At 56.2% G+C, this 981,978-nt stretch overlaps 330 protein-coding genes and 3 non-coding genes across 333 annotated transcripts; 163 read left to right on the top strand and 170 right to left on the bottom strand.

Moving 5' to 3' along the window:
* Positions 1 to 1,143: 1,143 nt before the first annotated feature.
* Positions 1,144 to 2,684, bottom strand: C8Q71DRAFT_797120 (mitogen activated protein kinase-like protein; the record flags this gene model as incomplete). The annotated part of the gene is made up of 8 exons (XM_047925724.1): positions 1,144 to 1,229; positions 1,287 to 1,347; positions 1,400 to 1,465; positions 1,522 to 1,782; positions 1,847 to 2,169; positions 2,225 to 2,285; positions 2,335 to 2,528; positions 2,582 to 2,684. The coding sequence occupies 8 exons, from the start codon at positions 2,682 to 2,684 to the stop codon at positions 1,144 to 1,146; spliced, it is 1,155 nt and encodes a 384-aa protein (XP_047778646.1).
* A 251-nt stretch (positions 2,685 to 2,935) lies between these two features.
* On the top strand, positions 2,936 to 3,590 carry C8Q71DRAFT_79729 (uncharacterized protein). The gene is made up of 2 exons (XM_047925735.1): positions 2,936 to 3,503; positions 3,553 to 3,590. The coding sequence occupies exon 1, from the start codon at positions 2,990 to 2,992 to the stop codon at positions 3,305 to 3,307; it is 318 nt and encodes a 105-aa protein (XP_047778645.1). The 5' UTR covers positions 2,936 to 2,989; the 3' UTR covers positions 3,308 to 3,503; positions 3,553 to 3,590.
* C8Q71DRAFT_762074 (uncharacterized protein) lies at positions 3,321 to 3,945 on the top strand. Its single transcript, XM_047923906.1, has 3 exons — positions 3,321 to 3,381; positions 3,439 to 3,503; positions 3,580 to 3,945. Exon 3 carries the CDS (start codon positions 3,710 to 3,712, stop codon positions 3,920 to 3,922), a length of 213 nt encoding a protein of 70 aa, XP_047778644.1. The 5' UTR covers positions 3,321 to 3,381; positions 3,439 to 3,503; positions 3,580 to 3,709; the 3' UTR covers positions 3,923 to 3,945.
* Positions 3,946 to 4,042: 97 nt separating this feature from the next.
* C8Q71DRAFT_79644 (uncharacterized protein) lies at positions 4,043 to 6,522 on the bottom strand. The gene is made up of 9 exons (XM_047925679.1): positions 6,021 to 6,522; positions 5,942 to 5,966; positions 5,740 to 5,828; positions 5,590 to 5,673; positions 5,432 to 5,452; positions 5,127 to 5,377; positions 4,883 to 5,071; positions 4,745 to 4,830; positions 4,043 to 4,683 (listed from the first exon to the last, which is right to left on the bottom strand). Exons 1-9 carry the CDS (start codon positions 6,334 to 6,336, stop codon positions 4,365 to 4,367), a joined length of 1,380 nt encoding a protein of 459 aa, XP_047778643.1. The 5' UTR covers positions 6,337 to 6,522; the 3' UTR covers positions 4,043 to 4,364.
* Positions 6,225 to 7,893, bottom strand: C8Q71DRAFT_79605 (uncharacterized protein). The gene is made up of 3 exons (XM_047925650.1): positions 7,839 to 7,893; positions 6,626 to 7,715; positions 6,225 to 6,576 (listed from the first exon to the last, which is right to left on the bottom strand). The coding sequence occupies exons 2-3, from the start codon at positions 7,414 to 7,416 to the stop codon at positions 6,357 to 6,359; spliced, it is 1,011 nt and encodes a 336-aa protein (XP_047778642.1). The 5' UTR covers positions 7,417 to 7,715; positions 7,839 to 7,893; the 3' UTR covers positions 6,225 to 6,356.
* Positions 7,894 to 8,515: 622 nt separating this feature from the next.
* C8Q71DRAFT_708708 (uncharacterized protein) lies at positions 8,516 to 10,513 on the bottom strand (the record flags this gene model as incomplete). Its single annotated transcript, XM_047920636.1, has 7 exons — positions 8,516 to 8,677; positions 8,754 to 8,784; positions 8,838 to 8,902; positions 8,965 to 9,329; positions 9,380 to 9,425; positions 9,483 to 9,995; positions 10,046 to 10,513. The coding sequence occupies 7 exons, from the start codon at positions 10,511 to 10,513 to the stop codon at positions 8,516 to 8,518; spliced, it is 1,650 nt and encodes a 549-aa protein (XP_047778641.1).
* Positions 10,514 to 10,848: 335 nt separating this feature from the next.
* Positions 10,849 to 13,621, top strand: C8Q71DRAFT_836052 (uncharacterized protein). Its single transcript, XM_047926437.1, has 8 exons — positions 10,849 to 11,017; positions 11,073 to 11,480; positions 11,533 to 11,563; positions 11,617 to 11,812; positions 11,870 to 11,992; positions 12,059 to 13,078; positions 13,135 to 13,244; positions 13,304 to 13,621. Exons 2-8 carry the CDS (start codon positions 11,168 to 11,170, stop codon positions 13,482 to 13,484), a joined length of 1,974 nt encoding a protein of 657 aa, XP_047778640.1. The 5' UTR covers positions 10,849 to 11,017; positions 11,073 to 11,167; the 3' UTR covers positions 13,485 to 13,621.
* Positions 13,622 to 14,254: 633 nt separating this feature from the next.
* On the top strand, positions 14,255 to 17,820 carry C8Q71DRAFT_762036 (uncharacterized protein). Its single transcript, XM_047923905.1, has 14 exons — positions 14,255 to 14,454; positions 14,604 to 15,451; positions 15,522 to 15,575; positions 15,626 to 15,698; positions 15,751 to 16,030; positions 16,089 to 16,113; positions 16,217 to 16,305; positions 16,365 to 16,448; positions 16,502 to 16,537; positions 16,597 to 16,617; positions 16,673 to 16,917; positions 16,968 to 17,156; positions 17,210 to 17,301; positions 17,356 to 17,820. Exons 2-14 carry the CDS (start codon positions 14,616 to 14,618, stop codon positions 17,648 to 17,650), a joined length of 2,319 nt encoding a protein of 772 aa, XP_047778639.1. The 5' UTR covers positions 14,255 to 14,454; positions 14,604 to 14,615; the 3' UTR covers positions 17,651 to 17,820.
* Positions 17,821 to 18,185: 365 nt separating this feature from the next.
* Positions 18,186 to 19,736, top strand: C8Q71DRAFT_762032 (uncharacterized protein). The gene is made up of 6 exons (XM_047923904.1): positions 18,186 to 18,298; positions 18,616 to 18,643; positions 18,700 to 18,735; positions 18,791 to 18,874; positions 18,937 to 18,989; positions 19,050 to 19,736. The coding sequence occupies exons 1-6, from the start codon at positions 18,257 to 18,259 to the stop codon at positions 19,371 to 19,373; spliced, it is 567 nt and encodes a 188-aa protein (XP_047778638.1). The 5' UTR covers positions 18,186 to 18,256; the 3' UTR covers positions 19,374 to 19,736.
* Positions 19,737 to 23,265, top strand: C8Q71DRAFT_762021 (uncharacterized protein). The gene is made up of 13 exons (XM_047923903.1): positions 19,737 to 20,823; positions 20,879 to 20,932; positions 20,985 to 21,057; positions 21,110 to 21,422; positions 21,480 to 21,504; positions 21,613 to 21,701; positions 21,762 to 21,845; positions 21,902 to 21,937; positions 21,992 to 22,012; positions 22,066 to 22,313; positions 22,364 to 22,552; positions 22,604 to 22,695; positions 22,760 to 23,265. The coding sequence occupies exons 1-13, from the start codon at positions 19,922 to 19,924 to the stop codon at positions 23,067 to 23,069; spliced, it is 2,436 nt and encodes an 811-aa protein (XP_047778637.1). The 5' UTR covers positions 19,737 to 19,921; the 3' UTR covers positions 23,070 to 23,265.
* On the bottom strand, positions 23,258 to 23,933 carry C8Q71DRAFT_907942 (uncharacterized protein; the record flags this gene model as incomplete). Its single annotated transcript, XM_047928974.1, has 1 exon — positions 23,258 to 23,933. Exon 1 carries the CDS (start codon positions 23,582 to 23,584, stop codon positions 23,258 to 23,260), a length of 327 nt encoding a protein of 108 aa, XP_047778636.1. The 5' UTR covers positions 23,585 to 23,933.
* Positions 23,934 to 25,495: 1,562 nt separating this feature from the next.
* C8Q71DRAFT_858338 (uncharacterized protein) lies at positions 25,496 to 27,314 on the top strand (the record flags this gene model as incomplete). The annotated part of the gene is made up of 7 exons (XM_047927509.1): positions 25,496 to 25,611; positions 25,666 to 25,725; positions 25,783 to 26,321; positions 26,370 to 26,426; positions 26,485 to 26,749; positions 26,807 to 26,951; positions 27,012 to 27,314. The coding sequence occupies 7 exons, from the start codon at positions 25,496 to 25,498 to the stop codon at positions 27,312 to 27,314; spliced, it is 1,485 nt and encodes a 494-aa protein (XP_047778635.1).
* A 1,108-nt stretch (positions 27,315 to 28,422) lies between these two features.
* On the top strand, positions 28,423 to 30,191 carry C8Q71DRAFT_858337 (caspase domain-containing protein; the record flags this gene model as incomplete). The annotated part of the gene is made up of 15 exons (XM_047927508.1): positions 28,423 to 28,552; positions 28,611 to 28,696; positions 28,748 to 28,808; positions 28,865 to 28,927; positions 28,984 to 29,051; positions 29,107 to 29,157; positions 29,208 to 29,244; positions 29,303 to 29,344; positions 29,406 to 29,494; positions 29,555 to 29,623; positions 29,681 to 29,699; positions 29,755 to 29,800; positions 29,861 to 30,011; positions 30,067 to 30,087; positions 30,144 to 30,191. 15 exons carry the CDS (start codon positions 28,423 to 28,425, stop codon positions 30,189 to 30,191), a joined length of 981 nt encoding a protein of 326 aa, XP_047778634.1.
* Positions 30,192 to 31,041: 850 nt separating this feature from the next.
* C8Q71DRAFT_724148 (uncharacterized protein) lies at positions 31,042 to 32,882 on the top strand (the record flags this gene model as incomplete). Its single annotated transcript, XM_047921623.1, has 14 exons — positions 31,042 to 31,174; positions 31,233 to 31,318; positions 31,386 to 31,413; positions 31,451 to 31,523; positions 31,593 to 31,683; positions 31,742 to 31,792; positions 31,853 to 31,889; positions 31,948 to 32,043; positions 32,096 to 32,122; positions 32,183 to 32,286; positions 32,466 to 32,581; positions 32,643 to 32,718; positions 32,774 to 32,794; positions 32,850 to 32,882. The coding sequence occupies 14 exons, from the start codon at positions 31,042 to 31,044 to the stop codon at positions 32,880 to 32,882; spliced, it is 972 nt and encodes a 323-aa protein (XP_047778633.1).
* Positions 32,883 to 33,901: 1,019 nt separating this feature from the next.
* On the top strand, positions 33,902 to 34,750 carry C8Q71DRAFT_78305 (uncharacterized protein). The gene is made up of 4 exons (XM_047924956.1): positions 33,902 to 34,051; positions 34,107 to 34,340; positions 34,407 to 34,436; positions 34,492 to 34,750. Exons 1-4 carry the CDS (start codon positions 34,035 to 34,037, stop codon positions 34,544 to 34,546), a joined length of 336 nt encoding a protein of 111 aa, XP_047778632.1. The 5' UTR covers positions 33,902 to 34,034; the 3' UTR covers positions 34,547 to 34,750.
* Positions 34,751 to 36,916: 2,166 nt separating this feature from the next.
* Positions 36,917 to 37,440, top strand: C8Q71DRAFT_858334 (uncharacterized protein; the record flags this gene model as incomplete). The annotated part of the gene is made up of 4 exons (XM_047927507.1): positions 36,917 to 36,933; positions 36,992 to 37,225; positions 37,299 to 37,328; positions 37,389 to 37,440. 4 exons carry the CDS (start codon positions 36,917 to 36,919, stop codon positions 37,438 to 37,440), a joined length of 333 nt encoding a protein of 110 aa, XP_047778631.1.
* A 248-nt stretch (positions 37,441 to 37,688) lies between these two features.
* On the bottom strand, positions 37,689 to 40,191 carry C8Q71DRAFT_848540 (PIN domain-like protein). The gene is made up of 5 exons (XM_047926681.1): positions 40,048 to 40,191; positions 39,932 to 39,994; positions 39,720 to 39,882; positions 38,434 to 39,669; positions 37,689 to 38,377 (listed from the first exon to the last, which is right to left on the bottom strand). The coding sequence occupies exons 1-5, from the start codon at positions 40,086 to 40,088 to the stop codon at positions 37,898 to 37,900; spliced, it is 1,983 nt and encodes a 660-aa protein (XP_047778630.1). The 5' UTR covers positions 40,089 to 40,191; the 3' UTR covers positions 37,689 to 37,897.
* Positions 40,192 to 40,711: 520 nt separating this feature from the next.
* C8Q71DRAFT_868775 (coatomer subunit alpha-2) lies at positions 40,712 to 45,493 on the bottom strand (the record flags this gene model as incomplete). Its single annotated transcript, XM_047928310.1, has 15 exons — positions 40,712 to 41,363; positions 41,416 to 41,688; positions 41,740 to 42,063; positions 42,115 to 42,650; positions 42,706 to 42,904; positions 42,959 to 43,114; positions 43,167 to 43,407; positions 43,462 to 43,600; positions 43,652 to 43,883; positions 43,941 to 44,317; positions 44,373 to 44,942; positions 44,995 to 45,093; positions 45,142 to 45,222; positions 45,276 to 45,395; positions 45,445 to 45,493. 15 exons carry the CDS (start codon positions 45,491 to 45,493, stop codon positions 41,118 to 41,120), a joined length of 3,642 nt encoding a protein of 1,213 aa, XP_047778629.1. The 3' UTR covers positions 40,712 to 41,117.
* Positions 45,494 to 46,202: 709 nt separating this feature from the next.
* Positions 46,203 to 49,175, top strand: C8Q71DRAFT_78139 (uncharacterized protein). The gene is made up of 13 exons (XM_047924876.1): positions 46,203 to 46,255; positions 46,323 to 46,639; positions 46,697 to 46,768; positions 46,825 to 46,897; positions 46,953 to 47,229; positions 47,419 to 47,514; positions 47,587 to 47,670; positions 47,726 to 47,758; positions 47,816 to 47,836; positions 47,888 to 48,135; positions 48,197 to 48,385; positions 48,444 to 48,535; positions 48,589 to 49,175. Exons 2-13 carry the CDS (start codon positions 46,410 to 46,412, stop codon positions 48,941 to 48,943), a joined length of 1,770 nt encoding a protein of 589 aa, XP_047778628.1. The 5' UTR covers positions 46,203 to 46,255; positions 46,323 to 46,409; the 3' UTR covers positions 48,944 to 49,175.
* Positions 49,176 to 50,319: 1,144 nt separating this feature from the next.
* On the top strand, positions 50,320 to 52,569 carry C8Q71DRAFT_761942 (uncharacterized protein). Its single transcript, XM_047923902.1, has 16 exons — positions 50,320 to 50,609; positions 50,669 to 50,721; positions 50,776 to 50,792; positions 50,844 to 50,909; positions 50,963 to 50,992; positions 51,048 to 51,077; positions 51,138 to 51,217; positions 51,274 to 51,303; positions 51,359 to 51,369; positions 51,441 to 51,565; positions 51,621 to 51,643; positions 51,707 to 51,812; positions 51,871 to 51,878; positions 51,933 to 51,999; positions 52,047 to 52,074; positions 52,131 to 52,569. Exons 1-16 carry the CDS (start codon positions 50,543 to 50,545, stop codon positions 52,413 to 52,415), a joined length of 1,026 nt encoding a protein of 341 aa, XP_047778627.1. The 5' UTR covers positions 50,320 to 50,542; the 3' UTR covers positions 52,416 to 52,569.
* Positions 52,570 to 52,657: 88 nt separating this feature from the next.
* On the bottom strand, positions 52,658 to 55,150 carry C8Q71DRAFT_836034 (Smarcc1 protein). The gene is made up of 2 exons (XM_047926436.1): positions 54,354 to 55,150; positions 52,658 to 54,302 (listed from the first exon to the last, which is right to left on the bottom strand). The coding sequence occupies exons 1-2, from the start codon at positions 55,023 to 55,025 to the stop codon at positions 52,785 to 52,787; spliced, it is 2,190 nt and encodes a 729-aa protein (XP_047778626.1). The 5' UTR covers positions 55,026 to 55,150; the 3' UTR covers positions 52,658 to 52,784.
* Positions 55,151 to 55,269: 119 nt separating this feature from the next.
* On the top strand, positions 55,270 to 57,850 carry C8Q71DRAFT_78017 (uncharacterized protein). Its single transcript, XM_047924836.1, has 2 exons — positions 55,270 to 55,413; positions 55,471 to 57,850. The coding sequence occupies exon 2, from the start codon at positions 55,474 to 55,476 to the stop codon at positions 57,796 to 57,798; it is 2,325 nt and encodes a 774-aa protein (XP_047778625.1). The 5' UTR covers positions 55,270 to 55,413; positions 55,471 to 55,473; the 3' UTR covers positions 57,799 to 57,850.
* Positions 57,851 to 57,957: 107 nt separating this feature from the next.
* On the bottom strand, positions 57,958 to 59,026 carry C8Q71DRAFT_78015 (uncharacterized protein). The gene has a single exon (XM_047924834.1). The coding sequence runs from the start codon at positions 58,725 to 58,727 to the stop codon at positions 58,116 to 58,118; it is 612 nt and encodes a 203-aa protein (XP_047778624.1). The 5' UTR covers positions 58,728 to 59,026; the 3' UTR covers positions 57,958 to 58,115.
* A 526-nt stretch (positions 59,027 to 59,552) lies between these two features.
* On the top strand, positions 59,553 to 62,264 carry C8Q71DRAFT_77986 (carboxylesterase from carbohydrate esterase). Its single transcript, XM_047924821.1, has 6 exons — positions 59,553 to 59,918; positions 59,977 to 60,337; positions 60,398 to 61,162; positions 61,219 to 61,351; positions 61,400 to 61,725; positions 61,782 to 62,264. The coding sequence occupies exons 1-6, from the start codon at positions 59,687 to 59,689 to the stop codon at positions 62,116 to 62,118; spliced, it is 2,154 nt and encodes a 717-aa protein (XP_047778623.1). The 5' UTR covers positions 59,553 to 59,686; the 3' UTR covers positions 62,119 to 62,264.
* Positions 62,265 to 62,449: 185 nt separating this feature from the next.
* Positions 62,450 to 65,492, bottom strand: C8Q71DRAFT_858327 (uncharacterized protein; the record flags this gene model as incomplete). Its single annotated transcript, XM_047927506.1, has 4 exons — positions 62,450 to 62,548; positions 62,612 to 62,820; positions 62,872 to 63,043; positions 63,120 to 65,492. 4 exons carry the CDS (start codon positions 65,490 to 65,492, stop codon positions 62,450 to 62,452), a joined length of 2,853 nt encoding a protein of 950 aa, XP_047778622.1.
* Positions 65,493 to 66,638: 1,146 nt separating this feature from the next.
* On the bottom strand, positions 66,639 to 68,444 carry C8Q71DRAFT_77913 (uncharacterized protein). The gene is made up of 13 exons (XM_047924806.1): positions 68,224 to 68,444; positions 68,109 to 68,161; positions 68,038 to 68,054; positions 67,920 to 67,985; positions 67,835 to 67,864; positions 67,754 to 67,783; positions 67,623 to 67,702; positions 67,542 to 67,571; positions 67,479 to 67,489; positions 67,297 to 67,421; positions 67,216 to 67,238; positions 67,066 to 67,152; positions 66,639 to 66,921 (listed from the first exon to the last, which is right to left on the bottom strand). Exons 1-13 carry the CDS (start codon positions 68,279 to 68,281, stop codon positions 66,830 to 66,832), a joined length of 702 nt encoding a protein of 233 aa, XP_047778621.1. The 5' UTR covers positions 68,282 to 68,444; the 3' UTR covers positions 66,639 to 66,829.
* A 1,508-nt stretch (positions 68,445 to 69,952) lies between these two features.
* On the bottom strand, positions 69,953 to 73,303 carry C8Q71DRAFT_810793 (Pkinase-domain-containing protein). The gene is made up of 3 exons (XM_047926050.1): positions 72,248 to 73,303; positions 70,893 to 72,198; positions 69,953 to 70,832 (listed from the first exon to the last, which is right to left on the bottom strand). The coding sequence occupies exons 1-3, from the start codon at positions 73,166 to 73,168 to the stop codon at positions 70,186 to 70,188; spliced, it is 2,874 nt and encodes a 957-aa protein (XP_047778620.1). The 5' UTR covers positions 73,169 to 73,303; the 3' UTR covers positions 69,953 to 70,185.
* Positions 73,304 to 73,428: 125 nt separating this feature from the next.
* On the bottom strand, positions 73,429 to 74,920 carry C8Q71DRAFT_761899 (syntaxin 6, N-terminal-domain-containing protein). The gene is made up of 7 exons (XM_047923901.1): positions 74,590 to 74,920; positions 74,472 to 74,530; positions 74,328 to 74,424; positions 74,100 to 74,255; positions 73,928 to 74,034; positions 73,775 to 73,869; positions 73,429 to 73,712 (listed from the first exon to the last, which is right to left on the bottom strand). Exons 1-7 carry the CDS (start codon positions 74,728 to 74,730, stop codon positions 73,636 to 73,638), a joined length of 732 nt encoding a protein of 243 aa, XP_047778619.1. The 5' UTR covers positions 74,731 to 74,920; the 3' UTR covers positions 73,429 to 73,635.
* Positions 74,921 to 75,128: 208 nt separating this feature from the next.
* Positions 75,129 to 76,175, top strand: C8Q71DRAFT_797111 (uncharacterized protein; the record flags this gene model as incomplete). Its single annotated transcript, XM_047925723.1, has 4 exons — positions 75,129 to 75,341; positions 75,439 to 75,592; positions 75,745 to 75,901; positions 75,971 to 76,175. 4 exons carry the CDS (start codon positions 75,129 to 75,131, stop codon positions 76,173 to 76,175), a joined length of 729 nt encoding a protein of 242 aa, XP_047778618.1.
* A 280-nt stretch (positions 76,176 to 76,455) lies between these two features.
* On the bottom strand, positions 76,456 to 77,127 carry C8Q71DRAFT_685112 (uncharacterized protein; the record flags this gene model as incomplete). The annotated part of the gene is made up of 5 exons (XM_047919798.1): positions 76,456 to 76,552; positions 76,641 to 76,761; positions 76,814 to 76,874; positions 76,930 to 77,047; positions 77,102 to 77,127. Coding segments are annotated over 5 exons (423 nt in total), but the record flags the coding sequence as incomplete, so codon positions are not given.
* An 878-nt stretch (positions 77,128 to 78,005) lies between these two features.
* On the bottom strand, positions 78,006 to 80,309 carry C8Q71DRAFT_761895 (uncharacterized protein). Its single transcript, XM_047923900.1, has 4 exons — positions 79,962 to 80,309; positions 79,751 to 79,856; positions 78,742 to 79,698; positions 78,006 to 78,687 (listed from the first exon to the last, which is right to left on the bottom strand). The coding sequence occupies exons 1-4, from the start codon at positions 80,301 to 80,303 to the stop codon at positions 78,146 to 78,148; spliced, it is 1,947 nt and encodes a 648-aa protein (XP_047778616.1). The 5' UTR covers positions 80,304 to 80,309; the 3' UTR covers positions 78,006 to 78,145.
* Positions 80,310 to 80,406: 97 nt separating this feature from the next.
* Positions 80,407 to 80,508, top strand: C8Q71DRAFT_t76. Its single transcript has one exon. It is a non-coding gene; the product is annotated as a tRNA-Thr (tRNA).
* Positions 80,509 to 85,890: 5,382 nt separating this feature from the next.
* Positions 85,891 to 87,123, top strand: C8Q71DRAFT_761879 (uncharacterized protein). Its single transcript, XM_047923899.1, has one exon. It carries the CDS (start codon positions 85,951 to 85,953, stop codon positions 86,746 to 86,748), a length of 798 nt encoding a protein of 265 aa, XP_047778615.1. The 5' UTR covers positions 85,891 to 85,950; the 3' UTR covers positions 86,749 to 87,123.
* A 133-nt stretch (positions 87,124 to 87,256) lies between these two features.
* Positions 87,257 to 90,125, top strand: C8Q71DRAFT_761877 (P-loop containing nucleoside triphosphate hydrolase protein). Its single transcript, XM_047923898.1, has 7 exons — positions 87,257 to 87,864; positions 88,236 to 88,408; positions 88,464 to 88,566; positions 88,631 to 88,744; positions 88,814 to 88,990; positions 89,072 to 89,152; positions 89,236 to 90,125. Exons 1-7 carry the CDS (start codon positions 87,696 to 87,698, stop codon positions 89,745 to 89,747), a joined length of 1,329 nt encoding a protein of 442 aa, XP_047778614.1. The 5' UTR covers positions 87,257 to 87,695; the 3' UTR covers positions 89,748 to 90,125.
* Positions 90,126 to 90,767: 642 nt separating this feature from the next.
* C8Q71DRAFT_761872 (DNA-directed RNA polymerase) lies at positions 90,768 to 91,919 on the bottom strand. The gene is made up of 4 exons (XM_047923897.1): positions 91,890 to 91,919; positions 91,533 to 91,726; positions 91,385 to 91,474; positions 90,768 to 91,328 (listed from the first exon to the last, which is right to left on the bottom strand). The coding sequence occupies exons 2-4, from the start codon at positions 91,583 to 91,585 to the stop codon at positions 91,037 to 91,039; spliced, it is 435 nt and encodes a 144-aa protein (XP_047778613.1). The 5' UTR covers positions 91,586 to 91,726; positions 91,890 to 91,919; the 3' UTR covers positions 90,768 to 91,036.
* A 297-nt stretch (positions 91,920 to 92,216) lies between these two features.
* C8Q71DRAFT_858318 (60S ribosomal protein L27a) lies at positions 92,217 to 92,773 on the top strand (the record flags this gene model as incomplete). The annotated part of the gene is made up of 3 exons (XM_047927505.1): positions 92,217 to 92,341; positions 92,403 to 92,621; positions 92,674 to 92,773. 3 exons carry the CDS (start codon positions 92,217 to 92,219, stop codon positions 92,771 to 92,773), a joined length of 444 nt encoding a protein of 147 aa, XP_047778612.1.
* Positions 92,774 to 93,001: 228 nt separating this feature from the next.
* C8Q71DRAFT_77548 (uncharacterized protein) lies at positions 93,002 to 95,569 on the bottom strand. Its single transcript, XM_047924605.1, has 5 exons — positions 95,438 to 95,569; positions 95,082 to 95,377; positions 94,284 to 95,033; positions 93,755 to 94,214; positions 93,002 to 93,699 (listed from the first exon to the last, which is right to left on the bottom strand). Exons 1-5 carry the CDS (start codon positions 95,457 to 95,459, stop codon positions 93,461 to 93,463), a joined length of 1,767 nt encoding a protein of 588 aa, XP_047778611.1. The 5' UTR covers positions 95,460 to 95,569; the 3' UTR covers positions 93,002 to 93,460.
* A 1,232-nt stretch (positions 95,570 to 96,801) lies between these two features.
* Positions 96,802 to 99,561, bottom strand: C8Q71DRAFT_77392 (MFS general substrate transporter). The gene is made up of 12 exons (XM_047924480.1): positions 98,832 to 99,561; positions 98,730 to 98,774; positions 98,616 to 98,675; positions 98,544 to 98,556; positions 98,308 to 98,490; positions 98,110 to 98,253; positions 97,917 to 98,057; positions 97,782 to 97,859; positions 97,679 to 97,722; positions 97,583 to 97,629; positions 97,290 to 97,535; positions 96,802 to 97,236 (listed from the first exon to the last, which is right to left on the bottom strand). The coding sequence occupies exons 1-12, from the start codon at positions 99,423 to 99,425 to the stop codon at positions 97,167 to 97,169; spliced, it is 1,665 nt and encodes a 554-aa protein (XP_047778610.1). The 5' UTR covers positions 99,426 to 99,561; the 3' UTR covers positions 96,802 to 97,166.
* A 556-nt stretch (positions 99,562 to 100,117) lies between these two features.
* Positions 100,118 to 102,149, top strand: C8Q71DRAFT_761856 (6-phosphofructo-2-kinase-domain-containing protein). The gene is made up of 10 exons (XM_047923896.1): positions 100,118 to 100,356; positions 100,405 to 100,590; positions 100,641 to 100,708; positions 100,755 to 100,871; positions 100,921 to 100,944; positions 100,999 to 101,019; positions 101,074 to 101,136; positions 101,192 to 101,347; positions 101,396 to 101,648; positions 101,698 to 102,149. The coding sequence occupies exons 1-10, from the start codon at positions 100,131 to 100,133 to the stop codon at positions 102,021 to 102,023; spliced, it is 1,440 nt and encodes a 479-aa protein (XP_047778609.1). The 5' UTR covers positions 100,118 to 100,130; the 3' UTR covers positions 102,024 to 102,149.
* C8Q71DRAFT_77272 (permease for cytosine/purines, uracil, thiamine, allantoin-domain-containing protein) lies at positions 102,031 to 104,662 on the bottom strand. The gene is made up of 13 exons (XM_047924421.1): positions 104,456 to 104,662; positions 104,331 to 104,395; positions 104,234 to 104,263; positions 103,964 to 104,176; positions 103,820 to 103,905; positions 103,469 to 103,766; positions 103,192 to 103,405; positions 103,099 to 103,134; positions 103,024 to 103,028; positions 102,711 to 102,969; positions 102,552 to 102,655; positions 102,442 to 102,500; positions 102,031 to 102,392 (listed from the first exon to the last, which is right to left on the bottom strand). The coding sequence occupies exons 1-13, from the start codon at positions 104,558 to 104,560 to the stop codon at positions 102,130 to 102,132; spliced, it is 1,737 nt and encodes a 578-aa protein (XP_047778608.1). The 5' UTR covers positions 104,561 to 104,662; the 3' UTR covers positions 102,031 to 102,129.
* A 487-nt stretch (positions 104,663 to 105,149) lies between these two features.
* On the bottom strand, positions 105,150 to 106,995 carry C8Q71DRAFT_77288 (CTLH/CRA C-terminal to lish motif domain-containing protein). The gene is made up of 8 exons (XM_047924433.1): positions 106,934 to 106,995; positions 106,740 to 106,881; positions 106,496 to 106,681; positions 106,229 to 106,444; positions 106,054 to 106,176; positions 105,815 to 106,000; positions 105,431 to 105,757; positions 105,150 to 105,377 (listed from the first exon to the last, which is right to left on the bottom strand). The coding sequence occupies exons 2-8, from the start codon at positions 106,797 to 106,799 to the stop codon at positions 105,276 to 105,278; spliced, it is 1,200 nt and encodes a 399-aa protein (XP_047778607.1). The 5' UTR covers positions 106,800 to 106,881; positions 106,934 to 106,995; the 3' UTR covers positions 105,150 to 105,275.
* A 6,237-nt stretch (positions 106,996 to 113,232) lies between these two features.
* On the top strand, positions 113,233 to 113,932 carry C8Q71DRAFT_797099 (uncharacterized protein; the record flags this gene model as incomplete). Its single annotated transcript, XM_047925722.1, has 3 exons — positions 113,233 to 113,588; positions 113,658 to 113,721; positions 113,774 to 113,932. 3 exons carry the CDS (start codon positions 113,233 to 113,235, stop codon positions 113,930 to 113,932), a joined length of 579 nt encoding a protein of 192 aa, XP_047778606.1.
* A 509-nt stretch (positions 113,933 to 114,441) lies between these two features.
* C8Q71DRAFT_708376 (nuclear protein 96-domain-containing protein) lies at positions 114,442 to 118,021 on the bottom strand (the record flags this gene model as incomplete). Its single annotated transcript, XM_047920616.1, has 7 exons — positions 114,442 to 114,546; positions 114,607 to 114,858; positions 114,921 to 115,121; positions 115,175 to 115,292; positions 115,353 to 116,609; positions 116,659 to 116,867; positions 117,527 to 118,021. 7 exons carry the CDS (start codon positions 118,019 to 118,021, stop codon positions 114,442 to 114,444), a joined length of 2,637 nt encoding a protein of 878 aa, XP_047778605.1.
* A 10,761-nt stretch (positions 118,022 to 128,782) lies between these two features.
* C8Q71DRAFT_858307 (cytochrome P450) lies at positions 128,783 to 130,860 on the top strand (the record flags this gene model as incomplete). The annotated part of the gene is made up of 11 exons (XM_047927504.1): positions 128,783 to 128,863; positions 128,920 to 129,030; positions 129,096 to 129,224; positions 129,283 to 129,442; positions 129,507 to 129,590; positions 129,649 to 129,745; positions 129,811 to 129,937; positions 129,994 to 130,107; positions 130,156 to 130,330; positions 130,388 to 130,631; positions 130,689 to 130,860. 11 exons carry the CDS (start codon positions 128,783 to 128,785, stop codon positions 130,858 to 130,860), a joined length of 1,494 nt encoding a protein of 497 aa, XP_047778604.1.
* Positions 130,861 to 131,770: 910 nt separating this feature from the next.
* Positions 131,771 to 132,785, top strand: C8Q71DRAFT_761807 (uncharacterized protein). Its single transcript, XM_047923895.1, has 4 exons — positions 131,771 to 131,793; positions 131,916 to 131,970; positions 132,030 to 132,410; positions 132,463 to 132,785. The coding sequence occupies exons 1-4, from the start codon at positions 131,786 to 131,788 to the stop codon at positions 132,538 to 132,540; spliced, it is 522 nt and encodes a 173-aa protein (XP_047778603.1). The 5' UTR covers positions 131,771 to 131,785; the 3' UTR covers positions 132,541 to 132,785.
* Positions 132,786 to 134,422: 1,637 nt separating this feature from the next.
* On the top strand, positions 134,423 to 135,458 carry C8Q71DRAFT_761806 (replication factor A protein 3). Its single transcript, XM_047923894.1, has 5 exons — positions 134,423 to 134,593; positions 134,651 to 134,716; positions 134,768 to 134,867; positions 134,924 to 135,282; positions 135,334 to 135,458. Exons 1-4 carry the CDS (start codon positions 134,504 to 134,506, stop codon positions 134,986 to 134,988), a joined length of 321 nt encoding a protein of 106 aa, XP_047778602.1. The 5' UTR covers positions 134,423 to 134,503; the 3' UTR covers positions 134,989 to 135,282; positions 135,334 to 135,458.
* A 1,704-nt stretch (positions 135,459 to 137,162) lies between these two features.
* C8Q71DRAFT_708978 (uncharacterized protein) lies at positions 137,163 to 137,890 on the bottom strand (the record flags this gene model as incomplete). The annotated part of the gene is made up of 2 exons (XM_047920655.1): positions 137,163 to 137,666; positions 137,744 to 137,890. The coding sequence occupies 2 exons, from the start codon at positions 137,888 to 137,890 to the stop codon at positions 137,163 to 137,165; spliced, it is 651 nt and encodes a 216-aa protein (XP_047778601.1).
* An 11,648-nt stretch (positions 137,891 to 149,538) lies between these two features.
* On the bottom strand, positions 149,539 to 150,903 carry C8Q71DRAFT_835979 (uncharacterized protein; the record flags this gene model as incomplete). Its single annotated transcript, XM_047926435.1, has 2 exons — positions 150,278 to 150,903; positions 149,539 to 150,215 (listed from the first exon to the last, which is right to left on the bottom strand). The coding sequence occupies exons 1-2, from the start codon at positions 150,735 to 150,737 to the stop codon at positions 149,539 to 149,541; spliced, it is 1,137 nt and encodes a 378-aa protein (XP_047778600.1). The 5' UTR covers positions 150,738 to 150,903.
* On the bottom strand, positions 150,850 to 152,831 carry C8Q71DRAFT_76946 (uncharacterized protein). The gene is made up of 3 exons (XM_047924287.1): positions 151,982 to 152,831; positions 151,354 to 151,924; positions 150,850 to 151,292 (listed from the first exon to the last, which is right to left on the bottom strand). The coding sequence occupies exons 1-3, from the start codon at positions 152,674 to 152,676 to the stop codon at positions 150,963 to 150,965; spliced, it is 1,596 nt and encodes a 531-aa protein (XP_047778599.1). The 5' UTR covers positions 152,677 to 152,831; the 3' UTR covers positions 150,850 to 150,962.
* An 843-nt stretch (positions 152,832 to 153,674) lies between these two features.
* Positions 153,675 to 154,529, bottom strand: C8Q71DRAFT_797096 (uncharacterized protein; the record flags this gene model as incomplete). Its single annotated transcript, XM_047925721.1, has 5 exons — positions 153,675 to 153,700; positions 153,749 to 153,800; positions 153,857 to 154,271; positions 154,334 to 154,499; positions 154,520 to 154,529. The coding sequence occupies 5 exons, from the start codon at positions 154,527 to 154,529 to the stop codon at positions 153,675 to 153,677; spliced, it is 669 nt and encodes a 222-aa protein (XP_047778598.1).
* A 681-nt stretch (positions 154,530 to 155,210) lies between these two features.
* C8Q71DRAFT_708718 (LmbE-like protein) lies at positions 155,211 to 157,682 on the top strand (the record flags this gene model as incomplete). Its single annotated transcript, XM_047920637.1, has 4 exons — positions 155,211 to 155,581; positions 156,972 to 157,062; positions 157,125 to 157,367; positions 157,494 to 157,682. The coding sequence occupies 4 exons, from the start codon at positions 155,211 to 155,213 to the stop codon at positions 157,680 to 157,682; spliced, it is 894 nt and encodes a 297-aa protein (XP_047778597.1).
* Positions 157,683 to 157,828: 146 nt separating this feature from the next.
* Positions 157,829 to 158,910, bottom strand: C8Q71DRAFT_761791 (uncharacterized protein). Its single transcript, XM_047923893.1, has 3 exons — positions 158,469 to 158,910; positions 158,157 to 158,410; positions 157,829 to 158,086 (listed from the first exon to the last, which is right to left on the bottom strand). The coding sequence occupies exons 1-2, from the start codon at positions 158,822 to 158,824 to the stop codon at positions 158,227 to 158,229; spliced, it is 540 nt and encodes a 179-aa protein (XP_047778596.1). The 5' UTR covers positions 158,825 to 158,910; the 3' UTR covers positions 157,829 to 158,086; positions 158,157 to 158,226.
* Positions 158,911 to 161,244: 2,334 nt separating this feature from the next.
* On the top strand, positions 161,245 to 163,311 carry C8Q71DRAFT_761786 (myo-inositol oxygenase). Its single transcript, XM_047923892.1, has 9 exons — positions 161,245 to 161,656; positions 161,726 to 161,863; positions 161,920 to 161,988; positions 162,048 to 162,103; positions 162,155 to 162,285; positions 162,352 to 162,373; positions 162,442 to 162,603; positions 162,658 to 162,737; positions 162,796 to 163,311. Exons 1-9 carry the CDS (start codon positions 161,602 to 161,604, stop codon positions 162,980 to 162,982), a joined length of 900 nt encoding a protein of 299 aa, XP_047778595.1. The 5' UTR covers positions 161,245 to 161,601; the 3' UTR covers positions 162,983 to 163,311.
* A 95-nt stretch (positions 163,312 to 163,406) lies between these two features.
* Positions 163,407 to 166,075, top strand: C8Q71DRAFT_761784 (arginyl-tRNA synthetase). Its single transcript, XM_047923891.1, has 5 exons — positions 163,407 to 163,996; positions 164,209 to 164,538; positions 164,596 to 165,007; positions 165,066 to 165,441; positions 165,493 to 166,075. The coding sequence occupies exons 1-5, from the start codon at positions 163,739 to 163,741 to the stop codon at positions 165,920 to 165,922; spliced, it is 1,806 nt and encodes a 601-aa protein (XP_047778594.1). The 5' UTR covers positions 163,407 to 163,738; the 3' UTR covers positions 165,923 to 166,075.
* A 486-nt stretch (positions 166,076 to 166,561) lies between these two features.
* Positions 166,562 to 168,417, bottom strand: C8Q71DRAFT_858296 (uncharacterized protein; the record flags this gene model as incomplete). Its single annotated transcript, XM_047927503.1, has 4 exons — positions 166,562 to 167,152; positions 167,204 to 167,919; positions 167,977 to 168,303; positions 168,357 to 168,417. 4 exons carry the CDS (start codon positions 168,415 to 168,417, stop codon positions 166,562 to 166,564), a joined length of 1,695 nt encoding a protein of 564 aa, XP_047778593.1.
* A 3,000-nt stretch (positions 168,418 to 171,417) lies between these two features.
* On the bottom strand, positions 171,418 to 172,894 carry C8Q71DRAFT_761776 (uncharacterized protein). Its single transcript, XM_047923890.1, has 3 exons — positions 172,426 to 172,894; positions 172,233 to 172,362; positions 171,418 to 172,173 (listed from the first exon to the last, which is right to left on the bottom strand). The coding sequence occupies exons 1-3, from the start codon at positions 172,728 to 172,730 to the stop codon at positions 171,700 to 171,702; spliced, it is 909 nt and encodes a 302-aa protein (XP_047778592.1). The 5' UTR covers positions 172,731 to 172,894; the 3' UTR covers positions 171,418 to 171,699.
* Positions 172,895 to 173,851: 957 nt separating this feature from the next.
* C8Q71DRAFT_708777 (uncharacterized protein) lies at positions 173,852 to 176,803 on the bottom strand (the record flags this gene model as incomplete). The annotated part of the gene is made up of 5 exons (XM_047920638.1): positions 173,852 to 174,646; positions 174,700 to 174,878; positions 174,935 to 175,841; positions 176,091 to 176,393; positions 176,450 to 176,803. The coding sequence occupies 5 exons, from the start codon at positions 176,801 to 176,803 to the stop codon at positions 173,852 to 173,854; spliced, it is 2,538 nt and encodes an 845-aa protein (XP_047778591.1).
* A 716-nt stretch (positions 176,804 to 177,519) lies between these two features.
* Positions 177,520 to 178,149, top strand: C8Q71DRAFT_761769 (uncharacterized protein). The gene is made up of 2 exons (XM_047923889.1): positions 177,520 to 177,708; positions 177,778 to 178,149. The coding sequence occupies exons 1-2, from the start codon at positions 177,531 to 177,533 to the stop codon at positions 177,915 to 177,917; spliced, it is 318 nt and encodes a 105-aa protein (XP_047778590.1). The 5' UTR covers positions 177,520 to 177,530; the 3' UTR covers positions 177,918 to 178,149.
* A 113-nt stretch (positions 178,150 to 178,262) lies between these two features.
* Positions 178,263 to 179,509, bottom strand: C8Q71DRAFT_858293 (uncharacterized protein; the record flags this gene model as incomplete). Its single annotated transcript, XM_047927502.1, has 9 exons — positions 178,263 to 178,303; positions 178,367 to 178,463; positions 178,524 to 178,582; positions 178,635 to 178,703; positions 178,763 to 178,828; positions 178,882 to 178,908; positions 178,970 to 179,083; positions 179,133 to 179,178; positions 179,237 to 179,509. 9 exons carry the CDS (start codon positions 179,507 to 179,509, stop codon positions 178,263 to 178,265), a joined length of 792 nt encoding a protein of 263 aa, XP_047778589.1.
* Positions 179,510 to 180,894: 1,385 nt separating this feature from the next.
* On the bottom strand, positions 180,895 to 182,342 carry C8Q71DRAFT_76575 (uncharacterized protein). Its single transcript, XM_047924148.1, has 3 exons — positions 181,811 to 182,342; positions 181,625 to 181,751; positions 180,895 to 181,565 (listed from the first exon to the last, which is right to left on the bottom strand). Exons 1-3 carry the CDS (start codon positions 182,119 to 182,121, stop codon positions 181,065 to 181,067), a joined length of 939 nt encoding a protein of 312 aa, XP_047778588.1. The 5' UTR covers positions 182,122 to 182,342; the 3' UTR covers positions 180,895 to 181,064.
* A 571-nt stretch (positions 182,343 to 182,913) lies between these two features.
* Positions 182,914 to 184,432, bottom strand: C8Q71DRAFT_761747 (40S ribosomal protein S6). Its single transcript, XM_047923888.1, has 6 exons — positions 184,145 to 184,432; positions 184,038 to 184,089; positions 183,526 to 183,981; positions 183,365 to 183,475; positions 183,245 to 183,313; positions 182,914 to 183,191 (listed from the first exon to the last, which is right to left on the bottom strand). The coding sequence occupies exons 1-6, from the start codon at positions 184,161 to 184,163 to the stop codon at positions 183,179 to 183,181; spliced, it is 720 nt and encodes a 239-aa protein (XP_047778587.1). The 5' UTR covers positions 184,164 to 184,432; the 3' UTR covers positions 182,914 to 183,178.
* Positions 184,421 to 185,328, top strand: C8Q71DRAFT_761744 (ribosomal S13/S15 N-terminal domain-containing protein). Its single transcript, XM_047923887.1, has 4 exons — positions 184,421 to 184,481; positions 184,532 to 184,572; positions 184,636 to 184,836; positions 184,893 to 185,328. Exons 2-4 carry the CDS (start codon positions 184,539 to 184,541, stop codon positions 185,111 to 185,113), a joined length of 456 nt encoding a protein of 151 aa, XP_047778586.1. The 5' UTR covers positions 184,421 to 184,481; positions 184,532 to 184,538; the 3' UTR covers positions 185,114 to 185,328.
* C8Q71DRAFT_761741 (HAD-like domain-containing protein) lies at positions 185,329 to 186,718 on the bottom strand. Its single transcript, XM_047923886.1, has 7 exons — positions 186,547 to 186,718; positions 186,403 to 186,437; positions 186,184 to 186,345; positions 186,056 to 186,134; positions 185,857 to 185,994; positions 185,709 to 185,800; positions 185,329 to 185,657 (listed from the first exon to the last, which is right to left on the bottom strand). The coding sequence occupies exons 1-7, from the start codon at positions 186,627 to 186,629 to the stop codon at positions 185,458 to 185,460; spliced, it is 789 nt and encodes a 262-aa protein (XP_047778585.1). The 5' UTR covers positions 186,630 to 186,718; the 3' UTR covers positions 185,329 to 185,457.
* A 42-nt stretch (positions 186,719 to 186,760) lies between these two features.
* Positions 186,761 to 187,860, bottom strand: C8Q71DRAFT_76397 (uncharacterized protein). Its single transcript, XM_047924042.1, has 2 exons — positions 187,547 to 187,860; positions 186,761 to 187,491 (listed from the first exon to the last, which is right to left on the bottom strand). Exons 1-2 carry the CDS (start codon positions 187,706 to 187,708, stop codon positions 186,934 to 186,936), a joined length of 720 nt encoding a protein of 239 aa, XP_047778584.1. The 5' UTR covers positions 187,709 to 187,860; the 3' UTR covers positions 186,761 to 186,933.
* A 2,537-nt stretch (positions 187,861 to 190,397) lies between these two features.
* C8Q71DRAFT_708473 (uncharacterized protein) lies at positions 190,398 to 191,178 on the top strand (the record flags this gene model as incomplete). Its single annotated transcript, XM_047920621.1, has 2 exons — positions 190,398 to 190,562; positions 190,621 to 191,178. The coding sequence occupies 2 exons, from the start codon at positions 190,398 to 190,400 to the stop codon at positions 191,176 to 191,178; spliced, it is 723 nt and encodes a 240-aa protein (XP_047778583.1).
* Positions 191,179 to 191,279: 101 nt separating this feature from the next.
* Positions 191,280 to 193,167, bottom strand: C8Q71DRAFT_761734 (Aldo/keto reductase). Its single transcript, XM_047923885.1, has 8 exons — positions 192,661 to 193,167; positions 192,523 to 192,610; positions 192,400 to 192,469; positions 192,110 to 192,344; positions 191,963 to 192,057; positions 191,719 to 191,902; positions 191,510 to 191,657; positions 191,280 to 191,455 (listed from the first exon to the last, which is right to left on the bottom strand). Exons 1-8 carry the CDS (start codon positions 192,716 to 192,718, stop codon positions 191,392 to 191,394), a joined length of 942 nt encoding a protein of 313 aa, XP_047778582.1. The 5' UTR covers positions 192,719 to 193,167; the 3' UTR covers positions 191,280 to 191,391.
* A 576-nt stretch (positions 193,168 to 193,743) lies between these two features.
* On the top strand, positions 193,744 to 199,953 carry C8Q71DRAFT_858285 (P-loop containing nucleoside triphosphate hydrolase protein; the record flags this gene model as incomplete). Its single annotated transcript, XM_047927501.1, has 16 exons — positions 193,744 to 193,933; positions 193,987 to 194,046; positions 194,103 to 194,201; positions 194,252 to 194,418; positions 194,475 to 194,639; positions 194,706 to 195,710; positions 195,757 to 196,462; positions 196,521 to 196,682; positions 196,742 to 196,883; positions 196,933 to 197,022; positions 197,085 to 197,706; positions 197,762 to 198,210; positions 198,265 to 198,305; positions 198,363 to 198,442; positions 198,500 to 198,521; positions 198,578 to 199,953. 16 exons carry the CDS (start codon positions 193,744 to 193,746, stop codon positions 199,951 to 199,953), a joined length of 5,376 nt encoding a protein of 1,791 aa, XP_047778581.1.
* A 44-nt stretch (positions 199,954 to 199,997) lies between these two features.
* C8Q71DRAFT_76043 (dehydrogenase E1 and transketolase domain-containing protein 1) lies at positions 199,998 to 204,721 on the bottom strand. Its single transcript, XM_047923829.1, has 24 exons — positions 204,686 to 204,721; positions 204,466 to 204,603; positions 204,316 to 204,401; positions 203,372 to 203,914; positions 203,156 to 203,317; positions 203,027 to 203,104; positions 202,795 to 202,977; positions 202,686 to 202,734; positions 202,468 to 202,580; positions 202,365 to 202,417; positions 202,275 to 202,309; positions 202,125 to 202,227; positions 201,821 to 202,069; positions 201,674 to 201,760; positions 201,538 to 201,623; positions 201,388 to 201,479; positions 201,301 to 201,329; positions 201,185 to 201,241; positions 201,109 to 201,135; positions 201,018 to 201,051; positions 200,913 to 200,958; positions 200,768 to 200,822; positions 200,542 to 200,715; positions 199,998 to 200,492 (listed from the first exon to the last, which is right to left on the bottom strand). The coding sequence occupies exons 2-24, from the start codon at positions 204,474 to 204,476 to the stop codon at positions 200,043 to 200,045; spliced, it is 2,802 nt and encodes a 933-aa protein (XP_047778580.1). The 5' UTR covers positions 204,477 to 204,603; positions 204,686 to 204,721; the 3' UTR covers positions 199,998 to 200,042.
* A 175-nt stretch (positions 204,722 to 204,896) lies between these two features.
* On the top strand, positions 204,897 to 205,872 carry C8Q71DRAFT_761724 (uncharacterized protein). Its single transcript, XM_047923884.1, has 3 exons — positions 204,897 to 204,993; positions 205,048 to 205,076; positions 205,173 to 205,872. The coding sequence occupies exon 3, from the start codon at positions 205,176 to 205,178 to the stop codon at positions 205,788 to 205,790; it is 615 nt and encodes a 204-aa protein (XP_047778579.1). The 5' UTR covers positions 204,897 to 204,993; positions 205,048 to 205,076; positions 205,173 to 205,175; the 3' UTR covers positions 205,791 to 205,872.
* C8Q71DRAFT_761713 (uncharacterized protein) lies at positions 205,873 to 208,743 on the top strand. Its single transcript, XM_047923883.1, has 16 exons — positions 205,873 to 206,180; positions 206,240 to 206,269; positions 206,322 to 206,475; positions 206,526 to 206,584; positions 206,643 to 206,666; positions 206,721 to 206,857; positions 206,917 to 206,985; positions 207,054 to 207,209; positions 207,262 to 207,309; positions 207,362 to 207,383; positions 207,437 to 207,477; positions 207,537 to 207,577; positions 207,633 to 207,791; positions 207,842 to 207,930; positions 207,984 to 208,067; positions 208,121 to 208,743. The coding sequence occupies exons 1-16, from the start codon at positions 205,917 to 205,919 to the stop codon at positions 208,445 to 208,447; spliced, it is 1,704 nt and encodes a 567-aa protein (XP_047778578.1). The 5' UTR covers positions 205,873 to 205,916; the 3' UTR covers positions 208,448 to 208,743.
* Positions 208,744 to 209,426: 683 nt separating this feature from the next.
* C8Q71DRAFT_708481 (uncharacterized protein) lies at positions 209,427 to 210,357 on the top strand (the record flags this gene model as incomplete). Its single annotated transcript, XM_047920623.1, has 2 exons — positions 209,427 to 209,818; positions 209,880 to 210,357. 2 exons carry the CDS (start codon positions 209,427 to 209,429, stop codon positions 210,355 to 210,357), a joined length of 870 nt encoding a protein of 289 aa, XP_047778577.1.
* A 1,828-nt stretch (positions 210,358 to 212,185) lies between these two features.
* On the top strand, positions 212,186 to 212,964 carry C8Q71DRAFT_708626 (uncharacterized protein; the record flags this gene model as incomplete). The annotated part of the gene is made up of 2 exons (XM_047920634.1): positions 212,186 to 212,353; positions 212,407 to 212,964. The coding sequence occupies 2 exons, from the start codon at positions 212,186 to 212,188 to the stop codon at positions 212,962 to 212,964; spliced, it is 726 nt and encodes a 241-aa protein (XP_047778576.1).
* Positions 212,965 to 213,312: 348 nt separating this feature from the next.
* C8Q71DRAFT_797080 (uncharacterized protein) lies at positions 213,313 to 214,866 on the top strand (the record flags this gene model as incomplete). Its single annotated transcript, XM_047925720.1, has 6 exons — positions 213,313 to 213,342; positions 213,414 to 213,688; positions 213,744 to 213,802; positions 213,996 to 214,259; positions 214,322 to 214,501; positions 214,571 to 214,866. The coding sequence occupies 6 exons, from the start codon at positions 213,313 to 213,315 to the stop codon at positions 214,864 to 214,866; spliced, it is 1,104 nt and encodes a 367-aa protein (XP_047778575.1).
* A 1,123-nt stretch (positions 214,867 to 215,989) lies between these two features.
* On the top strand, positions 215,990 to 220,001 carry C8Q71DRAFT_708870 (uncharacterized protein; the record flags this gene model as incomplete). The annotated part of the gene is made up of 13 exons (XM_047920643.1): positions 215,990 to 216,895; positions 216,949 to 217,002; positions 217,056 to 217,280; positions 217,347 to 217,462; positions 217,516 to 217,553; positions 217,643 to 217,820; positions 217,895 to 218,056; positions 218,114 to 218,275; positions 218,338 to 218,854; positions 218,919 to 219,194; positions 219,256 to 219,414; positions 219,481 to 219,729; positions 219,783 to 220,001. 13 exons carry the CDS (start codon positions 215,990 to 215,992, stop codon positions 219,999 to 220,001), a joined length of 3,261 nt encoding a protein of 1,086 aa, XP_047778574.1.
* A 3,424-nt stretch (positions 220,002 to 223,425) lies between these two features.
* C8Q71DRAFT_761656 (uncharacterized protein) lies at positions 223,426 to 225,777 on the top strand. Its single transcript, XM_047923882.1, has 3 exons — positions 223,426 to 223,801; positions 223,862 to 224,805; positions 224,855 to 225,777. The coding sequence occupies exons 1-3, from the start codon at positions 223,765 to 223,767 to the stop codon at positions 225,386 to 225,388; spliced, it is 1,515 nt and encodes a 504-aa protein (XP_047778573.1). The 5' UTR covers positions 223,426 to 223,764; the 3' UTR covers positions 225,389 to 225,777.
* Positions 225,778 to 227,562: 1,785 nt separating this feature from the next.
* Positions 227,563 to 228,814, bottom strand: C8Q71DRAFT_761610 (uncharacterized protein). Its single transcript, XM_047923881.1, has 4 exons — positions 228,273 to 228,814; positions 228,193 to 228,218; positions 227,821 to 228,142; positions 227,563 to 227,709 (listed from the first exon to the last, which is right to left on the bottom strand). The coding sequence occupies exons 1-3, from the start codon at positions 228,344 to 228,346 to the stop codon at positions 227,835 to 227,837; spliced, it is 408 nt and encodes a 135-aa protein (XP_047778572.1). The 5' UTR covers positions 228,347 to 228,814; the 3' UTR covers positions 227,563 to 227,709; positions 227,821 to 227,834.
* A 131-nt stretch (positions 228,815 to 228,945) lies between these two features.
* Positions 228,946 to 230,207, top strand: C8Q71DRAFT_75256 (ribosomal protein S5 domain 2-type protein). The gene is made up of 3 exons (XM_047923388.1): positions 228,946 to 229,129; positions 229,187 to 229,965; positions 230,019 to 230,207. Exons 1-2 carry the CDS (start codon positions 229,033 to 229,035, stop codon positions 229,939 to 229,941), a joined length of 852 nt encoding a protein of 283 aa, XP_047778571.1. The 5' UTR covers positions 228,946 to 229,032; the 3' UTR covers positions 229,942 to 229,965; positions 230,019 to 230,207.
* Positions 230,208 to 231,091: 884 nt separating this feature from the next.
* On the top strand, positions 231,092 to 231,892 carry C8Q71DRAFT_75691 (uncharacterized protein). The gene is made up of 3 exons (XM_047923639.1): positions 231,092 to 231,325; positions 231,388 to 231,415; positions 231,513 to 231,892. The coding sequence occupies exons 1-3, from the start codon at positions 231,228 to 231,230 to the stop codon at positions 231,855 to 231,857; spliced, it is 471 nt and encodes a 156-aa protein (XP_047778570.1). The 5' UTR covers positions 231,092 to 231,227; the 3' UTR covers positions 231,858 to 231,892.
* A 2,116-nt stretch (positions 231,893 to 234,008) lies between these two features.
* On the top strand, positions 234,009 to 235,755 carry C8Q71DRAFT_761601 (uncharacterized protein). The gene is made up of 2 exons (XM_047923880.1): positions 234,009 to 234,896; positions 235,142 to 235,755. The coding sequence occupies exons 1-2, from the start codon at positions 234,279 to 234,281 to the stop codon at positions 235,340 to 235,342; spliced, it is 819 nt and encodes a 272-aa protein (XP_047778569.1). The 5' UTR covers positions 234,009 to 234,278; the 3' UTR covers positions 235,343 to 235,755.
* Positions 235,756 to 236,647: 892 nt separating this feature from the next.
* C8Q71DRAFT_761595 (uncharacterized protein) lies at positions 236,648 to 237,867 on the bottom strand. Its single transcript, XM_047923879.1, has 3 exons — positions 237,634 to 237,867; positions 237,360 to 237,585; positions 236,648 to 237,279 (listed from the first exon to the last, which is right to left on the bottom strand). Exons 2-3 carry the CDS (start codon positions 237,550 to 237,552, stop codon positions 236,741 to 236,743), a joined length of 732 nt encoding a protein of 243 aa, XP_047778568.1. The 5' UTR covers positions 237,553 to 237,585; positions 237,634 to 237,867; the 3' UTR covers positions 236,648 to 236,740.
* A 117-nt stretch (positions 237,868 to 237,984) lies between these two features.
* C8Q71DRAFT_810681 (uncharacterized protein) lies at positions 237,985 to 242,197 on the top strand. The gene is made up of 6 exons (XM_047926049.1): positions 237,985 to 238,206; positions 238,256 to 238,370; positions 238,418 to 240,772; positions 240,826 to 240,996; positions 241,056 to 241,259; positions 241,313 to 242,197. Exons 1-6 carry the CDS (start codon positions 238,040 to 238,042, stop codon positions 242,021 to 242,023), a joined length of 3,723 nt encoding a protein of 1,240 aa, XP_047778567.1. The 5' UTR covers positions 237,985 to 238,039; the 3' UTR covers positions 242,024 to 242,197.
* A 1,238-nt stretch (positions 242,198 to 243,435) lies between these two features.
* C8Q71DRAFT_761590 (uncharacterized protein) lies at positions 243,436 to 244,573 on the bottom strand. The gene is made up of 3 exons (XM_047923878.1): positions 244,440 to 244,573; positions 244,135 to 244,392; positions 243,436 to 244,078 (listed from the first exon to the last, which is right to left on the bottom strand). The coding sequence occupies exons 1-3, from the start codon at positions 244,490 to 244,492 to the stop codon at positions 243,604 to 243,606; spliced, it is 786 nt and encodes a 261-aa protein (XP_047778566.1). The 5' UTR covers positions 244,493 to 244,573; the 3' UTR covers positions 243,436 to 243,603.
* On the top strand, positions 244,574 to 248,956 carry C8Q71DRAFT_761585 (uncharacterized protein). Its single transcript, XM_047923877.1, has 6 exons — positions 244,574 to 244,667; positions 244,732 to 245,269; positions 245,322 to 245,408; positions 245,462 to 245,503; positions 245,555 to 245,662; positions 245,720 to 248,956. Exons 2-6 carry the CDS (start codon positions 245,024 to 245,026, stop codon positions 248,882 to 248,884), a joined length of 3,648 nt encoding a protein of 1,215 aa, XP_047778565.1. The 5' UTR covers positions 244,574 to 244,667; positions 244,732 to 245,023; the 3' UTR covers positions 248,885 to 248,956.
* Positions 248,957 to 249,108: 152 nt separating this feature from the next.
* Positions 249,109 to 250,365, top strand: C8Q71DRAFT_761582 (EAP30/Vps36 family-domain-containing protein). Its single transcript, XM_047923876.1, has 4 exons — positions 249,109 to 249,167; positions 249,229 to 249,306; positions 249,363 to 250,211; positions 250,275 to 250,365. The coding sequence occupies exon 3, from the start codon at positions 249,452 to 249,454 to the stop codon at positions 250,205 to 250,207; it is 756 nt and encodes a 251-aa protein (XP_047778564.1). The 5' UTR covers positions 249,109 to 249,167; positions 249,229 to 249,306; positions 249,363 to 249,451; the 3' UTR covers positions 250,208 to 250,211; positions 250,275 to 250,365.
* A 1,050-nt stretch (positions 250,366 to 251,415) lies between these two features.
* C8Q71DRAFT_74922 (uncharacterized protein) lies at positions 251,416 to 252,990 on the bottom strand. The gene is made up of 2 exons (XM_047923192.1): positions 252,833 to 252,990; positions 251,416 to 252,783 (listed from the first exon to the last, which is right to left on the bottom strand). Exon 2 carries the CDS (start codon positions 252,772 to 252,774, stop codon positions 251,512 to 251,514), a length of 1,263 nt encoding a protein of 420 aa, XP_047778563.1. The 5' UTR covers positions 252,775 to 252,783; positions 252,833 to 252,990; the 3' UTR covers positions 251,416 to 251,511.
* Positions 252,991 to 253,102: 112 nt separating this feature from the next.
* C8Q71DRAFT_74876 (xylose isomerase-like protein) lies at positions 253,103 to 255,302 on the bottom strand. Its single transcript, XM_047923161.1, has 10 exons — positions 255,221 to 255,302; positions 254,974 to 255,107; positions 254,878 to 254,898; positions 254,501 to 254,735; positions 254,363 to 254,447; positions 254,181 to 254,311; positions 254,096 to 254,128; positions 253,951 to 254,036; positions 253,549 to 253,895; positions 253,103 to 253,495 (listed from the first exon to the last, which is right to left on the bottom strand). The coding sequence occupies exons 2-10, from the start codon at positions 254,978 to 254,980 to the stop codon at positions 253,379 to 253,381; spliced, it is 1,062 nt and encodes a 353-aa protein (XP_047778562.1). The 5' UTR covers positions 254,981 to 255,107; positions 255,221 to 255,302; the 3' UTR covers positions 253,103 to 253,378.
* Positions 255,303 to 259,694: 4,392 nt separating this feature from the next.
* On the top strand, positions 259,695 to 261,420 carry C8Q71DRAFT_797073 (uncharacterized protein; the record flags this gene model as incomplete). Its single annotated transcript, XM_047925719.1, has 2 exons — positions 259,695 to 261,089; positions 261,193 to 261,420. 2 exons carry the CDS (start codon positions 259,695 to 259,697, stop codon positions 261,418 to 261,420), a joined length of 1,623 nt encoding a protein of 540 aa, XP_047778561.1.
* A 510-nt stretch (positions 261,421 to 261,930) lies between these two features.
* On the bottom strand, positions 261,931 to 263,404 carry C8Q71DRAFT_761571 (uncharacterized protein). Its single transcript, XM_047923875.1, has 6 exons — positions 263,143 to 263,404; positions 263,015 to 263,089; positions 262,736 to 262,957; positions 262,596 to 262,686; positions 262,460 to 262,543; positions 261,931 to 262,410 (listed from the first exon to the last, which is right to left on the bottom strand). Exons 3-6 carry the CDS (start codon positions 262,930 to 262,932, stop codon positions 262,234 to 262,236), a joined length of 549 nt encoding a protein of 182 aa, XP_047778560.1. The 5' UTR covers positions 262,933 to 262,957; positions 263,015 to 263,089; positions 263,143 to 263,404; the 3' UTR covers positions 261,931 to 262,233.
* C8Q71DRAFT_907882 (uncharacterized protein) lies at positions 263,405 to 265,240 on the top strand. The gene is made up of 6 exons (XM_047928973.1): positions 263,405 to 264,133; positions 264,195 to 264,419; positions 264,474 to 264,585; positions 264,641 to 264,721; positions 264,777 to 264,938; positions 264,991 to 265,240. Exons 1-6 carry the CDS (start codon positions 263,837 to 263,839, stop codon positions 265,104 to 265,106), a joined length of 993 nt encoding a protein of 330 aa, XP_047778559.1. The 5' UTR covers positions 263,405 to 263,836; the 3' UTR covers positions 265,107 to 265,240.
* Positions 265,241 to 268,227: 2,987 nt separating this feature from the next.
* Positions 268,228 to 271,497, top strand: C8Q71DRAFT_868644 (galactose oxidase; the record flags this gene model as incomplete). The annotated part of the gene is made up of 16 exons (XM_047928309.1): positions 268,228 to 268,389; positions 268,454 to 268,606; positions 268,673 to 268,711; positions 268,778 to 268,877; positions 268,933 to 269,062; positions 269,119 to 269,180; positions 269,245 to 269,332; positions 269,386 to 269,438; positions 269,502 to 269,574; positions 269,632 to 269,850; positions 269,902 to 270,079; positions 270,130 to 270,269; positions 270,322 to 270,610; positions 270,657 to 270,780; positions 270,834 to 270,926; positions 270,978 to 271,497. The coding sequence occupies 16 exons, from the start codon at positions 268,228 to 268,230 to the stop codon at positions 271,106 to 271,108; spliced, it is 2,034 nt and encodes a 677-aa protein (XP_047778558.1). The 3' UTR covers positions 271,109 to 271,497.
* Positions 271,356 to 272,883, bottom strand: C8Q71DRAFT_74463 (uncharacterized protein). Its single transcript, XM_047922956.1, has one exon. It carries the CDS (start codon positions 272,535 to 272,537, stop codon positions 271,602 to 271,604), a length of 936 nt encoding a protein of 311 aa, XP_047778557.1. The 5' UTR covers positions 272,538 to 272,883; the 3' UTR covers positions 271,356 to 271,601.
* Positions 272,884 to 273,150: 267 nt separating this feature from the next.
* C8Q71DRAFT_74458 (uncharacterized protein) lies at positions 273,151 to 275,405 on the bottom strand. Its single transcript, XM_047922951.1, has 6 exons — positions 275,249 to 275,405; positions 275,074 to 275,195; positions 274,447 to 275,008; positions 274,355 to 274,383; positions 274,023 to 274,287; positions 273,151 to 273,963 (listed from the first exon to the last, which is right to left on the bottom strand). Exons 1-6 carry the CDS (start codon positions 275,256 to 275,258, stop codon positions 273,290 to 273,292), a joined length of 1,662 nt encoding a protein of 553 aa, XP_047778556.1. The 5' UTR covers positions 275,259 to 275,405; the 3' UTR covers positions 273,151 to 273,289.
* A 336-nt stretch (positions 275,406 to 275,741) lies between these two features.
* C8Q71DRAFT_708603 (glutathione S-transferase C-terminal-like protein) lies at positions 275,742 to 276,754 on the bottom strand (the record flags this gene model as incomplete). Its single annotated transcript, XM_047920632.1, has 4 exons — positions 275,742 to 275,939; positions 276,000 to 276,215; positions 276,294 to 276,644; positions 276,704 to 276,754. The coding sequence occupies 4 exons, from the start codon at positions 276,752 to 276,754 to the stop codon at positions 275,742 to 275,744; spliced, it is 816 nt and encodes a 271-aa protein (XP_047778555.1).
* Positions 276,755 to 277,043: 289 nt separating this feature from the next.
* On the bottom strand, positions 277,044 to 278,493 carry C8Q71DRAFT_74501 (C-8 sterol isomerase). Its single transcript, XM_047922979.1, has 3 exons — positions 278,223 to 278,493; positions 277,376 to 277,829; positions 277,044 to 277,322 (listed from the first exon to the last, which is right to left on the bottom strand). Exons 1-3 carry the CDS (start codon positions 278,361 to 278,363, stop codon positions 277,189 to 277,191), a joined length of 729 nt encoding a protein of 242 aa, XP_047778554.1. The 5' UTR covers positions 278,364 to 278,493; the 3' UTR covers positions 277,044 to 277,188.
* A 1-nt stretch (position 278,494) lies between these two features.
* C8Q71DRAFT_74559 (Protoporphyrinogen oxidase) lies at positions 278,495 to 280,599 on the top strand. The gene is made up of 3 exons (XM_047923012.1): positions 278,495 to 278,888; positions 279,093 to 279,728; positions 279,790 to 280,599. The coding sequence occupies exons 1-3, from the start codon at positions 278,634 to 278,636 to the stop codon at positions 280,456 to 280,458; spliced, it is 1,560 nt and encodes a 519-aa protein (XP_047778553.1). The 5' UTR covers positions 278,495 to 278,633; the 3' UTR covers positions 280,459 to 280,599.
* Positions 280,600 to 280,828: 229 nt separating this feature from the next.
* C8Q71DRAFT_708976 (cytochrome P450 monooxygenase) lies at positions 280,829 to 283,033 on the bottom strand (the record flags this gene model as incomplete). The annotated part of the gene is made up of 11 exons (XM_047920654.1): positions 280,829 to 280,916; positions 280,969 to 281,112; positions 281,163 to 281,291; positions 281,351 to 281,442; positions 281,562 to 281,728; positions 281,819 to 281,960; positions 282,017 to 282,138; positions 282,192 to 282,334; positions 282,382 to 282,573; positions 282,633 to 282,762; positions 282,823 to 283,033. The coding sequence occupies 11 exons, from the start codon at positions 283,031 to 283,033 to the stop codon at positions 280,829 to 280,831; spliced, it is 1,560 nt and encodes a 519-aa protein (XP_047778552.1).
* Positions 283,034 to 283,175: 142 nt separating this feature from the next.
* On the bottom strand, positions 283,176 to 284,168 carry C8Q71DRAFT_74410 (uncharacterized protein). Its single transcript, XM_047922917.1, has 3 exons — positions 283,933 to 284,168; positions 283,820 to 283,881; positions 283,176 to 283,769 (listed from the first exon to the last, which is right to left on the bottom strand). Exons 1-3 carry the CDS (start codon positions 283,989 to 283,991, stop codon positions 283,270 to 283,272), a joined length of 621 nt encoding a protein of 206 aa, XP_047778551.1. The 5' UTR covers positions 283,992 to 284,168; the 3' UTR covers positions 283,176 to 283,269.
* C8Q71DRAFT_74392 (uncharacterized protein) lies at positions 284,018 to 285,557 on the bottom strand. Its single transcript, XM_047922911.1, has 3 exons — positions 285,522 to 285,557; positions 284,770 to 285,465; positions 284,018 to 284,707 (listed from the first exon to the last, which is right to left on the bottom strand). The coding sequence occupies exons 2-3, from the start codon at positions 285,070 to 285,072 to the stop codon at positions 284,144 to 284,146; spliced, it is 867 nt and encodes a 288-aa protein (XP_047778550.1). The 5' UTR covers positions 285,073 to 285,465; positions 285,522 to 285,557; the 3' UTR covers positions 284,018 to 284,143.
* Positions 285,558 to 288,621: 3,064 nt separating this feature from the next.
* C8Q71DRAFT_708822 (SET domain-containing protein) lies at positions 288,622 to 289,726 on the bottom strand (the record flags this gene model as incomplete). Its single annotated transcript, XM_047920639.1, has 3 exons — positions 288,622 to 288,810; positions 288,870 to 288,959; positions 289,010 to 289,726. 3 exons carry the CDS (start codon positions 289,724 to 289,726, stop codon positions 288,622 to 288,624), a joined length of 996 nt encoding a protein of 331 aa, XP_047778549.1.
* A 1,429-nt stretch (positions 289,727 to 291,155) lies between these two features.
* On the top strand, positions 291,156 to 291,668 carry C8Q71DRAFT_683913 (PWI domain-containing protein; the record flags this gene model as incomplete). Its single annotated transcript, XM_047919789.1, has 3 exons — positions 291,156 to 291,257; positions 291,312 to 291,443; positions 291,498 to 291,668. Coding segments are annotated over 3 exons (405 nt in total), but the record flags the coding sequence as incomplete, so codon positions are not given.
* On the bottom strand, positions 291,482 to 292,662 carry C8Q71DRAFT_74273 (uncharacterized protein). Its single transcript, XM_047922864.1, has one exon. The coding sequence runs from the start codon at positions 292,535 to 292,537 to the stop codon at positions 291,875 to 291,877; it is 663 nt and encodes a 220-aa protein (XP_047778547.1). The 5' UTR covers positions 292,538 to 292,662; the 3' UTR covers positions 291,482 to 291,874.
* C8Q71DRAFT_858258 (uncharacterized protein) lies at positions 292,548 to 292,819 on the top strand (the record flags this gene model as incomplete). Its single annotated transcript, XM_047927500.1, has 2 exons — positions 292,548 to 292,637; positions 292,691 to 292,819. The coding sequence occupies 2 exons, from the start codon at positions 292,548 to 292,550 to the stop codon at positions 292,817 to 292,819; spliced, it is 219 nt and encodes a 72-aa protein (XP_047778546.1).
* Positions 292,820 to 293,531: 712 nt separating this feature from the next.
* On the top strand, positions 293,532 to 295,420 carry C8Q71DRAFT_74084 (enolase C-terminal domain-like protein). Its single transcript, XM_047922780.1, has 9 exons — positions 293,532 to 293,771; positions 293,828 to 294,046; positions 294,098 to 294,302; positions 294,359 to 294,532; positions 294,584 to 294,729; positions 294,790 to 294,931; positions 294,982 to 295,007; positions 295,067 to 295,157; positions 295,217 to 295,420. The coding sequence occupies exons 1-9, from the start codon at positions 293,745 to 293,747 to the stop codon at positions 295,339 to 295,341; spliced, it is 1,155 nt and encodes a 384-aa protein (XP_047778545.1). The 5' UTR covers positions 293,532 to 293,744; the 3' UTR covers positions 295,342 to 295,420.
* On the bottom strand, positions 295,326 to 296,954 carry C8Q71DRAFT_74291 (SET domain-containing protein). Its single transcript, XM_047922870.1, has 6 exons — positions 296,896 to 296,954; positions 296,560 to 296,844; positions 295,883 to 296,511; positions 295,732 to 295,822; positions 295,484 to 295,677; positions 295,326 to 295,434 (listed from the first exon to the last, which is right to left on the bottom strand). Exons 2-5 carry the CDS (start codon positions 296,567 to 296,569, stop codon positions 295,499 to 295,501), a joined length of 909 nt encoding a protein of 302 aa, XP_047778544.1. The 5' UTR covers positions 296,570 to 296,844; positions 296,896 to 296,954; the 3' UTR covers positions 295,326 to 295,434; positions 295,484 to 295,498.
* A 231-nt stretch (positions 296,955 to 297,185) lies between these two features.
* C8Q71DRAFT_74324 (emp24/gp25L/p24 family/GOLD-domain-containing protein) lies at positions 297,186 to 298,384 on the bottom strand. The gene is made up of 4 exons (XM_047922880.1): positions 297,913 to 298,384; positions 297,783 to 297,861; positions 297,600 to 297,730; positions 297,186 to 297,542 (listed from the first exon to the last, which is right to left on the bottom strand). Exons 1-4 carry the CDS (start codon positions 298,274 to 298,276, stop codon positions 297,421 to 297,423), a joined length of 696 nt encoding a protein of 231 aa, XP_047778543.1. The 5' UTR covers positions 298,277 to 298,384; the 3' UTR covers positions 297,186 to 297,420.
* Positions 298,385 to 300,633: 2,249 nt separating this feature from the next.
* C8Q71DRAFT_708830 (FMN-linked oxidoreductase) lies at positions 300,634 to 301,944 on the top strand (the record flags this gene model as incomplete). Its single annotated transcript, XM_047920640.1, has 5 exons — positions 300,634 to 300,929; positions 300,981 to 301,084; positions 301,150 to 301,471; positions 301,543 to 301,674; positions 301,737 to 301,944. 5 exons carry the CDS (start codon positions 300,634 to 300,636, stop codon positions 301,942 to 301,944), a joined length of 1,062 nt encoding a protein of 353 aa, XP_047778542.1.
* A 3,429-nt stretch (positions 301,945 to 305,373) lies between these two features.
* Positions 305,374 to 307,807, top strand: C8Q71DRAFT_761490 (uncharacterized protein). The gene is made up of 3 exons (XM_047923874.1): positions 305,374 to 305,609; positions 305,673 to 305,832; positions 306,896 to 307,807. Exons 1-3 carry the CDS (start codon positions 305,382 to 305,384, stop codon positions 307,435 to 307,437), a joined length of 930 nt encoding a protein of 309 aa, XP_047778541.1. The 5' UTR covers positions 305,374 to 305,381; the 3' UTR covers positions 307,438 to 307,807.
* A 1,040-nt stretch (positions 307,808 to 308,847) lies between these two features.
* C8Q71DRAFT_73956 (uncharacterized protein) lies at positions 308,848 to 310,323 on the bottom strand. Its single transcript, XM_047922714.1, has 2 exons — positions 309,988 to 310,323; positions 308,848 to 309,929 (listed from the first exon to the last, which is right to left on the bottom strand). Exons 1-2 carry the CDS (start codon positions 310,067 to 310,069, stop codon positions 308,992 to 308,994), a joined length of 1,020 nt encoding a protein of 339 aa, XP_047778540.1. The 5' UTR covers positions 310,070 to 310,323; the 3' UTR covers positions 308,848 to 308,991.
* A 316-nt stretch (positions 310,324 to 310,639) lies between these two features.
* Positions 310,640 to 311,995, top strand: C8Q71DRAFT_708949 (GroES-like protein; the record flags this gene model as incomplete). Its single annotated transcript, XM_047920650.1, has 4 exons — positions 310,640 to 310,784; positions 310,849 to 311,140; positions 311,237 to 311,645; positions 311,705 to 311,995. The coding sequence occupies 4 exons, from the start codon at positions 310,640 to 310,642 to the stop codon at positions 311,993 to 311,995; spliced, it is 1,137 nt and encodes a 378-aa protein (XP_047778539.1).
* Positions 311,996 to 313,036: 1,041 nt separating this feature from the next.
* Positions 313,037 to 313,840, bottom strand: C8Q71DRAFT_73979 (uncharacterized protein). Its single transcript, XM_047922733.1, has one exon. The coding sequence runs from the start codon at positions 313,807 to 313,809 to the stop codon at positions 313,159 to 313,161; it is 651 nt and encodes a 216-aa protein (XP_047778538.1). The 5' UTR covers positions 313,810 to 313,840; the 3' UTR covers positions 313,037 to 313,158.
* A 3,656-nt stretch (positions 313,841 to 317,496) lies between these two features.
* On the bottom strand, positions 317,497 to 319,985 carry C8Q71DRAFT_761471 (FAD/NAD-P-binding domain-containing protein). The gene is made up of 11 exons (XM_047923873.1): positions 319,935 to 319,985; positions 319,607 to 319,875; positions 319,451 to 319,555; positions 319,318 to 319,381; positions 319,099 to 319,263; positions 318,356 to 319,042; positions 318,292 to 318,297; positions 318,102 to 318,240; positions 317,911 to 318,046; positions 317,807 to 317,860; positions 317,497 to 317,751 (listed from the first exon to the last, which is right to left on the bottom strand). Exons 2-11 carry the CDS (start codon positions 319,802 to 319,804, stop codon positions 317,707 to 317,709), a joined length of 1,599 nt encoding a protein of 532 aa, XP_047778537.1. The 5' UTR covers positions 319,805 to 319,875; positions 319,935 to 319,985; the 3' UTR covers positions 317,497 to 317,706.
* Positions 319,986 to 320,380: 395 nt separating this feature from the next.
* Positions 320,381 to 322,164, bottom strand: C8Q71DRAFT_708929 (S-adenosyl-L-methionine-dependent methyltransferase; the record flags this gene model as incomplete). Its single annotated transcript, XM_047920649.1, has 8 exons — positions 320,381 to 320,518; positions 320,571 to 320,869; positions 320,922 to 320,976; positions 321,030 to 321,178; positions 321,237 to 321,469; positions 321,524 to 321,701; positions 321,757 to 321,895; positions 321,949 to 322,164. The coding sequence occupies 8 exons, from the start codon at positions 322,162 to 322,164 to the stop codon at positions 320,381 to 320,383; spliced, it is 1,407 nt and encodes a 468-aa protein (XP_047778536.1).
* A 773-nt stretch (positions 322,165 to 322,937) lies between these two features.
* C8Q71DRAFT_708845 (uncharacterized protein) lies at positions 322,938 to 325,989 on the bottom strand (the record flags this gene model as incomplete). Its single annotated transcript, XM_047920641.1, has 17 exons — positions 322,938 to 322,989; positions 323,085 to 323,133; positions 323,211 to 323,281; positions 323,352 to 323,377; positions 323,420 to 323,584; positions 323,638 to 323,665; positions 323,719 to 323,808; positions 323,862 to 324,103; positions 324,169 to 324,183; positions 324,246 to 324,265; positions 324,317 to 324,332; positions 324,388 to 324,846; positions 324,915 to 325,053; positions 325,107 to 325,216; positions 325,277 to 325,449; positions 325,516 to 325,738; positions 325,798 to 325,989. The coding sequence occupies 17 exons, from the start codon at positions 325,987 to 325,989 to the stop codon at positions 322,938 to 322,940; spliced, it is 2,070 nt and encodes a 689-aa protein (XP_047778535.1).
* A 1,281-nt stretch (positions 325,990 to 327,270) lies between these two features.
* On the top strand, positions 327,271 to 328,006 carry C8Q71DRAFT_858248 (uncharacterized protein; the record flags this gene model as incomplete). Its single annotated transcript, XM_047927499.1, has 3 exons — positions 327,271 to 327,455; positions 327,512 to 327,668; positions 327,740 to 328,006. 3 exons carry the CDS (start codon positions 327,271 to 327,273, stop codon positions 328,004 to 328,006), a joined length of 609 nt encoding a protein of 202 aa, XP_047778534.1.
* Positions 328,007 to 328,128: 122 nt separating this feature from the next.
* C8Q71DRAFT_858247 (uncharacterized protein) lies at positions 328,129 to 328,456 on the top strand (the record flags this gene model as incomplete). The annotated part of the gene is made up of 3 exons (XM_047927498.1): positions 328,129 to 328,144; positions 328,204 to 328,281; positions 328,335 to 328,456. 3 exons carry the CDS (start codon positions 328,129 to 328,131, stop codon positions 328,454 to 328,456), a joined length of 216 nt encoding a protein of 71 aa, XP_047778533.1.
* A 1,348-nt stretch (positions 328,457 to 329,804) lies between these two features.
* On the top strand, positions 329,805 to 331,285 carry C8Q71DRAFT_761428 (uncharacterized protein). The gene is made up of 3 exons (XM_047923872.1): positions 329,805 to 330,239; positions 330,306 to 330,692; positions 330,756 to 331,285. Exons 1-3 carry the CDS (start codon positions 330,177 to 330,179, stop codon positions 331,071 to 331,073), a joined length of 768 nt encoding a protein of 255 aa, XP_047778532.1. The 5' UTR covers positions 329,805 to 330,176; the 3' UTR covers positions 331,074 to 331,285.
* A 984-nt stretch (positions 331,286 to 332,269) lies between these two features.
* On the top strand, positions 332,270 to 335,292 carry C8Q71DRAFT_72696 (PX-domain-containing protein). The gene is made up of 9 exons (XM_047921811.1): positions 332,270 to 332,858; positions 332,923 to 333,771; positions 333,834 to 334,038; positions 334,101 to 334,301; positions 334,360 to 334,436; positions 334,493 to 334,561; positions 334,615 to 334,677; positions 334,745 to 334,888; positions 334,942 to 335,292. The coding sequence occupies exons 1-9, from the start codon at positions 332,424 to 332,426 to the stop codon at positions 335,212 to 335,214; spliced, it is 2,316 nt and encodes a 771-aa protein (XP_047778531.1). The 5' UTR covers positions 332,270 to 332,423; the 3' UTR covers positions 335,215 to 335,292.
* Positions 335,115 to 336,283, bottom strand: C8Q71DRAFT_72829 (uncharacterized protein). The gene is made up of 3 exons (XM_047921939.1): positions 335,896 to 336,283; positions 335,294 to 335,791; positions 335,115 to 335,218 (listed from the first exon to the last, which is right to left on the bottom strand). Exons 1-2 carry the CDS (start codon positions 336,181 to 336,183, stop codon positions 335,405 to 335,407), a joined length of 675 nt encoding a protein of 224 aa, XP_047778530.1. The 5' UTR covers positions 336,184 to 336,283; the 3' UTR covers positions 335,115 to 335,218; positions 335,294 to 335,404.
* Positions 336,284 to 337,749: 1,466 nt separating this feature from the next.
* C8Q71DRAFT_708911 (malic enzyme) lies at positions 337,750 to 339,586 on the top strand (the record flags this gene model as incomplete). The annotated part of the gene is made up of 5 exons (XM_047920646.1): positions 337,750 to 337,813; positions 337,866 to 338,044; positions 338,096 to 338,179; positions 338,233 to 338,932; positions 338,982 to 339,586. The coding sequence occupies 5 exons, from the start codon at positions 337,750 to 337,752 to the stop codon at positions 339,584 to 339,586; spliced, it is 1,632 nt and encodes a 543-aa protein (XP_047778529.1).
* Positions 339,587 to 341,982: 2,396 nt separating this feature from the next.
* C8Q71DRAFT_724074 (uncharacterized protein) lies at positions 341,983 to 342,925 on the top strand (the record flags this gene model as incomplete). The annotated part of the gene is made up of 3 exons (XM_047921622.1): positions 341,983 to 342,206; positions 342,258 to 342,396; positions 342,446 to 342,925. 3 exons carry the CDS (start codon positions 341,983 to 341,985, stop codon positions 342,923 to 342,925), a joined length of 843 nt encoding a protein of 280 aa, XP_047778528.1.
* A 3,129-nt stretch (positions 342,926 to 346,054) lies between these two features.
* Positions 346,055 to 348,158, top strand: C8Q71DRAFT_848476 (uncharacterized protein). The gene is made up of 3 exons (XM_047926680.1): positions 346,055 to 346,659; positions 346,720 to 348,081; positions 348,135 to 348,158. Exons 1-2 carry the CDS (start codon positions 346,187 to 346,189, stop codon positions 347,954 to 347,956), a joined length of 1,710 nt encoding a protein of 569 aa, XP_047778527.1. The 5' UTR covers positions 346,055 to 346,186; the 3' UTR covers positions 347,957 to 348,081; positions 348,135 to 348,158.
* A 1,529-nt stretch (positions 348,159 to 349,687) lies between these two features.
* On the bottom strand, positions 349,688 to 351,187 carry C8Q71DRAFT_72772 (Aldo/keto reductase). The gene is made up of 4 exons (XM_047921883.1): positions 350,946 to 351,187; positions 350,659 to 350,751; positions 350,052 to 350,609; positions 349,688 to 349,993 (listed from the first exon to the last, which is right to left on the bottom strand). Exons 1-4 carry the CDS (start codon positions 351,004 to 351,006, stop codon positions 349,821 to 349,823), a joined length of 885 nt encoding a protein of 294 aa, XP_047778526.1. The 5' UTR covers positions 351,007 to 351,187; the 3' UTR covers positions 349,688 to 349,820.
* A 397-nt stretch (positions 351,188 to 351,584) lies between these two features.
* Positions 351,585 to 352,614, top strand: C8Q71DRAFT_858240 (uncharacterized protein; the record flags this gene model as incomplete). Its single annotated transcript, XM_047927497.1, has 4 exons — positions 351,585 to 352,010; positions 352,060 to 352,270; positions 352,321 to 352,409; positions 352,462 to 352,614. The coding sequence occupies 4 exons, from the start codon at positions 351,585 to 351,587 to the stop codon at positions 352,612 to 352,614; spliced, it is 879 nt and encodes a 292-aa protein (XP_047778525.1).
* Positions 352,615 to 352,941: 327 nt separating this feature from the next.
* Positions 352,942 to 359,955, bottom strand: C8Q71DRAFT_761346 (multidrug resistance-associated ABC transporter). The gene is made up of 34 exons (XM_047923871.1): positions 359,363 to 359,955; positions 358,415 to 359,309; positions 358,068 to 358,364; positions 357,965 to 358,015; positions 357,778 to 357,911; positions 357,702 to 357,728; positions 357,559 to 357,648; positions 357,491 to 357,510; positions 357,341 to 357,434; positions 357,285 to 357,291; positions 357,166 to 357,227; positions 356,701 to 357,114; positions 356,622 to 356,652; positions 356,505 to 356,560; positions 356,352 to 356,451; positions 356,236 to 356,301; positions 355,644 to 356,178; positions 355,519 to 355,591; positions 355,420 to 355,468; positions 355,335 to 355,373; positions 355,050 to 355,286; positions 354,955 to 354,999; positions 354,780 to 354,901; positions 354,697 to 354,727; positions 354,502 to 354,644; positions 354,401 to 354,445; positions 354,213 to 354,344; positions 353,941 to 354,154; positions 353,808 to 353,881; positions 353,619 to 353,752; positions 353,499 to 353,565; positions 353,392 to 353,447; positions 353,268 to 353,334; positions 352,942 to 353,207 (listed from the first exon to the last, which is right to left on the bottom strand). The coding sequence occupies exons 1-34, from the start codon at positions 359,570 to 359,572 to the stop codon at positions 353,061 to 353,063; spliced, it is 4,764 nt and encodes a 1,587-aa protein (XP_047778524.1). The 5' UTR covers positions 359,573 to 359,955; the 3' UTR covers positions 352,942 to 353,060.
* A 506-nt stretch (positions 359,956 to 360,461) lies between these two features.
* C8Q71DRAFT_72640 (uncharacterized protein) lies at positions 360,462 to 361,431 on the top strand. Its single transcript, XM_047921760.1, has 6 exons — positions 360,462 to 360,649; positions 360,710 to 360,830; positions 360,887 to 360,912; positions 360,959 to 361,174; positions 361,292 to 361,327; positions 361,383 to 361,431. The coding sequence occupies exons 1-5, from the start codon at positions 360,533 to 360,535 to the stop codon at positions 361,319 to 361,321; spliced, it is 510 nt and encodes a 169-aa protein (XP_047778523.1). The 5' UTR covers positions 360,462 to 360,532; the 3' UTR covers positions 361,322 to 361,327; positions 361,383 to 361,431.
* On the bottom strand, positions 361,297 to 363,432 carry C8Q71DRAFT_72651 (uncharacterized protein). Its single transcript, XM_047921767.1, has 6 exons — positions 362,884 to 363,432; positions 362,741 to 362,820; positions 362,574 to 362,692; positions 362,328 to 362,525; positions 361,738 to 362,275; positions 361,297 to 361,682 (listed from the first exon to the last, which is right to left on the bottom strand). Exons 1-6 carry the CDS (start codon positions 362,950 to 362,952, stop codon positions 361,487 to 361,489), a joined length of 1,200 nt encoding a protein of 399 aa, XP_047778522.1. The 5' UTR covers positions 362,953 to 363,432; the 3' UTR covers positions 361,297 to 361,486.
* Positions 363,433 to 363,465: 33 nt separating this feature from the next.
* Positions 363,466 to 364,174, bottom strand: C8Q71DRAFT_858237 (uncharacterized protein; the record flags this gene model as incomplete). Its single annotated transcript, XM_047927496.1, has 5 exons — positions 363,466 to 363,474; positions 363,531 to 363,704; positions 363,757 to 363,864; positions 363,931 to 364,055; positions 364,135 to 364,174. The coding sequence occupies 5 exons, from the start codon at positions 364,172 to 364,174 to the stop codon at positions 363,466 to 363,468; spliced, it is 456 nt and encodes a 151-aa protein (XP_047778521.1).
* A 366-nt stretch (positions 364,175 to 364,540) lies between these two features.
* Positions 364,541 to 365,670, bottom strand: C8Q71DRAFT_761321 (uncharacterized protein). The gene has a single exon (XM_047923870.1). It carries the CDS (start codon positions 365,209 to 365,211, stop codon positions 364,684 to 364,686), a length of 528 nt encoding a protein of 175 aa, XP_047778520.1. The 5' UTR covers positions 365,212 to 365,670; the 3' UTR covers positions 364,541 to 364,683.
* Positions 365,671 to 366,331: 661 nt separating this feature from the next.
* On the top strand, positions 366,332 to 368,345 carry C8Q71DRAFT_761317 (prim-pol domain-containing protein). Its single transcript, XM_047923869.1, has 6 exons — positions 366,332 to 366,676; positions 366,731 to 367,116; positions 367,165 to 367,387; positions 367,441 to 367,702; positions 367,754 to 367,855; positions 367,905 to 368,345. The coding sequence occupies exons 1-6, from the start codon at positions 366,422 to 366,424 to the stop codon at positions 367,916 to 367,918; spliced, it is 1,242 nt and encodes a 413-aa protein (XP_047778519.1). The 5' UTR covers positions 366,332 to 366,421; the 3' UTR covers positions 367,919 to 368,345.
* Positions 368,346 to 369,177: 832 nt separating this feature from the next.
* Positions 369,178 to 371,245, top strand: C8Q71DRAFT_761316 (uncharacterized protein). Its single transcript, XM_047923868.1, has 2 exons — positions 369,178 to 369,854; positions 369,913 to 371,245. Exons 1-2 carry the CDS (start codon positions 369,340 to 369,342, stop codon positions 371,000 to 371,002), a joined length of 1,605 nt encoding a protein of 534 aa, XP_047778518.1. The 5' UTR covers positions 369,178 to 369,339; the 3' UTR covers positions 371,003 to 371,245.
* A 379-nt stretch (positions 371,246 to 371,624) lies between these two features.
* On the bottom strand, positions 371,625 to 373,530 carry C8Q71DRAFT_822701 (Phophatidylserine decarboxylase-domain-containing protein). The gene is made up of 2 exons (XM_047926224.1): positions 373,114 to 373,530; positions 371,625 to 373,057 (listed from the first exon to the last, which is right to left on the bottom strand). The coding sequence occupies exons 1-2, from the start codon at positions 373,176 to 373,178 to the stop codon at positions 371,749 to 371,751; spliced, it is 1,374 nt and encodes a 457-aa protein (XP_047778517.1). The 5' UTR covers positions 373,179 to 373,530; the 3' UTR covers positions 371,625 to 371,748.
* A 1,445-nt stretch (positions 373,531 to 374,975) lies between these two features.
* On the top strand, positions 374,976 to 376,788 carry C8Q71DRAFT_835835 (uncharacterized protein; the record flags this gene model as incomplete). Its single annotated transcript, XM_047926434.1, has 2 exons — positions 374,976 to 375,487; positions 375,550 to 376,788. The coding sequence occupies 2 exons, from the start codon at positions 374,976 to 374,978 to the stop codon at positions 376,676 to 376,678; spliced, it is 1,641 nt and encodes a 546-aa protein (XP_047778516.1). The 3' UTR covers positions 376,679 to 376,788.
* A 1,408-nt stretch (positions 376,789 to 378,196) lies between these two features.
* Positions 378,197 to 381,445, bottom strand: C8Q71DRAFT_72473 (uncharacterized protein). The gene is made up of 2 exons (XM_047921649.1): positions 381,165 to 381,445; positions 378,197 to 381,115 (listed from the first exon to the last, which is right to left on the bottom strand). The coding sequence occupies exons 1-2, from the start codon at positions 381,382 to 381,384 to the stop codon at positions 378,249 to 378,251; spliced, it is 3,087 nt and encodes a 1,028-aa protein (XP_047778515.1). The 5' UTR covers positions 381,385 to 381,445; the 3' UTR covers positions 378,197 to 378,248.
* A 397-nt stretch (positions 381,446 to 381,842) lies between these two features.
* C8Q71DRAFT_761302 (uncharacterized protein) lies at positions 381,843 to 382,439 on the bottom strand. The gene is made up of 5 exons (XM_047923867.1): positions 382,409 to 382,439; positions 382,336 to 382,357; positions 382,241 to 382,281; positions 382,104 to 382,184; positions 381,843 to 382,040 (listed from the first exon to the last, which is right to left on the bottom strand). Exons 1-5 carry the CDS (start codon positions 382,412 to 382,414, stop codon positions 381,888 to 381,890), a joined length of 303 nt encoding a protein of 100 aa, XP_047778514.1. The 5' UTR covers positions 382,415 to 382,439; the 3' UTR covers positions 381,843 to 381,887.
* C8Q71DRAFT_761301 (ubiquitin-domain-containing protein) lies at positions 382,440 to 383,866 on the top strand. The gene is made up of 4 exons (XM_047923866.1): positions 382,440 to 382,786; positions 382,846 to 382,897; positions 382,952 to 383,501; positions 383,556 to 383,866. Exons 1-4 carry the CDS (start codon positions 382,658 to 382,660, stop codon positions 383,689 to 383,691), a joined length of 867 nt encoding a protein of 288 aa, XP_047778513.1. The 5' UTR covers positions 382,440 to 382,657; the 3' UTR covers positions 383,692 to 383,866.
* Positions 383,867 to 384,584: 718 nt separating this feature from the next.
* On the top strand, positions 384,585 to 385,757 carry C8Q71DRAFT_797047 (glutathione S-transferase; the record flags this gene model as incomplete). The annotated part of the gene is made up of 5 exons (XM_047925718.1): positions 384,585 to 384,714; positions 384,769 to 384,801; positions 384,861 to 385,259; positions 385,309 to 385,646; positions 385,695 to 385,757. 5 exons carry the CDS (start codon positions 384,585 to 384,587, stop codon positions 385,755 to 385,757), a joined length of 963 nt encoding a protein of 320 aa, XP_047778512.1.
* Positions 385,758 to 386,156: 399 nt separating this feature from the next.
* On the bottom strand, positions 386,157 to 387,546 carry C8Q71DRAFT_72374 (uncharacterized protein). Its single transcript, XM_047921597.1, has 5 exons — positions 387,291 to 387,546; positions 386,905 to 387,239; positions 386,678 to 386,839; positions 386,392 to 386,625; positions 386,157 to 386,336 (listed from the first exon to the last, which is right to left on the bottom strand). Exons 1-5 carry the CDS (start codon positions 387,466 to 387,468, stop codon positions 386,172 to 386,174), a joined length of 1,074 nt encoding a protein of 357 aa, XP_047778511.1. The 5' UTR covers positions 387,469 to 387,546; the 3' UTR covers positions 386,157 to 386,171.
* A 103-nt stretch (positions 387,547 to 387,649) lies between these two features.
* On the top strand, positions 387,650 to 388,596 carry C8Q71DRAFT_72189 (uncharacterized protein). The gene is made up of 2 exons (XM_047921479.1): positions 387,650 to 388,066; positions 388,138 to 388,596. Exons 1-2 carry the CDS (start codon positions 387,668 to 387,670, stop codon positions 388,474 to 388,476), a joined length of 738 nt encoding a protein of 245 aa, XP_047778510.1. The 5' UTR covers positions 387,650 to 387,667; the 3' UTR covers positions 388,477 to 388,596.
* A 481-nt stretch (positions 388,597 to 389,077) lies between these two features.
* Positions 389,078 to 390,791, top strand: C8Q71DRAFT_72284 (uncharacterized protein). The gene is made up of 12 exons (XM_047921543.1): positions 389,078 to 389,256; positions 389,308 to 389,330; positions 389,390 to 389,430; positions 389,508 to 389,553; positions 389,603 to 389,624; positions 389,686 to 389,747; positions 389,809 to 389,906; positions 389,964 to 390,034; positions 390,093 to 390,100; positions 390,163 to 390,312; positions 390,367 to 390,382; positions 390,662 to 390,791. Exons 1-12 carry the CDS (start codon positions 389,231 to 389,233, stop codon positions 390,756 to 390,758), a joined length of 660 nt encoding a protein of 219 aa, XP_047778509.1. The 5' UTR covers positions 389,078 to 389,230; the 3' UTR covers positions 390,759 to 390,791.
* Positions 390,792 to 391,692: 901 nt separating this feature from the next.
* Positions 391,693 to 392,497, top strand: C8Q71DRAFT_848463 (uncharacterized protein; the record flags this gene model as incomplete). Its single annotated transcript, XM_047926679.1, has 5 exons — positions 391,693 to 391,979; positions 392,069 to 392,140; positions 392,224 to 392,265; positions 392,333 to 392,350; positions 392,391 to 392,497. The coding sequence occupies exons 1-5, from the start codon at positions 391,877 to 391,879 to the stop codon at positions 392,495 to 392,497; spliced, it is 342 nt and encodes a 113-aa protein (XP_047778508.1). The 5' UTR covers positions 391,693 to 391,876.
* A 583-nt stretch (positions 392,498 to 393,080) lies between these two features.
* C8Q71DRAFT_868567 (uncharacterized protein) lies at positions 393,081 to 394,591 on the bottom strand (the record flags this gene model as incomplete). The annotated part of the gene is made up of 2 exons (XM_047928308.1): positions 393,081 to 393,439; positions 393,532 to 394,591. Coding segments are annotated over 2 exons (1,419 nt in total), but the record flags the coding sequence as incomplete, so codon positions are not given.
* Positions 394,592 to 395,600: 1,009 nt separating this feature from the next.
* On the bottom strand, positions 395,601 to 398,832 carry C8Q71DRAFT_708478 (uncharacterized protein; the record flags this gene model as incomplete). Its single annotated transcript, XM_047920622.1, has 9 exons — positions 395,601 to 395,935; positions 395,987 to 396,717; positions 396,863 to 396,920; positions 396,974 to 397,153; positions 397,210 to 397,598; positions 397,649 to 397,966; positions 398,013 to 398,206; positions 398,262 to 398,633; positions 398,689 to 398,832. The coding sequence occupies 9 exons, from the start codon at positions 398,830 to 398,832 to the stop codon at positions 395,601 to 395,603; spliced, it is 2,721 nt and encodes a 906-aa protein (XP_047778506.1).
* A 3,324-nt stretch (positions 398,833 to 402,156) lies between these two features.
* On the bottom strand, positions 402,157 to 403,042 carry C8Q71DRAFT_724058 (uncharacterized protein; the record flags this gene model as incomplete). The annotated part of the gene is made up of 4 exons (XM_047921621.1): positions 402,157 to 402,331; positions 402,389 to 402,585; positions 402,661 to 402,803; positions 402,886 to 403,042. 4 exons carry the CDS (start codon positions 403,040 to 403,042, stop codon positions 402,157 to 402,159), a joined length of 672 nt encoding a protein of 223 aa, XP_047778505.1.
* A 388-nt stretch (positions 403,043 to 403,430) lies between these two features.
* Positions 403,431 to 405,782, top strand: C8Q71DRAFT_724057 (uncharacterized protein; the record flags this gene model as incomplete). The annotated part of the gene is made up of 5 exons (XM_047921620.1): positions 403,431 to 403,667; positions 403,720 to 404,087; positions 404,140 to 404,268; positions 404,332 to 404,438; positions 404,491 to 405,782. The coding sequence occupies 5 exons, from the start codon at positions 403,431 to 403,433 to the stop codon at positions 405,780 to 405,782; spliced, it is 2,133 nt and encodes a 710-aa protein (XP_047778504.1).
* Positions 405,783 to 406,610: 828 nt separating this feature from the next.
* C8Q71DRAFT_685987 (uncharacterized protein) lies at positions 406,611 to 407,907 on the bottom strand (the record flags this gene model as incomplete). The annotated part of the gene is made up of 3 exons (XM_047919803.1): positions 406,611 to 407,276; positions 407,332 to 407,622; positions 407,677 to 407,907. Coding segments are annotated over 3 exons (1,188 nt in total), but the record flags the coding sequence as incomplete, so codon positions are not given.
* A 1,268-nt stretch (positions 407,908 to 409,175) lies between these two features.
* On the top strand, positions 409,176 to 412,072 carry C8Q71DRAFT_858222 (uncharacterized protein; the record flags this gene model as incomplete). Its single annotated transcript, XM_047927495.1, has 12 exons — positions 409,176 to 409,299; positions 409,354 to 409,401; positions 409,476 to 409,568; positions 409,646 to 409,864; positions 409,921 to 410,195; positions 410,245 to 410,266; positions 410,320 to 410,741; positions 410,790 to 411,248; positions 411,301 to 411,465; positions 411,525 to 411,713; positions 411,768 to 411,934; positions 411,988 to 412,072. 12 exons carry the CDS (start codon positions 409,176 to 409,178, stop codon positions 412,070 to 412,072), a joined length of 2,268 nt encoding a protein of 755 aa, XP_047778502.1.
* Positions 412,073 to 414,969: 2,897 nt separating this feature from the next.
* Positions 414,970 to 417,648, top strand: C8Q71DRAFT_724053 (uncharacterized protein; the record flags this gene model as incomplete). The annotated part of the gene is made up of 1 exon (XM_047921619.1): positions 414,970 to 417,648. The coding sequence occupies one exon, from the start codon at positions 414,970 to 414,972 to the stop codon at positions 417,646 to 417,648; it is 2,679 nt and encodes an 892-aa protein (XP_047778501.1).
* A 4,316-nt stretch (positions 417,649 to 421,964) lies between these two features.
* C8Q71DRAFT_835823 (uncharacterized protein) lies at positions 421,965 to 424,493 on the bottom strand (the record flags this gene model as incomplete). The annotated part of the gene is made up of 1 exon (XM_047926433.1): positions 421,965 to 424,493. The coding sequence occupies exon 1, from the start codon at positions 424,431 to 424,433 to the stop codon at positions 421,965 to 421,967; it is 2,469 nt and encodes an 822-aa protein (XP_047778500.1). The 5' UTR covers positions 424,434 to 424,493.
* A 1,589-nt stretch (positions 424,494 to 426,082) lies between these two features.
* On the top strand, positions 426,083 to 426,892 carry C8Q71DRAFT_72136 (uncharacterized protein). The gene is made up of 4 exons (XM_047921439.1): positions 426,083 to 426,255; positions 426,315 to 426,359; positions 426,424 to 426,482; positions 426,558 to 426,892. Exons 1-4 carry the CDS (start codon positions 426,185 to 426,187, stop codon positions 426,707 to 426,709), a joined length of 327 nt encoding a protein of 108 aa, XP_047778499.1. The 5' UTR covers positions 426,083 to 426,184; the 3' UTR covers positions 426,710 to 426,892.
* Positions 426,893 to 427,922: 1,030 nt separating this feature from the next.
* C8Q71DRAFT_72127 (uncharacterized protein) lies at positions 427,923 to 428,605 on the top strand. The gene is made up of 4 exons (XM_047921430.1): positions 427,923 to 428,059; positions 428,117 to 428,161; positions 428,234 to 428,277; positions 428,334 to 428,605. Exons 1-4 carry the CDS (start codon positions 427,977 to 427,979, stop codon positions 428,432 to 428,434), a joined length of 273 nt encoding a protein of 90 aa, XP_047778498.1. The 5' UTR covers positions 427,923 to 427,976; the 3' UTR covers positions 428,435 to 428,605.
* On the bottom strand, positions 428,480 to 429,937 carry C8Q71DRAFT_761266 (microsomal signal peptidase 25 kDa subunit-domain-containing protein). The gene is made up of 5 exons (XM_047923865.1): positions 429,525 to 429,937; positions 429,260 to 429,420; positions 429,088 to 429,181; positions 428,673 to 429,027; positions 428,480 to 428,617 (listed from the first exon to the last, which is right to left on the bottom strand). Exons 1-4 carry the CDS (start codon positions 429,729 to 429,731, stop codon positions 428,776 to 428,778), a joined length of 714 nt encoding a protein of 237 aa, XP_047778497.1. The 5' UTR covers positions 429,732 to 429,937; the 3' UTR covers positions 428,480 to 428,617; positions 428,673 to 428,775.
* Positions 429,938 to 430,299: 362 nt separating this feature from the next.
* C8Q71DRAFT_761261 (glutathione S-transferase) lies at positions 430,300 to 432,224 on the top strand. Its single transcript, XM_047923864.1, has 7 exons — positions 430,300 to 430,387; positions 430,452 to 430,757; positions 430,819 to 430,851; positions 430,906 to 431,304; positions 431,360 to 431,523; positions 431,576 to 431,746; positions 431,801 to 432,224. Exons 2-7 carry the CDS (start codon positions 430,625 to 430,627, stop codon positions 431,861 to 431,863), a joined length of 963 nt encoding a protein of 320 aa, XP_047778496.1. The 5' UTR covers positions 430,300 to 430,387; positions 430,452 to 430,624; the 3' UTR covers positions 431,864 to 432,224.
* Positions 432,225 to 432,240: 16 nt separating this feature from the next.
* Positions 432,241 to 434,559, top strand: C8Q71DRAFT_761256 (CoA-transferase family III). Its single transcript, XM_047923863.1, has 7 exons — positions 432,241 to 432,805; positions 432,862 to 432,967; positions 433,024 to 433,144; positions 433,200 to 433,525; positions 433,577 to 433,872; positions 433,942 to 434,121; positions 434,176 to 434,559. Exons 1-7 carry the CDS (start codon positions 432,668 to 432,670, stop codon positions 434,497 to 434,499), a joined length of 1,491 nt encoding a protein of 496 aa, XP_047778495.1. The 5' UTR covers positions 432,241 to 432,667; the 3' UTR covers positions 434,500 to 434,559.
* Positions 434,560 to 435,352, bottom strand: C8Q71DRAFT_761253 (histone H2B). The gene is made up of 4 exons (XM_047923862.1): positions 435,052 to 435,352; positions 434,898 to 435,002; positions 434,724 to 434,848; positions 434,560 to 434,668 (listed from the first exon to the last, which is right to left on the bottom strand). Exons 1-4 carry the CDS (start codon positions 435,233 to 435,235, stop codon positions 434,645 to 434,647), a joined length of 438 nt encoding a protein of 145 aa, XP_047778494.1. The 5' UTR covers positions 435,236 to 435,352; the 3' UTR covers positions 434,560 to 434,644.
* Positions 435,353 to 435,497: 145 nt separating this feature from the next.
* Positions 435,498 to 436,333, top strand: C8Q71DRAFT_761249 (histone-fold-containing protein). Its single transcript, XM_047923861.1, has 4 exons — positions 435,498 to 435,744; positions 435,796 to 435,925; positions 435,974 to 436,040; positions 436,092 to 436,333. The coding sequence occupies exons 1-4, from the start codon at positions 435,576 to 435,578 to the stop codon at positions 436,140 to 436,142; spliced, it is 417 nt and encodes a 138-aa protein (XP_047778493.1). The 5' UTR covers positions 435,498 to 435,575; the 3' UTR covers positions 436,143 to 436,333.
* C8Q71DRAFT_761246 (HECT-like ubiquitin-conjugating enzyme-binding-domain-containing protein) lies at positions 436,330 to 440,564 on the bottom strand. Its single transcript, XM_047923860.1, has 7 exons — positions 439,980 to 440,564; positions 438,783 to 439,928; positions 438,268 to 438,733; positions 437,581 to 438,218; positions 437,060 to 437,199; positions 436,751 to 437,008; positions 436,330 to 436,690 (listed from the first exon to the last, which is right to left on the bottom strand). Exons 1-7 carry the CDS (start codon positions 440,316 to 440,318, stop codon positions 436,528 to 436,530), a joined length of 3,150 nt encoding a protein of 1,049 aa, XP_047778492.1. The 5' UTR covers positions 440,319 to 440,564; the 3' UTR covers positions 436,330 to 436,527.
* Positions 440,565 to 440,625: 61 nt separating this feature from the next.
* On the bottom strand, positions 440,626 to 442,643 carry C8Q71DRAFT_822691 (aspartate kinase homoserine dehydrogenase). Its single transcript, XM_047926223.1, has 5 exons — positions 442,470 to 442,643; positions 441,817 to 442,397; positions 441,630 to 441,755; positions 441,274 to 441,575; positions 440,626 to 441,215 (listed from the first exon to the last, which is right to left on the bottom strand). Exons 2-5 carry the CDS (start codon positions 442,339 to 442,341, stop codon positions 441,050 to 441,052), a joined length of 1,119 nt encoding a protein of 372 aa, XP_047778491.1. The 5' UTR covers positions 442,342 to 442,397; positions 442,470 to 442,643; the 3' UTR covers positions 440,626 to 441,049.
* A 52-nt stretch (positions 442,644 to 442,695) lies between these two features.
* C8Q71DRAFT_761242 (uncharacterized protein) lies at positions 442,696 to 444,674 on the bottom strand. Its single transcript, XM_047923859.1, has 5 exons — positions 444,283 to 444,674; positions 443,800 to 444,226; positions 443,550 to 443,753; positions 443,183 to 443,496; positions 442,696 to 443,127 (listed from the first exon to the last, which is right to left on the bottom strand). Exons 1-5 carry the CDS (start codon positions 444,550 to 444,552, stop codon positions 442,849 to 442,851), a joined length of 1,494 nt encoding a protein of 497 aa, XP_047778490.1. The 5' UTR covers positions 444,553 to 444,674; the 3' UTR covers positions 442,696 to 442,848.
* Positions 444,675 to 444,962: 288 nt separating this feature from the next.
* Positions 444,963 to 449,873, top strand: C8Q71DRAFT_835797 (WD40 repeat-like protein). The gene is made up of 22 exons (XM_047926432.1): positions 444,963 to 445,418; positions 445,471 to 445,611; positions 445,672 to 445,719; positions 445,778 to 445,835; positions 445,889 to 445,913; positions 445,966 to 446,352; positions 446,400 to 446,430; positions 446,484 to 446,591; positions 446,647 to 446,878; positions 446,931 to 447,060; positions 447,112 to 447,968; positions 448,025 to 448,058; positions 448,115 to 448,176; positions 448,228 to 448,288; positions 448,348 to 448,420; positions 448,478 to 448,515; positions 448,567 to 448,581; positions 448,635 to 448,782; positions 448,838 to 448,868; positions 448,922 to 449,003; positions 449,054 to 449,204; positions 449,257 to 449,873. The coding sequence occupies exons 1-22, from the start codon at positions 445,409 to 445,411 to the stop codon at positions 449,649 to 449,651; spliced, it is 3,117 nt and encodes a 1,038-aa protein (XP_047778489.1). The 5' UTR covers positions 444,963 to 445,408; the 3' UTR covers positions 449,652 to 449,873.
* Positions 449,874 to 450,053: 180 nt separating this feature from the next.
* On the bottom strand, positions 450,054 to 450,678 carry C8Q71DRAFT_858206 (uncharacterized protein; the record flags this gene model as incomplete). Its single annotated transcript, XM_047927494.1, has 3 exons — positions 450,054 to 450,131; positions 450,183 to 450,353; positions 450,421 to 450,678. The coding sequence occupies 3 exons, from the start codon at positions 450,676 to 450,678 to the stop codon at positions 450,054 to 450,056; spliced, it is 507 nt and encodes a 168-aa protein (XP_047778488.1).
* Positions 450,679 to 452,506: 1,828 nt separating this feature from the next.
* C8Q71DRAFT_708883 (histone-fold-containing protein) lies at positions 452,507 to 453,087 on the bottom strand (the record flags this gene model as incomplete). The annotated part of the gene is made up of 3 exons (XM_047920644.1): positions 452,507 to 452,670; positions 452,725 to 452,829; positions 452,895 to 453,087. The coding sequence occupies 3 exons, from the start codon at positions 453,085 to 453,087 to the stop codon at positions 452,507 to 452,509; spliced, it is 462 nt and encodes a 153-aa protein (XP_047778487.1).
* Positions 453,088 to 455,946: 2,859 nt separating this feature from the next.
* C8Q71DRAFT_71506 (NAD(P)-binding protein) lies at positions 455,947 to 457,887 on the bottom strand. Its single transcript, XM_047921015.1, has 9 exons — positions 457,447 to 457,887; positions 457,352 to 457,386; positions 457,125 to 457,291; positions 457,039 to 457,074; positions 456,906 to 456,979; positions 456,654 to 456,847; positions 456,398 to 456,586; positions 456,249 to 456,341; positions 455,947 to 456,196 (listed from the first exon to the last, which is right to left on the bottom strand). Exons 1-9 carry the CDS (start codon positions 457,568 to 457,570, stop codon positions 456,086 to 456,088), a joined length of 1,023 nt encoding a protein of 340 aa, XP_047778486.1. The 5' UTR covers positions 457,571 to 457,887; the 3' UTR covers positions 455,947 to 456,085.
* A 2,205-nt stretch (positions 457,888 to 460,092) lies between these two features.
* On the bottom strand, positions 460,093 to 461,820 carry C8Q71DRAFT_708974 (uncharacterized protein; the record flags this gene model as incomplete). Its single annotated transcript, XM_047920653.1, has 4 exons — positions 460,093 to 460,317; positions 460,601 to 460,658; positions 460,984 to 461,318; positions 461,755 to 461,820. 4 exons carry the CDS (start codon positions 461,818 to 461,820, stop codon positions 460,093 to 460,095), a joined length of 684 nt encoding a protein of 227 aa, XP_047778485.1.
* A 2,922-nt stretch (positions 461,821 to 464,742) lies between these two features.
* C8Q71DRAFT_71358 (carboxyesterase) lies at positions 464,743 to 467,323 on the top strand. Its single transcript, XM_047920922.1, has 9 exons — positions 464,743 to 465,402; positions 465,459 to 465,569; positions 465,623 to 465,747; positions 465,803 to 465,912; positions 465,963 to 465,989; positions 466,048 to 466,479; positions 466,531 to 466,666; positions 466,719 to 466,744; positions 466,807 to 467,323. The coding sequence occupies exons 1-9, from the start codon at positions 465,106 to 465,108 to the stop codon at positions 467,259 to 467,261; spliced, it is 1,719 nt and encodes a 572-aa protein (XP_047778484.1). The 5' UTR covers positions 464,743 to 465,105; the 3' UTR covers positions 467,262 to 467,323.
* A 1,573-nt stretch (positions 467,324 to 468,896) lies between these two features.
* On the top strand, positions 468,897 to 476,151 carry C8Q71DRAFT_761194 (uncharacterized protein). Its single transcript, XM_047923858.1, has 37 exons — positions 468,897 to 469,168; positions 469,223 to 469,529; positions 469,598 to 469,861; positions 469,912 to 470,085; positions 470,138 to 470,201; positions 470,258 to 470,333; positions 470,462 to 470,576; positions 470,632 to 470,998; positions 471,059 to 471,122; positions 471,177 to 471,273; positions 471,337 to 471,367; positions 471,431 to 471,566; positions 471,623 to 471,668; positions 471,719 to 471,757; positions 471,884 to 471,938; positions 471,989 to 472,029; positions 472,083 to 472,347; positions 472,405 to 472,514; positions 472,567 to 472,615; positions 472,666 to 472,753; positions 472,838 to 473,027; positions 473,078 to 473,333; positions 473,382 to 473,550; positions 473,606 to 473,749; positions 473,799 to 473,860; positions 473,910 to 474,149; positions 474,203 to 474,305; positions 474,354 to 474,472; positions 474,529 to 474,592; positions 474,704 to 474,833; positions 474,881 to 474,944; positions 474,999 to 475,021; positions 475,075 to 475,200; positions 475,256 to 475,502; positions 475,629 to 475,741; positions 475,800 to 475,823; positions 475,873 to 476,151. The coding sequence occupies exons 1-37, from the start codon at positions 469,113 to 469,115 to the stop codon at positions 476,002 to 476,004; spliced, it is 4,650 nt and encodes a 1,549-aa protein (XP_047778483.1). The 5' UTR covers positions 468,897 to 469,112; the 3' UTR covers positions 476,005 to 476,151.
* A 111-nt stretch (positions 476,152 to 476,262) lies between these two features.
* Positions 476,263 to 480,606, top strand: C8Q71DRAFT_761189 (uncharacterized protein). Its single transcript, XM_047923857.1, has 9 exons — positions 476,263 to 476,379; positions 476,445 to 477,146; positions 477,203 to 477,889; positions 477,941 to 478,855; positions 478,915 to 479,042; positions 479,096 to 479,217; positions 479,282 to 479,564; positions 479,618 to 480,185; positions 480,244 to 480,606. The coding sequence occupies exons 2-9, from the start codon at positions 476,445 to 476,447 to the stop codon at positions 480,271 to 480,273; spliced, it is 3,435 nt and encodes a 1,144-aa protein (XP_047778482.1). The 5' UTR covers positions 476,263 to 476,379; the 3' UTR covers positions 480,274 to 480,606.
* A 350-nt stretch (positions 480,607 to 480,956) lies between these two features.
* On the top strand, positions 480,957 to 482,471 carry C8Q71DRAFT_907822 (kinase-like domain-containing protein). Its single transcript, XM_047928972.1, has 2 exons — positions 480,957 to 481,856; positions 481,917 to 482,471. The coding sequence occupies exons 1-2, from the start codon at positions 481,289 to 481,291 to the stop codon at positions 482,444 to 482,446; spliced, it is 1,098 nt and encodes a 365-aa protein (XP_047778481.1). The 5' UTR covers positions 480,957 to 481,288; the 3' UTR covers positions 482,447 to 482,471.
* A 458-nt stretch (positions 482,472 to 482,929) lies between these two features.
* On the bottom strand, positions 482,930 to 484,990 carry C8Q71DRAFT_761175 (protein prenylyltransferase). Its single transcript, XM_047923856.1, has 7 exons — positions 484,896 to 484,990; positions 484,401 to 484,833; positions 484,204 to 484,318; positions 483,728 to 484,147; positions 483,402 to 483,675; positions 483,304 to 483,347; positions 482,930 to 483,248 (listed from the first exon to the last, which is right to left on the bottom strand). Exons 2-7 carry the CDS (start codon positions 484,519 to 484,521, stop codon positions 483,200 to 483,202), a joined length of 1,023 nt encoding a protein of 340 aa, XP_047778480.1. The 5' UTR covers positions 484,522 to 484,833; positions 484,896 to 484,990; the 3' UTR covers positions 482,930 to 483,199.
* C8Q71DRAFT_858196 (uncharacterized protein) lies at positions 484,801 to 485,258 on the bottom strand (the record flags this gene model as incomplete). The annotated part of the gene is made up of 3 exons (XM_047927493.1): positions 484,801 to 484,833; positions 484,896 to 485,016; positions 485,068 to 485,258. The coding sequence occupies 3 exons, from the start codon at positions 485,256 to 485,258 to the stop codon at positions 484,801 to 484,803; spliced, it is 345 nt and encodes a 114-aa protein (XP_047778479.1).
* Positions 485,259 to 485,980: 722 nt separating this feature from the next.
* Positions 485,981 to 486,534, bottom strand: C8Q71DRAFT_708576 (uncharacterized protein; the record flags this gene model as incomplete). Its single annotated transcript, XM_047920630.1, has 2 exons — positions 485,981 to 486,187; positions 486,244 to 486,534. 2 exons carry the CDS (start codon positions 486,532 to 486,534, stop codon positions 485,981 to 485,983), a joined length of 498 nt encoding a protein of 165 aa, XP_047778478.1.
* A 338-nt stretch (positions 486,535 to 486,872) lies between these two features.
* C8Q71DRAFT_692275 (DNA-directed RNA polymerase III, subunit Rpc31) lies at positions 486,873 to 487,655 on the top strand (the record flags this gene model as incomplete). Its single annotated transcript, XM_047919877.1, has 5 exons — positions 486,873 to 486,932; positions 486,985 to 487,114; positions 487,169 to 487,303; positions 487,363 to 487,427; positions 487,485 to 487,655. Coding segments are annotated over 5 exons (561 nt in total), but the record flags the coding sequence as incomplete, so codon positions are not given.
* Positions 487,656 to 488,149: 494 nt separating this feature from the next.
* On the top strand, positions 488,150 to 489,601 carry C8Q71DRAFT_708961 (uncharacterized protein; the record flags this gene model as incomplete). Its single annotated transcript, XM_047920652.1, has 3 exons — positions 488,150 to 488,293; positions 488,339 to 488,812; positions 489,446 to 489,601. The coding sequence occupies 3 exons, from the start codon at positions 488,150 to 488,152 to the stop codon at positions 489,599 to 489,601; spliced, it is 774 nt and encodes a 257-aa protein (XP_047778476.1).
* A 798-nt stretch (positions 489,602 to 490,399) lies between these two features.
* Positions 490,400 to 491,464, bottom strand: C8Q71DRAFT_70697 (uncharacterized protein). Its single transcript, XM_047920535.1, has 3 exons — positions 491,116 to 491,464; positions 490,836 to 490,901; positions 490,400 to 490,773 (listed from the first exon to the last, which is right to left on the bottom strand). Exons 1-3 carry the CDS (start codon positions 491,403 to 491,405, stop codon positions 490,536 to 490,538), a joined length of 594 nt encoding a protein of 197 aa, XP_047778475.1. The 5' UTR covers positions 491,406 to 491,464; the 3' UTR covers positions 490,400 to 490,535.
* A 622-nt stretch (positions 491,465 to 492,086) lies between these two features.
* Positions 492,087 to 493,785, bottom strand: C8Q71DRAFT_70690 (uncharacterized protein). The gene is made up of 3 exons (XM_047920532.1): positions 493,296 to 493,785; positions 492,253 to 493,237; positions 492,087 to 492,204 (listed from the first exon to the last, which is right to left on the bottom strand). The coding sequence occupies exons 1-2, from the start codon at positions 493,691 to 493,693 to the stop codon at positions 492,292 to 492,294; spliced, it is 1,344 nt and encodes a 447-aa protein (XP_047778474.1). The 5' UTR covers positions 493,694 to 493,785; the 3' UTR covers positions 492,087 to 492,204; positions 492,253 to 492,291.
* A 2,414-nt stretch (positions 493,786 to 496,199) lies between these two features.
* Positions 496,200 to 499,034, bottom strand: C8Q71DRAFT_70270 (dihydrolipoamide succinyltransferase). The gene is made up of 8 exons (XM_047920266.1): positions 498,598 to 499,034; positions 498,480 to 498,538; positions 498,299 to 498,423; positions 496,891 to 497,667; positions 496,787 to 496,839; positions 496,668 to 496,738; positions 496,455 to 496,580; positions 496,200 to 496,341 (listed from the first exon to the last, which is right to left on the bottom strand). The coding sequence occupies exons 1-8, from the start codon at positions 498,672 to 498,674 to the stop codon at positions 496,292 to 496,294; spliced, it is 1,338 nt and encodes a 445-aa protein (XP_047778473.1). The 5' UTR covers positions 498,675 to 499,034; the 3' UTR covers positions 496,200 to 496,291.
* Positions 499,035 to 499,570: 536 nt separating this feature from the next.
* Positions 499,571 to 500,269, bottom strand: C8Q71DRAFT_858192 (ubiquitin-conjugating enzyme E2; the record flags this gene model as incomplete). Its single annotated transcript, XM_047927492.1, has 4 exons — positions 499,571 to 499,583; positions 499,636 to 499,946; positions 500,029 to 500,124; positions 500,246 to 500,269. The coding sequence occupies 4 exons, from the start codon at positions 500,267 to 500,269 to the stop codon at positions 499,571 to 499,573; spliced, it is 444 nt and encodes a 147-aa protein (XP_047778472.1).
* A 974-nt stretch (positions 500,270 to 501,243) lies between these two features.
* Positions 501,244 to 502,672, bottom strand: C8Q71DRAFT_70266 (pre-mRNA-splicing factor ISY1). The gene is made up of 5 exons (XM_047920261.1): positions 502,497 to 502,672; positions 502,249 to 502,441; positions 502,024 to 502,195; positions 501,774 to 501,964; positions 501,244 to 501,722 (listed from the first exon to the last, which is right to left on the bottom strand). The coding sequence occupies exons 1-5, from the start codon at positions 502,497 to 502,499 to the stop codon at positions 501,295 to 501,297; spliced, it is 987 nt and encodes a 328-aa protein (XP_047778471.1). The 5' UTR covers positions 502,500 to 502,672; the 3' UTR covers positions 501,244 to 501,294.
* A 720-nt stretch (positions 502,673 to 503,392) lies between these two features.
* C8Q71DRAFT_858190 (uncharacterized protein) lies at positions 503,393 to 504,614 on the top strand (the record flags this gene model as incomplete). Its single annotated transcript, XM_047927491.1, has 3 exons — positions 503,393 to 504,215; positions 504,270 to 504,530; positions 504,583 to 504,614. 3 exons carry the CDS (start codon positions 503,393 to 503,395, stop codon positions 504,612 to 504,614), a joined length of 1,116 nt encoding a protein of 371 aa, XP_047778470.1.
* Positions 504,615 to 506,797: 2,183 nt separating this feature from the next.
* C8Q71DRAFT_70224 (acetyl-CoA synthetase-like protein) lies at positions 506,798 to 508,920 on the top strand. The gene is made up of 3 exons (XM_047920239.1): positions 506,798 to 507,167; positions 507,223 to 507,651; positions 507,707 to 508,920. The coding sequence occupies exons 1-3, from the start codon at positions 506,941 to 506,943 to the stop codon at positions 508,674 to 508,676; spliced, it is 1,626 nt and encodes a 541-aa protein (XP_047778469.1). The 5' UTR covers positions 506,798 to 506,940; the 3' UTR covers positions 508,677 to 508,920.
* Positions 508,921 to 508,922: 2 nt separating this feature from the next.
* On the bottom strand, positions 508,923 to 513,127 carry C8Q71DRAFT_810513 (uncharacterized protein). Its single transcript, XM_047926048.1, has 9 exons — positions 513,030 to 513,127; positions 512,275 to 512,967; positions 511,535 to 512,215; positions 510,563 to 511,483; positions 510,377 to 510,504; positions 510,206 to 510,327; positions 509,860 to 510,142; positions 509,255 to 509,798; positions 508,923 to 509,194 (listed from the first exon to the last, which is right to left on the bottom strand). Exons 2-9 carry the CDS (start codon positions 512,965 to 512,967, stop codon positions 509,165 to 509,167), a joined length of 3,402 nt encoding a protein of 1,133 aa, XP_047778468.1. The 5' UTR covers positions 513,030 to 513,127; the 3' UTR covers positions 508,923 to 509,164.
* Positions 513,128 to 513,576: 449 nt separating this feature from the next.
* Positions 513,577 to 514,951, bottom strand: C8Q71DRAFT_70211 (kinase-like domain-containing protein). Its single transcript, XM_047920226.1, has 2 exons — positions 514,228 to 514,951; positions 513,577 to 514,167 (listed from the first exon to the last, which is right to left on the bottom strand). Exons 1-2 carry the CDS (start codon positions 514,793 to 514,795, stop codon positions 513,638 to 513,640), a joined length of 1,098 nt encoding a protein of 365 aa, XP_047778467.1. The 5' UTR covers positions 514,796 to 514,951; the 3' UTR covers positions 513,577 to 513,637.
* An 847-nt stretch (positions 514,952 to 515,798) lies between these two features.
* Positions 515,799 to 517,481, bottom strand: C8Q71DRAFT_761094 (Pcmt1-prov protein). The gene is made up of 8 exons (XM_047923855.1): positions 517,190 to 517,481; positions 517,070 to 517,137; positions 516,975 to 517,014; positions 516,656 to 516,917; positions 516,580 to 516,594; positions 516,406 to 516,530; positions 516,296 to 516,349; positions 515,799 to 516,243 (listed from the first exon to the last, which is right to left on the bottom strand). The coding sequence occupies exons 1-8, from the start codon at positions 517,277 to 517,279 to the stop codon at positions 516,196 to 516,198; spliced, it is 702 nt and encodes a 233-aa protein (XP_047778466.1). The 5' UTR covers positions 517,280 to 517,481; the 3' UTR covers positions 515,799 to 516,195.
* Positions 517,482 to 519,715: 2,234 nt separating this feature from the next.
* Positions 519,716 to 523,495, bottom strand: C8Q71DRAFT_761086 (uncharacterized protein). The gene is made up of 9 exons (XM_047923854.1): positions 523,060 to 523,495; positions 522,484 to 523,001; positions 522,216 to 522,417; positions 521,900 to 522,128; positions 521,707 to 521,842; positions 521,473 to 521,645; positions 521,305 to 521,401; positions 520,516 to 521,236; positions 519,716 to 520,451 (listed from the first exon to the last, which is right to left on the bottom strand). Exons 1-9 carry the CDS (start codon positions 523,406 to 523,408, stop codon positions 519,802 to 519,804), a joined length of 3,075 nt encoding a protein of 1,024 aa, XP_047778465.1. The 5' UTR covers positions 523,409 to 523,495; the 3' UTR covers positions 519,716 to 519,801.
* On the bottom strand, positions 523,496 to 524,853 carry C8Q71DRAFT_761084 (uncharacterized protein). The gene is made up of 4 exons (XM_047923853.1): positions 524,702 to 524,853; positions 524,338 to 524,629; positions 524,230 to 524,268; positions 523,496 to 524,167 (listed from the first exon to the last, which is right to left on the bottom strand). Exons 2-4 carry the CDS (start codon positions 524,618 to 524,620, stop codon positions 523,968 to 523,970), a joined length of 522 nt encoding a protein of 173 aa, XP_047778464.1. The 5' UTR covers positions 524,621 to 524,629; positions 524,702 to 524,853; the 3' UTR covers positions 523,496 to 523,967.
* A 206-nt stretch (positions 524,854 to 525,059) lies between these two features.
* C8Q71DRAFT_708861 (uncharacterized protein) lies at positions 525,060 to 526,252 on the top strand (the record flags this gene model as incomplete). The annotated part of the gene is made up of 4 exons (XM_047920642.1): positions 525,060 to 525,368; positions 525,430 to 525,627; positions 525,707 to 525,829; positions 525,992 to 526,252. 4 exons carry the CDS (start codon positions 525,060 to 525,062, stop codon positions 526,250 to 526,252), a joined length of 891 nt encoding a protein of 296 aa, XP_047778463.1.
* Positions 526,253 to 530,811: 4,559 nt separating this feature from the next.
* On the bottom strand, positions 530,812 to 531,830 carry C8Q71DRAFT_69937 (uncharacterized protein). Its single transcript, XM_047920068.1, has 3 exons — positions 531,590 to 531,830; positions 531,419 to 531,536; positions 530,812 to 531,367 (listed from the first exon to the last, which is right to left on the bottom strand). Exons 1-3 carry the CDS (start codon positions 531,645 to 531,647, stop codon positions 530,890 to 530,892), a joined length of 654 nt encoding a protein of 217 aa, XP_047778462.1. The 5' UTR covers positions 531,648 to 531,830; the 3' UTR covers positions 530,812 to 530,889.
* A 3,879-nt stretch (positions 531,831 to 535,709) lies between these two features.
* On the bottom strand, positions 535,710 to 538,352 carry C8Q71DRAFT_69913 (uncharacterized protein). The gene is made up of 4 exons (XM_047920054.1): positions 538,167 to 538,352; positions 538,036 to 538,099; positions 536,794 to 537,974; positions 535,710 to 536,735 (listed from the first exon to the last, which is right to left on the bottom strand). The coding sequence occupies exons 2-4, from the start codon at positions 538,062 to 538,064 to the stop codon at positions 535,918 to 535,920; spliced, it is 2,028 nt and encodes a 675-aa protein (XP_047778461.1). The 5' UTR covers positions 538,065 to 538,099; positions 538,167 to 538,352; the 3' UTR covers positions 535,710 to 535,917.
* Positions 538,353 to 539,111: 759 nt separating this feature from the next.
* Positions 539,112 to 541,683, bottom strand: C8Q71DRAFT_761060 (cryptococcal mannosyltransferase 1-domain-containing protein). Its single transcript, XM_047923852.1, has 4 exons — positions 540,556 to 541,683; positions 540,051 to 540,486; positions 539,942 to 539,995; positions 539,112 to 539,887 (listed from the first exon to the last, which is right to left on the bottom strand). Exons 1-4 carry the CDS (start codon positions 541,196 to 541,198, stop codon positions 539,368 to 539,370), a joined length of 1,653 nt encoding a protein of 550 aa, XP_047778460.1. The 5' UTR covers positions 541,199 to 541,683; the 3' UTR covers positions 539,112 to 539,367.
* Positions 541,684 to 542,602: 919 nt separating this feature from the next.
* Positions 542,603 to 544,827, top strand: C8Q71DRAFT_761054 (uncharacterized protein). The gene is made up of 4 exons (XM_047923851.1): positions 542,603 to 542,625; positions 542,695 to 542,741; positions 542,957 to 543,968; positions 544,018 to 544,827. The coding sequence occupies exons 2-4, from the start codon at positions 542,709 to 542,711 to the stop codon at positions 544,605 to 544,607; spliced, it is 1,635 nt and encodes a 544-aa protein (XP_047778459.1). The 5' UTR covers positions 542,603 to 542,625; positions 542,695 to 542,708; the 3' UTR covers positions 544,608 to 544,827.
* A 2,004-nt stretch (positions 544,828 to 546,831) lies between these two features.
* On the top strand, positions 546,832 to 548,119 carry C8Q71DRAFT_858179 (uncharacterized protein; the record flags this gene model as incomplete). Its single annotated transcript, XM_047927490.1, has 3 exons — positions 546,832 to 546,864; positions 546,918 to 547,503; positions 547,623 to 548,119. The coding sequence occupies 3 exons, from the start codon at positions 546,832 to 546,834 to the stop codon at positions 548,117 to 548,119; spliced, it is 1,116 nt and encodes a 371-aa protein (XP_047778458.1).
* Positions 548,120 to 550,355: 2,236 nt separating this feature from the next.
* Positions 550,356 to 552,418, bottom strand: C8Q71DRAFT_708622 (Alpha/Beta hydrolase protein; the record flags this gene model as incomplete). Its single annotated transcript, XM_047920633.1, has 8 exons — positions 550,356 to 550,848; positions 550,903 to 551,038; positions 551,100 to 551,531; positions 551,584 to 551,610; positions 551,660 to 551,769; positions 551,820 to 551,944; positions 551,994 to 552,104; positions 552,158 to 552,418. 8 exons carry the CDS (start codon positions 552,416 to 552,418, stop codon positions 550,356 to 550,358), a joined length of 1,695 nt encoding a protein of 564 aa, XP_047778457.1.
* Positions 552,419 to 554,047: 1,629 nt separating this feature from the next.
* Positions 554,048 to 555,886, bottom strand: C8Q71DRAFT_708362 (P-loop containing nucleoside triphosphate hydrolase protein; the record flags this gene model as incomplete). Its single annotated transcript, XM_047920615.1, has 7 exons — positions 554,048 to 554,079; positions 554,136 to 554,263; positions 554,333 to 554,503; positions 554,559 to 555,105; positions 555,153 to 555,364; positions 555,420 to 555,730; positions 555,779 to 555,886. Coding segments are annotated over 7 exons (1,509 nt in total), but the record flags the coding sequence as incomplete, so codon positions are not given.
* A 150-nt stretch (positions 555,887 to 556,036) lies between these two features.
* Positions 556,037 to 556,198, top strand: C8Q71DRAFT_708888 (uncharacterized protein; the record flags this gene model as incomplete). Its single annotated transcript, XM_047920645.1, has 1 exon — positions 556,037 to 556,198. A coding segment is annotated over one exon (162 nt), but the record flags the coding sequence as incomplete, so codon positions are not given.
* A 1,464-nt stretch (positions 556,199 to 557,662) lies between these two features.
* Positions 557,663 to 559,430, bottom strand: C8Q71DRAFT_69681 (uncharacterized protein). The gene is made up of 3 exons (XM_047919936.1): positions 558,435 to 559,430; positions 557,910 to 558,378; positions 557,663 to 557,848 (listed from the first exon to the last, which is right to left on the bottom strand). Exons 1-3 carry the CDS (start codon positions 559,153 to 559,155, stop codon positions 557,671 to 557,673), a joined length of 1,368 nt encoding a protein of 455 aa, XP_047778454.1. The 5' UTR covers positions 559,156 to 559,430; the 3' UTR covers positions 557,663 to 557,670.
* Positions 559,431 to 564,284: 4,854 nt separating this feature from the next.
* On the top strand, positions 564,285 to 567,675 carry C8Q71DRAFT_69524 (uncharacterized protein). Its single transcript, XM_047919908.1, has 17 exons — positions 564,285 to 564,510; positions 564,565 to 564,598; positions 564,657 to 564,757; positions 564,823 to 564,986; positions 565,059 to 565,148; positions 565,232 to 565,316; positions 565,375 to 565,393; positions 565,451 to 565,529; positions 565,580 to 565,790; positions 565,847 to 566,153; positions 566,210 to 566,318; positions 566,365 to 566,395; positions 566,446 to 566,539; positions 566,588 to 566,668; positions 566,722 to 566,766; positions 566,825 to 567,538; positions 567,598 to 567,675. The coding sequence occupies exons 1-16, from the start codon at positions 564,413 to 564,415 to the stop codon at positions 567,371 to 567,373; spliced, it is 2,097 nt and encodes a 698-aa protein (XP_047778453.1). The 5' UTR covers positions 564,285 to 564,412; the 3' UTR covers positions 567,374 to 567,538; positions 567,598 to 567,675.
* A 2,865-nt stretch (positions 567,676 to 570,540) lies between these two features.
* On the top strand, positions 570,541 to 573,724 carry C8Q71DRAFT_69459 (uncharacterized protein). The gene is made up of 16 exons (XM_047919900.1): positions 570,541 to 570,775; positions 570,837 to 570,870; positions 570,923 to 571,023; positions 571,083 to 571,252; positions 571,336 to 571,479; positions 571,533 to 571,611; positions 571,664 to 571,682; positions 571,738 to 571,816; positions 571,868 to 572,078; positions 572,131 to 572,431; positions 572,490 to 572,592; positions 572,645 to 572,675; positions 572,726 to 572,819; positions 572,873 to 572,953; positions 573,007 to 573,051; positions 573,100 to 573,724. Exons 1-16 carry the CDS (start codon positions 570,705 to 570,707, stop codon positions 573,526 to 573,528), a joined length of 1,992 nt encoding a protein of 663 aa, XP_047778452.1. The 5' UTR covers positions 570,541 to 570,704; the 3' UTR covers positions 573,529 to 573,724.
* Positions 573,725 to 574,054: 330 nt separating this feature from the next.
* C8Q71DRAFT_69429 (uncharacterized protein) lies at positions 574,055 to 577,332 on the bottom strand. The gene is made up of 15 exons (XM_047919897.1): positions 577,006 to 577,332; positions 576,915 to 576,948; positions 576,765 to 576,865; positions 576,423 to 576,709; positions 576,294 to 576,369; positions 576,220 to 576,238; positions 576,084 to 576,162; positions 575,806 to 576,016; positions 575,445 to 575,751; positions 575,288 to 575,390; positions 575,196 to 575,232; positions 575,048 to 575,141; positions 574,918 to 574,998; positions 574,816 to 574,860; positions 574,055 to 574,759 (listed from the first exon to the last, which is right to left on the bottom strand). Exons 1-15 carry the CDS (start codon positions 577,071 to 577,073, stop codon positions 574,193 to 574,195), a joined length of 2,109 nt encoding a protein of 702 aa, XP_047778451.1. The 5' UTR covers positions 577,074 to 577,332; the 3' UTR covers positions 574,055 to 574,192.
* A 2,369-nt stretch (positions 577,333 to 579,701) lies between these two features.
* C8Q71DRAFT_858169 (uncharacterized protein) lies at positions 579,702 to 580,068 on the bottom strand (the record flags this gene model as incomplete). The annotated part of the gene is made up of 3 exons (XM_047927489.1): positions 579,702 to 579,802; positions 579,868 to 579,964; positions 580,039 to 580,068. The coding sequence occupies 3 exons, from the start codon at positions 580,066 to 580,068 to the stop codon at positions 579,702 to 579,704; spliced, it is 228 nt and encodes a 75-aa protein (XP_047778450.1).
* Positions 580,069 to 580,389: 321 nt separating this feature from the next.
* On the top strand, positions 580,390 to 581,284 carry C8Q71DRAFT_69366 (FKBP-like protein). The gene is made up of 5 exons (XM_047919890.1): positions 580,390 to 580,586; positions 580,646 to 580,741; positions 580,823 to 580,877; positions 580,939 to 580,979; positions 581,041 to 581,284. The coding sequence occupies exons 1-5, from the start codon at positions 580,485 to 580,487 to the stop codon at positions 581,158 to 581,160; spliced, it is 414 nt and encodes a 137-aa protein (XP_047778449.1). The 5' UTR covers positions 580,390 to 580,484; the 3' UTR covers positions 581,161 to 581,284.
* A 123-nt stretch (positions 581,285 to 581,407) lies between these two features.
* Positions 581,408 to 584,182, bottom strand: C8Q71DRAFT_708990 (uncharacterized protein; the record flags this gene model as incomplete). The annotated part of the gene is made up of 5 exons (XM_047920658.1): positions 581,408 to 581,783; positions 582,093 to 582,418; positions 582,473 to 582,543; positions 582,603 to 582,795; positions 582,854 to 584,182. 5 exons carry the CDS (start codon positions 584,180 to 584,182, stop codon positions 581,408 to 581,410), a joined length of 2,295 nt encoding a protein of 764 aa, XP_047778448.1.
* Positions 584,183 to 588,647: 4,465 nt separating this feature from the next.
* On the top strand, positions 588,648 to 590,815 carry C8Q71DRAFT_760971 (phosphatidylinositol-glycan biosynthesis class S protein-domain-containing protein). Its single transcript, XM_047923850.1, has 6 exons — positions 588,648 to 589,102; positions 589,156 to 589,439; positions 589,495 to 589,677; positions 589,739 to 589,828; positions 589,879 to 590,255; positions 590,317 to 590,815. Exons 1-6 carry the CDS (start codon positions 588,780 to 588,782, stop codon positions 590,590 to 590,592), a joined length of 1,533 nt encoding a protein of 510 aa, XP_047778447.1. The 5' UTR covers positions 588,648 to 588,779; the 3' UTR covers positions 590,593 to 590,815.
* Positions 590,816 to 591,106: 291 nt separating this feature from the next.
* On the top strand, positions 591,107 to 592,554 carry C8Q71DRAFT_760965 (uncharacterized protein). The gene has a single exon (XM_047923849.1). The coding sequence runs from the start codon at positions 591,281 to 591,283 to the stop codon at positions 592,448 to 592,450; it is 1,170 nt and encodes a 389-aa protein (XP_047778446.1). The 5' UTR covers positions 591,107 to 591,280; the 3' UTR covers positions 592,451 to 592,554.
* A 192-nt stretch (positions 592,555 to 592,746) lies between these two features.
* Positions 592,747 to 595,184, top strand: C8Q71DRAFT_69297 (uncharacterized protein). The gene is made up of 4 exons (XM_047919884.1): positions 592,747 to 593,242; positions 593,309 to 594,112; positions 594,169 to 594,640; positions 594,691 to 595,184. Exons 1-4 carry the CDS (start codon positions 593,146 to 593,148, stop codon positions 594,842 to 594,844), a joined length of 1,527 nt encoding a protein of 508 aa, XP_047778445.1. The 5' UTR covers positions 592,747 to 593,145; the 3' UTR covers positions 594,845 to 595,184.
* On the bottom strand, positions 595,160 to 596,561 carry C8Q71DRAFT_858163 (uncharacterized protein; the record flags this gene model as incomplete). The annotated part of the gene is made up of 5 exons (XM_047927488.1): positions 595,160 to 595,184; positions 595,244 to 595,434; positions 595,492 to 595,890; positions 595,946 to 596,357; positions 596,416 to 596,561. 5 exons carry the CDS (start codon positions 596,559 to 596,561, stop codon positions 595,160 to 595,162), a joined length of 1,173 nt encoding a protein of 390 aa, XP_047778444.1.
* Positions 596,562 to 596,811: 250 nt separating this feature from the next.
* Positions 596,812 to 598,746, top strand: C8Q71DRAFT_907789 (WD40 repeat-like protein; the record flags this gene model as incomplete). Its single annotated transcript, XM_047928971.1, has 8 exons — positions 596,812 to 596,944; positions 597,005 to 597,102; positions 597,586 to 597,716; positions 597,767 to 597,849; positions 597,903 to 598,154; positions 598,211 to 598,367; positions 598,428 to 598,665; positions 598,723 to 598,746. The coding sequence occupies exons 1-8, from the start codon at positions 596,938 to 596,940 to the stop codon at positions 598,744 to 598,746; spliced, it is 990 nt and encodes a 329-aa protein (XP_047778443.1). The 5' UTR covers positions 596,812 to 596,937.
* A 151-nt stretch (positions 598,747 to 598,897) lies between these two features.
* On the bottom strand, positions 598,898 to 601,739 carry C8Q71DRAFT_724006 (high affinity methionine permease; the record flags this gene model as incomplete). The annotated part of the gene is made up of 20 exons (XM_047921618.1): positions 598,898 to 598,921; positions 598,984 to 599,119; positions 599,175 to 599,241; positions 599,299 to 599,343; positions 599,372 to 599,450; positions 599,504 to 599,602; positions 599,654 to 599,763; positions 599,818 to 599,845; positions 599,898 to 599,912; positions 599,965 to 600,037; positions 600,103 to 600,216; positions 600,284 to 600,450; positions 600,515 to 600,606; positions 600,663 to 600,711; positions 600,763 to 600,824; positions 600,874 to 600,935; positions 600,998 to 601,011; positions 601,066 to 601,339; positions 601,398 to 601,452; positions 601,502 to 601,739. 20 exons carry the CDS (start codon positions 601,737 to 601,739, stop codon positions 598,898 to 598,900), a joined length of 1,803 nt encoding a protein of 600 aa, XP_047778442.1.
* A 767-nt stretch (positions 601,740 to 602,506) lies between these two features.
* C8Q71DRAFT_69197 (high affinity methionine permease) lies at positions 602,507 to 605,599 on the bottom strand. Its single transcript, XM_047919874.1, has 21 exons — positions 605,554 to 605,599; positions 605,172 to 605,455; positions 605,067 to 605,121; positions 604,740 to 605,013; positions 604,660 to 604,673; positions 604,541 to 604,602; positions 604,421 to 604,482; positions 604,317 to 604,365; positions 604,173 to 604,264; positions 603,938 to 604,104; positions 603,771 to 603,884; positions 603,710 to 603,718; positions 603,570 to 603,585; positions 603,485 to 603,512; positions 603,320 to 603,429; positions 603,170 to 603,268; positions 603,058 to 603,109; positions 602,956 to 603,000; positions 602,837 to 602,903; positions 602,646 to 602,781; positions 602,507 to 602,593 (listed from the first exon to the last, which is right to left on the bottom strand). Exons 2-21 carry the CDS (start codon positions 605,359 to 605,361, stop codon positions 602,570 to 602,572), a joined length of 1,665 nt encoding a protein of 554 aa, XP_047778441.1. The 5' UTR covers positions 605,362 to 605,455; positions 605,554 to 605,599; the 3' UTR covers positions 602,507 to 602,569.
* A 1,520-nt stretch (positions 605,600 to 607,119) lies between these two features.
* C8Q71DRAFT_708981 (uncharacterized protein) lies at positions 607,120 to 608,867 on the bottom strand (the record flags this gene model as incomplete). The annotated part of the gene is made up of 3 exons (XM_047920656.1): positions 607,120 to 607,728; positions 607,805 to 608,760; positions 608,831 to 608,867. 3 exons carry the CDS (start codon positions 608,865 to 608,867, stop codon positions 607,120 to 607,122), a joined length of 1,602 nt encoding a protein of 533 aa, XP_047778440.1.
* A 3,385-nt stretch (positions 608,868 to 612,252) lies between these two features.
* Positions 612,253 to 613,579, top strand: C8Q71DRAFT_68884 (DNA glycosylase). Its single transcript, XM_047919837.1, has 2 exons — positions 612,253 to 613,365; positions 613,420 to 613,579. Exon 1 carries the CDS (start codon positions 612,387 to 612,389, stop codon positions 613,338 to 613,340), a length of 954 nt encoding a protein of 317 aa, XP_047778439.1. The 5' UTR covers positions 612,253 to 612,386; the 3' UTR covers positions 613,341 to 613,365; positions 613,420 to 613,579.
* Positions 613,580 to 613,981: 402 nt separating this feature from the next.
* C8Q71DRAFT_724002 (uncharacterized protein) lies at positions 613,982 to 615,304 on the top strand (the record flags this gene model as incomplete). The annotated part of the gene is made up of 3 exons (XM_047921617.1): positions 613,982 to 614,282; positions 614,355 to 614,501; positions 614,568 to 615,304. 3 exons carry the CDS (start codon positions 613,982 to 613,984, stop codon positions 615,302 to 615,304), a joined length of 1,185 nt encoding a protein of 394 aa, XP_047778438.1.
* A 3,013-nt stretch (positions 615,305 to 618,317) lies between these two features.
* On the top strand, positions 618,318 to 620,335 carry C8Q71DRAFT_868298 (uncharacterized protein; the record flags this gene model as incomplete). The annotated part of the gene is made up of 4 exons (XM_047928307.1): positions 618,318 to 618,462; positions 618,533 to 618,856; positions 618,920 to 619,770; positions 619,835 to 620,335. The coding sequence occupies exons 1-4, from the start codon at positions 618,411 to 618,413 to the stop codon at positions 620,333 to 620,335; spliced, it is 1,728 nt and encodes a 575-aa protein (XP_047778437.1). The 5' UTR covers positions 618,318 to 618,410.
* A 4,834-nt stretch (positions 620,336 to 625,169) lies between these two features.
* C8Q71DRAFT_858155 (protein disulfide isomerase) lies at positions 625,170 to 627,105 on the top strand (the record flags this gene model as incomplete). The annotated part of the gene is made up of 11 exons (XM_047927487.1): positions 625,170 to 625,300; positions 625,380 to 625,407; positions 625,464 to 625,596; positions 625,651 to 625,729; positions 625,978 to 626,074; positions 626,132 to 626,213; positions 626,269 to 626,297; positions 626,351 to 626,459; positions 626,521 to 626,627; positions 626,683 to 626,873; positions 626,976 to 627,105. 11 exons carry the CDS (start codon positions 625,170 to 625,172, stop codon positions 627,103 to 627,105), a joined length of 1,116 nt encoding a protein of 371 aa, XP_047778436.1.
* Positions 627,106 to 627,623: 518 nt separating this feature from the next.
* On the top strand, positions 627,624 to 628,854 carry C8Q71DRAFT_810460 (general stress protein 39). The gene is made up of 3 exons (XM_047926047.1): positions 627,624 to 627,910; positions 627,964 to 628,456; positions 628,514 to 628,854. The coding sequence occupies exons 1-3, from the start codon at positions 627,729 to 627,731 to the stop codon at positions 628,721 to 628,723; spliced, it is 885 nt and encodes a 294-aa protein (XP_047778435.1). The 5' UTR covers positions 627,624 to 627,728; the 3' UTR covers positions 628,724 to 628,854.
* A 131-nt stretch (positions 628,855 to 628,985) lies between these two features.
* On the bottom strand, positions 628,986 to 630,096 carry C8Q71DRAFT_907780 (uncharacterized protein). The gene is made up of 2 exons (XM_047928970.1): positions 629,637 to 630,096; positions 628,986 to 629,592 (listed from the first exon to the last, which is right to left on the bottom strand). The coding sequence occupies exons 1-2, from the start codon at positions 629,867 to 629,869 to the stop codon at positions 629,229 to 629,231; spliced, it is 597 nt and encodes a 198-aa protein (XP_047778434.1). The 5' UTR covers positions 629,870 to 630,096; the 3' UTR covers positions 628,986 to 629,228.
* Positions 630,097 to 630,647: 551 nt separating this feature from the next.
* On the top strand, positions 630,648 to 633,187 carry C8Q71DRAFT_760870 (uncharacterized protein). Its single transcript, XM_047923848.1, has 6 exons — positions 630,648 to 630,973; positions 631,040 to 631,112; positions 631,163 to 631,525; positions 631,594 to 632,285; positions 632,348 to 632,795; positions 632,869 to 633,187. Exons 1-6 carry the CDS (start codon positions 630,884 to 630,886, stop codon positions 632,961 to 632,963), a joined length of 1,761 nt encoding a protein of 586 aa, XP_047778433.1. The 5' UTR covers positions 630,648 to 630,883; the 3' UTR covers positions 632,964 to 633,187.
* C8Q71DRAFT_760866 (uncharacterized protein) lies at positions 633,188 to 634,469 on the bottom strand. The gene is made up of 3 exons (XM_047923847.1): positions 634,133 to 634,469; positions 633,801 to 634,076; positions 633,188 to 633,739 (listed from the first exon to the last, which is right to left on the bottom strand). The coding sequence occupies exons 1-3, from the start codon at positions 634,244 to 634,246 to the stop codon at positions 633,578 to 633,580; spliced, it is 552 nt and encodes a 183-aa protein (XP_047778432.1). The 5' UTR covers positions 634,247 to 634,469; the 3' UTR covers positions 633,188 to 633,577.
* Positions 634,431 to 635,964, bottom strand: C8Q71DRAFT_68297 (uncharacterized protein). Its single transcript, XM_047919780.1, has 2 exons — positions 635,687 to 635,964; positions 634,431 to 635,629 (listed from the first exon to the last, which is right to left on the bottom strand). Exons 1-2 carry the CDS (start codon positions 635,732 to 635,734, stop codon positions 634,787 to 634,789), a joined length of 891 nt encoding a protein of 296 aa, XP_047778431.1. The 5' UTR covers positions 635,735 to 635,964; the 3' UTR covers positions 634,431 to 634,786.
* A 242-nt stretch (positions 635,965 to 636,206) lies between these two features.
* Positions 636,207 to 637,282, top strand: C8Q71DRAFT_68320 (uncharacterized protein). Its single transcript, XM_047919783.1, has 2 exons — positions 636,207 to 636,695; positions 636,753 to 637,282. The coding sequence occupies exons 1-2, from the start codon at positions 636,335 to 636,337 to the stop codon at positions 637,085 to 637,087; spliced, it is 696 nt and encodes a 231-aa protein (XP_047778430.1). The 5' UTR covers positions 636,207 to 636,334; the 3' UTR covers positions 637,088 to 637,282.
* A 782-nt stretch (positions 637,283 to 638,064) lies between these two features.
* Positions 638,065 to 640,170, bottom strand: C8Q71DRAFT_68456 (uncharacterized protein). The gene is made up of 2 exons (XM_047919793.1): positions 639,879 to 640,170; positions 638,065 to 639,789 (listed from the first exon to the last, which is right to left on the bottom strand). The coding sequence occupies exons 1-2, from the start codon at positions 640,060 to 640,062 to the stop codon at positions 638,516 to 638,518; spliced, it is 1,458 nt and encodes a 485-aa protein (XP_047778429.1). The 5' UTR covers positions 640,063 to 640,170; the 3' UTR covers positions 638,065 to 638,515.
* A 39-nt stretch (positions 640,171 to 640,209) lies between these two features.
* C8Q71DRAFT_810449 (uncharacterized protein) lies at positions 640,210 to 643,038 on the bottom strand. The gene is made up of 7 exons (XM_047926046.1): positions 642,719 to 643,038; positions 642,413 to 642,669; positions 642,280 to 642,352; positions 641,867 to 642,229; positions 641,121 to 641,812; positions 640,629 to 641,064; positions 640,210 to 640,567 (listed from the first exon to the last, which is right to left on the bottom strand). Exons 1-7 carry the CDS (start codon positions 642,858 to 642,860, stop codon positions 640,467 to 640,469), a joined length of 2,064 nt encoding a protein of 687 aa, XP_047778428.1. The 5' UTR covers positions 642,861 to 643,038; the 3' UTR covers positions 640,210 to 640,466.
* A 169-nt stretch (positions 643,039 to 643,207) lies between these two features.
* C8Q71DRAFT_68266 (uncharacterized protein) lies at positions 643,208 to 644,375 on the top strand. Its single transcript, XM_047919770.1, has 3 exons — positions 643,208 to 643,234; positions 643,312 to 643,945; positions 643,999 to 644,375. The coding sequence occupies exons 2-3, from the start codon at positions 643,340 to 643,342 to the stop codon at positions 644,278 to 644,280; spliced, it is 888 nt and encodes a 295-aa protein (XP_047778427.1). The 5' UTR covers positions 643,208 to 643,234; positions 643,312 to 643,339; the 3' UTR covers positions 644,281 to 644,375.
* A 157-nt stretch (positions 644,376 to 644,532) lies between these two features.
* On the bottom strand, positions 644,533 to 646,552 carry C8Q71DRAFT_68253 (peptidase C14, caspase domain-containing protein). Its single transcript, XM_047919767.1, has 13 exons — positions 646,493 to 646,552; positions 646,368 to 646,428; positions 646,252 to 646,314; positions 646,096 to 646,193; positions 645,990 to 646,040; positions 645,901 to 645,937; positions 645,287 to 645,831; positions 645,158 to 645,229; positions 645,083 to 645,101; positions 644,981 to 645,026; positions 644,802 to 644,919; positions 644,726 to 644,746; positions 644,533 to 644,661 (listed from the first exon to the last, which is right to left on the bottom strand). Exons 1-13 carry the CDS (start codon positions 646,514 to 646,516, stop codon positions 644,635 to 644,637), a joined length of 1,182 nt encoding a protein of 393 aa, XP_047778426.1. The 5' UTR covers positions 646,517 to 646,552; the 3' UTR covers positions 644,533 to 644,634.
* Positions 646,553 to 649,178: 2,626 nt separating this feature from the next.
* On the bottom strand, positions 649,179 to 651,718 carry C8Q71DRAFT_68166 (caspase domain-containing protein). The gene is made up of 15 exons (XM_047919754.1): positions 651,290 to 651,718; positions 651,138 to 651,226; positions 651,012 to 651,072; positions 650,895 to 650,957; positions 650,785 to 650,840; positions 650,674 to 650,724; positions 650,579 to 650,615; positions 650,440 to 650,526; positions 650,368 to 650,385; positions 649,884 to 650,317; positions 649,752 to 649,820; positions 649,633 to 649,697; positions 649,457 to 649,577; positions 649,370 to 649,390; positions 649,179 to 649,318 (listed from the first exon to the last, which is right to left on the bottom strand). The coding sequence occupies exons 1-15, from the start codon at positions 651,498 to 651,500 to the stop codon at positions 649,292 to 649,294; spliced, it is 1,410 nt and encodes a 469-aa protein (XP_047778425.1). The 5' UTR covers positions 651,501 to 651,718; the 3' UTR covers positions 649,179 to 649,291.
* Positions 651,719 to 653,844: 2,126 nt separating this feature from the next.
* Positions 653,845 to 654,447, top strand: C8Q71DRAFT_858145 (uncharacterized protein; the record flags this gene model as incomplete). The annotated part of the gene is made up of 1 exon (XM_047927486.1): positions 653,845 to 654,447. The coding sequence occupies one exon, from the start codon at positions 653,845 to 653,847 to the stop codon at positions 654,445 to 654,447; it is 603 nt and encodes a 200-aa protein (XP_047778424.1).
* Positions 654,448 to 655,282: 835 nt separating this feature from the next.
* On the top strand, positions 655,283 to 657,698 carry C8Q71DRAFT_723991 (uncharacterized protein; the record flags this gene model as incomplete). The annotated part of the gene is made up of 2 exons (XM_047921616.1): positions 655,283 to 655,733; positions 655,798 to 657,698. The coding sequence occupies 2 exons, from the start codon at positions 655,283 to 655,285 to the stop codon at positions 657,696 to 657,698; spliced, it is 2,352 nt and encodes a 783-aa protein (XP_047778423.1).
* A 3,834-nt stretch (positions 657,699 to 661,532) lies between these two features.
* C8Q71DRAFT_708925 (uncharacterized protein) lies at positions 661,533 to 662,327 on the top strand (the record flags this gene model as incomplete). Its single annotated transcript, XM_047920648.1, has 1 exon — positions 661,533 to 662,327. A coding segment is annotated over one exon (795 nt), but the record flags the coding sequence as incomplete, so codon positions are not given.
* A 718-nt stretch (positions 662,328 to 663,045) lies between these two features.
* On the top strand, positions 663,046 to 664,031 carry C8Q71DRAFT_760804 (uncharacterized protein). The gene is made up of 2 exons (XM_047923846.1): positions 663,046 to 663,342; positions 663,396 to 664,031. Exons 1-2 carry the CDS (start codon positions 663,262 to 663,264, stop codon positions 663,669 to 663,671), a joined length of 357 nt encoding a protein of 118 aa, XP_047778421.1. The 5' UTR covers positions 663,046 to 663,261; the 3' UTR covers positions 663,672 to 664,031.
* A 1,502-nt stretch (positions 664,032 to 665,533) lies between these two features.
* On the top strand, positions 665,534 to 666,499 carry C8Q71DRAFT_68123 (uncharacterized protein). The gene is made up of 3 exons (XM_047919749.1): positions 665,534 to 665,820; positions 665,888 to 665,988; positions 666,050 to 666,499. Exons 1-3 carry the CDS (start codon positions 665,780 to 665,782, stop codon positions 666,424 to 666,426), a joined length of 519 nt encoding a protein of 172 aa, XP_047778420.1. The 5' UTR covers positions 665,534 to 665,779; the 3' UTR covers positions 666,427 to 666,499.
* Positions 666,500 to 666,699: 200 nt separating this feature from the next.
* C8Q71DRAFT_760786 (caspase domain-containing protein) lies at positions 666,700 to 669,448 on the bottom strand. Its single transcript, XM_047923845.1, has 16 exons — positions 669,054 to 669,448; positions 668,901 to 668,989; positions 668,785 to 668,845; positions 668,664 to 668,726; positions 668,552 to 668,610; positions 668,421 to 668,471; positions 668,308 to 668,344; positions 668,150 to 668,236; positions 668,078 to 668,095; positions 667,705 to 668,024; positions 667,548 to 667,616; positions 667,467 to 667,485; positions 667,365 to 667,410; positions 667,189 to 667,312; positions 667,106 to 667,126; positions 666,700 to 667,046 (listed from the first exon to the last, which is right to left on the bottom strand). The coding sequence occupies exons 1-16, from the start codon at positions 669,235 to 669,237 to the stop codon at positions 667,020 to 667,022; spliced, it is 1,275 nt and encodes a 424-aa protein (XP_047778419.1). The 5' UTR covers positions 669,238 to 669,448; the 3' UTR covers positions 666,700 to 667,019.
* C8Q71DRAFT_68000 (uncharacterized protein) lies at positions 669,147 to 669,727 on the bottom strand. The gene is made up of 2 exons (XM_047919741.1): positions 669,222 to 669,727; positions 669,147 to 669,171 (listed from the first exon to the last, which is right to left on the bottom strand). The coding sequence occupies exon 1, from the start codon at positions 669,671 to 669,673 to the stop codon at positions 669,377 to 669,379; it is 297 nt and encodes a 98-aa protein (XP_047778418.1). The 5' UTR covers positions 669,674 to 669,727; the 3' UTR covers positions 669,147 to 669,171; positions 669,222 to 669,376.
* Positions 669,728 to 671,051: 1,324 nt separating this feature from the next.
* Positions 671,052 to 672,029, top strand: C8Q71DRAFT_723988 (NAD-P-binding protein; the record flags this gene model as incomplete). Its single annotated transcript, XM_047921615.1, has 2 exons — positions 671,052 to 671,660; positions 671,712 to 672,029. The coding sequence occupies 2 exons, from the start codon at positions 671,052 to 671,054 to the stop codon at positions 672,027 to 672,029; spliced, it is 927 nt and encodes a 308-aa protein (XP_047778417.1).
* Positions 672,030 to 672,665: 636 nt separating this feature from the next.
* C8Q71DRAFT_760776 (uncharacterized protein) lies at positions 672,666 to 674,097 on the top strand. The gene is made up of 2 exons (XM_047923844.1): positions 672,666 to 673,444; positions 673,496 to 674,097. The coding sequence occupies exons 1-2, from the start codon at positions 672,833 to 672,835 to the stop codon at positions 673,811 to 673,813; spliced, it is 930 nt and encodes a 309-aa protein (XP_047778416.1). The 5' UTR covers positions 672,666 to 672,832; the 3' UTR covers positions 673,814 to 674,097.
* A 293-nt stretch (positions 674,098 to 674,390) lies between these two features.
* On the bottom strand, positions 674,391 to 675,098 carry C8Q71DRAFT_708585 (uncharacterized protein; the record flags this gene model as incomplete). Its single annotated transcript, XM_047920631.1, has 1 exon — positions 674,391 to 675,098. One exon carries the CDS (start codon positions 675,096 to 675,098, stop codon positions 674,391 to 674,393), a length of 708 nt encoding a protein of 235 aa, XP_047778415.1.
* Positions 675,099 to 680,124: 5,026 nt separating this feature from the next.
* C8Q71DRAFT_760758 (uncharacterized protein) lies at positions 680,125 to 681,598 on the bottom strand. Its single transcript, XM_047923843.1, has one exon. The coding sequence runs from the start codon at positions 681,234 to 681,236 to the stop codon at positions 680,424 to 680,426; it is 813 nt and encodes a 270-aa protein (XP_047778414.1). The 5' UTR covers positions 681,237 to 681,598; the 3' UTR covers positions 680,125 to 680,423.
* A 5,137-nt stretch (positions 681,599 to 686,735) lies between these two features.
* On the bottom strand, positions 686,736 to 688,270 carry C8Q71DRAFT_760742 (uncharacterized protein). The gene is made up of 2 exons (XM_047923842.1): positions 688,119 to 688,270; positions 686,736 to 688,052 (listed from the first exon to the last, which is right to left on the bottom strand). The coding sequence occupies exon 2, from the start codon at positions 687,952 to 687,954 to the stop codon at positions 687,154 to 687,156; it is 801 nt and encodes a 266-aa protein (XP_047778413.1). The 5' UTR covers positions 687,955 to 688,052; positions 688,119 to 688,270; the 3' UTR covers positions 686,736 to 687,153.
* Positions 688,271 to 688,649: 379 nt separating this feature from the next.
* Positions 688,650 to 690,281, top strand: C8Q71DRAFT_67561 (uncharacterized protein). The gene is made up of 7 exons (XM_047919707.1): positions 688,650 to 688,783; positions 688,842 to 688,954; positions 689,017 to 689,026; positions 689,602 to 689,869; positions 689,921 to 689,975; positions 690,027 to 690,109; positions 690,163 to 690,281. The coding sequence occupies exons 2-6, from the start codon at positions 688,843 to 688,845 to the stop codon at positions 690,038 to 690,040; spliced, it is 459 nt and encodes a 152-aa protein (XP_047778412.1). The 5' UTR covers positions 688,650 to 688,783; position 688,842; the 3' UTR covers positions 690,041 to 690,109; positions 690,163 to 690,281.
* Positions 690,282 to 690,831: 550 nt separating this feature from the next.
* C8Q71DRAFT_67429 (caspase domain-containing protein) lies at positions 690,832 to 693,397 on the top strand. The gene is made up of 16 exons (XM_047919693.1): positions 690,832 to 691,277; positions 691,342 to 691,421; positions 691,479 to 691,539; positions 691,591 to 691,653; positions 691,710 to 691,768; positions 691,816 to 691,866; positions 691,918 to 691,954; positions 692,005 to 692,091; positions 692,144 to 692,158; positions 692,223 to 692,596; positions 692,657 to 692,725; positions 692,778 to 692,796; positions 692,850 to 692,895; positions 692,958 to 693,069; positions 693,131 to 693,151; positions 693,205 to 693,397. The coding sequence occupies exons 1-16, from the start codon at positions 691,100 to 691,102 to the stop codon at positions 693,232 to 693,234; spliced, it is 1,302 nt and encodes a 433-aa protein (XP_047778411.1). The 5' UTR covers positions 690,832 to 691,099; the 3' UTR covers positions 693,235 to 693,397.
* A 1,023-nt stretch (positions 693,398 to 694,420) lies between these two features.
* On the top strand, positions 694,421 to 695,916 carry C8Q71DRAFT_858136 (uncharacterized protein; the record flags this gene model as incomplete). The annotated part of the gene is made up of 3 exons (XM_047927485.1): positions 694,421 to 694,682; positions 694,738 to 694,821; positions 694,874 to 695,916. 3 exons carry the CDS (start codon positions 694,421 to 694,423, stop codon positions 695,914 to 695,916), a joined length of 1,389 nt encoding a protein of 462 aa, XP_047778410.1.
* A 3,027-nt stretch (positions 695,917 to 698,943) lies between these two features.
* C8Q71DRAFT_67139 (uncharacterized protein) lies at positions 698,944 to 700,651 on the bottom strand. The gene is made up of 6 exons (XM_047919669.1): positions 700,420 to 700,651; positions 700,127 to 700,366; positions 699,676 to 700,078; positions 699,230 to 699,613; positions 699,060 to 699,176; positions 698,944 to 698,999 (listed from the first exon to the last, which is right to left on the bottom strand). The coding sequence occupies exons 2-5, from the start codon at positions 700,276 to 700,278 to the stop codon at positions 699,087 to 699,089; spliced, it is 1,029 nt and encodes a 342-aa protein (XP_047778409.1). The 5' UTR covers positions 700,279 to 700,366; positions 700,420 to 700,651; the 3' UTR covers positions 698,944 to 698,999; positions 699,060 to 699,086.
* Positions 700,652 to 703,451, bottom strand: C8Q71DRAFT_67156 (uncharacterized protein). The gene is made up of 10 exons (XM_047919670.1): positions 703,176 to 703,451; positions 702,724 to 703,114; positions 702,274 to 702,660; positions 702,049 to 702,218; positions 701,832 to 701,993; positions 701,686 to 701,775; positions 701,471 to 701,617; positions 701,250 to 701,414; positions 701,070 to 701,192; positions 700,652 to 701,017 (listed from the first exon to the last, which is right to left on the bottom strand). Exons 1-10 carry the CDS (start codon positions 703,331 to 703,333, stop codon positions 700,972 to 700,974), a joined length of 1,839 nt encoding a protein of 612 aa, XP_047778408.1. The 5' UTR covers positions 703,334 to 703,451; the 3' UTR covers positions 700,652 to 700,971.
* Positions 703,452 to 704,338: 887 nt separating this feature from the next.
* C8Q71DRAFT_760683 (aspartic peptidase domain-containing protein) lies at positions 704,339 to 706,716 on the top strand. Its single transcript, XM_047923841.1, has 11 exons — positions 704,339 to 704,693; positions 704,757 to 704,946; positions 705,003 to 705,075; positions 705,135 to 705,213; positions 705,266 to 705,362; positions 705,416 to 705,551; positions 705,608 to 705,660; positions 705,725 to 705,839; positions 705,886 to 706,004; positions 706,066 to 706,172; positions 706,234 to 706,716. The coding sequence occupies exons 1-11, from the start codon at positions 704,469 to 704,471 to the stop codon at positions 706,612 to 706,614; spliced, it is 1,575 nt and encodes a 524-aa protein (XP_047778407.1). The 5' UTR covers positions 704,339 to 704,468; the 3' UTR covers positions 706,615 to 706,716.
* A 43-nt stretch (positions 706,717 to 706,759) lies between these two features.
* Positions 706,760 to 708,873, bottom strand: C8Q71DRAFT_708439 (glycoside hydrolase; the record flags this gene model as incomplete). The annotated part of the gene is made up of 6 exons (XM_047920619.1): positions 706,760 to 706,821; positions 706,882 to 707,106; positions 707,168 to 707,968; positions 708,027 to 708,174; positions 708,467 to 708,660; positions 708,723 to 708,873. The coding sequence occupies 6 exons, from the start codon at positions 708,871 to 708,873 to the stop codon at positions 706,760 to 706,762; spliced, it is 1,581 nt and encodes a 526-aa protein (XP_047778406.1).
* A 1,061-nt stretch (positions 708,874 to 709,934) lies between these two features.
* Positions 709,935 to 712,990, top strand: C8Q71DRAFT_760676 (uncharacterized protein). The gene is made up of 5 exons (XM_047923840.1): positions 709,935 to 710,223; positions 710,285 to 710,398; positions 710,472 to 710,551; positions 710,609 to 710,835; positions 710,902 to 712,990. Exon 5 carries the CDS (start codon positions 711,335 to 711,337, stop codon positions 711,701 to 711,703), a length of 369 nt encoding a protein of 122 aa, XP_047778405.1. The 5' UTR covers positions 709,935 to 710,223; positions 710,285 to 710,398; positions 710,472 to 710,551; positions 710,609 to 710,835; positions 710,902 to 711,334; the 3' UTR covers positions 711,704 to 712,990.
* Positions 712,991 to 714,167: 1,177 nt separating this feature from the next.
* C8Q71DRAFT_66938 (uncharacterized protein) lies at positions 714,168 to 715,790 on the top strand. The gene is made up of 3 exons (XM_047919667.1): positions 714,168 to 714,820; positions 714,883 to 715,095; positions 715,147 to 715,790. Exons 1-3 carry the CDS (start codon positions 714,499 to 714,501, stop codon positions 715,773 to 715,775), a joined length of 1,164 nt encoding a protein of 387 aa, XP_047778404.1. The 5' UTR covers positions 714,168 to 714,498; the 3' UTR covers positions 715,776 to 715,790.
* A 1,814-nt stretch (positions 715,791 to 717,604) lies between these two features.
* Positions 717,605 to 717,701, top strand: C8Q71DRAFT_t77. Its single transcript has one exon. It is a non-coding gene; the product is annotated as a tRNA-Thr (tRNA).
* A 579-nt stretch (positions 717,702 to 718,280) lies between these two features.
* On the bottom strand, positions 718,281 to 719,019 carry C8Q71DRAFT_858130 (uncharacterized protein; the record flags this gene model as incomplete). Its single annotated transcript, XM_047927484.1, has 2 exons — positions 718,281 to 718,756; positions 718,824 to 719,019. 2 exons carry the CDS (start codon positions 719,017 to 719,019, stop codon positions 718,281 to 718,283), a joined length of 672 nt encoding a protein of 223 aa, XP_047778403.1.
* Positions 719,020 to 719,834: 815 nt separating this feature from the next.
* On the bottom strand, positions 719,835 to 723,940 carry C8Q71DRAFT_796996 (gamma DNA-directed DNA polymerase; the record flags this gene model as incomplete). The annotated part of the gene is made up of 3 exons (XM_047925717.1): positions 719,835 to 722,252; positions 722,306 to 723,708; positions 723,757 to 723,940. 3 exons carry the CDS (start codon positions 723,938 to 723,940, stop codon positions 719,835 to 719,837), a joined length of 4,005 nt encoding a protein of 1,334 aa, XP_047778402.1.
* Positions 723,941 to 724,180: 240 nt separating this feature from the next.
* C8Q71DRAFT_66894 (histidine phosphatase superfamily) lies at positions 724,181 to 726,720 on the bottom strand. Its single transcript, XM_047919664.1, has 6 exons — positions 726,523 to 726,720; positions 726,086 to 726,466; positions 725,177 to 726,031; positions 724,914 to 725,126; positions 724,792 to 724,865; positions 724,181 to 724,738 (listed from the first exon to the last, which is right to left on the bottom strand). Exons 2-6 carry the CDS (start codon positions 726,261 to 726,263, stop codon positions 724,433 to 724,435), a joined length of 1,626 nt encoding a protein of 541 aa, XP_047778401.1. The 5' UTR covers positions 726,264 to 726,466; positions 726,523 to 726,720; the 3' UTR covers positions 724,181 to 724,432.
* A 473-nt stretch (positions 726,721 to 727,193) lies between these two features.
* C8Q71DRAFT_66904 (beta-lactamase-like protein) lies at positions 727,194 to 728,529 on the top strand. Its single transcript, XM_047919666.1, has 3 exons — positions 727,194 to 727,553; positions 727,613 to 727,743; positions 727,794 to 728,529. Exons 1-3 carry the CDS (start codon positions 727,338 to 727,340, stop codon positions 728,371 to 728,373), a joined length of 927 nt encoding a protein of 308 aa, XP_047778400.1. The 5' UTR covers positions 727,194 to 727,337; the 3' UTR covers positions 728,374 to 728,529.
* A 1-nt stretch (position 728,530) lies between these two features.
* C8Q71DRAFT_66900 (uncharacterized protein) lies at positions 728,531 to 729,850 on the top strand. The gene is made up of 2 exons (XM_047919665.1): positions 728,531 to 728,578; positions 728,634 to 729,850. The coding sequence occupies exon 2, from the start codon at positions 728,948 to 728,950 to the stop codon at positions 729,674 to 729,676; it is 729 nt and encodes a 242-aa protein (XP_047778399.1). The 5' UTR covers positions 728,531 to 728,578; positions 728,634 to 728,947; the 3' UTR covers positions 729,677 to 729,850.
* Positions 729,851 to 729,988: 138 nt separating this feature from the next.
* C8Q71DRAFT_760663 (NAD-P-binding protein) lies at positions 729,989 to 731,701 on the top strand. Its single transcript, XM_047923839.1, has 8 exons — positions 729,989 to 730,274; positions 730,334 to 730,419; positions 730,473 to 730,557; positions 730,621 to 730,694; positions 730,744 to 730,984; positions 731,052 to 731,175; positions 731,237 to 731,463; positions 731,517 to 731,701. The coding sequence occupies exons 1-8, from the start codon at positions 730,188 to 730,190 to the stop codon at positions 731,544 to 731,546; spliced, it is 954 nt and encodes a 317-aa protein (XP_047778398.1). The 5' UTR covers positions 729,989 to 730,187; the 3' UTR covers positions 731,547 to 731,701.
* Positions 731,702 to 733,802, bottom strand: C8Q71DRAFT_760660 (TFIIE alpha subunit-domain-containing protein). The gene is made up of 7 exons (XM_047923838.1): positions 733,493 to 733,802; positions 733,334 to 733,429; positions 733,145 to 733,286; positions 732,849 to 733,090; positions 732,359 to 732,801; positions 731,971 to 732,306; positions 731,702 to 731,917 (listed from the first exon to the last, which is right to left on the bottom strand). The coding sequence occupies exons 1-7, from the start codon at positions 733,615 to 733,617 to the stop codon at positions 731,811 to 731,813; spliced, it is 1,491 nt and encodes a 496-aa protein (XP_047778397.1). The 5' UTR covers positions 733,618 to 733,802; the 3' UTR covers positions 731,702 to 731,810.
* Positions 733,803 to 733,996: 194 nt separating this feature from the next.
* On the top strand, positions 733,997 to 735,472 carry C8Q71DRAFT_708918 (RNI-like protein; the record flags this gene model as incomplete). The annotated part of the gene is made up of 3 exons (XM_047920647.1): positions 733,997 to 734,072; positions 734,126 to 734,370; positions 734,420 to 735,472. 3 exons carry the CDS (start codon positions 733,997 to 733,999, stop codon positions 735,470 to 735,472), a joined length of 1,374 nt encoding a protein of 457 aa, XP_047778396.1.
* A 208-nt stretch (positions 735,473 to 735,680) lies between these two features.
* On the bottom strand, positions 735,681 to 737,055 carry C8Q71DRAFT_66826 (uncharacterized protein). The gene is made up of 4 exons (XM_047919663.1): positions 736,854 to 737,055; positions 736,638 to 736,799; positions 736,381 to 736,566; positions 735,681 to 736,324 (listed from the first exon to the last, which is right to left on the bottom strand). The coding sequence occupies exons 2-4, from the start codon at positions 736,759 to 736,761 to the stop codon at positions 735,867 to 735,869; spliced, it is 768 nt and encodes a 255-aa protein (XP_047778395.1). The 5' UTR covers positions 736,762 to 736,799; positions 736,854 to 737,055; the 3' UTR covers positions 735,681 to 735,866.
* A 1,553-nt stretch (positions 737,056 to 738,608) lies between these two features.
* Positions 738,609 to 740,940, top strand: C8Q71DRAFT_708330 (membrane transport protein-domain-containing protein; the record flags this gene model as incomplete). Its single annotated transcript, XM_047920613.1, has 7 exons — positions 738,609 to 738,653; positions 738,705 to 738,785; positions 738,841 to 738,916; positions 738,966 to 739,077; positions 739,562 to 739,736; positions 739,794 to 740,686; positions 740,745 to 740,940. 7 exons carry the CDS (start codon positions 738,609 to 738,611, stop codon positions 740,938 to 740,940), a joined length of 1,578 nt encoding a protein of 525 aa, XP_047778394.1.
* A 348-nt stretch (positions 740,941 to 741,288) lies between these two features.
* C8Q71DRAFT_760637 (uncharacterized protein) lies at positions 741,289 to 743,572 on the top strand. Its single transcript, XM_047923837.1, has 2 exons — positions 741,289 to 741,700; positions 741,761 to 743,572. The coding sequence occupies exons 1-2, from the start codon at positions 741,656 to 741,658 to the stop codon at positions 743,324 to 743,326; spliced, it is 1,611 nt and encodes a 536-aa protein (XP_047778393.1). The 5' UTR covers positions 741,289 to 741,655; the 3' UTR covers positions 743,327 to 743,572.
* Positions 743,573 to 743,688: 116 nt separating this feature from the next.
* C8Q71DRAFT_66688 (uncharacterized protein) lies at positions 743,689 to 745,733 on the top strand. The gene is made up of 3 exons (XM_047919661.1): positions 743,689 to 743,897; positions 743,967 to 745,531; positions 745,583 to 745,733. Exons 1-3 carry the CDS (start codon positions 743,895 to 743,897, stop codon positions 745,614 to 745,616), a joined length of 1,602 nt encoding a protein of 533 aa, XP_047778392.1. The 5' UTR covers positions 743,689 to 743,894; the 3' UTR covers positions 745,617 to 745,733.
* A 3,134-nt stretch (positions 745,734 to 748,867) lies between these two features.
* Positions 748,868 to 751,694, top strand: C8Q71DRAFT_66634 (auxin efflux carrier). Its single transcript, XM_047919660.1, has 7 exons — positions 748,868 to 749,165; positions 749,213 to 749,293; positions 749,351 to 749,426; positions 749,477 to 749,588; positions 749,961 to 750,135; positions 750,190 to 751,043; positions 751,095 to 751,694. The coding sequence occupies exons 1-7, from the start codon at positions 749,121 to 749,123 to the stop codon at positions 751,288 to 751,290; spliced, it is 1,539 nt and encodes a 512-aa protein (XP_047778391.1). The 5' UTR covers positions 748,868 to 749,120; the 3' UTR covers positions 751,291 to 751,694.
* A 5,282-nt stretch (positions 751,695 to 756,976) lies between these two features.
* Positions 756,977 to 758,157, top strand: C8Q71DRAFT_858118 (uncharacterized protein; the record flags this gene model as incomplete). Its single annotated transcript, XM_047927483.1, has 4 exons — positions 756,977 to 757,247; positions 757,302 to 757,378; positions 757,430 to 757,604; positions 757,670 to 758,157. The coding sequence occupies 4 exons, from the start codon at positions 756,977 to 756,979 to the stop codon at positions 758,155 to 758,157; spliced, it is 1,011 nt and encodes a 336-aa protein (XP_047778390.1).
* Positions 758,158 to 759,112: 955 nt separating this feature from the next.
* C8Q71DRAFT_760594 (uncharacterized protein) lies at positions 759,113 to 760,412 on the top strand. Its single transcript, XM_047923836.1, has 4 exons — positions 759,113 to 759,393; positions 759,503 to 759,604; positions 759,668 to 759,983; positions 760,107 to 760,412. Exons 1-4 carry the CDS (start codon positions 759,337 to 759,339, stop codon positions 760,241 to 760,243), a joined length of 612 nt encoding a protein of 203 aa, XP_047778389.1. The 5' UTR covers positions 759,113 to 759,336; the 3' UTR covers positions 760,244 to 760,412.
* A 65-nt stretch (positions 760,413 to 760,477) lies between these two features.
* C8Q71DRAFT_760587 (mitochondrial glycoprotein) lies at positions 760,478 to 761,910 on the top strand. Its single transcript, XM_047923835.1, has 6 exons — positions 760,478 to 760,862; positions 760,919 to 761,031; positions 761,085 to 761,143; positions 761,199 to 761,337; positions 761,392 to 761,661; positions 761,714 to 761,910. Exons 1-6 carry the CDS (start codon positions 760,688 to 760,690, stop codon positions 761,759 to 761,761), a joined length of 804 nt encoding a protein of 267 aa, XP_047778388.1. The 5' UTR covers positions 760,478 to 760,687; the 3' UTR covers positions 761,762 to 761,910.
* Positions 761,911 to 762,442: 532 nt separating this feature from the next.
* C8Q71DRAFT_723964 (uncharacterized protein) lies at positions 762,443 to 763,071 on the top strand (the record flags this gene model as incomplete). Its single annotated transcript, XM_047921614.1, has 2 exons — positions 762,443 to 762,617; positions 762,680 to 763,071. 2 exons carry the CDS (start codon positions 762,443 to 762,445, stop codon positions 763,069 to 763,071), a joined length of 567 nt encoding a protein of 188 aa, XP_047778387.1.
* A 1,487-nt stretch (positions 763,072 to 764,558) lies between these two features.
* On the top strand, positions 764,559 to 768,666 carry C8Q71DRAFT_66201 (trehalose 6-phosphate phosphatase). The gene is made up of 11 exons (XM_047919659.1): positions 764,559 to 765,301; positions 766,348 to 766,482; positions 766,547 to 766,734; positions 766,799 to 766,950; positions 767,010 to 767,121; positions 767,181 to 767,359; positions 767,427 to 767,640; positions 767,745 to 767,990; positions 768,053 to 768,343; positions 768,403 to 768,479; positions 768,531 to 768,666. Exons 1-11 carry the CDS (start codon positions 764,620 to 764,622, stop codon positions 768,604 to 768,606), a joined length of 2,352 nt encoding a protein of 783 aa, XP_047778386.1. The 5' UTR covers positions 764,559 to 764,619; the 3' UTR covers positions 768,607 to 768,666.
* A 760-nt stretch (positions 768,667 to 769,426) lies between these two features.
* Positions 769,427 to 771,954, bottom strand: C8Q71DRAFT_796987 (RNA-binding domain-containing protein; the record flags this gene model as incomplete). Its single annotated transcript, XM_047925716.1, has 12 exons — positions 769,427 to 769,518; positions 769,571 to 769,609; positions 769,662 to 769,812; positions 769,866 to 770,159; positions 770,210 to 770,259; positions 770,310 to 770,463; positions 770,519 to 770,683; positions 770,734 to 770,827; positions 770,875 to 770,935; positions 771,297 to 771,594; positions 771,653 to 771,705; positions 771,765 to 771,954. The coding sequence occupies 12 exons, from the start codon at positions 771,952 to 771,954 to the stop codon at positions 769,427 to 769,429; spliced, it is 1,641 nt and encodes a 546-aa protein (XP_047778385.1).
* A 1,462-nt stretch (positions 771,955 to 773,416) lies between these two features.
* C8Q71DRAFT_66152 (uncharacterized protein) lies at positions 773,417 to 774,584 on the top strand. The gene is made up of 2 exons (XM_047919658.1): positions 773,417 to 773,790; positions 773,840 to 774,584. Exons 1-2 carry the CDS (start codon positions 773,520 to 773,522, stop codon positions 774,289 to 774,291), a joined length of 723 nt encoding a protein of 240 aa, XP_047778384.1. The 5' UTR covers positions 773,417 to 773,519; the 3' UTR covers positions 774,292 to 774,584.
* A 156-nt stretch (positions 774,585 to 774,740) lies between these two features.
* On the bottom strand, positions 774,741 to 775,933 carry C8Q71DRAFT_66143 (uncharacterized protein). The gene is made up of 2 exons (XM_047919657.1): positions 775,821 to 775,933; positions 774,741 to 775,769 (listed from the first exon to the last, which is right to left on the bottom strand). The coding sequence occupies exon 2, from the start codon at positions 775,753 to 775,755 to the stop codon at positions 774,877 to 774,879; it is 879 nt and encodes a 292-aa protein (XP_047778383.1). The 5' UTR covers positions 775,756 to 775,769; positions 775,821 to 775,933; the 3' UTR covers positions 774,741 to 774,876.
* A 1,187-nt stretch (positions 775,934 to 777,120) lies between these two features.
* C8Q71DRAFT_858110 (uncharacterized protein) lies at positions 777,121 to 778,507 on the top strand (the record flags this gene model as incomplete). The annotated part of the gene is made up of 2 exons (XM_047927482.1): positions 777,121 to 777,814; positions 777,864 to 778,507. 2 exons carry the CDS (start codon positions 777,121 to 777,123, stop codon positions 778,505 to 778,507), a joined length of 1,338 nt encoding a protein of 445 aa, XP_047778382.1.
* Positions 778,508 to 778,933: 426 nt separating this feature from the next.
* On the bottom strand, positions 778,934 to 785,624 carry C8Q71DRAFT_66059 (glycosyltransferase family 24 protein). Its single transcript, XM_047919656.1, has 31 exons — positions 785,238 to 785,624; positions 784,798 to 785,187; positions 784,442 to 784,740; positions 784,254 to 784,394; positions 783,970 to 784,201; positions 783,701 to 783,913; positions 783,614 to 783,644; positions 783,362 to 783,545; positions 783,220 to 783,296; positions 782,900 to 783,169; positions 782,785 to 782,844; positions 782,535 to 782,730; positions 782,385 to 782,479; positions 781,988 to 782,335; positions 781,801 to 781,937; positions 781,611 to 781,751; positions 781,462 to 781,561; positions 781,345 to 781,407; positions 781,232 to 781,293; positions 780,587 to 781,177; positions 780,427 to 780,532; positions 780,278 to 780,373; positions 779,880 to 780,223; positions 779,794 to 779,830; positions 779,729 to 779,740; positions 779,609 to 779,675; positions 779,523 to 779,557; positions 779,445 to 779,471; positions 779,367 to 779,379; positions 779,251 to 779,309; positions 778,934 to 779,196 (listed from the first exon to the last, which is right to left on the bottom strand). Exons 1-31 carry the CDS (start codon positions 785,369 to 785,371, stop codon positions 778,960 to 778,962), a joined length of 4,797 nt encoding a protein of 1,598 aa, XP_047778381.1. The 5' UTR covers positions 785,372 to 785,624; the 3' UTR covers positions 778,934 to 778,959.
* Positions 785,625 to 786,065: 441 nt separating this feature from the next.
* On the top strand, positions 786,066 to 787,944 carry C8Q71DRAFT_66044 (uncharacterized protein). Its single transcript, XM_047919655.1, has 2 exons — positions 786,066 to 786,202; positions 786,273 to 787,944. Exon 2 carries the CDS (start codon positions 786,273 to 786,275, stop codon positions 787,848 to 787,850), a length of 1,578 nt encoding a protein of 525 aa, XP_047778380.1. The 5' UTR covers positions 786,066 to 786,202; the 3' UTR covers positions 787,851 to 787,944.
* A 1,032-nt stretch (positions 787,945 to 788,976) lies between these two features.
* On the top strand, positions 788,977 to 790,313 carry C8Q71DRAFT_66002 (uncharacterized protein). Its single transcript, XM_047919654.1, has 4 exons — positions 788,977 to 789,515; positions 789,576 to 789,657; positions 789,717 to 790,064; positions 790,115 to 790,313. Exons 1-4 carry the CDS (start codon positions 789,132 to 789,134, stop codon positions 790,201 to 790,203), a joined length of 903 nt encoding a protein of 300 aa, XP_047778379.1. The 5' UTR covers positions 788,977 to 789,131; the 3' UTR covers positions 790,204 to 790,313.
* A 485-nt stretch (positions 790,314 to 790,798) lies between these two features.
* On the bottom strand, positions 790,799 to 793,807 carry C8Q71DRAFT_65864 (FAD/NAD-P-binding domain-containing protein). The gene is made up of 15 exons (XM_047919653.1): positions 793,565 to 793,807; positions 793,418 to 793,515; positions 793,339 to 793,362; positions 793,015 to 793,071; positions 792,642 to 792,852; positions 792,479 to 792,565; positions 792,328 to 792,399; positions 792,039 to 792,195; positions 791,776 to 791,848; positions 791,690 to 791,720; positions 791,549 to 791,642; positions 791,376 to 791,497; positions 791,073 to 791,307; positions 790,990 to 791,010; positions 790,799 to 790,927 (listed from the first exon to the last, which is right to left on the bottom strand). Exons 1-15 carry the CDS (start codon positions 793,722 to 793,724, stop codon positions 790,885 to 790,887), a joined length of 1,485 nt encoding a protein of 494 aa, XP_047778378.1. The 5' UTR covers positions 793,725 to 793,807; the 3' UTR covers positions 790,799 to 790,884.
* Positions 793,808 to 794,119: 312 nt separating this feature from the next.
* Positions 794,120 to 795,657, bottom strand: C8Q71DRAFT_760527 (uncharacterized protein). The gene is made up of 3 exons (XM_047923834.1): positions 795,173 to 795,657; positions 794,843 to 795,116; positions 794,120 to 794,770 (listed from the first exon to the last, which is right to left on the bottom strand). The coding sequence occupies exons 1-3, from the start codon at positions 795,584 to 795,586 to the stop codon at positions 794,340 to 794,342; spliced, it is 1,119 nt and encodes a 372-aa protein (XP_047778377.1). The 5' UTR covers positions 795,587 to 795,657; the 3' UTR covers positions 794,120 to 794,339.
* Positions 795,658 to 797,057: 1,400 nt separating this feature from the next.
* Positions 797,058 to 798,666, bottom strand: C8Q71DRAFT_760520 (glycoside hydrolase family 43 protein). The gene is made up of 5 exons (XM_047923833.1): positions 798,390 to 798,666; positions 798,024 to 798,331; positions 797,914 to 797,973; positions 797,621 to 797,855; positions 797,058 to 797,566 (listed from the first exon to the last, which is right to left on the bottom strand). The coding sequence occupies exons 1-5, from the start codon at positions 798,484 to 798,486 to the stop codon at positions 797,190 to 797,192; spliced, it is 1,077 nt and encodes a 358-aa protein (XP_047778376.1). The 5' UTR covers positions 798,487 to 798,666; the 3' UTR covers positions 797,058 to 797,189.
* A 673-nt stretch (positions 798,667 to 799,339) lies between these two features.
* C8Q71DRAFT_t78 lies at positions 799,340 to 799,443 on the top strand. The gene has a single exon. It is a non-coding gene; the product is annotated as a tRNA-Met (tRNA).
* A 13-nt stretch (positions 799,444 to 799,456) lies between these two features.
* Positions 799,457 to 801,896, bottom strand: C8Q71DRAFT_65608 (uncharacterized protein). Its single transcript, XM_047919652.1, has 10 exons — positions 801,623 to 801,896; positions 801,507 to 801,568; positions 801,368 to 801,457; positions 801,174 to 801,312; positions 801,018 to 801,107; positions 800,658 to 800,956; positions 800,534 to 800,602; positions 800,388 to 800,484; positions 800,227 to 800,331; positions 799,457 to 800,179 (listed from the first exon to the last, which is right to left on the bottom strand). Exons 1-10 carry the CDS (start codon positions 801,750 to 801,752, stop codon positions 799,899 to 799,901), a joined length of 1,362 nt encoding a protein of 453 aa, XP_047778375.1. The 5' UTR covers positions 801,753 to 801,896; the 3' UTR covers positions 799,457 to 799,898.
* A 1-nt stretch (position 801,897) lies between these two features.
* On the bottom strand, positions 801,898 to 803,714 carry C8Q71DRAFT_65602 (uncharacterized protein). Its single transcript, XM_047919651.1, has 7 exons — positions 803,551 to 803,714; positions 803,455 to 803,499; positions 803,329 to 803,402; positions 803,171 to 803,273; positions 802,896 to 803,119; positions 802,552 to 802,846; positions 801,898 to 802,256 (listed from the first exon to the last, which is right to left on the bottom strand). The coding sequence occupies exons 1-7, from the start codon at positions 803,633 to 803,635 to the stop codon at positions 801,955 to 801,957; spliced, it is 1,128 nt and encodes a 375-aa protein (XP_047778374.1). The 5' UTR covers positions 803,636 to 803,714; the 3' UTR covers positions 801,898 to 801,954.
* Positions 803,715 to 804,164: 450 nt separating this feature from the next.
* C8Q71DRAFT_65498 (uncharacterized protein) lies at positions 804,165 to 807,125 on the top strand. Its single transcript, XM_047919650.1, has 10 exons — positions 804,165 to 804,445; positions 804,505 to 804,730; positions 804,939 to 805,132; positions 805,190 to 805,386; positions 805,458 to 805,602; positions 805,660 to 805,791; positions 805,844 to 805,940; positions 805,997 to 806,202; positions 806,255 to 806,608; positions 806,660 to 807,125. The coding sequence occupies exons 1-10, from the start codon at positions 804,251 to 804,253 to the stop codon at positions 807,035 to 807,037; spliced, it is 2,124 nt and encodes a 707-aa protein (XP_047778373.1). The 5' UTR covers positions 804,165 to 804,250; the 3' UTR covers positions 807,038 to 807,125.
* Positions 807,126 to 807,212: 87 nt separating this feature from the next.
* Positions 807,213 to 809,291, bottom strand: C8Q71DRAFT_708572 (PLP-dependent transferase; the record flags this gene model as incomplete). The annotated part of the gene is made up of 4 exons (XM_047920629.1): positions 807,213 to 807,789; positions 807,839 to 808,195; positions 808,246 to 809,042; positions 809,091 to 809,291. 4 exons carry the CDS (start codon positions 809,289 to 809,291, stop codon positions 807,213 to 807,215), a joined length of 1,932 nt encoding a protein of 643 aa, XP_047778372.1.
* Positions 809,292 to 809,720: 429 nt separating this feature from the next.
* C8Q71DRAFT_835588 (rab-GTPase-TBC domain-containing protein) lies at positions 809,721 to 812,247 on the top strand. The gene is made up of 7 exons (XM_047926431.1): positions 809,721 to 809,990; positions 810,043 to 810,242; positions 810,298 to 810,389; positions 810,442 to 810,578; positions 810,631 to 810,687; positions 810,744 to 810,885; positions 810,946 to 812,247. Exons 1-7 carry the CDS (start codon positions 809,872 to 809,874, stop codon positions 812,044 to 812,046), a joined length of 1,848 nt encoding a protein of 615 aa, XP_047778371.1. The 5' UTR covers positions 809,721 to 809,871; the 3' UTR covers positions 812,047 to 812,247.
* A 1,863-nt stretch (positions 812,248 to 814,110) lies between these two features.
* On the top strand, positions 814,111 to 816,574 carry C8Q71DRAFT_760484 (carboxylesterase). The gene is made up of 9 exons (XM_047923832.1): positions 814,111 to 814,409; positions 814,478 to 814,576; positions 814,640 to 814,675; positions 814,735 to 814,783; positions 814,836 to 814,913; positions 814,970 to 815,178; positions 815,231 to 815,369; positions 815,424 to 816,019; positions 816,081 to 816,574. Exons 1-9 carry the CDS (start codon positions 814,292 to 814,294, stop codon positions 816,359 to 816,361), a joined length of 1,605 nt encoding a protein of 534 aa, XP_047778370.1. The 5' UTR covers positions 814,111 to 814,291; the 3' UTR covers positions 816,362 to 816,574.
* Positions 816,575 to 817,948: 1,374 nt separating this feature from the next.
* On the top strand, positions 817,949 to 820,025 carry C8Q71DRAFT_858097 (carboxylesterase; the record flags this gene model as incomplete). Its single annotated transcript, XM_047927481.1, has 9 exons — positions 817,949 to 818,099; positions 818,159 to 818,257; positions 818,312 to 818,347; positions 818,403 to 818,451; positions 818,505 to 818,588; positions 818,641 to 818,849; positions 818,910 to 819,048; positions 819,106 to 819,707; positions 819,766 to 820,025. The coding sequence occupies 9 exons, from the start codon at positions 817,949 to 817,951 to the stop codon at positions 820,023 to 820,025; spliced, it is 1,629 nt and encodes a 542-aa protein (XP_047778369.1).
* Positions 820,026 to 820,618: 593 nt separating this feature from the next.
* C8Q71DRAFT_65189 (carboxylesterase) lies at positions 820,619 to 823,345 on the top strand. Its single transcript, XM_047919647.1, has 9 exons — positions 820,619 to 820,802; positions 820,854 to 821,185; positions 821,241 to 821,339; positions 821,390 to 821,477; positions 821,529 to 821,612; positions 821,671 to 821,879; positions 821,952 to 822,090; positions 822,162 to 822,745; positions 822,810 to 823,345. Exons 2-9 carry the CDS (start codon positions 820,858 to 820,860, stop codon positions 823,067 to 823,069), a joined length of 1,791 nt encoding a protein of 596 aa, XP_047778368.1. The 5' UTR covers positions 820,619 to 820,802; positions 820,854 to 820,857; the 3' UTR covers positions 823,070 to 823,345.
* On the bottom strand, positions 823,170 to 825,287 carry C8Q71DRAFT_760471 (uncharacterized protein). The gene is made up of 7 exons (XM_047923831.1): positions 825,035 to 825,287; positions 824,721 to 824,858; positions 824,584 to 824,668; positions 824,281 to 824,460; positions 824,110 to 824,135; positions 824,021 to 824,052; positions 823,170 to 823,963 (listed from the first exon to the last, which is right to left on the bottom strand). Exons 1-7 carry the CDS (start codon positions 825,191 to 825,193, stop codon positions 823,621 to 823,623), a joined length of 963 nt encoding a protein of 320 aa, XP_047778367.1. The 5' UTR covers positions 825,194 to 825,287; the 3' UTR covers positions 823,170 to 823,620.
* A 1,296-nt stretch (positions 825,288 to 826,583) lies between these two features.
* Positions 826,584 to 828,012, bottom strand: C8Q71DRAFT_65351 (uncharacterized protein). Its single transcript, XM_047919649.1, has 3 exons — positions 827,681 to 828,012; positions 827,145 to 827,618; positions 826,584 to 827,091 (listed from the first exon to the last, which is right to left on the bottom strand). The coding sequence occupies exons 1-3, from the start codon at positions 827,826 to 827,828 to the stop codon at positions 826,793 to 826,795; spliced, it is 921 nt and encodes a 306-aa protein (XP_047778366.1). The 5' UTR covers positions 827,829 to 828,012; the 3' UTR covers positions 826,584 to 826,792.
* A 1,259-nt stretch (positions 828,013 to 829,271) lies between these two features.
* C8Q71DRAFT_760455 (uncharacterized protein) lies at positions 829,272 to 830,387 on the bottom strand. The gene is made up of 3 exons (XM_047923830.1): positions 830,257 to 830,387; positions 830,079 to 830,194; positions 829,272 to 829,768 (listed from the first exon to the last, which is right to left on the bottom strand). Exons 2-3 carry the CDS (start codon positions 830,173 to 830,175, stop codon positions 829,377 to 829,379), a joined length of 489 nt encoding a protein of 162 aa, XP_047778365.1. The 5' UTR covers positions 830,176 to 830,194; positions 830,257 to 830,387; the 3' UTR covers positions 829,272 to 829,376.
* A 448-nt stretch (positions 830,388 to 830,835) lies between these two features.
* Positions 830,836 to 833,539, top strand: C8Q71DRAFT_708542 (uncharacterized protein; the record flags this gene model as incomplete). The annotated part of the gene is made up of 9 exons (XM_047920627.1): positions 830,836 to 830,869; positions 830,922 to 831,093; positions 831,147 to 831,444; positions 831,495 to 831,803; positions 831,852 to 832,010; positions 832,059 to 832,876; positions 832,927 to 833,194; positions 833,248 to 833,457; positions 833,516 to 833,539. The coding sequence occupies 9 exons, from the start codon at positions 830,836 to 830,838 to the stop codon at positions 833,537 to 833,539; spliced, it is 2,292 nt and encodes a 763-aa protein (XP_047778364.1).
* Positions 833,540 to 833,790: 251 nt separating this feature from the next.
* C8Q71DRAFT_64997 (uncharacterized protein) lies at positions 833,791 to 834,847 on the bottom strand. Its single transcript, XM_047919646.1, has 6 exons — positions 834,765 to 834,847; positions 834,502 to 834,707; positions 834,437 to 834,452; positions 834,311 to 834,365; positions 834,240 to 834,262; positions 833,791 to 834,181 (listed from the first exon to the last, which is right to left on the bottom strand). The coding sequence occupies exons 2-6, from the start codon at positions 834,590 to 834,592 to the stop codon at positions 833,857 to 833,859; spliced, it is 510 nt and encodes a 169-aa protein (XP_047778363.1). The 5' UTR covers positions 834,593 to 834,707; positions 834,765 to 834,847; the 3' UTR covers positions 833,791 to 833,856.
* Positions 834,501 to 836,042, bottom strand: C8Q71DRAFT_760428 (uncharacterized protein). Its single transcript, XM_047923828.1, is given in 8 exon segments — positions 834,501 to 834,707; positions 834,765 to 834,859; positions 834,909 to 835,012; positions 835,069 to 835,130; positions 835,221 to 835,222; positions 835,242 to 835,429; positions 835,494 to 835,519; positions 835,580 to 836,042. The coding sequence occupies 8 exon segments, from the start codon at positions 835,621 to 835,623 to the stop codon at positions 834,698 to 834,700; spliced, it is 531 nt and encodes a 176-aa protein (XP_047778362.1). The 5' UTR covers positions 835,624 to 836,042; the 3' UTR covers positions 834,501 to 834,697.
* Positions 836,021 to 838,194, bottom strand: C8Q71DRAFT_760424 (uncharacterized protein). Its single transcript, XM_047923827.1, has 5 exons — positions 837,655 to 838,194; positions 837,433 to 837,580; positions 836,922 to 837,370; positions 836,426 to 836,868; positions 836,021 to 836,369 (listed from the first exon to the last, which is right to left on the bottom strand). Exons 1-5 carry the CDS (start codon positions 837,842 to 837,844, stop codon positions 836,181 to 836,183), a joined length of 1,419 nt encoding a protein of 472 aa, XP_047778361.1. The 5' UTR covers positions 837,845 to 838,194; the 3' UTR covers positions 836,021 to 836,180.
* Positions 838,195 to 839,015: 821 nt separating this feature from the next.
* On the top strand, positions 839,016 to 843,268 carry C8Q71DRAFT_723944 (uncharacterized protein; the record flags this gene model as incomplete). Its single annotated transcript, XM_047921613.1, has 3 exons — positions 839,016 to 840,403; positions 840,538 to 842,786; positions 842,841 to 843,268. 3 exons carry the CDS (start codon positions 839,016 to 839,018, stop codon positions 843,266 to 843,268), a joined length of 4,065 nt encoding a protein of 1,354 aa, XP_047778360.1.
* A 149-nt stretch (positions 843,269 to 843,417) lies between these two features.
* On the bottom strand, positions 843,418 to 848,668 carry C8Q71DRAFT_760416 (cohesin complex subunit psm1). Its single transcript, XM_047923826.1, has 23 exons — positions 848,420 to 848,668; positions 848,062 to 848,367; positions 847,646 to 848,006; positions 847,353 to 847,586; positions 847,125 to 847,296; positions 847,003 to 847,072; positions 846,772 to 846,949; positions 846,623 to 846,711; positions 846,433 to 846,569; positions 846,248 to 846,381; positions 845,955 to 846,192; positions 845,804 to 845,905; positions 845,521 to 845,750; positions 845,252 to 845,460; positions 844,914 to 845,199; positions 844,745 to 844,861; positions 844,571 to 844,693; positions 844,422 to 844,519; positions 844,263 to 844,370; positions 844,078 to 844,204; positions 843,903 to 844,027; positions 843,632 to 843,848; positions 843,418 to 843,573 (listed from the first exon to the last, which is right to left on the bottom strand). The coding sequence occupies exons 1-23, from the start codon at positions 848,461 to 848,463 to the stop codon at positions 843,553 to 843,555; spliced, it is 3,726 nt and encodes a 1,241-aa protein (XP_047778359.1). The 5' UTR covers positions 848,464 to 848,668; the 3' UTR covers positions 843,418 to 843,552.
* A 561-nt stretch (positions 848,669 to 849,229) lies between these two features.
* Positions 849,230 to 850,601, bottom strand: C8Q71DRAFT_708512 (uncharacterized protein; the record flags this gene model as incomplete). The annotated part of the gene is made up of 3 exons (XM_047920625.1): positions 849,230 to 849,680; positions 849,733 to 850,303; positions 850,364 to 850,601. The coding sequence occupies 3 exons, from the start codon at positions 850,599 to 850,601 to the stop codon at positions 849,230 to 849,232; spliced, it is 1,260 nt and encodes a 419-aa protein (XP_047778358.1).
* Positions 850,602 to 853,377: 2,776 nt separating this feature from the next.
* C8Q71DRAFT_810333 (plasma membrane H+-transporting ATPase) lies at positions 853,378 to 857,060 on the bottom strand. Its single transcript, XM_047926045.1, has 5 exons — positions 856,796 to 857,060; positions 856,533 to 856,741; positions 856,068 to 856,480; positions 854,103 to 856,014; positions 853,378 to 854,045 (listed from the first exon to the last, which is right to left on the bottom strand). The coding sequence occupies exons 1-5, from the start codon at positions 856,932 to 856,934 to the stop codon at positions 853,713 to 853,715; spliced, it is 3,006 nt and encodes a 1,001-aa protein (XP_047778357.1). The 5' UTR covers positions 856,935 to 857,060; the 3' UTR covers positions 853,378 to 853,712.
* A 1,135-nt stretch (positions 857,061 to 858,195) lies between these two features.
* C8Q71DRAFT_64623 (uncharacterized protein) lies at positions 858,196 to 859,513 on the bottom strand. The gene has a single exon (XM_047919645.1). It carries the CDS (start codon positions 859,417 to 859,419, stop codon positions 858,451 to 858,453), a length of 969 nt encoding a protein of 322 aa, XP_047778356.1. The 5' UTR covers positions 859,420 to 859,513; the 3' UTR covers positions 858,196 to 858,450.
* Positions 859,514 to 863,684: 4,171 nt separating this feature from the next.
* On the bottom strand, positions 863,685 to 864,444 carry C8Q71DRAFT_858084 (uncharacterized protein; the record flags this gene model as incomplete). Its single annotated transcript, XM_047927480.1, has 5 exons — positions 863,685 to 863,836; positions 863,905 to 864,031; positions 864,091 to 864,196; positions 864,259 to 864,393; positions 864,428 to 864,444. The coding sequence occupies 5 exons, from the start codon at positions 864,442 to 864,444 to the stop codon at positions 863,685 to 863,687; spliced, it is 537 nt and encodes a 178-aa protein (XP_047778355.1).
* Positions 864,445 to 869,594: 5,150 nt separating this feature from the next.
* C8Q71DRAFT_868116 (uncharacterized protein) lies at positions 869,595 to 870,259 on the top strand (the record flags this gene model as incomplete). The annotated part of the gene is made up of 2 exons (XM_047928306.1): positions 869,595 to 870,168; positions 870,233 to 870,259. The coding sequence occupies exons 1-2, from the start codon at positions 869,659 to 869,661 to the stop codon at positions 870,257 to 870,259; spliced, it is 537 nt and encodes a 178-aa protein (XP_047778354.1). The 5' UTR covers positions 869,595 to 869,658.
* A 2,038-nt stretch (positions 870,260 to 872,297) lies between these two features.
* On the bottom strand, positions 872,298 to 873,616 carry C8Q71DRAFT_708957 (RmlC-like cupin domain-containing protein; the record flags this gene model as incomplete). Its single annotated transcript, XM_047920651.1, has 4 exons — positions 872,298 to 872,439; positions 872,498 to 872,670; positions 872,736 to 873,113; positions 873,176 to 873,616. The coding sequence occupies 4 exons, from the start codon at positions 873,614 to 873,616 to the stop codon at positions 872,298 to 872,300; spliced, it is 1,134 nt and encodes a 377-aa protein (XP_047778353.1).
* A 1,451-nt stretch (positions 873,617 to 875,067) lies between these two features.
* Positions 875,068 to 875,774, bottom strand: C8Q71DRAFT_760342 (8 kDa subunit-domain-containing protein). Its single transcript, XM_047923825.1, has 4 exons — positions 875,683 to 875,774; positions 875,537 to 875,628; positions 875,389 to 875,483; positions 875,068 to 875,328 (listed from the first exon to the last, which is right to left on the bottom strand). Exons 1-4 carry the CDS (start codon positions 875,683 to 875,685, stop codon positions 875,291 to 875,293), a joined length of 228 nt encoding a protein of 75 aa, XP_047778352.1. The 5' UTR covers positions 875,686 to 875,774; the 3' UTR covers positions 875,068 to 875,290.
* Positions 875,775 to 875,848: 74 nt separating this feature from the next.
* Positions 875,849 to 881,052, top strand: C8Q71DRAFT_64374 (non-SMC mitotic condensation complex subunit 1-domain-containing protein). Its single transcript, XM_047919644.1, has 16 exons — positions 875,849 to 876,506; positions 876,623 to 877,010; positions 877,060 to 877,604; positions 877,658 to 878,045; positions 878,103 to 878,287; positions 878,349 to 878,464; positions 878,521 to 878,657; positions 878,706 to 878,778; positions 878,832 to 879,305; positions 879,359 to 879,564; positions 879,617 to 880,037; positions 880,089 to 880,177; positions 880,234 to 880,446; positions 880,495 to 880,551; positions 880,606 to 880,705; positions 880,769 to 881,052. Exons 1-16 carry the CDS (start codon positions 875,893 to 875,895, stop codon positions 880,813 to 880,815), a joined length of 4,053 nt encoding a protein of 1,350 aa, XP_047778351.1. The 5' UTR covers positions 875,849 to 875,892; the 3' UTR covers positions 880,816 to 881,052.
* Positions 881,053 to 881,224: 172 nt separating this feature from the next.
* C8Q71DRAFT_858079 (SAICAR synthase-like protein) lies at positions 881,225 to 883,645 on the bottom strand (the record flags this gene model as incomplete). Its single annotated transcript, XM_047927479.1, has 4 exons — positions 881,225 to 881,347; positions 881,403 to 881,720; positions 881,772 to 882,456; positions 882,507 to 883,645. 4 exons carry the CDS (start codon positions 883,643 to 883,645, stop codon positions 881,225 to 881,227), a joined length of 2,265 nt encoding a protein of 754 aa, XP_047778350.1.
* A 607-nt stretch (positions 883,646 to 884,252) lies between these two features.
* C8Q71DRAFT_907712 (uncharacterized protein) lies at positions 884,253 to 886,407 on the bottom strand. The gene is made up of 3 exons (XM_047928969.1): positions 885,200 to 886,407; positions 884,747 to 885,140; positions 884,253 to 884,694 (listed from the first exon to the last, which is right to left on the bottom strand). Exons 1-3 carry the CDS (start codon positions 886,325 to 886,327, stop codon positions 884,669 to 884,671), a joined length of 1,548 nt encoding a protein of 515 aa, XP_047778349.1. The 5' UTR covers positions 886,328 to 886,407; the 3' UTR covers positions 884,253 to 884,668.
* A 2,261-nt stretch (positions 886,408 to 888,668) lies between these two features.
* On the top strand, positions 888,669 to 889,375 carry C8Q71DRAFT_723933 (uncharacterized protein; the record flags this gene model as incomplete). The annotated part of the gene is made up of 3 exons (XM_047921612.1): positions 888,669 to 888,731; positions 888,903 to 889,080; positions 889,107 to 889,375. The coding sequence occupies 3 exons, from the start codon at positions 888,669 to 888,671 to the stop codon at positions 889,373 to 889,375; spliced, it is 510 nt and encodes a 169-aa protein (XP_047778348.1).
* A 3,453-nt stretch (positions 889,376 to 892,828) lies between these two features.
* C8Q71DRAFT_723932 (uncharacterized protein) lies at positions 892,829 to 894,488 on the bottom strand (the record flags this gene model as incomplete). The annotated part of the gene is made up of 6 exons (XM_047921611.1): positions 892,829 to 892,975; positions 893,207 to 893,360; positions 893,699 to 893,841; positions 893,964 to 894,147; positions 894,246 to 894,331; positions 894,423 to 894,488. 6 exons carry the CDS (start codon positions 894,486 to 894,488, stop codon positions 892,829 to 892,831), a joined length of 780 nt encoding a protein of 259 aa, XP_047778347.1.
* A 342-nt stretch (positions 894,489 to 894,830) lies between these two features.
* Positions 894,831 to 895,821, top strand: C8Q71DRAFT_868103 (uncharacterized protein; the record flags this gene model as incomplete). Its single annotated transcript, XM_047928305.1, has 3 exons — positions 894,831 to 894,963; positions 894,997 to 895,143; positions 895,542 to 895,821. The coding sequence occupies 3 exons, from the start codon at positions 894,831 to 894,833 to the stop codon at positions 895,673 to 895,675; spliced, it is 414 nt and encodes a 137-aa protein (XP_047778346.1). The 3' UTR covers positions 895,676 to 895,821.
* Positions 895,822 to 900,383: 4,562 nt separating this feature from the next.
* On the bottom strand, positions 900,384 to 901,438 carry C8Q71DRAFT_835550 (uncharacterized protein; the record flags this gene model as incomplete). Its single annotated transcript, XM_047926430.1, has 1 exon — positions 900,384 to 901,438. The coding sequence occupies exon 1, from the start codon at positions 901,320 to 901,322 to the stop codon at positions 900,384 to 900,386; it is 939 nt and encodes a 312-aa protein (XP_047778345.1). The 5' UTR covers positions 901,323 to 901,438.
* A 294-nt stretch (positions 901,439 to 901,732) lies between these two features.
* C8Q71DRAFT_858074 (uncharacterized protein) lies at positions 901,733 to 903,263 on the bottom strand (the record flags this gene model as incomplete). The annotated part of the gene is made up of 3 exons (XM_047927478.1): positions 901,733 to 901,758; positions 901,820 to 902,162; positions 902,223 to 903,263. The coding sequence occupies 3 exons, from the start codon at positions 903,261 to 903,263 to the stop codon at positions 901,733 to 901,735; spliced, it is 1,410 nt and encodes a 469-aa protein (XP_047778344.1).
* Positions 903,264 to 904,721: 1,458 nt separating this feature from the next.
* C8Q71DRAFT_858073 (uncharacterized protein) lies at positions 904,722 to 906,264 on the bottom strand (the record flags this gene model as incomplete). The annotated part of the gene is made up of 3 exons (XM_047927477.1): positions 904,722 to 904,753; positions 904,808 to 905,129; positions 905,215 to 906,264. 3 exons carry the CDS (start codon positions 906,262 to 906,264, stop codon positions 904,722 to 904,724), a joined length of 1,404 nt encoding a protein of 467 aa, XP_047778343.1.
* A 3,250-nt stretch (positions 906,265 to 909,514) lies between these two features.
* C8Q71DRAFT_672403 (uncharacterized protein) lies at positions 909,515 to 910,201 on the bottom strand (the record flags this gene model as incomplete). The annotated part of the gene is made up of 2 exons (XM_047919678.1): positions 909,515 to 909,627; positions 909,682 to 910,201. Coding segments are annotated over 2 exons (633 nt in total), but the record flags the coding sequence as incomplete, so codon positions are not given.
* Positions 910,202 to 912,890: 2,689 nt separating this feature from the next.
* Positions 912,891 to 914,419, top strand: C8Q71DRAFT_64220 (uncharacterized protein). The gene is made up of 2 exons (XM_047919642.1): positions 912,891 to 913,675; positions 913,729 to 914,419. Exons 1-2 carry the CDS (start codon positions 913,006 to 913,008, stop codon positions 914,274 to 914,276), a joined length of 1,218 nt encoding a protein of 405 aa, XP_047778341.1. The 5' UTR covers positions 912,891 to 913,005; the 3' UTR covers positions 914,277 to 914,419.
* A 720-nt stretch (positions 914,420 to 915,139) lies between these two features.
* On the bottom strand, positions 915,140 to 916,178 carry C8Q71DRAFT_64249 (uncharacterized protein). The gene has a single exon (XM_047919643.1). The coding sequence runs from the start codon at positions 916,046 to 916,048 to the stop codon at positions 915,251 to 915,253; it is 798 nt and encodes a 265-aa protein (XP_047778340.1). The 5' UTR covers positions 916,049 to 916,178; the 3' UTR covers positions 915,140 to 915,250.
* A 393-nt stretch (positions 916,179 to 916,571) lies between these two features.
* Positions 916,572 to 922,989, bottom strand: C8Q71DRAFT_868083 (uncharacterized protein; the record flags this gene model as incomplete). Its single annotated transcript, XM_047928304.1, has 11 exons — positions 916,572 to 916,623; positions 916,704 to 916,749; positions 916,775 to 916,797; positions 917,020 to 917,159; positions 917,571 to 919,077; positions 919,132 to 919,664; positions 919,722 to 919,817; positions 919,871 to 920,620; positions 920,685 to 921,931; positions 921,983 to 922,533; positions 922,907 to 922,989. 11 exons carry the CDS (start codon positions 922,987 to 922,989, stop codon positions 916,572 to 916,574), a joined length of 5,028 nt encoding a protein of 1,675 aa, XP_047778339.1.
* Positions 922,990 to 924,096: 1,107 nt separating this feature from the next.
* Positions 924,097 to 927,162, top strand: C8Q71DRAFT_64177 (kinase-like domain-containing protein). The gene is made up of 5 exons (XM_047919641.1): positions 924,097 to 924,412; positions 924,682 to 924,786; positions 924,837 to 926,395; positions 926,448 to 926,706; positions 926,770 to 927,162. The coding sequence occupies exons 1-5, from the start codon at positions 924,146 to 924,148 to the stop codon at positions 927,124 to 927,126; spliced, it is 2,547 nt and encodes an 848-aa protein (XP_047778338.1). The 5' UTR covers positions 924,097 to 924,145; the 3' UTR covers positions 927,127 to 927,162.
* A 1,815-nt stretch (positions 927,163 to 928,977) lies between these two features.
* On the top strand, positions 928,978 to 930,204 carry C8Q71DRAFT_858069 (uncharacterized protein; the record flags this gene model as incomplete). The annotated part of the gene is made up of 2 exons (XM_047927476.1): positions 928,978 to 929,049; positions 929,101 to 930,204. The coding sequence occupies 2 exons, from the start codon at positions 928,978 to 928,980 to the stop codon at positions 930,202 to 930,204; spliced, it is 1,176 nt and encodes a 391-aa protein (XP_047778337.1).
* A 1,902-nt stretch (positions 930,205 to 932,106) lies between these two features.
* Positions 932,107 to 933,446, top strand: C8Q71DRAFT_64152 (uncharacterized protein). Its single transcript, XM_047919640.1, has 3 exons — positions 932,107 to 932,140; positions 932,198 to 933,234; positions 933,361 to 933,446. Exon 2 carries the CDS (start codon positions 932,407 to 932,409, stop codon positions 933,166 to 933,168), a length of 762 nt encoding a protein of 253 aa, XP_047778336.1. The 5' UTR covers positions 932,107 to 932,140; positions 932,198 to 932,406; the 3' UTR covers positions 933,169 to 933,234; positions 933,361 to 933,446.
* On the bottom strand, positions 933,346 to 936,554 carry C8Q71DRAFT_907703 (L-methionine transporter). The gene is made up of 14 exons (XM_047928968.1): positions 935,952 to 936,554; positions 935,855 to 935,897; positions 935,293 to 935,513; positions 935,036 to 935,241; positions 934,965 to 934,976; positions 934,629 to 934,895; positions 934,530 to 934,577; positions 934,354 to 934,471; positions 934,079 to 934,293; positions 933,972 to 934,018; positions 933,872 to 933,914; positions 933,753 to 933,816; positions 933,624 to 933,698; positions 933,346 to 933,560 (listed from the first exon to the last, which is right to left on the bottom strand). Exons 1-14 carry the CDS (start codon positions 936,274 to 936,276, stop codon positions 933,430 to 933,432), a joined length of 1,815 nt encoding a protein of 604 aa, XP_047778335.1. The 5' UTR covers positions 936,277 to 936,554; the 3' UTR covers positions 933,346 to 933,429.
* Positions 936,555 to 936,674: 120 nt separating this feature from the next.
* On the top strand, positions 936,675 to 937,964 carry C8Q71DRAFT_760270 (uncharacterized protein). The gene is made up of 5 exons (XM_047923824.1): positions 936,675 to 936,978; positions 937,161 to 937,203; positions 937,253 to 937,627; positions 937,686 to 937,786; positions 937,846 to 937,964. Exons 1-5 carry the CDS (start codon positions 936,703 to 936,705, stop codon positions 937,882 to 937,884), a joined length of 834 nt encoding a protein of 277 aa, XP_047778334.1. The 5' UTR covers positions 936,675 to 936,702; the 3' UTR covers positions 937,885 to 937,964.
* Positions 937,965 to 938,665: 701 nt separating this feature from the next.
* On the bottom strand, positions 938,666 to 942,501 carry C8Q71DRAFT_708566 (nuclear condensing complex subunit; the record flags this gene model as incomplete). Its single annotated transcript, XM_047920628.1, is given in 15 exon segments — positions 938,666 to 939,004; positions 939,066 to 939,175; positions 939,236 to 939,321; positions 939,379 to 939,509; positions 939,576 to 939,707; positions 939,764 to 939,886; positions 939,942 to 940,082; positions 940,140 to 940,268; positions 940,327 to 940,506; positions 940,546 to 940,709; positions 940,769 to 941,128; positions 941,194 to 941,654; positions 941,703 to 941,891; positions 941,955 to 942,165; positions 942,180 to 942,501. 15 exon segments carry the CDS (start codon positions 942,499 to 942,501, stop codon positions 938,666 to 938,668), a joined length of 3,078 nt encoding a protein of 1,025 aa, XP_047778333.1.
* A 467-nt stretch (positions 942,502 to 942,968) lies between these two features.
* On the bottom strand, positions 942,969 to 945,545 carry C8Q71DRAFT_835533 (cytochrome P450 monooxygenase; the record flags this gene model as incomplete). Its single annotated transcript, XM_047926429.1, has 12 exons — positions 942,969 to 943,279; positions 943,328 to 943,474; positions 943,544 to 943,808; positions 943,890 to 943,912; positions 943,969 to 944,135; positions 944,201 to 944,214; positions 944,272 to 944,392; positions 944,450 to 944,565; positions 944,621 to 944,769; positions 944,878 to 945,099; positions 945,168 to 945,300; positions 945,344 to 945,545. 12 exons carry the CDS (start codon positions 945,543 to 945,545, stop codon positions 943,189 to 943,191), a joined length of 1,650 nt encoding a protein of 549 aa, XP_047778332.1. The 3' UTR covers positions 942,969 to 943,188.
* A 1,192-nt stretch (positions 945,546 to 946,737) lies between these two features.
* C8Q71DRAFT_796959 (acid protease) lies at positions 946,738 to 948,405 on the bottom strand (the record flags this gene model as incomplete). The annotated part of the gene is made up of 9 exons (XM_047925715.1): positions 946,738 to 946,765; positions 946,818 to 946,858; positions 946,911 to 947,221; positions 947,275 to 947,419; positions 947,479 to 947,516; positions 947,566 to 947,762; positions 947,822 to 947,903; positions 947,957 to 948,051; positions 948,110 to 948,405. 9 exons carry the CDS (start codon positions 948,403 to 948,405, stop codon positions 946,738 to 946,740), a joined length of 1,233 nt encoding a protein of 410 aa, XP_047778331.1.
* Positions 948,406 to 951,880: 3,475 nt separating this feature from the next.
* Positions 951,881 to 952,671, bottom strand: C8Q71DRAFT_868047 (uncharacterized protein). Its single transcript, XM_047928303.1, has one exon. It carries the CDS (start codon positions 952,657 to 952,659, stop codon positions 951,940 to 951,942), a length of 720 nt encoding a protein of 239 aa, XP_047778330.1. The 5' UTR covers positions 952,660 to 952,671; the 3' UTR covers positions 951,881 to 951,939.
* Positions 952,672 to 954,426: 1,755 nt separating this feature from the next.
* On the bottom strand, positions 954,427 to 955,313 carry C8Q71DRAFT_858062 (NAD-P-binding protein; the record flags this gene model as incomplete). The annotated part of the gene is made up of 4 exons (XM_047927475.1): positions 954,427 to 954,627; positions 954,690 to 954,914; positions 954,979 to 955,222; positions 955,279 to 955,313. 4 exons carry the CDS (start codon positions 955,311 to 955,313, stop codon positions 954,427 to 954,429), a joined length of 705 nt encoding a protein of 234 aa, XP_047778329.1.
* Positions 955,314 to 956,130: 817 nt separating this feature from the next.
* C8Q71DRAFT_63623 (NAD-P-binding protein) lies at positions 956,131 to 957,279 on the bottom strand. The gene is made up of 4 exons (XM_047919639.1): positions 957,140 to 957,279; positions 956,831 to 957,080; positions 956,543 to 956,767; positions 956,131 to 956,491 (listed from the first exon to the last, which is right to left on the bottom strand). The coding sequence occupies exons 1-4, from the start codon at positions 957,169 to 957,171 to the stop codon at positions 956,291 to 956,293; spliced, it is 708 nt and encodes a 235-aa protein (XP_047778328.1). The 5' UTR covers positions 957,172 to 957,279; the 3' UTR covers positions 956,131 to 956,290.
* Positions 957,280 to 957,772: 493 nt separating this feature from the next.
* C8Q71DRAFT_907696 (uncharacterized protein) lies at positions 957,773 to 959,280 on the bottom strand (the record flags this gene model as incomplete). The annotated part of the gene is made up of 2 exons (XM_047928967.1): positions 957,773 to 959,160; positions 959,233 to 959,280. 2 exons carry the CDS (start codon positions 959,278 to 959,280, stop codon positions 958,024 to 958,026), a joined length of 1,185 nt encoding a protein of 394 aa, XP_047778327.1. The 3' UTR covers positions 957,773 to 958,023.
* Positions 959,281 to 961,686: 2,406 nt separating this feature from the next.
* Positions 961,687 to 962,415, bottom strand: C8Q71DRAFT_858059 (uncharacterized protein; the record flags this gene model as incomplete). Its single annotated transcript, XM_047927474.1, has 2 exons — positions 961,687 to 962,183; positions 962,241 to 962,415. The coding sequence occupies 2 exons, from the start codon at positions 962,413 to 962,415 to the stop codon at positions 961,687 to 961,689; spliced, it is 672 nt and encodes a 223-aa protein (XP_047778326.1).
* Positions 962,416 to 964,185: 1,770 nt separating this feature from the next.
* C8Q71DRAFT_858058 (uncharacterized protein) lies at positions 964,186 to 965,261 on the bottom strand (the record flags this gene model as incomplete). The annotated part of the gene is made up of 5 exons (XM_047927473.1): positions 964,186 to 964,574; positions 964,639 to 964,702; positions 964,777 to 964,893; positions 964,948 to 965,085; positions 965,145 to 965,261. 5 exons carry the CDS (start codon positions 965,259 to 965,261, stop codon positions 964,186 to 964,188), a joined length of 825 nt encoding a protein of 274 aa, XP_047778325.1.
* A 4,112-nt stretch (positions 965,262 to 969,373) lies between these two features.
* C8Q71DRAFT_835522 (NMD3-domain-containing protein) lies at positions 969,374 to 971,395 on the top strand. Its single transcript, XM_047926428.1, has 2 exons — positions 969,374 to 969,489; positions 969,583 to 971,395. The coding sequence occupies exon 2, from the start codon at positions 969,584 to 969,586 to the stop codon at positions 971,246 to 971,248; it is 1,665 nt and encodes a 554-aa protein (XP_047778324.1). The 5' UTR covers positions 969,374 to 969,489; position 969,583; the 3' UTR covers positions 971,249 to 971,395.
* An 11-nt stretch (positions 971,396 to 971,406) lies between these two features.
* C8Q71DRAFT_760228 (uncharacterized protein) lies at positions 971,407 to 972,882 on the bottom strand. Its single transcript, XM_047923823.1, has one exon. The coding sequence runs from the start codon at positions 972,842 to 972,844 to the stop codon at positions 971,543 to 971,545; it is 1,302 nt and encodes a 433-aa protein (XP_047778323.1). The 5' UTR covers positions 972,845 to 972,882; the 3' UTR covers positions 971,407 to 971,542.
* Positions 972,883 to 973,588: 706 nt separating this feature from the next.
* C8Q71DRAFT_63321 (uncharacterized protein) lies at positions 973,589 to 974,437 on the top strand. The gene has a single exon (XM_047919637.1). The coding sequence runs from the start codon at positions 973,656 to 973,658 to the stop codon at positions 974,256 to 974,258; it is 603 nt and encodes a 200-aa protein (XP_047778322.1). The 5' UTR covers positions 973,589 to 973,655; the 3' UTR covers positions 974,259 to 974,437.
* On the top strand, positions 974,345 to 975,270 carry C8Q71DRAFT_858055 (C-factor; the record flags this gene model as incomplete). The annotated part of the gene is made up of 5 exons (XM_047927472.1): positions 974,345 to 974,376; positions 974,442 to 974,691; positions 974,742 to 974,969; positions 975,023 to 975,092; positions 975,140 to 975,270. 5 exons carry the CDS (start codon positions 974,345 to 974,347, stop codon positions 975,268 to 975,270), a joined length of 711 nt encoding a protein of 236 aa, XP_047778321.1.
* Positions 975,271 to 975,407: 137 nt separating this feature from the next.
* C8Q71DRAFT_858054 (C-factor) lies at positions 975,408 to 976,224 on the top strand (the record flags this gene model as incomplete). Its single annotated transcript, XM_047927471.1, has 3 exons — positions 975,408 to 975,689; positions 975,741 to 975,968; positions 976,024 to 976,224. 3 exons carry the CDS (start codon positions 975,408 to 975,410, stop codon positions 976,222 to 976,224), a joined length of 711 nt encoding a protein of 236 aa, XP_047778320.1.
* A 1,330-nt stretch (positions 976,225 to 977,554) lies between these two features.
* C8Q71DRAFT_63384 (NAD-P-binding protein) lies at positions 977,555 to 978,832 on the top strand. Its single transcript, XM_047919638.1, has 6 exons — positions 977,555 to 977,655; positions 977,703 to 977,758; positions 977,819 to 978,068; positions 978,131 to 978,355; positions 978,410 to 978,627; positions 978,691 to 978,832. Exons 2-5 carry the CDS (start codon positions 977,727 to 977,729, stop codon positions 978,614 to 978,616), a joined length of 714 nt encoding a protein of 237 aa, XP_047778319.1. The 5' UTR covers positions 977,555 to 977,655; positions 977,703 to 977,726; the 3' UTR covers positions 978,617 to 978,627; positions 978,691 to 978,832.
* Positions 978,833 to 979,490: 658 nt separating this feature from the next.
* C8Q71DRAFT_674417 (uncharacterized protein) lies at positions 979,491 to 979,670 on the top strand (the record flags this gene model as incomplete). Its single annotated transcript, XM_047919696.1, has 1 exon — positions 979,491 to 979,670. A coding segment is annotated over one exon (180 nt), but the record flags the coding sequence as incomplete, so codon positions are not given.
* A 165-nt stretch (positions 979,671 to 979,835) lies between these two features.
* Positions 979,836 to 981,978, top strand: C8Q71DRAFT_760195 (uncharacterized protein). Its single transcript, XM_047923822.1, has 2 exons — positions 979,836 to 980,098; positions 980,407 to 981,978. The coding sequence occupies exons 1-2, from the start codon at positions 979,864 to 979,866 to the stop codon at positions 981,741 to 981,743; spliced, it is 1,572 nt and encodes a 523-aa protein (XP_047778317.1). The 5' UTR covers positions 979,836 to 979,863; the 3' UTR covers positions 981,744 to 981,978.

The following is a 981,978-nucleotide window of genomic DNA, read 5'->3' as shown; positions in this document are numbered from 1 at the left end:
ACAGGGGCAGCCTGAGACGTCCTGGTAGCCTTCACCAGAAGGGAGAGCAACGGTCTTCATCGAGCGAATGCCCGCTCGATCTCGTCACTTACTACTTCCCTTCTTTGGCAGTACGCTTGCCTTTCCTGTCGCAAGTTCTCTGTCGTTCGTCATTTGCGTTTTCATTCATCATAAGCTTCCAAAAAGACGCTACACCGTTGACCGCGCTCTAGATGCATATAATGGGGGCGTGCCCCGCGCGTTGAGATCAATTCCGACTCCCACTCGATCCTCCCTTCTCCGAGAGCGTCGACGTGGAACTGAGCCACTCGCAGCGAGAGAACTATGCGCGCCGAGCAAACAGATCAATTATCATCGTTCAGATGGGACTTGTGGGCCAAGAGAGAACAAAATCGACCTTGTACCACGGGGTTTGCCGGTCATCTTCGCAGTGTGCAGGTACATCTTCATGCAGCCTTCCCGTTCGCCCGCTCGCGCAGAGTGTACTTGGCATGCCGATGCTCAGTCCGACCCCAGGGACAAAGTTCGACATCGGATGTATCGGCCAACGGAACCAAATACGTCGCAGCGCGTTCTCAGGAATCGTCCAAAGCGCACAGCTGACAGCGGCGTCCGATACTCAAAATCGGGTGATCTACCGCGGCTCAACATAACGTAACGAGCGATGCGCCCGCTCCTCAGGGCCCAGGCTTCACCTGTCGAACAGAGGACTCCATATCGGCGAGGCGAGGCGAAGGCGATGCACATCCGCGCATCACTCATTCTGTCCTCGTCACACCAGAGCAGTCTATGACTGGAGGTAGCGACTACGCGGAAGACAACGACCAACGACATGCAAGTGAATGGTGTAGATGTTTGCCAACATAATCCAGGTATAGAGTACATTGATGGCGTAGAGCACAACCCAAGCACAACCTACACGGAGGCTAACCCGCCCAACCCAAGCACATCAGCCCGCCGCCTGCAGCGTGACACAGCATTGATCCGACGTACGTATACAATTGAGAGATGGACAGCAGCGACGCAGTTGACGAGATGGTGTATATGTCTGTAAGATGAAGACGAATGAAGAGTGAGAAGGGACCAGGGGAGCGGGGCGGGTTGTCCTTTATGCGACGTGCGGTGCGCGTTGTTCCGTGCGCGCTATACGATGGGCGGGGCGCGGAAGGACACGATCTCGTCGTACAGGAGCTCCTTGAGCTGTTCGCGACTGATGTCGTCCTTGTGCACTTGAATGAGGTTAGGGGTCAGGTAAGATGGTGGACACGGATACGGAGGTTACTGACAATCGAACTCGAAGAACTCGGGGTCAAGTGGCGGTGCAACGGGTTCGTCTTCTGGATCATGCTGAGGGCATGAACCATGAGCGAGCGTAACGTGCGAAGAGAACAAGACGTACGTATGCTTCAAGGTATGGGTGAGCCAGCGCCTCCTCGACAGTGATGCGCTTTTTAGGGTCAAAAGTCTGCGCGAAATAAAAGCATGAACACCTGGAAGTCCTGCGACGGATACGGTACGTACCAAGCTTTTCGTCAGGAAGTCTACCGCCAGCGCGTTGGCATTCGGGAAGAGCTGCGCAAACGGCTTGCGCTTGCGGAAGGGCAGCGCGCGGATGTAGTCGCGCGACCTGCGCGTCGTGATTGCGTAGAACTCGTCGAGCGTCGGTGTGCCGAGCACGTCGAGGATGAGTGTCAGCTGGTGGTGGTAGTCGCGCCCCGGGAAGAGCGGCTTGCCGGAGAGCATCTCCGCGAGGATGCACCCGACTGACCAGATGTCGATCGCCTGGAGAGACCCTCGGTGAGTCCCCATTACAAACACACAGCTCGTGCACAGAAGGCAAACGCACCTTGGTATATTGCTTGAATGTAAGCATGATCTCCGGCGCGCGGTACCACCGCGTCGCGACGTATTCGGTCATAAAGCCCGTCTCGGTGCCGGATGGTTCGGCGGTCTTGACTGAGCGCGCGAGACCAAAGTCGCAGACCTTAAGATCACAGTTCGCGTTCAGGAGTAGGTTGGAAGGTTTGAGGTCACGGTGGATGACGTCGGCGGAGTGCAGCGCCTTGAGCGCGCGGAGGGTCTGGTAGATGAAGTATTGGGCGTGGTCGTCAGAAAGATCTTGTGTCCGGATGACACGGTGCATGTCGGTTTCCATGAGTTCTTGGATGACTGCGACGCGCGCAATGAAGGCCTGGAGGCACGAAAGCACTGAGATGGGACATACGGTATACTTCTTTGAATTGCTCTATGGATGGTGGCTTGATTATATCGAGGATGGAGATGATCTGGCGTACAGTTCTAGTGGCGTACGGGACGACGGACTCGGCGACTCACGTTTTCGCTAACCCCTGCCTCACTGAGGAATTTCAAGAGCTTCAACTCGCGCAGGGTACGGAGACAGAACATGGAGTGGTCGAAGGGTGCGATTTTCTTGATGGCGACCTTGCGCCCGCTCGGTCTGTGAACGGCAGAGCATACGATGCCGTAGGCACCTTCTCCGACAACATCTAGGACCTGGTACTGCGAGCCTGCGGAGAACGGATGAGGGAGGAAACCCGGCTTGCGGGCTGATGGGGCTCACCGACGTTGAAGCGCACTTTGCGCGGAGCCGGCTGGGCCTGCGAGGCAGCATGGCCGTGCTTGGACTTGGAGGGTGCGGCTGCAGTTTGGGCCTGCTCGGGCATGATGGGCGTGGAGGACAAGGAGGGAGAGGCGGGAGGAGGCTTGTGGCAGTTGGTGGCTATATAGTGTTTGTTGTCTGGATACCGAGTCTCGGGCAGCGATAGCAACAGACCGCGGCTCTTTGTCTTTCCGCATGGCGCCTCCCCGCATTTTATTATATGTGCCCGCCCGCGGATCTGCACATCTGCTCACGTCCTGCTCCGGCCTGAAACCGTTTCTGCGACAACTCTGCACAGGAAGGACGGCTGCCTCAGCCCAGGTGCGACGGCGTCAATCGCGCGCTGCTTGATCATCAGCCACCCGCGCCATGCGAGCCCCTTTCGCTGCTCTTTGGTGGACCTTCTCGCCAGCGGTCTTCAACGGGAATAAGGACTGTCAGAGCATCTTGAAACAACAGAAGCAGAGAGGAGAACACTGCGAAGACAATTGCGCGTGGGCGTCCTCTCACAAGACGTGCCTGGCTTCCCTCCGACCAAAGGAAGTGCCATTTCCGTCTGGTGGGAAGTCATCGATTCATCACTCATTCTGGACAGCAAGCGACGTGTGGGCTGCCCCCTGTCAGCGTCCGCCTCTATTGTCTGACGAGTTGAGTCTCGTTGAGCACGCAGGCGGCCGCCACACGTAGCAATTACAGGGGCCGTATTCAACGACATCAACATCGTGCGTAGATCATCATCTCCCGCAGACCATTCGCAAGAGGTGGTTGCTATGCAACATGCAGTACTTAGAGCAGGTTTCATGTCAATTGATTACTAGGATGACTAGCTCGAGGATGACGGTCGAATCGTTCGGATTTCGTCAAATTGGGCATCGCGTCACCGGTATGTCTTGATATACTGCCTCCATCCATAGCAACTGACCGACACTCAGATACTGGACGCCTCGTGGGCCGCTTAGTGCGTTTGTAGGCATCCCCTTGAGCTTGAACAGCACTTCATCGCAATACAGGTATCTGCAACTCAGTGGGAACGATATCCCACCCAGCCTTCCGCTCTCCCATCGTCATGTCACCCCTCAACCGTAACGTATGATAACATGGGTCAGAACGGGGCTATGTCATCCCCTTGTTGGCACTAGTTGGTTGGCTGTGAGAGCCAATGGCCAGTCGCCTTTGTGGCGTACGTCCTGCTTGCGACGCGTCATGTACGCATCTCCGTGTAGTAGTAGGACACTGGCTCTTATCTTCCGTTCTCACAATGTCGCCGCTGATCAACGTAGCCGGCCATCTCAGCGGGATTGAGATAGTAACATTGACAAGGATCAGTCTCATGAGCTGTGTCTTGCTGACACAATGGACGTTCGTGGGCGACCGGTGAACGTTTGAACACTCATATGGGCTCCCTGTACGAGTCCCATATGATACCAATATAATGAGCTCGATTGCACAATACGGCTAAGTTATACCACGTCGCCCTGACATGGAAGAGGATCTTTGTGCTAAACAGTAACTCTCGAAAGTACTACGCATAATGGGTATATGATTAACAGTCGCCAATGTCCGCATTGAGGGAAGGAAAGCACAACTCAACGGGGTTTCAATCCCCCATGACCGTCAGCGGGGTATCTGGAGACGGCTTTGCTGGCTGCCAGACCCAGCGTCCTACGGACGCAACGCTCCACCACTAAAGAAAGAAAGGAAGGAAGGAAAGCACACCGGTCTAAATCGACAACAACCCACACCATCATACACCTTGCATCTCTATTCCTCCTGGCACAGCAATATTGCTGGATACCGACGGCACCGAGTGCGAGTCTGAATTCGCAAGCTGCTTCAACTTCTGCGCGAAGCGACGCCTCCAGAGCTGGACGTTGTTGTTTGCCCGCTGGTACAATGCGCCTATTTCCTTTCGCAGTGAGAACCCGCCGCCCTCCCAGATGGTATGCAGACACAGGACCAGCAGGATAGCTGCGAGGGCCCATGACGTCGTCGCCACGGCGATGGTGGGGATGTCCAGGACGCGGAAGTTCTCGAAGGCGAATGCAAGCATGAAAGAGACGACGCTGTTTCGTGTTGATCAGCATATGTCGAGCAAAGACGGTGACCATATATACTGACGCCCACATAAGCAACGCGTACGGCAGGCTGTGCACGAGTGCCAGCACTTCCAACCCAAGCTGTGGATGCTTTCTACTTGTCAGGTATGTCACCTGCCAGCACGGTCAATATTCATCAGTCCCAGAACGCTTCAACGTCACTCACAACGTCGGTCGCCGTTTCCTTGGGCTTAACGCGATGCTGGCGGATGACCAGCATGCCTATGACAATCGCGGCAATGCTAGCGATCGTGGATACATAGCTTGCCAGTTGTGCCGATGACCGCGGCCCAGGGCCAGTATCAACGTCGTTGATCGTCAGAAACGATATATTGGCGTTCAGTAGCACGGTTGCCTGCATGACATGTCAAGTCCATGTCTTGAGTCCGCACACTGGGCTAGGCACGCACCGTAAGTACCGCCTCTTCCCAGTCCTTCTGGAGTCTGGCGATACACTTGGTCCAGAATAGTTCGTTTATGGACTCGTCCGTCCACGCGTGTTCCAGAGTCTCCAGGTGCACATTGGGCGCGTTGAACAGGACTAAAGAGAGGAAGGAAAATAGTTTTGACGGCCCTCCATTCGCATTGTCATCGAAAATGCTCTTGAACCGGTCCAATTTTGCTACGTTTTGTCCGAAGGAGAAGTGGTATCTATTGTGGACTGGAATACTTTAGCATCCGAGCGTCTCACGGCAGACGCTTATAGTCTCCGCACCGAAGAGATACATGAGGCGTCCTTAAGTCATTGTCAATCAATATTTGCCGTCTGCAGCGACTCTGATCTTACCTATGACACAAACCACATGATCATTACTACCGAGTTCTACACCATATGTGAGTTGCCAGATGGCCCTGAATGTCCCATTCACTGACCTTGCAATGTTTTGACCATTTCGGTCAAATTGAGCATGTCATCGGGCTTCATCGAGACAGTCGACGACGCTGATGTGACCTGGTCTAGACGACAAGGAGGTCAACAAAGCTCTGACTTTGAACAGTATAAGATATGTGTTGTTGACTCACCTACGTTAGCATGCACGAGGGTACTCAGAGCCTCTTTCCTGAGGTCTTCGCTAATGGTATGTCCGGCCGGGAAAGATTCGATGTGTTTCCTGTCAGCTGCATGATCAGCCTGAGTACATGGAGGCTGAGCCAACTAGGTCAACTTGAGGATCAGGAGCGGGGACACAGATGGCACGCACAACAGTATGGCTTCGTTCTGTACCAGTAGTACGACTCGATCAGATGTTCTAGATGGTGTCTGAGAGCAATTCGATGAACGAAGTCATAGCAATTGGACCCACTGATATGAGAATCCGATTGGATGTATCTAACACGATCTACATCCTTTTCTTCCAGAATATCGATTGGGTGTAGCCAGAAAAGGATTCTCTCTGCGGGATTGATGAAGTAGTATGTCCAATAGTGTATGCACTGTTCACCCGTGACGAGATCGGTTCGGACTGGCGCATGGTCTGGAATGACCTCCAGGTCGAGGACGAGTTCGGCATCTGATGGCAAGGCGAAACCATTCTTCTGTATTTCTTCACAGAGCCGATGAGCGAAGTCTTCGATCTCCTTTAAGATAAGTGGATCATAGATCCATGCTTCCGTATACATCCTCTGCACAGAACAGTGGGTCAGGGGCACGCTTTCGCAAGGAAAAAACGCACCCGAGCTCGACTGAAGAAGTATCGAGTGCCTTCTGGGTGAGTGTGTACTTCCCACCCGACTGGAAGACCTGGCCTGTAGACGCCATACATTCTATAGGGGTTACATTGCATCTTTCGGGAAACGTTGACGTACATCTCATAGGACATCTTCATCGGTTTCACTTCAAATGCATGCTCCATTTCTTTCCTGGATATGATGTCAGCACTGGAAATAAGAGTACTTTGTATACACCTACGAATACTTAGGCCTATCATATCTGGCTGTTTGGACGACAGGATACATCTTCTGACACCGTCTCGGACGCATCGATTCGCCAGCAGGTAGGGCTACATTATGCTGGTCAACGGACGAGGCATTGCTCTGTAGCGTCAGAGACGCAGTTGAGTGGGAGGGAGATGCCGCCGGAGTCTGCCTCGGTGAGCGGCTCTTCTCTCTAGCTCTCGAAGGCTGCCGACGAGAATCGGAGGGTGTAATATGGCGAGAAAGCCGGTCGTGCCTGGTGCGCATCGACACACGGGACGACGGACGAGACATGGTAATGGATAGATGATCGCCGTCAGCGCTGGTTCGTTGACACGACACGACGCTTTCTTGCGACGCAGTTTCCACCGTGAACGAATAAGGCCCGCTTCCCCTGTCGCTCCCCAACGACTCCGCGTCCGGGTCCCAGTGGGGCGTCCGGGGCAATCTGGATATGGCGTTATGGGAAGGTGGATGGCTCGAGGACAGAGCGTGCTCGTTCCGTAGCGAGGGGTACGTAGCAGGCTCACTGCTAGCATGTACCACCATTGACGGGCTATTGGTGGACATGCATCCACCGTCGCTTGCTAGAGCGCCCTGTTCGCTAGAGCCATCGCCCCTCTTCCTACGAGACTGCAGTACTTCTGCATTATCCCTGGCATAGCTTCGCCATATGAATCGGAGAAAGGCAAGAGGCCGTGCCAGATGTCGAAGAGGCCTGCAGGAGAGGATATACCGCCATACAGCATATAGCCGGCGAAGCAGTGAGTGAGTCGTCGCAGGCATCTAGATCAGTGGGCGTAAGAGTCAAGGAGGTCGTGCACAGCCGCAGGGGGCAGCAATGGCGGTCTACGATGCCGATATAGGGAGTAACCCTATTCCAAGCTCACGAGGCTCGGAACGTTCCATAGAACTCATTATCTGTGGTCTACAGACGCCGGAGACGCAGGACGCTCACGCATATGAATGTAGTCTTCACCACGCTCGATATGCGGGGTCGGTCTTCGACGTTGTTCTAGGGCCACAGTCGCGCAGCAAGGACACACATCATGGAAGAGGTTCAAGGTGTGACATGCGCGTAATGCCTGAATGTAGAAACATTTCATTAGACTGTATAAGCGCTAGGACCACACACGCGCGAAGTGGACCGCGGACCGCAAGGCCACAGCGCTCGAACCGCGGTGTGCAGTATTGGCATAAGTACTTACCATGGTCGCAGGCCTGCTCATCTGGGACGGGCTGTCCTTTCATGTCCGGAGCTTTTACTTTGCGTTACCAGTTGCATGAGGCCACATAGAAAGCAGATCATCGCTGTGCAGTCTGTGTCCGAGTCATGTTGAGGGACCTGAAAACAGAATTCCGTTAGTCTGGCAGGTAGACGCGATTGGGTGTGCTGCGAAAGCGGACCTACAATATGAGGATGCGCATCATCACCATTCGCAAGTGCAAGGTACTATCTTACGAATGAGATTCCATACCCTGTGCCAAGCAAGGCATGGCTACCTGGAGGCGCGCCATGCTTATACAGGGACGAGCGTACGGCAGGGAGGGCAACGCGCGCAACGTCATAAACGGGGTCATCAAGGCCTTAGCTGCTTGCGCAACTTAGCGTCTAGTCATCAGTCATCAATGGTGTGCCGATACAGTCTCATTCATAGGATGTGGATGATGACACGCACCGTACTGTACAGACAGCCAACTTGTGCCCGAGCTCTCCGCAACACCATGATGCGAAAATGGCTTGTATAGAGCGATTACTTGACAATTGCCTCATTAAACATGGTATACGCTAGCTATCCTACAGTCCTGATCAATGATGAGAACACCGCGGAAATACGACGTATGTTCAGTATGTAATAAATGCAGACACGCACCGAGGACATGATTACATCGAACCTCCGTTTGCTATGCGCTGCAGAATGACCAAAGCCTCCTCTTTTGATAGGGTGTTCAGCGCGGCAACGGCGTTTGTACATGTTGCCGAGGCAGCAGTTGCTTCCGCGCCACCCATCGTCGCGTGGACAACAAGTCTTGCGATGACTTCACCCTGCGAGACAAGTCAGCATTCCGAAGGATTGCGACGGGACGCCGTATTTCGCGATGACATCTGGTGGCGCACTTACACTTTCGACGAGACAGGCGACCACAATGAGCCTAAGAAGACGTTATGAATACGTGATCCAGCCATGTACTGCACAGGGACATACCAAATGATGATCCACGTTATACGCTCCATGGCATTGTTGTTCAAGTGGTCATGTATCGCGCCTAGCTGAACGGCAAAGGCAAGACCAGTCAGTCCTGGCGAAACTTCTTTAGGCAAGGAGCACAAACCAAATCCTCTGCTACCGCTAGCTTCTCGTTCAACACCTTGACACGTCCATCGATCTCCATGTACTCCCTCACGGCGTCATACAATGCCTTCAGGCTCGCTTCGCTCCAGAACAGCTCCGGCACGTCCAGTACGTTGCTTACGAGATTCACATCGCGGCGCAGCGTGAATAACCGGCCTGTCAGGCGGAGCGCCTCTTTCCGCGGGAGCGCGAGCACGCCAGTCGATGCGAGCTGTTGGGGGATGGATACGGTACGCGGCGAAGACAAAATGCGTGTTGCATGCGTTTCATAGTGCGCTAGGAGAGTGGACTGTGCAAGCGCGTGGGCGACGGAGAGCTTGAGGAGGTGCGAGTGAGACTTGAAGGCTATATTGATTCGTCATAAGGTCCAGACGGCTTCGTGCAAGGGAACTTACTAAAGAAGTCATTGTATATCCTTGGATACGCGATATTTGGATCATGCTGACGAGTCGATAAGCCCCCTCAGTTTACACAAGACAGGATGACGCATAAACCCACCGCATAGTGACATTCCTCAACCTCCCAATCGTTCTCTACGAGCTTCTTCCGCATGATGGCTGCACCCTCCACGTCTTCCAATATACCCCGTTCTTGCTGCTCCGACAAGCCGAAGAACACCACAACGCCGTATGCGAAGAATATGACCTCGGCGTAATCCTCGTCGTTCATCCCATGTTCAGCCTGATCATCGTTCCTGTTGTCTCTCTTCCGCCTCTGCTTTCTCGGCGGGACTGGGTTCGTTTCTGCGGGTGGCTCTCCAGGAGGGAGTAAAGATGTAGGAGATACCACGCTGCCACCTATAACAGGAGGCGAGGACGACATCCAGCCATCGTGGTGCGAAGGTACGCCATCGGCCTCTGGCGCAGAGTCGAAATACGTGCCTTGATAACCCTCTTCTTCGGCCTCCGATAACCACGAAGAAGGATCGTCCGAGCCCGAAGAGATGGGTGCAGCCGAAGAGCGAATATTTGAGTGCCGGCCGTACCCAGGAAGCAGTGGTAGGTGGTATATCTGGGACGCTGTAGCAGGAGCGCAAGTAGCAATTACACGACATCACTCACCACGTACATCGCCTCGTCGAAAACTCTCGGTTGCACGTTGTGTTCGCGCTTCAGAAAACTCGCGAGCAGCTTCATCTTGAATTCGTCCGCAACACAATACGCAGTGATGCGCTTAAACCCAGCCTTCTCCCGCTGCGCCTTGGTCATGCGTTCACCAGCACTCTTGTAGTCTCGGACCCCTCGATCGGTCTCGTATCCATGTAAGTCGTCTTCCTCTTCTTCCGGTGGAGGCAGTGGCTTTGTCTGTGGCTCAGAGGGAAGTACGACAAGTTTCTGGGTCGTCTTGGAGGATCTCTGGGCTTTCGGCAGGCCAGATACTGGGTTGAGGTTCCCGGTAAGCGCAAGACCTGACACAGATGCTCGACGTCCAATGCTTTTCGGCACACCCCCAGACATTGAGCGCGCCGGAGCGGGACGTCGGGTTATAGGTCTGGTGGCCGCCGTCGCTCGAGGGTCAGGCTTCGACATCGGGCTACCAGTGAGTGGGTAGGAAGTATGATACGTTCTTGGTGAAACCAGCGCTGGGCATGCAGATACGGCGTCAGACAATACTGAGATATGTCAAACAGGTCATGAACCAGAAGCAACGAGGTGAATATCGTGTCGACAATGGCGACAGCGACGACAGCAAGCAGGACGACGACAAGTGCAAGTCTGAGGATAGACTGGGTGACGCCTAGTGACGCGCACCTGCCAATTGCAGAAGTGGTCACACGTCCACGCGTTTTCAACCACGTGACGTGGCCACACGCGAAGTCCGCGACCCTCCGCGACGCGTTTCGGCGCTTCCAAGCAGTTCCAACGTCTTGTTTCTTGCCGCCACTCTTGCATTCAGGTTCTTCGTGGTTTCGTAGTAACCTCAACAATCCCGTATAAGTGGGCGCCTTCTGACATTGAACCAACAAACTACTGCCGTTGTCGCTCAGGCAGCATATATGCGCTGAAGAACACCACAGGCGCGATTTCTGCTAGGTGCGTTAGGTCGTTCATACTGGGAGTGAAACGGCTGACCCCTGGTTATCGCAAGTTATCTGACGTGTCCTTCAAGGCAACAGCGTTAAGCTGTATCTGAGCGCGTCTGTCAGAGCGTAGAGCACATCAGTTGGCCCGCATACTGGTTGAATGGCGGGGGCGTTCAGCGCACATTTACTTGAGGCTCACGGAACAGCTCAGCGATCATTAAAGGGTCCCTTCGGACAACCCCTTCCTATAAATTCCAACATCTCTGTAAACGGTCCGATGTCGTTTGCTCCGCAAATGCACGGTCTCCCCGGGCAATCCTCGTTCTTCCAAGACTCTACATTGGTCGACCTCAGCGACGAGACCGCCAAGCGAATCGCTACGCTTCAAGCCAAACTCAACAAGAAACTCGGTCCGGAATACGTATCACAGAGACCTGGACCAAGCGGGGGTCCGAAACTCACGTATGCTGAGGGTACGCTCGTCGATGCCCGTCTAATGGCAGATTGACTGTAGCTCTGTTTCAGGGTGGAAGATCATCAATCTTGCTAACGAAGTGTAAGAACCCGCTCGATTTTAACGCACGGATGCTCATCTGACGCGTCTGATAGCTTCGGATTCAATGGGTGGAGCTCAAATATAGTTAGCTTAACGACCGACTTCATCGATCTCAACGATCAATCCCAGAGGTATTCGGTAGGAGTCACCGCCGTTGTCAGAGTAACGTTGCGCGATGGCGTCTTCCACGAGGACGTTGGGTACGGGTTGCTCGAGAATTCGAAGAGCAAGGGTGCAGCCCTCGACAAGGCAAGTGTTCACACATCCACTTTCAACTGTGTTGGTTACAAATATTGGTTCGTGTAGTGCAAGAAGGAAGCGGTGACGGATGCCATCAAGCGATCTCTGCGCAACTTCGGTAACCTCCTCGGCAACTGTCTCTACGATAAATCATACACGCAGGAAGTCGTGAAGATGAAAGTCCCGCCAGTGCGTTCGGTCTCTGTCTTACAATGTAACTCTCTGACAAACGGAAACCTGGTCCGTTCATCGCAGCCAAAGTTTAACAAGGATGATCTCCACCGTCGGCCCGAGTTTGAAGATTCGAAAGGCACTGCGGGGCCCAGTTCGACCACCTACATGACTGCGCCGAGCAAGCCAGCCACATCCATCAATAGCCCAGCTTCCCCCGTTGTGAAGAGCGAAACAACATCTCGTATGGAAGCCATTCTCAACGCATGTAACACGGCCGCCCAGCAAGGACAAACTGTGGCTCCCGCTGTGCCTTCACATATGCGCTCTGGATCTGGCCAAACGGACCCTGTCGCGACGTCTACGCCCAACATCAAAGCGAGGTCGTCCGCTGGTCCGAATGCTGGTGGTCCGAATGCATCATCAAGCGCCGCCGCACCTCGAACAGGGCCGACTGTACTCAGCAATCCACCTCAACGCCCGCCAAACGAACCCGTCAGGGGGAACTCGCCCGCGCAGCCTCAAGATCGCCAGTCGAATCAAAGTTATCCGGCGCCGCAGCCACAAGGCGAACGTCGGGTTTCGTTCGCGCCGCAACCCGCCGCGAGTACCTCTGGCTCCGTCATTCCCTCTGCCGTTACTGCTCCCCCGCAAGCTGTCGTGAGCAACGATGTGGACATTCCTGATGACACGTCGGAGTTTCATTTCAACTCGGACGATGACGCTTTCCTGGCGGAGGTTGATCTGGGCGAGGATGGCATAGGTGGACCGCTCGACTTCGATGAAGGGGCTGGTGGCGTCGAAGCGGACGATGACACGAGGAACGAAGCCCACGATCCACGACAACCAGGACGACCTCCACTGCAGGAAAGGCCACTCCCGCCACAACCCCAAGGGCATCCTCAACGCTCTGCGGATCCTCGAGCGGCGAACCCTGCGCAACCGCCGCATGCTATGTCTAGATCTGGCCCCACAAGCTCCAGACACGAGATAGCAAACCAGAACAATTCTACTGTCCATCAGACCTCAAAGGACGCCTCGTCCACATTTATCGCACAGTCACCGCCTACTATGGGCGGGTTTCACTTTTCAACCACAACCTCGGTATGCCTACCCGTCCATCTTTCCTAATACGTGATCGTTCGACTGACGTACCGCAGACGTCAAATTCCCATAACCAACAACGTCCAGGGCACGCCGCCCGACCCAACTACACCTCGTCCACCGGTGGGAGTGAAATCGGTATGAAGCGCAGCGCCGATGTCATGCAGTGCGTTCTCCAGGTATCACGGCGACTATCCGGATGTTAGGCTTATTGTGATTATTCAGGGGAAATGCCAGTGCTGGCGCGGCGTCGCGAAGACCGATGCAGGGGATGGGCCTTGCACCGCCTCCTGGTACAGGTGGCCGACCGGGTCCGCAAGGCGCCGGCGCGCAGGGGCATAGGAGACAACCTTTCTCAGCGTTGGACGTTGGCGAAGGCGGGGACTTCAAACGGATGAAACGTTAGACGGTGGGCTCGTTTTGTGGTTCTGTACAATTCAGGATGCCATGCGCACAGCGCATGTTCTCGGACATGAGGTACGAAGAGAATGCATGGCATGTATATTACGACAATGTTTTCTTGCATGCAACGGGATCTTTGACAAGAGTCCGCGGTTTGATCCACGGCTGGAAGTTCTATTCTGCATTACTTGATGTTTGTTTTCTCTGGCCTCCATCTCGACCGCCACTTGGTCCGTCACGCAACTTATCCTTTCGAACCGCAAGATATGCATACCAGGGGGGGTGATCAGGTACGTGTGGGCGACCAATTGCAAGATCCCGGCCGCGCGACCGGATCAGCGGTACAGTCCCTGCCTTCATGGTGGCAGCAGTGCGTTGAGAGTACGTCACGGTTCCCGTGAACCTAGATCTGTATGGCAAATCCAGCGGCGAGTCGAGCCTTCAGACTGTAAACCTGATATGCCAGCAACCTAATATGCTTGCGATCACCATGCAGACATCCCACACGTTCCGAGAACAATTTGAATGCGTATCCAATTTGCGTCTTCAAGCAGTGGCATAAACGTGGAGTACTGACTGAGGATGACCGCCTACTATATCTGTCACAGTTGTTGCATTGCTTTCGGTACTCCAAGCAACGGGAATGGAATCCGACTCTGCGGATGACGTGAAATACGCTTCTGTGTCGGAGCCTCACCGCAGCTGAAAATTGGTTCCCCGGGGCCAACATGGTATGAGCGCTTGAGCGCTTAGTAGCGGCATCCCCAAGGCATCCCTCAGGCTGCTACTTGCAAATACGCTATACGTGACTTGCCATCGTGGAACACTATGCCCACATGGATCACGGCATTCAGTCGACCACCACCAAACCCTAATAGAGGCTATATACTATGCACTCATATCTCATCCATCTTCGAATCGCCGCCCGGCGTGCCAGCACTGGTCGAACTTGCGTAACAGCGCTGCGACCATAGGTATAGCCTCTCAGCCTCGCGTGCATGATAGATAAAGTCGCTGAATAGTTCACATTCCCCATGCTCACACTGTCGAAGGTGCCGCTCTCTACACTCTACATAAGCGTCTTTTGGAGCTCACATTTTGTCTCTCAATCGCGACTCTATAGATCTAGGGCAACATGATAACTCTTGTGCGGCAACTGTTCGCGTTGCTGCGTCTCCTCTTCTTCCGAGGATATTGTCGACTGTCCCCCAAGGCACTGCTTGTACGGTTCCTGAACGCAGTCGAACGTTGTTGGAAAGACAAGGAGAAGCTGAAACAAATCTTTCTCGGACAAGAGTCGCCATGTCGTCGAGAACTTCGAGTCCAACCTGGACTGAAGTTGGCGACACGCACGGGGACTTCCGATGTCTCTCCTACGTTTATCTACGCAAGCAAGGAGCCCGCATGCTACCCTACGATAGGCTCGGAACAAATTATCGCAGCAGTTGTTGAGGTCCAGCGACAAAGACGCCCAAATCGAGTTACGCCCATCGAGCACCATCCTGCGCCAACAAGCAATAGCCTGTTCCACAAGGACGCGATCGAGATACAGATCACATCCCAAGCTGTGCCTCCGAGGCCTTATGAATGCGCACCTAGCGACCGTGATGCGTCTTCTTTAGGCACCTACAACGGTGGCGGTCTGACTCCTGTTCAAAAACCGCTTTGTCCACCGACCCGTGCCTCTATAAGAACCACAACTTCGCACTTTCCCAGCGTCATCCCTGCAAGTTATTTACCCTCGCTCCCGATGGCGCCACTTGAACAACTGTCACAGACCACCTCGTCGACAGCCTCCATCATGTCTGTAGACTCGGCGAAGGACGCTAGTAGCGTCTCCGATACACTCTTCTCTGATCATGCCACAGTCTTTGCTCTCGTCGACACTTCCGAGTCTTTGATACGGCCGAGGCGGAGGCAGAGAATGTTCCCTGCCCTAAAGACACATCGATACGACAGAGGAACCAAACTGTGAGTAGCGGGCAGCACCTTTGTTCTTCTATGTGGCGGATGTGGCGCTGATAGAAGTTGTCGTTCACAGAGAAGAAAGCAGCTTTGAGTACACGGTACGCCCCGTGCAGACGAAGTATTCACTGTATGTATATGCCTCATCGCTGCGATAGCGCAAACTGATATCACCGTCAGGGAGGGAGTCCCCGATGGTTGGGAAGCCGTCACGCATCCCGAAGGGTGCCTGTACTTCTACAACCGAGCTCGGGTGCGTATGACTACAATGCTAATCTCCATCCGTCTAACCTTATATTCCAAAGAAAATCTACACCGAAGCTTGGCTCTGCGATCCCGAGACATTGGACGAGATCGAGGACTTCGCCGCCCTTCTCGAGGAGGTGGCGCGTGACGACAAGAAAGACATTCCACCGGACTCGGAGCTTGTCCTCGAGCTCGAGGTGAACCCGACAAAGGAGACCAAGCACTATTGGGCGTATTACTACGTCGATCATGCCGAACGAGTCCTCTTCTGGCTCCACGAGTACGTCGTCTCTCAAGAGCTAGAGGCGTTGAGAGGAATGCAGTCCGCGTCACAAATCAGTAAGCTCTCGTCACACTGTATCGAACGAACATCAGTCTGACATGCGCTGCTATACAGAGTACGGGATCGAGACGTACTACTGGTGAGGCATCTTGTGAATGGTGCGTAGCGAGGTTGCTGTGTTTGATTTGTTTCTCACCCCTCTATTTCTAGCAATGCCACTGAGACTCAAAAAACCATTCCAGGGGTCACTGGGAGTTCTTCCCGATCGGCCAGACCGTCACTGAAGAGCTCCGGAACGAGGTTCTTCGTAATCTCATTCACGACGGCGTTGGTGAGCAGCAATTCATGATATACGCTGTAATGAGTAAAACTGATATGACTTGAACGTAGACCAGTTGACGTCAGCATCGTCCACCGCTGGGCTGACCCCAGACGTTACAGAGAAACTGATCTCAATGATCAAGACGTCAAGAGGTCAGTGTATGAGCGCCATGTGTCAGCCCTCTCTCATTGAACTCATGTTTCAGATCTTGGAAGTAACCAGCACACTGCTCGCACCCTAGGTAGGTTGCGATCCATTTACACACCAACAACGTGATATATGTATTGACAAATTGGATAGGACGCTTGATGAGCCTCTTCGGTATGAGAATCGACATCTTTGCCGATGAGAGGGTCTGACGGTTCACCACACCCAGCTCACAGCAAATACCACAACTACTACGGCCAGCAAGCTGCGCGGCTCGATTGTAACACGAGTCTCTTCAACAACGAGCGCAACCGATCGCTCTGGATAATTTCGTTTGCCGCACTCTTGTTCAAGTATCCCCTAGTGCATCTGCACGCTATAGAGAAAGTATGGATCGATGGTGTTATTCACGAAATTACCTGGACTCGATTCGTCACCGACCTTCGGAAGGAATGGCGAGAAGCCATCATTGCCGTGCGTGCTTATGAATCAAACCATTGTATACGTGCTAAATCAACAGACAGTCTGCTGTACTACTCCTCGCGAATTTGTCGTTCCTGCGGATCGCGGTCGATACTGAAGCTTCTCAACATAGGACACCTGCGCAGACTACGAGTTTGGTGTCCATGATAGCTTGCGTCTCGTCTGTCGTCCTGGGCATGCAGCTAATCCGCCAGTACCGCGTGAAGCCCAGGAAGACAGCTTTGGATGCTGTACGTGGCAACCTCGTGGCCCGAAACGTGCGGTTGATAACTCTGACTTGTAGGTCACATACCTGCAAAGCCAGGAGCATCCTCGCCTCGGTATGGAAACCCTCGCCATCGTGTATAGTCTTCCGTATGCCTTGTGCATGTGGGCGTAAGTGCCCAATAGCTCCCTCCTTTCACCTAGAGACGCTGACATCGGCTTCAGAATCGTGACGTTCATGACAGCGTTGGCACTTGAGTGCTTCTATGTGCAGGATGAGGCTACCATCATCACGACTGCGGTTGCATGGTGTCTGGTAGCGATCTGTGCCACGCTGTGTTCCCTCTCATTCTGGCAAGGTGGCGACTCAAACAGTCTTTTCCTGCGTGACTGGGCACACCGGCTATGGAACAAGGCGCACAACGCATCGAGGAGCCTTGGCGGTTCGTCGCAGCGAGAGGACACTGCATTGACGCCGAACTCCTCGAGCGGCTCGACCACTGAGCTGTTCGAAGTGTAGCTTGTTCGTTTGAGAGGGGTGCTCTGACAGGTCGAAACGATATGCGGGACGTGGACTTTTCTTGGACTGGTTCAGTGAGTCACATTTCTGTTGTTGTATCCTTCTTCCAGAACGTCGTAAATAGAGTAATAGGCAGGCTTCCCTAATCACAAATGCAGGTTATGTAAGAAGTTTTCCCTCGTGCGACATGCATATAAAACTTGTCGCAAGTAGCGCGCGAGTGCAATTGCTGGTAAGCACCATGGCCGAAAGGACTCATCACTGCCGTAGTCAAGCGAGGCAAAAGGCTATCCATATGTCACATGTCAAGTCTCAGCGCTCGATTACACAAACGTCCGCGGTTGCCAATATTCACGCTAATAGCTCGCCATGAAGCCATATACGATAGCAGTGTCAGCAGAGTGCCAGCAGCCGCAGATTGCGGGCAGCGTCGAACTTGGATACTTGCCTAAACTGATTGCTGGTCGCATCAGATCTGAGATTCAATCGCAAATGTTGGCCACGGGCCGCTGCGGGCGTCAAGGACGCTGCTACGTACGAGTGTGGCTTTTTTACCTTCTACCATCATGTTACTCCGCCTGCAAGATTGAAACCCGCGAACAGACGATGTCATTCCTACGCCGACTATTTGATAGGCTTAGGAGGCCTGTGAGTACCCACAACATTACTGTCATCTGCGGCTGTGACAGTCAAGGTATCGGACTCGGTCGGGACGGGTTGCTGCAGACATTCCGTTCGTCCATGGTCTGATTACTGTCTGTGTTCCACGCTCAGCTCATTGACACCACGTTGATCGCCATCCAGGCATGATGGACCCCATCATATCGCGTTTGTGTCGCGCTGAACATATCTCATGCTCTGCGTACAGTCGGGTCTGCCCGTAATATGTGTCTGCGTCTTCCCCAATAACCTTGAGAATGTACAACGTTGGTGTTATGTAGAGATTCGCTGACTCAGCTTCGCAGACGTATCTCATAGGCAGAGACCTCGAAGGTAAGAAAAATTCTCTCCACTGCCCTGTCCGTTTCGGCAGCTGAGTCTTCACACAGGGAACAAGTACTACGAGTATCCGAGCGTCTCCGATGGTATATATCCGTTATGTACGCGTGTCTTTGCCCCGAATGGCTTACGCGTATCTAGAAATGAGACGAACGAAACGTGTGGTGAAGTACAGGGAAGGAGCGGACATGCTGACCTACGTGGCCGGGAAGAGACGTCTTCCAGGTAAGGTGTCGCGCATACTTCATGTGTTCTCTGTATCACCCTCATGACCGCTCGCTATTTAGTTCAATGGACAGCGTGGCTCACGCACACGAGGCTCCATCCACCAGCACTCGAGGTGATTCGTCCTGTCATTGTCACAATACGTAACCTTCGTAATACAATGCTTTCATTTCAGGAGCTCCATGCTGACCTGGAGCGGCAGAGACGTGTCCAGTACAACGCGGCTTTGATTGAAGCGCGCGACCGCGAGGAACGCGTCCAGCAGCTCAGAATGGCCTCTGCAAGTCAAGGTGTTATGGATGGGGCTACAAACTCCCCAGCTCTGGAGGCTACAAAGCAGGAGGATGCGGCGAGCCTGGTACAGCCTGCAGGTCATCCGCCCTCCGCCTCCGACGTCTCTGTCACAAAGAAAGCACCCCAGCAAGCTCCGCCCGATTACCCTGCTCCGGTGTCAGACGAGCCTCAGGAGTGGAGTCCTCGTACAGTTCGGAGGGGCTAATACCTGCGCAGTTCTCGTCCTGTAACGAGCCTAGAGTCTACTACTATCACTCATATCACGTTGGCACCATGCCTGTCGAGGCGTGGAGTAAGCAACTCTGTGCCGTTATTCACTTGGCCAATTCGAATGTGATGTGCGCGGCATCGCTGGCGCGCTGGCCTCGGCCCCGTGTCGATGCTTGACGCAAGTACTGCCGTGTCCATGCTACTTCGTTCATGGTAGCCGCCTTGCTGATTCAATCGGGAGGACCAATCGATCAGGGTTGAGAATACGGTCAAGCTTGTGTTAGTGGAGTTCCTCGCCCTGTGCGCAAATCTCATACTGTACCGCAGATTGAGACAGTAATGTCGTATTGGCTAACATCAGTGGCCGTCTGCAGTACCTAGTCTGAGCAGGCTACATGAGTAACTTATAGAGAATGCCAAGCCACGGAATCGGTATCGGAAAGTATGTCGGCGCTTGCCATATTCTGATAACATAACGCATTCGAAGCCCCAAGCATCATGTTCTACTTTACATCTTCTCGAGAATAGCTGCAATAGCTGCTTATGTACCACTACCATGCATTGCCTCTGAGTCGCTGCATCGCTCTACGACGCTTGCTATTGAGTTCTGATCCATCACGAAGTTCACGAAGGGCTATGTCAACTGTACTGCAATGGATCCGTGGCCTCTTGCGGCAACTCTTGTCTTCAAAGCTAGTACGACTTTCTCTGCACGGCCTCATGCGGCTCTGGTTCTTTCTGAAGGGTTGCTATGCACGGGTATATCGTGATATGCCGCCAGGGAGAGACGGAGAGGGAGGAGGAGGGCAGCGGCTGTCGTTCGACACCAGGTCCGGTGAGAGTGTTGTCTATGCAAGCAGGGAGCCTACCACGTACCCTGCTGGCTATCTGGAGCAGGCACGGCACTCGATGTACCTCAGCGCAGACGGTAGTCGCCCCAACAGTCGGCCAGGGAGCCGACCAACGTCCGCCGTATACCCGCACTCGCAGAGAGATAGTGAAGAGGACAACCAATACCCCATCTCTGTTCAAACAGCCTCTCAGCAATCGCTCAATGGGTCTCAGGTATCGTTCACCTCTCAGCCTCATCGCCCACGGGCGAGTATATACGGCGACCATCTTGCAGCACCCACGTCTCGTCCATCTTCTCGCGCCTCTGTGCGCGCCACAGACCATCGTCTCTCCCGGATGGTCACAGCAGCGGACGCGCACCATCGGCGAGGCAGATCCAGGTCACGAGCACCGGAACAGAAACGCACTCCTGCGAGTTCGCGAGCGCGCCCCGACTCTGTGGTCTCCGTGCACGGAGACAGGGCTTCCGTGTACAGCAGGTCAAATCGGGCGTCTCCGGTCAGGCCGCCTCAGCTGCCCGGTACGCGCCTTCGGAGGTCCCAGAAAATGTATCCCGCACTCGCGACACACAGATATGACAAAGGAATCAAACTGTGGGTTTTGACACGTCGTACCTGTTTCCCCTGCTCAAGCCTTTCATGTTTGTAGTCAGGAACGCCCCTTCGAGTATGTTGTGCAGCCTATGCAGACATCCTACCCCTTGTGCGTATAATATCGAGCACGCGCCTGAATGATTGAGTTCACGTCCGAATAGAGAAGATGTACCTGTCGAATGGGTAGCTCATACACACCCTGAAGGCTGTTTATACTTTTATAACAGAGCCCGAGTACGTACAGCCTCCCAGCTTCCGTTCAACTAACCTGAATTGCATCTACCAGAGAACATACACTGAAGCGTGGCTATGCGATCCCGAAATCCTGGAAGAGATCGAGGACTTCGCAGTGAGGCTTGAGGAGCTAGTGCGGAGCTTGGAGTTCACACTGCCCCCGGACGCAGAACTCGTCCTCGAACTGGAACGGATACCAGCCCATGCGCCATCGCACGATGATCTGGAGTCAGGCAAGCCTAGCAAGCATTACTGGACATACTACTACGTCGACCACGCCGAGCGGGTGCTGTTCTGGATCCACCCATATTCAGTCTCGGACGAGCTCGAACAACTCAGAGGGTTCCACTCTCCGTCACATATCAGTGGGTTTTGTTGTTATGTGTCTCCGTACCAAGTTGACCTGACAGCGACCACATAAGAACACGGAATAGAAGAATACTACTGGTAATTTACGAGAGCAGTGTGTGTGGTGACTTCTTCTGCATGGGTAGGCTGATCCTTATGGAACACTTTGTCTAGTATCGCAAGCGCAGCTGACTCGACAGTACACAGGAAACACTGGGAGTACTTCCCCGTCTATCAAACAGTCACCGATACGCTGAGAGAAGAAGTACTAAGTATACTCGTGTACAGGAACGTCGGTAAGGCGGTTATTTCTTATATGACAGCAGCGGTGCTGAAGTCACGCCGTTCCCATTGAGACCAGTTAACGTCGGCGGCATCTACGGTGGGTATGAAACCCGATGATCTTCAAAAGTTGGCATCTGTGATCAAATCGGCCAAAGGTTGGTGGTACCTATATGCTCTGCCCCTTGTTCTTCGGTGGCTCAAAACCTTGTAGGACTCTCCGCAAATCAGTACATTGCGTGTGCTATTGGTGGGCTCCTTCTACACCTCAACACCTACGTGTTCACTGATACGAGCATACCAGGACGTCTCATGTGCCTTTTCGGTGAGAAATCTTGCGTACTTGTATAACTGATCGGGTGACTCAGACACTTGCAGCGCATGACCGATATCATTACTATTACGGACAAAAGGTTGCTCGTCTCGATCGGTACGAGAGTTTATTCGACGACAGCCGGGGAAAGCGAACAGCTCTTGCTGCTTTACTGTCACCGGTCCTGTTCAACGCACCCGAGGTCCACTTGCGGTCGCTGGAGAGAATATGGATCGATCAGATCATCAACGAGATACCTTGGACGCAATTTATCCACAAGCTCCAGACGGACTGGCAGGAAGCCGTACTCACGGTCGGTCCCTTATGGCAAGTCTATGTCAGACGTACTCAATCTGGAAACAGGCGACGGTGTTGCTCAACGCCAACATATCATTCATGACAATCAATGACGTCGACAGTGGCAATGGGCCTAGGACTCCGGCGCAGATTGCAAGTTTCGTGTCCACCATTGCTAGTATCGCTGCCACAGTGATCGGAATGTTGTTGGTCCGCCAGTACCGAGTCAAGCCCAAGGAGACAGCGACGGATGCCGTGAGTTGACGTCTTCGCCGCGAGAGCGTTCCGAGCTAATCGGCGGCGTAGGTGACATATCTGACCAGCCGGAGACATCCTAAGCTCGGATTGGAGACACTGGCCATCATGTATAGCTTGCCTTATGCGCTTCTCATGTGGGCGTAAGTACCGGGATCGACGTACCACACTGTGTCTTGGCGATGCTGATCTATACCCTCATACTAGGGTGGTCACGTTCCTGGTTGCCTTCGCGCTAGAATGTTTCCACGTCCGCGACATACCAACTATCACCGTGACTGCGACGACGTGGGGCCTTGCAGCGATGCTGCTCGTCCTGTGCCTCTACACGATCTGGGAGGGCGGCGACATCTCCATACATCAATGGCTGCGCGACGCCTGGAAGACCGCGTGTGAGCGCGTGCGGAGCGTCTTTCGCGTTACACGGGAAAAGGAGGACGAAGAGGAAAGGGCCAACCCTACATCGGGACCTTCGAGCGATACTGCTGCGCTAGAGATGATGATGGAAGAATGCTGATGCCATGATGCGCGGGCGTACTCGGACACTGCTTGCCTGAGGTCGGGCGGCGATCGTGACCACTGACATCGCCTTCGCCTTCGGAAGCTACGATGCGTCCTATGGCTACGGATTATTTAGAGCACCTTGCTTTATGTTGGTGTTGGAACATGAGGAGTTTGGATCTATGAATGGAATCACGACCATTATCACACACTCGTGTACTGCACCTTGGTTCGCACCAGGTATGTGTCCATGGCGACGTCTACATTGCCCTCCCAGACCTTGTTGAGAGGGTGGTCGTTGACACGACGCAACTCTCTGGGCTGGATGTGTGCCTCCATACCCGTCGGTATAACCCAGATGTCGTGGTTAGAACGAACGACGAAGATGGGCTGAGAGGGAAGACCGTGGTATCTGTGCTCGGCTTCCTCTGCGGAAGGAACGAAGGGGGCATTTGGAAGAGGGTCCGGGACGGTGTAGGTGAACGGGAAGGAGAGGTGAAGAGGGGGCAGACGGTCCTCGTCGGCAGCCATATTGAAAAAAAGTCTTAGTCGACGTGGTTAGTGAAGACACTCAGGCATGTAAGTACACGATGCTATCACATTGATGACGCACAGCTGAGTACGCAAGATCGAATGCCATGCACTATGTCTCGCACAAGGACTGTGCATAACCCTCTGTGGTCATCATGACGCGAAGGAGTCGATTTCATATCCTGAATTGAGTTCGTGAAAGTATGTGCAGAATGCTGATGACCGGTCCACGCTGTGGTGTCTGGTATGCATCGATCGTCATCTGGACATGCATGTCGCGCCCTTAAATATCGTGTACTTGTTGAGTAGCCCCACACGGAGTGGCTCGAGGTGTCGAGGGTGTCGAGGGATCATGATGACTAGCCACCAGGCCCCTAAGCCCAGGACCTACGCGGATGCCCTCGAACCCACTGCAGAGCTCCGGATCGTTCCTGCATGTTACTTTATGTGACAGGCGTAGGTACTTGCAATTTGTACTTAGTATGCGCCGCAGCCTGGTCATTGTCCAAACCTTCACCGCTAATAGGATCATGCTCGGTGGACTCATTTTCGAATAGCTATGCAGAGAATTGGCCATCGAAATGGAGCCCCGCCCAGCAAATCAGTTCGAAATGACATTTGATTCTATGAAATGCGCTCATGACATTCGCATGAACAGTACAGTGCATGTCTCGGTCCACTGTCCTCGGCCCCCTAGAATGTCTTCCCGCGGGCAGAGGTATGGGTCGTCAAATACTCGTCCTTAACGCCTTACATTTGTGCCTTTGGTGCTATTAACATTTTGCTTGACAGGTCCGCGGGGTTTCCACTCATCGTAGTCCTCGGTCGCGGTCGGGCTGCAGCATTGGGGTGTAGTCAGTCAAGCATGAGACACCGGACGAGACAGAACGTCAACATACGCAGTGCTCGGCGGTTCGGTGTTTTCGGTACTATATAACAAATGGCATCTCAGCTGGAATTTTTGGATCCGAGCCAAACGGACCCACGTACCCCCGGGTTACATGCGACGTCGGCGTACTGTCTTCCGGCGGTGTCGGCTCGACGCGCGGAGACGTCGCCTCGCCCACGTCCGACTGGGGCTGAGTAACACTAGGCAGAGCTCTCGAATTACGAGACATGTGTGACTGTGAGAACGCTACCACGCACCTTTGGTGGGCTGCCATCTAGTAGATCGGGATAGCGAAGCTCGTGTGTGGTGTACTGTGCAAGTACTGTGCGCACGAATGGTGCGTAGGCAGGATGACCTTGTCGAGGTCGACGACACAAGATTTCTGATATCTGACCGGAATCTAACCTCGCCTTCGATGGTTATCTGCCTTCGAGCACCTGAGTGGCGCGCTTCATGGCCAGGCGCGCCCAAGTCGCGCCTCAGCATCAGGCCGCCGAGTGGCGCCCCCGAAACAATGTTGCCGACGAAGATGGAAGTGAGAAGAGAACTACAGTAAAGATTCTTAGGACCGCCTCGAAGAGGCCTTGAACCAGTGCTAATATAGGTTCGTGAATGGTACACGCACGACGGGTAGAGGGCGCGGGCAGGGGCAGTGGCACTGCAGGTAGGCAGTGTCACCCTGTGACAGAAGGCTTAACCGCTTGCTCGAAGGCTGGGCCAGTGCCTGCGACACTGCCCAATCGCGGCGCATTTGCCCGTGTGGTGGAAGTTATGTAGAACCGCCGCACGCTCGGGTGTCTGGCGTTGCTGTGACGTTACTAGGAATCTAATTGCAAATAATTGGTGGCCGTCACGTCCCGTGGCACGTTAGACGCCCGTTGCGACTTGGCTGTGTCGTCGGCTTCTGCAGGTTGCACCTTTGTTGCCCCTTGTACCGATTCCGAAACAGTCACGTATATATAGCTGTCGCTGTCTCTACTCCCTAGTTCCATACTTGAAGCTCGAAGCCTCGGCCACTCATCATGCAGACCTCGCAAGTCATCGTCTCGAGTCACTCTCCGAAGAATATCACCCCCACACGTGGCGCTCTCGAGCCAACTACGGTCCTGCGGAGTCGTCGGTACACAAAGAAGGCTAGGTACGACATTCGGCTGGTCGTCGGGAGTGACTCATCTAACAATTCCTGTCCTAGGGTATCCCCAGGGCATACGAACATCCGGGCTGGCTTCTGCTCCTCGGGGAGGGAACCCGAGTGAGTATTGTGCCTCCGCTTTCGACCACTGTGAGCTCAGCGTTTGTTTTCTTCTAGACCGCAGTATCTGCCGCCCGGGTGGTCTGCTTACACGCATCCCGAAGGGCAACGCTACTTCGCCCGAGAATCGAAACCTAGGATCATCACGGAGGCCAATCTCCATTCACTTGCCACCCAAGACCTTGTGGCCGGCTATATCGAGGCGTTCGAACAGCAATGCATCGAGCAGAAGATGCTCGTACCTGATGACGCGGAGCTTTTCTTGGAGCCAGATGTAGCTTCAACTTCGTGTGGTTACTATCTGGTGGATTGCTCGAGTCGGGTCGTCTTCTGGCTTGAGGAGGTGGCTAGCGACATGCTGGACCTACCAGCAACCGTCACCGACTCGCATCTTCGAATTGCTCTGGAGGAGCACTACTGGACACACGTTGAATACTTCGCTATGCACCGTTGCCGCGAAGTGGACTTGTCGCTGGCACAGCTCAAGACCACTCTGCTACACGCACGAGTAGATCAGATGACATCTGCGACTTCCACCTTCCCCTATAACGCCAAGGAATGTTCCGAATTCTTGGAGGTCGTCAAGGCAGCCCAAGGTGTGTACGGCGTCCAGGATGAGCGGCTTTAGCTGAACACCAGCTCAGAATGCGTGCTTGATGGTCACATCGTGGCAACCATCGCTCGTCTGTGGAATGTCATACGTGAGTCGACTGTTCGCAACGTTCATCGTCTAGGATGCTAACAAAAAGGCAACTACAGTGCACCACAGATTTACGATACACTACGGCGAGGAGCACGCCCGTCTCTCACGGGACCAGTCAATATTGGATTGTCCCGCGACAACTCCGTCGCCATTCTTCTGCATCCTCTCGCGGCTCTTCTTCAGAATACCAGAAGCCAATGTACACCAGTTCGACCAGCTGTACGTCGACAACCTGGTCTACGCTGAGCCGTGGCGCGAGGCCATGAAGGCGCACAGAGGCGACTGGCTCCTGCACGCCTCCTGGGCCCTCGCCCTTCTTATGTGCGCATCTATCTCTTGACAGCCAATCACCGCCCGCTGACTCGGCGGCCTCCCCAGCGTTGATGTACTGTCGCTGATCGTTCCGCATGCTTCGCGCCATCTGGCGCTGGCGTCGACGTTGTTCTGCAACATGTCCCTTCTTTCAGCGGTGATCTTGTCCATGAGACATCATTGGGCCACGACCTCCGACGCCTCCGACGCCGTAAGCTTCACTCATTCCATAAGATCCCAGCCGTTCCTGACCAGAGCAATGAACCCGCAGGCGACGTACCTCTCCGAGGCCCGCCGGGAATCGTCTGGCTTCTGCTGGACCGCGTTCGCATTCAGCCTCCCCAAGGCGCTCTTCCTCTGGGCGCTCGTCCTGTCCTCCATGCAGGGCTTCGTGTGGCTCGCGGCTGTCGCCGATCTGTATGCGCTCATTGCAGTACCGTTCCTCCTTGTCGCCATCGCTCTTTGCAGCGGTGCGCTCCCCGGAACGTGGGAGCTGCCCGGTGCACATTTCATCGCCCGTCTTCGCGCCGCCTGCAGGCGACGCCGAGCGAAGGCGGACGAGTGCACGGTGTAGATACACACATAAAATCCCGAAACTTTGGACACACGCCTCCGTTGGAAAATACCCGATTGTGCTTTCTCTGATTCACTCGACCTCGGACCCACCCACACAGACACGCGTGGATACCCTTGCATTTTGTAGTTTACTTTGGCGTGACAAGGTTAGCAGTACTATACACAGATGTATCACTATAGCCCTCCTCCTGTTGCTTCTCCCGGGCGATCGAATAGATGCGGTGGCTTATCCTGTCAGGTGTGCAAGGTCCGGCTCGAAGCGCAGAGGAACTGCGGCAACATTCCCAAGACCCGAGCGGGATCCTCACCTTTTTTGTCGACTCAGGACTCGGCCTCTTCCTGCGAACTTGCTTGCTTCGTGCGCTCATCTGGTGAGTGGTTCGATGCTGTGAACAAGGATTTGGTTGATGACAAGAGGCGGTGATGCATGTTGCGAAATGGCCTAGCACACACTGTCCGGGACCTGACCCTTGTTCCGACTTTAGTCGCGCGCCCGCGAGTGCTAGTGGTTGACAGCCTGGGTTCGAACGTTCATATCCATGCCTCCATTGGGTTTCCTAGGCTCAGTCCCTGCGGGTAGGCATCGTTTGCAATACACATTGGAAATCGCCACTATGATCGGAGTGCTCAATCACCCAAGACAGTGGGCCGCACACTCGCCCCCAGCCACTGGTATGTGCTGTGACTCACCGAAGGCGCGAAGCTCGACCACACTGACAGAAGTCTAACATGTGGCACGTTCTCCTTTCATCTTATCAAGCTAGACATTCATATCCGACTCTCTCACAGTGTTTCACCCCTTGCTTCCCTCCTCATCCGGTAGGTTCCTGCGCGGCGAAGCCCGCGCAGGCTCACGTTCCTCGCAGCATCATCATGGGCACATGGCTCCTGTGGCAGGATCGTTGTGGGAGTCCCGCGGCGCTGTCGTCCTGTACGTCCGTTCGCATCACGTCATGACATTGTAGAGCGATCTCTTCCTGAAACGGGTGGCGATCCGGCGGTGAGTGGCTTCTGAAGGGATGGTGGCTGTTACCTGTGGCGCGGGGCCGACGGGGAGAGGCACATATAACAGAGGGACGACGGCCTGAGTTCCTCGTAGCACCACAATGCCTGGCCTTACCCGCCCACCGATCCGACGAGCTCTCAGCGTTGCGGTGCAGTACACCCACCTCGGGGACCCACATGTCCTTCGCGGTACCCACCACGATCCGGAGGTGCTCACCAAGATATTGACAGGTGGGTTCTCGTACTGCACTGCGGATGTGTCCGGAGGGATGTTGACAGCTCTGAATAGAATTCATGCATTTCAAGCATGAGGATATCGTCATTCTTATGGACGACGAACATGGGAGGTACCAAAAACCGACGCGGGATAATATTGTGAGTGGCGTTTGCGAGGATGTTGCGAGGTCTCTGATCCGCGTGCTACAGCTTGACTCTATGCGCGCCCTCCTGCGAGAAGCCCAGACCGGGGATCATTTCGTGTTCCACTGTGAGTACTCATTCAGTATCCTTTGAGGACATGAGTTCAATTGTATGGATGTGTAGTTTCTGGACACGGGGATCAGATACCTAACGAGAATGGTACTGAAGAGGACGGCCTCGACGAGAGTAAGCGGTGGAGCTTGTGATACTCTCGTCCTAGGTAACTGAATAGCTGGCTGTAGTTATATTGCCGGTCGACGTGGAGCTGTCTCCTGATGGTTCTGCGCTCAAGAACTTCATCATGGACGATGTACGTTATCATGTATTCGTATGCTCAATGCTCGCACTGAATAGATGCGACGCAGACGATCCATGATATTCTCGTAGATCATACTCCGCCGGGGGCCCACTTCATGGTAGGTCTCACCTCGGCTTGTGGATGGTCGGTAACTTAAACCAAGAAAAGATGATTTTTGACTGCTGCCACTCGGGAACAGCTGCGGGTACGTTCATTACCGTTCGCTCGAGAAGTAATTGCCTTCAACGGCGCATTACCTCTAGATCTACCAAATAGCAGCAGCAAGCAGCCACCCCCGAAGAGCGGTGAGTTGGCCTGACCATGGAGAAGTTGGGGAGTTCACTCATGTCCCATTGTGTCTATTAGTCCGAATGCGAGCAACCGCGCACGATGAACCTGGTTCGGAGAAACATGAAAGGCCACACGTCAAGCATAAGATTGATGGGCCTGATGTGGTGAGTCGTGCTAAATGGTCGGTCATCTCGTTGTCTTCATTCTGATCTCGATCATCTCAGACGTCGTGGTCCGCCTGCGCAGATAATGAGAACACTCCAGACAGTCGTACGGGAGGTATCTTCCTGAGGGTCAGTAATGCGCGCGGTCCTATATTTTCAGCTGCTGACATTGTCTGCAATGATCAGAGTTTTTATGAAGCTCTGAGTGAGTGGCTGACCAACCGCGAAATCTGCGCCAATTTTGAAACGAGGATCTGCAGAAATGCACAAGGACGCCACGCGGGGAGAACTCTTGAATGACATTACGTGCGTCGATGTCTTGAGCATTGTGCTTCCGGCCTGGTGGCTCATCCTCAGACACCGTAGTAAACGCATAAAGCGCAAAGTCAACATACATAATCGACATCTGTCAGAGCAGCACAATGCCGACGGAGAGACAAATGGCTTGGTCTCCCGACGTGGTGACGAACAGAATGACGAGCCGGACGAGGTGCCGACCCCGTTGCCGACCCCTGAGGTAAGGCATCCGTAACTACCGTACGTCGACGTCTGTCTGATAGATGTTCGTCTAGCTCGCATCCAGTAATCGTCTGGTATGTTCAATGCTATCAGCCCTCGGGACTGCCAGCTGATGTTGGACATTTCGTAGGAGGACACCTACGAAAGTCACGTCCTCGACGAGGATTATCCGGACTAAACCCTTGCCAAGCGCCATACAAAACGTGCTCGCTTGTAGCACATGCCATTTTCTGGGAGGACAAGGACGGAAAGCTCGCGGCAAAGCATCACGAACTATGGGTTGCTTGTGCGGCCTGGATGAGAGGTCGAGAGCTCAGGGTGTACCACGCGGACATGCAGATACGTGATAGATCTCTCAGTGTTGCATATTGTTATCGCTTTATATTTAGTTCATTCTGGATGATCATGAGTGTCAACTTGGAGAACATGCTTGACTATGCTTCGACTGCCCTCGGCTTCCATTGGATTCCAGCGCGGCGCAATGGCATTCGCCTGGCCATTCGTTGTTCAGTCCACGGCTGATGTCGACCTGCATCATCCACCGCGGTGCATCTGCATATGCAATTCGGCGACAGTGGCATTGCAAGGTCCGCCGGTCAAGCAGTAGAGTTCTAGATATAACATGTATGTGTACGGCATAGAAGTATACCTCAGGTCACCGGGACTTGCAGTGTGGTGGCCCTGCAAGGGTCGGACACTGCCCGTCGTTGAGTGCGTTGAGTAGTCTCAGGCCCAAATTTAACACTGAGCGCTGAGCGCTCGAGCGGTTCTCCGGAGCGCCCATGTAACTGCAAGTGGCATATCGTGCGTGGGTGTCGAGTCTAACGCATCCACTCATCGCTCTTCCATGTTCCATGACCTGCGGGTGCCATGGGCGTATCTTTAGACATCACGGAGAAGCCCGCAGTCAGAGCGCGGCGTGTTTCACCTGGCTGAGTAGCTAGAAAGACGGGGTTAAAGGCTCACAGCCTGAGGTACGTACTACGTACCCCCCACAGCCACTGGCCTACCTCGGAGGCCCTTGTACCATGCCTGTTCCAACGAGACCACCGCTCAGAAAAGCTCTTAGTATCGGGGTTCAATACTCTACTTTGAGGCAGTACGATCTAGAGCTTCCTGGAGCATGCAATGACCCGAAGATACTGTCAGACCTGTTAGTTGGTGAGCTGCACAGGTTGCCCTTGCATATTGTCGTATCTCAATTACACCGCTTCCACAGACATTTACGGATACGAGCGAGAACACATCATCATTTTGATGGATGACCATCCGAGTGTTGATCGAAAACCTACTAAGGAGAACATTGTAAGTCGATTTCGAAGGGAGTACACGGCTGTACACACGCTGACTTGTATTCGTATGATGTGCTCAGGAGCGTGCAATGAATGAGTTGGTCGCCGGTGCACAGCCCGGCGATCACTTCGTCTTTCATTATAGGTCGTGCACGTTACTGGGCTTCCTCAGAGACTAAGCGCCTCTACATCGACCAGTCTCTGGGCATGGCGCTCAAGTACCAAACGAGGACGGGACCGAAATGAGCGGATTCGACGATGGTAGGTCTAGTCGGACGCTCTGTCAGAAATGATGGGTCTTATGTCATTCAAGTCATCTGGCCCGCCGACGTGCAATACGATCCTGACGGCGACTTCGAGAACTACATCAAGGACGATGTGAGGTCGCGGTATCAATGACTTGCGAATAGATTGCTCACCATTCTACGACTGACAGGAAATTCACGATGTCTTGGTAGAGAAAGTCCCAGTCGGCGCACACTTCATGGTCAGTATGCCTGTGATCATTCTACTATGCCAGTGTCTGAGCTGAACCCTGCTGGTGCAGATGGTCTTCGACTGCTGCCACTCGGGCACGATGGCCGGTAAGGTGTAATCATTGCAATACGAACGCAAGCGGACTGACTAGTACTTTTCGCATAGATTTGCCATACGACAGCGAAGACTGTCCTCCACCAACGCCTTTGTCTGCGACGTCCAGCACCAGCACAACGTCGACGTACCCAAACATTCAGAATAGTATGTCAGCGTGACTATACACGTGATTGACTGTCTGATCCTTCATCTCTAGTCCGTCTGCGAGGATCGCAAGACGTCCGTGAGTGCTATGTGTTCTCGCAGATACTAGGACGTCGCCTAATGATCTCGTTCAACTCAGATACCGAGGAGGGTCTCCAACGCACCACAGCGCAGGAGGAATTCCACCCCGCCGTTCCTGTCACTCACAACCTGGACGACGATGCGCCAGCCTTCGCTGATATAGTGAGTGTACACCCTTCTCGCGATGGGTAGTTACCTACTACAAGTCTTTCCAGACCGCCTTGTCTGCTTGTGCAGATTCACAGAGCACACTGGGATCGTCCAAAGGGGGCCTCTTTATCAACGTGAGATTCCGCTAGTAGCGACGTGGTTCTGCGAGTGCTGACTCACCGTCGTCTCAGGCTCTAGCGAATGCTTTGCGTGAGTGCCAGCCGTTACAGATATGGAAAAGTGGTGCTGACGCCCTCCAAGGGCACAACCCGAAGGCGAGTCATGCAGAGCTGCTGAGTAGTGTATCGTACGTCAAACCAAAACTAGGTACACACCGTGTACGTGTGCTGACTCTTTGTGATCACCAGGCATGAGATCGCGAAGATCACTGCCAAGATCAACTCGCATCTCACCAGCGGTGAGCATTTTGAGATTACGCCGGAGGTGTGTTCTCCATATGTCTTCTGACTGGGTGTAACCTGACTCAACTTCCACCCAGATGGAGAGTTTACAGTCCATGGTACGTCCTCTGAGTATGTTCGACCAGACATGTCATTGACCACATGTGCCGTTAGCGGGACGTGATGCAGACGCCGCTCGATATCTGAGGCATTTGTTCTATCCTTTTTTGTACCCTCATAGCTCTCTTCCGGTGCCTCCGCAGTTGTATCTTCAACTTTCGATCATCTCGTACTTTGTGCCTGTCTGCCACGCAGCTTATAATAGACCTCGTTCTGTAAGTGGTTCTCGCTCAGCCTCCGCCGTATGATCGTCGACCTGCGCTGACAAGGCCCATCATCAGAATAATTAGTTGTACTCTATGAGCAGCTGCTCTTTGATTCCTCCTATTAATTGTCAATCCTTTGATGTTCGCGAGGCCCCCCTAGTCAGAGGGATTGAAGACAAGCGACCGTCAAATGGTCGACGTCCGCGCTCGCTCTATAGATTCCTCAAATATACTACAATCAATTGTAAGGCATCGCGGCCTCAATTGACCGTATTGTTTGGCAGGGATGGACCGAAGCCGGGCAGAAGCACCAGGGTCCTCAACCTCGTCTACCCCTCTGCGGTGCACATGTCCGTCGTGAAGGCATGCGTCAACTTCGAAGTATCAAAACGAGTGACCATCTCTTTGCGCAGGTCAGCTCGTTCTACACGTCTCGCCCGCTCGCCAGATCTTGATGCCTTCTGGAACAGTGGACACGCCCTGCACGGAGCGGGACGTCCGAACAACCCACGGACTTTGAAGAGTGGATCGCTTGCTGACCTTTTACTGCGAGCAACGGCCCTCGTGGCCCACACAGTATCTACAGCCTGAGAGCAAGCGCATCTTGTATGTTACCCTTGCCTCACCCGCCGCTACATTCCATGAAGACCTGAATAACCGCAGTCTCGTCCGCCTACCGCGATTGAGTGCCAGTGCCAGTGCCGTATCTCATTCAATGAGTAGCGAGACCGTCGCGGAGAATACTCTCGTCCCGGTCTCACTCAGTTTTTGCGATGACCTCTCGGTCTCAGGCGGTCTCTCTCATCTGCACGCTGCTATGGGGAGTGGCAGTATTCCGGTACGAGGGCTCAGTTCACCGTCTCTGACCCTGAGCGCTCATTCGGCTGATCTTGACGTCCTCAGGCTGGCACCTTTTCCGGAAGTCGTGTGTCATGTAGAGCCCCGCCGTGCGCGTATATAACCAAGGGCCCGGTAGGACGCCGGGCAATAACAGTTCCCCTACCACTTCAAGCTTTCTCTTCCAGTGTGCATCATGAAACTCATCTTCAGGTACGCGACGTTCTGTGAGCCTGAGGCTTGCGTTGCTCATGCTTAGCCCATATAGCTCGCTTTTCGTGCTCCTAGTATCGGCTGCGAACGCCCTGGTACTCGACGCGCCCCCGGCTTCCGGCTGGAAAGCGAAGGAGACCGTCACCGAAGGCTGGCAGTCGAGTGCCGCGGATCCTCCGTCGTTCACCTTGATGCTCTACACGGGCACGGCGGGGGAGACCTTCTTCCTCGGTAACCATCAGACTGCCGACGACACGGCGACCTTCACTCTTCCTGGAGTCTCCCCTGGGTGAGCTCTGCTTCCATTGCATCGGCCGATGTGTTGATTGATAACCGGCATGTCACGGTACGGTAGCTCTTACCATCTCGGCGCGGTTAACACGACGTGAGTATGTTCGATCTGCTCTGATACTCACTGGTTGACAGGCCTTCTACTACAGAAACCTTAACCAGGTCTGGGCTGTTACCGGGCAGTTCAACATTACGGCTGCGTGATGTGCGCGACACCAGCTGGCTAGCTGCAGTGTTGAGAGAGGTGTAACGGACGCGTCGCCGGTGTAAAGTGTCTCCTCGGAGACATGTGGCGCGGTACTTTTGTGCTTTCTCGATAATTGGCATCATTATTGGTGCTTCGTGCTATGATGCTTGCTTCGACATCGGTCTATGGCTCCTACCCGTGCTTCTGAGCATAAGAAATGCAGGTACTAGTACAGTGTGGTGAGCGAGACCTGGTTAGCAAAGTCTGGGCCTCCATCATTGCACGGAATGCTCGAGCGCAGATGCTGTATTTTTTGTTATCCAGGGTGCAGTGACAGCTCGCCAGCAGGCCTTCAACGAACATGAGTTATGTACATGCATCAGTAAGTGGGTTGCTACATCAACGCTATGACGTCACACGGTCCGATGAGCGTTCGCTCAAGATGCGATCTGTATTAGGCGCCCAAACCGGGCTTGGTAACCTTTGGTAACTTAGTCTCGGTTCAAGTTGTGTTTGTCTAGTACAGTCCCCAATACGCGACAATACCTAAACCTCTCGCAAAGCTTGCGCTTGCGCACGGCCTGAAGGTGCACGTACAAATCGCGAAGTAAGCTCGCAGAGCCTTGACAACGTCTATTAGAGATCATTACCAAACAAACATGTCTTCAAACGGGGCGACAACTTCATGAACTGCGTGGTCGCGAAGACTTCTCAGCGATCATGCGTGCAGAGGAGGATGCTCAAGCTCACGTATGATGCTACCTCCCCAGCAAAGGCTGCAAACGGGCACTGTCGTACGTCTCTTTCTCTTCCCTCTTCTACCACCCCTGTGCAGCGACTGTACAACCCGACACGCAAACTCTCTCGTGCAACCGGACGGCGGCTCGCGGTTGTCACTGCCCGGACCGTCGTTCCTACCACCGCCGCACGTCGTCGACCACTCACGGCCCCTACGCCAGGGCCACTTCTCATACAGACTGCGTACCATGTAACAACGTTGGCACACTCGAGTTCGCCGTGGCCTGCAGTCGGGGCTCGACTCGCGTCTTGCAGCAGTTTGCGTGCGAGACACCGCAGACGTCGCGCCGGTGGGATGACGTCATCATGCGAGTCGACAGTGACACTGCAGCCTTCCAAATGCGGGCTATTCGCGTACGGATCCGTACGCGAAACCGCGTCACGTCCTCTCAGTCACTGCAACTGACCTCGCGTCTCCCAGCGCGTCCTACTCCCTTCGCCATGCCCGCTACGGCAGTCCCCCATCCACCGCTCTGTCGAGGCGGGAGAGCTCTTCAACCAGGCAGCCAGTCAGGCTCTGCTACGGTGCTACTCCGCACATCCTCGTCCGTCTGCTCCGTACCGCACCTGCCCTCAGTATCTCGTCACCGGCCTCCTATCTCAGTACGGCCCCCGTGGATGCTGACTTTTGCTACAGGACGCCGCCAGTGACTCAAGGCGCCAGACGCGCAGCAGTGTACATTCGGCGAGGCACAGGTCCAACTTCATCTCATCCAGACTACAGATCCCCTCGCTCTAAGTAGCGTCGTATCACCGTTTGGTCTGTCAGGAAGGCCCCGAAGCTCTGAAGAAGAGCCAATATCAGCCTCCGAGTCCTTTCGATCTCGGTTATATGTCCGCCGTGGAAGTAAGTACGCATTCGTTATGATCTGCGCGTCGTGGAAGCGCTAACAAGAGCTCATTATCACATCTCGTGGTACCAGTGCGTGAGTGTTCACAGGCATCGCTGTGGTCCTTTAAGATCTGTTCGCGATATTCATGGGTGCTGGAGACAGTACGGGCAGGGCAGTCCGTCGGCACGTTCCGCAGTGAGTCGAAAGCGGATCGTTGGCCCTGTACACTCTGATCATGAGCGAGTCGCCGTACAGCGTCTTCAGAGCGTTGTTGTCTTGCAAGTCGTTCTTTCGCTTGGTGAGCGGCCATTAGTACTTACAGGACGTAATGTGCTTGGCGAGGGCACTTTGGCTCATCTATGGGCGCACATGTAGGCTCTTCGCGGTGAACGCACGGAACACCACATCCTAGGCTGCCATTGAACCCCCGTGTATGCAGAGGCGAGAAGCACCGGTAATTGCTGTTTGGCAGGGACGTCACCATGCACGGGGGTATCATACCCCAGCGCAGGCCACTCTCCCCTGGACAGAAGCTCCTTGGCTGAGTGCGGCATTTCGAGGCGAGTCGAGACTGCTACGGTCTCAGGCGGTCTCTCTCACGACCGACAAGCGCTGTCTACAAATGATTGTATTGCGGCATAAGGGCTAAATTCTCCGTCTGAGCGACATACACCGTGTTGCCTCCTGATCTCGGGCGCATATAAGCAGTCAGACCTAAGTGGTACGGATGCTAGACAAGTCTTGCATTCGCACGCGATGAAACTCATTCTGAGGTACGTATCATACCATTCTCGCCGCGAGGGTCGACACACTCATACCCAGTCTCTACAGCTCGCTGTTCTTAGTCCTCTCTGCAGCCAATGCGCTCATACTGGATAACCCCCCGGCTGCCGGTTGGGCATCTGGGGAGACAGTCACGGAGCACTGGCAGACTCGACCCGCAGACCCCGCCCACTTCACTCTGACTCTCGAATCATACGCGTCGAGGGGAAACCACGCCCTCATCGCCATCGTCGAAACCGCGCCGGGCTCCGTGACCTTCACCGTGCCGGATGTCAGTGCGGGGTGAGTCTTCGATCCGAGTCGTGAATGGCGTCGAGCAGGATGTCCGAGTCCGCTGACGATCGTGATATGGAAGGGACTACGTTTTGAACGCAGTGAATATGACGTCGGTACCGCTCAGTCGACTGTCCACGTACGCTGTGCATTGACGTCTCTTCTCCTATAGGGATGACAATGACATCTACGCTCAGACCGCACCATTCGCCATCTCGCAGTAGAATGTACCTTTATCTGGGAGGTCTCTCGGGAAGGGATGGACCTCATGTATGACCACGCAAGGTCACTTGTGTGGACTGGCTACTACGGGAAAATGTGGTGTTCGATGGATGACCTTCGCCGTTCGGATATGATACACGCGACTGGCGTGCTCTCCCCCTGTTTGTCGCAGCATTTTTTTTAATAGAAGATTGAGTTCTCGTTTTTGCGACCCAACTTGATGACTGGCAGCGACTCGAAGTCAGTGCTATGCCCGGTTAGGACCAAGTCGCGTAGATTTCGAACATATGTCAAGATCATACCCCTGGTACATGTCTACAACATCATACGGTTTGCTCAGAATGCTATCTCGATTGGGCGCTGCAAGCGGGTTCGAAGGATCAAGCGCGCTGGTACGTGCTACTAGTAAGCTATTAGTATACAGTCTATATCACAGCAGTGCATCGTCATGGTCCAGGGTCATGTCGCAGAAGGATCATCGCTGAAGAAATTGCCAGACAATGCGGAGGTATGATCGAATTCCTGCATCGCCTCACGGTGGAGTCCGTAATTGCCCAACACTCGCATCACTTCCTCCTCGTCGTACTCTCTCGGCTGAAGCAGGTCCGCATCCGGCGTCGGCGGTAACGTCTGGAAGACCGCCCTCGCCAGACTGACCTGGCTGAGATACGTCGTAAGATCTACCCGCGGCGGGTAGCGCGGCTCGCACTCCAGCATGCGCTCGATGGAGCCGTGCGCGCGTATGAACCGCAGTGCGCGCGCGGGGCCGACGTTCTTGATCCGTTGGGAGAAGTCGGTCCCAAGAAGCAGCGCGAAGTCGATGAAGCCGGCGCGGTCGAGCTGCAGCGTTGCGCGTACATCCGTACCCGATATCACGAGTAAAGGCCCGCTCCGGTTGGCGATATTCCGGATGAGAGGTGCCTCGTAGACGAGGACATCCTACGAAAATTGCGTGTCAGCTCTCACTCGGTAACACAAGAGCGAAGGTGCCATACAGTGTCTTCGCTTGCGACGTAGTCTGCGTACCCGTGCAGGACGAGGGAAGAAGCGAGCGCCTCAGCCTCGAATGGTCCTGTTGATTCGATGCACGGGACACCCATAGCACGCAGAATCTCCTTGCTCTCCACATACGTCTCCGCCGTAGGTGGGTGTGTGCGCCGCTCGTAGGACTGGGAGATGATATTACTCCTCTCCGCTAGCCCCGCAAGCTCGTGCTCAACGGTGTCCGCGCCTAGCTGGCTCGGCTGAGCGTCGGATAGGTGGTCCCAGAACACGCCCTCTTCCATCGTCAGCTCGTGCTGCCGCTTGGACATCGCGTGTTCTGTTTGCGCTTCCTCTTTGAGAGCGGCTTTCTCCTGCTCCGATACAGTCTCGACCGCACTCGTCGCGGGAGCAGTGGCGGGAAGGGCAGCCAGCTTGGGAAGGCTTTGTCGGTACTGGTAGTATAGTGAGGCCAGCGCCGACGGGATCTCCTTCGGGTCCGGAAGGGGCATGCTGTAGTTAGCCTCGAAGCGGAACGCCTTTGGAGCTGCCTCCTGGTGACCCTCGTCTGCCGCATCCTGGGTTTCGTCAGGGATATTTGTTTCCCTCGGGGCCTCGGTACCGAGTGACAGGCTTTCGCTGAGTTGTGCAGAGATCTCCCGCATCCCAGCATCGTCGTCTGTGAGGGTAACTCCGGGGTCCTCGGAGACATCTTCGCTAGGACCTTCCCGGTCGGGCTCCACGGGGAGCGCATCGTGAACATTCTCGTGATCCTCCTCGATGTCAGTCTCGTCCACATCGTGATCCTCCTCAATATCAGTCTCGTCCACATCGTCCTCGAGACCAGTGTCGTCCACAACATTGGCATCTGTATCGGCGCTGGAGACGTGCTGACTTACGAGTGCGGCAGTAGGCTCTAGCTTGAGTAACTCCGAGATGTCAGAGTTATCGAGCTGTCCGAAGGTTTCGTAGGGTGTTATGAAATTTCGGATGATATGCTTCGGTAGCTCCGGTTCATTGACGGTCCTCCACGGTTCAACGGCAGGGAGCCACGATGGTACCGGAGGTGGCTGAGCGTTCGGCTGGCTCGTTAATTCCTGCAAAATGGCCGCGACCTGCTCCTGCGCTGGACTGCCTAGCGTCCGCAACATCCGCAACAGGCCGGCCAACTTTCGCAAACGCTCCAGCCGTTCAAGCTCGAGGGCCCCACGTGCAGCAGTCATCCTGCGGATATGCCGTCTGCGTTCCATCTTTCCAAAAGTCAGGTGGCAGGCCTGTTAACAGGTGCAGGGGGACTCACCTCCAACTCCTTGGCCAGACTGCGCTCCTTCCCATCAAAGACACAAATGGCACGCACATTGCAGTCTATCAGTTCCTTCATGATGCGATACCAGCCCAGGACATGCCGATGCCGATGAGGCATGGGCGCAAAATGCAGGCGCTGAGTGATGAGGGTGCCATCGCTGCAAACAGGTTGGTCCTGACGCCAAGACACAACGAAGGGGCACTCACATAACAACGGTCCTCCCGCTCAAGTCCCGTAACCTGTTATGGAGCGTCCTGATAGCTTCGGGGCTGCAACACGTATGAGTTGACCATGACGTCCCAGTACGAATTTCACAGCTCACCAGGTCTTCTGAATGAACGGCGTCAAGCCCAAAACTCCCATGCGAATTACAGCTCACTAACCAAGGCACGCTATCCAACAGTACTGTCCATGAAATGAAGGGTAACAGGTCTGGTAAAAAGCACAAGTCAAGGTCGATGTCAAGGACTCGCAGGCAGTCGCAGGCCTGAGTTCGCGCCACAACCTGTGCCACATTTGGCAAGTGGGACAAAACTGTAGTTCCGATTCGCAAGGGCCCGGGATCCGAGCGTTACACTGGCATGGTACGCGTTTCTCTCCAAGTGCTCTCCAAGTAGGGTGCACATAATAGTCCACCTGGAAACACCAGCCAAAGGATACTACCTCGGATGAACAAACGCTGGTCACAACATGCTACGTACGCCGTAATCATAGCAGAACCAGCGCGCTCATTGGTAAGATGACTGCTGGCTAACTTCTTGAAGGGCTTGAAGTTGTGTCAACTGTTCAAAACACTCCAAGTTCAATTGGAGTCGCCTGAGAGGAAGGTCTCCAGACTGTGGCAATTGTTGGACGATTTTGCGCGCTTGACTTGGACACATTGGCATGCCAGCCTAGGCTCCTGCCAACTACAAGTACGCCCTATCTTGGTCGACGCTGGACAGGGAGGACCGAAGCGGGACGAGAACGTTGAGTGCGAACAGGACAGAACCCTCGGCTGGAGCGTTTAATCGCATAATGAGCCCGCAGGTTCATACACCCAACGGTGGCATTGTCAGACTGTAACACATCGCAGTGAGGCTGACATCACTTGGATTGCACGAAGAACGTGCATACGAACCCGATGACGGTGTGTGATAGTATGGACTCACGGATGCTCACCGAAGTACAGCTACGGTCGTTCCGATGTCGCCGGCTCCATGACAGCAGCCACTGCAGTCGACGAGCCGGATACAATGATATTAGAGGATGGACCTTCCTGTACATTTTCAGACGTGATAGCGCGGGTTCCCTGCCTGAGTAGAACATAAATTCTTTATCCAGCTGTACACGTCCAAGTATGGCGCAAGTCAACCGACCGCAAGGCGTATGAATGCAGAGGAGTGGGCGGAACTATGGTCGGGGAGGAGGAAGTCCGGAAGACGCGGCACCGATCTCCGTGAGCCCCGCGAGGGGGTCGAGCTTGCCGTTGAACACAGGAAGGTACGCGGCATTGGTATAAGGACACCGCACGGACGATGAGCCCTTGTAGATGGGCGTGTAGCTCGCGGCGCAGATCTCGAATTCAGTGAATTCGTCGTAAGAGATCTCTACGGCATCGCGTGGGTTACGGTCACCAGCGGCGATGCGTTGCCGAGCCTTATAGCCGACAGCGTCAGCCAGTGTCAAGAGAGAAGAGAGCCATACACACCTGCGCGACAATTTTGGGATCCGGGTTGAGCTCCAGGAGCCGTCGAGCGAATCTTGCTGCAGTGACGTGGTTGTTCGCTTTCGCAAACACGCCAATGGCACTACGCAGCGCGATCTGCAGATGCGGTGGCGCAAGCTTGCAGTGGGTGAAATATGCTGCGAGTTCCAAGCTTCGCCGTACGTTGTCAGGCTCGTCCTTGGTGACTCGTCTGCGCTCGATTTCCAAGCTTACGCCGAGAAGGTACTCTTTGGACATGGTCACCATATCCCGCCACTAGTGATGCATGAGCACTAACATAGGATCAGTCTGAGATGCGGTACGCACAAGCTTAGCATCCTCGTCGGACGCGATCGGGACGAGCAGCAACTCGCGCAGTACGGAGCGGAAGGCATCCTGCGATTCTGGGAGCTTTGCGCCGGAAAGCAACCTGCATCCCTCAGTGATCTCTGCGCGCGATGCGGCGAGCGTCTTGACGACAACAGGGAGCACTCTGCTGGAGGACGCTTCTTGAGGGTCACGTCTCAAGTGCAGCTGTAGAGGGGGCAATGACGCGAGAGGCGAGAGGTAGACGTGCGCCGAGCGATAGGTTGAGAGGAAGAGTGGTTTGAGGTGCACGAAGTTGACGACTCCGAACTGCCTGTTCAACAACTGCAACCGGCGTTAGTGCTCCGAGCCAACCGACTCGTCCAGGGGACTCACCTGCATCGCGGTGTCGAAGGATCCAGCAGCCACATGATCACCAGCGAATGGCGAGTTGCGTGTCCAGAGTTCTGTCTCGCTGATGCCGGGTGCAGCACCCGCTCCGAGCTCGACTTCTTCCTCTGGTAACTCTTCCTCCTTCTCTTCTTCGGGCTGAAGCTCGTCGGTATCGGGAGCAAGGTCCCACGCATCCTCCTCCACTTCCACGTCCTCCACTTCCTCCTCCTCCTTAGCCCATTCATCAAGAGCTGAAGATGCAGCTGCACCTGTCGTGTCATAGCCATTCACGTACGGAGCAGCCGCATCATCTTCCAGATGTCCATTGGCAAGAGCACGGTCCCAGAAGCTGTCACCGGTCGAGAGCGAGGGCCAGGTCAAGTTCTCTGTGGGCGTGATTACTGGCGGAGGTCGCAATGTCGACGGACCGAACGACGGGACGTCATCAACGTCTGCTTCCGTGAGGCCAGCAGCCTCGAGGATTTGCAGAGCGATGTCGTCGAGCCCGTTCGTCTTGGCGGTGAGGTAGGCAAGAGGATCTGACAGCATGTTCAGTCGGATATGCACAGGAGGCCACGGAACAAAGAGACGCACGGAGGCCGACATCACGCAACACCGCAATGCGCCCCAGAATATCGCCCGAATACAGCGCATTGTGGAAGCGGGACATGGGGTCACCTCTCGAATCGGCGATCTTCTGCATCTTCAGCAGCTTATCGGCGCTCCCGGAAGCAAGGTACAAGAACGACAAGCGGTCGAAGTTCTTCGTTTGCTGATAGGCCTTCTCGACGATCTAGGGTAGTCGGGTCAGACTCCGGGACAGCATGATCGGTAGCCGAACAGGTACCTTGTGGTTACCCTGCTTGAGGGCTTGTTGTGCCAGTCGCTCCCAACATTCAGGACGATCGAGTGTACGGGCCATTTCCAAGGCAACATCGATATTTCCACATTCGATAGCGAGATCGAATCGCGTGTTCTTGTCTTGTACGAAGTGCAATGCGATCTACAACGTATGGTTGAGGTACAAATGCAATGACGTGGTGACGCGTGCATACCTCCGGGAAACCCTTCTGCTGCAGGTACGCGATGATGCTCTGGCCCAAGAGGGTGGAGGTGCGGATGATATGCAGCATCTCCTCGTGATTGTTGCGGAGCAAGGCCAGCTTGAACCGGTACTCCGTCGGGTCAATGGTGATGGTCCTTGGGCGTGCGGATCGGTCAAGGCAGTGTACAATCTTACCCTTGACGCGGGTCAAGTATACGGGGTTGTCGAGAGTGCAGATGACACCGTGATCACTACGGCAAGTAGAATAAGCATGCCGGGTCGTGAATCGAACTGACGGTACATACCCCTGCGCGAGGCAGTACTTGATGTGATTGAGAGTCGAATAGATGAACACGCCAGAGTCGTCCCAAGCACCAGACTTGATCCGGATCGTCTCATGGATAAGCGTATGTTGCGAGAAATTCTTGTTCGCAATGGTGATCGCTGACAACGAGAATCAGTGTGATCCTGACACACCGCAGGATAATCGCGTACTGTGCTTGCTGAGAAGGGCGACCAGAGTACCGTCCGTGCTCCACACAACATACTTGACGGGCGGGGTAGTGATCTCTGCGAGCTTCTTCTGCTGCTGGATATCGTAGAGCAGCACAGACGTCGCTGAACTGAGAATGAGGCTGGCAGTACCACCGTAGAAGATCTCGCTTGTCTGAACCGGCGGCTTGATGGACTTGACGATCGAGTTTTGCAAATCACGTACTTCGATCAGCTGGGCATATAAGAGCAGGTCATGACGCATGTTCTAGTTTGTCGGAGAGGAACGAACCTGAGCGGTCTTGTTCAGGATCGCGAACCTGTTCCTGGCGACAAAAATGGCGGCGTGCCCAATGCCTCGCTTACCATCGGTCGACGAGTCCTTCACCTCCCCAACAGCATCCTTCGGCAGAGGTGTGAGCTCGAACAGACCGTTGTCCGACGAGATCGTCAATACGACGGCACGCTCAGCAGGGTTGTAGCTCAGTGTCCGCGGGGGCATGTACGGGCTCCCGAACTTGCGGACGCTGAGTAGACCAATATCCGAGCCCGTATTGATGTCGTAGGAGCGCACATACTTGTCCCGAACGTAGAAGACAGAGTCGCCGTGTACTGCGAAGGCAGGCCGTTCACGCTCAAGCTTGAAGACGATCAGACCGTTGTCGTGACCTATACGTCTCTCTATTAGCAAAGGGAGGGGGTCGGTAGTCAAAGACGAGCGCACCAGCCGCAAAGAGGTTCAACTCCGGATGGGCAGCAAGGGTCCAGAAGCGGTCGTTCTCCCGCCGGAACGTCTGCACAGCAGATCGTTTCGTCAGGTCCCACACGCGTACAGTCTTGTCCTCGCCGCACGACACGATGAGCTCATGCTTGGGATGGAACAACGCGGTTGATACGTTGTTGAAGTGCCCCCTGCACGCGTCCACCTCCCAAGCCTTCGTGTCGCTCATGCGCCAGATCTTGATTTGCCGGTCATCCGCAGCAGAGACGATGAGGGGAAGGGTAGGATGGAACGTCGCGTAGTTGACACCGCGGTCATGGCCCTCGAGCACGTACTTGACAGTTGAGAACGTGTCGAAAGTATCGAAAGTGCCTCCTGGTGCGGAGTTGGGGGTGCTCTTCCTCAGCCCGGAGATGTCCCAGACGCGCACTGTCTGGTCTTGCGACGCAGAGACGACGAGGTCTTCTTTCGGATGGAACTGCGCGGACATGACATAGTGCGAATGGCCGGTAAGGATCGCAATGCAGTTTCGCGACGTGCTATTCCAGATGCGGATCGTCTGATCGTCCGAGGCTGAGATCTGAGAGCAGATTCAGAAGAGCATCAACGACAATGGAGCAACTACTTGCAATCCAGGGCATCTCATGATGGAACTGCACAGTTCGAACGTAGTCCAGGTGACCGTGTAGCGTGAAGAGACAGCGGCGGTTCTGAGGCCGGATGTCTGAAGTGCGTCAGGAAGCGCATACACGGCGACACGACCAAAACGCACCCCAAACTTTGATTTTGTAATCATCTCCTCCCGTTACAAGCAGCGCACGACTTGGATGGATGTGTACGCCGCGCACAGGTCCTTCAATTTCCGTCAAGCACGCCGTCAGAGCAATGAGGGGGAGAGCCGCGTACCTTCGTGCTCCTCAAATCTGTCCACCAACACACCCATTCGGTAGTTCCATAGTTGCACGCTCCCGTTATGCAGAGATGCTGCGAGGAGAGGCTGAGTTGGATGGAATGCCAGACCTCGTACTGACTTAGTTTCAGCGTGTTCGCTACCTGCCAGGAGATGGTCGCAAACCTTTCACCCTATTGCTCTTTGACTCAAACTTTGTGAGCATAACAGACATGACGGGCGAACAGAGTAAGAGAGCGATTGATAGAGGTCTAGAATAATGAGGATGCCAGAGCAAGCCGCTGGCGACGGCGGCGACGTGGTGTTTGCTGTGCGCGTAAGTTACAGCAGCGTACGGTGTAATAGCGCCACGTGGCTCGTGTCCAATTGTGGAAATCGTCAGTATCTCAGAATACTTACTCCAGCTGCACAACAACTGCGATTGAGTGAAGAATCATCCGTCCCACCGCACAGGATTCCACACATTCAACACAAAAACCGGCGTGCGCACCGCATGAAATAGACGAAGACGGCAAGTGGTCACGGTAGTGGTGTGCGGTACCAGCGCATACTATATATCATGGGTAGTACTATGACAGCTAGGCTCGCTATCAGTACAGCTACTAGCCTGAGTATCATACATGTTTTCGTTTGGCCAATTCCCCCGTGGCATCCACAGTTCAGCGAACGCCGTGATCGCTAACAAATACCCTCTTCGAGTTCATCGTAAATGTACATTTCTTGAGTCGCCCGATATGGCAATTGCTCTGACCGTCTTTGCTCGTGGCTGTGCTGCACTGTGACTGTGCTATACACCGATTCACCGAACCGCCGCGTCCGCAGACTGACAGTGGCAGACATCCGTGGGGCAATACACAGTGCAGAACTTGTATACATAGTACATCTGCTCTTTCCTCTACCCTCTGTCATGTTCTTCCTGCGGAAGTGACTTACATCTGAGACCGCCGTCTAACTTGTTGAACATGCCCTCCCTCAGGCTCGTCCCTTTGTCAACGGCACAACCTTCGAGTACGCCTCAAACCGGAGGCTATGCAACCTCCCAGGACAACCCCAGCAGGATACTACGATCCATATCCGCCTCCCCTTCCTTCATTCGGCGCGGTTGCGATCATCAATCCTTGGCCGGTGAAATGGATTGGAATGTCTTCCAGACATCCAGCACAGGATCCGCAGTAGAGCACCAGAGCTCCGACCCAGATGAGAACGCCGCCGTACCAGTCGGTGTGATAGCTGAGCCGACCGAAGGCGACAATGCTAATGTACACGAGTATGCGCAAGAGGGAACCTCGGGGTCCAATAAGTTGCAGCCTACCTCGCCCGACTCTGTTTTGATGGCAAGATATAAACATAGACATTGCTTGTAAGCGTCGAACCTATGCCAGGCATCTTCTTCGACTTGTGTACTGATTACCTTCAGGGGGAGAGATCCCCTCAGTTCTGACATAGACAAGATACCTCCGATGACATCATCATGCCAACCCTTTCAACCGTGAGCAGGACGCCTGAAACATCCGTGGTAATGTTATCTGAGCCACGTTCGCGTAGTCCTGTCTCGATTTCCCCATGGGCACCTCAAGGACATCCTGAAGGTCAACGATACTTTACAAAGTTGATAAACGTGCGTGTTTATCGCGGCTTATGATGAACACTGATGACGGCAGCTCCTTCAACAGGATATTCGCTATCACACCGACCACTATTTTGAAGATGAAGCATCTCTGAACGTGATCAATGAACTCGCTGCCGCTCTACACTCTGACTTGCGCAAGCACCCAAACCTACCGGCAGACATCGAGGTAGTCTTGCACGTGTTCAAGAACGAGCAAAATGAGATGGAGTGTTCGTATTACCTCGCTAGCGAGGCAGAGCGCTCCGTCTTCTGGTTAGAAGAGGTGGACACAACTCTCATCACAGAGAACTTCCGGCCAGTACGAAATGCATCCTATCTGAGTGAGTTGTCATGACGCGCACACGCCTACTGTACACTGGTACTAAACGTCAGAGGTGAGTAGGCAATATACTTGAATATCAATATTGGTCGGCTTATCCTAGGTACGTGTCTAACGACGTCCGCGACATGGATGCTCACATATTATTTGAACAGCACTTCCCGCTCGATGCATTGACTGATACTGATAGAATACAGGGAACACGTTGATCTCTACCCGCATGGGCGTATTGTAACGGCAGAGTTGCTCAGTGACGTGAATGAGACACTGAATACATTCGCCTTTGGTGAGCATTGCATTATGGTAGACATCCTGTAATAGAGGTAATCTGACGCCATCTTCACGCTTGCGCTTATAGACACTATAACATCCATCACTTCGACATCCCCTTGGGACTACAGCGAACTTCAAAAGATTCTATCTGTCTCGCGCAACATCGCAGGTGACAAAGCCCTGAGGGTCATCTCGTCGCACATCTGATTTGTGGGTCATTGCAGTTGGAGCTGGAGCTCAGTCAATATGGGTATTAGGTGAATTAGTTCTATGCTACTCGCTCATTCCTTTGAAATCTGATGTATTTCTTTCAGCGAGAATCAAGACTATCATCTGTAGATCCAGCAGTACATTCAATGGTGTTCAATCACTGACCCGATCTACAGTGTGGGAGCGCTTCGTCAATATGCACGGTCTACGGGAGGCACGCTTAGAGCGGCACAGAAGCGTTTTTGACCAGTCCCCTGCCGAGCCCTCTTGTCTCTTACGACTGATATCTCCCATGTTCTTCAACCTGCCGCTCCAGTATCTCCGAGAACTGGAGAAAATATACGTAGATCGAACGGTGAACTACAAATCATGGTCGATGTTCGTCACGAACCTCCAAAGTGATTGGGGGAACTCTATCACACCCGTGAGTGTTATTTACACATACAAGGACACTGTTTCGCTCACATCTTACATCAATGTTGTAGGCAACAGTACTCTTAACAGCCAACGTTGGTCTACTTGCAATACAGAGTGTTGATACCGGTAACCCGGACCGCAGCGTGGCTCAAATCGCGAGCTATGTTTCGACTTTCCTCAGCCTCGGAAATATCATGCTATGCACCATCCTCGCCCAGCGACATCGCTTAAACGCAAACATGACTGCAGATCTTGCGGTATGTCCAAGGACTCTTTGCGGGTTCTGGTGTCTTACAATTTTTGTCACGCTTCCAGGGCACCTATGTAGACGGGAGAGCAAACTTCCCATACGGGCTTGAACTCGTGGCCGTCTCCTTCAGTCTTCCCAGCGTGATGTTCCTCTGGGGGTATGTCTCATAAGACAGCCAATGAGTAGTGCGTCCGCTCACACGTCCCGCAGATTGGCGGCCTTCTATGTCGCGGTCGCTTGGGTCTGCTTAGAGGGGACAAGCCTTTGGACCCGTCTGCTGAGCGGGTTCATTTTCGCGATGATCACTGTCTGCATTGGCCTCATCGTCGTATTCGACTTCTGGGCCACGAAACGCTTGCGCGTTGAACCGGCTCCGCGAAAGCTCGATCGTGTAGCTTATCCTCGCCAGCTCATGAGAGACGCCTGGGCTTCCGTCCTTGGCGCGTCATCCGTCGTTCGGAAAACGCGCTGTAAAGTACTCCCCCACATATCGAAGCGGAAGAAACGAGCGACCGAAGACCAGGTAACCCGGAGATACCCAAACAGCCAAGCGTTGCCTTTGTGAATGCAGCAAATAACGCTGGATCGTAACAGACTTTCAGCGTCGCATCTGGGTAATCAATGTATTCTTTTGATAGTGACTGGATTATTACCAGAAGTGTATTTGCACCGACCGTGTCCCATTGACATATGCTCTTCCGGATCCATGTCAATAACCTCAATCAAGGTATGTCTGGGTTACACCTTGACCCCCCACCAATCTGTACAGCGTCGCATGAATGCGACGGTGTATTGCGGTGAGTTGGAGTCGATTCCACTATGCCGCTAGATGCTGCCGCTCAACTATTATTCTTGTATCTCGACAGGAACCGGTCCCTGATAGCGAAGTCGGAGTTCAACCGAGGTCACTCTGTGGTCCTTTCCAATGGTGCGTACTGTTATGGCTTGTCACTGCCGATGACATCGAACCCTCGTTCGATTGCTGGTCATAATCGTTGAACCAATTCGCACTTTTGTTCCCTGGCTGGACGCTATGTTTGACTGCTGAATGAATCCTCGTGTGAAGACACGCCCATGGCCAGTAGCCTTGTTGTTGCCACAGCGCTCATAGAGCGCCCTCTCGCAGGTCACAAACGTTCAATACCAGCCGCAAGTCTGCTAATCCGAAGGTCAACGGCTACTACTAGGCTTCTAAGCAACCTGCAAGCAACTATCCATCACATGAGCCCGGGAGGGCGTTTCTACAGTTCTTCTCGCATCATCCCGGCGAGACTTACAATCACCTTCGACGGACCTCCGACTTCCGGACATCCAACCTATCGACGGGTACATGGGTCGCCTACCGGGAGCAAGGCTCGTCGGTGTCATGAACGGTGTATCGTTCAGCCCCTACGAAGGTTCCAGTCTGCATGTGCGCCCGTCGGGCGACTCGGGCGTGGGATATGCATGCAATAGCTTGGGACTCGACTCTCGCGCTGTCCCGGAAATATCGGTCCCCATATGTGCATTAACCTTGTTTTGGCGAGCACGTCAATCACCTCCGGAGGGCCCTGAGTACAGCGGCATCGTTATAAACAACCGACGAGCGGTAGCAGTACCACTCTGACTTTCCTTGGACTTTCCTGTCAAACCTTGTCTGAACAATCCGTCGTTGATAGATTCGCTCCTCCACCAAAGGCTGCTCACGGCCCGGGCGCGTGTCCCATGATTACTGAGTTCTTGTTGTTGCGTTCAAGGATATCAAGTAGCCGCCGACATTTTCGCCTCCGCTCCATTAAGCGGCTACTCAGCGGCCCCAGCCTCGGTACCGGGTAAGCACTATCATCATGTACGGCATACCGTTCCGGAGAAAGCTAGCCTCGCTGAGCGGCAGCCACTGCCACCAGTCATATTCAAATTGGGCGCTCAGGACCTAGTAAGGACGACTTCGGTTACGTCCTTCAAGATATCTGATCTCGGGAAAACAACTACGCATGGTGCTAGCCACCGCACTGCTATCCTGTCATTTAACATGTCAGCGGCGGTATTTGCGTCCGCGGGCATGGTTCTGTTCTCTTGTTAGCCACGACGACTCTCTCCCGGGACTCGATGCTTGCCGCCGCGGGCCTTGCTTCACAGTCTTCGTAGTCATTGCGACGAGTGGCCGCCTCCTGCTTATGCGCATATGACCACCGTAGGGTATAACGTGGTAGTGCTTGCTGACCTCGCACAGGATCGGGGACTTCACGCAAGTACGTCGATGACTTCGCTCAGGTCTCTTCCGACGATCATAGACTGACCTCCACTTCAGCTGCGGCATTGGCGTGGCTGGTTTATGACTACATGTTATCATTTGAGAACGAGGTTCGTGCGCTGCCGCGATTGTGCGCGAAGCTGTTCTAAGCGTCGCATTCTCAGGTGGATCTGATCTGGAGGTAGGGGGTGAACTCACTGTGCACAGGGCTTCATTAACTCCGTATTTGAAGTTCTGAGGATACAGTCCCTAAGCTTCTTTACTTTGTTTCGCGATACTTCGGACTTATCGTGCAATGGTGAGGTCGTTCTTTTGACTGCGCGCGCTCGCACTGATAAAAGCACTTCGCAGCATGGCCTGCGCTGACATGCCACGACTTTAGTACGGGTCTCTGGTTAGCCCCTTAACATTCTCGCTGATTCATGAAGAACCTCAGCTGTCGCAATGCGCTGATATGGACTAGCATGTAAGTCATAGATCTGCAGGGTTAACCCCTACGCTCGACTATGCTTATGTCGGAAACCAGATCGTTGTTCACCCTTGTGTTTTGCGTCGAGTTCAGCCTGATGCTCAGGATATACGCGCTGTATGCACGAAGTCGTTTAAGTAAGATGTCATGACTCCGCATCCCGAGGAGCGAAGACACTCATTGCCAATGCCAGTCTTGCTTATTCTCAGCATCGCATTCGTTGGTAAGCGTTGTTGATATCTGAGTAGAGCTTGCATTCATTCCTACCGGTCCAACAGTGGAGACATTGGTTAGTCCTTAACAGACACTGGTCGCTCTCTTTGTTATTTGTTTTCTTTGCTCACATCTCTGCGTCCGTAGTGTGTCATCCTCATAAGTAGCATCGGCTACAATGAGTTTGCCCATGCGATCGTACCCTATCCTTCGGACTGGCCAATCGAGGGATGCTACTACCCACCGACCCCTTCATGGTTCCACGGCACCTGGTGAGTCCCAACCGGAGCTCAGCTGCATACGCTTGACGAACACATGCACTCCAAGGCTACCCTTAGCATCATTTGAGAGTACGTCCGTTACTACTTTGCATTCTGGCCTGATTTTTATGGACGGTGTTGGGCAACGCGCAGCTCTTCTGTTCGTTCTAATGGCCGTCAAGGTGTATTTGTATCGACCATTAGGGGAGCTTCCCATTTTGCAGCGAGTACTTCGGGACGGCACCATATATTACTTTGTGTAAGCCATTCAATTGATGTATGCACGTGTATGAACCACTGAGTTCGCTATATCCTAGCATACTCGGCAAGTATTGTAAAGCAGTCTACTTGGAAGCATTCTAATGGCAAGACCCCGCAGTCGCCTTTCTCCTTTGTACTATTGGATCCTATACGTCCAATACATTCCTCGGAGTTATGATCACGGTGTACGTCTGCCTTTCTCGTCACCAAACCTGAACTGACCGTTGGGTAGTTGGATATCTGCAATATTGTCATTCTCGGTAAAGATAATTGCTACCCACCCTGTATTCATTCACCTCTGACACCGCGTCTCCAGGGTGCCCACCTCCTTCTCAGCATTCGCACTCTTGCCGCGAAGCGTCAACGACAGGAGGTCGCGACGCCAGACATCTCGGCAGACGTGCCGGTCATCAGCCAAGGCCTGAGCAGACCTGACACGGACGCTCAGCGGTCTCCATTGGAGTTCCATGAGCTCGTACCCCGTTCGCCTCAACGCGCGCCTTCCCTCCCGAGGCCTGTGATAGATCGTCAAGCCCCAGACTCCGAATGCCTACCATGTGGTAGAAACCCGACCTGGCTACAACGTTGGGAATGTACGTGAATAAATGTATGAGTACTTGACGCATTTTCTTGGACATTAGGACTATAGTACACGTATCATCGACGTCGTAATGCTATCTTGACGCAACTGCTTTCTCTGTCGCTCGACCGCTTTCGCGTGTACACCTTACCATCGTTGTTCTCGTATCTCAGACTACTTGCCTACCATGCCGTCGAACGGCTGCTAGACGAGACATGCTAGAGGGGCCACTACATGGGCAATTGAAATGGGTTGCCCAGCATCCAGAGAAGGTAATAAAATTTACTGACAATTTATGAGAGCGTATGTACACACGTATATACTATAGACAGTGGCAGGGACGAAAGCATATTTACGACATGACAGACACAACGGAAGCGAATGAGCCCATCAACTAAGCTGGGCAACGTTCCCTCCGGGGACAGGGCCGGAGCTACCATCCATAGGCGTAGTAGCAGGCACCTCGTTGACTCGGGTGCCCTGGCCGCTCGAGGCCAACGCCGCCTGTGCCTGCTGGGCGGCTCCGACGACGCCAGCGGGAGAGCCACCGTTTGCGTTCTTGGCGAGCTCAGAGCGCACGTTCTCGAGCATCTTCCGGAGGCCGACGCGTTCACCGACGAGCGCCATCCGCGCGCTCTCGAGGCTCCGGCGCTCGTCTTCGAGGAGCTCCTCGAGCTCCTCGAACTGCGCCATCTTGAGCTCGAGCTTCGTCAGCGTGAGCTTGATGAGAGTCGCGATCGTGGACTTGATCTGGTTGTCCTCGGCGTCTGCGAGTGCGTTCGCGGCCTTCGCAGAGGACTTCAGCGCCAAAGCTGCTGCGCGCTGTACCTTCGAGTGCGGGAAGGTGGCCGTGGGGTTTGCCGAGACGGACTCAGAATCAACAATCATCGAGTCTCCCGACGCGTCTTGGGCTGCTGAGCTCTCGCCAATGGCGGACTCAGCAGGCGGCACGGCGGCACTGTCTTTTGGCGCGTCCTCGTCCATCCGGTCCTCCCCGAATTTCTCGGCACTCGCCTCCTTAGCCTCGCCCTCGCCACCTTCCGTAGGCTTCTCTTCATCTTTGCCCTCCGTCTCCTCCTTCTTGTCTACGTCGGTGAGTGCGTGCAGAGCGGTTTTAGCGGCCTCCGCAGCAACACCAGGGTTGATCACACCCGCCAAGAACGCGACAACGCTCATGACTGGATTGTCAGCTTGCTCGAAGGGAAGCCGTGCGTATCGGAGCGGGCCCATGTTGCCCTCCGTCTGGACGTACGGGTCCTCAATCGGAAGCTGCAAGAACTTGCGGATGCACTGCTGAGCGGATCTCGAGCCAACATGCTCCTCAATCGCCGACCAGTCGTCATCGTACATCTCCACGCCCTCTAGCAGGAGTAGGATTTCCTGGTCCGTCCAGTCATCATCCGCGCCGCTAGCGCTCCCGTGGTGGAGGCCGCTCGCTGTCGAGACCGCTGTGAGTTTCACGAAGTCGCCGCTGAACATCGTCGAGGGGAAGCGCCCATCTAGGTAGCACGGCGGGCAGAGCTCGAAGTTCTTCTGCTTGAGCGAGTGGTACCGTTCTGCAGTGCAGTCGACTCCGCATGTGTCACACTGGTACTTGACCGCCGCCTGCCGCTCCGTGCCGTTGGGGCCGTTGGCGGCACTGGCGAGGGCGCTCGCTTCGCCTGCACTGACTTCGCGTGAGGATTTCGAGGTTGTTTGGTAGATAGAGGAGCGAAGTTCGAGGGAGGCGGGAGTGGGAGTGGATCCTGGCTTGGCCGCACCGTTAACGGTGGGCGCACCGGCTTGGGGCTGAGCTGGTGGCTTAGTCCCCGGATGCAGGGATTGGAGGCCTCGGGGGGTGTCGAGAATGACGCGGAAGTGGCCCGTGAACGGGGGTGCCAGAGCAGCCGGCCGTTGGTCGGGGTCAATCTAGTAACAGCTGTTTGCCTGAAGCACACTGAGATGGCCACGGAGACGTACCTGATAATTGATGAGACCCCATTGCTCGAGGAACGCATGCACTCGCATAATGGCGCATACATCGCCGGCGAGGTTTCTGCGGCATGCAGTGACCGTTAGATATTCTGAGGGCCGCAAGCGGTACGTGTTGACCATGAAGTCGCGGTAGTCTTTGTAAATCGAGGGTGTCTTCGAGCGGTGCCGTGAGTTGAAGAATTCAGGGAGGGCGCGCCGCTCGATTGGGTGTATCTTGGACATGTCAAACCAAGCGGAGTAGGACGGTATAATGACTTCGTGCGTCTGAGCAGCGAGATACTTTCGTGCTTGGTCCTCCAGTCGTAGCCTGGTCGCTTCGATCTGCGCGGGGTCTTCCTCGTCGTTCTCGTCCGCAGACTCCCCATCATCGTCGCCTGCGTCGCCAACCTCTGCCATTGACACGTCTCCGCCATCCTCTTCTCCCTCTCCCTTGAGCAGGCGCGTAGGCACCGCTGAAGCTGGCTCGCTTGTGCTTGCAGGTGTGTCTGCCGGGGGCAAGTTTGCGACGTCACCACCCTGGATAGGCTCGAGTTCGCTTCTTTTTCCAGCAGCATTGTCCGGGTCAACTGGTGTTGCCCCTTGGTTTACAGTCAACCGGATCCGCTTCGCGTCGGAATTGCCTGGTTGTGGCGACGCCGTACGTTTCGGTGAAGACATCTCGAGTAATGGTACGAGGGTTGGCTATATCAGCACACTCGCAGGCCCAGAGAACAGCACGAATGAACCAGCTAGACCGCGGAGGAAAGGGAGCTAAGCTAAGGATTGAACGAAATTCAACGAATGAGCTCGAGCGCTGAGCGAACGCGACGGCTCGTGACAAGCGCGTCGTGACCTTGTGACGCGTGACGTACGTACCCAAGTGAGTCGAAGAATAAACGACCTCCTCATCTGCTCTGTTGTAGTCGACCTCATCCTCCAGCTGCCCGGCCTCATTCCCCTTGGTAGCGGCCTATCCCGCCGCAATTCACCGAATGTTACGGCGGCATAGCATCGATTAGGTCAAATTCCGAGTCGATACTCAATTTTGTGAGGGGTCAGCGACGTGGTAAGTAGGCATACTTCACATACATTTCGGAGTTCGTTGCCTCACTTGCCACGGCAGCGTATGGCCACATATGTGCTTAGAAGCGCATCATGGCGTTCACTCTACAGCGCACGAACGACCTTGGAGACCTTGGCCGCGTCGTTGCACCCCGCTACCTGGTCACTCGCCGCATCGTCGAAGCAATACTTCAGTCTTTCCGGAGAACCACCGACGATGCAGGCCATGAAGCAGATGCAGTATCCAGACGTTCACGCGGACTCGTCTATCTTTGAGGAGGACGAGGAAGACTACCAGGCTGTGCTGGGCGCAACTCGCGGAAAGGTCACACTGGCCAGAACGGCCGACATGCCAGCTCGGCTACTTGCTCGAGGAAAATATGAGGAAGCGGAGCGCCTCCTTGACGAAATGCGAGACATGCGACTACAACCCGCTTCCTCGCCGGTGTTCGTGGATGCAGCGATACACGTACTCCGTACCCGGTGGACAACCCTGCATGCGCGGCGCGCTGCCTTTCAGAGGTTCTACTCGTACATACCTTTCGCCACGTCCAATCACCCGTCATTTGACCAGGCCGCGCGTGTCTTGGAACTCTTGCTTCAGAACATCATCGACCTTCCCCTCATGAAGCTATGTATCTTGACAAACGTCGCCAGGGGCTATTTCCTGATGCGACACGTCGCCATTGTACGCGACTACGTTCGGCTCTCGGACCCGCACTCCAGCGTCCGCTTACTCGACGCGTTGTATGACAAATCCGTTGAAGGCTTAAAGACCATGGCTCGCTTTGGGAACCTGCGCGTCTCGTCCAATCGACCTATCCATCCGCTCATACAAGACGCCGAGCCGAGGGTCAACGTAATGCTGCAGGCGACCTACAGCACCGCAATCCTTGAATTTTGCAAACAAAATCGGGCCGATCTGGCGGTCGCCGTGCTGCAGAAGGCATGGCAGAGGGACATTCCGGTGCATGCACTAGTCTACTCCCGGGTTATCAACAAGCTGGAGAGCGCCTTGGACACAGAGAACCTGTCCCTTGTGAAGCAACTCATCGGGGATCGCCCAGCTGATAGCACATTCACGCCTTATCTTCCGTCAGCCGACTTTCTCAAGCCCCCGCCTCCCGCTCATTTGCCCGACGATCGCCCGCTCAACACACGGTCACGCCTAGCGGACGCCCTACGCATCCTTCGTCGGCACATATCTGCATACACTTGCCCGGAGCCGAGCGTTCTCGCGAACGTCTTCGCGGCCTGCGCCCATTTCCAGTGCCCCCGTATCTTAACGATTTTGCGCGAACGGGCGTACCGGAAGACGGATACTGCCATGGTGTGGGCGCTCGCCGAGATGCTCTACCATCACAAGCGGCGCGACGTGCACGCGATCAGCCTCGTCTTCCGCAACAATTTCCGAATGATTGGTGTCCCCCCCCAGGCGTACTTCTACGCGTCGTTCTATCGCCGTGGCCCGCGCTGGGACGATTCTTCGCTGTCGACATCCAAACTCTACACGCATGCTACTCTCCCCTCTGACGGGTACAAGATGTGGCCGTCGACTCATCATACAGTTCTCGTGTGGCGTGCCTGCGCTGAAAAGGTTGTGCATGCGGCGTCGTTGACAAAGCTGTATAAGGAGTTGTTGGCTCAGGTGAAGGCCTCGCGACAGGTGCATAGTTTGGTGCATAGTCCGTCTCCGCCCAATATCGCGCAGGAACGACACGACACAGCTCAGGATGTCCGTCTCGGTAGCGTCGAGTCTGCAGGCGCGGAGTCGCCCTATCCAACGCCGACGCCCCCGCCATACATGTACGACGACGCCCACTTCAACGTCTTCGTACGCGAGTTCGGGAAGACGGACACCGCTGCTGCGGCGCGGGTCATTTCCGACATGTATCAGCTGGGCGTTCAACCTGGCGTGGAGACCTTGTCGCTGCTCCTCTGTTGTTTCTCCGAGCAGGAGGAAGAAAGCAAGATGATCCAGCTCTTGGAGCGGATGGAGGCGACTCTCGATGCGGAAGCCGCACATGGCGACAGCGCCACCTCGGCGTCGAACGACCTGGTCCTCCCGCCCCCCAATGTCGCCGCGTACGTCACCGTCATCGAGCATCTCATGGTGCATCAGCAACCCGTAGTCGCGTCGGGCATCGCCTTACGTATGTTCAACAAGCTGCAGTACCAGTTCGGTACGAAAACCCAGATGGATCGCCTCCTCCTCACACTCGTACATGCCCTCGCTGCTCTCAAGCGCGAGCGGAAGATGCAGAACACGCAGATGGAGCAGAGCGAGCATGACACAGTGACTGCGTTCGTGGCTGCTCTCCGTCAAGCCCAGAAGCGCCAGCACCAGCGCCCGCGGATCAATGTCTCGGAACCTTCCACGCAACCATAGCGAGCTGCCATGTATGGGAGGCGTCGTTGATGCTCGCTGGATGCTCAGGACCACAGCAACATCGGGGCATCAGACGCTCATGGTCTCGCTTACCGGACGACGGCTATATGGGAGGCCCTTCGCAATATGTGCCGCTGTGGCCTGATCGTCGCTCACGTACGTGCGCCCGGCGGCGGTGACCACGCAAGGGTGACGGGGAGATTGGGGACAACGGGTCGAACGTGTACACCGGTTTGCGCATCAGAGTTAACCCGCGTGTCCCCGCTATGGGTACGTAGAGGTGCTCGTTGATGCCAATAAGCCTACTGCGGTACATGTCAACTGGCAACAAGTGCCAGTACGAGGCGATGGCGTTCTGATGGTACTTCCTGCTTGATGTAGTTGTGTGTATGGGCGAGGATCTCTCGGGGAACACTCCGGTGAGCGGCCCGTGCCAGTGCTCTGACTGCCTTTCTTACCAGTTGTGAGCGTGCTATCAACATGTACGTATGGTCTCGTACGCGTCTATTCGACTCCGAGAGGAAGTCCAAGGGCACTCCTTGTATCAGAAGCCAAATTCTCGTCCTCCTCGGTGTTCCTCGAGGAATGTCCAGTCTCCCGAAGTATCGTATCCATAATCTCCGATGTCGGTTCATGCACCCCGGATCATAAAAGAATGGGAGGTCGGGGTCAATGTGGCGCGAAAAAGCCACGAGAAAGCCACATGGAGCGCACGTTGGCCGCGTGGCAAACCATGTGCGCCCAATCCTTACCACTCTAACGGGCCCGGCGCCTTCCGCTTCCCCGGCGCTTGCGCCATCCCTGCCCGACGCGTCCCCGACGCGCGCGAAAGGAGTGGCGGGACCTTGAACGGGAAACCCCTTCGGCAAGTCAGGACATTTCAGTGGGTTTCCCGAGGCGTCGCGGTGTGTGTGATGGGCAACGGGCATGATAACGGGAGGTAATATTGACAGGAAAGCTGCTCTCGGGCACCCTCCGCTCACCAGTGTATCCTCGCCCGAGGTGTCCCCGGGAAATTTGAGAAACCCATTGGGAAATTTCTTGAGGTGTTCCCGAGGCGTCGTGGCGGGTGCGAGGAACAGCGGGTGTGGTCAGTACATAACGGGAACCAATATACACACCGGGATATGCCCTCGGGCGCCCTCCGCACTGCAGTTCAAAGGAGTAACATGTAGCATTGAATATTGAGTACCGGGTACGCCGCCAGAGCATCTATTCCAGCAGGTACACAAAGCATTGAGTAACGGGTATGCTGCCAGCCTGTGGCGAAGCCACAGGCTGGCATGCTAAAGCATTTATTATGGTAGGTACATGAAGCATTGAATTTCAAAATTGCCTGCAAGACCCGTGGCTTCGCCACGGGTCAGCAATGCCCAAGAATATAACCTTCATAGTGACACAAAGCACAGAATGAAAGAACTGCCGCCAGACCTGAGGCGAAGCCCAGGTCTGGCATTGCATAAGTATGAAATCTTAAAAGTTACATGAAGCATAGAATGAAAAAAATCGCCCCGTAAACCCGTGGCGAAGCCACGGGTTTGCGATGCTCGTATAACTGGCTTGTATCGCTGGAGCCACATGGGCCATGGGTACCATCGAGAGGGATCTTTTGAGTCAGGTGGGTGTTGGGTGGGTGTATGACAATCTCGTCTGCTTGGTTTGCATGGTCGGAGGAGTGGGGGTGTTTACTCGGAGAAATGGTGGTCACGAGAGCGTAGATGAGTCTACCCACGCTGCTCTATTTCTCAAGGAGACGCGGTCATCCCAGGGGTGGCATCATGACTTCCCCCGACGCTACTCAGGCTCCGGCATATGGGAGTAGACCCGTTCATGACTGGTCACGAACTTGCGCATTTCCCACATTCCCGATCAGCAGGAATAGGTCAACATGGCGAAATTCCTGGTCGACGTATATAATACTGCAGTCTACGGGGGAATTGGTGGTTGTCTGTCCTTCTGGGAAGAGCTGTGCCCTTGGACACAGGAGCAAGACAAAATGGTATTCCTCGCACTGACGCTCGGATGCCTAGCTGCCGTCCCAGTAGCAACTTCGTTCTCAATTCCTACTCCAACGTCCGTCGGAAGCGACATAACTCTGTTATATTACAACGATGTAGATGGTATGTGGTGCCAGAAGCTGTCGGCAATCCGTGGCTGACAGAACGGCGTGATTTGTAGTTCATACTGCGTCAGAGCACCAAAGTGTCCTGCTTTTGTCCCCGCTCCCGAACCCGGAGGCAGCATCAGCGTGTGATGGCCTTGGAGAGACACTTCTACCAGTCAATGACACCTTCTTCCACACGGAACTTGTACCGTCGCTCCAATACCAGGTATATCAGGGTCACTACTCCGAGGCTCAGCTCTACTGGGTCCAGTCTACCAGCGGTTCCTGCCAAGCAGTCGACGCTCTCGGCTTCGTCGTACCTGCTTCATGTGCGCTCGAACTCCCGGTACTTTGCAGCCAAAGTGCGCAATACGGCGCTCTTCCGGAATCAACGAACTCTCTCACCGTCCACGCGAATGACTTGACTATAATTGGGTACGCACGACTCTCCGGGCAATCTTCGTCGTTCTGTGGTCTCACACATTAATGCTCTAGTTATCGTGATCAGCTCTCATTCCGCTTCGAAGGCATTCCGTACGCCGATCCTCCTGAGCGATTCACATACCCCACAGCGTGGACAGGGAGTAGGACCCTGAACGCGACTGAATTCGGGTCAGAATGCATCCAGTCCGGTGTTCCCAACGGGAGCGAAGACTGTCTCTTCCTCAACATCTGGACGCCGTACATCCCAGAGGACCCGTCCGCCGTTTCGTCTTCGAAGCTCAAGCCCGTCTTCTTCTGGATCCATGGCGGTGCCTTCACGGGCGGCACGGGGTCCGACCCGACATTCGCCGGCGGCAACATGGCGTCGCGCGGGGACGTTGTTGTCGTCACAATCAACTACCGCCTGTCCACGCTTGGCTTCCTCGCCCTCGAAGACGGGAAGACCAACGGCAACTTCGGCCTCGCGGACCAGGTTGCGGCGCTGGATTGGGTCAGGGAATACATCTCTGCGTTCGGTGGCGACCTGGAACGCATCACGATATTCGGGCAGTCAGCTGGTGCAGGCTCTGTGCGCGCCCTGCTGGGCTCGCCCCAGGCGATCGGCAAATTTGCTGCGGCGGTTCCTATGAGCAACCTGGCGGGATCCGACTACGCGACGACATACTCGCTGTACTATACTATCCCCGAAGAGGTGACTACAGTGGTAGAGCCGATCCTAGAAGAGATCCAATGCAATGCCACGGATGCGGCTGGCGCCCTTGCATGTCTCAAAGCCTACGATGCCTACGAGCTTGTCACTTTGACGAACGTTGCCAGGTTCGTCGAATGTACCTCCGCTAGCCTTTTCGGTCGTAACGCTCGTCGGCATGTAGATTCGTTGTTGTCGATGGAACGTACGTGACAAGGACAAGTCTCATCGTCAACGGCACGGCGAGTCCAATAGCGAACGTACACACCATCATGGGATACATGCGGGACGATGGTGCAGCGTTCATCGGCTATCCAGTGAGGTCATTCCGTTCACTAAGCGACATCCTCTCACCATCGCGTAAGAACACGACAAATTTGACTGCAGCACTCATAGATCAGTCGCTTCCCACCAGCGTAGTCAACAACACATTGTTCTCCATGCAGACGGGACCAAACAAGACCTACGACGTCTTCAACGTCACAGCCAGAGTGGCCACGGACGTGGAGTTCCGTTGCCTTGACCAGGCGACGGCATACTACGCAGTTGAGCATGACCTCTTCCAGAGTGTCTGGTTCTATGAGTTCAATAGGAGCTACCAAACGGCGGGATGGGACCCGAATTCCCCAGTCTGCGACGCGCCCGTCAGCGACGAGTACCCGTACGGTGACCCCTCTCAGGAATACTTCAAGTGAGTTTGGTCTCAGGTTGCACAGGTTAGACCACTAAGGCTACATTTTCATCCAGGTGTCACTCCGGAGAACTCTACTATGTCTTCGGGAGCTTGCCCAGCACGTCTCCATACCGTGACGACCTCGATCTGCCCTTCATGCAACGCATGATCGACGTGTGGACGTCCTTCGCACGCACATACAATCCGAACCCGGATCCAACATACTTAGCCGTCCGATGGTACAACAACACGCTTGCTGCCATATACGAACAGGAGCCCTGGAAGCAGGTCACCCCAGCGAATGTGAAGGCGGCGCCACTACGGACGCTGCAGTGGACAAGCTTCATGGGACCGTTCGCAGAGCAAGCGCAGTGTGATTACCTAGGTTATCCTCTGACGTATTACGGGTGATCTGTAGTCCTCAGCATTCTGCGTTCGGGTATATGGAAACATGCATGCCATGGGCGAAAGCAAATGCGTTGACTGATCTTCATGTGTCGCGATGCGAAGGATGTCATGGTGTATATGCTTGCGTCGTGACTACTACAACAAAGACCGACGGAGAATCGTACCAATAGCTATCGTCATACATCATTGGGTCGTTTACCTCGTCAAGGGACAAGACGTTCTATATACATGCACAAGAAAGCAAATCAGCTGGAGCAAGTGCACAGCATTAGCAATAAATAACTGAGTAGCGGTCATGAACGGCATAAATAGCAAAGTTGACAGTCCGGGGTCGTCACATCTCGTTCTTGATTATTATACTGAAACAGCGTTCACAGAACGGCTTGCCGTCCCTTTGGAAGAAAGATGGGTTCTCAAATGGCTGGTCACAGCCCTGGAGATAGCACAACCGAGCGTTCAGTATACATGAGATCAGTACGGACAGGGGACAACGCACCGCACACGTGAAGCACTCCCAGCAGTACTTCCCACCCAGCGCCTCCACCGCCCTCATCCCATCCCGGATGGGCTTCTTGCACTTCTTGCATTTAGGGTAGCGCAGGCGCACATGGCAATTCTCGCAGTACGGATGTCCGCCGTACACGGTGAACCTCACATCGCCATCTCCGCCACTGAATTCACCGTCTCCGGAGAATGTTTGCCCGCCTAGCCAGAATGAGGTAGGGAGCGGACAAGACTACAGTAAATCGCACATACCTCCGGACGATCGGAACGAAGCCCCTTTGGGGTCCATGAACGGGTCGCCGCACTCCGCACAGAAGAAGTGCTGCTCGTGGTACGTGCGCTTGCCAAGCTCGGGATCGTCCAGCGTGATGAAACGCTCGTCGATGATCGACGTCTTGCAATGGTAACACTTGGGCGCGAACAGCTACACAGCGCGTCAGAAATAAATACGCACACGGACAGGCCGCGGACTCAGCGCGCAGCTCCGCGGCCGCACGCACCTCGTGGTAGTCCAGGTTGCAGTACGCGCGCCCCTCGTGTTCGTAGCTGCTCAGGTTCTCCAACAGCTCGTTGCACACGCAGCACCGGAAGCACCCCGGGTGCCACTTTGCCCCCATCGCATATACTGTCCTCCCAACGATCGCACCGCCACACCCTCCGCACGTCAGCCCGGGGCCCTTTCTGATAACTCGTTCGAGCGGGCTCCTCGTGTTCGCCTTCTTGTGCCCACCAGACGACCCACCTACGCTGATCTGCGGCACCGACGAGTCCTCGTCCGCACCCGCGATCGAGATGCTCGGAACACTGGGAGTGTCATCGTCCGCGCCCAAGATGTTGATCACAGGTCCACCCACATCGTCGTCACTCGAGCCCGACACGCTGATCGAGATCGCAGGCACGCCGGGGGCCGCGCCCTCGCTGTCCGAGCCCGAATCTGAGTCCGCATTCGCAGGGAAAGACACCTTCGGGATCGGCTGTCGTGCTCCCGTCCTACTTGTGTCCCGCCCGAAGGTCCCGTTCACAGCCGGCACGGGCGTCCTGTTGTTCTGCGTGCGGCTGAGTGAGTCCTTACGTGGCGGGGGCTGGACCACGACCGGGGGCGGCTGCGGAAACGCCGAAAGCGTGAAGACTGAACGGGAGGAGTCCGCCGAGCGCGGCCGTGCAGGAGACGATGAGGCGGCCGCGGGTGTAGGCGAGACGATGGGCGGATGTGGCGGCGCGAACGACGGTGGGCGCGGGAAGGACGAGAGCGTGAAGACGGAGCTGTCTGACATACCTGACAGCGGAGGTGTCGCAGAAGCAGGCGATTCGTACGGCGTGCGTGGGGCAGAAGGAGAGGGTGCCGGCCGGGGCCGTGTCAGTTCGTTGGTGCGAATTGATGGCCGTCTCGCGCCACGTAGGGGGCTTGTGGGTGGCCGCGAGGGTGACGGGGAACGTCTCAAAGACGGTGGCGGCGCATCGTCGAGGCTCTCTAGTGCAGCTGGTGCACGCGGCAGGGGTGGCAAGCCTGCAGGCCAGCGTCTCGCGATAGGTGGTGCAGCCTGCTGGGTCGGGACGATCGGTACGGACTGAGAATGCCCGTGGCGCGAGGGTGAGCGGGAACCCGCGTCGCTGTCGTCTCTCGAGTCATACAGAGACAGTTCTGCCAGCCGCGAGGTTGCGCTCCGTTGCGATGCGGCCGAGTCCCTGCTTGTGCTCGATCGAATCTGGCCGGGTAGGTCCCGAGTGCCGTACTGCGGACTCGAGTGACCCGGCCAGTCCTGTGGACGCGAAAGCAGTGCGCTCCCAGCGATGTCATCATCGTCGGAGCTTTCTGGAGAGCCTTGCCGTCCAGCGGGTGTTGGACTCGGCGAGCGCACTAGCGGCCGTCCGTTCGGCTGGGGTAGCTTCCGAGGCGGCGAGTTCGTCTGGCCCGCAAACGATTGTGGCAGGGGATACCCAGACTGACTCCGGGCATGATTACCTGGCGACTGGGGCAGCGGGCGCACTGTTGGTGGAGGGGTCGGGCCGGGACCGGACACGGTGCTTCGCCTCTCGACCTGCCCCTGCTGGCCTGGGGTAGGCAGCGCACGCTTCCAGTGTGGTACGAACTTCTGACCAGGCGGAATGGCGTGTGGAGGCACGGATTCGACGATACCTCGTCTCGGCGCGGGTGCAGGGATCGATTGAGAAGCCTGGACATCTGGCTGAGGAAGGGCAATCTGCGCCTCGGCGAACGCGCGCTTCGTCGGGCTGGGACTGCGCGCGAGATTGGATTGCCCGATGGACCGCGGCAGAGCGGGCTGAGGAAGGGGGCGAGGAGGACTTACTGCGGTGGTCGTCTTCGGTTGGGGTACCCGAGGGGAGGTGGGTCGTGCAGGGGGCGTAGGAATCGAGGAGACCGAGAGGGCTGACCGGTGGCTAGGGGCGCGTGGCCCCGGCGACGGCGGAGGTTGAGGCGAAGGGTGGGCAGATACAGAGTTGCTCCGTGCAGTGTGTCCCGGGTCGGGCAGCGGTCGTCGTGTGGGCCCGGGAGAGGGCGTGGTACGTTGCGGAAGCGTAGCGCGTTGATCAAAGGATGATGGAGCATAGGTACTCTGCGGAGAATAAGCAGGTCGCGCGGTGTACTGAGGTTGTGGAGGATGGCCGTAGGCGATGGGCTGTGGTGGCGCAGGCAGAGGCGATCGTGTAGCAGGTGCCGCCATCCCAGCGTGAACATGCGCCTGGTACGTTGACGGAGCATAGGGGTATGCAGTAGCAGCGTTCGCTTGGTTGTAGACCTGCTGCTGAGGCTGCTGCTGCCTGGGGTAAGCCTGGTACGGGTAGGGCTGAGTTCTAGGATCATACTGGGCCGCCATGCCAGGCTGGGGGTAGGTGTATACGTTCTGCGCCATGGCTATAGCACACGGCAGGGTATTGCGCTCCCCGTAGACATCGAGTACAAGTTCTAAGAGCGACCGCAACGACGACGAGAGCGAGGACGCACGCTTGGTAAGGGATTCGGATTGGATTCAGACTACATAACGGAACTTAACTAGTGAAGTAAGTAACTACTTATGAATGGTATCAAATATAGACGCCGCACTAGTAACCCAACTACCCGCCGCAGCGCCCGCGCCACCCTGCGCCACCTTCAAACCTCTTCAAACCAAGTACCATAGTGCCTGGGATGCCGCCGGTACCGGTCTCGTCTCCTTCTGCAGAGTCGGCCGCGGCACCGTAGGTAGCGCTTGGACTGCAGAGAGTTGGAAGTTAGAAGGCAGACGAGACGGGCCAGGTGACGAAGCCGGAGGCGTCCACCGCTTGGCAGGTGGTCCGGGCTGGTCCCTGCCAGCCGATTGAACCTGGCAGTTGAATTCATGAACTGGTTCTCCAGGTAAGTTATACGCGTTCCTAGCTTCCTGGTAACTTAGTATTGGAGCAGAAGCACGAGGTCTGTATGTCAGAAATAGCGTCTCGTTGAGGGGCAGCAATGTCTCCGCTAACGCAGCACACGTTGTCTCTGCATCTGCCTGCGCTCGTCAATATACGACTAGCCTCTAGTACGACGTACAAGGCAACTCAGGACTGAATGTTTGAATCTGCTCACGGCTCGCCCTGAGGTGTTATATACGGCAACATACGCCTCGCCTAGCAACCCCTCCTGACGGTAGGGCCAGCCAGTCTGGGGAACGCGAGGACAACAATGGAATCATCATGAGCCTAGCGTATGCTCGGAGCCCCAGAGTCAGGAGAACAAGCAGTTTCGTGAAGGCGGCATTGCGACAATCTTGGGTGTGTAAGCCAAAATCCCAACGCGAGCGTCCCAGAAAAACTTGATAATGGTAGTTGCGCATGATTCTATGTACATTCCCAGTCTTGTAACCAGGCTGTGTTTCCGCTGAGTCGTTGGTACACGGATTCTTGCGTCTGGCGGCCTACTACAGGCCGTGGCAGAGAAGACACGTGTTGTAATGAGCGAGAGCTGTGTTCGTTCAGTCCCAGTGGGGATTGCAAAGGTTCAGCGGCGGGTATGCCCAGGCCTCGGCTGATGGCTGGCACATTTTCTGAGATGTCCGGCGTTGCGACTTCCTGTCGTCTGCGCTCTGCTGCGAGAGCGCGGATGCTGAGAAGGAGGTGCGCACCCTGGATGTATCATGTCGTTAGTCAATGTCTATAGTGTGCTTGAGCATGAACTCTACCGAGAACGACAATATTGCGGTTATCCAACTGCTCGACGCTCAGTCAATATTCAGTGATGAGGAAAGCACACGCACACTGTGGTCGTGACACCCAGGAATGGATTGGACATGTTGGCCGCGACAGTGCAAAGAAGGAAGGCCACTAGGATGATGTTATAACATTGAGAGCGGCTCGATCACGAAGAGTGACCGGCGACTTGCCAAGTATGCTAAGTGATATCTCCGTTAGGAATTTTCATACGACATTTCAACAGGTGGGTGGCTCACACAAGATAGTATATGGTACCATCACGAAGCACGCGCAGAAGAATCGGGACCTCCCCGAATGGTCGATACGAATAGACCTTGATGGCCATGAGGGCGAATAGGAAAGCTACCCATTCCGAGCCAAAATCCTGACGTGAGTGCATATCACGGCATGGGATAACAGACTCACTCTCGAATCCTGCCAAGGGTAGCCTCACGATGCATACATTGAGTCAAAGGTGTTTATACTGAGCCCAAGCGTGTAACTCACCAGGTATCGCGGAACCATACAGGGGTCGATGAGTAGAAACACCCCTTCATCTGCCAGCCCGCAGGATAGGGCGTGACTACCCGGAGCATATCGGCATAGCCGATGCTGCTTAAGACCACGACCCACTGTGAACGTTTGCGCTTGAGAAATGGAACGTGTAGCATGGCTCTTGATTTCCTCACCACTGTCTCTGCTGTTATAAGACTGAGATTAGGCTTTATCGAAACGGTACCGATGAAGCTTACCGGCGAATGCAGTGCTAAGTATAACGAAGACTATAGCGCAGATAATGAGCGTTTGAATGCCTGGCATGACGGATGACTTACTTGATCGACTTCGCGCGTATAGCGCGTATACCCTGAGCATCAAGCTAAACTCGACGCAAAATGCAAGTATGTACAAAGATCTAATTTTGTTAATGAGGAATCAACACGCGCTGTGCTACTTCCTGTCTCACATGAAGGTCCAGATCAGTCCAGCACGACAACTACGTTCTTATGTCAGTGAATGGTCAATGGGAAAAAGAAGAGATCAGTACAATAGCCCTGGTAGGTTAGCGCAGGTGGTACTGCGAGTACATCCGTCAGCGTCGACACACAAGTCGTCCAGGAGACCAAGCTCACCACTGCACGACGAGGCCAAAATACCGTGAAATAAAATATAGAAGCTTCGGTACCGTGTCTTCCGAACTTCCAAACCATATTGAGCCGAGTTCTGTGCACGTTTAGGTTCGCACCCTACCTCCAGATCAGATCCACCTGCGGACGTGATTGTCAGAAGAGATCCGCGCACAATCGCTGCAGCGAACGAACCTCCTCTTCGAACGATAACGCATAGTCGTAGACTAGCCATGCCAATGCCGCAGCTACAAGAGGTGTCGGTCTTTTCGTCGGAACTAATGTGAGCGAGTCAATAAGTTCGACCTACCCGAGTGTATACCCCGAGCTTGTGAGATTCCAGCAAACACCGACACGATGGAATCCATGACAGTCACAGGCGCATGTGCAAAGGAAGTGCAGGCTAGTAGAGGTCGATCGCTATGAAGGCCCTTAAGCCAAGTCAGCAACGGTGAGCATGGAGTTCTGAGAGAGGGTCGTGGTCCTTGACAAGAGACAGGAACATGAGCTGCGGGCCAAATTAGATACTAATACAATGGCTAGCAGCATGCGTACCCGTTTTCCCGAGATTTGGTATGTGAGACGTAACCGAAGTCGTCCCTAGGTTTCAATCCCCTGAGCGTCTGAATTTGACTGGCTGGGAGCAACTCGGCGAAAAGTTGATAGCTTCCCTAGATGGCCATGCCGTACACCGCGACGGTATTCAGACAGGTGAGAATGCCGGCGGCTGCAATCGGACATCAGCGTTATACGATTCCGTAGCAGTGGTAGAGGCTACCGGCGCGGCGCACCCCTGACCGTCGGAGCTCCCAAAGCCCATCCAAAGCAACCGCAGGCTATGTCTACGAATAATTCACCATTCCAGGTCCTTCCTGAATCGATCGACGACGCATCGCCTAGACGAGGCTTGATAGAGCAGTAACGGCGGCGGTTTCACCGCTTATCGGATGTCCAGAATGGCGGAGCCGTGCTCAGAACTCCTGGAGCTGGTATATGAGTTCGCCATATTTGGACAGATGAGCGTATAGGAACCGTTACATTTGGGACAGACGCGAGAAATGAAGCGAGGCTCATGTGCGCGGATGCCACGCCCTTGCCCGACGGAGGCGCATGGAATGTCCGGCGATTTCAGAATCTATATTGCGACTGTGAACGCTGAGTGAGCAATACATTGTTATCGACAATGACGAACCTTTGACGTTACCCCGCGTGACCATTTAGATCGTCCTGATATTCGACTCGGACGGGCAGACTGTGTCGGCATGCTAGCTAGCAGGCCAACAAACTTCAAGTCTCGTGCGTCCGCAGTTGACTACTACAGTCGGCCATCCGAGCTCCAATATATTGGACAGCTGCACCGAAGCCCAATAGCCGCGGGACCCTGGTCTAGTGAACGTGCATCTGTAAATGAACGGCTATGCATGACACTGTATGCTGGCGCCCGCCGCCGATTATCAAGTCAGTAACGGCCACTGTCATGTAAGCTATAGTGGCATATTCCAAGCCTATTGTATCAGGTACCGGCAAGGAATCCGAGACGGAGGAAGAGGACTAAAAGAGGACCAACCTGGTTCATAGTGCGAGGATCAAGCAGCTTTGCCGTCGGCATTGATTGCCAGTGTGCGTCACTCCCATTAATGCACCCGTGCACCGGCGTCGACTACTCGCCTGAGCGACTCAATGCAACCATCGACGGCGAGATCCCGGCCCATGGCCAGAGGTTGCTATGAGAATGTAGACGTTGAACGTTTGAACAAGCAAGTAAACCGCATTCAATGATTGAAACTTACCAGTATTAGCGCACGGGTAACGCCGAACCCCCATCTACCAGTTTCCTTAGTGGGAAGGCCTCGAAGTTCGTAGTCAGGGATTCGTAGTCAAAAGAAAGAACCTAGCTTGGTCAGAGCTGGTCAGTTCTGGAGCCATTCGACGCCCACGAGGGACACCATTGCATAGGGTGTTCACCTTCGTTGCATAACTACAAAGTTCAATCCCCAACAGTATGCGTCGCACGCTTCGCAGAGCCTCCAAGATCCCATGGACGTGCAGAATGCTTGCTACATATTCGTGCAGTAGTAACTACATATAATATATAATACAACGCGCAGTGTGTATGTGACGCGCACGCCGCAGTCATGTACGGTGTGTAGTAGGGTGAGAGAGTATCGTATGAAGTGAGCGTGTTTGGTAGGATGTAGGCTAAAGTTCTGTGTGAAACCATATCCGCGAACCAGTACTCCATCTTGAATTGCAGACGCGCCACGACTCCACCTCACGCAGAGAACCGCTGCTCGATACTAGGGGTGTAGCCAATCGCGCTACCCGTGCCCCTGGGAGACTGCATCGCGTCCAGCCTCCACTCCGCCCGGACACGCTGGCAGATCGACTTGAACGTCGAGACGGAGCCCTTCTCCAGTACCAAAGCGACGCCAGTCTCGTAGCCAAAGAACTTGTCCATCCGCAGCCTCGAGCCTGCGAACGAGCTCGACGGCGCAGGCAGAGCGCCCTGAGAAAGGCGTGGGGTAGCGCCAATGGGCGAAGCGTACTGGTTGACGGCAGAAGCAGAGGCGAAGTCGACGCGGAAGCGAACCTGCTTGTAGGCACCACTCGGACCGTCTTGGGTGTCAGCCGTGCTGCACTTGAGCGTGTACCAGCTGTGGTGGTCCTCGATCATCGAGAGCACGCCGCTCTGTTCGAGCAGGCGCGCAATCTCGGCGCGCGTGGCGAAGAGGTCCGCGGTCGAATAGAGCGTGTAGGACTGCACCTTCCAATGGAACAGATTAGAAAACCAGCCCTTGAACTCGCCTGCCGGGGAGCCGACCATGGACGACTGAGGAGACATGAGGCCAGGAGACCCGATCATGGAGAACGTTGATCGCTTGTGCAGGACAGGCGTACCCTGCAGATCCAAAGCGGGCGCTGCGAATATGATACATTTTATCAGTAGTTAGCCAACATGACGCAGAAGATATGACTTACGCCGGCTCCTCCTGTCCTTCTTCGGAACTTTGGCGGCCTGGGGCTCGTTGAAGAACACGATGTTCCCCATCTCCCTCGCCATGGGCACCGACTGTCCGAACCCAAGACCGCCGGCGTTCGCATGCGAGTGGGAGCGTGCATGAGGCGCACCGCCGTCCCAGTTCTCCTTGTCGTCGACGACCATCCCGCACTGCGTCTCGTTGCTCTCGTTGCGCTGCTGCGTGTCACCCAGGGGCTGCTCGGTGTCCATCGAGACGTCGGTCACGTCCTTGGGCTCCGGGGTGTTCACCTCCGTGGGTGGCGGCGCTGACGGGCGTGCCGCATTCCAGGAAACAGCCTTCGTATTCACTATGTCTGCGTATTGATCCAGGTTCCTCTGCAGATCCGCATTTTGAACTCGAGGCGCACTGATCATTGGCAGAATGGGCGTGGCAGCGGCGCGCACAGGAACGGGCGAGTGGATTACACCATGAGACGGCGCCGCCACGGATGCGCGGTAGCTAAGAGTAGGATCGTTGATGCTAAGAGACCTAGGTGGTGCCCTGGGGATCGGGATGGGCGCAGAGCCACGCCGCATCGGCGCCGAGGTGCCACGGGGCTGGTGCGGAAGGAACAGACTCTGCGTGTGCGCTTGCGTTGACGAGTTCGGCCCGCCCATGTCTGCTTGAAACGACTGGCGAGGAGGAGCAACGAAGCTAGACTGAGGCCGTGCAATAGGCGGTGAGAACGCAGAGGCAGGACGAGCCTTCTGAGGGCGAGGACCAACAGGAGATGGCGGGTGGGCTCTGGAAGGAGACCGCTCCATGGGCACATCGGTCGAGACAGCCAGCGCAGCAGGCTTCGGCGACGGAGTACGAGGGGGCGGCGCAGGCGCAGCACGAGTAGACCGCAAGTACTGATGCTGAGGTATGACTTGCCGGTTGAGGTCTTGAGGCTCCAAGTGAGTCGACCGTCGCGAGCCAGGTGTTGAGTACTGCTTCGTGACCACCTTGCAAGTCCCAGTCAAGACTTCGTCGATGTCCATGAGGATGCCGTGCTCTTCCATAGTCCTCTCGCGGTGCTTCTGGAGCAGGAAGTAGAAAGCTTTTGCCAGAGTGCCTTGTCCAGGAGGACTCAGCAGATCAGCGCGAATTCCGTCTACGTCGGCGTGACGTCCCCAGATGACACAAAGAGACTCAAACAAATCACGGTCGATATGCAGAGCAGAGGGCAGCGGTTTAGCGAGCTCCGAGACAGGCGGAGCAGGAACATAGGTAATGCCAGGCGTCGGGCCTTCGAGCCAGGGATGAGCAAGAATCTCAGCCATCTAGCATATACCCCGTTAATATAGATCAAGGAGTATAATGAAGACATACAGTGATCCGCTTGTTGACGTCGACCACAAGCATGCGTGACAGAAGATCCTTGGCCATTGAATCGACGTAGCTGGGCATCTCGTACTTGCCCACCTTGACCTTGCTCAAGAGTGTCCTGACGTTCTTGTCGTCGAAAGGCAGACGGCCAGTCAAAAGCGCATAGAGGATGACACCACAGCTCCAGATATCGGTTGCCGTTCCAGTGTATTTGTGCCCGTTGACGATCTCAGGACTCGCGTAGTGCGGGCTCCCACAGCTAGTCTCGAGTTGCAGAGAGGGAGGGGCGAAGGCAGCCATGCCCCAGTCAGCGATTTTGATGAGCGGAGGATTGAGCGAGTGAATGAGAATGTTCTCCGGCTTCAGGTCGCGGTGTATGATAGAGAACGTGTGCGCGTAGTTGAGACCGTAGACGATTTGTTTGAAGTAGGCAAGAGCCTCCAGAGGCGGGAGCTTGCCGCGGTTGACGAGGAAGTCGAACAGCTCACCGCCTTCCACGTATTCAAGAATGAGATAGAGCTCCTTGTCGCCCTCGTAGACATCGTATATGCGCATGATGTTCGGGTGGTTCATGAGCTTCATCATGGTGATCTCCCTGTCGATACCGAGGCGCTGCTTGTCTAGCTTCGCCTGCGCCGCAGCGTCCGCGCGGTTCTTGACAAACGGCTGCAGCGGGAGGATCTTCACCGCGGCAAGCTGGCCAGTCCGGCGATGCTTGGCAATCTTGACATGTCCGCTCGCGCCTTTGCCGACACACTCGCCAATGACCCAGGGTCCAACGTACTTCGCGTCGTCCGGGAAGTCAAAAGCACCGCTTCCCGCCGCCGCTTTCTCCTTCTGCCATCGAGTTCCCAGAGGGGTGTGGTATTTGACCGGAGGCGCGCGAGGAGGGCTGTCCGGAGCCGTTGTGGTCGTGGTCGCCATAAGGTAACTAGAAGCGGTTCGTAGAGTGGAAAATTATAGAGATGGTATGGTAGATTGTGCGTCAGGCTGCTGCCGTCGTCGTCTTCGCGGTACCCAGACGGCGAACAGACCTAGAGGAAGATGAGTGAGGCTGGCAGTGGCACGTCCGCCCGGCGCGAACCTCAACGGGAAGTAGGCGCCGGAGGCGAACGGCCAAACAACGCGCAAACAACTCTGCACGTGCTCGCGCGCGGTACTCACTGAACACCAGCAAAGCGAAAGCCAGGCGAAAGCCTCAGTGGCGCTGATTTCGAGTATGGAGAGGGAGTCCATGACAGGGAACATCGAAGGCGACCACTCTCCTTCGAGCTTCATTGGTCACACTTTGTTCTCGATTAAGTGAATAATACAACATCCCTCCATCATAAGCAAGTATAATGTACTCCAGTCCGTGAGACACAAATGAAAGACGAGGGCGCCAACCAGAACTACAAAAGGATCACCAACAGGAGGAGAATCATAAGTACGATGATCAGAATAATGATGCACCAGCCGGACTTCGTCTCTGTCAAACGTTGACGGCGTCAGCGTATTCCACAAATCTCATAGAATCGTTGCGCAGCCCACCTTCCGTCTGCCGTATGAATCGCTTCATTCGCGTCATGGCGGAGTCCAATTTAGAACCTGAGCGGTCGACGCCCTGCTCCAGGTCGTCGAGCATCCTTCACGTAAGGTGCATTCTATCAGTCGGTGGCGTGAGCAGAAGGCGGATGTACGTACTCATTGTGTTCCAGGATCTCACGGCCCATGAGGCCCGCTTGTTCTGCCAGGGTCGACAGCGTGCCGCCAATGGAGTCCAGTGTCTGGTCTTGTTGGTGCATAATCATCTGACATGAGCCGTCATACAGTCAATCCCGAATTTGAAGATCTGGCATGATGATAACACACGGACCTCCTGCTCTTGCCTCGCCCATTCCGCCTGGTCGTCGCCAGGGGCAGGCGACGTTGCGCGGCTACTGACGCGAGATGAGGGCGCAGGCAGGCCAATCTGAGAATGCGGTCTTGAGCGCTTTCCCGAAGCATCCGACTCGACTTCTGCTCTCATGGTCTATCACGGTGCTGCGTGTCAGCAGCCAGTCAATGGAGCGCAAGGGCGGTGATAGTCATGGCTGTGGCATACCTCAATCTCGCGTCGAATATGAGCGACGTATCTCTGCCTCTCCATGAGTTCCGACTCATCCAGACCGAACATCCGCGCGCCGGTCTGTTCTACCACTCTGGACTGACATCAACGGAAAGCTTCGCACGACGTCGAGATACTCACCTCACGCTCTCTTCCAAGTCTTCGAGGTCAGCTTCCAGGGCCGCGAGAGTGGCCTTCAGCTGAAGCACCGTTCGTTCAGTGAAGCATCACTAAATATGCCCCGGAAATGACCACGCACCTCATTCCTCGCCCAGACAAGCTCTTCACTGTCTTCCCTCGCGGTACTCCGTATACGCAGGTACGAAGCGCGAAGGGTAGATGCAGCTTGCATGGACGTCTGTATCTCCTGCTGCACAGCATGATATGGGTCCGTAGACATCTCGCCGTGGTGTAAGGGCGGGCCTTGTGCGCGTGCGCACGGCAAAGTATAGTCGAAATGAGTGTGGGCTTGGGTATAGACAACTTGCTATGCAAAGAAAAAGAGTGCGCGCTTCTTAGGCTTTCGTCGGGACGAAACAGACACGGAGGACGCGGGGTGCAGTCGGTATAAGATAAGTAGTAGTCTTGAGCATAGGTGGCGGCGGCAAGCCGGTGACAGTGACACTGGTGTCGCGCGTCGCACGTGCCGGCGCTCCTTGTACTAAGCGCTTGTGCCACCGCCGCTCCTCCCGACTGTCCACCACACAATTGAATCGTCCTCAAATCCATCCTCCTCATTATCATCCCTTTCACCGCCGCCGTTCCATCTTTCCCTCCTCTCCCCACCTTGCACTTGATATGCAAGCACATCCAGCGCATGCGCGCCTACACACCTACCACAGCTCGAAGAAGCAGCTGCTCGGCAACCAAACACACGCCCCGCCCGCATGGCGCACCGCGCCCGGCGCGACGCCCAACGGCAAGAAGGCGGGGCATATGGCGGCGGCGGCGAAGGGAAGCAAGATTCTACTAAGCCAGCTCCCAGTAGACGTGGCGGAGAACGAGGTCGAGGTGCGCTCTCAGTCTTGCTCCGAGTCGCGCGTGCCACTGGGGATGGTAGCGAGATGGTGGTGAGGATGTTAGCTGACGGGCGGCGGACTGAACGCAGGCGCTTTTTGCGAAGACAGTCGGTCCAGTGAAGGACTCGTTCATCGTGTACAACTCGCAAGGGAAGAGCAAGGGCATGGCGGTCGTCGCCTTTGCGCGACCAGGGGACGCGGCGATGGCTAGGAAAAAGTATAACGGGAAGATCGTCGATGGCAGTGAGTGTCGTTACTCTGGGTCCTTCGCCTCATTTCAAAACTGCTCGTGCATTCCTCAATTTCGTCTTTATCTAAGTATATACCCCATGCGGCATCATGCACGCGAGGCTTCACTCCTTTCGCCTGTTTCACTGACACAGATACTCGTTCAGGGCGACCAATCAAGATCGAGATCATCAAAGACGATGATGAGACAACCACAGCGGCGCCCGAGCCGAAGTCGCTCTCGCTGCTCGACCGCTTAGGTCAAACATTCAAATCCGCACCCACACCGCCCGCAGCCCAACGCGCCGCAGCAATGGCACCAACGTGAGTGTCGTGCCTGACCTTCCTCCACTACCACTTTCTCGAAAGCGTCGACTCACGTCATGCCCGTAGACAACCCAAGGCAGCGAAGGCTGGTCAGAAAGCCCCGAAACCCGCAGCAACACAACGGCCAATACTCGTGGGGAACCCCAAAGCCAAACTGCGTACAAAGAAGGGTCCGAAGCGGATTCAGAAGCAGCAGCAGCGGAAGGTGGTCACGGCCGAGGAGCTGGATCAGGAGATGGAGGACTATCGCGCGAGCGCGGACGCCGCATGACCCTCGATGATGGTGTTCTCAGTTCCGATTGTCCGTTGTATGATTACCCCTACTATACCACACCTGCGCTCTTTCTGCTCGGTCTACATTTTCACGCTGAAGTCTGCGTATGCTGTGCTTTTTTCTGGTTCGTCATTGGAAGTCATCTGTGACAGTGTACGGTACCCGTGTGATATGCAAACAACCTGGTTCTTCACCCATCGCTTTAAATACACACAACATTGTGTTCGACAGGGGGTCAATGCAACATATAGCGTCACTGCGTCTTCGGCCGGGCGGCAGCCGCCATACCGACGGTAGCTTGCCACCAAATGGCAAGCGTGAGGCCGACAACACCGTGTAGAGTCCCCCAGACGACTTCTGGCGTTGCGCGACGGCTGGACAATTTAATACGTGGAGAGCGGACGGAAAACGAGAATACGCCGGTGAGAGGGAGGCGAAGTAACAAAAGAGCGGACGACGTACGACTCAGCAAAAGCACCGAACGTATGGGGAATGAAGCGCGGAGCGTTGAAGAGGATGGTCGAGCAGGTGACATGGTAGAAGCACAATCCCATGCCGAGGGCACGCTTCCCGGGAAGGAACTCTGTGAAGCTGGTTCAAGAGAAGTAGATCCAATGAAAGGAGGAGTAACGCACCAGGAAGAGAGAACACGAGCAGCGCTGCCAGACAAAATCCAGCCACCATTGCCGAGTACATCTACGACGCCACGGTCGGATACCCGGTGAACGTCAGGAGCAGCGGAGAAGCCCACCTTCAGGAGCACCAACGCCGTGTTGGTCAACTGGATGAACGGCAAGCTGATCGGGCTCCAGAGGCCCATGACAGCGATGGGTGCCTCCAGCGCGATGTGCAGGAGGAACACCACCGACCTGGTCGCCCGACTCAGCACTTTGTCCAGTATCCCTACACGAAGTGAGACTCACAGAGGGTGGTTCATCTGTACTGCTTGCGGCTGCGACATATTCGTGCAAATCGGTCGTGGACGAGATGAAGCAAGGAACACAGACACAGAGGAGGCCAAGTGCGCGCACGAAGACGCTCGCGCCTTATCTCGGTCCGTACACGTCGGGCGGTGGGGAGCCGCGTGGCAGCGGCGGTTATGGGCGTCTGGATCACGTTCCTGCCAGGCACGCCGCCGGTATGTCAGATTCGAGATCGCGATCACTTTCCGCAATCGAGATCCCTGTGCGATCCTCCCGCCGCGCTGTATGTCATTTTCCGGTGAGCGTAGTTCGTCGTCGCCACAGGGGCAACCCGTTCGTGTGGTTTACCAGGCGTCCATGCGATAAAATATATTAAAATGTATCTGCATGACATTGAGTAAGACGCCGCTTGTGCCCTTCTAGAGGTTCCGCCACAAGTTTGTCCAAAATGTATTCATCTCACGTCATCCGGGCGCGCCATGCTACAACCGATACCATAATTGATCCAGCGGCAGTCACGGAGGTGGAGAAATATCAATTTTGCGGTGAATGCATGTACATGTATGCAGGCGATAGTAACGACGTAGCGCTGAAAAGGAAAACACCCGTTCCGCTCCAAATGGCTGGCGTCGTTTGATCGAGTGAGTGTTGTTGGTGCGTAAATACAAGCCAAGTCGTAGGATATCGAGTGACAAATGAGACGGGCCGCTTCCTTGCTGTCTCTAGCGACGTCGCAATGAGTCACAATGATACTCGCAGTAAATTCAGAGATTCAGGAAGCGCCAGGCTTTCTCCGACGATGGGATGTTCATTGTTCTTCGGTTGGGATGGGCGGGGCTGTCGCACCTATTTCACCGGACCGTACATTCGGCAGGCGTCGTGTCACTTGTGGGCCGCCACCATGTCAGCTGAAAGACTCAAATACCCATCTAATGTTATACTTTACAACATACATGCCTTATTTCTACGTCTGTATCTGGTATATCTACCAACATCCTGCCAACCGAAGCCCGAGAATAAATTGTAACAACAAATTGCATATCGTCATGACTCCCCCTCCTCATCCGCCTCTTCGACCTCCCCCAGAGAACCCTCGCGGCCACCAGGAAACGAGCGGCCAATGAGGAGAGCTCCAACCCCACCGCCCGCCGTCTCCTCCGCGTCCAAATCTCTCTCCAGATCAATTTCCTCTCCCCCGTCATCTGCCGCCGGGCCCGCAACGAGCCTGAGGCGCGCCACCTCCTGGCGGAGCCGGTCGATCTCCTGGTCGCGCCGGTCCGTGCGGGCCTTGAGGACCTTGATGTACTCGTTGCCGCAGCGGAGCAGCTGTAGCTTGCTCACCGCGCGATTCGGGCCCTCCGCGTTGCCCTTCGGCGGGCCGCGTGGGGGCATCGCGCCGGGGAGGATGGGTTCGTCCTCGGAGGGCAGCGGGATGGGCGGGAGCAAGACCCGGAGGTCGTCGAAGGTCGTCTTGAGCGAGTCGCGCCGCTTCTGCTCAGCGGCCTTGTGCGAAGACTTGCGAAATTGGACGATCGGCTGGGTCGTGGACGGCGCAGGGCTCGTAGGCGCGACGGGCCCATTGCCCGCTGGCAGTAGAATTTCAGTGCCTGTGGATGGATTCTCAGCGCGAGGATACTGACCTGGGCGTATAGGCTTAAGGCTTGGGCTGATGAGCGGGACGCTTGCAGCCTTGTCGGCCGACCTGGTCGCCCGTGCTGGCTCTGCGAAGGCGGAGGACTTGCTAGCCGCCTTGGTGCGGCCAGTGCTGTCCTTCCTCTTTGAAGTCCCTTGTTCTTGCGCCCCACCCGGCGGGCCAAAACCGGAGTTGATGCCCAGTCTGCCTAGGTTCATGATACTTGCCGGGGTCACCGGCGTCATTGCCGGGTTCGACGCAGCAGCATTGGACGGTACGCTCATGACAGAGGCATTCACGGAGGTGAACTCGCGCTCGAGTGGCGACGTCGGCTGAGGCGGGTGAGCCGGAGGCGGCATCGGCGGCAGCTCGATGGGCGATGGCGAGTCGCCGGGGAGGTCATTCATGTCGGAGACGTCCAAGCTCATACCAGGTCGCGCCATCCCGTTGAACAAGGGCGTCGAGTTCGCTGAGCGGGACCCCCGCATGGACGTGCGCTTCTGCTGAGCGCCGGCGTTGGGTCGGATGGCTGCCCTGATAGAGGACTGCCGCTTGCGCGAAGGCTTCGGCATGGACGTATCCTCGTCCCCGCTAGATGTCGCCCCGCGCCGCTTGATGCCAGCCGCACTTCCGCTCGCGCTCGGCATGGCTTGTGTGTTGTTGTTGAAGGGCCCGAGCCAGGGGCTGGTCAGCGGTGAGATGTCGCTGAAGTCGTGGTCTGCGCCGGAGGAGCCGGAAGGCATCGAGAGCGGCGGGCCGATCTCGAAGGCGATGTTCGCGGGTGCGGAGTGCGGCGCAGACGGGATCATCTGGTGCGATTGAGAGAGGAAGCCAGGCAGGTTGCAGACGTCCGGTGGGAGGGAAGGCTGGTGCTGCGGCATGGTTGACATGCCGGCGCCGGAGTGTAAGAGCAGAGGAGAGACATAGTCGGGGCTGGGTTGCGCACGCAGTTCACCGGACTGCACTGAAGGATAGATGGTTCGCGCTGAGACTAGATGATATAGCAAGTGACGCACTTGGGGTAGGAAGACCATAATGCTGCTGCTCCCGCTGCCTGTCTCCCATGCCTTGACCCGCTAGCGACTGTCCTCCGAACGCATTTTGACCACTCAAAAGTTCCAGCTAATAAGGGCCAGTATTAGCTGTATAGGCGAGAAAATTCCGAAATGAAAGGCAATGCGGCACGAAGCCAAGGTAATTGTGGAGAGCAAAGACTATGCGGCTCACCTGCTGCTGGAAGATCTGATTTTGGAGCTGCTGGAGTTGCTGCAACTGGTTGAGGCGGAACTGGTGTTCAAGGAGAGCCTGAGGTGTCGACTGAGATGGCTGTGAGATCCCCTGCTGTTGCGACGGATCCATCGAGGGTATCATATGCTGGAGGGCATCCGAGCCGAAGTGCATGTTTGGCATCGGAGCCAGAGGCGGCTGAGATGAGAAGTTCCCAGGCGTTTGAGGGCCGGACGAGCGATTGTAGAAGCGCTCTGCGGCATCCCGGGATGCGTCGAACTGGAAAAAGGACTGGACGATGTCCTTCTGCTGCTGGTGCGGGATCCCAGAGTCCGCACTCATGGTGGCCAGGAGCGCACCATCAAACCTGCCAGGCTCTAGGGGCATCACCCAGGGCGCTTAACAACAACGGTACATATTGCAAATACCACTTGCCCCCCTGAACTCCCACATAGCTCAGTTGGTAGAGCGCGTCACTAGTATTGATAGGGCATTCGAACCGTCAAACCGAATGACGAGGTCAGTCGTTCAAATCGGCTTGTGGGAAGATCTTTTTGGTTTTTTTTCTACCCAGTCGACCGAGGAAGTTGAGGCTGAGGTTAGATCCTCTCAAGAGAATTTTTTGCGGCTGCAGAATGGCGTTCTATGTTCCTGCGGTGCCGGTGTTCGGGCGTGAGAAAGTTGGGTTTGTTGTGGTTTGTTTGGCGCCTTCCGAAAACATAAGCCTTCATGCGCACGATTGAGGGAACTTGCGCACAAGATCAAAAACTTACCGGAAGTTGCAAGTTTGCTCGGTGTCGTCAGTCGCAAAGTTCGCAGCTGGCGCCTGGCAATTGATCCTTTAGTTTCACCGTGACTCTGCATACTTGACCGTTCACCCATATTCAGGAATCACTGCCAGTGGGTAGTTGACTTTAGCCTGAGATATACATTCTCGGGACACTCAGTACTCAATTCCACCTAGACCCGTCATCCGACGAGAGTGGCGGCAATGGGCAAAGGCGAAGCGAACGCTGACAGAGTTTGATAGCTTCAGCGGTAACTAATTTAATGTTCCGTCTCCAAATGACTACTTCTGATCTGACACGATCCAGTTAACAATGGATTAGCTACCGTGTCGATGGTGCTGGACGGTAGCCATGATCGCAAGACAGTACGTCGATGTTCAAAATCCTAGCTCGAGTCGGAAGTTTGTCCACTTGAGGCCGGAGCAGGCCGCATATTGGCGTCATAAACGAACGGCAACTATCTTCACGGTTGAGCGCGAGCGTTGCGTCTGTGATTGGTGCCCCGTGGGGGAACGCCACGCGAACTATGATCGTGCTGGTGGTGTCGACTGAAGGCGGGGACGTTTTTCGCGGAGAAGTATGACCGAATACTGTCAAATTGGCATCTTTCGCAGCCGTACGATGGCAGTACGTGAGACAATACTCAGAACAGAGCAGTGCGCTGCTGTGCGCATGATACGATGTCTGGAGTCTAGGACATCCGCGACGTGTCTATCGTCATTTCGCGGCCTATCGTACGGCGTGCGAGCGCAGAGCGCAGAGTATAAACATCGCGCACGGCGGTAGCATTGATGCTGAGATGACTTACCGTGGAACAGCTCTTCGTCCCCCTTTTCAAATCCAGTATCCGGGACCGTCCGAGAGCCGAGGCCTTCCGAGTCGGCGCAACGAGATGGGCGAGGACCATCAGGACGAGGTAACAAGAGGCATAGCTTTGTGTGCGCCGGGAGTAAGCTTCGAGAACACGTCGTTGGCATGGGAACAAGGCGGTATATCTTTTGCCTGCGATATACCAACGGGATTGATCTGGCATGCTCACAGACATTATATGCGGTGATAGAATGTAAGCTTATGATTTCCCTATCTGCGTATATGGCTGTTCCTGACCTGTGAGGCAATGTACCAATAGCGGACTGGATAACGAACTCGTGGAGTGCGATACAGCAACAACATACTCTATTTCCCATGCCAAATGGTAGGGTTCTGTACGCTGATTGTGGCGACATGGGCCACCAGAGTCGTCAGACAGCCGTGGTGGCTATCCACTGCCAGTGTTGCTTTACACCTGAATAAAGACCCGGACCAGTCTATAGGGCCCCCCTGCGTAGCCTCGGTTGCCGACGATTTATGACAACCAGTGTCTTCACGCAGCCACCGGCTTGTCAGGCCGATTAGAGCGCCGGGCGGCCGCCGTTTCCAACAAATCGAGATAGGAGAACAGAGCGGAAGGGATCGAAGCGCCAACATCCAGCTCCTGTATGCGATATCCTGTCAGCCCACAGCGCCACCACAACTCCATAACCTTTTGACAACCGCGGGTACAGTTAGCGGAGGGCCTGCTACCTTTCCGTAACGGCGACCACCTGCGGATATTTGGGCCTCTACCCTGTGAAGGCCGCTGGTCATTGGGTTGACTGCAGGGACATAGACATGAATGTCATACATGACAGCGCGCGGTGTCCAGCCGCGAATCTACTGATGCGGGCGCGAGGTGTGTGGCCGCGTGCCCATAGAGCGCCCATAACCCCGTGTGGCGGATAGCCGACGCGGTATGGCTTCATGTCCGTCGGGTGGAGAGTAGCTCGCAGGCTGCTGCCTTGCCCTCGTATCAAATACACGAGTTGTGGGCGAGGAGCCAGCCTGAAGACCACGTTTCAGTGTAGCATGCGTACGCTGCGGTATCACATTGGTAGGCACTTGCCTGTTTCTGTGGGCAGGGCGCCGGCTGAACAGCGTCGCACATGTGCTTGCCGTCGCAGTGGTGTCGTGGTGGGAGCTGGGAGTCTGCAGCTGCTAGCTAGGTATGATTGTGCAGAGTACAGATGGACTGCTGCCTTGAGTGAAGGCCGAAGCGACACACTGCTTTCCGCCACAATAACAAATTGAACGGGATTAACACGTGGGTCCGTGACAAAAGTCGATAATACATACCTATTGCAATTATCTATGTTCGAGAAGGTGGACGATTAGCCTGTGGTGGTCGGCCTACCCACCTAGGATATATGAAGTGTGGACACGAGCGAGGATAACAACGCCGCGTGACGAGCCCGGAGGCGGCTCGTGGAAAAAGAACGGTCGTAGAAGGAGCGGATACCTCTGCTCTGTAGACGTGCTCCGTAAGCTTGCGGCGAAAACAGGTTCACGGTAGCATGCGGCTGGCCGCTGTGGGAACAATACTCTTGTTTGTCTTGCTAGATAGAGTCCGTGGCACATAGCCGGTACTATCCACGTAGGGTGGTAGACCGATTCCACCGTCCGCATAGACGGCAGGGAGGGGAGGACCTGCCGTTGAGCGATGTGGTAGGCCCCGACCGAGATAGGCCGGAGCTACAGGCTTTCTCTCGCTCTTCTGAGCTTCGGCGATTTTAGTTCTGCGCCTATCCATTTCAGCCTTCTGGAGGTAACGTTGCCAAGAATTATATACATAGCGCGCCGTCCGCACAAGCTGACGTTCGATCAAGCGTCAATCTATTCGCCTTGTGACCTCGCTGTGAACCAGTGGGTACACGCACATGTCGCTGGCCACATATACTCGAGAGCCGCTCGAACTGGGAGGATGGTGGCCCAGTTCAAGCTCCGCTATCTGGGCACGAGCGCCGGGCCGCAACCCAAAAAGTTCTGCTGATTCTGGACGAGGACGCTGCTGCCAGAATGCAGAATAGTGGTGATGGTTGCGGGCGGTCGACCATCCAGCACGCTGGACTGACAGGCGTTGATATCACATCTCTCTGGGCGCGTAGATGTGGCGAGCGGCAGTCGAGCGTGACGTTAGGGTGGCAAGACGCCTCGTAGGCTCGTGTATTTCTTCCTCCTAGCTTCGTCATCGGTACGGCTACGCTGCGCACTGTCCAACCACCCAACCGCAGCACAGATCGAACAGGATGATAGCTCACCGAAGATTGCGGAGGACCGCGCGGCCGAACGCTGCGCGTGTGGGAGCACACGAATGCTTGCGGGACCGACGGGCTGGCCTCTCGCGGTAGGCTGGGAAATCCGAATGCCTCGAGCTGGCTATAATTTTTGTATCATTGCAGGGTCCAGGTTCTGGGCAGGGCGTTTAGTGGAGCCGTCTGGTCCAATACCTGCCCGGCACGGTTACTATCTGAGGGTCAGGTTGGTATATCAGCGACTAGTCGAAAATCCTCTGGATGGGGTTGCGACGCTACACACTAACCTGAAAGCCACAATTGGCCGGTGTAGGAGGAGGATTGGGGGTGTCGCAGATCGGTACGAAAGCGGCGCTTGCAATTACTCCATTTAGCAATCTGAACGGTTGTGCCGCGTTCCCCGAGCCAACGCAGCCCAATAGTCTCTTGCATTGTCCTGGAGGTGGGCTCGCGTCGATTGGACGAGGCGGTTCGCTTCAGGCATGCATGCGGCGCGTACCCACCTCGCGGGCCAATGGCCTGGCTGGCCTAAGCGTCCATTGTGTTCCTGTCGATCGCCGCCATCAGCTAAGCGGAGCGCATTGTTCTCGCGCACCACAATGGCGGACGGGCAGGAGGGAGAGATACTCGATAGCACGATCTGGGAGGCGGTACACGCCATGGGTATGGGATGAGCCAGATAGAAGGTCTGCAGGCCAGCAGGGCGGAGAAGAATGAGGATGCCGTACACGCACCGCCTTGACTTACCGGATCCGGCCGAGCGCAGGGCACGGGCAGGGGTTCCATAGTGTCCTGGGAGGGCTTCGGTGGACCTGCGGCCGCGAGAGCGTGCTGTACACGAGGGATAGACTTCGTGATGAAGACGTATAGTAGGACTACGCAGCCCTGAGTCAGACTGGAGCACTAAAGCCACCAGGGCCTACTGATTGATGGGATCGCTCCTGTGCAGGGACAGCGGTGGGATGCAGAATAATTGGGTGGCCGCGAAGGACCGTCATGTGCTGTCAAAAGCGGGGCGCGCCATAGGACCGCTGATATTGGGGATGCTCGTCGCTTGACAGGGACATGTCAAACCGCTGGGACCGCGGAATACAGTTTGATTCTGTTGTTGCGATGCCTTTTTGTGATTATCGCGAACGGATCCTGCATTCCCAGTGGGAATGGAGGAGTGGTTCCATGATTACATCTCAGGGGCGAGAAGACGGAGTCGCGAGGGGTGACGAAGGTGGCATTGTCTGCGGGGACGGGTGTCGCAAGCGGCCGATGGAGGGACCGAAGGAAGGATGTGCAGCTTCGCCGGGTGGAGGCGGCGAGGGCACCAAAATAAGGAGCATAAGGTTGGGACGCCGTCGGATTCTCAGGCGTGTTCCGACGCGCCGTTCCGAGGCCATCGCCGCGACGGGGGGCAGCTGCTCGATGCGGGCGGCGACGATCGCGCACACATGCCCCGTCAGCACAGAAGCACGCACAGGGCGACCGAAAGGGCATGTGCGACATGAAATGCGCGGGACGGGGACGTGTCGGTGCCACTGCGATGGCCACGAAAGGCAGGTGCGAGTTCCGGGGCCCCTGCGAGTTGCCGCGTGCGGAAAGGCGTGAAACTCAAGAAGCACGCTAGGATCAGATGTCGGGGAAACCTGCCATTGGCTGGTGCAGGGGTTTGAAATGAACTGAATATAATGGTGGCGCTCACGCCCAGAAGGAGGCTAGGCGGAGGACACGCCACGGCGACGGAGGGGGCCGTTTGGGGGCCCGCCCGGTTGGGCCCCAGCCGGGGGGCGGGACGGCGGGGCGCGGTGTCCCTGTACCCCGCCGCCCACAACTGGCCGGGGCCGCCGGCGGAGACCAGGGCGACCACGGCGGCGGGTGGCCCCAGCGCAGAGGGCCAGCTGGAGAGTGCTGAGATTGGAATCAGATTGTGGTCGGGCAGCTTCTGGCAAGCGATAGAACGGCGGGCGGAACGTTCTTATATTACGTAAACTGTTTATCCAATTGGGGCCGCAAGCTGCCGTAACAGAATACAACAACCTATAAGTGCTTCTTACCACGCTCCACCGCGCGACCTGCCCTCTCCCCTCATCTCGCCACTCGCGCATGGCCGTGCTCATGTCCTACCACTCTATGCTGCCCCCCACCAAAAGACGTCGTACCGCCACCGGTGTCCTTGCCGGTGACTTTGACCCGCGTCCGCATCGCGACGTCCTCACCAGCGTCCTGAACGGCGTGCCTATCAATAAAGAGGTCGAGAGGAACGAGGAGCTCCGGCGCGAGCGGCGAAGGAAGGAGAAGGAGCGAGAGCGAGAGAAGGATAAGGAACGCGAGAAGGACAAGGAGAAGGAGCGCGAGAGGGAGAGGAAACGCGCCAAGTCGGACGCGAGGCCATCGGTGACGGTGTCCGTGCCCCCCGTCGCGTCGACATCGGTCGCTGGCGCGTCAGGCTCCACCGCGCCCAAGATATCCGCCCCCGTGGCGCGTCCCACCGTGTCCTCCTTCTGGCAGGCGCGTCCAGCCATCCATATCACGAACATGCAACGTTCCGTTTCTGTTACCCCTCCCCCCATGGCTTCGTCGCCGCCAACCACCCCGGGCCCATCCATATCATCGACCACTTCCGCCACATCGTCCAAGCGGCCGCACACACCGTACGATGACGACGACGATATGCATAGCCAGAACGGCAGTGAGGCTTCGCAGACACCGCCTCTCATGCACTCGCGGCCACGCAAGAAGCGCACCGCCGTTCGCAAGGGCTGGAAGGGCTGGGTGGAGGGCTCGCCGCCACCGTCACAGAAGCTCATTAACCTGGACGCGGTCGCGATCCTTCCGCAGAGGAAGACGAGGAGTGGAAAGAGCTTCGATGCTATCGGGGTCGGCGAGGACAGTTGGATTTGAACTAGGTGAGTTTTATCGCGCGATGCAACGGTTCGATTGTGCTGATCACACTACAGACGTCGCACGTATGGCCATGGAACGTCCAGGCGTATAGAATAGGTACTCTCACTGTCGGGTTGGTGCTCTGGCTTCTACTGTCCTCATGCTCTCCCATCTCTGGTGGCCCTGGTTGAAAACTGTCATTTACTGTTTGTCGCGCTGTGATTTCCTTTCATATCCTACCGGTTCACGGAGTCTCGCTGGTGTTACCTCTTTTCTTTCCGTCGTCGTTATCGGGCATCCACTCATTATCGTTAGGGTTCTGTTGTGCATATGTCCATCTTGTACGCATATCTAGTTGACACAAAGGCAATGCAAATATGTAGTTATGCGAAAGACACCATCTGCAACTATCAGACGATATCGCACGCGCGTAGACGCGTCCGTCGGCTCGCTGCGTCGCGACGGTCCACGGTTGCCAGCGGGGCGAACAAGGGAAAGCGTCAGCGCGGGCGCTGCGCCGGCGAAGCCTCCCAGCGCCAGGCCAGCGTGGGAATCCCGACGCGCGCCTTTCCCCGTCCTGAGCGTGATCGCTGGCCGCTGCGCCGAGCGCCCTGCAGCCGCCTCGATCTTGCTTTCTGATCTCACCACCCCGGCCAACACGGATTTGTTTCCGCGAACGTTTTGCGCCTCGCCTCGCTGCTGGCCACGACAACGACGAGCTCGCCATCCCATTCAGACGCAAGCATAGGCGGCACGGCGCATCCAGGGTCAGCACAGCTCCGACGGACGCCGTTTCCTCCCCGCTTTAGCTCAGTCGCTACCGTCAGGCCGATAGACGAGTGTCACCGACAACGCCGAGACTAGGAGGGCACAGGGAAGAGACACCGACGAGGGCGGGTCAGACGACGGAGACCGGAGCTTGAAGGAGCCTAGCAGACACTGCTCGGCCGCGCGCCACTATCGCCATGTTAACCCACATCCCATTCCCCATTCTGCCGGCGCCGCCGTCATGGTTCCCGGGTCATATGCTGCAGTTCCAGCGCAACCTGCCGCAGCTGCTCACGCGTACGGACGTCGTGCTCGAGCTGCGCGACGCGCGCTTACCGCTCACGAGCATCAACCGCAAGTTTGAAGGTACGTCCGAGTTTTCTTTGGTGCGGTGTATGCGCAGTCGTGTGGGATAAGAGCCTGCGGTGTAAGGGGCAGAGTCTGGGACATGATGGTGCATTGGTCGTCATTATCTGCCACCCTGCCTATGTGACGTGCGCGTGGGGCTCAGTCGCTGCTGCGCGCTCGTTTGCTGTGCTCGGTGTGGCTGTATGTCCGCTGTGTGACTCGCATGTAAAGCGAGCAACAAGACATGCCGACGAAAGCGTGTGTATGCACTCATACGCAATTTTCAGGGCTAATAATAGCCCTTACATTGCGTATCTCGTCATATGCACTTTCCACGCTTCTCTCGGATGGTGTTCCGAATACATCCATACTCACGAACACACCGACAGGAGTTTTGCAGACCTGGCGGCGTGAACGTGGTGCAATCCCCACGCCACCGCCCACGGGCGAAGCCGGACCTTCCGCTCTACCAGCGACTCCCCGCCCTACCGGCAGCGGTCTCCTATGCGAGCGCATAGTCGTCTTCAATAAACGCGACTTGGTTCCCGAATGGGGCATCGAGGTTAGTCCCTGGTGACATCCGCGCCACATGGACTCAGACAGAAAAAATCTAGTAGCCATTCAAAAGGGCCATGGCCGCGAAATATCCTGACCAGAGGGTCTTCTTCGCATCATGGAATAAGACGCGCGACATCAAGGCGCTGAATGAGCTGCTCGTCGGTGCGGCGATTTTCTGCGCGTGCTTGGCGCCCATATCTGATAAGTGATCGCCGTCTCTGCCCAGGTATCGCGAAACACACTCCGCATGCGCCCGAAATGAATGTCCTCGTCGTTGGCATGCCTAACGTCGGGAAGTCAACGCTGCTGAATGCCCTTCGGAATATCGGGATCGCGGGTCGTGAGTAATTTTTTCTGTCCACAGAGGCCTGTCCCCTCGGCCGCTAACTCCGTCAATGGGTTGTGGTAGCTACGCCGAAGGCACTGCGCACTGGGGCACATCCTGGAATCACTCGCTCGCTTTCTACACGCTTGAAGCTCTCGATTGACCCTCTCGTCTATGCATGGGACAGCCCCGGCGTGATGCTGCCGTTCCTTGGTAAGGGCGAGAGTGGTGCGGAACGCGGGGTCAAGCTTGCGCTCATAGGTCCGTATGACAGTTCATTCCGACGCTTCACGGTCGACCGATGCGCTGACGCCCTCATTTTTGTTTCACGCATCGCCACAGCTGGCATCAAGGAGGGCTTATATGACATTGATGCGCTAGCTTCCTACCTACTCTACCGACTCAATGTCCTCGACCCTATCTGTGAGTTTGCCCGTCTTAATAGCTGAACTCGCGCTGACGCGCGACCCCCTTGCGCCTGTCGACTTGTCCCTTCGCTACCGCAGCCCCTGCCTACTTGAAGATCCTTCCGCCAGGAACCCAGCCGCTAACCGACGTGTACGAATTCCTCGATATTCTCGCAAAACGACTGGGCATGCTCCGGAGGGGTGGCATCCGCGACACCGCCCGCGCCGCCGTCTGGTTCGTACAATGGTGGCGCAACGAGGGCGGGTTTGTTGCCGCAGCCACGGAGCATGCAGCCGTGAGAGGCTGGGGCTTTGATTTTCAGTGGGACCTCGCCAATCCATCCGACTCCGACAAGTCCGCCGGTGCGGTGGCGCCCTCCGACGCGACTGCGGTCGGGTCGGACAAGAGCCAGGAACGGCCCGACGAGGCGGTGATCCAGGCGCGAATGGAGGCCTGTATAGAGCGGTTTGAGCGGGGGGTAGACGGGGAGGAGGATGACGGGTCCAACGTCAGCAAGACGCAGGAAAAGAAGCAGGCCCGCACGGAGTTACTCGCAAAAAGGAAGGCGAAGGCGGAGAGAAGGTGGGCGAAAAAGGTGGGCGGTGTATAGGTATGCACCGACTGGTGATACATTACTACGTTGGTTATTTCGATATGCTGCTGATCAAGTGCTCTATCATCTGGATATTCGGAAAACTGTCTGCGGATGTATCCGCAAAAATCTCGAGTCGAACGGCCTTCGATTAAAGGACCCTTCTTACCTCGTCATTGTGCGCGCAGAACCTTCGTTACCACAACGGAGAAAATGCCAACGGATTTTGTAGCTCACTTGAATGGCCCGACCTACCTCGTTCACTAGCATGGCTACCTAGCAGCCCGAGCAATCGCGGCACCCGTGCTGATTTGTTTTGCGGCGACACTATAGTTTGCACATCCTCAACAAATTTTTAATCGGAAGCACCGCAAGCAAAACTCAGTGTTCAGTTCGATTGCAATCTGTCGAATTATGCATAGCGCTCGGTCGCGCTGACTCACTGCTAGGCCGAATTTGTCTCCTGATATCTCAGACCATAAAGGCATAACATCCACCGTTCCCGCCCGTCCCCTGGTCGCGCCCAGCAATAAGGCATATTTTTCAGACTGCGCGCGCCCATCAACAATGGCACAAGGCCAACTCCATAACTAGCAATGCGAGATCTCGCTCCCCTCGCGCCACAGGCATGTTCGAACCGTCACAGCGGCGTGTGTGACAGGCTATAGATATATCCAACATTCGTCGATTAATGTCTGCGGTCAGCAGCTCGAGCGGAGTCCTCAAACGTGTCCAATGTGCCCACCGGCTTTCATTAGCGCGGGACCTGAACAGCGCGTTCACCTCACTGCACGTATCTCAGGCTGTTGGATCCTACTGAGGTATCACATCTCTGATGCCCTAAGCAGCTCTAGGCAGAGCCTGAGGAAGGGACTGTCATTGCGGTAACCGCTGTGGCCAGAGATACTTCCGGGGGACACGGCGGATGAGTCAGGCGGTATGGATGGCTTCTGGCTTCCCCTGCGGACGTGTCGACGGCGACTCCATCCTGGGAGACATGCGGCTTCCCAGCGGCTAAATGTCAGCATTCTTCCACTTCTACTTCCACCCCCTTCTGCCTCCATCTCCTGAGATGCATGCGGCGAGGGCCCGCCGCCCGTATCATGTTCTAGCTTGATCACTGCGTCCGTCGACACCAGCCATTGGCCATTGCCATAAGGCCGTGCAGTCATGAGATATTTGCGCCGCGAAGCTGATTGGCTACCTCTTGCACGAAGGAATACAAAGCGTCCTCTGCCACAGACGCCGTAGAAATACACCCGGATCATCCGCTATAGTACACTACGAAAGAACGTCCAATGGTCCACTCAAAAGTCCAGGTAATCTCTGTCGCCCCCTCCGGGCCAGCGACTCGAGGGAGGGACGGCTGTACCGTACGCGTCTTCTTGTACGCCACTCTCCGCGTCCTTGAAGGAGAACTCGCGTTTGAATTTACTCTCGAGGCCGGTGACCAAGACGATGAGCTTGTTGCAAGCCGCCTCGAGTGCGGCGGTTGGCGTCATCGAGCCGTCAGTTTGGATCTTGATCAGGAAATACGGCTGTAGAGGATGTGGGACTTTGTAACCCGCGAAGAGCACCTGAGGCATGTTCAGCAGCTCCCTGTCATGCGATGTGAGTGTCTCATATGTTCGTCTGTCAACGACCGAGATACTGACGCGCGGATCAGGTTTCCCAGCGTGTGGTCCTGCTTAACCACTTTGATGGTGGCGGCATTAGGGATTTTTGTGTCCTCTATGACTTCGACTCTAGCAAGGAGAATACGTACGTGAGTTCACGACAGCGCTCAAGTGGGAGTTCACGCACGGCTTCTCGCCCTCGTCCAAGACGAATGCTTCGAACCGATTAGGCGCATTCATTGTAAACTAGAACTAAGGACAAGTGCAAGCCGAGACTGTTCCTCGGAGATAGAGAAAAGTCGTCAAGCAGGTCGACGGATGGCACGCGTAGTGTAGATGATGACGAAGACTAGCACTATTGACCGCTTTTAACGAGACGACCTGGGGAAGAACGAGTCAGCATATGTTCTTGCACGAGTCGAAGGTGCAAGCGAAGCTCAGGACACATTTTGTGATCACTACGCACGATCCGTGCGGTCATTGACAATAAATAAAGCCATATGGCTGACATCATCGGCCAATAATCCGAGAATGCGAGACTTACCTGCAGAGCAAGGTTGACGTGAAGCAACAAGGTGAAGATTGCGCGACAAGAGACGCCCAGATAGACGGTGGCCACAAGACAAGCAATACACAACATCCCGCCACAGCCTGTTTTGGGATCCTGTAAGGGCCCTGGTCTGTGTACCGACACTCAACGCCTCCTCAAGGTACGTATGCTGCCCAAACTCATGCCCAACGGAGTACTGGCGGACTGCAGACGACGAGGGCTTCCGATTGAATATGCTCTCTTGTCGGAAATCCGCCGTTACGACGTTGGATGCATGGCGCTACGTTTGGATGATGCTCACGCTGCGCCCTGCGACAGAAAATGCCTACACGGTTCACGAAGACTCGCAAGCACCGCGGCCACGTCTCTGCCGGCCATGGACGTGTAGGCAAGCACCGCAAGCATCCCGGAGGTCGTGGTCTCGCTGGTGGTCAGCACCACCACCGGTACGTCTGTTCCTCCTGAGGCCCGTACGATCAGCAAACCAACCCTCCGTCCTGCTGTCAGAACCAACTTCGATAAGTACCATCCTGGTTACTTTGGTAAGGTTGGTATGCGCCGATTCCACCTTACGCGCAACCTTCAATGGTGCCCGATTATCAACGTCGACAAACTCTGGGCACTTGTGCCCGCGGAGGAGAAGGAGGGTCTGACGGAGAGCTCGGATGTCGTCCCTGTGATCGACGTTCTCCACCACGGCTACGGCAAGGTGTTGGGCAACGGACAGTGCGTCAAACATTCTTCGGATTCAGGCCGGGTACACTGACATTGCATGCAGGCTGCCCAAGCTCCCGTTCATCGTGAAGGCACGCTACGTCTCGAAGAAGGCCGAGGCAAAAATCAAGGAGGCCGGTGGTGTTGTTACATTGGTTGCATGATTTCTCATTCCCTCCGTCGCGCTTTCTCCTCTTCTGGCACTGTACCGCTCCCACGACATGCATATGCTCAATACTGCGAGGCCTCCTATGCAACCATGCTGTACTATCTGCCCCCGCGAGCATCCACCGATATATGCGTCACAAACGCCGCTCTACAAGATGATAATGAAGCTTGAGATCGTTCACTCCTGAGTGCTGCCGAAGGCCGCTACTGTTCATACGGGGTGTGATATCGACGGCAAATACTCTTGGGTGGGTGACCCTCGTACGCTATAGGACAAGAACGATTGCACGGCTTTTTGTAAGTACGGTGGATCTGAACTTCGCGTATCACTGCACCAAACCAACAAAGTCATAACGGCGTGGTCGCGCAACTTACAAGACTGCACTTGACGAATGTATGGAGCACTAATCCACATCTATACACGATATCATACAACAGAACGTACAGCAAAGCAGTACCATAGATAGTCCACGCTCCGTCCGTGTTATGTGCGAAGATATGGAGCACTGAGGATACATTTGGGCTGAGCCAGAACTTGAGCGGGAACTAATGGTGACAACAAACCAAGAGATACAGCATTACTTCTCGTGTGGCGAGGCGAAAGCGAGATACGCAGGGTTAGATCGTGTCCGAGCGTCGAGGGTCATGAAATCACGGGAGGCAACAGGCGACGACAGAGGCCTTCAGACTGCTTGCACCTGACCTCTTTCGACGTCGGGCTGCGGGGCACCAGAGCGGAAGGCTCGCAGGAAGCCAGGTCGAGCGAGGGAGGCGAGACTGCCGCGTACGGTCGGCGCAGCGACGGCAGCCGGGAGGGCGGGAAGCACGTCCACCTGCGCCTCCGTAGACATCGAGTCGCGGTTCTTCTCGTCATCGTCCTTCGAAGGAGGCGTCGTGGTGATCCGCAGCAGTGAGGTGTAAGCTGCATATCCAGTCGTGAGCGAGGGCCGGAATCGCACAGCAGAGAATGAACTCACGTTGACGGCAGACAGGGCAGAACCAGCCCTTCGCCTTGCGCTTGCGCCTGGGGGTGGGCTGCGGCGCGTTTGCCTCAGAACCGGGCACCGCGCCATCCGCTGTGGGCTGCGGGGCGGCCGCAGTCTCACCCGCAGTCGCTTCGGTGGCCGTGGTACCGTTTGTCTCGCTCTCTTGGTGCACAATCGTCCCGCCTGCGCCGAACTCGATCATGTTCACCGCGCACTCCCTGCACGCCACCAGGTGGCGGCAGGGAAGCAGGACGACTTCGCGCGGGGACGACAAGCAGAGCAGACACTCGGAGGACGGCTCTTCCTCGTGGGTGTTCGCGGGGGCAGAGACCGGCGGGTAGACGTGCTGGTCCACGCTCGCCGTCGGCGCCGCAGGCTCCGCGTGGGTAGCCGTCGTCGAGTTTGCAGACAGCCCGTAGATCTCGTGCAGGTGGAACGTGTGCGGGCCAATCTGGCATGGACGTCAGTATGCGATGCGCGTGTGGGAGACAGGGGCAGGGCCGGCAGCCGGCGCACTCACGATAGCCTCGCGCTTGACGACCTTGACGACCCATGGCCGCTTGTCCTCCACGGACTGGCCGTCCACCTCGGGCGGCGCCGCGCCGAAGCGCACGACGTGCAGGTACGTGACCTGCTCGTTCGCGGTCGGCAGCTCCTTGCCCTCCTCGTCGAGCGCCGCGAGGCGGATCACGACCTTCACGCCGACGTCGGGCTCCTCGTCCTTCGCGCCCTCGCCCTCGTCGCCCTCCGCCGCGGGCGCAGGCGCCTCCGCGTCGACGACCGCGAGCGCAGGCCCCGCGGCAGCCCGGCCGTGGTTGCGCTTGCGGAAATTGAAGTGTGTGAAGCGCTTCCGGCCCTTGGCGTGGGCGTCCTCGCCGGCGTGCTGCTCAGCGTCAGCGGGGGCCTCGCCGGGGCTGTCCTTGTCGACGGCGTCCGTGCGCGGCTCGAAGCGGTCGAGCTCGAGCGCGACGCCGTCCTCGAGCCTGAGCACCTTGCCGAAGCCGCCGTCGACGACGGACTCGAAGATGCGGAACTTGGAGAGCCCGCTGGAGTCGGGCTTGCCTGCGAGGGGGTGCTTGGTGTTCAGGAGGACGTGGACGCTGATCCCGCACTTGGGTGCGTCGCAGTCGTACTCGAATTCGAGGCCGTGGTGGTGCTGGGAGTCGGCGTGGTCTGGATCGTCAGCGGGAGCGACCTCGAGCGGGGTGAGGCGGAGAGTGGGTCGCTTGAGGTTCACGAGTGCTTGCAGGGTCGTGGTGGTTGCATAGGTCTAGTGCGGAATGAGACGAGCGGGGGCGGCGAATAGCGGGCGACGCACCTCCTTGCTCCTCGAAACCCAGCTCTTGATAACCTCCGGGGTGAGCTCGTCCGCACTCTTCTCATGCCTCTCCGTCCATGCAGGTCCTCCGCTCACGATCCCGATGTTGGGGCCAAAGAGGGTGTCGGACTTCTTGTCCTTGCTGGCTTCGGGGTTGCTAGGCTCGCCCATGTTGACGACGACTGCTTGGTGAGCCATCTCCGTCGCCCTGCGAGAGGTGTTGGTGTCCGTGCGAGCGATGTAGGGCTGTGCGTGGAGGCGGCGGGTCCTGTTCCAAGTCGAGTACTGGCTGTTATCTGTATGTGGTTACAGACCGCAGGTCAGAGGCGCAACCGCTGCTGCAGATGGTTGCTTACACCACGTCGCAAGCCCTGCCATAAGTCAGCGAGCACGAGGTGGGCAGAACAGAAGCGAGATGCACATCCCTCGGGGCGGAGTATACTCACGCTAAATGTAGCCCCTAGACGCCCACGAATGACTAGACAACACCGACAGTCCCGCAGGGCAGCGGGCACGCAACCGCAGCTGCTTGGCAACAAATTCTGGCCCTGCGCTGACTCGTCTCGTACAGGAGCGGATGGCGAAGTGTCAGCGCATGTCAGCGTGCAGAGCAGTTGCTGGGCCAGCACACCCGAGATAGCACTTCGGCCCCGGCAAGCGCTCGCTTCAGCCAGATGCGCTCCCATTGCGGTTCTGCGGTGGTCTGCCCAGGCCCCAGACTTATACAGGCAACATCGCTCGGTTCTTGTATTGTTGTCCTATTTGTGAGCATTGACCGCTGAGCTCCAGAACGACCCCACCAGGATCATTGTGAGCGAGCGAAAGTTGCAAAACCGCGGTCAGTTGGTACAAGCGCCCTCACTGCGTCCACTCGTCAAGCAACCGTCGAGTCAGCAGTGCGTCAAGGTGAGTACTGTGGTAAATAGCTGATGCATCATTGGCTGCTTTGCTGAATCAAGATAATTAGTGCACCTCAATTATTGGCCTGCAAAGCCGGAGTGCACTTGTATATGTGTGAGCGGTGGTCGCATCGGCTCCCATATCCAGAGTTACTAAGATATCACGCAGCTTGAAGGACGGTGATCATAGCATTTACTAGACGGAACCAGTGGTAGTATTAAGGCGTCTACATAGTTTCCGGTAAAAATTGCCCTACCACGGCGATTAAACGCATTCCTCAGCTAGGGCGCGTACCGTCCGCTATGAGGATTATGCGGCCGTCTGGACACCAGCAGAAGGTGAGTACTTGTTTCATGACTATAAGACATAGTAATTGAACCTGTGGCCGGACTGGTTGGCCCAAGCAACCGTTGGAAATACAGGGACGCTATCGCTTCTACTCTTCGACCCCGACTCGCCAGGGCCGGCTTGTTGACTTGTGCTTCACACATTGAAGTATTGAGTAGCGCCGTCAATTCAATCACCGGATGCTACTTACTCCTAGCAAATTGACAATGAAAGGGGTATGGGCCTCCATGATGCAGAACAAACTGTTATAATATCCCACACATGCGCATACACAGCTACATCGGGTCGTCCTTGTGAGCAGTCGGTGCTTCGCCGAGGTCCAAGGCATGAGAACCTAAAGGCTGAAGCCTCTGAGTCATGGAGACGGTGAGGGAAAGATTTCAGCACGCGTCAAGCTAGATTCCTCTTCTGGTGTCCTGGTGCTTCGGTTTCTTTGTAATAGACTCAAAAGACATATTCAATGAATTTGTAAGACTGCTCGAGTGCTCGCCCTGAGACTCGTTGGTATGTACGTAGACGTGCACACTGCTAGTGCAGGTCGCGTCAGACTCGCAAAAACACGATCACGTGGTCGCGTCAAGACTCAATGCGCCGTGCGGCCTACATGAGACGGGGACTCGGGACATGCGGATCTAGACTCTACATACATGCCAGTGGTCGTAACACGGGTTTTACAAAGCGGTCTATCTACAACAGTACAAGTATGCTGCCAAACACAACACGGCGACGACGACGCACGAGAATGGGAACAAAATGGCGCACGAAACAGGTATCAACATGTACAGCAGAGGGGGAAACACGTTTTGAGGGTATATTACACACCGGTCGCAGAGACATCTACTCGATACGCCTCGCCTTGGGCACGATTGCCCAGATGATAATCATCGTCGACATCATCGACACAATGCTACCGAGCGATTATCAACATCCATCACTACACATTCAGCGGAAACGACGTACAAAGGCTGCAAGCTCGCGATGCCGAACTTGCTTGAGATGAGGCCAGTGATGAACGGCAGGACCGCACTGCCGGCCTGGCCAATGCCGCCGATGTAGCCCAGGCAACCGGTGAGCAGCCACTTGGGCAGGATGCCGGTGGACTGGTTCATGAGGACGGGATAGATGGGGCCCATGAGAAGGCCGACCACGGATACGGCGATAGCGTTCTCGATGAGCGAGGGAACCACCCAGATGGTCACCTCAAGGCTGTGGAACGATCAGAGTGGGTAGACAAAGAGAGTCGGGGAGCATACATTATGATCACGATGGAGTAGTAAACGATCACCCAACGTTCGCCGAGCTGATTGCATTTCGTGAATGACAACATACGCACGAATGATCCAACATACCTTGCGATTGAGCTGCATGAGAGTAATGCGTCCGAGCATAAGCCCTGTGACCAACAATCAACGAGTCAGTCGCCCGATCGTACTCGGAGGCTGAGAAACATACCGCCGAAGAAGCCGGAGGAGATGTACCCAGCACTGGCACTCCCGCCACGCCTATCTTCAATGAAGGTGACGATCCAGCCTAACAGACACCGTGAGTACCTGCCCCATGAAGCCCACTGAAGATCAACCAGCGTACCTCCGATGGACACCTCCACGCCAACATAGATGAGTGAGAACATTGCCAAGTAATGGACCTCTCTCAGTCGCATAATCTGGCCGTACAGATTCTCATTGGCTCCAGGTTCTGAGACAGCCTGTCCTGCCTCGGTCATAACCTCTGCACACGCACTGAGGACTACTATAACGCTGTAATTCACGGATATGCTCACCATCTAGGTTTTTGGTCCTGAAGACAAATGCGAGCAGCAGGACGTTGCTGACGGCAATTCCAGTGGACACGAGGTAGTGGTATGACCAGTGGTCAGCAGTCGAGAACTGCGTTGCCACGAGAGGCGATATGAGCGCCCCGAGACCTATTCGGCAGAGGTTACTCTTGGCTGCTACCCGCACTGACGCGCGAAAGTTACCGTAAGAGGCGTGCAGGAACCCAAAGCCATTGCGTGCGCCGTCCTTGAGATTGCCCACGTAGCCGTTCCCCTGCGCGTTCTGCAGCGAGATGCCAAAGCCGGCGAATACAAACGCGATACACATGACCCAGAAGGGCCCGCCGGGCGCCATCATGGCGTACCCTATGAGCTGGATTACGGCGCCTGCGGGACAAATGAGTCCAGGTTGTCTCCGCCGATCAGAAATGCTGCGGTACCTAGTATGAGAACCTGCGCGCACGACCGATCGTTATTACGTGCGCGCTCGCCATGCGCAATCGCGTACGCACCTTGCCCATCCCGAGCTTCTGGTTCAACCACACATTCATCACTGCACCGCTCAAGAACCCCTTCAGAGTCATGTGAGCGTGCAGAACCAGCCCGCGCAATAGCTTTCAGCGTACCACGCAGTTCGTGACGAACAGCATTGATACGATCGCAAAGCCGATCTGCCACGCACAATTCATTTCAGCTACTCCACCCTAGCAATCGGAAGTTGAACTCACCTGGTAGTTGCGCTCTATCCTCGGCAAGAGTGGTCCGGTCGATCCATCATTCCAGCCCTCCAAGAAGAACGAATAGCAGAGCGCGAGAAACTGGATCCTGGCATTCCGCCGGAACGCAGCGCGTTGTGCAGGCGTGACGGTCGGGGTCTCCGCAGTGTAGCTGAGCGAGGCGGCGTACGGCGTAGGGGCGATCTCGACGTCCGTAATCTTGCTGAGAGTGTGCTGGCTGGGGCCACTAGCGATGGCACTGGACTGGGCATTGCTGCGTTCTTCAATGGGAGACAGGACAGGCAACTCGATCGCCTCGCCCAACTGGGGCGTCCGGACCCGGGGGAGCTCAGAACGTCTGCGGATCCTATCAATAGCAGGGGGAACAATCGTCGAAAGATCGAGCGAAGAAGCTGATGCAGTCGCCTCAACCTCGAGAGCGGAGTCAAGGCCATGGCCGTACGGCGAGGGGTTGAAAGTCGTGTTATCAGCCCGCAGAGCCCGGAGAATCTCCGCACGCTTGTCGGCGGCACTGCTCGTCGATCCCGTGGAGACTCTGCGGGCTGCAGCGGCTGCGGACGACGACTCCATGACAGGGAGGGACATGGTTGGGAGAGAGAGAGCTAGGGGTGGGGAGCACTAATATCACTGCAGCGTTGCGGGTCTTTTATCCGGTGCAAATTGTGTAGCGTCGCACCGAATTCCAGACTCAGGCCTCTGGTCCGTGCGGTCCCGCCGGCAGGTTCGAATACATAATGATGACGATGGATCTCGGGCGGGGAGAATCAGCCAGGGGCTGCCAGGGGTCGTGTAGGGTCGTGTATGTATGACTTGGATGGTGCCAGTGACCGGTGACTACGGTTATCGGTCCGCCGGCTAAGGGATAGCATACGAATTAGCCCGTCCATGTACTCAATCCAGCCTGGAGACTATTTGCTCACCATTCATGTCCATCCTATACAAGTCCGGGTTTCTTCATAAACATCCCCATCCACATCCTTCATTTCCAATGCCATTTGCGTACTGTACCTTGCCACAGTATGATCACGCGAGTACGGGGAGCCTGGTCAACGAATTTGCATAGCTCGCAACGGCGTAGCTTTCGGTAGGAGACCCCGAAGGCACTACTAGTTCGAAGGCGACAATATACTTCGCGTCTTTGACCTGGGAAGAGCTATGAAGATCTGAGGAGCTGTGGAGGAGCGTGAGCTCTTCAACCACGATGCCCGGCGTCACCCGTGGGAAATCACTGTATTGGGTCTCCTTCCTGATTAGATCAACAAGTTCCTCCCTTGTTTCCGATACGCCACCATGGTTGCCCCGCTATACACGACAGCCTCTGGGCTGTTGTTCCATGCTGGTAAGATCCTGGTGCTGACTGTTGGTCTCCCCGCAAGAGGAAAGACCCATATATCGCGTGCTCTCGAGCGTTACCTACGCTGGACGGGTATCAAGACCCAGGTCATCTCGTTGGGCGATTACCGTCGCAAAGTAATCGGCGGAACGCAGAAGTTGCCTCCGGATTACTTCAAGTTAGGTAAATACGACATACCGCGTGCCCACTCTCTCTGAATTCTCGTGATAGGCGAGAAGAGTCCTGAGACCATCGCGCTCCGTCAACGGATCTCCGACGGATGCGAGCAGCTCATCTGGGACTTCTTCAACGCCCAAGGACAAGTTGTAATATACGATGCTAACAATGGGACCCGGGAACGTCGTCAGAAGATAGCAGAGAAGTTTGTCTCTGCTGGAATTCATGTCATCATGCTAGGTTTGGCGATAGCAGAGTGTCCTACATGAATGTCGCTGATAGACATATAGAATCGCTCTGCGACGACGAGCAAATGATCCTAGCAAACATCCGCAGTGTCAAGATTTCGTCCCCAGACGTGCGTGCTGCAGGCATTGCATGTCACTGTGACTGAGGCGCTCCAGTATCGAGGATGGGACCCAGATAAAGCGGTCCGGGATTATTTCAAGCGGATCAGCGATCATGAAGTTCACTACGAACCAGTTGAAGAGACGACGTATCCTTCGATCCGTATCAAGAATGCGAGTAATCCCTGCGCTCATCGGTGCGTGTTTACTAATCCTGACGCAGGTTGGCGACAATATCATGGTCAACGTGCGTGAATAAATCGAGAGGCTTGCCTTCTTGTTCTCACTGATTGGCCCATAGGACATTCGTGGTTACCTTCAGGTGATCCGGACCTTGCGATGAACATCCGACTCTATTGCTGACTAGGAGCTCTAGTCTAGGATTGTCTTCTTCTTGATGAACATCCACAACCGATTCCGTACAATTTACTTCGCCAGGGTACGTCACTTCATGGGTTATACCAAACCGATCATTCAGGCAGGACCTCCCACAGTCTGGTCAATCGCTCATTGAGCATTCCTACAAAGCGGACTCCGACCTCTCACCGGCGGGTTGGGAGTACGCTGAAAAGTTGAAAGAGTTCGTCTACGAGCGACGCACTAAAATGTTGGAATCGCGAGGCGTGGACCCCGCAGAAAGGCGTTTGGTGGTATGTCCCCAATGCTTCTCTGGATGAGGCATCTCACCGTGATTACAGATCTGGACGTCCGCTCGCCGACGGTCACACCACACCGCCTGGCCCTTCTTGACCACGAGCCCGAACGACTCCTCACCGCCTCCGTCCGTGAAGATTATGGAACGGCCGCAGATGGCGGAAATCAACCCTGGCGTCTGGGACGGCCTAACCCCCGACGAAGTCAGGCAATACTACCCCGACGAGTGGGAGCGCTTCGTCAAGGATCCCTACGCGTACCGTGCGCCCAGGGCGGAGAGCTATCACGATCTTTGCGGTACGGTACTCTCTGTCACTCCGTACATGGTGCTTATACTCCGTGGTAGTCCGCCTGGAGCCGACCCTCATCGAGCTAGAGCGACAGAAGGAAGACCTCCTCATCATCGGGCACGCCTCTGTCATCCGGTGCATCCTCGCCTACCTCATCGGCCTGCCCGCGTCCGAGATTCCCGCCATCGAGGTCGCACGCGGGGACCTCATCGAGGTCATCCCGACTTCATATGGCGTCTACAGCCAGGCGTACCACTTCTGGGACGGCCCTGGACGGAGCAACACCAATAGCGGCAGTCCCGACGAAAAGAATTTTTACGAGAACTATGCGGAGGATACTAAGGGAAAGCGCAGGCCGGAGATCGAGAATGTAGAGGCATGATACTCTGCGAGCTATCGGCGTGTCACTCAGGGAAGGGGAAGCTAGAATTGGTGCAATTGTATTCGTATCGATTCCCGTTGTCATCACCATACAAGACATTCCATTCCTACACTACTACTGATCGCACACTTGCGGTGCCGTCTGCTTTTTCGTCGCTCTTGCGATCGAGATCATCCTCCTTTGCAAATTCCTCGTCGGATGGGGTCGCGTCGGTCATACCAGAGTGGTCGATCTCCTGGAACGTCTTCGACGCACCCACAGCCGGGAAAACTTGGTTGAGACTCCAGTAGATGACTGCAGACACGCCGAAGCCTGTGAAGAAGGACATGTCGTAGATGTGGGTGGCTGCCTCGGGAACAGGGCGGCCAGCTGAGAGAACTTTAGCACCTTTCTTAACGGTTGTTACGAGCCCACTTACTGGCACCAGCAAAGCCGACGACATTGATGAGGATACCTGCGATGTACGCCGCATACGCTCTGTGACCATGAGCACACGGTTCGTTCGCGCCAGGCAGAATTCAATGTTACCTGAAGTTGATGCCTAGCGTGTACGCGTACCACCCGTCCTTCCTTGCGTGGTAGAGGTCGCTTACCCGGTAGTGGCCCTTGCGGATTATATAGTAATCAGTGATCTGAGGAAGACTTAGTATGAAGCGGGCACAACAAATCGACGGTCATTGAGCGCACCATTACGCCGGCGATAGAGCTCAAGAAGACGGAGTAAGCCGAAAGGTACGTCGTGAAGTTGTTGCTACTCTTGAGCAGATTCCAGGGGAGCATGCACAGTCCGACGATGGCAGCTATGTATCCGCCGCGTCTGATGTTCTGCACAAGAATCCGTAGGCTCAGTGTTTCGAGGTCAAAGTCATCGTGACCTACAATGAATCGCGGGCATAGAGCCGTGAGGTCACATCCTGCACTGATGGAGTTGGCCGAGATGTTGGTTCTACGATGGGTGGTGAGTGATGACATTCAGGGTTCAGGACATTGGCCAACGTACCCGAGCTAGATCATTATCCAAATGAGTACAAATCGTCCACGTCATACTTGAAACCGAGGTCATGCACTGTCTTACCTGTGCGATAATAAACGCGGCCGCGATGAACCAAACCTGAGGTATCCGCTGGTCAGTAACCACTACTCCTCGAAAGCAATTAAATGACCTCACCCCGAATCTAGTTGCATGGGACGGGCTGTCGTCCAGGAACATGCCCAATAGGGTGATGGGCGACCAAACAGGCTGGCCGTAGATCGCCTGCGAGGAGGAGCTAACTATGATGCCCAGGAAACTGACGATACTGAAGCCAAGCGGGACAGAAATCAGCTGTGGCCAGAGTGCAACTCTTGGTTTCTGAGCGCGTGACGCAAAGTCTGGCGCATTCCTATACGTCGGAGTGATAGTTGAGCTGCGCAGCTCATTGAACGCTCAAAGACATCGCGCTTACGTTACGAGCGTCGCCATGTTGCTCACGCATGACATGAGGTTGGCTACCATAGCCCAGCCCAAGGACGAGCCATGGATTGTCGACGGCTGCCGTACAACCGGACCGACACCGTGCGCCTTGACGATGCACCAGATGAAGAACGTGATGCCGGCGATGGGCACAACAACTGCCTTGACGGTGAAGAGGTGTCGTACTTTGTGGATAGGCAACCAGATAGCTGGAAGCGAGATAAGCCAAAAGAGGAAGAAGGACATGAAATCTCGTGTAGTCGTCCCGGATGAGGCGGGCATGGAGTTGGCTAGACAAGCTGTAAGCGCGTTGTACACTCAAGCATCTGATGAGGCAACGCACGGATATTCTCCACGCTTGGCCACATGGCTCTGAGCAAGACGAGGACACATGTTCCTCCTATACTGGCTTGCACGCCGTACCACACGCTATTGTGGTGAAATAAATCAGCATATCAGAAGGCATCGTCAATGAGATCGCTCCTACCATGCCATAGCCGCCCTGTTGAACACGCACCAAAGGCTGCCCCAGATACCGAAGCTCGCCCGTGCGACAACAGGGAACGTGATGTGGAACTTTGCGCCTGGCCGGGCATTGAGCACGATGAAGGGGGCGACCACTCCATACCCTATCCAGACGCATATCCATGCCTGCCACCACGAGAGACCAGCGTCAACCATGGAAGAGGCAATCTCCCATCTGAGTAAGTGAAGTCAATATGCATTGCGGCCATGAGGTGGATGCCCCAATACTTACGTGTTAATATTGAAGCTGTCCGCTACCCAGCTGTGAAGGTAATAATATTGCTGCTTAACTTTGTCTGGACTCCGGACAGAAGGAATTGCTCACGCACAAGGCAATGAAGTTCCACATTCCCCATGTCCGCTTCTCAGAGGGTACGGGGTAGAGATCTTCATTCTGTGACGAACGGCTTTAGCATTGAAATCTCAGCGCCAATCAGACTGAGGAGGATCCTACCGTTAGAAAACCTTCAGCATACGACAGGTCCCTTCGCGAATCGTCTTGATCGACTTCCAGGCTACGAACAAGCCGCTTCAAGGAGTCCTTTGCGCGCACGCCCATGGTCGTAGATCAGGTCAAAGTCCACGAATCCCCCCTGCACCCGCCTCCCCGCCGAAGATATATAGTCCACTCCTCCGCTGATCCCCTCCAATTGCAATTGATAACTCCGCCCGGGGAAAACTTGGACGACAGATAGAAGCATGCTGTTGAGGCGTCGAGCCTGCGTGCTCAGAGATAAGTGGGCGCTACATCGTTGACGCCCGTGTTAGCGACGTTGTCCAGCGTGAGGTCTGTGGTCAAGCTCGCTAGATTGAGATACCGGTCCCTGCTGGGTCCCTGAACCGCTTGGCATTGTATACACAATTCGTGTACAGCAGACCAATTCATGGGTAACCAAGGGGTGGACAACGGAGCATTCCTGCAAACTAGCTGAGAAAGGCCTGCTGCCAGAGGACAACGTTACAGATGCATTGATGAATGTAACTTACGTGAGTCGGACACAGTGTTTGATTAGCTTGATCCATCGAACATCGATATCGGCCACATGAGTAGGGCGCTCAGAGAAGTGTTCACGAACCAGTGGTACGAGCTAACTCTGAATAATTGTCATCCACGAGCCGCCTCGACCTGGACGGTCCCTCAAAATGAGGGACACGTTAATAGCTGGTCACGTTTGAGAGTTGAGACTATTGTACACAATCCGTACTGTACATGATCCTATCAAAGCACACACCTATCATGGGAGGAAAAATATAAAAACACATACTGGCAAAATCTACGAGATGAAAAGTCTGCGTAGCGCCGAAAATTCGCAGGTCTCCCCTGTCTGGGGATCCTTCACGATACCGTCGTTCCTGGTGGCCATATCCTCTAATGCCTGCAACATTCTCGTCGTCAGCCGAAGTCCTACGTAATGCATGGAGGACGTACCTCTCTCGAGTAGACCTGGCCGCTGTTGGGGAACGCCATCGGCTTGTTATCCTCATCCATGATCCTACCCGTCAATCGACAGACAATAGTCGAGTTCACGTGGTGACTGAAGGGCACTTCTTCCGCGAGCTTCCCGAGGCTGGGATCGCATACGGGACAGTCGACGTTCTTCGTCTGTGGATCGTAGCATGCTGGGAGCTTGAGCGACGCTAGACCGGCGTACATAGCAAGATGAAGCAGCGGCTCGCTGGGGAGAGTGCTGAGATTGTAGAAGGCCAGTCGGAAGGACTGAATGAGGCTGTGCCAGCGCGATAGATCATATAACCGCTGAGGAGTGCATCAGGTCCTGGTTTCATGGCAGCCTCGGAGTTGAGAGTGGCGCACCTTGTAAGGACTACAAGTCGTAGTCGATGGGAAGCACAAGAGAGCAGAGGCCTGACGAATCTGAGGTAGATGGGTTTCTTGCCAGGGTAACAGATGTCTCTTCGAATACGCAATGGCTTCGATGTTCTTCCCGGCTCTCGCCAACTCGATGTATTCTTGGAGTCGAAGATCAAATTCTAGTGTATTCTGATCATATGAGACTATGAGACTCATGTTCGGCAACTTCGTAGGATGCCTACCTTGACTTTACGGAGAGCACTCTTGTTCTCGCTACACCACACCAAGGCTTCGGCACAACTCCGCTGTTTGAGAGCGTCTTCTATCCGCCGAATGTCAGAGAAAAGGTCGATATCTACCAGGCGCTGTTACGGGGCTCGAATGTGGCAGTGAGGCGAGCAATGCAGATGTGCTTACCTCGACTCCGCGATCATCCGCTATCATCTTAGCAGTCTTCTCCTTCCCGTTTCGCAAAGACCAATCGACTAACCACCGGTCCAGACGTGTGTCTGCCCAGCGCGGGAATTCCGGATCGTTGGTAGTCTGCATAGTTTCTACGCTCATCAGATGCTGGAATCGTTCACGCATGACGCCCAGGGTGGGTGCGCCGGAAGAACTCTGCAAGTCTGCGAGCTGCGTTGTAGTCAGAGCAAGTAAAACATGGTCGAGTGTTACAATGCCAACCTTGCGCTTGAGGTTCTCCACTCGTGTGATCATGCCGTCCACAGCCTTGATGGCATCTTCTGCGTCACTACTCTCCGGCTTTGCGCGCTTGGCAATGTCACTTGCAGCCGTCTGTACCGCACCCAGTTCTTTCTCAATATTCTTCTGAGAAGTGCGGAAAACTTTGCGGTAGTTCTCATACGGTACCTGAAGAGATGCACGGTCATGATCGCGATGTCCTCGGGAATTTCTGAGTCGCGCTCACTCTCGCGAATGGCTGTTCGAAGAGCATGATGCCCTCGGTGTTCAGCTTGTTTGCGCTCATGCTCGTCGAGATCGAGGCTACTGCCGAGGGAGGTACCTATTGCGACCAACACAGTACAGGACAGCAGACAGTTGTCGAATGCCTGCCGCTTTCTTCAGATCGTCTTAGACGAGAACGAACCGGTGGCCACTCACACCGCGAAACAGGTGGTATGACCGGATCCCGACACCAAACTTCGGGCTTCGTCGGTGTGGTCACGACGAGGTGTTTCGTTTGTTCTTGTTCTGTATATGGCGTTCTTCAGAGCCTGGTGATGTTTACCGTAAGAGGGCGGTTGAAGCTACCTGGATGCAGCGAGCCCCTCAAAGGCTTGGGCCACGCGCAGTCCGTGCCGGTGGCGGTTACAGCTGAAGAGCACGCGCGCTAATAGTAACACACACCGGTGGCAACTGTGGCACGAAATACACGTGACTGGGGACGCGTCCCAGAAAGGCGTTAACGTTGTCCCTAGTCCAGATTCTGAGAGCTCGCGCCGTGTCCATCGTCACAGTCACCTCAAAATGAGCTACCCACCATCCTTCTAGTGTACTTCACGCAGCCCAGCGGGTACAGCCGCCGGCTGCGACACATCACCCAAGTTGTCTGACGCACTGGCACCTCTGTGCCCAGTGACAGCATGGTGCAGACTTCGTGACGATCGTCAAGATCGTCGTGGCCGTGGTGGGTGTGGTTGCTCGCAATGCGGCGCCAGTGCCAGTGGTTTTCGAGGGTTGTAGACCTTCGATCACTCATCGATGTCTGTGTTGTCTCTCCAGTCGTTCTGCGCGCCCTGCGCACCGCCGCTCACTACCCTGTCCTCCCAACACTACGCTTTGGCTTACTGTCGCTCGCATTGTACTACATCCACCATTCTGTGTCTCGCATATGCCTGTCTTCCTGTCTTGTTTCACTCTCGTCGCGTTGTGTCAAGCTGTGCGGACCTGTCGCTGTGCTATCTCTATCGTTGCATACGCTTCAAGCTACCTTTGCCCATTGCTAAATATACATTGCCACTTTTGAATGAGGACTTTTCCGCGATCTCGGCCGCCCTGGGGGTTTTTCGATATCCCCGATCCCAAAACGACGCAAAAGCTCTGTCCAAAGTGCCAGCCCATGCTAGAACATCTCAGACATACAGCCATCAAGTCAGGATGTTAGGTACATATATGTGATCGTGAAGGGTACAAAAAGACCCTCCACACCGCGCCAGCATGTGGAGGTTCTGGTCGCAAGGTCCAAGGTTCCGAAGGTGTCTGCAGGGTGGCGGATCGATATACTTAGTACAAGTCTACACATCGCCGCGCGACTCGGACATGGTTACCTGCATGCCGCAAGATCCTCAACTCCAAACCCGTCAACAGGATCCGCGTGATCTTTCAGGCCATAATGGACAACAGCTGGCACCCTTGTAATGAGTTCCGGGGACCGGCTCGCATGTTACACAAGGACGGACGAAGAGATTGCGAAATAAGCCGGCGGGAGCACATCGCTCGCACCGACGGGAAGTCCACGAGCAATGCAGCGATGCTGACCTCCACTCCGGAATCATCTGTATTAATCTTGGCGGTCTTCTCCTTTCTATTCCGCGAAGACTAAATCGACTTACCAGCGGTCTAGATGTGTCTGCCCAGAGCGCGAACTCCGGGTCGTTGGCTTAGGCTACCTGCGTGCTCTCAACGATCTCAATGCTCGTCAGATGTTGCAACCGCTCGCGCATGCCGGCCAGGGTCGATGTATGGAAGTCTGTGAGCCACTTTGTAGTCAGGGCCAACGAACGTCACGGAACGCTATATCGCCAACCTTGCGCTTCGAGTTCTCCGCTCGAGTAATACACTGTCCGCAGCCTTGATGGCATCCTCCGCTACTCTCCGGCTTTTCACGCTTGGCTGTGTCACTTGCAGCGATCTGTACCGCACCCAATTCCTTCACGATGTCCCTCTGAGAAGTACGAGAGACCTTGCGGTAGTACATGTACGGCACCTGTAAGGATGTATAGTCATGGTCGCGATGACTCCTCTCGAAAGGCCAGGAGGACATCGAAATGGATGTTCAAAGAGCATGATACCCCCGGTAAGTATCCCAGCTTGTTTGCGCTCATGATCATACGGGTCGAAGCTATTGCACGTGGTCGGGCTAGTACTGCTTAGTGAGTATCGGAAGAATTGCCGCGACCAGCGGAATCTAGCGCAATAGGCAGCTGTTGAGTAGCACTATCGTCGGAACATTTAGGCAGGGGGTTCACCGGAGCGCAAGCCTGAATTGATGCGCTACTACACACGATGCGAAACAGGTGGTATGACCGATTCCCAACACCAAACTTCGGGCTTCGTCGGTGTGGTCAACGTTACGATGGGGTGTTTCGTTTATTCCCGTCCTATGGACAAGGCGTCCTTCAGCACCTGACGCTACCAACCATACTTGGACAGCTAAATTGAAGCAAGGTTCTGAGTACGTGAGGACACGCGCAGCCCCGACGCCCGTACGTAGCGGTGGCGGTTACTGGGAAAGACGCGCGCGCTACTGTACAACTCCGGTGGCAACTGTGGCAAAGATTAGGCGCTGGATGGTTGGCAGTGACCGTGACTTGGCACTCATAGTACTTACGTACTACAGTCCGAGTCTACATACCGTCGAGTCTATGCCTGGGCGGGCGCGCTGCAAGTCTTGTGTACGATCGTGGGATGATTCAAGTGCGCATTCACATACATTCATGCATACACGAAGCAAACTGACTACCATGTGATGCGAGTCACGCGGTGACGACATGGACACTGCCAGTGGCTCTAAGCTCTCCCCAGCCTGAGGGACATTGACCATCCTTTTCGGACTGTCTCAGGCCATTCTGTCATATACGTTTCTTGATTCTACAAGTGGCTGGAGGCTCATGACGCATTCTTTCTGTGCAGGTGGACCGTGATTATGCGTAGCGACACCGTGAAGGGATGACCAGTTTACGGGTGCCTGCCAGTTGAGGCCTGAAACCTCGTACGGTACGATATCATCCTCCGTGAGTAGAGTTTACAGTACGGTCTATACCTGGTTGCGCATCGAGGCATGTTGCATGTTCGTTTGTCCTCAATCGACCCTTGTCATCATGCCTTCAAGGTGAGTACATCGTTGATTGGACAGTGTATATGTAATCATCCTTCTGATGATGAGGCTACAAAGAAGCGTCATGCATTCACCATTCCCGAATGCCTTATCCATTTCCTGCGCATCATGCTGTTAAGATGCAGAAGATGCAAGCATTACAGCATCCCAAACTCGTGCGTGCGGAGTTTATCTCTAGCATTGCCAACTACCTACCATTCACATTACATGAGGCACATTACTGACAACCATAATCAAGCGTTGAGTGCTGTGAACCTGCACAGGACCTGCATCCAGAATCGGTGTTTACATTTTGATAGCAACTGCACCGCCCGTAGTGACGCCAACCACCGATTTCCGACCCGCCGCCTTCTCGGGTTCGGGGATGGCGGTGGCGTCACCAATAGTCTTGCAAGAGCTGGCCGCCGGGCTCGATGCGCCTTGTGAGTCAGTACACTTTCGGCCGGACGAGACCTGACGGGCCCCGGACAGATACATCGTCTGCGCCGTGGACTTCGTCGTCTAAGCAAGCGCGGCGCGGCGCAGGATCAGATGGTGACCAGGGCTTGCGTTCAGCCCTGAAGTCCTGTGTAGTGTCGACAGCCGGAGGAGTGTTCAATCACAATCAAGCAGGGCCCACTGGCACCCACGCCTGACCCGCCGCGCCTGAACCGCCGTTGGGGGCGGAGGCTCCGCGGACATGCATGCCGTTCGAGGAATTCAATGAGCTGCCATCGTAGCGACCCCGTCACTCCAGAAGTTGCGTAGACCAAGCGGGCATGTACGAGGGCCCCTTGAGATCTCGCTTGCGACTACGTAAGTTGCATTCAAACGAATTTCCGTTGTAAGACCGTAGGGTCATGTCATCTGAGCTCGAGTGCTAAGCCCTTTTGACTGTTAGATTGGCCACATCTGGCTCGTATTTGCGGTAGCCGGACGTCGCAATGTCATTCTTTGAGGTGCGTCGCTGACATCTGTGAAATATCTCCTGTGCTCCTTCGTCATCGTGGTTCACTACAGATCGATGGCTGTGCACCCGGTCAGCTTACGATCTGGTCGGTCGGGAAACCTCTGCTTGTGCCTCGGGCTACATCGCTGCAGCCGTCATCTCTCCTTCCATTTCATCGGTGTCGGCGTCGATCCTGGATCTAAGTAGCTGATGTGCGTGACTTTGCGGAAACCTATTTCCGTAGACTACTCACTTGCGGCAAGTTGTAGATATTTACAACGTCTCCTGTATCACATCTACCCAACGACGCTGGAGTTCGTGACGCATCCTGTCATTGTCAACCCCACTTCCATAACAGTCATCTTCGTAAAGAAACGCCGCATGATACCGCGGAAGTTTGGTACGCCGGCGACCTTTCAAGCCATCTTACCTCACGCTCCTCAGTGCCACCAGAGCCAGAGTCTCCAGCGGTTGCCGAATAAATTGTCTCGGTGAGCTCGGTCGATGGTGTCTCCAAGACCGCAGGCCAGTCGGTCATGCTCGTCAACGGAGCCGAGATTAGTTCACGCTTGTAGAGAGAGGCATTCCATAATTGAAACACCAGTACCACTTGTCATTGCGCAGCCATGGTGCCTAACGTTCGCACCATAGAAGCGACCAAGGGTATGAAATGTTCCACCCACGCGACAGTCATCCACAATGCGTACATGCTGACACCCACTGAACTTTTGGGCAACTCCTAGGACCGATCTCTCTCTTCCGGGCAAGCTTGATACACTGCGCACCTTCCCTGAGCCGGAACGTTGCCATCTTACGAGCAAATGCAGTCGTCGGCATCTCGAATGCTTCGTTCGTCAAAATTTGTGGTACGCAGCATCAAAGGGCAGACTGAGAGAGTATCTTTCCATGCATGGTCAGTGGTACCCTGTCGCATCCGAGCTTAGGTTATTATTCAATAGAAAGCCCATGCAGATGATCATGAGAAGCTTTCGTGCCCGGGATACTCGTGCTAAATATGCATAAACCTCCGGTTCCATACAGCAATGCGGCCGCGACACTAATTGATGGTTACACATCGAGATCAACCACATACTTAGCGGACTTATAAATGTTCCAGCCTCGTGACGATCGGCCGGCGCGGAAAGGTGATCTGGCAATAATCTTCTTTACGTGATTAACCGCCGTCATACGTTGCGTCGCGGGTAGTCACACTTCTGTTGTACTAAGTACAAGAACCGGTGCGTGCGGTGCATTAGGTGTTGCCTCCTTAGCTTCCGGAGCGCTGATTTGTGTTCCGTTTCGTCTATTGGACTCGGCGCTCTGCTCCAGGGTTAGTATACGGTCGACAAGGTACCGCGGCCTACAGTGCTATATGTTGCTCCTATCCCTTCGCGCTCGATCAAATTTTATGTCCGCCATTGAGGTCGAGCATGTGTATGTCGGAGCAGTGTGCGCCCAACCCAATGGAAGCATTGGCCGGTATAAGTGACGGCGGCTCCGCATGTGCACAGCTCTGTTTCACTCGCTGTTTCCGGGGAAGGGAATGCGGGATTTCAGCGTTGTCTACACTGTGACATCATTTTGAATAGCAACCTTATGTCCGTGAGGTCTCGGAGCCGCAAGTTCAGCCACTCGCCGGGGTGCAGAACAAGTAACAATCGACATAGGTTCAAAGAGCGACACCATATCTTCAACTCTTGCGCGACCGGACTCTTTGCCGACATACATCGTACACCGTGCACAAATGATGGGCTGTATGTACTGCAGTCGGCCAGACAGAAGACATGAAGACCTGCTTTTGACCCCGACTTCTCCGTCAGAGCTATCCTGAGCTGAAGCCTAAAGTTGTAACGGTCTCGTCTCAGGAATCGTCCGCATGAAGTGGATTCTGTTTCACGAGTTACCCAGGTAGTTCGAGTTCTGAAATGCGGCAGCAATACCGAAATTTTGCTGTCTATTCCCTCGTTATACTATTTGTGTGAGTAGTGAACTGTCGCAACCGAGACGGCCTCTCAGAAGCCCGGAGTGTCGAGACCATTTCAGATCGCCGGTTGTCCCTTGCACGTGAAGCGGAGCGTCTGCACACTGATCTGAGATCCAGATTTATGTGGAAACACTCTTCCTCGGCGATCCTGGGGAAGCTAATTGTGCCCTTTCTCGCCTCAGTTTTGGGCATCATCAGTTGGCTTGCTATGTTTGTCGTCGACCTCGGCGTGCGGCAAGGCTTCAGCGCCCTGGCATTTTCTACTTTCAACCACCATGACCGCGACCAAACTCTTGCTCACCGCCTTAGATACTCCAACATGGAGGCATATAATAGACCACCCTCCGGTCAAGCAGGAGCCCATCGATACAGACACCTGCAAGAGGTGTAGCAGCAGCTCAAGAAGTCCAAGCTCGTTTCCAAACTCCGGGATGAACCCATTCGCAGCTGGTGGTTGGGGCTATGGCTCCGGCATGGCACCCTCCATCTTCGGTGCTCTCCCTACGGTCACGATCTCGAACGCGAAGACTGTGCAGCCAGACAGCACACTTTACAAGTTCACCGAATGTAACACCACCATATTGAACTGTAGCATCGCCGGGCCGCAGGGGCGCGTCGTATATCGCGTTGCCACCGACTCCGGAGCTCTGTCGTCCACGATGTTGAAAGACAACGACAATCGCAACGTAGCCATGGTCAACTGGCAGCCCAACGCCAATGTGGAGATACGTGGAGTTGCGTCCAGACAGCGAGTGCGCGATTGGCTTCATCTCTCAGCTGACCAAAGGTTAGATCAGTTTGTTTACGTCTGCTAGTGTTTGTGCTTGGCATGCTTACCGTGGACGTACTTTTCCAGCAAGCGGGTGATGAATGTCGCCGGTGTTCCATACGCATGGTCCCCTGCTGAAGGCTACATATGTGTATGTTATCTCTCAGTGCTAAGTCGAGGCAATCCGCTCACCGTCTATGCAGCTGTATAAACTCCAGTCGACCGCTCCACGAGTCCTGGCGAGAATCGGGAGAGCTCAAGATGTCACGCTTGAGATGACTCAAGAAGGGATGCAGCTGGGTCTCCTGGAAGCATGCCTTGTTGCTACCGTCCTCCTGACCTGCGGTCACAACATTGACTGACGGATCATAGGATCTCCGAGTCAGCAAACGAGAGGACATATTTATTTATACCCAACTGGATATTTGTAATGCACTTCACTAGTCCTCCAACCTATTGCAGCATGGTGGTTCGCGCACTGTACTAGATAGCGGACAAGAGGAAGCTTGTAATGGATGGTGTTTGCTGAGTAGTGCTGCACAACGTAGCGTCACATCCTCATAACAGAGTACAGTGTTATCATGAGCAGCGCCTGGTGCGGAGAACCACGGACGTACTGACGAAGCTATACAAATAGCTGACTTGGTTAAGGTTCAGTACTTCAGTCCTAAGTTAGACCTCAGCGACGCCTGTCACAATCGCTGAGTGTGACTTAGATACTTGCAAGTGAAGCACTTACTCTTTCGCCACATGGTTGATTGACGTGACTACTGAATGAGAATATATATCCTTAGACCGAGATGCCTGTGTAGGGCGGCAAGGGAAATGACGAGGAATGTATCCATATGTCCCATAATACAGATCAATATCGTTATGCAGCTTCGATAGTCCTCAAAAAGCGTTCATATGCAGCCGTACGGATATTGTGTAGCCGCAGACCGTCGTTCAACGCGGTATTGCGCACGGGAGACTGGTGCTGCGTAGGAGATGAAGGTCACCGTTTGCCACACTGTCGCGAAGCAATGAAACCACGTACTATAGCAAGAGGCCTTACTCGATCAAGACGCGTGGTGAGCTGTGTGGTCATCTCTGCCACGGCTGCTTTATGCCGGACGTCTGATTGATCGTGTAGTACGTCGGGGAGGATGCTTATGAGTTTTGGAACAAATCGCGCAAGGTGGTCGAGTTCTGCTGCCTCTGCTGCATCGGGAACAGCGGTGTTCAATTCTTCGAGGTAGTCTCGGAGTTCTTCTAAGCGTGTCATGGCTTGGACATAGTCCAGGAAGACCTGGACGTGATCGTGGTGCGTAAGAAACCAGCTGAGAATCCTAGTGCATCATCTTGACTGACCTTGCCTCTGACGTGCCAGTCATCTACAGGATGATCGAGGAATTTTCCGAACAAGCTCCTCAACAGCTCGAGATCATCACGGATCACAGCGTCGGGCGCTAGTTGAAGCACAGCCAGATCGTGGGCGGCGTTGTACAAGCTGGCGGAAAGATAAAGCTCGTATGCGCCGTAAACATCGCCGCAGTCCAACGCGTACATAGCCTGAATTGACGACACCGTGAGCGCGGAATGGAGACAGAGGCTTAGTGTGTTACCTTGGCTTCGTTGATCCAGGCCAGCGGTAACTTCAGACTGCCTACAAGCCCGCGAGTCATCCAATCATCCAGTAGAGCGGCGGAGCGACCCAGAAGCTCCTTGATAGCCTTGACGCGTCTAGCCATGATCCGCGAATGTGAGCCTGCGACTCAGGACATCATCGATCATGAAACATACCCCGCGGAGCCCTCGATATGTAACAACACAAAGGCCGCCTCTTGAATCAGGCCTTGTTGTTCTAGTTGCAACGCATAGCTATTCGCCAAGAGGTCTGCGCTCGGGCTATGGCCCTCCACCGATGGCTCATCGTCCTCACTTGCGTCAACTGCATCTTCGCCCATTGCGATGCCAGTATTCCCCCGATCGGCGAAGTCGCGGACGCGCAGACATCGCGACATTATGACGTATAGATGCCATGGAAGGCGATAGTCCGCGGGGGAGGCGTTGAACGACAGCGGCGTCAGAACCGTAGACAGCGAACACGCAGGGTCGGCGTATAGTCTGATGAGAGAGTACAGCGCGTCCGGAGGGTTGGCGGACGAAGCTTGTTTCCACGGGACGAGTCCTGTGTCGCGGTCGGGCTGCTCCACGTACCAAGGAACAGGTGAGGCAACTTCTCCGTGCGTGTTCCTCCAGTGTTGTTCGTACGCCTGGAAAACGTCTGCCACGGTAGACTCCAATGGCTCGCCGTACCACAAGTGAAGACCAAATGCTCGCTTCCAGTTCAGGCCTTTCGGGACGGAAAGGTCGGGGCACTGTTCAAGTCCAACGCCCTTGGATCCTTCTAGATTATCCACAATACCTCCGAGCAGCGCGTATATCCTGCGCGTGCTTTCACTGATATGGGCGTCGATGTTCCAGTCGCGCCACACATTTAGCTGTGTCCGCACATCGTCTCGGAATACGTCATCGCCAGGGTACTGCGAGATGAGAGTAGCGAGTTTGACATTTCCGCTATCCATGGCGATCTCGCACGCCTTCTCAGCTTGATTCCCGGAGAGCAGCGTAAAGGCAGTAAACGCCCAGTCTGCGCCAGGGTTTTCGCGCAGGTCCGCGTCCACCGACGCCGCCACTGCGGTTTGTAACCAACTCGAGAGCGCGGCCTTGCGGCGTAATGCGTACACCCGGTTGCGGATGTCGACCCCAATAGGCTCCGCCAGGCGCAGATCTATCGGGTCGAACAGCGCTCGACCTAAGCGGAACAAGCATGCCTCGAATGAGCGGTCGGTGATAGGGAACAGGGCGGCGAACGAGGAGAAAGTGAGCCCTCGAGACGGGTTTGCAAAAGGCACACCATCTTCGTCCGCCTCGATCGGTGAGGAGCTTAAGTGATGTGAGAGCAGCTTTGATGCATGTTCGCCCGCTTGCGCCGGAAGTCCTGCCACAAGAGGGACGACAGTCTTGCGCAGGATTGAGGAATTTGCCGAGTTTCCCCTGGAAGTACGTTATGCTGAGTGACATGGACAGATATAAGAACACTCACGGTGTGCTGTGCGGACTACAAAGGGTACCCAGGTGAACAAGAGTGCCTCCAGGGCCCCAACCAACGCGGAACGAACGCCCAAAGGCGAGTCCTGCGTCTACGAATGCGCCCTCGGTGCCAGTCACTGCAGACGCAGAACTTTCTACGCGTGCGTACTTTCGAGTTGGTCGGTAGGGCGTTGGTTCAAGGTCTTGTGCAAATGAGGCGCGCTATGGAGCGAAGGTCAGGCAATGAACAAAAGCACGAGACAACTTTTCAAGTAAATTAGTCGTCGACACAGTGGGTACTTTTGGCACGACTGTGGCGTGATGCCGCTCTTAACCGTGTGCGATAGGCTGTGGGCTCGTGTCACATGTATATGATGCTGGTTGCCGGGTTGTGCGCCCGATTGGCATTCCCAGTACATGGTAAAGTGGTACACTGGCCCGCACCCTGGTTATCGCATGCGCGAACGAAGGCAACATAATATGGCCCCCTTTCGAGGACTCCAATACATTACCAGAGCTGTCCTGTGCTACTGTCTGCGCGGTGTATAGATTCGATCGATGTTCTCTGTAGGTTTCGTGGGTGTATACCGCGTCCACTTTGTTTACGCCTTTGTGCCACCCTAGCGTTTCGGACAAGCGCTTAGGTGTTGTTGCAGCCCTGCCAGCCCAGGCCGTGGCGGACGTGGCGCAGGCCGCCCCAGACGCTCGCGGCGTTGCAAATACGAATACGACAACCAAGGCAGACACGAGCTCAACGAACGGGTTGAGTGACCCGCCATATGAGACACCACATACGAAGGATAGGATCGCGCCGCCTAGCATCGTATAGGCCCACTTGTGGACGAAGACAACAGACAAGATGTGCGAGCATGTTGACTCACCTGACGTAGCTCCGTCCGCAATCCCTCTCCTTCCGAATCCCTGCTATGCTTTCGGCTCAAGCCCGCGAACACGGAGGCCTTTCGACGCGGCTGTGGCGCCTGCGACGCGGCCTTCATCGCAGCCTCCTCCTCCGGTTGCCGAAACAACGCGGCCTGCATGACGTGCATCTTCTGCGGCTCGATCCCTCGGTCCCTCGCCCATGATGTGATCGTCAGGTTCACGGGAGCGCGCTGGGTAAGCGGCGGAGACTTGACTGCTGGGTCGAACTGCACCACGGGCCGTCTTCGAGGTACCGGTTCCTCTTCAGACTCCTCTGGCTCTGGCTCTGTTGGCTCAGAGATGGGCGAGTCGTCGCGCCTTCGTGGTCGAGTTGCAGGGCGATGTTCGTCCTCCGACGCGTCGGACGCGGTCCCCACCTCGTCGTCTACGCGCTTCGCATCGTCGTCAGAGGAGAGCTCCCCCTCGCTGTCTGTAGAGTACGCCCTGAAGCGCATTGTAGCGATGAGTGGTGGCGGTTCGAAGAGAAGTGGCGTCGACCACACAATGGACAATGCGCATAAACCCGCCAGCACGTGATCACAGCGTCTGTATACCCGCGAGCGTGACGGAGCCGCGTCGACCTTGTTCTCAGCTTTCCGCCAACTGAGAGACAGAATTTTGAACAGCATGCAATCATGATACAGTATTCTGAGTCGGGACACTCCTCTTTTTCCGGCTCCCTCACTTTGGACGAATGTATGCGCGAAGAAACTCGCGCCCAACTCAAGAGCAACTATTTTGTGGCTGCATGTCTTCGTTTGGACAAGTAACCGCAACTCGCTCACCGATGGACTCACGAGAATATTGTACGTGATCCTACGCTACCACGAAGGTGAATTCTGATTTCATATCACGCAAGCCCTCCCCGAGAAACGGAGTGTCCCCTAGGCAGGCCCTTAGGAAGACCTCTTGTGTCTTGACGAGGGAGGGCTGCGGTCTTCAAGAGACCAAATCCAACGTGTATGTACTGGCGGAGGGTGTCGGAGGGCCTTTCTTTGAGGCCATCTGCGCACTCCGCTTGTCAATCTTGGTCATGAACCTCGGTCTGGTTCATCGTTGGCATTCTCATCATGCCAAGTCGTCGATGTTACGCGAAGCGTGACACCTAGAGCACTAGCTCTCAACCTAACCCTAAACGTAGGGACCTTAGGTTCTAATCGTCCTTGGATGGGGAGGATGGTCTGAGACGCTGCTAAGTCCGTCTAGCAGGTCGAGCGGGGAGTTTCTGATATCCAAGGAGCTGGTGAAGCTTCAATAGATAACCAGGTCGAACTGAGGTTCGACCGCTACTGTACACAGGTCTTATATACATGGGGAGTTCAGGGCAGGTCCTGAACGAGTCACAACTACCTAGCCAATAGGAGCGCAGGGGAGTGAGTCACGACGAGTCAGGGATCGAGTCATAAATGATGAGTCAGGTATGAGTAAGGGACGAGTCATACTGAGTCAGAGATCACGTGAACTGCTCCGGGTTGGACCGGAGCAAACAGCGAAGGAGTCCGAAGACTGGAACCGTAGCGTCATGGGGTTGGGCCCATACTAGGATAGTACAATGCTCAAGTGAAAATAAGGGAAAACAAACGTTGACGTAACATAAGCCCCTTCCTAGGGTCGACGACCTCGTCGATCTTCTAAGAATAAGGCGGCGGCGGCGGAGCATTCTGAATGGTGGTGGACCCGTCACGATGACGGTGGATGACGGCGTCGACTTCTCCAGTATCGGTATGCTGGAGCTCAAACGTGCCCGATACCGGTGAGGCGATCGTGGGTGAGGGTTGGAAGGATGACGTAGGAGTGGTAGCGAGTTGGCGGAGAGGGACCTGTTCCAGGTCCTGAGTGAAGTCCGCCAGGGGTTGACGTACCGGCTCGGGGCGAATTAGGTGAGGGGGGCGAGGCGGGGCTTCGCGCGTCGGGATCGACCGGACAGGCACATTCTCGTCGTTTTCCTCCAAAAGGCCAAAGGAGGGCTCCAACGTCTGGATGACGAGGTTTCTTCTGCCGTCATCGTCGACCGGGGAATCCAGGTCCACGTCCGTGAGTCCAGGCGAGGTAAGGATTCCGCCGAGGTATGGTCGAGGATGAGGGGTCGGGGGTCGGACTCCGGTATTTGCACGTCGTTCGCTACGAGGAGGACGGGCGCCGATCAGGTAGGTTTCGTCGAGGAAAGGATGGTCCTCGTCGTGCATAGAGTCGCCGGCTCGACGGGCTTCTTCGCGGGATTCGTATACAGAGATCATTGCTGCCTCAACGTGCATGGCCAGGACCGTGGCACGGGTAAGGCTGACAAAGATGCCGTCGATGCGACCATTCCGGACCACATACCACCTATTGGCCTGCTCGAATCCGATCCGTTTGCCGCGTAGGGTAGGAGGAAGGAATTCGGTTGGTCGGGAGGTGATGAGACCACTGAGCGCGGAGTAGATATGGTTGGCCTCCATCAGCCAGCGGTGGGCGACGGACTGCGTGAAGATACCTCCACGCATCAGGTCGTTCAGGGATCGCAGGTCCGGCGGGAATGTGGGTGCTTCAGCTTCGGAAGCTGAACAGAGGGCCTCGGTATGTCCCGGCTGGCGACGATTGCATTGGGGGCAGCGGTAGTGAGAGCAGTCGATGGTTCGGTGGTAATCAGCATCGGTGCCCTGGCAGACGATGCACGGGGAGTAGTTGGTGATCATGCGAGCAAGGTCGCGTGCGTCGACATTCGGGAAAGTGGGGGCTACGATGAAGTCGCGAGAGTAGGTGATATCGTTGATGGGGATCAGGTGGCGAGCGGCTTGTTTGACCGCGGAGTAGTCTTCGAGCTCCTTGAAACGTCGGAGGAGTCGTCGTGCGGAGGCATCTCGTCGGGATATGAAGAGATGGATGGCGTCCTCGAGGAGGTCCTGCTGGACCCAAACGTCCGCCGCTGCCTCATAGAGGTCAGTCAGTGTGTCCATTGCATCGAGAACGACGTTGGGGTCGTCGTTGATGAAACCATCACGCTCAAGTTGCGTGAGGAGGGCCCCGGGTGCGCAGAGGACCTGGGAGGCGAGGGGCCAGTTGAGTGTCCCTGGTGGAAGTGGTTTCGTACGAAGGATGGTTTCGAAGAGGGAGGTCGAGTCGCGGGTCGGAAGGAGGGGGTTGCCTTGCGTGGAGGCCGAGGAGTGGGGCGGCATCGTAGTTCGTGTCCTTCGGTGCGCACTCGGAATCGGCATTTGTCACAGAGGTGGTAACGGGGGTCAAGTGGGAGACGTTGCTTGCGGTTCAGGCCGAGATAGGAGAGCTGGGTGATGACCCACGCGTCGTAGTAAGCCTTGAGAGAAAGGTCGTCGTAGGCAGCGGTGGAGGGCATAGAGCTCGACTCAGAAGTCGCAAGCGTTGTCGTCTTGGGGTCCGAGTCTCACCACTCCAAGACGGCTCTTCTCTTTATACTCGTAGAGGAGTCGGAGATGGTGCGCGCGCTTGTACTCATCAAGGGTCTCTTCCCCTGTGCCCAGGAAGACGTCTTCGGGTTCCCACGAGTTCTCACTGGGAGAGTACCCTTTCCACTTCACGAGGTACCGGCGTCGGCTTGCCGTTCCCTTGTGACCAAGGATAGCTTCGAATTCCCAGGAGTTTTCTCCGTCTACTTCGTCCGGGGGAGGTTCTGTATAGGTCGGGCCGTGTTCCTTGGTTTCATTGTACGGGGATAGGAGACCGGCGTGGAATACAGGGTGGATTCGCCATTGCGGAGGCAGTTGGAGGCGATACGTTGCTCTTCCCATGACCTCGGTGATCTTGAAAGGACCTTCCTTCTTAGGAGCTAGTTTCCTCGTGGCGTAGGGGAGGCGGAGGTGCCGCGTGTCGAGCCATACCTGCTGATCTTTCTTGAAGGCAGGCGTGCGGTCCTTGATTCTCTTCTCGATGACTCGTTGCGCAGCTTCTAGTGCAAAAGCGGCTTCTTCTCGGGCTTTCTGCAGCCGCTTGAGTCGTTCTTCCGTGGTTGGGGAGTCAGCAACTTCGGTGATGTGGGGGATTCCTCGGGGTTCATATCCCATCATTGCGTAGAATGGCGACATCTTGATGGCGGAATGAGGTCGGGAGTTGTGCGCAAACTCGGCGTCAGGGAGCATCTCGTCCCATGTTTCAGGATTGTTCGCACAGAAGATTCGGAGGAATATCTCGAGTTCCTGGTTGGCTCGTTCCGTCTGGCCATCAGTCTGGGGGTGGTACGCCGTGGAGAGTGCGCGTTCAATTCCGGTCAGGCGGCAGAGTTCTCCCATGACCTTGGATGCAAACTGAGGGCCGCGATCGGAGATGAACTTGCGTGCGAGTCCGAAGCGTCGGTACACGTGGTCGTGGTTCATCTTGGCGGTTGTTTCGGCGTCCACCTGGTCCGTGCATGGGATGAAAATTACCCCCTTCGTAGAGTCGTGGTCCACCACGACATAAATAGCATTATGTCCGCGGGGAGTCTCGGGGAGTGCAGTGATGAAGTCCATTGTTTGGCATGAGAACGGTGTGGCGGGGTGTTGTGGCGGGATTGGGATGAGAGGAGTCACTGTGGGATGCGTGTTCGGTTTCATCTGCTGACAGATTCCACATCCCTTGACGTATCGTGCGATGAATTGTCCCATTCCAGGCCACCAGAAGTCGCGTTGCACGAGGGTGGTCGTCTTGTGGATGCCCGGATGTCCTGCGGAGGGGAGCTCGTGGTACAAGCGTACCACGTTCCGTCGGAGTCCCGCATCCGGAGGAACATACACTCGTGATTGATACCATACCAGGTCTCCGTCCGTCTGCCAATCCGTAAGCGAGGTCTTCGCAGGTGCAGGTCCTTTGCCAAGGAGAGCATCGAAGGCCTCCTTTACCATGGGTTCCTTTTCATGGCAGTCTCGTAGGCGATCGAGGAGGTCCGCGTTGATGGCTCGCACGAAGAGCTGGGGGGCTAACATCACGATGTCGTCGCTGTCATCAGCCCCGGTATCATGGTCACTGCGTCGGGATAGAAGGTCGGCGATGGTCATTTGCGTTCCAGGGACGTGTGCCAGTTCATAGTCGAATTCGCTGAGGAACAGCGACCATCGTGCTTGTCGTCGATTGAGCTTCTGCGCGGTGCGCCAGTAGGTCAAGTTACGGTGGTCCGAGCGGATTTGGAGCTTGTGCGGGCTACCTAGGAAATAGTGTTTCCAGGTCTCCAGACCGCGTATGATGCTGAGGAGTTCGCGGTCGTAGATCTCGTAGTTCCGTTCGGCGGGGTTCAAGGACTGGGAGATGAAGCCACAGGGGTGCAAGTCTCCGTTTGCATCACTCTGTAGCAGGACACCGCCGGTAGCAAACTTCGAGGCGTCGCATTCGAGAGCAAATGGCCTGGTTTCATCTGGCATGACCAAGGTGGGAGCACGCGTAAACTCGTGCTTCAGATCCTCAAAGGCGAGTTGTTGCTCCTCGTCCCAATGCCATCGTACGTCCTTCTTTGTGAGGTCCACTAGGGGTCGTGCACGCTCAGAAAAGTGGAGGATGAACCGTCGGTAGAAATTTGCAAATCCGACAAAGGAGCGGACTTGCTTGACTGATTCGGGTACGGGCCAGTCAGCGATTCCGCTCACTTTCACAGGGTCCATGGCAATGGTGTCCGGTCGGATTATCATTCCCAGGAATTCCACTTCAGTGACGTCAAAGTGGCATTTCTCGGGTTTGAGATAGAGGTTGTGGTCCTTGAGGCGCTGGAGGACTCGTCGAGTCCGTTCGTGGTGTGTCGTGGTGTCCGCGGAGTAGATCAGGATGTCGTCCATGTAGATGACTAGCCAGCCTTCAGCTAGCATATCTTCGAAGATGGAGTTCATCATCCGTTGGAACGTCGAGGGCGAGTTGCATAGACCGAAAAACATGACCGTGGGTTCGTATAGTCGTGGCGGACCCTGGTTGGATCCGGGAACCGCGAAAGCTGCCTTCCACTCATCGCCCTCCTTGATTCGGACATTGTTATAGCCGGCGCGCAGATCCATCTTGGTGAAGATCTTTGCGCCTTTAAACTTGTCCATGAGGTCTGAGATCAGGGGGAGGGGGTAGCGGTCTTTGACCGTATTCTCGTTAAGCTTTCGGTAGTCCTGACAGGGTCTCCACGTTCCATCTTTCTTTCCAACGAAGAAGAAAGGGCTGGCGATCGGAGAGTTTGAGGGTCGTATGTAACCTTTCGACTCGTTCTCTTTCAAGAACTTGTCAAGTTCCTCGCGTTGAGCATGACTGAGAGGGTAAACCTGGGTCTTCATCTCCGAAAACCCCGGTTTCAGGTTGATCTCGTGGTCGTACTCGGTGTGCTCTGGGAGTCGAGATGCCGTTACTTTGTCGAATACCGGGAGAAAGTCATGCAGATAGGGAGGAACGATTTCCTCAACCGTCTTCTGCTTCTTTCCAGCCCACTCAGAGAGCGCTAGCTCAGTGGCCGTGGTGGTTCGTCCGATCGAAAATGCCGTGGGGATTAGTGCGCCGGTGCCGGTTCGTATCATCCGATTGATAGCATGCCTGGACGGCAGGGGCTCTGGGGTGTCTTCGTGTTCCTGCGTCAATGGTGTTTCAACGAAAGCGAGTGTTGCCAAGTAGTTTGCACCAGGGGCATACGATGCCAGGAATTCGTCAGGGTCCAGATCTTCGGTCATGGACCGGAGTCGTGCTTCATAATCTTCCTCGCTCTCGAGCGGTTCAGGGTGTGGGTTCATAGGGGGGAAGTTGGGGAGTTCCTCAATTGGCTCGTCCAAGAGAGAAGTCTCCGCTACAACTTCCTTCTGAGGAGCATCAACAGCTCGCTTGTGTTCTTCTTTGGGAACATCCTCGACGGTCACTCGTCGAGGTGGGGTTGGTTCACGGGGTTCTTCGGGGCTGCAGGCCCGATCAGGTGGTTCCTCAACTTGTCGGCGGATCCGGTAGACGGGAGCGGGAGGTAGCTCCACTTTGATAGTTCGTAGGATTTCCGCCTTGCTAAGCTGTTCGTTCTGCTCGCGTTTGGCCCAGTACGTCTGGTCTTCAAACTCGAGCTCGCCTGTCTTCCAGTCGATGATGGGGTTCTCCTTCTGGAGCCATTCATGGCCTAGAATGAGATCCTGTCTTCCGATCTCGGCAACGTACGCCTTAACAAGCTTGGTTGTTCCCTTCCATCGATAGCGAAGGGCGACGGCGTGCGATATGGTTCCCTTCTTGTTGGGAGTATCGTCTACGTTGAAGACCGGGATGGGTCGGACAAGGGGTACCGAGGGTAGGCGTAGTTTGATGACAAGACGAGGGTGGATGTACGTGGCCATTGCGCCACTGTCGATGAGAGCTTCCGTTTCGATGTCTTGATGCACTCCGATCACCATGAGAGGAAAGTAAAGGGCTTTGAATTGCGTGATTCCTGTTACTACATGGGATATGTGGAGTGCATAGGTGGGGTCTGGGCGCATCGATGACTCAGACCCACTCAAAAGTCCTTCGACATTTGCTCAAAGAGCGGAGCGCGTTCTTCGAGCGGGAGTTCCTGGAAGACTTCTCGTACATAGGCGGGAGTAACTTCTCGCACGTGGGTAGAGGAGGCGGGCACACGGCGTGGGGAAGTTCGGTTGCGCTGGGTGAACTTCGGGTTCTGTCTCTTCTCGGGACAGTTCCGGAGGAGATGTCCGGGTTTGTGGCATCCGAAGCAGAGGCCCAGTTCCTGGTGACGTTGCCGTTCCCTCTGATCCATAGCATCGATCTCCATAGGCTCGTCCAATCGTCCGCTGCCTCGTCCAGAGGGGTAGGAGGAGCGGTGGTTGTTACCTCCGCTGTTCCCTCCCTCGTAGTAATTGGTATTGTAGATCTGGCGGGAGTCAAGTCGGAGGACAAGGTCAAACCACCCTTGCAGGGTCGTGGGTGGTTCCATATTCATTGCCTTGTCAAGGAGATCACGGCGGATTGCCCTCTTGAAGAACCCGGAGAGGGTCTTATCAGAGAGGTCGGTCCTGGACGCGATGGATCGGAATTTGGGGATGAAGGCAGGGGTGGGAGTCTTTCCTTGCTTTAGAGTCGTAAGCATTATCGAGTCTCTGTCTCCTTCGGCATAAACGGGGAACGCCTTCAAGAAGGCTTCCTTGAAGTCTTTCCAAGACTCAAACGCATGCTTGCCTTCTTCTTGGGCATCAGCTTCTCCGTCCATGTGCAACTTCTTCCAGTAGAAAGCATCACTGTTGTCGTCGATGAGGAGGAGAGCGTAAGTGATTTTCCGTTGATCGTTGGCATCGGCGTTGCCAGTCGCGCTGTAGTACATCTCGAGACGTCGGATAAACGGTTTTGCATCGGTAGCTTGTCCCTTGAACTTGTCAGGTGCGGGGACCTCAAGCTTGGTAGCCGTGTTCGTGCAGGTGGTAGACATTGCGTCGTCTGATTCGGGTTCGGGTTCGGATTCGGATTCGGGTTCGGGTTCGGGTTCGTTCGACTGCGTCTCGAGTTCCGGTTCGAGAGGCTTCTTCTCGACACCTGTAGCGAGGTTCGAGGAATACTGGGTGAGGCTAGATGTGCCTACTTCGGGTACAACGTGTACCAGGGGGCTAGTTCCTACTGCGGGGGAAGTAGCTTCGTGCTTCGAGAGTTCTCGTCGGATAGCCGCTGGAGTCGCCGGCTTCGGTCGTTCGTCTTGGATCTTCCTGATCCGTTCGGCAGCCTTTCCTTTGGTGTCTAGGTAGGCGCGGGTCTGTTTCTGTTGCTCTTCGAGGGGAACAGTGTCGTGGAAGAAGGCCCAAATGCGCTTCTCTCCTTCTCGTTCTGGTTCTTGCACAAGCACAGGTCTGTGCTCACCGGTGTCGTTCTGATACTCGAAGAGGCGAAGGTCGTCGTTCCACCAGAGGTTCGGTAGGGTTGGGAGCCCGTAGGTAACGGGTTCGATCTCAACTCGGTAGTCCGTGGTGGATGGGGAGTCCCCTAAACGGAGGGGCACTCCGGAAGCGTGTGTGAAGATGTGTGGGCTCTGCGCCTGAGCAGGCGGAGCGTAAAGATCAGTTCGACCTTATGTTACGCGAAGCGTGACACCTAGAGCACTAGCTCTCAACCTAACCCTAAACGTAGGGACCTTAGGTTCTAATCGTCCTTGGATGGGGAGGATGGTCTGAGACGCTGCTAAGTCCGTCTAGCAGGTCGAGCGGGGAGTTTCTGATATCCAAGGAGCTGGTGAAGCTTCAATAGATAACCAGGTCGAACTGAGGTTCGACCGCTACTGTACACAGGTCTTATATACATGGGGAGTTCAGGGCAGGTCCTGAACGAGTCACAACTACCTAGCCAATAGGAGCGCAGGGGAGTGAGTCACGACGAGTCAGGGATCGAGTCATAAATGATGAGTCAGGTATGAGTAAGGGACGAGTCATACTGAGTCAGAGATCACGTGAACTGCTCCGGGTTGGACCGGAGCAAACAGCGAAGGAGTCCGAAGACTGGAACCGTAGCGTCATGGGGTTGGGCCCATACTAGGATAGTACAATGCTCAAGTGAAAATAAGGGAAAACAAACGTTGACGTAACAGTCGATGGGAACACCAACGCGATGGCAAGACCGATGTACTCCGAGAGACTTCGGATGCGTGTGCAGTGGAGAAGTGGTCTAACTGAAGGGGAGACAAAATCCACACCCTCGGACCTCGGCTTCCCTACATACTTTAGTGGATCCATGCTGCCCGCTTATCATTACGACGGCCGTGTCCAACCACAGTCGCCGCCGCCACCAATTTGCTTCTTGCAATTTATTGGATAGGCTAGAGCATTGGTCGGCGTTGATCTTCCATGTCCCACATCTTCCTTCGGAGCCGCTCTCTGACAAAAGCCATGTGCCTGATGTCCTGATTCTGGACATCTCTGTCCACGACCTTATCTTCGAGGAGCATCTGAACAAGTCTGTGTGCTGTATTTCTGAGTGGTACGTCACATTTCGTCTTGCGCATGGATTCAGTCACTGAATATGTACTCAAGGCTTCATAGTGGATCGGGTTGTCCGTGCATGTTCGTATGCAATGCCATGTTATCCCGAGAGCCGAGAGCGTTGGGTAAGTGCATCCTCCTTCCTTTCACCGCTTTTTGGTAATGGGGACAGCTTGTCAACCGTTGGCGCTCGGACGCAGGCGAGTTCAAGTGCAGCCTGACAACGTGAAATCGCATTTGTTTTTCCAATCCATGGCGTCGCCGCGCCCTCTCAACCTCGCACACATTCCAGCCGGATTGATGTCTACCCTGCACATTGACAAGTAGCTGTGAGCTCGTCTGTGAGACTCCCAGTCGCCGGGCTATCCTAGTCATCATAACTCCAACCCGCATGCCGACATTTTCTTTCCATCAGGCTGTTGTCTGGATGTGCCTCCTCCAGGTTATACGCTAGTTGAACAACTCCGACGACCTCTCACTCTTGTCTCATATCTCCTGAACGGGACGCATACATGCCGCAGAGCCCGCCTATACTCAGGAGTGCATTCAACCCGTCAACCGGTGGGGCCCCTTGGGGCCCGCAAACGATAACCTAACCTGAAGATTCAGTCACATAACGTACATTTACAGTCAGTATTCCCACGGTCAGAATCCCGAGAAGCCGCACCGCTTTAACTGCGAGCCCCGCAAATTCCCACTGTCACGCAGACTTAGGATTTAGCTCTTTAGGCTTTTGTCTCGCCGTCAAACATGGATACACTGTGTCATTTAAGCGTTAAGCTTACCGATGTCCTCTAGATCACAAGCAATGCACCAGGAAGACGACCTCGAGAGGACTCAAGCCTTCGGACGGAGGTACATACGGGCGTCTACGGTGCGAGGCATTGCGTCGAGGGTGTGACAAGAACCCTCGCCGGGTGCGAATGCCACGCCACTTGGGCCTGTCTACCTGCGCGACCCTTCGCAGCCCGCAGGCCAATCGAATAACGCTCTGGATGCTGGCTGATCAGACCATGTACCAAAAACTTGAAAAAGCCATGCTCCAGGCCATTCCCACCTCCAATCGCCGTCGCGCGTCATATCTCGATTCCATGCCTGTGCTCCTCATCGCATCCTTAACCCCACTGCGGCCTGTCGCGACCTCGCAGACCGCTCCATCCGTGCCTTCATACGGGTGCTTTTAATCAATGGAACCCTCACATCCAGCCGTGGCGCCGAGGCCGTTACGATATCGAGGCACTGAGTATGTAACTGCCTGATGCCCAATTGCCGCCTATCCAATGACGTATAAATACCCTCGTCGGCCATAACGCGCACGCCTTTCCCCTCCGCTCGCCAGCCATGGACCCCTACTTGGTGACCGCGCTACTCGCCCTGCCGATCCTGTATTCGGTATGGAGGAACTTCCTGACGATCAGGACTGTGAGTTGCTATCTCATGCGGGGTACTGTCCGGCTCACAGGTGTATTCCCGATCAGTTGTCGCGCATACCGACGGTTGGGGGACCCTCCATTCCCATCCTGGACTTCATAGGCGCCATTCGCTATCTTATGCATAGCGACGTGATACTTTGGGAGGGTTATCAAAAGGTTCGTTCGGTCTATCAGTCACTGGTGCCTTTTTCTCTTAACCACTGTATCCTGCTGTTGCGCAGTACCGAAATGGCGCGTTCAAGCATCGTGATGTAGACGGGTGGCACGTTCTGGTCAGCGGGCCGAAGCTGGTGGAGGAGATGTGCCGTGCTCCGGAGAACGTGTTGTCCCTCATCGAGGCAAGCAAAGACGTGTGTGCCATTCACATTGTTGCTTGGTAAAATGTCACTCATGCAATGCGAATCACAGGCAGTCCAGACGGAGTGGACGCTCGGACCGAGTCTTGACCGGGTTGCATACCACATCCCAATCATCCGTAATCAATTCACGCGTGCATTGACTCCGTTATTCGGCGACATGCACGATGAGATCGTGCGCGCGTTCGACGATAATATCCCGAAGGCAAAAGGTATGTGTCGATCCTTCATGCACGGCCGCCTTTGATTAGTGACGCTCTCGATGAACATATCCAGACTGGATTAAGGTTCCGATGCTACCTACGATGATGGAGGTCGTCTGCCGAACGAGCAACCGACTCTTCGTTGGGCTCCCTCTCTGTAAGTCTCGTGATCGCCGGCGGACATTCCCACGTCATACTGAGTTCGCCCCTTGCAGGCCGGGATCGTGACTATGTCGAGCTCAATAAACGTTTCACGATTGACGTGTTCGTCGGTGGCCAAATCATCCGTCTCTTCCCGGATGTCCTGAAGCCGTATGTGGATCCGGCCATTCTTCCGTTCAACTTCCCAGACTGATCCACGTGGGCGTCGAACCTAGAACGGCTGTCCGGCTTCTCACCAAGGTACACAGTGGGATCCAGAGGGGCACGAGGCATCTCCAGCCGCTCATCGAGGAACGCCTGCGAATGATGAAGGAGCATGGCAAGGACTGGCCAGACAAGCCTGTGAGCACCGTCCTCGCACGTCTACTGAAGAATGGTAGTTGATGTTCGGCGTCTAGAACGACATGCTGCAATGGGTCATGGATGAAGCGGAGGGCGAGGAGCTCCAGGTAGACCGTCTTGTTATCCGAATCATGACTATCAACATCACGGCGATCAATACGTCCAGCATGGTGCGTCTCAGTGAACGTCGTGTTACTCGGATACTCAGCGGCAAGTAGACATTCACAAACGCGATGTTCTACCTGGCTGCACATCCGGAATGGCTCAAGCCACTGCGCGACGAGGTCGAGGAGGTCACCAAAGCAGAAGGCTGGACGAAAGACTCGGTGAACAGATTCGCCAAGATCGACAGCTTCTTGCGGGAGTCCCAACGCTACTGCGCCCTCGGAACTAGTGAGCTTATCAGACCCATCGCCCATAATGCTCATACTCACAGGCTGATCATCGCAGAGTCGCTCCGGCGCACCGCCATGCAGGACTACACCTTCTCTGACGGAACATTTATCCCGAAGGGAACGAAGGTCGCGATCCCGATGCACGCGATCCACCATGACGAGGACATCTACCCGCACGCGGACGTCTTCGACCCGTGGCGCTGGTCCGAGATCCGCAAGGACGACACCGAGGCGACAAAGTTCCAGATGGTCAGCACAGGTCCCGAGCATGTCGCTTTCGGACACGGGCGGCATGGATGGTGCGTTAGGCTCGACCTCTCGGCGGCGGGAAGCTGATTTCTCTGTGCTTGTGGCAGCCCCGGCCGGTTCTTCGTCGCGAGCGAGCTGAAGGCGATGCTCGCGCACCTGGTGCTGAACTACGACATCAAGATGGAGAAGGAGGGCCAAGTCCCGCCCGTGCGCTGGTTCGGCACTCGCCTGTACGTCAGTCGATCGGCGGAGGTTATGTTCCGCAAGAGACAGACGTGAACTGCCTATAGCTCCTCCGTTGCGTAGTCGAACGCTAACTATTCGCTGTGTTTTCTTGCCTGCTGTTCTCACTTGCATTGTTGTATTGCTTCTGTCTATTTGGCTGGACAGTCTCGTTACTGTGATATATTATGGCGTAACCGCAATTGACGGGGCCTTTGGGATACGTGATTGCAACAAGATTCGGTAGAGGGTATCTGTGGTGGTGAAGTCCACGGCCATCCCAAGACAGTAAACATACTTTTTCCGTGAAAAGGGGCTCGCTACAATCCGAGGGCGCAGTACAGTACGTCAGATTCATAGCGAGCCCCGTGTGGACACGTAAGTCTCCTGTGGGCAGAGTATCCAATTCATTCAACCTCCTAGAGGGACGCGACGCGGTGGCCGCTGCTGGTCGGTGAGCGCTTACTCGAACATCGCGCGCGCCACCTTTCTCAAGAGCACGACTGCGACATACTGCACGCGGAACCACAAAGGAAGGAAATTTTAGAGGGGCGTTCATGTGGATTGCTATACGCACTAGCCTGCACATGAAAAGCGAAAGGAATGGAGAGACACGACACGGTGGCCGCTGCTGGTCGATGAGCGCTTACTAAGTTGAACATCCATTTTCGAGAGCACGACTGCGAAGCATTGCCCGCAGAGCCACAAAGGAGGACACTTCTAAGGGTAGTACTGCATTGCGCAAATTATGGGCATTTTTTCGAGAATGCTAGGGCATGTTTGAATGCGCGGGACGGCAGTCTTTGCAGCATCGCAGGAAATAATGATCTGGGTTACGTGAAATTTGTAGTTGTTTGGCTCCGGGCTGCACCCCCTAGGCAATGTACTAACAGTCACTGCGTTCAAGAGCCGTATCTTTCGAGCTTGGGGTAGATAGGTGTAGCAGCGGTACGGTTGAGTAGACATATGTAGACAGACGTGAATGCTACAGTGAGTAGGTTGCATGTGTGTGCGTGTTCATTGTCTGAAGAAAAAAATATACACTGACGGCGGACATATCATGTAATCCCACATTGTATTAGGTCCCAGTGCGTGCATCTAACCGCATGTAGCCGCAGCGTAGCTAGGCGATGTACTTGGTGCTGTGTAGAGCCCTGCCGTCGCAATGTACACTCATGTATGCCATATTTTCGATCGTACTGCTGTACTTATGTATGTCATGTTAGGCTACCTCAGCTTACGGTGGTCTACGCTTGCAAAACACAGCTGAGATAATCGTGTCATTTAAATTACACCGAAACGGGTACACAGTTACGATCACGTGGGACGACGCGCGCCGCGTGCGGTTCCGCCCTGCATACACGCTCCTCCTGGTCCGGCCGTCCATTTCTTGCCACCTTCGCCATGTTGTCTTGGGATCCCTCCTCCTCCGGTTGGTCAAGCTGCACAGCGAGGTCGAGAAGCTCAAGGCCGACTTAGCTGAGCTCCGAGTCAAACATGCTCGGGAGGAAGAGAAGGACTGTGGCGATGGTGAAGCAGGGATGAAGGCGGGGATGATGGGAACGACGAAGGAGACGTCAGAGCACCCGCTTGGAAGCGACACAAGGCTAACAACCAGAGTCAGATGCTGAGTGTCGTAAGATATATGAAGGCACTCACTCTAGACCAACTAACTGTCACTGGGACCGAGCTCTGGGCATGCTCCCATCAATGTATGCGGATGATATCTGGCGCTGAGGGTGTCATCAGAAATCCGTGGTGACCGCAATGCAGAATCTTACTGGCTTAGGGCCAAATCCATCCCCCATTGGTGGTCCACCTGCAGCCGAGAATGATGATGACCTCGCAAATGAAGAAACGGCGGGGCGGCCATGGCACCAGTCAACTCGTCAATGACCGCTTGCGGCGTCGAAAGTAGCCTGTATGGGTATCTTTAATCATCTAGAGACGTGCTCTTACCTGTGTGTTCTTGTTCTTGGGCGGCATTTTGCCGAGGTTGACGACGTGATGGACGTTCAGGACAACGTACAGAAGGCAAGAAAATGAAGATTTTATGGTCCCATGCAACAGTGTTAGTCTACGTACGACTACTTAGCATAAGAGGGATGCGTATAGCCAAGTATACCAGAAGGCGATGAAGGTAGACCATGCGGTGACGGGGCGATGTTCGCCCACGTAGGGCTAGACGCCTAGGCTTATGTAACCTCATGTAACCAAAGTCGGATTACGTACTGTCTACGGATGCGTGCCTACATGCGTTTCCTCGGTCTACACAGGCATAATCTACGCTACATCCACCCTGTGTGGCACTGCGCTTGGTCGACGTTGGGCTACACGACCGAGCACATCCTTGGAGGATACGCGCCTTGAACGCAGTGAGTGGCCCAGTAATGCAATTTTCGGACATTTACTTAACTATCTCTTCCCCTTCTCCTCGGATTGTCTCGGAGTTTGCACCATTGGATTCCTGAGGTTCAGAGCAATCCATTCTGATTTTACTACGCGTCCACGGGAGGAGTGAGAGAAGACCGAGAGCAAAAAGCAAGTGGTATAGTAATGCAACTATTCTCCGAGGCTCGTCACGGCGAAGGTCACGATGCCGACGCTGCCGGTAATCAAGATCCGCTCGCCGAGAGCTGCCGTCGGTGGCGAATGTGGCTGGAGAGACCAACTGGAGACATCGCTGCAACGCAGACGCTGAGACAGTAATGCAACTGGGCGCTTGGCCGAGTCGCCGACAGCTCACTCGCCCAATCTCACTGAGATGTTTGATCCAGTCAACGAAGGCCTGTTCTTGAGCTGGCCTGAGCAATTTCTGGGTTGCATGTGCAGCTGAGCGAGGCTTTGTCTCCCCGTGTAGTCGGCGGAGGACAGTAGAGTAAGGAGCACGTGAGCACCATGACGTACGAGGAGCAGTAGATTTAACATTGACGTTACCTACCACTGTACCAGACTGAGCATTCTTGATAGCGGGTTCGACCTCGGCTTCATGTGCGCGAGACCGAGGAAGTCTGGGCATCCACTGGTGTAATGAATATCTGCGTCGCCACACTGCTTCGCCCACTGGACACCGTCAGACACGGAGCGCTTCAGTGGCCGATGACGGCAAGGGCGGAGTTGAGATCTGTCGATCGTGGGTGGCTGCTTGTCACGCCTCAACTGCAACATTCTCATTGACCTGCTTGTAGGTTGGCGGATTGTCTCGGAAAATTGTAGGAGAGCTCGTTGAATGATATAGAATCATGCTATGAACTTTTCAGACATATCGGTTATAGGATGAGGTCACCCGAGATAGTCCCCGCGTCATGATTGAGCAAAAACAGTGTTTATTGATTTATGCAGAGCAGGTACTATACTTTCTCCCTCTCGAAAAATAGATAGGGACGTAGGCAGTCATTCAAAGTATGCTACACAAAAATCCCAGAATATCCGGAGGGACGAGCGAGGGCAGAGTTCAATAATTGCATTACTGTACCAGTTGCATTGCAGGGCCACTGATAGTATGTATGCTCGCTCCGCTCGCAACCAAGTGCAGTCGGTCTGAGTGAGCGCAGCGTGACAAAGAACGCGACTTGTCACACGTGTCAAACTCTGTGACCGTACGCGATTCTCTTCGCCCCAACGCGCGCCAGACTAGCGCCAGACGCGTGTCCCCTTTCCGCTCGACCCAATTCGACCCACTGCTGCCTTCCCCCCAAACATGGCCGAACACATCTCACCGCGGGTCAATGCAGCTCGGCTTGGAGAATTCATTGGGCGCACCGTCCGCCTCACATGCAAGGTGGTCAGGGTACGCAGAGTCGCTCGACAATATGCGCGGGTGGCCAAGTCCTGACGAGCCACGCAGTCACAAGGCGAAACAGCTATTGTCCAAGCGCCGGATGGCGGAGAGCTCTCTGTGCGAGTAGCAAGGGTATGCTTATGCTCCTGAAACGGTAGAATAGCGGATGACGGTTGCTCGTAGGACGTCAGCCTCGCCGTTCCGTACATCGAAATCATCGGCACAGTCGTCGATGCGGCGACGGTCAAAATGCTTGCCTGTATCGACCTCGGCGACGAACTAGGTGCGTGGCTGCTTCTTATAGTTGAATATCATGACTGACGCAGGCGACTTCACTAGATATGGACCTCGTGAATGATGCTGTAGAGCTGTGGCACGATCCACGGTTTGCGAACATCATTTGAGAAAAGGGTGGCTGTACGGATGCTTGCTTGTATTTTTATGTATCATCATTCGTCTCGACGTCTGTTCTCTGGGGACCCAGACATCGACAACGATCCGTTGACGCCACGGAGGACCGAGGTCCATGACAATGTCCCAGGGCAAACTGAACGAGATCTCCCGGACAGTGGCCACGTTCAACTTGTTCACATCAGTGCATCGCCTTCGACACGCTCCTCGACGACTGAAGCCGTGATAACCCGTATGTGATGCCTACGCTGTGTAACAAACGCGGCTGGCTCATATGGGCGCTCTCGGTAAGCTCTCCATGTTGTCCGCCACTTCCTATATCAGCTTATATACACAAGGCATATCTAAGTGTCAGCTTCGATCGCGAGTAGGTATTGGATGTACGACCTGTGCCAATCAGTCGAACTACTTGCACAGTCAGCCTAGCTATAGGGCTGGGGCTGGCATCAGCCGAAGAATCTTCACGAGCGACAAGCCGTGTCGGTTGGCATAGGTTGGCATCTTGTTAGCCGTCAAAGCCCGAGTACTTCCATCGTCAATCACAGTCGGGAGTTCCAATCGTAACAACCACGCCGGGATTGCCAGCCTTTCCGCGAATCCGACAGCTGTCTAGCTTCCCATTGTCGGGCGGCCTGGATCTACTACTTCGGCCAGCCAACCGCGGAAAGGCTGACAACGCCACCAACCTCAGCCTATCGCATGAACAGGTCGTTAGTTGTCTACGTGACGGCCTCCAGCAGGTCATGTCAATTCGAATTCGAACTGTAGATAGGCTCCGAGTCCTGAAATGACGTGCTGCCAGCCGTCGAAATGGGGCTGCCACCGCGCCAGTCGCGATGTCACTGGCCCGGGTCTGTTACCGATGTAGCAGGCCCCGTCAGCACCGTCAGGCTCTACAGGAGCGGGGCACATGTTTAAGTGAGCTCTCACCCATCCGGTTACAATCTGGATTCCTGCCGTCTTCGTGCCCCATTCTTGGGGTCAGCCGTCCTCATTGGATGGGCTCAGGTAATCGCAAAATTACCCGACATCGACCAGCCTCATGCAATGGACGTCGGAGACTAACATCGACCCACCCGGACGCTCTTCAAGAGGCGGGCGCAAACAAAATATCAGACATCGTCCTCCCAAATCCCTGAGACCCCGGAAACTGGGTAGGGGGGGTACCCCTTTCCTTTCTTGGCAGTCTAACGCCCAAGAACCCGTCCCAAAAAGGAAGCGGGTTCACGCCGGGTGACGCGTCTTGACGCGTCGTCCGAGACGCGCTCGCTGGACGCGTCGAAGCTCTCCAGCGCGCCGACAAGGCAGAATCTGGGCAGAACGCCTCCTCTCGAGCCTCATACAGCCCGCCACCTCCCTCAACCAGCAGCGCGCACCCACAGACGCGACCGCTTCACCCTCCACCGTCCATACCACCCCTTCCAATGGCCAGCCCCAGCTGCTCGCCGAGTCCGCCGTCAAGGCCATCCTCGACGCCGAGGCACGCGTCGAACACGTCTGCGCGTCATCCAGGATGCCTGGACACAGCTCGACCATGACCTCAACACTATCAAAGTCTGTGGTGGTCGTCCAGGCTGCCGGAACGTGGCCTCACGCAACTGGTAGCATTAGGGAGAGGACGAGGGGGAAGAGAGGGAAAGGGCGGGCGGCGGGCGGTGGTGGGATGGACGGGAGGACGTAAGACTAGACCAGAGGCCTCTGAGGACGAGCTGGCCACCGCCGTCCGCAGCTATGCAGGAAAAGGACATGCGCGCGTCGGCGGCATGGTACACTGGTCCTGGATGCCTTGCTCATCCAACGCAATTCTGCTGTCCGCTCGCGTGTATCGGTGAGTCCGCCTCGCGTCTTCTTGTCGGCCGTCGCCTGACAAGTTCGTCCAGCCCTCTGCCTCTCCCCGGTATGGCTACATCAACGGCCGTCATGACCGCAGCCTCGTCCCTTTGTAGCACTGTGTTAGTGCAAACGATGATGACCATCATCGACAGGGCATGCCGTTAGGCTGCCCGTACTCTCAGTCGCTCACCTACCACTCCTCGCAGCAAGTATCCATGCTGGTGCGTACGCCACCGCTCTCAATCGCCCATATTACCTTGCCGTTCCTCAGAGGCTCGAAAGACACATTGTATTGATGTAGCGTACTTGAGAAACCAAAAAAAAATACAAAAGTCTATGGCTGCTTGCGCAGGCGTCGTCTCTTTGCTGGCGGCGGCGCACCTGGCCCAGTGGGCTCGGGATTCACAAGCTCGGGCAATGGAGGTTTGTACGGTATGTGTGCATCAGGGATTTTGAGAGCACGCTCTTCACTGTCCGAAATATGCATGTCATGTTGCATGGCCGGTGGGAGAGGGATCAGCCCGTCAAGGCCTGTGCTCTCGACACTGAAGCTAGGGTGAAACCGACGAATGTGCTCGTGAAGGTTATACTTCCACACGGCGGTCCAGTTTCCATCTTTCTCCGCCTTGCATTCGGGTATCTTGCAGACGAAAGGTACGTTGGTGCAGGGTGTTGCCGCGGAGGACTTGAGGCTAGGCTGGTAGAAGAAGAGCCGGTAGTATGAACACTCGCTCCGTGCTTGAGGTGTACTTGCGCTACTCCCTTTAGTCATTGTCGGCGCACAACAGAGTCGTTCGGGACGTCCGCAGAAGCCGCAAGGGAACTCGGATGGATCGACCTAGCGGCGTACGAAGCCGGCGAGCGATCATAGGTTCAACATGATTATTCCCGCTCGCAATGTGGAATACTACGCACCTGCTGCCCTCGTAAGTCCTCCTTAACGCCGCGCATCGCTTTTAATACATGCTCCCCAACATGATTTCGCATACGGGCTGGATCTACCTCTGCCAGGCACTGGTAGCAGCGACGCTTCGTGTTGTCCGCAATCTTCTGTGCCTCCATCTCGTGTGCGGCCTCCTCCGACAGGAACATGGGTGCACCTTAAAGAACACAATGCATGTTAAGTATGAAGACGGCTAATTGATTAATAGGTGGCTCACCACTGTGTGTCTTGTACGGGAACTGCTGGTTTGCGGTAGGGAGCAGCGGCAGTAACGCCGCTGAACCTTTCTCACGGATTGTTCGCCACAGGACGTCCACGATGTCCTTGAGCTCGGACTCAGAGAACTGCCATGTCAACCCAGCGCTATTGAGGTGAGGTCGTTGATCTTCGCTCAGTACAGCTCGACCATCCGCGATCCTTGGGTTCAGTATATGACACAGGTGACTGCAGATCTTCACCGCAAGCATCTTGTGTGAGACTTTGACCGCCGTCGGTGTTGGTGCCGGCACTGCCGCAGTACCACTATCAGGACCGGAGGTGAGCTTCACGAATGTGCCTGTCCACAGCCACGATGCTGAACGCAGGTCTGGACTGCCAGCAGCTGGCTCAGACGTCAAATCCGACTCGGATGCTGGCTCTTGATGGGTCACCTGGGTCTGTGCACCGACATAGGAGCCCGGCACCGCTACACCAGCCCGGGACGTATCATGGGGCGGCGCTGATGCTTCGGTTGGCAGTGAGTCAGAGCATAGCTCGAGTACTTGCCCGGTGAGTTTGATTCCTGACGATGCGTGCGAGAGACTCGCAATCGAAACACTTGACACCGACTCTCCTTTCTCGTGAATTGCAATGCATTTCAACACCGCGAGAGCTGCCTGGCCATCACAGCGAATGAGCGTGGCGAAGAGGTCACCGAGGATGAAGAGGTTATGTTATGGTTCTGTTTTTGTTTATAGAAAGCTAGTTACCGAGTTTATTGCCGAGTCAATAGGAATAGTAACCTCGGTGATAGAGATTTGTATTGCCTATACAAAGCGGTAACAAACGGTAAAATCCTCGGTAATCTTCGGCAATGCAATTACCGAGACGGCGCAAAGTTGAGCTGTAATGAGGATACCAGATCTACAACAAATACAAAAGAGGGTGGGACTTTAGTCAGTGCTGCTATACAAGTATGCAGTACTGCTCTTCAACTGGGAAGAGTAAGCTATGAATGGATTTGAGTCGGCAATGAATGGGGATTATTGCCGAGGTTTAGAGCTTTTCAGAATAGAGGATGAAGTCTGAATACAGAGGATTAGTATCCAGAGGTTGATTCCGAAGGAATGGGCTTTTTTGGTTTTGAAGTCACACAACAGAAGTTGAATGGAAGTCTGTACAGCTAGCTTTGACTGCACAGTGACGATGGCAAGTTACAAAACCCTAATGTAGCAGCGCGAGGCCGTGCTTCAAGAGGGACTCACTAAGGCAATTAATCCTCAACCAGCTAATGGCTATAAGGCTTGCTTTAGTGTCAAGTGAGTTGCTGGTTAGGCTAACCACTTTAATTATAGTAATGCCACTGAGACGTGCTAGTATGGAACTAGTTGATACAGAGATCTATTGATGTTGGTAACAAGTTTACAGAAGTAGATGATGACTAAGCACCTTCTCTTACTGAACTCAACTTGTGAAGTCAGTCAATGGGTTACTTAAACCTTACTAGTAGCGCGAGGACTGTACTAAGTAAGGTTTCACTGTCGCAGGTCTTAGAGCGCGTCGGTAAGAACTCGGCGAGAGTGGTTGAGTGGCTAGTATGGCTAACTTAGCACTCGGGACAAAGTAAGACTTTGAGTGGCACACAGGGTGTGTTTCGGTGAAGAGTAGATGGTGGATTGGATGATAGATTTCCTTGACCGTGCTCGGGAATGCCCTTTTATGCCATTACCGAGGACACAGCCAATGGAGCTACATGGAAGTATATAGAAAGTCAAGGAGTGTCGTAGAAGTGTATAGTACATGTCCTTGACTCATTTACACCGCTCCAGAGGCCATTCTAGGAGAACAATAGGATCATAGCCTTACACTTCATTGTTTCCAACAAGGCAAGCTATGTTACCGAGTCATCCTAGTACAGCCACAGTACAGCCACAGTTTCAGGACTGTGATTCCCGAGGCATTACCGAGGCATGCAAGAGTCCGCATTTTCGGTGTACAGCCTAAGGATAGCACAGCCATTCAACATAGCTTCAGGAATGGCTCGGTAATTGTTGCACAGCCATTCCTTTCTATGCCGATACAAAACTATTATAACTCGGTAATTGATCGGTAATAACCATCATTTACCGAGCATACAATAGCTCTTGTATCAGTACTGAAAGCATCTGGTCATAATAAGTAAGAACACACACTAGAAACTCAGTAATAGTCCGTTTAGTAGATACAGTAACAAGCGCTTCTAAAGCATTAAAACGTCGGTAATCAATACCTCGGTAATAAAACAATGAAAGCGCTACATTGATGTCCATTGAGAGGAATAAAGGAAAGATAAGGAGAGTAAGATAAGCACATAACAAACCTTCACTGATGCAGCCACTCGGTAAGTAAACACTTCTAACGAGTTTCTGTGCACTCTGAGGCTATCAAGCCTCTATCCCTAACAGGTTAGGGTTCAGGGTACTAGCAGAGCTCAGGTCGCGTGGCTTGACATCAGAGCTGTAACAGCGGACACGCCAGATGCGTTCATGGGATTTGCGGATCCAGTCAGGCGTGATGACTTGAACGCAGACGGACGTCTTATGAATCTTGTGCCCTTGTTCGGTCAACAACCACGGTGATGCATTCGCTGCGCCGGCGCAAGTGGTTGGTAATCGCTGATCTGGTTCGTCAGGCTCGTCAAGACGGTCTTCAAGTTGGACGCAAGCACCGGACACGATGCCTGCGTCACTCCGTTCGGAATCGGAGTCTCCCGATGCGGCAAAAGCTTGTATGAGAGCACCTGTCACTGTCTCTTCCTCCACAACGAGCATATCCGAGCCTGAGGCAGCCTGACCGGAGGCAGTGACGTCCGATTGGGCACCGTGATTGGCATCTGAGCCAGCCTGAGCATGACTTGGACAACTCGGTTCGGAGCCAACGGCGGTCAATGGTACACACGGTTCTGAGGACGCTCCCTCCGAGTCACTGGAAGCAACCGGCGTACAGGGTCCTGGGACTGGGGGGACCGCAGCGGGAAGTGGTGAAGGCGGGGTAACAGGTTCCTGTGATCGATCTTGCTCTGACGAGACTCCAGGGTACTTGCCATGCCGAATAGGTTGGAGCATATCGATGGAACACGTGGAACTGAACAGGACATCGAACCCAGGCTTGATGTGCAGTTCTGAGAGCGAGTATGTCGCTGCTGAGCGTCCTTCTGCCCATGCAGAGCGGAGGTCCACGTGGTCTGCAACTGTGTCTCCAGTCCACGACGCATGATTTAGGTGATCAGCGTGTTCGGTCCGAGTGACCTTGCGGCGGCGTGAACCCTGATGAAGCTCCGGGTGTGCCGTAAAGTGTTACGCGAAGCGTGACACTTAGAGCACTAGCTCTCAACCTAACCCTAAACGTAGGGACCTTAGGTTCTAATCGTCCTTGGATGGGGAGGATGGTCGAAGACGCTGCTAAGTCCGTCTAGCAGGTCGAGCGGGGAGTTTCTGATATCCAAGGAGCTGGTGAAGCTTCAATAGATAACCAGGTCGAACTGAGGTTCGACCGCTACTGTACACTGGTCTTATATACATGGGGAGTTCAGGGCAGGTCCTGGACGAGTCACATCTACCTAGCCAATAGGAGCGCGGGGGAGTGAGTCATGACGAGTCAGGGACCGAGTCATAAACGATGAGTCAGGTATGAGTAAGAGACGAGTCACGACGAGTCATACTGAGTCAGAGATCACGTGAACTGCCCCGGGTTGGACCGGAGCGCACAGCGAAGTAGTCCGAAGACTAGAAGCGTAGCGTCATGGGGTTGGGCCCATGCTAAGGTAGTACAACGGTCAAGCGCAAAATAAAGGAAAACAAACGTCGACGTAACATAAGCCCCTTCCTAGAGTCGACGTCCTCGTCGACTTTTCTAAGCTTGATCAGGTGGGGGCAAGAATGTCGTACTCCCGTCACGATGCCTGCGCAGTTGAGCAACCGCGATCCCCGAGTCGGTAGAGACGAGGTCCAATACCGCGGACTCCGGCGAAGGTTGGAAGGATGACGTGGGCGAAGTGGTCAGTTGGCGGAGAGGAATGCGGTCCATTCCTTCGACCGGTTCGTAGGCGGGGAGCGGGAGTGGGTCGGCATCGTGGGGAGGCTCGTTCTCATCAACCTCCGAGGGGTTCGGGGTCTCGAGGTTCGATCGAGTAGAGACGGGAGAGGTAGGTACCGTCCCCAGGACAGGGTGTGGATGCGGGGTATCAGGGCGCCGACTCTCGTTATTCTCCCGGCGTTCACTAGGTGGAGGGCGGGCCCCATAGAGCTGAGTCTGGTCAATGTAGGGTTCCTCCTCGTAGTGGAGCTCGGTGAGGGCGTTACGAGCTTCGAGGCGACTCTCGTAGACACGGACGAGGGCGGTGGATATGTGCGAGGTCATGCCATGGGCCCTTGCCGGGTCGGCAAAGGCGCCATTGATACGGCCGTGGAGGACGACGTACCACTGATGCGCGTTCTCGAGGGTGATTCGTTTTGCTCGGAGGTACGGGGGAAGGAAGTCCGTTGGTCGGGATGCGATGAGGGATCGGTTTCCGGCATAGAGTCTGTCCGCGCACATCGTCCACATGGCTGCCACTGGTTGTGCGAACACTCCTCCTCTCAGGAGGTCGGTCAGAGAGCGGAGGTCCGGCGGGAAGGTGGGGGCCTCAGCTTCGTTGGCCGAGCAGAGGGACTCGACGTGTCCCGGCTGACGACGATTGCAGCGGGGGCAACGGTAGTGGGGGCAGTCGACGGTGCGGTGGTAGGAGATGTTGGTTCCATGACAAACGGTGCAGGGGGAGTAGTTGGTTACGATACGGGCGAAGTCTCGGGCATTGATGTCGGTGAAGGTAGGGGAGACCACGAAGTCGCGTGTGTACTGGATGTCGTTGACAGGGACAAGCGACCTGGCGACGGACTTCATCGCAGGGTGGTCCTCGAGATCCTTGAACCTGCGCATCAACCTCCGTGCCGATGCATTCCTCCTCTCGGCATAGAGGTGGACGGCGTCCTCCATGAGGTCCTGCTGGACCCAGACGTCTGCTGCGGCGTCGTAGAGGTCGGCGAGGGAGTCCAGTGCATCGAGAGCGACACTGGGGTCGTTGGAGAGTGGACCGTTACGCTCGAGTGCGGCGACGAAGGCGTTCGGCGCCGAGAGCACCTGTGAGGCGAGGGGCCAATTGAGGTGGCCTCCCGGGAGTGGGCGGCAGCGAAGGAGGGAGTCGAAGAGGGAGGCTGGTGCTGCGGGGGTTGTCTGGTCGAAGAGGCCGGCCTCGGTGGAGGCCGAGATGTAGGTTTGCACCGGCCTTCGTGGCCTTCGGTCCTGACTAGGAAGTGGCATTGGTGGCACTTGTGGTAACGGGGGTCGAGTGGGAGACGTTGCTTGCGGTTCAGGCCGAGATAGGGGAGCTGGTTGATGGTCCACGCGTCGTAGTAAGCCTGGAGGGAGAGGTCGTCGTAGGCAGCGGTGGAGGGCATAGGGCTCAACTCAGCAGTCGCAAGCGTTGTCGTCTTGGGGTCCGAGTCTCACCACTCCAAGACGGCTCTTCTCTTTATACTCGTAGAGGAGTCGGAGATGGTGCGCGCGCTTGTACTCATCAAGGGTCTCTTCCCCTGTGCCCAGGAAGACGTCTTCGGGTTCCCACGAGTTCTCACTGGGAGGGTACCCTTTCCACTTCACGAGGTACCGGCGTCGGCTTGCCGTTCCCTTGTGACCAAGGATAGCTTCGAATTCCCAGGAGTTTTCTCCGTCTACTTCATCCGGGGGAGGTTCTGTATAGGTCGGGCCGTGTTCCTCGGTCTCATTGTACGGGGATAGGAGACCGGCGTGGAATACAGGGTGGATTCGCCATTGCGGAGGCAGTTGGAGGCGATACGTCGCTCTTCCCATGACCTCGGTGATCTTGAAAGGACCTTCCTTCTTAGGAGCTAGTTTCCTCGTGGCGTAGGGGAGGCGGAGGTGTCGCGTGTCGAGCCATACCTGCTGATCTTTCTTGAAGGCAGGCGTGCGGTCCTTGATTCTCTTCTCGATGACTCGTTGCGCAGCTTCTAGTGCAAAAGCGGCTTCTTCTCGGGCTTTCTGTAGCCGCTTGAGTCGTTCTTCCGTGGTCGGGGAGTCAGCAACTTCGGTGATGTGGGGGATTCCTCGGGGTTCATATCCCATCATTGCGTAGAATGGCGACATCTTGATGGCGGAATGGGGTCGGGAGTTGTGTGCGAACTCGGCATCAGGGAGCATCTCGTCCCATGTTTCAGGGTTGTTCGCGCAGAAGATTCGGAGGAATATCTCTAGTTCCTGGTTGGCTCGTTCCGTCTGGCCATCAGTCTGAGGGTGGTACGCCGTGGAGAGTGCGCGTTCAATTCCGGTCAGGCGGCAGAGTTCTCCCATGACCTTGGATGCAAACTGAGGGCCGCGATCGGAGATGAACTTGCGTGCGAGTCCGAAGCGTCGGTACACGTGGTCGTGGTTCATCTTGGCGGTTGTTTCGGCGTCCACCTGGTCCGTGCATGGGATGAAAATTACCCCCTTCGTAGAGTCGTGGTCCACCACGACATAAATAGCATTATGTCCGCGGGGAGTCTCGGGGAGTGCGGTGATGAAGTCCATTGTTTGGCATGAGAACGGTGTGGCGGGGTGTTGTGGCGGGATTGGGATGAGAGGAGTCACTGTGGGATGCGTGTTCGGTTTCATCTGCTGACAGATTCCACATCCCTTGACGTATCGTGCGATGAATTGTCCCATTCCAGGCCACCAGAAGTCGCGTTGCACGAGGGTGGTCGTCTTGTGGATGCCCGGATGACCTGCGGAGGGGAGCTCGTGGTACAAGCGTACCACGTTCCGTCGGAGTCCCGCATCCGGAGGAACATACACTCGTGATTGATACCATACCAGGTCTCCGTCCGTCTGCCAATCCGTAAGCGAGGTCTTCGCAGGTGCAGGTCCTTTGCCAAGGAGAGCATCGAAGGCCTCCTTTACCATGGGTTCCTTTTCATGGCAGTCTCGTAGGCGATCAAGGAGGTCCGCGTTGATGGCTCGCACGAAGAGCTGGGGGGCTAACATTACGATGTCGTCGTTGTCATCAGCCCCGGTATCATGGTCACTGCGTCGGGATAGAAGGTCGGCGATGGTCATTTGCGTTCCAGGGACGTGTGCCAGTTCATAGTCGAATTCGCTGAGGAACAGCGACCATCGTGCTTGTCGTCGATTGAGCTTCTGCGCGGTGCGCCAGTAGGTCAAGTTACGGTGGTCCGAGCGGATTTGGAGCTTGTGCGGGCTACCTAGGAAATAGTGTTTCCAGGTCTCCAGACCGCGTATGATGCTGAGGAGTTCGCGGTCGTAGATCTCGTAGTTCCGCTCGGCGGGGTTCAAGGACTGGGAGATGAAGCCACAGGGGTGCAAGTCCCCGTTTGCATCACTCTGTAGCAGGACACCGCCGGTAGCAAACTTCGAGGCGTCGCATTCGAGAGCAAATGGCCTGGTTTCATCTGGCATGACCAAGGTGGGAGCACGCGTAAACTCGTGCTTCAGATCCTCAAAGGCGAGTTGTTGCTCCTCGTCCCAATGCCATCGTACGTCCTTCTTTGTGAGGTCCACTAGGGGTCGTGCACGCTCAGAAAAGTGGAGGATGAACCGTCGGTAGAAATTTGCAAATCCGACAAAGGAGCGGACTTGCTTGACTGATTCGGGTACGGGCCAGTCAGCGATTCCGCTCACTTTCACAGGGTCCATGGCAATGGTGTCCGGTCGGATTATCATTCCCAGGAATTCCACTTCAGTGACGTCGAAGTGGCATTTCTCGGGTTTGAGATAGAGGTTGTGGTCCTTGAGGCGCTGGAGGACTCGTCGAGTCCGTTCGTGGTGTGTCGTGGTGTCCGCGGAGTAGATCAGGATGTCGTCCATGTAGATGACTAGCCAGCCTTCAGCTAGCATATCTTCGAAGATGGAGTTCATCATCCGTTGGAACGTCGAGGGCGAGTTGCATAGACCGAAAAACATGACCGTGGGTTCGTATAGTCGTGGCGGACCCTGGTTGGATCCGGGAACCGCGAAAGCTGCCTTCCACTCATCGCCCTCCTTGATTCGGACATTGTTATAGCCGGCGCGCAGATCCATCTTGGTGAAGATCTTTGCGCCTTTAAACTTGTCCATGAGGTCTGAGATCAGGGGGAGGGGGTAGCGGTCTTTGACCGTATTCTCGTTAAGCTTTCGGTAGTCCTGACAGGGTCTCCACGTTCCATCTTTCTTTCCAACGAAGAAGAAAGGGCTGGCGATCGGAGAGTTTGAGGGTCGTATGTAACCTTTCGACTCGTTCTCTTTCAAGAACTTGTCAAGTTCCTCGCGTTGAGCATGACTGAGAGGGTAGACCTGGGTCTTCATCTCCGAAAACCCCGGTTTCAGGTTGATCTCGTGGTCGTACTCGGTGTGCTCTGGGAGTCGAGATGCCGTTACTTTATCGAATACCGGGAGGAAGTCATGCAGATAGGGAGGGACGATTTCCTCAACCGTCTTCTGCTTCTTTCCGACCCACTCAGAGAGCGCTAGCTCAGTGGCTGTGGTGGTTCGTCCGATCGAAAATGCCGTGGGGATTAGTGCGCCGGTGCCGGTTCGTATCATCCGATTGATAGCATGCCTGGACGGCAGGGGCTCTGGGGTGTCTTCGTGTTCCTGCGTCAGTGGTGTTTCAACGAAAGCGAGTGTTGCCAAGTAGTTTGCACCAGGGGCATACGATGCCAGGAATTCGTCAGGGTCCAGATCTTCGGTCATGGACCGGAGTCGTGCTTCATAATCTTCCTCGCTCTCGAGCGGTTCAGGGTGTGGGTTCATAGGGGGGAAGTTGGGGAGTTCCTCAATTGGCTCGTCCAAGAGAGAGGTCTCCGCTACAACTTCCTTCTGAGGAGCATCAACAGCTCGCTCGTGTTCTTCTTCGGGAACATCCTCGACGGTCACTCGTCGAGGTGGGGTTGGTTTGCGGGGTTCTTCGGGGCTGCAGGCCCGATCGGGTGGTTCCTCAACTTGTCGGCGGATCCGATAGACGGGAGCGGGGGGTAGCTCCACTTTGACAGTTCGTAGGATTTCCGCCTTGCTAAGCTGTTCGTTCTGCTCGCGTTTGGCCCAGTACGTCTGGTCTTCAAACTCGAGCTCGCCTGTCTTCCAGTCGATGATGGGGTTCTCCTTCTGGAGCCATTCATGGCCTAGAATGAGATCCTGTCTTCCGATCTCGGCAACGTACGCCTTAACAAGCTTGGTTGTTCCCTTCCATCGGTAGCGAAGGGCGACGGCGTGCGATATGGTTCCCTTCTTGTTGGGAGTATCGTCTACGTTGAAGACCGGGATGGGTCGGACAAGGGGTACCGAGGGTAGGCGTAGTTTGATGACAAGACGAGGGTGGATGTACGTGGCCATTGCACCGCTGTCGATGAGAGCTTCCGTTTCGATGTCTTGATGCACTCCGATCACCATGAGAGGAAAGTAAAGGGCTTTGAATTGCGTGATTCCTGTTACTACATGGGATATGTGGAGTGCATAGGTGGGGTCTGGGCGCATCGATGACTCAGACCCACTCAAAAATCCTTCGACATTTGCTCAAAGAGCGGAGCGCGTTCTTCGAGCGGGAGTTCCTGGAAGACTTCTCGTACATAGGCGGGAGTAACTTCTCGCACGTGGGTAGAGGAGGCGGGCACACGGCGTGGGGAAGTTCGGTTGCGCTGGGTGAACTTCGGGTTCAGTCTCTTCTCGGGACAGTTCCTGAGGAGATGTCCGGGTTTGTGGCATCCGAAGCAAAGGCCCAGTTCCTGGTGACGTTGCCGTTCCCTCTGATCCATGGCATCGATCTCCATAGGTTCGTCCAATCGTCCGCTGCCTCGTCCAGAGGGGTAGGAGGAGCGGTGGTTGTTACCCCCGCTGTTCCCTCCCTCGTAGTAATTGGTATTGTAGATCTGGCGGGAGTCGAGTCGGAGGACAAGGTCAAACCACCCTTGCAGGGTCGTGGGTGGTTCCATATTCATTGCCTTGTCGAGGAGATCACGGCGGATTGCCCTCTTGAAGAACCCGGAGAGGGTCTTGTCAGAGAGGTCGGTCCTGGACGCGATGGATCGGAATTTGGGGATGAAGGCAGGGGTGGGAGTCTTTCCTTGCTTTAGAGTCGTAAGCATTATCGAGTCTCTGTCTCCTTCGGCATAAACGGGGAACGCCTTCAAGAAGGCCTCCTTGAAGTCTTTCCAAGACTCAAACGCATGCTTGCCCTCTTCTTGGGCATCGGCTTCTCCGTCCATGTGCAACTTCTTCCAGTAGAAAGCATCGCTGTTGTCGTCGATGAGGAGGAGAGCGTAAGTGATTTTCCGTTGATCGTTGGCATCGGCGTTGCCTGTTGCGCTGTAGTACATCTCGAGACGTCGGATAAACGGTTTCGCATCGGTAGCTTGTCCCTTGAACTTGTCAGGTGCGGGGACCTCAAGCTTGGTAGCCGTGCTCGTGCGGGTGGTAGACATTGCGTCGTCTGATTCGGGTTCGGGTTCGGGTTCGGATTCGGGTTCGTTCGACTGCGTCTCGAGTTCCGGTTCGAGAGGCTTCTTCTCGACACCTGTAGCGAGGTTCGAGGAGTACTGGGTAAGGCTGGATGTGCCTACTTCGGGTACAACGTGTACCAGGGGGCTAGTTCCTACTGCAGGGGAAGTAGCTTCGTGCTTTGAGAGTTCTCGTCGGATAGCCGCTGGAGTCGCCGGCTTCGGTCGTTCGTCTTGGATCTTCCTGATCCGTTCGGCAGCCTTTCCTTTGGTGTCTAGGTAGGCGCGGGTCTGTTTCTGTTGCTCTTCGAGGGGGACAGTGTCGTGGAAGAAGGCCCAAATGCGCTTCTCTCCTTCTCGTTCTGGTTCTTGCACAAGCACAGGTCTGTGCTCACCGGTGTCGTTCTGATACTCGAAGAGGCGAAGGTCGTCGTTCCACCAGAGGTTCGGTAGGGTTGGGAGCCCGTAGGTAACGGGTTCGATCTCAACTCGGTAGTCCGTGGTGGATGGGGAGTCCCCTAGACGGAGGGGCACTCCGGAAGCGGGTGTGAAGATGTGTGGGCTCTGCGCCTGAGCAGGCGGAGCGTAAAGATCAGTTCGACCTTATGTTACGCGAAGCGTGACACTTAGAGCACTAGCTCTCAACCTAACCCTAAACGTAGGGACCTTAGGTTCTAATCGTCCTTGGATGGGGAGGATGGTCGAAGACGCTGCTAAGTCCGTCTAGCAGGTCGAGCGGGGAGTTTCTGATATCCAAGGAGCTGGTGAAGCTTCAATAGATAACCAGGTCGAACTGAGGTTCGACCGCTACTGTACACTGGTCTTATATACATGGGGAGTTCAGGGCAGGTCCTGGACGAGTCACATCTACCTAGCCAATAGGAGCGCGGGGGAGTGAGTCATGACGAGTCAGGGACCGAGTCATAAACGATGAGTCAGGTATGAGTAAGAGACGAGTCACGACGAGTCATACTGAGTCAGAGATCACGTGAACTGCCCCGGGTTGGACCGGAGCGCACAGCGAAGTAGTCCGAAGACTAGAAGCGTAGCGTCATGGGGTTGGGCCCATGCTAAGGTAGTACAACGGTCAAGCGCAAAATAAAGGAAAACAAACGTCGACGTAACATAAAGACAGCATCAATATCAACCGCGGCACCAAGGCGGTCGATGAGCTGCTTGAAAGAGAAGTTCGGGTTATGCCCACCCTGCATGCGCACGGAGCCGAAGAGCTCCTCGAGTTTATCATCGCCTGTGTCATAGAGATAGAAACACTGCGTCCCGTCAAGCAGCTGCTGCTTCGCGATGCAAAAGATAGCATTCTTGACTGTCGTCTGCGTGTCACCGTAAAGTTGATTGGGCATGAAGCTCGTCTGATGTTGTCGGTACAGCGCAAAGATCATGTGAGCATACTTGCTCAACGAGATGACCTGCTGCGTCAGGGACCACTCAGGACGGATGAACGCATCCACGAATGCCGAGAGCATTTCCCCAACGACTGTGATTGCCCGATGTTCTTGAAGTTCCGTGGGAGAGTACTGGTCCAAGGAGAGATCTGAGAGCGATGATATGGCACGGAGTAAGTCGATTGCGCGGGGTACGTCCTGAGAATCTGATGGATTCATGAGGCGATCAACAGCAGCCTCCGACATTCCTGGGATGCGCCGCAGATGACTGGAAATGGTATGGCGGTTGACGATAGTGTCGCCAACAACAATTCCCTCCTGAGTACGCATGAGGCGGCCAAGACCTAGACACTTCACGTCAGCATTGGGGACTCACCGAGTACATCAGGGAGTCGTGAATACTCACGTTTGATCTCATGTTTCCAGTCAAAATCCGCAGTGATGTTGTCATCGCCGACGTTGAGGTTTAAACCAGGTAGTTGTCCAACAATCTTGTGCAGGGGATCTGATGACCCGATCGTTCTTGACATGAACATGCTATAGACCATTGCGCGGCGACCTGCATCTCCGTCTGATGCAAATGACCACAGCGGACCAAGGTACTTCTCCAAGTCCGGGTTGCTTTTCCACGCCGCAAAGATGGTCCGTAGAATCTCAGCACCTTCCTCTGGGGTCTCCGACTTGCATGTCGGTGATACAGCAATGGGGAGTGCACCACGGAAAACATCACCAAACGAGGTGAGCCCAAGAACGGACACCTCCTTCCCAAAGTGTACGTAGCCTTTGTCGAGGCTCTCCGCAATGTTGGTGGCACTCTGGAAAGTACGAAGCCGTAGATCCACCCCACCGCAGTGTGTTCCCGGCATAAGCCACCAACCGAATCAGCATGCGGGAAGTAGCACGCAACCTCTTCCTGCGCGATCTCGTCCCAGCAGACCGACACGCCAGTGCGGCCGTACGGCTGCCATCCCGGACTCGCGTCGGATGAATCGCGCGCCATAGCACGTAGAGCTTCCTTCAGCTGCTTGATCGTTGGCCCGAGCACCTCCCCGAAGTTCCACTGCACCTCCGAGAGTGTTGGACGACCGAAACTAGGTGAAACGGCGTGCACGACGCAGAGCGCGGATCGAGGGTATGGCAAGGCAATGATTCATAGCATACAGTAGTTTGCGTCCACCAAGACGAAGAATGAGGAGCGCAAGATCGAAATCAAATGCCGAATAACCGCGGGCATGGTAAACACCCTCGGTACTCTCGTCGACACGCTTGAGTAGCTCGGATGTGCTGACCCTGTCCTTCAGTCCCTGCGTGATGAGATGTTTGATTCCGCGTGGATCTCCGTTTGCAATCGCCATGAGAAAGCGTCGGTGGTCATCGAGTTTCTTGAGTACGGAAGCCACCCGCCGACCAAGGTTGAGAGTCTGATGATAGTACAGGAATCAGCCATTCACATATGTTAGAGACGCAAATGCAGGACATTACCATACAGCGCAAGCGAGACACTTCGCCTCTCAAAAACTCCGTGACTTGATTCAGCTGCTTATGTGACCGATACTTGTAGTTCGTGTGCGGTCGAGCATTGCCGGACATCTCCGCGAGGTGCTTGACGGTACCAGTGAGGCTCAGGCATTCGACACATGCCTCGTCACCAGCTACAAGGAGCGAGCCTGTACACCTATATGACTGTATGCGAAACGACTGGCCATCGTCACCAACCGCGCAAAGCTTATATCCAAGTGAGCCGGGAGCACTAAGATCATGACGCTGGAACGGGTAGGTCTCAAAGAAATCTGCATGAGGCCAGACGAGAGCAATGCCGCAACACGATGGAGTTGGAGAGAAGTCGGTGGGCACTGTCGTACTCGAAGACATCTGTGAAGTATCCTGTGGCTCTGAAGCGTCGAAAGCGTTGTGGGACGGAGTGTGATGCCGCGATGTTCGCTTCCGTTTGTGAGAGGCTCGTGGCTGACTCGAGTATGAATTGAGCCCATATGGGACCGAACTTGACGACGGAACACCAGAACCGTCGATGTCGAGCTCGTCACTGGAGGTACTGCAAGTTGATTAGTTGAGACATGCCAATCCATGAAAGATGATAGCGGACACTCACGGCGCGTAGTATTCATCAAAAGTGAATTGAAAGCCGGACACAGTAGCTGGCCGCGGCGCGCTCTGCACATGCGCCGCAGGGCCATAGAATGGTGTCGGAGGAAGCACTGCCATCTCCTGAGGCGTCGGGACGGCGTATGGCCCTGCGTCGAACCCTCGGAAGGCCGGGGAGTTGCTCGGAGGTAGGTGAACTTCGCGGGCTGCCCTCGCCTCCATGCGCACACGGCCGTCAGACGCAGCGGAAGGTCTGCACTTACAGCCCTGCATGTGCGTCTCGAGAGTGGTCAAAGTGTACCCCGTCTTCGAGCCCGTGCCGACCCATGAACCACACCGGGGACACAGGATACACAAGTACCCTCTGTCGTCCCGTTTCCACGAGTGGGAGGCTTGCTCGGCGTTGAGCTCAGTCTCCTGCAGAGGCGGCGCTGGCGGAGCGGCAAGTGGAGGCTGCGCGGGCAGATTGCTCTGCATCCAGAACGCGGGGCTGATATTGACGGGGGCTGCAGGGAGTGGCAAATGATCTGGGAGTGGGTTTTGCACGCGATCAGAGGAGTAGTGCGCGCCATCTGAAGGACCTGTGACAGATAGATCCTCGGAGAGAAGCTGAGATGTACCATATTCAAGGTCGTCGAGCGAGGGACCAGCGTAACTCCCGCTGTCGTCCATAACCCTCCAGGTGTCGTCGGGATCGAACATCGACAGCGCAGTCTTGCACGCGGTTGCTCATGGCAGCGCAGCATTATATGAGACTTTAGTGGGATTTCAAAGACGACGACGACGACCAGCCCGTCTGACAACCAGCTAGGGATAGTCGCGACGCGGGAGCAACGCAGAGGCCTCGTACATCGCGCCGTTAGCGCGAGCGCCACTCGTGGGAGCAAGCGCGGGAAACAGCGCATTCAACGGCTCTGCTCACATGACCGCGCTCGGCACGTGCAATCCATCCGACGCTCCGTATTCGACTCCCTCTTGCAAATTCAATATGTGGCACTCGGGAAACTGCATAGCACTTAAGCTACGCATAAAGAGGCGGAATAAATAAATTTGTGCCGGATACTTGGTGAGTTAGACTGCCCAAGGAAAATCTAGGCCAAATGGGCTGAACTTCGCGCGAGTGGCTGAAAATGAGACCCCGGAAACCACCCCCCCACCCCCTTCAAAGGGAGGACGAGGTCCCCGATTCAGATCGCGCCCACCTCTTGACGCTCTTCGCCGTAATGCTGCTCGTCGATAGAAGGTTCTGATTTCATTGTCAAGGTGAGTGGCCTCGCTTTCGTGGCAACGCTGTTCGAGCCAATCGAGTGAGGACTGGGACTTTGGTTACCGGATCTCGGGTCCTCGGAGACAAAGAGCAACACTGATGTATATTGACTCGCTGTACAGCGCACCTCGTGGAAGGACACCAGCATGTGTTACCGCTTCAACAGCTCAATTCTTGCCAGTGGCGACTGCCTTAGAAGGTTCAGCGTCTTCAGAGTCAAGTTATATTGGACCTTCACCAGGAGGAACCCATCTTCCGATAATGATAACATAACAAAATACGCCGTGGATCATGGAAATGAAGAATCTGTGGACACTAATCGCACGACGTGTCCCCAAAAGCCCAGATATAAATACTATGTGTCAAGGAATGACGTGCATCGTAAGTGCGTATGCTCAACAAATCAGGTCGTGTTCAACCGAATTTTCGGCGACTAATTCAAGTCACCCCCATAGAAGACTGAACGCTCGGGTCAGCATTGCGCTATGCCAGGTGGTGGAGACTCACCGTATTTCCCCACATAGTTCACCGAGATGTCAGGGTCCTTGCCGAATGTGCACTGGTAACAAGATCAGTCTTAACAAGCCAGACATGCAACTGAGTTCGAGAACTCACAGATGACGGCGGCTGCCCACCAACGGTGTCGAACCGGAACAACTCAGCCGCCACCTTGCCCTGTACATTGAGGACCTCGAGCCACGCAACGTCCTTCTTGGGGTCGTCCGGGCTGGGCAGCGTGCCGTTGCCCTTCGCGACGATAAACGCGTCCGAGTTGCCCTGGAACTTGCCGCTTGAGGTGAAGTCCCACTTCGGCGAAAGGCCCTGTTGCGTGACAGGGTTGGGCACGAAGTAGTGCTGCGCGAGGCTCGCAGGCGGGTTCAGAAAGTGCACGAAGTCGAGGACCTGCTGGATGGACATCGACTGCGAGAGCTCATCCCATGCGGGGAGGAGCGTGTCCTGGAGCGTGTCGAACCACGGGGCATGCACGTAGCAGGAGACGTCGATGAGCTCGGCGATCGCGCCCACATTCCTGAAGCACGTTAGGTCAGTACGCGCATCAAGAGAATGCTGCATGTGGTGTCGATTGCTTACGTGAAGTTGTTGCTAGACGTGCATGTGTAGTTCTGCACACCGAAGGCAAGCCCGATGAACTGCGGGTCGAGGTTGGCCGGGATTGTGAGCTGGGTCTGGTTCGACGGGAACGAGGGCACGAAGCCAGAGAGGCTGCAGTCAGCCACTTTTCCATAACCACTGAAGTCTGTCGCGTTTGCGTCGGACGTCCACCCATACTGGAGCGCACTGGCAATGAGCGAGCTGGTGAAGGTCTGAAGGATGGAGGACGTGTCGATATACATGGCGAGCGGTAAGGAAAGGAAAAAAAGTGTTGGGGAACAGAAAGGGAAACGGGCGGGATAGGACATCGATATGTGCGCGCGGTGTGCACCTTATACGATGCTGCTAAGGTCGCTGCCAAGTCGTTGTCATTGCCCCGGCTAGTGAGATGGGCGGCTCCTCAAGACATTTAATTCGCCCCGCGGAATCTCGATGGTTGACTGTACGATCCCGGGGGATGACAGCGGGAGCATCAGATGCGGTGCAAACTAGTTCATCAGGGCACCAACACGGTTCCTGATGAGGTAAGTCGTGGACAGCCATTACGGGAGTGTCTTCGGTACGAGCACAGGCAGCGCACCGCAAGTGGTTTGAAGACGTGCAAAAGCTGTATGACCAGGTTCACAGCGCATCGGGAGCTCGGAAGTCGCGTGCCAGTACTACTAGTATGAGGTTTGTACGAGGTGTTTCATTTCCGTCCCGACTATCGACAGGCCAATCAGAGCGTAGATCGCCCAGCGCCATCAACCGCGCCCAGTCAGGCACTGTGACTGTTGCATGATCGCGCCTCGCCCACGTGGCGTCTGTCGCGCGCGGTCTGTCGCCAACCGGTCTTGCGCTTGTGTCCACGGCGTCCATGCCCACCGCGCCGACACTCTCGTTCGTCGTTCTAGTTCTCTCGTTGCCCTTCACGCTCATCTCGCGACCATCATGGCATGCTGTTGACGCTCTCACAAAGCCGGTCTCCAGCACTGGGGAAGACGGCTCTCGGGTACTGCTCCTTACCGCGCATCCCGACGATGAGTGCATGTTTTTTGCACCGACACTACTAGGCCTTTTCGCGCATGGTTCCGCCTCTGTGGAAGATAGGAACTCCCCCGAGATCTTCTCGCTCTGCCTGTCAGTCGGAAATGCGGATGGGCTTGGGAACGTCCGTCGAGACGAGCTCGGTCAAAGTCTGGACGTACTCGGTGTTCCCCCCAGCCGTCGATGGGTCGAGGATAGGAGGTGAGCCCACATGTGCCTTTTACGCTTCTTCAGTACGTATGGCAGATCCAGCCCTGCTACTCCTCGGGCACAGCTCGGCCATGTTGGCGTGCTCTTAGCTCATACACCGTGCATGCAATGCGCATCCCATTGCTATCGGATGTCTTTTCACAGAGGTTCAAAGCGTGGTAATACTCACTACGCGCTGATCTGCGCTGTACATCTCTGCCTCACTCTCGTCCATATTTGGAGGGGGTCGTACACATATGGTCAATGTTCAAGTTCTAGCCCTCTCATTGGCTTGCACACCGTTGCCACCTCCGACGATGTCTTTTGCACTTGCAGCGCGGTTTGCAAGCGGCTGCTCTACTTTATGAACGCTCGCTATCCCGGGCACACTCGCCGCGTTCTGCATTCGCTCTAGCATTATCTGCGGCCCATAATCCTGGGGGAAGGCGTCCATGCGTATGACCGGTGCCTATCGACTTTCCAATCCTGGAAAACGACTACTCTCAATCATGACCCTTGCTTTGTCGCCCCTGGTCACCAGGGGACCAGTTTGGTGCCACGGCACGACTATTCATAGGGTCACACCGGTCCACGGACGCAGTAGCAAGATCCAGGATGTGTATTGACTTGCGCGTTTATCTTCTGATTCACGAGGTTGGAGGTGGCGCGCCTCGGACACATATGCTGCTTCGTCAAGGATCCACGATTCCATAGCTGAATACGCTCCATGCCAAGGCAGGCCGTTCATTGCGTGCTGCTCTTGCATCCGATTATCTGCTCGGAGGCGAGCTTTCGGACCAAGTACCTGCCGGCATTGTGGAGTATTCACATACATCCAGAGTATCTTGCAGTCCATGTATATAAAAGACCTGCGTCGTACTCGCCCCCCAAGTCCATCAGAGCTCATTCATATCTCTGCTCGTCGAGTGCACGCAAATGTCAAGGAACATGCGTTCGATGATTTTTCGTATCGGGCGCTAGAGCGATGTATGTCGGAGCGCCCACTTCTGCAGTGCGATGGCGGAGCAGCTCGCGTCGGCCTCCTTTGCGCACCATTTTCGCTATATTTCAGATGCTGCCTCGGTTCACGTAGGCTGGCAGTATGTAGGATCCTTGCTGCCGAAGTGGGATGTACTTGACACTTTTTCAGATAGATGCTTGAGACGTACTTCTCGGTGTCTTTCGTCCGAAAAGTTTGTCCTGTCTACGACGTCCTCGTCCCGCTCGGCAGTGACGGTAGAGTGACGTGGTGGTACTCCCTGAAGTGTATGCAAAGTGCGCTGTGAACGAGGTCATCTACGAAGCGCACAGTTGGCGATTGTGCAGGAACTTTCTCCACTGCTTATCTGGTTATCCCGGGCTGCTTTCACCGTAGAACAGAACTCACGATGTATCATAACAGTGACCTGCAAGACAACTTCACCGCGCAATGGGACCATGACACCATCGCAGACGTCGTCCGGCCATACGTCCTCGAGAACCGTATCACGACAGTGCGTCACCGCACACCGGCGTCACCCGTCGTCATCCTACTGACGACTTTGTCGACCCGCAGATCCTGACATTCGACAAGTACGGCATCTCCGGGCACCCGAACCATGTCTCGCTGCCGCACGGTGCCGCACGCATGCTTTCGACCTTCCCGTTGCACTCAGACATCGGCAGCCCAGAATCGTCCGCGACCGCATCTACACTCGCCCGGCCACGGCTGTTCACACTCGTCTCCGTCCCCCTTGCGCACAAGTACACCGGCCCATGGGCCGCACTCCTATTGAAAGCGAGCTTCACTGTATCCGACGTCCTGCGGACCTTGCGCGCGCGCCTAATCCCCGCAGAGGCGCCTATCTCGTTCGCGCGATCCTCCGGGGCAGAAGAGACACAGTCGAGTGCGGGGAAGGGAAGCAGCGCTGTGGACAGTATGGAGGTTCGGACCGGACCAGCGTTCGTGGCAGGCGTAAACGAGTATGCAACGGCGCTGCGCGCGATGATGCAGCACCGGTCGCAGTTAGTGTGGTTTAGGTGGTTGTATGTCGCGTTTTCGCGCTATATGTGGGTCAATGAGTGGGTAGAGGTCGTGCCTCCGAGCAGTCCCGAAAGCGCTGCGCCCGTGTAACAGCGGGATTAGCCTAGAATGAAGAAACTCATTCCTTTCGAATGACGACGTCCTCGCGCGCTTGCCAAAGACCTCATTTGAGATGGACCACTAGAGCTGTTTGTTGAGCACATTTCAATCGCCTTGTAACGCGGGGTGCTACGCACGGATCTTGCGAAGGTGGAACTCGATAAATAGGGTGAGACTTCTTTAGGCAAACCGCCCACGACGGACGGAGATGAGGGTAACCGGAGTGCTTCGACTGCCAACGATCTTTACGGATGTGGAAGTCGTGGTGGCGCTCGACGTTTAACATCAACTCGATCGCAGGAGTATCTTCGTACGTCAGCGGCAGTGCACGAGCGCGTGCATGAAGAACAGCGTGATGATTCTGTAGATGCCGTTGAACCCGCGGCAGTCCCCCTCTTGCCGTAACATCAGCGGTTCCTATTAGCTCAGTTTAGCTGTGGAGCCAAAAACAGACGAACAGACTACCTCGCGTCGCCCTCGAGATCAACCATCTAGATGTGCCGCTGCAGAATAGGCACAGACACTGTCGCTTGTGTCATGACATACGGGCAGTCGGACCGCCCGCGACTGTCAAGCTACCGATCCAGTTGCGTAACCAGCCGACACCGTGGCCCTCCTGCGCGGGTCTGTCGAGACGGTATGCGCCCTTCGCCCACCATGCACGGAACTTCGCTCCAGCGTCAAAGAGCAGTGGGGTGAGGAACACGCCCGCAAGGCCTCTGCACCACCATACGCCAGTTGAGACCAATATGACTGGCATGAGAGGGAGTAACATACCTCAACGCGCCTTGCAGAAGCGGACTGATGATTTGATCTCTCGTAGTGATCCAAGTGACTCTTCCCCATTGAACGGTGATGACCTCCGTCGTGACCTCGGACCCATCGCCCTCGCCCGGCAACTCAGCCGCCTTTCCCTTGCCCTTCTCGTCTACCACAGGTTGTTCTACGACAGAGCGCTCAATGTGCACGTAAGGCTTGATGCTCGCAAGGTAGCTCTGTTCGAAGCGCAGGTCGGGCACGGCGGGCATGCGGCGCGGCGGGAGCGCTGCTTCGCGGTGACCTGATTTCTCTAGGTACTGCTGCCGATACTGCAGGAAGCGTGCCGTGGATGCTAGCTGTTCGCGCTGAGCCATGTGAGACGAGGTTGCAGCAGTATTCGCGAAAGGCAGCGAGTGACGAACGTCGTGGTCGTGGTTGTGGTCGTCGAGGGAGAGCTGCTTGCCGCTGCGGCGGAAATGCTGACGTCTGGCGGCCTGGCGGCGTTTAGGGCACGTGATCGACGCGTTGTTGGTCCAGCATCACCGGGCCGGGATGCCGGGTCCGACGCTTCCGACTCGGACCTCCTTCGTGGCTGCCCACGATGACGACCTCGTCGGAGTCGTCACGGCCCTCTGCGAAATATCCTTCTTCAAGTCCTTGGATTGTTGTCGGAACACAGAGATCTACAGCCTTTTACAGCGCTCTGTTGGCCATGGGCTCTTGTTATTCGCAGTCTGGTACGAGCCATCATGATTACTATGGCGTTTGGTCCCGGCGTGCATAATGGTTGAACGGCTTCAGCGAACACATAGGACGCAATTCACTCAGGCTGGGTAGAAGCTGGCGAGTTCTACGCTCAGAAAATATGCGGTTTATTTGGGAGTTTGTGCGGTACTATGTCCCTGGGAGGCTATCAACTGGGATGAATACTATGAACATATCGTTGTCCGTTGGTGAGGAACCACTTCCTCGCCTGTTCAACAGAAAATACGGGGGAACAATGTCGTTGGTCTCCTTTGGCTTGCGCGGCTTGTGATTCACAACGCTATTTTTATCTAGGCTCCGAGGGTGGCCCAAGAGCAGTCAAAATCGCACTGTTGACAGTAGCAGCACCCGGCTCGCGACGATCAGCGCGCGGATGCCCCGTTCTCGCCTCCACACGGTCAGTAGTCCTCAATTACATGTCTACCACATCTCAGAGGGATGCTTTGCCATCGGACCCGAACATCCTATTTCTCTCTCCGACTGGTGGTGCGCCGTGACCTCCGGTGCTACAACATATATGGCTGCAGCTGTCCCACTCTGAGTGGGTCTGGGCCGTCTTGTGGTTCGTGATAACCAGCTGATACCACAGAGAATTCACTGATTGGATGTCATATGAGCCGTCTTGTGAGCCGTTTTTCTCCTTGTGTAGATTTTCGACACCTTGCTCATGATTTGACATTCCATAGATATATCTCTGCGGTGCGGCGGGAAGCAGAAACATCGTCGCCGGCACAGGTATAGCTAGCAGCACGAAAACGTCCGACGATCTCACCTCCGTGGTTCCCCACTGCTTCCCTATTTCCCCGCAGCGGTGTGCCTGCGGGGTGAGAACGCTAAAACATCATACATTGCTGCTGAAACAGCGCCGGCTTTGGTCATCGTCCCTCCGGTGACCGTTTACAGGTGAGTGATCATATAGCCACCTCGGGACCGTGCAGCTGACAGTGTTCGACCATCCTGACGTCTAAAGGCTGCCCAACACCCTATCGTAACTCTGGGGCGAATGATCGGACAGCCATGCTCTAGAATCCAAGGAAGACACTTGCGGCGGGTACATCATCTGGCGTCGTATACTGGTACTTTAGCTCTGACGGCACTTAGTCCAGGTGCATGGCACACCTCGTTAACGGGACGGAAGCCACTCTCTTGAGGAACTTGCGCTTGCCGCGCACCTTATGACTATCGTTCTTTCGCGTCAGCGGTGTTTGTCGATCTCTGCTCGCCGAGGATGCACTGGCAGCCTCACGTACTTTCGCGAGGTCAATATTCACCTCGTCAGCTGTCGTTGCGCTGCACGCGTTTCGTGCGCTGTAGCTTTACCATAGGATCACTAGGAACGTGCGGACCCTTTAATTAAGTATCTCCATCGCGCCAGAGGATTGTTTGCAGCCTGATCTGCGTCCTTATGCTGACCACTGGCTCCTTACTGCGGGAGCCCGAATATCACGACTCTCGAGTGTACACCGTTTGACGTATGGTACCCACACATACAATATTCATTGACTACGTTGAACCGTCCGAACTCACACTTCGAGTTTTCACTCTGTGTTTCCGCTGCACGCAGTATACTGATCTACTCATTGATGTTCGAATTAGTGCTCCATACAGGCACCCTGCCGTGATTTACGGGTCGTCGCCCATCGGTCCGAATGACCGCAGTGGTCTTGGCTGTTGAACTGCAAAACATATGTTCCTTTGGGGTAAGAGCAGGACGCGCGGTCACCGAAGGTCATCACCCCGCTCCTCCCCAGGTGCGAAGCATTTGGCAACGAGGGCGAGAACCGCCGGCAAGAGGTATCCTGGCGCGTCGGACCGGATCCCCGTGTTGCTGGCGACCTTAGTCAATTGATGCGTGACCCTGCGGGGTGCATCTGAGAGAGTGCAGCTGCCCCGCAGGCGGTTCGTTTGCGGGGGCTGCATCCTGGACGGCTGCCATAGTGGGAAGGCTGGGATCAACCGCGGGCCTCGGACCGGGCGCCAGCGGGGTCGCCACTGGATCCCCGTGACCGGCTTATCAGAGCGCGTTTCGCAGCGTGCAACGAGGCCCGCCGTTCGGATTGTCCGACTGGTCGAACGGCCTGCGCTGTAACTCTCCTGCCATGGAAGGTATAAGAAGTATCGTAGGGCGGTACTCCTCCCCAAGCCAGCGCCATCCGAGTCGTCTGCCCGGCATCTGTCCAGCGCTTCGATCATTGCTCGTTAAGGACAATCTTGCCCCGCCGATCAATCTGGCGGTTTGACAATTCTAGTGCCGTGCTTGCCTTCGCCACTCAGCCACACGTATATAACCTCGCGCGTCGTTCATCTGTCTCAGCATCACCGCCCTCAGGTCTCAAGTTCTCAAGTTTCACTCCAACTCTTCTCTACTACTCATCGTTCAAACGCCATGCACGTCGTCGACGGTCGCGCTCTCGATGTCATCTCCGATGCTGTCGATGAAGGTCCGTATGCACTGCACGCGTTGCACCGCAGCGCACTCTTTATCTCACCTTTGCGCCTACCCCCTCCAGTGAACAAGATGAAGGGTGCTCAAGACGTCCCCGAGTGGGACGAGGAGTCCTACTTCGATGCCGAAAAGGACAAGACACAGTTCCGCCAGTACGAGGAGGCATGCGAGCGAGTAAAGAACTTTTACCGCGAGCAGCATGGTGGGTATAGCCACTCTGTCCCATCTCTCTCCGCTGAGCTTTGGGACCCTGGATAGAGAAGCAGACCGTGGAATACAACATCAGGGTCCGCCAGGAATTCAAGAAGACTGTGCGTGCACGGATGGGTACGGCCGAGCCTTCCACCGGGTTCCTCAGTGATTGACGGTGCTTCGTCCCTGAACAGGCATCTGGGAAGCCATGGAGATGCTCGACAAGCTCGTCGACGACTCAGACCCCGATGTACGTGCCTTTATTTCTTGTCACTACCGCCTAACTCACGTATCGTGGTAGACGAGCGTTACTCAGATCGAGCACCTCCTTCAGACCGCCGAGGCCATCCGGCGGGACGGCAAGCCCGAATGGATGCAACTTGCGGGCCTGGTGCACGATCTCGGAAAGCTCCTCTACTTCTTTGGCGCCGAGTGCGTGCTTCTATCGGCGCTGTGCGAGTACTAATGGGGCTGATTGAGTTTCATTTCTATCCGCAGAGGTCAATGGGACGTCGTCGGGGTGAGTGGTCCAGCCCCGTATCTCACGCACCTTGACAAATGCTGACGGACCTCGCCTCTCGTGTGCAGGATACCTTCGTCGTGGGCTGCAAATTCTCCGATAAGAACATCTACCCCGACACCTTCGCCGGCAACCCCGACTCCAAGGACCCTGTCTACTCAACCGAATACGGCGTGTACCAGCCACACTGTGGCCTGGAGAACGTCATGCTCTCATGGGGACATGACGAGGTAGGTTCTGTCATACCCACGGTCCTCAGTCCCTGTCCTGACCACGCCATGCAGTACCTTTACAATGTGCTGAAGAAGCAGAGCAGCCTGCCGGAGGAGGCCCTGTACATGATCCGCTACCACAGCTTCTACCCGTACGTAACATCGCGCCACCCGGACACGATGCATCTTCCTGACGCCTGCCGGATGCAGATGGCACAGGGAGGGCGCGTACTCATACCTGACTAACGCCTCGGACGAGCGCGCTCTGGCCGCTGTGAAGGCGTTCAACCCGTATGACCTCTACAGCAAGAGCGATGACCCGGTTGTCCCGGAGAAGGTCAAGCCGTACTACGACGCCCTCATTGCCAAGTACTTCCCCGAGGTCATCGAGTGGTGAGCCGCTAGCGCGCTCTGGATGCGGCGACGCGCTTGCTCAGGAGCTTGAGTGGCGCGTGGGCCCGACTTGCTGCATACGGGCTATCTGGGCTTGTAGCTTCGGCCTGCGTCTGTGCGCTACGGGATGCGGTGTACTTTATTACCTATCGTAGTCGAGGGCTGTCGTTGATACCTCTCGACCTCTACTCGCCGTTAACTCGTCTCTGCTATACCTCTTACCTATGTACAATATCTGACATCTGAACTCTTCCGCTATACAGATCACACCTGCTCTCCTGTAACCTAATATATAGAGTTTGTCGCATGCCTCCCGCAGTGTTTGAAATTGTCTTACAAATTGAATGAGGTCAAAATTCTGCACGAGGGCATTCATATGCGATTCTTGTATGATGTCCGGATAGCAGCATTGCGCCGGCCGCCACATCAACTCGTTTTAGTACACCTTCCATATTCGGCGAGGAGTGTAGAGCGCGCGATCTCCTTCGACGACTTGTGACTCATTTCACCCTACTCCTTTTCCCAGCCTTTTCCTCGCCAAAATTTCCATCGATCGCATGCTGTACTCAGATTCAGCATCATAGAGATCTGTACAGTCGTGCAGTCCTTCCAACGAATCCGCTTTCGAATTGTATCATTAGTTGTACAACATCGCTCATCAACCCGACTCCTGCCCTCCTGGTCGCCGTCTTCCTACCTCTTTCACCGCAAATCCTCTGGTCTCGGCTCCCCTCGCGCCTCCCCAAAACCAACGCTAGACATGAGCACGGGCTTCAAGATCCCCTCACACTACAGGGAGCTGCCCCAGTTGCCGGGCGTAGAGTTCGAGCGATGTGTCATGGACGCGTTCCGGACAGCGATCGCACAACTCGTCGCGGAGGCTCTACCGGCCTTGACCATTGAAAAGGTCCTGGAAGGAGTGGACTATGGGAAGAAGGACGACGACTTCACCGTACACCTTGGTCGGTTCAGGCTGCCTGGCAAGCTGGATGAGAATAGCCAAAAGGTCGTGGACAAGGTGAGTTGCCGAGTTCTCTGTGGTCTCATTGGGTGTAGGACGTGGCCGGAGGTTAGATAGGGTACAGACTGTGGGTCTGTATCGTCCGCGGTTTCTCGTCCTCGCTCAGATGCGTCCTCGCTGAGTGATTGTGCGAGCCGTCCATTGCGCACAGTAAAACACCCTGTGGTATCACTCCTGGGTATCTAGTATGCTGACAGTTAGTCGAGTAGCTCCAACCAGGCGACGATTGGGTAGAAAAAGTCTTTGTTGACAAGGGCTTCATCCGTTTCACCGTCAACACCACAACTATGAACCGCCTAGTCCTCGATCAAGTGTACACTCTCACGCATGCCACACCGTCAGGCCTGTCCGAGTACGGCTCAAACACGTTGGGAAAAGGGAAGCGCGTCATCATTGAATACTCTTCACCAAATATTGCAAAGCAGTTCCACGTCGGACATTTGCGAAGTACCATCATCGGCGCCTTCCTTCGCAACCTGTATGAGGCGTGCGGATGGGAGGTCATCTCCATGAACTATCTGGGTGATTGGGGGACACAAGTGCGTTCGTTTCTACGCACTGTGCGCAACGGATGTAGTTGATGCCTGCATCCTCAGTTCGGCCTGATCGCCGTCGGTTTCGAAAAGTACGGCTCACGAGAAGAGCTCGAGAAAGACGCCATCAAGCACCTCTTCGACGTCTACGTAAAGATCAACGCCGACGCCGACAAGGATCCATCCGTCAAGGCCGACGCAGCTGCGTTCTTCAAGCGCATGGAGGATGGCGACGAGACCGCGCTCGCGGACTGGCGAATGTGGCGTGAATTGTCGGTAAAGAAGTACGAGGAAGATTACAAGCGGCTGAATGTACACTTCGACGTGTACACAGGTGAGAGCCAGGTCGGGAAGGAGAGTCAGGCCCAGGCGCTTTCCCAGCTAGAGCAGCTGGGCCTCATCGAGGAAAGTGAGGGCGCGAAGCTTGTGAATCTGGAGGAGTACAAGCTCGCCAAGGCCGTTGTTCGGAAAAAGGGTTCGTCTCTGTACCTCATGCTACTGCTGGTGACTGACCATGGTCCCCGCGCGCGCAGATGGGACATCCATCTACCTCACGCGCGACATAGGCGGTGCCATGGAGCGCTACGAGAAGTACAAGTTCGACAAGATGTTATACGTCATCTCGTCTCAGCAGGACTTGCACGTCGCGCAGTTCATCAAGGTGCTCAAGCTGATGGGCTTCCCGTGGGCGGACAACATCGAGCATATCAACTACGGGCTTGTGCAAGGCATGAGCACGCGCAAGGGCACGGTTGTGTTCCTTGACGATATCATCCGTGAGGCAGGCAATGTCATGCTCGAGCACATGCGCACGAATGAGGCCAAGATGAATCGTATCGATGATCCAGAGGCGGTCGCCCAGGAGGTCGGCATTTCTGGGATCAAGATCCAGGACCAGACGTCGAAACGGTGCGTCGGCCACTAGACATCGTGATCGTGCGTGCTGATTTACTCGCGTAGGATTAACAACTACGTATTCAACTGGGACCGTATGCTCTCCTCTGACGGCGACACCGGACCGTACCTGCAGTACGCGCACGTCCGCATCTTGTCGATAACGCGGAACAATCCAGAGCTACTGCCCTTGCCGCCAATGTCCGAGATCAAGACGGAGCTGCTCACAGAGCCTGTCTGTCGAGAGCTCATCCTCAACCTCGGGCAGTGGCCGTTCGTCGTGAAGATGTCGATGAAGAAGCACGAGCCGAGCGAAATCGCAAACTATGCGTTCCGCCTCGCACATTTGATCTCGCAGGCTTGGACGCCCCTCAAAATCAAAGGCGAGCCGGACATCGAGAAGGCGCGCGCACGAATGTGGCTGTTCCTCCGGGCCAAAGACGTGCTAGCATCGGCGATGCGGCTTCTGACGTTGAGGCCTGTGGAGTATATGTAGAACGTTGGGTGTGTAATGCAGTCATAATTCTTGTACATCTTGCCAGCATAGATTCGACAATCGTCGTCCTGACATCCTGCAAGGCACTCACGAATGAGTCGGGACATCGACCAGTTCTCGGTGGCCTTCGTGCTTCAATCCATGCATGCGCGCACGCACGCCGATTCGATGATAACCTCGAGATGCATTAAAGCCAGGTACGAGTATCCCAAGAAACGAGATCGCCAAAGTGTATATACAACGCGAAGCCAAGTGCAATACGAGCTGCTGGAAAAAGCAATGCGACGACAATTAGAACAAATGATGAGTGCACCGTGTAGTAGGCTACCTCCCTCGGGGAGGTGGCGGCACGTAGGTATCAATAAAGCTACACTGGATGTGAGGGGTGCGGGTATTAGGTAGATCAGCAGGCGTACAGGTACAGGAGACAGAATCGGAGACGACGAGACGTAGTGCTACAGAAGGGGAGTGCATAAGTGTTATGATACAGGTGGTATATCCTCGATGCGCGGGTCAGTGCGCTCTTGTAGTGTGCGTGTAATGTCAAGAATCCAGTCCGATCGATGCGAGCGCGATGCGTGATCATTTTTGTTCTTGCCGTATGGTGGTGTGTGCGTGCGCGAGAAGAGCCCGATCCGTCTAGAAGCCAGCCATGTCCATGTTGATGCCCATGCCCATGTCGTCGTACGCGGGGAACGCGTCGCCCGGCGCCGCAACGGCGGCGTAGCCCTGTGCGGCGAACATGTCGTATCCGTCCGCAGCGTGCACCTGCGGGTCGGCCTCCAAGGACGAGACGATCTCCTCGAACGACTGCGCCGTCTGCTGGTCAATCGCCTCCTGGGCCTGGGCCGCCTCCATCTGGGACCACTCCTGCATCTCCAGCTGGACGTGCTGGCTCGGGTGCAGCGGCTGGGGCGCGACGACGCCGTCCGCGAGCGAGTGGTCCGTGAGCGCCGGAGAGCCCGAGAACGTGGAGCTCGACCCGCTCGGCGGCCATGGCGCTTGGTCGAGCGGGTCGACGCCCGCGCTGACGTACGAGTCCTGAGAGTAGTCTCCGCAGGGGTAGGCGGAGACGGGCGAAGGCGCAGTGGAGTAGGTCGTCGCGGAGTACAGCTCGCCCGCGGTCGACGCAGAGTACGACATCGCAGACTGGGAGAAGTCGGTCGAGATCGGCGGAATGCCCTCGAGGGGGGAGACTTCGGCGTGGTGGCTGTGGTTGAGGGCGTAGTTCTGCGGGACAGGTGAGCTGCGCGAAGTCGGGGGAAGCAGACGGCTACGTACCGAGAAGTCCTTCTGGGCAGCCTGGCCAGAGAGAACGTTCGAACCCTGCGTCAGGTACTCGCTCTGGAAGAGCGAGTGATCGGGCTCAGGGAGCGGCGACGGGACCTGATGCAGCGAGTACGACTGGAGCTGCTGGGGTTGGTCCCACACAGCGTCGGAGAAGGCCCACGATTGTGATGCGACTGGCTGGACGCTGGACGAGCGACGCTGGCCAAGGAAGCCGCGGGAAATGCCCGAGATGTGGCCAACGGGGGAGGGCGCGCGGGAGCCGCCGGCGTACGAGTTGACGAGGAACGGGATGGACGGGACGGCAATCTGGGTGTACGGAGGGAGTGGCACAGACGACGAGCGACGGTGACCAGCGTAGAGAGGCATTGGGTTGAACAGGGGAATCCCAGCCGGGTCGGCGTGGCCGAAAGAAATGTCTGGCGCATTAGTATTCCGCGCCTCCCACGCGCGCACAGCGCTGGCGAGCTCCTCGCCCTTCTTCCCGCCAAGCATCATCTGCGCAACGGCGCCAGCACGGCGGTCGATGTCCTCGGACACCGGGGTGGGCACAGGCGGTTTCTTGGCGTCGCGTGCTTTCTTCTTGTCCTTGTTGTGGATGGGCCTGAACTTGTAGTTCGGGTACTGCAGCTTGTGCTCGGCCTTCGCCCTCTTGGCCTCTAGAACCCAGTATTGCTTGTCCTCATAAGGAAGTTCTCGCCAGACGTTACCTGAAACGCGATACACGCGTCAGATGAATGAGAGTGAGCGATGAGGCGACTACTGACCGATGATTTTCGAGAGCGAGATGTGGCTTGTCTCGATTGAACCCGGGATATGCTTCTTACGCACGAAGTCGGCTCGGAAGAGCATGAACGCATTCGGCGGTCGGGGGATATGGCCCAACGAGCGGCGCTTGCCAGATGTGCGCTTGCTTTCAGGGGGTGGCGATTGGCTGGGAGGGAACAGCGTTGAGGGCGATACAGGCGGCAAGATCCCGTCGAAGAGGTCGTCTTCGATGTTGTAGGTGATTGGGGTGACATTGGGCGCGAAGGTCACGTTCGGCGAGGACAACTCCGGAGACGCGTTCCGTCCAGGCTTAAAGTACGGGATACCTAGCACGAGGGCGTGAGCTAGCTACGGCGATCCGATCGACAATGGGACGCACCTGCAGCCAGAGATGACCGTCTTCGAGCACCGTCGCGGAGATTGACGCGTGATACAGGCATGTTTGCCTATGCTACAAAAGGTATGATGGAAGATAGAGACTGGGCGGGGAGCGTCAGTGGCGCGGGTAGGGATACAATAAGAGAGAAGGAGGCGGGGGGAAGGGCGGGCTCGGCGAAGAGGCCGTTATTGTTCTCGCGCTTTATACGGCTGGCCCGTCCAGGGCCTATCACGTCCATCCGGCGCGTCTCGCGGAAGACGTTCCCAGGGCCAGTCCCACGCGACCGACGCCACGCGATCTCCCATCTCATCGGGCGCCTCATCGCGTGGTCCCGCCACCCTCCGAACGCGATCTATCCGCCCTCCTCGCTCCAAAGCACATCGCTGGACAGCAGAGGCCGGGCACATCCCACCACAACTTCACGGGCGACAAGGAACAGAGCTCACCAATATCTGCATCCGCTGCGACACCCCCGCTGGCAAAGCGGCTTCCGGGGTCCTACGCCTCTAGATCTTCGAAATCGAAGGGACGCCCAAATGCATCCGCTGCATTGTACCCAAACGGGACGTTCGTTTGTGAGCTGGCCATACACGGCTAGCCCGCGCGCATGTGGGCGAGGAACGCTCGCATCCCCCAAATTCATGCCAGGTACTCGTCATGCCGCCATCGGTCTCTTCAGCAAGTCTGATCCCAACTGGACTCCGAGTCGTAGCGGGATCGTGCGCCCGAGCTGTCAGGCTGAAGCGCAGCGAGGCATGCAAATCAGCAGAACAGGTATCAGGAATGATGAGTTCATACCTCCTCCGCCACTGTAGCTTGCTGACAAGCCGCCGGCTTACAGGGATGTTCCGTCTGCCACCTTCCCAGCGCAGAGCACTGCGATGATCTGAGTCTGCCTCGGGCGACGCGGCGCCGCCCGCCGTGTCATCCACCGCAGCCTATCACTACGAGGGCTTGCACAGTGAACCCTCACTGGCTGCGATGTGCCTTGCGCAAGCCAATGGCACCGCTCTTGGTCCCATCTCTGCATCCCAACATCCGGCAGGCTCCGATTTTCGCTGCGATTTCGCCCTTGTGGGCTGCATTGGGGCTGCACCAAGGCTGCACCGAGCGCACGCGGCCAGCCAATCGCTGCCCCGCCCGCGCCGGAACGAAAGAAATCAATGAAAGAAGCGACCCCTCCACGTGGCCGGCCCGAGGCCGTGGGCGTGGGCCCGCGCCGTCGCCTCGCAACCGAAAGCCTTGGTTGTCCAGGAAAGGCGACTCTTGTTGAACGGGCCTGGGACTAGCTCGTGCGCCGAGCTCGAAGCAACTCCTCCGCGGGACAGAATTCGACTGGGAATCGGGGTCGCCACAACGGAGGACGTCTCTAAGGCCGACGTGAAACCCGTTTCATGGACTGCGCCCTGGCCTACCGACTACGCCGCACTTTGTGGCGGGATATTTGGGTGCTAGAATGTCCCACCCGCCTAAGGGTATCCTTTGCCTCTGTCTTCGCTCGCGTTATCAGACCGAGCTGCGGTAACATTCCGAACCTAAATGCCAACTGAGGTTGCCCTCCATGCTATGTTCACCATGCTCGGAGCCCGTGGACTTGCCTTGCTGCTATAGGCTCATTGCGGCTGCTTTCGGCACGCCCTCCAAAAGACTGCAGGCCTTCCGGACGTCCCCCGAATCTTCGACGAGTAGCTGACGCGCCACGATAAGGCGAAGCCCCCGGAGGATGTTATCCCGTCATCAGATGGAATATCCCCCGAACAGACGTTGCGCAGGCGTATCCGCAGAAGGTCAGGCGTATCCGCAGAAGGTCCAAAGTACAAAGTGGCTGTGTTGCAGGTCTTCTTCCGGGAGCGACGGGGCTGACCTTCCGCATCCGTTATCTTGCCTGCCTCTTTAGGTCTATAGGGTTCTTCGCGGCTAAAGCACCGCTACTAGACGGCACGGCCGCTGGCTAGAAGCAGGCGGATACCTAGACCGCACCGGGATTCAGTCACAAGATGGTCTGCCTCTTGTTTGCTGTCGCCGGATGCGAGCGACTTTCGTTCAGCTGGTGTGCTTCGTGGCTGGCTCCGCGATTTGTCATAGATCATACTCTCCTCGCAGTGGACTGTGCTGATTCGTCTTGCTCGCCGTCACATTAATAGGAACTCGCCCCGCTCGACAACGAGGCTTCCCTTCGGATCCATCGCGGTCCGGGCCGGATGTACTGCTGCGATATTCGGCCTAGAGCACCCTCACCACCCATCCTTCCCATCGAGTTGGTCGTGTCCTGAGTCGTCGAATGCCCTTCCGAAGACCACCGTGACCTTCTATGTCCGACGCCCAACGGCCGTTGTCGTCAAGTTCCACCGACGTGCCATTGCGCGCGGAAACCATCAAGCAGCATTGCGTAGAAACCGTTGAAACAGAGTCAACACGCACCGTCGTGTTGTTCGAATCTCGCATCGTCCGCGCAGCCGCGGCGGATATGCGCTGTCCAAGTTCTGGTTGGCCGGTCTGGTGCCGACGGTCGGAAGGCCTTCACTTCAGAGGCAACATGCTCCGACACGCGAAGGCTGTGGCGACCTTCGAGTCCACGGGATGTATGCGCGTGCGGCGCGACGTCAGGCCATGATCATGACGGAGAGAGGAGAGAGGCGGGGGTCGACACCGACGTGGAACGCTGCTCTTTTATACGGCACACCGCCGCCGCGATCAAGCTGGCTGATGGCAAAGAGCCGGGGCGGGCCGACAGACGAGGTGGGCGATCGGTGGCTAACGATGACAGGTGTCGAGCGACGATCCGCTTCTCGAAGCGGCAAGCCTCCTGCCGGACGTGGAAGGCGTGTTCGTGGCTGACGATCTCGCGGGCGGGAGTCTCTCTGTTTCTGTACAGACTGTTCTGCCTCTCGTGCTGTCACCCTGAATGAATGGAGGGTGGAGCCTTCGACGTTGTCCATCGCTCGGCGGCTGTCCGTCTCGGAGCCGCTACCAACAGGTACCTAGTGGTCTAGAATCAAGTCCTCGAAACGGAAGCCCTCTTGCCAAAATGGAAGGAGCATCGGCCGCGCGACGACGAGGTGCGTCGGTGGCTGACTGTGACTCGGCGGCAGACCACCGTCCAACAGAACTTGCGCAAAACCCTTCTTGTTCAATTACTGTACTGAAGGAACACGCCGTGTGTTCTGATCGCGCGTTGCACATTACTAGTATGTCATCAGCATATTGGAACATACGGGCCGCCGGCCCTACATAAAATGGGTATCTTCCTCAATAGTGGTATCCTGAACTGCCCCTCAACCCGTCTGCGGAATAAAGTCCATCGTCATTAGCGTCTGTAGTAGCATTTCGAAGCCAATAGCCCTCAGATCCTGAAAAGCCGCCATATGACGAACACCAGTGCGACCAGTCCTCCAAAGTTGGGCGCATATAGCCGGCCCTGCGCACCGGAGAACAACGGCGCCGCCTGCGCGATCGTGTCGTTCAAACAGTTGAGGAGGGTCATGTCCACCCAGCTCGGGAGCGGCACCGCGGTGGCGTTCGTGTCGTTCCCGAGGGCCACGGTGTTGTTGTAGCCGTCCAGGAGGAGCGCCACCGAGCTCGCGCGATAGTACTGGACCGCCTGCTCTGGCTTCGGCTCGGAACTCGTCGCGTTATACGGCGATGGCGTTGTCGACGAGTTGCTGGCGAGCGTGCAGTTGCCGGAGATGGAGTCGATAAGGGAGGCGACGGTGCTGTTGTCGCCGACGATGAAGAAGGTGCTGTTCGTGCTGTTCGAGGAGAAGGTCGCGTCCACGAGTGCGCCGCCTGGACGACTCGTGTTGTCAGGCCGACCATACTACGGGACGGTAGAGTGATGAGCAAACTCCCAGCTGCGTTGAGTAGGCTGAGTCTCACCTCGCCGCTGTGCAAGTAATGTGCACCGAATCCCGGATAGGCTCCCCAGACGACTGGCCAAAAGAGGAATGGGAACCCTCGTCCTGCCACGGAGCCTGCCCCGAGCCCAGGATATCCGCTTCCGTATACCCTAAAAGATATCAGGTATTCCGTAAGCTCGGGTGAAGCTTCTATAAACGTAACGACTGCTTACCGTGACCCAAATACTTGATTCCGGGTGCCTCCACCCAACGATCGTCCAGCGAATAGCTGACCCGAAGGTATCGTTGACGCAGCGATGCCACCAGAGCCATACGCCTGAGCGTTTGTGCGCCCGCCGGTCGACCCGGATATGGGCACGCTTTTCGTGGTGCCTGTGCTGCTACTGCCGCCCCCGCCTTCTCCGGACTTGCCTCCGGACTTGCCCCCGCCGCTGCTATGGCCGCCACTCCCCTTGCGAGGATAGAGCGTCTGCAGGCTGCGTTTCTGCGAGGGCACGTGTGGTGAAACAGGGGACATTGATTCAAGAGCAAGTAGGACCTCTGAGGAAGATGCGAAAACGAAGAGGGAGGGGCCCGCCTCTCAGCTTGAAATACGTAGGAAAGGAGTCAGTGAAGGCGATGCACGCCATCGGCTGGCTGTGGCCCGATAATTGGGCGTGCGAGTTTCCTTGGCGATCGAGGGCAGGCCAGCCGCCATCGTGCGCTTTCCCCGATCGATCGGGGCAGGGCACGAGGCTCGCGGCCGAGGTTCTTGCGCATCACCGCCCCCGGTCCACTGCCACACAACATTGTTCCTCATACTGTCAACGTACCGTAGGAAATACATACGCTTACAAGCTGCACGAGTCTGAGAAATACGACAAGTCAGACACGCACTAACGCGATGTGATCCTTGAGACGTTCCCCTGAATTTTAGCTCGCCGTGAGGCGGCGCCGTTTCAGTTACTTACATAAAGTTTTGCGACCTTCAAGTGCTCGCCAGTGCACACCGTCACCGCAGTCTGTCATGTAGCTGCATGGCATATGCTGTGCAACCGTCCCGGCTGACACTCGGCGCTACTAGTAGTGACCGCGAGGAGCCTTCCCTTTCTCGCATTACCGTGACGTAGGCTCAGCGCACCGGCCACCGCTGTTGAGTATACCAGGGGTCCACTGAGCGAGTCGCTCAAGCTAAGTAGTACCGACACTAGTTTCCCCTAGGTAGACTCTAAACATACCTTTTTTGTGGGGGAGGAGGGCGGCCGTATATGATACCGACACACTGCTCATCCGCGGGGGCACGACGAGCGGCGTCGGGCTCGCCTGCGCCGCTCTTCGCGCCCAACATTAAGCCGACCGAGGCTCGTGGGGCACAACAAAGTAACGATGAAGCCCCTGCGGGTCACGGCGTGGATGGACGCTAGTTTCCCGACTCTCCGTTGCAGATGATGATAGCCGGCAAGTGGTGGACGCATGCTGCACGAGCGATCCTGTCCCACTAAGTAGTACGCGCGTTTTGCAGCCACGCGGCCCAATTGCAGCCATACGGACTTGCTGGAATAGGCTGGTTGGAAAGGATGATACATAGACAAAAACTAGGTGACAATGATACATAGTGAAAACCACAGCACACAGTGGCAGAACACCGACATCAACTTATCACTCCTCATGAGCGGCGCCAGCCTCTTCAAGTTCTTCCTCCAGCGACTGGAGTCCCGCAGTCGAGCTCCGAAGGCGCTTCGATGAGCCAGGCCTCGCCAAGTCCGCCGATTCTCCTTCCAACGATCGTTTGGAGTTCGATGACCTCCGGCTCGACTGTTCAGCGCTGTACTGGTACACGGGAGACTTCTTGAACTCAGGTAGCTGGAACCGGTCCGTCGTTCGTTTGACATCATCCCACAGCTCCGAAGGCGCAGCGAGCACACACGCAAAAGCGCCGTACATCTCTTGGTGGTCTTTGAGAGTTTCGGCTCCCGTTTCCACAGGTGCTTGCTGGCTTCCGCTGACGTTGGCCAACCTGTGCGCCGCCGCAATGCGTTGATACTTCTCGGACCGTGCATCACGGCTCGCTACATCCACTGCAAGAGCGCCGCGAGGCTTAGATTTGAGGGCAGGCCCGTCCACCGCCAGGTAGTGTTTGCGACATATCGAAGCGAGGTCCTTGAGAAGCTCGCTTAGTGGAGTGTCCGGGTCGACTTCGATAGGCGGCTCGCCACTACGTATTTGCTTCCTCTTGTGCGTGCCACCTATCTCTTCGTCGTTTTCGACACCTTGCTCCTCATACAGGGCCAGTATGCACGTCTTGAGGATATCGGGTTTCTCCGACAAGTCGTGCAGGCAAAACCGGAAACACATCCAATTGAGGACATGTACGAATGATTCTAGGTCGTCCGCGACCTCGTGTCTCTTCCCGGGATTGCGGAGGAGCCGAGCAGACATGAACTGCCACGTACCCTGTGATCAGCGGTCAGCGAGCAGCTTGTGCCACATGATGAACTCCAACATACCGATCGCGCAGGACGCGACACCGTCTCCAAGTAGCATTGGAACTTGCATAAGTCCCAGTCGATTAGGAGGCCGATTACACACAGCTTCCCGTTGATGTCGGTGAAACGGTATATGAGGATATTGCCGGCGCTGATGTCTCGGTGGAGGAGTTTGGTCAACTCCCATGCTTGCTTGTGTGCTGAATGTAGAGCATAGATGTCAGCATCATCCACATAACGAATGAGCTAATCTTACCGCTTAATGCATCGAACATCACTTCAACGAGTTCCTTCGTAGACTCGTGTTCGTCAAGCCTCTGACCTATCTCTTTCACGACGAGACGATAGTGTTCTTGGGTCGGCGAGGGACACTTCGTCCTCTGATCCGGCGGTAACTGTGCCTGTGTGCGCGTCTGTTGCTTCACGCCTGCGTCATCCTGCACAACGCCAGCAGCTATGGGCGTCGGAACATTCCGCACACCCTCGCTCCTCATCAATCGCAACACCTCTCCTTCGGGCGTCGAACTCTTGATATGGGCCCGCCAGTAGTCCTTGAGAAAGACCAGACGTTTACGAGAGACATCATAGGCGATGTATCCTCTCGTACCTCTCCCAGTTGGGAAGTCAGTGGCGAAGTGTCGCCTGCCCACAATGAAGTACTCTCCGTCTGTCGGCCTCTCTGTGTCGTCGAGCGCATTCGAATCATCACATTCGGAGAAGAACTCGGAGAGCTGCTGTATGCCCTGTTGGTCTATGAGATCGTTGGTCCGCATCTTGATCTTGTAGACCGGCCATCCTGGTTGGCCAAGAGCATTGTCGCGAGCTTCATTGACCCACGCAGCCGGCCCTTCACAGCGCCGCATGGCTGCGATCTCGTTGTCCGTTGCCCTGACCACGGTCGGGTCGAATCCGCGCGCCACTTGGTCCATGGATGCGTACCGCCAGATGACCTGATGCAGCAGCGACGGCTCCTTCTTGAAGTCGATCGGCGTCGAGACGATGGCGCCGGCTCGGTCCCAGCGGATGACGCGAGCCTGGCCCTGAAAGACAAAGAGCGTGAACAGGTGCAGCCGATGCTGCCTCCTGAACAGCTTCGCGGCGTACTGCGCCATCTGCGCAAGCGCCTTAGTCGCCCCTTTACCAGGTCGGATGAATGGCTTTGGCTTCGCGTCGCCCTTATTGCGTTGCTTGATGTCGTCGGCCTGATTGATGGGATCCTCAGGGTTGGCAGAGACGTCGGTCGCCTTGCCCTTGCCCTTTCTCCTGCTCTCGCCCCTTGCCTTCCCTCCGTCCCCGCCCCGTCCTCGTCCTCGTCCTCGTCCTCGTCCCCGCCCTCGTCCTCGACCCCGACCCCGACCCTTTCCCCTTGCCCCATCGCTCGCGCCGTTGTCCTCGGTCGCTGACTCCTTGACGTCATCAGCCTTGCTCTTCTCGAACTCGAAAGCGCACTGGTCGTGGACCGTCTTGATCTCCGCTAGCAACGAGATCCAAGCCCAGCGGGTCGAAGCCCGGAACTGAGAGGCTTGTTCCGAGCTCTCATGCGGAAGCGCGTAGTCGGCCGTAGCATCGCCATGAGTCGGATAGAAAGAGACATCAACTCTGAGCTGCTCTGCGTAGTCGTGATAATCACTGGAATCTGGGTGGTCTCGCGTGTTCTTTGCAACAAGTTTCTCCTCCCCGGGACAGCCATCTAGGATGGCCTGCGCAATTCGGCACTGTTTACACATGCCCATCAGCAGAGACCTTGTCTTCAGACAAGCATCACACGTACCAATTCAATGCAGACATTGTTCTCCGACGTCATGAGTTTATTTTCATCGAAGTCAGGAATCTCGAGCACGGACTCTGGCGGAAGGCCAGGGCCCGGCATATACAGCGACATGAACTGATCGAAGTCCATTTCAACCATCTTCGATCTCATCTCTTTAGCAAGTCGTTGGAGTACTCCTTCGTCCTTGAAGTTTGTGGCAACAGATTGAGTATGGACGGATGATGCCTTCGCGTGTACAGGAGTGCTGTTTATGTCCGTGGGTGGCTTGGTACCGGTTGGGGTGGAACCGCGAGCGGTCGCTTGGTGTGAAGAGCTTGCCGCTCTAATCTCGCCAGTCTGAGTGAAGGCCTCCATCGTTCAGCGGAGACAAGACTTACGATGTTTCGGCACTCGCGCCTACTGTGCTTGACAGAGCCGAGTCTTCACTGTGTACACCGTGAGCACAATAACCTTAGTCGACATGACGGGATGGCATGACTTACGTTAGCCCTGTCGCAAGCCCTGCAAGTACGGTGCTGGAAGGACTCGACGGTGCCCTAGCACGATCATCAGTCCGATGTTCCGTGACAAGAGCCACTTGCAACTTACGATGGTTGAGTAGCGGGAGGTGAGGTGCCGCGCCAGTCTTCAGAGGGACTGGTAACTGTCTCAGGAGGCGAATCCATGGCTGGAAGATGAGGGGGACTCACCAAGAGCGCGCGGACGTGTGCGCTTTAAATGTACTTCAGAGAGGCGTGACGTTCGTTGGCCACGGGAAATGCCTGCGTCGATACTCCCTAGGTTAGCATTGTCGTTGCTAGCCGAAGCATATCCCCGATCGGTAGGTTACCTTGCGTCTATCGCACAAATCTAGACCTAAAACTGCGTTACCGCACTCAAGCCTACCTAATGTGGCGGTGGTTCGAGTCAAGGCGTGCGACGTTGGCCCGCGAACAATGCAGGTTCCTCAGATCTCCGATTGATGCCGCCACAGGCGCGGAGGAGCCACACTCGCGAGCCACAGGTGCCATACGGGTCCCGCGTCACGTGGACGCCAGCTTGTTCATGGCATCAACCTTTTTGTTACTTGACAAGAACCCTCATGAACTTGGTTCGCACTTCCAGATTCGTCTACATTCGTCTTCTGTCTGGTATATCGCTATCAAGCCTGGGCTTACTCGACTTGGAAAGGTCTCAAGCGCAATTGAGGGTGGGTAGTGTGACTACAGGACTGCCGCGGCGTTCAAAACCATTCAACGATGTGACGTCGATGTCACCTGGTGAGTTTCCGCAAAGTGATACACTCTCTTGATAAATGCAGTGTAGTCTGGATTCACGCGTGGACATAGGTCTATCAACTTGCCGTGTGGACCGAAGTCCTATGCCCTGTGTTTGCTCAAGCTCATCACCCAGTACAAATTTACGAAGCGGGCTTCACGGTTCATACAAATTGAATGCCACGTTGCGTCCAATAAGTAGGCCTCAATAAGTACTGGCGGTTGATTTTCAATGACAAACTACCTTCCGTTTGAATGCCGGACATACTATTCGTATGTGGTCTTTGGCCGTCATTCCACACGCCATCTCGGTGTCTGGAGGCACTTATGACATACCGATCGCCATGTAGATAGCATTCACGTATCGATCGTCGTTCTCTCTCTCAATATATACAGATACAACCGCAGGCCAATTCGGTCGGGACCGGCGGTTATGATAATGTACTACGTGAAATAGACGCATCAGTATGCCATGCGTAGTCAAGTCAGAAAAGTATCGTCCACGCTCCAGCTATAAACTCATGTATAAAGAAGTCACAGGAGGATACACTAAATGCTTAGCTGAACTCGACACCGCCATCAACATTGTAGGATTGACCTGTCAACCATAACGAAGTGTCAAAAAAGCCGATGTGCTTGGTCGCGAGAGTCGCAAACTCACCCGTGATGAAGTACGCCTCTGACTTAACCAGATACGACACGAGGCTAGCCACGACCTCCGGGGGAGCATCTGGGCCATCCGGCGGGAGCCCACACACCTTGACACACGCGCGTGTCATGAACTCTCGTGGCTGGGAAGAGTCATCCTTATCACTCACCCACTTCGTGGCAGCACCGTGACCGCCACCCTTAGCTTCGTCCAGAGCGCCCATACCAGCTGATCATGCCGTTAGAAGCTTACCACTGAACGCGGATTTGTCTTTACATACTCATGGGGGTAAGGATTACGCCGGGAGCGTACGTGTTGACCGTGATGTGGTGAGACTTGAGTTCGGTCGCTAGAGAGAAGTCCGTAAGGGCTGCGATCAGAACAGATCGAGAGTCATTCCGGGCTCACCGAGAGACTGCGTAAGACCTCTGATTGCGAACTTCGGTGCGGAGTATGCGGCAGCTGCATTTCCACCTGCCCCGTGGTCTGTGAGGAATGACATGATTGCTGTTGTATGAAGGGCATACCGCGCTTCCCGAGGATCGACCCCGCTCCTAAGGGATACGATGATACCCTTCAGCAAGCGATACACGGACTGGGTCGTCGTAGACGTACCAAGAATTCGTCCACCGTTGCCTTGTTTGATCATCTGCCTTGCCGCATACTTGTAGCAAAGCATGACCCCTCTGACGTTCACGGCCAGTGCGCGGTCGAACCTCTCTACATCCACTACCAGCAGGATTAGATGAGAAAAAAGCTCATGAACGGGGCGACTGACTGTCAACAATCGCGCTGATGTACGCTACGCCAGCATTGGCAATCATCTGGTTTCGCGCCTGTGTTCAGTTTCCTTCCTCTAGCCAAGAGGATGGTAGTACCCACGACGTCTAGTCGGCCGAGAACCTCTACCGTCTTCTCGATCATGCTTTGGACAGCTGCCTCTTCGGAGACATCGCCGAAAACGGCAAGGGCCTTGCGTCCCTTGGCTTCAACCTCCTTCGCCACGGAGTGCAAAGCATCTGCATTGCTTAGGATATCATTGATGGCTGTATGAAAGCCGTCGTCCGCGAGCCTGAGGGAAATCTCCCGACCTATTCCCTGCGCAGCTCCGGTAATGAGCGCGACTGTGAAGGGTGTTGTTTGTCCTGTGGCCATTGCGGGTTTAGATTGGAGGACAGATAGAAAAGAGCGGGGACGGAGAAGTCCTGAAGTTCAAGTTGACCTACTCCAGCCTGATTCGCAGCGCCCCTTATATATCGTGGATTATATCGCTGATTTATGTTGAGACCCTTGCCGGGTCTGAAATCCCGGTATCTGTGTGGTGGCCATTCCTGGTTAGTGGTTTTTTTTGCGCAGCGAGCAATCAAGGGTAGGGCACGGTGGATTGAATTGGCCGCGCTACAGCGCAAACGATCTTGTTCAAACCGTCCATTACAGTGCAAGCACCTGCGACAGCTACATGCGCTACATGCTCGTCGAAGTGAAAAATGGCGAACTTCCGTCCAAGGCAGTGCGCATATTTTTTCTGCAGGTGGCAATTGTTAGTTGTGCTTGATGAAGAGCCTAGTAGAAGAGCGACCCACTTCACCCGCAAAAACGGTATTCCTTCAAATCTAGTCGCCTCGCCAGCTGCGCAAGTCCATAGAACAGATGGCACATTTGTGACCCGGGGGCGGCGCTGAACGCCGAACAATCACCTGAAAAAGGCGTCGCGCGGCACCAGTGAACTCCATTCAGGAAGATCTTCGAACGCACAACATTGACAGAAGGGTGATAGTGACCTTGCACGACGGTTGCTATTGAGCTACAATCCGATGGCTACTTCGCCGAGTCAACCCCGTCGGTCAGGGTTCTCTGGTTCCAGTGGCGCAACACAGACACCGTCTTGTTCAGCTTCGCGCGTTTGATAAGAGGTGGATATATGCGCACCTCTCGTCGTTTGACACCTCGTAGAACACAGCACCGTCAAGCCCGAGGCGACCGCCACCATACTCGGCAACGTTTTCATGTTGGATACATAACGGCATGCTTGCTGCAGACTCGGAGCTATCAGCCCTGCACTGGTAACGCCTATCTACGATGGAGAGCATGGATCCACCGGCCAAATCTGGACAGCGGTCCGCGCAATCTGAATCGAGTCCGAAGAAATCTCACCTGTCGTTGGGTCCCATGGATGTCTGGTAGCACTCTGCCCCGTACTCCGCGGCTAGTATGGACGGGCCCGGACGAGGTAGCGAAGCTGTCGATACTCCCGGGTCGCGCTGTACATATGGGGTGTGTCAACATGTCCGTTGTGCATTTTGTCAGTGACATGCCAGTGGTCAGGGCCGATGGATGGCAGTCCGTGGCAGCTGGATCCAGGTCCGAATCATCGCGGACAATCCGAGGCTTCAAGCTTCATGGGGGTACATGCATCGTCACTGCATCTCACCATGTTTCAAAGTCACTACGCATAGTACACGTGACTATCAGTTGCGTTTACGCTCGTGTGGCGGAAACATACGGTGGCAAGTGCACTCGGGTCTTAGTAAGTGATACCTGCGCAGTGAGTGATTAATATCGCGGATGGTGTGGGGGCGCAAGATATCTGAACAATCACGTAGCATGCGAGAGGTTTCGTGATGTACATTGCCGCCTACTGGGAAAATAAGTACGTTGCATGGGTATCAGCTGTGAAGACGACGGCCATCAAAAGACAATCCCAAGTCTGCTAGACATCACGGCAAAATTTCCACATGAACCACCCCATAACAAGTATCGGAACAAAATTGGTCACATGGACCCGTGCCAGTGTGGGTGCGCCTCCACTGAACAGGGGAGCCGCCTCACCAATCGTGTCGTTCAAGCACTCAAGCAGACTGCTGTCGACCCAACCGGGCAGCGGCACCGCGGTCGCACTCGCATTGCCGCTGCCCGGCGCGAGTGCATCCGTGTTGTTGTACCCGTCCAGCAGCAGAGTGACGCTGCTCGCGCGGTAGTACTGTACCGCTTGTTCGGGCTGTGGCTCGGACGCGGTGGCGTTGAACGGCGTAGGTACCGTCGAGGACGCGCCACCAATTGACGAAGAGCAGTTCTTCGAGATGGAGGTGATGAGCGAGGTGACGGTGCTGTTATCCGCGATCACGTAGAACGTGCTGTTCGCCGTGTTGGATGTGAAGGTCGCCTCGGCGAGCGGCCCGCCGGGTCGGCTTGTGTTCCACGGCGTACCGTACTAGGATGCCTTGTGAGTAAGCACCGTTCAGCAGGGCGCCGCGGCACGAACAAGCGTACCTCTGGATCATACAGATACGGCGCTCCATATCCCGGGCTCCGCCACACGACTGGCCAGAACACGAAGGGGAAGTCTCTTCCGGACACGCTACCCGCAGACAAATCAGGATAACCACTGCCGTATTCACTGAAAGTCAACCATCAGCCATACGAACGTCCCCCGCACCGAACGACGGCACGACTTACGATGTTCTATACACCTCCCCGCGCGTCCCGCCACCACTCGTGCGTCCAGCGAATGGCTGGCCCTGGGGGATCGTCACGGATTTGCCTCCGCCCGCATCGTACGCGACTGCGTCGGACTCCCCGTCTGTCGAGCCGGAGACGGGGACGTCCTCGCCTTTCGAGTCGCCACCTTTGTCGCCACTGTCGCCTGTATCGCCACCACCGTCGCCGCCACTGTCGCCGCCACTGTCGCCGCCGTCTGCGTCACCATGTCCGCCGCCGCCGCCTTTCCGACGGTATATCCGCTGTTTCAGTGGAGCAACTGGGGACATCTTGTAGTCCGCGGGCTCGAGATGGAGGCGCGGGATAAACCTACACGCCTTTTGTAGGTCCCAGATACTCTAGGACTCGGAGGCACTGACAACACTCCTACTAGGTATCAGGACAGCGGTACCCGGTACCACACACACACCGACAGGCGACAGTGTCCAGAGCCAAAGCGTATTGTGCGTACGGAACTGGCAAATGCACGTTGGCCACTGCAGCCTGACAGTGAGGTGGAGACCCTCGAGGCTTCTCAAGCTCCTTGACGCCCGCATGTGCCCCTGTAGAAGCACTTGTCAAACCATATACACAGCCGCCAGGAGCAGAGGGTACCACACAAAAGCCAATGAAAGCACGAAACTTGCTGTATCTGTCCAGGCTGTGACGCCGACTCCTCAGATCACATCGGACGGCACTGACAGGCGCGGCGACATTGTATGCACTGCGAGCACACCGCGAACGGAGTGTGCGATGCTACTCGGGCCCGGTGCGCGTGCACCGCTCACCGCACGACATGCAGCATAGCCAGCCACATTCGCTCGCGTTTGTCAAGAACGGTGCAGAAGAAACACGAGGTATACATGCTACACCGCCTGGGCTGTTGCGAAAGACAGCCAACTACTGCATGCAGCTGGAAAGCTTAGTCCGTTGGTGCTGTGACTTGGAAAAGTGAATACCACTCACGTATGAGACGCAAGGAGGATGCATTGTCGTGAGCGCGACGCATAGACACACAAACGGCGAAAACGAGAACATACGGGGATACGACCGCGAGATAACCCACTCGACAAGTCTACCAAGAAAGGTCAGAACTCTATCCTTCATTGCAGGGTCCTCTATAGTACAAGGTCACAATACAACAATGTACCATCAGTACCGGCAACCCCAGCAGAGCCTACCTTCGTACAAGCGCGACATGTTGAATAGACGAGCCGACGCAACTGCGGTAGCATTCACCATAAATCATATGGATGCATTGCGTGCGAGATGGCGTAGAGAACATGACAACGTAGGTGGACCATACAGATATCGACCGCATAGAGGAGGTGCCCAGCAATAGGCGTTTTATGCGGTAGCCCTGCAGACATAAGGTCAATCAAGTGACGACGGCAGAAATGGAGACTAGCATACTTCTTGTGCGCCGCCTTGACTGCAGCAGCCTTCTCCTTCTTCTCGGCGAGACGCTTCTGCATAATGACACTACATACCAATCAGTCACGTAACCCTGAACATAACATAGTCAACACGCACTCGTATTCCGTCTTCTGCTCCTTCTGGCGCTCGAGCCGGCGGCGCTTGAGGGAATGCAGGTGACGGCGGCGCTGGAGACGGATGGGAGTGACCAATCGCTGGATCTTGGGACTGGAAGGGCTTTCAGTCTAGTCAACTACCGGCATGTCTGAGGGACTCACGCCTTGGTGTAAGGCTTCGCGTTCTCCTTCTTCTGGCTCTTCACCTCCCTCCTGACAACGTACTTCCTGACGTCGTCCTCCTTGGACAAGTTGAAGAACTTGCGGATCTTGGTCGCACGCTTGGGACCAAGACGCTTGGGGAGGACAGTGTCGGTCAGGCCGGGGATCTCGTTATCACCCTGCTTGACGATGACAAGGGAGAGGACAGCGATGTCAGGGCCGACGATGCAGCCACGCACGGACTTGCGCTTGCGCTCGCCGGTGCGGCGGGGGCGGTAGCAAGAATGGCCGTCAGAGAGCAGGAGGCGCACACGGTGCGGGAGGAGGACACCCTGCTTCATGGGGAAACCCTGCTTGTCGTTGCCTCCGGTGATGCGGAAGATGTAGCCCTTCCACTCATCGCCGAGCGGGTCAGCGGCGACTTCGGCAGAAATCCGCCTGTCGTAGAAAATACGGCTGCGTAACCACAGATCAGAATTGCGAACCCAGAACCAACGGCATAGCATGCTCACTATTTCCTCTCATCGTCGAAGTCGATGGTCTTTTGCTCCCCAGTTGCGGGGTCTGTGAACACAAGTCAGACCTCGTCCCACTTCCGTGCCGTCACAATCATACTCACTGGCGATGTTGAGCTTCATGCTGTGGATGATGACACGAAATGAGTAAGGACAGCGAGTAGCAGGACGAGCAGGACGCACCTTGCGGCGTGAGGGCGTGATCTCCGTCGACGAGAACGACGGCGATAGTCTTGCGCGCGATGTCGTTTCGGTGTGCAGCACGCGCGGACAAACAGCGCCACTACCCTGTGGCGGGTGGCAACAAGGTTTGCAGCTGTACAGTTGATCGAAGCCACCAGCCACCGCGCACCGGCACGTGCCGAATCCTCTCCAGCGACCGCACGACGAGCCCAACGGCACACACGACGACCAAGCCTCAAGACCACCCCCGCAAAACCTGTAAGTGCTGCTCTGCCGCAGAAGCTGTTCCCGCTCACGTTTTGCCCTAGAATCGCCATGGGTCGTATGCACGCTCCCGGAAAGGGCATTTGTATGTCTTTGCGTTTAGCAGCAGATTGGCAGTGAAGTCTGAATGTATGACGGCCACACACAGCGTCCTCCGCCCTCCCCTACCGCCGCGCTCCTCCTTCCTGGTTGAAGACGACTCCGGATGACGTCGTCGAGCACATCGCCAAGCTCGCCCGCAAGGGTCTGACGCCCTCGCAGATCGGTGTTACCCTCCGTGACTCGCACGGTATCCCCCAAGTGCGCTTCGTCACCGGTAACAAGATCCTTCGTGTCCTCAAGTCCAATGGTGCGCATATTATTCTTTTCAAGTGCGTGCAAGTGCTCATGCGCTCTTGTCTACAGGTCTGGCACCACAGATCCCGGAGGACCTCTGGCATCTTATCAAAAAGGCGGTTGCCGTGCGCAAGCACCTCGAGACGAACCGCAAGGACAAGGACTCCAAGTTCCGTCTCATCTTGATCGAGTCCCGTATCCACCGTCTCGCTCGGTACTACAAGACCAAGCAGCAGATCCCGCCGACGTTCAAGTACGACTCAGCGACCGCCTCTACTCTCATCGCATAAGCGGCGGATGTTGTACGATTTGATTGGGAGAGTCGGACGGGTGGTTGAGGCTGCTGGTCGACACTTATGGTATACTGCCTTTCTACATGATGCTATCGCAATGCAAACCCTAGGCCATGCACTTGTCCTTTTTTGACTGCGACCCGGCCGCGACGATGAAACAGTGAGGTCGCCCGACACCCTTGCAGCAGCTTGTAAGTGTGCTTAGTGCAATTGCCTAATCGCACATTCGTGGATCGCGCGCACGACGCATCACATAATCGTGTTCTAGTCTGGTATATGACCTGATCTCTACAGCTCCACGGTACTTCTACTCAACTTCTGTTTCGTGCTTCAAATCGTGCTCATGCCTGCCCAATCGCGAGAGCCTCCTTCACAGTCAGTTTGCCCTCTACCACCTGCTTAACGATGTTGAGAGCACGGCCGAAGTTCGAGAACAGGATGTGCGGGATGCCCTCTTGCACACAGTACAGGTGTAGGTCGTTCTCGCCGTCCGGCTTCTGTTTGACGAACAGAACGTCCGCGTGCCTAGCGGCAGACATGTCTGCAGAATTGCGTCAACGCAAGCAGGGATGGAACTGGCGCTGAGGCTTACCTGAGACACCGTCACCGAAGAAGAAAATCGTCGGCGGGTTGGGGAGGCGACGGTACGGCAGGATAGCCTGGCTCTTGTCGTGACCGTACCCGCTGTAGCGTACAGACTTAACCATTACTCGTCCACTTCTGGGGAGTCAAAAGCATACCTGGACGGATGCCGGTACTGAATCTCCCACTTGCCATCGGGGTGGATGATCACTTCGTTAGAGACAATCTCGATCTTGCTGGAATCTTCCTCGCCGATCAGGTTTGACAGCACGGCGCGGATGAGGGGGGCCATTCCGCTGTACGTGTTCGTGCCATTAGCGCGCGTCCTACACGTCGAACAAAATCAGATGGCAGTACCTAGAGATGATGACCACCGGTATGTCCGTTGACTCGCAGTAGCGGTAGAACTCTCGAAAGCCCGAATCAAGGATGATGTCTATGGCAGCCTTCAGTATTGGATAGAACGGAAGGAGTGCGGAACTCACTCTTCTTGAGCTCCTCCTTGCAGTACTCGAACGAATGACCCTTGGCCACTACACTCTCGAGCATCTCTCGGAAGGTGTCCCGGAAGGTCCGCTCGCCCGACAACGTGGCCACGTTGAGCTCTCTGCGCTTCTCCCTGCCAAATCCAAGCTCATCCGTCATATCTGGTGCAACGAACCGTCAATTCCATTCGTCTATCACGACCAACCAGGACTACTCACAATCATTGGAATCGCGCGTCGTGATCGTCCCATCCCTGTAAACGCCGTTGAGCCACATAGTTATCGGCGGGGGAGACCGCGTCCAGCAGGCATTCGCGATGCCCAGCTCAGGTCGGACGCAGGCGTGAAGACGAACCAACCAACCAGTCGGAGAGGACGACGAATTTCTTGTCTTGGTGAATGGGAGGGTACGGAAGAGTACTCTCGGGGGCTTCTTCGGTGGCCATTTCTCTGAGGTGCGTTTCCGGGGTAGGTGACGGTTGGGAGCTGAAGCTACTCGGGTCTCTGGAGCTTTTGAAGGCAGACACGGTCGCGGGTCCCGGGACGGCGCGACTTTCCAATCTCATCGCTACATCGCTTCAGTCACGTGAGAAGGTGCTATTAATGCTGCATGCCGAGTCGCAATGCTTCACTTCGAGACTCCCGAGTATGTGTATTATCACAGAAACCAAGGCACTAAAACCAAGGCACTATTTACCCCGGATAGTAAGTAAGAAAGCACTACTGACTAGCAGAATGCTTCACGGCCATTTAGTAGATGTAGGGAACGATACGGTACGGCACCCGCTTCGCATACGCCTCCCACTCCTCGCCAAACTGCTTCTTCAACAACGCATCCTCCAGAGGTGCTCGCCGGAACAAGCTCGCCGACCCGTACAAGAACGCCGCGACGTATGTCCACGCCGCAATCTTCCCTCCCCGCGTCCTCAGGATGCCACATTCGTGAATCCACGACCCCGGCGCAACGTACATAAGCCCAAGGCCGGTCGCGCTGAGGATGGCCCCAGTGTAGCTGGGATGACGAGTGTACTGGTAGGGCCCTTCCGTGACGAGCTTGTGATCCTCTCTGATGGAAACCTCGAAGGTGAATAGGCGGCCCAGCGTACGATAGCACTGCCAGCGGAAATATGCGCCGAAGTAGCCAATGGCGGCACCTGCGACGAACAGTGGGCTGATGGTGATGCGGCGGGCGAGAGAGTGGGGGCCCACAACGAGTGTGTCGAGGATCCTCTGAGACAGGGGGTGTGAGGGCAAGTGGCTAGCACCGATGACGAGCACCTCCAGGATGCTACTGGACAAGATCAAGGCCTACAAGCCGGGGACTCGTGAGCAAGTCCGAAGGCGTGAGGGGAGGCTGACGCACCTTGAAGCCAAGCGTGTAGAGTCTCGCTGTCTCAGAGAAGAAACGCTCAAACGCGCTGACCTCAGCCCTCTGTTCGACGGGGACCTTCGGATTCGGCGCTGTCATGACCACATAGCCACCGACTGCGCCGGCGACGAGGAAAGGAATCTTCACGAGGGACATCTTGTGGGTTGAGCAGCCTCAGTGCTAAGGCTAGCGCTGCTAGGATATGAGGGCGACCAGGTGCGAAGTGCGTACTTACGGACCCCCTCGTATGTTTCCAGGTGCTTAAAAGGGGCGGCCTGCACGGTGCGATCAATTCTAATGTTGCCGAGGGCTTCACATGAACCCGTGTCGTGATGGATGTGCGAGCGTGCCGCTAGACCAGTCTAAGAAGCCGTCCAGCATAGTCTTGGTATACATTGCTAGTCCTACTTCCGGAAGGGCGGCATGGATTGCGCGTTGCCCGGGATGATGGGTCTCTGAGGATGTATAGCCTAGGATGCATAGCACATACCTCGACTGTGCCATATTCGACAGTAGCGGCTATGTGTCCTGTGTCCAGCACGAGCGTCATCAGCCAATACGGTGTTGCAGCACGACGAGATGTCACGCACGGGTGATTCATTCTGACGCTAGCTAGCCTGCCATACACTCGGGCTAGCATGTATACAGATCCGTTCATCCGGTTGGAGACCAGGTCTTGTCATCAATGTGCCATCCTCGCCGCCGCTCCCAGGCCGCTCCCGTGCTAACTTACGTAGTGCCTGAGCTGAAACATTCCACAGCGAGTTGAGCATACATATATGACATGTACAGCTTGTCGGTCTCAGACGGCCCTAGCGCGCAAATACGAAACGTATGCTCATCCTTTCATAGAATCCATACCATACGACATACTTAGTGGGTTGTTCCAAGGTTGTTCAGACTCGGAATCAACGCAGGCAACAAGTCCCGATTCGGAGAATATCGGCTCACCTTGGCGCGGTCTTGGCTCAATAAGTTGAGATGTCCGCGTGACATCCTGTTCGTGTCGTCCTAAGACGTCTACTCATACTATACCGTTGACTACCACTGGCACTGCCAGCGAGCGGCATGGCTCTGACACGAAAATTTCAACGATCATCCTGCAACGGCGAAGAATGAACAAGAGCGTCTCGGCTAGCCTTGGATCCGGAGACAGCCATCGTGGTTCCTGGGCCAGTGTTATCATGAATGATTCTGAGTGAATGGCAGCTGGCTATGTAACTCACTAGTTCTTGCGTCAACAGGACCGTGCCACCCGGTACTCCGCGCTAGAGCTATGACATGCCGCCCGAATCTACCAGGCTCATGCAGGCAACTTGCCTGCATGAGCCACCACTGCCAGGGCGACGACTCACCGAGCGCGGATGCCCACGGACACCAGACAATCCTCTTGTTTGACGCACATGTTCAACATAGGATGAGGAGGAAACGAGGAGAGGAAGGAGAGGATCCATCATGTTTAGCCGCCGATCGCGACCAGAGTCCGGTCAATGTCGCACGCGCGACTCGGATCGTCCCAGTGTCCTGACAGTGACAGTCGCGTCGACCGCGCTCACTGATCACAACACAACACCACGACCCCTAATGTACTGCCAACACTACAACCACCTGTGGCGGCGATCCACAGCCCCACTGCCATCGACCGCACACTCGTCACCATCCCTTCCGACACTGGCACCGTCATGGCAAGCTCTAGCCCACTAGCCAACTATGGCGGGACGGGTGCCTCGTGCAAATTCCTTGTAGGAAGGTGCGTCTGTTCCATCGTTCTCTACAGTGTCCCAGCGTCTAGACATCTACCCAGACCACACGCCCAATGACCCAGATAAGTCACTACACGGACCCTACTATGATCGGCGGCCCCGACTTGATGATGATCGGCCTCAGATCGTGTCATTCATGGCGCAACTGCACGTTGGATGTTGGGATCGTCGCGATGTCCGATCCTGGGTCGGTCATTCCAGTCACGGCCGTGTGTAAAGAATTGAATCGTAAGTGGCCATAGCTTCACTATCATGATGCGGGGTCATGGCAGCGGGGACGGGCGGACGCGTGGTCGGGATCGACGGATGCCCTGAATTGTAGGTAGAGTTCGTCCTCTCACTTTCAGAAGACAATATAACCGCGTTCATCAGTCTTCCCTGCTTTTACTCGTGTCTGGTGTCGGCACTACTCGGATAGCACCGACACCCAGCTCGGTGATCGTCGTATCATGGTTAGACTTCGTTCCTAAAGAGCTGCAAGAGCCAGTTGACGTGAATTCAACTAAGCTGGTCTTGTTTGTCATGTCGTTGCGAAGACTGTTCGCAGCAGCTACGCAATAATCTCAGGCTGTTAGGTATGTCATCATGATATCTCCGGCATAACAAAATTACTCACACAGCTTGACACGCTTGAGAATCACCGCTTGCCAGTGTCCCAATACAATTTCACTCCTCGAAAGCCGAGGTATGTTGTTCATTACCTTTCTTCATACCGCGGGGCCGAGGCATACCATAACCTTGTGCTCTCCGTTGCATTGGCTATCCCATTTGCCCAGTTCGCTTCAGCACGCTGCAGCTATTCTGATTGACGTTGGCATCTCGCGTCTATACGGCGAGCAATCCATCAGACGTTGCATACCGGGCGCGGCCCCACTGCGCGATTCCAGGCGGCCTATGAGCCCATGTCGGGCGGCTCTAACTCCGTTTTCCCAACGGATCTCGCTAGCGGTGTTTCCCGTAGCGGTCGCAAACCTACTTGTCACCGCGGACGTAGCCTTCTCACCTCCTACGCATATAACTACCTGTATAGCGGGCCACCCGCCTCTTCCATCCTTTCTCAAGGAGATCGCTTGCTACTCAGTATGTCACTCGTGAAGATCCCCCTCCTCTTCACCGGGTTACTATCCGGCTATGTCATATTGACACCACCCCAGCCGAAGGTCTCTACCAAAGATCGCCACCAGGATGTCAAGCCATTTGAGCGGTGGTTTTCCGCCACCGTGCATATTCACAGCATCGCACTCAAGGTAACTACTTTGCCTTCCCCTGATGCGCCGACCAAATCTTGACTGTCTATTGCTTCAGACATTGTCATGTGTTGCGCCCATGCTAGAGGCCGCCGTCATCGTGGCAGGCCGCTTCCCCGACCACCCGCTCTCCCAAATGGTCCTCACCGCGCTTGTCCCGGGCCCGCAATCCCTCACGCGCAGAATCGCCTGTACCGGCGCCTTCCTCGCTAGCTGGGCCGTCGGCACGCTCGGTGCTGCTGTCCGCTACCAGTGCTACCAGACGATGGGGCGGTTCTTCACCTTCGAGGTGTCGATCCGCGACGGGCACCAGATCGTCCAGGACGGGTGGTACGGCATCGTGCGACACCCTAGCTATATTTCGGGCGCGTTTAGCCTCGTCGGCTTGGGCCTCATGCACGCCGTCGCCGGTTCGTGGATGCGGGAGTGCGGCGTATTGCAGACGCCGGTAGGGAAGACTCTCGTTGGGATATACGCCGGGCTCACGGTGTACGTGACCTTATCAATGGCGTGGCGCTCCCGTGAAGAAGACCGGATTTTGAAGGAACAGTTTGGCGAACAGTGGGAGGAGTATGCAGGGAAGGTGCGGTGGCGATGGATTCCATATGTATTTTGACATCCGCGTGATCGGAATAGGATCTCGGGGCCGTCAGGTTCAGTAATCCTTACCATACGTAACTCTTGGGGGATCCATCGGAGACATGGGTTTGCCGTTCAATCATCTTCGGAACACAAGTGGGATATCACCGCCTATACAGGATACATACATTCCTGTCATGACTGCCTGCTGATCGGCCTATACAAATTCACTACTTCGCCGATCATCTGCTCAGGGGTTCTGTCCCGGCCAGTTTTCAAACCCGAGATCGACAGGCCACGGTGGCGTTATGAGGCTATATACGGAAAGTCAGTATCCAACAGAGAATAAGTGGAGAAACAACACTCACCGTTTCTGCTTTCCCGCCGCGGCAACACCGTCCAGCTTCTCAATGTCTTCCTTCGTCAGCTTTGACGCGGCCGCAAGTGCACCGGTGTAGTTGGATGCGATGCGTGCCGGAGTGACTGACTTGGGCAGCGTGACAATGTCCTTAGCCACTGGATATCCGACGGTTGATCAGCGTCGCGTACGATGCTACTCTCCATTTGCTTTACTCACCAAGGTAACCGAGGAGGACGTCCGGCGTCTGCAAGCCGTGCTTGCTTGCAATCTCAGTGGCCGTCTCGTCGCTCAACAGAGGCGAGTTCGTCGAGCCGAGCGGGGAATACGCCTGCGCGACGATTCCCTTTGACCGGAGGTACTCAAGAAGGTTGTGTTGAGGATTGTACAAGTGGATTTCGAGCTATCGAGAATGTCTCGTCAAGCATGGTTTGTGTCCTGCGTGTAGCACCTTTCTACGCACCTGATTTACGGCAGGAACGACAGTGGCGTACGGCAGGAGCTCTGTCTCAAGGATACGCTTGGAGACGTTCGACACTCCGATGGCCCTGACCTTGCCTGTGAACGGTGAGGACGAGCATTACATACGTCAGCGGAGACAGAGGCGTACCCTTCTTCAAGACAGCCTCCATTTGAGCCCAGGTATCTTTGATCTTCCAGTCATAGAGAACATCCCGCTTGCCGTCAGGGAGCGTAGGGAAACTCGGGTGATTGCCATTGGGGTTGAGGTGAACCGGCCAGTGGATCAAATAGAGGTCGAGGTAATCAGTACCCAGGTTGGCGAGAGTCTCGTCGAGGGCTGCCTCGACACGCTGGTGGTGCGTGGACCATAGCTTACTGGTGATCTGAGCGAAAGCTTAATTAGTACGTGCCCAGTCGAAGCAGCACTCTCATACTCACAAAGATTTCGGAGCGCGGAACGCCGGACTTGCGGATGCCCTCGCCGACTTCCTTCTCGTTCCCATATGCCCTGAGTCTCGCGTCAGCTGAGAGTGGACCCGGAACGGGTGCCATAGCGCGCACCATGCACAGTCGATGTGCCTGTATCCCACCTCCTTCAGTGCGTGCTCAACAGCATTCGTGACCTCGTTGGGCTTGGACTGCCATGTACCTGTTATGCTGAATCAGTACCATATTGAGTTATAGGAGAGCCTGACCCACCAAGTCCAAGGATGGGAATCTCGACACCGTTGTTGAGCTTGACTGTGGGGGATGCCATTGCTACTGCGCTAATAAACAAGACAGGACCAATGGTTTCCTCTTGCTTCGGTCACCCTGCTCTCTTATAGCGACTGGGAGACTTGCTGGGCGGCCCGGCTAGCCGTTGCGTACCCTCTGTTTGTACCGTTATCCGAATCGATCGGGACTTCTGACCAGACCAAGCTTCTGAATGTGCATTGAAGACGTCATCCCTATTCAGACTGTACACTGCAGTACTAGTAGAAGGACAGCGGGCTTTTGAGCGTACGCGAGCAGATAGAGATTAGCCATATTTTCGGAGCCATGTATACGATTTCTTGCGTAGTTGTGCGATTTGATTACCACTGGTCCGGGGCGACCTTGAACGTTTGAACGGTCGCAGCTTCGTGCAAACAACGACACAGTGGCGGCGGAGAAGAGGCGGTCCGCGAAAGGCGAGCCGCCGCCGCCGCGAGCGCGAGGATGAATCATCATCAGTGTAGAGAGACGGCCCGATCCAACCGGTCAGCTACTTATACAGTAATTACTCAGACTGATGTCGAATCATTGCCAGACTCCGAATTCGTACTGTGGCACGAATGCGAGCTATTCAGCCGCTACTATGCTTGCAGTCATACGCTCCAGTGCAACGAAATAGGATTATTTCGGGAGTATGGCCATTCAATTTGAAATGATAATGCCAAAAATAATGATGCCGATGGTACCGGCGGTGGCTTAGCGCCCGAGAGGGTCGCCACTGTTCGAACTTGACTTCCAAAATCGACGCACTTGCAACCCACAGACAAGTAGCGACTGCAGTTGGCATCTGGCCTCCGTATCGTCCGACACTCGATATTCACAGTATAAGTGCCAGTCGTTCGACGATACTTACCCAGGACTGAAGTCCAACCGGAGTTCATTTTTGAACCGGTAGCTCAAGGTTCGAGCTTAGCCACGCCCAAGCCACGCCGATTTCATACTTGATTGGCAGCGTGCACGCTCCACGCAGCGAGGCGAAGGTGGTTTTGAGCAGCGGTATCCCTCTTCACCCCCACCCTCACCACCATGGATTTGGATGGGTTCGACCAAGCAGCCAGGGCGACCGGCTCTGGGTCAACAAGGCTTCCGGAGCGGCCACAGGCGAAGGATGCGTTGGCATACATAGACAACGAATGGTATACGCTGACAAGCAGACGTGGACGATGGATGGATCTGATTGGAGATTATGCTGGGAGCGAGATGTTCGTCCTCGACGGTACGTTAGTAGCTCTCGATTATAGTGGCGTCGACCAACGCGTTACTTTTTAGGGGAAGCCCTGCTGCAAGAAGCACTGAACGACCAGTTGCTTGCTTTAGGGCGGGAAGGCGGTGCGTATCTAAAAGTTGCGTGCTGCAGAAATCCACTGAAACCCTTTTCTATGTAGAGCCCAGTTTTCAGATCTTGCATGCTACATACTCTCTCGAGAGGATGCTCAACGAGTACAAGATGCGCTCTGCTACGTTCGATATTGTATTTTGGCATGGTATGCTATCTCTTATCTCAAATTTCCGTAGACTGACTGATCCACTTCAGAGAGCCGGCATCTGACGATACAGACCGGGCGTCCTGAGGACGTTCATACGTCCCGAAGCCTAGCTCGTGCGATGTTGTTCAAACATCTGGGATGTCTGGACATTGCGGTACACACATTCGAGAATCTGCATGACCCAAATTGGCTCAATTATCAGCGTGTTACCAAGGTAAGCGCATACATCGGATGCATACATCGACACAACTCATCGTATTCAATTCTCAGCCGATGTTCGTGATGACGAATGACGGAGGACTTATCAGTCGCAAATTCGATGACCAGTCGCTCCGCGCTGAAGCGTTGCTTGTCCAACGTGTCTTCATCTTCAATCTTCTGGCGCAGGGTATTACAGTGTCGCTACTCCATGGCGCGGAATACAGAGACTCTAAGGTGAGAATATAGCATATGAACTCAAAACCCATGTAACTTACACTGAGTGCGTACAATCTCCTACAGATTGTGACGTTCATTTACGAGCAGCGCCACAATCCTAACGCCCGGAGCCAACTTCCTGAGGCGTTATGGGCTGCAAGTAGTGCGGCTGCGAAGGCATTGGAAGCTCGCGAATCCCATGTACGACATGGTCTTCCGGTCCTTCCCTTGGCTACCTTCGCCCCGCAGAGCGTACAAGCCCCCTCCGAGACCTGGATGGCCGTTTTGCTGAAGAGGCTCTCATCGGTGCTGGACCTTCGCCAAGTGGGGATGACAGAGTTGCTGTATACCTTCATTGCTCACCTCATTGTCGTTCCCACCCTCTCGGTCCAGCAACGGGCTCAGAAGCTGGAGACAATACACCCTAGCCTGAGCGCGATGCTCGTTGGCACGTTCTTGCCAACGGCGTTCCTTGCTCTTGAGAGTGTCTTGGCTCGCAGCCAACCCGAAGTAGACGGCCACATATACGTCGCCTTGCTGAATTTTGCCATGACGCGTCCTGGCCAGTCGCCTTCTGAGCTCTTCGGCGCTATGGTCAGCTCGCGCCTGGCTGCGCTGTGGTCTGCTGTCGGCATCAGCAACTGCGACTTCACTACACTTCGTGCCCGGTTCCCCCAACCTGCTCCGAGTCGGCCGTCAGACAGCACGGGGCGTCCGCCGGCGGTCCGTGCTCTCCTTCCCTTCAATAACCGTATTTTCGATGAGCATCTCGCTGCCGTAACTGTAGACGTTGAAGCCGAGGATTCTCTCGAGCTGACACAACACCTCGACTTCAACACGATCTTCAACGACGTCTATCACTGGCACAATGACAAGCGCGCTATCCTGCCTGCTCATCTAGGCGGAGAGGCGTATCAGCCCATGGATGAGTTTCAGCGACGCAAGGCACTGCGCCGCGCGCAGCATTTCATGGCTTCTATGGAACGCCAGGCGCAAACTCTGACAGGAGCCTTCGGGATACCTCTCGAGCGCATGCTCATTCTACCTGTCGGTTCACAGCCACGACGAGCTGTCCCACGCACCATACAGGTACGTAATTGCAATGACCTTGGGTCAAGCACTCACCATGGTGTAGGCGAAACCAGTACCCCATCAATCAAAGAAGGGAAAGAAAGAGCACGTCTCGTCCGCGGATAAGATCCGGTTGGCAAACAACGAGAAGAAACATACCAAGCTGAACGATTCGAACGTGCCGTGGTGGAAGGAGCAGCTCGACACCATCGCCTCCATGTCTACGTCTCGGCAAATTGTGCACATCGAGAACATCCAGCGGAACAAGCGGACCTTTGAAGGATGGCTCACGGTCGAAGTACGCCTCTTCCGACTGCACCTGGAATTTGTCCGTTGGATCGAGGACGATGAGCGCGAGACTGCGGCCGTGCAGGACCGGACCACGGTTGCGGTCTTGCGGATGGTGAAGGATACGTACCAACAGCCGAATCTCTTCCCCGCTGCCGTTGACATCCTCGACACGTGTCTCAACGTCATCGCCTTGTCGTCCATGATCAGCGATTTGAAGACGTCGTCTCCTGAGCAGTCAGACGTCGAACACAAACTAGCCTTCAAGTTCGTCAAGCTGATGAAATCGAAGACGAAATCGGCTGTCTACAAATTCATGCGCATACGCGAGGACCCTATCGTGTGGCAGCTTCGTCTGTTCGGCGAATACATGGATCGGAGTATGGATAGTCAGTACGATCCCAGGGTTCCGTTCAAGCCAGACGCATGGCAGCGGGATGTCCTCGACTGCTTGGACGACAACCAGTCTGTCCTCGTTGTGGGTGAGTGCACGTTCCCTACTGTTACGTCCGACTATGACCTGATACGAGCCGTTGCCAGCGCCGACAAGTGCCGGAAAGACATTCATCTCGTACTACGCTATGGAGCAAGTACTCAGACAGTCAGACGATGGCATCTTGGTCTACGTCGCACCAACCAAAGCTCTCGTGAACCAGATTGCGGCCGAAGTGTATGCTCGATACAAGAAGGAGTTGAGAGGACGTGAGTCTTTGATCCCACAATCAATGCCAATATGATTGCTCATCTAGGATTGCACGCAGGGAGCTGTTGGGCGATCCATACAAGAGACTATCGGATCCATGACCCTCAGAAGTGCCAGATCCTTGTCACCGTTCCGGAGATGCTTGCGATCATGCTTCTTTCGCCTCCCCTGGCTCGCATCTGGACCCCCCACATCAAACGGTCAGTAGTCCATGTTGGTATACCGTACTCTCTGACACCGTGAACTCAGTATCATCCTTGACGAGATTCATTCCATCGGCCAGCAGGAAGGTGGGGCAGTATGGGAGCAGATTCTACTCTTCGCGCCATGCCCAATCATGTCGGTCATCTGTCTGCTTCGCTTAGCCCTCATAGTCAATCTGATATCGTGCCCGTTCACAGCGGGCTCTCGGCTACAATCGGACATCCCGAAGAGTTCAACGACTGGCTTAAGTCCGTTCAGGAGGCGCATCACTTCAAGCACACCTTCATCCACCACCCGCATCGGTACTCGCATCTTCGCAAATTTACTTACGCCATGCAGGACGAGAAGCCCGCAACGTTGTCATTCAAGGGCATCGACAGCCACAGTAACACTGGTCGTACACGCTTCCTACACCCCGTCTCATTGCTCTCATTTGGTGTCCATGAGATCCCACCCGACTTCTCTCTCGAAGCAGCTGATTGTCTTTCGTTGTACGAGGCGCTGTCTGTACATGCCAATCAGCCGTCATGCGGCTTCGACTTGGACCACGTGAATCCAACCCGCTTTTTCGCAAGTACTGCTGGTCCTCTCCTGAAACAACAGGACATCCTGCGATATGAAGCTCAGCTCAAGACGATCGTCAACAACCTAGTCGCCGCAAGAGACCAACAGGATATTCAATCGCCTCTGAACAAGGTCATCGAATACCTAACCGATCCTGCTGTGAAGGCGTTGGACCACCATGCGATCCCCGATCGTTCTCGGTTCATGCAAAACCTGATATATCTTGTGTCTGATCTGCACGCCAGTGGTGATCTGGTAAGGTCTCAGTGGCAGACTGAACTGCATATTTTTGGGCTGACATCTACTTCAGCCTGCAATCTTGTTCAACTTCGATCGCAAGGCATGCGAAACGATGTGTCAACGACTGCTGGAGGAGTTGACCACTGCGGAAGAGCAATGGAGGGAAACTAGCCCTGAGTGGCGACGAAAGATGGCCCAATGGGAAGTCTGGAAGGTTCAGGCTGCGGCACGCAAACGCCAGTCGGAGAAGGAGACACGATCGAAGAATCGGGTAGATGTCGAAGCCGAACAGGGGGAGAGCAGCACGACTTGGGAGAGCTCCTTCGATCCTCACGATCCGTCCCCTCAATTTTCATTCACCAGCAAATCGTCAGTGTACTCGAAGAGCGACCTGGAAGACGAACTGCGTTCACTGGAGCGATGGTCATCTGTGCCGAAATGGGCACTGAACGCTCTACGCAGAGGAATTGGCGTGCACCACGCAGGTATGAACAAGCGTTACAGAACAATGGTGGAGAGGTAGGTTCGGTTTGATTGGCTCATATGCACCAGATGTGCTAACGCCTCATCCAGTCTGTTTCGGCTAGGTGTCGTCCGAGTTGTGGTCGCCACAGGTGCATCAAATGAACGTCTCATCCTGCTTCGTAACTAACAAAACATTGCTATGATAGGGACGCTGGCTCTGGGGATCAATGCACCTGCAAGGACTTCCGTCTTCTGTGGCGACTCGCCTTTTCTAACGGCGCTGATGGTACGTGGGGTGGCCTGGTACATGACTGGCGAGTTGCTGAATAGATTTGCACAACAGTTCCGTCAATGTGCTGGTCGTGGTATGTGAAACCGCCCATTGACACCCGAGTAGACTTGAACTCATTATCGCTATCAGCCGGCAGACGAGGCTTTGACCTCCTAGGGAAAGTCGTCTTCTATGGCGTCGCCATAGATCGGTGCCAGCGATTAGTCCTGTCAAGACTTCCCTCTCTCGGCGGCAATTTCCCGCTCACGTCGACGATGGTGCTGCGCCTCTTCAATTTGCTTCAAGGATCCGACTATGCACCTTTCGCCGAGCAAGCGGTCGTTAGTATCCTCACTTTACCCCATATCGGATTCAGATCCAACATCGGGAACGAACAAGTAGTCCACTTTATGCGCTTCAGCATCGACTACCTGCGCCGAGCAAGTCTACTCGACGCCCAGGGGAACCCCATCAATTTATTCGGAATCGCCTCTCACCTTTACTACACCGAACCCGGGAACCTTGCTTTGATCGCTCTTCTTCGTCACGGAGTTGTTCATCGGATATGCTGTCAATCGGACACAGTCTCCGCCAAACGGGGGCTTCTGCTCCTGTTGTGCCATCTATTCGGACGCCGATACCTCCCCAGGATCTATGCAGCGGATGAGAACCTCCAGCAGCTCATCAAGAAGTCTCCCTCCATGGTCACGCTCCCACCCATGCCGGAAGACGCGAAGAACATCCTTGATACTCACGACTCGGAAATCCTATCCACTTTCACAAGTTACGCCCTAGCATATGCTACTCAACACCATGCTATACTGGGCTCTGATGTCGGGTTGCCATTGAGCGATGTCGAAGCTGTCCCCAGCTCACCTCGTTCTGATCCCCCTTCTTCATTCGTCGAGCATCTCGATCAACGTGCTGTCAGGCCAATCGCGAGGTCATCCTTTGTCGCTAACTCTGGGCACGATGACCAGTATCAGACCGTGGAGGAACTCACTCGGACCAGCCGTGATGGCCTCCACCTCAACCAGTACGCCATTCCATCTATGCGACTGTTCACGTCGCACTCGAGCCGGGAGAATGATGGTTATGTGCTCAACGCCTACATCCTCGACTTCTACATTCACGGGCAACCTGCAGCGCTCAAGTCAGCCAATGCGATACGTGATAACGACATGTGGTATCTGCTGGACGACTTCACCTTGACTCTGAAGTCCATCAGAGCCGGTCTTGGGCAGCTATTGTGGAAGGCGTCTACCGAGGCCGTCAGTGCCGAAGAAGACGACAACGGTTTACCGAAAGTCATAGATGCGGGCACGAAGGCAAAGGGAGTGAACGACGAAGACGTAGTGGAGGCAGTGCCGCCCGCAGAGATGGAGGGAGACGGTAGTGACTCAGAGGATGAAGGAATGGAGCTCACTCGTCCAACTGACATCTCCGATCAAGACTGGGCAGTCTACAAAATCGTGCATATGGTGACGACGGAGTTCGAGGAGAAGTTCCGTGCGATTGGGTCATGATTCCACAACGAAGGGCGTGTCAAAGTTGATAACGTGCACGGAGCAGAAATGTACATATGGCGTCGTCTAGTAGTGTATGAGTAACGTCCTCAGTTGAATGCTGTTTGGTAAATTGCTTGTCGTTGTGCAGAGTATATCTTGCTTATCCCAGGCGCAGGAACCGCGTCCGACGCCCTTCCGACATACAAGATGTGTTTCGTGCGACCCAGGTGTTCGAGGACAGCATTGATCCTCTCCGAGACATGAGGCCATGCGCCTTGGTTCCTCGGCTCCTCCTGTATCCAAACAAATTCGCTAGTCGCATCATACCGACCAAGAACACTAGCGAGGCGACCAAATGGGAATGGGGACAGTTCTTCGATCCGGACGAGGGCTACATGATCTGCCTGCAACCTCTGACGTTCCGCCACCAGCTCGTAGTAAAGCTTGCCGGTCAGACACAATACGCGCTTGACCTTCGACTTGTCGACTGTCGCGTCATCGAGCACCGGTTCAAACCGAGTGTTGTGCCCGAATTCCAGCAGCGATGAGGAGGCAGCCTAGGTTCCATGTAAATGCAGATCTACACCGTGAGGAGTACAGACGTACAGGTAGTCGAAGCAATCCTTTCGGCGATGCAACAACGAGAGGCTTTCTGTAGTTCCGCTTGATCTGCCGTCTCAACAAGTGGAAGTACTGCGCGGGTGTCGTAGGGAAGACGATATGCATGTTGACATTCGAAGCGATTGGGCTATCGTCGAATTCATAGCCATCGTTCGTCAACTGTGATTGCATTCAGCACGATAGTATGAGTCATCGCCAAACACGGTTTCACCTGTAACATCCGTTCCAAGCGGGATGAAGAATGTTCAGGGCCTGCGCCGTCAAGGCTGTTTCGAATCCCATCGTAAAGATAAAGGAGAGAAAGGTTTTCGTTAATTGAATGAAACATCGGCACCGGTGAGTGTAATGAGACGTACCCATGAGGCAGAAGCAGCGTGATCCCGCTTTGCCTGAGCCACTTCGCTGTGTAATGCACCATCGTCAGTCCTGATGGTGTGAAGTGCAGTCCGATGAACGCGTACTCTCCGCCGAAGAAATGAAGGTGTCGATGATGACCTAAGTGGATGTCCCATGAGCAGCGAGAACGCTATACAACACAATATGACCTCTTACCTGGGCGCCATTGAAAAAGTCGCCGAACTACGCGCGGTGAGAGAACGGACGGAAATTTAGTGAGGTCTTAACTGACCTGTGCTTCCCAAATGGGTAGTATGTCAGGGCTCTCCCAGCTCACACCATATTCGAACTGCACAGTACAGATCAGCTGTGAAGCGGATGCAATGGTTGACAAGTGCTGCGACCTACCCCCAGCACGGCCAGTTCGCTAAGCGAACCTTGATTTCCACACGGGTTAGTACGACTCGCTGCCTGGCTACGGACCCTCATACTCACTGTTCGCCAGTTCAAGCCTGCCTTCGCATTGGAGTTGAGCGTTCAGTGGAACGATCACTTCTTCTGTCCGTTGGTTGACAAGCATGGCATGCCTGCGCGACAGTCTTGTGTGAGTCGCCGGCGAACACGTCAGCTTCGATGATCACTGACCGTTGACTGAAAGTCCCACGTCCAACATCTTGTCCAGAGATCCGTACGTCACAGCCGTCCAGCATGAGTGTCCCGAAAGCCATGGCCTGCCATACATATCAGTCCACATCTCTCAATCACAGGGAATTCGTCTTACTTCAGCTGTCGCCCAGTCGATCCCAGAACCCTTCTCTAGAGCACGCAGGCGATTATTGACATGCCGTTGTAAGCGGGGGTGAATCTCCTGGAGTGCGACGCGATGGTCAGCGAAGCAAATGTCAGGCACAGGCTGGATCAGACATACGAATCCGTCAGGCACAGTGACACTTGCGCGTCCAACGCCGAGCAGGGTCTCATGGTCCACTCCAGTCTCCGGTTCGCGGACAGCATCTGAGCTTGCTGGCCAACTCATCCCAGCCCAGGAGCCCTGGAACATCACGGCATCTACCTTCACGGGAGGACGAGAGTCTGCGGCTTCCAGCTCTGAGGCGAGAAGTGATTTGTACGACGAGCGGACAGCTGTGGCAGCGTCTTCCGTCATGACTTTCTCCGCCTGCCGATGGGCGAGATCAGCAAAAAGAGAGCAATGTAATATTGAGGGCACTTACGATGAGCTGCTTTTCGTACAGAGCAGGGACGGAACTTCGCGATCGGATCTTCTCGTACATGAGAGGTTGGGTGAAAGAAGGCTCGTCCAGTTCGTTATGACCCCTGAAGAGGTGTCAATTGTCATCCTCTGTCGTATACGTAGATCCTACCAGCGGCGATACACAAGTAGATCCACGATGATGTCCTGCCACCAGGAATGTGTTCAGATATGCGCGCAGACGAATCGAACGAGTGAGTACCTTACGGAAGTGGTTCCTGTACTTGAATGCGACGTCTACAGCACGCGCGACATCTAGAGATGTGGTCAACGATAGGGCCCAGGCACTCATGCGCTTGTCTGACCTTCTGGATAGTCTCCGTTGACGTGAAGCACTGGCGCGTTGATCATCTTCCCTATATCCGACGAGTACAATGCCGAGTGCGCGCTGGACGCAGGAGTAGTGTAACCGATGCTGCTCTAGGTCAGTAAGACGATCATCCAGGATCTTCATTCAGTGCTACCTGTTACTGTAGACATTCAGAGTAAGGACGAGCTGCTATGAACGAAGGGGAAGTCTTACTTGACCACGATATGAACGGTGCCTCCGACGGTGTAATGCGGCAAGTTGCCTAATTGTACGCCGAGTCAACATCAAAAGCCTGCGACATCCCAATGACAATAGCACCTACTCAGACTCAACCCTTCCATAACCACGCCTTGCCCAGTGAAGCTTGCGTCGCCATGTAATTGCAGACACATCACCTTGTCTCCGGGGAAGCATTCGTTAGGCGCGGTGCCGGAGGCAACAAGTTTCTTCAGGAGTGAGAACTGCTTCGCACGAGTCTTTCCAAGTGCAACAGGGTTGACCGCCTCTGTACCACAAGTTACCGACCACGTCCGTGAGGACGATACTGCACTTACCCAGATGCGATGGATTGGGCAGAAGCGAGACTTGAAGCGGAGCCTTGGCGCCGTCATACTGAAGGTTTGGAGATGCGACTGCAACCGGTCACTTCGACGTGCCGTAGGCAACATGCAAGCTGTACATACCCAGATGGCTAATGACATCCCCAGAGGCGCCGAGGTCTTCCGGAATATCAGAGCCGCCCTTGATCTTGTGGAACAGAGCCTCTGGGGAGAACTGGAGTAAATCTGTCAACAGATTCAAGCGGCCTCTGTGCGGCATTCCGAGGACAATATTCTCAACTCCGGCTGTGCAAGTCTTCAGTACTGCATTCAGGGACCGAGACACAGTCCCATACATACCTCTTGCTGCGGAGGCGAAGAGCGCGTCAAGCGCGGGCAACATCGACTCCCCACCCTCCAATCCGTACCGCTTGAGATTTGGGAACTTCAGCTGCAAGAACTGGTCGAAGGTCTCGCTGCGCGCAAGAAGCCCATGTATGCGTGTCTTCTGCTTCGTGTCGAACACCGCCTGGGTCGGCGCCTGCGACTCGAGCATGTGCGAGAACCAGAGCCGCTCGGTCTTGGATGGCGAGTGCATGTACTCGTACGCGATGCGCCCAACGTAGATCGCGCGCAGGTGCTGCGTGATGTCGCCGAGCGTCCACTCGTCGCTCAGGTCCGCGGCGGAGCCCACGGGGCGCGTCCAGACGATGCCATTCACGTCGTACTTCTGCGCGTCGTCGAGGAGGCCATACCTCCAGGGATTGAGGGCGGCGACCTCTTCCCTTTGCAGAAGATCGAGAGGGTCGATGCGCGCGGCGCGGTGCCCATGCGTCCGGAGCGCGTCGACGTAGCGAAGGAGAGGCGCGTTCACAGTCCTGTTCTGTAGCTGCGTGGGGCTATCTGCGAGTCATGCAAACCGGCCATGTGTGAGTTAAATCGATAGCTGGACATTCAGTAAACACCGAGCGCTGCCGCCGTGAATGACGGGGCTTCGATTGTCAGACACAAAATGCGCTCAGCACTTCGTGTCATGCAACAGGCACCGACTTGCTTGTAATTTCGCTCGCAGACTAAGAGCTTTGGAAGCTTTACGAATGTTCACCTGGAGTGAACATCGTTGAGCCAGACAGAGCGCGTAATCTTGGCGGAATCCCAGCCACTATGAAGCTTCCACGTGATTACGCAGCAGCAAGTGTAACTGAGAACTGGTCATTGAACGACGTTGACAGCAGACAGGGCAGGTCGAGGCTCTGCTGGGGTATCCGATTCGTCTGAGAATGAAAGTTATAACCGATACTCACAATCAGGCATAACAAACCGTCGAGGTTCGCGATACCCATACGACTTGTCATGGTACGAGCGGCGCCATATCGCCCATTTGGGTTGTCTGGAGGAAGTACACCGAAATGAGTTAGTCTACTTCAGCAGACGAGTGATAAGGATGTCCTCACCTTACGGACATAGCACCACAACACCCACCGTGCTAGATAAAGGTGAGAGAGTGAGTCGTGGGCTGCAGACCGCGAGGCCATCCAGAACGGTTGGCGGCAGGTTGGCGGACTGTAAGAGGCTCTGGCCGGATCATCCGCCTTGTGACCGCCAGCATGATACGTGAATTGCCGAATTCAGAAGACAACGACTGACGAGAACGGAGGCGTTCTACTACTGCACCTTACAAGTGAGTGGGTTTGGCAGACTGGCAATGACATAGAGTGATTATGCGAGCCTGTGTATCAGTATTATAGCAGCTATCGAGGAGGAGCAAGTAACTTACGTCGCGTTGAGTGATCTCACTCAGAGAATCTCAGGCGTCTGCCACATGCTTACGTAATATCACCGTACCCATCACCTTCGAGCGTTCTATCATACAGTAACGGGCCATGGCAGTCTCAGGCCTCTCTCGACGCGCTCATTCCTCAGCTGTTCCCCCTAGGGATGCTGCTACTCACCTTGTGTGCTTGTTCGCCGGAAATGCCAATGTCCGTTCCACAAGCTAGGGGTTCACAGTTTCAAAGCTCTGACAGAAGTTGAAGTTAAAGGTCGCTGGTGGTGACGGGCGTCGGTCAGTCATCGTCAATAGGCCCTTGGACGACACCGATATCCTTTTGCTCATGGTTAGAATCAAACTTGCCGAGAGCCTGACTCAACGCATGCACAGTCTATGTTCTGTCAAGATGCATCATATGATACCGTGGTGGAAAGCGCAGTACGGCGCAGCTGCCACCCGACGTGGCTCCCCGCTGAAGGTCATGGGCTACGGGACGCCTCGGAATGGCATACATACGGGGCTGTGAGCGGCTCTGAGCAGTGTAAGGCACCGAGGACATGTACCTGTGCTTGGGCTTGGCTTGGACTGGAGGCAGACTGGAGGTATATTATGGGTATGTTTAGTCGCAAGACCTCCTGTACATGTACCGCTTATAATCGGGTCTCAGTCAGAACCTTTCACTCGTATAGAGAGGATCGAGATGCGCTTGTGCCCAGTGCCCACCTCCTCTGGTCCTCCTCCCAATCTCCTCCTGTTATGCCGAAACAGAGCCGCACAATTAATGCACCGCCTCGGCTGCCCCCATATGGTGGTCCGCACAGTACTCAGTCGCTGTGCCGTCTAGCCTGCCGTACCGCGGCGGGCTCGTCAAACCGCGGGTACCTCCTTGTCACGAGTTTGCTTGTTATTGAGGACATTTCGCTTGCGGATGGGCGAACCAGCGTCGGTGCCGGTGCCAAGATGTCACTGCCTCGTTCAAGAAGTACTGCGCATGTGTGCGCGCGTTGAACAGCAGGTCCACCTATTGACAGATACCAAGCCCATGCCCGACGCGAAGTGATGCCTGTGAAAACATATAAAGCTTCGAACATCCGACGTCATCTCCCTTCATCCCCACCCCCATAGTCCCCCACCATGATCAAGGAAGGTACCGTCACCAACGAGAGCGTCACTGCGTATGACGCACCTGCAGCCTCGTCCGCTTACAGGCCCGAGCCTCAGCGGTACTCACCTGATGGGTTCGACGAGAAGCATGACACAGGGCTTCACCGTTCTGCACCTCAGAAGAACTTCGTCGCATCTCCTGAGTACCACTTGAACGACCGACCTTTTTTCGTTACGATTGACAAGACCGGCCTCATCGGGGCGCTGCAGAAGCTGGACCAGCAACTGAAACAGGTAGGAATAGTCGAAACATCAGATTGTCGTTGTGGCTGACTAGTATGTGGCGCGCACAGTCCGGACGCAGCCACATCTTGTCGCGCAAGGTGAGCACGCTCGGAATGAAAGCCGTGAATATATCGGTGACCACCCTTACAGCGACCAACGGATTGGATAGGCAAAGAAGTCACTCCTGGCCAAATAGGCCTGATCAACCATGGTGGTTTGCCCAGCATTCTTACCCGCCCAGGACGGTACCCTGGCATGCCTCTTCGCAATTGGTGGGCACGCACATGGTGCGGTACCAAAGGATGTACGCTAGTTGCCGATCCGTACAATGCTATGTGTCTTACTTCTTGGCAGTGTCAGACACTGTAGTCGAGTTCCAGGGATTGACGATAGTACAGGTCTCTCAGAACCAGGTCAGTCCAGACATTCTGGGTATTACTTTACAAATGACTGATCGTATTCGACTTACAGGCAGCAGTCGTATCCGACCCTCAGGTACGGGCCCTGCATCGCTCACCCAGACTGAGCAACAATTTGATTGTCGCATAGAACCAAATATTCGTCATCAAGAATGCAGGCTTCGTCGCCTATGCTATCGAAGGTGCCTACAGGGTCCTCTCGATTGTCGACCAGACGCACCTCCCCACCGAGGTGAAGGATCATGTCACCAAGAACACACTCGGATGGTCAGTTATGTCGGAACGGGCAGTTCCACGTGTACTGAAGCGTTCGTCGAACCTCGCAGGAAGCACGAGGTGACCATGAAGAGCAGCTTGCGCGATGGGGCACAGCGGGAATACGTCGTGGCGCTCTTGTGCGTGCTCGTCTGCTACCAACAACACCCGGACACAGTCGCTTACATGGCTTCCTCTCCTGCTACAGCCTGAATGTCCCCGCCAATAACTGTGCGATTCTTCAGAAAGGCGATGACCTGGAGCAGCTCCCCGCCGGGCAGCACTACATCACGAACCCCAATGTTACGCTGCGCGGCTTGTTCACGCTTGGCGAGAACCAGATTGAGATGCCGACGAAGGACATGTACGTGTATCGTTCGTACTCTTGTGTGTCACACTCATCTGCCCTATGACAGCTTCACGAGGGACCAGGTCCCCGTTGCGTTGACGATCTACCTGAAGTGGTGAGTAGGGCGATCAGTGACATACGCGTAGTCCGGCTAACGCGTATGATAGGCAACTTACGGAGCCGTTGAAGGTAACGCAGTCTCGACAATGACGGACTCGAGGATGCTCACCGATCTTGCACAGTTGACCACACATGGCTACAATACGCCTTATGACGCCCTCCGGTACGTCTACTGCCTTGCTTCTGAACAACGTCATACTCACGCACTGGCTCCCTTTCTAGTGACAAATGCCAGTCTATCCTCACCCAGATCGTGGCGCACCGTACGTAAACCGTTTGATATGAGGGCAGCATCGTTGATTGTACAACCATGCGCAGTGGACTACAGCTCTATGGTGAAGCAGCGCTCGCTTGGCCCAGACAATCTACAAGACGGCAGCGATCCCAACGGCGCCTTCTTAGATGCGTTGCGGACCCGGGCCATGGACGATCTGCACATCGCTGCGCTCGAATATGGTATCGTCATGAAGGACCTAGGTGCGTCAGTTCTTGTCGTGGAAAACGTGTCGCTCATGCACTGTCGCTAGCTGTCATCGACCGGCAGTTCAAGGGTGAAATGGCATCCACGATGGATAGGCTCACGACACGAGCGTTGCAAGCCCAGGTCGAAGCGGCCGTAAGTTATTCTGCCTCATGCGCATCGACGCGCGATGACAAACCCTTTTATAGAACGTGGATCGGGAGAACAGCAACAGGATCAAGCAGGAGGAAGGCACGCTTGCCGTCGCACGCGTCAAAGCTCAATCGCAGAACGTCGGTCTTTCTCCCTCGTAGCTGACATCCGGCGCCCTAACCTAGCTATGTAGACCCTCGCAGACTCGCAAGCCTACAGCGTCGTCGCTGCCGCCAAGGCAGAGGCGCAGAAGGTCCAGATCGAGGCCGAAGCACAGGCGCAAGCGACCCGTTTCGCAGCAGAGGCCGAGGCTGCAGCCATCCGCATTCGCGCGACCGCCGACGCTGAGGTGCGCGACCAGTTCGCTCGCGAGATGCAGATGCGTCGTGTGGAAGTGTCCCGCGTGCAGGCCTTTGGCTCGAAGACGGTGTTCGTGCCGACAGACGGTATCGGTGCGCAGATGGGCAGCGCGTTGGCCACAGGGCTGGCTGCCGGGATGGGTGCAGATGCCCGGCAGTGAGTCATCTAGCCTTGGACTAGTAACCACGGTGTGGTTGTATGGTGCATCATTCATCGTCTCTCTTTGAACATTCCATTATACTCTGACTGCTGTATTTAAACGCACTGTTGTTGCTCGTGCGCTCGTTACCCCTTGTATCTGCTACATCCAGGCTGTTCGAATATATTAGTGTACCACTAGTAAGTTACTGCGATACATACATAATGATGGAATGTAATTCGAGTGTACCGGTAGGCGGACCATAGTGAGCTTGATGTTTAATATGGTTACGAGGGCCATGGCCTTTGCTCACCACACTTGCACTGCGCCATCCCTCACAAGGCCTCACAGTGGCCCACATTATGTATCACCATCATCGAAACCGCGTGGATGTCATTGAATTGCATGCTGTGGAAGGAATGAATAACTGAACATGATGGCCGCGTCGCCCAAGCGGGGCCTTATGTATGTACCAGTCGATATTGAATTTTCAATACTTGGATCACTACTTGCATACATGACGACTTGGTGTCCTTCCACCTTTACCACGACCACAACCTCTCTTGCCTTACACATGCCTTGCATCCGCCTGACTCGCGCTCTGCGGCTTTCTATATTGCTGCGCCTCAGGGGGAATTAGCACCGAAGAACAGCCAAACGCGGATTGCCGCCTTCGTATAGCTCGCCCTTTAGCCTCGTGGCCGATTATCATCATACTCCGTCCCTCACTCTCCCCGCAAGCCCACCCGCGACAATGGCCAACTATTCTGATATGCCGCCCCTCGTGGAGGCACCGTCGGAGGGAGGACCGTTTGGCAACTACTACTCTCATGCCGGCAGGACGCCCTACGTCTTTCCTGCAGCGCCGCCGACTGCGTCCGCCACGAGTACACCTTGGTCCGGGTCAAATCAGCTCGGCCAGTGGTCGCCCTACGCTCAGCCCGCGATGGGGTCGCCGTGGCCTGCGCAGCGGAGTCAACCATGGCCCGGCGCGTTTGTCATGACACCCGCCGCATTCCCTGCCCTCGCGCCCCCGGCGATCACAATGCAAGGTCCTGGAGACAGTTGGCCGCAGCGTCCCGAAGAACCTGACCAGGACTGGGTGCGAGTGTCTCAGTATTTCAACGGCGAGGAAGACAACATGGAGGGCTGGCCGCCTACCCGCACAATATCACGCCCGCACACTCCGTTTTCGTCATCCAATACAAGTAGCCCTTCGTCATTTGGCAGCCACATCTCTCGCTCGCGCAGTCTGCGATCGGTGCACGACGAGAATGCGAAGCGGCCACCAAGGGAGTGGAGGGCGGACTTCAGTATGGCACGGTCACTGGGGTCATCATTGGGTTCGATGTTCACAAAGGCGCGCTCAGCGTCGATATCTGGTAGCAGTGAGTCCCTAATATAATTCCCGACGACCTCTGCTTATGCAGTGTGTAGTCCTCGACTCTCCGAGAGGGTCGAAACTCCACCCCTACATTCGCTACTCCTCAGTCTCGCCCGGCATGCACCTCGACCTCCGCAAGAACCCCTCAACGCTCCGCTTCCGTGCGCTCGAGCGCGAAGTAAACCCCTGGGACCTCACGCGCTTCGCCTGCGAGCCGCCTGTCGCAGGCATGCGCGTGTACAGCAATCATTACCCATGGCACATCGACGTTGAGAGCTCAAACCCAGCGGGCGTCACGCTGCACGACCTCTTCAGCGCGATCTGGCTCTCGATGATGACTCCGATATCGCAGGCAGATTGGTGGAACAACGAGATGGATGAGATAACGCGGGAGCGCATCGCGCGTTCCTGGGCTGAGCGGTGCATAGACGAGGGTGAGCGGCAGAAGGGTGTCAGGCGGGTCGACTTCCTGATGGACAGATGCGTTCTGCTTGGGCTAGAGAGGGGGAGGGAAGGCATGTGGGAGATGAAGGTCAAGAGACAGTGAGCCGTGATATTGCCTGGTTTTTTCTTGATTATATAGGATCCGTCGCTGTCTCCGTATGGCCTCCGTCTATTTATGCTCGCCATGTACGCAAATCAACTTCACCATGTACAAACTGCATATCTGTTGTGTTCTAGGTTACCCGTCGTTGTATACTGCTTTCTCCTCGCTATTTCGACGTCTACTGTACAGCCGTAATGACCGCTTCTATCTGATTCGGTGCATGCTCCCGGGTCGTATCATACGCTCACCGCTCTCTATATGGTCCGTGTGCAGGCTGTACGCCATTATTCTCAATGAACCTTCTTGATAGATCATGAGCCTTTTATGTAATCCTCATCCTCGAGACTCCGACCACTTCTTGCTATGGCACAGCTTCCGATCGTCGCTTCGATCGCTGCAGCTGGCTGATTGTGTCGGACCTATACGGTTACCGTACGTCATTAGTCTGGGGGATCTGCAGTGATGAAATAAGGGACGCTGCGGCGCAAGGCAGTCGACGATCACCCTTCCTCATCAACGTCATTCCGTACTTAGCAGGAATGCAAACCGTCGTATGAAATGAACATTGAATTGACCGTGAAATATTACATCGTCCGTTGACCTGGAGTACGACGCCCTGTAAGTAGGTCGTGTCATGCGCAGAAGCTACTGGGCCGTCCTATGGTATGATCCTGCCGCGTCGCGCGTCACGAAGAGTGGCGACGGCCTCTGAATATTGGGTACCACCTCTCGATGGCGCGGCTGTATCATGATGACCCGGACCCGGGATTAGTAGCGCGTGCATAGCTCACCTCCAGGTATCTCAGCTATCGACTTGAGGTCCAGTCTGCGCGAGACATAGGCTGTAAGTACTTTGTGTAAGTTTTGCTGCACCCCGGAACCAAGCCCGAGAATCCAGCAATAATCTTCAATGCGGCATTGGTACTTACATACATGATAGGCGGACCCGCTACGACGTGGATACCTCCATGCATACAGAGCTTCGGCGGTCGCGCTGGGACCAGCGGAGGAGAAAGATGCGAAGATTGCCTGTCGGCTCTATCGAACCGGAGTCTTTGCCGGTATCCCCACAGAAGCTCGTGAATCCAGACTACGAGGAGGGGGAAGCGGGTGGAACATACGGGGCACACTAAAATATGAGACCTTTTCAGCGTGTTCGCAGTGTCATTGAGCCTGGATTCTGCCCAACAAAGAATGCTGCGGCAGTGCGTTGATGCTGAAGCTTGTGTTCGCCATCTTGCGATGATCATGTTTCTGCTACCCGTGCAGGCCGTCTATCCAGCTGATTGTGCGGGACGGGTAGCACGGTCTGCCTGAGAAGAGCGGGACTCTTCGACGACGGTAGACAGAGTGGGGCAACGACCTCAACCATCTGTGCAGGAGAGGTCGCCCTCGATCGCAACGCTGCCGACGGATTCTCTGGTACGGCAGTATAAGCATATCCACAAGGCGTGAAGGAAGGAGGTGGAGGTGCGTGCTAAAATGTACTATACCTATGCGGTCAGCAAGCTTAAGGGTCAGCACCGGACGTTGAGTCGGACGTCGACTCGCGCCGCTCGCCGGGGCTCGGTCGCCAAGCCTACACTAACGGCACCATGATACAAGTCCCATGATGGAACGGCTCGTCTAGACTCGCACACACGCAACAGCAGCGCTCAGCAGCGTCCCGGTCGGGATTTGATCCACCACAAGGTAGTCGTGTAGCACCGGGACAACTGGGGGCAATGTTGATGGGAGCTTGTACAGATGTATCGCGCTGGAGGCGGGCAGTGTTTTAAACGATGCTTGGGAGACCCAGGGGCCTGCAATCGCCTCCACCCTCTCGAAAATGGCCTCCCTGTACAAAATCCCGTTCGTCCTTGTGGCAGCATACACTACCGGCGTGGCCCTGACAGCGCCTGTGCCAAAACCGAAGGAGGGGGAGATCCATAAGGAGGTCCCACGGAGGGAGAAGATATTCGCGCGTATCGTCAGATCGGTCACAGCGTCGCTGAAGGTAGGCGAGCCGCACGTAGTCTTCCTGCACCACCTCCCTGACGTGCTCTCGAGGTCGTCATCTGGGGCGGCGCCTTCTGCGAGACCGCCGTCATCCTTGCGCGGGCGTACCCGTCCCACACGCTCGCGCAGCAGGTCATCGAGCACCTCGTCTGGGGCCCCGCGTCGTCCATCAACCGCGTCGGGATCAGCCCGCTCTTCCTCGCGGGCTGTGGAATCGCGACGGTCAGCGGGTACCTGCGCATCCTCTGCTTCCGTGCGCTCGGGCAGCTCTTCACGTACGAGATCACCATCCGCGACGGCCACCGGCTTGTCACCAGCGGGCCATACTCGGTCGTCCGGCACCCGTCGTATACGACTCTGATGTTGGGGGTCACCGCCGTCGGCCTGACCCACATGGCGCCGGGATCGTGGTTCCGGGAATGCGGACTTGCGGAGACGACGCTGGGCAAGGCCATTGCGTGGGGTTACCTCGCATGGATGATGTATGGCATGTTCAACTTGACCGCGAGAACGCCACAGGAGGACGCAATCCTGAAAAAGGAGTTCGGGAAAGAGTGGGAGGAGTATGCGAGAAGAGTCCCGTACAGGCTGATCCCTGGCATTTACTAGTAGCTTGTGGCACATACCGTATAGTTGCTCTCTTCAATTTCAATATTGGTCTTTCCTCTTCTACTTCCAGTCGTATCTTGCACAGAATGGATTGTACGGAAGCAGAAGTATCCAAGCTTGTGGAGGGCATGCGCAGCTGGTGCTTGCAGAGAGTAGGACCGCACAAGCGCCCATATCCGAATGCGACCACGTGCGATGTCCCACGCTCTGACGACACCAGCGCGAGGCCACAGCAAGCTACAGACAGCACAGCGACTTAGCCGACGCGTCCACTCTCCCTCCACGCGTTTTCCACCATCTTGTACTTTAGAACCGAAACGGGGCCACCAGCTCCCTCATATCCCAATAATGGGCCTCTTTTCACGCTGGTTTAGCAAGGTACGCCTCCTCGGCTTCCTGGAGCACGACTATGGCCTTCAAACCGCTCACGTATCATTTGCATCGTGCAGTCTCAACCAGAGGACTACGAGCAGATCCTAGCGTCGCTCGCAAATGACATTGCGAAGCGCCAGCAGCACCTCTCCGAGATACGTTTGCGCGAACGCCGCTCGACTCTTGTCTTCTCGGTCTGGGCACTTGCGTTCTGGGGCCTCTGGGCGGGCCTGTGGTACGCAGACTACCTCCCGAATGTTAGCACCATGATTCCAGGGGTGAGTGGTCACTCACGAGAGAGTGCATGGGAGAAGACGGCGAAGAGCATGCCGGTGTTTATGGGGCCGATCGTGTGAGTGGTTTACTCCATGCTTCGCGCGCGTTGTGCTGAGAGTGACTGCGCGCAGGATTCTCTTCATGCGGAGGATTGTGCAGATTTGGTATACGAGGGCGGGTGATGCGGAAGGTAAGTGTCATTACGTATCTACGCTCAAGTTTACCCTTTGTCGTGTCCTGCCAGTCCGCACTTGTGTACACTGGCCAGCCCATGGCTTGACTGCACGACGTAGCCTTTGATCTTCTCCCTCCACGGGATCACCGCTGAGGCAGTGTCCCTATCTTCTGGACTATATCTGACTAACCCTAACCTGACTCCACAGAGAAAGCCCTCATCGCGCTGCGCAAGAAACAGCGCGAAAAGATCGAAGAAGTAAAGAACAAGACCAACTACTACTCTACCCGCAACCTCATCGAGCGGTACGACGATGGCCCACGCCCTGTGACACCTGGGACGCCGCAGAGGCCGCAAATACCACAGCAGCAGCAGCGACTGCCGCAGACCCCTGCGCGTCCTGCACAGCAGCTGAACCCGCAGACTCCTGCACCAGCACCAATGTCGCCCAGTCTACAACAACAACTTTCGCGTTGGTTCCTCTCTCCCTCTTGATACGGCTGGGTCAACTGACGACGTATGCTGCTTGTGCAGCCTCGCCATTGCGCCCGATGCCGCCACCGCGCAAGCAGTGGTTCGACAAGCTCGCGGACGCGATCCTCGGGGACGACGACGGGACCGGCGTCGGTGCTGCCGCGTCTCGCTACGCCCTCATCTGCCAAAAGTGCTTCGCGCACAATGGGCTTGTGAAGGAGAGCATGTGGGAAGATGCTCGTACGTCGCCGTTCTTATCCTTCCTACAAACAGAAGACTGACATCCTGGTCGCCCCTGTCTTCCGACAGAGTACGTCTGCCCGAAGTGCGGTCACTTCAATCCCTCCGCACGAGCAATGCGCGAGGCGCGTAGCAAGTCCGGCTCGCCCGACTCCCGCCCGCCTACTGCCCCTCCCAACACCGTCACGCCCGCACGCCCACAGCAGCGATACGGCCAGCCAATAATGCCCATGCCCGCGGGCCCGAACGGCGCAGCGAGCTCGGGCGCGAACTTCGCCGGGAACGGCGCGGTGCGGCAGCGCCCGAGGGGGGACGACGCGGCGGTAGTGGACGAGGCGAGCGTGAGCATGGATGTGGATTCATAGTCTACCACGGGAATATCGGTGCAGGGTGGATTAGGTTGTCCGTTCGTTGGTATGTTCTGCGCTTGCATTTCGTGTTTGCTTAGTATGTTTATTGCGCGGGGTCGCCCGTGCCGTTATGGAGCATTGACTTTGGGGCCGGATGATGCAGAAGGTTGGGTTTCGGGTTTTGTGGTTGCTAGTGCGGCCCGTACCCGTAGGGGCGCACTTTCTAATTCGACATGTCCTCGCGAGTTTATCGGGCCCGGTGTTTACAAGTTGGGATTTGGACCGGGGCGAGATCTGAACATGAAGATCGAAGATGAAGATCCTTGATCAGAGGAGGAGTGGATCGGGTTCGTTTTGTTTGCAATGTGCTCACTCAATCAGGGCCTTTGCCTCCTTACCCTTCAAATCCGCCTGGAACGAATGTACCATTGTTGTGAGTGGTCGTGCCAATCATGTCGTCAGTTCAGAACCTCTGCTTGCTCACAACCCGTCTGCCAGGTAGAGACGTTCCGAGAATGGCAGGAGCGCGGCGATCGAGTGGAGGACGCCATACATCAATCGAGCAACTCGACGCTGACTCGACGTGTTGTTCTCAAGTTTATCTTGTGCCTTCCGGCAGTCTTCCGGCGTGTTTTGTCATCCGTGAAGTCATTTGCGGTGCAGTGTTGCATTCTGATCGTCATATGAGGCGCTCATATAGCTACCGCTTCTTCACCATCTGGTAGCCACCACCGGCCTTCTCGCGGACTGTGGTGCTGTACGCCGCATCCCGTTGACCTTTGCTGCCTTGACCACCTCCCGTGCTGTGACTGTTATGCAAGCTGACCCATATGCTCGGGCCCGAGCCCGAGCCCGAGGGTCGCTGCTCCCACATTGCGAGTGGCGTCCGATCACTGGCGTTGGACTCTCCGTCGACGCTCGAAGGGAATGTACATTCCCCACGAGTGTCAAGAATTCTATTATTGCTTCGGAGCAATGCGATCGAAGCTTCGGCCACGCCGGTGTATTAGGGTCGCGCTGACTGGTGACAGTGATAGAGCCATGTCCTCCTCCAACTGTTCGCGCCCGTCGGGTATATATCTCATGTGCGACACTCCTTTCGTCAACTCGCCTCCCCGGACTGTTGACACTGACGACGATGACCCTGCCAGTAATTGACGAAGTCCCTCCTTTGGACGGATCCATCAACGTCCTGCCTGGCTTCGTCGACTTCCATGCGAACCACAACCCGGACCGACCTCTCTTCGTCTTCCCGTACCCAAACCTCACCTCTGACGAAGTTCGCTCAGTGTCTTTCCTCGAGTTTGCGCAGGCCACCCACCGAATCGCACACGCCTTCCGTCCGAAGCGCGAAGGCCCAGAGGGCGCAGTCGTCGCGATCGTCGCGAATGTCGACACGATTTTGTACCATGCGATCCTTGCGGGGCTCGCCAGAGCAGGGTGTGTGCCCTTTCCTATGTCTCCGCGCAACCCCGCGATCGCGATCGCGAGCATGATGAAACACGCGCAATGCCACCGCATCATCTCGCAGCCCGCGTTCGCCGAGCTCATGGCTGGCGTGCGCGGCGAGCTTCCGCCTGACTACGCTGTGCAAGTCGACGAGCCGCCCGCGCTCGCATCCATCTTCCCCGCGCTCGCTCCGTCCTCAAACGCGTCCCTGCGCGTGCCGGAGCGCTACCCGCCGCCGCCGCACGAGCCCGAGCCAACCTCCCTCGCTTTGTATTTGCATTCCTCCGGATCCACGGGCCATCCGAAACCAGTCCCGCTAACACACGGGTTCGTTCGCCAATGGTGCACCCTTCCGAGTATCGTCGGTGGTCGCCTACGGCGCCACTGCTATGGTTCACACCCACTCCCGTCGTTCCACACCATGGCCGTAGCAGTGCAGCTGTTTGGACCGCTTGTGTCGGGGTACCCTACGATCACGTTCCCACCAAATGGGCTACAGGGCGCTCCGCCCGTCGTGCCGACCCCGCAGAATACGCTGGAGACTGCGAGGAAGGTAGGGTGCAACATCATGCTGTGCGTGCCGGCGTTCTTAGAGGTGAGAATAGTGGTACTTGAATGTATCTCCGAGTGTGCTGATGGACGTTGGAGGCTTGGGCGAACAGCGACGACGACATCGAGTACCTGAAGACGATGCAGACCATAGTAAGGATCGAATGGCTAGATCGTCAATCATTCACTCATTTGCGTTCTATCAGATAGTCGCAGGCGGCCCTCTGTCGAAAGTTAACGGAGATAAGCTTGTCGCGCGGGGCGTCCGCCTCACCGCCGGCTATGGCACGACAGAGATCGGTACCGTCAGCGCCTCGGATCCTCTCATTGGTAAGACCGCTGAGGAATGGGACTGGATGTTTTTCCCGGAGGACATCGTGAAGACGAGATGGGTGGATCAGGGTGATGGCACGTATGAGTTGCAACTTCTGGTATGCTTCCCAAGTCTTAGAAGATACCAATGTCAGTCGTCCTAACTGGGGGATTCATTTGTTCAGAATTGTCCGACACATCGCCCCGCCGTGCAGAACTTGCAGCTACCGAATGGAGAGCGCGGCTACTCTACCTCTGACCTGTGGATCCCTCACCCAACCAAGCCCGGTCTCTGGAAAATGTAAGTCCATCCGTTGACCCACCGTGAACTACACTTACGCTCGCATACTACAGAGTGGGACGCAATGACGACGTGATCGTACTTGGCTCTGGTATGTGACACTTCCTGTCATCGGTTGTCACAGCCTGCCAGTCCTGCGCGAGTCGAGCTAGCACGGCTGACGTCGGCGCGACTGTCTAGGGGAGAAGACTGTCCCGATCCAGCTCGAAGGGCACGTCGGCGCGCACCCGCTCGTCGGCGGCGCCGTCGCGTTCGGGCGTGGCCACCAGCAGATCGGCGTCCTCGTCGAGCCGAAGGCCGGGTACGGGGTCGACCCAGCCGACTCGGCCGCCGTCGCCGACTTCAGAAATGCGATTTGGTGAGCCTTGCTGAGTCGTATCTGTGAACTATGAATATGCGGGAGCTAAGCAGAGTCTGCGATGACACGGCCAGGTCGCGCGTCGAAGAGGCAAATCATAACTTGCCTGCATTCTCGCGCGTGTTTAAGGAGATGATCCTAGTCTCTGACCCGACTCGTCCTCTCCCTCGCGCGGGGAAGGGCACCATTCAACGGAAGAAGGCGCTCGAGCTATACGCTCATGATATCGAAAAATTGTGAGCCATTCAAGTCTGCATTTCCAGCGATGGGGATGGCGCTCATCGCCGTTGTAGGTACAAAACGGTCGAGGAGAGCTCAAATGCCCACGGAGTCGCGCCGCCGCCGTCGTGGTATGTCAAGGACGTACAGAGCTGGCTGGCGGAGCACGCTGCGGGTATCAATGACGAGAGGGTGGTGGATCCTGACAGGGACTTATTCGAGCAGGGCTTCGACAGGTATATCATCTATGTCATCCTTCCGCTTAACGAATCATTCATGAACAGGACTTGTACGACAGCTTGAGCGCGACTTTCCTCCGAAACCGCATCATCGGGACCCTCCGCGAGTCGTCCGACGACGCTATCAACACAACTGCGCGGCATGTCCCCCAGAACTTCATATTCCAGCACCCTACGCTTTCATCGCTCGCGGAAGCCGTCGCTGCACTCGTGCGCTCGGACGACTCCGTGGTGCAGTCGCCCTCTGAGGAGATCGAGGCGACGATAGAGAAGTACACCGCGCTGCTGCCGGCGCGTGCGCCAGAGGTGGCCACGGTGGGCGATGGTGAGCGTGTTGTGCTTCTTACCGGGACGACGGGCAACCTCGGTGCGCATGTGTTGGCGTTGTTGCTGAGCGAGGAGAGGACCAAACGCGTATATGCTCTGAACCGTGGGAGCGGGCTCATGCATCGCCAGAGGGCCGCTTTCGATGCCGCACAGCTGCCTCTGGAGCTGTTGAACCACCCGAAGCTAACACTGCTCTCTGTCGACTATACACGGGATGACCTGGGCTTGTCACAAGACAATGCGAATGAGGTGAGTATACAGCTCAGTCGCGCTATCTATACCCGACTGGAAGTCTTATCTTTCGTTACGTCAGATCCAACAGGTGGTCACGCATATCGTACACAGCGCCTGGCGCGTGGACTTCAACCTCGCCTTGACGTCCTTCGGGACGCAAATAGCCAGTGCGATCCGGTTGTTGGCTCTCGCACCGGCAGCGCACTATCTATTCACGTCTTCCGTGTCTGCTGCCAGCGGATGGAACGTGAAGGAAGACAACCACGGTGCACATGTCCCAGAAGCTGCTCTGCATGACTCCAGCATCGCAGCGGCTACCTCTGGCTATGGTATGTCTAAGTACGTCGTCGAAGAGGTAAGCATCAGATGACTAGGTCTTCCCTACCATCGTTTGAGCTACCTACCGTCCATCTTAGGTTCTGGCGAGGGCACACCAGAGAGGGTTGAAGACGACCTCGTTGCGCATCGGACAGATCTCAGGCTCGTCTAAGGGCGGCGTATGGAACGCCTCAGAGTGGGTACCGAACATCGTCAAGTCGAGTCTCGCATTGGGTGCTTTACCCGATGCAGGAAGTGTGCGTCCGTGCCAGCGGTAATCTACTCCGGAGACGACGGTTGGATGACCGCTGCTTCTTTGACAGGTCGTCTCGTGGGTACCGATGGACGCCGTGGCACGCGTTGTTGTCGACGTTGTGCTCGGGCGGGAGGCACCCGAACTGATCAACGTCGTTCACCCGCGTCCCGTCGAATGGTCCGCCGTGTTCGGAGCGATGCAGGCCGAGCTCAGGTATGGAGCAGTGACAAGCCCATTCATACCTTTTGGTGAGTGGGTCATGAGACTGGAAGCTGTCGCAGCCTTGAATACCTCCGCGTCGCATCTGGAGAGGATCGTACGTTCACTTCTGTTATGTCGGCTCCTTACGTACTCATCCCCTCCTGTCAGCCCGGTATCAAGCTGCTTGATTACTATCGCACCGTGATTCACGCGGAGGCGCAAGCAAAGCGAGACGGCGTGGACGGCTGCGAGGCGGGCGGTCTCCCGTTCTTCGAGACAAGCAAGGCATGTAGCGTCAGCAAGACCCTCGCAGAGCTCCCTCCGCTCGGCGCGCAAGACGCGAGAGCATGGGTGATTTATTGGAAGTCAATCGGTTTTTTGCCATGACCGAAGGCGGCACCACTTACTCGGAGAATGTCCGTCAGTCCCTTCTGACGCCACCACGGTCCTGCATGCCTTCTCCTGTATTCTGTACGTTACTATAGCACCGTCCTTCTCTGACCGGGCGCATCTTCACCACCAGGCGCTGTTCTGTACCATCCTGGGAGCATCAGAGTGATCACGGCGCCCGAGTAAGTAGTCGCTCGCGGACTTAGGAAGGAACTACAAAAGCTCGATTTCCTTACGGCACTGTTGGACACGGGGATTGGCGCCGTTAACCCGTCATTTACTCCAACTCCGCTTCCCTTTCACATCCCAACGTCAAATACGACGCATTTGTTTTGCACGTCACTACTGACTGAGCGGCTCCCAAGTTGTCCCGCGAGCATGTCGGATCACATCCCCAGACCCTGAGTCTGAGTAGGTGGCTGTCGGTGGTGATTGCGCGCTTGCAGTGACCTTCGCGGGTGTGGCGCGCGCACCATCAGCATATCGGTGGCTTCACATGTGCTACCACCAGGATCCGTTCTTGGGGCGCCAGAGGTAGTCCTACTGACATGGCCTAAGACTTCTACGGTCGCTCATAGGAATATCATGGGCTAGCATCACGATGGCTGAGCCGTTCAAGGGCGATTCTAGGGTGGTTCCTGGCTTCGCGGGCTGCTGCGTCATCTAGCGCGGCGGAGGGATCATTTCTGTTCTGTACGGTCTCTCTTCAAACAGCGGTGTTATTCTACTGACCCTTCCCTGCATTAGGCCATCGTTGTATCCCCAGTCGAAACACACGATGAGCGGATCACAAGTCATTCGGTGGCGCAACACCGACGCGTTGCCAAGTTGGACGGGCGCCCCGCTGGCGCGGGTGCGACGACAATGTTTCGCTTCCGTTGCGCGTACAACGACGCGTCGGTCTACCTGTGAGCTCTGGCTTGTCTCAGGTTGGAATAATTGCTGGGTAACACAGGGCGAAATGCCGCCGACTGGTTAGTCGGCAGGGTCTCCCATATGCTATGATGCTTGGAAGGGGCGACCTTGTCTTCAGATTGCATGAGGGCGGCGAACTGGTCCCCGACGCCGCAGAGCTCATCGGTAGGTTGTCGGCTCTAGACTCTCTGTCGAAGTCCCTGATGCCGAATGAGGGTGCACGCTAGGAAAATCCGGGGGCATTTTGTCCACTCGGTCACTCCCCCACCGGCGCAGGAAAGTGAATCGGCGGTGCACCGCTAGTACCACTACTCCGCAGTGCAGCTCTTCGCTGCGGAGTACACAGCTTAGCTATCCTACGTGGCGCATAGTGAGTAGTCGACCGTGATAGTGGGCCTACTGACTTTTGAGCCTCGGTTGCGCGGGTGATTAATGGCACCTTGTGCTCGCCCGAACTACGGAGAGGCGCCAATTTCATACAACAACTCCGTAGCGCATGCGGGCCTATGCGCCGTGCGGCACGCATCGCCACGGCAGGGGCGGGGCGGACAGGCAGGCCGCCAGGGTCGAGACACCAGTCCCCCCGACCTGAGCTTCAGGGCGCGGCCGGACCGCCTGCAACCCGAGGCGCGATCTCCCTCCGTCCCTCGACTTCGCGGAATCGTGTTCGGCGAGTGTGTAGACGGAGAGAATAATGTCTCACTGCCCAGCAATGGTGCGTCGGTTGAGCCGCCTCGAGGCCCTACACGTGGTGAGCCACGTTGCCCGGGTGGGGGCTATGTGCACATTATAACTGCGGCTCCTGCTCGTCCCTCTCGCAGCGTTGCCGATGTCTCTGACAGTGGTAGGATATAATTTGGACGGCTCATACCTGCGGGCCTGGGCCTGGCGGTGGTAAATCTCTTGCCACCGCCACCAGTCTGATAGAGGCCCTATCACGGTACATCTCCCCTGTGGGCGTCATGCCCCAAGGGAGACTAACGACATCGGGTCACGGGGAACTGGGCAGGAGTTAGCAGAGCGAACGGGAGTTTTCAATAGTAATCTCTGGTGAGCAAATGACCGCTTTGTAATGATACGTCCAATAGTCTTCGTGAAGTTGCATGCGGGGTTGTTCACGTTAGCTAGTGATTCTTACCGAACGCCTATGACGGCAGGGCGAATTCTTGCGCTCGCACTCACCTGTTATCTCCAGATCCATCACGCGGGTGCTTCACCCCGAGCAGTGGCGCTCACATGAACTACACCTCCCGAAGGTGTGCATGTGTGCAGAGTCGGCAGTACGACCGCTCAGAAATACAAACCGTGATCGTTCTAGCGGATCACAAAATAGGATTGCTCTCCAGTTCTGGTTGGTACTGCCTGTCAACGGCCAACGAAGATCATGCCTTATCGTAGGTTTCCCGTGCTCTAGCTGATAACAGACGCAATACTAATGCTAATGCTGATTCGTCGACTAATGGTGGTGGAGACCTCTTGTTCATTTCAGGGATGCCTTGTATTGAGGGACTTCAGCTGGCGACCGGATACAATGTGGCTGGCGCTGGCGCTGCGTGCAACTGGCGCTGCTGCGGATGAACGTTTGAAGACCTTCGCGAATCCAATACGAAGAGCCTTGCTCCGCGGATAGAGTGCTGGACCATGCGCAGACGCTCCGTGGATGTTCGCATCATGTCTATCGACTGTTGGCTCCTCTTTGCCGTCTGCTTTACGTTCCATGAGATGGCATTAGTCGCCACTACGACAGTCTAGAGAGCGTGTTTCCATTCAATAGTGCGAGTACGCACTGACTGTCTAATGTTCTGTAGTTCGCAGAAGAGCTTCCGAGACATGGGATCGCTCTTGCGTGCGGAAGTAGATCTTCAGATCCCTGGCTAGTTTCCATTACGATCAGGACGATCTCCAGTGGGGGCGCCGAAGAGGAAGAGGATAGCCATGACGACCCTCCGAAGGCTGGACCCGCGAGCTAAACCGAGACCAGTAGTGCTTGTCTGGCACCCAGGAGTGCGGAATTGCGAGAGCTTAGCTGCCCCGTCGCAGTGTGCCGTCACGGCGGTGGCGTCCGCGCCTGTCAGTACCTTGATGTCCTCGTATTGGCCGCCCCTAATCATTGATGTCAGTGCGAGCCTTGTTCACCTAGTCGTTTGCTGCCATCATCGCGTCGTTGAAATTGACTGGGCGCAGAGGGGAGTAAAGCCTCGGGCAGGCAGCCTCTGGGCTGGGACTCGGCGTCTCAGACAAGGGTTACCATATCGGATGCAAATCACTCTGCAATCGGAGATTCTGCGAGATCAGGTCGGATGCTTCCGCACGCACGTGGGGGTGGCTGCCGGGCCAGACTCCTACGCACTGATCGCATGCCTAACGACCCTCTCTCTGTTCGACTCTCCCCAGCGAAAAAGGCAGATGGGTGTGCTTTCGTACGAAGTGCGCGTCGAAGGAATCGAGCAATGTAAGGGCGACATTGTCCCGTCGACAGACCGGACGATGAGACGGGAAATCCATCATTTTGTACGCGTAATTAAAACAGGGCGCATCCGTTGTGTCGGAACGCTTCTGCTCGATGCGTGTTATCACGTAGGTCGGGCCTTGCTGTAAGCGAGAGTATGGGAATTTACTGCATCCAGTAGGCGAACACGCAGTCCAAAAACTCTAGAGCAATCGGAGTTTGTCTTCAGATTTCGCACCCTCCTCTCGCCCGCCTTCGTATAAGACTCGTATGTAATCTCCCACCTGTACCATTTGCGACACCTCCCTCCCGCCTCGCGCATCAATCCGCGCTCCTGGAGTCATTCCCGCCTCTTCTGTCCAGCCTGGCATAGTCACTTGTGCTCTCTGCGACACAATGCCACGCGCAGCGACGTCGAAGCGTGCCAAATCAGGTGAGATATAGCCACGACATGTCGTGGCCATGCAAAGTTTGACGCAATGCCACTCACCAGGTGCCGTCACCTCTACCTCCACTATCTCCTTTGACGCGCCTGGGTGCGCCCAGTTCGCGTTCGCACAGAACATCACGCCCGGGTCGTACAACGACCCAAACCCTTCCTTTGGATCTGTTCCCGAGTCTTCCCTCTTCCCCTCGTGTGATGTGCCACCCCGTAAAGTTACCCATTCGAGGAAGAAGCCGGAGGATCACGTTCCTCGCCCGCCCAACGCGTTCATCCTCTTCCGGTCGTCCTTCGTCAAGAGCGACCACGTCTCATCGAAAGTCGAGACGAACCACAGCACCCTCTCCACGATCATCGGGTACACCTGGAACAAGCTTCCGCCCGCCGAGAAGCAGATCTGGTTCGACAAGGCGAAGGCGCTGCTCGACGAGCACAAGCAGAAGTACCCTGGCTACTCCTTCCGACCGTCATCGAAGAACGGTACGCCGTACCCGAGGACGAAGAGGAAGGTGCGCGAGGTGGGCCCGAAGGATACGAAACGATGCGAGAAGATCGCCGAGCTGCTGGTTAAGGGGAAGAAGGGCGCGGAGCTTGACGACGCTGTCAGTGAGTTCGATCACAACCACGTCCCCGAGATCGTCACACGCTTCGATGCCCCCGTAACGGCGCGCCACTTCCGGCGATCGTCGTCCGCCCCTGCCGATGAACGGCCCAACTCCCCGTTCCTCGTTTCGCTTCCGCCACCTGCCATCAAGGCCCGCGCTGTCAGTTCGCAACCCGAGCCTTCCTTGGGCTACAGCGCGTCGATGCCGAGCACGCCGGGCTACGTGACGCCATCCTTGGTAGGCGAGTACGAATCCATGGGCGAGTACGACCCCATGGGCAAGTACGAATCTATGGGAGAATACGAATCCATGAGCGAGTACAGCACTCCATCCTCTCCTTTCGAGGACACCTCAGTCGAGTACGCGGTGCCCGCCCCGAACCCTGAGATGGTGAGTGCTTACCTGTCTCCTTCACTCGTGTGTCTGACAGCCTTGCCAGGGTTTCGAATCATTCTCTTTCAATACTTGCGCTGCGCCATCGCCGGTCGATTCCTGTGACCCGCTCTCGAGTCCATACGCGGAACAGCAGCCCGACATCTTCGCACCGCAGCCCCACGTCGCGTACACGATGCAGCAGCCCGTCTTCCACCACCCCTCCGATGGCTTGCGCATCGATACGAACGTCGCGTGCGAATGGGCCGGTCCCTCCTCCACGCCGATGTCGAGTTCGCCCAATACCCCCAGCCCGTACCCGACCGAGTACATGCCTGCCGAGGCGACGTACTACGGCGGACAGGTCCCGGGCCAGCTCGACGAACTGCAGGGCTTGCCGGTCGAGATGTTCCAAAACGACGGCGTCCAGGAGCAGTGGGCCCATCCGACGGACGGGTACTACTACGACCCGATGTACGCACAGGGCGTCGCCGCCCACCACGATCCGGTCTATCAGAAATACGCGGAGGTTCCGGATCAGGTATACCAGCAGGAGCACCTTTTCGCTATTGCGCATTCCTACGCTGCTCACCATCATTGAAGTTTCGCGCTACACTCACCATTTCCCCCTCCCTTACTCTATCCCCATCTCTATCCTCGAATCGCTGTCTGTTGTCCCGTTATCTGCCTACTGCACGCCCCTGGCGAGGACGAGCGCAGGCTGTACTGTATCACTAACTCGGCTGTAAGCCATCACACTGTATCTTTACGGTGACGCCTGGAAGGCGTCTGGATCTCAGGGACTAGGATATCACTCTCACCGGACTCTGTGCGCGAAACGCACACCAAGGTTATTTGCGCGCTACGACGTTATTTTGTACCATAGACTTTCCCTGGAGCGGATGGAAATATACCGTCATTATTCTGATTGAAGGCAGCGCGAATGCTTCGCGTGAGGGACACGAACCTATCTCCGCCTACGCCCATATGCACCGTGACAGCATATCGCCCGCCGAGCGCCGTGTGCCGATAACCTTGTATTCCGACTGGAGCGTTGGGGAGCGCGCGGTCAACCGAGCGGGCTATTGAAGTTGCTCTCCGCGGACCCTGGTGCGAACACGCGAGGCAGTACAAGGTAGAGTTGAATTTTACGTCAGCAATCGAAGGGGCGGAGAATGGTCGAGCACTCACCCCATGACACAGAATATCATCGGCGAAGGGCAGCGACAAGGCCGGGGTTGGCTGCGCGGTATCTCGAATCATTTGGGGAACCCTGCATTACCAGCGAGAGACGCAGGTAGTGCGCCTCTGGACACCGGGCTCTCATGCGCGACGCCACGAAGTAGACCTGATTTCAGCGTTCCATGACCCAACTAAGAGCTTACGTTCAGCGGTGCACCATGCAATGGGGCCCGCAGGGTCGACATCCGTGAGTCCAGCCGTAAGGCGCTGGTACCGAGACGATATGTCCATGTGGTCGAGGCGATGGCGACACTCTTCGTTGACGAAAGCGCGTCTCGCCAGTCGGGCTGCCGTCGGCGGGAATCGGGTCAACCGCAGCTTCGTAACAGAGGCTGACTTCGTTGGCGGCACTACACATAGTAGGCGTAGCAGCAGAAGACTGATCTTCAGGGCAGAGATCCATTGCGACGGTAAGAATAGCGAAGTGCCCTGCATGAGCGCCCACCAGGATGTATATGCACCGATAGCTGAAACACAGAAGAGGCAAGGAAGCGCAGCAAAAGGAAGAGAATGTCGCCGTTGCACAGGGAGAAGTGTTACAAGTCATAGCTGCCGATTGAGCCGAGGTACCGTGCCTGGGTAACGAAGTGTCGATGTCAGTGTTCGAGATGGTTACACAGGCTGGGACTCACGAAGTCAGGCCTGCAGTCATAAGCGACCAACGACGCTGAAAGGACGTAGGAGAGAGGGGCGCACATGCCAGAGCTGATGTACATTGAAGGCTTGGGCGAATTGCGGCAGGGAGTGCAAAAGAGCAGAGGCTGACTGAGGACCAGTCAGCGCAGTCATGACATGACTCCCACCGTCGTATGACCAACAGCAAATGTCGACGTGTGTGACTGTCTATTGAGATGCAGTCAGCGCAACAGCCACGTCAGGAGGAACGGACTACCGAGGATAGCATAGTCCTTCGAGGAGGAGGCGGGGGCATTGGGATCGACCAGGGTGCCGAAGATATACTCCCAGAGAACAAGAGCGGTCGGACTAGAGTTCGCATCAGGGCGAGCGTACCAAGGGCCCCTACATGAGGTCAGGGTCAGGCCACCCATGAGGCACTCTGTGGGCGTACTTGATGCACGAGGCGCGGTGGGCGCGCCTCCTTCCTGCCGACGCTGAACCTCAATTGACGGTATGTGGCCTCGATACCGTCAGATTAGAAATTACTCACTGAGGCGCAGCTACCCAGGTCCCTCACAGCTCCGGAAGTACAAATTGGACGGTTGTAAAACTTGGAGAGACACAAAGTGAGCGAGCTGGGTCGTTGCCGACGTGAAGAATTGTAGGGCAGGAAGCCTCAGAAGTCGCCGCCTGTCCGTCGTGGCCGGTGACGTATAACTTCGGGCGGCGGTGATGGCCAATTCAGAACCTCGATGGAGCGGCGGCCTGCTGAACGCAGCGGTCGTACGCCATGATAGTTGGGTCTGCTCGCGCACGCATACAAGCATGGAGACGGTAGTTGAACGGGCCTTCAAACGAGGAGGTTAGTGCCCCGCAGTCTGATATATAGTGTCAGCGTCAAACGATAACTTACTTACAACGAGGCAGGAACGAGGCGCTGTTATCATCTCAGTGGATGTCACCAAGAGTCATCGATGTGAGTAAAGAGAGTACAGCACCGTGACAGGAAAAAGGTCTTCATTGATACCGCTCGTAAGTCTTGAGGTTGACTAGCTATGTTCGCTGAAGACAGCCACAATAAGCACACAACAGCTTAGATGTCTAGTGAGCGCATACAGTGCAGTGCGACGCACCGAGAACGCCTCTATGGATAAGAATGGTCGTCACACTCACCCAGCGGGTACACGTCAGGACCGTTTCATGTGGCCCATGCATCGAGGTCGCACCACCGCCTGACAGATGGCGAGCGCGGATACGGTAACATCTTCTCCACGTCTCGCCAGTACAAGGCAAATGCAATTGCGAAGTCTTTGAAAGGTTCTGTGAAGAGAGCGACCCGTTGGGAAAGGGACGACCAGCACTGCGGGTGCCAAACCTTGGTAGACAGGGGCGAGATGTGAGTGACTTGCTGTCAGCTTGCGAGTTACTTGGGTTCGAAGCGACATGAGAGATACTGACACCGGTCTATGTAGGAGAGCAGCGACAGGGGACAATGCTGGCATGGACCGTCAGAGCTGTCTTCGCGCTAAACTGCGCAGGAATTACCATGCTGGAGGGGCGGAGACCGAGAGCTCATGCACGAGGTCAGTTGGTCATTGTATGCTGACATGATAGAGTCCACTTACTCGGTAGAGCAGCTGGCGAATGTCGTCGCAACAACTCTGACAAGACGAACGCACCCAACAGCAACTGCGCGCATGAGTACACATCTTGGAGGTATGTATATGGGTTTGTAATTCGGAAAGGCTCTAATGAAGGGCGCATAGATAAATGCAGAGCCCAAGCAGAGCCGGAGGGTTGTTCAGCCGCAGCGCGGAGCATCTATCTGCACTGCCTGAGGCGGTGGTGGCTGAAACCTGGGTGAAGGTGACGCAGTCTGTGCACGAGCACTAGCAGGATAAGATGCACATTTATACAATGAGCAAAGAAGAATGTCCCTTCTGTCCATTACCAGGGTCCAGCATGTTGGTCCATTCTACCGCCGGAGAATGGAGACTAGTGCTTACATGCGCTTACACCCCAATGCACCCCCTTCTTCCATCAAACCGCGCAGCGAGCTTGTTACGGTGGTCACAAGCATATGAGCATATGAAGAGTCAAAATTATCGTACAATTGCTGAAGAAAGAGATGTGAAGGTCAAAAAGCGGTCATGGTCGTGGTCGTCGGCGAAGGAGCTGCGAGCTGACAGTGAGAGCTCGGTCCGGACGTAGCGCGAAGTCCGTTCGTCACGTGGGACGCGTTCGACGCGCTCCGTTTTTGCTCCGTCTCTCAACAAGTCCACTCAAAACCTCAACGCTAGTAAGTACTGCTTACTTTTTGCGACTGACTGTCACAAGAACGCAATTGGCCTGAGACTATTTGCGACTTCTGTCTCAAGCACACCGATGCGCACAGATGGACGGAAGGCGAGTGAATTGAGGGAGATAAGCATAGTCTACGAGAGGCTGGATAGAGTGGATGGGTCAGCCAGATTCGGTTTCGGTACGCCTGTTATGATCATAGCTGTCTATAAAGCTACTCATCTTTATCCCTGGTAAGGCGAGACAAAATCGCTTGCTTCAGTATCAGGGCCGATCGAGGTCCGCGCCAACCTCGAGCTGCCGTCACAGGCGACGCTGGACATCCACATCCGACCACTCGCCTCTATCTCCGGGACGGACTCCAAAGCACTCTCCGCGACACTCAAAGGCATACTGTCTCCAGCCCTCCTTCTCTCTCATCACCCCCGGACGCTCGTGCAGATAGTCGGCCAGGCCTTATGCGGGACCGACAGCGGCAGCGGGATGGGAAGCGTCGGACGCGGTTGGAGCGCGAACCTCATTGCGAGCTTGGTGAACGCAAGCAGTGCAGCACTGATCAGCGCGAGCTCTGTGCCAATGCGGGGCATCGTATGTGCTGTTGCTGTGGGACGGCTGCCGTCCGAATCTGCATTGAAGCTGGTACTCGATCCTTCCGAGGCAGAGATGCCTCGCCTTTCTGGTGGAGGCTGTTTCGCTTTCCTATTTTCGGTCGTCCTGTCTTCTGCTTCTTCGAGCACCCAGGAGGTTCCGCCATGTTCGCTGCTCTGGACGAACTACACCACCAACACGCCGTTCGACGAAGCTGAGCTGAAGCGCGCGCGGGAACTTGCAGAGGGCGGTGCGCGGGAAGTCTGGAAGATACTGAAGGAGAGCATAAGCACGATGGATGCTTCGCATGCCAGCACTATCCAGAAGACAAGGGCGGAACCGGAGGCGATGGAGGAAGTCCCTTCCCATGCCGAAGATAGCGACGACGCAAAGATGGAGATATGAAGGGGTGCCTCGCGTTGCAGTCGTGTATGGTCGCTATTGTATTCTATCCTATTATGTCTGTCTGACGTCGCTCGAAGTCTCTACAGGGCCACCCGACCCCAGCAGCGACAAGCTGTGCGTCCGGAATGCAATGACGAGGCCACCTCATGGGACTGTGCCCGAGAGGCAGCAAATATCTCCTCTTCGCGAAGTCTTTGCAGCCGCCGATGTGCCCTGCACGTTTGGGCGCTACTACACAGGCCGCAGTCCCCCCAAGGGCCGCAGTCATGTACGTAGCATGAAATACCGCCTTTCGAGATATCCTCCCGGTACCCCTGCCATATCTCAGGAACGGGCCTTGTATGTCGAGCGCCATGGTCACCATGTCCTCCATGTTATTGCAGGGATGCCAGAATTGTTCAATTGCTTGCCAGGAATGATCCCCATCATGTAGCTGTTGATACATCTGCGTCGTGGAGTCGCAGGACAGATCGACCTCATGAAATCTGCGCATGTATGCGGCATCCATCTCAAACCCATCTTCTCTATATTGCAGAACTGCCCCACGAACCCCCTTCGACCGTGCCTGGCCACCCGACTTATGAGTGGACCCACCGCCTACCGACACTTTCCTCCAGCGCCCGGGCCTCTCCACACGGCAATACCGTCACTTGGAGTGAGCCGATGCGTCTGCCCTGCGCCTATCTCCCCTTGTCCTGCCGTAACGGTGAGGCACCGCACGGCCAGCTGACACCTAGACGCGCTTGACGACCGCGCGCTGCCCGTCCGATGTCATGTTTGTGCGTCCGGAGGAAGGCACCGCGGACGTAGCGGCGGGCAGCGCGACGTGGACAAGTTCCCCGAAAGTGTTTTCATGGGACGCGTGTGGCTGCGCGACGCCTCGGACGGGGTGATCGCACCAACCCCGGAACGGTGCCGCTCGAAGGTGGGCTCACTCATCCGCGGTCTGTTGGACTGTTGGACGTCACCGCAGGCGACGCGCGAGAGCGATTGTATGACACGAGGTGTATACATGGGCGCTACGCACGGTCGTTCTCTCTTGTACTGCTTCTCTTACGCTTCTCCGAGCGACAGTGAACATTACAGAAGACACTCTGGCTAATCTGCTATAGGAAACTGAGCCTGCGCTGAATATGAAGGTCGACGCGTTGTCCCCATCGTGCCCTAAACGTTGGTTCGGGAGGGCCTTGCTGGCAGGAACTATGGTCATGTCGGACTCAACGGAGCTCGGACCCTCATTATGGCCACCAGGACCATACAAATGAGGCAGATTTCAATAATCTAGTATGCGTGCCCTTGTGTCCGTCATAGTGTGCCCTCTACAGGCCCGCCACGCCCAGAAGAAGAGGTTCGTTTCGAGACCGCTCGGTCACCCTACTGGAAAGTGAGTAAACGGGACACTCACGACACAATGCCTTTTCATTTACGTGTAGCTCCACCCGATAGTGAACAATCTCCACGCTGCGGAGGATCGGTATGTATATTCAACGGTCGTTCTCAGTCTTTGCCGTACTGCATTCATATACCGACAGCTGACACTCGATCGTGTTCGAACGCTGCCTGCCTTCTAGCGTCGTACCCGCGTTCATATGGGCGCACTGCATTCATACAGGTTCGCGGCAGGTCCGACAGGTGTCGTCTCAGCCGCTGCGGGCCACCCATGTAGGCCAGGTTTCCCAGCTGAGAGCGCGCAATGCCCTTCGTCGTCGGTCAGCTGGCCATCACGTCAGGCGTCCGACGTCGAACCCTGGCCTTGTAGCGCAGAACTCAGCCCGCAACGCCTACCCCACGCCGCAGCATCTCTATGGCTGGTCGCACGCACAGACGTCATCCACGAAGCCCTGCGACTGGCGCATCTACATACGCCCGCACTACCACCCTCACACGACGGCACCGCCTACTGCGCTTGGCAATAGCCACTCCAGTCTGGCGAGCAGATTCCGACTCGCCGCAGGCGCCACCCTCTAGCGCGCCACCACGATGCCGTCAGGTGGCGCGCCCGGGTAGAGGGCAATTGTCCGTTCTCACCAGGCTCTCACCAACACTCATCTCGTGCTCTTTGTGGGACAGACAGCGCCTCGTCGGTTGCTGGTGGCGGTGAGACGCTTCATAAGGTAGCTAGTCTACCTCTGATCGATGTGATATGAAGAGGTGATGCGCTCGAGAGCCGATGCGAGATGTGAGTCTGCCATACTCTCTAAATGAACGATCGGTTCTGAGACGTAGGCGTGTTCTGTCGACCATGTGCGTAGGAGAAACCTTGGAAAGATGAACAGGTTGACCTCGAGGCTACCAGGGACTAACGGGCACCCGGTGATTGGTGTACCGAGCACTGGGAACATTCACCAATGTTCCGTCTAGGCCACCTCATGTACGGAGGCAAATAGACAAGGTCAAAAACTCTGTCAGTCTTGGCACACGGTCTTAGAGTGAGTGCCATGCTGCGAGAACCTCTGTACGTCACTAGCAGGATGCGTGGCTGCCGATTCACAGGACGTACGCCACGAACGCAGGGGACGGCAGCCGACGACACCGTGTATGGCAAATTACGGCATGCACCAGTGTACTTGCTCAACGTGCAGTAATCTACTAGTCATGGGATACTACTGGAAGGTAGAAGGCATGTCTGGTTGTCGGCGTATTCCAGTACTGGACTGCAACGCGTCCCTCCCGGGTCGTAAGTCATCTCGTCCATCATCGGTATTGATCAGTCCCCATCCCGTGGACTCATAACTCAGCATGAAGTCGTGTCATCACGTCCTTCTCTAGCTATTGTTTCCTGCCAACACCGAGTGAAAGCTCCTCACATGACCTGCCTTTTCTTTCCTGTGATGTGTGTTAGCTACTCTGTATGCGTCTTCTCACCTTATAATTAGATTCGCCACAGTGCAAGAGATATAGGCATCCGGTATGATACGCTGCCACTGGCGACAGGACTCGTGCGTGGACCAGAACCTGAACCTCATGCCTGCTAATCAGATCACTTCTGTACTGTCAGGCCCCCGCTCGATAGGCATACACGGGAACAGGACGTCGAGCCGTGAGACATATGCCTACTTCTCGCTCGGGCTCAGACAGTCATCGCGGTCTGGCTTGCCCTCGGCGCATCCCTTTGGGTGCGATCTTCGAAGAGCATTTGATACCGACGCCCCAGTTCTACCAATCTACACGTCTGGAGCGTATTCAGATGACATGGAAATGTTCCTCTGCTCATTCGGAATAGAACGAGGCGTAGTCGATTGAGTGACTAAAACCCTGTGAAAGCTTCTTCATGATCCGACCGCAGTCACTCGAAGGTTACAGTGCCCTGATTCATCCCGAACCATGTTGACTATGCCTTTTAAGTGGGATCCACACCACGATGGACCCGTCCGAGCGGGGCTCGCCATGATTTTCCACTTGATACAGTAGCGACATCGTATGCTTGCCAAATGCCCAGCACTATCGACATCCTTGGTTGCACTGCGAGCACACTCCCGCCTTGCACCGGCCCCGAGAGATACATGGGATCTCTAAATTAGTAGTAGTCTACTGGATGACCCGAAGGGTTGTACTATACCAAAATTAGTCGAAGTGCATGTAAGCTCGCGTACGCATACAAGAGCCCTTGCATGATTTGCGTCGGCTCATGGGCTTTTGACCTCCATTTCCATCTCGGATCCGGATCCCTTTGCGCAGGAGTACATGAACGTTTCACAACCTGTCGGCTATACACTAGCCATATCAGAAAGCGTATGTGGCATTGTTCATCCGCCGATGTTACTTCTCGCGTTCATTCCGTTCATAAATACAGGTTACAGGCCGATCTCGCCGGCTCTGTTCTGTGGGCTTTCCTCCTCCCACACAGCCTGATATTCCCAAGGTAGGTCCGCAATCTCTTGTTCACTGTGTGCGTAGAAGCACCACAGAAGGCGTTGGATGACTGAGTGATCTATTCGGAGCCACCTTCGACTCGGCGCTCGCGGTCGGACTCGGTGCTAAAGCGTGCGCCATCCGTGAGTGGTCCGTGCGCGTCAAATTCATATCATAAAATTGCTTCCGCGTTTCACGTGGCAACGAGAGCCGGCCTGCCTGAAAAGGGAAGGGTACAGGATGCGCAGGTGGAGGCCTCGAGGCAGACCGTCACCATCTACTCTTCTCCAGCGGGGCGGGGCAGCTACATATACCCTCCACATCCCTGCGCTTGTGTCAATCTCCCCGACAATCTCTGCCTGCCAATTTGATTGCGGCCCCCGCAGACACCGCGCTTCCGCTTGTGCTTTCACCGCTTTACGCAGGCACACTCTTGCTTATAACCTCGCTCACCTGCCGCGGGCCTCGCCTCACCAGCTCCAGCCATGACTGAGTACGACTACTCGCCCGAAGCCTACGAGCGGTACCATGCCAAGATGTCCAAGATCCAAGACTGGGCACAGAGCGTGCCCACCCACACCCGTCTTGCCAACCCTTTCACAACCGCCACGCATGCCCCCGCACGCCCCCAGAGTATCGTCTCTAGCGTCGGGCCGTCACCGTCGGTCCGTGGCCAGCAACGCATCCAGCTACGTCCCCTGCACATCCCAGACAACCACACCCGTCGGGAGCCCTCACCGCATCAGTCCTCACACCGACGTGGACATACGGTGGCGGCCGTCGCGCCACCACCACCCGTGCCATTAGGCATCCCACCCTCCGTGGATTATCGTCAGTACATCCAACCGCAGCCACAGCGTCCACGTCCCCACCCCGCACGCTCATCGACAGCGCCGCCGAACCAACCCGTGCCCTTCCCATCGGGCGCAGGCCCATCCCGGCAGCACGCGCGTGCCACGTACCCGTCGGACCGCACGCACCAGGTGCAGCAGGGCAGCACCTACCGCCTCGCATACGAGCCCGGCCGCGAGTACGTCCTCCAACCTCGGCCCGGCCAAGCGTACATGATCGTCCCGCCAAACGGGGGTCGTGTACAGATACTGGTGAGTCCCTCGTTTCGTCCAGTCCCTACCAAGGGTCCACCATGGAGTCGAAGACAATAGGCTGGGAGCAGCGCGAGCCTGCAGCCTACCAAAATAGGGCACAAAAGGCTGCCCGCCACGTCCGGGGCTCTGGCGTCTCGTCTCGGCCTGCGAGGGTCACCTAAGGTCTATCGATCTGCCGGCCTTCCTCTATTATTGTTTTGGTATTCTACTCCACTTCGAAGGCTGACCTCTTTCCCCGGCAGCATGATCCGAATACACAGGTCTCATATGCCAAGGGCTCCCGTGGTACTGGCAGCTCTGGTAGCTCACGAAGCCCAACGAAGCCGCCGCTCCTCAAGAGGTTCCTCGCCTCAATTAGCCCCACCGGCACATCCAACAGGGGCCCGCCACGGAGCGGTCAGCCGCCACGACGACTACGGCGGCACTCCACATCGCACTTCTGAGCAAGCCGCTGGCGGCTTTGCGTTCTAAGTTATTCCACGCTCCGTCTCCGGCTGCCGTCCGCACGGGGCGGTCGCAAAAATGCGCGCTACGATCCGCGGCGTACGTTCATCGACATCCGTCCAGCGATCCAGCGACACATCTTGCGCTTCCGGTACATACGCCTATCTTCCCGGTCACTCTGGCACGGACGCTCTGTGTAGATATCATCATTCCTCATTTGCATCTGATTCTGAAGCCGTCTCGTAGAGCTGGATGCCCCGCTTAGTACATACCACTAGTAGATACCTTAACGAGTAACGTAGAGCACGAAATGTCATGACCTTCGAGAAGCAGGCGCGGGCGCTAGGCCCGCGCCATGATCTACACTACATCCATTATTTGTCTGCATCTCAATTGGAGAACTTGTCGACGAGCTGGAGATTCGCGGGACACACCGTAGGTTCTGAGTGCAATCAGGCCATCGGGGGCTCGATAGCGAACTCTCGGGGCCTGTGCCATTTAACGTTCGGGGTTCGCAGGAGAGACACCGAGCCTGAGGGTGCGAGCAAGCGGTGCACGCCGCTTCAACGAGGCTAGCGATACTGTAGCAGTGTGCGTAGCGTTCATAGATCGTGGATAACGGCGGGAGCCTTGCGTTTCAGTGCGGGGTTCTCGAGCTCAGTTCGGGGACGCGTTCTGTGCGGCGGCCAGATGCGCGGGCTGGAAGGCGAGTAGAATCCGAGTCTAAGCATGGCTCTAAAGAAGGACAGTCGCATGCGATGGTGCCTGAAGCGCGCCCTGAGGTGCTCACGATGGGTGTCAGAGCGATACCGGATGTGCGCGGGGTCTGCGACGCAGACCGTACGCACGTATTGCGCTCGTACAAGGGGAGTCAGGCTGATCAGCTCAACGTGGCCACGGCAAACTCGCAATAGCCGTCACTGGGCTTGCACTAGGCCTGCACTTCCGTGAGCAATACAGCTCGAGAAACGCGACCCGTCAACTTTCAACGCCGATAGCAAAGTTCCGTCGACCGCACTCGAAGACTCGTTGGCGTGATACCGAGCTGCGTGGGCCGCGCGTTGCGCGCAAGTATACGCCTTCTATTATACAGTCATTCGCGCGCGTCGCCTGTAGCGACGTCCGACAGTCCAGCTGACCACGGACGAGAGGGACTTTGAGCGGCACCGGTCGGGAGTGGTGCGCCCACCCCGTCCGAGCCGCACACACATGCAGACACTTCGACAGCCGCGTTCGAAGAACCCATCCACGTCGCACTGCCCGCTCGTACTAGTCTCCCTAGGCAGACGTAGACAATTCCTTCAACCTTCGTGCCTCAGGATATCCTCGTACGTCTGCCGTGCGTTCGTCCAGACGCACAGACACGACATCGGACGGGCGGCGAGCGCGCCTAGGGGTCAGCTGGTCGGACAGTGACTCAACGTTACGGCACGACCGCCCAGCACGAGGGGAGGCAGACGCACCGGCATGTTGCAATTGGCGGTGTTGCCGTTTGAAGGGGATCGAGCGCTGGAGGAAGATGTTGGAAGGTGGTGGGTCCACTCATCATTCGAACGGCTAGGCATTGTTAGAGGGAATTTACGGCGCGGTTCTGTATGACAGAGAAGATAGATGTCGTATACATCCGCAGAATTGATGAGAACTCGATCTGTTCTGCGCATGTATCTCCACATAACGGGGATTCTTCCCCCTATTGATACGGGCGGCAGATTGTACATTGCCAGTAGCTTTGCGATTATTCGAAGGTCATGATGACCATGGCGTGCAAGCGACGTACAACGTGTCTTCCACACAGCTCGGATACAGTGAGCATGCCCGGAAAGACAGCGGTTGACACGACATCTATCGGACATGCCACGAACCCAACACGAACCTGTATCGATCCAGTGCGCCCGGATGATCGTGGGCATAACGCTAGAAGACAACAGTACTTGTTCTAACACAATCAAGAGTCAAGCATCGGCACATGACGATGTGTTAAGGCAAAGGGCAGAGAATGATTTTGGATGAACATACCAGTTTGCAATCTTGCTGACCCGATCCTCTGCAGCGTGAGCGGCTGAGCTCTGCGCAAATGAACAGACGCTGCGTTGCGAGTGTCCCGTCCACTCTCCAGATGGTGGCCGGAAGGTATGCTTCTTCCGGACGTAGCGGACTGAGGACACAGAGACACCGGGACATCCTTAGTGTCGTCCTGTGCATCGACCATTAGTGTCACTAGCAGCCACTCAAGGCCTAACGGCTATTGTAACTCAGCAAGTGTCCGAGCTGCACGTCCGAGAGACCATACCTCTTGTCTATGAAGATCTCCCGCTCGTTGGGCGTCCGAAGGCTGGGAAGTCGTTCGACCCGCTGGCCCGACTCGGCGACCGCCGACGGCGACACTGGTTTGGGAGCTGGATCCGTAGCGACAGGAATCAAGCAGAAACCTGTGATAGCTGAGGTGTTTATACTAATAGGATGGTGCTAGTGAGTACTGTACAATTGTGGGCTGACGTCGATGTGTCTTGTACGTAGATTCCGGTTAAGATTGCTGTCAACCAACCACTTACCTAATCGGGGCATGTGGCGGGTCGTTGCGGTCACGTGGTGCGAAGTTCCAAACTCGCGCCTTGCCCGCGCCGTGGAGGTTCGCGAGACTGGCAACCCTCCTTGTTCTCTCCCATAACCTCTGCAACAAGGGAGACCACACAGAGATGGACCGCTCAACCCCAGGCGGCGCAGGTGTCCTTAAATTCTGCAATGACATCCGCCTCAGCATGGCTAAGGACCCGGGAAGACAGCTGTTACACGACCGGATTCAGGACACGATGGACTTCTTGGATGATTATCTGGAGAAAATTTTGGAGGGCCCGAGCACTGAGTGAGTGATCTTCTTGGACTCAGTAGAAATCATTCACCGAGTAGGGCAGGTCCATGACGGAATTGCTGAAGACACCTGGCCGTCGGAAGAACGCGCATACACGGACACGGTCTACGACGGCTACGGCTGCAAGGAAGGAGGCCGTAATTGCGATGACCTTAGACGTGAGTACGTACAGTTGTCGACGCGCTCAGATGTCTGACAGCAGCAGGCGACGGATCACGGAGGGAACCACGCACCAGTGAACAGCTTCCACAAAGCACTGTTACAGGCTAAGAAGGGTGATGACGAGGAGCAGACTGACAATGTTCCTCGCTCGAACGAATCCCAACAGCGGATTCCTCACGCGTCGTCTCGACCTGACGTCGCGGAGACTGCGACAAGCAAGCCTGTGGCTCAAGCGTCTGCTGGAGTTCGCTTTGAGCAGGCGCAGGACAGGGTCGAGGAGCGCGGTACAGAGGAGGTCAACGTATCTGGTGCGCCCACAGAACAAGTGGCTACGGAACTCTCTATAATCGCGGAGGACGACGAGCCGGCGGACCGCAGTAGGCTGTCCCTCTTACCGCCCTCGTCGGGCGCGGAGAATGCTCAGCTGCCCCAACTCGAGGTGCTAAAGGTCGAGGAGCCAAATCATGCTTCGGACGCTCTGACAAGTATGGACGTCGATGAGCCTGCGCAGACCGAAACCATGTCAACTACGGATACGTTCCACTCCATCTCTCTCGACTCCCCGCCGTCGCATCGACACATCACGCCGGCCCCCAAAGACCCTTCGCCAGTTGCGGACGAACCGCAGGAGGCGCAAGAACCGATCCCAATTGTGCCCTCTACCACGGCCGACGACGAACTCAGCGTCCCGCTCCGCGATGAGCCCTCGTCGGCGACGTTGGATGGTAAACCGATTATTGGTCTGCCTGCGCCTTCCCCGCTGCACAAGTCGGCGCGCACAGGACGAGAGCCATCCATGGGTACTGCTCTGGGCCCTGGTGGCAAGCGCGGTTCATGGCTTGTCAAGGCACGCGAGGTGAAGGCGATGGAAATCGCGGGCAAGCGAGCGAGCAGCACGTTAGGGACTGGTCTAGGACTTGGTGTATTGGGCGCGAAGCGCAAGAGCGGCGAGATGATGGAGTTTGGCGGGGCCGTCGCTGGGCCGTCAAGGAGCGCGGATGACGGAGAGAGGATGATGAAGGCTGCGAAGCTGTCTGAAGACGGTGACTCTGCGCAGAAGGGCAAGATGAGGCTAATATCCGTTGAAGAACCGCCCTCGCTGTCCCCGAAGCCGCATGTAGAGATGAAGATCCGGGCGGCCACTGTTCCGCCCGAGGACTTCACCACCGAGATGCAGGTCACTAACCAAGACGAGCCACTCCTCGACACCTTCAAGAAGAGGCTCGAGGGCTTCGGTGCGAGACATGGAAAGAGCATGGGCAAGTCGCTTGGAGGTACTGCTGCCGCTGCGCTCGCGGAGGCACGCGCTGCAGCCGAAGCGCGGGTCGCAGAAAGAAATAAGCTGGAACGAGGATCAGACGTCGGTGTCGCGCCAGACGCAAGTGAGGCCAACGACGGCGTCGACAGTGCGGAACTGGCGCTTGCGCCTGCTCCGACAGAGCATGCACCTGTGTCGGACTCGCAGAAGAGGCTCAGCATGTCCGACCTACTTGGCCCGTCCATGAAGGAGCCGTCTCCTCTGTCTGGCCGGGAGCCGCCATTGCCTGCTCTCAATATTCAAGCTGCAAGCGCGAATGCAGACACTAGCGTCTCGACGACCCCGCCCAACTCGCCTCCTCCTCGTCCCGCCCCGATGGCTCCTCCCGCTGGCCCAGTATTCAGCAAGCCACCCACCGTCTTTGCGCCACCGCCCGCATCGACCTCTGCTGCACAGTCCTCGAAGGCACAGCCGGCCGCCGGCTCCAGTAAGGATTTCTCTTTCAAAATGCCCTCGGGTAACCCGTTCTCGATGCCCGCTGCCATGACGCTCGGCGTCCCTGCTTCTCTTGGATCGCCCAACAGTCAGAAAACCGGTGGTGGTCTCTCGGCACAGTCCAGTAAAGCGAGCGTGTTCTCGGACACGATCTTCGACAAGGAGGACAGCATTCCTGCGTGGATGCCGCACACGCAGGACACGGAGTACTCCATGCAGCCCTCGCAGTCGCAGCAAAAGTTCGATGACACGGATGACGACGACAGCTGGCACGTCGATGATAAGTTCGCCCCCCATCAGATCTGGACGCCATTCGGGTTCACGTCTGGGGAGAACCGAGACGATACGTGGAGTACGCTTCCGAGCCGGAGCACGAGCCAAAAGGGCGGCGATACTGGCTTCGTCACCACGAATTTCACGAATGCGTTCGTGGCGAAGAAGGATGCACCGGAGGCGGGGATGCAGCCGTCATCCGCTATCCCTGCTGTGTTCGACTTCGAGCAGGAGCAAGTGGAACAAGAACAAGATATCGCAGAGCAGGACATCGCGGACGAGGCCATGGAGATCGACGAGATCGTGGAAGATGAAGATATGGAACTCGAAGACATCGTCAATGCCGGTCAGTCGACCGTGAGTCTCGTCCAGGTATGTTGGTTGTCGTCGAACGGTGCCACGATGCTGACATGTAGCCCAAGCAGCCCGGTATGGAGAGAAGCCAAAGCCAACAGTCCATGGCGTCCACTGCCTCGTCGTCACAGCAGTCCCAAGTCGGTCTGTTCGGGCAAGCCAGCAAGTTTGTCAGCAGTATGCTAGGCGGCAGCAAGAAGCCCGTGAAGAGCCTGCAGCTCGCTGCTCAGGCAGCCAAGAAGGTGTGCTTAGCATTGAATCATCTATTTAACATGGTGACTGACCGCAACGTTCGTGACAGCAACAAGAAGAGATCGAGAAGAAGGCGACTCGTATGAAGGAGATGGAGAACCGTCGCCAGCTTGTTCAGCAGCGCAAGGCGGAGGAAGAACAGGCGCGTGCACAGGAAGAAGAGAGGAAGATCAGAGAGGAGAACGAACGGCGCAAGAAGGAGCGCGAGGAGCATACCGACAAGCGGCCGCTCAGTCGTATGGCCAGCAAGAAGGTAATGAACACCGTTATTTCTCAGAATGTGCATCTTGCTCACGTCCTCTTCAGCAGCTCGACGATGATAACACGAAGAAGCGCAAACTCGAGGCTGAGAAGAAGCCTGTCGAGTCCAAGAAGCCTCCGTCGAAAGACAAGAAGGACGTCCCGGCTGCACCGCGCGTTATGGTCAAACCAGGTCCGAGCACCACGACACACCCACCAGGCACGAAGATTGGCCCTCCGCCGAAGTCGGCGATGAAGCAGACCGACCTTTCAGACCCCAAGGCTACCACGGTGACGAAGGTGATTAAGCACACGGCATCGTCCAGCAGCCTCAAAGTCGGCCCTCCCAACCTCAAAGGCAAGGGCAAGGGTCCCGCGCGGGACGACGACGAGCCTTCGCAAGCGATCCGCGCCCAGATGGCCGACCGCGCGAAGGCGCAAATTCAGGCGCAGCAGCCGCCGCCGGTGGCGAGCGAGGCGATCGAGCTGCCGGACATCAACAGCGAGTACTCGGACTCGGATGACGAGGACCGCCCGCGGACGTTTGACCCGCCGGACTGGGCGCAGTCGCCCGAGCTCATCACGGCGCTGCAACAGCAGGCGGCGGTCAACCCAGATGAGGTATTCGGGAGGATCCCGCCGCTCAGGATGGAGGACATGTTCAGGACGCGTCAGAGCAGGTTTAGGGCGCGGACGAGTTCGGCGAACTGGAGTGGCCCGGATGGGCTTACGGCGGAGGAGGAGAGGGAGTATGCGCGTAGGATGGGCTTCAAGTGAGTGAATGGGCTTCGAGTGAATGGGCGTCAAGTGAGTGAATGAACTTTACGTTGAGCATTGTTTTGAGAATCGCTTTCGCCTACTGTATTGTTACTGCACTTAAGTTCAAGTTCGAGGTTCTGTACGCAAAAACTATCATGCATTAGAGACTATGCACCATGTAATCCACGGCACCGCGCGTCAGGGCGAATTTCCACGCCGGCTATCTGGAGGAAAGACCGGATATCCAACATATACTCACGAGGTATCCGCAGTGGAAATCGAAACGAGATCAGTAGAAAAGCGTTGTTATCTGACACCTTTCTGAAGTGTTTTCTGTCACTTTCCACGGCATATCCACTGACACCCTGGGATGTCTGCACGCCCCTAGCGTTCACGCTCACTCTGCACTGTTCCGACTGAGATCATTATTATTGTGTACAGGATGTCATTTCCCAGCCGCGAACTAAGTGTGCTACATATACTGCAGTGTATTGTACACAAATGGGGCCTGATTGGACTTAGAGCGCACGTACCGCATACCGAGTCTGTCTCGGCCACCTGCAGGGTCTGGTACCGGTGCTATACGCTCTGAGAGTGAGTGGCAGCCTGCAGCACTCAGTAAGACAACATCTGACCTTCATCCGTGCGTCGCAGTCGCCTCCGCAGGCGAGCTGCCGTCGTCGTCGCGCCCCCGTGACCGTGTGTTGCCGTTCCCGCCCCACGCCTGGTCGCCGACCCCCGCTCGCCATTATCCCCGCTCCCGCCTCGCTCAACCGCGACCTCCATCAGGACAACCCCCTTCTCTCTCCAAAATGAGTTCGCGCTCGTTCGCTCGACGAGTGCATGAAATCCGCGCATGCCAACTGAAAGCCGATCTAACGAACCATCCCGCTACTCACTGATTCTGGAGATGGAGAGCGTGGCTTTACTGACCTCGGTGTTAGAATGAACATCGCATCGTCGCTCCGCGTTTTATGCACCACAATAAGAAGTCCTGTAGTACTACAGTAGTTGTGATCATCAGTTTCATCGAAAACATTGGTAGGACGTACCAAGCCTCATTGTTTATCCCGTACCTCATTCTGTGCTGGATTCCTGCGCATATACCATGATCCTGGTCCAGTCCGGTGAGTTTTGAGCTTTGTACTTCATTTGAACTTACATACACAACGGCCTAGCACTCCGGCGAAGGGTCTTTGGCCGCAGCGGCTGCGTTTGTTGTACGGTCGAACGGGTGGCTGCTGGCATAGTATCAAAGAACAGAACAGTACATTATGACGTGCGGAGCTCGAGAGGACGGGACCGTTGCGGCCTTGCAACAGGATGGTTGTGGTGCAGGTCGAAGTTATATGCGTGAGGCTATATGCGCGACGCGACGCGACGCGACGCGATGGGTGTGGTCACGGCCCCGTGCGACTGCGTTACATAACCTGAATATATGATTGATACTGGGCGGAAAGCCAGCTGGCGGATATCCATTCGATATTTGTCGGAAAGCTCAAGTATCCTACAGCTATTCTCCGTGGAAAATCACGATCAACGTGCAGTGCGGACATCTGGACGTATCCTGGACATGGTGTGCTAAAGTCAACAAACAGCTACCCGCCTGACTTGGCTTTCTTCATCTCTCGATACATCTTGATTGCTCTGAGGCGCTCTTCCTCGAGTATCGCCTTCTGGGCCATCGACAGTGCGCCTTGCCGCAATGTACCCGCACCCTCTCCAGCCACCGAGTCTGCAGAGGGCTTTGGTCGCTGCTTCACTCCTCGCGATAGCTTCTTCAGCTCCGGTGGTCCTTGTACTATGTCGTTCAGTCTCCGGGGAGCAGAGGTAGACAGCCGTTCGAAGTCTTCAGGTTTCTGCTTCCCCGCGGTTGAGGGTTTGGTGATGGCGGTCGTCTTGTCGGACTCTGTTTCTGCATCGTCGTCTACTCGTGTACCGGGAGCAGGTGCCCCCTTCTTGGAGGTCTTCGCTGCTTTCGATACCTCCTCCTCTTTCCTGACCTTCCGCGCCAGGGCGGACGAGTTCTTCATGGCTACGCGGACTCCACCACGCATGGAATCCTCGACACGCCTAGCACGACTAGGTTATGCCATGGGATAGAATACACCAAATATATGAGCACGCACCGGTTGAAGTGAGCCATAGACTCGCCAGCCTGTATCCTCAGCTTCCCCTTGCCCTCCGATCCCGTCTCTCCGCCATGCCGACCCTCAGACTTCCTTTTCTTCTTCGAGGGCTCCGCGTCACCTCCGCTCTCCTGCAGCTTGCGTTTCCTCTGCTTGTACTCTTCCTGGACCTTCGTCGCGTTCAAGATGCGTGCGGCTCCCTTCGGGATCTCTTCATGGTCGATGGCATGGCGGGCACCTGGCGGTAAATTGAGCCCTCTTCTCTTGTTGAGTTCTCACCTGACAACAAGGGGTAGAGGACATACGATTGTGTTTGCTGCTTTTCTCGGACTGTGCGCTTCGCCCTTTTGTGGGGCATGGTCTTGATAGGTCTGCTGAAATGGGGTGCTGCAGCTAGAAGGTTCGCTGAGGAGGTTTGACGAAAAAGGCAATACCGCAATCATGACAATGTCACGGTACCGAGGCAGATCTCAGCCTATCGCATTCGTCCAACTCTGAGGCTCTACAGCGGAACTCAATGCTATGCTCATACTGTGATGCATAATTACCATGCCAACCAGTGTGTTTTCAATGATGATTGACTGCTGCTGTCTTCAGAATCACCAAACTCTACTCGAGCCAGGGAGCCCAAGTCTCTCACTGGCAGGCCCGAAACTCGAGCAATGACAGTCCGGGGAATCAGGGTGAGTATGATGACAATATACTACGTATTGTCATGGCTTCGACCATGTATTTGACGAACCACGCAGTCGGAATGAAACATACCAACTCACACGTCCTAGCATTACTGTGTGGTCGCACTGAACCACACATTGATTGACGCGTTGCGGGTTTTGTTCCATAATGCGCAAAAACCGAGATTGACTTCACAGGCAATATCTCAGCAACAATGAAGGTTCACGGTGACAGATGCTGTAACATCCGTGGCGCAAACATGGCAGGGAAGGGCTCGCAGGTACCGCCTTCCGGTGCGCTTCGATGTGGTATTTGCGGCAGGCGTACAAAGACGCCTGGACCTCGCTCTCGCCAGCCTGTTCGTCCCCGCATTCTTCCCCAAGACCATCTGTGGTACCACCTTGAAATGGTTCAGGAAGGTAGTTCCTCTCCGGGTACACCGAGAAGCATGCATCCGGGGGTACGTCTGTCTCGAGCTCTTTCATCCTGCGCGAAGCTCAATATGTATTCAGACACCGAGGACGGGCTTTCCACCGACACCTCTGTCTGGGCGCCCGCGTTGGGAACGAAGTATGGCTGCGGGAGAGACGTACACAGAGGTGACCATTCCTACAACACCGACCCAGGCAACCTACTGACTGTTTCTGTGCAGAATCCCGGCGTATATGACTGCGGTAAAACATCCCATACGGCGGTAAGCAGCGTAGAAGCCGAGGACACGAAACGAGCTGACTGTTGGAAGCAGTCGCCATTGAGTGACGCTACCTGGGTGCAATATGAGGAAAGGTTCAGTCATGTGGATACCAAGTTCGTCAAGACTTGGGACAAAGATCTTGATACCCTATTGCTCTTCGTACGTCGCTATCGGCATACCGCGATTGACTATGTTGCTTGATAACCGTCGTCGCAGGCAGCATTGTTCTCTGCGGTTCTGACGGCCTTCGTGATTGAGTCGTACCAATATATGACGCCCGCCTCGAACAAGACTGAAGTGATCTTGCAGCAAATCCTCGTAGCACTACAGTCAAACGGTTCACTACCAGCGAACACTCACATCCTAGATGTAGAACCGGACGCTTCAGCAGTTCCCACTTTCGTTCGCATCAACGTTCTTTGGTTCGCCAGCTTGGTCACGAGCGTCTCAACCGCGTTCCTCGCCATGCTCAGCAAAGAATGGCTTGCCGATCTCCACGAGGGTCGCGATGACACCTCCGCAGAGATGCACATGCGAGGACGGCAAATCCAGCTGCGCTATGACAGCATGCGCGAATGGCGACTATCGCTGGTGCTTCCCTTCCTCCCCTTCCTTATGCACGTTTCGCTCCTCCTGTTCTTTGCCGGCCTCGTGGACTTCTTGTGGTACTTTAACAAGACTGTCGGAATCGTCGCAGCAATATTCGTCTCGGGGATGGTCCTCATCTACGTCTGGACGCACATTCGGTCTATCTTTAGCGCCACCTGTCCCTATAAAACGTCGCTCACCTTCCTCATCCTCATATTCGTCAACTCCGTGCGTAAGCGCCTATCGTTGGACCTCCCTGCCGCGCTCGCCCGTGTGTGGGTTTTCATGGCGGTCACATACGAGGAGTACTGGACCTACAAAGACCCGGAGCTATTCCGTGCCATCTGGGACGTCCTCGTCGTGTCATGGTTTGGACGGGCATGGCGACGTTTGCTCACCACACTCGGTGACACACACATCCTGCCGAAGAACTTGTGGAACCTGTGGGCGAGGCACATAGGGCTTGGGCCCACCAACATCGTTCGTTTACGAGAGGAAGCCTATATCTCAGGCCACCCAGAACTCATGGATGCTCGCGTCCTCGCTCGGATGATCGGAGCTTACCCCAATATCGGCGACAGCGCGCAGTTGGCCAGGGAGTTGTGCGACTTCCCTGCTCTAGTCCGGTACCGCGCCCTGTTTATCGATGCTGGCGCGATCGACCTCCTGGTGCACCACATCTTCGACGCCTATCGACACTCGCACTTGTATCCCGATGATCTCGGAGCCAAGGATCGCGATATGGTACTTCACCAGTATAAGGCTCTTGCACGGCTTTTGACCGAGGCAGAGACAAATGACGCACGGACGGTTATCTTCAAGATACAGGGCATACCCGTGCTGTGGGACTTCCGACTGCGTCGCGTACCGAGCTACATACGCTTCTGGTACCACCCGGAGAAGACGCTCACCGACTCTCGTCTGTGCCGGACTGATGCGCCCGTCGACTACGACCTCGATGACATCGTTCTGTACTCGCATATGCTGCGGCTGCAGCTTATCGTATCGTCGAACGATTGGTACTCGAAGGAGGTGCAGTCCTCGGTGTTGGCGTTCTTCGATCAATTGCTCAAGCCGGACACGGTGCGCGATCTCGACGATGACGCGCTCACAGCGCTGGCGAACGCCACCATCTTCGTAGGCATGCGTCCGATCAGGGTGGAACGCGCAGCGGTGAAAGGGAAGAAGACCGAGGCGGACGTCGAGAGCGGTACAGCGGTAGATCCGGATGACCAGGAGCGCAAGCTGCAGGCTGCGCACGCCTCCAACGCACTGACCGTGCTCGCAGCGCTTCTGAAGAACAGGCCAGATATGGGGCTCCCAGTTTTGCGCCAGATCGGGTGGGGTATCTGGATGCTGTCGCGACCCATTCCACGATCCCTGTCCGGGCTCCTCGTTCCAACCATAACCTCATTCGACACACTTGCTCCTGCTCTGGCTCGTCTACTCTCGCATCAATGGGACCGCAACACGCTTATCGATTCCATCCTCGTTTTGATGACATGCTTCCTTCCTTCGCGGTTCGACCAACAGCGTCAATTGGGGTACTCAACGGACAGTAATTCAGAGGACTGCCGCCAGTTGATGCAAGCGCTTCTGGAGCGCTATCCACAATTCCTGCGACGCATGCGGATGAGTCTCAACCCGACGATTGTGGCGAAGCTGTCAAACCTCTTGAACATCGATCTACAGGATCTGCCAGCGTTCTGGGAAACCACCGACACTGTCGAATCATCCGCATTGCTGAACACGCTACGCCATGTCGTCGATATATCCGGAATTATATGGGATTCCTCCGCTGGCCTTATGCCAGAGGCCGACTTACCTCCTGCGATAGAATCCAGCTCGGACCCCACGGACTCGGAGCCAGCGAATCTGATCTCTGAGGACGATCGCACCAGTATCCTGTCAGCTACGCTTGACATGCTGTGTGATGTTTGCAGCCACCTCGAGCGTATCAAGGCGACGAGGGCTCAGGACATGCAAGCTATCTATATTCTGGTCCTACGCTTCGTCTGCCGCGCAGCAACAGTTCACTTCCAGACGTGGGACAGACGGCCTGATCTGGCACCGATTGACGAGAAGGACATCTATGGCGCCGACGTCTCCGTTGCAGCTCCCGGACTCGGAGACAGGAAGGAGAGTGGGTTCCCTGCGGTGCAGAAGAGCTGGAGTTTCGGACTCGGAAATGGCTCCGAGTCTGCGCACGATCTAGCGGTGGAGATCGAGCAGGCTTTGCGGGCTGCTAAGGCAGTCATAAAGGAGGCGAAAGACGTTGTAAACAACCCGTTGGGCCTCAAGATAATCACCACCCTCCTCGTCACCATCGTCATGTTGCAGTGCAAGCCGGAAAACACAGACGACCCCGAATGCGAAAGATTGAAGTCTGACATGCTTGATCATCTGCGACGTGAGGATGCTGAAGGGGCAATTGGCAGTCTGGCCCTGATCCTCGACGGGGAAGATCGCGAGTTGGTGGACAAGGCGTTGGAGGTCGTCCGTGATCCTAGCCGCGCAGAGCCTGCGGAAGTGGGCCGAAGAAGCTCATCTGATGGGCGTGACGACGACAAGGGAATCTTTCGGCGCGTGGGGTCAGACCTACGTTCGTTGGTCCAGAAGCGTAAGGCCCTATCCAGAACTGCTAATGAGGGGGTACGTCGCACGTCACAAATTGTGGACACGATCGGAGCCTTGAAACGAATTCCCACAACCGAAACACACTCGCCTGAGATTGTCACTGTGGTGGTAGATACGGGCGGTGATGGTGGAAGCAGCACACCTCAGCCCGAGTAGTCGGTTTGACTCTGACCCTCTGTTTGTATACGTCGATTTTTTTGTAATGACATACAGTAGATTGTCACTGTGTGCGGTCCATTATTATCTCAGAGGTCTCTTGGGACTCTGGGCGGCCATCAACAACAGTTGCCTAATCCGGCCATGCACCAGTACGGGTGCTGCCAGTGCCACTGCCAGCTACTTATGTAAGTACTCAAGTAAACACAATGCTGCCTTGTTTACTCTGTTACCTGCTCACTGAAAGGTTAGTACTCTTGAACAGAGCGACCGCGTACCGCCGGTGAATAGCTACAGAGCACTTCAAGCCACCTTGACTGAATTGATGTGACCGTACTGGGCAGCCAACTTGCTAAGGGACGATTCGGAGGCTCTTTTCTGAGCGCGTCACGGTACTGTATTGCACCAGCACAGCTGCTTTGGTATGTGAAAGTCACAATTGAGCTGGTGATTTGGAATACATACTGAGAATTTGTAGGCTCGCACCCAGACATATCCGACGCCAGTCCGAAAGGGTTGTACGCGCGAGTGACTCACTTGCCGGCTCTTGCGATTTTCCTGGTCAACATGCACAGACTGGGAGGAGTCGGAATCGCAGCCTTCGATAGGCAGAGTCAACAGAAGCGGTCTTTTGCAGAGCTCTCAACCGAGATCTCACAGGGACAAGTCGACCTCCTCCATGCACAACTCGCCCAATTCCGTAGTGCGTTGGCGCACTACGCCGCGACCCATCGGGACTCTATCCGCGATGACCCTCAATTCCGACACGCGTTCCAACGCATGTGCACGTCCATAGGAGTCGATCCGCTAGCTGGGCCTAGGAAGGGTGGCTGGTGGGCGGAGATGCTGAATCTCGGCGACTGGCAGTACGAGCTCGGGGTGCAGATCGTCGACGTCTGCGTCAGCACGCGTGAGCGCAACGGCGGGCTTATCGAGATGGGCGAGCTCGTGCGGCTCGTGAGCAAGCTCAGAGGCGTCAAGGGCGGCGTTATCACCGAGGACGATGTCATTCGGAGCATCAAGACGCTAAAGCCCCTCGGCGCCGGGTACGAAGTGCTCGACGTTGGTGCAGGGAAGAAGATGGTGAGGAGCGTGCCCAAGCAGCTAGACGCGGATCAGGCAGTAGTACTCGCCATCGCTCAAGAAGAAGGCGGACGCGTTTCGGAAACGATGTTGGTGCAGCGGAGAGGGTGGACTCACGAACGTGCGCGTGCAGCCTTGGAGAACATGTTACTCCGAGACGGGCTGTGCTGGTTAGACGAGCAGGATCCTGAGCAAGGAGTCGCTTACTGGGTCCCATCTGCAATGCAATGGGACGAGTGATTAGGTGAGTCGACTTGTCTATCCCAGTGACCACAACAGCAGAACTGATAGACATCCGACGCTATAGAACCTGCACTATGTACTACTAGGCTGATAGGCGTCACGGCTGATGGATGTCATTATTGCGATGTCTCTTGATTTGTGCAAGATGGCTGGTATTCGTATCACCCGACCGGCGGAGACCACCCCCCAAGAGCAGGAGTTGCAATGCGCACACACTGGTCCGCCGGGTACGGGAACTTAACGAGGGGCAGTAGAACTCACCTGCGACCGCTCTTAGCCCCCACGAAGTCGACCTTTCGCCGTCTCCATAGGGAAAGCCCACTGACGTGTGGAACATGAACGCCATTGGGTGGTGGTCGCAGGACATGTATAAATGCAGGCGCATGCCGTAGTCATTTTCTCAGCTATTTTTGAGCTCAACGGCAGCGGCACTGCCGCACTGGTAGGTGAGTACAACATTCCTTGTACATTGTCTGCTACCAGCATGAGCTCATGCGTCCATAATCATCCATAGCTTTGCTCGAGCTATTCTTTTGAGGACTACATTCACGCCCACTTTCTTTCTACGACCCTTGGACGATCATGCGTTGCAGCGCTCTTATTGCCTTTGCAATCGCTTTCACTTCAGCGGTGCCTACGCTTGCATACCCCGCTGATAGGTACGTACATTCCGTCTGCTGAGGCCCTGGCAATGGCTAGTTCTCGTCGCCTTGTCGACAGCGAGGGGTATGAGCTATCCGTCTGCGGCGGCCTGAAGCCTCAATGTTCCGGGCCTCAAGTGACCAAGCGCCCTCATGTGCGCGATATAGAGGGCGTGCTGTTTGTGCGCGGCCGGCCAAAGCCTCCAGACCTCCAGCTGCCAGGCCTAAGCCGCCTCAGGTGAATGAGCGCCCTCATCATGTTGTACGTGACGCGAAGGACGTGCTGTTTGCGCGCAGAAGGGAGGTCAGACCGCTTCGATCCACTTGTTGCTCTAGGTCGATTAATGAAGAGGTGTACGAGCGAGCAGGTCTCAAGCCCGATATGATGGCGCGCCAGGCGCACCGCAGGTATTACGTAGCATTGGTCATTACTTGCAGTGAGGATATGGTAATACGCGGTGATGTATAGATCGTTTTTATGGAAGGAGTGTCCTAGGCGCACCGTGACTACACACATGACGACATGACGCGATAAACATAGTAAAGAGCCGAGCGAAATATGCAACCAAGAGGGAAACATAGCAACATAGAGGGAATCATATGGTGGTGGGCAGATCTAGTAGGCCCCAGTGCAGCTGTCCTTTGTACGGATGGTCCACTCTATACTTTCGGAACCGAGACTGTTTGAGGATCGAAGTGGAATGCCCATTGTTTGGGATTGCTCAGAGAGCCACCGAAGGTTTCATGCTCATCCCATGAGGATCCCATGTTAACCGCAAGGGTTGTCCGTAACTTCCGCAGAGATGGGAAAGCATGCAAGCCAAGGCCCACCATGTATATCCATTGGTTCTGGATCCCGGTATCATCGAGGACATTGAGGGTGAACCTGAGTTTGTCGTTCGCTTTTGCCAATTTCGCCATGCCGAAGTCGAACTCGTCCCAGGGAGGCGAAGTCTTCATGCTGGCCAAATCGGAAGTTCGCCAACTAAGGACCACCTCCGAGAGATGGCTGTTGCTTTCCCATATCCTCAGAAGCCTGAGGAATCCCAGCATCCATTCGTACTGCCGTGGGATCGGTTGTTTGGCATCCAGCATCTTGACGCGTAGATGGATTCGGCGCAGGCGCTTCATGGGAGGCAGGGTTCCGGAAAGAGGTCGTCTGCGCAACTTGGTGCCGGTTACTAATATGACTAGCTCCTCCAATGTATTTTCCATGGCACGAAGGACGGGTCGACAACTGAGGAATAGATCGGGAGTAATGAGTTCGAGCTCTAGCCTGCGGATAGTCGCTCGAATGAGGCCTTCCGCCCAGATGTCGGTTATGGGGACGGCGTGAGTCGGAGTCAGAGATAGTGCATGAAGCTGGGGGGAGTCGACCGAAGGAATGCTGTCCACCTGGTCCCAATTGGGCCACACCATACGTGTATTGTCCAGGTGCAGAGTGTGCATGGCGGAACACGCGGACAAAAGGCACACGAGATCGGCGACGTCGCCGACAGAGGTGTTGGTGAGGCGCAGAACACGGATACGCTGGAAGAGTGCTGGCAAATTCTGCTTGAACACCTGCTGCATCGAGAAGACCTCGACCCATCGACCAAGGGTCAAGTCTTCGACGCCACGCAGCGTCTGCAGCAACTCCGGCCAAGCTCGATCCAGCTTGGTCTTGCTCCGCCTCGCTTTCGCGATGGTGAGTACTCGCACATACGTCGCGATCCGTGGCTTCGTCTTAATGAGCCGCGAAAATCGCTCAAAGCGAGTGGCGTTGTTGATAGCGACACTACGGAAGATGTGCCGCTGCGCCCTCCAGACCCAGCCATGGCACGCCACCGCGCATGCTTGGAGAGTAGGAACATCATCCCACAGATAGTCTATGACCTCGTCGCAGAGTTCCTGCGGGACGTGATAGTATGGGGGACGGAACATGCTATCTAGCTAGCTCATGAGCATGTCGACGTATCTCTGCGGGGCGACGGAGACTTACCGGTGACGATGGTCTGCGTGTTCGCTCCCTTGAAGGCGGTTACCGTGACCGTGACTGCCTGGATTCGGAGGACTCGGAGCAGATGCGGCTACGACGGGCTTCGAGATCTGGCAGCTCGAGAGTGTATGAGACCCATGCTGGCTCAGTGCTTTTATACGATCGCATGCATAAAGCTTGCTGGAATAGGTAATGCCCACATGGTTAGCATGCAAGAGTTGTCGAACAGACACACACACCAGTGCGTAAGGCCTGCCATGGCACGCACAGGGTGACCGGAAGGGCTACTAGCCTTGCCCACGCCACAATTGACAGGCAGCGCCCAACACCGCATGTAACCACGCAGTTCGGTCCACATCAAGTCCACAACGACCGAAAGGGGAAGATATGCATCTCGTGCTCTCCTATCACAATTGTCGCGAGGCAGCACTATGTGCCCAGAGAGTCCACCAACTACGACGATCGAAGTACATCGCATTAAGCCTGTACTCAGTCAAATCGGAGGGTGACGCAATCGACTGGGAGGAGGGGACGACGCCACCGTACTCTTCAGAGGCCCCGCTCCCTCAGCTTTCCCTCGATCTTCTCGTAGCTAGCCTTGGCCGACCTCGCCCATCTCCTCGGCACTTCCGGATCGTCTCTCGACATGTCCTTCTCGTAGAACACCTGTTGGTCGCGTTGATCGTATCTCGGTAGCTTTCAATTACGATTTGACAGACCTCAAAGGACCATGGGCCTCTCCATCCAGTCCTGACAACGGCCTCGCATATCTCGACCACAGGCAGATAGCCTCCGTAACCTTCGTCCCCTTTCTTCCCCTCAATCTCGTCTTGGAAGGGAAGCGGACGCCACGCGTTCGACCATGCATACAGCGGATCTATACCCTGTTTCTGGGCACTCGCTTTCAGCGCGTCGACCCCATGCTTGTGCGAGCCATCTGAGATTTGGAAATAAAATATCTTCTCCGGCGGGATGGTATTGCTCAAAGCAGACAGCGAGTCCGCAAGGCGATCTTGTGCGGCGAGGAGCCTTCCATCTGAGGAGGTAGGGTCCGCGTATGCACGCGCTAAGATACACGAGCACGTCAAAATGCGGGTCCGTCGATTATATATAGGGCGCACCTGAAATTTGGAACGTGTCGAGGCACAGCCCGAGATTGGGACGATCGACACGCTTGCATACCTCCCAGGTATGCTCCCAGGTATTGCTACAACACGTTTTATTCAGTAACGGTTGGTCAAGTAATACTTGGGGCGAGCTGCGTACACATGAGCACCCCACGCCCACATTTCGTAGGCACTGAATTCAGTAATAAGTTGAAGCCAATACAACTCTGGGAGATCGAACGCACATTTTGATCGGGGGCTCCTGGGCAGCGGCTTCGTCTGCAAGCACACGGAGATCCCGTGCCATAACATCCAGGTCGGAGCTCGATGACGGGTCGTCGGAAGAGCCGACTTGTAGCATCTGGCAATCGAGAGCCTGTCGGAAGAGTGAGTCGTTCTCCAGTGATAACAAAACAGGGATTAGTACCGCCAAGACTTTGAACCACGCCCTGGCCCTGGTCATGTTCTCCTTCCTCTTTCGTTCGTCATCATAGCCCTCGAATTCCGAGAACCTAGTAGGTCATAAGACTACAGAATGACAAACAGCATGGACCTGTGAACGTACGGATGCACGACCAACACCTTCAGTCCTAACTCCCGACAGAGCTCTCTTATCTCCTTCGCCGTCTTCAGTAAGTTATAGAGATCACCCTTCCCGCTATTGTCTAGCTCCTTATATCCGGGAAACGCTTGAGAGGCGTATGCTTCGAGGTCTGGGAAGCCAATCTCGACCTGCGGAAACCCTGCCTCTGCAATGGCACGCAGCTTCATGGGCAGAGTGTGCGCGGAATTCATCCCCGCTGAATCCGTTGAGTATGCCAGCGCGGTCGCGAATGTGGACATGATGATGGTCGGTAGGAAGCGGGATAGCGGGAATGCAAACGACCACAGATTAGCATGCCAGCTAAGAGGGAGCTACGCCCCGCCACGATGACGTCATACCCTCGTTCATACTGGCCACAGCTGTTGAGTCCGTTTAGGGAAGGAGCGAATGTTTTCAGATCATTGCTGGAGTTCGTAGCTGATAGCAGTACTCACTATGCATATTGCGTTAATATTTCACAACGGTCACAGTTATGAAGCCTCTGCGAAGAGTCGAATCGCAATAGAACTTAAAGCTTCAACGGACTGCAACTCTGGGTACCCCAAGACGGCCTATGGTCAACGGGATGCTATCCAGGCCAAATGATCATTGATTGTTGCAAGCATTCCGGACAGTGAGTGCCTGTGAATAAATGTTCAATCGTTCGTCTGCCCGACATCGTGCTGAAGAAGACTCACGTACTCCACGCTGCAATTGTTGAACTCTAAACATGATAGCGTTCTTGTCTCAATATACAAATACGAAGAATTGGAAGAATTGGAAAGCTGAAGAGAACCGGATGATAACACTAGGAGCGTGATCGTTCTGAAAAATCTGGGTGTCACCGAACCCAGACAGCATTAGTCAACGATGGCTAAGGAGCAGAGATCATACGCAGGACGCACCCTTCGGAACAAGACTCAAGAGCTTCGTGTGTGGTGTGTTTGGTGCGCTTCGTGTGTGGTGTTTGCTGATCGGTGAGAACACATCGATAGGATCGAAGCGCGATACACCCCGACTGCGATCGCTGACATCCAGGCTGTGCGGCGAACTGTTCGCACTAACTACCGTGAGTGAGAAGCGCTGCCGGGCCTACAGGCATCGAGAGCGCAACCGCAGAAGGCGGCCGTATCGCATGGGAGTCCACACCGCTGGATCTGGGCATGTCGCAGACTACTGTGCCTCGCGACGCCCTTCGCAGGCACATTGTCGTCTTGACCATCGTCATTCGCCTCCATCGTCTCATACAGCTTGCTGGGCATGAGGTAACAGTCGCCCTCGAATGAACTAGAAATGAATGTCATCAATCTTGCCACAGCTCAATTACTCTCACGGGCGCAGCAGCACACTGCGCCCGATGAATGTTCTCAGCTTCACAATCCCCCGGCGAGAACCATGTAGTTCTACATGACACGACGAGATATAGCTCGGGCTCGCCTCGCGCTTGCTAGCTTCCGACTTGAAGACTTGAAGCCCGAGCCCTGGCGCGGGAATGAAGGAGAAGAACCGACGTCCGGCGAACTGTGCGTCTGCTTAATGACGCACACGAATGATCATCAGGACTCGTACCTCAGCCAGCTACATGCCGCTGCCTCATGTTGCAGCCGCGGTCGTAGTCCCCGACAGGACTCTATACCGCTTGACGCGCACTAGCGCCACAGAGGGACAGATGTCTCGACCGGAGCGAGAGCAGACGTAGGTTGCACAGTGTCAGCAGCTACATGATAGCCAGATTCTGGACACGGGAATCCTGTTTTGGCTGTTTGGAGTTGGTCAGTATCCAGGAATGGCGGTCACGATGTGCAGATGCTGGTCAGAATGTCCGGACGTGACACAGCCTAGGACTATAAGGCCGATCAGTCATCCGGACAATACGGAAGGTAGCCGACTTACGGTCTTGAGCGCGCCGACAGCCAGGGCACAATCCAACTCCGGTCTTAGCAAGTTAGACTTCACGTTCAGATGATCCAGCTCAACCTAATATGCGTCAGCAACCCAAAAAGCGGTCTCGGCGACTCCAAGGGAAGATACTCACCCCATTCTTGGATACAGTACAAGGTCCGGACAAATTCCATGGCGAAAATAGGCCAGTCCTAGAGGTCCGGACAAAGGTAGGCCCCCAGCACCATCCCTCCGTGCGAGGGATGGTACCGGATGTTCCGCGGCCAACTCCAGAATCGACGCACGGACTTGTGGATCTTGAAGAAATCATGATGCCTCATACACAGTCTTGTACCTGAACAAATTTGTCGCTCGAGTTCACGGTATTTGGCACGGGATGATACACGGGGCGCTTGGTGTCCGTCATGTTGCCTTTTCTTCTCAACACCTGCCGCGAATGCCTAAGATCAGTGATAAGTACCAGTGTACACAAATGCACTCAACGCTCGACACCACCACACAGTACTGCTATTCAGGAGTGTGAAGTTCCCCCTCGCCATACACAAAAGCTGCTATTACTTGCGTAATGCACCATATCCGAGCGTTGGCGCAAAAGCGCCGCAGGACTGCCGCACAGCCTCGGACGTTAACGGCATGCATAGACACGAGCTGCTCATGCGTCTCTTGTCGCACCCCCACACGCTACCGTATGGCACGGGCCTATCAGCTGGTTGGCTCAGACTTCCGTCCCCGAGTCCATTGGCGCGGTCCGAAGGCGAGAACGCCTTCGAGGCGTCAGGACGCAGTACAGCCGCCAATAGAATGAATTGTATGTCAGTACATTGGATGCGCCAAGCCAGAGTATGCGTATTTCTGGCCCACCGTCGAACGCGAGCGGGCGTATATGAACCTGGGAACCATCCTGGAACCATCCGAAGTTCCGTCGGCAGCTGGGACGCGTCGCGGTTCTGCGTATTGATGCTGTGTAGCAAAGTACTAAAATGCAAGGTGGCCGAGTCCACTGAAGCAGATACAGGAACACGAGTACTTGGACGATGGTTGGGGTGGTGGAATTAGGAACGACAGAAATAGACACTGCAACTAGAGCCACTCAGCCACCCAACACTAGCTACGTTCAAAGTTGCTGGAGCTCTGGAGCTCCAGCTGGAGCCCGGAGCTGGAGGTGACGGTTCTCGGGGTTTGCCGCCACACTGCGGACAAAGCGGATTGTGGGAAATTCGAACATCGGCCTAACATAGGCAGAACGAGTATATCATCTCGCGGCTAATTACGGAGACTTACCATAGCATGAAAAATTCATATGGTATTACTATGTTCGGGACCCTGACAATCGAGATTAACGATGGTATGTTCGGCGGCACAACATAGGTCACGTTTTCGCCGCGATGTTAGGAAACCGCACAAAGGTTGAGCATGCCGCATGTTAGGCCAATGCTCGTGCGTTGTGAGGAACCCATCCATGCGTCATGGTGCTGAGTGCTTACACGGTCCGAACATAGCGAGAACGTGTATATCTTATCAGGTTCCAAATATTTTGTAAGGTCGGAGCCCGAACATTATAAACCAGCCAATCAGGAGCCGTGCCTTCCAATGGTCGGTTACCGTTAATACTTAATGTTCGAGATTCTAAATGGTATACACGTTCTAACCATGTTCTGAGACATTCGCGGAGCCCATGGGCTGGCTCCTCACAACGCACGAGCATTGGCCTAACATGCGGCATGCTCAACCTTTGTGCGGTTTCCTAACATCGCGGCGAAAACGTGACCTATGTTGTGCCGCCGAACATACCATCGTTGGTCTCGATTGTCAGGGTCCCGAACATAGTAATACCGTATGAATTTTTCATGCTATGTTAGGTCTCCGTAATTAGCCGCGAGATGATATACTCGTTCTGCCTATGTTAGGCCGATGTTCGAATTTCCCACAATCCGCTTTGTCCGCAGTGCCAGGCGTTTCCAGAGCATGCCGCCACAGCGCACTGCCGTCGTCACGCGCGCGTGACGTCTGTGACTCGACCGCGACAAGTTATCCTTTCCCTGCGTACAACTGCACGAAGATGCATAAAGTTTTATGCATACCACCGCTCCTAGGAGCTATTCGTGTATCTGCGAAGGTCTTTTGACAGCAAGCGTCTCACTTTCCCTTCGCAGGTTTGATTACGGGATGCAGCTGACTAAGCAGCAAGACCCTCGCCTGCACAGTACGACATGCTTCACCTGCAGCTTGAAACAGGCCTCCATACACATCTATCATTTATTTTTACACGTGTACGATGTCCCATTTACTCTGCATCGCACATCAAGCATGGATTATTTCAATGCGCAGGTACGTCTGGGGTAAGCGCCGTTGGCCTAATCGGGTATACCAATGTCATCGGGAGTGTGTAGAACCCGCTGCTATTATTTGAGGGTCACGGCTTCTGGAGAAAGTACGGACAGACCATCCTCACCCCTTTTTGAAGACATATATCATACAAACCCCTTCCCAGGACGTTATACAGACCAGTCGGTAGCGCCACAGCTTATGGGATTACCTAAGCGCACTGTGGCGGGAATTTCAGGCGATGCCAGAGCTGTTGCGCGGTTGACGGCGTTTGCCGGGGGTGAGCTCCAGCCTCCAGCCTCTGGAGCTCCAGAGCTCCAGCAACTTTGAACGTAGCTACTGCCGGCGCGGAGTTTCATTCCACTGATGGGATAGTGTATCGGGCCGGGATCTCGGCCATCCTCCCTACTCGACTATGCAGTGTACTGTTCTCTGGCCGCCTCTAACCTCTCATCTTGGGACACATACCATCTTCTTACCATGAATGGTAGTCATACTGTGGCTCAGTAACTCTGGTAAGAGAGGCAGAGCTTCGCCCGCAGTGGTATTCGACTGACCTGTGGCGCTGGAGAGGCGCTGGGACAGAGCCTGGTTCGCGAGCGATGATGTCCTCCGCCTCGCCGCAAACACGTTTCTTCTCTCCCAGCGATAACTCTCTAATTGTCCGCCGGGGTCTCTCCATTTCCCCATAATCCTGCGCCGGACTCACATAAGCCCAGTTAAGTTTCACTGCCTGCAATACAGATGACTACAACCAGAGTAATCTTTACTCCAAAGAAGGCATTGCGGACCGCCGCTCGTGGACCCAGCGTGAACCGGCTTCCACCCGCATCCTGACATGACAAGCTTATAAGAATGCTTCACCGTCGAGCGCGATGCCCTTCTCCGCCCACCCTCTCGTAAGCTTCTCATTCTTCAAACATTTCTCTACTTGCTACGTGTCGTCTCTATGACCGAGTACACCAGCAATTCCGAGGCTATCCGAGAGTACATGTCCGCGCGGGAGCGGACAGCGCAATGGATTCATGCTCACTCGCCGACTGGTACGGTGCCCACCTTTATGACACCATCGTACCCCCCGTCCATGAACAGCGACTCTGACGCGCCTAGCTATGGTCCGAGTGACTCAGACGAGAGCAGTCATTCCCTGCCGCCACGTATGGTGCTGCGGTACAACGATGGTCGTCCCGACATACCCATAGCGACCGATTACAACCCTCACAGCGGCACATACTCGAGGCCAGCGCCGAAGATGCGCAGCGCGGAGCCCCGCGCAACCCCTACACATAGACGATCCAAGTCAGGACCGTACGCACAGCCAGCTCAGCATGGCCCATCGCACGTACCGTCCCGTCACGCTCAGTCCCTTTCTTATGCTAGCCAACCGGTCGTCGAGCCCCGCGCCATGCCAGAGCCGCCTCGCTCGCCAGAGAGCATCGTCATCCTTCCCTCGCGTGAATCGAGCCAGAACACGCAGTCCACTAGCCAGACTGCTCATAGCCAGCCCCCTGTCAATGCGCCTCAGCCCCGTTATCCTTCGTCGACGTACGACGCGGCATTGCAGGTTCCTCTGCCGCCGTCAACTATCTCGCAAATCCCGCAGCAGCACAGTCGGTTTGGCACTGCTTCACGCCATTCTTCACACCCTTCACAACACGGCATCGTGTCACCTTCACCGCGGCGTGCTTTCGATCCGTCGCAAATCCCTCTCCCGGCGAGCTCGCCGCCTATCTCGCACTCTCATTCACAGCCCCTCCCTGCGCCGGCTCCGCGTGCGGCGACATCGTTCGCGCCACATCCGCCATCAACGCGCGTGCAGTCCCAGCTCCCATACACCTACTCGCCTCCCGCGATCATCTACGCGCCCTCGTCGAAGCACTCGAGATCCCACTATGCGCCACCGGCGATCGTGTACTCGCCCTCGGCGACTCATCACGCCCCGTCCCGCCATGCCCCGTCTATGACATACAGCCATTCTGCACCTCTGCCGCAGGGTGCGCCACACCAGCGCGCGGGTTCGTCCGTGTACCATTCGGCACAGGGATCAATGCGCTCCCGTCGCCCTGGAACTACGATCCCGGAGGAGGAGCCGCGCATGGCTGGCCGCTATGATCGGAGCGTCGAGCGAGACCGTGGTCGTAGCCGCAGCCGTGGCCGCAGCGTGCCTCGCACCCGCACGCCCGCCGAAAGCGTTATGTACATTAACGATCATGAGCTCCCTCCGGGCGCGCCACGTGCTCAGACACCCTCCGACTCTTTCGACGACGAAGATGATCGTAGGACACAAGCCTCCGGGAGTACTTATTATGTCTTGCCTACTCCGGGGCAGAAAGTCAGGCTTATCGTACGTTGTCTTTCCCCGTCGTATCCAATATTCTCGGCGGTCTGCCAGCCGCCTAGTTCCCCTCGTAATCGTTCATCTTTACACGGTGCTCATAGCTACTCAGGTCCCCGACTCGAGGTCGATCTACACCGCGACGTCAACCACAAAGTCCGGGCACTCTCCCCAATCCGCGCACTCGGGTCCGAAGAAAGCCTTCTTCCAGCGCATCTTTAGCATCCCCAAGCTGTCGGGCTCCTCCTCGAGCTCGGATGGACCGGGTAAGAGGATCAGCCGGAGGCATACCATTGGAGGTGCTCATATGCAGGGAAGGATGGGCCTCCCTCCGCGGTAAGGTGCGTCTGTGGCGCGCACTGCCATGGCCCCGGTGGCGTAAGTGGGAGCAAAGGTGAGTTCTGGTTTCGGTTCTCGTGCTGTTGTTTGTGGTGCTCATGAGACAACCGCCGCTTGGTGTAGCTATCGTAGGAGAAAAGCGGCCATCTGACCGCACCCAGCAGCCGACGGGAGAGTATGGCGAGGGTACCGATTCGGAGTCTTTGAGTTACATACTGTATGCTGATAGTCGACTGAAGATTCATTTTCGCTTGCTTGTACGCGTCTACTAATACGCCGCCTGCACCACGGCTGTAGCTTTACATACGTTAGACTGTTGCATACCTCGTGTTGACGGATGTTCATGACGGATCAATGATAAGTGCCTTTGTTGCTGAAGTATGACGCCTATCTTCAACCGACGGCAGAGCAGTGCTAGTGAACGCTCTGTCAGCGCGCCCCGCATGACATTTCTGCAGAGAGAAAAGGAGCATACTTCTGTTCAGCTAGGCATACGTTATTGATTGCCACAGGCAAAGTCTCTGTGCTGTGCGCGTATTGTACCTCGTATGATGAAGGCACCTGTCATACTGCGCTGTGAATCTCCCAACCACTGAGCTTCCGCAGCTACACATCGTCAGTGCGTTCTCCCTAATCGAATCAGTGAGAACGCGTAGCGAGCGTAACTCAGGAGGCCCCCTGGGTTCCTCCGCGGACAAAACACCCTCTCTCGTTTGCGACGCATACAACTCCAGCCAGTAGTGATTGATACACCACAACAACAATAATCACATCAGAATAAGTTATACAACAAACGGCTCATTTGAAACCAGGATCAGAGCATGAGAGTCATTTTGCGCTCGACGACTAGCGCTGAGAGCACTATATGGTCGAAGAGCTGGTGCCGGTGACCGTCCGGGAACACAGTCAACGTTGCGTTTGGAAGGGGTGGCGACGCGTCGAGAGGTGGTGGGACGAAGGACGCTAGCTGATGGGAAGCTGCATCCGAGCACTAGCAATGAACGTCAACATACATACGAAGGCCAGAGAGGCTGACATACGATACACATGCGCGACCCATCATCCAGCTTAGTGCGACAGTCCCAACGGAGCTCGACAGTGTCGTATCGCCACGTGAACAGATGCTTTCGAAGCTGTCAGTGATGCAGGATCCAAGAGCTGTGAATTGGTACATACGGGAGAGCGGGCATCGCTAATCAGAACGTTCTTCAATCGGGTTGAGTGGTTCCTAATTGAGACGGTGGCACGGCTATGAGTAATTCCTAGCCTTGGAAGTAGGGTCAGATGGGTAGATCCGCAAGGTCCGTTTTACTCACTCGAACTCGCCGACGAACTCTCCTTCTGTATCTGAGCCCCGGTACAGTGACGTCACGTAGGATAGCGGGGCAAAGGGGTTGAGATTGAGCGCGACGGAGATGAAGTAGAGTGCCCCGCGACCTGGGTCTACTGAACGCGGCGGGACAAGAAGCATAGACTTCATATTCCATGACATGAACTCATAGGTGAGGGGCATGTTCGGCCGTTCGATGTGGACATAGCTGTGGCGGACGAAACTATGTGAGCCAGAATCATTGGATTGTTCCGGTTTTACTTACCGCGGAGGTTGAGAGACAGTCACGACAGACACTCGCCGTGATGATCGCCTCGACGAGGCTGCTCGAGAGGCATACCTATCACGTCAGTTAGACGGTGATACCATCTTACACCTTCTGAGGAAATTCACCTACTCCGGAGGTTCGGCTTCAACAGTGGGGGAAGCCTGCTCGTCGCTGAACGGATCCACTACTGCGACCGTCCGTGAGCAACTACACAAACAGCCATTCCTGCAAACCCACCACTCGTGCCGTCTATGATCATGATCAAGGTCTGAAAAGCAGCTTAGACAACAGCATCGCTGGTGGGCGGCCGTTGGCTGTACGCCTCCCGGATGATGGGCTCCGAAAGAGGCAGCTGCAGGCGCGTAGCGCGCCGCCCTCCGCGCGCGATGTTTCTTGCCACCGTGACCCCTCCCTCGGAGTCCCTCCCAGTCTCTCGCTTTCGCCGGTCTGACTCTGAGCTAGCCTGCCAACGACTGCGGTCACCGCCTCAGCCAGCGGAGATCGTCTGGAAAGGGTCATAGTTTGTGCGGGAGACTTTCGCCCATATTAGTGCGAACAGTGGGCTCCCATCCAATTGTCTCTGCCCGCTCACGCGTCTCATCAAAAGGGTCCCTCCCGTAAGAATCATCAAAGCTGAACATAGGAGGTCGAGGGCGGAGACAATCGCTTTGGCCTCCAGGGACGTCGTCCCAGACGCCTCGAAGAGTTCGCCATAAATCGAAGCAGATGCACCCGTGTCGCCCACTTCTGCCACACGTCCTCCACTCTCGCTCATAGCATCTCTCGAGGTTGGATATTTGGTAGTGCACTGGCCCGCCTATGCCTCTCGTCTTCGCTGAGCCACCCATCTCGCTGTCGACGGCGAACGCGCTAGCGGTCTTCTTCGCCGGATCATATGTCGGCTCTTTGTACCTCTCGAAGAATGCACGGCTGTCGTTCAAGCGGGGCAGCATCAAGCCGAAGCAAGGCCAGCAACGGACGAAGGAACAGGACGAGCGATGGAGGGATGACCCCGACGTGATTCGGGCCCGGCTTGCCGCGGCTAGTCTGAGCACGCTCTCGAGTTGTGTGGCGGTATTGGGGCTGGTGTGGAAGTTACTGGGATGGGCACCGACGGTGAGTATACCTTTCTTGCGTCTTACGCTACGCAACAACTGAAATTGACGAGTACGCTCAGGCGTTCCCGGTCGCGTTTGAGACTACCCTTGCAAGGCTGGGCTTTGATGTCCCGGCCTCACTGTCCGAACTTGTCTTCCCGTGCCTCGTCACACCTGTGCTCTTCCTGGGACCTCTCTATGGATATTGGCTGTCGGGCGCGTTGCCCCTTCAGCGTAACTGGAGCTGGAAGTTGAGTGTGATCCCTTTGCTCACGACCTGGCAGAGCGTACGGAACTATATGGTGGTAGGTTGTTTGCAACGCCTTGGGGTGCAATTGGCTTCATCTGTTATGATATAGGGACCAACCACCGAAGAGATCGTCTTTCGCTCGTGTTCGCTGGCCGTGTACCACCTCGCTGGAGCTTCGCGTGTGAAGATGATCTTCATGACCCCCTGGCTGTTCGGCATAGGTGCGTGAGCTTAGCTGCTCGTTACCCCGCTGGTCGTTGACGCGCTCCGCATCAGCACACATTCACCACGCTTGGGACATCTACAACCGGTATGGACGCACCGGTGCTGCAGTGAAGCATGCAGCCATCGCCACACGTAGGTGTCGAGGCCCCTTAGCGTCGCTTCGACTGCTGACCTCTCGTTTCCTCAGTCTTCCAATCATCGTACACCTCGCTGTTCGGATTCCATACGGCATTCCTGTTTCTCCGCACTGGGTCCCTGATCCCTCCCATCACTGCACATATCTTCTGCAACATAATGGGCCTACCACAGCTCGGCACACAGCTAACTATGTTCCCTCATCGCCGAAGGGGTAAGCCACTCACTTCTGTTGCTCGCAACTTGACTAACGCCCAGTCCTATAGCTATCAAGGTCGCTTACTTGCTTGGGATCGCTGGGTATATATACGCTATGAATCGGTGGACACTCGCGCCTGAGTCCCTCTACTGGAGGCCAGCTGACGCCATCGCTATGTTTTGATCATCGTCAACCTAATACGGGCATCGGCGAGTGCTCATATAGTACATAGATCGTCTTTGTATTGCTTTGTTCGCTCTTGCCGTCGGAGTTCCATTACAGGCTCCTAGGTCAATATATGCTCACTTGGATATGAATTCTGCCACTGGTGAGTTCCGAGTTCAAGTAAATGCCATCTGTGAGGAACCAGAATACATATCGTCCAGTAGTCTCATTGTACAGATTGACCCATGATGCCTGGCATTTCAAGCATCTCAGAAGTACTAGCCATCTCAGAAGTACTTAGTACTAGCTTGCGCTAGCTGCGCGGGGACTCGGTTAGACGTTACAGCCAAACTCATATTGATAGACGTTTCGCGCTCGCGCGAAGATATGTTTCCGGCCGAGGTGCCGGGCTGCCGCGCCACAGCAGCCACCGCTGCCCGCCACCGTGCACCACTGGCAGAGCTCGGGAATCCGGAGGCGCAAAGCAAAGTCCATGACGCTCGGGCTCAGGCTGGCCATGACACCCACAAGTACTGGTTATTATCTGCTGTCCGGCTGCATACATTGCTTGTTCTCATTGCTACTGCAGCAACAACTGTGTGTCTAGACTCCTCAGTGTCACCGCCGTCACGTACAAGTCGTAGTGCTCCAGACACCTGGGTGATTTTGTCTTTTGAGAACGTGTTGTGGACGCTGTGGCGATGTGGTACAGCGGGAAGAAGTAGATGCGTGACGGACGTGCAGAGACGTGTGCAGGGACCGCGCGTGCGGGCAACTTGGATGTCGCAGGTCGCGGGACCCGGAGAAGAGGTGTCGGTCGCGGCGGGCGGCGCGGTCACATCGTTGTGACCCAAGCGTGCGAGCAGACGCGGTGGGTGCTAGTGTGCGTGCGTGCAGGGGGACGCGCGATGGATGCGCGCGAGTGGAAGGAGCATCCGGAGGTCGAAAGCTCGGACATCAGGGCACGACGTATCACAGTGGGCAACAGTTCTACGCACGGGGACTCCAGCTCAGCTCAACCAGCCAGTATTCCCACCGACACCGCTTGACAGGTAAAATTCTCCTGAGCATCCATAAACGCGGCAAATAGAGCACGATGGCCCCAAGAGCTCATGCTCTCACTGTCAGTGTGGTCAGTTCCCGCACCCAGACCACTGTCGCCGCCGCACAGCCACGCAGAGTTGGTCGACATTCCGTGGAGAGACGTGAGCAAGAGATTGAGCCGAACATATTGCGGTTTTGGGAAGTCATGTCGCGCGGCGCCACACGTGCGTTTTTTGCACGCGGCGACCTCTACCTTCGGACGGCCATTGCTCCTCAACGCCTGCGAGTTTCTGCTTGATTCCTATATATTCTGGTTCTACTCGTCGAGCCCGAGGGCATGGTGCAACTCAATTTCGATTTCAACCAAGTCTCAAAATCGCGGTTTCCTAGCACCACGGTGACTTCGGACTGCAATTGCGAGCGAACGCAACATAGGGTGGGGTCCGCGATGGTACGGAAGGGTGCAGGGGGATGCTACGGAGGGCACAGGGCAGAAAAATTAGAAAGTTGCCGTGAGTTCTCGTTGTAGCTCGCGCCGTCGCTGTGCGGCTGCGTGCTTGACAGGTCGCCGACGCAGGTCGGCCACCGCAGTGCAAGGGCGTGAGGCGTACCCGCATGAACGCCCCGATGGGGTGTATAGAAGGCCTACGGAGCGCATACACGCCGTTTCGGGGTACTTCTCCCGCTCCCCGTCGTTGTAGTGCGCTCCGCGCTCGGCGTGGTGCCCCCGCCGCTGTGTCATGTACATCCATCCTCAATGTAGAGTGGTACACCGCGTAGCTACAGCAAAATCAATTGATACTGCTGTTCATATTCCTCTGTGATTAACCTCTCTGTGATTAACCTGGGTCTGCCTGTTTGCCCACCGAGATGGTATGCAACATCGCCCGTTGCACGATGCCGCGCAAGGCAGTGCTGGACGGTTCGTAAACTGATGTGGAGGTTGTCTGAGATCTCCTGTGGGGATTTCCCCCTCTCATAATGTTGAAACACAACACGCCAGAGGAGATCCTCTGACAGAGAGACCGTGTGGGGCATGGTGGTTTGGGTTGAACTCGACAAGGCGCCTAGCCGGCGATGTACATTGATGGTGATGTATGTTGACGGCGATGCTGGCCTGAAGGTTGCGGAACAGTAGTATGAAAGGAATATATTACTCTTCAGGAGAATTTGCAAGTAGATACATGCTATATGCCAGTGGATCGAGAATGGATGTACAGGGGCCGAGACGGAGGCACCACCAGCGCGGAGTGCACTACAACGACGGGGAGCGGGAGAAGTACCCCGAAACGGCGTGTATGCGCTCCGTAGGCCTTCTATACACCCCATCGGGGCGTTCATGCGGGTACGCCTCACGCCCTTGCGCTGCGGTGGCCGACCTGCGTCGGCGACCTGTCAAGCACGCAGCCGCACAGCGACGGCGCGAGCTACAACGAGAACTCACGGTAACTTTCTAATTTTTCTGCCCTGTGCCCTCCGTAGTATCCCCCTGCACCCTTCCGTACCATCGCGGACCCCACCCAATGTTGCGTTCGCTCGCAATTGCAGTCCGAAGTCACCGTGGTGCTAGGAAACCGCGATTTTGAGACTTGGTTGAAATCGAAATTGAGTTGCACCATGCCCTCGGGCTCGACGAGTAGAACCAGAATATATAGGAATCAAGCAGAAACTCGCAGGCGTTGAGGAGCAATGGCCGTCCGAAGGTAGAGGTCGCCGCGTGCAAAAAACGCACGTGTGGCGCCGCGCGACATGACTTCCCAAAACCGCAATAACGTCAAGCATGGGTAGTCAGTGAGCATACACGCAGCAGTACAAAGTAGTAGCTTCCCGTCTTGCGCACCGGGGCAGATGGTTGCAGCCTGCCTCGTGGTGGCTGCTGTGGCGCGGCAGCCCGGCACCTCGGCCGGAAACGTATCTTCGCGCGAGCGCGAAACGTCTATCAATATGAGTTTGGCTGTAAGGCACAGCGAATTTGACTGCCAGGCGCTCAATATTCAAATTCAAGGATCGCTCCGGTAAACATCTCCGAGTCCTTGCCAAAACGTCGATTCGACATCTAAACAATATTCGTCAAGTCGGTTTCCTATAGTGCGCCATGGCCAAAAAGAAGGTGGCAAAGGCCATAAGCAAGACTGCTGCGAAAGCAGCCAAGAAAGCGAAAGCCGTGCAGAAGGTTGAGCGGAAGGAGAAGAAGACAGCGGGGAAGTCGAGAGAGGAGGAGGAGGATGACCAGGACCTCGAGGGGATCCTTGACAAGGTATGTCCTACCCTGCGCGCCAGCTTTTCAGATGAAGAGTGATGTTCCGGGTCGGGATCAGTAGATGCAAAGAGAGTGGGAGGAGGCGCATAAGGTCACCGAGGAGCTCGTGGAGGGCCCTCCGAGCCGACGAGCGAACGCTACGTTCACGCCATGTCCTACTGGAAATTATTTGTGGGCGATTGGTGGGGAGTTCTTCACTGATGATAATAAGGCTGTACGTAATTTCATTTGTTCTGACTCTCCGAGTAGCGACGCTCAGCCCTTGATCACTTCCCTGCAGTACTTCTACAACGACGTTTTCCGATATTCGCCGGAAAAGGTATGTCACTAGTACACTGGTGACTACTAGATCAATACTTGAACCTCATTCCTGTCGCTACTCCAGGATGAGTGGCGGAAGTTTGTCTCACCGACTTGTCCGGGACCTCGTTCGGCACATGCGGTCGTTTCCTCCCCTGCTGGAGGCGGAAAGCTGTACCTCTTTGGTCAGTTCATCAAACCATCTGGATGCTCTATGCGGCTGACTTTACCACTGCCTAGGTGGCGAGTTCTCGTCCCTGTACCAGAACTCGTTCCACCACTACCGTGACTTCTGGTGCTTCGACATCTCCGCGCATATATGGGATCGAATCGAGACCAAAATGCGGCCAACAGCTCGCTCGGGGCACAGGTACGCGGATGCTCCGCGTAGGAAGCATATCAGGGAGCTCATACTGGCTTTACTAGGATGGCCATGTGGAAACACTACGTAGTGCTATTCGGTGGATTCTATGATCCAGGGTTCAAGAGTAAGTCAATTACATGTCTCCATGGGTCCAATATGGCTGACCGGCCCATGCGTTCGTTAATCAGCCAACTATCTGAATGACCTGTGGATATTCGATACTCAGGAGTACAAGTGGCGCCAAGTCGAGTTCAAAGATGTTGATCACAAACCCTCGTACGCCATTGGTTCCTGGGTCTGGTCAAAGGTTGCTGACCAGAGCATGGCAGTCCACGCAGTGGTTTCTCCTTCCTACCCACTGCAGACGGCATTCTGTTGCATGGTGAGCCTCACGTTGTTGCTCGCAAGGATGAGCTATTGACCTGAGTCTCTACTTTGCTTCTAGGTGGATACTATAAGGAGTACCCCAAGGGGAGTCGGCCAATCGGAATCATGTTAGACGATACGTGGTTTCTCAGGTATGTCATTACCGCACCATCTACTTGCGGGTTTCAAGAGCTCGTTAATACCTTCAGAATTACTGTGAACGAGGCGAAGGAAGGGAAGTCGTCAGCTGAGCCTTTATTACTGAAATGGGAGAAGCGGAAACGAAGGACAACGGCATTTACACCATCTCTGCGCTCAGGGTGCACAATGGCTCTGTGGGCGGCGAAGAACATAGGGATTCTCTTCGGTGGTGTTACGGATGACGACACAAGTGAAGAAACGCTAGAGAGCGTGTTCCATAACGACCTGTATGTCTTCATGAACTGTCGACTGTCTTGTGCTTACCGGGGTTGGCACAGGTATGGCTATCAGATTACCGGCAGCGGGCAATGGGTCTCCATGATGCTCAAGAAGCCAAAGAAGAAGGGCGGTGGCAGCACGAAGAAGCAGAAGCCTGCAGCTGCAGCTAGTCGAAGTCAGAACGACATCGAGGACGAGAATCTCGGTAGTGATACGGAGTACGGCAGCGATGATGAGGTGAGAAATCCACGATGCCGTTGAGACTAGCGTTGTTGACCTCTTTCCAGTCGCCCAGGGATCATGCCGTTGCGAACAAGAAAACACCCATGCCTGCTGGCGATGACGTGGATCCCGACGATCCGGAAATCACGAGGCCTATGCCTCGATACAACGCGATGCTCGCGGTGCTACGCAACACCTTGTACATGTAGGCACTCCACATTCTCCTTCATACGAACAACGGCTGACGTACGCATCAGCTACGGTGGTATTTTCGAGCGACCGTCGCGCGAGTATACCCTGGACGACTTCTATTCACTTCAACTGGACAAGATGGATCGTTATACCTGCTTGAAACCCAGCGATGTCACCATTGCTACAACCGGCGACGACGAGAGCAGCGACGAGGACGAGGATGAAAGCGATGACGAGGATGACGACGACGAGCAGACAGTCGTGGACGAGCCCATCGAGGAAGCGCAGAAGCTCGCGAAGGAGCCAGATGAAGACATCACAGCAGAAGAAATGGTAGAACTGACAGAACACGAGGTACGCTATAGCACATAACGCTAGGTCATGTCTCATACGCAGACAGGATGAGTTGCGATCCAAGGCAACTGCATTCATGGGCGTGGCAAAGGATAACACGCGGTCCGCAGAGGATGTGATCAGCACCCCTCTTCCGGGCGAGACATTGGCTATGTTTTATGCCCGATCACGTACGTCCACGTTCGACCCACTCGTATTACTCATCCTGAAATGCCATCCGTAGGTGAGTACTGGACACAGAAGGCTTACGGGAGCAGCGACAATCGCGGAAAGCTACTCCGTAGAGACGGGTTTACGCTCGCAGAGGAACGTTACGGTAAGACTCATGCTTTGCTAATGCTCTCATCGGCTGAGCCCCTCCTTGCAGCTGCATACAAGCCCATACTGCAAGAGGTCGAACGAATCCTCGCCGAGGCTGGTTTGGATGAAGAGGAAATGCGCAAAGGGGCTGCGGCAGGACCTTCAGGATCCAGTGGTCAGAGTCGGAACCGACGGTAACCTCAAAGCACGCATTTCTAGATTTACGCCCTATGGCCCTGTGATACAACATATGGTCACTGCAGCATATCACCAATGGACATTCCGAGATCGATGCACTGCAAACCTACATATTTGCTCTCTCGTTCAGCGTTGTCCTTTTACATTTCTACAGAGGTGAAAAGGATGACTTTATGTCCTTCAGCTATCCCTCCAAACGGCCCAGTCGTCAACGCCAACATCCTCTCCAATATCCACGTTCTCTCTGGTAGTGTCACCGCTGTCCGAATAGCACGACGGATATGAGAAATACAGAACGCCACGACTATCCCATCCCGACAGTAAATGACGGATCTCGTCTCGTGCCTCTCGTAAGGCCGACGTCTCCGTCCCTTTCAGGAGGGGATAGCGCTCCAGGTCGACGGTCACTCGCTCAACAGAGGCAAAGATCGGACTACCAATTACGCTTCCTGCAGTCTTCTTTCCAAAAGAACCTTGACCCGTGGAAAATGGGTCATGCGGGACGAATGTCTGCGAGTCCGTATTGATGCGCAAGTCGATGCGGCGTACTTCGCAAGTGATGCCGTCGAACTCTGAAAGCGCCTGTAGCATTGCAAGGCGCGACACCTGAAGTGTGGGCGTGTCTTGTCGGACGCTGATCCGGATCTGAAGGATATACCGACTCGTTTTGCCGTAGATAGTCTGCACGGTCACAGCTTCTACATCGGGGTTGTGTCAGCGATACGTCTGACAATGTGGGTAGATTCTCACCGTCTGATGCGGTAGTATACAGTGTTAGTCTTTCTAGGCTGCCACCTATTGCGCGCAAGGTTCGTCCTACAAGTGATGCGCTGCATGGTCTGATGTCAAGCGACTCGAGGGTATGGTTGGGAAGGCTCGTGGCAAGCCATTGGAGCAGGCGATCGCCGTGGGTATATGACGCGACCCTTGCATGGAACGTATCCAGTCTCAGCAGTCCTGGACCTTCGTCAAGAAGAGGCAGAGTCAAACGTCGGGGAAAGGTGGTGTCCCACCCGACGTCCATCATCTTCAGTTGACGGAGCCGCGGGAAGCAGCAGACAAATCGTCGCAAATCGTCGAAGCTCCCAAAGGTGCATCTTCGGATATGGAGCATCGACAAGGACGTGAAGGTCGAACACAGATCGAGTATAGGGTTGAGGAAGACCAGATATGCGATCGCAGTACTACCTCCTCGAGGTATTGCATAGAGATGCAGGTTCTCCATGCGCAACCACTTCACGGGGGAGCAGGCAGCCTTGGACAGATCCAAGTACCTTGGCCCAGCGACAGGGGACAATATGTTGACTCCGTCCAGCTCGAGGGCGGTCAAGTTGCGAAATGCCGATATGAACTGTCGGATATCCGCGGAGCTGCCAAAGCGGCTCCCATCGATACTGATGTCAATGACCGCCGCGAACGCAGTCGTCATAGCGAGCGTGCTGGAGTGTGGCCTGCGACTCGTCCAGTCTATGTTTGACAGTCGGAGGAGCCGCACGTTAGGCAGGAGCGAGCCAGGGAGGCGGAGAGGGAGGATGTGCAAGAACGGCTTCTCCTTGTCGTCCGCGATGTACAGCTGCTGCAGGTCGCGATAGAAGTGGCGCGTCTTCTTGTTGTTTAGCAGTCTGGAGATGCGGTCGAGGTTCTCGAAATTGTTGATGGTGAGAACGTGGCCTCGCTTCAACAGTCGTCTGCTGGCGTCTCGCCACGTCCGACATGTTAGGGCGCAGTTGAACAGCGTCCATGGGTCATTCCACAGGTGATCCAGGATGTGGTAGACGAGGTCCGCAGGAATGGTCGGTGCCGTCGAACTGGGCCATGCATTAGCGTGATCAGAGACCTGAACTTGAAGGTAGATCGCCTTACCACATTATAGAGGGCTTCGTAATGGACCAAGTCGTTGACATGTACAGGACCGCGACTGACCAGATACACAAAGGCCAAGCAACTAGTATGACGACGCAGGACAACCGGGTAGACCCCCAGGATTGCTCACTGAAAGGTTCTCTACGTCGATTGATGGTCGCTCACACGGATGAACCAGAAGTTCTGGATCACATCTGACGCGATCTCAACAGCTATATAGTACTTACCTCGTGCGATGGAGTGTGTGAATCATTAATGTCATCGCACCGACTCATCATCGTCACGGTGATCGGGATTCGGGAAGATCCCTGGCAAGCCTCATATTGCCAAACCGATTCCAAGGACAAAGCCCAGTATCACACCCACCGCGCCCATCGCCCACCACGACTCCAGCACGCCACCCACGAACCCCCTCCGACCTCGCCGAGCACCAGATCTAGAGTCTGGTGCGAACCACAGCCACATACTAAGCACGGCCTCGATGCCGCCGACACTGTAATCCACCTCTTTCCGCACGGCCATGCGCCGCATCATGACCATGTACCACGCCATAATTGTCCCTGCGCCGACGAGCTTCGGGAGTTGGATGGGGAACAGGGCCCAACAGCGAGTGAGGACAGATGCAAGCAGGTTGAAGAGGGCAGCTAGTGCGTGATGCAATATACTCCGGTGAGATGGTAGTGCAACGGGCGATCCAAGGTCAGGCTCGGGCAGGGGTTCCAAAGGAAACTTTCCTGGCTCAGTGGTACCCGCTATGGCGGCTTCGAGCGTGCGAGGCAGGTCGGGGCAGAGCACTGAGAGCCGGCCGATACCGAGCAGGTCCGCGTGTCCGTGTTTGAGGACGGAAGACATGAGAGGCAGCGTGCGCAGACCACCCGTGAGGAGGATCAGAGGGGGCTTCGAGAACGGGGACGCGGCGAGCATCTGCTTGACCTCGTGCGCGAACGTTGTGAAGAACGCCTGTCTGGGAGACAGTGTCTTCATCATGAAGTCTGCGCGGTGGGAGGGGTCGTCAGCAGGCTGGGTGGCACTCTGTTCGGCGCGTACGCACCGGGGTCTTCGTAGTCGCCTCCGCTGACTTCGATGAAGTCGAGCATTCCCCATTCAGCAATCTCGCGGACATGCTCGAGGGCTTCATTGGGCTGACTTGTGCTGTGGTCTGCGTTACGGCGGTCGACGTAGTCGGCTGCGTTCAGCTTGATGCCCAGTATGAAGTCGCGGGGGATCTTGTTATGTTCGCGAATGGCGAAGACAATCTCGCGCAAGAAGCGAAGTGCATTCTCCGGAACGCTATACTTGTCTTCGCGCTTGTTAGTCTGGTCGGATGGAGGGTGCGAGATTTTCAGTGACTAGCATGTCCAAAATGCAGGCAAGAAAACATACCTTGGACGACATGAACTGAGCTATGAGGTCTGCGGTGTGCATGTGCCGTCAACTTATCTGAACAGCCATGCCACACCATAAGCACTACTTACAACCATGCGCGGCGTGCAATTGCACCCCGTCAAATCCACTGGCGGCCGCAAGCTCTGCCCCTCTCACAAAGTTCGCCACAACGTCTTCGATATCGGACAAACTCATCGGACGAGGAGTCTGGAAGAACACAGTGTGCACCAAGCGAGACAGCCCCGCCGACCCGGCCCCCTCCTTCTCCGACGGCTTCCGCCCAACAGGGACCGCACTCGGCGCCATGGGGGGCACGAACGGCCAGCGGCCTCCAATGACGTTCGTCGACTGCCGCCCAGTATGCGAGAGCTGCATCACCGCCAACGTTTTCTTCTCTCCTGCTATCTCCTCGCCCTCCGCACTCCCATACTGGATCGTCCTTGCAAGCCGCGCGAACGGCTCGACCGTCTCGGGTGTGAGGTGTGTCGGGACGACCATGTCACGGCCCAGGGAGAGGTGGTCCCCGCAGACCTGCACGTTCCCCGTACAGACCATGCCCCACGCGCCGGCTGCCCAGCGCGCGTAGAGCTGGAGGTGCGCGTCGTTCGGGGGCCCGCCGAAGAGCGCGGCCATGTGTTCGTACATGGCTACCTACGCGGGGGTGGTATGCACGCTGGTCAGTGCTGCGCGGGGAGTGTGTATGCCTATGAACTCACCTTGACGAGCCGGTTGGGGATGGTGCGTCCGCATGAGAGCTGGAGAGAGGAGAATATCGTGCTGGCATCCTCTCCAAACAGGCCCTCCGAGTCAATGTCATGGCTGCTCGAGCCATTTGTGTCTGCAAAGACAGATGAGATGCATACTCAGTCTCGTCCTGCCCCCACTACGCACTTTGGGTCATGTATGATACGCAGTTCCCATCCGACCGACACAGTTGTCTGTTATGGCGCGAAGCTGCGAGTCAGGTAGGCGAAGGAGGAGGTCAACATTGTCTACGATGGTTAGAACCGAGGCCGCACAATGGCCATACATACGTAACGCGCTGAGCGCTCGGTGGTTTGGTCGCCTCTCCCATCATCATGCTCGCCTTCTCGCATGTACAAACTATCGTCTCAACTGACAACACTCGACTATTCGCAGAAGTACATTCGCAGCCAATGGAAAGAACTTGACCACCGGACTGCTTGCTACATTCGTCTCGCCGTGGCCAGACCAACATGAAGTCCTCGAGCCCAGCCGGAGCGGACAGAGCCTATACACCATACCCTACAGCCTTGCTGCAACTTCGATTGCTAGCGATATAACGCTCGCTTAGTTCTACACTAAAAATACAGTCCCTTTGGCTGCCTGTCGTTCCTCTTGGTCACTGTAGGGCTGGCCGCGCTCACTCCTCAGCATCCAGCTCCTCGTAGTGCCTGAACAAACCCAAGCTGAACTTCTGCCTGCGCCCACTCGCGATGTACTCTTTGATACCCTTCTCTCCCTTCACACGCTCGTACAGCGCAAACACGTCGGGATACTCGCCGCTCTCCTTCACCGCGCCCATGCGCCTCGGGAAAGCGAACAGCAGCCCATCAATGACCTGGTTAACACACCGACATCAGCGAACCGCGACTTCCATAGGCAGGGAAGGGACACGTACGTGGAATAGGACGAGATCAGCGGTAGTGGTCTGCTTTCCGACCAGGTACGTCTTCGCGCCCACGGCCGTGGCGGGGTTGCTCGCAAGCACGCTCTGGAGGTGCTTCAAGAACTTGGGGATCCGCAGCTTGCGGAAGTCCTCCGCACGCGCGAGCGCCGCCTCCTTCTGGTCCTCGTAGTACTGCGCCGACGCGATCGGGTGGTGCACGTCGTGCGCCTGTCCACGCCGTCAGTCTCGCTCTTCTATCATTGGGATGCTGGACCCCGATTGGCCACGGAGAACGCTCGAACGCACCTCGTTGCAGATATCCAGCGCCGTCAGCGTCAGCTGGCTCACAGTGGCCCGCTCTTCCTCCGCCTCCTCCCTCTCCTCCTCGCTAAGGCCCGCCTCGACCACCCTGCTCCCCTTCTCCCCCGCCAACTTGAACTTCGGCGCGAGGTAGCTCAGGATCGCCGGCGTCTGCGAGAGGAAGCGGCCCGAGGGGAGCTCGAGCACGGGCGGCGCGAGGTGCGGCGGGTAGCCGACCTTGGCGGGGTCCGTGATCGTCGGGAGGAGCTTGCTCGCGGTGTTCATCTCGCTGTACGACTCGCCGGCGTACTCGAATGCGAGGCGGATGTACTCGCCGCGCCCGGGGATGCCGCCCCACTGTCGATGGAGTCAGTACTGCGTGAACGTCGTATCGTAGTGTTGGATGTGGAACGTACATAGTAGAGCTTGTATCCGCCCGTCTTCGCCTTCTTCTCTGGGGGCGACATTGTTGTGATAAGTCTGAGTGTGTGCTGCGGGTTTGCGAGGCGGATAAGAGGTCGTAGTAGATGGCTGGTGCAATGGTGGGCGAAGGCAGTTGACATGGAGCGGGCGTCGCGACGCCGTTTTATATCAGAATCTACACACCCTGGCGCGTTCCAGACGCTGACGTCAAGAATGGTATTTGGGATGCCTACCATACGCAGACGGTCTGACTCCTGGGACCGGGCGGGTCCGCCCTGGGCGCCGGCGAGAGGAAGTACACGGTGACTTCGCGGCGAACTCTCAGAAGTTCTGTCTCGACGACCCACAAGCTGATCCGTGTCGCGGTTTCTTACGCGTCTCTCGCAGGTCAAGACTCAGGTGTACAACGATATGCAGAGCGACGCCGAGAACAAATTAGCCATGTAGATGCTTCCGTATGTATATTACTCTTGCGCGTCTAGACCTTGCCGATGAAGAAGTTTCTGAACATCTCGCGCGCGGTGATGCGAACGGTGTGGTACAGGGACCATACGTCCAGCGTTGACGTGAAGACATCCGCAAGGCCAAATGGCAGCATGAGTGGGATCCATCCTACCAACACGCCTGTCAGCTCCCAGGTTCCTCCATGCTCGAACATCACGCACCTCTCGCATACTCGAGCGCATAGCAGCCCTCGTGCATCTTGTACTGCTTGACGTGGCCGCGCGGGAGGTGGTGCACGCTGCCAGCGGGGTAGCGCTCCATCTCGAGCGAGGGCGGGGCGAACGCCCACTGCTCGCCGACGAGGATGTTGAAGTAGTCGTCGGCGGTGTGCATGCCGGTGTGGCCCTCCGTGCCGAGCGGCGTCCCGAACACGATCAGGTATTCCGTGACGCTCGCGTGGATGATGTACATCGCGCCCATCGCGCCGCCCGCGTTGCTGAGCACCCACTCGGACGAGTTCGTGTTGAGCGCGATCTGCGAGGACCCGTACGTCGAGGTGAGGTTCGTGACGATGTAGTCGATCATGTAGTTGATGTCGTTCGGCTCGGGGGCGGAGGCGACGGCGGCTTGTGCGAGTTCGTGTAGGCTCGTTGGGTCGAGCACGTACCAACGGTCCTGAGGAGGCGGCGTCAGTCACGGTCCTCGATAGCCAATGTGAGGATGCGAGAATATGCTTTCGAGCCTGGGCGTCGACTGCACTTGAAGACGCACAAGCTGCCAAACCATTGCACGATGTCATTTGAAGGAAGTAGACGGTTCGCGCTGGCGGCAGGTCCGCGTCGGCCAAGTCCTGTTTGGACAATGTGGGCTCGCAGTGTGTTGAGCGACCAAAGTTGTATGGTACGCCAGCAACGACCATCCACACGGCATCAGGTGACAGGGATACCCAGACCCAGTACCTCTGTTCTGCTACGCTGGCATGGCGGCCGCAGCAGCACGCTCCCGAACAACCCACGCCAATATCGTCTCCGCACAAAGCTCAGAATACACGTCGCCCGAAACACTCACCTTAACCGCATCCAAGCCCTTGCACACCGCCCATGCGGCCGTCAGCCACGCCATGCGCACGAACCATTTCGTCGCCCAGGTGAACGCGCCACCCTCGGGCTGCGCTGCTGAAGTCGACCGCGATTTCGTCTTCGAGGCCATGGGTAGTCGAGGACGTGGCACGCGCTGACAGAGAACAGTGTTGCCTGAGAAATATAGCGGCGCTGGCGGGTGGGCGCCAACGCGTGCATCGTACCATTTCGGCGGTCGCGTTTCGACGCGTCGTGGGCGCTTGTGGACGCGTCGCCGGCCGGTGCGGTCTGGTCAGCAACCGTGACATTTCTCAACCACCACCTCGGACAACATTCCCAAGCAATGTTTAGACGTGTTAGTCGTTCATAGTGCTCAAAACCTCGTCGGAAGAGACTAGCCATGCCCCCAAGGCACGTTGCCATCCTCGGAGGTGGTTTGACCGGCCTTTCGTCCGCGTTCCATATCTCGCGACGCTTTCCAAACACGCAAATTACTCTCTTAGAGAAGCAGAATAGACTGGGAGGATGGGTGATGAGCGAGCGCGTAGAGGTACGCGTGCCCTCCGAGACAGGATCGTCAGTACGGACGGCGAGGGTCCTGCTGGAGTCGGGCCCGAGGACGCTAAGGCCAGGCGGGCAGGCCGTGCTTGAACTTGTGAGTGGAAGTCTCTTAACTACGTTGATTGAGAAGCGAGGGGCCATGGAGGAATTTTGCGCGAGCGGAGAGGTGTGTCATCGGTCACTTGTGCTCCGGAGAGCAAGAAACTAATGCCATATCCCTCCGGCATTCGTCGCGGTCACTTCATGGTAGATCATCCAAATGAAACGTCCGTCGCAGTCCTACTGATCTCCATCTCAGGTCAACCTCCTCAATCTCGCCCCCTCCCTTCTCACCGTCCCGCGCACCGCACCCGCAGCACTCAATCGCTTCCTGCACCTCCCCGGCAGCCCTGGGCTCCTCCGCATCCCCATGTCTTTTGCTTCTCTCCTCACCTCTCCCCTAGCACCCACCCTTGTCCGCGCAGTATTCAAAGACGCCTTCTCCCGCGGCACCAGCCCTCCCCGCGCTGCAGAGGAAGAGGACGAGTCGACCGACGCCTTCCTCACACGACACTTTGGCGGGACATTTGCGCGGACGTTCGGAAGCGCACTCATACACGGGATATACGCCGCGGACGCGCGCGACCTGAGCATACGCGCGGCGTTCCCGCAGATGCTGGAGTACGAGCAGGCGGGCGGCGGGAGTGTGATCCGGGGAATGATAGCTACTGCGCTCGCGAGGAGGAAGGATACGGGTGAAGTGAAGGAAGGAACGTATGAGTTGGGTGGGGTGGAGGGGCTGATGCAAGGCATGAGCGTGTATTCGTTCAAAGAGGGTACGGGAGAGCTTGTGGATGCATTGGAGAGGGATCTGGAGGGGAAGGAGAGCGTCAGGGTCTTGAAGGGCGATGGTGCGGTAAGTCTGGGTAAGGGAGAGAGCGGGGATGGCTTCGAGGTATGCCCACATCCCACATCACTTGTTGTCTGCAAGCCGACTCAATATGTACACTCTGCAGATTCGGACGGCTTCCGGCACGACCCTCACACCCTCCCACCTCGTGTCCTCCCTCCCCCTCCCCGCGCTCAACGCCCTCCTTCACTCGTCCTCCTCTCGCGCACTACCCGCCCTGCCCCACCTCACCGCCAACCCAACCTCCTCCGTGACCGTCGTGAACATCGTGTTCCCCGGCCCACCGACGTCCCTCCACCCGCCCGGCTTCGGCTACCTCGTCCCGCGCCCTGCCTCCGACTACGCAGACGGGAACGCGCTCGGGATCCTGGGCACCGTCTTCGACTCGTGCGCGCTCCCAACACAAGATCCCGCGGATGCGCCCATAACGAAAGTGACCGTAATGCTCGGCGGGCCGTACTACACGCGCGGACGGTTCGCGCCCCCGCCTGTCGACGGGGACGGGTCTCTGAGCAGCGAGTATGTCAGGCGGCTCCTGGACGAGCTCTCGCGTCATCTCGGGAAGCAGCTCCCGGCGCCGCTGTTGGTGAGGGTGCGGACGCACGAAGCGTGCATCCCGACGCCGACGCCGGGGCATGTCGCACGTATTGCGGAGATGCGGAGGGTGGTAAGGGAGAGCTGGGGAGAGGCGGCGGAGGTCATCGGGGCGGGGGTGGACGGGGTGAGCGTGCCGGCGTGTGTGGAGGCGGGCAGGACGGTGGGCAGGAACTGGTGAAAGCGACGAAGATGCTCCAGCCTTTCGACCTTGCGTTGCGACTTGTCATCGAATGCATTGGGACGTTATTCTGCATCTGCATCACGCGAAACAAAAAGTTGCAACATTGACATTCGCCGCTTCAGACGCAGGGTGACGGCGCGTACATCATTGGGGAACCGGGCGAGGAACTGGTCATGAAGAATGTCGGCAATTTGGCAGTGGAGGTACTGCTCTTCGATGTTGAGTAACTTAACCACGGGATACCGCGTGGTGTGCATATCGATGTGATGCAGAGTAGTCATGCAGATATGCCCTGAAGTGGGCTGCGTATGCTGGGGGACGCTGAGTCACTGGCCAACGCGAATACGTACACAGTGTGCAGCCGCGACTACTCTAAATGAATCGCACTCTCTGCGATCAGCTCAAGAGCCCGTTGAGAGCGAGGTTGGATTGAGCACGGGAATTGTTGAATGTGGCTACGCAGAGACACATATCAATAGCGAGTCACAACGAGCGAAGGGCACGCACCTAGTCAAGCCCGGTAAGACGGTCATAGAAGGCGTTATTTTTTTGCCATCTGCGTCCAGAGCCTTCTTCACATTGAAAGTGGCAATGATACTCGCTATCGTCCACCACATGCTATCGTCCCCAAAGCGCTGTCCAGGACAGATCCTGAAGTTTGCATATAAGAGTAGAAGGATTTGCAGGCTTAAATTGCGTACCGTCGTCCGAATGAGAATATATATTCACGTGGATCAAGCTCTACAAGGGACCCGGGCTTGGGGTCGATGAATCGGTCCGGGTTGAATGTGTCGGGATCCTTATAGTAGTTACTATCACGCCCCATTTGCCTGGATAAAGGCGAAACCTTAGTTAAACGGATCCATGCGAGGAGTATTATAGTACGTACCAAATGTTAGCTATGACCGATGTTCCTTTCGGAATGTGATATCCGCGATACTCATCGTCGTCCATGAGACGTCGTGGGATGCCTAGGTTGATCTCAGCTGAGGTAATATTTTTGTAGGTTGTAGGACGCACTGATAGGCAACGGCGGGTTGATGCTAGGTTCCAACAGAGTGTGAGCCAATGTTACAGCCAGACCTAGTGAGCAACTACACCAACCGATAGACTTCCTTGAGAATCGCGTCCACATAGGGCAATGAATTCCTGTCGCTGAGGTCAGGAAGTCTTTCTTTGCCTACAACCTCATCGATGCTCCGCTGTGCCTTCGCATACACGTCTTGATGAGTCACCATTTGAACGAGGAATGAATTTAGTGTTATGGCTAACTGCACAGTGATTTTCGGGAGGACATCCTTGTCGATACTCACCGCTTCGTAGCCAGCTACAGGCGGTGTAGAGGTGAGACTGCGACCAGAGAACGAGCGGGAATTTGACTGACCGATGAACATCGTGAAGGCTGCCACCTTGATATCATTATCCGAGTTGGTATCTGACTTCAATGTTTGCGCCTCCGTGGCAATTGCAACGAACGATGCCTTGTCTTTCCCAAGTGCCTAAGACATAGTCAGATGATCACGTATTACCCCATCATATGCTAGAGCCGGATCACCGCTGCCGTCCGAGTCCGGGCATCTTCAAACGCTGAGTCCATGACATGAACCAGCAACGGCCGTGTCTTCAGAAGTCCCGCGTTAAATAGGCCACTGAGCACCCATGAGGGCACGTATTTTGCTGTCCAATAATCAGCAAGGTCCGGTGATTGAGTCTATCAACTTAGCACGTACAGAACGGAAGAAAATCCAGCACGACAGCAGTTGGAGTTGTTATTACAGTGACAAGGGTGTGCAGAATGGTCTCTGCGTATCTGAGGATGTTCTCATCCTCCGTTTCCCCGTAAGCAGAGCCCATAATCAATGCTGCGGTAAAGCTGGCAAGGTATCAGCACAGTAAAACTGGAACGAGGGTCTATCTTACTGCTTGAGGTGACTGTCAAAGGCATCCGGATCTTGCGACAGGCGAGACAGTAAGCCAACTATCTCCCGCTGCTGGACAGGGCGAAGGCGAGCTAGCGCGTCTTGGTCGCCGAGGCCTACTTGCATTAGTTTGCGATGCCGACGCCATGTGTCGCCATACCCGAGGAAAGCCGTGGCAACCTCAAAACCCATACTGACCACACGAGAGCGTCAGCACAATCGGGAGTGTCGATGGTTACGACCGTGACGTACACTGTGATTAGGTGGGATGAAAACCTGTCAGAGTATTTCGCCCCCCGATGCGCAAGCAGCTCCTTCGCCACATGGATAGAGTTGATCACCAGAGTAGGTCGTCGAAAGACCTTCAGGCAAAAGACATCACCTATTTGTCGCATAAGTATTTTGGCCACTAGGGCCGTCTCGATGATAGAGGTTTACTCACCAAACATTTGTCCCCATTTCCTGAACTGCAGGTACGGGAAATCCATGGGAAGCTGATGCACATTTCCAAGCAGAGGGATAGGCCTTGGCCCAGGCGGCAATGGAAGCGAACGGGTACACCTATTTCCCCACTGAAAGTAACGGAAGAAACAGTACGCAGCGAGTGCGATTACACTGAAGCTTGCAACCGATGATAACGTCGTGGGCGACATGACTGGTCGCACGCAGAGAAGTGTAGGGAAGTATGTCCTGACCAGTACTTCATCATCGCAGACAAGCCCTTATATCTGAGGCTGGCCATTCCCAAGGAGCGGCCAGATGGGGCCGGCGAGACGCCTGAGACACCTCGGGTACCGGTTCATGTGCGAAGTGTTCGACACAGAGGTCAATTGGCCTACACCAGTATTGCATAGCTGTACACCTATGCTCCCGCATCAGCAGCGGCGTGTCAAGACAGTGTCCGGTCATTGAAATCGCGGCTGCCACCGTGACGGCAGAGACATAATAAGCGTCCCATCCAACACCGATACACCGGCGCACATAGTTCCCCTTGTAAGTCCCCACGACGATCCGAGACAGCCCTATTCCAAATCCATTTATCGGTGAGACACTCGCAGTCACGGTCAGATGAATCAGAAACAACGTCACATCGGAGAGTCGCCCAACTGCCGATTTTTCTTATCCGCGTGCAGTTGCCAGTGATGAGGGTATGTACACTGAGCCATGTATGGCCAGCGGTCCGCGGGCTGGGCGTCACACTTACAGTATCGGCGATCGGGTACGGAGGATACCAAGCACGTAACCTAACGTGAGTTGGATACGTCGAAGGGCCTTCCGGGGGCCTCGAATTGCCACGATTGTTGGAACATACAGAATGTGTCGTGAGCGAGCGTTCCGCCCACGGAGAGTGTATTGTGTAGTAGGGCGGCAGACGACTTCGAAGCCATCCTATGATAGTATAAATAGACGCAGCGTGGTAAATGGTAGGGTGTACTCACCTCTGCCCCCCTTAAACTTGAGACTTGCAACAATCCTGCGTCGCGTCGTATCTGCCGTCGACCTGTTGGCATGAGTAGTTTGTGGCCAAATTCGGTTTGAAGCTATGACTGACCTCGTCACGGACAAATCGCCAATTGTCGCCACCAACGCATCTTGATTCGTGAGCCACATTTGCTGAGCAGCATCCCATCCAATCTATGCGGCGACTAGACAGAAAGCCAGGCTTCCCAGTAACTAAACGCGGGTACTACAAATACACGAATAGGCAAATGGGCCTGTCGTATGACCGTCCACAGGTAGTATATGAAACCTGAATAACGTGTCTATCGTCGTGGGGTCATGAGATCTACCTCATCCGAGTCCCATGGTACCTGCACAACGCCTATCGCGAACTCCCCTGACGCCGCGTCCTCGTCCTCGTCCTCGAAGCTCCCAGGGAACCCGCTATCTCGCTTTTTGCCTGTGCTCACGCTACTGTTCCGCCACTCCTCGTCGAGCCCAGTAGGATTCGGCTCGGACGAGTAGGCTAGCGACGGTATTGAGTAGTCCGCAATGTCTTTGGAGTAGCTGCTGCTGCTTTGTGAATACCGGGGATTTGGTCGATACGGCGAGGGCATTGCGATGAGCACAGAGACATTGACTGCGCGGACAGGTGGGGGCGGTGCCTCCGGTAGAGAAGGGTTGAAGGTGCCAGCGGCAGTAGCAGCCTGCACCTGCCGCATTCGGCGCAGTGTGCGGACGGCGATGTATATTGAGACGAAGGGTACGAACTCCAAGATTCGATATCCTCGAGGGAGCTCCGGTATTTGCACCGGCGGTGTCGACGATGACGGCAGCTCCGTAGTGGGATCATGTTTCTCCTCGCGGACATATGCGACGGACAGCGGCTTGTGAAGGAGTCACAGTCAATATTCGGCCCGTCTAGGAGCGAACGCGCACCGATGCTCACCAAGAATTCGTAGAACTTGCCCATGGCTGTCTGGCATGCCTTCCGCGGGACAACATCCCACAGTTCCGGCACCAGAGGTGAACTGCGGCACTGGCCCGCTGCGTTGCCCACCGCGCGCCGGAGCTCGATCGAGAGACGACGCGTCCCAAAGCCGCAGCCGATGATGAAGACGAAGACAGCGATGAATGTCATGAGGAAGCTGAACGGGAGCTGCCCGTTCTGGGCTTCCGTCGAATTGCCGATCCCGCCGTCGTTGCCTGTCTGGGTCGCGGTAGCCGCGCTGGAGGACGTCGTGGTAGACATAATGATCGTCAGTCCGTGTCAATGTCAATGTCAGAACGCGCGCATGGGGATAAGTAGCAGGGAAATCAGGGGCGCAGAGTCATGAACAAAATATATGACTCGAGCGAGGAGGTGGTAAGGAGGCAAGGCGCGTCGCGCGGCACCCATCACGGAATTCTGCTCTCTCGGGGAACCTGTGGAACAACACGCGCCCGTATACGGAGCTACTGGAACTCCAGTACGGCTGACGAATGGCCATCGTGACGCTCTAGCGCCCAAACATAAGCGTACTTGGAGGGCGCTTGTTGATCCGTGTCGAGATTCGCCGAGGCACTGGGCGTCCGGGAATAGCCCGGAGGCCTCGAAAGCCTAAATGCAGATAGTATACCGCAATATGGACAAACAGGGCTCAGTCTGCAAGGGGACAGTGTCAGCCTGGAGAGACTGTTCTGAGGATAGCTAGAACATACCTGCTACGCGAGAGTGGTCGGATGGACGATGATTTACAATGACGAATAAACGAACACGCACACGAATGTGCGCAATACGGCGCTCCGGGATGCGCGGTGCACTGCCTCTGACTGCCCCAGTACCTCTCCTCGATCAGTGGCGGACTCCCGTTTGACTGAGTCACCGGCGTCGGGCCGGCGACCTGACCTTGGAAGGGGCGTTTCAACAACCCCTTAGTCAGCCCGTCGGAAACAACAAGCAATAACCACAACACAAGGCACAGTGCCTGTGGTGAGTGTATTCACCCGCAGCATATGTTGGGACGACCTCGGGCAGGGGGCATAACTGTGACAGACATGCAACAGCAGCGGGTCCATCACGACGCGGATGTCGAGCAATGGTATGCGGTCATCCCGCGACGATGACACGACGACCATGATCGCCCTCGCTCCAGGACCGCTTGCTTGACGTCGTCGTTGGACGTCTCAGGGTACGAGCACCGCCTGCTGTTCAATCTCGGCCTCGTTGCCCAGCTTCGGGACGGTCATACTGTCCGCGTTTCGAAGAGATTCGATGCGACGAAGCTTGTAGTTCCGGGCACGATCCTCAGGAGTATCGAACGGGTCTGATATCCACGTTGTCAGGAGGGAGCTCAGATCCTCGGCGAAACCTCTGTCATCAGGGCTGCCCAGCACATCGATAACGCCCGCGCCTTGAACTGGCTCCGATTCGACGCGTTCGGTGTCAACTTGAATGACCTGCTCCTGCAGGAAGGTCCATCGGGGTGATTCAAAGAGAAGGGGCATGGGATCGACGATCGGTTCTGTCTCAACCTTCTCCGCGAACTCTCTAGCTTCCTCCGCGAGGACCTCCAATATCTCCTTGGCCGTCAAGTTCTTCTTTTGTACGCGCACCTTGCGCAAGTAATCGGCGGTGACGATCATGCGGACCTTCCGCATGGCGTGCTCCAGGTGAGGCCAGAATGCGTCGTGTTCGCCCTTCACGCTGGCCTCGTCGTAGTTCATGACGATATGCTAGTATAGATTGTAAATCAGGAGCCTACTACGTACTGAAAGTAAACACTTACGCATCCGTGGCCAGCGTCGATGAACTGCTGGACAAACCTGCGCTGGCGAATCCCCTCACGAAGACAGTTGAGGTCGTCCCCTGCACTGAACGGGGAACTGTACGATTTGCTTGCCTGTGCGCGGCTTCGTACCCCAGGAAATAGGACCGCACAGCGCCCTAGGCGATGAACACTTGCTCTGATGGACGGCGTCGTCAGGCAGATTCCCTGCAGCCTCGTCCAGTTGTCTGGGGATCTTGCCTTGTTCGAAGTGCATGATGAAGAGCGGCAACTCGGCGAGCTTCTTGATTATATCCTCGCTATCCTGCCCAGAGTGGCCGGCTGCAGCCTCCGACGCGCCACTATCCCCTGACCCACCAGCTATCGACTGAGCAGCGTGCACACCCGCCCCTGCCTCCGACGGTCGCAGAACGTCAGCGGTAGTATTCCAGCCGGTCATCTGGGCAACTGCTCAATACACGCATATAATGGGGGTCTATTAGCATCAACGCACCTTGTGTAGACCATGCGCCACGTTCTGCGAGTTGCATAGTTCTCAACGGAAGCAGTCTATCTCCCCAACAGCGGGCGGATCTCCCGGGTAGACCGTTTCCTCGTTACGGGAAACGGGAATCATATCATCCAGTGGGCGCCCGACAGTCACCACAAGGTTTGGTATCTGTTCCAAAACCTTCCCCGTACGCGTGCGTGCCCGGAAGGCGCGGGAAGTACCAGAGAGATCGAGTAACTCAACGATATGGCTTCCCAACGCTCGTTCGATGGCTTTGAAAATAGCCTCCTTGAAGTCCAGCATCCCCCTGGTGTGCGCGGATGGCATTGCGTTTAGAACGAGGCTCTGCGATACTTCGTCGTAGGTGAACCTGTTCCCCGGTTCGTCAGAATAGAAAATAACACATTCTTGTTCTACTCACTCTATGGCATGGAGAACGTATGCGGCGGCCGTGCTTGAGGTAGTCGCGAGTTTTTTCCCACTCCTCCCTCGACAGGAAGACTCTCTGGTCAATGAATTGATTCAGCTGCGTGTAGACGGTATTTGAACGACTTTACCCTGATCTTCGTGTCTTCGCTATCCTTGGCAACCGAAGGGAAGTTCGGGTGGTTCAACCAGTCGCCATAGACTTTCTCTGCTTGCGGGAAAGTCCCGATGAGCCAGGTACGCGCGAGGAGGACCTTGTTATCATCCTTGTCGTCAATGAGGCTGGTCTTGATACTGTGAACACCAGAGCGTTGAATGCGTCCGCGTCTACGCCGAACCGGTCAGAAAGCCTGGTTGGCGCCGTCAGACTCGGACAAGGTCCCCGTCACTCCGTCGGATAACGCCGGCCCGGGTGGTATGTCGCAGACTCAGCAGCGACATTTGCGGGGCTGCGAGGCGTACGACAGACGGAGGATGTGTAGCTCATGGGAGGCGATTGTACCATAAACACGGCGCCTGACCTCAGAAGTGCATCTTGTGTGTTGCGTAAACTTACCTCGAGAGATTTACCGTCGGCTGGCGGAGGCGCTAAGCGGCCTTCCTGAATAAAAAGAACTTCATTGGAGGGGTAATGCCCGGAAGGGGGGTTTGTTTGTCATTGTTTGTAACTAGTGACATTGGTCTACAATGGGAACGGTCGCATTGACGAGCGCTGTCCACCCGATCGCGAGACCCGTACTTACGCGTACGTTTGATGTGTCCTTGCACAAAGCATTATAATACCCCGAACGGTACATGTACCATCTGTCAAGAAATTGTTGACGGGCCGCCCTCACTGGACTGCAGGTAAGCCGTACATGAATTAACCTATCATTAGTGCGATTAGTGACGTGCTCTAGGATCATCCATCCCGACATCGGACACCCAGGGAGGAGACGAGGAAGATGACGACGACAACGGTGACGTCAACGAGGAGTGTTCGGCCGCCAGTCAAGCTTCAAGACCCACAAGCAGGTCTAAGTCATGGTGGCGCGCAAGCACGGAGACGTAAAGGTGAACATATCTGCGTCTGGGTTAGCGATGTAAGGGAGACGATGAAGAAGCACACACGCTCAGACTAAGTACGGTCGTCTTGATTAGGCCCGCTCAACACCATCCGTGGCATTGTCCCAGCGAGGCGGTGGGCTCGCGGGTTGGCCCAGTACATCTTGAATGTCCGCGCAGCGGGTCCGTCAGGTCCCGTAGAGGCACAGGAGGCCTCCCAAGCTCGGCGTGCCCATGCCTTTGCATTGCTGAAGTCCGAGACCTTACCAAGTACACGTAAGTGAGCAACAGAAGAGGAACAATCGACTCAGAGATAGTCACCAAGGCACATAGCTGGAAGGCGTCGAAGCAGAATGTTGCTTCGTAAAGCGCGAGGTTCTCTTCTTGGAGGAGCCGAAGGGCCAATTTCGCCTGCACGTGGCAATGAGCGAACGTCACTTCAAGGAAGAAAGTGAGTGTACCTTGCGCATGCCCAACGTAGGCTCCTTCAAACACATCCGAACCTCGTCGTACAGTCGCCATATCGTCCCCCTGCGCTGGTCGCTCTGGGCCAATCCCTCACCCTGTAGTGCGCAAGCTTCACAGACACACTCAAACCCAACGCGGTCCATCAAGTCTGCGTTGCGCTCTTGTCGTGTTCCCAACACATCAACGTAATTGATGCACAGTTCCTCGCCGGCCTGCATAGGACACAAGGCACGGAAGACCATAGCTTGCTTCTCGACGTCCCATATGCGCCCGACGTTGGGCGTGCACGAGTGGTTGATGCGTGAGGCGGTGAGGAAGATGCCGCGCCGCTGCTTTGAAGGCGCCGTCTGCGGTGAGTCGTCGCACGGGAACGAATTTGTTTGGAATATCGCGAGGGCGGGAAGAACCTTCCCGCTGGTCTTGTAGGCATTGCAGAGCGTGAAGTACTCGCGCTGCTCGTCGCGCGTACAGTTCGCAAGGGCAGAGAGAATGTTCGAGTTCGTGCACCCCGCATTCTGCGTAAACAACGGCTTTTCCTCGAGGAAGACGGCACCCTTTGGCAGAGGCTGGGTAGCAACAAGTCCCTTGCCTTTGTCCTTGACCCCGCAGACGTAGTATGCGAGGACTTTGGGCGCCTCGAGCTCTGTACCAGGGCTGGAGGGTGGAGGATGCGTGCGCCGGGACAACAGGCCGGACGCGTTGCTGTCCATTGTCAGGCGGAAGCTTGCGGGGCGCTGCAAGTTCGTTGGGCGGTGTACGCTGATTGTGCGCGACATACCGCTCCGAGGCCACTATGGGCTTGCCGCGGCTTCTCTTCGCCCGAGCCTGCGCAGAGGACGAGGCGTGAGGGCGCAAATAGAGAGGAAGAGATGAAAACGCACGAAAAGCCGAGAGGAGACAGGAAGAGCGGGCGGCGGGAACTTGCGGTGGACATTGAGGTAAGGGTGCTGCTCTGTATGGACGAGAAAGAAGACATCATCGTTGAACGGCACTCCAGCGCGTGCCTGATAAGAGCGGGTGCTTTTGACTTGGCAGCTCTGACGCCGTCGCCATGCGTATGCTAAATCCCGCTGAGAAGCGTAGGTATATCGCCTTGTAGGTTCCGGAGATGTTGCCTTCTGCGCAACACGATACATTGACTATGCAACGCATGAGATCTGCATACGCATGCGTCACCTTGTTTGGAGGACGCAGGCATTGCGTCTTGAACCCTACGTTGTTCTTGTTAAGCCGAGCAAACACGGCGGAGGGCACCTATAATACATTGCAATCGGCCCAAGCGACGGGGATGAAAGACTAGCGGAACCGATTACCGTCAATTTCGCATCGTGTGTCGGTTCTAGGACTCAGTGCAATATCGCGATGTGACCAGTCATATCGAGTCCCGACACCTTGGTATATAGTGAGCGAACAACGTGCCACCATCGACGATAAGGATGTTCACCTGCCATCCATGGGTCCCTCAGGCTGAAGCTTTTTCGGAGAAGGCGGGGTGAATTTCCGGCTGAGAAGTTGATTGACAGGATGTGGTATGCCAGTGCGCGCAGTTTTCCATCTAGGCCAGCAATACAATTCCTGTTGGGGGTTCGCAGATCTAACAGCGACATCAGTATACAGGTTGGACCTTTGACGACGACCGAGGACTCACTGTAGTGCAAGGCCAGTTGTATTGAGGTCACTGAGTGTTTTCTCGATGTTCGTGAACCGGCGTGACGTGATCAGTTGCGCAGACCGTGATCCGACCGTCCGATTGTCAAACATTCAATCTGTTGGCTTGAAGAACGGGCATTTTTGACCACACGGAATGCTTTCAAATGACTCCAGCGAGTTCAAATCTGACGGTCAAGACTAAGAACGACGAACGTTGACTGAGACTCTGAGTGCAGTATGAATTGAAACCAATAAGTACATAATGTATATACGGAAGCTTCCATATCTGGCAATGTTGCCCAGGTTATTCCGGCGTTACAGTGAGAAACTTCGTAAGAATTGCTTTCTAGCGACACCGTCGTTGGCGATCCACTAAACGTTGAACTTCGTTGTCTCTGCAGGGCTCGTCGACACTTACGACGATGGCGGATGCTGGTGAGTGTACCCACTTGATGCGCCCCCTCCCTCATTGTCACGAATGTGCGTCCAGGTTTCTTCAAAGGAACATCCGCGGACCAGGACCGCAGGTTCTCGGACAAGGAAATGAAGCTACTCAAAACTATGAAGTTCCCTGCTGAGTTTGAGAAGAAGGTTCATACGAATGCTTCCTAGACGCTAATTGTACCTATGCTGAAGTCTGTGTAGGTTGATATGCGTAAGGTCAACTCATCCGTCATTCGCCCATGGGTCGTGAAGAAGATCGTTGAGCTCGTGGGCTTTGAGGACGAAGTAGTCGTCGAATACGCGATGGGTCTCCTAGAAGATGATACTCAACCTGTATGTGCGGTCTCAGCGACCGTATGCCTCCCTAGCTGACCGGGACGCTCTCAGACACCAGACCCCAGGAAGATGCAGATCAACCTGACGGGATTCCTTACTAACCACACAGCTGAATTCATGTCTTCTCTGTGGAAACTCCTGATCGAGGCACAAGAGTCACCCGCAGGTGTACCTCAATCCTTCGTCGAGGAAAAGAAGGCAGAGATGCGCCAGGCCAGGATGGGTGACACACGCGCGTTGGATGAGCGAGACAGGCGGGCACGTCTGGACGAGATCCGCGAACACGAACGAGAAGGACGTGGTAATGGCAGAGGACGTGGCAGAGGGCGAGGACGAGGGGGAAGAGGAGGCTTCGATGATGACCGCGGTGGTAGACCACGCGACAGCGGATGGGGTGGACGGGGTGGTGGTGTGAGTCTCGTGCTGCTTTACCACTGAGTCAAGTAGCTTCTAACGCGTCGTACACAGCGCCCTGGCCGCCGACGCTCAATATCGCGTTCACCACCGCCGCGTTCACCCCCACCCCGCCGTCGCCGATCGCCGTCACATACGTCTCCCAGTGCGCGCAGTTCACGCTCGCGTTCGCGGACTCCCCCAGCCCGGCGATTCCGGTCTCCCCCTCGCGGTGGTCGGTCTCTTTCTCGTTCTCCACCACCGCGCCGCCCGCGCGAGCCGCCTCGCCGTTCGTTATCACGCAGCCCGCCTCCACGTCGTCGCCCACGATCGCCCTCATATACTCCTCCGCCGCGTGATCGCGACAGGCGTATCCGAGGGCGGGACTCTCGCAGCCCTCCAGCACAGAGGCGGCGGCTCTCCCCGCCCCCGCGCTCACGTACCCGCTCCCGGAGCCCGCCGTATCGTGGCAAGTACGGCAGGCGCAGAAGCCCGAGTCGGAGCATAAGTCGCTCCCGCAGCCCTCCGCCTAGGAGGATCCGGAAGAGTCGAAGTCGCTCGTTAGGTCGAGCGCCCCCGAGGCGCGGTGTCGAGCGCTCACGAGAGCGCCGACGAAGTCCTAGTGCCAGCCGCAGCAGGACGTTGAGCAGGAGTCGGAGCTCTACTCCAGACCGCCGGGACAAGCCTTCGCGGGACATGAATGCGAAGATGGACGTCGACGAGAATCCGGGTGAACTCAAGATCAGGGGACAGGCTGCGGCTGAGAAGCGGAAGACTAAGTGGGATGAAGACGATCAGGTGTGTTCAGCGTTGTCTTCGTCGATGCCGAGAACTCATGCATCGCTATATAGGAGATGCCTGACCAGGCGGAACTGGAGCGAAGAGAAAGCGAACTCAAGGAAAGAGCCCTGCGCAACAAGGTCGTAAGAACGAGGAAGGGCAGCGCGAATCTCGGAGGCAGTGGAAGTGGCAGTGGCTAAACACGACGCTTTCGTATGCTCTTACAATTTTTTCAAAATAGTCTTCGACTTACATCCCCTACACCGAGGGCAGGGTCGTGACTACATCCGTGCTGTGCTTTCTTCACGCCGAAGGGCGTTCCTTGTCGCATGTACTCTATTATCTCTATGTTCTTCCTATGCGTCTGTTTTGCAGTGCTCTGATGTATGCCTTTCTCCCACCTATGCATGCAGGCTCCCCTTGTGTTGCGGACAGCTGAGTTGCTGAGGGAAAACACATATTTGGCCAGCTTTTCTTCCTCTCTTCTCGTGTCGTTCGTTAACGATTTATGCGCAGTCTAGCCAATGTGTGAGCGTGTGGGTGATCATCCTAACCCCTTTCACGTCTCCGCTGTCATCTCCGGACACGCAGACGACGGAATAGCATAGTACGTACGCATGTTCTCTAGGTGTTACAGTGGCTACGTCGTCGTATTGCATCCAGCGCCTTCCCGTAGCGATGTGTGCGGCCTTCATCATTGAACAGTAGCAACACAATCTCGACCATATTCCTGTTTAGGGAGATCGTATAATAGTAGTGGGGCCGCCTATCGCAAAGGACTCGGACTAGTAGTTTCAGGAGCTCCGGAAGCCGTACTGCCGAGGCTATTACTTGGCTATTACTGCTCTCTTCGGTCCCGCCGCCAACCTCACAGCAGGATGTACATACGTCAACAACGCATACATTCGTAGCGTCGTCTGAGTGCGGAACTCCGTCTCGAGAGCCGCAGGCGGTACGCGGGCCGTGTACAGGGGGAAAGTGCAGCTGACCGGGGAACTAGGCCGTTCAAACGTTCATCCGACATGGACCGCTCCATGAGAGGTACATATGAGAGGTATATATAAACATGAGCTACTGATGTCTGGCGACTTCCTGCATAACAGGCGAGAGTAGAACGACTAGACTATGGCAAGTACTATCACCAAGATCGAGGTATGTACGACATTTGCCTATATAGGCATCAGATGACTTAGCACGTATTCTATAAGATCTTCCGCGTGCCTCCCCGTTGGCTCTTCGTACGAGTTGAAACGCAGGACGGTACGGTAGGTTGGGGGGAAGGCACTCTCGAAGGACATACGGAGGCGATCGAGGGAGCCTACCAAGACCTCATCAGGAGGTTCGTCGGATGGGATGCAGACAGAATCCAAGACATTTGGCAGCACTGCTATCGGGCGAGGTTCTACAGAGGAGGGCCCGTACTCATGGTGGCGTTTTCTGCATATGGGGCTGTTCAGTAGAGCTAACGTAACGTCAAGTCTGCAGCATCCGGGCTCGATATAGCGCTATGGGACATCAAGGGCAAGCGACTTGGTGTACCCGTCTGGCAGTTGCTCGGAGGCAAAGTCCGCGACCGCCTGAAGGTCTACGGGTGGATTGGGGGAGACAAGCCAAGTGCAGTCGTCGAAGGTGCTCAAGGCCGCAAGGAACAAGGGTTCACGGCTGTGAAGATGAACGGGACAGGTTGGTCAAGGTCACCTCACGAGGTTGATGATCCTCGCTGATCGTCACATATACAGAGGCAATCGGCTGGATTGACTCACCAGAGCAGCTGCAAGACACCGTTGCACGAGTAAGGGATGTGAGAGCCCTGGGGTTGGATGTTGGCGTAGACTTCCATGGTCGCGTCCACAAGGGCATGGCAAAACAGCTTGCCAAACTCCTGGAACCCCTGCAGCCACTCTTCATAGAAGGTCAGTGTCGTTGCTACCGAGGGCTCATAATCATCTGAGTTATACCCTTAGAGCCTCTCCTTGCGTCACAGCCGCTGGAGATCGCAGACCTGTCCAAGCAGGTCTCTACACCTATCGCTCTCGGAGAACGTCTACACTCCCGTAGCGATTTCCGTCCGTACCTCGAAGCGCGTGCCATCGATATCGCACAACCAGACGTGAGCAGTCCTCCTATTGTCCGACGTGTCTCCAGGTTACTTAGCTGTCCTGTAAATCAGGTCGCTCACTGCGGTGGGATCAGTGAGCTTCACAGGATAGCATCTCTGACTGAGACCTACGACGTTGCTCTTGCGCCGCATTGCCCACTTGGTCCCATTGCGCTCGCCGCGTGTATGCAAGTCGATATCGCCGCACCTAACTGTACGTCTCATGTCCAGTGAACTCACGTTTCACCAACTCACTGCTTTCAGTCTGTATCCAGGAATTGAGTCTGCAGGTACGGTGTGTCATGTGTCTCACATGCCCATACATTGACCTGTTCCTCCTCGGCGTTAGATGCATTACAACGAAGGTGCAGATCTCCTCACCTACCTTGTGGACCCGTCCGTGTTTGCAATCAAGGACGGATACGTCGAGGCTCTCCAAGGCACGTAAAACTACATGTGCAGGCAATCGTCGATTTATTGATTGAATCGCACTGATCAGGGCCAGGCTTGGGCATTGAAATCAACGAGAAACTCGTGCGTGAATATACCGAGCAATACCATGATCAGAAACCTTGGATCAACGCTGTATGGACGGGAAAGGACGGGTCGTTGCGCGAATGGTAAATGGTACAGTGTGGTATTACACGATAGAAACAATGGAGCGAAACTATCTCGATCGCGCGGCCGTTCCTTGCGACGATGCAGCCTAGCGCAAGCCTTGGTATCATCATGCAAGCCCGCTCGCCGGTCAGTCTGAGGTACGCACCTGCGGATCTGGACGTTAATTGTCCGGCCCAGCCAGGTTCTGCTTTCTAAGGAGCCCGAAAGCCATGTGTTGGCTCGGATTCTCCATGTACCGCCTATACATCTTCGCACCCGACGTGTCAGGGCCTCTCCCTAGCGTCTCTGCTTCCAATGCCTTTCTGACCCATTGCTTCGCATTCCGTTTGTCCGAACAGCCTGCATCGGGGATCATCCTTCTCTAGACGCTCAGACATGATCAACAGTACTCACTGACGCAGAATTGAAAGCCGTCATAGTAGTAAATGGCCCCCGTGCACTCCAGTATGCCCTCTTCCTTGAGCAGCTGGATGACCAGCTTTACCTGTACCATGCATGAGTTTGGAGTACTGTTCGCGATGGCATTCAATGACTAGAATGCCACCTTTCGTAATCCCAGAGACGGTTGATTCCCGCACTGACTGATCTCGCCGTAGAGCCTTCCTACGGTCGTGCGCCGCGCGTCGCTGGCCTTTTGCTCCTTGGGTGGAAGAGTGCACGCCGGACATACACACTCAAAGCCAAAGCCGAGCTTCGACTTGTATTGTCTGTTTTCGCGCGTCGCAAAGAGTTCGGTATAGCAGATACACAACTCTTCTTCAGCAGCGATGTTCTTAAGGGCGCGAAAACTGATCTTCTGCAATGCGTCATCCCAGAAGTTGTTGACGTTCTGAACGCATGACGAGTTGAACCTGGAGCCCATCAAGAATATACCAACTCGTTCGGCGCGGTCTCCATAACTCGAACTCTGGTCGCCGCATGGCAATGCGTTGGTCTTGCATGTACCGAGGGGCGGCGGGAGACGACCCTGGTGGCAGTTGGTGAGAGAGAGGAATTGCCTCTGTTCACTCTCCGTCAGGGCAGCCAACTTTGCCAGTACAGCAGAGTTATCGTAGTCGGATGGCAGAGTGAACAGAGGGGCCTCGAGTAGGACGAGTTCGCCAGGAACGATTGCTCGGGCGGCTATGACGCCCTTACCCTTGCCAGGGATATCTTGCACGATGATCGGCCACTCTAGAACATCGCTTAGCAACTGCCTACATCTAGGGATGTCGAACGTACCGGTGGACATGATGAGCTGGGGGTCCGTCGATACTGGCCACTGGCATCCAAGGCTTATATCTGAGGGACGGAGAGTTGAAGAAGCTACCTATTTCCAACTGATGAAGCCGAGATGTGGCACGAGTCAAGTGTTCTTGCACGGATATGCCCTATAATGAAGGCCAGCCTGGAGATCTGCAGTCCTGGTTCAGGCAAGATATGTCACATGGAGCGAGCCTATGACCTCCTGTATGTCATAGACTGCTCGTGCATTACTCCTCGTTGCTCGCCGCGTTGAAAAGGCGCCTATTGCATGGTTAATAGGCTTGACAGATCAACAGCAATACATCGACATACTTTCGTAGGTTCAATTGAGTGAGGCAGCGCAGGATGAGTTGGCGCGAGTGAAATGCATATTGTCGGTTTCGCTCTCTGGATTGCAATGCAGGGCCATGTAGTGAAGAATTTCAATTCGCCGTGGCGCCTGGGTCGTTTTCATTCAAAGCATGTACAGTCAAACAAGAACTGCAACGCAATGACAAATCATATCAACAGGACTGGCTTACCTTCACCGTTGTGATGCAGACGGGAGATGCGCTCCATATACCCTGCTATGGGCTTGACCCAGACTCGCCTTAGACGACGACGAGAGCTTACGTTTCCCATAGCTATTCCCGTGAGCTCGCGTCGTAACGCTTGATGAGCACGAACATGGTACAGCCACGGTGACATGGCCGTCAAGCATAGACACAGAGAACGTCAAGAGCATCATGTAATGGCCGCAGCAGCTTTCTCACCCTTTGCAGAGACAGGGATATCAAGCAGCATCATCGGGTGTCGGCAGCGCCATTCAATAGTAGTCGGTACAACACAGGTCCCATCTCAATCAATGAGATATTTCCGCTTGAAGAACGCCCGTAAGTGGAAGATCTGCCAAAGTCCCAACGCAACCAGAGAGAAAAGGGTGAACCATGCAAAGTTCTGCACGCGGATCCCGGTCGAAACTGGCGGGAATCGAGTCAGCCACCAGTTTACAATGGAGCGCAATGGACGAGACGCACTGTTTGTCGCCTGAAACCGCTCCTCTCGTGTCTTGAGATAGTCCATCTCGTCTACGATCTCTTTTACGACTCCCTCGAGTTTCCGCATCTCGGTCTCCAGACCGGACAGAGACTCCTGGTTTGCAATGGCACTGTCGGATTATCAGACGAGTGGCCACGCGCGGTACACAGAACGCAACGCACTTGTAATCCACAGCATCCGCGCCAATGTCAATGTCCAGGTCTATCACCCTCGAACGTGGCTTCGCCTCCACAGGACCGCCTGTGCGTGAGTGTTAGCACGCGGAGCGCCGGGCGAGCACAAACGGCTTACCCTGCTTGCCAGCATCCACGTAGTTGCGGAAGCAGACCCCGACATCCTCGTCTGAGTGTGCGGTAACAGCGAACCGCTTCTCCCCGCTTATGTTCTTCTTGCTCAGGTACACGTTCCGCTGCGGACCCGAGTCGATGATTTCGATGTCAACTCGCTGATGTTCTCCTGGTCCGATGTTTGCTGTGACAATTACGAGCGCGCCAGGATGTGCTGCATTCCATACACATTTCGGTGCAGGGAAGCGGGCGGCTTGGAGAGCGAACTTGATGGCATGTGTCGGCTGGCAGAGCAGCAGGAGGACCGCAGCGAGCCAGAGAGTGGATAGACCTAAGCCTCGCGACGGTCGTCGAAAGAGAGAAGTCATGGGAGCAGCGAGAGGATAGTCCGTGCCTGTGTGTCCGCTGTCCGTCGTCCAAGTCGTGGTCGCAGTTGAGGGCGGACGCGCTGGTGGCGTGGCAGTTCCGTGGCAGCGAGGCGTCTCACACGCTCATCTTTTCCTGACCAGTCACCACGACCTATCCCCGGCTGGTCTGACTCTGAGACCTTCTGCCCACGAAGCCTAGTACCCACTAATCCTGCGCTCGTCGCACCAAAGGCAGCACTGCTATGCAATGGCTTCGAACTTGCCTGCCGAGTTTGCCCGGACTGTGAATCTCAAGGCGCGGTTCCACCGTTGACTTCGTACATCTTTCCGGTCATATCACAGCAGAAATGGTATCGAATATACTTATTACGACCCTCGAAGCATCATGAAGATTTGAACCTGAGACGATCTCTGCATCTTCCCGAACGGTCCGCCCTGCCTTGGTGTCAATAGCTGAGTGTTGAAATTTGTAACGTTGACATCTGTAGCCACGAATCTGTGGTTTCTGTGTTACGGAGCTCCTTCGTCACGCCACAAGTTTCTTCGCCATTGGGAAGCATTCTCGCAGCAGATGTGGTGCAGTATGGGACCTCAAGCTTCAAGGCCTTAAGGCCTTGAAGCTTGAGTTTTGACTGACGCGAAGCCTCCGCCAGATTGGCAAGCATATCAATCCATCATCTCGTACCGTCAGCCGTCCCATGGCTTGGTATGTCAACCGATGCGTGATACGCCTTGTAGGGTGTTGCCAGTAGCTGAGCAATGTACTAGAATGGCCGGACGTTGTGCACGGTCCCTGATAAATGTGGCCCAGCGTCACTCGACCCAACACTATGGACGACTTCGTCTGTCTGTGTCTACTCTGCTTTGTGCATCGGTATGCATCGATAGATTACTATCGCTGACATATGTCATGGTGGTTGCTTCCTCATGTCTCACGCAATGTCAATGCGGCTGTACCCATCTTCGGGGTAATCAGGCGTCATGGTGCGAGCACGAACTTGGTTCAAGTTCCCTGCAAGCTACTGCGGGTGAACTGAGATTGTTCACCATCATTTATACGAAACGCAGGATAGGTCGATAGATGGAATATGCCAACCATGGTGCGTCCACTATACGTTCTACATGGACGCTAGGACGGAGGGTATGGGAAGGTACGTTTGGCCTAATGCTGTTGTGCTGCCTCATCGCACTGCGGCCCCACTTTTTGAGCATCTGAGAGCCCCACGTCGCTCAGGAGAACCAACAGACCATGTGAGTTCATCTTCCGCGGTCACCATATCGTCGCACGACAGACATTGTCATTCTGCGGGGTGGTCTGCCGAGCCGCGCAGGCTGATCTCTCTTCGCATCTCATTGGTCAGGCAATTGTACCCTGCACTGGATCATACGTGAGTTTGACTGTCGTGGGGACGCACCGTTGCATCGCTGAAATAGATGGTTGGCAGATGTATGCATGTTGAACATCGGCATGTCGGATGCCGCTGTCATAGAAAGAGCTTTTACAGAGCTGAACGGAACTCCCACACGACCATTTCCCTTCGATTTCCTCTGTAATCTCATTTTTGTTTTTGAATCCTGGGCATTGAGTGGTACGTTGTGTATCGCCTAGTCTCCCAATGCGCGAGCTGACAGTCTTTGCTCAGCCCTTGTTTTGGCGTCGCCTTTGACCGGAGAGCTTTCGACGTCCGCCTGCGATGCTTGCCTTTTACTTCTTATTTATGCTCCTGCTGCCGACTATCCTCGGTGCACCCCTACCCCGCCCTGATGTCGTCTGGTACAATCGTCACAACAGCACCGCATTTGCAGCACCCACATTGTCATCCAACAGCTCTACTTTGACCAATGCGACGCTTAGGCATGTCGATGTTTGTGCTAAACTCTTTCCTGTTCAGTATTCTGACGACTCTTGAAGTATTCGTGATGGATCCAAGGAGCACGGACAAGGCGGCTGGTGGTGGTTTGGTTCTACTGCGGATAGCTATGACTTCGCGGACCCTCACGCTGCTAGCGCCAGTGATGGAAGTGCTGCTTCACACTCTTGAGTGTGGTAATCAAATATATCAGCGGAGAAACCTTCGTGTTGGACTTACATAGGTAGTTCACCAAGAAGGGGCATTACCATGACCTCGACGCAATAGACACGCAACGGTCTAGTATGGATTTGTATCATGAGTCCAGGAAATTACATACCATGGACAGTGTCACGGTCGCTTGGTATGCATGGTACGTACAACAACACTTGCCATAATTGGCGACCTCCTCAAGTTCAGCCGCAGCGGCTTGGAGTCACGCCTCCTCGAACCTCTTTGTTTCCTGCCACCATCTCACACAACCAAGATCACCCTAAAACACCCATCATGAGCACGGAGTCTCGAACTGGAGTTCCCAGTCTGTCGAATGTAGCAGCACCGATGGTCAATCAGAGCGACCTGCCGTTTCGTCTGCTCGTTCGGCGGTACAAGACAAGTCTGGTCTACACGCAGATGCTCCTGCCAGAGAAGATACTGAACGATAAGGACTATCTTGACTTCCATCTGCGTGGTCTCGGCGAACCCGAGGACCGGCCAGTCGTGGTGCAACTCTGCGGCAATGACCCTGAGATGGTCGTGCGGGCAGCCCGGAAATTACAGACACGTTGTGATGCGATAGGTGTGTTTCTACACTTGTTCAGTCAGCATCCTGTGGGAGTCGAACACAGACAAAGTTGCACAGATTTGAATCTCGGGTGCCCTCAGGAAGCGGCACGCGACGCGCACTACGGAGCCTATCTCCTCGGCCAGAAAGACTGGCCCCTCGTTGAGGGTATCGGTACGCCCACCGTCTGTGTGTGCACTGCTGCATATGTCTCACAACTGCAATGCAACCATGTCTAGTCTCGGCCATGTCCAATTCGCTTACTGTTCCAGTAACCGCGAAGTTGCGACTCTGCCAACCGGCCTCCGCCAGCGTGCATCTCGCTCAGCGGCTCGAGCACGCCGGAGCTTCGTGGATAACGCTTCACGCGCGTACCGTGTCTGCGAGGCGACGCCGACAGGGTGCGGCCGATCTCGAACAAGTGAAGCTACTCAAAGAAGCACTGTCGGTACCAGTAGTGAGCAACGGGAACGTTCGAACATGGGCCGATGTGGAGCAGAATCGCGCATATACCGGTGGGGGAGGTATAATGGTGGGGGAGACTCTGCTTGGCAACCCTTGGTGAGTGCCATATTCTAAGGTGATCCGCACAAGGGTGTAGTAGAAGCTGAGAACTAACCCACTGCTCGCAGTCTGTTTGCGAACACTGTCCCTGATCCGGTCTCAATCTCTCGCGAATACATCGATATCTGCAGAGAGCGTCCGGATACTGCTACCATGCAAACAATACAGACGCATGTCAGGCATTTCATCGACCACCAGTGGTGCGTCCTGCGCAGCTTCCTAGCGTATGTCCGAGGCATTCTAATGATTAACCTCGCTATAGCGGCCGCAGGCCCTGGTTCAACAAGTTCCGGGCTGCCTTGACTCGATGCCAGACATTGGACAATATCGAAGACCTACTGAAGAAGGTGCAAATATGGCGGGGACGGCATGTCTTGTCTGAGTCCCCGAATGACGCCGAAAAAGACGACGAGGACGGTACGCGAGATCCTGCCGAGGAAGTCCTCGAATCGTTGTCGCTGTTGCAATGATACTCAGATGTCACCTCAGTCATAGCGCTGCGGTGCATGGTTAATCATCCGTCCGTGACCAGCCCGAGTTCTGTCATCCCTCACATGTTCAGCCACACGCGAGCTAGGAAGTATCCCAAGGCGATGATCTGCGCTTGCGCGATAACTGCTGAGTCAGTCAAGACCCCGCGACAAGTGGAGCTGCCTTCTTAGAAGACCGCGACTTTCGCGAAGCTGTCGGACCAGAGGACTGGGTAGGTTCCATGCCACGGATTGGCCGGTTGCTTTCTTCGGCGACCCTCCTGCTATTTTTACCGGTACAGTCGCAAATCGCGCGGCTCGGATGTCATTGTCGTCTGGAAGTATTCACGGGCAGATAATTCTAGGCACCGATTTACCAAGGCTCGTCAGTTTTTGACAACTTCTTACTCGTGCCTCCGCAATGCCATGATTGTTCGCTTGCAGCAATCGCCTCGCTGTCGCCTTGCCTTCCTATGGTAGACGCCATGATGGGAACTGCGCCATAGGAAATTGACCAACAGGGGCCAATCGCGCAGACAAGGATCGCTGATATAGAATCTTTTGCAGATTACAGCCTCAGTAATTGTATGCAGCGGTAGTTTCTCTTGCTCCATTCCTGTCGATGTGACACGATTGGTCGGGTATCATCGGTATCAGATGCCTCACCAGAATTCATCTGAAGACTATACAAGACCGGTCCCACTTGGGTCCCACTTGGGCTCGATATCGCGCTCAGCATTGGGGAGTCTACGAGGCTTCACCAATCGTCTACCGACATCCCAAGACACCCGATGCTTGAATGACAACCTATGAAGCGCGTGCATTCATCATCAAGGCAACTCGATTCGACTAGATGCGAATGGGGTCTTGTCGGTAGGATATCTTCATACTAGACAAGGGTTGGTCTAACGTTCGCATGGTCCTTCCCGCAGCATCGCCCTTCTGTCCTACCCGACCGACCGTGGTTCCCAGTAATATCGCAATCAGATATTGCGACATGCCGCATCTTCGGATATGCCCTGTTCGGAACGTCCTGATTCGTGGTCCACGTTCTGAACACGGACCACATATCAGGCTTGTGCGGAAGTCGCCCCGGTCGTTATCGCTCCTGCTCGTACTGCATTCAGTTGCTGAGCTGCATGCTGGGAATCATCGCGGTGGAGGTCCAGCTCAGCCTCGACCCAGCGACTATTGACGTCCTCACGCATCCGAGTCGCTCGTGCGTCGTCCAGCCAATGATGATCGGCACCGTCGGTACGAAGACGCCTTCGCTGCCACTGTCAGAACAAGAAGTGTATCTCTGTTTCCTTGTCTGACAGTCGCCACTCCGCTGTCAAGGTCAACGTTCTACAGTGTTATGGTTCAACAGATAGAGGCAGTGCGCTTGGGGCTCCGACGGTGGCAATCCTCGGCCTGCACAACAGGTCGAACCTTAGAAAGTCGCTATCAAATGGACGACAGCTCTGCGGTGCGTCATGGGTTCGCAGGCCTGTCGCCGCTCGATACAATGTCCCTCCTTCGTTCCTTCCGGAGATAAAGATGCGATAGACAACGAGCGGAAGTATCCGCTGAGGTGGGATATTGCCGACAGGTCGCCGGTCGAATTGGAGTTCGTCCCGCTGTGTTCGTACACGTGCAGGCTAACTCGGAAGGGACGTACTCCGCACCTTCGAGTTCGGATGTGGGGTAGGCACGCGGCCATATACGGGCGATCTGCAGTGCACCCTTGGCTCTTCCGAATCTCGGTCGCGTGGTACGTCCTCCAGTCAGAAATGCAACGCATGGGATGCGAGCGCGAGAGTACAGGCTGATAGCTGCTAGGGTAGCTCGTGCCGGTCGCCCAGCGATCCTGCAGCTTCCCGCGTTATCGTTGTCTCGCACTACACTACAAATCGTGCGCCGGACTATCAGCCGCTGCGCGGCATCGGGCCGTAGGGAATGAGAACTTTGACAAAAGACTTTCACGGCCAGTCCAATGAGCAATCCGTACTAGACTGCGAAGGAGAGTTGCTGAGGGAAATCCATGGCCAAGAAAGCGACCCAGCGCGCGAAAGCCACTCCGATTGATCTTGACGTACGCCTCCATCCAAAATGTCTCTGCTGACTCCATATGCAGACGTTAAGTCAAATGTACGTAAAAGCCTGTACAAGCTCATGGCCGTGTCAACCTCCCTGGGATGATTCCGGCCGCCACAGGTCGCATGAAGTCTTCGGACTGCGTTGATGAAGCACTAGAAGCGCGACCTTACGGCTTTTGCCAGGGTACGACGGATATGTGTGTGTGTCTCGGCCCTTATCTCCCGGTGCGCATAATGCCTCGGTATGTCATGGCTGCCGTGCCGTCGCGGTACACGTTGAGCATTGAGAAGCCCGAGACACTATTGTCAGGCAGGCAGAGCAAATGAACTGCATCTTCCAGCAATCTCAGGAAGACCGCTCCCTCGTGTCCAAGGGTGCGTCGTGCGGTTCTGGTCGGGGTAACGAACTGCGTAGCTAATCTGCTGTGTACGGCTGCCATCCGATTCTTGTGGCCCAGGGATCCCCGCGGCATTCGTCCCCTACGCGAGTAGCCAATGTGGCGTAACCAAGACCTCAGGATCATAGCACGATGCCGTACACCTAAAAGCCTGCTGATCTCACTCGAGGTGCAGGGGTGCACGTTTCTCCGCTCAATGGGATGCTACGGGCAGAGCGTTGCATCATCCGCGTCCGTCCACCCACCATCGGGCCGCACACACGTCGCGAACCTCCGCCCATGACGGACCACTTCTGGAGACATCCGTTTCCCACCAGGCTGGCCTGCACGGTGATAGCCAAATCGTTTCTTCTCGGTCCGCCACCTCGTCAGGAACTACGACGCGGTCCGCAGACGAATCAGCTGGGCGTCGGCCTCCCTCTCACCCGGTATGTCGCGCTACCAGTGCGGACGCGTGCACAACACGCCGCTCGCATTGAGTCCAAATTCAGATTAAATCAGGCCTTCACACACAGGCCCGTTACACGTACAACCGCGAGCCGTCACGGTCGCGATGGTCCGGACTCGCCAGAGCGTCACTCGAACAAACTCTCGCGCGCACACATGCTGCCCTCGCGCCCTCCCCCGCTCTTCGCATCCTCGTCGCATCCTCGTCCCAACCTTCGCAGTCCCTGACACTGGCAGCCCGCCACACCCGCGGCGCGCTCCTGCTCCATGCGCATTCTCCGGCCCATCGGAGGCGTCAATGGCGGACGCCCGGTCCGCGCGCCGCGATCCAGATTGCCCGTGCAGCCTGATCGGGCGGCGGGATCTGGGGGCCCAGGTCTGATCGAAGATTTAATTCCCGGGCGTGCACCGTGATCTGACCCGGTGACCCGGGTGCCCGGCGTGTCGGCACCGAGCTCCGGGTCCCCTGCACGTGGCGACGGAGCGCCCGACTGTCCAGCCGCCCGGGATCATAATGCACTCAGGAACGGGCTGGCGAGCGGTGTCGGTGCGATCTGCATTTCGCTTTCGAAAAAGCGGTGCAGGCCGGAAGGGCTCACAAACATGCAAGCTCGTTATTGTTGGAATGATCCTCGCGTACTATACAGGCATCGCTATCCCCAAGCCCATCCACAAGCATTCCTACATTCCCCTCCTTCCAGAAAGGCGGCCCCGGCAAGGCACACTACCGGCCCATCCAACCCTTCGTGCCGAACCGACATCAGCCACGGGGACGCTAAACACACATACGAGGAAGAGGACGCACCCCGTCCACGACGAGCAGCTCGCCGCACACGTACTGGCTCGCCCTGCTCGCGAGGAAGACGACGGGCCCCGCAAAGTCCCTCGGTTCGCCCCACCGCCCAGCGGGGATGCGCTCCGAGATCTGGCGGAGGCGCGCGGGGTCCTGGAGGAGCTTCTCGTTCCTGCTCAAGCACACACCGGTCAGCTGCGTGCATTCGCGAGACGAGCCTGAGGGGGGATTCGCGAGCCCGCGGAAACACGTATCAGGATCAGAGGGGATCAGAAGGACGGCCGGGCGAAGACATTGCAGAAGACGTTCGCGCGGCGTAGCGACGGTGCGCGTCTTGCGCCGCCGCTAGCACGGCGGCGGAGCGCGAAGCACGGTCGTGTTCGGTGCGACTGCCGGGCTGTGGGGGGCAGTTTGCGGACGGGGGCATCCTCGTGACAGCGCGGCCATGTGTGCCATGCATGTATAGCGCGCAGTGCTGCGAGCATCCCCGCTTGGCATTGCAGCCTTGGTCAGCGGAGAACAATCGCTCCAGGCCGACGAGAGCACGCAGAAGTGCAGCAGAAAATTGCCGGACCCGCGTACGTGCATATACCCATTAGTCTGAGATGGAGGAGCCGCATCAAGGATGCGAGGTGCAAGTGGGGAGCGCGACCGCATCAGCAAGTCAAAGGCGGCGAAGATTTCAGGCTAGAACAGACCGACAAACAGCCAATGCGGCAATTGCAGCGAGCAGCCGCGCATCCTAGTCACGTTCCGTGTACGGTGGAGCATCGGAAGGCACCAATATTGGTCAGGGCTGTCAGCCGCGTACCATCCCTAACCAACATTGGAGCTCGCCATGGCTCTATAGCGAGAGCACAGTCAAGTATGCCGCCAACAGCCACCGGGCTGCATTCATGAACAGTTGACATCACCGCATCAGCCACGATGACACTGAGAGCACGGATCGATCCCCGCACGCGCATCATTACTGAATGGATGGTGCGCTGCGCGAGTTTCATTACGGAGAGCCGCACCGTCGAAGCACACTCCGTCGAGCGCGGGGCTCCCAAGAAGAGGTCGGAAGTGGGACATCGCCATCGATGCCCAACGCATTTCCGGGCCCGACCCACCCGCATCCCAATAAGACGCAAACGTCACACCAAGCGAGAATCCACGCCCAGCGGGCTAAATGGGGGCGCAGTCTGAATGGGAGCGCACAGTCCGAGGAGAAATGACAAGGAGAGCGCACTCACATGTCGGTCGCGATGTATCCCGGGCAGATCCCGTTCACCTGCACGTTGTCCTTGCTCCACTCATTGCTGAGCGCCTTCGTGAGCTGGCCGAGCGCGCCCTTCGCCGCCGCATACGCGGGCACGGTGAACCCGCCCTGCGCCCAAGCAAGCCACCGTCAGCCACCACGTCCCAGCCACCGCACACGCAAAAGGCCCAGTCGATCGACCCGGAGAAGGGCGAGAAGCAGCCGGGTGAACGACGCCGCGGGCGCGCGCATCAGGGTCCGTATGGGAGAGCGTTTGTGGGCCCCGCGGCGGAATGCGGGAGGCGCACACGGAGACACACACGCACCTGGAACGTCAGCAGCGAGCAGAAATTGATGATCTTGCCGCGCCGCCGGGCGACCATGTGCTGTCCGGCGGCCTGCGCGAGCAGCCAGACGGACTTGAGGTTGACGTTCAGCACCTATGTGAACAGCAAGGGTCAGCGAATCTCTACTTTATCATTGATCTGCGGAAGGCGGATCGCAAAGGGTCTCAGGGTGAAGGTGAAACGGGGATGAAGGGATAGGATGGGATGTCGTAGCGTATCAACACCGTACGTCACCGTCGAAACCATGGTCAGAACGCGCAGACGCTCGAGCAAGGCAACGCCCGCGCAGCGTAGCGCACATCGTGTATCCTGCTATCCCCGGATACCTCACGCACGCACATCCAGCGCCCATCGCAGGGCCGCCACCCATGCAACGGTGCGTCAGCGAACGCCCGCCAGCCACGGCCCGCCATCGGTCCTCCAACTTCGACGCTACGACGACCAAACCGGGAAATGAAAGAAAAGGCACCACCGAGCCGCCCGCCAATGCGCGGCCCCGCATTGCATGCCCAGGCAGCACTGCGCACCGCCCTGGCGTCGAGGCCCGTCGACGATCCCCAGCACGCCCAGGCAGGCAGCCCGGGCAACCGCATTCGTGCGCGTGACGTCACACGTCGATGTGCGAAGGAGGGGCTGGCCCAGCCCGCGCAGGGGCCCGCACCGCGACCCGCGAACGGCGAGACGCCCGCGTGCCATCCGACGAGGTGGCTGGCGGCGCGGCCCACTCGCACGCACGCACCTCGGGGGTCGCAGTCGCACGCGGGAGCCTCGACGTCGACGGAGACGAGCATGCGCGAAGGGGCGGCGCGGACGCAGCGACTGTATGCGCGATCCTCGATCACGATCCGCCGCCCACAACGCCACGAAGCTGAAGGCTTACGCGGGCACGGGTGCCGGACACCGCAGAAGCACGCCCACCCGCAGGGGCCTCGGCCGGCCAAAGGGGAAGCACAGAAGACGAAGCGAAGCGAAGCGGACGGGGGCGCACGCCGCAGAAGCAGCCCCAGCAAATCACGAAGCACCCAGAACGGACATGGACACGGAAGGCAGGACGTCGAAGAGCGGACGGAGAAACGGGCGACCACGAAGCACTGCACGGACCGGCGCACTGGCAGCGCCAGACGACGGATGCCGTCACCGTCCATCCGCACGCGCGCTGGCGGCCGAGCTGGCCACCGCGCATCGTGACGTTGCACGCCCTGGGGTCAGCGATCGGGAGAAGGACGAGCGCAGCACACAACACTCCGTCCACCACCATCCAGACGCGTGCGTTGCCTGGTATGTACAGCAGATGCCGCGCCCGACCCTGGAGGCTGGTCCAGTGGGGCTCCGAAGAGCTCGAAGCCCGAAGCTCGCAGTCCGAAATACACCGCTCGACGCAACCCAGCCTCGGCCTCGGACTTGGGCACGAACGACAGGGCGATCGCTGTGGGGTGAGAGCGAGGGTCGCGAATAGCCAAGGGCCCGGAATGGCAGCGACGAGCGCGTTCGAAAGCGGGAGAGGTGCACGATCGCCCCGCACGTATCGGGCGCTAATAGTAACAACAGCAGCAGCGCGATCGAGCGACCAGACCAGACCGGGCGCGCGTGCACCCGTCGGCCGTTCGCGACGCCGCAGACGAAATGGGAGATCATACGCGCAGAACGGCGCGCTCATGCGAAAGCCAAGAGAGCGCCCTGGATGCGCGGATTCATGTACGAGGCACGCGGCGGCGCTCACATGCCCAGCTGGCAGCGCATCCCATCAACTGCAAAGTTGCGTGGAAAGTGCAGAGAGAAGCACCCCCGCGGATGAGTGCGAGAGGCGGGCTAGTGATGTGGGGTCAGACGGGGGAACCCCGCATCCCGAGCTCATCTCGCCGGTCACGCTGGGTCCGAGGCAAAGAGGTGCCGCCCACCAGGTGCAGATTCGCTTCGAGCTAGATACGGAGAGAGAGATAGCGTGCCGCGCTATGCCACGAATGGAGGGGGCAGGCGAGGGAATAGGCAAGCGCAAATTGCGCGCCCGCAGATGCAGACGCACAATTCCATATTCACACTCGTGTCGTACGTCGCAAGGCGCGCACCGCTGTCCCGGCTCGGAGGCAGCCAGCCTATGAGGGCGGCGGGACCCGGTTGCCCCTGCTTTGCTCGCGCGCCCCGAGACGCGAACGCTAAAGCGTGGGGATAGCGCGGGCCAGACATTGACAGTGACGGCGTACGCAGGGAGAAGTAACGCTGAGAGGAGAAGGCCGACGCGCGGTAGCGCGGGACGCGTTCCGCAACCGCACACGGATGCGGCAGGACTGACACGGGCGACAGTGACAGCAACGGAGGCTGAAGGAGCGAAAGGGGATCGAGACGGGAGGCGGAACGAGGGACGACAGGCGGAGCGGCCGAGCGAGAGACACAGACGCACATCGTCCCAATCACTCTCGGGGAACTGGACGGCCGGGGATCTCCGCTGGATGCCCGCACAGTTGACGAGGACGTGGATGTCGCCGCCGACGGCCTCGAGCGCCTTCGCGAAGACCTGCCTGACCGCGGCGAGGTCCGCGAGGTCGCACTCAACGGTCGTGACGGTGCGCCCGAGCGCGGCGATCGCGTCGGCGGTGGCGAGGTTCGCGCTGGGCGCGGGGCGGACGACGAGGCAGATGTTGGCGCCAGCCTCTGCGAGGGCGAGGGCGCAGGCGGCGCCGATACCTGTGATAAGAGGCGTTATTACGGCTGGGGACACGCGCGGAGGGCGCGCAGGACGCACCGCGGGAGGCGCCTGTGATGAGCACGTTCTGGCCGGCGAGGGAGAAGAGGTCAGGCGCGGGGACAGCGGGGGTCGGGTCCATGGCTGGCGGGGCAGAGAGGCGGTGTGTGTTGTGCAGACATGGATGCGTATAAATTGCACGGCGGGAGGAGGAGAGGCTGAGGGCGGCCGGTCGGGTGGCGTCCTACCCCAGACCGGCTATTTCCCCGGATCGGGCTCCGGCGCCGGACTCCGGACCCGCCGACCGCCCATTGCATTGTGCCCTTCGCGCATCGACGCACCGGCAGCGCACCGGGCTCTCTCCGCACGCACTCTGGCACACGAGCTCGCTGGCAGCCACCTCGTCCCGCTGGGTGGCCGCGCAGGTGACGGCCACGGCCAGGGCGCGATAGGGGAATTGTCGCACTGGAGAGGCGCGGCGGACGGAGGCTGGGGCAGCAACGTGCCGCGCGCAGGAAGCCAGGGTCTGCGCTTACCTAAGCGGCTGTCGATCAGCAGAGGGCGCGGGGACTCGGTCCGGGCAACGCAGCGGCCCAGCTCAGAACACGCTCCTCACGAGACTCTCCCGACCCAGGCTATAAAGCCGACGCCATGTCTTCTCGACTGCAGACCGCCCCCGCCGCACACACCCTACCACCCGCCGCACCCCGCCATGTCCCCCGTCGCCCTCCCCTCCCAGCACGCCGCCGTCCTCCACGGCGCGAAGGACCTCCGCCTCGAGGAGCGCACCCTCTGGCCCCCACAGCAGGGCCACGCCCAGGTCGCCGTAGTCGCCACAGGCCTCTGCGGATCCGACCGTGAGCACCTCCCCGCGATCCCACCGCAATCTCCCCGCTGACCGTTTTTCTTTGCCCCCGCCAGTCCACTACTACACCCACGGCCGGAACGGCGACTTCGTCGTCCAGCAGCCGCTCGTCCTCGGCCACGAGGCCGCAGGCATCGTCACCGCCGTCGGGCCCGGCGTCAAGCACCTCGTCCCCGGCCAGCGCGTCGCCATTGAGGCGGGCATCATGTGCAACAACTGCAGCTACTGCCACAAGGGCCGCTACAATCTCTGCAAGAACATGCGCTTCTGCAGCTCCGCAAAAACATTCCCACACTCCGACGGCACCCTCCAGGACCGCATGAACCACCCCGCGCACGTCCTCCACCCGTGAGTACTCTCCCCCTTACCCCGCGTCAACAACATGCCCTTCCTCTGTTAGTACACGCGTCACGTGACGGTCCTGATGCGCGTCCCCGTCCGCAGACTACCGGACAACTGCACGTTCGAACAAGCAGCGCTCGCAGAGCCGCTCTCCGTCCTCCTCCACGCCTCCCGCCGCGCAGACCTCACCCCCGAGCGGCCCGCGTCCGTGCTCGTCTTCGGCGTCGGCGCGATCGGCCTCCTGGCGTGCGCACTCGCGCGCTCGTACGGCGCGCACAAGGTCGTCGCGATCGACATCAACCAGGCGCGCCTCGACTTCGCCAAGGAGAACGGGTTCGCGCAGGAGGTCCACTGCCTGCCCGTTGCGGACAAGGCGAAGACGACCGACGACCAGCTCCGGAGAGCGAAGGAGACCGTCAGCGCCGCGCTCGGCAAGTTCGACCAGCCCGACGGCTTCGACGTCGTCTTCGAGTGCACCGGCGCGGAGCCGTGCATCCAGATGTCCGTCCACGTGAGCGCTCCCTCTCCTTGCTCTCGCTACTTGTGACTCACCGCCCCTTCGCCATACAGGCCGCGGTCACCGGCGGGAAGGTGATGCTCGTCGGGATGGGCTCGCGGAACGTGATGCTGCCGCTCTCCGCCGCGGCGACGCGCGAGGTGGACGTGCTCGGCTCGTTCCGGTACGCGAACACGTACCCGACCGCGCTCGCGCTGCTCGCCGCGGGCAAGCTCCCGAACATCGAGAAGATCATCTCGCACCGCTTCCCGCTCGCGGACGCCGCGCAGGCGTTCGAGCTCATGGCGCGCGGCCGCGACGACGACGGCCGCATGGTCATGAAGGTCATGGTCGGCGGCCAATAGCTCCGCCCCGCAGGCTGCGCTTGAGCACTGGACATTGACGAGCGATGATTTGGATACCACGGATGATTATGACCATTAGATGGACCCCGCGCCGCAGCCGCCGCCGTCGTCCCCCACGCACGCGCACGCCCCCTCATCCCGCCACTTTCCATGCTAAACTTCGACTCACTGCTGACGCTCCCTGGCCCCCATCCCCGGGGCCTCGAAAGCGTGCTGCGTGACCGGCGCGGCGACCCCCCTTGTATCTGTATCGCTGTGCTGCATCATGACGGAACATATCTATTCGCATATCTGTTGTCGTATACTACACTTTACATGAATATGGAACTCGGGATCGCACTGCGTGCTTCGTCTCTGCGGGCGCGAACTACAATGGCTGATCAGACTTGCGCTGATAGGGAGACCCTGCACCCACTGAAGTTTTGCAGTTTGATGACTTCTGAATATTGATATTGAATATTGAATGCCCGGGCAACCGGTGGCCGCGAGGCTTCCCGCGTTGACAGATTGACTGCCTTCGGCGCGATGCGATCTATCTTGGTCCTCATTACGGTACGCCATCGCCATTTCCGACTACAAGCTTACGGGCGCTCCATCGATGCGGACATTCAACTCAGCCGACCATTGAGATTGGCGGTCCGCTGGCTCGGTGTGCGTGCGGCGCGACGGTTTGTGGCGTTCGGGCGAGGTAGTACGGCATATGGTTGCGGACGTGCCGGGGCGTTCCTGCTCGTATGGGCCATCTCCGTGTGCGCAGGCTATCTCGCGCGGGTGTATCACGGTGGTGTCAATGTCAATGTCAGGTGCGCCGGAATTTTCTTGCAGTGGTTCCTGGACTGTCTGTTGTGTCGATTGGGTTTGCCGCACGTCCTGCCCGGTGTCCGGGCTTCTGTGTTCCTTAGACTCTACGTAACTTAGCATCACGGTTGCTTCTTGTCAATGTCAGCGTACCGGCACCACCGCGCGCCGACTGTGACGGTTGTAGATCCCAGTAAGTACTAGCGTCGACGTCCCCAGGCCCGGGATTACCCCACACCACCGGCCCGACAGGAACCTACACCTCCAAGCCCCGCCCTGCCACGCACTGGCCCTGGTGGAGATGCGTTAGGGCTGCAAACAGGGGCCGGCGTGCGTACCGCGCACCAGTCAAGTTACAATGAGACTCAAGTGGGGGCAGTAGCCATCGAGTCACCGAGAAGCCAGAACGCCGACACGGCGAACTCGAACCATGCCCACCGCACGAATTCGCAGAACCGTGATCGGGGCCGGTCGTCGTCCAACCACGACTCGGACTCCCGGCCGCTGTTCCAAGCTATCCGTGTGCAAACTGTGTTCTGGCTCAGCGGCACTATGTCAATGACGCCACCCCCCTCCTTCTGTGTGCTCCGCGTCCGCTTCCGAGCTCGTGCTGCCGTACGCGACCCCGCCACGAGTGCACTGTGCAGACGAACGACTCCGAGGAGTCCAGGCCAGAACGCACCATATGACCCGCAGGCGATCCTAGATTTCATAGCCCACGAAGTCGAAGCTGCAGGGGCCGTCCTGGGTCGTTCAATGGTGCAGCGCATGACGTTGCGATCGAGCGCGGCGGCGCGGACCCGCCACGCCCAGGCTCTCGCGCACAAGATTAACGGGCAGATGGCTAGGCAGATGTGGCACCAGATGCGCAGGGGTGCACGGCGGTCCGGTCCGGGGTGCGGGGCGCTCTGCGCGCAGGAACAGAAGATGGCCTGTCTGAGGTTCGCCGCGGTGTGCACGGCGGGCGCGTGTCGCAGAGTAGAAAGGTCATGCCCATCGGGCGAGGGCAGGGGCATGCGAGCTACCCGCAAGATCCGGAGAAGGCGAAGCGGTCTGTGTACGTTGGCTCGGTAGCGTGGCAGCGACGGCGGTACGGCATTTCGAATTCAATGAACAGCACTGAATGGGTGCCCTTCCGGAGGTTGCACTCTACAGTGTCCGTGCTTCAAATTTCTCCTTGCGGTCCGAAGCGACCTGTTAGAATGTGATGGCGCGGGTGCGCTTCAAGACCCCTTCTGTGCGCGAGCCTGGCGTCACAGTGTACGCCGCGGAGGGACCGACAATTGCATGCGGCGGACTTGCAGATTGAGTTGCACTTCCGAAGGGTGACTTGCTTCGTGACTTGCTTCATGTACGAGATGGAGCTGACCGAGGTCCTCCAGGCGGTGTCGGCGTGCGCATCGGCCCGGAGCCCCCGTGGTCCGTAGATCGCTCAGGCCCTTGAGCTGCGCTAGATTGTTTGAGTGATCTGTTGGCAGACTGCAAGTAAGATGTAGCCCGCTAATGAATGAAATGAAGTCATACCCAGAATACGGATAGCCGTGCCGAATACAACGACTAGCACAAGACGCATGTTCTGGACGTTGAATCGTTCCGGGTGGGTTTGTGTTCAAATTGAATCGATGAGCCTAAGGCGGAGTCTTCTGTTAATGACCGCAGAGTCTAGGCGTGCTTTCAGGACGCTCATGCTCCTGTTGCGGAGAAGTATCAGGGGGGATTATTGCGACACGGAAGTCATCGATTTGATACAAGTACGGAAGCCTGCACAGGCGGGCTAGCATGGTAGCAGAAGCGTATCAGGGCACCCGAATGCACCGGAGATTGGCTAGGGGCAGTTCCGAAGCTCTTCGCTTGAGCATATATGGGGCACATTCTGGGACGTATCGGACCGATGGGCATGTGTAAGCGGTCGTTTCAAGGGGTATTACGTTGCTGGAACGTACGACGATTTATTGGTCTTCAGGACATATGACCAAGTTGAACTCGACGTCGCGAGCATCTCGTCGCGGCGCGGGGCCGGTTTCCGAAGACGGACCCGATTTGCTCGTACTCGGATGCACTCATCCTAGGTGTCATTCCTGACTGTAGCCAGACATATCATTTGCGGTCCTACTGAGGATGGAAGAAACGAGAAGCTCGCCTCGCCCTTCTCTTCTACTCTTGCCCCGCTCTTACGCCTATCAAAGGCAGGCAGGCACCATGGTTTGACGTAAGGCCTCGTTTATGCCCATGTCACTGTGTGGTGAAAGTTTGCACGAGACCTACCTCCAATTCCCAGCAGGGTCATCGGACCATATCGCGCTGATGGCTTCATCGATAGTTTTTACCCTAATCGAGCAAAGTGAACATCCTAGACAAGGCGAAAGTAATAGCGTGAGCAAACCTAGGGTTGGGTGAGTATGACATTGGCTTCAATATTCTTGAAGAGCTGCATTGGCTCGATATCTGAGAACTGATTTCGTTGTGAAAGATGGTCGTGAGGGTGGAAAGGGTGATTTGACACATGCATACTGCAAATTATGGATCAGCCATGAAGCAAATCGCGTACAGGAAATGTACGTACACCGATACACTCCCTGCGCGGGTACCCGAGAAGCGGAAAGAGTGCCAGGATGATTAGGTAGTCACATTGAACTGCCGCTGCACGCCGGAGTCCAAGGGCTCGAGGCTTAATTTTAACGCCCTGTGATGCACCAGAGGCTCGGCTAGCAGTCACAATGAGGCAGGACGAAAAGAGTGTCGAGGATACAGACATCCGAACTTGGGCTTCAGGGATGGAGACAACATGCACCGAAGGTGCCCTGTAACCTACCGACATGTACATAAACACCGAAGTCCTCATGCATCAGTCTTTGCAAAGATACGCCCGTTCGTTGCCGCCTACATTGACGATCGAAGACAAGGGACAGATGATGAGCGCGCCAGGGAGTCGGCCCAGGCGACAGAATTTTCACATATAGGGTCTTCATATTCCGCGGAGCGCAGTATCCCAGCATTGGAAACAGATCCTCTCGGTCTCTCGGAGCGGTAGTAAGGCTCCATTGACTTGTAGAGCGATCGTACGCCGTAGACAGTCCTCGCAACTGCTTCAATGTTCAGGGAAAGTTTCAGATGCGACCACAGCTGAGTACCTACCACAAATTTAGCCATCGCACGCTCATGTTCAGTGGCCAACGCACCGTTTCCAGAGATGTACGATGTCAGATATACATGACGAATCCCCTTTTTCCACCGTCAGTAATCCCAGGTGAACCGGCGCACGGTGCGAATGTACTGCGCAGAAGCTCTGGCCGCACCTCCTTGATCATCCTTCTTTGCCAGAGCTGAACCCTGTTACCAAGGCATCATCATGAGGTATGACTTGCCCAGAGCCTAGCTCGACTCGGTCGTGCAGTGACAGCTGGCCTGTGGGAAGTGCACATACTAGGGCAGCATTCAGGAACGAGACACTGGAATTCTTCATCGCATCATACAAATCAGCTTTAGATGCACGCAGCGGGGACGAGTGAATGATGCGCTGCGACGCACTTCGAGAAGTCTGGAACGGGGAGCCGGATCTTCTCACCTACTGTCTTGAAGGGCCACCCAGCGTCGCCATCGAATGTGCTATTGCAAAAGCGCTCGAGTATGTGGAGTCTATTCTGCTACGTGGATCAGCTTCTGTGGATGGAGTTAGCCTCAGATCCGAAGCTATGACAATTCGGGGACATGGGGAGGCCTCGTACTGACGTGAATCAGCGCGTGTAGCAACTGTTGTGTCTTCATGAGAATTCTTGCAGCGCCGGAGAAGCTACGGCGAGATTGAGTCGGTAAACAGAAAAAGTCTACTTCTGTCTCCTCCATATGTCCTGCATGCGTGGGTTTGAGGACTGGGAGAAGTATTTCCTTTGCCATAGATTCCGGACAACGGGCCGAGTCATCTCAAGGGGCACCACTAATATTTTCGCAGTTTACATAATTTCAAAACGGACGTACCTCGAGGACTACTGAAAAGCGCATGTTCGGAAGACCAAATCGTTCTACCAGTAGTAGTTCCCCGACAATAGCATTTGCCGAGACGCAGAACGACCGTGGGGCGCTCTCTGCCAGTTCTACGTCTACACAGGGCGTAACTAAGAAAATTGTGTTGATTTTTATGAGGACAATTAAATGCGGCTCAGGGTGGGACTCACCATCCATTAGGGCCGGTGACGTTAGGGGGAGGCGAATCTACCGTCACGGCGACATCAAGTTCATGTCTCCGTCGCCTAGCAAAGCCATGCATTGTAGCACACAATATCGAAGCAGCCGGAATGATGTCCGGAGGTTTATTTGCGAGCGCTCAGGCTTTGAGTGCGTAGTGGAGGAAGACAACAGGAACTTGAAGATGGCCCGCTCATAGGTCTGGGGTCGCGTTACGCGTACCGCGTCGCCAACGTTCACGTGATATCCGCGTGCCCGTGTTACCTTGTCACAGTCCTGGTCCGATCGTCCAGGTTTGGTCCAGGTGGACATCCTTTTTCCACAACCACCACCACCGCGCTTCTGGTCAGACTCTATCTTGCGCAACCTGCTGTGCGGTCAATAATTGAAATTATTAAAATCACCAGAAAGCATAATTGCAACGTTGTTCCGAACTTCCGTCACGGTACTATGCAGCACTCCAGAGGCGATCGCATGGCCCACTGCCGAAGGCGTTGACTCTTAGTCTCAGGGTATGCTCCCTAGGATATCGACCGCCACTGAGGCAAGCTTTCTAATGACTCCATGGTAGTATGTCGTCTGACGGTGGTCGTGCGACAGTTAATAGTCTGGCCGCTCGAAGGCTTGAACCAGTACTATACATGGTATCAACGAAGACCACCTCGTTTCTCATATCGACGGCGTTGGGTCAATTTCCGCCTACAAAATAGACCAGTACCGCTTTCAGGCCCCTAAAGGGGACACATGCCCAGCTCTCTTGCCTTAATTTGCAACGCCTGTCATATCCGTGAGTACGTACCACGAATAAACCACCACCGAATCAACACGCACCAGCTGCTTTGACATAAAGCGAGACGATGCGAAGTCGCCACCCGCGTACCATAGCTAAACCGCGCGCTTATAGTTTTTATTTGCCATACAGCGGAGCGACTTACGGCAGGGTGACCAGTTGGCCTGTAGGTACCTCTGATCTCTCCTTCGTCATCCAGTCCCCAAATTGGGCTGGTTTTGTCAACCACGTCTGCCCCATATGTTTCTCTGTGACGCAGGCGAGAATCAAGATAACCCGTTCTGGATCGAGAATGTAGTTAGCTACATTCTCATAGTAGAATGATCAGTCGCTTACGCCCATATTACTAGATCTGCAGGAAGCTCGGAGTCGTCGTCGAAGATGACGCCGTTTTCGGTGAGACGCTTGATCTCGACACCCTGTTTGATCTTGACCTTGCCAGACTCGATCAAGGGAGCGCATCCCACGTCCACCCCTGAAAACGTCTCCTTAACATGTCAAAATATGATTCTGCTCGTACACTCACAATAACCTGTGGATGATACAATCAATGCTTTGCCCCAACATGAAGTCCACAATGTAGGACGTACCCCCACTTCTCTCGAAGATCAGGAAGTGTTGACCGGACCCGTCAGTCCCCATATTCAGCTTTAAGCCTCCCTTCCTCAATTGATCGTGCAACGGCTTTTCCCTCTCCCACATCTCTGCCTCCCGCTCACGGGCCATGGCCCTTTGAAGGTCAATCGGCATGGCGCTGAATTTGATGTCACATATCTCGTAGGGAACGCCGTCAGGATAGCCCTGCGCCATGGCGCCGGCGACAGTGTCAATATGGACGACACAGGTAGACGACCGTTGAACCATGGTCACAGACTTGGCGCCGCGGAACGATAGGTCTTGGCACAAATCTGCGGAGGTGTTACCAGCGCCGACCACGATGCAATCCTTCCCCGCGAATGATTGGCCACCCATGTACTTGCTCGCGTGAAACACGGTACCCTTGAAGGTCTCCGCGCCTGGAACCTCTGGAATGCGAGGCGCTCCGAGAACACCTGTCGCAAGGACGATGTGTACTGGATGAAGTTCTCGGTCTTCATCACCCTTACGGACAACGACGTTCCACCGTTCCGCTTCCGAGTCATAACTGGCGCCCGGAAGAACATACGACCTCGTCCATACAACGAGATCCTGCGACTCCACGTATTGCTTCAGCCAGTCTGCCACCTTGTCTCGGGGCGTGTACGTGGGCCAGTTCTTTGGATACGGCTGGTACAACACTGATCAGCTCGAATATCAGTATCATTGACCTATTACAGAACGACGCGTTGCATACGAGTATGGTGATTCTTGGTCGTATGCAATGACAACGTTGGGTATCGTTGTCTCCATTGATCACCGACTACAGCATGCCTCTCGACGACCAAAGAAGCGATGTTCATCTGCTTGAATCTCGCCGCAATGTGGAGACCGGTCTGACCAGCACCAACTGCGACGCAAGTCAGTTATCACTCGTTTCTCGCTGATTGCGCTCTCTCACCGATGATGACATAGGGGTCCTTCTCGATCGCCTCTCGACGTGCGCCGAACACTTCTTCCCACGACAACGTATGTCCATTGTAGGTCCCATATTCATGACCCATCTCTTCATGGCCCTTGATATCGCTAATCATCATGAATACGGAAAGCGCCCTCCACTCATCGCCGTCCGGGCGAAGGTATGCATAGCCATGCCCCCGGCGATCAAGAGTCTCGAATGTGAACCCCGTCGCAAGACCCGTGCCAAGGTGCGGCTCTGGCTTCAATCCGTCCTGCGTGTCAAGCTTGAAGTGTGACAGATGCACCGCAGGAAGCGTGTTTGCGAGGTACGCAGCGATCTTCTCTCGTCCCTCCAGAGACCGCGTGTTCCAGGTGAACACCAGCGCGTCGCGAAGCCAGCCGCCGGGAATGAAGCAGTCGACCACAGCATCGATATCAACCCTGAAGGCCGCGTGAGCAAACTTAGACAACCAAGTGCTGGCCTTGTCCTGTAGGTCCGTCATGTCGGTCAGTACGCGAGCCCTTCAGCGTTTTGCTTGCTTATAAAGATATCGCCCTACAGCGTCAGCGGTTGCTGTCCGCCTGTGTAAGCCGATTGCCTCAATCACAGCGTTAGCCCTCTGATATACTCGCCGGATGAAGTGCGGCGAACGTCCTCTGATATAGCCCTTGACGTGAGAAGGGTGAGTGGGAGTGACAGCAGACACATTGCTCCCTGATCAATTTCTTATACAACAGGCCGGGAACATGCAGGTATCTGGTGACCTGCTTCTTCGACAGGTAGAATGCTTATGCTCACAGACGAATCCATGATCAGAACGTCAGTGGATCGTGCAAAACCTTCAGATGGATACATATCCCCCACCAGCCAGACTCCATTCACGCGGAATGCAGCCTCGGCTGTATAATATCGGCCACGATCGCATTCTCATTGACTCTATCTCTCGATGATACTCATGTACGCCAGTCTATGATTTGCGATGTCATGAATTGCGATCTCGGTGGTTGAACACGAATGTACTGATGCTACAATTGTTGAAGTGATCTCACGTCTATCTCGATTCGCGTACTTGTCGCGCTCAGATGGGGACGGCCACGACCTGCGGCAGCCAACTCTGGTGCGCTTGATGCACCTCGACGATGCGGAAGTTGGCTTGCGAAAGCAGAGACGCAAACTCTGGCACTGTCCGCTCGCACGCATTGTGGTTGCTCAGCATCTGACAAGGAGTGGTTAACTACGGCACAAGGATAGCGACGACTTCGACCCACGTTGAGATCTTGCTTGTACGAGAGGGAGTTGGCGACACCCCAGTTGGCGAGCAGCGGCTCAGGCGCGAGGGCATCGGGGTCAGAGGTGCCGGTCTCCTGGCCTGCGATCTCTTGCGAACGAGACGCGAACAGCATGATGTTGTCGACGATGACGATGCGAGTATCCCTCGTGCAGCTGTTGCGTACATTCTTCAAGATTTTGATGCACTCTGCATCGGGCCAGTTGTGCATGATCATCCGTAGTAGGAACACAGAGATGTTCTTGTTCTCAGCGGGCTGAGGCTCGAAGAAATTGTGTCCTTTAGATACATCAGTTGCGCGCACGGAATATGTTATTCGACGCCGACACACCTTGGAAGGTCACACGTCCTTGTGCAAGAGCTTGGGGCTGGTTCGCTTGCCAGAACTGCAATTGCTCTCATCAACATAGTGCTCGAGCTGCACAACGAAGTCACTTACAGTAGGCCCTTCAGCAACGACAGGCGCAGTATCTTGAACAATGAGGTGTATCTGCGGGCATGTCTGGACGATGGGCAGGGACACAGAGCCGACACCGCCTCCACAGTCAACGACGATACTTCCGGGAGGAAGGCTAGACCAGTCGAAGCCTAGGTAAACCCGTCATAGTGAGTGAAAGGCATGAAATACGTCGCAGAAGCCACGAACCACGCAAGATCGCATCTGAAGGTGTCATGCTGTTCATGCCGTGCATTCCCATACCGAATCGTTTCTTGCGATAGTTGTTCTCAGGAAGGTTGAGCCAGTCATACATTGCGATGTTTCGAGTGCCGGGCCATGCCAAGGCGAACGGTGCATCGTAGGGCGAGAAGGAGTTCGTTGTCTGAGGATCCTTCAAGATGTCTGCTGTGCAGACAGCATTATGGAACGTCTCATCAGAGCTGAAGACAATCATCAGTCAAGATCGATGTTCGGATTATGAACATACGACGTACAAAATACCGACGAGGGCGGCGATTCCATTGCTACCGTCATACTTCTCGTCTGGGCTTGCCTCGAGCTCAGCGAGGGACTTGCCTGTGTCCAGAGCATTGGAGATGGCGTTGTTGGCGAAGACATTAGGAGTCACTTCGTCGAAGACATGGTGCGTAGCAAGCAGACGAAGAACTCTGGCTGTACAGAGCAGATTGAGATAGGGTCATACGGAGGACCCAAGTGAGAGGCTTACCGAGTTTGAGGTGGTTAACATGGTTGTATGCACCGATCTCCTCTGCGCTCAGCGCCTTTTTGAGACCCTTGCCCTTGTCGCGCAAGATCTCCACTACGTGTGTCTCAACCACTACACGAAGCGACGCACTCAATTGATGCTGAATTCCGCATTTTAGCTAACATCAAGATTAGGTCTGTGGCACAGACTGACCGCGGTAGACATATCCATCAGATATCGTTCTGGCGTGCGCACTAACGCAATGAGCTGCGACGCTGCAGCCACAACTTCCAACGACGGCTTCAAGAACTCGGCCTTGGTGGTAGCGGCAGTGTGCTCCGTCGTTTTGAGCGAGCTTTGGAGCTGCTTCAGCTGAGCGACTGAAGATGAGATGACGGAGGATAAAGCCTCAATCTGCTTGATATCCATGTCTGTGAATCAATCCGTAGGCGAACTATGAACTAGGAGGGAATGAGGTATCAGTCCCGTGTAAAGTGCTGAACTAGGGATCGACATACGTGGATGATGGATGAACCTCGATGATGGTTGGCTGAGGAGGAGTCGTGCAACATGAGAAGGTAGGCTTTTAAGCACGGGGATACTTGGCTTGAACCCGACCACCGCCGTATCGAAGTTCCCGGAGATGTATGTGGACTTGTACTGGACAGGCAGTTCCACGCTGTCCGCATTAGCGCCCTGATTGCTCTTCTCGTGCGAATCGAGACATCAGAAGTAATGGGATGGATGGAGCCCCCACCTTGCAGTGCTGAAGAGCGTGGTGGTATCGGTGGGAAAGAGTTACGGCGAAGCATCGCAAGCCCCATGCTGGTCAGGGTCAGGATACCTAGAGAAGTCTTCTATCATGTCCGGGACTTATCTTCGGAACCTCCTACCCATTATTGAGCGAATGAGGCATTTAGGAGGTCACCTATTCACGTGTATTATTTGGGAATTCACACAGCCGTGTCTGCGGAGCTAACTGATTGCAAACCGTCCACAATGGGAAACGCATGACCAGCGGCAACCACGAACCTAGCTGTAAAGGCAAAGCGATTATCACATACCAGACATATGCGATTTGCTACACACAATAAGAGGTTAAAACACCGAGTGTTGCCGAGCACATCGATATACGGGCGCTCGACGACAAGACCTGGGCTTCGAGATGACGATGTGCGACGCAAGAAGCCTAAGTATATACTTCACAAGAGCGTCTTCGCGACCCGCTCCCAAATGGCGACTGGCTTGTTCACACTGTCGCATGCGCAGCATGGAATCCGGTCAGACGAGGAAGGCAGGACACACGATCAGACCAACTACGCGATAGCACGAGAAGAATGGAAACTCACATATCTGCAGTCAACGGAAAGTTCACATCAGCAGGGTGGTCTTGCCATTCTGCAGCGAAAATCAAACGTCAGAAGTTCGCTGCATGCAGAGGTTTTGTCGCCACGCCAAGTAAATGCAGGGCTCACCCTCCGGCTCCAAAGGATCGTCGATGCCGAACCCAAGCCTCCATGTTACACCGTGCAGACTGTTGGTGATGCTATTTCAGTGCGATGAGAGTAACGCAGTGTATGTCAGACTAGAATTCGCACAGCGATTGAGATACATACAAGTCTGGCGGCGCAAGCGTGTGATCCTTCAGCCCAGCGGTCTGCGAGAGATCGATCCATGATCAGACACGGCACAAAGGTGCACTGAATGCGAGTTCACTAGCCTTTATCTCGGTGTCAATGTTAGGGAAGCGTATTGATTGGCCACCGACGACGCCACAATACTGCTGCGGAACATCATCTTTGCCGCCTACAACCACAGTCGTGGCGCCCTCTCTCTTGGCCATGGAAATCTGCGCTCTGGCGTGTGAGTAGGTACAACGTCGCTCTCGCTGAAACCACGCACGCTGAAGAGTGAGCATGAGCTCGCACACCTGTGAGCCCTGTCAGAATATTGTGGGAAGTTCTTTGACAGAGATGCACGAACCGGCCATTGCTGATGATTACGACTTTATTTGAATCAAACAGCGGCTCTGCTGGAGGGTCCATTTCAAATGGTTGACACTCGTCTCCCAACCTGTATCGACTCATAAGACATAATGGTCCCTAGTAGAAGACTTCAGGGCGCACCGCTGACTGAACATATCTTCCACGCCATTGACCGTCTTCCGGACGGGCGGCTGCAGCCAGTCTTCCTCGCCTGGGATGGGAGTATTGTTTGCATACTCCCAGTTCAGCGGGTTATACAGAAGGAGGTTCTCGGGGTCTGCCCCGCCAGCGATGTGCTTCACGATGAGCTGGGCCAATGGCGACGCTCGGGTCTGAGTCTGGAGTCCTGCCTGCGGAACGGTGGTGCCCCTTGGACCCGCGATCTATGGATAGCACAGTAGCACATCATTGGGTAATAGAAGCATCGGTAGGCTAAAACGGTACGCACAATACGGTGGAGCCACTGGCAAGACAACAATCCAATCAGCACATGCAAACGAGTAAGTATTCAGGGCATAGTCTTACGTGAGCGATGCAAATATAGCCTTCGAGTACCTTTCAGTGGTGACTTCGCGGAGAGGGACGAAAATACTGACCTCCACCATTGTTCGTCTGCTCAGAGATGTCTGTCATTGAATAGTCCCTCATTTCAAGCGTGCTTACGTACCACGTCCACGATCAACTGTTCGGCGCCCTCCGTCTTCAAGTTCTTCAGCCCATCCAACAGGCTTGACTGCAACTCGTTGAACGAGCTCGCCGAGAAGCTGCCCAGCATCAGCACACCCGTCGGCGCGTCCGTCACACTCGCATTCAGCATGTAGAACTGGGCGACGCCCGAGCTTCCATTGAGCGGCGACGAGGGCGTCATCTCCGCCGGTAGCTCGATGTTCTGTGCCATCGAAGCATCAAACAGCTCGTTCTTGTGGTGCTTTCGCAGTCGGGCCCTGACAAGCGCCGGATCGATGAAGGGCTGCTGCGGTCGTTCGCCCGAATCCACCACGACATTGGGTTTCGCGTACAGGTTGACGCCGTTGGTAGAGTTGGTCGCCAGACAGTTGTTTGCCCAGAACGTTGACGCATTGGTCCACGGCTCTACCGATGAAGATAGCCGGGAGCGATACGGGAGCTACGAGCGATGAGATGCGTTATCGAAGGTGGTACATTTGCCACAGACACTGATGTACACACCGTGACGTTGGCAAACGCTATATCGCTGCCGCTTTGGATGCGCAAGGTCAAAGCGACGGAGTCTTTCAGAGGGAGACTCTGGGCAGCGAAGTCTCCGAAGTGGTACACCCAGCCGGCCTCGGTCCGGCCATAGCTTGAGAAGAACCTTAAAGATGAATGTTGAGCATCCCATTGCCAATGTCAAGCGACACGGCTCACATGTTTTGACGTGTACCAAACGCCTGCATTCGTCCAGTCTGGACGGCGCTCGCATTGACTGTGGCGAACGGTGTCTCACCATCGATTGAAAGTACCTCCGCTCCCGACAACTAGCGTCCATTCATTGCAATGTCCGTCAGGAAGTCATCTGGGTGTCCATTTGCACTCACCAGCTCTAGCTTGCCCCTCAATTCCTCCGGAAGCGCATCTTGCCAGAATTTCAGCTCCTCGCCGAATTCGGTAGAAGAAATCTTGAAGGCTTCGGGTGCTACATGAACATGCTGCACGCCGAGTTCATCGGTCAAGAGCGCTAGGGGAATGGGTAGATATGTCGTGTATAGGGCTATGTTCGAATGAGATTCATGAGCACTCTGAGTTCAAAATGAAGCGGTCGTGCACACAGGCTTACAATCATAGCATAAATTCATATAGAAACAGTGTCCGTCCACTAGCCTCTTGAGAGCGTGTACTGTTTCGAGATGCAGATCAAAGTCAGAGGAGTAGTCCTGCGACGAGATGCGGGCTAGATCCCCGTGCACATCCTCGTGGATATCTTCGAATGGTGGAGGTGCCTGCCGCTGGTAGTTCACTGAAGCATGGAAGGCCAGGGACTTATTCAGGACCTCGATGATCTTGCGATATGCATCACGATGTCAGCTCACAAGACCATTAGGGTGTAGAGCAAACGCACGTTAGCCTTAATATCCGGGTCCACCGGGAAAGAACCAAAGCATTTGCGCGCTTCTTGAGGGGAGACCCACGTCTCGTTCGCGATGGCAGCACAAGGGTCAGCGTATGACGAGTCTACAACATTTGAAGTGCTGCTGGCCCATGCGACTCCCAGGTATCCCAGACACAAGAAGGAACCTAGATGCCACTTCATTCCGATAGCGAGAATAATGAGATATCTCCAACGGAGGGTTCAATTTGGCTGGCGTTCCTGACACTGGTCCTAGTAGTCGACAGTGGTATCCGTAGTAGGACCGGTACCGTGACAGTGCCGCGAGCCGTTGCAGTACAGGCTGTATCTGCTGTCGAAGGGACAAGTACACCTTCCGCACAGCGTCCCAGGCCTCGAGCGAGTCTCTTCGAGGGGTCTAGAGACGTTGACTCTACCGTAGTACTAGTAGTACAGTAGTAAGCCACTAAGCAGCTCTACGTTCGGATCCGGAAGCGCCCAACAGGTTCACATCAAAAATGTCACGTGCATCCATGCAGAACGGAGACTCGGAATTGGATCTGAACGTTGAACATCAGGACTATCTTACCTTAAGTATATCAGTTCCAGCCGCACTCATGCTCAGCTTCCCTACATGACATGTGTCGCGACATCGCAGACATTCCTTCAACCTTCGGGCCATAGCGCCAAGGTCCACTACCGCGTCTATGGGAGTCGTCGGCGCCGGCGACTTGGTACATCGCAAGTTGCAACGTGTGTCAGACCCTTTGCCAACCTGACCTCAACACCTCGTCAATTATCCTGTGTTTGTCTGATGTGTTTCTGTTTGACCTCCATGGACGCGACGACTAGACTCTCTGTGAGTCAAAGTACTACCGCCTCCATTGTCTACTAGAAATCATGCGACCATTCCATGGCAAATGTCGATAGCCTTGTTGGGGTGATCGGTGAGTCTGCGATTCATCTACGAAGGTGAGTTGCGCCGAAGCACTGAGTTTCAAGCACTGACGTGACCTGCAGGCTACAGACACGCTGCTAAATTGGATCCTGAGGAGCGCTTGTTGCACTGCCTGATTGAACCGAATCGGACGTCAACCGGAACCTTGCAGTCGCATCTGTCAATGGGACTGTCAGGTCGAAGCCTGGCTGTGCATCGCACAGCACGTTCAAAACGCATATCGACACTTCGAACCTCCTTCGAACTGTTCTGACTGGTACGCTCCGCGGAATTCGAAGCTTAGCTAGTCTATACACGTCCAAAATTCTCGTCGGTTACTCCGTGGATACGTCCAACTTGTACTCTTCCATAGCACTACCTCGGGTGGAGACGCCATACTTCCAGCTACCCCTTCGTGAAGCACGCACGAATCTGGTATTGCCTCGGAGGGACATCGCCGTTGCCCACGACCGAGTACTTCGCCTAGCGACGACCTCGCCCTCCAGCGTGATCAGTCCCGCTGCAGCCTGGTCTCTGTACGTTAAATCATGTCTCGAATCCCTGCTGTCCTCGTCTCCTCAAAACTGAATCACTCCGCCCGCGTCAAGCATGCTTTCAACGAGCTGAACAAGTATGCAGCCTCCTCGAGGCACGGTGCGACGCTAGGCCCAATCAAGGTCGTCCACGAAACTCTCAAATCTCATCCTCGTCCCAGGGATGCTGAGCCCGCTCAGTGCGTCATTTTTGTGTAATCTTCTTTCGACGACTAATGCGATGCTCGTTCGTCAGAGACGACCTCGTCAATCGGCTGATCAACGATCCTGACAACCACGACCTTTGGTTCAATCAGTTACTGGGAAACCCATTCTGTAAAGAGATGGGCATGACTGGACCCAACGACCCCGCTGCAGATGTGCTCCTCATGGGATTCAAGGCTTACATGGTGGTAGGAGCCATTCCATTGCCACGCTAGCTGGGACGCGAGGGCTCGTCTACTGAAACGTTTCGTACGTGTAGCAAGACTACATTTACTGTGCACGCCGCATCATGTACCAGACCGAGCGCGCAATCAAATCGACGACTGCCGAGGAATTCAAGGATACCACTACCAAGGCGTCGCACTACTGCACCTATGCTCAGGGCGCCTTGGACCTCTGCGTTGACGACGTGGACCAAGGCCTAGGCATGAAGGATATATATGTCCTTCAGGCACAGCCGGCGGACGCCACCAACTATTACACCGACATGCAGTTCGAGACAGCCAAGACCCACAACTGGGCTTGAACCTTGTCGCGATGATTCCGTGCATTCAGGTGTGTATCATCGGATATCTCAGTGTTTGCATTACTCAGACATCACCGGTACAGGCTTACTATGCACTGGCACACCCGCTCTGTGAGGCCGCAATGGAAGACGTCCAAAGTTTGTCTCGCTAGCGTTGGCCTCGGTGTCCAATAACTAACGTATTGATACTCACGCAGAAACGCTCTGGTACAAGCTCTGGATCAAGCCCAACGGCGACCTCTCGCCGGAGGATGCCGGTGTGACGAGTCAGATTAGTGAGTAGCCTCGTGTATCCCTAGCAGTTTCTGTTTCACAGACATGTCGATAGGCTTCTTCACTGCGAACTATGACGTCTGGAAGGATCACTATGCTGAGGCCAAGGACGTCTTCAGGAAAGCGTGCCAGGGTGAGATCGGACTTTGGAAGTGGGCGACCGACAGCAAGCAGTGAGCATGCTCATGGCGCCAGGATCGTGGTGTAAGTATAATCTCGACGATCTCTTGCCGTACGGAAGTAAGTTATGCGTTGGAGGAAGTATGCATCGGCTATGACTTGGCATCACTTTATTGGTCTTCTTCGTCTTCGACAAGGGGATGATGGAACAGCGCAGGCCGCAGCCACGGAGCGGATAAGCCGCAAGGGACAAGTGGGTCTGTGGTACGAAGAGATCTCGCGCAAATATACTACAGGTGGATATATGATTGTAAGTATGGGTGGAATTACCGCAAGTAGCGGAACTGAAGTGCATGCTCGCTGTCGGGCAAGTGTCCCTCAGGAGGACCTTAAATGAACATTCGTAAATACCGGCTAAGTTCTGAGGGGTTATGCGAGCGCGAGTCCTCCTTTGACTATGTCTACCCGGCAGGGGGAACATGGGGCTCAGGTTTCTGAAGGTAAGCCTGGTCTGCTGAGTCCCGACTCGTCGGACAAGTTCTGCTACACAGACGCTAAGGATCTCGATTGAGATCTGACCCGATCCCCGAACCGGTAGTTAAGGTACTTACTCACTCAGACTCGGAGTCATATTGCTGGCCACGTTACGGCGTCCTCAATTCTTTGAGCCACTAGTATTATGTGTCGAGTAGGCCAGCCTCCGTGCACAACTGAAGCTCATTATTGTGTACAGGGTTTGCCGCTCCTCTCCAGCACCGGGGCCGCAGGTTCATTGTAGTACGACCAAATGAAGATCATCGTGCTCATGATCCGCCAAGATGACGCTGCCGAGTCGTCGGAACCTCCTCCAGCGTCTCTAGGGTACCTCTGACTCCGCGGTCATTGACGCAAGGAGCCCACGACCCAGGGTTAACGTTCTCCTTGTGCCTAATACGTTCGCATCTAGTCGCCTGCTCCCATGTAGCCGCGTAAGCCCGCTTGTCGCACTGCGGCTCGGGGAGACTGCTGCGGTGCGCACGCGTCGAGCCACCACATTCAGAGTTCCATCAGGTCCACGGTACTCGTGGCTGCGTGGGTGGCTTCGAGGTGAGGAAAGTGTAAGGACCCCTGACAAGGAATGTCAGCCTAAGCCTGCGCGTCAGGTTTCTCCGACTCGACAGGTGATGTGATGGGCCATGCGACTACATCGGAACGTAACAGCACTGCAGGAGTCTCTGAAGGTTTGACGATCATCATACTATACCAATGCAGTAGATGCATCGCCATTGCAATGGCCCATCCAAGATGCGCACTGTACCGCAAACCCCGGTCTGCCCATCGAAATGCAGTGAGAGCGCAAAGCCGCCGCGCATAAGGCTCGAGGCGCCAATCCCACTGCGCAGCCGCAATGACTCGGTCAAAGTTAGTTGCACAGCAGGTACCACTGATCTGTGACTCGCAACGACACCGGATACCGTCAATCGGGGTCGATCGCGCATTGCGATTGGTCCAGCACGATGCAACCTTGTTCGCGTTCGGGGCATGTTACAGAACCACGCTAGCCACGCGTCCCAGCCACAGCTCATATAAATGCTGGCGGCAATGCGCCGCTTCTCCAGTCGACCGCCCGTCGACATACTAGTGAGACATTCCAACCGCCATTCCTGCCCTTAGCCCTGTCGCTGGTCTAGTCATTCCTCCGCCAGCCCTCTACCCACAGCAACCGAGTCCCCTTCCCGTTGCCGATGAATCAATTGTTCCTTGCGACTTTAGAGTGTACGAGCAAATCCCCACATCGATGATCGCCACGGCCAGGCTTCCGGAAAACAGCCAATCCGCCCAACATATACTTCCCCACGAGGTCAGTGACGTTTCTTGGTAGCATCCGTCTTCCAAGGTACTGACCTGCCGTTGCATTATTCTCCAGACTTCATTCGCCGCATCTGCTCACTTCGTGATACCGAGAGGCATGTCTGAAATCGCGTCAGGAGGTGACGGAGGGAGCGACGGATTCAGTGGCGCGCGGTCCGGCAGCTCGTCCTCGAGCTCGAGTCCCCCGTCGCAGTCGACTGGAGGAGAGCATGCGTCGCACACCGTAATCAACCAGGTCGTCATCCCGGTCTGCGTGGCCATCGTGCTCGCCCTCTTCATCGGCCTCCTCGTCCGTTGGATCATAAAGCTCCGCCGGAGCTCCCGGGCGCGCGCGGCGAGAACGGTGCTTCCGACCGTCGCAGAAAAACCTGAGCTGTTCGACGTGCAGCTCGAGTCCCCTCCCCCTGTCTATACGGCCAACGCAAGATGGACTCATATCAGGGTAGGCAGCTCACCTTTTGACGTGACGTGACCGACCTCCGTGCTCACAACAATTTTGTAACAGCCGTTGTCGGCCAAGTACATCCCGCAGGATTTATATGACATCGAGCAGGCGGTCGCTGCGAACATGTCGTCATACCCGGGCACTCCCGCTTCAAGTCGCCCGGTCAGCATGCAGACCTCGTCGTCGCACTCGTCGTCCGCAAGCAAGGGATCGAAGCCAGGAGAGGATGGGCGTCTTCGTGTGGCAGTGGCTATAGCGATGCCGTCGCCGAGGCTTCCCGCCGACGATAAGAAGGGGAAAGAGGCGTCGCAAGAGCCTCCACCGCTGTACCTCGGAGTGGCCGATCTTCCATGGCAAGCGACGAAGCTTGAGGCGTAATATGACTGCTGATTTATTTTTGGGATCATGACATCTGTTCGTACAAGTCACTTTGATGTTTTGTTAAATGCGAGACGAACCAATGTTCTAATTGCTCGTGAATTCTTCCTTGCTACGAGCTGGAAGACAGAAAGTCTCATTGGGTAGCGATCCTGTTTGCGAAGTTGTCAATCGTTAGGTGGCGACATGGATCAGATCAACACTGACTGCGATACACCGCGTGATTGATATGGCTTATTGTCGAGGTACTGGACGCGAGGTTAGAATATGTGAGGCAGGGAGGCCAAGCGTACGCGACAACCAGCTCAACCGCCTCACTGAGGGGGTCGAAAGGCTGGATTTCGCCTCCCCAGAGCACGGCGCGACTTGCGATTGAATCATCGCCGTCCCCAAGACACGCAAGCAACTTTGGACCAACCAATTGCACGGCGATCAGTCATGCCAAGACATGGGTGCTAATGGCTTCAAATCAATGTACACATCGACTATGATGCAGAGCCTACAGGTCTGTAAGCGACTTCATCCTTCGTGAACGCTCGCAAGGCCACTCACTCAAGATGGGTTCATCAGTTGATGATCATGGCCGTCGTGCGGAAGTCACTTCGTCAACGACACTGTTGAACAATGACCCGGACTGCAGCACGTACTGTACACTCAGGAGGGAATTCAACACTGCGATCAGGGTCTAGAGGTGCCGAGAATCCAGCTTCTCGGAGCCAGAACTACTCCGTTGGACTGCGACGTGCGTAAGTACATCCAGTAGTCGCAACTTGCGGGTGCCAGGCTCGAGACGATTGACTGGGTATTGGGGTTTGAGTGGTGGGCATCCCATGCGCACGGGCCCAGACCTCTTAGCACGGCAGGACGCATTACTTCAGTATGTCATGCTTGTAGATGCGTGCACTTCAAGTATTGGTAGGTTGTGCCGTCGCGCAAGCCTGAGATGTCACGTTCGGTTCGTTTCTCTATCCTTTGGAGCCCTTCCCAGTGCGTCAATGTAGATCTCTACGCAGCTTTTAGCATGGTGAATACGAGATGATTGGTGTACTTACCAGGAGCCTCGATCATGATGATGTTCCTCCACTGCCAGTCAGTGACTGCCACTGCCAGTGGCCCGCAAGTTCGGGCGATGGGTTCAGGGCAGGTCAGAACGCGTCTGGCGCACAGAGCGACGATTACCTAAACGAGATAGAGCAGGCCGCCCTACATCGCTCGGCCAAGTCCCCACTTGGGCTGAAGGACTTCATCTCTGACACTCACGCGTGGACCTTGGTACTTGGTCTGTCAGGCTCCTACTCTCAGGCTCGGTATATCAGGAGGAAGAGGTACTCGCTGCGAGGATCTCATGCCATGGTGTCGCAAGATGCGACAGCTCCTAGCCAGCCGACCTTGATCGTGCCGTCGTCACAGCCATTATCTCGTCCACATACAAATGTAGCGCTTGAGTTCGACTCTGGGCTCAACAGCTCTGCGGCATGGACCGCATCCGACGCAGCAAAGCGAAGCAGCAACGCAAGTGCCGACGTCAACCCGAATATCCTGTCGGACGACGAAGGAGATGACGAGCCCGATCTTGAGTCTCTCCAAGGTCGCTCAGCCCGCGCGCTCTATGCATTTGAGGGAAGGGCGGAGTTCAGGGAGCTGGTATGCGTCGAAGCTGGCGATGAGCTGGAAGTACTGAAGGAAGACGTCGGGGATGGATGGAGTCTCGTCAAACTGGCGAAGTGCAGGAGCGGAAATGGCCACGAGGGCGAGGTTGGGCTGCTGCCGACAACGTACTACACCGTGAATGACCGTTCGTCTATCATGTCCTCCTCCTTTCTAATATATTGCGCTCGACGCTTGATAGTTCACTGCCGACTTTGCCAAACTGCCCGGCGTAGTCGTTCCCTCTCTGCACGCCCGCACCAAGAGCCGTCGCGATGCATCTGGCTCATCCATCACACCCAGAGGCTCGCCCACGCGTACCTCTCCTGCCACACCTCTTATGCCACAAACAACTGGCGAGTGGTTCCCGAGCTTCCGTCGCAGTCTCCTAGGTGGTCGCTCTCTCAATCGATTTTCAAGCTTCGTGACCAGTGGTGCGGAGGACTTTGTCCTGCATGGTAGCGCCGAAGAGGAGTCAATCCCACAGGCGGGGCACAGTAGAGTGACCTCGGCAGCGAGCGTCAACGAGGATGAGAGCAAGCGCGAAAGTACACTAGGCAGCAGCGGCGAGGCAGAGAAACATTTTGTAGAGGTGGGGCCGGCTTGGAAGAGCAAGCTACCCACATTCCACGTCCTAGTGCACTCACCGAGCAAGAGGAGCTCGGGCCTCGCAGGGCCATATACCGTCTACACGTTGACAGCTGTCTTTGATTCCCCAGAAGCGTCTCACTCCCATCTACGATCAGCGTCGGATACATATCCCAACGAAGATGAGGACGACCAAGGGACAACGTCCACCTCAGAACCTACGAGTATCACCGTGCAACGACGGTTCTCGCACTTCGTCGTACTACATACGGCGTTGACGAGGCGTTTGCCGGGGATCGCACTTCCTCCACTGCCTGAGAAGCAGTATGCAGGGCGGTTTAACGACGAGTTCGTCGAAGCCAGGCGAGGGGACCTGGAACGCTACATCAATCGCGTCGTGCGGCATCCCGTGGCTCGGTACGCGGAGGTGCTCACATTCTTCTTGGGCTGCGAGAGCGACGCGGTGAGCCTCCCCGCTTGACATCGCCGTTATCAGTTCTCTGACGAAGCGACAATACCGAGTAGGAATGGAAGAAACAACTGCCCCACTACTTGTCGCTCCCTCCGAAGGGCCCCTCATTCTACGCGCAGGTCTACCACCCGGCGTTCAACGTAGACGCGGACGACGCGACTGATGCGATCGATCGCTTTGTGGGCCACACGAGGGCTGTAGGCAAAGGTGTGCAAGGCCTGCGAAACATCTTTGGCAGAGTTCGAGAGGCTCGAGTAGGTGAGTGTACTCCTTGCCCCGTCATCATCCCGATTCCTCACAATATGACGATGTGAATACAGAGATGTCAAGATCTGAGCGTTTGCTCTCCTATTCTCTTCTCTCGTTGATCACAGCCAAGCCGCTCGCATCCTCTTCAACCACGAGCCCCACATCCCCCCACGCCAACGGTGACGAGGACGAGGAAGACGAGGATGGCGCGGGGAGGCGGAGAGGACATGTCAACGCCGACGGCGCGTGGTGCTGGCGAGAGAACTGTGAAGGTGCGCGCGGGAGCGCCTCGTTCGTCTTCTGGTGTCGACGCAGTTGACCAGAAGGAAGACTGTCTTAGGTTGACGAAGGCGGTGCAGCGGACGGCAGAGACCATGATAAGCGTGGCGGACCTCTTCGACGATCATGTAAGGTTTCATTAGATCATCCGATGTGTGTAGGACTTAGGTACATTCAACATCAGGCACGGCGGAAACAACTTGCAACACATGAAGCGCTCAAGAGCGTCGCACATCCTGCAACTGTCTATGCGGTGAGTGATCTCTGGCATGATCAACATCGCGCAAGCCTGATATGTCCTTGTAGCCAGTGATTGATACGCACCGGTCGACCCTCTCACGATATCAAGAGGCGATACGCGATGGACAGGTAACTTATCGCATCTGTGCACGAATCCCGTAAGATGGCTGCGACCTGACAAACCTCTGCATCGCAGGAGGACGAAGAGATGGCAGCTCGCTGTGAAACCGTGTTGAACACGACAATGGCAGAGATGGACACCTATCATACACAGAAGGTGGAGGACTTCCAGGCCCTTGCGAAGGAGCACCTCGACGGCGAGATCGCGCTGTACGAACAAGTGCGTCCTCATTTCATCAGTCCGCCCACGCAGCGCCTAACCACGTCCGTCAGATCTTAACGCGTCTGCGTAACGCCCGAGCCACGTTCGACGACCCTACCTACACGTCCCTCGGCCGCGGGGCGAACCCGCCCTCGATGTACGAGCGCGAGCTCGAGAACCCCCGCTTGAATCCTCCGCCGCTGACGCAGCCGTGCCCGCACGTCTTCGATTCGGCACCCATCCGGCCGGTGAGCGTAGCAATTCAGGAAGGCATGGGTATGCTTCTGGGAAGCGGTGGCGCCCCTGGTCGAGGCAGCGTGTTCGGAAGATTATGGTCGCCTTAACCAGCTGGCGTGCCTTTAGTATACCTGCTGGCACTGGGCGCAGGCAGCTTCTTGCAGCATGTGTTATCACGATACCCACCACTGTATCTCCCGTAGCTCTACCATTGCAATCGTCTATGTGCGCGATCTACGTTTGTGCAAGGTCGTCCCCGCTCGTTACGATAAGTCGTGATGATCATCGCCACCCGGTCTACGTCTCCGTCCCAAAGCATCGCGGGACATCCGGCACCTCGACCAGCCCAATGCAGAGATCCCGGTCTTCTTCGAGGTCAGACAATGACGTCTCCCCCTCCTTCTCCTTCTCCAGATATGTCCATGATCCGCGCACGGGCGATGACCGCGAGGGCATGGCGATTGTGACAGCGATCTGCAACCGCTCAGGGGCAGGCCGTTCGCCTTCAAGCGGTAGTGTTTGCTCCAAATCATCTGCTGTAGATTCGCGGGGACGATGCCGTAATCGCCGGTGCAACCACTCGACCCATGACCAGGGATGGGGACGATGAGCAGGCAGTGATGGCGAAGGAAGCACGTCCACCTGTTCGTTCAAAGGGTCGGGCAGGAAGGCGGCTGCTAACGGCTGCCATATCGAAACTCATCAATCGAGGTTCATCGGGGGTAGAAGAACGTAAGGCGGGGAGGGCCGGGCCTCCACTGGCCGTAGCAGTGCGACCGACAACGTACCAGCAGCGACTCCCATTGCACGTCTGCGCCTCGTGCGCCGTCACAAACATAAACGTCCCAGAGTTTCGGACGTTCCCCTAACGGACGCGGTGGTTTGCGCACACGGACGGCATCCGTGCGGCTCCCGAACCGACTTGGGTAGATGTGCCGCAGGACGAGTATGCTGAGGACAGCGCCGACGAGCAGGCCAGACGCGAGGAACACGAGGATGAGGGGCGGGCCATTGCTCGAGTGCAGGACGGACGAGTTGCCGGTGATCGGGCTCACGGGCAGGGGCGTGTCGGACATCGGTCGTCTGTGCTTCGTGCGCGCCCTGATAGCCAGCCAGAGCGGGGACGACCAGCGGTCGAGCGAGTGGGGAGGGTGCGATTTGAGCGAGGGCCGGGGACCTATATCGACGGGGGCAACGCGGGTGTTCGCCTGTGCGTGCTATGACCGCACCTGGCGAGGATCGCCCGAAGAGAGCACAGGTGTATTCGGGCGCATCCTTAGTCCGCGAATTCCTCGCGAAGCTTCGAGGGGAGGCGGCCGGGGGCCTGCGCTCGCTGTTGAAACAAGCAGAATCGAGGCATGGAGGTGGCTTCGACCCCGTGGGCCTGTGACCCAGGCGGCCCGATGCCTTCGAGCTCGGTGGGTGGGGGAGCCTGGGAGACGGCATCGGCAGGGGGCGTGGACATTTCCTTCATGCTCGCAGAAATCTCGCAGGTTCGTGAGAGCGTTGTTCACCGAAGGCACAGCGCGATGAGAGACGAATGTAGCGGGACCAGGTCCTACCACAAAGCACTCCTCGTGACCAAGTCATATACAGAGAGACTGCCTCCAGCCCATCGTGCCGCATGAGCCACCCTGGCTGGTTTCCGGTAGGCTTGAGCTTGCCGCCGTATAAGGTACGTAGAGCTGCCCTTGACGGCGAACACTTGATGAACGCAGAACATGATCCGGCGAATCAGCAGCACGAGGACCAGCGACCGCAGTGTGCAAGGACAGCATCGAACAAGCATGTCGACCCAGGGTAACAGCGACCAGGGAGTCCGGAGCTCCTCGAGTGCAGACTGACGGTGGTCGTCAAGTACATACGTACGGATTCCGTGCGTCTACCTGAAACGAGCTGTGCGTCGTGGGACGCTCCGTGACTGGACGGCGTCGGACGTCCCCATTGGCCTCCCTGTCCTTCCGCTCCGGCATGATTGGCCCCTACGCCCTTCCGCTCAGTCATCCGAGTCGTTCCGTCGGGAAGGCGACCCCAGGGCGACCCACTTATTTTCGTGCTCTCACCATAGGCGCGACCCAACGGCCTGTTTATGAGACGAGGGCTGACCGTGGTCTGACTCATGACGGGTAAATCATGACTTACCTGGCAGTGATCCTAATCCCGGCGAGTCCTCTTATACGCGCGCAGGTCCTCAGGAATGTCATACCGCGACACCCGACGTCGAGTTCCCCCTCGGCGAGATTGCCTCCTGCCATTGCTTGACTGTTCTCGTGCGTCCATCAGTCCAGAACGCACGTTTGAGCGTTGTTGTTGGACCGTTGACTGACATGGCTTCAGTGCTTCACTGCGCACCGAGTGATCTCCCGGTGGGATTGGATTAGTTGGACAGATGAACGTGGTACGGAAGGAAGCCGCGAAAGGTGAGCAGTTCATCCGCGTTATCATTCGTCGCTCGGGCAACGATGTGTTGCTGTCTCTACGCGACCGCTGTTAGTTCCGTCCAAAGCAGCTCATTTTGATGCCCCTCCCATCCGGAGACATTCTCGATATGCATAAAAGTCAGGCGGTACGCTGCCCGTGAAGCAAAGCCGCTATCAGTCCCCCTGCCTCTGTACCCCTTGTAATACCACCGCTCACGCAGCATGACGATAGTCCTCAACCCCGTCTGGGTCAACGGCGTACAGAAACTCAAAGCCGTCCCGCAACGTGTGTTTCAACGCTTCATGGTCTGCTAAGTGACGTATTGACTTTCGTTCAGCACCGCCGAGGCCTGCCCGAGGCCTCGTACCGACTTCCCTCGACGAGTCGCTTCACGCTGTCCGGTGTCTGAATCAGCTCCGCTCCAAGGACAAGTCCATTGAAAAATATATCTACCTCACACAGCTCAAGGATGCAGATCCACGAATATTCTACAAACTATGCCTTGATAATCTGGCAGTGAGTCTTTTGACAAGGCTCGCCTTCCTAGTGTCTAACGAATTGTCGCAGGAATTTACTCCACTGATCTATACCCCGACTGTTGGTGATGCGTGCCTTCAGTTCTCACATATATACCGTCGGCCAGAGGGTCTGGTACGTTACACAAACGCTGCAGCGTCATTGCTAGTCATTGACATCTCGTTTAGTACATATCCTACAAGGATAAGGGCAGCATAGCGAAGGTGCTCCGGAATTGGCCCCGTATCGACGAGGGGCGCATCGCAGTAGTCACAGACGGTTCGCGTATCCTGGGTCTGGGTGACCTCGGCCTGAACGGGATGCCCATCTCCATTGGCAAACTCTCGCTCTACGTCGCGGGCGCAGGCATCCGCCCTTCATCCACGATCCCCATCTGCCTCGATCTCGGGACGAACAACAAACAGTTCCTCGAGGATCCGCTCTACCTGGGCCTGCGCCAGCCGCGCGTGCCGTCCGCGGAGATGACCGAGTTCATGGACGAGTTCATGGACGCGATGCGCACATTGTTCCCGAAGCTGCTCATCCAGTTCGAGGACTTCAGCACGGACAACGCGTTCTTGTACCTGAAACGCTACCGCGACCGCTACCCGGTGTTCAACGACGACATCCAGGGCACGGGCGCGGTCGTCTTAAGCGGCTTCTTGAACGCCGCGAAGCTCAGTGCGCAGGCGAGCGGGCGTCCTCTCGAGGATCAGCGGATTCTGTTCCTTGGTGCAGGCAGCGCTGGTGTTGGTGTCGCGACGCAACTGTTGGCGTTCTTCCGGCTGCAGGGTATGAGCGAGGAGGAGGCGCGTCGGAGGATCTGGTTCGTCGACAGCCAGGGTCTGATCTTCGACACGCGTGGACCCATGGCCGAGCACAAGAAGTGTAAGCTCCATCCTCACGCCCCGCACTGCGCGTGCTAATTCCCCCATAGCCTTCTCGCGGCCAGACTACGACGGTCCCCCGATGACGGATCTGACGCAGATCGTGGAATACGTCAAGCCGACTGCGCTGCTCGGCCTCTCCACCATCAAGGGCGCCTTCAGCCAGTCCGTCATCGAGACCATGTCCGCGCTCAACCCGCGCCCCATCATCTTCCCGCTCTCCAACCCCGTCCGCCTGTCCGAGTGCGAGTACCACGAGGCCGTCGAGTGGTCGGGCGGGCGGGTCATCTTCGCGAGCGGCTCGCCCTTCCCGGCGCAGGAGCACGGCGGACGCACGCTCTACCCCGGCCAGGGCAACAACATGTACATCTTCCCTGGCCTCGGCCTCGGCGCGATCCTCGCGCGCGCATCGAAGGTGACGGACACTATGGTCGAGGCGTCCTCGCTCGGCCTTGCGGACTCCCTCACGGCGGAGGAGAAGGCGCTGGACATGATCTACCCCCGCGTGGAGCGTATCCGGGAGATCAGTACGAACATCGCGACGAAGGTCATCAGGGCGGCGCAGCGTGCTGGTGTGGACCAGAACACGGAGATCAGGGATTTGTGGGACGATCAGCTTGGGGAGTGGGTGAAGAGTAAGATGTGGGACCCGTAAAGACTGGGTGTACGAGTCGGATTTGATATTTTGCTCTGGGTGTTCCGTCACTGATAGACTGCTGCATGTCATAATCCGGATGTATCTTTACTGCGAATCCGACAGGGGCGCGAAGGCGCATTCATTGTAAGGGCGATCGTAATGTAGTGTAGTCAGCACCTTAGTCAGCATCCCGGAGTTTCCCGAAGGGCAGTTATAAGCTGACGTGCCTCACTGTGCTCGTTGTCTTTCTCCCCATCGTTGTACACCGCTCGCCCTTGCAATATAGAGGCTTTGGCTAGCTTAGTACGGCGTCCGAGAAGACCTTATCCTTTACATTCATCATGTGTGAAGCGTCGCAGGTGCGAGTCAGGTAATCTCAGCACAGTTACAGATGATCTCACTTACTTATTGCAACGGTACGTAAGTATCAGATCGTTGGGTGTGGTGTATTTGTCTTGATGAACTACAGCAGAATATGTTACGAATACATAGTGGTTTGTCTGACCGTCTGATACAGTTTACCTGTGAACAGACAAAACAGACAGTAAAGTATGATGGACTTCAGCGTGCATCATTCTGCACAATACTGAAGAAAAACTCCGTCGTATCGTATACCCAAAGCTAGCACGAACGAGTTCCGACGGGTCCCTTGATGTCACGACTCATCCACTGAGTCAAGGAGATGCAAGCGCTATTATTCTGCGCCTTCGGAGATACAGCGATCCTCGGGCCTGACCGGATCCCGTCACATCTCAAGCCCAAACATTGTGCGGCCTGTCCCAGCCATCGCAGTCAGACAAGGATTGAAGGAGCTAAGCGGCACGGCTCAGCTTCAACCACTCGAGGAGATCCCAAGAGGCCCAGGTCATGAGCTCCATACTGCCTGGGATCCGGAGCTGGGTTGTGAGCGTCGCGCCAGTGGCTGCGCTGCAGTCATGAGGACAAAGAGGCACCTTCGTGCATGGAACCGTCGCGGCATCCACGGTACTTGTCATACCACCTACTGTATCTGAGTCGCTACAGAGCTCTCGATGGCTCTACCAGTCCTTAATTGAAATTTCGGGCCTTGGGGGAAAAGAGACATTCACTGGCAGCGCCTGCGTGACACGTCTAGCTAGTAGACAATATGCGCTACCTACATGGCAGTAGAGTCGGAGCGCACCACGACAGCGCGAGCAGCGCTGGAGCTTTGTTGTCAAGTCAGATTTGTGGCAATAACAACGCTCTGACCTATGCATCCGCCATGCCGTCGTCGCGCGAGGAGGTGTCCGAGTCAAAGGAGATCTACGTGTTTAGCGGGCCGAGCGGCAAGTCGCGTCGTCGGCGCGACGCGGTCACGTTTTCTCAGGAGACGCCCGTCGATCACTTACGTCACGCGTCTTTGGCCTTTGTCGCTATGGGCAGCACAACAAGCAGTACCAAGCCCGTCCGCCGGGGTGCCCGAGGGTGCCACTCCGCCCACTCACGTCGCTTGCTGGGAACTACATGCGTACGACGATACAAGACCGCGAGATTGTACGACAACATGCGCAGAAGGCTCGTGATGGTCATGGTCACGACAGTGTGCCACTCGCAGCTAACTTAGGTCCAACACGAGAACCAGCCAACCTCAGCTATGGATGCATGAGGAGCTGGATGTCATGTTCTACGTGAAGACGCGTTCAATTCAGGATCCTGTAGAGTACGCGATGAGACTGGGCACCCGCACATTCAGACAAAGGATGACGCCACACGCATCCAGCGGGGGAGGAAAGTCGGGATACGCTACCTGCCCTGCGCCCAGCAATCCCGAGCACACAGGACGCGTCAGTTTGCCGGCACGGCCTGTGAAGTCCGCGTCACCCAGTGAGGTCCACCTGCTCGTCCACCGTCGCCCGGCCAAAGTGATGCTGGAATCAAACTCGTGGTGTGCACGCCTCTTGCCAGTGAGACGCAACCGCCGTTTGCAGTGCGTTCTAGTCGCTCCGTCACTCGGCAGAAGCCATGAACGTCGAGCTCCGCCTGGCGTCAACCTGTGAATAATAAGATCCATCGCAAGTCCAGATGGTCGAATGTCTAATACTCAGAGACGGCCGTTGTGGGTCCTAGATTGATATCACGTCGAACTGCAACCGGCCGTGATACGCATGTTCTGCGTCCTCCTCCCGCTGATGCACGTTGGCCAAGTCGCTCTCCGAAGTCGAGGAAGACGCACCGCCATGCCTGAGGAGGCAAGGATGGACCACGAAGATACCTTTCACATGTCCGTCTGCTCTACGCATGCTTCCATGACTCCCAAGTCACGCACATCGGACTTTGAGGGCACAGCCATGGGCTATATAGGACGGGTGTCTCGCTCGTCTACTCCCCAGGAATCCTCTCCGAACGCACAAACGCACAGCACGCCACCCCAACTCTGCATCCATCTCACCACCATGTCTGACGCTGCCTACAACGTCTTCGGCCTCGTCGCAAATGTCTTCGGGATGTTCAGCTTCGCTGGTCTCTACATCTTCGTCAAGAGCATGCTCCCCATTAATCACTCCAAAAAGCTCGATGAGATCCTGGTCGAGACACGTGCCCACCTGGCTTTTGTCCTCGAGGAAGGTCGCCTGTCCGACGGTAACTTCATCACCGAAATCTGGAAAGAGCTTGACGAGTACGTAACCATACGCCACTCAGCGTCCTATTGTGCTTACCGGCATCGTAGTTACCAAGCACGTGCGAGTGATTTCAGGATCATAACTCACCGCGCAGGCTGGTGCAAACAATTGAAGGGTATCTTCGGCTTATCATTCAAGATCTGGCGAGTTTATCGTCAGGTGAAGGAGGCGAAGAAAAGGATTTTGGTACTTCACCATTTTTGTCGCTCCAAATGATTACTGACGCGGATTGCAGAACAAGGCCTCTGTAAACGAGTCGCGGTACGACAATCAAACGAGAGATGACGTACCGGGATACTCCGTCGACTGGGACGACGAGAAGTGCGACGGTCTCTCAGACAGCTCGTCTGAAGAGGGTCTACTCACCTTCCAAGACAACGCCCGCGCCCCGGGTGATACGCAGGGTCCTCCTGCGTATTCCACAAATTTTGAATGGACAAAATTTGACGAATACACTGAAGAACAGCGGACCACGGACGGTGATGCTGGTACGTCCACTTCCGACCAGATCCAGTTTAGCGCGCTCACGATTGATCCAGAGTCTACTAGTACTACGAGCACCAGCACCTTAGTAGGCGGCTGCGCGAACCTTACGCAGCGGGCACTCACCTGTCCTGGTCCCTCGTCGGTCGTTTGGGTTGGTTTGCGGCTCGCCGCCATCCCATTGACCGCGACTATCCCGCAATCGATAGTCGGATCCCCACGCCGCATGTGACTGGTTCACAGCGCAATTTTCTTCTGAGACGCGCTGAGCGTGCCTTTCTCTCGAGCTTTATCGTCGCCGAATCTATACTTATCGAATCCATCATCTCACCTCTATGTTCCATCTCCCCTCTATGCTCTCCGTTTCGCTGTCTCCTCCTCTTCCCGTCTTGCTCATCTATGTCGTTCTCAATGTTTACCGTTCGGTTACATTGTATACCCTCGTCCGTGGACTGCTCTTCCTCTCGTATGCCTGGCTCTGTATGTCTCTATACCCCTTTCAATGACATCGGACGCCGTTAAACTATGCTCACCCGGAAATCGAGCTCGATTGAACACGCGTGCGCCGTTCATTGCGATCGAACACAGCATGAGATTCTGCAACGTGTGCACAGTGCAGCTTGCCGCGCATCCGACTCCGACGATCTGTCAAGGACATGCGGAAGCACAAAGGCCAAACCCTGCGCAGATCCGAGTCGCGACACGGTCAGTACGACGTACGGATCTTCTGTCGTTGTTCATGAACACAGATGCGGCCGGCATGACTCGGACTGTGATGCCTCAGCCGCTCATCGTAGAATGGACACAGAAGCTTCTCTACAACTTGAAGGTGTACATGTGTACGATGTAGCCGGACGACCGACACGAGGAGGCTGTCCGGATACACGGAGTCAGTACTTCACTGGCAGTGCTTGGGCAGTGCATGTCGGGCGACGCACCGAGGTGATTGTGCCTCCTCTGCGTCCTCTTGGGCCGCACGGACCATCCGGGGCAGCCAACTTGCGTAGTAGTACGGATCGAGCGTGGGGCGGTGAGGGAGCACCTTATGAGATTGCGAGGAAGGCGATGGGCAGGATGGCTTTGGGTGCGTGCGCAGCGCATCGCCGTACAGGTTCCCGAGGGACAGGGAGATCGGGATGCATGAGGGGTAGCAAGCACTTGTAGGACATGCACACTCATTACGGACTCATGGATCGTACGCCTAGCGCCCTGACATGAAGTTGCCAAACCGCCGCACTTCGATCCTATGAAACATCAAGGCAAAACAACGCTTGAAACTCGAAGCTATCATGAAGCTCAGTGAAGCAGAGTGCGACCCGGCCGGTGGTTAAATGGATCTCTCCTCCTCGTCCTCCTCCTACATATTACACACGGTCACGATGTCTACAACGCGCATCGTCACGGTGTGACTGTTCGCGCTCACCTGTGACTCTGTCACTGTCAAATATTCCATGCTAGCGCTGAGCCCAGGTATCGTCCCGACGTGAACATATGAACTCTGAGTCGAACATCTGGATCATCGAGCCGCCATGACTCGAATCATATCCATGCCCAATAGTAGATAGGTGTTGCCAATTTGCCCTGTCAGTGGTACGTGGGATTTACAGCTTGTCGCGGAACTAAGAGTAACCTACTAAGTAGTACAGTCGTTCGCAGGCGTAATCTCGCCCTTGTCTGCAGTGGAGTCACTTTATCTAGTTCGTGAGTAGTATTCTGCTATGCAATTCTCGATAGACGCTAAACACCTTCACAGATAACCTATGCGCCGTGATGCCGTCGCATTCCATCCCGCTCAGATCTGTCCTGCGCATAGTTAATCGCGCTGTGCTCAAGGTGTTGGCCAGTCACCGAGCAGCGTCGTCTGTTGGATACATAGACAACGGAAAAGTAGATGCACACAACTATGTAACTCTGTCTAGGTGAGATTGCTGTTCGTCGACGACATAGTTATTCCAATGCTAACCATTTCCCAGGATGAAACTCCCGCTGGCACGAACACAGCCTATGCATACTGTCTGTCCTTGCATGCAGATAATGTCAGATTCGAGTCCTTTCGCAAAAGTCGCATGCCCCATCGGATCCGGTACATAAGGTTAAGATTAATACACAAGTGCGAATACGTGTCCATACTGACCGAGGGACGTTCTCAGCATCACAGTGCTCGTTCTAGGCTCGGACGACTCTGGCGCGAACGGGGGCGTTCGCAAGCCGCTACGGACCATTCAGGATGGAACACCGACTCTGCGCTCTCTCACATCTTCCGCTCCTGGCAGTGCATGCAGTCCATTTCAATAGATGGGCTACTGATGAAAGCCGTAGGTACAACACGTGTGTGTGGCCGAGCAGTGTCGAGGCGAGGGATCATCACCGTACGGAGAGCGGTGAGAATGGGATGCTCCACTTCAGCGGCCTCTCGACTCAATGCATGTGGCTTAGGCCCAGAATCAGACCAACACAAGTGCCCCTCGAACAAGAGCAGAAAGGAAAAAGCCCCTGCCCTATCCAGCAAGCCTGCGGCCATCGTGAAGAGATGAGGGTAAACGGTGCGTTTGATTCGATGCTTCGCACCGTGAGCCTACGGGCCCAAAACGCATGGGTGGTACAATTAGGGCAATATGGAGGCCACGATCTTCGGGAATTACCCAGTTAGCATACTGGTCACTAAAAGCACTCTAAGCCTCGTGGCGGAGGCGCCGTGGCGAGCATCGTTATGTTAACGGTCATACGGCTTCCGCAAAACACGGACGCGACTGGGCAACGTGCTAACAGGGTCGGAATGGACCGAGACCACGGCCGCTATCGCAAGGCAGGTCAAGTTGGCATGCAGAAGAAGTATCACGTACTCACGCTGCCTTGACAAACTTCGCAGAGACAGCGTCGACACGCACGCCGCGTGCTCGGAACTTGAACGGACCCGAGCGATGGTGGCTCGTACCGCGCTTCAACCCACTGCGCTCAGACCACAGGCACTGATGCCCGCATCAAGTGGCCAGAGCCACCCAGCAACAGCACGTTTTGGTATGACTGTCGGTGGATGGCTCGCGTCTTGAGGACACAGGGTCCTGTCAATGTTGGTATATGAGGGCTACATATAGCGATCGCAGGCATATGGTGGACCAGAAACGAAATGTTGGCGGCAGGCCGCTGTGTTCCTGGCAGGCCGTTGGCGTTGGTGTGTTCACTACTAGGTACGTTGATGCATGCATAACGTCTCAGCTCCCTTCTGTAATAGGTCTCACCTACGTGGCGATGAGCTGAGTACTACACTTCACCGGCGAACTCGTCTTATGAAGCCTCGCCCATGCCATGGCTTTCATACACAATAGGGACCTCTGCACGTTTCGCGCTCTCCGTGTCCGGCCTATGTTGCTGTGACACCAAGTGCTGGTTTTCGGGGTGTCGGACTGACCCATGCAGGCAGGCCTGAGCCTCGACCCACTCGCGAGTAGCTTATATACATCGTCGGGATTCTAGACGAACAGGGCCTCCTACAATGTCGCCGTGCACTTGGCTCCTGGCTTTCCTCTCCTTGTCTCTGGCCTTCCTCATACTCCCAGCCTCGTCGGCACCGACGAGCAGGCTCTTACTTGCCCCGATACCCTCGTATTTCTGCTTCAACAATGCCCTCATCGGCTGGAACCTTCTTGTCTACCTCGGCACCAACTATTTTCTTCATTCCGTTTCTATTCCGGCTGGTGCGGACATCGAGCGTTACACGCAGCGCGTGACCCTCACCCAAGCGCTGTGGTGGAGGGCGACTCTGTCTGTGGTTTCGCTCTTCTTACCTTTTTTCGCGCTTGCGAGGACGACCATACTCCTCGCTGAGCAGTTCAAGTGCAAGGGCAACGATGTCCGCGCAGCCCTTCAACACGGCGCACTCCTCGTTGTCGTCCGAGGCGTCGATTGGGAGCCTGGAGAAAAGGACGAGATCATATACACTAAAGTTATTGACCCTCGCACGACAACGTGGGTGTTCACATTCTATTAGTCTGCTACAGTGGGAGTTTCCTGACCACTTCTGTGTAGCGACGACACACCTGCAGGAGACCAAAAAAAGCAGCTGCCGCTGGCCACGATATCCTTCGACAAGGTCGAGGGTAAGAGGGCCTACAGTCGAGTCACCCATGAAAGTAGATCATTACATGGTTCAGTCCTTCCTCCGATGGGATATTCCTTGGCGGTGCCGTTGCACAAGGCGTACACCGAAGACATCATTCACAGGGACTTGGAGGATACAGGAAAGCTCAAGATTCACCATCCCTCGGGCATCACGAACGTGATTCTGTCCATCTTCCAGATCGTATTCGCCATCTTCACCCTATACTTCACACCCTCAGACCAGATCCCGCGCTGGGGCTACGCAGCGTATGGGCTGTCGGTGTTCCCATACGCGCTCATGTCCGTGATGAACCTCCTCTGCGCCGCGTTTGTCGGCGGCTACGCATCCGGGCACGTTCTTCGAACACCCATCCTCGAAGAGTCGCTCAAGAGAGGCGGATTATATGCCCAGGTGGGCAACGACACCTGGGTGAGGTACGATGGGCTGGTCGGGACAGTCCGGCGCACCGGCAGCCTGCCTCCCGTTCTTTCGAGTCAACCCCTGCCGCCTACTAATGAAGACGCTGTTCAGCATGCCGCGGGCGAGCCTATCTTCGACGACACCCAGATCGGCAAAACTGGGAGAGGATCGTACGAGGCGGTGAAGATGCGCATGAAGCCTGACGGTGACATGAAGCGTCTTTTTGTCACCGTCAAAGGCGCAAAGGAGCCTAGAGAATACCATTTGGTTACCGAGGACAAAGGTGATGCACAAACAACGCGCTTTACCCTGTCCGCCCTCAGTCACGATGGGCCTATACCAGAAGAGAAGCTCAACGAGCACCAAGCAATCACACCGCGCGAGGCCTGGACCATCGCCTGCCTCTTCATCATCGCGCTGGTGTCTCCGCACGCCCTGATATACAGCCTCACTGGCTTCCATCCGAACGGAAGCACCGTGGCCCAGAGGGGATGGATGATGTCCTGGTTAGCGGCGGATCAGGCCTCGTCGTTGTTGACGTTGTTCTTCTGGTACGCGTGGAAGAACTGGCGATGTGACATTCCTGACATGGTTCACTACATATGCTTCGGGCTTCTCATGATCCCCGGGGTGGGAGGTATTGTGACGGTCGCATTGATGTTCCTGACAGATTATAACTTCGGACCGAATGCATGCCTCAGCAGCAACAGCAGTAGTACACAGTACTTGTGGTTCGTAGAATGATATTTATGTAACCTATGCATCCAGGCCGCGTTCTCCGATTATCCCTGCTACTTATATATCGAGCGCAATACAATGAGCCAGTATTTATCCAGGCTCTGAGCTGCCAAGACGACAAGTAAAACAAGGTGACGTCCGTATCCTTCCTACACGTCTCGAACACTGACCGGTGCACGCGAAGATTGACCATCATGTTCGAATCTCCCAAACCTCTCCAAACCTGCGCACTGCTATCACCGCGCGGGACCGCTCATTCGCTAGTGTCTGAGACTTGAGTACGAGGATCGCCGCGGCCTTCTCACATTCGAATTCGCTGCTCATATACAAAACCACCTCGGGTCAATACGCATGGCAGTGCACTGGCCTTGTAGGTGTTACGTCAGGCTCATCGCCCTTCAAAGTGTGCATGCGTCCGAGCTACCACGCCATCCAGCCGTCCCGACCCCTGAGATTAGTACGCAGCCCCCGGGGCGAGTCGCATTCGAACGTAAGTGCAGGCCTCCGACTTCGGACTAGTACTACATAGCAGTCGGGTAGCTCACGATCCTCGACAGACCCCTGATGCGCTGGCATTTAGACTCCAGAGACTATATGAACTCTTCCTCGGGCCCTCGGCACTCGACATGCGGTTGTAGTGATTGGCGGAAGGCGCTGTCTCACTGGCAGCTGAGCGAAAGGCATAAAGGGCGGTGACGATGATCGCCCTCCGGACATTGCATTTCTACATCCCTTCGCTCCTTTGAAGTTCACTTACTGTCATTAACATGCGACCCACCTCTGCGTTGATCTGTCTCGCATGCGTCTTGCTCGGGGTCGCTACCGCTATGCCAGTGACCACTGGTGGGAACAGTTGGACTTCCAGTACGTACGACGACACTCTCAGTCTCACCTCGAATTATCTGAAACCCAGACCGCTGCTGACTCTGACCTAGATGATGAACTGCGCGTCGATGATGACCTCAAAGAAGATTGTCTCAGGATCTTGTGTAGGAAGGACGCGGGTGGCGCACAAGCTCAGGCTTGATGCATGCGCATTAAAGCGCACGCTGGCCCGGGCACAGTAAGTGATACATCATATACTTCAGAGATATACCGTGCTGACATCCCATAGTACCAGCGCCCCTCCGCAGCCGCCGAATGAGTCGAAGGCCAGACGCAGGCCAAACGATGTCTACAAGTGGCTTACGATCGCTGCAGCCGATGCTCCATCAACATATCTAGTGGCAGTCAACGCTCACTGTCTCGTCTTTATATATTGACTCACGTCACAAGTCTTCAGTCTGATATTTTTGTGTGACGCAAGTCAGGCAATGCGGCACTATCAACCGCGTGTACTTGCTCCTAAATTACTCAAGGCCGTGAATCACGTCGGTGACCATCGGAAGACTATTGCAACAGAGACTGTGCAAACAGAAGACCAAGTCTCAACGTAAAGCGTCTACAGTGGACGCTAGGAGATTGGTGGTAGGTTTGTCCTGCATACGTCACAGACAAACACGGCGCGGTCGGCGGTGTGGCACGCACGTATGAACTATGAACGTTAAACGTCGCGCCTTTCAAGAGTGGACCGGTGACAATCCTGATCAGCACATCCCTCAACATAGGTCTCGGCCCGAAATGGACTCGCCGGGCGTTTGCTCTGCAGTGTGTCTGGCTCGCGGCAAGTGAGAGAACTTCGGGCGCTGTGAGCGATCTCAAGGCGCCGATGAGGCTGCCCTTACCGCAGACCACCGCGTTCAATTGAGAGCGTCAATGGCTTCCCGACCAACACGAGCGCCGTCAGACCACTGTAACATGATACCTACAACACATATATTCGTCTCCAATTTTCTATCGCCCCACAGAAGATCGCAAGCAGGAGCGCGGCTCACTGCTTGCAGTCTGCAAAGCCGATGTCGCCGTAGCCAGTCCAGAACGGCTTGCAGACGCGGCGCAAGCCCTCCTTCTCGATGTCGAACAGCTGCTGGACCTCCTCCGGCGCGAGGTCGACGATCTTCATGTTCGCGACGATCCGCTCGGGCGTGACCGACTTCGGGATCACTGCGCGCAGCGCCGCGTCAGCTCGGATAGACAACGAAGGTCAGCACGGAGCACGCACCGTTCACGCCAGGCCGGTTCGCGTGGAAGGAGACGAGGATGTTGTGCGGCGTCACGCCGTGCTTCGCCGCGATCTCCTTCACGACGGGGTGCGCACCGAGCGGGGCGTTGTCCGATCCCAGGGGCGAGTACGCCGTGATCGCGATCCCCTTCGACCTGCACAGCTCCACGAGCTCCTCCTGCGCCAGGCTCGGGTGGCTCTCGATCTGGTTGACCGCGGGCACGACGGACGCGATCGCGAGGAGCTCCGCGAGGAACGGGACGCTCACGTTGCTCACGCCGATCGCGCGGACCTTGTCCGGGTGCGCCTTGTACACGGCCTCCATGCCCTTCCAGGTGTCGAGCCAGTTCAGCGAGCGGTCGGGCTTGCCGTCCTTCATCGGGCACGGCCAGTGCATCAGCCAGAGGTCGAGGTACGGCGTCTCGAGCGCGGCGAGCGACTTTTGCAGGCCCGCGAGCGGGTCCGCTTGCTCGGTGTTGTTGAGCTTGGTCGTGAGGAAGATGTCCTCGCGCGGCACGCCGGAGCGCTTGATGCCCTCGCCGACCTCCCTCTCGTTCGCTGTGTGCGGGTCAGCGAGGCGCGGGAGAATGGGGGATGGGGGACGCACCGTATGCCTGGGCGGTGTCGATGTGCCTGTAGCCGCTTTTGAGCGCGACCTCGACGGCCTTCTCTACGGCACCCGGGGCGGACTTCCACGTCCCTGTGAGGCGTAGTTGGTGAGTCTCCGCGTATGTAGCGTCGTCCCATGCAATGTGCTAGACGCGTGTTTGTCTCCCGCCCTGCATTGCGTGTCATCTCCACCACAGAGCCAGAGAGACATTGAGACTGGGCGTGAGCCGCGAGACACGTCTGTGCATCGCTCAATGCATGGGACAGGAGCTGGGGCAGACGTACCGAGACCAAGAGTAGGGACCTGGGCGCCGGTGTTGAGCGTAACATACTGTGAAGCAGGCATTTTGGGCGAGAGATGGGAGCGAGGGTGAGGGGTGTGGACTTGAGGATGGCGGACGGGAGATTTATAGGGGGACGGAAGCCGGCCCTCCGTCCCTTGCGGGGGTGGCACCTATCCGGATGGAGCAATGTGGGCAGATTACAGTCCAGCTCGGAACCCGCCCTTCCCCAGTCGATGGTGGCAGCGATAACCAGACAGCGATGGTACGTCGTCACTGTCCGACGTCATACCGGCTTCCCTCTGCGCAAATACAGCCCAACGTCAGTGCAATTCAAGCAGTAGAAATTCAGCAAGTACCCATGGGCCATTGGCGTGCACACTGCTAGCTCGCCATAGGATTTCAGGGGCGTTGGGAGACTCAGGAGGGGACGAGGCTGAGTCAGGCACTGGCAGGATAGCGAGAGGGACGACAGCGCCGCGACGCTCGTGATCTCCAGATAGCCACGGCCGATCTCCGCGAGCCCAGAATACTCCGGAAAACACCCGAGGGAGATCGACTCCGGTAGGTCCGTGCCGTGGGCATGGTCGGGCACTCTGTCAACGCTGTTGCCACCACCGTGAATATCATCCGCAGGCTAGCCATGTATACGAAGGTCCAAAGGGCGACCAACGATGCCAACCCTCTCGTGCGCACCTGGGCCGCACAGTACATCGCCGAGCGCGGCAGCTCGCGGATAACCTCCGACCGAGCACAGTTCCATGCCGTCTTCGCCGCGATGCTCTCCGGATCCGGCGGCGCGCAGTGGGGCGCGTTCGAGGTGCGCTACGAGGACCCCGACGGTCCTGCTTGGCAGCGCGACGTCCACGCGATAGTGTACGGCCGCGACACCCGCAACACCGCGCACAGCATGACCGCGCACGCCCTGTTTGACGTCGGGGACAAGTTCGACACCACGCCGTTCGTGCAGACCACAAAGGCCCGCCGCGGGCACGGTCGGCGGCGCCGGCGGGTCCAAGTGCGGCGGTTCGGGAACTTCATGTCGGGGCGCTGGGCGTACGACCGTGCCGTGAGTGTGCATGTCTTGCAAGTGCCCGCTACCCCTCATGCGTTGGCAGACGGAGATCGCAGAGCACGGCGACCCCGCCAAAACGGAAGGCGCGATGCTCGCCCCCATCGTACTGAGCGCGGGCAGCAGCACAGTGTCGGCGACCGCAGGCGGCCCCGCGTTCCACCCGATCTCCCTGTCCCTCGGGAACCTGCACGACGATGCGCTCCGCGCGCACCCCAACGCCATCCTGCCCATCGCCTTCCTCGCGATCTCACAAAGTGCTCCGTCACGCCTGATCCATACCCTCATCTCCTCATGGCAGTGTCAGATGCTCACCAGGAAGTCGACCCGGAGGACCTGCGAGCCTTCCGCAGACAGCTCTACCGCGCGTCCCTAGAGATGCTCTTCGCGCCCCTCGTACGATGTCACGCGCTGTCCCGACGGGCACTACCGCCGCGCGATCTACCAGCTCGGGCCCGTGGTCGTCGACATGCCCTTGGCGTCAGGTGCTGATGTTGAGAATTCAGTTGACACTGAGGATTCAGCCGATGTTGAGGATGTGGAACGCGACGGCGGGGAAGTGCCCGAGCTGGCTGCTGCTTTGGAGGGCTTGTCGGTTTGAGCCGGTGGTGTCACGGTCAGGTGGATGTGACTGAGCATGTCAACGAGATCCGCCAGCACTGACATTGCTTCAACCTATATTATAACGTTTGGGAGTGTGATCATCTACGATCCCAAAAGACACTGCGTAGTCTGAGCCAGTATTAACAAGGGTGCGCCGCGTCTAGCCATCACTGCAGTGCTCGTGTACCAATACAGAACTATACACTTTGGCCTATGGATGGTACAAGGATGTCAAAGAGGACATCATCTCCACATCCTCGACGGGAGTCACTACGACCCCCACTCACCATCGTCACCACACTGCAGACGGTGTCAGACAGTTAAACAGACAGTCAGACAAACCACTATGCATTCGTAACATACTCTACTCTAGTCCATCAACACAAATACACCACACCCAACGACCTGACTCGTATCTATTTTGAGTCGCGGCGAGCCTCCCCTCTACGGGACGCCCGCCAGCTTTTTCAACATCGCAAACTCGCTCTTGCCCGTCGCCTTACAGAGGCCGTGGAACTTGGACGACGAGTCCGCCAGCAGCACCGCGGGCTTGTCGAGCTCGGCGATGCGGCCCTGCTCCAGCAGCATGACCTGCGTCCGGGCGTGTTAGATGAAGCGCACATGCAGTATGAGGTGGAGACAGGTGCGTACCCGGTCGTAGTCGATGACGGTGCGTAACCGGTGGGCGATGGTGAGGATCGTGCTCTCTGCGAACTCTCTGCGGAAGGATGTAGGTGGTGAGAAAGGCGTCGAAAACGGAGGGATTGCTACTCACTGTCTGATCGTCTTCCCGATCAGCTCATCCGTTGCGTAGTCCACGCTAGCAGTAGCCTGCAAGATACCTTGAGCGACCCGCTCGGCACACACACCCAAACGACCTACCTCGTCCATCACCAGCACCTTGGACCGCTTGAGGATGGCCCGGGCCATGCAGAGCAGCTGCTTCTCACTGCAGTCCGCTTGTCAATCAGACGTGCTCACGACACAAGGAACCGTGCGCACCCAGTGGAGAAGTTGTCGCCGCCTTCCGAGACAGGCGAGTCCAGGTCGCGGAAGACGTTCGCATTCACCGTCGCGGGGTCTTCCGACGGCACATCAGACGCCGGGATGAGATGCACGCGGCGTAATGCCTCGTACTGTGCGATGTCCTGCGTCAGCAAGGGACAGTGCGACGGACAAGCTGGTCCTCACCAGTTCGGCATCCTCGTACTCGCTGAACACGTCCAACGTCGACCGCAGCGTCCCACTCAGGATCGTCGGGTCCTCTACAGACCGCCGATCAGCAACCGTAACGAAACAGTATTCTCGCAGCAGCTCCACTCACGCGGAATGATCGTCAACTTGCTCCTCAGATCCGTCAGACCCATCGCGGCGATGTCGAGGCCGTCGACGAGGATGCGGCCCTCGACGGGCTCGACGAAGCGGAAGAACGAGAGCGCGAGCGTGCTCTTGCCCGAGCCCGTCCGCCCGAGCACGCCGATCTTCTCGCCCGGCGCGATCGTGAAGTTCAGATTGTGCAGCACGTCGGGAAGGTCGGGCTGCGTAGAGACGTGAGTACCGGTAGGCTGAGGGAGTAGAAGGGGAACATGGACGTACGGCGTATCGGATGACGAGGCTCTCGCACTCGATGGCGCCCTTCTCTGGCCAGGACGCGGGAGGACGGGGCTCGACGAACTCAGGAGGCTCACGCGGGAGCTCTGAGAACTCCTTGATACGCTCCACAGCGACCTGAGCAAGCGAAGACGTCATTGGGAGCTCAGCGCATGATACGATGTGAGGCTGACCATCGATTGCTCAAGACCAACGAAACGGCGTACGAGGAACAGGAGCTAAACCATTGATCAATCGTACCAGCACAGAAGCATACGGACCATTCAGTACTCACATCGTTCAAGATGGTCGACGAGAAAGCAAGGGCCATACCCGCCAAGGACGCCGAAATCCCTGGTGTCAAGATGCACACGAAAGCAGTCACTCCGACAACAGCACTCGACAGCAGGTTGAAGCGCGCGGACAGCCATCGGTTCACTGGCGGGTCATCAGTCACGCGTGAATGGGCAACGAAATGCTTTACACATACCACCCCACATCCAGTAATACGGGTTGGTGTTCTATGATGTATCAGTCAGCAGTACGGACGAGAGGTGAAGGTTAGATACGAACAGTATCGACGCAGCGCAACATGTCTCGCATGAACTTCGTGGAGGCCCCGAAGGCCCGGAGGACGGTCACACCAGCAATTGTCTCACCGTAGATGGAGTACAGAGGCGAGCGAGTGACCGAGTCTGTGAGGTCGGGATGAGCACACGTTCCGGATTCGCAACCGATATGAGCGTACCGAGTCGTCGCATATCTCGAGATGTTTGGCCATAGACCTTGCCGACTGCGCACATCATCAATGACTGCGAATTGAGACTGGGAGTAGTCACGTACCGCTGTAGTAGAGAGAGCCGAAAATCACGGCAGCCAACAAGAAGGGGAAACCTCCGATGTAAGTGATCGTAACGAACGTCGTAGCGGCGGACAGGGTGTAAGCAACACTGCGTCCGAAATTATCCGGAAGGTTGCTGTCAACACCCTCGAAGTCTTTACCGAAGCGATTCAATAGCCGGCCTCGGGATACCGTATCATGGAAACGGATGTTGGCGAAGAGGACGCCCTCGAGGAGGCCTGTGAAGAGGTGAGTCGGGAAGGAAGGCATATGAGTTGTAGGCTTACGCTTGTAAAGCACGGTCGATGCATGGATACCACCGTGATCTAAACAAATTAAGCAGCTGATTATACGATAGACAGACGAACTTACAGATGACGACCCAGCGGATAGTCTGGAGGATGACACCAGCCCCAGTGATCTGCAAGTGATGCGTTAGAACGAGAATTCGTATGCGGTCTGAAGACCTACCGCAGCGTAGATGGATATGTAGAACGACGGGGGTCTTGGTTCAGCCGATTCCAGGGCAGACCCTGTCCATATCCTAGTTGGACAGCTCAGTTTCGCGAGAACCCGTGGAACAGCTTCATACGTACCGTAGCCATCCGTTTTCAGCGACAGGGCTGATCGCAGCGAGCAGCAAGGCCACGCCAAACATACTCCAATACATATAACCACCACAGGCATTGATGTATGTCGTCCAGATATCCGTGCTGATGCGGCCAACAGCACGCGTCTCTTCCTCAATAAGTTTGCGCGGCGCCTTCCGTTGTTCTGGCTTCGCCTCCGGTTCGGAAGCAGCAGCAGTGGAGGTGGTCTCCGACGAGTGCCCCCCAGTGTCGGATGACTCCTTCTCAGGTAGCAAGTCTTCTACGTCTGCTACTGCCGTCTCTTCTTGCTCGTCACTTGTGTCAGCCGCACCAGACTGGACAAGCGTGTTTAGTACACCAGACGACCGGAACGTGTCCCGATCGCCTTGGAATGCAACTCGACCATTGTCGAGGGCGACGATGTAGCTCGCGCCTGGTGCACAAAGCTGTACATGATGCGATACCAAAATCACGGTACGACCACGCATGAGATCACCCTTCAGACACTCATTATAGAGGTGATGAGCGGTATGGGCATCGACTAAGGAATCATATCAGTCACAGGATTCGTGCTTCGTGCTTTTCACAAAAGACTGACCGGCAGAGAGAACGTCGTCCATCAAAAGGACTGAGGCACGCGAGTACACCGCACGTGCAAGTGACACTACATGAACGTTAGTTGTAGCCTCTCGGATTCAAACCCGCTGAGCCTACCTCGAGCTTTTTGGCCACCAGACAGGTTGACGCCACGTTCACCAATCTCCGACATGTCTCCATCCTCGAGGATCTTGAAGTCGCTGACAAGGGCGCAAACCTGATTCGAATTTGTCAGCGCCGCAAACATGCGAAATTGGCATGCGTTAGTACCTCAAGAGTTTTTTGATAGCGTTCTTCAATATACGGAAGATCGAAGAGGATGTTTTCTGTAGGTATTATCATGAATATGTGAGCAACCGCAAGGACAATGCATCGTAGGCTACCCACCTCTGATGGAGGCGTTGCGAAGCCATGCACTCTGTTACGGAATGAGCCATCGGTCTTCCCATCGTACTAACGAACGCACCTGGGGAACGTAAGCGCAGACGCCCTGAACGACCCACTCGTCCTCAGGCACGACCTTGCCTGCGAACGAAGCGATCGCATCCGGCGGCGACCGCGGACAAGTCAACTGACCAGCGAGCACATCCGCCTCGCCGAGCAGCGCAAGCAACAACAAAGACTTCCCACTTCCCAGCTTACCGCACACCAACGAGAGCTCGCCCACAGGGAAGTCGATGCTCAGGTCGAGGAGCACGAACTTCTGCTTGGGAGTAGAGGCGGCCGATGATGTAGCGCTGGCCCCACGGATACGGTCCTGCGGCCAGGTGATGGTTGCATTTTGCAGGGCGATCGCTTGAGACTGGCGGCTCAGGGGCTCGACAGTGGCTACCTCAGCGCCGTGCAAGTACTTTTCAATTCGACGTAAGGACACCATGGACTGTCAATGAGATGAGTGGCTGCAATGCGTAGGATGTTCGCTATGAGATACCTGGAGTATGTTGATGAACGTCTCTGGAAGTGCGTTCAAGGCGAACTTCAGTTCATTGAAGACTAAATGTCCGTGGCTTAGTCATTCCGCCGAGACTTTCCGTATTTCATCTGACTTACCACTGATCTGTTGCGCCGGTCAGTTTGAGTAGAAGGATGACGATGTAAGTACCCACAGAAGTGAACGCGATCGAAGGTGTCAGCACTTGTCCACGAACGACGGCGAAGTGCCAGAACGACACCAGCGCAACAACGATAGGGGAGGCGCCCCTATACATCGTTATGAGTACAGAGGTATATATGAGACAGAACGTGTGAACCCGAACCATATAGCGTTGAAGATGACCTGTGCAATCGTCAGTCAAATTGATTGATATAGAAGGAAGCTCCATACCTCGATATGGTAGTTGAGCCTCTGGTACTTCAGTTCCTTTGCCCGAACCTTCATGACCCGTGCTTCGAAGCTACGCTCCCAAGCCATGAACTGACATGTCGACGATCAGTCCGCAGTACCCATGGCATCGAAACTAGACATACCTTGAGCATGCGGATACCACCCAAGATCTACGCGGCGAAATGAGACATGCGGTGCTACACGGTGCGCAACACGAACCTCGTTCATCAATGAAACACGCTCGTCTCGCGCCTTCATCAGGTTGTCTTGTGCAGACACGACAATCTTGCTCGCGAAGTGGTTGAGTGGCAAGAACAAGCACGTCACAGCCAGTCCAATGAAGCAAGACACGCCTGAGAGTACATCATGAGTGAAGCGGACACCACAGCAAACTCGACGTGCGTACCAAGCAAGCTATACAAGAAGATAGTACCGATGATGAGCTCAACGGGAGAGTCTGGAAAATGGTCAATCGTCCGCCATGTGAGATCACTGAGCAGAGTACATACCAAACAGCGTGAACAGATGCCATGCAAATTCGCTGACACGATCAACATCTGTCGTCATGAGCGTCATGATCTGCGCTTTGCTCGAGAAGTCGTCCTCATCTTTCGCCTCCGAAACCCCGGACTCTGCGTTCGCGCTGGCAGCGGCTCCATTCTCCGCAGCGCTCTCCTCGGGAGCGGGGCCAGATGACGAGGCAATGTCCTTGCGGACAAGCGTCTTCGCATACAGGATCGAGTTCAGCTGCACCTTGAAGCTGACTTGAAGGGTCGTAGTGGACAGAGACCAGAGTTGTCCACTGACTACATCGGCAATGAGCAACTGATGGACACATATATGTGAGTGTACTCACTGAGTTGCGTGATAGCATTAGCGAAGAACAGTCCACAGCAGTACGCCCACCCCCAACCGCGGTCCTTCCTCTCCGGGTCCATCTCCAGGTAGCGAACGACACGCTGCAGGAAGTAATGGGGCGTGTAGAACAGACCAGCGACGATCGTCGCGAGAAGCACAACGATCGTCACATCCCTTGTGTTCACGCGGAAGATGCGGTAGCCAAGCTCCCAGCCCGAGCCCGGGCGGGGGCGCCACGAGCGCACGCGGAGGTGGTAGCGTCTCACCGCGCCGCGCATGTTCTTGAAGAGCGTCGTCGCGCGCATGTTCGCGGGCACGATCGGCAGGTCGCCGATCTCGAGGCTCTCCGCGGTGTTTCCGAGCATGACGACCTTGGTCGTGTACGAGAAGAGGAGCGTGTCCCAGACCGACGCGCCCGTGATCCCGCAGACGTTGTCCTCGTACCGGTTCGTCATCTTCGCGATGATCTTGTCCGAGTAGATCTGCTCGGGCGGGAAGTGCAGAGGGGGGCCGCATGGTGTCGTCGCTGCCAGGACGAGCGAGGCGATGTACAGCGCGAGAGTGGCGTACCAGAGGCCGAGCGGGACGGATGAGGGCTCATACGAGGTAATGTCGACGAGCCTTGTAGACGGCAGGATGGCTGTGGTGAACAGGAGGGCGGACGCAACGAATGGCAAGGCAGACAAGTGAATCATAGACGTAGCGTGATCTCCATCCTGCTGGCCCACCGAGCGTGCGGCCACCGCGAGTGTGTAGAGCGCGAACGCAATGTGTAGCGTGTGCACGACAATGTTTGTCCCCTCATCTTCTATGATCACCCAACCGAGGCAAGCACATTGGATCATCACTATGGCCACGAGGAGGACGGACACAGCTAGCTTCCTCAGCCACATCTGAAGCCAAGGTATGAGTCCAGAGACGACATTCGCAAGACCGCACAACGCACCGTATGCCAGAAGTCTTCTCCATTGACCGGTGTCCCATCCACGAAATCTTCTGGCTTCGTCACATCGAACGGATCCCGCTCCAGTTCTTCCTCGATCTCGCTGGGGAGGTGAACCTTCCCTTCCTCGGACCTCGAGAGCAGAAAGACCGTCAGACTGCATGCCGCGCTGACCGCAAGCACAATTGCGACCTCGAGCTGATACTGCGGCATGGCGAGCGAGTGAAGCCTTGCAGTGGTGGACGCTCGGGCGAAGAGTCGGAAGACTGCTTGCAGCGTTTGCACTCCTGATTACAGGTACGAAAAAATGGCTATGTATATTGGCCTCCGCCGGCTCCGGCGCGGGGAGCGGGATTTGATGTTATGAGTCAACAGCGCAATCGAGGGCACCAAATTGACTTATACGTTGCAATAGGGTATGTACCTGCCGGTGCTGCTATGTCGACGGCTGGGACCTGAGGGCTCTGTTCGCTGTGAGTTCGAGCACTTGAATCAGCGACCCGACGGTCGATGTCGACAATGTTCAAGCAGGAAGGTAGAGCGAAGGCTCAGATCTCAGATCCCAGGCGGGCAGGGCGGGCCCTGGTGAAAGTTCGGTTCCGCGGCAGAGTCGCCCGGCACGAGCGGACCCACATGGGTGGCAGAGATAAGCCACCTTGCCTAATATGGAGATCGACGCCACGAGGGACCTCTAGGGAGGTGGAACACCGCCACAATGGAGAGTACGCCCACTTCGCGACCACTGCTGTATTTTACGGGATGGATTGCTATAACCCTCACCGCGGGCAAACCAGGTTGTTCGAACTCCGAAAACCCCTACGAACATCGGTCCCGCCTGGGAACCTTTACGGACTCCGAATATTGTCAGAACATGCTGCGAACATGATGCGTTTCAGCCGATTTCAGCATGTTCGGAGGCCGAACATGCGTGTTTTCGGCGAACATGCTACGAACATGAGAGATGTAGGAGCATTTTCGGAGTCAGTCAAGCTCTCCGAAAAGGTTCCCATGGAGGACCGATGTTATTAGCATTTTCGGAGCCCGAAAAACCTGGTTTGCCCGCGGTGCCTCTGAATCCACTTTCCAACGCACTGGTCATGAGGAGCGGTGCAAGGCGTGACTCTCAGGCTGGTGAAAGCTTGCCTGCCGTGACAGTCACGATCGGTGCCACTCATGTTCAGTCACGCTCCGGTCACGCTTGTGCGTCAAGGTCTATTAGTATGCCACCTCCGAGTCCACAGGGCGCCGCCATTTCAACATGAAGGTTGGCCCTATGATTGTCTACTCACAGTAAGTGGAAATCTGTACATCTCTGGCATGCACAGTAAGATATTAAAAGATTTGGCGCAGGTTATACTCTGTCTCGGCGGAACAGACGCATGGTGGGGCTTGTCAGACAGCTTGCCAGTGATAAGGCCGCCGTCCTGGTTTCACTACTTCTGCTCATGCAGCAGCCTGAACATCTCCGACAGTACGTGTGTCCTCATTTTGACTTGGTCGCATGGCTTATCAAAGGGCATTACATAGGACCGTTTTTGTATCGATCCACCTCCGTGAGTGTCCCGAAACCCCTTCGGATGAGCACGCGAGATCTTGCAGTTTTCCGACACAGTGGCAGGAGACCCTGGGAACGTAAACACTGGCCACGAGGGAAGAGTCTGGGCAGGATATAGGCTGAGAGGGCTCTCTCTTTCTGTCCCCCCCATCCTCTCGACCGCCGTCGTTGGCTGCGGGTGGCTCACTTGCGACAGCTGTACTAAACTTGTTGCTCGACTACACTCGACTACAAACGCGTATAGCGATGATCTGAAGCCCGTGAGTATATTCGCCCCTCTCATCCACTTAGATAATGTCCTCATTGTCAGTGGCAACATTGTTCATGTTTGCGCTGGTCACAATATCGTCACACTTATGTCGCGATCACACAAACAGACGAGTTCTCTCTGTTCCTCTACACATTAGTGCGAGGTAAGCTTTGTTCATTCTGACCCTCGAGAGAAACCGACGCTGATACAAACCACAGAACAACAAGACAAAAGACGGGAAGACTACGCGACGGATGGTATGATACGCGATGCAGCAAGCAGCTACAGCGAAAACACGAGACAAACCAAGATAGGCTTACATTCACCGATGGCGAGTGCGCTTTGGTGATGGCCTGAGATTGTCTCCGCGAACGGACTGCCAGTGGTACGGCAGGGCATAGCGTTCCGCCCATTCGTACTCCGGCTCGGGGGTGGATTCGTGGCCGTTGTAGCCCGGGACAGGCTTGGGGACGTACCCTGACGCCCGACTAGGACCTGCGGTCGGCTGCGACACGCTGCTACGAAGCGAGGGTGAGCGGACTATGTCGAACAGCAGGCGTGATCAGTACTCACCTCGCATCGCTTTCAGAGTCGGATCCCTCGGCGCTGTCAGCGTCAAGTTCATCATCCTCCAGCTCGTCGCGCCGGCGTTTCCTGGACATCATCTCGGAGATGGACTCGGCTACCACTGGGACCTGTTGATCGTCGGGAGACGACCACTTTGCGGGATGCAGCGAGAAAGCGCTAGCTGGTCCGACTTGGGGGTTGACAATTCGCCGGGACGGCCCTGCTCTTGTGCACTGCCCAGCCTGGCCGTTGATGCTTGACGGGTGGAACACCGGGCCGTTGCCTGGTGCTGGTGCCACTTGCTTCGGTGGCGAGAGCTGAATGTTGCGCTCGTTGAGCTTCTCGGTGGACAACGAGGCGCCCTCTCGCGCTCTTGAAAAGTTCGGTACACGCGTCGCCGCGCTGGTGGGAGCACCTGTCGTTAGGCACTCCTGCTTGCGCTGCAGCGCGTGCGCCTGATTGTTCACGAGTCCGGAGGACCCTTGGACAAACTCCGGCGCTTGCTGTGGTGTGACTGCCGGAGGGCTGTGCTGGATGCGCACGCCTGTGGCGTTGATGGTGAGTGGCACACCATGAATATAGGTGACTGACCATACCTCTTGAGCTAGCCTTCACCAGGGACAGGACCGGCGTGGCAGGGCGCGGTGCAGGGACCTCCTGTTCGTGGCGTTGTGATGGCGACGGCGGTGGCGGGGTCGGCAGTGGCGATGCTGCGCGCTGCTGTTGGTGGGTGTCTGCCTCATCGGCGGTCTCGACGGTGGCCCTCACTGTCGCATTGGTCCTTGACGGGACATCTAAGTGAAGGTGAGTTTCATGTTGATACGGTGGCGTCGATAACTTACACTGCGAGATGCTGTCCCCGAAAACTGGAGGCTCGACTGCGACCTCCTCCTCCTCGTCCTTCGGCTCCGTCGTCTGGAGACGCTTCGACCTACGAGCGGGGCCTTTCTCTTTCTCCAGCCTACAACTGTGTTGGTCACAGGGTTAGACAAAGAAAAGAGCAACTCACGGTAGGATACCGCCGGGGTACTTCGCTACCAACGCCGCGATGAGGGCGTCGGTCTTGCCGTTTGCGCGAAAGCCTTCACGCTGAACGCCACTGGAATCAGTAAAGGAACGAAGACGCGTCGTAACGCGAGGCAAGGCGCGTACCTTCGCAAGCTTTTGGATTTCGGCGCGCTTGAGTGCGCGGAGGGTGTTCTCATTCAGGAGGGTATTCATTGTGATAATTTGTGATGTGAAGCGTGCTGAGGCTTAACTCTGTAGTGGCTGGGGACCGGGTAGCTTTAGGGGACGGAGGAACAAAGCGGGTGTGGTGGTAGGAGAGACAGGTTGAGCGTGTGGCGCGCGCGCTTTGTAGGTTTCGAGAACAATGGTTGGCTATAAAACCCACGGTCCATATTAGGCGTAGCCTCTGCGTCCACGGGCTGCGCTGGCTGGACCGCCGTGTGGCTCCCGGAGGTTGCAGGCGATGTTTCGACGAATATGGCAGAGAAATACGAGGGTGTTGATCTTATGCCCAACATCAGGAAAGTGACTTTCGCATCTAACTTGCCTAATTCAGGCATTTAGGCATTTAGGCCGGTTAGATCGAGTGTCTATGTTAAGTAGATCCATTTCTGAAGTTAGAGACTTGTTAGATGGTTAGTCGTGGGGCCAGGAGGCCAGTAGACGTACCGGAGCTCGATTCAATCACTCAGGCAATCAGGTATCAGCAATAGAAATGTATTGCATTCAATCAATCTACAAATACAAAGTACAGTACTTGACACTACTGTGCTAATGAGCCTAGAGAGCACGTTCACAACCTCCAGGAAGAGCGCCGCTGTCCGCGTTGCACTCGTTGAATGGGTGAACCAAAGCTTGCCAGCGCGCGGCTCGTTCGCATACTTCGACCACAGACGCACTTGATCGTACACGACGAGGTCGAGGTGCACGTCCGCAGTCGTCTTTACTATCACATTGATACCCCACTGCTTTATGTGTGAGAACCGCGATAGCTCAAGACGATTGTGGGACACTCACTACTTGGCGTGTACACCATATGCGCCGTACAATGACCTCGGTGCGTCGAGTGCGCGAAGAATGCCCGACACCAACGCGGAGAAGTTGCGTGACGTGTCCAGCAGCAGTCTACGGACCACAATACAGCTGTCATCGTGTCAGCTAACGGCGACTACCTAGGACGAGGTGACGTACATGAGCAGGTTTGTCCTCAATGCCCAGGGGTGTGTTGACTGCACTGACTGTCCCCGGGTACTCGTACGATAGCTCAGACTGTCCAAACATGGTCAGGCCGCGGTACAGACCGAGGGTCAACATTGCTGTGATGTTCGCGGCCGAACCGCTCAAGGGCAGTGAGCGTATATGTTCGGCCCTCTCCTCCGTCTTGATCGAGTTCACCTTCGAGGAGCTCCGCGAGGTACGCCGCCGTCTGGAACATGTTGACATCGCTCGCGCCGCGGCCTACCACGAAGCGGCTAAGACTATCAAGAGATCGAGCAGGCGAGGTCGCAATGCAGAGTGCGAGGGGATGTGGGAGCTAGGAAAGAGCGACAGGACACTCAAGCCGCTCGAGCAAGCGGCCAGAGCACCCGGACCTGAGATGCGATAGCGAGAAGCGAGGCTGCGACAATGGGAGCAATCCATTGCACAACCTCGCTGGGCTGCCGACATTGAGTACGAGTGCTGAGGCCTGACTTAGGTGGCGTCGAGGATGGGTCGCCCGCCGTTGTGAAGGAGAAGTGCCAGCGCCGTACGCATCGTGTGACCGAAAGCGGAGTTACAATCCGCTTTAGGGCAGACGTGCGGCGGCCTTGAGCGGGTTTGTGCAACGCCGCAACACGCAACTGCGTCGCATCTCAACCTCTGTACACTGGCATGCAGTAACAGTCTCAACAAACATGTAAGTAGCTTCCTCCGAATCGTCGCAGCCGTGGGCACACTCAGCGCTCACATCATCAGGGTCTGTACCTCACCCGTGCTCGCTTCGAGGCTGTGCAACGACCTCTTCTGTAGTGCTACCCTCGACCCCGTCGAGAAGGTCCTCCGTGACTCCAAGGTCGACAAACGCCAAAAACACGCGGTTGTACTCGTGGGCAGTTCAACTCGTATCCCGCCACGCCGCCCAGAACTTGCACAACGCGCGTGCAAGTCCAGCACCGAGTAACATGGCCGCGCGGGGGTTATGAAGAGCGCAGGGCAACAAGGAGACACACAGAACGCGAGGAACGTGCGGCGAGGAGGATGCGAGGAGAGCACGAAGAGGAACGAGGGGAAGGGCATGTGGTGTACAGGCAGAATGAGCACAAAGGCTCGACTCTCAAAGGTACGCCCTCGCCGGACGCAGCTACCTTGCCACCCCCCGTATATCGGCCAACGAAACGTTCGCCGTGTGCGGATTGCGTGGACATGCCCGGGAATGACCAAGGTCATGCCCTGTCCAACGTGCAGCGAGGCACAGGACATGCATCGCTGCATGCCCGGTGTCCCCACCTCCTGCCTCTGCACCAATGGATGACGAACGCGAAGCTCCTAGTGCGCACTGCACGAACACGCTCCGGGACGACCTAATGGTCGTACTAACCGTTATGCTCACCTGTTTGCTCACTCACCCGCCTGTCTGCACAGTCTCTGGCTTGTTCATGTAGGCATGTTTGCCCGCTGGTCCAGCCGACCGTTCATCCGTGCGACTATGTAGGCATGCACACCCGCTTGTCCGCCCGCCTGGTCCACCGGTCGCCCGTTCTGACCCGCGTGAACATGTAGATCTTCCGTCAGAAATGTTTGTAGCCGGAACATGATTCACATCGTGCAATAGCATGGTATTCACCTCGCCGTGCTGTTTGTAATGATCTGTTACCGTAGTGTGTTTTATTAGTGTAATATACATGGATGGCTGCTCTATTGAAGGTATTGAGCAGGCCGCAGAGGCCGAAATTCGTTAGGAAGTGAGATGAATTAGGCACGAGTTAGGTGGGTTAGACAGGTTAGGGCAAGTTAGATGCCGTGACGCTTTCCTGATGAATTCGAGCCATCTAACCGGGCGATAAGAGCAGCTGTCTTAGATGCATTAGCAATAACTTCCAATGCACCAGTAGTATTTCTGCGCATTTTCTCAGCGGATGGACTCCCTCGCCAAAGAGCACAAAGGAAGTCCTGAGTTGGTGCTGTCCATACCATTGATGAGGCTAAGCGGATCGATTATAACATAGCCGAATTTACTACGTGTCGAGATGGCCGAGCGGTCTATTGCGTGTGGCTCGAGCAAAGGTTGGTGCTAGATTAATCATCTTTGTATTCAAATTGGGCGTTCGAGTTCCGTTGTTGTTGTCTTTTTACCTTGGTCCGCAAGGATGAGGGTCGCCGTGCGTGAACTGAAATAATCACTCTATTCCTGGCAATGACTGACACTCTGCTTTCAAGTTGTAATAAATAGGCCATTGACGACCTAGCAGGTTCATGCAAATTTTTGACAAAACATGACTGGGGCGAACAGAGGAGGCCATACAGTAGTAGAATTGTCCGGAGGGAATTTCCCCGATCTCATCTGGTCAAGCAGCGCGAGCAGTCACGGTGTGACACGACGCGTTTCATCCCCGCGTTGGGGCGCGCCGCGACTCGCGGGTCTCTCCAGGTCTCCCCACCTCCCTCGACGTCTATCTGACCACACGTATCTTCAAGCGTCGCCATGTCTGACACGGAAGTATCTCCAGAGATCATGCTTGCCTTCTACAAGCGACTCTACCCATACAAGTCAATCTTTGGCTGGCTGAACCACGAACATACGCCGACAAGACGCTTCACGCACCGCGAATGGGCCTTCACGCTCCCGCCGGACACCTACGTTAGGTACCAATCGTTCGCAGACGCAGACGAGTTGAAGAAACAAGTCTGCCAGCTGAACCCCACGCGTTTCGAGATAGGGCCCGTCTACAGTGCAAAGGTGCGTCGCGCGACTGTACGACCTTCCGTGCGGGCCTGACAGCGTCCATCTCAGCCCCGGGACCGCAAGACTGTTCGCGCAGCCAACTTCACACCACAACTCCGCGAGCTCGTCTTCGATATCGATATGACCGACTACGACGAGATCCGTACGTGCTGCTCCGGCGCCGGCATCTGCAAGCGGTGTTGGGCATTCATCGCCGCTGCTGTACGTGTGCTCGATCGCGCGATTCGCGATCAATTTGGCTACAAATACCTGCTATGGGTCTACTCTGGCCGACGTGGTATCCACTTATGGATCTCGGACAAGGAGGCGATGGAGTTGACGGACGAGCAGCGGCGGGCATTGGTGGGCTGGCTGACGGTGATCCAGGGTGGAAAGGAGATGAAGAAGAAAGTTAACGTCCGCCAGGGTACGAAGTCTCTCCCACCCGGTATTCAGTAAGTGCTCTGAACATTACGTGATGCACATCGATGACGCCAGTGCAGGATGTCGCTTGAATCTCTGCGTACAATATTCCACAGACTCATTCTTGAGGACCAAGATTGCTTCGCTGAGGAAGAAGGTTGGGAGACACTCCTGCAGCTCATTTCTGAGCCCAGCGTCACCCGGCGATTGCGTGCGAAGTGGGAGATCAAATCCCGCTCGTCTGAAGAAAAGTGGGAAGACGTGAAGAGAGAAGCAAGAGCAGACAAGGGCGGAAAAATACATGTATGTCTGACCATGTCTTCTGAGGCCATCGTACGCGTGCTCATCACGGCCAGGATAACATGGTGGCCGCAATGGAGGACATCGTCCTACAGTATACCTATCCACGCCTAGATGCGGAAGTCTCGAAACACCGCAACCACTTGCTCAAGGCGCCCTTCTGCGTGCACCCCAAGACAGGTCGAGTTTGTGTACCCGTTGACCCGAGCTCGATAGACAGCTTCAGGCCAGAGCGGGTGCCCACAGTAAGCCAGTTACTACGCGAGCTCGACGAGGCCGGTGCGAGCGCTGGGGCTGAGGCCACGGAACATCACTCTGGTAAGTCTCGTGTAGTAAATTATCAGCCGAGGCTTGATAAGTGGTGCATAGATTGGCAGAAAACGTCCCTGAAGCCGTACGTCGACATGCTCGACAGGCACGTTGCGGCGCTCATGGAGGAGGTGAGACGTGCGAAGCGGGAGGCTGGCCCAGGTATGTCGACGTCTAGCTATCAACTTACTGCTCATCTCACCTTTGATAGATAGATCATGGTAGTGTCAGCCATGTGTATCCGGTTTTGCATTTGACTTGTTGTACCTGCACACTGTATCTCTCCCTGTCAATCATCCGTTCCCATACGCGGTCATGTTCGTGATGAACCTCGTCTGCGCTGCGATCGTCGAAACCTGCTCCACACGCCCATCCTCGAGGAAGCACTGTGGACATCGAGAATCCCGCCGTGATACTACAGCGTCATTGGCGCACTGAAGGCGGGCTGGAATCTGCAGGAGTCCGACTCGATCGGGAAGCAGGGGAACTACGTCGCAGTAAAACTGCGCATCGTACCGGGCGCCGGACGTCCCTACAGCGGAAGAAAAACAACTTGTCACACCTCGGACGCGGAGAGGGGGGAGAAGCGGAGCCATCTAAAGCGGGCGGAGACTAGGATGTACGTAGGCAGATACAGAGGTCAGCGTTCAACGTTCAGCGTTCAACTTTGGCCCGGGTCAACGTGGTTTGGATTCCAGCGCTAAGATTACGATCTGCGCAATCGGGGATAGCCGGGCTACAAGCCTGGAGGCTGGCAGTGGCCGCCAGACAGGAGATTTACTTTGGGGTTCACTTCACGCGGTCGCCCTGGCATCGATGCGCGCGCCGCGAGTTCCTTCCATAAGGATGACACTGCTGTGTGGCTTATGACTCGTGCATGCGTGCTCCAGTTGCCGCTGCAGCTAGTCGCGTACTACAAGCGAACCGTGACGGTCCAACTATGAAACTGTCACAACGATCGTCGAACTGGCATGCATGAGTTGGAGCATCGTAGCGTACAAGGTTAAGCTTCAACGAGATGCTATCCTATTGCTTTGTACGGACTTATCTACCGTGACATTGTCAATATTGAACAACACTCATGCAGCGAGCCACACATTTGGCAATTCATTTGCAACGCTACGGCGAAGCTCGAGACTGTGCGAGGAATCAATGAATCACTAGGCATTGTCAGAGGGTTGACAATCATGTTATGACGTCAGCGGTTCTATTGGTCTGATCATTTGCAGATACCTACATTGCACAACGATGTGTCAATAAATTGTCGACCGGCAGGTGCTTGCCTTCATCGGCGCCGTCCTAATACTTATATGTCTCCCCCACATACTTCTCAGGGTCGAAATCACAATTTGGCTGCCAGAGCTGCGCAATGCAGATATTCCCGGTTCATGTTAACGTGATGTCAGACTCGTGCAATACGAGGCAGATCGACAACCATTCACTTTATCACTGAATCAACCGTGGTCTACGAGCACCATTCGGACGCTTTACGGAATGAGATTACAGAAGCTACACTGGCACTGCGCTGTGCTGTTCCAATGCGTAGCTGTCCATGACTAGTTATATAAGGCTAATTATCAGTGGGCGTCCTGAACGTGCATCGGAGAGTCAAGACACGACCGCGTAGTCCGTCAGGACCCACCGCAATGCCCGGCCACAGCTGGCTCTCCGTCTTTTCCTTTCTCTCCGCCCTTTGTTCCGTTTACCTAGTGCTGGCACTATTCATCCTCGTCGTTATTGTACCAGCCCGTGCAGCACCAGTCCCTCTGGAAGGGGCCGTGACCATCGACACCAGTGCCTGCTACGTAGACGCGCTCATCGTCTACAACCTAGCAAGTTACCTGATCAGTAACTACGTCATCCACGCCGCCGCGATCCCCGTCGGAGCGGACATTGGACGATACGCGCAAAAGGTTACGCGCCAGGACGGATGGCGCTGGAACCTGTGTCTCAACACAATCTCGCTGTTCCTACCCTTCTTCGCGCTCTCGAGAACGCTCATCCTGCTCGCCCAGCAGGTCAGGAGCAAAGGCAACGGAGTCCTCGCTGCGCTTCAACACGGAGCCCTCCTCGTCGTGGTCAGAGCTCCGAAATGGAAACCTAGCACGAGGGATGAATTCGTCTACACAAAAGTCCCCGACGAATTCTCTCAACAGAATGAGTGAGTCCATCGGGTTTATGATAGTATGAGACATGACCAAGCGACGTGATGTGTGCAGTACGTCATATGAAGCCTCGCTGCCGGAAGCCACCATCGTGCTCGATGCTGATGGGGAGAAACACGCCTACCAGCCAACAACCCCCGACGACCACATACTCCACGGCATAGCAAGTCCACCACCAGCATACACATTGGCAATACCCATGCGCAAGAGTCACACCGAGTTTCTCATCGAGACGCATCTTAACGACACGAACCAGCTGAAGGTGCATTACCGCTCGAGTATCATTGTCACGCTGCTGTCGCTCGTCCAGATGGTCATCGGCACGTTCAGCCTGTACGTCTCGCAGACGACCCAGATCCCACGCTGGGGGTACGCGGCGTACGGCCCCTACGTGATCATGTCCGTCATGAACCTATTCTGCGGGGTCTTCGTGGGCAGCTACGCGAGTGCGCAGCTCCTGCGGACTCCCATACTCGAGGAGGCAGTGCGGAGGGGCCATGACAAAACGCAATTCGACGGGACGATTGGCACCGTGAAGAATGAATGCATGCCCCAGAACTGGGGCACAGAGCCGCGAAGTCAAGGAGACTATGTCGCAGTGCGGATGCGCACAGAGTACCGGAAGAACAACGGCGGTTCCAAAGAGACGATCCTCGTTGTTACATTGAACGGAAAGAGCAGGGAGTACTGCCTCGTTCCCGCAGGCTGCGAGGCCGCAGGGGCTAAAGGCACAGCGAAACCCGTGGAGTTCGTGGTATCCGCACTCACCCACAACGGTCCTCCGCCCCACGATACCGTTAAGAGGCGGGAGGAAGTTACACCCCGCGAAACGGCCACCATCGCCTCCCTGTTCCTCCTCGCCATGATCCTGCCGCATGTCGTGATATACGCACTCACCGGTTACCGGCCCAATCACAGCACTGTGGCCCAGAGGGCGTGGATGATGGCATGGCTGGCGGCTGACCACTTCTCCGCCTGCTCGACGCTCGGGTGCTGGATCGTATGGAAGAAGAAACACAACGTCATTTCAGGTGCAGTCCATAAAGCATGGTACGTCGGTCTTATGGTGGCAGGAGTCGGAGGCTTCGTGACGCTGGCACAGATGTATCTGCAGGACCACGGTGACAAGTTTCAGACATGTTAGTTGTGTTAACGCTCACATGCACATTATATCGCACTACTTATTGCCGCACCGCAGAGTATTTCATATAGTCGAGGTCAAGAGGTATTATCGATCATACATTCTAGGCAGGATTTTTTTTTGGTGGAGCGTTGCGCTTGTGGGCGCCAGGTGTGGCGGTCGAGACGTCGACCCCAGTGACCTCGCTAGTGTTTCGAGGGATTGAAACCTCGAGCTTGTGTACTTCAAGGCAGGTTTGGAAAAAGCGGAACAGGGGTCAGGAGAAGTTAGGCTGCGAGACGCGTCGCCCTTGCCTTCGGATCGGCGAGCGCAATCGACACGCACACGTGACTATCGCGTCTCGCCGCTGTGGCTGAGCGATTCAGAGCACTCAGTGCTCTTCTCATCCACTTGCATGTCGACAAATTTCGCGTCATAGTACTTAAGTAGAAAGGCCTAGAACCATTTGTAACCCTTCAAAGGTGCGTACTCGACCTTCAAAGCTTCACGGTCGTAATTCATTCCATACCCTTTGCCATACAATCTTAACTTACTTATGTGGCGCAGGCCCATGTGCGCCCGCTAACCCGGTATACTTACTCCTCGGTTCACTCTTTTATCACGACAAGCGTACGTCCTAAACTTTGTGTTACTAATGCGATGTCTATTCCCTGGTGCGTGCGCTCCATCGACTACTATGTACTGAGGCGCAGCGTGATCCTACAGTCCGCCAAATATGCACTGGACGGCTGCCCGTCGACGCGCGAAAGCTATACTCCGCTCTTGACGACTGCCAGCTTGCCACGCACAGGAACGTTCTCTGCCCCACCCGGATCCGGGAATCCTTGCACATCTACGCCCTTCCTGAACATCAAGCAATGCGTCGAACCACCGAAGTGGAACATCCCGATCTCGTCCCCCTTCTTCACATGGTCACCCTCGCGCACCGTGATCTCGCACGTCGACACCTCGGTCATCCCGACGCCCAGGAATGCCATGAGGCCAATCGCCGGGTTGTCCGCCTCGATGAAGATGATCGCGCGCGTCGCGACCGCGGTGAGGTACACCTGCGAGGCGTTCTCGTTCTGCATGTTGATTGCGTCCCCGTCCGTGTCGCGCTTGGCGGGGTCACCGACGCCCTCGAAGAGCGGCTCGGAGTAGTACGTGCCCTCCTTGACGTATGCGCGCACGATGCGCCCGCTGACAGGCGCGTGCCAGCGGTGGTACGAGAGTGCGGAGAGGAACGCCTGGTAGACGGTCCCGCCGGCGAAGAGCGGCGCACGCTCGTCGTACGCAAGCATGTCGAGTACAGAGTACGGCTGGCCCTTGATCCAGAACGCGTCTCGCAGCGCGACGTTACGCGCGACGTTGTACGCCTTCGACTCGCACGCGTTCGCGATGACGTTGTCGTCGTTGGGCGCAGCGACCGGGCGCACGTTCTCTCTGAATTTGCGCGTGAAGAACGCGTCCCAGGACGCGAAGCCATGGTAGGGCCTTGATGGGTCGCACTCGAATATGTCTTCGAACGTGTGCGAGGTACCCACAGCACCGTTTGCGACGGTGGTGAGGTCGGCCGTGCCGTCTGCGCTGAACCAGCCGTTCGGACCGTCGTTCAGCGCCTGTTTGGCGGATTCTCCGGAGCGGAGGTATTCGCCCCATGCGTCGAGGACCTTCTTGAGCATCCGGTTGACCCCCGGATCGAGGAAGAGTGCGAAGCCACTCGGGGTGCCCATCGGCCAGTCGAGGACGGCATTGATAGGCACGCCGACCATACCAACGCGGTGCGAGCGGTCGCTCCACTGCGGCGGCGTCGTTATGAGGTGGTTGAACAACTGGAGCATGTGTTCGTAGTCCCGGATCTGCCTGTGTCCGGTCGGGTCGGACGAGTAGGGCGGTTTGGTGGGTACCTGCTCGAACATGGACTGCATGAGCATGTAAACGCGAGTGTCGGTCTCGATGAGCGTCTTGAATTCTTGGAGGACTGGGTGAAGATCCTTCGGGTTCTTGTCGACGTGCTCGATCACGCCGCTCAGCCACTCCTTGTGGATGCGATGGTCTCCGGGGAGCCAGTCGCCAGTCCTGTGATGGGGTGAACATTGACTTCTGTGCTGTCAACTACTGTAAGGCAAGCTCACCTGTGTACTCGATGTTCCTTGGGCACATCGTCGTGCCGAGCGTGTATCTTCGTATGTTTGTCCATCACGACGTGATATTGGACGAGATTCTTGGCTAGAGGTGTAGCGGTGCCAAGGGTGAGTGGGTGGGCGAGGGCAAGAAGGCGTTACGGATGGCGAGGGCGTGCAGCGCTGTGGTGCAATGAACTACGTCACTGCTATGTCAAGCTGTGGTCACGGCCCCGCATCCACGGATCACCGTGACAATACTATCACGACCTACTGTTTGGTTCCTTAGATGTGGCTAACGGTTGAGTATGTACTATGTGTAGATTGGACAACGCACAAACGTGGCATCATAGTGATTTCGCGGCGTACGCATTGAGGTTGGAGTGACTGCGATGAAGTTAACTGTTACAGTCGATTGCGAATATGTTGGCACTCACAGAATTATTCGACACGCGCGTGAACCTTCCGACTGAAGTTCCCACGCATCTTCCGGCCCATCTTCCGAGTCGTCGAATGACGAATCTCTCATGTATTCTACCAAAACTACAGCAATTTACACTACCACATGTTACTCTATGTGTCTTGGAACAGGTCTATGACATAAAAAAGGAGGATCCATGAGCTGAATGCGCAATAAGAAGTCTGGCGTGTCGAGCACAGAACAATCACGTGCATTATTACCACAATTGGATAGACCGCGTAACAGAACCCAGTTCTACGCATTGCCGTATTTTTCTCCATTAAACCTCACTGCTATGATGACCAGGGACTTATCTGGTAGTGTTATTGTCATTTCCAGAACAGAGAAGCGAAGTTATGCTGCATTATCATAGCTAGAGACACTGGTAAGGAAGCTCGGAACTTTGGGTCGGAAGATTCACGCGCGTCATTGCGCGCGTCAAAAAAAATCCGCGAGTGCCATGATTTCTGCAATCGACTGTAAGTAATCCACGGCACGGTGTCAGACCGTGTCACCCGGCTGCCAAGTTCCCGGTTGCGCAGATCGTAATCTAAGCGCCGAAAATCCAAACGGGGCCTCCGACTCGGACACGGCACTTCGAGTCACAAAGCCACTGGGACCTTGACCATATCTTGACCTAGTGCTTCTGCATTCAATTACCTCCGAGTTTCCCTATTCTTCACACCGCACGAACCGAATAATATGCCTCTGAGCCGCACTGTAGTAGGTCTACTAATACCATCATTCAAGTACTATCGTACTAACTTCACCAGTTCACTGGATTAAATTGGTTCACTTCTAAGGCAGACGTTCACTTGATGGTATTACTCTACGCTGTTCAGAACCACTTACGGCAATACATCGACAGCATTGAGCATATTTGTCATCATGGAAATATCGTGACGAAGCATTTAGTTCGTTCAATTAGAATGGCACGATGCAGTCCGAGGTCCAGAATGTACGACTCATACCTAGTAAGCATGGTCTAAGGGTTGAGTATCCTGACATGACGTCAGCGGTTCTATAGGTCTGATCTCCGTTGCGGCTCCGACCTACAATGCATGCGAAGCAGTCGTCGGCCAGCAAGTGCACGGCTTCAACGACGCCGTTCAGACCAATTAATCAACATTCACTTTATAGCAGAGCAGAATCGCGGAAGAAGAGTCTGCCATATTCGCTCAGACTCGCCGTCCGGTCGGTACTAGGGCAAGGCGCATCCACATCGTGATACTACACTTCACTTCATCCCCAACAACGCAACGTGTGATGCGGGAGCCATTCGTACGCTTCACGGCTAGGGCATGTACAAGCTATACTAAGGTGTGCTGTGCAGCTGCGTGGAGGCCATGGCCATGTATAAGATTCGAGAATTGGGACGCGACAATGTAGTCGAAGTCCGTCAAGACTCCCCAAAATGCCGAGTCACAATTGGTTTTCCTCCCTCACCCTTCTCTCGAGACTCTCCTTTCAAGTGGGGCTGGCACTATTCCTCGTCGTCGTTATTGCACCAGCCCGTGCAGCACCGGTCTCTCTGGAAGGGACCGTGACCGTTGACACCAGTGCCTGCTTCGCGGACGCGGTCATCATCTACAACCTGGCAAGCTACCTAGTCGGCAACTACGTCATCCATGCCGCCGCGATCCCCGTCGGAGCAGACATCGGACGATACGGACAGAAGGTTACGCGCCGGGACAATTGGCGATGGAACCTGTGGCTCAACACAATCTCGCTGTTCCTACCCTTCTTCGCGCTCTCGAGAACGCTTATCCTGCTCGCTCAGCAGGTCAGGAGCGACGGAGACGGCGTCCTCGCTGCGCTTCTACACGGGGCTCTTCTCGTCGTGGTGAGAGCTCCGGATTGGCAGCCTAGCACGAGGGATGAGGTCGTCTACACGAGGCTCCCTACAAAGTTCGCCCAACAGAATGAGTGAGTCCACCGGCTTTGTGGTAATATGATAGTATACTTACCAAGCGACGTGGTCTACGCAGTACGCCGTATGGAGCCTCGCTCCCGGAAGCCACCATCGTGCTCGATGCTGAAGGGGAGGAACACGCCTACCAGCCAACAACCGCCGATGACCACATGCTCCACGGCATAGCGAGTCCACCACCAGGCTACACACTGGCAACACCCGTGCGCAAGGGCTACGCCGAGTTTCTCATCAAGAAACATATCAACGACACGAAACGGCTGAAGGTGCATTACCGCCCGGGCTTCATTGTCACGCTGCTGTCGCTCGCCCAGATGGTCATCGGCACGTTCAGCCTGTACGTCTCGCAGACGACCCAGATCCCACGCTGGGGGTACGCGGCGTACGGCCTCTCCGTGACCCCCTACGTGATCATGTCCGTCATGAACCTGCTCTGCGGGGTCTTCGTGGACAGCTACACGTGTGCGCAACTCCTGCGGACTCCCATACTCGAGGAGTCAGTGCGGCGGGGCGATACTAACACGGAATACGACGGGACTATCGGCACCGTGAAGAAGGAGTGCATGCCCCAGAACTGGGGCACGGACCCCCTAAGCCAAGGAGACTATGTCGCAGTGCGGATGCGCACAGAGGACCGGAAGAAGAGCGGTGGCTCCAAAGAGACGATCCTCGTTGTTACATTGGACGGAAAGAGCAGGGAGTACCGCCTCGTTCGCGCAGGCCGCGAGGCCGCAGGGGCAGGAGGTACAACACAAGCCGGATCCTTTCCGCCAGCGGAACCCGTGGTGAAGTTCGCGGTGTCCGCATTCAGCCACGATGGTCCTCCGCCCAAAGATACAGTGAGGAGGCTGGAAGCAATTACGCCGCGCGAGAGGACAACCATCATCTCCCTGTTCCTCCTCGCGATGATCCTGCCGCACGTCGTGGTATACGCACTCACCGGCTATCGGCCCAATCACAGCACTGTGGCCCAGAGGGCGTGGATGATGGCATGGCTGGCGGCTGACCAGTTCTCCGCCTGCTCGACGCTCGGGTGCTGGATTTTATGGAAGAAGAAGCACAACGTCATCCCGGACGGAGTCCAGAGGGCCTGGTACGCCGGTCTTATGGTGGCAGGAATGGGAGGCTTCGTGACGCTGGCACAAATGTATCTGCAGGACCAGGGTTACCAGTTCCAGACATGTTAGTTGTGGTAACGCTCACATGCACATGTTATGATTATGCTCTTCATGTCACACTATGTATTGCCGTGGACCGACTCGGGTGATTTTGATGGACCTTCGTAACTCATCCTATTAGCAGTGTGAAATTGACATGACATTGTACATCACCTGCTTTGCCAGCCAGTCTCCGCATTTTCGCTGCCTAGACAGGGGTCTTTCCACCTTGCGTCGAGAAGTCAGTGAACATGGCCCACTGGGCCACAGGCAAACCGACTGACACGGGGTATCTCGATGAATGAATGGAAAGGAAGCCCGGCACAGGTGGACATGTGCCATCATCGTTGTACAGGCCACAATGCCAACCGGTTTGAGCGCACACAACATGTTACTGGCTAATCATTGCGTTTACTTACAACATCTCTTTCGGTCGCGTCAGGCTCTGCTGCAGCGGGATCATCGTGACTCGAAGGGGCCTGGCTGCAGCGTGGTAAGACTGCATTCAGTAATGGAATTTGATACCGAAAGCTTCCATGCTTCAAGCATGTTTTCTGCCACACTGTTGTAATTCGGTCGGTCTCGCGCTGAACCAGCATTCATCACGCGACAGCTCCGTGAACGATGTCTGCGCGCACAACCGTTAGCGCAAGTAAAAATAGACCAAGGTAGCATTGTCTAACACGTACTTCACCCTCCCCTCCTCCCCCGCGATCTTCGTGCGCTAATCTCACTGTGTGCTGTCCAGCGTCGAGAGATGTAACCTTCATACTGCACGCGCTCACTGGTGCCATTGCGTACACAACTTCGAGGACACGATAGCAATGCATTGAAAGCGACACAAGAACACGACAAACGGATAGCAAGATCGAACGACGCGCTTACAGCCCACCGACACGCAAGGCAGATGTAGGGCACGCAGACTTAGCTCCGCATCTGCCGATCAATCGGCGAGAGCGAGAGCAGATCTGCCACCCTGCACTACCAAAGCACATACGTCAACGAGCGATGCGCCGCCACTCCTGTGGACCCTACAGCTAGTGATGTTCGCGACTGACGGGCCGAAGAGTAGGTATGGGGTATGATCTGTGAATAACGATCAGACTACTCTGGCGAGGAGTGCATGCAACTCACCTCACGCGACAAAGCGCAGCAGGACATTATGTCCTGTGAGAAAGAGCGCTATTAGATGTTCGTAGCGTAAGGGACGTAATGTACTTCCTGCTGTCCAAGAGCGATTCCGTGTACAGGTGTCGGTGGTTGCGCGTTGTGCGTTGTCCAGTGTACAATTCTACAATAAACCAAGAAATAAACCAGACGTTCATACCTACCAGTGCACCTGGCGACTCAGTCTTCGTCGTCTTCGTCATCACTGATGATGAGAATCATAGCGTCTCTGGTGGGCTCAGGCCAGTGCCCCTTCCACGCGTGCGCCATTGGTGGCTTATAATGGTGGCTGACATATCCGTTCGGAGCCAACGATGGAGGAGCAGGTGAAGGCGACGTAGGCTTCGATGACGCGTCAGCCTTCATGTCCTCGTCCATCGCGCTGCAAAAGGCTCAGAGGTGTCCCGCAAAAGGGCGGGTAGATATGAACGGCTTACCGTTGCTGCTCGCGCAGCATGCGAAGAATGTTTTCCTTCTCTGCCTTCGACCGCGTTGTGCCGAGCTTCGCCATCAGCACCTTCGTCTCGGCAATGTGCTGCTCGAGCCGCTTGTGCTTTGCAGCCAGAAGAGTCTTTGCGGTCGTTTGGTTGGACTTGACCGGCGCATGTGACTGCGTTGACGCAAGCGGGTGAGGAGCAGCCGAAGTTGGTTTCTGCGTCGCTGGGGCGGTCGAGGGTACAGAATGGGATACGGGTTCAAGCGCTCCCGCACGTGCGAGGTTGCCTGCATCTGGAGGCTGCGGCGTGTCCGAAGGGGGCGACGGCTTGACCGTCTGCAGCGTTTCGGTTATGAATGAGACCGCAAGTTCGTCGAAGTTAATAGCGCCCGCTTTCGGAGCTGAAGTCGTGCCCGAAGCGTCATCACCCACAACCGTGGACGTTGCGGACGTGTCGCTGGAGGCTACAGCTGATTCCTTCTGCTGAGGAGCCCCAGTCGAAGCAACAGCCGCATGCCCAACCTTCCGCCTGCTTTGCAATGCTGAGCGACGCAGCTCTTGGGCAGAGAGCATCTCCGTCGAGTTAGGGGGTGCTCCCTCGGCAACGCGGTTGCTCGCAGGTGCCGGCTTGCTTTGCTCTTCCTCGGGCGACGTGTGCCTGCTGGTACTAGCTCTGGATATCGCGCTCCTGCGCGCCAGCTCCTCTTTGGCGCGAGCGATCCGTTCCTCGAGTTCCCTCTGCTTCTCGAGCAGCGAGCGTTTGGCGTGCACTACAATGGGCGAAGGTTCTACTGTAGTCGAGGCTGTCATACTTGGGAGAGCCGACTCAACGGATGAAGAGATGTCGACAAAACCCTTGAGCTGCTCCGAAGATGGTTCTTGGCTGACAGCTGGCTGAGGCATAGAAACGTCCGGACGTGTGACGGTAGGTACGATGGCTGACACAGGGTTTGGGGCCGGAACCTCGTTCGTGAGGATCGCCGAGGGAGCGACGGCGATTGAGCGCGCCGATTCCGACGTCTTGGGTGACGCTAGGGTAGTGGTCGTCGAGCTGACTGCCAACACTGCACCTGGAGGCTCCACCATGGTGAAGGCAGACGGCGAGAGAGGCTTGACGGGGCTCGTTGCGGTCTGCAGCTGGGGAATCGGGACATACGGCTTAGGGAGGCCTGGTGAGGAAGGTAGTTTCGGAGCTGATGGAGTTGTCGCTTCAACTTGTGCTGCCGCAGGAACCGAAGGACCCGTGTCGTCAACGCGCATTTTCTCGTGCTCGAGCTCAATGGATCCCGCCCTCGAAGACGCGATGGACGCACTGTCCGCCGCAGAAACATCCACAGCCATCGCCGATTCTCCCCAAACCGCATACCGAGAATCCGGGCTGGGCTCTTCCGGCGGGATGGGAGCCTCGTCGTCTGACTCGAGGTCCATCGCCTGCTCTTCCTCTTGCTGCTCCTTTTGACGGGATCCCGCATAATAGTGCAAACTGCGCTCCGCCTCGGGGCTGGGGCCTTCGTCCTCAGAGTCCTCGTCGTCGGTCAAGACCCGGTACGTTTCTGATCGGTCCATGAAACCCGCCCAGCCACGGTAAGCAAAAGGCTTGGGTTTCGATGGAGGCAGAACGTCAGGCTGAGGAGGTTGCAATGCAGGCACGAGGGGAGCCTTCGAGGCGGCATTTGTCGACTGTCCGGCACGAGTAAGCGGAGGTATCGGGAGCGGCACTGGCATCGGAGCCACAGAAAGACGATCGGCAGTGGATTGGTGCGAAGGATACCTAGGAAGATATGACAGTGGTTGATGAGGCGCCTGTCGCTGGCCTTCCGTGTTCACTACCATCTGCGAGGCTGCCTGGGCCTTTCTTGCCTTCTTCTCTTTCTTGTTGAGCTTCTTTTTGCTCGTCGGCTGTGCCTGGGGAACAACCGGCGCCTCCACGATGCCCTCCTCGATCTCGCCCTCTTCCAGGTCCGATGGGTTCTTCGCGGGCTCACGATACCACCACGCGCGGATGTGCTCCTTGCCCTCGCCCGCCATCCGTTGGCTGCCGAACGCCATATCGGCCAACGCAACGTTCTGGAACTCTACGAGCGCCTTCCCGCTCGTCTTGTCAACTTCGACGCGGATCGGCATCGGACGCGAAAATCGGTTCGCCCAGTGCCTGACGAACTCGGGGTTGCGGAACTTCCTGGGGATGGGTGCGAGGACGAGCGTGCGCGTCGGATCTGGCGGGGGCTGGCTGAGGAGCTCAGAGGAGAACAAACCGAGCCCAGTCTTGTCGTTCTCGCGCGCTGTCCCAAGCAGCTTCTTCTGCGGCGCAGGACCTTGGCCTACAGGAGCGGCGTCTGTTACAAGGAGAGGGGGCGGCTTTGGGAGAGGGATATGAGGAGCAGATGCGGGCGATGGTATGTGAGGGGGTTGGTGACGCTCTGGTATCTGCGGGATAGCCGCGGGGAAGGTAAATGGAGGGATACTTTCTGGGGCGGGCACGAAGGATGACGTGGAGGGAGACGGCTTCAAAGGTAGCGCGGGCATAAAGGATTGGGGCATTGCGGCCGTGTGTGCGGAGAAAGAGGCGGTCCATGAGACGGGTGGCAAAATCCCTTTATGCTGTGGATCGTGGTAGGTGGCGACCGGGCGATCAGGGAGGGGAGCAAACTTGGGGCGCGTGTAAGGGGCCGCAGAAGAGGAGACCTGCATGTCCTCCTGTGATACCCGTTCTGAATCCTGAGCCGCAAGTCGCTCGGCCCGTCGTCGCTTCTTCCGTTGGTTCTTGCTCTCTTGCACACCCTGCACGGCATTGGAGGGCCCAGCTTGCATGTTTTGTTTTCGCTTGCGCTTCTGGCCGGCGACAGGCGCTGGCGCTTGCATAACTAGAAGACATCACTCTCAGATCGTCTTGCAGGCCACTGAACGACTCACCATCGCTGAAGCCATTCATCGGCAGACTGTCCGACGACGGATATAACTCTTGCTGTCCCCAATCATACATGGTCACATCGTCCATCTGGGGCTCGAAGCCCGGTTCAGGGTCGGTCAACCTCGCTTCGAAGCCTCCCAGCTCTCGTTCGACGAGTGCAGCGTCCTCGTCGTCTGAGATGACAATCGGCGAGCTCAACGAGCCGTTTCCGTTTCCCGCCATCTCTGAGGCCGAGTTGCAGTGAGAGGAACAAACGAAGAGGAAAGATGGTCGGGAGTCAAATTCGAGTGCGAGTTGCGGAGAGGCGTTCTGCGACGCGGATCGAGAGAATTTGAACCCCGACCAGGTCCGGTCATTACACATTAGGTAAGCATCAGGAAGGAATTGAGCCGGGGTCTGAATCTGATAGTACTTGCTATGTCGGAGTGTATGTTATACAGTCCACCGCCCATGATATCGATGATGTATCATGTAGATTTTGTAACACATAACACTCGCTCGCTGGTGCTATACGAGATGAGATAGTCTACGGAAGGAGTGTGGACCAAGCGGGTAGGAGGAAGAGTGTATATTGTGGCGCTAACTTTCGAAGGGATACCCATTCCTCGCAGAAGTGGTACCCATGCAAGTACTTACCGCGACAACTGTGGCCAGCAATTGCAGTGATGACGGAACAGAGACACAAGGAACAATGTGCACAGCAATATATTGAGCCTTGCGAGTACCTACTTAGACTCTGCTTCCTCCTGACTTCGCTTGATAAGTCCAACACCCACGATAGCACCGTCTGCAACGATCTCCGCCGCTTTCCGGCCCTCCGTTGCCTGGTGCTCGGCCTTGCGGATGAACTCAGACTTGATGGCCTTCGCGCGGGCAATCTACGTGGGCGAGTAACATATTCATTAGATGAGAGTAAGTTGAGAGACGGATGAGTGACGTGCCTCGTTGGTGTGATGCAAGCATTCTAAGTAGTCGTCTAGTGGCGGTCTGCACTTCGCGGGCACATCTGTTTGAGCGTAGCACTAGCGAGCATATGCAATTCAGAACAGCTCATGGGCATGAAAGAGCCACGGCATACCTTCTGAAACTCCTGCCAGTACGGGAAACAGCGTGGTACACCTAGTCGCCAATTCAATCACAAGGCGGATAGCAATTCGATAGCTCTTGTCGTACCTCCGTTGAAGCCAAAGCCAGACTAATTGATGCCTTCAGCGCAAAACATAGCAATGCCGATGAACACACGTACCGCCATCTTAAACGTTGTGAGCGACGCTGAGAGGTCGTCTGGATCCGAGTCCGGGATTGGCGGGTGTGACGCAACGTGTGACCGTGACAACGCGCGCATGTCACGTTCTGTGCCCCGCAATCGCGGCGGGTCGCCCTGGGTCGCCAAGTAACTTGAAGCTGTGCTCTCGATTCTGTTGCAATTCTCTCAATTGTTCCTCGAAAGCATCCATCCTGAACACCCAGAACAACACCCCAGTCGATAGGCACGATGACTGAGCAAGCAGAGCTGGCGTTCGCAAAGACGTTCGTCAACAACCTCTCCTCGCAGCCCATCACGTACGCGGACAGCTTCCAACAGCCTCCCGAGAGGTCACTGAAGAAGATCCCGGTGCTACCGGTATGTGAAATTATGATCATCATTTAGCCTGGGGACCAATAGCGCGCCGCGTCGCTTAGGTAGAACTGCCTCCTCTTCCTGAACGCAAGGTGTCACAAGCTACGCCCACAGGTAAGCCTCCCCGCCACTCTGCCTCGCATTTGCTATAAGTACGAGCCCGCACAGGCTCCTTGAGCATCACCTTCAAGTCTATCAAGCCCGCGAAGAGTTACACGCTCTCCGTACAGCCCACCGACACCGTCTCAGGCATCAAGGCGCAGCTTGCGTCAGAACTCGGTGCACCGCCCTCGGACGCGCAGAGACTACTTCTGAAGGGCAAGGCTCTCGCAGACAGCAAGCTCCTTCAGGAATACAGCATCAAGGACGGGGACACCGTCACGCTCATGGTCAAGCCCGGCTTCGATTGGGATCCATCGAAGATGTCTACGCCAGCACCCGTCGCCGCGCCTGCGCCACAGAAGGCGGAGGGAGGGTCCATCACGTTGCTTCCGGAGCAGCCTTCGCGGACCCGTGGAGGACACGGGCGTACGCCTTCTATCGTTCTCTCGCCATCCCCGTCAATATCGCCGTCGCCGGGAGAGAGGCTGGTCGACATACCCCTCGTACTGGATACGACCAACATACCCGAGCCGTCCCAATCTGGCGCGGCGAACACGCCGTACCACACGACCATCTCGAAGCCTGCTTTCTGGGAGCATCTGTATGCCTTCCTGAAGTGAGTGCCTGGTGATTTCTCATGCTACACTGAACTAACGCAATCCCGGTGCAGGTCCGAGTTCCCGAACGGCAGCGACGCGGCGCAGGCTTGGGAGGACTTCTTCTGCGCGAGCAAGGGCTCTTTGACTGTTTCTGAGATCGCAATGATCCGTGATAATGTCGGTGTGACCGGCATGGCAGGCAGTTGAGTTCAGGTTCGGGGGTCATTCATTTGTAATTGTCAAGGGCTTCATGGTCATACCTCACGGATAATGCTGCAATGGACTTTCGGATGCGTTGTTGATCTTTCAAGCTCTTCGATGGTATTTCCGGCTACATACCGCGCTATCCCTTGCTCCCATAACAAAGCTCTTTCAGGTTGAAGCAACGTTGCCCCCCTTCATGCCCGTTCGTCGTCGATGTAGGTGAGTGGTGTTAGGCATTGTGACACATGTGCAGAGGCTATCACCTACATGACAGCCCCCTTGCGCAACGTGTTCCTTTCTGCTTCCACCCAGTCTTCGTACGGCTGCAAGTATGGCCTAGCCACTGTCACTGACTGCACTTCGAGTTGTATTGGACGGCAGAATGCGTGATTGATCTCATCCATGCTCTTCGATTGGACTTCTGAACGCGGGGCCGTATCATGGCCGCGAAGCTGCATGAGACTTTTTGCCTCAGTTTGCCATTGCTGAATGGACTCCACTGCGTGCCTCTACTTGTTCCCCTTACTTACAAGCTGTCACTTTACGAAAGGCCGCGACTGAAGCACTTCGAGATGCCCAAGTTTCAGTCAGCACCACAGCCAGTCAGGGAACCGACATCCACAATCAGCTACTCCATTCCACGCTCCAAGGCAGAGACCCTGTCATGGCTTTGACCGACCTCTTTGTCATAATGTACATCACGAATCATCGACCAGTATATAGTTCGAACTCGCAGTCGGACTGAAGGCCGGACTTGACTCAGATGATATAAGAAGTCGCTGCGAAGCATGACATTGACATTGCCCCTCATCCGCTTTCTCCCACTTGCTTCTCGCGCGCTCCGCTCCAGACCATCCTTGCGACCAGCGTCTTGCACGTACACACCGCGACTCAGCATGAGCAGAGACGTCTCGCACCATACCGACATCAGCAAGATGAAGGTGGAGGGCGACGGCTCGTTCAATCGCAAGGCGTCCCAGTTCCGGGACTCGCTCGAGAAGGGCGGGAAGTTTGAACCAGAGAAGGGTGCGTAGGATCGTTCATCGCGTCAGAAATGCATTGCCGACGTATGTTAGACAGGTCGCTACCACCTCTATGTATCTTACGCATGCCGTGAGTCGCGCCCTCCAACTCAGAACCACCCGACGCGTCCTAACCCACCTCGCGTCCAGCATGGGCGACGCGCACCCTGATCATGCGCCAACTGAAGGGGCTTGAAGAGTTCATCGACGTCAGCGTCGTCTCCCCGCACATGGGCGAGCACGGCTGGCCCTTCGCGAGCGCCGACGCGTTCCCGGGCACGGACGCGGACCCGCTGCACGGCGCACAGCACGTCAAGGACCTCTACCTGCGCGCTGCGCCCGATTACGAGGGCCGCTTTACGGTCCCCATCCTCTGGGACAAGAAGCAGGACACGATCGTGAACAACGAGAGCTCGGAGATCATCCGGGAGTTCAACTCGGCGTTCAACCACCTGCTCCCGGAGGAGAAGGCGAAGCTCGATTTCTACCCGGAGCACCTGAGGAAGGAGATCGACGAGGTGAATGATTGGGTGTACAACACGGTGAACAGTGCGTGGGTCCCCGTTTCTGCGCGCGAGGCTTCGCTGACCGCCCGCAGACGGTGTCTACAAGTCCGGCTTCGCGAGCACGCAGGCGGCGTACGAGCAGGCGGTCCACCCGCTCTTTGCCTCGCTCGACCGACTCGAGGGGATGCTCCAGGGCAAGGACTACCTCATTGGCGACCAGCTCACGGAGGCGGACATCCGGCTCTTCGTCACCATCGTGCGCTTCGACCCCGTCTACGTCGGGCACTTTAAGTGCAACATCCGCACGATCCGCGACGGCTACCCCGCCATTCACCGCTGGCTCCGCAAGCTATACTGGAACTTCCCCGCATTCAAGGAGACGTGCAACTTCGAACACATCAAGACGCACTACTATTGGTCTCATCCCATGGTGTGTAGATCAGTTCCTGTATGATGTCATGCGCTAATGGACGCGCAGATCAACCCACACCGAATCGTCCCCGTCGGTCCTATCCCTGACATTCTGCCTCTCGACATTTGAGGGCTCAGCCTGTATCCATTAATCATGGTAGGGGGAAGGAACACATTCGCTGTAGCACTTCGAATCCGCTTTGTATCTTGTATCGGTACTTCTCACATGGCCCAGTTGTACGAGCACATAGGAGATGGAGGAATAGCAATGTACATTTCAACAATCATGCTGCGTAGTGCGTCTAGTAAGTAAGTGTACAGTTGTGGAAATCATCCATATGCTAGAGCTAGTTCTTGTCCCTTGCAGTGACTACCCGAGTCCCAGATGTGTCCTAGTAGCGTGTCCCATACAGAGAAGGCCGTGGTTGTTGATTAGGTTGTTCGTTGTCATCTTGTCCAAAAGGGTAGTCATCCCGAGCCCATCACGAAGCCGGCGCCAGCGCCCGAGGTCATAGCCCAGCCATCCAAGTCTAGTCCGAGCCATTCAGAAGCAGAACGACATGCCGACAAGAGCGGCCCCGAGGAGAACGAGCAGTTGCCAGAGAGCATCGACATGAGCGCGACCGATAGTCCCGCTTGCCTTCCGCGAGTATCCAGTCGCGCTTGGGGTGCTGCTAGCGGGAATGGACATGTGCGTCACGGTGGGCAGCTACGGCAGGGAAGTGTGAGATCAGGAGCAAGTACATGTGTATGAGCGGACTTACCGGTGTGGCGGATGCCTGCGTGGAGTTCGTCACCGGCGTCAGCGAGGGCGTCGCTGAGCTGTTCGTGGCCGTAGCGCTGAGAGAAGTAGCGTTCGCAGACAGATTACGCGCCAGGAGCACGCCGTTGCCTACGGACGAGTACGTTGTGCACATGGACGTGGCTGGTGCAGGATGAGCTGAAGGGGTCGCCGAGTGGCCTTGCTTCCAGGTCGAAGTGCCGTACACTCCCATGGGCTACCGAGGGGGGTTTGCATCGAAACAAGATGAAGAGGAGTATCAGTCTTACCTCCCCGCTGTCACCCATGCAGCGATCGAAGACGCCGGCGTCGTAGTCGCCAGGCATGTTCCACTCGCAGCCCATGACGTCGTAGGTGTGTTGGCAGTATGTCGTTGCGTCCGGGCCGGGGGTGCACGCACGGAAGCAGAACTCCGTAGCAGACATGTAGTTCTGGAGGTATGCCATGTTTGTCAATCAAGAGCCCGAGAAATGACATGTAACAGCCGTCGTCTTACTGTCCATTCATGCAACTGCTGGAGCTGCCCGAGTGCATTTGAGAACACGAGACCGCCGATGGGGTTTCCATTGCCATCCGCACCGTGAGGGTCCAGCTCGCCTCCGTCGTCGCCCACGGGGATGTTCAACTTCGTAAGATCGCCAACGCCAGTGATCTGGATGTAGTCCGGAGTCTGCACGAAGTGCGCGCCAGTGATGGTGCCGTCGGGGATCAGGCGCGTTCCGTACCCATCTCGAAGGCACCAGGAGACCTCAACGCGTTCTGTATCGCCAATAGTCGCATTTGAACCTGAGTATGGAGGCGCGAAGACGCAGAAGTCGTCCACGGAGTTCACTAAAGCACCAATCAGTGGGGACCCAGGTCCACATATGCAGTACCACTCACAGTATGCATTCTGACAAAGAGAGTTCTGACTTGATTGGATGCCGCACTGGTTAGTACCATATTGACCGTCCTGGGTATGATCGGGCGCGTTCGACGGAAGGTACGTCGCCGAATACGTTTGCCCGCGGCCACGGGAGGCAACGACACCCAGTAGTAGCAAAGCTGCAATAACTGCCATTATAGAGAGAGTAAATTAAAAGGAATGACTGCGAACGAGCGAAATGGACCAGGACCGAGATGGGGGATGAGAGTCAAGGAGCGGCACGAGGATGAACCAACGTTCAACAAGACTTTCCATAACGGGGTGTAGCCATTCGGCAACTCCCGTTCCGCGATCCTCATGCCATCTCGGATGCCAAGGTCGAGCCAAGACAGCCATGGCGGTCGGCCCGTCCGCGATGTCCACGACGAGCACGGCATCCACGACGACGAGCACGACATCGAGCTCGTCGACATCCTCATCGTCAAGCTCCGGGAGCACGTCCTTCTCCTCAAATGGCACTGCCGCACTCATCCTCGCTTTCCTCGCCATCGGCCTGTTCGTCGGCGGAATGCTCGCTATGATCGGTCTGCGCAGGCGCGCTCTGGGGCGGGCGCAGCGCTGGATGGCGAGCGATGTGCCGAGTCCTTTGTGGGCGCATGAATTCCCGGACACGGACGCCGACGGGCGGAGCAGACCCCGGAGGAAGAAGAAAGATGTGGGCACACCGCCCACATTATATGACATTTACGCCCCTGTAAAGAGCGTAGACCCTGCATCATGGCAGAATATACTTGTGAGTTTGCTAAACGTACTCTCCAACAATCATGCCTGACACGGGACCTATGTGCTGTTATGCATGCATAGCCTCTATCCGCCAAAACAGTATCTCAGAGCTCGCCGCGTCCGCCTGTACCAGAAAGCGAGGATGTCGCCCAAGGTGGCCATCATCGATGGCACTTCGATGCCCTAGGATTCTTCCACTGGCCTCCTGCGCCGACTGCTCCACCGTCCCCTCCCGCGCTCCCTGAGGCGAAGGTGGCAGTCGCCGTCGTAGTCGCCATGCCGGTGCCTTCCGACGCTGAATTCCTCCAACTCGACTACACTCTGGGTTTGACACAGCTCACGTCGAACTGTAGCTCATCTACATCCGACACGTCGAAAGCTGTAACCCTTGCCAATAGTCGAAGTGACCATCTACGATAACCTTCGCAATGTTTTCCACTGCTATCCGTCTTCGTCATCGCTCGCCGTGCCCTGCAACCTGCGTCTGTATCAACTACGGAATATCGTGTCTGTATCTCGTATCCACTCGTCTATCGTAATCTGCTCCCGCCGCTTCATTGGAATCATACCAAGTCTTGAGCGATTCCTGTATGGCTGGCGCTTGTCTCATTGTCGGTCTCGATGTCTCCTCCGAGTCCTCGACGCTGTGCTTGTTCCAGTCAAGGATCGTGGACCGCAACGTGGGCCTTCCGGGATGCCGGTGGCCAATCACATCGCTCTCTAATGGGATCGTTGAAGCGAGCGCGTAGCCTTCGGTGCTGTGAACAGATCGTACTGAGTACTCGTCGTACCCTGTGATCAACATGCGATGCCGAGAGCTCCTCCGAAACGCATATATCGTTGAAACAACAGTCAAACGTCGTACAAGATTTGCTGCATTTGGCGATTACTCCAGTAAGTACGCAGGTAACTTATGGCCGCACTTCCTTTCATCACGATGCTGAGAAGCCGCTGCTCACTAATTATAGGCCATCTGTCTATGCACGACAGATCTACAGTCTTCGACGTCAGCCAAGAGTTCCAACAGCATGCTTGCCATGACCGCAGTGACCCCCTGGTGACCCCATCGTGAGTAGCGCTGTGGGTTGTATAAGTCAAGGCCTATCGGTCTTCACAGCGAAACTTGATATTCCGCCCCCTGTTCTACATTCGCATTTTTGCTGGCTCGTCCTGAATGGTATCGCTATTCAATGGAGCTGAGTACGTTACGCTATTCACTGTACTGTCCAGCACTGACCCAATGCAACTAAGTACGGTCTCACTGGCTGTCACGAGCATGTTGTTTCGCGTACATCATCCGGTCTCAGTGATCACTGACTTCGTCATCCGACAGCCGCTGTCTTCTATGAGTATGGTCTGACATGGACGCGGGAGGTGCGGCAATACTGGAATCGCCCTTTGGATATCCCCAGTGCTTTGTTCTTCGCCAACCGATATTTGTGCCTGGCCAGCCGGGTGGTCATACTAGTGGGAATAACCTCGGACCCTTCAAAAGAGGTGAGCTTCTGGTCAGAGATTCCCTCGTCAAACGGTCCTCATTTCCCCTGACTGGTGCGGTGTGGCAAGAGGTATGTCGGTTGATCGGCTGCACTACCCTACGTCTAGCTGAACAATTGATATAACTATCAGCTGCTCATTACTAGTATGGTGCTCGGAAATCTATGCAGTCATTGCTTTGCTTATTATCACACGTGAGTGTCCAACATTTACTCCTTACTCAACTCAGGTTGTGGATTGTGGATTGCGCCATAGTGCTATCCGCTCTCAGAGTATACGCTCTGTGGTACGGTACCGTTTGGCCATCGCTTCTTGTCGTTATGTGCGGGTTGATACTCCCGTTTGTCAGCATAGTAAGTATCTATCATATACTGGATCATCTTTCCCCTCGCTGACGACATTGTTGAAAGGCTATCATGACGCTATGCGTTAGAGAGGCACTCAGCAACCCTGTTGCTTGCAATCCTAGTCTACATGCGGGGTAGACCAGCTCTTGCTCGTCATTCGTACCGTATATTGACGCAGATATGTCTTCTCAGAACAACGGGTTCGTCAACAGCTGTTCGCTTTCTACTGCAACGTTTGCCACGCTTGACATACTCACCGCAGCTTTCGCCGTCTACTTCGCAGCTCGTGCGATTGGTATTGTGTCAGACATCCTAGTCGTCGCATTCACATGGGTGAAGGCACGTAGGTTGATGGCTTCAACACGAGCAGTCGGGTTCACTGCATACGTGCCAGAAGCACTACTGCGCTTTGGTACGTTATGTCGTACTCCGTGGCTTAGATACCAGGTTGATTCCAAGGCTGCAGGCTTACACTACTTCGCGTGAGTGCTTCTGAGGCCTGCTCGGTGCAGAATCTGACGGGACGTTGCAAGGGCGGCTACATTCTTCAACATACTGTTGCTCAACCTTGCACTGGTGGGGCTGCTTCAAGAAGTATCACTGGATCCATTAATCTTTGGTTCTTAGGCTTCATACGTCACAATCAACACCTCCGACTACACCGCGTATGTTTCAATTCATTTGTTTTGCTTTTCATGGCTCATGAGATCAATGTCTGACGCACAGACTTGTCGCGATAATTATGTCGCGTTTCATGTTAGCCCTCCGACAGAGCGTGTACAAAAGCCGTGTCATCACTCAGACCACTCGTCAAAGCGACCCCATGATAGGCAACATGGGCGAGGACATCGAGTATGATACAGACAGCGACGACGATGTCAGCGAACTGGCATTTGGGAGAGCAAGTGGTTTGCGCCGCTCGACTCAGACGGCCTCCGACTCTCTACCGTGACACGTTTTCACAACTGTGGTCAAATTGGACAACGTGTAACATACACTGGGTGTATGGATTGCGTTGAAGTCTCTCACCGGACTTATCACGATACAGGAAGATAGCCTGAATATGAAGGTGTAAAGCCGGCGCCGGTGCCATCCAACAGTCGCCTCAACGAGTGCTCAATCTACGAAGTACTACCCTCCTCCTCAAAGCCAGGTCTCCAATACGCATATCATACCGACTCCTTATCGACAGGAGGGAAAACGACAGTTTGCATCGTTCAGCATTGCTTGCTATCTCACCGTGCGCAACGTGAGGATGGTAAAACCTGTCATGGCAGTGCTGTGGTAGTACGCAGTGACGACGGGGTGATCATCTGGCTTCCAACTCGAATGTAAGGTTTGGCCTGTCTACTCCTGATTTCTCGCGCGGTCTACGACCGCGTTCCTCCCACAGGGTTCCAGAGATATACCCAGAATACCCATACCCACTCTGGCATCGCTTCTTTTGAGAGTGCGCTTTCTCGTGCTTCAGGCCGAGATGGCCTGTCGAACGTTCATGAGCTGGTAGCCTCAATTAATGGTGCACATCGCAATGACGGCGAGCCTGTATAACAGAGTGGCATTATTCTGGGACTCAAACTCGAGATTGAACACTCAATTCAGTGATCAGGTGCGTGACCCCGATACGAGTCAGGGCCTCAAGTAGCTAATCACCGTACAGGGACCGCATAGACCCATTATACTGCAAGCCCTTGTGCAAACAGTTGCGCAATGTCAGATAATGTCTTGAAGCCTTTCTACAATAGGTCGTCTTTGCCTCAGAGACAGACTGGGAACTATGGCTCGAGATACTACTTAACACTTTGGCATCCGGGATACATAGCATTGATCTCGGCACCACACTGAAATGATGTCAGTATTCCCATTGGACGAGAGAGCACGTACGTGGCGACTGTGCATTTGGGATATAAGCCGAGCTGAGTGCCCCCTCCAAGATCAACCCTCCTCTGTGTTTTGCCCGATTACTGATTACTGGCATGAAGCTCACCTCTGCATTACTTCTTCTCCCCTGTTTCCTGCTCAGCGCCGCGGTAGCTTTGCCAACGCGCCAATTAGAGAGGCGGTCTGCAGCTATAAATGGTGCGCTCAGCCCTTTCTTGTTTTCAATCGGACCAGCGGAACTCCAGACCAATTGATGCTGAAATACTATTGTGCTCTCCCTGACATAGATGCTGAACCTGTTGATGATTTCCGTTGTTCCAGCTTTGACAAAACGAGCCGTGCAAAAGTTGGTGCACGCGGTACATGATGGATCTGGAATTTCTCATGATAGGACATGCGCAATAACTTAAATGATGCCTTTTTCGAACTGTGTTTCATCCAGCGCCCCATCACCCTATCTACATCGGGGGTGTCGCCACTGAAGGTCAGCTCCTGTGCGCATTTACCTCCTAGTATGCCGTTATGCTGAGTGCGCTGAATGTCATTCGCAGAGGATAACATCGCATATTGTATGTCTCATGCGTTCTATGTTCGAAATCTATTTATCAGGGCTCTACATAACAGGATCGGCAGGAGGGACAATCGGCGAGGTCATCTCATGGCTAGATACTCCCGAGGTGCTCTCCGATGTCTCGCAGTCGATCATCGGGAATTGACACAGAGGGGTTCAAGTCCAAAATGACGAGAAGACCGAGTTGGCCGCTGCGGTCCTACTGGCTAGCCTCAACCGTTGCGGCCGATCATACAGCCACGATACCCACGGACTGTCGAAGCTATCGCAGAACGCTTGACTGCCACGATGAAAGTGCCTGCCATCCGTTGTGGAAGAGAAGGCGCGCGCGAGGTATCGACACGCGTACTGACAGCTTCCGGGAGCAGGTGTTCTGGAGAGTCAGCGAAGTGGGTGTTCGGGCTAGAGAGAGGACGACGAGTGCTATGCTATGTAGGGTAATGGGGCCGCGCGGATATACGAAACGAATACTTAGCTACTTAACAACTCAACGACTCGACTTGCTGCATCAGGAAAACCCTCCCCCGTGAATTGCCATGTACAGGCTGATATTTGTGAAAATGTTCAGAAACTCTGCAATCTCTTGCATTTGCATGTCATTCTCCGGGTCAGAGAGATCCGGTAGAGAATTACGGGATGATCACTCAGAATTTCCTACTAAACCGCTTTTTTAACAATGTCGTGGACACCCATCACAGAATTGCGTGAAAAAGTAGATTATACTGGTACTAATACAGGTTGTAGAAGTCGTGCGGGTTCTTGTACGGATTTAAGTAGAATGTCGTACACTCGTCTAGCACATTCTCGCTCGTCCAATGTGCTGGTACAGGACCACCCCATTTCGGATGAAGGTGGACGCTGCGTTCAAGGAGCGCAAGAGGTACCACAGATCCAATTCTTTCACCCCCTGTCAACGTAGTTACCTTGTACATCTGGTAGTGGCTGTCAGGAGAGCGCGCAAACTTGGAGAACCAATCCACATATACGAGGTGACGTGGGCATCGGATGTTCGGCATCGACGGGATCAGTTGGTTATGGAACTTCTGTGGAATTGAGAAGATCGCGTGGACACGGCCTATACGCATGTCTGTAGTGATACCATCAGTCACGCAATGTTGGAGCGATCATACAAGTAGGGTGCGTGCATACCTGACAGGCCAATACGAGGGGTGGTCTGACCTTCGGCGGCGGGTTCGATGTGTCGCACTTGCACAAGGGCAGTGTCGAAACGGGAGGGTATAAGGATATCACTGTTACCTCCGAGCTTCCTTGGTCGAGCGTGTATCGAGTCTAAGGTCTCCTTGCCATGGTACTCCAGGTTACGGAACTTTGCCTTGTGAAAGACCGGTAGCGTAGCGAAGGGAAACCGGACGTACGCGGCTTGAGCTTCCACCTCGTTTCGCGAAATACCTGGATTGTTGTGCTCTATGAGAAAACGAGCAAGTGCGGGCATGAGGTGTGTAGCATCGTAACCATCTGGAGCTACGAGCTCAGTGATGGGTACAGCCTTGCGGCTTGGATGTTTCGTCATCAGGTGATTGAGGGTACATGCCAAGTCAGGCGGCCGCCAGCGTACCCCTTGACGCGAGGCGATCAGATCATCACGACCACTCTCTGCGCGCAGCAGGCGCCATCCAACGTAGTCAGCATGCTGGAGCACTTTCTCGCGACGTTCAAGCCATTTTGTCATTTGCGGGAATTCGTCCTTGCGGTTCGTCGCGCGATAAGCCTCCTTCGCGAAGTCGATATGCAGGCGCTCTGTTGATTCTGTATTGTAGTTGTCTGTTGTCCCGTAGTACCTGATCGCTCGGACATAATGGGTAAGCATGTGTAACTTCGGTATGAGGAAGTTACTCCTTGCACCGAGTCGGATGAAGACGTCCTTCTTGGCATGGAACTCGGCAAGTGAGCCTTCGAGCGCCTGCAGAGTCGTGTCCGAGTGAACTGAATACTGCGACATGTAGAGGAAGTCGAGCAGAGCTTTCGTGGCGTCGATCAATTCCGAAGAGTCCCCTCGAGGTAACGGGAGGTCGATTAGGAGCCCAAGGATGAACCGGGATATTTGTTTGTGCTCGGCACCCGTGACGCGCGACAAGCCAGTGATCCCCTTATGGAAGTTATGGATGGAGTGGTTCGGAGGGAGTCGCTTGACACGCGCATCGACCTCGTCTTTGCCAACAATGTTGGTGATCCATGCGAGAACGTGCTTGATTACGCCCTGATGTAATTGCACCAGGACCTGGCAGGCTCATGCATAAACTACAGTGACTATAACCAACGGGTTTTGCATAAATTGCAGTAGTGACTGTCCCCTCTCATACATAATCTGTAGTGGCTACCACGGGCGCTGCTCAGCCTGTTATGCTTGTGCATGCCCGCAGCCCACTGACCGCCGGCGGCCAGTGCTCTCCTTTGAGCGGCGAGCGGCCTTCCCTTCCGCTTTAGGAAGTGTCGGGCTCCGGCCACGTCCTGAGGCCCGATTGAGCGACTATCGGACGATTATGATCTACACGAACGCACCGGCGCGATCCTGCACGTCAGATTTGAAGTTCTATTTTCAATCGGCCGACAGTTGGTTCCTGAGGCGACTTCTTGCCTGTATATCTAATATAGGCGAAGGGGTCTAGGCACCGTGGCCTCGTTCCGTTTATGGTTTGTCTTGGTTCGCCGATTTGGTTAGGCCGTGGCGGCAGGCTCGACATTGCTTCCGGGCTATCAATTCAGACATAGTGTACGCTTATGTATCATTGGGCCACACCGCTCGATGCCAGTACCGAGACAGGCTCAGACCTCAGTATGTTATGCATCAAGACATGCAATGCTCCTGTTAGCTCACCGTGTCACAGAGCTAAACCGTCTTTTACGCGATGTATTGTATCTACGCTATGTGGTATACCGAATGAGTATCGTTCTCTCGCTTCGAACAAACACATACAAGAACTATAAGTTGGTGATACTTCTGTCGAATTCAACGTCGTCGTACGTGTTGTACTAGCTTCTGATATCCGACGTCGGCACGCTTGGAAGACCCAAAAGCTTCACCGTGGCAAGCAATTTTTGTACCTATGACTAATACATGATGTCGTAACAATGATAGAGCTCGATGGAGGCACAGTTTGACTTCAGAAATACAGGCTGAGAGATGACATACATCGAGCAACAGCGTAGCAAAGTGAGCGGCATTGACAAGATAGTACGCGAGAACGAAGCATGGCGAGAGTCCGATGAACACGAAGAAGACACCAACACTACGCAGAGATATCACTTTCGGTAATACTGGACGGTGGATCTTCTCCACTCAGCTCAGCTTCCCCGATAGAGATCAGTGCATCAACGTACCGCCACCCGTGGGCACATACCGATCGCATGGTTGTACGTATCTCCGCCTGTCGATGAGCGTAGGCTGAGAGTCCCTCTCTGGCGTTAGCAGCGAGCGTCGGGCGAGCGTCGGCATTGTCGAGCCATTGGCGAGCCTTCCAGGAGTGGTATCTGACAACTCGGCGCATCTCCTCTCGAAGAAGGTCAACTTCCTCATCCCACCGGTTTGCCCTTGCGCGTGACTTGCACCATTCGATACGCAACCCTACAAGACGATGTCAGCGAGGTATGGTGTAGTTCAAAGGACAATACTGACCTTCCTGCAGATCAGGATTGTGAGCGTCTTCGGGGCCGACAATCGGAGTGGACCGCCATATCCATGACAGGGTACGATTACCCTCGCTCTGCTGCTCCTGCTCCTCTTCTTCGGTCCCTGCTGTCATGCCGCGGACGTCGCGTTCCCCAAGGACCTTCAGCGTCTCCTCCCAGCCCGTTTTTCCAAGTGTGCACGACAGCGAGAGCAGAGCGGCACGTGCCCTCCGGTAGCGATCAGCGTCCTCGTCGACTTTGTGTTGGACATTGTCGATGACAGACCGTGCGCGCGTATTCGCATGCTGACCGCGGACGAAGCGGTCCTTGAACTGATAGAGGTGGCTGCGCATGCGAAGGTGCTTACGCAGGTCCGATAGGGCGTCGTGAGCTTGAGCATGTCGGAGGCGCCACTCGATGTCCCGGAGCGAGGTGGCGAGCTCCAGTGTAGAACTGATCGCCGATGGGAGAAGCAAGGGTAGGTTGAATGCGGCTGGATTCTGAATGTCGGCTTTTTTCAGCTGGATGGTGCGAAGGTTCTCAGCACCCGGAATGTAGACTTGTTGGATCTTGAACCAGGCCTCGAGCTTGCGACGCAGTGCGTTAGCACGTTCAAGCACCGTGGCACGCTGATTGTCTGTGGAGTGGTCTCCGAGCTTCTTCACGTCAGCACGAAGACGACGTCTGGTGAAATGTCCATCAGTAAGATGACGGTATATAGGAAGGTTCGTGAGCTTACTGTTGTTCCTCGAGATCCAGCCCCGCGGTGAGCATGACGCTCGGCGACATGACACTCGCTGACATAGCACTCAGCGGCTCGGCGCTCGACGTCAGGTCGCCTGTTGGTGCGGCAAGAGGTCCAAAGATGCCGCCACTGCCGGACTGCAGAAGAGCGGCTTCCTCTTCAGCAAGCGCGCGGCGAACGGCAGCCATCGTGACAGCTGTGCTCACTCGGAATCAGCATTGCTGACTCAATCTGCTGACAACTACTCACTTGGTTCAGTCGCGGCGAAAGGGTTGGGATTATGTTCCGGGTCGTCCTCCCATTTCTCGACCATCGTGGTCCACAACTGCACGCTTTCTGCTGGCAACACCTGCGTGAAGTCGTCGAAGGCTTGCTGGTGCGTGACATGCTTGTCAACGGCCGTTTTGACTTTTTTCAGCAAGGTAGGAGCTATGGGGACAAGTTCATCAGTACATGTGAACGGTCTGACTGGAGCACTGACGTACCAAGCTGGCGAACTTTCCCCCAATTGTATGCACCGAAGACATCGTCGAGCACATCACGGCGATGGCCCGGGCCCATCTCTTTTGTTGACGTCGCGAACGGATTGACGGCAGCCCAGCCACGTTCGACTGCCTCGCCGTCCGTGCGGCCAACGCCCGGGGTGTTGTTGAAGGAGTAGTCGTACTGGCACGATGACTGGTGCGCGGGAAGATGGAACTTAGGGATAAGGAAGTTGATGCGATGGTGCGAGCAGTCGAAGGGCGCGTTATAGATGTCATGGCGTGTCGAGAGGTTACGCGACCACTGGCATGCAATGTCATACGAAGTGACGATTTCTGGCATCGAGTGGTGTTCGAGACTTGAAAAGTACAGATAGTCCATGTTAACGTAGCTTACGAAGGATGAGACGGGTTATCGAGTGTGGGAGTCTCAGAAACTCACCGTTCACCGTATTGTAAATCACCGACGGAGCAAGGTCGCTTCATGTCATGCCGCGTGCACTCCACGGTCGCAACCCCACTCGCATCCGTCTCACGAACCTTCTTGATGTTGGCGAGCTTGACCGCATCGTGATTATGGCAGGTGTTCTTCTCTGGTGGAAGCTTGGTATCGAATTCGTGGAGAAAAGCTTTGTACGCGGTTTCTTCGACGAAGTAAGCATAGCCCTTGTTGAGGCCCGGATCGACAGTGCTGTTGGACACCTTCTTCCGCTTGAGGCGGAAGTTAGCGTCGAGGCCGACAAACAGGCGGTAGAGCCAGCTACTCATCTATGAGTCACGCAGCATGTATGGTTGACAGAACTTACCTCTTAGCCTTCGGGGCATTTTTCCAATCGGCGGGCAGATTCTTCTCCGGCTGAGGGCAAGCAGGACATTCCACTGCACATTCACCTGGTGACGTCCCGCTTGCCCCTGACGGATCGTGGCCACGTCCGCCGCGCTTGAGCATCTTCAGGTGACTCCATGCACGTGACATGCGAAGAAAAGCAGGGTAGCGATCCTGTCAAGCCTGTATTCAGCAAACAGCGCACGGACCGACTAGGCAATGAACTGACTGCGGGGTCTTCCGGGCTAACGTTATCGGTCTGCCGTGCAATACCTTGGTAGAACTCGTACGCGGAGATCTTCGATTGCGTACGTAAGAGGTGGAAGTGCTCCATTAGATGATAGGTTGCTGCCGTCTTCGGATTCGTTACCGTCGCGGGGAACAGTCTCGCCCGCATCAGTTGATGCGGGAGATGTACCTTCTGCGGACAGTCACAGTAGTCGAGCCCTACATGATGAACACCGGTGATGTCGAGGATGACGAAGTCGTCATTGAATGCACGCTTGGGGTTCGGACAGCGCTCGCCGGTGGGGTGGCCCAGCTGGATGCGAACACCGAGCTTCTTCAGGTCCGCGCGACAGAAATGGGTCTTAACCCACATCTTGGGGCCTCATGATTAGCGATTACACCAATATATCAAAGGTAGCTATGCTTACTGCTAGCCGGTGAAGAGGATTGCGCGAATGATGGCGGACCGTGCATTCAGCACAGTAGAGCTGCAAGTCAGCGCAGTCTGAGCACCGGTACTCAGCAATGCCGCCGGTGTCACACGTTGGGCACTCTTGCGCGGTGAAACCCATCCGACCCTCCACCAGGAGCATCTCGAGCAACCAGTCGTCAATCTTGGAGGCCCACTCCTCCAGAGGCCGATCCTGGCAATAGGGGGTGAGCAAACGTTCAATATACAGCTCTGGGTACTTACACTAGCTGTCCGCCGGCGCCGACGAGCCTCCGCTTCAATCTCGTCAGCCTCGGTAAAGGTGTGGACCGGCGCGTCAAAGTCATGAGGAACTGCAGATTCCGAGGCGTCTTCGTCGAGTTCGTCAAAGACGAGCTCCGGGAGCGTATCAACCGATGAGATCGGCTTTGGGGAACCCGGCAAAGTGTAGAACGATGTTTGCGAAGAAAAGCCATGTTGATGAGAGACATAGTCGGTATGGCGAGCTTTCTCGGCTAGAGGCGTCGAGGCTCCTCCCTCGTCGTCATTGTCGTTGATAGTCACAATGTCGAAGGCAACCTCGCGCTTACGCTTGTGATTGCGAGGCATGAAGGAGGAAAGGATGGCGCAGACACGCTTGAGCTTTGCCCGGCGCGTCATGGTGGGGTTATGTGGGACAAAGCGGGGGATACCAGGCTATCGACCGAGGGACGTTTATTCAGATCAGTGGCAGCACGTCACGAAGCTGAATATGAATGACAAGCCGGAGGATGGTTCAGGGCTCTCCAAATATGACCATGGAGCTACCTCCAAAAATTTTCAGCTGTCGCAACGTGTCGAAAAATGAGTCCAGGATGCTCACTGTACGGAACGATGCCAGTCCGCGAAGAATGCGAAGCCGCCACTGTTCGTCCTACGGTGACACAATGCTTCGGCCGACACTTCGGCAAACACACACGGGGTAGTTCGCGCATCTATTGTAGTTGTGACTTGAACTTCGTGATCGATGGACGGATACCTATTCGTCTGAAGTGCTTGGGGTTCCATCCGAAGGTACACCTCGTGGATAGTGCCTCGATGGAGGGGCCAAAGGAATGCGCTCCCTCTGATGAACGTCTTCTGATCTGAAATATGGCGCAGCAACTGCGCACCAAAGAGAAAAGACATACCCAATAACAGTATTGAGGTTTACCCGTGCAGCAGACCCTTGCCGATCAATAATTATGCATCAGCCACGAATCCATGAAAGGCGGTAGAGAACACACCTTCAGCTGTGTATGGCTATGTCGAGGTCCAATTTGCCATGATTTCAGCAGCATCCCACCTTCCCCATTGTCCAGGCCGCAATGCCGTGTGGACGTCAAGAGTCTTCACCACTAATAATTGCGAATGCGGCGGTTCGACTTCGCTCCCATCATGGGCTGCGGCTTGACTGTGGCGCCCTTCTATGGAACCAATTCAGCCGAGAAAGGGGGCGCGGGGACATACCTTCGCATTCCAAGCAGGTGAGCCGATGGCCTAGTCATTCAAGCCCGGCACTTCAGACTGCCTAGTTGGCCCTCCATTTGGACTCGTGTTCTCCAGGTTCGTTCATAGCAAGCCAAGGAGGTATAAGAGCCACTCATCTAGCACCTAATTTGCATATCCGTAGACAGCATTGAACGTTGATGTTATGACTAGCGCATCATGCTGTTTCCGAACGTGAGGCAATGTCTGAATCAGGCTCCCTCGCGCTCCTAAACCCTCACGTGGACCTTACCTAATACGATCTGACCCTGTGCACGTTCGAACTTGGCACAGTGCTCGCTGGCGCTTACATCGGGTGTGACGTCGTGCTCACCGTGCTCACCGTCGCTGACGATGAGCACAAGTATCTAGTTCCCCTCGCCAATTATTGCTGTAATCTGTCCTTCGCCTTCAGTACTACATCATATATTGCCTATATAGTCACAATGTAAGTACAGTGCGCCGTTCCTTTCGACTACTCTATGTAAGTTCTACTAAAGCACACGTTAGGAAGTATTGACGGATACAGCGGCTGGAAGTGCGCAGAGAAAGCCTGAATGTACCCCTTTGTACCTTTGTACTAGTATAAACATGACGAATACATATAGCAATCTCGGACAACCGTTTGAGGGCACAAGTCATCGTCGAATTGATGTATGTATATCACCACATTACTTAGGCTACACATCATGGAAACACTATTGATCGATTACTTGTACACATATACACTCATTTCTGAGTTGACCATGCTCTTTCTAACAATACAGGGATGCAGAAATCTGATGTTTGACGTACCAATTGAGTGTCATACGTGATTCCTAGTAGCTCTGTCACACTTCAGCCAAGCCGTCAAACGACATGGATCTTAGGCTTTGTTCAATACTTCAATGTCATACTCCAATTCTGGAATGTTACATCACATCATAGACACGAGCACGGTGCACGATGCAAAGTTGTTCATACCCAGTGGCTGAACCTATGGCTAACAGAAGAATCCCCCCGGAATCTAACAATTGAGGCCGTAGTGAACTCGGATAAGACGGAAATAGTACATGAAGAGCATCGAACTATGTATCAACTTGTCCGAGGGCCTCTGTGTCCCGTATTACTTCTCCTGTCTGTCATGTTCACGCAGAAAGTCAAAGTGGCGGCTGAGCGCCGGTGAGACGACTCATGCACTCGAGCGATGTTTGCTCGGGCATGTCCCCGAGCAGCCCAAGACGACCTTTGTATTTCTCCACATAGTTCAGTATGTACTACTATCATGTGCAGGTTTGTACATAGCGTCTATACACGACACCGAATAGAACTCCAGATTCTTGTCTTAGTTCAATCGTGTCGGATTATGGTACAGCATGCCTCTGCGTATAAGAAGTCCGAGTCTTTGCGCCTGGCGATAGCTCAGTTCCCGCTCGACCACACACCAGACAAAGATCACATCGACTGTTGCTCCGTCTCGTTCTCATCCTCATTGCACCATGCAGCCTGACTCTACCGTCCTCGCTTCGTACAATTTGGCCGTCACTGTTGCATCATCTGCTCCTGCGTCGAACTCCCCTGCGCCTCGGCCAAATGGGGGTGCCACCAACATTCGCGGACTTGCGAGCACATTCACTCCCATTTTCTTCTGAAAACCTCGTGCATGCACAAAAGGTAAGGAGGCGACGCCTTTCCAGGTCGGGCAAAGTTGACGATGTACCACCGTCTTGAAGACAGGGCACGTGGAGCTCTGACGGGGCCCTGGGCAGTGTGACATGACAGAGACTCGGCTCACATGGAAACATATGTTGGTGCACTGGGACTGGGTTGTACACGGGGTTATACATCTACTATACAAGGAAGACGGTAATTGATGCGACAAGAGACTACGACGACCGACTGCAAGACAATACATGATACCCAGCAGCGAAGATGAAGGATACAATGAGGAAAGAGAACAGATGACTGTTGCGCACGGATCTCATTGGATAACATGCACAGTCGAATCAGTCAGAAGCCTCGGGACAGGGCCAGGCAGCTCCATAACCCCACCAAGGGCCTCCTGCTGTTCCCACTCACAAACAGCCTCTTCGTAGCTGCTGAAACTTTTGTGCGCCGCTCGTGAGACCCCAAGTACATAACCGGATGTCTCTCCCCTGCAAGCTTCATGGTCAGGAGATGTAATAACTGCGACAAGGAATTGGACAACGTACCACGATGTGAAGATTCCAACTCTGATGCCCTTCCATATGACATACCACGTCTTGACCTTCGGACTGTATGGCTTGAAAATAGGCGTGTACGACGCGGGAGTAACTGCGGTAGAAGCCGTGGCAGCGACTACTTCAACAGGAGGGCGTGGCAGCGGGCGTGGTCGCCTTGGTGATGGTGGCGGTGTCGGGGAGGCCAACTGCCAGTGGACAGTGCATGCGATGGGGAAGTCAGTCAGTAGCACGCGGGATGTGTCAGTCTCGAAATGGCGCACCTGGATTGTGGGGGTGATGGTGCGCCTGACGGAGGAAGGAGCGAAGGGTGCGACTGAGGGCACAGTGGCCGGCCTTTCGTCAGTGGGGAGGGCAAAGAGAATGTCCTGGATCGTGTTCAAGGGGTCAACTCGGACGGGGCGGCCTAAGCGACGAGACTGTTCCCTGATTGTGCGTGCTAGTACAGCTCTTAGTTGTCATACTAATGTCAGGACATTGCAACGTACCAATGGAATATACTTGAGTAGCAACGTACACTTCCTCCGCGGACACGTCCCCCTCGAGGTTGTCAGCGGCGTCGTTGTCGTGCTCCGCACGAGGTGCAGAGTCCGCAGGCGCAGGCGCTGGTCCCGTCTCGGAGGGGTCCATGGGAGCAAGTCGCATCGTGAGGAGGGGGAGGGATCTAGCAGGATCGAGACGAGATGCGCGTTCAGCCCCAAGTTCACCTTTTTACATGCCTCCTCGATTCCAGCACATCCGAGAATGACTGTCGCACATCGTACGATGTGACCACTGCTCTTCGCTTCAAGCTACTCGGTTGCAGTCTCGGAGTCGCGTCTGACAATCCACGTTAGGTTGTTCCAGCCTCAAACTTGGCGAGAAGCGTCAAAAGGAGCGTCTACGTATTGCATAATGCCGAGTCGTTATCAGGCCTTATGCATAAGTCCCCTTCCCCTAGCCATCCCCGCCGCGAGGACCAAAGCCACCAAGTACGTCCTTATTTCCTGTTTCGCTCAAGCTCCGTCGTGACGAGGATACCTTATGCATAGACATGCCAGCAAAGCCATGGGTAACGCCCGAGCAGCATGAGTGGTTCCAAACAAAGAAGGAGGCATTCCTAGGGGCTCAGAAGATCGCGAAGGTCACAGCGTTCCTCACAGAGGCCGAGGCCCAGTTCTGGGAGCAATGGCCTGAGCTTCCGGGGCTGTTTGGTCCCGAAATAACCGTACAGGACCTCAGTGACGAGCAGCTCGAGACATATCGCAACGCCCTGCAGAAGCGGAAGCTGGTGAGTTTGATTTGCCGGCTAACACGATGTGCCGTGCCTGACGTCGTTGAAGCAAATCCGTGCCAAATTCTACAATGATCAAGCCAAAACACGTCACGAGAAGCTGAAGACGCTGTCCCTTTCTGCCGTCATATCTGCCGGAAAGAGCACATCGACACGTGTACCGCAGGAGGTCGAGGTCTACTCCAAGCTCTACTACCGGGACAAGGTCAAGGAATCGGTTGAAGAGGAGATCAAGAATGGCCAAGGCTCGAAGAATAAGAACATAGGTGTTGTGCGTCGCGAGACGGCTCTTGCCTTCGAAGCCGAGACCGACGAAGTCAAAGCCGAGGTGAAGGCATTCGTCCAGAAGGTCAAGGAGGCTACAGCGGCAGAATCGAAAGAGCGACCCGTAGAACGCACCCCGCAGCGATACCAAAGGTATGTACCTCTCCGTCAGCTACGCACATAATGTAACTGACCTGCTTGTCAGTGCCATCAACGACCTTCCGCGTTTCTTGGAGTATGTCCTCCTCTACCTCGCCGAGGAAACTGGTTGGGCTTTGACCGTTATGGGTGGTGGGCCGTGCCCGGAGGAAGGCGGGGCGATCCAAACGTTTGCGTAAGTCCTTCGGTCCTACTGTCTCAAATTACGAAGCTGACCAGCGACGCTCTGGCTGATCAGATACCATGTTGGTACTACCGACGCCGGGCACAACTTCAAACAAACGTACATGAACTACCAAGAAGCCGTTATGGATCCCTATGCGAGGTTCCTCAAGGCGAAGTATCGTAAGTCACCCCACCCTTTGACACAGACTTGACTTGCTGACTGTATACATAGCCCCTGCTGAACGCGCACGTCGTTCACTCACTCTCGCTGCGGAGAGCCCGCCCCCCGCTAATAGCAATGTGCCCGGAAACATCACTACAGTGACCACTCCCTCGCCTGCGGCCTCGCAAAGTGCTCAGTCGAGAAGGACAGGGAGCCCTGAGAATCTATCTAGCTTGGCCCCACCGTCTCTACCAGTGGCCACGCCGTCTCTACCATTGTCACCAGTGACCACAGCCCCTACGCTTGCTGAGCCCCCTGAGCCGACAGACCGTAGCCCCGGCGTTCCTATCCCAGATGAGCTCACTCCCACGTCGTACCCTTTGGGCACCGGGAACCTCGGCGTACAGTCTGCCATATCAGCATCGGCATCCGTTGTTCCTCCGCCGGCTCCTACTGAGATGTCACTAGTCAGCGCCGGTTCGACAGCCGCCTCTGCATCTCCCATCACACTCCAGCCCTCCAGCTTGCTCACGTTCAATGCTCCTGGTGCCGCAGATCACCTTGCCGGTGGCCTTGACGTCCCGTCATGGCCGGGCCGGTCCTCAGATGTGTTCCATTTCGAACCTACGTTCCTGCCTGGCAACCTGTCAATCCCGAGCTCGTTTGATTCCGAGTTCCATCCTGCACCGCCGACCTTCCAGTTCCCCTACATGAGCCCTCTAGAGCCGTTGCTATCTCTCACGCCGCCCTTGCTCTCGCCGATATCATCGGCCCTTCTCGGTCTACCAGTCATTCCTAGCACTTTGGCAAATACTTTAGCGACATTCTCCGACACCGACATGTTCTCTCAGCAGCCCGCGCTTCAAATTGTCCAGCACCCCATTGTGTCCGACAACATCGCTCGCCCTGCTGTCGCGACGGTTCAGAGCCCCGCTGTCGCGACGGTTCAGAGCCCCGCTGTGAACGTCACAACTACGGACCCTCCGGCACCATCCGCATCGCAGATGATGGTCGATCCATTGCCGCCTACCACAAACCTTCCTTCAGCTTCGTCGACGTCACTAGTGCTATCTCCTGGATCGCGCACCAATGCAAATGCGCACGATGCGACCATGTCGCAATCCCAACCCGTGCCGGATGACCAGCCTGATGCAGCTGAGCTCCAGCGTGCCGACGACCAGCCTTCGCGGCCTCGCAGAGATCGGTCGGCTCCTAAGCGCCCTGATGCAGACTGGCAGCCGTCTGGCGTCCATGGCAAGGAGAATCGCGGTGCAAATTCGGTGCCTCAGCGGAAGCGTCCTGCCCCTGTTCACAGTTCTGATGTCAATGCCCCACAGTCGAAGCGTGCGCGCAAAATTTGAAGATGTAGCTATTATATGTGTTCAATCTCTTGTCTTGGCTGCCTCGTATTGTATGTTACGTCATTCTTGCAAGCCTACTTGGTATAATATTGGCGATGCTGTTGTCAACCATCAAGATGTGATTATCCTTCACTAGAACGGCGACACAGAAGTGTGATGTGCGTCGATTTTGCTAGCGGCTTATGTAAGCCTGAGACTTCACAGTTCAGCTGAGGAAACCCCGGCGTAAGCTTCGAGCCACGGACTTCGCTGAGGATCAGACCATAAGCTTATAGTATAGGCTAGAACCCTCAGCATGGTAGACCCGCGGGTTAACTGACGCATGGTCTCAAGGGCGTAGGCCTTAGCTGCCACGCTCGCTACGTATGCCACATAGGGAAGTACTCGAGCGTCTCGACTTCATGTAAGTGTAACGAGCTTCTTTGTGGCAGGTGACCGGGCCGTATGCTCCTGAAAGTGGCAGCCACCTGGGATGACAGGGACAGGCACGATGGCCAGGGACAAGCACGATGCGGCCAGGTCCCTGGGGCGATTCGTATCTGAGGACAATCTCGGATCGGGTGCAACCGTACAAGGGCCGTGATACGCATCCCGCTATGGGTACACTCCTGCGACGCGGCCCCGGGACCGCGCAGCGGCCGGAGGGCGGCCATAAATGGCAGGCAGTAACCATATTTGGTGAAACCCGGTCATGCATGAGCGCGCTACGCTCATGCATAACCAGCGCTCTATGTATGCATGATCAGTGCCCCTGTTCATGCATGACCACGGGCGACAGTAGGTACCGTGGTTTATATAAAACCCTTGTGTTCTAACTACAGGGTAGTTATGCATAGATATGCCGGTGTAGCCTGGTAATTGGTGTAAAACATCAGGGGTGATCGACTGGAAGATGTCGAGGTACGGGAGATGTTCCCAAAAAGGGTGTTGGATAGGCTTGACGCCGGCAGCCTCGCAAGCACGATTGTAGTCTGCCGTACCGAAGAGATCAAGGGCGTCGAGGACCTCATCGACATTACGGAAGGCCGACGTGCAAGGATACGTCCCTAGCTCATCATGCGGGCATTCACAGATAGGACAATCCCCGGTGTACGTCGCCGTCACGAGGACCTGCTCCGGGTAGTCCCCGACGTACACCGCCAGAATAGGATGGCAGCGGCGCGTTGCGCCATCACCACTCATCATCTCGACACCATCGACGCCGGCCTGCTGCAGAGGCTTCAAAATTTCGGAAAGGCAAGCGTGAAATACGTTCGCTAGTGTCCGGCGGCGAGCAGCCTTATTCGTGATATGTTGCAACCGGCTCGCTGGTAGGTAGGCTAGTAGGATTTGCCCACGGTGCGACGGCTTGCGGCGGATTTCCTTTGGTAGGTTACCTATCGTCATATAGACTGGGTATGCCGTTTTGTTCCGGAACTGCGTGAGTTGAGTTTTGTCGGACGAGATAATGATCGGCATGACCGTCGCGCCCGGTCTCTTCTTCTCGAGCATTTTCTGTTATAGGAACTCAGAGACCCTGGATGATTCATACCATGAGACTACAACGTACCTGCGTCGCCCACCACCATTCGCCTGTATTGAAATCATGATAGAGACGCACAGTATTATCAGCGTCGGCATAGTGGCGCTCCGGGACAATGCACAAGACTGGTGCATGCTCTGCGTCACCCCAGAGGGCACGCGCACACTCTATAACATCGCGGTTGAACATGTCGAACCGCTCCCCACCGATTGTCACTTCAAAGCGGTGGAACATGGGGCGTCGTGTCGGCAGCTTGTCATCAATTATCTTGTTCAATTCATCCGTGTTCTTGTAAGATATGCCGAGCCGCTCTCGGACCTACAGGAGATAGATCAAGACGATGCAATTGTATTGAGAAATGTTTAGGCATACCTCTGGTATGGCGAGTAGCTCCGAGAATGCCGTTGACCCGGAACCACGTAGCTTTGCCCAGCGTGCTAGTTCCCAGTCCATCCGGGATGCAAACGGGGCGTAAGGATTCTTCGCCTCTGGGTCGACCACCTCTGCGTAGCTTGTGTAACCCGCCGACTTCGCTTCGGACTGTCCAGAAATAGACTCAGGCGGGACAGGGGCACCTGCTTGTCCTCCAAACGAGACAATATATGCAGGTGCCCGGCGGATTTGTTCATGGGCATCAGCGTTCACTCCGCCTGGTGCGGTGTTGGGCCCTTCTGACGAAACGGTGGGTGCTTCGGCAGCAAGAGGTTGTGGTGCAACCTGCTCCGAGTCGCGCTCGGCGTCCAGCGTTGAACTCGGAGCAAGTGGCCTGGGTGACGTTGAGCGAGGAAGCCGACGTCCATCACGCTCGACCTCATCACCAGGCTGGACAAGATCACGTCCAATTGCTTCATCGTCAGACGACTCAACATCGCTCGACACTTCCACCGGGCCCAAGTCATCGGTCTGATCAGCGAGATCAGCCGGTTCTTCAGCGTCCCCATCGAAGGGGAGGTCTCCCTGGGCATACTCGTCTGCGGCACCGAAGAAATCACCTTCAAAGGGGACCTGACCCTCCATAGCGTCGTCTTCGGGCGGCGAAGCGCCACCCTGCGAAGCTGAGGGAGTTTCTGAAGGGGGCTGGCTTCTTGAGCGAGAACGACGCGCAGCGCGTCTGTGGCTGGCTCGACGAGACGGCCGTCTCGAAGCCTCTTCATGTTGTGTACGTGCGAGCTGACAGGCGGCATATGGGCTGGTTCGGAGATGCTGGATGTATGCGCCGTGTTCGTTGAAGCGACGGGTGCAGCCGTTGCAATGGAATTCCATAGCGATGTAGAAAGATTGATTATACAAGAAGACTCGGACTAGATGACGTTTGTTAACGGTTCGTTGCGCAGGAGAACACAAGAGTGAACTCACTATTGTATACAACAGTAGACGTCGAAGGGTTGCAACTCCGAGTCAGGTAGACGGCTAACAGAGAGAGTGCAAGTGATGGGATAGTGGTGGGTTATGGCGGATAAGCGTCAGAGTCTGTAGATTGAGGTCGACAAGCAAGACGTACGGCGTCAGATTCACAAGCGAAGGTCGCCCCTTGCCGAGTTACACACATTCGCAGAACCCGCCTTGTCACGCGCATGTGCCAGCGCAACTCTCACTTGCCCGTCCCAACTCCCTGGAAACAATCCTTCAACAATCCTTTGCACCTCAGTACTCCAACCTGCATATATCGTTTCGGGACCACTCACGCAACAATAACTGTTCCTTCCCCTGCCTTTTTGTATCTCTCCTTCGTTCCTAGCACATATGTGAGTGTTCCTTGCAGCGGTGTTGACTGCATAGTCGTCTCTACTGACCATCTATCTTGACCAACGCCCCGGCTGTCGTTCTCGACACAATCTTACACCTGCTACACCACAACAGAACGCTGTGCAATGTCATCAGTTCGGAACGTCACTCGTAGTCGCATAGGTCAGCAATCAAGGGTCGACCTAGTTGACACTGAGGGCCGGAATCAACCCGACGACACTCAGATCGACGAGGCTGACGATGAACAGTGTAAGTAAGAGTGTTGGCTGCAGTAGTACTATACTCACATCTATGTACTAGTAGGCACTTCACAACGTCCCACTCGTCTAGCCTCTCAGGCCGCTCCAAAGGGTAACGTCTCCACAAATATTTGTGTAGGATGATTGGGACTCACCCGTAGGTTCGGCTTGCACTTCATCCTACAGCGTGGGCTAGTATGGTGCCGAAGAAGAGAGCCGGCAGCACAAATGGGGGGAAGGCAACTCAGCCGCAGCCACGGAAGAAGGTGGAGAAGGTTGGTGGGAGTAACCTGGAGTTTCGGGGCAAGTATTCAATGTTGTGCATTTTGATAATGAATCTGACTTACTCACTGCAGGAAACACCGACGAGATCCAAAGTCGCGTCAAGGTTCAAGAGAAGCGCAAGAGAGCAGACTCAGCAAGCGTGAAGAGCGCGAAGGATCTTGCCAGTGAAAAAACGGCGGCGCCGCGCTTGAAGAGTACCAACAGTGAGATAGAGCGACGACCACAGCAGAAGAAGGCGAAGGTCGGCAACTTGCGGCCTGCAAACTTCAATGAGAACGCGCCATCGAACAGTAAGTCTTACCTGTCTCTAACCATATCATTACCACTGGGATGAAACCACGCCCAGAGAGACCTCCCAGAGCTGCAGTGATCAACGACGCGTCGGACTCTGACTCGCCCTCGCCACCGCCGCCACCGCCACGACCCCGCACTTCTCGATCATCCCAGGCGACCCGAAGTCAATTGCAACCCAGTGCCGCTGCAACTCGCGGCATTGAGGACGGACTGGATGACGATGGTGAGGTTGTGGATCATGATGAAGCCGAGTACGAGCAGGAGGGCGAGCTTGAGGGTGATGAGGAGGCCGAGTCGCGCGAACAATGCGTCGACTTTGAAGCAGAGGTACGATACATTAGTTGTCCCTTGCATCGCTGATCTCACCTTACCGCAGCGTGTAACTATCACGGGGTCCAGTGAGTAGCACTCCCTCATCCATTGATGTCTAACTGCTGCAACATCTGTACAGGCAACTCTCGGTCGACGACCGCGCGCGAAGCGCCCGACTCGGCGGACGATGTGCCGAGCCCTCGACCTCCCCGCTTCCGCTCGAAGAGCTCACGCTCGTCGAGTGTCGTGTCCTACTACAACTCGGAGCCACCGGCGACTGATGACGACTTCCTCATGCACGGAGCAGACGTCGATGAAGATGAGGCGCAAGCCGCTCACTCTGATTACGACCGGGTGTATGATGAACCAGTCGCCTACAGCTCGGATCCTGCAATCGGCGGTGACGCGGACGATCTCGATGAAGATGAGATCCCGGAGGTCGTCTCGCGTGGGCAACGGCAGGTGCGCAAACGTTACCGCGCGGTCAAGTTGCACGACATATCTGACCCGAAGTTACACGTTCAGCTAACACAGAAGCAGCAAGACAAGTTGAAGTCTGAGGTTCGTAACAATTCTGTCTTACACGAATACTGATCAACGCGTCGTCAGATGCCTGAAATTCGCCGTGCCACTCAGGGCACTGCGAAGACAAAGAAGACAAAGAAGCAGGCGCAGACTCACCACTCGGGCTCGGCCTCCGTCAGCAGCAAGATGCACGACAATATCAAATGGCTGCCACGGTCGAATATCACGGTTATCAAGCTCCCGAAGAGCACAAAGATGGGGAAGAAAGCTCAAGACGGAGAGGTCCAGCAAGTCATGTCCCACGCCTACACCCTTGGTGAGCAGATGATGGTATTTGGCCGAGCAGAGGACCGCGAGCTCGACATCACCATTGACGCCCTCAACACCATGGTCACGCCAATGGACAAGATTGGCCTTGATCGTATCGCATACGATGCCCTTGTCCAATCGGCAGACACGCTCGGGTACGGCGGTGAGGGGGACATCGCTCACCGCCTGGAAGATGGGTCGTTTGAAGACTACACTAGACCGCTTATGACGGATGTCAGCATTGTCACACTCATATCGTCCTACTTGCTAACGCTTGCATCGGCAGGTTGCTCGTCGAGTGTCCATGGCTCGGACGGGCATTCGAAAAGCAATCGCTTTCGTTGTTGAACACGAGTTCAAGCTCACGATCAAGTCCGGCAACGTTCCCGCAGTGCCCGACAAGATGGAGCTCCTCAAGGAGATGAACTACATATATCCGTGGACTCCAACAGTGAGTATGAACTGCATGTTGATTTGCATGGAATGACAAGCGTTATGCGTGGATTGAAGGGGGGTTTTGATGGGCGCGCACCTTATGAAAGCGAGATGATCAAGTCGGTCATACGCTCCGGATTCTTTACTAATGCGGTGTATCTCGGAATCGGGCTGCAGAGCGTCGTGCTCTGCCCGTCTTCGTTGGCAAGCAAACCATCAGAGTACGAGGTACCCCGAGAATTGGTCTCCCTTGCCATGACAGCTGTAAGTTCAGTTGGTGCCTTCTGTTCGAGTGCTAATCACCTACGTCTCTGTCAGGTCGAGTCTGTCATACACGAACATAGCCTTCGTCTTGGCAAGGCACTTGAGTTCGGAGCTGCTAGCGCACCCGCGTACCGAGAGCACATGGTGCGACTCGCTGATTTCCGCCAGCAGAAGCCGAAGCGCTATCATCGCGTCATGCACAATATATTCAAAGCCGTAACGTATGCCCTCATGTTTTTTGCTAGTTTACCATCAGCCTGATCTCCGCATCCAGAACGGGTCATGCTCTGCATTCGGGTACACACGGCGGCAGCACAAGCATGAACTGGGATAACATACCCGATGACGACTCGGAGTAGAACACAGACTTCCATATCTAGTACAAGAACTCCGTCTGACACTCACGCTGGCTCTACATACATGGACTGTTTAGCGTACTGGCTCTCGCCTCTAATGGTCTTTCACAGCATTCCTATTATACTGCATAGCATTCAGACGTAATTCTCGCCGCATTCCTAGTGAACCGAACACTGACCGTAGTCATGGCTTTTGTTATCTATGATTGATTACTATACAGAACAATTGATCTAATGTTGCTTATAATTCGAGTGAACGAGCAAACCGAGATGATACCCATTGTCGGAAACCTACGAGAAGGCTAGCAAATGATCTGGGATTCGCCATTTTACCTAAGTTTTACCTGTCATTCATATTGGGTAGGGGTGGGTCCAGGTAATTTCGCTTTGGGCAACAATTAAGGGAATGTACGATAGAATCTGCTTTTACCGAACACGATGGGATATTGCAGGATATTCATAGGGAAGGTTTTTCCTGATGTGAACCCGAGGTGCACGCGCGACCGTCTCGTCGCTCGTCCGTGCCGATCCTTGAAGAGCGCAAAGCGAGTGGGGGAGAAGCGAGAGGGTAAGATTCGATGCGAGAACGGGCCACGTAGCCCTCTACAAATACAGCGTGATGACAGGACCTCGAGAACGATAAAAACCTAAGTTGGAGCAAAGCGTCACAGATGAAAGTGTAGCAAGTTCGAACGGAAGCGTGACTGGTGAAGAGCGATCGTTCGTTGACGTATAGGGAAGGAATGATACCATATAAGGAAAGTACCGTATGGGAGCACCCGCCCGGGTGTCAACGTGCGTTGGTTCCCCTTCCGGCTTCAACGGCAGACCAGTGTCTCGGTACGGGGCTGACAGCGGCGGAGCGGTGCTATTGACGTTCGCGACCTGGGCCCCCAACAGGTGCGGCACTCTGCTCGACGACGCCCGCCTTCGTCCTACTGTGGGTCCTCCGCCTCAACCTTCCGGTTCGCCGCAGACGCGTCGGTAGAGTCGAATTGAGTATAGTAACCTTGGTGAGTACCGTAAGAGCGTCTGTCCGAGAACATGTAAGTGCTGGCAAGTGGAAACGTTGATCAAAAAGAAATACGAAGCGATGACTCATAACTATGACGCAGGGCGTCGATCCGGACCTCGGCCGGTTTTCTCCTCCACAAGAGGGGGTGACTTCTGTCTTGACCTCAAGACCGTTCTAGTACCAAGGCGTATAGTACTGCTTGACGAGATCGAGGATTTCTTTGGTGTTCGTCATCTCGCGTATGTCGTCGTAGTTGTCCCACCTCGCCGTGTCGATCACATTCCACGCACCCGACGGGTACTCCCTCGTGTCCGACTCCAACGCATGGCCTAGCGTCGCGCAACTCGTCCTCCAGAGGCTGTACGGTACGTCTTCGAGACGCGGGTCGTCGGCGGGATCGAGTGCGAGCAGCGTCATCATGACCTGTCGGTCAGCCCTGTAAAAGAATAGACGTAAGCGACTAGCCGCAACATGCTCCTTCAATACCGTGCCGTCGAGCTCGCGAATGCAATAGGAGCCAGAAGGATACCGCTCATGCACGACGTAAGGCCCTGCCCATCGAAGTGCGCCCTTGTTTCCATGCTGCGCGTCGAGCCAGGTTTCGTGAACGAGGACCCAAGTGCCCGGTTCGTAGTTGCCGTCCACGATCTGTGCTGCGTGCTTGCGCATGAAATCGTCGACTGCGCGCTGGCGGCTCCTGCGGAGTTGATCCGTCGCTTCACCCAGTACTGCGTCCCGCCGCTCGATTTGCTTGATTCGGATCGCAATCAAGTCTTCGGTCGTCCTGACCTCGTCCCACGCGAGTCTGTACCAAGTGCGATCAGTAAGGTCAAAGGGGAATAGACAATGCTTGCCATAGAGCAGAAAGTACGGCGTGTATCCCGTAGCACGCGACACCGTTGTCCGCACTGCCAACAGAGCCGCTGGCAAGTGTCGCGGCCAGTGATGAGGCTTGTCACCGCTCACTCGGAGCACTGCCCGTTTGATCGTCTGCCCATCTCGTTCCGCTATACCGTTCCCTTGCGGGTGATACGGCGTGCTAAGGATGACCGCAACGTTATGCTCCTCGAGGAGTATTCGTACTGCGCCTTTGAACTCTGGCCCGCCATCGCAGTTCGCAACCGGCAAGCAGCCGAAACGACAGATGATGTCATCCCACATGAAGTCCGCCCACGCTCTCGACGTGTTCTTCCTTACCGCCTTTGCCTCAACCCACTTGCCCGCTGCATCTGAGCCGTGCAAGAGGTACTTCTCGCCATGCTCCCCCCGCGGCATGTAGATAGTGTGACGGGTAGGCAATACTATGCCTGCCCTAGTAGATAAGATTATGAACTGTCTAGTGTAGATTAGATTAGATCGTCTGTACTTAGCCATCCGCCTTCCTTATTGGGAAGTAATCTATTCTTACACCTGAACTACCACATCGTCTGTGTGCGAACCCCGCGCCATCCGAGTACGTTCAGCCCTTCTCGGCCTGCGCTCCTCGCCACGCCTAGGACCAATCCTAGACAAGGCTCCTCGCCTGCGTCCAGGACTCCCCCTCGACACGGCTCCTCGCCCTCGTCTAGGACACGCTCTCGGCCTGGCTCCTCGCCCGACCTAGGACTCACCAACCCACGCGCTAGGCTCCTCGCCCTGCAACGACGCTAGCGGGAGCTCCTCGCCTCGCTCACGACCTCACGAAGCCACGACATTCTCCCCGGTCGCGCCGCGACCACCAAACGTCAAGTTCACGGGCAGCCCGGCCCCCCAATCAAGGGTTCCAAGCCCACGAACTCTTACATTGGTGGACACTCAGGGGACCGGTCCACTGCCCTGTGAACTCCCTCGTATATTTAGACCTTGTCTATTCTCATTCTAACTGTTCTATATTCATCCTAACCTAATGCCTTCAACGACGTGGCTCTCGCGATCCCATTGGGACGCCCTGTCACCTATTCGGCAGCTCAAGCACGCGTCGTCGTCGAAGAGCGCGCGCGCGCTCGGTGCCAGCACCCTCTCCTCGACGACCGCGCCTCGAGGCTACCCGCCACCTCCTTCCGCCACTCCCCGCGACTCGCCTGCACCCGCCGCGCCCTCTACGCCCATTCGGAGGCCCGTGGGAACCGCGCGATCGCACGAGCGCCCGAGCGCGGTGGACGCGCGGCCCTCGGCGCTCGACCGTCGCGTCGACTCTCGCGGCGACCTCCCTCCTCCTCCTCTCTCGCGTCCTCTCGCCCGCTCGACGCGCCAACCGGACTGCGAGGACGAGCGATGGCTCCGCTCTCCTCGCAGCCGACAGGCCCCGGCTCACGACGCGAGCGAAGAACGCGCGCTCGCGCGCACCCAACGCGAAGAACGCGCGCGCGCGTGCACCCAACGCGAAGACGACCGACCGTCCCGCAGCGCGACACGCAACGAGACGGCCCGCGCCCACGCGCAACGCGACGCGCCGTCGACACGCGCGGTCTCGCCGCCCCGGTACGAGCAAACGCGAATGCGCACGCACCACGAGCGCGCAGCCCAGGTCGCCGCGCAAGCCACGCCGGCACTCGACGCGGCGTACTCGACAGCGCGCAGGCTCGCCGCCCACAACGCGAACGGCCGCGACTCGGAGGGCGAGGGTACGCGACTCGCGAACGCGAGCTCGACGACAAGAGCGGGGGTAGGGGAGAGAGGGCGAGAGGGTACAACGGTGAGTAGCCAGGTCCGTCCATCCTCTGCGCTCTCCCAGCCGCCTCGTCCTCGCGTACCCCCGGCGCACCTGCTCGCGATGGATGCGCTCGCGCTCGTTACGCGCAGCGCGCTCTCTGCGGCTCCCTCCTCCCCGTTCGACGCACCATCGCCTCGGTTACCGCCCCCGCGCGCCCTCTCGCCGTGCTCGCAAGGGCGAGCGGACGTCTACGCGTACTTCGCGGCTCAAGCCCTGGTGTCCGAGCAACGCAAACAAACACGCGCCATCGCGCAACGGGACGACCCGCCCGCTCGTCCCTTCATGCTCGACGAGCCTACGTCTGAGCATCCGCCGGCCGCTCAGGCTCTCTCACCTGGCACGCGTACGCCCGTGGAATGCACTCGCGTACCTCCTGTCGAAGCGTCCTTGTCGATACGTCAACGAGACGCACTCGCGCATGTCGAGCACACCCACCGCTCTCCGGCTCCACCGCCCCTGTCCGACGCGTCTCTACGCTCGCGCCGCCCGGTAGCCGACTCGTCCCCGCGCACTCCCCTGCACCCGATTGCGAACGGCACGCAAGTCTCTGCGCACCGACCACGGTCCGACATTCGTGCGCACGCGCCCCCTCCAGCCTATTGCGAGGATGATCAACGCGCCTGCGGCCAGCGCGAGGATGCTCAACCCTCCGGTGAAGCGCTGCGCGAGACACGTGTTCCCGCGCAATACGAAGACCGGCCCGCTCGCGCCATGTCACCGCGCTCGCGCGCTCGAGCCTTGCGTGCACACGAAGAGCGCCAGCTCGACGCCGAAATATCAGCCGCGAGGGCAATCCGGGCAGCGGCCGCTGCGAAGCGTAGCCTCGCTCTCTCCCTACGCGAAGATATACGTGAGGAGCGCAATCGTACCGCGGTACGGCCGCGCGAAGACCAAGCCGCCGGTGACGCGACTCGAGAGGATGCGCGCGTGCGCTGCGCTCTCCCCCCGGTCAGCAGCGAAGTCGTGCGAACCACCCGCACATCTCGCGACTGCCCAGCCCCGGCTCAGGGAGATTGCCAAGCCCTAACAGGCACACCGCGCCAATGCGAGGTGCGGGCTCATGCCGCCTCGACGCAGGAGCTGAGTCTACGCTCGATGGAAGCCTCGCGCGCGGTGCAGCCCTGCGATTCGAACCATTCATCTGGGGAACGGCTCACTACGTGCACGAGCTCCGCGCGTTCGACCCAGTACGATGCGCCTGCCCCTTCCGAGCGCGCACAACGCTTCAAGCTCCCGCCGCACTCGCGTCCCATTGACCGCGCGACGCATCAAGCCCCGCTTCCGCAACAAATCGATGGGCCCGCTCCTGTCGAAGGTGTGCGCGAGCCTTCCTCTCCTGCACGCTCACCCTCGCCTTCGTTCAAGCGCTTCGCGGGCTCGCCGGTGCAATACCTTGCAGCCTCTCATGGGAAAACCAATCTCCCTCGCCGTTCGCCGCTAGTTGCGGGTTCTCCAACGGTGGACATTCCTGCGTCTCGCCGCTCCGCGCCCCACCCCTCGTCTCCGACGCAGCGAGAACACTGGCCAACCCCGGTGCGCACAAGTCAAACGTTCGAAGCCACCTTGCGATCTGCGCGGTCAAGCACGTCGAATCGCCCGAGTAAGGCACTACCGGCTGCGAGTACGGGCAGCCACGATGGCTCGCGCGGTAGACACTCCCCTCCCTTGCCATCGACGTCGGGTACGCTCGACGCCTGTCCGCCCTCTGCTTGTTCGCCCTCGGTCTCGACGGACAGGCGCAGCTCCCCGCCTTCCCAAGCAATCAGCCTACCCGCCGACACGGAATCCTCTGGTCTCCCTCCGCAACGCGAAAACCTCGTGCGGTTCTGGAGTAGTTTCCTGCGGAAACCTCAGGCTCCAGCAAGTGTGTGATCCCACACCTTGTCTGAATCCTGGGGGGCAGCACTCCCAACACCTCTGTCTTGTCCCAGCCCACCCACCCTTAACTCCTCTCCTCTACTCTCACTACCTTTTGTCACGAGAATCCCGAGCCGAAACTCCCCGACCGGATCCTTCCGACTCGAGATTGGGGGGCAGTAGGGGGGGTAGGGGAGGATAGGACCCTAGGGCAGCTATGCCAGGGCCTAGCCGACCCTAGCCCGAGGGATGTGCAGACCCTTTGCGAGGATGATAGCTCGGGACGCTGTACAAGCAGGAGAGCACGTCCTCTGTGTAGGGAAGAGGGCAAGGCTGCCACGGGCAAGGGAGGTTAGTGGAGCATGCGGGGATCTAGCTGAGCATGCGAGGGCGTCGCCGATGGTTGCCTGTGCGTCTTGGCTGATGCGCGGCAGGGATAGATGCTCGGATGTGGTGCGTGCGGGACAGCTCAGCCTCTGCGTGGCGGAGCCGCAGTTTACTGCCGAAATTTTTTTCTTATCTCTTGTTCTTTTTTCACCCTCTATTCTACACTCACATTTACTTCTTCTATCTGCACTCATTTGTCCCCTCACCTTCACACTACACACTTCATAATGGGGGGCTCTGTGACGGGTAGGCAATACTATGCCTGCCCTAGTAGATAAGATTATGAACTGTCTAGTGTAGATTAGATTAGATCGTCTGTACTTAGCCATCCGCCTTCCTTATTGGGAAGTAATCTATTCTTACACCTGAACTACCACATCGTCTGTGTGCGAACCCCGCGCCATCCGAGTACGTTCAGCCCTTCTCGGCCTGCGCTCCTCGCCACGCCTAGGACCAATCCTAGACAAGGCTCCTCGCCTGCGTCCAGGACTCCCCCTCGACACGGCTCCTCGCCCTCGTCTAGGACACGCTCTCGGCCTGGCTCCTCGCCCGACCTAGGACTCACCAACCCACGCGCTAGGCTCCTCGCCCTGCAACGACGCTAGCGGGAGCTCCTCGCCTCGCTCACGACCTCACGAAGCCACGACATTCTCCCCGGTCGCGCCGCGACCACCAAACGTCAAGTTCACGGGCAGCCCGGCCCCCCAATCAAGGGTTCCAAGCCCACGAACTCTTACAGATAGTGTCAAACCCCATTCGCCGCAGAATAGATGGAGCTAATGTGATACTCAGCGGTGTGATTGTCCGTGTACGCGAGCGGTATTGACAATTGTTGCATGACCGCACGAAGAAGGCGATTTCGTCGTACATCGAGGGCCAGTAGTATCGATCGGCGAGCTTCTTGTATGTCGGGTTGCGGCCACGGTGTCCACAGTCGTTATGTGCCTCTGCGATCAGCTCTTTCCTCCTACCTTCGTCGGTTACTACCAGATGCGGAACGCTGTTCCTGCTCGTCTTCCAGAGCCGGCCATCATGAACGATGAAGCCCTGCGCGCGCCGACGCAGATTTCTTAGCTCGGCAGGGTCACCTTCACATCGCTCCGGCAGCGTCCCTGCGTCGAGGAATTCCTTGATCTCCCTGAAGACTTCTGCCGAGAATACGTTAGCCGATTTGTGCTCGTGTGACGCGCACCTAATGTCTTGCATGCTGGTCGGCTGCGGCAGCTCCTCGTAATCCATCCTTGTCTCTTCGACCCGCGCCTCCCACGTCGTAAATCCCTCCTGCCAGCCAATGCCTCCGTAGCGCTCGCCTACCTTCTTTACGTGCAGGGTGATCCTATCCTTCTCATGCTGGTCCTTCTTCTTCGACGACAGGTATGCCGGTCGATGCTCTATGTACTCGAGCGTGATGAGTTCGCTGCCAAGCATAAAGTCAGCCACCTGTTCTCTTGCGACGCTACGTACCATGAACTCGTCGCCAATGTACGAGGCATCGTCCTCGTTCCTGAGCAAGCTCGGGTGGAACGGACTCATGTTCCCTGGTTCTTCGATAGGCCACCAGTACTCGCGCCCAGTCCTCGGGTTGTTCTGCGAGACGTCCCAGTCGGGTCCGCATTGGGGTTGAGACGGGAAGAGACGCTGATGGTGGAAATACCATCTCGGGTAGATCGAATCAGTAATATTCGCGCTGTGTGGTCGTATATTCCTCGCCAGCACCGCTCCCCCGATGAGACGCGCCCATTCTGCGATACGGTCAGCTTTATGCGACTCGAACTCACCCATGGATGAGATCTCTTGCACGGTGACGCCGTTGCTTGACGATGCTTCGTACGAGATGCCGAACGGTCCAAGCTGGGAGCGATGTCGGTCCGCCATTGCTAGGGTGAATGCGTTGAGGAATCCTGGCAGGCCAGTGGTCGACCCTATATGTCGGCTGAGCTCGTCTTCTCCGTCGGATTCGCTTGAGTCGTCGTCTGCGGGCGGTCTTCTTGATAGTCCGTCCTCGGCCTTATGCTTCGCTGCGGGCACGTGGTTAAGCTCAAAGTCGAATAGCTGGATGTACGTTACCCATCGCGTCATTGGCGCATTAGGTAGGTCCGGTTCGTGGATCATCTGTTTCAGGTAGCTTGCGTCAACGTCGAGCCTGAAATGGACGCCCCAAACCCGGTGTCGGCACTCCTTGATTGCGCGAAACACGCCGTACAGTTCCGCTTTGGGCTGTGAGTACCTCGATTCGGTCGCGTTGAACGTGCATGACCCGAATATAGCTGGGTGTTTGTCAGTCTCGTTGTATTGATAAATGACCCACCCTGCCCCGTGTAATGATGAGTCAACCGCGAGGACAACGAGCCCGTGATCGGATGCGCGTGGAGCACGAACGATCGTCGCCGCGAGTTGGTAGTCGACTTTCCTGAGAACTGGTGCTCGTGTGATCAGTGCTTTGAGCTCGTCCATTGCGCGTCGCTCTGTTTCCCCGAATACAAACGGCGCGTCAGTGGTACGACAGAGAGCGGACAGGGGCTTAGCTATTAGCGAGAAGTTCTTGATCCATCGACGTCCAACGCCTGCAGTGCCTAGAAACCCGCGGACCTCGCTGACTGTTTCGCAATATGGCCACTTGATTACCTTGTTGACGAGGCCATGCTCGGGTTCCCAGCCTTCTGCTGATACAATTGACCCGACGATCTGTACCCTCGGGGTGGCAAGGATTAGCTTCGCCCCCGAAGCCGTCACGCCTGCCTCACGGAATCTGTGAAACAGCATGTTCAGCGTGGTCGCAAACTCATATACGAACCGGCGGATATCCTGGTTGCCTTCGATCGGCTCGTCGTTATACCTCGATGTCGGTCCTTTCACCCCATTATCGTCTACAAACGCGTCAGCGAGAACGGGATACATAGGCCCTAGTACGTGCAGGATCCAGCGCATGAAACACTGCATGGCGTTCGTGAAGCCTTGCGGCATTGTGGCATTTCGGAGCGCGCCGCATACGGAATGGAACGTTGTGAGGTCGCGCGATCCTTCGTGCAGCCGGATGCCGTTATAGCCGGAGAATAGATCGAGTATTGCGTATACCTGATGGCCGACAAAGCTTTCGGCGAATTCGTCCGCGCGTGGAGGCAGCGCCGAGTCGCGGATCGTTACCGCGTTGAGATCTTCGAGGTTGATGACCATCCTGGGCTCGCCATTCTTCTTCAGGACTGGGAATGAGGCTGCTCGATATGACGCGGTCGAATACTCGTAGTTCCCTGCGTCAATTTGATCCTGTACGACTATACGCACCTTGTCCTCAAGAGCCTTCGGTACCTTGATCGGCGGTCGCATCCATGGTACGTGCTCTATAACAGGGATCTCGTAGTCAGGGAAATAGGTAGGCGAGAACGTACCGCGTTCTTCTTCTGTCCATGCGAGTGCGGTCTGATTGACACCTAGGACGTGCACCATGAGGTCAAGTTCCGCGCTCGTCAGGAATCCCTCGGGGACCGTCTCCAGAATCGCTTCAAGGCGCTCTTGAGTCAGTCGCTGCGTGGGCACAAACTGCGTTCGTGGTGCTGGATGCGTTGGGAGCGGTGGCGGGGTCGGTACCTCGATTGGAACCAACTTCTGCGCGGATGGGTTAGGCATGTACGTCGGAACCGGCCTTACCTTGCGTGCTACCGGTTTGTATCGCCGCGCTGCGCTTGAGGATGCCTCGTACTGCCCCAATGCCCGATCTGTCCATGGTGAGCGAACGGGCCGAATACAATCAGGTGAGGAAAAAGAAACGGAACGAAGCAGGCCATCGTACGTATGAGGAGGGTTCAACTGCGTCAACACGTGCACATTGTCTGAGTCCAAAAATCTGCGGTCACCGGCCAGAGCCTGCAGTGACCTCCCGAGCCGTGGTAATTCTAGGGACGCTTGCCCCGTGAACGACGGGGCCGGCTCGGATAACACGTCCCCTCCTAAAAATCCGTTGCGACCTCTGCCGACTGGACTAGCTTGTCCACGTTGCGGCGATCGGCCATCCCTACTATCCGGACGCGCATCGGATCGCTAGCTGGGTCTCCGCTAGGGAACACGACCAGCTCCTGCCCCCCGTTACGCGCGTACTCGAGTCGTGCCGAAAACCACTGCAGCCAAGGTTGGCCGAGGATCCCATCGTGCCTCCCCATCTCCCCCGGATGCACGAAGAAGTGGTGGTCAAACCGCTCCCCATTGATCACGACCGACGCGTCTCGGCAGCATCCCACCAGCGCCACCGGTGCTCCATGAATGCCCCTCAACGTCCATCGCGACCCATCTGTGTCAATGTCTACTCCAGCTCGCTCGTACACGCGCTGAGCGATCAGGTTCAATTCCGAACCAGAGTCGATGAGGTACGTTACCGGTTCGTCACCAAACTTGCCCTGGACGAGCCCGCATGCCATTGCCACGAATCGTCGACGGCTGCCAAGCGCGATTGCTGCGGCGTAGCTGTCGATGATCGACTCGAGGTGTTCTTCGTCGCGTACCGTAACCGACGCAGCGCCACGCGGGTTTTCCGATGTTCCTGCGCCTTCTTCAGCTTCGTCCACGAGCTCTCTTACTTCGGCTATGGTCGCGTAGACTTCGCGCCGCGTCTTTGTTATGGCTGCAAACCGTTTCTGCATTTCTGGTGACATAGCAATTAGCGTCTTGAGCGGAATGGACATCATCGTGTTCAGAGTCTTATCCATGACCTGGTCAACCGATACCATGTCCTGAATGTCCGATGTGAAACGAACGCTAGCTCGGTCAGTTCGCGTGCGACCAGCGGCATCACCTGTAGTTTCCCGCCGGTCTTGCTTCTTCTGCGCTTCGCGTTCTCGCCATCCCTGCTCCGTGTTGATCTTTGGCGGTTCGGGCGTCGAGGATTCGGCTACCTTCGCCCGGTCCTTCGTGAACTGAGTAGGCTCAGCCGGCTGCCGAACTTGCACGGGAGGGGGTGACTTATGAGTCGACCCGCCTACTTGCTCGTCCGCGGCCGAGTGCTTGAAGTCGAACCGGACTTTCTTGAGCGCAGCTGGCGGCGTAGCTGGCAGATCTTGGGCTTGGGTTTTCCCTTGCGACCTAGTGACCGGGAAAGAGTAAACGTCTTCGGAGGATACCGCATACACGTTACCGCTTAGCACTGGCTGGTCGTCGCGCATCACCTCGATCGCGCTACACGACATGTGCGGCGGCGCGTCGCGAGCCTTCCCTTTGATCTGATCGAGCCGCTGCTGGATTAGTGTGGACATGCCGCCGGCAACACCTCGTCCGTTCGGCAAATCCGAACCGTCCGCGTACGTTAGCCTGCCCTGCGGGCTATACACGATCGTACCGTCTGCGATCCACTTCTTTGTGAAGCCGCAGTGTCCCATGCCGATGCGATGGTCCAAGTCCTTACCCTCTTCTTTAGCACACATGTAGCATATCCGCGCAGGCTGCCCTTGGTGGCCCGCGCATGTAGTCGCTTGCGGCGTTAGCGTCCCCTGATGAGCCGCGCACGCCGTCGCTTGTGTCGCCGAGTTCGTCGAAGCCGGTACGAGCCGTGCGGCGAGTAGCTTATCGAGTCGGTCGACGAGGTCGTCCACGTCGTCCTTGTCCTTCGTTCGCTTACCCTTCTTCTTGCTCTTCTTCTTGTCTGCCTTCTTATCCGTCTTCTTCTTCTTCTTCTTTCTCTTCTTGTCGTCTTCACTGTCGCTGTCCGATGAGTCAGAGTCGCTGTCCGACTCTTCTTCTGAGTCTGACTCGCTACCTTCTGACTCGGAACTGGATGAATCAGCGTCCCTACGGTAGTCACTTTCAGCGAAGTACTTGCGGACTTCCTCCGCGCACAGTTTGAACGATGCCGGCTCCTTGTGCGTGGGAGTCTTCCCCATCTGCTTCTCGAGCTTTGGCACTATCGCCTTCCTAACACGCGAATTTAGTCCTTTGAAGAACAGATAATCGTGCTCAGCTGAATTGATCCCGCCGAGTTCGATCTGGTTCCCTGCGCACTTGAGGAATCCGTGAAGGTACTTGTAGTACCCTTCCAAATTTCGGATCTTGCGCGTCTTCCTGTACTTCTTAATGTACGCCCTAAGCTTGTCAGCTGACCCCTTGTCCTTAACCGTGCCTTCGCCGAAGCAGAAGAGCATCTGTGTCTTCGCCGCCTCCCAATCGCTGCCTGCGAACTCACTCATGCAGGAGAGCATGAAACTCACCTCCTCCGTGCAGTACTCGAGTACCATCCGGCACTTCTCGGAGTCGGTGAGCATCGCCGCGTTTGCGAGGTTTTCGTAAACGTTGAGGAAGCTTTGGAGACGCTTCCCGTCGAACCGAGGCGAATACTTTGAGGTAGGTGGCGGCATTGCGATGCGAGACGGTGCCGACGCCACTAGCGCTGTCGACGATCCCGCCTGTGATGGTGCTGCTCCAGGGGCTGTCATGTCTGGCGGTACGTTGTCAATATGGTTCTGCGCGGGGAATATGAACGAGGATGGAGAGGTGAGCGCTGGTGTAGATACTGGGGTAAACGGCGTCTTAGGGGTTGTAGGAGTAATTGAACCCGAGGGGAATGACGATAAGGAGGTGAAAGAGAAGGTGCTTAGCGGGGTGAGAACGTCTTCGGAGGACGTTGGGAGGATCGAGATATCTAAATCTTGATCGACGGCTTCGTCGATTTTGATGTTCTTCTGGGCTTGCTTGCCTTTTCGAGACGCAGCGCGTTCTAGCGATACGTCGGTCGCGGTTCGGGTTGTGCGACGGAGTTCGGGACGTCCTCGAGACGGTTCACCTGCGTTAGGTCGCAGCGCGCTAGTCGCGCTTTTCGGTATATTCTTGGGCGCCGTCCTGAAGAAGAACGATTAGCGCACCCGGGACTCTGCACACGTACCTGTGAGCAATGAAACCCCCTGCGGTGGTCACCACTTGTGGGAGAGAAAACGTGCGCGTCGACGACCAACACACACAACTCGTCTCCGGGTGCAGGTGTTCAGTAGAGTCGAGCGAATGGGTGTTCGGGCTGGAGATGGACGGCGGGCGATGTTCTGTGTAAAGTAGTGTGGCCGCGCGGATACAAACGAATACTTATCTAATCTTCTTGACCACTCGACTAACTCGACTTGAGGTGCACGCGCGACGTCGAGTCGCTCGTCCGTGCCGAACCTTGAAGTGCGCGTGAGCGAGAGGGGAGAAGCTGGGGGGTACGATTCACTGGCGAGAACGGGCGACGCGGCCCTCTATAAGTACACGCAGCGCGACAAGAGCGAGAAGGAACTAAGGAGCAAAGGATGACGCAAGGGGAGATGAGGTAAGTTCGAAAGGAAAGGTGATGAGTGACAGGCAAGCGATCGTTGACAGATCGGGAAGGAATATTACCGAATAAGGAAAGTAACGTATGGGACACCCGCCCGGGTGACGACGTCCGTTGGTTCCCCTTCCGGCTTCGGACGGCGGACCATGGTCTCGGCGCGCGGCTGACAGCGGCGGAGCGGTGCTATTAACGTTCGCGACCTGGGCCCCCGACAGGTGCGGCACTCTGCTCGATGTCGCCCGCCTTCGCCCTATGGTCGGTCCTCCGCCTCCGCCTTCCGGTTCCTCGCGAGCGCGCCGGTAGAGTCGATGGTACAGTAGATTGATGTTTGTATCGTAGGTAACGTCTGCATGCGAAATGATATAAGCTAACACTGCCAAGAGAGAAAATAGTAGTAAAACCGTGACGCTACGCGTCGATCTAGACCTCGGCCGGATTTCTCCTCCACACCGTCAACTGGACCGCTGCGGTCTACATGCGAGGGCAAGTCCGCAGCATCAGGTAAAGGGCTACTGCCACAAGTTACCGGTTGTAGTATGACGTGATGCGATTGGGAGATTCGAACTGTCCTGGTAGCTGCGACGGTCAGCAACTTGAAGAGATGAACAGCGCGACGTCCAATATGTCAGAGGCTGTACCATATTTCGGAAAGGTTGCGCTGCCTCCAAGATCGCAACATCTGGACCGTGGCGTAGTACTATGTAAACGGGACAATTAGGCAGGAGGGGCCTCAGTTCGCCCGGCCGACATTCATCGTTCGATTCTGGTGCAGAGCAGTAAGCCCTAGCATGTTTCCATTCTAGATGAGGCTCACGACGACAATTGTTATCCAGCCTCTCTTTGTACAACTCTCCTTTCTTGTGACGCGCGCACCACTACTCCACCATGCTGTTCGTGAAATCCATCGCTGTCATCGCCGCCGCGACGCTAGGCTTTGCGGCTCCCCTACCTGACGCGTACGCGACATTAGTTGCTCAGCTGTAACACCACCAACTAATGTCGCTTCCTTCGACAGCAGTCGTCGTGTCGACATCGATGCTCTTCACAGGCAGGGTCCAGGGTAAGTCCTGTTTTCGGCAGAATATATTGCCTCTCACCCAAATTGACGTTCACGATGCCGGTAGGACGGTCGGAGACCCGATCTATCACTTCGGGCCGGTCATCGACGCCTCGGAGAACGTAGGTGGGTACCTGTATTCTGTCTGGGGGCACATGCTGGATGATACTAACACGTTGCTGACATGCTCTACTCGTGCAGTTCTGAACCACATCAGCAATACCAGTGCACACCCATCAGCGACTCCGGTCTTGCAATTCGGCGTGGCTGGCGACGAGGCGCTTGAAGTACCGTCATTGCGAGTCCTCACACGTTCTGAGAGCAGCGCTGTCAGCACGTCCGTCCAGGCATAACAGAGTCGTGACACGTACCTAGGATAGGAAGTTCAAGCTGGAATGTCTAATTCTCGAGCGTCATTCCGACCAGAGTGGATCGGTCAGCGAAATCAGTCTACATAACATGGCTTCCCTCAGCTGGACTGTGGGCCATGCAACGAGCCTGAGGGAACGTGAACTAGTATATCATCATCACGCAACGCTCACCGTGCTGAGTCATATGCCGGGCTTGCGAGGCATAATGCGCCTATCTGTATGCAGATCGTCACTCGGACATGCTCGGAAAGTAGAACGATATGAACAATCCTTAGCATTGAATACCTGAAGTTGGACCGTCTGCCAAGGGCCACCGTACCGTTCGCGTAGTCCTCCCTAAGCAGGGTCTCGACTGAAGACTTTTTCAACGGTCCGGAGGGGATGGCGATAATCAAGCTTTTAACGTAAATGTCCCATCTGCATTGCAGGACTCCGCTCTGGCGAGTGTGACGCGCGACGCACGACGCGTACAAGTCCGGAGGAGGAGCACTGCTCTATGTACCGACTCCCCCGTCGGCGATTACGTACAACGACCGGCGGCCACGATGAGCACGATGGTTAGACTTGACTAGGACGACAACTTGAAAGTGATGCCATACTACATAAGTACGTAGCTTAGGATAAGCAGCACGCCGCCTTGTTGGGGCAGTGCCCCATCGAACTATCGTGGTACCATCCAACTTTCGATGCATTGTAACGCGTTCCGAGTCCCCACGACAGCATCAACTTCAAGTATCAGACCGTCCCGGACCCTGAGAGGACCAACAGGGTCATTCTTGGTCTCACCTCGGCAACACCTAGCGTCAAAGGCGAACTCCACAAACCCCAGCATCAATCATGCTCTGCTAAACACAACTCGCCAGACGACTTCGAATATTCAATAGGCCAGTCGAGACGAGTACGCCACAACGTGCCGCTGAACTTCGCATTGCAAAATGCAAAGTTGATCAACAGGACACGAGACACATCTGTCAAGCACCTTGTTGAACAACTGTTGACGAATGAACACTCTCAGGCTCATATAGCCATCGTCCCGACACCGATCACCAGCGGTGTACAGGCTATATAACCGCACAGGCAGATGGGTCTGGTTCCTACTATTTCGCCCAGGCGGCCTTCTCCCACTCATCTTCGGTGTAGAGCAGTAAGTGGACCTCGCACGCGTCTTCTCCTCTTGAGTGGTGGTTAACACGATGCAGCCTTCCGTATTACAGCCCTTCTGTCGGTCAGAAGCACGATTTCCGTCGCTATGTTCTTCCCACAGATACTCGCCGTCGTTACTTGTATGCTAGCGGTCGCGAACCAAGGGTTTGCCGCTCCCATACCAGAGCAGTGCGTCAGGCTTAACACTAGAACGGAGTTGCATACTCACATCGCATCCTATGACAGGGACTTGACGAACCAGCTCACGAACGGCCACTGGAGATTCCCTGGGTATGTCCACTCTGCCTGAGCACACGCCACAGAATGTATTCCGGTAGGACTGACCACCACGCGCCTCCGCAGGACGGGCGGACACCTGCAATTCGGGGTCCCAGAGCCGCAGGACGGTACGCCGTCGCACTCCATGAGCGACTGACGCGATGTCGCTGATGTCTTCGTGAAGCCTCTAGACGCACCGTTACTGACTATTCGGACGCCTATTATCTGGGATTCGGCGTAGCTGGTGACAGTGCGCTCGAGTCGCCGCCACGCAGGACACCATAGGCCCGGAGAGCGGAAACGTCAACACGCTAGTCGAGTCATAGCACGCTGTGGACCTGTGGTAGTGTAATGTACGAACCCTCGTCCAGCCACCACGAGCGATCCTTACTAAGGGAGAAGCCTCAGCGTAAAATGGCAGACCTGACTCGCTCACCGAAAGTATCGCACATCGCCCACCAGACCGGTCTGCCTCCAAGGAGACTTTGATGAGCTTGCATTACATAACATAGTCACTACCTACCGTGCCAATATCCCGGACAATAAGTAGCCCATACACATACACCCATCCGTGTGCAGATACGCTCGAGACGCCTACAAGCCGCAGACGCGTTACCCAGATTGAATCACTCGTTCTTGCCCACCATCACCCGCCCAACCATCTCGCCGACCCACCGCTCGAAGGCCTCCTGGTCCATGACGCCCTTCTCGTCGAAGAACGTGTTATAGCCCCGATCACCCTTGGCGCGCCCCCGGCCGAGCAGCGACTTGCCACCGGACGTCGAGCGCATGTAGGTGAGGCCGAGGGAGTAAGCGGGAGGGGAGGAAGGTTTGGACGGCGTGGAGGTGGAGGTGAGCGTTATTCGCTCTGTGACAATCTGAGAGGAAGGCGTCAGTATTCTGAGCTCGAAAAGTCGACCCATGTCTGAGACACGCACGCGCTTGTCAAATGTCTTGCGCTTGCCGACGAAGACAATATCGCCCTCGACAAAGTAGGCATACAATGTTTGGATAGTTGTTAATAGGACATAACTGAAGGTGCGGCACGCAGAGAGAGCAGTCCGCGTATATTAGTACCGGTAGACGCGTATGATTAATGAAATGACGCACAGGATAACGCCTGCCCATACTGCAGGTTTGCTTTTTTCGAAGTCGACCTTCCAGCCGTACAGACCCGTCCCAAGCGCGACGAAGACACTTGCCCAGCCGAGGCCTAGCCGGACGTCCGTATGCGTGTAGATTTGGTTGAAAAGTTCAGGTCGTGAGAGGAACTATGCAGAGACAGAGTTTAGCAGTCTTCACGCACGCGACCGGGCCCACAACGCGGACGGTGACCGACTGCAGGCTCGGGCGTCATAGAAAGAAAAAGACTCACTCGCTTCAGCGCGTCATCGCATGCGTGCTTCATCTCTGTCACGCTCGCGTTGTTTACTTTCACTACCTCGCGTCCCTCGGTTGGTGGCAGCAGTGCACTCGCGAGGACGCCATCCGTGCTTGACTCTGATGTCTCCGACGCCTTTGTGCTCGTTCCGGCAGACAGTGACGACTCGCCGTTCTCCGCTTTTCGGTTCCGTGGTGCCATGTTGGACGCGTTTTCGTATGTGTGGTCGTACGGGATAACTGCTGGAAAGAAGAGGTATCGGAATGACTCGTAGATGACTTGGTTCCGTTCCAGATGGGTAGCAGGTCGAGCTAGACGTGCACAGTCGACAGAGGGGTATAGGGGTTGTGCGTGGGTGCGCTGAAGGCGCGAAGAGTGTAGGAGTCGAGTGGGGAAGAGCAGGTACAGGTACAGCGCGTCTGCACGCATGCAGTACCAGCGCCACGTGGACACCCACCATTGTGTTCACCTGCTGGAGCCGAATTGAACTGGATCATCTCGCGACTTCTGCCCATCATCGTCCATGCCGCTACTCAACGACGTCCAACGTCAATATTCGACGTCGCCGACGCTGGTCCGACTGGGCCGCGACGACAATTGAGGTGCAGCACATCCTGATCCTTGACTTCGACGTGTCCTTCATGAACCATGACTGACAGGTTTATCCAATAGGCATCGTGGCGCGCGCGTAGTCAGACTCACGAGGTTCGCTCAATTTCACCACGAAGACCGTCAGGCTCTCCGTGGGTCCTGTCTTCGAACACAATGAGCACCTCATTGCGAGAGTGTACAGTAAGTTACAGGCAGGACATGATACTAACGCTCTCTCTATTTAGTCATCACAGATCAGTCAGAGTGTTCGACATCCACCTTCTCCATGACGCCCTCTCAGAGTTTGACGCGTTGACTTTGTAATCCTAGGCTGACCTCACTCAATGACCTCTGAGTCGTGTTGGCTTTGACGTGTATGCAGCCTTGGTATATATATGACGCTCGAATCCTGTTGCTGTTGTGCCCGCCTCCCAGCTCCTGGGTTCACAACAACACCTCACTCCATCGTTCATACTTAGACGGACACCGTCACTACAGGAACAATGGCTACCAGAGACACAACTCACCTCAGCGACCTCACCAAGCTGAAGTCTGAGGCGGATGGGTCCTTCAATCGCCATGTATCTCAGTTCAGAGACTGGGTTGCAAAAGGCGGTCATTTCGAGCCAGAGAAAGGTGGATACCTCTGGGACTATTGCCGGCCGTTTATAGTCTGACCATGCTCATGCTCATATAGGTCGATACCACCTCTACGTCTCGTACGGTTGCCGTGAGTACCACACTCTGCTATCTGTGAAGTCATCCGTATTGAGTTGGGTACCAGCCTGGGCAACACGTACCTTGATCATGCGTCAACTCAAAGGTCTCGAGGAGTTCATCGACGTCACTGTCGTTTCACCTCGCATGGACGAGCACGGCTGGCCCTTCGCGAACATCGACCCGTTCCCCGGAGCGGACATCGATCCCCTGTTCGGCGTCGACCACGTGAAGGATCTCTATCTCCGCGTCGCGCCGAACTACGAGGGCCGCTTTACGGTACCCATACTCTGGGACAAGAAGCATAGCACGATCGTGAATAACGAGAGCTCCGAGATCATCCGGATGTTCAACAGCTCGTTCAATCACCTGTTGCCCCAGGAGAAGGCGAAGCTCGACTTCTACCCTGAACACCTGAGGGGAGAAATCGACGAGCTCAATGCTTGGGTGTACGACACTGTGAACAGTACGTGCACCTCTGTACTCTTCTATTCTCTGCACAACGACTCACAAATGTCCAGATGGCGTATACAAGGCCGGCTTTGCAGCATCCCAGTCCGCATATGAGAAGGCCGTCTACCCTCTCTTCGAATCGCTTGATCGTCTCGAGAAGCTGCTCGAGGGCAAGGACTACCTGATTGGCAATCAGCTGACCGAGGCTGACCTCCGACTCTTCGTGACAATCGTTCGTTATGCTTTTCATTCCCGCATACAGTATATTCATGGTCCCTATACAGATCCGCTTCGACGTCGCGTACTACAGCCACTTCAAGTGCAACTTCCGCACCATCCGTCACGGCTACCCCGCGATCCACCTCTGGCTGCGGAAGTTGTACTGGAACATCCCCGCGTTCAAGGACACCTGCAACTTCGATCACATCAAGACTGGGTACCACTGGCAGAAATCTGTGCGTATGGGCGTGGATACGATATATGATCGTTTGCTGAGTGCATGTCTGTAGTACAACCCGAAGCAGATCGTTCCGGTTGGGCCAATCCCGAGCATCTTGCCTCTGGATGCATGATCTGCATCAACATAGCAGCAACGCACCATCTCCACGGTCATGGGCAATGAATGTTTGTATCCCCCGATGTGCCTCATTTCCATTGCATGGCATAGTAACACTTACCATAAGAACCAATAGCAACTTGAACGATGATTAGTGGTACTACAGAGACCCCCATGTCCGAGCCTGAGTAAATGCCCGACGTCCCCCGTCATAATCTGCGACACTGCAGGTGATATGTATTCTGTACTGCGTTACCTTTTAAGCAGTCGTACGAGATGCGATAGGTTGGGCCTGACCGGGTCGAGTCGGAGACCCGGAGAGGCATACTCAGGCCCAGGGTCAAATCAAACCAAGCATCTCGCGCTCTGACTCATCTACATGCCGCGAAGCGGTCTTAATATTATATCGCTCAAATTTCACGACACTGTTTTCAAGTTGTACTTCCCTCTCGTGGCTTCACCTCCGCTGAACTACCCTGGTGTACTACTTAACGTTTAACCCTTACCGCTCTTGTGAACAAACAGTCTGAGTCCTGTCGCGGTCACGATACCGTGTCTCCTTGCTCAAGCCGAGCAGTCTCCGTCCGGCGTTTGCTCAGCTGGTTCATGTACAGAGCTCGTCCGTTGCAAATCTCCTTACGCCATCGCGTCTTCCGTGACCCGACAGCTGACCTGGGTAGCATCAGTACGTAGATCGCCTATTGCCGACCGTACACAGACGTCGGGCTTCGATAGGCCACTGGCAAGCTACTGATGCTATTTATGAGGTCTGGCGGCAGCAGGGACGCGACCACAGACATTCCGTGCATTGCACACGAGCATGGACGACCCACTCGCGCCCGCGCGGTCGATCTGGGAAGGGAATGGCTTGCCCGCCCAGGCTCTGTCTTCTTTGAGGTTGAGTCGGAACCCCGATCCCGCAGTCAATTCATCCTTCAAGCTTGGGACTGCGGCGCAGGTACGCTTCGATTATACATTGATTGAACTGGCTCAAATTCTGACTGGGGCCAATAGACTGTGATAGGCCTATCCGGGCTTGGAGCGGCCCACTTCCATAAGCTGAGGACAGGCGTCGACCAAGAAGTATCCGTAGATGCTCGACATGCGGTCCTAGAGTTCAGTCAGTGATACCAGCCTTCGCCTATCCTGTTTGGGCGACCGCTGAGCCTGTTACAGAGAGCGAGGCCTGGTACACGATCAACGACTCGCTCCCGTCTGGCACTCTCTTCGATCCGCTGGCCGGGCTCTACAAGACGAAAGACGACAGCTACGTCCGGCTGCACACCAATTTCCCCCAGTGCGCACCCCTTCATCCACCGATTACCCCTGACACACTGACGCGCACCAAATAGCCACCGCCAAGGCATACTCGACATCCTCAGATGCGCGCCGACGCACGACGCCGTCGCCGCCGCGCTTCTCCAGTGGAGCGCCGTCGACTTCGAAACGGAGGCGTCCGCGCGCAAGATGGTCGCGACCGCGCTGCGCTCGTTCGATGAGTGGGACAGGCATCCGCAAGGCCGCACACTCGCGGGCGCGCCACCCGTGCAGCTCGTCAAGATCGGCGACGCGCCTCGGCGTGAGGTCAGAGGAGATTACGCCCGACCCCTGGAAGGGATCCGCGTGCTGGACTTTACGAGGGTCCTTGCAGGGCCCGTGTGCGGGAGAACGCTTGCTGGTAAGAGCTGACCCACTGTGCATGGGCCAAGCTCTGATTGAGTCTTGGCAGCGCACGGGGCGGATGTCCTTCTTATCACCTCCACGAAGCTCCCTGCGTTGCCTCTCCTCGATACGGATACATCTCGCGGGAAGCGCGCAACGCAGCTCGACCTCACCACACAGACAGATCGCGCGATACTTAGCGATCTTGTCAAGGACGCCGACGTGTTCTTGCAGGCATACCGCCCGGGCGGGCTGCAGAACAAGGGTTTCGGGCCTGAGGACGTCGCTACAGCGCGACCTGGGATCGTGTACGCGAGCCTGACGGCGTATGGGTGGGAAGGACCTTGGAAGGACCGTCGTGGAGTGAGTACAGACACGCGAGAACACACAGCATACGACTGACACGGTACCTGCATTGGCCGACGTACACAGTTTGACTCACTAGTGCAGACCGCCTCCGGGTTCAACGTCGCGGAAGGGGAGGCTCATGCCACGTTCTCCGCGGACGGCGCGGGACCAGCACCTCGCCCTCTCCCCATGCAAGCTCTGGACCACGCCGCTGGATTCCTCCTTGCCTTCGGGATTAACGCGGCGCTCTGCAAGACCATCACAGTAAGTCCTGCTCATCTCGTTCACACAATGCCCGTTTAGTCTCGCGCACAATAGGAGGGAGGCTCGTGGGAGGTTCGCGTCTCCCTCGCTGCCGTTGGCCAGTGGATCCGCTCTCTGGGCCGTTTCAATCCGGCGGTAGCATTCGGCGAAGGCAGACCTTTACCTTCTCGGAGTCTACCATGGCCAGAGGAGTTGCAGCTCCTCGCAGTTTCCCATCTTCGCCACTCGGGAGACCACGCAACAGCTAATGACAAGCAACCTGAGAGGATCACCGCTATCAGTCATGCTGCGAAGCTATCACATACACCCGTAGAGGAAAGCGGCTCACCGATATCACTGAATGCCCACAACCCTGCGTGGCTTCCTCGGCGCCAGTAGGACTTGCTTTGCCTAACCACTCAATTGCAAGATGCCCTGATGATTGCTCACACGCGTGCGGTTCGGGAGACATTATGCGATAGAAGTAGAGATAAATAGAAAGTACAAGACTACAATACAACAGCAACCCGAGAGACGAGACAATCTACTTCGCTCCTGCGCTCGAGAACTACAAGTTCGATTGTCAGCGATGTGCTTCAGAGGCTCAACAGCGATCAACTCACTTTCGTTACTGACTTCGTGCCCTCTGAGATAGCATGTTTGGCGAGTTCACCGGGGAGGATGAGGCGGACAGCAGTCTGGATCTCACGCGAGGAGATCGTCGACTTCTTGGAGTAGGATGCGAGCTCTGGAACTTAGGTCAGAACAGTCCTATCAATCTGATTGAGTCAACTCACTGGAAGCCTCAGTGGCAATGCGCTCGAAGATATCGTTGACAAAGGAGTTAAGGATGGCCATCGCCTTGTTGGAGATACCCGTGTCAGGGTGGACCTGCTTGAGGACTGTATCTTCGTGAGCAAGAGTCACCACGTTCTGACGCGTGAAACTTACCCTTGTAGATGTAGGAAGAGTACGTCTCCTTGCGAGTCTTTCTCCGCTTCTTCTTGGTCTCATCACCAGAGGCGGCGGGCTTAGTGCTCTTCTTTGCCGACTTCGCGCCCTCAGACTTAGCAGGTGCCTTGGAGGCGGTGGAGGCGGGAGCCTTGCCGGCGGTGGAAGCGGGCTTAGGGGCCATTGCGATTGAGCGTGTGTGTGGTGAGGGAGGTAGTGCGAAGAGGGCGAGTGGTGGTGATAGCGAGAGATATGGGATGCAGGTGGGGAGGCGCGGGGTATTTATACGGACGCGTTGGCCTTGTTTGGTCAGACGCGTCGACGCGCTGAACCTTATTTTGTTGAACGCCGTTCAACAACCATCACGTGCTGACGCGCGCCGCGTCTGTGGCTGCGGGCGCCTCCCAGTATAAATACTGGGCGCCCTCGTTTCACCTGTCCCCATCTCCGCAACTCGCACCTCTCAAGCCCTCTCGTCGCTCAGCCTCCACCTCTTCCACCAACCAACCTCACCGATTACTACAATGTCTGGCAAGACGAGCGGCAAGTCCAAGTCCGGCAAGGCTTCCGGCGAGCCCACTGGCAAGACCCAGTCGCGCTCTGCGAAGGCCGGTCTCCAGTTCCCGGTCGGTCGTGTGCACCGTCTTCTCAAGCGGGGAAACTACGCGCAGCGAGTAGGAGCTGGCGCGCCTGGTAAGCAAAATTGCTTTCGGACTTGTAATTTCTAGCTAACTTGGGCTTCAGTATACCTCGCCGCCGTCCTTGAGTACCTTGCAGCTGAGATTCTCGAGCTTGCGGGTAACGCGGCTCGTGACAACAAGAAGCAACGTATAATCCCTCGACACCTTCAACTCGCCATCCGGAACGACGAGGAGTGAGTACTTGCGCTTCAGTTGCACTATCTTTCCTGACAACGTCGTAGACTGCACAAACTTCTCGGTGACGTGATCATCTCGCAAGGTGGTGTCGTACCACACATCAACCCTGAGGTTAGTCTTCAAAGAATAATAGCAAAGGCCAAACTCACCTGTTGTCAACAGCTCTTGCCTACGAAGACAACAAAAGGCAAGAAGGACAGCCAGGAGGTTTAGACGTCTCTCAGGGTCCCATTGTTGTATCATTCTCTGTACTGTACTGTACTGCATCCTATCTTATTTTTTCTATTTGCCTGATACATGGACGTCCGCGTGTTGAGTAGGCGTAACGAGGTTGACTCGCCAAGTTCAGCTATCAGACGTTGCGATGTTTTGACTTACATGAACGTGGAACTGGGTATCCAAGCGCAGTCAACAGATCTGAGTCGAAAGGCATGTCAACAGAGGCACAGCAGTACAGACGAACATGTCTAGATGTTTCAGCACAAATCCGACGTAAATCACAACAACGAACATGATCTACATATCTACAATATTCCTACGACATGTAGAGTGTAGTGCAAGCACAGCGAAGTGTCTCGAAGGGTATCACGTCTAGCGTCTATGCACGCTGCAACCAGCCGACATCCAGTCCAGTCATAGTGCGCATGCCTTCTGGGTAAGCGGTGTTGCTCTCCCTGAGCATCCCCGCGAGCCGTCTACAGATGTCGCGCGGGTAGTAGAGGTGCTCCGCCTGCGGAAAGCCCGGGTACTTGTTCAAAACACTGCACATCACGCCCTTGTCAGCCCAAATCACAACTCAAAAAGTCAGAGGGACGACGTACGACTGAATGTCAGTGTACACCGCAGAGGGCCCGAGAATCTTAAACAGAACCTTCGCCGCGTGGATCGACGCGCTCTTGGGCATGACGTACTCCGTCGGTGTAGTGTACGCCAAGCGCATGCTCGGCTTGAAGAGCCAGATCAACAAGCGCTGTCGCTCCTCTTCCTCGTCCAGGATCACGAAGCGGTACGTCGCGTGGGCATGCACAAACTCGTTCATGTCTTCCGCGACAAATGCTGAAAGGGGTATCCGAGGTGGTCTGAAAAGGAAGCATGTCAGCCGATGATGAGTACAAGGAGACGGAACGTACTCATGGGCTGGGCTGAGTGGTCGTATGGCATATTTTGCTAGCCTGTACACTAAGTAGGGTGCCCCTCCAGAGGGTTCGTGTTCACGGCGTCGTCCGACGATGGATCCGCATATACAACGTACCCGCTCCCAATCATCATGCTGTGAAGATATTTCGTTGGTCAATGTTAACGAAACAAAAGAGAGAGGACAGAGAACAGGCGGAAAGTTGTAAGGATATGCCCTCGCGTGTAGCTCCCGAGACGTAGACCTCAGTCACACGAGAGTTGTTTAGCAAGTGACCGGCGCGTTGTACGCCATTCATCTCGGACGTTTTGTATCAGCCAAAGGACGTATCCTGCCACCGACCCATACGCTGACCCGACACCCGGCGCACAGCCAAAACCTACAAGGGCTTCGACCGACGCATGAGACGTCAGGCAACGCACAAGCGCGGCGGCCGTTGGTAGGTAATCCAACGTCGGCCTTCTTTCTGTCCTTCCAGTACACTACAACGCAAAGGAGTCTGGAGAGTGTGCTTACCTTGGTCTCATCCACAGGATCAACCGCGTACAGATTGTGCGCAGACATCGCCGACTGCTCGAACAGGATATAACTCCCGCCCACGAGCGCGTGTCCTTCGGTCGGCCAGAAGCCCTGCGTCGAGCGCTTCTTGACATTTTCGTGCAGCTTCTGGTCCGAATGGCACATCCACGCGTCGACGAGCTCCGCCCAGTGTTCGGAGGGCAGATCGCGGTAGTCCTGGACCTGCGACCCGTGGACGAGGGGCAAGGAGCACGACGCACAGACGTAGCTTGTGGCGCGCATCGCGGAAAGGCGCGACGCATCCATGAGCGTGCTATGCACGGAGGTTGAAGGGCCATTCCCATTGGCAGGCCCGCCCAAGACAGAGAGCTTAACCTGAAAGTGTTGGCCTGCAGGTTGCACTTCCTTCTTCCCTGGTGAGACGCGCGTGGGGAGGCGAAGGAACGGCGACGTGCTGAGGCCACACTTGAGTATGAGACATTCATACCCGTCGCTCGCCTTCCCCGGAATCTGCGCTGCAGGCAGGACCTCTGCTTCCAATGTCGCACCAGGCATCATGCCAGCAATGTTCAGGAATACCAGAACATGTTGCAGGGTCTCGTGGTACTCCGCGACGTACGTCACCTCCAGATTGGCTGCAAACCCTCAGTCAAGTGCAACACAACTCTGGCGTGGAGCACTCACTCTGCAACGTGGGCATGATCGCCACTGACGACCCGACCCTCCGCATCCTCGACGCTCTTGACTTCTTCGCCTCCGTCGTCGGAGTGCCCGTCGTAGGCGAAGACGACCTTGACGAAGACAACAGCCACGCCAGCGGCGGTGCTGACATACTCCTACTCCGCACGCTCTTACCCAGCGAGTTCTTCCGCTTCGGAGGCGCGGGAGCGGGCAGCGGCTCCAGCTCCCTCGGGATAGGCTCCTTCACGAACTCCGGTAGAGTGAGCAGCGCAGTCGGATTCTCCATCTGCATTTTTAGCTGGACAGGCTCGGGGATGGCCTCGCGCATGAACTCGGGGAGCGACAAGAGCGCTTCTGGGTCCTTTACCTTCACTCGCGACGTGCTCCCGGGTGGTGTCAGGACGGCGTCTTGTGAATGTAGTCTGCCCGCACCGGCATGCCGCAGGAGTGACTCGACGAACGCGTCTCGCTGTTGCAGACGTCAACTTTGGTCGCCGAATGAGCAGTGCACCACGTACGTTCTCGAGATCCCGCTGCCTCGCCTGCTCGAGCTTCCGCTGCAGTCCGCCCTCCAGAACGACCGCCTGGTCTGTGATTCGTCTCTCCGATGCTCTCCCGATGAGATCCACCATCCTCTCCAGCTCCTGCGCGTCGCTGGGTTCCCTCTCGCGCTGTTTTCCCTTGCGCGCCAACGCCCCTCCACGGCTCGCCTTCTCCATCTCCTCGACCTTGCTCTTTTTCAGTTCTACTCTCTGATTGTGCAGCTGTGGCGCAACAAGGTAGAGACGGTCAATCGCCAGGGTGACAGCTTCGAGGTCCATCCGCATTTTCTCGCTAAGGGCCGCTGCGCTTCCGCGCTCCAATATGCTGGAGGTGTCCGCTGCTGCGATGGAAGCTTTAGAAGTGCCCGCCTTCAGTAAATCTTCTCGCGATCCAGAGGACCCGGCTTCGTACTGCGGAAGGCCTTCGCTTTCCATCTGGACGTCGTACCACGCAGCTTCGTAGTCTGGAGGCTGCTCGGGAGGGTGACTTGTTCGCGACCGACATAGTGACAATACTTCCTCGAGTTCTTCATCCACCTGCGCCCACAGGAGTTCCCCCTCTACCAGCTGCACAGGAGACACCACGCGCGAAGGCGATGTACTAGCGTCTCGGGCGAGCTGCAGGTCACTCAATTCGCGGCCCAGGGCTGCGATCGGGTCTGCGGGAGTGCTGGAGGGCATACCACTGCCCCAAGAGGCAACACGCGTCAATGTAGGCGCGGAGCTCGTTGGCTGCGAGGCTGCGAGGCGGTGAAAGTGTCCGATCAAGGATGCGAGTCTACGGACAAGGACAACATCCTGGGGTGGGAAGACGTCCGAGTCTGTCAGTCGGCTCGCTCGTGTTTGCAGTTCGCGGATCAGCACAGCATCGTCGCTCGCTGTCGAAGATGAGGGCCCAGAGGACGCGTCGCGCCCGGCGTCGAGGGCCCGGAGATTCGTTACTAGTGTGTACAAGGAGGACGAAGGTTGCGCGCTGAAGCCGGGTGAAGATGGGGAGCACGGTGGCATGGAGTGTCGGCGGTCTGGTATGATGGGTCGCCATTGCGGTGTGTGTGAGAGTAGGTCGTTAAGAGTCGTTATACAGGAGTTTTGGACATGGACGATAGATGGCATCACATCCTCCTACGGCGCGTCAGCAGGCGTCTGCACGCAGGACGTGAACGACGGACTCACGGACAGAGATTCACCACGCCGCACCTCGCCCAGTACCGATGGGCCCGTCACCTGCATCATCTCTTGTGTCCGCGAGATGGTCGCAGAACCGACGGAACTGAGGTCTTGTGAGGCCGCACGCTGTTGGCTAGCCTCTTGCGTAGCGTGCCCAAGATTGTGGTCCTGCAGGGACTCGGACGCAACTTCGTGCAAGAGCTCCTCTTGTTCTCTCTCAGCGCGGGTGGGAAATGGTGCCGGAACGCTCCTTTGCAGGTCGTCCCAGTACTGTTGGCGTGAGTTCCCAATTTCTGTCGCGTCGGAGGTCGGCGGGGAGGTCTGGGTACGGACGAGGGTCGCCATGGTCGATTTCGGGGGAGACAAGGGAGAATCAGCTTAAGAGCAGCCTCGAAAGGGATCAGATGCAAATGTCGAAAAGCGGTGCCGCAGTGGTTGTTGGCAGTTGGGAGCTGTCGATGCACAGCTCAGGCAGGGGGAAGACGTCGCGAACGGAGGTCAGACAAGGGAATTATCTACGTCTGCCTGTGGAGACTAGAACGGAGGAGGAGGAGGAGGAGGAGGCACTTAGTATGGGACTTACGGGCGACCGAAGCTACTCCATTTTGAAGTCTGCCTTTCCTGGCTTACATACATATGCCCGCCAAGAATTCCAATTGAGCTCATCTATTCAAATTCTTTGTATGCGATCCTGATCGCGGTAATCGCCATACTTACTGAGTAACAGCCGCTCATTCAACTCCTACAATGATGACTTACTACTGTCGGTCGGGTCCATACCATCCAGCCTCATCATGCAGTAATATTGTCTTTTCATCGCTCAAAAACGGATTGGCGGGAACACGCTGAGTGGAGTGTGCACTGCAGTGACTGCAGTGCATCTCAGACTCGCCGAACATTGATGATACGGTTCTAAGTGCCAGGGCCATTTGCGCGCCGGGGCACCTTCAACATACGCGTTTATGTGCCATCAGCGGATGCTCTCGCGCCGGTCCATGAGTCATGCTCCATTCGAATGCCCTGCTTTTCTTCTCTACCACGTTCTCTTGCGGGCCTTACTGATAGCGGGCTGCGTTTTACACCAGCTTCAGAAGATCGCTCATGACACCCATGGCAGTGACCGCCGCGCCAGCACCAGCACCCTGCACAACCAGAGGCCTTGCCCCGTACCGTGCCGTGTAGAACATGACGATGTTATCCGATCCCCCCAGGGCCGTCGCAAACGGATGTGTGACCGGGTATCTGCCCAAAGCATTAGCATACAAACCGCGCGGGTCAATGGAACCGGGGGCGAACTCACTTTTCGAGGTCTGCCTTGATAGTTCCGGACGCGACGTCGATTACGCCTGCGAACCGCAGCACCTGGTTTTCCTTCGCTGCGTCTGCGCGCATCTTGTTGAAGTGATCGTCGAATTCAGGCAGCCGGGCGATAAATTCGTCCCCAGTGTCGATGCCCTCCAACTCTTGCGGGACAAGGGATTTTGTGCTGACAGACTGGTAGCCGTCAGGCAAGGACGATCGTAGGGATGGGATGCAGCGGGAAAGGATGGTGAGTTTGCGCGCAACATCGGCGCCGTTGAGATCATCGGCGGGATGAGGTTCCTTGTCCAGACGTTCAGCTATCTCGTTCTGACGTTCAGTGCACCCAGAACTTACCGTGTAGCCTTTCTCCCTTGCGACCTTGACCACGGATGAGAAGCTCGGGCCGCCCTCTTGCCCGGTGGAGAACTCGTTAAAGATGTAACTCATCGTTCCCGAGAATACGCCTTCGATCTTGAGAACCTGTACAGACATCACAATCATGATACCGAAAATAAACAGTCAAGATTGAGTTTAGTCCTACCTGGTCACCGGTAGCCACGAGATCCTTGAGCGTAGAGATGATCGGTAAACCCGCACCGACGGTGGCCTCGTTGAGGAACTTCGCGCCGCTCGCCAGGCTCGCCGATACGATGCTCTCATACAGCGAAAGTTCCGCAGAGAACGCCTTCTTATTCGGCGTGATGACATGCACCCCGGATCGCAAGAATTGCGGGTAGAGCGCGGCCACCGCGTTCGACGAGGTGTTGTCCACGAGCACGACAGGCTCCCCGGGCTTCACGAGCGCCGCCAGCTCCCGTAACAGGAAGGGAAAGTCGGGCCTCAGACTGGCCTGTGCAAGGCTTTGCTTCCAGCTATCCGGGGTGATGTTCAGCCCGTCTGGAGCATGGAGCGTAGTCTTCGAGGAGGTCAAGGTAACGATCCGGAAGGGGTTGGGGGTTGGGAAGTTAAGGAGTTGGTTGATGAACTCGCTGCCGACGAGGCCGACTCCGACGACTGCAACGCGCATTACCTTGGGGCCGGAAGATACGATCGCTTGTACCGACATGGTTGAGCAGTACTCAGGCTGCCAAGTACTTTCAAGTTATGATCGAATTGAAGTCCCTGTGGTAATGATGTCAACATACGTTCGAGTAGTGCGTACAGCAGACCTTCGCCTTACGTGACTATACATACCTGGCGTATGATCTTCCCAAGCGCACTTTGCTGTATGTACAGGATAGAATGGCAACGCTTGGGACACTGACAGTAATGTAGCAGCTTGTAGCAGACGGGATCGGGTCGAGTCAGATCAATCTACGATTCAATGTCAAAATGAATTTGACGACATTGGATATCGGGGTTGCCGGCGTCTGTGTTCGTACTCACAGCTCTGCACCACGACGATACTGTACAAATCCTAGCAATCGTGGATGACTCTGCACACGTATCGAGATGGGCACGCGATCACCCACTACTAATAGAGCTCCTGGATAGCATGCAATTACCCGCTATAACATGTTGAATGTACACACTAGAAATAAATATGTCCAAGTAAAATATGAAAAGCCAATAATCAGAAGTCCGCTCTTTCCTTCCCCTTTCCCTGAGGCGGTGGCTGCAGTACCAGGTTCGGGCTACTTGCCATCGCTGCGCCCGTGAACGATGGCAGGCGCTTCGTGCCTCTGAGCTCGGGTGGGGAGAGGAGGCTGGGCTGGCGGGGCGTGCTGCGTGTGGGCGAGTTCGGGAGGGAGTTGTTCCGCGGGGACTTCGCGGGTGGTGACGAGCTGGAACGCCCCTCCTCTCCGGAGGCTGCTTCCGTGAGAAGGAACTCGACCCATAGGCGAGAGAACGACTAAGCGGACGGTCAGGTCAGCGACGAGGTGGACTGCACGGAGAACGGCACGTACCTCTGTCTCGTCTGTCTTCTCGAGCTCGAGGTTCCTCGTTCGTGTTGGAGAGCCACGGCTGAAGAACCCCGCTACTGCTGACATAGCGGGTGCAGGCCCTCTGCGTTGGATGCCCGCTCGTTCTCGCTCGTCGTCCGTCCAAGAGAGAATGGTAGCGAGGAGCGAGAGCATCTCAAAGCGTTTTGGATCGCCCCGAGGCGTGTTGAGGAAGGAGAGCAGCACGTTTGTGACTAATCGTCTGTCTACGTTCGTATCCGTTGAGGACTGCCGTAGGCGACGGAGAGCCTCCATGAGGTGCTCGTTCATGATTACAGCTGACACATAAGTCAGACATGCGCCAGCGAAGAAGCTATTTCTCCTGCCTCACCTTCATGCCGGAGCTTGCCAATGAGCAGTTGTTTCTCCTTGACCTCCCTTTCAAGCTCTTGTGTTCGTGAACTGCTTGTGGACGACTCCTGCAGCTGGAGCTCAGCATTCAATGCACGACTCTTGTACTCTGCTAGAGACTGAGTGGTCTTCTCTATTTGAGATTCGTATTCCTTCGTTGCTTGTTTCAGGTCGTGATCCTTTGCTGCTCACGCTCAATGTAAGTCGAACCGAAAGCCTAATCGGCTTACCTGCCTGGAAATCCTCCAGTACCGACTGCAGATTGACGCACTTCTCTCGCTCCACTGCTAGCTCTGTCGCTGTCATCTCCCGTGCCGTCCGCTCAATCTCCAACTCTCTCCGTAGGTTCGCCAGCGCGGTCCGAGCCTCATCCGCCGAAACGTGCTCCTGCAGCGCCTTCTGCTCCCACTCGTCTCGCTCCATCCGACATTGCTCAAGCTCTGTTTGTGTTTCGCGCAGCTCCCGTTCGCGCATGTACGTCTCCTGCGCATTATCCTGGAACGTCCGGCTTCGCATCACTTCGAGTTCCCGCGACGTGCGCTCCGCCTCCTCATTCGAAGCAACAAGCTCGGACTTCAGTGTCTCGACCGTCGCGGCGAGGTCCTCGTTCTGCGCGGACAGCTGCTGCACGAGCTCATTCTGCCGGTCGAGTTCTTCCTATGCGAGTGCGAGTCGTAACTGCGCGCGTGTGTGAGAGGTGGCAGGGTACGTACGGCATCCTGCTTGAGCTTATTCCCCAGTGTTGTCCGCATCGTCGTGAGTTTCGAAAGAAGGTTGCGATATTGCGTCGCAAGCGTGTCCTTCTCCTCCTTGGTACGCTCGAGCTCGCGCTGCAGCCTCTGTATTGGGTCGAGGTCTTCCTCGGCATCCTGTGTTGCGCCATCCGTGGTACCGTTCGTACCATTTGGTAGAGAGAAGGAGGACCGTTGGCTGTCAAGTGACGGTCGAGGACTTGGGCCAAGCAAGTGGCTGCTGTCCGACATCGTGGCCGGCGTACACGTCGGTCGGCTGCGCGGGACGAGACTGTGACAATGAACACTGACAGGTGTTCACCGACGCGGTTATACAGTATAGTTAAGAAAGTGTATTGCTTCAGGTAAGTCACTCGGTAATACTCAAATAAGTCACAATATCTACATTGTAGCGATACAACACTTTTTCAATATACAATATCTACTACTACTAACCTAGGTACTCCCTAACTAAGTCATTAGACAGCCAGAAGATGGCCAATTAATGTGTTCGCTCTTGATTCCAGTCTCGATCGATATCCTCAGAGCATTCAAGCTCCCGAATATTGATGGAAGGCGCCTGACTTCAAGCTGCTTTAAGTTTTAAGTAGCTTTTGCGGCCAATCAAAGGCCGCGGTATTTCCTCAAGCGGTCAAAATGTCCGTTGACATCGGTCTCCTCAGACTGAAGATGCCCTTACTAGTATTTATCGCTGTACGGGCTGCACGCGTCTCAGAACGATGCAGAAGGGTCGACTACTATGCCGCATATGCGCATGGCCTCGAGCTCGAGCAGGCCAAAAGTGCAATCTCATTGCAGAAATTGGCATGTCATCCCCGACATGAGGCTGCATCAGGCCATGAGGCGGGGACCTGGGCCGGCATCTCTTGAGCACCATTGTGATAGCCGCCTTGAGCTTCAATAATGCCTTCCGGAAGACAGTCAGCTTGATATCCAGTTGATACCCGTCTCATATACCTTCGCCCAAGCTTCACAGCTCAGCGTGCATTTCCCCCCGGACGACATCTAGACGACTTACGACGACATTCTCTTCAATCTCCGTTCCATAAACCGCAGCTTGCAAGTCTTTCCGAGAGTAGGATGAAGCATGGGACGAGGTAAGCGCGGACGTAGTTCGCTGGCTGCGCAGGAGTGTGACCGGACCCACAGGCATTTCGCCCGCTGTCGAAGCCACTGCTGTTCCGAATACAGACCCACTTGCCGATGCAGGTCATTCCAAGCGGAAGCAGACTCTGCTCAGCTTGTTGGATGCATTGCATGAGTTGACGAAGGATGATGATTTCGCGTCGCGTGAGTGGAAGGCACTTCGGACAGAGTATGCATACGGCTCACGTCGACCATACATTGTAGCTGTTTCAAACAATGACCGACCTAGCTTCGAGGACGACCGAGATGTTCGTGAGTGATTCTCGTAGCCCGAGTCGCGTGCCATTCCAACTGATATGTCGCGTTGCAGCCACTGTGGACGAACATCTGCAGAAAGTCGGGGCGGATGTGTTCAAGAAGTTCGAGAGGTGTGTCTTCCTACGCTCCGGATCATATATGTGCGAACTCAGACATACTGCAGGCGTATGACCAACCTAGACCGGGAGGTACGCACGTCACGGGCAATCTATATCCGTCAACGCTGACACGCCTTCGCAGCTGCGCAACTTCGCGAACGCAGCCCGCCAGCTAGGAAGCTCGGTCGGTATCCTGTCGTCGTCCGTGCACCTGCGAGAGCGGTTGGCTCAGCTTCTCTGGCTGTTCCGCGAGAATGCTGCCGACCTCTTCCCACGAAAAGTGAAACGACAACCTCGCGAGTCCCTCGTCGATACCGCGCTACAGGCTGCACTGAGGCGCAAGCGCCACAAAGGGCCGTCGCATGTTGTAAATCCGACTGTGGATGACCTCGACCCGGAGGACTTCCCGGATCAGATGCGAAGTCTGGCACACGATGTGATGACGTTTCTGGACTGTCTTAACGAGTTCCCGGAGTTCAGCGACGAGGCCGTCAATGCATCAATCCAGTCCCTCGAGTGTGACTTGAAGGTGTGTCTGCGCGGTGGCTGTCAAGGCAGATACTTACTTTGCTATAGTACTGGGCATCATGCTTGAAGGCATATGAAGGTACATCCACCGCCGGCGACATGCCATGCCAATTGACTAATGTAGTTTTGAAGGCCAATTCAGATATCCGGCAGTTCAGAGGTATCTGCATGATCTCACTTCGGAGATGGGCGAACACTTGGACATCATCACTGGCTCCCTGTCCGTCTTCATTGAAATTGGTGAACTAGTCTAGATCCCTTGTGTATCTCAAGCATAGCTGATGTTACTTCCCAGGCGTGCCGACGATCCGGTTTGCGCAGGAACATGCCAGTCAAAATTTACTCAACCTCAGTACTGTCGCCACCTTCTTCAGCGCCGTCACTGCAACAACCATGCAGTTCTCGTACAACATGACTGAGGGCACGCTTGCCAAAGCAGTAAACTGTTTCTGGTTCATCTCGCTTGTGTTCAGCATCCAAGCCGCCGTCAACAGTCTTCTAGGGCTGACTTGGAAGCAAGCGATGTAGTATGTGTCATGTGCGTTCCTGCAGTTGCATTTTTGTCTCAATGTTGTCTAGCCGCTCCCCTGGCCACCGTGTGCCGTGGTGGGTCCACATCTGGATCAAACGGTCACCGTTGGTCTTCCTGGTTGCATCTGTTGCATGTTTCTCTATGGGTCTCGTGCTCTTCGGATACTCCTCTGGGCAGGTGAGTACAGCCCGCTGATTGCTGTGTGCACCTGTCTCATCGTTTGTGCAGGATCGCGTCACAACAACTCTGACATCTGTCTTCTCTGCGTTCAGCTGCATCGGGCTCGCAGCTGTCTCGACCTGGTTCATCTCCGAGCGCATGATCTTCACCAAGCACCAGGGCCAGAAGTGGCTCGCAGATGTACTCTCCGAGGCAAAGGTGGAGCTCTGCTCCGTCCCGGGGATCAAGTGGATCATCTACGAGCCCCGCGCACTTGCGTGGCGGACTGGGAGGCACGTTAGGGAAGCCGGACAGTGGATGGTGCGGCAATTCCGCATCGCGAGCGACAGCGTCTCACGCATGAGCACGCGGACGCTGCGCCGTGTGAGCACCATGTCGACCGCCATAGAGAAAGACCAAGAAGACGGCACCACAGAGACGCTGGCGTCCCCGCAAAGCCCGGAGCCGATCTCGCCACTACGCATGCGCCAGTCGAACTCGACTGGCCCGCTGCTCCCCATCGCGGAAGTGCGGTCGTCGAACTTCGGGTCCTCGGATAACCTGGAGATGGCGACAACGATGAGCGACGCGAGCACGGCGGCGCAGAACGCCCCGCCTCCCTCCGGCAAGGCGCGCTTCGTGCACGCAGTGCACTCGGTCATGATGATGCGCCAGGCGGCCTCGCCGATGCCCTTCGGGCTGAGCCTCCCGCCGCACACTCCGACGCGCCGTAGGACGACCTCGATCGACGGCCCAAGAGGGCGGAGCATGTCTGCGGAGCCGATTGGCATGATGCGAGCGTCGAGGGTCGCGGCGCTGGTGCCGAAGCTGAAGGCGCTGGAGACAACGCAGGACCTTGCTGCTCATCAGGCCCTCGTGCGCCATCTGCAGTTCTCGCCGAATGGCAAGTTCTTGGCGACTTCAAGGTAAATATGTTTGATATCCTGAGGGAAGACCTTGCTAGCTGATTGTGCATCAATAGTTGGGACAGGACTTCGGTTATCTTCAGAGTTGGCGTACGTACCATCACCCAGAATAATGCATGGTCTGTTCAACTCACGGCGATGATCAGGAACCGTTCACTGCACATCGTATTCTTGCTCAGCCGCAAGGGTTCGTTGGACAAGTGGCTTGGTTAGGTCTATTAATGCCTTGGTGACGCTGGGTCTGACTGTGTCATGATAGGTCACCCAATGGCACCATACTTCTCACGAAGCTGAACCGCGGTGTGAAGGTGTGGAATGAGGTCAGTCAATCTTCTGCGTAGTCACCGTATCGCCTGACGTGCATTGAATCGTCTCATAGGACGGCGTGTGCAAGAAGACCATCGATCGTCGGAAGAATGTCCAGTCGATAGCTTGGCTTCCTGGTGGCGAAGGTAAGCCAGCTGGAGCCTTACCGTCTCGTTGTCAGTACAGACTGTTTCATTATGTAGGTTTCCTATCGGTTGAAGGCAGCGACGTCGTCAAATTGGTAAGTCTCCATACCCCCAGAAATCGAGACGTCACTGAGTAGGCTGTGTAGGATCTAAACGGTCAAGTGCGTCGTCTGGGTTGTTTGCCTTCGGTTGATTCATGAATAACATCATGCAGGTCTTGGACACGTATCACTTCGACCGTATGGTGCTGCACGACGTGGCAGTCACTCAAGACTGTCAGCGTATGTTATGCGTCGGAACGCTCATGGCGTCACGCGATGGCTTGCATCCCAGTAAGTCTCGGGCGGAGAAGCAGATCATCGGTACGTGCATTTAGGTCGTGATGAGTTGCGTTGTCTCACTAAAGCATGCGTGCAGCGTTCAATATGGAGAAGAAGGAGATCGAGAAGTGAGACTCTCTTTTGTTTCTTGTGCGTATTTCGACCTGACCTGTATTCACAGCCGTGTGCCTGTCTTGCATGACGTACGTGATATCACTCTAGCTCACGATGACCAAGTCGCTCTGGTTAGCTACGAGAACAAGGTGCGTTGCTCAGGGCCGATGTAGTGACATACCGTTCACGATTGAACCAGGCACCTCCGCAACTCTGGAAGCTGGACTTGTTCAAGGACACTGCTCGATTATCACTCCGACATACGTACATGCCGAAAGTCACTGTTGACTTCGCCGGACCTAGTTACTTTGGTGGCAAGAACGACCAGCTGGTGCTCTGTGCAGGAAAAGGTACTGCATCCGTTGACAATTATTCCTCCTCGCTTTCTCATTTCAGTTGTAGCGGGCGACATACACATCTGGGATCGGGAGTCGGCGGCTCTATTGCATCACGTCCGTGCACAGGCCCTAGGAGGAGATCTGACCTGCATTGCCTGGAACGCCGCTGTAGAACCCTTCGTGTTCGCTACTGGAAGTCATGACGGCGGCGTGCGCATCTGGACCACTCCGCCGAACTATCCTACCATCAACGTCACGGAGAGCACTCCCGGTAGCTATGCAAACTCTACGAACGGCAACACCCCTCGGACTGGTACGCCCTCGCTATTTGACACCGAGCAGCAGACAAGCAGCCCTGAGCAACAAGACTTCACATCGGAGCAATTCTTGCAAGCCGCCGCACAAAATGTAGGCGCGAGCACACGATTAGGAGAACGAAAAGCAGTGACGTTTGAATGACCATGACGAACCCACGCTGCATCCACACGATAGAGCATCAATGCGCCTTGTACTTATACTATGTATACTATCACGCACTTCACGCACTTGACACTTCGCGCATTTGACTTACGATTCATATAGGGATGGACTTGTTGTGCTACTGCTGTCATGTCATATATTATGCTGTTCCCGCTTGGCTGAGTATGACTTCGACGCGGACTCCATTCCTGGTTCTGAGCGAAAGCGGCCAAAAAAAAAAAAAAAGACCTCGTCCATCATATCCATTCCCCAATATTACACAGAAACAGAATATCAACCCATGATGACTGACGGAAGACACCGTCCCACAGAACCCTAGTAACCCATCGATAACCCGTGAAGTGTAAGCTATAGTATGCTAGATCTGTATCCCGCCGTGACTTAGGAATCGCCAGCCAACTGCGCGCACTTCGCAACGGTAGGGCAATTGGTCTGCGCAGTGTTCTGGAGAGCGCCAGTCTGTGATGACAGTCAGTACGGCATACGGCGCGCACGACTGAGTACACTCACGTAGTCCCAGGTGCAAGCACCATGCACGTATGCGCACTGGTATCCAGTAAACTGGTTGATCAAGACGCCGGTGTCACTGTTGTTGTCGATGGGGCACTGGCAGCCGCTGACGGTGCTGCACGGCGCAGAGGTCGGGCAGTTGGTCTGGGCGGTGTTCTCCAGAGCACCGGTCTGTGCAGAGATCCCAATGTCAGGTACTGATTCACGCAGTGCAGAGAGAACGTCACGCGTTACCCACCTTGTCATCCCAGGTGCAAGCACCACCTGGGTAGGCGCACTGGTAGCCGGGGTAGACGTTGATGAGGACGCCGTTGCTGTCTCCCGTGAGGTCGGTCGGGCACTCGCAGTCGCCGCCTCCGCCGTAGCAGGAAAACGCGATGTTCTGGCCCGTCAGACGGCGATGGAGAGGAGGCACGATGCCGTGCCACGGCTCGGGAGAAGCAAAGGCGGTCACCGCGAGGGCAACGAGGGCAACGAGGCTGGAATGCTTGAACATTGTGAAGTGGAAGTCGATGCGAACGAACGAGGATGCTGGCTCTTGATGTGAGTCCTGACACCTTCTTATAGCTTCGCAATAAATGGTGCCTCGGGCGATCAGGACGTGCGGGACATAGGCAGTACATGACAGAATTAGGCCGATCGGGACAGGACACAGAGGACCAGGCACATCTTGGCCGAAATGTCCAGCGCCGTCACGGCTACTGTCGCCGTCCTCGCATGTTCGACGACAGAAGTCAAACGGCCAGCGTCACACACGTGCCGGCCAGGACGGGCTCGAGATCGAGTCATAGTGCCAGTTGTGCTGTAAGAGGTCGTCAGCCATAGGATAGAACGTGCGGTATGGCAGTGCTCCAAATTACAGACCTCGCAATGCTAGCGTCCTCTTCCTGAAGGCACGAGAAATGGCGCTTGGAGAACGTGTCTCACGTCGGCTTAGATAGTTCGTCTTCACGGACAATTGTTTGAGGACCGTTCTGGATGTATCCTATGGCTATACAACGGTGGTATCAATTGTTGCAGAAGACAAGCAGGGAACAGCGCGGGAATATCTTCTCTTGTCCTCTTCATACCGTATAGTCCAGCGAGAAGGGAGTCATGATCAGCAAGACCATATACGCACTATGCATCGACATGGCACTGTGCCATGCATGTGCATGAAGGGTCAGAGGAGCATCTTGGAGGGGAGGCCCTCACTCTAACTTTCACTGTGTCCACATTCGCCACCACGCATTGACAGTGAAGTGTTTCATACCTGCACCGTCAAACCACAAATAGCCAAGTATTCCCTTGATCCCCCCTGCACCCGCTGTATACAAGGCATGGAGTCAGAACGATCGATGAGAGCCCGGACTGCACTCACAGCGCCGCCGTCAGCACCGCAGGAGGCTTTGACAAGTAGCACACCGGATCTACATAGGCCGCGGGCATAAGGGAAGCTAAGGACTTGCACGCCGCGGAAGATCTAACACGATGGTCTTCATGATGCTGGCGGCGTCCCTGAGCTCTGCCAGGAGCCATTGTACATTAGTGCCACACAGGCCCATGTGTCGGGTAGGATGCACCCTAGTCTGCCTTCGTCGTATAACATCCATTAATCACCACATACGGAGTCGGTGGTCGTCGCAGGTCGACGCGGCGTCATTGAAATGTCCGACCGGCGACACGTTGCGTCGAAAGCTTGTATGGAATGCCCCTTGGCAGTAGGATCGGTACCTGGTGGGAAGCCTAGTTGCGTTGAACTGCCAGTGTACAACATGTTATGCGTTTACTTCCTTCGTAAGGCACAATCAGTTCATTCGCTGACATTCGCGGAATGAACGACGACCCGTTGACATGTTGATCCGACAAATGTACCATGTACCGCGCTCGGTGATTCCCTATGCAGTTGTTTTTATTGTAGCCATCGGCGCGGAGGTGTCGTGTGGGCAGCATGAAGAAAAGACGACACGCTGATATCGCCACGCATCCCCAACCACGATAATGCACCATCGAGCGATGAACATACGACGACCAGACGGAACAAACTCACAATCAGGTGCAATACTCGAACTTCGTAAGCCTGCAGCCATGCGCAGAACAAAGATACAGTGACATGCTCGCTGCTCACAAGGTTGCTAGTGCGTCGCATCCACCATTGGATCTTAAGGTAGATTGCAGTAAAACTGCGAAAAAAGAACAAAACGGCGATACGAGGAGTACAAGAGAGAAGACATACAATACAATGACGATGGCCTGTGTTATACACGTACACCCCACTGCGCCGACGTGAGTACCAACAAGATGTTATCTTACTTCGCACCGGCACTGGAGAACTATCGCGATATTCAGCTCATTGTTGAGCGCTTAACGGTCGGACAACATACCTTCGTCACGGACTTCGTGCCCTCCGAGATGGCGTGCTTGGCCAGCTCGCCGGGAAGAATCAGACGAACAGCAGTCTGGATCTCCCGAGAGGAGATGGTGGACTTCTTCGAGTAAGAAGCAAGCTCTGTAAGGCTTGGTCACCAGGGACGCCACACAGGTATCATACATCGCGACATACTCGATGCCTCCGTAGCAATGCGTTCGAAGATGTCGTTCACGAAGGAGTTCAGGATGGCCATTGCCTTGTTGGAGATACCGGTATCCGGATGCACCTGCTTAAGCACTGGTGTGCGGGATAGCACGAAGATGAATGCGACAGTAAGTCGGCAGACCTCCGAGAACACGCACCCTTGTAAATATAAGAGGAGTACGTCTCCTTACGCGCTTTGCGTCTTCGCTTCTTCGTATCATCTCCAGATGCAGCGGCAGGCTTGGTGCTCTTCTTCGCCGACTTGGCACCCTCAGAGGTCGTCTTGGCTGGTGCCTTCGACGCGGTGGACGCGGGAGCCTTGCCAGCGGTGGATGCAGGTTTAGGTGCCATGTCGCCTTATATCGCTGAGAGAATTGAACTCAACGAGAGATGACGGTCGGAAGCAGAAGCTGGTTGGTGGTCGTTGTCGCGTCGCGTATTGCTTATATAGCGTGACGTCACTTCAGCGGGTTCATGTCACCGACGTGACAACGCGCGTACTAGTACGAAAGCTCCTCCCACTCATTTTGTCTCGACTTGCGATTGACTTGCGACCATCATCACTGGCTGCTGTAGCAATTCGAAGGCAGCAAGCGGAAGGTAGTATCTGAAGATTCAATGGAGAAGCGGTCGCAACCTAAGGTGTGCTGCTAACACCATGCGCCGAAGGACGTGCATTGCCAAATCTATCCGTTTTGAGTTCAGAATCAACGAGTCTGGCGAGTTTATCTGAGTATCATATCGGCTGTGCAGAACATCTCCATACACGCTGCAGACACAAGGGAGCCAACGTTGCATAAGTATCGCCGTAGCAATTGACGATGCAGAACTTACGACAGGATACCCAAAGCGCCACTCAGCCTAGGAAGTACGGTACGGATTTCTTTGGCTCTCCATTGTGCCTCCTCGAAGGCCGTTCGTCTGGAGCGTGGGTCTTCGTCCTCGGCATAGAAGTGGTTCATAGAAGTGGTTCACAGAGACTCTGACACTTACTCGCTCCAAGTAGCAAAGCCTCGGAGACGACAGGGCAGCGTCATCGAGCTGGGCGGTCGCAAGACTCGCAACGAGCGGCAGCCTGCCTGCGTGCAAATCTGGCTGGTGCATCATATAGTGGTACGTAAATTGTTACATATCGCAGGAGCTGATCTTGCGATATGTATCGCTACGTGCGGCAGGCGAGGGCGTAGGTCTTGATGTGTTCATGCAGATCTGGTCGAACATTGTCTCGTCTTCCCCCAGCGTAAGGCATCGTATAATCCGTTCGCCGAGCTCTATGAGCTCGAGAGGCACGCGGGGTAGCCCAAGGGTAGCCCGATTGCCATTCTTGCATGCATGCAGCAATAGAATGTGATGAGACAATATGCTACGCAGAATACCAGCAACTCACGTGTCCGTCATCCCAGATGTTGTTGCTAAGTAGACTACTCTACCTCAGTGTGCTCAACATCACTGAGACCAACGGCGCTATTCTCTTAGGGTTGATCTAGTTCCTGCGATCGCGCGAGGAGTCTTTGGGTACACACAATGCTGGATTGGACAACGTTGTATGACTCACTGCTGGCAATATTTGCGAGCGCGAGCCAACCAGAGCAATTCTCTGCGATACCATTATTGAGCGTAGCACCCTCGAAAGAGATTCGAAAATGACTCGATGATAGGACACTGAGGCTGTCCTATGATGTTGGAAGGCTTGAGGGTCAGAATGAGCTCGATCATCGATGAACCACATAGTACTTCGCACAGTGATAGAGACATTATGGAACGACCGCAGCATTGGGTGGAGAGCCCGAGTTTCGGTGGGGTCAATGGCGCCTACTTTCTTCCAGTATATGGTCTGGCATTCCAACCGAACGAGGCCAGAAATCGCAAGAACGATGTCCTTGAATTCTCGTGCAGACGGGAGGGAAACCCTGCAGAGGACGAGTGTCGATAGAGAGCGGAAGGCAGAGAAGCCTTGATACATGGCATTGTTACGCGGAAGCAGTCGGCCAGCCTTCCATTCCCCTCTGACAATGCATAGACGCTCCAGTCCGTCCAGTTTACGGGCGAGCATAAGAACGAAAGCGCGCAGGCCATCCAGCGGCCACGGCTTCTTCTCGCGGCCTCTCACAAGGTTGATGGCTGCGAGTGCCCATGTCATACCGGCGCCACCCCCAAGTGTCTCCTCCGCGGGCAGATCGAGGATCGACGAGCTCACCACGACATTCTTGACCAGTGTGGCGATTTCTGGGCGCGCAGTCACAGCGCGGAAAAGCGCTGGACGGAGGTCTTGTTTAGGAATGCCATCGTGTTGAAGAGTTGTGTCTGGGCAGTGCCTCGCCATGCTCGACAGGTCAGGGAACATGCCTTCAGCGCTTCTACGCGTTGGTAGTCGAAGTGAACCATGAGACCCGAGTTCTCCAGGTTCAGACATTCCATGATACGCTCGCAAATTTCCAGTGGGACACGCGGTAGCCCTGCAGCCCGTCTCGCAGCCCCATTTCGAAAATGGACTGCTCCAGAGCTGGACTAATACGCAGCATAAGATGGGGATACACTGTGTAGATATGCTTGACTCACGATGTCTTCTTCCCAGTTATTAAAGCCTACATTTTCCAGCACCACCTCAACTTCAGCCTCAAAGGAGACAGTTTCGACTAGGTCGGCATATGCATACTCGTTGTCGGGGTAGTACACGTTCTGTTGGATGTCTCTTAATCGGCCTAGGGAAGAAAGATATAATGAGACACATACCGCCGGAAACCATGTAAGAGCGCTCCCGAGTAGAAACGTCTGCGAGTCCGGAGCCATGAAGGACCGAGCAGAATGGAGACACACAAGAGGCCCAGTCTCGCTGTATTTGAGCATTCTGGGTGTCATCGCGGCTTCCCCTCCTAGGCCCCGAATCTACGCACATGAAGTGCACTATCGATGGACTGCCTTGGTCACACGTGGATCAAGGGGTCCGCGAGAAGCCTGTGCTCAATAGCGACAGCATGGTTCTTGGTCCATCCCTTAGGGTCACGAAGACCTGTATACACAGCACGCATTATCACTCACTGCCTGCCCAGGCAGCGAAGATAAGGGTGTAAGAAGGCAATTCAAATACGATCTGGTCATCTGTTCCGCACCATGTATGACTTTAGTATGTATGGCCGAGATACGGAGACAGCTGGACGACGCCCTGGGCAAAGCTGGTCCACGACATATGGAGGGGATCAGCAGTACTCGGACTTCGCACGCACCACATAAGAACCAAGATAGCATCTCCTAATAAGTCCGCCGACTGCATTGTGGATTCTCGCCGAACAAGACAGCAAGACGAAAAAGCCATCCAACGTCCGGCCGCCCAATGTGCGATAATCCAGAACTAATTCTCCTTGACTTCATTCTCCAGCCAGTCCCACAGACGCGCACATATCTGGTCATCGTACGCCTCCGATCGCGCACGGTCCGCAATGCGTGCCCATGGAACGACATACTGTGTGGTGATATCATGAGAATTGATGACATCGCAAATGATATGGTCTGACCTCGCCGTTGTGGGTGAGAGCCTCTGGCATGGTACCAGCCCAGAGTTGAGTGAGAGCGCCGTACTCTACCGGGTACCTTTTTATGAAGAGCTTCTGCAAATGGTCATGGTCAAGGTCGTAGTGCACTGGGATACAGGCCGGTTCCTTACCGTGAAGGCAAGGTTGACCTTCGAAGCGTGTCGAAGGATGCCCGTGTAGATGTTTCCTGTTGCATATGAATGCTCGTGAATGTGACCACGTGCACTACACGCTAGGTACGTACCGGGGTTCACAGACAGAGCTACGATACCTTGTTCACCATAGCGCCTCGCGTATTCGCGAGCAAGCATGACGCTGGCCTAGATCAGAAAGCGTCGCAACGGTCGTAGATGAGTACTGGTAGCTGGCAAAGCGGATCGCGCCCACCAGTTTGCTCTGACAGTACATGATATCACTTCCGGTCCTCCTACGTTGTGGAGTATCCTTGAACGCGTCGAAGTCGAGAGGCGATAGATACTGCGCGAACGACGACAGCCAGATGACACGAGCATAGTGATCCGGCGACGTGATCTTCCCCGTTTGAAGAGCAGGCATAAGCAACTGCGTCAAAAGGAAGTGGCCTATGCAGTTGATACATCGTGAGGATGAGAATATGATGTAGGCGCAGTGGCGACGTACCGACTATGTTCGTTCCGAAGGTCATATCGTAGCCGTCATCAGTAAGCCAGTCGATGGGCGTATTTGAGACGCCCCTGCAGGAGCCATGTCATAGTAAGCGACGTCGGGCCTGTTCAGGTGAGGCATCGCGTACGCATTGTTGTACAGAACGTGTAGTTCCCGTTCCAGGCTAAACACGTACTCAATACAGGGCTGATAGTGTGCTTATACCAAGCTCACCTGAGGAACTGACTCGCAGCTTGTCGCACGGACGCCAGGCTGGCCAAGTCGAGCTTCAAAAAGAGCGCTTCTTTACCTGTCTTGTCCTTCAGCTCTTCGATAGCAGCTTCCGCCTTCTTTTGGTCTCTCGATGCCATATACACCTTGGCATTGTGCTCTAACAGAGCCTGGTGCCCCAGCCGTCATCAGGCTCACAATCGATGCCCACGATGAATGAAATGACCTACCCTTATGGTCTCCTTGCCGATACCGTCGTTGCCACCTGTACTTCAAGCTTCAGTCGAGGTGTATGTTTTGCGGCCATACGACACTGGTTACTTACCTGTCACAAGGATGACACGGCCGGTGAGGTCTGGAACGTGGTTCACGCTGAACACAGGCTCCGGAGGGCGGGACTGCCTATGTATCGTTCCTGAGTACCTGACGAAAGACCAAAGAACACCCATGGCTCGGATTCGAGGGTAAAGGCTCGCGTTCAGTCGGAGTGCTGTGGCCGTGAGCGTACGTGTCGTTCGACTCCCATAAGTTATTCGCTTCGAGCATGGTTCTCGGCGTTTAGAGCGACTCGTTGATGTCCATATGCACACCGCGGCTTCCTGATTGGCCGTGGGACTAGACTATTTGCGTTGCATGCCTCGGCGAAGCTAAATACACGAGAGATGCGCCGTACAGACTGCAGTGAAAAATCACGTAGGAAAGCGTGAGGTGATTCAGAGACTAGAATACATAAGAGAGCTCGATGAGCGGTGGCTGACCCGGAGTCTCACGCGCCACTCAGGCGTGATAAGTAGACGATCTTCTAGTACTACTGTCCAGTCAACTTGCTCCAGTCCGTGTTATGCAAAGTAGTTGGATATATCGCACAAAGCCATTTAACGACGTATCTATGGTATGTACTGCTGTATGTAAGAGCATGCAACCCGCATAGGATAATAAGTACTGTATGAGACACGACGACGCCCTATTCCAGATATTGCCTAGCCCAGGACCCTTCATGATTTTTGCACAGATGATGCCGCTGAATCTACACTTGCCCCCTACATCCGAGCCCGACAAAACTTATACCAATAAATCAGAGCATCACCTCGCCGCGGCCTGCTCCCCCATCCCGAACGAGACGACCGCGCCCGTGGAGCCGTTCCCTTGTCGCACATTCACAGGATCGCTTCCCGCCCGCGTGAGTGGTGGCGGGTGCGCCGCACTCGACGACTGCGCTGAGTACGCGCGGGGCTTCATATGCTCACCGCCGTTAACCCGCTCTGCGCCGTCTTCATCAGCGACCGCCAGAGCATCGACCCCCTTCTCGAGCGCGCCCATCCCCGGGTCCTCCGAGTCAACGTCCGTCTGCCAGCTCGTCCCCTGCGAGCTCGTCGGCCTCGAGCCAGTGCCCGTCGCATCCGTCGCGCCAGTCCCCGCCGTCGTCGCCTCGCTATTCCCAGATCGTGACCGCTCACCCTCCGGCCTCTCTTCAACGCCCAAGCTGCTGCCACCAACGCTGCCCGCGGGGTCGCTCCCGCTATCCCCCCGGCCCAGCTCGTTCGCGAGCCCGCTCGGCCTCGATCCCGACGGCGGCAAGGGCGGGAAGTAGCTCCCCTCCGGCGGAGACTGCTGCGCCGGCACCGGCGGGAAGTACCCCTGCTCGTCCACCGCGCCCGCAGCCGGCTGGCCCCGCGGCGGCCAGAAGTACCCCGGGCTGCCGTGCACAGGCGCGCCGACCGCGGGGTTGATGAACGGGTTCACCGCGCCGCTCCCGGGGCGGCCCCAGAACGCGCCGGGCGACATCGTCACGCCCGGCGAGAACGGCTGGAACGGCGTCATGACGTGCCCGTGCGCGTGCACCATGTGCCGCGCGGGGTCGTACGGCGGCTGCATCGGTGCGCCCGCGCTCACTGCTACGTTCGCCGGGTTCGGGTCCGGGTGCACGGGCGAGGGCTGCGGGACGAAGGAGAAGGAGGGCATGCTTGGGGTGATGGGCGGCAGGCCGTGTGGTGTCATCGCCATGCCCATGCCCATCACCATTGCAGGGTGGTGGTATGGGCTCTGCGGGTGTCCGGGGTGCATAAGAGGGGAATAGTACTGTGGCGAGAGCGTATGCGGAGGTGGCACAGGGAAGGCGGTCACAGGTGGCGGCGGAGGCAGGGCGATCGGGCCAGGATGTGCAGGGTGCTGGTGCTGGTGAGGCGTCGAGTGCGTCTGCGAGTTCGCCTGCTCCTGCGCCTGTCCCTGCGCCTGCGCCGCTTGCTCCTGCGCCGACCTCGCCGACGAGCCCAACATCACATGCGAATGCGACAACGTCAACGGCGGCGGCCTCGCCAGCTGTCCTTGTCCCTGTCCATCCTCCCTCTGCCCTATCCTCGACTGCTCCTGCATCACCGCCGCCTCCACCGCCGAGCCCGTAGCCAAGCCGGAGAGCCCCTCTCCGCTGCCCGAGGCGTCCGCCCGCGTGCTCAGCGCCGACACCGACGGCTGCAGCGCCTGCGCCTGCTCCGGGCTCGGGCCGAACCGCATCCCGCCCGCGTCGCCGTACCATTCATACGGCGTGCTCGGGCCCGAGCTGAGGAACTCGAACCGGTACGCCAGCGGTATATGCGCGGGGAGGCCCTCCGGCACGCTCTGGTCCGGCTGCATCGTGCTTAGAGCGTCGGCGCCCCGCTGCTCCTCGTACGGACTGTACGAGAAGGTGTCTGAGCCCTGCCACGGCATTGGCATCGGCGGTTGTTGTTGTTGTTGTTGTTGACTGTTCTGCCGCGATAGAAGCTGCTGCGCAAACGAGCCGCTCTGCGCGAAGGGCATCTGGCCCTGGAAGGGATGTGTCTGCTGGAAGCCCATCGCCGACGGGGAGTGCGGCGAGGACGCCGACAGCGGCGGGACGGCCAGCTGCGCCGTCGACGCCGGCGCCGAGAACTTGTCAAAGTGCACCTTCAGCGCGCGCCCGTTGTACTCGTACCTATACCGGGCAGCCGCGAGATCAGGACGCTTGCGACGGAACGTCCGCACGAGTGCGAGCGCAGACATGGGCCACGTACCCGTTGAACATCCGCACCGCGCGCTCCGCATCCTGTTCGTTCGAGAAGCTGACCGTGCCAAACCCTCTTGACCGTCCGTCCGCTCCCAGCGCGACGTCAGCCCGGGTCACCGCGCCCGCTTGCCGGAAGAGATCCTTCAGATCTTGCCACTGTATATGGAATGGTAGCTGCAGCGATACCAGAGATTAGCTTTGAGTCAGAACCAACCAGAAGACAAAGAGAGTGCGACGCAGTCTATCAATGATCCACGAGCCCGCTCCGCCGGGCGTCGTCCAATGGGGATGTGCGCCTTCTGAGCGCCCACCCATTTCAGCTCAGGCAGGCAGGCGTATGTAGTGCGGCTCGTGCAACGTGCGCACGGCAGTTGTCACCACGGAGCGGATAGTCAGGCGGCGTAGGACGGGGTGTGTGAGGCCGCAAGGCAGCGCTATATAAGCCTGCCAGGCGGACGAGGGCACCTCCTTTCACTCGATAAGCCGCATACAACCGCAGGACGAGCGACCATGCCCTTCGAGACATCCGCAGAGAGGTGCGGAAGGGCGTGTCCACGACGGGGACGAGGTAAGTGAAATAACGAAGACGAAGTACTCACATTGCCCACGAATAGATTCCTGCTCACGCTTGGCCCCGCACCATTTCCCGTCCCTGGTCTTGACACCCCAGCACTGAGTGGCGCTGCTAACGGATCGTCGACGTCTGCGCCTTTCCGAGACCAGCCGAGGATCGAGAACACGCATACAGTCATGGAGGTAACGCAAGACATGATATAGTTGAGTATCAACCTCTCGCCGGTGATAAATCGCCACTCACCCAATCCCACTCCCGAGTTAAACCTACTCAGCGGCGCCGGACTCGCCAGCCCATTCCCCATCACCGTCCCGAACCCACCACCCATAGGGCTCGGCAGCCCACTCCCTCCTCCCATCCCGAGTGCCAGCCCTTCCTCCCCGCTGATTACCCTGTCCTTCCTCACTTCCAGCACCCGCCCCTGCCAACACCACCCCTGGAACATCTGGATTGCGCCTTCTGCATCCTCCTGCGACGCGAGCAGTACGGTGCCGTGTCCGCGAGAGCGGTTGTCGGGTCCCAGTGCGACATCGGCGCGTAGTACAGTGCCCGCGCGACGGAAGAGGTCCTTGAGGTCTTGCCAGCGGACACGGTACGGCAGCTGAGAGTGGGAAAGGTGTCAGTGGGATGTTACGTAGGTGAGTACGTATTGCACAGCGAAGCGAAGAAGGAAGGCTAGGAGAAGCAGCGGGGATCGTACGCATCCTGAACAGTACGCGATGTTCCTCGTACTGAGGATGCGCTTCTGCAAATCATTCTCGAGACTGAGTAGGTATCTCGCAACCTGAAAATGGGCGACCCATATCAAATGATGCATCGGTGTCTTTGAGACAGCTATGAGCCAGCTCTCGAATAGTCAATCCCATTGACGATGAACCGCGAGCGCGCTCCGGATCAGCATCCGGTGACGGAATGACTTGCGAACGCGCATACACAGGCATACACTCGCCCAATTCGGGAGAGGTGCATCCGCCAACAACGCAGCAGAAGCGACGTGAAATCATAGCAAAGAGGGTACAATAGTAATGTACACTCACGTTTCCGACAAATAACTGCGTCCTTGTGTCACGCCCGTTCGCACTCCCGGCTGGTGAGCTTGCCATCGCAAGCTGTATTACGGCCTCGATATCATCGTTGGTCGGTGTGACGCTTCCGCCCACGCTCAGGGCCGGAGCGGTTGCGCAGAGGGCCGCCGCAGTCGCTGCGGTAATGCTGGGTGCCCTGAGGTGGTCCGCGCGTGCGGAAGCCATGGTAGGTGATCGTGTTCCAGAGAGCGGCGACCGCGCGCCGGCGGGGGTGTTGCCGTTCGGAAGGCGCGGCGAGATCGCACGCGAGGCCGCGGAAGAGGTGACGCCGGAGCCCTGCGCAAACGGGGAGTAGCTGAGGGGTGGCTGCCCGAACGGCGAGGACATGGAGGCGGGGGATGGGTGTGCGGGGTCGGCGGGATGGAGAGGGGCGACGAAGGGCGAGGGGCGGCCGCCCAGGGCGGCGGGAATGTGCGACTGCATGGATCAGGCAATCGCAGGGTGTGGTGGGGGTGGTGGGTAGCCGTGGTGGATGCGCGGAGCGGTGTCTGGCTAGCGGGAGTCACCGCGCGCTCGTAGCGGTCGTGAGGTTGCACGCGATGATTTGCGTGCCTTGCTGCCTGGCGAGGGAGCGTCGAGCGTGTCGTGTATGGGGTGGTCGTCGTCGTGTCGAGCGTCGCCGGGGCGCGTGTGGGCGACGTGCTGGCAGGCTCTGGCAGTGCGCGGGGAGAGAGTCGTGAAAAGCCCTGGAGCCAGGAAGACGGCGCAAGGGCTTGCGCGCCGGGCCAATTGTGGGCGCGAACTGCTCCCCACCGCCGCCTCGGCTGCTGCGCACGTGGCGTGACGTCACACACGTCCTCACCATGGCAGCGCTCCCTCGCCCGGTCCCCTTCTTCCCTGCCGCCAGTCTGCCTGCAGCGCCCGAAGCAGGCCCGCCCCCGCGGCCGCCAATCGAGCACGCCGCCCGCCGCGTGTCGGACGCTGCGCTCGCCCGCATCACACGCCGCCAGCACCCCAGAATGTGCAGTGACGTCACCCCGATCGCCCCCGCACGCCCGTCGAAGGATTCGATCGGGCACATGTGGTGGCTGCGTGCAGTGTCCGCGCCGCTATCTGTGTTCGTCGGAAGCTTCAGTGACGTTGACCTTAGAATTCCTCTTTGGTCTGTATTGCACGCGGCCAGTCATCTGTCGCTTCTCATCACCATCGCATGTGCTATGTCCCTCGCTTCCGCTTCTTGTCTCTTGAGAACTGCTCCCAACACTACGGACAGCCATTCCGCACTCAAGCATGCGCGCCATGCTGTCTTCGCTTGTGAAATCGGAGAATTGCACTCCACTTCTATATACCGAGCTACGTCTGCGATGACTTCATCACTGTCGCATCCTAATTGAGCAGCGAAGGCACGCTGAGTTTGCCGCTGACACTGACAGCAATGACACCCAGATCTGAGCGCTTCCGATCCGCGCTGTGTCCTCCGACTCCTTCGGTAACCAATCGCTACATTTGCGTTACTATGACCGACGGTTGACCGACGGGCTGAGTACCAGCGGACCGGATCGCGACGATGAACGCATCACGGTGAGAGCCTTCTCTTGAATCGTCTTCAACGCGATCCGAGATTCATGGACATTGCAGCAGTTATGAGTAGTGCGCATGCCCGACCGCTGTATCAGCTATTCCCGCACTACCATAGTCCAATGCTCTCAAGGGTAGATGTCGTCCGTTTGGGGCACCTGGCCCACGCAAGTTGCGTGCGGTGATCCCGCGAGCGTCGGACCCCACCTGTTTAATGGCAAGAATCAGCTAGGAACGCTTGCTGTGCTTAAAATAACATCATGTACAGGAGGCCGCCACATAGGCCCGAGACTCAAAATTCGAGTTCTGACGACACTGGACATCCTCACAGGTCCTGCCAGCCTTGGGGCCCTGGGCTGCGTGTGGCGCTCAGCCGCCGTTTTCGTCTGCCACCTACACGCCTATCTTCGCATCGTCTAGAATCCCACAAGTCGCCCGGATCAAACGCACAGACGTCTCGCAACTGTATCTGATGCCGAACAAGGAGGCCAAGAGAACCGACTTATGGAGAAGATCCTCGTCCTAGCCACTGTACAACAGACTATGCACTGTCCAGAATGTATGTCGCCCTACAGCAGGCCAGATAAGGTGAGAGTCTTTTTTGTGGGTGTTCTCAACACTGATTCCGGCTTCAGGTTCACGTTGCAATAGCTTACAAAGATATCGACATTCCGTGCCCCGTGTACGACACTTCAAATTCTCAAAGGGAACGCTTGCGGGTATGCGGATACGATCCATCCGCGAGCTCGCGTTGCACTCAGTACTGCCGAACGTCGTCCACCCGTGCACTCCGGAACGACCGGTATACCGTCGGTCTGCCCGAGTCTACTCTGCTTGACGGGGCGTTGACCGCAAATGTAACCGAGTCGCCGTGTATGTTGACGAACCTAGTCACGCGACACGGATATTTCATCATATTTTCTGCAGGGTGTCAATGGACGTTTGTACCTGCCTCCGCATTGCGTACACTGCCCCCCCCGGCATAGTTCGAACCACAAGACACATCGTGAGAGCACCTCGCTATCAAGCAGCTTCATGATCGCTCGACGATCGGTGAGGCCTACTTTCCGAGTCGTGAGTACCTTGGGCCAGTCTTCGCCGCTTATAGGCGAGTCGCACTCGATTGCTCACATACCGATGTTCACAGCACTAAAGATACATCACACCTGATGAGCCGCTAGTGCTTCCTACGGCTTCTATTTTGTGGGCAACGTCCGCGTCTAAAACGGAACGCCTTCTTCACTCTTGTCCTCTATCTGCCGCAGCGCGCGCACTTGCAACGGGCGTGTATCTGCCAACTCTCGGGACTGCGAATCTACTTGCAGATATATGCGCATTGACGGGTCTGGCCGACGGGCCAAAGCTGGCCTCCGTCAGGTTATGCTACATGCACAGCGGGCCGTCAGAAGCCCGGTTGGATTCCTGCACGGTGCTTCCCCTGCAACGGGCCGAAAAGTATGTATGCATCTCGTACACATCCCGCACGCGGTGGCCACACATGCCTTCAGATCCAAATTAAGTTTGCAACCGCCCAGCCACGGGAGCCCGAGACCATCAGAACCGCCTTCGCATGACCTGCGCGCATCGACTCCGTGCAGCCCTCCTTCCCAGAGGATGCGACCATGGGCATCTTTGGTATAGCGTGCGCCACATTCAAGGCCGAGCTTGCCCCGCGTCTGCACTCATGATCACTGTATGGTTCGGTAAGGGTCTCGTCGTGGATATAAGTGTCGTTCTAAAGGAGGATTGGGGACCACGGACGACAGCCCAGAGCAGGTTGCCGCTATGCTTCTGCGTGTCTCGTCTGCCTGGTGTCTCCTTGTCGCCGCAGTCTTCATCGCTGCACCATGCGCCGCTCAGGGCAACGCAGTGTCGACTGCGAGCGCGCCGACCGCCAGCACGGTGAACGGGACTTACACCGGCCGGTACGTGCCCGAGTACAACCAGGACTTCTTCCTCGGCGTCCCATTTGCACAACCACCACTTGGCGACTTGCGCTTTGCGAACCCGCAGTCGCTGAATTCCTCCTTCACCGGGGTCCGGTCTGCAACCGCCTACAGTCCTGAATGCGTGGGATACGGAGTGAGCGACATCCTCGACAGTAACGGAGATGATTCGGACACTGACTATGCACCCAGAGCGACCAGTGGGGATACGCGATCAGCGAGGACTGCTTGTACCTCAACGTGATTCGACCTGCGAACTACTCGGACTATGACGAGCCACTGCCCGTCGGCGTGTGGATCCACGTACGACACCTACAGCAATCAAGTGCAAATGATGCATACTCACACTAGCGTAGGGAGGAGGCTTTTTCGAGGGCGGCACGCCCGACCAGCGATACAACCTCTCGTTCATCGTGCAAAACGGGATGGAGGTGAACAAGCCGTTCATCGGTGTATCCATTGGGTATCGTCTCTCAGCCTGGTGAGTATCATCTACGCAAGGTGCGAACGAGATACACACCGACTACATCCCGTAGGGGGTTCTTGGCCTCGGGCCAGCTTGCGGGGGAGGGCACGAACAACATGGGGCTGAGGGATCAGAGGCTGGCTTTACACTGGATCCAAGAGAATATCGCGGCGTTTGGTGGTGAGTCAACCTTGTTGCCTCTCGCGCGTGCTAGTTTGACGCCCTCCTAGGTGATCCGACGAAGGTCACGATATGGGGTGAGCTGCATCCGTCCTGTCACCACGATTGAACAATGCACGATCATAATCTACGCAGGTGAAAGCGCCGGTGCGCAATCGGTCGGCTTCCACCTCGTCGCCTATAACGGGCGAGACGAAGGCCTCTTCCGCGGCGCCATCATGGAGTCTGGGAACGCGCTGCAAGCAAACGCGATGTTCACCGCGGACTACTATACGCCGATGTACCAGGCACTCGTCGACAACGTCGGGTGCACTGAGTCGATCGACGTGCTCGGGTGCCTCCGCGCGACGCCCTTCGATACGATCAACGCAGCGCTCAACACCACGAACGCGACACTGTGGTTCGCAGTGATCGACGGGGATATGTTCACGAAGGTGGCGAGTTATCAGCTCGAGGCGGGCGAGTACGTGCATGTGCCGATTATCTCGGGGGCGAATACAGACGAGGGCACGTCGTTTGGGCCGACGGGTGTCAACACCTCGGAGCAGTTCCTGGAGGTCCTTGCATGTGAGCACAGATCACCGCCTTGTGGATTCGCACTTGTTGACGGTCTTCTAGCGGGAACCATCCATCCGTTCATTGGAATCGCACCTGCACTTGGGGATTTGATTCTGAATGCATACCCGGACGATCCCTGTGAAGGCATTCCTGTGGACCTCGGTTGCACACGCCTCAACGACAGCTATGGACTAGAGTGAGCACGATGGCGGCCATACATCTCCAGACACTTTACTAACCTGTCTCAGGTACCGACGGACGTCTGCCTATGCAGGTGAGGTAGCTTAATCAGGTCGCAAAGTACGACTCATTCACCTAGGCTTCTGCATCACGTAGGTGATGCTACCTTCATCGCTGCCCGTCGCTATCAGTGTCAGACCTGGACGGCGGGAGGCAACGCTGCGTACTGCTATCGCTTCAACACGCGACCCAACGGGCTGTCCATCTACTCCGGCGTTAGCCACTTCCAGGAGGTCGCCTTCGTCTTCGACAACACGGGCGGTTACGGATACGACGTTACTCCCGACCCATTCGGCGGGGTCCCGGAGAGCTACTACAGTCTGGCGAAGCTGATGAGCAGCTCTTGGGCGAGCTTCATCAACGACCTGGATCCGAACAGCTTCAGGCTTGGGGATACCGAGACGCCTCTCTGGCCGGTTTACGACAACAGCAATCCTCAGGACATCGTCTGGGATGCGAATGTCACGGCTCTTGCGTGGGTTGAGGCTGATACGTACCGTGCTGATGGAATCAACACGATCCTTTCGCTGAATCGTGCCTTCCATCGTTGACACTTGGGTTCCGAGCGGGTTCTACCATACGTGATGTTCATTGTTGTCCATTGAGCAGGGTTTAAGTAGAGCAAAATTTAGTTCATACCTAGGATTAGCGGGGATTTATGACTGGAATATCAGCTTATTGGCTCCCCCACTCGAGAGGGCATTCGTGCGCCGTCGCCGTGTGTGTTGCATTGCAGCGCCCCGGCCGCGCCCATTGCCGCCGACTCGTCTTCGCGCATTGTCCTCCACTCGTGCTCGCCCGTCCTCCGCTCGCGCTCGCGCATTCTTTCCTCATTCGCGCGCGGTCGATTCGTCGGTCGTGTTTGCATGCTGCCACGCACCGCGTTCGTGGTCGCCATGCATGAGTCGTCGCCCGCGTGTGCGTTCTGTGCATTCGCGCTCGCGGTCGGTGCGTGTGTTGTGCTGCACGTCGCCGCATCCTTTTGCCCACATTTAGCTCGCTGACTTGCAAGTGTCTGCACTCACCTTCCTTCGCTCGCCCGTCCTTCGCTGACGCGCCCATAGTGGGTTCATTGGCCACGTCTGCAAGCAGAACACTATTCTGCTTGTCTAGTTCTTTCTCGTTAACGTCTGAGTCGTCCGTGCAGACATCGATTACCTCTGTTTCTGGTAGACTTTTCGTGTCTATTTCATGCCCCCGTCTTTGAAAGCAGAACGGTATGCTCAGCGTGGTCAAGTCATCTGTGCAGAACACTTGAAGGTATATAATGAGCTGTAGACCCGTCGACCAAATGAGTAGCCAGTCGGCAAATGATTGCGGGAGGAGGTACATACATATGTCAATGAGAAAGTAAGAGACACGATGACCTCGAATTCCCGCAGCGCGCGCCGCGACTCGAAAGCGCTCGGGGCTCGGGCAGGGCTCGGTGTCTGCGTTTGTCTCCCTCAACTGGCCAATCCGATGTCTTCTTTGTCTGCCGTGAGAACTTTCCTGCAGGCCTCTTGTAGTATAGAAGATAGAAGATAGAAGATAGATGACTGGCAGTTGACTGCCAGCGCAGACTTGCACGGTCACTGTATCAATCGCGAACACCAGCTTGTGCTGCTTGAAGCAATTGATATGTATGTATCATCTCTTGTACAGTCACAGGCAGCCGATGCAGGACCGTTGACCGCCGTTCGTGACAGCGCTTCAGCGGCTCGGTCGAAAATTACTAAACTCCGTAGGATCAGTGACCATCGTTCTCTTGGGAACCACCGCGGGTTGTTCGAACTCCGAAAACGCTACGAACATTGGTCCCTCATGGGAACCTTTTGCGAGTTTTGATGGACCCAGAACATCCTCCGAAAATGCTCCGAACATGCGTGTTTTCGTCGAACATGCTAAAATCTGGCTAAAATACAGTTTTCTGAGGATGTTCGGAGCCCAAATGCCCCCAGAAAAGGTTCCCATGAGGGACCAATTTTCGTAGCGTTTTCGGAGTTCGAACAACCTGCCAGTTTGCCCGCGGTGAACACGGCGCATACGCATGGTCACGGTTCCGTTTGAGATAGTACTCATACAAATAGTGACTTATCGCCGTGATGGTGCCCCTGCCCGAACTTAGCCCGAACTCAAGCGCGAAGAAGAATGTCATTTACCTGAGTCAGAAGGAAGATTACGTTGATTGACGGCTCCGGGCTCTCCGGGTGCACACCGGATAAAAGGTCTGCCCTCCATAACTGGTTCAAACGCATCTGCCAAAACTTCAGTCGACCACCCTTCGCTATCAACTGCAAAGGTCTGAGTAGCTGACTCACATACTTACGCATCCCAGAGCTTGGCGGTGGCCGCGCAAGCGTCTTTCCGGGTACATAGCGATACGTCGAAGGCGTACCACGGTTCAACATTCACGGACCGCCATGGATGATACGTTTCCAACGTTGTTCGCTATGATCGAACCTTCTTTAAATTTCAGGTATGTATGATGTGTCTTGCGTTCACCACTGCGATTGCTCAAGTTTGCGGATAGTGACAAGTGGGATGATCCGCTGTATATCCCTGCCCTCGTCGCCATTGTTTCGGCGTTGTCCTTCGTGTTCACAATACCTTTTTTCAAGTCTGACAAGCAGGTTTGCGACGCTGAGGGCGAGAGCGAGCGGCCCAAATTAGCACGCTATCTGGACCAACAAGGCGGGATGTTCATCCTTGTCTTCAAAGGTACCAGGCTCCTGTGCGTGCTCGCCCTCCTCGCCCTGGCCGTAAACCAAGTCATTGTCGGAGTACATCCACAACCGAACCTGGTTCCCTGGTTTGAACTTCGTCTGACTGCAGCCTACGTAAGCCTCTATTCCAGGACCCCCCCCCCCCCCAGCTGACGCGTCGCTCACAACACTTGGGATGATAGGCATACGCGTCGTTGCTGGCGCTTCTGACTGTAACAGCGCGATCACCGCTCAGCAGGAACGCGTCGCTTCATCTCACTGTACTCCTGCTAGTCACTTGGGGTCTCTATGTCTACCGAGACGTTTGGCCATTGGCGACATTCACCCTGACGCCGCTCGACAGCGCCGAAGGCGGCATTCTCTGGGCGAAAGTCGCTTTATTGACCGTATCTGCGGTGATCGTACCACTGTGCATCCCGCGTTCATATGTTCCTCTTGATCCGCAAGTGGGTAAATTCCCAGAAATTCGAACTACACCACAATGACCCTTGTACAGGAGCCGACGGCCCCGCACCCAGAGCAGACAGCATCTCTGCTGTCGCTGATAGTGTACGGATGGATAGATCCGACCGTCTGGAAGGCGTACCGGCAGCCCCAGATGAAGCTAGAGGACCTCCCGCCGCTCGCGGATTATGATCGTACGAAGAATCTTGTCCAGAGAGGACTTCCGGTACCGTTTCCTCGCCTTGCTTCTGGTTCCCCTTACTGAAGAAGCTCTTCAGCATCTAGATCCCTTCCAAACACCGAAAAGGAGACATTTTTTCTGGAGACTGATGCGCGTTTTCGGTATGTCCCCCCTTCTGTGCGATGATCATGTACGGTATCTGATCCCAGATAAACAGGAAAGGAATACACGGTTCTTGGGCTGATGCTCGCTTTACGAGTATGTTCAGAGTTGTTCTCGGATTGTATGGTCAGGTGACGGAAAGCATCAGTCCGTGGCGAACCTTGCGAGCCCTATCGGTGTCAACCGACTGTTGAAGTGCGTAATAGTCACCTCATGTGGACAATCGATTGCTGACGATAGCTACAATCTATGCCTATAGCTACATTGAGCAAGGCGGCGAAGGCATGACCGTCCGACCCTGGGTATGGATCTTCCTGCTCTTCCTCGGCCCTACTGCGGGCACGTTCGCTTTCCAATGGTACATCTACACAGCAGTGAGTCCTGTAGCACGTAATATCAGCATGAGTCCGTCATTCAATCATTCGGCAGGCCACACTGACGGTGCGCGCGAAAGCGATGATCACCCAGCTCGTCTTTGAGCATGCTCTACGCGTCCGGATGAAAGCCGAGACAGCCGGGGCGAAAGCAGCCCCTTCGACTCCAGGCAGGACGCCAGACACGGCATCGCTCGCGGAGCCTGCGTCCGCAAACGGCACAAACGGGATGGAGACAGACAACGGAGAGGACGCTACCCTGCGCGGCTCGAGTACCGAAACGACTGCTACGACGAAGGACGGTGAGGATTCGAGCAAGGAAGGATCGAGCGGCGGTGCATCGAACCTTGTTGGAAGGATCAATAACCTCGTAACGACGGACATGCAAACGATCGACCATGGACGGGATTTCATCTTCGTGTGTGCGTGATAGATTCAACCCTCTGCATGTGGTGCCGACGTTGACCGTGATCCGTGGACAGTGGTTGAGGTCCCGACACAGCTCGCACTGTGTACGTGGTTCTTGTACTCGGTCTTGGGCTGGAGGTAACCTTGAGTGTCTTCACTGAAGCGTGTCGCATTGTTGATTCGGGGTTTTAGTGCTTTCGTCGGGATGGGAGTCATGGGATGCATGCTTCCACTCCCAGGGTACGTTGCCAGCTTCGTGCATGGTCTACAAGAGAAGAAGATGGCGAAGGTATGCAATGCGTTTGAGATCCTGCCCGCCACGGCTGATATGCTGCATTGGATGTGACACCAGACGGACGCTCGCGTGCAAACCGTAAGCGAACGTCAGTGTTTGGAATATCTGTCTCAGGTATATCAAGATACTGACGACTGGCATTGCAATACAGTACTCGGCGTGGTCCGCATGATCAAGCTGTTTGGATGGGAGCCACGTGTTGCTGAGCAGGTCGCGGAGAAGAGAGAGGAAGAGATGAGCTTCGTCAGAAGTCTGCGGATGCGCGAGTTCCTGATGAATTACGTGAAGTCAGTACCCTCCGACTCTACTGGTGTCTTCAGAGCTGACAGGCCTACCTTGGTAGTCACCTGATCCCGCTGGTGACCATGATCGTCACCTACGCAGTCTATGTGAGCGCGATAGTCCTTTGAAGATCAAAACATCGCTAATCCTCCAGCAGACGCTTTTGATGAAGCAGACCCTTACAGGCATGTGTCTCGTGAGCATGATGCGACTTTTGCTGATGCAACCTAGCTTCTGTTCTATTCTCCTCCATCACGCGTGAGTGCCGATATAGCCAACCTTAGTGCATGAAAAAAGCTGAATCGAACATACAGTCTTCGAGACACTCCGTTACGAGTTACAGCAGACGTTCCTAATGATACCATTCATCATACAAGGTTTGCATGCCCTAAACTCGTAGTAATGTAGTTTTGACAGCCATCTGCAGCGAAGGTTTCGGTCGATCGAGTTGACAAGTTCCTCAATGAGGTTGGCTAGGTGTAGCCTGACTTATCGCGTATTTCATACTGAACCCGCGCCAGACAGAACTCCTGGATGAGTATTCGGCCACGGGCGACGACGTTGTCGAAGTCCTAGGCAATGGGCCTAACAACGGCGACGCGATCGGATTCCGAAATGTCTCGTTCACTTGGACTGCCTCGACAGAAGGCAACATGACGCCGACGCCGCAGAGACGCGTGTTCAGATTGTCGATTGACGACGAGCTCGTGTTCAAACGTGGTCGGATCAACCTGATCCTTGGCCCTACAGGATCAGGGAAGACCTCTATGCTGATGGCATTGCTCGGTAAGTCGTCGCATCGGCGAAATAATCTACGCTCGCCCATGGTGATGACCTGTATAGGCGAGATGCACTATATACCCAATGGTCCAGACTCATATGTGAACCTTCCGCGCTCCTGTGGCGTTGCATACGCTGCACAAGAATCGTGGGTACAGAACGAGACGATCAAGGTATGTGCTTTATAGTAGATAGGTGCAGTCATGGTATTAAAAGCACAATCAGGACAACATTCTGTTTGGATCGCCCTATGACGAAGAGCGATACAATAAGGGTATAGTTGCCTATCCTCCTGACGACATGTCCATGACAACGCTTCCTCAGTGATTGAACAATGTGGTTTGACACGCGATTTGGAGCTTCTGGAAGCTGGCGATCTTACCGAAGTCGGAGAGAAGGGATTGACCCTCAGGTATGCCTCTCTTTTGATGCGTTGTTATTGCACGGCTTACATGGGCCCGTTCGCAGTGGTGGACAAAAGGTAAAACCGACATAGATTTAATGACGGCCGAGACTCATCATCGATGGCACAGGCGCGCATAACCCTCGCTCGTGCGATCTATTCTCCGGCAGAGATCTTGCTTTTGGATGACGTCCTAGCTGCTCTTGACGTTCACACATCGCAGTGGATTGTCGGCAAATGCTTCAAGGGCGATCTTGTTCGCGGGCGCACAATCATCCTGGTGGTATGTTACGGTGCCCTGATATGTCTACGTTTGCCTAACTTTGCATTAAGACACACAATGTCGCAATTGCGCGACCGATAGCTGACTTCGTCGTGTCCCTCGGCACGGATGGCCGTGTCCATAGCCAGGGCACGCTCGCTGGCGCATTAGAAGCTAGCGAAGAACTTGCTTCAGAGATCTCTGAGAAGACGAAAGAAGCGGGGGAAGAGGTTGATGCCACTATTCCCGACACGACAGAGAAAGAGAAGAAGGGCAAGCTTATTCTTGAAGAAGAAGTTTCCATGGGTCAGGTCGGCTGGTCTGCGTGTAAGTGCAAACGGACCACATGTTACTCGGCCGCTAACGGTGTCTCAGTTAAGCTGTTCTTGGGTTCACTGGGCGGTCGGCATCCTCTGATATTCTGGATGGCGTGCCTGGGATGCTACTTGACATGCGAAATTACCAGCACGTTCCAGGTTTGGTTCCTCGGACTGTGGGCTCGTCAATATGACCAGATGCCACCTGAGAAGGTATCGGTGGCCTTGTAAGCACCCCCCCTTTGACTGAGTCTCATCGATAAATATTGATGAAAACCACAGCTACGTGGTTACGTACGCACTCATCCAAGGAGTGACCGTCATGCTCTTCTCCACTTCTTATCTAATCTATCTTTTCGGGTCCCTGAGGGCCTCTATCGTCATCCATTCTTCACTGATGTCCTCTATCCTGGGTGCAACTCTAAGGTGCAATTTTCATCAAACTCCCCGCATTCGATGCTGATAGTCATTGCAGATGGCTTGACATGACTCCGGCGTCTCGTATCATCACGCGTTGCACTCAAGACATCCAAGCCAGTACGTTACATGTTCCATCCCTGAGCAGTTCGCTTACACCACCTCTCAGTCGATAACCAGATTGTGGACTACTTCTTTTGGTGGATGGAGCACAGCGGGATTATGGCTACAAGACTTGGAGCCGTAGTCATCATGTCGCCGCTCATGCTCATCCCCGGATCGACCATCTTTGTCCTCGGCGCTCTCTGCGGCTACCTATACATCAATACTCAGCTCAACACCAAACGCGAAATGAGTCTTGCGCAGGCACCTGTCCTGGGGCACTTCGGGGCTGCAATAACAGGGCTAGGTAGGTGGTCCGACACGTCATGCATACGACTGAGCTCACGGATCGCCTGACAGTCTCTATTCGCGCATATGGTGCACAAGATATGTTCCGGCAGGAATCGTATGCGCGCATCGACAAGTTCACGAGGATTGCTAGGTCCTTCTACGTCCTGTACCAGTAGGTGCATATGCTTTTTGATGCATAGCAACTGTTCATTGTGTCCAGGTGGATAGCGATACGCGTAGATACATTGGCAGCATTGTTCACGGCAGGCCTGGGAGTGTATATGATCTATGGCCCACCACAGGACCCTTCTAGCATAGGTTTCTCTCTCAACATGGCTGGTTTGTCTCGAAGTTTCCGTGATTGCGAGAGGACAACTGATGGGTTGGCGATCTAGTGGAATTCAGCAGCTGTATCATCTGGTGGATCAAGCTCTCCAACGAGCTTCAAATTCACGGTAAGTGCGCCAGCAATGCACGGCGATAGCATGCTGATTGTTCTCGTGTTCTCAGGTAACAGGTAAGCGGTGATATCAAAAGGTGATGCACGCCGCACTGAGCAATTCCGCGAAGTTTGGAGCGGATACAACAGTACTTATCGATCGAGCAAGAGGCGAAACCCACCACGAGCGGTGTACCTCCTGCGTATTGGCCAGCGAGCAGTGTACTGAGAGTGGAGAAACTTTCTGCACGATATTCGTCAGTGCGTCATAGCAATCGATCCAATGGGCTCATACTTATATTATTCAGGATGGTCCCCGCGTGTTGCACGAGATATCATTCGAGGTCAAGTCTGGCGAACGCGTTGGAATTGGTGAGTATCCCCGCGCCTTCAGCTTTGTGGACTCATTGGTAAACCTCTCAATAGTGGGTCGGACGGGTAGCGGGAAGGTAAGACCGAGGCGTCGTGCCCGTGAAGCGTCGCCGTCTGACCCTGTTCGCAGAGTTCCTTGACACTAGCCTTACTTCGGTGCATTCTCACGGAAGGCAAGGTATACTACGACGGTATAGCTACTGATACCCTGAACCTGGATGCGCTTCGCTCGAAGATCACGATCATTCCTCAATCCGTGAGCTTCGTCTGCCTTCCAGCCACTTTCTGTCTGACTCATAGACCCTGTCTAGCCCGAGCTCTTAAGCGGGACCTTGCGGGAGAACCTCGATCCATTCCATGAACACGACGATGCTGTCCTGAATGATGCCCTGCGCTCCGCGGGTCTCTTCTCCTTGCAAAAAGAGACTGATGAAGGCAAGATCACGCTGGATAGCCAGATCGCTAGCGGCGGTGGCAATCTTTCGGTGGGCCAGCGACAAATCCTCGCGTTGGCCAGAGCTATCGTGCGTCAGAGTAAGCTTTTGATTCTAGACGAAGGTACGAACATCGCACCATTGAACAATTGTCTCTCTACTTACTCTTCTATAGCTACATCCGCGATAGGTGCGACGAATCGAGCGAGATCGAAACGTAGAGATTGACTTGACTGATTTGGCTGGCCAGACTACGAGACCGATACCGTTATCCAGGCATCACTGCGCGGTGAGCTGAGGAAGGATATCACCTTACTCACAATTGCGCACCGCTTGCAGACGATCATGGACAGCGACAAGATTGTAAGTGATTAGGAAGACTACGGACAATGAGACGTGCTGATACCGCCCTGCTTCATAGATGGTTCTCGATGCTGGTCGTATTGTGAGTGTAACGATGTGCATGTCTCGTCGCAATGTCTCATCTCGTGCAGGTCGAGTATGGCGCACCCAGCGAGTTGCTGAAGATAGAGAACGGCTTGCTTCGCGCCCTAGTCAACGAGAGCGCTGACAAGGAAAAGTTGCTCGGTCTCGCTGAAGGCAAAACAGCTTCATCATCCGCGTGAATCTCCAGCTTCCAATCGAGTAGTTGCTACTCATAGTATTTAGACATGTTTGATCTAGAGACAATACTGTATGGCTATAGACCTGTCTTACCATGCGCTCTTTGCGAGTTCAGAGGATATGACAATCTGAAGAATACCGTTACTTTCTGATTCCAGCCTGACCGGCCTGACCAGTGGCTACTGCCATTTGTCGCGGTCACGTGTTGCAGCTCGGCGCTGTCGGAATCTGGCCATTGACCAAGCGAGCATGCTGCCCGCGGCCGCGTTCAAGTTCCGCCCCTATCCTCAGGCTATTGTGGCTCAAGTCGCTGCTCCTTTCGCCATACCAGCACACAGACTTACTTTAATTATAACAGAGGCAAATCACTCCCCGAAGTGCGCATTCTCTTCTTTGCAAAATAGACCGGTTTCGATGAAATCAATGCATATACCCCTCATAGATGGCGGCTGCCGCGTCCAATTCGAAGCCACTTGTGCTCGTCTTCTCTCTCTCGGCTATGAAGATGGCCGAAATGGATGTCCATCTGTTAAAGCACCTGAGAGCTAGAAGCCAGGTCGAAGTCGTCACGTCTAGGGACACCGCGCTGCGGTGGTTGTCGAGGCCTCCACGCCCACAAGCAATTCTGCTCGCCGATGAAGTTGTCACCGAGCGGAAACAAGAGCAGCTGCTACTCAAGCTTGCAGAGTATGCAAGATCCGGAGGTACGATCGTCTTTGGCTGTAGGTTCCCTACCTTCGTCAAGCCCAAGAACATGGAGACGATGTTCCAACGGACCCTGGGACTACCCTGGGCACGAGGCGATTATCATCGCTCTACATTCTCCCTCAACAGAAGAGTAGAGAACATTAGCCTCGAACATCTTGCACCATCATACAGCATGAAAGCCTCGCACCTACGGAACGTCGCACCCACAGCGGCTGTATACGTCCCTACGGACGAATCAAGGATCGAGTCGCTGGTCTTTGCGCCTGATCCTGTTAGGAACCTGGATCAGACTCCCGCGGCATTTTCCAAGCTTGGACAAGGATATGTCGGCTACGTCGGAGACGTCAATGCCGAAGAGGAGACGACTCATCTACTCATCGCCATGTTGCTCGCGTCTTTGCGAGAAATAAAGCCGACTGGCCAATTGAATTCGACAGTGAGTCTAGTTAGTACGTTTCCCTTCCCATTGCGTTAACCAAGCCTTGGCTACAGCAGGGCTCACCGAACGTGCAACGACCTTCAGTGCTCATCCTTTCCCTGCACAAGGACGCTGCTTTCGACGAACTAAACGTTGCCGTGTATGCTGCTTTGCGAAGCAGAGCTAATGTCACCGAGGCCTCGACGAAGCAACAGGCCCTGCGAGGTTTCACATCGAGTCCGCTCCCGAACGCGGTCTTAGTCACAGATGCCGGTATCATGGACGAAGAGAACAACCAAGTTCTTTCTAAATTAGTCACGTACAGTCAACGGCGCGGTTTTACAATCGTCTTCGCATGTCAATTCAGCAGCTTCGTGCGCTGGCCCGACCTCGACGCATTATTCCAGCGACTCGACCTCTCGTGGCGTTCGGGGTCGTACACCAAGATGGACGTTACGGTGACGAAATCCGTCGACAACATTGACTTCGACGCACTCACGGAGACCTATGAGTACCCTAAGGCCCTATTTCTTCAGCACGTTCCATGGGAGGAGTCCGTATATGTCCCCACTCTTCAATACCGCAGCAATGAGACACTGGCGGCTTTTGGCTCGACGTTGTGCGGAGGGTGTATAGGATACGCCGGGGATGTCAACCCATCGGAGCATGTAACGAAGCTAGTCATCGCCCTATGCTTCCCCAAAATCTCTCCAGCGAACACGGAGAACCAGTCGCCAGTCTCGCAAACAGCTGCTCCGACGGTAAGCCCACTGTCTCTCCTCCGTCGTGCACTCGAGTAACCACTTCAACAGCCTGCGCCACAGCCGCCACGGGAGGCGGCCAGGGATCAGGGGCCTAAACCCGAGGTTCTGCTTATCTCCTTCGACAAACTCTCCTTCTTCGACGGCATCGAGCAACAACTGCTTTCGGCCCTCAACAAGAACGCGGTGGTCCAGGAGGTGCTCGATGCGAAAGCTGCGCTGAAGCGCTTGTCAGCGAAACCGAGCCCCGCTGCGATTATCCTGACCCACCCTAGCGTGATTCACAATGACAAGGTCATCCACCACCTCATCGCGTATGCCCGTGCAGGCGGTAAGGTGATCGTTGGCTCCCAATTCTCCAATTACCTGCCACTCGACCAGTTGAAGCCGTTCTTCCAGAAGTGGGAGCTCCCTTGGGTGGCTGGCGTATACCACCGCACGACAATCGCGCTGACTCCGGACAGGGTACCTTCCCCGTTGCGTTCAAGCAAGCTGTTCCCCGCATATAGCGCGAAAGCCGTCCACCTGAAACATGTCAAGAAGGAACACAGGGTATACGCACCGACGACCACGTCGACCATGGAGGAACAGTTTGGGCAACCTGGCGCGCCGATCACTGGGTCACTTCTGGAGGAAACTGCCGCAGCCTGGGCTCCCATCGGCAAAGGTTACGTGGGCTACATCGGAGACATAAACTCAGAAGAAGAGAGCACCAGACTTGTCCTCGAAATGTGCGGTGTCACTGTCAAGCCTGGCGACCTCGGTCCCCGCAAGTGCGACGTGGGCACGTATGTCGAGGCTGGAGATCTCAAGCCCATCACGGACACGTATGGCGAGCGGTTGCTGCCTACGCGCCAGGATTTGTCAAAGCCTCGTCCTCGAGAGAAGGAGGTGGCTGCTCGGTCGGTGGAGCGCGCGAATATGTCGCGGCGGAAACGTCTGACAGCCGAGGTGCTCAAGGAAGAGGTGCGCATTATTGCACCACGTTTTGTATTCAGCTCACGCGTGTATCATATGACTACTAGGGTAACAAACTGTTCAAGGAGGGCAAGTCAGCGCAAGCCGCGAGCAAGTATCGTCAGGCTGCAATGATCTACGGACCCAGACCTGTTTACATGAGCAATCTCGCGGCTGCGTTGCTCAAGATGGGAAAGTGGGTGTTCGAGCATGGGTTCCACCGTGCGCGTGACTGACAAACCCACGCAGATATATAGAGGCCGAGTCCGCTGCCAGTCGCGCACTCTTCTATGAGCCGAAGAACATCAAGGCGCGTTATCGGCGAGGCATGGCAAACAAGGGGTTGGAGATGTATGCATCCGCCATAGAAGGTACGTTTTACGTCCGAGTTTGACGCTGCGTTCACATATTTACTGTTGACCTTGCGTGGTGTAGACTTCCGTAGCGTCTTGAGACAGGATCCGTCATCGAACATCGCGCGGACCGCTCTCGAGGAAACTCTTCTGCTGAACCATGGGCGAGCATTGTCTGAAGGAAATCCAAAGGAGCTCGAAGAGAACGATCCTCTTTGGGAGATCATGACCGAGTCGGACAGCAGTGAATACAAGCATGAGGGTAACAATACGCCCTGTCGTTACCTGAACCACGATGGCTGCAACGATGGCTCGCAGTGCCGATGGAAGCACGCACCCGACGCGCGTAGCATTCGCGACGAACTGTGAGTACGCTACCAAGCCAAGTTCATAGTAGATGGTTTTGATTGTGTTGCAGAGGTCGCAATGTCTGTATGATATGGCTGGTTGGCAACTGCATCTTGGGAAATAAGTGCTACTACGCGCATGACAAGACGTATCTTCCTGCAGGCGGCTGGTGGAACAAGCCCGAGCAGACGACCAACCTGCGGGGCGCTGTCGACCACTTCAACGTCACCGGTAACAAAAATTCGGATCGAGCCATGTTCCTGCATTCTGTGATGAACCTGCAGAATTGGCGCAGCGATGAGTGGATGTCCGGGCGCTTCAGTGAACTGGACAACGACAAGACCACCATCGGGCAACGCGCAAGCATCACCGTCAACACGACTCAGCGAGACGGCCGGTTCAAGTATGAGTACTCCATGTCTACAGAGGCTATGGCGGGTATGGCAGGAGGAGTGGATGAGTACGATGACGACGACGATGAAGATGAAGAGGACGAAGATGAAGAGGACGAAGATGAAGATTATGACGAGGATGGGTGGGACGAGGAGGAGGAGAGATGGAACAATTGCGGCTTCACCAACAGTGAGGTGCACGAACTACTGTGTCAGGGTGTGAAACCCTGGGATGAAGACGCTTGGGTATGTCCTATGTGTTCGGATGCTGCTTCAGTACTCATGCATTCCTGTCTCCTGTCAGGACGTGCTGGAAGCTCTTCACAGCATGTGACGGGCTGATTTCGCCTATTTGCAAGAGATGTCATTGTGCCTCTGTCGAAGTTGGTAAACATGTAAACGTAGACCGTTTGTTCAGGCGTCGGTACCTAACTACTCACTGTGCGCAGACCCCTTCGGCTCATGTGTCCTGATGGATATCCAGCATATGTGTCTACATGCCATAGGTCTGTGCGTCATCGCTGTGTGTTTTCAGCCACTCCGTTGAGGATTAGCCATATACGGCAAGTCTTCTGGTTCGATCATGATCCAAGTTCCTTCGCATGCCTCTCACAACTGTCAATTTACTTACTGTATCTGACCGACATGCAAACGGTCACAATCTCACCGTCGCCAGACGCGATTGCTGTCGAGTCTACCGTCATGGCAACATTATGCCGCGGAATAGTCAGGTTCAGGCATTGGACCGTGTATGAGCTCGGGTCAGGCGTAAGACACAATCTCGTAAGCGGAAGCCGTGGTCCTCCCGCTGACTGCGTTGACCATTCACGCGACGGAGCGCATCGCCCTCTCCGAGGCGGAAAGGTAGCGGAATTGCAAGGGAGTTTCGAATCGAACTGCAGGTAAGCGGCAGCGCCCTTCATGCCTGCCGCTTTCCCGTAGTCCGACCCGCGCTTCCGACACTCTCTTCCAGGTCAATGAATGCACTGTACTGTCTAAAGCTATCAGCAATTCCAGCCCGACATGTACAAGTCATCACTACGCCTCTGTTCACTCAGTGTTGCAATTCGGTTCCAGACCACTCAATACAGACAATCCCTCCGTGCTGGTCGAGAATCACGGAATCAAAAGACCATCACAATCTTGACCGATGCATCCATCGTCGTTGGTCTAGACCGCGGGTATACCAAAACTAGATAGGAGGTCTGCACACATCCATCCGCTGCTACGAGCCGAGAACGACGCACCAAAAATGCATATAAGGGTCGGGTTTTCGCAAGTGTTCGCCATTATCTTCGTCTTCGCATCAGCATCCGCACACTCAACTCCAGAGTTGCATATTCTTCACGATGCCTGCTGCACTTCCTGACTTCACTGGCATGATGATCGACGCTGGTCGTCTCGAGCTACTCCAATCCGTGGGCGCTGGCGCCTGCGGTGAGGTCTACCTCGCCATTGATCATGAAGCTTCGGCCTCCTCCTCGATCCCCGTCCGGCGTGCAGTGAAGATCGTGCCGAAGGCTGGTCCTTCGAAGCGCGACACGCAGCGCCAGCGACGGGAGATCACGATCCAACGACTCGTCTCGGACGTGCCCGGCGTCCTCGAGTTGCTCGATGTCATCGAAGACGACGCGCACTTCTACCTCGTGACGGACTATCGCGACTGCGATTTGTTCGACCTCATTGTCGAGGGCGCTTTCGAGGACAACGACGAGCGGATCCGGTCGGTGTTCGTGCAGATTCTGGATGCGGTACACGGGTGTCATCAAAAAAGGATGTATCACTGTGACCTTAAGCCAGAAAACATCCTCTGCACGGCCGACGGGAAGGAGGTCGCTGTAGCCGACTTCGGGGCGGCGACGCCTCTGGCGCGAAGCTACTCCCGCGGCTACGGGACGGGCTCCTATTTGAGTCCTGGTAAGTACTTGGTCCACAATCATTGACACGGATAACGCTGACCTTCATCGTCATCAACAGAATGCACCGAATCCGCTACTGGACCTTACTCCACCAAGCATGCGGACATCTGGGCGCTGGGGAGGATCCTCGTCGATCTCATCACCGGCTGTCGCCGCCCCTGGGCGGAGGCCTCGCTCGACGATCCCGACTTCAGGGAGTTCCTCGAGGACGAGTATTACCTCGAGAACGAGTTCGGCATCTCGAGCGGAGCCGCCAGCCTCCTGAAGCGGATCTTCAGGCTGAACCCCATTGCGCGCCCCAGCCTTGCGCAGATCCGCAACAACGTCCTCCGCCTCGACACGTTCTTCGCCGAGTTCGAGGAGGACCTTGAGTGGGACGACGAAGACAACGAGTCCATCGACTCCACTCTTACGCCTGAGGACAGCATCGCCGTTGTCGGTACACCCGGCAACGATACCGCGATTGCTCCTCGCTTCGTCGTTTCCAAGGAGTACGTTCGACCGCTGCTGCTGCCAGCACTGGCAAGAAAGGGCTCTGACGATGAATTTGCGCTCGGCTTCCTTGACGGCCTGGAGATGCTTGTATGAGAGTAGCTCCAGTGTCCACCCAGTCATGCGAGGACGAAAAGTCGGGCGCGACGTTCCCGACGCCTATCGCCAGCCTGTCGACGAAAAAGAGAGAGGAGAACGCCTAGTAGTGCCAATGGACATTACGGACATATGCCTTGGACACGCATGGACGCTGTGCCATCGGACACTTCGAGTACACTGCAGATTAGGAATGGACAGTCAGTACCGGACAATGTGCCATGGACACGTAGGGTAGAACAAAAAAGCCAAAGGAACAAAAACAGTACATACATAAAATCAAACACAGTCATGACAATCTCTTTTGCTGCACGCGTATTACTCGCGTCCCTCTCGTGGAGTCATCAGCGAGATCAAACCCGGCAGCTAAGGATGGTAGTACTTACTATTTACCCCTTCCTAGACGCTAGTGCAAGTCACAGTGCCGCTCGGGCACTGGTGCGTAGTCTGCGCACTGTGCATGTATTAAAAAGACTGCCCTCCCCGACATGTGTCCTATGACCTCAGAACTTGAAGTGCAATGTGTTGGTCCAGCTGCATGATGATACATCGTACTGTGACTGCCAATGAGCTAATGCTTAGTATATGATGGCGGGGCCACTATGCATAGTGAATATCGCCGCCACATTACGCATTCTGTAGGATATCGGTCAGGGTACCCGCGAAGCTGGTGAGGTACTGCTAAAAAGCAGATGTTGGATTGAGGTAAGCCAGTGACCTGTACAAATGTTTGTTTTCTGCTTTCAGCATGCCTCACGCGCGTGCACCCTGGAGCCCATCTCTGATCCTATATTCCCAGTACCTATACGCAAGTCAGTAACAGGATCCCATGTCGGATGTATGATGAGACGACTCACTTCTTGCGCATCGTGTCATGTTCGTTCGCCAACGACTTCCAGATCTACAGCAGGGTGCATGAGACGCAACGAACCGTCTGAGAGACATTGTCACTCACCTCAACAGCCTTGGCGACCTGCTCGCCTCCCTCCTGCTCGTAGACGTCCGCAAGGAACTCCAGCGCATGCACGCACGGCAGCTGCGCGCCCTCCGTCGGCGCCGGGTTGTCGAGGTCCACGACCTCCGGCGCCTCCGCTGCATCCGAGACAATGTAGAGCTCCACGAACGACGTGAGGGTAGCGAACGGTGTCTTCGTATGCTCGAGTACGCCGCGGAGGTAGTTCCACGCCGACGGGTTGTTCGGCGCGAGCGCGATCTTGTCCTTCGCGAACCTGTCCGCTCCCTTCAACACGCACTCTGCGGCCTATGACCAGACAAACTCACGCGGACTCGGTCCTGCCTACCGCCTCCCGGTCCTCATCCCCCCTCCTCACGCCGCTCGCCCACACCACAAGGAAGCGATGGTGCCACGCCGAGTTATTCCTCACGTCCTTCTCCAGCAGCTCCTCGACCCACGCCCTCTCGCCCGCCCACAGCCCGCCCTCGTCGTCGTCGTTGAAGTGCACGAGCAGCCACTGGCGGTAGCTCCACGTGTGGTAGTTCTTCGCGTCGCCCGCGAGGACGCGCGCGGTGAACGCGAGCTCGGCGGCGGCGGCGGCGGGCGAGCGGAGCGCGGTGAGCAGGAGCCGGCGGTGGTGCCAGACCTGGTACGTCTTCATGTTTGTCACCGCGAAGTCGTCCATCAGCCGGAGCTCCGCCTCGAGGTCGGCCCCCATCGCGAGGAGCGTCTTGTAGCGGTACTGCCTGCATCGCCGCGATCGCTCAGCACGCAGGGGCGCCCGGTCGAAAGGACGGCTCACCATGCAGAGTAGTGCGCCGGGTTCATGTTGATGATGTTCCATGTCAGGGCAAGCACTCTCGGGCTCTTCTCGCCCGCCTTGACGATGCCCCGGAAGTAGTCCGTCGCATCCTGGTCTGCAGGGCGCCGTCAGAGGCACGCACGGAAGGAGGAGGACGGGCGGCGCAGCTCAGACTCGCTGCGTCCGCGGGTACGGACATTCCGCCGAGTAGTTGATCGGGGCGAGCGCGTCGACGCCCTGGTATTGTGGCAGCGGGGTGACGTCCGCCCACTCTGGTCGTTCGGCATACAGAAGCACGTCTTCAAATTCGGCGGACATGGTGGTTGGGGTCGAAGTCGAATTGCAGTCTCTCACAAACGAGTCCAAGCTTCGGTTGATGCAGTCAACTTCTGACACTAATTCACGCTGTGATCCGTGTTGCAACAACAACGGAGGTATATTGACGGAGACAAAAGAGACGAGTGGTGCACGAGTCAGGGCAGGACGTATTTACAACCATTCAGACTGGGAGGGTAGACTAGGATTATCGTAGTACATCGCACAAAGAAAGTCCGCATAATGATCGCGCTGACAGACCAACTAGCAGCGGTTGACGATCTAAGCGGCAGGGGCGTTGCTGGCGGTGTAATCCTACATAGCGCAGTAGAGTCAGACACCTCAGTCCATGCGCTTTGGTGGGCGACACAACGTACCTCCATCTCCGCGTCCAGGTCCGCTACACTCTTGTTCGGCCTCTCGTTCTTGCGCCGGCCGCCGCCACCACCACCACCACCACCACCACCACCACGGCCACGCCTGGGCCGTCCGCCGCCCCTGGAAGGGAATAAGCCATTACGTCGATACAATTCAAGAGGCTTGACAAACCTAGCACCGTCGGCAGGTGCCGCAGCAGCAGGTGCAGGCGCGACGCGAGCAGCGAGCGACGCCGGAGGCGCAGGCCGTGACGGGTCGAGGACGATCTCGATTTTCATGGGTCGCTCTGTTCGGGTGTCGAAAAGGGGTCGGATACGAATGGTGACGGCGGGTGTCGAGGTGGAATTGAGGGGAGCGATCATCGGCGACAAAGACAAAGCAGAGGTTTCATCAGTTGGCTGTTCAGCAGATCGGAGCAAGCAAGCAAAAGGGAAGCGGTACGAGGGGCGTCAGGCACACGTTCGAGCATCGAAGCATTTCATCGTCGCATGATCCAGTCGTCGCCGCACCGTCATCGTCAGCACTTATCGCATACTTGCTGTCTGTCCAAGCCCGGCGGCGACTACCCTCGCGCTTGTCGCGTGGGTCCCATGTGCGCACCAGCGACCATGTCTACAAAGCCGACACGTCCAAGGTATTGCCATATCCAGACGGCATCCTAGACATCCCGTGTCTCCGCCAACGAAGCTGACGAATGGTTCCCCTTCCGTGATGCTCCTCGTCTAGCGTACTCTGGTTGCTTCAAGCCGCGGTCCCGGCATGACAGAGTGGCAGTTGCGGGCTGACCCGGACCTTGGTTACACAACAGGGCTGATCAGACCCCACCGCGTTCACCACGTCCAGGGTTGACATGTACCGACATGGTCGATACCGCATACCGGGTGCGGTCAGAGCCGGACGACTCGACCTTGGGAGCGCGTGATTTTTCACCACCGGGACCCGTCCATCCACGCAGGCAGGTGAACTTCAAGCTTCGAGAGCGGTGACACCGAGCAACGGACCACCGACGACTTCAACGCTTCAACGAGGCCGTATAAACCACCACAAATAGGGGAGATGCGAGACGCGGCAGAGCCAAGCCAAGCTAAGGGGGGAGGGGGTGGAAGGAAAGGAGAGGGTAAAGCACCGAATACTGACTTCCGTCAATCAAGCGATTGTTGTACTGCTGGAACGCCTTCGTGCCGTCGCCGAGCCTCTGGAAGTGCACCGCCGCGGCGCCCTTCGAGCGGCCCTGCGAGTCGTAGTGCAGCGTCACGCTCCGCAGCGGGCCCACCGTCGTGTGGAACAATTCCTGTGGCACGCATCCGCATCAGCGACAACCCCTCACGGCGCAGAGCAGTGACAAACCTTGACTTGCGTCTCATTTACGTCCGTCGGGAGGTTCGAAACGATGATTTTGTCCGCAGGCTGCTGCTGCGACGCCGCAGGGGTGCCCTTCGCACCGTTGGCGGCAGCGCGCGCACGCGTGGCGGGGTTCGTCGGGCTGCCCAGGACGGCAGCCTTCGCGCCACCACGGCGGGAGGTCGAGCGGCGGATGCCCTTCGGGCGGGTGGTGATGATCTGAGCGACGTGGTTCGTCAGCGACGGGCGGTGGCGGCGTCGAGGGCGGCGACTGACCTCGTCGAGAGTCTTGTCCATTGTCTTGACGTCGAGGGTTAGTGCTGGGAACGGGTGCTGGGCGCGGACAGGGACAGGGGAGGGTGGCTGAGGTGGTGGGTTGGGGGAGGAGGTGGTGGCGAGTAGCAAGGGCGGCGCGACGCGCGCTCGCCTTTTTGGCAAATTGTGGCGGAGCCCCAATGGCGGTGCGCGCTCAGTCAAGCGCATCCGCATCCGGACGCAGCCTGCTTTGTCCTCCGTCCCATTGTTCTCCCTTCCGCCTAATATCAGTTTATTCAGTTATGTCGCGAGGTGGACGAGGTGGTGGACGAGGGGGATTCGGTGGACGGGGCGGGTTCGGCCAGAATAACTTGCCCCCGATGGGCCTGACCTTCGCGGATATACAGTCCTTGTCTAGGGAAGAAAGTGCTCTGTATCCGGTGCGTAGCAGCAAGAATATATCTCGCCATTGTTTGAATTTTACGTGCACAGTCATATGATCCTCTGCCCGTGCTCTCAGAATATAGCGAGGAGGAGAGGCGCATAGCTGAGCTGCAGGTCGGCTTTACCACCCGGCTCCGCCAGTCTGCATACTACGTCGTAGAGCAAACAAAATCAAGAGGTGAGCATCACTCGGATTCCTGTACACAATGCGCCTTATCAAGCCGAAGTGTAGAACTGCCTCGATACTCTGACAAATATCGCCCCTCGGCTGCAAAGCAGCCTACATTGCGCAGACAGGAATTGCACCAGCCCTTCTTCCCGCAGGAAATCCTCGAGGGTTACTTTAATCCCAAGAAACGGAAGATCAGTGAGTACTTGCCGACCTAGTCACGTCATGCGGGCGGCAGGCACTGACAAGCTCCGCAGGTGAGAGGAAGGGTCCGAAGAAGAGGATCAACCTGAACGAATTGGGCGAGGACGGAGAAGACGCGGTTCGTCATCTGTCTTCGCACGTATCAGTCACTATCTGATCGTTATGCTGACCACAGGAGAAGGAAGACGAGGAGCACTCCGACGTCGGCTCGCAGGCTGTGGAAGAAGACTACGACGTCGATGAAGAATACGACAACGACTACGCCGAGAACTACTTCGACAACGGCGAAGGCGATGACCCCGACGGCCTCGGCGACGGTGGAGGCAATGACGAAGGCGGAGGGGGAGGCGGTGCGTACTCACTTTGTCTTCTCCATGTTCCGTGCGGTCTTGACGGAGGGTATGGTCGCAGGATACGATTACGACTGAACCTTGTGCCCTGGAAATGAAATGCGTGCTGTGCTCCAGGCCTAGCGTCGAACTGATCGTGCTGTACGATATCGCAGAATGCATTGTAGCCTCAAGGCCTCGTGGCTTGGATCTTCTGATATACTGCTGCGGTCTGATGCCTCACTCATCGTACTCGTGCTGGCAACCCAAGGGACTGCTAGCCGCTCAGCGAGGATGTAGGAGAACCCGCAGGCGATCTCTTCACGTCCCACGTGAGGTGTGATTTCTGAAGGGACGTGTTGTTTGCGACATATTTGTCTGGCGGCGAGTCGAACAGGTTCAACGTTGACCGTCGCCCGCCCCCAGGCTCGCTCTCGCAAGACACGTCGAGGACGGCTAAGACGACCTCGAAAGGATCCTCGACAACATCCTGAACCTCCGGAAGGTCATCATGCGCCGCAACTCGGTTCTTGCTCTCCTCGCACTCTCGGTGCCGGCCACCGTCTCCGCCTGCGAGGGCGAATGCATCGTCAAGATCACCAACGCCTACGTCGGCAACTACACCACCCCCGTCGACGCCGTCATGCGCATCCTCGTACGTCTCCCCTGCTCGCCCCGCACCCAACTAACCCTTGCGCAGGCCGAGAACCTCTCCTCGATGCTCCCCTCCCACCCCGACATCACTACCGCCACCTCCTACCTCCAGCCCCTCCTCTCCGCCTACGACGCCGCCGCCTACATCGGCATGGAGACCGCCGTCTTCCCGCGGTTCTTCCACGGCAAGTGCGCGGTGCACGGCGCCGACCCGCCCGGGTGCCCCAACCCCGACTGCCCCGTCGTCTGCGGCACGCCCGGCTCGATGGTCCACTTCTTCCCAACGCTCAGGTACCTGGCGTACAACGAGACGCGCGCGCGGATCGAGGCGGCGGCGGACCCCGAGGGCGCCACCTACAAGCTGGTGGAGCAGAACGTGTTGAACGCGGCGAATGACCATAGGCACACGATGCGCCTCGGGAGGATCATGCCCCGCTCCACGGCGAGCAAGAGCAAGACGAAGACTGGCTCGAAGGCGATGGCGACCTCGAAGGGTTACCCTGGGTTCAGGACAGCTCCTGTGTCTCCTGGTTCTCGCTCTAGCTCTAGTCCTGTTGCCTCAAGTACCAGTGCTGTCCCTGCCGCCGAAGCTGCCCCCGACGACCATGTCTTCGTGCCCGTCTTCGTCCGGACCGACCTGATGGACAGCCTCAGCTCCGGCAGCGCCCTCAGCCAACTTTCGGCCCTCGGCGACGCCAGTCAGCTTGTCGGAGGCAGCCCGCTCTCGGACCTCAACCCCGACAAGCTCTCCGAGCTCGACCCCGTAGGACACGGCCAGCTCATCCCCCGCGCACCCCAGCCTTCCAAGACGACAACCAGCAAGACGTCTCGCACCACCAACACCGGCCTCTCGCCGTTGCCCGTCTTCGCCCGGACCGGCCTGATGGACAGCCTCAGCTCCGGCGACGCCCTCAACCAACTCTCGGACCTCAGCGACGGCAGCCCGCTCTCGGACCTCAGCCCCGACAAGCTCTCCGGGCTCGACAACGGCCAACTCATCCCCCGCGCACCTCAGCCCTCCAAGACGACACCCAGCAAGACCTCTCGTACCACCACGACCGGCCTCTCGCCGACTGCCGCCGCTGCCATGCCTGCCGCGGACGTCGTTCCCGACAACCACATCTTCATCCCCCTCGCCCGCGCGGACTCGGAGCAGGCCATCAAGGACAACCTCAAGGCGTTGCTCGCGCAGGCAGGCGCCATGCTCTCTGAGGTGTGCGAAGACGACGGGAGCGGGGACAGCGCGAGCAACTTGGCGCGGTGTAGCTGGGAGACGAGCATGAAGGAGTACATCCTGACGTTCCCTTGAGTCCAGGCGAGGACTTGTATGTGATGGGCGCGATGGGCGGATTTGTTCGTTTTTGCATCACTATCGTCACTGTCTTTCTCGTGTTCGTTTTGTAGCGATAGCGTCTGTAACAAATGTATCTTGTCCTCTGTCTGAATCGTCCTTTCTCGGTGAGAATGGTCAGCCACCCCGTCTCGTCACAATCAGCTTTTGTGTGCGGTTCTCGAATCTGGCCCTACTCGCCGACGACCCCTTCATTTCACGCTCATCGCCAAACCGCTATGAGCGATAAAAACTATCTTCATATAACCACTCGTCATACATCAGGCAGTAAGTAATGACCAATAACCGTTCGTACATGGCATAGAAGTATCATCGAGAGTTGACATAAACACGAAACACGAAACACGTCCGTGCGACGGCCTATCGCAGCCACATCGCGCATACCATAGGGACACGAGACCGAGACCGACTCCTGCTTTGGACTTCCACGTCGCCACTCCCAGCACCGACCAACCACCCGATCAGCCGAACGCGCTCCGCATAAGCTTGGCATAGGCGTGTGTAAGAATGAGGTGCATACGCGACAATGGTGTTGAGGTGTGCAGCGATGCGATGCGATGCGATGCGCGAAAGCGAGGGCCAACGATACAGCGGGGTGCGAGAGCGGATGCGGATGCGGCTAGCGGTACAGTTGACGAAGGCCGTACTGATACAAGTGGATGAGGGTGTGCCAGTGTACCGCTGCGACCACGGTGGTGGATGCGATGACGCAGAGCGAGGGCGCGGAGAAAAGGAGTCGGAATCGTAACACTAGAATGGAAATAGGAGACAAGAGGAACCGGAACGGGAACACGTAGCTGTTGGACACATCGCACCCAGCGACTCTCCCCCGCGGACGACGGAGAGCCCGGGCACGAACCGAGGCGGGTCGGTGGGATCGAGAGGCACGACTCTAAGTCGTTCTTGTATATATACGAACTAGGACAACAAGGGATTTGGATTCTGGGTCGGGAGTTAAGGAGCGTGGTAGTGGTGTGGTGTGGGGCGGAAAGACCACCGGGTGTCGCCAGATATCTTGTATGTACAGTCTGCCGCCTCGAGAAGAGAACGGCAGTGGCGAGATCCCGGTGGGTGGGCAGTATTGGGGGGTAGTGTTGGGTATGCAGTATACGTTGTATAATATAGACGGGCTTTGAGGGGAATAGAGGTCAGCGGCGATACTCAACGACGAAAGGATCGGATGGACACTCACAAGCAGCCCAACAGCGTACACCGGCAAGACGCCCACAATAAAAATGCACAGATAGCAGAAAGAGAAAAGGACCGGGACGGAAGATGCGACTCGGAAGGGAAAATAGTAGACAAGGTCTATCGTAACAATACGGGCCCCCGCCGGCGGCGCCACGAGCTATCTCGCGACGGACACCGAGCGGAGTAAATAGGTTACAACTGTAGAACCGAAGAGAGACGAGACAATCGACATTGTGGTTATTGATACACCTGAGCGGCCCGCCGAGGGTAGGGGGCGAGAAGGAGGAGCGAAAGGGGAAGGCGGATGGCAAGAGGGAGGTGAGCGAGAACGAAGAACCTCGGCGGGCGGAATACGTCCCCGGCCAACAAAAGCAGAAACGGCAGCGGGGACAAGGTAGTATATAGGGATGAAGGAGTAGGGGGAGATCGACACGACGGAGACCAGATACGATGATGCGAGCAAAGTCCCAAAATCCAAGAACACACGACGTAAGAGCGCGTGCGTGCGCACCCGGGGAGCCAGCCAAGACGACGAAAAAAATCGGCGACGACAGATAATAGCCCCCGGCATCGGTAGCCACCGACGCCAGAGTCGTATAAGTTAGGCTTCACGCGGCAGCCGCCCTCCACGGCCCTGCGAGGATTTTGCTAGTGTTGATTTTCTTGAGGTTTTCTTGCGTACGTTATACTACTTGCTGTCTATCGATATCCTGGTGGTACAACGCAGGCCCGCACGAGCGTTCGTGAGGCCGACGTGAGCAGGGGAATGCGATGCGAGGATGTCGGGTTGCGAGAGCATGCACGTGTGAGCTGGGTGGTACAATGGGTTCTGCGAGAAGGCGGAGAGACGAGGTGATGTGGATTATATGTACAGTGGAAGTGGAAGTGTCGAGTCTCGCTCGCAGCCCAGCATGCGTGCACGCCGGGCGCCAACGAGTCCCAGTGTCGCGGCGAGGGGTATGAATACCTTGCCAACGACGGACCCAGCGAGAGGCGGGGTATCTAGAGTGAAGCGGAGATAGATCGAAGCGAAGCGTCCTGAACGAGTAACCGTTGACCGAGGGTATGACCGATGTTTGCGCCAGTCGAATATCATGCATGTGCGAGGAAGCCCAAATGAACCGAGGACCCAGAGACCGCTGAACCCAATAACAATGATGCGATGCGTCGAGTGATAATGATATGCGCGATGGTGAGCGATACAGCTCCGAAGCCCGGAGGAGTCCGAGAGACGTCGGGTGGATGGCGGAGGCAGCAGAAGGAAGTAGTGGACACATTATGTAATCGACGAAGGGCTTCGGAGTATTGGGTATTAGACTTGAGAACCAGCGATGAAATATAGGAGCATCTATGGGCCCGGTAAACTTGGACTGACGGCACCGGTGAGTACGCGCCAATGAATGAATGAAATACCTCACCTTTACACTTGATGAATTCTAAGGAATGTACAAATACAATCAGAATGATGGCGGCGGTAGTTCGTCAGGACTGGGCGAGTTTTGGAACGCCGAACCCGCGAAGAAGCCCGCTTGGGGAGCGGAAGTGGATGCTTCGCCTGCGACTGACTCGCGAGGCTGCGGGGCGGGGCGCTTCGACCGGGGGTGCAGTACTTTGCCCGTCGGAGGGAACTCGGAGGCTGACGACGACGACGAATCTTCGTCCATAGACATGTGGAAGACACCCTCGCTGGGGACGCGGCGGTGGTTACGGCGGCGTTGAGCGGGCGTCGGGGAGGAAGAGGGGCTCGGGATGAACGGAAAGACAAAAGTCGACGAGAGAGGGGCAGTGCGCGGCGCGTCGTGGGCACCCTGGGTAGGCCAGTGACGAACGTGCTTCTTGACAGGCACGCTCGCGGACTCACGGATGGGAGTCGTCGGCGGGGTGTCATCGCTGTCGTCAGCCTCGCTCGAGTCATCGCAAACAGGGAAGACGGGCCAGCCCTCCGCTGCGGCACGGTTGGCCTTGCTGCGCCGAATATGGGTAGCGGAGACCTCATCGCGGATGCTGAGCTGAGAAAGATCCTCGGTGACGGAGCCAACAAGAGCAGCAATACGGTCCTTGCGCTGCTGCTGGGTCTTCGGGGCGGTTGGCGTCGGCGACGCGCGAGCGTTTATCTGGCGACGGCGGGCGAGCTTGCCGGATGGCTGGGCAAGCGGCGGGAGTGGACGGAAAGCAGGGCCCTTCGAGCCAGCCTTTGCTGACTCTTTCGGGGCCGCCTCGGTAGAAGACTCAAAAATGGCGAAAGGATCGTTGAGCCCCGATACCGAAGTGCTTTGAGTGGGACGGGACTTGGTCGGGCGTTGGACAGTAACCTCTGCCTGCGAGGGTATCCTGTCGGCGGGGGGAGGAGATGGTTGGTGTGCGGGTCGTCGCGCAGGGATACGGGAACAAGATGATGCGCTCCTGGAGGGATCGCGAGACATTACTACGACTGAAGGATGCAGGGGGCGGCTGAGCCTACCTTCGCTGTGCCTTATCTTTGGCAGGCTTGCTGGGCTGACGGCCCCTAGTGGACTTGTCAGCCGCAGGAGCCGGACCAGACTGCACTTTGGCCTTGTCTGCGGCCGCGCCATCCGCCTTTGCGGGTGTGCTCGACGGCTTGCTGTCCTCGACAGCGGGCGCGAGTGCGGGCGCTTGCTGCGCAGGAGTCGACTTCTTGCCTCGGGGCGACGAGCGGACCTGGCGCTCTCGCTGGACCGACTGAGGACGCAGAGCCGGCTGGGTAGGCTTGGAGAGCGAGAGCAGGCCGGGTGTGTGCGTGGGCTTGATGACGACGGGTGCCGTGGAGTGGCGACTGTGCGTCGGACGGAAGAGCGGCGGGGCAAAGTGGGCTGGTGGTGGCTTGTGGACGGCGAGCATGGCGGTGAGGAGGAGGGGGTTGTCGGCGGGGGGAGGGGGGCGACGAGCGCGACGACGAGGACGGAATGGTTGGCGACGAAAAACGAGGCAGCGGGGGGATATGGGCGAGCCGGGCCCGTCACCTGCTCTTGTAATCAATCCGCCTTTCGGTCGGAGTCTGAACCTGTCCCGCTTCTCTCCAAGCGAGCCCAATCGGGCACTGCCGCAAAATTGACGGCCGGGGCGTGCCGGTGGCGGACAGTAGCCTCCTGCGCGGGCGCTACGCTCTGGCCCCTGTCGGTCAGCGGGTTCGAGGCGGGCACCAGCCAGGGCAGCCCAGGGTGTCGCAGCGAGCGTGCGCAGGAGGCCCGTGCGCGTTCGCCATCCGCCCGTCTGATCCTCCCATGCCTCCTTCCGCCGCTCCGCGAACCACGAGGCCGTGTTTAGCTTCCAGCAGACGCGGAAGATGCGCTTGCAATGGGCACGCTCCAACCCTTGATGTTCCACGCCAGCCTCCGCGCGGCTTCTCTTCCTGCTCGGTCCCTTTCCTGCATGTCCACCTCCATCTACTCCAGCTCTCCTTATCGCACTCGAGACCGTCCACCTCACAGCCTCCGTGAGGCCATCGCACGCACATACGGTCTCGTATACGCTCCTCGGGTAAACAGCCTCGCTCAGCGCCAATGGGTCCGTCCGTTGCTGCTCAGAGAACGAGGCTTCATTGTTCTTGCTTGTCACTGTCACTGTCAATGTCGCCCGGGTCGGACAATGACACTCTTTGTATGTACGCCATTGTTCTTGCCGTCACAAGAAGTTTTCGTCGGTACTCGTCGGCCTTGGAGTTTGCGCTCATACGATGCCATGCCATACAGTACTGCGCCGCGCGCTTCGCAGTTCCACTCTCGCTCACTTGAGCAGACTTTTGCCCTTTCGGACAACGGGTAGAGCGCGCAAGATGGATATCTCGTCTCACTTGGAGAGTAACGGCAGAACGTTGGGACTGCACAAGGTCACACCGCGCGATACTCACACTTGCATCATCATGTGCGTCCGACAGCGCTCTCGTCTGGCCATGTGCGTGTCCATTGCGCGTCGCCCACTCGTACGCGCATGGAATGGCGACCGACCGGCGGCGACACAGCCAGCACAGGTATCATAGATGGTCGACGTGGACCAGAGGCGCGGAGCGATGTCCGAGTTGCGGCGTAGACGATCTCTGTCTAATTGTCCTTCCGAATACAGGTAAGTTAGCGCTCACAGAGGTGGCTGAACACCGAGCAGGTCAATCTCACCAGCGACAAAGTGTCTCGATACGCTGTCTACATAAACCACAAAAGACAGCTCAGACAGACGTCTTTTGCACAAACTTGCTAATGCTGCGGGCGTCGCATATCGTCAGTCAGGTATTATAACGCAACCAGTGTAGATCTACTTACAGACGTATGGATCATGGACGGACGGTGAGTCCAAGTATGCCCTCCGCAGAATGGTTCATTGCAGCTCCCCAACTCCTTGACATCGGTTATCAGATAGCGAAACCTATCACGGCAACCTCCCGCTCAATCTCTGAGCTCATCTTCGTCCTGCTCCCCTTACTCCCGAGTACACCCTTCATAAACCATACTTACTCCGCGGTCCACCAAATAACGCCGTAGCCCTCCACCAATGACAGGAACAGCCTATCGCCCGACAGCTCCCAGCTCCGGATACACCACACTCTGGCACTCTCCGAACTCAATTGTCCAATCGCGCTTCGAGCTTCCCACCACCACGCCACCGCCGGGGAGATCCACCACGCAAGCAGACATCGCGGGCATCGCATTACGGTTACTAACGGCATACGCGACATTGACAAGACCCGCACATCGACGATAGTGGCAGACCGGGATCATTGCCTCTCAATCGATGCTGCAAGTTCGTGTATTTGGCACTCGGAAGGGGAGCCTGCCGCAGTCCACCTGAGGCGACCGCTATCCTCAAGGCTGGTATACTACCTGCCTTCACCGCCCAGCCCAGATCCAGCCTAATCGTACGCTCCCGGGCATGCCGTCCATCGGAGTGATCACCACTCGGACACGGATACCGTGCGCAGGACCGAGTTTCAGCTCGCAAAATGAAAACCTTCCGCGCGCCGCAAGGAACCAGGAGGGACCCTCATCGTCATCGCCAGATAGGCACGGCCCGCGCCCGACGCCCGTGACCGTCCGGAAGCAGGCATATGAGGAGGATCCGGCGGATGCACCAGCGCACTTATCAACGCCTGCCAGCGGACGGCGGATGGCGGATGGCCACAGGACACCCACATACGGTATGCATTGCAACGTACCCTCGCAGTCCGGCCTCGGTAGAGGAGGATCCGTGGCCAGATGCCCCGAGACCACCAGAACAGTCTCGGTACCCCACCGAGCGAGAGCCAAAGGGAAAAGTATTGTATAGAGAAGTCGCAGTGGTTGGGAACATTACAGCACGCTTGTGAACATCGGATGCACATGATAGAATAAGTCCGAGCAGGGGGGCACCTCCGTCTCATGGCCAGAGCCAGAGCATTGTACATTACACCTCTCCAATCGCATACGCGAGCGAGTCGGACGACACGCGCATGCGCAGAAGACGTGGGCTCTAAGCGAGGAGCATCTTGCGGGGATCCTCGAGGTAGTCCCGCACCTTGACTGTAGCCGCGAACCATGGCCGGACCAACAAGCGAATGCGCACGCAAGGAAACAAGCGAGGAGCAGAAGGGTGGTCAGCTAGGCACGCAGAAGGGTGGCCAGTAGACACGCACCGAGGAAGGTGACAGCTTCCCGCCCGTCGAGCAGCCGGTGGTCGTACGTCAACGCGACAACCATGATCGGTCGGATGACGATCTGCCCGTCGACCACGACCGGGCGCTCCTTGATCGTGTGCATGCCTAAATGCATTCCGGTCAGCCGTGTGCAATCAACTGGGCGCGCTGCACCTCCCCGATCGCCCGGGGAAAGAAGGTACGACGACTTACCAAGCACAGCAGCTTGCGGCAGGTTGATGATGGGAGTACCATAGAGAGAGCCGAACACACCGCCGTTAGAGCTGGGCCGGATGTCAGTAAGCAACCAAGCGGATGAGTAATCATCTTACATGGTGAAGGTGCCGCCCGCCATGTCTTCGAGCGTGAGCTTGCCGTCGCGAGCCTGCACAGACACCCTCAGTCATCGCTCACAGCAAAGGTATGAGCCACGCACCTTCTTGCCCAACGAAGCAATCTCCTTCTCGATCTCAACGAAGCTCATGCCCTCCGCATTCCGCACGACGGGCGTGACAAGGCCCTTGGGGGTCGCAACCGCAACGCTGAGGTCGACGTAGTCGCGGTACACGATCTCGTCGCCCTCGATCGACGCATTCGCAGAGGGGAGCTCCTTCAGCGCGAGGCAGCACGCGCGCGCGAACGCGCTCATGAAGCCGAGCTTCACGTCGTGCGTCTTCATCACCTCGTCCTTGTACTTCTTCCGCATCTCCATCAGGCTGTGCATGTCGATCTCGTTGAACGTCGTCAGCGACGCCGCCGCGTTCTGCGACTCCTTCAGCCGCTCCGCGATGCGCTGCCGCATCCGGCTCATCTTCACCCGCGTCTCCGTCCGCGCACCCGCCACCCGCGGCGCAGGCGCAGGCTTCTCTGCTTTGCCCTTTGGCGCAGCGGCAGGTTTCGACGTCTCCTTCACGTCCTTCTTCGCATGACCCCCCTGCACACCAGCCGTGTCCTTCGCACGCACGTCGGAGGGCGCAGGCGCAGGCGGTTTTGGCACGCTCTTATCGACCTGCTGGTCTTTGGGCTCCTCCTTGTCCTCCTTCTCTTTCGGCGGGGCCGGTTCAGGCTCCTCTGGTTTCTTGCCCTGTGGTGCCGCACCGCCCTCACCAGGCTCGATCCTGAACAGATCCTGGCCGACCGACACAGTGTCCTCTTCACTTGCGAGGTGCTCCGTGATGGTACCGGCAGTAGGTGCATTCACGGAAACGTCGATCTGCGCGGACAGCACTGATTAGATCGGTTGAACACGCCGCAGCAGTAGCGGACGAAAACAGTGTGTATCAGAAACGCCAATTGGCCTGTGCAGGTCAGATCGGCTGAGGAGATCCGAGATGGCAGCACGTAAGTGCTGAAGCCTATGGGCATGCCCAACGGTATCTAACGCGTCCGCCATGCACACTGTGCGTGCGGTTCCACGAGAGATACAGATAGTGCGTTTTCCATTGCACTTCAGCACGGAGTGAGCTACCCAGGTACTTTCTGCGCATCCCACAGCACCCAATCTCGCCGTCCGAAGCTTGATGCTGGCCTGCCCGATGTACCCCGCAAATATGCACAGGTGAGTCGCAACACGTCAATTCAAAAAAACACATCCATCGACCCTCGTCCACAGAGTAGACCTATAGAGCGTCGGCAGGAAGTACCGCTGTTGCAACGGTGCCCCTCGTACAGCCATACCGGACTCGCCTTCACAGCGTGTTTCGAATCCGAATGAGGTTACTTGTGTGCAGCCCCACACCGCGTCACGAACAGTGCCAGAGGTAATAACGCCTCGCCAGCAAAGGCGTGCCGCACGTACAGGCCCGAGAAAGAGATGCACCGCATAACAATGAGCGTGCACACACCTTATCGGTCTCGATAGTCGCAACCTCCTCATCCTGCGCTACGCTGTCCCCGACCTGCTTCAACCACGTCTTGAGGGTGCCCTCCGAGATGGACTCGGCCATCTGGGGCACCTTGACCGTCTCGGCTGCAGGCGATGTATGAGCACAGCCGGCGCGTAGCGTAACATCGCGGTCTGCTCACCTTCAACGAGCTTCGTCGAGTGGAATTGCGCGCGTCTTGAGTACGTCGTCGCGACCTTCCTATCGCGCCGAATTAGTGGTCACGACGTGTACTGCCCGCGCGCAACCAGCTTACGCACCATCCTCTGGAAACAGCGGCGGCGTCGGCGCGAAGAGCCCGCCCGCGAGCGAGAGCAATCACTTGTCTTGACAGCATCTTCTAAGGAGACGCTGCGAGAAGAGAAGGAGGACGATGAGGAAGGAGAGTGAAAGCGCTGCCAGAGCCAACGACGATGATGTAGGAGACGGTTCACGTGGGAGCACCGAGTAAACCCGACGGCGAAAATGGTCGCCCTGCCATTGGTTACCCACTTTGTAAGGTACCCGTACAATGCACAGTATTAGACATTAGTAACAAGGTGAATAGCAATGACATTGGCGGCCATGGCGGCCGGTCGCCGAAGTAGGCTGGATGCCGGCATTATGAAGAGCTTCCAATCGAACTGTAACTTACGCTCAAACTTCCACCATCTCAGATGAACGATGCGCACACAAGACACGACGGACAAAGCGGCTTTTGAGAAAGTCGCCTACAATGGAACGGCAGTAGTTTTCATAGTCGCCATGTGTGAGTACCTAACTTACATTGGGAAATGTACATGAATCGCGGGATACATCATACATATAGAATCTGAGATGTTAAGTAGAAGCATAAATATAACAGATGTTTGCAGATCTAACATCGTAGGAAACCAATCAGAGAGCGAGCCTTCCAATGTAATTACACAACTCTTAATTTATCTGATGTACAACTTTTGTTGAAGGAATAACATACTTACTTTGCGTACATTTGTCATGTATGCCGAGTTAGATAATCACACATGGCGACTACGAAAATTACTGACCATTCCAAATGTAAGATCCGATGTAAGTGTTTCTCAAAAGCCGGTTCGTCCTCTGTGAGAATGTCATTGTCAAAGGAGACCCAAGATGTCGTCGTGATTCAATCATGCATCGGAACAGCGGCTTGTTGATTATACACAAAGCTAAACAGGCAAGGCATCGTACAACCATACACGCTCGTCATCAATATCCCTTAACGACCAGACGCCGTTACATGGCGTACCTACGAACGCACGTAAGAACATGATCAGACGACACACATGCAGAACACTCACTTCCGTGTCCACTCCCGAGCAGTGGCCTCGTAGCGCGCCCGATCCGTCTTGTACAAATGTGCGATGTCAGGCACAAGCGGGTCGTCAGGGTTCGGGTCCGTGAGCATCGAGCAGATCGAAAGGAGCACTTTCGAAATGGTCAACGCTGGACTCCACTGGTCCCTGAGGATATCCAGACAGATCGAGCCGTTCGCGTTGATGTTCGGGTGGTAGATCTTCGTCGTGAAGCTGACCTTGGGCGGCTTGAAGGGGTAGTCGGTGGGGAAGGTGATGGAGAGGAAGAACACGCCGCCCGCATACGGCGAATCGCCCTGATGGTCCAGCCCCTCAGTCAGCATCGATCCGATAGCGCACCGGGCAAGCGTTGAGGGATGTATGCGGATGAACACTCACAGGACCCATGATAGTTGCTTGCCATTGGAACATGTTATCGCCAGTCGGGCCAGCACTGCACGACGAGGGTGGGTCGCGCCCGAGGTCAATCAATTCCTGAGTGGGCGCAATGCATCAGTTATTGTCTCGAGCACCGCCCGAGGCGCACCCCTCGCGCCACAGCGACATTGACGCGCATCTCATCGGATACGCCTGGGGCCACACAACCGACACTCACCTTGTTAATGCGCTTGAGGGCCATTATGGGGATCTATAGGACGAGGGGGAGGTCGTAAAACTGGAGAAGAGCGCAAGATCGACCAGATCGTGCGAGATGGGGTACGATGACAAGAGATGTCCAGCGACGCGACGACCGACGACGAAATCAACCAGTTCGGGGAAGAGAACGATGCCAAACCCGTTAGCAACGATTCCCGACGTTCATAGAACGAAAGAGCACTCACGATGCAGACGGTGACTGGGAGATGGTGGATGGAGGTAAGGATGCGTGCCGGAGCGATTGCGGCTTGTTTGGCTGTTATGACTCTGTTTGGTCTGCTTACTCGAACAGCCTCTGCGGAATATTCCGGAAGTCCGTCGATACAAAAGGGGGCCCTTTTGTATTGACTATTGTTACTAACCGCTTAGAAAGCCACAGGCTTGATAAGGTCGCCTTGTAAGCTCGTAAGATTGTAATCTCGTTCAGTCCGGGCGATCCAATATTTTGCTTCCCTGGTGACTGTCGTCCTCCCCCTCACTCAAGGAGGTCTTCTTTAGGGTCTGTCTAGGGGAGACTAACTTCCACGCTCCGTGCATGTTCGGATTTACACTTATACTATTTACTGAACTCTCGCAAACGTGTTTACGCCTAGGCCTGGCCCGACGTCTTTAAATGCTGGGTCGACCTGGTTATCTCTCACCCGCCCCGGACCTTCCTGCGCGTTGCAAACCATTTAGTCACGCGGTCAAGAGTATGACAACAAATCGACGTTGATGGACACTCAAGCCGGAAAGTGGATTGCACGATCGCGAGCCTCTAAGTCCATGGCGCTCGCCTCAGTCGACGGTAACGGACTTCAAGTTGTCACCGCTGTTTCCAAAACGCTCCTGCGTCTAGCACCACAGAGAAGCGGAGTCGGTGTTTCCTATCGATATGGAAACAGCTACAATGTTTCTTGGGCATGACACGACGCCCGCAAGACACGATTGGAAAGGAATCTCCCATCGGTGACCACTCAGAAAGACTGACACACCCTATCGTACACGACGCAGCCAATCAACCGGCACTCAACCGAAATACTCCTCTACTAGGGCCTTCTTCCGGAGGTCGAGCAAGAACGTCTCCATCTCCTCTCTCGAAGGCATCTTCGGCGGCAGTAGCTCCTCTGTCGAAAGGAAGGGGACGAAGGCGGCAGTGGCATGCGCGAACGCCATTGCAGCCTCTCGTTGGTTGACTGCTGAAGCATCCGCCCCGCCTTGTGCTTCACTGTCAGTCCGCGCCCTCTTTGCGTGCTCGTCCGCATTGCCGTTTGTGCTCATCTCGACGTCTTCGTCAGGTGCTTTCCGTTTAGCGTCGGACGGTGGATGTGCTGGTGTGCTTGAGTCGTCTGAGACAGTTATTGTAGCAACGTTCTTGGACGGGCGAGGAATTGGGGGTATAGGGTCAGTTGGCATCCCTAACGCTGTTCGTATGTGCTGATACGCGTCTTCCCATTCTGGTGCATTGCGTCAGGCGCCATGTTGGGCAAAGGGGATGAGAAACTCACCCTCTTCTTCTGCGTGCATCTCATACTCCAGTAGCTTGCCATCCTGCTCGTCCAGATCACCAAAGTACGACGGACCCTGGTTCGTAAACTTCTTGTAGTAGCTCTGCGCCTGGTTCTCTTCGTCTTCTTCCTTCTTTTTGCTCATGAAGAGCTCCTTCACACCTGGAAGCTCCTTCGCTCGCCCGAAATACCTGAGGAGGAAGCATGCTATTTAGCAACTACTGAGACAGCGGAGTATTCTGAAACGCACTTGTATCCTTTTGTCCCGGGCACCTCCTTCCCGTCATCGTCCATCATGGCCACATTTCGTCTGTAGTTTGCACCGCCGAGAGCAACAATTTGGTTCTCCCAATGCCGCTTCTCCCTCATCAGCTTGTTGATCTCGTCGTTCAGGTCGCGGACCTCATAGTCCGTGAGACCGGCTACAGACCACGTTTCAATGTCACCCCCAAGTCCTCTCGGAATTGCAACGTACCATCCTGGATTTTTGATACCTTGCGACTGATTTCGCGCAGAATCTCTCCTCGCCACCGTTCGCATTCTCGTAGGCTCTTACACGCGCTCGCCATTCGCGGTCGTCGGTCCGTTCGTGTCCCGAGGCCCAGCTCCGCGGCTTGAGCCTCGCGGAACCGATAAAGCATAGACTGTGCTTTCTCTTCATTACGTGCCTGTTGTACGGGGGTGTGTAAGAACGCGCAGGGTTCTCGAATAATGCGACCTCACCATCTTTGCGAGAGGTCAGACAAGGCGTCACTTTTGTGGCAGCAACAAGGTTGAAAGGAGTTCTGTAATGAAAGAAGCCTCAGATGTCGATGTCGAGGATGACCTTGGTCCTTAGGTCCAGGACGGTGTGCTCTGGAGTCTAGAAAGTCGAAAGCAGGCTCCCACTCTGAAGCGCTGGGTAGTGCGCGACATCACGTGCCACAGCAGTTCCGGAGGTCGACGTTCCAGTCTCTCGTCGCCGGTCGTCGATGCCTCACACATCTCGGGACTATAAACGCACTGCTACAGCCTACTGGGGTATCGTGTGCTAGGCTCAGTAGCTGACGATTGGGGTGCAGTTTCCAGCTTGTATCTACGTGACTTGCGCAAGATATCACAATCAAAATGACTCGGAAAATATGCGTGGACTGGGGCGCGGAGGTCAAGCATTTGTCCCAACAGTGCACGGAAAGCTGCACGACAGTTGTGTTTACATGGTCATGTAAGGCATCACAATTCTTTGGTGTTTCAATGCCGTTTGACCTCCGGAAATTTAGATTTCTTGAGCCTAAGGTCTCTAAGAGTCTCACTATACCGCGATCGAACCGTGGCATGGTGTGTGAGATTGCTTATAAGTGGCAATTTAAAGACATGAATCAATATGCAGTCCTCAATCGCCAAGGATCAGGCAGGTCTGTCATAAGACTGGAATATGTCGTCGACGTCATGGGCAAGACAGTGAGTGGGCCTCGGCGCTTTGCGGCTCAACTCCAGCCAAATCACAACAGGGTATGTACTGAACTTATGTCATGAGTGAACTCACCGTCCGTCACCTCCACGCTATACAGCATCGCACGCTTTAGGACGGCCGTCGCACTACCTCAATTTATCTCGGTTTGTCAAGCCGCGCCATTGCAATGTCTGCCACTCGCCACTCTGCCGAATCGCTCACGAAATGCCTGAAGGCCATGCAGACGGTCTACGGGGCATTCTCACAGCTCTCTCGCGCACAAGCATCGTCGTGGGTCCCTCCTCCGATGTCAGAAGGACACCGCGGACGATATCTCTGGACTGACGCCTTCGGCGTCCTCAACTTCCTCACCCTCGGTACGCTCACGCACAACCCGACATACACGACCCTAGCCGCCCGGCTCATCGTCCGCGTGCACGACGTGCTCGGACGCACGCGCGACGGCACGCAGCGCCTGCCCGGCGCGACGGACGCACATCCGCTCCGGGGCGGACTCCGCATCGGCAAGGTGGGCGACGAGGACGACCCGAGCGGGGACGGCGACGGGCAGTACCACCACTACCTCACCATCTGGATGTTCGCGCTCAACCGCACGGCGCTTGCGACCCACGACCCGCGCTACAACGACCTCGCAATCGAGCTCGCGAAGGCGATCCACCCGCGCTTTGTGCGCGAACGCGACTCGGAGCGGCCGAGGATGTACTGGAAGATGAGCGTGGATATGAGTAGGCCGATGGTCCGCTCGGAGGGGAACCTCGATCCCATCGACGGATACGTCGTGTACAGCTTGCTTCAGCGAACAAACAAGGCGAACCCGAGCGTGCTTGCGCAGGAGGTCAGGGAGTACAAGAAGATCTTGGACACGAAGTGGAGGAGATATGTCTCGAATGACCCGCTCGACCTCGGAATGACCCTGTGGACCGCACACTGGTTTGACGGCGAGGAGGAATGGGCGACGGAGCTCACCAACCGCGCTGTGGCCTGCACCCGTGCGTTCCATGTGCACACGTCATGAGTCCCCCATTGATTGACCTTTGTGACAGGTGTCCTATTCGAAGACGGATATTACGACCAATCCAGAGCCTACCGTCTCGCGTTCCGCGAGTTCGGGACCGGCCTGGGCATCCGATGCCATACCGAGACGCGGCAGAAGGAGCTCTCGCTCGAAGAGGAAAACTGGGATGCTTACATGGAGAAGATCCTCTCGGTATGGGAACCAGACCTCGAGAGTGGGCCGACGCACACGCCCGCGTCGCTCGTGCCTATCACCCTTGTCATGTACTCGAGTGCGGTGATGCCAGGCGGTGAGTGTCTCCGTGTGTCCTGCGCGAGCCTACCGGCTGACGTTTAGCATAGCATTCCACAAGGGGTTCTTTGACCAGTACTGAGTGTGTACGCGCAGTCGGGGGACCCACGATTAGGGTTGAGCTGCTTACGTTGCTACGTGCAGCACCGAGCATAAGCGCTCACAGCCGAGGGCGAAGGGTATACCTGGACCCATACGACGCGGAAGGCACAGAGAAGATCTGAAACCTGACAGAATCACTGCATGTACGATAGGAAGTGCAGCGCCCGCTGGCACAATCCAAACCATCTCTGGATCTCTACTTACCTGTGCTGCAGCGCTCAGGCCGCCACCGGCGTTCCTCGCTGCTACTCAACTCATGGAATGGTTCATGTTGACGTTGACACTCGCGGATTAGCACGACTGCCATGCGAGGACAACAGACGGCATGGCAGCGGCGGCGCCACCATCGTTGCCACCACCATCGCGCATGATGGGGATGAACATTAGAGAGTTTCGGGCATGCTTCGCTCTTCACAGATCAATGCTGACGGGCGGGAGGGCTGAGGAGCCGCCTGGACGCCCAAGCTTGCACTACGTCCAATCACCTTCATTATAGTGAGCACTGCCTGCTCGCCAAAGCCAGGAACATGTCACCGGTACGGCCGTCCCAGATCGAGTCATTGAAACGAGGGCTTATGTGTTTAGTACTAGTAGAACACCAGACTGGTAAAAGTTTCCGGAGTCGCTCGAATGTAGGTCTGCTTCCATCCCACCTCGTGTCGCGCCCGACATGATCTGTCCGGCGATGCTTCGCCAGATACATCTCAGAGTCGACTCGCACTTCATTGGATCATTACGGCAAGCTTCGTTCGCTTCCGAGTGGTACAAACGCGTCGCAGTGCGACTCAGCTAAGACGACAGTCGCTTCGATGGGCTGGCTTGACTATGCTAACTACTCAACTACTCCCGCTGCGGTGTCGAAGAATCAGAGAAGAGTGAACGAGTCAGCCACGACCACTCACGCCTTGTGTTGAAGACACCATCACTGGCCACCTCACCCGAGTCGAGTCAGCTTCACACTCAAGTTCTGGCAGTTAGATTCCCTTTACTTGGTTGTACTGCCTTCCCCCCTGAGGAATTGAGAATGCTTCGACATGATCAGCCCGAGCTTTGCGCGCTCGGTCGTGGAAATCTTCTCCTGACGCATCTAGGAGACCATCACGGGAGATGGCCGTCCGACTTCTGAGTTCATATGCAGTGGCGAGCGCGCGTTAGCGCTCGAATCCCACTTCATACTTGCACCACATTGATCATTGACAAGATTCCTGGCGATCTGCGTACCGATGCTACTCTAAAACCCGAGCGCACTACATATCGCCAGCAGCGTCTAGCAAAGCGAGGCGATACGGACACGCCTTGAGGCAAGATAGACGGTAGGGATAAGTTAGTACTCTTCTCCGACAGACCGGACATGTTACATGCGTCAAGGTGGAGGGTTATAATTATAATAGCAAGCATTAAAGGTACTCCCGCTTGTCGGAATTGGCAGATCTAACTGACATCGGGAAACGAACAAACGCACAGCCTATCCGAAGTAAATTGTCAGAGAGGACACGGGCGAACGTCAGCTCTGCGAACTCATTCCGGCGGTGGCCTTCGAAGGCGGCCTCGAAGCAGTAACACTATCATGATCATTAGGAGAAGCACGGGGTCATACCGAAGACCACAGCATCCGTGTTCGTGTTATCTATCAACCGTGAAGTCTGCGCCTACTACTCACAGTCACGCAGATGCGACGCGGAGCAGCTGGCATTGGCAAGGTGGCTGTGCATCCAAGCGCGGTTCTGGCAGCCAGCGCGTGAGTCCTGTGTCGTGTCCGCCACCATCAATTTGCGACAGCACCACTGCTACGATGTCGACGGACATCCGACAGGGAGGCTCCCCTTTGGCGCAAGAGCTCGGCTCGTCCGCGGCGGGGCTCTCCAGTTGGGCGTGCAGCGCGCATCCTCCGCCGAGTTGCGCATCAAGAAGGGTGTGGTCCCATCCGCATAGCCCGATGTTGCAACTCAAAGTCGCCGAGGTGCGCGTAGACGCGAGTCATAGCGGCGACACAGACTCATTGGCTCCTGCTGACAAGTGACTGTGCCGCTGCCGCCCAGATCCCATGCGCGCACTTCGTCACATCTCACGATGGCTTGTCCTGACGCAGATGCTTGCTCTGCCTCTACACTCTCATGCCTAAATAGGCCATCGGGGTATATATACGGCCTGGTGACTTCGGGAGTAACCCAATCTTCAGCCTCTTCCTCTTCCTCTTCTTCCGAGCTCGCAGAGTATCGTTCTCCCTGTTATCTTACGTTCACGGACTTAATCCCTCAAGCTACGCACCTTATAGTCTGCCGCTCCGCCGTCGTACACCACACATAATGGCCAACTACAAGACCCACCTTACTGTCATTGCTGAGGCTGCTGCAGAGCACCCGACGACGCCAGCTTTCCAGATTCCTATCCTCGACCAGGTCACTGGTCGCGTGCAGACCTGGCAGCCAATCAGCTACCAGGACTTTCACGCGGACGTGGAGCACTTCGCAACCTATTGGAACGATATCCTCACGAGGGATGGTGTGCAGCCTCGATCGGTTGTCGGGTTATGGTGAGTCAATTGAGTTGTTTGTCTAATCGACTTGATCACTGACTTCCATGGATAGGCTTGGAGGCATCACATACCTCGACGTCGTCCACATATACGCCGTTGCACGCGCGGGTTACGTTCCTCAGCTCTTCTCCCTCCGGCTTCCCAACCCCGATATCATCTACGAGCTGCTTCGGAAGGCCAACGCGCAGGCGCTCATCTTCGAGCCCACTTACACGCCCGACCTGTCCAATTGCCATGTGCCCACACACGCCGCGGTCGACGCGCGCCATCACGATCTCTCGAAGTCAACGGTTCCCCCGATGACCGATCTCACGAAAGTGAAGGGCACAGATACCGTCGTAATTTTCCACACCTCCGGATCGACCTCGGGCTCCCCCAAGCTCATCCCCTGCAGCTACCTATGGCTCACGACCATCCTTGCCAAAGCGAAGCTCTTCTCTAAAACGCTCCGACGCGACGGTCCAGACGTCAGAAACTTCATGTGAGTACATCTGAGCGCCCCGTTTTCACCGCAGTCTGACTGACTCGTCCCACAGAGGGAGCGTATGTCACATCGGCCAGACCTTCATGCTCGTCGGCTCGCTGCAGAACGGCGCCTGCACCGTCCAGCCGACGACGGTCGACTTCAGCTCCGAGGAGCTCCTCGACATGATCGTCCGCTGCCGTCTCAACCGGCTGACGCAGTTTCCCGCCTTCCTCGGCATCCACATGCGCAACTCGCGGCAGAACCCCAAGCTGCTCGCGCAGCTCCACGCACTCGATGAGATCTTCTACTCCGGGCAGGCGATGCCGCAGGAGGACGAGGAGTGGGCGTACAAGAACGACATGAAGCTCATCAATGTCTTCGCCAACACTGAGTGCGGTATCATGCTGACGTCCGTGCGCGGCGGGGGTCGTCCGGGCCCGTCGCTCCGCCCCATCGCCGGCTCGCGATACGGATTCTTCCCCGTTTCCGGGACAAACGGGCAGGCGCAGTCGGCGTACCACAATCTGAATGGCGAGCTCGTCGAGCTCGTCATCCTCTCTGACTCGCCGGACTGCCCAGACCCGTCACTCCGCGCCGCCGACGGACATTACCACACGGGTGACCTGTTCCTCGAGGTGGAGCCCGGTGCGTACGTATCGCGGGGACGGAACGACGACTGGATCAAGAGTGCGAACTGTCTTCGCTGTGATACCAAGGCTATCGAGGACAATGTCCGCGCGACGTGCGAGGCGCTCATTTCTGAGTGCATCGTCGTGGGGAACGGCCGCCCGTCGCCCGTGCTCTTCATCGAGTCAAACCCTACGCGGAAGATGGACGACGACAAGCTGAAGAAGGAAATCCTCCGCAGGACACGTCATTTCCACTCGAGGAGGTACATGCACGAGCGGATCACCTCCGCAAAAATGATTGTGGTCGTAGCTGCGGGCACATTACCACGGACGGCGACGAAGGGCAACATTCGACGGAGGGCCGTCGAAGATATGTTCAAGTCTGAACTGGATGCGGTATTCAGCTTGTAAGCGGTGGACCTGACTGCCCCAGAATTTCGGACTACATGGACCATGTTGGACCACTCGCACTCACGGCGGCATTAATACTCCTCACGGCGGCATTATTACTCTACTTGCTCACATAATAAGTGCACTCAAACATCTAATTGTCGCTTTAACTTTACTACTATCATTATTAGCAGAGTTTCTTGTACACCCCGCTCTCATCACTCTCATGTCAATAGGTGAATACGTCTACACAGAAGTGACACGAATCGTGACGCGTGAAACTCATTGAGGAGTCGAGGTCGATATATGGTACATTACAGGATGAGTATGCACTAGATAGCTGCGTATGCAGCAAAACCCCTATCATAGATTCATCTGAGGCAAAGAGGAGGGGATATTGAAGCTTGAAGCCCAGGCTTGGCTTCGCTCGGACGGATTTCAGCCTGTCCTGTCCGCACCTCACTATACATACACGTCGGCCACGGACCGATACGCGCTGACGCGGACAGTTACATGCCGCGAACGGCATCTAGTACGTCCTAAGAGGATGTATGAGTGAGTACTCGAATGCGTTTGACATCAAAGAATAGGATACGTACCCAGGCGTCGTCGTCCCATGGTTTCACGCCATAGGATAATATGTCGTTCAGTTCGTCGTTGGTGAAGCCCATGTTGTCCATCCTCTGCTCCTGCTCCTCGTCGTCCCACTCACTTCCGTCGTAATCCTTGTCTTCGTCATCACCGTCATCGTCCTCGTCGCCGCCTCTTGCCACGCTTGCCGTGGTCTCTTCCGGCATAGAGTAGCTGTACTGGAACTGACCGTCGCGCTGCGTTGTGTTGACGGATAACACGCCTGACCGCTTTCCGATGGTAATCTTCTCGTCGTCCAAGGCGCTAAAGCGTCCAAGCGTCCACCCGTCGGTGCGCCAGATCTGTAGAGTCCAGATCGTTGCCAGGAACATCGCTCGATCTGTCTTCTTATGACCAGTGATGATGACATCGTCGGCATCGTTCCACAGTTCGGTTACGACGTTGGGTTTGTTCCACCATCCACCTGCAGAAAGATAGGTCTTGTCGTGTGCGTAGTAGCACTTGTTGTAAGTGCAGTGGCCCAACAGCCACATCATGCATACATTGCGACCTCTGTGACACCGCCAATGTCAATTCCACCTGAATCTCGTAATGAGCTGGGTAAGTGACTTACATTTCATCGCGAACACTACGTGTGTCAGGCGCGTGTTTCCAGCGACACTTCGAACCATGCCTACACCCGTCGTGGTTCAGATAGCGACACGGCGTTCCGTTACCGTCATGCTCATATTCGCTGCTGTCCGATTCGGTCATAATCTCCCATAGAGGATCATGCTCCTCGCTCCTCTTTGGATCTCCTTCAGGTGGCACCCTGCCGTGGTTTAACAGGAGCGTTTCTTCAAGAGCGGACCGCACAACGTGCGACGACGGATCTTGTCTCAGAACACTACGGAAGTCTGCGGCACGCAATCAAGATAGCATGCAAGAATGGAAACGTCATGGATGGAAGGGAAACGCACCTTCTATGGCGAGAGCATACGACTTCAATCCCTTGCTTGCCATCCCTCGCCGGTAACGTGCTTTGATATTCTTCGGCTCGTAGAAGAGCGCACGACTGGCAGCAGACTCTGCCTCGGCGTGGCTACGCGGGTCTGTCAGTCATGTACATGGTGAATCTCGTGGCAACTCACCGTCCCATCTTGAGTAGGGCTGCGGCAAGGTTGCTCATGTAGACTGGTCTCGGTCCGTACACTAACGCAGCCTGACGATACTTGCTCGCGGCCTCTGCTGACTTGCCCTCCTTGAATAATGTATTACCCTATCACGTGGGCCATATGCGTGAGTTCCGTTTAACGTTTAACAGAGTGAAAGCACACCTCTTCCTTCAGCACCTCAGCAGTCAGGCGTCTCCGTCGTGACATGTTGGCGCGCTTCACCGACCGGGCAGCAGCTTCTTGCTCTCGAGGCCTCGGTCGCGATAGCTCCTTGCGCACGGGGAGTAGCCGCTCGCCGTACGTCTCCGTGATAGGTGTCCTCCCTCCACCAGGCTCGATGCGCATACCCACACTGCACTTCCGCGGGCCAAGGTCCCCGGGCTTGATGGTGATACCACACATCTCGAGGACCAGTCTGATGCTCTCTTCTTCCGTGTTGACGTCGCCGACGTAGCCCAGGTAGCCTTTGCCGATGGGAGCCCAGGCTGCAGCACACTCATCCAGGAGCGAGCCGGTGACTAGCGGGCCTGGCTGACTGAACTGCTCCTCTATGCACGATGCGGTCGTCGGCATATATACCCTATGTTTCTTCTTGACGTGTTTCAGGTGACCGGCTTTCATGCTGTACGCGGGGAAGAGCTTGCTCGACCGCAACGGGGCAGGTACGCCGTCCGTGTTCAAAGCACAGGTTGTGCGGTGATATGCGCCAGCGGCCCAGGGGAGTTCCCATTTCTCGAAGAACGGTTTGAACTCATTGAGTGGGAGGCTGTTGGGGAATTGGAAGCCAACGATCACCTTGCCTCCTGCGCGGGCATACGCAATGACGTGGTGAATTACCTTGTCGTTGTGAGCGACAGCGGTGTGGGTGAGAAGAACCGCGGCAGGACTGGGTTTCGTCAACAAGTGTTTCAGGGCAGCCTTCTCGTCGAGGGCTTCCTGGACCACTGCGTTCTTGTGCAGGGCGGAAAGCAACTGTTGCTCGCTGCTGTCGAAGAACGATAGCTTGTCGAACGAGATAAGCAAAACCTCGGGTTTTGGTTCGCGATTGTCAGCTCCCTCGCTACGCGCAGGCTGTGTCGCAGGCTGTTCAAGTGGTTAGCGCTGCGCACAATGCAGGAGCCATCATAGACTTACGACTGTTTGTAAAGCGGCTTGCGCGCTCTCCGAGCTTGGTTGGACAGTTTTTGGAAAGCAGAGGGCCAGGAGCAGCTTGGTTAGATGTTCCGATGTGTTGATGTCTCCGACGTATCCAATACGTCCTCCGCGTGTCGTCTTAGCCAGCGCTGCCGATGTCTCATCGCTGCGGTATCGGAGCGTCGGAACATAGACAGCTTCGTCCCAGGGGACATCCCGAAGGTATAAAGCCTTGTTGTACTCGTATGTCTCCGTCAGCGAGTCGAAGTCAACGTCGTCCACGGACTTCGTCACAGTGACATCCTTTTTCGTGTAGGTGCCCCAGCGCCACGAGAGATCCAGACGCTCGAAGAGTGCATCGAAGTCATCCGGGGTTACGAATCCAGCGAATTGGCATGCGAAGACGACAGTGTTCCCAGGAAGTTGGCTATATGCGATCAGTGCTGAGAGAAGTGCGCTATGCCTTTCCTCCAAAATACTACCGTCCATCTCGAGCACAACATTTGGGAGTGGCTTCGTTGTAAGACGTCGCAGAGCCTGATGAATTGTCGAGGCCTCCGTGACATTGGCCCTATTGCGAAGGGCAGCGAGTACGTCAGCGTACATTTCACGCCAGGCAAAGTCCATTTGTTCCTGGAGCATGAGAACGAGCACAGAAGGTCGTTGCATGTTCCGTGGGTTCTGATTGGCAGTGATGGTATTGTCAGCTTGATATAGAAAGGGTCTGGCACTGAACTCACTGTCGACGTCGCTGGATCATTGGTCTCTCGTTCTTGCGAGGATGCGAGCAACATAGCGATGAGCAGGTGAGTTGTCTCCTCTTCAGCATTGACGTCTCCGACGTAGCCGACGTAGCCTTGGCCAAGTCTTGTGAATGCTGCAGGGGTCTGCTCTAGGTTCCCGACAGGGGTAGGTGCAAAGACGAAAGACTGGATCCGGGAAGTTTCGGTGGGGACATACACTGCTGCCGTGGGCGTTACGTTGCGCAGTTGCGAGGCTTTCATACTATATGACGAAGCGAGACTCTCGAGGCCAATGTTCTCCACTCTTCTATTAAGAGAGAAGACGCAGCGGTAATAATCGCCCCGGGTCCACGGCAGTCCCAACACCCCTTGGAACATTGCCTCCATTTTCTTCTTCTCGACGAACGTTGAGAATCTGCAGCCAAAGACAATCGTACCTCCAGACCTGGTATACTCTGCCAGTTTGCGTAGGAGTCCTTCCTGTCTCCGCTCGGTCACAACTTCATCAGCAAGGAGAACTGCTTGAGGACGTGGTGACCTCGACAGCGTCCGCAGCGCATGGTTTTGTGATTTGACGACTTCAACCTCGCATTGAGCCTTGAGATGGGCCATGAAGGGGGCATAAAATCCGTCCATGTTTTCTCCGGATAGAGAGAAGACAAGGACAAGTGGCTTGGGCGCGGCTGCCATCTGTAAGACGTGGACATGGTCGATGTCTTGAATGAAGTAGTATGATGGACGATGCGACGAACGTTTGGTTACACCACCACAAAAATGCAGTCAGATTCGATAAGTGAGTGAGTCGGTGAAGGTTGGTGTGACGAGAGGAGCGGCGAGCGGTGACCTCAGGGCGACCTCAGCCGACTGAATCAGAATAGGGGCGCGCGGGGAGCGGCCACATGCACGTGACCGCGACAAACTTTCGCAGCGTGCACCGAGCCAAATCTCTGTTACAGTGTTAGTATTACAGACTCCAGTCAAGCTTCAAGACTCGAGGCGACGACTCGACGAGAGGGACGCGAGTGACACAAATTCACGCGCACGCAGAAGAGATTGTCATGACTGTGTTTGACTTTGGCAAGTTTATGTATGTACTGTTTTTGTTCCGTTGGCTTTTTTGTTCTACCCTACGTGTCCATGGCACATTGTCCGGTACTGACTGTCCATTCCTAATCTGCAGTGTACTCGAAGTGTCCGATGGCACAGCGTCCATGCGTGTCCAAGGCATATGTCCGTAATGTCCATTGGCACTACTAGGCGTTCTCCTCTCTCTTTTTCGTCGACCGGCTGGCGATAGGCGGCGGGAACGTCGCGCCCGACTTTTCGTCCTCGCATGACTGGGTGGACACTGGAGCTACTCTCATACAAGCATCTCCAGGCCGTCAAGGAAGCCGAGCGCAAATTCATCGTCAGAGCCCTTTCTTGCCAGTGCTGGCAGCAACAGCGGTCGAACGTATTCCTTGGAAACGACGAAGCGAGGAGCAATCGCGGTATCGTTGCCGGGTGTACCGACAACGGCGATGCTGTCCTCAGGCGTGGGAGTGGAGTCGATGGACTCGTTGTCTTCGTCGTCCCACTCAAGGTCCTCCTCGAACTCGGCGAAGAACGTGTCGAGGCGGAGGACGTTGTTGCGGATCTGCGCAAGGCTGGGGCGCGCAATGGGGTTCAGCCTGAAGATCCGCTTCAGGAGGCTGGCGGCTCCGCTCGAGATGCCGAACTCGTTCTCGAGGTAATACTCGTCCTCGAGGAACTCCCTGAAGTCGGGATCGTCGAGCGAGGCCTCCGCCCAGGGGCGGCGACAGCCGGTGATGAGGTCGACGAGGATCCTCCCCAGCGCCCAGATGTCCGCATGCTTGGTGGAGTAAGGTCCAGTAGCGGATTCGGTGCATTCTGTTGATGACAGTGAAGGTCAGCATTATCCGTGTCAATGATTGGGGACCAAGTACTTACCAGGACTCAAATAGGAGCCCGTCCCGTAGCCGCGGGAGTAGCTTCGCGCCAGAGGCGTCGCCGCCCCGAAGTCGGCTACAGCGACCTCCTTCCCGTCGGCCGTGCAGAGGATGTTTTCTGGCTTAAGGTCACAGTGATACATCCTTTTCTGATGACACCCGTGTACCGCATCCAGAATCTGCACGAACACCGACCGGATCCGCTCGTCGTTGTCCTCGAAAGCGCCCTCGACAATGAGGTCGAACAAATCGCAGTCGCGATAGTCCGTCACGAGGTAGAAGTGCGCGTCGTCTTCGATGACATCGAGCAACTCGAGGACGCCGGGCACGTCCGAGACGAGTCGTTGGATCGTGATCTCCCGTCGCTGGCGCTGCGTGTCGCGCTTCGAAGGACCAGCCTTCGGCACGATCTTCACTGCACGCCGGACGGGGACCGAGGAGGAGGCCGAGGCTTCGTGATCAATGGCGAGGTAGACCTCACCGCAGGCGCCAGCGCCCACGGATTGGAGTAGCTCGAGACGACCAGCGTCGATCATCATGCCAGTGAAGTCAGGAAGTGCAGCAGGCATCGTGAAGAATATGCAACTCTGGAGTTGAGTGTGCGGATGCTGATGCGAAGACGAAGATAATGGCGAACACTGGCGAAAACCCGACCCTTATATGCATTTTCGGTGCGTCGTTCTCGGCTCGTAGCAGCGGATGGATGTGTGCAGACCTCCTATCTAGTTTTGGTATACCCGCGGTCTAGACCAACGACGATGGATGCATCGGTCAAGATTGTGATGGTCTTTTGATTCCGTGATTCTCGACCAGCACGGAGGGATTGTCTGTATTGAGTGGTCTGGAACCGAATTGCAACACTGAGTGAACAGAGGCGTAGTGATGACTTGTACATGTCGGGCTGGAATTGCTGATAGCTTTAGACAGTACAATGCATTCATTGACCTGGAGGAGTGTCGGAAGCGCGGGTCGGACTACGGGAAAGCGGCAGGCATGAAGGGCGCTGCCGCTTCCCTGCAGTTCGATTCAAAACTCCCTCGTAATTCCGCTGCCTTTCCGCCTCGGAGAGGGCGATGCGGTCCGTCGCGTGAATGGTCAACGCAGTCAGCGGGAGGAACACGGCTTCCGCTTACGAGATTGTGTCTTACGCCTGACCCGGGGTCATCGACTCATACACGGTTCAAATGCCTGAACTTACTGACTATACCGAAATCCGCGGCATAATGTTGCTGTGACAGTAGATTCGACAGCAATTGTGTGTGGTGGAAATGAGATCATGATCGTTTGCCGTTTGCGTGTCGGTCAGATACAGTGAATTGACAGTTGTGAGAGGCATGCGAAGGACCTTGGATCATGATCGAACCAGAAGACTTGCCGTATATGGCTGATCCCCGACGGAGTGGCTGAAAACACACAGGGATGATGCACAGAACGGGACGCCAGAAGAAGATACTGATATACGTACAAATTCATGAGGCTGACCGTCAGGAACCTATCCTTGAACCGGAAGGCCACCGGATGTCGAAGGTGAAACATAAATGGAGAGGCGAAGACGCCCGACTCTGTGTATGTGTGAGATGCCAAACAGACATCAGCGAATTCACCGGAGGCGGCCTATGCGTATAATAGTAGTAATATAGTAGAGTGCAGCTGTGGTACCGGTTCAACTCCATACTAGCCTAACCAACATCTCATCATCCGGTCACCAAACGTTAGATGTCCCCTCTTGCGACACCTTCGAGCAGATCCAAGACTCTTCGGGCCCACCTTGGGCCCACCTCATCCTATCAAGCGGTATTCGTTCTGCAAACGTAAAACGCCGTTATCGACCTGGGCACGCGGAAGCAACATGTATTCGTACAAACTATGATACAACATCTGCTACGATCTGCCCAAGACATCTCGGTAATTGGCTTCGCTAGTCCACGCACACCATGAGCTCCATGCGCAACGTTTTCGAAAGCACATATCACAGACCCGCGGTCCGCTGCTTTTCCTGGTCGGTCAGAGGGACATACTGCATGCGCGCACTCAGCACAGGTCTCGCTCCCGGCCAATGTGGGACTCACCATGACGTCGAAGAGCTCCTTCTGCGTGACGTTCCCGTCCACGTCTTTGTCAACCTGTGCATGCGTGCATGAGCGGCATCTCTTGTACGATGCAACAACGGGTTGCTCACCTGTATGATCGCCTGCGCCTCTTCCCCTACGGGTATGAACATGCGTCCTGGACGGGACAACTGGTCGACGAGTGCCTGCGGCATGGTGGGTGCCGCCGCACCGACATGGATGGCATCATACGGTCCTGGAACCCTGTCAGTAGGTGTCAGCGCGTCTTCACCTGGAGCACTGACCAGCTTCCGCAAAGCCTAGGGAACAATCGCACGATCAGCCCGACTTCGTTGACCAGCCCGCGTGGATGGTACGCACCCTGTCTACCATCCCCCGCGATCATCTTGATGTTCCCGCTGTCGAGCGCCGCGCCCAGGCCGTCCCTGCGCAGGTTCCCCTTCGACCACTCCACGAGCTCGGGGATGTGCTCTATCCCGACGACGGTGCCGGTCACCCTGGAGTCGAGGTCGGTCACGAGGTAGTGGAGGACGCCGCAGAGGTAGCCGGAGCCGGAGCCGACGTCGAGGACGCGTGCGCCGGGGTGGAGGAGGGGGAGGAGGTACTCGACGGCGTGGGCGTGCTGTTCGCAGCCGGGTCAGTGGGTGGGCTGGGGTGATACGGATGGGAGGAGGCTGACCATGTGCGGGGCCGAGATGGTCGCGCCGTGTCCGATGCGTCTGGTGGGGTGGGTTTCCATGGGTTCGTACGGGAAATGGAGAAGGAGAGACTGACTGAGGAGAGTCCTCGTACGCTTCATGCGGATTGCGCACGTAGTTCGCGCGGTCCACCCTCTTCATTGCCTACCCGCGCGATAAGCCTGGCTTCAGCGGGGGATACTACGCGAGGACATACTGCTTGGACGCGCTCAGAGTTGATGAGCCCGTGCTTCGCCATGTTGGTGATGAGCTCGACGTTGGTCGCGCCTGTGCATCTCCACGCCATCTTGCTTCAGTCTTAGCCTGTCCTCAATTCGTTGTCCAAGGGGTTTGTTGGTGAGATGTAACAGGATAGACGATGTCGAGCGAATACAGGGATTGCGAGGATGCCAGAGGCTGGAAGGATGGTGCTGCAGATGCGGGGCATTGTGGCTGAAAGGACTGATAGGATGAGAACTACAGTGATGATGATGATGATGACCTCTGCATTTATTAACCGCTACAAGCAAACATGTGCTAAGACGCGGCGGACGCCGGCCTGTACAGTAGTGGGCGTTAAAACGCGCCACCCAGGTCGACGTCCAGTTCGGGGCTGTACTGGTAAGAGTAACGTCTGGAGGGTTATATAGTAATGGGTCGTTGTCGGTTTGTAGTCTATGGTAGCGTCTATGGTACTGGTTCTATTCGTCTGTCCGAGTCGCATAGATCGTAATAAATAAGCATGAGAAACAGAGATGTAGGGAAACTGCATAATCCGCGGTCCGCGTTCGGCGCGTCGTCTTCTCCTAGGGGCGCAAGCCGGGTTTGTTCCCCTAGTGCACGAGTGATTGTCGGAGGTGTGGGAGTGTCGAGTTTGGTGACGGTACTTCGCCGTGCAGCTAGTACCGTCTAGTCTTCGTCCTCGTCGGTCGGTCCGTCGGGGTCTTCTTCTGGCTCTGAGTCGTCTCCTCCGCGGTCGTCTCCTGTCGCTGCTTCTTCATCGTCGTTGTGCTCTGGGTCCGCTGCTCCTTCCGGAGCAGTGGGCGGTTCTCCTGTCTTCGTGAACGCGCCGCTCTTCTCGATGAAGCGCGCGAGCGCGTCGATTCCGTCTTCCGTACCTAGTATAGTCGGTAGGTCGATTGTCTCGCTAGCAGTTTGTAGTAGGTGTCGGTGAGGTTCGTAGCGTGGGCAGTCCTGGAGTATGTGTCTCCTGGACTGGTACTGCGCGCCGCATGGGCATTCGACCGTCTCCGACGGGACGTGTTTGCGGTAGTACTCGCCCATGAATCCGTGTCCAGACCGGCATTGCAATACCCGTCCGAACACTTCGCGCGACAGCCTCTGGAAACGCTTTCCGGGCTTCGGTTTCGGTGGTAGGCGGTTCGCGGTCGCAAAGCGTCCTGTCGGGCGCGTTCTCTTCCATTCGTCGGTCCACGCTTGCATCGCCCGCTCCCTCGCTCTGCGAAGGGCGTTGGCGCGCGTGGATCGGTGGTTGTCGGGTTGGAGCGCGGTTGCGTCCTTGGCGAGCTGGTCTGCGAGTTCGTTGCCGGTGATCCCTTTGTGGCCTGGCGTCCACGCGATGGTGATCTTCGTGGCTGGGTCGGCTTCGAGGAGGCGGAGGATCACTTCGCGGAAGATGCGTGAGTGTCCTTGTGCTGGTCCTGGTTTTGCTTCGAAGATAGCGGAGATTGCAGAGGTGTTGTCGGCGAAGAAGTAAATGTCGTGTATGGGGGGGATGTCCGGTTGTTGTAGGTAGGCCTCTAAGTCTCTCGCTGCCCACGAGAGACCTGCCATCTCCGCGTCGTATACCTCGGCGCGTCGGCTCATCGGGATCCTCCTTCCGAAGAGGATGCTGTTGTGTCCGATTGCGACGTGGCTCGCGCCGACCCGTCTCTGGTTGTTCTCTGTGAGCAGAGAGCCGTCAGAGTACATCGTGATGGTGTCTTTTCGTTTGTTGAGTTGACTCAGCTTTGCATTGTGCGCTTTTGCGGCGGCTTCCTTTGTGACTCCCTTCACCGCTGGGGTGATGGTGAGCCTCCCTTTGAAGTCCGCCGCTGTCTTCCTCCATGGGGGAACTGCAAGCGGCGTGATGCGCTCGTCCATGGGATCCGACCGTAAGGCCATGTTGCACAGCCGGGTGGTTGCTGGGGGTTTCCTCCGGCGTGCTGTGGTCTTCTTGTGTGTTGGTCGTGGTGGTCGGGGTGTATTGGATTCGGTGAACTGACGCCATGCGTCGGGGAGCCGTTGGAGGATCGGGCTGTGCGCGCTGAGCTTGTTCAGCCGGATCGCTGCCCGGTCCTTGGTGAGTTCCAGGTGGTGGCGGATCGGTGATATGGCCGCTTCTATCTCCATTGCCGTCGTCTGCGTTGTTCTGAATGCTGCGCATATCAGTCGTAACGCGCGTCTCTGTACCTTTTCGAGAGCGTTCTCGTGGCTCTTTTTGCCTCGCCACCATGCAGGGCACGCGTACGTCATGATCGGGCGTACGCAGGCTGTGTAAAGCGTTCGTAAGTGCTCCTGTGAGAGTCCCCTTACGGTGTTGGCTAGCATGCCCAACCCGTTTCAATACCGCTTTCTCTGCACGTCCGGCCATCTGTTTGACATGATGGTCGAAGTTGAGTCGCCTGTCGAGGTGCATCAGGAAAGCGTCACGCCACCTAACACCATCTAATGTATCTCACGCATCTAACACCGGCCTAATGGACCTAACTTTCTACCGCAGTCAACACTTGAGGGTGGGCTAAAAAAAATCACTTACTGCGCGCGTAGTACTGTACTGACATGATCGCGCAGAGCCATCCAATACTATGTACAGTAGTACATGCTACACTAGAACAAATGTTGATGTCCGTGATAGTCAACGAATTTGTTAACGTAGTATGCGCGGAAGGCGTCCAAGGTTTCCTCAGCTGTGAGATCGCGCGGTATGAACTGGTCGCCGTAGACAGGAGGGAGATGAGCTGCTCGGAGTACAGTATCCAAATGTATGATCTCGCATGGTCGCCGCCCGTCTTCGTCGATCTCGGGCTTAACAACCCACATGCCCGTCACGTCGTCTGCTTCATCTCCGACCGGAATGAACCACTCGACGAGCGCACACGAATAAAATGTGCCAATGAAAGTGAAAGAGAAGAGTAGGCGTACTCGTACGGCATGGAGACCGCGAAAGCCAGCCAAGGCTGGGTTATGAGTCACGTACGCACAGTCATACCGTGCGGGTCCCTTTCGCCAGGATGGTGTTGCGCGTATCCATTCGCGCCGCATACCGCCAGTTCCCGAAGGATCACCTGGTGCGTAGAATGTTGCTACGGCAGATGGGTAAACGGTCACCTGTATGTCTGGATCGTTGTAGCGATCCACGTCTTCCACATCAGGATCTTGACCCAGCTGCCCCGCGATGAAGCGCGCTACACAGGTGGGGAGCTCGGGGCGGCCAATATAGTCACCAAGGTCACCGAGCCTTCGAGGATAGCCCTTTGCTGTCAATATGGTGCACTGCAGTGAGTACCGACCAATCAAAGAAGTGCTGTCACAACTACATACCTGGTCGCCGCGCAAGGACAACAAACGCATCGACTTGTGGTCCATCCACCGCGTCACCAAGTTCTTCATCAGCACCAGCGGCAGGCCGACCACCAGCACCTTCGTTTGCTCCTGCCACTGGCCCAACCTCATCTCCCTGATCTAGGTTGTCCGCGGCATTGCGTGCACCGCGATCATCACGCTCAGGCTCGTCGTCCCCGGCCTGCCATTCTTCATCGTCAACATCCATGTCGGCCTCCGCAGGGTCGTCCTCGGCAGCAATCATCGCTTCGAGGGCTTCGCTCAGGCAAGTACCTTCTAGCATTCCGCGCACGGTGAAGTCCACACGAGCAGCGGCGAGTTTCTCAAGACGTGCGTTCGTCTGGAGCATCTGGCCGATAGCCTTGTAGCGACTTGATCGCCGCCACGGTTTCTTTACCGCCGTGATGTGCCTATTCTCCGTGATTGACGTGCATAGACCATACAGGGCGCCGAAATTGCGCGTGTGACGGGACGTATGCTTTTGACCGTGCTGGCGAGGGATCGAGAAGCCGTCTTCTCGGACTCCAGCAACACGGAATATCTCACGGAATCGACAGTAGTGAGTCCATGCTTCATCTGCGCGTCGGAGCGTGTCGTCTGTCTGTTCAGGATGGCGAATGATGTATGCGTACTCGAGATACCATCGGACGGCGCGAACAACGTCGTCCGGAACAAGACCTCGGAGTGCAGCCAGGAACACCTATATTTGCAGGATAATTTGACGTGAGTATGCGGCTGACACAGGTCCAAGTTCCGTATGATTCTCACCTTCATCAGTCCGCGGGTATCATCACCTGTCCACTGCTTGAAGCGCCGCCCCTGCGGAAAATGGCGCAGGCCTACGAATGGTGGCATCGTTGCTAAACTGATAGATCCACGCAATAATCAATGCTAATGAACTTGAACACAAGCGTGTGAGCAAAGGTGAGTACTCACCGGCGATCAAGTTCGTCCAAGATCACACTGGCTAGCGCTTCCCCGTATATAATGATCAGGAGTATTATAATCCAATCGACGAGGTGGTCTTTGAAGGGTTTGATGATCTGATGAAGAAGATCACCCGAGAGTAGTTCGTGAATGTCCGCTCTCGGGAAATCATTGGTGTATGGCTATAAGTACAGGTGTGATGGTGAGACTTCATTTTCACGGACTTGGGTCATCGAAACTCACGATGACGTTGCTGACAATCCCATAATCCTGCCAGAGTGCACGCTCATCAAGCATCGCAACTAACGCTTCTGTAAACTCCTCCGTACGTCGCCCTTGATCAGCTCCGGCATCGAGGTCATTATGGTGACCAAAACATCTGCCCAGGGCATGACAATCAGCGTTGGGAACTGTGACCGTAGGTGTGTGTGCTTACATAGGGCACCAACCTTCGACGACACATGCAGCGAGCGCCTGCTCTGGATAATCCTGCGTATTTGGGCCTATTCCGTAAACGGCGCGACGAAAGTGTGCGTCGGGACATCGTACGACCTCAGGTGTCGACATACCCGGGCGAAGCGGAGTAAGTATGTTGCCCAGACTTGCATGGTACAGCTGGCGCTTGAACGAACGAAACGCGGTGGTGTCCTTGTCTTTCCTGTCAGCTGGAGTATCCGCCGCCGTCATATACAAGTTAGTAAGCACTTATCTGTCTCTATTGCTCCGAAGGGACAGCATGTGGGTTGACTTACCATGTGGAATTGCTAGGAATGCGAGGACATGGACGGCATTGCGGTGAGCTCGTCGGACGGTGTTGTGGAGGTTCCCAATCGAAAGGTAGAGTGGATAGTATTCATTCTGACCAGTAGCTACTGACACCGTGGTCTTATCACTTCCCAGGATGACTGGTACGAACATCGCGCCATGCGTCGTGGGATCCTCGGCGATGGTGTCCTGAGAATCAAAGCTCAGCACGGTATTCCTCCGGTGGACAGTCGGAGCCGTTCTAATGCCACTCACTGCCTGACGCCATGCCCAATTGCCCGAGAAGAAGTTTGTGAGTCGCTGCTTTCCCTCTTCGTCTTTCTCACAGTACGGTACATAGTCAATCTCGCCATCGAAGTCTTCATTCTCGAGGAGAAGATGGATGAGCTTTCGTGGATCCCGCGTCCAAACAGTGTACTGCGCGGTCATCCAAGACGGCACCTGGCCGACCTCCGGAATGGGACCTTGGTACTGAACAATGAAGCTACGCCAAGGTGCGTCCCCATGTTGGATCTCGTCAATGACAGCGAGCATGTCTACTGCGTTTGCAAAGGGTGGCTTCGCGCCGAACGAAATGAGCGAAGCGGCCCATAGATCCATGATGGTCCCGACATCGCCTGCTGACATCTCGATCTTCTTGAACAGGAACTCGCCAGCTTCGAACTCTATCCGGCTACCGAATGGTGCCCAATCTCCTTGGGCAGCCCGTTCGCGTGGCTGCGGCGGCATACCTGGAGGTAGGTACTCGCCACCATCTTCGGTGCAGGGTCGTGCTAAAGTCGAGGTCAGCGAGCCATCCAAAGCGCGCCATGCTGTGCGGCTGGAACATACCGTCGATATGTTGGTGGTAATGTGTGTTATTCTGCCCTTGGTCCTCCCCCATCCTGTCATCTTCCGGCCCATCCTCAGGCTGACCATCAGGTTCTCCTCCTCCTACACCTCCAGCCTCGTCGACATCTGGCTCCGCTGGAAAGAGCTGAACTTCGGGATCCTCCTGCGGGCCTTGCAGGTTGGCGTTGTGCCGACCAGGATCATACACAGGCATCTCGACATGCTTCGCGTTCCGATGCTGGGTAAGGCCGGAGCGATTTTGGAATGACTCGTGGCATATCTGACATTGAATGCGTATAGGTTGGTGCACTTGTCGTCGAGGAGCCTCATGCTGGGCATTGTTAGCCATGGAGGCCTTGAGGTGAGTCGCTACGAGTCTGGGGAGGGCTGAAGTCTCGATGAGTGCGTCGAGAGCAAGGGGAGATGAGCGGGCTGATCACAGCGAAATCAGACTTAGCGCGGCGTGCAGCATGCTGTTCGTGGGGCTGCGTCTGGGCTGCGTCATTCCTTGGTAATTGCAGGGAAAAATCGGGGTTCCCTTCCGACACCGTCCGGTAACGCAGGCCTACTACTACAGCTGCCCTTTGCTGGCACTGACCCTTGTCTCTGCCCACGTCAACGTTGTTTTTGCAACTTGACATTTTCCACTCTCTACGCCTTTGTCCTCACCGGTGCACCCTTGCTCATCGAATTACCCTCCTTATCCAGCATCTGCACAAGATGCCAAACCCCGGCCGGCCGGGTACACGCGCAAAAAACAAAAATCAACATCCTGGCGATGTCGTCAAGGAGAATTCGGTCATACGTCGCACCAAAAAAGAGCTTGAAGCTGCCCGTAAACTCGACAGCGAGAAGAAGAAGGCAGCGGAGCTTGTGCGCACGGGTAAGATTCGCAGCCTTGCTGATGTTCAGTCGCGTCTGCGGCAACGCGATGATTTCGAGCAGAGCGGGCCACCAAGTGTTCTCCCTCCAAAGCTCAGGCGCCAGGTACCAAGTACAAGCTCTGCCTCAGCGAGTGCTGAAGCTCGTGGCCTGTCACACCTTGACATACTAGAGCCTGGCGAGGCGGATGGGGTGAGTAGCGATGATGAAGCTATCGAGTACGACGGTACGGTCTCACCAAGTTCCCTGACCCTGACTGCGTCTGACCCTCTATTGATATTGCTCCAGCCATGCAGTCGTACAGTGAGAGGCTCCCCGACATCGCAGGTACGTGCTTGTGATGATGTAACCTTCAATTGTACACCGGCGACTCGTTCTCAAATGACCGCCGCGCAGCGATCCTCTCGGAAGCCCCCCATGCTACTACTCCAGCTTCCAAGTCCCGTCGACCGCAGGTAGTACTGAAGATGCCGTCGACAGAGCATGCCGCGCCGAAGAAGTCTCGGAAGAAGGAGACGAGCATGCGGCGTGGTGATATTGAAGCTGTCAGCAGCCGCGAAGACCCAGCACTGGCAGCTGCCACTGATACACGCAGTGTGAGCCCCGCGTTGCCAGAGTGGGCTACAGCCATGATGGCAACGCAAGTGACCGGCAAGCGAAAGGCCGGAAACGAGATCATTGTTGACGGGTGAGTCAACTTGAACTGTATTGAACGTCAGATAGACTCTGACATTGTCGTCAATGTACTACGGCGCCACAGAAGCCCCGCCACGGCACAGCCAAGTAAGAAGGCCAAGGCCTCTGGCAGTGGCTCACAGCCCGCTCTTCCTTTCGGATTGCTTGCATCATGGAAGACGCCTCCGACTCGGACCCAACAATCACCGAAGACACCGAGGAATACGCATGGGAAGGGTAAGTCAACGCTTAATCCGAGTGTACCAGCGCCTACTCCCTCCAAGTCGAAGACGTCTCAGCCTGCATCTGCGCCGAAGACAAAAACTGCTGCTCCAGTTGTGTCCCGACGCACTGCGCAGGTACGGACATCTCGTTTGGCAATCGCAGACATATGGCAGCTGATCCCTTGTTTCCTTGATTGCATGCTGTGCTGCGTGCAGGGTATGGTTGCCGTAACCTCAACGCCGACACCGGTCCAGGGCGCCGTTGGAGAGTCTGATGATGACGGGTCAGACAGTACTGGCCATGGACCCGCTGTCCGTGCCACAAACGAAGCCCTCCCTGACGGCACACGGTCAAAATACAATGCAGTATTCATGCCGAGACTCCTCGAGCTTCTAGGACGTCTCGACAATCCATGGGATCTCCAACGTATCAATCCTGCAGCTGAGATGCAACGTCTTTGGGAGGAGCTATTCCCGAACCATCCGCTCGGCTATGTCATGCAACCGAAAACCCCGGTCTATGTTTTAGTGCGTTTACATGATCATGCAACGTATTGAAAGAACTGACGCACCGGGGGCCTCCCCGCAGACCATGCAGCGCGTGTACAATTGGCGATCGGACCTGGGCGAGGCTGCAATCAATGCGGTCAAGAAGTACTGGGAAGATAATCAGCTCTTCGGAACGGATGAACGCACTGCGTGTGCAGCCTTCCATATCGGGGACAGTGATCCTTACTTGTATGGGCATGTCAAGACCGTCAAGCGCGGGGATAAGTTGGTCATCGAGGTACGTGATCCTAGTATGCGAGTCCAAGCGGCCAAGTATTAGTTCTAACACCAATTCCAATGGCCCGGACGGTTATCAGAAACACTACCAACGTTTTCAGCATGCAATCGTCATGGAGACGCTGGCCGAGCACCTCTGGATCATCAGTAAGATCCCATCGCACGGCAATCCATGCGGCGCGTTGTTGCTCGCATGTGCCGCGGTCAGCTCCTTAATATTTCCACCTCTATGAGACCACGGCTCACACATAACCTAGGCTGAACGAGCATGGACGCTCGGAGTTCGTGGTGAATTCCCAGTGAAGCATCGCAAGAAGCATAGCCGCCGTATGTCGGAACCGGCCATGCCCAGCTTCTCAGAGAAGAACGCAGGCGCTCGCGCCATGTTCTACGTGCGCTCCATCAAGCGTTTGGACGCCAGCGCATGGGACGCTATCCTCGAGCGTTCGTGCGCGTTGATTCGCGAGCGTTCTGCCAGCGGCCAGCGAAATGCCCACGATCTAGATGAAGCCGATGTTGACGACTCGGATGCCATGTACTCCGATTCCGAGTCGGGCTCGGACACAGCGGATCACCACCCTCAGACTGACCCCACGGCGTCCGATGACGAGCAAAATGTATGCTAGCATTGCAAGGCTATGTTCAAATTCGCTCATGATCTTCGTTATCTCGCACCACAGCAACCGCCGGCCGTTGAGAGCGATGTAAGTGTACTACTATTCTATGTATTATGGCTTCCGTATTGACGGCATGTATTTGTAGTCCCTCTCGCAGCGCGATGACGACGATGCCAGTGACTGAAGCTTCTACCTTGGTCATTCAGAGGCTGAACCACGAGACAAATCATCTGTTGTCAAAGCCAGGAGACATCAGGTGAGTACAATGTCAACGTTGACCTTTCTACGCTCGCGAGAACGCTGACGCTGTGTTAACTGAAGCAGTGACGGTGCAACATATCCGTTCGACCCCATCCTTTCATCACACAGTTCTAGGCTACTCTATATTCGTCACGTTGCGCATGCCATAGCACGAGTCCGTTTAATTACTTTGGATAATTCCGCTTTCGACAAATCAGTGCTGCTACGGAACATGATCATAGTACCAGTCTAGGAGTACCATCATGTAGTATGTAGCAATGCTCGAATCTAGTAACTCTTCGTGGCATAATCCGTCTGGACGTCTAGTAGCGGCCTCGCATCCCTAACAGCATAGGCATCTAAATGCTGTCTAACACTAGAAATGAATCTACTTAATTGAGATGATGTGTCTAAATCGTCTAACTCCCTAATTGTCTTAATTAGACAGGTTAGACGCAAATGACGCTTTCCTGATGTGTACGCCGAGCCACTTTGTTGAAGCGGTCGCGGCTATGGTGATGTTGGCGCCGTTGGCACCTGGGAGGATGATTGTCGGTGAGTCGTTGGCTGTTCGACGTCTGAGCGAGTAGTGCATCAGTTCCCTTTTGACCAGGTCGGGCGAGAGGCCGACGCTGGCCATCCAGGTGTCAACTCGGCCGTAGGCGATCTTGAGGATCCGGGTGTTGGTGTCGAGGGAGTCCGAGGAGACGTAGATTTTGCCGTCGTCCACGAACATGATGAGCTGTGTCGGTCCAGGGCTGTCGACCAGCTTCAGCTTGGCGTTGATGGCGTCGACGTGGTCCCGTGCCGCCTTCTCGAAGATTTCTAAGAGTTCAGCGGCGTACAGGATAGACAGGATGGGGGATACCGGTGAGCCTTGGGGGATCCCATTCTCTACCGGTCTCATCTCCCCACGTATCCCGTCCAGGCAGATTGCTGCCTCTCGGTCTGAGAGGAAGGCTGCGGTCCATCGTACTAGTTGGAGAGGGAGGCGCTTCTCGCGCATGACGTTGAGGAGTCGGCGGTGGTTCACGAAGTCGAAGAAGCCCTTGATGTCGAAGGTAAGCGCTGAGGTGACTTTGCCGTGGTTGTGGGCTGCTTCGACGTCGTGGACGAAGGTGAGGATGGCATCGTCCGTGGAGCTCGCGGGACGCCCGCCGAACTGGTTCGCAGGGACGAGGTTATGGGTCGATACTAGGTAGGCGAGGCGGTTGGCGACGATCCGTTCCAGGGTCTTCCCGAGGCACTCCAGGAGCTGGATGAGTCGGTACGCCCGGGGATTGCTGTAGTCCGGTTTCCCCGGCTTGGGGATGGCCACTGCAATGGCCTTCCTCCACGCTTTGGGGTGGTAACCTGCGCGTAGACAATGGTTCATCAGCGTTGTTATGGTCGATTCTGCCTCAGCCCACGCCCATCTGATGACGCGGAACTGGCATTGGGAAAGGCCCGGGGCTTTGTCTGCCCCTTGCTCGAATATGGAACGTCTCACCTCATCCGTTGTGACGTCTTTGTTTGCAAAGTCGTCTGGGTGAGGGTCCTCGAGGTCGTTCTCCGGGACTCCTTGCAGCGGTGGTGGTGGCTGGAATAGCTCGTCCCGCAGCGCGTTGCACTTGTCTTCGTGCATGACGGCTGGTGGCTGGTCTGCGCCTCGCGAGATGGCTGGTGACTGGTACGATCGTACCCCCTTACCCCATTTCGTGAAGCCCCAGATGTCGGCTGTGGTCGCGTCTTCGAGGGTGTCCGTGATCCACTTCTGGCGTGCTTTCTTGTAGAGCCGCCTGAAGTAGTTTCGGGATTTCTTGATCTGGGCATTCGTCGTGCTCGCCTGCATGCCCCACCTTTTCAGGTGGTTCAGGCTCTGCGTGCGTAGGTCCGCGATCTTCTTCGCCGCGTCGTGGAGGTCCGCGTTCCACCACGGACGCGCGCGGTCGCTTGGCTTCTTGACCTTTGCCGCTGTTGTGTTGGCGGTTTGCATCGCCGCCGTCAATGCGTCAGCGGCTCGGTCGAGCTGGTCATCGGAGAGTGTCGTGTGCTGCTCGGATAAGGGGTGTAGGTCGAGGTCGTGGTCGTCCAGTGCTGATCGGAAGGCGGCTCGCCATTCCGCTGGGTCAGTATCCTTGAAGTTGTATCGTTCCCCTGTGGGGTTGTCGATCTCGATGGCGCCGTTGTCGATTTCCCATCTCAGCGCGAAATGGTCCGAGCCGAACGCGTACTCCCGATCAACCCACCAGTGCTTGGCAGTATCGAGCTCGGTGGCCTTCGGATTGGTGAAGGTGAGGTCGATGGTGGACCACGTGTCGTGTGCATGCGAGAAGAAGGTTGGGTCTCCCTTCTCATTCTTCATCGTGAAGCCCTGCTGCGTTAGCCAGTCTACCGTCTGTTCTGTCGAGTCTTTGGCTGGCTCCGACGTGCGCGACCACAGAGGGTGGTGCAGGTTCCAGTCGCCCGACAAGATGGTCGGGCGTTCCCTTGGGAGGGAGAGCTTCTGGAGCCGCTTTGCCGCCGACTTGGCGCCCTGCTTCCTGTCGTCGTTATAGATGTTCACGATGATGGTGGGGGGGTGGGGGGCCTGCGCGATTTCGAGGACCTGGATATCTAGGTCATTAGCGATGTCAGAGCGGAGGGTGACTGTGAAGTCTCCTCGTCTGCGTGTGTACGCCATCGCTCTCGGTCGTTTGTCTCGCGGGACAGCGGAGACGGGTAGGATAGGTGTCCATCCTGCTCCTGCTTCCGACACCGGTCCTTGGATGTCGTTGCCGATGTTTCCCCACCACGGTTCCGTGATGAGGATGATGTCGGCGGTGTCGGCTGAGGTCGCGGTGTTGAGGAGGGCGTGGATTACCGCGTTTTGTCGGTTGGCGTTGAGCTGTAGGATCCGGATGGGGCGGGTGGTCGTGTCTTTCATAATCCAACCTCATTGTCGGTCTCAATGTCAGGGACCCGGTGAGGGTAGTACTCTCGCTCGATCATGGCTACCGCCGCTGCGAAGTCCTCGACGACCGTCGCGTAGACGGCTCTGCATTCTGTCTCGTCCAGGTCTGGGAAGCGTTTCTGGAGTGCTTCCAGATCGCCTTTGTGCCGCTCCTCTTCGTCCAGCGCAGCGAAATGGTTTGCGTTCTCCGTAGCTACCTTCCGCTGCGCTTGGCTCGGCTGGGGTTTCGTCGGCTTCTTGGGTGCTGTGGTCTTCTTCGGCGCCCGTGCTTCCTTCCACTCCGAGGTCGCCTTAGCTCCTCCCCTCGGTCGCGGTGTTCCCTTCGTGATGCCTCGAGCCTGGTCGCGGGCTGCGCAGTCTCTCCACGTCGCCGTGTGGCACCCTGTGCAGTTGGCGCACTCGTACTGTTCATGTTTGCAGTCGTCCATGTCGACGTCTTCATCTGGTCGTTCTTCGCGGCACTCTTGGCAGGTGTGGTCGGCTTCGGTGTGGGAGGTCGCCCCGCAGATCCGGCACTTCTCCGTCCCGTTGCACCTTGACTTTGTGTGGCCGAATGCCCAGCACCGGCTACACTGCATGACGGGCGGTTTGTCAGCGTAACGTCTCACCTCTGCGAACTGGCCTGCAATCGCGAGGTTCTTGACCCGGTTCACCAGGTGGTCGGCATCTTCTTGGGACTTGAGGGCGATCACCACTGACGAGTAGGACAGTGAGATAAGGTCGCCCCTGTGTCTCATCCATCGTGGTAGGTCGGCGGTCTCCATCTTCTCGTAGTCTGGGTTGAGACTTCGAAGGTCGTGGTCGATTTCTTGTGGTGTTGCTATGTCGTTGGTCTTGTCGTTGAAGGTCCGAACCCCGTTGAGCTGGATCTTGAACCACTTCTCGTCGGGGCGGATACGCGTGTCCCGCGTGCCAGCGAAGAATTCTACAAACCTCGGAGCATGCGGGGCAAGCTCTCCCGCTGACTGATCAGCGCGCGTGAAGACGATGCAATTGTTATGGGCGTTGAACTTAACGTTCACTACCCGTAAATGTCTGCTTTCGTTGCTGGCTTGGAGTACCTCGTTGATGTACTTCACGATCTCCACCTCGCTCGGCCGGTCTTTCGCTGACGGGCCATCCTTGATCTCGATGATGAGTCGGGATGGATGGTGGGCCGCTAGCGGATTGAGCGTTGGCTTGGGCGCGCGAGGTGTCGGGACGATTGGTCGTGCTGTTGCGTACACCGCCTGGACGGCCGGTCTGTTGGTGAGAACTACAGTGACATCACTTGAAGAGGTTCTGTATCGCGCTCACGTGCCTCACATTGGACGCGTTTGAGTACGCGTCGCATACTGTTACTTGTCACTCTTACACACAGTGTTCCCTGCTCGGTTCATTGGACCGGCGGGAAACCTGTAGATCTCTGAAGGAAGAACCAGAGTCCCATCTCCAGAGCGTCGCTGTGACTCGAAAGTTCAGATCCATTGCCCATCTACTCGTCATGCTGGAGTACATGATAGTGTATAGAGCTAGGCTCGCTGGTATCATGCAAACTAAGGTTGACTTCCACGCGCATGTTCGATTCGGACAACCCAGACACCTGGACGTTGACGAATGCTGGTGGGTTCTGCGAGAACCGCCCTCGTGGTATCTCCATTGCGAAGTCGTAGGACCGGTAGTCTGGATCGTCTTGAGGCCCCCTCCTTCCCCAGACGTATACAGGTTCGCGCCGCGCCGCTTCTTCGGCGTCCATCTCGTCGTCTACCATGTCTGCCTCGTTGAGGAGCATGGCGAAGACTTCCTCTTCCTCCTCGAACGAGTTGCCTCCTGAAGCCGGTTCGACGTGTGGTCGAAAGACAAACGTGGGAACGTCGTGCGGTCCTGCGCGGGATGTAGTCGCTAGAAGCCATGCATAGATGAACGGCTCGGTGAAACAAGAGGCGATATCCTGGCCCATGCACAGAAGAGCTCTGCAAGTACCGTCATGCATAGCTCAGTCTAGCGGTTCAAGAGGTGCTGACCTCACGAGACACGAAGTGATCTCCGAAAGCGTCACTGATTCTGGGTCAGAATGCGTTGACTGATGATGCGCAGACCGCTTCCGGGGTCGAGGTCGAGGTCGACGCGGACGTTCAGTGGCTGTGTGGCATCATAGTCAACAACAGCGCAGAGGGGACTGCATAAGGACGTACGCGTCGAGTGGCGAACTCGAGGTGGCCTTTGTTCAGTGAGTGGCGATCGAGAGGGCATCGTAGTAGCAGTATGATGATGCGAAGAGTTTGATCAGGGGGTGGCCTGAGGCAGCGTAACGTACAACGGTGCGGCAGTCGATCCTTGAAATAGGGGCACGGCGGGGCAGATCAGTGCGAGATTGTCGAGACGGTCAAAGTTATTGCGTTGACAGCAGTGTACAATGCATGCAGTACACAATGCAGCGCGCGGGCCATAGCGCGCGCGCGTGCGCCGACGAATAGACGGTGTCGTCTGACCATGCTGCTGCTGTTGAACTAACCAGGAGGAGGCGTCATCATAATGCAGACATGGGCGAAACAATTGTTGAGGGCCTGAAGGAACATCGGTATGCTGGCATACTATGGAATGCGCTTTAGCGGGAGCATCAATAACAACGTCATGTAACTCTAAGCATCGACTCACGCGTCTACGCACGGTCATATCAATGATGCATGCCCCGTTGGCTCGGGGCTTTGAGTGACGATCGTATGTCGACGACCGCTGCAGGGCTGGGTCCATGCTAGTCTCCCATAGGCAGACCGCAAATACGACCTTTTTGGAGGGGAGGAGGACGGTCGTATTAGGGTCTTTGTAGGGTCTGCTTCAAAACGCGCCCTCCATACTGGCCAAGCCCCTTGAGGACCCATTCTGTGATGGCCGGACGATGCCAGTGGCTGCGGCACGGCACGGCAAGAATGCCGGTGGCCGATCCCAGATCCATCTCAGATATTATCGGTCGCACTGTATGAGGCAGACTGCACATTGAATATGATATGATTTCTCGCTCTACGTCTACACTCAGTTCAAGGCGAAACACAAGATGCACCGAAATCCTTCCCATGATCATAATTTCCCAACCTACAGCCCACCTCCCCCTCCGGCACAAGGCTGGTACAGACCTATTATGACTTCACCACCACCCGCGTACGCGCACGCTGTTCATGGTGTCCCCCACGAACTGACGCCGGTAGCCACAATATCAGCCTACTCTCCAGGACCATACATACCCATGATGCCTCCTGTCAATTGGCAGACTCCTCCGCCGGTATATCCGGCGTTTGCGCCACCGAGGGTATCGCAGACACCTGTAGTATGCGTACAACCCAAACCGACTCGTGCGGAAGAGCCAGCGCATGTCGTAGCGTGCATTAGAACGGCGAATGAGGTGACACTCACCCTCGTGCAGGCCCGAGAACCGTCAGACCGAGTCCATCTGAGGACCGGTGCAGATCGTCGCACTTAACGCGATGATGACCGGAGTGTACACGAACGTGGCCGATGTTTTTGAATGACGTGCGACACTGGTTGCCCCAGCTGCAGAGTAGGTGCGCCTCGTCGACGTTGAGCGCCATGAGACGACCGGTGAACGTCTTGTCATTGACTAGACCTCGGAATCCCGACGTAGATAGCTGCTCCGGGGAGAGCAGGATAACAGCCGTGTTCGATCGCGCCCTTTGCCAAGGGTCAGTGTTCACGCCTTTCGCTCGAGTGGTGTCGGCATTGATGACCACAGTTGTAAGGCCGGTGGCCTCGAACTTGGACTGCTGTTCTGATCTGAGCCATGATTTCCGCAGAGGAGTGTAGTGCCACTCACCATATCTTACTCAAGAGCCTTCGTCGGGCAGACCACAACCATACACGGGTCTGCTCTGAAGCGACTACGCAGCTCCTTCGGACACAGCTCCCGGTCCTTTGCTAAGGCTTGAGCTACAAGCATGTAAATCAAGAGAAATCCGGTTTTCCCTGATCCAGTTGGTGTGATTGCGAGCACGTCGACGCCGTCGAGTGCTTTACAAGCTCCTTCGAGCTGGTAGTCGTGGGGGTCCCATGGTAGAGTTTTCGAGGTGATGTCGCGGCAAAAAGCGATCCCTCCAGGGGAGCTGAACGAGGTGAATGAATGTGTATAAGCCCCGTCAGACACGGGGCTCTGCATTGATTGGAGTCGGCTACGGTACATGCAATGAAGAGCTCAAGAGAGGGAAGCAGCAAGCAAATGAGGAGCGCGACGCGTCCGACGCGTCGCGCGCGAGAGATTTGAACGCGTGTTTCGGAGATGGACCTGCTTACGTAACTCCGCCAAAGGCGTTGGCCAGTGTTTGCCAGGGATATTGAGACAGACTAGGTCCATGCGCTCACCGTGGGTGGGGAGGGCCCGGAGGGGTAGCACGGCCTGAGGCCTGAGCGCCTACACCGGAAGTTATGTTTGGTGTTGCTTGGCATGAGTGGCATTGCCGCATGGGTCGCCGGAATGGTAGTATGAGCACAGTGCAGCTTTGAGGTAGGTCCGACACAAACCCCTCACCCGTGGAAGTTATTGCGGCGAGACTAGAATTTGACCTTTACAAACATGACGGCGACCTTTGGCACAGCGCAATTGATGGTCGTAGACCTCAAGTGTAACGTACGCGGATTGGTCGCGGTTCAATTGTGCGTTGCACGCGCGCTATCATCTCAGCGCTACGCTCTTCCCACGACTTAGGAGGGCCAAAGCGATTCGAATTGAACGCCACGGCCGTCTCGCAAGTTAGGTGGAGATAGTTAAGCACCTAGAAACGCAATGGAAGGTGTATGAATCTCTGTTTGCTCATGTCCGGCTGCATACTCGCACTGTGCGGAGTGATTCGATGAAGCCCTTTCGGAGGTCACGGGCGCTAAGAGTCTGCCACTGCGATGCGGTCTTCAAAGTGGTTGTCGATTGCTGCAAGTACTTAACATACTTTTTCGGTGAAAAGGGGCTCGCTAAAATCCGAGGGCGTATATGAATGAGAAGACATAGTACCAAGTCAAAGCTTGTGCCCAGCCACCGGAGCGAGCTGTGGCCGTGACAAGCGTGACCGTGCACTGATCATGTTTGGTTTTGTTTGTTCTCCTCAGAAACAGTCCCCCTCGGCCATCGTAGGCCTTTCTTTTTGTCCTACCACGCATCTTCATAAAACTCTGAGTATATTATGAGATGTTTCAGCCATGCTCTTGGCCTACAGCCGTAGAGGGCTAGGCAAAGGAGGTTCAAAACATGAACGCACCGGTGGCAGGGCGCGAGGTTGAGCGCCCTGATAGACGCGGGAAACGGTGCGTGTGGCGCAAATCAACCGCGACCAATCCGCGTAGTATACAAGTGGCACGGAAGTGACGGAACGTTCGCGCCACAGACGCGTCTCAACGGTCACGTGCGCGCGTGCACGGTTACCCGCACGTCTCCATGGGCAAAACAATGTCCTCCCTCCCTCGAATGGTCCTGAACTAGACATGTGAGTACATGAGACAATCTCCTAAGTGCATTTTAATTTATTCTGAGCTCTAGAGATCCATCCCGCATCTCTAAGCCTCAGATACAGTCTACTAGTAACAGCGACATACCGTGACACAGTGACACTCATTGAGTCATAGTCGACCTGCAACGGGCACGGATCGTCAGCGCGAGGCATGGTTGCAACAGGAGTATACAAGTCACATACCAAACGAAGACCGAAGCGGCGGTCAGCAGCTCAGAAGGCTGCTACACTTAAAGGAGCTTAGGCGAGACGCCGCGAGAGCCCAGCAAAGCGCCGGGAACTCCAACTTGAACCCAACGGCGAAGGAGAACATACTGATTCCGGTCCTGCAATTTGAGCATGATGTAATTATCTATTTCAAACTCACAGTGTCGTAGTAACTCACTCTCTGCAGAAATCTTCGGAGCTTGACAGTGCGACGTTGCGGGACCGAGGACTCACTAGTACTCACTGTTGTCCCACAAGCCGTGGTCGAGATGCTCGCGGTGAACCACATTCACATCCAATAGTATTCCGTCGTCGAATGCTCAGAGAGAAATCCACAGATCCTGACGGCGCCCTGCAATGAGACCTACATGGAGAGGGCACGCTACCACGTCGTCATGCACTGCATACTTTGACCGTTGGGCACATTGCTAGGCTCAATCTCTATTCCCAGCGGAGTTTAGGCCCGACTTGTCCACACGTCACGGTAGTACTGTGATATCCAGTCGGAGCCCGTTACTGAGGCATACGCGTTCAACTTCGACGTTTTGACGATGTTCGAACCTGAGCAGGCTCGGACGTTCCAGCAGTATTCACGGGCTGCATCTGCCAATGGATCCTCAGCAGACGTACACAGCGAGGACAACCTTCGTTCCTGATTTCTGGTAAATCGCACTACCCAGGGCATTCGACATGAAATTGCGCGTTCGTACAATCAATGATGTCCGTATTGTCTGAAGTCCAGGTCCCTCTCGTCGCACTCGCCGAGTTACACCTCTTGACTCCCTCGATCAACCTCCCGGCACCGCATTTCACCTAGGTATGACGACAAGGTGTTGCGGAGCAGGGACGAATTCTGCGGTGCGTTTGATACCCCACCTCCGTATCGGTCCAACGTCGCCAAGAGACGCCTGGAAAAGGAGCTTCGAGTCGAGCACCTCGTCGAGTTTCTCGATGGCAGGGAGCCTGGTAAAGATTGCCTCTTCCAAGGCATCAGGTCGCCCTTCGAAGTCAATCGCCGCCGCTGCATCAGCCTTCATGACGAAGTTGAAGTCGAATCTGTGGAGACCGTACAGGCAGTGCAGAACATCAGGATCGGCGCACGCGTCCCTCAAGGAAGCATCGAGAGCAGCCCAGTGAACAGTGTCGATGTCCCTGAACCTGATCGTAAGTTCGACCCTCTCGGTGCAGTCATTCAGGACTATCCAGAGTGTTTCCAGAGCGATAGCCGGAAGCTCGGCGGTCGGCGTTGCGATGTCGCCAATGCAATCAACGCTGAGCACGATCTTCTTCGCCCGAGGGTGATTGCCCATTGGAGAGCGGTGGCAGAGATTGGCGAGCCAATCATATACCTGGGAGATGGTCGGCCTGCGCTGTGCGGCCTCCCGTCCGCATGCAACAAAACTGCAGGGCCTTCCAGGCAGTCTGTCGTCAGGGAAGTAGTCCCTGCTGCGAGCAAGGTTTTCATGGTTCCCGTAATGTGTCGATCCAAACGCGAGCTTCTCTAGCATATCACAGGGCTTCGACTCGGTGAATCCTAGGAAGTCGAATGGGTCAACTTCGACTCCTTCGGCTTCGTTTCGGGGGCATCGGCATGGTGGCAGCGCAGCCGGCGGACGAGGCTCACGTTCTGAGATTGGAACGGGTCAGTGCGACGTCATTGTGAGACCAGAGGTAACTGAACGTACCATCACTGCTCGCAAATGTCTCAATGCCTTGGAAGCGCAGCTCTAGCTTGTGGACATGCGATAGGAGGCAGAAAAGAAGCATCAGAATGGGTGCGATGTCCAACGATTGCAGGATGAACTCCGCTTCCTCGATCTTCAGGCCATCCCGTTTGCCCAGCAACCAGTGTACAAGCGGACGAGACGATTGCTGAACGTCTTCATAGATCTGGAGGCGGTGAATATAAAGGGTGGAGCTTTCCGATATCTGATCGCGGGTGTGGTTGAGGGTCTTCCAACGGCAGCCTGCAACGCGAAGCTCCCGGAAATCCTGGTTACAGAGCGAGGACAAGAGGAGCAACAGTTGATTGCTGTTCCAGAAGTCGATTTTGACCAGGTGGAGACGCTTGAGGACGGTAAAGCAGGGTTGGGATCGAAGCGCCAGCCTGGCCGGTGACGGGACGTCGCCCCATTCAAGGTCAATCAGCTCCAGCTCCTCGACACCCCTCACATGAGGGAAGACGCGACTAGCCGCCTTTTCGATCCAAGCGTGCTCGACGGTGCACTCGGGTGACCAACCGGTATGCTGATCCCTATCATCCTCCTCTCTCTCGGTGGACAGACAGCCGCGAATGAGGACCTTGGAGGCATAGAGCCTTTTCGAGCCACGCGGGAAACGTTCCTCAACGAGCGAGTCGATGTCGGTATTCGGTTTGAACGTGAGCTGTGGGATCGTCTTGGATTCCATCCAGTAGACTGGAGGATTCGCTCGGTAAAAAAGCTCGTTATCGGGGTCATAGCCGATGCCAGAGGGACAGGCGGATTTCACGGACATTCGATCGTCGGAAGAGGCACTCCTTGCGGCGTCGCCGCGCCCCTCTCGCCGCGCCGTTGCTTCTAACGACGGGGAATCCGGCCGTGCTAGCTCGCGGTGAATGGTCCGCCCACGGAGCGGCGGTTCTGGGTCATTGTGGCCTCCGAAGCGGGCAGCGACGTTGCCGTCCGAGTGCGGGTCCATGTCTTCGTCTTCGTCTGGCTGCTCTATCTGTACATCGGGTTCCTCGCCGTACTGATCGTCGGTTTGCATGTCGTCGTCGTCGTCGTCGTCCGCTGAGGGCGGGCTAGAGCGCTGCACAGAAGGGGACCGCCGGGGTCCGTCACTGGCAATGGCATTGTCACGGAAGAGAGGGAAGGGGGAGACGGATCTGAGGTTCAGATTGTCCGTCGATGTGAGCATCTAGACACTGTATTAGAAGCCGTTCTCACCTGAGAGCTTGCTTTATGTGACTGAGCATCTTGCAGTGCGGCGGGAATATGGCGAGGTCAAGGGCTGCACTAGGGATAGATGCGCCGACTGTCAGCGAGCAGATTGATAGGATGCCAGAAGTATGACGTACGAGGGGGTCGCTTTGTAGGGCAGTAAAGAAGATTGATGAGAGTGAGTGGAGTAGCAGTCTATGCGTTGTATAGGGTCCGATAGTGTTCGGCGGGGATTGGTCGCAGTCTGTCGCAGCGTCATGCTTAAATACGCCCTGTATCTCGTCACCTATAGGAATCGCCAAAGCAAAGACAATACAGTGCACCGAACCGCGTCGCGTTCCTCGGAGATTCGTGCAGTTGTTGTTGCGCACCAACGTGGCGAAGGTCCAAGTGCCGTCTTCCATCAGGTCAGTTCTCTGCCTCTGCAGACAATGACTCCGTTGTGCATACAGTGATCCTGAAGTGAGCAGCGCGCGGTCGGAGAGCCAGTAAGCGAGTGCTATTGTTTTGCGGTCGCACTTGCAGAAGGAAGACTTCAGGGTTGTCAGCAACGCGTATTGTGATCGAAGACATGCGCATTCCACAAGGTCGTCACACGAGTCAAGAGAGCCTCGTAGCACGTTGGCGAGTTGGTCGTCGCTCTAGCCCATGCTACCTCCATCAGAGGGTGGTAGCCAACAGGCAGCAACTACATAGAAGAACCTTCGTCAGGACAAAATACTATAGCAATCGAGCAAGCGGTACGAACAATTGCCTGCCATCGGAACTGGATCACAGAAGATAAGTGAACGCACATGCCCATCATCGCCATGTCCATTTTCGCCTCATTCAGGAGAACCATGCAGCAGCGCAACCTTGGTACTGTTCCCGACGCAGACAATGATCTCCGTGCCACCGAGACTTAGACACATCGATACAGTTCGGCCAAGAGGCGTCCTGGGTATGAGGGTATGGTTGTAAGCTGGAAGGAGGACCCACCGGGACCCACACAACATCAGCGGTCGCTTTCAAGTTCCCACGTTATTGTTCTCACCGTCGCGAGCACAGAGTGACGAGCCCAAGCAGTGAGTCGCACACTTTGCTAACTCTGCTAATCTTGGCGAAGCCAAGTTCCGTTAAGAGATTTGAGGATGTATCGTGTACTTCACAGCAACGGTCCGTGTATACATGACAGCTCCGAGATGCAAACTACACTACTTCTGTTCACTATCACACAAAGCAATCATAGTAATAAAACAATATACGGAATGGTATGGTTCCGAACGTACGAAGAGCTCTAGCCTATACAACCCATAACAGCCGGTGAAACCCACCAACAACACAGCGTACACCGCTCACCTACCACCACGGATGGCAGTCCCCGCCGTCCCACACCCACACCTGGTCCTCAGGGCCGACGACCATCTTCCTGCGCTCCATGCCCCACCCGTCGTACACGTCGCGCACCCACCAGCGCACGAGCCGGTGGCTCAGCACCCACTTGAACCACACGTAGAAGCGGAAGTCGTAGCTCGTGACGACGCGCGGGTTGACGAGGACGCGGTCGAGGCCGAACACGCGGCGGAAGTCGTACGGGAGGTTGAACGACTCGCTCTCGAAGCACTCGCCCGTGCCGCGGTCGGACTTGCGGAAGCGCAGCGCGGGCGTGAGTGCGGGCGAGGGCCCGCGCTCGAGCGGGTGCGTCCGCGGGAGCGGCGTGCTGAGCGGGTCAGACGAGAGCGTGCGGTTTGGGCGGAGGTGGATCGGGAGGAGTGGCTCGGCGTTGAAGACGACCATACCGTTCCAGCACGTGAATGCGGGTACGGGCGCGTCTTGCCGCATGAGGTCGATGGACGGTTTGTCGATGAAGTAGGGCCAGCTGGGGAACGATTAGCGTGCGGTTAACGTACACGGTCATGGGAAACGAGCGTACATTGTGCTAGTGAGGTGTCCTAGTCTGTCGCGCAGTACCCAGGCATCATACGCGCTGCGAACATCGTGAGCACCAAGCGCATATACTGAGTAGATTCGCGTGAACGCACCCATAGTGGTTGAAATCCATCGCGCACGCGAAATCGTACTCCCCACCCGCCGTCTCAATCAGCTCCACGATGCTCTCCGGCTCAATGTATACGTCGTTGGAGAACAGAACCTTATCGTACCCTCCGTAATCCACGAGAGGCTCCATGACGCGATTGCGCACCGCCGCCAGGAACTCGATGCGGTTGTCGAACGAGAGGTCCTCCGGCTTCTCGATTGCCGTGTCTTGTATGAGGATGCGCCGGGGGACGTGCATCTTCGCGAGGGACGCGTCGAACTCGCGGAGGAGCTCGGGGGTGTTGTCGGACGAGTGCGATTCGACGATGGATACGAAGACGTTCTCCGGCCCGAGGTAGGAGATGGTCGACAGCATGGACTTGGTCCAGTACGGGAGCACGATGTGGTTGTTGTAGAACGCCGCGGCGATGTAGATTTTCTCTATATAACGCAACATGAACTATCCCGCATGGGTGGAAGGTACACGAGTGTGTAGAACGAGTAACTCACCTCCTTTCCCGTAACCTTCAGGCCTCGGATGGGAATCTCGTAGCGCGTGCTCGACCGCATTGCGAAACCGAACGTCGTTCGGGTGAGCATAATGCAAAGCCTCCCAAGCTCCCGCCAGCGCAATGGCCACAAGCACTGCAACCTCCGCCCACCACCAAATAACTGAGATGCGGACAGTCCTGCGTCTTCCGAAGGGAAGGGTTGGACTCGACGGCTGCCGCTCGTGTCCTGGATGCCCGGATTCGCTATCGGAGAGGAGGATATACTCCTCTTCGCTTGTTCGGGGGACTGGGCTGCCGTTCTGGCCAAGATGGACGGACCGACGTGAACGCATGTAGCTCACCGTCCAACACAAGCCCCTCCATCCGAGCAGCCCTCCCAACCAAAGCGCGGCATTTAATGGTGCGACGACGAGACAGAGGGCCCACACGACCCAGGAAAATGGGAACGCCGGCTGCCATAGCCCGTCCCAGTCATAGAGGCGACACCATGAAGTCTCTGCGATGCGGTAGAGGATGTAGAAGGTGACGAGCGGGAGGAAGAAGGGCACGCGGCCGAGGCGGAGAAGAAAGCGGAAGGTGGCTGATAGAACGGGCTTTACGTTGAGTGAGAGTGGCCGTCCATGGCCTGGGAAGCGGAACATTCAGCTGGTGGGGGTCGTCGTCGTCGTCTTGGATCGTGCCAGGCGCGGGATGGGCATGAAGGCCAGGCGTCGGTTTAAAGGCGGGGGGAGATGGAGAGAGCACCCCGCCCCCATCGGCACGGCTGAGAAAATACTGTCTCCGCAGTGCCGCGCGCCGAGCTGCCCAGAAAATGGCAGATTCAACAGCGTCCAACTGTTTATCGCGCTCCGTCACATCACTCTCTCGCATTGTGCAACACTGACCCTATGGTAGATGGCGCCAAGGCGGTCGTCGGCACGAGAGCGGCAGCGGATGGGAACTTCGTGCACTGCTACTTGAACCTCGGCCTCAGGCAGCCAGGTGGGAGCCATTGAGGCCACTTATAGCAAGCATGCATATGTACAACGTGCATCCTTCTCCGACTACGGCCCCGAAACACAGCACATGAACGCGGGAGATTACACGGGATGTAAACTGACCTCGACCGCAACGGGTGGTCAGTCTGCGTAAGTGGTCGAAGTGTATCCGTGTGCCAGTGCGGCGAGCAGCGCTAGCGCTATGTAGTAGACTGACATAGCCGCGACTATAGAAACTATAGATCTCGGCAGGTGTTTCGTACCTGAGGTACATCTCGATGTCTATATGGCGCCTTCATATTCTACAGTCACCCGAAGAGAACGTCTGCCCGGGTCTAAGACGGTAGTCCAAGACGGCCACGAGTTCACCTTGTGTTTGTTGCGTTATGCACAAGCCCAATGCTACATGCAGTACACATGCCTCGAACCTGCATAAATGATACCAGTCTGTTCTTGGGAATGACGACCCGGTGGCCAGGACCCTCCCCATCAACGACCGGACGACGCCCCAAACATAACAATTGCCGCTTGTTCCGATATGAGCGAGCGGTACTACTACTCGAGCAACACCGACGGCAAGTTACTGCCGACAGCGAGGCATAGGCTCCTCAATACACCGAACGCCTTGCTAAGGCAGTATGGCAGTTGTTGACAGTTTCTTCACATTCAGTTATGCTCCTGACTCGACTGATATACAGGTCCCGGTGCGCGGACCGTCTGGTCGCAACTCGAGACAGCTGTGAGACAACATCACAGCTTCTCCGATGCTATCGTCCACCATCGTGTGCACTGTGCACCGCAAAACCAGCGAAGACACTCGCTCTCTTGTCTGGGCCTTATCGTACCGTCAAAAGAGGCGAGCTCATCCTCACAACGACGGGAATATCTGCTGCATCATGCATGGCTCGACAAGCGATACGTCGTCATCTAATCTTTCGTTGAACAACGTGTGTGGGCTTCTGCACAGCATATGCACGACAATACGTGCCCCCTGAATATGTAACTGCTGTGTTCTAGCGTTGGGTGGAAACAACGGAGCTCGTCGGCTTTAGGGTGGTGTTGTTTTCATGATTGTGCATGATTGTAACTAAGTGGGCAGTCCGTGCACTCTCGTTGAGGATCATTCTCAAGGTGCTGTCTCTGGTGCTGTTATCTGCAAGATATAAAAGCGCGGATGACCATGGCGAGAGTTGCAAGTTTCATCCAAGTACGTATTGGTGAGTATCTCCTGCCACAGACTCAACATAACCCTAATTCGCCTCTCACCTTACAGACAAGCATCCAATCGAGTGACAGAATGGGACGCGCTAATAAAGACAACAACGTATGTTCTCACGTCCTGCGATACTCTCCTATTCGGTGCTCACGCAACACGGACAGTCGGACGTGACGTCCGTTGATCCTCGCGATCACGATTCACAGCTCGCGGATGACGTGTCCGTTGACCCAGACGTCCTGGGTGACCCGGACCGCAAGCTAGTTGATGCAGACATCTGGGAACACTCAGACGACGAAGGGCTCCCAAATTTGCCTCCAATCGTCCCACCGACGGCTGCTAGCCCAACATCGGACGCAGAGCCTCATAAGGTGGTGGAACTGATGTTCGACGGGGGCTTTCGGAATCCGGGGTGTCGCAAAGTGTACCAGGAGCTATTTGGTGCCGCAGGTGATAGACCAGTGCATGTTCAAGCGCTGTCACTGTGCGCGTGCTTCCCCTTCAACGGCCAACCTCCCTGTGGCTATGGGCCGGACCCGGACGATGACAGTGACGGCAGTGACGGTTCAGGCCATGATGAAGACTTCGAGGATTCTGACGAACGAGGGAACGTCAACACTTCGGACGGTCCTGATGCCGAGGACGTCTACTCCCTCGACGAGCACGAACGCGAGGCAAGGCACCTGCTCATTCGGAAAGCCACGAGGATCGTGTGTCGTCTAGACAAAGTGGAGTCTTTGCAGCTGAAGCACATGATGTGGGCGGACGTGCACATAGAGGCACGGGCGGTCCTCAGCAACCCTGCGTACTTCAATGGCCTGACCATGCTCCATCTATGGGACGTCAACTTTGCCACCACGAGCCAACTCATGCGGGTCCTCGAGCTGGTGACCGCACATCGTGTCATACAGCTCACCGTCGGCCGCTGTCTCTGGGAAGTCAACAACCACCATCGGAAGCAGGTTGCTAGTCGTCTTCCGCTGAGGCTGAAGCGGCTCGAACTCTCCGAGGCCGACGAGTACAATTGTTCTTGGCGGCCCGTCGTCCAGTGGCTGCTCGGAAAGCGAGAGGTGCTATCGGTGAAAGAAGCAGACGTTGTCTTGTCGAGCTTGGACATCACACCTCTGATCGACTTAATCCGCAAGACAGCGTGTGGGATGCGTTGTTTCCACGCTATATTTCACACGTTTGAGAGCGAAGATGCAGACCTCACGGACGGTGAGTGCCCTTCGTGAGATAGATACCGATTCGCTGACATCGCCCGAAGAGGACATCAGACGACTCAGAGATGAGCCCAGGAAGCCCCCTCGCCGTGGCGAGGATCGGGCTGTCCGCTGGTACTGCTTGCCGGACGACATCGTGAACCGACAGAAGTGGTCCTACGGCCTTTCACGCGCCCGTGCGCTGAAGCAATGCCCGACCATGGAGCAGGCACACGCGGACGCGGAACAGGCCCTCCGTGATGACCCCATCCTCAACAGCACACTCCTGGACATCGAAGTCCTCCTCGACTGGACCGCTCTGGCGATCACAGGCCTGCGGGTCGTGCGCCAGCTGATCTGCTCGGCGACCAGGCGCCTCAGGATCGAGCTCAGGATCAGGGATTTCGAGCGCGTGGAGTGGAGCCTCCTAAACGATCTATTCAGCGACATCGACAAGGCCTTCGTGCGGCACGAGGTCTCCGATGTTATCGAGTATAGCGTCCAAATCTGGATCGAATTCGAAAAGGACTCACACGAGGAACTACACGATATGGTGAGGAGGAAGCTACCTAGCATCTATCGGAGTAGCGTGAAGCCCAAGGTATCGGTGCATGGCTCGTGTGGTCTGATGCCACCAGTACCTGACACGGAGTAGGTCGGTCGGTCTGTGTCTTCGCGAGAACTCGGTCACAGGTAAGTTTTCTTTCCTGACGAAGAACACTATGGCATGGAGGAAATAGTACGTAATCCATGTATCGCGGACTGGGATGCTCAATGTGAAACTATTGTGTTGGTATTGTACGGTATGCATGTATGGATCGTGTGGTACGGTACAGCTGCATGCTGTGGAATATCATCCTCATGTGATTACCGTAGCCGGCGTTCTATCCCAGCAGTACTGGTCCTATGAAGGGGTCTTGTACATCACTACTGGCACGCATTTGCAGTCTTTCGGCGGCGATCGCGAGTCACACAGGCCAGTATAGAAGTTACCTGAGTTCATATACAGTGGCAGGGGAGCCTGATCTGTCGACCACCGCGATGATCATTGTACTTCGCGGATGAAACTTCCAGTATACTGGACGTAACTGGAGCGCGACCGCCGCCGACGAAGACAAATGCTTGGCTCGAACATTGTCATTCCGAACAAGCCGCCGTGGCGTGATTGCAAATTCATGAATGAACGCGTCGGATTCTCATCGAGGTGTTTACATAGAATTTAGATCAAACCTTTAATACGGCCGTCCTCCTTCCCTCCGAAAAAGTCGTATTTGTGGTCTACCGTCTGCCTACGGGAGACTAGATCAAACCTCGATCGAACGACTTGAACGGTCATGGTCACGTGCTCTCAAACATTGACCCAACATTGAAATTCGACACAACCACCGCGAACTTGCTGTACCATTGCTATTCTAATTCCTCGATGACACTTTTTTCACAGGTTGAGGCTCGAATCTGACACACAGAGACATGCCTATGGCACTGGAGCAGCTTGCGCTCTGGATGAGCGCAAAGATATCATAATGCGGAAGTAGCAATGCCGCGTCGACGTCAGTCACCACCGCACTTCGTCGAGTATCTCGGCAAGGGTACATCGTGACAGGATCCGAGTACCCCCTGTAGCGGATGTGTCGGTCATACCGACTTCGAGTGGTTGACTAGCCTGAGACCGGCGTTAACCTAGCAGGCGGCGGTCATGCCAGTGGCAGGCTCACGTATACTTACTAGCAGGTAAACTCACGGGAATCCACCTACTACAAGGACCGGGTTGGTACTAACAATCATCTGAGGACTGGAACTCATTCTCCACAACATCACCCATTCGCAGACTTCGACTCATCGGGCAACATAATTGGTGACAATTTGAAGACAAGAATGCCACTCTACTAGGTCGATTCGCTCTGGGACGATGGCAGTGAGTGTGATGAAAACTGCTCCATTTATCCCTCATGTTGATTGGGAAACTACAGTAAGCGACTTGAACATAGCTGCCCAAATAGAGATTGAGTCACATCGAAGGTCACATCATCAACGACTGCCACCACTGTCACGGTGGGCCTGCGCTAGCCAGTGACAGACCTCCGCATACCGCCAGTGCGTCCTGTACGAGAGATACCAGGCTAACAAGAGGATTGAACATCATTTCTGCCAGCTTTGTCTTCTTGTAGCCAGAAGATGTCATTTGCCCACCTCGCAAAGCACAGGACGGTGCCGGGACAACGTGTGTGTGTCATTTTGACTACATCCTGGACCAAATATACTAACGCTGAGCGTCCTCACTACAGGCTAACAGACGTTCCTGACGCCATCAAACTTCCCCTCGTGTACGCGACAGGATCAGTATTGTTTTATGCACAAAGACGGACGTGTGGGGTCATTGATCGGCGAACCCGTCAGAGGTTTGTGGACGTCTTCGCCCAGCAACGTAAGTCGTGAAACCTTTTCGCACTGGTGCGTACGTAAATGCACAGCCCTCAGGCGATGTCACATACCATTGAAGCGTCTCCCTATCGAGCACAAGATTATTGTCTTCAACTTGAAGAACGGGCCATAACTCAGGACCGAACAGTAGCGGCTAGCACGGCGGAGGGACATCTGGTCCAGTTGCTGCCGTTGTTCGTCAGTCACCAAGACGACAATGTGGACCATCACACTGCCCACCAATTGAACAATTCTGGATAACTCGCTCCAGGTATGTACTCTCCAAGTTCATGATGTCCAGACACCCAGGCGCTCAACGCCCCGATATAAATCAAGCCATGCTCGATGCAAATTGACAGCAGCAATAGGAATTCTACGGTCAGTCAACTCCATATCGCGGCTGTTTCTTCGTTTGACCATCCACGCATATCAAGGCAAACATTCTATCTGACATAGCAATGGACAACATCAGCGCAACTATGAACAACCATGTGCGTGCCGTCTTCCTCTCAGTTTATCCTTATACCTCACCTTGATTATCAAGCGACGTCCCTCCATCGCGGAAGACATCACAGCACACGACTTGGACGTCGTAGACGCGGACTCGGATCATGATGTGTCTCATGATCCTGCCACGAATATCCGGACGGTCCAATATCTTGACGCGTGTTGGGGAGATATGCCTCTTGAGGGGCGGATGATCCTACGTAATCCTTCTAACTTCAGAGGGCTCCAGACCCTCCGCCTCGATGCTCTCGACACGATCAATACGAAGCAGCTCATGCAGCTCCTCAATCTGGTCACTGTATGCGATGTGACCACACTCCGCGTGGCTCTTTGCAAGTGGAACATCCTCAATCATACTCCTGATCAGATATCCAGCCTCTTGCCGCTCCGACTGGAGTATCTGGAACTGTTCGAGAAGCAGAACAACCCTTTCATATCCTGGAGGCCTGTCATGCAATGGCTGCTGGGAAAACGACCAGTGTGCGTAGTCAAGGACGCGACCATCGTCTGGAGGAGCTTGGACATTGTTCCTCTCCTTGATCTCCTGCGCAAAACCGTCCCCAATATGCGGAGACTAGAACTCGTGTTGCACAGCTTTGAGTCCTGGGATTGTTCGAAGTCCGGTATGTTCTGACGTTGCATCTTTTGTCGGGTGATCATGCTCGCGAGCATGCTGCCTGCACGGGCGTTACGTTACCGGACGATCTCCCCTGGGATGAATGGTGCCATCTGGACTGTCTAGGACGCTTATGGGAACAAGCACTACCCATGGACACCGCATACAGACTCGCAATCGGCTCGCTCGAAGCTCGTCCATTTTGCAACAGCAATGTGGCAGAGATCGATGCGACTCTTCATTGGACACCGCTGGCGATTGCGGTAATGCAAGCTATCTGCCAAACGATCAATCCCTCGATCGAATGGGTGTGGCTCGCCATACGCATACGGGATTTGGACGACGTGGATTGGGCAGCCCTCGACTCGCTTTTCGGCGAGCTCGACAAGGCGCTTCGATGCGTACGCGCGCCAGACTTATACTACGACGTTTGGATCCAGGCGGCGGATCCTCACGGGAGGCTGATCGACGACGATGGGCTCAAGCGGGTTTTGCAGAACTCCCTTCCTCGGTTGTACAACAGCCTTGCGAAGCCCAGGGTTCGCGGCTTGCTGCTGCCTGCAACGTATGTTTGGGAGATGGTTGACAGGACATATGAGCAATTTGGGCTTTCCGATCCATAGGTCTAGGAGGCGTAAGGTCTGTGGTTTTCTATGCGCAAAGCGAATATCGAATTCGACGTGTCATTTACAGATGTTTTCGGTGCGACTCATACTCAGAGGCCTTATCGTACATATCACCTCCAAACCGTTATGCATGCTGTACAATGTTCTCTCTAGCCGTTATCACACAATCCACAACCGATGCTCACACCGACAGGGCGGCTGGACTGCTCAGCGGCTAGAATCAGAGAACAAGCTAGTATACTGACAACTGGAAGCTTACGCGGGGGACGCGGCCTTGCCCGTATGTCTTGAACCGTAGAGAATGATGCGCGTCGAGGGCGCGACGCCTTGCATGCCGATGGTCGATCCGCCGGTAAGGTGATGGCGAGGCAGCGATCTAGCAGCGTCTGCGACATCTTCATCAAACCCTGATCAGCAGCCACGACTGGGCACTTCTGGAATCGCCACAGAGTGGAGAGGAACCTGTATCGCTGCAAGAGGCAGATGAGTGCCACGATCGCTCGCAAGCACGACGTGCCGGTACATACGTTTAATAGGTCTGCGCCGACAGTTTCAGGAACCGGCACATCAATCGCTGGCGGTGACTGCTCCCCCTCTAGCCATCGCGCCTTGGGCCCCGGACCTTGTTCTATGTGCATCATGTAGAATATGCCATAGGAGGCACGCATAACGATGTCGGCTAGATCCTGAAAAAGGCATTGTCAACCTCCGGAATTAGCGTTGATTATTGAACGTAATGATACCCACATGATCCGCGGTAACATGGTCCATATGAGACAGAGGGGTCATCGAAATATAGAACTGGAGGCACCATACCACTTGGTATGGACATTGGTCAATAACTTGAATGTGCATAGAGATTTGTAATCCTAAAGCGCTCACCTGCGATGACCCGCTGTGCATGCCCAGGTCGGAACATCACACTGGCACTATACCCCAAGTGTTCGGACATCTTGGCCTCCGACTTGGCATTCAGAGGACTCAGCAACTTGAATGCGTTCCTGAGTAGGTTATCCTTGCCAAGACAAGCCACTTTTGTGATATCTAAGTGCCCCTTCAGTACGGCCGGAATCGCGTAGCGACTTCCTTGCTTTCTATGTTCTTCGATTGTTTCTTCGGTGCTACGCTGCAGCAGGTGCGTGTGTTTGAAGACATAGCGCAAGCAGTCCCAGGCATCCTGGGGCAGGCTGCCGGCCGGGGATCGGCGTCAGCACTCACCACCGACTGACTACGAGTACATACCTCCCATCCGCGTTTCTACGAAGACCAAACGAACTCTCTGAAACCTTGATTGCAAGTTCTCTGAACTGATGTGACACGCGCAGGAACGCGAGGAAAGGGTTGGCGGCGAGTCGCGCTTCGATGTCCTCGTCGTCTTGCATCTCGGAAGAGAATACGCAGAACAAGTAATCGGCCGCCATCCCAATGAAGATATCGATCAGGATCTCAGGAGGAAAGTCCAAACGATAGCTGGGACAAGTGATTGGAAGATGACGGGGACAGACGAACTGCTTGTATCGCTCGTCGTCCATCGCTAGGTTCGTCCACTGTCGGATGGGCATCGTATCTGCGTGATCAAGGCTTCAGCATCAGCTCAAAGATGCGATTGTATGTCAAGTACCTTGTGTAGGTTCCGTAGTGATCTCACGGCGAGAGCTTATGCGCGGTACAGACACTGTCCTAGGGTCAATGAAGAGGGCGACAGACGATACCAGTGGCGGGATGCAAGTATTTGTACTGCGTCGTATCGCCTGCTGCTTCATGCAAGCCTCATCGAGGCCTTGAGGCTTCGGAGCCTGTCAAGATTAATGAATCGCTGGTTGCAGGCTCCCATTGTGGCAAACGATAAGCCTTTGGTGTCGCTTCTTACTATTTTTGATACTGACCGATTCTTCTCGTACGTATACGATTGTGCTTGGTTTGAGTTGTAGTTGCAATACTGTGGAACGAAAGTCAGGTGTCGTCTGCCTGTGCACCTCGTAAGTCGTGGTCGAGGTCCCTGTGGTCACGGTCGAAGGCGAATGCAGTAAGGGCAAGTCCAGGCAATTGGGGCTTCTGAGCCAGCGCTATGCGTTCGACAGACTGTAGACCCCAAGCAGACTCAATTGTCTAGTTCCTAGATCAGACAACACCCCGGAAGCACAATCCTTCTCGCCCAGCGGACCGGCTCGTATCGGGCCCAATCGACCACCCAACATCGTCTGTGATTCGTATTCGATGCACGAGCACAGAGTTACCGTCTGAAAGCACGGTTGAACGATATAATGGTGTCGATCCCCTCGGCTCGGAACGTGTCAGACTCGACCCACGCAAGGCCCGTCACATTCGCGTCCCACACGATATCCAGCGGATTGTCCACATCATACGCCGGCCACAGCGGCGTCCCCGCCTCTGCATACGGGCCGCTTTCCCTCCAGCTGTTCGGGTCCAGATCGTGTATGAAGCTCGCCCACGACCTGCTCATCAGCTTCGCGAGCGCGAAGTAGCTCTCGGGCACGCCCGCAAAGGGGTCGGGCGAGACGGTGTACCCGTACCCGCCCGTGTTGTCGAAGACGAAGGCGACCTCCTGGAAGTGCGTCACGCCGTAGTCGATCGAGACGCCGTTCGGGAGCGTGTTGAAGCGGTAGCAGTACGTGGCGTTTCCGCCGGCGGCGAAGATTTGGCATTGGTACCGCCGCCCGGCAATGAAGGTCGCGTCGCCTGCGTATGCAGAGGTGCGCCGCCACCTGGTGGGGGCGTGTCATTCAATCAATAGGCGGCCGGAGAAGGATCGGACATACTCGAGGCCGAAACTATTATTGAGGCGTGTACACCCAAGGCCTTCCGGAATACCGACGCATGGATCGTCAGGATATACGTTGATGATCTGCTGTGCGAGAGCCGGGGCAAGGGGTGTATATGGATGAATCCCACCCTCTGCATGATCACTGTCAGACGACGCTGCCAGTAGCGTGTCGCAGAACTGGGCACCACTCACCTTCGAGCACCTGCAGAAACTGCGCGGTCGTGTTGATGCCCATCGGGCCAAATGACGTCCCCTCGTCCGTATTCGTCCCACAGATGATCGGCACATGCACGTACTCGCCCGCCTCGAGCTGGTAGCTCGCCAGCTTCGTGATGAAGTCCCCATCGATCACCGGGAACCACACGCCCGCGTTCGTCGTGTTCACCGCGGCGTTGAGCGTGTCGAACGGCGTCGCGCGGAGGCACGCGAGCACGTCCGCAGCGGATGTGCACCCGACGTTTTCGATGATTGCCTGGTACTCGCCGTCGAAGTAATCCGCGGTGTACATCCCGTTCCATTGGATGGAGTTGCCAGACTCCATGATCCCCGCGCGGAAAAGCCCGTCGTCCCGTCCGTTGTAGGCGACGAGGTGGAACCCGACTGACATACCGCCCGCACTTTCGCCTGTGGAGGGTCAGTATACGCGTTCGGAGCACATCGTTGCTGGGGCACCTACCCCATATTGTGACTTTCGACGGATCGCCTAATGCTGGGTTAGCTTAGCGCTTCGGCAGTGGGATAGACAGGCGTACCACCGAAGGCACCTATGTTCTCCTGGATCCAATGCAGAGCGAGACGCTGGTCTCTGAGACCCATGTTCGTGCTGCCCTCGCCGGCTAATTGGCCAGATGCCATGAAGCCCCTGCATGTCTTGTTCAGCACCTGTCCAGAGAGTATTCCACGAATACATACCAGGCCGACAGTCGATAGTTGAACGAAACACCGACAAATGGCTTCCCTATATCGACGCTGTTCTGCACGATGAACGAGAGGTTGTAGCGCTGATCGGGTGAGCCGCCCTCGACGAAGCTGCCGCCCTGCGAACTTAGCCGATGCCATTTATCATTTCGAAAACCAGGGGCGTACGTAAATCCAAACGCCAACTGGGAGCGGTTCATCATAATCCGCATAGTTCGCAGGGCGCACAACGTTCAGGTAGAGGCAGTCTTCGCTTACGTTGAAGGCCCATTGGTCACTCTATACAAAGTCACAATCAGTATCTTGCGTGCCATCCAAAAGGAAGCACTCACGCCGTATCCTACGCACTCCACGCTATATTCCGTCGCCTCGCGAGTCCCGCTGAAGGACGTGTTCAGTGACTGAGGGTTAGCAAATCGCAGAGGACCGACAGGCGGCTGAGCAAAGGGCACGCCAAGGAAGAAGTCTTGGTCATATTCGGGAACATAGCGGCCGACGTATGTCCCATTCAGCGTGGTTGCCGTTGGGGCGCCAGCGGTAGACGGTGCTACAGCAAGTACAGTCGCCGCGAGGGAGAGGAACCAGAAGAGCATCAGATGCCTCGACATTGTCACCAGTGCTGGAGAGTCAGGGCACAAGAACGTTGAAGGTCAGAGGTGCGAGCTGCATTCTCACTGACACTAAATATACTGATCCCGCATGAGCGTAGGAGACCCATTGGTTGCCTATTGGACAGGGAATGAGGATTCGGGCGACACGCGTTGAGAAATCGGGTCATGTGTGGTTTGTGCGGGATATAGAGGACCTCCGCTCGCCTGGAAGTTGACATATAATGAGCGACGACCCTGGTCATGGCGCTATTCGCTCAAGGCCGAAAGACATGTCAGTCACAAAGTGATATTACTCCTGACAAGAGACACACACCATTGAATCAATGTCCTTCTCCGAACGTCTCCACGGACCTCTGCTTGTAGACATCTCAATTTACGCCACCGTACATCCCAATCATACCTCCGTTAGTTGACACGTTGTGGTTTGCAGGTACCGTACGAGGCGCGTATGTTTGCGTAGCTCATACACACACCATCAGAGGAGAGACCAGATCAGAGTCATTGAGTTTCCCGTCAGCCGGTGAAATACGAGACGACAAGAACATGTTCGACGTTCGTCGTTGAACGGTCGTTCGTTGTCCAAGTCGACGCGGACTCTTGGCCGACTCTGGAGCCCCGCGCCCACGTGACACACGCGACGCGGTGGGGACCGTGGTGACACGGATCCGGTGGTGCCCCTTTCCACCGCTATGCGATATCCGAATGGCATGACTTCATGGCGAACGTCAGACAACCCCGACCATGGCGCACATACAAGGCACGCCAGTACCCTCCGCGTAACAACATACACCGGCCTCGACATCCCCACAACCTGAACGACTGGCAAGACATCGATCCACACGTTCACCATGGACCGCGCACCACCGCAACAGAAGGGCATGGTACGTCGCCGACACATACATCCTCGCAAATGTCGCGATAACCAGGCCATGTTCTCATGTAGATGCTCGCTGTCGCCGGCGCGCTCGCACTTGGCGCAGCAGGGCTCTACTACTCGCGGCCAAAGTCAGGAGTTTCCCCGGAAGCAGCAGCGCAGAACAACCTGAGGGCTGACGACAGTACGTCTTCCCGTGTCCATCACGTTTTCCCAGGACTAATCCCCTCGGTGCAGAGAAAGTCGATGCGAACCCGACCGCACAGAAAGTCGGGGACGTCCGCGAGAACGCCAAGTAAGAGGGCTTGCAGACATCGTGGAAGGGAAGAAAAGCACAGCGCGGATCTATCTTGTACATTACCTACTGCCCGATGGATTTGAGAAAGCGATACCAGTGCGCGAGGTCGATGGTCCTTCAAAAATCAAACATCAGGAAAAATAGTGTTAAGGTGTTATACATATCCATTCACAGCCCCAGCCTACGGCCAAGGCGCCACACGCTGCTACAACAACAGCGCCATCACATCAGCATCTAGTTCCCAGTGTCCACTCACCCCACGCTTAGCTACTGCTACAATGCGTGCATTACGCTACATAGCTGTTTTACACCTCGGAGACCCATGGCGATTTCGTCCTCGTCCTTGTCCTCGTCTTCGTCTTCGTCCCCGCCCTCGGCTTCGCGCACGCCTCCCCCAGTCGTCGCGCGAGCTGCATGGTAAACGCCCACTGGGAGGAGCTTATTCCTCGAGGAAGAAGTAGTTACCGGAAGCTAGGGTGGTAGTCGTGAGCACTGTAGAGGACGAATGTGAGATAGACGAGGCATACCTTTCTGCTCACGGTCCTTGACACTGTGCATCTTGTTCACCCGTGGCCGGAAGTTAGTCGGGTCGCGACGGAACGTGATCTCGAGCGATGCAAGGAACCTGTTCATGCCTGTCAGCAGTGACTGCGGTCTACATGTGACGCGCATTACAGGTCATCAGCAATCATGGAAGGCAAAGGAGAAGGCGAGGGGCACGTACGGGGTGGCCGTGGCTGCGATGGCTGGCTTGCCCTCGAAGACGATCACACGGTCCGCGAGGTAGGTGGCCATGATGAAGTCGTGCTCGATGATGAACGCCGTCTTCTTCGCATGGAGGATGAACCGCTTGATGACCTTGCTCGCAATGATACGCTGCTCCGAGTCCAAGAACCTGCGCCAAACACATCGGTCCCACGCACCACACAGCAGCAGGTCGAACGACTTACGAGCTCGGCTCATCGATGAGGTACACCGACACGTTCGGCTTGCCTAGCGCGAGGACAATCGCGACACGCTGGAGCTCACCACCCGAAAGGGTCTTCACGTCCTGGTCCAAGATCGGGTCCAGATTCATCGGCTTGATGACGTCGGTGTTGAACTGCGGGTGCATAAACGCAGCCTTGATACGCTTCAGGAGGAGTATGCGGACGGTGCCGGGGAAGCTCGGCGCGATCGTCTGCGGCTTGAGCGACACGTTGAGCGACTGCTTCAACGTCTCCTCGTCGGGCGTGTCGCCCGCGAGCAGCCGCACGAACGTCGTCTTGCCTGTCCCGTTCTCGCCCAGCATCACGATGATCTCCGAGTCCGTGAACGAGCCCTCCTCGACCGTCAGCTTGAACCCGCCCAGCGTCTTCGTCATCGACGGGTACGAGTACTGCCGCGTCTTGTCGATGATCAACTCCTCCGCCGTCTCCACCATCTTGAACGACAGCGACTCCTCACGGAACCGCAGGTTCTCCGTCGGGATGAAGCCGTCCAGGAAGATGTTGATACCTGCCGGGGTTCAGCGCGCGCTGGGCGTGAAGCGGCGCGCGACTTACCTTCGCGCACGGAGTAGGGCATTGTCACGACACCGTACATCGACGGCTTGCCGTACAGACAGCAGATAAAGTCCGAGAGGTAGTCCAAGACAGACAGATCGTGCTCGACCGCGACGACGTAGTTGGCCGGCGTGAGCAGCTCGCGGATCACCTCGGCCGCCTTGAGTCGCTGCCTGATATCCAGGTAACTCGACGGCTCGTCGAACATGTACCTGTGCGAGAGTGTCAGGAAGATTAGAGTCGAGGATGAGAGAATGCACCACGCACACGTCCGCCTGCTGGATACACGACATCGCGATCGCGAACCGCTGCAACTCTCCACCCGACAGCTGCGACACCTCCCGCGTCAGCACGTCGTTCAGCTCCAGATCGTCGCACATCTTCTGCTTGTTGTCCCGCTCCAGCTTCGAGTCGAGCATCTGCGACACCGACAGCGTGCCCTTGATGGCGCGCGGGATGTGGTCGACGTACTGCGGCTTGATCAGCGCCTTCAGGTTGTCCTCGAGCACCTTCGTGAAGTAGTTCTGTAGCTCCGAGCCGCGGAAGTACTTGAGGATCTCTTGCCAGTCGGGCGGGTCCTGCGGGGAGGTCAGCGCGCGCGTGCACGGACAGCTGGCTCGACGCACATCGTAGCGGCCCAGGTTGGGCTTGAGCTTGCCCGCGAGGATCTTGAGCGCGGTGCTCTTCCCGATTCCGTTCGTGCCGACGAGCCCGAGCACCTGGCCCGGGCGCGGCGTCGGCAGCCGGTGCAGCTTGAACGAGTTGGCGGTGTAGCGGTGGGTGACCTCCGAGTCGAGATTTGTGGGCAGGTTGATAATGGCGATCGCTTCGAAGGGGCATCTGGTGGGTAGGTCAGCGGTAGGTTCTGCGAGAGCTCTGGTACGCACTTTTTAACGCATATACCGCAACCTATACAGAGGAACTCGGAGATGAAAGCGATCTTGTCTGTCGGCTTGACCTCTATACAGAGCTTGCCTGCGCCGCGTCAGTACGACCATCGCAACCTATCCGGGGATCAACGTACCCATCTTGACGACTGGACATGACTATTCTCTCCTGAATCATCTCCTCGATCTGCGATGGACGATTCGGCGTACCTTCTTGCATTCTTGCGCGCATCGTTTGGGCTTACAGCGGTTGGAATCGACGATGGCGATACGGGTGATTTTGTCTGAGGACATATTGCGAGATTGTCCTCGGCAAGGTGATGTGAGGTGAGGGGTAGGAGGAAGACTGAAGAGAGCTGAGTGTTACCCGACCGAGCGCGCTGCCAAAGCATGCGCCGACGCTCAGATTTTCGGCGACCATCGCGCCAGCCAATCACAGGTCGCTAATCAAAAATCAAGCCACGGGCCCACGGCGGCCCGGCCCGCCGAGTTGCTCTGCTCATTGCTCAAGGAGGAGGTGGAGGAGAGTATAAGTACCACCACACATTCGTCTGATCAATAATTTCTGGCTACGGATGCTACGTTTTTTACTCAACCTCTGTGTGACCAGGTTGTGAACTGAGAATTGTCGGATAGACTGTGTCCGTTACCCCCGTCAGGTGTAGTCTATGCGAGATGAATTGAACATTGGTCATGGTCACTCCCTCAACATCATGCGTGCTTAACATATGTACATGATGTACACACATTCGACTTACAAGTCTGTATGAGCAATGCTCATTGATCAAATGAGAAGCAGAGACATATCCCACCGCTTCTGACGTTGATGCTCGACCTGCTGCCACTGTAGGATCGCAACTACTAGTACTATACTATCGCGGCTTCAAGTTGCGTACTAGGCCAAGCGAGATATCAATATGTCGGTGAAGTCCTTTCAGTGCGCGGTCAACAAAGGCGGCCAATGAGTCCCAGCCACAGTGGTCTCGGCGCCGGTCTAAAACGGTTGAGGCCTAGGCGAGCTGTTGTGAGTGACTGGCCGCCTGTAAATGTGGTCACTGACTCGCCGCCTCTGCATACAGACCACTGGCCGCCCAATTCAGGTCGTATATGACTGGAAGCTCGCCAACTACCTGCTCATCAGGCACGCAAGCACGGAGTAGCTCTGTAGTCCACCCGCAAACGGTTTTGCCGAGACGTCTCAGCCTTACCGGCCTGACCGTCCGCGTACCACTGCGGCGCTGTGAGTGACCCTGAAAGAATATCAATCCAGAATCTATTGCATGGCCTTGGAGGTACATCTGATCGTAGGAAACTCGGCTCACAAGAAACAGAAACAGAGGCTTGCAAGCTTGAACATTAACTGGTATCTTCTGCAGTGGATGAGTGACCGTCTGTTTCGCATGTCGTGCTCGACCCGCTGCAGCACGGTGTTGATGAGGGACGTTTCGGCTCGTATATACGGACTACGGAGCTTTGTGCCAAACAACGAGGACCTTCTTGAGTGCCATCAAATCCTACTCTGCAGTCGCTCCGTTTCAGGCCCTGACCTCCCAGACAAGTACCAGACATTTGAGACCATCCTGACCAGGACCGTTCGGTGGCTTCTCCTTTTCTAGGATCGCACTGTATAGCTATGGCGGCTTGAGCAGTCCGAGTGGAAGATACTGGGGATGGTAGAGCTCTTTCTGATCCGTGTGCAATAACCCTGACGCAAATTCAGGATCATATGGCGGTTCGAGCAGTCCAACTGGAAGGTATTTGGGGTGGTAGAACTCCATCTGATGTGCGTACAACAACCCGGACGCAGAACTAGATAGGAAACAGCAGTCAGCACAAGAACAGACTCGGAGACATTGTACTGCCTGCCGACCTGGGGTCCAACTCTCCGTATGATGGCGAGAGGTTCCAATAAATTGGCGTAACGGCGAGAATGCCCCGCTTGTGCCAAGGCACGAGTAGTACGCGCATGTATGGGACGATCTTGCGCGTGTGCATCTCCGCAACCATCTTGTTTACTTCATCAGATGATAAGTCCGTTGAGTCTAGCTCCACCGTCGCCTGTACCTCCCGCAATAGATCGAAATTTGAGCGCTCGAGAGCGTCATAGAGGGGAGGTCGGCCGCTCCCAGAGGCAGCGAGCGGAAGCATCTGGCCCGCCGCCGCCGCCGTTCTACTAACGATGTGGAGCAGAACTCGCTCTACATCCAAGCTTCGGACGCGGAGAGCAGCTCTTCCATGATGCCAGGCCACTGGATACCCATCGTTTCCGTTAGACGCCTCGACATGGTCATCTCCAGAGTGCGAAGACGGTAATTGAACTGGAGATCGACGTGCTGACGCTTCTCTGGATCAACAATGGTCATTTTACAGCCCAGGATACGAGAGAGCGACCCACCAAGGCGGCCCTGATGTTCATGAAAGTCAAGCAACGCTCCGCCGATGAATTCCAGGAGTCGGTTGACGGAAACGATGCTTTCGAGCGAGTCTCGCCAGAACTCTAGATGCGCTATGGTCCGGTACGCAGAAGATGCAATGAGCCAATCGACTAGGGCCTCCAGCACCGCAGCACTCAGCTGCATGCCGATGGCTAGTGTCTGGAGCCGTAGGCTCTGTGGCCCAGTCGCGTGCACGAACTGTCCCTCCTTCCCTTCCTCCTGTGCACCCGCACTCCGCGCGAACTCCCCGCGCGAAAGCCATAGGTGGGTGAGGCGCGGAAATGCGCAGAGCACCCTCTGCAGCTCCGCGACGCTCGAGAATCGGAAGCCTTCGATCTCGAGCCTCGTTACGCTTTTGAATGACGAGAGGTAGCGCGCGAAGGTCGGGTGCATGAGCGGCTGGAGGCAGGCGTGGAACGCGAGGCGCTCGACTGCGGGCATCGCGCGTCCGAGGGTAAGCGGGACTGCGTGACAGAAGGGTGGACCCCTGCGATGTGTTATGCGCAGCTCCCTGCTTGTCACGAGGCGGGCCCGTGCGGCGGGACTCGTGCGTGAGATGGTGCTGAACGCGGAGCGCTGCTGGATCTCGACGGTGCGGTAGAGGAGGCGGATGCTCTGGTGGTACCAGGCGTGGCAGACGAGCGCAGCACGGTACAGCCCCATTTGGTCCATCTGGTCCATGATGTGCTCGTAGACATCGAGCGGAATCCGTTGGCTGAGTTGCTGAGAGAGCTGCCGGAGGCCTTGGCGACTCGCAGTCGTACTCGGTTTGCGCCCTGTGCTTGGATTAACCGTGACTGGACTGCCTTCCGGGAATGGTACCACGTACAGCCTGCTGCGATCACTTCCCAGCGATACTCCGGGTTGTATCGTTTGCTTGGTACGACATGTGCAGAGCTGAGTGCAGCGCCGGTTGCGTTCGCCATGGCTAGACTCGGATGCGCATTCATCGCCAACGATGAGTCACTGTAGGTCGTTAAGAATCAGTATGCAATGTATCGGCGCTCCTTGAAGTGCGCGGAATCGCGATGACAGCACGGAGACAGCTGACGCGGGCCGAGGCGCAAGTGACTGCGTGCTCATGAGAAGTACTGCTACTCACTAGAGGTCAGTTCGACGCAGAAGACAGTCAAGACCTCAGGCCCAGGAGGAGCGCAAGTTCGATAAGCCATTTATACCCGCCGCCATGCCAACGTCCGCTCTGTAGGTGACCTTGGCGCGATCATAACCTAGGTTTGTAGGTACAATGATGTTAGACAGATAGCCCCATATGGCAATTAACGAACACGTACATGGTTCAGCTGCACCATCCCCGCTCATAATCATATCGCCCTTGGAATCAACCCAGGGCCATTTTATGCCACGATGTTTGCTAACGTGCGTAGACACCCGAGTGGTCGATAGAGTACGTACGATGAATCCTGCCGTCAATAAGTCAATACTGTTTGACGGCCCAATCCATATCAGGATGCCACGTACACTTCCCAACCTACAGTAGTTTTCGGTGCGCTCCGCAGGAAATAATGTAGCTGGTTGGCAGGAACTCGGCGGAAAGAAACTTGCGCCGGCCGTTACCTTCCGTCACTACTGAGTCAATTGCCTCAGGTGGCGCAGTGCAGAGCTGCATATGCAGAAGGCATCTTATACAAGACATAAACCAACATCTGTGAGCGGTTGGAGGAGTGAGAGGTCAGGACACAAGCGGCAACATACCGATTCGCGGCGAGTATGCGTACTGCCAGTGAGGAAGTTCGAGCTCTATGTAGGAGGTACATGCTGGCTGGCACCACAATGAGTGCTCGAGCGCACGGTTACAAGATCGCTACAAGGGTGCAGCAGCTGAGATGATGTCGTCGATTATGAAGGTTTTCGGCACGCGTAGTGAGTCAGAGTAGTTGAAACAGCCAGCACATCGCGTAGACACGCGAGTCTCGTGACCGCGTCAGGAGCTTTCGCGTCACGCGTGGCTCAGTGGCAAGTCGGGGCCGCCCGACGATGCTCACTGCTCAGTGCTGCTGCGAAGCCTCTCTTTCTTTCGCCAGCGAGCTCGCTGTGTGATGAGCCCGATGCGACAAGCTACTAGTCTGTGTCACTGTCTGCTGCACGCCAGGTGCCCGATGGCTCCTTATTCGGCACTGCGATATCACCACGGCGACTTGGAGCTGCTCAAGCTGTTCCATCATGTCAGCAAAGTGAAGCAGAGTGTCATACACACGCTTGGCGCAAGTGCGTACGTCGCCATCGCACCTACGAGGTGATTCCGCGATCCACGGAGTCTCATATTCAACACTTCGTTCATTCTCTGGATGTTCGCTAAGATATCCCCGCCGGCGGGCCGTGGTTCTCGGACGGTGAACCGGTGAACGCAAGACCCCGGAAACGAGCGTAGTGGCTCGGAGCCAACGAGGCGGTTGCTGGTTGAAACAAGACTGAACTCGAGGTGTGCAGCGGTTCCGAGACGAGCCCGAAGTAAGCCTGAAGAGCTCTGCGACGCTTCGGGCCTCAACAGACAATGTGCTGATTTGCGGCTAGATGCACCACACTTCACCGGGAGTCAATCTTGAGGTATGTCTCTTGATCAAATCTCTACTCGAACCTGACATTGTACTCATCCTGGACGTCACAGCGACTTAGGCCATTTATGGGCCAACGCGAAGTTGAGATACAGGGCCTCAGGTACATTGTGGTCACCAGGTCACTACGTGCAGAATGCTTGGGTTTACTCAGGAGCCATACACCGAGGCGGCCGCAAGATTTTCGCGTTAGGTTAGGCACGAACGTTGAATGTGTCTACCGTGCATTTTGGCTTCAACGTCTATGGTGAGCACCAGTCTCATGGTATCTTATCTCAACGGCTATCGCGCCCTTGCGCCTCATTCACAACGTGGGTTCTGCTCATTGTGGCCTCACCTCAGGCTGCGGAAGCCCTGACGTCTGGACGCCCCATGATCACGTATCAGGGAAAGGGTAGTCGAACGACGCTGTGGTGTCGCGTCTCCGAGTTGGATATGACATGAGTAGCGTCATGACCAGTGGGCGGGATCCACTGGCAGACGGCCATTGGGCATGTTCATACACGCACGTTGCGCTAGATGCAGAACAAGCAGTTGTCAAGTTGCAGTGGCAATCATGGAGTCGTGCCGTACGTGGGCAATTTCGGCAGCTACAAAAAGAGGCTCTACAGCCCCCCAGTCTCCCACTTCTTCGCCCGAGGTTGTCGCGCTCAGACGCCGTGTGAAAGCCATGTTTGACAACGAGTGTTGTCGGGCCTTGTCGGTTCACGCCGCATGCCGACTCGGGGCTGATACCATGTATGCCGACCCAGCATGTGTCGAAGGTAAATGTGCTTCTCGGTAGAGACCAATCTGATAAGCGTGGTCTGGCCTCTCTCGCAGACAATTTTGCATGCGGCGAATTGGAGTACAGCGGCACGTGTAGCGATCAGGGTGAGTGCATCGTCTTCAGTTGGAAATTACCGGCCAATGATAGCATCTCCTCAAGATGATTGTGAGGGCTACGGTTTTCGTGACACCAAGTGCATAGAAGAATAGCCAATGGGGCGACGCCCGAGCTCAGGTCCCCTCCAAACCTGGGCTCCAGTGAAATCAGTACGTCCATCGTTTGCGATTCGTCCGAGGGGTTCTATCCCCGCGTCTCGACCTCTCATCACCGTTGGCTTTGATGAGACAAATCTAAAAAAGCTTACGCGACCACGCAGCTTTCCACAATGGGGCAACAGTCGGGAAGACCACTTGTCATCCAGCCATATACTATGTGGACGGTTTCCTGCACTCACAGCGCCGTCTTCGGCTACCCAGCTGATGATCGACACGGTCGAACGATGCCTGTGGGCGCGTCTCGCCAGGTCTGCCAGTGGGTCTGCTCGATAAGCGGCGACTTCGGACCTCGCTTGCCAACATGGACGCTCTTCGGCGGAGTCTAGGGTTTCAACGGACTTCGTGTGGTCGCCTTTACTACTGATATGTCTCGGTGACTTGAGTAGATCCCAGGTAGCGTTCTCCATGCGTAGTGCTGAGTCGCACTGGTATTTGACGTCACGGATGTACTCCAGTGCTTGAAGCACATCTTCATTATTCTCAGCGCGTGCAGTAAGCTTCCTGCGAGTATCGCCTTGTGTTCTCACTAACGGCTCTTGTGTAGTGATCGTACGGTCCCCCGGCAATACACTACCAAGACTACATCTCCCATCCACTCAGACAAGAGAGCAATGATTTACGGCGCCCTCTACTCAACCTCCAACGGAGATACTCCGCCTGTATGGGACCCCCACACAAGTCATGCGCCATGTGGTCGAGCAGCCGAGCGGCGCAGACAGGAAGTGATGTGAGGACAGTTCTCTGCAACGAATCATGACCTAACTTCAATGAGATTGCATAGCAATCAGCGCACCGCTTCAGTCTCACTCTCGTATTCCGTCGACTGTATACGCGAATTTCGATGTCCCGGAGTGCAACTCATCCGACTTTGTCAAGTCCCCGCAGCATAGGGTACTCTCTGCGACGATTCCTGAGCATTAGGTCAGTGGCCCGGCGTTTACTTCCACCGAACTACGCTGGTGACTGCGCTTCAGGCGTTCTCGCCATCGGAGACCCGTCGTCCCTTCGAACACGGAGCTCGGATCAACAGCTGCCCGATAAGCTTCCACGCAAACAGTCCTTGTCCCTGGATGTCATGTTCGCTGGGCGGCGTTGCGCCATCAACTCCGCCGCGTCAGTAGAGATTGTGGTGCGTTGTCTGAATTGCAAGCTGATGACATGTCATAACCTTGTTCAGCTGCGAGGACGACGCTGGATGACGCACAGCGTGTTTCAGATCCCTGATCTAGTAGCAGCGCCGCCAGAACATCGACTACAGTCGTCGATCTTCTCCGCCCTGCAGAGACGGCGAGGAACTCCCGACATAGTGAAGAGGACGCGGGTCATTCTCTCGCGTGTCCTGGAAGCTGCCCCGGCTCGACGGTGCTGTACGCCCACAGCCACTGCAGAGTCCGCGGAGCGAATGTTCAAGCAAGCGCGTCCGCGGTATGCCTATTATAAGTCGTCTAGTCGCTTCGTCCCCACCTACTTACTAGTAGGTCGATGCTAGGTCGATGCGTGACTCGGAGACTGATGTTACTACCATTCGCGACCCGTCAAGACACGCCGCATAGCCTGGAGGTTGATCGGGAGGGGATCTGCTGCGCAACGCACAGAGGCGCCCACAATTGTATTCGAGAATCCCAAGCCCATCACTGCGCACACCTGCCTGGTCTGTTGGCTCAGCTCGCTCCGGTGAGCATGGCTAGAACGCACCAAAATGGAGTTTGAGAGGTTACTCCGAGTTCCCGAGCCACGCATCATAGTACGTACGGTGTGGGAGTCGTTACCACAGCAGCTTGAATTTGCAGTACAGTGCATTGTGTTGTCTGGGTCTCCGGAGCCGTGCGTGCCGTCTGAATTAGCCCCAGATCTAGTGGCTCACGGCTCACGAGGCTTCTGGACGGTGCTCGACGCTTTTCCGACGACGCTAATCGCGGCTGCTGTTCGCGGATACGGTCCCAGCTACACGGTGACTTACGTGTAACGCTCAGAGCTGAACATAACGTAGCTTGTCTGACACTATTCGACATCCAGATCTCGTTTCCCTCGTGCTAGATCTTCCTGATACGGTGTGAACTGTGCTCGCCGGACGAAGAGGTAGCCGCGCTCCAGCGAACACGGCAGCCGTGCTGATCCAACAGAGAACACCGTGACGGTAGGTTTTCACGGAGTTGATGCACCGAGTCCGCATGTCATGATTTGACCAGTATCTACAGAGTTGCCCCTGATTCAGTGGATATATATGCCACTCGTGTCCAGTCCTTTTCATCCATTGAAACCGTCCTCCGACTTCCACGCCTCGGTTCCGGCCAATAGGCTGATTCAGCGGATACAAAGTTATGTCTCGGCCACAGGAGCAGAAAAGCTCTCCTCGTCAAGGTTCAGCGGAACGGGAAAAATCTTCGTCTAGCTCATCGGTTCCTCCTCCTCAGAGACCGTAAGCATTCACTGCCGTATCCTGATGAAAGCTGATCACTCGCGCCGTTAACAGGTCAGGAGCTTGTGTGCAGTGCAAAGCACTCAAGGTAAGTCATGTCACTTCTTAACCTCACGTCAGGCAGTCTTCTGAGTTGATATACTTAGATTCGTTGCGAGTTCATACCGGAAGAGGATACGTGTGTAAGATGCAGGGCCAGTGGCACCGAATGTGTTTCGCGAGGTCGCAAGAAACGAAGAGCGGCACCGTACGTTACCCCGTTGTTCCCCTTCATTATGCCCATTCTCCACATTTCCGACTTTTTCCATGCAGGACACAGGAAGAACTCCAGCAACGTTCACAGTCTCAGGACTTGCAAATCCAATCGCTTCTGCGGCGGCTTGACGAAACAAAAGCGCGTTCCAAAGTGCTCCATTGTCTTGCTCAGGCACAAGCGGAGGCCGACTCTATGAGTAGACGCTCGCACGAAACGTATGGTGAGTTGGGAAGACGAATCACAGTGTTGGCTCAATTTGATTGATGTGCGCGCCCTTATGCACGACGATCAGCAAACGTATCGAGGGGTCGGCCAACCGCATACCCCGGAGCGCCTTCGAACCCCGGGCTACTGGGACAAGCAAATTACGCGGATAGATTTGGTAAGTCTTGTGCGGCGTGCAAAGTAGACGCCCTAGCAGACGGTAGAGCAGCTACTGACATTTGTTATTGGCCGACAACGTAGCAAACTATGCAAGCAGCAGCAACCAACCTGCCATTCTCCAAAGCGGGCTATTTGGCCCTCTTGAGATCACTGCGCTGTTCGATCTGTGAGTACTACCATGCTATGATGCCCTTTCATATGTACAACTGATTTTTGCGCGCCAGATACTTCGACAGAGTACATGTAAGAAACATACATGTCTCGCGATTGACCCTGATCAGTCCCTAATGTCTGTCATAGGCATCCTTCGCGATTCTTGATCCTGAGATACACACGCCGCAATACCTGATGTCTAAATCACCCTTGTTGTTCACCATGAGTAAGTCGATGCAATGCTGATTATCGAACGGCTGTTCATGATATCCACAGTACTCGCGATTGCCACACGCCACTGGCAGCCTCGACCAAAGCTCCATCAGCTTGCGATGGCATATGCCTGTGAGGCCGTGACACAGGCTCTCATTGATAGCTGCCATGCTATTGAGACCTGTCAGGCTTACATTCTCCTGACCGTCTACCCAGCACCATTCCAGCGGTGGTTTGAGAATCGAAGCTGGCTACTTATCGGGGCTTCCATTCGGTGAGAAATTGATGACGCCTGTAGCCTCGCCAAACCCTATACTTACGTCGCGGAAGAATGGCGCAACATCTACAGCTGGATTACCCGCCGCCACCGGAAGTTCCTGAGCGCGAGAGGCTTAACCGCATCAGGACCTGGTTCTTCATCATGGTAGTGGACACGTCGCACTGCATTCAACGTGGGAGGACGCCGGCGAGGTCACGGAGCGACTTCACCAACCAAATATTTGATCTCTGGTATAGGTGCTCCACTCTGAATCTGTCGTATGACATCTATATCGTGGCCTACTTGGATTCAATGCGGCTCGCTATACAGCTTCTGGAAGCTGTCCAGCCAGACAGGTCGAATCCCGACTTGTGGGAGGTACGTCTTTATCTGTTCGCATGTCCGCTCTATTCGACTCATACGACTGCGGTGAGGAGCCTGACGTCCTTGCCCTCGTGCGGGAGTATGACTACAAGATCACGCAGCGGTACAATCACTGGCAGCAGCGTCTCACGGAGCAGCACAATCCCGCAGACTGGCGAGGTGAGAGGGCATCTCTCTGCGCTGGACATGGGCTCATTGTTCTAAGTGAAAGCTGAGCGAGACACCAGGTTGACTCTGTAAGCCGAAGCGTTCTCATGTTGCCCGTTACTTACTATTGGTCTCACAGGAATACGTGTCTTCAGAGACTCGTAGTCCTAGGTGCCGGTGTTCACTGGTGCCTGAAGAAAGGGGTCGCTCTTGCTCCAGATATCTTTGACTCTGTATGTCTAACCATCTGACGTGTTTTCCACATCCTTACGCTGCTCCAGTCGGTCCAGATAGCGAAAACCACGCTACGCATACACATCGACCAGCTGTATCCCAACGGGCACCTGCGCTACGCCATCGAGGTGGGCATGCCGAACTGCGATCCTAGAGCTGCATTGAAATCACCCTGTTTTAGCCTCAATTTCTGTACGTGACGTACACGGCCGCATTTCTATTGAAGGCACGTAATTACATGCGCAAGCTCCGCCGGACCCGCAGTCTGACGTAGATTTTCACAGCTGCTGGACCCGCGCTTCGCCACTCTCGTGGACCGCGCGCTCCGCGACAGCATCTTGACAGACGTGCACTCACTCATCCGAGTATGGGCGTCGGCCGATGTCGCTCTGGACAAACAGCATGCCCCCTACATTTACTCGCGCTTCCTCTCGTCGCTTCTGAGCAAGTATCTTGAAGCACAGAATGCAGGCCCTGATGCTTCGGTTCATGCGCCTCTAGACTTCTCGTGGCCACAAGGACCTCGTTCGGACAGCCCCCAGGGCTACGATGTAGGTCCGATGGGGTATCAGACAGTCTTCGATGCGGACCCAGCACAATTTGTCGAGGCCTCGCAAGGAGGAGACGCATTTGCCTTCCAGAACTTCGTGACGAACGTCAAGACTGCTCAAGCGGGATGGCAGATGTCTGAACCCCAGCCGCTGACCTCGTTCCACGAGCCATCGTGGCAGGCAGGGTCGTGGTGCGAAGACCTGCAGCAACTTGGCGCTGCAGCTTGGGACCATCCCGCAGGAGCGAACACACTGTATGAACGAACTGTATTGTCAGGCTGATCGATAGGGACCCCTCACGCCTTCGGACACATGTGCATATGATGTATAATATCTGATTTGCTTTGGTTGACGGACATGGATGTAATTGTAGCACATAGCGCATATCACGGATGAAGCCTGGCGCGCGGAGCGACATACCGGCATGGCTTGCCCGTACTACACATCGTGAGCGAATGTCATTCTCGTGAACTACTTCATACTGACTGTACTTGGGCTTCGCTGAGTTCCGGGACTCTGCCTTCTCACATGCGCCTTCGTACGCGAGTTCCGGGTGTCGTGCACGAGTGGGTGGGAGAAAGGGGGTCTGGGTGCCTTGCACCGCGATCCGCTTGATCCACCGATTGACTTCCTGGCCCTCGGTAACATTGCCGTCGTGTCTTCCATCGTCTCCCATCGTGCGCCGCCACCTTCTTCGATCGCGTGCTGGCAGTGGTACGCCTTGAGGCTTGCCATGAGCCAAAGGGAAAGTCTGGCGATCAACTGGCGATGGGAACGTTTACGGAGGCCAGCTTCGAGCATTATTCATACATCTTCTTGCCTTCTATTCATGAGCAAGCCGTGTCATAATGAAGCGTACCATGTTGCAGGGCACCGGGCAGCGCGTCTTCTTCACCGTGCCGAAGTCCCATCGGCACCGAACATGTCTGAATACTCTCAGCGATAAGTAATTGGCTTACCACAGTAGTGAATACGATTCACCTTCGGAATGAAGCGGTTCGGCAACGCGCGACGATTCTCAGTTAAGTACTTACGGAGCAGCGACACCTGGGCCTTGTATTGATCCGAGGAGCGACAACCTGCATTCGGATTCCGGTGTGCACATTGCTCGCGGGTCGAAGCGGACACATGGCTGTGGGCGCTGCACAGACCCGCGCTGGCAATTATAGTAGAGACACTGGTAAACGCACTGGCATGGAGGGGTCTAAAGTCATTTGAAAGTGAGGATGACTGGAATATGTAACATCGATAGCGATACTGGGCTCACCAAGCGAGTATGACAATGTTAACAGTGCCAGCGGCCCACACACAGTGAGGCTGAGTGGGGTACGTCGCGATTAAATTCAATGCTCTTTCAGTGGGTAAAGACAGATCATATCGTGATATAAGTGATTTCAGCCTGGATTCAGTGAGGTCCAAGATGTCCTCGTTGAACTGAACACATTACCTGTTGACGAACCCACCAACGCAGTAACATCATCCACAAGAGCCTGTAGTACGTGTACTAATACTACACAGCTGCAGTACTAGTGTCACACGGTGCGGTGGTGGCGGGCTGACAGTGGGCGCTAAGCCGATTCAGACTGCGTGGAATAGGCGCCGGATACCCGGCACGGGCGAGTGCCCGTCGTCGGACTTAAACACGACGCTAACTTAACGGTCACCGTCCTCCTGGTTACACACCTGGCTTCCCCTAAGTTTGCATGAGTCGCGCCTTTCATGCTTCAAGGGAAACATACCGAGAAGATACGCAGCCCTCGCTGTCCAAGCAAGTTATCATCTCGACTAGAATCCGTGGTCTCTTGCAAAACATCGCCACGCTCGCTACTTTGAACCATACATGGCAAGTTGATTTGGGATGGATGAGCTCATCACCTTCTGATATTGTTCCCAAATACCAGGTCCATTGTGTCAGTCGCCCCGTGCCTGGGGTTTCGGACTCCCGACGGACAGCCTGCAGCGTGCATGAGCTCGATCGAGTCAGCGTGTCTCGATGGTTCGATGTATGCTCCGCAGACCACGCATACTGTTAGGTTCTCGGTAGCATGTTCTATGTTTTTGTCATTATGTTTTCTATGGTGGAAGCAATGAACCTAACACTACACGCTGATATCGCATATCCTCAGATACATTCGCCCTAAGGCTTATCTGCGTCACCAAGACTCCCAAGTCACCATCCCCACCGCTCCCCACCGTTATGAGCACACCAGCGTTTATGCTTCGTCCCACCGAGGATGTTCAGCGCTCAGCAAGACCACCGGCTACATATGTGGCGATGGCTGGTACCGACCGATGACCGAGTCTTCGGCGCCGTCAGCACCAGCCTTGCACATCCCCATACGGACACTTTGTCTCTCGCCGGATATCAAGAGGACAGGGCTGACCGAGCGCCGTATGACGACGACAGCGCGGACCAGGCGCGGACCACTGGGACACTGTGACTCGGACATTGGTGCGTGCGACCCATCGCGGGTGGCTCGACACTGCCAGGGTATGAAAACTGGGCCAACGTCTAGTCTCCCGAACGCACAAAACATATCGAAAGGTTCCGACCTGCTAGGCACCACAGCTGTGGCCCCGACCGCGCGAGATGCGGCTCCCGACCTTTGTGGAATTACGGACAGGCCTCTAGCCCGTCTTTCTGGCGCCTTCCGGGTGATTCAGAAGTAAAGAACCGAAGGTCAGAATCAAACCTACATAATAGTCGTCGTGGACCCTGTCGGGTTGACCTTCTGAACGCATATGTGGCCAGATGAATGTCGCCTTGCAGACCATGTCTTGATCTAGCTGTGCAAATAAAACCAGGCTAGACCCAGATGAGCCTCCAACTTGCGCCCCTCGCGGCCTCCCTCATGGCCACTGCTTTTTCAGAGGCATTCAGAGCCCTTCATATTCTACAGTGACTGACGCTGTTCGTCAGGTTCGACTCAGTCAGTGCAAATTCCCGCGTGGCAGCTGATCCATCATCCCTTTGACTGACGCAAACGCTGCGGTAGATCTAGCAATCAGAGGAGCGGTGCATTCGGTTCTTGGGCGCGCCCAGAGTCTGTGTCTAGCGCCCCAGGTTCAGGAGTACAGACATCGTGATGAGTTCCTCCTCCTGAGATGGCCAACTCGGACTGGGAATGGAGCTGAGGCAGGCTTTGAGTCGCTTGTACGTCCAATTGCAATGCATTCTTCGTCGACCGAAGCAACCGTACCCGGTACCGGCGGTCAAGCTAGCGTTCGGTGGAGGACGAGTCAGAACTCTGTTGCGGGCGCCGCGCGAGGACGATGATCATTGATCGCAAGCCGTATCGACGATATGATCTCCGGTGTTTCGGTGTCTTCCTTGCAGCCCGGACCGCGAGTGGGTCAAGGCCAAGCCTACGGTCTACGCGTCACGGCGGCGGCGCCCACTCCCAGTACGCGTATACATGACCGTGACGGCGCACATCCGAAGCTCGATTTTTTGCTGAGAGCGCTGATGGGGTGGAGAGGGTGAATGGCCTAGTGTATATATAGGCCTGTGGTTCGTCGAGAGCCTAAACGCGACCGTGATCTTCAATACTTTACTACCCACGCACATTGAATCGAGCGGGCATTCGCTACCTACTCGCGACTTCAATCTAGTATGTCTGACACAGAAAGCGATGGATCGAGCAGCGATACCTACTCCTCGCGGAGATTCGTCGCAGACAAGTCGTGAGTCTCCTGTTCCACTCATTCTTCCCCGGATGTCGTATCGATGTTACATGAACTACAGGACCGGAGCTTGCGCCAATTGTAAGACACTCAAAGTGGGTCTGACACACTGCACAAACGCTACACGCTGACTCATATTCCTGCCAGATCCGCTGCGAGTGGATCATCGACGAGGGCATATGCGTGAAGTGCAAGTCGACAGGGGCAGACTGCATGACCCATGGACGTAAGAAACGCCGACCCGCAATGTCAGCACTTCGACCCTTCAAAGTGCTTCGGCTGACGCAGGCTGACGATTGAGTCGTAGGTCTCATGAACAGCTCATGAAGCGCTCGGAGGCGCAAGACGCTCATATTCAGTCGTTACTGGGCCAACTGGATGGTCTGAAGCGACTCACCGAAATACGCAAGTTAGTGGCTAAAGCGAGGGATGAATCTGCGGCCCTGATGGCAAGGTCCAGCGGCGTGCCAATGGATGGTGAGCATCTCTATGCATGTTAATAAGCCTGGCCGCCGGCGGCCGCCCGGCCGGTGCTGACTGAATTCTGACGCTCGATGCAGTCTATCCTGACGAGCATTTGCCTTCTGGGGCAGCAAACGGGCGTGATAAACGGGATCCCAGCAGAGCTCATCAGTCCTCCGTGCCTTGCGTGGAAACTGCAAGAACAACTGCATCGTTCTTCCTCCCGTACTACTCAGCCGTAGGTCAGTGAGGCCTGTCGAAGTCTACGATTGGTGAGTAGTTGATGACCGGACAGATTGGGGCACTTTCATCTGTCCCCCGATACTCAAATGCGGCCTTTTTGGGCCGGTCGAAGTAACGGCGTTGTTCAAGCTGTGAGTGATTTTGCCACTCGTTGAGAATATACCGGACCGCGCTCCTTGCCAGGTACTTCGACAAGTTATACGTAAGGCGCACTCAATTTTCGCCCACCGACAGGTATTGATGAAACCCGTCTACAGCCGTCCTTTGCCATCTTGGACCCTGCCTTGCATACCCCAGAATATGTCCTATCGAAATCATCCCTGCTCTTTACGACTGGTTAGTGAGCGTTGTCTCCTAGGTCATGACGATTGTTCAGCTACGCCGTAGTGCTATATGTGACGTCACGGCTATGGACACACCGTCCTAAGCTTCATGTGCTTGCCCGAGCGCACACAACCGAATGCGTCAAAGAAGCCGTCCGGGAAGGCTACAGGACAATTGAGACATGCCAGGCTCTCACTTTGCTGGCTTTGTTCCCCGCACCTCACAGGAGCTGGGTTGACCACCGAGGGTGGATGCTAATGGGCATCGCTATTCGGTACGCTCGCACTAGTATTTATTCGTCGCTCTGATGCTGATTGCACCCGTAGAATTGTCCAGGACCTCAAGCTGGATGAGCCGCCACCTGCGGACATCCTCGAACGCGAGAAGCTCAACCGTCTCCGAACCTGGTTTCAAATTGTCGCTGTGGATGCTTCTAATGCCATCCAGAAGGGGCAGCCAACCTGGGTTCAGAGGAACAACTTCACCTCCCAGATGACCGATCTGTGGTACCGGTGCTCCCCGTTGAACTCGCCATACGACATCTACTGTAGCGCCTATGCGGATCTGATGTCATTCACGTCAAACGTCTGGGGCCCTACGGGACCGACGAGCATGAATTCACAAGAAGTAGGTTGGCCCGCATGAATCTAGACGAGTTCTGTGCGACTCATTCTTCTGGCTGCAGGATGACGAAGTCATTGATACCATCTTGTCGTACCACCGCAGTGTGTGCGGTAGGGTTGAATTGTGGCAACAGCGCATCGCCGAGCACCACATACATCCCGCAGGTATGCTTGATTTCACGCACCATATTCTATCGCACTCAGGACGTTTGCGTAGTCGCTGCGCATCGCGACCCCAAGCTCAAACTGTATGTCGCATCTGCTTCCAGGGGCAATTTTCCGATTTACATTGCTTTAGGCTCGGATATGCTCTACGTTTGAGTGTCCTAGGAGTCGGGTTTCAGCATTCGGTAAAGCGTATGCTTTATCCGAATATGGAACTGCTCAATCTCGTATGCCGATATATTCCATCGGTCGTGCACATGTTGTACTCATTAGAAAGCAGGCTGTCGAGGCAGCGCGCCATGTCCTGGAATACGACACCGAGCACATCTACCCCACCGGTGTTTTGCGCTATGCCATCGAGGTGCGTACTATGGTCCTCCAAGGCGGCCGAGGTCTGAGACAACTCCTTTACAGCCACAATATATCTTCGTGACATACTCAGCAGCGTTCCTTATCAATGTGAGCACTTCAATTGATTGTCGACAACTCAAGCTTACCTCTCCGAAGCTGCTGCGTCCTTGTCTCGCCTTGTTGCTTCAAGGCACCATTCGTACGGACATCTTCCGGGAGGTCCGCACCCTCATCGAGGTATTCAACTGCAGAGACGTAGCTATCGACAGGACACATATTGCCGTCGTCTACGCAGGCTTCCTCGAAGCCCTGCTCGACCAAATCACGGCAGGGCAAGATCTCGCAGACGACCTGTCCGCCCATCCGTCTACTCCGACACCGAGCAACCCAAGCCTAGCACTCACCCACGGAACCACATCGGAGGCTCAAGGCTCCTCAAGTCATGTCGTGGACATAGAGTCGTCACAGGGCGCCGAGTTCACGATCCAGCGCTTCGTCGCGGACGTCACGACCCACCAAACGTCCGCCTATCCGGTTCCGGCAGCTACTTGGCACGGCTTTCCTGTAGACGAGGGAATCTGGTGAGAGCGAGACGGAGGTAGTGCGAGAGAGGAGAGTGCGCGATAGGGACACAGCGCACTGCCAACCGGTGCCCATATGTATATATAGCCTTGGATCCACGCGCATGGCGGACCGCGGCGATGGGTCTTCAATCTGGTCATCGTGCCATGTGCATTTAGACTCTCCTGTCAAGGTTCAATTGATCTGGCTTTCCTCGAGACGGCAGATCTGCGGTCCGGGTGCGATGCGCTTGTGGACGCATGTTGCTCAGCCCAGGATCGGGCTCACGCAGGGGGCGGCCCGCTGTTGACGCTCGGCTCCGAAACCCTCGGACATGTCGTACGTACGCATATTACGCTGCTCCAGTCGCGGGAGGGGCCTGAGGCTCGCGCATTTCGAGTCGCCATTTGGGCAAGACGGGATTTGCTAACGTGGACTTAGGTGCTCGAGCGCGCGCCTGAAGTCTGAGCGCTCGTTGTTGCGACGTCTAAGTACATCGTACTCAGGAGTCCTCGCATTTCGACTTGATATTCTTGAGCGATGTTGAGCAGATGGTCGCATATAATGATCATGGCGTATATAGTATATAGAGCAACACAGCAGGTTCGAGGGCAAGAATATGCTACACAAAGCAACAGATACAGATAGCTCCTGAGACACATACATCGACAGCACACAACAGAATCGATCACCACCCAGCCTGCAAATACGCCTCGTCCATCGCAAACGTCGCCAAGTCGAGGGCCGTCTGGTCAAACTGGGGCGGGCACGCTACCGAGCCGCTCCACCACGTCTGCTCGTCGAGCGGGTTGACCGACATCGCGGGCATGAACGCTGCGGGGTCCGCAAATCCCTGGGGGAAGTCGCCCATCGCGTTGATCCCGGTCACGAACTGCTCGAACCCAAAGTCCGAGCCGACCATGAGGTCGCCGCCCGCGCCGCCGTTCATGTAGGGCACCGCCTGCTGTGGCCCGCCGCCCATGGGCACGCCGAGGTCGTACGGGACGGAGATGTCCCAGATGTCCGGGGGTAAGGCCACCTCCTCCGGCCCGCGTTGCGGCGCGGGCGCGATGTTCTGCCCTTCGACGATGCGGTCGAGGTGCGCGGAGAGGAAGCGCCCGTATACGGCGGGCGCGTGCGCGCGGTCGAGCGCAACCTCCTTGGAGAGATAGATGTTGATGAGCGTGCGCACGTTCGAGACGATGGTAGTCCGAACGTGCGGCTCGAGCAGGGAGGAGTAATCCCGCTTAAGGAGCTGTGCAAGCTGGGTTAAGTTCGTTTGGGCGCTAGGAGGATAGGCAAGATACACACATTAACGAGGAAAGCTGCGGCATATGTTACATAGAGGAAATGTGGCTGAGATACGGCGCGAGATGAGCGTCCCAATAAATTCTTCATAGCGTTATAGCATACCTCAATCAGGGTGCGAAGGACACCGGCCGGGTATAGTTCGTCAATGTGTACTCCGGTACATGTCAATGCAGTCTCGATCGACTGTATGAAGGGTTAGTAAGGAGAAGCTGATATACTCAAAGACACGCACTAGACTAAGAATCTCAGGATTTATTTCCTTTCCGTGTTTCACAGACCACTGGAAGCCAGCGCCGAGGACAATGAGTCTCATCGCGTTCGCAATCCTACACCGCCGTATAAGCATCCCAACACGTCGCGCACATATGAACGCTACTCACAGCTTCAAACGCATTCCATGTTGAGGCTGCGCCGCCGCTATGTATCAACCGATCAGTCGCACGAAATGACGCGGAGATGCGGGACAACATACGCAATGGGTCTTTAGAGTGCTGCGCCTCGCGCTCTCTCCACTCCGCGTACTTCTCCACAATCTTCTGGTGATACTCCAGGACCGTCCCAATCACATCCACGCCCTGTCACACCACCAGTCAGCCCTCAATTATCCCCGCACTCAGAGACCCACGCACCTGCACCAAATCCGGGTCAAACCTATCCGCGCCAATCGCCTTCCAAAGACGCGCGACGAGGAGGGCGAGGTCCGTGAACGCGCAGAGGTAGAGGTCGTACGGCGAGTTGAGCGGCGAGCAGCGGTACCACGACGAGAGCGCGCGCGCGACGTAGTCCGAGCCCTGCAGGAAGGGCGCCTTGCCCTGCTGCACGGACGTCGACGCGTCGATGCACACCACCTGGAACCACGTCCGGATCCGGTCCAGCCGCTCGCGCTCCGGCAGATTCGCGGGGGGCGGCTCGTTGAGCTTGAGGTCTTGCGAGATCCTAGGGGCGCGCGGGTAAGTTAGGTGGGTGAGGGGGGAGGAAGGGGGGACGCACCGGATGGCGATCCCGACGAGCAGCCAGGCGCGGTGCTCGGAGAAGCGTTCCCGGGGCGCGGGGAAGCCTGCTGAGAGCATGAATGCCTGGCAGGTCTCGATGGTGTAGTAGCCCTCGCGGACTGCCTCTGTCGCTGCTTCGTGTGCGAATGTTGCGGCGAGCTGATGTAGTTTCGGACGATGTGTCCAATGGCGGGAGGTAAGGGAGAGGACTGAAGGGAAAGGGGCACAGGTAAGCGGGCGGTGTGAAAGAAGTACATGGAAAGGGAGAGCGCACACCTTTAGTGAAGAGGAGGGTGGATTTGGAGATGAGGTATTGTGGGGTATGGAGGGCGGGATCAAGGACGGTGAAGGATGGCTGTTGAGCGAAAGGTTAAGTACAGATATCACATCTCAATCTTCTTGCACCACGTACGTGTAACCTGGAATAAAATCTGTTCGGGGGGCACTCATTAGGTCGCGCAACAGGTCTCAACAGAGTATGCTCACAACTTGAAGAGATCTGTGACCTCTTGCGGGCCAAACAGCCCACATCGGAGTATAGGGGGCCACTTCGGGTTCATCGCTACACAATACACCTTCAGCACCGACCCACCTAACCACGGAGCCGCTACTCGCCTGATGGTGGGGGTGTCAATGACCTTGGCACAGTCGTCTCGGGAGCCTTATTCCCCTCTGCTCGCCACCCATTCACCCGTGGCTCACGGTCTGCACTCGCCTTCCACCCGCTGATATTCGGCGACGAGCATCCTCCTGTGCCTGAGCGGAGGACCTCCGTCTCCTGTTGCGCCTGCGCGACACAGTACCGCACCTTGGTGAGCGACTTCATCTCGTCGAGCTTGCGGAGGAGCGCCTGGATGTGGACGTCCTGTGAGCGCGAGCGCTGTTGCAAATCTTCATGGGAGCTAGAATGCACATGTTAACAGCAGACGTGTGGCGCAGTGGCGGGCGGCAGCGTACGGGGCTGGGCGACGCTTCTTGCGGCCGTAGGAGACGCAGTCAAAGTCATTGGCTTTACACCGAACACAGATATTCTCGTTCGGGATGATTTCACAGCGGATCTGCGGAGAATTAAGCAGATTACCTGTGTGCAATAACGGCACTACCTACCTTGAGCGCTTTACAGTGCACGCAGGCTCCGCGACTGTTTAGAGAGGCAATATGGTCAGGGCCAATGAATCTGAGTGACACCGGCACTTACGGTCTCGCAGGGAGCCTCGACTTCGAGCCCGAGGCCTGGCTGCTATCGCTCTCAGTGTTATTTGACATGAGGTCGATGTGTGGGGCAGGGGTATTTCGGCGTTGAATATCTGGACTCTGCGTCCAAGACGAGCCTGAGTCACTTTTATGTTCGCGCTCGCAGCTGGCAATTGATATAGCTGAGCGATCTAGATCGGGCCGCGGTTCTCAGGCAGAGTCAGACAGTGTCGCGCTGCTGTTCGCTGTGATTATCCTCAAGAACGGAGGACGGGAGCGGAGGCGGGGACGTGCAGTCTGCCAGAGTCTGGTGAGGCGTGTCGCGCTCAAGACAAGCGCAGCCTGCCTTTCTTCTGTCTGACGGCCCATGCCCACAGGCGCCCGGGATGCGCACAAGCGCCACCGATCCCATCTAGGCGCCAGCACTTGATCATCGCTAATCCTTCGAAGAGCGCCCGTCCTCGCGTGGCCGCCGTGCATCCTTTCCCCATTTGGCAGCATGTCCGCCGCCCACCCACACCTCCGGCCGCCACGGAAATGCGCATGGCGCCCCTGCACCCACTTACACCGCAGTCTGAACGCGGTCACTGGTCACCACGGCCTCCCTACCGTCCCACTGTTCATCTACGGACATTTCACGGGAACTTGCGGTGCCTGCTTGGAGGCAAGACCGTCAACATCACTGTGGACTGACTCAAGAAGCGCAGCTCGCGTGGGCAGTGCGTGCGCGGTCTGTGACCCAGCACAGGAGAGAGTGATCCGTCGTGGGGCACTCCGCGAAGCACGGACTCCCTGGGACTTCCCGTGCGGGCTCCGGGCTGCTCCGGGCTGCCCGGAGCGCGGTGCGCACAGCGGCCTTGCATCCAGCTCGCATCGGCCTCACAGTCACGTCGGACGCCAGAGAAACCCTCACGACGGCCTCGCTGTCAGTCGTCTCGTCTACAAAACATCTTCTGAACGCGCCCGTCACCACACCCTCGAATTCGAATACGCCGGGCTTCCGGCCCCAAACTCGATAGACTTGCACGCAGCACGGAACCAATCCAGGACGCCAGCGTTCCGCCGAGGTCCGCTGGCGGCCGCCGCCTCGCTCGCGTGTTGCCACGTGAAACTGCCGGAGCTCTGTCGCGATCTGCGCGCGATCGCCGAGGCTATGACATTGACATCGTGACATCGTCCCACCGGTACCGCTCGTCCAGGCACAAGTTACATACTGTACATACAACGCTGCCCAAACGCTGCCCGCCTTGAACTTGGTTATTTCTGCAACTCACATCAGTGATTACTGGGTCTAACTCATCTTCAAATTCCATGTAGAAGCCGCACTCTCAGGTCCTCCATGCCTGTCGCTCGGTCACACTACAATCCCGGACTGACGTTCGGACAGGCTCACGCCCGAGTCTACTCTTGGCCGCTCGATCAGGCTGGCACGTCCCCCATGCGTCCAGCACGCAGTTCGCACGTCGGGCAGCGCCGCAAAGTCGTGGTCGTGAACAGCCGAGCTTCGCACGGGGATCATCCTCAGTGCACCATCCTCACAGCCAGTCTCGAAACCAGCCGGCCGTTTCGCTCCGTCGCATCGCGGCGGCCTCGCAGCACGCGTCTCGTGAGGCGGTCATCCTCCGTGCACACCGCTCTACGAAACTAGCCAGGACTCATCCAGAGTTTCAGAGTACAATGTTGCGACGTCCAGCGAGGGCGCCATGCAACCAGACCGAATTTACACCCACAGTGTCTCTGATGACAGTGACATTCGCAGTGCTTATGCTTTACGGAGCACAGCAACACGGCTCGCCTGATCGCGACGCCTCTGAGGACCATCGCCAGAGAAGAACCAGAGGCCTGCGCGTAACGAATGGAACGAGTCGCGACAAACGACTCAAACAACAAGACCCGTTTGAGCGCACCAATGTGATTGCACTGCAGCTGCTTGGCCAACCGCCTTCCAACAGAACTTCTGACCGGCGCGATTCCGCCCCCGGGCCCCCGCTTCCAAGGGACCGCTGCTGGCGATCGTCGTGCTAGCCCGCTATGGCACTCCTTGAACAATGAATTTGTCTGGGACGCAGATGTGGCGCGACGGGACTGATTCGGTGTTGATGTCCGTCCGGAATCGGACGAGAGAATTCTCTGGGATGGACGAGCCACGGCTCAATGCTAGACGGCGGCCTCGGATTCAGACCCTTTGGCAGTTGGGGAGGCGAGAGGCCAACGAGCTGTGCTGGTGCGACCAGTGGAAGCAGATGATGACCGGCGGTGCGCGCCCATCGTGGATTTGAAGGACAAAGGGATCCGTGACGATGCTTGGAATCGTCCTGGAACCTGCATGAGGAACCTGAGCCCGACTCTGACCGTGCACGGAGATTGGCGATCTCGGTGTGAGGCTGTTGGCTGACTGACGTCATGACAAAGATACGTAGACGCCCACATTCGTTCTGACCAAGGCGTAGAGGTCGTCGACTGGATGTGTAGTCGACTTGAGCCCACTGGGGAGACCGAATGTTGTCAAGTCAGACATGACAAAGCCCCACATTTCTGCCAGACCCGATGAATGACTAGAGGCGCAAGTGGGAGGAGGAGGGTTTGACGAAATACATTGCGCAAAAACCCCGAACCGGCGGCGTCGGGGATATGCTGCTAGTAGTACAAGAGTAGAGTTATGGTGAGCTGTTACATCGCATGGTTTGTCCTGACGCTTCATCACGATCCTTTGTCTCCCTGCACGGCCGCGCGGACGCCTGCAGAGCCAAGCCGAGCGTCGCTCGAGTCGTTGCCGAGTTTGCTAGCACCCTGGCTTTCCTCTGCATGCACATGGCGCACAGTCCAAATCAACAGAAGCGCGATACTAGACAGCAAGAGGACGCACTGTAGATAGACGACTGTCCCTCCGCCCTCTTCGATTGCGTGCCCGCGACGTACATATAGCCCAGTGTCGCGATAGAGCCGACAACGACGGCGACAGCCTGTGCAACGAAAAATAACAAAACATACACACGGTCAGACACGTTCTCGTTCTATCCTATAAAAGGCGACGCACCAAAGGCTTGCTGCGAGCTCGCGAACTCATTCTGACGTCACGTTCGCGCCGAGTGTCTGAGAACTGCCGTGGCAGAGTCAGGCTCGTTCGTCCGACTCAGGCTCGACCACGCTCACATATGCAGGCTGTGTCGTCGAGTTAGGATGGAGATTGGGTGAGAGATGGTGGCGGTCGTCAAGAAGAGCTGCAATTCACGCCCAGGGCAGGCTGCACTCCGTCATAGGGCGTCGTTTGGGCGGGTGGCGCCGCAACCTCAGGCGACGCGTCATCCACGTGACTGTGGGGCCCCGCCCGACGCCCGCCCTCCTGCCAAATTGGGTAAGAGGGCGGGAACAGCAGCTGACCGCGCTTGTGGCGGGTGAGACGGCGCACGGAATGCATTGCAAAGGACTGCTTGTGGCTTTTGACTTCGTTCCAAAGCTTTGTCTACAGAGAGACTGAAACTCATGGCGAAGAAGGGTGCAGCAGCTGAGAAGAAGCCGGCAGACAGTAAGAAGGGCGGGAAGGGTGCGTCGAAGAGCTCGGAGGATGCGGACGACAAGGGCAAGGTGCGCCTGCCTCAACCGAGTGAAGTTCGAAGCAGGCTGAAGCAAGGGTAATGCTGTAGGGTAAGGGAGCCTTGAAGGCCGCCACCGCCGTGAACGTGCGGCACATCCTCTGCGAGAAACATTCCAAGGCGACCGAGGCTCTGCAGAAGATTCAAGTACGTTTTTGTCTCTTGACCTATACACGCCTTACGCCTTCTCTCGCATTGGAAAATCACTGACTCTCATGCTACTGTCAGGAGGGTCAGCGATTCGACAAGGTCGCTCAAGAATACTCGGAAGACAAGGCCAAAGGTGCGCCCACACAACCGTTCTCCTAGATCTCCTTGCACATGTGGCACTCGCGATGCTGCAGCCGGTGGCAGTCTTGGCTGGATGACAAGAGGGTCCATGGTGGTGAGTTCCACGCTGTATTCGGGATTATGAACCCGTCTGACTGTCGTTCTCGTCGATGTAGGGCCCATTCCAGGACGCGGCCTTCGCACTGCAGCCATCCACGGTCGACAAGCCGATCCTCTCACCGCTCGTGAAGACCACGTTCGGGTATCACATCATCATGGTCGAGGGTCGCCGGTAACGCTTGGGGCACTCAGCACTCACGATCAGAAGCCCGCTTTCACGAGAACGAGCAACGTCGGAATATGTACTGATTACTACCACACCATGTACAATAAGACCACAAAAGTGCAAACGAGGAGTGCATGTACGCTAACCAGCAGCCATCAATCATCACCATATTACGCAAACCTTCAAAAAGCAAACATGAGAGTATATACCAGAGCAGCCAAACCACTCGCAAGACAAGAACATCGGCAAGACTCCCCTCACATGAAATCCGACTCCCTCTGCTCAGCGATCCTCGTCCTATGTTCCAAGTAGGCCACCAAATCCTCCGTCGTCTGCAGCGTCGCCGGCATCGCCGGGCCATCCCCCGTCCCCGCATCCACGCCCGCACCCGCACCCGTACCCGCACCCGCACCCGACGCGCCGAACGTAAATGGTGACGCCCCACCGACACCCAGACCCAAGCCCAAGCCCAAACCCAGACCAGGGCCCGCCGGCGCGAACATGGACGCCTCGAACATCATCGTCTGGCTGGAGGGCGCGCTGCCGGGGCTCGCGCTGCGCATCGTGTACCCGCGCGGCGGCAGCCGCTGTTCGCCAGAAAAGTGCGACGGCGACAGGTTCGAGTACGCGAAGCTCGACGGGAACGTCATCGTCAGCGGCGCGGAGCCCGAGCCCGAGCCCGAGCCTGAGCCCGAGCCGGAGCTCGACCCCGCGGCGGAAGGAGGTGCGGGGCGAATTGGTCGCCCGGTGTCGACGAAGGGCGAGCCGTTCATGGTTAGCGGCGGTGGGATGACGGAGGCGAAGGGAGAGGGCCGCGATTGAAAAGGGAAGTGTCGTGGGAGGGCATCAGATGGTCCGCCATACTGCGCGCGCATCGTCTCCAGGGATGTAGAACGAAATTGGAGGTTCCCGGAAGAGGAGGCGGATCCAGCGAGACTGGACCCGGGACGACTCGATGGCCTCTGCTCGGGGTCGGCGCTGTTTGAGGCAGATGCACGTAACTTCGACTTATAGACTGCAGAAGGGTCGTCCAGCCGGAACTGCGCTTCGAAATTCGTGGACGACGTGGAGTTCTGTACGACGCTTGGGGTTGACGCACGGGTACTGGGTGTGATGACGCCCGAGCCAGGAAGTGACATCTCTTTGTAGCCTTCAGAAGCCGAGGGGAGGTCCGGGGTTGGCGTCCGTTTCCTCCCCTGAGCTGCCACTGTTGCGAGGTTGGACTCTTTCATGTTCGCCTTGTACCATGCGTTCAACTGAATGGCAGTCTGGGTTGAGTTTCGTAAGTCTCGGGTCCTATCTAGCAGCGGAGTCAATCATACCTTGTTGGGCATCGACGCGGAGATCCTCTTGAAATCATCACCGTGGTGAGCCAGCAGCTTGATGAAGAGCTCTACACATGTACGTAAGATCTTCGAGTTCAATACCAATACTACATGGATACGGGCGTACCTTTGTCCTCTTCGGTCCATTGGACATTACCCGTAGGTGTCTTCTTCCGAGCTGTCAGTTCTGTCTGGTCTATGAACCGTGTCTCGCTAAACAAAAGGGGCGCTTCTGACATGGGTGGCGAGTCAACAACAGTCTCCGCCGACTTGACCTTGCGCGAACGACGCGTCCGCTTGGGCGGTGGCTTTGGCTCCACCTCCTGCAGAGTGTTCGTTCGTCAAGTAGCATATTGCATGTGTGCGCAAATCACATACCGCAGTTTCGTCGTCTACCTCCTGCTCCGCCGCTGCCACAGCGCGGGCAGTGGGCTTTGCCGCGCGGCGTCTTTTGCGTGGTTCAGGATCTGGGTCGGGTGTCGGCGTCGTCCCCGGCGAGTTCTCGGCTTGGACGGCGCTCTTCCTCGTCGAAGCGCGGCGAGGGAGAGGCTCCCCATTCTCACCTATGGGCACCCCCCGTCTGCGACGAGTAGAAGGCCCGTTGGAAGTCGAACCCCGAGACACCTCGGCATCGTGCTTCCGAATGTCTTCCAGTAACGCATTGCCCTTCTTCTTGCCTCCGCGCCCGCCTCCGCGTTTCCGTTTGCCAGTCGCATTCCGTGCAAGGACCTTCCTGAAGTCGATGAGCGTCTTCTTGTGTAGATAGTAATACGTGACGCATTCGGCCGTGGTCTTGTTGGGAAGGAAGTCGGCGATGATGCCGAACTGCTTGGGGTAGAGCGCATACTTCTCGAGGAAAATCTCCCTCTCTTCGTCTGTCCAATCCTCGAGGCATGTATTCGGCGTGTAGAAATTGGCCGGGTTTTCGACGGCGTTGTTGGTGTCGTCGAACGAATAATCGACCGATCCCTTCGTTACCGAGATCATGTCTGGGATAGTTGCAGCGTTCCGCGATGCAAGGTGATTGGCGTCAGTCAGCTCCTCATTGCCCAAGCTTGCAATGATCTGCTCCATCTCTAGGTCTGTTCGTACGGCATCTCCCAGTGCAGCCGAGCGCCGCGTAGTCCTACCAGCAGTGGCGGCAGCTTCCTCGAGTGCTGCAGCCTTCGCAACCTCGTCTAGCTTGGCGCAATGCACCATCCAGCGGTCATGAAGAGTCAAATACTCCTCCTTCAACTTTCGGACCTTCTCCGTTAGAGAGGCCTGTCGCCTAGCAAAGAGAACCTGGAGTGACGGCCGCACGCGCACGAAGCTGTCATCTCTGTCGCGCTTGCGCTTGCCCTGTAGCACCTCCTCACAGAGCCTACCTGCAGACGGTTTCTGGCGGCGGTCATGAGGCTCTGCAATGGTCATGTTAGCCATAAGAACCGGGGCAACGCGTTCCGCTTTCGTCTGCCGATCGTACTGCAACCTCGCCAAGACTACTACTCGAAGTCCCTCTGCGAGAGGATCGACATCCTGAGCAGGTAGTTGCTGCTGGGCCTGATCGACCTGTTCATCGTGGTGAATTGCAGCGTCTGCGGCCTTCTCTGCCACACCAGCTTGTCTGTCCACTTCTCTCAGCGCATGAGAGATTTCCTCGGGGACGGCAACAAGTTGCTCCTGATTCGCCTTGAGTATAAAGTCTAAGTGAAGGAAAGTTGACATACCTGTACGGCGGTTTCACTCCCGATGCCGATGGGCCTACCTGTACCCTCTTCTACAGGTGCGCCTTGCGTCGCCTCCGACACCGTTTGTGCTCCATCTGCGGGGACCGCCTTCTCAGCAGTAGGACTAGTAGTTGGTGACTCGACCACCGTTGGCGAACCTTGAGCCACTTGGGACTCCTCCGCCACGACAGAAGACTCTGGTATAGGCGGCGGCTCAGTCAGGCCGAGTAGAGACTCTACTACCATGGGCGAGCCTGGCCGTGAAGCAGACTCCTCCTCTTGAGGTTCATCATTTGAAGGAGATGCGTCAGGGGCCGGTTCAATTGGACGAGGTGCATCAATCTCGTCGGAGGGCACCGGTACAAGGGCTTGCTCTGAGGCAGTAGGTGACGGTTCGGCAGGAAGAGAGGTCGGCACTGCAAGAGGCGAGGCGGGTACTGAGGTAGATACGGCTTCACGTGTGACAGGCGACGACTCATCTTGCGGCTCTGAAGGCTCCTCGGCAGCAAGTGCAGGCGCTTCATGCGCAATCGGCAGCTCTTCTATAGTGACAGGCGGCACAGCAACTGCTTCAGCTTGAGCAACGGCAACCGGACTAGCGTCACCAAGGCTGGAAGAACGAGACGCAGGCGAGGCCGGCGGGGACACGTCCATGTCACATTCATCATCTTCTACTGAAACCTCAGGAGTCAGCTCATCGAACTCGTCGGGAATAGCAGTCTTTTCTCGTGTCTCGACGACAGGTGAAGGTTCCTCCTCGGTTTGAGCGATGGCAGGAGGAGAGATCGTCAGCCCAGGAATCGCAAAGTCGTCTTCCTTAGCACCCGTGGGCTTGTCTTCGCATAACTGCTGAACATGGGCCGGCATAGCGGACGGTGTGTCCTTTCTATTGAGGTTGAGCCCAGGAATGATGGATTCCTCGCTCGAAGCAGAATACAAGCCAAGTTCCTCGGTTGGTTGCCGGGGAGTCAATGTCAATCCAGTCACACCGGATGTGTCTGGAGCAGCGGAGGCTGGCTGTGAGGCTATGACTACCGGTCCCTCGGTGGCTACCAGGCCAGGAATCGCAGATGTGCCTTTATGATGATCGGCGACTTCGGTAGGACTGGTGGGAGTGATACTGGCCTGCAAGACAGGCGATGGAGGAGCAGACATGTCCATGTCTACGTCCATGTCCACGTCCATATCCGACTCCTCCACAGTAGCGCTGAACAGTATCGTGAGCGGTTGGCGATGCAACTACGTCAGCGAGAGTGGGCCGACGTACCCTTCATCAACGCCCGACAGGCTCTTTGGCTCGGCAGCCAGACCATCCGGAACAGGAGTTGCCGCAGTAGGCTGAGGTATTTCGTCTACTGGAGTGGCTGGCTCAGACACGTCCATGTCAGCCTCTCCTTCTTCTCCCTCGGCTTTCTTTGGAAACGCATCCCGATCGAGAGGAGGTATCTGTAGGCCGGATGGCTTAGAGATACCTTTGACGTTCAGTAAAGAATGCGCAGGCTCTCCGTCAGGTTTTTTCCTAGCATCTGCATGGAGGGAAATAGGTTGTCCGCTGACGAGCTTGGCGACAGCTGCACGTAACTCGTTGGTCGGGAGGAGTTCTATGAATACAATTAGGCACAACGATACTAAGGCATTGTAATGATTTATATCTACCTTTGTGAGCAACGCCAGTACCTTGCGAACGAGCCTCGGACGTGTCTTTCCGCGACGACGAGGGCGGACTTTGCGTAACTTGGGGTGAGGTCGCCTGTGCTTGTTGGGTCACCTGCTCAGGAACAATGGCTATTCCCTTGCCAAAATCTGCAAGACCAGGTATCGCACTGCCCTGCAACGTCGAAGTGGCGTTGTCAGACTTGTAAGAAGACAAGGAAGAGTTTCTGCTCCGTTGCGCGACTGCAACAACATTTGCCTTCTTCGCGCGGAGTTCCGGAGGTATTTCTGGGCCATAGATCGATCCAGTAGACTCAGTCGAGCTTGTTCTCTTGCTGGAAGGCTTCTGTGGCGGTGGTAACGGGTGTGCCGGCTGTGAAGAAGCAGCAGCAGAGGGCTTCGCGCGCCTGTTCGCCGGCCCACGAGAACGGCCCTTCTCTCGTGCAGGAGATACACGTTTCCGTGTCAGAACGGGAGAGTACAGGCGAGTAGTCGTCGGTGAGTATAGCGTAGAAGCTCTGCTACGTGACCGTCCACGGCTCCGGCTGCGCGCCTTGGTCCGACTGACACTGGGGCTTTTTGAACGTCGGCGATCACGACCGCGACTAGCGCGTCTGGCTCGATAGCTGTCATAGGAGCTCGATGAACTGCGGCTGTATGATCGGCGGCTGCGAAGGCGAGCCCGTCGAAGTGACCGAGGGCTACGGCTTATCGACCTCCCAGGGCTGTAGCTCAGCGATCTGCTCCTCGAACGTCTGCGTCTGTTGAAGTAGGATCTCGAAGCGAGCGGGCTGCGAATGCGGCCACGGACGGGACTGCGTGAAGCACGAGGGCTATATGGCGGACTCCTGCTAAGAGTGGGGCTACGACGGCGACGAATCGGACTCCTGCTGAGAGTGGGACTGCGAGGGCGACGAATCGGACTTCGGCTGGGACTACGGCTGAGAGGACGACGGACGGGACTAGGGCTGAGAGGACGACGGGCGGGGCTAGGGCTGAGAGGACGAATTGGACTGGGACTGAGAGGACGGCGGATGGGACTAGGGCTGCGTGTACCGCGGCGAACGGGACTCCGACTGGCGCGAGGACTGTACAAAGGACTTCGGCTGCGGCTTGGGCTGGGGCTACGAGGAGGGGACCTTCCACGGCTAGGCGATCTTCCACGGCTGACGAGCTGCCTCAGCTCTCGAACAGGTGGAGACAGTGGCCGTGTAGTAGGCGAGGGACGGTCTACATCGTTGATTACGCGGGGCGGCGAGCGTCTCGGTTCCCAGACCCGCTTTGGATTGCCTGGAGTTTCGGGAGATATCCTACCTCGTAATGGCTGCGAACGCTCTGCAGAAGGAAGTCGCCATCTGGGATGGACGCGTGGATTCGGTGGCTGCGGTGTCCTCGAGTCTGGGACATCGTCATACCGAGGACGGTAGCTATCCGAGCCTGGGTTCATGTATGGATACACCGGAGGGCTCTCTGGCCTGTAACGATCCCCAGTATATCCGGGAGCGTTCAGACTACGACCAGGTGAGTAGTGATCACCAGAGAAGGGTGGAGGCCCACTGAGACCGGGAGGAGAGTAATGGTCGCCAGCAAATGGAGGCGCGCTGACACTAGGACCTGCAGAATAATGATCGCCATAGTTGGGAGGTCCGTTCGGACTGTTGCTGGGTGGATAATGATCGCCCGGAAGGGGAGGCGCGTTCGGGCCTGGACCTGGCAGATAATGGTCCCGGGGTGGCGGGCCCGCGAAACCGGGACCTGGAGAGAAGTGGTCAAAAAGAGGAGGTCCCGGGGCGGAAGCAGGGTAGTGCTCGTTAGCTAGTGGCCGGGGTGGAGAGTAGTGGTCCGCTGCGAGCCGAGGCGGCAGACGTCTTGACGGTGAGTACGGCTCAGGCGCCATGTCATTCCGCGAACTGAACTCACAACGATCAGTCATACATCCAATTCCAAACCCACAGCAAAAGATACTTGCGTGTTAGGAGGACCTGTATGAGATTGCTTCCAAGCGTCGTTTGGCTCGAACATCGGCTGGGCCATGGTCATGGTATCTCGACGGTCATATGACCATGGATCACCTTCGAAGCGAGGATTTGTTTCAGCTCTATCAACCCATTGAGGAGGTGCAGGGTTATCCCAACTCTGCGGAGCCCAGCCACTCGGAGGCGGACCTGGCTGGTAGCCGTACAAGTCCGGAGAAGGAGGCCTGGGATAGTAAGACGGTTCCGACCGCCAGAGTTCTGGTTCCGCAGGATAGTCATTAGGATAGCCGGGTGCGTATGAAGGGCCTCCAACACCGGGGTTATAAGCGTCATGGACAGGATACGCGGTCGGCGGGCCGGGCGAAGGTCCATACCTGCCATTGTGGCTCGGTGGTCGCTAGGGGTGATGCAACGTGAGTTCACGGTGCATTACTTGGACAGATATGTTCGCTGACATTGTACACAGGTGGCCCGTTGTTTTTTCCGCCACGACGGCGCCGTCGTTGGTTCGTCGGAGACATGACCCACGGTAGCGATCAGACGCCTGCGCAAACGTGCCGGACTGAAGGCAGGTGCGCGAAGAAGAAAGTGCCGATGGCAGACCCAGCCGTCAAAAGCGGTTTAGCATGAAGAGAATTCAAGAGTAAAGTAGGTTTCTTCAGCCTCCTGGCAGTACCTGTAACGAATGTGAGTAGCTTCGACGAGTTGAACTTGGGTCTCGGGAGGTTTGGCTGCAAGCTGTCGCCTTCCGGAATTGGACTTGGTGCCATCCGTTCAGTCTCCGCGTCAAATAGTCGGCACACTCCGGGAGTAGCCTCAGGCTTCAGGATCGTTCAGCCACCGCCGTTCACGCTCTCAACAACTGCTTTCTGGTTCTGACAAAGTGGTCGACAACACATGCATCTCGACGAGGAGATCTAGCACTGTACCAAATCCCGTAGCAACAGAAGCTGGGACCCAACAAACATGGACGCCGTCTCCAAACCCGCTCTTGCATTTGAGTCGGCTTTTACGCGGAGGAGCATTATAGCCTCGTATTTTCTCGTCATTTTTCTGGCCTTGCCTCTCTGGTGGAAAACTACTAGCATCGAACGGCAAGCCCTGCCCGTATCACGGGTCTATGCAGCGACTGGAAGAGAGCTCGCCTTCCCCATTCATGTCGCCCTCGATACCAGGAACTGTGAGGTTGGCACGGACACGATCGTTCAGGAGGTACGGCATCATGTCGAGAACAACGGGGAGTTCAAGCAGAACGGTCTGTCAGTGGAAGTATCCTCCGCAACGGCAACGTGAGTCTTCGTGTGAGCGTTTGATCCCATCCCGAATTCAACCTGCTCTGAAGTGCGAATGACTATCAGGTCGTTCTTCGTCCGGGGACGCGCGATCCCATCGTCGATGGCCGTAAGGTCACGGTCGAAGTTGCACCAGAACACGCGGGCGTGGCGGCACTGCAACTCGCTGATACATTGGCGACTTTGCTCACGCCCTATACCAGTCTGCGGAGCTCGCAAGCTGAGCGCGTTGTGACGTACTCGCCGCGCTACCGGTTAGCGTTCACTCTTCTGAACGAAGATGCTGCTGCAGGCAACGCTGCGTTGTCCTGGGACGTACAGAACGCTCTTGCCGGTACGTGCGTCCCCCTGAGCATGAGCGAACAAACCTATGTACCTCAGGTACGCAGCGCAACTATCGCCGTTGCTTGAGCGCCTTTCCGTGTTGCACAACTTCACGATTGAGAGTCAAGTACAATACCATGGACCCCTTGCCTTTGAGCCCCGTGCACTGCAAGTGGGTGAACAGATCGAGCATGGCTTAACGCCTGGGGACCTCACCGTTTTTGTCAATTCCGCCGAGTGGACGCTATGTATGAATCTCTCCTTTCTGCTCATGAACGAATACTGAACCTTGCTACTGAATTCGATTAGCATCAAGTGTCTCAAATGATCCAGTATTGCATTTCGTCGCTTTCATACCGTCCTCGAAGCACAGTCCACTTCGCATCGTGGACAGTAACGGTACGCAGGACTTCTCTCAGACGTCCCTTCCCCATTTACAACTTGTTCAGGCTTGCCGACGTCATCGAATGCTTTCATACTTCCTCAATGGGGCGGTATCATCATCCATAACCCCCAGTCGACCGGTATCGTGCCAACGCTCGCAGGACGTCCGCTTGACACAATCTTCGCGACTTTCCGCCAGCAGCTTTCGGCACTGCTAGGCGTTCCAGAGCTCCCGCCGCACGTCCACGCGCGGACTCGCGGCGTCGCAGGGGTAACTGACTGGCAGTTGGACGCACTCGTTCGCCGACGCGCTGCGGAGAACGCCGCCAGCGCGCAGGACACTCTACAGAGCATCGTACGGCTCGTCGCGCAGATCGAGGATATGCCGGTTGGCGAGGACGTCAAGGGAGACGTGCAAGACGCGCTTGCAGCCCTTGATCAGGTACGTGCTCAATCCTGCTTTGTCAAGGGCCGTACGGTCATCTGTCACCGTTTATTGTTAGGCATACTCGACCGCGCCATCGTCCTCGACTGAAGCACTGACCTTCGCAAGCAAGGCGCAATCTGTGGCGTCGCGCGCATTCTTCAACCCAGGGATGCTCGCGCTGTTGTACTTCCCCACGGAGCACAAGTGGGCGGTGTACGCCCCATTGTTCGCGTCCGTCACTGCCCCTCTCCTGGCTTCCCTTATCCGGGAGGTGTTAGCGTGGAAGAAGGAGAGGAAAGCGAAGGCGAGAGGGCCACAGCCGGTGGACAGCCAGAGGCCAAAGGCGGAGTAGGGCTTGTAGTGGTAAAGCTGCGTGTTTTGGAAGGCATAGGTTGTTCTTTATGTATGTCCTCTGCGGGCGACAGGAGTCACAGTAACAAACCTTGTCACAGACGATATCGATGGAGAAGCCAGAACAGCTCGGCAGCCTGACAGGTCTGCACAAAGCGTGTAAAGCAGATGCCTAGATGTATCCTTTCAGTGACCAGGTATCAGGAGTCTCGATTCGCACCTCCCAAGCGCCGACTCATGGCGTGCAGATTGACGAAGGTGACGATGACCCTTTTGATAGGTGCTCCGGCTGAACAGATTGCTGTATTTGGTGTGTCCGTCTTTACTGCCGATTCCAACAAGGTATACACGTTGACGTTGCGAGCATTAACTTAGGCACTGTTCACACCGCCTGTGCATTGTCTGCAACATCGTACCGCTTTGGTAAGCGCAGCAATTGCTGCGTCACGACGCCTCGCTTTGTTTGCGTGCATGACTTGTGCCACGCGTCCAAGCGTGTCAAGCCACGGAACTACGTTTTAGCCCGTGGCCGTTTTGATTTGAAACTCCGTGGCGTGGCGGATGAGCAGGTCAAAGCAGGTCAAAGCCTGTTTAGGACATAACCTCGATCATGGCCACAGGAGGTACGTCGTCATGGAAAGCAGTCGATCTTACCTTCAGGAACGGCCACCCTCAAATAAACGTATATAATGATGCTCAACTCTCCGTCTTGTCGCCTCGAACCACTCAGCCTTACCGCCTTTACTCCTCAATCGCGCCCCTGCACCACGACACCGCCTCTGATACTGCCTCCCACGACGACCATGGGTCGAAAGAACAATTGGTCGACGAAGAAGCACCGGACGATCCCAAAGGACCTGACCGACAAGTGGACGACTGTCGAGTTGCGCCATGACCGACAGGCCCAGACGATCGCCGACGCTTTATCGCAGCCCTTGGGTGTCCATATTCCACCCGTCGTACGCAACCTGCGCGTTCATACTGTTCTGCAAGACCCTTTCCCCTGGGACCCGCCTATAACCGGAGCCGACAAACTTGCAGACCGTGTTAAAGACGTGGCCACCGACCTGACGGCGGAGGGTAAGCTCAGGTGTCTTGCTATCGACATGACCCTCCTGTCGGAAGGTTGGCTGGTCGATAGCGCGGCAAGGCCAAGTCACGTCATGCTGTTGACGGACGAGGCCTCGCCGGAAAAGTCGTCTGCACTTTCATCATGCCCGAAGCTCCTCGAGAGGACAACGCACGTCGTCTTCGAGCCTCTGTGGCACGGCGCACGCTACACACTCCCGAAGAACGGCCTGCGCGGCCTGTTCCCGAAGATGCAATACCTCTGCATCCAAATGGACGCCTCGTCCGACGCCGACGAGGCCATCGAACTAGTCCAAGAACTCCTTGGGTTACGCCACTTGGAGCAGCTCGTGGTGTGCATGTGGGCTGCCCCGGCCTGGTACTGTTCTCGCAACGCACCGCTGTGGAGCGCCCTCAAGGAGGTCGCGAAGAGCGAAGAGAAGCTCTGCGTAATTCCGCACGGCTGTTCCATGGAAGCGGAATGGCAGGCCATGGTCGTCTTTTGGAGCACCGTCTTCGACTTGTCGGAGGACGAAATGGAGGAGAAGTTGGAGGCTATCAACAGTGACCATGGCGACGATTCGCATGATGATCACCTCGCGCAAGAAGGACAAGATGCTGAGGCGCCGCCACTCAGGTTCAACGATGTTCTCAGTTTCCGTGAAAACACGCCTCTTGTAGCGCGCGGAGGAACACCGTGGTCCGACATTGCGCATGAGCGTTTCGACGATCTAACGATTCCCGGCTGGCCTTCCGCGGAAGAAGATTTTCTGAATATGCTAGGTGCATGATTTGCGAAGCAGGGCTGGACTTCAGAGTCGTCGGAGACAGTATGTTCTATACACATATGTTCAGGCTGCCATATACGAGACTGTAATACTAGGTCTGATTCCACAGAGTGGTTTATGTGTGCATCTAGTTATGAGTGCACATTGATTACAAGAATAGCGTATCCAACTTGCGTGTGTCGGAGTAGCACCAGCGTGCACTTACCCATTCCAGGCCAACACCCTGATTAAGTTCAAGTTGTACGTTTGCGTCGCATGAGCCGCCCATACGTCGAGGACCCGCCGCCGATTCGGATGATGGACGACGCTATGCTATTCTTTCTCTCTCTTCATTTCTGCGGCTAACCTTCAAGTACTATATATGCTAAAGACCCACGAGTATACACGAGAGACAGTCACCGGACACTGCTACAACACAGACCATAGAACGATCCCTAGGCCCTGACCATCACTACATACATCTCCGTACGTACATCACCTCGGACAGGGCAGTGCCCACTGATTCCGAACTTGTGATTGGTCATGTTGGTCTGGCGCTGTACGCGCGGCCCAGAGTACCGATATTTATTGCATTTCGAGATCGATTTGCCTTGAGGTTGGCCACGTCGCGATACGCCTGACTCGGAGATTAACGTTCAACAGCGCTCCTGAGGAAGAACCGTGGCATCCTCTGCCAGTGGCCTTGACAGATTGGCATCATGAACCCGACGTTGCCGAATACGATTGTGCGCAGAAAGCGCTACAACTCAAAGGACCGCTTAGAAATTGGGTTTATAGAATCAACGGATATTCATGGTACGTGCTTAATAGTACTCTCACCGAGTCTGCTGGCAGCTATAGTGTTCCTTCTGAACGCTGCAGATCATGTCCTGACGGACCGCTTGATACTCCAGCCGCTTTCCCAAGCACTCTCCCAACGTTTACCCATGGACGTCCTCGAGCACATCATGGATTACATGGACCAGGCGACCCTGTGCCAGTGTGCACGGGTATGCCGAGCATGGAAACCACGCGGTGTCTATCTCCTCCACACGAGAATCGAACTTCGACGGCGCGTAGCGCTGGAAGCCCTCTCTCGCGCAGCCCATCGCAACATCGGAGAGGCCAGAGAGAACCTCGCTTTTACGAAGGAGCTTTGCGTCACAAATGCCAAGGGACTGGCTTTCTGTCATGTCGTCCCGCTCACGCTCGGCAAGATGATGCCCGCTCTGGAGAGCATCATCTTCGACGCGTGCTTGAAGCCGATGATGCATCCTACCTTCTTCAAATACCTTCCAGCGTTTACAACCGTGGTGAGGCTCACGCTCTCCAGCTTTAAGCTCGCCAACTTCACGGAGCTTCGGAAGATCCTCTGTGCGTTTCCACGACTGAACCACTTGTCAATCTCGCACGGAGAGATTTTGCGAGGGTATGCCTATTCGGATATACGGGATGATGTGCCTTATGCCACTCTCTACAAGCTGGAGAGGTTGGAACTGGGCGAGCAGCTTGGCACAGTGTTGTTGACGGCTCTGGTCGACTGGTTCGTCAAGTCTTCCTCCTGCCGGGCGATATCGCATCTGGAGATCCATCGTAACTCGGACGGAGATGTTACATGCATCAACCGACTTCTGCATGCGATTGGAAGCTCATTGACCGAGCTGATTGAATACGGATCCTTGTATGGTACGTCCCTTCACCTGCTGTACAGAGATGGTCGTTAACCCGATTTCATCACGTAGAGGGTCGGTTGCACGCTGACTTGGAGAATAATACCAAGTTACGCTTTCTCGAGACGTACATCTCGAGGCGAGTCTGGGAGTCCGAAGGGGTATCATGGCCCAGGATCATGGACGAGCTCTATGCTCTTTTCTCCTCTATCAAAAGCGACTCGATAGAGGCGATCGCGTTACATTGGGTTACCAGGGCCGACACGGACCTTATAATGCATTCATTGGCCGAGTCGGAGTCGGATCCGTCTTATCTACAAAGCGTGCTCAACCGCGCAGTGTTCAGCTCTTTAAAAGACGTTCAACTCACTGTCGAAGCCGATTCCGCGGATCACTGGGATGACAACTGGGCCAAAGCGACGGCTGTGCTCGCGCAAGCCGTCCCTTCGATGCAAACCTTATTCTCCCCTTGGGACGAGCGCGGTATCCTCACTGTGACACCTGTCTATTGGGAGCTGCCACGAGAGGTGAACATTGACCCAAGGTGCGCAGCTACACTCCATCGCCGCACATCGAAGATTGATGAATTCGAAGTTCGCCGACGCGATTGCTCGATGCAAGTCATAGGGCCTTCTATCAACCTACTTACTACGCTCAAGGATTGCTTGAGCCACAGCAATCATACTTAGAAAGGATGCTAGACTCACACCATCGCTCGTCGTATCACCCAATATACTTGCACTACTAGAGTTTGCTGTTGTGATGTAGTCGCACCAGAGGGGGCGTCAGGCGGACATTCCTTTGCCCCATCTTGAACTGAGCCGAGCCCCGAAGTTGTAATACATTGCGAGCACTGAATCAACACAGTAAGTGCCAATTGAGACGCTGCGTATCGAGATGGAGGATGTATCCATACGCTTGAGGGGACAAACGTGAAGCCCAGCTGTCGACATCATAGTTCAGACGCAGCAACAGAGAGTACAATATTAGAATGGCGCCCGGTGACGGACGCCATAACTCTCACTCGCAGCCTACAAGAGAATTGAAAAAGCGAACTTTGATATTACTCCGCTGAACTCCAGTATGAGCTGTAACAGCAATGAGCCCTTGCATGTCTACTTTCTTTTTTAAAGACGAGATCACGCACGGAGGCAATTCGAGTGTAGGTGGAGGTGACATATAGTCTGCGTTCTCCGGCCGCGCACTAGTAGGCGGAGCGTCGTAGTCCGGAAGTTCTAGGGAACGACTCAGGATTATGCCGGAGGATACCGTGATGGGTATCTCGAGCCGCAAGGTGTTGTTCAATCCACTGAAGGGGACGATGACCGTAAGGTTGTACTGAGTCAGATAATTCTTCAGGTTGTCACGACGACGCACAAATGGTAAGCCACGCACTTCAACGCTAAGCGTAGGAAACTTGAACGACGGAGGGCATGCAAGATTGAAGCTAGACGAGAATGTCGTCTGCTGCCTCCATCTACCCTTGGTTCCGTTGATAGACAGCCACTCTTTGGCCGCGGGTCGCACCTGGACGTTCAGTCCCTTGCCTGGCTCTCCAAGATCTCCCAACAAAGATAGGCTGTCATGCTGTTTCCATGTGAGATGGCTCGTCTGCACATATGCTGTGCGTCTGAGCTCCAAGCGGACACCTTCAGGTCGAGTAGGGGGCGCGGGCCAGATAGGCTTGCTCTCGGAACCGGGTGTTCGTTTAGACGACTTGCTTGTAGTGACGATAATCAACTCGAAGGGAACCGATGCAAAGAGCGGGATTGTCGGCAGGGCAGGATACTTGAACTGACGCACTGTCAGCCGGCTACGCTGAAGAGGGCAAGGCGTGAGACGTGCTTACTTCTACGGAGACATCAGCATGCTCTCCCCAGAAGCCTGCTCGAATCTGCTTATGCTTAACCTCCGTACTCCATGCGCCTGTCCAACCAGCCTGTAATATGGCCCTCAGCTGGGAACCGGGAGGATCCACGGGTAGCCCGACAACCGCAACAAATACGCGTTTGTTCAAACGTAGCGCACCCTTTCGAGCGCCGACGGCCTCAACGCCATATCGTACAACCGCCCGACACTCTAGCGCAGTGAAATCATACGAAGGCGGGATGTCTCGCGGGACATTGAATGAAAATGGGATTGTGAGAGTGTGCGAGTCCGGAGGAGGATAAGCCGACCCTCTAGACCACACAGAGATCTGGTCACGGATTATATCCACGTCCCGTGTCTCGTTCAAATCTGTCCGGGCAGGACTGATATACCTGTGGGGAGCTCGGCACTGGCTCACGCAGGTGGAGGACAGCTATATAGCCAACGTACGTGTATACAGAGCCCCTGAACTTGAGGTGAACTTCTTCAATCTGCTCCTGCTGCAGTAAGGGGAAGCTGAGGGTGACCCGGCCAGACAAGGTTCCTCCGGCGACGCAGGTGTAGTTCGAGAGCACAACCTGGATACTAGAATCCATGGAACGATGGTGAGACGAGGGATACGCCTCTTAGAAAGGCATGAAAGACATATGACAGTAGGAGTGTTCACAGATAGCAATAAATAACGATGTTCGTAGACCAGCTCTGTTGGATAGGAATGTTCTCGATACGACTGCTGGCGCCTGCTTGCCAGTGGAGGTGAGCAGCATCTGCAGGCGTTGTTTCAATGTTTGGCAAAGGCTTTGGATCCTAACACAATACAACAGAGACAAATAATTGCTCGACGCTTGTGGCTGTCACAACCCCTGCGGTGGCGACGACCTTTGACCTCATTCGTGCGCGACCGCCACATCCCCCTTCACGCAGTGGGATTGTTTCTCAATCAACAAATCGAATTTCCGGCCAAGCTCCGCTATGTCAGGTACGTCACGTCGCGCATTTCATCGCTCGCCTTGGTCGCAGCTCACAATGGTCTACATAGAACAAATCGAACTCTCCTCTCCGCCGTTCGATAGCGTGTCTTCCGTAAGGTTCTCGCCAAAGAGCCCATCACATCTGCTTGTATCATCCTGGGATACGGTGAGTTACTTGTTTCGACTCGATTGTCTGAGCCCGGGCATCCGCCCTTCGCCCTCCGCGATGGCACAAGTAAAGTGGCCTGCGACCGCGCCTGGATCCCTGCCTATGCTTGGGAGGGCTATGCTCCTGCTCTTTTCTGCTCTTCTCAACGCTGAACCTGTGCGTGGGGCACGTTGCATGACCCATACGTCGATCGCTTGACTTCAGGCTCATCCTGAAAGTAACACCGTTGCTCGTATTCATTGGTTATACCTAGAATCTTCGCGGGGCATTGGTATGCCAGTTTTGGAAGACGATTATGAGGTTGAGCGCGTGAAGAATGATGTCGACGCGTAGGCGGGATCATCGGTGTGTTCTTTGTTTCCTAGATGTGCCCCTTTCTCTCGTCACGCGCGCCGAAAATCACCTTACGGAGCATGAGCGAGACAATTTTCAAAGTGTCCCTCTTCCTGCAACGAACAGGGAACTCACTATGCCTTGCAGACGGTTCGTTTTTACGATATCGCGGCAAATGAACAGAAGGCCAAGTTCGACCATCGCGCTGCTGTATTGGCATGTTGCTTCTCCGATGACTCTCATGCTTACAGCGGTGGCCTTGACACATCAGTACGAGAGTGAGCCGAGTTGCAAGCCGAGGCGTCGACGAATGCTCAATGTTCCACAGATTCGATCTCAACACTGAGAAGATTAATCATCTCGGACAACATTCAGACTCAATCTCGAGCATGAACTTCTCTCGCGACCAAAGTACGTCTGAACGCAACTGAATGTTTCGCTTACTGAACCTGACAATCCCGCAGATGTGCTCGTCACGGGCTCTTGGGATAGGACCGTGCGCTTCTGGGATCCTCGGACATCATCGCAGCAATTGTCACACAACGTACCTGAACGGGTGTATCTCATGGATCTCGTCAACAACACCCTCGTCGTTGCCATGGCCAGCCGACTGTTCCACATTTACGATATCCGGAAGATGGACGAGCCAGCTCAGATCCGTGACAGCAGCCTCAAGTTCATGACGCGTGCACTCGCCTGCATGACAGATGGTCAAGGCAAGCCAGACATGATGATATAGCGGGATGCCGCCATGACTGACTGACGTCCGCAGGTTATGCGACTGCGTCCGTCGAGGGGCGAATAGCAGTAGAATACTTTGATCCCAGCCCCGAAGCTCAGGACAAGAAGTACGCATTCAAATGCCACCGCCAGACCATCGACGACGTAGACCACGTATGGCCGGTCAACTCCCTTGCGTTCCACCCAGTGTAAGTTGCAACGCCACTCAAATCAAGGGGTGGCACTAAGTGTTTCCTTCCTTCATATAGGTACAATACATTCGCGTCCGCAGGTTCTGATGGTACAGTCTCAATATGGGACCACAAGCTGAAGAAGCGGTTGCGACAGTACCCGAAGTACCACTCCGCCGTGCCGTCGGTCTCGTTCAACTGCGACGGCACCAAGCTCGCTGTCGGCGTGAGCTACACCTGGGAGGAGGGCGAGGAAGGCGCGAGAACAGCCGAGCGGCCAAGCGTGTACATTAGGACGACAGGAGACGAAGTCAAGGTATGGCGCTCTTTGTTGTCCCCAACACGAACTCCTTGTGCTCACGACGCCTTACAGCCGAAAGGATGGACGGGTAGCTAGATGCATTAACATTCTGTTTGATGTAACATACAACGCATCTGAGTGTGCTTAGCACCCGATAAGTTACGTTGGTCTATGCCCTGATGACGAGCATCGGTATCATTGATACAGGTATAAGTTAGTCTCTAAATTCAAGCTACAGCGTGCCTCTTCACTGTCTTTTAGCCAATGAGAACTGGAAAGCATATCATCGTCGTCAGCTTCTGTCCATGCAGTCTATATGCTACGCCGACTGACCAATGTGACGACCGTGCCGTCGTCGAGTTTCTCTTTCCTCCCGATGAACTTGTAGCCGAACCATCTCGGCACGACGCGCCAGGCTGCCCACCAGAGCACACCAACGACCATGACAGCGATACCGACTAGGCAGTACCTAGAAGAAGATGCTGAGCCATGTTTCTGCAATGCATCTACTGCAGCCGACGTACAGATAGTATGGCAACGGCGGAGTGTCTCCGATACCTCCGGGCGGGCGGATGAATGGTGCGACGAGGACTGTATCGAGACATGCACATCAGCGTACGCGTGTGCCGCTGGACAATAGCTACTCACGGAAGACGGCAGCAGCGAGGTAGAACACTGCGAGTGGCCACCATACTAAAGCGTAACGTCAGAACGCAGGCACTGGAAGGTTTCAAATGATAGGACGCGCCTTTGAACGGTCGATGCGCGTTTGGCTTCTTGTACCGCAACCAGAACAATCCCTGTGCGAGTTTTCAGACGACAGCACGTACATTGAGTGCCAGAAAGAACTTACGACAACGACGAACAGGTTGATGATCTGCGACGGGTAGCCCTCTAGGTCGAGAATGAAGGGGTAGGCGACGGATGGCGGTGGCGCGATGATGACAATGATCTGGTCGTTACTTATGAGCGCGAGCAGCACAAGAAGAACTGCGATACGCACCGAAGGAATGAGGTGGATGATCAGTCCGGGTAGGGGACTCTTTCCCGTTGGCCAGTTCGATGCCCAGAAGCGGTTGCCGAAGGGGAGAGGAATGCCCTCCTTGGCGAGCTCTGCCGTCGATTGAGTTTAAATGCGTGTATCAAATAGTTCATGGGGAGGCTCACCTTGGTTGATACGTGCAGCGCCAAACGTCTATCGGCGTATTGCGTGAGCAATGATCATGTGTCTAGGCGGTTTTACTTACGACGGTGATGACGTTCTGGGGAAGTTATCAGCTAAAGGATCCAAGTGATAATCGGTACCGTACGCACTCTGTCGTTGTGAGCGTTCGAGGAAACTTTGATAAGCCACGAAGCACGAGCATGAATACATGGCCGACGTACCCTATAGCGCTGAAGAAGTGACGTCAATGTCTGAGCAGGCGACGCGGCAGAAGAATTTGAGCGTACCTCAGCGCGACAAACACAGTGAGGGCCTTCTGTGCTTGTGGCCCAAAGACGTTCTTGAAGAACAACGCTGCCACAGTGACACCGGACTTCTCAATTTCTTCCTTGGTGGCAGCACTACGAAACGGGAGTGTTATTCAGTTCGGACCCGACCGCTCGGAAAGACTATAATCCGATTGCTCACGCGAAGTATGCAACGTTGGCAAGGATGTAAAGCACTGCGCAGATGCCAAGACCCAGTGGAGCAGCGATCTTCAATGTTCGCACTGGGTTCTTCACGTTGTTCATAACGTAATTGATACTAGACCATCCTGTATATGCGTTCAAGACCTTGAAGGTGGCCGTCGCATACTACACGGTGTGGGAGTCGGAAAGTGAGCTGAGCTGTGCGCATGTAACATGTACCGTTACTGACGTCGTAACTGCTGTGCGAACTACCAGCGAAGGCATTTCTGAAGTTGGCATGCGGGTCTGCGATGTGCGTGCGACCAGAGAGTACAACCCAACCTTGATAGTGTCCATGTCAGTGTGGACCGTCGAGCGATGAGTTTAGTGAAGCTGACCTGCGATGACGACGAAGATTAAGATGACAATCTTGAACACGCTCAAAATCTGACGTTTACATGAGTATATCAGATGTGACTGTGTGACCGTTGTACTCACATTCATGAGCCAGATTCCCGTCCGTGGTGTGAACCCGTGGAGCAGTGTCACAGCAAAGATGACTGTAACTGCATTAGCACATGCTGCGACGGCATGGGAGGGACAGAATACCTCCTAGAGCAATGCCACGCTCATTCCATCGAGTGACGGTTGCCCCGGCAGCCTCAAGTACACTAACAGCGCACAGGCGTCAGAGTTCCGGCATTGGGGTGTCATAAGCTGCTCCGGCACTTACTATGAGGCAAAGACCTTGCGCAAAACAGTCGTCAGTACAGTACAATCAGGGCAGACATAGCCACTCACAATACAGTTCGCCGCCGTGAATCCGAGAAGAATGGCATTCGTTGCAAAGACGATGGTAGCCAAATGTCGCGGTCTCTTATATGCAGCCTCCAGGTAGACCTTCTCGCCGCCGGAACGAGGTATCATGGTTCCGAACTCTAGCCATATGAACAATCCGCAGAACGATAGGACGAATCCCAATAGCCACAGCATCATGGAGGCGCCGACCGAGCCGACCGACTTGAGGATTGAAGAGGGCGTAGAGAATATACCCGTGCCAATGATTCGCCCAATGCTACATGGAAACGACATAGGTTAGTGATTGAGAGCGCGAAGGTTGTAGCGCGACCTACATCATCATGGTACAGGTGAATACACCCAGGTGGTGACCCATTCCACCGGACGTTGCTGTATGATATTGAGCTCTCGTATCCAAGCTTGAGCTCAGCCCTCGCACCTTCATCATACGTCAACTCTCCTGGTGCTAGAGCTGGGTCCTCGGTCCTCGGATTGCTCTCTGAGATGGAAGCGGTGTCTTCTCTTGAAGGAAGTTTTTCGTCCGAAGTGGACCTGTCATGATCTACAGAGCCAGGCTCTGGGGAGCGCTTGTCGAGCTCAACATCCTCATGTACGGCCGATCGTCTTGTGAGGAAGTTGAACATCTTGCTCGACCAAGCGCTACCGATCACTGGCATGCCTGTGAGGACGACTAGGGTGAGAACATCATCCGCTTCCTTGGTTCTTATACGGGAGCTCAGATACGTTCCGATGGAGCCTTCCACGCAAGAATGCGCCATCTTGAGCAGGAATTGATAATGGCCCAAGACGCCCAGAGTCACATGTATGACCGCTATTGATCAACTCAATTTGAGTCTGTCGCGCACCGCTATCATCAAAGAAAAACATCCGCATCATAAGGCACACTAGACTGTACGCTCAGCTGCGAATGGTTGCACTAGCCTGGTAGGGCGATCATGGTTCAACGTTAAGTGTCGTCGTCTGTCGTCGTATCCACCGCCTCCGCTGATGCCGAGGCTAGCCGTTGCGCACGACGGGATCGATGTGATGGACCTGGAGCAAGGGCAAACATTTGTCGAGCATCGAGTGAAGCATGATTGCGCAATACGTGGCGGTGAGCCTGCAGTGAGCACTGAGCAGGGTGAGCCTTTTGCACTGTGCCTCCGAGTCGTGCACACGTGGATATGTATCGGCGATTCGCTTGCCATAACGGTCGGCGCTATTTGGCAACAGCCTTGGATCCTAACATGTCCAAACATCGCCAAAGAGGATCAGTACGAACGCAGCCAAGACGTGGCCTGAACACAACTTGAGCCTCAACGTGCCCGGTGTCCGCGTTGATGACATGCAGGGAAAAGGTCTTAGCGAGTCGCTACCCTGATATCTTCAAGTTGTGGATGGCTGCGTCGCGGACACTCGTCGTCTGGGTAACATAGTAACTGTCACCAAATCCATCAACTTCCAGTAGTAACTTACACAGTGCGGTATCCACCGTCTCCTCGGATCCTCACTCTATCTTTCGAATAGAGAACTGGGAGCGGCTGTGAGGCATTAATTTTCGCAAATACAAATATAGTACGCACCAGGGAAACCACAGTCCCGTCCTTCAATGCCTCTTTCCTCGCCACAAACTTATATCCGAACCAGCGAGGAACTACACGCCAGCCTGCCCACCATAGTACGCCCGCAAACATGATTGCGATGCCAACGAGGCAGTATCTGGAAGAGAGTACTTAGCTTTGACGCGGATTCGAGCTGATGTGGTGATGCTCACAGGTAGTACGGCAGCGGAGGCGTATCGCCAACACCTCCAGGAGGTCGAATGAACGGGGCGACGAGAACTAGAATGCGTTTAAGTTGAATGCACCTTGATGTACGACGTACTGTACTCACGGAAGACCGCAGCTGCGAGATAGAAGACGGCCAATGGCCACCATACTGTCACGCGAAGAATATAATGCGCCGTGATCAATCAAATGGCTGCCAGTATCGTACCTTTGAACGGTCGGTGGGCATTTGGTTTGCGATAGCGCAGCCAGAAGAGACCCTAGAAACGCAATCGTTATCAGTGCCCGTTCTCTACTGCGCAGAGGATGCCATAACGTACAATGACAACGAACAAGTTGATTATCTGCGACGGGTACCCTTCGACATCGAGGATGAACGGGTACGCGATATTAGGCGGGGGTGCGAGGATCACGATGACCTGACGCGTGGTTAGTCAGAAACATGCTGTGGAACGTGGTGCTCAGCCTACGGAAGGTATTAGATGGATGATCAACCCTGGCATCGGTGTCTTCCCAGTCGGCCAATTTGATGCCCAGAAGCGGTTACCAAACGGCAGCGGGATGCCTTCCTTTGCAAGCTCTGAGTTGGGTGAGTTTGCATATACACCGTCAATATATGTATCAGAAGTGCTTACCCTGATTGACGCGAGCTGAAGAAAACGTCTATGTGCCATCGTGATGAGTGCATACAGCCAGACGTCTGAGCCATGCAACACTTACTACTGTGATAACGTTCTGGTTTCGCTGCGTAAGGCTTTCGGTAATAAGCTAATTATACATCACTCACTCTGATTCATCGGGCACGGTTGGCCCAACCATCAGTTATAAGGATCACCCAAGAAGGAAATGGTGCTACGTACCCTAGGGCGCTGACGAGGTAATGTGAGTGATTCTGTCTGACGGCTTCTGAGATCTACGTACCTCAATGCGACAAACACTGTCAACGCCTTCTGCGCCGTCGGTCCAAAGACTTTGGCGAAGAACAGTGACGCCACAGTAACTCCGGAGTTCGCGATCTCCTCCTTGGTCGCCGCCCTTTTGGTCGCATGAGCATCACACTGCATCTACGTTATCAACATGATGCTCACGCAAAGTAAGCCACATTCGCCAGTAGGTAGAGCACGGCGCATATGGTCAAGCCCAACGGTGCCGAAATCTTCAGCGTGCGCACGGGGTCGCGGACGTTGTTCATGACGTAGTTGACAGACGACCAGCCGCCGTAGGCGTACAGAACCTTGAACGTCGCGGTGGCGTACTGCGAACCCAGAGCCACCTCGCGTAAATGCCGATGAAATGGAGGGGTATTTTCCGAGAATCACGCACGTCGAAGCTGCTTTGCGAGCTTCCCGCGAAGGCATTGCGGAAGTTGGCGTGGGGATCTGCGACGGACGTGCGACCAGAGAGCACGACCCAGCCTAGTGTATCATCAATAGGTGGGCAGACACGCGCAGGATTGCTAATAAATACCTGCGATGACGATGAAGACGAGGATGACGATCTTGAAGACGCTCAGAAGCTTTGAAGGCGCATTCAGTTCTCGGCCACTGATGAGCAAAGTGTGAGATACTTACGTTCATGAGTATGATGCCAATATGCGGAGTAAAGCCATGCAAGATCGTCACGAAGACTATGACTATTGATTGAGTTAGCGGTGTGAACCTTGGCGGTGGGAGCGCTGTATGAATGCTTGCCTCCAATCGCAATTCCACGTTCATTCCACCGAGTGGTGGTGGCCCCCGCGGCCTCAAGAATGCTGAGGAATGAGTCCACTTCAACATTGATTGGAGCAATATTTCATCAACACACATACTTGGACGCGAACACCTGTGATATGCAAGAGTCGAAATTGTATGTGAGGTTCTAAAAAACGAAGTATGGGCTCGTACGCACGATACAGTTAGATGCGGTGAAGCCCAACAAGATGGCATTGGTCGCAAACATGATGGTCGCTAAATGTCTCGGTCTCTTGTAAGCCGCCTCCAGGTAGACCTTCTCCCCGCCGGAGCGAGGAATCATTGTGCCGAACTCAAGCCAGATGAATAGTCCACAGAACGAGAGCGCGAACCCGAGTACCCAGAGCATCATCGAAGCGCCGACGGATCCGACCGACTCGAGAATGGAGGACGGCGTGGAGAAGATCCCCGTGCCAATGATATGTCCAACGCTAGTGATTCGCGTTCAGCAAAAGGTTCCATGGCTAATGATGTGTTCTCGTACATTAACATGGTGCAGGTGAAGACGCCAAGATGGCGACCCATTCCTCCAGCAGTAGCTGTGCGAATGATGAGCTCGAACGGAAAGTAATATATGCATTGAACATGCCTTCATTGTACGTGAGCTCTCCAGGCGCGAGGTCCGGATCCTCCAACTTATCGACCACCGACCCAACATCGTCCTTGATAGCAAGCTTCTCGTCCACATCTTTGACACCGTCCGCATCCTCCGAGGGTTCCAGAGAGCGTCCTCTAGCGCTGAACGACGCCAGCCTCGACTTGAATGCCCTCAGCGACATGTTATCCAGCTAGAGCAAGGAGCAGTGAAGACGTCTGACCCGGGCGCAAGTCATGGGCGCCGATAGGGATTATATAGCGAGGAAGCGACTTTGACTTATCTCCCGTGGGTGTTTCCACGCGCGCCATGGTACGCCATATCGTCGCTGGATTAGGCGACTTCTCCCGTGCAAGTCTGATGTTGAAATCCTCACCAGTGACGTCCGGGATAAGATAGCAAGCCTCGAGACAGGTTGTCGCATACCAAAACCCTCCTCGCGTCGCGCCTATGTACCGAGACTGCACAGTGCGACAGCACATTCACATGCGCCGACGAATCCCCGGCGCTAAGATCCTTTGGTGGGACATCTCAAACATGCGTGCGGGGAATGTGTTTGGGACTTTGAACTGCAGCACTCGGATTGACCACCGGCACCAGGGCGATCGTCTGAGCTCGATCAACCGCAGTAGCTTCTCCAGGGACGTCAGAAACGACGGGAATTTAACGGGAATCATTGGCGCGAAAACGGCTCAGAATGGGAGTCTTGGATTTGTCTTGGGTCTCGAGAGTCTAGGGCTAGTACCAAGGTTGAATGACATGTGGTACAGACGGGGAAATTGATGAGCATACCGTACTTTTATCTATCACAGTCCTAACTGGCCCAGGCTCTAGGGATGCTCCGCGTCGCGAATGATGTGCTTATGAGCTGATATACTTCGACATTGGGTAGAATTGGAATATCTCGTAGCATGAACGGAGGAATGACACACGTCCAAAGCACGGTGCGGTAGAGGACACCATGGCCCATTCGGGGTCGCCGCTAAAGCCTGAGCTTGAAGCTTGAAGAGTCGAAGGCACGTCTTCGGGTTCATCGAGTGCGTAAACAGCGAGGGCCTGATGGTACTTGCAGTTGATGATCAGCTGTCGCTTGAGCGACCCAAGTGGACGACGTCCTCATCGCGCTTGCAACGATGTTGTCAATATCAATAGCGAGGCGGATCCGGTCCCTGACTCGAAGCAATGAGCGCGTTACGCGGCATTTTCCACATAAATTAGACTGTATATGATAGCCAGTACAACAGAGTGTATAGACAATCATAGCAGGAGATATAGTGGCTGACTGGCACGGATGAAGGGCGGAGACATGAAGGTAGACAAGTCGATTCTCGAAGTAGGTCGAGCTGTACGCCACGTGGTTCGGTGATCCCCGAGGACTGGGGGACATCGTTCGTGGCCACCGCGCGGTGGCAACGTTTGTGCCTTTGTCTCCTCGTTGTCTCTACTGCGCAACTGGCTTGGTGTCTCCCAATGTCTCTCTCCCACTCACCTCCGCTCAACCCGAAGACACGCTCGCAAGCAAGCCACAAAGCTCTACCAAAACCTTGTATTCGTGCTGAACTGGGTTGGAGATCACTCCGGTCGAAGCCGTAACTACAAATAATGTCATAAGTGAGGGGGACGGGGTATCAGGGCACGGAAAAACGAGGAAGGGTGATGTGTGGGCAGGGAGTAGTGCGGGGTTGCCGGTGACTATGGACATGGTGCGAGTGCATGCAGGAGCAAGGTGTGTGAGTACAACGATGACCGTGGCGATGACGGAGGGGATGACGGAGCGAGGAGTTATCAGTACAGCGACCAAGTGCAAATATACACAGACCAGCGTTCTCCGACGATAGAAGGTAAGTGAGTACAACAACGAATCCCAAGGGCCAGAGAGCTATTGATTTTGTACAAGTCCGTTTGGGTCGTCAACGCACGCCCGCGTACGTTGACAGCGTCATCACCAGGGCATATTGCCATTGTCGTAGCCACTGAACATCCCGTTGACGTTATACGGGTCTTGTCCAGGGTCTGCGTCGTGAAGGTCGTGCTCTGGCGCCATGTCCATGGGTGGGAACTCGCCGCTCTCGAAGTCGTACCCTAGCGGTACGTCGGCCGACATTCTCGCGAGCTGCTGCATCTCGCCGTCAAACTTCGAGATACCAAGCTCAATCGGCGGGATGGCGCTGAGGTCGAAGTCGTCCGGGATCATGCTCTCGTCTGGCCAGAGGCTCCCTTCGGTCGGCCACGAGAACGAGGGGAACGACATCTCGGGAGCTTGACTCGGGTCTGGGTGTTGGCTGGTGTCGTCGGCCGGGTTGTTAAGCGACAGGGCCATCATCGAGATGGCCTCGGCCGGCGTGAACGGGGCGCCCTGTGGCGACGAAGGCGAGACGGGAGACGTGAAGTGATCAATGGGCGACAAGAACTGGCTCGACGCGATGGACTCTGCGGGCGACACGAGGCTGGAGGCCATCATGCCCGGGTCGCGCGGGATGCTGAGCGAATGGAGAAGAGGACCGCCCTGCTGGTGCTGTTGCTGGAGCGCGGGCTGCTCAGCTTGGAACATCTGGAACAGCTGGTCGGTCTGCGATCGATCGAGTGATCAGCTGTCTATCAGCACATCGACGCGATCGGGGACATACCTGGACGTTCGGCTCGAAGGCGGCGTGTTGCTGGAATGTCGGCGGATAGAGGGAGTCGTTAGGTAAGTACTCGAAATGCGTCAGATGGTCGTCGTCGGGATGGGGTATACGAGGAGAGCGTCTGCTGATTCGGGGAAGAAGGGACGGGGACGTGGGGCATGAGGGCATGAAGACGCTCGGAAGCTGGATGGTCTGATACGTAGGCGGTGGCGTCGGCGCAGAAACCGCTCTCCGATTCTGACCGCGCGACGGCGCAGGGAGGCTGTCGCGACTGAGGCTGCGAGGAGGAGACGGAACTGGAAGCACGAACGAAATGCTGCTCTCCGCATCCGTCTCTTGCTCGCCGTCACCCCTCCGCCCCTTACCCTTCTTCGACTTCGCCCTCTCCTTAATCCTCTGCGGGCGATAGACGTAATTGGGGTACATCGCCTCGTGCTCCTTCTTCTTCTCCTTCGCTAGATCTTCCCAGTACGACCGCTCCTCCGCGGGCAGACTTTTCCACTGCTGGCTGATCGCCTTGGAGAGATCCGCCTGACGCTGCTTCTTGACTGGTTCCTCCGCCGCCTCATCGGCCGCTTGACGGTCCTCGCAGCACTTACGCCGGAAGAGGATGAACGCGTTCTCGGGACGCTTGATGTAGTCCTCGTCGCCCTTCTTTGGCCGCCGCTCCACGATATCGCTCGCGGTCGATCTACGCCGCTTATGCGAAGCCTGCGAGGAGCGGGCTGAAGGGGTCGAGAGGATGGAGGATCCATCAGAGCCGATGGAGGAGGTGGGGGAGAAGGCGCGGACGGGGGGCGGCGTGCATACCGACTTCAGATCGGGCTCGAAGGGCGAACTTGACGGGGAGGCGAAGTGAACGTCGTTGTTGATAGGGAAGGAAAATGCGCGAGGCGTCGGGGAAACGATAGCGACCGTCGGGAGAGGGTGTGGCGCGTCCGTCGCGACTTCGAGGGCTGTCGAAGACCCATTGTGCGGTGAGCTGCCCATTGTGCATGGTGTGCAAATAGAAGAGAGTTTACTCACGTCTGGAGGATGTCTCGCGAGTGCGGTATGCAGGCATGATTGTTCTCGTGGGCGCGGAAGGCAGCACTGTATTATTCGCGAACGCGAGGTAAGCTCCCTCGAGGCAAGACAAAAGACGCTCCCGATTGCGGTAGGAGGAGATGATGGGGTGGCTCGGACGCCTCGAGGGAGAACAATTGCACGGGAGGAGGACGAGCGCAAGACAATACGACGTGCGTCTTTATAGTCTAGGTGATATGACCTCGCTGCCGAGTGCTCACCTCTCCCCCTTCCCGCGAGATCAAATCCGAGATCTCCTCCATTGTCATTCCGAATGCAGATGGGTGAGAGCGCCTATCCGGAATCGGCGAATGCCTCCATTACGTTGCCAAATAACGACAAATACACTCAGCTTTCTTCTGCCCATCAAGCCATCTGGTACACCGATTCGTCTTATTGTCTACGCTCCTTCCGTGAGCCCTGCATGAGCGCTCGGCACATATCGGGTCTCTCTCTATTGTCTCTCAACTCTTCGCGTATGCCGTTATCTCACAAAGTTCAAAGTGCGATAAAGTCTCGTGCTGACGCTCTCGCGCGTACTCTTCCCCCAATTTCACCCTCCTTCCCATGTCCAGTCGCGCCCATGCACGCATTCCAGAAAGCCGTATTATCGCTCTATCCACCTCAGACTCCCTCTGCACGCTGCCCCTGGGCTCGTGCGGGCGGTTGCGCATGCTGCCATGTCCGCACGTTCTCCCGACGTTCCGAGCCTGCGTACCTCGTGTCGTCAGTAACCGTCAAGTCCATCGCATCCACGTTTGTCAAAGCGCAGCATGACACATTCCTGAGCGTATCGGATGATCTGGGGATTGACTCACCGCCGCCGCTTCCTCTACTGCTCTATCTGGTAAGATACACCCAGTCGTCGCGGTGTAGTCAAAGTTCAGTCGTCGTCACCGGCGCAAACGGCAACTGCTCGCTCGTTCCTCGGTTAGCTGTAATGACTACGTCTGAGTAGCGTGAGGATCCGATCGTTTTGCGTTTAGGATCGCCCGCCCTCGGCGCGATCACCACGTTTCTGCGAAAAGCATCTTCCGCCCGCCCCATGCATTGACTCTGCGTCGCGATGACCATATCTGGCCATACGCGTCGGCACCGCCCCTGCCTGCAGGCGCGACACGCTCTTCTCGCTGTCCCACCTGCGCCCAAAGCGGCGCGCAGCGTTCCCATGACCCGCCGCCCGATGACAAGGTTCGGCCCATACGGTCCTGCGCGGAAATGAACGTGATGAGTCCTGCAATCCCGGTCCGTCCCAGCGCCGCATCGCGCGCGGACCGACTAGTACAGGGCGGCGACGCGAACAATCATATGGACGTAGTCGCGCTTCCGAGCCCGTATCCCCGCCTATCGAGGATCCTAAGGAGGCCGCGGGACCTGTGCTTTGACATCCGCTTTGTCGCCATAAAAGGAAATCTGGAACAAAGTCGCCGGAGACTACCCGGACAAGCTACGCCTGACCACGATATCGGATCCTGAGTTCCGCCTGTGGCCTGCGTGGCCCTCCGGATATCAATCTATCCAATGTTTATCTGACGACTTGACAAACGTCAGAGCTTGTATGGTTCTGCATGCGTGTGCGTGGTGCTCCTCTAGGCGAAACAGTAGTTGCTGCACTTACTTCCGTCGCAGATTCATCACGTACACCCACAACCCACGTCTGTCGTGGCCGCCACGCGCGAGATGACTGGGTGCACTGCCAGGGCGTAATCGAACAAGCCGCAGCTGATTCGCCCCTGTGGGGCCCTCTCGATCTCATACGCGTCGCGCAGCTAGTGTCGGTAACACGGTCATTCACCTAGCAACTACGGACGGATCACACTCGCAGACCACCTCCGCCGAGCCTGTGCTACCTCGCGGCGCGCAGGAATATCATGTGTCGGGAGGCCATGCGACGCTGCGCCCATATCACTCCTCACTTTACCAGAGACGGAAGCATCGATGGCATGGCGTGCCTACGCCGTGCATGGGTTGCTCGGTCGGCGTCGTGGGTGATACACGATAGCCTTTGACAAGCAATTACTTCCGTCGCAGCGCCGACGCAGCCGACGTGCTACATGCGTGGTGGAGCGGGCAATGCTGCCGTAGATTGATTGCCCGGTGCGTGCAGAAACACACTATCCGATGGTCAAGGGACTGGAGTAAGTTAGCAGGTGCAGAGCTCTGTTCGCCGCGGCCCATCTCGGACGACGGGGACGGCAGCGGTGGTTTTAATCAGCCGACGCTGCGCTGGTGTTGCGGGTGCGCTTGAATGGGTTCGGGGATGATCCTGAGCGGGCACGAGGTTCGGCGCATGGCGAGATGGCTGCATGACAGACTTGCTCTGTTGGCAGCACCGGAACGACGGTGCGATATTATCAGCGTTTTCTAGAGTATAATCCGGTACGTCTGTGCCGCTTGAAGAGCTTGACGTTAGGTAACTCGCATCGGCAATTCCTGACCGCGCCCGCATCGGAGCGATTATTTGCGATTATCCCAGCGCGTAACTTCTGTTCTGTTCACATGCGATCCGTGATTATATGACGACGGTGGGAGGCATCTCTTCACAGTACGTCAAGGCCTCAGTGACGCCATCGTAAGGCCACACAGCCGGGGAGACGCCTTCACGTAACGGAGGCAGCGCAGAGAAATGCACCAGAAGCTCACCTCCGCCTAGCAAGCGGACATGCGATCGGTGCCACGGGAAAGGTACGTTCGAACACATCAAAGTCCAAGCCGTTAAGCTTTGCGCCGAACACGATCGCGTAGGGCGACATCCATCGACAATCGGTGCGGAGAGGGGCGGGCAGTCTCTATCGTCGACGGATCAGCGAGCCCCTCCGAGCCCTGCATTCTCCGATTGCACTGAGTGCACAAGGAACCCACGGATCAAACTTAGGTGAACCTGATTATCTCTCTCCGCACTGTGATCGGCCGCGGCGAGGGACTGCGTGATGCTGTATCGCACGCAGAGTGCCTCGTTGATCGTCGACGATAGTACTAGCGGCTTGACCCAGTACGCAAATGAAATGTAGGACAGGTTTCCCTCCGCCGAGAGCCACCAACATGCTACTTTCTTGATTATCGGTTGCTTGGTCGGATCGCGACGTGCATGGAAGGGCTCGTATGAAGGAATCACGGGAGGTAGTAGTAGCCATATTCATTGCACACGGAAGGGCATGTGTGACACGGAGGTACCTCAGCAGATTCTAACCTTGTTAGCAGTACTGCCGTCGTTCTTCTAAGCCTGCTTTTTGACTCCGTTGACTGGACGTTTGCGCGTAAACGTTCTATCAGCAATACGGGGAGGGCCATCCCGCGAGTGTGGCGGAGGCAAATCGGAGATGAGGCAGGTGGCTGATCGCCGGTACCGTGATCGACAGCGTCTGTTGCCGTTTCGGTCATGACCGAAATCTCAACTTGAACTTGCTCGCTTCCGCTGGTTCAACCACAACCCTGTCTGAGCTGTCGCATATTTGCGCAGACAGCTTCACTTTGAGTCTTTCATTCTGCCCTACGCCGTGCTCATCTCCGCCTGACAATGCCGCCAGTATTGAAACGTTCCCGCTCGCCGACCCCCGTCCGAGTCGGCCTGGCCGCGGACGGCTTGTCGCCTCATAAAGACAAAAAGCTTAAACTACTTGCTTCGCATGCAATAGCCTCTCCGTTTCCCGACTTTCCGCATCCGACACCCGCAGAGGCTGCTCAGGTGCACGACGTGCTTTCGTCAGCACACCCAAATATAGCCCCCGCTCGCTCAGCACCGACGGACGCAAACGACTCCGCTGGCACATGTGGGAAGGTGCCGAACGTGCTCGAGTCGCTCATAGGGACGATCCTCAGCCAAAATACGACGTCAAAGAACTCGACCGCCGCAAAGCGCGGACTCGATCAGAAGCTCGGTCGTAACAACTTCGCTGCAATCGCGCAGGCCCCGAAGGCAGACGTCGTCGACGCTATCCGGACTGGCGGGCTCGCGAACAAGAAGGCAGGCGTAATACAGAAGATCCTCCAGGAAGTGAAGAAGAGGCACGGCGTCTACTCGTTACAGCACCTCGCGGGAGTGCTTGACCCTGACGCGAAGGGCAAGGCGAAGGCGAGCGGAGATGTCGTGTCGGACGAAGAAGCGATGAAGGAGCTTGTGTCTTATGACGGCGTTGGCCCGAAGACCGCGTCCTGCGTACTACTCTTCTGCCTCGGCCGAGCGTCATTTCCGGTTGACACGCATGTCTTCCGTCTGTCGAAGTTGTTGGGCTGGGTGCCTACGAAGGCAGACAGGATAACAGCCCAAGCGCATCTCGACTTGAAGGTTCCGAACGAACTTAAGTACGGGTTGCACGTGCTCATGGTTGCGCACGGTCGGAGGTGCTCGGGGTGCAAAGGCGGGAATCGAGGGAAGGGTGACTGTGTCTTGAAGATGTGGTTGAAAGAACACAGAGGCGTAAAGGACGAGGAACTCCCAGAGTTAGTACTGAAGGCAGAGGAGGCCGCTTAACCGACGTTGTCAATCACGCCCACAGGTAAGTACCCTGCGTCCCGGCGTTCAGTTATGAATTTGACAGCATTTACTTCAGATTGTTTATAATGTATTATCCTCGCTTTGCTTGGTTATATGAACGTGACTCCGACCAACAGCTTAGCTGCTTGATTGGTCGTAGCTCCATTGTGGGTCGCCATCATGCTGGATGGAGTCCTGCAAATGGATGTTGTACGAAAGCCCTAGCTCACTGTATCTAAAGGTAACTCAGGAAATGCTCGGTGAAGAGGTAAGTCCATTGATGCAGTCCAATTGAACCACTTCCTACGTTGAAGCCGCAACATCCGAGTGTCGTGCTCAGTGTCCAAAACAGGAAGTGACGCCCACGGAAGCAAACCGCCTCACAACACGGGTACTGTGCCACTGACTGGCGTCAATGAGGCCATGCCCCAGCCACGCTGTATCTGATTTTGAAGCAGGGAATCTCCAGTGCACTGTATAGGTAGGTGAGCCACTGATGCATTGCCCGATAGGGCCGTCGAGTGGTTCTGCACGTTCACACCGCAAGGCACTGGACCGCAGGGTATAGCTCTGGGGACCGTGGTCTACCGTCGCTTCTTCTCTCCCCATCCAGTCCACCGACCATTGTTCTCGCCACCATGCCCACTTCCGGATTGGAGCCACAATGGGCAACGTGGCCAGCCAACGTATCGCAGTGGGAACATCGCTGCGACCCAACCGGCCGGCGAGCGTGGGTACCATCGCCTGAGACGGAGACTTTCCCGCTACCGACCTTTGATGAAACCATCCCTCCCGTTGTACCTAACGTACAGCGCCCGCAAGCAAGAGGCGACAGGCGCGAGAGCAGGCGGAGACGGCCTGCCGAGGACGACCCGTTTAAGCGCAAGTCAACCAATATTACCATCGGATTGCTCTCATTTATTCGTAAGCGCGTATTCGGTGCGTACGCTGCATGTTCGCGTCTCTGCCCGTAAGCTCAGAGTTGAACTGACGTAATCCCCTTCCGTGTAGGCAAGAAAGACCCGAGTCACGATCGACGGCGCGCGGACAATTGGCCGAGCCTCAATGAAGGGCGGCACGTCGTTACACCTGCTGAATGGAGAGCGTATGGCTATTGGGCCCGTCCGCGAGTCGGCCCAGTCCTCGTACATAATGCTAGTACGTCCGCTCATATACATGCTATCACCGCATGCAGTGAATGCTCATATCCACGCACGACCTCAGCACCGCCGCCTTCTCCACGCAACTTGTCTCATGAAGAGATCGAGGAGATTATGCAGTCCCTCTTGGACGAAAGAGGTGAATGGCACACCGAAAATTGGGTCCCGCGTGTCGAGCACCCAGCTCTACCACCGCGCCCTGCGATATGGCACACACCACGACCGAGTGCCCTTCATCTTCCCTCAACCGCTCTGCAACTTAATCCGTATCTTCAGCACCGCCTGCTCGGGCGGCCTCCCGTCCTGTTCGACATGCGTAACGAGCCGGTCGGAGTGGAGCTTGGGGAGCTCCCGCCCGCCATCCCAGGAGGGGAACCCATGCACATCTTGTTCTGCCCAAACGGCCCGGATGGCGCGCAACCCGCAACGTATCCCCCAGTGTCTGAACTGTACATAGGCGCCCTAGCGGACGATAACTGTGATCCGTTTCCCTGGCCCATGTTGGTCTTGCCACATCATTCGGAACTCCCGGTCATGGTCATGGACGTCCTGAGTGCGCTCATTGCGAACTTCGAAGAACTCATGACGCCAGAAGAGGTCGCGGCGCTGTCGGAGCAGCGCCGGCAACATATGTATCGGGCGTACTGGGAGCGCGCGCGCATGATGGTTAGCGGGCGAATACCGGGTGACGACGACGGCCTGCGGCGGATTGATTACCTCGGAGACAGGCCGTTCTTCAGAGGACTGGAGCCAGCCCCGGATGGGAACGGGTTCATTCTGTTCGTTGGTCCGTCGCACTGAGCTATGGTGGCATGTTGGGTGTCAGTGACCCTGTATCTGTAGCACTCTTACTGTATCACGGTTCTGGGGCAGTCTATGTAGGGCATCTTGTAGTACCAGCTCTTCTATTCCACACGGTCGTACGTTGCTTACTCTAGGCTTCCGCGGTCATCGTATGCAAAGCTCAATCAAAGGTCCGCGCTGGCCCCGACTCTATTGCAATAGGTTACCGGACGCTCGCCCAGTTCAATTGCAGGAGTGCGATTAGAGCAGCATGTCCCACACGGGATTCGCTGCTAAGGCCGGAAACCTATCAGCAAGGCTGCAGGCTCGTCCTGGACTCAACGTCTTGTCAACCCGATGTTCCGAGCATCCTGATGCAAATGCAGAGAGCCCTTCCGATGTATAGGGTCAAGAGCTTGACTGACCGGCATGTCGTAACCACAAGGCCTAGCACGAGGTGCTGCACATATCATTGACAGTACCCTTGCGAGGTAGTCAAAAGACGTGACGCTCTCGGTTTTGTGGCTACTTAGGGAATGATAGAACATGTGGCGTTGGCAATGGAAGCCCGAGCAACTCTGACGCCCCGGGGTACAGCGCCGCCTGGAGCCTGCCACCCTCAGAGCGCGCGCGCCATTTTGACGAACAGGCACATTGAATTGGTATTCGGGCGTACCGGAGCTGGACACACAGAGCACGTCTGTCTAGCATGCCCCGCAGACGCGCGAGCTCGTCATATCAAACACCACAGCGCGTGAAAGCGTTCGTCACCTGGGGAGTCGCATGCCCAGCTTAGGGAACGCGAGTCGTGTTCGCCGACGAGCAGCGCCGACCGCGGGTCTTTGTACGGCATCGTACGCGCGACGTCCGCGCACCTGACACGCTCGCCGTCGGTCCGCTCGTCCGGGCGGCGAATGGGAAGCTGTTGACTGGATGGAGAAGGGGCCCCGACAGAGAAGGCGGTGAGCAATTCGCACCATGTCAAGCGCGGGTTCCCAAGCTCATGGAAGGGGGTATGTCATGAAATCACTGCGCGAGCGGTTACATGTCGGTGAGCGCTCGTGCGGGCGCTCCTCTTCAAACGGACGAACGAGCGGACGCCTGTGTCCTGTGTCAAGGTAGGGCGGATAGACAAGAAGACGAGCGTCCGAGAAATCTCGGAGGAGCAAATGCCAGCGGGGGCCAGATACAACCGACAAGCATGCGGTAGCGCGGAAGCAATGCGGGGGCTCGAAGTCCGCTAGCTAGAAGACCGATACTATGGAGGAAGACACCGGTCGCTGTCAATTGGGTCTTGGAAGCCGGACGCAAGTCGGAGAGTCACTATAGACTCGTCAACAGAGACCATTGAACTAGTGAGCGTCCAGCGATGACTTGGTCAGTGATCAGCACTCAAATGTCAATTAAGCTGAGAGGTGAACGTACATTGACATGGGATGTCCGCTCGACACGAGGCGTGTATGAAAGGATAGATTTGGTCTTCATTGGTGTGTACTTCAGATACAACGACCCTCCGAGTCGGCGGAGGACGGTGAACCTACAGTATGGGTCAGAGAACGGGGAGCATACCAGTCGGGCCGGGGGGCTCGTCTCATCAGAGGATTCCACATGGAAGTTTGAACAGCGGGAGCACGAGGGCGGGTAAGACAGCGCCTGAATGATGCAAAGTAGCCTCGAGGTGGTCGCAGTTGAACATGTCGCACAAAGCGGTATGGTATTAGCCATGTTCAAGTAGATGATTCGAGCAAAGTTTCGAGCAAAGTTTGCACGCCGTATTTTGCAGGTCATCCGTCAGGCCTTGGACACGTGTCAGCGGCGTACCAGAACATCTGAATATATTTGTGTACGTACCCGGATCCCGTTCTTTTGAGCACGAGATGGAAAGGGATTGCCATGAGCATATTGCCGACTCCACAAAGCATGTCTGGAGAATCGCAAAATCAGTGGGAGATGAGCACCGCTACGCAGTGGAAGCGGCGGCGACGCGCTGGGCGACGGAACAGAAACAAGCGCCAAGGACCTGGGACCCCGTATGGTTCCGCGAGAGTTTATGCCCATCGATCGATTTGCGACCGCCATGCTGCCTGCTTACCAGGTTCGTCTTTTGCTTCCGTTTCATGGAAAGTACGGCGACTGGACCTGTTGCATTGGCTCCCATGTTCGGAAACATGGGCATGTTTGAGGATCAGCAGGGTAAGGGGTTTGTCGAACAACACACACGCGCCACAAACCTCACAGACCTGAGAAGGATATCATCCGTGCTACAAGCAATGACGAGGGCTCCAGGACTTCGGGATACTGGGACGCAACGCACGATGCAGTGTCCGGGGACTCCGCCGTGTTGTCTCTGGCTTTCGGGCCCGACGACGACGTGAGATTGCACCATCTGGACGGGCAAAGAAACGGTCGAGGAAGTCGTAGTGCCGGATCTTGGGATTTTTTGGCTGTGCCAACGGTTGGCCAACGGAGTGCCTGAATCTGCAAGGAAAGTTCAGGTCAGCCGACTCCGCGAGGCTGTACTATCGGGTCTCATGCGGCGGCGTACCGATACTAGTACTGGGCGGCTGGCCATCGACACGGGTTGGTGGAATTCGCTCATATCGAATGCATCGCTCCTCTGCCATGCAGCTCAGCTGGGCGGCGCGCAGGAAGGAGCAACCGTCGCGTAGGTGCGGGCGGTGAAGACGGGTGAACTGATGAGGAATTCATATCCTGGCTGCGCACCTGGCTCCGGATCTTGTTGGGACTTCATGGGACCTCATTGACATGCGGTATCTACCGCATATGAGTGTTGTTTTGCTCGCCGAACGTGTGACATGGACGCGCGGGGGCAGTGCGGATGTGGATGCAGAGGGCCGGCTAACAGGGAGGTTGCCAGCCCGCAGGCTTCGAGTGGGTCTGCATGCCGTCGGCGTCGAGGCGGAGGGAAGTTAGATTGGGAGAAATAGGTCCCGGCTCGAAGTTTATCTTGTTGACATGACGGCCCGAAAGAGAATAAACGAACTGTTAAATGGGAAGCGCGCTACCGTGACTTGGTTCCGATTGCATCTCTGCTCAGAACCACTCTGCTCTCCCCGAGTCTACCTGTGCATCCTGACCGCTGCTGCATCTCCTACTCTGAACGATGGCCGCAACGCACGAGAATGATGTCGGCCTCGCCGAGGCCGACGACGACGGTAGGCCCCTCTTGCCTCTTTTGGCGATCCACGCGTTGTACTCACCGACCACCACCACTATGGCGTGTAGACGGCATGCCCCCCCTTGTAGACAATCCTATCTCAGCCATGACATTCACGTTCGCGACGGACATGACTCCTATCACGTTCAGCAGCGACCCGACGACCTACGAGCTGCCCTCCGAGGGTGGAGACGTCCCCGAGATGTCGATTTACTCGCCCCCGGCTTCGCCTGCTCTCGGGCCTATGCGCATGTCCCACGCGAAGAAACGCGACCCGTCTTATATTCCTCGCCCTCCGAATGCCTTCATCCTGTTCAGGAGCTCCTTCATCCGCGCTGAACACATCCCAGGCAAGATTGAGGGAAATCATAGTGCGCTCTCGAAGATCATTGGTACGTCGCTTCAGGCCTCCCTTACGGCTGACACGTGTACTATTATAAATTTTCTGTCTGCAGGTAAATACTGGAAGGCACTCCCCCGCGAGGAGAGGGAGGTCTGGGAGGCGAAGGCCATAGTGGCACAGGCTGAGCATCGCAAGAAGTACCCGGACTGGCGGTTCAGGCCTAGCGCGAACGCACTGGCCAAGGTGAAGGATGGACCGAAGAGACGCGTCAGAAAGGGCCGTGGCGAGGCGGAGAAGGAGGTCCGAAGTCGAGAGAAGAGGTGCGCCAAAATCGCTGATCTATTGGTCGCTGGGAAGACCGGGCCTGCGCTCGAGGCCGCGGTGAAGGAGTACGATTGTACCGCGGATGGCCATACTACAGCGAAGAAAGTGAAGAGAGAAGTCGCCGCCGCCGCTGCGCCGAAGGAGGAGGCGAAGGACGGTGGTCTGCCTGGCGGCGATACTGCGCAGGTGGCTGGACCGCTGCAGCTCGACGCTGCTCCCGACGATCGCCCTGGCCGTATGCCAGGCACTGCAATGCGCTCCATGACTCCGGACGCTGCTTACGACGCGAGGTTCAAGGTTCCGCTGACCTCCATGTTTAAGCGATCGTCATCCGCTCCGGCCTCGCACTTCCGCAACAATAGCGGTCAGACCGACGAGCTGGGGCGCGCTGTCACTGCTAATGGACATACGATGCCCACGACACCACCTATGGTGTACGCGTCGCCGACCCCGAGCGACATTGCCTCGCCTGCCCTCGAACACGAGGAGGCGACACGTGTAGGACCTGTCATGTACTTGTCGAATGACGGCATGCACAAGACGGTCCCGGATGGCACGGCCGCCACGCAGCAGTCTGTGCCGAACTTCTACGGTGCCGGAGAGTTCATTCCTTTCGGTGACAGTCCACAGTGGCATGCGGTGAGTGCGAACGCAGACAGGAGCTCAGCCGGGGCTAATACATGATTTTTCCCGTTCCGTCTAGGCGTCCGCTCCGAGCCCCAGTGTGACCGAGTGCTGGAGCCCCCCTCTGCCCTCCTTCACGCCGGACATCGAAGGCTCCATGAGTCCTCTTCAGCCGCCCAGCCCCGTCGCGTTCAATATATCTAGTCCGCGGGTAGGGAGCAACGCGTTCGACCTCCCGATGTTCTCGAAGTTCGATGGAGACCCGCACGCGTCTTTCCACTCTTCCTATTCATCGCTCAAGGGTTGGGCCGGCGATGCATTCATGAGGGGGGATCAGCCCCTGTCCCTCATGGCGCCCCCTTATGTTTTCCCGCCGTCCGCAGGAGCGGGCCTTATTATGAAGGACGCGTTCGAGGCCGCGACATGCGTCGATTGGCGTGGCTTTGTTGGGGCTTCGATGGTCCAAGATTTTGCGATGTACTCGCCGAACAACACGCGCGATCTCGAAGGTGGGCAATATCATCCTGAAGCGCTACAGAATATTGGCTGTCACCCGAGCAACAGCCCATACGTGTTCTGATGGCGGTCCGAGAACACACTCGTAACCGGAACGTCTGAATGGTGCTCTTCAATGATCTCTGGAAGCTTCAACTCTTCCCTCTAGAGGCTGGCGATCGGTTTTGCGTCGCGTGCGTCCGTTGGTGATTCAACTCCCAAACACGTCGCGGCTATGTTTCATTTCCTTGGTGATTGTATCTTCTCTATTGTTTCTTTTTGTATCATCCACAGGATCTCCGCCCCCTACGTCGAGCGCGTCATCCTCTGATGCACTGGCCGACGCGCGGACTGCGGTATCCCTCGGGAGTTTCCGTACTCTCCCCCTCCGCTCCCTTCTCGAACATCGATCTCCTGTATTCGTATCTCCCCATCTCGCTCGTTATGTATCTGGACCGTACCCTGGATTCTTCTCATGGTACGTGGTCCTATTCTTGTCGCTCGCTGTTCGTTGCTCATGCATTGCTCATATCGATTTTGTTCGTAGTAAAGATGTATGCGAATTACGTAGCACGGCTTTCACGAATGTCACGGCACACGATTTTGACGTCAAGTGTTGGTGCCTCCCGGACGACAGCGCGAGCCAGGTCCGTTCGGAAGGCGCTTTCCTCGTGCCTTTCTCTTCTGGTTCCGCTCGTTAGGCACTGATCGTCCAATTCCACGCAGGGCAGAAGTCCTTATCTGCCATGACACACGTGGGTTTATCAGCTGATTGCTGATCAAGGCGCTGCGAGTCCCCCGACTCTGTACTCACTACTGATCAAGTACTCTAGCTAGACAGTGGACACTGCTCAGGGCGGTTTGTTTTCGGATGGCTTACGAGTACAGTGTGTAGAATCTTCGCAAGGTGAGATCGTCCGTGCTGTGCACAATCCACGGTCCAACGCATGCTACGCACCCCACGCATGCGCAAGCGCCAGGAGACTGTGAGTTACACTCAGTGCTTTATATTGCGTACCATGTACCAAGCTTTTGACCGGCTCTGGTACGGCGACTCCGCCGAGACTCAATGGCCGTACGTGATGAGGCGCGTAGACGCAATAGGTGTGCGTATTCTCATAGAGCTCCTCAAGGTGAGGTCGCGCCGTCACTGCACATGCTACACTCCCTGATTCGTGATCCGAGGAGAGTATTCTTAAAGCCAAGGCGAGTCCCCGGCCTTCCCAACCTTCGAACATGCCCGAGCTCTCCGTAGCAAGTTTCTGTTCCTCTCTCATCTCGGGGCTACCGCAACCCAAGCGCCGTTCTCCCTAGCGCGGCTCGTCCGGATACCAGGTATGTCATTCTCGACCCCGAAAACCATTGCCATCTCGCTGGATCGCTCCCCGCGAATGTTGGTTTGGATGGCGATAATGTTCCGTCTCGGCCACCCTTACGAAGAGAGGTGTCTTGTCTGCGCCAGCCTTACATGATGGCGGCGCCTGGGCCTGGACGTCGCGACCGCGCAGACCCGAGCCCATGGATGTGGACGTATTCAGTCTATCTCTTCCATTTCGTAGAAGGCTCGCACGGGTGCCGCATGCAATCGTTCTGTCAGCAATTAGGGAACAAGGGTCCGACATCGCCAACGTGATCTCGGGGTACTCTGACTTTACAGCGTAGCCTCCGTGAGTTTGAGGGCGCGAACTCCACCGCGCCCCCAAACTCACGGAGGCTACGCCGTAGAACTTGCCTTGGCTGAAGCGGGATATCTACACAGCCTACTACTCATACTCGCCTGCGAGGTACGTGGACATCACTGTGAGGGGAGCTAATTGCGGCTCACGCTATTCTGACACCCAGATCATCTCCGTCGCTGGTCAACGAAATGAACGAAGGGGTGTCGACAGACTCCGCGGCAATACTAGAAGGCGATCTCACACCAAAGTTCAGGATTACTGTGCACACATCGGCGGCGTACCGACTTGTCAGCTTGAACTTTATCTTCTTGGTCAGCAAGGCTAGCTTTCGAGATACCGTTGCACCAGAATGGGTATCATGTGCTCGGTGATTGCAGCCAGGGTCTCGACGGCACGGATGTGCTACGGACGCTTTTCATAAACTCGGAGGCGCCTATTGGACGCTTCCTGCACATGGACATGGCCGCTACGACGCGCCGATGCGAGTACTAGCTCGATGCCAGCGGAGCTCTCCATTCCTCCTCGATGGAGCGCACCGGTCGAGAACGAGGAGGTGGAATACGTTCTCGTTCTGCGAATGCAAACCGGGGGGGGGGGGGGCTCGACTTCGGTGCGTGTGCAGTTGTGCTTCTGAACGGTTCATATATCTCATGGTGCCCCTATTTGCAAGGGGCTTGGATCCGGTAGGGTAGGCCTTGTTCTCAACACGAGTCAGTGCCTCTATATGTGCATTCTGTGTGAAGCGCGTCCCACAGTGCCCATGTGCGTTTGGGTAAGACATGTCACTTAACCTCCGCGTATCTATTGACCTCTACATTCAGGATTGATCACTACCTGAGCTTTTGTTCGCCCTCTCTGGACATCAGCTAAGGTTTGTGCCGTCATACGAGGCACTGTTACGCGCCCATAAGTACTAGTATTTATGGCCGTTACCGACATAACTCAATGGCAGAGACGCTTTGCGGCGCCTTGGAAGCATCAGCCAGGCTCTGACATCGCTGATGAACTCAAGCCTTGCGGGACTGCCATATGCCTCTCGGGCACTAGTCTCCTATAGCGACCGGCGGAGGTTCGAGGCCCGAGCGTCTCCTTCATGCGCAGTGACTGACATGGACTTTGTTCGGTAGCGGTGCCATTCCCATTAAGGCAAAACTCCACTCTCTGTCCGCACATCATGACGGCGATACCGATCGAGGCATCCCTGCAAGGAACCGGCATAGCGTGGCTTATGCGGTGACGATCCGATCTGTGGTCTAGGTACTAGGAAGCGCCCGACTCCTAACTGCGATCGTGTTTCAGGTGCGTCCTCATACGGATGGTGACTCACAGAAGCCATCGCAGGATGAGTAGATTCGTGACGTGACTACCAGGCGTGCAAAGGAAGGGTAGAGCATCCCCATCGTCTGGATGTTTACTGTGCCATGAGCATCGTGATGCTGCCACCGATTGTGAACGCTGTCCAGTGCTGAATCAGGTGTACATCCTGGTGCGTTGGCCTATACTGGTAGTAATTCAACGGACTAGCCCCCTTAGACTACATGCTCTTGGACGGCTACATGCTCCAAACTGCAAGATACAGGCATCTCAAGAACCCTTCTCGTCGAGCCATCCGCATGTACAGTAGTAGATTTCACACCAACGCGACCGCGTACGTTCATCAATGTGCCCGAACATGTCAGTGTCGATTTTAATCGCTTCTATCAACACCTTGAGGTCGTACGAACATGCAACTGAATGTGGGCTATAAGTTGTAAGTATTAAAACCATTTTCTCTCTGCGCTTTGTCGTCTTATTTCCCCATCGCCTTTAGGATGGAAGAGCCTTTGATTTTCTCTTAGGAAATATAGCTTCTTGGTGCCCTCAAAACGCTCCAGTTAAGGCCTCGCCTTCGAGTTCTTCCCCTGTACTTCAGCATGCACAACCTCGGTAACCATTGTCATCTGCGTGTGCCCATAGAACTCAAGCGTCAGTATGTGTCTCCCCTCTAGCAGCGTACCCCCTAAGTGATGCGATGACACGACGCCTAGATTGCGTATTGAGTGAGGAGGAGCCACACGCACCGCACGCCCGAGCTGCGTTACTGGTCGTTTTCGCCTCAGTGGAGTTTGGTGGCTGTCCGCGAGCCAGAGGCGAACGGATCGTCCTGTACATTCAAAGGGCACTCAAAGCACCAGTCGACTGACTTGAAACAGTCCCATCATTGTGCAACAACGTACCAGGGCGACAATGCAGCGATGCTACGTCAGGTCCGCAATAGCCGACGAAAGGGAGAGGGACGAAAGAAGACGATACCACCATGCATTTCGAAGTCGGGGCCCGTTGGTTCAGGAAAACAGAGAGGCGAGAATGCGTAGAATCGCTGCTACGGCGCGGTACTAATATGGCACTGCACAGTGCACACAGTCGTTGGGCGTTGAGGTAGCGTCCGCGGTGCAGCTTCCACACCTGTCTCTCAAGACAGGCAGGCTTGATCGCTCCGTCCCGCTTCTTTGTTATCCTCCCAAACAGTGAATGACTGATGAAGCAGCAAGCGACTATGTCGTCCCAAAAACAGGCTGCTCGTCGGATATCCGCTGCCCATCCGGAGAGCGTTCCTAGTGAGCGCTATCGCCGTCGAGATGTCGAGGCGGCTAAATGGACCCCCTTCCTGCTGCTGCTACTACTGAGGGTGCTTCACCATCCACGCGGCGTACTCGTACAACGATCGCGTGCCACGAAGTTGCTGGCTGACTACTACATAGCAATGCCAATGCTAGTACGGACTTGCGTCTATATTGTGAATCATACCTTGGTTCGAGGATGCACTGACTTCAACGTACACAATGGCACTGACTTGTCAGTCAATCGTGAAAACAATGTACAATGCGTTGGAGCCTGGCAGCGCGAGTCCAAGGAGACGGCAATGCGTCGAGTACTACTTGGGCCTGCACGATGTTAACGTTATATATGTTGACGCATGACGACCCAGACTGCCCGAGTTATTCAAGCAGACCCCGTGGTCAGAGATGTCGATAAAGGGAAGAGTCCTCCGAAACTGAAGAGTTTACCAAACGTCGCGGCGGCACCGTACAGCACTGAGCGTGAACAGACCGAGTCTCTCGGAAACGCCAAGTTCAGACTTGCCTTATTTGTCAGCAGCGTCTACAACGCGCCCATAAGCAGCGGAAGCTCCACGTCTCCCTCTCAAATCCTCTTCCTTTCCTCCCCTCCGACGACCTCAGGCTTCTTGGTTCCGACGCCATGAAGTTCACGTTCACTCTCCTCGCTGCCGTCGTCTCCTTGGGCGGGGCCCTCGCCTCCAACGTCATCGACCTCGACCCGGACAACTTCGACCAATTCGTCGGCCAAGGCAAGCCCGCACTTGTCGAGTTGTGCGTGTTCGGACCACCCGGAGTTTCTTTCCGAGGGTATGGGATGGTTTACTGACTGGTCACGGATGCGCTTGTGCAGCTTCGCGCCATGGTGCGGTCACTGCAAGGTACGCTCGACCGCGCTCTAGACGCGTGCTCGGGAGCTGACGTGTTCCAATCCCAGAACCTCGCGCCCATATATGAAGAGGTCGCCGACGCGTTTGCGCACGCAAAGGACAAGGTCGTCGTTGCGAAGGTCGATGCGGACGGGATCGGCAGGCCGCTCGGGCAGAAGTACGGCGTGAAGGGCTTCCCGAGTGCGTGTTGCGAGGATGGAAGGTGCTAGTGCGGTACTGACACGTACGTCGCAGCGCTGAAGTGGTTCGGCCCCCAAGGTGGAGAGCCGGAGGACTACCAGGGCGGGCGGGAGTTTGATGACCTGGTGAACCTGTGAGTGGCCTGTTTTTAGACCGTATTCCCCCATCGTTTCCCGGCCCGTCCTACGTTGAGAGGACAAGACGCTGGTCCCTTCGAGCTAGCAAGTCTATCCCGGTCGCGTATATGATGGTTTCTAATTTTCTCTCCGAAGTCGAGAGTCGTCCGGCTTTCCTCTTGCGGACAAAGTTATCTCAAATCTGACGCATTGTTCTGGCTTTTCGATGATCGTTACCCGAACATCCATGTTGACTGTCTTGCAGCATCACCACGAAGTCCGGTGTGAAGTCCAGCATCAAGCCTCCCCCGCCCCCGGCATACGAGGTCCTCGACTACTCGAACTTCGATGACGCGGTCACTGTGCGTACTCCGCGAACATCACGATCAAAGCATGCTTGCTAACCCTTCTGCTCTCAGAACTCGGATAAGAATGTTCTCGTCTCTTTCACGGCACCGTGGTGCGGTCACTGCAAGCGCCTGAAGCCTACTTGGGAGAAGGGTGCGTCCAAGAACCCTGCCGATGCGGTGGAGCGTGCTTACACCGTTCTATCTAGTCGCCGAGATCTTCGCCACAGAGTCGAACGTACGCGCATTCTCCGCATCTCTATGCTATCATGCTGACTGAACCTCTTGCAGTGCGTTGTCGCGAACCTCGACGCCGACGCGGTCCAGAACAAGCCGCTCGCCGAGAAGTACGGCGTCCAGAGCTACCCGACGCTCAAGTTCTTCCCCAAGGGCTCGAAGGGTGCGTTGTACTCCGTGCTCCTCCGCTTCGTCGTCAGACTGACCGGTCCTTGAACGTCCAGGCGAGCCGCTTGACTACGACGGGCCGCGCAGCGAGGAGGCCTTCGTCGACTTCCTGAACGAGAAGTGCGGCACGCACCGCGCGGTCGGCGGTGGCCTCAGTGACCTCGTGCGTCTTCGCTCGCTCGCCCTCCCTAGGATGGCGCTCACGTCTTCAATCACAGGCTGGCCGTCTGCCCGAGTTGGACACGCTCGCGTCGCAGTTCTTCGCTGCGACCGGCGCGGCGCGGGACACGATCTATAAGGACGCGACGGCGCTGGCTGCGAGCGTCGGCCCTGCTGCGAGCCACTACGTGCGCGTGATGGAGAAGGTGGTGAATGGCAGCGAGGAGTACGTCGAGAAGGAGAGCAAGCGGTGAGTGTCCCTGCCCTGTTTGCCCCCGCCTTCCTCCGCTTCCTCTCGCTGGCTACTCTGTGTTCATGTCGGATGCTGACCGGTGCTTTCTCGGACTCGCAGGTTGGCGAGCCTCCTCCAAAAGCGCACGCTCGCGCCCGCGAAGCTCGACGAGCTCAAGATCAAGGCGAACATCCTGAGCGCGTTCAAGAAGGTCGAGGAGACCGTCCAGCGCGTGGCGGACGAGCTCTGAGTGCGGAGTACCAGTACGCGGTAGTCGGTGCGGATGTATTGCGCTAGCCGTGCGGACTTATTTATTTGCTGTCTTGGATGGTGTATTGCGTGGGTTTGTTGCGTGTTGGTGAGTACTTGGGAGGCTGGGTGGCAGGGAATGGACAAGACGCTCTGCCGCCCAGCGAGTTTCCAACACATGGTCAGTGCCACAAGTAGAGCACAGCTCGGCGAAGGAAATCTTCCTGGTTAGGAAGGACACCTTCCCCATTTGTCCGTGATGCCTGAAGTACGTCGCCCCTCACTTGCCTCCACGACGACTGATGACGCACTTGGTGGCGTTTGTTACTGTCCATTCAGGAGTCTAGGCACTCGAGAGTAGAAAGTCGACGCAAGGGTGAAGCGATGACGTCAGACCGTGCGCCCCACGACGAGGATGGCAAGTCGGTTGCCCCGCTGCCCGCCGCCGAGCCTTCCTGGAGCTGCAGGCGCGCAACGATGGGGTCACCCATGGCGTAGCCGCGCCAGCGTTCTTCCCCACTATATATATATATATACCATGCTCACCATGCCCCTCCGCATACACCCTCCTTGCGGCTCATTTCATTTCATTCATCACAGCCACGACCCCGAGTTAGACACAACATGGCACACGAAGGAACGACGCTGAAGCAGAAGGTCCCCGCACAGTCACAGGACCTGCCTGGCCTCCAGAAGGCCATGGCGCCCGAGCCGTTCGACACCTCGCTCGAGACGGGCTCCGGACCAAAACCGTACGTCGGCATAGGCAAGCTGCGTGGCAAGAAGGCTCTGATCACGGGTGGAGAGTGAGTGTCCGTGCCACCGAGCACAGACGCGGCGCTGACCCGCCATTCACCAGCTCAGGCATCGGGCGCGCAGTCGCGATCCTCTTCGCGCGCGAGGGCGCCGACGTGACCATCGTGCACCTGCCCGCGGAGCAGAAGGACGCGGAGGACACCGTGCGCGCGATCCAGCACGAGGGGCGGCGCGCGCTCTCGGTCGCGTACGACCTCGAGGACTTCCGGGGCGCGCACGCGGTGGTCGACGCGCACCTGCGCGCGTTCGGGCGGCTCGACGTGCTCGTGAACAACGCGTCCAAGCAGGTGATCACCAAGGACTTCGCGGACATCGACCTCGACTCCGTCGAGAGCACGTTCCGGAGCAACATCCTCCAGATGTTCGCCGTCACGAAGTTCGCGCTGCCCCACCTCCCGCGCGGGAGCAGCATCATCAACACGACGAGCGTGACGACGTTCCGCGGCTCGCCCAGCATGGTCGACTACGTCTCGAGCAAGGGCGCCATCGTCGGCTTCACGCGCTCGCTCGCCAAGCAGCTCGAGCCCAAGGGCATCGTGAGTCTCCCATAGACTACTCGGCATCTCGATCCGCTCGCTGACCGTCGCCCGTAGCGCGTCAACGCGGTCGCGCCAGGCCCCGTGCACACGCCCCTGCAGCCCGCGTCGCGGCCGGCAGACGAGATGGAGGGCTTTGGCGAGAAGAGCAGCATCGGGCGCGTCGGCCAGCCGAGCGAGATCGCGCCGACGTACGTCTTCCTCGCGTCCGCGGAGGCGGAGCTGTACTACGGCCAGATCATGCACCCGTACCCGCTTGGGGACTAGGCGAGTGCGTGGCCGGGGAGGATGGGACGTCAGAAGAGGGGCTGTGATTGAAGTCTATGGTGAACCGGTGTACGATATGCAGGTAGCCTGAAATGAGATGTGACGGTCAAGCGTTGTTTTGAGAGACCTGGGCAACGACGTGCGAAACTGACGCGACACATTGTCAATGAACACGACGCTCAGCTGCGACATAACGATCATAGACATCGGTATCGCCAGAATAACCTCTCCATCACTCACTGCTAGCTGGCATACAATGAACCCAGGATCCAATTGAGCACGTTTGCTTGCGTAGACCGATGGTAATAAGCACATAGATATATATTTACAGCGCTAGATAGTTCTCCGTTTAGTACGCACAGGGAGCCATGCATCTCCACCCCAAACACCCAAGCGTAGTGATCACAGAAGCTGGAAGCTGGACCTTCGTGAGGTATCAAAGAGTGTCTTCAATGGTTCACCGCCCGGTCCACCCTCCTCAAGAGTAAGCCTCCATAGTCGCTCCCTAGCCTCGTCCGCGCCGAAGTATCTCTTCCCCGTGTGTTGCCTTTGTTGTCCCTACGTGCCAGTGAGGCTCCTGGTGGGCTTCAAGTTGCAGCAAGGCGTAGAACATGTGCTCCGCGCAGACCTCGGATGTCACAGAGAAAGGGTAGAGCAGCGCCTTGCCGATGGTGCCCATCAGCGACGTACGCACGAGGCCGAGATACCGTAGATGAAGGACGTTCGTGGCTCCATTTCCCCGAAGCTCTGAGCCAGTGTACCGCGAGGACCCGCGACGAAGGACGCCCTCGATCATCTCGCGTGAGGCATTCAGAGGATTATACCTCTTCTTGAACTTCAGTCCGAGGTCGTCCAGACCGACCTTCAAGCTTCAAGCTTCAGGTTCCACCCGGAGCCGGGACCCAGGACGGACATGACCCTCGCCTCTTCTCCCGCAGCGTGCGCTTTCCTCAGCAGAATGAGGAGGTCGTGGATGGACTTCCATCGCGCGCAGTGGAGGACGTCGCCTTCTCTGCGTGCTTCATCGGGAAGAGGTAGGTCTCCATGAAGGAGTGGGGGTTTCCGACAGCCATCGAGGTGGGCTTCGGGTAGGTATTGACAATTCCTGCTGCGGACGAGTCCAACCACACAGAACGATGCTGGCATTTCGTTGAGGGTACCCAGCGAGTGTCTGCGAGTGCGCGAAATTTGTCTCCCCTAGGCAGAGCCCAAAGAAGACCTCCTGGACGGGAAATAGCGCGAGCCAAAGCCTGGCCGACACTGGAGGTAGCTATAGGCCGCCCACAAAGGCAGCATTGAGCAACAGGAGATCCATTGAAGGAGAAGGCAGCATTCGCTGGGTGACGGACCGCGGCGATAGACGGCATTTGTGAATCCACGACGCGGTATTCCGAGATACACAACTACGACTTGCTCCCGACGCTCACTCGCGCGCATTTCATAAGCCCCAAGATGCGCGAAGAATATAGCTGGTACTGAGTTATCCGCGGACCGCTACAGCCTGCTACCTGCGCAACTGCTACAGTTTCTACAGCTCTTGCTATTCCTCAGGCCTCAGGCCTCAAGTTGTCGCGCGAGGGTTGTTCGGAGCAGGACGGCCACTGCTTCTGTCGGTTGCTTACGTTGGGCTTCGTCGGGTCACGCCTTCAGGTTCTATCTCCAGACTACTTATACAGCGTGTGTAGTTGCTGACGCGCTGACGACTCTGCTACTCTTAGAGACTATCTCCCATCCAACTCCCATCGCTGGCCATCCGGGTCCCAGTTCAGACTGTCTTCACGTAGTTTCTCCATACCATGCCACAAGAGCGGCCAGTGAACCTTCCTGCGCTCGATTTCCTCCGTAACCTGGCTGAGGCAGTAAATTCCGACCCAAGCGGTGGCGACGCTCGCGACTTTCTGTCGTGCTTCTCCGAATATCTGCAAATCGACAGTACTGAGCCCGATGGTATGTCACGATCCCTGACCTCGAGACGCGATACTCAAACGAGCAGAACGCGAGCCACTTCCGGAGCTGCAGGAGGCGAGCGAGCTAGCGGGGCGCAAGATCTACGACGCGGCTCACGCTCTGTATCTGCAAGTCGTTGCCGCCATTCTTGGCGCAGACTTCTCCATTCCCCTTCCCCGAGACCAGGGCGGTGGAGTCAAATGCGAAGAGTATATGCGACTGTCCATGGATAACAGAGTCAACCTTATGATCTGTTGCAATGGCGTCGCCACTTGCCTGGATGGAATGCACAAGGAAACAGAGGTTGTGATCCCGTGCTTTTGTATCCATCATTCAGTTGCTGACTACATTCCGTACATGCACCGGTAGGCGTTGGAATGGTACGAGGAAGTGGACATCTTGTACAAGAATGCCCGCTTCGCAGCGCGTCCCGCGTTGCATGGTGTGTAACCACGCAGAGGACTGACCATACGTCAACTGAGTCACCAACAGATTGGGAACACTACAACCCGCAGCCGCCTCGACAGGACTTCTACATGCAACGCATCAGAGCGCTGGTGGGTGTCGCAGACATGTACGTCCACCTGGGGAACACAGGCGCTGCTGCACATCGCAGAAGCACAGCGGACGCGCTCATCAAGCACGCCCCTGCCGGTGTCAACACCCGTGCTTTGCGTGTGCTCTGCCCGATCTACCTCCTGAACGCCGTAACGCAGTTCCGGCACCCCGACCCGGAGCTCCTGAAGCAATGGGAGCCGCTGAACGAGGACCTGCAAGTCCGCGGTTCGTGGCAGAGGATGAAGATCTCCAGGAACATACTTCCGCGCATGAGCTTCGCGAGCTTCATCTGGCAAAGTGCGTTTCTGACTCAGTGTTCTCTCCCTCGCCGCAGCCTGTTGACTTCGGCTTCGGCTTCGTCGCAGGTCGCCTGTACATTTGCGGCGGGATGAAGGGCGGCTCCCCAGAGGTATACAACGACTTCCACTGCATGGACCTCAGCAGGCAACCCGGGACATGGCGCGAGCTCCCGCGCTTCCCCAGAAAGGTCTGCGTCAACCTGCAGCTGGTCGTGCACGGCAACAAGGCGTACTGTTTCCGCGGCGCGGCGCGCATCGACTACTTCAACCTCACCACCGAGCGCTGGGGGTCGGTGCTGACGCGCTGCGTCGATCGCGCGGGCGAACCGGTGTCCTGGCCGATCCCGGACGGCACGCTCTCCAGCTACGCGATGCACGTCGCGGACGGGCGGATGTACGTGTTCGGCGGGGCGGCGAAGGGGGCGGACTTGGGATGCAACTTCTTTGCCGTGCTGGACCTCTCGACGAAGACGTGGCAGCACCTCTCGGGCGTTGCGAGGATGCCGGAGGCGGATCCTGATGAGCCGGGGCCGAGGAGGTACGTCGCGAGCTGGGTGGACGGGAGGAAGGAGAATGTCTACTTGCTGCAGGGCATGGCGGACAGGGCGGCCGCGGAGATGTTCGACCAGGCGCATGTAGCCTGCAACTCGCATGGATACGATGACTTTTGGAGCTGGAACATCGAGGAGCGTAAGTGGCGGAGGGAGAAGATGGTCGGGAACGTACCCTGTCCGAGGACGGAGATGGCTTCCACATACGTACGTCTTTCATCGCTGCCCGTGGACCACCGCGGCTCACCTCTCACCTCTCACACCACCAGAGCCCGGCCCTGAACTCCGCGATCGTCTACGGTGGCTACAGCCCCGAGACCCCGACGCTCTTCGCCGACTCGGACCTGCGCTTCAGGTTCACCTACTACGCGGACACCTTCGTGCTCGACCACTCCTCCGCGTCGCCGGCGCCGCGCTGGCGGCACGTCGTGCACCAGGGCTTCCCGACGTACCGCGCGCAGAGCACGCTGCTCGCGGACCCGGACACCGGGCGGGTGTACCTCTTCGGCGGGTACACGAACACGGACCAGGTGCCCTCGGGCAACCACGGGCAGCTGTGGACGCGGAGCTTCGGCGACCTGTGGCAGCTCCGCCTGGACGTGCCCGGCGGCCACTTTGAGGAGGTGGACGTCGCGGATGAGGAGCGCAATGCGCGGCTCGGCCCGTGGCAGCGCTGCTTCAGCTGCGGGAACACGGGGATGTGGAGGAAGTGCGGAGGTGAGTCTTGGAGCTTGGATTGTGGACGCTCGAGTGTGGGCTGACGAAGTGGTGTGCACGCGCGGTTGATCAGGGACTTGCGGGGGACGTGCGTTCTTCTGCGACGATGCGTGTCAGAGGGAAGCCTGGAGGGAGCACAAAGAGCTGCACAATTGTCGGAAGAGGTGAGCTCTTCGCTGGCGTGCCTTTAGTAATATCTTCGCCCTAGAAGTCCGAATCAACCGTCCCGAGAGATTTGCAGCGATCGCGTCACCGTCTACTATACAGGTCGGATCTGTGACGTTCACGTCTTACTCAAATACATGCGTGTAGCTTTAACCGCGGGTGCACAGCGAGGGAGACGAGATTAGAGAACCCTCTGTCGTTGAAGTCAATGGCGGAATGGTGTACGGTATGAAGCAGCTCAAAATGAGCTTTGACGGCCAAACGTTGTGGAAGACGTCCGGGAAACCATGTGCGACACCAAGGCCGCTGAGTGGAACATTGTAAACACGACGCTCAGGTCCAACTCACCGACCGCAGACGTCTATCGCCAGTCGACAAGCCTCGCCACCACTCACCGACATGCAACGAATCCGTCCTCTCAGCCAGCGCGCGTATGACCGAGGTCCAGGATACGTTAGGCAGGCACCAAGGCCCCGAACGAAGGAAACCTCACGAGGTTCATCCGACTCTACAGCACCGAGGTCAGTACGCATACACGCAGTGCAACACAGGATTTCCAGTAAGCACGTCTGCCTCTGTAGACCGATGACAGGCACGATAGATATATAGTTACAGCGCTAGATAGCGAGGTTATACTCGTACTCGGAGCCGACACTTTGAGATATCCACAGGACGATAGCGGATAGCATGAGCGCGATGTTCTGCGAGACGTTCGCGTAGCCGTAGTAGAGGAACTGCTCCGGGTAGTCCTTCAGCGCGTACTTCAGCACCAGGACCGTCTATGCCCCACCGAAACCCATCAGCATCCCAACCAAGAATACATGCGAGAACGAGACGCACCACGCTGCCCGCAAGACCGCCCGCCATGAGCGCGAACCCAATGAACAGAATGAGACGCGCGCGCCAGACCGCAGCGGCGTCGCCGAAGCCCTCCTCGCCGCGGACGCGGTCCTTGTCGATGAGGTTGATGATGATCATGCCGAGGAGCGAGCAGATGCCGGGGACCCAGTCGACGAAGGCAACGTGCACGGGTGGGTCGAGCTCGTCGTTCCACGGGTCGCGCGCGTGCGCGGAGAGGATCGCCGCGTCGAGGAACGTCCAGTTCGCCAGCGCAAACTACGCAGGGCGCGGTGAGCTCTCAGCGGTGAATAGCAATTCTTGGATGGACGTACGAGACCGCCGGCGAGGTAGATCCCGATGGTGCGCCGGTGCTTGCCCAGGCTGAGGGCGGGGAAGGGGTTCAGGCAGACCCGTCGAGGGTCGTAGTTTGCGCGCGGGAGAGACATGGCCAGCAGCGTCTGTGTAATGTACAAGCCCGATTGGTGGCGCTGGCGTGAAGTGTTGGCTGCACGGACGTCGTTCGCAACAGTGAGCTCGAGGAAGGGGTGACGACCGCAGCTGCGAGCTGCACTCGCAGCGGGCAGAGGAGCGTGGGAATGTGTGAGCGCCCGCGGCTCAGTCCCGCGCAGCGAAGGTCGATCTCGCCTTGATCTTGTCCATCTCCTCCTCCTCTGCTCGTTGATAATTCACTGGGCGAATTCTTCAGTCTATGTCGCGGTGCGATGAAGGCCACAATAGGCTGTAACGGGGCTCATATATGCTACCGCTTCACTGTCTGCTGAAGTCCTTAAACTGGGGGCGAGGTCTGGGATACTCTGGCTTGGATTACTGGGTCGATCTCATGCATCAAGAGGTACTTGCACACTTACCCGTATGATTCGACTTTCACGAACCCAATCGCTACTGACATACGACATTCAAAGGGCAGAATATCGATTGTCTTCGCACCAGCCCACCTGTGGGCTGAGCTAATGCGCGATGTGCTTCTACTTGGCTTCTACGCCCGCAAGTCGCAAACTCGGATAACGTCGCGACACTGAAGGCATGTTGATGAGATGTTGTACGACAGAGCAATGAAATCTATTGTAAGCAACAATCTCTTCGATTGGTGCTCGTGATAGATCCACTGGCCTCAGTCGTGCAACATCGTGGCTCGGTGCTAGACCCCTCATTATACGCGGAAACTTCAACAACGGTAGACCGCAAGTCATCGTTCCGATACTTTTTGACACTATTTTAACTATTGTAAGCAACAATCTCTTGGCGACAGCAATCACATCTGACGACACGCGTAGAGCATGATAAGTCTCGTCCCAGACTCTCGCACCATATCCCCGTGGGTAACAGCAAGTTGCACGCCGACTGAGCGACCATCCTGTCCGCCGAAGTCGCGACCTGCCATTGCCGTCGGGGAGATGAGACGGATGGAGCGTCAGCACGGATCTCTTTGGGTGTAGGATGAGTGGACTTCGTCGTTTGGCGTCGTGCCTTCTCGTGGATGATGTCGAGTATAAACCGATTCGGTCCAGTGAAGGAGGACAGTGAAGCGTCGGAAAAGGAGAGGCGAGACTAGGGGACCTTCGTCGGGACCTCCTCGGACGCGGGGATATGGTGCGAGAGCCCACGTTGTCATCAACTTTCCAGTTGATCTCCGCATGCATATGGTGAGGTCGAGGTTCGTCGCGAATATAACTGTCTCGAAGGCGGTGTGCTCTGGCGCTGCTGAACCATTCCGCAAACGTCTCCTCCCTGATGTGATGGCCGTACACCATACCCGTCATCTGTTCGCCCCTTTGCGTGAGGGTGCGAAGGGTCGCCCATCCTTGAACCTAGGTGAGTCGTCTCGTCAGTCCGCTAGAGTGCTGTTGAAGGGACATATGCATTACCAGGTCTAACACCCGGTTGCAGCGTTGTACATCGGGGATTTTCCGCATATAATCATCCCCACCGAGATCGCGCCTCCGTGTCGTCCTCCATGCGAATCCTCACAGTGGTAGTGGCTCCCGGCAAGCGCTTCCCGGACATCACGTTGCTGCATGCTACTGGGCGTAACAGATGACGGCGACCCAATGCGACCCTCCGCCGCTTCTTCGTCTTCGAAGAGTAGTTTTTAGGTTGCGCATAGCCCTGGTTCGTCAAAGGGTCAGCCTGGCTCCTCGAAGGGTAGGCCTTGAGATATCACCGCTGAGGTTCCTCCATCCATCGCTCTCACCAGGTGATGCACCCCAAGAATTGTGCGCAGGCGGATCGCGGTGGGCTGTTCGCCGAGGAGTTCTAGTGACGTCGGTTCCTCGACGTGCAAAGCATTGACGAGAAATACCATCATACTCGGTGCCTCGAAGACCCACAGGTCCAGTAGGCTTTCGGCGGCCTGCGGCCACTCGAGCACGCGTGCTACTGGCAGGAGTGGCGATGAGTGAAGAGATCCTCATTGTCGGTGGACCTATCGTCGCCCCGCGTCGGTGGTGTTCCTGAGGAAGCGTGCAGGCCGTTCTTCGGGAGTGGTTCCTGGGGCAACCTGCGAATATTTGAACATGGCCATGCTTCGGTCGGTGTTGACGTGGTCGCTCGAGGCCGGTAGCGGGGATGAAGATCCCGGCGACACCTTGAAGGCACGAAATTTCATGAGTTGGGTTCGCTCTGTTTCGGGGTTGGACGCACATCGAGGAGAAGGTTCGGCGCAGATTGTCCAGCGGGTGAAAGACGGATTCGATAGGGTCCTTCCCGCAGCAGTTGTAGCACTTCATCAATCCGCTTGTCCCGCCCGGTATTGGGGGAGAACGCCAGGCGTTTGCAGTTCCGAGTTACTGACGCAGCTATCAGGTGTTCGTACGATATGTCTGCCTCGGGACGCACGACCGCCGAAGCGTCTGCCGCAAGTCACCCCCATAACGAGTAAGTCTGACGCTTTGACTCTGACTTGGGCTGCTTACATATGTGGTCGCTTGCCAGTCCCCGTCCTGCCCAGGCACAATCACCGGGGCGTAGACATAGTTGGCAAACATGTTCTTCTTGAGCGTCGGCGGGTCGGAGTCGCCACGGCAATGGGCAGGGCCTTCCTGGCTGCTCCCATGCCTAGTACGCAATACTCTCCGCCGACTTCTGTAGCCGGTGGGGCAGCTGCTGATGCTATGGGGCAGCTTCGTTGGGAGCTGGCGTCGGCTGGAGAAACGGATGGGCCCTTGCACGAATCTAAATGCTTCACGTCAGGCTGGCCATCTTGTCAAAGCGTCGCGGACTTACTGTGCCAAAGCTGTGATCCCACCGGCGGGAGCTACGTCATGTAACTTATATCGGTGCGTCCAATGCCCACTGTATCCTCTGCACTGACTTTGCCCTAGGTCCCGCACGCTGTCGCATGGGCCAGACCCTGTAGGTAGCCCGCCAGGCATCCGCGCTTCTCCATATACGCCACCCCCCTTGTCTGCGGTTTCTCAGCGTCTTCTTGCAAGCCTGGTGTATGGTGTCCCAGGAGGCTGTACCTCGTCTGTGGATGGGATCCCTTATTGCTGGGTCGACGTCATCCGCGGCGTCCTCCGTGATAGCCCCGGGGGTCGACAATGCGATTCGATAGACTGTCAAACCGTTGCGGCTGCGTCGTAGGGGTCGGAGTCTTTGTGCAATCTCTGCGAGGCTGCGGTTACATCATCGCTGTGGCACGTCAGATTGGATGGCACTCACCCACATACGGTACACGCCGTACGAATGTTCGGCTCCCAAGAGCCCGTGTATAGATGATCACATCCGGCCAACGAAGTGCAGCACCTGAAAACGCTGCGCGCGAGGCTTAGAAGCCCTGATGGTGGGTCCTGGGACGGCCACGCCGATATCGTAGGAGGCAGCTGTATTTCAGCTGTTCTCTTCGCTCTTCGCGCTAGGCTTCCACTAGTGTAGGAAGCTGCTTTGCGTTTCGCGATCTTGCGTGGCGTGACTTGCCGTTTCAGGTCAGGGAGTCCTACGATGACTACAAGCGGACATTGTTGCCTATTCAATGGATCCACTTGCCCCCTCCCGAGTTCATCTAAGCGAAGAACCAGGGTACGGAGAGACGGCATCTGAGTTGCGCGCATATGCTGTACTTTGTGGCTGTGGAACGTGGATGTTACGGTTGGAGGAGGTCCCGGATTCGGCGTAGGATATCGAAGGATGCATGGCTCTCGGGGTCGTATGGCGTGGCGGAGGTACATGGCCAGTTGTCGTCATTCGGTGAGTTCGTAGCTCTGAGAGGCGACGACTGGATGCTGAAGGAAGCCTCAGAGTGCAGGTCTTTTATACCTCGCGAGAGGCTAGTCTTGCCACTGGCGACGACAATGGACGCCCCAAGGGTGTCTCCGCCTTGCAACTGGGCCCGGGTGGCCCATTGTCGCTGCGTTCTCTAGGTCGCTTTATATGGACTGCATTGTCCACCTGGGCAACGATGACTTGCACGGAGAGGCAGCTCTCACATCGCACTGTGCGTCAAGTCTATTCGCGGGCGCACGATGAGGCATGTCAGCCGCTACACATGTACAGGGCCATGATCCAACCACGGACAGTTACACGGAAAGCACTGTTCAATGTATGAACCAGGACAATGATCACAGTACAAGCGGGCCGTGAGAGGGTGCATGACAATCACAAGTTTGCTATTAGCGGTTTAGCCACACGTCCAATAATCCCGAGTTCGATGATATAGATACATAAGCAGCAAGCTACAAACGAAAACATTACGATGTCTAGTATACTGAAATGTCCATTGCGTCAGGCGGTAACGGAAACATTGCCTCCAGGTCCTCAAGGGGTGTGCACACGCCCGGCACAGTCAAGTCGTCGAGGAATGACCGGAGTTTGTCCTCCAACGCAGCGGTCCTCGTCGCCGTTTCCTCCTTGTAGCGAGTTATTCTTTTCTCGTCGACGTGAATGCGGCTCCCAGAAAGCCATCGCGCACTCCCGAAGAAGGCCTCGTTCCAGTTCTCCTCACGGCTGGCCTTCGTCGGGAGCTTCTCACACTCATCTTCGTCCACCTGCGCGTCCCAGATGGTCTCTTCGCCGTCCGTGACCAGCTTCTCCCACTCCGTCGTGAAGCTGACTTGATGAGGAAGCACGACGAGTTTCGGCTGCGTCTTCGCCAGAGCTCGGAGAGCAAGCCAGATAGGCGCGTCGCGACAGCAGTACCAACCTGCGCCGGTGTAGATGGACACGACCAGCTTGTCCAAGACCGACAACAGCTCCCGGACGAACTGGACAGCCCGGCCCAGCTCGGCCCTTGTAATCATTGCATCCATGATTTGGATGCCACAGCAACGCACCCGAGGGAACAACGACTTGAGGCCCTTCGCAGGGAACTTGGCGTAGATCTCGTGCAGCATTGGCTCGAACGCGACGTGGGTCGTCTGCTGGAACAGCTTGTTCGGCCAAAAGAAATGGTACGGCCGCGTCGGGTATTCGTCGCGCAGGATCAGGACGTGGCGCGGCCGGGACCTGCTGTTGGCAAGCCAGCCCTCCGAGACCAATGTAATGTCGATCGCCAGTTTCTCTATCGTTCCGCCCGACGCCACCTCCTCCACTATGTCCTTCGCAGGGTCACCGAGGATGTCTTCTCGCGTGATCGTCGGGTCCCTCCTCGATTCTTGTAGAACGGCCGTGTGGCACCAGAGGTGGCGGACGAACCTGGGTATATTGAGAGCACCTTCGTCCTGCATCGCTTCCTGGACCTCTCGGGCCTGCCTGTTGTATTGAATCCGGACAGTCTCCCATCGCTCTGTCAGCTCCTCGACCTCCTCCTGGGAGGGCTTCCGTGGACGACCGCAGTTGGCGGACGTATGCTTGATCTGCGCTGCGCCTTTAACGCTAAGGCTCGGGGGCGCACGAGCGCCCGCAGCCTTTCTAGCGGGGCCACGCCGCAGACCGACCATGGAGCGCTTTGTCAACGCCACTGTGGATGCCTTCTTCTTGACATACCACTTCGCTGCCCTGGGCTTCCTCGGTGGCATGCTAAAGACTAGAGGAGCTGGGAGTGCGTCGAATCGGGAGGAAGAGGTCACCCGATGTGCTTCTCGTCAAAGACCATGGTCACTTATAAATGGCAGGGATACCTACCGTGCATACCAACGGTCGTTTCCAGGGCCCGCGGTGGCCAGCATGCGGGCGTACTGGGTAAAGGGTCAAAGCACCAGGGCCACTGTGGCGGTCCGTCGACAGGGCCACCCACAGGTGGCCGTGCAGTCTCGTTTTGGCAGTCGCGACCGAGAATTGCCTTTCTGGTGCTGTATTGTCTTACCATCGGTGACGCATCTTCGGGTCGTAGACGTTAGTTCGTTTCCTTACTAGGTATGGGCCAACGTTCCATAGCAACAAGGAGTCGTCTGTGGCCCTGATCGCCTTCTCGTCGCAGAACTCAACGAGGCTCAACCAGATCGAAGCAAGAGACGACACACCGGATTATTAGGTCAAAGTACTTGCCGCCAGTCATTGTCATCAGCTATTATAAGCCTAATAATGAGGCCCATTCAGCGAAGGGGGAGCACTACCAAGGACAAAGAGGGTCGAAGCTGCTCGCATGTATTCGGGTCGTATGTAGACGTCGCGGGTCCGAGCTATAAGTAGGTTTGCTGCAATTGTTTGTCTTGGAACGTTTGCATCGGACTTTTCAAGACGAAGGTGCCGCAGCGCGAGCCAGCGAAGAGCTCACTTCTTCCGGGTGCCACAGTTGTGCAGCGCTTTGTGCTCCTTCCAACCTTCCTTCAAACACGCGTCGTCGCAGAAGAACGCGCGGCCCTTGCAAGTCCCTGATCGACCGCGCGTGCACATCAGCCCACAACACAGCAAACCGCCACAGCCAAGGCTCACCTCCGCACTTCCGCCACATCCCCGCGTTCCCACAGTTGAAGCAGCGCTGCCACGGCCCGAGCCGTGCATTGCGCTCCTCATCCGCGACGTTCACCTCTTCGAAATGGCCGCCGGGCACGTCTAGGCGGAGCTGCCAGAGGTCGCAGAAGCTCCGCGTGTGCCCGTGCTTGCCCGAAGGGACCTGGTCCGTGTTCGTGTACCCGCCGAAGAGGTACACCCGCCCGGTGTCCGGGTCCGTGAGCAACGTGCTCTGCGCGCGGTAGGTCGGGAAGCCTTGGTGCACGACGTGCCGCCAGCGCGGCGACGGCGAGGAGTGGTCGAGCACGAAGGTGTCGGCGTAATAGGTGAAGCTGAAGCAGAGGCCCGAGTCGGCGAAGAGCGTTGGGATCTCGGGGTTGTAGCCGCCGTAGACGATCGTGGAGTTCAGGCTCGGGCTCTGGTGGCGATGAGAAGTGAGTCGCGGGGGTCCACGAGCGGCCATGGAAGACGTACGTATGTGCAGGCCATCTCCGTCCTCGGACAGGGTACGTTCCCGACCATCTTCTCCCTCCGCCACTTACGCTCCTTGATATTCCAGCTCCAAAAGTCATCGTATCCGTGCGAGTCGCAGGCTGCATGTGCCTGGTGGAACATCTCCGAAGCCGCCCTGTCCGCCATGCCCTGCAGCAGGTAGAGATTCTCATTCTTCCCGTCCACCCAGCTCGCGACGTACTTCCTCGGCCCAGGCTCATCAGGATTCGCCTCCGGGATCTTCGCGACGCCCGAGAGCCGCTGCCACTTCCTCGTGCCCAAGTCGAGCACGGCGAAGAGGTTGCACCCCATCTTCGCCTTGTGCGCCGCCCCGCCGAACACGTACATCCGCCCGTCCACGACGTGCATCGCGTAGTCGGAGAGCTCGTCGTCCGCGATCGGCCAGGGCCCGCGCTTGCCGGAGCGGTCGACCCAGCTCGTCAGCACCGTGCCCCAGCGCTCGGTGTGGAGGTCGAAGTAGTCGACGCGCGGCGCGCCCCGGAAACAGTACGCCTTGCCGTTGTGGATGGCCAGCTGCAGGTTGAGGAAGACCGGTCGGGGGTAGCGCGGCAGCTCGCGCCATGTCCCGGGCTGCTTCCTCAGGTCCATGCAGTAGAAGTCGTTGTATATCTCCATCGTGCCGCTCTTCATCCCGCCGCAGATGTACAGACGACCTGTGACACGGCGGAAATCAACGAGTTGCTCCGAGGTGGAGACGGAGGACGTACCGTGCCAGATGAAGCTCGCGAAGCCCATGCGCGGAGGTATGTTCTTGGCAACCTTCATTTTCTGCCACGAACCGCGAACTTGCAGGTCCTTGTTCAGCGCTTCCCATTGTTTCAGCAGCTCCGGCTCGGGATGCCGGAACTGCATCATCCCCGTCACGACGTCCATCGGGCAGAGGACGCGTAAAGCACGGGTGTCGACACCGGCAGGGACGTGCTTGACGAGCTCGTCGGCCGTGCATCTGCGATGTGTCGCAGCGCCTGTGTTCCTCAGGCGGAGGTAGAGTTCTGCAGCACCCATCAGCGCTCTGACGCGTTGCATGTAGAACTCTTGGCGAGGCGGCTGCGGGTCGTAGTATTCCCAGTCTGTTGGTGACTCAGTCGATGAATGACATTCGCGGTGAAGAAGTGCCCACCGTGTAGCGCGGGACGTGCTGAGAAGCGCGCATTTTTGTGCAATATGTCCACTTCTTCGTACCAGTCCAGTGCCTACCGTACAAAAACAGATGTAGTCAGCGACTCGGTGATACAGAAGCACGGGATTGCAACCTCGGTTTCCTTGTGCGTTTCACCCAGACAATTGGCGACGCCATTGTAACAGACCATGAGGTTGACTCTATCATCCATAGACAGTTGCATGTACCCTGCACATTTGACTCCCCCGGCCTGGTCTCGGGACAGGGGGACAGAGAAGTCTGCACCAAGAATGGTGGCAACGACCTGCAGATACAGAGCGTGAGCCTCGTCGTAAATCTTGCACCCTGCCAGTTTGTTGGCTTTCTGCAATTCCGGAAGTAGGTCGTGTTCTGCTCGGTTCAGTGTCGCATCTCCATGCCAGGTAAGTCCATGACATACCATTGGGCGCACTGCTGTGGATTGGCAGGTTTTCGGTGAAGGACGATAGGAGGTTGCGAGCGTCGCCACCGCTTGGGTCAGACTCTAATGCCTCCGCCAGATTACCAAGGAACGCGAGCGCATGAGAAGTTGACTGTGGCATGGTATGGCCGAACTATGTTGTCAACTCTGGATACGGTCTGATAGGAGAGATCCAAGAGAGATTGTAGCAGTTCTAGGTAGTGGCGGATGGCAACCATTTTATTCGGCTAATTTAGGGCTAAATACGAATGACCGTTGAGAGCAAGTCATGCATCATTGTCAGACAAGGATATCCTGAGGCACGAAGGTTGAAGGTTCAAGGAATTGTCTACGTCTGCCTGGGGAGACTAGCATCACTGGATTTCGGCTTTGTCCGGCGGCGCATCAGCGAGCGCCGAGCGGTGGCGAGGAGGAGGAGGAGGAGGAGGAGGAGGAGGCGTTCTGCTCGCCGACTTGCTCAACGTCGCTGTCGCACTCCAGCTCTGAGATCTGAAGGTTGGACCCCGCTGAACTTCTCTGCTTTGGCCTTTACTGTCAAGTCTACCTCAGCTCGTTCTTATCGTGTACTGCAGACATTCGGTCGTCGCAGACCCGTCACGAATGCCGTCTATCGCCGCGGTCCGTGCAGCGAACGCTGCCTTCTCTTTCAGGCGACCTCCTGTTGCTGTCTTTGTGGGCGGTACCTCCGGTGTCGGGCAGGCTTTATCTCGCACACTCGCTGGGTACACCCACGGAAATGCCAACATCGTTCTGTGCGGCCGGAACCGCTCGTCCGCAGAGGAAACCATCAACTCCTACCCAAAGCCTACCTCGGCGGACGTAGAAAACCACCACTCCTTTATGGAGAGCGACCTCTTCCAGATGAAGAACGTGGAGAAGGCGACGTCCTCCCTCCTGTCTACTCTCCCGAAAGTCAACCTCCTGGTGCTCTCTACTGGCTTCATGGACTTCCGCGGACGCGACGAGACTGCAGATGGGATCGATAAGAGGCTCGCGCTCAACTACTACTCGCGATGGAAGTTCATCTACGACCTCCTCCCTCTGCTGAGGAAGGCGAAGGAAGCGGGAGAAGAGGCGAGGGTCATGTCCGTCCTGGGTCCCGGCTCCGGGTGGAAGGTCGATCTGGACGACCTCGGGCTGAAGAAGAGGTACAACCCACTGAAGGCCCTCACGTCTGCGGCGACGTACAACGACATGATGATCGAGGTGCGTTCTTCGTGGCGTGCCCTTCCGCATGCCCTCACAGTACACCGGCTCAGAGCTTCGCGGAACTGGAGCCACGGATGTCCTTTGTACACGCGTTCCCTGGGCTCGTGCGTACACCGCTGATGGGCACTATCGGCAAGGTGCTGCTCTACCCCTTGTCTGTGACCCCCGAGGTCTGCGCAGAGTACATGCTCTACGCCTTGCTGCATAGCCAACCAGGAGCTTCGCGTCGGGACAACAAAGGCAACGACATGGGGAAGAAGAGATACTTCGGCACGGACGAAGCTAGGGAGCGACTATGGAAGCATACACTCGAGGAGGTGGACCGGGCGTGAAGCATTGAAGACCGCTTTCAAGTTCTGTAACCCGCACCTCACGAAGGTACCGTCTTCCAGCTTCTGTTATCAATACGCTCGGATATTTGGGTGGAGATGTGCGTTTATCACTCCTTGTACACACCGAACAGAGGTCTATGTATCGATACATGCAGATGTCTACTGCCAAAAGCTACGTGCATAGTAAAGTATGATGTGTATTGCAATAGGATGGCGAGATCTAGACAACCGGGAGTCTGTACACTACAAATATGAAGGTCAAGTAGTCCGTGAATACGATGCGATAACCCGAAGCAGGTTCAGAAAGCGAAAGCGAAGACAGCGTGGGGTGTGCGTGCCGAGATTACTGTGCGATTATAGAATAAAGAGCTCATCCAAATCCTACGTAGGAAGCCGTTGATCAGATACATGCCTAGTACGCCTGTGGAGAGACGGTACAACTCACCAGCGGTGTCAGGCTGCATAGCTACGCAGAACCGCATCAGCCAGCGCGACGCGTAGTGCACAGACCCAACGCCCACCTGCGGATCCTGGTAGGCTGGGCCGTGGTAAGGCCCACCCTGAGGATAGTAGACACCGGATACCAAGTTTCTGCGATATCTCTTGTGGACATTGTGGACGATATTGTCAAGCTTATTGCTATAGGCAGAACGATCAAGACCTATTAAATCACGTAGCTATACATGATGTGCCAACGTACTTCGTATGCTCCATGAGCGCTCGGTAGGTAGGTTTCCGGTGTTGTTCTGCCAGAGCCAGGGAAATTGATAGCTGCACACCCCACAGTATACGATGTACCTACTGAGGTATGGGACAAGGATCTAGCCAACGCATATTGTAAGTGGCGTCACCAGAAGAGGAGAATTCTTGCACTCACTTGTGTGAGAGAGCCTCCAGTCTTCTTGTTCTCCCAGGCTTCCTGATCGTCCATGCACGCCGAAATAGTAACCTATGATGCCTTCAAGTTCGCCACCGAGCACATCCACGGTTTACGCGAGAGACGTACGATGTGGGGACCCATGAAGTCAGGGTCGACTTTGCACGATTCGCCGCACGGCTGCTCGACCTCCGACAGAAGCGGCAGCATCACCGTCGGGGACTCGCATTGGAACGCGTCGGGTTCCGATCTGCCCATGAACCTGAACGACGACATCGGCCACTCCGAGTCGAAGCTGGTGTTGGCGTCTGCCCCTCCTAGGATTTGCGACGACTCCGAGTCCTGGAACGAGCGGCAGCTGCAGTGCATGTGGCAGGAGTCGTGGCTCGAATTCCGCCGTCCGGGCACTCCGTCACGGCGGTCGTCTGCGGTAGCGATCATTCGCACGTTCTCCTTCCCTCTAAAATTGGGGTTCGTGACAATGTCGATCGATGATGTCGTGGCTGTGGTGACCGCTGGACGTCGAGGACAGAAAGCGTTCTTGCATACGATCTCTGGTCGTAGAAGAGAGGCGCGTGAAGATGGTCGAGACAGATGCGGGATGTCGGGGAGATAGGTGCGGAGACGACGGGCGGCGGCGATCTGAGCCGTGTTGCATGGGCCGTGCGGTAGGTCTGTGCAGCAAGACGGCGTCATTCAGTCAAGGTGAGGTGCGGCCACGGACATGATACAATTTTGCGCACCGAATAGCGTTCCGGAATGACACGCATCGACAACGCACTGTGAGGACAATCAGCCACGAAGTCAGTGTAAAGATAGATTTGATACGTGCCACCAGTCGAACGCCATGAGGCAGATCATTTACGAGGATCTTCTTCAGCTCCTGGATTTATCATGAGCCAACAATGCAGCTGAAGTGAAATCCAACCGTAGCCTACATTATCCTTGAGCCAGCTGCCGTGGTCGATCTGTCGCAAAGACTCTGCAGGAATGTGGAGACATTCCCAAGGCCGGACGGCGTCAGCAGGTATCAGAGCTACGGCAGATTCCTTCAGCGCTGTTCTTTCTCTAATCAAGGGTCCAGAGGTCCTGACCTTCGTCCTGGCCATCTGTTTCAGAGTGCTCATCGCACGTCAATTGACCGACATGCCCAGCATCTGGGAAACATCATCAGGCATATCATTGAGGGGCGTATTCATGCGTTACGCACAGAAGAAAAACAGCGTATCACCAGGAATCGGATCTTTGACAAGCTCGAGCAATTCGCGCTTCTGCAGAGGAGATTCCATGCTTCAGATATATTTCCTCTGCGCGTGAGCGATAAAGTAGCCTTACGATGTTCGCCCTTTTAGGTCGCATGCGTGGGTTATGTTGATGAATCTTGCCGAGGCTGCCGGCGACATCTGACGGCTGACGGGCCATCGAACTCGGAGGACAATCATGCTCTTCGTCGACGAGCGTGCAGATCATGTTCTCGGGAAAATCGAAGTGTTCTGCGAACGGGCAGGGTTAATCATCGACACGTGCGCGGTCATCGCGAGCACTCACCAATGAGAAGAGTCTTCCACTTCCACGCGTCCTTGCAGGGATTGACCAAGGGAATCTGGTCACCGGACGCAGGCAGGGAGCTGCTAGTAGCCAGGGATCCATTGGTGCTGACGATACTCTCGCCATCCGCCGCGGCTTGTGCCATGCTGACGCTCGACTCAACGGTACACTGCTCAGTGTTGCAATAGATGTAGTTGCTGGCGACGAGCAAGGCCTTCTTCTGGGGTGGGCGAGCTGGCGTGTTCATCGGGCTGCTGGCTGGAGGTGAGGGAGATGAGTGACACTTCCTTCGGGTCGGATAACCTGAGTAGTGAGAACTGGTGGGGAGGGGTGCAGTGCGACTCGGACTTCGGGGTTGTTATACGGCCCGGGAGATCAACAGAGGCTGCTGCGCGCAGTGAGGTGACTAGGTGTTGGAAGCGCGGCGAGGTAGCAGGCTGTGAGAGAGCGGGATGGAAGAAAAGGAGGATGCCATCACAGCCGTCGGCGTATGACCAAATAAGAGGCCGGGGAGGGGCGAACACTGCCCCCAAATTGGCCAGTGTTTGTACAAAAGCTGCCTGACAGGTCTAGCTATGTGTGGGCAACGGCGCGCGCAGAAACCATGCCCGAACTCACCGATTAGACCGTGACAGTCTTGAGAAGCATTGTGGACGCGTTGCGCCTGCATGTGGTCCGTCTCATAGCCACTCCAGGCAGACGCCAACTCTGTACAAATAAGCCCGGCTGGTTGAGCGCTGTTCATTTCAGCGACGTCAGATGGGCATTGTGCAACGGTCGAGACTCGCCCGGTGAGCAAGTCTCGTCTGGTCAGTGCCGTGAATAACTCCGACTGGGATGTCATCGAGCTAACGGCTGCAGCGCCTCCTCGCGCCGCACAATGTCTCGTCGCGACTGTCCCGTGGCAAGGGTCATCCCGCGGAAGCCGATTTCCTCGTTTGTGTCCGTCGCAAGCTATAACTGCGAAGTGAAGTGTGAGCAAACAGCATCGGCATTTAGTACAAGAGAAATCTCACTCGCAATGTCCCGAAGCAGAGATGACACCACAATCTCTTGCAATGGCTAGGTTCCTTCACCAGGATCTCACGTCAATAGGCTGTGCCATCCTATCAGCGTGAATATGGACGCGCCCGAATCAATTTATTTCCTGCATTATCGGAAAGCTAGCTGTGACAGTTGTTGGAGGAGACTCTGACGCTCCTACCCACAGACCCATGCAAAGAACTGTAACGTGAGCAGGATAGGTGGTTCTTTACAGTCAAGGAAGCCATACAATGCACAGCAAGAACGCGGTTAGGGCTTCTTTTGGCAGTCTAGGCATACGCCTCTTGTCCGCCCGTTTCAGGCATGCTCCGCGACATCTGGATGCTCCTTGATCCATCCTCACTGCCATATGTGTGCGCGGACAACACCTCAGCGCGTCAATCCAGATGAGTCCATCAACAGACGAGTCTCAGGCAGCGCGTGCCATTCGGAGATATGTAGGCAGTGCGAGCCGCTGCCCGACAGACGAGTTGGCTACTGGGCACCGCTGGCTCTATCTTTGTACTTGGACACGGAAGTCAAAGGAGGAAGAGGGGAAGCAAGATAGACGCACAGATATGCATCGTCGGGTCCGTCCCGCTTGACGACAGCGACGCTCCTGTCGCACAGGTGTCGCTGGGAAGATGGTTGATTCGCGTCCCACAGGTTTGCTGCCCTGCTTCTTTAAATTTGCCAGGCAGATGCAGTGGATTTCCGAAGGGGCGTGATAGCAACAATGAAGAATTGGAGTACCGATGCACACCGGCTAAACGATTTGAGCTGCCAGCAACAAGGTGTTGTTACTGCAGCCTCAGTACCACAGTGTTCTCTGGGACAGCCTCACGCCGTACTCCGAGGCGAAACTGAGCCATACCGCTCCCTGATATACACAGGCCTGATCCTGAACATCGTCAGACGGCGAGCAGCTTGCAGTGATCATGATCCTGAATCCTGACAGGAGCACTCACGGCATGTTGATCTAGCCGTGCAACGCACAGCCTCACGAAGTAGAGCGAACGATGGGGAGGACCCGCCGGGGAGGGAAGACGGGGGTGTGGTTAGGCTCTGGACTCGGAGAGAGTTTATACACACGCCAGCGCGAACCATAATACCTACCATTCACGGTAGCAGCTACGTATACGTGCACGTGCACGAGTAGCGGCGCGAACTACGACACCTACTATTTCCGGCCAGCAGTTCCATTCAATAATGAGTCGAGTCGGGGGGTGGTCATGGCACCTGGTGATGGCTACCGAAACCAAGCGCAGACGACGACGATTGCATCCAGATATGTGTACAGTACGACCCCGAGCAAACTACCTACGTATCTAAACTAACTATGTATGAATGAGCATAAGGTGCAGTGTGGCGGTGGTGTGACGATAGGCGATACAGATGTGCGACAGACGGCGGACGTTAACTATGCAAGCGTAAATGAGGTATGGCCTCGAGACATAAGTTCAATGTGAATAAGTTAGATCGATGCGGATCCGTCATAATCCTGATGGGTGGGAGGTTGATGTGCGTGTGACAATATCGCGAGCATGTATGCATGCTCAAAACTCAAAACTCGAAGGGCATCTCCATGTCCTGTGCGCGAGGTTCAGCAAGAACCAAACAAGACGAACGGGAGTCACTCACCAGCCTCTCCTGGCTACCAAGCTGCAAGTGAACCGCAACATCAGCATCTTCTAGTACAAATCAGAGCGGAACACCAGCGCCACCCACCTGGACATCCTGGAAGTTGACACCCTCGAGCAAATAGAGCGGCTGCGCGCCCTCTTTGATCGCCTCCCGCTGCCTCTTCGCAGCCCCGTGCAACAGCCGAGAAACCTCATAGCGCGAGTAGCTACCGAGCCCTCCATCAGCACACGGCTCACAGCGGACAGAATGCCAACACCTACCCCAGCTTAGTGACCAGCTCGTGGATCTTTGGCTGCGGGTTCTCCCTGAGCTCCTGGATCAAGTCCTGCACACACTGTCAGCAACGATCGCGTGTACAACTCAAGAGTAGTAGCCATACCTGGGTCATAGACTGCCCCCTTTTATACTCCCACGTATACTGCGAGTCCCCACAAGCCGCCAGCGATATCTACACCCAAAGACCCCACCTATCAGCCACGCACATCCACACCTTGTAACAAATGACACGCACGACACGCGGCACCTCCGCTGCAAATCCTACAGGGCACTCTCCGTCGCACTTGCGGTACGACACAGGCGACATGCACAGCGCGGCGGGTACGATCTGTTTGAGGACCTCCGCCGCGGGGCGGAGCGTCTTCCCCGCCGCCCACGCCGCGACGGACACGGACACGGTCGTCCGCCGCCTGCGCAGCTCGCGCGTGTGCCCCTGCTCCGCGTCCGGGTCCGCGTCGGGCGCGCGGTCGGGGTGGTGCCGGAGCGCCTTGTGGTGCAGCGAGCGCGAGTGGCGGATGGCCTTCGCCGACTTGGGCGAGGGCGAGAGCGGCGAGAAGAGCGAGCGCGAGAATGCGGCGGGGGAGAGCGGCGAGCGCGGGGAGCTGAGCCCGGAGAGGGAGTCGAGTACTAGTGCGGCGGGTGCGGTCTTCTGGTGGAGGACCGGGGCGACTGCGATGGTGTCAGTGTATTGTCCTCGAGCGCCACGCGCGGGAACGTACATGTATCGTTCTTGCGTACTAGAGCGGATGGCGTGTCAGAAGCGCCCATAGCACAGACCAGACATAACGCACCGACATCAACGTGCCGCGTCTTCGCATCCCGACGACCGAGTGAGACCCATGGGAAGTACACCTTGTTGCAGTCATAGTGATCGAGATCTGCGCAGGCCTCAGCTATAGATTGGCCAACACTTATCAGCAGTCGACTTACCAAGCAATGTGCCGGAGTGGCATGCGTCGAGGATTGCCTATGAGTAGAGATAGCTTAGCACGGAAGGTCGGCAACTGTGGTCGAGTTGTGCTCACCATGAGCTGTGCTCCGGGCGGGAGTGGATCAACGAGCCACTTCCGGAGATCCTGATTCCACACACAGGTAAGTGACCGGCCACGACGGTGGACACGGGGATGCAAACCCACATTGTCAACGATGAGCTTGTGCTTGCTCTTGCCATCGAAGTCCATAGGAAGCAGAACTGCGATCACCAGTCAGTCAATACACGCGAGTCATAGACGAATGCAGGCCACACCTTCGTCGAAGCCATCGTCTTCGGTGTGGTCCCTGCACGGGATCTGGTCGGAATGTCCAGAGACTGAGAACGTAGATCAATAAGCAGCAGAGCACAGTACGCCAGGAAAGTACTAACATAGGAACACGAAGCGGTCCCCTGGCTGGGCACCCCTCACGAGGGCACGGATCTCCCGTATCTGGGTGCGCAATCAGGCACGGTACCAGCGAGGGGGCTGAACACCTCCAGTGATTGATGACATACCATGTTCTTGCGACTAGGCCGCCGCGCCCGATCCACCCCTTCCGTATCCACCATGAGCACGACGTCCTCCTCCTTATACCCGTACTTGTCTGCCCACCACGCAACACCGTCAGGACAGCAGACACAGTGAAGAAAGCGCGTCCTCAACTCACCGATGAGCAGGTCCCGCATGCCGATGGCATCCTTGTGCGGGCCCTCCAGCTCTACACAGTTGGTGTTCAGCGACGACTCCTCCATGCTATAGTTGATGCCGATGAGCAGCGCCTTCTTCCTGCACGACCGCGCAGGCTGAGGCGTCTCTGGTGTCACTGGGAGTGACAATCGGTGAAGGACCCTTGGTCCGAGCTTCGGTCCGATCTTCATAGCTGGTACAACCTCTGACGGGGACCGGCGCGTGCGAGAGGTGGGGTAGTGGTAGACAGAGCAGTGAAGATGAGTCCCTTCAGCCAAGCACAGCAGCGAGGGGGCGGATGGATGCAGCGGGGAGATGGCAGTCGCGCGAGCGGCGCGCCTTATGCGAATCGAGTTGGACTCGGCGAGCTATGAGCGGCACCGACACCCGGCGATCTCGATGAATTGGAGTGTTCGCGCTGCCCGGACTCGGAAATGCTGTGCCCAAGGGCCAAGTCGCGTCCCTTGAACCACAAAGTTCGCACAGGTGTTAGGCGACAATGTGTGGGCGTTGACAGCGGGGCGGTGACGGCGACGAGACCCGGTTGCGATGGTTGCTCCCCAGGCAGAATAAGACCACAGACGGGAAGAGGCAAGGCACCGGGGTGTAGAGTGCCACCTATATGATGTTGGAGTACGAAAGTCCATCTGAAACGTAGCATCGCACCGTCGAGATCATGCAGTGCCGCAGAGTGCCGCCGTGGGTGTGCTATGCCAAGAATGTCTCGCCACCCGCGGCCTCGCGCAAGATGCCGTCGTCCATTCATGCGGTGGCAGACATTTCCCCCCTTCCCCCGCAATCCTCTTCAGCATTGTGTCGACTAGGTTCTGCATGGATAGCGCGGTCAAGGTGTTCAAACACGCGGTGCGCACCGTGCGACGGCGCGTGTGAAAACACGAACCCAAAATTAGCAGCAGGGCGCTCGACATGTACAGGCTCTCGAGCGATGTTCTACAAGAGTCAGCGAACGAAGCTCGTATGCACACATGTCACGGCGCGGTCAAAGGGAGCTACTCTGTCATTACAGGGACGACGACAAGAAATGGAGCAAGGCAAACACACTGCCTATCATAGAGATCGTATGACCGCTCCCCGTTGCTTCGACAAACCGGGCCCATACTACAATGGTGTATTTTGAACAGTCGGTAAGTTACATGATTTACATGGGTGCTAGGTACAATATAAGCGCGAGAAGTGACTTCGTCTGTATCACACAGCGTCTGTCTTCACGCGTCGAATGCAATTTGAGAGGATTTACAAACCCGTGGCGATCCCCCGAAGCGTCTCTTGTCTCCCCTAGAGAACGCCTAGAGTCCAGCCTGAGCCTCTGCTTGCCTTACCAGCTCTCAAACTCTCACATTTTCCACTGGCAGGGGCCTACGCCATGTGCGGACTCACTGGCGGTCCTACATCGTGCGGACAGACCACCGGCCCTCCCGGTGCCCAGCTACCGCCACCAATTGAGTAATGTCGCCGCCAAGTACTGGCTCGTATTACACCACAAGAGCTGTGCAGGGTGTGCAGAGCACTGCCATGCGACCGCGAAAGCTTGTATGTATGACGGGCAGGAACGCATCCGCGCGTAGGCAACGCGTAAGTATACTATGATACCCCCGGGAGGGCTCAGTCGTAGCAGACGAGTCCCGCGCAGACCTTCTCGAGGTCCGGGGGGTAAGTACCCTTACAAGGGGAAACCAACATGCGCTATAAGACATCGCGAGCAATACCAGCCGCGATGTCAAGGCCCACCAAAGCCTACATCCAATGACACACCAGTCAATCCACCCACACCAGGGTCCCCAGAGACGTAGAAATCTCGACAGAGTCCACCAGAACTCAATAAGTCGTACCACGACTACACACATAACCACACAGACACGCCCTCCACCTGAGGGATGTCGACAAAACCCACCCCAACACGCAAAGTGACCAGCGTCTAAAAACGGAAATAGGCGCCCGGAGGCATAACCCAAGAAGGAAACCAATGAACTCGATTGACGCGGCACGAATCGAGCCGAACAGTAATCACTGAACAGAACCAGAATATGGGAAACGAACAGGAAATGAACATTGGAGCACCAAATTGACTCAAATCACGAACGACACCCAGCTAAAAACACGACATGTGATCGTCCTCTGATAAACGGGCCGCACAGCACCGAAGCTGATGACACCCCAGACGCGGATAAACAATTAAACAATTAATTACAAGCGAGCAGCTGAACCTCGGCCGAAATGACCGAAGACGGATAAATCCCTGTGAATAATCCTCTAGAATATAAGCACGAGGGAATAGGCACACCTGGATGCCCTGACACCAGGTCACTATCCCATAGCGTCGTCTGGATACAACCAGCACCTCCCCTCCCCTCATTCAAATTGCAAACATCCCTATCGTAAAGCGAATTAACAAACGAAACGGCACCGAATACGCCTCACACCCACTAGAGACCCCCAACTGCCAGAAAAAACGCCCGAGCGCCGAAGATATAATAACTAGAGGGAAGGTGAGGATCGTGCATACACTCCTACACCATGTACCTCACCTTCAACTCCCAAAAGAGCGTGGAGCGAACCGCCTCACCAGCCAGTGGAGAGCAGAGACGCACAAAACGCAGAAACACGCCCTATGCCCCACACCTCGCCAACGCCTGCAACACGTACGAGGTTCAAGTGGAAGAGCGGCCAGAAACAACGGAGAGCGAGGGAGAACACGTCTGGATAGTGGATCAGCAACCCCCACACTCCTTAGCACGCGGCCACGTGATAACCCTTCGGAGCACGTCGACCGAGATAGTCAGATCAGGCCGAATCTCAACCGTTACGCTAATCACGCGACACTGGATTACGGTCCGCCTAACCGGCGGGCACGCCAACACCTACCTACGTACGCCGACATCGTGGATCAAACTCGGCAAGCTCGACAGATTCGTACACACCGAACTGTACGAATCCCTCCCGGGATCACCCGAACCACATCACTCCTTCAGTAACCGCCCCACGTTCGCAGACGACCAAACGAACCCCTACCAGTTCGAGCAGGACCCAAGGGATGCGGATGAGCTGAGAGAAAAGCTAAGGGGTACCAAACGTCTGAAACAGACGCTAGATGGACTGAAGCATGGGAAGGGGAAGTAGAGGAATGGTGACACGTCACGAAAAGCGACCAGACCAATCCAGAGAAACCTATGTATAATTAAACCAGTACCAACAGAGAAGAAACAAATGGACTTATCTGCTGAGAGACACGTCTAACAGATAGGCAAGAACGAAGTACAAGGATCAGAGCCAAAACGAGAGCACAACCTAGATGACAGACGTCAGGAAACAGGGAAGAATCCAACAGATAGGCCGATCCAGATCCTAAGGGAGCCGGAGATACCCGGCCAAGCCAAAAGGACCGAATAAAGATCACCGAGGCAACCGGACGGAAACACAGGCGGACACGATCCGATTAAGGCAACAAACAGCAAAGCTAGACGCCCATGGCCCACCACACACACCCACATCCACACGAGCGTCGCCACCCACCACGCTGTAAGGGAGCGTAAGATAACACGCAGCTAGAAATAAACACAGTAGTAACATTCTAACAGGAACGTGTCAAAATAGCATAGGAGGACAACCACAAACAAGAGCAGAAAAACCGATCATGAGGAAACGCCAAAAACCCCACAGAGGTACTAACAAACCCAAAGCGACGGATGGGAAGCTTCCCATTCGGGTCCTCAAACATCCAAGGGCGCGCCGCCGCCAGAAGAAATCTTCACGCCGACGATGCGATGCCAAAGCCTGAAACAGGACGACAGACGCTATACGGAACCCGAATCGAAGCGAAGACCAGCCACCTGAGCAAGAAAAGTCCGGAGATTAGGGTTGGACACGAAGCCCTCCCCCACGTCGGCTTACCCTCGCTCTCGCCCCTACTCAACCGCCGCTCCAGCTGCTAAGACGCCCCACCCGCTCAGACGAGATGCCTTTCCCCAACTCCTCGAAGAAAGCGGGTAGCCCCCCGTCTAACGGCCCTCAGCCGACCCCAAGGGGCAACACGCAGCTCACGACGGGTCCTCCCCTAGTCATCCAAACGCCGGGCGAGAACCCGTGGCGTCCGGAGGAGCCCGAAACCGCGCAGAACGAAACCAACCAAGTTAACGCGACCACGATGGATTCCATTACCTTCCCAACCGACCCCACCGTCACTAAACCAGCTGGCAACGACGCCGACTGCATCATGACCGAGGCCGCCGATGGTGCTACGACCGGGGTCGTCACCAACACAACGACGGGAGCCGACGTCACCAAGACTGAGGCCGTTAGTAGTGCGGAGGAGGAGGTCTCCAGCGGAGTCGTCAACGCTACGGACGTGACCGCTACGACGACGGGAAGAGGGTGGGAAGAGGAATTCCCGGCACTGCCTAAGTCCAGTAAGTAACCCTCAACCTCTCCTCGCATGAAGAATGACCCACATATAAACCGATGTGTCGTCAGTACCGGAGGACGTAAACGCAGCCCGAGCTGCAGCCGAAGCTGCCGAGGCGAAGTGTCGTCGCGCGCTCAAAAAACAGGAGAAAGCACAGAAGAAAACGCAGTCGTCGCTGATCGGTAACGGCAAGCCTCCAGTCGCAAACGATAAACCCGAGACGGAGGAGAACCAGCGCGACGTGAGCGGCGTAAGAAAGCGCAGAAGGGGCGAAGACGATGTCGGCAACGAGGGTGAGCAACCCATTACGACCAGAGTACAGGGCCCCCAAACATCGTCCCAGGACCCAGGCGCACCCAGCACAGACTCCAGGACTGGCCCCCTCATCTACTACCCAGCAGACGTTCCTACCTCGACGCGCTCCACGGGTTTCGAGAGACGCGCTACCGGCTATGAAAGCGACGGTGGCGTGAGTTATCTTGACGAGGAAGGAACGGAAGATATGGACGTAGACACTGAGTTCGCATTTGATATGGGCCCTAACATGTTCCTGTCACGCGCTACGGAGAACAACCCAGTGCCAGTTCGCGACGCCCGTAACCCAATGTTCGTCTTCACCCCTCAGACCCCACGGGCCACTCGCCTACAACCCCCAGCCCCCGTTATCCACCAACGTAATGCAGTCGACCCGCGCAACGAAAACATCGGTCAGCCACCGAACCGCGGAGCCCATAACGTGACCTCGTCGCCGCGCACACCGACCCCGGCTGGGCCCTCGGGACACACTGGCCACGCCGGTAGAGGTCCGAGTCAGAGTACACGACCCCAGGCGGCATCGTTCAGGAGGAACCTCCTCCCAATCCCAAACCAGGAGGAAAGAGAACGGTACGCATCGGCGGTACCACAAGGCGCCGGGGATGCTCCGGATGCCCCCATCCGTTTTGTAACAATCCCAGGAGCCTCGGGAGCAACGAGACGTCCGAGAGATGGCTTCCCTAGAGTAGAAGGGAAGGATGCCTACCACCTGACGGAAGGGATGTCCCAGAAACAGATCGACGCGTGGAACGTGATCGCTCGCACTGAATTCGTCGTGGGCGTCCAAGTCCCCCGTCACGGAGCAGACGACCCAGACGCAGGCGAGATAGTCGAACTCATCGCGGAAAAACTCGAGACATTCATGTCAATCAAGGATGCCCCAATCAAATCCGCGTACGCAGCCGATCCCTCCAACAGGAGGAAGAGAAACCACCCGCCCTACTACCACTTAATACACAAACTCTCCTACGTGCACGCCGAACACCTCATCGGCCAGGAGTGGCTCTCCACGTCAGGGCTGACAATGAACTTCGTACGGTGGGTAGCGGACAACCCACAGTACATAGGCTCCCTTCGCCCCCCCCATCGCCTAGGCGCCACGACTAACGAAGGATACACGGAAGTCCTCGTCCGCGTCCTGCGTAGCGGAGAAGTCCTACCCCTAATCATGAGCCTACTAGCCAGCGACATCGACAACGGAGGACGCTGGCAAGACTGGACAATCTGGGATGCTCGCGACGCAGTGCTATCATCCGCAAGGGCGGACAAACTCGAGAGGAAGTCGCGAGCGGGGAGACCGGACCCAGTAGTACGTCTCTACGTCCAATCGCCGACGGCTAACCCAGAGGACTGGGAATACTTTCGAGGAGTCCTAGAGAAATGCAACTTCGGCTCGGACAGCGACGGCAAACCGGAACTCTTCAAAGAAGAGATGCGGTGCGCGTACTGCCACTCGATCGACCACCCTGTCGGACTATGCACTCTCCTATCCATTCCCGGATGGCACGACTCCGACCCCACCAAACCCAAGCAACCGGAGAACACAGGCCCGAGCCACGGCCACGGTCGCGACCATGCGGAATCGTCGCGCGGGCGACGGGACGGACGCGACGGAAGGGGTAGAGGTAAGGGCAAACAGGTAGAACGCTACTAGAGCCACGAACCACACGCAGTTACAGAGACCCCACGGAGAGTACGCTGAGCTCCAGACACCTTCTTGATAAACATGTGTACGAACCACGATCTTGAAACTCTCATGACAACCACGCAATCTCGCTAATCCCGCTAGTGAAGTAGGCCAACACGATACGTCGGTAAATAGTGTAAACGACTCACAAATGATCTCCATGATAAAGTCCAGAAAAACTCCTACAAGTAGACGTACACATACACGTTAGTAACCTACGAAGGTACATACACCTACAGTGATCAATGACATCACGTCTTCCCGGCGAAGCAAAACCCGCAAAACAAGAACAACGAACATCCCGTACCTGAACAGCAAAGTCGTAGAAGGCGTGCCCAAATATACTGACCGCAATCGCGGGACAGGAAAGCCGCAGTCCGCGACCGAGCTACCCAAACTGTGAACCGAAGGGGGCACTTCTAGACTTGCCCCCGGCCGAGAGGCTGAAGCATGGAAGGCGAAGATCGTCGACCAGCATGTCCCCTGAGAGTCCCAGGAGCGGGCTCCACCCACCATGGATCGTTGTAGCGGTGGGCCCGATGAGCAACGGCGAACAATCAAACAAAACACACAAATAATACGGTTGGAACTTTGGCAAACGGTTCGAGCTCCCCTCAACGGAGATGCGAGGCCACTCTCCCTACAACTAACCACGTAAATGACCCGGAGAGGGGGAACGGAAGTAGGGCGACCCACCTTAGGACCACGCGAGCTAGTCCACCAGAGGTGGGCCGGGTTACCCAAGAGAATCAAGAAACACATAGCCGTAAAGCTATGAAGCCCAACAGTAAAGGCGGTCGTAAGACACGCGCCACGATTAAGATAGGCTCGCTCAACATAAGTGGACGTGGAAACATTTCAGGCGACTACAATAACAAATGGAACACTCTGAATCAAATCATGAGGGAACAAAGAATAGGAATACTTGCGCTACAAGAGACGCACCTAGATGACTCCTTCACTGCTAGAATACACGACCTATACGGAAGACGTCTACACGTATTATATTCACAAGACAAGGACTGCCCCAACGCACAAGGAATAGCTTTTGTACTCAATAGAGAACTCGTCGATGTGTCACAGACACAACTCACTGTCATACAACCAGGAAGGGCCGCGTTACTCAAAATGAGATGGCACAACGAGACCCAAATAAATATCCTAAATATATATGCACCAAATGAACAGAAAGAGAACGAGAGATTCTGGAGAAACATAACAGAACGGGTAATCGAGCAAAACAACTGTATAGACGTCCTACTAGGTGACTTCAATCTAGTAGAAGACACAATTGACCGCCTCCCGCCGAGGGAGGACTACCAACCCGCAGTAGACAGTCTAAGAAAACTGCTACATGTGAAGAGCCTACAAGACGGTTGGAGAACAGCCGAACCTGACAAAAGAGACTATACGTTCCCTCAACGAGCCGCTACGTCGAGATCACGAATAGATAGGATATACTCAACAGAGGAGATAATCCAGTCATCTCACGACTGGCAAATTCAGACAACAGGAATACCTACCGATCATAGATTAGTAACAGCGGAGCTATGTACCGCATCAGCCCCATATATAGGCAGAGGGCGCTGGATGCTCCCAGCGACAATCCTTGTAGACAAGAACTTCACAGACAAGATAGTCATATTGGGACAAGAGGCCCTAAAAGCCATGGAGACATCGTCGATACGTTTGAACCGAACGGAAAGAAACAACCCACAAACCATACACAAAGAGTTTAAAGAGAAGATCGTCGAGACAGCTAGAGAGATACTCAAGTCTAAACAACCGAAACTAACGGTGGCAATCAATCACCTCAAGGCACATGCTGAATCAATCCAAGCGCAACCTGGCTTCCCAACAGACGAAACACTTAGAAGAGATTCAGAAGCGATACAGGGGAGAATAGCTGAGCTTACGCGTAAACGACACCATTCGGTTAAGAAAGCAACTACAGCGCATTACGCCCTAAACTCAGAAACAATCAGTAAATACTGGTCTAACCTGAACAAAGAGCGTAAACCAAGGGATATTATATACTCACTAAAGAAGGCGAACACCCTCGAACCCGAATATGAGTCTAGGTCGGACAGAATGGCCGAACTGGCACGAGAACACCACGACAAGCTTCAGTACAATGATCTGGATCAAGAACGGAGCCCAGGAAGCAGGAAGTCAGCAATCGAAGAAACGTTGAGTTCGCTCAACCCACCAAATATAAGAGACCTGCATCAGGAGCTCACCATGTCGATACCTAAATGCGAGATTGAACAAGCATTGGCAAGCGCACAAGCCGGGAAGGCGTCGGGCCTGGACGGAATCCCCTATGAACTTTGGACAAAGTTCAACGAAATACACAAGAAAACAAGCGACGAAAAACCCTCCTTCGATTGCATAGAACTGCTGAGGGTAGTCTATGAAGACATAGACAAACACGGAATAGAAGAAGAGAGCCACTTCACGGAAGGATGGATGTGCCCTTTGTATAAGAAGAAAGATAGAAGAGACATAGCGAACTACAGACCGATAACGCTGCTCAACTCAGATTACAAGCTATATACAAAGATACTATCGAAACGTCTAGCACCAATCGCAACAAAACTCATCCACCCAGACCAAGCAGGATTCCTACCGGGTAGGAGAATCACAGATCAAACACAGCTATGTCGAACAATGGTCGACTACGCGGAGGCAACAGAGGAGAATGGGGTAATAATAGCCCTTGACCAAGAAAAAGCGTACGACAAAGTCAGACACGACTACCTCTGGGAGGTATTAGCAGCACTAGGTCTGCCAACAAAATTCATCGGGAAGGTGAAGAGCCTATACGAACATGCAACGACGGTCGTTATGATAAACGGAGAGAAAAGTAAAGCATTTAGAGTAACGAGAGGGGTCCGACAGGGAGACCCGCTATCGTGTCTGCTGTTTGATCTGGCAATCGAACCACTAGCATGCCTGCTTCGTAAGTCGAGCTTAAGAGGATTCAACATACCGGGAATGATAGACAGGCTCATAGCCTCGCTGTTCGCTGATGATACCTCGACCTTCCTGTCGAGACACGACAGATGGGAAGACCTATGGAGTATTCTAGAAAGATGGTGCGAAGCCTCAGGAGCGAGGTTTAACAAAGGAAAGACAGAAATGATACCAATAGGCACAGAAGAGTACCGCTCCGCGGTGATAACACAGAGGAAGATAGACCCAGGTTCAAACAACCTAACCATCCCAGAACACGTTAACATCGCGAAGGATGGAGAAGCGGTCCGCATACTAGGAGCATGGATAGGAAACCACGTTGACGAAGCATCAATTTGGACTCCGGCCATAAACAAAATACAAGTGTTCCTAACAAGATGGAATAAGTGTCATCCGTCACTGAAGGGGAAGAAACATATCATCCAAATGGGACCAGGCGGAATCTCCCAGTACCTGACAACGGTTCAAGGAATGCCGAAGTCAGTTGAGCGCACTATCACAAGGATGATACGGGAATTCGTTTGGGGCTCTGAAAGACCGCCACTCGTCAACTATGAAACGTTGACAAGACAACAGAGCGAAGGAGGATTAAAGGTATTAGACCTAGAAGCGAGAAACGAAGCCATAGATATAATGTGGCTTAAGAGGTACCTGACACTCGACGACAGCAGACCCAGATGGGCGTTCGTTGCAGACGCGATAATGGCCATCCGAGTCACAAAGGACGCGGGCGCAATCAAGCGATCAGCACAGATAAATTCCTTCCTACAGGACTGGCACCCCGCAATCCACTCCAGGTCTAAGCTGCCAGAATACCTGAAGCGGATGATAAAAACCGCAAAGAAGCATAAAGCATGCTTCGCAGCCATCAAACTGAGCAAAGAAGTAAAAGCCAATCTCCCCGCATGGTACCACATCAGTGCAGATAAACAATTGCACCGTCTGAACAACACAAGATTAAGTACATGCCTCAGAGAAACGCATAAAGTGGAACTGGTAGCAGATCTCGTAATGGTACACCAACACTCACCTATAAATCAATCAGCCAGCCAACAAGCCGAATGCGAGTGTCCAAAATGTATAGACGCAAGGAGGAGAGGGTGCCGCAACCCAGAAGGCTGCAGGGAAGCAGCAGGCAGACTATTAAACAATCTATCAGCAAAATGGAACCCCTCGGCGGAACCAGAAGCAGATAACCTAACACTGACGAAAAAGAGGAAGGAAAAGAATATGAAGGCCATAGAAGAAGGCGGACAGGCTATATTCGACCCATCCCTAACATTACGAGGGGGAGTGGCGGAAGCATTCCGCGTCTTCACCGACGCGCCCACCCTAAACAACCCGCCGGCAATAAGACAAAAGGTCGGCAGAACAGTAGAGCAAGAAGCAAGCACCGTCTACGTAATAGCGGTCTCACCGCCCCCATCAACAAGAGACCCAAATGAACAGCTACCCCACGAGATGGGCTTCACCTCATACGGAACCGGAAACCCAAGGAACAACCTAATAAGAGCACCAAAAAGCACTCACCCAACCTCAAGAGACCGAGGAGAACTAGCTGCCGCGATAATAGCAGCACGGAGCACGCCAAAGGACGTGCCTCTCCACCTAGTCGGCGAGACGGACAGCCTAAAGACAACATTAGTTAAGGATCTAAGCTTTTGGGAAGACCAAGGATGGATCGACGCAACCAACAGCGACCTTAAGAGAACGCTGGTCAACGAACTAAGGCAGAGATGCGCAATTACAACATGCAGGAAAGCGGGGAGCCGAAACGACGTCCAAGCCATAGCGACAGCTAAGAAAGAAGCCGCCAAAATGTACGAGAGATACGTACCCATAGAAATCGACATAGACCTAAACCAAACCTTCAACCTATCGGGAGCTAGACTCGATAAGATGACTCAGAAGTTGGCCTACCGGGGCATCATGACCAGAAGACAAGTTACGAGGAGAGGACGTACAACACAGAACCTAGAGGAAGTCTCGAGTAACCTCGGACAAATCTCAGGCAACCGCCCTACGGACGAGAGTATATGGAATAGCCTACAGAACAAAGACCTACGAAGAGTCATAAGTGATTTCCTATGGAAATGTATGCATCAGGATTTCGTGCAATTCCTCTGAGGGCCCTGTCAGGGGCTTCATAAGCGCTCAGAACACGTCATATCACATCAGAACAGCTCATATGGCCATACCTCAAGGACTTGAATTTTTGCGAATTGTTGTCATCAGACAGAATTTTCAGAGAGTATCAGAGAGTGTCAGAGTGGTCCAGAGTGGTCAGACTGACTCAGACAGCATGTCAGACGTGTCAGACCCTCAGCAACTCCAGATGTTATATGCTCAAAAACAATATATTTCCGTCACCATAGACAGGTCTGCTGTATATACATGGGGCGTGCACAAGAGAAGAAATCAAGGAATACGTAGCAGCACTTCACGGTGATACTCACAGTAAGTTCGTGCCCGCTACTACTCAGTGGGCCGCGTGTTTGCTGCCGGTCGCGGTGTACAACAACGGCACGGGCGCGGGCACGACTAGCTAGACCAGATGGCGGTACTCTGTGAACTGGAAGTGCTGCTGGGGATTGCGTCCTCGGTCGGGACTGACTGCGCGGGCGATCTCGTCTGCCTGGTTAAAGGGGTCATCAGTATCTGGCGCGTACTGCTGGTATCCATACTGACCGTGTCCCTGATCCATTGGAACGGCAATGCCCTGCCACATTGACTGCTGGTGCTGGTGCCTGCCTGCGTGTAGCCAGTAGCACCGGTGTTTGCGTACTATCTGCCTTGGGCGAAGCTCTCAGCCCGCGTGTCGTAGTCTGTCATACCACGCAGCAACGCGCTGGTCCTGCTGCTGCGCTGACTGCGCGGGATCACTTAACATGGGCGGCGTGCCGAACATCGGGGGCTCTGGTGTTGAGGGAGACTGAGTTCGCGTCCATGCCTTCGTTACCGTGACGATCGTTGCTGCGACCTGAGTGGACTGGCATTGGTACGACTGCGCTTGTCAGGCAAGGTCGCAAGACGACAATGAGCGTACTCACCTGAATGCTCTGCCTCCTAGACACAATATCTTCCTCTTCCCTCGGCACCATCCTTCGCCCCCGTCGGTGTTCTTTGCGCGTCGCCGGGGCTTGTTGCAGCTGTCGGGCCACGCGATCGTGGAGTGTGGCGGGTCGATTCAAGGCAGACGTCTCTTGCAGACAGACCCCACACGTAGTTTATCCAGTAGTAGACAAAGGTGACCGGTGAGAGATGGCGACGAGGGTGCGAGGCCAAAGGTGGTGCAGTCTGAGTGAGAGTGAGAGGAGGTGAGAGGACGGCAACTTAGCAAGCGCGCGTCTGTGACGTGGCGTGGCTGAGGCGCTTAGCACTTCAATCGCGCCTGCCAGTTGTGACTCACAGCAGCTCACAACCTCCACATCGACGCTCGTGTCCTGTACCACCTCCCGCTTGCGCATACCTCGGCCACTTGCCCACTCTACAGCTCCACGCTCAAACTCGACACCGCAAGTAGCAACATCTGCTATACACGACGGGGATGTGACAATGGCAGAGACAGAGGATTCGGGGCATGGCAGGGAAGTTACAGGTAAGTGTGAACGCCTCTCCAAGCGGGGGTGCCCGCGCACGGCGGGTGCGACGACGTAGCCGTACGCTTGGGGTTTTGCAGGGCGCGTCGGCGAGCGCGGGCTTAGGACAACGAACGCAGACATGGTCGCCGTACTCGTTGGCGACTTGGGCGAGGGGAACACGGGTGAGTCACGGTTGCCCTTCTTCACCAGGGAGAGCGTGAGGCGCGAGATCCAGCCGAACGACTCGCGCTCGGCCTGCACCTGCGAGCCGAGCGTGCTCGAGGACCACTGCGAGCGCAGCACGCGCTCCTGCTCGAATGTCGCGCCGTCACTTGATATTTGCTGAGTTACCCCGTCTTTGTAGGCAAACGAGTCAACCCGCCCGTCGTCTGGCCGCCCACCTGCTCACTGGCTTATACGCCCCTCCGAGCTACAAACTACTCTGCAACGCCTCCGCCTCCGCCGGTCGATAGCAAGAGCACGCGCGAGCGCGGTTTCACCGCCACTGCACTTCACGCAGACCCGGACGTCTTGCTGTGCGGCAACGCGGACTCGGAGCCCAACGCTGTCGCTGCCCTGCTGTTTAGCAGGCTCTCCGCGATCGCCTACGCCTGCGCGCTAAGGTCGGGCTCGTTTGACATGTGCATGACACCCACAGGGCAGCTCCGCTTCGACATGGCCAAGGCGGCGCCGCAGTGGACAAGCAATGGCACGCGTGGCTTTGGATGTACAAGCGCAGGTCGAGAGCGAGCATGGGGAGTGGGGATGGAATGATAGGATGTGCACGAGTGCAAGACCACCAGCTAAGTCGCTTCTTCTGTTCGCGCTGCTCCCTGCTCTCTCTTGTAGTGCGTTGCCGAACACACCCTGAGCTCGTGCAAGAGCTGTGTCCGTGTCATCGAAGACCCAAGAGCATCGTCCCTCGACACCGCGCTGATGACATGTAGCCCCCTCCTCGCGATCGAACACCTCATCGCCCATGCCCAACTCGCTCATCATGCTGTTCCCCGCGATACAGTCCACGTGTCCGTCGTGCCACGCCCCCGCGCGGATGCGCTCCCGTACCTCCTCCTCGCAGCGCAAAGTGGCGAGCTGAGCGTTCTGCACGGCGCAGTTACTGCCGCTGGTGCATTGTGTTCACGCGCCCAAGGCCGGTGCCGACAACCTCGAGGATCTGCTTGAGCTGGTCGGTGAACACTCGCTTACACACCGCGCTCCGATATGCGGACGTTTATGTATTATGATCATTGTAGTAGTCTTTAAATCCATTGCAATTGTGTCCATTTACGTGAGGGGATGTTTTTTTTGATGAAATGTGTGATATGTGCTGTCTGATGTACTGTGCTACTGACACTCAGGCTGTCTGACACTTTCTGAGGCGAAATGAGAATATCTGACAACATGTCATGTCTGGAGTGCCCTGATGGCTCTGAAGCTCTCTGAAGGCCAACCTTCAGAGGCTCATACTGTCAGAAAGTGCACAGTTTCCTGATGTGCACGGCGCTCACCGATGCGGCGAATTCTGGACAAGGATACCAGGATATGAAGAGAGAGGTCAATGCTCGCACTGTAATACCATAGACTCAATGGAACATATACTCACCAAATGCAAAGCCCCTGGACGAAGAACGATATGGGCACAAGCCAAGAAGATATGGGCCAAGAAGAGACTAGCATGGAAGTCACCGACCATGGTGGATATCCTAAGCCTAGGACTCAGAGAATGGCACGACGAACAGGAACAGGTGGCCCAAGATGAACGTACCGATCGATCACGCCATACGAAACACCGAAGGCACTATGCGGAACGACTATGGAGGATAATAATCTCAGAATCCGCGTTCCTAATCTGGAAACTTCGATGTGAACGTGTGATCGGCCACAGCGAGGAGGAAGGATGGAAACACTCCAAGACGGCAATACGAGGAAGATGGACCCATATGATCAACGATAGACTGCACAAGGAGATGGACATGACTCACAGACGTTTCGGACGCAAGGCTCTGAAACGCGAAACAGTGCTGGGCACATGGAACGGCACCCTGTCCGACGAGCTAGCGCTCCCCGAGGATTGGACAGCATGCCGTGGGGTTTTAGTGGGTATCAATACAGCAAGAACAGAACGTGACGCTGGATGAGGAGTCCCACACTCACCTAGTATGGTGGTGCGTAAATGCATTTTTCCCTGGAAAGCACGAGCGGAATAACCCGTTTGCTGGCTGAACCCGCGGACCAACCAATCGTTGGTTGCAAAGGTTTATTTAAGCCCTCCAAAAAAAAAAAAAAAAAAAAGTATACTATGATACTTACCTCGGGCGCTTCTGGGTGCAGGCCGCGTGTCAGATCTTCAGATAGGAAGTCACAGTTCCTTTTTGGGATGGCGCGGATGCCATTCCTGTCAGCCTGCAAACTTGGTGTAAACATCGCCTCGCCTTGACTCCTCGGACGAGCTGTGCTATCTCAGGTGTAGAATCACATGGTTCGCAGGCTAGTAAAGCGTGGTAACCAACAAGCCTAAATTGAGCTATGTATGTGACGGAAAGCATTGAGCAGAGCAGAGAAGAAACTAGAAATACAGAGGTATCTGGTGCGACAGCAATGCGAGGCGGTAGAGTAACAGTTGCAAGAAAGCATTACATGACCAGTCCAGAGTCCATGATTCTGTGAATTGTCGTTGCGGGCATCGTTCTTATCGTTCATGCATCATAGGCAAGGGTATCTCCCTCCGAGCTCAGAACTCGAAGGGCGCGTCCAAATTCTGCAACCGAAATGCACCTCAGCACCAATCCAAACACAAGACAAAAAGAGACACCATACCAATTTCTGCTGGCTACCGATCTGCAGAACACACGCATCAGCACCGGAGAGACACTAATCATTGGGAAGACGACGCTACGCACCTGCACCGTCTGGAAGTTCACGGCCTCGAGTGGCGCCCCCGCGTTCTGCGGGTTCTTCTTAGCCATCACCCTCCTGCGCCTCTCCGCGTCGTGCATCAGGCGCGAGGCACTGTGGCGCGCGTATCTACGGGGACTCCTCAGTACAGGTACGACCACAGGTTGGGTGAAGGACGTACGAGACCGACTCGATGAGCCTCTGGAGCTTGGGGCGGGGCTCTTTGCCTACAATGATCAACCATTAGCAACATTGCGAGCGGAGGTTTGCAGATGATGCTCACGCAGCACCTGGACAATGCACTACGACATAGTTCGAGTGTGAGTCAGAGAGCACTATCGAGTCTGCGTATTATCATACTGACCTGCGTCATCGACCCGACCCGCTTGTTCTCCCACGTCACCTGCTCGTCACTGCACGACGCAAACGAGATCTACATCCAAGCAACACAGCACCCCACCACCGTCCGCGTCAGCACCCTCCAACCCAAACCAAAGCCAAGCACTGGCACATCTACTCACGACGTAAGGCACACCCGGCTTCTCCTTCACCTCACACAGCCCGTCGCACTTCCTCGTCGACTCCGGCGACTTGCACCTCGGGATGCTGATCCGAAGCACCTCCTTCAGGGCGTTCACCGGCAGCTTCACTACCCGCAGGGGCCTCGCGAGCCTCCCGCGGCCGAGCTCCGCCGACGACGCCGTGCGCGAACGGAAGAAGGTGAAGGTCGGTGAGCGGGAGAGCTTCGGCTGCTGCTGCGCCATCCGGGCGAGGATGGCGTCGAGGGAGGCCGATCGCGAGGGAGCGGGGGAGAAGCGGACGACGGAAGTTGAGTGAATCACTGCAGGGAATGGTGAGATCGACTGGCCAGGTTTGCGATGCTATAGGACTCACTCGTGTCATCCCTGCGGACTGCGAGTGCCGGGTAAGACCACCGCAGTGTCTGACGAAGGAAAGATGACGTACCGACTCTCTCGTGCATCGTGTCGTTCAAGCGAAGGCCAGGGTTGACCCACGGGATAGCCACCCGGTTGCATTCATTGTGATCTAGATCTGTGCGATACGCAGCCCGAGCTAGCATCAGCAGCAGCACACAGACGCCTACAGAACAGTGCTGCGCTCACCGAGTAGCGTACCGGAATGGCACGCATCCAAGATCGCCTGCAAATCATGACGACATAGTAAGCGTGCTGCGCCCCGATCATCATCCGCCTCGAAGGCATGCTCGATCACTCACGATTAGCTGGACGCCGGGCTTCAGCGGGTCGATGAGGTGTTTTCTGAGCCACTATGGAAGGTGGACTTGCGTGTCAGCGAGATCGGGTTGGAGTGGAAGGTGTGATAGAGCAAGGTTCAGAAGGTACTCACGTTGTCTAAGATAAGCTTAGACTTTTTCGAGTTGCCGCTGTGATCCATAGGCACGATGGCTGTAATGAAGGTCAGATCGGCGCTGATGCTGAGTGGACGGATGACGACGTACCCTCGTCCTTGTCGTCATCCTCTGTGCGATCCGAGCAGGTAAACTGAGTCGAGTGCCCGGCGACTGGTGGTCCGCCGAAGTCAATCGAGGTAACTGGGTGCGAGGGATGAGGTGTACTTACAGAGGAACACCAGGTGGTCTCCAGGGTTCACGTCCTGGACGAGTCGGTGAATCTCTCTGGTCTAATCGGGTTCGTTTGAGTACGGAGGGATAATGTGATAGGAATTGATCACGCACCATATTGACCTTGGTGGGCTGCACCTTTCGATCGCGCCCCTCCCCGTCGATCAGCACCACAACGTTCTCCGGCGCGTACTCGTACACATCTATGTAGCATGTGAGTACGAAGCTCGAGTCATCGAGCTGAAAGTCGCATCCGACGACACGTACCTATAAGCAGGTCCCGTACGGACGTAACGTCCTTGTGGGGCTCGTCCAACTGCCCGAACTCCTGGCTCACCGGCGAGCCAGAGGTGTCATACTTAATTCCAATAAGGAGGGCCTTCTTCTTTTGCTCTGTCGGTGGGTGGATCGAGGACAGCCGACGGCGGAGCTTACTACCAATGATCTTCATGCACGTCTTTGCGAAGGACGAGCTACATGGTCGGCATGGCCAGTATAAGAGCGCGAATCCAGACCGGTCGGACCCCAGGCATTCCGATGTAGAAGTGGTGTATGCTGTGCCAGGGCTGCCGCACGGACAGGATGGCTGTTCACGACGCAAGATCAGAGATGGCAGCTCGATTCGAGGGGCACACAGAGCTCGAGGACGTATGACGCTCGGAGGCAGGCGCCCTTAGAATATCGACAACCTTATTATTGGACGTCAGGCGCACAACGTACACGCTCTTCTCGCGTTCCACGATCTGCCCGATGGCTTTGAGTCCTTTCGTAGAAAGCAGCCCGGAAGTCTGGTGGGATCGTGCAGGATCAGGCGTCATGTGTGTTAGCTGGGATCCCATAGAAGCCACAAACAGTAAACGGGTGCGATGTACATGCCTTAGACGCATGGCAAGGGTGCGCACGGCCGGTCGGCGCGGTATAGTCTCTAAAACACCAGTGTTCGGGCAGCACGGGGAAATCGAGATGTCAAGTACGACAGAAGAACGTCTATAACATCCAGCATCGCAATCTGACTATCGCGTTCTTCCTGCAGTACCGACACCGGGGAACCGGATGTCCATAGCTCGCATTCCAGAAAGTCATAAGCCACCGACGCGGTGCAGAGTGTAGCTGTGCTTATCACCTTGCACGACGAGGGAACAACATGAGGACCATCGTAAGCCACCGTCATGACCGGGCTATACTGTAGCTTCGATTCGAGGCTCCGGATACGCAACGTCAGCGGGCCCCAGGGTGGGCAATGACCCAACTGTCTTCATGAGTGGATGCTCAAGGCTTCCTCGCAGTCTCGCCATATGGCTATGCGTATTCGTACAGGAGGACTCATGGGCAGCCTATGCAGGCACGCGTGTAACGCACCTCTTGGACGGAACTCCGATGTAGGGCCAAGAACAGAGCAATTCGTGAGTGCAGGCTGTGGTCGCGGTATGAGATGAGGCGGGGCGACGTGGGGAGACGAGAAGTTCATATACATGCAAAGCACAGCTGTCAGTAAATGGGCGAGCGAAAAGAGGATGCGTCAATGCCCGTCATCAACCGGATTCGACGCAAAGAGCAAGACACTTGCTGCATTTGGGAACTTCTGCATCGGGCCGAAGTCACGTGTCCGGCTCCCGTCAAACTCAGCAAGCTCGCCACCCAAGCGCCGGTTGGTTGCTATTGATTCTTACCACGGCCCACAACACCCTTGCACGAGAACTTAGAACGCAGCGACCTCTAGGTGCGACTGTAGGACTGTTTCTGATGACGACGACGTCCCACCATGCACGACCCCAGCAGCCTCGAAAATGGGATAACTCGAACACTGGTACGAATTGTCATACCTGTCTCGAGCCTAGAAGAATCGAAGCGTGCATCCCAATTCGACATTCTCAGACGGATACTCGCTGTATCGCATATCCCACGCGATATCTCTCGGATGTTTCTCGCCATACTTCGGACAGCAACATCTGGCAGTAACTTGACAGTGACGTCGGCATGCAGAGGGTGAGTCTAATGGCTACGGTCTTTGGCAGGGAACTCATGGCATTTAGCTTCATCAGCACCCTATTCAGCAATTACTCATTTTATTTCCGAGTCGGCACATACGAATGTTGAGTCAGACATTTGGACGAGTCTGCCGTGCATGCACGTACTCTTTCGGCTTCATACTGGCAGAGCTTGGCAGCTTACATCAGCTGCGTCCGCTAGCGTCGATGACATGCGCTGAACAGTATATAATCATGAACGACGTTCTCACTCTCACTAACCATATCATCGTTCAGCATGCCCTCACTCGCCGTCGTCCGTGAGTCGAACGCAAAGTTCTCACCGCCTACACCTCCTGTCGCAATCTTCCTGGGCGGGACGTCCGGCATCGGACAGGGCACTGCACAAGCTTTCGCGCGTCACACCAAGGGCAACGCACACATCATCATCGTAGGGCGGAACCGCGCCGCCGCCGAAGCGATCATCGCGACATTTCCCAAGGCGCCCAACTCGAAGTACGAATTCGTATACTGCGATGCGAGCCTCATACGCAACATACCCGAAGTGACGTCCCCGCTCCTCGCACTCCCGAAGGTGAACTACATGGTCCTGAGCAGCAACGTGCTCCCGCCCCTATGGGACCTCGTACGCGGCGTACAGCATCTAACGGAGGAAGGCCTCGACCGCTCGCTAGCCACAATGTTCTACTGCCGCACGAAGTTCGTGCTCGATCTCCTGCCACTCCTCCAGAAGGCGAGGGATGCTGGGGAGGACGCGCGAGTCCTGAACATTGCGTCCGCAGGGTATGGTGGTCCCATCGATTTCAGTGACATGGGGATGCGCAAGACCTCCGGTGTGCTGAAGAGACGAGGGATCTCGACGACGTACATCGACTCGACGATGGAGGTGCGTGTCCGTGCATCATCGTCTGGTTCGTGTTCTAACACCATCATGCAGATCTTTGCCTCCCGCGTGCCCGGAGCGATGTTCTCGCACAATTGGCCCGGTCTAGTCGACACACCGGTCCTACCCTGGTTGCTGAGGACTCTGGCGAAGCCTGTCGCTATATCGATTGCCGACTCCGGAGAGTACATGCTTTATGCGCTGCTCAACGGACGCGCGGGCGCGCAGCGCTCGGGCGAGCGCGGTGACGATCTCGGGCCGGCGGGCTACTATGGTGGAGACGAAGTCCGCGAGCGGGTCTGGGCCCACACGACGGAGGTCTTCGAGAAGGCGTTAGCTGCGGGCTCCGCGCAGAGCGGGGTCAATGTCTGATCTGGTGTGATCTCGGCGCGAGGCGGAATCGGGGGTGGAGTATGGGACATTGTTTGTCGGCGATCTATTATGGGTTTAATTATACGAGGCAGCTGAGTGCGAATGATAAGGTGTACACTTACACAAGGCGACCTCCACCACCCGCCCTATTAGGGTAGTCGGGAGAGTTCGGTCCGAGACCAATTGGCTGCCATTGAAGCCTGCTTTAACACGGCTGCACGAGAAGGTAGAGGACTTCGAAAACAGTGACCTCTAGTTGCAATCACAGGACAGTCTTCAATGACGATGATCCCAGCAGCTCAGAAGGGACGATTGGAAGAAACGTTCGTAAGAGACGCGTCAATCACCTGACCCTCAAGCCCAGAAGAATCGAAGCGTGCATCCTATTCCGGCATATCCAAGAGGATGCCTCGCGGTCTTGCCCTGCTTTGAATAGCGACATCGGACAGGAGGCTGAGGGGACACTGATCATGTAGAAAGTGAGGCTAGTGACCAACTAGTGACTCTGGTCCGTGAGTCTCAGTCAGTAACGTCGGTGACTTGTCGAGAGAGATTTAAGTTACCGTCGGACCGATCAGATCTCAGATGCGGCACGCCTACGCAGCGCCGCGGCGGGTGGCTGAAGGTGGCGGGTGGCTGAGGTTTAGCCATGTGGATGAGTCTGCCGCCGTCATACACGTACTCCTTCGGCTTCACAGCCTGAGAGCTTGGCAGCTTACAGTTACTTCGTCCGTTGGCATCGATGATATACGCTGAACACTTATAATCGTGGACGACAATCCCACTGACAACCGTTGTCCAGCATGCCCTCACTCGCCGTTGTTCGCGAGTCGAACGCGAAGTTCTCACCACCTACAACCCCTGTCGCAATCTTCCTGGGCGGGACGTCCGGGATCGGACAGGGCACTGCACAAGCCTTCGCGCGTTACGTCAAGGGCAACGCGCACATCATCCTCGTAGGGCGGAACCGCGCCGCCGCCGAAGCGATCATCGCGACATTCCCCAAGGCCCCCAACTCGAAGTACGAATTCGTATACTGCGATGCGAGCCTCATCCGCAACATACCCGAAACGACATCCGCGCTCCTCGCACGACTCCCCAAGGTGAACTACTTGGTCCTGAGCAGCGGCGCGCTCCCGTCGGTATGGGACGCCATACGAGGCATAGAGCATAGAACGGAGGAAGACATCGACCGATTGCGGGCAGTACTGTTTTATTGCCGCACGAAGTTCGTGCTCGATCTCCTGCCACTCCTCCAGAAGGCGAGGGATGCCGGCGAGGACGCGCGAGTCCTGAACGTTGGCGCTGCAGGGCATGGTGGTCCTATCGATTTCAATGACATGGGGATGCGCCAGACCTCCGGTGTGCTGAAGAAGCGAGGGATCGCGGTGACGTACCTCGACTCGGTGATGGAGGTGAGTGTCCATGCACCATCTTCTGGGTCGCGTCCCAACACCATCATGCAGATCTTTGCGTCCCGCGTGCCCGGAGCGATGTTCTCGCATATCTATCCCGGTTTAGTCGACACACCTCTCCTACCTTGGTTGGTAAGGATTTTGGGAAAGCCGTTCGCTACATCGATCGACGACTGCGGAGAGTATATGCTCTACGCGCTTCTTAACGGAGGTGCGGGCGCGCCGCGCCAGGGCGAGCACGGTGACGATCTCGGGCAAGTGGGCTATTATGGTGGGGACGAAGTCCGCGAGCGGGTCTGGGCCCACACGACGGAGGTCATTGAGAAGGCGTTGGCTGCGGGCTCCGCGAAGAGCGGGGTCAATGTCTGATCTGGTACGATCTCGGCGTGGGGCGGAATCGGGGCGTGTACTATGAGACATTGTTTGTCGGCGATCTATAGTGGTAACGTGCGCAGGTCAATGTCCGGACCTCCTCCCGAAGACGATGCCGCGATTGAAGTTATCGTGCTTCGCACAGCTCAGCAGCGCTCGTGACGAGGCGCCCGCGGTGCCGCTATGCGCTCGCGACCTTCTTTGTGACTACATTTAACGCCCATGCAGTCGGGTGCGAGCGGATAACACATGTCATTTCAACGCTTCGCAGATTGATCTCGAGGACAACTGAGTTTGATCGACCAACTACAGACCCTTTGAGACTGGATAAGTATACAGGTGGGGATATTGTACAAGCACGACGTCGGCGATGAGTCCATGAGCACCTAACACTACAGGACATCGAGAGCATGGGAGGTGGGGGTTGAGTACAAGTATGCGATTGATCGGTGAGTGATGTATATGGTACAGTATGGGGTTCGATGTCGATCATGACGTACAGCACAGCGTCGACAGGGTATCAATGAGCCGGAGGGGTATAATAAGACAGTAACGGGGGCCAACAGGTTGTCGCTCACGACTCGCGCGCGCCAACCCGGACCTCCAATTGCGGTATCTTACCGTTCACCCCCTTCGACCCCAGCCCTTGGAACACCGTGCGGCCCGTCAGAAAATCCAACCTGCGCATATCTTCGCCCGAACGACCGGCGGCGCGCTGTCGGTGCGCTGCGCACGCAGCCTGCCACGCACGGGGGTTCTGTTGTGCAGCGCCCTGCTGCTCGGCGGCGGTGACAGGCCGCCAAAGGTTGTCGAAAATCGCAACGAGCACATCGCGGATGCTCACATAAAGCGGGGCAGTGAGCGACGTCGGCCGCTCGACGAAGATCTCGTAGGGGTACGACGCCCCAGAGATGGTGACCAAAAGGCGCGCGACGTCCGGGGACGCGGCGGGCTCGCTCAGTACGAGGGACAGGCCGGTGTCCTTGAGCTCGCGGTCATATGCCCACCGGAGTGGGTCGCACGCCATATCCCACTTGATTCGGGGCTTGCCCCCGTTCGTCGCGGTGGCAAGCACCGCGGATACCGGCACCGGCGTGCCTGCCTGCGCTGGTGCGCGGAAGGACGACACACTCGACGGGCGGTCGAGGTCAGACGAAGCCAGCGCTGGCGTCATCGGTGGGAGCGGGACGACGTGCGAGTGGTAGAACGTCGCCATTGGCGGAGTTGAGGGGCCCGCCGAGCTCAGGCTCGAGGCAGGGCTGGAGGGTGTTCTCTGGGACATGTAGATGGGGCTCGCAGTGCTTGCCTCGTCGGCGAATTTGACTCGTCGGCGCGGAGTAGTCATGGCGGTGAGCACGGAGGGCGGGGTAGTGCAAGGGGCGGGTGAAGTGGCTAGCCGCTACTAGCTCGGTGCGAGTGAGGGGAGCGATCTACAGGAAAACGTGGACGGTACTGCCCTCATATATCTGGTCAGAGGACCGCTTCTGACAGCCCAAATAGAGGGATACCTTGGCCCAGTTCCGTGTATAGCACCGCGTCCGCAGTGGCGCGGGTCGGGCTAAAGTTCGGAGCCATGTAGCGCAGTGACTCGGTGCGCTCGACGAAGAAGTGTGGTACGTACCGGCTAACGGAACAGCCCCCGCCGTGCCCCGGTGCTCCAGAGCGGGGGATCGGCTGTCACGGTCAGCCTCTCGACCGCTCACTTGCCATCTGTGGGACATGTCAGTATGCGAAAGCAGGCGGGGCCATCTGTCGGTGCGCAAATGAAATGCGGTCCACTACAGCCATGTGTATGTAAGCAGCATCAATTGGGCCATCCACGACCGGGAGCGCGGTACGCGATGTCCCAGGAACAGCTCGCCACTCATCATTGAGGGCGCTTCCGACTGTACGACGGTACGCGCCTATGCTCTCGCCACTCCGAAATGCCCTGCACAGAAGGGATCATCCTGATCCCCTCATGTGCATTCATACCTATCCAAAAATACACACATGCGGAGCTGGGGACGCGGTGGTGCGTATCCCTCGCGGCCTGCGACGTCAGGCCTGTGAGCCGTCACAGTATGCACAGCTCTACCGCCGAGTGGTTAGTCAAGGCTCTGACGATTGACTCTTTCTGAATCGGGGCCGCAGCGGAATCTACGATTTCACGTAACTTACCACTTGGCTTCTGGGGAGTGGCGACAGGCCAGATGCGCCGGAGCCAACGCCTTATCGATCCCGAGACGTGTCTTGATATTTGCAGGGCGCCCATAGAAGGCAGGTACTACACTTGCCATTCTGGTCAACGACGCTGTGCTTCCGGGGACCGTGCGAGCCACTCACTACATACTGCACAGACCCCGAACTCGACGGGTAGAACGCAGCTGCTATACGCGAGGTAGGAACTTGACCCCAGTACTGGCATCGAACCTTGTCGCAATCAGCCATCACATTGCGTCTGGTCAGGCGTCCCGCACATCCATGGGTACCTACTTATCGTCGGCGTCGGACTTCCTTTTGTCACAGTTTACGGACTATGCAATTGCATATACTCATGTCTTCAGTACGCGCCGTCTCCGACAACTTGATTCTCCGCGAATTCGTGTCCAGGATCGTAGCGGTAACGTCGGCCGCACTGCATAACGTGGACTCAGGGTTCGCTGGCGCTATCTCGTCAGATCGAGCGGCGAGGATGTTTCCAGGTGCGTTACTATCGCACTAAGCCGAAATGGCAAGTAGGAACGCAGTGCCAGAGTGTGGGCACCCCGAAAAGGTAGCATTGAGCGTGGTATGAATTTCACACGTGTCCTGATTCTTGCGAAGGCCTGCTGCCCCACTCCAGAAACATGATACAGACGTGGGTATGATCCGCCTGAACTTGGAACGGTCGCAAGAGCAACATCACTGCATGCGTGGTCTATCCTTGCCAACGCCGAACGCCGTAAGGGCATCGATGCGCTGAGAGGCCGCCAAGGAACAAGCGTTCGCGGTGATAAGCATGGGAGAAGACCCGGACATGAAGGCACCTGCGATTGGGTTCAATGCCCGGTACGCATCGATTCTGCGCAGAGTGCCGATGAGGCTGACGGAGCGCATTGCGACTACAGGCTGCAGGGATCCACCGCTATCGCAACGCGTGAGACCCATGTGAAGTCCACACCACCCGATGCTGGCCTAAATGAGCATCCTCAGCGCAAGAACATGTGTATGGAGGCAAACATGCGTTTCGCGACCTATTGCTTGTTAGTCAAGATAGGACCACGGACGTCGCTGGCGGGCCATCTGGAGCGCGGCGCCCATAAGCCAATATGTTTCGCCTTAGCATGCTTCGTAGGTTCGGAGAACGTCACCTGTGCAAAGGATGTTGCTCACCAAGCTACGGTAAAACAGGATACGTCGCCTTCCGCCGACGTATCGGCGGAGGCACGTTGCAAGGCAGGACGGGGTAGGGACATACGCGCTTGTTGGGTGTGCATCTTGTTGTGAACAAGGTTTGCAAATGACCACCTTGCCCAGGCGCTTGCACTGCTTCAGCGCACCAATCCCGATGCTGATGCACAATTTGTCTAGACCCGCCAGCATCCGAACGTCTGTCTGGGTCAGCCGAGAGCGAAATGAATGGACGCTGCAGACGCATCTGGAAGTTCAGTACCGCGCTTTGTACCCATGGCTAGCTTCGGATTATGGTCCAAGAGAAGCAATTAGAGAACAGGAGGAGTATCCTTCGACACTGTGAGCCACAGTATCAGCAAGCGCAGAGTTGCGTTGTGGCATCGAAGGGTTTCGTGGCGTAATGCCGGCATGGGTCGGCGGCTCGGTGAGGCCATGCTTCTCTAGCCAGGGTCAAGGAACTGATAGATGGGCACGGCGGTCGGATCTGCTGACCAGTGGTCAGCACAAGTGGTTAGTCGGCATTTACAATAGACATAAGAAGCTGGATAAATCTCACATGCGTAGAATACTAGAACACATGCAATTTATCCGGCTAGGGGATCTAGAGTTCTGTCAGCGCGCTAGGAATTCGTACGCACGGCCGCGCAATTTTGACCAACCTTAGTTAGCTCCACAGGCTTGTCTCCTCCGACGGCTCCGTTGACAAGTACGGGGTTGCCATTACCTCTGGCAACATCGACCCAGGTGCTCGTAAAGCGGTCGGAAATACCCGTCTGGCTTCTCTTGGAGTACGGCTGTCCTTGTCACTAAGCGCTTATGCACGGCATTCGTACTACCTACTCACCTTTCGGCTGAGTGACCGGTTGACAGCTCAAATCGATGTGCCTCACGATCCGCGCGCCCGAGAACTGTTGCTCCCCTCGTGTGTACTGAACGTCCGAGTGAGGAAGAGGGCCGTTAATCAACTATTATCGCCTGCAATTCGTGCCGTCACAGCAGCGCAAACAGGAACGCTGGTCAGCAGCTCCAAACTAGCAACCCAGTGTCCTGGAGAATCGTGGTCATTCTTTGGATGACTCAAACAATGAGCTCTTCCCGAGTGATTCCTCGGGTGCTGTCAGACTCGGACAGTGTCCACATCACGTAGACGGGCATGGGTCGGACTGCTCGCCTCTTCTTCAGGTAAGGAACTTCATCGATCTGATTTCCGGGGGGAAGGACCAGGGAAACTGTGATCAGTTGCGGGCCGCCCAGTAGGTGAAGACAAGGAGGTGATTGCTCACACGGACTTCGGTGTGCATCCGTACGAACGCGGTCGGTGACACCGCGGCGCAGACGCCGAAATCACGATGTCACAGCGGAGGACCACCGACACGAAGGGGTTGTTACCATTGTGACGGAAAATGAATGCATGGAAGTGTGGCTGGGGAAGCGCGCAGCGCCTCGGAAAAGCAGCTCCTGCGCGGCCCTCCTATGCAAAAACGTCAGCGGCTCACACGTCAGACCGCACAAGCAGGAGCTCCTCACGGCGGAGTTTGTCCCGGAAGTGTAGCTCGGGATCACGTAGGCCGCGAGATGCCAACGCGTTTCCGAGACTGTTTGAGAGTTCTGGTCCACTGGGGGTGCATCGCCGCGCGATTCTGCTCCTGTGATCGTGCCTACCCCAGTCTGGGCGCATCGATGGAATTATTCGAGCACGCTTTCTTCTCCAACGAGAATTCCCGCTTGCTATGCCCGCCAATCTAGACCATGACCTAATAGAATTTCAGATGGCAATAGTTTTCAGTGTGATTTCCGTTCCAAACCTTGGAAAAATCTTTTATGGAATCGAAGAGCCCACACGTCCCGAAAGCGCCAGCCCATCTAGGCAAGAGGGATGACTTCACGAGCCTTACCGCGGTCAGCACGCTGTCGGGCACAAGCTCGGTGAGGCCGTGCGTCAGGGAATACGCAACGGCGCTACAAGTCATGCCCGGCCACACTGCACTGTGTGTCGCAGAGGCAGTGGTGTACGCGCCCCGCCCTGCGAACGTTCGCGAAATGGACCGTAAGCAGACATCGGGCGGTAGTTGCGTCCGCCCGTTCGCCATCGATATCCTGGGACCCCAAGGATATAGGGCACGTTGCTAGATGGATAGAACGGTAGTCAGCTAAGCAATCGGGTATTGACGAACGGCATGACTTACAGACGTGCGCACATAGCGTCGAAAAGCGATAATCTTTGAGTGCCGTTACTTCCTAGTGGCTTCAATCCCCAGGCTGTGTTCTTCAGTCAATGCTCAAGACCAGCCGAAAGAAAAGTTCGCTCAATCTCACGGTGGTAATGAAAGGAATGCAGGCAACTCTAAGTCTTAGTGTCCGTGTCGCAAACAGGAACAACTAGAGCATAGCCGAGTAAAAACCACATGTCAGTCCAGATACGTGCACGCCGAACAGCAATGTGCGCTGGCACTGGCTCGTCGCCCCGGCATAGGGCTGAAAACCTGCATACAAAATTGGCTTTTTAATCACAATGCAGAAAGCATGTGGAATGTGGCGTACCTCGAAGGCGCGACAGCGGCAGTGAAAGCCAGGCACTGGCAGGATAGCTATAGGCAGGATATGCGTGCCAGGCGGTGCGTGTGGCGTAAAGCTAATACGTCGGACTCGGTCCAGGACACTGCAAAGACGCAAAGAGAGCCACGTCACATAATGACTGCAATAGTGCTGGTATGGATTTCAGTCCTGGAAGCTGTGCAAGAAGGATACTCTTGCTGGTATTGTACGACGCTGACCTGGAGGAGGAGAAGGTGGATCCTGCGCGCCTATAAGCCCGATCGCGGCAAGATCGCGATACACAGGCGCCTGTCATCCTCACAATGAGCGCGGCCATGTGACCGCAAACTGAGCGTTCAAGTGAATATGTTCCTCAGGAGACAAATTGCATAGAGCGATAACGCAGCTTCAGAATGTCTCGAAGCTCAAAATATCATTCAGGCTATTAAGTCTGAACTAGTAAGTACGAGTACGTCGTAGTACAGTATCTCCCTGTTATCATACACAGTATCGTAAGCGAAATATGATGTAGTAATAAACACAGTATGCATCGTAGTAACACAGGCGTGGATCGAGAGTCCATCAAATTGGCAGCGTGATTGAAGACTATAAGGTACATTGTATTGTGAATGAGGGGACGAGAGCACGAGGGCGAAGCTGGGTATACGGGTATACTGGGATGCAAGGCAACTGTTGCTCACGACTCGCGACGGCCGACCAGCAGCTCGAGTCTTGGTAGCTTTCCTTCATGATCCGCGAAGACGACTCCGAGGAAAACGGTAGATGGGCCAAGGAAGTCCTTGCGCCTCATCCTCTCCTTGTCGTTCCCCCGCGTCCTATGTCGGTAGACTCGCCATGCCGCGTGCCAGATGTCACTCCGTTGCATCGCGCTCTTGGCCTCCTCTAGCTCGACGACCTTATTCAGGTTCGCGTAGATGGCGAGTAGGACGTCGCGAACGGTTACGAATGGGGAGGCGGATCCGGGGGTTCGATTGGCGGTGATCGCGTAGGGGTAATGTACTCCGGAAATGGAGACGACGAGAGATGTGGTGTTAAATGAGGTGGCGGGATCGTTGAGGCTAACGGAAATCCCAGTCGCCATCCTGAGGGTACGATCATAGGAGTGAAGAAGAGGGTCCGAAGCCATTTCCCACTTCAAGGGAGTTTTCCCTCCCTCAGCGGCCCGTGAAAGGAGACGCGCGACCGCAGCGGGCGCTGGTCGCATGCCCTTCGTCGGATGCGACATACTAATATCTCGCGTGGATTGGTTCAGCTCCTTGGGCTGACGTTGAGGCGAGATTGCGGGCAATGGGACTATGCGTCCGTGGTAGTATGTGTATGTCGCAGTGGCATGGGACAGTGAACGAGGAGTGGATGAGCCCGCTTGGGTGACGATCGAGGATGGCGATGAGCATAGTTCATGGGATTCGTGATGATGGCTAGGACAGACAGTGTGCTTGGCAGGCGCACTATCCTGTGAATAGCAGGAGTAGACAGTTGCGACGCCCATGTCGACGTGGTCCCTCGGCGCACAGGTTATGGGGTGGGGTGAGGCGGCGGTGGGCTCGAGGATGGCGGGGCGGCGTCCTGAAGAGTCCGGTTCTGAGGGACATGGTAGAGCAGGGACGCTCACTTTATGAATGCCCCGTAAGATCGAGTTCGGTCCGCCCCGCTGGACCTACGGGCACAAGGTTTGCAGACAGAGGCGTGGCCGGGAGACGCAAAGAGGCAGTCCGGCCCTGAGCCGTTGAGAGACGCCGCACTGCCGAAGGAGAAGTAGGACCGCCTGCTTTGACAGGGACGGTGGGCCATGGCGTGGCTGCGTACGGATGCGGCGATGTAAGAAGAAGGTTAGCTAGCGAAGGATTGTCCTGACAGCCAAGCGATGCGACTTAAGGTTTGCAGGCACCACATATGAGACGCCAGGATCACGATGAGATCGTGCGTGCGGCAAGCGCACGGAATTGAGCGGGATCGAATTGGCCACAGATCCTAGTAAGTGTGCGCTTATCGCCGCGTGTGGGCTCACCGGACACTCATTCCCAATCAAGATATCCTAGGGAAGCAGACTGACGCAGTAGCCCAAGGAGGAAGGTGAGGTCGATGAGCGGAGTGCGATGTCTAGTTGTCTGGTTGTCTCAATGAGGCTCCGACACCCGTGAGCGAATGAGCTTCTTACCGATCCGCTACCTTGTATTGTATGGCAGCAACTTCCCTCACAGGAGGAAACTAAGGTTGATTGGCTCTGGCTGTTGTGCAACGCTGCGATTGCCTGCTCGAGCTGTAGTGCATCTATCAGCCATCACAACCAGCCTGAGGATACCACTTTGTAGGATCAAAGTCACAAGCCTCAGGGCAGTCTCAGGCCGGAGGTGATGCGCCATAGGAGAATATTTGCATTCAATACCCCAGGAAGCCTTCACCCGCACGATCGGAGGTGTGGCGTTGCACTAGCGCCGATGCAAGTCGTGCACATCCCGGAAAGAACAGTCCTGTACTCCCCCGGAGCCCAAAGCTGCCGCGTGAGTTCAAGCATTTGTCAGAGCTCAGTTCGAATACCCCGTCTGACAGTGGGCGAACGTCAACGCAGATGTTGGCGTCATATCCCACGTTGGCCTCCACGTCGGCCTCGTGTTCTAAGGGAGACAGGAATACCATCGCAGGACGGACAAGGTCAGGAGATGAAAGGAGGACTGATCTTCCTCCGATGCAGCAGGCACTCGGCCGCAATCTCCTGCGATCAGCTCACCGAGCGACATGACATACGCTCGCGCGGGCCGGACGCGGGCTCGCGCTGTCTCTCGGAGGCCGCACGGCTCGCACAAGAGCCTGAGGTCACCAGGGTATTGGTCATGCCACAGAGCCCATGATGCGCGTGGTGCGAGATTGTGTATGTCTTCGACCGCAGACAAGGAACACGCGCATCACGCCCGCCGTCAGGGCTCGCAGGAACGCAAACGGATCATACAAGCGGATCGGAGATACAGCGTCGGGGTGGTGGCGCACTCATGACCAACGCGCTTCCTGTGCTCGTGGAACGGATCCCCAACTCCCTTTGCAGAGTCGGGGGTCTGCAATAGACCCTGGCCGAGCGCGGAGAGTAAGCACCCAGCTGAATGTGTGATCCTCGCGCTAACGATGTAGTTTCCCTGTCACCGTTGTTCGCACCCCATCTGTCCAAATACACATCGTCGCTACGATTGAATACGCTGTTCGCAACTACCCGGTAGTGCAGCGGGCACTGTGCCCACCCGAGCTCAATGGGAAACTAGGGTTATCGTGGACACACGCCGCCTGTCCAGAGGATCAGGCAGTCCGCGGACTGCGTAACAAGCTCAGACGCACTTTAGCAGATACGCTGGCGAGTCGGGCACAGTTCCATGCATGGTGACGATCCCTGTGAAACGAAGCAGGCAGTTACTCACCGTCAGAATTTACCCCACGCATCCATGCAGGTGATGTGTGAACCTTATATATAGCATAAGGTTCACGATCATAGATGGGCCACACATGCAATCTATTTTGGCAGGAGGGCCGATTTAGAGATAACATTGAACATCATCGAGCACTGAACTTACGCGGACGAAGGAGTGATTCATGCGCTGCGCCAGGGCGGCGGTGCTTCTCGGTAGCACTTTCCTTGCTGTAACATTTAAGCCCTATTGCAAAGATACGGACTCGACGATGTCCGATAGCGTAACATCACATACCGAAAAGGTCTTCGAAATGTCGGGGCAATGAGAAAGGCGACGTCTGCAATCACAGGCCACCCAGAAACCGCTGTTGGATAGGACCGTGGTCAAGAACATCACTGTTGATCATCGCTTTTGTGTACGAGCATCACGGGCTATACTCGCTCCGCGTGATACGACGCGAGCGCGGCCAACATTGCATGATTGCGGGCTGAGATCTGTAGTGAGAGATGACATCAACGCGCGAGCAATCGTTACCAAGTCTTGTGCGAAGCCGAAGAGCAGCTATGCGCCAACCCGAGCTCGTCTTCCAGTTCCGAGTCGAAGGCTGATTCGTTGTATTGAGCACGGGGGTCGCGTGCTGAGACATGTGGATAGCGGAGGAGACGGAAAGAATGTCTGCGCAGATGAGGACAGGAGCGCGTAAGCATTATTGACACAAGACGCAGCGTGGCGCAGACCGTGCAGCCTGCAGAAACGTCGGGAGCCCGGTTATGGGTATGTCTATCCATCCCGCAGTAGTAGGCAAAGCTGCCAGGTGGCTACTACGGGAGACGCCAATGGACTTTATGGCCAGGTATCTGCGCTTCAGCGTTTGCGCGTACATCATACCACGACGGGGGTATGCAACGCAGTTCTGCGAGGGCCTCCGGACTCAGCGCAGCCGACAAGAGATGCCGATGCACTTGCCGTGTAAGGGTCTCGGTTAACCATATATGGCGTATCGATCCCCGCAGCATAGGATATGACATAGGCAATGGAGCGGACAGGGCGCTCGGAGGCTGAAGAGCTGGTAGCTGTCGAACCTTGCTACGTATGACATAGCCTGCATGTTGTGAACCTCCGCCACAACCATGAGCGCGTGACAATAAGACGTGGCTTGTGATAGCGTAGCAGCCACCGATAGTCCAGGTCCCAGGAATATGCATCGGGCGCGAAACGACGACGGCGCATGCGTACACGGCCTCTGTCGTCAGGCCATCCGCGAAAGCAGTAAGGCAGTGTCAGGTTCGGTTCGCTGTTGCCACACTGGCGTACCATGCCTTGGACCGCCAACACTTAGCACTAGCCACGTTGAGGATCAGGACCACTTACCGCTGAGGCACTGCACAACGTCGGCCGCGCGTTCAGTTGACAGTGGGACATAGCAGTGACAACACCGCATACGTCAGGCTAGGACCCTGACAATAGACGGGAAGGCCTGATGCTCATCCGGACACATAACGTGGATGCTCGGGCCCTCAGGCCTCAGGCCTGATCCCGACCGAACGAAAGGGTGCGTCGCGCTGGCCAAGGCATGATGCAACTGTTCGGACGTCGGCACCCGGGCTGCACTGTTGATCACGAATATGTGGTAAGCCATGCGTTGGGACCGACAGACAAGCCGAAGTACTGACCCAGGATTGTCCGGACAAAGATATCGCGCTCAGAATCATCCGGACTTACAGGTCGACTTCGAACCCGGGATCATACCCTGTTTTCTGCCTCCCGAGTCCGGACAGAAGTGCGCTTGCATGACCAGAGGCTTCATTCCATCCGGACGAAAAACTCAGCTCGGGATCTGGCCTCTCGGCCTTTTGTCAGGGGTCCTAGGCAACCAGGCTCTTTTGAGCCACTCCGGAGGGATATAGCGCGACGTCGTTCGAGTCAACGCCAGTGGTATGCGGAAGCGTATGACGACCTGCGAATTCTGAAACGATTGACGTGCGAACCTGACGTGGCGCAGCTCATGAAACACCGACGGGAAAAGCGCTTCGACTCGGACGAGGGCTTACCTCCACGTTTCTCGGTATCTTGATTCCGTAATGAGACTGTCTTTGGGACGTCTTTTTCTGGGTTTCCCAGGTCATTCGAGACGAGCTGCGCTGCCAATTGCACGCGTAGGGCCTAGAAGTGAGAGTTCTCGACGATTGTATGAAGCGGTCGCCGGTCGCAACCTGCGCACGCTAGCGCTGATATGATGATGATCGAGCGGGTGACGCTGGTAGACGGTCACATGATCATGATATAGCACATCGCGTCGATGCGTCCGAGACGGACTCGGAGAGGCGCGACTCTAGCTCCCTGAAATGAGCTGAACACGACAATATGGAAGGTAACATATGAAGCATTCGATGGGGAATAGGCATCTGCTCATGAGTTTCATTAATCCTTGAACATCGCAGGGTCTGGCGTGCATTTGGCAAATTCTTGACACCAATTTCCTTCGTCCATGACACCGGCCAGATGATACCATATTGGTTCACGATGAGCCCGGTAATGGCATTTTGTATCCACTCTCGAGTTGTTCACATCGCGCCTCGCGGCTCGAGGCTCTGAGAACATCTTGACTGGCGTCCTTCGCCAACCGAATTTGTTCCGTTGCAACGGATAACTTGAACATGCGCGTTGAACTTGCGTTGAACAGGGAAGAACGGGCAAAAGCATCACCGCACCGGGTGGTCTAGACCCTGCCAGAGCATCGGGGAGCACAGCTGTGATTAGAATGGCCAGTAAACAACGCGTATGATAGGTCCGGAAGAGGCAAGACGCGTATAAGTATCATGCCGGACGGTGATGGTCGTATGCGCCAAAGCACATATGACCCACTGCAGCCGCAGCGTGGCCTGTTCTGGCTGCCTAAGCAGTATATATATCATCGTGCTGAGGAGCACTTTTGCTCCGATGCGGAACAGCGCGTGGCTCACGAAAGGTGTTCAGTACCAGGTTGCTGCGGGACCCTGAGGGCGCAATGGCAGTTGGAGTGTCTAGTACGTCAAGAACAAGATCAGCGCGCCCAAAAACGTCGAGACGCGGGGGTCTATGGCTGCAAGATACGCACGGGATGCAAGCCGCCCCACGCCGGCAGTCACGGAACGCAAACAATCGACTTCACCAGTCGCCGATTGACCGGTCAGCTCGGACCTCCTCCATCGGGCTGGCGCTGAAAGCATGAAAGCATCACTGCGCTCCTGCTACAACAATGCGGCGTAGTTCGACGGAGGTGCATCTCGCCGGTCGTTTTGGTTGTACGGAATGGACAAATATGCTACAACGGAGGGATTAGTTCCTCGGGACGCCGGACGGATTTGGCGGAGCGTACCTGCGGCTTCGTTCATTTATTAGGCTAACCGGCCCAGATCTTCATCCACGTCATAAACATGCGTCCGAATCTTCGCACAGTCGTCCGAGCGTGAGTGCGTCCCATTCAACGGAACGTGAGGCTCGGACGGGTCCGACTCGTGCTGCCAGGTGGTAACGAACGAGCAGGCATACCATATCGGGCGATCGCTGCTGGATCGCCTAGCCAATCACGGAGCGCCTAGTCGAACCGCAGCGGAGGTCATGGCGACGTGTCATTTCGTTACAGTGACAAGTACAAGTAGACGACAAGTACAATAACTTAGCGCTACCAAGTGCGAGGGGAAAAATTACAGTGATTGTTGCTTTTGTGTTCGACGAGTTCGGGAGTCTATGCGGGGTATGGGGGGAGAGTACCGTACAATAATATGCGCTTCGTCGTCAATGGGAAACCGTGTACACCGAGGAGAAATCGAACGCAAGGGGTTTTCTTCTACAGTTATGCAGTCCATGATCGTTGTCTGGAGTCCGTCGTCAATCGTCGCCGGCGTCGCCATCATAGTCGTCGCCGTGATCGTGGTCGTCACCGCCGTCGCGGGGTGGTCGCAAATAAGGAATAAGTCAAGTCGCCATATGCAGCGCAGCGCAGCACACATGCCGTGCCACTGCGCCGCATCATGCCATGGCGAGCTGCAGCGCCCACACCTCGCCGAGGCCCTTGCCGTTGAGCGCCGCGCCGCTCATGACGATGGACAGACCCGCGAAACGGCGCAGGTCCATGAGGAAGTCGACGCGCTTGACACCCTTCTGCTTCTCCTCCGCCCGTGAGCGCGCGTCGGGCAGCATCTTATGGCGCGCGTGGAACGCGCTATGGACGCGCACACGCGTGTCCGGCGGGAGCACGCCCACCTCGGTCTCGGTGACCGCCAGTCGGAGCATCCGATAGAGCGCGTGCAGGACGTCCCCGACCGAGACGAAGTGTGTCCGCGAGGGCGTGATGGTGATCGACCACGGGAGCATGTCGCAGATGATTGTCAGCGACGGGAGCCCGGGGTGGGTCGCGGGCTCCGCCAGCAACGCGGGGTTGAGAGGTGAGGGCGAGCCGTACGTGGTGGGGACGTTTGCTGCCGACGGCGGGAGGATGAGGTCCCATGCGAGCGCGGTGCGCGGCGCGGCGAGGACGGGATGTATCATGACATGCCCGGCGACGTAGGGCAGTGAGCCGAAGGACGACGGCGAGCCGGGCACATACTGCAGTGGGTACTTGGGAGATAGCTGCGCGTATGCGAGCTGTGGGGGAGTGATGATCCCGACCGACGACGGCAACGACACGTCCGAGTGGACAGGTGATGGCGTTGGCGGCACCTCGAAGTGCTTCGGGGGCGGCGTCGGGGGGATGTCGAAGTGAACGCGCTTCGTCGTGCCAGGCATAGCGAAGTCGGGATGTAGAGGACTGGGATAGTTTAGAGGGGTCATGGCTAGGCAGACATGATAGTTATATAAGACCGGTAACAAGGGTGGTGAGGGAGTGTCGTCGAGCTGTGTTTGGTTGTCGGGAGCGGAATGATTTATGGCTGGCACAGCAACACATCCCCCTGACGTGAGTCAACGTCTGTCACACCCCGAGTTCCACCACTTGCCTTCTATGCGAAGTGTGCCATATTTGCGCCAGTTCCTGCTTGATTTCGGGCGAGAGTTGCCTTGCAAGGCGAGATCTGGCGGGGAAGGGATGTTGGGATGAAGAAAAAGTACCTCGGCGCCAGCAGCGTACTTACCAGAAGAGGACAATTACGTAAGCCGTGCGCACAGCTACCGCAACGCCGCTCATAACCACTGGCACTTGGCAGTGGCACTCTCGCCGCTCGGACATAATGCGCAGAAGACCAGACCGGCACAAGACCCTTGAAGTTGCTGCGGGTGGCTGCGATCTGGACGGGACTGCGATTGCAAGTTGTACGGATTCTCCTCGACGAATATGGCACTGACTTGAGGTTGTCTCGCGGCTCTCGCCGAGCTATGATAGATTGGTGAACCATCTGTTCATCTGCCGCGGTTCCACCCTCTGGATTTGGAACATACACCTTCGCGTTCCCAGCACGCGAGTGACCGAACGCTAATAATGACAGGAATGGGCAAGTCGTGACAATGTATAGGACTGATCAGTGCAGGTTGTGACAGATCCATACAATGGGTCCAGAGCTCTCGCTTCCACGGCGATTGGCAGCGCAGCTCGTCTCGAGTGACTTGTCACACACCAGGAGGAGTTGTCTGATATCACGGAATCAAGATGCCGAGAAACGTGGAGGTAAGCTTTCGTCGAAACGCTATTGCTGTCGGTGTTTAATGACCTGCACCACGTCAAGTATGAACGTCAATCGTTTCAGAACTCGCAGGTCGTCCCACGCTCACCTTGCACCACTGGCGCCGACGACGCTGCGCTGCATCCTTGAAGCGGGATGCTCACAAGAGCCCAGATGTACGCGGTGCTGTCATTGCTATGTCCCGCCGTCAACTGAGCGCGCAGCCTAAGTTGCGCAGTGCCTCAGCGGTAAGTGATCCTAATCCTCGACGTGGCTGATGCCCAAGTTTGGTGGTCCATTGAATGACACGTTAGTGGAGCGATACCGAACCCAATTTGACACCGTCTGACCGCTTCCATGGATGGACTGATAACGGCGGTCGTGCGCACGCGTGCGCTGTCTGCGTTTCGCGCCCGATGCATCCTTCGCGTCACTTCTATCCCAAGCCACGTCTTACTGCGAGGCTTCCTCTGGCACGCGCTCATGGTTGTGGCGGCGGCTCATGGCATATTCCTTCCGCCCGTCCGCGTAGCAAGGTCTGACAACGACCAGCTCTTTGGGCCCGAGCGCCGTGCCCGCTCGAGCTCCATTGCCATATGTCATGCCTATGCTGCGGGACTCACCACTCTATATCCGGTTAACTGATACCCTTACACGGCAAGTGCGTCGGGATCTCTTGTCGGCTGCGCTGACTCCGGAGACCCTCGCACTACCGCTTTATCCCCGTCGTGGTGCGATGTGCGCTCGTGGGCACATGAGCAATCGTCCTCCTAGTTCGTCGACGTGGCCCACAGCCTACCGCATGTTTGACAAACGTACCCAGGCTCCTGACGGCCGTGTCTGTCTGCACCTTCTTGCTTAAGCCGGAACGAGCTCGCATCGAGCCTATATCGGTGACGCTTACGCGCTCCTGTCCTCCTCCAATTTCACCTGTGCAGGCATTCATTTGGCTGTCACCCTTGTTTTGTTCGCTATCGGCACGGCTCGAGTGCGATCCGTGGACCTCAATACAACGAACCAGCTTTCGACACGGAACTGGAAGACGAGCTCGGGTTGGCGCACAGCTGCTATTCGGCTTTGCGCAAGACTTGGTAACGATCGCTTGCGTATTGATGTCATCTCGTACTAAGTAAAGATCTCAGCCCGGAGTCATGCAATGTTCGTTGCACTCGCATCGAAACATGCTCAACGAACACAGTGAGCCGAGATGCTCGTACAGAAAGGCCAACGCAGATGGGGTCGTGGCAGAACAGAGTACCTAGCCAACGTCCAGCCTGGTGATACACGCGGCCAGCTGCGCTGGGCTATGAAACTGTCGCGGTTCCTTCCGCGTTCGTTTTGGTCCAGCGATGTTCAACAGTGATGTTCCTGATGATGATCCCAGCAATTGCAGACGTCGCGTTTCTCAACGTCTTGATGCTTCGAGAGCTTCTCCGGTACATTCTGTCGCGTTAAATTATTCGTCAGACATCTTCGAGCACGTATGTTGATCGTGAAGTAGTGTCTGCGTTCGGTGAGTCTCCCACAACGTGTCGCGCCCGACACTGATTCTTACTTGCAGAGGCTCCGTCAATGCACAGCTGATCGGTCGATATCCACCTGCGCGTTGATATCCTGATGTGCAAGCGCTGCAGCTGGCATCATCCAGTATGTGATCTACACCGCAAGCAAAATGGCACACGATGCCGGACCTGGTGGCATGACTGCTTACTTGCTCTCCTGGGCTAGGCTCCATGTAACAGAAACGCTACACAAACCCCACGAACGGTGTAGATTAATCGTAGTTGTTGGGACTAACCTTCCTTTGGCGACTAGGCGCAGCCAGGCACGCTTGACGCACTTTTCAGTTTCCTGGCCCTGACGCGGACACACCAGAGCGACTTGGTACATGCTCCGCAAGACCAATCTAACTCGCTGTGGCCCACTAGCTCAGGCCACGGAATGCTTGTCAATGTTCCACCATCAAGCACACGTACTCATGCGCTGCTCCCAACGTCGATATCGGGCCACGTGGAGGAGGACGCCGACGCGCCAGGCTGGGAACAATGCGGTTTGACTGAACCTTCTCAGCTTGAAACGCGTCCCCGCCCCAGTGTTTCATCAATGCAAAGAGCCGTCGGCCGCACTTCGAGTTCTCGGTGCACGAGCCTGTCATGATCGGAGCTCGCACTCAACGTTCAACACCAGTTGCCATCGTTGCCTTGTGCTGCAGACTCGTCCTGATATGATGAACTGCGACAGTGTTCGAAGTTGCGCCACGCACCGCGACCATATAGTCTGATGCCTGTACGCGCGCAGACAGACTCATCTCACTCGCAACCATGAAGATCGGTGCATTGTACAAGCGCACGACCGACTCAGAACATCGCCAGGGTGCGAGGAAAGCACTGCTGATTGGCATCAACTACGACACGCAGGCTTCGCGGGATCCTGACAGCACTGCCACGGCCTTGCTCAATTGCCATCGGGATATTGTGGCTATGCGGAAGCTACTCATTGGTGAGTGAACGTCGAGGACAGTATAGCGGATTCGCTTACCCGTCATTCGACTATTGCTACGCAGATTGCTACAGCTACAAGGCATCTGATATCGTGGTTATGCTCGATGCCGACAACTATCTGCAGCCTACGCACAACAATATGGTCTTACCACTTACCCCGCCTGCTTCAAGTCGAAATATTGACCTGTGATCTGCGCAGATCCTTGCTATGGATGACTTGGTGAAGGGCGCTCGTCCTGGCGATCGCTTGGTCTTCATGTGTGAGTCGCCCGCCGTCAACTTGCATGGTTTCTTCCTCAAGTGCCCCTTAGTCGCCGGACACTGTTGTCAGATTCCATGTCATCACCACAGCGAGGCAGACGACTTCGATGAAGGTCCGTGCTCGTAACTGTACCATCCATTTGGCACTTCAATCTGACGTTACTTGTAGCACTTATGCCCATGGATCATGAAGGGACGCGAAACAAAGCAAAACTTATCATCGACAACGTACGTCGTGCATACATCTGCTGGAACTTACTTTGAGCGTCTACCAGCACCTGCGTCAGCGACTCGTGAACCCACTGAGTCCGGGAGTCCGACTTACCGTAAGACCTTGATCGTCGGCACATACCACTGAACTGATGGATCTGCCGTAGGCGATCCTTGACGCTTGTCATTCGGGAACTCTCCTCGGTGAGCCAGAGTACCCTTGTTCTTTCAGCAATCATTTGACACATGCGCAGATCTAGATCATTACATGTGCAATATGGTATATACACCTAGGATCTCTCGTGGACCTCGAGGGTCTGGCTCGTGGAGACAGGCCGTTCGTAAGTTGACACGCTGTCATATCCGACACTTGACACTTACCCCAGCTCTCAGAACGCAAGACCGCTAGTGAGTGTCTCGCAATTGTCACAAACCTCCGAGACGCATAACATTGCATCACGCCCTTCATCAGTAGTGCCTCCGCCGCCGCAGAAACAGAAGACAAAACCTCGCCGCCGATTCTCCGCCCCGCCACGTATGTCGTCTATGGACCACATCTTCTCCGTCTTCCGCGACTCCGTGCCGCAAGTCGACCGCACGCCAACGTTCCTCTCCCAGAGTAGGCTGTCCGTAGTATCAGAGGCCGAGTCTAGCGACGCCCCCGGTGCGCCTGAACCTCGCAAAGGTCGGGTTATTGCGCGAGCGACAAGGACCCTCGTCAGACCGTGGAAAGAGGCGTTTGCGTTGGTGATACGGAGGTATCAATCACCATCGCCCGTGCCTAGCATACGGTGCGATGGATGGTGCGTGCCTACGAGTGCGAGTATGAAATCTGTTCCGCGAGTGGTACGTGGATTGCATTGATTCACGGTTATGAATACCTTTCTAACATCGTATGCCGCGAAGATCTCCATAGCAGCATGCGGTGACCCACAGCAGACGTGGGAGGATCCGAGGGGCCGTTCTATGTCGATGGTAAGTCTATGTCTTGTTGTGTATCGCGTGCGAGACTGATTTTCGGGTAAAGACTCTCGTAGAAGAACTACGTGAGTGAACAGACATCCGCCACATGTGATTGACCTGACATCTCATTATTCAGGACGTAATCCGCATCCTGTGTTGAAGGATCTTGTTATGAGACTGATGTGCGTGGTGTAGCTTTAAGGTGATCACTGACAAGTGGACTCAGCGAAATATCATCGAATAGGCATGCTCGGGATAATGTCTCCCTGCGACTACATGCCGCTGCAAAGCGACAACGCAAGAAAGGACACGACTCGTCGTGCGTTCTGGACGGCGTCAACTTCCAGGACGTACAGGTGAGCACGTCGGGTAAGATGATGATCTGCGCTAGACTGATAGACTTGTTATCCGCTGCAGGTTGGAAGCCAAGAGAAATTGGTAGGATTATGTCCGAGATGCGCTCATTCTTATCTCATTAACGAACCTTGTAGGACATGGAGGTGATCGTCTTCGAGTTCTGATCGTCTCATTGCCTAGAAGGCGGAAAGTGGCTACTTAGCATAAAAGCTCTGCGAAGCTGCGTCAGGATGGAATTAGGATACTACTATTGATAGATCTGTAGTTCGTTACGCTAAGCACCACATATAATCGACACGATCCGCTGCTCCCTTACACCGACACGTGACCGCGTTCATTCAAGTTGTGCGGTCCGGGTAAACGGACTCGGACGTCGCGGCTCGCGACTCGCCGTGTCTGCGGTAAGCTGTGTCTACGTATACACGCCTCGCTGGGAGGAACAATCTGAGCACCTAAATCGTGTAGGTGGGCTTTTACGGACTCGAAGCTGAGGAAGTTTTGTGAGTAAGTTGAAGAATAAGAGACTGTCGTGGTGGCAGCCTTGTTTGGCCTCGGTTGCGCGAGCGTCGGCGCCACTGGCGGCGTCGGTGCAACGGAGGCTAGCCCCTGCCCACAACTTGACAAACTTGTTACACAACCTTCTTGTTCTAAGCCTCGATGCTTGTCGACTATTGTACTCGAGTGCCGCTGTCTATGACCGATTGGCCCCTTGGAGGAGAACGCGGCACAAAAACATCGCTTAGCAACATGCCAGAATACATAAGGCCGCAGGCGGAGTAGGGGCGAACAGTTGATGTCTGTGGACGATGTGTCCACCGTTGGCCCTGAAAAGTATGGTTTTTAAGGAGGATTGTGCCAGTGCCGTGTACTAAGTCCTTATATCCCTCTCGCTCTAGAGAACGAGCTTCATAGCCTGCCGGCCTACTACGGGTCTGCCTACGCAAGCTAGCAGCAACACCGCGTAGGATCGTGTCCCACTGGAATCTCACCCAGATTTGGATGCGTTGGCCCTCTTGCTTTCCTTGCCTCAGCCGTAATTGTATCCCGACATACGGAGTTAGCACCTGCTCGTGTCCCAGGTGCGCTGCGGAGCGCGGGGAGACTTGGCATAGACCAATGTCGGTGACCTTCAACGATCGTTTGCAACGCGACGACCATACACATCACACGCCGCAGCACCGTAATGCACATCCTGATCGAGGCATCCTTCATAATGCTCACGAGGGGTCGTGGCATCGAGCGGAACTGCCGCCACATCTGTTTAGGGATGCCTCGGCCTCTCAGTCTGGGATGCAGCCCCTTCCTCCTTGGGCGATTCCCGGTGCAACCCCTTCGCCTGACTTCCCGCCCATGAGTGCGGCGATGCCTCCCTCGCATTCCGTACCTTCGCCACATCGCTCAAGCGTGCCGCCACACCTGTTCAGGGATGCGCCAGTCGCCGGTCCCTCTTCTTCACGTTTTCAACCATATCATCCTGTACCTCCTCGCTCGGAGCCACAGCCGCGGACGCCTCGAACGTCTCAACGCCCTCCTGGCATGCCGCCGCATCTATTTCGCGACGCACCACAATCATCTACAGCTCTACGGCCTCCTCCCTCAGCTCCCGGCGTAGGTGAGACTGCGAGTCACTATCCCTGAGACATGTACTCATGCAAGTGCTACAACAGATCCGTGGGCACCAAGGTCTCATGGGACGCGTAATCCTCGATTACCACCCCACTTGTTCCGGGATCGCCACCATCCGTATACACGTATGTATCGCTACATGTGGCTCTAGACTCCCCTGATACATGTGTTGAATAGCGAATGCACAACACTCTTCAGGGCCGTTCGCGGTTCCTCTGCCGCCACGACCGCCATCTGCTGCCGGCCCCCAGGCATCAGCAGGCGCGGGCACGGTATTTGTACCGACCTTCATACCCGCCATGGTGCCCATGCCGACTCCAGTCCCTGCATATGCGACACTCCTGGCCGCGCCTATGGGCGTCCCTCAGCCCATTCTACTCCCGCCCGCGCTCCCTCATGTTCAACCTGCGACGCCACTGATGACCCCTCCTCCTGCATTTTGGATGCCTCATCCGTACCCACATCCCAACATCTCGCCACATGCGTTTTGGGGCCCTAACTTGTTCAACGGTCCCCGAGCATGGCCTACGTCGCCGTTTAGCCCGGCCGCAGTGGCGACATTGACGGGCGGCTGGCCCCTCCCAGGAGCCTTCCCGTCAGATGGGGCTCCGGCGGCGTGGCCCCCGACGCCCAGTCGGACGGATCAGGCGGACTCGCCAATACTGCTCTGTCCCTGGTTGGTTCCGAATCCAGCGATGCCGTCCATGCCGCACGTCGCCTGGGACATCACGCAGCATCCGACGACAGCGCGATGGGCGACTGGGCGACATGTCTGGGTACCACTGTCGCAGCGGTTCAACCAGGTGGCGACCTACCCCGAGGTGCGCACGATGCATATCCATTGCGACATCGGGTTGGCGAGCGTGCGCTGGGGGCCGATCGTCATCGAGAAGAGCAGCGCCATCACTCTCGGCGACATACTCTTCGCAATCCACGACTTCTTCCAGAGGCGGATGTCGGAGGAGGATGTCAACCTCGTGTCATCGCTACGGCCGGGCAACCGCGAACGGATGTACGAGGCGTTCTGGAGACGGTGTCGGACGAGTCACGCCCTCGAGGGGTACGAGTATCGGCAAGGAATGAAACGCGCGGACTGTCTGCAGGACCAGACGGCTTGGTGGGGGACGTGGATCGCTGTTCGTCCTGACAACAGGTGGTACCTGAACCTAGGCCTGCAATCTATACACGACAATCCTCACCTTGGTCATCGAGCGCCTTGATCACCCTCGTCGCATCCCCCGCCACTTTGCGCATCTACGTCTCTATCACTGGGTTCTTATTTTTCTGTTATCTTATGCTCTGCTGCTCTCTTGGTGCTTGCTATGTCGCAAGGTTTGGACGCTATTGTGATGCTCTGACGCTTTTGAATGTCCCTACTTAGCGACAACTACTTAGCGACGACTCATAACGAACGAATGATACATGTACTATTGTTACGACTTACGATCTCATGTATCGTTAGACTTGCGATATCCGATGTACTCTTAATGATACTTAGGATGAGGGTCATCGAGTAACCCTATCGCGAAGCACTCGAGCATAGGCAGACTCTATATTATAGACCCGGGACCCCCTCATTGCTTAGTAGTAATATACTCTCCTGCGCGCCAGATCCCGGACCCTTGCGACCACGCCAAGACCGCGCGGACATCGTACATACTCACTGTGTCTATCCCTGGGTCACCCACTGGGTCTCCCCTTCACTTAGACCACTGCACCTGCGAAGACCTGCGACTTCCAGCACCTCGCTCTCGAACATGCCCATGCACAGAGCTAGTATGACGATGATATCATGATATGGCTTGCACCTTCCCACCTTCGCCCGGTTCTTCATTGAGTGTGGTGCGTTGGCACAGGAACTCTGTGGAAGCAGAGTTGTCAGTCAGCCAGTTGTACAACTGTGCAGCAATGCCCTCGTGCCCATTCCTCGGCCTGAGCACTCAACTTGAACTCTCGCGTCGAACCGCACGCTGCGCACTGGCCGCCTCGTAGTCACGAACACTGTCGCCACCGTCGCCGCCTACTTCGACGACTCGCAGCGTCAGGCGACCAAGGACACGGGCACTATCGCCGGTCTCAACGTTATCCGTATCATCAACGAGCCAACGGCGGCGGCGCACATTGCGTCCTGCCGCAGCTACACGCGCTGCTTTGGCAAAGCTTGCAGGTATGTGCAAGCAATTCACTATTGCCCAGTGGAATTGACGAAGGCTCGAGGGCGAGAGCAGGTCAGTAGTGCCTTATCCGTGGTCTCGGGCGCGACAGCTAGCAATCAGCCCATTTTGTCTAGACTCTCACGGAAAGCAATTCACCCATGCTGGCAGTCCTAATGGATGGTTGGTTGTGGATTGATATATGTGGGATAAGCCACGCGCTGATGTCATTTGTCCCGGTAGGAAGGTCGCCTTCACACTCGCAGAACATGCGAGCATGAAGCACACGGCAACGGCGAGCACGCACGGCAGAGGTACCGCGTGCCAGTGTGAACACACCCGACGAGTTCAGCACGGTCGCCGGCACAGCGAAACACAGGGAGGAGGGCATGGGCGCAGGCGCAGGCGAGCGGATGGCAGACACAGAGTGCAGCAACAAAAAGGACACGACACGCACGACGACCGCGAGCACGCAGGGCGAATGCCCAGCGCGCAAACGCGACCGACGAACGGACTGCGCGCGGTCCATACGTACGTCCCGACCCCACCTCTCTCACGACTACGACGCATGCGCTGCTATGGCCAGTGCACTTGAACCTCCGCCCGCCTCTGCCGCACACCTCACAGCCCGCTGCCTACCTCCCGTTAACGCTCCCGTACCTCCAACAAGCAACAGGCCCTCAAGGCAACTACGAGGTAGGGCAACCTCTCCGCGCTCCTCCGCAGCCAGTCAGTCCTCGCTGACCCAACGAACGAGGATCGCCGCGCCCGCGCTCAACGCAGCGACGCTCGACCCTCCAGTGAAGCACTGCGCGAGTATGTCAAGCCCGCATCCTCAAGCAATGCAATGACCGCCGAGGGCACAGCATGCGTGCTCAAGCCGCGTAACTGCGAGTCCACCAGATCCTCACCACAATGCCTTGGTCTGCCCCCTCTCACCCACTTGCCCACAAATTCACTCGTGCACCCGCGAACCCGTGTCTACCCGCGCATGACCCGTACGCGCTGCAGCGGCTCTGTACCCGGACGGGTACGGGTACACCTCAGGACACCCGTGCGTTGACCCATGCTCTGCCCTACTTGGCATGGCGCAGGGGACGCGCAACTGCGTCCTTCATCTGGCTGGCGGGCGCTCTACTCATCTCAACCGGGGATGACGGGCTCGAGCGACAGTATCCCAAAAGCGCCGCTCGAGGCTTGAGTTGAGGCAGTCGAGCGGGTAGACTCGCAGGCAGTTGATCAGGCAGACGCGGGGGCGGTGGGTATGTGGGCGAACGGGGCGTGGGCGAACGGGGCGTGGGCGAACGGGGCGTGGGCGAACAGACAAATGGGAGCGTGGGTGAGCGGGTGCGCAGGTCAGACAGCCTGAGGTGGGGGAGTTATCGCGATGCGCGCAACGGTTGCCGTTCGGCGCAATGGTACGAACCGCGACACGAATATGGACCGACACCTGGCGAGCAAAGCGTCGGACAGGGAGGGCGGATATGTGGACGGACAGACAGGCAAAAGCATACCGAGTACTAGCCAGTAGTCTACATTATAATTGTACTGTATGTACTAGTACCACGCCACATGCCCGCGCGACCCCAACGCAAGCGGTGGTGAGTTGACCTTGTCTCTGCCCATCATAACCTTGAGCTGCTACGTTTGCTGAGCAGACATCATGACGGATAGTATTGTCACTCGTTCTAAGGGAACTGAACAAGGTCCCCAATCAAGCCGCCGGGAAGGCACGAAACACCCGGCTGGTTCGACTTCCATTAGCAAAGCTCGGAAGGAGGAGAAGGAAGAACATATGACCAGTGAGTTCATACGGAACATAGTCACTTGTACAAAGAAGTGTACTCTGTTCCAGCTGTCCGCAGGAAGGCATTAGAGATGACGGAAAAAGAAGACTCGGACAAATTGGGCAACAAAGGACCATACAGGCAAAATAAGAGGCTGCGTGTTGAGGAGCAAGGTTCTGACAAGGATGTGTGTACTACTATGCAGGTCGATGGTGAGGATGAGGTCAACAATGAGGATAAGGATGAGGATGAGGATGAGGATGAGGATGAGGATGGTTACGTACCTTATAGGATAACTTAATGCGCAATGATTGACAATGAGGTCACAACAGATGGTCCGTGCGGCAAAAGCGAAACCTAAGGCTGCGACCGTTATGACGTCCGACATCAGTGAATGAAAGCAGATAACGGATCAGCACTCACACAGACAGTATGTGAAGGGTCAATGCACTAGATGCTCATACCAGATGCAACGTTAATGGGTATTGTTGTGCTCATCTTGTGGAACCGGTCGAACTTCACCCGGATGTGTACCAAATACTGCGGCACGCTCTTCAATAGCATTCACGAGGGGAACAAATTGCGGCGCATACCTGTATCTCAACTTCATGCCCAAGACGTGAGAATCTGAACGCAGAAGGACATCGCAGGCGGAACACTGAGGTGAAGACGGACTCCTGCTTCCACCGACCCTTCACGCCCAAGTCGTCGATGGGGTACCACTCATCTGGGAAGCGCTCGATGTCGACAGAACCCCACAGTGAGGAGAGCGGCAATATATACGTCCGGTCGAACGTCCGCGATTTGACGCGAACACTTTGCCTCAGGGTGAGTTTCACTTCGTGCGGTTTGAATGGCGGACTGGGCCAGATCCGCCTGTCGTAGGTACGTGGCAGGGGCCGACTGACAGTGGCGATAGACAGAGCAAATGGGATAGCGGAAGATAGCGGTAGTACAGGGATGGCAGGATATGTGAACTACGAATCCACTTAGAGCCCCTTTCCTGAGAGGGTGATGACAAACGCAGCTGTGCACTCACTTCCAACTGAACATCCGCGTGGGCACCCCATAGCCCCTTGCGAATACGTCGTCTGGCTGTCTTTGTGGCCCACGGGCCTTGCCAACCACCCTTTAGCTTTGCCCGGAGTGGCGCGCCTACGGCATCAGACGTGACGACCTTGAACGAACAATCGACCTTCTCGTGCAGTCGGAGCATGCTACTCCGTACGCCGATAGCCTCGACCTTGTAGTCGACCCGAACAACGGTGCCGCCAGTTGAGACGTAGCACGAGGGTGGTACATCGGCAGGTAGTTCTAAGTTGAAGGGGATCCGGAGAAAGTGGGTTCCAGCCGGAGGGTAGCGCTCTCGTTTCCAGAGGGACTTGCTCTCGTAGACAAGGAGAATGTCCTCCTTCCCACAGCCGTGACGGCGTGAATAGGAGCTTCAAGCTGTGTCAGCGCATACTCGGTGGAATGTCGAGGAGACGTACATGTGCATGATCCCTCTCAAGTCCACGCGCACTTCATCCAACGGGTCATCTCGCACAGAACGAAGGTTCAGCGCAACCGCGCCTCGAATAGGTTGTCCAGCAATGCATGTGTGATGAGCAAGGACGAGGTGTAGTGGTGGCTTCGAAGTCATCGCGGCAGACCCGCAGCCTGAGTCGACTACTAGCAACAACCCAGTACTTTACACTGGCTAGATATATCTCCCCGAGGCTAGGGAACAGCTTCAAGGTCAGTCAGAGACGCCGCATCAATTCAATCTTAATTTGACACTCACAGGGTCTACGTACGACAGACGTGATTCCGCGCTGACGAGGCGACCAGATGGTTTGTACTAGGTGTTGTGCGGTCAATGCACGGGATCGCAGGTCAGTATCAAGTACAGCCCTAGTGGGTCAACTGATCGCTTAGTCTACGGTCAACCCACTTTGCGAATGCAGAGGGATGGTAGTTTGACTGCCCGAGCTTTCGTGCCAGTGGCATGCCAATCAAAATCATGGCTGATGCAGATGCATCACTCGGGAACCCCTTGCCGTGAGAGTGAGTACTGGCAGGACGCGCGATAGGCTATAGCTTGGGAGGTGCCACTCTATCACAGAGCATCTTTCGTGCGGCCCCACACGTCTTTAGAACCGACGTCTGTCATCGAGGCTATCTGGGATGCAGCGGGTAGGCATATATGACCCGTTCTGAGGCGACAGATCAACTAGTATGAGATACATAGGTATACACGCACCAGGTAAGTGAATGCAAGACGAGTGCTAGATAGCAGAAGCACGGAGCAATCACACCATCACTGGGAGAAGCGGATGTAGAGCATTGATGCGCGCTACTCCTCGTAGGGTGGGGGTCCGTCGTCGAGACTGTCGCCATACCTGCCTCCTGCACTCAGCGGAGCTGTACCGAGACAGCATGACAACGACGTACGAAGGCAGATCCGCCGACTCCGCTTCCTCCGGGCGATTCGTTTCGAACGTGGGTGCCGGGCGCCGGCGTGCAGGACGTCTAGAGGTCGTAAGGACTGCGCCGTAATCCGCGCCGAACATATTTCTATTACACGATTCAGCTCAATAGCCTGCATATAGCCAACATGTGATCAGAACTTACTCGGGTACGTCAGCGGCCCCGTAGTTTCGAACACGACTGCCTCGTGCAGATGTACTTGACTCGGCGCTTACGGGACGAGCGTTTCCGGATGGAGGTGCTGGTTGCCTGCGAGCTGGCCGTCTAGGAGTCGCGGGGACACCTCTGAAATCTCCAGTGAACATGTCCCTGACGTATAGTCGTACTCAACAGTGCGAAAGAGGTACGTCTGGATGTGAACTTACTCAGGTAAGTCGGCAAGTCCGAAGTTCCGCACGTAGCCACTTCGCGCGATGGATGCCCTTGCGGGACTTGCAGATCGGACTTGCCGCAGAGGTATGGGGCGTTCGTGGCTGGTACTCCTGAGTCTTGAAGCAGATTCGAAGAGCGCGCTGTATTGTAATTTGTGGCCAGACCGAGTCAGCGAGTATTTCAGTCTAACACAGACAACGAAACGCACATGGAGTTGTCCAGTAACTCTAGGCTTCTTGTGTACCCGTGCCCAGGCGCCCCGGACGCAGAAGCACCAGTGCCAGGCATAAACCAGCTCCTACATAAACATGTTGTGAGCGATTATTGACCAGCAACAATATCTCCTGGACCGACATTGGGAGGTCATGCTGCTCCAGACGAGCAGTGAGCCTGCTGTCCTGATCACTTGCTGTGGTCGGACAAGGCGGTCTCGTTTCGGGTGCAGTGATCACACGACGCAGAGGGTTTGACGAGTTGCTCTCAAAGGAAGCGCCTGGGACAGAAAGAAACCAATCCCTGCGACGTTTACTTTGTCAAGCTTGTCAGCATAGAAATACATATAAGCGCTCACATAGGAGGCTCAACTCGGTCTATCCCAGCGTGTGATCGTGCGGCTTCCGTTGTTGACAAAGAGGCGGGTTTGTCGCGTGAGCCCGGTCCCACGCTAGAACCAATGATGACCGGCACGTCCAGGTCAAGACTGTAATGTGACCCAAAGTGAACATTGAGGTGGATCGAATACTAAGGAGCGACTGTTCAGCTGCGTCGGCAGAGCAACAGCACCATAACACGTTACCTCGACGCGGACTTCACTCGTACCAGCACTCGAGTAGGCGAATGTAGGTGTGTTTGACGGCATAAAAGACGACCTGAGGGGCATTTCTTGCTTCCATTTGCCTGTCGTGTCGCTCCCTTCGGTCGGGATCCATTCCTTGTCAAACGGCCCGACTTCCACAGCGCCCCACAGTGACTTGACCGGCGTGGTGAATACATGGCTTTCCGAGCCGATGCGGGAGTAGACCCGTTGTCGCAGTTCAGCGAGAATTTCACGAGGCTGAGTTGGCGGAGATGGCCATATCCTACCGTCGTCGTCCCGCGACATCAAGGAGCTGACAGTGACGACATGCAGCTTGAAAGGGATGTTCGAATTTGTAGGCAGAGCAGGCGACGATGGGTACGTCAACTGCGAACATAGGAACGTCGGTACAGTTCACTGCCATAAGAGGTAGGAATCCGGCTTACGCACGTTCAACGTGGCATCCCCGACAAGACCATGTACTCTGCGAAATCGTTTAGAAATGGTCTTTGTCGTCCAAGGTTCATTCCAGCCTTGAGCTAGTCGCAGACTAATCTGCGAGCTTTCCGGGTCATTCTGAACGACGGTCACAGTAGATTCTACTCGTTCACTCCGGATTCCCGAACGATCTGGAGCAGCCTCGACGGAATAGCTGATCCGGACACTGATTCCCTCGTCACTGAAGTCGAACGAGGGAGGTAGATTGTCCGGCAGCTTGAACCTGAACGGGACGGTGAGGATGCCTGACGACGGGGAAGGCATCCCTCGTTTCCAGAGCAAAATGCTTTGCTGTAGAAGGGAGATCGTGTCTGTGAGCGTAGGCCCATGACGGTTGAGCGTCCTATATGAATCATTGATTCGTCAGAACCGTAGCTAGGCATAGACTCAGAATAGCACCATACGTGGTCAAGAAGCCTTTCAAGTGAGCGTGCACTTCTCCTACCCTCTCTTCTCCCAAGGCTGGAAGGTCCAGGCGCACAGTACCTTCACTAACATCGCCTGTAACGACAGGTTCTTGCGACAAGGAAATGCGGATTGCGGAGAGATAGGAGCCCGACATGCAGAGAAGATTGTTGCCGCATTTTCAGAGCAGCGCCACTTTCAATGACGACTGTCACAGCCACCGCAGGACATTTCCTCATCTGGTAAGTATTGGTACTGACAGTGCTTATGTACTCATCCACGTACTTAGCTACAGCCTAAGTACTTACCCGGTACCGTCTACTTAGGCGCAACACTGGTACATACTCAAACTGCGCCATTCGTAAGCCTACAGGTATGCCCGCCCGGCCCCGACTCAAGCACAATCACCGCTCGAATGCCACGTCATGCGGGTCGACGCTCGCTGATATGATCTTGTTCACAGCTTCCCGAGACCTCGCATCGTCGCACTTTCTTCCGGTTTACACGATCTGCGCTCGAGTGCAGGGCGTCGCCGGCTTCGCCTCGCTCGGTGACCCACTCGGTTTCATTCGACGCCCATTCGACGCTCCTATCCGGCGGTGTCCGGAGCGCACCTTCGGATCACAGCTTCTTTGCTGCACGAAGCGGGCTGTTCGTCGTGAGGACCTCATAGGACTCAGGAGTATGAGCGGAAGACAATTTGAATGTTGCTTTGAGCGTACACAAGTTCATGGTCTAGCAGAAGGAGATGTCAGGTAGGAGACACAGTGTATGTACCGTACCCAACGTGTTGACTGCAATCCAATTTAGAAAGAGCATGGACGAATATGAATTGAATATGTACAGCTTGGATCATGATCTGGATCAGTGAGCACTGGCCAGCGGCGTCACGGCGCTTTTTGCGCGGTGATGCAGACTGTCGGCCACTTGAAGTCGTTCGCCGATGCTAACGGTCAAGCTCAGCATCCGTGTTCAATAACAGGCATTATCGCCAAGCAGAAGTAGTCCGAACAAGTTCAACAGACTCAAATCGAGGTAGGTTGGAAGGCGCAATTTATTGTGACATGAGGCGGAAATGAAGGACATGCGGGGCAAGCGTGGGACGGACGCTCAAGAGTCGTTGGTTGCTGCACCGCTACCGCCCGATGCATGCAATGGAAGTGTCAGACAGTAATGGGGTGCAGCCGTAGCCGGCAGGATCCCGTTGAGTGATGGCCACCGCCCATCTGTCCCTTCATAAGGCCAGTCGCTTCGACCTCCCAGGAACATCCCACCGCCCTGGGTGAACGACCATGTATCAACGTCTTCTGTCCTTTTCCTTCCTCGCTAGTACTGTCCTTTCCTCTGCTTTTGCTATTCACATTCCCCTTCGAAGAGGCTTTGTCAGCAGTCGCGATGATAGCCCACACAAAGTCACTGTCACCAAGTCATCGACGTCGAACGACCTCTCTGGCTTCGTCAACTATGGGGATTTTCGCTACATTGGCAACATCACTATCGCTGGGCAGTCGTATGAGGTGTGTTTTATCCTGCGTATACGTTTGTGAACGATGTCTAATATGCATGTATTCGCATTGCAGGTAATCTTGGATACTGGCAGTCCTGACCTGTGGGTCGTGACGGATTCAGCATTGCCCGGCGCCGTGAACACCTCTGTCTCTGTGAAACTGAATTACGGTACCGATGCCGCCGACGGGTCTTCGATCCACGGCGACATCTTCACAGCCGAAGTCGAGTTCGCTGGCTTCACCATCGCGCAGCAAGCGTACAGTGAGTGTCCCAGTCGCGAACCCGTGGCTCATCGAGCGATGTTGACGTATTGTCAGTCGATGTCCAGAACTCAACAGTCTCGGATGGTCTCGTGGCTCCTGGGATCAGCGGGCTCATTGGCCTTAGCCCGTCAGTACACATTGCACCAATTCGGGATCGGTGCAGTGGACTCACCATCGTAACTACAGATTGACGGAAACCAGCCCGGTCGCGAGTCAACTCAAGGAGGCTAACTACAACGCAAGCGGCTACAACACACTGCAGAACGTGAGTTGTACATCGAGTAGCATAGCCATAACTCAGCATGCCCTGGACGCAGATCTTCTTCAACGACCCCAGCATCCAGCCACAGTTCACTATCCTGATGTCTCGCAACGACGGCCTGAATGAAACATCCGGCGGCGCCTTCACCATTGGTAGAGCCCTCGTACTTTGCGGTGTCTGGCGCAATGCTCACTGTGGTTGATAGGTGACCCCGTCCCGGAACTGGCGTCCATCCAGGATACGCCCATCCTGCCGGTGGGCAGTGACAGCCCGCTGATAGCTCAACATTGGACTGTACACATGGATGCCATCATCATCAACGGGCAGTGGTACAACACCAGGTCTGTTCGGTCTCAGATGGGTCGAGGATCAACTGCTGACTTGCGTCTTCATGCAGCTCGAGCGGCGCAGCTAACCTCTCTGCAATCCTCGACACTGGTACCCCGACCGGTAAGCTTCACCATTGGTTTGTCCGCGCAGAAGGACAGTGTTGACCCTTGTTCTCCATCTCTAGCATTGGTCGACCCCAGGTTCGTGGACATCATGTACGGCGCGAACGCGGAACAAATCGATACGGACTACTCGGTCGTGGACTGCAATGCGCAGGTCAACATTTCCCTTGTCTTTGGGTAAGCCGGCCAGAACATGCTGTCGTACGTCCACTGACTTCGACAGTGAGAACGAATTCCCGATCAACCCGATCGACGCGATACAGCCAGTTGCCCTCGCCAAAAACGGTTCGCTGATCTGCAAGGGAGCAATTGGTCGCCTCGCAGGTAGCTTCCCCGATGGGTGTAGGTGTTCATTGTCTTCCTGCATGCTGCTACTTCGGGTTGACCACTGTCGGGTATCCAGCATTGCTCCTCGGCGACACGTTCCTCCGAAACGCATACACCCTGTACAACCTCAACATCGGCAACAGCTCTCAAGCTGAGATCGGGCCATACGTGCAGATGCTCAGCGTGAGTGCGCTTATTGTGACAGCGTAGCCGGGGTCTAACCAGTTATGATGGCTTCGTGTAGACCACCGACGCCGAAGCCGCAGCCCAGGAGTTCGCGCAGGCGAACCAGGAGAGGCTATCCGCCTTCGCCGCCGCCCTATCCGAGAACTCGACGTCGTCCAGCTCGGGCTCAGATGACGACGACGATCTCTCAGTCGCGGGGGGAGTCTCGTCTCCATCAGCCTCCTCGTCGTCTTCAGACGACTACTCCGCTTTGATGCGCAACTCCTACATTATCATCGGGCTTATGGCTGGGGCGTTGTTCCTCCTGATCGTCATCGCCGCGATGCTGGTCCGTAGAGCACGAGCGAGCCCACAGAGGACGTACAGGCCGGTCGGCGCTGAGAAGTCCGATCAACTGCCCTTGCAGTACGAGACGTTTGCCGCTACTTACAAAGACTGAAATGGACAGACAGACAAGCTGTATTTATTCGATGCATGGTACTCACCCGGGCGCATTTAGTGTTCACCTTCAATTTATTCTACGTTTCTTTTCAAGCCTTCGAGACATGACGCTCTGACCCGACATTTGCTATGCTTCATGCAAGCTAGCAATACGTCCGCACGAAGTCTTCACGAGCCGATGATACGCCCTGAGAGAAGCCGTGTTCTGCATCGACATCATGAGCACGAGCATTGGTATCAAACCCCACCACGCATGGCGACTCACCGTACTCCCAAACGTTCCCACTACCCTTCTTGCTGATGTATTCCTGGCTTCGTCGCTTCGCCCACGGACCCTTGAAGCCAAGTTCGGAGATGAAGCCGGCGCGCTGCGTATGGGAAGAGATGAAGAAGAAATGCCACGCATCTTCCCAGCCCTCTGTGAACCCGTCCGCGAACCGCCAGTGCTCGTAGTTTCCTGGGAACTGAGACCAAAAGGAGCTGTGTTCGCCTGTTCGGAGGTGCGGGACGTCGGCAGGGCTTCTCTAGGTACTAGCGATGATGTCACTCACCTAAAGCCACGTCTCTTGCCTGATCTCTCCGTGCGGTGCGTTCGGGATCGTCTACAACCGGTCTGTTCGTTCTTAGCCCGACCGAGCTCGGAAACACGTTTGCGGCCACGGCATCTCTCAACGACCAGCCCTTGTCTCCGTATTGTTTCTTGTACGTCCAGAAGAACCAGCCCGCACAAAAGCGATCGTACAGTTGCAGCTGAGCATCCACGTATTCGCGTCTGGCGTGATCCTCATCACCTATACCTTGAAGAGAGCCAGGATTGAGACCGCAGGACCACTCGCCGACTATCATAGCGCAACCTGCACCCTCGAGCTTCTGCGAGACACGCGCGAACATCTGGGGTGCCCATTCGTTCGGGTCGGACAGGGCACGCGCGTGCTGCGAGACAGGTGTAGAGATGTCTTGCTCAGTGAAGCAGCGATACAGGTGATGGTCAAGCACGACGAACGGCACTCCGGACTTGCTAAGGAACTCCACGTATTGATCCGTCATCCAGGCGTCACCGATGCACAGAGGTATACTTGAGTCAATGCTACGCAGCGCGCGGAAGGCGTCGAGGTACCATCGCTCGAGCGAAGCGTTCTGCGGCCCGGGCTGCGGCTCGTTGAGAAGCTCGATGCCGACGACGTTGGGCAGCGGAGGGTTGTGTGAACGTGTGAATGCTATGAGCTGGGAAAGCAGGACGGAGAGGACGTGGATCGTGTGAGGCATGTTATGAGGATTCGTGAAGAACGCTGGCTCCGAAGACGACCCAGAGTGCGCGTCGGCATTTTGTTTACCCGGAGCAGCGTGTAGGTCTGCATGGCTTTGATGAGCTCGACTCCCTACGTGCTCAGCGGACGAACGTTGACTCACCGATGAGAACCCCCAGACCGTACCGATGCGCGGTAGCGATGGCTTTTGTTATTCTGCTCCAGGCCCCGTCGAATACGTGGCCGAGCTGGGCGAAGTCGGTGCCCTGCAGGACTGTCTGATCGACGCCGCATATGTGATAGAAGCCAATCTGCGTTGAGGTACATAAACATCTTGTAAGTACCGCGAATCACATGTTTTGTAACGTGTCCACCTGTCGCGTCGCGGTGATGCGAGTGCTACCGTTTGCGCCTCGAAGCTGGGAGCCTCTACGACACGCGCATCATGGCTGGCAATGCCGAGAATCGGCCCGCCATCCCGAAATGCTCTGCGCAGATCCCTTCCCACTGGGACGAGTGTTTCGACACATATCATGACAATGACGAGCAGGTCTCACGACAGGACGCGAAATGGAGCAGGGAGGAAGCAGAAGAAGCGCGTACCGGCAAGCGGACTGTATTAAATCCTCTGTCGGCAATCCACGCCCAGTCCTCCTCGGTAATCCAGGTGTCCCAATGCCGCTCGAGCACCTCTTTGGCGTGGGACCCGCGCGCGACGTCGAGATCGCTTTGTGCGGGGCCATCGGCGGAACGGAAAGGCGCATCTGCGATCCATCGCTCGAGAACAAACCAAGAGCCTGCATAATGGAATGATCAATCGATCGAGTTACGAGACGATACAGCAGGAACGGATGCGGACCGAGATTAACTCCGCGCTGCTGTCGATAGCTGTACAGATCGACGTCGGTAAACGACGTAGATGGCAGAGCCTGGACTGGTGGAAGTGTCTCTGCGCGCGTTTCGCGCTGGGGATGGAGATGTTGTTTCAGAGCGTTGGCGACCTTGTGCATGCTGGTGGTGTAAAGAGAAGAGTCAGTCGTTGTGCGTCTTTGTGCGTGCGGACAAGCCTCCAGCCTCACCCTAGTGACGTCATTTCGCTACCCGTCATATGACCGCGTTGTATTCCACCTGCTATTACAGTTGTCAGTCCCTGCAATATATGGGCTCACAGTAAAGTGCTTTTACAGGCAGAGAATTCGCATAACATGCGATCAAGCGACGCCTTACACAATATTACCATCCCAACACGGAGACCTCATCAAGGTCCCACAGAGACCAGACAGACCTTGCTCTTCACCGGAAGGGTCCTCAATGCCAGCCGGGTATTTGCTTCACGAGATCCACGCAAGCAAAGAGTCAAGCTTCCGACTCCCATCTGCCTCACACAGTAGCCCTGTTCGACCTGCGTGCAACCGGCGTGTAAGCCACTACACAAAGAAGAAAGCTAGCCGACGCACCAGGCATCACAAAGCAATACACACGCTGGTAGGAACCTGCGTGGTGTATAAAGCCAGCGGCGAGCCTGAATCTACCAGTTGCAAGGTGATTATCACCTCTTAGCGGGAGTAAAAGAACACAGAGGGACGCACCACAATAATGCCCGCGTTGCCGCAGGCAGTGATCACTGTGACGAACACTGCCGCCGTACATACCATTTTGGCGGACCGTAGCAGGCGATAACAGCGAGAGCCTTTGCCTTTGCGTTCGTCAGAATCGCTGTGCTAAACGAGCGACAGCATCGTAACGGGGGTTCACCTGGCACGGGCGCGCGATTCACGTCGGTAGCTGCCCACTATATTACAAGCCTACTTACGTCGAAATGCGGCCAAAATGTACTTCTGAGGGTCTCAACACAAGAGACTTAGCAACATAGACCTGGAGGCAGTTTCATAGCGGCTGAAGCCCTCGTTCAATAGGCGAGTAAGGAGAACGTTAACTTACTGCAGCTGAGAGGGTCTACGTCACGGTCACATTTGGCATTCGCGGGGCTGCCGCTGAAAAATCACGGTCGCTGATTGGCTGCAACCCGTGACCGTGACGCGCTGACCGATGGAGACCAGTCGCGTCTCTTGCATTTGTACCACGCTCATTCGTCTTCATCCGCAACGCTGGTTATCTCACAGCCCCCTGCATATATGCGTCTGTATTGTCCTCACAATTCATTTCACTGCAATGCCAACAACTGTCAACAATCGACCTCCTGTGAAGGCTAGTGAAGGCTTCCGACATGCGAATCGGTGTCCAGCTTGTGTTGGCCCGCTCAATGCCACAGCTGATTGATGGAGGCGAGGGCTGTTGCCTTGGGTGCCGGTCGTTATGATTTCAGAAAATGTCGTATTTCTGCTGGTACCTGATTGCAGGTGAGTCTATGTTCCAGTCTGTGCCCGCGACGAACTCAATCGTCGTTCCACCTTCCGGCAGATAAGTCGCGCGACATGCATGGAGGAGGGATGCGCCACGGAATTGCCACGGCCTGTTTACTGTCATCTCCCGTGCGAACATAGATGTTGTGCGGGGAGAACGAGTTAGACCGAGGTGAGTGCGTCTTCAAGTTCAGTTGTGTCTTGAAGCTGAAGGAGTATCACTGCGCGAAATCGGACATTTGCAGAGTCGGAATTGTCATTGCGACACGCCGAAGACCCTTGACTGCTCTGGAGTTAGCCGTGTATCTTCAAGATGAGGTGACAGGTATGCAAATGGCCCCGACTTTCTATATCTCCTCCAACACGTTGACGACTGGGCAAGGCAGCCTCTTCATGAACGTGCCTCGTTAGCGTGTACTCCTCCACGTCATGTCTCCGGCCTGAAGATAGTCTGATCGCCGCGGCTTGGACGCGTCACCGTTACGCAGCGCTTCGATAGCTATTAGCTGCGACCAGTTCGATATGGTTCGAAACTCTGAATCTGGCGCTCCGCGGGCGGAAATTACTATGTGTACATGGCCATGTACTCGGGCGATACGGAGACCGACGGTGAGTCTGTCTAGACCGCCACTGATAGCAAGCATGGTGGACTAACGGACAATTCTCATTATCAAGCCGTCCACCACGACTGACGCCTGTTTCATGTCGAGCGGCAACGACCTCAAGTTATGCCACTGCGCCGTGCGTCGGAAGCTTCGCAGAATGACTTAATGCCGGTGAGCTTCTTTGACACGCAGTGGATCGACTTCTCTCGGCTCCACGCGGACCAATCGCAAATTCGCGTCGCTTTTTCTGTGCTCTCCTTTGTCTGGACTCTGCTTCGCGGTCGGTTGCGCGCACAGGAGGCAGAGAACGCGGCGCGATCCCTCCCAAACCGGAATGAGTTTCTGCAGAGTTTGGTATGCCGTACGTTGTTTCCTCGACGGTCCTCGGTGTTGGCATGATACCGAGGTCTGGAACGTGCCGATGCTATGTAGATTTCCTGCCGTTCGAGGAGTAGGCGGGCGTCACGACTGAGAAGTGTGTGCTTCTCCCTTCGTGCAAGGCTATGTCAAGGCTATGGGGATGTGCTATCTGGCCACACGGTGTTCTGCTATCTATGATGGAGTCCGACCTCGACTTCGCACAGCTTGCGTCAACGCCCTCTGACCCACTGGTTGAGGACGAATACCAACAACACGGGCATCATACCACCTACTACGTATGCCTCGTCGCGCCCGGAGCAGTCCCCTTCGCCTGTGATCATTGCATATACGCATACACGGTGTATCCTCGTCAGGTTACCTACCACCAACGTTCTTCGCCGTTTGACGTGACCTTGACATTGGTCTGCTTGTGGACCGCTCCACCGCAGTGGTGGAACACCCTGTTTTGTGCAGACGCACTCGCGTATGTTGCGCGCTTGCCTGCGGTCTAGGCCGCTGCTCCTCCGCCTCCCGCCTTCCTTGGGTATCCTATGCCATACCAGGCGCGGCTCTAGTGCTCTAGCGTATGCGCATCAATGGGGTCGTTTCCGCGCACGGATAGGGATGTCTGTGTGTTGCCCTGTTGAGTGTGCGCGTTGCCCCGCTCAGTCCGTCCTTCGGGCGTGTCGTGCTGGTCGCTGAGTCGCGCTCGTTCGAGACTCTTGAGCTCTCCGCACCCTAGAACTGCCCGTGGCCGTCCCGTTCTGATGGGATCATGGCTGGCCTGGCCGTGGAAGGGTACCCGCCTGAAGTGATGCGTAAAGTCCGTCGTACCGGCGGCATCGTATTACGAGCGACGTGCGCACGATGATCATGTAGCTGCGGCGAAGGTCCAGCTGCATTCATACAATTGGAGATTGCTGTTGAGCAGCGAAGTCTCGATCCCCTTTGATCTCGTGTGTTCGACCAACCGATGCCTGTACGCCGTCGTGTTGGTGGATACAGGGTTTTCTGTTTGGTACGTTCCCGCATCCTGTCCGAGCCACGTTTGTGCTAGGTCTATCCCCTTAGGATCTATCTAACTACGCTGACATTCATCTCTGGTTCTCGTCATGCGGCCTGATTGTTCCTCTCCTCGAGTGTAGGCCTGCGAACGGCTCTCATACCCAGGAGTTACCTCGGCCTCGTGTTCGTATCATCTTTGTTCTTTCGTGATGCATCTCAGAGAGCTTCCAACGCATCCTTCTTGCTGCTAAACGAACCTTAGGATGAGTCCTTCGGTCCCTGGTCCTGGTGCTGCGGGGCGCTGATAGCCGACGACGTCGAACCTCCACTTTTTCTCAGCCTGAGGACAGCCGTCATTGCAACGTGTCATGACATGCGGAGCTTTTGCGAGGGGACGAATGCTCTACTGCGTACGGCGACTGGACGGCTGCACTGGTCCACTCGACAATGTCTCTGGTCTGGCTCGGTCTGGCGGGGGATTGCGGTCTCTTGCGGAAGTGCTATACCTGTCGCGACTTCGGCAATTATGGTATTTTGAGTGTCGTCGCTGCGGCTACCCGCAAATCTGACGGCGCGTTGCTCCTCAATCGTTGTGGAAAGACTCAAATCGAGCGGTCATTCAGTGGAATCCCTGGTCACTGTTATCCGAGGCCTGGACCTACCTGTCGCTCGTTTGCTCGCTTTCTGCGATTCCTTCTCTGAAATTTCGCGAAGTTCAAGGCATTCGGGTATCTCTAGCTGGTGCAGCGCGTATGACATACATCGTGCTTCGTCACTTCTGGCCTAGATGCTGCACATGTGTTCGATCGCTCTCGCTGGTATCGCAACTGGTTTTGTGTTCACCACTTCCCTCTGCGTCACAGTTCCGTTCGACGATCCGCGCTCACGCGCCTCGCTGGCGGCGTCTAGCAGCTGCCCCTTCAGTCAACTCGACGCCGACGCCGCAACTGAACAGTTGAAACTACAGGCTGAATGATAGTTCGCAGCAGAGGTGGATACGACCATCAGTCTGCCGTCGGCGCGGTGAAACTGCTCTAGAACCGGTCCCACGGCGCCTGACATGCTCACTCTTTCGCCTGCCTCAGCCCAGCCCCGCACCGCCTTCGCCATTCCTCGATGGGCGGGGCGGCTGGCGCGTCGGGGCAGCTTGGCCACCGCGGCGGCATGGGGATTCGGCGTTGAGCCGCCGGTATCTGTGCCAGAAGGTGCTGTCGAAGGGTCCCACAACGACCAACGAGATCTCGGAATCTGCATCTCATTTGTGATGCCCCGGTTCTAGGGTGCTGATCTCCACAGCCTGGACCCGTGGTTCATTTTAGGCCGAAGAAGCAGGCAGGGCATGCCTTATACGTGCGCTACTTTGCCCAAACCGGTCCAGCGTCCGGTCTGCCCGTATCATGCCTATGACTGCTGCACTTATCCGCCTCCTGCTCTGGGTTTTGCCGGTCCTGTCTTCGGTGCCCTATGTCCAAGCATAGCTCGACTCGTCTGCGCAGCTCCTGGTGGGCTGCTGAAGTCTGTGGGAGTGCGCTCCTTATCTGCAGCGACGAAGACGTCAGAATGACAAGACGCGGTCTGCAGGAAGCATCATGGCGCTCTTTCGACACCTGGACTGGTCGTCTGCTGCATCCAGCGTGCATCCCCCGCGTCGGTAAAGTGCCCAAACAGTACAGCGCGCTTGCCGCGCCGCCCTAGAACGGGAAAACACGCCTCCGCCACGCGGCTTCTCCAGGTTCTAAGATCATTGTTAGCGGCCTAACGCCCGGGGCAGGACCTTGTCACGCCGCCAATCACGATTATTACTGATTTTGTACATCGCATTCCAACATTTCCGCTGGAAAGGGCCACCCAAAGGCCACCTGGCCTGTGCTGTCGACCGCTCATTGGACGCGGGGTGGTGTCGCTAAGGGTGATTGTAATACCTGCGTATCACGGAGTTTACGGCGAAGTGCGTTCGAAGAGCAGCGGCTATGCACACCCTGCCTAGAATCGGACAGCACGATCCAGGCCTCCCCGCACGTCCTTTCATTATTCTGGGGGGCTTTCCACGCTGCCCAGCGCGGCAGGCGGTGTCCAGAACTCGGTGCACCAAGTCACGTAACCGTACCTGCCCAAAACGAGGTACATTCTCCGTCCGCGTCACTCGACTTATAAGGCCCCGTCGCAGGTCCAGCTTCTGCGTTCCCCCTGCAGCCGTTGCGAGGAAGAGTTGTCCCTGTGCTCTCCTGCAAGACCGCCACCGTCTCCACAGCTTGTCTTCAGCCACCTCGAGGTGTCGTCAAGTCCTGCCGCTCTTGTACCAATGACTATCATGCCTTCTTACTTCCGCAACTGGTTTGGTGGCTCGGGCAGCACCGCGAGTTCGTCCAAGTCTCACAGTCGTTCGCGCTCCTCGGGACCCGCTCCCATCTACGCGCCTGCTTCCAGCTCCAGCGCTAGCGCCAACGTCCAGCGCAGCTACAGCTTCTCCGCCTCTCGCGCAGCGAACCCCTCGCCACTCCGCTATGCCACCGGCACTGATACACGAACAATGCACGGTTACGCCAAGCGCGCCGCCACTTCGCCATACGCGGAACCGCGCGCCAACAGCCTGCGGCGAGCGAGCTACAAGACGCGCGAACCCGGTAAGTTGCATTGTCGTAGCTTGACTCGACTTATGCTCAATGTCTCGGAACGCCGAAAATAGTCCAGCATGCGACGTATATCTCTTCCGGCGGTCGTATCACACCGCCTGAGTCTCGATCGAATTCAAGCTGCTCACTCTTTGGCATGGGGGCGCCGCGGTCGTCCAGTTCCGACATGGGCCATCACCACAGTAGTCGCCCTTCCGTTGACTCTGTCCGTCCGCCCTTGAGGCAGAACCAGAGTTTCCAGTCTAGCGTCGGCACTGCGTCATCCTGTAAGTTCTCTATGAACCTGCGAAGGCAACGATGGCTCATTTGAAACTTAGACGGATCGCTCCGTGGTGGCCCATCCTCGACCCATTCGCACTCTAGCAGCTACTCACGGCCCCGCACGCCTATGCTGCACATGCACCCGTTGCTCGCGTATACGCGTCTTCACCACGCGCCGCTCACGTACGACGTCACCTTCACGCCATCCGCGCGGACTGTCCTGGACCGTGCAACCCACTCTGCCATTCCTTCCCATACCCTTGCCCAACCTGCCACGGAGCCGCCCATGCCTGCGGGCGCCCGTCTCGTCCTCCGTTCCTCGAAGTTCCCGTGGCCCGTCATCGTATCTGCGCCTTCGGTCACGGCCTCCCCCGGTCCTCGTTTCACCGTGGGTCCCCCGAAGTCGAGCGGAACCATCACGAACCTTGACGTCCTGTATGCTGTGCACACCACGCTCATGACGCCCGTGACGCCAGAGGAGTGGGCGGCTCTTGGGAACGGGAGCCGCGCGCAGCACAAGGTCGCGAAGGCGTACGAGCGTCGGTGCACGCGCATGGGCGGTGGCTGGGAGGCGGGTGTCCGCCGCGTCGACTGGCTCGGTGAGAAGACACGGCTCGTCGGCGTCGAGGTCGACAAGAGCGGTGGTGGTGGTGGCACCGGCAAGCTTATCTTTGAGAAGCCGTGAGGCGCTTCTCACTGCGTGGCCTGCCCCCTCTTATTCTGGTTTCTTTCCTTGGGTTTTCGGTGATCTATTGGTGTCTTCGCCGGTCCGCGTCCGGCTCAAAACATTTGCAGGTACTTGCGTATTTGCTCGTCGTCTGCTTTGCTTTCTCGTCTCGCTCTCGCTCTCGTCGCTCTCTCCTTCTCGGTCTTGTCTCACCTTAGGTGATATCTGACGACTCACGCTCGACGACGCTCGGGTACTCATGACGCGACTCACGATTATGATTATGACCATCTGTACTATACATGCTCACGCACGAACGATGATACTAGCATTCGCATTTTAGGACGTTTGTACTATACATCCATCGCGCACTTGTAGTTCTTGTGTTTATAGTTTTGTACCGCTTACTACTGACTAGTCGCATCCCCAGCTCAGGCAAATGCATCATCATATGCCCATGCAATTCTGTCTTCTATGTACCTTGTCAGGCAACTATGACGACACTTCACGCTTCGTATGCTCTAAAGGCCAGGGTCTACTTATCTCGCTTACATGTGAAGGTGAAGGGTGCAGTCAGCCCGAACGCCGGGATACCAAGAACGCGCTGGGCACATGCCAGTACACAGTGCCACCACGGTGCGTATGAGATGTACGGCGTCCCGGCAGGCAGATACACTAGAAGAGCATAGGTACCTCGCTCCCGCAAAACAAGCTCGTCGTGTGACCACACTGCGGTACGTTCGACGTTTATTACCGCCCATCTCGCGCTGAGACACGTACATAGGTAGAAGAGTACACACTTCTGCGCCATCCACACCAGGTCCACACACGCGTTCTGGAAGTCCAGACGTCGACGTACCACCCGATCTTGGTCTGAGATCATTGTGCCGCGAACCCCAGAACCGTAGGGGTGATCATCCGCACTGCGCAGCGTACATAGGTTAAGACCGGGACACCTGACGTTGAGATCCGGTTCGCTTCGCCCACGGGAATGACCGGCGCTGACAGCGAAGGGACTCTCCATCGGTATCGGCCGCGGTACTGCCTCTGAGGATAGTAGGGTGCTGGTGAGCTCATTGTAGAACACGCGTCGGTGTCGCCGAAGCTATAGCTACACATACCATTTTGTCTCCACAGAGTGGTCCGAGCAACGCTGGTCCCGACCAAAGCCGGAGTAAGTCAACAGCGGCCTCGAGGACGCACTGGTGCGGAACCGGGCCGTGACGTGGAGGGTTCCACTAAGTCGGTGGGTGAGTGTTTGAGCCCTGCTTCAAGTGTCTGAGCGAAGTATTACCACCTTTGCCATAGCAACACCAAGCGGGTGGTCCGCGGATGGGCTTGTGGTGCAGTTGCGCAACTTGCGCTAGTAGATCGAACGTATCGCGGTTACTTCACAGTCTACTAACTAGTACTAGTAGCACTGTTACGCCTTGACATTCCTAGTTGACAGGGTTTCTCCCTTCGCGACAGCCTACATCATATATGAGCTGCGCGATGAAATCATGACCTGCACATACCTGCATATGCACGGATGATCTCCAACTCGTGGACCGCCAGCTTGTGTGTTGTAAGTTGCGCGCACTAGCCCGGCGCCGGGGATACATGCATGTACGGAGCCAAGGTCATGCCTGTCACGGTCAGTGTTTCTGGTTGTATGATGCGCCTTCGCCGCCGTGCGCGGGAGCCTCTACCTCATATGTATTCCCGGGATGTTATTCAAGAGCCATTCGCACAAACAGGCATACAGTACCTGAGGACTTCGACCCAAACGCTGAATGTGCATTCACTGCTCCAACGCGGGTTTTGTATGTTACGGACTTATACTCTTATGCTTGCACACTTTCACATCCCACATAGCTCAGTTGGTAGAGCGCGTCACTAGTATCCCAGAATGGGTTAACCGATTACATGACGAGGTCAATAGTTCAAATCTGTTTGTGGGAATTCTTTTCTTGGTTTTTGTTTTTCGTCTCGACCGGGTTGCACCGATCTACACATACAGCAATGCAGCAGCCCAACCTACAGCGTTCAACCGGTACAAGGGCCTACTGTTTTGTAAACATCTTGTCTACGCCAAGTGAGTAGGTACCAATGAGAAGCGCCGAGGAAGACTAAGATTGCTCAATGGGGCACGTACTCGCCGCTGCATGCGCAGGGAACATCGCGGCATCTCGTGAGAAGGCAGAACATCTAGTATCAATTTTGCATTAGGTACACGGTGCGAACCATAGTATCTTTTTGAGCGGGGGCAGGGTATCTACTGTACAGTAGGAGACGTCCGAGCGGGAGAGATAGCTACATGAGAGGGTGCCTGTACATTGAATAGAGACCAGAGAAGACTGTCCAAGATGATACAGGAGATGGGGGTTACGAGCGTCCAGCGCGTATGCTCCGAAGAGGCCAGAGACAACGACGAGTTGCAGTGCGACGAGTGGGGATATCAAGCGGAGAAAAGGTGGGGACGATTCGAGGCGGCGATGGTTGAGGAGATAGATAAAGGGGGGATGAGGGCAGCCGCGTTATTCATGCGGGTGTAATGGCGAGCTGGAGGTCACAGTAGACAACACCGCCAGACACCTGCGTTACTTCAAGGCCGTTGTAGAGCCTCCTGGTGCCGAGGTAGTGGACGCGGCGAGCATTGCGGGTGTGCGCAGCGACGGCCTGGCGGGTTTCGATGGTGAAGCAGTTGACTTCGTTGCCCGACGGAGTCTGTGACATCTCCCGCAAGATAGTAGCGAGGACGTCCTGTGCGGTGACATAGCCCATCGGGCCGGCGCGCACCTCAACTCTGAATACGCCAATGACGTTGATGCAGACGCATCGGGCAGGAGGGTCTATGAAGCTATCGGTGGGGTTGTGATGCGCCCAGAACGTATGCGGCAGCTGTGCGCCGACGTCGAATCTGAGCGTACTGGGCTGGAACATCGGGTGGACCACATATTGCCCACCACGCCGACCGCGTGCCCGTTCGGGGGTAGTGGGCGGAGTCATGAGACCATCTATGGTAACGCGCCGACGATTGTCAACAAACAGTCGGAGCGGGAAATATATGAGGAGTATGCGTACTGTGTGCCGGTGTACCCGGAGCAACGCCGTGACCTACGGCGTACATGTACGGTGCGCCGGCGTGCGCACCGTGCCCGGGAAGGGGGTGGGTAGGCGTGACGGGTGACGGCGGCAGATCCTTCGGACTCATGTACGGCGCGTTGGGTGTGGTTGGGACGTACGTGGCACTCGACGATGGGGTCGGAGGATACTGCATAGTGACAACTGGTAGCTAATGTGTGACAGTGGACTGCTAACCGAGGTGGTTGGGGTTGGGCCGGCGGGCAGATGCGCGGAGGCGGACGGGGCGGGAGGCGGGGCGGGCAGATTGATATGGAACCCACCCGCCGGGCGGGCTGATTTATACGAGTCATGTTGTGTTTGTATGGGGCATGGTGCGCGACGTCGCCAAACAATGCCGCCGCAGGCGGGGCGGTCGAGTCATGCGGTCGTCGCAGTCCCGACGTGCGGCGGTGATGGCGAGTGCGCCTTATCGCTCGGGATCCCGTCTGCCGAGCGCCTTCCCACGTCGGCAGGCGCGACTTGCCATATTGGGATAGCGCCCATTGCCATATGGGGTATCATCGCGCCCTCTACCCACGCCGCGCGCCGCATGGCACACCGACCCTGGACCTCGCGGACAGCGCGTGACGGCGCGTATTCCCATAACAGGCTCCGCCTTGTCCGCAGGAAGCAGGGGCGGTGTGACCATCGATCCATATCGCCCGCCCCAGGCTGCGCCGCCGCTCGCATACGCCGCAGGAACAATGCGCCATGACCTCCATTATCCCTCCGAAGGCGCACACATTTCTCGGTGCACAAGCTCCATATCGCAGTCAGCTCCGTCCGGACACGGCGGCGGCGCCGTTTGAATGGCCGTTCAGGTTTTCGCGCGTGAACATCACACCGCACACTACTCACGGTGTGATGAGAATGGGATGCGTGACATTAATTGAACCTAAACATACCGCAACAAATGAACTGTACAATAACGAATGCCATAAATGACGCAGACAGCATGGGAGAACGCAATCACGGATGCATGTCCAGAGACTTGAGCAGCTGCTCGATGGTGTTGTTCCAGTCTACGCTATTCCCGTCGCCCAGGGTGCGCACCTTCCGCAGGCGCCGCAGCCCAGAGATGTTCTTCGAAGCCTGCCGGTTTGACTTCAAGCCGTCGCCGAACTTCGCCTTGTGAGCCATCGCAAGCTGCTTGATCTCCTGAAGGTCGGAGCTAGCCTGCGCTCGCAACCACTCAGCGCTGTGCGCGCGATGGACAAGGCAATCAGGCTGACGATAACCGACGAGACTGCCCCCGCAGTCGATGCCGTCGTTTTCAACCATTGGAGCTCCGTCAGGCCAGAGGGAGCCACCGTTAGTCTTTTCTAGGACCTTGGCAATGTCCAAGCTCTCGCCAGGCGGGATGGGGATCGGCTGCGACGGCGTCACGCAGGGCATGTCGACCTCCTTGCGCAGCACCTTGTCAACATCAACAGCGGAGAAGAACGCTACACCCTGCGGGAGATCGTCCATACCGAGTCTGTAAGCGAACAGGCTGCGCGTCCAGAGGTTGGCAATCTGGAGCGCTAGCGCCGCCCTGTAGCGGTCTTCCTCCTTGACTAGGTACCGCAGCTCGTCGTGCACGGAAATAAGGTAGCGTGCCTGGATGTCATACTTCTGGATAAGGTGCTCCATCGAGACGATGAGGAGGTGCAGGTAGTCGACACCGGAGGACTGGACGACCCAGTTGATGCGCGAAGGCATGTAGTCGTCGCCGAACGTCGCAGGTAGGTACTCCTTCGACAGCGCGTACGTCACTCCGCACCCAAGTGCAGGTGTCTGTGGCCGGTCGGAAAGCGCGATCTCCTCAAGCTTGTTAAAGACATAACTCTCCGTACCGCCGTACCAGAACTTGCGTCCGAACAGATCAGCGCGATGGGTGTTCTTACCCTTGGTAGACGCGTACAGGTTCTGCGCGAGCTTCTGTGCCTGCTCGGGCAGCATACCCGCGTTCGACTGAAGCAGCAGCAAGACTGCGTGGCGCATCCCAGCGCCGTAGATACGCGAGTAGTTGAACACCTTCGCCTGATCGCGCGAGATGCCCAGGATGCTCGCAGTCTTGGAGTGCAAATCCGTGCCCGCAGCTTTGGTGCCTTCGAGCGTCATCCAGCCGATCGCTGTCGCGCCGTGCAAACCGAGCTGCGCGTCACCCATAACACTCGAGATCCACAGCTCCTCTGAGTCAACGTCGGCGCCGACGATGGCGTATCCCTCCGGAGCGCGTACCATCGCCTTCAGCTCCGACCCGACGCGGTTCTTCTTCGCGTTGCTCGCGGTCAGCCACGTCTTCTCAATCGCGCGCCGCGTGACGGTGCCCATCGTAATGACCTGCGGGATGATGATGCCCCACTTCTTGCCCACTTCTGCGGGCTGCGGGAGACCCGCCTTGACGCGCTCGTCCTGCCAGACGACCATCTGGTTGAGCACTCGGTCACGCGCGCTGATCCAGTAGCTGCACTGCGCGTTCATGTCGAGCGCATCCTTGGCCTCGTCGCCCGGGCTCGTTAGCGTCCCGTCCTGCGCAAACTTCATGAACGTCTTGCCGAGGGGGCTCCCTACGTTCGCCTCCTCGCCGTCCTTGTGCGGAAGCTTGTAGAACACGTAGCCCTCGTTGGTCATCGCCCGAAGTTGCTCGTCTGCTGGACTGAGCCCATTGTGTGTAAAGGCCAACGGTTTCGCACGGGTTTCGAACTTCGCGCCGGGGGGAACGCGGAAGGTCCAGCCATGTTTCCGGGAGTGGAAGAGCGGCCAGCCCTGCCAGGAGAGATGTAGGAGGAGCGGTGCGACTCGGCTCCGCACGGTAAGGTCGAGCGTGCCGGGTTTGGCGCCCTTCTTCGGCTTCGTAAGGTCCCAGAACCACTTAGGCCACTCCACGACAACGGATGTAGGTCTCTCCCTCACCAGAGGCTTCGTTAAGCCAGTGCACAGTCGATGTGCTTTCGGCGCTGCTGTGGGAGTCCAGTCCAGCTGCCTGAGCCTGGGGTCTTGGTCGATCTCAGCCTGGTCCATATCGAGAATCTTGTTCGCCACGGCCACGATGCGCGCCGCTACCCAATCGGATCTGTACTTGTTGCTGACGGCGAACGCTAGCTCGTCATCGTCGGTCACCATCCTGCCGTTTTCCAAGGCGTGTACTCCGACGCCAACCGTAAACAAGTCGACCACCTTACGGCCGGTACCGCCCCTCTTCGTAGGCTGACATATCTCGTCTCCCGCATACCAGTACCAGCCATGCTCCTCGGAGAAATGTAGAGTCATTCCTTCGTACTTGGCGTGCAGCAGGTGCGGTAATATTTTTTGCGAGAATGTATTTCGAAACGGGCCCCACCTGAGGAGAGTCGCATACCAGGCTGGGACCATGGCCTTGTCTGAGTCCGTGAGTTTCGGCTTCTAAGACTAATATTGAGTACTCAATCGCGTCCCAGCTCACCCAAATGACTTACCTTGATGCCTCGCGATGTGCTTGCAGCCTTCGGTGTCCAGTCTAACTGGCTCAGCCAGACATCTGCCTTCCACCGGTCGTCCTTCATCATGTCCTTCGCTTGAAGAGCCAAGTCGTGAAGGCGTGTCTTAACCTTCTCTTCGAGTTCCTTGTACGTGCGCTCGGCATGGGCGAGATAGGCCTCCCATTGCTCGTTGACCGTCAAGAAGCTCGAGCCCATAGTCAGGACACCGGCGAATGATACAGGGCTCGGGCACGCGCTGAGGAAAGCAGGTAGGACCTTGCTGAACACAGAGTGAGTGACTGCAACGTCGCCTGCGCAGTAGTTCAAGTAGTCCTGGATGCCATTGAGAATCTCCTCTCTCGTGCTCGACATGAAGTCGCTGCGGATCTCCTTGTCGATGTCGATGTCGCAGTGCAACTTCGCTACGTCAGCGAGCGAGTTCGCGGAAGTGAGATCCTGCCAGCGCTTGCACGAGATTTCCTCCTCGTCCTCTTCAAACCCCTCGTTCTGCAAGGACTGAAGACCCTCGTCCAGGCTTTGCAGCAGCCGCTTCAGTTCCTCGATCTTTGCCGGATCGGACTCCGAGACTAGTCGCTCTTCGGCCTGTCGCATGAGCTCCACGACGGCTTCGATGGCTTCCTCCTTTCGCAGTTGCTCATTCTCCTTCGACTTGCGGTATTGCATCCACGCAGGCCGCTGGTTGGATGAGATACCCTTCACAGCGATGTGCAGCGACATGGTGTCGAGGAATCGCGTCCGTGTACCATCAACGTTGTACTCTTCAAGGATACGACCACGGTCGTACGACACGTTATGTCCGACCACGACGCGAGGCACCGTACGATTGCCCATCGGGATCAACTGGTTCGTCTCCTCAGTGTGTCCCAGAAGCCACGGCGAGACCCAGGAATACCACGCGTTCTTCGACGCGGCGCAGGCCATGACGGCATACGGGCTGTACGCCGGAAGCGTCTCCACGTCGAACACGAGCATCTCCTCCGCTTGGCCGTTGAACTCGGGGTACTCGACGTGCTCGTAGTAACTCGATCCGTCCGGGTGGTAGAGGTACCGCGTCCATCCCGCCTGGACGTTCCAGTGGTCGGGTCGCGGGGGAAGCTCGACGCCCGCAAGATCCTGCGCGAGCGAGAGCCAGGGCTGCGCCGCGCTTGCGCCAATGGCGTGAAAGTGCTCATCGAGGTTGTGGCCTTGCAGCGGCGGGAGCGTGAAGTCGGTTTGGGGGAGGACGGATCCTTGCGCGGGGTCGAGTCCGTGCGTTTTGAGGTGCTCCTGCGCGATGCGCACATACGAGGACTCGGGGGCGGGGAAGGAGACGTTGCGGAAGATCTGCTTGTGCAGCTGGCGCGAGAGGAGCTGCACGCCGACCTGGTTCCGCTTGACCTCTGCACGCACATCAGTGACATGTGCAGCAAATAGATGTTGTGACGCACCATCTTGTCCGGCGACCTCCTGGGTAGATCGAGCCCACAATTCCTCCCACTCGACGTTGCTTTTCTCATAAGTTGCGCGCGCTGTCGTGCTTGCTGGCAGAGATTTGTACTGTGTAACAGAGGCGGGCAGAGAAGTATGAAATAGTCGGGCACGTCTGGCAACAGGGAGCGATCTGGCCAGCATCCGGTCAGGCCTTGCATTCGCTTCCTCGACCGCGGTAGGCTGTATGCGTGAAAGGATGTGGCAGTCCGGACGACGACGACGACGACGAGGAGGTGAAGTGACGCTGCCAGACAATTTCTCGTTCGCTGTCCTGCTTACTAAAAATGGAAGGCCGCCGACAAATCCTCGTAACATACGCGGTCACGCGACCGCGCTGCACCAGACTACGCGCATAGTCTTAGGCCCTTGGACAGCATTCCCCTAGCACAACGGTTCTTTGAATTGAGTTGTATGCGACGAACAGCGGAATCCACTGCTAAGTATTCAAAATTCATCGCGCAGTAAGTACATCATGTACAGTACACGTTTCCGGCGATCCGGCGCTCAGCGCTCAGCCACCGGGATCCAGTGGAACGTTGTCTGTGCGTGTACCCATGCAGTTAACATTGGACTGCCATGTATTCAAGTATTGAAGTGCTGCTGTGTTTTGTACGGCAACGGCGTTTACACATCCTACCGGATATACCTCCCATTTGTGAGGTTATCAGGGTACGGCACGGACACGTTCCCGAAGCAGTCATACTGGAAGTCAACCTCCGCGACGCGCTCCTGCATGCCCTTGATGAAGTTATCCAATAAGCACAAGCCATCCTTGTTCGGTTCCTCGCAATACTTGATGCCCGTGAGCGGCACCACACCGTCGTTCAGGAGCCACCGGATGTACTTCTCCGAGTCGGAGGTGCTGTGCTTGACGGGGCAGGTCATGACTTGCCCGACGAGGTGTGCGGCGAAGGGCGCGATGTGTTGAGTGTTGTAGCTCTATGAGTGAAGATCAGTGCGGGTGCGAGGCAGCATACTAGGAAAATGCGCACCAGGTCCTCAGGGATGTAGTCCACCGGCAGGGGACCACTCGCAACCATACTCGTGAAGTTCATGGCAACAGCGACTACATACATTGAGCAAGCTCTTCACTAGGGATTAGACGTAAACGTACTGGATGCAATGTTGGTATCATGGGTGGCATCCATGTAGATCGGCTGATCGAGAGGGAACGTGATGTTGTTCCCGTCAAGTGTCCCGTTGGTCGTCGTGTCAAACACGGTCATGGGTGTCTGCGTCAGGCGCGCAACGAGCTCCTGCACGTAGCCAATGCCCTGAGCAGCGCCGGTCGGGTTTCCTGGGCCGTCCGCATACCAAAAGTCCAGGTCTGCAGCGTATGGTAGCACCGTTGTACCCAGAACAGTATTATTTACTCACCGTTCGCGTACTGGTAGCCCTTCCACTCTTCCTCCGTGAACAGCTCGCAGAATTTCGAATACCCGATCGACACCGTCTCGTACGCGCACAGATCCTGCATCTCCGACACGTACGTCGTCGTGAGCTCGACGCCGTCAACGTACTGCTGCAGCCTCTTCACGGTGTCCTTCAAGTAGATCTCCGTCCAGTTGTTCGCATACCAGCTGCCCATCGTGTACAAGTCGCCGTTCGCGTTATCGCAGTCATTCCAGGGGACGAGCGTGTTGTTGTAGCCCTCCTCCTCGATGATGATCTCCTCGTGATACGACGTCGGATACTCCTCAAGCCCGAAAAAGCCCGCAGCCCAGTTTCGCGCAGACTGCACCATCCGCCACTCAGACGTCGTGCGGAACACCGGTAGCCGCGTGAACTCATCCAGCAGGTGCCCATACTGCACCCTCGCCGCGACGCCCAGGTCATACAGCTGTTTCCTGCCAAACGGCGTGAGGATCTCCGCGCCGAGCTTGTATGTCCAGGTGTTGAGGAACTCGAGCGGGCCGTGCGCGGTGAACCCCGTGCCGTTCACGACCGCGTCCTGCAGGAGCGCCGCGAACTTGTTCGTGCCCGACGTCGGGTAGCGCGCGCCGTGCCGCTGGACGATGTGCACCTGCGTGAGCTCGCACCCGGACGGGACCTGCGGGGACGCCTCCGGCAGCCCGAACGCGCCGCCGACCGAGAACCACGGCGAGAGGTTGCCCCAGTAGCGCATCGGGTTGAAGGACGGGTTGTACGCTGCGCCATCCGCGACCAGGGGATACGTGTCCAACTTCACGGGAGCAGCAGGAGCCGTCTGGATAGCCTCAGGCTCGGCACCAGCTACAGACGCGGCGGTCAGTCATACGACGCGTGAAAGACGCGTCAAACACGTACTGGGAGTGGGTCCGGCGAATCCGACCTCCGCCGCGGCGGGGAAGTACTCCTCGTAGGACGTGCCCGTCGCGCCCGGGGGCGGGAACGCCGCGGACGTCGTCGAGCCCGCGAATATTGAGGCCGAGTGCGGGAACGCGGCTGCGAGGGGTAGGGCGGCGAGTAGGAGCGCGGAGACCATGCTGGACCACCAGAGGAGAAACCCTACAGGCCGAGGATCATGCTGGGATATTTATATGCGACGGCGGCAGGGGTCACTGCCGTGACGGATCGCACGGGATGCAGCGTACACAGCACCGTCGGGCTCGTTGCACATGGTCACCCGTGCGCTGATAAGAGTCTTAAAGTACGGGCGTGTTTCGGTGCACCTGGAAATTTGCCACGCTGATGGAAGACTGGTGAGATCTGCAGACTCGGGGGAACACTTGCATCGTACCCACCTTTCCTCAGAATCATTGCCTCAGTAAAATGAACTGAGAGACAAATGTCTCCCTTGATTTACGTGCTTACAGTCCCTGCAGGCTGCGCGGTCGCAAGCCAACTGTAGACGCTCACGCTGATATGGGCGTATGCACTTCCTATCGTTTTGCCCGAGCAAGGCGGACCCCTGCCCCGACGTGATGGATGAACCAGGGACAGTAAGTCGAAGCCTATCCGCGAAGGTTATTTCTGTCCAGAGCAGCCATAGCCATTCTGAATGCGCCTTATCGCCGAATGAGTGCCTTGGAAGTGCCTGGAAGTGCTTGTCTTGTGACAATGTCTACCCACAGAATAATCAGGTCCTTTGAGGAAATCCATGAGTACATATGTCGTCTTAGCAGTCAGAGCATGAGAATGTAAGGCTTTCGCGAGAGAGATGAAATACGGTGGACGTTGGGAGTCGAGGTGAGAAAGCCTCCGCAAGCGCTCGCGGCCCGCCGCGTTCAGCGTGCAGCGGTCGCGATCCTCCTCCTCAACGACAGTCATGGGCTCGACCGGTAATACACAGGGATACTCACTTGAGCATCCAGTATGGTATCATCTTGCCTTGCGCCCTCCAGTCGCACTCGACACGATCTCAGGCTCGCGGATGTAGAAAACCCCGGCGTCGGACAGCGTCCTGCGAGTCATCAATCCGGGAAAGAGCAAGGTGACTCGCTATGCCATGGGGGCGGCGCCTCGGCCATAGAGCAGTTCGAGCAGGCTGGAGGTGCTTTGTGAGCACCACCACTTCAGTCTCTACCGTCACCGCTTTGGCAGTCTAGAACAAAGCAGCATGTCAGAGGGTCGACCGCCGGTACTCCCTTCAGATGTTTCCGGACAGAAATTCGTTTCCGTGTACGCCCTACACGCCGGCTCGCTATTCCTACCAGACCGAGAAGTCTTCGACGATGCTCTGGACAGCGACACCGGTTCGAAGGTGCCTAGCTTTGCATTCCTCATCGAACACGATCAGCATGGGAAGCTCCTGTTCGACCTTGGGCTGAGAAAGGTGGCGTTTCATCTTGAATAATTGGACTACGTGTCTGACTTTACCTGGGGCGAGCGAAGCATGGAGAAGGTTACCCACCGGCTTTGAAGGAGACCTTGCAGCTGTTTACCGTCGATTGTCCGCACGACGTCGCTGATATCCTACAAGACGGAGGCATCTCCCCCAACTCGATCAATACCATCATATACAGGTACCGTTCTCCGTCAAGCACGCAGTAGGAGTACTTATTTCGTGTCGCAGTCATCTTCACTTTGACCACGTCGGCGACCTCACGCACTTCCCGGCCGCCGAACTCGTCATCGGTGGCCCCGCCGCCGAAATCATGGAGAAGCCCTACCCGCGCTACCCAGACAGCCCCTGGCAAGAGTTCCCTAGGCACCAGACCGTGCGCTACATCCACTTCGACGACGGCGTCGTGCGATTCGCGCCATCGCGCAATGTCGCGCCCCTCGGGTCCTTCGAGCGTGGGCTAGACTTCTACGACGACGGCTCCCTGTATCTGCTCGACGCGCCAGGGCATTTCCCCGGCCACCTAGCGGCCCTCGCGCGCGTGGCGCCGGATACGTTCGTCCTGCTCGCTGCGGACTGCTGCCACAATCGTCTCTGCTATTCCCCGGGAGAGCGTCTTATCAGCCGGGAGAATTACCACGACCTCGATGTTGCGCGGGAGACCGTCGACAAGGTGAAGGTTATGCATCGTCTGGAGAATGTCGTGGTTATCCTCGCGCACGAGAAGGAGAGGCTCGATGAGATGCCACTTTTTCCCAAGGCTCTGAACCGATGGGTTGCGGCGGAGACTGGGAAGAAGAGAAGCCGATAGACACGAGGATGATCTTGGATCGATGTGTTGCAATCTGTGACATGTACCATGGTCCGACAGGCTACGATCAATGCTAATGGGATGGTACGACTACGTGTCTTCACGAGAAGCATACAAGCAAGATTAGTAAACTTCTACTGTGCCGTTATTGTACTCACGTCGTGTAGCGTGGTCAGAGCGCAGTATGTTAGCCGAGAGTACTTGAGTGCGTAATTTCGCATCTTCCGTTGCGTCCCGATTCACTGATAGCAACTCTTAAGGGTACCGAATAGCTCTCAACCCGCGTAAGAAGTCTGCGAAGCCTGACACACGGGATCCGCATGTCTTGTGTTGAATCACTCATAAATGGACCACGGGCAAAGTACGTGCAAACCAACCCACCACGTCGTTTTTCCGCATCATCGCAGCATTATGTTGTCCACTCTCGCAACTGCAAACACATTGTCGACGGCCGCACTCAAACTCAGTGCTCCCGCTAGTCTAGGCCTCAAGGCTTTATCACTCACTTCCTACATCTTGACGCGCATCGCGAGCGTCGTCGCTTCTCAGCAGGGAGTTCAACACCGACTCCGCGATGCATGTGAAGGAGTTCGCAGAGCATGTCCGCACAAGCTCGTTGCGGGACACACTGCGCATAATCTCGTTTGCTCTGTATCAGTCCATCGCGACGGAGGAGCTCATCGTCCAGCAGACCGGGGGAAACCTAGGACACCGATTCGTTATGGTCACGATCGAATTGAACCAGGAGGGTTCTCCCGACCACTTCCGGACGTACGCCCGCGTCGAGTTTTGGGGCAAAGATGCTTTCGAGGAGCACCCCGTCTCGCAGGTCGTCATGCTCTCTGACGATTCCTCTGTGTTCATGCGCGAAGCACGCGAGCTCGGACACCTTTATCCTGGCGCGTCCCCCAGCGGATGGCCGACCCTCGGCGAGTTCGCCTCCCTCCTCGAAGTCATTCACTCGCGCACCCCGAACTTCAACGCCTTCGTGCGGAACTGCTATTGGTATTCCGAGACGATCATGTTCTGCCTCGCGCGGCGGCACGCCGACGCCTGGCTGGCCGGCGACGTCTGGCCGGAGTCGCTCGCGCAGTGGATCAAGCGCGAGTGCGACGCCCCGGCCTGCATCGCTGGGATGGTCTTCGAGAACCCCGTGGCGAGGTGGGGCGCGGCGGTGGGCGTCGGATGGTTCAGATGGAGCATGGCGACGTTCCCGAACCTCGTCCCGGAGAACGAGCGGGTGACGTACCATGAGGTCGATATCGAACAGAGCTTGGATATGTGGAAGGCTGCTACGTTGTAATGACGGACAACATGTGCAGACGGTACGGCTCGTCAAGTGTGCGGGCAACCTATCGCGAAGTGGTTATGGAGACGCTCAATCCGTTCGTTAAATGTACAATGGGAGTTGCGAACGTACGCGGGGCCGGACTGTGAAGTGGGTCTCAGGCTATAGTCGAACATGTGAACAACAGGCGGAGCTCTGTACCAGACATGTAACAGTACATGTAGTACTCAGCAGGCTACTATGAGGTCACTAGATGCCGCATTCGGCGAGGAACCGGGGAGAAGAGGTTCTAGATGGGTCTTAGTTCGAAAGACACGAGATGCAGCCGTGAACTGGCCGTGAACGACGCATCGGCGATGACGTTGACCCATACGAGTACTTGTCTTATCCTTTTCAGGCTCTCCATATATATAGGTAGACCAGGCTAGTTGACCTTCGCCACTATACTAGACACTAATCGAAGTGTCGAAACGCTACTCTCCCTATTCTCAATACCTTACAAGCCACAGGAGCCCGAGTCTCAGCCATGGCTGACGCCGTCCTCAACCAGCTTAGCGCAGCCAACATATTCGACCTGCGTGGAGTCGTCGCAGTCGTCACGGGTGGAGGCACGGTCCGTGGAACTCAGAAAGCAGATGTGGCAGCAACTGACCTTTCTCTATCGAGATATAGGGAATTGGGCTGATGATTAGTTCGACTTTGTTGGCAAACGGCGCCACGGTCTATATCATTGGGCCCAACCAGGTGGATCTGGACAAGTGAGTGTACCTTGCAGAGACCTTACGGTGCATCCGATTGAGAAGTGTCACAGAGTTGCGGGCATCTATAACGAGGCTGCTGAGAAGACTGGGCGTCCTGGACGCGTGTATGGCCTCGCAGGCGATGTCAGGAGTAAGGTAAGATGGCGTCCAACAACTGAGTCTGTAACATCTTCATCCGAGTGACCTCGACATCGATAGTCGGAGGCACTACGCCTAGCAGACGAGGTGGGGAAAAGGGAGAAGCATGTCACCGCACTGTTCAACAACGCAGGGTAGGTCCACCAATTCGAGGCGTCATCTCTATCATCTCACGGCGTGCAGCGTTCTTGCAGGAGTCTCCGCCCACCCGACGGCGAACACAGCCGAGGCGTTCCGCTCTGCCTACCTCGACGCAATCACGCCGGAGCACTTTGCCAACAGCCTGAACACAAACGCTGTCGGCCCGTACTGGCTCACCTTCGCGTTCCTGCCGCTGCTCGAGAAGTGGAAGGCGTACGAGAGCGGCAATCGGCGGTTTGCGCCGCAAGTCATCATGACCTCTAGCATGAACGGCTGGACGAAGGCAAGCTATCAGCTGTGGCGGCTTGTTATTATGAGTAGCCACTCACTCATTTGCTCGCACTTTATAGGACATCAACACGGCCGGGCGGTCGTACCCGTACATGTTCTCAAAGGCTGCCATCGGGCAAGCCACTGCTACCCTCGCACACGAGCTCCTCCCACTCGGTATCCGGGTGAACGGCATAGCGCCTGGTAGGTCGACGTCCTCTTCGATCATTCGGTCGGCGAAAGGAGTTGACGCCATTGCATGCAGGCTTGTTTCAAACAGAGATGACCGCCCCAGGGACCGCAGATGCCGTCGGACAGTCGCACATTCCAGAAGGCGCGAAACAGGAATTCGAAGTTCCCGCGACGCAGCCAGCCCTTGTGCAAGGAGGAAGAGCCCCGTACGGAGGGTCTAATCGGGACATGGGCTCATTGGCCTTGTTCCTGGTCGGGAACTGGTTCGTGAATGGGGAGACAGTGCTGATTGACGGAGGGGTAAGTAAGACACGATTGCTTGTGCATCATCATGCTGAACGTTGGCTTGCTAGACTATGCTCTTGCACCCTTCGTCATACTAAGAGGCCCTGAGGACGAACAATGTATCAGTAGCGATGCGGTGAAGACTAAGTAGGGAGAACGTACATTCGAGCCTCTTTTGCCGACCTGTTTTCGGCCGGGAACCTTGACGCAAGCGACACCCCCACGCAGGCAATGTCCAGATTAGCAAACAATTGTATTGCTCAAGCTAAGTGATACAGTACTTGTACGTGATACATGCCGCCATGCGTGAATGTGTTGCGCAAATGTCCATCCGATAACCCAAGCCCTCAAAAATTGACATATCACGAGTTCGCCATGACCACCTCGTAATAGGCGGTGTACTCGTCCGCGGTCATCTGTTCCTGATGCTCCTCAGTCACTTCGGAGAGACGTATTGGCTCTCCAGCAACTAAGACGTCACGATCAATATAGATCTCAAGATACGAAGAACAAACAGCGTACCATGTACAATTGGGTCATCAGCCGGTGCAGCACCAGTGTCACCAACAGGTTCTGGAATAGCTTCGTCCGCTGGAGGAGGTTCTGCTGCAGGCGTCGTTGCATGCACCGACTCGTGGCCATTCAGACGCGGCGTCTTCGCCGAGGTGATGTCATCATCAACATCTTCCTGGGATCGCGACCGCTTGCGATGCTCGTTCAGCGAGTTCAGGTACTCCACCGACGGCTTCACGTCCTCCTCATCCTCCCCGAAATCGCTGCCGAGCGTCGCCACGGCAGGCGTCGCTTGCGCGGACGTCGCTGCGGAGGCAGCGAGCGACGCGTAGTACTGGTCATAGTCTGTATATATGGAAGTGTTGAGTCAACTGGAGGCATCTGTTGCGCAACTTACAGTCTGCTTCCTGCGTCCGTGCTGGGGCTGAGGCTGCAGGCTTGATATCGATCCCATTCGTTTGTGGAGGAGGGGGTGGTCCCCCGACAACACCCAGCCCCTTCAATATCATGTCGTTCGAGGTGGGTAGCTGGTTCGCGCCCGCGGGACCATCCTCCGTCCTCGCGGTCTCCTTGATACCCAGCGCGGTCAAGTCGCCAGTGATCGTACTCTTCAGGTGCCATGATGGCATGAGGTTCTGCTGGCGTTTCGCTGCAGCTTCGCGATCGCGCTCCTCCTTCCGCGTTGCCTCATCCTTGTCGACAGACAACATGATGCCAAAGGCGTCCTCCTGCTTCGCCTCGCCTGATGATCCCGCAATCTTCAGACCACCGTTTTGTGCAGCCGCTTTGGCCTTCTCAGCGTCGATGATATGGGTTTTAACCCAGAGGGCCACGTCGAAACTACGCAGTGTGAACACAGGGACAACACGAGACCTAAGCAAACGTACGCAGGTAGCACCATATCCTCAGTCCGCCGTAGCCCTTCTCGGATGAACCGCATTTGACGGTTGAACCGCTGCATGCGATCCTGGCTACCCTTCACACTCTCCGCGTTCTCGTTATCGACGAGTTCGGCATGGCATACGTCGCAGTTGAACGTGCCAGCGGAGAAGTCGATGAGTTTGTCCGCTTCCAGGGGAGAAAACGATTTGTGACATTGCGGGCAGATGTATCCCTTATTATCAAGCTCCTGCAGATCTTCACTTTGAGCCTATTACTCAGTCACAGACGCGAGGCCACGCACGTTTCGCAACGACGAGTCAATTATCCTCCGCATCTCTGCTATCCGCCATTTGACGACATTGCAGAAATGCTGATAGTCGATGTAGAAGTATTGACGGCCGACCGAGCGCTGCGCACCCTCTTTGAGCTCATTTTGACGATGGCTGCGCCAGTTCGTAAGGCATCTCTCGCATACGTTGGGAATACTCACATCCTAACCAGTCTGTCACCCTCCAGTACCGCCATGACCTTGTTGAGTTCCTTTAGCTGCAAGCCCATCCGCCCCGCGAGGTCGTCGTCCTTTAGACTACCACCACCAGCGGCCTCTGTGTTCAGCTGAGAGTCGTCAGTTTGTCCTCAAAGCACTTACACAGGATGCCGAGCCAGCTGGTCCATCACAACCGTGTGCTTGGGGTCGTAGAACGCTCGCGAGACATGCTGGACGAGGAGTCGCAATGTTTCTTGTTCGTCTTTTGACAGACTCGCGGTTGACATCGGATTGGACTCTTCCAAGGTCTACCGCGACGAATGGCGGTCCAGGAGAACAGACAGCACGCAAGTCAACTTCGGAGATGCGCTGAAGCAGGAAAGGTTAAGGACACGGTGGTGGTAGGGATGAAAGTCAGGCTGTGGCTAGGGTGCGGCAGCGACGCCCTGAAGACTCAGAAGAGCGGTGTGCGAATTGTGGCGCTACTGCTACGGCCCATCGTGCATCAGTCCCTTCAACCGCTACCACCACCACCGGCTACAACCTCTATCTATTCGCTATTTAACGACCTTGGTTATATCAAACACCGCTTGTATTTGTATCTGAACATCGCTAGCGATGGATCCGCGCGTCTTCGCGCTGTCTCAGCCAGCGACGACGAGGCGTATGTCGGTCGCGAAAGTCCCGCTCTCGGCCCGGAGCCACATCGAGAGCCTGGATGCGGGACTTTGTTCAGTGGAAGGTAGGCACTCGACGATAGCACTGCGACGAGAGGCTAACTGAGCTCGCGCGTAGGTGCTGCGGAAGTCATCTCTGACATACGTGCACGCCGGAACGTCACCAAGCTCATCCTTGGACACAACGAGCTTGGTGACGCGGGATGCGAGCTACTCTTCGGGTTCCTCAGCACGGAGAAGGGCAGGCAGTACCCCATCTCCGAGATTAGCTTGAACTCGAACGGCATAGGCGACGGAGGCTTGCGCGCCATCATCGAATATCTCAGGGAGAACACATCACTGAAGGAACTCTTCTTGCAGAACGTGAGTCGCCAGTCCATATCATCGAGCATGTCAAGCTGACTGGTGTCAGAACGCGTTCTCTGCGGACCCAGATGTCGCTACTGCGTTTGCCGAGGCGTTGAACACATCCCAGCTCGAGACGCTCTCCCTCACCACGAACACCGCGCTCGCCGACGAGTTCATCGCGAGATTCTTACCGGTCCTGGACGCACCGCACCTGCAGGAGATGCAGCTATCCGTACTCGGCCTCACGCATGCATCTGCCCCACACATTGTTGAGTACATATCCTCTCCTCGCTGCCGCCTGCGCGCCCTCCGTGCGAACGGGAACAGACTCGGCCTGCGCGGCGCACGTACCATCGTCCGTGCGATACACCGACACAACTTCACCCTCGCGAAGCTCGAGATGTACGCCAACGGGCTGGCCGATGCTGATCCCGACGCGTCCGGCGAGACGTCCGCGAGCGACGACGAGGGCGCGCTGCGGGCAGGCGATGCCATCTGGCAGGACAGTGAGAAGGAGCTGGCGCGTGCGCTCCAGCGGAACAGGCACCTGAGGGAGGCGACTGAACGCGAGGCTCTTAGCCTGTTGAAGTACGCGCGGGCGGTCTTGCTTAAACCAAGGAGTGTCCGTTCGCCCTCCGCGTCAAGAGCACTAGTACCGTGTACTCGAAGTGGCCTCTTCTCGTCGATCAGCCTTGCGGAGCCGCCTCTACTACCCTTCCGCTTTACGAGCCTGCCGATCGAGCTTCAGCTCTACATCTTGTCGTTCCTCGCGCCTACCCTGTCATCGGCACAGCGCATCCGGATCTATACGTACGCCTCCTCGCAGGCCACTCTTCCGCCCCTACTTCCTTCGCTCACGTCCCGAGGAAATTTGCCAGACCCGACGACGCTACCCTTCGGTGGTGTCCCCATGGGCGTGGGCATGATGCTGCGGAAGCGCCGCGGGTACGCTTCCGGCTGTGACGGAGTCGTGACAGGGAGCAAACCTGCGACGCCAGGCAGCGGGAGGAAGGCCGAGGAGCGCGCGAGATGGCTGACGATGATGAGATGTGATGCATTTGAGCTGGAGGAGGATGGTGACTGGAGCGAGGCGGACGTCCTCGCCCTCGGAGTTTAGACTCTAGAGTGGGGGCCGTCATTGGTACACCCCATCTCGTCGTTTCTTCTAATCTTTCTCGTTTATTGACTGGACATACCAATTCGAGTGCCCGGATAAGGCCCCGGCGAGCTCGCTGAGCTCGGTCGCTGCCTAGGCAATGTTATAGAGGCATGTAGCCGTCTGCTTGCAATTTGTATACAATATCATACCAGACATTTAGCACATTTGTACACTTAGTCAATTCTGGATTTGTCAATCCCCGTTTCATGTCGCGCGTGGGCTGTCTGGGATGTCCGGAAAGGAGGGGTTGAATTCTGATTCAGATGCTTGCACATCGATTCGCGCCGCCGTCGCTCGCCGTGTATTCCGAGTCAATGCTTCACGACTCGAGTTCACGAGAAGACGTTTGTGATTAGGTATAACGCACCCATTCAACCGTCGCTGGTGTGGTCCGCAGCACGCCCCGCCCAGGATCGCAGCAAACGGTAGGTAGAACCCGCGCCGGTGCATACTCCGTATGGGCCATTCCGAGCACTGCCTCCGCCTCGTCCCAGACCGTCGCCCCCATCGCACGCAAGACGGCTTTGCTGAGGTCCCCCGGGAGCAAGAGGACGCTCTCGCCGAGGCTGATGCGCAGGTAGCAGCGTCGGCTGGGGATGTCGTACGGACCGCCGTGGACCGTCGCCAGGTACCGTTTCTCCATAGCTCGGTCGTTCAGCTGAGTTATGCGGTGAGTACGAGTATGAAGGGAAGGGCGGGGAGAGGCAGAGTACAGACCTCCAGCGCGACTCTGTACCAGATGTGTGACAACGTGTGTGTGCCGGTCTGCTTGGACACGACGTCGGTGAGGATCCCGGCCCAGACGGTGGTCTGTAATGATCCACGGATCAGCCTGTCCTGGCGCCTCGGTTCGTAGATACACTTACTGCGTCCAAACAGCGCCGGTAGTATTCGACCGAGGCAAGCGGCACCCGCGGCAGTATCGCTCCTCGCGCCATAGAAAGGTCGGGGACGTACATCTCCCCAAAGTACGGGATCACCCGGAGTCGGATCAGCCGTCGGTCGTGCATACGTTCTGCGCGTACAATATATGACTTGATAATAGTGCCGCACTGTGAAATGCACGATGTGAGGGTGAGATATCTAGCTTAAGAAGTGAAGTGCGGGAGGGGCCACGACTTACGACTGTAAGGGAGCCCGACTCTTCCTCGATGATGGCGGACATCCAGTCCGTCCAGAGATTCCTCGGATCGCTGGGCGTGCTGCCCTGGGAATAAACCCGCGGTACGTTCATCCAGCGTAGACATGTATACATCCGCAAGCGCACGAAACAGAAGGTCCCGCGCTAGACGCGTCATTTCAGCGTGAATCGATGAAAATAATTGAGAAGGGTGCGTACAGGATGAGACGGCGAATCATCGTCCACGAAAGCAGCAGGACGTGCGACTAGCATCCAGGGGAATCGAGGAACATTGGATGTCGATGCTGAGGGGGCGCCACAATTGATCCTGAATGCAGAGAATGCGCGCGGGTTGGCGGACGCGATGATGTCAGGCGGTTCGAAGATCGGGACGTCGAGAACGCGGTCGATATCTGTCAACCTGGGTACTTGATCTCTGCGGGTGTCAGTACGAGGAGGCGGCATGATGCAGCTGTGCCAAAGAGAAGGGGAGACATAATACGATTGGATCCTTCGTATTTATTGGAGGGATATAGGGGCGTGGCGTCAAGCGTTGACGATACTTGAAGCAATCTCATGCGAGACTTGTATTTGATTTCCGCTTATGAGATTGTCTCTGCGGATATAAAGAACATATGGGGGACGCGCCACATATATGAGGGATGCGAAGACAAAGAACAAAGGACAAAGCGGACGCTTTGTTGACGACACATTCACTCTCGTCTTTGGCCTCGGGCTTTTGCGTTCCTGCTCACCACAGCGATCACTGTGGACGCCACCCAAGGACGTCAACGCCAACATATGTGACACGCGTATAGGTGTATCTCACTCATGTCCTGAACCCGAAGATTTCAGCATGTGGCGCTCGCATATAGTATAGCAGTAGACCCACCTCTCTCTTCCCCGTTCTAGGGCTAACTTCGACGCAGTCTCCAGAGCACGGAGGTAGCCACAAGCTGCATAAAGTCAGTATTGTAAGAGTGCCCTGTGAGGCGGCTCAATACTGGTTAACAGCGCATACAGTGTACTACTATATGGCACCGAGCGCTTCCGACAGTTCGCCACTGCACCCGACAATGATGGAGGAGGAGGAGGAGTGGGTTGTCACTGACAGGCAGCAAGAAGTCGGCGTTCATGAACTAGTACGAAGGATACAGCCCAAAAGCGCAAGTTGAGCACGGAAGGACCGCTGACGGGCGGAACTAGTGTTCCTGCTGTCCAGGTTGAATTCCAACCTTTTTTCGAGCAACTCGCAGTGACAAACTTACTCAGCTTCAGTCAGCTGCTTGTCCACAACGATCGATCCCGGCCACCTCTCCTTAACCTCTCCCTCCCTTTTCCCAGACAAGCGCTTGGGATGCCCTCGTGCAGACAGGGTCCCAACTTTGAATGGACACGTATCGGTGAAATGGGCGCGTAATTTGTGCACTCCAGCTTCTCAGGCTGCGTGGATCGCTTTGGCACTGTAAGTACCGCGGAAGGTGTGTACTCACGGAGGGTCGTGACCCGCTGAGAGATCCAATGGCGACAAGTGCATTACTGACTGCTGTAGATACGGTTCGCACCGTACCCTATTGGGAACCGTACGTTTGCACCGGTCGCCGAAGGTGGTCCACTACCAGTGCACGTCTGGGCGTGGCGTACAAGCTCTCGGCTGAAGCATGGAAGGCACATCAGACGGCGGAAGCGCAGCGGCTACGCGGTGCTGGGCGACAGAGGCGACGGCAGCAGCAGCGCCGACGATGCGATGCGGCTGCGGACGCTGGGCGACGAGAGAAGACGAGCGGCGCGGCGACGGGGAGCAGAGGGAAGCCGGATATGGGAAGAGGAGAGCGGGAGAAGCGCCCGCATGGGATGGGCCAGGCGCGGCGCTCAGCCGCCGCGGCTCCTACATATGACGCATCGGGCAAGCACTGCAGTCCCTCCCCTCTCCTCCCATCCGCCCGCGGGCAGCGCCCTCAACTCACGCCATTCATGACCGGAACGCCAGTCCTCCCCCTTCTCAAGGTCGTCTTCGAGGTGCGTGCATATCTAATCCGCAGACGGTCTGCGTGCTGAGTCGGTCATCAGTCTATTCTCGAAGTCTTCCTCATGTGTCTTGCCGGATACATCCTTGCAACACAGGGCATACTTGACAGGAAGACACAGAAGGTGCGTCATTTCTGCGGGTGCCATTCCATCCACTGACTTCTCTGCTGCCCACCAGCAACTAAACCGCCTCAATGTTTCCCTGTTCACGCCTTCGCTGCTCTTCTCAAAAGTCGCCTTCTTCCTCTCACCAGGTATGCTTCCGCTATCGCCCAACCATTATACACGCTGACCGGAATACAGCCAAGCTGCGCGAGCTATGGATTATTCCAATATTCTTCGTCTTCACGACTGGTGTCTCGATGGTGGTCGCGTATGTCTTCGGATGGTTACTGCGCTTGAAGAAGTCGCAACGGTGAGTGTCCACGTTCCGATTCTTTCCTCGCTCTGCTCCCGCACACCCCAGTGCTTGTTCCTCGCCGTGCAGTGCTCTTCGTCCACTAGGCGAGACCCTGGGCATCTCGGTGCGACGCCGAGGCAGGGTCGCCCAGCAAGCTGCTTACATGTGGCCACGTCCTCAGCCAGCATCTCGTCCGGAAGCTCCGTTGTCGATAGGCACCTTCCGAGCACTGTCCCCTCTCCGAGCCCTATCGCCTCCTATGCCGCCGGCGGTGCAATTGCTGCGCCATAAGGCGCGCAGGGGCGCAAGACTAATCCGGGCTTATCTGATAAGATGCTGGCTGCGGCTGATCGTACGCGCCTAATCTGGCAGGCACGTTCGTGCGGGAGCAAATCACAGGCCATGTGCCATCAATGCCAATCTCATTCCGATCGTGTCCATTCCGTGGCTGAGCGATCCCAGCATTGAGTCGCAGTACTGACTTGGACACATGATGCAGGAGCTTTGCCGTTGCAGCATCCATGTTCATGAACTCGAATTCATTGCCAATAGCGCTGATGCAGAGTCTTGTCGTCACCGTACCCAACTTAAAGTGGGGCGACGATGACAACGTAAACGCTATGGTCGGTCGGGCACTGACATATCTTGTGCTGTACTCTACCCTGGGCATGGTTGTACGTACACTCCATCTTCTCATCATCTCTTGCATCCTCACATCTGGTTCGTTCCAGCTCCGATGGAGTTATGGAGTTAGGCTCTTGTCAAGTGCAGACCCAGACACCGTGGAAGAACTGCCTGCGAGTCCCCTTGTTGAACGAGATGAGACCGCCTTCCCGAACTCAACAGGGGAAGATCGCATTCTGCGCCACGAACCATCCTCGCTGACTGACGTCGACGACACGAAGACCCTCACGCATCCGCCCACCACCACCGATGACCCCAAGTCGCTTCCCAGCTCTCGATCCTTCTCCCCCGAGCCCCAGCCTCAAGCGTCAACATCCGGCGCACCCTCCGTCTATGCCCACGACTATTCGGACGGGGACAGCGAGGATGACAGCGAGCTGCCCATGGGGCGCCCAATCCCCGAGCCGACCTCCTCGCTCTGGCAATCCCGCATGCGGCGCACGCGGAACCGCATCCGCAGCGCCTGGCGGACGCTCTACGACTTCATGACCGTGCCCCTGTGGGCCGCGCTCGCGTCGCTGCTCGTCGCGTGCGTGCGGCCGCTGCAGCACATCCTCGAGATGCACATCCAGCCCGTCAAGGGCGCGCTCAACGCCGCGGGCAACTGCTCCATCCCGCTCACGCTCGTCGTGCTCGGCGCGTACTTCTACTCGCCCCCCGAGGACGCGCGCGCGCTCCCGGCGCACAAGACGCTCAGCCGCTCCCCGAGCTGGGCCTCGCGCTCGACGCTTTACAGCCAGGTGCGCGGGATGTTCAGCTTGCGCAGGAGGGAGGCGGACGCCGAGGAGGAGGTGCGGCCGCCGACGAGGAGGCAGGCGCGCCCTGGGGAGACGAAGACGGTCGCCGTGGCGGTGCTCTCGAGGATGGTGATCACGCCACTGCTGCTGCTCCCGCTGATGGCGCTCGCGGCGAAGTACGACGTACAACGAGTCTTCGAGGAGTGCGTGTTATGTTCCGTGCCTGTATGTTGCTTGATGCTGATACATGCCTTATTCAAGCCCTGTGTTCGTCGTCGCGAACGTCCTCTTGATCGCGTCCCCGCCCGCACTCACGCTCGCACAAATTACTCAGGCCGCGTCTGGTGACGCCTTCGAGCGACTTATTAGCCGCACGGTCTTCTGGTCGTACTGCGTCATGACCCCGCCCTCCACCATCCTCTTCGTCGTCGTCGGGCTGGTGCTCGCGAAGCTCTAATCTCGAATTGCTTTCGTCTACGATGCGCAATCTTACATCATGATACACGATTGCGATGAATCTCGTCTACGCATACTTCTTTGTGCATACGTGTGACGGCAATGGCGTGACTCGCTACTGAGCGGGTTGGTGGTGACATGTTGTTTACGGGTTTGTGCATGTATCGTCCGGCCTTGGAATGGCCGGGCGGGTGGTGGTGTGGTTGTGGTGATAGTGGTTTGCACTGTAGAGGGTGTGGCTGATTCATAGACTGTTTAACTCATTTTTGTACTGTAGGCATCTAGTACCATATATCCCTGTTATGCATCGCAGATTTCAAGTTGTCATCACTGGCAAGCGTGAGTTTGACGGGTATGTAAAGCTTGCGGCGTGTTACTGCTGGAGGGGTTCGATGCTGCGACAACGCAACATACCTACTGTTATACAGAGTGACCGGTACGTCGCTGTCATTGTGTTTACATACAACGAGCGCACCAAATGCTGTTGTACTGATCACCAGCTCAGGCCTGAGGCCAACCTCGGCGCGGCGGCCCGGGGCTCCGCGCTACCTGAGTGCGCCACAACCTGGCCACAACAAGCCACAACTTGAACGTAACGTAGCAACCACGGTCCACAACAACTTGAATTGGAACAAGCAGTATATCTACAGCGCTTCCAGCAATCAATAAAGAACCTCCTCCGAGGTCTTGGTTTGAGGTGAGTACGCACCTACTGTATGGACGGGCAGAAGCGAGCCACCGTGGCTGAAAGCCTGAGCGCGGTAAGTCATCATGTAGTATGTGGCGTGTCATCTGGAGGCCCATCTAATAAGTTTGTAAAGGCATGGATCCGGGCAGCGCGAACAGCCTTCATGGCTTTGCTGGCGGACAGTGCACATTCGTCCAGCCATTTCGCTGTTGCCGCGATTAAGCACAGCGGTGCTACCCGGGCCTCCAAGCCTCGTATCACTGTCCTTGACCTTCCACCGGAGATCCTCATCATCATCATCGACTATGCGAGCCATGCTGTCTGTCATCCACAGATACAACAAGGTCACGCTTTTGGAATTCATATCGCTGCTCTGCCGCCGTACGACGATCCGAATCCCCGATACCCCTTCCCGGAATGTTTTGCGTCTGTCTCTCCTTTGTGGCGGGAGGCGATGTCTATCTCCTCGGTTTTTTGGCCGCACTTTGTCATATGGATCGGCAGAGATCCAACCCCACTGCCTAGAATCCGCGAGTACCTTGCTTGGTCGCGGGACCGCCCCCTCCACATCTACATCTTGCGCAGGCTCGACCCGTCCGCGTCTCTACAGGCTCCCTGGGAGAGGGCACAGGTGAAGGCCGTCATCAGAGTGCTTCTGCCATCGATCAGGCGGTGGGAGACCTTGTGTATGAAGGTCCTGCGTGCGAGCTCAATCCCGCTTCCGTGTCTCGACCTCGTGGGGCGCGCAGACATGCTCGAGACGCTTGTTCTAGATTTCTTGATAGACGATCTAGTCTATCGCGAGGAAATGGACTCACACCTGGCCGGTGCGCTCCACACTCCCGCGTTGAAGAAATTATCCATGGGTGGTGTTCACTTCCGCTGGTTGTTTGTCGGACCCTTCCCCCTCCTAGCCATGCCACCCAACCTCACCTTCCTTTCCATCGCGGGCTACAGCCGACATGACGCGCCCTTCCTCGTTTTCGACCTGCTCACTTGTCTCAGGAGCTGTTGGAGCCTGCGTGGTCTCACATTGGACAATCTCCATCTCCTTTGTTGGGAATCGCACGGCGAAATCTTCGACATGCAGCACTGGCAGGCCGACGTTCACTTCATCGACATGGACGCCAGCGTCATCGCAGAATATAGCCGGCTTCTCGGTCATCCCTGCGTTGAGCGGATGTCGTACACGCGTTGCTGGGCCCCTGCTGGGTTCCATGAACTCAGGTTGCCGGAATCTGACTGCGTCAAGCTGGAAGAAATCCACGATGCCACGACGCTTCTCACCCTCTTCACCACCGTTCCGTACGACAGTCAATTCCGGGATGCGTGGTTCAAAAACTGCGATGGTCTAACCACGGACATAATGAACAAGCTCGCGGGGCGCGTGCGGATTGCTGGGCCAGAAGCGGAAAACCCTTGGTTCTACCTGTGCCCGTACCTCGAGGCGCTGACGATCGAAGGGTGCAAGCAGTTCAGCAGCACGGACGTGCGTGTGGTATTTGAGATGCGGCTCAAATTACATGAAGAAACGGGATTTGTAGGTCCAGACGATCCGGGATTTCTCGTGTTGTCGCTGCAGTATTTGAATGTTCGCGATTGCTGCGACCTTGCGCCCGAAGACAAGGAGTGGTTCCACGCGAACGTTCGACTAGTTGTCTGGGATGACTGGGTAGGAGGATATGGATTTACCGCGTAAGAGGTGATCTCTTCGATGCGTAGTAGACATGTGCCCACTTCAGCATGATCGCTCATGCGATCACGGTTCGGATGCCGCTTGGAAGTAATATTATAATAATAGGTATTTACTATTCATCCATAGTATACCTAGGCCTGACACCGTGACGCACGTATCCCACAGTGTACATTACGTACATATATAGTTTAACACTGAGACTGCTACTGAAGTATTCATATTCATTTCCGAGCTACGCCGTGTTGTCGCGATACACAGTAATTTGCGATAGGCACGTTAAAAGTCAATTAGTGTGAGCCTGATCGCATTCCCTGTGCCAGTGGGAAGTCGGACGAGGTAGGGACACCTTGTACTCAGGCTGCTGGGATGATTCGCGCATAATTGAAGTCGCGCATGGCGGCGGTCAGGCCAAGCCAAGCTGAAGCGCTGGTGCGCGTCGCCCCGCCGGCCCGCAGGCTCCCCGCCGACATCCACATCCACATCCACATCCACTTCACATAGCAACCGAGTTGCAACCGAGCAACAGTACTTAGAGTGCACCTTCATACAGGAGACTCACGAACGTAAGAGCATGGTAGGCAACGAGCATTCGTCTCGTTTCATTTCAACTTAATTACCATACTCATTACGCCGCTGTACGCAGGCAGAGCAGGCAGCCACCGCAGCCTCGTCAGTGGACAGTGCAAACGCGTCCAGAGCTGTCAGTGTCGATACCGCCGACAGCTTGCCCGAGAACAGCAGCATCAGGAGCGACCGGAAGCCTTGTGCAACCGTCCTTGATCTTCCGGCCGATGTCCTCCTCCTCATCTTCAACGATGTGTTCAAGGCTGCAGGGCCTCCACGGAGACGGCAAGACGTTGAAAACTCCTACGGCATCACGCTAGCTCCTTGGTTGTCATCTGATGACCCGAATCCTCAGCACCCATCTCCGGAATGTCTCGCCTCCGTCTCACCCGCGTGGCGAGAAGCCATGTCGAACTCATCGCACTTCTGGACGCGTTTCGTGATCTGGGTCGGCAGGGACCCTACTCCGCTCTCCAGGATACACCAGCACCTTGCGTGGTCCCGAAATCATCCCCTCGAGATATACATTGTGCGCCGGTTCGATCCATCTATGGAGGACCCTACGGAGAAGGCCCAGGTGAACGCCGCCATTGAGGCGCTCCTACCCTCTGTCAAACGGTGGAGGGTCTTATGCATGAAGCTCCTGCACTCCAGCTCGCTTCCGCTTCCCCATATCGACCTCGTAGGATGCGCAGAGCAGCTCAAAACACTCATTCTCGACTTCGTAGTCGATGACTCGATCAACAGCACCGAAGGAACGGCACCGCTCACTGGCGAGTTCTACACCCCTGTCATGGAACAACTTTCCATTGGTGGAGTCGCCTTCAACAACTCGTACAAGAGATTTCTCCCTCTGTTCGCGATGCCACCCAAAATCATCATCCTCAGTATTACCGACTACGACTCGCGCAACGCAGTCTTTTCGCTCGCCGACCTCCTTACCTGTTTCAGAAGCTGCCCTGATTTATCTAGGCTTCAGCTCAACAATCTACATCTTGACTGCTCCTATGGCGGGCCGCCCATCTATACGTCTAAGCCGCCATTTTGGCAGGGCAATGTCGATTTCATCGACATGGATGGCGCCGTGATCGCGGAGTACGGCCGGCTCCTCGGGTACCCCGTCGTCGACTACACATCGTACACGCGGTGCACAGCCCCCTCGCCCGCAGGCGCAGCGCTCGTGGAGGCTCACCACATAACGATGGTGGAGATTGACACCCCGGCAGCGCTCATCCACTTTTTTGCGGCGGACCCGCAAGACCTGCACTGCGGCGACGCGTGGTTCACTAATTGCGACGGCCTCACCGCAGACGTGCTGCGCAAGCTCGCTCAGCCTATCCCCGCACAATCCGAGGTGGAGGTGGACGACGACGACTGGCTATGCCCCATCCTCCAAGGTCTCACGATCGAAGGGTGCAAAAACTTCCGCAGCTCGGACCTGCGCGCGATGCTCGAGGCGCGGCGTGTATGTCATGAGGCTACGGGCTTCGCGCTCAATGGCGACCAGGAGTTCGTGGTGTCGTCGGTGAGCTACTTGGAAGTTCGCGGCTGCTGCGAGCTCGAGCCTGGAGACAAGGAGTGGCTGCATGCGAATGTCAGTACTGTCGTCTGGGATGGATGGGTTGGAGGAACTGAGCATAGTCTGTGAGAGGCAACCTCCTCGACGCTAGTATCATATGAACTTCATTGCCGTAGACAAGTATTGCCCATTCAGGCTGGGAGCACATAGAATATAAATCCACGCGCACATATCAAAGGACTTTCATTCATATTCAGGATACCTTTTCCCGGTCGGTGCTGTTTACCTCGCTTGAATGAGTTCGACCAGGGTGCTAGCATTTACTTACTGAGAACTTCTTTATCCACCGATATATTTCCGGCCCTTGAGCTCAGAGCTTTTGCGATTTCGCGAACCATATTACCTTAGCTCAGCTGCGTCGGCGGAAAGCGTGGACCATATCGATGGTGTCCCTGTCGGACCATCACCGTGGCTCGATGATATTCCAGATGTTCCCTCAGGCGGGCGTCGCCTCGGCAAAGCATTGCGGCGCACGAGGCACCGACACCAGGTGCGCGAGGTCATTCAACCTTCCTTCACCCCTTAGACGTAGGGGGCGAGAACATCGACTCAGCTGCTACACCAGAGCCATTCTAGTCTTCAGCGTATCTTTCCGCTTCTATTCGCAAGACAACCCCCTGAATTGAGCCAATGCCTGGAATATTCTGCAGGGACATGCAGTGCCCATCGGAATGTCACTACAGCACCGTAGGAAAGACAGAGATGAACATCTCACCGAGGCAAGAAAGCGGTCACCCCACGCCTGATCCACCATCAGTCATAGACGACGCATGCTCCACAACAATGCCGTACTGCGAGATCCATAGGTGAGACACCGCGCCACTGGCAGCGACCGAGAACGATGTGGTGAAAGGAGCTAGTGTGAGTCACAGCCGCGACGAAGCCTGTCGCCTTTTCGAGCGTGCCGGCTTCTCGATGACGGCCGACTTGTCAATCCGACCATAGGCTCCGGATCCTCGGGTCCCTGGGGCCGCAACAGGATGCGCAGGCCCGCGGCCCGTCGATACATGAGACATTTTTGCGTCAGCAGTCGTACAAACCAGGATGCGCCGCGCTGGACACGGAATCATTTAGCCCTTACTCATTGTGAGAACGCGAAGAGCAGCAGAATCACGTACGCACGGGGAATGACGAGCGGTCGTCGACGGGTGCAATGCCGTGCGACTGGCAGTGGAATCGCCGGAGGAATTGTCGGTGAGGGGTGCGCTCAGCGGGAGATGGCCGAGTAGTAAGGTCTTATTATTGCATGCCGCGGATGGAGTGAGAACGTGGAGCAAGTAGAATGCGATCATGCCCGGAGTCTCCACCAGCGAGATATCCCTTGGCAGGCTCGGAACCGGAGCGCTGGCTCTCGTACCACATGCAGTTTTCATGTTAACACGACGAGACTGCGTGGTGTGCCTGTGGCTGTGATGAGAAAAAGAAGAGATGCGTTCAGCAATGAGTGACCACACAGCGGAAGGCAGCGACTACACCCGTAAACTTGGCATCAAATGGGCCGCAATGTACCGGCAACATATGCGATGCCTCTTTGGTCAATGCTGCCAGTGTTAGTAGTACGACAATCATCCCCACTGTGGACTACCTGGCCGCACATCGTCAATGGAACCAAGCTACATACCGGGGGCACAGGCCTCGAACCATGAATGATTCGATATTATCGAAGGCTAACGCGTGAGCTGTTGCTCAATAACGCTTCAATTGGGAGCCACGGTGCGCACCTCAGCCTGAGGGCGCCGAGCGCCGGTCTTCCTGACATCATATCGTGGCCGCTCTGCAGACACGGACGGCTCAATTATGGACTCATTACTGTGACATATGCGGGCGTAGACGGGCGCGACAGCCATCTTTTCATAAAGTTAGTGGTATTAGTAGTGAACACCCTGTACGTTGAGTCATTCATGAATCATTACTCAGGCTCACCTCCGAGTCTTCGATCAATTACCTCGGAAGCTGTTCCCTTCTGTTCGCTCAAAGTCACTGATAATGTGAGAACTATCAGCATGCGCTGCCGTCCCCAACGTATACCAACATATACTGACCAGCCTCGAGCTAAGGGCCTGGGGCTATGTAAACATCAGTCACATAATACATATCGTCCAGTTGAAGAACAAACCTCAACTTCGACGATCACGGTGTTGCCACACTCCTAAGCGCTCGTGCCGATCGGATCTGTAGACAAGTCGGCGCGGACTCGCAGAGACTCGGAGACGCGTTCAAACGTTCAACCTTCAGCTTCAAGCTCCAAGAGCTGTGAAGAGCTCGCGCAACATTGTTGACCTTCCACTTTCTGGTAACATGCGGTAGCGATGACGTAGGTGCCTGTGAACACCGTTGTATTCAGTCTGTTTCGTATGCAAAGCCTGAGTGAGATCGATGCTGAATGAATATAGAAGGCACCCCAAACATCGCTCTCTCAGGTCGACGAGAACGAGCATGCGTTCCAGAACGCTTCAAATTCTGGCTGCAGTGAGTGGTAGCATCTCGCGTCTTTTTGCTCCTGCTACTGAGTACTGACCATCGATCGAAATTTGTCTGCCTCGGACATGCAGGATGTGACCTCGATCAACGCAGTCGCCCCAGACCCCGGTCTCTCAGGTCGACGAGAAATCGGGTGGGTGAGGAGGATGTACGATCACAGAAGCGTCGCTGGTGCTCGATCGGTATGTCTTCTGCCAGACTGCGACCTTGTGCTCAACCAACGCAGAAGGTCCCAAGAACAGGGGTCTCTCATGTCGACGAGAAATTGAGTGGCTCAGTGGAACTAACTCACTTGACGGAAGCACTGCTGGTTTTCTGGACATGCAGAGTCTAGAACAAACCTCATCGGAGGCTAGCGATACATCAGTCAGCTGCTTGATCTATAAGGCTCTATGCCCTACCAGCTCTCTCGCTCAATACTTCGCGCAAACAGGATCCCGACGACTGAATTGGGACGCCTCACCGGGTGTAATCCTGCGACGTGGAATCTCTGACTGCGCAGATCCAGAGGTCTGTTTTTGGCAAAACCCATCGATAACCCGAGACGAAGCGTACTCACGGAGGGTCGCGACTTCCAATCGTAGGAAACCACTGGTCATAGCCGACGCGGCGAACCATCACATCACACCCTATTACGAACATGAATGTGCGTCGGAGGCCGAATAGATGCAAACCACGAATGCAACGCCGTCTGGGCGCAGGTAACGCACTCTCGGCCATAACACCGTGTCGGGCAGGCTCGACATGGTAAATGGAGCGGGCAGATCTCTTGAGTTGCCTTGGGCGACAGAGGCGACAGAGGCAGTGCCGCATATGGGGTGCTCGGCGACTGCGCAGGCTGGGCGACGAGAAAAGAAGCCTTCACGCGACGGGGATGGCCCGCAGGGAAGGGAGGGAAGCCGGATATAGGTAGCATCGTGGCGGGGGAAGCGCTCGCATGGGACAGAGGAGTTGCGACACGGTCTTGGTATGACACTATGGGGTGCGCCGGGGGTGGCTCTGGTTACTCAAGAAATCAGCCACCGCGTACCCTACAAATGACGCATCGGCAGAACCGCTCTCGTCCTCTCATTCTCCATCCGCCCCCGGGCAGCGCCCTCTCATTCACTATACGCCCCCGGGCAGCGCCCTCTCCTTCCACTGATCTGCCCTTGGGCAGTGCCCCGTGTCACCATGGCCTCAACACCAATTGCTCCACTTGTCCTGGTTGTCCTTGAAGTACGTCCTATCCTCGCCGTCGGAACAGGTGCTGACCGGTCCCGTAGTCTATCATTGAAGTCTTCATCATCACTTTTGCTGGTTATATCCTTGCCGTACAGGGCATTCTTGACAAGAAGACGCAGAAGGTGAGCCACAGCTTCCAGTATGCCGCAGGCCGCTGACATCCATGGACTACGCAACAGCAACTAAACCGCGTCAACGTCTCCATCTTCACGCCGGCACTGCTCTTTGGCAAAGTTGCCTTTTTCCTTACACCAGGTGCGTTGTGAAGGCCACTCGTGTCACAACACCGTCTTACCGTACCGTAGCCAAACTCGCCCAGCTATGGGTCATACCAGTCTTCTTCGTCATCATCACTGTAGTTTCGGCCGTCGTCGCGCTCGCACTCTCAACTCTCTTCAAGCTGAAGAGGTCGCAAAGGTGAGCAACCCTTCTTCCGCCACCGTCATTCCGGCTGCTTCTGTGCCGCGAAGCCTGCTTCGACGTTTCGGACAGGCTTCGTGAACTACGCGAGCTCCTTGGCGTTCTCGGTACGGAGCCGAGCTCGAAATCGCCAAGCGCTCTGCTCATCTGTGGCCTTGGCCAGCCTTGGCCCTTCTGTGGCGGATGCTGATCCGGGCACTGTCTTGATAAGATAACGCTGCGGCCGATCTCCGCCACCGGATAAGCATGCGGAGGCAAATCACAAGTCTTGTCGATCAGAACGTCAATCTACACTCGATCTTGTTCATTATGACTTATTATCCGTGCAATAGCGTGGCGAATGTATGCTGACTGGGCTCTACAATGCAGGAATTATTCCATTGCGGCTGCTATGTTCATGAACTCAAACACACTTCCGATAGCATTGATGCAGAGTCTCGTCGTCACCGTCCCCGATCTGAAGTGGGGAAGCGACGACTCACAAAGCGCCATGCTGAGTAGAGCACTGACTTATCTCGTGCTCTACTCTACCCTTGGCATGATTGTGCGTAGAACATGTTGCGCAGTGATTTTCAGCTTCTAACGTGTGGTTCGCTAGGTCCGATGGAGTTTTGGCGTCAAGCTCTTGGCGTCGGGCGACCCAGACTCAGACAAACACCTTAACCAATCTCCCACCGAGCCGGTACAGGTCGCGAGCTCCAATTCGGCCGAAGGGGAGCGGACCCTGCGACACGAGGCCTCCACTCTGACAGATGTGGACGATGCAAAGACCCTCACGCATGTTCGCGTCGAGGAGTCCAAGTCGCTCCCGGGTTCACGACCCATCTCGCCCGAACTCCAGCCACAAGCATCAGGATCAGGCGCGTCATCACTGTACGCCGAAGAAGGCGTGCTCGATGAGAACACGTTGCTTCCCCCTTTGGAAAACACAATCCCGGAGTCGACACCCGTGGAACAGCCGTCCCGTATGCAGCACACGCTCAACCGGCTCCGCAGGTTCTGGATCGGTTTCTACGACTTCATGACCGTGCCCCTGTGGGCTGCGCTCGCGTCGATTATCGTCGCCTTAATCGGGCCGCTGCAATCTTTCATCGAGGACCACGTCCCGCCCATCACAGGCGCGATCACTCAAATGGGCAACTGCTCCATCCCCATCACGCTAGTCGTCCTCGGTGGATACTTCTGGAGGCCGGCCGACAAGAGTCAGCTCCCGACCCACCAGCCGCCGATCCGCAAGGGGAGCAAGGCGTGGTTCTCGACGCTTTCCAGCCAATTGCGCGAGAAATTCAGCTTCAGGAGGAACCGGGAGCCGAGGTCTGTGCAGAAGGAGAACTCGGGGGAGACGACAACGGTCATCGTCGTTATTCTAGCGAGAATGGTGATCACGCCGTTGCTGCTCCTGCCGTTGCTAGTCGTCGCGACGAAGTACAACATTCAGCGGCTTCTCGAAGAGTGCGTTTGCCTCCCGTCTATCCAAGAGGTCTGTTACTGATTACTTGATAGCCCTGTGTTCATCGTGTCGAACGTACTCATCATCGCGTCCCCGCCCGCGCTCACGCTCGCGCAGATCACGCAGGCGGCGTCGGGCGACGCCTTCGAGCGGCTCATCAGTCGCACGATTTTCTGGTCGTACGTTGTCTTCACCGCGCCCTCTACTATTATCGTCGTCGTCATCGGCTTGATCATCGCGAAGCTCTGATTTCGCGCCTTTCTGTCCTTGCTCTCCTTCCATTCGTTACTGTTTTGTTTCCTCCCTCGTAGATCTCGCATACTTGATAGACGGTTGCGACATATCCCACTCGACACATCTGTAGCCTCGTATGACGACTGCACCCGACTTGATTTTGGACTCACTTCTGCTTTCTCGTACATGCGACGCGGTGTGCCGAATGACCTCAAGAGGCTGCGCCTGACAGGTATCGGGCGCGTGCGTGGTTATATGCGGCGATATAGATCGCGTTGCCGATTCATAGACTGTTGGCTGGCTGTATTTTGTAGGCTCTTTCTTCCCTATACCTGATACATCGTATCCTCACATGCTGCCATACTTCGCGCTCTCGCCTGTCGTATGATGTCCGCGAATATACACTGTCATCTTGATCGGCTACGTTGGAGGGATGGGCAACTCACGATGGTTGCGGTCAAGTTCAGGGTGTTCGCGTCACCTCTTCGGACAAGTAGTCACTACTAACTAGTCACTAGTCATGGAGTCAGGACTTCACGCCTTCGGCGTCTCGTATTCCTACCTCTTGACGTGTCGACTGTTGCGCCCGGGAATTGAATTTATTCCTGTGAGCGACATTGGCCTGGATGGAAGATGCACAGCATAGCCAGCGGAGGGACACGTATTAGTACGATCGAAGCGGCCGTGCACGTGGAAAAAAAAAACCAGTACTGTACCGTGAACTCGAACGTGGGCGTAGACTGGATATGGAACCACTTCATGGAGGTTTATGTAAACAGCATACAAAGTTACATGGCAGTCGGCACCTGGATGCGACACGCTGTGACGGAGCTGGCACTGGCACGCGAAAGCGAACAAAGTACCAGACTACCAAATCGGGATGCGGATCAGACATCGCTGCCGCCCGTCGTTTGGCAGCCTCCTCGCCACAGCCTGGCTCTGACCTCCGCTATCACCTCTGTTCTCGCCTGATCTCTGTTGTAGGCAAGGTTGGCAAGCTTCCAGTGTTCTTCGTCAATGTCATCTTGAGACTTGCTTATGTCGAGCGCGCAGCAATCCTTCCTGGCCCGCCATTCCTGAGGCCCGTAGACTCCGACTCCACGGTAGAGACGAGCCTGAGCTGCGTTGATGTTCTCGAGGAGTATCAAGATGCCGAGGATTACGCAAAGTGGCGGAGCTTGCAACTGAAGGAGCTGAGCAAGGTCATGGCGGCGCGATGATTCACTGGCAATGGCCACGGTACGACCTGCGAGTCATTGAGAGAGGGAGGGCGGTCGTCGTTCGGATGTGAAAGAATGGGGTGCGCCAGATGATTCGTCTTCTCATCTGTCTCAATCTTTGTTGCATGCATCCTCGTATGACCAAGGTACTTTGGCTGAAGCTTGCCGTGCTCCTGGTGGGCAAATGAGCTACGTGAGTACTAGGGGATGGTACCAGCGCCACAACGGTGACCGTGACGATGTGCGTCGAAAGGAAACATGACAGCCACCAGGTTAGAGATTACTGGAATGCACAGCGGCTGCATTGACCCTCTATAACGCCGCTGGTCAGACCATACTCTATTGTAATGGATCTGCGAGTCGTCGTTGCTAGGCCCAAACAAGGCGGACAATGCAGCCAGTGCATTATACTCACCGGGCACGCGCATATCACGAAACACGTTGTTACAACGCCTCGACGAGTCTCGTACGCGTCCCATAGAGACGGTGGTGGCAGTGTCGAGTCTGGGCAGAAAATATAAGGAGCGCGAAGGGGATCGTACCCGGGGATTGTCGTTACCCTCCCGCTACGGCTCCTCATGGCCTCTGACTCGCCTTCCTTCATTGTCGGCGTACATCGGTACCCACGTTGGACGAGGGACTTGCTCGGGAACTGTGAATGGGGAGAGTGCATTACTGATCTAGACCCACTCGGCCCGTTAGAATCCATCGCCCCGGAGTACGCCATCCCAACTGTCCTGGAAGACCGCATAGTACCCGTATCGGTGGGCATCCCATGCAGTCTCGGTGTCAACGCCACATGTGTATCAGTAGTGTCTGACAAGACTCCAGGTTGGGCACCCATGCAAAGTCCGCCTACGCTACTTCACCAAGATGCAGCACAAGGGCAACTGGCGCGCCGTCATGCCGGGCCACATTCAGCCCTACCCAAGTTTCATCGGAAGGTTCAGCGAATGGATGGACGCTGTCGTGGAGAAGGTTATTCTGTCGACGACTGTGGTTAGTGCGATACTGCAGCGAGTGTCCGGAATTTGTATGCACTCACGACGAGCAGAACGGAGCCGTGCTGCGGACGTACATCGTGCTGGCGCAGCGACTCGTAGATAAGGAACCCGTCCGGCTACAAGTCGTCCCCTGGGTGGGCGAGTTTATGGTCCCCGGTATGATCCACCCTCTGCCCGACGAGATATACAAGCAGAGAAGCGAGCACATGGTGTGTAGCTGATGTTCATCGGAGGCTTCCGTGGCTCTTGATGGCTTCCAGACGACAGTGTATATCGGTCTTCCAGTCATCGCGGAACCTGAAGTTGCATGGTCTGGGAGCAAATGGTACACATTCTGGTACCGAGCGCGGTTAGACGTACGTGGAACCCTACACTGAACTCACCATACCCTCATCCGCGTCCACAGGTCTACAACCCCGGGCCTACGTCGGACGGCGAAGCTTCGAGTTGCAGGCTAACTGTGATCGAGGGTCCCTATGGCGAGTCTCCCGCGCTGAAGTGCACTGCACAAGATGTCCTGCTGCCTGGGAACACCTCCGTCGCTGATGCACTGGTCAAACGGGGATATCTCGTTCATGGGCGTTCCGAACTTGTTGGGTATAACTGCCACCGATTGGACCTGCGAAAGCATGAGGGGACGCTCCCTATTACTTACGTTCCGTAGATGTGTTGAACATCTGGACATCTGAGCTAATTGCCACAGTCGACGAGGCCTCGAAGCGAAGATACTGTCCCAATGTCATTCAAGTTGTGACTTGTCCACGCCGCAGAGAGGCTGCTGACAGGCACGACTCGGATGTACTATCCAAGTTGAGGATTTGTAGATCCTGTATCTTTAGTGTACTCCCATCACAAGTAATAACTAGAGAACCATGAGTAGCAACAGTGTTCCATGGAATCGAGCTACCGTCTGGTTGCAGTCCGAGACAGGAAACGCGGACGCGAGATCGCATCGGTACCAGACTCATCAGAGTAAGCGCCCGTTCACGGCCGTTTGCACCGTAGTAAAACATCCCAGCTTGATGGGCTGCCAATGCATATCATCAAATTGGGGTAGACTACGGCCACCTATGATAGACTCCACTATACGAGAGGAGCTGTACCTTCAGCGTCATGCATCTAAGAAGTACCCGGCGGTTCCGCTATGACCTCTGTAGCATGCGTGAAGTCAAGTTCGGATAACTCACCTGTACCGGGGTAACCAAGTTTTTGAAGTAGTTGATGCATCTTGAGATATTCAGCGAGATCCCGCGGGTTGTCTCAGACATTCTATTTGGCGCTAGCGTGAGGAAACGAATATTAGACCCAAAATAGCGGTCACGAATTCATTGCAATGCGAATGTTTATAGACCGCCTTGCGCGGCAACCACTGAGATGGGGATCCGACTGTCACGGAGGTGGAATCGAGTCCTTCAAGGTATCTCACCGCGAGACAAATACGAGACATGTGCGCTCCGACTCGGACATGTTCGTTGCTATAGCAGTAAGTACCCAAGAGCAGTCCAAATCAGAGCGGTTGAGGGAGTGGTGCCCAGAGCTGATGGAGACATAATCGGATCACTTGGAATCGTAGGTGGGAGGTGCCAAGCGGCGTGACTATTCAAAGCAGCCTGAATAGCACCAGACGATGAGCTCGACTGTTTGAACGCTTCGCAAGCGCTGGTGTACTTACCTCCGTTGTATAGCCCAAGGAAATGTATGAGATTCAGATCCAGTTGCTGAGATATCATAGAGATGCGAACACAATTGATGGAAGACTGGATGCCTTCCCGCAGGCTTTTCAGCGATTCTAAATGCATTCGCGGGCCCTGGATTTTATGGTTAAGAAATGTTTATCTGCAGTGCGCCTCCGTAGCTCCACTCAAAATCCATGGACAATACCTTGCGGAGCTCAAATAATGCCGCGTTGCCGTGGTGGCACAACGTTACCGTAAGACACAGCTGCGAATGTGTCTGCATCATATTTTCAAGCATAGATATCTCACTGGCTCGCAGGTTCCATGGGCGAGGACTGCTTGTCTGCTGTCATTGTCGAGCTAGACCGCTACGAGACGCCTTCGTCGAGCGAACACGCTACGAGATAGCCTCGTCGCGTGGACATGCTCGTCGGCCTATGAAACGGCTTCGTCAAACGAGCACACCACAGGACGGTACCGATTTCGTCGAACGATAACTACGCTACAAGACGGTATCATCGCTCGAAGCGACTCATCGCATAGAAGGGGCATCGCTCGGAGGCGGCATTGCATAGAAGTGGCATCGCGCAGATGCGTCATCGGCCCGGGGGCGGTAGATCCAGCTGGGTAGGTTGCACAGTTCGCATGTAGGTCCTGGCGGTGCACTTGGCGCGGCAACCCCAGAGCCCAGGACAGTACGGCAGTGTTATCGCGTAGTTTCGTTGAGCAGGCTCCTGTATTGTCGAGGGGCACTAACCAACGCCCCTCCTCTCGCCGACACCATCGACGGGTTAAGCGCCGTCAAGTTCTGACCATCCCGGCGCCCATCCACCCAATATCCCCAGAATTCCCGCTTGTTCCCGTACCAATACGGCGCAGAGCATAGTCGGGGTGCGACGTGCGTGCGCGACGGTAAGATCCAAATCTCGTCGGAGGCTCAAACTCAACTTTACGGACGTGTTTTGTACCTAGAAGGGGGGGTCCTACCCCCCTTCCAAATGAGCTGTTTAGAAGAGGGGTGTACTGATCCGAAGCAACGGTACACACGAGATGCCGACTTGCCGCAGAGATTTACAGCGCAAATTTAGGATAGAGCGCGCTGTAAACCTCTGCGGGAAGGCATCCACTAAGGTATGTCTAGTAGCACCGCTGGTATGTAAAGTGTTCGCGGAGCGCAGACACTTTGGTCGGAGAATATTCGCCTTGTGGTTGTGGGTCCACGTTCGCGTGGCGCCCCGGCGAACGTCGCAGCGCTGACACGACATTGCCTTCCCAGGGTCGCAGCGCGCGACCCTTCGTCGTGCCCGCCGCGTACGTCGAGCATGGCCCCGTCGGCGTCGAGGGGAGACGCGCCTGCGTAGCGCCCACGGTTGTGGCAACAACAAAGTTTGGCTCACAGCCTGCGACACGTGCACTCTTCTTTGAGCCTTTGACCATCAAACCCTCGCGCTCGTCGGACTGCTCCGCACGCTCTCGTCCAATTTCCGGGTTGCAGCCCATCCAAGCATTCGTGGGCACGGATTGACGGGCTGCGGAGACGGAAGGCAGTTGAAACGGAACATAAACGGAGTGGGAGGAGAGTCGGTGAGTTCTGAGCGGCGACGAGATCGGGAACGAGATTTGAGTCGGAGTGAGCAACTTCCTCATGTTCTCCGCTCCTGGTCCCCGGAGCACGCCTCCCTCTCCCGCGAACGTGTTCTAACCCACCCGCTGCAATGCCTACAGCGTCCCAGAAAAATAACAAGCCCCCCGCCCGCCCTCGGCCGGCCCCAGTCCCTCGACGTCCGCACCCCCCGCCGCCATGGCGAGCGAGCCAGCCAAGTCCTCGAATCCCGGGGCCCCAGAACATCTCCAGCCACATCCCATAGTCACTTATCCTCCTCAGCAGTATGGCGGCCAGTATCCCCCGCCTGTCCCCTATCCGCCCTATTATACCTACGCCGCCGTCCCCGATGGCAGCCACGACCCCAATGCCGCTAACGGGGCCCCGCCGCCCCCTCCATACTTCATGGCGCTCCCGCCCCCGCCGCCGGGAATGGTCTATGCCTATCCTGCCCCTCCGCCTGGCCAAGGTGAGGCGATCAGTAAGCCGAACAAGCCACCTAGTTGCTGACGTATGCTCGCAGCTTTCCCTCCATATCAGCCTCAGATGCAGCCCACGCCGAGTACGGTGCGGCCCAAACGTAAGCAAGTAAAGATGGCAGTAGGTCGTTTGCTCTTTTCGCCTCTCGATCGTCGCTCAGTGGCGTCTTAGTGCACTAACTGTGCGACTGCCTGCAAACGCTGCGATGAGGCCCGCCCGTGCGAACGCTGCGTCAAGTATGGAATCGCGGATACCTGCATCGACGGCGTCCGCAAGGAGCGCAAGAAGGGCGTGAAGCGAGGTCCCTACAAGCGCAAGAGCAAGACGGACGACCCGCCCACCAGCGGTATGTCTTCCATACCTTATCCCAAGTGCTCACCTTTGTGCTCATGCAGCCTGTGCGCGGCGAAGGTGAAACGTCTGCTCCACCGCCGGCCCCGTACCCCGCGCCTCCCGAGAGCTACTATCCTTACGTCTATCCTCACCCCTATGTCCCGCCTCCTCACGACGGGCAGCCGCACCCCGAAGGCGTACCTGGCGCCCATGTCCCCCATCCGCCGTACTATCCAGGCTATCCTGTCTACGCACCGTATCCGCCGTACCCTGGCGCTCCGCCTATGCCCTACCCGCCTCCGACCATGGCGCCACCTCCTGCGCCTCCCGCATCGAAGCCTCCCGAGCCCACTACTGTCGCGCCTGCGGAGGTGAATGGCAATGTCGCGAGTAAGAACAAGAAGCGGTCGCGCGTGAAGAGCAACGAAGATGGAGGCGCGAGGGGCAAGAAAGCGAAGCATGCCGGGGACTTTCACGCTGACGGCGAAGCCCCGCGCGCTATCGTTCAAGGCGATACAGCCCCGGTCTACGCGAACGACGCGTCGAGAACCATGGTGGCTGTCTAATTACGGGGCACGCACGCCATGCGGCATGTGGCCAGCGTGTTTCTCGACAAGTCTGACAGGCAGCTCCGACAGCTTCGCTCGTGGCGGCCCTCAGGGTCGTTTGTACTTGTATTACCGTCATCTCCGTCCGCCGTGTCTGCTCCGATTCTGTTATCATCTACTCGGCTTTGCACGAGAACTCTCAGAGATGGACACTCGTGGTGGTGCATCGTCGTCTCAGGGATTCTCCTGGTTGTGTCATTTAGCCAGTAAAAGGGTCTTCCCATGTGGTTGATCCTTTTGGTGTGCCAAATGTGCGCGGTAGGATCCCGGGCTCCGGTGTACATGCCATGCAGAATACATAGATTAGAACCCATCTCCTTTCCCGGTAGTTGTGCCTTGTGGTCCTCGCTCTCGCTGTAAACTTGTTATGGTATCTCGCTCGTCGACTGGTAGTGCTTCTTGGATGTGTGTAACACAAATTATGTGCCTGTACCTGAACAGATGAATGGATGTTAATATTTATTGTAGTAATGTGGTAGTGCCTGTGTCGAACCTGATTCCTGTCAATTGTGCATCTGATATGTGGCCGCTGGACACACTCACGGTGAAGTTTTCGCTCGGCTGTGGAGCAGATCCCCCGCAATAAAACCTGGATAGGCAAAGCGCGTTAGACAATTCTTCAGTGAGGTCTTCGAGTGTCCTTCCGGTGCAGAACTAGGGCTGTGCGGTTGCGACGTCGCTTGGTTATTTTACGGCTGTGAGTACGACCGAATTATTGATCCCCTGCCACTCTGGCTTGCGCATTCTGTGAGTAGCCGCTTATGGGAAAGGTACCTACCACGCAACTTGAATATGAACTCATTTGTGCTTCGCACACAGGAACCGCCTAACAGGGATCTCGAATCCGAATTACCCTCTGCATATCTGGCACATAACAGCAACGGAACGATGCGCAGACCTTGATAACAATCAGGCGATGTATCCTCGGCGAGTTACAGACGTAGGCGCCGAGTCCGGTAGCGATGGGATCTGTGGCTGGTCTGGTCCATCCAGCACACCCATCGCATCCCGCCGGCTTGGACGAACTGTGCGTTTCGTTCCACATCGCTCGTAAGGAGGCATGCCTCGGCGGATTCGTAACTGCCATGGACAGCGCAGGCTCGACCCGCTGTAATTTCGTGGACAATATGGGCTGTGATGGCGTCGGGGAGCACCGGGAGGTCATTGTCGACGTCAGTCGGAGTGACCTGTGAGGTGAGTGGGACAGCCTGAGCCGCAGCCAGGCCGCAGCCCGCGTTCCTCAAAGTCCACTTTCAAGTTGCTGCTCACCAAGACACGCACACAATCGTTCTGATACTCGCAGGAGACTATCACGATGCCGTCCACTTGGGAGAATGTACGCGTTTCCGGGACCATGCTCCTTCGCGGAGGCCTCGCGCTCTCGCCGATCATCGCCGCGTACCAGGTGCGTTCACTCTTCCTACTCACTCTAATACTACTACCAAGGCAACTGAACGCGCTACGTTAGGGCACCTCGCTCATCCCTCCACCCTCGCCGAGCCTCGCGACGCAGGGCATCCTAGCGGGACTCGCCGCGTCCAGCTTGCCCGCTTTCTTCTATGTCGTGCCTATGGTCTTCGGCAACAAGCCTCGCCCGTCTCGGTCGCCCTTGTTCCTGCCTGTGACGGCTTTCGTGGTCACCACGGACGTCTTCTCCTGGATCGCCGCGCTTGTGCTCGCTCGGCAGCGCAAGACCGGGCGGACTGATTGGTTGTTGGACACGATGGCAAAGCTGCAGCTGACTTCCTCGGTGTTGCTTGGGATCGGAAGTGTCATTCGGAAGTGTGAGTAAATGCGTCTACCATGCTCGAGCTTCGACCTCGTTCCTTTGGCACTTGCTCTACGCAAGTGCGCTGTGCCTGGCAGTGTGCCATAGCCCGGATACCGTACTGATTCGCACATAACAGATCTGAAGATGGGTCAGATCAATCCTGCTCTTTCGTGGGCCGACAAGGTGGAATGGCAGCTCCTCGGGACCACCCTGTTGCATATCGCGGGAGCGACTGCTATTTTAACCAGGCGCCGTTGGGAGTACAAGGAGTGACCGAGCAGACTATGTCGCCCCGAATTCACTCGTGGACTAGACCACTGTATATAACCTTCTGTATGATACCTTGTGCCTTTGGCGTGTGACCATAACTTGAATCGCGGCCGATGAATGGCTGCGAGTCGCAACATGTCCGAGAGTACTTAGTGTATCACGGAGGCCATTTCCTTTAATTTTGCTCAGAACCCAAGACTTCTCATTACTTTGTGAGCTCACCAGCTCGTCATGCTGCCTAGGGTGTACGAGTACTAAGAGCTGGACGACACCAGAACGGACGATCGAGCAGCGTTTGTTTGGTTCTAAGGCTCTTGGCAAACATCACATCCAAATACGGATACCACACGTGACAGGCGCCGATTCTCCAGCACTCGCCGGCGCACCTCCAGTTTTCGACGCCCACGTAAACGTTCTCCTCCTCTCTCCATCACGACCACGACGACCATGTCCGCCATCCGTGCCCTCCGCCACGTCTCGCTCTCCTCCAGCCGCGCCTTCGCTGTGCGCGGCGCCGCGCGTTCCGTATCGCGCGCGGCCCTCCCTGTCTTCGCTGCTCGTGCTGGCCCGGTTTCGTCAAGGGCGTTCTCCGTGTCGGCGCGTAGATTCGGCGAGGGTGCTTGTGAGTCGTTTTGGGCTTTTGGTTGAGTGTGGCAGTGCTGACGTGGGTCGGGACAGCTGACGTCGCGCTGGCACAGAAGCTCGGGGAGGAGTTGCAGTACGAGAAGGACAGTGCTTCCGAGGCCGAGCCTGAGTTCGTGCGCAATTTCAAGGCGCAGGGTGTCTGGGAGGTATGTGTCTTGCCTGTTCAGCGTCGGCACTGGAATCTTATTTACGAATGTAGATCGTGGACACTCCTGGAAATGACGAGATTGCCCTCAGCCGGAAGTTTGGCAACGAGAAGTATGTCATGCATGGTGATCCGCTGGCTCTAGACCGCTGACGACTTGCTGTGCAGCATCCGCCTGATGTTCTCGGTTGCGGACATCCAGAGCGAGCAGGAGGCCGACTTCGAGCAGGGCGAGGAGGGTGAGCAGGCGGCGGAAGACACGCCCGTCCCCTCGCAGCCTATCCGTTGCTCTATCTCCGTCACGAAGGTGCGTGTTCCGAGTCAAAAACCAACTACTTGCTTCTGACGTTAGTCGCTACAGACGGGCACGAACGGCGCGATCAACGTCGACGCGCTCTGCCAAGAGGGCGCCTTCCTGGTGGACAACATCTCCTTCTACAGCGACGCCGCTGTCGGAACGGAGTTGACGGCGGAGGCGGACTGGAAGCGCCGCGGCCTGTACATCGGCCCACAGTTCGACACGCTCGACGTCACCGTGCAGGAGGAGTTCGAGCAGTGGCTCCGGGAGCGCGGCATCACCGACAACCTGTCGACGTTCATCCCGGAGTATGCTGACTACAAGGAGCAGAAGGTATGTCGTAGCAGGATCGTTGTTCGAGTCCAGGTTGCTCATGTTTGTGTAGGAGTACGTTGGCTGGCTGCAGCAGGTGAAGACGTTCATCGAGGCATAGATGCGCTGCGTCTGTGTACTGCGCGCATCCCGGCTGGGTCGTACGCACAAAAGTTGATGCAGTGTCTGTGCTGCAGCCCCCTTACCTACATAGGCTCTTTTATTGCACTTCCACTACTAATAATACGCCTTCCCGCTCTTCATCCCGTCTACCGAAGGCACTCGCTGAGGGATTGCGCTGACAACCCACTCAGTCAAATGACTCAAACTCCCGTCGCGCCCCGAGACCGTCATTGACAAGGCGCGGATTAGGTAAGCGCCAAAGTACAGGACGGCGCCACGTCGGTCCAGATACGGTGAGCCTCGGCTTGGGTGGCGGTGGCTCGTCGGTGGCCGATGCTGCTCGAACGTCCGAGAACATGCCCCATCCGTCCTGCGCCTTCCGCGCCCTCCTCGCTCGTGCTGCGCCATGCTCCCCGAGCGGCCGTGCCAACCCGCGTACCCACGTTGCGCCATTCCTGGATGACTCCGCGCAGAAATGCGTGTCGGCCACGTCAGCTCGCTGTGCTACGCGCGCCTTGGGTGTCTATAAGAGGTGCGTGCGTTTGGGAGGTGGTCGGCACTCCTCCTCGTCAGTCGGCCGTTCCCTGCAGATAGCAAGCACAGACTTGACCTGTCGTGTGTCTTCGTTGTATCCCCTTCGCATCCTCATTAGTCGAACTTCGTGGATACCTGTGCAGCCATGTCTAGCCCTATCGCCATCCCCCGCTCTCGCGCGTCCCCCGCCTCGTCATCGCGCAGCCCCTCGGGCTCCCCGACAGGCGTGTACGTGCCCGTCCACAAGCGCAGGGCGGTCGACCCGCACGTCAGCATCGCTGCGCACGCAGGAAGCGCGGTCAGCGCAGCCATGAACAACGGTCAGTTTCATCTCTCCCGCTAACCCACGAACATCCTTCTGAACGAACCTCCGCACTCCCAGGCCGCCTGATCCGCACGCAGTCTTCCTTCGTGTACGACATCGCGCAACTGCGCGCCCTCGCGGCGTCCCCGCTCATCGGTGTCTCCCCCGCGCAACAATCACAGCTCGAAGAGCTGCGCGCGTTCGTCGCGCCTGGACCACGCCCCGCGAACCCGAACCCGAACCTGACCCCGAGTACAGGCGAGAAGGCGGTGCGCAGGCGCCGCGCGGGCCGCCGCGCGAGCAACGCGAAGAAGCTGCAGGCGGAGGTGCACGTCGACGTCGAGAGCAGGCGGAGGCGCCATGGGCACGGCGCGTGGGGGTGGGCGGCGCACTCTGGTGCGGAGCCTGCGCTCGAGGAGAGCTGGAGGCATGCGCCGGAGCCGATGGCGCTCGTTGGGGTGCGGGTGTGAGCTCGGATTTTGCACGGACCTGCTTGATGAAACCTGGATGTACAATATAGTCGCGATGGACGGACTGCTCGTCACGAATAGTTGTAGTGTATGTCGTTGTAATGGTGCATGATGATACCCACTCTCCCTCTCGCAACGTGGATGCGCATCCGACCGTGAACAAACAAGTCGCAAAAATGACACTGATTGAGATGTTCTCAGCGAGCCTGACATGCCGACAAATGATCGTCTTCAATGAGTGAAAGGGGATGGGTCGCATGCTCTGCGTTGATGGTGGTTCGGACATGAACGCATGTGCCAACGATCTGACTACCCACCGGAGAATTCAACGAACGAATTCTACCATTGTGAGATGACGCGCTAATGATGTGCTCAGTATCGACACGGTTCCATGCACGCAGATTAACCGCAAAGCGTAATAAGCACGGGCGTACCCGTTTGGGAAGGGACCAACGTCCCGGCGCGGCGGAGGATCCTGATATCTTGACGTGGGTTGTACACAATCCTGCACTGCTGATCATGCCCTGGACGTCGATAGTACCCTCTGCGGACGAGATTAACAGGGATCCGGAGGCGATGGTACGGTTGTTACGTGTAGGATATCGCGGAAGGCGAGAAGCCTGTTGTTCTCGACGATCTATGCTCGAAATAAGCTTTGAAGATAGAGTGATCGGAGAGGTAGCCTTTCGTGGCATGGTAGAGGATCGATGATATGCATGCGGGGCAGTCTAGCTGTAGCAAATGAACAGCACGTTACGCTGACCTGGACCCATGTCGTGATACAGCACGAGCAGCGTGCTCTGCTTCTGATATTTCACGAAACATACCGTTGCTGCGCGGAAAAGGGGTTCATGACCAGCCATGTTTTCCTTCTGAACCTCGCAACGCACGGAGAGGTTGCTGCGATCAATGTCCCTCAGGCTCTACGAATTGACGGTACCGTTAGCGACCAGCGAGGGCGCCTCGACCGCGACTCGCGCAAGAGCAGCGCGCCGAGAAAGCACCGCACGATGAACGCACGGTGGGGGGTCATGCGTCCGCGGGGGGACATGCACGAAGGGTCTAGGCTGCGAGAGGCTTGGAGGAGGAGATGGGGGCGATGTCCAAAGATGGTAAGCACGCGAGCGAAGGATGGTTGGCAGCGAGGCGACGCGCCTGGAGCGGGCAGATCAGCCGCGATTGGGCGCCGCCAGACCGCTATGGCAGGTCCTGTCGTTCCGCCGTGAGAATACGCGCCGGACGCGGACCCGCGCAGCCGCCGGGGTCGCCGGGCACGCCAGACGCGTCGTGCAGGCTGGTGCGCGCGTCGGCCGGCGGAGGACGCGTCGGTGGCGGGGCGGGCGGAGGCGGGGCATGCAGTCCAGAAAAGGAGCGGTCGTGTGGAAGGGAGACGGACGGGGCATGACGTACCTGTGTCACGTGCCGATCGAGTGCGCGATAGCAGGCCCGGGGCATTGCAGTGGAAGCGGGCAGTCGACGCGGCGAGGCTGGACTACAAATACTCGCATCGCGTCCAGTCGCTCCTCCCCGTCTCTCCTCCTTGCCGCCATGGACAGCTTCGCAGAGCCCCGCCGCCCCGCAACCCCCGTCTCCCTCGCCGCCGTCCGCGAGCAGGTCCGCAAGCTCGAGACCGACCACATCGCGAACGGCATCCCCCTCTCCGGCCGCATCATCCACGTCTGCCATTACCTCCCCGTCTCCTCCTCCTTCTCCAGCAGACCAAGCGACCTCCCCAGCCCACCCCCGACGCCGCCCACCGCGCCGTCCGACATCCCCGCGAGCCCGACCGAGCCCACCGCCCCGCCGAAGGATGCATCACTCGAGCAGCCCCAGCCCCAGCCTGCGCAGACGCAGGAAGACACAAACTGGGTTCTGAGCGCGCGCCACGGCCACTCCGCGATGGTCAGCGGGATCTCGAGCCTTGCGACGACCCACGAGCAGATCGTCATTGGCTGGACTGGCGACATCACGTCGGCCCCGACGACGCTCCCCCCAGCTGCCTATGGCGCTCCCTCCGCCTCTACCGTGCCAGAGTCGGCATATGCTACCCCTTCTAAAGTCCCAGTCAAGGACATCGGCGAAGAGGACCGACGGTCCCTCGAAGGCCTCTTGGCGAAGTATCGCTCACGAGAGGACGTCGAGATTGAGGGCGGCCAGCAGACTACCTATGTTCCCGTTTGGCTAGACGACACGGAAGCCCATGGCCACTACGAGGGTTACTGCAAACAAAGTGAGTATTTCTGCCCATTTGATTATGTTTCTCTTGTCGCTGCACGGCTCGCCCGCAACTCGATGTGGTACACACTCACTGCAAGGTCCTCGTGCACCTCAACCCCATAACATCAGTGAAGCGTCGCTCCGGATCATACACTCCTCTTCGTTCTTGGCTTCTACCCCACCGATAACCATCCAACTGCACTCCTCTATAGCGTCCACGCGCTTTCCATATCCGACGAATCCTCCCATTTCCTCTCAGCCCCTTCTGGGCCTTAATCCCTGATGCCAATTCCCCGCACGCACCCCCGGACTCTTCTATCTCCCGCATGGAGAAGTCGCTAGCCCGTTCCGTACACCGCGAGCACGGCGACAGCTCCGGTACGACGGCGCACCCCCACCCGAATCTGTAATTGCTCCTTGCCTCGCCTCGTGCATTGACTCTACGCGCTCGTGCTCCGAGCCTGGAGTCGCCCGTCGTCCCGGATGGGCGGGGCGTGCGCGGGCCACTGTTCCTCGCACGTTCCGCCCGTGGCCTCCCCTGTCTGTCACCGTCGCGCGAGGCGAGGTCGGACGGGGCCGCTCCCGCGAGGCTTTCAGACGCGTGCGTACGTTCCGTGCCAATCTGTCACGCAGCTTGAACGTCTATCCGCCTCGATGCACTCTTCTGTTGCACCGTGTCAGATTTGCGTTCGACCTGAACCTCGGCAGCAGATCAGGTGCGGGCGTGCCTGGTGGCTTTTCATTTGGCGGGCCGGCGAGCTTGGTTTTACCGCTCCGAGTGTTTGCAGGGACATGCTCGATGCAGAATGATTGTCTGTGGATGTGTTATCCCCATGGGGTCGGGCTAATTAGTTTCGGTCGATGTATGCGGTATTGGGGTCGCTGTTTATGACACAGGAGACCTGTGAATACTTCTGCGCCCATCATGAAGCCTTGGATTGTACAATGTACCATTTTGCGGCAGCAGTCGTTCTTGCCTTTTCCTCTCCACGTCATGACGATTCAACATTTTCTTTGCTGTATCGCAATAGCACGCTAACGAACCTTCACCTCGGATAGCCCTCTGGCCACTCTTCCACTACCTCCTCTGGCAAGATGTTGCAACCGAGTACGCTTCCGCGGACGCGCACTGGGGTGCATACAACGCCGTGAATGAGGTGTTCGCGAAGCGCGTCGCCGAGGTCTACAAGCCTGGTACGTCTCCGCTTCGTTTCCCACCGCTCTCCCCGGCGAGTGCTCACACAAACGACGAACGTAGGCGACCTGATCTGGGTCCACGACTATCACTTGCTTCTCGTGCCGTCGATGCTGCGCCAGGCCCTCCCAGAGGTCGCGCTGGGCCTCTTCATGCACACGCCGTTCCCGAGCTCGGAGATCTTCCGGTGCTTGCCCCGTAGGAAGGAGATCCTCGACGGCATGCTCGGCGCGAACCTCATCTGCTTCCAGGTGCGCCTCGTCTTATCCTATCTACCTGCCAATTGGGGATATTCACGTTGGGTGGCTGATGTAGACATACTCGTACTCCCGGCATTTCACCTCGTCGTGTGTCCGTGTGTGCGGATATGAGATCACGGCGACAGGCGGCATCGACGTCGCGGGACATGTGGCGTCGATTGCTTACTGCCCGGTAGGCGTCGACGCGGACCGGGTAGCGAAGGATACGTGAGTGTTCCGGAGCTACGTGCCGGGTGTGAGTGGTGTTGATAAAGGTTCGCATTTAGGCTGCGCCCGGGCATCCAGCCGAAGCTCGAGGCGCTCCGTGCGCTGTATGAGGGCAAGAAGATCATTGTCGGCCGGGACAAGCTGGACGTTGTGAAGGGTGTTGTGCAGAAGGTGCGCTCGGCCTGGTTCCGACACGCGTGAGTTCCGCCTGACGTGGGTTTTCTTGCCAGCTTCGCGCGTTTGAGAAGCTCCTGCATGATTACCCGCAGTGGATCGGCCACGTCGTCCTCATTCAAGTGACGTCCCCCGCGCTGTCCGACTCGCCCAAGCTCGAGCGCCAGGTGTCCGAGATCGTCGCACACATCAACGGCGAGTATGGCTCGCTCGACTTCATTCCTGTGCATCACTAGTACGTTGCTATCATCTACGGGTGCATGTTGGCATTTGAGTTGACGCCGCATTGTCTATCTCCACAGCCACCAGACCATCAAGAAGGACGAGTTCTACGCCCTGCTGTCCGTTGCGGACCTCGGCGTTATCACGCCACTGCGCGATGGTATGAACACCACCTCGATGGAGTTCGTCCTCGCGCAGGGGCGTACGAAGAAGAGCCCGCTCGTCCTCTCTGAGTTCATGGGTATCTCCAGCAACATGGCCGATGCGCTCCAAGTCAACCCGTGGAACCTCGTGGTGCGTCCTTCTCCCCACGCTCGCGGATGACATCCATGTCATGCCACTTTCTGTCTTTTTCTTGAGGCGCCGGAATGCTGAGCTGACACGCCGGTGATGTCCAGGAAGTCGCCGCGGCGATGCACCGTGGGCTGACGATGGCTGACGACGAGAAGGCACGCCGCCACGCGACGCTGTACGACACGGCGCGGACGCACACGTCGCATACGTGGGCCGCGACGCTCGCAAAGCTCCTTCTCCAACAGATCGGCGGGCAGAATACCGCGAAGATGACCCTTCCCATGCCCAAGGACCGCTTGGAGGCGCAGTACCGTACCGCAAAGAAGCGGCTGTTCTTGCTCGACTACGACGTGCGTGTACCTAGTTTCATTTCCTCTCGGCTCCGCGAGACTGAATGGGTTCGCGTTGTTAGGGTACCCTCTCACCGATCGTGCGTGTCCCGAGCCAGGCGACCCCCTCGCCGCAGACGCTCGAGGCGCTCGAGAACCTCACGAAGGACCCCCGCAACGTCGTGTTCATCATCTCCGGCCGCGACGGCGCGTTCCTCGAGCAGCACCTCGGCCATATCCGCGGGCTCGGCATGAGCGCGGAGCATGGTGGCTTCGTGCGCGAGCCGGGCTCGCGGGAGTGGACGAACTTCACGGAGAACCTGGATATGGAGTGGATGGGCGAGGTGCTCGAGATCTTCAAGTACTACACTGAGGTGAGTCCTGCGGTGTCGCGTTTGGGAGGATCAGTGTTGACGCTGCGTTTGCTCTGTAGCGTACGACGGGTAGCCATATCGAGGTCAAGAAGAGCTCGATTACGTGGCACTACCGTTCGGCGGACCCAGAGTGGGGGTAAGTCTATACAGCGCCTATGAATTGAACGTGAAGCTTAATCCCCTCCAGTCTCTTCCAGTGCCGGCAATGCCAGGACCTGCTCGAGAACAACCTCGCTCGCAAGCGTCCCATCGAGGGTAAGTAGCAGTACTTCAAATTCATGGCACCAACGCTGAAGCTGTCTGCAGTCCTCGTTGGAAAGAAGAACCTCGAGGTCCGTCCCTTGGCTGTCAACAAGGGCGAGATCGTCAAGCGCATTCTCTACTACAACCCCGATGCCGACTTCGTCTTCTGCGCCGGCGACGACAAGACCGACGAGGACATGTTCCGCGCGCTCCTCCTCTTCAACGGCGAGAAGACGCAGGCGACGCTCGACCCGCCGCTCTCCGTCACCCTCGTCACCGGCGAGGGCGCGGAGAAGTTCAAGCCTGTCGACCTCCAGCTCACCCGTGAGGGCGTATTCAGCACTGCCGTCGGCCACAGCAGCAAGCGTACGCTGGCAGCATGGCACGTCCCCAGTCCCGAGGAGGTTATCAGCCACTTGCTCGACCTCGGGTACATCGCCAAGGATGAGTCAGAGGCGAAGCTCTGAGTTCGTTCCGCTCGCATTCACTCCTCACGACTATCACGACTTCCCTCTCCTCTCGGTCCCTGACAGTGAACCCGCGGCGCAAACACGAGACTCGCGATCCCTCGACGGACAGGTCTTACAGATACGCGGCGATTGTACGAGTGTAATGTGCATTGTAAATGCGGGCAGCGGCACCAATTTGTGTATATTCTGACACCCCAGCAATATCTACTACTTAGGGACCATAGCATACATCAGAGAAAAGAAATACCGTAGAGCAGCAGCTGGCACGCTTGGATGTATCGTAGCATAGAACAGAATATCTGCATAGAGAATCTCGCACAAATACACTGAGTGGAACAGATTTTGAAAAGTGTGCCCAAGATGTGCATGGTTAGACAGCCTCTGCTTGCATGGGGACGACAGCTTGACCGCCCTTGGCGGCGCTGGGGGTGAAGGTGTGCCAACGGTCGTTGAAACGCACGTCTGGAAAGACAGAATCAGTGAGGTGCGGAGTCAGGCTCAACCCTGTACTCACCCAAAGGACGACCGCCATACATATAATTCTGGAATTTTGCTATGGATCCGTGAGCACCGTATCGAAGGCGCGAAGGATGGTTGCGACTCACCGATGGCAGTTTCAGCCTCCGGCACCTGGCCGAACTGCACGACACCACAGCCCTTCGAGCGGGTGCCTTCAAACAAGATTTCGGCCAGCTCCACCTGGCCCGTCGTCTCGAACAGCTCCACCAAGTCCTCGTTCGCCGTTGACCACGGGAGCTAAAACCAACAGCATCAGCTACAAGCCAATTGTACAGCCAGGCTGCACTCACATTCCGGACCATGATCTGCTGGCTCGGCTCAGCTTCATATCCAGGGTAGCCTCCGCCATAGCCAGCATCGAAGCCGTTCACCGCACCGCCAGCCTGGTCGGGGCCGGAGTAGGGCGCATAGAGGCCCTCATTGAACTCTCGGCCACCCGCACCTCCTCCGTAGGCGCCCCCGCGGTAGGCACCCCGGAGCCCACCGCTACCCCGGAGTCCGCCCCGGGGCCCGCCACGAGGACCGCTGCCGCCACGGAGCCCGCCACGGTAAGACCCTGGTCCGGACAGACCCGCATAACGGTCCTGTGCGAAGGATAAGTGAGGCCCCTGGGTAAGAATAAAAGAACACAAACCTCTCGCACTTCCAATGTGCGCCCGTACCAATCGAAGCCATTGTACATGCCTAGACGGAAGGGTGAGCTACAGGCTGGCCAGAATGAGGGGTGTACATACTGATGGCCTGCTGGGCATCTTTTGAGGTCTCGAATATCACAGTGCCGGACCCTTTGGGGCGACCGTCGGCACCGATATTGATGTCTGCGCGGATGATGTTTCCGGCAGAGCGGAACAGGTCCTTCAAGTCTTGCCATCCAGCTTGGTAAGGGAGCTAGGAGCAGTCGATAATGAGTAAGCTCGAGCAACGAACGCACAAAGGGACATACGTTGCCAACGTAGAGCTGGTTGCCCGGGTTGGCGCCTTGACCTCCGAAGTAGTTGTGTGAGGCAGGGCGGGGCGGAGGTGCGGCGTTCAAGCCTTGGCCAGCCATGGCCATGCCAATCTTACCTGGAACGGGTGTCGCACCGAACCGCGACTCGTGCTCTCGGTCCTGGATGCGGGGTTAGTGAGTGGTAGGTGACTTCGGTACAACAAACTCACTTCGCGGATGAAGACCGGACGCCCAAGCAGGAGCTGCTCTGACAGCTCGCGGATGGCTCGCTGACAATCCTCTTGCGATGCAAATTCGACGATACTAGTAACAATGAATATGGTGATTCCCCGCGAAGGCGAATGACTTACCCGCATCCCTTGGAGATTCCAGTGGGCGTGATTAGGACTTCGGCGAAGAGGACCTCTCCAGCTAACAACCCCAAAAGAAAGCTCCCATCAATAAGCCATCCTCTCAACTCGCCACCCATCAGTAAACCAGCAAACTCCAGTAAATCCTCTCCCCGGGTCCGGCCTCGCAATGCAATCTCGTTCCTCAAGCGGACTCGCGCAGCTGGCTGCCCTCCGATATCGCGATCATGGACTACCTTCATCTCTCCTCAAGCCGGCTCTCCAGAGATCGCGCGCACAATGGCCTGCCCCTCGTGTATGCAGGCTGCGGTCGCTGCTGCAAAGTCGGCGCCTCTGTCGCCACGCCGTGTCCACTTCCACTTCCATCTCCACCTCCAAGAAAGACGACGACCGAAGAACTAATCTGAAGATCCCCCACCCACCTCCCCGCATGAATTCCATCAGGTCCCTGTACTTGACGTCGTAGCTGAGGTTGCCGACGTAGACCCGGTTCTCGCGCTTGCTGACTTTGGCGAACTCGACGGCTTCCTCGTGGGGCGCATTCATCGGGCCGCCGAGCGAACGGCTGAAGGAATCAGCATTCCGCCGCTCACGGCTACGTGAGCGGGGCGAGCGCGAACGTGAGCGCGACCGAGAATGCGATCGACGCGAGCGCCGCCGTGGCGAAGCAGAGCGTCTACGTGAACGAGACGGCGTGCGGCTGCGTGACCTTCTCCGACGCTGTAAAACGCACGAATTCATTGGCATCGCACTAAGTACAGTTTAGGGCTTTACTCACGTCTCCATTACGCCGCTCCTCAGGCTCCCAGTGGTCGCTTCTCCTGCTGCGGGCTAAGAAGACAAAGAAAGGGGTCAATACACTCTGTTATTGGTATGGTGCTCAGACTCACCAGACGGCCTAGGATCACGCTCCCTGTCGCGTTCGGGATCGCGCTTGTCGCGATTCCTGTCTTTCTCCTTGTCCCTGTCCCTTTCTCTCTCGCGCTCCCTGTCCCTATCGCGGTCAGCATCCCTCTCACGCTCCCTCTCGCGGTCCCGCTTATCGTCGACGTCGTCTTTTATCTTCATGTCCACGTCCATGGTGCCGAGAATGTGTGCAGAGAGAACGGCGGCGAGGGGAGAGCTGAGCGGATAGTGGACGTAGTCGAAGCTTGGTCGAAGCCTATGATTTGCCTCTGCGCGCGCCACAACGGCCGCGTCGGACTTCAAATTGCGTGACTGCCCAAATTTGGTAGTCATCCTCCGCAGTGTCTCGCTGACGGGGCACAGGCTCTCAGTCTCATTAGCTACAATGTCCACGCGACACCTTTCGAGTCGAGGATGTTGAGCCGAGGATATTGCTCTTGTAAACAAGGGATTGCTTCGCTTCGCTCCGCCTGGCCGGTATGGCTTGCTTGAAGCTTGCTCAGAGGTTGCTTGAACGAGTATGAGAAAACCGTAGGTGACGGAGGTTACGATAGTCGGTGTTTGCGCACACGTAGGGGCGACAATCTAAACAGCTGCCCGGGCCCCTAATGCGGAGCTCGAGGAGGAGTACTAGGTTCCTAGCAAGCAGCTAAAGCAAATCATGAGGCTGACCGTGATGAACCTATCCTTGAAAGGGAAGGTCATCAGATGAGTCAAATGTCGAACATAAAGGGAAAGGCGAAGACGGCGGATGTGCATGTGGGAGATGCCAAACAGACGTCAACGAATTCACCGGATATGCGTATAATAGTAGTAATATTATGGAAAGTTGGTCTTCGAGCATAATAAGGTGCCCCTCAACTCTTTGCAGAGATCCGGGTGTGGTCGCCGCCTTACGTAAGCCAAGCGAACCTGGACTCCGCCCCGCTCTTGCGCAAGGAGGTTCCTCGACGCACCTAATGGCGTCGATGTGCACTTCTTTCCGAGCGGTGTGTGCAAGGTGTGTGGCAGTGAAGTTACTTATGCACTTTGCGCGCCGAAGGCAACCCGCGCCCTTTGGCGCGCCACCAGCGCCACCAAGCGCCACCGTACTTACGGAACCGTACATGGCCTCTTAGAAAACTACTGACCCTTTCTACAGTATTTAAGATCAATGTTCGAACTTTTTGAACACCAATTTGTCCGCTGTGCATGCAGCGTCGCGCTTAGCCTTTAGCCTCCGCGCTTTGTTTCGTCTCCGTATTGTACTCTTATACTCTTGTACTCTTGGCTGCGAGTGGCGATGTACTCACGAGTACTTATACGGCTCCACACAAGCCAGCCACAACCTCGTCTCCTCATCCCATCCCCTGTGTGCACGAGTCATCTACAACAACACGGCGACCGCGTCATGGCACCCCAACCCCCTACGCGTCGCTTTTTCCTCGACGGACAGCGTGTGTCGAAACTACACTCGTGGACCTTGAGTCGATCGTTTGGCAGCCTCGGGACTTGCGAGTCGCATCGTCCGTGATTCCAACGGCAAACGTCCATGACTATGGACGTACTATCGGCAAATACGGCGCGTACATCACCATGGATTCCATTCCGGGACACCTCCTCTCCAGCGTTATCGAACGATACGGCGATCGCGCCATGCCACCGTTGTGGTACCGCAGGTCGAGGAAATAGCACGCCGTCTGCAGGCTTTGACTACCATAGGTGCACTGAGCCGCAACTTCAAGATAGATTACAGAAACATGGTCGTCGACGATGACTGGCACATTGTCGGCCTCATCGGCTGCCAGTGGGAGGAGGCGTATCCCAGCACCCCTGCCAGTGCCATTGCGATGCACGCCGGACGAGACGCTACACCGGGGAGTGATCAGTCTCTCGTTGGCGCCGCTGGGAGGCTTTACGATGTGCCTCATTCAGTCGAGTCTACTGAACGGCCGTGGTCGGAATACCTGCGCAGTGTGTTCCTGTGGTCTAACGAAGTACGCGTCGCACTCATACTGGTGACTGCCACTGGTATGTCGACCACCACTAGGTGCATGATCGTTGTTGACTTGGTGTTTAGATCATAACCTGAAATCTCTCCTGGACCTCAACGACGCAGAAGTGCAGCCATACAAATTATGTGCCATTGTGACTGACCGGCCAATCCCCGCCTCCATCAGGTCCAGGTTGGATCTTCAGACCGTCGTAATCACCGCTAGGCCCACCTCAACGCTCAACCGCCACCAGACGCGAGACCAGTATCTACCCCGCGTCCTCTCACAGAAACCACACATCATCCTTCTCGCAGGCTCATGCCAGACCCTTGCCCTACGCAACTACTTACGTGCGCGGCCTTGCGGCAGTCCCCCTCTCGCTCGCCGACCCGCGTCCGGATCCCCATACCGGGCAACCGCAGTGCCGCCCACATCCTCGAACAGTATACCTGTTCACCACCATCCAACCCGGCGTCCCCGGCGGAGAACAGTTAGTCGCTGCGCATGGCTTCGACGAAATTCTCTCCAGGCGCGCTAAAGATCCGTCTAAAGAACCCTCGACGTATCAGCTGCGTCTGCGCATCTGCGATCTCCGCCCTGACCCCAAAGAGCCACCGAAGGTTCTGCGTTCAGCGAATCGGAAGCTACAGATACCCGAAGAACTCCAGGGTGACCGTATGCGGGGTGTGCTGCAGGCGCAGGTGGAGGCGGCCGAGGCCAAGTTTGTTGGTGTCGTCTTGCGACATGGTGCTCAACAGACGAAGATCTAGTGGTAGCAGAGCCGATGCCTCTTGTAGTATAGATGGACATATGTATTCGTATAGGAAGCCTGTGATAATTAACATGGTATGACACTAAAACCCAATATCCGTAAGATGATTGCATACTCAGCCTGAGTACCAAACAAAATAGGAGAGGTCAAGCGAGCAACATGTGGTAGCATCGTATGGCCGTTCGACTGTTGAGAATATAGAAGAACATATGCGGAGCGTACAGGAAAGGAAAACATGGTACAACGCAATCATGACAACAGGGCAGACTTTGGTGTTGCTGATAGCGATGGGATTGAACTTACCTTTGACGGAAGACGCACAACCGCGCGAGTCGATAATCACCTCCGTGACTAATACGGCCAACTTGAATGAGAGCGGGTGTCGGGCTGCTGTCCGGAGCCGCCGCTAGGAGAAGAGGTAGAGCTCAAGGCGCTTCCCTGGGCATGAGACGGGTACCGAGCAGGTGCGGAGGTGGTGGTCCGAATGCTCGAGGCGTGTGGATACTGCTGGCCCGGGACTGGCTGCCCGTAAAGTGACAAGGCGGGGTTATGCGAGCCCCAGCCCCCAGCATGACCTTGAACAGGGTAGCCGTACGGCTGCACGGCGGGGTAATGCGGGTCCCAGCTTACGGACGAGCCGGTGGAACTGTGACCCTCGCCAGAATGTCTCCCACCCGGGTGCAAGCCCGAATAGTAAGAGACACCACTCCCCACGGTATGGGCGGGCTCAGAGGAACCAGGGCTGGGCAGGTGCCAGCTCGACCCGGGGGTCATGTAGGAACTTGACGTCGTGGCAGAAGGGGTGGATCCAACCCGAGGGCTGAGAGACTCGTTAAGCCCAGGGATGGGCTGTAGCCGACGGCGCCGGCCCTCATGGTCACCGCATACGTGCCCGTGAATTCTCGTATCGGAAGTGTTGTAGTACGCGGAACATTGGGGGCATCGCGAGTATCCGGGGGTCGGCAAATCGTCTGGCCGCCTCGCTTGATCTACCACAGGAATATCTTGCCCTATACGAGTTGCATAGTAACGAGTATTGCGGTGCACGGAAGAGGTGTCTGAAGGGGCACCTTCCGACTGAGAACCGAGGTATAACGTAGCAGGGGGACGGTGGTTCCCCGACGAGCCGCCAGACCCAGAACCATTGCTGTCGGAACCGCCTGGGGGAGAAGGGTTATAGGTGCCATCGCGGTTGTAACGTCCGCGCCTCGATTCATCTTGTTGCGACATGATGGCCAAGCAGTCTAGCGTGGCAAGTCAGACAACGGCGGTAGCGTCAGTCATAACGGACTTACTAACGGACTTACAGTGAATACAGTACGACAAAGACAAATGCAAGTGAGACGCGATGTCCTCCGCCTGGCTCTGAACCGTCTGGTTTTATACGGCAGCCCACAGTGTGTGGTCCAAGCTGGGTCGACGGCTATGCGGACATGAGGACTACATCACTTCGAATGATCTTCTGGCGCCTCGCCCATATCGCCTCAAGTCAGTCGACCCCAAAGGGACGAACGTGGAGGATCCATAGGTTGTGCAATGTGTGGTAATACCAGCTGTGAGCCTGTTCTGGCTGGACTCAGGGTCTTGATACGAGGACATGCCATTGCCGGCGAGTCCTGTCACGTCGGGACAAACAGGGAAAGACATTGGTGAGCATAATAATCTGAGAGCTCCAAACTGAATCCATACGCTGAGCTGTTCTAGTCTCGATCTCCACGCCGCCTCTCACGTTCAAGTTCACGTGTGGGGTTTATCGAAGCTAGAGGTGTCCTCGCTGGAAGTTATAGTAGCTAGCTCGCACGATAAAGTTAGGTTTGGTGCGGTTTAACAGCACTCACAATGCGATAGGGGCGTTCTGGCATCTCAAGCAGCTGTCCACATTCTGAACTGCCTTCTGACTAGACTAGCGGCGGAAGGAAGCCTTCAGGTAAATTTTGACCCGGAGGCCGACCCGACCCCGAGGTTGCGTGTTGGCTGTTTGAAATTTCCATTTTTGTTATGTGTTATGTGTACCTCCTGATTGGGAATGTGACCCATTGGGTTGAAGTTTGTGTCTGTATGTATCAGGATTGTAATTCTGGCGTATCTGTGCCATCCCGGTCATGCTGTATACTACAACCTGATCCTGATCTGGCATGCGTGGGACAGCGCCCGCACGATGTACTGAGTCTAGTGGGTGGTCTGCGGTCTGCGACTGACATCCGCGCAGGGCAGTGCTTGTGTTCTACCCACCGCTCGATATTGTGAGAGGCAGCTTGCTGTGGCGCGCTGATCACTTACGCAGTCCCCCCTAGGGCGGCTCCAAACGACGGAGGAGGGCGGTCGTATATGACACTTACGCACCTGAGCGCGAGCCCAATCACCCTCTCAGCGCAAGTATCGGCGCCTTGACCTGGCTTCAAGTACGCTATACCCATGCCTAATTCGTTCAGTTCAGCTACGGTTCCCTTCAATGGGCGACGATGTCACTCTGCCCCTCCATATGCCCTCCCGGACGTAGGCGCATACTTCTATTCGCGTACACCTCGAGATCGTGGTTTATATGCCCCGCTTCTGACGGTGGGCTTCCCTCTCAACGCGTCTCGCGTTACCGACATGCATATCCTCCCGAACGGTTCGCGGGTCATGTCGGCCACGCGACTTCTCGTACTCGACGGTCAGCGAGTGCTCAAGATGTACCCTCCGCTTGTAGACGTGCAATCCATCGTCGACAACATGCGTCTGGCCTCCGGTATTCTCCCGGTGGCAAGGGTCCATGAGTTCGGCCGCTCTGGCAACTGTGGCTATATCCTCATGGACTTCATCCAAGGCCATGTCCTCGCTACCGTCTTCCACCAGTATGGTGCCCACGCCGCCGCCATTGTCGAACCGCAAATACTGGAGATATCCCGTCGGTTGTCCAGCATCGGTCTCGCTCATAATGACCTCGAAGATAGGAACATTATAGTAGACGATGAATGGCGCATCGTCGGCATCATCGACTGGGATTTCAGCGCACCAGCAGTGCGATCAACCGATTACCGTTATCGCTTGGATCCCTACTCCGTGTCTGTTCAGCGCTGGTCGTATGCCTTCCTCAGGGATTGTGACGGTTTTGGAGCCTCCTTGGACGCCAATCCTGTTGGAGGGACGAGTAAGCTGGGTCGTTACGGCCAGCCTCTCATTGATACCGCAAGACTTGGTGTCGTACCGCTGTCGCAGCGCGTAATACGGCCTTGGTCCGACTTCCTTCAGACTCTATACCCCTGGCCCGATGCATTCCGCGTTGCTCTGGTGTTATTTGACTCTGGTGTGTACGTCCTCCAATCTCGGCATAATGACACTGAATATGTGCGTAGAGCATATCTTATTGCCTTTCTTGCAAAGAGATCCCGAAGCAACACCAAAGATTAGACTATGCGCGGTTGTGACAGGATGTCGGCCTTTGTCACCATCCGTCAGGTCCCAGCTCCATCCCCAAAGTCTCGTCGTCGAGGCCTTCCTTGGGCTTGACCACCGAACCACGCGTGAGATGTTCATACCGCGGGTTGCATCGACGAAGCCGGACGCTATCCTCATCGTCGGTTCACGCAGTCAGTCGATACGCAATCTCGTGCGAGACATTGCATCGGTGCCGTATTCGCTCGCAGGGCCGGACTTACCCCCAGGGCAAAAACCTCGTCGCCCACGCCCACAGGCGCTGTATCTGTCGTCCAGTATTCGCTCGCTCGCCGACGGGAAGACCCACGATGTCGTGAGCGCCCTGGAGGAATACTCTCACAACCCAGCAGTCCCTTCGAACCTTGAACTCCGCGTGCGAGTGCGCGCCCTGTTTCCTAGTCGGCCCAACGACACACCTACCTTCTTCTCGGAGAACAAGCGACTGGATATTCCAAGCGGCCTTCAAGCGGCTAGCCTCCGGGGTGCGCTACAGGACCAGGTGCACGCGATTGAAGCCGGAGGAGTTCTCGCATTGATGGAACATGGGGCCGAGCACCGTTAGGAATCAGGATGGCCTGATGCATTGTCATGATGCATCGTACGGTAGTCTCCATTTTGTATATGTCCCTTGTACTGGATACCTGTCAGATGCGTCTGAATGCTGATTGCTATACGTAGTTATGTAACTCACCGTCGTATGTACCTGAAACTTGTTTATAACGATATACGTTCAGCTAGTTCACCCCTCGATGTCCCCTTCTACAAGCATCTTGGTTCCGACCCTTCTCATAGCGGGTCACCATGTTCAACAAAAACGAAAGCATCCACATCTGCAGCGACAATATTTCGGGCGAGTTTCTCCTTTTCCAGTTCGGCTGCCGCGTCTGCAACAAATCTCTTTGTCGTCATGGTTAGCATACCTAGTCCGGGCGCGGCTGCGTACTCAGTCCGCGAATCTTTAACACATCAATTAGGGATCTATAGTATTCACAACACCTCCCTCGCCATCGATCCTCACAGCTCATCTCTTGGTGCCCCTTCCCCAGCACCGCTCTCCATCGCCATGTCTTCGGCTGGCAGCTCAGGCTTCGGCTTGTTAGAGCCCGCTTCAGCGAGGACATTGACATCCGCAGCGACAATGCCGGAAAGCATCTTGCCCTCTTCAGCAAGCGAACGCGCGAAGCGCGCGATCTCTGCGTCGTACTCTTCCCACTCGGGGATCTGCCGTGCGCGGGAGAGCTTTGGCTCTTTCTGCGGTATGTTTAGATCAGAGGGTGTATCGTTGGACGTGATAATGTATCGTACGGTAAGAGGGTTCTGGCAGAGATCAATCGTCTTGGCGCGATGCAGCCGATCCTTGCTGCCTATAAGAGTGGATCTATATGAGCATTCGTGACCGAGGACAATGCTTTTACACTCACACCAAGTCTCGCACTAACGACCGTGAAATGAAACATGCCCGTGAGTATCCACGACTCAAGGACAGGAAGTATACGCACCCAAAGCCAATCCTCGGGTAAGGAGAACTAGATAAAACGTGAGAATCCTCATCATACACCGTAGCAAGCTGCGCTCACGATGGGCACGTCCCGTTGCAGGTTGTTCGGAAGATCTAGGTAAGACGATATTCAGAGAATTCTGATACGGTAGAGAATGGTCCCACCTTGATCAAGGTTTGCCAGTGAGTTTGGGTCTGCAGATAGCTGTTGGTAGTGACCACGGAGTATATCCTAAGTAGAAATGAGCGATACGATCCGATGGTACCGAGGGAGGTTGTGCTTACACCAGCACCCAGCTACACGGCGACCTTTGGTCAGCTGGGGATCAGAAGTTCAACGTCGTACTCACCTGTCGGAAGCGGACCAAGTCAACGACGTAAAGCGCACTACATGACTGTCAATGATATGCTCAGTGAAGGATGTCATATATCACACCTGATGTGGTACGAGAGGCCCTTCAGGAACTCCTTCCAATACCCAGTCTTCCAAAAGCGGAAGCCTTCCATCTCGACGTTGTCATCCCCCATAGGAGTGTACCCATACGGAGCACCATGGAGATCAATGTCAACGAGCTCTTTTAGGTCCGTGCGGACAATCTGGTCAGCATCGACGAAGATAACCTTCTTCAGGTCCATGGGAAAAAGGACGTCCAGGAACAGGATCTTGTACGCCCAGATGATGCGTTGCTTCTCCTTCTGTGCCCGAAGCCACGAAGGCCACTTGTACGTCACAAGCTCATATTGGAACCCGTACGCTTCTGAGAAGTGAGGTAGGAATTCCTGCGCAGCGTAGTCAGGATACAATTGCCAAGGCATTTTGTATGTTATACTCACCAAGAACGAGGGCGAGAGGAAGTTCTCGATGAACCAGAACTTCACGCTGTGATTGGTATTGCGCAGGACACTCAAGATCATAATGGACGCGAAGCGCTATACAATGAAGTAGTCAGGACAGCTGGACGTTTGAGGGAAGAGCCGCCCACCTCATAGAGTAAGCCTGACGCTACGGTGAATATGTTTATGTCGGCCTGCTTGTTCTCAATCGAGGTCACTTCTTGAGTCTTTTGCCCGCCAAATAGGGATGTTATGCTATGGAGTGTATGTTGAGAGACCAGTATCCAGGAACATATATGAACGACCTACCGAGAGATCACGGTATCAAGCAGACCGATAGGGGACGTTCCAGCTGAGGAAACTTCTGCCAGGGCGTCTGCTCTCTCCATGCCAGGCAGTCTGACGAGGCGAGGGTACAGGATGAGACCCTCGAAGCTAGTCAACGTAATCTCGTCTCCCGACTCATCCACAGACGGGCTATGCCATCCTTCGTTGCCGACGCTCTCCATCTTGAATATGTCGCGCCCTCTACCTGGACGGATTTCGAGGCGGAACACTCCTGGTTTGGTTCGGAACTGCAAGTAGCCTAAATTTGCAACTACCAGCGTGTCTGCGATAGGATCACCCGAGTTGGAGGCGAGCTGAAGCTGGAGGCCGCGAGGGGGGCCGCCTATGAACATGTCTCGTGCATGGCCCTCAACGACCAGGTAATCAAGATCGAAGACTGCCTTCACGCCCTGAATACGATCTTGAGGGGATAGGCCTGCAAGCAGGATGTTGTCTAGGTCATGTAAGGACTCGCGTGGTCGGACTAGCCATGATTGAGGAACGTCCATCGCAAGAGTGTAAATCGGATCAATGGGAAGCCCAGTAAAAACCGTCTGGACGTGAACTTCTTTCCTAAGTATAGTAGGAATATCAGTAAGATTACTTGACACAAGGTTGCCGACCTACCCGCTCTCATCAAATGTTATTCTAGGATAGAGGTTGTATCTGTAGAATCGTTTCAGAGGGAGCTTGAAGTGGAGTCAGTCTGCGTATATGTCAGATAAACATTACGACCTTACCTCCCCATACTTGGCAGGGTTCAGATGCAGTTCAATCGTCACTCCGGGGATCTCGAGTAGCCACTAAAGGAGGGTTAATATCAATCACACTACACAATCACTGTATATGAAGCTTACATGCATCAGGCTGGACCATTTCTGCGCGGCTTCGCTGAGAGGGTCCAACAAAATCCCGAAGTGGTAGGACGCTGTAGAGTTGTCGCCCACCGTGAAAGCGCTACGTCCTTGTCAATGCAACAGCCCGGGCATCGAGTCTGCAGACTCACGTGTATTCTGTAGCCAGCAGCCGATACTTTAACTGACGAGACTTGTGGGGCACGTTTAACAGGCCGACCTCGCTGGGATCCGGTAGTTCGATGGCAGATATCAGCGAAGAAGCCAGTGAGACTACTTCGGCATACGAAGCCCTACATCGCGATATGAGCATAGGCGCGAACGCGCAATGAACGCTCTTACCTATCGTACTCCTGGAGTGACCCTGCTACATCATGCAACGCATCGACGACAGGCTGCACGCGCTTGCGAAGCTCGTATGTTGACAGGACAGGGAAGTCCTGTGCCACAAACTCCCCAACTGCGACCGGCCCGATGATCTGCAGTCACGGTGAGCACGAACGACACATTTGGCACGGCTCTGACGTACACGTCCGTTGACGACGAGACCCTGCTCTCCCGGGGCGAGACCAAACTCCCGCGCGACCAGTCGGCTGACTTTGACGTACTCTCGGTATTCACTGTCTTTCAGCTCCGTCTTACCCAGGATCTCGTCTAGAGCGCCTTCAGGAGATATCACTTTTTGCGGGCTGTGATTGGGAACGGCGACATGGCCGAAGCCGATAATCTCGAGAAGACGGCTTGGCGAAGCCCGCTCAAGAAGCCCGTGGACAATCAGCTGCGCGAAGAGTGACGAAACTTGTGGGCGGATGACGGGCTCGATGGAACCAACAGCCGGGTTGTGAATGAATGAGATGCGGGATGGGAACTCCGCGCCCTGCGAAAGGCTTAGCAAACGACTTCGCCCGGCAAGGTGGAGAACGTACCGTGGCTGCCAGTGTTTCTCTCACTAGCGATTGGCCCGAATCGGAGTCCAGGTCAGCGACGATGTAGGTCGTCAGCGGAACTTGTTGCACGTCAGCTGGACGGTGATAGTCAATGTACGTTATGTCAGTTGAGCTCATAGTACGACGTACATGGATACACAAACGACTCCTGGGCACTCGGGAAGCCGAGCTTCAAGACGGAATCGAACAGATTGCTGATACGCAGGCCGCCTGCCTTCGACGACGGATAGATGTACGGGTTCCTCCGCTTGGACACCCCTGGCACGTCGTAGAAATACGTGGACACATCGCCCGCTGTGGCGTCCGTCAGCGCACCCAACATCAGCTACCAGACGCAGTACGTCAGCATCTCAACGTGCCTTCAGATAGATGAACTGACCTGTTCCTGGACGTAACGCATCTCCTCCCGGAGCTCTACCTGCATGAATTGTAGGAATTGCTGAAAGAACGCTTATATCAGTGATATGTGCCGCAGCCGAGAACGTCTCGCATACATCATCCAACTCGAAATGCTTCCCATTCACGAAGGCATGTCCATGCGGAGCGGATGCAACCGTGGCACCCAACCTGGTTGCATACGCCCGCGCCTTCTGGATGCTCTCGTCCAGCCCCTCGGTTTCGCCGTTCAGGATTTTATCCAGCTCGGGCATGGGAGTTTCCGCGTGGTCTTGGCTAGAGGCACGGAATGAGCTGAACGCAGTGCGCACCAACGCCCAGTCGACGGTAGTAGTGGTCTTCTCCACAGGTCTGTCAGCTTGCGAGATCTATGCGGAAATCTTAGTTGCTGGCAGTGCCCAGCATAGACGCGACATACGTGGCGAATGAACTCCATGGTGTTCGCATTCCCAACGCGTTCCATCAGGAAGTACACCAGACGCGCCACCTTCGTCGCTAAATTGAGGAACCACAGGACTGCTCAACTGCTTGCTGTGAAGCAGAATTTTGAGACCACGCACCTTCCTCGGATTCAGCAATAGGCACGATACCCCATCTAAAGGGAAAGCTGCGGCCGAGGATGTTGGAGACAGTCGTCCCCAGGAAGTGCAGGGAGCTGGTCTGGGAGAGGTCTGCGACGATGACGATGTTGAACAGATTGCCTCTATAGTTCGGAAACTGGCCCGGGTACATAGGGCGGAGGAACTGGTAGGTCAAATGTCAGCCTAAGTCGCCCGCTGCCGAAGCCATAGTCTGTAGGCTAGGAAACTGACCACATTCAGCGTGCCCGCCCATCTACCATAACTGCATACGCCATGAGTGTCCGTAAAACAATGGAGACAAGGGTACCGGCAACGTACCGTGAGTCCTTCTCGAGGTCGTTCCACCACTGGATCACTCCACCGCCCTCTTGCCGGTCACTAGCGTCGACGATGCCATCCAAGACATCCGACGCGCCCTGAGCCGCATTGATTTTAGGATGCGTGAGGAGCTCGAGAGCCTGGGTCGTCGACAAGCCGAGCGACGTCAACGACCGCATGATGCCGCGTTCCTTCTTCAGTAATCTCAACAAGCTACAATGCTCCGTGAGTGACAGTGCCCACACATCGATGCGCTGGGCACGACGTACGCGAAGGGGTTCATGTCTTTCTCAGATAGTTGCACGCCGTTGAGCCAGGCGACGTTCGTTCCACCCCGCGCGACCGCCTGGTTGTTCTCCACTTCCTCAGCGAGGGCAGCGTTGACTGTGACTTGGCGCGCGAGGGACGTCGCGTATCTGGGGAAGTTCTGAGCGAGCTGCTTCAGGATCAGCAGAGGCTCGTCCGCGTCCCGGATAATCTGCGCAGCCTGGAAGTCTATCTCTGCGCGTCCAGTGATGAGAGACTGTCATGGAGGGCAGGACACAGAACTGACCGAGAAGCTCGTCCTCGGTGAGGGGTGCGCTTGCGTCGGTCGTCGTGTTCTCCGGGTACCGGTGGATCAACGCCATAACAGGGTCTGTGGCTTGTATGGACGTTGCTGCTTCGTCCGCATCGTCCGCTTGTTTGCTCGAGCCTGTGCTTATTAGATGACAGAATCGAGAAACAGAAAGCCAAGCCTACTTTGCGTTCTATCATCCAGCGCGAGATAATCCATCTTTTTCAGGTCAAGAGCAACGCCGTAACCAGAGAGATAGCTCCTCTGCGAAACATCGCCCCCAGTCGGTGGTATCGGCCGTAGGATGTACTCAAGACGCGGATTGGGAGCACGAGATAACGCGAACAGGACGGAGTGTAATTCCCGGAAGTTGTCGGAGGATAGTGAGGCGTAGAGAATGGCAGTGCGCTGCGGACGTTCCAAGATCGACGCTGGCGAGGGGTGGACATGATCGAAGGACATGAGTTGAGGCGGTGTGTATGAGCTTATGGCGATGGTTATCATATGTTGGGTTCTTCGTGTACAGAATCCATGCACTCACCTGTCTACGTCAGTCGAATTCGGGTTATCGATGGTGTCCACAGTAGCGAGCCGTGCAAGGCTCTCTGCATCACAAACAACCTTTCCATACCAGTCTACCCAGGATTCGCAGTTAGGAATGTTGAGGGCCTCCTTCCGACTTGAATGACGATCGGTATAAAACTGGTAGAACGCTTCTATTTTGGGTGTCGCGGCATGCAAGGCAAGGTTCATTTCGGCCGAAGCATACTCGCCAGGGCCTGAAAGAAAGCCCGAGGACAGTGCAGTGTCGAAGGCGTACTTGTGCGCTGCCTCCGAGGAAGTCGGGGCTGGGTCTGGTCGCGTCTCTGGATTGGTGAGGGCGTCAAGCAGAGGCAAGAAGGCCTCCGGCTCTTCCAGAGCGATGGATTCTCTGACATAGACCGTTGAGAGCCAGAACGAATGTTCGAGTGCGGTACTCACATTGACTCAAGAAGTGGTGGCGGTGCCGGCCATGAAGACCGTAACTCGACTTGGACGGGAGGACTCCTGGCATAGCTCCTGCTAACGAGCGAGACGAGTAAGGCAAGGAGAGGGTTGCATGGCACCATTCGCATGTGATCTCCCTTCGAATAGTATGTCCAAGCCCAGAGAGAATCTCAGCCGCGCGCAGCAATGAAATTGCTGTGCCAGTGGCTAGTAGTCCCAGACGGTGAGCGAGCAGCAGGTAGCCGCAATGTTCTGAAAAGGAACCGCAGCACGGCGTATGTTGACCAAACAGCAGGAGACAATGTACTAGATGGCAATATAAGCCTGAGAGCACTTGTGGTAGGTACTAGCAAGTAGAGAGTAGTAGTACTACTGCGAGTCGGTTGACGCGTATATACGCGACTCCTCCACGAGACACGTCTATACATGCACGTGACTTTGTGTACCATCACGGTCGTGTGGCGCCGATAGTAGATACATCTAACTTGCTAAGTTCGCTCAGCGACGTTGAGATATCTCCGCTTCCACAGGTACTGTTTGCTAGCGGCCTGCGCGACCGCCATAGGTCCAATCACATTAAATCCAAACAAGGCAACAATGGCGGCTTCGCGCTCTAAGTAAGCCCGCTGTCGTCTACGTGTCCGCGTCCCCTAGAATTTGCTCGGGGCCCCCTTCCTCAGGCTTTGACGCAGTAGTCGTGCAGAAGCAACCATTACCAAACGTCCTCAGTAAGTCTCCCCACATTGTCGCAACCGCCGTGCTGACATGCCGTCGCGGCGTATCCTCTCAAGAATCGCTGCACTGCGGTCTTCCCGGCGCTCAGTGACGTTTCCAGCGGCTGGCAGGGGCGCGGATCTCTACCTCAATCTTCTGTGTCCCTTGCTGCCGTGGACCAGCACGTTCGGCGAGAGTTCTCACTGCGGAATGCCTTAGAGGCAAGGCGTACACGCGACAAAACGGTGTGTATTGAACTCAATTGGGCCCAACATAAGTTTCAGTCCGCTGAGCTTCCATGACAAGCCGCAACAGATGGCCTACGCACTCGTCCTCCCGCTCGCATGCGCCGCTCTGACTCTGGCGAGCCCCACCCTTTCAGCACCCGCACAGGAAATACCGGCTGTTCCTAGCTTCATTTGCCATCAAAATTCCATAGCCATCTGGAACTTCCTCGTCTACATCACCACCAACTACATTACACACGCAGCAGCTGTCCCAATTTCAGCGGAGGTCGGCCGATATACGGAACGAGTGACACGTCGGGACCGGGGTTACTGGACGCAATTGATCTCGCTATTCCTGCCTTTCGGGGCACTCGCGAGGACAATCATTCTCATCGCGGAACACGTACGGTGCAAGGGCAACGATGTCCTCGCAGCACTGCACCACGGCGCACTTCTCGTCGTAGTCCGCTCCCCCGGGTGGGAGCCACCAACTAGCGGAGAGATCGTCTTCGCCCAGCTCCCTCCCGGTACCGACAACGAGAAGGCTGAGTATGTGTTACAACCTCATCACGCCCCTCCGTCGGTTGACTGTTCGATCAGTCCGGATCACGATCCCTGTCCGTACGCAGTCATCATCGTCGACAGCCTCGACGACCAAAGGGAAACCCACTGGCTCATCAAAGACCTCAGGAATCGCAGCATCCATGGACACATCCAGGTGCCCCTGGGATACTCTCTGGCGGTCCCGGCAGACAAGTCCTACACCGAGCACCTCATCGCGCGCGACCTCAACCCCACGAAGAACATCAAGATCCACCGCGCGTCGGGCGTCATGCAGATGCTCGTCTCCGTCGTCCAGATCATCGCCGCGACGTACACACTCTACTCCACGGAGGGCGCGCAGATCGAGACGTGGGGGTACGCTGCGTACGGCCTGTCCGTGTTCCCCTACGCGCTGATGTCGGTCATGAACATCCTCTGTGCGTCGATCGTCGGCGAGTATGCGAGCGGACACGTCCTCCGTACCCCGATCCTGCACGAGGCGGAGCGCCGCGGTGGGCACTTTGACGGCGCAGTCGGGACGGTGCGCAAGGTGCCTAAGCCAGTCGTGGGCGACGCGAGCTCCACGGGCTACGTCGCGGTGCATATGCAGACGATCGAGGACGAAGACAATCCCTCCGACAGGAAGCTCGTCGTGACGACGCCCGCATGGGAGAGAGAATTCACGCTTTGTACAGAGGACAGCGAAGAGGCGTGCCGCGCCTCGCGCTTCACCGTCTCCTCGCTGCGGCACGACGGCGCGGCGGACAACCCCGAGGTCGCTCGACACCGCGCGCTCAAGCCAGTCGAGGTCTTCATAACCCTCACGCTCTTCCTCGCCGCCATGACCCTCCCGCACGGGCTGCTCTACGCGCTCACGCGCTTCCGCACGGGCCACAGCACGGTCGCCCAGCGCGCGTGGATGACGGCGTGGCTCGCGGCGGACCAGCTGTCATCCCTGGGCACGCTCGTCTTCTGGGTTGTCTGGAAGCGCGTAGGCTCTGTCGTACCCGTGAGTGTGCATTATGTGGGCGTCGCGCTGCTCGTGGCGGCGTCGGCTGGGGGCTTTGTGACGATGTCGGAGATGTACCTTCAGGATCAGGGACTCGGCACTTGCAGTTCCTGACGTGTATGGGCTGCTGGTGGGTGAGGTCTCCATGCTGTCGACGCACTCAGACTATCGGTGCTACCGCAACATCCCTGGGCCCTCTCCCGTGTACCTCGTACAGTTCGTTCTCATGTTTCTTACTATTGACTTCTTGACGTCCAAGCTAGTCAGATCGACTCAGACATTGGGCAAGGGCCCACATTGCTCACCCATAACCTTCCAAAGTTTCCACCTTCTTGGTGATAGAAACGGACGGAAGCCAGAGTTGCATATCTAGGGCACTGCAAGAGCCCTGCGCGAGTGAGGAGATGCCCGCGAACGTCCGTAATTCAAATCGTCCACTCGTAAGCTTGAAGTTCCGCGGCGCGCGCGACCGCGGGTATTCGGATATAGCAAATGGGAATGGCTCATGAAGCGAGCTCGGTTGTGCTATGAGTGAGCTGTGCAGACTCCGGCTCGGCGAATTGCGGATACTCTCTGCCAGTGAAGCCATGATAGACAGTAGGTGCGCATGCGGATAGCCCTTGTGTGCCATAGTACCACTCACCGAACGATACGTCTACAGTTGCATCGCTGCGTGTTACATGACTGAGGACGGACGGACGAAGTAGCCTTATCTGAGGAACAATTCAAGTACTCCCCACGCATCTCGCACGCAGCAGAACCCGATATGCGCACCGCTGTGAGCCCATCGCAAAATCGATCCAGATCAGTCTGTGCCATCGAAGTGCCCGCAGTCGCAAGTATCCAGGTGCGTAAGGTGTTAACTGAACGTGTCTTCGACATACCATATTGATTCCACCCTACGCTCGACAGACAGATGCTCCGCGATTTGTGTCCGAGCTATTCGTCTCAGACCCCTTGTTCTCGGTGAGTTGGTGGACTGTCGAGTGCACTGATGCGAGCGCAAGGAGTGGTGCATGAGGCCGAGACTGTTCACTGGTCACACATAACTCTAATCGTATGGTGGAACTTGATCATTGCCTCGTTTGATATCACCGTCTCCGCCCACCACGCAGCCTTCACAGTGCGAAGCTCGTCTAACGTGCTGCAGGAGGACCACGCACGGGCACGTCGTGCACAAACGCGGGCGTGCTTCCTGAACATGCGGCCGGCACGATGCACCACGGCCATGGCACCAGAAGGCACGCAGCCGATACCTGTGCGCCTACTTGGAAGACACATATACCTTCTCGTATTCTCATCGAGTCCACAGTTCTTTCAAGAGGTTCTCCTTATCCTGTTGTCTCTAGCCGCCGGCACTCAACCCCAATCACTTCGCTCTCGCCCTAGGCAATTATGCGCCACGCACCATCCAAGTCGTCTTCGCACTCTAGCCCGTTCAGCTCTGAAGAAGAGAGACGCCGCATTCTCTCCAAGCTCCCGCAGAACATAAAGATCCTCGCAGTCGCTCCCTCTCGTATCTATCAAGCCCCCTTCGGTGCGCGAGAGGACGCCTGGGCGTACACCGGCCTCAACGGCATGCTGGTGTTCGGCCGCGATCGCGTCGTCATGCACGCGGAGAGGCCGTTGGGCTCGGGCCCTGGGACGAGCTTCGAACACAAGTATTGGTTTAGACTCGTAGACACCGCGCCGGGCAAGGGGGTCATCTGGGTGCACCCTATCCCAACCGAATTTCAATACCGCCTTGACAAGCCGTTCTTCCATATCTTTCATGGGAAGGTAGGTGTCTTCATGTACGGACGCAATGCATCAGATAGATTTCATTGTCCTCATTCGCAGAGCCGGATGTTCGGGATTCGTTTCGAAGAGGACGTGCATGCAGAGAGATTTTATAAGAAGATGAGCGACTCACACGCTACGAGTACGTTATATTCCTTCATCTGCGGGCATTCGCCCTGAATCTTGGTACGCCCCGTGCAGTGCTCCCGGCACGAAAGATCTCAAAGGCCCCCTCCCGCTATGCCGCTCGTGCCACGACCAGCGTGACGAACCCCACCAAGAACCGCATTCGCCGCTCGTTGATATCCGGCCCCGTGCCCGGTACTTTCGACCACGTCGCGCATGCAGGCTTCGCGAACGGACAGTTCGAAGCGTCGGGCAAGGTCGAGCCCGAGTTGAAGATCATGGTCGAGCAGATGCAGCGGCATGGCATCTCGCTCGACGGACTGCACAAGCATCGCGTGGATGGGAACATGCTCGCGGAGAACAAGGACTTCGTCGAGGGCTTCTTGCAGGGCGCCCAGGCGGTGAAGCGAGAAAACTCAAATTGTATGTGGTTTGATGTGTGTGCGGAGTGCTCGCTGATCACTGGTGTACAGTATCGCGGTCGTCGGGCGAGGCCAAGCCTACGCAGCGGAAGTCTCCACACAGGAAGCCCGTGACGACGCTACCTACCTCCACAGCGTGAAGACTTGTGCCAATTACAAGTCAAGTGCGGGTGTTCTGAGTTCAGTGTGTAGCGATTTCGAGGGTGTGGCTCTCATAAGTGTTGCCGTCTCAATTTTCAGAAATAAGTGATTTCTTCGGTGTCGTTTCTTTTCACGCTTTTACGCCTAATATTTATCATTTATGATCACCACTGTATTGTAGTCCCGCTGTGCTCTTGTGGACTTCTTCAGACACTATCATGTATCCGTATAGTCAAAGTATCGCGCCTCAGAACGATATTTACTCGGCCTGGGTCTCACTGTACAGTCGGCACTCGCAGTGGGTGGGACCGGCTGAGCGTTGTCCGCGGTCGCTGGATAAGCTGTGCGACGCCGCTAGACTATGTCAACGCAAGCCTCGGATCTCACTAGTCACTTATGACCTGTGTGCATGTGTGGAGCTGCATTATTATGTGATCATTATCGCGAAAACCAGATGCAGTACCAACCGTAGGTGTACGCGTGCTCTATCACATAGGCTGTTTTGCTGAAGGTCCGAACACAACTTACTGTAAGCCGCCCACCCTCGCCTGTCCATGTCATCCACCACGCCCGATCGTCACGCACGATCATCGCGCTTCCCCATTCAGACCGCAAACCAGTGGGTGTCTACTACGTCCCACCGTCCCACATACACCGCACCGTCCCACCGCGCTGCCCGATTAGAACCGGCTCATGTCCCGGCCGAAGATCCAATTCATGAACCTGTGCCATGCCCACCGTCAGTCAGCCCGCGCGCCCACAGAGCCCATCCAGCGTCCACTCACCAATACATCGGCACGAGAATCCTGCAACGCGAGACACGCACGCCAGTCAGCACCACATAAGCACTGAACGACCGACGACCCACTTGTTCTTCCAGCTCAGCGTCATCGTGAAGTACGCGGAGCGCCACAGCAGCCACGCGAACCGCCCCGCCTCCTTGCCCTTCGCCTTCTCCGCGCCCGTGCGGTCGTAGATCGCCTGCCAGTCACCGATGTACGCGAGCGAGCCCGCGTTATGGAACCGGAACGGCTCCTGCGCCGGCCGCTCCTTCACGACCGCATTGAGCTTCTTCCACAGGTACTTCGCCTTCTGGTTGGCCACTGCAGCCGCGCGAGTGAGTGAGTGCCGGCGGGGAGCGGAGACGAGCGGGGTGGGTGGTAACGGTTACCTTGGGCGGTGGCGGGCAGAGGCATGCCCCTGATCATCGCCGCATCGCCGAGCGCCCAGACGTTCGGGTCCGGCTTGCCTGTGTCCTGCATGACGACGTTGAGGTGCTCGTCGGTGATCAAGCTGCATGCACTCGTCAACGTTCACGCTGTACAGCCCAGCTCGGACACGCACCTCTTCGTCTTCGGGTCTCTTTCGACCTCCGTGATGCTCTCCACCAGCGGGTTCGGCGCGAGCCCCGTGCTCCAGACGAGCAGCCCGAAGTGCACTGGGTCCTGTGAGACCGACAGCAATCGCACGAACGGTAGAGCTCACCGTCGCCTTGCTCTTTGACATGCATCTTGCCCTGCGGCCAGACCGAATGAGCATAACGATAGACCGAAGAGTTATCAGCCACGTACCGGCTCGACGCGCTCTACATGGTGCTGCGTGAGCAGCCGGATACCCTCCCGCTGGAACTTCTGCGTCGCGTATCTGTCAAAGGCCTATCGTCAGCACCAGATCACAACATACACCAGCAAACGACAAAGGGCTCGGGCAGTAACAACATCAGCTGAATAGGGTGTTTCGCGTCAAGACGCTACGCGTTCCGTTAATAGGGAACAAATTCACATCACTCGCCCGCTCCCTGGGATGATGCAGGCGAACGAAGAAGGCTACTCACGTTTGCAGCCCTTGGTCGAAGCTCCCTAGTATCGTGGGTGCGACGTCGAAGAGACTGATCCGTGCGAACCGGTGCAGCGCCGGGAAGTGCCGCTTGACCTCGGTGTGCAGGAAGTCATGCAGTTCGGCCGCGAACTCGACGCCGGTGGGGCCGCCGCCTGGACAGGGAAGTACGGATGGTGCAGATGGATGGTCAACGAGTGGAGGTAGTGGTGCAAGGCACACGAGAAGATGGGAGTCGCTTGGTTAGTACATCACAACCTCGAGGAGAGTGAGCTGGTAATACGTACCGACGATGCAGAAGTGCAGCAGTTTCCGCCGGTCATCGTCCGTGATCGTCGGCTGATTCGCCTGTTCGAAGCCTTTCGGGAAGAAACGTTAGTACGATGCATCCACATCACTTCACAGCACAACCACATAGAACACGAGCGGCACACTCACATTCGATGATCCTCGCCCTGATCGCCCTCGCATCCGTTACATCTTTCAAAAAGTACGCGTTCTCCTTGACCCCCGGCACGTTGAACGCTGCGACAGAGCCACCGTCAGCCAGCAGCCGCGGGTCCCAACGCCGCCGTTCCTAGGGTGAGAACCGAAGACGTACTTTGGTTGTACGCCCCCACAGCGACGACCAACCGATCATACCGGAGCGTGAAATGGGTCGTGCCGGGGTTGCGCTCGGCGAGGCCTTCGTTGCTCGCCTGCGTCGGCGCGGTCTGTGCGTTGACTGCGTTCTGGGCGGACGAAGAGGGCGAGGCGCTGTCGGTCCGGGCGGGTGATGAGGGGTGGAAGGGGAGCGGCGGGGTAGCGGGCATCTGCGGAACGGACGTGCGCGGTGAGCGAGCGTGTGGATGCGGGGTGGGTCGACTGTGGAAGGTGGCGGGTAAGAGGGAGATGGTGAAGTGAACGCGGCGACGGACATATCAATTGGGCGAGTGCGGTGGGGCAGGGAATTCGGGAAGCGGCGAGAAACGTACACATTTGAGGATCTTGTTCTTGAAGTCAATCGAGTCGCACCACGCTTGATATGCGTTCTACGCGTCGAAGAGAGGTGTATCGTGCATGAAGAGCGGATAGGCGGACACGGGCCGGAGGGTAAATGAGGGTAGGGGTGGCCACGGTGGGTAGTGTGGGGTAAAAGCGATCGACCGTACCAGACAGACAGACGATATGGTTAGAGCAAGTACGACGGAAGAAGCGCATATGCGAGGGGACGAGCGCGCGCGTTTGGGTTGCATATAGGAAGGTAGGAGAGACACAGTGAGCTATGGCACTCGAAGGACAGAACTGATTCGACTGACCACCTGCGGTGTGTACCTCCTCACCTAGTATCCCATCGTCAGCCTAGCTCGTAGACACAATGCGGCAAAGGATACGCACCGGCTCGATGGCCGAGCGGAACTCCAGGGTACCCACACAGCAGCTCGCGAGAAGAGGCGTGAAGTTGAAGTAGTTGTTCGGCGAGACAATGGTGATGTCTGCGCACGATGTGAGCAGCAGAGGACACGAGACAACCGCGGCACTCACGCCAACGTTTCTTGTCGATACCGCGCAGCAGCTCGTAGCCGCCCCATCCCGAGCCGAGGATGACGAGGTGCTGCTGGCTGCGAGCGGCCGACGCGTTGAAGTTGCGCCTCGCGAGGGCGGCGGCGGTCGCGCGGGGCGCACGGGCTTGGGAGCGCAACATGTTGGGTGCGGGTGGGGTCAGCCAACGAGACGGAGAGTGTAATGCGCTGTCCTGGGAAGGCTAGCGCGAGGGGCGGGTGTGGAGAGTCGACGAGGGCAATATATCTGCAGCATGACCAGCCCACGGCCGCCCTCGGAGGGGAGGATGGGGGCACGTCATCGGGCGATCACGGATGACGCGCGTCCCGCACAAGGGGGCCGTCTAGCGTCCGGTGAGCCTGAGCCTGAGCGTGCGGCGAGACGAGCGGTGGGAGGCGGTGGAGAGGCCCTGCAGGCGAGAAGCGGCTGGGATGCGAACCACACATGTCGCCTGCCTCCGCTGGTACTCGGCGTCTGTGCGATCGTACCAGCCTCGGGCGAGGTTCGGGCATTCAAACTACTATCGACGTACACACGCACTTCGTAAGTTCACATTTCTATTCCAAGTATCATAACAACCTACGCCCTCACAAGCGTCGTCTACGAGTATGATACATACATGTGCTCGTACCGGAATCTAAGAGAGTGGTGCAACGTCTATGGCAAGCCGCGAAAAGAGAGGAGAGAATAGTTGTCAGGTCGTAGGCACACCGCCTTCCACAATGAGACAGGAAACAAGGAACACGACCGAGAGACCTCACGCATGCCCGTTCCCGTTCCCGTTCCCGTTCGCCACCGTCACAGGTGCCGCCTCCTCTTCCGACGGCTTCGCGCCCTCCACAACCTCGACCACCGCGCCCTCGCCGAGCGCAATACCCTCGCCCACGACCGTCTTTCCCTGCTCCGTCTTCTCGCCGACGCGCGCGCGCACGACGCTCAGCATCTCCTGCACACGCGCCGTCGCCGCGGCGAGGATCGGCTGCACGCGCCCCTGCACGGTCTCCTTGACCCTCGTCACCTTCGCGTGCACAGGCTCCTCGGACTTGAGGATCACCGTCAGGTCCGCGATCGTCGACGAGAGCTGCTGCGAGATGTCCGAGAACGCGGCTTGCGCGTGCGCGGGGAGGGCCGCGGTCGTTGCGCGCACTTGGTGCAGCTCCGTGAGCATCGTGTCGGACAACGCGTGCACTGCAACCGGGGGTCGCGAGATATCGCGTCAGCCGCGCTTGGAGTGATGGACGGGGAAGAACCGGTGCGTACCTTTCGTCTGGGCAGTGCCGTAGCCCGTCGACGCGAGCGTGGAGAGGTCGTGGGCTGTCTCGGAGGCACGCTTGACGAGCGCGTTGTGTGTCTTGAGCTGGTTCAACTGCTCTGTGGAGTACGTGCGCAGCTGGTCGGAGAGCTCCCTCGAGAGCGCGTAGGCGCGCTGGTACTGGTACCTGGTCTCCGGGGACGCGGGCTCTGCAGTGCCGTTCGCAGAGGGGTAGATTTTATGAACCGCGACTTGGAAGTAGTCGACAATGGGTGCGAAGCGCTGTCGAGGGCCGGGGGTCAGGCATGGCATGATTGCCGGTACTAGGAGGTACGCACCTGGTCGATGCCCCCTGCGACGTTCGCAACGGGGCTCTTCACCCGCGCCTCGATGGTCTTGTTCGCGAGGTCCTTCGCGTTGTCGCTGCGGGCCTTGAGGTCCCTGACGATGTCCTCCGGTGTCGTCTTGAACGGGTACGGGTACCGGCTCTCGACCGCGTCGAGCCCGAGGTTCGCGTACTCGTCCGCGCGGACGAGCAGCGGCGCGAAGCGGTGCTGGAGGGGCTCTGCGTACCCGAGCGCGGACCTGGACAGCGTCGTGGCGGTGGTGTAGGGCTGGCAGGTGTACGTGTTGTTGGTGAGGGTGTCGTGGAGGGTGCTGAGGGAGGACGAGACGAGGGGGATCGACGCGACGCGCGAGATGATGGTGAGCTCGGGCGTGCGGGTCGTCTCCTGGGTCGTTTGGGTCGCCATCGTCGTGCGCGACGTTGACTGAGTGGGAGGAGTGTCGTGTGCGGTGAGGGAAGCAGCCGCGATAAGATGCGGAGCAGCCTCGCGCAGGGCAGCAGGAATTATATCGCGTCGCGCGTTTTGCATGTGATTGTTGCGGCGACGGGCGCCTCCCTGTCGATCAGCCCGAGAAGCGCCGCGCCGAGTGCTCGAGCGCTCGAGAGACGTCCTCGCTCGTTTCTGTGCGTCCACCACCGCCTCCGGCCCATATGCGCCCCGTCTCGCCTCTCCAGGCGCAGGCGGCGATTGGTGAGCAGAAGCTTAGCTGAAAATTGCGCTCACTGTCGCAGTTCTCCCAGACGCATGTGTTTCTGTCGCGTTCCACCCGCCGAGATGCCACTTCCCTGGTCGAAATCGATACGACATGCGCAGCGGCAGGCTCAACTCTCGTCTACGTGTCCTACCGATTCGGTATCGTCCTTCAGGCTTCAGGGCAAATTCAACAACGGTAGCCAGGAACAAGCCCCGTGGAACCTTATCTACGTTGCCCAACCATAGGAGACTACCAGCTCTCCACAGAAATGAAGCTACTGGCAAACAGCCTCCTGTCCGTATCGACGCATCCGGTATAGCGCACTGCGTACGGGGTGCCCCGCCCCCTAAGGCTAATCAACCCCAGCCAACCCCAGGTTCATTTATGCCCCGCATCGCACTTAGCCTCGATCATAGTCGCGGGCGGCGTATCTCTATTGCTCATGGCTTAGGAGTCTAGCGTCATACGTCACCCAATGCATCGTCGCTGCTCTCCCGCCGGCCGAGACTGCATACGACTTTGCTTGATACTGTCACTGTCAGGTAAAGCCTCTTCATCTCAACCTACTAAACTGCGACCTTGCTCACCTCGTGTACTCCGAGTTCCTGGCAACCGATAGCCTGTTGCGTTCGTGGATGCCAGTGGTTCCAGCGACTCGTTCCGCGAGTGCCGGTTCGAAAAGTGTCTGGCTGCTGTTGGCGGCCTGCGCATCTCTGCGCACTTCAGGGTCAAGGTCAGCGGTGCGTATCGCAGAGGCGGGCGGAACAAGCGACGTGTCACTCTCCCGCTGAATGCATTCTGTCTCACGTACACGTACGGATCCAGGTCCTTGAGGGACTTGCCAGCAACTCGGTAACCACTACTTGCATAGCATTTCACTTATTTCAAAGGAGTGCCTTCTCACCGGTAGCAACGTGGACCAACTTCCCTGTATCAAGGTGGGGCTCGTTTAAAAGGTACGAAGCCTCACATTGTTGCGAATCGTGCGATACAATTCAACCCAAGCACGAAGCAATCTCAATCGCGGAGCCACGTCAATCGCAGTAGGTCGTTCCACCGCTCCCTCTTATCGCCGCTACCTTCTGGATTCTGATGCAAGCGCAAGACTCTGTCATCCGGAAAAGATACTTCCTCGCAGGCGCGACTCAGCAAATTTTCGATGACGCAAAGATTCCAAGGTGAGAGCTCGGTCAAGACGGTCTTGCTAACGAGGTAATAAGTGAATTATGTAGGGTACAGCGCGAATACAGCGTCCGTCATTACATGCGTACTACGTACGTTGTCGCGAGATCCGGCCCGTTTACATCCCTGCCCTTACGCTGGCAGCTTCAGCTCCGTGGTGAGACCTACGGGGCTCGAAAAGGCGGGCGAGCCATCCTTGTTCCAGCCGAAGCTCTGCGCGCGGATCGTGCGGCCGTTCCAGCCCGCCGTCGCGTTCGCCATGGCGTGGTAGACGATGTACGGCGTGCCGTCGTGGTCGTACGTGAAGCTTGCGTGGCCGGGGCCGAACGCCGCCTTCGACTTCGAGAACACAGGGCGCGAGTCGAGCGTCCACCAGTTGCTCGCGTCAACTGTGCGGATCCGTGAGTCCAGACGTGACACTGCGGGCGGGTGGGACGTACGAGGGTCCTTGCCGCCGTCGATGCCCATCATGGCAAGGCTGTAGTCTTCTGTCCAGCTCGCAGCAACGGCTGCGCCGCATGATGCGTGAATACCTGTCCACCGAGACCGGGCGGCTGACTCACAGTAGATCAAGAACGTCCTGTTGTTGTGGACTAGGATCTCAGGGCCTTCGTTGATGCCGCGGACCGCGCCGCCGTCGACGGTCTGTTGCCACTTCGGGATTGGCTGGTGCAAGAGGACGCGCTCGCTCGTGATCTTCGTCGGGGAGTCCATCTTGGCGATGTAGAGGCTCTGCCAGAGCTTGTCGGTGGTATTCGCCCAGCCGGACCAGATGAAGTACAGGTCGCCGTTGGTGTACTGTTCGCCATGGGAGGTCAGTCTAGAATGCCGCCGCTGAAGCCCAATGATTGCTTACCTGGAAGATAGTGCCGTCGATCGCCCAGTTATTGTCTGGGGTTCCGACCTCACCAACGAACTGCACCGTGCTGTCAGCAAGTCATCGGCGCCCAGCCAGAGGATACGCACGTCGAATCCATCAAGCGGCTCCTGGCTCTTTCCCTCCAAAACGTACATGTGGTGGTTGTTCGCGTCGCTGCCCTCGACCATCGCGACGTAGATGTACCACTTTCCGCCGATGTAGTGCAGCTCCGGCGCCCAGACGGCGCTGAGGTTCCCACCCTTGGGCGGGGTGTACACCGTCGTCGGCTTCACATTGATCTCGGCGAGGTTCGATGACTTGCGGAGCTGCACGTCTGTGCCCGTCGTGAAGGTGAGGTAGTAGTCGTCGCCGTGCTTGATTATCCACGGGTCGGCGGCCACTCCCGCCACGATTGCTGGGCGGGTCGTTCAGCGCTGGGTTGTGCGCTGAGGATCCGAGATGGTGGGACCTACGGTTGTTGTATGTTGCGCGCTGCATGGGCATACTCGTCGCAGAATGGACGAGGGAAAGAAAGGCAAGAAGAATGGATATAAAGGTCAAGTGCTGCATCTTCAGAAATAGAAAGGAAGAAACAAAATGAACAAAGGTGCAGCGCGGCGAACTGAATAAAAGTAAGTTGGCGGAGAGTAGAACGTCACTCTCCAAAAAGGCGAAGGAGAAGAGAAATGGAAGTGCTCCATGCACACCTCAGCTGCTCAATTATATGTCGCCAGTATGGAACCCTGCGCCGCTACGGTGACAGCTGCACCGCACGGCCATGCCGCATCAGGTGCTAAGCACAGAGTTTTGATATATTGATCGAAGGCGGTACCTCTCCAAGGCTCTCCAAGGTCGAGTCAAAGGCCTCTGCCAAGCGTCGCGGATGTCAGCCAAGAGGCAATCAGCGTTCTGTGATGGGCCGAAAGTTACGTGAGGGCAAAAAGGACGTTGCCCTGTGAACTCCCTGTGTTCTTCAGTGGACAATGCAAGGTCAATGGCCGATGACTCGGAGGCTAGTATTGACACGATGTACAGTTTAATATGTAGTCCACCTGATAGTCCAGGGTGCCCAAGCTTAGAGTAGGGCATCCAATTCTACATATAAGTATTATGTGAATGGCACGCCACTTGAAGCAGGGAGAGTATGAAAACGGTGAGAGACACGACGGAAACGGAAGGTGAATTGCCTAATATGGAAAGACTACACAGCAGATCGTTATGTATGGTGTCATTTTAGTGGGCAGGCAGTACTGCTATACACAGGGTAGTTAGACTGCTGTACACTAGTTTGTGATGAATTCATACGCAGAAGCACATGCTGTACCTCACACAGCGCAAAGTGATAGTTGGCAGGGTCAGCATACCACTGTATGCTGTGAAATACATAATAGCTTATATAATATTATAAGTAACGTATATTTATGCTTGGGTGGCTCAGTTGGTTAGAGCGTAGGTCTCATATTTGCATATGAGTCGCAGTCACGTGATACAATCCTAAGGCCGAGAGTTCAAGTCTCTCCCCGAGCATTTTAATCCATCTATTTGTTTTACTTTTTGTCTCACACCCAGGATGCATGTTGCACCAGCAGGGCAATGACACAGTCGAGAGGTACATATGACAAGCTCAACACTCTCCACTGCGGACGAACCCTTGTGTATGGTGCCCGTGAAGCCTCAGAACATCATGAAGTCCTGAACTAGTGAACCTTGTCGGAAGCCAAACATCCACCGGCGAGGCTTCGACCTGGGAAAGCCTTGCTCTGGCGAGCAAGTGATCCTATCCAGCCATAAGTTCTTCCAAGAAACACTAGAAAAAGTCCGAATACAACGTCCACACAATTCTAGCTTTATAGGGGGACCTGTATCCCCTGTTCCTAAGCCCGCCGTCGAGGCTGCCAGGCATGGACATGCTCAACGCACATTTTCCGCGCACGCAGGGGAACATCAATGTGACCCCAGGCGACGTCGGCTTGTCCTTCAGATCACTGCGACTTTCCGGGCGACACCCTTTCCGCCCACTGGAACGTCTTCCCGTCCGTGCTGGGTATGCCCGTGCCCCCCGAGAACGACAGCCGGCCGAGACTCGTCCTGCTGCTTGATCGCGACCGCGCGCTGCCCGTACCAAAGCTGAAGCTGCTCCGGCCGCTCGACCGCGAGCCAGACGAGTTGGAGTTGCTAGAGGCGGAGGAGGCGCGTCGGTGCCGCTGCATCCGCGTAGGGTCGATGTCGGGCAGGTTCGCGATGCGCGCGAAGAGGGAGAGGACTGCCCAAGAGTGAGCACAAGGGATGAGAGAAAAAGTAGGGACGTACCGTCGACGGTGGATACTATGCCTGTGAGGTTGCCGGCACTCGTAGGGGGAAAGGTCGATGATGAGAGGGCTGCATCGTCAGTCACGAAGAGTCGATGCGAGGAGGCTAGCAATCACCTCATTGTCAGCACACAATCAAGGGTGAGGCTATGGTGAACATACTTGCAAGCAACTTCTGCATGGTGTAGTACAGCGTGCTGCTAGGGGAGACGCTATACACGGGAAACTTGTCGACACCATCTGTTGAGCCGTCGGGTTCCTGAGCACCTGCGTGAGCGATGCGCATTATGACACTGAATCGCACCTACCTTGATCATAGTGACAAATTGGTGCAACGGCATGGTCAGGATCTGATTGTCCTGCTGAGGTACCACAATCTACAAGCGAGGTCATCTCCTATCGCTCACTCACATCCGCTCGCGGGGACCTCACCTTCCCAATGTCGCTTACGCTCACAGCGCTGAGCAGTCTACCATCCTCTTCTACAATCGCGATCGTGCTCACGCCTTCCTCGCTCATGAGCTTCATCGCGTCGAGCACGCTCTCGCTCGCTTTCGCAGCGATGACACTGAAGTACAGGTACATCGACGGCAATGAAAGCGAGCTTAGGGGATTGCTGAGGTAACGGAGGAAGGTTGACGAAGACTGGCTGAACGAGGTGAACCATGAAGGCAATTGTCTGTCGGAAACCATGCCGGCGAAGGTGGAGCTTGTGTCGGACTGGATGAGCACTGTACAGCACGATCTACGTTGGCGACCTCTTGAATAGCACGAGCCGGACGTGAGTCTTACCTCTGTGCGTACCACGGGAGAAGACACCCAGCAGAGACACGATCGTTGCATCGTACGGGAGCATCTCGAGCGGATTCTTCTCGGAAAGATCTAGGCGACCATCCATTCAAGTCAGCGGTGTTTCGTCAACACGCCCCACCGCGAGCGCACACGCACTGCTCACGAGATGGACCGGCACCCTGCCGGCCTTCGCAGCGGCTAGGATCTCTTGGATGCGAGGCCTTCCCTTCAAGTTCTCAGAGGCGAGCTTGTGCTGTGTCGCCGCGAGCGTCAAGAACGCGTTTACGTCGGAGAACTGGGTTCGGTGGTCAGCGTACGCGGGTCCAGGAGATGCTAACACTCGGGCTCACGTCGAACAACCCGTGGTACGGGGCACCGGAAGGCGAACTGCCTGGACGGGCCTGCACAGCGAGGCAGGCAATGTCCTTAGAGAGGAGCATCTGCTGGCCGGTCAGCGCAGCACGTAATGCCGGTCTCCAATCTACTCACGTCGCAGGCATCCTCTACGCTAGTGTCTGCGTCGATAGCAATGACCGGGCAGTCGATGAGTTCTAAAGGCGTTCAGCACGAAGTACGTTCCTGTCAAAACCCCGGAAAGCACACACCTCTGGCAGGCACCTGCGCCCACGCCTTGACCCATTCCTCCGCGTCCGCATTCGGTGCAGTGGCAAACACGAGCGGGGATTCACTGCGGCTGCTTGTGCTCGAGACGGACATCCTCTTTCTGGGCGGCATGTTGGTGAACAAGAGTTGAGAGGTGAGAGCGCCACCCTGGGCGGGATGATAGCAACTACATGCCAAGTAGCGGGACGCTGGAGCAACGAAACGAAATGGATCCTCGGAGTCGCTCGCCCGTCAGCTGGGCACGTCGAGGTCCTCTCGTACGTAAACAGCGCCATTACGTCGTCCCAGAAGCAGATTAGATTAGATTGGCGCGCTATACAGACATCCCAGGAACTTCCTCCAAGTCCTCCCCGCCGCTCTCCTTCCCGCTCGATCCACCTGCCTCGCTCGTGCCCCTCCTCCGCACCAGGCGCACCGGTGTCTTGCGCAGCTTGTCCGAGCGTTGATTCGACGGCACGAAAAACCCGTTCGCCGAGCTGTTGAGTCTCTTCCGCTCCGGGATCTGCGCGCCGTCAGCAGGTGCCGGCACAACCTGCACGATCGCCTGTGTCTCGACGCTGTGGATCTCTATCGTCTCGTTCGGAAGCAGGGTGGTCATATACGGATAATCGAGTGCTGCATGCAACGAAGCCGGTCAGCGCGGGGTTCGACCAGGGAAGCACAGGCTGCAAGACGCTCGGGGTCGCCGCGAGACACCTCAGATTTACGTGTATGTATGTCGCGTGAACGGCACCATGCAATGCATGGAGTTTGAGGTGGGATAGTACTCCGTCATGACCCTTGAAGGCGGCAGAGCAGCATCTGATAGGCCTCATCTTTATGCAACAGTGAGGTACTGCACGCCTTCACACGTTCATTTTCCATCCACTGCGTCACGCGCGATAGCGGAAAGGACTTGCATGACACTCACATATGGTTTCTGGGTGAGCTGGCCACTCCAGTGTGCCCCTCACAGGCTCTCCGTCGCCTGTAATGAACACGCCCAGGCTGCTCGCGCCCGTCCAAGATACAATCAGGAACTCGTTCTCGCTGATGACGGTGATACTGGGTTTGATGGTTTGTCCATCTGACGCTTGTGAGAGTGGCAGGAGAGGCACCATCGACGCCAATTCTAGGTCGATGACATTGTAATACTCCTTGTCGGCAATGCACAGCGCCTTGCCTGTGCGCCGAGCGACGAAGCCCCCTGAGGGGAGAGGGATTTCCTGTGGAAACTCTATCAGCCGACTTACAGCGTCCACCGCGCTGATGTACCTTCTGGAAAAACAACCTCTCCTTGGAGAGGCTGTAGAGCGAGATGGCGCTCCGCTTGATCACGCAGAAGTCGACCGGGTCTGCTGGGTATAATGGGTCTGCAGGTGGTGGTCGCCGCAAGTGTTGTTCGTCGACCGCAATAGTAACCACGTTGCGTATGGGCTTGATGACGGTCGGCGGTATTTGGTCCAGCGAAGGAAGCGTGTAGATGTAGACCTGATGATCTACGCATACCAGTGAGATTCGATTCACAACTCAAGACAGATACAACGCACCTGCCAGGACCAGTGCACGCAAGAGACTTGGAAGAAGAACGATCTCCTGTATAGGCCGCTCGTGGACTACAGCTTGACGTGACAGAAGGGTATATGAGTCTGCCTGAGGGGTCCGACGTTGAGCCCGCGCAGACCAACACCGCGTTGAATGTACTCACAGTTGATCCTTCTTGCAACTGGATAGAGAAGCGAAGTAGCTCGCCATTCGAGCACCCCACGTATAGCTCAGCACCTGCAGCGCCCGTGAATCGCTGCACAATGCTCGGTGGTCCAGAAGTACGAACCTAGGGCTTGTGCACATCGTATATGAGCCTGTTGTCCGGGAAGTCCTACATTAGAGATGCCGCTCAGCCTACTTCACGCGAAGACGGCCAACTGACGTGCAGAGTTGTCACCGACGCTGGCGAGCAGAGGCTGGAGTTGGTATGGCGGCACGTCCAACGGATTCAGCGGAGCGGAGCTCATCCTCGTCCTTAGACTTTCGGAATGTTGTTGTCAACACGCGTATTTCTTGTGCTGTAGTCGTAGTAGAAACTTGGTCCTGCTTAGGCGTACGCAGCGTGTATGATCGACGTGACTAGCTTTAGAAGAGTCGCGTTTGACCCAAGGGGAGTCTGATGTCCTTAGATGATAGCGGTGCTAGTCCGGGTCGTAGCTTGGCTGAGATTGTAGAGAAGTTGTTGCACGAGGGAAGAACAGGTGGCGGACAACGAACAAGTCCTCGGAGATGAAAAGGGAGGAGGAGGCTTGGACAGTTGGACTTGGTCGAGCGCGTCCTGCGCAAACAAGCGCCCATAAAGCTTGTTCCCGCGATCCTGTGCCCAGCAGTGACACTGGACAGTGCTTGGCGCGTCTCGCCCTCCTCATCTCCCCAACCTCAAGCGTCCAGCATTCCTACAACGGCGTAGACCGTCTGTACGAAATCTGCATTCGACTGCCTCACAACTTTACTCGGCTCTTAGCGCATCATAGGAACGCGTACAACTGCCACGCACTCGAGGCCTGAGGGTGCCATACACCAGGCTGTAGTATCGCCGTGGCTATAATCGTTGCGTCCAGGATCGACCTTTCCTTCTGAACATGTCCGGACAGCCATCATTTCCTCGAGCGAATGTGCTAGTCATTGGGGCGAACTCTGTCCAGGCGCTCTTACCCTCGACCCTCATCTCGCAAGCAGACGCGCTGCTGCAAGCGCACCGCGTCGAGGAGGCCGCCGACCTTGCTGACCAGCAGCGGATAAAGTTCCAGGCTTTGATTACAGTTGACGAGCACGAGGTGAGTAGTTTCTGACCCGCTGTCGGTGCATACGCCCATGTTGACAGCGATACACGCAGGCGGCACAACTACGCTACGTCTATCAGCGACTAGGGTTCCAATGCTTGACTGAGACACTCTTTGACGATGCTGGAAAGCATCTCTTTGCCGGCGAGCTGGACCCTCGCGTCCTCATCAGCTACTATCCGGACTTGCGGGGCGACCTATTCTCGGAGGAAGATGCCATTGACGTCTACGCGGGCGTGGCAGAGTATCTGCCCCAAGAAGAGTCCATAGACGACATAAGTGAGTGTCGCGTACTTCCACCCGCCTCCTCACGTCCCACCGCGTCTTTGTTTTGTATCATATTTGCATCCTGCGTCCAACTGTCCGCGTGCCGCATGCACGCTCCGCGCTTCTCATGTTTCTCCCTTTCTCCCCCGCTCCCGCGAACTCACTCTCCCCCTTCGGATTTGCGATTCCCGCGCCGCGCCATCCGTCGGGACTAATCCAGTCGCCGCAAATTTAGTCCTCAACTACTCCCCGCACCTGTCGCCGAACACGCGCGAGGCGCCGCCCGCCGTTGAACTGAGGGAGATGCTCAAGATGACTGCACGGGACATGCTGGAGGCGTACTTGAGGAAATGGCGGACAAAGCTGAAAATGGAGGACCCGAAGCGGGTGCAGTATTTGCAACCAGTCATGGCGGTAGGTGGTACTCCCACTTCTCAGAATGGGTACATAGTGAGCACCTTGATACGTTAGGCTGTCGACACTGTTCTGGCGAAGCTGTGTGTCGCCCATTCGAAACCTACGGATCTTCGAACACTTCTATCCGAACCGAATCACATCGTGCTGACAGAGCTCGAGCCCGCGTTTATTGATGCGAGGCAATTCGACGCCCTCTGCAGGCTCTACTGGCAATATGGGCAGGAGCAGAAGCTCATCTCTGCGTGGGCAAAGTACGTTCATTCCGACTTCGGGCAAGTTCCTTCTTATCCGCTCACCTAGCTTGACTGCGGTTTCTGCACAGGCTTGTAGATGGCGAATGGAAGGATGACGAAGTCAAGGACCCATTAGGGAGTATGTTTGCGCTGCTCGGTGAGCGGCGAGACAGGACGCTGATCCAACAATGGAGCATCTGGCTCACAAAACGAGATCCGGATCGTACATTGAAGGTATGCCGTTTCCTTTGGTGATCGCCCAGTACGTATTAGCTGAGTATGTGCCGATAGCTCTTGACTTCACTGTCCTCCGGGAAGCGGACAACGGAAGACGACCGAGGTCTCCTCACGCAGCTTCGAGAAGCTGACGCTTCTGCAGGACGAAGGTATTTGGAGCACCTTGTCCTCCAGAAGCGCAGTCAGGTCGGTGATCATAGTCGAACAAGTCCCGGTTGTGGCTGACACACAGGCGCAGGATGTAGATCTGCACCGGCAACTCGCCACGAGTTGTGTGGACGAGCTGTTCTCGTGTCTGGCAGATGAGTCGACGTCAAAGCTATGGCGTGCCAAATGTACTATTTCCTCCCCATCATTTGGAATCACAGTTACTCACGAGCATATGCTTCAGTGTCTTCCTACACATCATCTCGATCCGACACATCCTTCCTCTCCTACTTCGCATCCACCACCCCTGATTCTCCATCCACTCGCACACGCCTTAAGACCATCCTCTTCCTCCAGGGCTCATCATTATACGACCCACGTCCCATCCGGGAACGCCTCCTCGAGCACGAAAAGCTGCTGCGGTTCGAGATTGCTATTGTCCAGGGCAAGGTCAGTTCCCCTTCGCCCCCCTTCGTCGTGACTACATTGAAGAGCCATTTAGCTCGGTGAACACCGCCCTGCCCTCACATCCCTAGTCCACGACCTCCACGACCCAACATCGGCTGAGATCTACTGCACGCTCGGTGGCGTGATCGTTCCGCCCAAGACAGCACAGTCGCTCGGGGAGCGCTTCGAGCTCCAGGCGTGGTCGGCACTGATTGCACCCCCATCAGTACCTGGGAAGCCTGGGATAGCGAAGGCGCAGTCGATGAATCGGTTGGTGACGGTTGATGGGGAGCTCAAGAAGACCCTTATCCGGATATTGCTAGAGGTATATATGAGCGGCGGAGAAGCGACGGCTGAGCGCACGGCGAAGTTCCTCAACGCGCAGGCAATGAACCTAGATGTGCTTGACGTGAGTCCCTACTGCCATTTGATTGACTTGTGAAGCCTCATCTCTCGCCAGGTCATTTCCCTGATCCCTCCAGACTGGCCTCTGAGCATCCTCTCTACTTTCGTCGCCCGGTCATTACGCCGCACATTACATGCACACCACGAGGGCCAGATCGTGAAGGCTATTAGTGCAAGCCAGAACCTCGTAGTAGCCGAGCGGACATGGCTCGTCATCCGCGAGCAAGGTCGCGTTATCGAGGAGGCCGTGGACGATGGCGAAGACGGTGTCGAGAAAGGCGTGCCCGCGTCCTTCGACGAGAAGGTGGTTCTGCACGCCGACGCACTTGCACAAGAGACGGCTCCGCAGGTCGTGGACATCCCCCACCGAGAACCGAGCGCCAAGGAGGTGTCGCCTCGAAGTCCGCATTTCGACGAAGAAGTGGGTACATGATACAGATAGCGTAGTAGACTATGGTTATTGCTACATCTTGGTTGGACAAGTATTCTACTTAATCTTGGTCGTTGGTATGCTGGCGCGCCAGACCGAGGGAGTTGGATCCGCTCGATGCGCCTTCAATTTGGTTCGTGAGCCGCGCTTCAGTTCGTTCAGTCATCCCTAGTCCGCTCTATGCGTCAGCACTGTCCAGCGCCGCCTCCGCCGCCAGCAGCGCGCGTCCAAAGTCCTTCAACAGTGCCTCCCTGTCCTCCAAGCCGACGCTCACCCGCACGAGGCCCTGTTCAACGCCAAACTGCGCCGCCCAGTCCAGCTCCGCGTAGTGCGCGAGGATGACATACGGGCTTGCGAGGGTGAAGTTCGTGCCGAGGCTCGGGCCCTTATGGCACCCGAGCGTGTCGTAGAACGCGCGGCTCGCCGCCGCGGACGTGAACGTCACGCTGAAGAGCCCGCCATACCCGCCCCCGGGCACGCGGCAGCGCTCATAGTGCTGTGGCGTCTCGTACTTGGGGTAGTACACGCGCTTGACGACCGCGCGCGCGGGCGGTGGCGACGTGGCGAGCGAGCGGGAGTGGAGGAAGGAGCAGACGGCGAGCGCGTTATCGTCAATGGTGTGGATGCGCTGCCGGAAGTCGCGAGAGTTGCGCTCCATGTAGACGGCGTCTTCGTCGAAGTAGACGTCTTCGTAGACGTCGGTGATCTTGGCTCTCAGAGAGGCGTAGTGCCTCCCTCGAGGGTTGAGGGCCAAGCTGTAAGGGCCGTCAGATGGGGAGGAGATAAAGCTATGGGAGTGCATACCTTCCGCCCATGACGTTTGCGTCGCCGCTGAAGATCTTGCTCAGACTGCTCACGACGATGTCTGCGTATGGCAGTACCTCCACATTGACAAAGTTCCCGATTGTCTCATCCACGACGATCAGGAAGTCATACTTGTCTGCCAGAGCGCGCAGGCGAGGCAAATCAGCGCATCGGAGGAGCGGGTTCGACGGGAACTCCGTGAAGAGAGCGAGGGCTGGTGGACTTGATTGGTCTGCTGCAGCCTCTTTCTCCAGAATGGCCTCGAGTTCGTCGATGTCCTGGTCCAGTCCGTTACCCAGAAACCAGCAACCGGGACCCCACTTCTCCAGAATCTTCAGCGTGTCCGTGTATGGGAACCTATGCCATCCCATAAGCAATGGCTGTGGTAGCACGGCAGATCCACATACCCGAAACATACGCTCTTGGCAGCAGGTCGCGCCGCCAGCGCAAGCTGGTGCGCATGCCAGATCGCCGACATACCAGTGGGGAACAAGAAGACGTCGTCCTCCGTGACATCGTCCACACCCCTGGTACTGGGACCGATCTCTGCCTTGTTGCCACCAGCGTTCGACCAGTCATCCGGCGTGTCCCTCACGAGAACGCCTGCTATCCTGCGGCGGAGCGCACGCTTGCAAGCAGCAGCGGACTCAAGGGGCAGGTTGCGCCCATACCTCTCTTCCAGATATGTACTCTGATCTGCACTGAGCATCTCGTCCGCTTTCAGTACTTCCTCTGGCGACCGGAATGGGCCGTTGCGGAAGTGGGATGAGCTTGGTGAGCGAGGCGGAGACTTGCCAAAGCTCTTTTTGGAGTAGTGTTTGTTCGGTACGCGAGTGGGTGGGCGGGAGACAGCGAGCGAGGGGATCCCTGCGCCATCCACCCCGGGAGACTCTCCGAGCATGGCGAGACAGCGCTCTGCCCGCCGACTCGAGACGCAGCTACCCGTGTGCTGCCAGAACTGCTTGGCTAGCGGGAAGGCGTCACCTGGGAAGAGAGCGATGTGAAGCTCGATGCATTGACTGAGGGTTTCGACGTCGTCCTCGGGGCAGATGAGGAACTGCACAAGGCGCACTGGGACGGCGGACCCGGTACTAGATGAGCGATCGACCATGAAGGCACGACAGGCCTCTGCGACCTTGCGCGTGGGGCATAGCAAACATCGCTCGCCGTGCGTGCCAAACTTTTGTTCGCAAATCGTAGCTAGCTGAGGAGCGTCAGATTGCTTGACCGTCACGGAGTAATCATGACATACCTTTTGGATGCTCAGATGAATGAAGAATCGTGGATACCCAATCACCATTGTATCAACCACACGCTTGGCTCCCTCCTCGTAGCCGACGTTGTCATCCCAGGTCGGGAGTGACACAGATATCGCGTGCGCGGTGAACGGAGGAACTGGCTTTCCCAATGTCGAGCGCTGCGCGTCCATGGTGGTACCGAGGGTCGTAGACATGGTAGAGTGTGGGCGGGGTAGAATGTGTGTGATCTTGTACGCGAAGCTAATGACTCGTGCGGCTCGTTAGCTAGTGGGTTAAACAAATCGTGCGCTGAAATAATTCCTACGTTGGTGGTACGATCACTGTACGTGGGTCCTGCAGAAGCCAGTCACTGGCATCGGTGTGAGAAGGACCAGCCTGACTCGTCCGACTTAGCTGATGCAATGTATACAACACTCACCTGAGATGGCAAACAGACAGATGAATTCTTTCCGCGAATTATGGGGCGATATAGTATAGCAAAGAAGCGTACCGCCGGGTGCGATGACACTTCGAGTGGTGACAGAAAGCGTCGAAGGGACAAGTCAAATTCCCATTCAATTTCGACTTTCCCTATGACTGCGATTATGGGCGCTTGTCTCCGCATCCCGTGGGCGCCTGCGGGCCCGAGCTTGACGTCGACCACTCACCTCTTCCGGCAGCCCTGGGGCTGTTGCGCTCTGTTGCCCTCCACACGTCTCGGACTTTCTGAATACTCCTTGCAGGGCATCCCTTCAACAAATTCTCATACAGTAATCTCCGCAACGGTCGTTACATATGAGCGACGGCGAGGCCGTGGAACGCGCTACCCCGACCTCTGCCTCACCAGACTGGGATGCCCTGCGGAAGAGAAGCCTGGGACCCCATGGGTTTGGTGACGAGCGTAAGACACTCTGGTAAGTATCTTGGGGGCCGGGGTGTAGAAGCAATGTCTGACTCTTGAGGCAGGCCACAGTTGCTGCACGTAAATCTCGCAGAAGCCAGTGCACCGAAGGCGGACACTTCGTCAGAACCGCCACCAGTTGTTGAGGATGCTTCTGGAAGTGAGGATCCACAAATCTCCGCCGATATCGATGAAGCACTTGCTCATAGAGACGAACGACAAATCGGCCTGGACACGAACCGCAGTTTCGTCTTGTACCCAGTAGGTGACTAGGACCGTATTCCGCCATGTGTCGACTTCAACACATAACCTATTGGCAGACGAGGGTCCGGACAGGGAGCGTCTGAAGCAGCAGCTGCACGAACTGATTGTTTCTGTGTTCCGGAAACGCCGTCACCTCAACTATTTCCAGGTAAGAGTCGCGCATATCACGCGTGAGGGCGCAGTCATGACCGTGTTTGCAGGGCTATCATGACATCGTCTCAGTCCTGTTTCTGACTTTGCCACCCGAGCTGCAGGCTCCGTCTGTGGAGAAGATGAGCTTGCATCGGGTGCGCGATGCGATGGGTATGACGCTAGAGCCTGTAGTAGGGCTGCTGAGGTACGTCTCGCCTCATGAACATGGTATGATAGATTCTCACTCGCTATGATAGAATCACAAAACGTTTACTCCAGGCAGTCGACCCAGACTTCTCGTCAATCGTAGATCAGTGAGTGCCGCGCGTCGTCATGGCTCATAATCTTCACTCATGCGTTCCATATCTAGAACATCACCGCTCCCTTATTTTGCACTGTCGAACATTTTGACACTGCTCTCTCATGATGTTCCAAGCTTGCCCTTAATCCAGCACATCTTCGATTACCTACTATGCAGACAACCTATTGCCGTCGTCTACCTTGTGACAGCGGTTCGTCTTATTCCTCGGGGTCTCGCTTCGATAGTGCTAACGTTGGGGTGCGGAGGACAGATTATCATGTCTAGACGAGATGAAGTTAGGCAACTCACACAAGAAGGCGACGACGGCATGATCCATTCAGTACTCAGTACACTTCCTGATCTCTATGAAGAGGATGAGCACGCTATTCCGGACGAGGCCCCATCTAAAGGTGCCGCACACGAGTTACACGAGCCTGTGGCAGCGTCTCCTGCTGGACCGCCGGACGCAATGCCAGTCGCAGAGCCGAGTACGGATGCCTCGAACATTGTCACTGAAGAGCAGCAGCATGTCGACTTCAGCGACGATACGACGGCAGTGACTTCTGTCTCTGCCATGTCGGACACATCGTCCACGGTCGGTGACGAGGAATCCATAACGGTCAACGAATCGGATGTTGAGGAAGACAACATCATCAACGAGAAAGCCACCACAATGACGACTCCCCTATGCTCGTCCACCGAGATGGAGCATCCGTCGCCGGACCACCCGTCGGACCAGCCTGAGCAACAATCAGACCTCTTCGAAAAGCATCCCCTCTCACGCGCATCCACAATCACTGAATCCGATGACTCCCCTCCCCGCCCACGCGTCTCCCTCACCTCCCTTCTCATACAAGCCGATGACCTGTACGCACGCTTCCCTCCATCGCACCCCTCCATCGCGCTTGCCACGATCATGGGCCCCCAGAGCGTGATGCTCACCTGGTCCTCGGACCCCTCCGAGCTGCCCTCCGACGACGACGCCGAACTGATGGTCACGAAGCCCGAGCTCGTCGTCCTCCCCTACATCGAGCCAGACGACGAGGTCGAGTCCGACGACGAAGGCGCGTCGCCGCGCGGGAAGCGCCGTGCGCGGGACAGGGACCGGGCCCGGCGCCGGCTGAAGAAACCGCGGCACCTCGTGCTGCAGCGCAAGACGATGGTCGCGGGCGCGGTGCTCGTGCTCGGCGTCGCCGTCGCGGTGTATGGGCTGCAGAACGGCGGGGCGGCGGGCTTATTCAGGGGCTTTGCAGAGGGACAGAGGGAGAGGCACTCGATGGGCAGGGAGTGGAAGAGGATGAGTAGCTTTGTAGGGGGTGTTGTGATTGGTGTCGGGGAACGCATATTTGAACCGCTCTTGCATGGGCTGTGAGCTGTGCGGAGGGTTGGCTATGTATTCGCGGATTGGGATTGGGAATGATTCTAGCATCATACGTGGCTGGGTCTATATTTATGATTTAGGAATGGCCTCAGGAAGCTCAGGGTATAATTCGCAGCGCAGTGGGCCGCAATTTTCGAAAGAGGATAGTTTCCTGTTACGGAGGTGAACGCCACAACCAGCTGGATTTGGAATGGCCAGTCAGCTAAGTTCAGCTATCCTTTAGAACGCTTTACTCTCGACATGCAGACTCCCCAGGAACTTCCGACCAGTCCTCATCCAGTCTGTGCCTGACTCATCACTCGCCGAAGGGGGAAGCCGTACACGTCGATGGCTAGATATATGCGCGGAAGTGAATTGTCCTGGCCGCTCTCCGGGTCGTTTCGCCCCGGAATACATCAGAGCCCGCACTCAGGGTTGAATAACGGTGCTCGTATGAAGGCGGCCATGCACCGGATGAAACTTTCGATCTTTCAAGTGATTCAAGTGAAAGATCGATAAAATTGACAAAATCTTTTTCACGATATTTCGTATGAAAGATTGTCAATAAAAGTCAGAAACAATCAATTAATCATTCAAACTCGAAGTATCAGGAACAGATCACAGAAGGATTCATTGACAAGTGTCTTTGATCTGTTTGTGATCCTCTAGGCAAATGATTGAGAACATGATTGTGAAAAATTCTTGAACACTATGTGGCTCAATTGTTCTGAAAGGATTGAAAACAGATTGTCACATGGGGTGTTACAATCTGTTCTCAATCTTTCAGGCTGTCACAATCTGTTTTCAGATCCGTCCAGCTGTTGATATCTTGGTGAGATTGGAAACAATTTGTATCCCAGGGGTTCAAAACAATTTGCCCAAAAGGATTGACAAGAGATTGTGACACTAGCTGTGACACTGTGCCACTTCCCTATGACAGAGCAGTGAAGGCAATTATGCCAAACCTATGATAAGCTGCCTTCTGCTGGTATGCTCAGTCATTTTTGGTCCCTCTTTCATTGCATCTGGACATGCACAAGTCTGGGACATGTTCATTAGTCATACAATGAGATGCACATCTCTAGGAATGTACAATCACAAGTACAACCCTGTACACTGAGTGCATCTAATGAGACTCATGTGATGGCAGGCAATGAATGAGGGACCAGAAATGACTGAGCATACCAGCAGAAGGCAGCTTATCATAGGTTTGGCATAATTGCCTTCACTGCTCTGTCACAGGGAAGTGGCACAGTGTCACAGCTAGTGTCACAATCTCTTGTCAATCCTTTTGGGCAAATTGTTTTGAACCCCTGGGATACAAATTGTTTCCAATCTCACCAAGATATCAACAGCTGGAAGGATCTGAAAACAGATTGTGACAGCCTGAAAGATTGAGAACAGATTGTAACACCCCATGTGACAATCTGTTTTCAATCCTTTCAGAACAATTGAGCCACATAGTGTTCAAGAATTTTTCACAATCATGTTCTCAATCATTTGCCTAGAGGATCACAAACAGATCAAAGACACTTGTCAATGAATCCTTCTGTGATCTGTTCCTGATACTTCGAGTCTGAATGATTAATTGATTGTTTCTGACTTTTATTGACAATCTTTCATACGAAATATCGTGAAAAAGATTTTGTCAATTTTATCGATCTTTCACTTGAAGGATCGAAAGTTTCATCCGGTGATGGGTAGGGAGGATGCTGTGCGCATTGCGTATAGGTGCGTCAAAGTTGAACGTTCTGATCGACTGAATTTTTATAACTGTACATTGTAGGTTTCCGAGTTTTACCTTCGAAGTTCAGCTACACACCTGAGCTGTGAAGAGCTGTAGCAGATGGCCCGCGGGAGCTCTCACGGTCTACGGGCGTGTGCGCACATTCCATATCGTCACCTTTGTGGACCCCCAACGGAAGGTTGATCTCGACATCTCCGTGTGAAGCGCGGCCTTCATTGTTAGGGAGAATCTACAAGTCGAACGAATTAGTGCGAGTGTTGATAGTTTCGTCTTGGTCGTGTCACCGGTGGGACATAAAAGTCCGTTGAGACCAGCTCGCATGTTACTGGTCCGAATGCTGACCAGGACTTGTGACCGTCCGACCGCTACGGCCCGCGTTATCACACTTGCTCCCTGTGCGTACAACAAGCCATATATATAGGCTAGACTTGCCAAGCGACGGAGTCCGTCCTTTCCGTCCGTCGAGATTGTCTACTCTCGCCGCCTTCGTAGGTTACGCTTCACCATACGATGGCCCGCGTTCACCTGCAAGACGAGCTCATCAAGAGCGCTGACCGTATCACAGTGCAGACGCAGTTTGGTCCTATCAAAGGAGGACGAGCAGCGAATGGGGCGGCTGTCTTCTTGGGTACGTCCTGAATCTGCGATCTACATACGTCGATCGCCACTGATTTCATACTTTCGTTCTCGTGGCAGAGGTACCCTACGCGCTGCCTCCTGGTAGGTTTGAAGATCCAAAGCCTCTGCCTCCCGGGTTTCAGTACGAAGACAAGGAGTATGTCTATGAGAGCAAGTGTAAGCATATGGCCACACTGCCATTGCAGCGAGCGAGCTATGCCTGACTCTCCTCCGACCTAGATTGCGCACAACCCACGAACGATGGCCAGGGCGCCGGTGCGTCAACATACTGCCGCTTACAACGCGTCGTGCTCATACAGGACTATTTTCGACAGGTATACCGCGTGAGGACAGGCTCGGGCTAGGGAAGCCCAGTGAGGATCCGTATGTGCATCGACAGCAATTGCACAACGCATACCAATTCAATTGACGTCAGACTATACGTCAACATTGTCTCCCCGCCAAACTTCACACCGAACTCCAAGTACGCGGTCAAAGTTTATATTCACGGAGGGTGAGTGCAAATAGGTCTGTAGGGTCATGCGATCCTAGGTTCACCACATGTATCAGGTTTCTGCAGTTCGGCTCTCCACACGGGTTGAGTGCACAAGCGCCCTACGTCGCCGTCGAGAGGTCAGAAGTTTGGGTGAACATAGGTTACCGACTATCGGTGTTCGGCTTCCTTGCGTGTGACAACCCGAGAGTTGAGGGCAACTTCGGGTTCAAGGACCAGTGGCTTGCGCTGCTATGGATCAGAGACAACATCGCGAAGTTCGGCGGTAGGGTCCTCAGAGTTGTATCCCATGACGTGAGCTCATTATAGCGTGCCAGGTGACCCTACGAACATACAGGTGACAGGGCTTTCCGCGGGAGCCCACTCAGTCCACCAGATACTGCACCATGCCTCTCGTCTTCCGGATGGCGAACAGGCCCCATTCCAATCGGCTATGTTGCAATCCAACGCCATCCTGTAGGATCTCCATTTCATATCATAAGCACAAGGCGTCGTCTCATTCCAGTCCAGAACAATTCCCAAAACACCAACGGATCTCCGCCCCCAATTTGAGGCCCTGTGTCGCGTTCTGGGGCTGGACCCTTCCTCGTCGAACGTCCTCACCCAGCTCCGAGACACCTCCACCATTCCCTGGGACAAGCTCACGCATGTCATCGAGACAGACGCGATTGGGACCGAGTTCGGGTCCTTTCGCGGCGCGCTCGACGGCACCTGGCTCGCCACGACGCCCGATCCGATGGCATGGCAGCGCTCAGGCGGGTTCGCGCGCGCGCTCCGCGGGAAGGGCGTGCGTAGCATCGTCGTTGGCGACCTCACCGAGGAGTGGTACCTCTACAGCATCGCCCACCCTGTGAACGCAGCGGAGGATGTGGTGCACAATGTGCGACGGTACTACCCACACGACGTCGTGGACAAGATGCTCGCGTGCTACCCGGCTCCCCCCGAGGATGCGGACCAGAAACAGCTCGAGCGCTATATGGGAGACATCCTTGCAGACGGGCAGGTGCATTTCCCTGTGAGGCTGTTTGCGAGGGACTTGTTGAATGCTGGGTTCCCGGTGCTCCGGTACGAGATCAGGTGGACGCCGGAGCAGTACCGGCCGTACGGTGAGCAGCAGTGACCCTTGTACGTCATTAGACTGACTCACGAATCTTGATACGATTCAAGGCTATGTGACCCATGGTACCGATCGGCTGCTGTGGACCCTACGTCTACCTGCGCTGGAGCCGGTCCAGATCGTCGCTGCGAGGACATGGCTCGACATCATCGACGCGGAGACCAAGTCACTCGAAGCTGGCATGAACGTAAATGCAAGGGACCCGAAGAAAGTGCTTGCTTTGAAGGAGGACAAGACTGTTGCTTGGAAGGACGACGACAGGTGGGACCATCTCATGCGCCTCCGAACGGCACTTCCAGGGGAGAACGACACTGCTGTTGGCCGGCTGTAACTACTGAATGTTCCTCTCTGGAAATAGGTTGGCCCTTTCGAAGGTATACAATGCATGAGCACGATGCTTCCTTATGCGAAGTGGTTCACATTTGGTATGCGGTATACTCAAGCTCGAAACTGACGGCGACGGGACACCTCAGCGATCAACGCTGAATGCGTCTCCCACATAAATCGTTTCGGGTCTCAAAGCGAATGCTGCCGTGAGTCTTCGGGATGAACCATATTGCTCGCGGTTGCTCCGTCGAATACTCAAGTAAAGGAGTAATGACGCTCGTAACATATGACCGGTATTTTCAGCTACATCTCGTGAGTGGACTTCCTAGCCTTACGCGAGAGGACTGGCGTTCAACGTCCAACGTTCAATACTGCCTGCACAAGGTTCACTAGGCTTCGAAGTGCAACTTTCTGCGTCTGTCGTCCGCGGAGACCTACTCTTTTGTAGGAACAAGCAGCTCTGGAGTCATATATGGAACCGTGGATGAACTCCGCCGGCGGACAAGAATCAAGATGCAGGCTGGCGTGCCATGGCGCGTTCTTCTAAGTACATAACTTGGGTTCCTCTTACCAGAATTACGCGCCATGCAGAACAAGGTACGAGAAGTGCCCGATAAGGTGTACACTTTCACCTTTTGAACTGGCGACGTCACTAGCAACAGCACCATTGACAGGGTGTGTTGGATGAGCCGTCGGACTTATCGGTGGATGCGCAGCTCCGCGAAGATCACTGGTCAGTACACGGCATTGCCTTGAGCTTGACATTCTTCAAGGGCATCATATACCAAAGACGTTATTGTACACTCTGCTGTACGTCGTGCCGCTGATAGAGAGGTCTGCGGCAGGTGTATCATACACCGCTGTCATGAAGGTGCACCACCTTTTGACGGACTGCGTACACCTGATTTACCAGGAGGCTGGCAAGGCGCCCACGTTCACCAAGTCGATGGCTTTCCGGGCGTGGATGGCGAGCAACTCTTCCTCAGAACAAAGATATCGTCGACAGCTTGGAGTCGTGGGCTGTCTGATGATCGTGTCTTGGCGGCGCCGCCAATGGAGCTCTGGTACACATCGGTACGATTTGACTCACTACGGTCTCTATGACACCATCTAACCAAGAGCACGACCAATTGTAACCGACTTTCCGAGATTCGACGCAGATATGGCAGCATGTGGCGGGTCACAGACTAGTATTTGGTGGTGTGTGCCTGCACACTACATCTAAAGACTAATCCTATTCACAGGCTTCGTAGCGCACGTCGAAGCCTGGCTCATCGACATCCCTGGACACCTGCATTGACGAATATGCCTGGAGATTAACGGCATTCGATGCACGCCGTTCACCTGACCAATTGTTCGCTTCCCAATGTACTTCCGAACGGGAACCCTGTCCAACGCATCGCTAGATGCCTTTGGAGAGGGCGCGCGTGTCCATCTCCAACGCTCGAGGTTCGATTACACAGCCCCTTGCCGGGCATACATAAATACGGGCACCTCGCAGTGCTACAGACCAGATCCTGCGCTACCGCCTGGCTCGCATACAACATCCTTCGTCGAAGAATAACTTTCTGTTCGATACCTCGCTTCCGCCATGTCTGGAACCACCGACGACTTCAACCCTCTTGTTCCCGATAAACAGCTTCAGGATGAGCTCACGGCCCAGTCGGAGCGGCTCGCGGTCAACACCAAGTACGGCTCCGTCACTGGCGGTCGTGCAGCGAATGGCGCCGCCGCGTTTCTCGGTGAGCATTCTTCCTTTCACCCAGACAGGCCTATCTAACAGTCGTGCAATGTTACTCAGAAATACCTTATGCCATTCTGCCTGGCAGGTGGCAGGACCCTCAGCCTCTGCCCGCGGACTACCGCTATGAAGACAAGGATTATATCTATGAAAGCTCCTGTGAGTGCTATAATGTCACCCATGACGAGTCCAATATTAAGTAAACTTCGTCAGATTGTGCGCAGCCTTTGCCGGAGACGAGCGTTCCCGGTATGAGCCCAGTACTTGATGGTGTAAAGTGACGTCAGGCTGACACTTGACCTAGGCCTAAACCTCCCCTCGCTGGTTGGCTTGGGGAAGCCCACTGAGGACCCGTGCGTGTAGCAGGAGCATCCAGCGCCATCATTAACGCTCACACAGACTCTAGGCTGTTCCTCAACGTCGTTTGCCCTCCTCAGTGGACTCCTAAGTCTCCCCTCAAGTATCCCGTATTGGTCTATATTCATGGCGGGTCTGTATCAGTGGCACAGTGTTCTGTGCGCTTCAGGCTGACCTCTGTGCAGATTCCTGCAGACTGGCTCCCCGCACGAGTTGAATTCGCAAGGGCAGCACTTGGCGCTGTATAAGAACCAAGTTGTCGTCAACATTGGTTACCGCGTCTCCATCCTCGGTTTCCTCGCCTGCGACAGTCCGGACATCTCCGGGAACTTTGGTTTCAAGGATCAATGGCAGGCACTCCTGTGGATCCAAGACAACATCAGCGCGTTTGGTGGTAAGTGCGCTTGTACGGCTCACGCCCAAATGTAGCGCCTGACTCTGCGTCATTTCCCAGGTGACCCGACCAAGATTCAGATTGCTGGAGACTCAGCGGGTGCCCACTCGTGCCACCAGATCTTGCATTATGTTTCGCGTCTTCCCGAAGGACAGAAGGCGCCATTCCAGTCCGCTTTCCTTCAGTCAAACGGGCTTTTGTGAGTGCATCTCCGCACAATAAACCTAGGAACCAGCACTGACCAGCCGCGAATAAGGACTACGCCCAGCAGCAAGGCCGACCATCGCCCGCAGTTCCAGGCGGTCTGCAAGGCCCTCGGTCTCGACCCCTCTTCGCCCACCGTGCTCACAGACTTGCGCGACCCCACCAAGTACCCAGCACAGACGATCATGACCGCGCTGCTCGACGGGGCCGTCCCTGCTCCGTACGACACCTTCCGCGATACCATCGACGGCGTGTGGGTCGCGCCTCCTCCCGAGATGATGGAGTGGCAGCGCTCTGGCGATTTTGCACGCGGGCTGAAGGCGAAGGGCGTGAAGTACATCATCATGGGGAACCTCACGGAGGAGTGGTACGTGTACGGGATCATCCACCCCGTTCACACCATGGCCGACTGCGTGACCAACATGGAGCGCTACTTCTCCCCCGACGTAACCCAGAAGCTCTTCGCGGCCTACCCGCCTCTTCCGGACAATCCGACCCCGGCGCAGATCACCAAGTTCATGGGAACCGCGCTCTCGGACGCGCAGGTCTACATCCCGCTGCGGATCCTCGCTCGGGACTTGGCCAATGCTGGGTACCCTGTGTTGCGGTACGAGATCGGCTGGGTGCCTGAGCAGCTGTCAGAGTTTACAGGAGGTGAGCTCCTGCGCTACTTGCGCCCAATGCACTACTATATGCTGAGCGCGAACGGCAGGCTACGTTTCGCACGGCACTGACCGCGTCTTCTGGGCGTACCGCCTACCGCTGATGAAGCCCGCGCAGATCCCCACCGTGAACTTGTGGCTCGGCGCCGTCGATGCACAGGTGGCGCTGCTGAAGCTTGGCACCAACGTTGACGCGAAGAACATGAAGAGGGTGTTTGCGTTGAAGGCGGACAAGTCCTCGGGGTGGCAGGACGACTCGAGGTGGGACGAGCTCATGCAACTGGCGTCCCTTCTTCCTGGCGAGAAGTGAACGTCGTTGTTGTATTAAATATTCGGGTCTGTCAACAACCACGAAGTCGTGTTGCATGTATGTATCGACAGTGTTGTAACTTCTTGTGTCACGTTGCTTGTATCGAGACGGTGTATGTCTCTGTGTGCGTGACAGCATGGAACACGATGTCACGATGTCATGACTGTGACGTACGCGTCTGCGGCTTCAGCCGGATCTGGCACTGTCCTTGATCACATCCTGAGTCAGTACGCTGCATGTGCTTGAGCATTCTTCGTTTCAATTCTAGACACTCTTCGGGACTACGGAAGCGTATTGGCCAACAAAGCGGACGCGAAGTCTCATGCATGGTGTGTGGTACTTTAGGTGTGACTCCGCCGCCGAGTCGTCCGATGGCACTGACCGCCTATCCTCTTAAAATATGAAATTTGAGACGAGAGAAGGATGTGCTTTCTCTCGCTCAGAGACACGGGTGACTTACAGCGCTGATTTATAGAGTTGAAAGGTTATATGCACGGTGCCGAGCAAGACACCTGACGCACCTCCGCCCTCCTCGTTTACCGTGCACAGCAATGGAGAACCTGACACGTTAGCAGAGACTCTCCACAGGCTGGATGCGAGTTAGGCGATTACAGTATCTTCTCTACTTTATGTGGCTGTGGTGCCATGCAGATTTCTACCAGGGGACGTAATCTTCTTCGGCCCTTGAACAAGTACATATACAACAATGCGGCAGTTGTTTTCGATCCACCGGAACTACTTCCTCAGACATCTGTTGGTTAAGAGTTCAGTACAAACGTACGTAGCAACTTCACCAGTGTTCTGTCAGCGACTGACACAGGGGGTTAGGTGAATGCTCTCGCAACGCCGCATTGGCAGCCTTGCTGCCCGTCAGCTTGCGACACGCCTGGCTTCTCCCACACTATGCGCGGAAACATCGCACTGGCATCATCCTACCTACCGATCTCTCTGGACTCAATCTCCGATCCCGAGTGTCGCCGCCAGAGACTCAAGTCTTGCCCACAAGTTGGCTGGCGGCCGCCGAGGAATCCAATGGACTCGGCGACCATCCCACCTACAGGACTCGCTTGTGTGTGGCTCTGCGCGTATCACAGTCAACACGAAGTATGGTCCAGTCACTGGTGGACAAGTCACACACACCGGCACCGCCGGTTTTCTAGGTATTGTAATTGGTACTTCACGTGACGAACTAGTGCTCAGTATATTGTTTCCAAGAAATCCCTTATGCGTTGCCTCCGGGTCGCTTTCAGGATCCTGAACCACTGCCCGCAAATTATCGTTACGAAGCCAAGGAGTACTTATATGAAGCCAGCTGTGAGTATCCCATCACTGGAATATAGACCTGAACATCATGGAGTGCCAAGATTGCGCGCAGCCGAACGATGGGATCTTAATCCCTCCCCGGACACCGTATCAGAACCTAGTTGGTTTGGGCAACCCTACCGAGAACCCGTGCGCACGACTCCACCAATTTGACTGTCACATTCTAACATTTTCTTGAAGCTTATACGTCAACATTGTCTGTCCGCCAGGTTGGAGTCCCGGCTCCGACCGTAAGTACCCGGTCAAGATCTATATCCACGGCGGGTGAGCATGGGGTCCGATGTCCACCAGGGCATGATCTGACAAAATAATCATATGCCAGCTTCTTGCAGCTAGGATCGCCGCATGAACTCAATTCACAGGCCGAGTACATCGCCAAAGAGTCGGAGACGGTGCACGTCAATATAGGGTACCGTGTGTCCGCTTTTGGCTTTCTCGCGTCGGACGAGCCGAGGCTAGATGGGAACTTCGGTTTCAAGGACCAATGGCTTGGGCTCCTCTGGGTTCGGGATAACATCGAATGCTTTGGTGGTGAGTATGACTCGAATGCCAGTCTGTGCGGTGTAGTATAGACTCTCATACTGAACGGCGCTCGTCTCATAGGTGATCCCACGAACATACAGCTCACAGGGCTGTCGGCAGGTGCACACTCCGTGCATCAGATCCTGCACCATGTCTCCCGCCTGCCCGAAGGCGAGAAGTCGCCCTTTCAATCCGCCACGCTTCAGTCGAATGGCATGATGTGAGTACATCCACATCAGGACTTCATGTGGAACGCCCCAAAGTCGGATCTGACATCAGGCTCCTGTGTAGGGCCAATCCCGCGACGCCTGCGGGGCAACGTCCGCAATTCGATGCCCTCTGTCATTCGCTTGGCCTCGACCCGCGCTCGCCCACTATCCTCTCTCAGCTGCGCGACACCTCCGCACTGCCTTTCAACAAGATCACGCAGGTTATAGAGAGCGGGGAGATCGGCACTGAATTCGACACCTTCCGTGGGACGCGCGACAGCACCTGGACTGGGGACTCACCTGACCCGATGACCTGGCAGCGCTCCGGCGAGTTCGCGCGCGCACTCAAGGCGAAGGGCGTGCGGAGCGTCGTTGTCGGCGACCTTACCGAGGAATGGTTTATCTACGCGATGACGCACCCCGTTTACAGCTACGCCGACGTCGAGGCGAACCTGCGGAAGTTCTACCCGAGGGACGTCGTGGCACGCTTGCTCGAATGCTACGAGACGGAACCACAGAATCTGTTCAGGTTCATGGGTAAGGTGCTATCTGACTGCCAGGTGTACCTGCCGACGAGGCTCCTCGCGCGGGACTTGTACAATGCTGGCTTCCCGGTGCTGCGCTATGAGATTGGATGGGTGCCTCAAGCTGTGTATTCCTCTATCGGTAAGAACATCCTTGATGTACTCATACTCGGTTAAAAATCGCGCACTGACATCATTCTGCAAAGGTTATGTCACCCACGGCCTCGACAGAACGATCTGGGCTGATCGTCAAACATTGATATCGCAGCCCGAGCACCTTGTCGTCCTTGCATGGCTTGATGCTATCGACGCCCAGAGGAAGGCCGTTGAAGAGGGGACCAGCACGGATGCTCAAGACATCAAACGAGTCTTTGCTCTGAAGAAGGACATGAGCATGGGCTGGAAGGATGACGCCAGGTGGGATGAAGTCAAGGGCTTGATTGCGGCCCTTCCTGGCGAGAACTGATTTCAAAGCATTGAACTTGTTGCTTGACGTGTTGTATCGGTTCAGCCGGGATGCGTACGCATAGCGGGCTAACTCTTGGATCATGGTGTATTTTCATAGTGAAACCTCTAATACACGCTCGTGTTGAGTGCAACTTGTCTCTGAGACAATCATGGCCCCCTGCGTAGGTCGACCAGCGCAGAACCTGCGGATTCTGTCTGTCGCTGTTCGAGTCAACGCGAAGACCGGTCCTCGCCAGGCGCTCAGTCGCTAACGGAGGGACGTCCGTGGCTGCGCTAAAGCTGTGCGGCGGTCGAATTTTGACCGCTCATCACCTTCCATGATTCAGGACCAGCCTGCAGTCACAGGTTCTGGCGAGGAATCTCGGTGAGGACGCATTGCGCGAGTAGCCGAACGTAGTCCGCGGTCCACCGGTGCGCATTCCCCAGTACGCTGTACGTTCGGCGCAGTAGCGAGAACATCCTATCCATACTGAGATCATACAGGGTCATCGTACAACCTACGAGCAGATGAGTGACGGAATATGTACAAAACAAAATCTGTTGCTGGACTCACTGTCTGAGTACACGGAGCCCTGTGTCGTCAGCTTCGTCAGCGTCGTTGTGTTGCGAGTTATGATCGTGCCTCGGAGACGAACGTAGCCCCATAGCCAACGGGTCCTCGGAGATGTACGCAGCTTCGTCCGCAGCGATCAGCTCGTAGCGTTCCTCCGGGTCAGACAACATAGATTCGAGAGGAGCGCCGAGATTCCCTGCCACGCTATGCCCTCCGAATGCTAGAGTCGACGCATTGGCATTCATGGTCGAGTCCTTGCCATTGCTGTCGATTCCATGAGATGCAAGGTATATGCTGCGGAGGTCGAGCAGGAAGCGGGAAATGAGGATTGACGTCAGCCTGTGGCAGTATTGCTAAGGTTTGGGTGTCATCATGAACTAGATGACCGGTACATACACCTCTGTCAGGGCGGGGAGAGATCCGAAAGCCTGCCAGTGTAGACGTGTCAGAGACGGCTACCGGCATAGGATGGTAATTCGATGTACCTGGTTCTTTATCGCGATCAAGTCCACTACGTTGAGAATCAGTAGAGCACTGTTAGTTTATTAGCGGATAGGTGACGACGAGTACTAAGAAGCATCACTCACAGAAAATATATCGTTCCTATGATCAGATCTGTGAATAGCATGCTCTATGATGGTCGTGGAATCGCTTACCATCTCGTTGTATTAAGGACACATATGAAGTTTCGCGGTTCTGGACTAGATTCTCAACGCTGATTTTGGCTTTCGTCCGAATGGCGGCGAAGGAGCGCTTGATCTCAAATGTCTTGACGCAGGTGAGGATCAGGACAATAGTATCCGCGGTGATGGCGAAGATGCAGTTGAACATGCCCACTGTACATGGTACGCGTGAGTGGGTATGTTTGTCTAAACCGACTCACACAACTACTGCTTACGTCTGCGCAAGATTTCAGGTCGATGGTCATGTTAAGATCGGAGGCAGGACGTACATGTCACTGGCAGCCGGGGTCATGTACACTAAATCCGCACAGCCGACGAGCGGAGGAGGGGCAACGACGAAGGCCACCTTGGTGTAGTAGAACTGGCGTGAGACAGTGAGCGCGCGACAATGCATTGGATGGAGCCTTATGTACCATGTTCACGCCGATGGGGACCAATCCGAGGAACAAAATCCCAGCGAATATTCTACGGTCCTTGGACCAGACCGCGTACATGCGCAACGAGGTAAAGCCTACTTGACCTATAAGATTCGATGAGCCGCGGAATGAAGGCTACGTACCTGCTGTTACCAGGCTTGTCGCCGTTGACAAGACCTGAGTAGTACGAAGCACTCCAGTGCAACTGCTCGTGGCGCGTCAACGATCGAGACTTTTAATGTAAAGAGTGCTTCATACATCTAAAATGACTATGTGAGCGAAGGAAGGCACGTAAACAGATGGATTGCTACCGCTTGGCCAGAATTGGGGTTCTGTCCCAATGGTAATATTTCCACGGTCATGAGAACGCGATATACGAGAGTCAGATATCGGTTCAACATGAAGAGCACTGTCGCCCCAGAGAATCGGCGTTTCCAAATACAACGGACCTCGCGCGAGAACGTGAGCATATAGTCATAGAAGAGGAGCACTATGCGCGGATGTCAAGCTTTGTTTTGGATATTCGGACAGCGACTCTCACTGGTAGCTGCGATGCCGCAGAGGTTAGCCAGCAGCCTATCAAAGTCATATTCAGACGGCTTGTCTACCGCGTAGTACTTCGAGCACTCACATTTCCTGAGACAAAACCGCGACCTGCGCAGAGACAGCTGAAGAAGAATCGGCCTGCGACATGGTGACCGGGCCGACAGCTCAGCTGCGACTAAAGAAGTAAGTTCTCAACAGATACGAGCAGCGTTGGGAGGAGTAACCAACTTGGTCAGTTTCTCAACATTATCCGCTTTATGTAGAGGATCATACCATCCTGGCTCCGAAGGAAAACTTGGCGTGAGACGACCTCAACGGGGCCGGATACTGAGCCAATAGAATCCTGCCCTGTGACCGTCCGACTGATTTTTCTGAAGCATTCTTGACAGCGAGAGGACGTTCGACATCTCGAGCGGCAGTGAATGCGGTGCACGCATCTGTTCCCCGGGCCTGTGTCCGATCATCCGGCTCCTCGCTGTACCAGCCTTCAGTCGATTGAACACCAGTCAATACATGCACTCACCTGATACTACCTCTTAGACAAAGTAGCCGCTTTACGAGTAGCTGCCCCGATGGCATTAGCCTGAGTGGTTCAGGAGGAGCTGCTGCATGATGCCAATTGATTCCGGGCAGGCTGCCATGTACGAAGCATCATAACGGAAGCTGAATCTGCAGCGACTGCCAGTGTCTCGAGGTGATTGTTGACGGAAGTGGTGTTGTACAGAAATGATACATTTGTCCTATGGCACAGATGATCATTCGCACAGGGTCGCTATTTGTGACATTCGCTACATGCAGCCTGCGCCGCGCAGTACGCTAGTAGTAGCTCAGTCAGGCCTAGTCAAGAGTTGCCGTTGAGTTGATACCACTGGACAAGTATCGCAGGGCACGTACCACCGTACCGGCGCCCTCGGTTCGAAGACACATGGGTCTCAGTCGGAGGGGCCATTGAGGTCCTGTATACCCTCCGGAGATGTCGACTATGTCTATACTAACAGGTGATACTGATCTACCAAGCTTCCTCATATTACCATAGAGGTGAACAAATATATACTTCATACTAGTACCGGCTGCTAGCTTGTTGCCCTCGTCGCATCGGGTTCGAATTCGGAGCTCAGGACATGATCTCGCCTTGCGATTCGGCGGAGAATCGTGAGGTAATTTTGGCAGGAAGATGAAAACGCAGGTCGACTGCCTAAACAGCACTTGAAGTCAAACAACGTGAGTGACCTCTGAGATGGGCATACTAGACAAGTCCAAACATTGGACTGAACAGCCTGAGGACAGTGAGGAAGAAGACGTTCAAGTTGAAGTTGTGGCTGAAGCGCTGAGGTCGTGGCATTCCGGAGGGCCGAGGCCAAGCTAACTTACATACTTAATACTGTACTTCACCGCAATATCATATCGAGATTATCCAGATACAAGACTACTAATATATGCAATCGCTCTTCCGGAGTCCGTGGTACTGATGTCCATACAAATTCGACACAAGATGGGGGCTTTCGTACTAACAAGGAATGTGGTCAGGGACTCTGAACCTGGTTCGCGATATGCAAAGTAGGTGTGGACGGCCTCAGCTGCGCTCGCTGGGGTCTTTGAGGTTGTCTCTCCGAGCGGCCGTGACTCCCGCCAGACGACGAAACGGGTGGCGTGAGTATGACGACGGAAGAGAAGATGGCGGTCGACCGCGTCCCGTTCGACGAACTCTTCTTCGAGTTCGGTCCCGAGGCTAGACGGGTCATGGCGTTGTTTTGGGCGTGTTGTATCAGCATTTTCCGGAAGATGTCCATGCCCACTGGTGGAGGAGGGGATTTGGGCATCTCTGTGAGCGTATGTCAATAAATGTCTGGATGAGGATACCGAGCGCGGACTGACCGTCCAAGATGATATCTACTCCCTCATCCTTCGAGGGACGTCGTCCTCGCCTACAATGCCGAGGTAGAAGGCCACACGCATACAAGATGGTGAATATGACAAGGAACAAGACCACGATGCTACTTATGGCGATCCCGCAGATCGCCCCTGGTGAGAGGTGGTTGGAGGACGTCGTGGTGGACGAGCTGTTGAGCGCTTGAGTCTGTGTAGGTACGACAGCCGAAGATGCCGACGACGCTGAATGGACTGGCGTGCCCGTGAATTGCAGCTGCTGAAGACAGAGTGACGGGTCGTCTCCTTTTACTGTGATTTTGAGTGTGTGCGCGCCGTGATTGAGGGTAAACGAGTGATAGAGAGGGAGGTCCTGCGAACTTGCTCCTGAGCTAGCGTAGTTGACAGCCTGCTGACCGTCTAGAACGAATGATGTGCTGGTCTGCGCTGAGCTCGACGAGCCGTAGACCTCGACAAAGGTACCTGTACATGGGTGTCAGAATACGAACTCGTGGGCAGCGTTGAATGTGAAAATGACCGCGCACCGTTGAATGTGAAAGTGACGCTAGACCCGGCTGTTTGCGTGCCCGTGTCTCCGTTACTGCAGGACGGACCCCACGCCTCCGCAGGCTCATAAACGAGTCGTGGATCCGAAACGTCAACGGAATATAGCTTCGGGGCCTTACTTGACATGAGACAGCTAATATAATACCTGCCCTATGAGATGCGCCGTCGTCGTCATCAGCCAGCAGTCAAGATGCACATCCGAGACTCAGACAGCTGTCACTCACGGCGGTACAGAGAAGTCGAACGGGCGTTGAGTCTTGACAGTGTGATTGTTGTGGGTCATCGAGACGAGGAGTGCGCGCTGCCTCCCCGCGCTCACATAAGTATACAGGCGGCCGTGAACGTTTGAACCTTGAATGGAACAGATCATCGGCTCGGACTGCAACAGCGCTGGACCGCTTCGGCCACGACAACTGGTGGCCCACGACCAGAATAGCAGCTATTGGACCATCGTGGTGAGCCACAGACTCAGACCCTTCGGGGAGATTACCGCCGATGCGGGTACCGCTACGGGTATCCGGGTCCCCATCCAACCCGGGGTACTGCATGTATCGTTCTCCACGGTCCGTCTTCGGGGCAACCGCCGACATACATGAAGCGTTGCGAGACTGCTGTAGGCTGAGTTCTTCATCCCTGGGCTTCACGGTGAATGCTCGTCCTTTGGTCAATTCAGTGGCGCCTGCACCGCTTACCTACTCTGTGCAGGTGTTGTGGCGATGCCACCTCACTTTGAGCGCACCCGCCGGCATCAGGAATCTGTCAATTGGATGCTATGCTCTAGATCTCGTGTGGTTCCCCGTTAGATTTACTTCGCCGGGATGATCGAGGGCATGACTCACCGACGCAACGATGCGGCTTTCGCTCGCAGAAAAGGCGAAGGTTCTGCCACAGGCGAGGAGCGGGGGCTAGGAACGGGCGTAGACATATACAGTGCCATTTGCCTCTATGGTTCCAGGTTACGAAGGTCATGTGTATCTGAAGGGTACGTGCACCGTGGCCGGGTGCACAAGGTGCTTACGAGGTCTTCTCAGTGGTCATCACGATGGTAGTGAAGATCGGAGGAATCAGGATGTCCGAGTCGAGTCGCTGCCTCTGTGGACTTCGGCGACAAATGTGGGGTGGCCGGAATACTGGTTTCGAAGCACAATGCGGATCGCAGCATGTTTCCTCGGCTTTGCTGATCCAGGAACCAGAATGCGGTTTTCGATGTTGAAGGGCGATTTTGAGGCTGAAGAGGATGAGAGATATGGATGACTGTCTCCATGGCACTGGCGGTAGCCGATCGTCAAATTCGAGTTCAAATCCACCAGACCCGACCGGGGTTTGAAATTCTGCTGCTGGGTCGGAGGACCCAAGCTCGGCCAACTTGCGCTGCAGCAAGCTACTGCGATGGTCTGCAGTCTTGCTCCGGGTCACCGGATACACGCGCAATGACAAGATGCCGCTCAACCACCCCGACCATTTTCAAGGAAGCCGAGTAGAGCAGCTTTGCGATGCGTGGGACGTACAGGTCTATGCACAGTCTGCTTTATCTGCCAACTCCGGCAGGCACGCAGATGCGCGATGAGAGGACTTCTCTGCGGTAAGACGATGGAATTCAACAAAGATGCATGTGAAATTCATGTATCACATACGGAGCTCGAAGCATCATACCGTCCGCACTCGTCGCACATGTTACACGCCAACTTCGTCCAACCACTGTTCTATCTTGACGAAGCCTTCTTGACCATCCAGGGCCTGTTCGTCCCGCGTGACCAACTTGCTAACGTTCTCATCCGCCCATAGCCTGTTCTCGGTGAACGCCGTGGCTTCTCGCTGTGTGCACAGGACGGCACACGGAAATCTCGGCTCGAAGTTGAACTCCGGAAGGACCGTTGGCAAGAGGGTCTTGTCTTCGGCCTCCGACGACGACTGGAGGGCAGCGTTGGATACCGGCGGCGAGATGAGTAGCAGACCGGAGGCAGGGTGAGACGAGATGTAGGTCTGTGCGATGAGTGCACCCGACCCCCGAGCGACAATGATTGGCGCGAAGGGAATCATGGTGAGACGGATGTGCGACGACAGCTCTGGCAGAGAATGAGCATAGCGTCCAGAAGTAGCCTCTGATCAGTAGGGGTCCATGTAGACAAGCAGTGCGGCGTCCGCGTCAGGGCCGGGACATGAACTGCATCTGCACTAGTGCCCCGTGCGACAGTGTGAGGTAGGATGCTGATGCGTTAGCCTCGAACGGGAGTTGCGGGTAATCTTGAACACGCAACGTAGGTGATTGACGAGGAGAGGCGCTATGCACAGACCGATGATCCCGCCCCGGTCCATAGCGAATTAACCAGAGATGGGCCTCGACAATGACATGGGCCCTGTTGAGAGAGTACTTACCTGCTTCGTAGTGTTGCATCAGTGCGTCCGACGTCTCCGCTTTCTCGGGCGGTGCCAAGTCAACCTCCAGACAGGTAAACCCGCGCGTGGTGAACATGGTTGCCAGCGACCTGAGCCTTGAAGTGGCGTCGCGGCGCGATGAGGTGCTGTTCAGCTACGTAGCAGCAAGGCTGCTCACCCTTGTTGCGAGCGTGGATCCCAGGAGCTCGACGAGACAAAGACAAGCGGGGTAGGGACCTCGCGAGGAGCAGATGACGGCGGTGTCCGAAGGAGACAAGCGGTTGAAGAATGTCGGACAGTCGTCGCACCGAGAAAGCTAAGACTGAAAGCGATTGTACGGGCTCTATGCCGCAGAGTTGTGTGGAAAATCATAGGACACAATTCTATCAAACAGACCAGGCCTGGATGATTGTAGTGAGCGACGTTGAGTACGAAGTCCGAGACAACGAGTCCGACGTCTGTCGCCGTATTTGGCGGCCTTCCGAATCGGGCACTCGGCGTCAGACGCACTGTACCGCGTGCCCCGCCAGTCACCGACCTCCACGTCCTCCTCAATCTTCGTAACTTAGGTACGTCGACATAATGCAGCGCACATGCACGGGACTCACTCAACCATACAGTATCTCTCGCGCCTACAGGACTCTTGCAGTCTGTCGACTGTCGTGGGGGACAAACAGTAACATACAGGACACGTCGACGACAGGAACACGACGCACAGCATATACTTGACGAGTCGACCTAATATCCACCAACTACGATGCTTAATTTCGAGGATGTAGAGGATCGCGACGGTGCGTAGCAGGTTCCATCTCATACGAGCTGGAATCTGACGAAGCCGTGCAGGCGTCCGTCTGTCATGGAACGTCTGGCCGTCGTCGAGGATCGAGGCGACGCGTACAGTCGTGCCCATTTCGGCCCTCTACACGCCTCTCAAAGTGCGCGAGGATCTGCCTCCGGTCTTGTACGAACCCGTCACCTGCAAACCACCATGTCGCGCCGTGCTCAACCCCTACTGGTACGCGTCATATGCCACCGCCTGACGTTCAGGTGATGATAACTGGACTACAGCCAGATTGATATTCGCGGAAAGCTTTGGATCTGCCCTTTCTGTTTGCAGCGGAATGCCTTCCCGCCTCACTACAAGGACATCTCGAACACCAATCTTCCCGCCGAGCTGCTGCCAAAATACACGACGATCGAGTACACGCTCTCCCGGCCAGCTCAAGTCCCGCCCATATTCCTCTTCGTCGTCGATACATGCTTCGAGGAACCGGAAGAGCTCAAGGCACTTCGCGATGCGATCATCGTCAGCTTGAGCTTGCTCCCGCCATACGCGCTCGTGGGTCTCATTACGTATGGCACTATGGTACGTGTGCTCGAAGCTTGTCTAGTCTGCGCTCCTAAGGCTGCTTTCAGGCGCAAGTGCACGAACTTGGCTATGCAGAGTGCAACAAGTCATACGTGTTCCGCGGGGGCAAGGAGTACAGCCCGAAGCAGATTCAGGACATGCTCGGCCTGAGCTCGCAGAATAGGGCAGCTCCTCGCCCCGGACAGCCAATGCAGACGTTCGGCGCGGCGCGGTTCCTCCTCCCCGTCTCGCAGTGCGAGTTCCAGCTCACTGGTATCCTGGAGTCCTTGAACCAGGACCCATGGCCGGTGGCGGCGGGCAAGAGACCGCTGCGCTGCACTGGTGTTGCTGTTTCGGTCGCGGTCGGCCTCTTGGAGGTGAGTACTGTTCTCTGTGCATGAGTGCATTAACTCATGTTGCATCAGACAACCTTCCCTAACACCGGCGCACGCATGATGGTGTTCTCGGGTGGATCTGCGACGGAAGGCCCAGGTATGGTCGTGAGCAACGAGCTGAAGGAGCCAATTCGGTCGCACCACGACATCGACCGAGACAGCGCCAAGCACTACAAGCGCGCCGTCAAGGTATGCCAGTCGTATACTCATAGACGACAGACACTCACCATCGTGTAGTTCTACGACGGTCTCGCCAAGCGCGCATCAAACAACGGGCATATCATCGACCTGTTTGCGGGCTGCCTTGACCAAGTCGGTCTCCTCGAGATGAAGTCCCTACCAAACTCTACCAACGGTGTGATCGTACTGTCCGATTCGTTCGCCACCTCGATCTTCAAGCAGAGTTTCCTGCGTATTTTCAACAAGGATGACCAAGGCCACCTCGAGATGGGCTTTAATGCTACATTTGATGTGCAAACGACGAAAGAGCTGAAGGTATCCGGACTGATCGGGCACGCGATCTCAGCCGGGAAGAAGTCTGCGTGCGTCGGCGAGACGGAGATCGGTATTGGCCAGACCTCAGCATGGAAAATCAACTCCATCACACCGCGCACGGCAACAGGAGTCTACTTCGAGGTTGTGACACCAGCCGGGCAGCCACTGCAGCCAGGCTCGCGTGGCCTCATCCAGTTCGTAACGCACTACCAGCACTCGTCTGGCCAGCTGCGCCTCCGTGTGACGACGATCGCGCGGAACTTCGCGGAGGCGGGCTCGCCAAGCATCGCGGCGTCGTTCGACCAGGAGGCGGCCGCAGTGCTCATGGCAAGGATCGCCGTCTTCAAGGCGGAGATCGACGACTCGCCCGACGTGCTGAGGTGGCTGGACCGCATGCTCATCCGGCTGTGCCAGAAGTTCGCGGACTACAGAAAGGAGGACCCGTCGACGTTCCGCTTGTCGGACAACTTCAGCATCTATCCGCAGTTCATGTTCCACCTCCGGAGAAGCCAGTTCTTGCAGGTGTTCAACAACAGTCCGGACGAGACTGCCTTCTACAGGTAGGTCATCACGACGTTCTAAGTTGAATGGGGTCTAAGAGCTCGATCAGGCACATTCTCAACGAGGAGGATGTCAACAGTTCTCTCATCATGATCCAACCCACGCTCATGTCATACACATTCGACACGCCTCCGCAGCCCGTGTTGCTCGACAGCGTGTCCATCAAGCCCGACGTCATCCTCCTCCTCGACACGTTCTTCCACATCCTCATCTTCCACGGAGAGACGATCGCACAGTGGCGTAAGGCCGGCTACCAGGAACAAGAAGGCTACGAAAACTTCAAGGATCTCCTCGCGGCTCCTGTCGTCGATGCCCAGGTGTGTTGTATGGAACTGCTCCGTTTCTAACCTTGCTAATATGTGGATTCCAGGAACTTCTCGCGGACCGGTTCCCCATCCCACGCTACATCGTTTGTGATCAGGGTGGCAGTCAGGCGCGATTCCTGCTTTCGAAGCTCAACCCGTCGACGACACACATGTCGACGAGCATGTACGGCACGGCTACGGGTGCGAGCGCTGGGCAGGCAATCTTCACGGACGACGTCAGCTTGCAGGTTTTCATGGAACATCTCAAGCGTCTGGTGAGTGTCTCTTTCAGTTGGTGGTCATTGCAGCACGTTGCTTATGCTGGCTCGGTAGGCTGTCGGAGCACAAACAAACTGAGTGGCCGGGTCGTCGTGTATTTATGTCTTTCTTGTCACGCCGATACGAAAAGGAATGATTTCTATTCATCTCGACTCCTGTCTGGTTTGACAACTCAATCGTCCCTGCGAGCGCTCCATGGATACAGGCTCGGAGATGCGTGTTACCTGGAAGGTACCGACGTCTACGTGAGGCCCCTCACATAGCGTAAGACCCGACCGGCTGCTGCCCCGCCCAGAGCTCTGAGCATGCCTCTAAATTCGTGTCGGGATTCTGCTGCTCCGGCTCCAGTTCTTTTCGCTATCACTCTACTGGGAAGATTGTTCTGTACACATCGTTTACGCTATGATAGGTGGGGTCACTTGTCCTTCAGGTACCTCCATAGCTTGTAACAACCCTGCAGAAAATGGATCTTCCGAGAACTGAGGTACGTTCTGCACGCTAGAGGTATTCAGGTGCTCTTCATGACTGTCTCCCAACCAGTCCTCGACCGTTGCCCCGAAGTTCCCCACAACCCTCCAGTGCGAAAAGACGACAGTGGAGAATGTGCCTGAACCCTGAAGCGCGGCATCGCTTGGAGCATATCCCGTATCCCCGCCGGAATCCGTCAGGTAGAAGTTGCGCAAATCTAGGATGAACCTAGAGAAGACGATGGATGCTAGGCTGATGTGTTACTAAGTCAACAAGCGATCGTGTTATGCATGGCTCCTGATGGACGTACACTTGCGCGAACTGCACGACGATCTATGGACTAGTTCAACCCGCATTCGTCAATCAATGTGTTATACTTACCCCGTCCCGTAACTTGACACCAATGGCGGACATGATGTTCAGAAATGTCAATTGACTATGGACGTTGAGCTCGACATCAGCTTCACGTAATCGGACCTCTGGTGTAGTCACCGGAGAGACACGCACGCAAAGTAGACGGTCCCTTGACACCAGGCTGAGCGAACGTATGATGTCTCCTTCTCATGACGCACCATCTTTCAACACCATTGACGCAAGGTTGCGCTTTCTGCCTTGCATCCGCAGCGCTCGGTGAATGTTCGATGTCCTCCAGTATGTCAGCATGAGTACAACGGAATCTGCAGCTATTGCTGCAGCGAGGCTTCCGTAGGCCACTAAAAAGAAAACTGAGCCAACGGGCTCCACCAACACACTTGAGGACGACTGTCACTACATACGTCTACGTGATCGTGAGTCAGCTCTTCAAGCTAAATTAAACCCCGATACTACGACTTACTGATAGTACCATCCGACGTCTGAGAACCCTGACAATTCGCAACCATTGAAGGGAAGATACGAGGCCCCAAAGTCGGCAATCCTCGTGAAGAAGAACTGGAAGCCTCAGTCGCCGGCTGTGCGAGACCGCAACCGGTTGACCCACCACATCGACAGAAATAGGTATCATCTCGAGTACAAAGACAACGCTGAAGACTATTTTCCGGATTTTGTTGGGACAGATTGCAAATACTCTTAGTGAGTGGAATGCTGGGAACAGGCCGTCAAATACGAACGCGTAATTGCATGCACGGCAAACGACATACCGGCGTTGACGAGGGCGAAGACTACGGACATGGCCTGATTGATTCTTGACAGCACAAAGCAGCTATCCCACAACGTCAGTACAGGAGCAATAGTAAGTCAGGGAATGTCATATTACGCACAACTGCAATTGCTGGTGAGGGAGCTGTGCCATAAGTCTGTGCGTAGTACTCACCTCGTGTGCCGGGCGATTAGACGAAACGGAGCTGCCTGACAAGGCCAGACTGCAAATGTTCAGAGCTACGACGAGCATCGTGAAGTACCGATTCACAAGGAATAGCAATGTCGCGCCCGAGAAACTGCGCGTCCATATACAGCGAACCTCCCGGGGTAACGTCAACGTATAGTCGTAGAAGAGCAATGCTTGCCATTGGTGTATGCCCCGCCATTAGCACGCAGTATCTGTACGTCACTGCAACACTCCTACCTGCAGAAGCCGCACCGCACCAATGGCTACAGAGGGAAGGTCAGTGACTAGTATGAAGTACCGGGAATCGTCGAAGCTGAACTCACTACATCCCCAGTTTCGCAAGGCCAGTCCAATGTGCGGAATCCATCAGGCCTTCTAATACGCGGCGAAGCCTACATGAAGTCCTTATGTATAGCGGAACGATAAGCGGATCTGACTCCGCTGATCAAACTACACGGCTTCAGGCTGGGAGTGATCGAGCAACGCAGCATAGTGACAGCTTCTGGCAGGAAGCGGTGAGCGTGTACGCAGCGATCGCGGCCACTAAATAGGGGACTCATCAGAGCTGTCGAACGGTCTGGTCAGACCGTCACACTGTCTGTGGTTCAGTCGCAGGCGGCAAATGGATGCCGTAGAAATCCAAGATTTGACCCATACGGTCTACGAAGGTCATGCCATCATTGATCGTGGTCGACCCTGCAGCGTACAAGGAACTACGCATGCAGGATTCGGAGACAGTCAAGCATAACCTGGCTTCGGAGTATGGGCCACCGAAGCCGTGTCGAGACTGCTCGGAGATAGCCAAACCGAGCCTGTCAATCAGAGATCGAATATGTATTCAGTGACAAAGAAAGGCTGTACAGTAGGCGTGATATGTCCGTGGGCATTTTGAGGGTATGCTGATTGTATGCTGATATACAGATATTAGGCGGGGTGAGGTACTGAGGGAGCAGAGAACTCTATGCGCTCGACGAGGAATGCTGCGGTCATGAGCGAGGAGAGGACGAGCATGAGTGAGCTAGTGGTGAGCACGGTGTACCGTGCGGAGGACACTCCTGTGAGGAGCGAGACCACGACGAAGATGTTCAGCGGCACACGGAACAACGATGAGAGCTGATGACCAACCGTTGAGTGAGCTGCACGCGAAAGGACAAGAGTACGCGACTCACCGTTGCTCGGTGCTCGTTCGATATCAGCGATCCACGGAGCATGCCCTGGATGGGATAATACATCCCCACACACGCCTCAAACGTGCAGAACGCCCAGAACCGCACATATTCGCTCCCACTCTCCACGCTCACTGCAAACGCGACCGCGCTCACCGCGCACACGAGCGAGCTCAGCTTCGCGTGCAGCGTCAGTGGCGCGTCGCTTGCGGGGCCGCCCGCGTCGAGCGGCGCGTCCTCCGCGCGAGCGAACAGCGATACGAGCGACGTGTACAGGAGCGAGCCGATCATCATGCTGACCATGAACGCAGAGAAGATGTAGCCCAGCGGGAGAAGCGCGCCCGGGCGCGCGGCCTCCTGCAGCGCCGGCACCCAGTTGAAGACGAAGAGGTACATGGACCCCTCGAAGCAGGTCTGCGTCAGGCCGATGACAAGCAGGGACGGCTCTGACAGACGTATTGAGTTGGTAGGGTGCCTCCTGAGCTGGGGAACAACAAACCGTTGCGAACGATCTGGAGAGCTTGCCCGAGACGCCTCAGTTGCAGCGGGTCCGCGCTCGCGGAAGTGCCGCCACCGCTGCCATAGTTTTCTGTCCACGACCCGCGGATGACGACCCACGCAAGCACGAGAAGCACGCCGCTAGCAACGAATGGAGAGGCGAATGAGCCCGTCGAACTGACTAGTTGGTTGCTCGCCACTCCGGCAGTGGCAGCGACGAAGCCGTTTACCAGGGACGCGCGACCCATGATGGTGGACAGGTCAGCGGCCGGCAGGGCAAGGGAGTTGGACGCCGAGATGAGCCATGACTCAAACACGGAGAATAGGATGGAGGTAGAGAATCCGCCGAGGAAGCGGCCCAGGATCAATATGGGGAAGTAGGGCAGTTGTATGAGCACGCAGGTGAGCGTATAGGTGATACAGAACGCCAAGCAAAGCTTGCGCCGGCCACTACAAATTGGAGTTGTCAACTCCTGTAAGCGTGAACGGTCAAGCAGTCTCAGCAGACATACTATTGATCGGCCCATACTCCGACCATGGGCGCAGCGAGCCCGGCCGTCATGAAGCCAGTGACAAAGAGCAGTGCGACGTAACGCTCGGGAAACGCGTACTGTTCCTTGTACAGAGAGTAGATATACGGCCCTTGCAGCCAGTCCGCTCCTAGATACGCAGTGCATCGTCAAGTCCCCGAACCATGCGACGCGACACACCCGTCGTATGAGAAGGCGACATACCCATAACTATCGCGTAAGCAGACAGATACTGTCTCGAAAGCTTGTGCAACGCCGGAGTCGGCGCATGGAGGCCATCGTGCAGACGCACACCCTCTTTTCGTTTGGGAGACAGCTGGCGTTCGACCAGCATGAAGAAGAGACATAGCGCGATGAGGCATACGAGCTGGAACTCGTAGAACGAGAGCGTCATGATGAGCGCGCGCACAGGTCCGGCGGGCAATCTTCAGTCGTCCAGAATACGCCAGAGGTAAGGAATGAATCAGAGCAGTGCCAGGTAAAGAGTAGGAAGGTCGGGTAGTAGGAGGAGACACGACTCGGATGGCGGTACGGCTGTAGGTCGGCTGTAGGTCGGGTTGCACTGTTGCAGAGTGTTGCTCGCTCCACTCGCTAGAAGCACGCGCACGCTCAGTTCCGAGGTTGCTCACCGCTCTGCGGTGTCCCGAAGTGTCCCGAACTGATCGCGGTGAATTGCACCATACAGCGACTATTCCGGGGCACTGATAGCTATGGGAGAATGACAAAAGGGGTCGGTGCAACATCCTACGGAGGAGGACTTTCCTCCTCAAATGGTCCGGCCCGGGCCGGCTCAAGCTGCTCAAGTTAACGTTTAAAAGGCTAGCCACATCCTCGAGCAAATTCTGGACCAAACGTTGAATCAGACATGACCAGCTCCTCTCCTATTAAAGGGCGACGCGACTCCTCGACAAGATTTTGTGCACATCCTCAGGCTATCGCTGCGAGAAACTTGAACGCCGATATAAACCTCCGACAACTAATTTTAACTTAGCTACAGATGTTTCGTCCGGCATAGGCGCAGCATCAGTACTTGCACCGCGTTGAAACTCTATAGCGTGACCAAAGGACGTACGTTATGCCCATACTGTAACTAGTAGGATCCTGGATTGAACAAACTTTGATCGAGTAGCAGAGACGGCAGTGTCACGTGTTGATGTATGGCCTGTTTGGGCACCAAGCGATCAATGGCGTTGGACGGGCATTGTCCCGCCAGTTCTTTCGTGGCTGATTGTCGTCGCATACAACCACGTATCTTCCTCTGCCAGATACCGAGCGAGGTTCTATACGCGAGGTGCGTCTGACTTGGATGATCAGAGAGGGACCACGCTGAGCTTGCGCTGGCACGTCGATTAGCCGAAGTTTGGTTGCCTGTTCCGGACTTCGCGTTGAGTCCAACCCACGGCCATCTCGCTCTCCAAGCTGCAGCACGTCGGCCAAGGTACGTCGCGCATCCAGCTGCATGGTGCATTTGATACTGGTGGCAGCACTGATACAAGCGCAGTGCCCGGATCATTCTCCGCTCCTTCAATCTGTCACTCCTTTCCCTCGCTCTCGGGCACCCATGAATGGCGGCCAAGACTCAGAACAACCACTCTCCTTTTGCTCGCATCTCCCGCCTCATCCGCAGCGGCCCGTCTTCACCACTCGCCCGCGAGCCCGACGCCGAACCAGTCGACCAAGAAGACTGGTACATCCCCTACAACGGCCCGTACGAGCCACCCCGCGGGATGCCTGACGGAGTCGTACAGAGGGATAGCTGGGGGAATCTAGTCAGTGGTTGGCTGGCGGAGGACCCGCTGGCGAAGAAGGAAGACCGGTACGCCCGCATGAACCGTGATCGTGCAAAGTCCGACGCTGCTGCTCTCACTTCTTCGTCTGGGAACGCAGCATCTACTGCACGTAGTCGAGCCTTCTCTACGACACGTAGCGTCCCCAGGCCCAGTGTCAACTCGATCATCCACCTAGACCAGGCAGGAGGCGTTGGAGAGGCTCCGGTGCCTATGCGGGAGCAGCAGGAAACTCAGCCGAAGACGACGGAGACAACGCGCCATAGCCTTGCAAGTATCCTTACGTTGGGCACACGGCGAGGTCTGACCATTAGACACTCTGCCTCGGCGGGCCAATTGACGCGTCAGGCGTCGGCGGGTAGCGCGGAGCACCATGCGTCGCCGCAGACGGAGAACGCGCAGGGGTCGATGTTCCTGCGCCGCCATCCGTACGCCTTCCCATTCTCTACCACCGCCACCAGCTCTTCCCCGCCTCGCGTCCCCTCTCCTACTACGTCTCCCGCCCGGCGTTCCCCGCCGTCCAAAATCAGAGTGACGCCGCAGCCCTCTCGTACCCTCCCGCCGCCTCCCGCCTTCCTGCGGCCCACGCCGCGCAACCGCCTGAGCATCCGGGGCTCCATCTCCACCCCCAACCTGCGAAATCCTCAGTCTACCTCCCAACATCGCTCTCCCGCTCCACCCACGTCGATCCCCAAGGGGAAACAACGTTGGTTATCTCCGGAGACATGGTGCGACGCGCTGATCTTGCCTCGCCCGCGATTCGCCATTCGTGTAGACCCAGGTGGCGGAAGTGGTCGAATTGTCAGTCCCCCGGGCAGTCCGGTTCTGCCCAACACCATCACCTACTATCAATCCCGTGCAGAGAAGGAGCCCACGACAGGATCATCCCATGGGCTGGACACTGGTGTTACCGCTGATAGCCACGAACCTTTGTTGACGGCGCAGAGCACAAGACCGTTGGCGAGCCCGCCTGCAGCAGAACCTATTGCAGGGCCCTCGCGAGTGACGGTGGAGGAACAGAGGCAAGCAGTGGGCGTTGGACGTAGTAGCGGAGATAGACATGGTGCGGGTATAAGTAAGGCGCCGACGAGTTTCAAGCCGCCAAGACCAAAGAGCTTCGCACTGGACGATCTGGCACTGCCCAGTCCAGTGCCCTCACTGACGAAGTATGTCGCTGTCGCTCTCCTTTTTGTAATTCACCCTCCCATCAATCGTCTTCCGCGGGCGCCCTTACTGGCGTTCATTGTCTCTGTCACGTCAAGCTTGCCCAAGACGGTGTATTCACATGTTGCCTTGACAGGGTCCTCGAGGAGGGCAGGCAGCTCGAAGCCGATCGCCAGGCGTGGCAGTCGCAGGCGACACGCTCGTTCCAAAACAAGCGTGCCCGGTCCGTGTCGCGGGCCCGCGCAAAGACGCTCAGCACCACGCACCGTCCCCCGCGCGAGGGGCGCACGTCCGCCATGGACGTCCTCGCGCAGCGCACGCTGCTCGGGAACCAGTCGCGTCCGCCGACGGTGCATGTCCGGCTGCACGAGTCTAGGTCGCAGATGTTCAGGTCATCAGAGGAGCACGGTACGACGACGTTCACCAGCGGTGGCGTCGGCGTCAGTACGTTCACGTCGCACTCGCACTCGCATGGCCCCGCGCGCTCACACGCACACTCTAACTCGGTTGGGACTGCGACGTCCTCGCATGGGCACACGGAAGAGTCGTTCATGTGGACCGGCTCGGGCGCGGGCCACCACCAGCGGTCGCACTCACTGGGTAAGTCGGCGCTCCGGCTTGTCAAGAACACAGCGTCGACGGCGGCGGGCTTCTGTGGCTTCTCGAGTGCAGAACGGGTGGTCGAGGGCGGGATAGAGATGGTTGGCACGCCGATGGACGAGCAGGCGGGTGCCTCGGACATGCGGGACGGCGCGTTGCGGCGGCAGGACACGCGTGGGCACAGGCTGCAAGACCAGGCGCGGCGCGATGCGAACAACGAGAGCGTTGTGCTCATCACCCCAGCGTCTCCTCCCGATCACGGCCCTGCGCAAACACTCCGCATAGGGCCCGGCGGCGCGAAGGGGCTATCGCCCGTGCCATCTGCGATGTCAAGCTCCGGGGAGAGCCCCGTCGGTATTGCCATATCGACGCCTACGCCCTCAGATGAGCAGGCCAGACAACACTATGGTGGTCGTGAGCGTCTAAGGCTCCCCGCGCATCCGTACGCGCAAGGGGCTACTTTCCCTGTGCGTTCGTCGTCTCCAGAGCCTGAGAGATTCGCAGCGCGCCCCACGGATGCTCAGCAGGAGAAAGTAGTTGGTGAAGATGGCTCTGAACGACATCGGCAGCCGGTGCTCGTTCACCCGTACGCGCCGTTTGCTCAGACGAGCCATCCGTACGCCTCGGTTCCGCCGGCGTGGGGAAGACAAGATGCCCCACAGGTCCCTGCGCAGCCCACTGTCACTGTGGATGGTCCGACGGATGAAGATGGCCAGGAGATCGAGATCCCCGCGGACACAACGAGCAGTATGTTCGCGGAGCTTACTCCGGGCCATATTCGGGAGATTCAGCCAGAACAACTGCGGTACTCGCCGTTCATTATGGTACACCCTGTGGAGCAACAGAAGGCGGGCAGCCTTGGCGCCGCCGCGAGGTCTCACCCATATGTCGCACAGTCTAGGCGCATGAGCGAGTGGGGCTTTGCGGATGCCTTGACTGAGACGTTGAGGGATAGAGGGAGCGTCGATAGCGGTCTGGGGACAAGCGAAAGCTTGGAGCACCTACGGGACACGGACCGGCCAGCTCAGCGCGCAGTCAATTTGGACGACCTGCCTCCCGTTCCGCTCGAGGATCCCTCTGAGCGGCTGCGCCCCGGCATGGGCCGCCGAGAAGCGACGTATTCGTCCTCAAATCATACGTTGGCTTCGTCGCCCATGGAGTCCGTCAACCCGCCGTCATTCCGCATACAGCCTACCGAGCGACTCACGGCCAACGGTAATTCGTCTGGTTCGTCTCCCGGTATGATCTCGCACGACTCTTCGCCGCCGCTTTCCCCGCGTTCACTCAACGCGACTGATGATCTCGAACGCTTCCGTGACCTCTTCTACCAGCCTCCGCCCAGACCGCCAACACCCGAGGAAGCTCACAGTGAGGGCTTCCGCCATCCAACCGTTCCATCGCGGCAGCCGAGTAGCAATGTCAGCACGCGGAGTGTCAGTGGCCTGACAACCCTGGCTCGTCAACTTGTGGACGATTTCGAAGAGCTGCGCCAACCATCGTTTGATTCCATGGAAGAACCGGATTCGTCGTCCCCTATGTGGGGCAGGCGGTTTGGGGGACTTCGTGGACAGCGTCCGGACGATGCTGTACCTGACCCGAATGTGGTGCTGTCTGGGCCATCGTCTGTACGGAGTACACCCCCTGAGGCCTCGTCCCCTCCCCTGCGTTTCCCGATCGACCGGAATGCGTCCCTAGCGCAGCCCACGATCAACGTACCAGAGGATGTCGAGGAGGCCTCGCGGGCCTCTTCGTTTATTGAGTATGCACCTCAACAAGAGTCAGATAGTAAGTCTATAGTCTCATGCGAGCTTGGCGTAGTCTAACACGTCTCTGTAGCAGGCCACATGCGTGTCGGCAGTGTGGAAGCTCTGTCAACACCTGCTCTCCTCACCAGTCCACAGCGTTCGTCCACCCGGCTTTCCTTCGTGAACTTCAGGGACAAGGAGGAGCGCTCTAGTCAAGACGTTGCCGTTCCGCGTGTTCGTTCCGCCTACTCCAGTCTCGGTGCCCCTATATCCGACGCGGCTCGTTCGAGTGTCATGACGTCCGGAACGGGCATGTCCAGGATGTCTGGGCTCTCTGACTTCCCAGTGCCCCCGACCGACGTCAGCCCAGATCAGATGTCCGTGCTCGATTCCTATTTCGACGATTCTCGGGATTCGCATCAGTTCACTGGTTATCTTTCTCCTCGGCGCCCAGGAGTTTTAGTTCGGGAGCCTAGTACCACCACTTTCGGAGGTCAAAGCGAAATCGGACAGGCACTTTGAGGACTGCACTGTGCATCGTATACGTCCCTTCATTACCCATATATCCTACGCTCACCCACTCTTCACGGCGTTTCCGAGCAGTAATATACCGTAGAGCATTCGTCGATGGCATCCGTGTTCGTTCCTACGTTCCTCGCTTTCTGTTCACGCTTCGTTAATATTATGTATATGGTTATGCTACTGCTACATTCTGGATTATGGTACATCACATCACATTACTAGAACAACACATTGACAACTGCAACACCAAAGCAACAAGCAACAACGATAGCGAGACTGGATATCTACTCGTCGTATTGAGTCAGCTGTGAGGCAGGTACATGAGTCAGTGAATGAAGGCGATATGATAACTTCGCAGCTCACATCGAGAGTCAGCGTGCGCGAACTGTTGACATCTTGGTCTCGATAAATGCCGACAAGAGAATTGCTTCGCTCATATAACGAGCCTTTCAAACTGATGACAATGAACTGGAACTTCTCCGAAGCGTGCGAGCGGATGTAGTTTGCGATCTTCGCCACATTCGTGTTGTCCAATGCCGCATCAACTTCGTCGAGAACGAAGAACGGCGAAGGCTGATAGCTGAACAAGGACAGGTAAATCCTGAGCTGAGGTTCTGTACGCTGCCTGACGTACCTATGAATAGCGAACAGGAGGGCAAGTGCAGCGATGGTCTTCTCGCCTCCGGACAGTTGATCCATGTCTCGGAAACGTTTCATAGGTGGCATGGCATGGTACTTGATACCAGCATTGTATGGTTCCTTCAAAGGTTGTCAGTCCACAGATCCATCAGCGGGCAATGCAGACGTACTTCACTGTCTTCCAAACTGAGATATGCCACACCTCCCATTGGCGCTGCCTTGCCCTTGGTGAGATCTTTGTACACCTGGTCAATTCGTTCAGAGATGTGGTTATATGCCTTGTTGAAGAGGTCGCAGCTGTCGCATAGTGCTTGTCAGATGTATCATGCAGCTTTAATACCGTCCAGTGACTTACCGGCGGCGCTTGACATCATTGAAGTGGTCACGGGCATTCTTGGAGTCTTTCCTAGCCTTATCTGCCTCCCTCTCTGTCTCCATCAACTTCGTCTCGACATCGTCGAGCCTATGAAAGCAAATGAACATTGCCAACTCAGGGCAAATGCAAGATCCATACCTCTCCATTGCCTTCAAGTTGGGGGCTAGGCGCTCGATCTCGGAGTTGACCTTAGATATTTGCGAATCGATGTCTGCCAAGGCCTCTGCGGGATTTTCCTGTGTTCTTGGATCAACCATAGCTATAGCTTACGCAGCGCGGGATTTTACCTCTCTCTCGTCATCTTCAAGGCTGTCGAAGTCAACCTCGATGCCATAGTCGGGGATACGCTTGACGTGCTGACTCCCTTCCTCATCTTCGTCAACGTCCATAGCGACCTCTTCACGCAGATTCTGCAGATGGTATTAGAGTTACTCTGATCACGCGGTTGACTCTCATCCTACCTCCTCCATGGGAACATTCCTCAAGTTGCCTTCGACGAGAGGTAGCCGGATCTCGTCCAGCCTACACTTACGGTATATGGTCGAGCGTTCGAGACCCAGCTTCTCGATTTCGTCATTCTACAATCGGGGCATGAGGACGATTCCAGATTGCTCAGAATGATGCTCTCACCCTAGTGGCAATCTCCTTCAACGCTTGATCCAAAGCTTTGGAGGACTTCAAGGTCGTACGCTTGACTTGTTCCACGACTTTGTTCTTCTCTTCGAGGGCTTCATTGAGATCCTTCATTTCCTCTTGCAAGGTGGCGATGGCCTCTTCTGCTTCCCCGATCTCCACTTGGATGTTCTCCTGCGTTTCGTGGTACTTCACGATGTTAGCATCCTCTGTCGTGATCAAGGTGTCGATAGTTTGAACACGCTGTTCAGTCGTCTGCAACTGTTCCTCGATGAACTTCGATCTGGAGGTGAAGCTCATGAGTTTCCATTAGGTTAAAATAAAGTCAGACGCACTGATGTGTCAAGCGAGCGATCTGTTTCTCGAACTGCAATCGAGCCTCACTCTCTGCCGTGGCGACCTTGAGCTGCCGCTCCTCGTATTCGCGGATGTTGGACACGCCAATACTACGACAAAAAGTGGCAAAGACCCCGTCCTCGGCAGCATTGACTACCGATGCCAACTCGTCGATCTTCTCCTTCAGCGAGTCGTAATCTCTTTGAGCCTACAAGAAACCCGTTAGCACAAACAGCGGGCGAATAGCCACCCGAGAGCTATCACGTACCTTACGGAGCTCAGGCTCGATACGTCGAATCTCCCTCTCCACGTGCTTGAGCTCCTCCTTGATGCCGTCCAAGCGTAGTTGGCACGCTTTCAAGTCGTCTTTCGCGACGGACAAAGCCGACTCGAGCCTGCTGATCTCCGATTCCATATTCTCGTCAGCCTTTCCGCGAGGTTTAGACTTGTTGAGCTCCCGGAGTTCGCCGAGCAGGTTGTCGCGGACACGCTGCATGCCTGTAGGAGGTCAGTTCATTCTTTCCTCGGAACGTAGATGTTACTCAACCAACCTTGCACATCCTTCTCTTCCCATTTCCGGCCATTCCCATGGGTGCTACGACCACCGGTGATCATACCAGTCTTGTGGATGATCGTTCCCTCCAGAGTGACAGCTACACTCCCGATCAATGCAAGCGACGGCATCAAAAGTGCAGGACTCACCCTTAACATCCTGCTTCTTCTCATAGCAAACATAAGCCGCAATCTCGTAGCTGTCGCACACCAGCGCATTTCCGCAGGCATGGTGCATGGCACGCTCAACGGCGGGGTCGAACTGTATCACGTCGATGGCGAGGCGGGCGCCCTTCGCGAACGAACGGAACTTGTCATTAATCGGTTTCACCTGGATGGTGTCGAGCGGGATGAATGTTGCTTGACCGGCTCGTTGTATGCGCATATACTGTTGTGCAGAGCGATGTCAGCATTGCTCGGGGGCGAGGCTGATAAGTCCTTACCTCGATACATTCGATGGCGGTCTTCTCTTCATCAACGACCACAGCATCGATGTTCCTTCCCAAGACAACCGAGACCGCTGTCTCATACTTCCTCTGCGTAGGTTTGCACAGGTCGACCACCCTGCCACGGACGCCTGTACATTTTTCATGAGCAACAGGAGATTGTCACGGGCCTACTTTCGCACCAGGGAAGATCCTCTGCAGATTCGACAGCGTTTCCTTCATCTTCGCCTCACGCTCAGACTCCTTCTGATCTACACCCGCCTGCAGGAGCTTGTTGTGCACATCAACGAGCTTCTCGTTAATCTCCTTCTCCAAGTTTCTGCGATTGTATGCCTTAGCATTGAATGAACGTGCTATGCGAGAAATACGTACGCGATCCTAGTGCGCTCGGACTGCTGCTTCTCCAGCTCCCGCTTGGCGTTCGTGAGGCCGTCCTGGAGCCCCTTGATCCTTTCTTCCAGCTGAGATGCATGATGTTGTCAGTCGACACGTCCTCACATGCGGAAGTCTCATGAACTTACCTCCTGGCGTTTCTCGGTCTGTGAGTCCCGATCGCGCCTGAGCCTTTCCGCCTTCTCCTGCTGCCCCTCATGCCTTTCCTTGAGCTGTGCCAATGCGCGCGCAGAGGTCCGCTCATCTCGAGAAAGCGTCTCGAGCGACTGTCGTTCCTCGACGGCGAGAACAGCCGCCTGCGCCTTACTGCGTAATGGTCAATCAATGAAGCCGCAGTAAAAGAGGACAACTACACATACAGGTGGCGGTATTCCTCGAGGCTTTCTTCGCTCAGCGACAAGTTGGTCTGAGCAGCCCTCCGTTGCACCTCTGAAAGGCACTGTCTCGAACATAGCCTATGTGTGTGCGCTTGACAACTCACCTGTGGCATCGTCCGCGGCCTTCTTCACCCGCTCCAGGTCGGCCTGCAGCACTCGCAGCTGCTCCCTCTGCTTCTCCGCTGCTTGCTCCGCCTTTTCCCTCTCCTGGATTGCATTGTTTCGCCTCCGCTCGGAGTGCATAATCTGAGCCTCTACTTGCACGAGGTCTGGTTTCTGCAGTGGCATGCGTGTTCATCGCACGTCGTCTGGTGAGATGGCGAATAACATACCCTGCCTTCCAGCGCCTTCTCCGCTTTCTTGATCCTCTTCTCCTTTTGCATCACGCTTGAACGAGCGCGGGCTTGTTCGGCACGGGCTTCTGTTAGCTCCCCCTCATGCTTACGCTGCTCTGCGCGGAGCCCGGCGAGCGTCCGGTTCTGGGTCCTGATCGTCTGTGCGTGTTCCTGAAGTCCTTGCTCGATGTGGTAGAGTTTCAAGAGAATCCGTCGAAGTACAAGCTCGTCCTGTACCGTCGCACAGATCAGCAAAAGTGACTCATGGCGGCTTGGAATGAGTGACTTACACGCTCCTGGCCCAGAGCTTCGAAACGCTCTGCCTCCGTCTTCTGCTCTCTGTACTGTTTGATCTCGCCCGCAATACCGCGGCGCTTGGTGAAGTTGAATGTCGCATTCTCCGTCGCGCGTTCTTGAGCCTCCTTCGCCTTCTCATATTCGCCCGCAAGCTCCAGAGAGCCGCTGATCTGGTCGATGAGCTTGGCAAGTTCCTTTGGCGACTGCGACGCGACTGCCTCGACATCTCCCTGGAAGACGAGGAAGTTCTTCGCCTTAACGAGGATGTTGTGCGAGACAAGTGCAGCGTTGTATGCTGAGTAGGTGACTACTTGGCCGTTGAGCTTGTACTCGGACGCGCCCGTGGTCGTGATACTGGAAAAAGTGATCTGCATGAGGGCCACAAGGAGTAAGGCAAAACCTGACTCACGTTCTTTGGAATCGCCATTCCTTCTTGCTCGCATCCTGGAACACTGCCAGCACCCACGCCTTCTTAGCCGTTCCTTCTCCCTCCTCTTCATCCTCTTCATCCTCCTCTGGGTCTTCGCCTTCCCCTTCATCACTCCTTGCAAGACGGCGACCGCGGTACACGAGGTCCTTCAGTTGGCTACTTCGGAGCTGCGCGCTCTTCACTCCGAGGACGAAGGAGATGGCATCCATGAGGTTGGACTTTCCCGCGCCATTGGGCCCAATAACGGAGGTGAAGTTGGTGAAGGGCCCGATGGTCTGGTGGCCTCTGCAAGTTTGTCAAACAGAGAACGATGCACAGATGCAGTGCTGATAGTCACCTATATGACTTGAAGTCACTGACTTCTATGCGTATCAACGGCATTTCTTTCGTGTAGATGCCCTACTTCTCGGTGTGAGAAAGAGACCAGTTCCTCCGCTGACAAGCTTTGGAAGTCAGCACAGTTTGATTTGTTAGAGAAGTGGGGCCACAAGCTCAAGCTCAGGGAAGGCTAGAGGACAGGAGAAGTTAGAACGACCTTGTACCGAAGCGAAGCGCGCGAACGCGCGTTGGATCACGGTCACGTGTATTGGTGACCTTCGCGTCCCGGGCCCTGGCACTGGCAGTATGTAGCTAAGCTTATAGTGGGCCCACTAACGCGTAGGACGGAATTGAGTCATGATCAGGGAATTTTTACCGTAAAACATCACACTTATGAGAGCAATCTCACTACCACAACCTGAGTACGAGATTATCTTAGTCAATCTTTCTGAATAGGTCGAGCGTATGAACATCCACCACCGCGGAAGAAGCTGTTCTTCCACGGATAGGTACGGTGAAATTTGCACTCTGCATCCCAGGACGCACCAACAAACAAGTCAATCCATCCGCCCGGCCGTATATTACAATTATGCGTCTTGACCCTAAAGTTGTTCTCAATAGATTTCGGCCTCATGGGTCCTTAAGATAGCCACGTAGTGGGGTCGGGCAAAGACCACAACTCTTTGATGAGGTCCCGCATGAAATGAACGGTTGGACATTTTATTGAGTACGGGGAGACATCGTGCACTGACATTACGGGATTATCTATCGCTACATCTAACCTGACTCTAAAAAAACCGGATTCACCACCTCGCCGTCGAGTGCACGATCACTGGCTCTTCGCCGGCCTACCGACACCTCCCCGGCCAATGAACCCCCACTCGATCTGGTGGTTCTGCGTGATCGTCACGCCCAGCTCCTCCGCGAACGCCCAGACCGTGCCGGGGTTCTTCTGGAACTGCCGCCCGACGAAGATGACGTCCGCGGCGCCCTCGTCGAGCACGCCCTGCGCGAGCGTGCCCGTGTTGATCGTGCCGACCGCGCCGACGAGCAGCTTGTCTCCGTGCGCCGCCTTGACCGCCTTGGAGAACGGCACCTGCATGAGGTGGTGCTGCATGAGCGGCCCGAGCTTGAACTTCTGCGCGGGGTGGATGCCGCCCGTGGAGACGTCGAGGAGGTCGACGCCGTGGACGGCGAGGAAGCCTGCGAGCTTGACGGTGTCTTCGTGTCCCCAGCGCTCGTTGGGGTGAGTCTCGTCGAGCCAGTCGGTCGCGGAGACACTGCGGTCGGTGTCAGCGAGAGATGGGTGGTATGATTGAGGCGGAGACATACCGAACAAAGAGAGGCATCGTGGGTGGGATCACCGCACGGATAGCATCGACGACCTCCAAGAGCAGTCGGATACGGTTCTCGAAGCTCCCTCCGTACTCGTCCGTGCGGTGGTTCGAAACGGGTGCCAGGAACTCACTGAGGAGGTACCCGTGCGCAGAGTGGATCTCGATCACGTCGAAGCCCGCCTTCAAGCTCCTCTTCGCCGCGTCCGCGAACGCGGCCACGACACGCTTGATGCCCTCCGTCGTGAGCTCCTTCGGTTGCGGGAAGTCATCGCTGAACGGGATCGCCGACGGGCCCCAGACGTCGTCGGGCCAGCCGCCGTCGGCCACGGGCGCGGAGAGGCCGCCGTGGAGCCAGGGCGCGACGGTCGACGCCTTGCGGCCCGCGTGCGCGAGCTGGATGCCGATCTTTTGGTTCTGCGCGTGCGCGAACTGCACGACCTCGCGCCACGCCGCTGCCTGCTCGTCGTTCCAGATGCCCGCGTCCTGTGGCGTGATGCGCCCCTCGGGCACGACTGAGGTCGCCTCGACGATCGTCAGGCCCGGTCCGCGTGTGAAGATGCCGCCGACTGCAGCAGCACATGGTAATGGTTAGTGCGGCGGTTTTTAAAAGTGATAAGGACACTCACGGTGGGCGAGTTGCCATGGCGTGACTTTGCCGTTCTCGGACGAGTATTGGCAGAGCGGGGCGAGGAAGATGCGGTTCTGAAACTCGACGCCGCGGATCTTCAGAGGCTTGAAGAGCGTCGGGATGGGCTTGCCATCAGGTTGCGGGTCAAGCGCGGTGCCTGCGGGAGGATACTGTGCGGGAGCAAAGTAGGGGATGTTGGGCGCAGGAGCGTTGATGATGTTGTTGTTGTGGGCCATGGCGTTCAGGTGAACGAGTTGGAGGAATGGGCGGTGTGCAGAACCAAGCCCGAAGAGCCGCACTTTTATAGCGAGGATCGCAGATTTGTTGTCCCATGGATATGGCAGAAGAGCCGGAAGCCGGCAAGCAGAATTCCGTTGCGTTACTCATGTTCGATGGCGGAATCAATACCCAGTAAGGAGCCGAAGATTCTGGATAAGTCAGCAACGTAGAGGCTGCCGTTACTCAGCAGAGAAATTTCGCGGCAACCTGAAAAGTTGACTTTGGAGCAGGCCTCACGCGCTCCGGATTGGCAGAAACGTGAGAGACAGCCGTCGATCCGCGAGAGAGATGCGTCTCCTGGGTACAGCCTGGGCGTCGGCAGAGAGGGGAACGAAAGAGGACGTTAGTGGTCTTCGAGGCTCTTCGCTGAAGCTGGATGCATGTGGCGTACCAGGACGAATGCTTTACCCATACCCCGCTTACGTCAGTCACTCTTCTGCCAATCCCCTCCTTGGGTCCTTCTCGACCATGGTCAGTTTCGTGCTACGGCTACTCTTCTCTTCTTGCACACCACGTTACACTGGCAGTTATTCTAGTGGCCCTGCTACCTGGCATTCCGGACTCACCGGCTACGCAAACGCCGCGGTCAAGAGTTTCGTCGCCGCGTCCGAGTCGTTCGGTGACCCATCGCTGGCTTCAATATAGAACACTACCGCTGAGAAGACTCGGCGACGGACGCGCACCGAGTCCACCCCGAGCCCATTGATGTGTCGGATGCAGGAAATGTGTGGAGGCATCATGAGTCAAGGAGGCACAGTACGTTCGTCCGACGCGTATTAGAGCTGGCGCGTAACCAGCGCGTAACGGTACATGCTAGAAAAGCGACTTTCCGTACGTAGCCCACGTGCTCCTCCTTCGCAGCTATCTCGTAGCTCGTTCGCGTGCAATGTCAGTGTGTCGAAATACTCAAGCCCCCGAGAGGGCAACGTTCGGGTAGGAGCACAGGTGCGTCTCTCCCTCCACACCGGCAGCGCGTACATAGTGACCGCGACAAACCCACGAATAGTCTCGTCCCCTCAGCGGACGTCGATATCTGGAGCAGTGCGCTCATCTATTATTGTAGCGATGACGGTGGCCCGAGCCTGCCTCTCCTCGACCGAATAGAATGGCCTCGCCCGCGGTGATACTGCAGCGGCACTGATGTAAGTGATGTGCTTGGGGATGACAGAGTCCTCAAAACATCAAATCTATGCTCGTGCGCCTAGCAGACGTCCCACAAGGTTCGGCTTAGGTCATGGTTCTGTCATTGCGGGCGCAAATCTGGTTGCGATGCTTCCTGAGAAGCCTGCAGCGATCACTTCTTGCCATCGAACATCCATTTCAGGCGAACTCCATCTTCGCAGAGGCCACTGATGCCTACATACCTTGACAGCCCCTTCTACCAGAGTCGCCGTCAACCACCAGCGTGCGATCTCTCCGAGAACGCGTGCGCCGCTGAAGGCACCACATAAAGCGGGCCTCGAGGACCCGCGTGCGTCAATCCTTCCTTCCCTCCTAACTGCCTAGCCGCTGCTCTGACAATGTCGCACAGTGCACGCGCTAGGGATTGGGACGCGAAGGGGAAGGGGAAAGCCCCCGCATACACCCACCCTCCTGGCGTCGACAGCGATCCACACTCAGGTCCGGACAAGGCGGCTCGCCCGAAGCATCTGCGCTTCCTCGTGCTCGACACTGTGGTTGAGCGTCCAGAGGACCTGAGCGTCACTCAAGACCGTGACTATCACGGTGAACCCACTCTTTCTTCGCATGCAAGCCTCGGGAAGGCTCGATCACTGACGTTCTGCCAGCCCCGACCTCACAGTACAAGTCCAACCCTTCCGACGACCTCAAAGTCAAGGTCGCAGAACTGCAGACTCACGTACACCACGTCAGGCGTGCGCTCCGCGCGGGGTCGGGCACGGTCCCCGAGGCCGACATGCACAGGGCCAAAGAGAAACTCAAGGACGCCGTTTGCAGCGTCAAAGGTATCGAGCAGGAGATGGCCGCACGGGTCAAGGGGAACGAGACGCGGATGGAGAGGATGGAGAGGAAGCTGTCGGCGATGAGGAGGGGCGCATAGGATGTGTAAGTCGCGTGCTGCGCATGTTCCGGCAGCCGTGTTTGATGTCGACGCTTTTAGAGTTAAGATTATAGCAAGTCTGCCAGGGCATATCATGACATCGAGCGCGCATGTATACGGAAAGACGGGATAGCTTTCCGTGGCTTATGATGGTTTGCAGTGCCGTGGAGGCTTTTCGATCGGACAATCAAGTGTCACCAACACGCTGCTTATCACCAAGTAATGGGAAACCTGGGAGCTCCTCGAGAACATAACGTCCGATTCAGACGAGCGCTATGCGCTGGACGACGTGGCCGAGACTGCGCATGTCTCGGCGGACCCGCTGGCGGAAAAATTCTACTCGCCCCCGGGGAGCGACTACGATGGTCATGACTGGCGACCTCGAGGCTCGAGTGAGTAGCGATCTCACATAGTCATCATCTACTGAAGTAGCCCGGACGAACTGACCTTCATGCATGGTGGGTTTGTATTATTTAAGTACTGGAGTCACAGTCAAGCATACTACGTCGATGATCTGAGCATGTATTGCTACCCTGTCGCCAGCACTGAAGTAGCAATGGTAAGGTTTGCACTAGCCGACTTTCGCTCTACATCAACCACTGGCAGCGCAAGCGCTCACCAGTCAGGCCGTTTGCCACACTCGACAACAGTTGACTGCACACAGCAATGAGGGTCCCGGGAATCTATGCATGAGATTACTTTTGCTACGTATATACCATACAAGTCGTGTGATGCGAACTACGGAATGATACCGCACATCGTGAGGCGTGTACAACATGAAAAAGAGTCAAGGTCATGGTAAAACACGAGTCGTCGAAGTAATAATATGGGAACACAAGCACGCGAGACGCACCGACGCGCGAGGAGCCAACCAGAGACCAGTGCCACAGGTGTCGAGGGGTAGGCGGAATTACAGGGGGTATACACGAACGAAATCGACGGAGAGGAAGGAGACACCTGCGTCTTAGCCACGGCCAGCCACCAACGCGCCAGCAGCCTGCGTACTCATCTATGCAGCGGTGCGGGAGGGGTTGCGCGCGAGCGTCGCACCCGCACGCTGGGCCTGGATGCTGCTAAAGCGCTGGAGCTCCTCGGGCTTCATCGAGACCTTCTGGCCGAAGCCGACCTTGCGGGCAGCGCGGCGGATGAACGACACACGGTTCTTGTAGAGCGACTCGTGGACGGAGGCCGCGCGGGACTGGGTGCGGGTCATGGGGACGCCCGACGACTGGGCGATGGTTGCCTGGGCCATCGCGGCGTTGTGGCGCTCGCGAAGCGACTTGATGATGGTAGCCTTCATCGCGAACTTGATCCAGTCGAGAGGGACGAACCAGATGATGTCCTGTTACAAGGAAGTTTAGCCGTCACCGACTTCCGCTGGTAGAAAGCGAACACGTACCCAAATCCAGATGATACCGATCCAGCCACCAGAAATACCGTGGATGTCAGTGAAGCCCCAGTTGGCGTACACGGCGATGATCGACGAGATGAGCTGCGCAATGCAGAACGCGACGAACAGCGCGACCGACGGACGCTCCATGAAGAAGAACGAGTGCGAACGCGTGACGAAGATCAGGGCCTGCGAGATGATGGCAACCTGGAGGTACACAATCGAGTGGAGGCAGCGGTCGTTGTGGTTCGTAGCCTGGATCGCGCCGTTCTCGAAGACGACACCGAACTTGTCGTAGAAGAACGTCGTCTTGATGCAAATGGCGACGAGAGCAATCGTGGACGCGGTGAGGTAGATACCATATGCGACGGCGTACGAGAAGATCTCGGCCAAGTCCCAGCTGTCCGGAGAGTTCGAGGGCAGGACGCGGTCGACAGAGAGGGTCATGATGGTACCATCGTTGAGCAGGGCGATGATCAGGACCATGAACGGCGGGAAGTCGAACTTGAACGCGAAGGCCAGGATAGCGAAGCAGACGACGATACGGATGGTAACGGCGCAGGCATAGATCGAGTAGTTGCGCATGCGCTGGAAGATGATACGCGATCCACGGATGGCGTGCACGATGGTGGAAAGACCGGGCTCCGTCAAGACGATGTCGGCGGCACCACGAGCGGCGTCAGTAGCACCCTCGACGGCGATACCGACGTTGGCACGGGAAAGAGCGGGAGCGTCGTTAGCACCATCACCAGTCATGGCAACCAAGTGGCCGAGACCCTGAAGACGCTTGACGATCTCGTACTTGTGCTCGGGGAAAACACCCGCGAAACCGTCAGCGTCGAGGATCATCTCGTCGAGGGAAGCGTGCTTGCCACCGGCCTCAGGTCCGTCCTTGAGCACCTTGGCGGGATACATGTGGTCGCCGAGACCGAGACGACGGCCAGTCTCCTTCGCGATAGCGAGCTGGTCACCAGTAACCATCTTGACCTTGACGCCGAGAGCCATGGCATCGTCGATCGTCTGCTTCGTGTCCGAGCGGGGAGGGTCGAAGATGGGGAGAAGACCGATGAGCTCGAAGCCGTTACCCTCGCCCTCGAAGTCGTCACCCTCAACCTCCTCGTAGGCGACAGCGAGAGCACGAAGACCACGCATGGCGAACTCCTCGACGTCAGCCTCGAGCTTGTTCTCCTGCTCCTCGCTCTTGTTGCGCGTGCAAAGCTCGATGATGATACCAGTCATACCCTTCGTGACACGCTTGAGACGACCGGTCGACTCCTCACGGTACGTGATCTCCGTGCGCTTGTCGACGGGGTTGAACGGCTTGAAGTCGAGGAGCTTGATGCCAGAACGAGCGCGAGACGTCTCGGTAAGGGCGCCAACAACGCAAGAGTCGATGGCATCTTGGTTCTCGGTACGAGAGGCGTACGCTGCCAAGAGAATGACATCCTCCGCGGAGAAGGGGCCGTAGGTACGGATCGTCTCGCGGTCGATAGTGAGCTTGTTGGTCGTGAGCGTACCAGTCTTGTCGGAGCACAGGATGGTGACGGCGGCGAGCTCCTCGATGGCGGTGATACGAGTGACGATAGCCTTGTACTTCGCGAGCTGCTGAGCACCGACGGCGAGGGTGACAGACAACACGGTAGGCATGGCAATGGGGATACCACCGATCAAGAGCACCAGGATGTTGTTGAGACCGCGACGGTAGTTGTAGCGGAAGCCCGCGTACAAGCAGAAGATCTCGGCGATGACGAAAATACCAATAGAGATCAGGCAGAATGAACCAATCTGCGCGAGAATCTTCTGCAAGTGACCCGTGGTGTCATCGTCCTGACCGACGAGCGACGCGGCACGACCGAAGAACGTGTTCGGACCAGTTGAGATGACGACACCCTCAGCCTCGCCCTGCTTGCAAGTCGAGCCGCTGCGCGCATACAATGAGACAATACACGACACAAAATACGGAGATACACTTACGAGAAGCACTGGTCGCCGACCTTCTTGCTCTGGGGCAGAGATTCACCCGTGAGCGCAGCCTGGTCGATCGAAATGTTGATAGCCTCGGTCAGACGGCAGTCCGCGGGGACGATGTCACCGATCTTGAACGAAACCATGTCACCGGGGACGAGATCCGATGACTCAATCTCCTTCCACTGCCCAGCACGCTTGACCTTCGCCTTGGGAGCGAGAGAGTCCATGAGCGCCTTGACAGCGTTGCCGGCGTTGCGCTCCTCGTAGAAACCGATGGCCGAGTTGACGAACAGAAGCAGGACGATACCGATGAAATCCTCCCAGTCTGGGGGCTGGTGCTCGCCGTTCGACAGGACGATAGCGACAAGCGCAGCGCCCTCCATGACCCAGGAAAGCGGGTTCCACATGAACGACAGGAACTAGACAGCTCATGAGACAATGATGTGCACGGCAGTGGAGGGGACAACAAACCTGCAGAAAGGCATTTTGTTCCTCCGATTCAAGCTTGTTCGGGCCGAACAGCTCGATACGACGGATGGCCTCCTCGGGCGACAGACCGTTATCATCGCACTGGAGAAGTCTAAAAACATCCTCCACGACGATGGTCTCGAGGTCGACCTTTTCCTTGTCGTATAGATCCTCCGCACGCAACTGGATTTGCGACATGTCCACCTTAGCGTCTATTCGACGCGTCAATGAAAGTTCAAGATGTCGCGCTCTCGGGGTGTACTCACGCGTAGCCTTCACCTCATCATGTCCAAAGTCCTTATACTCTCTCTTCCTCTTTTCTGGCTCCTCGGAAGGAATCTCAGGTTGGTTGGTATCCTTGACCGGCTCGGTCGAGCCAGCCTCCTTCTCAGTGGGGGACGACATGGGAAGGGCAGACGGGGGAGAAGAGGGCGGACGAGCAGGGAAACCCCCAACGATGTCGAGCGGATTCGCTAGAGCGAAAACGGGAGGACGAACAACACAGCTGGAGGGCGGATGGATGGGAGGGAGGATAGAGCGCCAGCCTCCCCGCCGGCGTCTTATATTGGTTCGACCCAGCGGCCATATCACCCGGTCAACATCGCCAAATACGCGTCAGCCACTCCCGTCATCCAGCGGACCCAATCTCGTCGCAACGCGTGCCGTCCCGCGTGCCGAGGGCTGCCATCGGGCACGCCTTTCGTCCTTCTGCGCGAATCTGCCCCGCCGGTGCGCGTTTTCGCCTGGATCCTGGCCGATCAGGGAGTGCGGGGATTCTGCTGGGCAGGGAGTCGCTGCTGCCTCTCTCTGAGCCGCTCGGGCCTCGGAAGTCGACGGATCTTCGTCCGCATGCCCTCCCTCCGCCACGGTCGGGAGGAGCGGCCCACCCGCACTCGCCGCTCTCGTGGAAGAACGCGTCGGACGGTCTCGGTGCGTTTCATCCCCAGCGGTGGCGCACAAATCAATGCCCCGAGAAACACCCATCTGGCAGAGACGAGCACCCCAGCTGCACGCCGCTGCTCAACTGCCAGGTCGTCATGGCCAACATTGACAGTCGTGCCACCCCGTCAGTGAGTCGTCCAGTAAACTACTGTCCTGCAACGATGGCCTCCGAGGCTGTACCACACTCATATTACTCCTCGTCCTCCCCATCCAATCCCCCTCCTGCCATCATGATCCCAGCGGGACAGTGATGATCAGCCATCCACTTCGTTCGGTCGAATGCATCCGACTGAGGCATCCTGATGAGAATGTGCCATTTTTGACTGAGGCGCCTGGGCAATATGCTCTATGGCGGTGGACGATAGATACGCCCGCACTGCACTGGCGTTCTCATGACGGCCTTCCGTGTTTGCCCCCAGTGGGCTCTAAGCGGCGCCGCCCTGTGGCTCTCCTCCCTGTCCTGTCGCGCTCGAGGTATGACCCGCTGCACCCGTATCCCACCGTCCATCCGCTGCCCGCCATTCTGCGGCGAACACAGCACCGTTCCACCCGTCCTCGACATCCTCCTGGCCCTGCATCCCAGCGCTCCTCGTCCAAGTAGCCGCCGCGCAGTCATGGTATCTGCAGCACCGCCAACGCATGGTGATATCATTTCTTCGAAGCGCTTCCTTCCTCGCTTCAGTTATGAATTGATGCCGGTATGATGCTCTACTTCGACGTCTTCGTGTCCAGACTTCAGCATGACCTCACTCTCCTGCCCCAGACCCCAGTCGCTCCCCTGCAGGTCACGCTAGGAAATGTTATACCATGGCCGACGTATATTCCCCACCGCTGTAGGTACTCTCCCACTCTCGAGCGTACCTGCACACGCCATCACACGACCCCGCCCATTTGACTGTCGCTCCAGCCAAGATCCTCCGAATCGCGCCTCCCGGACGTCGTCAACGGTGATTCTGCTTCTCGCTGCGCAAGAACCCTCCTACAGCTCCCTGTCCTCGTCCTTCGAGCCTTGGCCGCAACCACCTCCCACCCACCCTCGCCCCATTGGCTGAGCGCCCAGACTCAGCCTGCGACCAATCGCACGCCTGCCGCACGCTCCTGGGGAAAATGTCGTAATTTCCCGTCCACTTTCGCCCGTGCGCGGCGCGCCGAATCTGGCGAGCCACGGGCGGGGAATCGGCATCAGATCGGTCGACGTCGCGCCGAATCGGGGGACGTCTATTTTTGGCGCGGCGCGCCGGACCAACGTTCTGGACACGCGAGATCCGTCGACGTCGCCTCTGATCTGACAGGAATCGGTGCGCCGTTCTGCCGTCGCGCGAGGTCTAACGCCGCATGCCTTGCTCAGTTGCTGCCCGACAGCGACGGCGGAGCGTCGACGCGGTCGTTGAGGTGGGTGCAATAGTCCTATCTGTGCTATCTGTCTGTCTGGCTTCTGTGTCGTATAAGATTGGGCAACATGGTCAAAGATGTGCTTGGTACACTCCGCATTGACGAATGCAGCTGCAAGCGTGCCCTGCACGCGACTACGACCCCTTCTATCCGTCCACGCAGTCACAAATGCTGCCCAAGTACGCTCGCGGCGGCGCAGCGCGTCGTCGAATATAGGACACCGCATCCAGATCGGGCTGGCTGCGCGTCGAGCCAAAAATAGGAAATTGGCGACATGCCAAAGGGGGACAGGCACGGAGCAGAAGGCACCGCCCTTCACAAAACGTGCTCGAAGCGCCGCGAATTCGAAGCACGCGTCGGGCTGGCCGCTGGGCGGCTCCGTATGCGTTACATACGACGGGCAGTCCCCGAGTGGATCGGGGCGCACTACGGGGAATGCAACGTCATAGCGAGCTAATGCGCTTGCAAATACAGTTGGAAGCTGACACTCAATGGACAGAGACGCGGCGCACGGATGCGATACGAGATCACAAATGAATTTATGACGAGGGGACATCCCCTTCGACGATCGCCATCGCGGACCCGAGTCCGCTCAGCGGCAGACGCGCACCCGGGTCCGTGCGCGGCTCCCGACCCGACGCTTCCTACTTAGCAGAGAGGCTGTCAGTTCGATCGCGTGGTGATCCTCGCGCCGCTTTCTCTTATGATCTGCACAAGGGCTGGGCTACGTCGAGCTGCATGATGTATGTTTTTCTTTCCCTCGACATCGATTGACGTCTTGAGGTGTACGGGCCAGACTATCCGATCGGGACAGGTTCGGATGTGCGCACCAGTGCGAGACGACAGGAAGACTGAGGACGCGCGGAATTCCTGGAACAAAGGCATGTATGTGTGTAGGCCTGCATGCACGGATCCGGAGTATGGGGCACGGTGGATTGCTTTTCGTATACCTTGTGCTCGCGAGTTGGCCCTGGACGCGCATTCTTGGCACATACACACCGTTCAACGCCTAAACATTGGACCCGCGTAAGCCCGCTACTGACCTCTGAACAGAAGCGCAAATGGGAGTCACTGCGCAACGCACCTTGGCAACGCTGCAACGTTATGGGGTCGTGCTTACTTCCGGGCGCTATCTCACCTAAACCAAGAAACCATGAAGCCCAGGCATGTAGAGGCTAACTTACTGGGCGACGGACGAAGCTGCGTGCCGGACGCCCATATCCGCAGATACGCAGCAGGACGTTGCCAACGCTCGTTGAAATGATACCCCCGGAAAGCTACGACGGCGTGTCTTCGCAGCGATTGTGTGTTCTGCACATCGTTGCATAACCTTTTGGGCATACTTCTTCCTTGCTACGCGGCAGCGGTCCGTGCAACGCCTGTGCTTCAGGTCCGCAGGTTGCCACTTTGGCAGAGAATACCACCGTACGCATCGGCGATCCCACGGAGGCCATGGGTAAGTGTCTGTCGGTTGTGGAAGATCGCACCTGTAGAGCAATGCGGAAGAAACGAGATGAACTCGTTGAGACCCGGGTGCGCAAGGCTCTAGCTATCCGTGGTCGCGCCAAGTCGCCACTGACCACACCTGTAGGCTTCCTTTCTCCAAATTCCGTCTGCCCCACCTTTATCTTTACGTCGTCGCGGAAAGGGGAGAGGATCGATGGATGACTCTGGAGCAGGTTTGAGGCTTCAGGTTCAGCTTCAGCTTCCTTCGTTCTTCAAGAACACTGAGACGGCGCACCACAACGTCATGAGAGCCCGAACCTGAGAGCCTGAGGCGACGATCCCTTGCAGATCCCGCTCTCTCTATTGCTCGCAACACCGAATTTGAGGCATAACAGAGGAGTAGGTTAGCCCGTATGAAGATCGACGCCGTGGCTCGCCTCTTGTCGAGCTGCACGCAGTGGCGAGCCGGCGAGCCGTCGCGGCTGTGGAACATCCGTTCACTCGCATTGGCTTCCACCGGGCCGTCGACTGTGCACAAGGTGCGCTCGCAAAAATAGCGACGAGTCTAGCTGGCCGCCGTCGCTTGCGCCTGGTAAAAGTGATTTGTGCTTCGCGCTACGCGCAGGCGTTTGGAACGTAGTAGAAGGCGTACGGAGGCTGTCAGAATGGACTACGTCGGTGGCGGGCGTTGTAGATTTGGACCCAAAGTCTGCCTGATGAGGAAGGGCGCGTGGATCTCCGATGGCGATCGCCGCGGATCGGGCTTGTCGGCATGCGTGTGGGCGGCTCTCACCCCGACCGACTGTCACCATTGTCAGTGCCACCGTCTTCGCTGGACGTCGCATCGGCCGTGCCTGTCGCCTGGCTCCTCCTAAGTATCCGCTGTATGTATGCCCAGGCTGGCTCACACAAGCCGCGGTAAGTTAGCAGCGATGTACCGCTTCGTAGGCTACATACACTAATATCACTGCGGTCATCTCCTCGCTGCAGCGCGCTGTCCCGAGTCGTGCTCCTAGTCCCAAGCCCCCCTTTCTCACCCAAGGCACCCGCAACTCATTGCGTATTCCAAACTGCATCTCCTGGGTCCCTCCCCAAGCCGTACCGAGCCAGACACCCGGCGACCTCTCGCCGGTCTCATCCTGCAGTCTTATGACTTCATCCGTGCCATCCTACGATTGTGCGACCCCGCTCTCTAGCACGCCGCGCGAAGTGTGCGTGATGAAGCTTCGAAAAGGTACCCTCCGAATGACCGACGAGGGTGCAGCATGTCTTAGTCTCCGTTGCTGACCAAAAAGAGTTACTCTCGTTTTTGGTCTGCAATAAGACGCGCTGCCTAACCGGGCCTGAAGGGTTCCGGATATAAAAGGCAAGTAGTGATTTGCCTCCTGACTCTCCCTCCAGAGCGCGTCTCGTGTCGTGCTGGACTACGACGATACATAACGAGAATTTGCTACAGAATTGAATGTTTCTGATCCTTGATAAGTCTGTGCACTTCACGGTGCGGTTTGGCTGGTTGCACGGCATGAAGACGTGCATAAAGGTGCGGATGGTCCACATATGGTATTGCTTATGTAATCTCACGTTGTACGTTTGCTCGGACGCTCAAGTTTGGCGATTTGAGTCTCTTTGAGTGACAACCTTCAGCCAAAAATCGCCCAGGAGCTTTAACTGAGGTACTGTTTTTGATTTTTGCTCTAGGTAACACTTTGGTCTCCATCGTGCACTAGAAGATTGGTACGCGACGGACACATTTATCACTGGCGCTGTGGTTTGTGCATGAGCTTAAACATCGCGTTCAAGCTGCAGCATTCGAGAAGCCTGCTGTCCAAGGGTAGCATCAGATTGAGTGATATATCATCCCGCGGGCTAAACTCAGCATGGAAAATTCAGGGAGGAGTATCATCATGTTACAAAACGAGCGTGGTGAACTGCGCCGGGCAGACAAAGACCTTGCGCCCGTCGTCGCTGTTGTCCTCGACATCCGATGTTGCACACGAAATCAACGGGGGCGCCGCGAGCAGCCTCTATGTCATCTCCCAGATCTCTATGCCTGCGACAGTGTTGAACACTCTGTCAAATGACCTCTCCTCCTCGAACAGTTGCTTGAGCGCCGCAAGGGGCTCACCGATGAAGACCTCCCCAGCGCCCCAGCGCCGTATTTGCGTCTCAACACGCTTGCGTCTCGTCAGCGACGCCCTGGAGTTATTGTCCTCCGACTCTTCGCTCTCGTGACGCTCGTCCACGTCCTGCACAACTTCGTACTCCTGAGAGATCTGCGCGCATGCAGCACACATACACGTTTTCCTTCACGAAAATCTGCAGTGTTCTCGCCAGGGCGTGAGCATGACACCCTTGCTCTTCCACACGACAATTACTTCGAAGGGACGGACGGCGCAGTGCTCGATCGGGGCCACAGCTCGGAGCAAGGTACTCAGATTGTGGTGCTTGTCTGAGGCAGGCACACAGAGACCGGTTCTTCTGTCAAGCATTGACTCAGTTGCATACCATTAAACACGTCGGCCGTGCTCCACGAGATCCAGACGGACGTCGTACCGCGTAGTCGAGTCGCAAACAGTGAAGATAATACGCAGACGCGTGTGCAGAACACGACGCGGAGCGCGTTATTTACATCTATTTTCCACACACGTGACTCGGCCTACGGCCGAACGTCGCAGGCCCGCATAGCCGTGTCCAGTGGTACAAGACTAAGCATGTCTGTGCTGACTGCACCCCGGGCCTGAGGGAGACGTCCCGACCCGATCGGCACGGCCGCGGCACGAGTGAGTCTATCATTGTCGACGCGGCACTTACAAGTGCCGTCATACTTAACTGGGCAGCTATGTTTGACGCACTGGGGTTGGCTTGCGATCCACGACGTAGCACTGAGGGTGTGTGATTTGGCGGCGATGAGTCGATCATTTCTTCGCAACTAAAATCTTCGAGTTGGTCGTGGTGACTGGTCGTAGTGGCGAATGTGCTATACGCATCAAAAGTCCGTCAATGTACTCACGGGAGTTCACAGATGTAAAAGGCATGTGGTACATCGCGCGGGCATCGAAGTACAACGATGCTCTCAAACGCGTCGACGTTCGAGATCAAGTAGTACGATGCACACATGCACTAGTACACAATAGCAGGTACGGGTTCGCAGGCCTCAATGATTTTCGTTTGGGGGTTGCATCTACAAACTATACGCAGAAAGTTACACCTAGTGCGAGGACTTTCGCATACGGGTTCTTACGAATCTTATGGTGTACTACATGGACATGAATCTATGTATGGTAACGAACTGGGCTCACTGGGACGCTCCAACGCAGCCGCACGCCGGAACCTGCAGCAACGAGCAGGTATCAACGTCATGGTGGGGAGGCATGCCTAACTGATAATCTTCCATTCAGCCTTGAGCGCCGGAGAGGAGTATTGCAGCGTAGGATATCCCGCAGGCGGGTTCGCTGTAGGGTTCACGCATACCACTTCGAAGTGGTCTTCAATCGCCTCGGGAATGACAAGCTGATGCTGGGTCGGTCCTGTCGCGGCAACGAGACACTTAGTGAGCTTCATTGACTTGTATGGACAGGCATAAACAGCGACGCACTCTGTGGGTCTAGAGGACCGAACTTGACGGCGGTAGTGTCCATCTTGTGCGGAGCCTTCTCTTTGATGTACTTTTGCCTCTCTGCCTCAGTAGCTGTGGCGCTGATCAAGTTGTCCGGCATCCAGACCTACGACGTGGATCGGTTCAGAGAGCGGAGATGTTGGAGCATGCAGATAGGTTCCTGACCTTGGTCATCATAGAGCGCCAGTCGGACTCCGACTTTGCATAGACCGCGCACACTTTGGGCGGCTTATGCGTTTCGTGGCTGTTCCAGTTCGCGTAGAACACCCCGCTACAGCGCCATTGTTGCAGCGTCAATATACATGCAGACGACGGTCGAGGTGCTGGACGTACGTTGACCAGGTATCTGTGACGTAGAGACCAGGACCCAGGTGTAGACCAGAGCCCGTGCCTGCCTTACCCTTCGGCTTCACGATCTTTCCGTCTTTCGTCCAGAGTGCGGCGGTATCCTGCGGACGAGCGTCAGTCCTGCGTTATAGAATATATAAGTTGGGGTACTCACAGCATTTGTCCAAACATCCTGTGCTGCTGACAACACTCCCTGCCTCCGTGCCTCGCAAACACGCTCTCGACAACCCGGCCACTACCTTCTCGATGCTCTCCACCAGGCAGTCGACCGCTTCTGTACCACGCACCCCAACGCGAAGCTCACCCTCCGATGGGTACCCGGCCACCGCGGCGTCGACGGCAACGAACGCGCAGACGAGGAAGCAAAGAAAGCTGCGAGAGGTGACAGCAGTCCCCTTGACGACCTCCCTGAATACCTTCGCATGCCGCTCCCCGCGAGTATCTCAGCAATCCGCAGACACCTCCTCGACCAGATAAAGACAGCTGCCTCCCAGCGCTGGAAGGAATCCCCACGCCATGCCGCACTCAGTCGCATCAACCCAGACATGCCATCGAGGAAGTTCACCAAGCTCATCGCGCCCCTTCCCCGTCGACACGCCAGCCTACTCATCCAACTGCGCACCGGACACGCCCCGCTGAACCACCACCTACACCGCATACGCCGATCAGACACCGACAGGTGCCCCGCCTGCGACGAACGCCGGGAGACGGTCCGACACTACCTTCTCGAATGCCCCGAGTACACCCCTCAGCGCGACTGGTTACGCCGCGAAATAGGTCGTCGAGCAGGATCGCTCCGGCACCTGCTATCGAAACCCGAAACCATCCGCCCACTCTTCCGCTTCATCCACGCCACCGGCCGCTTCGCCAACACCTTCGGAGAACTCGACCTACCGCGGAACGCGAACGGGACAGACGACCCAACCTGACGGACTAACGAACACGACGCGTGCATTCTTCACACTCTTCTATACATATCCCCTACCATCTCATTTCATCTCAATACGGACTCTACTAGAATACATTACACTGTACATACACCCTACCAACGCGAACTCTCTAATCTCCCTACTGTACATACCACATACACCTCACACGATAATCACGTCCCGCCCGGCAAGGTGGCCTCCTCGGGGGTACACCGAGCCAATGTTCCCGTCGACCCCACGTTTTGACCTACTATATTAGTACAGTACCCCGGCAGCTCATGTCTACATAGGGCTTCGCCCTAACGCGACAATAAATGGGATTTACAAACAAACAAACAAACAGCATTTGTACCATGCCATCCGATGAATTCTGTACATGGTCCCGGAAATTGTAACAGCGTGCAACTAAGTAATGGGGCCAGTACGTACCTCTGTTGTTCCGCCTCTTGAGGGTAGCGAGAGCATCCAAAGCCCGAGACAGCGCGTGAGTGGGGTTGTACAGTGCACGGGCGATGTTCTCCTCAATCTGTGCATGTAGTGACTAATGAGATGGTGTATAAAGCCCGAAAGCGTCAGGTGCACCCACAATATGAAGCCCGCTCGAAGGGGGGTAATGAGCCTGTTCAGCAGTGAGCCTGAGGTGCGAGCACTTCAGAGGGGATTGGTGGGACATACTGCATATGACCTTCCCTCCCGGATAGGAGCGGCATTAGTGACGACCGTGAAGCACAAGACGAAGCTTAGTAGCAGGGCATAGAAGCGATTCATGTCGGGATCGTAAATAAAGGGATAAGATGTGAAAAGCCGCGCAGCTGTAGCATTCGTCGTCAGACCTTCATTCAGAAAGCCCTCAGGCGCGATAAGGAGCGCGGACTCACCGGAAAGAAATGAAGATCGAAAGGAATAAGAGAGGGAATCCAGTTGCCCTGGGTCATCATCTCCATCCACTCGCGCTTTTATCGAAGCACGCCCATCCGTGAACGCCGCAGCAATGACTTGACGGCCGCTGAAGCATCAGTGTCTTGCAACAATTCCTTTCAATGGGCTGCAGTGCAGCCGCCGACGTCGAACGGAGACCGATGCTCCGGTGGCACTGGCAGTGCCATAAACTAGAAGATGTGTGGTTGCGTGCACACGGCGGGCACCTGCGCTCAGTGTCGAGATCGCGCTCAAAGATCATACAGGTGATGGTTACTAGATGCATGACAGCGTGCGGAGGTACAGTACCATATGTCCACCATGGCGGTAAGCGGATGAAATGCGTAGGAAAAGTCCGGGTGGCAGTGGACGACCGCTCAGTGTCCCTGCAAGGCAAAACCAACTCGGACACCATCGTGTTTTGGCGGTGAAGATCGTCTGTCCGCCGTCAGTGCTGAATAAAATTTGAGGCCTAGGGAGTACAACGTACCAGTGTTTCGCAGGAAAATCACCGGTAGTCGATATCTCTGCGTACCCTAAGAGCACTGCTGAAGGGCATAGGAGTACCTGATTGTGAGTATGATCCTACGTGCATCGTGTTTCTTGCAGGTGTCGAACCATGCTATGTCCTTACTATCATGATTCATCATGCACGATGATGACAGCCCGTATGTGACCTTCTTCCCCGTAATAGCTTCGAGAGCGCTCCCCTGAGGTCTGTGCACGTCACGGCGTAAGAAGTGAGGCTGAGTCTTCCTGACAGTTCGGACCGTAGCATCATCATGATCGTGCGGCCGTGTGTACATACCGCCAGCACTGGTTCAAGTTGCACGAAGAGTCCAACGTCTAGCCATTCCCATGGTCTGGCAACGAGAATCCTCCAGTGAGTCTCCAGAGTCATATAGATACCAATCGGAGGCGGGTCACGGTGAGTGTTGCTAGTAAGTAGTAGCAGCCGAAACTGAACCGTCAACAACTCAAAGCAGATCTAAGATCGTTGTGCAGTGATGGAGGGTGTGGCATCGCCACAACAGGTCAGTAACGGGCTACAGCCTGTTACGGCACCACCGCCACACCTAAGATGGCATGTCAAGCACTGCATGTGTGTACGTGTAGCCTTTCGCCTAGCCTACATATGGGGATAGGCAACGCCCCCGCCAAATGGCCTTAGCGCGCGGCCAAGCGCCCGAGGACGGAAGCGGACACGATTGATGGTAGCTGGCCATCGTGCCGAGATGCCATATAATCTCTTGCAGATAGTCCAGCGATCGTCTTCATATCAGGCGCCACAGTGAGCAGCAAACGGTACCGAAAACTGTGGTCTGCAACAGCGGCTTTATTCGTAGATCTTGTACACAGTGCGTTTACGATAAGGATTCTAAGCAAAACGTTGGTTGCTGATTTTTTGTTGTGTGTCGAGAAGTAATTTATCTCGCTATATGCATGCTGAGATTGTGCATTAAATGAGAAGCAGTGAAAATTTGGCAACGAAGGTTCGACTCGTCGTATCAAAAAACGGTCATCCCGAAAGTTGGATGGGTGAAATGTTGTCGTTGCGAGACCACACAAAAGGTGCCGTTTTCGAGGTTCGCAGATCAAGCGCCCGTGTGGGATGAGGCTGCCATGTGCGTGTCCCCTGTCAGTATGCTCAACGTTGGCTATCCAATGTAGTTGGGATACTTTTAGATTGAGTCCATGAATGTTGGTTCAACTTCTCTCATAACCGTCAGGTGCGAATTGGTGAGTTTCTTGAGTCTGAACTTCGTGGTACAGCTTACATAAGCGGCCTGTCCCCATACATCGCCCAAGCGCCGTAGTACGTGTGCCACTGGGATGCTGGATGTCTGCGCTGCAAGTAACTTATAACGCGGGCAATTGCCTTCCGACGAGGAACCCATGTTATCGTTGGCAACACGGTGAGTCATATTCACGTTACCACTGTGTGCAACTGTGTTGCCAGCACCGCATCGACGTGGACCTCGGTGTGTCACGACGGCGGTACCGTGACGGTACTCACTGCCGGCCAGTGCCATCCTTCGCAATAGCGCTGTTTCTAGGACCAGCTTGCCAGACGCACTCCACTCCAACTCTGGCGACGAAGTGATACAAGCCCAGCGCCGTGACCCGTCGCGGCCGCAAGCCTGGCACGAGTCCATCCTGCCCTTCGCATTCGTCTTGCCTCGTTTTTCGCCGGCTTCCTAGGGGTTCTCCTGCTCAGCCTCAATGATAAGTGCACACAGTGTCACAGGCGTCTGCCAGGCTGATCTTGGTCTGGCGGGCCTTCCGATGCGGGAGTGGTTGAATTTGCGGAGGGACTCGCGAGCGGAGTGTGACATGCCAGAAATTCAAGAGGCTGTGCTGGACGTGCTCGTCAAAACTGTTTCCTACTTTCAAAATCTCAAGCTCATCGACAAGGTGCGTACATTGAAGCCGCTGCGGACGCCTGCCCGGCGCATTGCTCTCGTGATCGCGTCGTGGGATCTGTGTCTGGCCTGAAGCAGAAGCAGCGCGCGTCGCGGGACATCAATATGGACATCAGTATTGACTAGGAGAACGAGGGGGACGTCTAGTACACCGGGGACAAGAAGGTTGATTCGGGCGGCGAGCTCAAACGAAACTCACCAGCACTGCTAATACTACTGGATCCTTACCACCACGGCAGCGGCAGTCTCTAGCTCTACTCGCACGACACACTCACCACGTCTCGCACCAATTGCAGTGTGGCTCCCACACCCATACATCGAACCAACCTCTGTGTTGCTGGCACCGTCTCGGACTCTCAGGCAGCCACAACTTCGCAGCTGCCCTGGCCCCCGCTCTCCAGAGCTCCCCTCCGCGCGGCCAGCACCGTTGCCGTGCTCACGCTCCCGACGCCCGCACACCCTACCAAGACTGGCCAGTCAAGAGAGGATCACAGGTACCTGGCAAGCACCGCGCGGGCATGGCACAAGGCTCGCGCTCACTGGTGGACTTGGACCGCGGAGGACGAGACAGCCGCGTCGCTCTTGCCAGTGCAGATGAGCAGCTCACTGACGTCGATGTGATCGACCTCCGCCCCGACCCCGACGAGCTCGGCTTCGAGCGTGGGCGGACCGATGTTCGTACTCCCAAAACGATGAGTTTCACAATCCCCCATTCTACCTACCGCCGGCGGATCTCTACGATCCACTTGTGACTTTGCATATATACAACAGGTTTATCTATACCTATAATTCAGAAAATCCATGTAACGTACCTCCAGCACTCATTTTATACAGTTACCACTCTTTCCCACTGCACACCGATACCTCCTAGCACTATGTACCATGCCTATCTACGATATCGCGTTCTGTGTGATCGGCACGACAACGATAAGATGAGATATTGCACTATCGCTCGTTTAGATGTCACCAGATTACACGGCCGTGATCCCGGCACAAATAGACGCTGGCCGTCCAGCTAAGGGGGGTTGCCTATCCCCACTACATAGACAGACACAGACCTCGCCTCCAATTCAAGTTCCCAACTCAGTACTGAACGACAAACGACTCGGACAACCATGCCCATCCGTGATTTCTCGACTCCAGCCTTCGCCAGCGGCGGCGTCCGCCTCGCCCTCGCCCGCAGGGACGACGTGAACCGCAACCAGTACATGCTCGTCCTCGCCACAGGCTACGGCATGGCGGAGACCCGCAAGGGCGCCACGCTCAACTGCACAACATCATCGAGCGCCGCCAACGCACCTGCCCTCAGCCCCGCCGGCCACCCACTCATCTGGTTCGATGCCAACTGGGATCGCGAACCGGGCGACTCGACGTTCCCAGAGGGAGGCCTGCTCAACTCGTTGCTGGCGGCGGAGCCTCCCGTAGTACGGCTGACCGGTCGCGGGCGCACTGCGGCAGACAAGTTGAAGGGTGGGGAGCGCGTCGCGCAGGAGGTCGAGATACTGCTCGACGAAGATGAGCTCGCACACGTATGCTGCTATTGTGGCGAACCCGAGTTGGTGGATGGGGAGAGGTGGAAGCTGTGCAACGATACTGCGTCTCAGCCTGCATACTGCTGTCCCACAGTACGTCACTGTTCTTCCGCTTGGTCTCATGAGGACATTCACTGACTGAGGATGCAGTGTGCAGGACAATCGGCAGTCCGAAGGAATATGACGTGGTTGCTCAAACGACTGCGAGGGTGATCGCTATGCTCGAATGTACTTACCACTGTCTCACTTCGGACCCCCTACTATCGGCTACTGAATACTAAGTCGTCAAACCTCCTTGTCAAATGTCTGCTTTAGCAGTGTCAAAGTAGTTGTCGCGGGCAATGCACGATGTTTACTTCATCTGAATGATATATAGATCTCGGCCCGAGTCGAAGGTAAGTCGCAATTGTCGCCATGAGTAGCTCTTCTCATGCTGAATCGCTTCCAGCCACACGACGGACGCTGCATAGGGCGGTATCGACGGCTGCTATAGCTTGCCTAAGAGCCTCCCGGCACAGGCCGATATAGCTCGTCTTCGTTGTCAGTGTTAAGTATTTGGAGTCTTGGTCTCCTAGAAGACTGCCCTACTGCCTCTCCCACCGTCTCCCGACGGGAAAGGTTGAACAGTCCACTCACACGCTTTCAGGGTCGCTCTGGTGACTGAATGCTGGTGCCATTGAGAGACCGGTGACTTCTCTTCACGCTCGCGGGAGAGTGCAAACTGTTTCTTGGCAAGACTGCAACAGTACTCCCTCGTGCCCTAACCTCCGCTAGAAAGGGACCGGCCTTGTGGAAGCGCTGCCGCGGAGTAAGTGCGGCGTTGTGCTCTGGATATCTACGCCTGTCTTCTCTGCAAACCGGACTATCGGGCCCGACGGTGAGTCCAGCCCTTCTAACAAGAGTGCGAATTTGACGGAGGCACGTCCATGAAGGCACGGGGCACTGTACGATGGGCCCGGAGCGTCACACACTTCGAAGTGCTGAAGAACACAGCACCCGGTCTATTGCGTTCTCATGGTGCGGCCAAGAGAGAAGCTCATTCAGCATCTCTCGTCCGGTGAAGACAACTTGAAGCGTGAGTGTGCACGGAAAATCCGGCGCTTTTTGCGGGAAAGATAGGCGGAGCTGTGCTGTTCGCCTGCAATGGGCCGACCAAGAGTGACCCTATTGCGGCCGGGGCCGTGGTTGGGGTGTATTACTCCTCGCAGATACGTCGTCGCACGAGCAGTGGAAGCCTGCGATTGTCATGCAGTTCGTCAAGTGACTGCATCAACGAGATCGGTCACCGAGTGTTCGTGGCGCTGACTTCTCCCCATGAGTAGAGTCGCCTACCGTTCACAGGCATTTGACGATTTGCAACACACGGATCCACCAGCAGACGACTCGGACAGCGACCGCGGCCGGAAGGCGTGCAGGGCAGGGTACGTATCGTATCGTATCGGCTCTTTGTTTGCTACTGGAGGCTTTACTCACATCCATATCTCAAACCAGGTGACCAAGACGACTGACCACGCTCTCGTCCCAGGTACAAGTCGCAAAACGGTCCTGACATCGACAGCGATCTGGAAATGGCTGGCTAGACAGGCCTGAAGATGGCCGCTGCCCGGAATCCCTACCTTCATCACGGTGAGGCTATGCTCCCCTTGATACCTGTAGCTATCGGCGGCGCACTCTCTACTCACACGAATGACGAACTGTCGGATTAGCCAAGGACAAGCCGCTGTCGGGGCCGGATGCATCGTTGACAGCCAATTTCACCGATCGACTGTCGACGTCAAGTCGACGCGCGGGAACGATACTGTACATATGTATCATGAATCACGATGAATTGGATGATGGCGAGTTGACTGCCTGTCTATGTCAGCGGTGGAGTTGGGGCTGACGATCGACGTGAGAATACATGCTGATTGCCATGGAAGCGTGCGTAGAATATCTTCTAACTGGTATAACATAAGGACCGCCACGGCGTGGCATTGCGGGCTGATAGTCAGGCAAGTACGAGTCTCCTATATTTTACAACTTTTACAAAAACATGTTGTACAGGGCGTTCACATAAGATAAAGTATGTAAGTAGGGTTGCAGGTACGCCGTGTACACCTTGAACATCGCGATCCCCTCATCAACTCCCGATTTTACAGCTTTGCAGAAGGCTTCCCTGGCGCATTCTCACTGGAAGCGACGCGAACATGAGCACCCAGAGATCCGGTACAAGGGGCTGATACTCACTGTGGCACGCTGTCATCGCGAATTGGAGTGTGACCCTTGTCGAGGGCCTTGGTGAACTCTTCACCGACGTTCAGATGTGCCTGGACGAGGTGCGGCGGGGTAACAGCGAGCAATTGGTTCAAAGAGAACTCCTCGAACCTTTGCAATCCAAAGATCAACCTCGCGCACAGCCAAAGTCGCGGATCGGAAGACTCACTTGGGCGACTTGAAGATCTCAAGCATCTCGATAGGCCCGTCGCCGATGTTCTCGATGTAGTGCCCGCAGTTGCGCGGGACGATCATCACGTCGCCTGCGACGAAGTTGTAGGTGCGCGTTGCCTGCACGGTGAACACAGTGACCCTCGCCTTGCCGCTCAGGAACATCGACCACTGGCCACGGCTCGTCAGTAATCCACGCTCTCGCTTCCGAGTCGCCCACTGCGGAGACAACGCACCTCGTCCGCATACGGGTGCCAGTGCATCTCGCGTAGCGCACCCGGGTTGATCACGACGTGCGCCGCGCTGATAGTCGTCACGGGGAAGTTCGAGCAGTCCGCGATGCGCACCTCGCCGCCGGGCACCCTGATCGGCTCCTGCGCGAGCATCTTGTGCGTGAGCCGGCGGCGGGTGAGCGGCGCACCTGGCTGCACCTCGCCCGCGGCGCTCCGCTTGGTGAGGATCGAGCGGAAGATGAACTTCTCGCGCGCGGGGAGGTGCGCGAGCGTGGACTCGGGCACCTTGAAGTTCTTCCGGAGGATGTCGCGCGGCGTGTGCGCGAGCCAGTCGGTGAGCTGGAAGGCTTTGTACTCGGAGGATTCGCCGTCGTCGAAGATCTGCGGGGCATAAAGGTCGACGTCAAGGTTGTTGAAGGCGAACGGTGACGGGTCAAGCGCACCAGGAGGAACTCGCAACCACCCTCGAGGCCCTGCAGCGAGTGTGGGACACCTTGGGGGAAGAACCACAGGTCCCCCTTCTCGACGTCCTCTTCGAAGTAGAGTCCTCCATAATCAATCCCCGTGATACGCACGCGCCCCTCCAGGATATACGCCCACTCAGAGTCGTTGTGCCAGTGGAGCTCGCGCACGGCGCCTTCCTCGAGGCGCATGTTTGTCGCGGCGAGGTCGCGCGACATCGGGAGCTCGCGCACGGTGACCTCGCGCCCCCAGCCGCCCTCTTCCAAGCGCATATGCGAGTCCGCCCAGGACCACTTCATGTTGAGGACAGTCCCCCAGTCGGTCGGCGGGGGACGCATCATGTCCGGGTTCTGGCGCTCTCTGTCGGGGTTGCGGGGCCCGACGATGTTGGAGCCTTTGTTGTCGCGGACTGGTTCGACCATGGTGGGGGGTAATCTTGTTAGTGGAATATGTCAGGCTAAGCGAGGGTCGTCACTGTTATATACTGAATTCAAGCAAGCGGACGACTACTGCGAGGGCTAGCCTGCGGTTGGATGCATGTCATCATCGACGTGCACTGTGCGTGGTCAGAAATAGCGGCCCCACCTCGTCAAACTCAACTGTATCTAGTGACGAAAATAGATTGGCGAAGAAGGCATGCATCCCCTCGTGAACGACCTGTAGCAATGGAGCGAACGATGGGGCATTCGGAAGGCGTTGGTCAGGAATAGCACAACGTCCGAACCGCATACATACCTGTCTCCAACCAGCGCCTCTGCAGTTCGCGGTTGGCAGCGGTATGTGATCCACGTGACGGACTCAGCTACAAAAGGCCAACCTTCTCCGTTTTCCGCCTCTCTATGTACCACGTCCACCCAGAGGCCGCGATACTCGCCACGTACAAGACAGCGTCGGCGCTGTCTACACTCGCGAGCGTGCTTCGGTCAGCCAGCTTCCAACTGAGCATCCGTGACGTCGACAACACTCTGTCGTCGACGCCGCGTTGAGCTGTCAGAAGCAGACACCATGGACCTTCGTCAACACTCACACATCTTCCTATCGGTGCCGAGTCTGCATTTCGTGGATGGATGGGCTGGCTGCCCATCTGTTGCCATACGAGCTCTGAGTTGGCTGGTGCTGCAGCGCCAGCCGGACACATTCAGCATGGTACGGCGATGCTCGCATGGGTCGACGGGGCCGCTGATCACGGCAACCGTCCGTCCTCGTCGCCGCCATACATCTGCATGTGTCTCTCACCGAATTCGTGGTTGTCGGACCCGTTCGGCCAAGTCAACCATCATGTACACCGTGTGCGCAATCGGCGAGACTGCGTTCACTGCCCGTCAGATGGTCGATACCCATCTCGCCAGCGCGAGGTAGTCCCCCGCCGGGGCCCGGAACTGCCTCGACGCGTGAGCGATCCTGAGGCCGTCCACGTCGCCACCTGCCAGTGACGTGGCGGTAACACTGGTCGTTGCGTCGAGCGGTCCCTCTGTACGATGCCCTGGACGACGAATCACACAGGGAGCCGCTGATCGTCGTGCAGCCGTCAGAGGTGTATAGCTCAGAGCCTCGCCGACAGGCAGGGTATACGAGGGAAGTACCGAGTGGGCGTACGGAGTCGGCGATGCGTTGTCCATCATGATTTTCGCGGGATAGTTTCGACGATATCTATAGCCAGTAGTGGCTGACCGCTCCAGGGTTGTGGACGGAATTTTTGGAACTCTTGTGACTTCTTCGTGAAGCCTGGCAGTGTCGAGTGGGGACCGTAGGGAGAGCGTTTGCAGCAAATTGAGCACGGTCCGGTTGTTTTCTAATGTATCCTTTGTACATGTAGACACCTGCTATGTTATACTGGACGGATCAGTGCTTGTTGAGTGCGAACACTCACCTATAAAGTACACGAGTTCTACTAGGAGAGGATCGGGGCTCGAAAGTCGGGAAACGCACCTCCGAGCAAAATCCGTTAGCTGTATGCGCACATGTGAGCTAATATCCTGCAGTGACATCAACTATCCGCTGACAGTCATGTCAGCGGAAATGCGTTGGGCGGAAGGGTCACTCAACAACGACCTGGCAATAGATAGTACAACATATAGAATACAGGACCAACATGACTATGCATAAGCTTGCTTATCTTTGTTGCGCTCGTGTGCTGAAAATAAGAGTCGCGCTGTCAGAAGCACCACAAAGCGAGTGAATGCTATCGACTCACGGTTGTAATGAAGGAGCTTTTCGATGAGGTCGACGTGAGTAAGGACCATGCGCCGGCAGCAATATCTCTTCAGCTGTAGTTGATCCAGCGCATCACTACACACATACGATGAGTTGGATGACAGTGCCTTGTGAGTGAGCCGACGCACCCTTCGCTAACATCCTTCGACAACATCTCCAGGTAGCCGTTCCATTTGTCTCCGATGACTTTGCCGCAGGAAAAGCAACGCACCGGGATAATCTACGTAGGTCAAGTCTAAGTCTCATGAGGAGGCATCGTGCTGTGAGGGCATACCATCGTGGAGGAAGGCCAGACGGATGCGGTCGTCTGCAGAAAGACTGCAGCCGCTGAGCAAGCTCGACGTTCCGCCACCGTGACGTGACGGGACCGCGTCCGTGTCACATTCGCGTGCCCATGTGACCGACGCGTTGAACCCCGCGCGTCGCGGTTGTTTCTTGAACTCGAAGTTGAACGGCGACGCGACGACCGCCACCCTGGGCCGCCATGGACTTTGAACTGCAAGAGGAGCTACAAGGCCTGCAAGACCAGGCGAACTACGAGATACCCAATCAGGATGACATCCCATCCCTGGACGCCCGCGCTGTCGCTCACATCCTCGAGACTGCCGTTGAGGCTCTCGCCGAGTCGTCCGACGCTATCACGGAACCTCAGGTATTCGATGCCTACCGTAGCTTGCTGAAACACGCGGAGAGCCTGCCTGGGCCGCTCATGAGCAAGGTGCTTGACTCTGTTACCTCTGGGTTCCAGGCGCAGGTAGAAGCCACCAACCGGGACCTGGATACGGAGGACCAACAGACTATCGCGGCTCACAAGAAAGCGCTCGAGATGTATGGCTTCCTCTTGAACTGGTTTGTGGGTGCAGCAGAGAAGGTGAAGGGGCCTGGAGAAGATGACGGCGCAGCCGCAGCACCAGCCCCGAGGACCCGGAGAGGGAGAGGTGGGAAAGCCGCCGCGTCGAGGCCAGCAGCGAAGCGAAACACAGAAGAGTGGACGTGGATAGACCAGATTCCCTCAACACTGGCATTGATCTCCAAGGTACTACGGCTGAAGACGCAGCGAATATGGTTGACAACTGGTGAGCGCGATACCTTCATCAAGTGAGTATAATCCTTGGTTATGATATTACGTCTGCTTGTGTTCTACTTCGGTCCATTCTATCTACTCATTCGCGCCATGATTATTATCGTGAATATTGAACTCATATGCTCCGCAGCTGCATCACTCGTCCAGCATACCACATTACTGAAAGCGAACAATACATGAAGTCCGTAGCCATTCGCACCGGTGTCTACAAGGTCATCTGTCTCGCCGTCAAGTCGCATGGTCATGGCCTCGCCGCCCAAATTAGCATCATGCAATCCTTGCAGTATTACGAGCACCTGTCAGAGCCTATGGCCGACCTGCTCATCGTGCTTGCGAAAGAGTTCGATCACGCGCAGCTCGGTGACGAGATATTGCGGGAGATCGCGGCGAAGAGCTTCAGTGCTCAGGACTCGAAGGGCCCCCGGGCGTTTTCTCGCTTCCTTGTTCGCCTTGCCGAGAATATACCCCGTTCGGTGTTGAAGCAAATCAGCCTGTTGCTCTCGCATCTGGACTCCGAGGCAAGTGCAATCCCCAGCAGTCCATGATTGCAATCTCACACTCCTTCAGTCCTACCCGATGCGCATGGCCATAGTCGAGATCATCGGCTGCCTGATCCGCGAGCTCGCAGCTGCATCCGAGAATTCCAACGACGACCAGCAAATGAGCAAGCAGCTCGAGGGCCTTTGGGAGCTGCTCATTGAGCGCGTGATCGACGTCTCGTCTTACGTCCGCACCAAGGTGCTCTCCGTCATGACCCGCCTGTGTGATCTACCGCACAAGTTCCCGCAACAGCGCCTAGCGATGACGCGTGCGGCAGTGGACTCGCTCGAGGACAAGGGCTCGACAGTGCGCAAGGCGTCGGTGGTCCTGCTTGTGAGGCTGATCGAGACGCACCCGTATGGCCTCATGTACGGAGGTGAGCTGAATCAGCCGGAGTGGGAAGGGAGGTACAAGGAGGTATGCGCGCAGCTGCAAGAGTTGGAAGGCGTGGTGGGACGGGCTGCAGAACGAGAAGGCACCCAAGAAGGAGAGGAGAAGGATGATGAGGAGGAGGAAGAAGAGCAAGAAGACGAGGAGGGTGAGGGGGATGGCGAGCGTAAGTCTCGCAAGCGGTGGGTGTTTCGTCCGAAGTCTCGAGACAACCTTACTGAGGGGCGGTGTGTAGCTCGAAGAAGGTTAAGCGAGAAGACGACAACGAGATGGAAGTCGACGAGGAAGGCGAGGGTGAAGACCGAGATGAAGATATGGACGAGGACGAGGATGCTCAGCCGCGCCCGCCCAAGAAGTCCAAGAAGAAGAAAGCACGCAAGTCCGAGATCGACATGGTCGCCCTGACAAATGAGCAAGAGGCCCTCGCTGCGCTGGAGGGCGACAAGATCTTGCACCTGCGTCTGCGCAAGAAGTACTGTTCTGAAGGCCTCGTCTTCATTCGCCAAGTCGAAGACGGTATGCAGACGGTGCAGAAGTTGCTCGCTTCGACCAACAAGCTTGAGGTCCTGGAGGCGATGGACTTTTTCAAGACAGCTCATGACTACAAGTTTGAGGGCGCAGAGGTAGGTCCTTGTAAGCGTGATGCAGTGCGTCACATGGTAATTATTTTGTTCTTGCAGGGTGGGATCAAGAAGATGCTGCACTTGATTTGGTCCAAAGACAACTCACAAACGTCTGATGACGGGAAGGAGCTCAAGGGCGTTCGCTCGCGACTCCTCGAATGCTACCGCCAGTTGTACTTTGACCCCGTAGCGGACCTGGACGCCAAGGGCAACATAAGTCGTATTACCAAAAACATGATCGAGTCAGTCATTCCGCGATTCTACAAGTTAAACCTGTCAGTGACGTTTATGACTTCATCGTAGGTTGACCTACGGAGCAACTCTCGCTGAGTTAACGAGCTTGGAAGAGATGATGCGCATCCTCATGGACGACAACCAGGTGCATACAGACGTCATCAACAAGCTTTGGCAGGTGTATGGTCAGTACCATCTGCTACACGCCTCCTGTAGCCGCACACTGACCGATTCATTACAGGCTCCGAACGACCATTGCCTAAGCAACAAAGGAGGGGTGCTGTGATTATCCTCGGCATGCTGGCCCTTGCACGAAGAAGTGTAGTAGCAGACCGTGTCGAGACACTGGTCAGAGTGGGATTGGGCAAGCTCGGAATGGTATGGTCCTCAATACAGACCGTTGGTATGGCACTGACCACTGCTCAGGCCGATCTTACACTGGCGAAGTATACCTGCGTTGCTCTGCAGAGACTGAACGGGAGTGCGAAGAAGGTTAAAGGTAACACTAAGTCGACCGCCTACATACCGTATGATTGATGAGCACGTCTATAGGTTCGCTTCTCGATAAGACGTTGCGACTAGACATGGAGAACCCCCTATTCCGGAAGCTGCAAGACGCGATCGAGCACCCGACTCGGTCGAAGGAATGGTTTGGCATGACGGAACAAGCCATCAACACCATTTATGCTCTGGGCGAACGACCAGACGTTATCTGCGACCGTATCATCAGGAACTTGACTCGGCGTGCGTTCACTGCTCAGACGCGAGCGAAAACGCCTCAGCCGAAGGATCCTGACGCCATGGACGAGGATGAGTCCCGGGATGATGCGGAAGAGGGAGCAAACACCTCGCAAGCGGACAATTCTCAGAGCAACGATACGCAGTCGGATGAGTCCAAGGACAATGGCGACGCTTTCATCCTCAGCCAGCTTTTGTTCGTGGTGGGTCATGTTGCTATCAAGCACATCGTCTACCTCGAGCTGGTGGAGCGAGAGTGGAAGCGCCAGAAGCACGAGAAGGAAGTTGGTACGTACTGCATGCAAGGCGCTCATCTCGGTCTACTGATATCACCACTTAAGCGGAGAAAGCGGCCAAGAAGGGTAGCGCAGCTAACGCAGCCAAGGACCAAGAAGAGCTTGACCAAGTCGCAGGCAATGCGGAGGACGAGATCGGTGACAGGATAGCAGCAATCCGAGAGTCTGAGCTATTGTACGGGCCTGAGTCACTGCTGGCTAGTTACGGGCCCATGACAGTGCATATATGCGGTAGTCCGCACAGATTCAAGGCAAGCAGACCTTTCGTTTCGAGTCTCATACACCTAACCAATTTTGCTCTAGAATCGAACACTGAGGGCGGCAGCGACTCTCGCCTTCAGCAAGTTCCTCTGCATTAGCTCCAAATTCTGCGACGAGCACCACCATCTGCTCTTCAAGATTCTCGAGACGTCAAGGGATCCAAATATTCGGAGCAATATCGCCATAGCACTGGGGGACGTCGCCGTGTCGTTCAACAACATCATTGACGAGAACAGCAATGAACTCTACAAGGGCCTGTCTGATATCGACCTGGTCGTCAAAAAGAATACCCTCATGGTCCTGACCCATCTCATTTTGAACGGTATGATCAAGGTCAAGGGGCAGCTGGGAGAGATGGCGAAGTGTCTCGAGGACGAGGATGAACGGATAGCTGACCTCGCGAAGTTGTTCTTCTCGGAGCTGTCTACCAAGGACAACGCCATCTACAACAACCTTCCTGATGGTAAGTGGGCCATGTCATCGCCATTGTAGTTGATACTCATGGGTACAACAGTGATCAGCCATTTGTCGGTGGGCGCGCACGCTGTCGAGGAGGCGATCTTCCAAAGCACCATGCGGTACATCTTCAACTTCATCGAGAAGGTTGTTTCATTTCTGCGTGCACATATGCCCTGGTGCTTACCATCAAAACAATACAGGAGAAGCAAGCGGAGAACATCGTCGAGAAACTCTGCCAACGCTTCCGACTTACAGAAGACCCTCGTCAATGGCGAGACATCGCCTTCTGCTTGTCCCTTCTGCCGTTCAAGTCCGAACGGTCGGTCAAGAAGCTCATCGAGGGCCTGCAGTTCTACCGCGACAAGCTGCACGAGGAGACTGTCTTTTCGCGCTTCCAGGAGATCCTCACCAAGGTCCGTCTCGCGCCTCGTCCGGAACAGTTCCAGCTAACAGGCTTCTAGGCACGCGCGAACAAATCAGCCAACAAGCCCGATGCAGAGCTGAATGAGTTCGAGAACGTACGTTCCGCATGGAGATCGACTCTCTTCATATATCTGATCATCATGTCGCAGATCCTCGAGGAGCACAAACGACAGGGTGAGGAAGATCAGGCCTTCGAGAAGAGGGTAGAGGGCAAGAGAGCCGCAGCCAAGAAGCGTGCTACCCGGAGAAGTGAGTACACGCTCCGTAGATCATAGGTACCTTCATGCTTAACTTAACTGCATCGTTCTAAAGCAGCCCGCAAGAAGGCAGTCGCAAGGGAAGAGGACGATGACGAGTGAACTAGATGATCAGCCACTCAGTTCTGAGCTCGTATTCAGTGATCGCGGAGACCCGCATATCTTTATTGACAGTCTGTATATCAGCACATGTAGTACATTGTATATACGTACTCTAGGGATGTGGCAATGCATGTGATAGAGGTCCATGGTACTTCGAACGAACGTGACGCCGCACGGATATGTACACCGGAGGCTATAAAGTAAAGCGCGAAAGTAAAGACAGTGGACGCGGGGGTAAGATACATCCGCGAGGGGATTAATTGCGGGGTATCACGGAAGAAATAATGGATAATGTATGCAGTACAGTGCTTGCAAGGTCCGAACCAAATGTCTAGACACCAAAACCAAGGAAAGCCGGTAAAGCACATGAGGATAGGACAACGACGCGTCTGGGGGATGAGAAGGCGCCTTATTCAACCTTCTCGGACTTTGAGAGGAACTTGCCGCCACCCTCGCCACCGCGCATGACAGCCTTCATGAACGAGAAGAAGCGATCACCGTACTCCTGAGGAGGGACGGGCGAGATCTTGTGCTGTAACAACCGTATGAGCAACAGCGCGTAAGCAGCCACAGACAACACCACTTACCCTGTCCGCCGACAAGCCCTTCCAGAAGTGCTCCACCTTCTTCTTGGTGTTGTAAGGGGTGAGGATGTCGATGACGCCGAGGTAGTAGATCAGGTCCATGTTCTCGTTCTGCTCGTCGGTCGCGCGCAGGCCGCCCTCGTCCTGGTAGAACAGGAAGTGCTGGCGCTCGCCGGTGGTGTCCTCCTCGGGGAGGCGCAGCGTCGCGGTGCCGAGGCGCTTGGGGTCCGACTCGCGCATGGCGCGACGCATCGCGATGGCGTCGGGGGACCTGGGGCCCTTCACTTGGGTAGGTTTCCGCCGGACGGCGGGCATGTCGGGCTGGGGACACGTTCAGCGCCGCACCACACAGATCGTAGCAAGCATACATACCGAGAAGACCTTCAGCGTGTTGCTCCGGACGTTGTCCCGGTTACCGCGGCGCATGTTGTGAACGCCTACGAGGAGACTGTAGTCCATGACGCCGAGCTGCTTGAGGAACTCGGAATCCCTCCGGAGCTGCTCCGTCAGCAGCGCACGCTTCTCAGGGCCCAGCTCGAGCGTCTTGTCGCGGTGTATCCAATTGAGATCCTTGAGCGTCGCACGGGGGTTCTCGCGCGTCCTTTCCTCCGGGTACTCTCGTCCGACCGTTGAACCCTTCAGGTCGTACGTCTCGTGAATATCCCGGTGGGGCGGGAAGAGGTTGTTCATGACGACGAAGTGGATCTTGCGCCCGCGCGGGAGCTTCACGCGGTGCAGACCGTAGAACCGGCTGAGCAGTGTATGCGGGTTCGTCCTGACGTGTTCGTGGTAGAGGGGGAGGATTCCCCGAAGGAACTTGTGCTCGTTGTGGTGGATCGTCTTAATAATGAATCGGTAATCCCGAGAGAAGTAGAAGAACGATCCAGACTTCCCCGGGGAGCCCAACTCGGAGAGTATGTACCTTGAGGTTAGGCTGACAAGGTAATCTGCGGGATCGAGGAAGAAGTAGTCTTCCCGGAGTTCCCGGAACACCCATGGCGCGTAGTCTTTGAATTTGAAGTCGTACTTCGCTGATGGCGTCAACTCGTTTCCGACACTGAAATCAAGATGAACACTAAGAAGTTCGGAAATGATGCAGCCACTTACATGTCAAACGAATACTTATTCGCAGCAGTATAATCGTCTCGCAAGAGTGGACGTCGTATCTTGGCCTGATACCGCGATACGGACGTCCGGATGCCCGTCAGCATGTTGTACATGAGCACATAGTTCACATGCTCCTCGCCGATCAGGTTCCCGACCAGCGGTGCGTCGTCACCCCGGCTTGAAGGCCCACGGACGATGGACATCGTCCGCGTGAGCATCCCCTCGGCCTGCGGTTGTGCTTTCGCCTTCTCCGCCTGCCGCTTCGACTGACGCTCTCGCCGGATCTGCTCTGCCTGCTGCTGCATCTCTGACTCGAGGCCCTCCGTGGCTGCGACATCCTCGCCATCGTACACATGCGACTGGGAGTACGAATGCGAGTACGAGTATGCGTGTGCTGGATTTGGTGTGTGCACGGTCTTCGTCCGTGTCGGGAGGGCTGTGCTCACGGACGATAGTGAGCTCGAGCCAGTCGTGTTTCGCCGCTTGTGCGACAACGGCGTCAATGGCGGAGCTTGGAGGAACCCGTCGGCCGATGTGTGTGCGTAGGTCGGGGAGGGCGGTGAGGAGGGGAAGGGCGTGCCCTGCGGTGCAGTGATGGTCAGAGGGCCCTTGGTGTCGGTCGAGGACCGTGTCTGTGGACGAGCGAAGGGGATGTTCGGGGAATTACGGGCGCTCGTGGACTGGCGAGGCTCGCGCGCGGGATCCTCGAACGTAAGACGGGACATGGGCTCCGACTTGGTCGCTGCGACCACTGGGGGCATGATGTCGTCGACGTCCTCCACGCTTGAGGGAGGAGAAGGCGGAGGAGGTCCGACCGTCGAATCGGTGCTGCCCGAAGCCTGGTGGGAAGAAGAACCGACTTTGTGCAGCATGTTGTCCGCGACTGGTGCTGGCTCGAGGGAGACGGAGTCGTTCGTGAGCTTGACGATGTGCACCTCCTGCGTCGACGCCAGCGCGAGAGCGTGCAGAGGATTCATCGGATCCGGATCGCGAGAGGCCTGGGGGCCCAAAGTGTGGGTAGAAGACGAGCGAGAGGTAGACGGCGGGGGCGCGGTCAAGTAGGAGGTGGTGGCAGAAGAGAAGACGCTGGGCCTGCGCGAGTCGTCGGGGGGAGGGACAGGCAGAACGGCGGAGACCATGGAGAGTGAGACTCTGCGGGTTCAGCTGCGTTCGGATGAGACTAGGTGAGTTGTAGGGCGAGCACGAGGCCCTCTTATATGCCTCGCAGGATAGGAGCAGCCAGGTCGCCGTCGGAGCCGTCGTCGTCGTCGCCGTTGCGGGTCTGGTCACTCCCTTCCCCGTTCATCCGCATTTCCGCACCCAACCACTTATCCGACACCGCATCAATTTCCTCTTTCGGACTTGTCGGCCACATTCCATATCCGCTTCTCGCCCCCAGCTCCACGCGCCAGTACGCCGTCACATCCTCCAAACCTTCTCCAATCAACAAATGTACAATATATCTATGGTCTGTCTACATGGATATCAGGCGCAAAGATCCACGCGTTCGTCCTCCCATTACACGCAGACTTCCAGTGGGCTGCGACATGCATCAACAAGTCCGTTTGCTTTCGAACTGGCCACTCGCGGAGTCGGCTCAGCGCAGCGTATCCGCAGCCCGAAGCAACTGTCTCGGATACGGAAGTATATGCCCCATGGCAACTCAGTGGTCCGCTATAGCGCGCCGTCATTGCATGGAGTCCGTTGCGTCAGCGAAACCGTTCCGGTCTAGATCTACTTACAGGCGTAAGTGACTTGAATCAGCAGCCGGTTTCTGTGGGGGTCGTTCGAGTAGGCGTAAATGCCGATGTGTCCGTCCATAAGCATATATGTATTGTCAATCGTAATATGCCGACATTGCAAGATGCAGACCAGAATGATGTACAGCAAGGTCACGGACGCACGGGCGACATCCAAGTGTCTCTTTGGAAGCCAGTAACAAAGACAATGCGCCGAGCCCGGGAAGATGAATATCACGACATGCCGACATGACGGTACGCAGATATCGTCTCAACGTGCGGTTTGTAAGTAACAGCCTTCAAACATAGGTTCATACGCGTGAGCGGACCGCAGATGCCCCGTGGCTGAATCCCAATGAACTGCTTCACTGAGCTTCGTTCCCCTTGAACAGAACCCAGCCAGCCAGTGTCCAGCCGGCCTCTCTACGCGTATCGCAAAGCCGCATCCTCTGCGAACTCATGTAAGCGGCACGTCCCATTATCTTGGACAAGTACGCTCACCATCGAACTGCAACGTCTTGCAGAACTCCGGAGACTGGAGGTAGCGGTGAATGCACTCGCCCACTACGTTGGAGATCGGCTTCACGACGCGCGAGTCGCCATCGCGTTCGACCCGTCCCCACGTGAGCTTCGAGCATACCAGACCCCCCGTGTAGGACGAGCGACGCACGTCGCATAGCACGGAAAAGAAGCGCAGTGAGGGTATGGCAGATACGTGAACCGTCTCCATCCGCCGCAGCAAGTCTGGCCACGCGCTGTTGGGCGAGTCCTCCTTATCCGACTCGTCCTCCGAGTCCTCCGAGTCCTCCGATAGAGTGCCATCGGGCGTCTCGACCTCGGTCTCGACTCGCATACAGATGAGTTGCGATGAAACCAATGTGGTAGGCAGTTTCGCCTGTGATATTGTGTCCGCTGAGTGCCTCATCTACGTGCAGTGCTAGAGCTGAGACTCACCATCCACCGTGTCATCGATGATTGGGAGTCCATTCTCAAGATGAGGTACCTCACTCGTGACGGCCCCGATGAAACCATGCGCGTCAAGGAGCTACACGACATGACTTCGCGGCCTTGTAGCCACAGCCGAAGGAGGACCGCACCGGAAACCTTGTCAGAGAGTCCCTCCGAGGGAAATACGGGCTCTGACAAGAGGACCAGTTCGAGTGAATTGCTCGGAGGAGCGGGAATGTGTTCTGCGTCGTCCGACAGGGTCGATACATGCTCCAGTTGCAAAGGACGCTGTGATGAGAACCCCGCATGCGCTGGTTGGTCATCTGGAGAGTCATTGTCCGAGACTTCGTCGACGTCCTCCGGGAATCGGCACTGTAGCGCTCTCAACCAGCGAATGTCGAGAAACAGATCAAGGAAGGGATAAACAGTGCAGCCGATGAGCGTGAGCTTGCGGAGGGATGGGTAGGATTTTCCGAGTCGACGGCGTGAATCGACTTCCCTCTGAGCCTCCCGGTGAACGAGGTGGAAGCCATCCACCACGAGCTCCTCGACATGGTCAAGCACGGCTGCCCGAGTGGCATGTAGCATTTGACTAGGCGTAACCCGCCCAAAGTAGAGCCACAGCATCTTCGGTCTGCTGATCATCCTGTCCAAGACATCGACGCTTGCTCTGCCCATGCCACCCAGACGGAGCTCTGCGATGTTCGGCAGGGTGACCACACACTCTGCAATTCGTTGATCCCGCTCAAACACATCCTCGCATCCGTCCAGATACAGGACTTCCAGGTCGTAGGCATTCTTGAGAATGCCAATGAGAGCATCCAAACTAAGTTGCTCAAACCTTCTTCTGATTCGTAGCGGCCCATACAGATCGGGTCGCAGTATTGACGCGTCGACCTCGAGTTTCCGGGGCCAGATCGTACGGTTGTCCATACTTTTCAAGAGAGATTGGTACATTTTGATAAGCCTTGAAGCACCTGTGATACCGTTTTCAAGGTTGATAGACGAAAACGCATGCTTGCGTGCAGCAGCGTGGAAGTCGCGAGAAGATGATGAGAAGGGTATGGCCTGCTGCGGAGAAAGCATGCGAGTGATCATGTCGAGAACATCGTGGTTATGAACGAGAGAAGCCATGGCTGGTGTGTAAACGTTGTATAGGAGCCAGCAGGTGAGAGTACGAAGAAAGCGATAACTACGCCGCTATCGGGGCGAATGATTCAACGAACTACTCGGTGTCAGTACGATTCCCGTACTTGGAAACTATCGATTATGTAAGCGACGTCCTTGAGAAGCCCCTACGTATTCTACGTATTACAAACGTATTGGCCGATCAGCAGAAAGTCAGGAGTGCATGGCAAGTTCATGGTGCGTCTACACGCTTAACGATGAACAAGCACCATATGTATTATATCGACGTCTATGCCCTTGTTGCGCTCCTGCGCAGAGGGATGAGTTCTCAAGACGAACGTCAGAGTGTGAATGTCGTTACAAAACGCATGCTATGTGACACGTGAGGCTATTCTCGATCGCAAGTGACGGGATACTACCGAGTGAACGCTGGATACAATGATGCAAGAAAATCAAGAAAGAAAACCCAGAAAACGACCGCGGTTGGGCGAAAGCCCGCGCCCGGAGGGCGCGGCGATCCGACGCAGGTCCCGCGTTGTCCGATGGCAGCCTATGGTGGCCCGAGTCAGCCGCGAGGGTGGGATGGGCCATGAAAGGGTGTGGTGAGGTGGGAAGAACGCAAAGTTCGTAAGTGCTATGGACAAAGCGCGGTACATCAGGAAAAGGGGGATTTCACTGACGGGTTCTGACGGTTGCTGATGCGCTAACCGAGAGTGACGCGAAATCATCAGATACCGTCAGCAGATAACGTAGCCGTCAGACATGTCACACATAAGCTACATTTCACTGCTGAAGCACTGACGACTGAAGTGCTGACGACTGACATTCTGACTATGCTAATGTATAATGTGTGAATTCTAATACACATGTATTGTAGATGCTCGCCCGCCCGCCTGCTCACCCGCACATCGGGTGGCTACCGACGTAGAGTACGCTCACGCTCTTCCTCCTGAGAGAGCTCTACGCCGGCAGCGCAGCCGTACCCTCCCCCCTAGTCTACCCGATGCAAGGCTCAGCTCGCCTCTGGCATATGCCTGCCTGGATCACCTCACTCGCCACTCCCGCCCTCATCCCCGCCCCAGTATAGTTCGGCGCCAACACGCCCCGGGCCCTCCAACTCCTCGCCCCTCAAGTTCGCGTTCCATTCCCCCGAGTCACTGCGATCCAGTCCACGCTGGGCGCGCATGTCGCCTCTGTGGGGAATGTTCTCCCCAAGCGCGCGCGCAAACACTGTCCTACCCGTTCTTGTCGCCTGGCACGCAGAGCACGCAGAGCACGCAGTGCGCGCTTCCGTTCACGACGCCGTTCCCGGCGCACCCGCTACTCGCAACTTAGCGTGCACGGCGGGCGTCGAACAGGTTGATGTGGATCACAAGCGGGTTGAATTCCTTATGTCGCAGTACGGCACTGTCGTGCCTGCGCAGACACACTGATATCAGTTCCACAGATATGATGAGAGTACAGCTCACCGTCATTTTACACTCGCAATCTCGTCGTGCGGTCAGCGTGTTCTGCCCAGGTCTCCTCTCGCAAGGCCTCCACCCGTGCCACAATTTTCATCGCGGATGCGCAGACAATAAGCCGGGCGTGGCGGGCGTGGACAGAGCGGGAGGGTGAGTGTGCATTGCGTGGGGAGACGAGGACAATTGCTGGCCTGTGTGGTGCAAGGAAGATCGAGACAGGCTGCCACGCCCAGGCAGGTCGCAGGTGCTTGTCCGTATCTGGCTCGCGCTGTCGATGCTTCTCCTTGTGCAGCGCGGGCGAGAGTGTGTACACACACTGCATCCTCAACCTGCGCTTCCCCGCGTGCCGTGTTGCCATGCGTGTCAACAGTGTCGCACCCAGGGCTGGTGGGGAGCGTGGTGTCGTCAGCGGGGAATTGCGCGGGGTTAGACATGCTGCGGGGCCCGCGACGTACCCCCTGATATCACACGCGAAGTTCTGACGGATGAAGACCGACACCGAGAGTTGAGGGCACGTCGTCAAAGCCAGGGCGCTCGAGGGCGAGGGAGAGGAACGGAAGGTCCATTGCCAGCAGTCACGCCCGAGGTTGGCGGCGAGGTATTGCCTTTGTCGGTGCCGGTGCCGGTGCTGAGGTAGATGGACAAATGGGCGGGGAGAGCGAGCCCAAGGATGCCGCTGTAGAGCGGGTCGAGTGTTTCCCCAATGACGGTCCACGGACGAGGCGGACGAGGTCGGCGAGAGCGTGGAAGGGTGGCAAGCGCGCGCGGCGTGTCGTGGCTCAGGCGCGCTTAGCACTTAGCGCACTTGAACCTCTACCGCACATCCGCTGCCCTCTCGACAGTGTCCTGCCCTCCCTCACCTTCGCCCGATCGACCTCACCACCATGCATACCAGCGAGCACGACTACCTCTTCAAGCTCCTCATCGGCGACTCCGGTGTCGGCAAGGTAAGCCTCGTGCGCATCCTAAGTTACTCAGTACTATCCACGTCCTACTACTCGCTCGCGTGTATCCCCCCACCTGTCTGATTTCATTCGAGCACAGGCCCCACGCACACACGTCCTTCCCGTCCCCTCGCGCTCGCGCTCGAAGCGCCAAGTTCAACTGCTGTACCACAGCCCGAAGGCCACTCGACGTGTCAAGCCCCGCCGTTCGTCAAGATCATTTCACACGTCGCCTCCGACAAACGGTCAGAAGTGTCCGCAACGGTCCGCTCAGCCCCGGCCCGGACGACCGCGACCGTCGACGTCGAGATGAAACGCAGCAATGTCGGCGGCATCAGTAGTGCTAGCAGCAGTAACAACAGGTGTGTCTCCCCTCAGTCCGGCTCTGGTGGCTGACCTTCTCCTATCCCTTCCTCTCGCCTATCCCCTTCCGTCAGCAACCAACGCCACACTCGTCCAAGGTGTGTCAGCCTGAAGCGCGAAATTACCCGCCGTCGCCCGCGCCCGCGCTGCCGAAGGACAAGGACCGGCCGCACCACGCGAGGAGCGCGAGTCCAGTCAGGCAGGAGCACGAGATCGTGCTGCAGCAAGCAGGTGGGACGCCACCAGGAGTGGGGCCTACTGCAATGGTCAGTTGGCTCCATTAACTGCATAAAATCACGCTGTTGACAAACGTTTTTCTACAGTAAAGTTTGAGCGCGAGTGCAGGCGGGGTCGGGCGCGGGTGTAGGCAGGGTTTGAGCGCGCGCGCAGGCGGGGTTCGAGCGCGGGTGCAGGCGGGGTTCGAGCGCGGGTGCAGGCGGGCAAGAGATCGGGGCAGATGGCAGATGGGTGGGACAGTGGGCAATACGCCGACTGTGATACGGGCGGACACGCACACACGACAACACGCGCGGCAACCGCCAGCGCATAGTGGCCCGGACAAGACCGTACCGTGCGGAGGTCGCGGAGACGAAGGCGGGGACGAGTGAGAGCACAGACAAGCGAGGGCGTGGATCGATGCGCCGACAAGCAGGCACGCCGACAATGAGCGCGACGGACAACAGCCCGACACGCAAACACGCCCGACGAGTATACATACCGAGCGCGGACGGACAAGGGCAAATGGGAGTGGGAGGGGATGAGCAACGGGGGCGGACGCGGACGAACAGGTGCCCGAGGGGACAAGTGGAGGCAAGCGGACGATGAGCACACACGAGTGGGAGTACGTAGATGCGTACGAGTGGTGGCGAGTGGGCGCCGATGAGCGCCGCCAGCTTTAGACGGGTCTACGTACATGCATAGTACTGTACAAGATAGACTGTCGCTATGTAGTAGTCAATATATTTGTCGAGACAGACTGTAAAAAATGTACCCATTAGACTGCTTTGCTGATTCATGCTGACGTGCTGACGTGCTAACGTGCTTAACGTGCTAACGGCGCCGTTACGGCTGTAAGCTATCTAACGAGATTCTAACGGCACGATTGCTGCATTTCGATCAGCTTGCTGAAATCCGCCCAGTGTTGCTGACGTCTGATACGCTGACGTTATGTGAAACCGGGATTTCAGCAAGCGTCAGCGCCCGTCAGCGCCCGTCAGTGAAATCGCCGAAGTTCTGATGTACCCGCATCCGAGATGAGAAAACTAACATTGCGCCGTAGGTGTATCAAGGCATGTATCGTTGATGAAATGCGGATTGACGAGAGAAAGACGTGATTCTTGCGACGATTATTGCTCTGCTGCAGTTCGTACTGTTTGATCAGCCTATCATGATGATAGGTGACGCTTAAAGACATTATCAGCGTACCTCAAAGACATAGTGCACCCTCTGCAGCCCAGGCGACCCTGGCGAGGGTGTCTTGGGTCTCTATGGCTGCCCGCTGCACCTGCGCTATGTGTTCATGGACTGGTTGTCTTTCTCCCGGCCTCAGGAAGTTCGTCCACGGCCACGGGGTGTCTCGAACTATGCTGTGGTGTGACTGTGTGCTAGGTAAATGCGAGTCCTGCCATTGGTGTTGTCAACTCACTGGCTCTGGCACCATCAGAGGCTCGTCCGCTGCTCCGAATGATATCGGCTGGGGATGGTACGCCGCGATCAATGGCATCTTTGTCAGTTTAAGTGCATCTACTTTCATTCATTAATGAATTAAACCCTGGATCTGATTTACACACTTTTGTACCCCTGTTAATCTAATCCTAATTCAATGCAGTCTTAATCCATTGCTCAGCTCATATGCCTAATCCTGGTGTATTACAGAGGTCTCTTGATGCACTCTTAATGCACTGCTGATCCACTTATGATGCACTGACTTAAGACATGCTTGATCTCAGTGTATTACAGGGGTACCTTAATACACTATTGATCCACTAAAGATGCATTGGCCAAGTCAGTGTATTACATGTTTAAGGCATACATGTATGTAGTTCTAAGCTGCTGGATTAGTTTTAGATCAAGGCAAAAAATAAAAAAGCGGACATATGGGGTTTGAACCACAGACATTAGAAAGCATTACATAATCACATCATCAAATCGGACCACAGGAACACTAACCACTGCACCACAGGTCTGTTAGAAATGTTGTAACACAATGTTATATGTCATATTGCTGGGATGCTGGACTTAGACATATTTTGGATGCTGGCACAGGGTGCCCTGCATTAGTGGTGGATCAATAGGTGTGTTAGCAGTGAATTAGCAGTGACTTGACACAGTGTGTTGACAGTGGATCAGCAGTGAATTGACAAAGTGTATTAGTGCTAGCCCAACATGTGACTCAAAAGTGACTGCAAACTTTGACCTAACGAATTTGACATCTAGCATCCATTGTCAGTTGAGTCACTATTGAGTCACCTGTCTGGCTAACATTAATACACTATGTTAATTCATCACTGATTCACATGTTAGACTAGCACTAATACACTTTGTCAATTCACTGCTGATCCACTGTCAACACACTGTGTCAAGTCACTGCTAATTCACTGTTACCACACTGTGTCAATTCACTGCTAACACACCTATTGATCCACCACTAATGCAGGGCACCCTGTGCCAGCATCCAAAATATGTCTAAGTCCAGCATCCCAGCAATATGACATATAACATTGTGTTACAACATTTCTAACAGACCTGTGGTGCAGTGGTTAGTGTTCCTGTGGTCCGATTTGATGATGTGATTATGTAATGCTTTCTAATGTCTGTGGTTCAAACCCCATATGTCCGCTTTTTTATTTTTTGCCTTGATCTAAAACTAATCCAGCAGCTTAGAACTACATACATGTATGCCTTAAACATGTAATACACTGACTTGGCCAATGCATCTTTAGTGGATCAATAGTGTATTAAGGTACCCCTGTAATACACTGAGATCAAGCATGTCTTAAGTCAGTGCATCATAAGTGGATCAGCAGTGCATTAAGAGTGCATCAAGAGACCTCTGTAATACACCAGGATTAGGCATATGAGCTGAGCAATGGATTAAGACTGCATTGAATTAGGATTAGATTAACAGGGGTACAAAAGTGTGTAAATCAGATCCAGGGTTTAATTCATTAATGAATGAAAGTAGATGCACTTAAACTGACATCACTGTCAATGGTGGGAAGACGTTTAACCAGGTTCCTGAGGTATTGAAAGTTTGCCATCTCTCCTTCCAGCCAAGGTAGGCCTTCTGACGGTCAACCAACAGGATACAGTCTTGCCCCACGTCTCCTCTCAACTCAAATGCCACCCAAATGCCTGAAGCCGCGATTACTCCAATCAGTTTACCGCAAAACGGTCTAACTTCCTCTGCTGCGGCCGGGATCAATGCAACCTCCATGCCGCTTTGGATGCAACATGGAGGGGGTCCTATGATAGCGACAATGGATCCTCCTTCGACATCCTCCTTCGATTTCGTTAGGAAGCGTATGTCCAGTCGGGTGTAGCCTTCCGCAGCTAACGGGAGAGACAGAATTGAGGAGTGGATGTTTAATGAATGGACTGGGTTCAGCATGATTGTAACAGAAGATTGAGAGGGGAGTAGTGGTATGGCCTAATGGTTGGTGGTCTGATGTTCTTTTTAATGAGTCTTAACCGAGCGGTGGCGTCGGTGGAGGAACGTGCTTGATTTTTTTCAAACATCAGAACTTTGGCGATTTCGGTGAAGGGCCGTGACGGGCCGTAACGGTTGCTGATATTCCAGTTTCACGTTCCGTCACCAAATCAGGCATCAGCAACGCGGGCCGCATTTCAGCAGGACGGCCGAATTGTGGGACCGACGCCGTCAGCTGCGTTAGACAGTTGTCACCTATCAGCAAGTTCACATATAACGCATCACCTACGGTCAGTATTCACACAAGTATAGTATCTGCGTCATGATGACCGGGCTGAGCTGCGTCGACAGGTCACTGTGCAATTCAAGGAGCGTGTACAGTATATATTCAGATGTACTAGGAACAGGCGTGCTGTAGGCAGATGCCTGCTTGTCCGTGCCCACTCTCGCCCACACTCGTTCGCACCTGCTCCCACTCATCATCCACGCTTGCCTCGACCTCGTCCCCACGGGCACGCGTTCGTCCGTGTCCGCCGCGCCCATTGTTCGCCCGCTCCCGCTCCCACTTGCTCTTGTCCGTCCGCGCTCGGTGTACTCGTCGGCGGTGTTTGCATGTCGGGCTGTTGTCCGTCGTGCTCATTGTTGGCGTGCTCACTCGTCCGCGCATCAATCCGCGCCCTCGCAGTCTGTGTCCTCGCTGGTCCGTGTCTTCGTGCCCGTGACCGCCGCAGGGCATGGTCTTGTTCGGGCCCACTATGCGCTGTCGTCGCCGTGTGTGTCGTCGCATGTGTGTGCTCGCCCGCCGTCCACCGTACCCGCGGTCGGCGTGTGTTGTCGTGCTTATCTGCCCACCCTCCCACCCGTCTGCCCTGCCCGCCTGCGCCCACACACTCAATCCCTGCCCGCGGTCCACTCGTTGGTTACATTTGCGCGCAGGGCCTTCGCCCTGCGTGCTCACAGCAGCCCCTCAACACCCTGCTCGTCGTACTTGCCCTCGGTAACCCATTCCCACCCCTGCTCCCTCAGCAGAATCTTGTTTCCCAGGCACTGGAGAGACGCGTCAATGGCCAACGCCGGCGTGCAGAAGTCTCCCGTCGCGGGCTGGTGCGCGACGGTGCAGGTGCGCGTGACGCAACGCGATGGGGATGTTGGTCGGCGGATGCGCGCGATAGCGCACAAAACACAGAGCGACGCGACGTGGTGGAGGATGGCGGACGGCGGACGTGCGTGAGGGCGGATGCGGCGGCATGACGGGGCGTCGGCGGGTGCGTGCTGGCGGGCAGCGGGATATTCGGTAGTGACAGCATCGGTGCGTAGGAGGGTGTCGCGGGTAGTGGCGGTGAGGAGGATAGGGCGGTGGCGGACAAATGCCATGGATGTAGAGTGCGCACAGTCGCGAGCGGGACGCTGGGGTGAGAGGACGCGAGAAGGTGGATGGGAAGATGAAAAGACGGTGAAAGAGAGACTCGCCTCTCGTCACGGTCTATGCGCACAATGGCACGCACCTTCTGATATCCCCGCCGGGCCTCCTCCAGTTCCGTGTCGCCGTGTTGCTGTTCCGTTGCGTCCAGTGTGTGCGCAGTACGATGTTCTGCGCAGTGTCGAAGTTTTGGATGTCGACGTGGAGGCGGTGTGACCTGTGACTCTGAGGGCGACTGCATAAGGACGCGCACGAGGCTTACCTTGCCGACACCAGAGTCGCCAATGAGGAGAAGCTTGAAGAGGTAGTCGTACTCGCTGGTATACATGGCGGTGAGGTCGGTCGGGCGAAGGCCAGGGAGGGCACTGGGCGCTGTCGAGAGGGCGGCGGATGTGCGGTAGAGGTTCAAGTGTGCTAAGTGCTAAGCGCCTGAGCCACGACACGCCACGCGCGCTTGCCACCCTCGCTGACCTTCCTTCCCTTCATGTTCGCCCCTCGCTCCTTTCTCCATATCTCTTACCGTCGGCCTTGCTCATTGCACTTAAGGCTTCCGACATCCGCGACAGTATAGAGGAGCCACACACACGGCCCACTGCGCACCTGCAGGGTGCGCGGCGCGAGGTCATACTATCGGACTCCAGCGGTGCGCTGTCATAAGACTATCGTTCAAATGGCTGTCTTGCGTATGGATACACACCAGACGTACGACGTCACGACCTTTGTCAACGCCTATCCCACCCTCGACGTCAACTACGAGCTCGCAAAGGGCAACTACTCCGTGAGCAATGCCCATCCCCATCAAGGTCTCGCTTAGCCATAACTTGGCCGGGACGCAGATGCAGAGATGAAGAGCAACGACGAAATTGTGCCAAAGAAGCTAGCAAACCAGCGGATCGTTGTCGGCAAGCCCAAGACACGCACGCGCCCAGTGGCAAGGAGGTGCCTCCCGGGCGGCGCAGTGGACATCGCGGCGAGCAACAGTGGTGCGCAGTCGGCACTCTCAGTTGGAAGTGGAGGTTCGAGAAACTAACGAAACTACCTCGTATTGCTACCAGACGACTCCACCACTCCCGCTCCAATCCTTCAAATGTACTTCCGTCCACAGACCCTGCCTAGCACGCCTCTGCCCCATAGGCACGTCTCACAACTTGATGCAGCCTCGGACCGAGTGACGCGGGTCTGCGGCGCGCTCTAGGTGCACGCGGCCCTGAGCGGCGAGGGACCTCGAAGAATCTGCGTGTCTCCCACTCGAGCACGACGCGTACGACTCACAGAGCAACCACGGCTTGACGTCCTCACCTGAGCAGAGCGACCTCAGCACGCGCGCGACTTCTTCGACAACGACGGCGGCACACGTCCGTCTCCATCTCATTCTTCGAAGCCGGCGGGAGCAGGAAGCCGGTACTGGTCTGGGAAGACGACGAGCCAACACATGACATGAGCAACGAGAACGGCAAGAAGCGCGACCGATGGGACCAGCGGCTCGTTGTCAGGGGCGGATGGCTCTACCGCTAGGACATGCGCCTCGCGGACATGGACCGGGAGCACGAGATCATAGGGAGGTGTCGACCAAGTGCTCTTCGGCGGCGTGCAAGGCAGGAGGCATGGGTGGACACGAGAGCGAGAGCGCGCGGAGCGGAAGCAGAGGGAAGGCCGCCAGGTGGCGTTCAGGCGAGCGTTGCGCCCGGTCATCTCTACGATGCTGATGGCGACTCACTCTTATGGCCAACCGACCTGCGTTTTCACCCTGCACGAAGGCGACGAAGCCTGGATGCGTACGTGCTACGAGCTCGAGGTGTGCGCGTTACACCCGTCTGCCCTTGTTTGTATATCTCACGACTGCTCGGCTCGCTTATGCCACTTGGACGAGCAAGTTCAACGCAAAGACCGACTGACAGTCAGCAACGCAATACAAGATAAACGGGCCCACACATACGATGACGGACCCGCTCACACCGTCTCGCCGGGCTTGTACGCCCACCCATCTGCTCGTGGACCCACTCACTGACCGGCGGACCTGCAGTACCCGCTCGTGACCCGTACCCACTGCGGCGGGCGGAGCCTCAGCCTCAGATCCCATTGATTACAGTACAGTAGCTACCAGTCCACTGTCAAGTCGTTGTACAACTGCATTTAATATAATCACTCGTCACTGCCCATTAGCAGTCAGAACGTCACTCATCAGCACTTCAGCAATATACAAAAATTGTATCTGACGTGTGAACTGTCTGACGGGCACGTTAAATGCTAACGTTATCTGACGGGTTGGCGTCACATACCGTCAGCATATCAGCAACCGTTAGAACCCGTCAGTGAAATCGCCCTTTTCCTGATGTATGCAATGTCTCGTCGAAGGTGCCTTTTTTCTTGAGCACTAACTCTCCCAGTCTCGCGATTGAGAAAAACGCGACCGTGAGGACTGCCCATACTGCACAGTCTGTAGGGTCCTTCGGGTCTAGATATGCGCGTAGAGCCGACAAGTACTCACGCGTATATGGTTGTCTCGGGCTACGCTTCGAGCTTGAAGGTGCCAGCTTCGTCGCTCCACGCAACAGCGTGTCTAGCTGCTCTTTGTCTCGGGTCCAAGGGATGCTGTGCAGGATGTGCCACGCACGGATACCCATTACGTAGTTGCGTATTGTGTCTGCGCTGTACGCGCCGGCCAGGTCCGCCACGAACGTTTGTAACAGGACGTCGCTAGTTGGCGCGCGCTGCTCCTCTGGGACCTGTCTCTCGTCGCATACTACGTGGAACGTCAACAAGCCCGAGCCGTAGACTTCTAGCGTCGACTGGGTCCACGCCTTCTCAAAGACCGACTTGACACGCGCAAGATCCTCCGCCGAGACCGCCACCGGAAAACCGCTGCGGTCTACTGGCTGCCGGCCGGTCACTGGGAGCCAGAGACGGAGCCGGTCGCGCGCGAGACAGTGCGGGCGTAGCGGGGATGGTGCCAGAGCTAGGTGCGAGGGGTATGAACGAGGGCGAACCTGGGACTGCGGCTGCACGGGTAGAGGGACGCCTCTCTGCCGTTTACTAGGCGGCCCAGTCGATGTGCTGCCAGAGGAAGTCCTCGGCGGCGTACTCATCTGTGTCGTATCCGGGTCGGATAGGAAACTCCGTGTAGTCTGGGGTGGCTGACTCTCTGCTAGGCTTTGTGCGGTGGACGAGGGATGCGTGACGGAGTCTATCAGGTCCATCCACGACCGCGTCGTCGAGGAAGGGCCGGATGTCGTCGGGGATGGGGACTGGGGGGAGAAGAAGATGTGCGGGGGGGTATCTGCCGCGAGAGGGAGCATCGGCTGGGTTGTGACCGCTCGGGACGTAGCTGAGGAAGAAGTCCACTCGCCGTCCCACAAGGGCGTGATGGATCCGCTTGAATGCGCTGTTGACGTGTCGGTTCTTACTGCAGCCTTTTCTCCACCCCCCCACGACGCCCATGTTGTCTCCGAAGACACGGATCCGTGGTGGGAGCTCTTCGTTGGCCAGCAGACATCGGACGAGTAATTCGAAACCCACCGCCTCTGCCCATCCGATGTCTCTTCCGTCTCTGTCCCATCCTGCGCGCAGCGTCCAAGCCCTCCAGTGATCGCCGATAACGATTGCGATGCCTGTTCCCGAGCTTGCATCTGAGAATGCGTCAAGCCGGGCAACTGGGAGAGGACCGGGGATGGGGCGCGAGATCGATTGTTGTGAGAGAGTGTCGAGCCACCAGTCCAGATCAGCTGGAGTCCCTCGAGGAGGGGTACGCGGCATGAAAGGATTGTCGTGGAAGATGCCCAGCATGGCTTCGAGGTTGGTGAGGTAACACCGTCCCGCGGGGACGACCAACGAGGCGTGTAGAAGCTTTCCGTAGAGCTTCTGGACTTCTTCCAACGTGTGCGTGCGGTGTCCGGGGGCTCGCCACTCGGATATAGCCAGGCAGTACTTTGCCACTTTCGCTGGAGGGAGGGATACTTCGCGGGTTTCCAGGTTCCATAAGAAGCCCGTGAATGGGAATTCGTGAGCGAAGGGGACATCCTTCTCGACCTGCCATGGGATTCCCAGTTCCGATGAGATGTCATCGATATCCGCCATGCAGCAGGAGTATCGCGCATCCTCCGACGAACGCTCTGAAGACGCGGACAAGTCTTCAATTGGGAAACGCATGTCTTCGACGAATTCGTCCACCCGCCCGTCCTGTAGCCGGTCACCTCCGTACCATAACCTGCCTCGGTCTTTATGCTCTCCGCCGTGGAATTCGATCTGTTGACGCCACTGCTCTCGTGCCAGGTTATATTCGCGTATATATTGCCGCAAGATCCGGAAGAACGTGTGATCGTCGACCCACTTCGTGATGGGGCCCAGTCCTCTGGAGCGCATGATGTCTGCTCCGGCATCTGCGACACCTCCATAAAGCCCCGCATTTGGAGCGGCTCCGAAGGCTGCGTTTGAGTCGACCAGGAACTGGTCGTTTGCGGACAGCCGTACGACTGTACCTGGCCATTGCGACGAATCCAGTGGTACCGTGCGATATGCTTCCGCCACGTCTCGAACCGCGGCCTGAGATCCTGGAGGGAGTCGACTACATAAGAGACACATTGCGGTGAACGTACCCCAGGTACAGGGGAAATCGTCTGATCGGAGTGAATCATTGATTGCGGAGTATCCAGCTCGTGGTGAATGAGGGTACGAGAAGTTCTGAACCAAACGGAAAACTCCTGGTTTGTGTGGCTTCGGAACCAGAGAAAGTGGAGAGGACTGAAAGGGGCCGATGATGTCTTCCAATTCGCGTTGTGAGAATGGGCCCATGTATCTCCGTTTTTGGATCTCGTCTTGGACGATGCGCAAGAAAGTGTCTGTATTCTGCTCAATTGTGAGGCTATTATTAGGGGCTTTAGTGACGTGAATGCGCGGGATTCCGATGATAAAGCCGGATCGTAGAGAAGACACCAAAGAGGGATATTTATCGAGAAGGTCTGCGTCTCGTAACGTTCTATACCAAGCATCAGGGTGGTATGGGGTGAGGGGGTTACTTCTTCTGTGCGAGATTGCACGACGAAGCTCCGTGGTTCCGCCCCCCACATCCCGAACACTGATGGATGTGTTTGGGGCTGGTGGAGCGACAACCTCCCACTCGTTGCCAGTCGAGACAGATCGTTTCTCCGTCCTTGTTGATAATCTGTCCCGAGGAGTTTCTTCCACACAAGGCTGGCTGTCCGTTCCACAGAGAACTCGATCGACACTTTCCGATCTCCTCTGAGGGGTGGCAGCCCAAGCATATGGCGCAAATCGCGAGGGCCGTGCGAGATGCGCCCCTCTGAAAAGACCCTCTTGCATTGCGCGAAGCGGACTCTCGGTCTCGCGAATGATGGCCGTACGGCTCTGCATCGTCTCTTCGACTACTACGACCCTGCTGCCCCGAACCACGAGTACCACCTCGCTGCTGACTTCTCGGAGACGGTGAGCGTCGTCGCCCCGACGCTTGACCTGATGAGCTTCCCCCTCGCTGGGATTCAAAGCTATCATTCAATTTTTGCATCTGAAGGTTTGTACGATCATGTACAGGGCGCGGGAATGGTGACCACGCCGGTTCACAAAGAATGACCACGCCGGTCCGCATAAAATGACCACGCCGGTCCGCAGAAGATGACCACGCCGGTCCACAGAAGATGACCACGCCGGTCCGCAGAAGATGACCACGCCGGTCCGCAGGGTGACCACGCCGGTCGAGAGATAGAGACCACGCCGGTCCAGAACAGCACGACCACGCCGGTACGTGAAAATATGACCACGCCGGTCGATTGAGTGAAGCCACGCCGGCCACAGAGGTAACGACCACGCCGGTCAAAGAACAAGGGACCACGCCGGTCAAGGAAATAACAACCACGCCGGTTGAGTGAACGCCGATGATAAATCCGCCAGCCGAAAATTTTAGGGGGGGGGGTAGGGACGAGATAAAAACGACCGCGCCGGCCAGCCCCGACAAGGAACGATATGACCACGCCGGCCGAGGAGAAAACACGCGACGAAAGCCCCACGGAGCGTAGAAAATGAAGTTGTAAATACCCGCGAAAATAAGGACGCGATCCCCATGGAAGACGAATATATACGCATTTGAGACGACGATGGTTTCGCGTGGGGGGGCGCACCGGTGCCGATGCGTCGAGGGTGTTTCGTGGTGTCGAGGAAGGAAACGGAAGATGGGAAGTTCAAGATCACACCTGGTCAGCAGAGATTCGACGAATTAAACAAAACAGAGGGGAAGACGCACCCGTTGAATCTGCAGCCTTGCCGACGTGGACTGGACTTCAGCTTTGCACTGCTCGTACAGTTTTGGTTCGAAGACGCCGATATTGTACGTCTGGTCCGAGACGTTCCTGGCGATGATCTTCTCGTGCCAGTCTGTGCGCACCTCCTCCATGTAGCGCATGAGGGCCGGCTGACCGATCGGGTCCTGGCTATCCTGATGCCCCACGATCTGTAGGAAGAACCGGAGGTACTGCTGTACTATAGGTTGCGGCCAGATCTCCGGGAGGTCCGTGATCTCCTGTATGAAGACGGGCCACGCGGTCGTCATCTCCTCGAAGGGAAGATCCGCGTCGCGGCGGACTCCCTTGATAGCTTTGAGGGACGACGCTGGGGTCAGGCTTAGACCCGTGTCTCCGGAGACTAGGGTATAAGTCTCGTTGACGACGCTCTTCGCTTGGCTCTCTGCCAGCTGACGTGTTTTAGCCGTGAAATAATCGAGCTCGACGTACGCTAGCTTCATGAGCTTCTCGCGCGCGTACTCCGCTACCCTCTGCCGAAGTTGGGTAGGGGGCCTTCGAGACGGATCCACCGTAGCGAGCTTGGGCTTTTTCTTGTCTAACGTCTTCTGTTCTTCTGCCGCTGCACGCTGTTCTTCCGCCCGACGCGCCTCTTCCTCTTCGCGCGCCCGCTGCTCTTCCTCTTCCGCTAGACGACGATCCTCTAGGGACTGAACCTGCCAAGCTTGGATTTGCGCGTTGTGGTGTGTTTGCCAACTCTCTCGAAGAGCCTGGACTGCTTGCTCGTCGTTCATGTTGCCGTTGGCCGTCATAGCCTGCCTGATCGCTGCAAACGCGGCTAACTCGTAATCCGGGCACCGCTCACCGGATGGGTCGAGGACGCGGGGTCGGTTACCATTTTGACCGAGAGGATCCATCGACTGAGTTATGTAGGGAGTGTCTACCACAGGTCGAGAGCGAACGAGTCTCGAAAACAGGCAGTGCCGAACAGACTGTCGGCCAACGGTGGCGGCGAGACGCAAGAGGTTCGAGCGCTCGCTGCCACGCGTGCATAGACTCAGTTTGAAGGAAGCGCTCGTACCTCGCGCTTCCTTCAAACACTCAACCAAAGCAGACGATCACCACACAGCAAAACAACACGACAAGAGCCTAAGCTAATACGCGCTAGTAGGGGCCACAGCCCTCCAGTAAATGGACCCCGCTCAGCCTCCTCCTCCTGGCTAAGTAGTAGTAGCCTGAGGCCTGGGCCTTGAGGCCGCCGCTCTCAGCAGTCGTTTATCCGGGGCCGCTCAGCCGGCGCTAGCGGCCTTGACCTCGCAGCGGGTAGCTACGCGTACCGCAGGGCTGCGCCCTCTGTGTTTGTGTGAGCAATACGTCTTACAAGGCCGCTTGGCTTAAGAAAAGCACTGCTTACCGTCAAACTGCAATGTTCCAGAGAACTCCGGAGATTGAAGGTAGCGATGAATTGCCTCACCCGCTACGTTGGATATCGGCTTCAAAACGTAGCGGCCTCCATCGCGTTCGACGCGTCCCCAGCTGACCTTCGAATAAATCAGGCTTCTGTCGTGGAGGTCGCGTATGTCATAGCGCTGTGAATAGAAGCGGAGCGAAGGTAGATGGAATAGGCGGGCCGTTTCCATCTGCTGCATCGAAGTTGGCCACCTCGTAGGCCGTGGTATACTCGAGTCGAACGTGCCCTGAGTGTCCACTCGCATGCAGACGAGTTGCGCTGAAGCTAGCATAGGGAGTGTATTCTTCTGTCATGACATTATCAATGTTGAGGGCACGACTCATCCAGTGCCAAGGATTTAACTCACCATCCAGTTGATTGATTCCGATTGTCCATCTGTCTTCAGAATGAGAATGAAGTACCTCACCCTCGACACCCTCGTAGAGATTGTTCTAATCAAGGCAGTACCGGATGCAGCTAGAGCGCGGAATCGAGGTTGGATTGACAAGCGAAACACAACAGCTTCCGAAATCCTGTTCGTAAGTTCCTCTGAGGAATCAACAACTCTCGACGTGAGATGCAGTTCGAGGGAGTCGGTTGCAAGAGCAGGAATGGTTGCGCTTGCATCGATAGATAGGTGCTGTAGCTGCAGATGTCGCTCGGGTGCGTCACCAATCAGGAAGTCGCCATGCCGCACCGTCAGCCTCCGGATGTTGGGAAACAGAGTTAGAAAGGGGTAAACGACACAGCTGCGCAACCTCAGCGTCTGGAGGGAAGGATGAGACTCGAGACCGAGAGGTTGTGGATCGACCTCCACGAGATCGTTTGATCCTAGATCGAAGAGACAGAGCTGCTGGACATTGTCCATCACGGCCGCTCGGGCGATGCGCATGATCTGAACGTCGAAGTAGAATTCGTGGAGGTGTACCGTCTTCGGTCTGCTCATCATTCGGCAGAACACATCGACAGCTATCGCGCCTATGCCGCCGAGATGGAGCTCCGAAAGACATGGGAGGGTAACCAAGCACTCCCCGATCTCTCGATCCTGCTCCAACGCTTCCTCAAAATCAGTGAACTCCATGGCTTCCAAGTCATGTGCGTGCCTGAGGATGCCGACTAGGGCGTGCATCGGGGATCCTGCATCGCCGTATCTGGCAGGGATCCAGGTTATGGATCTGCCGATGATTAACTTGCGAGGCCAGATTGTGCGATCGTCGACGTTCCTCGTCAGACAATCGTGCATGCGGACGAGCTGATCATGGGAGCGAGGTTTGGCACGCGAGAACGCATGGCGGCGTGAGGCCGAATGCAGGTCGCGCGATGTTGACGAGAGTGGTATGGCCTCCTGGGGAGAGAGCATGTCGACAATGCTGCGGAGGACGTCGTAGTTGCCAGTGAGGACGTTCATGATGATGACCGTCGGGGTGACGAGGTTGGCCCGTCAGACGTCGCTGACACGTAGTGAACAGGAAGATAAGTGTCCACGAAGAACCATGAAAGATCGCGATGACTCGAAGTACTTACCAGGGACTGTACAGTCGCATTTCGGCAACTTACGGCAGAACCTTGATAAGCGCATACACGATCGCGCAATGATTATTGTAGCAGTGGCTTTGCAGTGGCTCTGTGTTGGGTCTGTGCAAAACCTGAGCACAGCAACTGTGTGATCAATTAGCTAAATGAACTAGAACTCATTTAAATGTCCTCACCGATGTACGTTTACTGGAAGTTGAGCCTCGCGCACGGTTCGCTTGCAGGATGTTATGCCTTCATTTGAGATCAATAGCTCCGGCTAAGGTACATCCATACCATTGAGTTGAAGCTGCGAGAGCACCGCTCGTCACGGGATAGAATTTGCATGTAGTCATGGCGAAGACTGCGTGAAGCCATCCGGAGGCACAATGAACTTGTCTCGAAGACTTCCCTTGTTCGGTCTCTTCGACGCGCATAATACGCGCACTTACAAAACATCAACGAGGATTGTGAAGTTCGAAGCCACCATCGACGAGTATGCGACGCACTCCAGCAGCTACCAACAATGCCGTACCGTACCTGCAGGAAAGCGGAGTGAGCGTAGTTCTAGCTCAACGGACGCCGAGAGGAGTTGCTGACGGATAGTCAGGTAACTCCATGCCGTCTTGAGCATGTACACTGGGCGCAATTGATCAGCGCATATCGTTGAAGCGCATATCATCGCGCTGAGCAGGATCGAAGACCAAAGGCATGCATATGGCCGATGAGCACGGCGCGACAGCCAGGATGCAGAAGACGTTAGTCTGATATCGATGCTGTCGGCGGGTACTATGCTCGTTGAAAATCCAAAACACCTCGCATTGTCGTCATGTACTAAATGATTCCAGTGTTAGCACGAGACAGGTTTGCATCAAGAATTGGTCGCAGACGAACCGAGAATCTCCCTGCCAAAGACGAGTCAAGCCCGCTCGACGCACCAATACCGCGCGGTACTAGTTATGAAGATGAAAGACCGTGGATGTTGGAGTACGACGTTTGCGTGAATGTGGGTCATCGTGTATCGCAGCTACCATCCGCGGGCCATGCAAGCTTGACGATCAGATAGACGTGTATATAATATATACATTCCCGCGGCAGCGCCGTTGACAGACTGGGAACTATGGTTGAGACGGATGTCGCCATCAGGTACTGCCCATGAAGAGTCAGAAAACTCAGTAATTCTTCCACGACAACCAAGCAAATTTGGATCTTACGCGCCAGTACGCGGGGTACAGGCCGACAGTCAGCGTCCTCCAGATGGACCAATACATAGTCCTGTACGTCCCTGACTCCTGGATGATGTCGCATTTCCCGCTTTGCGAGCTCACTCGACGCATTGATACTTTCATCGCGCTCATCGGCCCGTGTAACGCAAGGCTTCGTCCTCTAAAGCTTCGATTCAGCGGCTCATCCCACGGGTTCTCCCAACACGATACGCACCGTCGAATCGCAACGTCTCACAAAACCCCGGAGATTGCAGGTAGCGATGGATCCTCTCGCCCATCCAACCAGCAATCGGCCGCACTACGCGAGTGTCGCCATCGCTTTCTACCCGTCCCCAGTCGGTATGCGAGGAAAGCACCTCGGCGTATTCCTGGGCGCGGTCATCGTAGTGCTTGCAGTAAAATCGGAGCCCGGGTATAGCGGAGACGAGGGCCTTCTCGTGTTGTTGCGTCACGCGCCACCCGCCTTTCAACGCTTTCCGAACACTGCAATGGATGGCGATCACCTGCGAGGAGGCCAGGACAGCAGGCATGATCTCCTGTATACATAGCAAGTATCAACAAACTGTCAAGATATTTAACCGTACTTGGAGGTCAGGAAATAGCGGCATCGCTGTGACGTACCATGCACTGGACAGCAAGAGTCAGGGACCAGAACTTCAAGACAAGGTACCTCACTCTCGAAGATTTTGTGGATATCATCTGCGCCAGCGCCGTAAAACACTCGGCGTCTCGGTCCTGGTGGTCCCAGTCACACGTCACGACGGCAGCGGTGGACACGACCCCGGTGTCTGATTCCGCGGGAATGTTGGAACACGGCGTGAGGTCTAGTGTCAAGGCATGGCACCGGAAGGTTGAGAAATGGTGCAGGTCCAACACTCGGACACGCAAGTGGTCGAGGTGTCGCCAAGGGTGTCGCTGGACCGGAGGGCCGGGGTGTGTCAGGAAAAAGACCCGCGGTACGAATAACCTTCGTATGCCAGGAAACAGAGTGAGGCTCGCATATAAGTCACTGTTATGGAGAGTGAGGCTCTCCAACTGCGGGTAGGCTTTCATCGGCGTCGAATGAAGGTTGAACACAGGCGTCGAATGAAGGTACACAGGTCTGAGCCTGAAACCAGTGAGAAAGAGGTCCTTGACATCATCGAGCGCGGCTGCCTGGGTAGCGAGTACAGCGTGTTCCGACGTCGTATGCGGGGCGAATCCGAGATGTAGTGTCTTGGGCCTACTGACCATCCTACACAAGTCGGCGATGGTGTCCTCCTGGCCGAGTTCTAGATGGAGTTCTGAGAGCTTCGGTAATGCGATGAAAGACTTTCTGAACCGCTCGTCCGAAGCGATCCACGAAAGGTACGGGAGTCTTAGCACCTCTAGGTCCCATGCGTGCTCGAGGATACCCGCCAGGGCAACAATGCCCGCCTCCCGGGACATGATTTTGTGTGTGTCGATGTTTAACTTCCGCGGCCATATCAAACGGTTGTCGATGTTGTGGATTAGGGTGTCGTGCATCTTGACCAGCTGCGCAGAGGTGCTTAGCTGAATATACGTGAATGCTTTCCGCCGTGCAATCCTATGACAGCCACGAGATACCGACGACAGGGCGAGGCAAGCCTGTCGAGGAAGCAAGTCGACAATGAGGTAGAGAACGTCATGGTTGAGACTTAGCAGGCTCATGACGAGGATGAGGGAGCAATACTAGTGAGTGGGCGAAGGTACGTAGAGATAGCACGTCGACAGTGCATGCCCGGGCCACGTACGTCGTACGTACGGTTCAAGGCAGAGTGGATGCGGCACCACGCCGCACAGACGCCGCCACCTTGACTACTGGCACCGTGGCACGTGCTCAAGTACTGAGTGCAGACTCACTGTTTCAGTACCAGTCCAGTACAGTACAACCGTACTTATGGCGTATAGGTTCTACGAGTTTAGAGCTAGCTAGCACTTTTGTTCTCTGATCGCGCCGTGAAAGCTAGTACAATGTATTGGGTACATGTCGCTTACTCTCAGTCAGATTCATTTCCACCATCAAATTCATTTCCACCACTAGCATAGACAACGACGGTGGGTTCCGATTCAAGGTTATCGTCCTTTGAAGTTACACTTCCAAATCAGTGCAACTTAGAAGCGCAATGATGACCTTTTTCCATAGCGTCGCTCGTCCACGTTCTCAACTCGAACACCTCTGACCGCAGGTTCCCGACATGATGCGTCGACGGTCAACTCCAAGTCCCAAGTCGCCGTGATCAGCGACGTCGAATCCGGTACGCGTGCCTCACCGACTCCACCCGCGAGTCGATCCTTCATTCATTCATCCTACGCCCCCCGTGCCTTCTCACATTTAGAATACGCGTGCAGCTTACCCGTTCCGTTCGAGGGTCTTCACGTCGGACCGGGACCGCTGAGGCCTGAGGCCTGCAATCCGGCAATCGATCGCAGCAGCTGTGGTGCACGGAAACACTCGCTCCGGAATGTTCCCACTCCCCTCAATGCTGGGGACGAGGATGTCATGAGCCCCCGGACGGCTAATTGACTCGCCAAGGGGAAGCACCCACCTCTGTGGGGAAGCCGTTCGGAGCTTCAACGAGCTTGTTTTGAGGCGCTTCTCCCGTTCATTCAGTTGGCACGACCAGGGGACCTACGTATGCGCACGTCCGCCGTGTCAATGTCAATGTCAATGTCGAGGGTAGCGCGCGGGCTTGGCGATGTCGATGAACGACTTGTGATCACAGTCATGCTTCGACCCCGGATCCGCTAATGGGCACGGGCACGGGCAGCGCACCTGGCTAGACCGCGCTGCAATCGTATTGCTTGGGAGGGCGTGATTTGTAGATGTGGGCCGTCCGCGTCGACAAGGAAGCCTTCGAACGAGGCTGTTTACGTTCGGCGGGTATGTTGCGGGCCTGCGCATTCTGCAGATCTGGGGCCCCGCTCGGATGGTCGCGAGACCTGGTGGACCTGAGAGTCTGTGGACTCGGAAGTGTCGTAAATGGACTTACCCCGGGCAAGGCTGCCGGGACGCCCACGATCGCCCACGGCCAGCTGAAAGGGTTTCGGAGCTTGTGAGGGAGCATACAGCGTTACAGCATCAAGTGAGATTCATCCTCGGACGCTGTCAATGATCTCTAGACTGCCACTGCCAGACATGGACAGATGGACGACTTGGCACAGGAAGAACCGTGGTGAGACTTCAAGCTTCAAGTTCAAGCAAATTTCAGCACGGTACCTACCCGCCAACCCCGGACACTACTCGCCCCGGGCCAGGTCGACGTCGATGAGTCAACAATTAATGTCCGTGCGCACCGTGGACACCGCCTCGGACCATACGCGTTCTCACTCGCACTCGCATGGCGAGGCCGATCCTTGTTCCATGCATGGTCCGCCAAGAAATGCCGTACAAGAGAGCCTATGCCGTACGTGGACATTGTACGGGCGCGAGCGACGGCGGATGCGGGACGAGTTGCCACCACGTTTCGACGCAGACGCAGACGCAGACGTGCAGCGCAACAGGCACGCGCTGCACGGTTCCAGCAAGCGCATGCACACGAAATCGAGTGGAGCCGAGTACTTACCAGGAAGAAGGCGCGGCACCCCTGGGCCTGAGCTCGCACGGTCGTAAGTTCCAGTTACGCATAGTGGGCCACGATGCGTGCACAATGCATACATCCAATTGCAAGTTAGCTACAGTCTGAGTACATACCTGCCTGGCCCGAAGTAGAGCCCCGGATCTCCACCCCACTCTGGATGCTGTGAGAAAGCACGAGCACGAGCACGAGCCTGAGCATGCATGCATCGCCTAGGGCCCGAGCGACGGAAGCAGCGTGCAGCCAGGCGTGCGCCGAACTTGGAAGGTTGATAGAGTTGTAGAGTTGGTCCCCCGAGCTAAGTTAGCCTCAGGCTGAGAGCCGGAGGCCAGATGCCAGAGCCAAAACGCTGCACGTAAGTTACAACTCAATTCAGCCGAGGCGCCAGTGGCAGGAGACCGTGACCCGTCGAAGCGCGTAGCGCCGGCCGTGCTGACGAGTGGCGAGCGTCGCGCGGAGGGGCTGTGAGGTGGATGCTTGCGCGGTTTCGCCGCGCCGTGCACAGACCACACTGCGCACAGTGCGACACGTTCGATGCTGTGGTAGCTGTGCTCACGCTGGCGCTGCCGGGCAGGCGGATGTTTGAAGGGCTTTCATTCATTTCGTGGTCCACTGGCAGCGGAGCAGGGAATATGAGTGGAAGTGCAGCAACTGCAATAGCAAAGAATACGGTAGTGCAAACAGTGCCGCGCACTTGGTGAGAAATTATAAGGAGTCGAGAATAAGAAGGTGAACGAGAGGTGTGCGCGGCACAATGGGATAAGGATACGGAAAAGCGTCGGGCGGTGGAGATCGTCGCGATGGGAGGTCGAGTAAAATGGAGTGTGCGGGGCAGCATGCCAGTCGAGGCACGCCGCCGCGCAAAAGATAACTTACTCAATGTAAGATATGAAGTAAGAAGAAAACTTGTGATGTGAATAATGTAGAGTGCATGCATATGGATGGTCGGACGGTCACTTGTTCGTGTGGTGTGCTTGGGGTAAGGTATATCGGATATCGTGTCGTAGCGTGTACAGGGTCGTTTTGCGTTCTTCTTCTCGGTCTCCGCCATAGACCCACTCCTCTCTCGCATCCCCTCCTCCACGGCCGGATGCGCCAAGCGTATGCTAAAAGCCACCTAAACACCCGAGGTCGTCCGCCAGCGAGCAGTCACTGAGCCGACTGCCATCTGACAGCGCCTTGTAGCGCGCATTCGCCTCGGCCGCGCCGCTCCTAGTACGCGAGTGCCGCTTGCGCTCGCGCGTCGGGCTCCCGCTGCCGTCGTGGCTGCCGTTGCGCGCATGGCGGCTCGCGCGGGCGTCCGTTTCTGGCGGGTGCGCGTTGCCAGAGCCGTACATGCGCGGGGGCGAGGGCGGGTGGGGGAGGAACGCGAGTGCCTCGGACTGCGAGAGGTGGAGGGACGCGAGACCCATGGAGAGCGAGTCTGCGCCGGGCTTCCCGCTGCGCGGGTGGGCACCTAGCGGACACGCGACGGTCAGTGGGGTCCGCAGACATGCGAGCGGGGGCCTACCGGCTGCGATGAGCTCGTTGGGTGGGCTCGTGAAGCCGTCGGACTCGTCGGACTCGGAGGAGAGGTCGGGCACGAGCGCGGGGAGCGGCGCGTGCGGCGACGCGCGGGGCGTCGGGTCGTCGTCCTCTTCGTTGGCGGGGAGCGCCGCGGCCGCCCGCGGGTGGAGGTGGCGGCCTGCGCGGCTGGGGCTGCGCCTCCTGCTTGACGACGCGCGCGCAGAGGCGAGGAGGGCGGGGTCGTCGAGGCTGTAGGTGCGGCCGGGGCAGCCGCGGGCGGGGAGGGCGCAGGTGTTGGGCTGGACGACGATGGGGGAGCGGTCGTACTGGGCAGAGGAGTGGGCGGAGAAGGTCTTGGAGAGGGCGGGGCGGGACGGGAAGCGGACGACGGGCTGGAGGATGCCGCGGTCGATGGCGAGGAGCTCGGTGGGCTCGTCGCGGTCGCGGGAGAGGGAGGGCACGTCGGCGACGGTGGAGGGGCGTTTGAGGATGGGGCGGGGGCAGGGGCTGAACGTCGGGCCCATGTCGACGACTGTGGGCGAGGGTATGAGTGGCCCGCGACAGAGAGGAGAGCAGAGCGTGTTAGCAGCGGAGAGGCATGCTGGGTGCGATGGCGATATATGATAGACCGTTTAGCGAGAGAGCAGTCCGCCACATCCTGCAAATTCTACCGCTCACGTAAGCCCCGATCCGGCTTCTTGCGCGCCTCCCCCGGCCTCTCCCGGAGGCGTGCCTGCCTTCGCCGGTGTGGCTTCGTCGCCCACGCCCGCCCCAGCACCGCCCGCCGCCAGCCTCCCGCCCACCGCGCCCCCGCCCCGCCCCGCCACGCGCGCTGCCAAGCCGCCACCGCGCTTGCACAAAGGGCCGCTAGTGCGTTCTATTGTCGGAGCTTGCGTGTGGCTGCTCGGTCCGTGCCCGTGTCCGTCACCTGCCATCACGCTCGCCCTGCCACGGGCTGCCATTCCAAGCATTCCTCCTCCACCTCCCGTCTGCGTCTCTGCCCAGCCGTCGCACTTCTCGCCCATTCACGCCCACTTATCTGCACTATCCTCGTTGCGGCCGCTCTCATCTCAAGCACTCGTGGCTCCTTTGCAGGCCTCCTCGGCCGAACCTCCCTCGCGATACAGGCTTCCGTGTCCTGTCTGCGGCTGTCCACCCTTATGGACATGCTTCCCGATCCGGCCGAAGATACGTCGAACCTCTCGTGCACCGATTCCCTCGCGGCCAGCACGCAGGCAATCTGCACCCTCCACGCCCGCGGCGCACGCTGCACAGCCGGGCCCGTCTGCACCGTTCCGGCAGCTTCTCGCACCAGCCGCGGACGCTTCTAAGCCCGTCATCTCCGTCGTCCCAATGCGCCCGCGCGTGCACGCCCTCGCCCTGCACGCACCCTCAGACGCGCATCCACAGGCCCGTGCCGCCCCCGCCGCTCCCACCGAGTTTCAGCCTGCTCTGCCAGAAATGGCATCCGCGCACGCCGGCCCGCTCATCTCCGCGCGTATCGTACCCGTCCGCCCGTCCTGGCCCTGTCATCCGAAGCTACGATGCACCTTCTGTGTGCACGCACCCAGTGAAGAGCCCCGGAGCTCGTGGGACGAGTCGCCGTTTCGCTGAGCTCCGGGGTCTGCTGGTATCCTAGCAATCCCGCGTGTCTATCAGCAGCGTTAATGATAGACTCGCCGTCAATGCTGATGCAGATGCTTACCACACTGACAAACCCGCAGGCCACTCCAGACGACGTCAAGTGTCTGCGCATCTCGTCAACCGCTTCCATCTAGACTCTAGACGCGCTGCATCTCTCGTTATCCCGTCGCTACGCTCTCTTGCCTGCCGTAACACTCTAGTTTGCTGCCCCAAAACCTGCGATACGATCGACACGGCGTGCTCCATCTGGCATTCACCTTTCATCTCTCATCTCTGCGCGCCTTCCCCTTGCGAAGATCCCCCACAACGCTTCGCGCCCTCGCTGCCTGTAACGGGTGTCCCCGTCTTGTTCCCGTTTCGCCGCTACGCTCGGTCGCAATGCGATGGTATGTGGCCAGGCGACCTGGGACGGCCAATGTCACGTCGCCCTCGAGGGTCGCGTGCCTGCGTCCTGGCTCCTGACGGTGGCCGTCGAGCTCCGTCCTATCGTCCTCGCGCTGTTGCCAACCGCAATTCACCTCGAAGTGTCATTTCATCACGGCCCATTCAACGTAACTGCCCGCGCCCACTCTGCGAACTGCAACGCTGCTCAAGGGTCCGGTCCTTGCCTATTTGCTCCGTGTATCCGTGCTGCCATCCCTGGCGGAGCGCACAGACCTTGGGCTCGCCTGTCCGGTACGGGTTCAAGCACCGCACGCGCACACGGCCGACGTGAGAGACGGGGCTCGTTCTTCTGCTTTACGCTGAATCAGGGTGCTCAGGTGGTCGCTCGTCTGTGCGTGCTGGTGCACCTGCTTGCCGCTCTGAGCTAGGCTTGGGGCTCGTAGACGGGTTCTGGGACTGCGCATGCCTCTCCGATCTGCGTATCTAGGTTTCTCGAGAGCCAAGCATCCGCCCGTTTACCAATCCGCTCTGTTCTGGTGCATTCTGTTCCTTCGATCCTAGCTCTCCGCCGCGTCCGGCCTAGTCCTAGTCTCAGCAAGCTGCCCGCACCACGGGCTCGCCAACGCAGCCCTCCGTGCAGCACCCCGCAACGCAGAGCGATTGGCGATTAGCACGAACCAACCGAGCCCAACCCAACCCGAGGGCCGACCCCGATGCAGGAACAACGTCGGGAGAAGGGCTGCAGAAGAAGGCCCCCTCCTCCCAGTGCCACTCCGGCGTATACCCGCGCTCGGCGCTGGACTTCCTTCGCCCAGCCAATCAGCGCGCCCGGCCACCACCGCGCGGCTCCCACCTCTCCTGCGCGCGAACGTTCGTCTTGCGTGCACCGGGCGCGGACACTCTTATCAAAGTGTCTATCCCCCGCTCGGCGTGGCCGTGAAGGCCCTCCGTACAGGCTCGGGGCGCGCCCCGGCGAGACGATGATCGTCCGTGCCGCATTTGGGCTGATTCGACTTCCCTTGCAATTGACTGAGCCGCGAGCCGCGGGCCACAAGGACGCGATACCGTGATTGCTGGGCTGCTGGCTATTGGCTGCTGGCTGCTCGATCGCGCGGTTCTCCCCGCGTATCTGAGCGACGCCGTTGGCGGGTGCGCACGGGGCGACTCTGCATGAACGTTCCTCGGCCTGTGACTTGCGCTTGGGCTGGGATGGACACTTGCGTGCGTAGGCTAGGCCCGTTTGGCATGCGGAGGCTCCACTCCGCTCTGTGTACTGTATGGGCGGGCTGCGCGGGAGTCTATGCTCCCTTTGCCTGGTGGGCTTATCGCTGGCCGCCACCTGGGACCACGCACTACGGACTCCGGACGCTCAGGCACGTTCCCATTCCCTTACATCCTCTCAATGTCAAGCACGATTGGCGATGCGCGTCCCTTCCGCGGCGGACTGTGGTCCCGGCGGGCCAGCACGCCGCCACCGTGCTCCTGCCAACAGTGCGTGTGTCGAAACGGAGCGGCGCAAGCTTGGTTCGGGCCTTGGAGTCGGACTGCGCGTGGACTCCGAGGCGATCGAGGTGGATTTTCTGCGCGGTCCCGGGGGAGGGAAGCTTCGCTCCTGCTCCTGGCCAGGCGGATCGTCGCCGACGCGCGTGGCTTAGACTCTGATCGCGCTCAGGGCGATATCGTGGGCCAGGACAAGACAACGCCAACCACGCTGGATCCTGATGGTCGGGACGGGGCCCGCGCGCGACGGTCGTTCGGATCCCTCTTGACATTGTGTCGCCCGCGCTGTGTTCGAGCAAGCAAGGCGAACCGCGTGGCTTACGTACGTAGGGCGGCGATATGCGGCGTCCACTGCGAGCAATCCAGCCACCGCTGTGTACTATCCGCATCCATGGACTATTCCATCTCCAATCTGGAATGCAAAATGCAATTTCATGGAAATCTGGGATATCAAGCTCTGCCGTTAGCAGGTACGTACGCGCATACGTTACTCGGTGGTCCTCACGGCAGCACCATATCATAGCGCCATCCCTCGCCTCGCAGGACATGCGATGCCCCCAGCGCGAGCGAGGGCGCAAGTCCAGCCGAACAAGCTTCGCGGTCGAGGCACGGCGCCGTGATCGTACTGTAATTCAAGTTGCGCGCGACAACCCCGACCTGCCGCGTTCGTCCTCTCCCGGCCTAAAGGGGCAGCTCGGTTGCCTAACTCTGCCCAGTGCTCAGTGCTCCTTCGTCGTCGGCCCTCAGGCTGGCCTGGCCCGGCCGCGTCCCCCCGCGTGTCCACCACGCACGCTGCATTGTCCCGCCGATTGCCCCGGTCGCAGGATCTGTCTGTGGGTGTGGGCCCGTCCGGCGTGGCGTGATGCGACGCCGATAGCCGTCCGTCCACCTCTCACTGACAACCGTGCCCTCTGTCCTGTGTCCTGCGTATCTGCTAGACGCCGTCAACGCTGCAGCAAGCCACAGTGGGTCCGCAACACGCCCGTCCTCGCACCCGGCAGCCAGCTGCATGAGCATCCACGAATCACGATCCAGCCACGCACGATCCAGACGCGCGCGACGCCACGCTGATAGTGGTGCGTACACGCACGCGCTGGAGATCCGGGCTCGCCGGCGATTCGTATCAAGAGGCAAGACCTAGAGTCCATCTGGGGAACCGGCTTCGGGAAGGCGCGTCAACGTCGATGATGCGACGTTCAATTTTCCTAGGCCTGTCGTGCCGAATCGCAATTCAACGCACGCGAAATCTTACTGCGGGGCTCGGACACCTGGACTAGCTAGGCTCGGCCAATCCTGTGCGTGGGTGAATCTCGCCGTGTGCCAGTGGCGGGTTCTGACATTGACACGAAGCCGCATCTGCAATACAGTGTGTACCGTGGCGGCGCTCTGGTGCTGTTGGGACTCCCTTTCTGATGCGGCCGCCCCGGAGTCGGATGTCTCGAGTGTTGGCTCAGACGCTTCACGATCGGGTGGCAGATGCGGCTTCGAGTGTCTTCAAGTTGGGCCCTCCTGGATGTCGGGCTGTCGATGAGTGGTCCTGCCGATGCGACGAGCGTTGTTGGCTCCTGTTGTTCCGTCTACGTGCTGTCGTCTTCGCCGCCCCAGCCCCCAGGCCGCATCACCCGCGAAGGCGAAGGCGAACGCGAAGGGAGCACTCGAGGCTTATCTCCGCCTGCACGCCTCACCCCGTCTTGGCACGCGTCGTTCGAAGCCACCATAGCGAGCACGCCGTAGAGAGAGCTTGGGCCGTACGGGGATCGGACGAGCGCGCGATCCGATCTCATAGTAATACTAACAGCGGGAACCCGCAGACCGGGCTATAGCTAGTCTGCTTCGAATGCGAGCGTTCGACGGTGGACGGTACGCGGTGTGTGCGCTTCTCGCTCCGGATTATAATGGAGGAGGCGGCCCCGCCGTTGGGAACAGGCCTGCTTACTTACTACTACTAGCGGGTAGGAGGGGAGGGGGGAGATTGCGCGATCGTTTGCCTTGTTGTGTGGCGGGCGGTCTGATTCGGCTAACTTGCATACGTGCTGATAGATCACTTACGGGACGCTAGAACTGGGCCGGACTATGATTGTACCTACGCCCTGGGTGTACCGCCGGTGCATTGTGTTACTGTACCGCGTCTCGCCTCGCTGTGGCGAGCAGTGCCTTGACCTCGACGGCGCCGCGACTTTGTCGAGGTGGAGGATTGCCTGGAGATTGCAGATAGGCACGCAAGCGAACGTTCGAGTGCATTCGACGGTGCTGTTTCTGCCGACGGGAGTGCCATAGTACGATGGCGGGCGCGGAAGGCAGAGGACCATACGCGTCAGCTGGACGGACCGGGTGGGCTGCGGGCTATTCCTGGCGCTCAGAAGGCTGTCTGTGCTCACCGGTAGTGTTGAGGCCTGCATATGGATCCGGGATGCACTGGCAGGAAGGGCGATTGCCCGTCGTGCGCGAGAAGCCGTGACGTCCTCGAGAAGCCGGGGCCGTGCGGAATGTACACGAATATGAGTGTGCGTGTGCGTGTGCGCGGGCGTACGCATCGCGCTTCTCCCCTTCCTATTGAGCGATGACGCAGTTCCCGGCGGCGGTGAGAGCGCGGACGCCCCTGCGTCAACCGCGCTATCCACGACAGAGATCGCGGTGGGCGACGAGACGGCGTCCCCGCGTCGCAGGCTAGCTCGCCCGCACAACGTACGTGGGCAAGGTCCGTGCAGAGGGACGACGCAGGTGACCGGGAGAGAGGGCGACCTCGAGGCTGCCCCGTCCCTGGAAATGAAATCTTCTGGTGACGTTGTGGAGCCGTGATGGCCCTGCGCGATCAGATTCGCGACAGCCCGGGAAGATGGCATCCGTCGAACGACTCCGATCGTGCTCACCCCACGCCTCCGAGCCCGTCGAGCCAGCCAGAAGGACACATCGCCTCGAAAGGCTTCTCACGGATGACGTCCTGGAGGCCTTCGCGGTAGGCTTATAGCAGGCCAGTGCCCGCCCCCAGGCAGCTCCCTCTGACTCGCCGCAGGTGAGACACGGGCCCCCTGCGATTCGCACGACGCTAACGCCGCAGCCGGCAAGCAGAGCGCAAGGCTGGTGCAAGGCAGAGTCGTAAATGCGCTAGGTACCCGGGTCCCAGCCGCGTCATAGGACCTGTGCGTGCGCGGGCAGATGACGTCGGCCTATTTAACCTCGTCGCTGGCGTCATCCGCCCCCGCGTCCTTCTACGGCCAACATGCACCGACGGCCCGACGCCCATTCTGCCTCGGGCGTATAATCCCCGCCCTCCCATTCGCTCTCACCCACTCCCATTGGGCCAGCGTTTTTGGCTCGTCTCCGCGAAGTGCGGATGCAGTCATGTGGTGTATGCTCGCCGCTGGGTTAGCCATACAGCCGACTCGTGCTTGTGTGCACGTTCCCCACAAGGTGCATCCTGTGTGCACGCGAGCAATAGCGGGCACGACTGTATGCGCACGACACCACTGCACAGGGAACGTCGCTCGACCTACGTACCATATGCTCTTACTCCTACACTGTGTCCGGACACTCATGTACGATACTGCAAGTGCTGCGTCTATGTTCACGTTCACTATGGATCATCGCGAGCCTACGAGCGACACAGAGTATGTTGTCCTACTCAGAGTCTGCACGCACTCGCACACATCACACCAGTCATACGGGGTATAAGCGGTCTCTATCCGAGCACCCGCGTTCCATTCCATTCCGAACCATACAGTACCAACAGACCAGAAAAAAACCAACAAAGAGACTACAGCTACAATCGTACCAATCCTCCCAAGGCCAGCAGCCAGTGTTCTGGCAAACTGACCGGGTATAGTATACATGTGCAGCCAGGAGTCCCGCGCCGCCGGGGTATAGGGGTATAACCACGGTGTATGGGTATATGTGGGGCGGCGCGGGCTGCTGCTGCTGCAACGGCGATGTGTGCGGGTGGGAGTACAATGCGAGCTGTGCGAATAGATGGGGATGCATGTGGGTTAACGTTTGTACCGCCGAGGCGGTGTGGGATCAGGTTGTGCATATGCGTGAGATGAGCAGAGGATAAAAGCAGAGGGAAAACAGAACAAATGGACAGACGACGACAGCGATGAGATGTGCGAGGGGAGATGCGAGAGTCCACCGTGGGGACGAAGCGCGACGAGTCGACAGCAAGTGCAGCAGAGCAACGACAGCCAGATGAGCAGCACAACACCAAAGACACAAAAAAACCAGACCCAGTCGACAGTCGAGCCGGCCGCTCGGGGGGAGGTGGGAGAGCGCCGTCCGCGTCGGACTCGGGGGGGGGGGGGGGGGGACCGACGTTCACCGCCGCATCCACCACCCCGCAACGCAGCGCACGCCCGTGCCCGCCATCCTCACCGCCGACCCCACCACCACCCCCGCCCCCCGCGCGACCCTTACGACCACGCTGCGGCGCGCGCCGCCGGCAGCCTCCACCCCGCCCGCGGACCCCAGCGACGCCGCGTCCGTGCCCTCGCTCCCGCTCTCCTCCACGTCGAACGACCCCGGCATCAGCGGCGAGTCGTAGTCCTCCGTCTCCGGGTTGTACACCGGCGCCCGCCCGGCCTTCGCCCGCTCCTCCGCGGCCGTGCGCGCGGCCTCCTCCGCGAGCGCCCGCGCGTAGTGCTCCGCGTTGAACTCGCTGTACGTGTGCACCCGGTGGACGTAGCGCGGCGCGCGCGGCTCCTCCGCCCGCTGCGGCAGCTGCAGCTCCCAGAAGGCCGGCGTCAGGCTCAGGCGCGTCCGTGAGCGCGGGCGGTGCGCGGGAGTGGGCACGACGAGCGGGGACGGGACGTATGAGGAGGTGGGGAGCGTCGCGATGCTCGAGTGGAACGCGGGTGGCGCGGAGGGCGCGAGAGGCGCAGCGCGCAGGGGGGACGTGGACGCTGCAAGGGCTGTGTGGAAGCTGTGCGTGACAGAGGGCCTCGGAGCGGCGGGACTGGACGGAGCAGCGGCTGTAGATGGTGCAATGGGAGCAGACAGTGCGGAGGGAGCAGACGGTGCAGAGGGTGCAGACAGTGCAGAGGGAGCAGACGGTGCAGAGGGCACAGACGGTGCGGAGGGTGCAAGCGGTGCGGAGGGTGCAAGCGGCGCAGAGGGAGCAGACGGCGCAGACGGCGCAGACGGTGCGGAGGGAGCAGACGGCGCAGACGGCGCAGACGGTGCGGAGGGCGCAGACGGCGCGGTAGGAACGGAAGTCGGAGCACGTCGCAGAGGCCATGGCAAAGCCTTCAATGGCCTCTCGTCCTTCTCCTCAACCGGCTTGTCAACAGGCACTGGGGCCGGAGCAGCCTTTGTAGGCTTCGCGGCCGGAATTGGACGCGTTGGACGAGCACTCTTCGACTCCGGCGACTTCGGCGTGGCCTTCTCAGCTAGCTGAACACCTTGCGGTGTGAGAGGAGCAGAGACGGGCGAGGTCTTCGGCGCCAGAGCAGGCGAGACAGCAGGCTGGGCATCCATTGTGACAGGCGTCTTCGGGATGACCTTCGCGAACGCAAGCGTCGCAAGTGCCTGTGCTGCCTCCAGGTCACCTTCGCTCCGCGCTGGCTGCGCATTGCTCGGTGCCTGCGTCCTCGAGCCAGCAGATGCGGCGGGCTTCGAGGATACAGACGCAGGCTTGGCTTCGGCATTAGCTGGAGGCGAGCGACGTTGTGCAGGGGCCGCGTCCGTTGGCGAACTGGCCGGCTGGTTGACCGAGCCCACTTTCTGCTGAGGGACACCGCTTGAAGGCCGGACTCTCGGCGCAACCCTTCGCGTCTTGGGGCCAGTCGCGGAGGCCGGCGTGCTCACGACGGGCTCTCGCGCCTCGGAGACACCCGCTACGACACTCGGCGTGTTGTTGGTCGTAGAGGACTGCTGTTCGACCCTACACATCGCAATCAGCATGGCAATTCATACAAAGCTACAATCAGTGACTTACTGTGCTGCTACTCCTGCCTTCTCGGATTCCTTAAGCGCGGCGAAATACGCTTCGATCTCTTCTTGCAATTGGCGCACTTCATCTATTTCACGCTCCTCTTGCGGCGCAGCACGCGGCGATGTGTTCGTCATGTCTGGTAACCTGGATGGACCAGGCATTGATGGGTCCAACTCGCCTTGAAGGTGGGGAGGCAACAGTGCAGACTGTTCCATCACGGCCCGCAGATCGACGGCGCTGCCTCCCAAAGACCGTTGCAAAGCGACTTGAAGCGAGATATCATTGTCATCGTCGTCATTGTCGTCGTCGTCATCGTCGTCGTCTTCCTCGGTCTCTTTGTCGAAACTCTCTTCTACAATCACTGCTCTCATCTTGCCCTTGCCCTTGCCCTCTGCGGCTTGAGCGGGGATTGTCGGAGCAATCTCCTCGAGTGATTCAACGGCTGAAGCAGACTTGGGCTCCGAACTAGCCTTGGCGGGTGGTGTTGAGGCCTTTGCACGCTCAAGCGCATGAACCTGAGGGCTCGTGGCGGCACCCTGATCGATCAAACTGCGTCAATCACTACACCTACATATCACAATGGTGGGACTTACTGTTTCGCTCGCGGCTCCCGCATTCGTTGCAGACCTCGGAGATGGTGGAACAGCGCTCGATCCCGATGCCTGGTCAGCCTTGGCACCCTGCATGATCTATGGATCTGTGTCAGTTCATATACCTCTATCATCGTGATTATAGTCCTCACTGAGTCACTCGCAGGTCTAGCCTTCGGCGTCGCCTGAGGTAGTGCTGCAGTCTTCGGAGCCTCACTGGCTGCTGTGGGCGCGGCGACTGCCTTCTCTATGTCCTTTGTCAATGTCACAGGATTTGTTTGCCTTTCCGTTGGGGTCGACGTAGGCCGGGTGGTCTTCGGTGCTTGAGCGACCTCAATGCCCATATGTACATCCTCGTCTACCTTCTCCCAAGCTTTCTCCTCATTTATGCGCTGGGGCATCGCGACAGAGCGCGCCGCTAAGATCGCGCGCCGCATGTCACGGCGAGTCGGGTGGCGCGACGGATTGTGGCGCCGCCTCGCGCGCAAACGGAAGGCCTTCTTGGACGTCCGTTTCGTTTCGGCGCGGTACGCATCGCGGGCTGCGCGGCTTTTGCAGTGGACCCATGCTGGGTGATAGTGGGATCGCGGGGTCTCGTCATCGATCTCCATGTCCGCAGCGACATCGCCATCACGGTTTGGCACAGAGACAGCGCCGAAGAATGCTTCCACAGGAGGTTGTGGAAACACGACTGGCGGGTTGTACTGGCCCTGTCCGAACGGGGACTGTGGCGGTGATTGCGTAGCGGCTGGCCATTGCGAAGCATTGGGAAAGACCGAATTTGAGGGCGCGAACTGCGGTTGCGCCTGCATGTAGACCATTGGTTCGGGCTGCGATTGCTGGAAGTTGAGCATTGGTGGCGAAGGCAATATGATAGGTTGTGACCCGGCCCATTGCGCGTTCTGCATACAAGACTCTATGAGACAGCACCTCATAGGATAGACAAGATAGACAAAATCTACTCACCGAACCGCTGGAGACAGAGTCCGAGTCAGACATCACCGAATCCTCGTCATTATCGTACGCTACGACAATCATGGCATCCGCGTCCACAGCCGTGTTCATCACCGCAGGTTGTGGATTGGGGACCGGCTTGGGCGGAGGCTTGACCATGTAGGCCTTCTTGTCGACAGGGGTGGTGGGTGTCATGACAGATGGCGTCGGACGTGGCGCAGGGGGTTTGAGCACCATCACGGTAGTGGATGGCTTAGGCACTGCAGGTTGGGGAGCAGCTGCAGGTGGGCGGGGTCTTGAGGCTGGAAGTGGACGTGCAGAAAGAGGGTAGACTGCCGCGGCCACGACAGTCGGTGAGGGAGTAGGAGGAGAAGGAGCTGCACGCGCTGGAGGTTTGGGCGCGGGCGGGGCGCTCGGAGCGGGACTTATGACGATGGATGGTACATCCCTTGTAGCGTCCGTCGCAGTGAGTTCCTTCTTCTCGACGACGTTGTCGAGAGGCTGAGGTTTGGGGGAACGTGGCGGACGAGGTGGAGAGACCGACAAGTTCGCCATACCCATCTCCAGACCGAGCTCCAATTCCGCGGGCTTCTCCTTCTCGACGACTTTCTTGATGGGGGAGCGCGGGGGGTGTGCCGGGGAGATCGACAGAGACGCCATGCTCATGTCCAGACCGGTGTCTTGTTTGGCAGGCGTGGTTGCCGCAGGCTCGCTCGCAAATGACAACCTCGCCATGACTGCATGAAGGCTGAGGTCTGGCTCGGCAGGCCTGCTGGCTGGCGCATCGTGTGAGATCGACAGTGACCCCATACCGAAATCCAGGCCCGTGTCTCGTTGCGGGGACTTGCCCTTCGTGCTGTCGCTCGCCGGGCGCAAGTTTACTGGGGCTTGAGGAGGGGTCTCCGGCTCTGGGGACGGCGACCGACTGTTGCCGTCAAAGCGTAGAGCTGCTGGACGCTGAGTCTCGGGTGATGGTGCCGCGGATCGGTAGGACTCCTCTGGTGGTGAGCGCGAACGCTCGGAATGTGCAGGAGACACCTGGGTCGATGCGGCCTTGGTGTCCTGCTCCAGGTCCTCAGGCCGAGCTAGCGGGCCGAAATGTGTTTGTACCATAGAGTCGAGAAAGGCGTTCACCTCCGCCTCAGACGCAACCTTTGGTTGTTCTGTCTGTGCGGGTGCTTCCTCGTCAGAGTCTGAAGCCTCTGAGGAGGCTTCCCATCCTCGCTGCAGCTTCTCCGAAGACTCATTTGCTTCCGTTTCTGTAGGACGATCAGAGTCATGTGTTGGAACGATTTGCTTGAATGACTGACCGCCACCCTTCTTGGCTTCCCCGTCTTTTTCTGTTTCCCCTTCATTCCCTTCGTCTTCGTCTTCGTCTTCGTCTTCGTCTTCGTCTTCGTCTTCCTCCTCGTCTTCCTCCTCGTCTTCCTCATCTTTGTCTTTGTCTTCCTCCCCATCTTCGTCGTCGTCTTTCCTAGGCTCGTCTTCGCCCCAGTCATTGGTGCCCCAGCTGAGAACCTCGTCTTCTTCTTCGTCTACGGGCGTCCTAGTCGCTAGGACACGCTGTGCTTCGTCGCGCTGGCGATCTGCGCCGTCTTCCACGTTCGCCTCGCCGCTCTCGTCCATCTCGTGGTCCTCGTCAGGTTTGCCATTTGCGTTGTGTTCTTGATTGCCTTCGTTCATCTGAACTTCGCCATCTTCACCCTTGGCTTCCGCTGCTGGCGCAGGCGTCGGCTGCACCTTCGGGCGGTTCGTTGACGCCGGCTTGAACCGTAGCAACAACATGCCCGTCGCTTTGTTGGGCTTCATGGACATCCGGTTCTTGATGGACTGCTTAGCGTCATCGCGCTTCTTTTTGGACCTACGATGAGGAAAGAGTATGAGTACATATCGTTCAAGACGGTGATAGAAACGCAAAGGTGAAGGAGTTCGCCCTTCCCCGCCAATTAAGAGCAAAGACCGAACAATGGAACCAATTCGACGCGAGGCAACATCACAACGCGTTCGTATCAACACCCGTCACCGTCCGATACCATTAGAACCATTTCAGACTCTGTTGTATGCACAACGCCACATGGGCGACTATGCACAGAAGGGACGTGCAGACGCGTCGTGGACGCACAGTAGCACCTATTACGTAATACGCGTACATAGGGCGCGTACTAGTAGTTACACTAGTGGATGTCGACGAGGACTGACCCTGGACTCTGTGCCCCAAGGCCCGTCGCACATACGAATCATGGCCCATCAACAGCGACCACGCCGCATGATTATGCCTACGCATCACATCGCAAGGGTCGAATGTAGGCATGGACATAGTGACATGACATGCCTAGCCCGGGCCGAGCAGGCCGTAGACACACCAGCAGTGGGCAGTCTGCGTACGACGATGTGGCGTTGGCCATAACGCGTACGACGACGGTTATAACAGGCGCAGATAGAGCTCGAGGGTCCAAGGGGACATAGCCCGGTCATCCGGACGCCTTCGAGAGGTCAACGACTCAGAAGTAAGGATGAGCAACGCCACAACATCACAGTCGGGCGACTGAGTTGAATGTGGCGTTATGGCAAAGACTAGGGCACGGAGTAGAGCACGCGACGTGCTATATGAGCGCAGGACCAATGGTCGGCATCGTCGCGGTCCTCCAGAATAGGAGGAAATACGGGCAGAAGTCACGGTGAAGTGCATGGAGGGGAGCAACGCGGGCACTGTCCCCGACGACACACGCAATAACGGCGAGGATACATTCGACAACGACGTGCTACGCACGACGGCGATCAACGCCACAATACACTCGATCGCGTTGAGAAGCGTTTGGAGGAAAGCCTAGCGAGTCCGAAGCAACAACAACGAAAGCAGCACGTATGGCGAGCTCGAACGTCGTGCGCCACAACGACGTCGGGACCTCATAGTCCCCTCCTCCTCTGTCTGACAAGGACAAAGCGGACATACCTCAGCGCAGTCCCAGCCATGGCAGTACGATGTGGCGTAAGGTTGGTGTGTCGTTCTCGCATTGTACAGCAGTGAGCACGACGAGGAGGGGTGTATGTATAGGGGGTCGCCCGCGGTGGCGAGACAATAGACGGGGCTGAAGTGGGGAGGGGAGGGCAACGTTAGTTGTCGGGGGGATGGTGGTGGTGGAGGGAGGAGAACAAGAGTGGCGAGCATAGCCACAGGATCACGAAGAAGACCATAGCGGCGGGGGCTCGCTCTGACCAAGAAGACAATGGACGGCGCGGCAGCCGGTCGAGTGGCTGAGGCTGCTTCAGCCCGGCGCGTCGCGCGCACGTCGATCGCGCAGGCGCCCGACCACGATCACGTGGCAAACGCGCTACGCGAAAGTCGAACCAACAACGTGGGCTTATGTAAGCGTGGCTAACATGCGTTGAGCACGACGTCGCAGGCTGCACCTTGCTTCTTCCCCTCCATCACCAGCCACCCCTGCGTCGACGGCGTTAGGCCCCCCGCGACCATGTCCGTCCCGCTCTACTCCTCCATGGCTCCCCCGCCCCGGCGCAACCCCCTCTCAGCCCCCACCAACCACCGCGCGATAAACCAGCCCTACGCACCGCCCGGAACACCCCCCAAGCCACACGTCCAAGTCCAAGAGAAGCAGCGCAACCCGTCATCGCCTCCTCTCCCGAGGCAGAACGCGAAGGTCACGCCTCCTTCGCCTCCTAGACTCATCACCGACAAGTCTCGAACCATCCAATTCGTCCGCGTTGGAATGCTCGGCGAGGTAAGCTCAACAACTGAACATCTCGATCAGGGCGGTCCCTGTGGCATATGTGCCACACCTTACCATTCTTAGGGCGCGTGTGCTGCTCCTGTGAGCATTGCGTCGCCATGCTTGTGGCAATCCTGCCGAGTCGGTGACGGTTGCGGCCACTGAGGAGGCTTGTGACGTGTGGTGACACTTCGTGATGTGCAACATCGTTCTATGAGCATTTCGTGTACCTCAAGCTGCTCTGTGCGAGTGTCAACATCAACTAATGCATATATCGTTAGGGTGGCTTCGCTCGCGTCTATGAAGTTCAAGACTCCCGCGGCGGGAGGGTAGCCTGCAAAGTCGTTACGAAGTCCTCTTTGAAGACAAAGAAGGCAAAGACAAAGGTAAGCACGTCGCCGTGGCAACTTGAACATACCGCCTGACCACCACGCAGCTCTACGCTGAGATCAAGATCCACCGGTCGCTGGACCACCCAAACATTGTTAATTTCCAGGAATGTTTTGAGGACGATGACAACGTCTACATGACGCTCGAGCTATGCCACAACGGGTCGCTTATGGACATGCTCCGACGGCGGCGACGGTTCACAGAGCCCGAGTCACGTTTCTTCATGGTCCAGCTCATCGGCGCGTGCCAGTACATGCACACGCACCAGGTCATCCACCGTGACCTAAAGCTTGGTAACATCTTCCTTGACCGGAATATGAACGTGAAGGTCGGTGACTTTGGCCTCGCGGCACTTATCGAGAATCCGGGCGAGCGCAAGAAGACGATCTGCGGCACGCCAAACTACATTGCGCCCGAGGTGCTCTTCGACACCGCGAATGGACACAGTTTCGAGGTCGACACGTGGTCGATTGGTGTCATCCTCTACACGCTCGTCGTTGGGCGTCCACCCTTCCAAACGAAGGACGTCAAGGCGATTTACAAGCGCATCCGCGACAACGAGTACGATTTCCCCGAGGACCGCGCTGTGTCCCCACAAGTAAGGGAGCTCGTCCAGCTGATCCTCACCCCCGACCCGCAGCAGCGCCCCACCCTTCATGAAATCGTCGACCATGCGTGGTTCACCTCCGGCATCGTGCCTGGCTACATCCCCGCAACTGCGCACGATGGTATTCCAAGTTTCTCCCACATCACGCGTTCGGTCTCTGAGGCGAACCTCGCGCGCCTGAAGCGAACCGCCCTGCTGGATGAAGACCAGGTCACCAGCATTAATGTCCCTGCGCCGCCCCCGCCCGCCGCGGCTACCTCGAGTAAGAGCAAAGGCATGTCGTCGAGCTTGGCTCAGCAGGAGAAGGAGTTCCAGAAGGCGGTGCAGCCCGGCTCACCAATCTCTGCCCTTCTCAGCTCCGCACGGCAGCCTCTGCTTGTTGCGCCTCTCGCTGCACCACGCGGCGAGCCGCTCATCCGCAAACTTCAGGCGGCCAAGGACTTGCGCTCGCCCGTGCGCCCCGGCCGCGCGAACCTCCAAAACATCGCGGAACACGAGGAGGACGAGGACGCGCAACGAGAGCAGATCCGCAAGAAGGAGCTAGAGAGCCAGAAGGCGCGTATTGTGGCGCAGATGGTGCCGGGCAGCGCGCCGCCCTCAGCGTGTGGCCAGGAGGACCAGGAGAATATGCCCCCACCGGAGTACAAATCCACGCGCGAACGGAGGGGCGAGAACAACAAAGAGCGGGTCAAGGAGAAGCAGATCGCCAAGGACGAGCCAGCCCTTGCGGCCCCGTCGTCCTCTTCGAATGCGCTTGCTCTCCGCCCGAACGGCTTCGACGCCGCTGCGCAGACTCTCACGGCGGCTTTCGAGGCAAAGGCTGCAGGTCGCGTCTTCAAGGATACACGCGAGGAGCCTGGCTTGCCTGACCCGAAGGTCTTCATCGTCTCCTGGGTTGACTACTGTAACAAATACGGCATGGGCTATGCGCTCACCGACGGTTCGCTTGGTGTTCACTTTAACGACAGTACGACGATGATTCTTTCTGCGGATAAACAGTACGTACACTTCCGACGATCGAGAAGCGTCACTTGCTAATCTTCTTCACAGCCACTTTGATTACATCTCCTCGAGGCGCCAGGGTTCGGTATACGTGCGCAAGAACTATACGGTATCTGAATATCCCGAAGATCTGAAGAGCAAGGTGTACCTCCTCAAGCATTTCGAACGCTATATCATGGAGCGCCTCTACGGCGACTACCCATACACTTACGAAGACACGAACCGAACGAAGGGGATGGACTTCGTGCAGAAGTATCTCCGCATGAAGCACGTTATCGTGTTTAAGCTGAGTCATGACGTCTTACAGGTGCGTCTTCGCGTCTTCCTGCCCTGGCTTCGCTCGGTCTCACTGACGCGCTTCTTATGACAGTTCAACTTTTACGATCATTCAAAAGTCATCCTCTCGTCCCAAGGACTGCTCATCACGCACATCGACAAGGATTACAACCTCACGCGGTGGAAGCTGAGCGAGATCATGGCGATCGCCCTTCGCCCGCCGGTCGCGGACCCCGTGCAGCTGAAGTTTAACCAGCGCCTCTACGATAAGGTCAAGTACTGCAAGGAGGTTCTCATGTCGATCAAGGCCGCCAGCTCGGGCTCGGGCTCGGCTTCTGGACAGGACCAGCCGCAGCAGGTCCAGGGACAGGGCGAGGACCCGGAGGGTTTCGCGATGCCTGGCGGGCCGCCACCCATGAGCACCCGCTCGTCAAAGCAGTCGTTGCGCTAGCGGCCCTCCTGCGGTTTGTTACGGCAGCGAGGAGACTCATCACTCGCTGGCGGTGCTAGGTCGGTGGCGCTCTCAACTGCTCTGGATATCTGTCACGATACCCTCCATTGGTTCACGTCCGTATGCATGCATGTCTACACGTTTCATCATGATCTCGTTTCTTCTCTTCTCTCGTTTCCTTCCCCTCGCGCCCACATCAGTCTCTCGAGCGATCTCTTTCTCTAGCCTTTCCCACAGCATTCATTCGTAGCCCGCACCTATTCACGATATCTATTGGACGCACTCAGTCATCGATCTCGTATTAATGTACGATCCCGCCGATTGCTTACAACCGTACGTAGGTGCGGGTCAGAATGTCATGGCCTCTGGCCCGTCTTGTCAATCTAGCATCAACGATCTGAACCTTCGCCAAGTTCCCTGCGGGGCATGACGAATCACGATCTACAACCCTCGAACATTCGGGCTAGTATTCTAACGTCGAAGTGTATATACTGTATGCATGTATACACCCTTCGAAGGACAAATATTGCGTCAGGACTCATTCACTCACTGCCACCAGGCCCCCCTACCTCAGATCATCCCCCTCAGGCTTCTTGAGTTGCTGTGCCACTGCCAGTGCCGAAGCGAGCCATAGCCTCAGCATGCGGGAGGGCCGACTCTAGCCGACTCTGGGCGTCTCCAGGTCGGCATGCCAGCCAGCGGCGTGTCATGCATCTCACCATATATGGGACTCTTTTGTTTGGCAAGGGCCTTGGAAACAAACAACCGTCTTCTTTTGGCGCCCTTATGTTGTTCTTGTCCGGGCCCCGGCAACCTTCCGCAAGGCAACCTCGTTACCTACCTTCCACAAGGCCCAATCATGCTTATCCTGGGTTGTCTCTCCGAACACCGACCGGTGATTACATCCCAAGAACATCTAGGGTCCGAACGAGGCCTTGACTCTAGCCCTGAATAAGTACCACGTGTGGTCCACACCATACGTCTACAGGGCAGTATGCTGTGCGTGGGATTGCTATGCTACATATGCCCATTCTTGGTAGGCTTTGTTCCTCCGTTATTCATGAGAAGCTGTTGAGATGCTGCTCGCTTGCTACAGTCATGCGATGTGACTCGGAGACTCCTACCGTCCAGTCGGTGTGCGGCTGACCGGCTGCGGCAGAGAGCGTATATCAATCCTATGCTATCGCTGTCATGCGTTGGCTGCCTCGAGGCACCAGAAGCTACAATCCCTGTTTCTCTGCGGATGGTACACGAACCGCAAGGGTCCTGCGCAGTGCGCACCGCCCCTGGTCCAGATATGGTAGGAGCGGGTGCCCTCGCACGCCACAGGAAGGTAACCTATATCTTAGATGGTGCTTATTCGCGGTTTCCTCTCACTTTATTCTGTCTTTTGGAAGGTCCAATTCGCCTCAAAGCTCGGAGCACTATCGCTGAGCACGCGTCCTGGTAGACTTCATGTGCGACCGGAGTTCAAGCCGACAGCGCAAGTCCCAGAAAGGCAGTTGACGGGACTATTGCAGAAGGCGCGTGGCTATGCGAGCGGGTGGTATGCCGCGCACTAAGCATTTCCTTGGGTCACCGTGAGTCCCTTCGGCGCGCTCCGATGCTTCTAGGGTGAAGATGACTGCGAATGTGGATGGCATCGGCTGTGTTTTGAGGACGCTCTTTCGATAAGCCCGCACACACGTATACCTGGGCGGTGAGCAGGCTATAAAAGCACGACAGTAGTGGCGTTCCGTAGACAATCGCACCTCTCCGTGGACGCCACACGCTCATCCGCGGCTCTCTTACTCAGTACACTCTACTCCAAGGAACCACTGCAGAAGCATTTCCGGACAAAATTGGCAAGACATGCACGCCTACGAATCCGGTTGGTCTATGGCGCCGTTATTTGGCAGCGAACCTATTGCACGGGTAATGGAGGTAAGCACACATATGATCATAGTTTTGTCTTATGACTCACGAACTCCTCAGGAACACTTTGTTTCATCCTATACAATCACGCCGCCCCCTAGTCCCCCTAACACCGAATCAATGAACCTCATGGCAGCAATCCTCGAGTACTTGGACAAGGGTACTCTTGATGTCCCATCACCTTACTGGGACATATGCTACGAACACGAATCCTTCTCCGAAGGTGTCGCCTTACCGCCTCTCTTCGCATTCTCAAAACCTGTACGATCGCCATGGCCTGCTCCTATACTGGCGTCGGGACTGTTCCGTGATGCCGCCGAGGATACATCGTCTCAGCAGTCGACGCCTTCAATGACATCAAGTCCGCTCGCCCCTACAATTGACGCGATCGAAGAATACGCGAGCTACGATCCCAGTGGCGCGACACTGGAGCTGCATGAGACTGGCAGCGAGACCGGCGCCGATGCCCTAGCATTGGACGATCCGGCGCGTGCGCCATCTCCTCAAGCCGACTCGGAGCTCAGCAGCATCGACTCATCAGACTCGGAAGAAGAAATCCCGCTCGCGGTGTACTATGCACGAGCTGCTCATCCGAAGACGAGCACAAATCTGAAAAGACGCCGCTCAACAACTCCGGACGAGGATGACGAGGATGTTCACGCGCAGGCTTGTCGACCTTCCACGTCCCAGAGAGGCACGAAGAGACGAAGGGTCACCGTAGACGAAGACGAGGACTATGTGCCATCCTCACATAGGACCTCAGCCGCCCGAGTATCCAACGGGAGTCAGATAGGGAAGGAGCGATCGGGTGGGCTGCATAAATGCAGCTTCTGTCCGAAGACCTTCAAGCGGAAGAGTGATCGTGTGCGACACGAATGCACGCATACAGGCCAACGCGTCGTGTGCATGCATTGTAGAGGTATTCTCTCGCGCCACGACGCAGGACTACGCCACCACAACGCACGGCACCCGAGGGAGGATCCGTGGCTCGAGCTCGTCAACGCCGGGGAAGGAACCTCCGAGTCTTCTTCAACGTTCGAGGAACCAATCGGTAGTCCGACGGTTGAGCTTCCGGATCCTGCTATGGACGTAGCATGGTATCCCTCTCATCCGAGTACACGGGCATCATCATATCTTTCCGAATTCTCGCCAGTACACTGTTGAGTTGCGCAGCGGTACCGGTACCCAGGATGCATAGGCTGAGTGTACCAACCTGATACCCCTTTGTCATTACTTATACCCATATACCACTTCAATACCTTTGCAACCGTACACCTTCGTTGGTTCCAATGTATTCCTCGCCGGGGCCAGGATCTGTGAGTTCCGTACAGAGCCACTGGTATGTCGGCATGCACAGTGAAGTTCGTTCCGTCATTGGCCGGGCAGAATCTAGAATGCAGTTGACGAGTCATTTGCAAGTGACGAAAAATTGTGTGACGTACCTCCATGTCTGCGGGTGACGAACGACAGATACACGGTACAGGCATGATTCTCAATCCGCTGGCTGTTCATCTCACTCTGAATATCTCACTACTCAGTCTCTCACCGTGACGTTGGAGCGACTGCTTGTGGATACGGTCGCAATACGAGCACTGCGATTTGCCTTCACTGTGACAGTGGAACATGGTTATCAGGACTGATCACTGCACCGAACTTAACAGGAGCTGGGCCATCTGCATCAACATAATGCACGTTGTTTCACAAACAGAATGCTACGCACAAGGTCAAGACCGTATGCAGCGTACTTCAGCTTTCTAGCCTGGATCGTTGGGCTCACGGCATACAGATGGACGAGTTGCGGACCCAGACACGGCCATTTGCAACGCAGAGTGGCCATCTCGTCGGTGAAGCATATCGTCTCCAGTGTCACAACAGATGGATACTGCTGCAAGTCCGAGTCGCCGGGTCTAAGTATGTAGTGAGCCACTGAGACGATCGCGCCTTCTCTTACGTTCGCTGTCTTTCGGAGAAGGTGATTAACGCGTAGCGATGGGTCTTTCGGTCTAGATGAGTCATCACCGAACGCCACCTGCAGGTTTGAAAGGCATCGACATCCTTAGACAATGGCTGAGTAAATTGGGAGATCCAAATGCAGTCTAAGATGACTACGCGCACCTTCTGTGGGTTAACTCTGGACTTCGTCTTTGTTCCCTCACAAAGGCAACACAAAGGCAGCGGGTATCCTACTGCGATGTCACATCAATCGATCACTGTGCCCGATGCATGCACCGCCAACGCGGCAGCCTGACTGAGCTCTTACCGATACCATCACCAGTAGCGTCGTACCGTCCTCGCTCTAAGTGCTCTTGAATCCCCTACGACTCAACGTACTGGATCGAGTGGCTACAAGGTATACCGCACAGGTCCCGGTCCGGCCTGACCCAAGTCGTATCGCTGGTCTTCGCAAAGTGGCGTCGACAAGTTGCACAAAGCGGGAGCACATGATGCGAAGACAATTGACATCCTTGGGACATCGATGCACCTGGTACAGCCCTGCGTGTGACGCCCAGCACAGAAGGACCGCGCATGTACAGCTTGCAAGACGAGCACGGAGGTCGGGGGCAACAAGGCTTGCCGATTAAGCGCGCTGACCACGCTTTGGCATCGAGCGCTCGTCCATGGCCTCTCGCGCGACTGGCCCACTGTGGCGCGTCCACTCTCGTCTGCGTATATAACTCATGAGCGTATGTCTGATCCTGCATCCCTCCTCTCTCTCGTCTACCTTCCTCTACCCGCTCACTTCATGCAGCCTCAAGTTGACAGTTCCGACCCCGGCAGGGGGTCGGGGCTCGCCACTACTCACCCGTCGTGCCACACTGGTATGCGATTCGTGGTGGAGGTATCCTCACCGAACTTCGCACCAATGGTCAGCAATGTGTCGGAGGCTTCGCAAGACAGAAACAATGTACGTATTCTTTACTTGTAGCGGCCACCATCTCACTCGATCGAACGACCGCTTCATTGCAGGTGCCACACAACGCCACAGGTATTCATCTTGCCGTAAATCCTGTTCCTATCCCCGGTGCAGCTCCTATCCAGCATCGGGTTTCCAAATCTAGCTCTTTGGCAGCGCTTGGAGATCCGCGACCACACGATCCAAGTCAATATCAAACGTCTTTCGTATTCCATTCCGAAGGAAGATCCAACACCGTCCTAGTCGCTGTGTCTGTTCAGCCCCTCCATACAGACAACTCTCGATCCTCGCATCCCGGACATGTCACATTGGCCGAATCTCGGTATGAAGGCTCTATCGAGACTAGAGCACCTGATGGACCTGCGCCACACAACTCGACGCTGAGCGCGGCGCCATGGCACTTTCAGAACCTGGGAGAGAAAGAGCAGGCTGCAGTCCTCTTACTATCGCGGATGCGCGCGAGCAGGTCCCACTCCCCTGCTGTCCACAGTCGTGAGGTGCTCTCTGCATTCAATACTCGCACGTCTCCTAGGGCTTCGTCTGCGCCACTGATGGGGGCTTCCTCTTGCATGCCACGGCAGTCCAGTCCTCTCAGCGACCGAGGTGCAGCTCAGTCAACTCCACGCTTCGTCTCTCCGAGCCCCGCACCCTTGCAGGCGGCACGATCCCCACCGGAGGTTGACGATAATGGCCTTGGCGGTGAAGACGACGACATGGATATCTACGACGAAGACGAGTTGGATCAAGATTCCGGAGATGATTCCTACAATGACCCCTCCTACGAGCCCGAGTCTATCAAGCCAAAGGCTAGCGTTACCCAGCGTATTCGGGCAGCTCGTAACGCCAAGCATGCCTCCAAGGTGGTCACCAGCCCCAAGAACGTCGTCGCAGGACCCGCCAGCCCTCCCAACACCAAGGTGAATCGCACGCGCCGGAAGCCACGCTCCTCGCTGTCGCGGGCGAACTCCAGACGCGAACGCAGGCAGCGCGCCATGATCTGGTGCAGCCACACGGAGTGCAAGTGGGCGTTCGACAACAAGCGGGACCTCGCCCGCCACGAGGCGGTCCACAACGGCCTAGGCCGGTGGCAGTGCATGCTTTGCGGCAAGGTGCTCTCGAGGTACGACGCAGGCCTACGCCACAGCAAGGGGCATACGGGCCAGGAGCCAGACCTCATGCCTTACACTGATTCGGACGACGCGCGAGTCATATGAGCGGCTTTGGGCTGCTCATATCTATGACACAACTATGCGGAATATCTCTTGACGGACTAAAGCCATGTATGTTTATTTATGCGCGCTGGATCAGTAGGAGCCAGCGCAGCGTTCTTGTACTATGACACTATGCTCACAATATTATGTTGCCATTGTCCTCTGAACATCTTGACCGCGTTTGCATCTGAGCAGAACTGGGTTTACTACTCGAAGACAGCGTACAACAACACGTTCGACGTATTTCATTCTACTCGCTACCAGCTACATCCGAGACGTCCGTCCGCTATCGACCATCTCGACCCGGTCCTCGCCCTCATTCGCGACGGCCTGCCAGCCGCCACCTCTCTGCGTCCACCTCGCGCGTAGTCGCTCGAACCGATCTTTCGCGATCGCTGCGTCGTCGAAAACAATTCGTCAATGTGACAGCGAGATGAGAGTCTACAACTGCGACGTACAGATGGCGTTCAGTGTGGACGAGAGCTCTTCGCGCTGCGTCATAAAGTACACGGGGATGCCCGCCAGGATGAAGCCTGACCGTAACCGCGTCAGTACCAGAGACTTGGTCGGCCTCGGAGTTTATTCACCTATGGCAGCCAATGCCTGCGTTGGCGCGGCTTTGACGGGCATCGACAGCAGGAAAATACAGACCTAAGCGCAATTGCTGGTCAACGACGAGTTCGATAGTCTGCGTGAGGAAACGTACTGCGCAGAAGATGATGGGCGTTGTGATCCACGTCCTGTACGGTCTACGGGGAGAACGTTCGAGTCAGAACCGCCTTTCCACAGCACATCGGCTCGCTTACCTCTCCAGCTGGGGCTCCTTCATCCGCAGGACTAGCACCCCAAGGACCTACACAACCGAGCCCCCATCAGCCTTCCTCCGTTCCCCAAACAGAGCGCACAGACTCACCGTGAGGAAGTAGAACGTCCACGCGGCGACGACCGAGAAGTTGATGAGCGACCGAAACCCGCCCCCGACGACGATGAACATGATCGTCAGCGTCGCCTGGAGGCCCATCGCGTTCAGCGGCGTCTGCAACCGCCGGTTGAGCTGCCCGAAGAGCGCGGGCAGGTAGCCCTCCTTGCCCGCCGCGTAGATCAGCCGCGACGACGTGAAGGCCGAGCCTGCGCCGCAAACGTTGATGCGTGAGTTCGGTCGATGGCGAAGGAAGAAGGGGGACGTACCGTTGAGCGCGCCGAAGCACGAGACGGCTACCATGAGCGCGAAGACGATCCCGCCGACGGGACCAAAGAGAGCGCGCCCAAAGTCGAGCGCGACGGTGTTGCTCCGCGCTAGGGTTGCCTGAGAGCGCACACAGGATATCAGTGTGATGACGACCGTCACCTGGTTTCGGACGCACCTTGTCCAGGACGACGAAGTACGACAGGTTCGCGAGCAAGAACAAGATCTGCCACGCCGGTCAACAGCAACCAAGGCTACCGATGCAAACCCAGCTCACGATGACGCCCCCCATGCTGCAATGTATCGCCCGCGGGATGTTCCGCTGTGCGTCCTTCATCTCGCCGCCGACGTAGTTCGCTTGATTCCACCCGTCGAACGCCCACAGCCCCGAGTAGAGTGCGCGCGCGATCTCGGAGGGTCCCGCCTGCGCGAGCGAGCTCGCGGCTGCTCCGGAGAGTGGCGACGCGAAGAAGGGTTCGGAGGTGAGGGAGGATGAGGCGTGCCCGCGCGCGAGCTGGATGAGGCCGAGCACGTTGATGGAGATCTGTGGGTGGGATATTAAAATCTATGATATGCCTGAATTTTGAATGGCCATCGTTAGACGTTGACGTACCAGAGCGACAACCTGATAGTTCCGTGTGAGCGGCGGTACTACGGGGAAGGAGATGTGATGTGCGGACGAACCTTCACCGTGGTGAACATGACCGCCATTCGTGGGGCTGCGTTGGGAGTGGCAACACATATCACAAAGACGATGAGGATAGCGGAGACCGCGGTGAGCTTGACGGCCCACTGTGGTATACTGTCTGGGGACGCATCTGCACTCGTACTGTGCCAAAACAATCGGTTGAGGTATTCCGCAAACACCAGACTGATCACCGCATTCCCGCCTGCCGCCCCCATCAGTTAGCAACAAAGAAATGTCGTGCAGTCCGACGCACCAGGGCTCAGGACAATGATGGCGGTCCATGCAAAGAGGTATGCGACGAGCGGGCCATACGCGTAGTGGAGGTACGCTTGCGCGCCGCCATTGACTGGGATCGACGAGCCCAGCTCCGCGAAGCTGCTCGCTCCTGTCCAGGCGAGCAGGCCGGCCGCGAGCCAGATCCCGAGGCTCGCGCCGACAGAGTGCATGTTCGCGATGACGACGCCCGGGGCAGAGCTGTCAAATGGTGATTGTCAGCGAGAGTACCGGGCATGATGGTGAGAACGTGGATGCGGGCGAATCGGAACGCATGGGTCTATGGGCCTGCAACGACATGCTCTTGACCAGTGGTGATAATGTCCTTTCAGAGAACAGCACATACTGGTGACCCCAAGAGTGGCGCATCGTAGTAGAGGGCCCACAGCGACCGATCGCGGACGCGAAGCACTCAGTCATCAATATTATCTGGCGTCCGTCAGATGCCAAGTCCTGCTTCTATACCCATGGGACTTCACTCGAGATCGTGCCAACGCCTTTGTTCGCTGTCTCCAAGGAGGCGACGCCATGAAAGCACTTACAATATCCCCGAACCAATCTGCAGCCCGACGATGAGGGCGATGCCTGCAACAACGTCAATCTAGGCTCAACGGGACACTGGATATGATGCGCCATTACCATTGAGAAGACCCAAGGTCTTCGGCTGTGCTGCTGCCGCCGCCGCAGCCGCGAAGTCATCAGTGTTGTTAAGTCCTGCAGTGAGCGGGAGAAGGTCGTGCTCGAAGTCGAGGGGACTAAGCGGGAATGCCTTCCCCCGCGCAGTGATCGGTGCGTCGACGAGAAGGAGGCCCTCCGAGATCTCGAGGTCGCGTAATGAAGAGTCATCGGAGTCGAGAGAAGCGCGGGGCGAGAGAACTGCTCGCTTGTAGCTCGGGCTCGGAAGATGGGGGCTCAAGCTGGTTGGCGACTTGAGCGCATCGAAGAGCGGGGACGAGGGATTCATGTAGCCAGCTTGCACGGCGGCTTGGCGGTGGTGAGAAGGCCAGAGGAGCACAGGCGATGATCCTGTCCGCCAGCGGACGAGCTGAGACGAAGACTTGGACAAGGGAGAGAAAGGAAGGGGCCGGGGCTGCGTTTACGGGGCGCAGGTGTGGTAACCAGATGCATGGCTGAGGCCTTTTAGCGGGCGTTTGAGGCACTTTAGCGACCAATAGCGCAATCTAACAAGCAACTAACAAGATGGCCCCGCCGCCGTCTCCAATTGGCTGCCATCCGCTGCCGTTGGGTGCCAAGTGCCTCCGTCTTCCGTCGCGTGGCGCACCAGCAACGCGTCGCGCGCCAGTCACGTGCCACGCGTGCACGACGCGTCCCCATTGGCCAGCGCCCTCCCTCCCCGCCTATGTTCTACACTACGACATATCCCGCCACAATGAACACAGTCCCTGCACCCCAGCGCACCCCTCTTCGCCGCGTCTCGCAGGGCTCCCTCTTCCGCCTCTCGCGCTCGACCGCATACCCCGACGCGCCGCATGGGCTGGGCTTCCTCGAACCCGCGCTCGGCGAGCTCCTGGACGAAGCCGAGGCGCTCAACAACAGCGTCCAAGGCCTGCGCAACCTCGGCGACGCGCTGAGCACCTTCAACGAGAGCTTTGCCAGCTGGCTCTACGTGATGAACATGAACGCGCTCACGGTCGACTGGCCGCAGGTGTGTGATGCATCAGCTGCTCTGATGGTCCCGGCAGAAGCAGACGGCGGTCTCCGCACGACAGCCTCGATCCCGCCGAGCATCTCCTCGCAGCACCATGCCGTAGGGTCGTGCACTCCTGCCGGCTTCATCGCGTCGTAGCAACGATTCACGAGCTGACAACAACCATCCGATGCGTACAGGCACCGACGACCGCATCCTACGAGCTCGCAGCTCGTAGAGCCGGTAAGTGTATGCGCTTCAACCATGCATCGTCTGACCACCCGCCCAGCAGAGGGAGACGCTGCTGCAGCGCTCGAAGCCCTTCGCGCAACTGAAGCCGCCGCCAACCGCCCACCAACGCCTGACTCCCCCACCTTCCGCACCACGACCACCGCACCACCCGGTGACGAGCCCGGAAACGAGACCGTCCTCGCCGGCGCCACCGCAGCCTCTGCCAACACCGCCGCGTCCGGCTCGAAGGTGCCCACGAAGAAGAAGGTCGTCAAGCCCAAGCTGACGGCGAAGGAGAAGAAAGAGCGCGGGTTCCTAGTGGAGAAGGTCGCGAACGCCTTGCCGCTGGAGTACCGCGGGAGTGACCCGAACTTGAGGCGGTGGCTTGAGCAGATCGTCGATGGGTTTTTGGACCGTGCAGGGAGGGGTGTGGGCAGTAAGTGCTTCTGTTATTGCTCGGCTTGCGTGCGTGCTTATGGGCCGGCGCGCTGCAGTTCTTGAGCTGGTGAAGCCACCAGACCTGAACCAAGCACGCGTGAACAAGTGTCTGATTGCGCTGGTGAACCGAAAGATTGTACAGAAGGACAACAGCACCGTACGTCTTCCGTCCAGTCCAGCGCATATTTCCGATCACTAACTTTATCTTACCCTCAGGGTGCTGTTCTATACCATTGGCACGGATTGCCGGCCTGAACTGTATACCCATGACATGTAGCATAAGCTGTAGCGCGAAATCGTTTCCATTTGCTCCATCTCTATTCAACTACAGACAGACACAATTATGACAGGAGAACACGACAACAGAGTGCATGACAGTGCAACATGGTAATCCAAACATGACAACATTCCGAAGAACAACAATCATCCAAGGAGAGATCTATCCGATGCAGACAACATTCGCGGCGCGGGACAACACGGAAACAGGCATTCTAGACAATGAAGATTCAACTCAACTGGCTGCAACTTCACGTACGTTCTCGCGATCCGAGTCTGCATCCGAGGACGCCACGACCCTTCTCGCTATCTTTCTCTTTGCCTTCTGGGACCCCTTGGAAGACCCTGCGGCAGCCGATCCTTGCTTTTGATTTGTAGCGTCGCCAAAGGGGTCGTCCACAACATTGCTCCTTTGCGATTTCCTTTCACACCGCATTGAGGTTCAGATAATGTCTATAGGGAGGAGATATGGTCCCACTTACCGAGGGCTCTGATAGCGGGCGACCTTCTTGTGGGCGGGTGACAAGAATGTGCGGCCTGGACTCCTCGTCCTCCTAGAAATATTCACGATTAAGGACGTGCGGGCTAAGGAAGCGTAGGGGACATACTTTACAGCAAGCCTACGCTTCGGCGTGGCCGCAGGACGGGGTGGTGGTTCAGCGCCCTCGTCATCGGCTACGTTTTCGTCAGACTGGTCCTCATCGGATCTGTAGCGGGCACTTATGTGAATCTGTTGTCAGTGCGCTCAAGGAATGCCAACTCACTCCTCTGAATCACTGGGTTCTGCGGCGACCTGGGCTTGCTCCCTTCCCTTCCCTTTGTCTTGCCTAGTTGGGACGTCTTGTATCTCTGGCTCCTCCTCCCCTTCTTCCTCTTCCTCGTCCTCACCTTCGATTGCAGCTACATCACCACGCTGCTCTTCGTTCGCACCCTCTTCCTCGAACTCCAGCCCGATGAGCGCACACAACTCGCGGAAACGTTCGTCGTCAGCATACGTCCGCGCATCCATGCCCTCGATCCGCCTGCTGAACTTCTTCACGAACCCACTGCGGAACTTGTCCACCATCTTCTCAGCCGCCGGGTCCTCGAACGGGCAGTGCTACGCGGGTAAGAATCCGTGATTTGCCATCGTCTGCATCAGGGAAGGAAAGAGAACGTACGTCTTCGAGGTCCGAGAGCAGCATGTGGAGCAGAAGCAGCGTGAGGTCGCCCGGCTTGTCGGGGATGTACAGCTTTCCTAGCAACTGGCACAGGTCCTTCCGTTCCTCGTCTGGTTGAATAGTCAGCCTTCCTACCATGGGCGTACCACCGGGAACGCTGCGCCGCCCACCTGTCCTGTCCTTGACGTACAGAGCCTTAAGGATGTCAGCAGCGAGGTCGAGGTGCACGTCGTTCGCTGAGGAGCCTTGCTTGTCGCTATCATACGTATCTTTGTTAAATGTGCCAAGCTAGAATGTAGGCGTGTACACTCACGCGTTCACCAGCTTCCGAGGGTCCGTCCAGTCGACCAGAAGCAAGCCAAACTGGGACGGGCTGATCATCTCCTCCTCGTCCGCCAGCTCGCCGTACGCCTGTCTCACAAGGTCAGAAGCGGCCAACGCAACCTGTGCGTACCCGCATTAGCACTGTTCTCTCATGACGCGAGCGATGGGGATGAAGACACGACTCACGGACTGCATACGCCGCTGGTTTGCCGCGGAGGAGTAGCAGTACACGGGTAGGAAGTACGAGAGACATTGCCGGAGCTCCTGGTTGTCAGCCGTCGTTGGCGATACATACGCCATGAGCATGCTCGTCAGCACCTGCAAACGGAACTACATAAATTAAGCGTGTAGCTCAGGGAGATCTGAGGACAGACCCGAGGATCGGTGACCAAGCCCGCGAGCATGAGCTTCGAGATCCCTAAGCACAAGACAGCCTGGACCGCAGACGACTCCTCTACCTCGAGGGTCTGCAACAGGAACGTGACGATCTTGCTAGCCTAGTGAGATGCGTCAGCGCACAACCCGTCATGACTAGAGAAATACGAAGCGTACGATGTCCTCAGACCGCAAGAGCAGCTCTTCGTCGTACACCATGAGGATGTCAAAGATGACCTGGAGTACCTTAGTCTTCAGGTCGTCCGCGGCACTCTGGACTTGGTTCAGGAAGAGTTGAAAAGAGTTCATGGCCATGCTCTGTCACCCGACGTTTTGTTGAGTTGTATTTGGTGAAGCGTCGTCAGAACTGCTCACCTTGGCGATGAGGCAGCATAAGCCCAAGTTGACGAGCCCTCTTTCGCGCAAGACAAGCTCCTTCCTTTTGACTGCGGGGATAACCAGGTCGGAGAGGAGGCCTTCCAGTGTCGAGTTCTCATCAAAGCTCTGCGTGATGATCATCTTTAGGTTTAATCACTACAAGCTTTCGCATGCCACGACTGACCCCTTGCACACGGCTCAGCATGGCCGTGCAAAGCCCGAGGCAGCGCAGATCGATGGTGTCCGCCCTCTCCTGTTCTTCCGCAGACATGTCGACGTAGCTCTTCGCGCGACGCAGAGAGCGACTTCGTTGCGAGCTCTGTGTCGTATTTAGGGAGCTGTTACCGTCTGGCAAGATATTTGACTTGTTGATTGTGAGGAAGCTGTGATCGAGGTGAAGGACCTGGTCACTCACCGCATCAAAGAGCTCCTCTCCGTCACGAAGCTTTGCAATCATCTCGACGATGACACGTATCAGCTCCCGTTCGCTCGGAGAGGACGCTTTGAGCACGTCCATACACGGCTCTGTGAGGCTTTCTGGCAGCAGTTCGTGTGCAAGCATCTCGCCTGTTGTATTATTGCATCAAGATCAGCCGGTTCTCTCACCATATATCAGTACGACTTACGAACAACAGCAAACGCTTTGCGCCGGCCAATCTCGTCGGAGAAGTCTGACAGGGCTGCCATGCGAAGGAGCTCGGATACAACAAAGGCGCGTTCAGAGACAACGTCCTCTAGTCGTTCCATCTCTTCATCATTGGCTGCATCGGCCTCGGAGCGAGAGTCCGCCTGCAATCTGGCGTCCTCCAGTTCCTCAATAGCGTCGAGTAGTTTGTTGCAGGCTTCCTGCAGATAGAAGGCAAGCGCTGTGACAACGGGGACCTTTGCGGCTTCGAGATGAGCCTCCATGTCGTGCTCACGGCAGTACGTAGTGAAGACGCGTGCGACGAAGATGGACTCCGCGCTGAGATTTCTCCAAAAGGCATCTAGACGAAGAGTGCTTAGTTAATATCATTGTCCATGTGCAAGGGAAGGCATATCTGAATTTTACCATCGAAGACAATGTTATCGAGAATCCTCGTCAAGAACAGCGACTTGAGCGCATCCACCGCCACATCGATGCCCTCCTGGGTAATGACGTCAAACAGCTTGACGAAAGCCACGACACTTCCGAGCGACGAGTCCGAGTCTGTCTCCTCGTGGCCGGATAAGATGTCGAACCATATAGCGATGGCCTGAGAAGCCGCAACTCGCACAGCACCCTCCCGGTCGCCCAAGCCGTCTCGGACAACCTTCTCCCGCTGGGCAAGGGTGAGCTGGCGCGGATGCTCAAAGTTGCTTGAGGACTGGTACTTCCGTAACCTCGATTTGCTTTTAGAGCCTCCCATTGATAGGATGGTGGCGAAGAGGAGCTTGCGCACAACCGGGTCCACGTCCCGACTGCGGGTGAGCACGGCAGGCACGGTACGCGGCGTCAGAGGGACGTGCATCAGCGCACAACGGCGCACTTCACTGTTCGGCCTGTGAGTGCAGATAATGGAGACGACAGAATGGACCTACGCAGAATCATCATATTGCAAACGCTCCAGGAGGATCTCGAGCATGCTTGGCTGATTGGCGGGCAGCTCACTGGGCACCTCGCCTCCAAGGATCTTGGACAGCCCAATGACAGCGTATACTCTGATGGTCGCCTCCTTGTCGTACGCACGCTCCACCAAGCATTCTCTGAGGTTAGAGTACGTATCCTCGCTACAAGGATGGCCATGATTTCAGTCCCTGCCTGCGTTCCGATGCTGAATCAGAAATGCTTACTCAATCTCGCCCAAATGACTTATGATCTCTGTGACTAGGGAGACAGAGCGAAGTCTGACAGTTTTGTCCTTGGCCGTTGAACCTTGCAGGAGCCACTTCAGAAGACGGAGGGCGAAGCGCGCAGCGAGGGTGTCATCGACCGTGGCATCATTTCCCTGTTTGTTTTGTTGGGTCTGTGCTGTTGCATATCGCCAGAGATGAGTGACATTCCCTCGAGTGTGGTACGGACTGGGTTGTCACCTTTCTGAAGGATGAACTGTACGTACGAGCCAATGAACTTGACGACTCTGTCGGCTACCTGGCAGCCTTTCTTGATAGGGAGTACGCGAGAGGTCATATCGACAAAGACATCATAGAAGACCTTCTCTCCGGAGAGCTTGGTAACATTCCCGTTCTGAACGGACTGGCGGACGGAAGCAGCCTGCAGGTGCAGCTTATGGAGGGTAGTACAGTTCTTCCGATGGTTCGCGGTAGACAACTGTGATTGATCGAAAATGGGTGGTACAACTTCGTAGAGACTTCGCAAATCCAGTGAATTTCGAGGCATGGTTGGCAGTCGGGAAGGGTGTGCTACGACCGGAAGCGGAATGGGACTTGAATCTGAACCGCCTCCGAGTTGATTGAACTGGCTTGAAGAACAGTAGACGTTGCCTATCGACTACCCGGTCAGCGCTCCTCAATACAGCGGTATCATATGTACGTTGTCCCTACCTTGATGGCCGACTTGAAAGGGTTTTGAGTCGCGTTGACGTCGAAGTTGACGTTGAACCGTAATGAACATGACGGATCTCAGATCGGCGCGTCGCGACGCGCCTCTCACGTGATGAATCAGTGAGGCGAACTCCCGCTCAGCGAGGAACGACCCTCGACCATTGAACGACCAAGCTACTTAGCATTCGCCGCTCGCATGGTCCTTAAAATTATGTGACTCATCCGGTATAATGAGGTTCTGTGGTTACAGACGTACTCCCAATGTTGACGCGGACGGCGCAGTCCCAACGCTCCTGCCAAACAGAGCATACACATATGGTAACATTCATCGTTATTATGTTAATGTACTGCGGGCCGCGACAACACAGCGCAACCACAGTGGCTATCCGTCTGCGCGACCAGCTCTCTCCCAAATCCAACCCTCAACACAAACTATTCTGTTGTCAGGGGATCCACGTTCGGGAGCACATGAGTCTACCCATAGTGCCACTCCACGGTGTTTCAGTGCTGACAAAGATAGCCTTTATGTTGATTCCTCCGCTTCCAGTGCCCGTATCAATTCGACAGACTTGTCTGACCTTGGCCGCACTCCACACGGGAATGGGATTACGTGGCTTACTCGTACATCAGTCATGATACACGAAGAAGTCCGTGATGCCTACCTCATCATACCCGAGATGAATTCTGGTTCAAAATCGATTTCCACGCCCGTCGTGGGATCGCGTGCTTTTGTCACGTCGAGCGTAGCGAGGATGCGGGAGACAGCGAGCCAGATAGAGGAGTCACCAAAAGCTTGGCCCGGACACAACCTGCGCGAAGTCAGCGGGGAGAAGGCACGTTAGACACGCAACACACTGAACTGAGGTGGCGATACGTACCGACGACCGAACCCGAAGACGAAGTCACGAGGATCTCTTTCAGGATTCGCCGACAGGAAGCGCTCAGGCTTGAAAACGTCGGGTTCTTCATAGTATTCGGGATCCCGGGTGATAGCCCTACAGCGAGAAAGATCGATACGAGGTTCTGCTTTACTATAGCTCAGTAAGCGAAAGAGTGCGTACCAAACGTTTGGCATAATCATCGAGCCGGCCGGTATGGTGTACGAGTCATAGGTGTCATCCTCCGTGAGCTGGTGAGGTAATGCTGATGCGCACGACACACGACACAGCAGTGTTTAGATGTAAGTCGGTGGCATGTATAGACATACCAAGATCCACAACGTACCAAGCGGAACCGGTGGATTCCATCTTCACATATCGGCATCAATGCGACGCAAACATGGCAGTGCGCTATATGGACGCACCGGAACACCTCCTTGAGCAGAGCTTCGAGATATGGCAAGGATGCGCGATCTTCGAATTCGGGCAGTCGCTCTGTACCTACCACAGCGTCGAGCTCGTTCTGTGCTCTTTGGCGTGTATTGGGGTACAGAACAATAGCGAGCATAAATGTTGTTAGGGCGGTCGCAGTCTGTAGAAGGCATGGGCGTGTGACGACAGGGTGTCAATGCAGCTAAGATCTCCTGCAACACTCACCGTATCGGTTCCCGCTGGTATTCGTGTTACTGTCAGGCATGGTGAAGACACATGGGCGCACAGCCACGTACCGCCATATACGATGTTTGCAGCCCCTTTGATGTCCTCCCTATCGTAGTCCGAGACCTGTCCATCGATAGTGTATTCGTCGAGAAGCGTCGTCATAAAGCAGTCGCGTGCGGTTCCTTGAACCTACTCGAGAAGTCACTTTTGAATAGTTAGATCTCCGCGGCATTCAGGTATACGCACCATAGCCGCGTGCACACGCTCGTATGGTACGTCAATCATTTGACGGTTGAGCCTGTTGACCTCCGCTACTTTAGCCATGAAGTGCATGCCGGGTATCCATGCCGGGATGAACTTCACTGACAGTGAAAGTAGGTCAGAACGGCATACCAAAACAATGAGGAAGCAACTCACGGAATGGAAAAAAGTCAATCAGGCTTGCGGCAGCGCCTCCAGCCTCTATAATACCCAGTATAGCACGTTCTGCAAGGGCCACGAATTCATCGTCGGGACACGACACACTATGCCCGTAGGCAATGTCCATCATCAGAGCACTAACGTAACTGACTCAGGTAATGATCGAAACACGATACATAGTCAGAACGATGACGGACGACGTGCAGTAGAGGCCTGTGAGTTCCTGGAGATTTGCAAAAGTACAAAAGACATACTGTTTGAGCCCCTTGAAGAGAAATATCCCTACCCAATCTCCGTCGTTGCCGTCCTGGTTAGCATCGATGAGTCCTGCGAGAAGCCTCACGGACTCGCGCCGCTGTAGCGGGATGTATGAGTCTAGTGCGGTCGATGTTTGAAAGGCGGTTTGGAACCAACGGCGCTGACGGCGCCACTGATCTCCGTAGGGCAATATGGTGACATTGTTGGTGAGGCCAACCCTTAAGAAGCCATACAGTCGTGATCAATCTCATGTAAGTGACAGAGAGAAAGGCTGCATGCGACGCACAGCTCGGAAATGTAGATGGTCCTGGGTCTGTCTGAGTATTTATAGCCACGCCTGTCAAGGAGCTCTTCCATCGCTCGAGCCGAATTGAGTATGATAGCAGGCTTGTTGAATATCCGTAGATACACTACATCGCCTGCACATTGGACACGTACAGTAACCTAGGTTAGATGGATTACACCAGTTAGCAGATGTGCGTAACGCGCCGTATATTTTCCTCCATTCCTTGAAGACGTGCTGTTGGTATTTGAGCGGAAGGTGATGAGCACTCCCGACGATGGGAAGACGACTCGGTCCCGGAGGCAGAGACGAACGTCGATCCCGCGTTGTGCATATGAAAAAGATCACGATCAACACTAACAGCAGTTCGATGATAGCCATGAAGACAGTGCCTCAGACGGTTGGCGTAGCACGAAGATTACGGTCAGAGGGGTGTAGAGGGGGACCGCAGACAAGGGATGCCTGCCAGCTCGAGGTGGTCTCACCAATGGCGGGGTGTTCAGTGCATCGAGAACATCTATCGGGGATGCAGCAAACTTTAAGTACATTCATCAGGTACGAGCGACTGATATGGGTTGCCTGACGCGCACGTACTTCCCGTTCTACTTTACCCGGCGGGCATAGTCAGGCGCCATCCTCTGTGCGCGGTGCCAACTGCATTTATATTGGTCGCGAGGGACATACAAATGGCCGAACGTGTGGATAACCAGTCTGTAAATTATCAGATCGTTGTCGTTCTCTCCGTGGTGCACAGCATTGCCGCACGAACCTGCGCCAGAGTACCATAGTAGTCAGAGTACCATACTAATCAGAGTGCATCGATATCCGAGTCGGCAAAACGGCGCGTTGTCTGAAAGTGCCTGAAGCCAGTGTTGGACAGACCCCGAGGTCAGACCGGCAAGTGGGGCGCAGTCTGAGAAAATCCGACCTGAGGAGGAGGAGGAGGAGGAGGAGGACCGAGGTACCCAAAATTTAAAGTCAGGGTAGGTATGGTACGCCGGGGCCCGGAAGGCGGCAGAGTCGCTAGACTGTTCAATTGTGGCGCGGCTCGGCGCCACCCGCGCGTGACTTAGCGCTGGCTCGCACCAACGTCGATGTCCTACTAGTACTACTAGCACTAACTTACTAGTAGCTCCCCGTGCTATACAGTCACTGTTCGACTTCACGCGCGAAGTAATGCGCGCCTCTATCGTGGAAGCAACTGGCCACCCGTGTAAGTAGTTCGCTAGGTCTTGTCTACACTACGCTTTCGGGAGCGCAGGCGCCGCGCGGGTCACACAAGTACCTTCCTGTGGGTGGCCGGCACATACTGTAGTCAAGGATCGTGTATGGGCTGGGAGCAGATTATCGAGCGAGCAAGGCGTCGGTTGTCAGATTCGTGAGTATCAGGTACTTGGTACGTCGGCCAACTCTGATACCAACCAAAAGCAATTGACCAATGATAAATTATAGCCACGCTATCCTGAGAAGAGGCAAATATCAACCAAAACGAGCGTGTGCATCCTCATGATACGGCGGTGAAGTTGTGATTCCAGAGAAGAATTGTCAGTCAAACCAAAGCGAGCGTGAATCCTCATGAGACGGCGGCGAAGGTGTGGTTCCTGAGAAGACTTGTCAGTCAAGCATATCGTCTCCGAGCTCGGTAATACATACGTGTATGCAAGTCCGACCTGGTTGTTCTGCGTGTCAAACACCTGCACAACGCGATTCAGCCTCGAATCCGCAGAACGCTCCCGAGGTACATACCGCATAGTACCTCTCCAAAAACTTCATCCCGAGGACCCAGTCGAAGAGGCCGCTAGTCGTGTTCCATCCGAGCGGAGTAATGTAGCTGTACCTCAGCCCTACAACGCCACCGGCCTCGACATTCTGGTCGGCGGGAAGGAGTTGCGTCACCGCGTCGAGGACGAACGGCTCTCCGGAGATGTAGACCGTGAAGTTCTGCAGCGACGACACGGAGTCGAGCGGTATAGCGGTCAGCTGGGTCACGTTGTCATAGTAAGCACCGGGGATCGCGTCGAGGTAGATGTCGTAGAGGTCATCGGCGATTACGACAACTGACACAGTATCAGTATGCCGTTGACGTCCCAAAAGGTGTCAATACACGTACCCGAGGTGCCGGTGTCAACAATGCCGCTGTTGGATGAGTCGTTACCGAGAGCGGTCTGGCCGTATGTGAGGTTCGCGTCGATACCCCAGTATCGACTTGCGGGCCACTTCGACGTCCGTGGCGTATATGTGACATCACCGACGAGCTGAGTTTGATACGAGCAGTGTGAGTGCAATACAGGTGCGCGACCAATACCATACTCACACGCGACTGGTCGATGCCACCGAAAGACAGCTGTCCGTCTGTAAAGCCATGAGCACGAAATGGGTTGCGTACTGCAAGGTGACTCACTTATGGAGCTGTTGGAGTTGTTGCCGGTAATAGGGGAGAAAGACACTCCAAGAACCTCAGTGTCGATCACACCCTGCGCGAGCGCGTTGTCCATAACGGTAGGGATTGTTCCATTGATGAATGACCCCGTGGTCTCGTTGAAAACAGTCCTGTTAGTATCTGACGTAGGCCCGAGGCCGATGATTCCCTCAAACGGACTATCATTGACGGATTCATGAGAATCAGTCAATTCGGCGAGCGCGGAAGGTCTACGCACGCAAACCCTGTGGCATTTGATGCTGCGCCGATCGACTGGTTGTGGATGATTAGGCCGGAAGCCAAAGTGACGGTATCCAGCCCTATTCAGAGTGCAATCAACAAGAGGATATCGACGCATTCACGAACTACTCACATTCCTTCCCTAACACCACACCGCTGCCGTAGGTGATATTTATCCCCTCTCCAGTACTGATGCTGGTCTCTGTGGTCACGTAGGGCTTGGTCGCGCTGGGATGAACAGGTCATTCAGTCTGCAGGAACACGACTACTCGTTCAGTTGACGCACCCGACCCATGTGTTCGAGCTGCCAGTGTCAATGATCACCGTATAGTTGGTTGCTGGGTCCCCGACGCCAATCGACATGGCATAGGCGGCAAACATATTGACGATGGGTACATCGCCGGTCCCAGCGGTGGCCAAGAGTGACGCGGCGCGTTCGCGGCTGGCCTGACCCATGTTATTGAATGACTCGGAATTCGTGCTGCCGTGCAGAGGGTGTACATCGACGACGACTGCACCCGAAGAAAGAGAAGCTAAGGAGGTGCAGAGTGCAGCGAATGAACACAGTTGTCTTATCCCCATAGCGATGTCAAAGAAGGAATAATGAAGAATGACCGTGGAAGGACCTGCAGGGGACAGGGAAAGTTGAAGGACCTGATTTGCCTCGCTGCGTTATATGGAGCACCTCCTCCGAGAGCCCCTTGGTTCGCAGAAGCAATCGGTGATGTCGGTCTGCCGGGGAACCCGAGTCGTATCTTGATGATGATGATACTGATGAAATCTGCATTTATTCAACCGCAAGAGTCGTATTTTGAAAACCGCGCTCACCATCGCCGATCACGGTGTCACTGAGTGTTCAGCGCCCAGCGGTCTCGTCGGTGAGACCGTTTCATGCGCGTGAGTGATCTTGACCATTTTGGTCGATATATGCATGCTGTTGAAGAGAGCTGTGATATTTATGTGTCACATCCCGGTCGTCCGTCATAGGAAATGAATACCTTAGCGTAGATTGAAAGCCACTGCACTCCTCAATATGTGTGGCAGTAGCGTGCTTCGACATAGAGCCACGACAACAGCCAAACAACAGCCATGACGATCACGATCGTCGAGAAGGCGGAGGACTCGTCGGTGCCGTAATACACGGTCGTCGGTGAGTCGCACCTACGCATCAGTTCTGACCCGTCTGTGACGACTTGCGAGTGCTTGTATCTTACACGGATTCAGGTTGCCCACGTTACCAGCACGGCCGTGACTGACGCTTGCTCCCGTGTTGAACATAAAAGACCGCAACCACGCGCTGAGTCGATTGAACGCATTCGTAATCGTATTTGTAACACCTCACGAAGAGGGATATAGCCGTCCAAACATTATGTCTGTCGGCCCAGGTGCAGTCTGCATTCAGCTACGAGCATCATCATGTCCACCGCGAAAGGCAAACGAAGAAGATCTCGCACCGCGAATCAAACTAAAGAACCGCACCACATCCGTCATCCGTCCGTCCCGCTCTTCCCCTCGTGCACCATTCTCCGCACAGAGGCATCCAGTACGGGTCTCATGCGAACGTCCGCGCAACATGCCGGCCTACACGCTAGGCACGGACGTCTGCCAGTTCTACGTCGGCGTGTGGTACACGTCAACGCGTTCATCATCCGCTAACGCGAAGATGGTTCCATCGAGGCTGCCCTCCGCTCGCGCGGCGCATGTCTCTGGGCTACACCCTCGCCGAGGGCGAGACGCGTCATGGGTGCGTCGACGCCCGTCCGAGAACGGACGTCTCTGCTGGGGGGTCTTGACCTTGCGTGCTACGCGTGGTCGTTTCGGTGATCGCAATCGATATTCCATACGTCGGCACAGAGGCACGACGAGTGTTCTGCAACTTCATATGTCGGCGCGAAGGCACGACGGGCATGATGTTCTCTAGATCTCTTTGTCGGCACGGGGGCACGACGGTTTTGGCGGTTTGTGTAGGGCGATAATCAGAGCCTACTCTGGAGCCCGCGCAGGGTGTGCTGCAGGCCCTCGGAGGCGATGGGGACAGACAGCGTGTCCGGGCTAGAGACCCTGCCCGTCCACGCAAGGCATCACTTCTCCGAGACTGCAGTCCCCGCTTCTCTAGTGTACCAGATGCCAAAGACGGAGCGTCGAGAGGGCGGCCGGCCCTCCAATCTGCGAAACGCAGGAGCGGTGTCGAAAAGGAATGTGCGAGGATGACGGACCTCTGGTGTGCAGCCCATTCCAACAAGGATCGCTGTCGTCGATAGAAAGTCCGACAGGTCGAGCGGGTTCTGCGAGCTGGCCTCCTCGCGAATAACGACAGGCGGAGCTGTCTTGTGCGTAACGAGTGTCGCGGCCTCCGAGCTGCACAGAGTGAAGAGGCGAAGTACTGTCCGCCCGATGTCCGCCAGCGGAAATGTATCGACCTTTCGGCGTTTGGCACTTACCACATCACGTGGCCAACACAACGCGGGCCTATTGAGCGGTCGTGAACAGGATGCTGGGATACTACTGCTTTCTCGGATGTACATATGTATCATAGCGTATACAAAACGATGCCGATTGCGACCACCGCCTCGCGAAGAGGGGTAATGGGTTTCCAAAAATTATACGTGCCAGCCCAGGAGCAGTCCGCATCCAGCTACAAGCGCCCTCAACACGTCCGCCCACGAAGGGTACGACAAGGACCCTGCGCCGCGAAGCATACACACTCGAGGACCGCACCGTGTCCGTCACTGTTCGTCTCACTCTTCCCCTCGTGCACCTTACCACTCAAACACCTGGCTTAGGGGATGATGGGCGTCGCTGGAGCCCGTGCGGCACGCTGGCCTACCTGCGTTATCGTGCACGGTCTCCCACCCCATCACAGGTGTTGTCGTCGACAGGATTGTAGACGACTAAGAGGGGCGTCCGAGAGAACGGAAGCCCGGTATGAGTGGGAAGCAGTCTGCTCATGGCAGCGCGTTCCCGAAGTCTCCGACTCGCAGAAGCAAGCCGGAGCAAGTCTCGCAGTGCGTACGTCCGTCTGGGTCGGCGGACGTAGCTTTGTTGCATTAGAGTGCGCCGGGCGTGGTGACACGCCTGGAGCTCTGTTTTTGATCTCACACGTCGTGCCGGAGGCATGGCGTAGCATAGATCTTTATTCCGATGTGTTGTAGGTACAGCACAACAGTATCAAAGCGGATCCTACACGAGGATCCAGCTACCCGCGCGTCCATCTCTGGAGCAACGGTTCATTTTGATCCTATACGTCCAGCGCAAGCTGGACGCAGGGAGGATCGAGTTTTCCGTGCATCCATTTCTGGCGCAACGGAAGATAGGCGGTCCCCTACGTCCCGCGGATGCCGCAGGACGCAGTGAGGGACCCAGGGTCCGCGTGTCGTATACGTATATACGACTACGGAGGATGGGCTGGTGCGTCGTCGAAACGGCGCACCGGGGCGCAGGCATACGGGGACGACGAGGTCGAACAGCGTGTCCGGGTGAGGGACCCTGCCCGCCCATACAAGCGTCGCCATCCGTAACTGGACGCCCTGAGGGTGTGGACCCGTCGCGGGAGCGGCGGTTCCGACCGGGTGCAAGAAGCGGAGCAGGAGGCTGGCCGACCTCCAGTCTGCTGGGCAGAAGCGATGTCGATAGGGAGGGTGTGCGACGGTGTGACGGACGTCGGGCGTGTGGCCCACTCCAGTAGCGAGCTCGAGCTCGAATGCGACCCTTCTCACTCTCCCCGGTGTGAAGCCGGTTCGTCGAGTGGTATGCGGTACGCGCCCGAGTGATCGATGCAAGCGTTGGCCTCCTCGCGAGAAGGGACAGACGGAGCTGCCCTGTGCGTAGCGAGTTTCGCGGCCTCTGGACTGCACGGAGATGAGGGGAGGGAAGATGGCGACCTTGCGTACTTTTCTCCCCTTATATTTCTATCGATCCCTCGGCGCTTGTCTCATTCCTGTAGCGGCGCAAGCGCCGTCCCCGACTCCATGTGGGAGCCTGAACTGTATTATGAATGAACATCGATTGAGCAGTGAGGGTGGTGTAAATAAGATGATACAATAATCTACATAGATCTTAAACTCCGCTTTTAGTGGTACAACATAGACCTAAAGCGGAACATAAGTATCAGCATCACTACTGTATACTAATGCTGTCTCCTTCTGGGTCAGATACACCTGTGTGTTCCAGCAGTACAGTTGGTTGATCATCTGCATGTTTAGAGTTGTCATGCATAAAAGCCTCTGCAGGATGTTCTGTAAAACCTGCTGTTTCTTTTTGGAAGATTTCATCACTTTTTTGGTGAATGTCTTGGATGAATTGAGCATCAACACCAGGAAGAACACCATCATCTGGAAATTGATCTATGTTACTCTGATCCAACAGGATCTGCTCATATAATTTGTTATGGTGCTTCAACCAAAGAAGAAAATGCCATATTTTGGCTTTTTGCACTCTGAATGTATTGCCCAGGTCACTGGCTTTGATTTTATGAGGTCCAATAAATACAACTGAGAGATACCCAGTGGTGTCTGCAGGAGTTCTAGGAAGCACTGTTGTTGTTGATATGATATACATATCATGTGTTATGGTGTTTCCATGAAAAATCTTTGGTTGTCCAGGTTCTGAAGATCCATACAAACGGGTTACATGGGCAGTGATATGATAAATAGCACATGCCATCTCTTCAACCCATGTAAGGTCACAAAATTCAGTAGGAAGATGACCTCTATATAGATTATTTGCCAGTGCATATCTGGGCATAGCTGGTTTCTTTAGGGAATTATAGCAGTCTGAACATAGTGCTATTCTGTGATTGATAGGATCACTGCATAGCAGCCCTTTTTTATCCAACATGAAGCCATCCAATTCATTTCCATACAAGAACTCATTGGAATTTTGTTGTACAATGCATTTCTGAATAATCCATGGGGCATGTACCTGCAAAACAGACATGTTATGCACTATGTTGGGGATTTGATTCATATCATAGATCTTTGTTTTCAATCTATGGGCACTGCTAGAGTACACAGAGCAGATGAGAGGAGAATGCCATTGTGTTGCTTTCCAATAATTGTATGCACACTGTAGCTCAGTCTCAGTGCTAGGTATGGTAGGCCAATTCATTTCTTCACTGAGGTATGATTGCTTTAGTTGTATGCTCTTGTCTTGTCTTTTCAACCTTCTATAGTCTCTTTGATACTGAACTTGCTGCTGTTTCCTTATTTCTGGGAGTGTGTTATGGAATATTGCATTTATCACAGCATCACCATAGTATGCAATCAAGATACTTTCAACAATATTGCATGGCTTTGGCACATTAGGTAACATGTTGCCACTGTATGTCACAGCTGTGAAGTATTGTTGGTACACTTCAGCAATACTCAAGTCACTGATATATTGCTTAATGGCCAATATCTTGGAAACCAGTATTTGCATTGCTCTTGTTTTGCTCTTCATGTAGTCAGTCTGAAATATGGTGTAACAATGATCTAAAATGTCCTTGTCTAAACGTTTCAGTTGGCTGAGAATATGAGGGTCTATATCAGGAACTGTACTTGAATGAGCAACATCATGTGCTATACTGGAAAGCATAGGAGATTGGCATAGACATTTCAGAATCTTGCAGCCATATAATTGTATATAGTAATGCTTCAAAATTATATATCTACAGTGGAATGGTGAACTGAGCAGCAGAGAGCAGTTGCATGTTTGGCACAGGAGAACATCTGACATATTTGCCAATAACACTTTAGATGAGTTGAAATGCTGCAGTAGTTGCTTAGCCAAAGATGCTTTGGATTGCCTGATACCTTGTGTCTGATCAACACATGTACAAACAGCAGCCCATAATTCAGCTCTGGTAAGGGATTGTAATTGCTGCAGGTAATAATCATCAGTATAATAGAACCATGAAGGATTGCTATTCATGATGCCTTGGACTGTGTCATTAGGGACACTTGCAATTGTATGTGGTATGATGTCTGATGATGAGACTGGTATATAGTCTGCAGAATCATCTGGTAAAACTGGTAGTGGGCCTAAGACACTGTCTGGTAAAACTAGTATTGAGCCCAAGGCCCTATCTGGTAGTTGGGAAGTAGGGGCAATACTAGTTAGTTGTTGTGACATGGAAATGGCAGCTGCTTCAGGGGGGAAGACAAGATGTGTTGAAGTGAATGTCTCGATCATAGTGGCAGGAGGCATGTTATATATGCTCGGAAAAAACCGGAGGAAGATCCGGCCGCACGAGCGGAACACAGAGCCAGGCAGAGCCTCGGTCAGACGCGAGCGCACGGCTTGCATGTGGACAGTTTCCCTATGCGGTATCGCGCGTACCGTATATGGACGAAAATTTCCCACGGCGACACGGCATCCCCGGCGCAATATCGTTTCTACTTGACAGAGCCCTCCCTCCCTTCGGGAGGAGTCGGGGATTTTCCATCACGTGGTGAACACGCCCACATGCACTCAAGTGCGACACGGCTGACGTTCTAGAGTCCCTGTCTTTGACCGTGCCTTGCGGCTTGCCAGAAAATTCTCAAATTCACCAGAAAAAATCAGCACGCACAGTTCGAGTGTTCCTCCAATTTATACGTATCACTGCTCTCGTTGCCTATGGTTTTACCAAGTGAGCTCCTGGCCGTCATAGCGAATAAACTTCCCCGTGTCCTCCTTCTTGAGTCCCAACACCACCTTCAACTGGCCGGCGACACTCTCCGGGGGCTCCAGCGGAGCTGACACGCCGCCCAAGTCCGTCTGCACCCAGCCCGGGCATAATGATATTACGATGAGGTCAGGGCGAGTTTTGGCCTGCTTGTGCGTCTACATGACAAAATATGCACGCCAGGTCAGCCTCACCTTAGAAGCAAATCAGAGGTACACACAAGCATGTTCATCGCAGCCTTGCTCGCACTGTACCTCGCCGCACTAGCGCCGTAGTCATGGGTAAGGCCGCCCATAGACGAGCTAACGTTGACGATCGTCTTCTTGTTGCCCTTCTCCAGGAACGGGAGACACAGCGACGCAAGCAGCGCGGGCCCAACGACGTTCGTCTGTAGTATCGCAAGGAACTCACTATACGAGAAATTGAACGCGTCGTCTTGCGCAAGCTTCCGACACGTACGTGAATTAGTGGGCTCGACACTGCGGTATGAAAGGACCAAGTGCACTCACGATACCAGCGTTGTTATAGAGGTAGTCGAGGCCGCGACCATTCAGCACCGCCTCAACCTTCCCGACGCTCGCGCGGATGCTCTCTTCGCTGCTGACGTCCAGTTGTATGATGTGCAGCTCTGCGCCGGTGGGCTCGAGGGCTTGCAACTGGGACGCGGAGGAAGGGTTCCGACATGCGGCGATTACAGTATTTGACGTTGCAATCAGTTGTCGAACGAGCTCGAGGCCGAGGCCGCGAGAAGCTCTGTGAACGCGCAATGAGTGTGCACATCGTGAAGGAGAGACGCAGTGTGTGCGTACCCTACGATAAGCCAGGTACTAGCGGTGTTTGCCATTCTCTCCAGAGTCGAGATACTTTGCACGAAGAGAGCTTGAGTCTGCTGCGCCTGACTTAGTCTCCCAGTCTCTCACTCTCACGGCCGGGCTCCCTTTTAGGGTGGACGTGAGAGGCTGATGCGGGACTACGCCTGACTTACTACAACGGCTCCTATATATGTGCCCTTCCAACAGTCCTGCGATGGCCCCGGTACATTTTTGAACGACTGGGGCGTTCGTCCTCGGCATTGATGAGATGGTCGTACAAGTCAGCAGTGCGGACCCACAAGTGGGAGGAGGTCATTGGTCTATCATCCTCCTTGATGTAGGCGCCCGCCTGGACTTCGGTCGCCAATCATCGTCAGGACTCAGGAGGAGGAGAGAATCCACTTAGCTTCTGAGCCGTGTCGCCCGCGCGACACCCCTGCTTGAACGCGACATTATCACATAATGCAGACTCACAGCAAACTCTCTCGGTTTTGCATACGTCTGACGTACATTGGGTTTGCTCTTTGAAGGCCGAACGTGTTTAACCTGATGAGTGGGCCAGTAGTCCAGTTTCCACAGGCGTAAAGTTCGGGCGCTTGGAAGGTGAGAGGACATAGAGAAAGCCGCCAGCGACGACGGCATGATTGGCCACAAATACATATACAGATGATACGTGCAGGGTACATCATCAGCCAGCTCAGCGTAGCATATACCACCCGATTGGCGTAGGACACTCACAAACACAGAATATCTCGCATCGTCACCGCAACTCCCTGTCCGCGCGGGCCGTACTATTCCATTGCTGAGAGAATGAGACAATTAGCACGTCTACGTCTACGCCTGAGCTGACGCTGACGTTGACGAAGGGAGCCTAGGGCCAATACCATCCAGCATCAATCCCGTAGTCACACTGACTCGGTGGAAGCACCACACTGTATGCGCATTCGGCACTCATCATCATCATCGATACAATGCACACACCTCTCACATAGCACTCACTGGAACGCATTTACCAAGGCAGCTCTTGCCCGTCATACGCAAAGAATCTGCCCGAGTCCCCCTTCGTGAGCCCCAGCACCACCTTCAGCTGTCCCGCGGCGCTCTCCGTGGGCTCCAACGCCGCGCTGGAGCCGCCCATGTCCGTCTTCACCCAGCCAGGACTCAGCGAAATGACAGTAAACTCCGGGCGAGCCTTGCTCTGCTTGTACGTCTATACACGCGTCAGAGTGTCGCTCTAGGGTGATCGGCGGGAGATACGCACCAGCATGTTGACCGCGGTCTTACTCATGCTGTACGTCGCCATCGCAGTCCCGTTGTCCTTCCCGATGCTCGCAGTACCCGAGCTGATGTTGACGATCGTCTTCTTGGCGCCCTTCGCGAGGAGCGGCGCGTAGAGCTGGCCCATCATCGCAGGCGCGGCGATGTTCGTTTGGAGCAGTGACAGCAATTCGCTGTAGGAGAAGTCGAATGCTTCGTCGCGCGGGCACTGTCACAGGACGCATACGCCGATCAGTCAATGCTCCGGGAAAAATGCAAAAAAAGGCCTCACGATTCCGGCATTGTTGTACAAGTAGTCGAGCCCACGGCCCTTCAACACGGCCTCGACCTGCCCGACGCTCGCACGCATGCTCTCCTCGCTGTTCACGTCGAGCTTCACGGTGTGCAGCTCTGCGCCGGCCGCGTGCCCGAGGGCCTGCAGCTGCGACGCGGAGGACGGGTTCCGGCAGGCGGCGATTACAAGGTTGTTGGGCATGGAGGTAAGCTGGCGGACGAGCTCGAAACCGAGGCCACGGGATGCCCTGTGGACAGAGTAGAGGTCACTTTAAGCCTCGAGTAGTGGGAAGAGCAAGGTACGCACCCTGTGATAAGCCAAGCAGTAACAGTCGTCATCGTCGCTGAAGTATGCGATTGGACTGTGTTGCGGTCGAGTCGTGTAGCGGAAGATGTCGAAACTTGCTGCTACCACCACTGCTCGCGTCCACCCTCGTTATATACGTCTGCCCTCGTGCTTCCGACTACGTATAGCACGGCGTCTGGGCTGACAGTGCGAGGCCTCCTTCGCGCCGTCGTCATTGTTCGATGGTGCTTTGCGAGCGTCCCCTTCGTTTTACATAACTGAGACTGAGTAGCGCCATTCTATTCCTAGACGTCGACGTAGATGGTCAGTTGTCTGCCGGGTTGAGCGACAGATTGCGCCACGGTGTCGCCCTGCCGGGGAGTTCGTGTCAGTACCGCGCCTGGGGTGGGCGCGGCGTCCCCGTGTCGAGCATGACAGAGCGGATAGTAGGCACAGAAGGCGCAGAACGAAGACTGGCCCGGGGTGAGCAGAATGTCGAGGAGAATGACTTGTGTGGTGCTGGAGCATGCGCCAGGATGGGCGCGGGCTGAGAACGGCCTCGAGCTTGACGCGGTCACGGGACACGCGCACCACAGTCAGCATGAGCACTGTGCGGCATGCCAGTCGATGGACACACTGCAGCTGCGTTCCGAGCTTCGAGGCTCTTTGTCATGTTTCCAACGCTGGTCGCCCCAAGGTCACCGCTTTGCTGGGAAGGCGCGCGGCTCAGCGTCATACTACATACAGGTGGTTCGGTAACACTGTCCAAGAACTATCCTAGGTGGCGAGAAATATCGTAGTGCTGCATATGTCGTAGTCCGGGAGTACATACAAGTTGAAGATAGTCAACATAGTCCGTTTACGGGGAGATATCAATAGTCCAAAGTCGGGGCCGCTCAGCCAACTTACGCCTCATCTGAGCAGCGTTCGATATGTGGTTTCTTATTCTTGTGTGCTGTTTGGCTGTGCCGTAAGCCTGCATCGAAGCGACTGAACTTGTCGCCGCAGTGCATGCACTTGCACTGGGGGTGCCCAGTATGCGCCGCCTCGTGGCGGGTCCTGTCGGGCGATAGTACGAATGACGCATTGCATCCATCGTGTCTGCACCAGTAACGACCTTCCTGCTTGTAGCCAGGTTTATCCTGCGCAAGCGGGGCGATAGGGATGCGGCGCCTGGGACCCTTTCTGGTAGGTCGAGTAACAGGTGCCGCGGCGACCCTGGGAACAGACGCAACTTTCGACGCCTGTTTCTTCCTGTGAGCGGATTGAGTGCGTCCTGCGACAGAAGTCTGCTTTCGCTTCACGCGTTTTGGTTTGGGTTCATAGGACGAGTCGTCGTCGTCATCATCTTCGGGTTCGATAAACGAATCGTTGTCGCTTACACCTTCGCCGGACTGTTCGTCTTCCTCGTCCCCAGTCCGACCGCTCTCGCGTTCACCAGAGTCGTCCGCGACCTCTGGCGGAAGGTCGGACGCCTGTGAGAGCGTAGGAGTGGCCGGCCGTCTGACGTGCTGCACTGAGCCCTGGTCGCTGGAAGGACTAGGCGTGCGCGACGAAGCCACCGTCAGTGGCGTAGACAACGCTCTGGATGACTCAGACGCGTCCGCATGGGAGGCAACCATCGTTCCTGCACTGTCAACGGCAGGAGAGCGGGACCTGTTCATAAGCATACGCGCCAGCAGGACAGCCACAGACTGCTCTATCTCATTCATGCCCGCAAACAGCTGTAACGCAGTAGCGTCCAGCGTCGATTCGTGTGCAGGCACAGGTCCATTGACAACTTGAACCTCGTGAGTGCCAGTCTCGGATCGGTGCTGAACTGATGATGCCTCGGTGGCCTTCTGAGATGGAGTCTCGTCTAGACGGATGCGGGGGTCCTGAGCAAACGACGCATCGGAGCTTTCTTCCGGGTCGCATACGCGCGATGCTTGGTGGCGCCCTGACTTGCGCAACTCGGAACCCCCAGAGATTGGCACCCAAAATTGGACGAGCGTGCCACTTCCAACGAGACGCATACTCGTATCCTTGGCTGCGTGTGGCGCCTGAATGTAAGGTGGCATTGCATGCGAGTGAGTTGTTAATCACGACGAGCACGGCAGATACGTCTAACGTACATCGGGTTTGCTATCTGAGTACCACGACACGTTCTTCTTCTTTGTCATCGTAGCAAGATCGCCTCGGGCGCAGAACGCGAGTGGCGAGACGGCGGGGGAGTAGTGGTGAGCGCGGACTCTGCCAGCCTAGACTGACTGTCGCGGGTTGCATAGAGGAGACGCGCAATGTGAGATAATGAGCTGGTATCAGAAAGTATAACGCTCACACTGGTCGTTTGTGTATGTTCACAGCAGAAGACGCAGCCACAGTCGCGTACTACTTATAAGGAGCCCATAGACGGGCGCTAGGCGCGGTATCCGGAACGAGCGTTGACAAATATCGAGCTTCCAAGGATGGCATAACAGTCACGTATAGCGATTCACTGCAATTTGGTTAGCTTCAAGTGACACTTAGGTATACCTCCGAGTCAGGGACTGGTGAGCCAGGGGCGATGGAGGCGCAGGTCGGCGGGTGTGCATAGTTGTCTTGATTCATTGTGACCGGTAAGAAAAAAAACAGAGGGAATAAATGCCTCGCATGCAGCGCGACGGGCATCGCAAGTGACTCGCAATATTAGAGGCTCTAGAGGACAGGAAGGGCAGGATCGACGTGGATCGTGGAGGGCCGCGCGCAGTGGCAGTCCACGCGTCCATCACGTGGGCGCAACGCGAATTCCCACGCGTCCCGCATATAATGCGTTGTCTGCCTCGCCTCTGTCCTCTCAACCCTCCTCTCGCAGCAGACTCGAAGCCGCGACGCTCGCCACGCACAGGACTCATCGTCCTCTTTCGCGAGCGGGCTAAGGTCTGAGCCATCCTCTACGCTTTTTGCGCCCGAGACATCTGCCTAGCTGGCTATGCAGCCCAGTCCGACTACTGGCCTGTGACGCTAAGCGTCCTCATCAACATACCAGAAACTCGCCGGCCGTAGGGCGGGTCAAGGTGGGACTGCCCATACGGAACTTCGCTGGGGCGAGCTCCCCTTACTACTGTGCCGACTTGGGATATGTTGCAGGTACGGGCACCTCTATCATCCGTTGACGTGGCTCCCTTTGTCTGTCTCCCTATCGGCGTCGCCCCGTCCTTGTGACGGATTCTTCATGTCCTTGGGTGTCGTTGTGGCACTTCGATGCCGTGGTCCATGGTACAGTTGACGGTCTTGCGTTGTCGGTGCGGCCACTGGCCATGGCGTCTGCGCTGACCACCGCCCATACCATTCAAAGACCTAAACGTTAGCGTAGTGCTCGCGCGGAATCATCGGAAACCGGACGGTTAGACTTTATCAAGCGGCAGCCGCTGATGAACGTCCCGGAGAACATAGTTGTTCTCGTGCTGCCCTGCGCACGGCGAGCCGTGTATTGTCTCGACCGTGCGCTGACCTATGGTCGGGCAAATGGCACATAATATCTGGTGTTGGCTTACAGGTTTATTGCACCACGCTGGCCAATGGGTTCCAGGGTGGTGCTGAGCTTTGCGGCTGGACGATGCGCGACACCCTGCAGCCTTGTGGTGACAGAGCTGCCGAGCGCTGAGGTGTATCTCAAGAAGGGATCCCTCTGGCAGGGGGTCGACCTGCAACCTCACGTCGACGGGTACGTGAGTACCCCGGCGAGCCGGTCTGCTATTAGGTCTGACCTTGTAGCTTCTGTAGGACGTCGACGTACGAGGGGAGACGGAGCTACGGACGGCCTCGTGCCGTCGACGTGGATGACGCTGTGTCCTTCAGTGCACTTCGCGGCGCACGTTTGTTCGGTTTTGTACCGACGTGTAACTCGATTCAGACTACTCCTTGTCTGCTGCGTACCCAATTTTTCGCTCTTGTTCTCTTCGTGAGGACCGTTTCGTGTTCCCGTCTTGTATATATCTACCTCCAAATGAATGCGAGTCCACATGCTGCGAATCGGAGGCTGCGGGCTGAGCGCTGAGTACTCCTCTTGCCGGTTTCCTTTCAACGCTGTACTTGTTGATTGTTCAGTGAGGGTGCACTTGTACGCTGTGCCGACTCGACATGTGTTCCCTTGCAAAATCTCAGAGTGAAATATTGTACGGTGGCGGTTGCAGGATTCTGTCTGTTCGAGCTCTGTCCTGAAAACGCCGACTCTTGCTCCTCTCTCTCTGACACTGGCTCCGCCGTTGGGAATGCCGTTCGCGTGCGCTGTGTCTCGCTCATACCGTATCGAGATGATCTGTGGTACCTTGACCTGCAAGTATATGTGCTAATTGACAAGAATAACAACGGAATGACTTGTGTTCTGTGTAAATGGCCTGATCGAGAACGTCTCACGTCTCCAGGACATATTACCAGTGCAATTAATGCATCTTTGCTAACCGGAACCTCATTAAAGCTGTGCGCGAGGGGATGAGGTATGCAAACACGATTTGCACATCTCGCGATGCTGCAACACATGAGGTCAGTAAGCGTCCTCTGTTGTCCGATCCCGGCCTGATCGTACCTATTTAATAGATGTCTCCTCTTCATCGTAATGGCCGCAACAGCGGGTCGTGAAATGCTGCCGGTGGATGCAGAATGCAATCCCGAGCCCAGTCACTAGACCCTTCACCTTCGGACGGTGTCTGCCTGGGCTGTGAGGGACTCATCGGGGTCGTCGCAACTAGCTCCGTCATTTCGTAGCTTGCAGAGCTGCAGTCGACGCGGCTGACGCTCGTAGTTGTACACAGTGCCGAAGGGGAGTACGGCGGCGGTACCGATTGTCTCGTCTGGCACGACATCGCATGGTCGCATGATGATCGAGAGGGGCTGCTCAAATCCAGAACCAATGGCGTCAATGGACTCCTAATGTCATCGGGGCCTCCCTCGGAATTGAAGTGGCGGAGGGCGTCATTCGCGGGTTGCCCGAACTTCCGGTTCGGTGACCGTAGCTGACTCATGGCCTCGGAGGCATCGCGCTCAAGGAACGGCGTGACCCTCGCAGGCCTAGGATCGTCGACATCCAAGAACAATGATGTCTCGACTGGAGAAGTTAGTATGTGAGCTTGGTAGAGATCATTCTATGGAGAAGTTCGCTCACCGTCAGGCCGGTTCGTCCATCCAGATCGATGTCTGCATCGCTCCCGGTACTTGACGTAGAGCTGCTTGCTGATGGTTGCAACGACATAAGCCGCCAGAGTGCTCAAGAAGACCAAAGGCACCAAGACGGCGAAGTCGCGCGGTGTGAAGCAACCCGCCGGAGCAAGCGCAGACATTGTGATCTGCGGGAAAATCGACGGTTATGCGTCCGCACTACGGTCGGTAAGGATAGAATGTGCTGGCTCGACTGTGAGTGGGCACACTAAGGACTGTAGTGCGCTCAGTGACCCAATCTGCGCTCGTGAACCTACCAGATATATCGCTGAACAATACCTGGCTATCACATGCTGTAGAGCTGGACATTGGAGGTAGCCCACGTACCACGCATCTAGTGGCAGGCGTTGGTCATGATGCGTTCATGGGCAAAGTACTCAGGTGGGAGACTCTGAAACAGCGAGGAACAGATCTCATCGTCGTTTAGTAGTCAGTGGATGTTCCGAGATTTCTTGCACCAGACGAGAGCCTCAATTACACAGCCTTGCTGCGCCAATGCAGTGTATGCATAGAATGACGGGAGTTGAACCTCACAAAAGCAGCGCTGCTAAGCTGACCAAGTGTTGCGATCACGTCAGTCGGCGACTATGGACAATAGGCTTCACGGCTATATACCCTCAAAGTCGGCGTACATTCAACCCAACCGAACGTCTCTGGCTTTCATGTGGTGGCGGTCAAGTGTATCATCTAGCGAACTCGAGCCAGTTTCGCAATACTCGATGAATATCGGTGCCGCACAACGTACGTCTTGGTCACTACTACTACTCGGTGTGCTTGAAAGACGTACATAAGCAGTGTTTGTATTCATAGTATTGCTCGGGTGCTATGCGCAGAAGATGCTGTCCGCAATGAAGGCGATACACTCTTTGAGCTACTAGTGAGAATACTTTTACTGGTGTTACTAGTATGCCAGAGCATCCCCGGCACGGGCTGACAGAAAATGCGCAGAAAATGTTCAAGATATTCAAATGTGAGCCGTTGAGCGTAGCTCGATCAACCAGCCCTTCCCACCGCCTCGCCACGACGACTCGAAGGGTAGAAAGCCCAAGCGACGATCTGGCCCCTCTACGTCGCATCCTCCCTCGAGCACAAGGAATGGCGAGAGCACTCACACACACGACAACATCCCAATCGCGTGATTGACATTGAAGATCCGACATCAGTCATTCACGAGAATACGGACCACGTACTGCATGTGGGAGGCGAGGGCGACGATGAAAATCAGAGTCCACCACGCCGCCGGACTGATCGCCACGTAACTTTCGCTGACACACTGTCCATCGTAGCATCTGCGATATGAGACTACCGTCTCGTGTATGTTATAGTGCTTAGCCTACTTGCGTAGACTTTCTGTCTCTTTCTATTCTGAGGTGACAATCGCAGGCTAGTAGCTACCGAATGCGCCTTGATTCGAGTTGCCCTTCCGAGCCCCACCCACAGAGCCTGGTTCCTCTTCGACCTCGGCAAGATTGTGGTCATCAGAATGTGATGGTCAAGGCCGTCGACTATGATGGCAACCGCCGCTCGCTCGGCTGAATGCTCGTGTCGGACGAGCTTGCGAGACAGAAACCACGACTCACTGAGAGATGTGCAGTGCACAATGCACAGCCTGCTCTGCTGTCTCGATCTGTGTCGCAGCAGATGTCTTCTGCTGAGCCGACCATTCTCCCCGCATTCGTGACTAGTACAGTTGTCTGGTCGTTGCTCACATAATCCAGCCCTTCGTGGCACATTGGCATTGACGAGCAGAGGTTGTACCATAGTCTCATCCCTGTAAGCTACAAGTGGTGTAGTCTAGTGAAAGAAAACAAGAGCTATTCGAAGTGCATAGTGGCCGCGGGGCCTTCGAGAACGGTCGTCCGAGTGGGCGCGCAGAGGAGAGCGATGCGCGCCTAAGTCTCCTGCGTGCGTACACTCAGTGAGGAGGAGGAGGAGGAGGAGGAGGAGGAGAGGTTTCCATTTAGCCACAGTGAGGTCCCCGCCAACGTCTGAAGCGGACGCCCGGCCTTGTCCGGGACAGGGACATCCTGTGACTTCTGCAAGCAAGGGCACATACATCCTCCCTGCCGTTCGGCTTTCAGCCCTTCAGCTATGACCATCACCACCGCATACGCCTCGGAGGTCTCTAACTTCATCAGGCCACTGACGGCCAGCCACACATTGATGAGCTTCATGATGTACTCGCGTACTGCCCCGTCGTCGCCTGCGTGCTCAGAGAGCAGATAGATGAGCTCATCCATGCGCAGCTCGGTATGATCAACAAGGGAGATACAGAATGTGTCTGCGCAAGCTCGCAATAAGCACTCATATGACAATGTAGCGCTGAGAGGGTACGAGACACTCACAGCATAGAGTGTTTCGCTTGTTTCCTGCGATTTCACCATCTGTAATGAAGTTGTACCGCCACAACTATTTGTAAGTCGGCGCAAGCATCAGCGCAGTCCGACCGTAATGTCATCCAGCATGGTAAGCGTGACACCAACCTTGTAATCAATACGAATAAAGGCGTTGTGACGAACAAAGACGAAGAAGCCTTCGAGTTCCCTCTCGCCCGTCTGAGTGTCATTGATGAAGGGGCGCAACGTGTTTATGACGAGTTTCTAGGGGCCGGTGAAGTTAGGTTCTAGGTTTATGCCACATCATCAACAATTTACCTTGAAGCCGTTGAGGCAATCTTTGTCGCTGCCCTTTTTGAAGAACTGATCGATGAGGTCGGTTAGGGCTTTCTGACGCGGATACTTCAGCAGGTCCAATTGCTTCAAGCCCGCCTTCTCAGTGTCTTTGTCGTGAGACTAGAAATGAGTGCGAATGACGGTTAGATGAACCATGAATATGAATGTGATGCACATACGCTCGGTTTTTCCGCGTCGAGGGACTCGACGTCGACGTAAGACCCATGCTCCCATTTCAGGGCACGGTAGCCAGGAACGGGCCGCGTCTTGCGCTTTTTACACGGGTTCGTAAACATCCTGAGTACGTAGCGCTGTGAGCGAGATGCTGCGATAGGGCGCTGCGTAACTACGGCGATGGGTCCGACTCAGACGCACTCTTCAATATCGGCTTTATATTTGTCCAACTTGGCATTGCACATAGCAGCTGTAAAATCGAGAGACCTCGTCTGAGCTTGACGGTCAGTGAAATGCAGAGAAAAGAAACACGTTACCCAGAAATTTGAGCTGCTCTTGGACCTTCGCGTCCTTTTCGCTCTTTTGCAGGTCGCAGATGGCTTGTCCCATATTGCTTCGTTCGAACGGTTCAACGAGAGAGAAGAGGCGGTTGCAGAAGACAGCAGTAGGCTGGCGATCCGGTGAGCGAGAACCTGGCTTTTATACACCGCAGCCGCAGTGCTCCAAGACCGTCATGTGTGTGCTTGCGTGTGACATAGGACGGCGGGTTGATGTTGCCTGGTCGACTTGAAGAGGCTTCCATTGTCTTGCAGGTCCTGCCGCCGATGACGGTCTTCGAGAACCTGCCACTCCAGGGCTTGAACATGTCTCGATAACCAATAAGAATCATGAAATTCTGGGGTTCGGAGGGCAGGGAGTCTTGATACGGTAATCTGTGTGGATGTTCTGACCGGGCCCACAATTCACGCCGGACAGGGAACCTTCCAATATCATTCTGTTCATTCGATGGCGATGCCCGCTAGTCTTTGGCGACCGACATGATGTTAGATGTCTGTCATCCGTCCTTGGTTGCGCTCGGTTTGGTTGCGATCCGGAGCCGGAAGGAGCCGCAATGTCGACCGGACGTGGCAGTACAGTCAAACGGTTGGAAGCTGTGGAAGCCAGAGAAGCATCTCCTATATGGAAATGAGTCCTCGGTCAGTCTCGGTGACATCAATTTCCGATCCTTATAAAGCCATGCACGCCAGAATGAGGAACTTACGACAGCATGTATCTCAGCCTTCGCGGGACACTTGATCGAGCCACAGGAAAGGCTATTATGGTCACGTCTGTGTGGCCTGGCTTCTTAGGCAGCCGCATGGAAGCCAGCCCCGCGCAAGCATGATCACTTGCGCCCTTCACGAGCTCGCCCACAGTTCGTCGCTGAGTTGTCCCCAAAACGGTCTGACATTCTAATACGCGACGCATCAGACTGCTCCACACCCGAAAGCTCTCGGTAGCTCACCAGTCATTTGAATTTGAACCTTTCGATCCGCGTCGTTTCGTCACCTACCCGCGAACCGTCACTTGACTCGCAGATCGCAAGGTCTGACTCCGTTTATCCCCTGCAATGTCTGACGTTATAGCGTACCTGTCCGTGCGTCCTTGAATAATGCTGCTTTTATCAGGAAAGATGCGTAGCTACCACATCGAACCCAGTGTGACAAAGCGGGCTCGACACTGAGGGGTTCGCGTACGTCTGATTGACTCTTTGTACGCAGCAATGGACGGCTGCCACGGCTGCGGACATACCACGCCGACCTGGCCACCGGAGACAGCTGTCCCACAGAGTTACAAGCTGAGACCCCTGCCAGAAGGCTGAGGGCAAACCGTCCTGTATGATGGCAGAGACAGGGTCAATGCGTGTGGTTTTTCGGAGCCGATCTTGAGCCACTAACCTCTGTTCAAATTCAATTTGCTTCATTGTCATGACGAGTCGTTCCCGAGGTAGAGGTGTTCTCCTCGGAGTTACGTGAAAGGACCAAATTTGCTCCGTTGTTTGTATGTCATCAGCAAAAGCATAGCTCGCCCATCTCAGGTGATAGAAACGGTCTGACTCACCCAGCATGCGTCTGCTGTTTCACCGCCCTGCGCGGGTTCGCGGGCGCCGCCGGGCAAGCGGGGGTAATTTTCAATGGTTGCAATGACCGTCCAAACGTCCAGCACCGATTACCAGATCTCGAAAGGTACGACGTAGAAATAGTGCGTGGTAACACCGTGTATCACTGTATGAATCTGATGCAGAGGGGACGCGTCCATCACGTGAGGGCGACTTCAATCTCCCACGCACAGCCGCCCATCTTCGCATCGTCTGCTGGCAGCTGCGCCCTCTCTCCTCACCCTCCTCTCGCAGCAGACTCGAAGCCGCGACGCTCGCCACGCACAGGGCTCTCGTCCTCTTTCGCGAGCGGGCTAAGGTCTGAGCCATCCTCTCCGCTTTCTATGCACGAGACAACTGCCTAGCTGGCCGGCGACGCTAAGCGTCCCCACCAACACACCAGAAACCCGCCGGCCGTAGAGCGGGTCAAACGGATTCGCCCGTGTACTACGCAGGGACGAGCTCCCTTTGAAGTCTACCGTGTCGGCTTGGGATATGTTGCAGGTACGGGCACCTCTATCATCCGCTGACGTGGCTCCTCCAGTCTCTCTATCGGCATCGCCCCGTCTTCATGACGGTTACCCGCTTTCGGGTAAAGTTGTCCTAGGTGAGGGCTATATCCCTTGCGGGAGAGCCTGACACGGCACTTGGTTCATCTGTGGTACGATGGCGACGTTCAAACGTGCTCATGCGGCCTCTGATCGGGGTGTCTGCTGGGCCTTCGTCGCCCCGTGTTGCATATGGACCTACGCGCGCGAAAGCACGCACCAAATCATCGGAAACCGGATGGGATAACTCCCAGCCAAGTCATGGCCGCCACTTGCGGCCGTGCGTCCTGCAGGAACTCACGTTCCAGGGCAGCCCACACGCGGGCAACCGTATGGGGCCCGGTTCACTCTGAGACAGAGTGCCAGCTTGCGTCGGATGGCGCCGCTGGACGATGATTGAAAGCCTTCACCAACTCGGATAATCCGCTGTGACTCGTGGTCGCGCGTCGAGGATCTGGGCGGAAGCGGCCTTGCGCGTGAATTGTTTACGCGAAACGCGAACAAGCAATTCGGCGGAGGTCTACGCGTTGGTGGGTGGGGTTCCCCGCTTGCTGATGCGTACGACCTTGCGGCTTCTGTAGGACATCGATGTACGAGGAGAGACGGAGTTACGGACGGCCTCGTGCTGTTGGCGTCGATGATGTTGTGTCCTTCAGTGCACTTCGCGGCGCACGTTTGTTCGGTTTCGCGCCGACGTGTAACTCGATTCAGACTACTCCCTGTCTGCTGCGCAGAAGCGCAGCTGAGGACACTCGCTTGGCCCAGCCGGTCAGTGATCCCGCTGCCAGCTCTCGCGTTGGCCTTTGCCACCCGATGGGAGGGATACAATCTCGAATTTTTTGCTCCTGTCCTCTTCGTGAGGATTGTTTGTGGTACGGTCTTGTATATACCTAGTTGAATGCAGGTCTACCTATGTGCCAGCCTGCCGAAGGTCACGGTCACTATACTCGTCAGACATATATGGCTGCGAGATTAGAGTACCACTTGTATATGGAAGATACTGACACGAATCAAGGTAATACACTGTTTAGGTTACTAGCAAGGACAAACACCGCCGCTACTAGTATACCGGTACCTACTGCGGCGGCGAAATGATTGAGAACGAGAGGAATTCCTCAAAGTATTCGTCCGTGAGCCATTGAGCGCAATCTCCTACCCGACCGCAAGGTCCTCCGCTGCCGTGCACCACCAAACCCTCAAAGGGCGGGACTGTCTACGCCTGGCTAAAGCTCGGCCTCTACATCATTCCTCGAGCACATACAATAACCATAGCATTGATCCACTCTGCTGCGCATGTCGCATCATCCGAAACGGCGCAGGACACCTGTGCCGTCCTTGATGGAAAACAGCGTTGATCCTCAGTCAGGCTCAGTGTCGTTATGGATGCCTTGGATGTCGCTCTACTAGTAACGGGGCTTACCACGTGTACAGCGTCCGCCGCTGCACCGGTCGCGTCACCAACGATCCCGATGAGCTTGTAGGAGAGCGTCCGTCCACCGCGCCGAACTAATCGTATTAATTAGCGTTGGCTGATACATGCACTGTGGCCAGCACATATATATGAGAACACGTCGCTACCGCGTTTGACTTGGTAAGGCGTATGTCAGACTCACCGACAATCCACAGCGTTTCTGCGAGAGACTCGGAGTTGGACGTCTCTGCCACAGTGGCCTCTGCCAGTGGTTCCGAGTCAGCGGGACGCCGGATTAGTCATGGGCGCCTGTGTATGTGATCGATCGGCTCCGGGATCTTACTCATCCTCCCGCCGCCGCCTTTTTCTGCTCAGCCGTGGCTCAGCCCGCATCCTCCTCTCGTCCACCCACAACCGGCAAGTGTGTATTGATCGTGTGCATTTGATTGACTTTGGATATAACCGGGAAGGAGGTGAGTACTTATCTGGCGGTCGATACCCATTCCCGCCGACGATTCCTCGTATACGCCGAAACCATCATTCTGACTCTCGTGTTTGACGTCCAGGATGGAGTTCGTTGCTGCACCGGCCGTGCACCGCGTACTTTGCGCCGACTGCGGGACACCCATTGTCCCAAACTCCGCAAATCTTTGCGTCGCATGCTTGCGCAATAGCGTCGACATCACTGAGGGCATCCCTAAGCAAGCATCTGTCTCATTCTGCCGCAATTGCGATCGCTTCCTCTCCCCGCCCTCTGTCTGGACGATCGCCCAACCCGAGTCACAAGAGCTGCTCGCCATATGCCTCCGAAAACTGAAGGGTCTCAACAAGGTCCGCCTGAAAGACGCACACTTCATCTGGACGGAACCCCACAGCAAGCGCTTACGCGTGTCGCTCACGATCCAAAAGGAGGTCCTCACCGCCACCATTCTCGAGCAGATCTTCGAGATCGAGTACCTCGTCCAGCACGGCCAATGTCCGGACTGCGCAAGGCTAGCTGCCAAAAACACTTGGAAAGCCCTCGTGCAAGTGCGGCAAAAGGTCCCGCATAAGCGGACCTTCCTCTTCCTCGAGCAGCTCATCATCAAGCACGGCGCCCAGAAAGACACAATATCCGTGAAGGAAGTCCGCGACGGCCTCGACTTCTTCTTCGCCTCGAGGAGCCACGCCATCAAGATGGTTGACTTCCTCACCAGCGTCGTGCCCATCCGCAGCAAGGCGAGCGAGCAGCTGCTCAGCACCGACACACACACCAGCACCGCCAACTTCAAATACACCTACTCCGTCGAGATCGTCCCCGTCTGCAAGGACGACCTCGTCGCCCTCCCGCTGAAACTCGCCCGCTCCCTCTCCAACATCGCCCCCCTCACGCTCTGCTCCCGCGTCGGCAACTCTCTCCACTTCCTCGACCCCGCCACGCTCCAGTTCGTCGAGCTCCCCGCCGCCTCGTACTGGCGCACGCCCTTCGACTCCCTCGCGGGCGTCGCCGACCTCGTCGAATTCACCGTCCTCGACGTCGAGCCCTCCGGCCAGACGCGCGGCAAGTGGGTCCTCGCCGACGCACAGGTCGCCCTCAGCGGCGCGTTCACCTCCGGCGGCGGCGGCGCCGAGGACGACGCGATGGACGGCGGCGCGGCCTCGCAGATCCTCCACACCCGCACCCACCTCGGCGCCATCCTCCAGCCCGGCGACGCCGCGCTCGGCTACTACCTCACCAACGCCAACTTCAACTCCGACGCCTTCGCCTCCCTCCCCGCGCACCGCGTCCCCGACGTCATCCTCGTCAAGAAGGCGTACCCCAACCGCCGCAAGAAGAACAAGCCCCGCAACTGGCGCCTCCGCAGCATCGCCAGGGAGGCCGGCGAGGAGGGCGACACCGGCGCCGACCGCGGCGTTGTCGGCCGCATGGGCGGCCGCGACAAGAAGAAGGTCGACGAAGACTACGAGCTCTTCTTGCGCGATCTCGAGGAGGACGAGGAGATGCGCGGCGCGGTCAACCTCTATCGCGCCAAGGACGCCAGGCCCGGCGCCGGCTCGGGCTTGGCCGGCGGGAAGACGAGGAGGAAGGGCCAGGGCCAGTTTGCCATGGATGTGGACGAGGGCGCGCACGACGAGACTGCGAGTGTGGCGCCGACGGAAGTAGAGGAGGACGAGCCCGACTTCCCGGAGGTCAAGCTCGACGAGCTGTTGGAGGACTTTGACGAGATGACGCTTGAGGAACACGATGCATGACGGAGCGCATGTATGCGGTTGACCTTCTCCACATTCCGGCATCGCTTTTTGCACTTGGGCTGTACATGTAGGTGTACGCTAGATATCAGAAGTTATTCCTGAATTTGTTGTGCCATGATCAGACGATACATCGTTTAGGACCGCCTCTCGCAGGATTGTGGATGTTTCACCATCTGCTCGCAGACGACTGCATACGAATAACGGGATAAGTACACTGCCAAATGAGCGACTACATAAGACATAAGACATAACAGAGCCTTGCGCCCTTGCATAGACAATCACTCCTCGAGTTCATCAGCTCTCCGCGCCCAGCGCTGCTGCCGAATAGGGGTGCCGTTCGAACCTGAACGGCTTGTCGACTTCGTCAAATGGCACGAGAGGGAGGAGCTTGTCTCTGTTCCCCATCTTACTCCCTTTCTTTGGAGACTGGGAGCGCCCCCTCCTCGTATCCTCCGAATCCACAAGCGTCCGGGACGAGGTCGCCGGGACGGCGTACGCATCATACCGCATGCGGGGCCCCTCCGCGCGCCGGGTCCTCGGCGGCGTACCCCCAAGCGTCGTGCTCGTCCCATGTCCCCAACCCAGCGGACTCGGGCTCTCGCTACGATCCCGCCCCTCGGACGAGCCCACCGTCGTGACCGACGCCGACGCCTCCTTCACCCACTGCGCGATCGCATGATGCTTCAGCATGCCCAGGTGGACGTGCGACTCTGGCGAGGGCGGCTCGCAGGGCGGCTCGGGGAACGCATCGAGCAGCGCACGTCTTTCGCGGCGCTCCCTCTCCCGCTCGCGCTTGCCCTCCGTCTCCGCGAGCCCGTACGCCTCCCAGGGCGACGGCGGTGCCTCCTCCCTCTCGGGGCTCTCCGGCTGGAGCGTGAAGAAGAGCGCATCGGGGTGAGCGGAGGTGGCGCTGCGCTCGGAGGCGCGCCGGCCGTGCACGAACATCGACCCCGTGTGGAGGTCCTCGTCGATGGACTCGTCGTCGCTGTAGTCGAGGTTCATGAACGAGTCGCCGGGCGGTGCCGGCGTGGTGACCCAGCGCCCGCCTTCGTATATATGTGAGTACGCGCCGTGTTCTGCAGCGTACACTGGGGGAAGCTCGAACGGCCCGTCCACCCCCCGTCCGATTACGCCCCCACAGATCGCGCGGGACGAGTCCGTCGACGGCCGTGCCCGCGGCCTCGGTCTCATCTGCGCACGCTCGAACACCGACCTCGTCAGCGAAGGCCGGGAGCGGCGCTCCTCCTCAGACTCCCCCTCCTCCTGAATGGACAGCGCGACGAACGCACGGCTCGCGGACTGCAGGCGGAGAGACGGCCTGCGCTCCCGCCCGCCCGGGCTCGCGCTCGCTCCGTGCAAGTTGGGCGTCGACATCGACACGGGGAAGGCCTCCGTCCGCACGGTGGCCCGCGCCCTCTCGCGTGTGGCCTTGTTCTTGCTCTTGCTCTTGCAGGGGCTTCCCTCGAGCCGCGCATCATGCACCGTGACAATCGGCGAGCGGTCATATGCCTCCTTCGAGTGCGTCGTGCACGTCGTCTCGCTCGAGAACCGGACGCGTCTCGACGTCGGGGACAGCGCGCGCGCCATGTCCGCCATCACCGCCGCAGACACCGGCGGCGGCGCGCGGATGTCGAACACGGGCACGTCATCGTCTGTGGCACGGGTTGGTGTGAGCGGGGACGGACCCGGGAAGACGGGGAACGTACTGGGCGCAGAGGCGGCGCGTGGCGCGGTGGCGGGCGCGGGGGGCTCGGAGACGGTGCGCGCGCGCGAGCGGGTTTTGGCCTTGCTTCCGGAGGTGGCCTTGACGGGGCTCCGCCCGCGCTTGCCGCTGAAGGTGCGGTCGAGGAGGGAGTTGAGCTTGGTGAACATCGCGATAGACCGAGAGGCGATGTGTGGATGACGTCCAGGTATATATGCCGCAGACTGTGGTTGATGAGAACGAGTGGACAATATAGAGATGGGGTAGGCGCACCGCGAGCAATGAGGAGGGAACAGCAGAAAGACGAGAGCAGAGAGCAGAGATTGCGCGAGCGCGAGAGGAGAGGACGAGAGCAAGAGAGCAGAAAGCACAAGGGCAGAAATCAGAAACACCCTCGCCACCCTCCCTCGCACCTATAAATCACCGCGCAGCCCCCCGCCACGCAGGTCCAAGCAACCCTCCCATTCATTCACACGCCATGACGATCCTGCCTCATCCAGCCATGGCCATGGCCACCACAAAGAAGCCACGCCACGCCCTTCAAAGCGTCGCTCCCGATCGGGCGCGTGGCCCTCCTCTTTGTGCGGCCACGGGGCGTTTCACTGCGCACCAACGCGGGACAAAGCAACGGCGCGCCACGCGCGCCGTTGCCATGCCCCGGACGGGTCTTGCAAAGGATAATAGACGGGCTGGATTGTGGCGCGGATGAGTTTGGACCTTGTGAAGGGCAGGTTGGATTGCTGTGGCCGGAAGAGCCCCTATGTGTCAGATACGAGTTCGCTTCTAGGGCGATCGAGGGTCGGCGACTACACGGAAAGGATCCTTTTGGTGAGTACGCTGAGTGTCCTGCGCAGCATGAACCTGTTGCGAGCTGAAGCAAAGCAACGACTCGTGTACGCGCTCAAGAGGACAAAGGCGCGTATTGGATCACGTGATCGCGTCGGACAAGGCACCATACACGTCCAATGGCCGGGGCTGTCGTCCACGACGGTGCAGCACGGATACCTCGAGGCTAGATGGGTCATGGTCCAGCAAGACCGTACGCGTCAAGAACGCGGAAACACAACGAGTCCCCGTACCTCCAGCATACACGCACCCGCGAGCAACGCGCCACACGGCAGTGCCACACGACCTCTCTCAAGCCGCCCTCGCCGCCTTCCGTTCTCGCTCCCACTCAGGGCTCTATCACTGCCGGCGACATCGGCACAGAGGCGTTCGCCATGTCGTGCATTCGGAACGGCCATCGAGCCGGACGACAGGACCTCGGTGTGTCCCCGCACCGAAGATTCGCCGCTGAGCCTCAAGTGATGTCCCCCCACGGAGTGGACCCGGAGCACCGAGGGGTATATATGCACGGCCGTAGCGTCTGAAAGAGCGCACTCGGTTTTCCTAGGATGGTTGAAGCTACGACTTGGCTCGTTACTGGGTGAGTCCTCGGTCCAGTCTGCAGGTCGTCTGGCACGCCTCTCACCATTATGGCCAACCGTGCAGCTCCTCGCGCGGGATCGGACTCGAGCTCGTCCGCCAGCTCGTCTCGGACCCATCGAACATCGTCGTCGCGACGTGCCGCGACCCCGCACGGGCGCCGAAGCTGAGCGCGCTGAAGGATGCAGCACCAGGGCAGCTGTATGTCGTGGCGCTGGACGTAGGCAGCGAGGCGAGTATCCGGGGAAGTGTCGCGGAGGTGGAGGGGATCCTTGGGTCGAAGGGGCTGGACTACCTGTACAACAACGCTGCGATCGTGCGTACCTCGTGACTACCCCGCTCGACGTCGCTCACCGGGAGAGACAGACGGAGGGCGACGACTCGGCGTTCGACTTTTCGTACGACGGATTGTTGGACACGCTCCGGGCGAACGTGGGGGGGCCGGCGTTGATGGGGACGGTGTACCTGCCGCTGCTGGAGAAGGGGCGGAGGAAGGTGATCGTGAACATGACAAGCGGGCTGGCGAGCATCGGGCTGGACTTTGGGGCGAAGAACGCGACGTACAGTATCAGCAAGACGGCGCTGAACATGCTTGTGCGTGCTTGTGACCTCCAAGTCTCCGTGGATTGCGACTGACGTGCGGGCAGGCATACAAGCAGGCGAAGACGCGGCCGGACTTGATCGCGTACGTTGTGGACCCAGGGTGGGTCAAGACAGGTGCGTACACATGGGATGAGATGCGAGCGAGGCTGACTGGCGAGCAGACATGGGCGGCCCGGATGCGATGATGGAGGTGGAAGAGTCGGTGGGGAGGCTGATCAGGCTGGCGACGACGGCGACGGCGGAGAGCTCGGGCAGGTTCTTGAGGCACGATGGCGAGCAGGTGCCCTGGTAGTACATCCAGTAGACACGAGGGGAGGGAGGCGCCCGGGTGCCTGGGGTGTGTCCGAGGAATAGCCGTTGCAGTCTCGAATCTCGCCGTCGACGACCTATATAGCACAGCCAGCATGGCCGTCGTCGACCTCCCCCACCATGTCCACCACCGTCTGGCTCATCACCGGGGCCAACCGCGGCCTCGGCCTCGAGCTCACCATCCAGCTCCTCGCAACCAACCCCGCCAACGAGATCATCGCCACCTGCCGCAACCCCGCAGATGCCGACGAGCTGCACCGTCTCCAGAAGCTTGCCAACGAGCGCATCCACATCGTCCCCCTCGACGTCAGCAGCGAGCAGTCCATGCGCGGCTCTGTCCAGTACGTGAGCGACGTCCTCGGCGAGCGCGGCATCGACTATCTCTACAACAACGCTGCCATCGTGCGTCCTGCTTCTCCTTCAGCAGATAGCGTACATAACGGACACGCTTAGAACCCCGCATTCGACTCGCCCTTCGACTTTGACTACGCCCAGCTCCTCGACGTCCTCCAGACCAACCTCGGCGCACCCGCCCTCCTCGCCGAGCTCTACTACCCCTTCCTCCTCCGCGGCACCAAGAAGACCATCGTGAACGTCACCACCGGCCTCGCCTCCATCGGCCTCGACTGCGGCGACAAGTGCACCAGCTACTCCATCAGCAAGTGCGCGCTGAACATGCTCGTCCGTCTCCTCCCGTTAGACGTGTCAAGTCCCCGCTGACGCACCGCACCCGCAGACGTACAAACAAGCAAAGACCCGCCCCGACTTCACCTGCATCTGCATGGACCCCGGCTGGGTCAAGACCGCCCTCGGCGGCGAGGGCGCCGTCCTCGAGACCACAGAGAGCGCCGCAGGCATCCTCCGCGTCATCGCCCGCCTCACCCCCGCCGACTCGGGCAAGTTCTGGCGCTACAACGGCACCCACCATCCGTGGTAGGCGAAGTAGCAGAACAACAGAGGTGTACGATAGGCTCCATAGACGGGAATGGATCTGGCTTCGTGAGACCAAGGTGTGCTAATGCGTCCATTCGTCCAGGATCCAAGCCAATCGCTTAGAACGGGCTGGGCGCGACCGCAGTCTCTTCGCGGTTGAGTGTCGCACATCAGAGTACCAGTTGAGGAGACAGCGCGCATCGCCGAGTCGTCGGTTAATCGCCAGTCATATCGATATTGTTGCGCAGCCTCCTATGGCACCCTCGATTCCGGTGCCATGCAGCCAGGCGTCCTCTCGCCTCCGTCATCCCCCACCCCCACAAGCCACGCCGACGCACGCCTGTCCATAGAGCACCGCGCGCGGAAGCAGTAAAGGGCCCTCCCCATTCATATGCGGCCTTCTCGGGTTCCAACTGTTCGCCTACTACACTTCGCGGGGCGCCAACTTACCCCCTCGGACGACCCACTCGCAGTGCGAACTCATCGGGCCCGACTCGAGGAAAGCCGGACATCCCCGTGCGCACCTGAGTGAGCCGCCGCATGGAGTTGGCGATTTCCGAACGGTTCTGTCAGTGGGGCTACGGCGGCACACCGGTGCACGAGCTGGGTAGCTCTACGGCGATGATGTGTCTAGGGAACGAACAACGTACGCTCGGGATGACTGGCTCGAGGTGGCACGGCGTCATTGACGTCCCCCCTCACCGTCAATGGCTCATTCAGGATCAACCCCACCTCGAGCCTGGAGGGTTACAAAGCGTGCTACTCCCAACAGTGTCAGCTGTCCATACCTCCTCTTGCCTACGGGGATATGATCCGCCCTACGAAACGACCCGATGCGCGTCACACTGCAAACAGGATCAGTATGGCTGATTCTGCGCGAGTCAGGGTAGGTCCTGTATAAGTCCCGTGACCGCGTCAAGCCTAGTCCGAGACAACCGCATGGATGCTCCCATCCTCTGCACGACCACCACCGCCATCATCCACGACGGGCCTTGGGCGTGGAATGCTCATGCGTGCCTATGTACTAGTACCCCATCACCAGTAAATCAATCATGTCACTCCTACAGATGCCCGGGTTGTCATCCCCGACGCCGGAGACGCCAGTTGGGAGGAGGAGGAGAAGGAAATTCCATTTAGCCGCAGTGAGCACTCGGATACCGCCGTAGGCGCGATCTTACATGATCCTCGTAGTGGCTGATAGCGCATCTCGTTAGGCAAGTGACCCCTCTATCGTTGCACTTGTGAAGCGTCCGGTCGATATTGTATTGCTGACGCAGCCTCAGTGCGCATGGGTGATCGACGTTGCTGACATGCTCTGGACATGCTCCACATGCATAGTGAATAATATGGTTTTGCCGGACTATCGCAGTACTGTTGGTCATCCAAAGGCTAGACGCGTGCTGCAGACACATATAAGAGTCGCGTTCCTGAGCAGGTCGGGCAACATCGTCCTCGCAGTACCACTCACACCACCCATCCCAGCATAAACTACAAATCCTAACAACAATGGCAGCCGTTACGACTTGGCTCATCACAGGGTACGCATCCGCAAGACGATCGCTGCACTGAGCACTCAACTAACCTCCCCTCATCCACAGCGCATCCCGCGGCCTCGGTCTCGAGCTCGTTCGCCAACTCTCCTCGACACCCAACAACGTCGTAATCGCCGCCTGCCGCAACCCCGCCTCCGCATCGGAGCTCCAAGCCCTCAACCCCGTGGAAAACGCGGAACTGTATACCGTCCAACTCGACGTTCTCAGCGAGACGAGCATCCGCGCGAGCGTCGCGGAGGTCGAGAAGGTGCTGAAGGGGCGCGGGCTCGACTACCTGTACAACAACGCCGGCGTCGTAAGTGCTTTTCCCTCTGCGCCTGGAGACTCTGACAGCTGATCGACGACCGCCGGTGACAGTGCCCCCGCGACGAGGTGTTCTCCTTCGACTACAGCGAGTTCCTTGCGCTGCTCCAGACGAACGTCGCAGCACCTGCGCTGCTCGGCCAGGTCTACGCCCCGCTCCTCGAGAAAGGGACGAAGAAGACGATCGTGAACGTCAGCTCGACCTTAGGGAGCATCGGCACAGACCTCGGTGAGACAACCGCGACGTACAGCGTGAGCAAGACTGCGCTCAACATGCTGGTGCGTACCTCCTATCCACCATGCCGGCCGATCGGCCTGCTGACGCGCGTGCAGACGTACAAACAAGCGAAGGCCCGCCCGGACTTCATCGTAATATCAGTGTGTCCCGGCTGGGTGAAGACGGACATGGGCGGCGCGCAGGCAGCCCTGGAGCCCTCGCAGAGCATCGAGGCTCAGCTGAAGGTGGTGTTGGGCCTAAAGCAGGAGCACTCGGGGAAGTACTACTCAGCCTCGCAAAACGGGAAGGAGCTACCGTGGTGAACGCGTACACAGTCAGTGTTCGTCTTGTACGGAATTTGCGGATGGTTTGTCACCAATGGATACTTACCTCGCAGCGAGCGCGGGAACTTGTGCTCGTATGACGGGCAGGAGGTGCCGTGGTAAAGGAGGAGTCGCGCACGTATGTTAGTGAAACTATTGACGGAGGATACGCAGTGCAGCTAGGGTACACTACTAGCAGTGCGAACTTCGTGGGGTTCATATGGCAAGGATCCGACAGATCCGCGTTCAACTCACCATCCATAACAAGTGGACAGTTGCCGGCTGTCGACCTGTCATGCTTGTCCGCGATGTAGATTTTGACGGCATAAATCGACATCCGTAGATGCCTCACTGAAGCCCGCTAGGCAATGGACCAGTCCGAGTCCGTGACTTATTCGAGTCCTAACCACCACTGCCAAATAAGAACAAACGCGCGTTGGACTGCGTCGTCGTTCGCCACTACACACTTGAAGGAGCAAACACCTAAACTCCCGACGTCCGTTCTACGCCGCATTCATCTCACCGCCATGGACCACCTACGACGGAAGAGCCCAATCTACCCACTAGCATCGGAATGGGTAGCTTCGCCACCGTGTACTCTCTGCCCAGGGCATGCCTTTCGTCTTCAAAGTCATTCATAACTCCGAACGCTCGGACGAATTGCGGGCCGAGTTTCCTGCCATTCACACTCTACACACATTGTGATTTCGACTCTTTGTTCGCCGTCCCCAGCCCATTGCTTACTACAATCCGAGAACGAACGAATTGGACCAATTCCCCCCTTCTCCGCCCGTTGGCAGGGTTCGTGACGCCCGACCAATGGTGAACAGTCATTTCTTCACTGGGAACCACTTCGAGGTCGCTATATACGGCGTCGGGTATTCAAGGCCTCGTCGACGCGTTCTTCTCCAACGACCCCTATTACTCACGTCCTACCTCCGGCGATACCTTGTATAACGTATTCCGCTCCGCTTACCTCGCAGCCTGTGCCGACGAACATGAACATGGAGCTCACGCTTTCTTGGATGCCGTTGAAGCTGAGTGTACGAGGAGATCATAGAATATATAGCAGTCAGCTAGACATACGATACAAAGACAACATCGCAAATCCTCACGAAGAGGAACAATGAGGAAAAGAATTCGGATGCAGTAGACAAGGAGTAGTCTGATTCGAGTTACACGTCGGCGCGTGGCTGGAGGGTGTGGCTGGGTGTGGCTGGTCGGCTGCGCGTGGTCGCCGTCACGTGATGTGCACGTCTTGTTCGCTTTGTGGCAGAGGCGCCCAGACGCGCTCTCCCTCTGCGCTGTCTCCGCCGTTGCCCGAGCGAAGAGGCTGCCCGCACGCTGTGTCCCGCTGTACCACTGTACGACCATCCTACCACACCTTCTCTCCGGACACCCCCACCATGCACCGCTCTGTGTCAGCCATCTCCGCCCGCCCAGCCACACCCCTCCCACCCCTCCACGAAGACATGGCAGCAGGTATGTGGCCGTTTCGCGAGCTTCCATCGGAGGGACTTCAGACCACATACCGCAACTATGCGACAACATCTGCTTTTGTTGCGTTGTGGTCGCCAGTGTCGAAGCTGTGACAGGCAGTGGCCGCCCTGACGCCGTCACAGGTGTCTCGGGATGCAACATAAGCCCAACTGCCACGACGCTGGCGTGCTCAGTTCATCTCTGTTGATGAACGCACCGCTGCCTCGTTCATATACAGAGCTCCGCACTCGCCGGGCCCCCTTCTCGAGTCACTTCCCGCGTCAAGCATCCCACTCACACCGCTTCCACAGAAGAACTGCCCGCGCGCTGCGAAAGCAGGATGTCTCAACGCCCACAGCTGCGACGCACCACCGCGACCTACAAACTCCCAAAACTATATGCCTTCGACGATGACGACGAAGATGACTTTGACGACGACGCGGACCCCGACTTCTCCTCCGCCCTCCTCGCCCAGCGCTCCTCCTTCACACCACACTACATGGGAGCAGGTGACGACAACGACGACGACGATTTTGGCGAGCTCATTCGCTTCAGACTGGACGACGCGGACGTCGACGCGCCAGACTGGGACCCCTTCCCCCAGCACTCACTCGCGCCCCTTCTACTCCCGCGCGCTAGCGAACAACCTCCTTTGGACGACGTCTTCAGCATCGACACACCTCCAGCCTACCATGGCCTTTCCTATCACAGCCTTGCCCTCACCAAACGCGTATGGAACACCCGGCGAGCGCAACTGTCCAAACGCCGACCTACATTCAACCACACCGGCCCGGGAAGCCCCGACCCCTTCACTGCATACGACGGCATTGCCGTCCCACCGCACGAGCCCGATTACCCTCTACCAGAAGACTACGCCGAGCCCGCGGCAGCGACACCCCCGCCCGAGTCGCGCATCGCCGTCTCGGATCCGAACGTCCCAATCTACCCGCGCCTCGGCGACATGTGCAGCATCCGCGACGGCCGCGCCGCCTCCGTCGACCGCGCCTTCTGCAACTTTCCACTCTACACCATCCGCAAGGTCCTCTATCTCCATGACATGCTCCGCCGCGCCGCGGACAGCAGCTGCAGCGAGAGCGAGCAGCGGCGCGGCGCACTGTCGGTGACGCCTGCGTTGGTGTCGGGGAGGGTCACCTGCGCGCCCGTCGACGAGGAGTCTGTCGGCGTGCTCTGCGACCAGTTCCAACGCGCGATGGTCCTCGACGTGACCTTCCCCGTCAACGCCAAGGGCTGGGCACCTATGTCCTTTGCGCGCTGGAGGATCCTCCTCGAGAAGGCTACCGGGAGGCAGGTCCCCTTCATCGAGGCGGTCGAGACGGAAGTCCTGCATACGACAAATGGCTCCGCTGAAGCCGAGGAGCCTAGCGACGCGATCGAAGAGAGACGGTCCGAGCAGGCTCCGCAGCGACCAAAGACACCGCACTTTTTCCTGTTGGACGAAGATGACGAAGACGACGAGCCGGGGCCACGCCGGTGCACGGCGAGCGACGACAGCAGCGACGACGATGGCTGGGACGAGATCAACCTCGAGAACAGCCCCGGCCGTCGCGCTATCTCCGCGCCTGTGTTCTTCCTTGACAGACGGGCGATGCCCATGTCGATGAGCCACCACGGCATCATGGCGCACTAGCTGCATGCTACAGTCCGTGCAGCTGGACAACGACCGGTCTCGTCTGTCCGATGTGCGTAGGCTTGTAGATACTATACGACACGATGTACATGAACCTGAACATGAGAGCCACGAGCTGAGACGATAGTACGTACGATTGTTATGAGATGACGCCCACCTACATCTAGTGTGTGTAGTGATATGATACCGCATCCTACATGTAGCATACCCTCGTTTTAGTTATCTTTATTCCCTT

The sequence above is a fragment of the Rhodofomes roseus genome (assembly GCF_022264815.1).
Source record: "Rhodofomes roseus strain CIRM-BRFM 1785 chromosome Unknown C8Q71scaffold_11, whole genome shotgun sequence".
In the NCBI taxonomy this organism is placed as follows: Eukaryota; Fungi; Basidiomycota; class Agaricomycetes; order Polyporales; family Fomitopsidaceae; genus Rhodofomes; species Rhodofomes roseus.
The sequence above is the reverse complement of the archived record's forward strand: the minus strand, read 5'-3'. Positions and strand labels throughout refer to the sequence as shown.

Bases quoted from the DNA above. Each gene is read 5' to 3' on its own strand.
- C8Q71DRAFT_761175 (XM_047923856.1), bottom strand. From the start codon at position 484,521: ATGTCCGCCGAATTTGAAGACGTGCTTCTGTATGCCGAACGACCAGAG. The intron at 483,676-483,727 runs GTGAGTTTGTCT...GGGAGCGGACAG, and splicing joins GTAGGCAGGACCGAGTCCGC to GTTCGCGAAGGACAAGATCG. The intron at 483,249-483,303 runs GTGAGTCGTCTC...ACTTGCGTATAG, and splicing joins CATGACACGATGCGCAAGAA to GTACTGGGAATATAGGATCA.
- C8Q71DRAFT_761899 (XM_047923901.1), bottom strand. From the start codon at position 74,730: ATGTCTACGGACCCATATCATGCTGTGCAGCAGGAGATACAGACGTCC. The intron at 74,425-74,471 runs GTGAGTATCTCG...ATGTCAGTCCAG, and splicing joins GACTTGGAAGAGAGCGTGAG to AGTGGTAGAACAGACCGGCG. The intron at 73,713-73,774 runs GTGGGCTGCGCA...AACGTTTGACAG, and splicing joins ATTCATACGGCAGACGGAAG to AGACGAAGTCCGGCTGGTGC.
- C8Q71DRAFT_760471 (XM_047923831.1), bottom strand. From the start codon at position 825,193: ATGCTCACGTTCTCGCGCGAGGTCCGTTGTATTTGGAAACGCCGATTC. The intron at 824,461-824,583 runs GTGACATGTACG...TACCATGTACAG, and splicing joins GTACATGACCCCGGCTGCCA to TGGGCATGTTCAACTGCATC. The intron at 824,136-824,280 runs GTAAGCGATTCC...TTCTCAACGTAG, and splicing joins GTCCTTAATACAACGAGATG to TGGACTTGATCGCGATAAAG.
- C8Q71DRAFT_761266 (XM_047923865.1), bottom strand. From the start codon at position 429,731: ATGGCACCACGGAACCGAAAAGCGGAGAACGGCGAGTCGTCACTGTCT. The intron at 429,182-429,259 runs GTGCGTCATTTC...CCGCACCTTCAG, and splicing joins GTATGGGCAGGCGTTATCCT to TTATGTCCTATTAACAACTA. The intron at 429,028-429,087 runs GTGCGTGTCTCA...CCTTCCTCTCAG, and splicing joins GCAAGACATTTGACAAGCGC to ATTGTCACAGAGCGAATAAC.
- C8Q71DRAFT_66904 (XM_047919666.1), top strand. From the start codon at position 727,338: ATGTCAGAGGGTCGACCGCCGGTACTCCCTTCAGATGTTTCCGGACAG. The intron at 727,554-727,612 runs GTGGCGTTTCAT...GGGCGAGCGAAG, and splicing joins TCGACCTTGGGCTGAGAAAG to CATGGAGAAGGTTACCCACC. The intron at 727,744-727,793 runs GTACCGTTCTCC...TTCGTGTCGCAG, and splicing joins ATCAATACCATCATATACAG to TCATCTTCACTTTGACCACG.
- C8Q71DRAFT_66143 (XM_047919657.1), bottom strand. From the start codon at position 775,755: ATGTCGCAACAAGATGAATCGAGGCGCGGACGTTACAACCGCGATGGC.
- C8Q71DRAFT_66894 (XM_047919664.1), bottom strand. From the start codon at position 726,263: ATGGTCTCCGCGCTCCTACTCGCCGCCCTACCCCTCGCAGCCGCGTTC. The intron at 725,127-725,176 runs GTGAGTAAATAA...CATACGCTGCAG, and splicing joins GGGCTACCAGTACGCGAACG to ACCTGGACTTTTGGTATGCG. The intron at 724,866-724,913 runs GTACGTTTACGT...CAATGTATGTAG, and splicing joins TGATACCAACATTGCATCCA to TCGCTGTTGCCATGAACTTC.
- C8Q71DRAFT_74559 (XM_047923012.1), top strand. From the start codon at position 278,634: ATGCCCCCAAGGCACGTTGCCATCCTCGGAGGTGGTTTGACCGGCCTT. The intron at 278,889-279,092 runs GTGAGTGGAAGT...TCTCCATCTCAG, and splicing joins GGCAGGCCGTGCTTGAACTT to GTCAACCTCCTCAATCTCGC. The intron at 279,729-279,789 runs GTATGCCCACAT...TACACTCTGCAG, and splicing joins AGAGCGGGGATGGCTTCGAG to ATTCGGACGGCTTCCGGCAC.
- C8Q71DRAFT_69366 (XM_047919890.1), top strand. From the start codon at position 580,485: ATGGCGAAGAAGGGTGCAGCAGCTGAGAAGAAGCCGGCAGACAGTAAG. The intron at 580,878-580,938 runs GTGCGCCCACAC...GCGATGCTGCAG, and splicing joins CTCGGAAGACAAGGCCAAAG to CCGGTGGCAGTCTTGGCTGG. The intron at 580,980-581,040 runs GTGAGTTCCACG...TCGTCGATGTAG, and splicing joins TGACAAGAGGGTCCATGGTG to GGCCCATTCCAGGACGCGGC.
- C8Q71DRAFT_761189 (XM_047923857.1), top strand. From the start codon at position 476,445: ATGGCGGCTGCCGCGTCCAATTCGAAGCCACTTGTGCTCGTCTTCTCT. The intron at 477,147-477,202 runs GTGAGTCTAGTT...CCTTGGCTACAG, and splicing joins CTGGCCAATTGAATTCGACA to CAGGGCTCACCGAACGTGCA. The intron at 479,043-479,095 runs GTGGGTGTTCGA...AAACCCACGCAG, and splicing joins GCGTTGCTCAAGATGGGAAA to ATATATAGAGGCCGAGTCCG.
- C8Q71DRAFT_65351 (XM_047919649.1), bottom strand. From the start codon at position 827,828: ATGTCAAGTAAGGCCCCGAAGCTATATTCCGTTGACGTTTCGGATCCA. The intron at 827,619-827,680 runs GTGCGCGGTCAT...ACCCATGTACAG, and splicing joins CGTCACTTTCACATTCAACG to GTACCTTTGTCGAGGTCTAC. The intron at 827,092-827,144 runs GTCAGTCCGCGC...ATACGCTCACAG, and splicing joins AGTAGATATCATCTTGGACG to AGATGCCCAAATCCCCTCCT.
- C8Q71DRAFT_761807 (XM_047923895.1), top strand. The intron at 131,971-132,029 runs GTACACTCATGT...ATGTCATGTTAG, and splicing joins TAGAGCCCTGCCGTCGCAAT to GCTACCTCAGCTTACGGTGG. The intron at 132,411-132,462 runs CTAACAACCAGA...GAAGGCACTCAC, and splicing joins CGCTTGGAAGCGACACAAGG to TCTAGACCAACTAACTGTCA.
- C8Q71DRAFT_761249 (XM_047923861.1), top strand. From the start codon at position 435,576: ATGTCTGGCAAGACGAGCGGCAAGTCCAAGTCCGGCAAGGCTTCCGGC. The intron at 435,745-435,795 runs GTAAGCAAAATT...CTTGGGCTTCAG, and splicing joins AGTAGGAGCTGGCGCGCCTG to TATACCTCGCCGCCGTCCTT. The intron at 436,041-436,091 runs GTTAGTCTTCAA...TGTTGTCAACAG, and splicing joins TACCACACATCAACCCTGAG to CTCTTGCCTACGAAGACAAC.
- C8Q71DRAFT_907712 (XM_047928969.1), bottom strand. From the start codon at position 886,327: ATGGCTTCTCTCGTTCATAACCACGATGTTCTCGACATGATCACTCGC. The intron at 885,141-885,199 runs GTGAGTCTCAGC...ACAATATCACAG, and splicing joins CATCGATGACACGGTGGATG to GCGAAACTGCCTACCACATT. The intron at 884,695-884,746 runs GTGAGCGTACTT...ATGAGTTCGCAG, and splicing joins CAAGACGTTGCAGTTCGATG to AGGATGCGGCTTTGCGATAC.
- C8Q71DRAFT_760758 (XM_047923843.1), bottom strand. From the start codon at position 681,236: ATGGGCGTCGCAACTGTCTACTCCTGCTATTCACAGGATAGTGCGCCT.
- C8Q71DRAFT_907780 (XM_047928970.1), bottom strand. From the start codon at position 629,869: ATGCCAGCATCGTTCTGTGTGGTTGGACTCGTCCGCAGCAGGAATTGT. The intron at 629,593-629,636 runs GTCCGTCCTGGG...TGAAGCTTGAAG, and splicing joins GGAGAAGAGGCGAGGGTCAT to CTTGAAGGTCGGTCTGGACG.
- C8Q71DRAFT_77986 (XM_047924821.1), top strand. From the start codon at position 59,687: ATGGCGAAATTCCTGGTCGACGTATATAATACTGCAGTCTACGGGGGA. The intron at 61,163-61,218 runs GTTCGTCGAATG...GTCGGCATGTAG, and splicing joins ACTTTGACGAACGTTGCCAG to ATTCGTTGTTGTCGATGGAA. The intron at 61,726-61,781 runs GTGAGTTTGGTC...ATTTTCATCCAG, and splicing joins CCCTCTCAGGAATACTTCAA to GTGTCACTCCGGAGAACTCT.
- C8Q71DRAFT_760971 (XM_047923850.1), top strand. From the start codon at position 588,780: ATGGACGCCGTCTCCAAACCCGCTCTTGCATTTGAGTCGGCTTTTACG. The intron at 589,440-589,494 runs GTACGTGCGTCC...TCAGGTACGCAG, and splicing joins CGTACAGAACGCTCTTGCCG to CGCAACTATCGCCGTTGCTT. The intron at 589,678-589,738 runs GTATGAATCTCT...GAATTCGATTAG, and splicing joins TTCCGCCGAGTGGACGCTAT to CATCAAGTGTCTCAAATGAT.
- C8Q71DRAFT_760455 (XM_047923830.1), bottom strand. From the start codon at position 830,175: ATGTTCACCACGCGCGGGTTTACCTGTCTGGAGGTTGACTTGGCACCG. The intron at 829,769-830,078 runs GTAAGTACTCTC...ATTCTCTGCCAG, and splicing joins GATGCAACACTACGAAGCAG to AGCTGTCGTCGCACATCCGT.
- C8Q71DRAFT_75256 (XM_047923388.1), top strand. From the start codon at position 229,033: ATGCGCACAGATGGACGGAAGGCGAGTGAATTGAGGGAGATAAGCATA. The intron at 229,130-229,186 runs GTACGCCTGTTA...ATCCCTGGTAAG, and splicing joins GTCAGCCAGATTCGGTTTCG to GCGAGACAAAATCGCTTGCT.
- C8Q71DRAFT_762074 (XM_047923906.1), top strand. From the start codon at position 3,710: ATGATAACATGGGTCAGAACGGGGCTATGTCATCCCCTTGTTGGCACT.
- C8Q71DRAFT_74876 (XM_047923161.1), bottom strand. The intron at 253,896-253,950 runs GTGCGCCCTATA...CGTGTATCTTAG, and splicing joins CGACACGTTCCAAATTTCAG to CGCGTGCATACGCGGACCCT. The intron at 253,496-253,548 runs GTCTGTCAAATC...CGCGACCAACAG, and splicing joins GAGGCCCATGGTCCTTTGAG to GTGTTCTACGAGAAGGACAT.
- C8Q71DRAFT_848476 (XM_047926680.1), top strand. From the start codon at position 346,187: ATGTCGCCGTGCACTTGGCTCCTGGCTTTCCTCTCCTTGTCTCTGGCC. The intron at 346,660-346,719 runs GTGGGTGTTCAC...ACTTCTGTGTAG, and splicing joins ATTGACCCTCGCACGACAAC to CGACGACACACCTGCAGGAG.
- C8Q71DRAFT_68320 (XM_047919783.1), top strand. From the start codon at position 636,335: ATGGCCATGCTTCGGTCGGTGTTGACGTGGTCGCTCGAGGCCGGTAGC. The intron at 636,696-636,752 runs GTAAGTCTGACG...GTCGCTTGCCAG, and splicing joins GCAAGTCACCCCCATAACGA to TCCCCGTCCTGCCCAGGCAC.
- C8Q71DRAFT_74922 (XM_047923192.1), bottom strand. From the start codon at position 252,774: ATGTTCCGTCCCCCATACTATCACGTCCCGCAGGAACTCTGCGACGAG.
- C8Q71DRAFT_835797 (XM_047926432.1), top strand. The intron at 446,879-446,930 runs GTATGTGTCATG...AATGTTGTCTAG, and splicing joins ACTTGGAAGCAAGCGATGTA to CCGCTCCCCTGGCCACCGTG. The intron at 449,004-449,053 runs GTGCGTTGCTCA...CGATTGAACCAG, and splicing joins TGGTTAGCTACGAGAACAAG to GCACCTCCGCAACTCTGGAA.
- C8Q71DRAFT_65864 (XM_047919653.1), bottom strand. From the start codon at position 793,724: ATGTTGCGCTCCCAAGCCCGTGCGCCCCGCGCGACCGCCGCCGCCCTC. The intron at 793,516-793,564 runs GTGAGTGCCGCG...CATCGTGCGCAG, and splicing joins TATCGACAAGAAACGTTGGC to ACATCACCATTGTCTCGCCG. The intron at 791,011-791,072 runs GTGGGTCGTCGG...CTCGCGTTGCAG, and splicing joins ACGCTGAGCTGGAAGAACAA to GATTCTCGTGCCGATGTATT.
- C8Q71DRAFT_761194 (XM_047923858.1), top strand. From the start codon at position 469,113: ATGGATGATACGTTTCCAACGTTGTTCGCTATGATCGAACCTTCTTTA. The intron at 470,086-470,137 runs GTACCGTTTCCT...GAAGCTCTTCAG, and splicing joins TTGTCCAGAGAGGACTTCCG to CATCTAGATCCCTTCCAAAC. The intron at 475,742-475,799 runs GTAAGTGATTAG...CCTGCTTCATAG, and splicing joins TCATGGACAGCGACAAGATT to ATGGTTCTCGATGCTGGTCG.
- C8Q71DRAFT_78017 (XM_047924836.1), top strand. From the start codon at position 55,474: ATGGCCACATATGTGCTTAGAAGCGCATCATGGCGTTCACTCTACAGC.
- C8Q71DRAFT_761747 (XM_047923888.1), bottom strand. The intron at 183,982-184,037 runs GTGAGCATGCTA...GTGGTTACGCAG, and splicing joins TTCGACGATGAGAGGAAATA to CCGTATTTTCTACGACAGGC. The intron at 183,476-183,525 runs GTGAGTCCCTCA...AAGCCCTTCCAG, and splicing joins GCGAAGCCTTACACCAAGGC to TCCCAAGATCCAGCGATTGG.
- C8Q71DRAFT_760428 (XM_047923828.1), bottom strand. From the start codon at position 835,623: ATGGATTCCGCACATTGGACTGGCCTTGCGAAACTGGGGATGTA. The intron at 835,013-835,068 runs GTATGTCGTTTG...GCCTGTTCCCAG, and splicing joins CTTCGCCCTCGTCAACGCCG to CATTCCACTCACTAAGAGTA. The intron at 834,860-834,908 runs GTGGGTCAACCG...TGAGGCTTCCAG, and splicing joins TACCTATTTCTGTCGATGTG to TTCTTCTTCACGAGGATTGC.
- C8Q71DRAFT_66201 (XM_047919659.1), top strand. From the start codon at position 764,620: ATGGACAGCTTCGCAGAGCCCCGCCGCCCCGCAACCCCCGTCTCCCTC. The intron at 766,483-766,546 runs GTACGTCTCCGC...CGACGAACGTAG, and splicing joins CGCCGAGGTCTACAAGCCTG to GCGACCTGATCTGGGTCCAC. The intron at 768,344-768,402 runs GTGAGTCCTGCG...TTTGCTCTGTAG, and splicing joins TCTTCAAGTACTACACTGAG to CGTACGACGGGTAGCCATAT.
- C8Q71DRAFT_66826 (XM_047919663.1), bottom strand. From the start codon at position 736,761: ATGTCTACGCTGGATGAACGTACCGCGGGTTTATTCCCAGGGCAGCAC. The intron at 736,567-736,637 runs GTAAGTCGTGGC...TGCATTTCACAG, and splicing joins AGTCGGGCTCCCTTACAGTC to TGCGGCACTATTATCAAGTC. The intron at 736,325-736,380 runs GTAAGTGTATCT...GGATCATTACAG, and splicing joins ACCGGCGCTGTTTGGACGCA to ACCACCGTCTGGGCCGGGAT.
- C8Q71DRAFT_67429 (XM_047919693.1), top strand. From the start codon at position 691,100: ATGAAGATCGGTGCATTGTACAAGCGCACGACCGACTCAGAACATCGC. The intron at 692,597-692,656 runs GTACGTGGATTG...TATGCCGCGAAG, and splicing joins TGAAATCTGTTCCGCGAGTG to ATCTCCATAGCAGCATGCGG. The intron at 693,152-693,204 runs GTAGGATTATGT...CGAACCTTGTAG, and splicing joins TTGGAAGCCAAGAGAAATTG to GACATGGAGGTGATCGTCTT.
- C8Q71DRAFT_761741 (XM_047923886.1), bottom strand. From the start codon at position 186,629: ATGGCCACCGAAGAAGCCCCCGAGAGTACTCTTCCGTACCCTCCCATT. The intron at 185,995-186,055 runs GTACTGCCATCT...GAACACGTACAG, and splicing joins CCGGTGGTCATCATCTCTAG to CGGAATGGCCCCCCTCATCC. The intron at 185,801-185,856 runs GTATGCTTTTGA...TGTACGCTACAG, and splicing joins CAGTACCGGCATCCGTCCAG to CGGGTACGGTCACGACAAGA.
- C8Q71DRAFT_72651 (XM_047921767.1), bottom strand. From the start codon at position 362,952: ATGAATACCCTCCTGAATGAGAACACCCTCCGCGCACTCAAGCGCGCC. The intron at 362,821-362,883 runs GTACGCGCCTTG...AGTGGCGTTCAG, and splicing joins AAATCCAAAAGCTTGCGAAG to CGTGAAGGCTTTCGCGCAAA. The intron at 362,693-362,740 runs GTGAGTTGCTCT...ACACAGTTGTAG, and splicing joins TACCCCGGCGGTATCCTACC to GCTGGAGAAAGAGAAAGGCC.
- C8Q71DRAFT_760676 (XM_047923840.1), top strand. From the start codon at position 711,335: ATGTCAAGGCTATGGGGATGTGCTATCTGGCCACACGGTGTTCTGCTA.
- C8Q71DRAFT_761590 (XM_047923878.1), bottom strand. From the start codon at position 244,492: ATGCCCCACAAAAGGGCGAAGCGCACAGTCCGAGAAAAGCAGCAAACA. The intron at 244,393-244,439 runs GTATGTCCTCTA...CAACAAGAGAAG, and splicing joins GAAAAGCAGCAAACACAATC to AGGGCTCAATTTACCGCCAG. The intron at 244,079-244,134 runs GTGCGTGCTCAT...TAGTCGTGCTAG, and splicing joins TCTATGGCTCACTTCAACCG to GCGTGTCGAGGATTCCATGC.
- C8Q71DRAFT_78139 (XM_047924876.1), top strand. From the start codon at position 46,410: ATGGATTGGAATGTCTTCCAGACATCCAGCACAGGATCCGCAGTAGAG. The intron at 46,640-46,696 runs GTAAGCGTCGAA...GATTACCTTCAG, and splicing joins TATAAACATAGACATTGCTT to GGGGAGAGATCCCCTCAGTT. The intron at 48,536-48,588 runs GTATGTCTCATA...CACGTCCCGCAG, and splicing joins AGCGTGATGTTCCTCTGGGG to ATTGGCGGCCTTCTATGTCG.
- C8Q71DRAFT_66900 (XM_047919665.1), top strand. From the start codon at position 728,948: ATGCATGTGAAGGAGTTCGCAGAGCATGTCCGCACAAGCTCGTTGCGG.
- C8Q71DRAFT_762032 (XM_047923904.1), top strand. From the start codon at position 18,257: ATGTCATTCCTACGCCGACTATTTGATAGGCTTAGGAGGCCT. The intron at 18,299-18,615 runs GTGAGTACCCAC...TCAGCTTCGCAG, and splicing joins TTGATAGGCTTAGGAGGCCT to ACGTATCTCATAGGCAGAGA. The intron at 18,736-18,790 runs GTATATATCCGT...ACGCGTATCTAG, and splicing joins GTATCCGAGCGTCTCCGATG to AAATGAGACGAACGAAACGT.
- C8Q71DRAFT_68253 (XM_047919767.1), bottom strand. From the start codon at position 646,516: ATGCGACCTAAAAGGGCGAACATC. The intron at 646,041-646,095 runs GTAGGCTACGGT...TGATAAATCCAG, and splicing joins GCAGCTGGCTCAAGGATAAT to GAGCTGAAGAAGATCCTCGT. The intron at 645,938-645,989 runs GCACGTATCAAA...TTGTCCTCACAG, and splicing joins CTCATGGCGTTCGACTGGTG to TGCGTTGTCGATGCGTGTCA.
- C8Q71DRAFT_74458 (XM_047922951.1), bottom strand. The intron at 274,384-274,446 runs GTAAGTAGTGCT...TGCACACCGCAG, and splicing joins ATTGCACGCCGCGCATGGTT to ACCTCATAGCTCAGTTCATG. The intron at 274,288-274,354 runs GTATGTTTTCTT...CCATCCGACCAG, and splicing joins CTCAGTTCATGTCGTCCAAG to ACTAACAAGCGCGAAGACAA.
- C8Q71DRAFT_761724 (XM_047923884.1), top strand. From the start codon at position 205,176: ATGTTCTGTCAAGATGCATCATATGATACCGTGGTGGAAAGCGCAGTA.
- C8Q71DRAFT_63623 (XM_047919639.1), bottom strand. From the start codon at position 957,171: ATGACGACTGTTACTGCTTGGCTTATCACAGG. The intron at 956,768-956,830 runs GTGAGGCCTTTT...GTCCTGTGACAG, and splicing joins TGTACAACAATGCCGGAATC to TGCCCGCGCGACGAAGCATT. The intron at 956,492-956,542 runs GTGCGTATCTCC...ACGCGTGTATAG, and splicing joins AGACCGCGGTCAACATGCTG to ACGTACAAGCAGAGCAAGGC.
- C8Q71DRAFT_810513 (XM_047926048.1), bottom strand. From the start codon at position 512,967: ATGGCAGCCGCGCCCAAGCCACTTGTCCTTGTCTTCTCTCTATCCGGA. The intron at 510,143-510,205 runs GTGCGTTTCCCT...TGCGTGCCGCAG, and splicing joins GTATGCTCTCGCCATAGAAG to ACTTCCGTAGTGTTCTGAGA. The intron at 509,799-509,859 runs GTAAGTCACTTA...GCGGTGTCACAG, and splicing joins CGTAGTGTTCGCGATGAAAT to AGGTCGCAATGTATGCATGA.
- C8Q71DRAFT_761872 (XM_047923897.1), bottom strand. From the start codon at position 91,585: ATGAATGCGCCTAATCGGTTCGAAGCATTCGTCTTGGACGAGGGCGAG. The intron at 91,475-91,532 runs GTGCGTGAACTC...TCTCCTTGCTAG, and splicing joins TTGGACGAGGGCGAGAAGCC to AGTCGAAGTCATAGAGGACA. The intron at 91,329-91,384 runs GTCAGTATCTCG...ATCGCATGACAG, and splicing joins CTGGGAAACCTGATCCGCGC to GGAGCTGCTGAACATGCCTC.
- C8Q71DRAFT_760804 (XM_047923846.1), top strand. From the start codon at position 663,262: ATGGCGGTACTCTGTGAACTGGAAGTGCTGCTGGGGATTGCGTCCTCG. The intron at 663,343-663,395 runs CTGGTTAAAGGG...ATCCATACTGAC, and splicing joins GCGCGGGCGATCTCGTCTGC to CGTGTCCCTGATCCATTGGA.
- C8Q71DRAFT_761471 (XM_047923873.1), bottom strand. From the start codon at position 319,804: ATGACGGACCTACAGGACAAGGCCAGCACTTGGTTGTCTAAGTTTGCT. The intron at 319,556-319,606 runs GTGCATCTGTCA...TTGAAGCCAGAG, and splicing joins TCGCAAACACGCTTCCTGCG to CCGCACCTTGGCACGGGTCT. The intron at 319,264-319,317 runs CCTATGTCATCA...AGTGATAACTGA, and splicing joins AGAGGCGATCGAGAAGGACC to CTTGCGTCGCAGTTGGTGCT.
- C8Q71DRAFT_761428 (XM_047923872.1), top strand. From the start codon at position 330,177: ATGATCGCCACGGCCAGGCTTCCGGAAAACAGCCAATCCGCCCAACAT. The intron at 330,240-330,305 runs GTCAGTGACGTT...ATTATTCTCCAG, and splicing joins AACATATACTTCCCCACGAG to ACTTCATTCGCCGCATCTGC. The intron at 330,693-330,755 runs GTAGGCAGCTCA...ATTTTGTAACAG, and splicing joins CAAGATGGACTCATATCAGG to CCGTTGTCGGCCAAGTACAT.
- C8Q71DRAFT_760527 (XM_047923834.1), bottom strand. From the start codon at position 795,586: ATGGCGACCCAAACGACCCAGGAGACGACCCGCACGCCCGAGCTCACC. The intron at 795,117-795,172 runs GTGCGTACCTCC...GGCCCTCGACAG, and splicing joins TCGCAGGGGGCATCGACCAG to CGCTTCGCACCCATTGTCGA. The intron at 794,771-794,842 runs GTACGCACCGGT...CCCCGGTTGCAG, and splicing joins CGGCACTGCCCAGACGAAAG to TGCACGCGTTGTCCGACACG.
- C8Q71DRAFT_836034 (XM_047926436.1), bottom strand. From the start codon at position 55,025: ATGTCTTCACCGAAACGTACGGCGTCGCCACAACCAGGCAATTCCGAC. The intron at 54,303-54,353 runs GTACGTCTCCGT...AGCTGTTACTAG, and splicing joins GGGGTCTCATCAATTATCAG to ATTGACCCCGACCAACGGCC.
- C8Q71DRAFT_71358 (XM_047920922.1), top strand. From the start codon at position 465,106: ATGCTTCTGCGTGTCTCGTCTGCCTGGTGTCTCCTTGTCGCCGCAGTC. The intron at 465,403-465,458 runs GTGAGCGACATC...CTATGCACCCAG, and splicing joins CTGAATGCGTGGGATACGGA to AGCGACCAGTGGGGATACGC. The intron at 466,745-466,806 runs GTGAGGTAGCTT...TGCATCACGTAG, and splicing joins ACGGACGTCTGCCTATGCAG to GTGATGCTACCTTCATCGCT.
- C8Q71DRAFT_66044 (XM_047919655.1), top strand. From the start codon at position 786,273: ATGGCCTACGCACTCGTCCTCCCGCTCGCATGCGCCGCTCTGACTCTG.
- C8Q71DRAFT_68166 (XM_047919754.1), bottom strand. From the start codon at position 651,500: ATGAAGATCGGACCGAAGCTCGGACCAAGGGTCCTTCACCGATTGTCA. The intron at 650,616-650,673 runs GTGAGCACAACT...CTCTACTCATAG, and splicing joins CGCCCGGAGCACAGCTCATG to GCAATCCTCGACGCATGCCA. The intron at 649,319-649,369 runs GTGAGTGACTCC...CCTCGCGCACAG, and splicing joins TTGGTAGCCAGGAGAGGCTG to GACATGGAGATGCCCTTCGA.
- C8Q71DRAFT_63384 (XM_047919638.1), top strand. From the start codon at position 977,727: ATGGCAGCCGTTACGACTTGGCTCATCACAGG. The intron at 977,759-977,818 runs GTACGCATCCGC...CCTCATCCACAG, and splicing joins ACGACTTGGCTCATCACAGG to CGCATCCCGCGGCCTCGGTC. The intron at 978,069-978,130 runs GTAAGTGCTTTT...CGCCGGTGACAG, and splicing joins TGTACAACAACGCCGGCGTC to TGCCCCCGCGACGAGGTGTT.
- C8Q71DRAFT_761346 (XM_047923871.1), bottom strand. From the start codon at position 359,572: ATGCCGCAGTATCAGCTCGAGGTCGCAATTGTGCTTGCGGTCAGCGCG. The intron at 355,287-355,334 runs GTAAGCCTACAA...ACCTCTTCACAG, and splicing joins ATCGACCGTGCTTTACAAGC to GCCTCCTCGAGGGCGTCCTC. The intron at 353,566-353,618 runs GTGCGCACGGTT...AGCGGACTGCAG, and splicing joins GGCGACAACTTCTCCACTGG to TGAGAAGCAGCTGCTCTGCA.
- C8Q71DRAFT_907703 (XM_047928968.1), bottom strand. From the start codon at position 936,276: ATGAATCCCTCGTCCCCGCTCTTCGATGCGCTCAAGTCGCCAACCAGC. The intron at 934,472-934,529 runs GTGCGTCCGAAA...GTGCGCTCTCAG, and splicing joins ACTTCGTCGTCCTGGACAAG to GCAACCCTAGCGCGGAGCAA. The intron at 934,019-934,078 runs GTGAGTCTGTGC...TCGGTTGTGTAG, and splicing joins GGACGTTCTACTTCCTCACG to GTCCTTGGGGTGCTAGTCCT.
- C8Q71DRAFT_70690 (XM_047920532.1), bottom strand. From the start codon at position 493,693: ATGCTCGCCGTCCACAAGCCACCACCAGCCCACTTTGCCCCGCCGCTC. The intron at 493,238-493,295 runs GTAGGCTCAGCC...CGATCCCTCCAG, and splicing joins AAAGATAAGGCACAGCGAAG to GAGCGCATCATCTTGTTCCC.
- C8Q71DRAFT_761571 (XM_047923875.1), bottom strand. From the start codon at position 262,932: ATGCCCCTCACCTATGAGTTCATGTCATGGAATATGAAGTCTATGCTT. The intron at 262,544-262,595 runs GTATGTACCAAT...CAGCTTCGAAAG, and splicing joins TTAGCGATGCCCGCTCTCCC to CATCTGTTCACGTGGCGATA. The intron at 262,411-262,459 runs GTATGTCAGCCT...GTTCATTGCTAG, and splicing joins ATGGGTCGCGCATGTGTATC to TGCTCGGATGCAGCTTCCCA.
- C8Q71DRAFT_79729 (XM_047925735.1), top strand. From the start codon at position 2,990: ATGCGAGCCCCTTTCGCTGCTCTTTGGTGGACCTTCTCGCCAGCGGTC.
- C8Q71DRAFT_72772 (XM_047921883.1), bottom strand. From the start codon at position 351,006: ATGCCTGCTTCACAGTATGTTACGCTCAACACCGGCGCCCAGGTCCCT. The intron at 350,752-350,945 runs GTACGTCTGCCC...TACGCCTCACAG, and splicing joins GGTCCCTACTCTTGGTCTCG to GGACGTGGAAGTCCGCCCCG. The intron at 349,994-350,051 runs GTGCGTGCTCCG...CGCTGCGCGCAG, and splicing joins GAACCGGCCTGGCGTGAACG to TGATCCCGAAGTCGGTCACG.
- C8Q71DRAFT_64220 (XM_047919642.1), top strand. From the start codon at position 913,006: ATGCTCCCTTTGCCTGGTGGGCTTATCGCTGGCCGCCACCTGGGACCA. The intron at 913,676-913,728 runs GTACGTACGCGC...ACCATATCATAG, and splicing joins TCAAGCTCTGCCGTTAGCAG to CGCCATCCCTCGCCTCGCAG.
- C8Q71DRAFT_77913 (XM_047924806.1), bottom strand. From the start codon at position 68,281: ATGGATTCCATCGTGTCGGTGTTTGCTGGAATCTCACAAGCTCGGGGT. The intron at 68,162-68,223 runs GTAGGTCGAACT...CACCTCTTGTAG, and splicing joins AGCTCGGGGTATACACTCGG to CTGCGGCATTGGCATGGCTA. The intron at 67,703-67,753 runs GTGAGACAGGAA...TAACAAAATTAG, and splicing joins GGACTGATCTGGACCTTCAT to ATCTTTGTACATACTTGCAT.
- C8Q71DRAFT_761256 (XM_047923863.1), top strand. From the start codon at position 432,668: ATGGACGACCCACTCGCGCCCGCGCGGTCGATCTGGGAAGGGAATGGC. The intron at 432,806-432,861 runs GTACGCTTCGAT...TGGGGCCAATAG, and splicing joins AGCTTGGGACTGCGGCGCAG to ACTGTGATAGGCCTATCCGG. The intron at 433,873-433,941 runs GTGAGTACAGAC...CGACGTACACAG, and splicing joins CTTGGAAGGACCGTCGTGGA to TTTGACTCACTAGTGCAGAC.
- C8Q71DRAFT_68884 (XM_047919837.1), top strand. From the start codon at position 612,387: ATGCCGCCAGTATTGAAACGTTCCCGCTCGCCGACCCCCGTCCGAGTC.
- C8Q71DRAFT_69681 (XM_047919936.1), bottom strand. From the start codon at position 559,155: ATGGACCAGATGGACCAAATGGGGCTGTACCGTGCTGCGCTCGTCTGC. The intron at 558,379-558,434 runs GTGGGTCGCTCT...GATCCAGAGAAG, and splicing joins TGAACATCAGGGCCGCCTTG to CGTCAGCACGTCGATCTCCA. The intron at 557,849-557,909 runs GTCGGCAGGCAG...TTTCCTATCTAG, and splicing joins TACGGAGAGTTGGACCCCAG to TTCTGCGTCCGGGTTGTTGT.
- C8Q71DRAFT_761582 (XM_047923876.1), top strand. From the start codon at position 249,452: ATGCACAGACTGGGAGGAGTCGGAATCGCAGCCTTCGATAGGCAGAGT.
- C8Q71DRAFT_64997 (XM_047919646.1), bottom strand. From the start codon at position 834,592: ATGCTGACATACTGGAGGACATCGAACATTCACCGAGCGCTGCGGATG. The intron at 834,263-834,310 runs GTAAGTATAACA...ACTAGTCCATAG, and splicing joins GTGTCAAGTTACGGGACGGG to ATCGTCGTGCAGTTCGCGCA. The intron at 834,182-834,239 runs GTACGTCCATCA...GTAACACATCAG, and splicing joins GTCGTGCAGTTCGCGCAAGT to CCTAGCATCCATCGTCTTCT.
- C8Q71DRAFT_760786 (XM_047923845.1), bottom strand. From the start codon at position 669,237: ATGAAGATCATTGGTAGTAAGCTCCGCCGTCGGCTGTCCTCGATCCAC. The intron at 668,345-668,420 runs GTGAGTGATCGA...CATGATTTGCAG, and splicing joins AGCCCGGCGTCCAGCTAATC to GCGATCTTGGATGCGTGCCA. The intron at 668,237-668,307 runs GTGAGCGCAGCA...CGTATCGCACAG, and splicing joins CCATTCCGGTACGCTACTCG to ATCTAGATCACAATGAATGC.
- C8Q71DRAFT_761769 (XM_047923889.1), top strand. From the start codon at position 177,531: ATGAACTTGGTTCGCACTTCCAGATTCGTCTACATTCGTCTTCTGTCT. The intron at 177,709-177,777 runs GTGAGTTTCCGC...GCGTGGACATAG, and splicing joins TGTGACGTCGATGTCACCTG to GTCTATCAACTTGCCGTGTG.
- C8Q71DRAFT_68000 (XM_047919741.1), bottom strand. From the start codon at position 669,673: ATGCGTCTAAGGCATGTACATCGCACCCGTTTACTGTTTGTGGCTTCT.
- C8Q71DRAFT_761776 (XM_047923890.1), bottom strand. From the start codon at position 172,730: ATGTCCCCTGTTTCACCACACGTGCCCTCGCAGAAACGCAGCCTGCAG. The intron at 172,363-172,425 runs GTAAGCAGTCGT...GATATCTTTTAG, and splicing joins AATCAAGTATTTGGGTCACG to GGTATACGGAAGCGGATATC. The intron at 172,174-172,232 runs GTGAGACTCAGC...ACCGTCCCGTAG, and splicing joins ATTACTTGCACAGCGGCGAG to TATGGTCGGCCTGACAACAC.
- C8Q71DRAFT_72640 (XM_047921760.1), top strand. From the start codon at position 360,533: ATGTTCAGTCACGCTCCGGTCACGCTTGTGCGTCAAGGTCTATTAGTA. The intron at 360,831-360,886 runs GTACGTGTGTCC...GGCATTACATAG, and splicing joins CAGCCTGAACATCTCCGACA to GACCGTTTTTGTATCGATCC. The intron at 360,913-360,958 runs GTGAGTGTCCCG...GAGATCTTGCAG, and splicing joins TTTTGTATCGATCCACCTCC to TTTTCCGACACAGTGGCAGG.
- C8Q71DRAFT_70266 (XM_047920261.1), bottom strand. The intron at 502,196-502,248 runs GTACGTTGCAAT...CGTGGTCTGTAG, and splicing joins GGTATCAAAAATCCAGGATG to CCGGTCTCACGGACTATGAG. The intron at 501,965-502,023 runs GTGCGTTTCAGA...CTTCCTCCTCAG, and splicing joins CCCGGGACAAAAGGATACAA to GTATTTCGGGCGAGCGAAGG.
- C8Q71DRAFT_74084 (XM_047922780.1), top strand. From the start codon at position 293,745: ATGGCAAGTACTATCACCAAGATCGAG. The intron at 294,047-294,097 runs GTGGCGTTTTCT...CGTAACGTCAAG, and splicing joins GAGGAGGGCCCGTACTCATG to TCTGCAGCATCCGGGCTCGA. The intron at 295,008-295,066 runs GTACGGTGTGTC...CCTCGGCGTTAG, and splicing joins TCCAGGAATTGAGTCTGCAG to ATGCATTACAACGAAGGTGC.
- C8Q71DRAFT_69459 (XM_047919900.1), top strand. From the start codon at position 570,705: ATGTCTGACACAGAAAGCGATGGATCGAGCAGCGATACCTACTCCTCG. The intron at 571,024-571,082 runs GTCAGCACTTCG...ATTGAGTCGTAG, and splicing joins AAGAAACGCCGACCCGCAAT to GTCTCATGAACAGCTCATGA. The intron at 571,817-571,867 runs GTTAGTGAGCGT...GCTACGCCGTAG, and splicing joins ATCCCTGCTCTTTACGACTG to TGCTATATGTGACGTCACGG.
- C8Q71DRAFT_76946 (XM_047924287.1), bottom strand. From the start codon at position 152,676: ATGTTCGATCCCGACGACACCTGGAGGGTTATGGACGACAGCGGGAGT. The intron at 151,925-151,981 runs GTGAGTGTCCGC...ATCAACTTGCAG, and splicing joins TTTGATGAATACTACGCGCC to TACCTCCAGTGACGAGCTCG. The intron at 151,293-151,353 runs GTAATGTCCTGC...TACTATCATCAG, and splicing joins TGTCTCGCTTGCGCTGTATG to ACTCTCAACCTTGGTCGGCG.
- C8Q71DRAFT_760587 (XM_047923835.1), top strand. From the start codon at position 760,688: ATGTCCGCCATCCGTGCCCTCCGCCACGTCTCGCTCTCCTCCAGCCGC. The intron at 761,144-761,198 runs GTATGTCATGCA...CTTGCTGTGCAG, and splicing joins CGGAAGTTTGGCAACGAGAA to CATCCGCCTGATGTTCTCGG. The intron at 761,662-761,713 runs GTATGTCGTAGC...ATGTTTGTGTAG, and splicing joins CTGACTACAAGGAGCAGAAG to GAGTACGTTGGCTGGCTGCA.
- C8Q71DRAFT_810449 (XM_047926046.1), bottom strand. From the start codon at position 642,860: ATGCCACAGTCAACTTCTCATGCGCTCGCGTTCCTTGGTAATCTGGCG. The intron at 642,670-642,718 runs GTATGTCATGGA...TGAACCGAGCAG, and splicing joins CCACAGCAGTGCGCCCAATG to AACACGACCTACTTCCGGAA. The intron at 642,353-642,412 runs GTTGCAATCCCG...TTTGTACGGTAG, and splicing joins AAACGCACAAGGAAACCGAG to GCACTGGACTGGTACGAAGA.
- C8Q71DRAFT_72829 (XM_047921939.1), bottom strand. From the start codon at position 336,183: ATGTCCGACACGCCCCTGCCCGTGAGCCCGATCACCGGCAACTCGTCC. The intron at 335,792-335,895 runs GTACGTTGTCGG...TCGATATGGCAG, and splicing joins TGCAATGGGAGTCGCTGCTG to CCGTTAGCAGCCGCCTTCCT.
- C8Q71DRAFT_76043 (XM_047923829.1), bottom strand. The intron at 203,915-204,315 runs GTGAGTATCGGT...CATGACTCGCAG, and splicing joins ACGGTTTGTTATGCCTGATT to ATAGCCCCACGCAGCTACAG. The intron at 201,761-201,820 runs GTATGTCTGATC...GTCGCACTCCAG, and splicing joins TCACTGTGCCTGACGGATTC to GAGATTCACCCCCGCTTACA.
- C8Q71DRAFT_65602 (XM_047919651.1), bottom strand. From the start codon at position 803,635: ATGAGCTCCGCTCCGCTGAATCCGTTGGACGTGCCGCCATACCAACTC. The intron at 803,500-803,550 runs GTCAGTTGGCCG...TCTCTAATGTAG, and splicing joins CGTCGGTGACAACTCTGCAC to GACTTCCCGGACAACAGGCT. The intron at 803,120-803,170 runs GTGCGTTGTATC...TGGTATGCGTAG, and splicing joins GCGTGCACTGGTCCTGGCAG to ATCATCAGGTCTACATCTAC.
- C8Q71DRAFT_67139 (XM_047919669.1), bottom strand. From the start codon at position 700,278: ATGACTTCGAAGCCACCACTACACCTCGTCCTTGCTCATCACACATGC. The intron at 699,614-699,675 runs GTGAGTGCACAG...GTGGATTCGTAG, and splicing joins ACGCGGATGTTCAGTTGGAA to TTCACATATCCTGCCATCCC. The intron at 699,177-699,229 runs GTATGCGCCGCA...AGCGTGCCGCAG, and splicing joins GGCATGAAGTTGAGATACAG to TATTTGGTACACATCCGGGT.
- C8Q71DRAFT_69913 (XM_047920054.1), bottom strand. From the start codon at position 538,064: ATGCTCAGTCACATAAAGCAAGCTCTCAG. The intron at 537,975-538,035 runs GTGAGAACGGCT...TCTGAACCTCAG, and splicing joins CACATAAAGCAAGCTCTCAG to ATCCGTCTCCCCCTTCCCTC. The intron at 536,736-536,793 runs GTACGTTCAGTT...TTCCAATCTCAG, and splicing joins GACATTTGCGAGCAGTGATG to AACGTGAGCCTCGTCCGCCG.
- C8Q71DRAFT_760870 (XM_047923848.1), top strand. From the start codon at position 630,884: ATGCGACTGTCCATGGATAACAGAGTCAACCTTATGATCTGTTGCAAT. The intron at 631,526-631,593 runs GTGCGTTTCTGA...GCTTCGTCGCAG, and splicing joins CGCGAGCTTCATCTGGCAAA to GTCGCCTGTACATTTGCGGC. The intron at 632,286-632,347 runs GTACGTCTTTCA...TCACACCACCAG, and splicing joins CGGAGATGGCTTCCACATAC to AGCCCGGCCCTGAACTCCGC.
- C8Q71DRAFT_836052 (XM_047926437.1), top strand. From the start codon at position 11,168: ATGGCGGGGGCGTTCAGCGCACATTTACTTGAGGCTCACGGAACAGCT. The intron at 11,481-11,532 runs GTACGCTCGTCG...GCTCTGTTTCAG, and splicing joins GAAACTCACGTATGCTGAGG to GGTGGAAGATCATCAATCTT. The intron at 11,813-11,869 runs GCAAGTGTTCAC...TGGTTCGTGTAG, and splicing joins AGGGTGCAGCCCTCGACAAG to TGCAAGAAGGAAGCGGTGAC.
- C8Q71DRAFT_69429 (XM_047919897.1), bottom strand. From the start codon at position 577,073: ATGTCAAATAACACTGAGAGCGATAGCAGCCAGGCCTCGGGCTCGAAG. The intron at 576,866-576,914 runs GTAGGTAGTGCC...AATTCTCCGCAG, and splicing joins TGCACTGTAAAGCGCTCAAG to ATCCGCTGTGAAATCATCCC. The intron at 575,233-575,287 runs GTATGTTGTCCC...GTTGATACATAG, and splicing joins GCACTCTAAAGACCCATTGC to CGGCGGCGCAGCCTCAACAT.
- C8Q71DRAFT_74273 (XM_047922864.1), bottom strand. From the start codon at position 292,537: ATGTCCCGCGAAGGCTTGTCCCGGCGGTCTGGAGTAGAGCTCCGACTC.
- C8Q71DRAFT_761942 (XM_047923902.1), top strand. From the start codon at position 50,543: ATGACCACCGTAGGGTATAACGTGGTAGTGCTTGCTGACCTCGCACAG. The intron at 51,218-51,273 runs GTAAGATGTCAT...TGCCAATGCCAG, and splicing joins GTATGCACGAAGTCGTTTAA to TCTTGCTTATTCTCAGCATC. The intron at 52,000-52,046 runs GTACGTCTGCCT...ACCGTTGGGTAG, and splicing joins CTCGGAGTTATGATCACGGT to TTGGATATCTGCAATATTGT.
- C8Q71DRAFT_760270 (XM_047923824.1), top strand. From the start codon at position 936,703: ATGAACACAGTCCCTGCACCCCAGCGCACCCCTCTTCGCCGCGTCTCG. The intron at 937,628-937,685 runs GTAAGTGCTTCT...GGCGCGCTGCAG, and splicing joins TGCAGGGAGGGGTGTGGGCA to TTCTTGAGCTGGTGAAGCCA. The intron at 937,787-937,845 runs GTACGTCTTCCG...TCTTACCCTCAG, and splicing joins TACAGAAGGACAACAGCACC to GGTGCTGTTCTATACCATTG.
- C8Q71DRAFT_761490 (XM_047923874.1), top strand. From the start codon at position 305,382: ATGCACTCAGGAACGGGCTGGCGAGCGGTGTCGGTGCGATCTGCATTT. The intron at 305,610-305,672 runs CTTCGTGCCGAA...AAGAGGACGCAC, and splicing joins CACTACCGGCCCATCCAACC to CCCGTCCACGACGAGCAGCT. The intron at 305,833-306,895 runs CTGCTCAAGCAC...GAGCGCACTCAC, and splicing joins CCTGGAGGAGCTTCTCGTTC to ATGTCGGTCGCGATGTATCC.
- C8Q71DRAFT_71506 (XM_047921015.1), bottom strand. From the start codon at position 457,570: ATGGGTGTTCTTTGGTCTTTCGTCAGGTACTCAGGAACGATACATAGG. The intron at 457,387-457,446 runs GTAAGTAACCAG...CTTGAAGTACAG, and splicing joins CCGTGTCATCCTTGTGACAG to GTGGCAACGACGGTATCGGC. The intron at 456,587-456,653 runs GTGGGCGCGATC...TTTCTGATCTAG, and splicing joins TGTACTGTCAGAGCAAACTG to GCCAGCGTCATGCTTGCTCG.
- C8Q71DRAFT_760228 (XM_047923823.1), bottom strand. From the start codon at position 972,844: ATGGCGGACATGGCGCGCGCGCTGTCCCCGACGTCGAGACGCGTCCGG.
- C8Q71DRAFT_760663 (XM_047923839.1), top strand. From the start codon at position 730,188: ATGGCTGACGCCGTCCTCAACCAGCTTAGCGCAGCCAACATATTCGAC. The intron at 730,695-730,743 runs GTAGGTCCACCA...CACGGCGTGCAG, and splicing joins GCACTGTTCAACAACGCAGG to CGTTCTTGCAGGAGTCTCCG. The intron at 731,464-731,516 runs GTAAGTAAGACA...TTGGCTTGCTAG, and splicing joins CAGTGCTGATTGACGGAGGG to ACTATGCTCTTGCACCCTTC.
- C8Q71DRAFT_760776 (XM_047923844.1), top strand. From the start codon at position 672,833: ATGCCCTCACTCGCCGTTGTTCGCGAGTCGAACGCGAAGTTCTCACCA. The intron at 673,445-673,495 runs GTGAGTGTCCAT...ACCATCATGCAG, and splicing joins ACCTCGACTCGGTGATGGAG to ATCTTTGCGTCCCGCGTGCC.
- C8Q71DRAFT_848540 (XM_047926681.1), bottom strand. From the start codon at position 40,088: ATGGGAGTTTTGGGCTTGACGCCGTTCATTCAGAAGACCTG. The intron at 39,995-40,047 runs GTGAGCTGTGAA...TACGTGTTGCAG, and splicing joins CCGTTCATTCAGAAGACCTG to CCCCGAAGCTATCAGGACGC. The intron at 39,883-39,931 runs GTGAGTGCCCCT...ACCTGTTTGCAG, and splicing joins AGCGGGAGGACCGTTGTTAT to CGATGGCACCCTCATCACTC.
- C8Q71DRAFT_74410 (XM_047922917.1), bottom strand. From the start codon at position 283,991: ATGTGGCTCACGAATCAAGATGCGTTGGTGGCGACAATTGGCGATTTG. The intron at 283,882-283,932 runs GTCAGTCATAGC...TCATGCCAACAG, and splicing joins GGCGATTTGTCCGTGACGAG to GTCGACGGCAGATACGACGC. The intron at 283,770-283,819 runs GTGAGTACACCC...ATACTATCATAG, and splicing joins CAAGTTTAAGGGGGGCAGAG to GATGGCTTCGAAGTCGTCTG.
- C8Q71DRAFT_65608 (XM_047919652.1), bottom strand. From the start codon at position 801,752: ATGCCGCCCAGAAAGAGGATGTCCGTCTCGAGCACAAGCAGCCGCAGT. The intron at 801,313-801,367 runs GTGAGCCCGAGT...CACCGAACCCAG, and splicing joins CGTACCACGGGTTGTTCGAC to TTCTCCGACGTAAACGCGTT. The intron at 800,603-800,657 runs GTGAGGTCCCCG...CCTCGCTTGTAG, and splicing joins GCGTAAGCGACATTGGGAAG to ATTGTGGTACCTCAGCAGGA.
- C8Q71DRAFT_68123 (XM_047919749.1), top strand. From the start codon at position 665,780: ATGTGCACGGCGCTCACCGATGCGGCGAATTCTGGACAAGG. The intron at 665,821-665,887 runs ATACCAGGATAT...TGGAACATATAC, and splicing joins GCGGCGAATTCTGGACAAGG to TCACCAAATGCAAAGCCCCT. The intron at 665,989-666,049 runs ATCCTAAGCCTA...CCCAAGATGAAC, and splicing joins AGTCACCGACCATGGTGGAT to GTACCGATCGATCACGCCAT.
- C8Q71DRAFT_761253 (XM_047923862.1), bottom strand. From the start codon at position 435,235: ATGGCCCCTAAGCCCGCTTCCACCGCCGGCAAGGCTCCCGCCTCCACC. The intron at 434,849-434,897 runs GTGAGTTGACTC...CCTAAGTTCCAG, and splicing joins CATTGCCACTGAGGCTTCCA to AGCTCGCATCCTACTCCAAG. The intron at 434,669-434,723 runs GTGAGTTGATCG...TCGAACTTGTAG, and splicing joins GCACGAAGTCAGTAACGAAA to TTCTCGAGCGCAGGAGCGAA.
- C8Q71DRAFT_78015 (XM_047924834.1), bottom strand. From the start codon at position 58,727: ATGCCCGTTGCCCATCACACACACCGCGACGCCTCGGGAAACCCACTG.
- C8Q71DRAFT_761302 (XM_047923867.1), bottom strand. The intron at 382,185-382,240 runs GTATGCCGTGGC...TATGCTCGCTAG, and splicing joins ACTGGCAGGAGTTTCAGAAG to TGCTACGCTCAAACAGATGT. The intron at 382,041-382,103 runs GCACGTCACTCA...TCGCCCACGTAG, and splicing joins GCTTGCATCACACCAACGAG to ATTGCCCGCGCGAAGGCCAT.
- C8Q71DRAFT_72127 (XM_047921430.1), top strand. From the start codon at position 427,977: ATGTTCTTCCCACAGATACTCGCCGTCGTTACTTGTATGCTAGCGGTC. The intron at 428,060-428,116 runs GTGCGTCAGGCT...ATCCTATGACAG, and splicing joins GCCGCTCCCATACCAGAGCA to GGACTTGACGAACCAGCTCA. The intron at 428,162-428,233 runs GTATGTCCACTC...GCGCCTCCGCAG, and splicing joins GGCCACTGGAGATTCCCTGG to GACGGGCGGACACCTGCAAT.
- C8Q71DRAFT_69297 (XM_047919884.1), top strand. From the start codon at position 593,146: ATGAACCCGACGTTGCCGAATACGATTGTGCGCAGAAAGCGCTACAAC. The intron at 594,113-594,168 runs GTACGTCCCTTC...TTCATCACGTAG, and splicing joins TGAATACGGATCCTTGTATG to AGGGTCGGTTGCACGCTGAC. The intron at 594,641-594,690 runs GTGCGCAGCTAC...ATGAATTCGAAG, and splicing joins GAGGTGAACATTGACCCAAG to TTCGCCGACGCGATTGCTCG.
- C8Q71DRAFT_760866 (XM_047923847.1), bottom strand. From the start codon at position 634,246: ATGTCTCTCCCGCGCGCAAACTACGACCCTCGACGGGTCTGCCTGAAC. The intron at 634,077-634,132 runs GTACGTCCATCC...CGCCCTGCGTAG, and splicing joins TCTACCTCGCCGGCGGTCTC to TTTGCGCTGGCGAACTGGAC. The intron at 633,740-633,800 runs GTGCGTCTCGTT...GGTGGGGCATAG, and splicing joins GCGGTCTTGCGGGCAGCGTG to ACGGTCCTGGTGCTGAAGTA.
- C8Q71DRAFT_66938 (XM_047919667.1), top strand. From the start codon at position 714,499: ATGACTATCATGCCTTCTTACTTCCGCAACTGGTTTGGTGGCTCGGGC. The intron at 714,821-714,882 runs GTAAGTTGCATT...CGCCGAAAATAG, and splicing joins CTACAAGACGCGCGAACCCG to TCCAGCATGCGACGTATATC. The intron at 715,096-715,146 runs GTAAGTTCTCTA...TTTGAAACTTAG, and splicing joins CGTCGGCACTGCGTCATCCT to ACGGATCGCTCCGTGGTGGC.
- C8Q71DRAFT_761610 (XM_047923881.1), bottom strand. From the start codon at position 228,346: ATGCGCGCAGTTGCTGTTGGGTGCGTTCGTCTTGTCAGAGTTGTTGCG. The intron at 228,219-228,272 runs GTAAGTGGACTC...CTCGTGCATGAG, and splicing joins TTCGCCAGCTGCTCTACCGA to CTCTCGGTCTCCGCCCCTCC. The intron at 228,143-228,192 runs GTAATTCCTGCG...GGTCCATGCCAG, and splicing joins GTCTCCGCCCCTCCAGCATG to CATTGTCCCCTGTCGCTGCT.
- C8Q71DRAFT_77272 (XM_047924421.1), bottom strand. From the start codon at position 104,560: ATGGGCGTGCGCGCAAAGGACTCCTTGAAGCGGCTTGTTCGTAGCCTG. The intron at 104,264-104,330 runs GTGCGTGAGCAA...TTACCTTCACAG, and splicing joins ATGTGGAACTTCATTGCCTT to CTGGGTAGCGGACAGCTTCA. The intron at 102,501-102,551 runs GTAACATTGAAT...TCATGGTCACAG, and splicing joins ACGCTAGGCATCAACTTCAG to AGCGTATGCGGCGTACATCG.
- C8Q71DRAFT_761879 (XM_047923899.1), top strand. From the start codon at position 85,951: ATGGCCGTGCTCATGTCCTACCACTCTATGCTGCCCCCCACCAAAAGA.
- C8Q71DRAFT_761060 (XM_047923852.1), bottom strand. From the start codon at position 541,198: ATGTTCCGCTTCCCAGGCCATGGACGGCCACTCTCACTCAACGTAAAG. The intron at 540,487-540,555 runs GTGAGTTACTCG...TGCGTTATATAG, and splicing joins TGAAGGTTACGGGAAAGGAG to AGAAAATCTACATCGCCGCG. The intron at 539,996-540,050 runs GTGCGTTCACGC...CGATGTTCGCAG, and splicing joins ATGGATTTCAACCACTATGG to CGCGTATGATGCCTGGGTAC.
- C8Q71DRAFT_835588 (XM_047926431.1), top strand. From the start codon at position 809,872: ATGAGCGACGGCGAGGCCGTGGAACGCGCTACCCCGACCTCTGCCTCA. The intron at 810,688-810,743 runs GTGAGTGCCGCG...TTCCATATCTAG, and splicing joins TTCTCGTCAATCGTAGATCA to AACATCACCGCTCCCTTATT. The intron at 810,886-810,945 runs GTTCGTCTTATT...TGCGGAGGACAG, and splicing joins TCGTCTACCTTGTGACAGCG to ATTATCATGTCTAGACGAGA.
- C8Q71DRAFT_76397 (XM_047924042.1), bottom strand. From the start codon at position 187,708: ATGTCCCTCGTGAAGATTCCTTTCCTCGTCGCCGGCGCAGTCGGTGGC. The intron at 187,492-187,546 runs GTGCGTCAGCCT...CCCGGCTTGTAG, and splicing joins TCTACACGCTTGGCTTCAAG to GCCTTGATCTTGTCCAGTAG.
- C8Q71DRAFT_760424 (XM_047923827.1), bottom strand. From the start codon at position 837,844: ATGACGCTCTCGTTCTACGAGTTCCAGCTCGTATGCCTCATCGCGCTA. The intron at 837,371-837,432 runs GTATGTCTGCTG...TCCAATTTGTAG, and splicing joins GGAGTATGGGCCGATCAATA to TGGCCGGCGCAAGCTTTGCT. The intron at 836,370-836,425 runs GTGAGTCGCGTA...GTTGGTCATCAG, and splicing joins CGAACGAGCACCGAGCAACG to CTCTCATCGTTGTTCCGTGT.
- C8Q71DRAFT_63321 (XM_047919637.1), top strand. From the start codon at position 973,656: ATGAGTTTGGACCTTGTGAAGGGCAGGTTGGATTGCTGTGGCCGGAAG.
- C8Q71DRAFT_70697 (XM_047920535.1), bottom strand. From the start codon at position 491,405: ATGCCGGGGGCTATTATCTGTCGTCGCCGATTTTTTTCGTCGTCTTGG. The intron at 490,902-491,115 runs TTCTCGCCCCCT...GTCCCGGTCCTT, and splicing joins CCTTCCCCTTTCGCTCCTCC to TTCTCTTTCTGCTATCTGTG. The intron at 490,774-490,835 runs GTGAGTGTCCAT...TTCCCCTCAAAG, and splicing joins TGTACGCTGTTGGGCTGCTT to CCCGTCTATATTATACAACG.
- C8Q71DRAFT_79644 (XM_047925679.1), bottom strand. From the start codon at position 6,336: ATGTATACGGAAGCATGGATCTATGATCCACTTATCTTAAAGGAGATC. The intron at 5,453-5,589 runs GTCAGTGAATGG...CAATGACTTAAG, and splicing joins AATGGTCAAAACATTGCAAG to GACGCCTCATGTATCTCTTC. The intron at 5,072-5,126 runs GTGCGTGCCTAG...CATGTCATGCAG, and splicing joins GGGAAGAGGCGGTACTTACG to GCAACCGTGCTACTGAACGC.
- C8Q71DRAFT_66634 (XM_047919660.1), top strand. From the start codon at position 749,121: ATGGCCTCAACACCAATTGCTCCACTTGTCCTGGTTGTCCTTGAA. The intron at 749,427-749,476 runs GTGCGTTGTGAA...ACCGTACCGTAG, and splicing joins TGCCTTTTTCCTTACACCAG to CCAAACTCGCCCAGCTATGG. The intron at 750,136-750,189 runs GTGCGTAGAACA...GTGGTTCGCTAG, and splicing joins ACTCTACCCTTGGCATGATT to GTCCGATGGAGTTTTGGCGT.
- C8Q71DRAFT_64249 (XM_047919643.1), bottom strand. From the start codon at position 916,048: ATGCCATCTTCCCGGGCTGTCGCGAATCTGATCGCGCAGGGCCATCAC.
- C8Q71DRAFT_64177 (XM_047919641.1), top strand. From the start codon at position 924,146: ATGTCCGTCCCGCTCTACTCCTCCATGGCTCCCCCGCCCCGGCGCAAC. The intron at 924,787-924,836 runs GTAAGCACGTCG...ACCACCACGCAG, and splicing joins CAAAGAAGGCAAAGACAAAG to CTCTACGCTGAGATCAAGAT. The intron at 926,707-926,769 runs GTGCGTCTTCGC...TTCTTATGACAG, and splicing joins TGAGTCATGACGTCTTACAG to TTCAACTTTTACGATCATTC.
- C8Q71DRAFT_810460 (XM_047926047.1), top strand. From the start codon at position 627,729: ATGGCACACGAAGGAACGACGCTGAAGCAGAAGGTCCCCGCACAGTCA. The intron at 627,911-627,963 runs GTGAGTGTCCGT...GCCATTCACCAG, and splicing joins GCTCTGATCACGGGTGGAGA to CTCAGGCATCGGGCGCGCAG. The intron at 628,457-628,513 runs GTGAGTCTCCCA...CGTCGCCCGTAG, and splicing joins AGCTCGAGCCCAAGGGCATC to CGCGTCAACGCGGTCGCGCC.
- C8Q71DRAFT_65498 (XM_047919650.1), top strand. From the start codon at position 804,251: ATGTCCGGACAGCCATCATTTCCTCGAGCGAATGTGCTAGTCATTGGG. The intron at 805,133-805,189 runs GTAGGTGGTACT...TTGATACGTTAG, and splicing joins ATTTGCAACCAGTCATGGCG to GCTGTCGACACTGTTCTGGC. The intron at 805,792-805,843 runs GTCGGTGATCAT...ACACAGGCGCAG, and splicing joins TCCTCCAGAAGCGCAGTCAG to GATGTAGATCTGCACCGGCA.
- C8Q71DRAFT_69524 (XM_047919908.1), top strand. From the start codon at position 564,413: ATGTCTCGGCCACAGGAGCAGAAAAGCTCTCCTCGTCAAGGTTCAGCG. The intron at 564,758-564,822 runs GTACGTTACCCC...TTTTCCATGCAG, and splicing joins AAGAAACGAAGAGCGGCACC to GACACAGGAAGAACTCCAGC. The intron at 566,540-566,587 runs GTATGTCTAACC...ACGCTGCTCCAG, and splicing joins CTCCAGATATCTTTGACTCT to TCGGTCCAGATAGCGAAAAC.
- C8Q71DRAFT_66688 (XM_047919661.1), top strand. The intron at 745,532-745,582 runs GTGAGAGGCAAC...TCATTGCCGTAG, and splicing joins GGAGGAACTGAGCATAGTCT to ACAAGTATTGCCCATTCAGG.
- C8Q71DRAFT_74501 (XM_047922979.1), bottom strand. From the start codon at position 278,363: ATGGCCTCGAAGACGAAATCGCGGTCGACTTCAGCAGCGCAGCCCGAG. The intron at 277,830-278,222 runs GTGAGTGTTTCG...CCGCCTCCTCAG, and splicing joins AGGGCTTGGATGCGGTTAAG to GACCGTTGGTACGTGCTCGA. The intron at 277,323-277,375 runs GTGCGTGATGTT...GCGTGTTGGTAG, and splicing joins TGCGCTCGAGTATGCGAGAG to GATGGATCCCACTCATGCTG.
- C8Q71DRAFT_868047 (XM_047928303.1), bottom strand. From the start codon at position 952,659: ATGTTGGATAAAAAAGGGCTGCTATGCAGTGATCCTATCAATCACAGA.
- C8Q71DRAFT_760484 (XM_047923832.1), top strand. From the start codon at position 814,292: ATGGCCCGCGTTCACCTGCAAGACGAGCTCATCAAGAGCGCTGACCGT. The intron at 815,370-815,423 runs GTAGGATCTCCA...ATTCCAGTCCAG, and splicing joins TTGCAATCCAACGCCATCCT to AACAATTCCCAAAACACCAA. The intron at 816,020-816,080 runs GTGAGCAGCAGT...ATACGATTCAAG, and splicing joins GGAGCAGTACCGGCCGTACG to GCTATGTGACCCATGGTACC.
- C8Q71DRAFT_761656 (XM_047923882.1), top strand. From the start codon at position 223,765: ATGCCACGCGCAGCGACGTCGAAGCGTGCCAAATCAG. The intron at 223,802-223,861 runs GTGAGATATAGC...GCCACTCACCAG, and splicing joins GTCGAAGCGTGCCAAATCAG to GTGCCGTCACCTCTACCTCC. The intron at 224,806-224,854 runs GTGAGTGCTTAC...CAGCCTTGCCAG, and splicing joins CCGCCCCGAACCCTGAGATG to GGTTTCGAATCATTCTCTTT.
- C8Q71DRAFT_66002 (XM_047919654.1), top strand. From the start codon at position 789,132: ATGCGCCACGCACCATCCAAGTCGTCTTCGCACTCTAGCCCGTTCAGC. The intron at 789,516-789,575 runs GTAGGTGTCTTC...CCTCATTCGCAG, and splicing joins TCCATATCTTTCATGGGAAG to AGCCGGATGTTCGGGATTCG. The intron at 790,065-790,114 runs GTATGTGGTTTG...ACTGGTGTACAG, and splicing joins GAAGCGAGAAAACTCAAATT to TATCGCGGTCGTCGGGCGAG.
- C8Q71DRAFT_761806 (XM_047923894.1), top strand. From the start codon at position 134,504: ATGGCCGAACACATCTCACCGCGGGTCAATGCAGCTCGGCTTGGAGAA. The intron at 134,717-134,767 runs GTATGCTTATGC...GGTTGCTCGTAG, and splicing joins TCTCTGTGCGAGTAGCAAGG to GACGTCAGCCTCGCCGTTCC. The intron at 134,868-134,923 runs GTGCGTGGCTGC...CGACTTCACTAG, and splicing joins CGACCTCGGCGACGAACTAG to ATATGGACCTCGTGAATGAT.
- C8Q71DRAFT_761595 (XM_047923879.1), bottom strand. From the start codon at position 237,552: ATGGTCGATGCACAGGACGACACTAAGGATGTCCCGGTGTCTCTGTGT. The intron at 237,280-237,359 runs GTATGTTCATCC...TGATTGTGTTAG, and splicing joins GTCAGCAAGATTGCAAACTG to AACAAGTACTGTTGTCTTCT.
- C8Q71DRAFT_74324 (XM_047922880.1), bottom strand. From the start codon at position 298,276: ATGACTTCTCTCTTTCGACGACCGTCGCGAGGCTTAGGTCTATCCACT. The intron at 297,731-297,782 runs GTGCGTTGCGTT...ATAATCCGACAG, and splicing joins GCGGATGCTGTGGATTACAA to TGCCATTGCAAACCAGGAGT. The intron at 297,543-297,599 runs GTGCGTCTCGTC...GATTCCCGCCAG, and splicing joins GCGGTTTCAGGCGACAAACA to TTTCGACCGGGATCCGCGTG.
- C8Q71DRAFT_72696 (XM_047921811.1), top strand. From the start codon at position 332,424: ATGGTGTCGCAAGATGCGACAGCTCCTAGCCAGCCGACCTTGATCGTG. The intron at 332,859-332,922 runs GTGAATGACCGT...GACGCTTGATAG, and splicing joins TGCCGACAACGTACTACACC to TTCACTGCCGACTTTGCCAA. The intron at 334,678-334,744 runs GTAACTTATCGC...TCTGCATCGCAG, and splicing joins AGGCGATACGCGATGGACAG to GAGGACGAAGAGATGGCAGC.
- C8Q71DRAFT_65189 (XM_047919647.1), top strand. From the start codon at position 820,858: ATGCTCTCGCAACGCCGCATTGGCAGCCTTGCTGCCCGTCAGCTTGCG. The intron at 821,186-821,240 runs GTATTGTAATTG...ATTGTTTCCAAG, and splicing joins CGGCACCGCCGGTTTTCTAG to AAATCCCTTATGCGTTGCCT. The intron at 821,340-821,389 runs GTGAGTATCCCA...TGGAGTGCCAAG, and splicing joins GTACTTATATGAAGCCAGCT to ATTGCGCGCAGCCGAACGAT.
- C8Q71DRAFT_760594 (XM_047923836.1), top strand. From the start codon at position 759,337: ATGGCGTCGGGGAGCACCGGGAGGTCATTGTCGACGTCAGTCGGAGTG. The intron at 759,394-759,502 runs GTGAGTGGGACA...TGATACTCGCAG, and splicing joins CAGTCGGAGTGACCTGTGAG to GAGACTATCACGATGCCGTC. The intron at 759,984-760,106 runs GTGAGTAAATGC...CGCACATAACAG, and splicing joins CGGAAGTGTCATTCGGAAGT to ATCTGAAGATGGGTCAGATC.
- C8Q71DRAFT_761317 (XM_047923869.1), top strand. From the start codon at position 366,422: ATGTCTGACACGGAAGTATCTCCAGAGATCATGCTTGCCTTCTACAAG. The intron at 367,388-367,440 runs GTATGTCTGACC...CATCACGGCCAG, and splicing joins ACAAGGGCGGAAAAATACAT to GATAACATGGTGGCCGCAAT. The intron at 367,703-367,753 runs GTAAGTCTCGTG...AGTGGTGCATAG, and splicing joins GGCCACGGAACATCACTCTG to ATTGGCAGAAAACGTCCCTG.
- C8Q71DRAFT_760660 (XM_047923838.1), bottom strand. From the start codon at position 733,617: ATGTCAACCGCGAGTCTGTCAAAAGACGAACAAGAAACATTGCGACTC. The intron at 733,091-733,144 runs GTGCGTGGCCTC...GAAGATCTGCAG, and splicing joins TTGACTCGTCGTTGCGAAAC to GAGCTTGATAATAAGGGATA. The intron at 732,307-732,358 runs GTAAGTTGCGCA...CCATATATACAG, and splicing joins ACGGACGCAGGAAGCAGACT to ACTATGACCAGTACTACGCG.
- C8Q71DRAFT_761786 (XM_047923892.1), top strand. From the start codon at position 161,602: ATGCACGTCGTCGACGGTCGCGCTCTCGATGTCATCTCCGATGCTGTC. The intron at 161,864-161,919 runs GTGGGTATAGCC...GACCCTGGATAG, and splicing joins CTTTTACCGCGAGCAGCATG to AGAAGCAGACCGTGGAATAC. The intron at 162,738-162,795 runs GTACGTAACATC...TGCCGGATGCAG, and splicing joins CGCTACCACAGCTTCTACCC to ATGGCACAGGGAGGGCGCGT.
- C8Q71DRAFT_760683 (XM_047923841.1), top strand. From the start codon at position 704,469: ATGTATCAACGTCTTCTGTCCTTTTCCTTCCTCGCTAGTACTGTCCTT. The intron at 704,694-704,756 runs GTGTGTTTTATC...TTCGCATTGCAG, and splicing joins TCGCTGGGCAGTCGTATGAG to GTAATCTTGGATACTGGCAG. The intron at 705,076-705,134 runs GTCAGTACACAT...TCGTAACTACAG, and splicing joins GGGCTCATTGGCCTTAGCCC to ATTGACGGAAACCAGCCCGG.
- C8Q71DRAFT_77392 (XM_047924480.1), bottom strand. From the start codon at position 99,425: ATGTCCCTCCCTGTCATGGAGTCGTCGTCCGCAGCCGCTGCAGCCCGC. The intron at 98,254-98,307 runs GTAACTTTCGCG...TCTGCCGAATAG, and splicing joins GTTCCTGCACGCCTCTTACG to GTCTCGGGGCGCTCATATCG. The intron at 97,536-97,582 runs GTATGCTCCCCG...ATCGTTCCACAG, and splicing joins TACTCCATCGTGATCATAAT to CCTTGAGGTGACCATCTGGG.
- C8Q71DRAFT_762036 (XM_047923905.1), top strand. From the start codon at position 14,616: ATGATAACTCTTGTGCGGCAACTGTTCGCGTTGCTGCGTCTCCTCTTC. The intron at 15,576-15,625 runs GTATGTATATGC...TATCACCGTCAG, and splicing joins GTGCAGACGAAGTATTCACT to GGAGGGAGTCCCCGATGGTT. The intron at 17,302-17,355 runs GTAAGTGCCCAA...CATCGGCTTCAG, and splicing joins TATGCCTTGTGCATGTGGGC to AATCGTGACGTTCATGACAG.
- C8Q71DRAFT_77548 (XM_047924605.1), bottom strand. From the start codon at position 95,459: ATGGCAGGGCTTGCGACGTGGT. The intron at 95,378-95,437 runs GTAAGCAACCAT...AACCACATACAG, and splicing joins GGCAGGGCTTGCGACGTGGT to ATAACAGCCAGTACTCGACT. The intron at 94,215-94,283 runs GTGAGTGCGCCG...CGTCCATGCCAG, and splicing joins TCGTCAAGCGCGAGGCTATC to ATTGGCCCGCACACGTTCCA.
- C8Q71DRAFT_77288 (XM_047924433.1), bottom strand. From the start codon at position 106,799: ATGAGCGCAAACAAGCTGAACACCGAGGGCATCATGCTCTTCGAACAG. The intron at 106,682-106,739 runs GTGAGCGCGACT...GCATCTCTTCAG, and splicing joins TCGAACAGCCATTCGCGAGA to GTACCGTATGAGAACTACCG. The intron at 105,378-105,430 runs GTACGTCCTCCA...AGAATGTTGCAG, and splicing joins GCCAGGTCTACTCGAGAGAG to GCATTAGAGGATATGGCCAC.
- C8Q71DRAFT_69197 (XM_047919874.1), bottom strand. From the start codon at position 605,361: ATGTCGCTGAGGGCATTCAAGTCGAGGCTGGCGTCGTTCAGCGCTAGA. The intron at 604,105-604,172 runs GTGCGTGATTCT...CTGGGTTCGCAG, and splicing joins GCTCGCAAAGCAGCTTCGAC to TACGCCACCGCGACGTTCAA. The intron at 603,001-603,057 runs GTACGATACTGG...TTCGCGTGACAG, and splicing joins TGCCCACCGACCGTTCAAAG to TATGGTGGCCATTGGCCGTC.
- C8Q71DRAFT_761791 (XM_047923893.1), bottom strand. From the start codon at position 158,824: ATGGCTCAGCGCGAACAGCTAGCATCCACGGCACGCTTCCTGCAGTAT. The intron at 158,411-158,468 runs GTATGTTACTCC...ATGGTGGTGCAG, and splicing joins CTTCTGCAAGGCGCGTTGAG to AGGCCTTGCGGGCGTGTTCC.
- C8Q71DRAFT_760965 (XM_047923849.1), top strand. From the start codon at position 591,281: ATGATGCTCAACTCTCCGTCTTGTCGCCTCGAACCACTCAGCCTTACC.
- C8Q71DRAFT_72284 (XM_047921543.1), top strand. From the start codon at position 389,231: ATGGTATCGCTATTCAATGGAGCTGA. The intron at 389,331-389,389 runs GCATGTTGTTTC...GTCATCCGACAG, and splicing joins GGTCTCACTGGCTGTCACGA to CCGCTGTCTTCTATGAGTAT. The intron at 389,748-389,808 runs GTGAGTGTCCAA...ATTGCGCCATAG, and splicing joins TGCTTTGCTTATTATCACAC to TGCTATCCGCTCTCAGAGTA.
- C8Q71DRAFT_760416 (XM_047923826.1), bottom strand. From the start codon at position 848,463: ATGCCGTTGATACGCATAGAAGTCAGTGACTTCAAGTCATATAG. The intron at 847,297-847,352 runs GTATGTTATTCG...ATGCCACTGCAG, and splicing joins AGAAGGCGCTGGAAGGCAGG to AAACCAGACCTCGTGCAAGT. The intron at 846,712-846,771 runs GTAAGTTCATGA...CATGCATCTCAG, and splicing joins AGACCGAGAAACGCCAGGAG to CTGGAAGAAAGGATCAAGGG.
- C8Q71DRAFT_822691 (XM_047926223.1), bottom strand. From the start codon at position 442,341: ATGTCGGTACAAGCGATCGTATCTTCCGGCCCCAAGGTAATGCGCGTT. The intron at 441,576-441,629 runs GTAAGTTCTGGG...CGTCTGGACAAG, and splicing joins CAAGGGAGAAAGGCTACACG to GAACCTCATCCCGCCGATGA. The intron at 441,216-441,273 runs GTGAGTTCGCCC...TGCTTTGGGCAG, and splicing joins ATCAAGGCAGACCTCGAAAA to ATACCCGGTCACACATCCGT.
- C8Q71DRAFT_907882 (XM_047928973.1), top strand. From the start codon at position 263,837: ATGCCTCTCGTCTTCGCTGAGCCACCCATCTCGCTGTCGACGGCGAAC. The intron at 264,134-264,194 runs GTGAGTATACCT...GAGTACGCTCAG, and splicing joins TACTGGGATGGGCACCGACG to GCGTTCCCGGTCGCGTTTGA. The intron at 264,420-264,473 runs GTAGGTTGTTTG...GTTATGATATAG, and splicing joins GCGTACGGAACTATATGGTG to GGACCAACCACCGAAGAGAT.
- C8Q71DRAFT_72189 (XM_047921479.1), top strand. From the start codon at position 387,668: ATGGCGGTCGGCCCGTCCGCGATGTCCACGACGAGCACGGCATCCACG. The intron at 388,067-388,137 runs GTGAGTTTGCTA...ATGCATGCATAG, and splicing joins CATCATGGCAGAATATACTT to CCTCTATCCGCCAAAACAGT.
- C8Q71DRAFT_64374 (XM_047919644.1), top strand. From the start codon at position 875,893: ATGGACTTTGAACTGCAAGAGGAGCTACAAGGCCTGCAAGACCAGGCG. The intron at 876,507-876,622 runs GTGAGTATAATC...TATGCTCCGCAG, and splicing joins GAGCGCGATACCTTCATCAA to CTGCATCACTCGTCCAGCAT. The intron at 878,046-878,102 runs GTAGGTCCTTGT...TTGTTCTTGCAG, and splicing joins ACAAGTTTGAGGGCGCAGAG to GGTGGGATCAAGAAGATGCT.
- C8Q71DRAFT_761713 (XM_047923883.1), top strand. From the start codon at position 205,917: ATGATCAAGGAAGGTACCGTCACCAACGAGAGCGTCACTGCGTATGAC. The intron at 206,585-206,642 runs GTCAGTCCAGAC...TTCGACTTACAG, and splicing joins TACAGGTCTCTCAGAACCAG to GCAGCAGTCGTATCCGACCC. The intron at 207,478-207,536 runs GTACGTCTACTG...CTCCCTTTCTAG, and splicing joins ACGCCTTATGACGCCCTCCG to TGACAAATGCCAGTCTATCC.
- C8Q71DRAFT_762021 (XM_047923903.1), top strand. From the start codon at position 19,922: ATGTACCACTACCATGCATTGCCTCTGAGTCGCTGCATCGCTCTACGA. The intron at 21,702-21,761 runs GTAAGGCGGTTA...GTTCCCATTGAG, and splicing joins ACTCGTGTACAGGAACGTCG to ACCAGTTAACGTCGGCGGCA. The intron at 22,696-22,759 runs GTAAGTACCGGG...CCCTCATACTAG, and splicing joins TATGCGCTTCTCATGTGGGC to GGTGGTCACGTTCCTGGTTG.
- C8Q71DRAFT_74291 (XM_047922870.1), bottom strand. The intron at 295,823-295,882 runs GTGGCATTCTAG...TGCATGGTACAG, and splicing joins CGTCTCTGGGATTACGAAAG to GTAAAGCTGGTCATCCAGCT. The intron at 295,678-295,731 runs GTGAGTACTGTT...TCCCCGATGCAG, and splicing joins CGGCTTTCAATTCTGCGTCA to GCTGTTCGGACAAACGGAAT.
- C8Q71DRAFT_835522 (XM_047926428.1), top strand. From the start codon at position 969,584: ATGGAGTTCGTTGCTGCACCGGCCGTGCACCGCGTACTTTGCGCCGAC.
- C8Q71DRAFT_760342 (XM_047923825.1), bottom strand. The intron at 875,484-875,536 runs GTGCGTCGGCTC...GTATGTGTGTAG, and splicing joins TCGAAGGATGTTAGCGAAGG to TGATGCGCTGGATCAACTAC. The intron at 875,329-875,388 runs GTGAGTCGATAG...TCTTATTTTCAG, and splicing joins AAAGCTCCTTCATTACAACC to CACACGAGCGCAACAAAGAT.
- C8Q71DRAFT_761094 (XM_047923855.1), bottom strand. From the start codon at position 517,279: ATGGCGTGGAGATGCACAGGCGCGACCAACGTCGAGCTCATCACCAAC. The intron at 517,015-517,069 runs GTCAGTCTCTCC...CCACCCCACCAG, and splicing joins GCGTACGAGGACTCTCCTCA to ACGCATCGGACACGGCGCGA. The intron at 516,918-516,974 runs GTCAGCCTCCTC...GGCTGCGAACAG, and splicing joins CCATCTCGGCCCCGCACATG to CACGCCCACGCCGTCGAGTA.
- C8Q71DRAFT_67156 (XM_047919670.1), bottom strand. From the start codon at position 703,333: ATGTCGGGCTCCTATCTCTCCGCAATCCGCATTTCCTTGTCGCAAGAA. The intron at 702,219-702,273 runs GTAACGTGTTAT...GTCGCTCCTTAG, and splicing joins CGAGTGAAGTCCGCGTCGAG to TATTCGATCCACCTCAATGT. The intron at 701,193-701,249 runs GTAAGTTCTGAT...ATCGTGTAATAG, and splicing joins GGGGCCGCTGACGTACCCGA to AAATATGTTCGGCGCGGATT.
- C8Q71DRAFT_72473 (XM_047921649.1), bottom strand. From the start codon at position 381,384: ATGGCGGGAAACGGAAACGGCTCGTTGAGCTCGCCGATTGTCATCTCA. The intron at 381,116-381,164 runs GTGAGTCGTTCA...GATGTCTTCTAG, and splicing joins GATGAATGGCTTCAGCGATG to TTATGCAAGCGCCAGCGCCT.
- C8Q71DRAFT_78305 (XM_047924956.1), top strand. The intron at 34,341-34,406 runs GTGAGCTCTGCT...ACGGTACGGTAG, and splicing joins CTTCCTGGAGTCTCCCCTGG to CTCTTACCATCTCGGCGCGG. The intron at 34,437-34,491 runs GTGAGTATGTTC...CTTCTACTACAG, and splicing joins CTCGGCGCGGTTAACACGAC to AAACCTTAACCAGGTCTGGG.
- C8Q71DRAFT_761301 (XM_047923866.1), top strand. From the start codon at position 382,658: ATGACTGAGCAAGCAGAGCTGGCGTTCGCAAAGACGTTCGTCAACAAC. The intron at 382,898-382,951 runs GTAAGCCTCCCC...GAGCCCGCACAG, and splicing joins GTCACAAGCTACGCCCACAG to GCTCCTTGAGCATCACCTTC. The intron at 383,502-383,555 runs GTGAGTGCCTGG...ATCCCGGTGCAG, and splicing joins CATCTGTATGCCTTCCTGAA to GTCCGAGTTCCCGAACGGCA.
- C8Q71DRAFT_760637 (XM_047923837.1), top strand. From the start codon at position 741,656: ATGGACGGGCAGAAGCGAGCCACCGTGGCTGAAAGCCTGAGCGCG. The intron at 741,701-741,760 runs GTAAGTCATCAT...AAGTTTGTAAAG, and splicing joins TGGCTGAAAGCCTGAGCGCG to GCATGGATCCGGGCAGCGCG.
- C8Q71DRAFT_70211 (XM_047920226.1), bottom strand. From the start codon at position 514,795: ATGCCTGCTGCACTTCCTGACTTCACTGGCATGATGATCGACGCTGGT. The intron at 514,168-514,227 runs GTAAGTACTTGG...TGTCATCAACAG, and splicing joins GGGCTCCTATTTGAGTCCTG to AATGCACCGAATCCGCTACT.
- C8Q71DRAFT_761054 (XM_047923851.1), top strand. From the start codon at position 542,709: ATGACCATGGCGAGAGTTGCAAGTTTCATCCAA. The intron at 542,742-542,956 runs GTACGTATTGGT...CACGATTCACAG, and splicing joins GAGTTGCAAGTTTCATCCAA to CTCGCGGATGACGTGTCCGT. The intron at 543,969-544,017 runs GTGAGTGCCCTT...CATCGCCCGAAG, and splicing joins AGATGCAGACCTCACGGACG to AGGACATCAGACGACTCAGA.
- C8Q71DRAFT_68456 (XM_047919793.1), bottom strand. From the start codon at position 640,062: ATGGTAAGACAATACAGCACCAGAAAGGCAATTCTCGGTCGCGACTGC. The intron at 639,790-639,878 runs GTAGGTATCCCT...ACGCACTCCCAG, and splicing joins AACGACCGTTGGTATGCACG to CTCCTCTAGTCTTTAGCATG.
- C8Q71DRAFT_73979 (XM_047922733.1), bottom strand. From the start codon at position 313,809: ATGCCCCTGCCCTCGCCCGATGGGCATGACCTTTCTACTCTGCGACAC.
- C8Q71DRAFT_810681 (XM_047926049.1), top strand. From the start codon at position 238,040: ATGGACCGCTCAACCCCAGGCGGCGCAGGTGTCCTTAAATTCTGCAAT. The intron at 238,207-238,255 runs GTGAGTGATCTT...CGAGTAGGGCAG, and splicing joins TTGGAGGGCCCGAGCACTGA to GTCCATGACGGAATTGCTGA. The intron at 240,773-240,825 runs GTATGTTGGTTG...TAGCCCAAGCAG, and splicing joins CGACCGTGAGTCTCGTCCAG to CCCGGTATGGAGAGAAGCCA.
- C8Q71DRAFT_761316 (XM_047923868.1), top strand. From the start codon at position 369,340: ATGCCCGGCCACAGCTGGCTCTCCGTCTTTTCCTTTCTCTCCGCCCTT. The intron at 369,855-369,912 runs GTGAGTCCATCG...TGATGTGTGCAG, and splicing joins GAATTCTCTCAACAGAATGA to TACGTCATATGAAGCCTCGC.
- C8Q71DRAFT_68266 (XM_047919770.1), top strand. From the start codon at position 643,340: ATGCCGTCTATCGCCGCGGTCCGTGCAGCGAACGCTGCCTTCTCTTTC. The intron at 643,946-643,998 runs GTGCGTTCTTCG...ACACCGGCTCAG, and splicing joins ACAACGACATGATGATCGAG to AGCTTCGCGGAACTGGAGCC.
- C8Q71DRAFT_761321 (XM_047923870.1), bottom strand. From the start codon at position 365,211: ATGCAGCGATGCATGTCCTGTGCCTCGCTGCACGTTGGACAGGGCATG.
- C8Q71DRAFT_68297 (XM_047919780.1), bottom strand. From the start codon at position 635,734: ATGCGGAAAATCCCCGATGTACAACGCTGCAACCGGGTGTTAGACCTG. The intron at 635,630-635,686 runs GTAATGCATATG...CGACTCACCTAG, and splicing joins GCAACCGGGTGTTAGACCTG to GTTCAAGGATGGGCGACCCT.
- C8Q71DRAFT_74463 (XM_047922956.1), bottom strand. From the start codon at position 272,537: ATGACGACTGCGTTCGCGGCGGTCATTGACATCAGTATCGATGGGAGC.
- C8Q71DRAFT_64152 (XM_047919640.1), top strand. From the start codon at position 932,407: ATGCGCGCGAGCAGGTCCCACTCCCCTGCTGTCCACAGTCGTGAGGTG.
- C8Q71DRAFT_761601 (XM_047923880.1), top strand. From the start codon at position 234,279: ATGACTGAGTACGACTACTCGCCCGAAGCCTACGAGCGGTACCATGCC. The intron at 234,897-235,141 runs GTGAGTCCCTCG...TTTCCCCGGCAG, and splicing joins GGGGTCGTGTACAGATACTG to CATGATCCGAATACACAGGT.
- C8Q71DRAFT_64623 (XM_047919645.1), bottom strand. From the start codon at position 859,419: ATGTCCCCTCGTCATAAATTCATTTGTGATCTCGTATCGCATCCGTGC.
- C8Q71DRAFT_761086 (XM_047923854.1), bottom strand. From the start codon at position 523,408: ATGGCTAACAATGCCCAGCATGAGGCTCCTCGACGACAAGTGCACCAA. The intron at 522,418-522,483 runs GTGAGTGGCATT...TTTGATTCTCAG, and splicing joins ATTGGGCATGGCGTCAGGCA to GACACCATCGCCGAGGATCC. The intron at 522,129-522,215 runs GTAAGTCAACCC...CGGATACTCCAG, and splicing joins ATTCCTAGCAATTCCACATG to CTGACAGGAAAGACAAGGAC.
- C8Q71DRAFT_822701 (XM_047926224.1), bottom strand. From the start codon at position 373,178: ATGGACAAACATACGAAGATACACGCTCGGCACGACGATGTGCCCAAG. The intron at 373,058-373,113 runs GTGAGCTTGCCT...ACCCCATCACAG, and splicing joins AAGGAACATCGAGTACACAG to GACTGGCGACTGGCTCCCCG.
- C8Q71DRAFT_761734 (XM_047923885.1), bottom strand. From the start codon at position 192,718: ATGGCATCCCCCACAGTCAAGCTCAACAACGGTGTCGAGATTCCCATC. The intron at 192,470-192,522 runs GTGCGCGCTATG...CGCGAGACTCAG, and splicing joins AGGCACATCGACTGTGCATG to GGCATATGGGAACGAGAAGG. The intron at 192,058-192,109 runs GTACGCCTCTGT...CACCGTTCACAG, and splicing joins GGAGGCTGTCTTGAAGAAGG to GCAAGGTCAGGGCCATCGGA.
- C8Q71DRAFT_75691 (XM_047923639.1), top strand. From the start codon at position 231,228: ATGCGTGCCCTTGTGTCCGTCATAGTGTGCCCTCTACAGGCCCGCCAC. The intron at 231,326-231,387 runs GTGAGTAAACGG...TCCACCCGATAG, and splicing joins CTCGGTCACCCTACTGGAAA to TGAACAATCTCCACGCTGCG. The intron at 231,416-231,512 runs GTATGTATATTC...CCTGCCTTCTAG, and splicing joins CTCCACGCTGCGGAGGATCG to CGTCGTACCCGCGTTCATAT.
- C8Q71DRAFT_70224 (XM_047920239.1), top strand. From the start codon at position 506,941: ATGGCCAACTACAAGACCCACCTTACTGTCATTGCTGAGGCTGCTGCA. The intron at 507,168-507,222 runs GTGAGTCAATTG...TTCCATGGATAG, and splicing joins CGATCGGTTGTCGGGTTATG to GCTTGGAGGCATCACATACC. The intron at 507,652-507,706 runs GTGAGTACATCT...CTCGTCCCACAG, and splicing joins CCAGACGTCAGAAACTTCAT to AGGGAGCGTATGTCACATCG.
- C8Q71DRAFT_72136 (XM_047921439.1), top strand. From the start codon at position 426,185: ATGCTGTTCGTGAAATCCATCGCTGTCATCGCCGCCGCGACGCTAGGC. The intron at 426,256-426,314 runs GTACGCGACATT...TTCCTTCGACAG, and splicing joins GCGGCTCCCCTACCTGACGC to CAGTCGTCGTGTCGACATCG. The intron at 426,360-426,423 runs GTAAGTCCTGTT...CGATGCCGGTAG, and splicing joins CTTCACAGGCAGGGTCCAGG to GACGGTCGGAGACCCGATCT.
- C8Q71DRAFT_907822 (XM_047928972.1), top strand. From the start codon at position 481,289: ATGCCTGCTGCACTTCCTGACTTCACTGGCATGATGATCGACGCTGGT. The intron at 481,857-481,916 runs GTAAGTACTTGG...CGTCATCAACAG, and splicing joins GGGCTCCTATTTGAGTCCTG to AATGCACCGAATCCGCTACT.
- C8Q71DRAFT_76575 (XM_047924148.1), bottom strand. From the start codon at position 182,121: ATGTCCCCAGTTGCTCCACTGAAACAGCGGATATACCGTCGGAAAGGC. The intron at 181,752-181,810 runs GTAAGTCGTGCC...GTTGACTTTCAG, and splicing joins GGGGAGGTGTATAGAACATC to TGAATACGGCAGTGGTTATC. The intron at 181,566-181,624 runs GTACGCTTGTTC...AAGGCATCCTAG, and splicing joins CGTATCTGTATGATCCAGAG to TACGGTACGCCGTGGAACAC.
- C8Q71DRAFT_761877 (XM_047923898.1), top strand. From the start codon at position 87,696: ATGTTAACCCACATCCCATTCCCCATTCTGCCGGCGCCGCCGTCATGG. The intron at 87,865-88,235 runs GTACGTCCGAGT...ACACACCGACAG, and splicing joins CATCAACCGCAAGTTTGAAG to GAGTTTTGCAGACCTGGCGG. The intron at 88,567-88,630 runs GTGCGGCGATTT...GTCTCTGCCCAG, and splicing joins GCTGAATGAGCTGCTCGTCG to GTATCGCGAAACACACTCCG.
- C8Q71DRAFT_761261 (XM_047923864.1), top strand. From the start codon at position 430,625: ATGGCTACCAGAGACACAACTCACCTCAGCGACCTCACCAAGCTGAAG. The intron at 430,758-430,818 runs GTGGATACCTCT...ATGCTCATATAG, and splicing joins TCATTTCGAGCCAGAGAAAG to GTCGATACCACCTCTACGTC. The intron at 431,747-431,800 runs GTGCGTATGGGC...GCATGTCTGTAG, and splicing joins GGTACCACTGGCAGAAATCT to TACAACCCGAAGCAGATCGT.
- C8Q71DRAFT_74392 (XM_047922911.1), bottom strand. From the start codon at position 285,072: ATGTCTACCACGACGTCCTCCAGCGCGGCTACCGCGACCCAGACAGGC. The intron at 284,708-284,769 runs GTGAGCATCGGT...CTCCTTCACAAG, and splicing joins GCAAGTTCTACGAATTCTTG to CCGCTGTCCGTCGCATATGT.
- C8Q71DRAFT_70270 (XM_047920266.1), bottom strand. From the start codon at position 498,674: ATGCTGTCAAGACAAGTGATTGCTCTCGCTCGCGGGCGGGCTCTTCGC. The intron at 498,424-498,479 runs GTGAGCAGACCG...CATCGCCTGCAG, and splicing joins CTCGACGAAGCTCGTTGAAG to CCGAGACGGTCAAGGTGCCC. The intron at 497,668-498,298 runs GTGTGTGCACGC...CTGTCCGCGCAG, and splicing joins CGACTATCGAGACCGATAAG to ATCGACGTTTCCGTGAATGC.
- C8Q71DRAFT_810793 (XM_047926050.1), bottom strand. From the start codon at position 73,168: ATGGCGACCACGACCACAACGGCTCCGGACAGCCCTCCTCGCGCGCCT. The intron at 72,199-72,247 runs GTATGTCTTCAT...GGTATATGCTAG, and splicing joins ACGTCAACAAGCGGATCACT to ATGGCTGAGATTCTTGCTCA. The intron at 70,833-70,892 runs GTAAGTCATATC...TCATATTCGCAG, and splicing joins GAAGGACAGGAGGAGCCGGC to CGCCCGCTTTGGATCTGCAG.
- C8Q71DRAFT_69937 (XM_047920068.1), bottom strand. From the start codon at position 531,647: ATGCCCTCTCGATCGCCACTCACTGAACAAAGGCCACCTCGAGTTCGC. The intron at 531,537-531,589 runs GTACGTCCTTAT...GATGCCACACAG, and splicing joins TCGAGTTCGCCACTCGACGC to CCACTGAACGTCCGCGTCGA. The intron at 531,368-531,418 runs GTCAGCACCTCT...CGGTACTTGCAG, and splicing joins ATCACTTCGTGTCTCGTGAG to AGCTCTTCTGTGCATGGGCC.
- C8Q71DRAFT_761895 (XM_047923900.1), bottom strand. From the start codon at position 80,303: ATGAGTGCGGACTCTGGGATCCCGCACCAGCAGCAGAAGGACATCGTC. The intron at 79,857-79,961 runs GTGAGCCGCATA...GGCCCTTATTAG, and splicing joins ATCAGATCTTCCAGCAGCAG to CTGGAACTTTTGAGTGGTCA. The intron at 79,699-79,750 runs GTGCGTCACTTG...TCTATCCTTCAG, and splicing joins TTATGGTCTTCCTACCCCAA to TGCAGTCCGGTGAACTGCGT.
- C8Q71DRAFT_760195 (XM_047923822.1), top strand. From the start codon at position 979,864: ATGTGCACGTCTTGTTCGCTTTGTGGCAGAGGCGCCCAGACGCGCTCT. The intron at 980,099-980,406 runs GTATGTGGCCGT...CCGCTTCCACAG, and splicing joins CCACGAAGACATGGCAGCAG to AAGAACTGCCCGCGCGCTGC.
- C8Q71DRAFT_760742 (XM_047923842.1), bottom strand. From the start codon at position 687,954: ATGACCCCTCTAAACTATCCCAGTCCTCTACATCCCGACTTCGCTATG.
- C8Q71DRAFT_73956 (XM_047922714.1), bottom strand. From the start codon at position 310,069: ATGGACCCGACCCCCGCTGTCCCCGCGCCTGACCTCTTCTCCCTCGCC. The intron at 309,930-309,987 runs GTGCGTCCTGCG...CTCTTATCACAG, and splicing joins CATCACAGGCGCCTCCCGCG to GTATCGGCGCCGCCTGCGCC.
- C8Q71DRAFT_760520 (XM_047923833.1), bottom strand. From the start codon at position 798,486: ATGCAGCACTTGACCTTTATATCCATTCTTCTTGCCTTTCTTTCCCTC. The intron at 798,332-798,389 runs GTAGGTCCCACC...CGACCCGCCCAG, and splicing joins GCGCGCAACATACAACAACC to CAATCGTGGCGGGAGTGGCC. The intron at 797,974-798,023 runs GTGCGTATCCTC...AGCACGGTGCAG, and splicing joins AGCCGCTTGATGGATTCGAC to TTCGTTGGTGAGGTCGGAAC.
- C8Q71DRAFT_72374 (XM_047921597.1), bottom strand. From the start codon at position 387,468: ATGGCAGTTATTGCAGCTTTGCTACTACTGGGTGTCGTTGCCTCCCGT. The intron at 387,240-387,290 runs GTGAGTGGTACT...TTGGTGCTTTAG, and splicing joins TCTTTGTCAGAATGCATACT to TGAACTCCGTGGACGACTTC. The intron at 386,626-386,677 runs GTAAGACTGATA...CCCCCTCGGTAG, and splicing joins GCATGGGTGACAGCGGGGAG to CCCATGGGAGTGTACGGCAC.
- C8Q71DRAFT_761084 (XM_047923853.1), bottom strand. From the start codon at position 524,620: ATGATCTCGTTTCCGGCCTTTCGCTTGCCGGTCACTTGCGTTGCCATC. The intron at 524,269-524,337 runs CTGCGCGGCGGT...ACAAGCACGTAC, and splicing joins GGGGGCTTCCGAGAGGATCG to CTGCGATGTCGGGGAGCCTC. The intron at 524,168-524,229 runs CTGGAGCAATAT...GTGAGACCGTAC, and splicing joins CTCACTGTACGACTGCATGG to CGTCGTACTCGATAGCTTCA.
- C8Q71DRAFT_810333 (XM_047926045.1), bottom strand. From the start codon at position 856,934: ATGTCGTCCCCCACTGAGAAGGAGGCTGGCTCGACCGAGCCGGTCAAG. The intron at 856,481-856,532 runs GTTTGTTGTCCC...TGAGCTGTCTAG, and splicing joins AACAAAATGCCTTTCTGCAG to TTCCTGTCGTTCATGTGGAA. The intron at 854,046-854,102 runs GTACGTGTTCGC...TCCTTGTAACAG, and splicing joins TCGGTATCATCTGGATTTGG to GACATCATCTGGTTCGTCCC.
- C8Q71DRAFT_66059 (XM_047919656.1), bottom strand. From the start codon at position 785,371: ATGCGAATGGTGCCATGCAACCCTCTCCTTGCCTTACTCGTCTCGCTC. The intron at 782,731-782,784 runs GTCAGTTCATCT...TGCGTCTGGTAG, and splicing joins TGCGTTACGTCCAGGAACAG to CTGATGTTGGGTGCGCTGAC. The intron at 780,533-780,586 runs GTAGGTCGTTCA...TACACTCCATAG, and splicing joins CTTGATACCGTGATCTCTCG to CATAACATCCCTATTTGGCG.
- C8Q71DRAFT_66152 (XM_047919658.1), top strand. From the start codon at position 773,520: ATGGTCGTCGACGATGACTGGCACATTGTCGGCCTCATCGGCTGCCAG. The intron at 773,791-773,839 runs GTATGTCGACCA...CTTGGTGTTTAG, and splicing joins CATACTGGTGACTGCCACTG to ATCATAACCTGAAATCTCTC.
- C8Q71DRAFT_761246 (XM_047923860.1), bottom strand. From the start codon at position 440,318: ATGGCGACCCTCGTCCGTACCCAGACCTCCCCGCCGACCTCCGACGCG. The intron at 437,200-437,580 runs GTAAGCACACTC...ATATCTTCACAG, and splicing joins ATCCTGTGGATGAGACCAAG to CATGATGATTGGGAGCGGGT. The intron at 436,691-436,750 runs GTACGTCGTCCC...CGTGATGTGCAG, and splicing joins GTGTACACTGACATTCAGTC to TGTTTTGAACAAGTACCCGG.
- C8Q71DRAFT_761585 (XM_047923877.1), top strand. From the start codon at position 245,024: ATGAAGGTTCACGGTGACAGATGCTGTAACATCCGTGGCGCAAACATG. The intron at 245,270-245,321 runs GTACGTCTGTCT...ATATGTATTCAG, and splicing joins CGAGAAGCATGCATCCGGGG to ACACCGAGGACGGGCTTTCC. The intron at 245,663-245,719 runs GTACGTCGCTAT...CCGTCGTCGCAG, and splicing joins TTGATACCCTATTGCTCTTC to GCAGCATTGTTCTCTGCGGT.
- C8Q71DRAFT_761856 (XM_047923896.1), top strand. From the start codon at position 100,131: ATGGTTGCCCCGCTATACACGACAGCCTCTGGGCTGTTGTTCCATGCT. The intron at 100,709-100,754 runs GTGCGTGCTGCA...GAGGCGCTCCAG, and splicing joins TCAAGATTTCGTCCCCAGAC to TATCGAGGATGGGACCCAGA. The intron at 101,137-101,191 runs GTACGTCACTTC...GACCTCCCACAG, and splicing joins GTACAATTTACTTCGCCAGG to TCTGGTCAATCGCTCATTGA.
- C8Q71DRAFT_761784 (XM_047923891.1), top strand. From the start codon at position 163,739: ATGAGCACGGGCTTCAAGATCCCCTCACACTACAGGGAGCTGCCCCAG. The intron at 164,539-164,595 runs GTGCGTTCGTTT...CTGCATCCTCAG, and splicing joins TGGGTGATTGGGGGACACAA to TTCGGCCTGATCGCCGTCGG. The intron at 165,442-165,492 runs GTGCGTCGGCCA...TTACTCGCGTAG, and splicing joins CAGGACCAGACGTCGAAACG to GATTAACAACTACGTATTCA.
- C8Q71DRAFT_67561 (XM_047919707.1), top strand. From the start codon at position 688,843: ATGAACGTCAATCGTTTCAGAACTCGCAGGTCGTCCCACGCTCACCTT. The intron at 689,870-689,920 runs GTAACGATCGCT...TAAAGATCTCAG, and splicing joins TCGGCTTTGCGCAAGACTTG to CCCGGAGTCATGCAATGTTC.
- C8Q71DRAFT_761744 (XM_047923887.1), top strand. From the start codon at position 184,539: ATGGGTCGTATGCACGCTCCCGGAAAGGGCATTT. The intron at 184,573-184,635 runs GTATGTCTTTGC...GGCCACACACAG, and splicing joins CGCTCCCGGAAAGGGCATTT to CGTCCTCCGCCCTCCCCTAC. The intron at 184,837-184,892 runs GTGCGCATATTA...TCTTGTCTACAG, and splicing joins TCGTGTCCTCAAGTCCAATG to GTCTGGCACCACAGATCCCG.
- C8Q71DRAFT_79605 (XM_047925650.1), bottom strand. From the start codon at position 7,416: ATGCCTGCGACGACTCACTCACTGCTTCGCCGGCTATATGCTGTATGG. The intron at 6,577-6,625 runs GTAGGTGTATAC...CATCATATCCAG, and splicing joins TATGATAGGCCTAAGTATTC to GAAAGAAATGGAGCATGCAT.
- C8Q71DRAFT_761242 (XM_047923859.1), bottom strand. From the start codon at position 444,552: ATGTCGGACAGCAGCCACTTGCTTGGCCCAAGTCCTCGACCGTCACTT. The intron at 444,227-444,282 runs GTACGTACCCTG...GCACTCGCATAG, and splicing joins ATAAGCTCAAGCAGGATGCC to GAAGAACTCGACCGGCAGAA. The intron at 443,754-443,799 runs GTAAGCCGATTA...GAGCGTGAGCAG, and splicing joins ACTGGAGGATTTCCAGGCAG to CAAAGGATCACGACCTGAAA.